Source organism: Ovis aries, chromosome 9 (assembly GCF_016772045.2).
Source record: "Ovis aries strain OAR_USU_Benz2616 breed Rambouillet chromosome 9, ARS-UI_Ramb_v3.0, whole genome shotgun sequence".
NCBI lineage: Eukaryota > Metazoa > Chordata > Mammalia > Artiodactyla > Bovidae > Ovis > Ovis aries.
Window position 1 is genome coordinate 72,961,815 of NC_056062.1, and position 1,142,290 is coordinate 74,104,104.

The 1,142,290-nt window shown below is 38.8% G+C and overlaps 7 protein-coding genes across 65 annotated transcripts; 3 read left to right on the forward strand and 4 right to left on the reverse strand.

The window, feature by feature from the left end:
• Nucleotides 1-500: 500 nt before the first annotated feature.
• On the forward strand, nt 501-91,865 carry LRP12 (LDL receptor related protein 12). Of its 3 annotated transcripts, XM_042254402.2 has the most exons (8): nt 501-985; nt 21,905-21,955; nt 40,241-40,297; nt 68,822-68,957; nt 78,307-78,509; nt 79,810-80,914; nt 82,369-82,501; nt 87,263-91,865. In XM_042254402.2, exons 1-8 carry the CDS (start codon nt 907-909, stop codon nt 88,127-88,129), a joined length of 2,631 nt encoding a protein of 876 aa, XP_042110336.1. In that variant the 5' UTR covers nt 501-906; the 3' UTR covers nt 88,130-91,865. The 3 variants fall into 3 exon arrangements, with proteins under 3 accessions (XP_042110336.1, XP_027828908.1, XP_027828909.1); XM_027973107.3 differs by lacking the exon at nt 21,905-21,955; XM_027973108.3 differs by lacking the exons at nt 21,905-21,955; nt 40,241-40,297.
• Nucleotides 91,866-110,616: 18,751 nt separating this feature from the next.
• DPYS (dihydropyrimidinase) lies at nt 110,617-210,139 on the forward strand. Of its 2 annotated transcripts, none has more exons than XM_027973109.2 (10): nt 110,617-110,915; nt 138,759-138,917; nt 144,222-144,401; nt 145,918-146,107; nt 160,152-160,308; nt 161,111-161,252; nt 164,322-164,464; nt 195,610-195,817; nt 208,215-208,336; nt 209,709-210,139. In XM_027973109.2, exons 1-9 carry the CDS (start codon nt 110,652-110,654, stop codon nt 208,320-208,322), a joined length of 1,551 nt encoding a protein of 516 aa, XP_027828910.1. In that variant the 5' UTR covers nt 110,617-110,651; the 3' UTR covers nt 208,323-208,336; nt 209,709-210,139. The 2 variants fall into 2 exon arrangements, with proteins under 2 accessions (XP_027828910.1, XP_027828911.1); XM_027973110.3 differs by lacking the exon at nt 110,617-110,915 and adding an exon at nt 111,758-112,080.
• Nucleotides 210,140-214,577: 4,438 nt separating this feature from the next.
• Nucleotides 214,578-255,237, reverse strand: DCSTAMP (dendrocyte expressed seven transmembrane protein). 5 transcript variants are annotated; one of them, XM_042254404.2, is made up of 5 exons: nt 255,079-255,216; nt 242,815-243,856; nt 239,353-239,661; nt 238,067-238,303; nt 214,578-223,298 (listed from the first exon to the last, which is right to left on the reverse strand). In XM_042254404.2, exons 2-4 carry the CDS (start codon nt 243,841-243,843, stop codon nt 238,109-238,111), a joined length of 1,533 nt encoding a protein of 510 aa, XP_042110338.1. In that variant the 5' UTR covers nt 243,844-243,856; nt 255,079-255,216; the 3' UTR covers nt 214,578-223,298; nt 238,067-238,108. The 5 variants fall into 5 exon arrangements, with proteins under 5 accessions (XP_042110338.1, XP_060249807.1, XP_042110337.1 ...); XM_060393824.1 differs by having other exon boundaries at nt 214,578-223,387; XM_042254403.2 differs by lacking the exon at nt 214,578-223,298 and adding an exon at nt 254,256-254,645 and having other exon boundaries at nt 235,879-238,303; nt 255,079-255,217.
• Nucleotides 255,238-323,166: 67,929 nt separating this feature from the next.
• RIMS2 (regulating synaptic membrane exocytosis 2) lies at nt 323,167-924,775 on the reverse strand. 50 transcript variants are annotated; one of them, XM_060393842.1, is made up of 34 exons: nt 924,218-924,407; nt 898,157-898,345; nt 813,996-814,028; nt 813,508-813,594; nt 795,469-795,679; nt 751,893-752,203; nt 652,065-652,990; nt 626,903-627,111; nt 625,316-625,435; nt 623,120-623,219; nt 622,078-622,201; nt 619,805-619,851; nt 613,255-613,367; nt 607,500-607,547; nt 603,717-603,847; nt 599,931-600,102; nt 597,278-597,431; nt 580,826-580,852; nt 565,416-565,484; nt 562,907-563,063; nt 560,220-560,336; nt 549,629-549,694; nt 532,164-532,343; nt 531,150-531,259; nt 506,490-506,522; nt 489,813-489,913; nt 468,502-468,674; nt 467,381-467,632; nt 420,547-420,788; nt 332,983-333,124; nt 328,790-328,902; nt 328,370-328,471; nt 326,803-326,942; nt 323,167-326,037 (listed from the first exon to the last, which is right to left on the reverse strand). In XM_060393842.1, exons 5-34 carry the CDS (start codon nt 795,655-795,657, stop codon nt 325,819-325,821), a joined length of 4,887 nt encoding a protein of 1,628 aa, XP_060249825.1. In that variant the 5' UTR covers nt 795,658-795,679; nt 813,508-813,594; nt 813,996-814,028; nt 898,157-898,345; nt 924,218-924,407; the 3' UTR covers nt 323,167-325,818. The 50 variants fall into 50 exon arrangements, with proteins under 50 accessions (XP_060249825.1, XP_042110341.2, XP_060249808.1 ...); XM_042254407.2 differs by lacking the exon at nt 898,157-898,345 and having other exon boundaries at nt 924,218-924,775; XM_060393825.1 differs by lacking the exons at nt 506,490-506,522; nt 898,157-898,345 and adding an exon at nt 530,300-530,332 and having other exon boundaries at nt 924,218-924,775.
• A 75,488-nt stretch (nt 924,776-1,000,263) lies between these two features.
• On the reverse strand, nt 1,000,264-1,027,242 carry DCAF13 (DDB1 and CUL4 associated factor 13). 3 transcript variants are annotated; one of them, XM_012184027.4, is made up of 11 exons: nt 1,027,087-1,027,242; nt 1,024,341-1,024,540; nt 1,023,314-1,023,421; nt 1,019,209-1,019,298; nt 1,017,473-1,017,628; nt 1,013,559-1,013,636; nt 1,011,818-1,011,900; nt 1,007,953-1,008,117; nt 1,002,857-1,002,992; nt 1,001,414-1,001,577; nt 1,000,264-1,000,448 (listed from the first exon to the last, which is right to left on the reverse strand). In XM_012184027.4, the coding sequence occupies exons 1-11, from the start codon at nt 1,027,154-1,027,156 to the stop codon at nt 1,000,361-1,000,363; spliced, it is 1,338 nt and encodes a 445-aa protein (XP_012039417.3). In that variant the 5' UTR covers nt 1,027,157-1,027,242; the 3' UTR covers nt 1,000,264-1,000,360. The 3 variants fall into 3 exon arrangements, with proteins under 3 accessions (XP_012039417.3, XP_060249467.1, XP_060249468.1); XM_060393484.1 differs by having other exon boundaries at nt 1,000,264-1,001,577; XM_060393485.1 differs by lacking the exons at nt 1,023,314-1,023,421; nt 1,024,341-1,024,540.
• Nucleotides 1,027,243-1,027,370: 128 nt separating this feature from the next.
• Nucleotides 1,027,371-1,070,412, forward strand: SLC25A32 (solute carrier family 25 member 32). The gene is made up of 7 exons (XM_004011797.6): nt 1,027,371-1,027,842; nt 1,053,794-1,053,944; nt 1,056,135-1,056,220; nt 1,057,980-1,058,140; nt 1,059,003-1,059,116; nt 1,059,395-1,059,540; nt 1,060,820-1,070,412. The coding sequence occupies exons 1-7, from the start codon at nt 1,027,686-1,027,688 to the stop codon at nt 1,060,956-1,060,958; spliced, it is 954 nt and encodes a 317-aa protein (XP_004011846.2). The 5' UTR covers nt 1,027,371-1,027,685; the 3' UTR covers nt 1,060,959-1,070,412.
• Nucleotides 1,070,413-1,097,015: 26,603 nt separating this feature from the next.
• CTHRC1 (collagen triple helix repeat containing 1) lies at nt 1,097,016-1,112,967 on the reverse strand. The gene is made up of 4 exons (XM_004011798.6): nt 1,112,699-1,112,967; nt 1,107,000-1,107,221; nt 1,104,825-1,105,041; nt 1,097,016-1,097,728 (listed from the first exon to the last, which is right to left on the reverse strand). The coding sequence occupies exons 1-4, from the start codon at nt 1,112,846-1,112,848 to the stop codon at nt 1,097,586-1,097,588; spliced, it is 732 nt and encodes a 243-aa protein (XP_004011847.2). The 5' UTR covers nt 1,112,849-1,112,967; the 3' UTR covers nt 1,097,016-1,097,585.
• Between the last annotated feature and the right edge of the window lie 29,323 nt (nt 1,112,968-1,142,290).

Here is a 1,142,290-nt window from a genome sequence, read left to right on the forward strand (position 1 = left end):
CCTTGCCTAGCTCATTCCCGGGCACCTTGAGCGTGGGCGTCCGGCCCCAGGTCCCCGGCAGCATCCACAGCGACCCGGCGGGCCGGGTCCCCGCACTAACCTGCACCCACCTACTCCGGGCTTCGCGCCGGTATTAAGTGGAAGTAGGGAGGGGTAGGGAAGAGCAACTCGCAAGTTCCCAGCTTCTGGGACACCCACTCTCCTCGCTCAGGCGGCCACCCTCCGCTTCCCAGCTCGCCCTCACACCACCCCACGGGAAGCTGCCCCGAGGCCTCAGGCGGCGGCGGAGCTCCGAAGCCGGCCCCCTTGCAACTCCTTCCCCCCCGCCGGGAAAACCTGGCGGCCGGCGTTCTCGAGCTCACTCATCGATTGGCGCTGCCTTGCTCCTCCGGCTCCCGTCGCGGGGAACGCGGCCCCGGAGACGGAGAAAGTCCGGCGGGGGCGGAGGGGGCGGGGAGCAAGGCAGGCGGGCCAGGGGATCGCCGATCGCACGGATGGGCGCGGGTGCCGGCTCGCGCTGTCTGGCGGGTGGCGGCGGGCGCCGGCCAGCCTGTGCGGCGTGAGGCGAGGCCGGAGTCGCGCGTCTGCCGCCCGCTCGCCTCGCCTCGCCTCGCTTCGGTGCCGGCTACCCCTGCCCCCGGGAGGGCTGTCCCGCGGAGGCGGAGGGCTCTCGCGCGGACCCCGGGAGGGTGGGGCGGGGGGAGCCGGCGAGCTGCTGAGGAGGGGGCCAGAGGGAGGGAGCGCGCGCGGGCGGCGGCGGCGGCGGCCCGGCCCCTCCCCCTCCCGCCGCCGCGGAGAGCGCAGGGAGCCGCCGGGGGCTCGGCGGCGGCGGCGGCGGCGGCTTCTGGCCCCGGCTCCTCCTCCTCCTCCTCCTCCTTCTCCTCGCTCCCTCCATCTGCCGTGGTTATGGCCCGTCGCTGGAACACAAAAGAGTCTCCGCGGTGGAGGTCTGCGCTGGTCTTGCTTTTCCTCGCCGGGGTGTACGGTATGTGTCCGCGTTTCCGCGCCACCCCCTCAACCCCGCTGACCAAAAAAAAAAAAAAAATGCTGGGGCGACCCGGAGCCCCGAGGCCTCCAGGACAGGGGCTCTCCGAGGAGGCGGCTAGAGACCCCGGCTGCCAGCGGGACAAAAGACCCGGCGAGGGGTGGGTGCAGCGGCAGAGGTGTCCCCCCCGACACGGAGATGCTGTGGGTCGGCTCGTCCGCCTCCAGACCCTCGGGGGTGTTGGAGAGCGGCTTGCGCGTCCCCGGAGCTGGGGGGAGCCCCCCAACCCCTCGAGAAGCTCGAGGGTGGCGAGCAGACTTCCCAATCCGGGCTGGAGGGCCCCGGCGGCCGGCTCCTTGGGAACTCGTCGCCCCTTGCACACTCCACACACGACAAAGATGTACGGTGTGGGGGAGAGAGAAAGAGAGGTCGCCCCCCGCCGCCGGCCGGGACGGTCCAGCCCCCCTCGACCCTCCCGGGCCGAGGAAGTTCTGTCCGCAGCGGAATTCCCACCGCACCGACTCCCCGCCTTCCCCAACTCGCTGGTGAAGCAGCCCGCTATTTTCTTCCCATCCCTGCACCTCGGGGGCCGAGGCTCTGCTGATCGCCCGGCATGCAAGATCCTACCCCTTACTCTGGAGCAACGTGCGGGAGAAGGCCAGAAAATCGTTTCCAGCCCTCCCTCAGTCTCTCCCTCTTGGGGCGTACTTGTCTGTGCTGACTCCCGGTTCGTTTGTTGTCTCACCCATCATTGTCCGCGAATGTTGTCACTGTGGCTTTATCCCTGTCGGTGGGTTGTTATTACGTATATATGCCTTTGATAACGAGAAGGCTGAGGCTATGAACGAGGACCAAGCTTTATGTATTACACAGGGGTCAGAACAAGAGCTACATGGAATTCACTGGAAAGAACAGTCATTGCTTGATAGACTTTGAGTTCCACTTCTGACTTGACTGTTCTTAGTTCCTTCAGTTAAAAAACACTGAATCGTTGTTTCAGAGAACACCGTTAACCTTTACTTTTGGGAGCTGTGGTTTGATTTCTTCAGAGGGAAATAATTGGAAGTTGCCATTCTTAGGTAAATTTTACTTCTAAAAATTGCCGCAAACGCTTAACTCCACCCATGTAATTTACAAGGGAGCATTATCTCTTTTGAAAGCACTTATCTATAGGATTGAATGTGACCGTAACTTTTAAAAACCTGAGAAATTACAGGAAATGAAGAATTTAGTGAACTGAAATGGACCTTTACTGACAACCAAGAAATTGTAGTTTTCCTGTACGGTTCACAATGCATCGCTGCTCCCTGAGCTGATTAATATATTATTATTTTTATTTGGGGGGAGTTGGTCCACATTTGATGTGGTCATTGCCAATGGTGTGCTTATTTGTGACCAGAAAACCCAGTGCAAAACTTTTGATTGTTAGTTGCATCAAGTGGCTGTGATCCCTACTTGCCTGGTGACTTGTGGGTTTGGGTCTACACCAGAGATCAATAAGCTATTATGTGTTTCTTCTAGCCTGAAGGTGGGTGTAGTTCTGTACTAGGTTTGGTGTAATGGTCTAGGAGAGAGAAGAAAGAGAGAGGCATCTTTAGTGTGATTAAGAGCGTCCAGCTTTGTCCTCTACTGTAATCAGAATTGAGTCAGTGTTGCCTGATCAGAATGGATAAACAAACAGGTTCTCTTAGCTCTGCTTTCATTAAAAGCTATGCCATTAGTGTTTGAACTAAAAGTCTTTTGGCCTCTAGGGATAAGAGGCTGTGAACCCCATGATTTTGTCTTGGTGCACAAGAATGACTTTCTAGTAGGTGCTTATCAGATATTTATGTTTGGGGAATTTGTGTTTAGTGAGAACTTGTTAGTAGGCAAAGACTGAAGCTCCTTTTTCCAACAATGTGGCATCAGATTATAAAACTAGGGAGTGATTATGTGAATGGTTGATATACCAAGCTACACAGCAAATTTCAAAGTATAAAGAAAAAGGAGGTAGTGAGCCAGGCGGAACATTAAACTGTGAGCAGAAATTAAAGGAGCCCTTCACTCCTTCATTGCAGTTGGGGAAAATCTCTTTATTGCTGCACTTTTTGTCCTCTTCGGTCTCTTCAGTCCTCTGTGGATTTGTATTAGAAGAAAAAAGCTGGAAGAGCAGTGTGGGAGGGTGTGTGTGTTCATATAGTAGTGAGGTTTTGTGTGTCCAGTAGTTGTGACAAGTAGTGGATGCATCCTGAGAAGTACCTGTTCTGAGCCTATGGAACAAATACACCCTGTAGTTTATGGAGCTGTCCCTTATCTACATCAAAACATGTGTTTTCCAAAAAGTGGCTTCAAAAATAATGAGAAACCTCTGTTAATGCAACTGAATATTTGGAGTAACACTTAACTTAGACCCAGTGTGTGTGTGGGAGGGGTGGAATACAGGTGGGTTGGCTATTGGGGCAGTTCCAATACTAGCCCTTCACGGAGTGACTCTTGTCTATTAAAATGTAGTCATAAATGGCTCCAGGTTGTGCCATGAATCTTTTAAACATTTCAAATCCCTTAAAAAATTATCTGTATTTTGGTGTTTAGTCTCTTCACATGACCAGCTTCATGGACCCTGTAACTATTAAATGTGACTGTTTTAGTGGAATAGTGTGACTGTTTTCCTTCCAAGTTATTTTTCTGAATGCCTGCGCCTCATTTGAAACTCTTGATTATGATATGGAATACAGTTAATGTTTTATAGGAGTAGTTGTTCAAAGACCGATAATTATCTTCAGGAGCTGCTGTATCTTAACTGCACTGAATGTTCCTGGCAGGGGAAGGTAAAGGTTGACCTCTGCCGTTGGAAGTTTGTAGGAATAAGAACAGTTAGTGAGGGCAGCTGTGAGCTTTGCTGGGCACTGTGTTGTTCAGTTGCTCAGTCATGTCAGACTCTTTGCAACCCCATGGACTGCAGCATGCCAGGCTTCCCTGTCCTTTACTATCTCCCAGATTTGCTCAAACTCATGTGCATTGAATTGGTGATGCCATCCAACCGTCTAATCCTCTGTCTCCCTCTTCTGCTTTCTATCTTTCCCAGCTTCAGAGTCTTTTCCAGTGAGTCGGCTTTTTACTGTGTTAGGCTGGCTGTAAGGGGGGAAGGTAGTTTCTCCATATCTCACATGGGGACATCTGGCTGTTAGAATGCATGGAGGTTTCCCTGTCTGTCTCCTGGTCAATATAAGCTAACCATAATTTGGTAACTGTGGCGGTTCCATAACTTTTCCTTTTCCATTTCTGTTTGTTTCCCAGATCAATGTTTTCTAATCTTTATTTCCCTCTACTCAAACCTAAAATAAAAATAAAACCATAAAATACCTAAAATATTGCATTTTTTTATTACTCCCAGAACAAAACAAAGTTCATGAAATAATACTTGTTGGTACCACCTGAGATTCTTGCTGATGTTTTCTAGTCTATTCTACCTCCCTTCTGTCCTGCTTCCTTCCTTCATTTACTGGCTTGGACCCACTTAGCGAATACAATTCTTAATTTGTAAAATTCTGCCCTATGTGAAGCCTTAAAATGTAACTTAAAGTGTTTGTTGTATTTGTATATCATTTTACGGTAGCCTTGAAGAGTTGTAGGTGGTTGTCTTCAGTTACTTGCTCCTAGAACTTTTGAGAGCAGTGAGAACTCTTCCTGACCTATACTGACTGACTTGTGACAAAATGTTATCTTTAAGTTGATTTTGAGCTCATTGTAGTCATAAGTTCTTTCTGTACACACTGCTGTTCTAGATGTGGGAACATAACATATCTTGCAGTTTATGTTTAATGGGTGAATCTTTCCCAGTGAATTTTATGAAACTTTCTGCAGCATTTTATAAATTTCCAGTTTAAGGATAGATAAGAAGTTCCAATTTTAGAAAGATTGTAGAAATAACTAGAACATAAGAAAAAAAATCTAAACTGGAATCCAGTTACTTCTAAGAAAGTCAAGCTTGATTACATAAAATGTTGAATAAAACTAAATTAATTGCTTAGTACTGCTTTTGTTTCTCTGATCTGAGGCATTTTTGTATTTGAGGTTTCTTTGTTGTTTATTCTTTTGTCATATCAATGAAATTATAGTTAAAAGAATGAAAGGTAAAAAGGAAATTAAAGGTAAAGATACATTTAATATAGATGAGATTTATGTAGATTTAAATAGAAAATGTTTTATTTTAGAATAAGTTCTAATCCTGTTCGAGCTGCAAGTATTTATAGGTAATGAAGGTTGTTCTAAGCTTAGGAGTTGAGGTTGAATTAATGATTTCCAATTTCTCAGATTACTTTTCCTTCCAGTTTCTTAATTTCTCTTCATTTTCTCCTCACCCCATCCTGTCCTTTGTGACAGGGGTGAGTAAGATGTATCCTACTTATCCCTCATTTTCTAAGGTGCAAGACTAGATCCTACAAATACCAGTTACCAGTCTGTCTGTTCGAATGCGTGTCGTTAGTCTTTTTAAGTAGGTGCAACAGTAGATGTAAATGTAGATAGATAGGTCTGTCTGTCTGTCTGTTTAGTTTCAATACAGAATTAGCTTAGGGAATTCTTCATCTCTAAAGTATAGAAGGAAGGGAAGGAAACTAACGTCCACTAAATTAAGTTCAGATACTGTGCTTGGTCTTCATTCAATGCCCGTTAATCTTCATTAGGTCTCATTTAGATATCCTACAAGGTATTCTTTCTTTCTTTTTTTTTTTTTTAAGTAGAATCTCAGAGAAGTTGTGCCTTGTCTAAGCTCATACTACTAGGAAACAATAGAACCGAGACTAAAGCTTAATCCTGTGTCTCTCTTCACTCACTCATTCATTTAGCAAATATTTCTGGAGTACTTCTTGCAGTATGTAACACACGACAACCTGGTGAACATGGTTTCTGCCCTCGTGGAGCTTATAGTCTAGTGAATAACTTGTGTGCTCTTTAACAAAAACAAACAAGGGTCAGAGACAGTGCATAACACACAGAGTAGTGAGAGGAAGGCATCATTGTAGAGGAGAATAGGAGACCTGAGGATAGCTAACCATGTTATGATCGGGATAGGAGAGCTTTGCACAGGGAAACAACCCATAAAGATCCAGACCTGGAAAAGAGCTGATGTGGAAGAGCTGGTGTGTTGCAGGTAAAGAAATAAAACCAGTAGCTGGAACACAGTGGTCGTAAGGGTGATGAGGTGAGTCTAGACTCTCAGGCGGGAGCTCAGGGTGTTGGAAACCAACATAGAGTTTGGGCTTGTTTTAAGTGTAACTTATTGACACAGTTTAAGTGACATAATGTGATTTATGTTTTGAAGCAGTCGCCTTTGCTGCTGTGTGAATTGTTGAGAAGTAGGAGAAGGCAATGGCAACCCACTCCAGTACTCTTGGCTGGAAAATCCCATGGACGAGGAACCTGGTAGGCTGCTGTCCATGAGGTCACTAAGAGTCGGACATGACTGAGCGACTTCACTTTCACTTTTCACTTTCATGCGTTGGAGAAGGAAATGGCAACCCACTCCAGTGTTCTTGCCTGGAGAATCCCAGGGACAGGGGAACCTGGTGGGCTGCTGTCTATGGGGTCGCACAGAGTTGGACACGACTGAAGCGACTTAGCAGCAGCAGCAGGCAAGGGCAGAGGTAGGATGATAGGTTTTGGCTGAGAGACACAGGAGCTTGGACTGAGGTGGTAGCGGTGGATAGAAGGAAGAGTATGGATTGCCTTTTGATAGGGAAGAAAGGGGTACTTTCTCTCTTGCCGAAAGAGGGAAGGGATCCTATAGGTTTGGAGGTAGGATAATGGAGAATTAACAGAACATGAGATCATCCGGTGAGAGTGAAGAAAAGAGCTGAGAGGTTGAGGGTCATTTCTGTTTCCATGATTCAGTAAATCAGTGTCAGTGTAGACTCTAGGAAGTTAAATTTCTGTTTTTTAATCTAGAAAAGAGAAGGCTAAAAACATCCAGTGCAAGAAGGTATATTGTGAATAGTTGTGCAACACAGACCCTGGGAGTGGGCTTAGATTAAAGTTAAAAGGGGAGAGGCTTAAGAAGTCTTTTATGGAGAACTCAGTTCTAAGGAGTGTCATTTTTGTTGATGAAGTAAGTACAGAACAAAACTTCCTACAGTGTTTTAAAAGTGTTTCAGGCAGAAAATAAAGGGTACAACAAATGTTAGATTTCAAGGTCTTTTTGCCCAAGTTAAACACTTTCTACTAAGTGATCAATTAAAGATTATTGTTTATCTTAGGAGAGTCAAGAATACATTGGTGGATCAGATAACTTCAGAGTTTTTGCGAAAATAAAATTACCTTTTACCTTCCCTGCCCTAGACTGAATAGTTTATTTACAGAAGATATAACTTTAGAAGGTCCCACAACTTCAAAATAAATGAAACCTACTGAATAGTTTTTTAGTTCTTGAATATTTGATAACTGAGACCAAGCAGTTTTCTTCTTCTTGAATATCTGATAACTCATTTCCCTGCTAGTGTTACTTTGGTGAAGACATGAAATTGTTGTGCATTCATGTTTTTACCACTGCAGAAAAGTAACTTGATGCTCACCTTGAATACCCTTCCATTTCAGTTTTTAGAGCTGGGACATGGTGCTAATCTTTCCACGTTAAATGGAGCACAGTAGGATGTGTCATAGTTGGAATGTACCATTCAAATGTAATTATCTGACTTAATTTCATTGATGGTTAAGCTGTCTTTTAGGTTTTAGTAAGCTGGAGAAGACATGAATCTTTTTGTCTGGCATATTCTGAAATAGAATTCAGATTCTTGGATTTATTGTTGCCTTTTCCAATGACACCAAAACCTTTTACAGAGAGTTAGATTACAGAAGTCCTTTGCAAAAAGATGCCTCATTTAAATCCTCAAAATAACTCTGAAGTGGGTATTATTAGAAGAAACTGAAGCTTTGAGAACCGTGATTTTGCCTAAGGTTCACATCTCTTTACTGCTGTTCTCTTCACATAGAGACCCGTTATTGTTTAATCTCCATTATTGTAACAGTCCCAGCTAGTCTTGAGTCTTATCCTGATTCACTCATATCACACAGAGCAGCCACAGAGGGACTCTTCAGAAGTGAGGATATGATTACATAACTTTCTTGCTTAAAACCTACTAGTAGTTCCCTTTTCTTAAAATAGAAGCATCACTAGGCCCTTCAGGATCTAGCAGATTCTCCCTTTCGTGTCTCCTGTCACTTCCTCCACCACGCCCCTCCCCACCACCGTGTTCCTGCTGCGCTACACTGAGCACACACTGAACACGGGTCTGTGTCTCCTGGCCTTTGCATACACTGCTCTTTGCCTGGCTTTATCCGCCTTCCTCCACCACTTTCTTCTCCACGTGAACTACTGCTATCCTTTGGCTTTTTGATGTTATCTCCTTTGGGAGATCTCTCCTGGTTGCTCCAGACTAGGTGCTCGTTACCTAAGCTTCTCAGATTGTTCTTAATATATGCAAATTTGATATTTTCCTGTTTACTTCTCCCCCTGGAGCAGCGCTGCCTAACAGATGTATCATCTGAGCTTCAAGTGTAAGCCATACACATGGTTTTAAACTTTCTAGCATCAACATTAAAAAAAAAAAGGTGAGATTAATGTTAATAATGTACTTAATAGATCTAAAATATTTTGATGTGTAATTGATATAAAATTATTAATGAGATATTCTGCATTATGTTTTTCGTACTAAGTCTTTACAATCTAGTGTAAATTTTATTCGTATAGTTCATCTCAATTAGATTAACCACATTCAAATGCTTAATAGCCACTTTGAAAACAGTATCCGTTATAAACAAGCCCTGTGATCCAGCATTTCTGCTCCTGATACAAACACAATAGATTCCAGGATGTCACGTGCATCAGAAGACATGTTCGAGGATATTCATAGCATCCTTACTTGCTTTAATTCCAGACTAGAAACAGCCCATATGTCCATCAGCAGTAGGATGGATGAATAAGTTATGGTGTGCAGTATATTCACATAAGGGAAAACTGTACACCAGCAGTTTAAACTTCTGGGACTTGGGGCTCCACAGTTATTTTATTTTTTTACATGGGGTAGGCAGGGGTGATGTCCCTGCTGCCGCTGCTCTTTGCTCCCACTCCCACCTGTTAAGTAAAGTCGCTCAGTTGTGTCTGACTCTTTGTGACCCCACGGACTGTAGCTTACCGGGCTCCTCCATCCATGGGATTTTCCAGGCAAGAGTACTGCAGTGAGTAGGGTGCTATTTCCTTCTCCAGAGGATCTTCTGACCCAGGGATCAAACCCAGATCTCCCACATTGTAGGCAGACGCTTTACTGTCTGCACCACCAGGGATGTCCTCCACTTCCACCTAAGGGCTCCGCAATTACTGAGGGACTCAAAGAATGTTTTTTATATGACAGAAATAGATGTTTTTAAATAATATGATAAATTTGAAAAAGAAACCCCATTACGTGTGACCTTAAGTGGCATACGATTTAAAAATACATAAAATGACAACTAAAATTTCCACCAAAAAAGTTAAATAAGAATGATGTTGCTATACATTTTTGCAAATCACTATAGTGTCTGGCTTAATAGAAGACAGCTGATTTCTCATGTCTGCCTCTGCAGTCAGTCTGTTGTGACATGTTTTGCTTGAGGTATAGGAAGAATAGCTGGTTTCACATAGATAAACTGTGTGAGAAGAATTTTAGTAGCTTTTTCAGATAAATGTGAATATTCTTTGATGCTGCACCAAGACTTGAGAAGTAGTAGCTTTTTAAAGTTTAGTTGCAATGTGGAATCTGAAATCAAATTAGTGAACTCTCTGTATTCTGTTAAACTCTGAAAGGGTCTTGAAAATTTCCGAGAGTCCACTGACTGCACTTTGAGAACAGCTTGCTCTCATTACAAGAACAGATAGAAAAAAACAAAAGTTTTAAAAAGAAGGAAAAGAATCAAACCACTGCTGCAGGTAGGGTCGGTTAATTTCACATGTTGATTAAAAGAAGTTAAACACACGATTATGGCTCCTGTATGGTTGCAATGTTAGAAGTTAGACTAATGTAGGAGAGTAGTTGCCTCTTGGAGTGGGGCAGAGGTGGGTAGTGATTGAGATGGGTACCAAGGAAGCTTCTGGGGGGCTGCCTAAATTTATTTCTTGACCTAAGTGGTGGTTTACACAGATGCAGGTTTTTTAGGTCATAACTCATGGAACTATAAACTTGCAATTAGTACATTTTTGTATGTATATTTCCAATAAAAGTAATTAAGTAATATCTTAAAAAAATAGAGTAATGCTATATAATAATATCCATAGATGATTTTCTGGTAAGGTAGATTATCTTTAGTGTTTGCGTTTAGTTTTTGTTCTTTTTTGTTTGATTTTCCCTCCATTGTGTTTGATAATTAAAAACAATTTTGGAACTCTGAAAAATTTCATATGTATTCAAAAGTAGAACACTAGTATAATTAACCTGATATACCCAACATCCAGCTTCAGCAAATGATCATTATATGGCCAGTCTTGTTTTATGCTCTTCTCCACCTACTCCCTAAACCCAAATGATTTTGAAGCAGATCCCAAACATCTAGTCTTAATAATATTTCAGTATGTATCTCTAAGATGTGAATGTGAAGTCTCAATAATATTTCAGTATGCATCTCTAAGATGTGGAGGCTTCCAAAAACAAAATTCGGTAAAAATCTTAGGCCCAATACCACTAACTAATTAAAAAGTTCACAATTCCTGTCAGTACATATCTAGCCATATGGTCTTCCCAGGTGGTGCTAGTGGTAAAGAACCTGCCTGACAGTTCAGGAGACATAAGAGACTTGGTTCGATTCCTGGGTTGGGAAGATCCCCTGGAGGAGGTGATAGCAACCCACTCCAGTATGCTTGCCTGGAGAATCCTCATGGACAGAGGAGCCTAGCAGGATACAGTCCATAGAATCACAAAGAGTCGGACACGACTGAAGCAATTGAGCATGCACACACATATCTAGCCATATATATTTATTGCTCTAGTTGTAATAAACATGAAGTTTCAGAAACTGTTTGAATCAGGATCCAGATAAGGTCCTTACTCTGTGGTTGAGATCTGTTCAGTCTTTAGTGTTAATAGTTCCCACCCCCTACCCTTTTTTTTTTTTTCCAAAATGTTAAGTGTGATGTTTGCTATAGGTTTTTGATCAACTCTGAATCAAATTGAAGCTACTACATGAGTTCCTATATGAAATAAGTTTCTGGGAATAGACATTTAATTTTGACACTTAAGAGTTATTACTTCTGAAATGATCATAAGTTATTTATGAGGGCCAGAAATTGTACCTAACATAATACAGGACAGTACTTGTTGAATAAATGAATTTGTTTATCCATGAATGGAGTAAATTACATTCATGTGAACTACTGAGGTTCAGGTAGTTCAGCGTTGAACTCCTTTTGCATTTATGAGATAGACCAGGACAAGTTGGTAATGATAGATTATCTTTTAATCTGCTGGAATACATTTACTAATTTTTGAAGGCTTTGTGTTTGTATCTATGATGTCAGTTTATAGTTACTGCAAACTTTCTAACTCCCTCCACCCCTTTTCTTTCTCTTGTAAGCTGACTTTCTCTCTCCTCTGGTCATTTTTTCATTTTTTCACATCTGTTAATCTATTCTTCTAGATCCACTTATAACAGATTACACCTTTTAAAACTGATTTCAGCTGTCAGGGACAGTGTAGTGTTTCAGTTGCAATTAGGGAGGAAGAGGAAGAGTTTAGGACCTGTATAGCTACAGTTACAATAAGAAAGCAAAAATGAACAACCATGTTCTGTTGACAAGAGAAAAGTTTTCATTCCTAGTGCAGATAGACTTTTGTTTCACTAAGCAAGATAATAGAGATGAGCCTGTGAGAGGTCAGCCTCTTCTTAGGAATGAGCCTTATGACCAAAGAAGCAAGTAAGATACTTTGGTGGTGATGGACTGGTTCCACAAGAAGAATTCCACCCGAAGGTGGGGTCTGTGGAATAAAATGGAGATGCTGAATGAAGACTGAGTTCAAATCCAGGGATAGGACCACTGTGTTCTGCCAGAGGGGCACTTCTAGTCTGCGGGGGATGATTATACTTTAAGACCAGACTTATTTGCTCGAAAGGTAACAGCCATAGAATTAACCAAAATGTGGCCCCAGAACTGTGTAAGCCATGGCCTTGTGGTGTCCCGCACACGATTACTTGTATGTAAGAGTATCCACACTGGTACCGAGGGTGGAATGAGAGCCTCCAGTTTGTGCTGCTCTAGTAGAATCACTGCACAGACTTTAGGTTCTAAGGTCAGTGAGTAAGGCTAAAGTGCAGGTCTTCAAAAACTCCCTGAAATCATCTTCAGGCATAGCATACATGTTTTACAATATTCAGTGCTCAATAGCATACTTCCCTTAAGTCCAGACATCCAGTTTTCTCTCTGGCACTGGTACAGAAGTTTTTTGAGCACCAGATGAAATGGTTGTATTTAGAGGCCATGTGAAAAATGTGAGTGAGTGTAGGTAAAATTGCATAAATTCAGTCTGAAGAGGATTCAGCTCCACATTACTTTTCCCACTGCATTACAACAAAAAACTGAGTGCTTAATATGATTGAAGTATGTGGATGTGTTACAGAGAATTCAAATTAAGATACATAATTTATTTCCCACTTTTTATTTATTTTGTTTATTTTTTAAAAACATTATTCTTTTGTTTCCCTGACCTAAGTAGGGGTCTAGCTACAACAGAATTTAAAATAATAGAAGTTATGGTTTTTTTATAAGTTCTTTTTAGAACTGTACTCTGCAATGATAAGGGCATGGTACTTCTGGAGAATATATATTTTCAATTCCTACCTATTTGAGTCAATTTTGTTAAAAATACTAGGTCATATTTTCCTGCTGCTGCTACTGCTGCTAAGTCGCTTCAGTCATGTCCGACTCTGTGCGACCCCATAGACGGCAGCCCATCAGGCTCCCCCGTCCCTGGGATTCTCCAGGCAAGCACACTGGAGTGGGTTGCCATTTCCTTCTCCAATGCATGAAAGTAAAGAGTGAAAGTGAAGTCACTGAGTCGTGTCCGACTCTTAGCTACCCCATGGACTGCAGCCTACGAGGCTCCTCTGTCCATGGGATTTTCCAGGCAAGAGTACTGGAGTCGGGTGCCACTGCCTAGAATATTATAATTTCAACTCTATTTCCATGTTTGCTTTAAAGTTATAAGTAATATGCTCTCAAAAATATTTTCTATGTGTGTCCTGGCTTTCTTTTTTGTCCGTTAGTTTTTTTATCTTGGTCTTTTTATTCTGGAATTTAAAGATTCTTCAATTTAGTCTTCTCAGTTTTAACTTTCTACAGTATAGTTGTTTATAATATAGAAATGTCTAATTCCTCAGCTTAGTCTTAAAAGTTATAATTGTCATACATATGTAAAATAGTTGCCTTTACAAATCATCTTTCCTGTTTATAATATGATGATTGTTTTTCAGTTAGCTGTGAAACTGGTTTTTGCCTTTTCCCCTCTCCCACAGACGGTAGACTTTCTACCGTCTACATTTCCCCTTCTCCTACTTGTACCCCTGCTCCTGAGAAGATGGTAAGAACTGTATGTAGGTCCTTTTCTTAGAAACTAATCCACATATGCACATTCGTAGAAAACGGCATATGTGATGCTATGTGATTCCAGAACTCCTTAAAGCTTGTTCATGACCCCCAATAGCGTTGTTCTTGAACCAGCTGCATTGGTACCATCTAAGAAGCTTGTTATAAATGTAGAATCTCAGGCCCTGCCCTAGATGCTGAATTAGACTCCATTTTAACAAGATCCCCAGGTGATTTCTTTCATATTCAGGTTTGAGAAGCACTGTTGCAGGAGATTAGAGACTTCTGTAGTGTTGTGTTGTGATCTATATTGATGTTTCTATTCTTTATATCTGTCTCCTTGGAAATACACACATGCACACACACACATACGTATCTAGATTCCACTTACGAGAGATATCGTATGGTATTTGTCTTTGACCTCTTTCACTTAACATAATGCCGCCCATGTTTCATTAACGGCAAGATTTCATTTTTTCTTGCTGAATAATATTCTGTCATATATATCACAATTTCTTTATCCATTTATTTATTGATACTTAGATGTTTCCATAGCTTGAATATTGTAGATGCTACAGTGAACATAGTAGTTCATATATATTTTAGAGTTAGTGTTTTCACTTTTTTCAGATAAATACCCAGAAATGGAATTGAATAGATCATGTGATAGTTCTAATTTTAACTTTTTGAGGAACCTCCATACTGTTTTCCATGATGTGCACTAAATTACATTTCTGCCAACACCACACTAGAGATTCCTTTCTCCACTTTCTCACCTACATGTGTTATTTCTAGTCTTTTTGATAATAATAATGCTGATGGGTATGAGGTATATCTCAGTGTGGCTTTTTATTTGCATTTCTCTGATGATTAATGAGGTTAAGTTATCTTGTCATGTACCTGTTGGCCATCTGTATAAAATATCTACTCAAATTCTCTGCCCATTTTGTAATCTGAGTGTTTGGAGTTTTTGTTGTTGTTGTTGAGTTGTTTGAGCTTTTTATATATTTTGGATATTGGCACCTTATCAAATATGTGATTTGCAAATATTTTCTCCCATTCAGTAGGTTCCTTTTTCATTTTATTGATGGTTTCCTTTGCTCTGCAGAAGCTTTTCATTTGATATAGTCCTACTTCTTTATTTTTGCTTTTGTTACTTTTCCTTTTGGTGCCAGATTTTTAAAAAATTGTCACCGAGATGTATCAAGGAGCTTAGTGCCTGTATTTTCTTCTAGGAGTTTTATGGTTTCAGGTCTTAATGTTCAGATTTTTAATTCATTTTGAATTAATTTTTGCATATAGTATAAGGATAGAGGTCCATTTTCATTTTTTTTTGCATGTGGCTGTTCAGTTTTCCCAACACCTTGATTGAAGAGACGGTCCTTTCCCATTGTATATTCTTGGCTCTTTTGTTGTAAATTAATTGATTGTACATGGATGGGTTTATCTCTGGGCTCTATTTCATCCCATTGATCCATGTGTCTGTTTTAATTACTACAGCTTTGTAATATAGTTTGAAATCAGGGAATGTGATGCCTCCAGCTTTGTTCTTCTATCTGAAAATTACTTTAGAGTTTTCTTTTTCTTTTAGATATTGTGTCTGGCATGTCATCAGAAGTACTTTAAAAAGAATTGTACCTTGATTAATCGTACATCGCTAATAAAAGTAGGAATATGTTGAAAAAGTCACAAAACAATACAATATTTGAATAGCAAGCTCTGCTATATGAACTAGTGGGAGACAAGGAGGGAAAGATTTATAAACTCGCTCTATGTTTATAACAATGGCAAACATATAGCAGTTACTGCATACCAGGCAATATTCTAATCACTGTGTTTGTATATGTATGCACATACACTCACTCACTTCTCATAACAACCCTGACAGCTTAGATGCTATTATTATGTTCATTTCACAAATAAGGAGCCAGAGACACAGAGAAGTATTTCAGCAAGATCACCTAATTAATAAGTAGAAGAGCTTGGATTTGAACCCAGATAGTATGGCTCAAGAGTTGGTGCTCTTAACCTTTACAGTGTGCAGCTGCTTTGTAGTTCTACTCTGGAGACTTCCCTAAACTCAATGCAGTTTATATACAAACTGATTAATTCCTGATATATTTGCTTTTTAAAATTTATTACTAGAACTCGTCTGTTTGTGATGCTTATAGATGAGCCACAGATGCCAGATCATTAATGTTTTCTGAATTAATTTAGGTTTGCTATTAATTGAGATCTCTAAATGGCAAGATGTTGGATTATTGGATTTTATGCCGCATACCCTCAAGGTTTGTTGTGAGCATATTAAATAACTTACGCAAATACTTCTATATACAATATTAATTTTATTTCTTCCTCAGTAGATGGACAAGAGATAATTTATAGAAATGGTAATTGGATGGCTATTAAAATTAGAAACAAAAATTAATTTCACAGAGAAGTACAAATAAATACCACATGCTAATTTAGTAAATATGTAAAAGTCAGAGTGTTCTGTTAAGTGTTCAAAATGTTCAATACATAAGTGTTCAAGTATTCAAGACATAAAAATCAAAATGTGGTTAGGATGCAAGGAAATGAGCATTCATACTTGACTAGCAGAAATGGTATCTCTGGCTGATGAGTTTATTAGTATTACTAGACATATATCATGGGCTTTTCCATATCACTTGTCTTCATAAACTATTTCTCTGATGTTGAATGTTAGATTGTTTATAGTTTTTTTCACATTTATAAATACTGTAATTGACATGCTTTAAATTTATCTAAATTTTGAAATTATTTTCTTAATGGTTAAGCCATAAAAGTAGAATTATTGGGTCAAAGGTTGTAGTATTTTCAAAGTTCTCATTAAAATAGTACCTGATTATTACTGAGTTTTCATCATATGCAAACCATGGCTGAACCATGGCTGAGCACTGAAGAATTGATGCTTTTGAACTGTGGTGTTGGAGAGGACTCTTGAGAGACCCTTGGACTGCAAGGAGATCCAACCAGTCTGTCCTAAAGGAATCAGTCCTGAATATTCTTTGGAAGAACTGATGTTGAAGCTGAAACTCCAATACTTTGGCCACCTGTTGCGAAGAGCTGACTCATTGAAAAGACCCTGATGCTGGGAAAGATTGAAGGCAGGAGGAGAAGGGGACAACAGAGGATGAGAGGGTTGGATGGCATCACCAACTCAACAGGCATGAGTTTAAGTAAACTCCGGGAGTTGGTGATGGACAGGAAGGCCTGGTGTACTGCAGGCTATGGGGTCACAGAGTAAGACATGACTGAGCGTCTGAACTGACTGACTGACTGAAGCATGGCTTTTAATGCCGTAGATGTAAAATTATTTAATCTTTATACTAATACTATAAGATGGACTCTATTTTAACTCCGTTTTATAGAAAACTCAGCCATAGAGGAATTAAATAATTTCTTAAAATCACACAATTAGAGGTAGGGTTTGTTTCCCAGAAAGAGTATACTACTTTAAGCTTCTGCCCTTGAATTCAAGATTATATTTTTTTATTATCAGTGAAACGTTGTAATAACAGCACAGTAGCATTGATCACAACTAGAACTCTATCATGGTAAATACCATTCCTAACTGAAAGGATCCAGGGATTATGGAAGAGTGGCTGATTTCATTCTGGGGCAGAAAATGCCAAGAGATAAGCCTGGGACATTCTGTATATCAAAAAAGCAAGAAAACTCTAAAAGACTAGTTAGTGGTTCATGCCAAAAGGACACAGGGACCAATGTAAAGAGACTCCCATTGACCAAAGATGAAAGAACTTAAGTACCAAAAAGAGTAATAAAGACAGCTAATTAAATATAGAAAACTCGTTGGTTCATAACAACAGACTCGTAATAAGACACACACCAGTACAAGTTACCAGATACCAGAGGTAACAAATAGGGCATTAACTCCATACTCTGAAAATAAGCCATTATAAGCAAAGAATTAAGCTTTCGTCCTCCCTTTTTCTCTGTATGAACTGTGTTTCAGGGTAAGCGAATAACATTGGTTGAGGGAAAGTTCTTTATAAAAATTTAGCTAACGAATGTATAAAGAATGGCAGGATTGGAAAATCATTTTCCACTCTAATGAAATAATATATTCAGGCTGTGATCATCAGTAAATGAAACTATTAGACAAACGTCATGTGGGAACCTTACAGTGGAAGCATCAGGCTGCCCTACCTGGACCTGTCGATTAATCTCAGCCTGATGAGAAGTCTGCAGGCAGACAGTATGCTGCAGGGGTACGTATAAAGCAAACAGCACCCTCTCTGAAGGAGAATTCCAGCCAAAAATGTTGAACCTGCGTGAAATCAGGCTTCTGCAACAGGGGTTAGCAAATTATGGCCGTTGAGCCGAATCCAGCCCACTGCGTGTTTTTTGGTTTTGTTTTTTCATAATGTATTATTGAAATACAGCCTCTCTGATGCATGTAAGTCTCATCTCTGGCTCTTTCATGCTGTAGTGATAGAGCTGAGTAGTTGTGACCGAGACTGTATGGCCGCAGAGCCTAAAAATGTTTGTTATCTCACCTTCCTTACAGAAAAATTTGTCTGGCCCTTGAGGTAGATGAACAAAGTTAAGTGACACCAAAAGGAAGTGACACCACAGAATATGAGCCTGTAGCAGGACAACTGATCCGGTTTCTGTAACAAGTCAGTGGCATGGAAAGTAAGGGAGTATCACTGTGGGCTAAGAGACTGAAACACACTCACAAATGAAATGTGGAGATGTTTGGATCCTGCTCGAAATAAGCCAGCAGTAAGAATACATTTATGAGACAGCCAGGGAAACCTGATAATGACCTGGCTGTGTTCAGCGATACCAAGAATAATTATTAATTTTGTTAAAATAAGTGCATGGTAGTTGGTAAGAGACTGTTTATATTTTTAGAAATGCATATTGATGTATATAGAAGTGAAATGATATATGGAATATATTTTAACATACTTCCCAAAAAGAAGAAAGGAAGTACCAAAAGCAGACTCAAACTCAAGACTCTTTGATACCAAGACTCATACACCTTTTACCATATCATCATGCTGTAATATACTTTCTATAATAGATTTTAGTATATGGTCTTCTGGGTTGCTTTTAACAACTACTAACCTGTCTTTTTCTAAATTCCCTCATCTCTTGGAATCCTTGGCAATATAAGTGCAACTTGATTTTCTCCTATTCCATTGTATCTATAGACATCAGTAACCAAGGAACAAGAATAGATATATTTATATTGCATAATTGTTTAAAGATATGTGAAAAGAATAATCTTCCAATTCATATAGGATACTTCTATGGGAAAATGCCTAGTTGACAGGATAAACTGCAAGTTACTATTTTAAGATTCTGTGAAAGAATAGGTAAGTTATGAGATGAGCTCTGGTAGATGTGGGTGAGAAGCTAGCCACTTGCTCAGAGGGAAAAAGAGAATTCTTTAAATATATCTATTAGATTGATGGTCTCTAAGCTGTTAAGAACTCAGGAGTCATTGAAGATCAAAAATGGTAAAAGCATCATGCTTTTGACTTGATGTCCTCTCTTGCTGACCTGCAAGTTGCTAATGCTAATAGAGTCCCTTACATTCTAAAGACAGAAGCTGCTCAAGAGCTTTGAGTAGTCATTTGCTAATATTTTCCATTTTGAAGTACAGTTATAAGAAATAGCTTTCTAAAGCCTGTTGTCCAAGTAGACAGTTACATCCAAAATCTCTCTTTCCCTTCCTCTCTTTCTAACTTCATTCACTACTGGAAAAAAATGCCTGTCTTCTGCTATATTTCTTCATCCTTTTCCTTCTTTACTCTTACTCTCTGAGCAAACTACAACATGAAAACCAAATGGCTATTTGTACAAGGGGTGTTCCATGCTTAATTTCAAAATCTGGAGTTTTGATTCTTTAAATGAACAGCTACTGAAATTTCACTCTGTCAGAAACTAAGAGATAGGTTTTGGGAAATAGGAAGGCAGGGAGAAAGAGAATGAAAAAGAAAAAGAAGAAAGGAGGGATAAGACTTTCTTTGCCTCAGGACACTCAAAATTTTGGGTGTAAGATGTGCTCATAATTCAACATCAAGATGATGTCCCGTGAAAACATCAAGAAGGACTCCTAGCTCACCTGAGGTGGATGGAGTTCTGTTTGCAGACTGGAGTTGAAGGAGTCCATAATAGCTTTGGAAAAGGCGTGTCTGATATGAACCTTCAGTGAAACTGTTGATGTGTGCTGGTAGCAGTGTGCTGGACTGTTGCAGACAGAGACTGTATCATGTTCAAAAACATCAGTTTCCAAACCTATATATTTAAGCTGTGTCAAAACCAGAATTTATATGTATGAAGTAAAAGCAGACCAAGAGTATTAAAAGTTAAGGGTGAAGAGATACAGAAAAGCCAGATGATAGTGGACCTCAGAGGCTGCTTAATACATACAAGGAGTTGAACCAGTTACAGATTTATAAGCTGAAGATGCATGTTAGATATGCCTTTTCCAAAGATCTCTAGTAGCACTATGAAGAATGGATCAGAGGCTGCAAGACCAGAAGTACAAAGCTTGCAAGCTAATTCATTTATTCATACATTCAGCAAATATTTATCGAATGTCTGCTGTGAACTAGGCATCATTCTGCACTTCTGTCCTTGTGGAGCTAAGATTTAATGCAGTGAAACTAGAAAGACACAAAGTGAAGAAATCATTGACACAAAGGAAGGACTCATGAGAACTAACTGTATAGGGCAAAGGGAAAGACAGATTTGGTGAAGAAGAAATTTGGACTTACTTCCAGGTTTCTCTCTGGACAAGTGGGAGATGTTGTCATTCACCCAGGTAAGGAATACCAGAGAAGAAGATTGAAGGCAGATAAAAAAGAGTTCCATCTCAGACATAGTGAGTTTGAGATAGCTAGGTAATATTAAGGTAGTACTGAATTCCTATTTAGTGGGAAGTTAAAAGACAACTTTTAGGATGGAAATAATAATAGCTCCTTCATAGGGTGGTTATGAAGATTAAATGTGCTGAAGCGTGGAAATTGCTTAGACCATCATCTGGCACATATTCCAAACTCATTAGTTGCTGTTGTTTTTATTTTAAGAGTAAGGGCTTTGAGCTAGACAAATCTGCCTAAATCCTGGCAGTGCCACTAACCAGTTGTGTGGCTTTGAGCAAGTCTTTTAACTTCTTTTGAATCTAAATTTCTCTGCATGTAACATGGCATAGTATCTATTTTACATCGATGCTGTAAAGATCAGTAATAGTATATGAAAAGCAACAACCACAGTGACTGGCAGTAAGTGTCCAGTGAATGTTGGGGGAGGTTGGTGTCAAGAATTTGCACCTCAAGAAAATGATTCTTATTATGGGTAAAATTTTGAAAGATAGCAATGTGGAGGACTCAGACCTTCAAATGTATATGCTGAAGAATTTTCTAGAAAAGGAGAGGATACTGTGTCAAAAGATCTCTGAGAGATTGGGGAGATAGTTTACTAAGAGTATTTATTGGTCAAGGAAGTTGTTTGACGGCTCAGAGAGAATAAAGGACTAATGTAGTTTTTGAGCGAATGCTTTTTTATAAAGTTATACTTCAGTAATAAATATCCAGTTGAAATGAAACCATGACTATATCGTGACATAATTCCTTGTGATTACATGATTTTCTCCAATATCAGGAAACTGGGTCCAGTGCTGATGTTTTTGAGGATTGTGTTTAATAGGTAGATCTTTTGTAATCTTTGCCACCTGAGTTTCAGATATGCACTGAGGGTAAAAACTTAGCAGGTTCAGGAGCAAATGATGGGTATGGAAGCTCCATTAGTGTAGACTGTTTCAAAGAGTTTTTGATTGAGAAAGTAAAGACGAGGATAGGAAAGAAGAAACAAGAAGATGTACTGGCAAAAGAGTTTTTCTTTTATGGATAAGAAAGGCCTGAATAAAGAAAGAGGAAACAAATGAACCAGCAAGCAGGATCTTAAGGGGAAGGAAAGAAATGGGGCTAATGAGATTGCAGGATCCACTATCTGCTTTTAGGCTAACTGTTCGTTTGGGTTCTTTGGATCCCAGGATAGAGCCTCTGATAAACTTGAGAACAATCTTCCCTCCCAGTGAAATGTTCTCTGGCTTTAGACATTGCTAGAAGGAGAAACAAATCACCTGCCATCTCATCCTTTATAGATAATTGTTCTTTAGTCACCAAATCATGTCTGACTCTGCAACCCAGTGGGTTGTAGCCCACTAGGCTCCTGTGTCGCGAGATTTCCCAGATAGGAATACTGGAGTGGGTTGCCATTTCCTCCTCCAGGGGATCTTCCTGACCCAGGTGTTGAACCCATGTCTTCTGCATTGGCAGGCGGATTCTTTACCACTGAGCCACCAGGGAGGTCCCTCATAAATAATAAAGGTAAGAAAAAGAACAGTGTGGTCATTTGATTTGGAAAAACAAAAAAAATAGCTGGTGAATGTCAAGAAAAACCTAAGTCTACAAATAGTATCCCCAATGATTTTAACAATTTAGTGATTTCTTTTAAATGTTGTTAAAAGTATACTTTAAAAATTTAGATGGTTACTGGTTTTAAAATTCTGCTTCCTGTATAATTCTCCTTTAAAAGGCTCTTTTCCTGCAGTCAAATACAAATACATTAAGAATCATTTATCTTTGTTATTATTGCAGAAGCAACGCTGTTTCTATTTGTGTGCTTTAGTCTGTGCATAAATGCCATAGTGCTGTTAGTGACATCAGCAAGAATAAGAAAAGTTGCAGCTACATATCCATCTTCTCATTATTGAATCTCATATATAAGAACATTTTTCAAAGTGACCTGTTGCTATGGAAGAGAACAATGACTATGTTTCAGTGTGTGTATTAAGTGGTAGTTCTTGTACTGTTTTGTCAATAATATTAAGAAAAAAGATATCATCTGTAATTGTTTTAAATTATTTTTATGAAGAAAAAACCTGAAACCATAGCTGTAGAATTTTATGTTGTATTAATTTTTTTCAGAAGGTAACATTTTAGTTCATAGTATCAATACATGTGAGTTAAAATACAAAAGTAATATATGCTTTAATAAGTCAAACATTATAGAAATGTATCAAGAATGAAAGCCAATCATCTCTGTCCCCCCTTCTTTCTACTTTGGGGCTGTGGTTAAGGGAGTAGAGTAATCATTGTTAGTAGGTTTTCTTTGTATCTTAACATATATTTTTCTGGCATATAACTTGGACTCACAAAATGCACCAGAGGTCACAGTTTCAAGTGTTGACAAAGACCAGGAAAGGAACACAAGTTAACTTAGATGGTGTAGAATCAATGCCAGATGGCAATATAAAGTAATGGGGCTGTTGGATATCTAAAAAAAAAAAAACCCAATGCATACTTCTACTGAAGGAAACAAGCTCAGTAGATTTGTATGCATGAATACTTGTAGATAGTTACAAATTTTTTTTCAAGGGAAGTCAAGAAATTCAGTATCTTTTAATTAAAACTCTATTTTAAACACTGGAATTAGGTAGTCCTGGCTTTGAGTCTGTCTCTACCATCTACTAGTTTAAAGAAACTTGCACAGTTTACCTGATGAGTCAGTTTCCTCATCCGTAATATGGGGATAACAGTATCCTTAAAGTTTTAGGAAGAAGGTTAAATAGTATCTTGGTTTCAGTGCAATGCCTAATACTTACAAATGATGACCTTATAAATGCCTGTGACCATACATTGTCTAGGTGTAGAGTGTAGAAAAGGGATTCACCAGAGAGCCTATTGGGGTAATGGAGATGTGTGTCTTGATTGTGGTAGTGATTGCAGTACCATATATGCTTGTTAGAACTCATCGAACTGTATACTTTGGAATTAGTGAATCTTTTGCATGTAAATTATGCTCATCAAAGTTGCTTTTAAAAATATAACTGCCTTTCCCTTCTGTCTGTACTTCAACTTCATCAACTATTAAAATAGAGTTGACATCAAAAATCCAACATTTTTATCACCTGGCTTCTACGGTCCCTTCCCAACCCCATTCATAGGCCATCCCCACATTGCAAAAGATTTTTCCTGTTGGAAAGTCAGGAAGAAAGAAAGAAAAAAACACCTTTTTTTGTTGCACTTTACTCCTGTACTAAGGTGACCATGTACTGGATTTATCTGTCTGGGTACTGTGCCTGATACATCATTTGAGTAAAACCACTAGGCACTTTGCAAAAGCATTATAATATAATCAACAAACTACATAATTCAGTAATAAATATGAAGTTTAGTAAACCAAGAAGAAAAATTAGAAGCAAAAGCAATATACTTGTTGTTTCCTTAAATGAGAGTAAAATATATAAGTAGCAGCACACAGTGTGTATGTGAATGTGTATATATCCTTTAAACACTCATCCCAAGTCATTCTTTGAGGCCAGTAATACCCTGATGCCAGAAAAAGGAAACTACAGACCAACTTTCCTTATGTAGATGCAAAAATCCTCTTAATAAAGTGCTGGTGAACCAAATCCAGCAATATATAAGTAGGATTGTAAACTGTTACCAAATGAATTCTTCCCAGGAATGTGAGGTTCAACATAGGACGATCCATGTGATATACCATGATAGAATGAAGGACAAAAATTAGAGAGTCATCTCAGTAGACACAAGCAATTGACAGTAACCAATACTATTTTATAATAAAAATACTTTAAAAATTAGGAATAAAAAGGAACTTCTAAGACCAGGAGCAAGACAAAGATGTCCATTTGCTGTCACTACTTCTATTCATCATTGTATTGGAGGTTCTAGGCAGGAGAAATAGGCAAGGGAAAAAGGCATCTTAATTAGAAGGGGAGAAGTAAAGCTATCTCTGTCTATAGATATAACATACTTGTGTGTAAAAATCCTAAGGAATTCATAAATGCCCATAAGAGGTAATAAATTCAGCAAGATTGCAGAATATAAGAAAAATGGTTCTTATACACTAGCAATGAACAACTGAAAATCAAGTTAAGAAAATTTGATTAGCAATAGCATGAACAAGAATAAAATACTTCAGAATAAATGTAACAAAATGTAAAACTAATACTCAGAAACTACCAAATATTGTGGGAAAAATTAAAGAATATCTAGTAAATGGAAAAGGTCACTTTTCATTCCAGTCCCAAGGAAGGGGAATGCCAAAGAATGTTCGAACTACTGCATAATTGGACTCATTTCACAAGCTAGCAAAGTAATGCTCAGAATTCTCTAAGCTAGGCTTCAGCGGTACATGAACCAAGAACAGCCAGATGTTCAAGCTGGATTTAGAAAAGGCAGAGGAGCCAGAGATCAAACTGCCAGCATCCTTTGGATCACAGAAAAAGCAGGAGAATTCCAGAAGAATATCTACTTCTGCTTCACTGACAATGTAAAGCCTTTGACTATGTGGATCACAGCAAACTGGAAAATTCTTAAAGAGATGGGAATACCACAGCACCTTACCTGCCCCCTGAGAAATCTGTATGCAGATCAAGAAGCAGCAGTTAGAAGTGGACATGGAACAATGGACTGGTTCAAAATGGGGAAAACAGTATGTCAAGGCTGTATATTGTCACCCTGCTTATTTAACTTATATTCAGAGTTCATCATGCAGAATGCTGGACTGGATAAAGCACAAGCTGGCACCAAGATTACTGGGAAAAATATCAATAACCTCAGATATGCAGATGATACTACCCTTATGGCAGAAAGCAAAGAGGAACTAAAGAGCCTTTCAATAAAGGTGAAAGCGGAGAGTGAAAAAGCTGGCTTCCAATTCAACATTGAAAGACGAAGATCATGGCATCTGGTCCCATCACTTCATGGCAAATAGATGGGAAAATAATGGGAACACTGACAGACTTTATTTTCTTGGGCTCCAAAATCATGTGGACAGTGACTGTAGCTGTGAAATTAAAAGACGTTTGCTCCTTGGATGAAATGACAAACCTAGACAGCATATTAAAAAGCAGAAACATAACTTTGCTGACCAAGGTCCGTATAGTCAAAGGTATGGTTTTTCCAGTAGTCATGTATGGATGTGAGAGTTGAACCATAAAGAAGGCTGAATGCCCAAGAATTGATGCTTTTGAACTATAGTATTGAAGAAGACTCTTGAGAGCCCCTTGGACTGCAAGGAGATCCAACCACTCCATCCTAAAGGAAAGCAATCCTGAATATTCACTGGAAGGACTGATGCTGAAGCTGAAGCTCCAAAACCACCTGATGTGAAGAGCCAACTCATTGGAAATGACCCTTTTGCTGGGAAAGATTGAAGACAGGAGATGGGGATGACAGAGGATGAGATGGTTGCCTGGCATCCGTGACTCAATCACTTGAGTTTGAGCAAGCTCGAGCGAGGGGATGGTGAAGGACTGGGAAGCCTGGCGTGCTGCAGTCCATGGGGTCACAAAGAATTGGACGCGACTGAGTGACTGAACAAGAAGAAGTACATGGAAAGATGTCCATCATATTTATGTATCTGAAGAATTAATATTGTTAGGAATTAGTATTCTCTATACTCCCCAAGTTGATCTACAGATTCAACACAATCTATACTAAAATTTCAACTGGCTTTGCAGAATTGACAAGCTGATTTTAAAATTCATTTAGAGGAAATTATCTGTTGGTCCAGTGGTCGGGACTCTGCACTTTCATTGCTGAGGGCTGGGTTCAATCCTGGGTTGGGGAACTAAGATTCTACAAACTGTATGTCATGGCCAAATAAATTAATTAAATTATTGATAAATTGATTTAGATAGTTGATTCAGAATAGCCAAAATAATCTCAAAAAAGAACAAAATTGGAATACTCATACTTCCCAATTTCAGAAGCTATAGTATCAATACAGTATCAAGCTACAGTAATGAAAAGTGTGTGGTACTGCTGCTACTGCTACTGCTAAGTCGCTTCAGTTGTGTCCAACTCTGTGCGACCCTATAGATGGCAGCCCACCAGGCTCCCCTGTCCCTAGGATTCTCCAGGCAAGAACACTGGAGTGGGTTGCCATTTCCTTCTCCAATGCATGAAAGTGAAAAGTGAAAGTGAAGTCGCTCAGTCGTGTCTGACTCTTAGCGACCCCATGGACTGCAGCCCACCAGGCTCCTCTGTCCATGGGATTCTCTAGGCAAGAGTACTGGAGTGGGGTGCCGTTGCCTTCTCCGGTGGTACTAGCATAAGGGTATATATTTTAGATATTTTAGATCAGTGGTACAGAATTGAAAATCGAGCAGTAAATATATTTATAGCCAACTGACGTTCAACACAAGTGCCAGGATAATTCACTGGGGAAAACTTTAATATTTTCATCCAGTTGTGAGAAAGCTGGTTATCCACATGTAAAAGAATGAATGTGACCCTTTTTTCACACTGTACACAACGGTTAACTCAAAATGTACCAGAGACCAAATATAAGTGCTAAAACTGTGACACGCTTAGAAATAAACAGGAGTAAATCTTTATGATCTTGAAATACAAAATGGATTCTTGAATAGGACTCCAGAACACTAGCAACAAAAACAAAAATAGACTAATTGAATTGTCTCAGAATCAGAAAATACCTGTACTTCAAACACTTATTTCAACATCAAAAAACATCTTTACATCAGGAAAGTGGAAAATTAAACTACAGAATGGGAGAAAATATTTGTGAATCACATATCTGATAAGGGATTAATATGCACAATATGTAAAAACTCTCACAACTCAACAAAAACAAAAAGATGATTCAGCTAATTAAGAAATGAGCAAAGGATTTGAATAGATGTTTCTCCAAAGAATATGTTTACATCCCCAATAAACACATGAGAAGAACCTCAACATCATTACTCATTAGGGAAATGTAAGTGAAACCACAGTGAAATATCACTTCACACCCACCAGAATAACTGTAATAAAAAGACAAGAAAAAAATATTGTTGAAGATATGGGGAAATTGCGACCGTGACATATGGCTGTTGGGAATGTAAAATTGCACAGCCATTTGGAAAAAAGTTTGGCATTTGCTCAGAAAGATAAGCATAGAATTTTCAAAAAGACCCAGCAATTCCACTCAAGAGAACTGAAAACATGTCTGCACACAAGCTTGTATATATATCCATAGCAGTGTTCACAAAAAGTGGAAACAACCCAGATGTCTACCAGCTGATGAATGGATTAGCCCAATGTGATTTATCCATATGATGGAATACTATTGGGCCATAAAAAAGAATGAACTACTGATTCATGGCACAACATGGATTACCCATGAAAACATTATGCATGATGAAAGAAACCAGACACATAAGATCACATATTGTACGGTTCCATTTATATGAAATGTTTGTAATAGGAAAACCCCATAGAGACAAAAACTAGATTAGTTAATGTAGGAGCTGGAAGAAAACAAAAAGAGGAATAACTGTTAATAGGTACACATTTTCTTTGGGGTTGATGGAAACATTCAGGTATGAGACAGAAGTGATGGTTGCACAACTTTTTGAATATAATTTTAAAAACCACAATGGTACACTTTAAACGATGAATTAGATGTTGCGTGAACTATATGTTAGTAAATCTCATTGGAAATATAGGTGGATAATTCTCATTTTTCCTGGATTTCTGAATCCCTTCAAACCTTCTTATTTACTCTTGTGAAACACAGAAGTCACAGAACCCATATAGTCTTTAACTGAGTCCCTTTCTAGTTTGTTTTGTGAGTTCTTACATCAATGCTTCAAGCTGTTTTACAATAAAGATTATTTCCATCTGCATGAACATGGTCACTGAGGTTACTCAGCAGTGGGATTCATAGCTGTCTTGCATGTTCTTTCAGGGATATGATTCATCCTCTGAATACAGGTAACTTGTGTTTGTTTAGTATTTGTTCTTTGACTAATAGTTCATTGTCATCATGCCCTTATTTGAAGATATTTCCAGCACAAAATCTTACTAACATAGGGAGCCTAAACATAAAATAATGAATTCCCAAATGTCTTTTAATGTGCCTTGAAAATTAGAATGTTTATTTCCATAAAAAATAATGTTGTAAATGATCATCATTATTATTTTAAGTAGCAGGTAGGTTCAGGCCAGTTCATAAACGTCTATTAAATCCATAATGAATGCCTACAATTAAAAAGCTATAGAAATAATAGTTTTAGAATACCAGTAATTAAATAAAGCAGGAAAATAAGCTCTGTCTCCAAGGGATTTCTTAACCTCTTTTTGCACAAAATGTCTCATTATAAATATTCGTTAGACACCATGGAGCCTGTTTTCAAAAGAATGTTCTGAGTTTTCTATACACTTTTAAGGCATTCACAAACATCTTTGTTTAGCCATGACCTGGGAAAAGTGTGTTTATTACTCTGCTTGGACTGCCTTATCAAAATACCAGAGACTGGGTAGCTTAAACAACGCAAATTTATTTTCTTACAGTTCTGAATGCTAGAAGTCCAAGGTCAAGGTGCTGTCAGGGTTGGTTTCTGATGAGGTTCCTGTTCCTGGCTTGCGGTGTCCATCTCACTGTATCCTCACATGGTCTGTTCTCTTTGCACAAATAAAGAGATATCTGATACCTTTTCTTAAAGAAACAGTCTTATCAGATTAGGTCCCCACCCTTGTGACTTCCTTTAACCTTAATTATCCCCTTGAAGGCCATATCTCCAAATATAGTCACATTGGGCCTTTGGGGTTCAGCATATTAATTTTGATGGCACATTTCAGTCCGTAACAGTGTACTTTCTCTATACCTTATTTGACCAGGTAGAAATGACTGTATTAAAATCACTAAAAAAAACAAAATGAGATTGGGAGACTTCCCTGGTGGTCCAATGGTTATGAATCCACCTGCCAGTGCAGGGGACATGGATTTAACCCCTGGTCCGGGAAGCTCTCGCATGCCATGGGGCAGCTAAGCCCGTGCACCACCACTGCTGAGCCTGCACGCAGAGCCCACACATCCTGGAGCCCATGCTCTGCAGTAAGGGAAGCCACTGCAGTGAGAAGGCCACACACCAGAAGAGCAGCCCCCCACTCACCACTAGAGAAAGCCCACATGCCGCGATGAAGACGAGGGCAGCCATAAATAAATAAATAAAATTTAAAAAAAATTTAGATTGGGCAGAATCAGAGCTTAAGACCTAAATATTCTAAAGTAATTTAGACCAAAAAAAAGTGCCTCCACAACATGAAAATCTGGAAAGAAAGTCTGGGGAGATTATTAAGATCTCAAAAATTTCTGGTTATTGAAATCACAAATTCCCAAAAAGGAATGAATGGCAGAAAAAAACTGAGGAAATTAAGTGATTCCTCAATGACTTGACTAATTAAGAACATGTTCCCAAGATAAAAAGGATATATAATAACCAAAAATAAAAGCATTACTATTAGTAATATAGAGAAAACACAAGATTGAGTTCAGCAAAAATACCAAGGACAACGAAGCAGCCTTTTCAACATTTCTTTGTAGAATAAAGAATAACAGAATATAAGTCTGTTACTTTGACAGATGGTGTAATACTGGTGATGTTTATGTCCTCTCTGTCAAATATACTACTCTTCACACTGAAAGGGTAAGAGTAATTGTATCTGAGAGTCTTCTTGGAGGACACAGGTACAAAGATTATAGGAGTTCATCCAGAGACTCTAAATGACTTAACGAGTTCTGACTTAGGTGGTAAAATACTCCAGGGAATGAGAGAAGGAAAGAAAGATCTGATGATTGGAAAACAGAACTGCAGTTTTGATTTTCCAAAATGGGGTAAGAAGGTTGAGAGTTCTGCAAACCAGCAGTTACTGATATTGGCTCTAGGGAAGATCATAGAAAATAAAAGAATACCTGGGAAAAGAAATCTACAAGCCATATGAATTTGGTTAGAACAGTGTTACCAGAACCTTATTTTCTTTACAGATTGGTAGTAGAAATGTCAGAGGCAAGTGTTACTCACTTCTAGAAGGGCATAACAAATTCTCTTACACCCTTTGCACAAGTTAGAAAAATTTCATCTGGGTACTAGAACAACATCTAATACAATAATCATCCTAACTAGAAACAACTACTTCTTTTAAATTCTTATGGTTGGCTTTTTGCATCCTTTAGTGACTAACACACACAAAAGAAGGAATTTGAATGAAAAGGAGTGAAGATCGTTTAAGAGACTTATGGACAGCATCAAGCAGACTGATACATGCATTATTAAATTGTGAAAAGAGAAAGATGATCTGAAAAGCAGCAAGACGAAACTTGTTACGTGCAAGCAAATCCTCATAAGACTACTAGCAGAAACTTTGCAGGCCAGAAGGGAGTAGCATGCTATATTCAGAGTGCTGAAAGAAAAAAAAAAAAACCCAACTGCCAACCACGAATAGTTTACCTGGCAAAGTTGTTCTTCAGAATTAAAGGAGGGGGTAAAGAGTTTTCCAGAGAAACAAAAGCTGAAGGACTTCACCACTATACCACCTCACAAGAAATGTTAAAAGGAACTTCTCCAAGTTGAAATGAAAGGATGATAATAGAAAAGATAATAAAAGTATAAATCTCACTGGTAAAGGTAAATATATAGTTAAATTCAGAATACTCAGATGTATTGGTAGTAAATCACTTATAACTCTATTATGAAGGTTTAAAAGCAAAAGTATTAAAATAACTGTGACTAATTTATCATGAATACTCAGGGTGAATAGATACAAATTGTGACATCAAAAATATAAAATGGGGGGAGTAAAAATGTAGAGCTTTGGTATGCATTCAAAGTTAACAGCTTAAAATAGACTGTTATATTTAAGCCTCATAAGAACAACAAAGCAAAAACCTATGGTAGGTACACAAAAGAGAGAAAGCTTATCAGACCACCACAGATCATCACCAGATCACAAAGAAGAAAGTAAGAGATAAAAAAAAGGAACAAAGGAATTACTGAAAAAACTAGAAAACAGTTAACAAAATGCTATTAGTAAGTCCACTTTGGATTTCTTTCTTTTTTTGTTGGTTAGAACTACCTGGAGAAAGCTAGTCTGTTATCCATTGCTTCATCAGGACCAGCAGCAGGAGTTCTGTGTTTGAGGTTTTAAAAATCTTTCTTTGTTGCTATTAAAAATTGTATCTTCTCTATCTTCTGACTGGCTGTTGCTTGTTTCTATAAAGATGTTTTATTTTTGTATGCTTATTTTATATCTTGCTACTTTACTAATTTATCGCATGTTTTATAATTTTGCTCTTGACTGTCTTGGGTTTTTCAAGTACATATACAACCATATCAGATACAGATAGATGTTGTTTTACCTCTTTTCCAGTCCTTATGCCTATAATCGTCTTTTTTGTGTAATTGCACTGGATTGATATCATGGCTAATATGATGGGTGCTGCTATCTTCCATTCCCATTTTTAGTAGAAAAGCCTCCAAAGCTTCCTACCTGAGTAAGAAGGTTGCTAATTTTATTTTGGTTTTATATTGTTTACTTTTGTTTCATATATTTTAAATTATTTTCTCAGTAGATAATCAACTCTGGTGGCAAAGACTATGCCTTTTACTTATATATCGTCAACCTACTGTTGATTTGTTTATTTGATCAGATTTGGACTAAGTATCTCCTATTGTGTGTTGGGTTCTGTGCTAGTCACTGGGTTACAAAACAGAACAAACCCAGCTATGTCCCAGCACCCTCCCACCTTCCCCCACCTTGATTAAGGTCACACATCAGACATTACACAGATAATACAAGTGTGATAAGTTTTCAGAAAGTGACAGTACTATAGGAGCCTGTTAACAGAATAACCTAACCTACTACAAGGGAAACCCACTCCGTTGTTCCTTGCCTGGAGAATCCCAGGGACAGGGGAGCCTGGTGGGCTGCTGTCTCTGGGGTCGCACAGAGTCGGACACAACTGACTTGACTTGGCAGTTGGCAGTATGAGGGAATTAGGAGATACCTTCCTAAAAAATTAGTATGTTAAAGTCCAAAGGCAAAAGACACAACTGACTCTTTTCTAAGGGAAATCTAATATTTCTGGAAAGAAGAGATGGAGTGGAAAAGTCAATCATAAGAGAGGAAACTTTTGGAGTAGTTGGGAAGGCTCCTACTTTGGAGAGTTTGCTAAGCCGGATTTATAATTTTGAAATTTTTGTTTAAGTAAAGTAGAATAGAAGCGATGTTTGCTTTGGAGGTATATATATATGTATGTACATATTTTGATGTTTGATACTTCTTCTCACTGCACAGTGAAAACAGGATTGTAGGATGCTGGTCATATAAGTGACTTGTAACTGCTGCTCATTAACTTTTAAACCAGTGATCTTCCCCCATGCAAATTGGAGTAGCTGTGGCAGGTGGGTTTTAACTCTGAAAGTTAAGAAGTTAAGTACTATTTATTTTGCAAGTAGGTATATTCATGTCTGCATTCTTTTTTTTTTTTTTAAGTAAGGAGCACAAACTTTTTAATGACTGTGAATTTGAATTTTTAATCCATCCAATTACTTGCTTTTTTAAAAAAAATTACTAAATTGCTATAGGCTGGTTTTCTTGCCTTAAAGTGAACTGCTTTTTTAAGGATAAGTTGAGGGAAGCCTTGTGAGGCACTTAAGGTGTGTCTGGCATGTATCTGTCACATCTTAGCAGTATTTATTAGCTAAAAGAATAAGGATAGGAAGAAAGATACAAATCAACAAGGATGGAGAGACCATAAATTAAGACATTCTCTAAATGATATTCTGTTTATGCAGGTGAGTAAATCTTAGGAGAAATTGTTTAATTAGGTTCATGAATAAAATAAATAGTAAAGCTAAGGTTTGATTCCACAGAGTCTGGTTCCAGAGCTCAAATTCATCATTCTGTGGTCTCTTTTCCTAAAACAGTACATATCTCTTTTAGAAGATTCTCTCTTGTATTGAAGAAATTACAGAACCATATTTTAGCTTGGTAAGAAGAATTATAAGTGGAACCAATTGTCTTTGGAATTTGGTCAATATGAATGAAAAAAAATTAAATCTTAAAAATTATTTCCTTATTTAAGTGATAATTAAACTTTTTCTTGTTTTCTAGAAGTTCTAGCTAATTAGCTGGTCCACTAATTAATTAGTCAGTTGCTAGGTGGCCCAGTAATAAAGAATCCACCTACCAAGGCAGGAGGTGCAAGAGACACCAGTTCGATCGGTGGGTCAGGAAGAGCCCCTGGAGGAGGAAATGGCAACCCATCCAGTGTTCTTGCTTGGAAAATTCCATGGACAGAGGAGCCTGGTGGGCTGCAGTCCACGGGGTCGCACAGAGTTGGACATGACAGAGCATGTGCCCACATACACATACAATGTATGGCTGTGAAGTAATGTTTTACCAGACTATGTATTATTCCAGTGTATAGCCACTTTAAAGGGGTGACTGACGTGTGAATGTCTTGCATGGTCGCACTGTAGTTGCAATGAGGAGGTGGTGTGTGTACAACCTCAGATGTATGGGGTTTTCTTCTCTTGGGTGTTGGGGGCTGGGCATTAGGGGAAATATAATGAGCTTTGTATTAACAAAGCAATTTGGGGCAGTGCTCTCAGCTTATAACATGTGTTTTATAAGTGGCATTTTTGTAAAAATGGCAAGTGTACCTCAATTAAGCAGCCTACTTATTTCATGTGATGCTTAGAGTAGGAAATATCTAGTATAATGTAATCCTCAAAAAAGGGATAGTTGTTTGATGTTACCAGAATTATCATTTTTTTTCAGCTTTTAAATAGGACTGTTTTTAAATTAGAGTAAATTTATGGGGAGTTGGTAGTATGTTTTATGACTTAAAGTATTGTTATGTTGGTTTTGAAAATCAATAATACTTCTGAAATTATATTTCATACAATATAAGATTTGTTTATTTAGAATGATGGGAAATGAACTATATGTATTCTATTTTTTGGATAATATGAATAAGTTTTTTTAAAGAAATCTGTGCCTGTTGTATTAAATTCGGTCAATGCTGAAGTACACAAAGCAGGTCTTCCTGTTTAATTTCAGTTTGTGTATACCCTTAGACACACACACATATATATGTATGTGTGTATATATATACACACACACATGCATTCATATATCTTACGCTTATACAAACATATGCATTAACTATATATACATCATTTAAAAATTAAAATTAGATCATATTCTAATGTTATTCTGAAGCATATTTAACTTAGTAGGTGTATCTTTTCACGTGAGTACATATAGAATTAGGCTTCCCTTGTAGCTCAGTTGGTAAAGAATCTGCCTGCAATGCAGGAGACCCAGGTTTGATTCCTGGTTTGGAAGATCGCCTGGAGTAGAAAATGGCAACCCACTCCAATATTCTTGCCTGGAGAATCCCATGGACAGAGGAGCCTGGAAGGCTACTGTCCATGGAGTCGCAAGAGTTGGCCATGACTTAGTGACTAAACCACCACCACGTATAGAATTAATTTGGTTTATTGAATATTTTATTGTAAGGCTGTTTTTAATTTGTTCATTTACATGCTGATGGGGATATAGATTAAATTCTGTTTTTTTTCTACTAAAAGAATTCTCCTAAACCCTGTAAGATAGGTATTATCTGCTCTGTTTTAAAGATGAAATTAAGACACAAAGAGGTTATGTAACTTGCCCTAAATTGCACAGCAAGTAAATATTGGAGCTGGTGTTAGAATCCTGGCAATCTAGTCCAGAGCCCACAGTCTTGAATACTACATTGTTGCTGTTTTTCTTCTGCTTGTCTTTATTCTGTTTACTGAATTAGAATAAAAATTTAATATATAAAATATATCTAATATTAAAACTCTCTGAGGATAATTTAATATGCTCCCTTAAGGGTATTTGAATCTTAGGGTCACGGATTACACAGCTTTAATTTGTAGTTGTAGCTACTTTAGAAGTAGAAGGTTTAAACCCTACCTCTCAAATGTCAGTGAGCGTTCAAATCACTGGGAGCAGGGGAATGATCTTGTTAAAATGTAAATTCTCATTCAGTAATCTGGGGTAGGGCCTGAGACTCTGCCTTTCTAATAAGTTCCCTGTAATGCCAGTACTGCTGATCTTCCTGTAAATAGCAAAGATTTAGGCAGTTTACACTGACCTTTAACAAATCTTGTTAGTTGTTTATTGAATCTATTTCTTATTTACTGTTTTGTTTATGCTACCAATTTTCATAAGTTGTACACATTAAAGAAATAATGTAAGAGCTTTCTAGTAGTTTCATTTCTGTGTCTGTATCATTTAATACTGCTGGGAAAAATGTGGCTTCTGTGATACTAATGTTTAGTACTTATATAAATAACTGATCTGATTTATTTGTGTACTGAATACAACTTACACACCTATGCCACCATTTCCACTGGATCATTTTTAATGGAGGGAAATATAATATCTCTTTTCATTTTGAAGGCTGTAGTTGTAGTTGAACTAAGAAGGTTGTTTTATCACTATTATTCTTCAGTAATAATTAAAATATATTTTACATAGCTATAAAAATGAATTTCAGTTCAGTGCTGTGTGTCTGGCACTTTTGTTGTTCATTTGCTAAATCATGTCTCACTGTTTGCAACCCCATGGAGTGTAGCACACCAGGCTCCTCTGTCCTCACTATCTCCTGGAGTTTGCTCAAGCTCACATCCATTGAGTTGGTGATGCCATCTAACCATCTAATTATCTGCTCCCCCTTCTCTTTTTGCCTTCAGTCTTTCCCAGCATCAGGGTCTTTTCCCATGAGTCAGCTCTTTGCATCAAATGGCCAAAGTATTGGGCCTTTAGCATCAGTCCTTCCAGTGAATATTCAGGGTTGATTTCCTTTAGAATTGACTGGTTTGATCTCCTTGCAGTCCACGGGACTCTTCAAGAGTCTTCTCCAGCACCACAATTCAAAGGCATCAGTTCTTCAGCACTCAGCCTTCTTTATGGTCCAATTCTTACATCCATACATGACTACTGGAAAAACCATAGCTTTGACTTTTTGGACCTTTGTTAGCAAAATGATGTCTGTGCTTTTTAATAAGCTGTCTAGGAGGTTTGTCATAGCTTTTCTTCCAAGGAGCAAACATCTTTTAATTTCATGACTGTAGTCACCATCTGCAGTGAGGGAGCCCAAGAAAAATGTCACTGCTTCCACTTTTTCCCCTTCTAATTGCCATGAAATGATGGAATCGAATGCCATGATCTTAGTTTTTTGAGTGTTGAGTTTTAAGCTAGCTTTTTCACTCTCTTTCACCTTCATTAAGAGACTGTTTATTTCGTCTGTACTTTCTGTCACTAGAATAGTGTCATCTGCATATCTGAGATTGTTGCTATTTCTCCCGACAGTCTTGATTCTAGCTTGTGATTCTTCTAGCCCAGCAATTCGTATGATGTACTCTGCATATAAATTAAATAGACAGGGTGACAATATACAGCCTCAATGTATTCCTTTCCCAATTTGGAACCAGTCCGTTGTCCCATGTCTGGTTCTAACTTTCTTCTTGACCTGCATACAGATATCTCAGGAGGCAGGTAAGGTGGTCTGTTACTCCCAGCTCTTTAAGAATTCTCCACAGTTTGTTGTGATCCACACAGTCAAAGGCTTTAGTGTAGTCAATGAAGAAGTAGTGATGTTTTTCTGGAAACCCCATTGCTTTCTCCATGACCCAACAAATGTTGGCAGTTTGATCTCTGGTTCTTCTGCCTCTTTGAAACCCAACTTGTACATCTGAAAGTTCTCAGTTCATGTACTGCTGAGGCCTAGCTTGAAGGATTTTTAGTATTACCTTCCTAGCATGTGAAATGAGTGCAGTGGTAGAGTAGTGTGAACATTGTTTGGCATTGCCCTTCTTTGGGCTTGGAATGAAAACTGACCTTTTTGGGTCCTATGTATCAGGTACTTAATTGCCATGATTTCATTTCATTGTCTTGGCCCTCCCATGGCCTCCCTTCCTTCATTAGCTCTTTGAGTACCTGCTCTATTCTGGGAACTGTGCATACAGTGGTGAGGCAGGTGAACACAGATTCTGCCATCCTAGTGCCTTCAGTTCAGTCTCTCAGTCATGTCCGTCTCTTTACCCCATGAACCACAGCACGCCAGGCCTCCCTGTCCATCACCAACTCCCAGAGTCCACGTAAACCCATGTCCATTGAGTTGGTGATGCCATCCAACCATCTTATCCTCTCTTGTCCCCTTCTCCTGGCCCCAATCCCTCCCAGCATCAGAGTCTTTTCAAATGAGTCGGCTCTTCTCATTAGGTGGCCAAAGTATTAGAGTTTCAGCTTCAAAATCAGTCCTTCCAGTGAACACCCAGGGTTGATCTCCTTTAGGATGGACTGGTTGGATCTCCTTGCAGTCCAAGGGACTCTCAAGAGTCTTCTCCAACACCACAGTTCAAAAGCATCAATTCCTCGGCGCCCAGCCTTCTTCACAGTCCAACTCTCACATCCATACATGACTACTGGAAAAACCATAGCCTTGACTAGACGGACCTTTGTTGACAATGTCTCTGCTTTTGAATATGCTGTCTAGGTTGCTCATAACTTTCCTTCCAAGGAGTAAGCATCTTTTAATTTCATGGCTGCAGTCACCATCTGCAGTAATTTTGGAGCCCAGAAAAAGTTAGCCACTATTGCCACTGTTTCCCCATCTATTTGCCATGAAGTGGTGGGACCAGATGCCATGATCTTAGTTTTCTGAATGTTGAGCTTTAAGCCAATTTTTTCACTCTCCTCTTTCACTTTCATCAAGAGGCTTTTAGTTCTTCTTCACTTTCTGCCATAAGGGTGGTGTCGTCTGCATATCTGAGGTTATTGATATTTCTCCTGGCAATCTTGATTCCAGCTTGTGCTGCCTCCAGCCCAGCATGTCTCATGATGTACTCTAAGTTAAATAAGCAGGGTGACAATATACAGCCTTGACATACTCCTTTTCCTATTTGGAACCAGTCTGTTGTTACATGTCCAGTTCTAACTGTTGCTTCCTGACTTGCATACAGATTTCTCAAGAGGCAGGTCAGGTGGTCTGGTATTCCCATCTCTCTCAGAATTTTCCACAGTTTATGGTGATCCACACAGTCAAAAGCTTTGGCATACTCAATAAAGCAGAGTAGATGTTTTTCTGGAACTCTCTTGCTTTTTCGATGATCCAGCGGATGTTGGCAATTTGATCTCTGGTTCCTCTGCCTTTTCTAAAACCAGCTTGAACATCTGGAAGTTCACGGTTCACGTATTGCTAAAGCCTGGCTTGGAGAATTTTGAGCATTACTTTACTAGCGTGTGAGATGCGTGCAATTGTGCAGTAGTTGGAGCATTCTTTGGCATTGCCTTTCTTTGGGATTGGAATGAAAACTGACCTTTTCCAGTCCTGTGGCCACTGCTGAGTTTTCCAAATGTGCTGGCATATTGAGTTCAGCACTTTCACAGCATCATCTTCCAGGATTTGAAATAGCTTAACTGGAATTCCATCACCTCCACTAGCTTTGTTCATAGTGATGCTTCCTAAGGCCCAGTTGACTTCACATTCCAGGATGTCTGGCCCTAGGTGAGTGATCACACCATCGTGATTATCTGGGTCGTGAAGATCCCCCTTAGTGCCTTGGGGGATGCTAAACAGTAATCAAGGAACCACAGAAATGTGGTGGTTTAAAAGATAAACTATTAATTATAATATTTATTATTATCTTCACTTTTTGAACCCTCAAATAGAATTCTGCTTTTGTCATTGAAGTTTCTCCCACCTAGCTTCCTCTGAACCTGCCCTGCACTAGGGAGACTGCTTTATCAGCTGGAAATTGACCTAATGCATAGACAGAGACAAAACTTTGAAAGTAAACATGAGCAACTTGTAGAAGAAAAGTAGAGGTAGAGGGAAATCATTCATAATACAGCTAAATGAAATTTTTAAGAATAATACCTGAGGGACTCTGTTTACTCATTTAAAGGAGTAAATAGTTTCTACTTTAAAAGGAGTCTTTTTGCACACTATTTTTCTAGCTGACACTTGGTAACTAATTTCAGTTACTTGAATGCTTCCATGTGCCCACTTTGTGGTAGGAGGTATAGAAAATCAGGATAATATTATGTCTCTACTCTAAAGACGATTGATTGAAAGTCTCTCAGTCTTGTCCAACTCTTTGTGACCCCATAGATTATACAGTCCATGGAATTCTCCAGTCTGGAATACTGGAGCGGTAGCCTTTCCCTTGTCCAGGGGATCTTCCCAACCCAGGGATAGAACCCAGGTCTCCTGCATTGCAGGAAGATTCTTTACCATTTGAGCCACAGGGGAAGCCCCTAAAGACAGTTAGAGTTGTTGATAAGAAAATGTTGACAGATTCAGAAGACAGTGCAGTGCAAGACCTTCTTTTCTAAGTACCAACATGTATGACTGTAGCAATGAGCACATTGTGGACTGATTAAGCATGCTTTTAGAGAAATATTGTTCTAAAAAGTTTATGATTATCCCTTTTCTAGTAATAGTACTAAGTTCTCTTTTGACTGTTCACTTGATAGACAATTCTTTCTGGTATTAATCACATCTATATACTTGGCTTTTATATTACACTACCTTGTTGTGAATTCCAAAACACTTTGTTGTTCTTACTATGATTTGGGGCTTTATAGTATTGTTTTGAAGATTATTATGAGACTTTAATTTAGTTTCTGAATATTATAAGTAGCTCTAAGTACCTGTTTTTCTGTTGGAGGGAGAATCTGAAAATTTTTTAAAATTTTTATCTTGGAAATTAGTTTATTCATTATGTTTAATTTTAGGAAATGGTGCTCTTGCAGAACATTCTGAAAATGTGCATATTTCAGGAGTGTCAACTGGTAAGTCATTTTTTGTAATGTTTAAATTTCATGCATGACTTATATGGTAAATATTGAAAGTCACCTGGTATCTTATGAAGTGATATTTGGCTATAAAAATCATTACTGCTTTTTGCAGCATGTAATAAGGAAAGAACTGGAACATGGAGAAATTCTCACAAGATAAAATTGATACTTGCATGCCTGTGGGTTGATTATACTTTTCCAGACCGGACTGCATAATTATTTTTCTGTACAAACATTGAACCAAGAGAAAAGTTAGCTCAAGTTGAATTTGTGTTTTTTTTTCCATACAAAGTTATATGAAATGAAATTTATTAAAATATAATTTTGAATGCTGTTCATAAATGTAATTTTGAACGCTGTTCATAGTATTGGAGCCTTAGAAATTAGCATTTTTTTCCAGACGTTTAGATGAAATGCTACTATACATGAAACTGTAGTACTTGAATGCACAATTTATATGTTACTAAAAAGCACCCCAACAACATTTTTGCGTCTATGAGATTCAGAAACTTGCTAAGGTAAATGCATTTTTCCATCCATTTAAATGCTTTTATTAATTAATAATTACTTAAGGGCCCATAACTATTAAAATGTTCATTCTTAAATAAATAAATAATAAGGGCAAAGAACTATATTCAGTATCTTCTAATAAACTAATAGAAAATAATCTATCACCTAAAATTAAGACAGCATTGTAAATCAACTATAATTCAATTAATTTTTTTTTTATTCTTAGGTGATTTCTACAACTTTGATACCATTTTTACCTTATCAAATACAGTTACTTGGAGAGCAGAATCTTTGATTTTCACATAAACTGAAACAGAGTTTCTCGCTATTATTCCCTATATTCTTAACGAGTTTTGTGTAGTTAAAAATATTGCACTTGGTGTGTTTGTCGGTTTACTGCTTGATTTCTTCATGTTTTCTTACAATTTTGTGGTTATTTTTTTCTCATTAAGCAAAACTGAAGGTTTTCTCTTTTGTTTTATATCTGACTTTATATTTAGAAAGTTAATAGACTTAACAAGTAGTCTAGGAGTTAGCCTGTGCCAGGCCAAACAGATCGACCGGTGTGGTTTCCTGAAAGTGAAAAATAGGTGCCTTTGCAGCCTATGTTAATTCTTCTACAGTGTGTTTCCCCATTTTCATATGCTTTCAAATATTATACAGTTGTGTATATCAAGTTAAAAAAGGTTTATTTAGGGTTGACCTTAATTTTCTCCCTTTTTCTACTTTGAATATCTACTGGGAATTGCGATGACTTTTCCAAGTTGTCACTATGAAGTAAGAAATTGTTTACGAATGTTTAATTTACACAGCCAAATGATTATTATCTAATTCAGTGATTTTCAGATTTTTTGGTCTCAGGACTCCTTGTAAACTTTTAACAATGTCAGGGACTGTATGTATTAGTCTACTCAGGCAGCTGCCATAACAAATCACCATAGGCTGAGTGGCTTAAATAATAGATACTTAATTTCTCACAGTCTAGAGGCTAGCAGTCCAAGGTCAGGGGGCTGGAGGGATTGTTTTCTGATGAGACCTTTCTTCCTGACTTGCTGATGGTGCCTTCTCACTGTGTGTGCTCTCGGAGAAAATGAGGTACTCTGGTGTCTCTTTCTCTTCTTTGTAAAGACCTCAGTCCTATAGGATTAGGGTCCTATCCTTATGAGTTACAGCCTGGCTTCCAAATACAGTCATATTTGAGGGTTAGGACTTTAGCAGATGAGTTTGGAAAGGTTGCAATTCATCCCATAACAAGGACTTCAAAGAGCTTATGTTTATATAGACTATAGCTACTGATACTTACTGTATTAGAAATTAAAACTGAGAAATTATTTAAAAAGTTCTTCATTTACTTGCATATGAAAGTAGTAAATCCATGGCATCTTTACATCAATAACATAATTTTATTAAAAATGCATTTTCTAAAACAAGAACATCAGTAAGAAGAATGGTATTGTTTTACAGTTTTACAAACTTTAAAAATTGGCTTATAAAGGTGTACCTGGATTCTGACATCTGTGCACTCAGCCGTTTGTAACATGTTTCTTTGACAATATGAAGACAATCCAGCAGTACACCAATGTGTAATTTGAAGAGAGGAGTAGTTCCATAACATTTTTCAGATAATTGTGAGGATTCTTCTTTGATATAATGCCAGAACTCAACAAGTGGTGGTTTATTAAAGGTTAGTTGCAAATGGGATCTGAAACTGCATCAGTGAACTTTTGTTCCCTGTTTTACAAAAATCCAGTGACCATTCTTTCCCTTTAAAGGGTTTTTTTTTCACCATGCATGATTTTGTAATATGAGTTAGATATTTGAAAATATTGGTTGGCTGAGTTATATGGATTTATAACATAGGTTTATTTTCCCATAGTTCTGAAAGCTAAAAATCCAAAATTAAGGTATTAGCAGAGGTGGTTTCTTCTGAGGCCCCTTTCTTTGGTTTTAGATGGCTGTCTTCTATCTGTGTCTTCTCACGGTCCTCACTCTGTGTATCTGTGTCATGACCTCCTTGTTGGGACACCCATCACGTTAGATAGGGCCCACCCATGTGACTTCATTTTAATTTAGTTGCCTCTTTAAAGGTCTTGTCTCGAAATTCAGCCACATTCTGAGGTACTGGCAGTTCAGACTTTAGCATAGGAGTCTTAGGGGTGACACAGTTCAGTCTGTAACAAAATGAGTGTTTTAATTAAATGTATTTGTATATCAATAAATTAATTTCAGAGCCCAGTGAAACCTTATTAATGGCTTATTGTTTTTCCTGAAAGTTTGTCTTATAAAAGTCTTTCTTTTGTGGAAAGAGGAGATTAAGATGAAGTGTATCCCAATCATACCATTAAAAATATAAATGGATGCTCTCTCAAAACGTGAATTTGGATGTACAGGTTCATTGCAGTTTTTCTTTAGTCAGTATGGATCTATAGAAGGTGTAATGCTTGGTATAGGATAAGCCTTCTGAATTCCTTGTGTCCCTGGTTGAAATGAGAGCCCTTTCAGTGCTCTTATCAATGGGAAATTCGCTTTTGGAAGAATCTCTAAATGTAGGACTTGCTCTTTCTTGGGACCAGCAAGCAGCAAAAGTGATGAGGTGGCTCAGTGTTCTGTGGAGCTGCCTGCTTCTGCTCTTCACCTGCTCTTGTCACCTCTGCTGCTTTATTTGACAGTGCTTAGCGCCTTAGCTCATTCCTTGTTTACTTTCTGGAAGTTTTAATGACATTTTTGAAGAATTTTAACTTACGTGCTATAGTATTTTCAGGTAATTTATCACCGAGATCAGGACATTTTGAAAGCAAAAGGATACACTGTTTTCAATATACTGATACCACAAGCAAACCAGAACTATCCTAGACAATTTGGAATGTACAGTCACCCTAACTATAATGAATTAAATTCATTCAGCTTGTATTAAACACCTGATATGTACCTTGTGCTGAGAAGGATGGGAGTAAGCAGTAAGTAAAAATATTCCTTCCCAACTGAGCAGGCTCATCTGCTGCTCAAGCCAAGGCCTCCTCTGCCCACTCTTGCAGCTTCCAGAGTCCTGAGCACCACCACCACCAAAGCCTCCTTTGACCACACGTGGGGCCCATGTGGCCTGTCCATGCCAAAGCCTCCTCCAGAATCTACCCTGGGCACCCCAGCATGAGAGCAGAAGCTGCCAATGCTGGTGGGGCCGAATGCTAAAACATGGGGTTAGGAAAGTGAATCTAGGGAGAGGACTGCTGTTGGCTGTGCAGAGACAACATGAAGCGATGGGAAAAGCTGAACAGACGAATCACAAGTAGGGGCTTCCCAGGTGATATTAGTGGTAAAGAATCCGCCTGCCAATTCAAGAGACATAAGAGACCCATATTCGATCCCTGGATCAGGAAGATCCCCTGGAGGAGAAAAATGGCAACCTGGTCCTGTATTCTTGCCTGAAAAATCCCATGGACAGAAGAGCCTTGTGGGCTACAGTCCATGGGGTCACAAAGACTCTACACAACAGAGCACACACACAGGCATAGGCAGTCACAAGTAATGGAATTGAAACTGTGATTAAAATCTTTCAGGAAACAAAAGTTCAGAACCAGATGGCTTTATAGGTGAATTCTGTCAAACATTTAGAGACGAGCTAACACCTATCCTTCTCAAACAATTCCAAAAAATTGCAGGGATAAATACTCCCAACCTCATTGTATGAGGCCACCATCACCCTGATACCAAAACCAGACAAAGATATCACACAAAAAAAGAAAATTACAGGGCAATATCACTGATAAACATAGATGCAAAAATCCTTAACAAAATACTAGCAAACCAAACCTAACAACATGTTAAAAGGATCATAACAATGATCAAGTGGGATTTATCCTAGGAGTGCAAGGATTATTCAGTGCATGCAAACGAATCAATGTGATACACCATATTAACAAATTGAATTAAAAACATATGTTCTTCTCAATAGATGCAGAAAAAGCTTTTGACAGAATTCATCATCCATTTATGACAAAAAAAAAAAAAAACCTCTCCAGAAAGTGAGCATATAGGGAACCTACTTCAGTATAATAAAGGGCATATATGACCATGGACAGAGGAGCCTGATAGGCTGCAGTCCATGGGGTCACTAAGAGTCGGACACGACTGAGTGACTTCACTTTCACTTTTCACTTTCATGCATTGGAGAAGGAAATGGCAACCTGCTCCAGTGTTCTTGCGTGGAGAATCCCAGGGACGGGGAGCCTGGTGGGCTGCTGTCTATGTGGTCACACAGAGTTGGACACGACTGAAGTGACTTAGCAGCAGCAGCATGACAAAACCACAGCAGACCTGAAAGTGGTTAAAACCTGAAAGCATTTCCTCTAAGATCAGGAACAAAACAAGTATATCCAGTCTCACTACTTTCATCCAACATAGTTGTGGAATTTGTAGCAACAGCAATCAGAAAAGAAAAATGAAAGGAATCCAGGTTGGAAAAGAAGAAGTAAAACTCTCACTTTTTGCAGATGACCTGATACTATACATAAAAAGTCCTAAAGATGCCAATAGAAGACTACTAGAGCTCATCAATGAATTTGGTAAAGTTGCAGGATACAAAATTAATACTCAGAAATCTCTTACATTGTTATACACTAACAATGAAAGATCAGAAAGAGAAATTAAGGAAACTATACCATTTACCATGCAACCAAAAAAAAGAATAAAATACCTAGCAGTAAACCTACCTAAGGAGGCAAAAGAGCTATCTTCAAAGAGTTGGACATGACTGAACAATTTTGACTTTCAAAAGACCAAGTTACTCATGAGAGAAATCAAAGATGACATAAGCAGATGGAGAAAAATACCATGTTCTTGGATTGGAAGAATTGGATTGTGAAATTGACTATACTACCCAAAGCAATCTGCAGATTCAGTGTAATGCCTGTCAAATCACCAAGGACGTTTTTCACAGAATTAGGACAAAAAATTTTACAATTTGTATAGAAACATGAAAGACCTCAGATAACCAAAGCAGTCCTTTTTTTAAAAAAAGATTTATTTTATATTTTGGCTCTGGTGGGTCCTTGTTGCTGCACTCGGACTTTCTCTAGTTGCTTCCAGCGGGAACTATTTGTGGCAGTGCTTGGGCATCTCACTGTGGTGGCTTTGCTTGTTGTGGAGCACAGGCTCTAGGCACACAGGCTTCAGAAGTTGCAGTACACAGGTTCAGTAGTTGTGGCAGATGGGCTTAGTTGCACAGCAGCATGTGGGATCTTCCTGGATCAGGGACCAAACTGGTGGTATTCCTTTCATTGCAAGGTGGATTCTTAACCACTGGACCATCAGGGAAGCCCGGCCGAAGCAGTCTTGAGAAAGTAAAACAGGGCTGGAGCAATCAGGCTCCCTGACGTTACACTATACTACAAAGCTACAGTAATCAAGGCAGCATGATACCAGCACAAAAACAGAAATATAGATCAGTGGAACAAGATAGAAAGCTCAGAAATAACCCACGCATCTATGGTCACCTAATCTGTGACAAAGGAGGCAAGAATATGCAATGGAGAAAAGACAGTCTCTTCAATAAGTGGTGCTGGGAAACTGGACAGGTACATGTAAAAGAATGAAATTAGAACATTATCTAACACCATACACATAAATAAGTTCAAAGTGGATAAAAGATCTATATGTAAGGCTAGATAACTAAAAAATTCTTAGAAGAAAACATAGGCAGAACATGCTCTAAGATAAATCACAGCAAGATCTTTTTTGACCCACCTCCTAGAGTAATAAAAACAAAGAGAAACAATTCGGATTTAATGAAACTTAGAAGCTTTTGCACAGCAAGAGAAACCGTAAAAAAAATGAAGAGGCAACCCTCAGAATGGGAGAAAATATTTGCAGATGAAGCAACAAAGGATTAATCTAACAGCTCATGCAGCTTGATTTCAAAAAACAACCCAATCAAAAATGAGAAGACCTAAATAGATACTTCTTCAAAGAAGACATACAGATGGCCAACACACACATGAAAAGGTTCAGCATCACCAATTATTAGAGAAATGTAAATCAAAAGTACAGTGAGGTATCACCTCACACCATTTAAAATGACCACCATCAAAAAATTCACAAACAGTGAATGCTGGAGATGGTGTAGAGTAAAGGGAACCCTCTTACACTGTTGGTGGGAATGTAAATTGATACAGCCACTATGGAGAGCAGTATGGAGGGTCCTTAAACTAAAAAGTAGAAGTACCATGTGACCCAGCAATCCCACTCCTAGGCATATCCTGGAGAAAACCATAATTCCAAAAGATACACGCACCTTAGTGTTCACTGCAGCACTGTTTACAACAGCCAGGACTTGGAAACCACCTAAATGTCCATCCACAGAAGAATGTATAGAGATGTGGCACATACAGACTACTGAACATTCAGCTCAGTTCAGTCCAGTCGCCCAGTCGTGTCCGACTCTTTGCAACCTCGTGAATCACAGCACACCAGGTCTCCCTGTCCATCACCAACTCCCGGAGTTCACTCAGACTCATGTCCATCAAGTCGGTGATGCCATCGGCCATCTCATCCTCTGTTGTCCCCTTCTCCTCCTGACCCCAATCCCTCCCAGCATCAGGGTCTTTTCCAGTGAGTCAACTCTTCGCATGAGGTGGTCAAAGTACTGGAGTTTCAGCTTTAGCATCATTCCTTCCAAAGAAATCCCAGGGCTGATCTCCTTCAGAATGGACTGGTTGGATCTCCTTGCATTCCAAGGGACTCTCAAGAGTCTTCTCCAACACCACAGTTCAATATTACTCAGCCATAAAAGGAATGAAATGATGCAGTTTGCAGAGATATGGAGAGACCTAGAGACTGTCATACAGAGTGAAGTAAATCAGAACAGTAACAACAATTATCATATAACACTATTTATATGTGGAATATAGAAAAACGATACAGGTGAACTTAGGACTTGTAGAGCAGAAATAGGGATGCAGAAGTAGAGGATGGATATGTGGATACATATGGACAGGAATTAGGAGTCGGGTGAATTAGGAAAACGGGATTGGCATATACACTAATGTGTATAAATCAGATGGTTAATGAGAACCCACTGTATAGCACATGGAACTCCATTCAATGCTCTGTGGTGAATAGGAAGGAAATCCAAAAAAGAGGGGAGATACATATATATATCAGCTATTACATCAGCTATATATGTATGTATAGCTGATTCACTTTGCTATACAGCAAAAACTAACACAACATTGTACAGCAACTATGCTCTAATAAAAGTTAATTTTAAAAATATTCCTGTCTCAAGAACTTAACCATAGAATTGAGAATAGTGAATCCAGTGGTAAATAATGACCGCGTTACGGTTGATCATGAATTTATAAAAAGCCTAGTTACACTGTCTGGTGTGAGGTAAATGATTTAATATTTTTCTTTACTTAGTTGTAAGTAGTACCAGGTACTTAGTTTTGTTTAGTCATATGAATTTTTATGGGAATTAGTAACTTATGGTTAATAATATACCTTGGGTTCTTAGGCCTCAGATAATTTATTTCTGTTTCTAGCATTCTGGTCATTTTCATCTTCCTTTTCCTTAAATCTTTGCTAAGAGATATGTTTTTATCCTTTTGCTGGTTCTTATGCTGTAGGAATTGTCACGAGAAAATGGGAGTTAGCAAAAAGTATATATCTAGTGGTTGTATAATGGAAAAGAATGATTGGATAAAGTTATTTTTTGTATGCTTGCTTGCTTTAGAATTTTTTATGTGATTTCATACATAAATCATGAAATTATATCATAGAAATTGTAAGTAATTTAATTGTATATAAGAAAGTAGGAAGGCTATTTTAATATTCTTTTTTTAAAATGCCTAAGTTAAATGCCTCCTGTTCTCTTTTGAATGTCTAAGTTTGTAAAATGGCTAAGTTATTGTTCATCTCCTACATAGAATGAAACATTTTTTAGATCAGATTGATTTATACACATTAAAAACATATATTTGATTTTTAATGTGTATCTACTTTGAATTTTACTATATAATCTATATGTATTTGAATCAGAATAATTCTAGGTGCACTCACCTATAATGGAAAAGAATCTAAAAAAGAATATATATATGTATATATATATACACACATACATATATACATATATAACTGAATCATTTTGCTGGATACCTGAAACTTAACATCATAAATCAACTGTACTTCAATTTTTTTTAAAAAGAATATTTTTAGATGTAATTTGATTATATCCTCATTGCTCTTAATTACTTCCAAATCATTTTTTGTTTTCACAAATTCTGTTTATACATTATACAAGTTACATTAAATATTTATAAAAATTGTAAGAAGAACAAAAAGATTACAAAAATCACCCACTAACCTTGTATTCTTAGTAACTAATAACATTATAATTTATTTCATTTGTACTCTGTGTATGCCTTTAAAAATAATTGTATTTGCATTTGGGTTATAAGTAATTGTGTCTCCTGCCTTTTCTATTTAACATTGTATAGAATACATTTATTTTTCATAGTTGTTATTTTAATACCTATATAGTAAAGTTTCCATCCTGTGGCTATATTGTAATGTTCTTAAACATATCATTGGGTTTTTCCCCAGTGGGTTCTCCCTAGGCTGGATTATGTTGCAAGGAACAATTTAATAAATATTTAGCCCTTTTTAAAATTTCTGAGGTTATTTCTTTGGCGTAGATTTCTAGAATTGGAATTACTGTATCAAAGGTCATAAAGAATTTAATGACTCTGAAAACCTTTTGACAGATTGCTTTCAGAAAGGATTATGCTAAAGTACAGAGCTACCGCCTAGAAACGGGAGCACTTAGACTGCGTATAATCATGCTTTTCCTGTTTAACTTGTTTCTTAACCTTGTTTCTATTAAAGTCCCAACCTTTTATTTTCGCCAGACTGTTCAGAAATGTAACTGTTTACTTCTTTTCAGATTCATGGCTCAAAAGTTGTGACATTGTAAAGAATAAAAGAATGAGATTGGCTTTCTTTAATGGTTAAGCAGAAACTACCCTGAAATTTAAGACTTTCTGGTTGCTCATAGGTGCAGATGTTGGAACAAGTGCTTTCTGAGCTAGAAAGTTTTTATTTATGAAATTTAATGTTATTCCCAGTTCACCAGTGATACAGCTGCTGAATGTTCCTACCTTATAACATCTGTAGCTAAAAGCTCTCAGGTTAGCCCAATCTTGAATCTTCTTTATATTTGACTTCAAATCTTTGTCAGGCAAGGCTGACATTTCAGAGAGCAGAGAAGGAGAGTTATCTGCTTATACATGTTCATATTAATTGAATTACCAGAGTATAGAAAATAGTAGCTGTTACCTGTTATTCTTCCTATATTCTGTCAGAATTTTTATTCTATTAAAATCATCACCCTTTCTTGTTTTTGTGTTTTTTCATTTTGTAGTTCCTATTCTTGTCCTCAATGGCCTAGCATGCTACTGATCCTATAAGTCTTTTAAAACTAATAATTTAGTTGTGGGCCTTTTAAAGTAGGAGATATTTTCTTTTTTTAAATTAAAAAAAATTAAACTGTGGACCATTTTTAAAGTCTGTATTGAATTTGTTACATATTGCTTATGTTTTGATTTTTGGTTGCGAGGCATTTGGAATCTTAGCTCTCTGACCAGGGATTGAACCCATGCCTCCTGCCTTGGAAGGTGAAATCTTAATCACTGGACTGCCGGGAAAGTCCCTAGGAGATATTATTTCTAAGTTGTAATAATTTGCTTACAAATTATTGAGCAACATTTTACAATAGCATGAAGCACTGTAGTAAAATAGCTTTAGTTTTATCCAGTTTTAGGCTTGAATACTATAATATGGTATATTGAAGTTTTCCTGGAAGAGCATCTTGGTTTAGTAATATTTTTATTGTCCTAGAATTTTCAGGTCTTAACAAAAAAAAAAGTCTGAAAGGAAATGAAGCTTAAACTGTAATTATTTGATAGCAGCTCACAGTTGCTTTTTAAATTTAGAAAAGTTGCATGAATAAAGCAACAGGTACAAGTGGTTCTTTGTACCTTTCCTGTTATTTTAATGTTATTTTTAATTATTCAGTTAAATACCTGGACCTCTTGCTAAACTTATGAAAAAGAATTTCACCAGTTCTTTTGACCAGTACAGTATCTTTTATTCATGTTGCAAATGTCAGGAGGAAGGAAAGTTTATAAATTTTATAGTTTTTAGGATTTCAAAATACAAAAACAGACCTTTGTGTGAACCCAAGGAACTGTCCTTCAAATGAAGAAAGTGAGTGGAGAATACAAGATAGTACATTAAAAAAAAAAAAATTAGTTCAGGAAACAACACCACATTAGTTTTTAGGATTTCAAAATATAAAAACAGAACTTAGTATGATCACAAGGAACTGTGCTTCAAATGAAGAAAGTGAGTGGAGAATACAAAACAGAGTACATTTCAAAAACAAAACCAAAAAAATACCATATTAGTTTAGTTTATAAACAATGACTATACAAACATTGCCTGCCTTTAGAGAGTTTATTTTTGAAACACTTGAGCTTTTGGAGTAGAGGATTCCCTGTTACTTTTAGCAATGATACAATGGTAGTATTATAATGTTTATATATTATACTTTTATATGTAATATTATATGCTGCATAATTAAATCTATAACTTTTTATAAAATAATATATTTTATGTGAAGCATTTACCTAATCATAACATTTCATGTGTTATAAATATCAAATGTTTACTGAACAATTATGTTTATAGCAGGATTATTATATCTTATAATTGTATGTTCTTAATAAATAAAGTCAACAGCAGAACATTAAATGTAGCAGTACCATAGACAGGACAGGGTGTAGTGTGACAGAAGTGTGCAGTGTGTAGACGGCAGAAGTGATCATCTGCTCAAGTGAGCAAGCCAACTCTGCTGAAGGTAAAAAGCAAGTTGCATTCAAACATTTGACATTTTTTTTCTACTTTGTTAACTTTGAGAATAATTTTTTCAAAACTTTGACAGTAATTATTCAGTGTGTTGTTGTTCATTAAGTCATGTCTGATTCTTTGTGACGTCTTGGACTGCTGCGCTCCAGGCTTCCCTGTCCACCACTCTCTCCCAGAGTTTGCTCAGATTCATGTCCGTTGACTTAGTGTTGCTGTCTAACCATCACATCATTTGCCTTCAGTCTTTACCAGTATCAGGGTCTTTTCCAGTGAGTCAGATGTTTATATCAGGTGGCCAGAGTATTGGAGCTTCAGCATCAGTCCTTCCAATGAATATTCAGGGTTGATTTCCTATAAGATTGACTGATTTGATCTCCTGTGGTCCAAGGAATTCTCAAGAGTCTTCTTCAGCACCACAATTTGAAAGTGTCAATTCTTTGGCTCTCAGCCTTCCTTATTGTCCAACTCTCGCATCCTTACATGAATACTGGAAAAGCCATAGCTTTGACTATTCAAACTTTTGTCAGCAAAGTGATGTCTCTACTTTTTAATAAGCTCTCTAGGTTTGTCATAGCTTTCCTTCCAAGGAGCAAGCATCTTTTACTTTTATGGGTGCAGTCACCATCCTCAGGGATTTTGGAGACCTGAGATCATGTTAATTATTTGTACTTTTGCTAAGGCATGGATTTGAAGATACTGTGCATCTGCTGTGCACAAGCCAGTCACTTAGCAGATGAGCAGCGTTAATTAACAGACCCATATGGGACTTCCCTGATGGCACAGTGGTAAAGAATCTGCTGCCAATAAAAGAGACACAGTTTTGATCCCTGGGTCGGGAAGAGAGAAAAATGGCAACCCACTCCAGTATTCTTGCCTGGGAAATCCCATGGACAGGGGAGCCTAGCCTGGCTGGCTGCAGTTCATGCAGTTGCAAGAGTCGGATATGACTTAGCAACTAAACAACAACAAACAGATTGAAACAAGTTAGGGGGTGATTTAATCTTAAGCTGCAGTGATAGAAATATAATATCCAGAACATAGTCCGTCAAACTCTTTACTCCTCCCTTAAACATAATCTGAATATTAGGTTTATTTCTGGATGTCACCCTTGACAGAGGACACCAAGACTGGAATACTTTCAGAAGATGTGTTATACTAAAAACTGTATCAAGGCTGATAGAAATGACTTATAAAATTGTGAACTTCAAGGACAGTTTATCTTTGCTCTGGTGCTAATTCCTGCATTTCTTCTGTTTCCAGCAAGAATCACAGTAAACTTCAAAAATTCCTAGTTTTTCCCATTCTGGAAATAGAAATAGTAGCTTGCTTAGCATTTTATTCATCTAGAGTGCTTAAATTTAGAAAATGTGAGTAACGTATCAATCGTTTTTATACCCTTCCAGGAAAAAATTGCCCTTTTACAGCCTTTTTAAAAAGGTATAAAAGGTAGAATCTTCTGTATTCATTTTATCTTGTGCTTTGACAGCAAAATTCAAAATTATTCTTGCCCTTAGAAATTTTAGGATAAAACTAGTTAGGTAGTTCCATTAGGAGTACTCTGCTGATCTTATATTCATATTGTGCTGTAACCCTGTTAGAACTAAGACTATATTTTTTAAAAATTTTCTTTCTGTATTTTTCCACATTTTGTACCTATTTTAACTCTTTAAAATGTATTGTATTTTACTGCCATGTAGCCCCTGATTATTGTTTGTTTGTTCTGGACAGCGTTGTCACTGTTGTTGAGTCGCTAAGTCTTTTGCGATCCCATGGACTATAGCCTGCCAGGCTCCTCTGTCCATGAGATTTCCCAGGCAAGAAAACTGGAGTGGGTTGCCATTCCCTTCAGGGGATCTTCCCAACCCAGGGATCAAACCTGGGTCTCCTGTATTGCAGGCAGATTCTTTATCACTGAGTCACCTGGGGAGCTCTGGACAGTAGTGACCTTTAAGAAGCCGAGAAGTTATTGCCTTGAATAGAGCTAATGACTAAGTGAATATTTTGGTCCTTGAAATAATCATTAAGAATTATAGGAATAAGTTTATTGCTGTATCCATTCTTAAGTATCTGCTCTAATGTAGAGGAATGAATATCCAGTTATTATTCATTCTGGATTTAGGATATCCTGGGTATAGGAGTTCCTGCTTTCATAAATATGTGTGATTCCCAAGTCTAAGGGTATTGAGAGGGTATCCTAAGTGTGAGTGATAGATTAATATAAAGTTTTCTGCTTATGCTGATTCTTACATTTTAAATGAATTAAAAGCTTTCCCATGTTAGACTAGTAAACATTGCTATTAGAGTGCTAGTAATTATTTCCCTAAAGGGAAAATGTCAGTTTGCCGACCTCTCGAAAAAATTAGAATGAAATATGAAGTAATTCTAAGGGGTGCTACTTGCATCCAACCTGTCTCCTTCTAGCTCAGTCCATCCTCAGAATGTTGACTCTTCTGACAGTTTCATTACGACAGAGCTCAGGTATTAAAGGAGTCTGGACAACAAAGGTCAAAAAAATCAAGGTTTTAAGTGTGCGCAACAAACCCAGTCATGTTGCAGAAGTGGACTTTGAAACCGAGTTTCCTCCTGACCAGGGCTTCTGTGTTCCCTGTTGAGTTGCAAAGCTGAGCTGTGTCCTCCCAGGGGGCATCCTGCCAAAGGGCCATCTTGTACTTACATGTCACTCATCTTGCAGATTCTGACACTCAACGGGGTACGTGCCCTGTGTTCTCAGCAATCCATGGTCTTCATGCTCGACATGCTTGCTTTCTAAACTCTGCCGGTTTGTCCAATATGAAGAATCTATAAGAACACAACCACTTTCCATTAGTCATCCAGCCTTCTCTGGTTTCCTCTTCTCTACTTCTCTTTCCTTTGAAATACCTCCCTCAGCCTTCACTGCCTACCCTTACTGCTTCTATTCTGCCCCATATCCTAATCAGCTTACCTGGAGTTAATGTATATATGTACATACTATTATTAAAAGAACTTCTAGAATCCTGTTTAATTCCAAAGAGACTAGGAAGCAGTTTTGTCCTGCCGGCAGTCCCTGTATAGATTTGTAGCCAATAGGAATCAGTCTTTAGAAACTTTAAGTATACCCTCTTTATCTGTGCTGTCATAGATTCTGTACCTTTTTCTCCATGTAAATATAGGACCAAGACACATTTTTTTACCAAATGAGACCACTTTTATCTTTATTGAAATTCTATTGAGGCCTCTTCCCCCTCATCCCCTGGTAATATTTCCGGGTGTCATAGGGAGCTCCCTAGTGGGCAGTAGTGTGTCCTGGCAACCAAAAATTCCCCATGCTGCTACTAATACCTGGTGCAGCAAAATAAATAAATATTTAAAAAGAAAAGAGTGCCGCTCTATAGCCTACTGCCTGGACATTTAATTTTTTGTGACTTTAGGAAAATCAGTTAATTTCTCTGTACCTCCATTTTATAGTCATTGGTTAAATAGAGCTAATAATAGTAATAATTAAATGTGAAAAGACATGAGAAAAAGAAGTACCTGATGGGCAGTAACATTATCATTAGCCAGGGGACCTACAGACCTGACCACACACTTCTCACTTTGAGTATATTCACAGATCTTGAATTTATGAACCATAAGCTTCTGATTAGTGACAAAAATCTCATCTTTAGCACTTTTCACCATACTGTAACTTTTCAAATTGGTGCCCTTCTTTTCAGTTAACAGTGGACCAGCTGGCATGTGGTTTCCAGGCTAATCCTCTAACTATACACTTTATTCTCCATGTCTTCCGTGTTTTGCATGATTCACTTATTACCCTCAGGATCATTCGTAGGTTCATCACACATGACCGTTCAACAATCACCATTTGCTTGTGAATTTTTTACTTTGGAGGTGGTATTTTTTTAAGTTCATTTGTTTCCATTGGAATCAACCCTTTTTATTTGTATTTTCAACACGTGGGATTGCTTTTGTATTCAACAGCCATAATGAAGTTAATATTTATGGAGCACTCTATGCACTGAAAAAATGAGACGGCCAAATGATAGTGAGCACCATTGACTAAATACTTTGAAACAGAGTGAGCGTGCTTTTGTTTTATACTGCAACTTGATCAAGTAAAATTTTACAAGTAGAAGAGTTTCTGTACTTGCTTTTTAGCTGATCTCTTTGCTGCATCAGTTTGCCTTCCCGCAGGTTGTATACAGCAAGGTAATGTTTACACAGTATTTGTATCATATCACTTCTTTTAGCAGTAGCATACCTTGCCTTAGCTAGTATCTATAGAATTGAGTCACTAAATTCTTCTAATTTGAAATGTGCTCTTTACTCTGATTCTTCTCACTTCTGTTCAGTGAAAGAAACCCTTCGTTAACAAGACAAACTTGACTTACATAAGGCCCCAAAGTGGGCCTTTGTTTCTGTTTAATAATACCCTATGCCTTATGACACATTGTTTATAAATACACACTATGTCATGTGGGACTGTATTGTCTTGTACGCAAGGTCTTCCCAGGTGGCTCAGTGGTAAAGAATCCGCCTGCCAATGCAGGAAAAGTGGGTTTGATCCCTGGGTCGATAAGATCCCCTGGAGAAGGAAATGGCAGTGCACTCCAGTGTTCTTGCCTGGGAAATCCCATGGACAAAGGAGCCTGGCAGGCTACAGTTCATGGGGTCTCAAAGAATTGAACAGGACTGAGCAACTGAACAGAAATATGTCTTGTATGCTCTCATAACTATTTATATGTTTCTTAGATTCAATTAATAAGCATAATTCAGTTTTGCAAAGCTTCAGTGTCCATGAGAACATTAATTTTCTTCATGTTCCTTTGTGCTTTTTGTATGTATCTCGTGTACTTAAGGTGGCCAGTAAGCACAGCTGATTTTTACTTACATTTCAGCTTTGTGATTCATTAAATCTAAAGGCACAAAGATTTCATATCACCTTTAGTCACAAAGCGCCAAAAACCCTTGTCAGTTTTGAAAAGAAACCCCATTCTTTATCTGTGGAACAGGAAATTGTACTTTTTCCCTTATAAGTAGAACTGTAAGTTTCTTTCCATGTCTCTTTTTTTCAGGTCTTAAAATCCATAAAATATTTTGAAATCGTCCTCTTCTCTCCCATGTGGCCTCTAAAATAGAGGTTGTTTGTACAGTTTCTGTTCTTTAAATGGTTACTTTAAAGATAATAGGTATGGTGAACAAATCTAATTTTGAAATCATAGTTACCAGCTTTTTCTGTGGGATTATTGAACTAGTATCAGAATAAGCATGAAGAAGTCTTGAGTGTCTCAGTTAGTTTTGCCCTGTTTTCTCAACTCTACAGTGAGAGCTTTGTATTTTAAACCTGAAAATTGTCAAAATTTTATTAAGAATGCCATCAAAGAATCTCTACCTATTTACTTTTCAGTTAATTCTCCTTTTCTTAATTGAGAACATATATGATCAATTAAAAAGTGTATTCTTTAATTTAGCCTTTAATGCCTTTTAACCACTAGCATTGTAATAATGCTGTTTTCTTTTTTCATTCCAAATGTCCAAATGGAATAGGCTTTAGGGGAGCTAATCAGATAACCAGAGGCTTCCCTGGTGGCTCAGATGGTAGAGTCTGCCTGTGATGCAGGACCTGGGTTCGATCCCTGGAAAAGAAAATTGCAACACACTCCAGTATTCTTGCCTGGAAAATCCCATGAACGGGGGACCCTGGCAGGCTACAGTCCTTGGGATCACAAAGAGTTGGACACGATTAGCAGCTAACACTTAAGCTAATCACTGCATTCTATGAAGAAGACGCTCTCAGAGTTGAAAGTCGCTAACTTTTGAATGAACATTTAGAACTCTTAATTTGGCAGCTTCTATTTCTGAGTTATGGGAAACCTATCAAAAGTAGAGATATATATTATCATCACCCAAAATACTTGAGTATTTGTTTATATCTGAAGATACTGACTTAAGTAAATTAAATAGATTTTTTAAAGGTATTTCTGTTCAGAGAACAAAAAATTGATACTGATCATTCAGTTCAGTTCAGTCGCTCAGTCGCATCTGACTCTTAGCAACCCTATGAATAGCAGCACGCCAGGCCTCCCTGTCCATCACCAACTCCCAGAGTTCACTCAGACTCATGTCCATCGAGTCGGTGATGCCATCCAGCCATCTCATCCTCTGTCGTCCCCTTCTCCTCCTGCCCCCAGTCGCTCCCAGCATCAGGGTCTTTTCAAATGAGGTAGCTCTTCACATCAGGTGGCCAAAGTATTGGCCTTCCAGTGAACACCCAGGACTGATTTCCTTTAGGATGGACTGGTTGGATCTCCTTGCAGTCCAAAGGACTCGCAAGAGTCCTGTCCAACACCGCAGTTAAAAAGCATCAATTCTTCGGTGCTCAGCTTTCGTCACATCCAACTCTCTCATCCATACATGACCACTGGAAAAACCGTAGCCTTGACTAGACAGACTTTTGTTGGCAAAGTAATGTCTCTGCTTTTTAATATGCCCTCTAGGTTGGTCATAACTTTCCTTCCATGGAGCAAGTGTCTTTTAATTTCATGGCTGCAGTCACCATCTGCAGTGATTTTGGAGCCCCCAAAATAAAAGTCTGACACTGTTTCCACTGTTACCCCATCTATTTGCCATGAAGTGATGGGACCAGATGCCAATAATCTTTGTTTTCTGAATGTTGAGCTTTAAGCCAACTTTTTCACTCTCCTCTTTCACTTTCATCAAGAGGCTTTTTAGTTCCTCTTCACTTTCTGCATATGGGTGGTGTCATCTGCATATCTGAAGTTATTGATATTTCTCCCAGCAATCTTGATTCCAGCTTGTGCTTCTTCCAGTCCAGCGTTTCTCATGATGTACTCTGCATAGAAGTTAAATAAGCAGGGTGACATTATGCAGCCTTGACATACTCCTTTTCCTATTTGAAACCAGTCTGTTGTTCCATGTCCAGTTCTAACTGTTGCTTCCTGACCTGCATATAGCTTTCTCAAGAAGCAGGTCAGGTGGTCTGGTATTCCCATCTCTTTCAGAATTTTCCACAGTTTATTGTGATCTACACAGTCAAAGGCTTTGGCATAGTCAATAAAGCAGAAATAGATGTTTTTCTGGAACTCTCTTGCTTTTTCCATGATCCAGCGGATGTTGGCAATTTGATCTCAGGTTCCTCTGCCTTTTCTAAAACCAGCTTGAACATCTGGAAGTTCATGGTTCATGTATTGCTGAAGCCTGGCTTGGAGAATTTTGAGCATTACTTTCCTCACATGTGAGATGAGTGCAATTGTGCGGTAGTTTGAGCATTCTTTGGCGTTGCCTTTCTTTGGGACTAGAATGAAAATTGAGCTTTTCCAGTCCTGTGACCACTGCTGAATTTTCCAAATGTGCTGGCATATTGAGTGCAGCACTTTCACAGCAGCATCTTTCAGGATTTGAAATAGCTCAACTGGAGTACCATCACCTCCACTAATTTTTTTCATAGTGATGGTTTCAAAGGCCCACTTAACTTCACATTCCAGGATGTCTGGCTCTAGGTGATTAATGTCTTCTGCTTCTGTTAAGTCCATACCATTTCTGTCCTTTATCGAGCCCATGTTTGCATGAAATGTTCCCTTGGTATCTCTAATTTTCTGGAAGAGATCTCTAGTCTTTCCCATTCTGTTCTTTTCCTCTATTTCTTTGCGTTGATCGCTGAGGAAGGCTTTCTTATCTCTCCTTGCTATTCTTTGGAACTGTGCATTCAGATGCCTATATCTTTCCTTTTCTTCTTTGCTTTTCACTTCTCTTCTTTTCACAGCTATTTGTAAGGCCTCCTCAGACAGCCATTTTGCTTTTTTGCATTTCTTTTCCTTGGGGATGGTCTTAATCCCTGTCTCCTGTACAATGTCATGAACCTCCGTCCATAGTTCATCAGGCACTCTTGTCTATCAGATCTAGTCCCTTAAATCTATTTCTCACTTCCACTGTATAATCATAAGGGATTTGATTTAGGTCATACCTGAATGGTCTAGTGGCTTTCCCTACTTTCTTCAATTTAAGTCTGAATTTGGCAATAAAGAGTTCATGATCTGAGCCACAGTCAGCTCCTGGTCTTGTTTTTGCTGGCTGTATAGAGCTTCTCCATCTTTGGGTGCAAAGAATATAAATCAATCTGATTTCGGTGTTGACCATCTGGTGATGTCCATGTGTAGAGTCTTCTCTTGTGTTAGAAGAGGGTGTTTGCTATGACCAAAAGTGCGTTCTCTTGGCAAAACTCTACTAGCCTTTGCCCTGTTTCATTCTGTATTCCAAGGCCAAATTTGTCTGTTACTCTGGATGTTTCTTGACTTCCTACTTGCATTCCAGTCCCCTATAATGAAAAGGACATCTTTTTTGGGTGTTAGTTCTAAAAGGTCTTGTAGGTTTTCATAAAACTGTTCAACTTCAGCTTCTTCAGTGTTACTGGTCTGGGCATAGGCTTGGATAACCGTGATATTGAATGGTTTGCCTTGGAAATGAACAGAGATCGTTCTGTCGTTTTTGAGATTGCATCCAAGTACTGCATTTTGGACTCTTTTGTTATATTAAGAGATATATTAAGAAAGCAAAATAAACAAAGACTAAAATATAGTCATTCTTGCCCAAATGCCATGTGTGTGTTCCTGGAAAATCTCATATTCTGTGAAACTGAACACTAAACTAAGAGGGCTTATGAGAAAGATAGTTTTGGTACAGATTGCTTACAACTATGTAACTCTTATTAAGTACTGTCCTAGCAAATAAAATGTTGATCCAAATGCCAGGACAAATATCTCCTGATGGTTACACCTAGACTCGGTCCATACTTTGCGGCCACATACTCTGAAGTTCAGACTTTCTCCTTGAAGATACATGCTCCTTCTAATGGAGACCAGTTTAATCAAAACTAAAAAAATATTTCAGAGATACCCTTCATCAGTTAACGTGTTCTGTTTTATTTTGGTAGTGGGGAAGGGTGTTCACATCTCCATCTATACTTGCAGCCTCCTTAAGATGGCTTAATACAGAGGAAAGTCTAGCAGTTCTTTAAAATAGTAAAAGAAAGCACTTCTTGCAATAAAAAGTTACTTCCTAGGGGCTTTCTCCTGCTCCTGATTACTTCACATCATTCACATGCTGGGAATAAGATCTTTCACAACTTTGCATTATACTGATGAGATATCTCTGTTTGCCAGTTATATATAAACTAACTCTATTGAAGAAATAATCAGAGAATAGCTAAAATAACTGTATAAACAATAGAGATGATATGGGTAGAAAAAATGGAAGTAAAAGAATATTAGGTTTGGTACATTGTAGATTGGAATATATAGTCAAAAATCTAGAAAGACGTTTAAACTAGCAGAACCATGTACAAATTTTGTTTAAAACAAACAAAAATTCATTCCCTAAAGCAACGTTTTGTGAGTGTATATCCCAACTCATATCAGATATCCAGTTAGTTATGGCATAATTTTACATTCTTTCCAGAACATGATAGTGCCCAGCATATATTAAATGAACAATCACTGCCCTCTTTCACATTTAGCCTGGCCACTGCCTTAATAATCATCTCAGTATGGCATTCCAGGCATTACTGCCAACCAGTTTGCTTTGGTCTATCATGTGATGTTATGTATCAACAGGTTGCTGTAATCCAAACAGTGGGCTAATCTCCTTACCAGAATAGTTGTATTTATTTCTTGTAGCACTGCCATGTGGTAGGTAGTGTTTTAATCCCCGTTTACAAGTGAGAAAGTAGATGCTAAAGTATTATCAAATTGATTGCGATAGTAAGTCACCTCAAATCTTTTATGTAAAAGGGTAAAATATAAAATGAACAATAGTATAAATATAGCAAAATAAAAAAACAGTGAGATTACAGTTGATGGTAGATACTTAAACTGATGTGATAAGTTGGGAATGAGAAGTCATTATAAGATACTGAAAAATAATGGAAAAGTAGAAGACTCTGAAAGCCAGTTGGAAGACTGGGACAGATATATAGGAGACAAAGCAGGCCTTTTAAGAGGTGATGAAGGCAGCCTCAGGTGTGACTTTGAGATTTCTAGTTTTAGTTGCTGTGAGTTTTATTTCCTACACTTAAGAAATCACTGAGATTGCCTGTGATATTCTTAAAGTAAGTCTGCTTTTTACTTGAATTAGGTGAAATGACAATTGTTTTCCCAAATACGATATCTACGATAACAATTCAGAATTTCAAATAAAGAGAAGGATTTGAGAAACACAGTTCTGATGATACTGAATTTGTAATGTCCAGTGGACCTTGATTATGCAGAGTCTCTGGGTTAAAGATTTTTTAACTCGTCAACTATAGGTCGTAAGTGGAGATGTAGGCATGAATGAGATCTCCCATAGAGAGACGAGCATAAAACTTGGGAATGAACCATGACATCAGTATATCAGGAGCTGGCTGAGGAAGAAGGATCCAGTCTGAGAACAGTCCCAGAAGAGTCTGAATTAGGGGAACTAAAAGAGTGATGTCAGCAAAGTCACGGTAGTACGGGACCAAGAGGAAAAAGATCACTGTCAGGTGGCCTAAAGAGATCAAGTACCATGGAGAGTGAGGGGACATTTGATTTGATGGTGGCCTTTGCTTGCTAACACAGTTATGATGGCGTTAAGGTAAGAATATGAAAATGTCATCTCAGTGGGTCAAAGAGACAATGCAAAGTGATGTAACAAAAATATTTTACCAATGCATCCTGATAAGTATCAGAAATATAGTAGAAATATATTATGATGATGAAAGAGGGGCATGATTTAGGGCTGAAACAGGCCTTAGATATTATTCAAACAGCAACTGCTTATTTTACCACATGAGGAAACCAAGTCTTTAAAAGGTTTGGTAGTTTATACTATGGCAGAGCCCATAGTGGCAGATAGGACAGATGGCACTTTAGTCTTCTGATTCCAAACCTACCAGTATATATAGGCAAACTCTAAGCTCAAAAGGGAGGGGAGTTTTCTTTTGATTTCTAATGTTTGTCGTATTCTTTGAGCATTTAAATGTGTTCTTCCTCATATATAGAAAGGGATGAATTGTGATTGTGCTAGAGTATATTAATCTACATGTCCAGTGTATTATATGTATAAAGATGTTGGTAAAAAGCCACTGGGTGAATCTAAAACAAAATGCCAGACTCAGTCATGTTGCAAAATTTAATCAAAATATATATTCATAGCCAATTAAGAGAGAAAATTTAATTTTTGATCAGGTAGAATCATTAAATAATGTTATAGAAGTATTAAGTGAATTAGAATGTTAAATAATACTGAAATAACGGTTCTTATTTATGAATGGAAGGTCTGTCCTTTGTCAGTTGTATGAAATAAAATATTCACAGCAGTATTTTTGAGCATCCATGCCAGGTATGAGAGCACCACCTATGGGTTTCTCAGGTATTTGAGGGAAAACTTTTTAAGTATAATCTAACAAAAATGCAATGAAATTCTTTCCTGTTTTGCTCTACAACTAGTCTCTCCAGCTAGTTGTTTAAAGGTTATTTGCTTTAAAGGTTAGGAGTTATTTGCTTTATCATAGGTTATTCCCACCTGGTTTTTGGATGTGTCCCAGAACTGTTAGATCAGCTGATAAGTATTTGAGTAGATACATGCCATTACAGTGTTATAATTGTAAGTTAAACACAGTTTAACGTAAAATTGTATTATTCTCTTTAACGTAAATGAATCTTTTAATGAAAATGAACAGTTTACAATATCCTGGGGGAGACATGATAATAGTTTTTGCTAGTTCATTTGTATGTTTGTATCTTCATGAACTTAAAGATTTGTTCAATATACTGCTACAAAATGCTTTGGCAAGAAAGTGAAGAAAGGAAAAAGGGCTTATAAATGACTTAGAGCATCTTTTCATTAATTGCTGAGATGATAACTCATTAGAACAAGGATGGAAACAAAATTCTGGCACTTCAGTATTCAGTCATTTCAGTTCAGTTGCTCAGTCACGTCCAGCTGTTTGTGACCCCATGGATTGCAGCACGCTTTGCTGTCCATCACCAACTCCCAGAACTTGCTCCAACTCAACGTCCATTGAGTCGGTGATGCCATCTCATCCTCTGTCATCCCCTTCTTCAGTCTTTCCCAGCATCAGGGTCTTTTCCAAGGAGTCAGTTCTTCACATCAAGTGGCCAAAGTATTGGAGTTTCAGCGTAAGTCCTTCCGATGAATATTTTGGACTGATTTCCTTTAGAATTGACTAGTTGGATCTCCTTGCAGTCCAAGGGACTCTCAAGAGTCCTGTCCAACACCACAGTTAAAAAGCATCAATTCTTGGGCGCTCAGCTTTCTTTATAGTCCAACTCTCACAATCCGTATGTGACTACTGGAAAAACCATAGCTTTGACTGGACGGACCTTTGTTGGCAAAGTAATGTCTCTGCTTTTTAATATGCTCTCTAGGTTGGTCATAACTTTCCTTCCAAGGAGTAAGCATCTTTTAATTTCATGGCTGCAGTCACCATCTGTAGTGATTTAGGAGCCCCCCAAAATAAAGTCTGTCACTGTTTCCATTGTTTCCCCCATCTGTTTGCCATGAAGTGATCGGACCAGATGCCGTGATCTTAGTTTCCTGAATGTTGAGTTTAAAGCCTGCTTTTTCACTCTCTTCTTTTACTTTCATCAAGAGGCTCTTTAGTTCTTTGCTTTCTGTCATTAGGGTGGTGTCATCTGCACATCTGAGGTTATTGATATTTCTCCAGGCAATCTTGATTCCAGCTTGTGCTTCTTCCAGCCCAGTGTTTCTCATGATGTACTCTGCATAGAAGTTAAATAAGCAGGGTGACAATATACAGCCGTGACGTACTCCTTTTCCTATTTGGAACCAGTCTGTTGTTCCATGTCCAGTTCTAACTGTTGCTTCTTCATCTGCACACAGATTTCTCAGGAGGCAGGTCAGGTGGTCTGGTATTCCCATCTCTTTCAGAATTTTCCAGTTTGTTGTGATCCACACAGTCAAAGGCTTTACATAGTCAATACAGCAGAAATAGATGTTTTTCTGGAACTCTCTTGCTTTTTTGATGATCCGGTGGATGTTGGCAATTTGATCTCCGGTCCCTCTGCTTTTTCTAAATCCAGCTTGAACATCTGGAAGTTCACGGTTCACGTATTGCTGAAGCCTGGCTTGAAGAATTTTGAGCATTACTTTCCTCGCATGTGAGATGAGTGCAGTTGTGCAGTAGTTTGAACATTCTCTGACATTGCCTTTCTTCGGATTGGAATGAAAACTGAGCTCTTCCAGTCCTGTGGCCACTGCTGAGTTTTCCAAATTTGCTGGCATATTGAGTATAGCACTTTCACAGCATCATCTTTTAGGATTTGAAAAATAGCTCAACTGGAATTCCATGACCTCCACTAGCTTTGTTTGCAGTGATGCTTCCTAAAGCCTACTTGACTTCACATTCCAGGATGTCTGGCCCTAGGTGAGTGATCACACCATCGTGATTATCTGGGTAGTGAAGATCTTTTCTGTATAATTCTGTGTATTCTTACCACCTCTTCTTAATATCTTCTGCTTCTGTTAGGTCTGTACCATTTCTGTCATTTATTGTGCCCGTCTTTGCATAAAATGTTCCCCTTGGTGTCTTTAATTTTCTTGAAGAGATCAGTAGTCTTTTCCATTCTGTTGTTTTCCTCTATTTCATTGCATTGTTCATTGAGAAAGGCTTTCTTATCTTTCCTCACTATTCTTTGGAACTCTGCATTCAAATGGGTATACCTTTCCTTTTTGCCTTTGCCTTTCACTTCTCTTCTTTTCTCAGCTGTTTGTAAGGCCTCCTCAGACAACCATTTTGCCTTTTTGCGTTTCTTTTTCTTGGGGATGATCTTGATCATTGCCTCCTGTACAGTGTCATGAACCTTTGTCCATAGTTCTTCAGGCAGTCTGTCTATCAGATCTAATCCTTTAAATCTATTTCTCACTTTCAGTGTATAATCATAAAGAATTTGATTTAGGTCATACCTGAATGGTCTAGTGGTTTTCCCTGCTGCTGCTGCTGCTGCTGCTGCTGCTGCTGCTGCTGCTGCTGCTGCTGCTGCTGCTGAGTCGCTTCAGTCGTGTCCAACTCTGCATGACCCCATAGGCGGCAGCCCACCAGGCTCCTCCGGCCCTGGGATTCTCCAGGCAAGAGTACTGGAGTGGGTTGCCATTTCCTTCTCCAATGCATGAAAGTGAAAAGTGAAAGTGAAGTCGCTCAGTCATATCCGACTTGGAGCAACCCCATCGACTGCAGTTTACCAGGCTCCTCTGTCCATGGGATTTTCCAGGCAAGAGTACTGGAGTGGGGTGCCATTCAGTTTAGTCTGAATTTGGCAATAAAGAGTTCATGCTCTGAGCCACAGTCAGCTCCCAGTTTTGTTTTTGCCGACTGTATAGAGCTTCTCCATCTTTGGCTGCAAAGAATATAATCAGTCTGATTTTGGTATTGACTATCTGGTGATGTCCATGTTTAGAATCTTCTCTTGTTGTTGGAAGGTGTTTGCTATGACCAGTGTGTTCTCTTGGCAAAACCGTGTTATAGCCTTTGCCCTGCTTCATCTTGTACTCCAAAGCCAAATTTGCCTGTCACTCCAGGTATCTCTTGACTTCCTGCTTTTGCATTCTAGTCTCCTATTATGAAAAGGACATCTTTTTTGGGTGTTAGTTCTAGAAGGTCTTGTAGGTCTTCATAGAACCGTTCAACTTAAGCTTCTTTAGCATTACTGGTTGGGGCATAGACTTGGATTACTGTGATATTGAATGGTTTGCCTTGCTTTATTAATACTTTAATGTTAATAAGCCCCAAATAGAATCATATTTGGATAAATATAGTCTTTTTGTAAAATATCAAAGGATTATTTTGGTAAGGGGAAAGCAAAAACAAGTGGAAACTTTGTGTGTGGGCAATAAGATGTATGCTAGACTCAATGTTTTATATACCTATATTTTCATGCCATGAATCTCTGTGTTTGAAAAGTGATTAAAAACAAGATCCCTTTGGCAATATACCCTAATTTCAAACTAGATGCATTTTAGGCATGAACCTGCAGAGGTTTAAAACCTTGATTGCATGTTTTCTGCAGGGAATGGCTAATTCTATTGAAATAGGTATTGACTCTCTGAGCAATATAGTTTGCCATATGTTGACCATTATGGATAAAAACTTTGCAAAATTACTCCCTAGCAAGCATATTTAACCTAAATTGAACAGACCATAACCTCTATTACATAGACACACCAAAAAATGGTCATTTTGGCAGCTACTTTCCCCACTTGTAATTTGCTCCTTTTTATCTGCTCTTACTTTAAAAATTAGATAGGCTGGTCTGTCAGAGTTGTATCAAATAAGAGATTCCAAGATTTTAAATTTTATTGAAGGTTTAAACATTCATTGCATTTTTTTTTTTTTTTAAGCCTGTGACTCTTGAGGGAGACTAAATCCTGGGATTATTAGCTGAATTCTGGATTGTTAAAATGTGAACTATGAGAGTTCAAGATAATGAAGGGAGAATCAGTTCAGTTCAGTCTCTCAGTCATGTCCAGTATTTTGCGACCCTGTGGATTGCAGCACACCAGGCTTCCTTGTCCATCATTAACTCCTGGGGCTTGCTCAAACTCATGTCCCTCATGTCGGTGATGCCATCCAAGCATCTCATCCTCTGTCGTCCCCTTCTCTCCTGCCTTCAGTCTTTGCCAGCATCAGGGTCTTTTCCAAGGAGTCAGTTTTTCGCATCAGGTGGCCAAAGTATTGGAGTTTCAACTTCAGCATCAGTCCTTCCAATGAATATTCGACTGATTTCCTTTAGGATGGACTGGTTGGATCTCCTTGCAGTCCAAGGGACCCTCAAGTGTCTTCTCCAACACCACAGTTCAAAAGCATCAATTCTTAGGCACTCAGCTTTCTTTATAGTCCAACTCTCAACAATCCATACATGGCTACTGGAAGAACCATAGCCTTGACTAGATGGACCTTTGTTGGCAAAGTAATGTCTCTGCTTTTGAATATGCTATCTAGGTTGGTCAAAACTTTTCTTCCCAGGAATAAGCATCTTTCAATTTCATGGCTGTCACCATCTGCGGTGATTTTGGAGCCCCCCAAAATAAAATCTGTCCCTGTTTCCATTGTTTCCCCATCTATTTGCTATGAAGTGATGGGACTTGATGCCATGATCTTAGTTTTCTGAATGTTGAGTTTTAAGCCAACTTTTTCACTCTCCTCTTTCACTTTCATCAAGAGGCTCTTTAGTTCTTCTTCGCTTTCTTCCGTCAGTGTGGTGTCATCTGCCTGTCTGTGGTTATTGATATTTCTCCCAGCAGTCTTAATTCCAGTTTATTTTTCATCCAGCCCAGCATTTTGTTTGATGTACTCTGCATATAAGTTAAATAAGCAGGGTGACAGTATAATGCAGGCAAAGTGCTGGTAGTGGTTTGAATTTATCCTGTTTCTTCTAAGATATTTAGATATCTAGCCACATAATGATAACTTTAATCACTGACTGTTTCAAGCCTTTATTTTTAAAATTATTTAGGAATCATTTATGACTTTATAATAAGGTTTGGAAGTGTTCCTGCAATGAATTAAAGAAACATTTGAAGTAATGTTTTGCTGCTTTTATCTAATCATCTACCCACTTCTTAACAACTCAGCATCTTACTGTTGTGTTTATATGTGCTTTCCTTTAATTATTTTGTTCAGAAGACTATATGATTTTTTTTAAGTATCCAAAAAGTAGTTCAGTAAAGCTGATTTTCAGGTAGTTATAATAAATAAATTTAAAAGGTGCATCTTGGGAAAAAGATAGATGGATAGATGTACCAGTTGATCTCCATGGCTAAAGCTAGCAGTCTTGACTCTTAAATTGTATTCAGAGATCCAAATTGAAAACTTCCACACCTCCCCAAGACTTTATACTTAATTAGGATAAGATAATTTGACTAAAAGGAAAGAAAACAATCTAATTAGAATAATGAAAGTTTTTAAGGTTTGCCATACCTTATTTATTGTATATGATTTGACATCTTACATGTTTCTTTTTAATAAGTACTGATTTACTTAATGCTTTATTTAAAATACAACAGTTTTCTAAGATTGCTTTGATTATCTTCCAGCCTGTGGAGAAACTCCAGAACAGATTCGAGCACCGAGTGGGATAATCACGAGCCCAGGCTGGCCTTCCGAATATCCTGCCAGAATCAACTGTAGCTGGTTCATAAGGGCAAACCCAGGGGAAATCATTACTATAAGGTAATTCTGATACCTCCTTGTATTATTGTATGATATTTTATTACAAAATATAAATCCACTTTCCAAGTATCATCACTCAACATGCAGTAGTATAAAAAGATGATTTTTAGACAATAAATTGTATTTATCATTACCGTCTTGAGGGGAGAAATAACGGCCCATTTTTCCCCTTCTATTAGGGCATATGTTTTAAATATTTTCTAATGGTGATAATGAATTTGTGCTGAGCCATCCATATTCTTCTAGGCAATTTTTTAACAAAAGCCACACATCTGCAGAATAGTTCATTAGAATCAAGAGTGTAATCTTTGGCAATGAGACAAATAAACAGACTTACTAATTCACTTGGAGATCTAGCCCATAATCTTGGTCTTGAAAGTAGAGTCCTCTACCTTAATGAATTAAAACATAATTGTAGACTATGCCTGTGTATATGTTATGTGTGTATAAAACTTGAAGTAAGCTGATGATGGATAAATACTGTGTCTAGAAAAAGCTTATTTTTCATAATAGTGAGACAATAGATCATTTGTTAAGAATAAAAAATGAAATATAATCCTAGGGAAAATAACCGCAAACTTAAAATCCTAAGAATAAATAAGATATAAATAAGGAAGATTAAGAGTATTTTAAAGACATTTAAAATTGTAGAGAAAAACTGTGGGAATAAGATACTAAGGAGGAAATACCCAGTAGAACCAGTTATTGCTTGCTTAAGGAAATTATATTGGGGTTATTAGAGGAAAAAATTTGCCTGAAGGGGAGAAAAAAGTGTACCTAAACAGAGAACTATAACACAATTAAGAATGCCATTTCTATCACGAGATATTACAAAGGCATCCTTGACATTCTTTCATTATTTACATTTTTATGGATAAGAATGAACGTTAGATTTAAAAGAGACCTCATAGATCATAGACACATATCCCTTCATTTTTACATTTTCAAAAAAGTGGGATTCTAAATTAAGCCTATGTTTGAACGTTTCCATCTTCCTTTTTTTATATTTATTAACTAATGAGAGGACCAGTCACTTGAGGAACACAGTTGTTGTCTGTCCCCTTTTTTCTGTGGAAGCCATAAAACAGCCACATATGGTATGTTTTCCTTTGGTTCCTCTCTGCCCTGAGCCGTATCTTCTGGAACACTGAAGCTGAGCATCTGTGGAAGCAGTACCACTCCTCTGAGAAGTACGATTCCCTTGCCTGATGCATGGGTGGGATGTGCCATGCAAGTTATTACCCTTCTGCAACTGTACCAACATTGGAATCTGAACAATATGTCTGTTTTCTGCTACTTACAATATGACTTAAGTACAAATGTGTTTCCAAAGCAACATTTTACCATAGGGATTCCAAGTATTTTTTAAACATGAAACTAGCATTTTTAGAGATTTTTCTTGTTTTAACCTAAAATTTCAACCCCAAATTAAATTTGCAGCCTACCAGCTCAGTTATGTAAAACTTGGCAATTCTTGCCAGCACAGAGGAGATGACATGGAATACTGCCATCTGGTTCTGATCATGTGTTGGATCCTTGAGATGTCACAAAGCTACACTAAAAATCAAGCACATTATTGAAATGCAGAGTATTAGAGGTGAGCCCAACACAGCTAAAGGAAGATTTCCTAAATTCTGAACCGAGTTAACAAATTTGCATTTACATAGCCAGTCTCATAAAATAAGAAAGTAATTTTAGTAATTGTCCTAGTTCTTACTGAAACCATTATCATGGTAATAACAAACTTTTAAAAGATGACATACTGATATAATATGCAAAGAAAGTCAAGTTTCACTTGGGAATATTGGTGTAATATCTTTAAAAAATTGTTCAAAAGAAATTTATACCAAGATCAAATGCAGTTCACTTAAACACACAAATTAGTCAATATTAGGAAACATTAAATTCATTTACCATATTAAGTCAGAGAAAAGGTGTATGATTATCTAGACACAGGTTTTAAAACTTTTTGGTAAAATGAAAATCAACATGCATTCCTGAGTTTAAAATAATTACAATATAAACTAAAATTACATGCTATAAACAAATAATACTTAGAACTCTCCTTGTAAAACTGGTTAAACTATTTAACCAGTTTATAAGCATTTTTATCCTTTCCCTGGAAATCTGCTAGAATTCACAAAGGCCACCTTATCCTCTCTCTGCCTTATCCTCTGTCCACCTTATCCGCAGAGGATTGGATTCTGGTTCCCTGCTTGAAGCCAGGACTAGGGTCAGGATATTTTGCTTAAGAAAGGAGGCTGAAGAAGACTTCTGCTAACCACTGCTTGAACTCTCATGGAGCTGAGACCTTAGAAAGATATGATGACATACCATAATAAATGGGAATTTTACTAAGTCCCTTACTGATTCTGTGACACAATTGTAACACTGTTCTGAATTGCCACATTAGGGCTGATTTTAGAAAGAAGGCCTAAATGGAGGGAGTTACAGAGCAGATGCTGTGGGGCAATATAGGGAGAAAAAAATTAAAAACAGCGCCAAAAATCCTCCTCAGAAGCTTGCAACCCCCAAATTTCTAGAATGTATGAAAAAATTTAATATTAACCAAAACAGCCAACAAAATCAAACTGTTAGTCACTCGATCATGTCCGACTCTTTGTGACCCTGTGGACTATAGCCCGCCAGGCTCCTCTGTCCATGAAATTTTCCAGGCAAGAATACTGGAGTGGGTAGCCATTCCCCTCTCACAGGGATTGAACCTGCATCTCCTGCATTGCTGGCAGCTTCTTTGCCATCTCAGCCACCAGGGAAGCAAGTTGGAACACAGATTTACTACAGACGTTATGCAGTTTAATATACCGGATTTTTTTTTCTTAACCTTCTTTATGTCATGAGCACTTTGGTAGTTTGGTGAAACCTATAAATCCATTCCCAGAATATTTTTAAATGTATAGAATAAAACACATAGCATTACAAAAGAAATCAGTTATTCCTGAAACACAGCTATCAGATATTATTACAAATACACGTTTATTACAATTAGTGAGCAAGCCATGCTTTTAACAGTTACTGTAATTTCAAAGTGGTTTTGAGTGTAAGTAGTTACTCTAGATATCTACTAAAACTGAAACGTAATATGAAATTTTGTATGATTTCTACTGGTGACAGTGTGAGAAGCATTATCAAAACTATTCATAGTATGTTTATTTTCATAAGTGAAGCAATATTAATGAAATGTTAAATTTCAGTTACAGATGGGTAAAAATAAAATTGTTGATTTTTCTACTGTATTTGAGAATTTGAAAGGGGATTAGAAACACTGAATACTTGTAGCTGGACTTTATTAGACCAAAGCGCCCCTGGTGGCTCAGTGGTAAAGAATCCACCTACCAATGCAGAAGACGCGGGTTTGATCACTGGATCAGAAAGATCCTCTGGAGAAGGGACTGGCAACCTGTTCCAGTATTCTAGCCTGGGAAATCCCATGGACAGAGAAGCCTGGCAGACTGTAGTCCATGGAGTTGTAAAAGAATGGGACATGACTTAGCAGCTAAACAACAACAACAAAGACCAAAGCAGAGGGAAAGAAACTTTTTTTAAAAAATCCTATTAATATAGGAGAATACAGGAAAAGAGGAAAATGAGAAAACCCTATCCCCACCCCAAGTAGAATTTTTTTAAAAAATCTCACTTAGCATTTAGAAGATAGACTATCCAGTCAGGTTTATTGGTCAGTTAACTGGTATGATCCTTCTGTGATGGGCTTTAGGAACATACCTGAAAGAGTACCAATACAGAAAATCTAAATAATGAAGATAGGAAAAGATAAGCTATGAAATACTGATCAGAAGAGAGCTAGTGTAGGAGGGTTAATCAATTGTAATTGACTTCAAAACAAAATATTAATAACAAATGGAAGATACAATCGTGGTTAGATGTTCTGTACCTAATAACGCAGCCTGAAACCAAGCAAAAGCAAACTGTAGGGAATTACCAAGCAAATCTGACCAAGTTTTACTAGTTCACAATTACAGTGGAAGTTTGTAAACATTTGTCTGAATTTAAACAGGGAAACAGTAAGTAAAAACAGAGGAATTTTTATATTAATCCAGTAGACACATATATCACGTATATGTGTGATTTTTATACCTATCTCAGTGGATAGAGAATGCACATTCCTTTTAATGACATGTACAACATTTATTTTAAAATTGATTATACATTAAATAACAAAGGAATTCTCAGTGTATTTCCAGACTACATCATTCAGGTTGTGTTCTCTGACCGTAACACAATTAAATTGGAAAACAACAATTAGAAAGCCCATATGTTCAGAAACATATTCCTAAATAACAATTGCACCAAAGATGGAAGGCACAGTGGAACTCAAAATATTTTTAAATAGCCGTAATGAAAATATTAGATATTAAAACTGTTGAACTACATTGAAACAGCAGTTAGTGAAAAATTTACAACTTTAATGCATTGAATTAAAAATAAATGCATGGAAAGTAAAGTGGAAAATATATTAGCTCAGCATTTTCTCAAGAGTTAGAATAAAAACTACAGAGTAATCTTTATTTATCAGAAAATAATTAAACAGAAAAAATGAATTGAAATTAAATAGAAAAAAATCTTTATCAGAAATAATTAAACAGAAAAAAAAAACTGGCTTTCTGAAAAACTGAGGAAAATAAACAAAGACAGATCTCAAGGCAAGAGTGAAGGAAAAAAAGATATATAGAAATAAGAATAAAAATGTCTATAGTTATAAATACAACAATAGAGATTTTAAAAGTCACAAAGGAATATTGTGAATGGTTTATATTGATACTTCCATAAATTAGATGAAGTGAATCATTTTCTGAATGTGTGTTACCAAATTGATTCAAGAAGAATTAGAAAACTAACTAATGCAGTACCATTAAATAAATTAAATCAACAGTCAAAATAAGATTCTACACCCAGATAATTTTACAGGCAATGCCAAATGAATAGAGAAAGAAGTGTTCTTAACTTGATAAAAGGTATCTGTTCAAAAATTTTAAAAATCAAACAATATTGAAGTTGATTTAACACAAAGGACCAAAACAGGGTTACATACTGTCACTGCTTGTACTTGAACCCCCAGTCAATACAACACTCCAACAAATAGAAATTAGTGATATTAAAAAAAATGAAAAGGAAGAAGTAAAACTCTTATTTGCCAGTATTACACTTTTCTACAAAGAAAACCCAAACAAATTTAAAGACCATAGATACAAAAATGTAAACAGTTGTGTGAAAGTACTATGTAAAGTTTTGCCATGATAAATCTTACTTTTAAGGGCAAATGACTTCTAAGAAAATTTAAATTATCAAAATTGACTTATTGAAAGTTTAGGAAAAGCTGATTAAACCAAAAAGCATGAAGAAATGGAAAATATCTACCCTAAATCATCTGTACTTTGAAGAAGCACAAGGCGCAGATTTGTAAACAATCTGTTACATAAACTATTACAAAGCATAAAAAAAGGAGACTAAAAACTGTTTCTACTTATAAATGTGTTTGAAGCACCCTAAATGAATATTGGAAAACCAAATCCTCATAGTGTATACATGAAGAGACAACTACTGATTATTTCTTTTGTTCTGGATCAGGTCCCTGATTTCATGAATCTTAAACATTTTAGTTGATTAAAAGTTGGGAATTCCCTGATGGCTTAGTGGTTAGAATTCCAGGCTTTCCCTGCCATGACCCAGGTTCAATCCCTGGTCAGGGAACTGAGATTCCACAAGCCAGCATAAACATTCAGTTCAGTTCAGTTCAGTCGCTCAGTCGTGTCCGACTCTTTGCGACCCCATGAATTGCAGCACGCCAGGCCTCCCTGTCCATCACCAACTCCCGGAGTTCACTCAGACTCGCATCCATTGAGTCAGTGATGCCATCCAGCCATCTCATCCTCTGTCGTCCCCTTCTCCTCCTGCCTCCAATCCCTGCCAGCATCAGAGTCTTTTCCAATGAGTCAACTCTTCGCATGAGGTGGCCAGAGTACTGGAGTTTCAGCTTTAGCATCATTCATTCCAAAGAAATCCCAGGGCTGATCTCCTTCAGAATAGATTGGTTGGATCTCCTTGCAGTCCAAGGGACTCTCAAGATAGGGGTACATATATATTTTCTAATTAATGTTTTGTTTTCTTCCGTAAATATCTAGGAGTGGAATTGCTAGATCATATGGTAGTTCTATTTTTAGTTTTCTGAGGAATCTCCATACTGTTTTCCATGTGGTTCCACCAACAGTGCACAAAGGTGGTTCCCTTTTTTCCACATCCTGACCAACACGGCTTTGACAATAACCACTTTGACAGATGTGAGGCAGTATCTCATTGTGGTTTTGTGTTGCATTTCCCTGATGATTAGAAATGTTGAGCATCTTTTCATATGCCTGTTGGCCATCTGTATGTCTCCTTTGGAAAAATGTCTGTTCAGATGCTCTGCCAACCCACTTTAATTTGGTTGTTTTTTTGATACTGAGTTGTATGAGTTCTTTGTGTATTTTGGATAATTAACCCCTTATTGGACATGTCATTTGCAAATATCTTCTCCCATTCAGCACAGCCACTGTGGAAAACAGCACATAAGTTCCTCAAAAACTGAAAAATAGAACTGTCACACGACCTTGCAGTTCCACTCTTCATACCCAAAGAAAATGAAAAAAAAATAATTTGAAAAGATAAATGCATCCCGGTGTTCATAGCAACATTGTTTATTGTAGCCAAGACATGAAATACAGATAAATGGATAAAAATTATGTGGGGGAGGGAGGTGTGTATGGTGGTGGAATATTTCTCAGCCATAAAAAGAATGAAATTTTGCCATTTCCAACAGTATGGATAGACCCACAAGGATATCATGCTTAGTGAAATAAGTCAGAAAGAGAAAGACAAATACTGTATATTTTTAGTTTATGTGGAATCTGGAAAATAAAACACATTAGTGAATATAACAAAACAGAAACAGACTCACAAATACAGAGAACAAACTAGTGGTTACCAGTGGAGAGGGATAAGATAAGCAGAGGACTGTTGAGGTACAAACTACTATGAATAAAATTAAAAAGTTATAAGGATGTAATGTACAGCACACAAGAATATAGCCAATATGTAGTAATAATTTTATATGGAGTATAAGCTATAAAAATATCAAGTTACTGTGTTGTATCCCTGAAACTAATATAATGTTGTAAGTCAACCATACTTCAAAAAAAATCTGTCTCATTAACAGATACCATTAAGAAAGTGAAAAAGCAACCCATGGATAGAGAAAATATTAGCAATACACATATCTAATAAAGTGCTTGGATCCAGAATGTACAAAGAATTTTTATAGCTCAAATTTTTTTAAAAGGACAGGAGACTTGAACAGACACTTCAAAGAAGATATAAAAATGTCCAATAAGCACATGAAAAGATGTTCAACATCATTGGTCTTCAGGAAATGCATACAAAACAACCATGAGAGATGCCATTTCATGCCCAGTAATGGCTGAAATTCAAAATACTTTTAGCACCAACTAAATTTAGCATCAAATTTAGCACCACAGGGAGTACCAACTACTGGAGAGTATGGGTGTGAGTGGCTGTACATATATATCTTGTGTAACCTACATGCCTCAAAAAGATACGTTTAAAAGTGAAAGTGATAGTTGATCAGTTATATCCAACTCTTCATGATGCCATGGACTGTAGCCCGCCAGGCTCCTCCATCCATGGAATTCTCCAGATAAGAATACTGGACTGAGTAGCCATTACCTTCTCTAGGGAATCTTCCCAACCCAGGGATCGAAACTGAGTCTCCTGCATTGCAGGCAGATTGTTTACCTACCGTCCAAGCCACCAGGGCTTTATAAAGAGGGGTTTATAAAGGGTTTATAAAGAGCTCTTGAATAAGAATACATTTCAGTGTACGAAGGATATAACAGTGCGATTCACAGGAAAAGAAATAGAAATATCTAATAAACATAGGAAAAGTGTTTCAATATCAGTAAATAAGGAAATGGAGACTAGAACAATGATAAATTTATTTTATGCACCTAATTGGCAACAAATCTTTGGAAATAAAATGTTTCCTTCTGCCAGAGTTGTAGAGTATAAGGTACTTTCTCCACACACATTCAGTGGAATTGTGAGTTGGTATAAACATTTTCTCAATGCCACCATCAACTTTAAAGTGGAATTGCATGCTTGGATCTAACAATTCTACTTCTAGAAAAAGCTGTCCTACAGAAATACTTGCTTCTGTGTGTATGGAGAGAACATGTATGTGAATTCCTTAAAGGATTGTTCATAATAGTGAAAAACTGGAAGCAGTCAAAGTGTCAGCCTTTTTTCTAGTTACTCAGAATATTTAAAGAGGAAATAGCCTGGTGTAATAATCCTCAGATAATTAACTTTATCATCACTTGGCTTAAGGCAAAGGCAAGGAATCTCACTTTTTGGCTAATTTTTTATGCGCTGCTTCTTTGACTGTTTTGTCCTTTGCGTACATGCTCAGTTCCTCAGCCATGTCTGACTTTTTGTGACCACGTGGACTATAGCCCATCAGGCTCCTCTGTCCGTTCTTCCCAGGCAAGAATACTGGAACGGGTTGCCGTTTCCTCCTCCAGGGGATCTTCCCAACCCAGAAACAGAACCCACATCTCTAGCATCTCCAGCATTGGCAGGTGGATTCTTTACCACAGAGCCACTTGGGAAGTCCTTTCTGTCCTTTATTTGTGCCCATGTTTTACAAACTATAAGATAACATTTGGCTATAAATCATTTATGTAGAAAAGTATTCCCAAACTCAGGAACTTGTCACTGAAGTTTTTTTTTTGTTTGTTCATTTTTAACTTCTTTACTTGGCTCAGGTTTGTGCTATTTGCTCTCCTGAAAATGTAAGCTATAAACTTTTCATTATACAAGCAGATGAACCAGTCTAATCTAAGGGAAGGCTGACTTCCTCTGTGTCCTTCAGTTCATTGAATTATGGAGTGGTGTTTCTGGTCCAAACAGAGAACAGTTCAGAGTATTAGAAATTAGAAGTGGTCCTTCCTAAAAACATACAGGGAGAAGAAAAAGGTGCCGTGCCAACTATCTCCTGTTTTTTTAGCATTATTTTGGAACTTTGTGTTACTTTTGAAGAAGTATTATTCTGGAATCTAGGAAAGAGATATAAATATTAGGAACACAGAAGTATTATTGTTGTTATTTTTTGATCAAACAGTTGTATACTAAGAAGAGCCAGGAGAATCAGTGAATATTTAGAGGCTTATAATAAAGTTCTCAGTTATTTTGATTTTTTTTTTTATGAAATTTTTTTTCCAAAATTTCCTTTCAACAGCCTTTTCTGACTTTTCATTTGTAGTTTTCAGGACTTTGATATTCAAGGGTCCAGAAGATGCAGTTTGGACTGGTTGACGATAGAAACATACAAGAATATTGAAAGCTACAGAGCCTGTGGTTCCACAATCCCACCGCCGTACATTTCTTCCCAAGACCACGTCTGGATCAGGTTCCATTCTGATGACAGTATCTCTAGGAAGGGTTTCAGGCTGGCATACTTTTCAGGTGTGTTTTTATATAAGAAGAAAGGTTTGAAACAATTCTATCATATTAACTCCTCAGTCACTTCCGGAACAACGGAAGTGTTCTAAACAACGTCCATTTTATTGTGACTAAATACCAAGACAGCTGAGATTGAGGAATTCGAGGCAAAAGGTTCAGGTGCCCTAGAGTTAGGTCTCCAAAAGGCATTTTGTGTAATACTAATAAAATGGTTAATTTTACACGCTAAAGTCAGTCTTTGTAAATACTTTGAATATATTTATTTTAAAAGGAACTTTTTTCCCCTCAGGGTTTCACCCGTATCCTGCATGTTACTTCAGAATGTATTTTTGTGTGTGTTACCATTATCTTTATACCTTCAAAGAAAAGATACAATCAATTTTACTTTCATAGTTTGTAGTATCAGAAGTCTTCTTTTGCTAGTTCTTAAACTTTATCCAAATAGTGTGACCAGATCTTAAAAATATGAAGAACTCCGACATTAGAGTCCCATAAATTTTTGCTGAAAATAATTTTATATTTTTCTGAAATTAACATGGTCACCTTTAGCAACATATGCTAATTTTTCTCTTTTTTATTAAAAGCACGTCTTTGTAATAATTACTTAGATTCTGAAGCATTTTCTTTCACCTATTTGCCAGTAAATAAGTTGCTGATGGAGAGGAAAGCCTTTGGCTGACATCATCAATGTGGACTGTAGGATGCTAATGTTGTTTTCTTTCCCTATCTCGTTCTTGATATATATTTAGGATAGCCTACTAAACAATTAGAATTCTATGAACATTTCAGTTCTTTTCTCTCTCCTTCCCCCTGCTCTTGAGTCTAGATAATGGACTTGCAAGATATTGTGTATATGTACATAAATAAATATAAATAACTAGAAAAGAACATTAAAATGGATTGATTTGAAAAGGTGATTATTATGGAGGAGTTTTTCTTCATTTCAAAATGTTTATTCAGTAGGATATTTAAAATTCTTAGGCAATATATCCTCCTGGCTCATATATCTTATATCACTTTACTAAATGTTCTGTAGCAAAGCAGCTTATGCAAAAACAGAATCGGTCCTTTATCTTTAGATCAGCTGTAGAGATCTTCATGGAACAAACCATAAGTATTATTTAATTAAAGTTTTGAGTAATCAGTAAGCTAGTATTAATTAAATTTTTTGCTTAAGCCCAGCTATCACCTGAGCTAATTAACATTTACGATAAAAATACCACTTGCTGTTACATATCCTTTAAAGAATATGTTTTTTTCCCCTCCTTACCTCTCCATCTCCCTCCTCTCACTGACCTCCCAGGGAAATCTGAAGAACCAAACTGTGCTTGTGACCAATTTCGCTGTGGAAATGGAAAGTGCATACCAGCAGCCTGGAAATGCAACAACATGGATGAATGCGGAGACAGTTCTGATGAAGAGATCTGTGCCAGAGAAGCGAATCCTCCAACATCTGCCTCCTTCCAGCCCTGTGCTTACAACCAGTTCCAGTGTCTGTCTCGGTTTACCAAAGTCTACACCTGCCTACCCGAGTCTTTAAAATGCGATGGCAACATTGACTGCCTTGACCTCGGAGATGAGATCGACTGTGATGTGCCCACTTGTGGGCAGTGGTTAAAATATTTTTATGGTACTTTTAATTCTCCCAATTATCCAGACTTTTATCCTCCCGGAAGCAATTGTACCTGGTTAATAGACACTGGTGATCACCGCAAAGTCATCTTACGCTTCACAGACTTTAAACTTGATGGTACTGGTTATGGTGATTATGTCAAAATATACGATGGATTAGAAGAAAATCCACACAAGCTTCTGCGTGTGTTGACCGCTTTTGATTCTCACGCGCCTCTCACTGTCGTGTCTTCTTCTGGACAGATAAGGGTCCATTTCTGTGCTGATAAAGTCAATGCGGCCAGGGGCTTTAATGCTACTTACCAGGTAGATGGCTTCTGTCTGCCGTGGGAGATCCCCTGCGGAGGGAACTGGGGCTGCTACACCGAGCAGCAGCGCTGTGATGGCTACTGGCATTGCCCAAACGGGAGGGACGAGATCAACTGTACCGTATGCCAGAAGGAGGAGTTCCCATGTTCCCGGAACGGTGTCTGCTACCCTCGCTCCGACCGCTGCAACTACCAGAACCACTGCCCAAATGGCTCCGATGAAAAAAACTGCTTTTTTTGCCAGCCAGGAAATTTTCATTGTAAAAACAACCGGTGTGTGTTTGAAAGCTGGGTATGTGACTCTCAGGACGACTGCGGCGACGGCAGTGACGAGGAGAATTGCCCAGTGATCGTGCCAACCCGGGTCATCACCGCAGCCGTCATAGGGAGCCTCATCTGTGGCCTGCTGCTGGTCATTGCCTTGGGGTGCACCTGTAAGCTTTATTCTCTGAGAATGTTTGAACGAAGGTCAGTATCAAGACAGAGCTATGGTGTTGTGTGCTCTGTACAGTTAAAACATGGCCGAGATATTTACAACACATTTTTTAAGGAGATGAGCAATATATTTTTGTTACAGTATTGGAGACAGAGCTACATATTATCTGTGATTTGTAAAATTACTATGAAAAGCGTATGATTCAAAAGGTTAATAAGTGCATTAAAAAACAAACACTTAAGAGTTAACGAGGTGCGAAAAGGCAGTCTGTACTGTTTTCAGATTAACATGAATTTTGCAAGCTGTAATTCTTGGTTGTAGTGCTTTAACCTGAGTTTTTGTAAATATTAATTCAACAATGCCAGACATTTTGAGAGCCTTGTGTGTTCAAAGCAGTATACAGGTGAATAGAGCAATGAGTAGGAGTAATCTCACAGGCAGTTTACTGTTAGAAGGAAGGAACTGATGGGTAGGATTAAATGATAAAACATATAAATGCTATAAGAGCTATAAAATAAAGTGGTATAAAAGTCAGAGGATCTCAGTTAAGTAAGAAATGGTTCAGCGTGAAAGGGTGGCCCTCAGGGAGAGCCGTCTTCCACATGGCAGAGGAGAGACCTGGAGAAGGTGATGGCAGAGAGGTCTTCTAGAAAGCTCCTGTGGAGACCATGACCATCAGCCCCAGGAGAGCTGCAAGTAATACATAAAACAAAGAAGTCACATCCCAGACAGCCAAGAACAGATGCACAGTATCAAAACAACCATATGCTTCTTACTGGCATAAGTGAGCATAAGTGGCCAGAAATGTTTTACTACATTGCAGCATAAAAGCAAGTAAGCAACATAAAGAGTGGTAAAGAACCCACCTGCAGTGCAGGACATATAAGAGACATGGGTTTGATCCCTGGGTAGGGAAGATCCCCTGGAGGAGGGCATGGCAGCCCACTCCAGTATTCTTGCCTGGAGAAGCCCCATGGACTGAGGAGCATGGAGGATTACAGTCCATAGCGTTGCAAAGAGTTGGACACGACTGAAGGGACTTAGCACACACAGACACACACACACACCCCCATAAGAGCACAGTAGTGTCTTCTAAGAATATTCAGACACAGACACACACACACACACACCACAGTAGTGTTTTCTAAGAATATTCAAATACTTTCACCTCAAGTCTCAAGCCCCTATGATCTCAGAAGGGTAAACATCTAGTACTTTTATCTTTTACAGGGATATTTAATTTATTAAAACTTAGTGATCCAGGCCCCTAGTGTAAAATCACATGAGGCTGGACTGTCCGCTTCATCTCTGTTCTCAGTGTAGGGTAGTATAGATCCTCACCAAATGTTGACTGATTCTGCTTTACAAATGAGCAAATATATTAAAATTCAGATTGTTGTAATTGTTGATAATTACAGAATTACTTTTTTGGCTTGCCCTTTGTTTTTTTTTTTTAACTCCTTTCATCCCTCTGTTTCTCTCAAAGATCATTCGAAACACAGTTGTCCAGAGTGGAAGCAGAATTGTTAAGAAGAGAAGCTCCTCCCTCTTATGGACAATTGATCGCTCAGGGTTTAATTCCACCAGTTGAAGATTTTCCTGTTTGTTCACCTAATCAGGTATGTTACAATTTATGATTTCTATTTCAGTACCTCTTAAAATGAAGTCTATACTTACATGTCATGGTGAAGGACCCTTGATTGTGTTAGAATTTTTGCAGTTGAGTCAAGAATTAAATAAATGGAAGATTTGAAATTATACAGTTGACTCCTGAACAATGTGGGGGTTAGGGGCGTCAGTGCTCCATGCAGGTGAAAATTCACATGTAACTTTATAGTTGAGCTTCCCAGGTGGCCCAGTAGTAAAGAATCCACCTGCCAGTGCAGGAGATGCAGTTTGATCCCTGGGTCGGGAAGATCCCCTGGAGAAGGAAATGGCAACCCTCTCCAGTATTCTTGCCTGGGAAATCCCATGGACAGAGGAGCCTGGGCTACAATCCATGGGGTCACAAGAGAGCTGGACGTGACTGAGCAACTAAACAACGACTTTATAGTCAGCCTTCTGTCTAGAGTTCAGCGTCCACAAATTCAGCCAACCATAGGTGATGTGGTGCTGTAGTAAAAAAATCCGTAAATAAGTACACCTGGGCAAGCCCGTGTTGCTCAAGGGTCTACTCTAGTTGTTTCCTTATATTTTAACAAATTCAAAAGTATAGTTTTCATTTGTTACTTCTTATTTGGTTACGTGATTCTTAAGCATTTTAATGTTTGCTGCTGCTGCTAAGTCACTTCAGTCGTGTCCGACTCTGTGTGACCCCATAGATGGCAGCCCACCAGGCTCCCCCATCCCTGGGATTCTCCAGGCAAGAACACTGGAGCGGGCTGCCATTTCCTAATGTTTAGGATGTGCTTAGTTGCTCAGTCTTGTCCGACTCTTTGCGACTCCATAGACTGTAACCCACCAGGCTTCTCTGTCCATGGGGTTCTCCAGGAGAGAGTTGCCATACCCTCCTCCAGGAGATCTTCCCCACCCAGGGATCAAACCCGTGTCTCTTATGTTTCCTTCATTGGCAAGTGGGTTCTTTACCACTGGCGCCACCTGGGAAACCCTAATGTTTAGAATAATTTAGTACATTGAAATTCAAAAGTAAAGTCTGACAACTTATTTTCTGCTTAAACTATTTCGAAGATTTAAGAATAAATACTAAAGTTGATATGCTTAGAAATATGTTAGTAACATGTAAGATTAAAATAAGTCATTGAAAAGAAATTAATATTTCCACCTGCCTTGAGAGAAAACCTCTTCACAGCTGAATTTTACAATGCTTAAAAATCCATATAATTTTCTTTAAATAGTGACTCATTCTTTTTTTTTAATTTTTTTAGTTTATTTGGAGTATAGCCAATTAACAATGTTACTAAAGTTTCAGGTAGAAGGCAAAGGGATTCAACCATATATATTTATGTATCCATTCTCCCCCAAACTCCCCTCCCATATAGTCATTCTTTATTAATGTTGCTGAATTCTTTAAATTTTTGTTAGCAATTTTTTAAATTGAAATGTAGTTTATTTGCAGTGTTGTCTTAGTTTCTGGTATACAGCAAAGTGATTCAGTTATATACATAGTTATATACATTCTTTTTCATATTTTTTTCTGTAATAGGTTATTACAAGATGCTGAATATAGTTCCTGGCAATTGCTTTTTAAATTTCTTTTTCAATTCTTAAAGTTGTGCCAGGGTTCATAAGGCCATAAAGGTTTATACATTTAAAATGTAAATTCATCATGAAATAATTCTAAAAATTGTTCCCAGTATCAGAATTAAAAATTGTTAGACATTGTTTTCCCAGTGATTGAAAGTCATTCAGTCGTGTCTGACTCTTTGCAACTCCATAGATAGTCCATGGAATTCTCCAGGCCAGAATACTGGAGTGGGTAGCTGTTTCCTTCTCCAGGGGATCTTCCCAACCCAGGGATCGAACCCAGGTTTCCTGCTTTGCAGGCAGGTTTTTTCCCAGCTGAGCCACCAGGGAAGCCCAGTGATTAATTCCGTTCAAAATGAAAGTGCATTTCCTTTTTGGTAAACGAGATTTCTGATTGCAATCTGTCACCTTATTTGAGTCTTTTTAGGAAGTCTTTGTGAGAATTTATAGTTTTAAAACATTTCTCTGAATATAATTTGCTAAGTAATTCAGAATTTCTATTGGTTAAAATTTTGTGTGCAACATAGGAAGAACCTACATTGTGGCTTTTTCATAATATATTGTTGTTCCTGCCATGGGGAAAGGTTCTTTTTAGGTAGGAATTCAGAGGATGGTTAATTCCATGCACCCCACTCTACCATCTGTCACCTACCACCAGTATACCTTGAGGGTACCTTCAAGAGTTCAGTCAACTGTGTTACATGGAGCATAGTCCACATATGATAGCCCTCCCTTCTAACACCAATTATAATTGTAAGTTCAGGGGCTCCCCAAACCATCCTCAGGTTGATAATTCACTAGAAAGCCTCAGAGCTCAATGAAAACTGTTATTTACCATGGTGTAACTTTTATTGCTGGGAAAGGACCCAGATTAAATCAGCCAAAGTAAGAGACATATAGAACAGGGTTCAGGAGATTACCAGACACAAGCCTTCCAATTGTCTCTTCCCCATAACGTCAGGACAGTGTAACTCTCTCAACATCAGTGAATGACAGTATGCTTGAAACATTGCCGTCTAGGGAAGCTCACCCAAACCTCGTATCCAAGGTTTTTATAGGAGCTCCATCACATAGGCACAGTTCATCGCACACGTGACTGATCCCAGTCTCTAGCCCTTCAGAGATTGACTGATTCTGCTGATTGAAAGCCCTCACCCTGCATCACATTTGGGTGGCTCAGAGCCTCCACCTGAAACACACTGTTACTCTGTGGCTGGCCCAAGGCTCCACGCAATGACACTTCCATCAAAGAGGACATTCCAGGGATTGAGATCTCTTCCCAGAAGTAAAGGGCAAAGGTCAGACTTCACTTTAGGTAAAGTTTCATTAACTCCCCATAACAGCTTTCCTCTTGGGTTATAATTTACCCTGAGAGAATTTTGATTGAAAAAAGTTTTAAAATAAAACATGTTTGTAAATTAGATTTTATTTAGTTAATGAGACTAAATTCTCAGGTTTGAAACTTTTGTTAATAAAGTATCAAATACCTATATTAGTTTTTAAAAAGAATTATTTTCTGAATTACCATCTCATTCAAAATAGCGATCCTTTCTGAGGCATGCTTTCTTTCTTCTTCTTCATAAACTGAAGAAGTATATGAAATTACTCCTAAAACAATCATGAGATCCCCTTGTAGAACTGAATTGGCTGTCATTTAATTAAACAGACTTTGAAATGAGTAGAGAACTTCATCTCACTGTGGCAGACTGTACTGTTAAAGTCGGCTTTGAAGTGTGCTGAAGGCGTTGTGGATCTCAGCTGCCTAAGAGGAGAGGATAGCTGAAGAGCCTGTGTTCCTTGCTGGATTTAATGACAGTGCTCACACAAAGCCTTAGAACTTGAATGCCAGATGAGGAGAACCAGATCTGTGGAGTTCATAGGGATGTGAACCACTTTTATTTATATTCATAATTGGTGAAAAATCTTACTGCCATACTAAATTTATATATGCTGATATTCAGATTTCTTATTGACAATCTGTTCTTTATTAAGGCCAGACTATGAGATATTCCTATGATAGTAGCTTCTTAGCTTTCTGTGAATTATGTTTCAGGGATTATGTTCAAAAAGTCTATATGGAAATCACAAATAAATGCAGTACCAGTCACAGAGAGAGATGGAGAACATACGATCACATTTTCTTATTCTCTTCCCTTCTCTTCTTCTGTGAGGAGGAGGGGCAAGAGTCATTCATTTTGGCAGATAGAAGCTGTATCTTCATTTGAAAGAGAGTATATCAACTTACCATTGTTTCTTGGAAATACTTTGTTGTAAAAATACTAAATGCCAGATTGATGAAAGCTGTGTTTGTTCCAAGTTTGATTACTCCTTTTTATAACCACTAGATGGAGCTTAAAGACTGTTTTTATAACAGTAGCTTGTTGGGTTTTTGTCTTTTTTTAAATAATTCTGATAGTCATTCATCTACAAAAAAAAAAAGTAGGTTTTCTTTCAGTTGAGCAATATGGTCACCTCCCAAATGCACTAGTTAAAAATCATCAGTTTTCAAAGAATAAGGTTATAATTTATGTTTAACATGACAATAAGACTTAAATCTTTTAAGATTGAGAAGAAACCTAAATGTCTCAGATACCATTGAATAGTGCTGTAAACAAATTATTTTCTTTGACTTTCTGTTTTCTGTGCTGCATTACAAATATAATAATTTCTCTGTTTATGGTAATATAAATAAATTCTCAGTATCTACTCATCCAACAAATCCTTGGTTTTGACCTTGTAAATCAAGTCTGATTTGTTCTCTTCCAAACAAACAGATAAACAGCCTGGTTTTCACACTCCTGTAAGTCATTTAGAGAATTATGGTAGAGATTATTCTATGCTCCTAGCTAAAGAAGTATCAAATAATTTCATTTTCATCTTGGGTACATTTCTAGGATTGGATTACTGTGTGAAGTTTTAAAACAAAATTGCTGTTGTGATTGACATTATTATTTTAAAGTTCATATATAAGTATCAAGAAAATCTTAAACACAATAAACAGTGGTTCCAGTTATAGGTTAGTTTCTGGAGTGGGATGAACCTGTATTAATGAGAGAATTTAATTTATCTTTCATAGACCCTAACAATGAGTAATAGAATTTTTATCCACAACAGTTTTAATACTTTGTTTTCAGCTGTCTTAAGAGCTTTTTTTTTTTTTTTTTTTTTTTTTGCAGGCGTCTGTTTTGGAAAACCTGAGGCTGGCTGTACGGTCTCAGCTTGGATTTACTTCCATCAGGCTTCCTATGGCAGGCAGATCCAGCAACATCTGGAATCGTATTTTTAATTTTGCAAGGTCACGCCATTCAGGGTCATTGGCTCTGGTCTCAGCAGATGGAGATGAGGTTGTCCCTAGCCAGAGTACCAGCAGAGAACCTGAAAGAAATCATACTCACAGAAGTCTGTTTTCTGTGGAGTCTGACGACACAGACACAGAAAATGAGAGAAGAGATACAGCAGGAGCATCGGGTGGGGTTGCAGCTCCTTTGCCCCAAAAAGTCCCTCCCACGACAGCTGTAGAAGCAACGGTGGGAGCAAGTGGAAGTTCCTCCACTCAGAGCACCCGAGGGGGTCACACAGAGACCGGACGGGATGTGACCGGCGTGGAACCCCCCAGTGTGAGTCCAGCACGGCACCAGCTCACAAGTGCGCTAAGTCGAATGACTCAGGGGCTACGTTGGGTACGTTTTACATTAGGGCGATCAAGCTCTGTGAATCAGAACCAGAGCCCTTTGAGACAACTTGATAATGGGGTAAATGGAAGAGAAGAAGATGATGATGTTGAAATGCTAATTCCAGTTTCTGAAGGAGCTTCAGACTTTGATGTGAATGACTGCTCCAGACCGCTTCTTGATCTTCCCTCCGATCAAGGGCAAGGGTTCAGACAACCATATAGTGGAACAAATCCTGGAGTGAGGCCAAGTAGTCGTGACGGCCCTTGTGAGTGCTGTGGTATCGTCCACACTGCCCAGATCCCGGACTCTTGCTTAGAAGCAACGCTGAAAACTGAAACGAGTGATGATGAAGCTTTGTTACTTTGTTAGGTACAGATCCCATCAGGGAGCTTGGATACAAGTTGGAGCAATATCCATTCATTGTTTTATAACTTTGCAATTAAACTAGTTTTCATTTAAAAAGAAAAAAAAAGATGCAGGGTGATTTCTTATTATCATATGTTAGCCTGCATGGTTAAATTAAACAACTGTAACTCTATGAACTTTAGAGTTTACTATTTTAGCAGCTAAAAATGCATTATGTATTCAGATTGTTCAATAATGTTTTTCCATTTGTTTCTAATTGTTTTCATTCCGGTACTGTGGTTAGCAGTAGAGATATGGCTGCTGAAACTCATTTGACTGTCAGTTTATCTATCCTATGTTACAATATTTCTTTGTCCAGAATAATACCTTCTTTTAATTAAACCCTTTATGCTTTTGCCAACACATCTTGTAAGTTAATATACTAGATGTTAAGGTTGTTAATATAAAAAGTAAAAATTCCTTATGCTCATCTATTTTTATTTATATAACATTTGTCTAAGCGTTACTGTATTTCATCATAACATGAGCTTGTCAAAGGGAAAAAAAAACTTTGTCTAAAATTTTTTCTCTCATGTTTGACATGGAATGATGTGAAATTTAGATAGTTAGATAAATTAATGGCAAAAAACAAAACTCTTTTATAGGTTTTCTAATGTTGACTTTAATATTCTATATGGTACAAACCAAATGGTAAAAATCCCAAGTCATTTCTTTTTCATCTCTATTTAAGGACAAAATTAAGCAGATGAAGATATTCTACTATGCATTAAATCTTGAACTTTATGTGTACAAAAACTGTACAAGATAAGTTCCAACTGGTAATGTCTTTCCCTGATACAGGGTTATGCTTGTATTGGACCCTAGGGATTTGCACTAAAAATCATATTAAGGTCTCAGATGAGTTTAGTGCAGAAGCACTATCACTTTAAGTACTATTATTTGCTATCATGATGACTATATTTCCATAGCTTTTTTGGGGGGGTTAGGGGGCATTTTTATTACAACTTGAGGTTGCTTTGCTGGTTTCATATTTATTTGTTGTATTTAAAAAAGACTGCATTCTTGTAAGAAAGTGATTTTTTTCAATATATTTTATTCATGAGGGGAGGATCATGCTACATGAAAAGCAAATTAAGAAGTCATTCAGATCCCCTCCCTTTTTAAAGTAAAGTGAATTGCAAAACCCCGCATATTTTTTTATTGTCAGTTCCCATTTATTTATTCTTTAGCTGTCTGTTTTAGTAGCTTAATGATTGAGTATGAAAAATGTATTTGTGTGTGATTATTGCTATTTATTAAATTTTAAATACTTTGCTGAATGTCATTTTAAAGCATGTTTGCAGTCTTGTGTATTTGTCGTGTTATGCTGTCAGGAAGAACTGACTGAAATGTTTTAATATGTATCAAAAATTAAAATTACTTTTTTTGTATTGCCTTGAGGTACTTTTTAACTTGAAGTTGCTCTTTATTTTTGTTCATTTGGTGTATATACAAATTCAGGCCATGAAATATGCAGTATGCCTAGAAGAAAAATTAAAGGGAGATAGTCTTTCTTAACTCCCTTATCATAAAGTAGTAGCTTACACCAGTTCTCAAGGATAAAAATCCCTGAGGATCTGAATATTATTTTGCCTTTGGAAAAAATTGATGTACCTTAGAAGATTCAGTAACTCTAGCAGTTCTCTTTTTGTATTATTTTCAGACATTTTAAACTCCTATGCAATATTTTACTGTCAGAATTTGGGTTACCAAATTAACCTTGTTTGGGTCCTACTAATTATATACTATTATGTATAGGTTTTTTGTTTTTGTTTTCTGGCATGTGTTTCTAATTTCTTTGTTTAAATTAACTAATACATCTTCTTGGTTTAAACATTAAAAAAATCAAGTACGTCTCCCTACTCCTGACACTCATCTTTTAGTTCCCTTTTGAAGAAAAAGGTACAAACACTACATTCTTGTATACCCCCCAGAAATACCATATACATACATAAATGTATCCACATGTATAAATGCTATATGATATAACACAAATTGTAACATACTATGCATTCTTTTCTGCACTTCCTTTCAGAGGCAAGGTATATCTACTACTGTTTGAATGTTAAAAGTAAAGTTAGGTATTTCTATTTTTTGACTTTTCACATTTAAACATTTGATCTGTCCTGAATTTAAGGCTCCACTATTTTTTTTTCCTAGGTAACTACCTAGTTACTGCAAGACTGTTTATTAAATCTATCCTTTCCTCACTTTTGCAAATGACCCTTTTATCATATTGCAGCTTTTCATATTGTGTAGATACTTTTCTAGACTCCCATTCCATTCTCTTCAATTGACCTGCCTTTCTTTTTTTGTACCAGTCTTCTACTGTTTTAATAACTAATTTTTAAGTATTCAGATATTCTTGCTTATTTTTCCAGTTGAACTTTAGAACCAACCCTTGAATTCCACCAAACCCATAGGACTTTTTTTTTTTTTTCCCTGACAGTTTTATAGATCAGCTTGGGGAAATTTGACATCATTATCATGTTAAAAATTCTGTCTAAACCATCTAAAAATGGCTCCCATTTGTCCAAGTCTTTTTGTTGTTTCCTTTGAAGATGCTTCACATTTTACTTTACTGAGATCTTGTAATGTTCTTCAAGAGTTCTAGAAATTTTATTATTTTTGTTACCATTGTTAAGGAAGTCCTTTTGATTTATAATTTAGTCTTATTTTAGTATATACAAAAGGTAAAATGTTTTCTACTCAGCTACCAGACTCTGATTTTCTTATGGTTTCTAATAGTACTTCACTTAATATTTTTGTGTTTTCCAGTTATATAGTCATGTCTTCCAGTTTGCATACCTCTTTTTATGTCTTGCTTGCATTGTCTAGTATTTCTAGAATAATGTTAAGATACATTGGCTATAATGAACTGGGTTGAGATACACACATTTAGTTAATCATATTAATGAGTATCTGTTGACCCCTATTTTTAAAAAAAATTAGGATTGCATGTTGAATTTTATCACATGCCTTTTCATTTTGTTTGGAGATGATCATATGATTTTTCTCCTTTGACCTTTTAATATGAATTTTATTAATATATTTTGTACCATCCTTAAATTCCTGAAATAAACTCTGCTTGACCATATATATTATTCTTTCAATGTATTTCCAGATTATTTCACATTTTATTTAGACTTGTGTCTATTCATCAGTGCAGTTAGTCGTGTGTGTGTGTGTGTGTGTGTGCATGCACCTTTGTGCACTACCTTTAAGAAGCTTTGTTACTGATTTTATGCTGGTAAATTGGAAATATTTTTCTTTCTCCTGAGTTCTGGAACAGTTTGCATAACATTGGAATTTTCCTTAAGATTTCAGTGAAATTATCTGGTGCTGGTCAATGTTTGGCAAATAGCTCTTTAACAGCCCTTTTGGTATTTGTGGTATTTGTGTGTAGTTTCTGTGTCTTAGCTAGGACCATCAACCATCCATATTGTCCAGGTTTTCAAGTTCATTTCATAGTGATGAGCAGAGTTACCCCTTCTTTTGTGTGTGTGGCTCTTTCCCCTTAGTATGTATTACGCTTGCTCCCTTATTTTCTTAATTAAGATAGCTAGTAGTTGACCTAATTTGCTGTTTTTGTTTGCTTGTTTCACCCCAAGTGGTGTGCTTTGAGTGTCTCTTTTATTATTTTTCTGTTTTCCAATTAATTGATTTCCTTAAATAAATGTCCTGCTTTTTGCTTTCCTTAGTTTATTTTGTTGTTGTTTTTTTAACTCCTTGTTAGCATTCAATTTAATCATTTTTATTTTTTCTTAATTATTAATATGAGATTTAATTCTGTTCAGTTCAGTTCAGTCACTCAGTCGTGTCCGACTCTGCGACCCCGTGAACCGCAGCACACCAGGCCTCCCTGTCTATCACCAACTACCAGAGTCCACCCAAACCCATGTCCATCGAGTCAGTGATGCCATCCAACCATCTCATCCTCTGTTGTCCCCTTCTCCTGCCCTCAGTCTTTCCCAACAGCAGGGTCTTTTCAAATAAGTCAGCTCTTCACATGAGGTGGCCAAAGTATTGGAGCTTCAGCTTCAACATCAGTCCTTCCAATGAACGCCCAGGACTGATCTCCTTTAGGATGGACTGGTTGGATCTCCTTGCAGTCCAAGGGACTCTCAAGAGTCTTCTCCAACACCACAGTTCAAAAGCATCAGTTCTTCAGTGCTCAGCCTTCTATATAGTCCAACACCCACATCCATACCTGACCACTGGAAAACCCATAGCCTTGACTAAACAGAGCTTTGTTGACAAAGTAATGTCTCTGCTTTTTAATATGCTGTCTAGGTTGGTCATAACTTAATTCTGAGTACTGCTTAAATAGGCCAAAACACTTAGTTATATTAGTGTTGGCATTACTTTTATATTCCAGGTGTTCTGAAGTTTATTTCCTCCTTAACCCACAAGTTGTATAAAAAAAGGCTTTTTTCCTTTTTTTTTTTTTTGCTATGTATTGTTTTTTGTTTTACCAAATAATAGCAGATTCGGAGTGGGTATTGGTACTGTTTTCTGATTGCTTTATTATTATTTTTTTTTGCATCAGAATCAGAGAATGTTATGTATATTATATTTACTGTGGGGAGTTTATTATCTTTCCTTAACTTTTAATATCCAGGATTATTTTTTTTTATATATATTCCCTGTTTACAGGATGTAGATTTTATTAGATATTACTCAGTTTATCATGTACCGTTTAGATCCTCTCCCCTGTACTGTCGTATCAGTCTATCCGTCAGAGCTCCAGTGTTGGTATGAAGGAAGAGGGGCAGCCACGGGGCTGTGTCACACGGGCTCAGAGGTCACAGCCCCGCCTCGGCTCATGTCACTCACTAGGACTGAACATAAGCATGTGATGAGGGGAGTCTTCCAGCAAGACGGCGTTTCAGCTGCTACTACTGCTTACCACTGTCATCCACTGTTAAGCTGGAAATAAATGCATATGATGTTTAGAATAAAGGGAAAAAGAGCAGACTGAATTCACTAGGTGTTCATTGAGTCTCTACCACAGACCCAGCAATACTGCGGTGACCTGCCTGCTGCTTGCCACTCAAGTCGCTTGGCCATTCCCTCACCCTTCCTCCTGAATTCCAGGGAGAAAAGGACCGCAACTCGACCCATTTTACTCAAGTGGGCCGCTGTTTAAAAACTGATGGACATCTCTGCACAAGCTTCTTAGGACCTACTCTCAGAAGGGCCAAAATATCACTTCTACCGTGTGCTGTTGGTCAAACAAACCACTAAAGCCAACCCAGATTCCACAGAAAGACAAAAAGACTTCACTCCATAGTAGACCTAGCAAAGAATTTGTGACATCTATAATCCATCTCAGGAGAGTACCTGTTGCATAAGAAACACCAAATTGCCAGAATTAATGTCTTAAGCAGAAAAACAGTGCTACAGTCCCAGTAAGACGGTCACTTGTGAATGTCCCTAGTGGTCCAGTGGCTGGGAGTCCGCCAGTGCCAGGGACACGCGTCTGATCCCTGGTCCAGGAAGATCCCACATGCTGCAGGGCAACTAAGCCCGCTCGCCACAACTACTGAGCCCACACACCGCCACTACTGAATCCGGTGCTCCAAGACAAGCCACTGCAGTTGAGAAGCCCACACTCCGAAACCCAGAGTAGCCTCTGCTCACTGCAACGAGAGAGAGCCCATGTGCAGCAAGGAACACTCAGGGCAGCCAAAAATAATTTTTTTAAGAAACTCATTTGCTAAAAGGATATCACATTAACTCAGCTCCTCTGTCATACATCAAGTACATTAATCATGCATATCTTGGTTATTAGAAATACAACAGTGTAACAATTAGCCTTAGTATATTTGGATGAGAAATCAGAGCATTGATGCAAATTTAGATAAGCATATTTAGGCAGTATGAGTGTTAAGGTTATTAATATTTTTCAACTAAGTTTATTTTTATATGTTATTGTAACCTATGGGCTTCCTTCATAGCTCAGTTGGTAAAGATTCCATCTGCAATGCAGGAGACCCGGGTTCAATTCCTGGGTCAGGAAGATCCCCTGGAGAAGGAAATGGCAACCCACTCCAATATTCTTGCCTGGAGAATTCCATAAGCAGGATCCTGGCAGGCTACACTCCATGGACTTGCAAGAGTCTTTAAAATATTTTTAAATTTTTAGAGACAATGTCGTGGATAAAAACAGAGCCACATTGCCCGCCCTACTTCCTATCATGCAATCTTCAGTAAGTCCCTTAATCACTCTGCACTTTAGATCTTCATCTATCAATGGAGATGACGGGCCTCTTGGAATATTACTGTATGTAAAGCTCTTGAAGTAGTGCCTGGCTCATTGTAAGGACTACATCTTTGCCATTACTGTCATTGAATGTTAAACAGAAAACATCTCTGAAGCTTGAATTAGATGAGATCTTTTATGTGAAAAGTCCAGAAATATTCACGGTTTCTGAAATCATGAAGATGTGCTTCCTGGGTGCTTCTGAGGGCAGCCACTTCCCCTGAGATCATCATGGACATGAACCAGCAACCCACAATAAACGTCAGAATGGGAGCGAGAAAAGGGGAAAAGAAACTAGCAGCCCATTTGTGATGAGTTCAAGGGAGTTCCACAGGACCTTGCTGAGCCTGGGATCTGAGGAAATTGTCATAGTGACTGAATCTGGAGAAGGGTCTTCTCGGCTCTCCTAGAACAGCAGTAATTTTTAGATCACTTAGTCTCCTGTAGAAAGGATCATTAGTGGCTTCCCTGATGGCTCAGGTGGTAGAGAATCTGCAATGCAGGAGACCCAGGTTTGATCCCTAGGTCCCTCCTCCCTGGAGAAGGGCATGGCAACCCGCCTCAGTATTCTTGCCTGGAGAATCCCATGGACAGAGGAGCATGGCAGGCTACAGTCCATGGAGGTCACAGAGAATCAGACGCAACTGAGCAACTAACTCTTTCACTTCACTTTCAGTCCCCTCACTGGAGCAAATGTGTGTACTCAACATCCAGAAGGAGAGAAGCCTCCTGAGGGTTTGGGGAAAGAATAAAACAGGCCGCTTGTCTCTGAACAGCTGCACCAACCTTGGCCTGACTCCTTTGACTTCCTGTTCCTTGAAGCAAGTGTGGTAGGAGTCTCACTCACCAATGGAGTGTGACATTCCTAACTCCTCCACAGGCTCTTAAGTTGAGAATAACAACAGTGGTTGGGAGGATTAAGTGAGACAATATATGTAAAAGCCAGTTAGAATAGTGACTGTGAAGTGCAGTGTGAGTGCCCCACAAACAATAAAGGCGGCTATATGATCATGTTATCAATGCACTGCTCACCCTGCTGTATTCCAGCACCAACTGTCCATATCTTGGACTTTCCTATAAGCTTTTGTTTGAAAAAAGTGGATTGAGAATTAATAAATTTTGGAAACGAGTGCTAGAACATGAGAAGACTAAGTTGCCCTAATTTAGGGAACGCATGGTTTGTTGTTACCGTTCAGTCACTAAGTCGTGCCTAACTCTTTGCAACCCCATGGACTACAGCACACCAGGCTTCCCTATCCTTCACTGTCTCCCAGAGTTTGCTCAGATTCATGTCCACTGAGTCGCTGAGATAGCTAACACATCATCCTCTGCCACCCCCTTCTCCTTTTGCCTTCAATCTTTCCCAGCATCAGGGTCTTTTCCAGTGAGCTGGCTCTTTACATCAGGTGGCCAAAGTATTGGAGCTTCAGCTTCAGCATCAATCCTTCCATATTCAGGGTTGATTTCCTTTAGGATTGTCTGGTTTGATCTGCTTGCTGTCCAAAGGAATCTCAAGAGTCGTCACCAACACCACAATTCAAAAGCATCAGTTCTTTGGCACTCAGCCTTCTTTGTGGTCCAACTGTCACATCTGTACATGACTACTAGAAAAACCACAGTTTGACTATAAAGACCTTTGTCGGCAAAGTAATGTTTCTGCTGTCTAGGTTTGTCATTGTTTTTCTTCCAAGAAGCAAGTGTCTTTTAATTTCATGACTGGAGTCACCGTCCACAGTGACATTGGAGCCCAAGAAAAGAAAGTCTGTCACTGCTTCCAATTTTTCTCCATCTATTTGCCATGAGTTGATAGGACTAGATGCCATGATCTTCGTTTTCTGAATGTTGAGTTTCAAGCCAGCTTTTTCACTCTTCTCCTTCACTTTCATCAAGAGAATCTTTAGTTCCTCTTCACTTTCTGCCATTAGGGTGGTGTCGTCTGCATATCTGAGGTTATTGATATTTCTCCCAGCAATCTTGATTCCAGCTTATGCTTCATCCAGCCCAGCGTCTCTCATGATGTACTCTGTATATAAGGTAAATAAGCAGGGTGACAATATACAGCCTTGACGTACTCCTTTCCCAATTTTGAACCAGTCCATTGTTCTATGTTCAGTCCTACCTGTTGCTTCTTAACCTGCATATGTGCCTTGGACGGAATATTCCCATGTGCTCAAGAGAGGCTAAAACCCAAAGAAGCTTAATAGCCTCCCAGAAAGGAACATGTAAACTTTACTAAGGAAAAATAATACAGTATAATGGGAAAGCATGGGCTTTGGAGTCAGACACATTACAGTTTGAATCCTGGTTCTGCTACTTCAGATGTTTTAGAACTGAATGAATCACTTGATCTCACTAAATCTTATTGTGTCATCTGGAAAGTGGGATAACATACATGCTTAAGGATTCAGTTAAAGAAATAAGAGGTTGAAATAAATTTTAATTGTCATTATTACAGACTCATTATCCAAATTAAAATGATCTTTTTTTCCCAAACTCCCCTCCACTGAGTGTTACGCATTTTGTATATTAGTAGAGTTTTAAGAGCATATTTCGTATAGTAAGAAATATGTCCTGTTTTTCTTGATTACATGGCTGTATCTCAATGAAAGGTAGATTCACTAAGCAAAAGAGTGACATTTTAGCATAGACCTCTTTATTATATTATAAAAAAGGCCAAAATTATGAACTTCCATAGAACCCAGACCAAGCAATATATGGTTACATGCTATGGGCTTAGAACATGTGTTGAGCAAGTATAAATAAAATAAATACAAAGAAGCTATTTCTATTAAAAAGTTATGGTAACAAGCAATTTTCAAAAACTTTTTCCCATTTCACTACAGTATCAAATTTTACTTGAATATTTATATTTGTCTCATAGCACCTCTATACACCTAGGTCAAGAAGACCCCTGGAGGAGGGCATGGCAACCCACTCCAGTGTTCTTGCCAGGAGAATCCCATGGACAGAAGAGCCTGGCAGGCTACAGTCCATAGAGTCACAATGAGTCTGACTTAAGTGAAGCAACTTAGCACTCACAAGCGATTACTCTACAAATAATCTTCCTTATTTTTCAGAAAAGTAGTTGTTTTATTAAGTTAGAGACAAAACGTATCATCCTCATCACTTGGTATAATGAAGTGGTTGGGGGCACCACTGGCTTTGAAATCTGAGTAACTAACTATATTACTTTGGCAATGAATCTCTCCGAGCCATAGTTTTTACATCTGTAAAAGAGCAGTAATATTTCCTACCTCGTGGAGTTCTGTAGAGATGAGATGTCGTATACAAGAGCCTTGCTTAGCCCAGTACTGAGTGTATTACAATTCAACAAATAGTCCATAAATATTTATGGAGAGAGTATTGTACACTCCGTAATCATGCTCTTTAAATTATAATGTGAAAACTTGGTTAATGTGAAGAATATATTTGATAACTCTAGAAAGTCATCATTTCATAATATGAAATTATACATTAGAGATGTCCACCAAGGATGCATTGGTTGTATTCAAGAGAACAAAGTAACAAGCTATTTGCCTTTCCAACTTTAAAGGATAACAGCTGTCTATCACAGAGATAAAAGGTCACCAGGAATGGCTTGAAAGAAGTGAAAGTGTTAGGCAGGCAGTTGTGTCTGACTCTTTGTGACCCCATGGACTGTAGCCCACCAGTCTCCTCTGTCCATGAATTCTCCAGGCAGGAATATGGGTTGCCATTCCCATCTCTAGGAGATCTTCCCATCCCAGGGACTGAACATGGATCTCCCATATTGCAGGTGTATTCTTTCTCGTTTGAGTCACCTGGAAAGGAGTGGCTTACTGTTTATTTATAGCAAATTGCTGAGCAGGCCAAAGAAATAGTTGGTCTTTACAAGAAACCACCTTAGTGGTTTATTTCAGCATTACAGTTACTTACTTTGCAACAGATAATTGATATACATAACACTCAAATGAACTTTGAATTCTTATTGATACAAACCAAGTGCTAAAAAGTCCCTGCATAGAGTCTTGCGTGTGATGTTGACAAGGTGAAAATGAAGTTAGTGAACTCCTTATGCACCGCTGTGGTCTGTGATAGGTCTTGGCATACAAAGATAAATACCACGCAGTTTTCACTTTCCAGAAACTCACAGATTAGTGCCCTTAGGTACACAGTTATGCAACAGATGGGTAGTTGGTATGATCCTTGACCTTAAACCACATTTTCACTGTGTTTGCCTTATCTGATGCTCAATATCTCTCACGGAAAAACAGTAACTTTTCTCCTGAGATGTCTTTAAGATGAATAAAAGTTTTAATACAGAAGGGAGATTTCACCATACAATGTAACTTCCCTTCCAGTTACATCAGAGAAATAAAGTATAAAATAAGATGGCACAGGCAGGACAGACACAGAAAGGTTCTATTTCAGAGGCCATGGGCCTAGGTGGGACTGCTGCCGTTGTTCAGTCACTAAGTCATGTCAGACTCTTCGCAACCCCATGGACTGCAGCACGCCAGGTGTCTCTGTCCTTCACCATCTCCTGGAGTTGGCACAAACCCAACTGTCACCCACTGTCGCCCCTTCTCCTGGGTGGGACGTGTACGGGTAAAAGGAGCTGCACCTTGACTACTGTCTCTCTATATCTCATGCTCTTCCTTGAACCCCGATTCCTTCAACATCCAGGGCATCAGTCCATCTACATAACTGGAGACAGTGTCCTGAGGACTCCAGAACAGAACCTACTATCCCTGCTTCAGCCACAACTGAGGTCACACCCAGGACCCCCCAAGATTCCTGGAAAAGTTGAGGTAAACGCTAGTAAGGGTCGCCTTGAATCTCTTTAGCTTTAGACCTTGACAGCATCAAGAGCTGGGCATAGGAAGAGTTTTATACTAAGTTGCAGAACCAAAGAAGGTGAACTTTCCTGAAGATACCCTGCAGCTTACTTTGAATCCAAGTCTCAAGCCAACAAAATACAAAGGACTGAAAGCAGATCCTTGTTGCCAGAGGCCAAGGCTGGAGAGAGAGGACTGACTGCAAAGAAGCTGCTGGAAATTTTTTGGGTGATGGAAATATTTTCTATCTTGATTGTGGTGCATGATTACATGACTGCATGTCTCTCTCAGAATTCATAGCACTGTACACTTTAAAAGATGGATTTTACTCTCTATGCTGTATTGTTTGTTAAGAAATTAAATATATGAAGTGCAATATTCAAACCCTATTTGGTCTATGTAGCAAAGTCCAAATACCTTTTAAAAATGATTTCCTCTTGCTTCTTAAAAAAACTTTTTCAAAATGAAATTTCAAAGATAGTGATTTCTACATCCTCGTGTTCATTGCAGCATTGTTCATAATAGTCAAGACATCAGCACATGAATGGATAAAACAATTTGGCATATACTTGTCGTTGTTGTTCAGCCGCTAAGTCTGACTCTTTGTAACCCATGTGTATGTGTGTGTCTGTCATATACTGTCTGACTCTTTGTGACCTCATATGTGCGTGCGTGTGGCATATATATACTCAATGTATAAAAAATGAATAAGCAGTGACGTCAATCAAATAGAATTGGGAAACCAGAGAGGGAGCTCTCACGTTCTGCGCTGATAGCAGAGCCCCGGGCAGTAAAGACTCCTCTCCTTTCCTGTCAAGAACTCAGCCAATGAAAAGCCATGGACTCTTGGTTTCCTGAATCCAACTTCCTTTTCTTCTCTATAAAAGGATTCTGCTTCCCTTACACCATGAGACTTGCCTGTGGCTCACCATGGTTGGAGACTCAAATTGCAATCCTTTTTGATCCCAAATAAACCTGTCTCTGGCAGAGAAACATCTGGCAGCCTATTTGTTACAGGACAACAAATGGAAATTTTTTTTTTAAAATTTTAAAGTCGCTCAGTCATGTCCAACTCTTCTGTCCATGAAATTCTCCAGGCAAGAATACTGGCATGGGTTGCCATTCTCCTCTCCAGGGGATCTTCCCAACCCAGAGCTTGAACCTAGGTCTCCCACATTGCAGGCAGATTCTTCACTGTCTGAGCCACCAGGGAAGCCTCAACAAATGGAACTGTATTCAGACATGAAAAAGAAGGAAATCCTGGCATTGGCAACACCATGGATGGACTGTGAGGATATCACGCTAAGTGAAACAGGTCAGAGAAAGACAAACACCACGTTATCGTTCATAGGTGGAATCTAACGAAACATCTCACAGAAACAGAAAACAGATGGGTGGTTGCCATGAGCAAGTGTAAATGCGTGAAGACAGTCAAAAGGTACAAACTTCCAGTGATAAGATGAATAAGTTCTGGGGACTTAAGGTACATTAACTATAGCATGGTGACCATGGTTAACAATACTGTGTTGTTAACAATGCTGCTGCTGTTGCTGCTGCTAAGTCGCTTCAGTCGTGTTCGACTCTGTGCGACCCCATAGACGGCAGCCCAGCAGGCTCCCCCATCCCTGGGATTCTCCAGGCAAGAACACTGGAGTGGGTTGCCATTTCCTTCTCCAATGCATGAAAGTGAAAAGTGAAAGGGAAGTGGCTCAGTCATGTCCGACTCTTCGCGACCCCATGGACCGCAGCCTACCAGGCTCCTCTGTCTGTGGGATCCAGGCAAGAGTACTGGATTGGGGTGCCATAGCCTTCTCCATGAAAGTTGCTAAGAGAGTTCATTTTAAATGTTCTCACCATATACACATACACAAAGCTGTAACTGTGGCAGGGGTGATGGATGCGTTAACTCACTTTATTGTGGTAAACATTCTGCAACATGTACATACATCAAATCATTCTGCGTAGCCCTTAAACTTATACAATGGTTATATGTCAATTATATTTCAATAAAGCTGGAAAAAATTCTCCTCAAGATCAGTATTGTGGATCTCACATTTTAAAAAGCAAAGCTATGGGGCTTCTCTAGTGGTCTAGTGGTAAAGAATCCACGTCCAAATGCAGGGACACGGGTTTGATCCCTGGTCTGGAAAGATCCCACATGCCGAGGGGCAATTAAGCACATGTGCCACAACGACTGAGCTCACGCCCCACAGTTACTGAACCCTGCACCCCGAGAGCCCACGTTCTACAACAAGAGAAGCCACCGAAATGAGAAGCCTGAGCATCGCAAAGAACAGTAGCCCCTCTCTTGCCGCAACCAGAGAAAGCCAAAGCAGCAGTGGAGATCCAGCGTAGTCAAAAATAAATAAATAAACCTTTTTAAAAGTGAAACTATTAATAAGAAGAAAATGCTAGAATAGAAATGAAACCATTGGTTAAAAATAATATCTGACAAGCACAATGCTACAGACTTTACATGAACTACCTAAGTTAAAGTGTACAGCACTTATGGGTTGCTGCTGCGGCTGCTGCTAAGTCGCTTCAGTCGTGTCCGACTCTGTGTCACTTCAGTCGTGTCCGACTCTGTGCGACCCCACAGACGGCAGCCCATCAGGCTCCCCCCGCCTCTGGGATTCTCCAGGCAAGAACACTGGAGTGGGTTGCCATTTCCTATGGGTTGCTACCACTATTCCAAAAAGAAAAAAAAAAGAAAATCAAGAGGTATAGAATTAAGAAGGTTAACCAAGAATCCACAGATAACAGATGATAAAGCCAGAACTCAAATCTAGAGCAGTCTGGCTCCAAAGTACAAGCTTTTTAATCTTACTTTACTATATTCTTTCCTGGTGGCTCAGATGGTAAAGAATCTTCCTGCAATGCAGGAGACCCAGCTTCAATCCCTGGGTCAGAAGGATCCTCTGGAGAAGGAAATGGCAACCCACTCCAGTGTTCTTGCCTGGAGAATCCCATGGACAGAGGAACCTGGCAGGCTACAATCCATAGGGTCACAAAGAGTCAGACACGATTGAGCAACTAACACACACTCATATTCTTTCTAATCAAGGGGGCACTTCCTTTATTTCCTTAAGTATTATTATATTGCTGAAAAATATTTTGCTAAGAAAGCTCAAAATAACTTGGAAGCCATAGCACTGTATGAGTGAGGTCAAAGGGCAGGAGTTTCTGGATGGACGTATTAGTGTTGCTGGCAAAAGGGCAGGAGAAACCTCTGAGCTGTGGCATCTTTTTGTTCAAGGGGGAAAATGATAGGCACTGTCATTGGCTGAATTATGGGCCCCAGAGATACCTGGATGTCCTTCTAGTCCCTGGAATGTTGCTTTCTATGGCAAAAGGGACTTTGCAGAGGTGGCAAAGTGAAGGATTTACTGAAATGGAAAGATTATCCTGGATTATCTCAGTGGCACGTCCTGCAAGCTTCCCCCCAGGGCAGGTCAATGTTGATGTGTTGGACCTGGACCACCGCCCCCCCACCCCCGCAAATTTCTTGTTAGGGGAAGGAGCTTTTTATTCAAGCTCATGCCATTAGCTATCTGAGGAAAAACGGATGACTCCCCAATATTTCGCTAACAGTCTGAATGAGCTTTGCAGCCCCCAGTCAGAAGTGCTAGAGGTGTAAAGAGTGATGGATGTAGGACTTTTGTGATCGTACGAGTCAACGCTCATCTATTTGTGTAACTTGAAGCCCAGTGTGGCCAGGATTTGAACTTGGCATTAGAGTCTGGTCTCACATGAGTAAATTGTGTGTGTGCTTGGTTGCTCAGTCATGTCCAACTCTTTGCGACCCCCTGGACTGTACCCCGCCAGGCTCCTCTGTCTGTGGGATTCTGCAGGCAAGATTACTGGAGTGGGTTGCCATTTCCTTCTCCAGGGGATCTTCCCCACCCAGGGATTGAACTTGAGTCTCCTGTGTCTCCTGCATTGCAGGCAGATTCTTTACCTGCTGAGACATCGGGGAAACCCAGGCTCCAGAATAAGAGGTTTACCTCCGGCATTTACAGTTATATGACCTTGAGCAGGTCAGTTCAGTTCAGTTCAGTCATTTTACCTCAAAAAGTCCATCTGTTAAAGGGGAAAATAGTATTTACCTCAAAGAGGTGTTGTGGAGGACCATGTAAAATAATGCACGTGAAGCGTTTGGCTCAGGACTGACTTGATTCCAGTACTCAGTAAACCTCAACTTCCTCTGCTGGTATTTCCTCCCTCTGCCCAGGAGGTTCAAGGAATAGCTCCCTCTAGAGGCGAGCAGTGGTCAGCTCTCTTTCTCTGGTCCTGCAGAGTCAGGGGACCATGCCAGCTGTCACACCTATTACTGCTGAGCAGAAAGATGTTGTCCCTGCTTATAGATGTCCCTGTCCCAAAGATGTTGGTCCCTGTCACCAAAAGTTCCCACCAATAACCTACAACTGGATTTACACTCTGTATGTGGAACTTTTTCCAAGAAGATCCCCTCTGCCTTAGCAGAGGCCCCAGAAATAAAGTGAAGTCGCTCAGTTGTGTCCAACTCTTTGCAACCCCGTGGACTGTAGATCCACCAGGCTCCTCCATCCATGGGATTCTCCAGGCAAGAGTACTGGAGTGGGTTGCCATTTCCTTCTCCAGGGGGATGTTCCCAACCCAGGGATAGAACCTGGGTCTCCCGCATTGTAGGCAGACGCTTTACAGTCTGAGCCACCAAAACCTCACTCTTTACCATTAAAAATTATGACTCTCCTTGAACGGAATGATCAACACTTAAATCACTATGCTAAATGGTAAAGGTGAACACTCCTCTCTGAAACGAAAATCCTTTGCAAAGCAATACCAAGAGCATAAGACAACTTCCAGTTACCACCAAAGACTGAAAGAGTAATTCACCACCTGATTAAGTGCACGTGCTGAAGACACAAACACTACCGGTTGAGGTACAGTCTTAAATACACATGCAAAAACCTCACTAATTTGCATACAGTGTTGAAAAAGGGCTTTCGACATCACCTTACTTTAAGACATGGGTTTTGTATATATGGTTATTATTGAGGTATCTATCTCTTTAGGAAATAAAGGATCAACATATTTTTTAGAAAGAACAAATATGTAAATCACAATAATAAAACTATAAGATTATTTATTTATAACTATGGCTCCCTTGAACCTTTAAAACAATTTTTCCTGAAAAAAATTAATCTGAAACACACTGAACTACATGTTTTCAACATATACTAATCTTTATCATGAATTAAATCCTTTCACTGTAACTGTACTTCTAAGGCAGACATTTCAGGAATGGTATGCAATAAATCCTATTAGAAATAAAGATGATATTCGATGAATAATAAGCCATTATCACTAAGATCTGATTAATTTTTAGTGCCTTTTTTATCCTGACACTTTTCACTAGGAGTTCAGTAGTAAATTCTAGAGCATACGGATGTCCATAAAGACTGAACTTGTTTGTTGATCTTGGTTAGCTATTCCATACAGTCCTACAGACTTTAAACATCATCAGATATTCTGCTGCGAGACATTGAGAGGTATCGTCCACCAGGCTGATATCTGAAAGGTGGATAAAGAAATGATCTTCCTGATTCAGATTCAAGAGGGTCATCAGTGAACGTTTCTGCATTAAAAACAAAGCAGCCCCAAATCTAGAAGGCAAGTGCTTCTTGGTCTATGATTCACTTACCTAGACCTGAGAAGAGTTTAACTCAGACCTCTCCCTGGCACTCTCTGGATGGGTGACTTGTCCCTGTTCGCAGAATCACAGGACTGTAACAGTACATGTAGTAGTAGTATAAGTTGCTCAGTCATGTCCGATTCTTTGTGACGCCAGGGACAACCCACCAGGCTGCTCTGTCCATGGGATTTCTCAGGCAAGAATACTTGAGTGGGTAGCCATTCCCTTCTCCAGGGGATCTTCCCGACCCAGAGATTGAGCCTGGGTCTCCTGCCTTGCAGGCAGATTCTTTACTGTCTGAGTCACCAGGGAAGCCTTACAAGCTCTTGTCAACCTAGCTCCTCACTTTTCAGTTGAGGAGCCTGAGAGTGGCTTGCCTAGACTCACACCAGAAGCTGGCATCAGAGCTGGACTAGACTCCTGATTCCCTTCCATGCCACCTACCCACCTTTCTATCACTGATTCAGGTTTAACCTCATTCCCCTGCCAGGGACTTTGATACCAGTGAGGGCCAGGAAACCAGGGCTGCCCACAGCTCCCAGCGGGGGCATACTGGAGACACCCAACTCTGCCCTACCCTCTCCTTGTTCACTGTGGCTCACACACCCTCATCGTCTCCTCTTTCTGCCCCATGGACAACTTTTCCTCGAGCTGGAAACAATGCCCTGAAACCCCCTCATAGCCACAGGGGCCTGGAGCAGGAGCGAGGATGGCTTAGGAGAACAGGGAAAGCAAACTCAGGTCCTCCAGGGTTGTAGGAGACCTAAATATGCCTGGATCTGGAAGGTTTGTTTCCCCCAAAACCGGAGCTGCTCAGAGAAGGAAGTCACTCTGCTGCTCAGCCTTTCTGTCCCTTGAGACCATCGGTCAGAGCTGGGAAGGCCTTCCTTTCCGACTGCTCTCACCTACACACTGGAGAAGATCCTGATGTTGGAAAGACTGAGGACAAGAGAAGAAGGAGACAACAGAGGATGAGATGGCTGGATGGCATCACCGACTCAATGGACTTGAACTTGCGCAAACTCTGGGCGATGCTGAGGGACAGGGAGGCCTGGCGTGCTGCTATCCATGGGTCACAAAGTGTCGGACAAGACTGAGTGACTGAATAACAACATGTTTCTGTGGGTTAAGTATCCACAGTCCTTGTAACCCTCCTTTAAAGTGAGTCCTCTGAGGAGTAATGGTTCCTCAGACACACTTTGGTATATTAGTCAGTCGAACTGATTCTCCAGCAAGAAGAGGGCAAAACAGCAGGAATCTTGCTTCCTGCTGTCCTCCATTGACAATGCCATCAAGTCTGGGGTTGCAGTTTCCTGTCCACTGGAGGCCCACAGGTCTGGGGGTGGAGGTGGCTGAGTAGGGTAGAGAAAAGGGAGGTAAGGGGTCTCTGAGGACAAGCTCCCCTTCTGAGAACACCTGCTCAGACTCAGCTTCCACCAGGCAAGATGGTGGATACGGTCCAGCATCTGGACAGTGGTGAGCAGAAAGGGGCAAGACCCCTGCTGTGAGCTGGCTTTTCTCCTTAAACTCACCCTCCCTTCTGTGCGGTCAGTGGCTCTCTCTGAGCTATTTCCTCCTGCTTCAGTGACATTCTACAAATCCCCTTTTCTGATATAAGTTTGAGTTAATTAAATCTGGAGCGTTTGCGTTGGGTTGTGTTACAGGGCGCTTTGTGATATCAAGTGTCTGAGATAAAGAAACCTTTGAAGTCATTCATCTGAGTAGTTTCATAAAGGATGTCACAACCACCCTGACACCAACCAATCTGATCTTCCTAGAGTGTTGTTATGTGTGTAGTTTGGTGGAGTTTCATTATATTTGTAATCATTCTTTTCACCTTTCCACAATGGCCTTTTGATAAAAATCGCATTACCTTCTTGGGTTTCTTGTTCCTGGCTTGGCTGCCAAAATCTATGGCACTTTATTGATGTTTCCTAATTTCTAATCATTTTGAGGTTTGTGTAATCTGAGACATGAGGAAACCTTGCATTCCATTATTAAAAATGCCATCTCCGAGGTCACATGTGACTACTTAGTCCCCAAACTCGGGTCTTCCCTTTCTCTGTCAGCTGATGGTTGAAAATGGCAAAAGATCCAAAGGAAACCCGCTGAAGCAACCACTGGAGAGGCTGAAAGAGGGGTCATCAGACACGGGTGGTTTCAGGAGTGCCAGTGAGTCACGAGAACGCAGCCCTTCTCCATCTCTCCTTCCTGTTGTCTCTGCTGCTTTTGTTCATGGGACTATTCCCTGTTGTAGTTGACTCCCTCCAGGATTCAAGTCCAACAGGAAAGAGAAAGCTTCCCCTCTGCTCAACAAAAACAAGTTAGGATCTGTTCTCACTGAGCACAGTTAGTCTTCTTGGGACCCACGTCATCTCTGAGCACATCACTGTGGCTGTGATGACTTCCTGCTGTGATCGGCAGCGCTGGGGTGAGTAGATCAGTCCCAGAGCCCGAGGCGCCATCAGTTCCACCAAGACAAGTGTTCTGAGAATGCACGTGGAGGATTTCCCACCAAAGAAACTCCACTGACTACCGGCAGAAGGAGGGTGAGAATAGACGCTGGAACAGCGCGCATCCACCACTCTCCACCACTTCCTTTACAAGGGCACTTGATCCTGGTGCCCTTGAAAATCCCACACAGGGCTCCCTGAATTCCCGTCTCTCTGACTGTCCCTCTTTGGTCCCCTCTTTCTGCTCCTCCCTTGAGAAGAAAGGGCTGGTCCACGATTGTCCAACCCTAACCCCTCAGCTTAACCACATGGGGGTCAGACTCAGCTTGCCATCATCTCCTCCGTGCCTTTACGTAGCTCGTTCCTTCACCTAGAAAGCCACCCCTCTCCCCACGCCTCCTCTCTCCACATTCATGTCCTCCATGCTAGAGTTAGGCTTTCCTGGTAGTTTAGCTGGTAAAGAGTCTGCTTGCAGTGTAGGAGACCCTGGTTCAATTCCTGGGTCAGGAAGATCCCCTGGAGAAGGAATAGGCTACCCACTCCAGTATTCTTGGGCTTCCCTGGTGGCTCAGCTGGTAAAGAATCTGCCTGCAACACGGGAGACCCGGGTTTGATCCCTGGGTTGGGAAGGGCCCCTGGAGGAGGGCATGGCAACTCACTCTAGTATTCTTAACTGGAGAATCCCCATGGACAGAGGAACCTGGTGGGCTACAGCCCATGGGGTCACAAAGAGTCGGACATGACTGAGTGACTAAGCACAGCACAGCACATGCCCAAAGTCAAATACTCTTTGTGAATCTTCCATCTCTAATTTTCAAGGCAGAAATAAACTCTCCCTTTCCTCTAAACTCATATATTTACCCTCTCTCAAAAGTAGAAACTTCTGGTTTATGTAGTTATGAATTGAAATATGTATGTGTTACTGTTGTCTCTTAGTTCCCTGAGGGTTAGGATGTCATTTATCATTGTTCCTCACATAATTAAGAATATTCAAAACGAAATCCAGATCAAGTGGCTCTTCTAGGCATGGGTATTTTCACTGTTGCAGAGATGTCTGTCTGTCTGTTTCCCTTCCTCCCTCCTTCTGCCTCTGTCTGTGTTTTGGTGCAGACACATTTTTCATAAAGAGAAGAGATGAGGTGAATTTCTTTCCCAAAAGTGCCTTTTCTTATAAAGGAAAACAAATAACCTTCACCTTTAAAACTACCTCCATGAAAAGGAAACCCTCCTACACTCCGTGAAAAGGAAACCCTCCTTACATTCCCACACTTGGTAGGAATGTAAATTGGTACTGTCACTATGGGGAACAGTATGGAGGTTCCTTGAAAAACTACAAATAGAGCTACCATATGATCCAGCAATCCCACTCCTGGGCATACAGCCAGAGAAAACCATAATTCAAAAAGATAGATGTACCCCAATTCATTGGAACACTGTTTACAACAGCCATGGCATGGAAGCCACCTAAATGTCCACCAACAGGAGAACAGATAAAGAAGAGATGGTATACACATATATACGATGGAATATTACTCGGCCATAAAAAAGAATGCAGCAATATGGATGGATCTAGAGATTGTCATACTGAGTGAAGTCAGAGAAAGACAAACATATGATGTCGCTAATATGTGGAATCTAAAAAAAAATGATGCAAATGAACTTATTCAGTTCAGTTCAGTCGCTCAGTCGTGTCTGACTCTTTGTGACCCCATGAATCGCAGCACGCCAGGCCTCCCTGTCCATCACCAGCTCCCGGAGTTCACTCAAACTCATGGCCATCGAGTCAGTGATGCCATCCAGCCATCTCATCCTCTGTCGTCCCCTTCTCCTCCTGCCCCCAATCTCTCCCAACATCAGGGGCTTTTCCAGTGAGTCAACTCTTTGCATCAGGTGGCCAAAGTATTGGAGTTTCAGCTTTAGGGTCAGTCCTTCCAATGAACACGAAGGACTGATCTCCATAAGAATGGGACTGGTTGGATCTCCTTGCAGTCCAAGGAACTCTCAAGAGTCTTCTCCAACACCACAGTTCAAAAGCATCAATTCTCCGGCACTCAGCTTTCTTTATAGTCCAACTCTCACAATCCATACATGACCACTGGAAAAACCATAGCCTTGACTAGACAGACCTTTGTTGGCAAAGTAATGTCTCTGCTTTTCAATATGCTATCTAGGTTGGTCATAACTTTCCCTCCAAGGAGTAAGTGTCTTTTAATTTCATGGTTGCAATCACCATCTGCAGTGATTTTGGAGCCCCCCAAAATAAAGTCTGACACTGTTTCCACTGTTTCCCCATCTATTTCCCATCAAGTGATGGTGGGAATACCAGACCACCTGACCTGCCTCTTGAGAAACTGAGACACGCTGGGCTGGAAGAAGCACAAGCTGGAATCAAGATTGCCGGGAGAAATATCAATAACCTCAGATATGCAGATGACACCACCCTTATGGCAGAAAGTGAAGAGGAACTAAAAAGCCTCTTGATGAAAGTGAGAGTGGAGAGTGAAAAAGTTGGCTTAAAGCTCAACATTCAAAAAACGAAAATCATGGCATCTGGTCCCATCACTTCATGGGAAATAGATGGGGAAACAGTGGAAACGGTGTCAGACTTTATTTTCTTGTGCTCCAAAATCACTGCAGATGGTGACTGCAGCCATGAATTTATTAACAAAACAGAAAGGGACGCACAGATTTAGAAAATAACAGAGTTACCAAAGTGGGGAGGGAGGATCAGAAGACTGGGATTAACACATACAGACTATTATATATAAAACAGACAACAGGAAGAGCCTACTGTGTAGCACAGGGGATGCTACTCAGCACTGTGTAATAACCTATATGGGAACAGAATCTAAAAGCGTGGATACATGTATAACTGACTCACTTCACTGTAGAGCAGAAACTAATACAACATTGTAAATACCTTACACTCTAATAAAAGTTCATATAAACATGTTAATATACTTTTATATTAAATAAAAGTATCCAATAAAAGTTCATATAAATAAATAAACTTTTAAAAATAAATTAATAAAACTACCCTCAAGATGTTTCCCTTCTAATGACCAAGACCTACACATACACCAGGATTCAGAGCAGCAGAGTCTGAGTTGCACCCCCATTCTTTGGGCGCAGGCCCGGCCCCGGGTTGGCCAGGCTGTGCTTAGAGGTGGATACGTCCCTTTTCCCCGCCCCACCCCGCCCCGCGGCCGAGTTGATAAATCCGGACGCGGGGCCCTGAGGCTGTCCTCAGGCACCGAGAAGGAGCGCGCCCCTCGCCATGGCTGCGCGGTCGCTCCTCCTGATCCGCGGGGGGCGCGTCGTCAACGACGACTCCTCGCTGGAGGCCGACGTGCTGGTGGAGGATGGCGTGGTGCGGGCGGTGGGGCGCCACGTGCTGCCGCCCGGGGACGCGCCAGCCGGGCTACGGGTCCTCGACGCCGCCGGCAAGCTGGTCCTGCCCGGCGGCATCGACACGCACACACACATGCAGTTCCCCTTCATGGGCACGCGCTCCGTGGACGACTTCCATCTAGGCACCAAGGTATCCGGCCTCCGCGCGCCCTTACACCCTGGACGCCCGCCCAGCTCTCGGCCACCTCTCCTGCGGTCCCCGGACCCCTAGGAGCGAGCCGGGGCGACCCCGCAGGATGCCCGCCCTCAAGCTGAGCTCCCTTCTTCTGGGTGGTGCTCCTCGGGGGGGCATCAGCTCAAATTCCGCCGAGCCAGACACCCCTCTGATCCTCTCTTTGGGTAATCTGACTCGTTTAAAGCAACCTATTCCTTCACCCTCGTTTCTCTACCCGCCTCTCCCGAACTCCTCCTTTTCGCTGGGTGTTCTGTGAAACTCCGGAAGTGCTCCTTAATATCTAGACTTTTCGTAGTTGACGCTCTCAGTCAAAACCAAATGAAAAATCCATTCACCCAGTAGTTACCTGCTTGACTCAAAAGTTAGCAGCGCACGGCGGGTGATGGTGATGAGCCCACGACATCCACAATCTTTGCTGCCACCCGCCAAAAATCCCATGGACGGAGGAGCCTGGTAGGCTGCAGTGCTTGGGGTCGCTAGGAGTCGGGCACGACTGAGCGACTTCACTTTCACTTTTCACTTTCATGCATTGGAGAAGGAAATGGCAACCCACTCCAGTGTTCTTGCCTGGAGAATCCCAGGGACGGGGGAGCCTGGCGGGCTGCCATCTCTGGGGTCGCACAGAGTCGGACACCACTGAAGCGACTTAGCAGCAGCAGCCAGCAGAAAAAGTATTCATGCAAGGCCGACTAGGGTTTCCAAGAGCGCTGTTGCAGAAACGGTTTCCCAGCGCTGGCTCTCGACCTGACCCCACCCCTTCTCCGACCTGTTTGCCTGGGACATCAAATTCAGACCCTGATTCTTGCTGATTGAGCACCAGCGGCTTTCACAGCGGGGTCGAAGGATCAGATTACAGATCTCCCCCGGTGAGGAAGGCCTGGGTTTCTCTAGACACAAAGGCCTAAAGACTCAGCCTATGAAAAGAACTGAAAAGAATCTCCAAAGCTCCCGGAAGAAAAAAAAAAATCAGTAGATGAAGAGGGCAGCTTATAGGAACCTGAAGTTAAAACTGCACGCAGCCACTTTGGATAGAGCCTGACCTGCACCCTTCTCGAGGCTCTGTTGGGGCTGTGGTGGGAGAGCCGGCTCCTTGCAAAATGCAAGTCGTGATACCCTGAAGGTCTGTGCGGGTTTTTTCTCGTTGACCGTGCTCTGATGTGTACAAAGCAAATTAGGCTGTTAGTCCAAGTACAGGCTGTGCAGTTTCAAAGCAGTTTTGAGGATTTATCCATTACCCTACCGATTTCTAACAGCTTTACTCTCTCTACACCTCTCTTCCTCCACGTTCCCAATCCTCTATGATTGACCAAAATGTTTAAGAAAAAAAGAACTATCTGACCCAGAGACAAGGTCTGGGGCAGGCTGCTGACGCCAACATTTGCAAAGCTTCCTTCTAGTTACTAATTATCAGGACAATGGTCAAGGTCTCTTATAGGAAATATCAGTATCTGTTGAAGAGTATACATTTTTCTCATTTGCTAAAATGTGAAATTTGCTAAATTTCAACAACTTTATTTATGTTGACATGTAAAATACATTTTTTTCAGATATCCAAGCAATTCACAGTTGTAGAAAGTTGCGGGGGGGGGGGAGTAGGAAAGTAGAAAAAGGAACAGTATTACCCATAATCTCTCACTCAGTGACAGTGTTTTGGTTTAATGTCTTTATGGTTTTCATAAAGACATTTTTTATTTTACTTAACTAAGGTGGTATTGTGCATGTGTGTATAAGTGTGTGTACCTGTATGTAGAAATCATGCACCCTGTTGTATTCAGTTATCGTACATGCAGTTTCTGTTGTCACAGACCCACCATTCACTCGGTGCATTGCTGATGGCAAGGCATTTCATTGACACCTCCATTAACCACATAGGGAGCTGCTAGCCCCTAGCATAGGCCCACTAGCATCATTCACCTTCATTATTTCCCTTTCTCTCATCCCAGATGAAGCAGCCAAGTAGGGTTAGGATGCTGTGGGGAAGGGACGTTCCTTCTCTCTCAGGATGATTGGTGCATGCCCGAAGATCCAGGGAGGTGGTTCTCAGCTTTCTACAAGTTCTTGTCCATTCTGGGATTCCAGTTTGGAGAGGTTTATGACTCCATTACGGTAAAGAATCCGCCTGCAATGTAGGAGACCTGGGCTCGAAAGATCCCCTGGAGGAGGGAAAGGCGACCCACTCCAGTATTCTGGCCCGGAGAATCCCATGGCCTGTATAGTCCATGGGGTCACAAAGAGTCGGACACAACTGAGCGACTTGCCCTTGCACTTCACTTCACTCTTCCATACTTAGAAGACGGCTTTTTGTAGCATATTATTTGAAGAACTTACTGGTTGATTCTTTAGGCATTTCTCACTTAAAGGTTGTCAAAACATTGAAGGAAAACATGTTTTTCATGAGCTTAGAATTGGGAGCAGAAAACGATATGGTCAGAGATAAGGTCAAAGATTGAGCAAAGACTGAATGCATGTTGAACATTAAACAGTACTCACAAAAGGGCAAAGTTGCAAAAGTTTACTTCGAAAACTGTTGGTTGGATCCCAGGAGGTACCCACCCTCCCACCTCCACTCCCTAAACAGATGAGACTCCATAACAGGGAACTAGACAGGTAAATATAGATAAACATGAGCATTAAAGTATTGGCCTGAGTTCTGAAAGAAGGCCATTATGAAGTTATTTTGTCCTCTTTTCTAGAGTCTTCACGATAATTCCCAATGCAGGGTTGGTGGTTTTGGGTTTGGGGAAATAGGGACAAAGAAGTCTTTTGTAAATGCTGGTCATATTTTATACTAAACTTGAAACACACGAGTACTGTTGAGCAGCCTTTGCTTCATCAATCTGTGCTATGTTTTAGGCACCGTGCTAAGCTGTGCTTTGTCTTCCAACGATCGCAGGTGCCACTGTCTTCCCTTTGCAATCAATGAAGCTGAAATGTAAGTCGCGTGGCCATGGGTGCACGCCTAGTAAGTGGCAGAGTGGTTCTTCAGATTCAGGACCGCCTGCCTTCTATGCTAGGTTCTCTTCCTTTCTGAAATGATAACTTTAACAAAAGTCTAATGTTTAAATTCACCAAAGTGGCAGTAGGTAGGTGAAAAACCTATATAAGTAAGGGGTATGTTACTGTGAGATGTCTTTTGTCAAAGACAGAGCAAAGTCAACCGTAAGATATACAGAAGCCCTTCACCTTCCCAGTGCTGGAGGCAGTTAAGGTTGTCAAAATAAATATATACCGCAGGGAGTGGGTTTGTGAAACATTTGTACCTGCATTTATAGCCACATCATCTCTAAGGGTACCTTAAGTACAGAAAGCCATAAAGTAAGAATGATATATCATGCTTTCAGGAGATGGGCCCCAAAAGGTTAGACCAATGTGTGCTTCCTGCAAGCACCAGGCTGATCATTTATAATATCTGACAAACAGAAGGGATACTGTTTGTGGTGTTCTGTGTATTGATCACTAGGTTGTGATGGAGCCAAATTTAAAAACTGAAATATAGGTCAACCAAAGGTTACATATGTTGGAAATCTAATTCATGTCAGAGGTAGGTTTAAAGCTTATAATTGATTTACTTAATTACAGGTAAAAGCCTTCCATCCGATATAACTAATGGTAATAGCATTCTGCTTTAAAGAAATCACATTTCATCTTGTTATTCTGTACTAGATATATAGTAGTCTTCCAATAATTTAATATCTGTTGTGAAAAACAATGGGATTCTTTATTCAAATGGGTATTGTAAATTAGATAAACTTGAAGGAATTATGACTGCTTTTACAACATCCTGTGATAAGAAAGTGAATTAAAAGAACTCAGTCAGTTTTCAAATATAAATATATTTGTATTCAGACATAGACACAGCTTGGAGTGGGTGGACTCACATTAAAAACCTGGCAGCATCAGTAGCTGGCAAAAATATCATTTTTTTTTAAACTGAGAGAATGCAGAATACCTTTTATGTGAAGGACAAAAAGTCCTCAAAATGATCAAGAGAGAAAATTATACTTTGCTCTGGAACTTTTTGATAAAATGCCATGACGGTGATTGCTTATAATAAGGGAGTGGAAGGTATATGATTAAGCACACTTTACGGTTGTATTTATAGAGCTTCCTCACCTTGTAGAAGAGCTGTGCTTCAGAGAGTTTGGTTGCAAACCAAACCTCTTTTCTGTTGCCTCTCTTTTGGAGCTCCAGGATGGGTTTCAGAAGCTGTGCAGGCAAGTCAGTTCCTCTCTTGGTGTTGTCAGTGTTTCCTTATCTGTAAAACAAGGCAATAATAGTGAGAACATCTTCGATTAAAAGAAATTTTTAAGTAATGAAAAACATATATTCATCATTCAGGAAAAGGCTGGAAATTATAGTCACTTAATATATATGAGTTGAATGAAGAAACTGCTCTCTTTTTAATTAAAAAAAGGGAAAATACATAAGAATATAAAGAAAAGTATTAGCTAGATCGCCTACAGTTTCAACATTTTGCTTTTAACATTTTCCTTTCAGATTTTTCTTTTTTGGGAAGGACATATGAACTTTTTCCCTTGTACTGAATTGTGCGTCTGCTTTGGGGTCAGCCTTGTTCATGAAACCTTTCCCCAGGATATTCACTGTTGTCAGAGAATTTGATTTCTGTGCCCCGTTGTCTTGTCCAAGACTGAGTCCCAGGTCTTTCTCTCTGGTCTTCTATCCCTTCTGCATCAGGCTTCCATTTGTGCCCATCTGAATATGTCCCATAAGCGCCTCAGACTTCAAGTCCTCAAATTTATCCTTCTCTTCTGGTGCTTGACCCGTTTTTCTTCCTCTGTTTCCCCTACTGTTAACAACTCCACTCTCAGCTTGTTCATGTTGGAAATCTTGGTGGTATCCACCTTTTTTTGGCTTGTGTATAACAATGTAACGTAATTCATTGCTCAGATGCTTGATAATTGACGTGGAAATCACCCCTCAGGGTGAAATGCCTGGGCCAGCATTGGATCCATCTTAAAAGAGTCTAACACATACATCCAGATTGCTTTTCAGTTTATGCCCCAATCCCGACCCACCTCTGCAGCAATACATCCTAATTCCCATCTCACTGCATCCTAGCTAACTGTGGATGTTGACTTTTAAAAAATTGATGCTAATTTAATAGGAAAAGCATAGAATTTCTTACTGTTTTTAAACAAGCATTTCTTTCATTGCTGGTAAGGATGAGCTTTGAACATTCTTGTGTTAATAGCTTCCATATTCCAGCTGTAAAAGTGTGTAATTCCATGATTTCCATCAGTGGCTATTTACTGATTACAAATTTAATCTTTGTACTAATCAGAAAACAAAAATAAAACCATCTCAAAGGTTAATTTGAAGCCACTCAGTATGAAGTAGGGCTTTGGCTCTATTGAGGATGTTGTGTTAGGAAGCCTTTCATTGAATTTTACAGAATCTGGGACTTGCCTTCTCTCAGTTTTCATATTTGTGTTTTGCATGCTTTTCACTTCCACTTGTTTTCTCCTTCATTTATCTGGACCACATGTCTTCAGTGTCTGACAGACGTAGTCAGGAATCACGGTTTCCTTGATAACTGCCATCAGGAAGGAAAACTTTTCCTCTAACCACTGATGTTTAGTTTGGTGGGTAGCTCAGTTGGTTAAGAATCTGCCAGCAGTGCAGGAGACCCAAGTTTGATCCCTGGGTTGGGATGATCCCCTGGAGAAAGAAACCAAGGCAAACCACTCCAGTACTCCTGCCTGGAAAATCCCACGGACAGGGGGAGCCTGGTGGGCTGCAGTCCATGGAATCGCAAGAGTCAGACGTGACTTAGCAACTAAAACCACCCCAACAAAATGAACTGACAAAAGACAGATTCAAAAGAGGAAAGATAGATTTTTAAAATTCGTGTACGTTCAGGCCAAGTTCACAGAAAAATGTGATTCAAGAGGGCAAGTTAGAATTAGGGGCTTCCATATCACCTTGGGGCTTCCCCAGGGCTCGGTGGTGAAGAATCCGCCTGCCAGTGCAGGAGACACAGGAGATGCAGGTTCGATCCCTGGGTCAGAAAGATCACCTGGAGGAGGAAGTAGCAACCCACTCGTATTCCAGCCTGAAAACCTCTGTGGACAGAGGAGCATGGCCCGCTAGAGTCCAAAAGGTCACAAAGAGTCAGACATGACTGAGCACAGGCACGCCTATCACCTTAACACGGGAAGGGCACCTATGGGAAGACAAATGGCTTTTAGGAGAGACCGATGGGCTCTTAGGAGAATAGATGGAGACACGATATTTCATGACAAGATCTATGTAGGTGTCTTGCAAGCTTCTAGTCTCAGATCGTAAGAGTCATCTTCCTGGAAGGGGATTTATGACAATTCAATTCTTTATGAAAGGCTCTGCTTTCAGGCAGATAAAGGAGTTCCGGGAGAGGGCAGGAGGAAGGCATCTATTCTCAGATGCCTTCAGCTCAAAATGATTTTTATGCCACAGTGGCATATTCTGGACCTCATCACTGCCATTTAATATGGAATAACCTTAAGCGATGGATTTTTAAAGTTCATAATTAGGTTCCATGAATTCAGGCAACAAATAATTCTTGGAAACCCCCTAAGTGCCAGGCATTGTGGTTAGGGTTATAGAGATGAAACCGTGATCTTTGTTCTCAATGGCAGACAGACTGGAGGTATATGGGGCTCTAATTTTTCCTGGCTTTGGTAATAAATTATATGCAGTGAGCTTTTGGATGTGTAGGCTTAACTTGAATTTTGTGTGACTATTTTTGAGTGAACACTTGCAGTCTGGCATTTTCCCTTGTGCTTAGTAACCAGTCATAATTGCTGACATCACTGGGCTACATTTCTGATAAGTGAGCTTCAGCACCTGCCCAGAGCCTTCCCCTCAACACCGCTTTGTCCTCTTCTTTTCAGATGTCAAGTAACAATCGAGGAAGGACACATCACTTTTTCTGTTACATTTCATTGCCTCCAATAGAGAAATTGTGTGTTACAGTGATAGTAGTCGAGTTCCTGAGTCCTGAGGATCTGTTTACCCATAAATGCTTAAAATAAAATAAAGCAAATCATAATCTTTGAAAAAAAACCCAGGAAATTATGGAAGGCATAGATATAAAAATAGACTGTAATTCTGTTTTGTTAAAAGTCCTATTTGACACTGATTAAGTAATAGGCTTGGGACAAAACTGAGCATTCAGCTTTCAAATGTGCTTAGAGTCTACTTTCCATGTTAATAGTTTCATGGAAAGATCTTGGAAACAACACAGCCAGGGCTAGCAATTTTTTTGAGAAATGGAATCACTAGTGAATATGCAATCTCCATAGCTTTCCCACTTTGCTATTGGAGAAGTGAATCATCCTAATTATTCTACCTCATAATTTCTGGGAGAAATTCATTGGTCTCTCTTCCTTTCTCCCTTAAACATTTAAAGAATATTTATGTACTGTAACAGGCATGAGGCATATGGTGATGAAACTACATCAACTAAATAAAAAACATCTCTGGAGGATGGGATAAATGTTCCCTAAAGCAGGCCAGTAGGCAGCCAGGGCTAAGAGTCACGGAACTGGGGACTTCCCTGACAATCCAGTGGTTAAGACTTCACCTTTCAGTGCAGCTGTTGCAGGTTTGATCCCTAATCAGGGAGCTAAGATTCCACATGCCTCACAGTCAAAAAACCAAAACGTAGAACAGAGCAATATTGTAACAAATTCAGTAAAGACTTTTAAAATGGTCCACATCCAAAAAAAAAAATTCTTAAGAAAAAAAGAGTCACTGGATTAGAGAAGGGACAAGGAGAAAAGAATATGGGTGGCTTGACTCTCTGATATGGAAAGGAACTCAGATCATGCAAAGCTTTATGAAGCTGTGTGATGACTTTTCCTTCATCCTAACAGCGTAGGGAAGTCAATAAAAGAAGGAAAGTGGCTAGCGTGGCTGGGGTCAAGGTGACAGTACAGAGGCTAACTGCTCTAGTCTGGTCAGGAGATGCAGGTGGCACTCTGAGCAGTGCCGGAAGTATGGTGACTCAGGGTGTATGTCGGGGAGGGGAAACGTTTGCTGACGGATTGGACTTGGTGATACCAGGGAAGAAGGAAGGTAGACATCAAGGGTACCTCTTGAGTCTGTGGTTTGCCCAGCTGGATGGGTGACGGGGTGATTAATATTTCACACTTGGGGAGGCAAAGAGTATGGCAAGGTACTGTGGGGCATCTCTTTTAAAGTATTTTTATTTATTTTAATTTCATTTATTTATGTTTTATTTTTGGCCTTGCTGGGTCTCCACTGCTTCGTTCCAGCTTCCTCTAGTTGTGGTGCATGGGTTCTCACTGTGGTGGCTTCTCTCGTTGCGGAGCACCGGCTCTAGAGCGCATGGGTTCTGTTGCCCCTCAGCATGAGGGATCTTCCAGGACCAGGGATCAAACCCGTGTACCCCGTACTGGCAGGTGGACTCCCACCCTCTGGACCACCGGGGAAGTCCCTGTGGAGGACATCTTTTTACAAAGCTGGTTATGCATCTGAAGTTAGAATATAGACTAGAATCATGAAATCTGCTTTCCTAAGTCTTAGTGACTATGAGAAAGTTGAAAATTCAGCCAAGTGTTTTTCTCCCTAAGGCTCAAATGTCCTGTTGGATTTCTTTTTGATTCATTTGGGTTGAGCAAGTCCTGTGATAAATTTTAATGAAACAAAGTCACTTGTTCGAAGATGAGCTTAGAAATGAAAATTCAGCGAGCCCATAAAAGAAAGCACTTGAGATGCTTTCAATAATTATTTACAGTTGACTTGATAGACGTGAGTCTGAGTGAACTCCGGGAGTTGGTGATGGACAGGGAGGCCTGGTGTGCTGCGATTCATGAGGTCACAAAGAGTCGGACACGACTGAGCGACTGAACTGAACTGAACTGAACAGTCTTAAGTAAAATCTTGTGTTATGTAGTATCATAGCCCTACTGTTGGTTAGAGTTTATCCCAATTTATGTTCAGTCACAGAAAGGAGATCAAACCAGTCAATCCTAAATGAAATCAACTCTGAATATTCACTGGAAGGATTGAAGCTGAGGCTGAAGGTCCAATACTTTGGCTAGCTAATGTGAATAGCCAACTCTTTGGAAAAGACCCTGATGCTGGGAAAGACTGAATGCAAAAGGAGAAGAGAGAGGCAGAGGATGAGATAGGTAGTATCGCTAACTCAGTGGACATGAATCTGAGCAAACTCCGGGAGATGGTGAAGGACAGAGGAGCCTGCTGTGCTGCAGTCCACGGGGTGTCAAAGCGTCAGACATGACTTAGAGACTGAACAATAAGGTTTGCACAGAAGATAGCAAGTACATGCTCTTCTCTCCCTAAGAGAAGGTTTTAGATAAATTAGAAGGTTTTCAAGGGAGAACAGCCAAAGTAATTAGGAGCTGAAAGAACTGATTTATGAGCCAAGATTAGAAGAGATAAATGCATTTTGTTTGGCTAACTGACAAATAAAGGTGATGTCAATCAGCAGTAAACACAAAGGAAACAATTAGGTTTTGTATGAAAATATGGAAGGAATTTTCCCTCTTTCCTGGTTCTCCCTCCCCTAAACTCTCTTTATTCTTCAAATGTTGATCCTGGTGAACATGTTGTGAAATGAATGTAAAGCATCTGATGTTAAAAGCAATTCAGTGAATACTGAAAATCTACCAGGTGAGCTAGGAATGCAATGTTCTGATGAGCTGATTTGCTGGATAAAGTTAATTATCCTGTGAATAGTAGCTGTGTGGAGGCAAAAAGCATCAAGATAGGGCTTTTCCTTGTAGCTCTCTCAGGAGCACATTATTTCAATGGCATTTCTCAAAATGATGAACATGGCATTAGCTTAATAAAATTTCATTGCCTTTGTGAATTTCTAATTCATAGTTCAGTGGGATTTGTTTGGTTTTGGTATGGTCTTGGGTTTCCTAAATGGTTGATTTATTTTACAAACCTATGCATTTCTCCAAGTAAGGATTCAGTGATGAACTGGGACAATAGGCTGGAAACCGTCATACTAAATTGAAGACTGGGTAAGGGGACAAGGCCTGCATGGGGTTGAGGCCCAGAGTAGGTGGAATGTAAGACCTCCTGGCCAAAGCTGCAGCCTCCTCCGTGTTCCCAATGAGAATTGCCAACTGTGTGACCCTGGAGAGCCATCTGACATCTCTGAGCCTCAGTATCCTCAGCTGTAAAATAAGAAAAGCAATTTCTATCTCTCAGGACTGTAGCAAGGCATCATTCAATGAGTTAATGTACATAAGATGCTTAACACAGAAAGAACAAGATGGCAGAGGAGTAGGTGGATGTGGAGTACATCTCTTTCCACGGATACATCAGGGATATGCCTTCAGACACAGAAGTGCATACAGAACACCAGCTGAGAGCAGACAGGAGTACCTGACCAGTGGAGAAGAAGATATAGGACCACGCAAAACTCAGTAGGATGAAGGAACTGGGGGGAAAAACAGGAGTATTAGCAGGTCTGGACCTGCCCTCCGCGGGTGGGGGAACTGAAGCAGGGGTCCGATCCCCACAGCAGGGTAGTTGTCTGAGTCAGAGGAGAAACATTTAAGGCTGAGAGTGAAGCTGATCTGTGGCAGCCTAAATGGAATGAGAATCAGACAGCTCCTGCCACAGCCATACATACTCCAGACAGGAACACTGGTCTCCCGGAAGGTGCAGCAGCTGGGAGCTGGAGTTTAGGGATTGTGGAGCAATCCCAGGGTGAGGGCTGCTGTTAACTGCAGAGAGACAGGTTGAGGGGATGTGAGAGAGGAGACTGTGATGGGAAATGCCAGTGGAGGAAAGCCAGGCAGCCACGGAATCAAGGCGATACTGCTGAGTCAAGTGTCAGGGGTGGAGCCACCACCATAGCCTCTCTCTTACCACATGCCAGCATCAGCAGCTGAACAATAGGGAGGCTGGCCCATCAAATGCCTGACACACTGAACTACAGAGTAGGACCCCACTCAGGATGCCCCTTTAAGTGCCTTAAGAGCCAATCTACAGATTAGGACCCCAGCCAGGAGGGCCCCTCTATGTGCCTGACATTCCAAACAACAGAGAAGGACCCCAGACCAGTTCAATTCAGTTCAGTTGCTCAGTTGTGTCCAACTCTTTGCAGCCCCCATGGACTGCAGCACGCCAGTCTTCCCTGTCCATCATCAACTCCCAGAACTTGCTCAAACTCATGTCCATTGAGTCAGTGATGCCATCCAACCATCTCATCCTCTCTCGACCCCTTCTACTCCCACCTTCAATCTTTCACAGCATCAGGGTCTTTTCTAGTGAGTCAGTTCTTCTAATCAGGTGGCCAAAGTATTGGAGCTTCAGCTTTAGCAACAGTCTTTCCAATGAATATTCAGGGTTGATTTCCTTTAGGATGGACTGGTTGGATCTCTTTGCAATCCAAGGGACTCTCAAGAGTCTTCTCCAACACCACAGTTCACAAGCATCAATTCTTCGGCGCTCAGCTTTCTTTATAGTCCAACTCTCACATCCATACATGACTACTAAAAACCATAGCTTTGACTAGATGGACATTTGTTGGCAAAGTAATGTCTCTGCTTTTGAATATGCTGTCTAGGTTGATCATAGCTTTACTTCCAAGGAGCAAGCATCTTTTAATTTCATGGCTGCAGTCACCATCTGCAGTGATTTTGGAGCCCCCCCCAAAATAAAGTCTCTCATGGTTTCCATTGATTTCCCCATCTATTTGCCATGAAGTAATGGGACCAGATGCCATGATCTTAGTTTTCTAAATGTTGAGTTTTAAGCCAGCTTTATCACTTTCCTCTTTCACTTTCATCAAGAGGCTCTTTAGTTCTTCTTTGCCTTCTGCCATAAGGGTGGTGTCATCTGCATATCTGAGGTTATTGATATTTCTCCTGGCAATATTAATTCCAGCTTGTGCTTCATCCAGCCTGGCATTTCTCATGATGTACTCTGCATAGAAGTTAAATAAACAGGGTGACAATATACAGCCTTGACGTACTCCCTTTCCTATAGGGAACCAGTCTATTGTTCCATGTCCAGTTCTAACTATGGTTTCTTGACCTGCACACAGATTTCTCAGGAGGCAGGCCAGGTGGTCTGGTATTCCCATCTCTTTAAGAATTTTCCAAAGTTTGTTTTGATCCACACAGTCAAAGGCTTTGGCATAGTCAATAAAGTGGAAGTAGGTAGTTTTCTGGAACTCTCTTGCTTTTTTGATAATCCAGCGGATGTTGGCAATTTGATCTCTGTTCCTCTACCATTTCTAAAACCAGCTTGAACATCTGTAAGTTCACGGTTCATGTACTGTTGGAGCGAGGCTTGGAGAATTTTGAGCATTACTTTGCTAATGTGTGAGATGAGTGCAATTGTGCGTTAGTTTGAGCATTCTTTGGCATTGACTTTCTTTGGGATTGGAATGAAAACTGACCTTTTTCAGTCCTGTGGCCACTGCTGAGTTTTCCAAATTTGCTAGCATATTGAATGTGGCACTTTCACAGCATCATCTTATATTATTTGAAATAGCTCAACTGTAATTCCATCACCTCCACTAGCTTTGTTCGTGGTGATGTTTCCTAAGGCCCACTTGACTTTGCATTCCAGGATGTCTGGCTCTAGGTGGATGATCAACCATCATGGTTATCTGGGTCATGAAGATATTTCTTGTATAGTTCTTCTGTGTATTCTTGCCACCTCTTCTTAATATCTTCTGCTTCTGTTAGGTCCATACCATTTCTGTCCTTTATTGAGCCCATCTTTGCACAAAATGTTCCCTTGGTATCTCTAATTTTCTTGAAGAGATTTCTAGTCTTTCCCATCCTCTTGTTTTCCTCTATTTCTTTGCATTGATCACTGAGGAAGGCTTTCTTATCTCTCCTTGCTACTTTTTGGAACTCTGCATTCAAATGGGTATATCTTTCCTTTTCTCCTTTGCCTTTAGCTTCTTTTCTTTTCTCAGTAAGGCCTCTTCAGACAACCATTTTGCCTTTTTGCATTTCTTTTTATTGGCGATGGTCTTGATCACTTCCTCCTGTACAATGTCATGAACCTCCATTCATAGTTCTTCAGACACTCTGTCAAATATAATCCTTTGAATCTATTTGTCACTTCCCAGTGTATAATTATAAAGGGTTTGATTTAAGTCATACCTGAGTGGTCTGGTAGTTTTCCCTACTTTCTTCAATTTAAGTCTGAATTTTGCAATAAGGAGTTCTTGATCTGAGCCACAGTCAGCTCCCGGTCTTGTTTTTGCTGACTGTACAGAGTTTCTCCATCTTTGGCTGCAAAGAATATAATCAATCTGATTTTAGTATTGACCATCTGGTGATGTCCATGTGTAGAGTGTTCTCTCGTGTTTTTGGAAGAAGGTGTTTGCTATAACCAGTGCATTCTCTAGCAAAACTCTGTTAGCCTTTGCCCTGCTTCATTTTGTACTCCAAGGCCAAATTTGCCTGTTACTCGAGCTATCTCTTGACTTCCTACTTTTGCATTCCAGTCCCCTGTGATGAAAAGGACATCTTTACTGGGTGTTAGTTCTAAAAAGTCTCATAGGTCTTCATAGAACCATTTGATTTCAGCTTCTTCAGCACTCCCCAGGAAAGGGAGCCCTCTAAGAGCCCCCTAAGTGAACAGGTGGAGCTACAGAGAAAAACTGACCAAAGAGGCCGTCTGATTGCCAACTACAAGAGGCTCAAAAAAAGGCTCTGATTGGGCCATAACTTCTGCAGCAGAGGCAGTCTGTGTCCCTACACACTTGATGCCACCAGGGTCCCTGCAAGCCAAGTAGCTGCACCATCTTAACGCTCAACTCTCACTGGGGCGGAGCTGCACAGGCAAAAAATAAGTCTTGCATCTATGCTCACAGGGTCACTTTGGTCATGTCCAACTCTTTGCGACCCTGTAGACTGTGGCCTGCCAGTATTCTCTGTCAGAGAGGGGGGAGTCTCCAGGCAAGAATACTGGAGCATATTGGCCAATACTGCTTGCCATTCCCTTCTCAGTTCAATTCAGTTCAGTCGCTCAGTTGTGTCCAACTCTTTGCGACCTCATGAATCGCAGCACGCCAGGCCTCCCTGTCCATCACCATCTCCCGGTGTTCACTCAGACTCACGTCCATCGAGTCAGTCATGCCATCCAGCCATCTCATCCTCTGTTGTCCCCTTCTCTTCCTGCCCCCAATCCCTCCCAGCATCAGAGTCTTTTCCAGTGAGTCAACTCTTCGCATGAGGTGGCCAAAGTACTGGAGTTTCAGCTTTAGCATCATTCCTTCCAAAGAAATCCCAGGGCTGATCTCCTTCAGAAAGGACTGGTTGGCTCTCCTTGCAGTCCAAGGGACTCTCAAGAGTCTTCTCCAACACCACAGTTCAAAAGCATCAATTCTTCGGCCCTCAGCCTTCTTCACAGTCCAACTCTCACATTCATACATGACCACAGGAAAAACCATAGCCTTGACTAGACGGACCTTAGTCATCAAGTAATGTCTCTGCTTTGAATATGTTATCTAGGTTGATCATAAGTTTTCTTCCAAGGAGTAAGCGTCTTTTAACTTCATGGCTGCTGCTATCCTAGCTACCAACCCTCTGAGTACCTGGTGCTGCCAGAACCCCTGGGACCCAAGCAGCTGCACCACCTCCACACCTGGCCCTCACAGGGGCAAACCCAAGCCCTCCAGGGCAGCCTCAGGAGCAAACCCCAGGGTATGACTCACATGCAGAGGTGGAAATAAAACCACAATTGAAACCCAGGGGCAATGTGTCTAAGGAAGAAGATCCAAAATCTTCCCACCAGCTATACAAGCTGCAAATTAAGTCCACATGATCAACGAAGCAGACTATGTGCCTGTGGAATATATAAAAGACCATTGAGAGCTCCCACAAAAGAAAATGCACTAACTCTGATAGCTGTGGACATGGGAGGCAAAAACACACAGGAGTAGAACCAGATTAGAATCTGTCCCACAGGAGATCCAGAGATCAGCACAGTGTTGGGGGACATCCTAGGGAGAGATGAAGCCCTGAGCATTTGGGGTCGGAGCACTGACCTCAAGACCCTAGACTAGCAAAAAACTACCCATCGTGAGTATCAAATAGTAGGAGCTGACACAAAGGAAACCACTTGAGTACAAGATCTGGCGTCACCCAACCACAAGTAGCACCCTGTGCAGGATGCCTCATCTAAACAACAAGCGAAACAAAGATACAGTCCCAGTTATCAGCAGACAGGATTACCACCTCACTCAGCCTTGCCCATCAGAGGAAAAACAAACAAATAAAAACTCAGCACAAAGCTTATCCTATACAAAGCTCGCACAAACCACTGGACCAACCGTATGAGAGCAGAAACAAAAAGGAAGAAAGAATTCAACTTTCTTCAAGGAAAGAATTCAACTTTCCTTGAAGCCTTGGAAAAGGAGACCTCAAACACGACAGCTTAAAAAAAATAATGAAAAGACAAAGAAATACTGCACAAATGGAGGAACAAACTAGAAACACAGAAGTGCAAATAAATGAAGACTAAATAGGCAAACTACTTGAAAAAGAATTCAGAATAATGATAGTAAAGATGTTTGAAACCTTGAAAACAAAATGGAGAAAATGTAAGAATCAATTTAAAAAGACCTAGAAAAATTAAAGAATAAACGTACAAAGACAAACTACACAATTACTGATATTAAAAATACTCTAGAAGGAATCCATAGCAGAATATCTGAAGCAGAAGAATGAATTAGTGAGATGGAAAATAAAATGGTAGAAATAACTTCTGAAGAGCAGAATTAAGTAAAAAGAATGAGAAGAGTTGAGGACAGTCTCAGAGAACTCTGGGACCATATCAAACACACCAACATTCAAATTATAAGGGTTGCAGAAAAAGAAGAGAAAAAGAAGTGTATGAGAAAATTTTTGAAGAGATTATATTTGAAAATTTTCCCAACATGGAAAAGGAAATAGTCAATCAGGTCTAAGGGACACAAAGAGTCCCATACAGGATAAACTCAAGGAGAAACGTGCCAAGACACATGCTAATCAAACTAACAAAGACTAAACACAAAGAAAGAATATTAAAATCAGCAAGGGAGAAGCAACAAGTAACATACAAGGGCAATCCCCTATGCTTAATAGCTGATCTTTCAGCAGAAACTCTGCAGGCCAGAAGGGAATGGCAGGATATATTTACAGTACTGAAAGGGAAAAATCTACCACCAAGATTACTGTGCCCAGCAAGGATCTCACTCAAAATTGATGGAGAAATAAAAAGTTTTTCAGACAAGCAAAAGTTAAGAGAATTCAGTACCACTAAACCAGCTTTACAACAAATGTTAAAGGGACTTATATAGTCAAGAAATACAACAGAAGAAAAAAAGATCTACAAAATCAAACCCAAACAATTAAGAAAGTGGCAATAAGAACATATATACCAATAGTTACTTTAAATGTAAGTGGATTAAATGCTTCAACCAAAAGACACAGACTGGCTGAATGGATACAAAAACAAGACTCATATATATGCTGTCTACAAGAAACCCACTTCAGACCTCAAGACACGTATAGACTGAAAGTGAGAGAATGGAAAAATATATTCCATGCAGATGGGAAGCAAAAGAAAGCTGGAGTAGCAATTCTCATATCAGACAAAATAGACCTTAAAATAAAGAAGATTAACAAGAGATAAGAAAGGACACTACATAATGATCAAGGAATCAATCCAAGAAGAAGACATAACAATTGTAAATATCTATGCATCCAATGTAGGAACACCTCCATACATAAGACAAACTCTAACAGACATAAAAGGAGAAATTGACAGTGACACAATAATAGTAGGAGACTTTAACACCCCACTCACACCAATAGACCGATCATCAAAACAGAAAATTAATACAGAAACACAAGCTTTAAATGATACCTTAGATGAGATGGGTTTCATTGATATCTTCAGGACATTCCATCCAAATGCAGAAGAATACAATTTTTTCTCAAGTGCACATGGAACATTCTCCAGGATAGACCACATCTTGGGTCACAGATCAAACCTCAGTAAATTTAAGAAAATTGAAATCGTATCAAACATCTTCTTGACCAGAACACTATGAGACTAGATATCAATTACAAGAAAAAAACTGTAAGAAGCACAAACACATGGAGATTAAACAACATGTTTCTAAATAACCAACAGGTTACTGAGGAAATAAAAAAGGAAATAAAAAAATTTCTAGAAACAATGAAAACACAACTCAAATCCTATGGGACGCAGCAAAAGTAGTTCTAAGAGGAAAGTTTATAGCAATACAATCCTGCCTCAAGAAGCAGGAAAAGCACCGAATAGACAACCTAACTTTACATCTAAAACAACTGGAAAAAGAAGAAGAAGAACAACCAAAAAAAAAACCAAACCCAAAAATTAGTAGAAGGAAAGAAATCATAAAGATCCTAGGAGAAATAAATGAAAAAGAAGTGAAAGAAACAATGGTAAAGATTAATAAAACTAAAAGTTGGTTCTTTGAGATGATAAACAAAATTGACAAACTTTTAGCCAGACTCAACAAGAAAAAAAGAGAGAAGAATCAAATCAACAAAATTAGAAATGAAAAAGGAGAGTTTTCAACAGACAATGCAGAAATACAAAGGATTATAAGAGACTATTATGATCAACTATATGGCAATAAAATAGATAACCTGGAAGATATGGACAGATTCTTAGAAAAGTTCAATCTTCCAGGATTGAGCCAGGAAGAAATAGAAATTATGAACAACCCAATTACAAGCATTGAAATTGAAGCTGTGATCAAAAATCTCCCCAAAAACAAAAGCCAGGACCAGATGGCTTCACAAGAGAATTCTATCAAACATTTAGAGAAGAGCTAATGCCTATCCTTCTAAAACTCTTTCAAAAAATTGCAGAGGAAGGAACACTTTCAAACTCATTCTATGAGGCCACCATCTCCAGACAAAGACAACACAAAAAGAAAACTACAGGCCAATATCACTGATGAACATAGATGCAAAAATCCTCAACAAAATTTTAGCAAACAGAATTCAGCAACACATCAAGAAGCTCATACACCATGATCAAGTCGGGTTTATTCCAGGGGTGCAAGGATTCTTCAGTATACACAAATCAATCAGTGTGATACACCGTATTAACAAATTGAAAGATAAAAGCCATATGATAATCTCAATAGGTGCATAAAAAGCCTTTGACAAAATTCAGCACCCATTTATGATTACAACTCTTCAAAAAATGGGCATAGAAGGAACCTACCTCAACATAGTAAAGTCCATATATGATAAGCCTACAGCAAACATTATTCTCAATGGTGAAAACTGAAAGCATACCCCCTAACGTCAGGAACAAAACAAGAGTGTCCATTTCTGCCACTATTATTCAACATAGTTCTGGAATTCCTAGCTGCAGCAATCAGAGAAGAAAAAGAAATAAAAGGAATCCAGATTGGAAAAGAAAAAGTAAGGCTCTCACTGTTTGCAGATGACATGATACTGTACATTGAAAACTCTAAAGATAGTATCAGAAAATTACTAGAGCTAACCAGTGAACTTAGCAAAGTTGCAGAATACAAAATCAATACACAGAAATCACATGCATTTCTATATACTAACAATGAAACATCAGAAAGAGAAATTAAGGAATCAATGCCATTCACCATTGCAACAAAAGAATTAAGTATCTAGGAATAAACTTACTTAAGGAGACAAAAAAACTGTACTCCAAAAATTATAAGATAATGAAAAAAATTAAAGATGACATAAAGAGATGGAGAGATATTCCATGTTCTTGGGTAGGAAGAATCAACACTGTGAAAATGACTATACTACCAAATGCAATCTACAGATTTAATGTGATCCCTATCAAATTACCAATGGCATTTTCCACAGAACTGGAACAAAAGATCTCACACTTCATCTGGAAACACAAAAGACCCTGAATAGCCAAGGCAGTCTTGAGAAAGAAGAATGGAGCTGGAAGAATCAACCTTCTTGACTTCAGATTATACTACAAAGCTACAGTCATCAAGACAGTATGATACTGGCACAAAAACAGAAATATAGACCAATGGAACAAGACGGAAAGCCCAGAAATAAGCCCATGCACCTACGGGTACCTTATTTTTGACAAAAGTGGAAAGAACATACAATGGGGAAAAGACAGCCTCTTCAATAAATGGTACTTGGAAAACTGGACAGCTACATGTAAAAGAATGAAATTAGAACACTTCCTAACACCATACACAAAGATAAACTCAAAATGGATTAAAGATCTAAATGTAAGACCAGAAACTGTACAACTCTTAGAGGAAAACATAGGCAGAACACTCAATGACATAAATCAAAGCAAGATAACCAAAGAAAATAATAGCAAATGAAACAACTGACAAAGGATTAATTTCAAAAATATACAAGCACTTCATACAGCTCAATACCAGAAAAACAAATAGCTCAATCAAAAAGTGGGAAAATACCTAAATAGACATCTCTCTAAAGAAGACACACAGATGGCTAACAAACACATGAAAAGATGCTCAATATCACTCATTATTAGAGAAATGCAAATCAAAACTACAATGAGATATTACCTCACACCAGTCAGAATGGCCCTCATCAAAAAGTCTACAAACAATAAATGCTGCAGAAGATGTGAAGAAAGGGGAGCACTCTTGCACTGTTGGTGGAAATGTAAATTGATACAGCCACTGTGGAAGACTGTATGGAGAATCCTTAAAAAACTAGGAATAAAACCACCATATGGCCCAGCAATCCCACTCCTAGGTATATACCCTGAGGAAACCAAAATTGAAGGAGACATATGTATCCCATTGTTCATTGCAGCACTATTTACAATAGCTAGAACATGGAAGCAACCTATATATCCATTGACAAATGAATGGATAAAGAAGTTGTGGTACATATACACAATGGAATACTACTCAGCCATAGAAAGGAATGCATTTGAGTCAGTTCTAATGAGGTGGATGAACCTAGAGCCTATTATACAGAGTGAAGTGAGTCAGAAAGAGAATGATAAACACCATATTCTAATGCATGTAGATGGAATCTATAAAAATGGTACCGAAGAATTTATTTACAGGGCAACAATGGACAAACAGACATAGAGAGTAGACTTATAGACGTGGGGAGAGGGTGAGACGTATGGAAAGAATAACATGGAAACTTACATTACCATGTGTGAAATAGCCAGCGGGAATTTGCCATAAGGCTCAAGAAACTCAAATGGGCTCTGTATCAACCTAGAGGGATGGGATGGGAAGGGCAATGGGAGGGAGGTTCAAAAGGGAGGGGATATATGTATACCTATGGCTGATTCATGTCGAGGTTTGACAGAAAACAGCAAAATTCTGTAAAGCAATTATCCTTCAATAAAAAATAAAAAAAAAAAAAAAAAACAAATAAAAGGGATTTCAGTTCAGTTCAGTTCAGTCACTCAGTCCTGTCTGACTTTTTGTGACCCCATGAACCGCAGCACGCCAGGCCTCCCTCTCCATCACCAACTCCCTGAGTCCACCCAAACCCATGTCCATCGAGTCAGTGATGCCATCCAACCGTCTCATCCTCTGTCGTCCCCTTCTCTTCCTGCCCTCAATCTTTCCCAGCATCAGGGCCTTTTCAAATGAGTCAGCTCTTCGCATCAGGTGGCCAAAGTATTGGAGTTTCAGCTTCAACATCAGTCCTTCCAATGAACACTCAGGACTGATCTCCTTTAGGATGGACTGGATGGATCTCCTTGCAGTCCAAGGGACTCTCAAGAGTCTTCTCCAACACCACAGTTCAAAAGCATCAATTCTTTGGTGCTCAGCTTTCTTTATGTCCAACTCTCATATCCATACCTGACCACTGGAAAAACCATAGCCTTGACTAGACAGACCTTTGTTGGCAAAGTAATGTCTCTGCTTTTGAATATGCTGTCTAGGTTGGTTATAACTTTCCTTCCAAGGAGTAAGCGTCTTTTAATTTCATGGCTGCAGTCACCATCTGCAGTGATTTTGGAACCCCGAAAAATAAAGTCAGCCACTATTTCCACTGTTTCCCCATCTATTTGCCATGAAGTGATCGGACTGGATTTCTAAAAGGGATTTAGAAGACAAAAGACAAAAGAGTTGCTTAATGCAGGACTGAGTGTTTGAACAAGCTCTTCCTTGAGAGGCAAATACTTAGTGGGAGGTACAGGTCTCCTTCCTACGTCTGAGTGTCCCCTTTAACTGAGATTACAGAATTGCCGCTGTGACACATGGCTCCCTGGACCCAGTGGAAAGAAGGGAGTATTTCAGCTCTTGAAATCATGTTCAGGGATTTGAGATAACTTTGGGCTGCCAGAGGACCATGGGTGACTAGAGAGACTGAAAAAGCCTCGAGGGACATAGGGAGGGACACTGATGGTGCCCAACCACTGTTGGCCAGGTCCCAGGGTAGCAGCTAGGATCCTTGTGGCAGATGGACGGATGATGCCCTTGTGGTTTGCAAAAACACAGATTCTGTTTTCTATCCATTGCCCATCCATCCATTTCTATCCATTGCTCTGGTCCGGGCTGTTCTTCCCCAGGCACTTTGTTCCCATTTTGAGATTTGAGGAATTGGAGGAAAGTGGGAAAGAGAAACAGAACAAGAAGAAACGGAAAGAGACAAATGTCTGCTCCTTTCCAGTTCATTAGGGATGTGAAGCATTTGTGATAAATATTTATTCATGATTAAATTATAGCTAGCCCCAGGAATATTAATTTGCTGTAATTTTAATAAAAGTGGCTGTTTGACCATCACATCTTCAGTTTCATAAGAGACTCATCATTACTTCATTTATATGGCATATATGCAGATATGAGTTTGTATCATATTATGTAAAACCTATGCTTAATATAATGCACCAGGCTTCCCTGGTGGCTTACATGGTAAAGAATCCTCCTGCAATGCGGGAGACATGGGTTCAATCCCTGGGTTAGGCATATCCCGTGGAGAAGGGAATGGCTACCCACTCCATCTGGCCTGGAGAAATCCATGGACAGAGGAGCCTGGTGGGCTATAGTCCATGTAATCACAAAGAGTCGGACATGACTGAACGACTTTGACTCACACTAAAACTATGTAAAATCTATTTTTTCATCTTTCGAAAGTTAGGCTTTTTTGTAGAAAATATAGCAACTATGGAAAATAAAAGTCAACTAGAGGAAAATGAAGACCCGTAAGCACGCCATCTAGAAACAGCCACTGAAAACGTTTCATGCTGACTCCATCCTATTTTGTTTTCTTGCTAAGGGCTGGTATGTTCTGGAGCGTGTTGCTGTGGCTTCTCTCTCTCTCTCTCTCTGGTTATTTCCACCTACCTCAGGACGCCTCTAGCATCCTCTCCAAGGTTACTGCCACATCTTTCTCCTTTCTTCCTCCTGAGTGTTGTTCAGTATCAGGGCTGCATCTCTCTCTGTTCGCAAACAGAGTGGACCAGCGCCCGAGCACCTCACACGCAGGCTGCTCTCCACAGAACCCATGCTCTCTCTGAGGTGGGCTGCCCTCCTCTGTCCCTCATCTACCGCCTCAGTCACCCCAGACCTCCATCACCCTTGCAGGCTCCCCCGGCCTGCCTTCCTCTGAGGCTCACTGCTTCACACATGTTACTCATCTTTTCAAATATATTTATTTTTAACTGGAGGATAATTGCTTTACAGTATTGTGTTGGCTTCTGTCATACATCAACGTGACTCAGTCATCGGTATACATATGTTCCTTCCCTCTTGAACCTCCCTCCCACCTCCCGCTGCTTTTGAAGTACAGTCAGTTGATTTACAATATTATGTCAGTTACAGGGGTACAGCATAGTGAGTCAATGCTTTTGCAGATTATACTCCATTATAGGGTATTACAAGATAATGGCTATAATTTTCCATACTGTATAGTATATCCTCGTTGCTGCTGTTTTATACATGCTTGTTTGTATCTCTCAGGCCTAATTGTCCCTCCCTGATTCCTGCTCTCCTTAGATAACCACTAGTTTCTGTTCTCTGTGAGTCGGTCTCTGTCACTTTTCTGCTGCTTCTTCCTCGCGGACCCTTTTCTCAGAACTTCTGCCTGCTCTTGGCTGTTCGCGAGAGCACAGGCTCTGGAACCCAGTGACCTGGGTCCAGCCTAGCCTTTGTCATTCTCTAGCTGTGAGGACTAGGCAGTTATTCCATGGTGCTGTTCTCGGTTTCCTCAACGCTAAAACGGGGTCAATGATATGCCCTGCTGCAGAGCTGCTGAGATGGTTTAAACACTTAGAACATCAGAATAGTTCCTGGAACACGATAAGTACTCTCTACCAGTTAGATTTTATTACCATTAGTGGCAGCTTCGAGTGTATGTCCTGATACTAATTCAAATCCCAGCCTCCTCTGACTATTTCCCTTGGAATTTTCCAGCAGTCTCTTCCCTCTACCTCTTCTAGCATGCATGCTAAGTCATTTCAGTTGTGTCTGACTCTTTGCGACCCCGTGGACTGTAGCCCACCAGGCTCCTCTGTCCATAGGATTCTCCAGGTAAGACTACTGTAATGGGTTGCATGCCCTCCTCCAGGGAAATCTTCCCACGCCAGGGATTGAACCCGCGTCTCTTATGTCTCTTACATTGGCAGGTGGGTTCCTTACCACTTAACACCACCTGGGAAGCCCATCTCTTCTAGGAGCTTAGCAGTGTTAACTTCCTTTTAGCAGATGGTGATGGACAGGGAGGCCTGGCGTGCTGCGATTCATGGGGTCGCAAAGAGTCGGACACGACTGAGCAACTGAACTGACTGACAACTGATACTGTGTTTACTATGGAAGTGTACTTACTACCTGTTATTACCATCTGATTATTTTATTATAATTGTCTCCCCCTCTAGACTGTTTGACTATTCGTGGGTCTGATCATTTGTGTATCACATGGGGGAGTAACCAGGTGAACCACTGGTGGTTTAGTTTCTTCTGTTCAGTTGCTTAGTCCTTGCTCTGTGTAAGATCAAGGAATGGGCAGTGGCTAAACACAAGAAACTGGTGATGTGTGTTGCTTCCTGGAAGTCAGAATTGGAGGGAAGATTTTTCATTGCATTGTGCGTAACCACCCCCTTCACTCCATGTAATAGCTTACATAGGGTAGACTTTGGGGGGTAATAATTTTATTAAGATGTACTTCATATATAATGATATTTACTCATTTGGAGTGTGCAGTTTAATGTTTTTTAGTACATTCACAGAGCTGTGCAAACATCACCACATTTTTAGAACATTTTCATCTCCCTCAAAAGCCCAGTACCCTTTAGCTCTCCTCCCAAATTTCCCCAACCCCTTAACCCCAAGAAACTGCTAGTCTTCCTACTGTCACTGTGATTTATCCCTTTTGGACATTTCATGTAAATGGAATCATAGGATATGTGACCTTTTGTGACTGGCCTCTTTCACTTAGCATCATGTTTTCAGGGTTCATCTGAGCTGTAGCAGATGTATCAGAATCTCATCCCGTTTTATGGTCAAATAATATTTCATTGTATGAACACACCGTCTTTTGTTTATTCATTCAATAGTAGATGGGCATTTGGGTGGTTTCCACTTTTTGATTATTATGAGTAATGCTGCTCTGATTATCTGTGTACAAGTTTTTGTGTGGACATGTTTTCATTTCTCTTGGTTATCTACCTAGAAGTGGAATTGCTAGGTTGTATGATAACTCTATGAGGAACTGCCAAACTATTGTCCAAAGTGGCTGCATCATTTTATTTATATTCCCACCAGCACTGTATTTAGTTTCCCACATCCTGCATGTGATGAGACTTTTAATATGGAAAGAATTGTTCTTTAAGCTTGATTTTCTAGTTCAGTAGACACGGAAAAAGGTATTTTCTTTCAACACTTTAATTAACAGCACTTTCTATTAGAAAAATGCCCTTCATCCTCAAGGGATATCTGTGAGAAGACATTTTAGAAGGAAGAAGGTGAGAAGATTAATCTGCATTCAAATAAAAATACAGAACCTAAGGAATTTTTTCTGGTACTCTCATTATACCCATAGGGATTTCTTAAGAAATGCAAACATGTATTGTTTCATCATGCATAAGGCAATCGTTATCTAAAGATAGAGGTAAAAGTACAGAATCCTGTATAAATAGTGAGATTTTTGAGAGCAGAATGAGTTGGACCAAATGACTTAAGGAAAAAATAAAAATCCACTGAAGTAAGCACGAAAAAAGAGATGGAATACAGCTGGTGTGTCTGCTGGAACCTGGGAGCACTCTGTGTCTGGGGAGGAAGGCTGTGGGGTCGGGGGTAGGGGAAGGTGACATGTGGGCAGACCCGGGAGAGAAGCTGGTGGCACTCCCTTCTGTGTTGTGACATGACAACATGTAACTTTGTTTCCTGGTGGTGAGATGAACTGACATATGAAAAGTGGGAAAATGCCTAATTCACAAAGGCTCATTGTGAGTTGAAGCTTATAGAAGCACTTACCGTGAACCAAACACCATGCTAAGCACTGTATATACATCACCTCAATTTAATCTTCCCAGCGACTCTATGGTTTAGGTACAATTATTGTCCTCACTTCACAGGTTAGGAATCAGAGGCACCCGGAGGTTAAGAAGTTGCTGTCTACTTTCCCCTGTTCATTGCAGGATTATTCACAAGTCAAGACATAAGTAAATTTACGTGTCCATCTATGAATGAGTGGACAAAGGAAATCTGTGTGTATACAATGGAATATCATTTAGAAAGAGGGAAATCCTGCCATTTGTGACAACAGAGACGGACCTTGAGGACGTTGTGCTGAGTGAAATAATATGAACTCGCTTATAAGTGGAATCTAAAAAAACCAAACTCAGAGAACCCAAGAGTAGAATGGTGGTTGCCAGGGGCTGAGACGAGGGTGCAGGGTGGGTGTGGGGGGGTGAGGGGTGGGGAAGGGGAGCTGTCAATCAAAAGACACAGACTTCAGTTACAAGATGTAGAAGTTCTGAGGACCTGATGCCCAGAGCAATACTGTACAAGGAAGGGAGGTACAAATGAACTAACAAAGGAAAGAGAACTTCCTTACTGGTCCAGTGGTAAAGACTCCACCTGCCAATACAGGGGATACGGGTTTGATCCTTGGTCTGGGAAGAGGCCACGTGCTGAGAGGCCACTAAGCCCATGAGCCACCAACTACTGAAGCCCACGCACACCTAGAGCCTGGGCTCTGCAAGGAGAGACGCCATCGCAATGAGAAGCCTGTGCATCACAGCTTGAGAGCAGCCGCCGCTCTCCAAAACTAGAGAAAGCCCGCTTGCAGAAATGGAGACCCAGAGCAGCCAAAAATAAATAATAAATAAATTTAATTTTAAAAAGGAAGGAAGGAGTGAGGGAGTGAAGGAATTACTCAGAGTGTAATGTTGAAGCTGAGCTGTACCCTGGAACCAGTAAGCCTGTGTGGTCAATGCCCTTAACCCATGCGCTAGTATATCTCTGCCTGTGTGTTTTTCTTCACCTGCACCATTTGAACTGTGGTTGTTGTTCAGTTGCCCAGTCGTGTCTGACTCTTTGCAACCCCATGGACTGCAGCATGCCAGGTCTCCCTGTCCCTCACCATTTCCTGGAGTTTGCCCAAGTTTATGTTCACTGCATCGGTGATGCTGTCCAGCCGTCTCATCCTCTGATGCCTTCTTCTTCTGCCCTCAATCTTTCCCAGCATCAGGGACTTTTCCAATGAGTCATCTGTTCGAATCAGATGACCAAAATACTGGAGCTTCAGCTTCAGCATCAGTCCTCCCAGTGAATATTCAGGGTTGATCTCCATTAAGATTGACTGGTTTGATCTACTTGCTGTCCAAGGGACTTTCAGGAGTCTTTTCCAGCACCACAGTTCGAAGGCATCATTTCTTTGGCATTCTGCCTTCCTTACGGTCCAGCTCTCACAACTATACGTGAGTATTCAACCATTGTTTGACTGCAACAGTTAAAAACATACTTAACCATCTTATAATAAAATCAGTGTCAATGATTAGTCAAAGACATTTGATTTAATAACTTAATAGTTTTTAATCCAGTCATAATGTAATGTAGTCTAATATGCCAAAGAGACTAGAAGTCTCAAGGCAGATCATGCAGGGCCTTGTAGACCATGTTAAGGTTAAAGGCTATCCCAGGGGCAGTGAGAAGCGTTCAGTTTCAAGTCTTGGAGTCAAGAGGTCACACTTGTGCTTTGAAATTTCCTTCTAATTGCAGTGAAGGGGTTTGTATTGGAGGAAGTAATAGCAAAACTGGGGGTGTTAGGAGCAAGCCGAGGGGTGACACTAAGGCCAGAGCACTGGAGATGGATGAGAGGGGATGGCTGAGGATTAAGAAACGATTCAGAAGTTGCCGAACGAAGACCAGCTGGGAATCACGTGAGTCTTCTGAGAGTCTGTGTGGAGCCCAGTGTCGTTAGAGATACAGTTCTCCGAGGCTGACTCTAATGAAGTGGATTTTACAGTGATGAATACAGTTTTCTTGAGAAGGAAAATGTTTGAATCGTCTCCGTTTTTCCTTTTTGGCTTTTCTTTACAGCCTCCACTCTGTTTTCTTTGGATCAAAGCCATTTTCATTTCACCAGACTTGTCATTCTTTTTGCAGAAGCCATTCCAGCTCTTTTGATGCTTCAGACTTTAATTTACGGAACATCTATTCATGTCTCTCCAGATCTTTTACACAGGCAGCATCTTTGTGCAGATTCCTGGACCCGTCAAATTTGCCCAAGTGCTTGTAAATGCATGCTGTTCAAGGAGATAAATGACTCAACTGGAAAACCGATGGCTAACCTGTTGAACCTCTCTTTGTGATTTCAGGCTGCCCTGGCAGGAGGCACCACCATGATCATGGATTTTGCTATTCCACACAAAGGCCACTCCCTCATTGAAGCCTTTGACACCTGGCGAAGCTGGGCTGACCCCAAAGTCTGCTGTGACTACAGCCTGCATGTGGCAGTGACGTGGTGGAGTGACCAGGTGAACCATGAAGGGGTCCGGTTTCTTCTAGTTAGTCTTTTAGTCATTGCAAAGATCAGGGAACGGGCAACGTCAAAACATAAGAAACCAGTGATGTTGGTTGCTTCCGGGAACTCACAATTGGAGGGAAGGCTTTTCATTCCATATTCTTTCGTACCATTTGAGTTTTGAACCCTGTGAAGTATTATCAACTGAGAGAACTACAAAAATAAAAAGCATACGAAGATAATGGGATAAATCCCTTACACTGATTCACAATAGTCTTTCCTAATATTTAAGTCATGAATTGTAAACACTTTAAATGCAATTTTTAAAAGTACTGGACTTTTCAACTTCAACATCTCCAGGCACTTTTAAGCAGTCTTTTCCCACAGATTAGACTTCAGTTAGATAAATGTTTTTAATATCTGGAAAGAAACCGAGGAAGGGACAGACCAGGAATGTGTTCAAGGGCTTCTCCCAGCTGTGCACTAAGCTGGTACTCTGTTAATATCAACTCCCAGTCAGATCATTTCAAAATAGAGTTTCCACAGTCTTCTGTATCTGCTCATTATTTTAGACCATGGCAGAAATGATAACATGACTGAGATAGAAAAGACAGTTTTGTGAATTGTTAAAATATGCTTATTTTCCCCATGAAAACATGTATGTGTACTTTGGAAGAAACTTTTATTTGTGATTTAAATCAATAGCATGTTTTCCACAAAGCAAAAAGAAATCTTTTTGCTAGAAAGGGCTCATGGGCTGACTTTATTTGAAGTCACCATGTAACTTATGTCCCTACTTCCTCCCAAAATTTGGGTTGTAGACACTAAGTTAATATAAAACAAGTAATCAGATAGCTCAGCAAACATAGTAGCAAGGTTTAGAGTCCAGAGAAAAAGTTAATTTTTTTCCAGAAAAGGCATTCTAAATGAGGCATCTGACCTCTTTATGCGTTTAAGGTCTTCCTGCCTTCCTTCTTCTCTCCTGCCCCTCCTTCTTTCCCTTCTCCCTTCCTCCTTTCCTCTCACTCTTGTTTTATAAGATAGAGCAAAGGTGAAGATGCTTGCTCGTACCAGTGTTTCTCACATTTTAATATGGAAATGATTCACCTGGTGTATACTGTTACAGTACAGATTATGTTCAGTGAGTGTATTGGTTTGCTAGGACTGCTCTAACAAAGAATTACAAACTGGGTGGCTGAAACAACAGAAATGTACTGTCTCACATTTCAGGAGACTCACAGCCTGAGATCGAGGTGTTGGTGCGGTTGGTCCCTTCTGAGAGCTGTCAGGGATAATCTCAAGCCTCTCACCAACTTCTGGTGGTTTGCTGGCAATCTCCGGTATTCTTTGATTTGTAGGAACATCACCTGAATCTCTGCCTTTGTTTCCCATGATGTTCTCTGTGTATGTGTGTGTGTGGCTAAATTACCCCTTTTTATAAAGACAGCAATCATATTGAATTATGGTCCACCCTAGTGACCTCATCTTAATTGATTACTTTGGTAAATACCCTACTTCCAAATGTTGACCTGAAACAAGGAGACCGCCTGATATTTCTCCAGCAAAGATGGGCATGTTTGAGATCAACCGAAGAACTGCAGTTCAGGGTCTACAAACATGTTGAGTCACGTGGAAGTCCCCACAGGGCAAGAGAAGGCGCAGGCTTTCCTAGAGGGGAGAGGGAAGTTGGGAGGGCTCCAGTAAACAGAGCCCATGAGTTTTCATTCTTCTGGTCCCTGCCGAGAAAGAAGGGGATCCTTTCTTCTGCGTTGACATGCAGGTATGAGAGCTCCCCCTTCTGGTCTCTCGACTCTACTTAATTGAGTGAGTGAAAGTCACTCAGCTGTGTCCGACGTCTTGCAGCCTCATGGACTGCCAGGGTCCTTTGTCCAGGGAATTCTCCAGGCCAGAATACTGGAGTGGGTAGCTGTTTACTTCTCCAGGGGATCTTCCCAACCCAGAGATTGAACCCAGGTCTCCCGCACTGCAGGCGGATTCTTCACCATCTGAGCCACCTTCTATTTATTAATTTTTTTATACAAGTCCGAGGTGGTGCTGGGCTTCCCAGGTAGTTCTAGTGGTAAAGAACTTGCCTGCCAAGGTAGGCGACGTAAGAGATCCCTGAGTCGGGAAGACTTCCAGGAGGAGGGCATGGCAACCCACTCTAGTATCCTTGTCTGGAGAATCCCATGGACAGAGGAGCCTGGTAGGAGTCCACAGGGTCCCAAAGAGTTGGATGTGACTGAAGTGACTTAGGATGCATGCACAAGGTCACATTTGGTACTGGGGGCTAGGATTTCAACCTATGAATTTATGGGGACACAGTCAACCCATAGTAGGTCTGGAGCAGAGATTCTGCATTTCTAGTAAGCTCCCAGGTGATGTTGCTGTTGCTGTTCAGGTACCACACTTTTGGAATAGCAAGGCTTAAACTACTATGCCTGACCGTTGGGACTCACCCACGGATAGGGATATGGGTGACAGGGATGTTTAACAAGGTCATCTGCAGAAAGGCTCTTCTACTCTGGGAGGCATTGGTATTTCACTTGAGCAATGTGGGTTGTACTTGGGAAGCCTGTAGTGTGAATTTTCTAACAGTCTAAAGCATTTTCCCCCCACTATAAAAATAATAGACTCATGGTAGAAAATTAGAACTTATAAAAAAGTTTTTAAAAAGGAGGCACGTTAAACCAAGTTCTACCCTTGCTGTTGTCACTTAATGCATCTTGAAACTCATTCCATCATTTCAGTGATGTTCACTCTCAACATTTTGGTGTTTTCTGCTCCTTTTCATTCATTATTCATCCAAGAGAAAGTTTTTGAGTGGCCACTATGGATCAGGCACTGTTCTAGGATATAGCAACAGATGAACTGTACAAGCTTAGCTTACATGCATACTCGGTTGTGTCTGACTCTTTGCGACCCCACGGACTGTAGCCTGCCGGGCTCCTCTGTCCATGGAATTTTTCAGGCAAGAGTACTGGAGTGGGTTGCTATTTCCTTCTCCAGGGGATCTTCCCCATCCTGGGACTGAACCCGGGTCTCATGTGTCTCCTGCTGGGGTAAAGACTGATTCTTTACCCAAGAGCCACCTGTGAAGCCCAAACTGTACAAAGCCCCTTCTCATATCAGGTGGAAATTCTAGAGGAGGACGCAGGTCGTCAACAAGTAAATATATTATATGCCAGCTGATAAAGTGCCATGGAGAAAAGTGAAACAAATTAGTAAAAGAGTAAACAGTGATGGAAGTGAGTAACTTAACATGTGATATTGTCATTTTTAAAACTTTGCTGATACAATAGGAAAAGATTGCTTTGTTTTATTTTGCACTTTTAATGAGTAGGGAGTTAACATTTTTATTTGAATTTACAGTTTGAACTGTAAATAACATTTTTCATCTAGAATGTTAGGGTTTTTCTTGTCAAGTAGAAGCAGCAATAACTAACATTTTTATTAACTAAGCAGTAACCCTATCCTTGTTACATATTTTTTATGTTTTATTATATATGTTTGTCTTATATGTATATGTGTACATTTTTTATGTGTATGCATGTGTTTTTCAACTTGTAGAAATTCCAGCAGTTTTATTTGGTCAAACCTTCTGACAGAGAAGCCTGGTAGGCTACAGTTTATGGGGTCGCGAAGGGTCGGACACGACTGAGCGACTTCACTTCACTTCACTTCACTTCTGACTTTTCCATTGAAATTATTACTCATTGTTGAGAGTAGAGATGAAGGCAATTACCTGCGAAGGCAATTACTAAACTAGTTTTGATCCTATCTTGTCTCTTATCATTGGTATGATATTATGATTTATAAGAAGAAATTCACATCTGGTCTTTGTCTCCATTTCTGGCACAGAGATCCTAAAATCCTTGGAATTTCCTACATGATTGAGGGCACTGAAAGGGTCTATTATGTTAAGTGAAGTGAAAGTCGCTCAGTCGTGTCCAACTCTTTTTCGACCCCATGGACTATACAGTCCATGGAATTCTCTAGGCCAGAATACTGGAGTGGGTAGCCTTTCCCTTCTCCAGGGGATCTTCCCAATTCAGGGATTGAACCCAGGTCTCCCTCATTGCAGGCGGATTCTTTACCATCTGAGCTACAAGGAATTAAAGAGGTGATTTTTAGACACCACCGAAGGATAGGGGCTGATTGACCCAGGAGCCAACTGTGTGATTAGATGGTTGAAAATTTCAGTCCCCCCCAACTGACCTATGAGGTGGGGAGAAGGGCTGGAGGCTGGGTTAGTTGCCTGAGGCCAATGCTCTAATCAGTCATACCTGTGTAATGAAGCCTTCACAGAACCTAAAAGGATAGGATTTGGAGAGCTTCAAGGATGCTGACCGAGTGGAGGTTTGGGAAGAGCGGTGCTCTCAGAGGACACAAGCCCTGGGCCCTTCCCCCATTCCTTCGCCTATAAAGTATCTCTTCCCTCTGATGTTCGTCTGTATCCTTTATCATGTCCTTTTATAGTAAACTGGTGATCCAGTGAGTACAATGTTTCTCTGAGCTCTGTGAACCACTGCAGCAGATTAATTGAACCTGAGGAGGGGGCTGTGGGAACCCCTGATTTATAGCTGGTTGGTCAGAAGTGCAGGTGACAACCTGGACACCCCCATAAGACTGAACTCTTAAACTGTGGAACATGGTGCAGTCTCCAGGTAGCGTTAAAATTGAGTTGAGTTATAAGATACCTCCTGGCTGATGTCTGGAGAACTGCTTGGTGGTGTGAAGGAACCCCCAATCTCCCCACTCACACATTGGAATTGGTGATCAGAACCTTTGAGTTGGCAACCCAGAGGGCTCCAGGGGCTTCCCACTGGTTCAGAATCTTTCACCTCCAGGAGCTGCCAGTGGGTCACTTCACATCTTCCACCGCCTCCTTCTTCTAATTCATCTGGTGGGGTTCAGATTTGACCCCAAACCTTACTTCACATTATCTCTGATCTTCCAGAGACATGACTGCTTCTGTTGCTACCAAATGGTTGTCTTTTCCTGTTCTAGAATAATTTCTTCCCATCTCAGTACCTGTTTCTCTAGATACTGAGAATTTCATATCTAAGTGTAAAAGTGAAGTATTTGGGGGAGGGGGAGTACTATTAACTCTTTCATGATTTAAAAGCATCATAGCCACAGCAGTTCATCAGATGAAGTCTGACCTAGGGGAACGATCAAGGCCTTAATTATATTTTTCTGGAGTTCAACTGATGTCCTCATTTTACTTTTATTTTCTTCTGAATGCAGCATTTTGGAGAATGCTGATATTATCTTTAAAGGGTGACATTTTGCTGTGATTGTGGTGCCCTTTTAGGTTAAAGAAGAAATGAAAATCCTTACCCAGGATAAAGGGGTGAACTCCTTCAAGATGTTTATGGCTTATAAAGATGTGTACATGGTGAGGGATGTGGAGCTGTACGAGGCCTTCTCTCGGTGCAAGGAGATTGGAGCCATTGCTCAAGTTCATGCCGAAAATGGAGATCTAATTGCAGAGGTAGGTAATTACCTTCCAGGGCTTCCAGAGAAGGGAAACTGCCCGTGAGTTAAGGGGAAGATGACCGGCCCCAAGTAGGTAAATTCATTCAAAGGACTAGAAGAAAGGAAATTCAAGAACTAATTTTCTGTAACTTGGAAACACTTGACTCCAATTACTTGCTGTCCTTGATGAGTTTTTTGCAGGTGGTATATGCGCTGGAATGAGGAGTTCCCTTTTTCAGAGCAGCCATTAGACCTCAAACAAGGTTTATTCTAAAAGCACAGATATTTTTCTTTGTGTCCCCAGGACTTTTTTTTTTTCATTTAAAGTATGCTCAAGCTGCTGGTTCAGAATGCCAAAGTGTGGGCATCAGCATAATCTGATGACTTAAGCAGAGCATTAGGTAGCTGTTTTAAGCCCCACTCTTTTCAGAAATTGGGTATTAAAATGTGCTCTGGATGAATCTAGATGTATTTATTTCTCATGTTAGCTCCATCATTAATGCCAAAAGGGTACACCATCTGCAAGATTTAAAGAGCTGTCTCTTACCCTTTCTATTGGTTGATCTTTCTCTCTCCCTGGGCTCAGTTCCCATTAAAGTCCGTGAGAGGGTGGCCACGTGGCCAGAAGGTGGGGGGGGATGATAACGAGAAAAGCATGAGCTGTAAGCTCAAACAGACCGGGGTGTAAACTGGACTCTTCCACATCTTAGCTGTATGACACCGGGCACATCGTTTTGACACTCTGTCTTGACTTCCTGCCTTTCTTGTAAGGAAGAAATAACACTTTTGGAGAGGAGAAATATTGATCTAATATCATTCTGTCCGATAGAGGAGAAGGCAGCGAAGAGTAAAGAATAGAACTAACTACATAATAGCATGAGTCATTCCAAGAAGAATCTAATATGGGGGACTAGAATACTTTGTTTTTTTTGTTCTGAACCAATGTCTTAAATACGGACACTTTCTTTTCAAAGGGGCTTCCCTGGTAGCTCAGCTGGTAAAGAATCCGCCTGGAATGCAGGAGACCCCGGTTCTATTCCTAAGTCTTTTCAAAGAATGTGATTAGAACAGACCTCAGATCTTCACCTTTTCAATCAAAATAATTTAATTGTGAAATATGTATACAAAAAGTTAAAAACATGCCATCAAAGTAGTGGGGTTCCCAGATGGCTCAGTGAAGAGCCCGCTTGCCAAGCAGGAAACATGTGTTCTATCCCTTGGTCAGGAAGATCCCCTGGAGAAGGAAACGGCAACCCACTTTAGTATTCTTGCCTAGGAAATCCCATGAACAGAGGAGCCTGGCGGGCTACAGTCCATGGGGTCACAAAGAGTCAGACACAACGACTAAACAGCAACAAATCAGAGTAGAAGATTATTTTTTACCAAAAACACACACTGTATACGCACACGTTCACACACACCTATGCCAGACAGATCTAAAATTAAAAGCTGGCAGTGTATTTATTTCACATAATGATGGAATTTGTCATTAGCAAAGCTTTCTCCCATGTATGTTCCTGCTGCCTTTTCAGGGAGCAAAGAAGATGTTGGCACTGGGGATTACAGGTCCCGAGGGCCATGAGCTGTGCCGTCCAGAAGCAGTCGAGGCAGAAGCCACGCTGAGGGCCATCACCATAGCCAGCGCCGTGAACTGCCCTCTCTACGTCGTGCACGTGATGAGCAAGTCTGCGGCAAAGGTGGTGGCAGATGCCCGGAGAGATGGTAATTCCTGAATTGTACCCTCCCTTAGGACTCAATACTGTTAGCTGAAGAGTAAGGTGAAATAATGGCAAAAAGAAAGCTGTCCGTGCATTTCCATAATTTTTCTTCCTGCCTTTTTATTAGCATCCTTTGTGTTTTCTCCCAGTCTTACACAGGTCTGTCTGTTTTTGCCCTCCTTCAGTCACAAGCCCCAACCTTCACACCGCTAACTACCAGTTCTCTAGGGCTTTCCAGGTGGCACTAGTGGTAAAGAACCCACCTGCCAATGCAGGAGACATAAGAGATGTGGGTTCCATCCCTGGGCTGGGAAGATCCCCTGGAGGAGGACGTGGAAACCCACTCCAGTATTCTTGCCTGGAGAATCCCATGGACAGAGGAGCCTGGTGGGCTACAGCCTATAGGGTTGCACAGAGTCAGACCAGTTCTCTAGTGAACTTCAAAGAACACTTCCAATACCTGAGTCAGGGTGATGCAAGGCACATAGTAGGTGCTCAACACATTTCTTTTGAACCAAATTGATTTGTCTCATAGCAACTTGGGCATTGGCACAATGGAAATAATCATCCAAATAGTGTTTTTATGATGATATTTTAAGATTCTTAACACAAAGGTATTTTTACTCTAAATTGTTTAATTGCCTCAGTTCTATAATTTAATATGTGCTGGTGGTGGTGGTTTAGTTGTAAGTCATGTCCGACTCTTGAAATCCCGTGGACTGTAGCTGTTCAGGCTCCTCTGTCCATGGGATTCTCCAGGCAAGAATACTGGAGTGGGTAGCCATGTCCTTCTCCAGGGGATCTTCCCGACCCAGGAATCCAACCCAGGTCTTATGCAATCATTTAAAAAGAAAGAGAAAATCTGCTCTTGGTAAGACTTAAGGAAGGAAATAATTTCATTCATTGGCCAGTACTGGGAAAGGAAGGATGAAAAACAAATAAGATATATTTTATTCAACACTTTTGACACTCCTGGGAGATGGTTGTGGTTTCTCTCACTTTTAGGAAACCAGATAACCAGAAAGAACTGTATAACTCATCCTGGCTGCAGTTTTATAGATTTTCAAAACCAGGAAAATAGATTTGGCATGTCCATAATTGACATTAGGATAAATTTTTTCCACGTTACTTCTTGTTGCTTGAATTTCACTAAGAATTTTGGGCAAGCTAAATGCATTTTTTAATGCAATATATCAAATTAAGAGTAACCTCAGTTTCACACAGGAGTTGATAAGATCTGACTACCAGCCCACCCATCTCTGTTTTCTCTGCACTGGGAACAGCTCTCCTGAAACAGCCCTTCATGCCCTGAAATTGTACATTTGTGCCAAATTTGTCTCCACTCCCTCCTTGATCAACTTCCCAGGTAGCACTAGTGGTAAAGAACCCATCTGCTAGTGCAGGAGACACAGGAGACGGGGGTTTGATCCCTGGGTCGGGAAGATTCCCTGGAGGAGGAAATGGCAACCCACTCCAGTATTCTTACCTGGAGAATCCCATGGATGTGGACAGAGGAGCCTGGTGGCTACAGTCCCTCCGTAAGCTTGCAAAGAGTCAGACACGACTGAAGCGACTTAGCACGTAGGCATGCCCTCCTTGATCAGGAGAACCTCTCCACTACTGAGCTGGTCACTTTCTGCAGGGGTACTAAAAAGACCGGCGACACTGACAGCTGAGGGCTGCAGTAGCTCGGCAGCCCATGTTCCCTGACCACTTCACTTATTCCTAGCCACAGCTTCCAGACCAGTGCCATTTCAAGGGACACTGACACAGTGGTCAAGTTCACTGCAGCTGGGGCTGCCGCAGTAGGGGTGCCTGGCTGCAGGATTGGAATTAGGACTATGTTTGGGAGTCTCAGGCTTCCCTGGGGGGCTCAGATGGTAAAGAATCAGCCTGCATTGCAGGAGACCCGGGTTCAATCCCTAGGTCAGGAAGATCCCCTGGAGAAGGGAATAGGAACCCACTCCAGTATTCTTGCCTGGAGAATTCTATGGACAGAGGAGCCCGGTGGGCTGCAGTCCATAGGGTTGCAAAGAGCTGGACACAAATGAGCAACTAACACTTTCTACTTTTCTTTGGGAGCCTCATCATTGGTTATGGGAGGAATCCTTCTCTAAAGCAGCAGCTCTTCTACACCATTCTGGGCTTTGCCCTCTCTGAGGCCATGGGGCTCTTTTTGCCTGATGGGGGCCTCTGTCTTCCTCTTCGCCATGTGAAGGAGCCATTTCCACCTCACACAGCTCTTTCTCCCGTGTCTCCTTTTCCTGTACTTCTCCAGGCAGCCTGGGGAAAATGGTTGGCTCAGGGCTTGAAAGAAGGAAGACAAAATAAATACTGTATTCATAAGAAAAGAAGATCTTAGTACCAGCCATTTCTGGTTGCTTTTTTTCCTGCCATATATAATTTCGGTATTAAAGAACACAGCTCTTCAAAAAGAACCTTTACTTCAATTTTATTAATCATTATAGCTTTAGATTTTGCCACCAGGTGGCGCTGTTGCTAGCTCTATGAAATTGGTTTTCTCTATTTTCTGGTAAGTGATGTATCATATCTTTAGCTTGTCTGTGAGGTCTGTAATATAAGAATATGATTTAAGAAACAGCAAAATCAGCAGAAATGGTCAATCTTAACCCACAAGCAATCTATGATTTTGACCATTCTGTCAGGAAACAGTTTCTGGATCCTGAGTATTTATTTTGGTTTGGGATAGAATTCCATTAGCCACAGAATAAGTCTAGGAAAGATTTTAGGATGTAAATCATAGGTAGAAAATTATTAAAATTAATTATGAATATCTTAATATTACTTTAAATACAATTTTATATTTTGAATATGTAAACCATTTACCTGGTCCAAAAATCAAAGTGACACATTAAAAGATGTATTCTCAGAGAAGTCTTGTTTCCTTCCTAGCTGCTTCATCCCACAGCCCATAGTTAATTATTGCATTACTTTATTTCTGGGCTACCCTTGCAGTGTTTTTTTTTTTTTTTAAGAACATATGTTTCTTATTTTTCTTTCTCTCCTACTTGAAAGGTAAAATAACATGGTGTTCCCTAATATATCCCATAGTTAATTATTTCATTAATTTACTTCTGGGCTACCCTTGTAGTGTGTTTTGTTTTGTTTTTGTTTTTTAAAAAGAACATATGTGTCTTATTTTTCTTTCTCTCCTACTTGAAAGGTAAAATACACAGTGTTCTCTATCTTGTTTTTTCCTGTTTGAAAATATGTCCTAAAGGTCAGCTCATGTTAGATATAGAGAGCTTCCTCATTCTTTTCTACAGGTGCAAAGCTTGACGCTATATTTTTCTACTAGTCTCTAATGATGGATATTTGAGCTGTTTCTGATTTTTAGCTGTTACAGATAAAACCACAGTGATGGCCTTATGCATATGTTATTTCATATATGTGGAAGGTATAGTGGGCTTCTATTACTGCTATAACGCATGATAGCAAGCATAATGGCTTGCAACAATATGAATTTATTATCGTATAGTTCTGGAGGGTGGAAGTCTGAAATAGGTAACAATGGCTGAAACCAAGGTGTCAGCGGGCTGTATTCCTTCTGGAGGCTCCAGGGGGAATGCCCTTCCTTCTCTAGCTTCTAGAGACCAGCTACTTTCCTTGGTTCCTATCTCCCTTCCTCTTCTTCACAGCCAGCTGTGGTGGGTGGAGAACACTCCTTTGTTCTGATCTCTCTTTAAGGATCCTTGGATTATATTGAATCCACCTGTTTAATCCAGGATACTCTCCCTCTCTGAAGATCTTTAAGGTCTTTGAAGTCTCTCTGCTATGTAGGTGACATACTCATAGGTGGCAGAGATTAGGTCATGGACATCTTTGGGGCATCATTATTCTATCTTCCACAACAGGGTAGCCTCACTAGAAACAGGACTGCTAGTTCAAATACTTTTTGGACATTGCTAAAAAGTCCCTCAGCATTGGACATCACTTTGCAAGGTGGTTATAAGTATGAAATACTTAAAATCTCAACCCAGATGCTTTAGTTGAGTCAGACGTACTATAATAACGCTTGTGAAGTTATTCCAGCATGCAATTGTTAGGGGCAGCAGAGGTCCAGAATAAACTAGCATGTGAGATTATTCCATCGCTGGCACGTAACCTCTCACAGGTGACCAAGCAGTGTCAGACCATTCACATGGTGACCACGTCAGCCAACCTGAGGGCAGGTCCATGGGGAGTACAGAGTAACAGGAGCTGGTGGGCACAGTGGCCCTTTTACAGTAGATTCGTTTACTCCGTCCTCATTATCTCACATAATTTCTGAATGTAAAAGAGCAATGCGCATCTATTCATCATTATCTTGCTTAAAAAAGGAATGATTCAGCCTTCCAGATTTGTAATATGAAGATTTCCTATCAGTAAATCCTTTTGCAAGCCCATTCGGTCATCCAGGGCCTTGCCGCTCAGAGTGTGGTCCCTGGAAGACAACACTGACATCCCCTGAGAGCTCGTTAGAGATGCAGATCCTTGGACCTCAGGCCAGGTGCACTGAGCTGGAATGTGGCCTTATAACCAGAACCCCAGGTGACTCACATGCATACTAAATGTGAGACTCATTGCTCCCGGAGGCACAAAAGAGATCCAGTTATTAATTGTCTCTATTGTAGTTGCCTAGAAATACAACAGTCTCATTATGTTGGATTTTATTGTTCTATTGCCAACTATATACCCAGAAGATAGCAACCTGAGGGTTAAAGACTGTAACAACCAACTTTGTTTGTTGAGTGCTTAATATGTGCTTGGCACATATTTCAATATATCTTGTTTCAAGTTTTATTTATATTATCTCATTAATACACTCTAACATACGTTATCTTTTCAAATTGTCCTAACAATGCTTCAGGCAAAATTTTATCACTGTTTTGCGATTGATGAAATTGAGGATCAGGAAAGTTTGGTAAATTAAGCCCAAGTTCACTTTACTAGTAAGTGCTAAAGCTGGGATTCAAGTCTGTTCAACCCTGAAGTCCACATTTTTTATTACTCTTTACTCTGTTCAAGAAGAAATTGGGTTTACAGTGTTGGGAAATGCAGATGTCAAGTTTGTATTTAATTGGTTTTGCTTATTGGCCTTACATTTTTTAGAAACATATTTAAAATGTTATTATCATTCTGTTGTTTATCATTGTTAAAAGAAAAAAATGCCAGAAATGGAAATGATGAAGACTGTATTAAGGAAGAAGTAAGCATTCTCTCTCTCAGCTCAGTCTTGAAACTAGAAATTTTTAAACATATCTATTTCTTGTTGTTGTTGTTGGTTTCCTCCAAAATCCTAAGCCCTAAATTTGTAAGTAGTGACTTAAAAATTTTTGACAGTATCACTTGACTCTAAGTGGTGAATAAAGAGCAGTCTAACTTACATAAATCTAACCCTCCTGAGTTTTGTTAGTAGTAAATGTCACTTCAAATAATATTACTTAAATTTATGTGTTTTGGCTAATTTTTTTTGTGTGGGATCTCTTTGTTATCTACTAGGTTGAAAAGAAACTGAGGCCCAGTATTATCCCCTCTGTCTCCTCCTGACTTCTGTCAGTTCCGTTATTATCTTTACATGGATGGGAGTTCCAGCATTTGTAGTTGGCTCTATAATTGGGCTTCCCAGGTGGTGCTAGTGGGAAAGGAGCTGCCTGCCAGGGCTGGAGACTTGAGAGACGTGGGTTCGATCCCTGGGTCGGAAAGATCCTCTGGAGGAGGGCATGGCAACCCACTCCAGTATTCTTGCCTGGAGAATCCCCATGGACAGAGGAGCCTGGTGTGCTGCAGGCCATGGGGTTGCTAAGAGCTAGACAAGACTCGGACACGACTGAGCAACTTTGGCCCTTCTTTTTGTGTTGTTTGTTTTTTCTTCAAGCGTCCAGTGATCCTGGGCTGTCCGTGTTCATGACTGGACAGTGCAGGGGATAGAGCAGGGAGCTGGTGTGGGCTTCCTCCACTGTTGAGCGAACTCTGTCCCCAGATGAGAGCGCTGGCAATGAGACTCTGGGCTTTGCGAGTGTAAATGGGGCATGGTCACTGGTGAGCTTCGGTTTTAGGTATTGGGGCCTCACTCTATGGCATCAGCACCACCTTAGGAAGCTTAGTTCGCTGGACAGAGGTGGGGACGGGGGCCAACTGCCCCATCTCATCCCCTGTCCCACGCTCACTGCCCTCCCCACCCCAGGAAGAATGTCCGTCATGACCCTTCTGCCCCTCTGAGTTCAGCTGTTGCCGCCACTGCTTCCCGTTATAAGCACTGCAGACCCATCTGCTCTCTGACCTCCTACAGGCTGACTCCGGTCAGCCACGGCCCCTCTTTTGTTCCCAGCACAGCTCTGGATTTTGTCCATCTGGTGTGCATCTTCACCAGCGTTTGATGTGAGCTGGAAAGGAAGAGAGGGGAATACATGTTCAGTGAATCAACTTCCATTCAAAGCCTGACGGTTCCCTTTGTTCATACCTTGATCTTTCCCTTTAGGGTTCAGCACCGGCAATAAAAAGTGAAAAGCAGGTTGTAGGGAAAAGAATAGAGCTTCCCTATGCGCGCCACTGAAAGCTTGAGTTGCCTTTGACAGTTGGCAAGGAATTTCAGTTTCGTGTTTATTTCAAGTCTCAGTTAATCCAAGTTGAGCAACTAGATCTAGGCTAGTTCCCATCCACTAGTGCAAAAATGAAGCAAGGGGGTCAGAAGGCTGCCCCTAAAGTGTTATCCTTTTCGTCCAGAAGTTGCTCTATACCTCCAGTAAAAAGTTGGGTGAACCAGCTGAAATTGTACCTCGTATGGAAGTTCCCATCTGCCTACTCTCAGATCTCTTTCATTCACTGCTCACTCTTTGTCTAAATAGTACATGTGTCAGTACAGGTGATTTGCTTCAATGACAGAGGTACTTTTTACTTTGGTTTGAGTAGCTTTGGTTATCCATGTTCCTTTTTTTTTTTTTGCCACATATTGACATATGGGATTATTAATAGTGTTTAAAAATTATTGCTCACCTCTCCTCCCCACCTCCCAGTAGAACATGGATGCACATGAATTCAGTATTTTTCTGGTGCTTTGCTTAGAATGCTGGTGATTTCTCTCTGCAACTTACTTGATGCTCTCTTTGGTGTATATCTGTTATAATTTGTTTACCAATTAATGACTGAAATTTTTAATACTAATTTCTCTATATAATTGTTTCAATTTGTCTTAATAAAGCTTAATTCTGTTTTATATCCATATTCATGTCTTTTGGGTATAAATATGACTCTCACTTGAACTTTTTAATAAAATGTTTTGTTTATACTTCATAAAAAATGAAGTTATTGGATGCCTAGTATATGCTTGACACTGCTCTCGGCATTGAATTTGCAAAGATGATTAAGATAATTTTGATTCTCAAGCAGCTTACAATGAACTGGGCTACTTTATGGTTGAGTTTTTCTGTTGTTCATTTGATTTTGGTTTGACATTTGTAGAAAGCTTTATTTTTCAGGCTTATTGCTGTAAAATACAAACTTCTCTTCCAGGGAGGTTTAGATGTCCTATTTTCCATTTTATTTAAACTCTACCTCCCCCTCCTCACGTATTCCTCTTGTGTTTGGGACTAAGGTGGAGAAAGGGCCACACAGAGGCCTCTCTCTGCCTGTGTGTTTATGCTGCCTCCTGCTTTTTGGTGCCGAGTAGAGTGAATCAAATCTCACTTACACAAGTACAATGAGCTGATGCTTGGTAACCGGTACTTTTCCTAAGAAAAGATGGACGTGTGCCTGAGTCGAGATGGATTTGAATCTCAGACTTCCTTTATTCTTTCCTGTGCATGAACATCTGAACCCTCCTTGTCCTTAAATTTAGAACATGGTGATTTACCTTACGTCTAATTGCAAACCAATTCAAGACTGCCCAGTTTAAAACACTTAAAAAAACAAAGAAGAAGAAAGAGAGAGAGAACTGACCGTAAGAAAACTAATGTTTGCTGCTGCAATAAAGCACCACAGACTGGGTGGCTTAAACAACAGAAACTGATTGATTTCTTTACCATTCTGGGGGCAGGAAGTTTAAGACCTGTAGGTTGGCGATGTCAGTCCTTTCTGCGGCCACTGAAGGAAGGATGTTCCAGACCTCTCGCCTTGGCTTGTAATGCTTGCCTCTTCCATGTGTCTTCACGTTGCATTCCCTCAGTGTGTGTCTGTGGCCATATTTCCTCTTCTCACAAAAACCCCAGTCTTATTAAATGAGTGCTCGCTTCTAATGACCTCATTTTAACCTGATTAGCACTTTAAAGCATCATTATCTCCAAATAGAGTCACATTCTGAGATACAGGGGGTTAGGACTTTAACATGTGGATTTTGACAAGGGACACAATTCAGCTCATAATAAGAAGTGATTCCAGGATCCCAGGAAGATGCCAAGTACTTTCGTATATGTTGATTTATTTGATCCTCACCAAACTGCCACTAGAGGGACACTACAATCCCATTTTGCAGATGAGCAAAACTGAGACCAAGAGCAATGACTCATCTTGCACAAGGTCACCAACTAAAATGAACAAAATCAGAATTTGAATCTAAATCTGTGTGATATACTTTACTATGCCCCTTCTGTGTATTATCCTTCTCAATTATTTTTTTTCCTTTATAAGTGTAATGTTTTGAATCTGAAGTCCAGTAAGGTTCTACTCTGTCTTTCAAGCTGGGACAAATTTTTTTCATGAAAGTGTTTGGTCTTCTGTTTGGTAACCAATGCTTCTGCTCTTGGGCACCTATGCCAGCTTTTCTGCATCTTTCAACCTTTTCTAAACGATGCCATGACTTGATTAAATGCAGCTCCCAAATGTAGACAAGATGTTAACATCTGCGTTCTCACTTTCATTTAATAAACAGTGATTTTATTAAGGTTGTCTGGCCAGGGATGGGGGCAGTTTGGGTTGATCTGACATGTTTCATTATTTAGAAATCTTAAGAATCTCTCAGAGAGCAGAACTCCTTCAACTGGGAGATTGCATCATAAGTGCAGATTCTTTGTTGGTTTTGAGCCAAAGGATGGAGAAAGAAGGAGAGAACATGCATGGGGAGACAGGGTACAACATACTGTGAAACTTGCTGAGACAGTGGGAGGACATTAGTGATGGAGATGTACTATCTCCCAAGGGTTGCTGAAACCATCTGGTCTCGAATAGAATCAAGAGAGAACAGATCTAAGACTTTTCATTACCAACCTGTTAAGTATAGTAAATCAAACCAGTAAGTGACATTGGAAAATCGCTTAACCAAGTCCACAGATCTGATGGTTGACTTTTGAAAATATATGCTCTTTACCAAGAAATGAAAAATAATACTTTCCCTACTAACATAGTGCCTATGTGTGGTATGTTATTAGTGCACTCAGTTCAGTTCAGTCGCTCAGTAGTGTCCGACTCTTTGTGACCCCATGAATTGCAGCACGCCAGGCCTCCCTGTCCATCACCAACTCCCGGAGCTCACTCAGACTCACGTCCATCGAGTCAGTGATGCCATCCAGCCATCTCATCCTCGGTCGTCCCCTTCTCCTCCTGCCTCCAATCCCTCCCAGCATCAGAGTCTTTTCCAATGAGTCAACTCTTCGCATGAGGTGGCCAAAGGACTGGAGTTTCAGCTTCAGCATCATTCCCTCCAAAGAAATTCCAGGGCTGATCTCCTTCAGAATGGACTGGTTGAATCTCCTTGCAGTCCAAGGGACTCTCAAAGTCTTCTCCGACACCACAGTTCAAAAGCATCAATTCTTCGGCGCTCAGCCTTCTTCACAGTCCAACTGTCACATCCATACATGACCACTGGAAAAACCATAGCCTTGACTAGATGCCTTTGTTGGCAAAGTAATGTCTCTGCTTTTGAATATGCTGTCTAGGTTGCTCATAACTTTTCTTCCAAGGAGTGTCTTTTAGTTTCATAGCTGCAGTCACCATCTGCAGTGATTTTGGAGCCCCCCAAAATAAAGTCTCTTACTGTTTCCACTGTTTTCCCATCTATTTCCCATGAAGTGATGGGACCAGATGCCATGATCTTCATTTTCTGAATGTTGAGCTTTAAGCCAACTTTTTCACTCTCCTCTTCCACTTTCATCAAGAGGCTTTTTAGCTCCTCTTCACTTTCTGCCATAAGGGTGGTGTCATCTGCATATCTGAGGTTATTGATATTTCTCCCGGAAATCTTGATTCCAGCTTTTGCTTCTTCCAGCCCAGCATTTCTCATGATGTACTCTGCATAGAAGTTAAATAAGCATGGTGACAATACACAGCCTTGATGTACTCCTTTTCCTATTTGGAACCAGTCTGTTGTTCCATGTCCAGTTCTAATTGTTGCTTCCTGACCTGCATATAGGTTTCTCAAGAGGCAGGTCAGGTGGTCTGGTATTCCCACCTCTTTCAGAATTTTCCACAGTTTGTGGTGATCCACACAGTCAAAGGCTTTGGCATATTAGTATACTAGGGTTCCATAATTCTCATGTACCACTTACTCCTGTGTCTTGGACAAATTAGTCTTATCAGGGGGTCAGTTTTTTTTTCTTTCAGTTTTTGTGTGGTCTATTTTTAAAGTCTTTATTAAATTTGTTACAATATTACTTCTGCTTTATGTTTTGGGTTTTTGGCCATGACTCATATGGGATCTTAGCTTCCTGACCAAGGATCAAACCTGTACCCCCTGCACTGGAAAGCAAAGCCTTAACCATTGGGCTGCCAGCAAAGTCCTGAATGTGTTTCTTTATCTGTCAAACAAGTGTTTGGGTTTCCATGAAGGTCAAATAAGATATATGATCTTGAAGCTACATCTGCAAACTCCAGAGAGCACTACATAAGTTATATTTTTTATTACTTCTTTATCTTTGGCCCCCAAATAACAGAACCCACCATTATGCTGAATTATCTAGTTTAATTTTTCAACTTATAAATTACCTAGGCCCCTTGTTTTCTTTTCACTGCTTTCCTGCTGGTTAGTCTTGTGAAAGTGTCTTAGAACCATTGTGAAATACAGGGAAGAGTAATTAGGAATTTTTACTTTTTAAAATTATTTAAAGATACTTAATGGGGAGTCAATTGAAAATAGCCCTATTATTGGAGAGTTTGTTAAGTGGCATATCACATTTTAAAGGTGCTAAGCCCTTCCAAAGAAATTGCCTGTCATCTGGTTTCAAAACAACCCTGGCAGACTCCTGGTAAATGCTGACACTTTTAATTTTTCCAGAGAGCTATTAAAATTGTAGAACTTTTAGAACTATATTCCCATACCACCTTGATGGGCCAAATGATTGAATAGAACATGTGATAAGAATCTTTCCTCTATGATGAAGCACCATGAAAAATCCTGAGTTGGCAACTTGTTAAGTTATTGCAGATCAAGTATCTGAGTTTCTCCTTGTCTAAACCATCCGTTAAGAGTTCTCTTGGACTAGGAAGGTCTCTTTGCACCTGCAGATAAAATACCATGTCTGTCCTGTTTTCTCTCCAATAAATAGTGCATTACCTCTTAGTTTGGGGCTTTCCCAGTGGCTCAGCAGTAAAGAATCTGCTTGCAGTGCAGTGCAGGAGACACAGGGGATTTGGGTTCGATCCCTGGTTCAGGAAGATCCCTTGGAGAAGGGAATGGCAACCCACTCCAGTATTTTTGCCTGGAGAATTCCATGTACAGAGGAGCCTGGCAGGCTACAGTCCGTAGAGTTGGACATGACTTAGTGGCTAAACAACAGAAAGTTCTCAGAGGATACATTTCATTGACTGTGGTTTGATACTGGGTTAGTTAAGAGGCAAAGTTGGTTAGGCTTCAAGCAGCTTTGCTTTCAGGGTTTTTCAAATTCCTAGGCTCACTGGAGGAAAATGGCTTGTTTGGGAGAGAAATGACCTGTGTGATAATAGGATGTTACGTTCCAATTCAGCACGAATCGGGCAGCTGGTGGCCATCCACTGTCAGGACTCTCTGTGGAAATCAGTGGATTTCAGTTGTATATCAGGATTTTAACTAAGGTCTCGCATCTGGTTAACCAGAGTGAAGTAACTGGGGCGCCAGCCTCTCTCTTCTGTGTGTTCTCCTTCAAGACATCTTGGATGTGATCAGGTGGATGCCAGCGTATCTATTATAGTGCTGACAAACGCTAATCAGAGATAGGCTCCTGATTTTAAATTTAAATTCAGTACGCGCTATTAACTTTTCTAACATTGTGTGCTTTTAATAGTCTCATTTGCATGATTTTATAAATATGCATTTCTGGCTACAGTTTTATTATCTGAGTGTTCTTTTATTTCACGTAAGTTTTTAGAGGAGGTTTTTGTACCTTAAGAGTGTGGAAAGATGATCAGTCTATTTGTGACTGGGCTCTAATGTTGTCGTTATCATCAGAGTAGCATAGTGCAGAGATTAGGATTGATGGAATCAAAATGCCTGGATTCAGATCCTACTTCCTCCCCCCACTTGTGTTGAGTTGTAATTTAACTGTACAGAAGTTGTTTAACCCTATAAGCCTTAGCCTTGCCTTTTGAAATGTATTTATTTATTGAAATATAGTTGATTTACAATGTTGTGTTAGTTCCAGGTATACAACAAAGTAACTTACTCATGCATACATATATACAGTATGTATGTATATTCTTTTTCAGATTCTTTTCCCTTCTAGGTTATTTTAAAATATTAAATATAATTCCCTGTGTTATACAGTAGGTCCTTGGTGTTTGTGTATTTTTAATATATACTGGGTTGGCCAAAAGTTTCATTTGGGTTTTTCCATAAGATGTTGGGAAAAACCTGAATGAATCTTTTGGCTAACCCAATGGGAGTGTGTATTTGTTAATCCTAAACTCCTAATGTATCCCTCTCTTGGTAACCCATACATTTTTCTATGTCTGTGGATCTATTTCTGTTTTGTAAATAAGTTCATTTGTATCTTTTTTCTTAAGAGTCCGCACAGAAGCAATATCATAGGGTATCTGTCTTTCTCTGTCTGGTTGACTGCACTTAGTGTGATCATCTCCAGGTCCATCCATGTTGCTACAAGTGGCGTTATGTCCTTCTTTCCTATGGCTGAGTAATGTTCCATTGTATGTATGCACCACATCTTCTTTCTTCTTCCGTTTGTTGGTGGACATTTCTATTGCTGCTATGCTTCGGCTGTCGTTAATATCGCTGCAGTGAATATTGGAGTGCATGTATCCTTCTCAGTTATGCTAAGTTGCTTCAGTCGTGTCCGACTCTGTGCAACCCCACAGACGGCAGCCCACCAGGCTCCCCCGCCCCTGGGATTCTCCAGGCAAGAACGCTGGAGTGGGTTGCCATTTCCTTCTCCAATAAATGAAAGTGAAGTCCCTCAGTCATGTCCAACTCTTAGCAACCCCATGGACTGCAGCCTACCAGGCCCCTCCGCCCATGGGATTTTCCAGGCAAGAGTACTGGAGTGGGGTGCCATTGCCTTCTCCAATTATAGTTTTCTCTAAATATATGCCCAAGGCTCTTCCTTTAATGGAGATAATAATAGCATATTCCAGATAGGGTTTTTGAGAAGATTCCATTAAAATGGCATATATATATCAGCCAACTTTTCCTAGGTTATGCTCCAATAACAAATTAACCTAAAATATCAATAGCTCACAGCAGCAGAGATCTGCTTTTCATTCATCCATCATCAGTTGGCTCTGCCCTGCTCCATATTCTCTTCATTCTGAGACACACCACCAGTGGAAGAAGCAGCTTCCACTGGTCTCATGACAGAGTCAAGACTCATTGTGGCTTTAATAGCTTCTGCCCGGAAGCAGCATGTGGCATTTCTGTTCATATTTAATTGGCCAAAGGAAGTCATGAGGCCAAGCCTAGTATCAGTGAGTGGGTGCAGTCATCTACCACAAGCTGCAATGCACATTGACTGGGCCGTAGTAAAGGCTCAGTAAATAGGAGATTTTAGTTTTCAATCTAGAGCCACTGGAGAGGTGAGAGACAAAGGTACATGATGGTTTAGCTAGGACAGAGAGACTGATACTTAGGTGTTTGTCAATCAGCTCTCTTAAGAGCAAATGGAGGTGCTGATCACTTTCTCTGAACTTTCCAGGGAAGGTGGTCTATGGAGAACCCATCGCAGCAGGTCTCGGCACGGATGGCACCCACCACTGGGACAGAGAATGGCTCCATGCCGCCCATCACGTTATGGGTCCACCCCTGCGACCGGACCCTTCAACGCCTGACTTCCTCATGAATCTGTTGGCTAAGTAATCAATTAGCAGATGACTGTGAAATGTTTTGCCAAATTAAGATGTTTTTCAAGTCTCAAAATGTGAAGGATTTGAGTGTAGGAGAGTGTGTGCTATCATCTGGACCTTCCATTGACCTCCCAGTCTTCTGTTCTTGACCTGACAGGCCCTGGGGACCAAAAAGTATTGGCTTAATTACGTTATGATGTGGTGTCAAAACCTCTCCTGACCACAGCGAAATCAGATCATTTTTCCTGAAGTTTTCTCGGCTTTGATTTTTTTGGTTGTCTTTTCTGTCTCTTGTTGCTTAGGGCCGGGTCTCTTCCGTATGCCCTATTTTTATCAGACAGAGTATTCTTGAATATTTTCCATGCTGATATAACCCAGGAACTGGATATGCCTGTGGTAGAAATACAAAAGATGGTGATCTAGGGAAGGGCCACAGGTAAAAGGCAAAATCCTGCCCTCAGAGCAGGTTATCCCCATGAAAGACCATTCGGACCATTTACAGATGCTTTTTGGCATGGGGGTGGGGCGCATTATGATCATTTTTGTTGATGAAGACACCATTCGTGGACATTTTGACATTCCCCATTCACAGATACTCAGATCCGAGCTAACAAAGAGCTTTTCACAATAGACTCTACAAGAGTTCACTTGCCACTTCCTTCCAGCCTTGACAAGCTGCTCATTCTCCATTGCGGTTTTCTGAGTTTCGGTTGAGAATGGGGTCAGGAGACCAGGGAAAGGTACGGTGGTTTCCTCCTGACATTTTCTATCTCCTCACCCACCTCGGTTCTCATGTGTGTCTCTTTTACAGCGGTGACCTAACCACCACAGGGTCTGACAACTGTACTTTCAACAGCTGCCAGAAAGCTCTTGGGAAGGATGATTTTACCAAGATTCCCAATGGAGTGAATGGTGTTGAGGACCGGATGTCGATAATATGGGAAAAAGGCGTGGTGAGTGTCATGGAATTCAGTTTGTTTTGCTGAATTCTTCAATGAGGATGTGGTCTATTTTAGGACCAAAGTTCCAGAAGCCTTCATGAGAAGCTTCTTGATTGTTTTCACAGAAGTGGCCACTGGGAATACTGCCACATCCCCACCACCATGCCATCTCCTGAGATAATAATGAAAAGTACTTTTCTTCTCTGCATAGTTTAGAGGGTGCTTTGTGCCATGGTGCAGACATCAGAGTATCAGTTTATATTGGGTACCAAGAGGATTATTCTTGAAGTCTTTGAAATGTAATAGCCCTTCTATCTGATTTCCATGTTTGTGAATCCCAGTTTCTCATGTGTCACTGATATAATCACTTGGAATGATTGAAAAGACATGACGGGTTTTTATTATGTTTGTACCCCTTTTTCGTATAAAAATGTAGATGTCCCTTTTAAAGAACTTTTGAATATTATGGTTAAAAAGCTACTGTATGAGGTTCACATAAATCATAAATCCAAAGCACAGAGCTTTTCTTTTAATTTCACAGTCTAAAAGTTAAGGAAATGGCAATCCACTCCAGCACTCTTGCCTGGAAAATCCCATGGACGGAGGAGCCTGATGGGCTACAGTCCATGGGGTCGCAAAGAGTCAGACACGACTGAACGACTTCACTTTCACTTTCACTACCTGAGGATGAAGAATAATCAAATGGCTACATGTTCACACATGAGCCTATCCAGGCAGCTGACGAGGGCAGTTGTACAGATCAGCAGTGAAGACTTGCTGGGCAGGACCTGAGGTCTCCATTGTCATGCCATTCTCATCTGTCTCTCAGAACCCCTCCCTTCAGTGATGTAATAATCACATCTCTGGACTTCCTTGGTGATCTAGTTGTTAAGACTCTGAGCTTCTGATATAGGAGGTATGGGTTCAATCCCTGGTCAGGGAACTAAGATTCCACATGCAGTATGATGCAGCCAAAAAAATTTTTAAAAAGAAAAAAAGAAAAGGAATAATCACATCTACACCCAGAATCCCTTGCACATGCCATTCACTGAGAGCCCTAATTTTTTTTTTTAACCAGGTCTTGTCAATTTTATTTCCAAATGCCTCTTTATTTCCACCTTCATCTCTACCATTCTACTTGGAGTCCCTCGTCTTGTTTGGACCATTGTGGTAGTCTCACAGCTGGTGTCCCTGCCTCCACTCTCTGGCTTGCTACAATCTATCCTATACTCCAGGACCATCATTGTGTTTCAGACACCAGGGTATACTCATGCTACTTTCTTCCCTAAAACCCTTTCATTTTCTACATTACTTCTTGGATGATATTTAAACAATTCATTCACATGTAAGGGTCTTCAGAGCATCTCTCCAGCTCTGTCTTCTGCCCTTTGTCTTCGCCATGCCCTTTTACCTCTCTCTTAACTCTAATCATCCCATATGGCTTTCCTTCTCTTTCTCATTGCTTAGACTTTCTTGATAACAACAGTCCAACCTTTCATTTTGAACTTGTGTTAACTACAATGAGTAACTTCATTACAGCAGATTTTTATAATATATAAACTATATTAGTTAGTTAGTTCAGTCACTCAGTCATGTCTGACTCTTTGCGACCCCATGAATTGCAGCACGCCAGGCCTCACCGACTCCCAGAGTCCACCCAAACCCATGTCCATCAAGTCGGTGATGCCATCCAACCATCTTATCCTCTGTCATCCCCTTCTCCTCCTGCTCCCAATCCCTCCCAGCATCAGAGTCTTTTCCAATGAGTCAACTCTTTGCACGAGGTGGCCAAAGGACTGGAGTTTCAGCTTTAGCATCATTCCTTCCAAAGAAATCCCAGGGCTGATCTCCTTCAGAATGGACTGGTTGAATCTCCTTGCAGTCCAAGGGACTCTCAAGAGTCTTCTCCAACACCACAGTTCAAAAGCATCAATTCTTCGGTGCTCAGCCTTCTTCACAGTCCAACCCTCACATCTATACATGACCACTGGAAAACCATAGCCTTGACTAGACGGACCTTAGTCGGCAAAGTAATGTCTCTGCTTTGGAATATGCTGTCTAGGTTGGTCATAACTTTCCTTCCAAGGAGTAAGCGTCTTTTAATTTCATGGCTGCAGTCACCATCTGCAGTGATTTTGGAGCCCCCCAAAATAAAGTCTCTTACTGTTTCCACTGTTTCCCCATCTATTTCCCATGAAGTGATGGGACCAGATGCTGTGATCTTAAGGTGTATAAGTGGATCTAAAGTGATTGGAGATTTCTTCATAACATACAGGAACCTATGTTATTTTCTGAAATTTTAGGATGATTTATTTATGGGAATGTTACCTTCAGGATGTGGTTCCTTAAGTTTTTTTTTTTTCTTTTTAGGCAAAGACCCTTTGATAATTAAATAGACTGTAAGGATGCTCTTGCCATATAAGTGTGTATAGGGATAAACTCTAAACATTAAAAAAAAATCATTTAGAAGGATCACATCCCATTGAAGTTTATCCATATTAAAATCTCTTGCAGCAGACTGTCCATGACTGTTGGTTCATGTAGATTTTAGTAGAGCAAAAACTGAACCTCTTGGTTGATTTTTCTTTTTTTAAAAGTGTTGTCACCTGATTTATAGGCCTATCTTATTTTAATTCTATAGTATTCTATATAATATCTACATGATTATCTTATAAATCTTATCCATAAATCTTAGGTCTGCCATAAATAATCCAGATCATAAATGTAGTAGGTGGTGGAAGTAAAAAGAATTGGAAGTACTATTACCAACATTTAGCCCTTTCCTCTGTGATTCTGGGAAGAATGGGAAAAATCTGAGCAGGTGTTTTGTTAAGCTGATAGGTTTTTGAAAAGTTACTTTCAGGCTTCCATATTTAACCACATTCATCCCCATCATTATCACTATGATTGTTTAAGATTTATCAGCATTCACAGATGTGTTTGGCCTCACAGTATACAAAATTAGGTGTGGTTCTATTTAGTTCTAAGAGATACAAGTCTACTTTTATTGATAGGAGATTTTTAGTCTTTTATGATTTATCAGAAAAAGAAATGTATTTTCTTTCTTGAATTGTTTTATAGCACAGTGGCAAAATGGATGAAAACCGGTTTGTGGCAGTTACCAGCACAAATGCAGCAAAAATCTTTAACCTCTATCCAAGAAAAGGAAGAATAGCTGTGGGCTCAGATGCTGACATTGTGATTTGGGACCCAAAAGCCACAAGGTAAGCCTCAGTTTTTGTATTACTTGGCTTCTCCATGAAGAAAAAGCACTAACTTGCAAAGAAATCATTCACTGGCCTTAATCAGCCATTTCTTCTTAGGTGATTTATTTAGGCAGGCTCAGGTATTATAAGCACAGGGTACAGATCTGACTGTACAAACATTCTTTTGTTCTCCTTGGCATAGAAGATGCAAAAGTTGTGTTGCTTGCCTTCTGTGGAAATGCGTATGTGTATAAAACCAATATGACTTTCCCAATTCAGTGCTTGGCAAGCGCCTGAGTTCACAGGGAGGAAAGGTACAGAGCAATGAAGAAAAGAAAAGGCTTAGTTTAAAAAGAGTTGCATTGAAAACTCAAAATAATTATAGCCTTTTTCAAGCTTTCAGATAGAAAAATTCCAGCACAAAGGATGTCACTTTTAGTCCTCCACATTTTCCAGTTGAGTGCATCTTGAGCCTGTCGTTCCCAGTAGACTCCGCCTTTTTGTTTCCAATTTCCATAATTCTATGTTAGTGTTGCAGGTTTGGCCAATTCTACCAACTCAGAAAAGCATTCGGTAGAGGCTGAAGCTTTGTTCATTTCTCCTGATAAGATGTTGATGCAGACGACATCTGCATCCTGGTCGTGTTTTTCATAAACTCTGCAGCTGCTAATAGAGAAAAGCCCACATACTTTAACATTGCATGTGTGTGTGCACGAGTGTCGATGCACATGTGTATGTGTACGTGGGGATAGGTAAGACCGTCTACTATTACCAAAGAGACGTTTGTTTAAAGGTGTTATATGGTGGTAAACAAAAGTCTATGCGAACAGACCCTGTTTGATTGGACTTCAGACACCGTGTTTTTAACTGATTGAGGGATTGTGGCAAACCTGCTTGGAGCAAGTCTGTTGGCTCCACTTTCCCAACAGTATTTGCTCAGTTTGTGTCTCTGCATTGTATTTTGGTAATTCTTGCAATATTTCAAACTTTTTCATTATTATTATATCGGTTATGGTGATCAGTGGTCTTTGCTGTAACTGTTGTAATTGTTTGGGGATGAACTGAGCCCATGCAAGACAATGAGCTTGACACATGCTGTGTGTGTTCTCACTACTCTACTCGATGGCCGTTCGCTTGTATCTCCCCCACTTCTTGCACCTCTCATTCCCTGTAACACAACAGCATTGAAATTAAGCCAGTTAATAACCCTATAGCAGCCTCTAAGTGTTCAAGGAAAGGGAACAATTTCATGTCTCTCACTTTAAATCAGAAGCTCAAAATGATTAAGCTTTGTGAGGAAGGCACGCTGAAAGCTGAGATAGGTTGAAAGAGAGGCCTCATGCATCAAACAGCTAGCCAGGTGGTGAATGCAAAGAAAAAGTCCCTGAAGGAAATTAAGAGTGCTCCTCCAGTGAACACATGAATGATGAGAAACTGAAACAGCCTTGTTGCTGATATGAAGAATGTTTTAGTGGTCTGGATAGATGATCAGACCAGCCATAACAGTCCCTTAAACCAAAGCCTAATCCAGAGCTTTACCTCTCTTCAATTCTGTGAAGTCTGAGAGATGTGAGGAAACTGCAGAAGAATATTCATGGTTTGAAGTTAGCAACGATTTGTTCATGAGGTTTCAGGAAAGAAGTCGTCTCCATCACATAAAATTGCAAGGTGAGGCAGCAAGTGCTGACGCAGAAACTGCAGCAAGTCATCCAGAGAATCTAGCAAAAATATTTCAGTGAAGGTGGCTACACCCCACAACAGATTGTCAGTGTAAACGAAAATGCATGATATATTCCTAATATCAGAAGAAGATACCGCCTAGGACTTTCATAGCTAGTGAGAAGTCAATGCCTGACTTCAAAGCTACAAAGGACAGGCTGACTCTTTTGTTAGGGGCTAATGCAGTTGGTGACTTTAAGTAAAAGCCAGTGCTCATTTACCATTCTGAAAATCTTAGGGCCCTTAAAAATTATACTAAACCTACTCTGCTTCTACTCTATAAATGGACCAACAAAGTCTGGATGACAGTACATCTGTTTGCTGAGTATTTTAAGTCCACTCATGAGACCTGCTTCTCAGGAAAAAAAAAAAGTCCTTTTGAAATATGACTGTACCTGGTGACCCAAAACCTCTGATGGAGACTCATGTTGTTTTCATGCCTGCTAATCCAACATCCATTCTGCAGCCCGTGGATCAGGAATAATTCCAACTTTCTAGTCTTATTGTTTAAGCAATACATTTGGGGAGACTACAGTTGCCCTAGATAGTGATTCCTCTGATGGATCCGGAAAGTCGGATGAAAACCTCTTGGAAAGGATTCACCATTCTAGATGCTGTTAAGAACATTTGTGATTCATGGGAAGTGGTCAAAATATCAACATTCACAAGCGTTGGGAAGAAGTTGATTCCAGCCCTCATGGATGACTTTGAGGGAATCAAGACTTCAGAGGAGAAAGTAACTGTACATGTGGTGGAAACAGCAAGAGAACTCGAATTAGAAGCCTGAGGTTATGAATTAATTGCTGGAATCTCATGATAAAATTTCATGGATGGAAAGTAGTTTCTCATGAGCAAGCAAAGAGAGTGGTTTCTTGAGGTGAAGTTACTATGAAGGTGTTGAAATGACAGCAAAGGATTTACAATATTCTGTAAGCTTAGTTGATAAAGCAGAGGCCAGGTTTGAGAGGATCGACTTCAATTTTGAAAAAAGTTCTGCTGTAGGTAAAATGTAATCAAACAGTATTGCATGCTGCAGAGACATTTTTTTTTTTTCATGAAAGGAAGAGCCAATCATTGCAGCAGACTTTATTGTTGCCTTATTTTAAGACAATTTCCAGACTTCTCTTGTGGTCCAGTGATTAAGAATCCAATGCAGGGGACACGTTCCATACCTGGTCAGGGAAGATACCACATGCCTTGGGGCAGCTAAGCCCATGCACCACAGCTGCTGAAGCCTGCACGCCCTAGAGCCCATGTTCCGCAACAAGAGAAGCCGCCACAAGAAGAAGCTCACTTGCCTAGAGAAGGCTTGCACAGAGCAGTGAAGATCCAACACAACCAAAAATAAATAAATAATAATAAAAAAGAAATTGCCACTGCCGCCGAAGCCTTCAGCAACCACCATCCTGATCAGCCTGCAGCCATCAACATCCAAGCAAGACCCTTCATCAGCCAAAAGATTAGGACTTTGCTGAAGGCTCAGATGATGGCTAGCCTTTTTTAGCAATAAAATAATTTTTTCATTAAGGCATGCACAGTGTTTCTTTAGACATAATGCTATTGCATACTTAATAGACTACAGGACAGGGTGATCATGACTTTTATTTGCCCTGGGAAACCAAAAAATTCATGTGACTTGCTTCATTGTGATAATCGCTTTATTCCAGTGCTCTGGAACCAAACCTGCCCTCTCTCCAAGGTATGCCTGTATTCTTCCAGATTCATTATTCATGGAGTCTCTTCAACCACCTATTCGACCCCATTTCTCACATTGTGCAGTTTTCACATTGAAAAAGATGAATAATGATAGTGCAAAAAATTCTGACTGTGGATTAGAGAAAATTCTTAAAGGGTTGGAGAAGTAAGATATAAGTCAAAGAAATCCAAAGAGAGCTAGATCATTTCAGTACATCCTGCCAAGTAAAGATATCATTTCTCTGTGTTTCAAAAGGACATTAAAATAAGAAAAGTTGTTTTTTTTTTTTAAAGACTCTGAGAGTCAGAGAAATAGAACCCAATAGTTCCTCTGCCTCCCTGGTCACCGCAGGCAAAATAGCTGAGAACACCTAAAAATAAAAAAGTATCGCAAAGAATGACACCAGCCAAACTAGATAAATGTAAAATGACCATAGTAATACATATCTTATTTTTGTGTAACACTTTCTTAGGTTATAAAACGTTTTCACATTTCTTATGTGATTCTTAAAAAAGCCATCTGAAGTAGGCATAATAGTCATTATTAATATCTCATTACAGATGAGAGAGTGGACATTCAGAGACCTTAAATGATAAGCCTGGGTCCTGCAGCTTAGCACTGATGACCTAGGACCAGACCTACACAGCAGGCTTTCAGGCTGTACTGGTTTTCATTATGCTTAGCCCTTAGTTACATACAATAAGCAGACATCAAGAGAGAAGACTCAGAACTAGTAATCAAAGGCCAATATGTAACCTTTCCCCAAAAGACACATATATAAAAATGCAAATATTTAATTTTCTGTTATCATTACTGTTCTAAAGTGAAGGACAGGTATTATATAAGAAATACTAGAGAACTGGTAAAAAAAGTGGTAGAGAAAAACTTAAAAGCACAGGCTTTTTGGCTTGACCTTAAGTTAGTTCTTTTAGGCTAGAAATTAGGGAAATTAAGCAAGTAATACATAGATCTTTAAAAAGAATAAGAACTTAACATCTGGATCATTATAGGCTATTATTCTGAAACAAGTGAATAGGAAAGGAAGGACAAAGAATGTTATAGAAATCAGTAGCTAACACTGGTGAGAGAGTGGTCTAAATTTATATAGTCTAAAAACATGACTCAAAGAGGCATAATCACAGCCTATAAATATCTTCCAAGCAACAATAAATGTGTAAGTAAAGGAAGCGAATTATTCACAACCTTGAGTTCAGGTCGTTTTTCTTTGTCCAGTTGTCTAAGGAAGACAATGCTTTACACCTGAGCTGGCGTCGTTCTCAGACATTATGAGAGCCAAGGAGACTCCTAAGGCTGGTACCAACGGGAGACGGATATCCAGGGGAAGGGTTAAGGAGAAGATCCACAGGGACTGGCCTGCCAATGGCTGTCCACATGCCTAGGAATTAGACAGGACAGTCAACACTCCGAGTGTTTTCATTTCTCTCTTGTCTTTGAGGGGCTTCCCTGGTGGCTAGACGGTAAACAATCTGCCTGCAATTTAGGAGACCCCGTTGGATCCCAGGGTTGATGAGGAAAATGGGAAAGATTTTCTTCAGCAAAGATTAAAATGAGAGGAAAAGTGAGGAGAACATTATTTCCTCACACTTTTAACTTTCTGCAAGTTATCAATAAATAATTGTTGAAAGAATGAATGAATGAAGGTGAATAAAAGATTTTCTGAGCAACGGAGAAAGAACTGGTTTACAGGTCTTCTTTTCCTCGTGTCCCCTTTATTTTGAGGTTGGGAAGCAATTAGCTTTTTAAGCAACTCTTATAATAGGAAAAGAAAATGCAGTTAACAGAGAGCTATCTTCCTGGTTCATTCACGCATTCACTCAGCAAGGAGAAGCGCTGAGAGACAGGCATGAGGGTCAAAGTTATCCAAGAGCCAGGCCCTGCCTTTGGGAAGCTGACAGTCTAGGAATGTGTTAAGAATATCACATGCTAGGCAAAAATAAGGCACCACTGAAGTTCAGAGGAAGAAAGATCCTTCTTGTATTAGTGCAGTCATTGGCAAAAGACCTATAGGCCCACCATTAAGAGAGGAGAGAAAGTGAGACTTCTAATCCTGAGTGTGTGTTAGTCACTCAGTCATGTCCAACTCTTTGTGACCCCATGGACTGTAGCCTGCCAGGCCAATTCTCCAGGCAAGAATACTGGAATGTGTTGCCATTTCCTTTTCGACCTGATCTTCCTGAACCAGGGATCGAGCTCTAGTCTCCCGTGTGGCAGGCAGATTCTTTACCATCTGAGCCACGAGGGAAGCCCTGACTTGAGAGTCAAGGCTAAACATGGAGGTCAGATAAACCAAGGCATGGATAGGAGGGTCTGTCTGGGTGGGGGCAGTTAAGGTTTGGAGTTACAAGGCAGAAAGAACAGGTTCAAGATGTATAAAGGAGCAGAAGGATGAGGAGGCCGTGGGCTTCCTGTCTTCCAGTTTTAATTTTGTTTATTACAGATAAAGGCAGTTTTAAATAGAGCTCGTCTAGTGGGGAAGCATTATTTAATTAAATGAACAAATAGATATATCTATAGGTTTTTGTCAACATATCCCTTTTTATTTTACATGATTTTATTATTATCTGAAGGCTGGTGATGTGAACGCTTTCTGTCTAACCACATCATTAGAGATTAGACAGAATTTTCCTTCCAAATTTCCCGAAAGGTTTTAGCAAAAGCAATCGCCCACCTATGCCAAATGAAAGCAATGTGCATTTCACCCAAGAGCCTGAAGGGGGAGCGCACAGCCCACCCTGAGCTAGGGGCCCCAATGAGGCCAATCTAGCTGCTGGTTATGCAAGAGCAAGCCAGCCCCTGGAGGATGGATGCACTTGCTAATGATTTTTGGCTTCATGGTACATAGATGTTTTCCTTTCTTTTTTTTTTTTTTTTAATTCTCATTGCTTTTTAATGGCATGTGAGGTAAGCATGCTTGCAACACACTCTGTAACCTTAAAAATGGGTTGCATTAAAGTGACTGAGGGAGATGAAAAAGAAAAGCAGTACACCAAGCTTTTTTTTTATTTTAAACTTATAAAAAGCCAGATGATTCCAGAGTGAGGAATCTGACATGTGGTGATGGATGGTGAGACAGGATTGGCCGTGGGAGTCTGTAGAGAAGGTTTGGACATCCTGATGAAAGATTACCTAAGATGTTGCTAGCCGGTAAAAATTTCTGCAAAAATCAAGTCCAATAGCTCTTCTGTGTCATCGCGCAATCAAAACAAACTGCATTTTGTGCATATGGAGCATTCACCTTTTTTGGAAGTAAAAAAGAGTCTGCTGTATGCAGCGTGACGGCCCCCAGAGCCAGGGTCTATTGCTGTGACAGAGGTATGTGTCCTAACACGTCACAATTTGAGTCAGAGCTTCAAATTTAAGGACACATTGCCAATCTAAATGTTTGGCCCGTTTCTGCAGGATATCTTGGAACTTAGAATCAGGAGGATGAAATCCAGAGTGTGATTTTCATGTGATGTCAAGACAAAATCTTCCAGTATTATGTGGTGAAGACAGAGACCAGTCAAATGGGCCAACTTGTTAAAAACCTTATTAGTGAAGATGGCATGTAAGTTACTTGCAAGCCCATAGCAGTAGCAGTAACTCACGTTCTGGCAATTTAAGACTATCCTATGAGCTTCCGTTCTTCTGTATTCATTAAATAGCACTTAGTTACTATGGCAACTGTCCCTTTTCAGTATTTATGAGCTGCAGGGTATCTCACAGAATCTCAAGCACACAGACACACAGTTAACACATTGTGTACACCGGAACATTTCTTGAAGACTTCTAGGCTGGACTGTGCTTTGCAAAGCAGGCATACTTTGCTCACAGTTATTTGTGTGTATTATTTTTTTAACTCAATTATTGCAGGTTTTGACCTTGAGTATGCCATTCTTGAAGGCATTGTGCTGTCTTTCCTGCCTAATTTCCTTCCTTTTCTCACTGAAGATAGAAATAAATGAATTTGACTATATTCAGAGAAGAGTAATGACTTGCAGCTTATGAAAGTGCCCTCCTGGATCTAGAGAGGGCCTTGTCTGTGAAAGAAAGCAGGATAAGAATGATGGTTTCATCCTTGGGCAGTGGGGATTGTGGAACTTGGGGAAAAACAAGACATAGGGAGTAAGGTGCCCTTTGGTAAATGGTGGTGACTGTGGTTGATTATTATAGCTGTGTTGTCAGTGACTATTTCATGGAAGCTACTGGGCATTTCCCCTAGAAGTTGCACGTTGTGTACCATTTAACTAATTTGTACACTATGATCTTCCTTCTCAAAAGGAGTGTCAGCACGCCCTCATACTAGCACACATTCACAGACACACAAACATAGCTACCGTGTCTCTGCTTGTAAATGCTGGTCAGCCTGAAGGCTCTGCTTTTAATGCCTGTTTCTAAGACTGTTTATAACTCACGCCTCCTCTAGTCCCCAAACCCACACTATCGCAGCACACATCCTGTGGGAGGAGGGAAGAGAGAGCCAAGCCTGGTACCAGATGGGTGATGGGAAACGCGGATGATTTACGCCATGATTTTTCACCGGGTTGCCTTGCAGACATTCTTGGCGGCAGCATGGCATCCGGTGAAGGTTGTCTAGCCTCTGCTTTTGCACAGCTATCCAAGCACCCACCACGTAGTAGATTTACCATAGATTTATAGAGCAATTATGACAATTCTCTGGCAAATGATAGCAAAGTATCTTGAGGAATAAATGACTTTTGCTAATCCACACAAAATCTAGCCTACCTGCTGGGGCAGGAGCAGAACAAGGTTGTAAAGAGAAAGCCTTGGTGGTTCCTTCTCTGTCTGCCACATACTCACTGGGCATGACCTTGGGAATGTTATTTAGTTTTTCTGAATTTCAGTCTCTTTATTTGTAAAATAGGGATGATGATGATGTCTAATCTCATAGCATTGCTGTGTTTAAGGTAGTGTACATAAAATGCTTGGTATAATAAACCAAATAAAAAACAAACTATTTGAAATGCTCTGTACATAATTAATGTTCATAATTAAATGCTCTGTACATAATTAATGTAGTGCCTGGCATGCAGGAGGTGCTCAGTAGTTGTAGGTAGTCAGTGGCAGTAGATGGTCAATTGATTAAATAAGTGGGAGCTATTGTTAACTATGATTGTGATTCAAAAGCAGACCACACAGTACTAAAATTATATGAAATTATACTAAAATCATGTGAAAACTCAATCTCTTGTGTTTCTTACACACCTGCAACTTGCAGCAAAAAGGACTAAAATGAAGACTCTTAGATAGATTCTTTTGGCTAAGAAAACCTGATTAAATCAGTACTTGTGGGCCCCTAGAGCTGACTCCTTTAAGAGATTGCTTGCAGTGAAACCATTTCAACAAACCACTAAGATCCACTCTGTGACCTTCAGAAGATATTTGTTTTTAAAAAAGTTTTGGACTATGTGTGAGAAAAACTAGCTTGCTGATTACATATGGATAAAATTTTCTCCACTATTTATTCCAGGTTGTTTATTTAAACATGTTCTTATGCAACTGAACATTTCAAGTGGACTAGAAATGATTTCCAAGGACTTCACTACTAATAACTGCAATTTTTTTCAAATTATAAAAGAAAAGCAGCTTAGAAACAGATCACAGTAACCCATTCTATCACTGATGGTTTGCCTTTGCCAGAGTAAGCACAGTTTATTTTAAGCATTAGGATTTGGGCAAAAAATAAGCACCAAGGGGAGGTGGTTGTATGAAAAGCATAGTCTTTTCTAACTAAGCACCTGCTCTATTTTTCTTCCTGCCACACATATATCATACATTTTTCTGTCTTTGGCATTTGCCTGTCTTATTTACAGCTATATCCCTAGGTACCAAAACAGTGCCAAGAATACATAGAAGTTCAGTAGTTATTTGCTAATTGACTAAACCAGATATTAATTGTCTTGGACCAGTGAACAAATGTGACTTTAAATTTTTGGTTGGGACTTGTTTATCTGTTTCTGAAACAGGTTCAAGATCCAGGTTTTACATTTTCCCATCTGAGTTGGAAAAAACAGAAAGATCCCTGGCACTTCTGTCTTCTCCTTCCCCAAGGCAGTGCTTGACAAGGATACATTCCAGAGTCAGGGGCCAGTAGCATTGCCAGACCTAGCCTGGCCATGAATGTGGCTTAAGCCAGATTGGATTCTTCTGTGGGTTAAATGATTCTGTGTTTTGGTCACAGACTCACCCCTAATTCTGGTTAGTTATCTTAAAAACATGGGTCCTTGGTTATGGAGGGGTCAGGAGACAGAGTGAAAATGGATGGAAGGAAATTTAATATCAGTACCTGCAAAGAATCCCAGGGGTCCTTGTGTTCTTAAAGCACAGCAAAGAGCCATAGCTTCCTACAAAGATCTTTAGAGAAAGCGTCAGTAACAATGCATTGTTCTCTGTGGAAGACGATCGCAGGGGAAGTCTATTTGGAGGCAGTGAGTCATTTAGGAAGGCAGTCTTTTTTAATGACCTGAACAAAACTCAACACCACCACCCCACCACCACCACCACCACCACCACCACACACACACACACACACACACACACGCACACAAACCTTAATGTAAGCTGATTTAACTTTTTTTTTTAAGAGCTGGGATCCTCAAAGTGTGGTCCCTGGACCAGCAGCATCAGAATCATCTGGGAATTTATTAGAAATGCAGATTCTCAGGTACCTCCTGCGCCTACTGTCTCAGAAACTGCATGTGGAGCCCAGCAACCTGTGTTTTCACAAGCCCTCCAGGGTCTTCTGATGCTTAGGTTTGAGCAGCACAGATTCTCATAGTGTATGAGAAGACTGGAACTCAAAATCCAATTAACTCCCCAGAGTTCTTTATAGCCCCATTTGATTATTACTCATTTTAGGGGACTTACTACCTAATCAAACTGCTTAGTCTTTCCTGGGATGGTTTTGTTAGGATGTTCTTACTTTGGTTGCATTAAAAATTACCTCCTTCTAGCTCCTAACATGTTTGGCCTCTGAAGCTACAAGGAATGTGTCTACACTCTCAGGTAATAGTCCATTCATTCATTTATTCAGTCAAACATTTGAAGAAAGACATTGGCTCCAATAAGTCATCCCATCACCAGATAAGCATCCTCAGATCCCTCTGTGGATCCTGAGGACCTTAATTAGCAGAATCCCAACATCCTCGGCACACCTCTGCTCACTCTTCTCTTGACAGACATCTGTCCATATCCTACAAATATGCAAGTCCCAGAACTGGATCTGACTCTGCTAGTAATACCACCAGAGCAGGAGCTTGTGAAGATGACTGATTTTATAACTAAGTAAAGAACTCTTCATTACCTTTATGACATTTTTCTAGGATATATTGGGGTGGCCAAAAGGTTCATTCGATTTTTTCCATAACATTCTACAGTAAAAGCCAAACTAATCTTTTGGCTGATCCAATACCTTATGAAAATGCTGTTTGTAGATTTAAAAATGTGAAATATGTGCAATTATATGGAGTTTTAATATCTTATCACATTCATTCAGTCAATAATATAGAAACTTGTGTAGAGCCTTCTCTGGTATTAATATTTATGCTAAGATGATAGGATTATACTGAATGGTTGTTTTTGGTATCACATTCTTAAGTCCACTTGAGGAGATAGTAATTTACAATGTCCATAATCCTTTGAAGAAGCAATATTGAACATAAACAAAATGTACAAAGAACAATGCAATGAAACTTGTGTATCAACCTTCCCAAACCCATCTCTCCCCTCCCCCAGTAAACACCTTGAATCCTGGATTTGATGTTTATTGCTTCCATGCATTTCTTTCTATTTGTGCAATAAGTATGTGCATCCCCAAACACAGTATATACACAAGATATGTATTCCGTGTATTTTTGGCTTGATATGAATCGTACCACATATATCACTGTGCCGCTTTCTCAGTATTATGTTTAGGGCACTCATCTGTGTTGAAATGTGTAGGTGCTTCACGCATTTCCACTGCTGTATCATATTCTATTTTATGAATATAGCATGATTGATTATATATTTGCCAATGCTGGTGGATGTCACTATTTCAGACACTGTATCCATCCTTGGTACACTGGGGGAGTTTCTATAGGACATCCATTTGTTTTATATCAAATGCTGTCAGATTTTTGCCAGTAGAAATATATATTGCATGATTCTTTGTAAGTAAATGCAGAACTTTCCATTTGTCTGTAGCGCATTTTATCTCATCCCACATTCATTTACTCAGTCATTAAGAATGGTATATTGGACCTGTTTGTTGTTCAGTAGCTAAGTCCTGTCTGACTCCTTATGACCCCCATAGACTGCAGCACGCCAGGCTTCCCTGTCCTTCACTGTTTCCCAGAGTGTGCTCAAACTCATGTCCATTGAGTTGGTAATGCCACCCAACCATCTCATCCTCTGCTACTTCCTTCCCCTCCTGCCCTCAATCTTTCCCAGCATCGGTGTCTTTTCCAATGAGTCATGTGTCAAAGACCACATTAGGCAGCTGAAGACAAAAGTAAGACATAATCCCACTCTTTACTCAGGGGTAGGGGGAGCAGGGGCAAGGCTAGTGGAGAGGTGGTGGCTTTTGCTTTTTTTGCTGCAGTTACTGTTTTCTGAACAGCAAGTGTGACATTCCAGGGATCAGCCCTCACTAGCAAAGTGGGACAGAATGTGGAGCTGGGGTGTGGGTGGGAGGAAGTGGAGTTAGACAATTTGGGCTCAGGATCATTTCCCGTCCCTTGAGATGACGCAGCAAATATCCACCTTGAGACCTGGCCCTGTACCTATTTTGCTATTCTAACTTCAGCCCTCATCCTTGAAATACAGACTCTTAGCATTGGCCCAGGACACACGCACGTAGACATATAACTGTTTCCTATTCATCAGGGACTCTGGTTATAGCCTCACATACTTTATGCAAACATACATGTTGGTCCTGATTTCCCCACTCTCATCACATATAAACTGAGATTAAATTTATATTCATATATATATACACACATATATAGGTTCATGAAGAGCAGGCCGCCCCAGACTTCAAGATCACAGCTTCTTCGCTGAGCTGTAGAGAAGCAGATTGCATGTAACGTCCTCAGTGACAAGTGTGCGCTTGGCCAGCGAGTGACATAGGTCCCTGTAAATCTGCCAGGGCTCCGGGATCGCACTTCCCAGCACGTCCTGGTGGCTGGGGGGTTCTCTGAACACCAGAGGACAGTTGACGTTTTCCATTTAAAAGGTTTCCTGCGCCTGCGGAAACTCTGAGCCCTCCCAGAAGAGTGGCCAGTGCAAAGCAGAGCGAGCTGGGGAAGGAGAGTCAGGGTGCGTTAGGTTTATTTTCCAGCTGCAGTTGGAGTCACATGAAACCTACTGCCTAATTTCCTTTGTCTAACTTGATTTCTCTTTGGCTGGAAGGCAAATGGATCAATATTGTTTTTTATGCCGAGATTATGTTGCCTGAAGGAAATTTTCCATCAGTTCCCTGTGCCTGCCTTGGGTCCTGTAATTGGGGCTGCATGCTGACCAGGCATCTGGGCACCCCCAGGCATGGACACAAGTCCCATCATCTGTATGGTGCCCACCGAGGGCGGGCCTCTGGAGGGGGTCACAGGAGCGGCGCCTCCAGGCAGAGCTTGGTGCTTGTGCCAGGCTTCTCTGCACGTTCTCTGGCCATACGCTAACACAAACAGCTCATTTTATTTTTTTCTTTTCTGTGAAGCCCTTTTCCCCCCCTCTACCTTTTCTCTCTTTTCCTATATTTGGAATCCTCTTCACCTCGTCAAAATTTCTTAAAGGTTGTTTCTTTACATTTCTGTGATAATATTTTCTTCCTGTCTCCCTTCCCAACCCCACCTCCAATGTGATTCTGTCCTTTTTTTTTTTTTGGTCACCAGGGAAGGAAATGTTTATACTACACTCTTGGTTCTATTCTCCTACCAGGCATTTAAGAAAAGCTAACAGTCTGGAGGCAGAAAAATGAGAAGGCAGTTTAGTCACACACACAAAATTGGAGCATTCATCTGTGTAGCAGGGTTGCTGAATTCTTTATGCAGTGGAGGTGGGAGAGAAAGGCAGTATTGACCAGTTATCTATCAACATGCATGTATTATATGCTCACTCAATATAAGAAATGGCATTTCTAAACACTGTGGGGGACATAAATATAAGGTGTAACATCTGCCATCTAAAGCTGCATTCTGGTTGGATAGACAAGATATAAACATGGGAAAGGATAAGGGAACTCTTGGAAGGGGAAAGTTATAACCTGTCAACACATCAGTTCAAGAAGAGGGCAGGGCCTCGTGCACTTAATTGTCCTGAGTTGAGAACAGAAGATTGAGATGGGCTCGGGAAAGGGCATAGAACTAACTGAATCCTTGCAGGGAGGATCTGGATGAGTAGACAGGGGGCAGTAAAGCCCTCCAGATGAAGAAGTCTGGGAGAAATGAGGGAAAATGGAAAAGATAATTCAATAGGCAATCAAGAGACAGAAGAGGCTGGGCAGAGAGGGGTCAAGAGGGCAAGCAGCTGGAGACAAGATTAGTCCTGGCCAAACTGCCAAGGGCTTTGAGTGGTAGTTTAAGTCCAGCAGATTTTCTCTTAGGCAGCACGAGCTATTGAATGTCTTTGTGTAAGGATCTGAATTGATCTAAATCTGTGCCTCCCTATTTTTACATGGCATAAGTAGAAAATGGTTATTTGTAGAGTACGTTGCAGTAAAGAGAAGGGGATTTAGAGAGTGGAAGGAGAATATAGCAAAGTCAACTTGTCCTGGTTTGCCCAGAACCTTGCCAGTTTTCCAGTAGCACTGAAAGTCTCACATCCAGACAAAATCCTCAGCCTGAGCCTACACCAGGACTGCTTCACTTGGGAGGATGCTTTTGGTCAAAGGTGACTAGCTTAGGCTCTGCCCACACATGGTCACCCTGGGATCTCAGAGTTTCAGTCTTGCATCTGGGCTCATCAGTTGGCACACCTTGATTAAATGGCATTTTAGGGTCATGAGTGTACAGGTTGGGTTGGAGTCTGGGAGAACAGTCAAAAGGCTATTGGTGGAGTCTGGCTTGAGTGAATAAGGCTTCGAACAAGGTAATGGCAAAGAAAATGGGGGAAAAAGAATTGATTTAAGATATTTTTCCCTGGGGGACATAAAAGTCTCCTGACAACTTGGAGAAAGACTGAAAATTGAATGAAGTAGAAATGACTTCAAAACAACCGCAGCTTTGTTCATTTATGACCCAAGCATTTATTGAGTGCCATCTGGGTGTAAGACATCATACTCAAAGCTGAGTGAGAAATGTGTTCCCCTTATGAGCTTAGAACCTAACTGGACAGATTGAAGCATATCTCTTCATATTTACTATAAGGTAAAAGGTAAGGTGTGTGGCACAGTAGTTAAGGGTCATGAGATTCACAGCAGAACTGGGTCACTAGATTCAAATCTCAGATACTAGCTACATGACCTTGGATGAGTTAGTCACCTCTTCAGGTCTCAGTTTCCTCTCAAACACACTAATGTAGATGTGCTAACCACAGTACCAAGCTCTGGGGCTTGCTGGAGGAGGAGATAATTCCTTTCACATGATGTGTGGCATAGGTAAAACAAAGCACATTAATAGCTTTATCGGGCTTCCTTGGTAGCGCAGATGGTAAAGAATCTGCCTGCAATGCGGAGACCTAGAGTCAATCCCTGGGTTGGGGAGATGCCCTGGAGGAGGGCAATGGCAATCCACTGCAGTATTCTTACCTAGAGAATCCTCAGGGACAGAGGAGCCTGTGGAGTCACAAAGAGTTGGACACGACTGAGCAACTTAAGCCCAACACAGCAATAGCTTTATCATTATCACATACAAAGGGATAAGAGATTTCTCAACTAGCAGAGAAGTATCAAAGAAATGACTTTTATGATTTGAGAAAATGAAAAAAAGCTTAGAAGAATCAACAGCAGTTTCAGAATTCCAGTTTGTTTTGTCAATCGTAGTTTCGATCCTGTTTACGAATCCTCTTCTACACATTTAGTTTGTGATTGCCGTGTCACTGGGGTGCAGTTGTTCCTGTGGTTTTTACGTAAAAAAAACCCCTTAGAGGTCACATTGCAAAGCAGTATTAAGCAGCGATGGCTGTCTGACCATGTGAGGCAGTGTCTCCAGAGAAGGCTGTCTGTATAATTTCTTTATGTTAGTTATAACTTGGATACTTTTACAGTTTTTAAGTCTTTCTCTCTCTCTCTCTTTTTTTTGTTTTAAATCCAAATTTCTGATTACTTCTATTGGCTGAATTACTAACAGCAGAATCACTACATCAAAGAATATATGAATTTAAGGCTTCTCTGCATATATGGTTACCGCCTCATTGTTCCTGACCAACTCTGGGCACAATCTTTTATTTTCTTTGATTTTTGCTGCTTTTTTGGGTAAAAATTGTTACCTTTCAGCTACAAATTGCATATATTTGAACACTAAGGAAGTTGAATATTTTTTCATATTTGTTAGCCATTGGACTCTTTTTTTTTTCCTTATAAAGAAATATCCGTTCATGCACTTTGTATATTTTTCATTTGGTAACATATTATTGTTTGTCTCTTCATTTAAATGGTCTATCTTTTTTTTGAAAACTCCCCAAGTTTCTTTTGAGAAATAAAAGCTATAGTTTCATGAAAGTGCTTTGTATAAACTGTAAAACCCTATATGCACATTATTATTATTGGAAGATTGGCCTTGTTCATATGTTAGTCATACTCATAACAAAGAGGTCCTTGCAAATTCAGATTTAGGCTTGAGTAGAGTGTGAGCTTTATTCAGGTTGGAATTTTTGTCTGTTTTATTCACTGCTGTATCCCCAATGCCTAAAACAGTCCATGGCATGGAGTAGTGATCAATAAATATATGTTAAATGAATGAGTATGAGATAAACACATAGATGGATAGAGATTTTCTACAATGTTCCACCAAGATGACTTCATTTTCTTTTTCGCCTCAAGCTGGAAGCAAATGGAGTTGTGGATAGCTGGCAGGTCAAAACTGTGAAATAGTATTCTTATCAATCTGGACTTAGGAAACTCATTTCTTAGAACCTAACTTTCTTTATGGTAACATTGTAAGCCTAATTAGTAATTCTACCTCATTTATTTAAGTGATAAACCAGAGACAAGATGAGTTTAATGACCCAAGCATGGCTTTCAGCAATATGATAAAAGACTCAAGTTGTTGCTTTGTTTTTATATAAGAGCATTTCTAATTCCTAAATATATGACAAGCCTCCTAGTCTTTCCATGCCTCACTTGTTGTTTTCTGGCAGTAATGAGAATAAATTGTTCACAAGGTCTAAAAGAAGACGTGACAGTATGCCTTAAAATTGATTCATTCTTTGGTTGCCTAGTTTGGGGGAAAGGTTTTGCATAGAAATTTATGCTAATAAGTTTAATCTCCTGTATAGACCTAAATTCAACTACCCACAGGTGCCTGGGACCATCTTCTTTTCTAAAGTCTCTGTTCTGTTTTTATCTCTAATTATCCTACCTCACATTATGTTTTCCTTTTAAGGTGCTTTAGTGTTTCTGGAAGAACATGGGGTAAAATTTCCTATAAATGTGTGTTTTGCTCCAGACTTGTTTCCTGGATGGATCACTTACAGTGGGAGGCAGTACATGGTGGTTAAGTGCTTTGTGTTTAAGTGACACAGACTCTTATTTATGATCTTAAGTGAGTCACTCAGCTTCCCTGAGCCTCAATTTATTCATTTACAAGATAAGTATTTTAAAAACCCTGCTCCCATTGGATTGTGAGGATTAAATAAAAGAATGCATATAAAGATGCTGGCATAGGGCTTGACAAATAAGCAAGCAGTAAATAGAAGCTGCAATGGCATATCATTTATCATTGTCATGTTCATCCATACATGGCTTGGCCATGGCGCCTAAGCCACTGAGGTGCTATTAATGACTGTAAGAAAATCAAGTGAAAATGTCAAAGCAAAAGACAAGGAAAGAGAGAGAGATCCCTGTAAGAGAAGATCCCAGAAGTAGCCCATCTAGGATATATCAGTCAGGGTTCAAACAGAGAAGTGGAACCACCTGGAAATACAGATATAGATACAGATGTATACACACGTGCATATATACATCTGTATGAGCAATAGGTATATGCTCACATGTATATATACATACATGGACTTCCCTGGTGGCTCAGTGGTAAAGAAGCTGCCTGCAATGCAGGAGATATGCATCCGATCCCTGGGTTGGGAAGATTCCCTGGAGAGGAATGTGGTAACCCACTTGAGTATTCTTGCCTGGAAAATCCTGTGGTCAGAGGAGCCAGCAGTCAGAGTAGCTGATGGAGGCTGATGAAAACAGAGCAGGAGAACCCAGGGGGAGCTTCTCACCACTGGAGATGAGGCGGTAGATCATTTGACCTGCAAATTGGTTGCTGCTTCACTTCCACCCTTAAAGCCTAGATGCCATGATCAATGCAGGTGTCTGTTTTAAGCCTAGATACCATGATCAATGCAGGTTATCTGTTTTAAGGTAAAAACACTGAGAGGTTCAGAGACGTTATTCATTAGCTTCAGATCACACGGCTAAAAAGGGCAGAGCTGGGATTCAGAGCAGACCTGGTTGGCTTGTGTCTCCTCTCAGATACTGCCAAGTGACAGCCTCCCTAGAGGGCAGGGAAGGAAGGCATGCCTGCAGCATAGAAGTTAAGACGCGGTCTCCGGATTCAGACCTCCCTGCACTCATACCTCTCTGGTTTATAATCTGGATTCTCCACTTACAGATGGCGAAACCTGGGGTGTGTTACCTAACGTTCAGTTGAGTTCAGTCGCTTGGTTTGCTTCAATTTCCTCGTTGTCAAATGGGCCTGATTATAATCCCCTAGCCAGAGACTGTACGTAGGTGCATTCTCTGCAACAGTGCCCAGGGCTATAAGCACCCTGTTGGCAGTTGTTACCCCAGCTTGCTCAAGTCAGCGGGTGTCTGCCTGTCTCTCTGCAGTGGCAGAGCGCTGGTCCGGCTGCTGCTGCCTTCTCTGCTTCATTATGGATGAGCTGCCCTGAGGCGGGCTCGGTGGCGGGCTCGAGCGCTGTCAGTTTCTCGCGCAGCACTTTGCGCAGCTTTTCAGCATCACCACCTTGGATTCTGAGCCTCGCCTGCTCGAGGAAGACAGAGGTGATGCTGCCGTGACCACAATCAGCCCCGGCGCCTGCTCCTTTGACCCGACAGTGCTCCCTCGAAGCAGCTGCCTTTTGGGTCCGGTCAAGTGGGAGCTAGACTACCATATTGCTAATTGGGACTTTGGGGTTGTGCTCATTCCTCCAAAATGCTCTATTTTTGGAGAGTCGATGAAACGCTCCGGTGCACCCGGACGGAAATAGATGATTAGCTGTCACGAGCGTTCTTGCCCAGATGGAAAGCAGATACTCACTGTTGAAAGTCCAAGTGTTCTAGTAACTTTGTCAATGAGTGAAGATTGTGATGCTCTCATCCTTGGGGCAGGGGTGCTCATCGATGGTGGGGTGTGATGATGGAGGGTGGAGTGTCAGGGGGGGTGGGGGGTCAGTCTGCCGGTGTTTATTTCTCGCCCTGCACATGTACTTCCTGTGTGACTCAAGCAAGTTTCTCAACCTCTCTCAGTCTCCATGTCCTCAGCTGTTCAACAGAGATAATAATCTGGGCTGTTGCGAAATGAGATGAGGCAGTGCACATGGAGGAACCTGGAATATAGTTTAAAGGACACTGATCATACCTGGAATTTGCTAGATGGTCACAGGTGTGTTCCCCTCTGCCCACGAGGATTTGGTCACCCTTTTTGTCCTCCTTTGCACTTTTGAAATTATTATTATTTTCTTTACCCCTCTTCTTTCCTCTCTCTCTTTCTCCCCTGTCCTTCTATTTTTTTCTTTCTGTGTCTCTCTCCCTTGTCAAGATTTTAGGTCTCTTCTATTTGTTTGTTTGTTTCTTTTTGCTACTGGATGCATTTAGAGCTGGAGAAGGAAATGGCACCCCACTCCAGTACTCTTGCCTGGAAAATCCCAAGGACAGAGGAGCCTGGTAGGCTACAGTCCATGGGGTTGCGAAGAGTGTGACAGGACTAAGTGACTTCACTTTCACTTTTCACTTTCATGCATTGGAGAAGGAAATGGCAACCCACTCCAGTGTTCTTGCCTGGAGACCCTCAGGGACGGAGGAGCCTGGTGGACTGCCATCTATGGGGGCGCACAGAGTCGGACACGACTAAAGCAATTTAGCAGCAGCAGCATTTAGAGCAGAAGTCAGTGAACTCCCCTTTTGTAAAGGGCCAGAGAGAAAATATTTTAGGTTTTATGGTTGCTACTATTGTTGCTACCTCTGTTGCTACCATTCATCTCTGCCATTGTGATACAAAAGCAGCCACATGCTATTACAAAAGCAGTAATACATAACTGAATGAACATGGCTATGTGCTAGTAAAGCTTTATTTACAAAAACAAGTTGTGGGCCTGATTTGACCTGCAACCTCTGATAGTTTTCCAAGCCCTGATTTAGGTTTTTTAGAGATTACAGATTCTTCTTAAACATCCAAGGTCAGCGCTTTCTCTGGAAACCTGGGACTCTGGTTCACACCATGACACCAGGGAAGCCTCTGGTATCTGAGTGGCTCTTGTAGGGTATTATTCCACAGCACAGCCTTTAGACAGAATCAAAAAAGTGATGGGGAAATGTTACTTTGTTATTCACAATTCATGTCTAAAAAATTCTAAGGAAATTCCCTTCAGATACTTGGATCATCAGTGACTCCATCCATTCAAAACTGACTAATGGTGTCTGAGCAGTCAGCATGAGGGAAGACTTGCTAGCCGTGGAAGAAATACATAAGCATAGCACTTTGCATAGTTAACGGCCGATTGTCTCAGGCTACTTCTGAAAGAGTGTGTAGAATCTGCATTGCCATTAAATCAAGCTGCTTTTCATCATTACGCGGAAGCCTTTTTACTTCACAGACTGAAGTTCAGGGTCTAGCTTTGCCACATGCTAACTGTGTCCTGGAGGATTTAACCTCTTTTGACCTCAGTTTTCTCATCCGTAAAATGGGCATAATGATAATACATCAATATCATAGGCTTGTTGCAAGGATTAAATGAGATAATGCTTTCAATGCCTGTGGCAGAGTAAATCCTATGTATTTTGGTTATGGTTATTATAAGCAAATGACAGTTTTGGAGTTTCTGAGGGCCCCTATTTGAAGTGACTTGGAAATGGAATCACGCGACATTCTATTTGCCTCAGGAATGCTGGTGGCCAGGGGTCCATTCTTAGGTTTGTGGAGCTGGAAATTCCCTCTGGCTTCTTCACACAGTTCACTGGCAGCCAGGTCCGTGGATCTCTTTCCCGACCACAGACTTTGCTCTTCTTCACTAACACATCTCACTCCTGGTTGTCAAGAAGTTATCTTCCAGTGTCATACCACATTTCATCTGCCAGCATTTCTGCTTACTACCTCCTTTTATTTGCTTCAGCAGGGATGGAGGGAAAATAGGTCATCTTTTTCCTTCCAAAATAAATGTTGAGAAGTCCATCTGACATTTCTGTTATCCAGCACTCTCTTTTTCCATCCGTTTATTGAGAACCCTACTGTCTTCCCTTTATATTCCAGAGAGTCTTTTTTTATTCCTAAACTATGTTATTAGAGCTGAACATAATCTTAAGGACCTGGCCTATTCTGATTTTCAGGAAGGATATTATGTGAATTTGACCTAGTGTATTGCTGTGTGGAAAACCTACACAGCTTCTCCAGTGACTCAGCTGTAAAGAATCCACCTGTAATGCAGGAGATGCTGGTTCGATCCCTGGGTGGGAACGAGCCCCTGGAGGAGAGCATGACAGCCTACTCCAGTACTCTTGCTTGGAGAATCCCATGGACTGAGGAGCCTGGAAGGCTATAGTCCATAGGGTCACAAAGAGTCGGACGTGGCTGAAGTGACTGAGAGAGCACGCATTGCTGTGTAGAAAACCCACATCTTTTTCTGCCCAAGTTGCACCCATAGATAGGGTATCAGTGTCATCTTGCCAGGAGCAAGGCAGCTTCCTAGGAAGGGTAACAATGTAATTACAAGGCCAAGTCCACCACCCCCCCGACCCCAGGAAGTTATTTCTAACTCAGAACCAATATGTTGAGCCCACAGCCTCGCCTTCTGAAAGCTAACAATCAAACCTCAGCAATAAGCACTTACCTGTTTAACATTCATAGGACATGCATCCTAGAATCATGCTAAACTTTTGCTGATTCACATTCAGCTCCTGTTCCTTTGAGACACTAAATTATTTTTAGTTCTCTACTTTCTGAAAACTACTATATAAAATATGAAATATTTATGTTAAGTAGTAATGTCAAAATTAGCTAATAACTTATTTTCAGATAAACAAATAGGTATGCAAAGTGCTTTCTGTTTGCTCAGTGCTGTGTGAGGCATAGGGGGTGAAAGACGTGGTACCACCTTCCAAGGTCAACTTGTTGTATTAGTCACTCAGTCATGTCTGACTCTTTGCGACCCCATGGACTGTAGCCTGCCAGGCTCCTCTGTCCATGGGATTCTCCAGGCAAGAATATTGGTGTGGGTAGCCATTTCCTTCTCCAGGGGATCTTCCCAGCCCAGTGATCAAACTCAGATCTCTCCCGCATTATAGGCAGACTCTTTACCATCTGAGTCACCAGGGAAGCCCAAGGTCAACTTTCTAGAGTCTAAATCCAATGTATCTAACTGCAGTCTATACAACTATCCATGACCTGTAGAATATAACTCCAAGGACAAAATAGCTGGCTTACCTGATCAGTTTATTTCTGTAAGTCAATGTTTGGGCAACATTTTTATGAATCTGCATTGAATGTTTTGTCATCCATGGAGCACCAATAGAGTTCCAAGTGATTGTCCAATTTAGATTTAATAACGTGGCTGAAGCAATTCCCATTTTCTCTTCTGTGGGAGGCGGTGCAGAAGTCTGCAGAGAGGATGGAAGATTGATGGGTGCAGTGAGCAGCAACTTTGCTTAATAATGAGATTGCACTTGAAGCAGCACCACTTAGCATTTCCAGAGAAGTGACTGCTTTGCTCTCCATTTATATAACTTGTCACGTCCAAGAAATTGACAGAGAAGTAGTCTGAAATGGACAGTTGGAACACGCATCAAAAAAGATAGATCTTCCATCGTGATCACCTGGAGAATGACCAATTTCAGTTTAAGGAATTTTTAATAGCATCCTAAATCTCTTGTGGCTAAACAGAAAACAGACTTAAGAAACACCAGGAAGTATGGGACAAGCTGCTTCCCATTTGTTTCCTGGTGGAGGAAGAATGTTTTCATTGATTGCATGCTTTGCAAGTAACTTCTCATAGAGCTTTCAAGGGGCTACATTGTCTAGTGGTTAAGAGTCCAACTCCTTATCTCATATGAACTACATGAACTTACAAGCTGTGTAACAGAGCATGAGTTATTCACCTTTTTGTGTCATCATCCTTGTCTATTGCATGGGAGAAAAAATAGTATCTACCTCATAGTGTTGTTCAGTCAGTCAGTTCAGTCGTTCAGTCCTGTCCAACTCTTTGCAACCCCATGGACTACAGCATGCCAGGCTTCCCGGTCCTTCACCAACTCCCAGAGCTTACTCAAACTCATGTCCATTGCATCAGTGATCTGGACAATCACTTGGTCCATTGCTATCCAACCATCTCATCCTCTGTCGTCCCCTTCTCTTCCTGCCCTCAATCTTTCCCAGCATCAGGGCCTTTTCAAATGAGTCAGCTCTTCACATCAGGTGGCCAAAGTATAGGAGTTTCAGCTTCAACATCAGTCCTTCCAATGAATATTCTGAACTGATTTCATTCAGGATGGACTGGTTGGATCTCCCTGCTGTCCAGGGGACTCTCAAGAGCCTTCTCCAACACCACAGTTCAAAAGCATCAATTCTTTGGCGCTCAGCTTTCTTTATAGTCCAACTCTCCCACCCACACATGACTGCTGGAAAAACGCATAGCTTTGACTAGATCGACCTTTGTTGGCAAAGTAATGTCTCTGCCTTTTAATATGCTAAGTTGGTCATAACTTTTCTTCCAAGGAGCAAGCATCATTTAATTTCATGGCTGCAGTCACAATCTGCAGTGATCTTGGAGCCCCCAAAAATAAAGTCTGCCACTGTTTCCTCTGTTTCCCCATCTATTTGCCATGAAGTGATGGGACCAGATGCCATGATCTTGGTTTTCTGAACGTTGAGTTTTAAGCCAACTTTTTCACTCTCCTTTTCACTTTCATCAAGCGGCTCTTTGGTTCTTCTTGGGAAGGTTTCAATGGTTAATATCCCTTCATGTTCAATATAGAAGGCGTCAGAACACAGTGTAGACAGATGAGGTATATATATATATTTTTTTTAATTAATTTTTATTGGAGTATAGTTGATTACAATGTTGTGTTAGTTTCTACTGTACAGCAAAATGAATCAGCCATACATGTACGAATATCATCTCCCTTTTGGACTTCCTTCCCATTCAGGTCACCCCAGTACATTAAGTAGAGTTCCCTACGCTATACAGTATGTTCTCATTCATTATCTATATTGTACCTAGTGTCAATAGTGTATATGTGTCAATCCCAAACTCCCAGTTCCTCCAAACCTCTCCCTTTTTTTGAGATAAGAGATATTTTTGAAGAGGCCACTAATAGACCTGAGACGATTCTTTTAACTTACTTTTGGTTCTCATGGTAAGAATCTATTCATGTCATGGACGAAGTAGCTGAATTGGAGAAACTATAAGAAAATACCTACACAGGTGACTTCTCTGGGGTCAGGAAGACCCACAGTTATTCTCAGAAATTCTCGTCCTCTCCTCAGTGTTCTCTCTGAAAGCACATGGACAGTGTTGCCATCTCCTGCAGGCTTTGCTTCAGTGATTTTCTCATCTGTAGGAGCGTGCAGCTCTTTGATAGGAAGCTATTTGCAAAGGGACAGAATGTTTTTCTGTGGCTGTGATGTCAGTGGTATCAAAGTTATTGACTCAGTTGAAAAACAGCTTAATGTTATCTTCAGGGCTTCTGCTTTCCTGTCAGCTCAAGCCTTGGAGATGTGTATAATTGGGACTCGCTAAGACAACCTTGACACCCCTCTGCAGAGTGACGTGCCTGTTTGATACAGGCTCAAAGGTCGTTTGACAGTGAGCAGCTTTTCCCTTGGGGCAGGGTAACCACGGAGAATCTGCTAATGAAGAGTCAATGGTCCAAGAACTCCAGCCTCACTTCCCAGATGGGAAGACTTTAATCATTCTTATCTTTCCCGTCACCACCAGGACAGACCAAGAGCCTAGCCATCCAATCGATAATCAAAAAGAAGGTATTTCTTATAATTATTCCTCTCCTGAGCTGGCTTGCATATCATTAAATTGAAAAAATGTTTGAGGATGAATCTCACAGCTCCTTGGTTTGACTTATGAATGGAATCAGAGCATCACCCCACATTCGCATCTATTCTGTGGACAGATTTGGTGGAAAGTAGCTTCTGATTTCTTTTTGAGTAATAGACCTTTTGAACTATGCCACAGACATCGTGGGCTTTTCATTACAAGAATTACTCTCCTAAGCCAAAGTCTTTATCAGTCAGGGTCTTTGGCTGCAAACCAGAGCAAGTAACTTACACTCAGGTGAGTAAAAATGGTCTATGGGAAGATCATGGGGAGCTCACATATCAAAGGAATAGTCTATGGGCCAGGCTTTGAAAGAGCAGAACCCAGAGCAACCCTGGACAGACTGTAGCAGACGTTGATCTGTGTTCAGGGATATACCCTCCAATAACTTTCATTTATTTGTTTATTTTGTCATCCTGCCAAAGATTCAAATTCTTGGGAAACATTGCGTTTTCCCATCTCTTAGCCAGGGAAGACTAGGGCACCATGTGTAGCCATCTTGCCAGAATAACTCCAATGGGGGAGAGACATTTCTTTCTTTCTTTTTCATTTGGCCACAGCATGCAGAATCTTAGCTCTCTGACCAGGGGTTGAACCCACCACCCCTGCCGTGGACACACATGGAGTCCTAACCACTGAACCACCAGGGAGTTCCTGAGCGAGTTTTCTTAAAGAAAAATTTGGGGTGGCTGAAACCAGAGGAAGGGAGAGTGAATGTCAAGGGTTGGAACAACAGTGCTTGCTACACTGCATCTCTCGGAATAGGACCACATGTGTGGCTGAAATATACTGCAAAGCTCCCATTTGTCACCTGCTCCAATTTGTCGCCCAGTGTTGCTGAACCTTAGGATGATGACCTGTTAGTCCAATGACTGAATCCCTTTTAGTCAGAGCCTGGGCATGTTATTCTTACTTTCTTCTAAGATGGCTAAAAGAAAAGACTGTATCAGGCAGGGTTCTTCAGCTGCAAGCAAAAGAACTCTAAGCTAGATGGTTAAACAAAAGAGGAATGTATTAGAAAGAACTGGTGGCTCAGAGAATCTCCAGGAGGGCCAGAAGACCAGGCTGAGAGGATATGCAGCTGGGACCAATGCCCCAGGTCTCCCAGAGGATAGTGGAGAGCCCCAGGGCTGTCCCTGGACTCAGTTACCATGGATGGTTTGATTGAAGCAGGGCTTGAACCCTAGTGCTAAACCTCTGTCACAGCTGGCCTGAAAAACAGAATTGATCCATCTCTACCTTCACCAACATGGATTCTGTGGCACCTGCTTCCTGAGCCACCAGCTTGCCATGCAAAGACTGGTGCGGGGGCACCATTTTGGAGGAGGCCAGGTCACGTGATGGGGTCAGCTGCAAAGGCATCTGAGAAGTGTGTTGTGGCTACTGCCTTCGAGCAGAAGGCCTCTGCCTTGGAGGAAGCACGTTCAAAGGGACAAGCGTCCTTACAAAAGCAATTGTGTGACTTTGAACTTGTGCTTATTCCATCAGTGGACCACATCTTTCACGGTGGTAGTTTAGTTGCTAAGTTGTGTCCGACTCTTGCGACCCCATGAACTGTAGCCTGCCAGGGTCCTCTGTCCATGGGATTTTTCAGGCAAGAGTACTGGAGTGGGCTGCCATTTCCTTCTCCAGGGGATCTTTCCAACTCAAGAATTGAAGCTGGTCTCCTGCACTGCAGGCAGATTCTTTACCAACTGAGCTATGAGGGAAGCATCTCCCATACTGCACTGGTAATAAGTAGATTTTAAATACATTTTGTAATAATTTTATAAACCTTGTGATGATACTGTATTGTATTTTTTGTTTAAAACAAATATTGAAAATGTACCGCAAGTTTTAAAATCTTGCAATGGGGTTAGATATATCAGTTTACTCAAAAAAAGGCAGTGATTCCAACCTCTCAGAGGTTGCTTCAATATCAAACTGGGCAAGCTCTTACACAGCTGTATTTCAGCCTTGTTATCCAGGACATGGGGTGATAATACTTATCTATAGACTTCATCATGTTGACAATGTTGGTATTGCGAAGTATTATTAGGTATTGATAAAGGTTTCACGTAACTGGATACAATCCAACTAAGAATGATAATTGTAACAATGTTTATTTATTTATGACTAATCAGCTTGTGCAGCTCACCAGACATGTTTAGTACACAACAGAAATGTAGGAGTGGATGTTTACATTCCATTTAAGTCAGTATTCTATTTCCAACACACACAAAACATAGCAACTGATTTAGATAATGCTAAACCACAGAGGAAAATGCCAAGTTTTACGGTGGGTCATCAGGGTTAGCTTCAAGAGGGACCAGTATTCTCTTTTCTTTCCTTTCCTCTTGTTTCTTTCCATTTCATTTCTCTTCTTTTTCAGCTTTATTGAGATATAATTGACATGGGACCAGGATTTTGGGGCAGAGTCTAGTGGAAGGTCAAAGAAGTTGGTATGGCAAGGGCAGGGAGAGGGCAGATGTGAGCAGTGAGAAGGGCACCCAAGGAAAGAGAAGATTCCGCAGTGTGAAAGCACCTACAGAGCTGGAGACTCGCAGCTCAGCTGGAAGGAAAAGCTGGGTGAGGAATGACACCCTGTCAGACGCCTTCCAACGTGAGAGTGGAAGCACATACTTTTTGCTGCTGGTGATGGTGCCAAGAATTTACATTTGGTGTTAATTTGACCTCATTTACATAATACCTTATTATAGCGAATCACTTAGATGTTGCCTAATTGCCCTCTTTCTCTTGCTGACCCCAACACTGAGAAAGTCAAAAACATGACCTTTAGTTTGTCTGAGGCAGAGAAATCTGATTTGATATTTTGCTGCCACAGATCTTCTGCTTTCATATCTACTTGTTTTTTGCATATTTGTTTTTCCTAGGCCACACAAGCGCTTTGCCTTGTGTATTTCCTTTGCATTTGTCCACACGCATATGTGTTCACCCATGCTTTCCGGGAAGTTAGGAAAACCCAACTTTTTTCCATTTAAATTATATAATTGTCATTTTCTTCTCTTTCCCAGTGTATTCTTAATTCTAGTCTTTCATAGATATGCAATATTCCATTGAGTAATCATTGGAAAATTGTTATGCTTCAGATTTTCAACAGTTTAGATATTGTAATGACAATTTTTGTGTATAGAACTCATTTCTTTTCTGTTAGATTATTTTCTTAACAGTATCTGTAACTCTTAACTTTCTGCTTAGAGAAATAAAGTTTTATAATTTAGAGTTTTCTCTTTCTTGCCTCCCAATCTTGTATGTAAATAACCATTTCAGCATGAATTACTGTGCGTTTTATTTTGTCTATATAGCAGCCTTTCTAATGTATCAGTCTAGACATGCTTATGTAACATACTACAATATAAGCCCAAGATGTAACTGTGAAAAGCAGGAACGCAGTACCAGACTATAGAGCTATCACAGAGAGATTGTGATGGTGATAAAAAAAAGTCACTGTAGCCTGAAGGTCTAAATCTCCTTTATATTGTTTCCTAGATTTATTTTCTTTAAGTCTGTGTCTTTTATCACCAATTCATAACTTATTCATAACTCATTCCATACCTACTAACCCTTTAACTATTTTATTCATTTCCTCATGTTCATGACATCACTTGCTATTTGATAGGTCCTCTTCCCGCCTCCGTAGTGTTTAAAATTATTGTTGCTGTGTTTGTACCCACCTCCCAATCATTAGTGATCTTTTAATGTTTCTCTATATGAGTAAGTTGATTCCTAAGGATACTGAATGCTGTTTTTTGGCAGTATACACTGGCCATATGACCCAGCAATGCCACTCATGGGAATATATAGTAGAGAAGAGTTCACAACAAACATGTACATGAATCTCTAACATCTGTATTCATAATCATCAAAAATTGGAAACAGCCAAAATGACCTTCAGAAGGTGAATGGAAAAACACTCGGAGGTGCGTCTGTACAATGGAATGCGTGCCTGCATGTCTGCATGCTAAGTTGCTTCAGTCGTGTCTGACTCTGCTACCCTATGGACCATAGTCTGTCTGCCAGGCTCCTCTGTGCATGGGATTCTCCAGGCAAGACTACTGGAGTGGGTTGCCATGCCCTCTTCCAGGGGATCTTCCCGACCCAGGGATCAAACCCCCATTTCTTCAGTCTCCTGCACTGGGAGGGGTTTCTTTACCACTCGTGGCACCTGGGAAGCCCCTGCAAAGGAATACTGCATAGCAATTAGAAAGAAACGAACTCCTGATACCAGCAACAACTTGGGTAAATCTCAAAAGAGTTATGCCAAATGAAAGAAGTCAGATTCAAAAGGTTGCCTACTCAATGATTCCATTTATATGACATTCCTGAAACGAGACAGCCACAGTAACAGAACAGATCAGGGTTTTCCAAGAGTTACGGGGGAGGGGAAGTTGTGACTATACAGGGACGGTATGAGTTGTGGGAGGTGATGGGACTGTTTTGTGTCCAGAGTGTTGTGAGGGTAAGACTTCTATCCAGGTGTCAAAATTCACAGAACTATCACTAAAACAGTAGATTTATTGTAGTTAATTTTAAAAACATAAAAATGTTGCAGTTTCATCAAAGTAGTCATAGGTCTTTTGACAAGTTATTTAATCTCTCTAAATCTCAATTTATTTACTTGTCAAGTGTAGAAAATACTCTCTATCTTGAAGCGGTGCTATAAAGATGAAATAGGATGTCATAAAGTATCCACCTGGCATAAGGAAGCTCCTCTTTTTCTTTTCCATGCTGATATTTCTCATTGGGAGCAGGTTCTTTTTTGTGGTTATTATCATCTGGGCTTTTTAAACAGTTATTTGGCTTTTGGGGAAAAGACTGGAGCTAGTGAGGGTTTCAAGCAGAAATATGACCTGATCTGATACTCACTTAAAAAAAAAAAAAGAATCATTTGAGCAGCTTTGTGGGGAGTGGTGAGGAGTGCAGAGGGTAGGGTGGAAACATGGAGGGAGCTCCCTGGTTGCCTAGTGGTTAGGATTTGGTGGTTTCAGTGCAGATGCCCTGGATTCCATTCATGATCAGGGAACCATCCCACATGCAGCATAGTACAGACAAAATGCTAATAAAAAAAAAAAATAGAGTGGAAACATGAAGAGGTATTGAGGTTGTCCAGATGAGAGATGGTCGTGGTGTCAACGAGATGACTCAGTGGGACAACAGAGTGGGAGAGAAGTGGGCAGGTTTGAGATTTTTGGGGGAAGAGGTGGAATCAATAGGCTTGATGATGGTTAAGGATTGAGGAAACATGGTTGGAGGTAGCGTTTATTGAGATGAGAAACTCAAGAGAGGAGCAAATTCAAGTGTGAGGACTGTAATCATCATGGAAAACCAATAATTTGTTTGGATGTGTTGAGTGGAAACCCAACAGGTAGTTGGGTATGGCGTTCTGGAACCCAAGACCAGGCCAGTGTGATCCCATTCATTCCCACTGGAGGTGGCTCTGTGAAGTTTCCCAGCTCTGACCCTCCAGATTAGGACTGCAGGGGAGCTGTTAGCTGTTATTCCTTCAACCTAACCTTGGGATTTTTTTTAATGAATCACTTTTCTTTAATCCACCCCTGAGAGCAAGCACTTGTAGAAACTTCAGGTTATGCTTGTATGATCCACTGCTGCCAGGTTTTCTTTTTTGTTTTCCATTTAATGTGATTTAGGGAAAGGAGCATTTCCAAATATCCAGCCTGGAAGTCATTAGTCATATTGTATATGATTGAGAAGTATTAATAAACTACTGAGACAGCTGATGAATATGCAAACACGTGACAAAATATGCTAAGGGATTATATGCTAACATATTTTGTTATTTATATTATGCTCAAATTTCCAGTTTCGCCACAGACAAGGGAAAGAAATTCAAGATATGATTTTCCTTGAAAGTTACCTATTAACTGTTGCCTCTGTGAATGGAATGGAATTTGGGGAGAGATATTGAGAAGCCTCAACTGTGTCTCCAAAAAGTTAAAATTCTGTAGATTTGGGTATTTGGTCAGCATGTTCATCAGACTCATCTATTTGAAATATTTTATAATTAATATTTTGTTCTTTAAATATATACATAAAAATAACTTAAAATCATAAACATGAGAGACAATGCCCTTCTTCCGCCCACTCCACCTCTTTAATCACCATAAAGAGTGATCTATTGGGTTTTTCTCAGAAAATGTAATTACTTTGTAATGAAATGTTAATGCTTTGTTCTATTCTTAAAGTCACTTGTTCCAGTAATAAAGCTATGGCTTAATAGAGTTGCTAAATTTTCTTCTAAGCCATTCTTTTAATATTTCATACTTGTCAAGTGAGCCAGGCGTGATCGGGATGATTTTTGTTTTTACATCAGGACCATTTCGGCAAAAACCCATCATCAGGCTGTCAACTTCAACATCTTCGAGGGCATGGTTTGCCATGGGGTGCCCCTGGTGACGATTTCAAGAGGCAAAGTGGTATACGAAGCTGGAGTTTTCAGTGTCTCAGCAGGAGACGGGAAGTTTATTCCTCGTAAACCGTTTGCTGAGTATATTTACAAACGGATCAAGCAACGGGACCAGGTGAGTTTGGGGCTGCAAGGGCTGTTACCGCGGGCTGGACTGTCACGTGTTCCTGATGTTGGTGATTGCATTATCACATACAATGGGGTAACATATTCCTGGGATGTGAGAAAAGGTTACGGACAAATAGAGCTTTCAAAGAAAAATTCATTACTGGATGGATGCATTTTCCTTTGCAGATTAGTGCCTATTCAGGGTTTCCTAATGGACCAAGTTGGGTTTTCCTAGGCAAGTTCAGGGCCCCTGTGGGCCTTTTGGCAATTGCTATTAGTCAGGCTCGTCTCACAAGTAGCCATTCAGAAAGATAAAAGTGCCACCGTTTTACACCTGAGAGAAAAAATGGGAGGGAAAGTGGGAAAGACTGTGGAGAGCCATCAGACTGCAACTCAAGCCCAGCCCCAAGGAATGAGAGAGGGAGAAAAAATATAGCGTGAGGAGCATCCTAGAATACCATTTCATTCAAACTAACAAATGTTGAGCAACCTACAGACAGCCCTTGAGTCCGTTCCTGGGTCCAGCTACGTAGCATGCTGTCATTGGCTGGGAGCAACAGTGGGAGGCGTGGCCTCCCCTAAGAACGAAAACGTGAAGTTCAAGCTCAACAACTGCCCCTTGAGAAGCTATGCTCCCTGTAGTTGAAGGTCTGCAAGGTGCATCCTGGCTTCCCCGATAGCTTAGTTGGTAAAGAATCAGGCTGCAATGCAGGAGACCCTGGTTCGATTTCTGGGTTAGGAAGATCTGCTGGAGAGGGGATAGGCTACCCACTCCAGTATTCTTGGTCTTCTGTTGTGGCTAAGCTGGTAAAGAATCGCCTGCAATGTGGGAGACCTGGGTTCGATCCCTGGGTTGGGAAGATGCCCTGGAGAAGGGAAAGGCTACCCACAGCCATATTCTGGCCTGGAGAATTCCATGCACTGTACAGTCCATGGGGTCGCAAAGAGTCGTACAGGACTGAGCGACTTTCACTTTCACGTTCAAGGTGCATTCATGGCAGGGTTGGGGTCAAGTAAATATGAATTCTGCCGTGACTTCACATTTCCTCGCTGTGTGGCCAAGCATCTCTGTCATCCCTGGGCTGCTTCCTCATCTCGAAAACGAAGATAGTGTTTTCTCCCCAAGAGACTGTAAGAGTCAAGTGAGATTTTAAAATAAAAGGGACCAGTGGGAGGTCTATAAATATCAGTTCTGTCTCTTTGTTTTCCCCCTTTGATGACTGAATTTATAATAAAGTCTTTGTAATAATCCTGTTGTTATAAGAGAGGTATTAAAAGGTATGTTCTTTTACTATGTCTTGTATTTTCACGTTTGTTTATTTAGTTCATGCAGTGTTTTCAACAATTTTAAAAATTCACTTCACTAAATACACTAACATATCAAAAATTTCAGATTAAAATCATCTAAACTGCTGGTTTGGGAGTGATGGAAGGCAACCAGTGCCCTCAATCTCACATGGTAAGAATAGGCTAGAGCTGGGTGACGGAGCCCTGCAGAGGCAGCATTTATGACTTTCATCTGCAGGCTTCACCCATTAATGTTCCCAACCTGACCACATAACCATTATAGTTTATAACCCTTGGATTAGTTCTAAGGCTTCCTTGTCTTTTTCCTTTTTAAAATATATTTCTCTTTTTCCAAAGTTCTCTAGCTGTTTTCTGATTCATTTCATTTGGATCTTGCAGTCTCTTTGATTTCTTCCCTAATGTCTTGTGAAAGTTTTTTGCTTGTGGATTCTCAGACTTTGTTATAAATAAGATTCATCCTTTCTTCTTCTTTTTTAAAAATCACTTCCTAAAGCTTTGATTTAGTAAACAAGTACTCTGGAATGCTGTAAATTCTCAGAATGTTACAATTCTTCATGTACTGTATTTCAGTCAATGTATTTAAGGTTGCCATTTATTTTGCTGGGGTTAATTTGTAAATGTTGACACTGACAGGTGACAGGTAGGTAGAAACCATAAGATTTCCATGTATTTCTAAATATCATATGGTAAATTACAGCAATACTAACATTTACTGAGCTCTTACTGAGGCAGAGCACAGTGCTAGGGGATCTTGTCACTGTTAACAACCCTGTGAGTGAGGGAGTATTTATTATTTTCCCCACTTTAAATATTAGGAAACTGAAGCTTCAGGAAATAAAGTTCGTCATGTCATACAGGTCATATATGGCAGGACCAAAACATAAACTCTGGTTATCTGACTCCAAAAGCTATATGCTTAAGCAACAAACCACATACTGTAAAACATAAGGGTTGACTTAAGTAAGTAAGTGTTAGTCGCTCAGTCATACCCGACTCTTTGCAACCCTATGGACTGTAGCCCATCAGGCTCCTCTGTCCCTGAGACTTTCCAGGCAAGGATACTGGAGTGGGTTGCCATTTCCTTCTCCAGGGAATCTTCCCAACCCAGGGATCGAATCCGGGTCTCCTGCACTGCAGGCAGATCCTTTACCTACTGAGCTACAAGGGAAGCCCTTTAAGTGAGTTCAGTTTAGTTCAGTTCAGTTCAGTCGCTCAGTTGTGTCCGACTCTTTGCAACCCCATGAATCACAGCAGGCCAGGCCTCCCTGTCCATCACCAACTCCCCGGAGTTCACTCAAACTCATGTCTATCAAGTCGGTGATGGCATCCAGCCATCTCATCCTCTGTCGTCCCCTTCTCCTCCTGCCCCCAATCCCTCCCAGCATCAGAGTCTTTTCCAATAGTCAACTCTTCGCATGAGGTGGCCAAAGTTAATGGGAGGTAAATGATTCTGTACTAGGTTTGGGGAAAAATAATTAGAGACATCGATGGAAGCTAGTTCATTCATGACACTCGTAGTAGTGATACAAGGAATAAACAGAAAGGCGTAGACTCAGAAGTGGTAGATCCAACAGAAACAGTGAAAGGGTTAGTCTCTCAGTCATGTTGGACTCTTTGTGATCCCATGGACTGTAGCCTGCCAGGCTCCTCTGTCCAGGGAATTTTCCAGGCAAGAATATTAGAGTGGGTAGCCATGCCCTTCTCCAGGGGATCTTCCCGACCCAGGGATTAAACCCAGGTCTCCTGTATTGCAGGCAGATTCTTTACCGTCTGAGCCACACTTGGTGGTAAGTTACTTGGTGGTAAGTCATGTGACAGGGGGAGGCAGCTCCTGGCTATCAGTACCTGCTGGTCACCAGCCGGGATGCTAGACTAACTGAGAACACCTCATATTAGTCTCTCTCAGTTGTGTCGGACTCTTTGCGACCCCATGGACTGTAGCTCACCAGGCTCCTCTGTCCGTGGAATGTTCCAGGCAAGAATACTGGAGTGGGTTGCCATTTCCTTCTCCAGGGAATCTTCCTGACCCAAAGATAGAACCCAGGTTTCTTGATAGACGGTATTTAAAAGACTGACTTTGCCTAAGTCTTCCTCCTGTTCGGAAAATGTTTGAGGCAGCCAAGATCACCACATGACTGGCTTCATCAGTCCTCTATTTCAAATTGTTGTTGGGTGTTTTGTTGGCAAAATTAATGCCAACGTCATTTTTTTCAGAGTTCATCATCAGTTTTGTGAGTTAGTTTCTTAATATTTTCTTCTGATCTCAACTTTGAAGGTATTTTAGTCCATGATTGCTTTTACAATAACAATAAGTAATAATTGTCTTAATTATTACTTAACAATATTAATTAATAATTAATTAATTAAGACAATTGATAATTGTCTTAATTATTACTTAATAATAAACTTAATTATTACTTAACAATAAGTAATAATCATACAACAATTGTATAATATGTTGTTCTGAGCACTTATGATCTGTTAGGCACTGTACTTGGTGTAATTAATAGTTTTTATTTTACTTAATCTGCACAGCAAGCCATGTGAGAGATAGTATCATCCCAGTTTTACAGAATAGAAAACTGGCTCTCAGCAAAATTAGGTAAAATTTCCCTGGGCTAAGCAGTGAGAAATCATAAGAGCCAGGGATGGTGGTAATGCCTTCTGTATTCTCACTATACCATGGGATTTCAACAGAACAAGAAAAAAGGACATAATTGTGAAACTCAAATTATGGGGAATCCATTATTTTTAAAAGAGTTAATGTGGAAAAAGTATCAAATAAAGTGGATAAAATGAGGTTTGAGGATTCTGTGGAGATGTTTCAGATCTTTTTTTTTAAAATCTCCATTAGGCAAAGATAATTTTATAGAGGAAACATATCACACTGAAGTTAAGAAAAAGAGCTGTTAAGAATCCCAGATTTTATATTCACATGAGGTAATGAGAGCTCTTCCCTTGGTTTTCATTTAAAATATTCAGACTTCTTTGTGAGTGAGGATAAGAGTTTGAAGGCAAGCAGGAAGTGTGCACACCGCCTCTCCTGCTCACCTGTTATCCTTCCCAAGACCATTAATCACTCGCCACTCTGGACTCCAAAGCGCAGATTGTACAGAAATGCCAGAGTTTCTCAGTCCCAGAACTCAGCTAGTCTCCTGGCTAGAATGTTAGTTCTTTGAAGAACTTACTTTGTTTATGCCCAGTACTTGCTATCTGGTAGGTGTTTGATAAATAGACAAATTGCAAATGGAAGGAACAAAGACTATAGTTTCAGAGGTCATGGACAGGAATTTAGATAAATTTGCACAGAAGATTGTCCCCTGCCTCATCCCAGACAGTGGGGTTATTTGTAAACTTGATTCCTATCGATGATTTTATTACTTAATAAAACGCTTAGTATCATGCTGTGCAGCTGTCACTGTTAACAGATATTATGAGGAAGTCCAAAGGAGAGAAATGACATTTTAATGTAGTTTGACAGCTTCAGGAAATTGTTACTTTGACATTAAACATCGGATCCTTAAGGGAAAAAATTTAGATCAGGAGATGAAACAAACTCTATTTGATAAACATAATAATAAAATATATATTTCAATTCAATATAAAAAGTCACTTATGGAAGAGTACTGGGGGATTCAGGGAAACAAAAGAGGAAGAACAAAAGTACATTGTCCCCTGGTATCTGTAGGGGTTTTGTTCTCAATATCGGCAGATACCAAAATCCAGATTTTCTAGTCCCTTATACTGTTGTCGCCTTCTATCTGTGCATTCAACCAACAACAACTGAGATGTTCAAGAACATTTTGAAAGAACAAAATCAGTTTACATATGATTCATTCTTCACCCCCCTCTAAAAGCTAGTTCTTTAAACTCAAATGGTTTATTATTTCTAGACTTTTTGTGTGTTTAGAGTGTTACTTTTTTTTTTTTTAGCAAAACTTAGAAGTATAGACAGTCTTCCCATCATCCTCTTTTCTCTTTTCTCAGTAGTAAGCAACCCAATCTCTTTTGTAAAATAAGGGTCATGTTGCATTTTCTGAAGAAGCAGGAATAGCTGCCTGGAGTCATGCATGGTTTCAGAATACTGCTGCCCAAGCTTTTAAACTGGCTGTACCTTTGCATCCATACACATAATTTGCCATTTAGATACGATAAAATTGAGTGAATGGCTGATCTAATCTTTGAAATGGGTATCCTCCATTTCTTAAAGAACAGTTTTTCAATGTCTTTCTCAATGTGGTAGCTCAAGGAAAATATTAATAATTGAAGTCATCATCAACTGCCATATAATTCTAATTTTCCCAGATGGATGGCTAGTATTGAATAAAGTAAGTAGATCTCTTCTTACTTACACTTATAAAAGATGAACTGTATGTTGGAGCCACATGTATGTATCCCAGCCCAGCTCCTTATTCAGTGATGTCAATTTGGTAGCTTGAAATCAGCCATAGTGGGAGCATTTACGTGACAGAAAGAGACACATGCATTAAGTCAGGGCTTTAGGAGTGATGAGAGAAAGGGAAGGTGGGTTGTCAACATTTACCAGCGCATTGCTGTATACAGGGACTTTCTAAATGCTTTCTTTTCATATTTCATCTAACCATTCAACACTCAGTAAATATTTGCTAAAAACTAATTAGGTGTTCACATTGTTCTGGAGAAATAGCTCACAGAGTATTTTGAACATTAAATAGAAACATTTGGTGGATTATAAAACATTATCAAAATGTGAATTTTCATTGTTATAGATCACCTCTATTGAGTCTAGTGATTCACCTTCCCTTGGCAAGCTCAGTTCCATAAGGACCTCTGAGAACCTTGACGTTCACGAGGTACTGTGTACCTATCTAAATTCACCAGCTGGGTGTGGATTTTATCTTCAGAGAGTCACTGTTCCAAAGGAACTGCTTGGTGTTAGGTCAGCGTCTGCTTTCAGTATTTGGAAGTTCTGTTGTCTTTATTACTATTTTAATATCTTAGCATCCATGGTCAGCATTGTATTAGGAACCCCATGGAATTCAAGATTCTTTTCTCTGATCTTGCTCGTCAGAAAATCTAGCATCTTAGCATTCCACTCTCTGCAGACAATACAGTTAAATTTTCTATCAACTTTAAGTTTCTTCTTTCCCCTGATCAGCTAACCAAAATGCAGTTATGCAGGTATAATGATTACAATTAATATTTATTCTAGCACTGCATATTGTGATATAATCCTTTTTTTGTCTTTCTATTAACTCATCATAGTAACAATCATCATTAAATACTGTGAACTCAAATTGAACTCTCATCTATGTGAGTAAACCACCAGCGCCCTGCTGAGTGAGGTGCCATCTGTGTTTCTTATATTACTTAGGATAGCCTTTCACACTGTTTTACTCTCAAGCCCTTCTACTTGGTTGTGAACACATCAAGACAGGAAGAACTCCTGGCCTGGGCTGATCATCCAATTTTGACCAGCCTGTACTAGGCGGGAAAGATGCCATCACCCAGGTCAGTCTCCCAAAGGTGTACATTCAGAACCATAGTCTCTTGAGGTACTCCTTGAGAAAGCTGTCAAATGATCGTAGATAATGCTACCCTCAGGTGATTCTATCACCTGATATCATCTACAAAGTTCTAAAAAAAAAGTCCTTCTGTCAAGAAATCTTTCACTTAACAAATGTTTATTAAGCCCCAGGTGCTATTTCAGGTGCTATGGATAGATGCTCTTCCATCTATCCATCTTCCTGGGGATACAGGTACAACTAAGACAGCAGTTCCTGGGCTCAAAGAACTGTAATCCTACTTTAGTCTCTGCTATAGTTTGTTGCTGCTTAGGTTCTCGTTCTGTCTGAGATGCTAGTTATGCCTCCTTGTGAAGAGGTCATTAGCCACTTGGATAAAAGAGTCTGGGATTTGGGAGAGATTGGGGCCAGACATAAGATTTAGAAATCCTGGCATATATAAGATTTAAAACCACAAGTGTGAGGCCACCAGAGAAGAAGGCAAGCTTGAGAAAGAGCTCTGGGGCTGTCAACCTTCAGAGGCTGAGGAGAGAAGGGTAAGAGCCAGCAAGGGAGCTGAAGAAAGCTGATGGGTGAGGCTGGAAGAAACCCAGGAGAACACAAGAAGAGAGGAGACCTCCTTCCTTTATTCAACCCAGAACCCTCTGATGCTTCATCCTGGCCTTTCCGTTAGCTTTATGCTACATTAACATCCTCTAAGTAATAGGTAAAGTAATGCTCAAAATTCACCAAGCCAGGCTTCAGCAATACGTGAGCTGTGAACTTCCTGATGTTCAACCTGGTTTTAGAAAAGGCAGAGGAACCAGAGATCAAATTGCCAACATCCGCTGGATCATGGAAAAAGCAAGAGAGTTCCAGAAAACATCTATTTCTGCTTTGTTGACTATGCCAAAGCCTTTGACTGTGTGGATCACAAGAAACTGTGGAAAATTCTGAAAGAGATGGGAATAACAGACCACCTGGCCTGCCTCTTGAGAAATCTGTATGCAGGTCAGGAAACAACAGTTAGAACTGGACATGGAACACAGACTGGTTCCAAATAGGAAAAGGAGTCCATCAAGGCTGTATATTGTCACCCTGCTTATTTAACTTATATGCAGAGTACATCATGAGAAACGCTGGGCTGGAAGAAGCACAAGCTGGAATCAAGATTGCCAGGAGAAATATCAATAACCTCAGATATGCAGATGACACCACCCTTATGGCAGAAAGTGAAGAGGAACTAAAAGCCTCTTGATGAAAGTGAAGGAGGAGAGTGAAAAAGTTGGCTTAAAGCTCAACATTCAGAAAATGAAGATCATGGCATCTGGTCCCATCACTTCACGGGAAATAGATGGAGAAACAGTGGAAACAGTGTCAGCCTTTATTTTTTTGGGCTCCAAAATCACTGCAAATGGTGACTGCAGCCATGAAATTAAAAGACGCTTACTCCTTGGAAGAAAAGTTATGACCAACCTAGATAGTATATTCAAAAGCAGAGACATTACTTTGCCAACAAAGGTCTGTCTAGTCAAGGCTATGGTTTTTCCTGTGGTCATGTTTGGACGTGAGAGTTGGACTGTGAAGAAAAGCTGAGCGCCGAAGAATTGATGCTTTTGAACTGTGGTGTTGGAGAAGACTCTTGAGAGTCCCTTGGACTGCAAGGAGATCCAACCAGTCCATTCCGAAGGAGATCAGCCCTGGGATTTCTTTGGAAGGAATGATGCTAAAGCTGAAACTCCAGTACTTTGGCCACCTCGTGCAAAGAGTTGACTCATTGGAAAAGCCTCTGATGCTGGGAGGGATTGGGGGCAGGAGGAGAAGGGGACGACCGAGGATGAGATGGCTGGATGGCATCACTGACTCAATGGACGTGAGTCTGAGTGAGCTCCGGGAGTTGATGATGAACAGGGAGGCCTGGCGTGCTGTGATTCATGGGGTCGCAAAGAGTCGGACACGACTGAGCGACTGAACTGAACTGAACTGAAGTAATACGTGTGCCCTTAGTTGGGAGACTTGGGATGGAGTCCCTGTCATTACTGTACTCATCCTGGATACCTGGGAAAGAAACCCGCTTGATTTTGATGCCCTCTCCTAGGACAGCCTCTGAAATTATGCCAGATGCTGGTGCCCCTAGGACAGTCTCTAGGACACCCCTAGGACAGCCTCTGAGGGCATGCCAGATGCCGGTGCCCATGTCCGGGCTGAGATGGAAATTTGCCATTTGTCACCAGAGAGAAGCCACATGACTGCTTTTCCTGAGAGCTGCAGTGTCAGTCTACTTAGAAAACAAATGGGCAACTGAACTGTGGAATAACACAGGGACAGCTTCACATTCTGCAGCACCAGCATCGTCACCTTTCCATTTCATCACAGTGAACATCACTGAGGTTCTAAAATGCACACAGAGTACAGTGCCCTGAGCGATAAACAGTACAAAGATGAACAAGACCTGGGTCTAGCATTAAAAGACATTATGTAACCGTGTCCGAGGATAAGAAAAGATGAAAAGGTTGAAAGGACTGCAAAGCTTGAGACCAGAACTTGTATTGTCTTTGATTCCTGTCTGCTTGTCTATAAAGGGGAAGGCTGTGAAGTGTGGGGTGGCAGAAAACTCCCCAAAGAGGGTCAGTCTGTGCTTGAGGTGGCCGTTGGCTATGGCTATTCTAGTGGGAAACTAGTCCCTGCCCATCCCGAGCCTCACCGGCAGATGCAGAAGGAAGCTATGTGCAAGTGACACCTGGCCAGTCGGGGCAGAGCTGTTGGATGGTCAGCATGACCAGAGAGACCAGCCAGGCTGAGAGGGGCCTCGTGGCATTGCTGGCAGTGACTGAGCAGCTGGAACGCGGTCTTAAGACAAGTGCAAAGGGCAAGTGCAACCTGGGGAGCAGCTCAATGGTGAAGCAGAACAAAAGAAGATCAGGGAAACTGAGTCAGCTCTGGCCAGGACAACAGACACAAAGAAGAAAGAAGCTCAAGTGTGGGATCTCTTCCCCACCAGCACCCTCCACCCTCGGTAGGGACTTGTCAACTATTTCCTGAGTACTTGTTACGGAGAAACAGACCAAGACACTGTCCCCGAGTCTGCCAGAAGAGGCAGACTATTACACAAAAACAGAAAGTGGTAAGCAAGATACTCTGATGTGCCAGGGAGAGTTAAAGCTTCCTGGGCTGATGGTTGCCTGGGCTGAGTTACTGAAGATCCATTGCAGATATTTAGGTAAAAAAGAGGGTGGGCATGCCACAGTGGGAGAAGACATGTTCCTGGCAGAAAGATGTTAGGAAGGATGCTGATTCACCTGGTTTGAGTCATCCCTGAGCCTGCAGTTAGGTCCAGGGAAAGGATCCTTCAAGGGACCAGCCAGCTTGTGGAACAAGCCCGCTCCTGAATGAGGATGATAGGGCGCAGGCTTGACAGCCCGTTTAAATCACCAGCATTGTCCCTAAGGAGTCCAGAAGAGACCAAAAAGTACAGATGAAAACCACAGACAGAAAGCTTTCAAAGGAACTGTTGTGGAAACAGGGAGGTGGGAGGGGGAGCTGATGAGGAATACACGGCACAAAGGCAGGTAACACAGATTATCTGCACACTGATGTCATTTTCTCCAAGGGCTGTGAGAAAGCTGATGATTGAACTGAAATATGCCTTGGGTTTTGCCAAGTGCAAATAACGACTGGAAAGGAGAAAGGTACAAGACTTCAGGTTGTCGGTAAGAGAACGTTTGAAGGAAGGTGGAAGCAAATCCTGGTTTGCTTGGACGGTCCTGGATTGAGCCTGTTCATTATGTTTAATGCCCTTTACACTCTCGGAAGTGTCATAGTTTAGATGGTAAATTTATGGTCACTTTAGTTTCAAGTGCGCTTCCCCAATGACTCAGGGGTAAAGAACCTGCCTGCAATGCAGGAGACGCAGGACACTCAAGTTCAGTGCCTGGGTCGGGAAGATCCCCTGGAGAAGGAAATGGCGACCCACTCCAGTATTCTTGCCTGGAAAATCCCATGGAGAGAGGAGCCAAGAGTCGGGCAGGACTGAGCGTGAGCATGTTGCAGGTTGCATTACACGGCTTAGGTTTAAGTATACATATACCGCTGGGCTTGGAAAGTCAACCAGGAGAAGGAAAAACCTGGAGACTTAAGACCTGAAAGGGAGATTGTGATCAGAGAGTGAGGAATTACATAAGTTTAAAGTTTCAGGTATTGATGGGCTCCAAGTAACCACGATGTCCAGGGGCTGGGTGGCAGCCATGAGAGGTTGGTGTTTCATTTCTCCGTGTCGATGTTCAAGGTGATGACAGGGCCCAGGGTGAAGGGAGGGACTTAGCTGACAGTGAGCTGAAATGGAGGTTCCGCAAAGCATTCCATCGGACACAGGAAATGGACAGAGGCATGGACTTGTGAGCAGAGGGCAGGGGTCTTCCTATTCACTGAGTGATCAGCTTGTTTCAAATTCTGCAGCTGTAGGGATGGTCTCCATCTTGTTCTCTGCTTTATCCTCTGCACCTGGGGCTGATGTGTGCTCAATAAATATCTATTGAATGAATGAAGAAAATGCTTTGTATCTGGGAAATCTCATGTGCCTGGGATGTGGGTTTTATTCCCTCCATTTTGTAGGTGAGTAAGTAGGCTCAGAGGGGCTTATTAACTTGCTAGTTTCCTCTAGCCAGTAAATGGCAAAGCTATTATTCAGACTCAGACCTGCCTTTCTCTAAAGCCCACACTGTTGATGACTATATTAATTTTGATGGTAAAAATAAGACAAACGTACACACATACATGTATTTATTTGTTAAGAGCTTATTATACACTTGGCATTATTCTAAATGCTTTACATATATTTAATCCTCCCAACATGTAATTCTCATAACCAACTTATAAATTAAGTGTTGTTACCATCCTCAGTTTACAGCTGAAGCACAGTGTTAAGTAATGTGCCCAGGCAAGCTGGCTCCAGAGCCCATGCCCTTAATGATGGTGGTTTACAATTCACCTGACCTGTCAGGGAATTTGTTTCCACACTGATGAAGAATATAATTTACTTCTTATGAATCCCTTTGTTTAGATAGTCCTGATTTCAAAACACTGGTCAAACACTGAATTAACTCCGGCTGAATCCAGGGTCCCACTACCCAGCTGGCCAGCAGAGAGTTGTAGATCCAGATGGGAAATTCTGTGGAAGGCCCGTTACAAGCAGAGACAATCCAGAAAATGAGGAAACATACACAGAGATTGCTAGAATCCGCAGCAAAATGCTGCAAGTCTGAAGACATGTACAACAAAGAACTCTGGGAACGCAGACACCTAGGACTGAAGCCACGGGAAAAGATAGAATGTTTGATAAGCCTGTACGGTGGTTACAGAACCCAGTGTGTGAGGATATGGTAGAGATCCCAGAGAAAGTTGCGGTGGAAAGAATGGTGTTAGGAAGTGTTCCCCGGGCCTTTGTCTGAGCCACCTGAGGTCTCTGGGAATTTCTGTGAAAGGGTAAAGAGTACGAGGAACATGATAAATTCACCGCCTCATTTTTGATCTCACAATTCATTTAGATAGCAGAATTTAGCCTTGAATTCAAAAAGTCAATAAACCACAAGAGAAAAATGAAATGCTCTCTTTCAGACTTGCACACCTACCCCTGTGAAGCGTGAACCCTATAAAGGAGAAGTCGTCACACTGAAATCCAGAGAAGACTCCACACATGGGACCAGGAAGCAGGCCCAGCCCTGAGCCACGTGCTGTGGGTAAGGGACAGTGGGCACAGCAAGGTTTCCTGCAGCACAACATATGACCTTAGCCTATCTCTTTGTTCCTGAATGGTTGAAGAGTCCAAGACAAGGTCAAAGACTTCCAAGTGACTTAAGATTCAAGGATAGTTTGGCCAAAGGGCAGACTGATAAAAGACCTCTTGACGTAGAACGCCTGGGTGAGCCTCCCAAGTTGAAGAAGGCCTTGAGCTAGCTGGAGATTTATTCTCTGAGATGTTAGGAAACATGGCGCAGAGGCTTGGAAAACCAGATATAAGCAAGAGGCTGGTAACACAGAGGGACCTGCTGTTGGGGAAGGTTGCTACTACTTAATACCAAGAGTGCAAGTTTATAGTCAAAATGTATAAGCTTATTAGGACTTTATCTGGAAGTAATGAATCTTCGTATTATAAAGGCAACCATGTTCTAGAATAAGTGAAAAATGAATCGAATGTTGCTTTAGGTGTAATTTTTCAGGAAAATTATTTGATAGTATATGATAAGCTTTATTTCACACTTAGTTTTAGAATAATATTACAGATATGGTCATTAAAAAAAATTTTCAGTGCTTCATCAGTATTCTCTTTTCACATTCAAATCTGTCTTCTTCAAGTACCTATGATCATCATCTTTGTCAATTTTCTTTTTTTTTTTTTTTTTTAATTATTATTATTTTTTCAGTTGTTTTCTGGTCCCGCTCTGCCAGGTACCTATTTGGTTGGGCTTTGCTGTGATTTAAACATTTCTCTAATATTTCTATTGACTTCATGAAATCTACATGTTTTGTTTTGCAGCTTCACTAGCCTCCATGTTTTGTTTTTTTTTTTTCTTTTTATTGTGTGATATGTTTTCAGATTTGCAACACGTCACATCAGCAAAAGATTACAGAAGAGGTTGACGTGATGGACAGGAAGAGATATTTGTGTTAATTAGGGACACTGTCTGTCAAAGGATTTATTTTACATACAAATCCAGTTAGGCGTTGCTGGTTTGCACATTATGCTAACCTGTGCTTCCTGATATAAACCCTGAGACTGTGATGGGGTGCTGTGTACTCCCAGCCGTGTTCTCTTTCATTTGAATGTTGTTAAGTCTTTAATAATGCTGTGCAGCCAACAGTTCCAGCTTTGTTGTCATTTCCTGACGATTGGAATTATTCTTCCAATCCAGGAAAATTGTGTGAAAAGTTCAGAGGAAGATTAGCAAGAGGAAGACATTCTGTTGAATGGCGTAACATGCTATTACCAGCATTTGTAGGAGTGAGATTGGTGTTTACTTTGATTATAACATTTCTTGGGGGTTAGGCTTCGGTTCTGCATCTCTTTGTCGGGGAGAATGTTACACTCATTTCCTTTTATTCTGTTCAAAGGTAAAATCAGAGAAAAGGATGCTGCTGTTCCCGTCCCAGTTAAATGCTGTCAGCCCGTGGAGAAGCAAGCCTTATTTCAACTCCCTAAGATCCTTTTGAAAAAATAATCTTTCTAGGCTTCTTTGATTTCCTTTCAGAAGCAATTGCTGTCTTTCTTACTGTGACTTTGTTGCTGTGTAAGATTGAAGATATAAATGAATATTATTGTGAGAGAAAAAGTCTGTGTGAAAATTCATTGACAATACTTTAAAATGTCATCTTCGCTTGTACCAGATTTCTTACTTTGAATTTTTAAAAATCACTTTCCTGTTTAAAGTTTTATAATGACTACATTTATTTTAAAATAGCTCACTTTGTGATTTTACATTCTATTGTAATTCATAAGCATTTAGATCTTTATTATAATTAAAAACATTTAGATCTTCATTTTATATCCTGTTATCCAGTTATGTATGTCTTCTCCTAACTAATGGGATTGGGAGTCTGGGAGGTTGGTTTTTTGATTCGAAAGCATAATTTCCTGAGAGACATCTGCTTCCAAACTCTTGGAAATCAGATTTCTCAGCAAACCCCATGTAATCAAATAGAATACTCAACCTTAGAATACCTCCAAGGCAAATTATCCAATCACACCAATGAACACAGGATTTGAGGGCATTAAATGGAATCGGTGTGGCTGAAAGATTCTACAATGAAACCTTCCCTCCCCATGCTTCCTTTTCTATGCTGTGATCCTTCAAGTATGCAGAGAGGCTAAGCTTCTATTTCTTCTCCTGGGTAACTAGGCCAAGAGGGATTTTAAAAACATGTGGTAAAATCCAGGCACTTATGTTCTCATGGCAGGCAAATCTGCCCCAACTTACTCACGCAGATGTGGGATGTATTCCCACTTTTGATAAAGGGTGGTAGAAATCCAGTTTTGTGCTGTTGTTCAGTTGCTAAGTCATGTGCAATTCTTTGCAACCCCATGGACTGCAGCACACCAGGCCTCCCTGTCCTTCATTATCTCCCAGAGTTTGCTCAAATTCGTGTCCATTGAGTCGGTGATGCTATCTAACCCAGAGAATCATCTCATCCTCTGCTGCCCCTTGTCCTTTTGCCTTCAGTCTTCCCCAGCATCACTCTTTTCAAATGACTCTTTTCTTTGCATCAGGTGGCCAAAGTACTGGAGCTTCAGCTTCAGCATCAGTCCTTCCAGTGAATATTCAAGATTGATTTCCTTTAGGATTGACTGGTTTGATCATGCAGTCCAAGAAACTCTCAAGAGTCTTCTCCAGCACCACAATCCGAAAGCATCAATTCTTCAGCGCTCAGCCTTCTTTATGGTCTGATTCTCACATCTGTACATGACTACTGGAAAAACCATAGCTTTGATAATATGGGTCTTTGTCGGCAAAGTAGTGCTTCTGCTTTTTAATACGTTGTCTAGGTTTGTCATAGCTTTTCTTCCAAGGAGCAAGCGTCTTTTAATTTCATGGCTGCAGTCACCATCCACCAAAGAGATTTTGGAGTGCAGGTAAATAAAATCTGTCACTGCTTCCACTTTTCCCCCTTCTATTTGCCATAGAGCGGTGGGACTTCATGCCATGATCTTAGTGTTTTGAATGTTGGGTTTTAAGCCAGCTTTTTCACTCTTCTCTTTCACCCTCAAGAGGCTCTCTAGTTTCTCTTCACTTTCTGTCATTAAAGTGGTATCATCTGCATATCTGAGGTTGTTGATAGTTTTCTCACCAATGTTGATTTCACCTTGGGATTCATCCAGGCCCACACTTTGCATGATGTACTCTGCATGTAAGTTAAATATATAGCCTTGATGGACTCCTTTCCCAATTTTGAACCAAGCAGTTGTCCCATGCAAGGTTCTGTTTCTTTTCGATCCGAGTACAGGTTTCTCAGGAGACAGGTAAGGTGGTCTAGTACTCCCAGCTGTTTAAGAATTTTCCACAGTTTTTTGTGATCCACAGAGTCAAAGGCTTTAGCGTAATCAGTGAAGCTGAAGTAGATGTTTTTCTGAAATTCCCTTTCTTTCTCCATGATCCAACAAACATTAGCAATTGATCTCTGGTTCCTCTGCCTTTTCAAAACCTAGCTCGGACATTTGCAAATTCTTGGTTCACTTACTGCTGAAACCTGTCTTGAAATTAGTAATCATTCTCTGCTCTCCCATAGTAGCATATTGGACACCGTTCAACCTGGGGCCTCGTCTTCCAGCATCGTATCTTTTTGCTTTTCATACTGTCCATGGGGTTCTCCAGGCAAGAACACTAGATTGGGTTGCTGTTTCTTTCTCCAGTGGCCCATGTTTTGTCAGAACCCTTCCCTATGCCCTGTTCAGTCTTGGGTGGCCCTGCTTGGCATGGCTCATAGCCTCATTGAGTTATTATACAAGCCCCTTCGCCACAGCAGGCTGTGATCCATGAAGTGGGGAATCCAGTTTACTCAGACTGTGATTTATCTTGACTACAGAACAAAAAGGATGATGAACTATTGGGTTGGCCAAAAAGTTTGTTCAGGTTGTTAGTAAAACCTTACAGCCAAAGATGAATGAACTTTTTGGCCAAACCTGTAAGAATGGATACTTTTGATTTGGGGTTCTGGAGAAGACTCTTGAGAGTCCTCTGTACTGCAAGGAGATCAACCCAGTCAATCCTAAAGGAAATCAACCCTGAACATTCATTGGAAGGACTGATGCTGAAGCTGAGGCTCCAATACTTTGGCCACTTGATGCAAAGAATCTACTCATTGGAAAAAATCCTGATGCTGGGAAAGATTGAAGGCAAAAGAAGAAGGGGGGTGGCAGAGGATGAGGGGGTTAGATAGCATCACTGACTCAGTGGACATGAATTTGAGCAAACTTTGGGAGATAGTGGAGGACAGAGGAGCCTGGTGTGCTGCAATCCATGGGGTTGCAAATAGTCAGACACTACTTAGTTACTGAACAACAATAATACATCTACAGAAGAATCACAGGGATTTTTTTCCTCAGGTGAGAGAGACCTTAAAATATCTTACCACTTTTCTTCTCTATGTTGATTGACAATAAAATATTGGACAATTTTATAACCAAATTCTCTGAAAAGAAAGTATTGTTACTTTCTCATCTAGAAGCCAATTTTCACTCATCCTTTAGAATTCAGCTTAAATATCACCCTCACTCAGAGGCTTCCCCAGACCCAGCATGGTAGGGTTAGGTCCACTTTCTGACCCTCCATATCAGGGCCACCATGTACCTGATCTCATAATACCATAGCTACCTGTTTTACTTGTCAGCCTCCTCCAGGAAACGGAAAACTTGTTCAGGGAAGGACCATCTGGTCCACTGTTACTTCCCCAGCATCTACCAGAGTGTCAACTGTTGGGCATTTGATGGATCATTATTGGAGGACATGAAGGAGTTCCTGCTAAGTTCCTAGGTTGATGCTGATGAATTTAGTGTGAACTTTCAACAAGATAAGGATTAATTTTGTGGAGTATTTTAGTGTGGTGGTGGTGATTGATTTAGTGGCTGTTATGTCTGACTCTTTGCGACCCCATGGACTGTAGCCCTCCAAGCTCCTCTGTCCATGCGATTTCCAGGCAAGAATACTGGAGTGGGCTTTGTTCCCTCCTCCAGGGGATCTTCCCAACCCAGGGATCGAACCCGAGTCTCTTGCATCTCCTGCAATGGCAGGCAGGTTCTTTACTGCCTGAGGGAGCAGGGAGGGCTTTAAATGAAGAATACTGATTCATTACTAGTATTTGATGGATTTCTTTGGGAGAATGAAATAACCATAGGATCTGCATCAACAAAATAATTTGAAATGAATATCAGGATCCCTTTGTTGCTCTCATTAGGTTTTGTCATGATAATGTTTGTAGAAACATAGTTCTAAATAATGACATAAGGCAATGGAAAAACAGGATGCCATGTTTTTCAGGATTGCTTCTGGTACACAAAATAAGGGTCCCTTAGTCACTAAACAATTACATTCTCAAGTCTTTTCCAAAGACTAGACGGAATTAGTAGCTTTTTTTTTTTTTTTTAAATATTCACTACTTCCTCTGATAAACAGCATGATATACTGGGACGCAAAAGTATGGGATCTAAACTTCTGTTTCCTAGTTTGAGGACTTAAGTGGTTTTTAAAATTAAAATACAATATGAATTTATCAAAACATACAAAAGCAAAAAAAAAAAAAATTGACATAATCACATTTATTTACCTGTTATCTGTTTAAAAAAGAAAAGTTTACAGCTAAAGAGCCCCGTGTACCTCTCTATTCATTTCCCCTTACTCCCTGAAGGTAACCAATGTCCTGAATCTGGTGTTTTAGTCCCATGTACAACTTTTATATCTTTGCTATATATGTGCATATCTCTAAGCATTGTTGTGTATGTAGTTAAATTTCATAAAACCATTATAGGGACTTCCCTGGTGGTCCAGTGGTGAAGACTCTATGCTGCCAATGCAGGGAGTATGAGTTCAATTCCTGATTGGGGAATAAGATTATACATGTTGCTCAGCCAAAAATTTTAAAAAAACATTATATAGGATGTATAGGTTTTTTCTAGGCTTTTTGTTTGTTTGTTTGTTTTTTTAGTGTGTATTGTTTGGTTCACATATTTGGAAGTTATTTGTTCTGATAGGCCTAGCGCTAGTTATTATCCATTTTATTGCTATCCAGTATTTCCTAGTATAACTGCACCCCACAGTCTACTTACCCACATTCCTGTTGATAGACATTTAGCTTGTTTCCATTATCTTGCTACCACAAACAACACTGCTCTATGCATTTTTGTACTGATTTCCTTGTGTTCACTGGACATTTCTCTAAGGTGAATGCCTTGAGCAAGAATGTTAGTTAGATACTGGCAAATTCTTCTTCAGTGTGGAAACTTATGCCCTCCATAACAGGCTAAGGGTTTCTGTTCCTCCAGATTCTCACCAACATTAGATATTGTCCAACTTACCAGCTTTGCCAATCAACAAAGTTATCTTATCCTGTCAAAGTTATCTTATTGGAGATTTAATTTGCATTTTCTTGAGTGCTAATGAGGTTGAGGTCCTTTTCATCATGCAGTTTAATTGATCTTCCTAAGCGTCAGTTCCTTCATTTATAAGATGAGAATAATAGCATCTTCCTAATGCACATGGATGCTGTGAGGATCACAAAGCCCATACTGTGCGGTCAGCACAGGCCAGCTAGGACTTCTGCTAATAGGAACGTGATGAATTAATAAACAGCACACTGCCCAGAGACTGCCAAAGTCTTGACTGTCCCCTTGCTGTGGGGAAGCTCACCAGGCTCAGGAGCGCCAGATCCTTTGCCAGCTGGAGGAGCATGGAAGCCAAGGCTGGAAGGGTGGAGTGAGTGGGTACAGGGAGAAGGAATACCACGGGCCTGGAGAGAACTCTGAGGTCATGGGCGTGCGGGCCCTGAGGCCTGGACCAGCTGAGAAATCAGCAGAGCTACAATAGGAAACATGGAGGATGAGCAGAGCCTGGCTCTCGGTGACGCCTGCAGGTCCAGCAGACCCCAGGGCCGGCATCTGCGGCTCCACCTGGGACCCGCTTCTCTCAGCGTTTTCTCTTCCTCTCTGCCTGTCCACTGTAGAGGAGGTGGCATCCTGTGGGGGAGAGATTATGGGCCTGTCACAGGCTTTAAAGTCACAGAGCTGGATTTGAACCAGACGATCTAGATACTTGACCTTCCTGAGTCTGTTTCCCCATTGGTAACGTGGGAACAGTTAATAACACTTCCTCACTTGGGGCACTTTTGAAGGGACTAATTGAGATGATATGGAAGGTGACTTCTGTCCTCATTGCCCCTCCCCCCACCTGTTTTTACTCTTTTATTTGCCTTCTCATTTGCCTGCTGCTGAACCCCCCTGAAAGCACAAATAGATTAATTAGATTTCTTTGTATCAAGCCCACTTGCTCCCTTTCCTTCTTTTTGGACAGTGGACATGTTAAAAGAAAGAAAAAGGCAATGGGTCTATCATTTACTATTAAACACCTACTGCTTATAGAACACAAACCAAACCCCCAGTTTTTTGCTTGTTGTTTTTGAATATTTATTTATTTGGCCAAGCCTGTGTTAGTTGCAGCCTGTGGGATTTCAGCTGTAGCGTGTGGGTCTAGTTCACTGACCTGGGATCCAACCTGGGCCCCCTGCTTTGGGAACTCAGAGTCCTGGCTACGGGACCACCAGGGAAGTCCCCCCGAGTCCCTCAGTTTTGGCTGCCACTGTCCCTCAAATGTACAGTGAGTAGCACAAAGAAGCGCTCAATGAATTCATCTCAGGAAAAGAAGACAAAGAAGATGATGGTGATGGAGGAAGAAAAAAGAAATAATTCACAAATGAAGATGGACAGTATAGCAAACCATTATTTGTGTTCAGGACTCAGGAAGGCATTTATCTCAGGAGCTATCCGTAGGATATCAGGGAAGTTTATAAAATTAAAAATGACCAGTTGTGAAATATATTTGCCCACTGTTTAATTTAGCTCATACAATAATCTAGCATGACAAAATAGCTATGTTATATTTATTGTTCTAAGTATTTGCAACTGCATTGTAAGTTCCTCAAGGGCAGGGGACGGTTTCTTAACAGCTCGTGCCCCAAACAACACCAGTACAATGTTTTACGCAAAGCAGACCTTCACAATGGGCTTGGTGAACAAAAATTAAAGTACTGTGGCTGAGACAATTTAAAGGAAAATGTCTGAGTTTGGAAAGATTTGCTGAAAGAAAAGGATTTTAAATCCTGTTGATGAAGACAGCCACACTTGGCAGAGGAGAAAAAGAAGTACGTTCTAGGAAAAGGAACAGTATGGCAAGATCAGAGGTCAGCTCATCCAGGGCCATCAGTCATGGAGGTTCACTGGGGACAGGCCACTGTGGCTCTATGAGCCAACCAAAGTTTCCATAACAAGCTGTTGGAGTTAGGAATCTTTAACAGGGCTTTTTCAAGCATTGCTCTTCATCTTAGAATAGGATGTAGGCTCCACAAGAACACAGAACCTTTGGCATGTTCTTTAATAATTTCTATAAACATGCTCAACTGACCATTAATGTAATATTTATTAGGCCCTTATTGAAACCATGTGGGACCCTCTAGGGCTCCTGGGCATAGAAGCCTTTCTGTGCTCCCCGTTTCTTGTTTATAGGGAATAGATTCCAGCCCCCATGACCTTCCTTGAGTTGCAAAAGGCAGATTGGAACTGTTGCTAATCAGGGAAGGGAGGGGATGTAGAGACAAGGGAGGAGACCACCCGAGCCAGATTAAAGGAGGTGCACACACCCTGATCCTTATTAGCAACTCCACCCTTGAACCATCCCTATAAAACTCTGCACCAAATCCTCCTGGGTTGGGACACACAGTTTTTGAGGCATGAGACCATTGTGTTCCCCTTTGCCTGGCCAACAATAACGCTATTACTTTCCAAGATTTGATTAGGTACAGGTTCATAGACGGAGTTTTCAGCATCACTGTTAGCTGTCTAGACCATCATTGGAACTCCCCCACACCTCATGTTTATGCCCATCCTATTCATCACCTAGTGAGACTCTGACGGTCAAGTCTCCATCGTGACCAGGTACAGCCCCCACAGGGCTGAGTGAGTGCCCACCCCACCCCCTCCAGGGGCATTTCCTCCCATCAGCAACCCGGGAGCTGGCCAAGCTCCACTCACAGCTCTGCAGACAGACATTTGGGGATTATTTATTCTCCACTCCCCCTTCTCTCAGGCCTGTGTTCTTTTCTTAAGTGGTTTACAATTCTCTGAGTCGCTTTACACCTTATGGCCAACTCGCCGTCAACTCGCTATAAAGCATTCTCTCGTCTGGGGAATTTTAGTAACAAGACTGCTTGCTTTCTCTTTTCTAAAAGAACACGCTGCGCCCCCTCCAATCAATATTTACTGGGTGTAGGTCTGCTGAGAGGGAGAGAGGTTTACAGTGCATTAAGAAGATGTAGACACAGCCCTCAGGGAGCTTATAATGAAAATGTTATGGGGAAAGGAGTCAAAAAAATTACTAAGATTCTAAGGAGTGGCTACTATGTCAGTAGTGCTGGGATTTTGAGGGAGTTGTCAAAAAAAAAGGATTTTCTTGTTGTTGTTGTTGTTGTTGTTGTTTTCTCCTCCTCCTCCACCTTCTTATGGCAACAAAAGAAAAATGAAGGTTTCTGAATCCTAGAATCTACCTTTATGTCATGGTTCTAACTAAAGAGGAAAAGTTGAGGGTATTTCTCCTTATTGAAATTCGTTGGAGGACAATGGTTTAACACTAAGAAGGAAAGATTCTTAGAATAATTTGTGGGGGGTGGGGGTGGTGAAGGCAAAGACTCAGAGCCCCGAAAGCTGTGCCTCACGAACAAGAGGACACATGACATGGACAAGGAGCCCAGGATTTGGGGTGAAAGGACAGCTTTCATCACAGTGTGTGGTCTGGGGCAAGTCTCTTTGCATCTCAATTTCTTGATCCATAAAATGGAAATGGCAATATCTGCCCTGCTTCCTTTATTGTGTTGAACTGAGTGAAGCTTGTGGACAATAAAATAGTATGAATGTAATGAGTATAATATGATTATAAACTCAATTTCAGGACCAAAAATCAGTTATTCTAGAGGTTGAAAAAGGAAAGTGTTAGTCCCTCAGTCATGTCCGATTCTTTGTGACCCCATGGACTGTATCTGGCCAGGCTCCTCTGTCCATAGTCATTCTCTAGGCAAGAATATTGGAGTGGGTTACCTTTTCCTTCTCCAGAGGATCTTCCCAACCAGGGATTGAACCCGGTCTCCTGCATTACAGGCATGTTCTTTACCATCTGAGCTACAAACCAATTTTGAAAGTTGGTTTGTAGTAAAAAAAAAAAAAAAAAAAAGACTCAGAATGAGAGAGATTGTAAAGGCCATGGGAAACTTAAAAATAAACTGGTGAGATCACTGTCATAACAGAAGGGCACTTTTGAGGGGAGGGTGCTAAGAAAGGGAGAAAATAACCGAGAACTGAACAAGTTTAACAGGGCACAGAGAAGGAGGAGGTGTTGCTGGGTCCCACAGGAGGAAGCTGGAGGCATAGTTCACTGATATGCAGAGCAACTGGGGTTAGGGAAGAGCTTATAATGTGAGCATTTACTATGAGTCATTGTACCATCCCTACTGAATGCCACATGCAAAAGCCGGATCCCAAAAGAGGCATGCCAAGTGGAGGCTAGGACAGATTCAAGAACTCATGGAGCAGATGTACTGAGCTGGGAGGATCAGGACAGTGAAATGAGTTGGATGCTGCAGGCAAGTTCCGAGAAAGCTCAACAGGAGGCCATGGGAGGGAAGAGGTTAGGACAAGCAAGTGGATATCTGAGCCCAAAAGGCTGCCAGGAAGTACAAAGATCTGACGTAAGGATGGAGTTGGAAGCCAAGAAGATCAGTTCAGAAGGAGCTGGAATCCTAGGCAGGGTGGCAAGGATGCTACTGGATCTGGAAGGAAGCTTGGCAGACACCCTGGATTAGGTGGCACACCCTGGCACAGAGAGGCTGGATTCCTAGGAACAGAACTTGAGGACAGTGTTTAGGTCTTGCTCATCCAGAGACTGCAGGCTCCTTGTGACCTGGAACCACGTCTCCTTCCTCTCTGTAGCCTCACCCACCCAGCATAGTGCTTGGCATTCAGAAGGCACTTGATCAATGTCTGTTGGAATGAACCAATGAATGAAAAACTAATGAGTAAAGCCAAGTTCAAAATACCCAACAAGCCATGAATTTTATTCCCCTCTCTGGTGGCTTTGGGCAGCCTCTGGCTTTCTACCTAGTGCCACATAGTTCATGTGGAACCACCTTCGTGATCCCTCCTGAGAACTCCTGACCATCTAGCCGGTCTCCTCCCCTTCCCTTCACACAATGTGTGTGTTCGAGATGGCCACGTTCCACTCAGTGGCTTGTTTCCATGGCAACTTGCTCCTTCATTATGCCACAGTCACCCTGCCTCTCATTACCAAGCATTGCCGTATCTTTTTCAGATGTCTAACTCTGGCAGTTCCCAGTGTGTTTACATCCTGTCCTGATATAGAATGTCTTACATTAAGGGAACATTGTCTTCTCAGAAAATTAACTTTAAAAATTGCATTTAAACACATTATGGCATGATTTCTTTTTTCCAACTAGAAATAAAAATTTTCTCGACAACTTCTTTGCCAAGAAACAAGTTCCCTTGTCAGCCAGACATGTTCATTGATTCCTTTCAAAACTTTTTTTCTCCACGTGTATTGTAAAGCCCTGGAAAGAGTCTCCAGGAAAAGCAGTTGGCTCCTGAAGTAACATATGGCTCTCAAACTCTCACTTACGTCGGCAGACTCTGCCTCCCGCTGGTCACTGCCATGGGCAGACCGCAGCGACCTCACCCTTGGCACCGATGACAATCTGAACACCATTCCAAGAAAAAGGAGGCACAAGAGTCACAGTGCACGTAATGTTTTTTCCTTTTGTATCTGAAAAGGTCCATTTTTTAAAAATGTATGTATCTATTTTTTGAGTGTAAGACCACTTCTACTTATTTTTGGCCATGCTGGGTCTTTGTTGCTGTGTGCAGGCCTTCTCTGGTTGCGGTGCTCCAGCTTCTCGTTGCATTGGCTCCTCTCGTTGTGGAGCATGGGTTCTAGGTGTGTGGGCTTCAAGAGTTGAGGCTCGGGGGCTTAGTTCCCTCCCCACACCCACCCCAGCCTGTGGAATCTTTCTGGACCAGGGATTGAACCCATGTCCCCTGCGCTGGCAGGAGGATCCTTATCCACTCACAGTGCACATTTAATTTCATTTTATTGTGTCATTTTTATTAGACTGGCCCATTTGTGTCTTAAGGCTCCCGACCTGGTTTCATCACTTTAATGAAGATGGATCTAGCCAATCTGTTCTTAGAATCCATCTTGGTCCCCTCGTAACACGTGTCTCGACCTCAGTCTCTTTCTCAGCTGTCACCTATATTAAGAAACACTCAGAGGAGGCCCACTAATGGTGGTTCAGGATCACATGCTCTTTTCTTTTCCAAGGTAGATTTTTACATCCGCAAGGAGAACTGCCTGCCACACACCTGCCACATGTTGCCAGCATGGCTGGGCTTGTCCTTGGTCCAGCAGCTCGTCCTGCTCCTCGCTTGGGGCCTTTCACCACTCCTTGCCTTCCTATAAGACACCAGATGGATCGCTACACTTGGGTCTCTCGCTTATAAGGTCCCTCAGCTCAGTGGATTGCTGGGCTCTTCCATCTAGAGCTTTTCCTCAACTCCCAATGAGCCTCTATGTAGCAGACCATTTATTGTGGCTAAGACACAATTCCAAGTTCCATAGAGCAACTTTCCTCTGGCTGTACATCAAAAATTCACTTCTGAAGGACCTACTGTTTGGCACAAGTTATTTTTCAATAACTGACATGAGAAAAGAATATATATGTATATATGAATCACTTTACTTTATGCCCAAAATTAACACAGCATTATAAATCAGCTATACTTCAATTAAAAAAAGGGAAAATTTTCAATTCTGATTTCTCCTAACCTCTTCATATCCTAATTTAGCAGTAGAGTGCATCAGAGGATAATGTAAAGTTTATCCTAAATGTGTACCTAAGCTATGACCCAGTAAGAGATATCTTTAAAAGTGTTGGTTCTGCATACTGTACATACCATACAAGGGGTAATTCCCTAAATGGTAAAGAGATCCTAAACAGAGCGAATGTATGTAGATGTATAGTTGATTCATTTTACTAAACAGGAGAACTGAACACAACATTGTAAAGCAACTGTACTCCAATAAAAATTAATTTAAAAGTTTTTAAAGGCTTTAAAATAATAGTGAGCTTCCCTAAGCTCTGGGTGTCCAGCAGATCTGGGCAAGTCAGCTGACCTGGGATAAAGAAGGAAGAGCTGCCCTCTATTTGGATGAGGTAGGCGCCCACTGGTGTGCCCCTCCACCTGGTCGGCTTCCCCACATATTCTCTACCTGGTCCCTGCCCGCCGTGGAGTCTGCCAGCCCTAGGAGGGAAGGAAAGGCAGCGGCCCTGAGCCCGAGCCCAAGCTCAAGGCCAGAACTGGGATTGTTAATGGCTCGGGTGAAGGGAAGCCTAGAAAGGAACCGAGGGACGGGGAGGACCAGAGAACATAGGTCACAGAAGCTAAGGTCTTGTCCAAAGATTCAGGGACAGACTTTTCATCTATTTTTAGATGAAGTAACAAGATGTGGAAACCAAAAAAAAAAAAAAAAAAAGTGGCCAGTTCTCCCATACTGCACAATGGTGATGACTTATGCAAAACATCCTCTTTTCCTATTTTTAACTAGATCACAGAAGCTGCGTCAGAGGACTGGCTGCTGACTAATCCTGTTGAGACGCCTTTCTCTGAATTGCATAAATGACATCTATGCTAGAGAACATTCGAGAAGGGGGGGAAAACTGTTAAAGACTACTGCACACGGGGCGTCCTTATAAATAGTCTTCTGAGTGGGATTGAAGTGTTCTGGGCCACAGCTTTCTGGGAGTTGCCTAGGATTTCATGGCTGAATGAGGCAGACATTCAGAGAGAAATCATTCATTTACTTAAGCTGAATTAATGATCCCGTGACTTTCTCACATTCCAAAGTACAGTGACGACTGTTTTTCAGATTACCTGGAGAAGAATGCTGGTTTTTCAGAAAAACTATTATCTTGTGATATAAATATCCCCACACCAGGAACAGATATTTTATTAGAGAAAAGGAGTCAGGAACGAAAGCAAAGGGTTCTCAGTTCTTTATGGATGAGAACCACGTCATGACGATGGAGGCCCTTGAACGTCATCAGAGACCTGAGCCATCATGGAAGGCAGCCCCTCTCCATTGTACTGAAGGGGAGATGGCGCTGCTGGAGATGCTGTGGGAGCCGGGTTTCTCCTAACTCCCCGGACTCACCACTTCCTCATGATCAAGCAGATCCCCAGCGGCCAGTCTCTGCATCGATTTGCCTGGGAGCTTTTTTCATAACTGAGGGAAGTCAGATGTGCCAGGAAATACACACCACCCAGAAGCAGCACCAGCCGCTGGCAGGACTTGGTGTATAAGTACCCCAGGCCCTCACCCCTCAGTGGGATAACCCCTAGGTATGGGGGCTCCAAGCTGCTAACACAAAAAGAAAGTGGGCTGCAGGCTGTGGTGGGTGGATGTTGGCTAGAAGTTAATGTAATAATGTTGGTTTGCTTTCAAAGTATGTATATGAGTCTCTGTGTATATCTGTATGGGGTGTGTAGTGTATATATCTATATATACACACACATATATGTATAGACATACTGAGTGTATTAATATATATGTAAGTGTATATATATACAATAAATATTATATATGATGTTTATGTATGTTACATTCTATTTACAGAAGGTGATACTGTTTTTCTGTTTGCAGTGGTGTTACAAGGTTTCTTGTTAAAAGAAACTTATTTAAGAAAAAATGCTGGGTTGATTTAAAGCACATGTAAGTACATGATAGAACATGAATTATGCTAATATGATAAAAAATGGGGAAGGCTGTGCATGAATGACTAAAGTTAGTCTGGTGTCTCCGGCCTCAGATCCCGCTGGTGCTGCAGAAACTGTGGAAAGAAAGGAAAGCTGGCTTCAGGTCACCTGCCTCAGTTTCAAGCAGGGCAACTCTGTGTTTGTCGCGTTGGGAATCAGTGATCTAAAGAGGGAATTAGAAATACAAGCTACTAGATATAAAATAGATAAACAACAAGGACCTACTGTGTAGCACATCAGAGGGCAGACACACTGAAACCATACTCACAGAAAACTAGTCAATTTAATCACACTAGGACCACAGCCTTGTCTAACTCAATGAAACTAAGCCATGCCCGCAGGGCAACCCAAGATGGGCGGGTCATGGTGGAGAGGTCTGACAGCATTTGGTCCACTGGAGAAGGGAATGGCAAACCACTTCAGTATTCTTGCCTTGAGAACCCCATGAACAGTATGAAAAGGCAAAATGATAGGATACTGAAAGAGGAACTCCCCAGGTCAGTAGGTGCCCAATATGCTACTGGAGATCAGTGGAGAAATAACTCCAGAAAGAATGAAGGGATGGAGCCAAAGCAAAAACAACACCCAGCTGTGGATGTGACTGGTGATAGAAGCAAGGTCCGATGTTGTAAAGAGCAATATTGCATAGGAACCTGGAATGTCAGGTCCATGAATCAAGGCAAATTGGAAGTGGTCAAACAAGAGATGGCAAGAGTGAACGTCAATATTCTAGGAATCAGCGAACTAAAATGGACTGGAGTGGGTGAATTTAACTCAGATGACCATTATATCTACTACTGCAGGCAGGAATCCCTCAGAAGAAATGGAGTAGCCATCATGGTCAACAAAAGAGTCCGAAATGCAGTACTTGGATGCAATCTCAAAAATCACAGAACGATCTCTGTTCATCTCCAAGGCAAACCATTCAATATCACAGTTATCCAAGTCTATGCCCCAACCAGTAACGCTGAATAAACTGAAGTTGAACAGTTCTATGAAGACCTACAAGACCTTTTAGAACTAACACCCAAAAAAGATGTCATTTTCATTATAGGGGACTGGAATGCAAAAGTAGGAAGTCAAGAAGCACCAGGAGTAACAGGCAAATTTGGCCTTGGAATGCGGAATGAAGCAGGGCAAAGACTAATAGAGTTTTGGCAAGAAAATGCACTGGTCATAGCAAACACCCTCTTCCAACAACACAAGAGAAGACTCTACACATGGACATCACCAGATGGTCAACACCGAAATCAGATTGATTCTATTCTTTGCAGCCAAAGATGGAGAAGCTGTATACAGTCAACAAAAACAAGACCAGAAGCTGACTGTGGCTCAGATCATGAACTTCTTATTACCAAATTCAGACTTAAATTGAAGAAAGTAGGGAAAACCGCTAGACCATTCAGGTATGACCTAAATCAAATCCCTTATGATTATATAGTGGAAGTGAGAAATAGATTTAAGGACTTAGAAATAGATTTAAGGACTTAGAAATAGATTTAAGGGCCTAGATCTGATAGAGTGCCTGATGAACAATGGAATGAGGTTCGTGACATTGTACAGGAGACAGGGATCAAGACCATCCCCATGGAAAAGAAATGCAAAAAAGCAAAATGGTTGTCTGGGGAAGCCTTACAAATAGCTTTGAAAAGAAGAGAACCGAAAAGCCAAGGAGAAAAGGAAAGATACAAGCATCTGATTGCAGAGTTCCGAAAAATAGCAAGGAGAGATAAGAAAGCCTTCTTCAGCGATCAGTGCAAAGAAATAGAGGAAAAGAACAGAATGGGAAAGACTAGAGATCTCTTCAAGAAAATTAGAGGTACCAAGGGAATATTTCATACAAAGATGGGCTCGATAAAGGACAGAAATGGTATGGACCTATCAGAAGCAGAAGATATTAAGAAGAGGTGGCAAGAATACACAGAAGAACTGTACAAAAAGATCTTCATGACCCAGATAATCACGATGGTGTGATCACTCATCTAGAGCCAGACATCCTGGAATGTGAAGTCAAGTGGGCCTTAGAAAGCATCACTATGAACAAAGCTAGTGGAGATGATGGAATTCCAGTAGAGCTACTTCAAATCCTTAAAGATGACACTGTGAGAGTGCTGCACTCAATATGCCAGCAAATTTGGAAAACTCAGCAGTGGCCACAGGACTGGAAAAGGTCAGTTTTCATTCCAATCCCAAAGAAAGGCAATGCCAAAGAATGCTCAAAATACCGCACAATTGCACTCATCTCACATGCTAGTGAAGTAATGCTCAAAACTCTCCAAGCCAGGCTTCAGCAATATGTGAACCGTGAACTCCCTGATGTTCAAGCTGGTTTTAGAAAAGGCAGAGGAACCAGAGACCAAATTGCCAACATCCGCTGGATCATGGAAAAAGCAAGAGAGTTCCAGAAAAACATCTATTTCTGCTTTATTGACTATGCCAAAGCCTTCGACTGTGTGGATCACAAGAAACTGTGGAAAATTCTGAGAGAGATGGGAATACCAGACCACCTAACCTGCCTCTTGAGAAATCTGTATGCAGGTCAGGAAGCAACAGGTCCAACTGGACATGGAACAACAGACTGGTTCCAAATAGGAAAAGGAGTATGTCAAGGCTGTATATTGTCACCCTGCTTATTTAACTTATAAGCAGAGTACATCATGAGAAACACTGGACTGGAAGAAACACTGGACTGGAAGAAACACAAGCTGGAATCAAGATTGCCGGGAGAAATATTAAAAACATCAGATATGCAGATGACACCACCCTTATGGCAGAAAGTGAAGAGGAACTAAAAAGCCTCTTGATGAAAGTGAAAGAGGAGAGTGAAAAAATTGGCTTAAAGCTCAACATTCAGAAAACGAAGATCATGGAATCCGTTCCCATCACTTCATGGGAAATAGATGGGGAAACAGTGGAAACAGTGTCAGACCTTATTTTGGGGGGCTCCAAAATCACTGCAGATGGTGACTGCAGCCATGAAGTTAAAAGACGCTTACTTCTTGGAAGAAAAGTTATGACCAACCTAGATAGCATATTCAAAAGCAGAGACATTACTTTGCCGACTAAGGTCCGTCTAGTCAAGGCTATGGTTTTTTCAGTGGTCATGTATGGATGTGAGAGTTGGACTGTGAAGAAGGCAGAGCACCGAAGAATTGATGCTTTTGAACTGTGGTGCTGGAGAAGACTCTTGAGAGTCCCTTGGACTGCAAGGAGATCCAACCAGTCCATTCTGAAGGAGATCAGCCCTGGGATTTCTTTGGAAGGAATGATGCTAAAGCTGAAACTCCAGTACTTTGGCCACCTCGTGCATAGAGTTGACTCATTAGAAAAGACTCTGATGCTGGGAGGGATTGGGGGCGGGAGGAGAATGGGATGACGGAGGTTGAGATGGCTGGATGGCATCACTGACTCAATGGACATGAGTCTGAGTGAACCCTGGGAGTTGGTGATGGACAGGGAGGCCTGGCGTGCTGCGATTCATGGGGTCGTAAAGAGTCGGACACGACTGAGCGACTGAGCTGAACTGAACTGAACTGATGCAACATCTGAATTATATCGAACAACAGAATTATATTCAACATTCCCTTATAATAGCCTATAATGGAATATAATCGGAAAAAAACCTGAATCATTTTGTTGTATACATGAGACCAACACAATATCATAAATCAACTGTACTTCAATTTAAAAATCCAATGTTGGCATTGAATTGTACATCTAAAAACTGTTAAAATGGCAAGTTTTCTGTTATGTATATTTTGCCACAATACAAAATATAACTTAAAAAAAAAAGAATGAATTCGAGGAGGGGAGGTTTACTGCTTAAAGGAATATTAGTTGGTACGTCTGCAAATTTCAGGAGTCCAGCAATCAGTTGATCAAGAAATTGGAGCCCAGAGAGATTAGATGACATTTCCTAGTTCCCACACAGACGTTGTGGCCAAGGCTGGGTGGGCGCATTCTCATCACTCCCTCCCATGCTCTTCCCGCTGTGCTCACTTCCTGAGGTAGGGAGACTTGAAGGATAGGAGGAAAGGAAAGGGGAACAAGGCTGGAGAGCGCTTTACAGGTTGCGGAGGTCCAAGAGCTCGAAGGTGTGAAGGCGGAATGCAGGCGACTCCTCCCAAGCCAGGTGGGAAGAGCTTTTTGACTGAAGGGAGGGTTGGGGCAGAAGGGGAGTGAGGAATAAGGTGAGGAAATAGACTAGGATCAGACTGGAGGGGAGAGCAAAGGCCCGGAGCCGACTCATTGGAAAAGCCCCTGATCCTAGGGACTGTTGAAGGCAAACAAGAGGGCAGCAGAGGATGAGATGGTTAAATGGTATCCCCGACTCAATGGACATGAACAAATTGGAGCACACTCTGAGAGATAGCGAAGGACAGGGGAGCCTGGTGTGCCGCAGCCCATGGGGTCACAGAGAGTCGGACATGACTGAGCGAGTGAACAACAAACCACAAATGCCTGGTGTGTGTAAGTTGCTTAGTTGTGTCTGACCCTTTGAAATCCTATGGATTGTAGCCTGGCAAGCTCCTCTGTCCATGGAATTCTCCAGGCAAGAATACTGGAGTGGGTAGCTGTTCCCTTCTCCTGGGGATCTTCCCAATGCTTGGTGAGGGGAATGTTAACACCCCAGGATTTGTGCTCCACATCTCTGAGCTGGGAATTGAAAGATCAAAACCAGGCTGTAGAACGCAGCATGGTAGAAAGTAACTGTGATCAAATATTGCTTCATGAACACACAATTTACTTAGCCTGTCTGTGCCTTACCTTTTTCATCTATAAAACAGCAACAGCATCAGAACTTCCCTCTTGAGATTTTGGTAAAGATTAATGGAAATTATACATCCCAAACAATGTCTGGTATCTAGTGAGAGCTCAGTAAATAATAGCTGCTTTGATCTCTGAGGGGCTTCCCAGGTGGGGCTGGTGGTAAAGAACCTGCCTGCAATGCAGGGGACACAAGAGAAGTGGGTTCAATGCCTGGGTTGGGAAGATCCCTTGGAGGAGGGCATGGCAACCCACTCCAGTATTTTTGCCTGGAGAATCCCCATGGACAGAGAAGCCTGGTGGGCTATAGTCCCTAGGGTCATTCAAAGTTGGACACAGCTGAAGCGACTTAGCATGTACACGTGATTTCTGAGGACTGAATTGACTCTAGAGATGGAAGTGCCTTGGCTGAGCTAGCTCGTAGCAGAGCCAAAATTAGAAGTCAGATCCTATAATTTCTAATTCAACATCGTATTATATTTTAAAACAGCAGATTATTTATTTTCTGATATGATTATTTATTTCTGATATGCATTAGCATTTCTCCTTGCAAGGCATAGTGCTGTTATTCTTTGTGGGCAGTCACTACAATGTTTCTTTTTAGAAAAAGAATTTTGATTAATTTCTTTCATTCTATAATTAATATATTACGTTTAGAGTGAGAGCACCGTTTGCTATGAAAAAGCCAGACTTTCTATTTTCAGCCAACTGACATGGCAGCCTTGCTTTAAACCTTATGAAATTATGACATTTAGAATATAATAACTATTCTGATTCTTTGCGTCTGTGGAGAAAACATTTATTTTGACCAAATGCTGTCTTTTCCCTCTTTCATCAAATGAATCATGCTTATGACCCAAGTGCATCTGTTGTTCTTTATGATTCATTGATCAACCATGAAAGAACAAACCGTGAAACTTGGGTGATAGGTTATTGGTGATTCTCTCCAGGAGACTGCAGTCTCCTAAAGAATCACAGACCTGAAGAGATGGTTTCTCACTGAGGAACAAAAGGTTTAAGCTTCACAATGGGAAGCCTCCACTTTTAAGATCTGCATCTAAGAGATGGGCTGCCAAGACATCTAGCTTTGAAAACCAGTAGGGCTCTGTCCACAAGCCCCATGAGGCTATGGGAGAGAAGTGGACTCTTAAAGGGTTCCTGTCTTGGGATGCACCAGCCTGAAAGCTCAGGGTGTAGGGCAAAGGCAGGGTGCTTGGACTTTGTGAGAGAGAGGCCCATGCGCTGGTCTTGGAGTTGGCCTGGGGGCAGGCATCTGATCTGACAGGCATCTGGGGGCCTGCTGGCACTCTGAGGGGGGAAGTTAAGGGTCTGGTGGCCACTGTCTTGGCTCTCTGCCCACCACCTCTGGACCCTGGGATTCCCCCAGTGGAACTTTTATAGGCATCTGGCTCCCAGTCTTTGCAGCTGCTATCCAGGGGTCACTCCTTGACTGCCTGGCTCTGATAGGCAGCCAGGCTTGCATGCCTGGATCCCAGGGCAATGTGGCAGTCTGCGAGATGGTTCTTGGTTGGTAGCCACCCAGGGCAGTGCACAGGTGGTGATCTGAGGTGCTCCCCCCAGTCCCACACGAGGCTCTCTGTCCGGGTGGCCTCTTTGCTGGTCCTGGAGCTTTGACCGGAAGGACAGGGCCACCTGTAAGACCCTGTGGACGTGGGTGTTCTCTCGGGGCAGGTAGGCTAGTGCAAAGCATCTCTGCGCCCTCCCACTGCCTCACTGTACCTTGCGGGTCTCTCCCAGAGGGAAGCGCATATGCTCATCTGGACCCCAGTTTGGGGGGTTGCTGTCCAGGGGACACCTCAAGATGATGGCCAGGGAGACATACCTTTGCAGTCCTGTAGCACTGGTATAGACTTACAGGCTTTAAAGTTGCTGCCTGGCAGTCTGGCTTCTTAATTACATACCACCACACAGCACGTTGTTATTGTTTAGTCACTAAGTTGTGTCCGACTCTTTGTAACCCCATGAACTGCTGCAGCACACCAGGCCTCCCTGTCCTTCATTATCTCCGAGTTTGTTCAAATTCATCGCCACTGAGTCAGTGATGCCATCCAGACTTCTCATCCTTTGTCACTCCTTTCTCCTCTTGCCCTCAATCTTTCCCAGCATCAGGGTCTTTTCCAATGAATCAGCTCTTTGCATCGGGTGGCCAAAGTATTGGAGCTTCAGCTTTAGCATCAGTCCTTCCAATGAATATTCAAGGTTGATTTCCTTTGGGATTGACTGGTTTGATCCCCTTGGTGTGCAAGGGCCATTCAAGAGTCTTCTCCAGCGTGACAGTTTGAAATCATCAATTCTTCTGCTCTCAGCTTTCTTTATAGTCCAACTCTCACATCCATACATGACTACTGGAAAAACCATAGCTTTGACTATACTGACCTTTGTCAGCAAAGTGATGTCTCTGCTTTCTAATACACTGTCTATGTTTGTCACAGCTTTTCTTCCAACGAGCAGCATCTTTCAATTTCATGGCTGCAGTCACCAACTGCAGTGATTTTGGAGCCAAAGAAAGTGAAACCTGAGACTGTTTTCACTTTTTCCCCATCTATTTGCCATGAAGTGATGAGACTGGATGCCATGATCTTCGTTTTTGAATGCTGAGTTAAGCCAGCTTTTTCACTCTCCTCTTTCACCTTCATCAAGAGACTCTTTAGTTCCTCTTCACTTTCTGCCATCAAAGTGATATCATCTGCATATCTGAGGTTGTTGATATTTCTCCCAGCAATCTTGACTTCATCTTCTGAGTCATCCAGCCCAGCATTTCACATGAGGTACTCTGCATACTAGTTAAATAAGCACAGTGACAATATACAGCCTTGACGTACTCCTTTCCCACTTTTGAACCAGTCCAATGTTCCATGTCCACTTCGAACTATTGCTTCTTGTTCTGCATACAGATTTCTCAGGAGGCAGGTCTGGTATTCCAATCTCTAAGAAATTTCCACCGTTTTCTATGATCTACTCAGTCAAAGGCTTTACCTTAGTCAATGAAGCAGAAGTAGATGCTTTTATGGAATTCCCTTGCTTTTCCTATGATCCAGTGAATGTTGGCAATTTGATCTTCAGTTCCTCTGCCTTTTCTAAATCCAGCTTATTCATCTGGAAGTTCTTGGTTCTGCTGAAGCCTAGCTTGTAGAATTTTAAGCATAATTTCGCTAGTACAATTGTACGGTAATTTGAACATTCTTTGGCATTGCCTTTCTTTGGGATTGGAATTAAAACTGACCTTTCCAGTCCAGTGGCCACTGCTGCTGCTGCTGCTGCTAAGTCACTTCAGTCGTGTCTGACTCTGTGCGACCCCATAGACGGCAGCCCACCAGGCTCCTCTGTCCCTGGGATTCTCCAGGCAAGAACACTGGAGTGGGTTGCCATTTCCTTCTCCAATGCATGAAAGTGAAAAGTGAAAGTGAAGTTGCTCAGTCGTGTCTGACCCTTAGCAACCTCATGGACTGCAGCCTACCAGGCTCCTCCGTCCATGGGATTTTCCAGGCAAGAGTACTGGCGTGGGGTGCCATTGCCTTCTCTGGGCCACTGCTAAATTTTTCAAATTTTCTGGCATATTGAATGCAGCACTTTAACAGCATCATCTCTTAGGATTTGAAATAGCTAGCTGGAATTCCATTACCTCCACTAGCTTCGTTTGTAGAATGCTTCCTACTGCTGACTTGACTTCACACTCCAGGATGTCTGATTTTAGGTGAATGACCACATCATCATGATTATCCAGATTACTAAGACCTTTTTAATATAGTTCTTCTGTGTACTCTTGCCACCTCTTCTTAATCTCTTCTGCTTCTGTTAGATCCTTGCCATTTCTGTCTTTATTGTGCCCACCTTTGCATGAAACAAAAACTCTAACTATGAAAAATGATCTTCCACAATCTCGCCAGCAATTGGCTTTTTCATTCATGCCACTCTCTAATCTGTCCAGTTCATTTTCAGAATCTAATGACTTTTGTTTTCTTATATGGTGCTTTAAAAATACTATATTGTTCAGTCAAAAAAACACACCTCTCTTAAAAAAAGTTATGCATGTGCTTACTAAAAACAGCATTAGTTTCTAATGTGTATGTCAGTGATAAATTTATGAATATCCTGGATTACCCTCCTTCTTTTTTTCTTGTGCTCTCCTGCAATAGTTCCTGGACTGACTTTGGTAACTGGTGCTTGTCGAAATAGATATTTCATATTCACCTCTTCAATTCAAGCTTACTAAACTTCACAGATATAGTGGTTCCGAACCATGATATATATTATTAAGAATAAGCAATTAGCTTGTCATTTTATTTAAAAGTACAAAGTTCTAATTTCAAAAGTTCTGCATGCATTTACCAAAATTATATGAGAATCTTTTCAAAGTTGCTTTTTAATCTTTTGAGGTTCCCTGTCTAACTTTGCCAAATACATTGATATTATTAATAAATCTTTACAATAATTATTTTTAAACAAATTTCCTTAGATTTTAAGACAAGTTTAATTTTTGTAAGCAATTTTATAAATATAGAAAGATACTGGGCATTCTTGAAAGCAATGATTTAAAAAGCTGACCTAATAAATTATCTGGTGTATGAACTTTGATGAATTTATATATGGTGTATGAACTTATATAAATGCACATCACTGTATCTTATGTTATCATAAGGCTTAATGATTATGGTCTTAGGGTAACATGAGAGGTTTCTTTTAAGTAATACCCAACATCTTTAAGAGAACAATTAACTTTCTTTACTTGGAGGAATTGTGAAGGATTGGTGACTCTAATCATTTTTATCAGATTAATTAAAGTAAATGAGTTAACCATATCATTAAAACTTATTTTGCCTTAAAGAAAGTGAAGGTGAAAGTGAAGTCGCTCAGTCGTGTCCAACTCTTTGCGACCGCATGGACACCAGGCTCCTCCATCCATGGGATTTTCTAGGCAAGAGTACTGGAGTGGGTTGCCATTTCCTTCTCCAGGGAACTTCCCGACCCAGGGATCGAACCCAGGTCTCCCACATTGTAGACAGATGCTTTACTGTCTGAGCCACCAGGGAATTCATTTTGCCTTAAATGCAATAATAATAATAATTGACCTCAGTGGTCTTTGTCAGTATTACTGACTGGGTGAAAAAGTTAGTTTATTTCCTTAGGTGTTAGATATTTTTATTTCTTTCTCTTAGGTGAATTAAGAGAAAAATGTATGATACATGAAGATGTAAACATATCCCATATTATAATTAGGATTAACTAGGTTCCAACAGAAAAAGCAGCAGATACCGAGTCTAAAAGGACAGACAATGTTTAACATCCTCAGTGTAACAGTAAAAGAAATGTATTAGTATGAAGATTTTTAGAATTATTGTATCTTACTGTCAAAGAGAAACACAACTGACAACAAATATGGAGTCAATGAGGGCATCATAATGACATAGCAAAATATGGCCACCAAGTACAGATTCATGAGATGAGAAATAGTGATTTAGACCATGTGATACAGTTTTATAAGCCATTAAAATTAGAGGTGAAAGGAAGTTGTATTAAATTACTTAGGGCAATATCTTTCTGCCTCTACAAGATTAAGAGAGCATACTTCACAATAGATGTCTCCAGAAATTTAACTGACCATTCATTTAAATCTAAAGTGGATAAGCTGAAATTTAATAAGCATTTTATGTCCTACATTAGACTGGCCCTAATAAGCAAGTCTGAATCTTGTTTTCAAGATCAAAACTGCCTTTGACGACCAGCACCTCTTTGCCTGTCTGTCCTTCCAGTAGGGAGAAGCTCTTCAGAATAAGGGCAAGCATGCCTAACAGATAATAACAGCAGGACATTCTCCAGGTATCTGGCGACTTGTTCAAAGTCATGGTCCATTAGAAACAACAGGGATTTTGCTACTTCAGAAAGGTAATTTGGTTTCAAGGAAATTAAGACCCCTTTACCAATCCCTTTAGTGTCCTTCTCATAGAGAAGTGGCATAAACAGAGCATTCAGTTTAGAGCGTTCAGATGAGGGCAGAGAAACAGGCCATTGTTCCCCAAAGGCACTGTCTGCTCCATGCCCTTGGGACTTAGCAAAAGCTACCACATATTTATTGTCTAAGCATACGTCCGTCTTCCTGACTAGACTGAAAGCATCCCAGAGGCAGGGACAAAGGTGAGTTATCTGGGCATCCCCAGCACCTTCTATGTGCCCTGTTCAAATTTTTGCTGTGGATAAAGGTGATATTTTTAGGTAAATAAGTGAGCTAGTTAATTAATAGAATTTAGAAAGGCTGAGGATCCAATTTTCTCTAAAAGTTGAGTAGTAGTAGTATTTTTAATATTTTATTAAAGTATAATTGATTTATAATGTGTTAATTTCTGCCATAGAGCAAAGTGATTCTGTGATATATACACATTCTTTTTAAAATATTCTTTCCCACTATGGTTCAGCATAGAGTATCGAATATACTTCTCTTTGCCATGCAGTGCATGTGTGCTAAGTCTCTTCAGTCCTCTCCAACTCTGTGCAATCCTTTGGACTGCAGCCAGCCAGGCTCCTCTGTCCATGGGATTCTCTGGGCAAGAATACTGGAGTGGGTTGCCATGTCCTCCTCCAGGGGATCTTCCTGACTCAGAGATCAAACCCGTGTCTCTTACATCTAAGCTGCAATGGCAGGAGGGTTCTTTAGCACTTGGCCACCTGGGAAGCCTGTGCTGTGCAGCAGGACCTTCCTATCCACCCTATATAGAAGAGCTTACACCTGCCACCCCCATCTCCCACTCCTCCCCTCCCCAGTCCCCTTTCTCTTGGCAACCACAGATCTGTCCTATTTGTCCTGGAGTCTGCTTCTGTTTTATAGATAGGTGCATTTGTGTCATGTTTTAGATTCTACGTAAGAGTGACATCGTAATGTATCTGTCTTTCTCTTTCTGACTTCCTTCACACAGTATGGTAATCTCTGATTGCATCCACGTTACTGCAGATGGCATTATTTTGTATTTTTATGGCTGAGTAGTGTTCCATTGTGCTGATATATAGGCACCACACCTTCTTTATCCGTTCCTCTGTTGATGGACATTTAGGGTGCGTCCATGTCTTGGCTACTGTACAAAGTGCTGCTATGAACATAGGGGTGCATATATCTCAAATTATAGTTTTCTCTGTATATATGCCCAGGAGTGGGATTGCTAGATCATGTGGTAATTCTATTTCTAGTTTTCTGAGGAACCTCCATACTGTTTTCCATAGCAGCAGCATCAACTTTCATTTCCAGCAACAGCACAGGAGGGTTACCTTTTCTCCACACCCTCTCCAGCATTTGTTATTTGTAGACTTTTTAATGATGACGATTCTGAACTGTGTGAGGTGGTACCTTATTGTAGTTCTGATTTGCGTTTCTCTAATCAACAATATTGAGCATCTTTTCATGTGTCTACTGGCCATCTGTATTTCTTCTTTGGAGAAATGTCTATTCAGGTGTTCTGCCCATTTTTTGACTGTGTCGTTTGGTTTTTTTGTTGTTGTTGTTGTTGAGTTGTGTAAACTGTTTGGAAATGAAGTCCTTGTCATTTACAAATATTTTTTCTCATTCTATAGGCTTTCTGTTTTGTTTATCATTTCCTTTGCCATGCACAAGCTTGTAAATTTGATTAGGTCTCATTCGTTGATTTTTGTTTTTATTTCTATTGCCTTGGGAGACTGACCTAAGAAAACATTGGTACAATTTATGTCAGAGAATGCTTTGCCTATGATCTCTTCTAAGAATTTTATGGTATCATGTCTTATGTTTAGGCTATTTAGAGTTTATTTTGTGTATGAGTGTATTCTAACTTTAGCAGTTGATTTTTTGCCTTGGTTAATGTGGGGCAGATCCCTTCTCTAGGAGAAATAAGTGCCAAGTGAGTAAAAAAAAATATCACATATTGTGTCAATTTATTAATATATATATTTGTTTAGAAAATACAGTAAAGCATAAAATCATTAGAATATTTATAAAATCCAAAACTACAAGCTTATCTTCACCACAGGTCTTTTTTGGTCAAAAGTTATGCTAATTAAATCAGCACTTAGCAGAGTTTGGGCTCTAGAGCTGGTCCTATGTGCTGTTAATAATTATTACAATTAAAATTGTACCAAAGTTTAATAATTTGAGAAAACTTGGGGTGAAACAAAATTATATGATATTCCTTTATTATAGGGTTTCTCAAAGATCTATTATAATAGGGTTTCTTTTAAGTCTTAAAAATTATATCAACATGCTTTATGGATCTTCAAAGTTGGAAGGCAGCTGATACGGATTTATTAACATCATTTATCTCTTTTATGACACAACTAAGGGATTAGTGGTTTGAGGAACACACTTTGGGAAATGCTGACTCAGACAGAGTTCTAATGTAGGCTCCTTCTGCTAGAGAAATTTCACCGTTGACGACCTGTATTGAAAGAACTGCAATGAAAAACTTCCTGGAATGATGGTTCTCAGTGCTGGCTGACCGTTAGAATCATCTGGGAACTTTAAACTTGCAGAAGCCAAGACCCCATCCCAGGCAAGACAAGTCAGGGTTTCTGAGGGTAAGTTTTCCCATCGAGAAGATAGAAGTAATACTACCAACCTCACAGGATGATCATGAAACATAAATGAGATCATATGTGTAAAATGCCTACTCCAGTGCCCAAAACAAAAGTTGCCTTTGAAAAAAAAAGTTTCTTTCTAGGGATAATGTAGAATTTCAATTTAAAAATGTAGAAGATATTATGAAAATGGAACATCACTATTTGGCTGGCACTATTTGGTTTTGCATCCTTGAATGCAATAACCAAAGGGTAAATGTATGATGAGAAACAGGATGTTTGCCTAGTCTCGAAGTATTTCCTCACGACATACTTATTCATTACAAAGGGAAAATAGTGACTTCAGCAGTGGAAGAATCTGTGGACCCCATCTTAATTAAGCAAAGGAAGTTTGCCTCACCAGTAACGAGGCATGTCAACATGACCTACCCCTGATCTCGTGCATTGAGAAGAGCATATCAGAACTTCTGCAGTGCCGATGCTAAAAAATACGTCTCCGGGGTTTCCTTACTAGGAAACATCGGACAAACCCAAATCAGAGGACATTTTGCCAAATAACTGGCAGCACGCCTCAGAAGTGAAAGAAAAAGAAAGGTCATGAAAGAAAAAGAAAGACACGCTAAGGAACTGTCCCCGATCAGACGAGAGTAAGGAACTAGGACAAAGACAATGCGTGAGCCTGGACTGGATCAAGGACCAGTCCTTGGGACATTAGTGGGATATTAGTGGGACAGTTGGTGAAAATACAATGCGTTTTATAGATTCTGCATTTACCAAATGCTATTACCTGGTTTCGACAATCGTGCTGCAGTTATATAAGATGGTAACTTTCAGAGATGAGGGGTGATGGGTAGATGGAATATGGTACTATTTTGCAACTTTTTTGTAAGTCTGAACGTTTTTCAAAATGAAAAGTTTTAAAAATTTGCTGTTTATTTCTTTCCTTCTTGGACACTATAGAGAAAACAGAATCAGTATTTTTTTCCTTAGGTATTACAGGGGAAATATGTCTCTGTGCTGCACAGTGTATATTGAGTATCCTGAAAAAGAGGCCCAAGGTGAACATTGTAACCAGTCTTTCATATGATGTTAATAAATGTGTTCTCTAAATAAATGTGGCTAGAGGATTCGGTGAAAGAGGAAAAACCAAAGAGATCCAGGAAAGTAGAGGGTAAGAGAGAGGAGATGGTGGGAAGAAATTGGGAGCTGCTGGAGATGGGTTTTGGAAAGAGTTCTTGAATAAGGGTGCAGGAGGCAGACAGACAGTTGTAAGATTAGGAAATAACCATGAAGGATATTAAGAAGGGCAGAGAAGGGACAGAAGTGGCATCATACATGTGTATTCTCCTTGATAGTCGCTTGTGAGTCTATAGTAGAAATTTTGACTTTTCCTAATTTTTTTCTTTGAATATTAAGCTATGCTGAGACTCATCCTTGAAGGGCCTGGGTTATAGTCCTGTTACACTGACACACAGTCCAGACCACGTGCCTGGTCTGTGAGACAGACAGCTTAACCATTTACCTGGGAGCCCTGTATGGAAAAAAGTAGCTTGACCCTGCAAACTTAGGCCGCTGAAGGATCCCGCTGTGCAGTTCTCTCTCGCTGGGGATGAGGAAGGGCCGCCATCTGTAGACTTGAGAAGAACTGCTGGCACAGGGTGGATGAAGAGCTTTGTGGGGTCTCTTCTGGGTTGTCTTCACTGGCAATGTCCATTTGTTTCTTCCCAATCACGTCCAAGACTGGAAGCCAGAAATGAATCTGAAAAGACACAAGGTGGGATGAATGAGCATTAGAATTATTTCAGCTGCCACTGACAGAAACTTTTCAAAAGACTTTGAAAATGGCCAGAAAAGCTTATCCTTACTTAAGGATTGTCTTGGTCTTTCATTGTCTATGAAATATGTTCTGATTCTGTAAGCTGTAGGTGGCTGAAGGCAACAATGCAAATAATTCTCGTCCATAGGCATGCAAATGAATTTCACCCAGTAGAATACAACTCATCCTCCCATCCACCGTGGTGGAACAAGCCTGTTTTGCATCTATTAAGCAAATTAATTTTGGTCTTCTCAGTGGTTTGTATATATGTGTGTGATTTAAATTGTTCTTTGAATTGGTTGGAATTTCTTACTCTTCCCTTTTTAATTAATAAGTTGAATAAAGTCTTTGACAAGTGTTCATTTTATATATGTGTGAAAGTCATTATGTTATCATACATATGTATAAATATACATATATCATATAAATATCATCATATATTTAAAAAAAAACTTTAATGTTTATTTATGTGGCTGCACCAGGTCTTAGTTGCAGCATATAAGATCTAGGTCCCTACCCAGGAATCAAACTCGGGTCCCCTGGATTGGAAGCTTGGAGTCTTAGCCACTGGACTACAAGAACAGTCCCTATGTCTTTTAATACTGGACAATGAGCAAATTCTTTGGAGTTTGCCAACTTGCAGCAGATACTTCCCTTCTGTTCTTTATTTACTCTGGTAAAATAATAGCAGCCATTAGAGGAGGCATTCCCAGTAGCTTCTCTTCCATAAGACTTAAAAACTTACTTGGAATCAGCGTTTTGAGGGATTATTCTTGCAGAATCTTCTGGAACAACCAGCATTATTGTAGAATCCTCTGGACTTAGCCATGTGTGTCTGTTCCTCATCCTCACCCCCTCACCCCCAGGGTTTCCCCATCTATTGCTGGGGATATAAGCCTTAACATAAACTTGAAAGAGTGCTTTGAAGTTCCATTTGCCCTTGAAGCTCAAAATTTCCCTAGTTACAGGTTGCACCCCCATTTCAGCTTTACCTTTGTAAAGTACAGACTCAGTTTCCCTTTTACTTCTCCCACTGGCTGCTTTGATCTTTTCTTCAGTATCTTCGCGTGGAGGTATTGCATGCGCTCCCCCTGCACGCTTGGGTAGAAGGATGCTGACACCAGGATTTTAAGTTGCATCAGGACAGAGGACAATAGTCCCAGCATCACTAGTATCACAAGAATGATGCTGAGAGGAATCCACGTCTTAGACAGAAGGAGCTTCGGTTTAGGGATGCAGGTAGGTTCAAACAGAGATATATTAAAGGAAGAATCATGGATGATGTCTTGAGTCCCTTGCTCCTAAAATGAAAGAATAAAAACATCAAGATCCATGCCATTTTCATACCTTGCCCTAGTCTTTCTCTATACTGCTCTGCAGCGGGGAGCATTTATCTTAAAACGTGCAGGGAGCTTTGGTGGAAGGAGCTATTCCAACTCCTTTTATGTGCAACGGTTGGAGTAAAGAAGGGAGGAGTTTTAGTTGTAGCTACTGCAGTGGTTTGCAAAGTGGATCTGGGGAAATATAGATTTCCTTGAGAGAAGGATATCAGGTAAGTCTATTTGCTCTGTCTCTTCTTTAGAGAGAAATGATGCCCACGAGACTGTTGAAGGCTCTGAGAAGAAAGCAGAGGAATTTGTTTGCTTCAGCAAATCCTTCTCCTAATAACGTTTGAAAGGATTTTAAAATTATATATTTATTTTTGGCTGCACTGGGTTTTTATTGCTGCACCCTGGCTTTCTCTAGTTGTGGCAAATTGGGGCTACCCTCTAGTTGCGACGCCTGGGCTTCTCATCATGGTGGCTTCTCTTGTTGCAGAGCACAGGCTTTAGGGCTCTGCGGTTTCAGTAGCTGTGGCACACCCGTGGGCTTGATTGCTCTGCAGCATGTGGGATCTTCCAGACCAGGGATCAAACCCATGTCCCCTGCACTGGCAGGCAGATTCTTAACCACCAGACCACCAGGGAAAAGAAAAAAGTGAAAGCCACTCAGTCTTGTCCGACTCTTTGCGTCCCTTGGACTATGTAGCCTGCCAGGCTCTTCTGTCCATGGAATTCTCCAGGCCAGAATACTGGAGTGGGTAGCCATTCCCTTCTCCAGGGGATCTTCCCAACCCAGGGATCGAACCCAGGTCTCCCGCACTTCAGGCAGATTCTTCACCATCTGAGCCGCCAAGGAAGCCCAGACCACCAGGAAAGTCCTCTTCTAATAATTTTGACTGCATAACCCATGTATGAAACACCTGTTTCTATACTTTAGACTATGTGGGATTCATGAAAGATGGTTTTAGCTCAATTGAAAGGGATTTTTTGTAGCAGAGCCCATCAAGACCCAGTCATAGTCTCTGCATCTTGACAAATACCCCGTCAGCAGACCACAAGGTCATAAAGATGTGTAGGCATTAAATTATGTTCTCAGTCACCCTTCTAGAGCTTAAAGTGGCGGGGATGGGGTGGAATTATTCTTGATGCAAGGATACTAAAAAGAGTATATTTACTGAAAGTGGCTCTAAAATCCTATTTATAGAGGTCTCAAAATAGGACAATTTCTCATCTCTCTTGGATGCTAGGAGGGGTGCATTCCTTCCTGCTTGAAGGCAACAGAATAAGCCAGCTGCCCTCATCAAACTGACCTAGAGGGCAGATGACATTGGGCCACCCAGACAAGCCACCAGCAGGAGACGTGTGTGCTGATTCAGCTCTTACTTTTCCCTGACCTGAGAAAGTCACATCATCTCTCAGTGGATCTGTTTTCCAATTTGGTAAAACAGGAATTAATGGACCAGATCCTGCCCACGAATAAACTGCTCCCAGTGTAAATTAAGCACCTTGGGGATGGAGCATTAACCTTACAGACTGGAATACTTACTAAGTTATTATCACCCCAGTGCCCCAGAGCCCTGGGGCCCAAAAGCCGGCAATGACTTCTGAAAAGAACCCAACCACACCCAGAGAACACCGTCCACCTTGGATTCACCCCAGTACCAGTGAAAAATCTGGAAAGCCCAATCCAGGGACTTTAACACAAATGTCAAGTCCAATCTGCAATTTCCCCAGCACTGTAGCTAGGCAGGAGAAAGCCTTCTTGTTGCCTCTCCTCTTCTCTTTTTAAAAAAAGACAGTTTGCCTGAGATTAAGTAGAGAGTTTTCAGTCCCCAGAGCAAAGGCATGCACTCTTTTTAATACCGCTGAAGAAACAAACACATCGATTGAGTCAATGATGAGAAATCCTGCAATAAAAAAGCAGCGGGTGTCCAGTCTGGAAAGAAGTTATTTAGTTTAGGAATCTAACTGGGGATTTTGCAGTTGGGAATCAGGATTGAGTCAACACTTTTGTAAGGGCTTGATGGAGGGCAGTGTGGAAGACACTCTCAAAATACAGAGCCATGTATTACATGGTATCCCAATGTTTTAAAATGTGTTTGCCTCTCCAAAGTAATCAATTTGCCAGAACGGCATCGAGTCACAAACGAAAAGATTCGCTCAGGTAGCAGACAGTCCTAAAAAGTTAATGCAGCCTGGTGCTGGGCATACAGTAGGTGATCAATAAGTAGCAACCTAGTAGCTACTTTTTTCTTACAGTGCCCAGCCATCCAGCCAGGTCTAGTCACATCATCTCCCATCTTTCTTCTTTAAATAAATCATATGAAAGTGGGAGGAGCCTTGAGCCAGTGTTTCCCCTCTTACTTGCTGCTGCTGCTAAGTCACTACAGTTGTGTCTGACTCTGTGCGACCGCATAGACGGCAGCCCACCAGGCTCCACTGTCCCTGGGATTCTCCAGGCAAGAACACTGGAGTGGGTTGCCATTTCCTTCTCCAATGCATGAAAGTGAAAAGTGAAAGGGAAGTCGCTCAGTCATGTCTGACTCTTCACGACCCCACGGACTGCAGCCTACCAGCCTCCTCCGTCCATATGATTTTCCAGGCAAGAGTACTGGAGTGGGTTGCCATTGCCTTCTCCTCTTGCTTGACTGCTTTGCAAATCTGCCCCGACAGAGGGATCAGAAATCTCCCAACACAGGGACTGAAATCCAAGTCTCTTGCATCTCCTGCACTGGTAGGTGGATTCTTTACCACTGTACCTGGGAAGTGGCAAGGGAAGCCCCCTGGGAAGCCCCCTGAAATGTCCATGTAATCATAAACTGCCACAGGGAAAAAATGGAAAAGAGGAAAGATGGGATGAACAAAAACCATGGTCTTTTTTGTTGGGACATGGCTGCCCCAGAAAACTAATGCCGTGATCAAAGATGTTCAGAACGTTATCGTATAACGCTGGGGTTTCAACTCAGTTTAACCAACTTGTTTGGGGGTTTTCCTACATTCCAGGCTCCATGCCAGGCACTGGGGATCCAGGAAGGAAATAAAACACTGCCGTTCCTTGGGATGTTCACTATCTTTTGCAAAGAGACAGCAAGCAGCTAGGATACCAGGTGAGATGGGCCTAAGAGCACCTACCTGTCTGTGCAGTTTCAAGTGCACCTCGAGCCCTGGCAAGCTTTGGAAATGTTTGCTCATGGAGAAAATGAGCGAGTATAGCAGGTAATCTATGGCTGCAAATAGCAGCCAGATATAGAGGTGGGTAAGAACCGGGAGGAAAAACAGGCCCAGGTTCCTCCTGTCTTTAGGAGTCAGCCAGAAAGATGGGATGACAACATACTTCTTCCTTTCCTGCTTATTCAGCGGGAGGACACAGGGCCTCTGTTCACGCCTCTCCCTTTCATCCAGCTGAACAAATTGCCTGGTGAGGTAGATGTTCTCAAACTTCCAGCCACAAGGGTCCAAGAATCGCTTCATGAAGAGGCCAGTGCCAAGCAGCACCAGCAGCAGCCCTGTGAGGGCAAGGAGCTGCCGCCCCAGGGAGCACAGCACCTCCGTCGCCGTCACCATCTGGTACAAGACACCCAGGGCTTTGTCCGTGGTGTCGTTGAGCTGAGCCTCCAGGGATTGGCTGGGACTGAAAAGAGAGACCTCCAGGGTTTGGTTCCAAGACACAAGATCATCAAATAGACTCAGGTGAGTGACAAGGCCGTACACCCACCGAATTGCTTCGATATATTTTTTCAAAAGTGGGAAATGGATGGAAAAGCTCTTTGCCCTCAGGTTGCAAGTCATACTGTCCAGGAGCCCTTTAAAGTTGTGAAAGATATTTTCCACATGTCCAAAGATGACCACCCCTGTGCCGGCAGCGATCAAAGCGTTCCTGCCTTCACGCAGGCCGCACGAGAGGAAGAAGAGCAGAATGAAACACCGTGCGTGCTTGGAGCAGCACAGCAGGACGCACATGGCCGCCCAGGAGGTGATGAAGGTGGTGAATGAGGACAGGAACCAGTAGAAGGCCCCAGAGAGGAGGCCCACGGAAATGAAAGCGACAAAACAGCAAATGCCCACGTGCTGGGTAAAGGCCATCCATCCAGGGCTTCTTGGAGACACATACGTCCCCCAAAGGCTTAAGAAGATGTCGGTGCCTGAGGTCCAGACGCCCATGCTCCCTGTGTCCCTGGAAATGAAAAACAAACCGGGGTCAGATGCTGCTTTTAAATGTCCTCTGTCACTTTGCAAAGGGCACGGTGATAGATTGATTGCAAAAAGAATGGCCATAATTCTTTACCCTTCTCAGTCTCCACACTGTTTTCGAACTTAAATTGGGTCCACTCGCCTGAACGCAGTAAAGCTAACCTACTGGCACCGGATGGTGGGGAAGGGAAGTAGAGTTTATCCCAAGGTCCCCAGTGTGGGGCCAAGCAGGAGAATGGGCAGCTTGTGTTTAAAAGACCCAAACTTGATATAAATGAGCTTATTTACAACACAGAAATAGACTCACAGACACAGAAGACAAACATGGTTACCAAATGGGACCATGGGGTGAGGGGTGAAGGAGAGATAAATTAATAGTTTATGATTAACATATACACACTTCATGTGTAAAATAGATTACATATACAGACCTACTGTACAGCACAATTAACTGTATTCCATGTCTTTGTAATACCCTAGGGAAAAGAATCTGAAACAGAATATATATATATATATATATATGTACGTTTTCAGTTGTGTCTCTTTGTGACCCCAAGGACCCTATCCTGCCAAGCTCCTTTGTCCATAGGATTTCCCAGGCAAGAATATTGGAGTGGGTTGCCATTAAATTATGTTTATACTTATATACATATATGTATGTATATATATAACTTAACTTGTATATATATATAACTTAATCACTTTGCTATATACCTGAAACTAACACATTATAAATTAACAGTCAGTCAGTTGGAGAAGACTCTTGAGAGTCCCTTGGACTGCAAGGAGATCCAATCAGCACATCTTAAAGGAAATCAGTCCTGAATATTCATTAGAAGGACTGATGCGGAAGCTGAAACTCCAGTACTTTGGCCACCTGATTCAAAGAGCTGACTCATTTGAAAAGACCCTGATGCTGGAAAAGATTGAAGGCAGGAGGAGGAGGGAATGACAGAGGATGAGATGGCTGGATGGCATCACTGACTCGATGGACATGAGTTTGGGTGAACTCCGGGAGTTGGTGATGGACAGGGAAGCCTGGCGTGCTGCAGTCCGTGGGGTTGCAAAGAGTCAGACAAGACTGAGCAACTGAACTGTCACTTGCTCAGTCATGTCCGATGCTTTGCTGAACCTCAATAAAAAACATGATTTAAAAAAAAAGCCACAACTCCCAATGGCTTTTGGGGAGGGGCTATTAAAGGCAAGATGGGGGAGAGGCTTGCAGGTGCCTAATCAGCTCATGTAGCTCTTGATTGCTCAGTGGTGAGTGTGACGTTCTGGGAATGAGCATCATCAACCTGGTTCCAACAAGTCTGAGGTCCACCTGATGTGGTCAGCCTGCAATTAACTTCTTTCACCTGATGGAGGTTTTAATGTCTACAAAACAACTCAAGGATATGGTGCTGAATATTATCTATAGCCTGTGAGGAGGAACTAAAGGGCCCTGACTTTTACGGCTAAACTCATGATTTGTTTTGTCTTTGCTTCTGTAGTTTCTCACTTTTCTGATAAAATTTGCTCTTTGGACCTGGAGAAGGCCTATGAGGGTGAAGCTCTTCTACAAACAAGAATTGGGGCACATGGGATTGGTTCCTGGGAAGGCCCTGCAGGGTACTGCTCAGTTTCAACACCTCCTTGCAAGGTGACTTTACTGCTTCTCCCATCAAGAGGTGAGAGAAATAGAATCCGGTGGTGGGGTTTATTTCTCTAGCCCTTGAATTCTGGGTGGCCCTGTGACACCATTGGCCAGCAGAATGTGGCAGAAGTGACAGTGTGTCTCTTCTGAGCTTATGATTCCCTCCTGCCTCTCTTGAAACCCTGCTACGAACTTGTTAACAAGTCCAAGCATATTAGCCTCTATTACTGTTAAAGCAAATTTCCGCAGCTAGTGGCTTATGAAAGTGTGAAAGTGTCCGTCGCTCAGTCATGTCTGATCCTTTGTGATTCCATGGACTATAGCCACCAGGCTCCTCTGTCCATGGAATTCTCCAAGCAAGAACACTGGAGTGGATGGGTTGTCATTCCCTTCTCCAGGGGATCTTCCCAATCCGGGGACTGATTGGGTCTCCTGCATTGCAGGCAGATTCTTCACTGTCTGAGCCACCAGGAAATCTTCCCAATCCGGGGACTGATTGGGTCTCCTTCATTGCAGGCAGATTCCTCACTGTCTGAGCCACCAGGGAATCTTCCCAATCCAGGGACTGATTGGGTCTCCTGCATTGCAGGCAGATTCTTCACTGTCTGAGCCACCAGGGAAGCCCTTGTTAACAAGTCCAGGTGTATTTGCCTCTATTACTGCTTTTGCAAATTTCCATAGACTTGATGGCTTATAGCAACACATATTTATTCTCATACAGTTCTAAATGTCAGAAGTCTAAAACTGGTCCAGAAGACTGGAGTTTCCAGGGGAAACTCCATTCCATTGCCTTTCCCAATTTATAACGCTGCCTATATTCCTTGGCTCATGGACTCTCCTCCATCCCAGAGAGAGCAATGATTCATCCTCTTTTCTCTCCGACCTCTGCTTCCATCCTTATATCTTCTCTCAGGACTCTGATCCTCTTGCCTTCCTCTTGTAAGGACCCCTGTCACTATACTGGGGCCACCCAGATAATCCAGGATAATCCCTCCATCTCAAGATCGTTAACTCAAGCACACAGGTAGAATCTCTCTTGACACGAAAGATAACATAGCCACAGGTTCCGGGCATTAGGACATGGACATCTTTGGTTGGGGCTCGGGGTGGGGAGGTCATTCTGCCTGTTATACAGGTTGGACTGCTGAATGACAAGAAGCACATGACCAGTCTGTTCCATCAACTCAGCCAATAGCCAGTCCACTGCCTGACGTGTGAAGCAGGGTATCGCATATCACATAGCCAGTCCTCAGCCACCAGCTGATCACAGGTACTTGAACAATAATAAGAAATGCTTGTTTACTCTCAGGCCCCGAATTCTGCACTGCTTTGTTAGGCAGTGATTGTTCACTGATAAGAGCAGTGGGACTGTGCCGTGGGTATTATTAACTGAAACCAACCTTAGGTTGATGGACAGGCTGCAGTTTCTGCAACCTGCCTGAAGTAAGATCACTTTCAGATAATCGTCTATTTTCTTGTGCTCTAATTTTACAAAAAAGAAAGCAAACTGAAGGCATCCGAATTCAAACGTGGCATTGGACTGAGACCGTTGTAGTCATCTCTGGGACATTGTGCCTTCCCTCCCTAGCTCTCTCCCTCCAAGTGCAGCTCTCTCCTGAGAATCTTATAAGGAAAACGAGAATAGTTTGTCACTGAGTTAATCATCTTTTCTTTTTTCCCAGATCTGGCATAATAAAAGGAAGGTGCTAAGGGGTTGCTAGTTCCCTGACAGTCATGCAGATTTAGGGACATGATGCACTCAGAGAGCCTTGGGTTCACTTGGAACAGTATAAGTAAATTTGAGCTCTCTTGATTGACGTGAAAATATCTAATGAGCATTATACCGTATGTATGGAATTTTAATGAAGACATTGATCAATTATTAAACCCTCTCAAATAAATCCCTTCTCACATCAAATATTGTGGGGCTGGATTTATGGAGTAACTTAATATCGTTTCAGCCAGTGAATTACACTCACGTTGTGAGAAAAGTGTCCTGGCATTGGCTGGAGGGCATGACCTGAAATGAGGATATGGCTTTCTTTCTGGGTTCAGGCAGAACGAGATTAATGTAGGGAAGAAGTGAGATGGGGAAATAGGCAGGTTAGAAACAAACCTGTGGAAATTTCTCCAGCAATAGTATAGAGGACTTGCAGCTCTTGGCATGTAATCTGAATGGGAAAGTTCTGCACACAGAAGAGAAACGGGGAGACATTGTGTTGAAGAAGGGGCATTACCATACAGGACTGGCCTTAGGGGAGATTCAAGATCCTCCCCACGAGGGTGTTCTAACTCCATCTGGTGGAAAGGGGATGGGAGTAAATGGTCATTAGAAGGGTAACCAGCAAAAGAACAGAGTTCTTTTTTCCCCTAAGCTTGCTTCCTTTAAGAACTGGAGGTTGGTTTGGAAGCTGGCAGTGAAAAATGGCACCCCACTCCAGTACTCTTGCCTGGAAAATCCCACGGCAGAGGACACTGGTAGGCTGCAGTCCATGGGGTCGCTAAGAGTCGGACACAACTGAGTGACTTCACTTTCACTTTTCACTTTCATGCATTGGAGAAGGAAATGGCAACCCACTCTAGTATTCTTGCCTGGAGAATCCCAGGGACGGGGAAGCCTGGTGGGCAGCCATCTATGGGGTCACACAGAGTCGGACACAACTGAAGCAACTTAACAGCAGCAACAGCAACAGTGAACTTTCCCATTCAAATTACATGCCAAGAGCTGCAAGCCCTCTACATTATTGCTGGAGAAATTTCCACAGGCTTGTTCCTAACCTGCCTATTTCCCCATCTCATTTCTGCCCTACATTAACCTCATTCTGCCTGAACCCAGAAAGAGAGTCATTTCCTCATTTCAGGTTGCTCAGTTCATGCCAGTTTGGAGGCTGGAGGACTGATGCTGAAGCTGAAACTCCAATACTTTGGCCACCTGATGCGAAGAACTGACTCATTTGAAAAGACCCTCATGCTGGGAAAGATTGAAGGTGGGAGGAGAAGGGGATGACAGACGATGAGATGGTTGGATTGCATCACCAACTCAATGGACACGAGTTTGAGTAAACTCTGGGAGCTGGTGATGGACAGGGAGGCCTGGCGTGCTGCAGTCCATGGGGTCTCAAAGAGGGACCCGACTGAGCGACTGAACTGAACTGAACTGAACTGAGTGATCCCATGCTTCCCTGGTGGCTCAGATGGTAAAGAATCGATCTGCAATGCAGGAGACCTGGGTTTGATCCCTGGGTCGGAAAGATGACCTGGAGAAGGGAATGACAACCCACTCCAGTATTCTTGCCTGGAGAATCCCATGGACTTCAGAAGAGCCTGGCAGGTGGCAGTCCATGGGGTCACAAAGAGCTGGACACGACTGAACGACTAACACACACACTTTGAGTGCTCCCGTGCCCGGACTCCATACCCACGCCTCTCTGGCCCTCAGAAATCATGTATGGCCCCTGTGCTCCTGAACCATCCCCAGCCTTGCCAGTGTGAGTCAGCCCTGCTTCACTGCTGGGTGGTGGGACTTGATTGGCCAGCAGTGAGCAGGTGGGGAGTGCACACAACGCCCAGCCCCAGTGCCATTGGGAGGTACTGCCTCTCCTCCTAGGTCTGGCCCCAGTGCCTTCTTTGTTAGGGCTTTGGATTTGACCTCAAACCGTTATGTGAGTAATTGGTACACTAATGGGTATTAATTGCCTTTTGTGTCCTAGGGGCTCTTTACAAATAGCCTCTCTGCATCCTCTCTGAAGCTTCTGGGGACAGATGTTCTTTGCATTTCACGTAATGGACGCTGAGGCCCAGAGTGCTTGCTGAAATGTGTCAGCGACCACACAGAGCAGGTGGCACGGCGGGATTCAGGCCAGATCTCGCTGTCCCCCTCAACCATGCCCAGATTCCACGGCTCTGGGCTCTGCTGTGTGACAGGGTGCTCAGTTCACTCTATCTGCTGGAAGCTCATCAGACTTCCTGTCAGTTACTCTTTAAGACATTGTTTGTAAAAAAAAAAAAAAAAGACATTGTTTGTATACCACAGACCCATTTCTAACTGCTAATTTTTTTTTTTTTTTGCATCAAAATAGTTGACCCTTTGGGCTTCCCTGGTGGCTCAGACAATACAGAATCTGCCTGCAATTCAGGTGATCTGGGTTCCATCCGGGAAGATCTCCTGAAGGAGGCTATAGCAACCCACTCAGTATTCTTGCCTGGAGAATCTCCATGGACAGAGGAGCCTGGCAGGCTGCAGTCCATGGGGTGGCAAAGAATCGGACACGACTGAACGATTAAGCACAGCGCGGCACAGTTGTCCCTGTAAGCATGTTTCTCAAATCAGCAGATTTTTCTCTACAGCAAATCACAAATCCCAGCTGTTTTATGTTTTCTAATATCCTTTATGAGGTACCCTGTTGCTTGCTTCCTAAAAAATTAATAATGCATATTTTAGATTTGTTTTCCCCCTTCTCTTGCCTTTATCCTTGTACAGTTTGTTCTTAATAAAGAGATTTCTCTGCAAGTGAGAAACAGATTTATGGTTCCATTAAAATTTTAACGTTTGCCAATAAAATCTAATAACAATTATATAAGATATATGCCTGCAATTTTGTCTTGTAAGAGGCACATGTTTTCTTAACAAGCAACAGATCTAATATTATTCCCATTTGTTTTGGGGTTGAAAACAGCACATCACCAAAAGACACCAAAACTTTCTGCAGCAAGAGACCATATGCCTTCCGTCCTATTTTATATTAATGTCTCAAGCCACAGGGGAGAGCTTTGGACCACGAGCCCAGGACTGGTCTTCCACTCTGCCCTTCCCATCACTGTTGAATGTGGCCTTGATTTCTTTACCAATCTCTCTTCTTCATTTTCCCTACTTGAATAGAAGACATGCCTGAGCTCCTTCCTGGTGAGGTTTAAGGAGAGGAGCTTTCACAAGCAGGTTAAGATGCCTTGGAGATAAGGTACCCAGTAAATGCAATCTGTTTTTTCTTGTTTCTTTGCTGCCACAGAAAATTGAACCTCTGTCCTCTGAAGCTCTTTAGGCAAGGCTTGAACACCGTAAGGATGGGAGGCTCAGAGGCAGGAGCTGGACTGCTCCGCCTTCCCAGGACTGACATTTGACACGGTGCCTTTGTTAATAGACGTCTGTCCATCTCTATCCTCTGGTCCTGCAGAGGTACAGTCATTCGGTTCATCTTTCTTCCAATGGCCCCAATCCTTTCTTTTCAGAAAAATAAAAAACAGAATCAGGATTTGGACAAGCCGGTTGCTTATTTTTTCTCAAAGACGTTTTCAGGCAGATACCAGAATTTTTTATTTTATTTTTAGAGCTGGAAGAAATCTTATAGGTCAGAGTTTCTTAAACTTGAGTATGTTATTGCTGGGGGAGTCGTGTCAAAATGCAGATTTTGATCCCAAACGTCTAGAATGGCACCTGAGACTCCACACTCCTAACAAGTCTTGGGTGGTGCTGATGCTGCTGATCTGAAGACCGGACATGGGGCCACAGTCTCTAGAATTCAGCACTGCCTGACGGCACCTTGCGTGATGATCGAGACGTTCCGTATCTGAGCTGTCGGACGTGGTCAGCACTGGCCCTACGTGACGACTGAGCCCTTGACCTAGAACTGGTGCAACTGAGAAGTTGCATTCCTAACTTTAGTTTTAATTCATTTAAATTTAAATGGTCTCACGTGGCTGGTGTCTGTGTACTGAACAACACAGCTCTAGATGACTAACACCTGGCCAGCTGGTTTCCACAGATGAGCAAATGAAAATCCAGAGAGGCGGCTGGACTTGCCAAGGCCATTCCAACTCTGGAGGCAGAGGTGGGAGGCAGACCCCAGTTTCCTGCCGCAGGGTGACACATTTCCCATTCCATCAACATCTCATTTCTGACTCTTCATGAAACCCATTCTAAAATCCCTACCAGCTTCCTAAGCAACAGAGTGCCACATTTCCCACATACCAAATTTGCCTTCAGCTATTACTAAATAAATGATTAGAAAAGAGAAACAAGCAAAATAGTAATAATAATAGATAATATTAATAGTGATCAGGTGGTTACCGAGAGTCTGGCCACTGTTACGGCATCTGAAATACATTATTCCCAATCTTCACAGCAGCTCTGTATGATTATATTGATGCGGTTTTGATGAGACAACTCAGGCTCAGAGGCTGAATAACTTGCCCAAAGTCACACAGTGAATAAGCAGAAGAAACAGAATTCTATCTTATGTTTAAGTGGTACTGAGGAGTCAGGATAGGCAAGCTTCTCAAATGCTTTCACCCAATCCTCAAAGAGTAGTTTCTAAGTCTGATTGAACTTAAACCCTAAACCCGCAAAACTCCAGTCACTCATGCATCATGAAATGCGTATTCAACAACGCGGGCATACGCTCTCCTTGCCTTCTCATCTACATTGGGTGTCCTCCGCCTTCTCTGCCAGCACAGACTAGCTGAATGCTCCAGAGATGACGATGGATTTCCAGCCGGGGGTCAGACCCATCCTGGTCTGAGGTCCAGGCTGCAAGGCACTTGTTCTCCCAGGGTCAGAGGATGAGACCTGCATTCAGTGTTGGCCCCGCCTTCTCTGTTGGGCTGGAGGTCAGGGTCAGGGTTTTCCCTGAGTTAGGGCATTAGGGAAGCTTGAGCAGCACTGAGGTTTTCAAATGCCTGCAGGGGTCAGACAGGCACCATAAAGAGTGAAGAAAATCAGGAGATAGAGACTTCTTGGGGCGGGCAGGGGTCTGGGGCAATGGGTCTTGGGGGGTTATGAAGTCGATGTCCCAGTTAAAGTTTCCAGAGCAGCAGCCCCACCCCAGCAGGTTTACTTTGAGGTTATACACAGACCCTGTGTAGCCAGATTTTCTGATTTTTTTCAAGAGAAGCCAAAAATCTCATTTCCGTGGGTAACATTTCCTGAGTTTTTCTTTTTCTTTTTTTAAAGCTAGGTCAATTTATTTTTAAATAGTCTGACAGTGCTTTTGGACACTGGTCATCAGTTTGCAATCCTTGGCCTTTGGGGAATCTGTACCTGAACTCCTCCTCCTCTCTCTGCTCTGCCTTCCTCCTCCTCTTATCCTGCTTGTTCTCCCGTCATCTGAATTGCCTTTCTCTCTTTTTATCCTCTGAGACATTTTTCAAAATCATGCTGTAGGCCAGATTCCAGTCTCATGCATAAAGGTTTTTCTTTACGCCTTGGGAATATTTATTTCTGCCCAAAGATCTCCAGCTCTATTTTATTCCCTTCTCTTGCGCTACTGGATTGAGCCACCCCCACCCCCCATCCCCTGCCTCCATTGCTTCTTCGACACGACCTGAAAGTCTCACCCAACCTCTTTCACCTGTGGTTCCCCTGTATCCTGCCTCCATTAGCAACAATGTTTGTCTCCTGACTCAGTGTCTATCTCCCCACGACCATGAACCTGTCCTTTGCTTTTACCAACAGCAATATCCCAAGAATAATGACCACTTTCCTGCCTTTACCCCTAAACTCCAGTTTTACCATACCCTGGGGCCAGGAACCCATAGCTGTAGTCCACAGGAGACTATCACTGAGGACACATCTCTCTTTCACGGGATGAAAGTCATTTTTGTGTGGCTGGGTTGCTGTGCTTAGTCGTCGCTCAGTCGGGTTCGACTCTTTGCGACCTTATGGACCAGGCTTCTCTGTCAACAGGGATTCTCCAGGCAAGAATACTGGAGTGGGTTACCATGCCCTCCTCCAGGGGATCTTCCCAACTCAGGGATCGAACCCAGGTCTCCCTGGGTTATAGGCAGATTCTTTACTGTCTGAGCCACCAGGTAGGAGGGAACAAGTTAAGAAGCAGGGGCAGTGATGAGAAGCACTTGGTCCAAGCAGGGAGCCGTGCAGAATGTGCGGTCTGTGTACGCAGCCTGAGCCCACACTTCTCTGCTTCCATGCAGAGCTGAACCGTTGCCATGGGAAACAGAAGCAGCCAGGCTCCTCCATCAACCTGCACAAGCCAGCAGCCACTAGCGTGGAGGTGCATTCACAGGGGATTCGATGGTCTTTCCAAGGGGGTGTTAAATGTCAGGGGTCGCAGCAAAAGCCCTGGCACGGAGGGCATGGGCTCCCGGCTCCCAGCCCCTAGCCCCAGAGCTCTGTTTACCCACTTTGTTCGGGTGTCAGGGAGATGAACATTCCAGTGTTGTCCTGTGACTCTTTTGGGCCCAGATTAACTCGAGAGGTGCAAAGTATGCGTCATTGTTTCAGATACAAGGCCCAATCAACAGCCATGACAAAAACCATTAGAGCCTCTGAAATGGCCCGCCCTGGGAGCCTTCTGGATGGAAGGGTATTGAAGATGCGAACACGTCACCAGTGCCGTTCTGGGACTGACAGACAGAAACGCACAGGCTCTCTGCTTTTGCGAGTGCCAGAGAAACCAATGCAGCCTTCTTTGGGGGAAGATCCAGAGGACGAGCACCTCAGCGTTGTCCTGTTTCTCCCCTCCTTCCCCGCGTGGGGAGCACCCATCTGGCCTGACATCACAAGATCTCCAGTAAGGGAGACCAGCTCCAGTGGCGCCTGCCCACCAGGCCTGCTGCTGATGCACTCTCTCTGCTCCTCCAGCCCATTCTGCTAATCCCCTACGGAAACCTGATCTGCACCCATCGGCCTCTCACTGACTTCAGGGCTAGGTGGGAATTTCATTCTAGAAGCAGTTTGGAGAAAGGGCAGAGGAGGCATAGAAAAAGAGCGTGAGGCTGGGAGACAGCAGACCTGTGGCCTGGCCTGCTCCCCTGACCTCGCTGGGGACCGCAGAGGAGACGTGGGCTGGCTGAGAAGCTCAGTTCTAAGGCTCCTCCAGCCCATGGTCTCAGGAAGGAAGGCAAAGGAGAGCGGCCGAGCCCGCCCTGGGCACTGGCATTCTGCAGTCGCCCAGGAGCCCCCAGAGGGGGACATGAGGAGAATGGAGCATTTCTTGTCCTTTCTCTTTTTCTTTTTTTTCAAACTCTTGCAAACTTCATAAATTGATTGGGAACACACTGTTCTCTGAGCCTGCCAAAATAGCTCGAGCAGCGCCGAGAGGTGGAATGAGCTCCTCATCGTTTTGTTTTCATCGCTCTTGCCTTGGGAAAGCCAGCAAACACCTTCCTCTCTGAAAGCAACCTTCACACAAGAAAGGAAAGATTAATGAAAGCTATCAGGGTAAACCGAGCAGTGTCTACAGAACAATTCAGTCCAGCTCGGCATTGTCTGTGTGGCTTCGCAGCCGTTTTGCAGCCAGCCCTTCCCGGCCGGAGCCTTGGCTAACAGATCAATTCTTCAAAAGCCTGGGGTGGCGCAAGTCCATGCAGCTGTTCTGTTAAGAAGATGCTCAAGCTGCTGTCCTCCCTAAGATGAGGGATTCAGATCCCTCAGACCACTGTTAACAAAAGATTTCTTTCTGCTATTTCTGTTCATGGGTAAACTGTCAGGGATAGAAACAGGGACTTCAAGTTTCCTCTGGTCTCATCTGTTTATTCCAATTTTCTAATACTTAATTTTTTCTTTAAAAAAAAAAGCAATTTCAAAATCAAGATTATTCTGAAAGTTTACTTACAGGTTCCTCTCAGGTTCTTCTCTGAGTGCAGCAAGGCCCTTCCCAAGGGCTCTGAGTCTTGATAAACAAGAGGGAAAAAGGAAGCAGAAGTAACAGGAGGGTCACATCGCCATGAATCAGCCTCTTTAATTCCCCACAGAAGTGACTAAGTCATTTAATATTAACAAAGGGGTTAACTGATGCAAAGGAAGTTCTTATTTCTTTCTAGTGTTTTCCTCAGAAGAGATGTTGCAGAAATCAATTCTAGAAAATAATAAAATAGGATATTTTCAAACACCAGGGAGTGAGTTACGAAAACTTGGATGATCTCTTGCCTCCTTCCTCTCCTTTAATTACTCATACTCCCCACCTCCATCCCTACCCCAGAGAAGGGACCAAACATTCACCATTCCCACTCCCATCCACAGATGAAGAGGCAAGAAGGAGCCGCCTCTGTTCTGATGACCCAAGACAGCTGTAGAAATCTGTGTCATATGTTTCCATCTTGCTGGGACTTCCCATCTTAGACATTTAGCTTCAATTCAAGAGAACCAGCTTGTGGAGTTGCAAGGAATTAGCAAAGCCCAAAACCCTTCCACAAAAGTGCTCTTCTCCTATTCACTGAAACCCACAATATACCTGTAAGAACTTTTATCTTAAAAACGCACACATTCTGGCCAAAACGCAAGCATTCCAGAGCAGGGTCAATGCAAAGGAAAATCTAAAACACATAACTGTAGAGCTGGGACATTGAAAACTCATGTCAAGTTCAGTGAAGGTACACAAACATCTGATGTTTGGGAAACACAGCTGTCCATCAATAAGCAATGGGGATTCAGCAAATTTTGTGAGTAAATTAACATTACAAAAAGCCAGTGAACCTTGCTGGAGAAGGTTGGAGGGGAGTAAACACAGGGACAGGGAGCTGAGTTAGGGGGTAGGACAGTGTATTAGTCAGGGTTCTCCAGAAAAACTGAACCAATAGGCTGTGTGTGTGGAAAGAGGTTTATTTTGAGGAACTGACTCACATGATTGTGGAGCTGGCACCTCTAAAGTCAGCAGGGTGGGCAAGCAGGCTGGAGACCCAAGGAAGAGTACTGTTGCAGCTGGGGTCCAAAGGTGGATTACAGGCTGAATTCCCTCTTCCTTGGAGGACCTCAGTCCTTTCTCTCCTAAGACCTTCAACTGATTGGACAAGGCCCACCTACATCCAAGAGGATAATCTGCTTTACTCACAGTTTAATGACTTCATTGTCCATCTAGTCTTAAAAAACATCTTCAGAGTAATGTCTAGATTCATGTTTGACCCAATATCTGGGTACTGTGGCCTAGTCAAACTGAAACAGAAAATGAATCATCACAACCAGATCGAGTAATACTAAGGAAAGACAAAAACATAGGGCTTTGCTTGTTCACTTGTTTAACTTGTAAAAGGTGAATGGACAGCATTTGGTATCTGGGGGAGAGGGAAAAAAAGGAATCAGTGATGATCAGAGCTTTCCACCTGAGCCAGGAAGAGCATGGAAGCACTGGTTCCTAAGGAATGTGGCTGGAGTAGCAAGGTCCTAGACAGATGACCAGATGGAAATATCCATCTTCTGAACAGGCAGGAATGTGGGCCTGGGCACAGGAGGGGACATGAGGTGGAAAGGCAGAGCTGAGAGTTAGCCAGACACAGGCTTGCGGGCTCGGTGGGTTTCTCAGGCATCACAGTGATAAAGAATCCGCCTGCCAAGGCAGCAGATGCAAGAGATGTGGGTTTGATCCCTGGGTTGGAAGATCCCCTGGAGAAGGAAATGGCAACTCACTCCAGTATTCTTGCTTGGGAAATCCCATGGACAAAGGAGCCTGGTGAGCTACAGTCCATGGGGTCACAAAAGCTGGACATGACTGAGCAACTGAGCATGCGCGTGTGTACATGCACACGTGCACACACACACACACACACACACACACACACACAAGCATGCTTTCAGGGTAGCATCCAAGCATATGGAGGCGGAGTGAGGATCTCTGTTTGTTGTGTGTGTGGGGTTTCATGGTACCTTCCTGGTACTCAAGGGGCTAGGGCTGCTGCTGAGTCATTAAGCTCATAGAATACACTAGGGAAAGCTTTAGGGACATGGCTGCCTGCATCGAGGAGGAGAGGTGAGTGTAGTGGGAAGGGAGGCATTCCAGATAGAGGAGATGGCGCCTGCAAATGCAGGGAGACCAATGAGAGGATTGCCAAAACTCTGGATGTGACTGAGGTAGAAGTGGGTAGGGACAAGCGGGCACAAGTGATGCAGGCAAGCCTGCTAGGGCCACATCCTTGACAGCCCATCATGTCAGGGGGCCAACTTATTCCTGAAGGAAACGAGAGCCATCGAGGCAATACGTTTTCATTCAAACAAGAAGGTCCAGACCACAGCGCAAATGCCTAATGGGGTAATCCAGAAGCGATGTAGGGGCTCCAAGAAAGGGATGCATCAGGGAAGGGAGAATCGGAAGCTGGCTGGAGACTGTGAGGGCAGGAAGACCTTGAGGTTCCAGAAATGGCCTTTCAGTAGAAGGGATGGGGGCAGGAGCCAGAGGTGAAGAGGGGAGGGGCAAGCCGAAGGTTATCACGTAGTGCTAAGGATGCAAGCAGAGAGGTGAGGGCAGTAGTAGAGAGGGAATGATTTTGGTTTTTGGAAGAACAGAGAAAATTCAGCATATCAAGCTCACCAAGGAGATCAGATTGGGGGGAAAGGAAGAAAGCTGATGATGGTGGTCTCAGCCCTCTTGGGGAAGGAGAAGAGGGGGGCTTCTGCTCAAGGAGGAGGGGAAGAAACAGAGGTTGCTGGCTTGAACAGAGCAAATGTGGGAGCAGGTGATGGAAAAAGCCCTGGGAGAAGGGGTAGGACCCCAGCCCGCAGGGGCCATCACAGGGAACCTAGGAGTGTAGTTTGGAGAGCTGCCTGGCAATGCCCAAGCTAGGAGTGGGAGAAAATGGCCATCTGGGTTTAGACCTTAGAGACTCCTAAAACTGGGTGCAACTTGAGATTGGGGGGCTGGAATGCAGATGGATAAGACTCAGCTGTTGCTGCAAAATTTCTTCCTGGTGCATCCATTGAACTTAGAGAATAGAAAAGCTCTGCTTAGCTAGGTAGTTCAACCTACCTAGATTGTATGTTCCTCAGTGGCTTTGAGTCTGCAGTCAGTGGGTTGGACTCTTCGAGAGTGTCTGTACTCCTCAGATAAATGGCTTCAGAACAGCAGTGGTACTGATAAGCAGAAGCCATCTGATTTCAATGCTAGGGCCTGCCAGCCAACAGCCAACTAAGACTGGAGCCTGAACTTCCAGGGCATCTCTAGAATTCTGGTCGGGATGGAACAGTCAGTCACTGCTGAAATGACTGTACGGTCCTAGAGTCAGGAGCATCTCCTGTTCTTTCTCCTGTATCAGGAATGTCTGTCCCACAGAGGTGGGTTTCTTTTGGATGAGTCATGAAGCACGGATACTCCAGGGTTCACTTGAGGCTCATGTGAGTCATCCAGCCCAGGGATCCCTCTGCAGAAAGAGGGTGTTTTGTGAGGCTACAGGGTCTGGCATGGACAAGTGCAGTCAGTTTTTCCACCTAGTAGCTTTTAACCTCTTAAAAATTGTGGCAGTCTCTCCTGAACAACCTATTGAGGTAATAAGTTCCATATGTTGAATAAACAGAATTCTGTCCCATGAGGCCAGCTGCGCTATCTCAGCTCTAAGACTCTCTCCTTTTCATTTCACAGTGATATTCCCAGGTCTATTTTTACTGTGCTTATCCCAGTGATGTCCTTTCTAATTCCAGACCTCGATCATGTCTGCTGTTTCAATACTGGAATCTTTCAGCATTTAGTATCACTTCTGTAAGGATGCTGTTCCTCAGCCCCCACTTCCCACCCCCACCTTTGCCTTATGTGTCCTCTCCAGGACCTTTTCTGGCTCCATCTGCTTTTTCTTCTATTCAAGTTCACTTTTTCAAGCGTAACTGGGCTGGGAACTGGGACTCCCCTGATGAAAGAGGTATGATGCTAAAAGCTCACATCTGGCCGTTTAGACAGATGCAGGCATAAGGCAGTCTAGACAGAAGGACAATGATGTTATATAGAAAGACCTGCGAGAACCTGGATGAGCAACCCTCTCAGGGGTGGAGGGTGGCGTCAGAGAGAGCGAGCAAGAGGAGGATGAGGCTGAGCGCTGCAGCTGGAGAAGTGGGAAGGGAACAGGCAGAGCCACGGTGCCCTGGAGGTGCCAGCGGAGCCCAGGCGGATGCCCATGGGGAAACACTCCCCCTTTCCCTTTCCCTGACTCCGCACAGTCAGCCCCTGGATCCGGGACCCCACCTCAGCCAATGGGACCCTAGGAGAAATCTATGAGGAGCTCACAGGAGAGTTTTCCTCTCTCTTAAGAAGATGTATGAAAGAAGAAATAAGCTCATCTTTACTAGTCCTGGCTGGGCCTGCATGTGACATCTTGAAAAGCTGCATCCATTTTCATAACACAAGGTGACACAGAGCCAAAGACAGGAGGAATCTGTGTCGTCAACAGCATCTGCAGCCCCTGAACAAACCCTCGACCCCCTCTGCTCCCAGATCCCTGATATGAGAGCCCAAACATATCCCAGTTGTTCAAGCCAGTTTTTAAAAAAAGTAAACTTTACTTTCTAGGGCAGTAGCAGGTTTACAGCAAAGCTGAGCAGACAGTGCAGAGATTTCTCCTCTACACCCGGTCCCGCATACCCCTGACCGCCCCCACCGTCAACATCCCACACCAGGATGGAAAATGTGTTACAGCTGATGAATCTGCACTGACACGTCATAGCCACCCAGAGCCTGTAGCGTAAATTATAAATCACTCTTGGGTCCTACATTCAATGGGTTTGGACACATGTGTCCACACTTACAGTGAACATTCAGTCAGACAGTAGTTTCACTGCCCTAAAAATTCTCTGTGCTCTACCTGCTAATCCCTCTCTCCCTGCAAACCTTTGGCAACCACTGTTCTTTCTACTGTCTCCATAATGGTTTGCCTTTCCACAACATCATATAGCTATAAGCACATAACATGTAATTTTTCAGATTGGATTTTTTTTCTTCACTTAGTATTATGTACTTAAGTTTTTTCCATCACTTTCCAAGGTCAAGTCACTTTTAAATACTACTTTATTGAGGTATAATGGACATACAACAAACTGCACATATTTAAACTGTATAATTTGGTTAGTTTTGATGTATGGGGACACCTATGAAACCATTGTCACAGTCAGGATAGTGAACACACCCACTCCCTCGGAAGTTTCCTGGCGCAGCCTGTGAACCCTCCCACCTTCCCCTCCCCACACCACCCCACTCATAGGCCACCACTGATCTGCTTTCTATCACTATAGATTAGTTGGTATTTTCTATAATTTTATTGATGGAACTACACAGTATGTAGTCTTTTTTTTTTTTTTTGTCTTTTTAAATGCAGTGTAATTATTCTGAGATTTCTCCATGTTGTTGCAGATACCAATACTTCATTCCTTCTTATTGCTGGGTAGTATTCCACTGAATGGACACACTACAGTGTGTTTATCCATAAACTGGTTGATGGATGCTTAGGCAGTTTCCACTTTGAGGCTATTAAAAATAAAACTGCTATAAACTTGTGAAAAATAAGTCTTTGCACAGACACATGCTTTCATTTCTTTTGGGGAGATACCTAGGAGTGGTATGGCTGGATCATATGGTAGGTGTGTGTCTATCTTTTAAGTTTTCTAAAGTGGTTGCACCACTTTACACCCTCCCCAGCAGAGCATGAGGGGTCCAGTGGCTTCATGTCCTCACTAGCATTTGGTATGGTCAGTATTTTTCATTTAACCCACTCTAATAGGTGTGCAGCGGTGTATCACTGTAGTTTTAATTTGCGTTTGTCTAGTGACTCATGACGTGGAGCATCTTTTCATGAACTTGTGTGCCATTCCTGTATCTATCTTTGGTGAAGTACCCATGCCTGTCTCTAATTTATTTTTAATATAGCTGCCATAATAATAATTTCTTTCTGTTAAAATATGAATTTTCTTTAAAACATATGCACACTCATTACAGAAAATCACCCTTAACTTTACCATTCAAAGTAATTGTCTGTTCATTTTATACATTTCAAATATTTTTCCAGTTTGCAATTTGCATGTTAATTTCATTTGCAGGTTTGTTTTTTAAGATATAGAGATTTTTTAAATGCTACCACTCTTGTCACTGAGGCCATAATTATAAAATTCTATTCTCCCCACAAGGTTTGTTTGTATGGTTTGCCTATTTAAATATTTAATCGACCTAATATTATTTGATAAGTTATAAACTGGATACTCATACTAGTTTTCTACAGTTGTAGCAAATGTCCACAAACCTAGTGGCTTAAAACAATAGACATTTTTTCCCTTATAATCCTGGAGGTCAGAAGTCTGAAACGGGTTTCAGGGGCTTAAAATCAAGGTGTCAGAAGTGCTGTTTTTCTTTCTAGAGGCCCAGGGAAGAATCTGTGTTCTTGCTTTTCCAAGCTTCTAGAGGCTGTCCCCATTCTTTGGCCAGTGTTTGGCTTGATCTGCAAAGCCAGCAATCACATCATGCCAAACTCTGCTCCCATCCGTACATTTGTTCTTTCATTTTGAGCCTTCTGCCTGCCTTTACAACCCTTGTGACTACACTGGCCCCTCCTGGATAAACCAGTATAATCCTCCAATTTCAAAACCCATGATTCAGTCATATCTGTTTGCCATTGTAAAGCAGCACACACAGAACTTCCAGGAATTAGGACACACAACTCCGGGGCGGGAGGCATGATTCTATCACAGGATCTAATATTGCTTTTTATCCAAATGGTTCACCTGTTAGCCCAATATTCTTTACTAAATAATCAATCCATAATTCTCTACTGATTAGAAATGTCAGCTTCATCAATAAGAAATTCATAGGAGAAAACATATATTTATTTCAGAGCTTTCCATTCTGTTCCTCTGGTCATTAGAACACATCTTTTCTAACATGGGTACATGGTCCTTATTGGTACAGGTCACATTTCAAACTCCTCTCACAACTCTTGAGATCTCCACAGCCCACTTCTGTCCCTCTTCTCAGCCTCATTGCTGACCTGGGCTCCAGCCACAGCTAGGGGAGACTAGGAACATGGTGACCTATCCTGTAGGTGATACAACTGTACAAGAGAACCGCCTTGTAAAGGAACACCAAAGTGAAAATACAAGACCTACGAGATGTGTAATGATGGAATGCCACCTCACACTGTGTGAAGAATAATGAACTGTATTTTGATGTTTTGGACTTCCCTGGTGGTACAGTGGTAAAGAATCTGCCTGGCAGTGCAGCAGACAGGGATTTGATCCCTGGTCCCCAACTTTTTTGACAGCAAGGACCGGTTTCATGGAAGACCTTCCACAGACAGGAGGAGGGGATGGTTTTGGTGCCCACCCCCCAGCTTCCACCACTCACCTCCTGTTATGTGGCCCAGTTCCTACGAGGCCACAGATCAGTCCATGGCCCTAGGGTTGGGGACCCCTGCTGTAAAAGGAATAAGCTATCATCTTTGACTTCAAGGCATTCCCAATCTGGTGGAAAGCTCAAACACATGAAATGAGAATTTTAGTACAGAGAAAGAGCTCTCACGAGGAAAACAGCTCACCCACCAGGGTTGCATACTTGTTTTTTTTTTTTTGATGTTTCTGTTATGCTATCATTTATTAAGAACCACCACACTACTCATTTTGTCAAATAGCAGAATCTGTCAAAACCACAGAGTGTTTTTACTAACATTTGGCTGTAATGATGTCTTACAGTGGTCATTGGTAGAATTACTAATGAATGCCCTGAGCTCACATTGAGAAGCTGCCTGGTATTTGCTTCCTCAGCCACAGAAGCTGCCTGGGGGCATAATGTCCAGCAGCCAGGGTAAGAAACCTTATGATCACTGTTCTAGTCATTGCAGATACCTCTGTCATTGACTGCCAAGCAAGACGCTCTGCGCTTCTGTTTTTCATTTGCAATGTGGCAGGATAAAACCAGATGATCTCCAGTGTCATTTTCAGCTTTAAAATTCTATTCTACCAACTCTCACTTATTGCCGATGGGAGTGCAAAATGGTAAAGATACGCTGGAGAGCAGCTTGGCAGTTTCTTACAAAATTAGACATACTGTTACCATAAAATCTAGCAAACACAATCCTTGGTATTTACCCAAAGATGTTAAAAACCTAAGTCCACACAAATACCCGCACAAGGATGTTTGCGGCAGCTTAATTCATAATTGCCAGAAACCTGGAGTCAACCAAGATGTCCTTCAGTAGGTGAACAGATAGAAAACCTGTGGTACATCGGACGATAGAATATCCAGTGTTAAGAAGAAACAAACTATTTAGCCATGAAAAAGGCATGAAGGAAGCTCAAATACACACTAAGTGAAAGAAGCCGCTCTGAAAAGGCTACACACTGGATGATGCCAACTATATGACATTCCGGAAAAGGCAAAACTATGGAGATGGTGAGATCAGTGACTGCCAGGGGTTAAAGAGGAGGGAGGCATGAGTAGGCGGAGCATGAAGAATTTTTAGAACAATGAAGCTATATGATACTACAGTGGTAGATATATGTCAATATGTTCAAACCCACTGAACGTACACCACCAAGAGGAACTTATAATGGAAACTATGGACTTTGAGTGATCATGATGTATGAATGTAGGTTCATTATTGATTACAACAAATTTTCTCCTCTGGTGGAGAATGTTGTTAGTGGGTGAGGCTGTGTACATTTGAAGGCAGAGGGTATAGGGAAACTCTCTGTATTTTCCATTCAAAAAATGGAAAATAGTTTTGCTGTAAACCTAAAACCCTATTTTTAAAAATTCTATTATTTCATAATCCCTATTACTGAGAAATCATGAAATAAATGGCTCTGAGTGACATCAAACGTTATGGTTATTTCCCAATATCTTTTCCCTGAACTCCTAAGACTTTCAGTCCTGAAGCTCACTGACTTCTGAAAACCTAGTTTCTGCATATAGCAGGATAATTCCCAGATGGAGACAGCAATGAACCCAGTCCTATGGGAGGAGCTGGGGAGCCTTCACTGCAGAAGGTCAGGACTACAGTCTGTAGAGCAAGCCAGACTGAAGCTGGGCAGAGACTCTGCAAACAGCACTCACTCAGGGTCAACCCTGGCATCCATCGCCTCACTGCTGATTATTCTCCAGCAAGAGCCAACCAGCTCTTCAGCACTGGAAATTTACCCTAGACCCAGAAAATCTGGGCTCAAAATGGAAAGTTCACTTAGACAGAAGAGGAACTTTTAACATAAATACATAAAATAGCAGAGTGGAGAAGCATTTGCCTCTTGAGATTAAAACATAGTTGAATTTAATATGTCATCTTCATATCATGGATCCATAAATAGAAAATGTGCCACCTCTTTATGCACTGAAGTGGAATGATCTCCAAGAAATACTGATTGGGAAAAAAATGAGGAGCAGAATGATATGGTATGCACCATTTGTATAAATAGGGGTAAAAAGAATAGGCATATTATTTTTATCTATCCCGCTGTCTCTGAAAAGACACACAAGGAACACATTAACCATGATTGCTCCTGAAGAGAGAAGGAACCTGGGTGGCTAAAGGACACAGATTGAAGTGTGGGGACTTTTTACTGCATTCCTTTGGTATATTTTGAATTTTGAGTCAAATGCACTACTATTTGAAAAACAAAGAACACAAAACCTCAACAATAATGAAAGTCATTAACCATAAAATCATTTAATATCTTACACAATTTTACAAATAAAGCTCTGTTAATTATAGAAATATATTTACATAAGTATATGTCAATAACACTAAATACACTGTAAAAATGAGTAAACGATAAAGCAGATTGACTTGCATTTGAAGCCAGTTAGTCGCTGCGTGCTCTTGGACAAGTCACTTACCCATTCTGAGCCTCTGAGAATCTAGTGGACAGTTGGTGCGAGGGCTGGCACTGGGAACGTGTGGGGAGCTGGTGGCTGGGATGTGGATCAGCCCCAGGACCTACTTTCTGTGGGGTGATGGGCAGAGGACCAGAGGGTAACAGAACACAGCCCTCCTGGCGCGAGGAAAGCATCTCTGACCAGTGTCCCTACTCTGGGAAGCAGTCCTTCTGGTTTCAAAGGCAGCTCTGGCCCAAAAGCCTCAGCATAGGTTCAACTGGAGGACCTTCTTTGTCCCTGGCCTTCTCTTTGTCTTGTTCCTGCCAGCCATCAACAGGATAAACACTTGAAATTTACATGCCCTTAGGCGCCTGTCCAATCCAGTCCTGACTGCTTCCTGGCTAAGGTGGGTGGGCAATTGAGAAGCCAGAAGGGTTGCTCAGGCCCCTTCCCCATGGCTGAATTTCTCCTTCCCACAGGAGTAGGGGCTCCTTCTTTTCCCAGTTGGACCCTCCCTAGGGTGCAAGGCCGCCTGTGCCTTCCCACCAGTTAGTTCTTCATTCCCCGGAAGGAGAGGGGTCATGAATCAACTCGTGGGTTGTGAGTTAGGGAAGTGGCTTCTTTCTTTAGGTTTGGTCATGGATAAAACTGACACCAGAAGTCTTGAGTCACAAGAGCAGGACAGGGAGGCTAGGCTGCAGGAACTCCAGCCTACCTCGACCTGCGCTGTCCTTCTGGCCCCTAACCCATCTGGAAAAAATCAAACTGCTCACAGACAGAAAGAGCAAACCAGAGGTTACCGGGGGAGGAGGGGGCTACATAGGGGTGGGCAGTGGGTTTCAGACAGGCTCAAGGATGCACTGTACAACACCAAGAACACAGCAAATATTTTGTAATAACTGGAAGTGGAAAGTAACCTTTTAAAACTGTATTAAATTTTAAAAATTAAAAAAGTACAAACAAAATTAAGTAAAAGGAAATCAAAGATGACTTGTTCTCATCTGGTCTCTGTATCCTCCCCCGGGCCTCCCCTTCCCAACCTCTTCCCCAATATAGTTGTTCAATTGAAACCACCAAGCTATTTATCAATAAGCAGTAGGAAGATGGAAATGTCTTAATTTTTCCTTCTCTGTAGCATCCCTGACTCACTCAGACTGGCCTCCCTTAGTGCCCTGAAGAGAGCTAGATTTAGAAGAAATATTACTTCAGCTCTCGGGATGGAAAAAAATCTAGCCAGGAGGCAGAGACTCTGGAAAATTGCTAATAAATTGTTACTGCCTGCTATTAAAAGGATCGATAAGATAAGGCCAGAAATAACTAATGGAAGGGATTTGTGCCCTGAGTACTAAGCAGGGAAGTGGCGCCTGGTGGCTCAGCACCTCTCTGGCCAGAGAGAGGTGCATGTCCCACCTTCTTCAGCAGAGCCTTGGGCATCTTCATTCATTGCCTTGGAGATCAGTAGTTACTGATGGAGGTTATGAATAATTAAATCAAATATTTAATTGAAGGAGGGAAGTTCAGGTTTCAGGGAAATTGCCTACTTTATGAGTGTAGCATGGGAAATGCACCAGCATCCTCTTCTGTGATTTGATTTGGGATGTTCTCATGGGACAGAACTGGGGTAGGGAGTGCTTGATCTTTGGGAGGCTTCCCCAGAACAGGAAGGAGCCAGGGCGTGCCACGGGCTCAGCATCCCCTGCAGCCCTGCCTGCTCTGCATGCCGGTCCAGCTCATGTATCTTCTTCCCTGAGACTTCCCTGCCTTTCTGCAGCCTTGGGAGAGACACTATAGGCCCTACAACAGGACAGATGTGTGGTAGACCAGGCTTCTCTGTGGAACTAACGTCTCTTCCAGTCAGCACACCTCCTCCCAAGATCCAACAGGATGAATCCATGCATTCAACAGCCCAATCTTTCAGTCACACACATCTTTGTTCATCTTCTCACTTTTTTTCCTGGTCACCAAGTGGGCCAGCAGAAAGGCCTATGGTAGCATTCCAAGGTGCCCCAGGAGCCTTGTTAGCTGAAAGTCCTGCCTGCCCCTTCCCCAATTCTTCCATAGAATTCTCGTTCTTTAGAAGCTTCAGAATGCCTTGAACAAACCACATCTTTCTGCCAACCACTCTCCCAACACAAGAAAGTGTTTTCAGTCTCAAGGATCAGCCCAGGGAATTAGCTGTCCCTGCAAAGAGCATGGCCACGAGGTGCAAAGTGAGGAGCCAGGGCTACAGAAGATGGGCAGTCAGGAGACTCCATAATCCAGAAGTTGCCTGAAGGTAAGCCATCTTTGGGCAAAAAAACACAATCGTTACGTTATGTGTGGCTCTCTTGCTATCTCCCCTTCACTTTCTTTGCCAATGCTCTTCAATGTCTTGCTTTTCTGCTCCAGGGAGCTCTGGATAATTTTTTCTTTCTTTGCTTTTTCAGGAGGCATCCAGGTTCACGGCCATTACCTTCCCTTTATCCCAAATTCAAACAAGTCCAGCATCCTTTCAGCAGAAGCCCAGGCTCACCAGCGGCCTGGGTATCACAGGCATAATAGGAAATCATTTCACAGGCATCAGAGGAGCATTGAGTGTATGCAGTGCGGGCTCCTGGGTCATCACCCACCCACATAGCTGTCACTCTCCTTACTGTGTGGGGAGTCTTCTGGGGGCTAGAATTATCCATTGCACAGGGCTGCTCAGCATCCCAGTTCTGGAGCCCAGATGAGGCCTCAAAGCCAGGCCCTACCGTCTTACCTCACCCTTCCTCAGGGCCCCCAGGAGGATCAATCTCTTAACAGGGGCAGAAAAGGCTCCAGAAGGGCAGGCTCATGACTTTGAGGCCCAGATCCTTGACCTTTGCTGATAATGGCAAATAAGACTCTCAGGAAAGCCAGGACCTGAGGAGGCTGTGGCTAGGAAGTGACCAACACCAAAGCCTCTAGCAATGCCTTAGATCAATCTGGGGCTGCCTGGCCTGCCCGAGCAGTGCTAGTAAACTCCTGATGGAGGGAAAGACAGCCTAAAACAGCCATTCTCCAGGCGATACAATCAGAGAGTGACCGGGGAGAGACTCACAGGCAGATACAGGGCCTGGCCTCTCTGACGGAGGAGTCCAGGCCTTGAGAGGCCCAATGTGGGGCTGGGAGTCAGGTTGCAGACGTGGATTTTGGATCACACCACGGCTGAGCACAGCCCTCAGGAGACCCACACTCCTGGGGTTCGCCAGACCCACCTCAGCTTGCTAGAAGCCAAGTGTAGCCTGGAGCACTGATGCACCAACAGACTTCAGTTGGCATTTCTACACCACAGAGCAGCCAACTTGGGCAGCCGGCAATGTGCCACGAAACAAGTTAGGAAAATGCCGGTGGGGGCGGGGGCAGGGGCTGGCAGGGACAGCTGCACGTCCTCCTGCCTGGGACCTCATGTGGTGGGGACAGAGGATTGATCCACACGTGCCCACAAGCAAGGCCACTTGGGCAGTCCCAGGGCGCAGGCTCTGGGATGAGGCTGGTGGCCCTGGCCATTGGGCAGGGGCACCGATCGGTGAGGCGTCTGGTTCCATTAGGGCGGAATTGGTGGCCAGGCATTTCAGGAAGAGGCTCTGTCCTCCACGCTTGGCCTGAAGGTGGCAGCTCATTCTGTGTCTGGAGCAGTTGGGTGCTTCCTTCTCTGAGACCTTTAAAGTAGGCCAGCTTCTCGCGTCTCCAAACTCTGGAGGTTATGAAACAGCCTTACTTCTGTTTTCAGAGATTCGTTGGTGGAATTAACGGCATCACTCAACACTCCACAGCCTGGAATGGCACAGAGTAGCCCCCTGGTAAAAGGGTCATCACCCCAAAGGGCCTTGCAGTCAAGAGTGTCCCCGGGGAGTCGAGCCAGTGTCCATGTGAGCCCCTGAAATGCCACTGGCTTGTGGAGTGGGCTTGTCCCAGCAACGGAAACCCTCTGAGGATGAGAAAATTCCTGTGATTTCCTCCCTGCCTGCCTGCCCTGCTCACATAAGTCATATTCCAGGAGTCACCAGGCCAAGTAGTTTGGAGGGATAAGGCTGGAACCTGTGAAGGAATGGAAGCTTACGCACTGGTCCAAGAGAATCCAATATGTGGGTACAAAGCTTCCAGTGGACGCAGTAGCGATGAGTAGTGCTGAGATGCAGGGCACACCCTGCTGGGCATTCTGGGAACTGCATCTATAGCCTATGCATCCAGGCAAGCCCCAGGAGACACCAGTAACAGTAGTAACTAGATGCCACTGCTGACAGGCTCTGCACTCCACACTGCTGCAAGCAATTTGTATCTATTATAAACTCATTTTTGGAAAAGACTCTTGAGAGTCCCTTGGACAGCAAAGAGACCAAATCCATCAATCCTAAAGGACATCAACTCTGAATATTCATTGGAAGGACTGATGCTGAAGCTGAAGCTCCAATATTTTGGTCACTTGATGCTAAGAGCCGACTCCTTGCAAAAGACCCTAATGCTGGGAAAGATTGAGGGCGGGAGGAGAAGGGGGCAGCAGGAGATAAGATGGTTGAATGGCATCACTGACTCAATGGACATGAGTTTGATCACACTCTGGGAGATAGAGAAGGACAGGGAAGTCTGGCATGCTGCAGGCAGTGCATGGGGTCAGCCCCAAGCAAAGAGGCGGACACAACTTAGCAACTGAACAACAACAAATTCATTTAATGGCAACAACAGCCTTATACCATTGGCACCCAATCTATAGATGATGAAACTGAGAAGTTAACAGAGAAGTTAAAGAACTTGCCCAAGGTCACATAGCTGGTAAGTGGCAGTTCTGAGATTCAAACCCAAGCAATCCAGCTTGGTTTGAAAAGGTGCTTTTAAGGACTAAACCGAGGTGCCTCTTAAAGATGCAGTGAGCACCATGGTCAACAGAGGCCAAGTGCAGATTCATGAAGGAGCTCGTCTTAGGGACCCAAGTCTGTTCTGTGCATAGAGCACAGGGCTCTCTGTACCAGTGTAGAAACGCCGCTCCAGAGCCCAGGCAGCAGGCAGCAGAGCTAAAGGAAGCCTACTTCTGGGTCTGGGAGGAAAGCATCCATGGAGTGCAGCTTCCGCGGGATGTTGGGCCCCTCCTGTGCTCTTACATTGACCCTGAGCACTGCTGTTCTGCTCCAAACCCCTCAATGGAGATGCACAGGCTCCTGACAAACCGCAAGGCCTGGGGAAGAATAGCAGTAGAGTTAGAATACCGGATGCCTCACTCCGAATTTGGAGCTACGTAAGCATTAGAATGGAAATTAAGTTGGACAAGAGAAAGCTCTAATGGACTTTGGGAACTGTTGGTTTTCCTCCCCCCCCCCCCCCCCACTCCAGATTGCCTTTCAGAGAGAAAATTAAACACAAAGCAAATGTTCAAGGGGAAAGGGACTCTGTTTTCTGATTGGTCGCCCGAAGCTCGAGGCCGGGCCTGCCTACGTGTCCGGCCACCTTCTGCAGACAGCTGTGGGCGTGGGGGCGTGAGGAGGGCATAGCTCTACAGAACCAACCTTCAGTGAAGGGAGTGTGGGTGGGACAGCCATAACACATCAGCTGAAGCTATTAGAGCCACTAATGGCTGCCCCACTAAGTGGGGCTTTTATGAATCTGCGGCATCCCAGCGTCCTCCTGCAGAGAAGCGGCAGCGATTACACCAATCCCCGCGTCCTCAGCCCGCGGCCCTCCCTGCCCCCGCCTCCGTGCAGTTCCCGGCCTCTTGCACCCGAATTATTCCTGGAGGTGGGAACGCAGAGGTTGGACTCTCATAATTATATTAAGGGCTTTTGACAGGACCAACCTTTCTGTCTTCTATTTCTGTCTTGTTGAAATTCTAGTGCGCTGAAATAAATGTGAGGGGAAGGATCCATCAACTGTTTCTGGGCACAAGGACGACAGCCGAGTGTATTGCGTGCCCAGCACTCGCGTCCACGGGGAGATTTATGGCTTGTTCTCCTAACAGGAAGATTGCCCAGACTTAGGTCAGCTGGGGGTGGGAAACCACGTCGTCTCACTTAGACTTAAATTTATTTCATGCAGTTTTATGCCAGCATCAAAATATAGGCTGAAAGGGACCCCCAAGGCGTCTCTGAACTAACCCCCTCATTCCTATTTCACGGGCTGGCTTTCTCCTTGCACCCCTGTTCTTGTCTTGACCTGATACTTGGTAGCTTGCCTTGTCAGGTATAAAAGAGTTAGCGCTGCCAAAGTCAGGGCCATTGGCCAGAACCTTCAACTGGGGAGTTGGCCAAGGTTCTGACTGCCTTCCATCCCCAACCACCTGCTTCTCTGATCTCAAGGGGAGTTAACAGCTAGGAGCCTAATGGCCGGCGCTGCCAGACTCCTGAAGGGAGCAGTGGAGCTGGGAGGCATGATGCTAAAAGGTCAAGGAAAGCACCCTGGGCAAAAATAGTCACCTGCTCTGCTGAAGACTCAGATAATAACCAACATTAGCAATTATATGCCGTATGCTAGGTGCTGAGTTAAACTCATGGGCATCTCATTTAAGCTTCATCACAATCCATTCAGTTCACTTCAGTTCAGTTGCTCAGTCGTGTCCGACTCTTTGTGACCCCATGAATCGCAGCACGCCAGGCCTCCCTATCCATCACCAATTCCAGGAGTTCACTTAGACTCACATCCATCGAGTCTGTGATGCCATCCAGCCATCTCATCCTCTGTCGTCCCCTTCTCCTCCTGCACCCAATCCCTCCCAGCATCAGAGTCTTTTCCAATGAGTCAACTCTTCGCATGAGGTGGCCAAAGTACTGGAGTTTCAGCTTTAGCATCATTCCTTCCAAAGAAATCCCAGGGTTGATCTCCTTCAGAATGGACTGGTTGGATCTCCTTGCAGTCCAAGGGACTCTCAAGAGTCTTCTCCAACACCACAGTTCAAAACGCATCAATTCTTCGGTGCTCAGCCTTCTTCACAGTCCCACTCTCAAATCCATACACGACCACAGGAAAAACTATAGCCTTGACTAGACGGACCTTAGACGGCAAAGTAATGTCTCTGCTTTTGAATATGCTATCTAGGTTGGTCATAACTTTTCTTCCAAGGAGTAAGTGTCTTTTAATTTAATGGCTGCAGTCACCATCTGCAGTGATTTTGGAGCCTCCCGAAATAAAGTCTGACACTGTTTCTACTGTTTCCCCATCTATTTCCCATGAAGTGATGGGACCAGATGCCATGATCTTCATTTTCTGAATGTTGAGCTTTAAGCCAACTTTTTCACTCTCCTCTTTCACTTTCATCAAGAGGCTTTTTAGTTCCTCTTCAATTTCTGCCATAAAGGTGGTGTCATCTGCATATCTGAGGTTATTGATATTTCTCCTGGCAGTCTTGATTCCAGCTTGTGTTTCTTCCAGTCCAGCGTTTCTCATGATGTACTCTGCATATAAGTTATTAATGAAGCATTATTAGCCCAGTTTAGAGATGAAGTAGAGGTTCAGAGGGTATAAATAACTCATGGAGTCATATGGAGAGTAAGTTTCATGATTGGAATCATATTCATAACTCAGATGTGAACCCAGACAATCTGAAGGCTACACTCTTGGCCCCTGCATTAAATTGCTAGTTATACACCCAACTGTTAAACAAAAAGATGGAGGAGCAAGGAGGTGTGAGGCCCACCTTCCCACATCTCTTGGCACCCCCTGGCAAATATCTCTTGGGATTACAGCAAGGAACCACAGCCCCTGACAACTGTACTTTCTGGAGGTCCATCCATTTCAGTTCACATTCTGTGCTTGGTCCTTGATCTGCCTTCACACATTTTAGTTTGTGAAATGAAACACCATGTTTATCTGAGTCTGGTAGTCATTTCCAAGAGTTTCATAGTCACATCTAAGAGCTTCATTCCTGGTAAATGCATGAATTCATATTTTGGTACTTACTAATCAATAGATGCAACATGACCAGGCCATCACAAGGTATGCTACTGCTCAATCTTGCCTATGAGGACCTGCATCAGCCAAGAGGATGCTGGGCTGCAAGGGACAGAAAATTAGACTTACAGAGGTTTACACAAAGAAATATATATTTGTTGCACATACCAAGAAGTCTTTGGCAAGGTAGATGATCAAGTTGATCCACTGATCCAATGATGTCAGGGTCAGCTGCTCTTGGCCTTTCTTACAAGGTTGCCGGATGATTGATCAATCCCAGCCTTGACCTTGCTGATCTGGAACAAAGGTCAGCAGAAAAGTAGGCGTGGGTTTGAATCCCAGCTCTGTCTACTTGGCCTACCCTTTACCTTTTTGAGCCTGAAATTGTTTCCCTGCAAGACAAAGATATCCTTTGGTTGCTGGCTACCCGGGGGAACAGGAGGGGGGACTGGAAAAGGACCGAGCACAGAGCCAGGTGCAGAGGAAGTACTCAACACACTCAGTGTACTTTGTACCCCTGGCGCATTCATCAGGGCTGCCAGGCTGTGATGTGCATGGCTTGAGGCACAGAGGTACTTAATATCTCTTCAGAAAGACAGCTGAGAGATTTCTTTGGAATTCTTTGACAAGGTGCATGCCTTATGAAATGGGACAACACCACAGGCCCTGGGGCTCAGCCACGATTGTGGGCCAGTTAAGCAGAGAGGAATGGACGTGGGTGGTCACTCCAGCCCTGCCCTCAGGGGCCTGTGCTGGGAAGTGAGGCTGAGAGTGTCAGGAGTCATTGGCAGCCACACTGGCTCTGAAGCTCCACATTACACTTTATAAATTTTCCCACCGTGATCTGGGCCCTTTATCAGTAAGGGGGGCAGGCAAGCAAGATGGTTTCTCTCTGAATCTCTTTCTGCACACAGATGAATTTTGTTCTATGGGTCAGGTAAGTCTCACTGTCATTCCCTGTGATTTAAAGGAGGAAGCGATGAGGGAAAATAGAGCTTTGCAGCATTTAGCAAGAAACAGCAGTTTTATTCCTAGGGCTCAGTGATTTCTGCTGAGAGTTCATGGGATGACTCTTGCTGCCAGGACAGGGCATTGGAGGACCCAAGGAGCCACCAGTCCAAAGAACGAGATACAGGTTTTGTTGGCAGGATATAAAGGTTGAATCTGATGCTGTTTTATATCACCTCCTAGAAGCACTGTTTCTCAACTCACCCATTGTTATGCCTTGCTTCACCAGCAGTTAAAATGGACATCATTAGTGTCTGTGGTATTTATACAAGCTAGGAGGAGTTAACAAAGGCCTTCCACATCTATTTTCGATCCAACATGCCCATGGACTGGTTGGTAGTATGAAAATTGGAAGAAACGAAGAAAGTGGGGGGCAAAGAATTATTATAAAATATTCCTAAAGTCAAGTGAGGAAATTGAAGAAAGAGCTCAAGCCTAAGTCCTCAGACCAGCTCCTTTAGCATTTTGATTTATTCACTAGCAAGTTTTGCACCCACGCATGGGTAAGTCACGATTTATCACCTGTGCGCGCTTCGTCTTCTTCACCTGGGGCCTCACAAACACAGATTCCAGACTCAGACCTGTGATGGGCCTGCCACTACTTTGTGATCTTGACACCTCATAGCTGCTTTCTGTCATCCAAATAGGGACAGTACCTCCCATAGGATAATGTCACCAAGCACATAATAAGTGCTCAATGAAGGGTGTCGTTTGCCATTATTGTGGGCTTCCCTGTTGGCTCAGTTGGTAGAGCGTCTGGACTCATGGACAGAGGAGTCTCATGGGCTACAGTCCATGGTGTCGTAAGAGTCATACACAAGTTAGTGACTAAACATCAATTACATGACAGAAATAATACATTATTAATAATAATAATATCTCTGGAAAGTGAAAGTCTCTCAGTCGTGTCCGACTATTTGCCACCCCATGGACCGTAGAGTCCATGGAATTCTCCAGGCCAGAATATTAGAGTGATCCCCTTTCCCTTCTTCAGGGGATCTTCCCAACCCAGGGATCGAACCCAGGTCTCCCGCATTGCAGGTGGATTCTTTACCAGCTGAGCCATAAGGGAAGCCCAAGAATACTAGAGTGGGTAGCCTATCCCTTCTCCAGGGGATCTTCCCGACCCAGGAATTGAACCGGGGTCTCCTGCATTGCAGGTGGATTCTTTACCAACTGAGCTATCGGGGAAGCCCAATAATAATATCTCTAATTCAGTCTTACTTAATGGAATTAATAACTGTCAACAGGAATGACAATGTTGTACTTTATGCATTTATTTAAATGAATCTATTTAAACATTAGATGATGACTTCATTTGAATGGAAGCCTCTGAGGTCAGAGATTCTCATAATTCTCTTTGAAGCCCACCCTCTCCCATTTCCTTATCTTCACAGTACCTATCTTTTACATATTTATCAATTTGATCTAACTTAGGTCACAGAGAGTTGAAACTACTGAGAAGCATATGTTTGAATGCAGTCAGTCCAAACAAATATCCACAAGAAAACCCACCAAAAGCAAGGTGAATTTGTTCTAACCACTTCCGAGTAGGAAAACAAAAAAAAAGACCAGGTTGGAAAGACTAGACCCAGTGATTTTGATAAAGCCTTTTACTTTGGTCTGCAAGTTTTGCCCTCAGGCAAAGCCTGCAAACATTTCTGGCTGAATCTCTGTACTTCCTGGATTCTACAGCTGTGATATATGAAAAGGAAATGGTTTATCCGACAACCCAATAACCCACCTCCCACTGTTCTGTCTATAGAGTATCAGGCAGGCACATATTTAGGCAGGCAGGGAGACAGCAAGCAGAAGTGAAGGCATTCCTCTTTAAGGGTGTATCTCCTGGAAAATCAAAATCAGGCCTTTGGAAGAAACCTCATTGGCATGGATGGTCCTGCCTGACAAGCCCCGCCAGCCTTTGGAGTGAGAGTTGAGACACACCTAACGTAACAGGACCTTCCACCAAGGTGAATAGGAGGTTGTGTTTCAAGGGGAAAAGATGTTTAACCCTGAATATTCATACTCAAACCACTGGACTTCCGTTGTATGTTTTCCGTCTTCCTCTTCTATTGGATTCATTTTTCTAAGGTCTACAGCAATTTTCTTGAAAGTGAATTTTTAAAACACTGCACCTTATTTGAGGTCGTGGGGCAAGGACTTTTTATTTTTCCTAAATTGGATCAACCATTTTGGATTATATTCATCCATTATATTCAGCCCTCTTGCCTCCAGACACCTCTCTCTCTCTCCCCCCAGCTCTGGGACAGGCCCAGAGACAACCACCCCCATGAGGAGCCATCTCTGGGTCAGCATCACTCCCTAGCACCATCTCATTCTCATCTCCCTTGTCAATGATGGTGGAGAGATCTCAGGGCTGATGCCCAAAGGATGGAAGACATGGGGTGCACACCGATGCCTGTGTTTGTATCCTGGCTCTCCACTTAGAGCTGTGTGAGCTTAGGCAAGTTACTTAACTTCTCTGGGCTTCAGCTGTCTAGTTGGTAAAATGAGGAATGAGAATTAGGACAATTAAGAAAAACAAAGCATGCTTCCAGCAGTGGCCGGCAAGTGAGAAGTACTCAGTGAGTGGTATCTATTATTAGTAGCCATTATTAGCCATAGATTCATATCGTAATCTCATAAATCTCCTTACATCACCCCAAATACAGATAGTGTATTTGGGGATTATTACCTGTGGGCATAAGAACTGAGCATTGTACACTACACCATATGTACACATCATATCATGTATACACTCTACACAGTGCGGGCATACTACACCATGAGATCTCAGAGAGGAGTTCCCTGAGGTCTGGAGGGACACCTTTGCTTGGCCAGGTGAGGCCAGAAGTGGAGATCAGGCGGCTTCATCCTCAGGCTGAAATTCATTAATCACCTTAAGATGTAAGAATTCTGACCAGAGAAGAAGCACTCTCGAAATTCAAATCGCATGAAGCTAAGCCCGGTATGTGTGTTGTGCTTAAATGAAGCAGCTATGACGTGGGTATTCAATTTCTCTAATCTGTTCTAAATTTAATCATGCAAAATGTCAAGTTATCTCACTATTTTGTTTCAGTTAAAAAAAAAAAAGTATTTCGATTTATGGCTGGATGTTATAAGAATTGCTGCTTCATTTCAATTCTTGGCAAGGCCCTCCAAAGCAGCAATTGACGAAGAAGCCACTTCCTGAGCTGAAGGTCAGTGTGTTGGCCTGGAATGAATATCAACACATCAATGGTAGGAGCCAAACCCTCTTTCCTGCCATTTTGGGATGGGGATTGGGTGAAGGCCTTGAGGCTCCAGCTGCTCCTGGCACCACCGAGGCTCCCCATCTGGATCCCTAGCTCTTCCCACAAAGTGCTGCCACAGAGCCCCATGGCGTACGCCTCCAAGACTTGGGATGCTCCATTCCCTTGCACTTGGTCCCTTGGCAAAGGTGTACCCATCTGAAAGGGTTCCCCAGACTTAGTGCTGGGGCCTAAGGGACAGTACCTGGCTTGGGGATCCCAAGTGACTTTAAAAAGTTAATTAATTAGACCCAGTCCCCCTGCATTGGGAGCTCAGAATCTTAGCTACTGAACCACCAAAGAAGTGCCCTGCAACACAAGTCACTTTTAAATGTCCTTGCATGTCTGGGAATTTAAAAAGGTACCAGCACAGGTTAAATATGTATCTCCTGGTTAATGTTCTTAGGTATCAAATCGCTTATGAGTATACAGTGGAAGTGGTGATGAACTATGGACGGAGGTTCGTGACACTGTACAGGAGACAGGGATCAAGACCATCCCCAAGAAAAAGAAATGCAAAAAAGCAAAATGGCTGTCTGAGGAGGTCTTGCAAATAGCTGTGAAAAGAAGAGAAGTGAAAAGCAAAGGAGGAAAGGAAAGATATAATCATTTGAATGCAGAGTTCTAAAGAACAGCAAGGAGAGATAAGAAAGCCTTCTTCAATGATCAGTGCAAAGAAATAGAGGAAAACAACAGAATGGGAAAGACTAGAGATCTCTTCAAGGAAATTAGAGATACCAAGGGAACATTTCATGCAAAGATGGGCTCAATAAAGGACAGAAATGGTATGAATCTAACAGAAGCAGAAGATATTAAGAAGAGGTGGCAAGAATACACAGAAGAACTGTACACAAAAGATTTTCATAACCCAGCTGATCATGATGGTGTGATCACTCACCTAGAGCCAGACATCCTGGAATGTGAAGTCAAGAGGGCCTTAGGAAATATCACTACCAACAAAGCTAGTGGAGGTGATGGAATTCCAGTTGAGTTATTTCAAATTCTTAAAGATGATGCTGTGAAAGTGCTACACTCAATATGCCAGCAAATTTGGAAAATTCAGCAGTGGCCACAGGACTGGAAAAGGTCAGTTTTCATTCCAATCCCAAAGAAAGGCAATGCCAAAGAATGCTCAAACTACCGCACAATTGCACTCATCTCACATGCTATTAAAGTAATGCTCAAAATTCTCCAAGCCAAGCTTCAACAATACGTGAACCGTGAACTTTCAGATGTTCAAGCTGGTTTTAGAAAAGGCAGAAGAACCTGATATCAAATTGCCCACACCTGCTGGATCATGGAAAAATCAAGAGAGTTCCAGAAAAAACATCTATTTCTGCTTTATTGACTATGCCAAAGCCTTTGACTGTGTGGATCACAAGAAACTGTGGAAAATTCTGAAAGAGATGGGAATACCAGACCACCTAACGTGCCTCTTGAGAAATCTGTATGCAGGCTGGGAAGCAACAGTTAGAACTGGACATGGAACAACAGACTGGTTCCAAATAGAAAAAGGAGTACATCAAGGCTGTATATTGTCACCCTGCTTATTTAACTTCTATGCAGAGTACATCATGAGAAACACTGGACTGGAAGAAACAAAAGCTGGAATCAAGATTTCCAGGAGAAACATCAATAATCTCAGATATGCAGATGATACCACCCTTATGGCAGAAAGTGAAGAGGAACTAAAAAGCCTCTTGATGAAAGTGAAAGAGGAGAGTGAAAAAGTTGGCTTAAAGCTCAACATTCAGAAAACGAAGATCATGGCATCCAGTCCCATCACTTCATGGCAAATAGAAGGGAAACTGGAAACAGTGGAAACAGTGGCAGACTTTATTTTTGAGGGGTTCCAAAATCACTGCAGATGGTGACTGCAGCCATGAAATTAAAAGACACTTACTCCTTGGAAGGAAAGTTATGACCAACCTAGATAGCATATTCAAAAGCAGAGACATTACTTTGCCGACTAAGGTCCGTCTAGTCAAGGCTATGGTTTTCCAGTGGTCATGTATGGATGTGAGAGTTGGACTATAAAGAAAGCTGAGCACAGAAGAATTGATGCTTTTGAACTGTGATGTTGGAGAAGACTCTTGAGAGTCCCTTGGACTGCAAGGAGATCTAACTAGTCCATTCTAAAGGAGATCAGTCCTGAGTGTTTAATGGAAGGACTGATGCTGAAGCTGAAATTCCAATACTCTGTCCATCTGATGCGAAGAGCTGACTCATTTGAAAAGACCCTGTTGCTGGGAAAAATTGAAGGTGGGAGGAGAAGGGGATGACAGAGGATAAGATGGTTGGATGGCATCACCGACTCAGTGGACATGGGTTTGGGTAAACTCCGGAAGTTGGTGATGGACAGGGAGGCCTGACGCAAAGAGTCCAACATGACTGAGTGACTGAACTGAACTGAACAACCTTTTAGAATATCCCTTTTCCTTATCAAATTTCTGATAAGAAAATTTCCAGATGGCTAAAAATCCTCTTTAAATAGACAAAAGAAATGGGACCTGGGAGAACTTTTTATTCATTTTTTAACCAGGTCTGGTTATACCTTCTGTCTAGTATAGATAAACAAACTTATTTACTTTTTTGTAACTTAGAGACAAGAGGGCAGAATTCTGTGGTGTTTCTTGAACTTTCAGAGCCTAAGTAAAAGTGTTGTCAATCATAAATTGTCAATTGCTCTTGAATCCCAAGAGCTGCACTCAAGGCCACCCTATCTAAAGCCATCCCTGATCAATTGCAGTCTCATTTACCCATCTTATTTCTCAGCACGTAACTCCCTGATAGTGTTCTTGTTTGCTTATTTTCAGTCTCCAGAGCACAAGATGTCAACCTCAACTGCAGCTGTGTCCACAGAGCTGTGTCCAGAGCCCAGAATGGTGAGGTGTTCAACACTGAAGGCTCTTTGCTGCATTAACTCCTGTTATGCAAGAGAGAACAGGAAACAAGTGGAGAACCAGAAGAGGAGGGGGTACAGGAACATCTAGGTATCTACAAAGTAAAGGAAGCTGCTTCCAGGGGAAATCCCAGGAGGGAAAGGTCCAGAGCCTGATGACCATGTGGAGGTAGAAGAGGCTAGGAGAGCTGGCTTCCTCCTTTCTCCATCGCTGGACCTACAAAAATAAACAGTGGCTTCAAGTCTCAATGGAATGCTTCAATCAAGCTTTTCCTCTGCAAGCTGCTTGGTGTTCATGTGATCCTCTTTTGCATTCTTGGCTCCCATAGTCTCAGACCAGCTGCTGGAATTCATCTTCCCTCCTGTTCCCGTCGCCCCACATCACAGCCACAGGTCTGCGGCTATGCTAGGCAGTGTTGGGAGCATAACAAACTTCATGGTTGCCCATGCCTGCTACCTAAGCTGAGAAGACAGCAACATGGACTTGACATGATTTTTTAGAGCTATAAGTCAAGAAACAGCCCATAGAGGGCAGGAGGGGGTGAGGCCGGAGGATAGTGCTCAGGGGCGCTGCCAGATACAGACAGAAGGGGCTCTGAGCAGCGGATTGGTCAGCTCAGGCTGCTAACAATACACCACAGCTCCATGGGTTTAACAGCAGAAGTTTATTTTTTCAGTTCAGGAGACCAGAAGCTGAGGATCAAGGTAGCACCAGGTTGGTTTCTTCTGAGGCCTCCGTCCTTGGCTCGCAGATGGCCACCTTCTCATGATGTCCTCGTAAGGTCTTTCCTCTGTGTGTACACCTCTCTGGTGTTTCTCTGTGTGTCCAAGCTCCCTCATTTCATCAAGACATCAGTCACATTGGATTATAACCCATCCTATCTAGATGGGAATCCGAGTTCTTGTTCTCGGAGCCAAAGAACGAACTTCAAGAACACACAAACAATCAGAGTAGCAAATGAATAGGATTTATTAAAGAGAAGGATCTCTAGTCTTTCCCGTTCTGTTGTTTTCCTCTATTTCTTTGCACTGATCTCTGAAGAAGGCTTTCTTATCTCTTCTTGCTATTCTTTGGAACTCTGCATTCAGATGCTTATATCTTTCCTTTTCTCCTTTGCTTTTCGCTTCTCTTCTTGTCACAGCTATTTGTAAGCCCTCCCCAGACAGCCATTTTGCTTTTTTGCATTTCTTTTCCACGGAGATGGTCTTGATACCTGTCTCCTGTACAATGTCACGAACCTCACTCCATAGTTCATCAGGCACTCTATCTATCAGATCTAGTCCCTTAAATCTATTTCTCACTTCCACTGTATAATCATAAGGGATTTGATTTAGGTCATACCTGAATGGTCTAGCGGTTTTCCCTACTTTCTTCAATATGAGTCTGAATTTGGTAATAAGGAGTTCATGATCTGAGCCTCAGTCTTGTGTGGCTGGTTTTGTTTTTGTTGACTGTATAGAGCTCCTGGTCTTGTTTTCATTGACTGTATAGAGCTTCTCCATCTTTGGCTGCAAAGAATATAATCAATCTGATTTCGGTGTTGACCATCTGGTGATGTCCATGTGTAGAGTCTTCTCTTGTTTTGTTGGAAGAGGGTGTTTGCTATGACCAGTGCATGTTCTTGGCAAAACTCTATTCATCTTTGCCCTGCTTCATTCTGCATTCCAAGGCCAATGTGCCTGTTACTCCAGGTGTTTCTTGACTTCCTACTTTTGCATTCCAGTCCCCTATAATGAAAAGGACATCTTTTTTTGGTGTTAGTTCTAAAGGATCTTGTAGGTCTTCATAAAACCATTCAACTTCAGTTTCTTCAGCGTTACAGTCTTGGATAACTGTGATATTGAATGGTTTGCCTTGAGACGAACAGAGATCATTCTGTCGTTTTGAGATTGCATCCAAGTACTGCATTTCGGACTCTTTTGTTGACCATGATGGCTACTCCAGTTCTTCTGAGAGATTCCTGCCCACAGTAGTAGACATAATGGTCATCTGAGTTAAATTCACCCATTCCAGTCCATTTTAGTTCACTGATTCCTATAATGTCAACATTCACTCTTGCCATCTCTTGTTTGACCACTTCCAAATTGCCTTGATTCATGGACCTGACATTCCAGGTACCTATGCAATATTAAATAAGAAAGCCTTCTTCAGCGATCAATGCAAAGAAATAGAGGAAAACAACAGGATGGGAAAAACTAGAGATCTCTTCAAGAAAATTAGAGGAACCAAGGGAACAATTCATGCAAAGATGGGCTCAATAAAGGACAGAAATGGTATGGACCTAACAGAAGCAGAAGATATTAAGAAGAGGTGGCAAGAATACACAGAAGAACTGTACAGAAAAGATCTTCATGACCCAGATAATCATGATGATGTGATCACTAATCTAGAGCCAGACATCCTGGAATGTGAAGTCAAGTGGGCCTTAGAAAGCATCACTAAGAACAAAGCTAGTGGAGGTGATGGAATTCCAGTAGAGCTACTTCAAATCATGAAAGAAGATGCTGTGAAAGTGCTGCACTCAATATGCCAGCAAATTTGGAAAACTCAACAGTGGCCACAGGGCTGGAAAGGTCAGTTTTCATTCCAATCCCAAAGAAAGGCAATGCCAAAGAATGCTCCAACTACCGCACAATTGCACTCATCTCACATGCTAGTAAAGTAATGCTCAAAATTCTCCAAGCCAGGCTTCAGCAATACGTGAACCGTGAACTCCCTGATGTTCAAGCTGGTTTTAGAAAAGGCAGAGGAACCAGAGACCAAATTGCCAACATCCACTGGATCATGGAAAAAGCAAGAGAGTTCCAGAAAAACATCTATGTCTGCTTTATTGACTATGCCAAAGCCTTGACTCTGTGGATCACAAGAAACTGTGGAAAATTCTGAGAGAGATGGGAATACAGACCACCTGACCTGCCTCTTGAGAAATCTGTATGCAGGTCAGGAAGCAACAGTTAGAACTGGACATGGAACAACAGACTGGTTCCAAATAGGAAAAGGAGTATGTCAAGGCTGTATATTGTCACCCTGCTTATTTAACTTCTATGCAGAGTACATCATGAGAAACGCTGGGCTGGAAGAAACACAAGCTGGAATCAAGATTGCCGGGAGAAATATCAAAAACCTCAGATATGCAGATGACACCACCCTTATGGCAGAAAGTGAAGAGGAACTAAAAAGCCTCTTGATGAAAGTGAAAGAGGAGAGTGAAAAAGTTGGCTTAAAACTCAACATTCAGAAAACGAAGATCATGGCATCTAGCCCCATCACTTCATGGGAAATAGATGGGAAACAGTGGAAACAGTGTCAGACTTTTTTGGGGGGCTCCAAAATCACTGTAGATGGTGACTGCAGCCATGAAATTAAAAGACGCTTACTCCTTGGAAGCAAAGTTATGACCAACCTAGATAGCATATTCAAAAGCAGAGACGTTACTTTGCCGACTAAGGTCCGTCTAGTCAAGGCTATGGTTTTTCCTGTGGTCATGTATGGATGTGAGAGTTGGACTGTGAAGAAGGCTGAGTGCTGAAGAATTGATGCATTTGAACTGTGGTGTTGGAGAAGACTCTTGAGAGTCCCTTGGACTGCAAGGAGATCCAACCAGTCCATTCTGAAGGAGATCAGTCTGGGTGTTCTCTGGAAGGAATGATGCTAAAGCTGAAGCTCCAGTACTTTGGCCACCTCATGAGAAGAGTTGACTCATTGGAAAAGACTCTGATGCTGGGGAGGGATTGGGGGCAGGAGGAGAAGGGGACGACAGAGGATGAGATGTCTGGATGGCATCACTGACTCTATGGGCGTGAGTCTGAGTGAACTCCGGGAGTTGGTGATGGACAGGGAGGCCTGGTGTGCTGCTATTCATGGGGTCGCAAAGAGTCGGACACGACTGAGCGACTGAACTGAACTGAAAGAGAAGGAAAGTACAAACTTCTCAGCATAGACACTGAAAGGGGGTAAACAGTCCCCCAAAAGGTGGGAATTACAGCAGCTCCATATCTTTACCACAATTAATCTGTATGATTTTGGTTGGTGCCTGTCCTTAAAATGTGTCATATTTAACCAATCAGTTTAAAGGTCAAGATGCTTCATATCTTTTTGGCTTCTTTTGCTCATCAGATTAAGTCACCACCCTTTTTTATGCCCCCTTTTTTATGCCATGTTTCAGTGGACCAGAAGTATGGGCTTAAGATTAATGATCACCAGTTGTTTTTCCCTCAGGCATATAGAACAGAAGTTAATTACTGCCCTTCCCTGGATCTGAGTGCTAATTATTTATCAGACCAAGGGTACACTCCAGGAATTTGGGACAAAGGGTATAATTTTAGGCTAATTGAAAACAGATCAAGGTCTCAGAGTCCTACACTGACTGCCTAGCCATTCCTACCTCACTATTGACTTCGTTTTAACTTAATCACCTCTCTAAAGTCTCTGTCTTTAAATGCAGTCATCTTCAGGAGTACTGAGGGTTAGGATGCAACATGTGAATTTAGTGAGGACACACTTTAGTCCATAAGAAGCAGTGTAGGAAGATGAAGCCACGCTGGGCACCACTGGCCTGGGAGGTTTGAAAGGATGGGAGGTGGAAAGGAAAGATACAGTAGCAATTAGAATCAAGGGTGAGGTCTGGAGTTTAAAACCACCAGTTAGAACTGGGATTATTTTATGGGTTGATTTGTTCCTACTGCCCCTGCCCCAGCAACTAAATATCTTGAAATCCTATCCTCTACAACTCCAGAATGTGACCTTATTTGGTAATCAAGTTAAAATGAGGTTATTAGGATGGGTCCTAATCAAATTTGACTGGTGTCCTTATAAAAGGGGAAATTTGAACACGGAGACACACAGAGAAGGTAAAGGATGGAAATATGGAGGACTAGGATTAGGATTAGAGGGAGTGATCTATGAGTGTACTCAGTCACTCATGAGCGAGTCTGTGACCCCATGGACTATAACCTGCCAGACTCCCCTGTAATGGGATTTTCAGGGCAAGAGTACTGGAGTGGGTTGCCATTTCCTCCTCCAGGGGATCTTCCTAACCCAGGGATTGAACCTGAGTCTCCTGCAGTGGCAGGCAGGTTCTTTACCACTGTGCCACCTGGGAATCCAATCTATGAGCTGCTGCTGCTGCTAAGTCGCTTCAGTCATGTCCAACTCTGTGCAACCCCATAGACGGTAGCCCACTAGGCTCCCCCGTCCCTGGGATTCTTCAGGCAAGAACACTGGAGTGGGTTGCCATTTCCTTCTCCAATGCATGAAAGTGAAAAGTGAAAGTGAAGTCACTCAGTCCTGTCCGACTCTTAGAGACCCCATGGACTGCAGCCCACCAGGCTCCTCCATCCATGGGATTTTCCAGGCAAGAGTACTGGAGTGGGTTGCCATTGCCTTCTTCGAATCTATGAGCTAAGGAATGCCAAATATTGTCAGTAAACTACCAGAAGCTGGGAAGAACACAGAAGGAGTCCCTTAAAGTTTTCAGAGGGAGCATCAGCTTGTTTTTTGCCCTCACAATTTAGATATTATTTTTCATAACATCAAGGTTAGATTTTTCCAAATTTGGAATTAAAAAAAAATTTACTTACCTTTTTTTCTTGTATCTCAGACCTATCAAGGATTCTCTCTCTCTCTGTTTGTCGTATAGACTTTAGAATTTCAACTAGTAAGAGTTTGGAGGTCAACTTCCTCAGTGTTTATCCAAAAATGTCTTTATTTTGCCCTTGTGCTTGAGAAGTAGTTCTGAGAAGTATATCTATCTAGCATGACAGCTGTCTTATCTTAGCATTTTGAAGATACTTTCTTACTATTTTCTAACTTCCATTGTTGCTGCTAAGTCAGCTGTCACTCTAATTATCACTTGTTTGTGGTTCTTTACTTTCTCACTCAGGCTGTTCTAAGGACATCATTGCCTCTGATTTCTGCAGTTTTACTATGATATGTCTAAGTGCCTTCTTTTGTCTATCTTCTTTTTAGTTATTCTGCTTGGAAGTCATAGGAATTCCTGAATCTGAGGATTTGTGTCTTTCATAGTATTTGGAAAATGACTTTGTCTCTCTCTCTCTCTTTTTTACGGGGGAGGAAATGTGCTAATTTAAGCAAAAAACTAAGATCATGTCATCTGGTTCTATCACTTCATGGCAAATAGATGGAGAAAAATGGAAGCAGTGACAGACTTTAGTTTCTTGGGCTCCAAAGTCACTGCAGATGGTGACTGCAGCCATGAGATTAAAAGATGCTTGCTCCTTGGAAGAAAAGCTATGACAAACCTAGACAGCATATTAAAAAACAGAGACATCACTTTGCCAGGCAAAGGTCCATCTGCTCAAAGCTATGGTTTTTCCAGCAGTCGTCTATGGATGTGAGAGCTAAACCGTAAGCAAGACTGAACATTGAAGAACTGATGCTTTTGAACAGTGGTGCTTGAGAAGACTCCTGAGAGTCCCTTGGACTGCAAGGAGATCCAACCAGTCAATCCTAAAGGAAATCAACCCTGAATATTCATTGGAAGGACTGATACTGAAGCTGAAGCTCCAATACTTTGGCTACCTGATGTGAAGAGTCGAATCATTGGAAAAGAGCCTGATGCTGGGAAAGACTGAAGGCAGGAGGAGAAGGGGACTACAGATGATGAAATGGTTGGATGGCATCATCACCTCAATATATATGAGTTTGAGCAAACTCTGGAAGACAGTAAAGGACAGGGAAGCCTGTTGTGCTGTAGTCCATGGGGTCGCAAAGAGTTGGACATAGCTGAGCAACTGAACCACAAAAAAGTGCTAATAAATTTTTTATTTTAAACAGTTTTAGGTTTATAGAAGCACATAGACAGTGTAAAGATAGAAAGTGGTACATCTACCCCACATCCAGTTTCCCCTATTATTAACATTTTACACTGGTGAGGTGCATGGTCATTGGCTTTAAAATTCTGCTTCTCGTCAGTTCTTTTTTCCTCTTCTCCTATAACTCTCATGAGCTGTACATTGGCATTTTACTCTATCTTAAATGCTCTTAACCATTGTTTCATAGCATCTGTCTCTTTTGACACCTGTCCTACCGTGTAGTTTACTTAGACCTACCTTCCATCTCCCCAATTCTCTCTTCAGCTCTGTCCATGCTGCTGTTTAGCCCATTGATTAGTATTTTATATTTCATTTATAGTAGTCTTTACTCCTATAAGTTCTATTTGGATATTTTTCAAATTTTATCTGAGTATTATCACTGATTGTCTGCTCTCTTTATTAATATTTTTAACTCCTACTTCATTTCTTTAAACATATTGTATTCTACATTTGATATTCCAAATACCTGAAGTCTTTGTCATTCTGGTCTTTATTTTTAATACTGATTTATTCATAAAATACTGTTTCATGATTTTTTTTCCTTTGTAAAAATATGTATTTGCTACAGCTCTATCAGTGACAATTAAGGCCTGGGTTGAGAGTGCAACTAATGTTCGCTTATGCCAAATGGAGGGACTACAGACAAGAATCACCTTAAGTGACAATCCTTGGGATGGGAGAGGAGGTTACTTGTCTCAGTCTGAGATAGACAGTTGTCCCTGTTGTCTTTCTCTGAGTGCCATGAAGGGTTTTGTTTTTCCAGTTTCCTCTTCCCCAGTGGGTGTAACTCTTTTAAAAACCTATAAACACCTGTGATGGGTTTTGATCTGCCTCCCGGCTCTGAATTCCATCCTTCTGAACACTGATGTTCTAGATCGGTGGTCCCCAACCTTTTTAGCTCCAGGGACTGGTTGCATGGAAGACAGTTTTTCCATGGATTGGGGGAGGTGGGGCAGGGGATGGTGTCGGGATGGTTCAAGTGCATTACATTTATTGTGCACTTTATTTCTGTTACTATTACACTGGCTCCACCTTAGATCATCAGGCATTAGATCCTAGAGGCTGGGGACCCCTGTTCGAGTCCAGTGCCCCTAGGGTGTTCTTGCTTCTCCATTGTGCTGACTTACCTTCCTGAATTCCTGCAGTTTTGTACCTGGCCACCACCACAATACTCTCTAAACCACACATAATGTATATACCTTATATTTATTATAACACAGCCCCTAAAGTATATTTATCATTTATCATTTATATTATATGTACATATTTGAATAACATATAGCATATGTACATGTTTATGAATGAATACAATTGAGTGGTTATTAATGTTATGCTGAAGAGGATACGGAAGGAGAAGGAAAAAAGGATGGGTTTATTCATACTAGGGCAGCAACAGCAAAATAAGAGAAACAGTAATTTGTCCCATATATTTACACTCATGATGTAGGAACACCAGTGGGATACCTGTTTTAGCATTTGGCTAAATGCTAAAGGTAAATAAGAAGAGAGGACTTTCACTTAAGAATTCCAAACATGCCAGCAATAATTTTTGGATGTCATGATTTTCACTCAAGGGAGGGGAGAGAAAGGCTGGAAGGATGGCAGGGCAGTTTCTCCCCCCACCCTGTACCTCCTGCCCCTCACTGCTCCTGACTTTGCCAGCACTTGAACCCTGACAGGAAAGTAAAAGAAAGGTGATGTTAGCAACCTCAGGCATGTGACTTCTTAACTCACTTCTTGGCTCTGTTTTCTATCACACTTAGGAAAAGGTGCACGTTTACCTTTATGGCTCATTATCTGAGCTGCCATTGTTCCTGTTTCTCTCAAAGTTGGTCTCTAGTTCTCAGAATCTCTCTTCTCAAGGCTCCTGACAGTCCTTTTTGCAGATATATAGATATATTTCTCTGGTTCTTCCTTGGATCTGTGTGCCCAAGTGACCAAGTCAGCACATAGCTGCAGAACTGGCTGTCCCTGAAACGGGGTCAGGTGATGAGGAAGGAGTGTGTTAAGGCCTTTAGTGCCTGGGGATACAAGGGCATCCTGTCTTTCTGTGCATCTGAAGTCAGCTTGCCTTTGAATGAGACACGTCTGAACCATCACTGGTGCTGAAATAAACTCTTTGTTTACTCCGAGCCCCAAAGGAACACACATTCAGCTCATCTCTGTTGAGAAGACTGCATCCCTGTGGCAATCAAAGAGGCTTCACTGTTGGGGATGAATAGGAGGTTCTGTTATGGTGATGATGGTCCAGGACTTTTATCTTCCATTCGTGGCATCTCAAAGCTGAAACCCTGGTGAACTTTTCCTTTCTTTTTCTAGGTCATAAAGAGGAAACCTGGATTCTAGATGACGGCAAAGAGGTAAAATACCTCAAAAAAATAAAATTCTTTCTGAAAGAATGGTGCTATATTTTGCAAAATCATATTACAAAATGAATTTTGCTACGATGGAGACACAAACAGACTAACAGCAACAAAAGCACAGGCTTACCTTGAAAGACAAAAAGATAAACCTTACTGGCCATTTGTAAACTTCTATAAACTCTCTGTTTATTTCATTTTTGTCTTTTATTTTACTTTAAAAAATTTTATTTATTTGGCTGCGCTGGGTCTTGGTTATCGCACTTGGTTTGTTGTTGGCCAAAATCTTGGCTTTCTCTGCTCACTGAAGCTGAATAAAAAGTACAGAGACAGAATTTGGAGGAAGTAGAAAGGTGGTTTTAATTCTCAACCGGTGGAGAGGAGAACATAACAGACTCCTGCCTCAAGAACCGTGCCCCCGCCTCCATGAGGAGTCTAGGGGCTTACATAAGATAAGGGCTTGTAGTCAGGAGTCTATGACAAGGAACAAAGGTATTAGAATTTTGATTTCTTCTTCTAGGGTTGTTTTAGAGACAATATAGGCTGTAACCCAGTAATTGGATCTGGTACTTTGGTGGCTCTGGCATCTTCTTTCTGATGTGTAACTACTAACTATGAGAGGAAGGATGTTGTAAGGGTAAACACCAGATAGGGGATGTATTTAGCATAGAGTCAAAGGAAGATAGGTGGGAAGTGCAACTCCTGCAGAGTTAGGGGGCCGAAAAGCAAACTTGGTTACATACATGTTAGGAGCAGTTAAAAGTAAAAGTAACAGAAATGTTCAGGCCTGCTTCTTGTTCTCTGTATCTTCTTTGTTCTCAGGAAAAGGGAAGGAAAAAAACCTTATTCCTCTTTTTTTCCTTTTCACTGTTCAATCTTCCTGCAGTGTGGGGGATCTTTTTAGTTGTGGCTTATGGAATCTATTACTAGTTCCCTGCTCAGGGATTGAACCCTGGCTCCCTGCATTGGGAACACGGACTCTTAGCCCCTGGATCATCAGGGAAGTTCCTATGTCATTGTTAAATCTTTTTTTTTTTTTTAGGTTCAGTTCAGTACAGTCGCTCAGTCATGTCTGACTCTTTGCGACCCCATGAACCACAACACACCAGGCCTCCCTGTCCATCACCAATTCCCAGAGTCCACCCAAACCCATGTTAGGTTATCTTTTTAAAAATTCACCTCTCTTACTGATTTCCATCTATTTGGATAATATTCTCCAACTTGGCGACTTTTTCTTTTTGAAAGACGTTTTTATTTTTTTACTAGAGAGGTTTTTAATTTTATAAACTCAAATCTGTCGATCCTTTTCTTTACGCCTCCAGAGTTTTTTGGGTTTTGTTTTTTCTTGTTTAGAAAGGCCTTTCTTATCTCAGGATTACAAAGAGATACTCTAATTATCTAGGTTTTCTTTTTACACCTTAATCTTTAATCTATCTGGAATTTATTTTTGTGGATGGTGTAAGTATCCAGCTTGATTTTTTTCCCTCTATGAATATCCCTCATTGCTCCTTACTGGCTTATTTGGCTGCCTTGAAAAGATAAGCCTGGGAATGATCAGCCTACAGTATATTCCTGAGGTCGGCAGCAAGAATCTATTCTGTCCTCGCTGAATAAGTGGTGGGGTTATTTTCAAGTAGAAAAAGTGCAGGTGAAACCAACCATGGATGTTTAGTTGTTAACAAACATGAATAACTTGCTGTTTTTCTTCCAAAAGATACTCTGACTATAGGACTCGACTGCTTCAAATTCCTTTCCTTTCAATTTCTAAAGGAATTATTATACATTTGCTTTATACCCTGAACATTGTGAATGATCATACAAGATAACAGCCCCTCTGCTCAATATGCTTAGTCTTATGGAAAAACCAATTGTATATCAGTATCTGTATCTATGTAATGTAAATACATACACATGCAGCGGAGTTGAATAAGCACTCTAAAGCAGTATATATTAATGCACTATGAGTGATCTAATGAATTCCTGTATCCCCTCCAAGTCCTCAAGAGGGTAGGATGGTGTCACTGTCATTTTCATTTGACTGGAACAAAGTAGTAGGTAAGTAACTTTAGGTTGAATGGAATTGAAATAGTAGGTAGCATCAGATCTGAGACAAGAGAGAACTTCATAGTTAATAAAGGTCAGAAGATGCTTCCTAGAGGCAATGCTTTGCTGGCCTTACAGATCCAGGAAGATAGAAAGAGAAAGGAGGGGCTGCCAAGGCCATCTGACCCTGAGTATTCCAGTGGTCATGTATGGATGTGAGAGTTGGACCACCAAAGAATTGATGCTTTTGAACTGTGGTATTGGATAAGACTCTTAAGAGTCCCTTGGACTGCAAGGAGATCCAACCAGTCCATCCTAAAGGAAATCAGTCCTGAATATTCACTGGAAGGACTGATGCTGAAGCTGAAGCTCCAGTACTTTGGCCACCTGGTGCGAAGAACTGACTCATTGGAAAAGGACCCTGATGCTGGGAAAGATTGAAGGCAGGAGGAGAAGGGGATGACAGAGGATGAGATGGTTGGATGGCATCACCAACTTGATGGACATGAGATTGAGCAAGCTCTGGGAGTTGGTGAAGGACAGGGAGGCCTGGCGTGTTGCAGTCCATGGGGTCCCAAAGAGTCGGACACGACTGAGCGACTGAACTGAACTGAATTGTCTCCCTTGAAAGCAATTTTCACTGTTCTCACATATTAGTTCAGGTTGTCTGGGAGGGAGCTGGAAAGCTGCGAACATGATGTTGATCTCCATCAATCATCAAATGCTCCCAGAGCCCCGTAGCTTTTCAGACCCGTGGAAATAAATTCTCTGGGAGCAACTTCCCCACTGACTCTCCTCTCTGCAGGAGTGACCAGCCAAGCATGAGGCTCATGCGGGACTCCATCTGTCACAGGGCATTAGCGCTGTGAGTACACATCGTGCTCACTGAGCAGAAGATACAAAACACCCTCGGCCGTCTCGGCACAAGCCTGAGTCTGACCTCTCCTCTCAGAGCCAGATCCAGTGTCAGTCACCCAACAGCAGCAGGCTTTCTGCCCAAGCACAGGAGCAACACAGCTGGCCCTGAAGATGCTGACCCTGCATGTCAGCTCTGAAGGGAGCAAGGAAAAGATGCTGCAGGCAACAGAATGGACCTCATGCCTTAGGTCAGAGCCTCCTGAATTTGTCTGGGACATTTCCTGGGACAGCAGGACCCGGGGACAGGAGGAACGTGGCTGTGGTCTAAGCCGGGAGAATACAGGCCCATGCAGACCAAGCGGCATCCTTCTCTGCTAATGAAGACCCTGCACCCAGCCTGTTGGAGCAGGAAGGTGGAAAATTGGACATCCTCCTTGCCTTAATTCATATCATCATGGCCATGATGGCTGCTCTCCTAAGACCACTGGGGCTGGTCATACTGTTCAGCAGTATTGCTTAAGCTCCTCTTAAAAAAAACAAAGACAAAAAACACCCAGAGCAGGCCCAGGAAAATCTGCCCTCTGCCCATGGTCACATGCGAGAAAGATTGACTTTATACAAATATTTGACCTTCATTTGCTAGAGACACTTCCATGCAAACACACACACATGCACACATAGCCAGCTACTTAAAATGTTTCTTCTAATACCTATTTTTCTTTTATGAGAAATTGATCTCAGCTTCAGAGATTCTTTTTTTAATTTAAGTGTTTATTTATTTATTTGGTTGAGTCTGGTCTTAGTTGTGGCACACAGGATCTTCCTTGCATCCTGTGGGATCTTTCATTGTGTTGCATGGACTCTCCAGTTGTGGCACACGGGCTTAGTTGCTCTGAAGCATGTGGATCTTAGCTCCCTGACCAGGGATCGAACCCATGTCTCCTGCAAGATGGATTCTTAACCACTGGGCCACCAGGGAAGCCCCTCTTTCAGAGATTCTGCCTGCCACGGAGCACTCTGGCTCCAAATCTTTCCTTAACTGATGCTTCTTGTCCTCTGGGGCTTCCCTGGTGGCTCAGATAGTAAAGAAAGTACCTGCAATGTGGGTGACTCAGGTTTGAGTCCTGGGTTAGGAAGATCTCCTGGAGAAGGACATGGCAACCCACTCCAGAATTCTTGCCTGGAAAATTCAGCTTATATGTCACCCCCTTCTGAGAGTCCTTTCCTGTCTAGTCTAGGACATACCCTTCAGCCCAGACCCCCCACCCACCCTGTGACTTCCTTTTTGAAGGAAAGGAAGAACTAGATATAATTTGTTTCATTTTATCAGAACTAAATATAATTGGAAGTTATCTCTTTCACTCATTCATTCCTCTGCTCACTTGTTTATCAGACGCCTGCCTCCACCAGAAGATAAGCTTCATGGGAACAGAAAACTTATCTTACTCACTCTCTCCCCAGCTCCTAAAACAGTGTTTGGCAAGAGTAAACGTTCAATAAACATTTGCTGAATGAACAAATGAAAACCTGTCAGACTCCATTTAGCAAAGCAGCTTTGATTTTGCTGCTACCTCAAGCGAACATCTTATTTCCCTTCCTTTTTTTTCCACAGCCCAATGCTTTGTCTCCACTTTTGGTAACTCCTTCCTCAGCCTGGCTTCATATCTGGCCCCACTGCCTCTGTAAAGTAAATCTCTTGAAGGTCACCTATGTCTCCTTCATGGTCAGACTCAGCAGCCTGTCGTTGGCCTCTGCTTATTTGACTAATCTTCAGATTTGGCAGTGAGGACATTTCTTGCGAGGGTTTCCCAGGTGGCTCAGTGGATAAAGAATCTGCCTGCAATGCAGGAGATGCAGGCAGACTCGGGTTCGATCCCCTGGTCAGGAAGATCCCCTGGAGGAGGACATGGCAACCCACTCCAGGATTCTTGCCAGGAGAATCCCCATGGACAGAGGAGCCTGGTGGGCTGCAGTCCACAGAGTCGCAAAGAGTCGGACGCAAGTGACTGGGCACGCACGCACACCCTCTTGTGATGCTTCTCACGCATGTAGCCCTGCTAAACGGAGCCCTTGCTCCTCTCTGCGTTTTTATTTTGCCTGCTATGTATCTGAGTGCTCCTTTGCCTTCTGTCCTTACGGCTTTGTTTCCCACTCTCCTTCCTCCTTACATCGTAGGTGGTATCTACGACTCTGTCTTCATCACAGGTCTCAGTCGTGGATAATACGCACGGGAGTCAGAATAGCAGTTCACAGATGGCATTTCTTTCTAGCACATGTATGGTTGTTTTTCTGCATTCTCCTGAGCCCAAGGATGATCATGGGGCTCACTTTTGCCGATGACATGTGAAGGAAAGAAAGGCATGTGTCACTTCCTGGCAGCAGTGTTCTGAACTGGCTCCTGATTGTCCATGTTCCCCTTGCCCAGCCTCTGTGACCACTGAGAACACCCTAAAATGAAGCCACCATGAAACTGCATCCCTGAGTAATTAGGGTGAACGGAGCCTCCCTGCTGAATTGCAGTGGCCATGGAGTGTGAGTTAGAAATAAGCACTGTTGTTTCAAGTCACTGGGATTTTTAGTGCTGCTTCTTATAGCAACATAACCTGGCCTATCCTGACTAATACAACAACTCAGTCTGACTTTTGCCAGAAGCTCAGTGCCCACTTCTCCAACTGCCTTCAAAATTTCTGTCTGCTTTACTTAGAGACGTATATGCCTAAAATATCTATATTTATATTCATCATTTTCTTTCCCAACTCTGAAACATCCTTCTTCCCCGACTTTTCTTTTTTGGCTAATGGCACAATACACTTCTCAAAACTTAAACTTATACAGCCGGTTACCACATGTTGTCCATCTTTTATTTACACCCTGCTGTGTTGTTCCCATTGGGCCCCCCCGGGTCTTAACCTTGGCTAGTACATTGCAGGGCCCACACTAGACAGGCACACTGCTGGATCAGCCCTAGACTAGTACACCTCTTGATCATCTCACTGTTTCCATTCTCTTTACTTTATAATCAACTATTTTCCCTGTATCATTGGCTATTCATGAATATGATAAAAGTAAATATCCAGATTGTATTCCTTTGTTCAAAAACTTCAAAGTGCCACCACTGTCTACTGAATCAACTCTCAGTTCTTGGTCTAGCATTTAGACCCCTTTTTTCTCACCTCTAATCTGCTCTCTGACTACTCCTTTGCATGGATCTTACATTAGCAATAAACCACTTGGCTCACTATAAATGAAATATACTCTGAGCTAGTTTGCCTCTGGTATACTTAGAATTAATTCCTTGTCCTTGCTTTTCTTTCCACATGCCTGTTGAAACCCAAATCCACCTTCAAAATCCTGCTGAGATGCCATTTTCTTCATAGAATCTTCTCTGATCACTCCAACCAACAGTGACTCTACTCTCTTCTGAACCCTCAGGTACTTGCTTTGCTCAACTCCGTACTGTCGCAATAATTTCTGCAGTGTTCTCACCTCTTTTATAGTGACCTTTCCTCTTTGAACTCACCGTATCCTGAACACCTTTGACTTCCCCACAGAGCACAGTTCCTAACTTTTGTTGTTTTTCCATAAACACTAGTTGAGTGAAGAAACTCCAGGACATGACCTCAATTCGCAGAAAAGTTGTGTGACTAAGCGAAGTGAATGCATGTGGGAATTTCACAATTTGACAAAATGGAGAGCTGTATCAAGTCTAAGCAATAATCAGTGTTATTACTGTTGTCTTTTTGGGTCTGCATCTAATACAAAAATGGGCCATCACTGGGCTATGAAATTTCATTTGATGTGAATTAGAGAAGTATTGCTGGTGGTAATGACCACCTAAATATTAGACACATCTGTGGCTCACCATCATTAGCTTTTCCCAGTGTGGTTTATTAAAGAAATACTGTCAGATCCCAACTGTATACTTAAGGCTGTTTATTTATAGCACAGTAAGTACTGGAGAAGTAACTGGAAACCCTCAAATCTCCCTGCAGTCACTTGTTACAGCGGAAAAAAAAAATCTTATTACTGAAATGACTCCTTTATAACCTTCTCCTTGCTCTTGGATATCAGCTTTTCTTCATACCCATCTAACCCTGGGAATATGAGTGACATGCATTGTAAAGTAATGAGTGACCACAGAGCTCATGACTCTAAAGGTGAGAAACACAAATACAGACAACCGTGAACGTGAACTTGCTCTGCGAACTCTCCACATCAGTGGCTCTTTAAAGTGTAGTCCCCAGACCAGTAGCGCCAGCAGCACATGGATCCTTGTTGGAAATGCAGATTCTTGAGCCCATTCTCAGACCTACCAAGTCAGGGACTCTGTCAATGAGGTCTAGACATTTGTATTTAAACAAAGTCTTCCTGTTAGATGGACACTCAAGTTTGAGAACCACTGCTCTATACCATGTGTTAAGATCTCAAGTCAAGAGAACTGAGTAAAGTTCATTACTAGCGGCGTAAAAGATATTTCTGGGTCTTAGATGGTTTATCTGTTCTTAATATATTAGGCCTATTGCTGCACTGACACAGTTTGTGTGTACGTGTGTGCTTAATGAAAGTATTCATATGAACACTTTTGATGAAAATACTGATGTCACAGCCTAACAGATAATCTGAATTGTACATTATGTCACAGTTTTAGCTTGTCTCTTGGGTTAAATAGAGACTAATTCAAAGCAGCTTAAACTGGGGGGAGGAAATTACTGTGAGCAATCAGGTGAAGTGAGTAGGAGGTCCTTTGGGTATCTCTGAAGAGGAGATCTGAAAAAGGGTGGAGCCTCACACAGTCTGTAGCTGGCTGATGGTTCTGAGTTTAAGTTTGGTCAAAGTATCCTGGAAGAGCTGCAACACCACACCATGACTGTGATGCAATTGCACTCTCATATGTTTGCTTTTTAAAAATCCTACTATCAACTTCCTCTGTTTAATCATGTTTTTTGTGCTCCACAATTTTGGATTGTAGGCTTAATTCTTTCAGTGTTTTTCTTTCGAGAGAAAGAGTATGACAGGATCAACTTGTCTTTTGGGTCTCGCATTATTGGTCATTTTTGGTGAGAGTCAAATACTTACTTGATAACTTATACTGTGCAGACCTAAACCAATCAAAATGGAGAATCAACATATTAGAAAAGATGCCAACCGATTAGAATGAGCACTGACTGTAAACACCTGGCATGGCCATACCACTGCATACCTGCTGAATATCGGGCTGAAAAAGAGCTGTTTAGATCTGTCCCTTTCGAATGGACTTTGGTCAGAGCAAAAGGATCAATATAAGCAGAAATTGTAGGGATTTTAATGCTCAATAGCATAACCACAGAGTTCAGCACAGTGCCTGGCACATAGTAGACACTCATTAAATGCTTATCAGGGCATTTAATTTGGAAACTATGCTTCTAAATATTTAAACAATACCTGTGCTTAAAATTCAAGCTCTGAGGTAAACATTTTTTTCCTTTCTTACAATTGGCCCTTCAGTCTGTTTATTTATTCCTCTTGCCCTAATCCCTGACTCACCAACATTGCATGGACCATTTCAACAACCTTTTAGTTCATCTTCTTATCTCTGGAATCTTTCTCTCTGATACAGCTTCTATATTCTCTTCAAGGCATCCCTCTATTGCATCGTTTAAGTATTCCAGTCACTTATCCATTCTTCTGTTTGAGGATATGGTAATGAATAGAAAAAGTATAAAGACAAAGATGACAAACAGAAATACAGGATTGTAGTTGCTTCTCGAGGTATAAGGAGGAGTTAGAAAAAGGTTCAATCAGCTAATGTAATTCTTTATATGCTATAAATTTAAAATTAGTTTACATATGTGTCCTTATAAAACACAAAATAGTTGATTTTTTACATTTTATTTTTTTTTTTTTTATCTTTGGCTGCACTGGATCTTGGTTTCATTGCACAGACTTTCTCTAGTTGCAAAGAATGGAGGCTACTCTTTCTTGCAGTACATAGGCTTCTGAGTTGCACAGGCTTAGTTGCTCCACAGCATATGTACTCTTCCTGGACCAGGGATTGAACCTGTGTCCCCTGCATTGGCAGGCAACTTCTTATCCACTGTGCCAGCAGGCAGTTCCAAAAGAGTTGATGTTATTGTGCTATTATTAGTAGTATTACCATTAGGAGAAGGAAATGGCAACCTACTCCATTAAAATGATTAAATAACATTTGAGCTGCAGATTTCTGCTTCTAGTCATAAAAGTAATGCTGGACTTAACTTCCTTCTAAAAACAACTATAAAACTGAACAATATATATGAAGCAATGCTTTCCAGGTATGAAACAACACTCAGTGTAGAACTGTGAGCTTGAGAGGAAAAAATTCATGGGCATTCTGGCTTTCTCTCTGGGGATACTTTCCTGGCTCAGCATAATTGAGGGGCAGACCAAGCACAGTTGTCATCCTGCTGAGCTAAGGAGTCAAGGAGCAGCATTCTGGGCTGCTGAAGCAGCTGGAATTTTTGGACAGGATACCTGAGAAAAGGAAGCTGTACAGAGAGGTGACCTTAGAAGTCAGCATGTTAATTCACCTCAGTTCCTAGGCTGAGGACACTATTGTGCACAAAAAGGCTAGATTTTAGAGATCAAATATTTTGAGGAGATTAGCTCAGAGATAATGCTGGGAGATGTTGAATTGTAGATCAGCCAGAGTGGAGACTTCTCCTTGAGTAATTTGCACATTTAGTTGTTATTCCAGAAAAATCATGACTTAAGGAGGAAAGTCATGCTCTAAGACTAAACTCAAACCTGAAACAGACCTGCCTACCATGGAATGAGACAAGTCTGATGTGACCCAAAGACTTTACCAATGACTTAACAGTAATTTAAGTATAAAAAAAGCACATCTAGGTAGAATGTTATCAAAGCACTGAAAACCAAAAATGAAGAGAAAATCTTTAAAGCAGTCATATTTTTAAAAATGTGTTTAAAAATCAGAAAGAAGAGTACATATAATGGCTGACTTCTCATCACAGATAATGGAGGCTGGAAGACAATGGAATAATATCTTAAAGTTGTACAAAACAAAACACAGAATACCTACAATGTAGTTGTGATGGCAGGAGCTGTAGCTACCATTTTGTAACCAGGAAGTAACCTTGAAGAAAAAAATAGGCCTGTATTTTAAGGCTCCTTTTACTGGGGACTCTGTTACCTATGACAGAACACAATCTCTAATTAATATAGGAAGTAACTTTGGTTGAGCACTTATTATATACTGAGCTATGTTGAATGTGGTCATTTCTTTTGTCATTTAAACCCCCAAAGCCCAGAAGTGGGCTTTCTATGCCTCTGTTTACAGATGAGTAAACTGAAACAGAAAAGTGAATAGTAAACAGAAAAGCTCATCTCCTTTATGCAACGTTCCTGAAGAAAATTAACTAGTTCTTCCTTGGTATGCACCTGTCTAGTATATATCTTATCTAGCAATTGACATACAGACATAGAAGAAGACATTGGGGCATATCAGAGTATTGCTTTGCAGCCTGGAATAGTATCTGATTCACCATGGCATTGCAGGTGCCTGAACAGAATTTAATGTATATTTTTTAAAAGTAAAATCAAGAGAATGCACTGTCTTGTAGTATATTCTCTAGAATTGTCACTGTTAAGAAGACCCAGTTGTGTAGTGGAGACAAGAACCAGTGGCAATCAGGGGAAAGTTTTACCACTGGGAAACCAAGAACTGAGAAGTTTTTACAATCTTCAGTCTCCCACCGGGACCACTGCTTGCTGATGTCTCAGTGCTCTTTAGACCCTTGAGTTCTATTCTGTTTCTACCAGTGTAATTCATTATATTAACAGGACGTAGGAGAAAAAAAAGCACAGCCCTATCTCAGTTGAAGGAAAAAGGCATTTGACATAATTTAACATCCATTCATGACAAAAACCCTCAGCAAATTAAGGATAAAAGGAAGCATCCTTAATATGATAAAAAAGCACCTGCAACAATCCTACAGCTAACATAGCACTTAATGGGTAAATATTGAATACTTACCCCCGTCAAGACTGGAAGTCTTGGGCAGGACTTCCAGGAAAGCTTTCAAAATAGAAGTTTCTGCCACCATCACAAAGCAGAGCATTCCTGTGAAACCTTATAAGCTGTAGAATGACTTAAAGCAAAGAAGCGATTACCTTAGGACCTGTCTTGCTAAGGGATGCACAGAATACATGGAGGTAAAGCAAGGTGCTCACAGACACAGTTCAAAGCTGTGGCAGCTTGATGCTGAGGCGGTGAGTGCAGTTCCTGGGGAAGGAGCTTGGCAGGGTCGCTCTTGCTGCTTGGTGTGCCTAGTAAGTAAGTAAAGTCACTCAGTCGTGTCTGACTCTTTGTGATCCCATGGACTGCAGCCCACCAGGCTCCTCAGTCCATGGGATTCTGCAGGCAAGAATACTGGAGTGGGTTGCCATTTCCTTCTCCAGGGGATCTTCCTGACCCAGGGATCGAACCCGGGTCTCCCACACTGGAGGCAGACGCTTTAACCTCTGAGTCACCAGGGAAGCCCTCCTGCCTCTAGAAATGAAAGTGAAAGTCACTCAGTCGTGTCTGACTCTTTTCAACCCCATGGACTGTACCATGGAATTCTCAAGACCAGAATACTGGAGTGGGTAGCCTTTTCCTTCTGCACAGGCTCTTCCCAACCCAGGAAATGAACCCAGGTCTCCCACATTACAGGCAGATTCTTTACCAGCTGAGCCACAAGGGAAGCCCAAGGACACTGGAGTGGGTAGTCTATCCCTTCTCCAGTGGATCTTCCCAACCCAGGAATTGAACTAAGGTCTCCTGCATTGCAGGCAGATTCTTTACCAGACTGAGTTATCAGGGAAGCCCACTGACTGCATAAGGGCACTGCAAACAAACGCTGAACACTATTTTTGCTTTCACTAAAAGTGAAAAGAGTACTAACGTTGGTTTTTCCTAAAGGTGAAGTGGTACCGAGTGGAGGATGCCTGTATTTCCCCACCTGACTGTGCTCTTTACTCCTCCTGAAGAACTAGATCTTCGGTTTTGTGAGTTTGGAATTATTTCTCTAACAGTCTTGAGGCACCAAGTTTGTACCTAAAGGTTGACTGCATGGTCAACCTTGAGTGCTCGGCACCTCTCAGAACTCAGAACACCCAGGATCAACCAGTCCTTCCTCTGGCCCCCATGTCCCCACATCACTGGGGATTTGGGGGGATGCTTTGATTTCTGTTTGGTTAGTTTTGTTTACTATGTCACAAGCAACTTACATAAGCTTCCTGGCTGTTATCATCAGGGCCCCACTGGAGTCTTCAGGGATCCTGATGTTCTTGAGTGGGCACCCAAGAAGTCCTTAGTCCCTGGCAGCTCATCAGCCAGACTTAAGACAGAGGGGAGCTCAGACTCTGGAGGTGAGACCCAGAAAAGAGCCTGACCTACTTCTTGCTTAGGAAGTATCCAGAGAAGCTGCATGAGCAGGAAAGTGAAGATCTGCCCACAGGGATCCTGAAGTTGCCCTGCTCCCATTTAGAGTTATCTTCCAAGAGCCAGGACTCCGCTTCCCATTGCCAATGCCCCAGACACACAGAGCCAGCCCATATGGAGTGAACTCTCCCAGGGTATTTTTAAAGTCCTAGCTTTTGGATTACTGCCCAGCTCTGCCTGCCCAGCTGCTCCCATATGAGAAGGCCCTGAGCTACCTTCCTGCTTGAGATTTCTCACTGTCATCTTTCTTGCGTGAAGCCCTGATAGGGGGCTGCTGAATCCATTGGGAGAACCTTCATTTCCAGGAGGGGAATTGGACAAAGTCCGCTGTTAGCTCAGCAGAACCACCTCCAAATCCAGCAGTTAGTGCCCCGAATTTCCAGACAGACCTATTTGTTTCCTTAGGAGCACTTGTAACTTCAATGAGACAGACCAGGTAAGAATGAAACAATTTTCAAGGCATTTTAATTAATTGCTTACACTCATAATAGTTAAGTTGGTGACGGACAGGGAAGCCTGGCACGGCGCAGTCCGTGGGGTCGCAAAGAGTTGGACACGACTGAGCGACTGAATTGAACTAATAATAGTTGAAATTTGCAAGCCCATATTTTATACTTTCACGGTGCTGTGTGTTCTACATACATACTCTCATTTAATCCTTATGACAAGCCAAAGCATTGGATAGTTTTACTATATCTATTTTGCAGCGGTGGGTACTGAGACTCAGAATAAAAATGATATTGTCAAGGACAAACACTAAGTAAGTGGCAGAACTGGGAACCAGCCAATAGAATGCAATTCTAAAACACACCAACAAACAAAACACCCCAAACTAGTTTGTTGAGTAGAAGCTAGTCATCTGTACTCTTGGGAGTAAGTCACTATTTCATTTCATAGTTATCACAGTGAGGAAGGAAGATACTGGTCATGATCAGACAGTGCCCTGGAGCTTTTAATTGATGTGTTGAAACATTCAGAGGATATAAGGATGATTCTCTGGCAGGTGTGGTAATGGCCAACAAAGCATGCAAAAACCAAGGAAAAACAAATCATCCTAATATCCCAACAAGAAAAAAGGGAAAGGCAGGCAAAACAGAAATATATAAACCAAACATATAAGTGAAAAGTCTGATTACAGAGAGGTTCCACTGATGAGCTCTGATGAGAAAGGAAGAGGCAGGCGTCCATCAGTGAGGCAAGGGGCATCTGGGTGAGTATCTGTGGGGAGGGTGGCAGAGGCTGGAATATAGTGAACCAGCAAAAATGCGGACGGTAATAAAAATGGCTCTTTTAGGGCGTTGGGGACAAGGAGTTTTCAAAGACCCACTGCTCAGAGGTAATGGTGGAAATATATGAAAGCATTTGCTAATTCTCTCTTGTTTCTTTTGTCTGAGACTGGGAGGAGAGTCTTTAACGGGAAATGGCAGGACAAAACAGAAAAACAAAAACAGCCGAAGAACAGGAGACATGCCCACGATAAGGAAAAGAGCTGCCATTAATGACACCTAGTTCACGCCCAGCCCATATCCACGTTCCCATCAGACTCAAATAATAACGCAGAGAAGTAGGTACTATAACCAGCAGTCCCTTCCTCCTCCCACATCTCCCCTCCCACCCCAGCGCTTTGCTAGCACTTTGCAGTAGGAGGCACATATGACAAAAGCAGTAACCCTGTATTTCAGCAAGTCATTTGAGAATGGCTCTGTGGATTGCCTGAGGATAAAGAGGGAAGATGCATGATGGATGATGGTAAGGTGACGTGGCCTCATAATTGATTGAACAACTCTGCTGTTAGAGGACCCCAGAGGTTTGCATCTTGGGCTTTCCTGGTAGCTCATCTGGTAAAGAATCTACCTGTAATGCAGGAGACCCCGGTTCGATCCCTGGATCAGGAAGATCCCCTGGAAAAGGGATATTCCACCCCAGTATTCTTGCCTGGAAAATTCCATGGACAGAGTCTGGCAGGCTACAGGCCATGGGGTCCCAAAGAATTGCATACGACTGAGTGACTAAGCACAGCACAGCATACTCCTTATCAGATGGGAAACTTGGTTCACATTATTTAAACTCTCTGAGCTGCAGTTTTCTTACTTGTAAAATAAAGATAATAACATGGTTTACTTCACAAGGATTGTTAGATTACATATATTAAAGATATCTTGTGGCTCAGACAGTAAAGAATCTGCCTGCAATGTGAGAGACCCAGGTTCAATCCCTGGGTCAGGAAGATCCCCTGGAGAAGGGAATGGCAACTCCCTCCAGTAGTTTTGCCTGGAGAATCCTAAGGACAGAGGAGCCTGGCGGCTACAGTCCATGGTGTCACAAAGAATTGGACATGACTGAGTGACTAACACGTTCACTTTCATAAACTATAATGTATTACATGTCAATAACTATTAATATCCAGCAATATTATCAGTAGAGGGTCAAAGCTTCGATCTTGACCCTATTTTAGTCAACATTTAATAATGGAATAAAACAGAGGAAACACCTTTATCAAATTTTCAGGTAACCCGGAGCAGGCAGTGAAAGCAGATACATTTGATATTCTTAATCATTCAGAGTTTATGCCAAAGTTAGGCTGGAATATTCAACAAACCCAATAAGAAAAAATAACTTATCGGGAATGAATTTTTAGGGACTTTCTCGGTGGTCCAGTGGTTAAGAATCTGCCTGCCAATGCAGGTGACAGGGTTCAATCTCTGGTTAGGGAAGGAAGATTACAGCATCTGGTCCTATCACCTCCACTTGCCGCAATTAGAGAAAGCTTGGGCACAGCAATGAAGACTCAGCACAGTCATAAATAAATAAAGAATGTGGCTTCTGTGGTTGGCCAAAAACAAAATTCCACAAGGACAGAATGAGGAAGCTGTTCGCTGAAGGAGGGCCTGGGAGAGTTGGTTGACCTCAAGCTCAGTCTGAAAGAGCTAATGAGGTGGCTGCACAGAAAAGCAAGAGAATTATAAGCTGTGTTTATACAAGTAGAGGCCATAGTATAGTATCCATACGATTGTTGGGCCAGTATCCATTTGGGATCCTCCGTTTAATTCTAGAGACCATTTTAAAGAACAAGCATTGATTTCTAGTCAATGAGAAATGATTGAAAGGATTAGAAGTACCTGGGAGAGAGGAGTAAATAGTGGTAGTGATAATTACAATCACCATCACCACAGAATGGTTAATACTTACTGAGTACTTACTGTGTAGAATTAATATCTGTTATCTTATTTAATCCTCTCAAATACTTTGGGAACTGGGTACCGTTATCCTTGTTTTCCCATTTATTAGCTGATAAAGCAGACTTGAGAGGCTAGCAGCTCACTCAAGTTTATATAACTGGAAGTGAAGGAACATATATTTGAATCCAAGCATTCTTGTCTAGAGTGGCTTCCCTAGTGGCTAAGTGCCAAAGAATCCACCTGCAATGCAGGAGATATGGTCTGGAAAGATCCCCTGGAGAAGGACATGGCAACCCACCGCAGTATTCTTGCCTGGGAAATCCCATGGACAGAGGAGCCTGGTGGGTTACAGTCCATGGGGTTGCAAAAGAGTCGGACATGACTCAGCACGGAGAAGGCAATGGCAACCCACTCCAGCACTCTTGCCTGGAAAATCCCATGGACGGAGAAGCCTGGTAGGCTGCAGTCCATGGGGTCGCTATGAGTTGGACAAGACTGAGCAACTTCACTTTCACTTTTCACTCATGCATTGGAGAAGGAAATGGCAACACACTCCAGTATTCTTGCCTGGAGAATCCCAGGGACGGCGGAGCCTGGTGGGCTGCCGTCTATGGGGTCGCACAGAGTCGGACACGACTGAAGTGACTTAGCAGCAGCAGCAGCAGGACTCAGCAACTTAAGAACAACAAAATTCTTATCTAGAATGTGTACTTTTAGCCAACTTGTTATGCTGCTTTCTAAGAGCTGGGGGAAATTACAATAGTTAACTTAAAATATTCTATCGTGTGGAATAGAGGTCAACCCTTGGTTATGTAGTTCTAGCATGCATGCATGCTGAGTCACTTCAGTTGTGACTCTTTGTGACCCCATAGACTGTAGCCCACCAGGCTCCTCTGTCTGTGGGATTCTCCAGGCCAGAATACTGGAGTAGGTTGCATGCCCTCCTCTGGGGGATTTTCACGACCCAGAAATCTCCTGGGGCTCCTGCCTTACAGGCAAATTCTTTACCCTGAGCCACCAGGGAAGCCTGTAGTTCTGGAAGATAATGCTAATACAATAGGAAAGAAACTTTGTATTCTATCACAGGTTAATCACTAAAGGGATGTTGCCTATAAGCTTAAATTATACATAATGGCATATCTCTGGGAACCTGCCTCCTAGGTAATAAGCTTTAAGCTGAAAAGCTTGTTTAGCTCACAAGAAACATCCGGTCCAGGCCCACCTGTGAACGACTGCAGGGAGGAAGAAATGAACACATTCCCTCCAGAGGCTGATGGAAACTAGGAAATGCTTGACTTTACACCCTCCCCTTTTAGTATGTGCGTGTGCTAAGTTGCTTTAGTCGTTTCCAACTCTTTGCGACCCTATGGACTATAGCCCACCAGGCTTCTGTGTCCATGGGATTCTCTAGGCAAGAATACCAGAGTGGGTCGCTGTGCCCTCCTGCAGGGGATCTTTTAGACCCAGGGATCAAACCCGAGTCTCTTTATGTCTGTCTTGGGAGGTGGGTTCTTTACCACTAGCCTCAATAAAAGAAGCCTAAGTTCTAACTCAGGCAAGATGGTTGTTGGGGGCATAGGTTCACCGTCTTGCTGGTCTGCCAGCTCTCTGAATCAAGTCACTATTCCTTGCCTCAACAGCTCAGTCTGTCATATGGCTGGCCGTATGAGCATGGACTTGGTAACACTGAAGCCCAGCAGGTTTAAAATTCCAGAAGAGAGATTTAGGCTAGGTTTTAGGAAGGGGAATCTAACTGTTAGAGACTATGGGATGGGCTGCATTGTTGAGTGGCTCTCTCCAGTCACTTGTCAAGCAGAGGCTGAATAGCCAGCAGGGATTCGAAAATTTTCAGTTATGGCCCTAGCAGCTGCTGGGACCACTTGTGAAGATCTTCACTTCAAAATTCCCCAAAGTAGCAGTGACTACTCCAGTGCTTGACACTTGGAGCAAGGAATCATTTGGTTGCTGATGAGCTCCATTCAGCAGGGTAAGTCACTCCAGTGTGTACAGCTGGGAACTTTATGTTTGGGGTGGGTTTTTTCACTAGTAAAGCCAATTTGTTTTACATTTGAGTGGGGTGTCCTGTTGGAGAGAGGAAATAGTTGTTGGATTTCTACCCGACTTGTGAACCGGTTCGTTTATGTCTTTGGATGCTAGCATTTTACGTACGAGATTTGTATTTTGTGCGTCTTGAATTTCCATCTTTAAAAATGGGGACTGTTTTGGCTATACCTGAAGTCCTCTGGGGCACTTTTTGGATAAGTGATCTGATTTACAGCTGTGGACCCATGGGTAAGAGGATCTTCACATGGGGTTTAAGCAGGGTTATCTTGGGACCCTGTGCACCACGTGCTGCTAAGCTTGCTCTGTTTATTCTGTTGTTTATGGTCTCTTGTGGTGTTGGTATGTGTGAAATCCCAAGACCAAACTTGACGTTTTATTTAGGATTGTCTGTTTGTCCTTTATTGTTTCTCCACTTACAGTCAAATTAGTTGTGATATTTAAAACTTTTGCTAATGTCAAATGGAGGAAAGGAACAGTAAAAGAATAAGAAACCTGGCTGCTCTTGTCCAAGAGTGGGACATTCCCAGGAAGAAGAGAAAGGTTCCATTGGTTCCTAAAATCACCAAAAGCTACAAATAGAAATAGTATCTTTTCCATAGATATTACTAAAAAGGGTTTAGTCATTCAGAAAGGTGACTTTGATTTGTTCCATCTGTCAGAAACCCAATTTTAATCCCTCTTCTTTAGTAACTGATAGGTTTTTCATTGTTGTACTTGATTCAGAGTTTAACTTTGGAATGGAAACTATGATGTCCTGTGTTTTTTTGTTTGTTTTTATTGGTTACTTTACATATTTATTTTAGTTTATAAAATGTAAACACAAAACTAGTTCATTTTCAAAAATAGATTAATAAACATCTCAGCATCAGTGTATCATGCCTTGTATTTCCTTTGACAGTCAATGTCAAATCACAAATGAACTTCTTTTAAGATGACTTTGCCCCCTTATACAACAAAATAGCTATTAAAATGTCTATGTTTTATGAAAATAACAACACACATTAATGGCAAACAATAAAATATAAACTAAGACATGAATATATATTTATATGATATATAATATTTATATGATATATAATGTTTATACAGTATACAATATTATCTTCTATTTGGTATAAAGTTAGTTGTGTAAATTTTTTAAATGCTGTTAATATATATCAATCTTATATCATTTTAAAATCCAAACTTTGCTTGAACTCCAATTTTTTTTTCCAGTAGAAATGGGAAAAAGATTTTCCCTAGCTAATGGGGAATTCTTTAAAATATTGACATAATCTCTGTATGTTCTTCATTATGAAAATATATTTCGTATTTCCCCTTTGACCTCCACCCCAGCAATTTGACTAAAGCATCATCAGAATCCTAGTTTCCTGTGGTGCATTTTATGTACTGGTATTGACCCAAGAGATTGTGTTTCTATTAGCCCTTTTCATGAAGCCCAGATCTGTTTGCTTTCATATTCATACAAAAATATTATGAGAACTCTCCAATATACAACTAACAAAAATGGTAATCATAGTATCAATGATTCTAGTGCACTAATATAGCAGAAAACCTGTGTTTCAATTAGAGTCCTTATCTTTATTTTGTCATCTGTAAAGTGAAAGGTTATAGATCTGTCTCTCTGCTCATCTTTCTTCCTCTCATTAATTCTCTCTCCCTGCAGCCAACATCTTCAGAGAAAGATGCTCATTAACAGATAAACATGCCCAGAGAGGATTCCATAAACTCATTCCAAACTCCCTTGCTGCTAGGAAAAAGACATGTTTCACTGACTCTGTCAAGTACGCGTGCTCAGTCGCTCAGTCATGTCCAGCACTTCTGTGACCCCCTGGACCGTGGCCTGCCAGGCTTCTCTGTCCATGGGGATTCTCCTGGCAGGAATATTGGAGTGGGTTGCTATTTCCTTCTCCAGGGGATCATCTCGCCTTAGGGATTGAGCCTGTATCTCCTGCATTGCAGTTGGATTTTTTACTGCTGAGCTACCTGGGAAACCCCTGTCAAGTACACATATGCATAAAAGAAAAATATGGGGAAGAACCTAATGCAATTTATAAACTCATTTTGTAGCAAAACGTTTGGGGCAATCAACTCATGTTTTTATATTCACTACTAGTTTATATCATACTTCCCAAATGCTCAAATGTTGGTACTTTCTAGCAGACAATCTTAAGGGCTTGGAATAAATGATCTGCATCAATAAAAATCTACGGTGACATTTTTTTCAAGAGTCAAAATACGTGGATTTAGAAAAGAAGGTGAAGTATAAAGGATACCTGTATTACAACTTCTGATCTATTCATCTATGAATAGATAAATTTTTTGTTCTTCATTGCAGCACTTTGGACTCTACTCTTTGTATGGTTGGGATGTTTTTGCTTGGTTGGTTGCTTAGTTTTCACTGCCTTGGCATTAATTGCAGTTAGCTTAAAAGGTTTTTTTAAATTTTATATGGTAATGGAGTTGATTTACAATGTTGTGTTTCAGATGTACAGCAAAGTGATTCAGTTATACCTGTATCTCTTCTTTTTCAGATTCTTGTCCCATTTAGGTTACTACAGAGTATTGAGTAGAGTTCCTTGTGCTATGCAATAGGTCCTTGTTGACTATCTATTTTATATACAGTAGTGTGAAAATGTTAATCCCAAGCTCCTAATTTATCCCTTTCCCTCACCTTTCCCCTTCGGTAACCGAAGTTTGTATTTAAAGTCTGAGTCTGTTTCTGTTTTATAAATAAGTTCATTTGTATCATTTGTAAGATTCCGCATGTAAGTGGTGTCATATGATATTTGCCTTTCTCTGCGGATTTTGCATGATAATCTCCAGGTGCATGTTGCTGAAATGGCATTATTTCATTTTTGATGTCTGAGTGGCATTTCATTGTATGTGTATGCCATATGGTCTCTATCCACTCCTCTGTCGAGGGACGTTGAGGTTGCTTCTGTGTCCTGGCCATTGTAAACAGTGCTGCAGCGAACATTGGGATGCATGTATTCACCTTGAATTATGATTTTTTTTTCTGGATATGTGCTCAGGAGTACGACTGCTGGATCATATGGTAGCTCTATGTTTAGTTTTTAAAGGAAACTTCATACTGTTCTCCTTAGTGGCTGCTCCAATTTACATTCCCACCAACAGTGTAGGAGGGTTCCCTTCTCGCCACACCATCTCCAGCATTTATTGTTTGTAGACTCTTTGATGATGGCCATTTGACTGGTGTGAGGTGATGCCTCATTGTAGTTTGGGTTTGTATTTCTCTAATACTTAACAATGTTGATCATTTTTTTAATGTGCTTTTGACCATCTGTTTGTGTCTTTGGAGAAATGTCTGTTTAGATTTTCTGTCCTTTTTTTTTAAAATTGGGTTTTTTGGTTTCTTTCTTTTTTTTTTGGCACTGAGTTGCATGAGATGTTTGTATATTTTGGATATTAATTCCTTGTTGTTTGCATCGTTTGAAAACATTTTTTTCCCACTATGAGTTATCTTTTCCTCTTTTATGATTTCTTGTGTGCAAAAAAGTTTAATTAGGTCCTGTTTGTTTATTTTTGTGTTTATTTACTTTTCTCCAGGAACTAGGTCCAAAGAAATATTGCTCCGATTTATGTCAAAGGGTGTTCTGCTTACATTTTCCTCTTAAGAGTTTTAGAGTATCCAGTCTTACATTTAGGTCTTTAATCCATTTTGAGTTTATTTTTGTTTATGATATTAGAGAATGTTCTAATTTAATTCTTTTTTGTGTAGCTGTTAAGTTTTCCCAGCATTACTTATTGAAGAGACTGTCTTTTCTCCACTGTATATTCTTGCCTCTTTTGTCATAGATTAATTGATTATAGGTGTGTGGGTTTATCGCAGGACTTTCTACCCTGTTCCATTGATCTAGATTTCTATCTTTGTGCCAGTACCATACTGTTTTGATGGCTGAAGCTTTTAGTATATTCCGAAGTTAGGGAACCTGATTCCTCCTGCTTCATTTTTCTTCCTCAAGGTTGCTTTGTTTATTAGGGGTCTTTTGTGATTCCATACAGATTTTAAGGTTTTAAAAACATATATACATTTTTTTAAAAAGTTAAGTTCTTTTTGTTCTAGTTCTGTGAAAATGCTATTGGTAATTTGATAGGGATTGCATTGAATTTGTAGATTGGCTTGGGTAGTATAGTCATTTTGAAAATATTAATTCTTCCAATCTAAGAACTTGATATATCTTTCTTTCCATTTATTTGTGTGTCCTTCAATTTTTTCATCAGCATCTTATAGTTTCTGGAGTATGGGTCTTTTGCCTATCTAGGTAGGTTTATTCCTAGGTATTTTATTATTTTTAATGCAATAGTAAGTGAGATTGTTCCCTTAATTTCTCTTTCTTTCCTTATTAGCATATAGAAATGCAATAAATTTCTGTATATTAATTTTGCATCCTGCAACTTTACCAAATGCACTGATGAGATCTAGTAGTTTTCTGGTACCTTCATTAGGATTGTCTCAGTATAGCATCATATCATCTACAGTGACAGTTTTACTTCTTTTCCAATTTGGATTTTTTTATTTCTTTTTCTTTTCTGATTGCTGTGGCTGACTATGTTGAATCGAAATGGCAAGAGTGGGCATTTCTGTCCCTTTTCTGATTTTATTTAATTTTTGGCCTCCCCATATGGCTTGTGGAACTTCCTGACCAAAGATCAAACCCATGCTCCTTGCACTGGAAACATGGAGTCTTAACCACTGAACCACCTGGAAAGTACTTATTCCTGATTTTAGAGGAAATGCTTTTAGTTTTTCACTGTTGAGTATGATGTTTGCTGTGGGTTTGCCATATATGGCCTTTATTATATTGAGGTATGTTACCTCTATGCTTGCTTTCTGGAGAGTTTTTTTTTTTTTTTAATCATAAATGGGTTTTGAATTTTGTCAAAAGTTTTTTCTGCGTCTATTGAGATGACCATTTGGGTTTATTCTTCAGTTTGTCAATATGGTGTGCTATACTGATTGATTTTTTGATACTGAAAAATCCTTGCATCCTTGGGATAAATTCCACTTGATCATGGTGTATGATCCTTTTAATGGAATGTTGGATTTGGTTTGCTATATTGTGTTGAGGATTTTTTGCATCTATGTTCATCAGTGATATTGGGCTGTAATTTTCTTTCTTTCTTTTTTTTTTTCCTGGTTTTGGTATCAGAGTGATGGTGGCTTCATAGAATGAGTTTGGGAGTGTTCCTTCCTCTGCAAATTTATGAAATAGTTTGAAGTTTGGTTGTTAACTCTTCTCTAAATGTTTGAAAGAATTTGCCTGTGAAGTCTTCTGGTCCTGGGGACTTTTGTTTGCTGGGAGTTTAAAAATCACAGTTTCAATTTCAGTACTTGTGCTTGATCTGTTCCTATTTTCTAAATCTTCTTGGTTCAGCCTTGGGAGATTGTAACTTTCTAAGAATTTGTCCCTTTCCTCGAGATTGTCCACTTTATTGACATACAGTTGCTTGCAGTAAGTAGCCTCTTAAGATTCGTTTTTGAGTTGTTTCCGAGCTCTGTAGTGATAGGCAGGTAGGAGTGGAATGCTCCCACTGAGAAAGCAGCCCCTGAGTAGGCCTCTGCGGAGCTGTTCAGCAGTGCGTGCGCTCTTGTGTCACCTTTGATCACTGTATGGGCTCACAAAGATGCACCGCCCTCAGCCCTACCTCCGCCTTAGGAATGACGGCAATTGACCCTGGTGTCCCTCAGGCATTGTTTTCATGAGGCCACCAGCACAGATGCACTGAAGTCCGGTTTCAGGACCACAGTAGTCATGCACTTTGACCTTCTGTGGGAGCTACGGAGGCAGTTTAAACCCAAGCCTGGCCCCGCCCCAATGTGGCCCACAGCAACCAGTTTTATCCCAGCTGTGGAAGTGCCTGTTGTCCATTCGGATGTCCTGAAGACACTAAATTTACAAAGCCAGTGGCAAAAGTGTGAGATAACGGCTCATGCAGTCGTGGGGAGAGATTTCAGTCCTACTTCCTAAGTCACCTGGCCTTGGGGCTCAGGTGTGATTCCAGCCCCACCTCTGTGCATGGACAGCCTGCTAGCATCCGGGGCCCGCCCGGGTGGTGGCTGGGACAGGGGCACTGGCGCAGGTCGTGGCTGGGGTGCATCCTCCTGGAGGCCACGGAGGCTGGCAGGTAGAGAAAGAGGCTGCTGAGGGGCTCCTGCCCCTCCCTTCACTCAACACTTAACAATGGCACTTTGCTTTTATGGTGGACCTGGGCTTCTTCCACGCACACTCCCGGTTGTGGCCACACCACACTCCAGCTCCTTCAGGCTGTCTCTGTGCCACCAACCCCAGTCCTCCCCACAGGTCTGTCCTGTAAACCCCCAGTTCCAGCCTCCGCTCACCCCAGCAAATATGTATCTCAGGCTGGGATGCCAAGGGCAGTGGCATGACCAGCTGTCTATGCAGGTCACCCTCTGTTCTGCCTGCCACAAACCAATCATTGCACTCTCCTCTGAGCCTCTGAAGCCTCTTTCTCTGTCCTCACTGAGCTCCCTGCCAGTGAAGGGGCTTCCCAGGGAGCAGGGACATTTCGCTTTTTCAGCTTCCTCCCAGGGGCACAGGTCCTATCTCACTTCCTCTTTTTTTTATCCCTTTTGTCCTACCCAATTCTGTGGGATCTTTCTTGTCCTTTCAGGTGTTCGAGGTCTTCTGCTAATGTTCTATAGGTGCTCTGTGAGAACTGTTTCATTTGTAGATTATTTTTGATGTATTTGTAGGAGGGAGGTAGCTTCCATGTCCTTCTCTACCATTTTGATTAAAGCTCCTCCTGAATCTGGTTCTCTAACAGGACAAAGTCTTCTTAAAATACTGAACTGCTTTTGGTATTGTGAGTTTCTTTGTTTAACTTATCTGCATTTGTTATTGAGATTTTTTATTATCATTGGTTAAAACCTTTGATATTTTTACAAACTTCCCCAAAATTAAATTATAAATAAAGTTTATTTGACCTCTAGCTAACTTTGAGGTTTTGAACAACAGACTGGTTCCAAATAGGAAAAGGAGTACGTCAAGGCTGTATATTGTCACCCTGCTTATTTAACTTCTATGCAGAGTACATCATGAAAAACGCTGGACTGGAAGAAGCACAAGCTGGAATCAAGATTGCCAGGAGAAATATCAATAACCTCAGATATGCAGATGACACCACCCTTATGGCAGAAAGTGAAGAGGAAATAAAAAGCCTCTTGATGAAAGTGAAAGAGGAGAGCGAAAAAGTTGGCTTAAAGCTCAACATTCAGAAAACGAAGATCATGGCATCCAGACCCATCACTTCATGGCAAATAGATGGGGAAACAGTGGAAACAGTGTCAGACTTTATTTTTGGGGGCTCCAAAATCACTGAAGATGGTGACTGTAGCCATGAAATTAAAAGACGCTTACCCCTTGGAAGAAAAGTTATGACCAACCTAGATAGCATATTCAAAAGCAGACATTACTTTGCTGACCAGGTCTGTCTAGTCAAGGCTATGGTTTTTCCTGTGGTCATGTATGGATGTGAGAGTTGGACTGTGAAGAAGGCTGAGCGCCGAAGAATTGATGCTTTTGAACTGTGGTGTTGGAGAAGACTCTTGAGAGTCCCTTGGACTGCAAGGAGATCCAACCAGTCCATTCTGAAGGAGATCAGCCCTGGGATTTCTTTGGAAGGAATGATGCTAAAGCTGAAGCTCCAGTACTTTGGCCACCTCATGCGAAGAGTTGACTCATTGGAAAGGACTCTGATGCTGGGAGGGATTGGGGGCAGGAGGAGAAGGGGACGACAGAGGATGAGATGGCTGGATGGCATCACGGACTCAATGGATATGAGTCTGAGTGAACTCCGGGAGATGGTGATGGACAGGTGTGCTGCAATTCATGGGGTCTCAAAGAGTCAGACACGACTGAGCGACTGAACTGAACTGAACTGAACTGAAAGGGCCCTGGAACACCTCAAATTATTTCTTTTCTCTCTCAGAGAGAGGAACATTACTTAGGCTTTTTTAGTATGTTAAATTGAGTGGGAGGCATTGTCAAGTAAGTGGTGATAAAACTTCTTAGATTGTATCATATGGGTAAATATTATTAATGTACACATTCTAGAAATTATAACTCCTAAAATTCTGGTCTATCCTGGTAAATGGTATCATTCATAATTTTATTTTATTTTATTTTTAATATAAATTCATTTATTTTAATTGGAGGCTAATTACTTTACAATATTGTATTGGTTTTGCCATACATCAACATGAATCCACCACGGGTGTACACATGTTCCCCATCCTAAAACCCCCTCCCACCCTCCTCCCCATACCATTCCTCTGGGTCATCCCAGTGCACCAGCCCCAAGCATCCTGCATCGAACCTGGACTGGCGATTAGTTTCTTATCTGATATTATACACATTTCAATGCCATTCTCCCAAATCATTCCACCCTCACCCTCTCCCACAGAATCCAAGACTGTTCTATACATCTGTGTCTCTTTTGCTATCTTTCATACAGGGTTATCGTTACCATCTTTCTAAATTCCATATATATGTGTTAGTATACTGTACTGGTGTTTTTCTTTCTGGCTTACTTCACTCTGTATAATTGGCTCCAGTTTCATCCACCTCATTAGAACTGATTCAAATGCATTCTTTTTAAGAGCTGAGTAATACTCCATTGTGTATATGGACCGCAGCTTTCTTATCCATTCATCTGCTGATGGACATCTAGGTTGCTTCCATGTCCTGGCTATTATAAACAGTGCTGTGATGAACATTGGGGTACATGCGTCTCTTTCAATTCTGGTTTCCTCGGTGTGTATGCCCAGCAGTGGGATTGCTGGGTCATAGGCAATTCTATTTGCAGTTTTTAAAGGAATCTCCACACTGTTCTCCATAGTGGCTGTACTAGTTTGCATTCCCACCAACAGGGTAAGAGGGTTCCCTTTTCTCTATCACCTCTCCAGCATTTATTGCTTGTAGACTTTTGGATCGCAGCCATTCTGACTGGTGTGAAATGGTACCTCATTGTGGTTTCGATTTGCATTTCTCTGACAATGAGTGATCTTTTCATGTGTTTGTTAGCCATCTGTATTTCTTCTTTGGAGAAATGTCTATTTAGTTCTTTGGCCCATTTTTTGATTAGTAATTCTGTTGGATTTTGTACATCACAACAGTAACCAAATTTCTTTTCAATGGTACTGTAATCTTGGTTGGGATGAAAAAAGCATCCTGCTAATGGCTAGAGATGATCAGTTACTCTTTATGGCTTTACAGTGGCTTTTGATGACTCTGTAGCTATTTTATGAAGAAGTAGGGAAGCATGATAAAATCCTTTATGTGCAAGCACCTGTGGGAAAATAAGAACTTCAGGGAAAATAAGAAAAGGGAAGGAATGATGGTGAAGATATGCTTTTCAGGCCTCAACTCTGGCTGAGTTACCCTGCCCAGCTGCTCTGGCCGTTAGGCCAATCTATACATCCCTTCTCCCATTTTTCATTCTTTTCCAGGCCCAAATGCTGACACTGGGGCTCAGGACTTCCCCTCCTTCTGGGGACCAATTAGAAAATCCTGGGTTTGTTTCTGGGGTGCAGGGACTTATTCTGGTATGGCGATACCATCTAAGACAGGACATGGCACTCAATTTGAGTCAGGAGCCACTTCCAGAGCAGGGCAGCTTTCACTGCTGCTGTCTCAAAGGGGGCTGAATGCACATGACCAGACAGCTAGCTTTCTGACTTCTTTAACTGGAAAGATCACCACCTTCCTTTAGGGAGAGGATCTTTTACACCTGAAGCCCACTGGGCAGTACTCACATCTGAAACAAATTGGGACCTCAGTGAGGAAAGAATGCCCTTGAAAAGTGAAAGTGTTAGTCACTCAGTCATGCTAGACTCTTTGCGACCCCATGGACTGTAGCCTGCCCAGATCCTCTGTCCTTGGGATTCTCTAGGCAAGAGTACTGGAATAGGCTGCCACTCCCTTCTCCAGGGAATCTTCTTGACCCAGGGATCAAACCTGGGTGTCCTGCATTGCAGGCAGATTCTTTACCGTCTGCACCATCAGTACTACCCTCCTGGAGTACTATTTATTAGTACGTCTTGGCAAGGCAGGGGAAGGAAAGCAAAAGAGTTTAAACAGAAGTCAAGAAATTTAGCCAAGCAAATGAAGACTTCTCTGAATTTTTGTAAATGATGTATCAGGCCTACAGACATCATACTAATGTAGATCCTGAAGCCCCTGAAAATATAATGGTAAAGTTGAAGTTTTTTTTTTCACTTGGGGCAAAGTGTCTCAAATATCAGGAGAATGCTGCAAACACTAGACGATACATTTGGAACGAACCATTCTTAATTGGGAGATGTCGCCCTTAAAGTGTTCAATAGGGAACAACAACAGAAGAAAGATGATGCAAACGAAACACTTGTTTTTGGCAGTGGCATTGGAATTTCCTGAAGGAGAGTAACCAGAAGAGAGGTAAGCCATGATTGGGGAAGGAACAATGTGCTTACTCTAAGGAGGAAGAACATTAGCAAACAAATTGCCCTAGGCTGAAACATAAGAAAGACAGTAAAAGACAGAACCTCATAGAAACCTCATAGAAAGAGGGGAACACTTGATGAATGAAGAGGCCCAGGGCCTCCCTTGGACTTGGGCTGTCTATTTCCCCACACCCAGAGCCCCAGGTAAACGACAGTGGGGAATCAGCTGCAAGTTTGCTCAGCTGAAGTAGAAGATTGATCATCATCCTGGGAAAAAGCTGGAAGATGGCACCAAATTCTCGAAATCTGGTGATGCTGCCATCGTTGATATGGTTCCTAGCAAGCCCATGTGCGCTGAGAACTTCTCTGACTACCCTCTTCTTCTTGGACCACTTTGCTGGTGGTGACATGAGGTGGATGGTGGCTGTGGGTGTCATTTAAGCAGTGGACAGGAGTGTGGGTAGAGTTGGCAAGGGCACCAAATCTGCCTGGAAAGTTCAGAAGGCTAAATAAATACTATACCTGCCACCCCAGGCTTAATCAGTGCTGGAAGAACAGTCTCAGAACTGTTGGTCTCAACTGGTCATTTAAGTTTCATAGTAAAGGACTGGTTAATGACGACAATGGACTGTAAAACTGTCAGAAAATGGAAAATGTTTTGTGGACTATTTTGTGTGTGGCAGTTTTAAGTCATCAGTTTTAAAAAGCAGTATCTTTTAATTAGTTGAAGCCCTTTTAAGGGCAATTCTCCCCTGATTTGGATTAAGGTATAGGAATTATATATCCTGGAGACCACAATCAACAGGAAAAACTGAGAGGATGAATACTAATTTGAGATAAGATGGACATGAGTTTGAGTACGCTCCGTCCAGGAGTTGGTGAAGGACAGGGAAGCCTCATGTGCTGCAGTCCATGGGCTTGCAAAGAGTTGGACATGACTGCGCGACTGAACTGAACTGAAGGCCTTGCCAGTTGCCCTGCTATAGATCAGTGCCTTCTGGGTGGTTACCAGAAGCAGGCTTAAATTAAGCCTCTTTGAAATGGTGAATGGTTGGTCATTCCAGGTGTCTGCCCAGGCAAGAGAATCTATAGATGATTTAAAAGACCTGCTGCTGCTGCTGCTGCTAAGTCGCTTCAGTCGTGTCCGACTCTGTGCGACCCCAGAGACGGCAGCCCACCAGGCTCCCCCGTCCCTGGGATTCTCCCCTAGCAATTACCAATTATGCTAAAACTTTGGGCACTATACTAATCTCTGTTTATGAGCCTGCCACCAACAGATCTGCCTATGCAACTGGAGTGATATCACTGTAGCTGGAGAAGGGTCAACCAATTTAATTTTGCTCAAATACAAATAGCACAGGAATTTAGTATATGTATTGTGAACTGGAATCAAAACCCCTAAGTTCAATTACAAATTAGACAAAAAAGTACTAAGGGGTTTCATGAGGTTCAGATAGCTGTATTAAAGAGAGGACTGCTAAAGATTTTAAGGAATATTCGTTACCTCTGCAAATAGCCACAGCAGTATTTGTCCTTTTCCCACCAGATGGTGGAGTAGACACTGACAGTGAGGAGTTGTGATAGGAGAGAAATTTTGTATTCTGTTACAAGTTAATTGATAAAAGGACACTGCCTATAAGTTTAAATTATACATAATGGCCCAACTCTAGGAACCTTGCCTCTCAAGTAATGAACGTTAAGCTAGAGAACCTTCGTTTAGCTCTCAGGAAACATCCTCCCACCTTTGGATGACTGCAGGCAGGAAGAAATCAACACATCCCCTCTGAAGGTTGATGGGAACTAGGAAGTGTTTGACTTTACTCTCTCCCCTTTTACTATAAAAGAAACCTGAGTTCTAACTCAGGAAGATGGTTCTTCAGAAGACAAGTCCACCACCTTCTCAGTTGACTGGTTTTTGAATAAAGTCGCTAATCCTTGCCCAACAACTTGTCTATTTATTGGCCTGTCGTGTGATGAGCAGTAGGAGCTCGAACTCGCTAACAGTGAGCCTAGGAAGTGTAAAATTCCAAAAGAGAGATTTAGGCTAGGTGTTTAGGAGAGAGAGTCTAACTGTCAGAGACTGTGGAATGGGTTGCTTTGCCGAGTTTTTCTCTTCAGCCACTTGCCAAGCAGAGGTTGGATGGCCACCTCTTAGGGTTTTTCTTAAATGCTATGAGATTGTTCTCAAAGACTCCTTCAAGATTCTACGATTCCATCAGCCTTGTCCTTGGCCAAATGTATTAATTAGGACTAGTGACTTCAAATAGCAGACACCCAACTAGTCAACAGCTAGAATGGATGCGCTTTCTGAGAACAGCAAAGATGCAGCCAGTCTTCAATCATAATGGAACCAGTAACATGGAACCTGCAGGACTCTCTTCAATTCATGCCTCCACTTAGCTTTGCTGACTTTCTATCAATGAAATTTCCATCATATAACAGAAAACATAGCCACTGATAGCTCTCGGTCTTTTTTTTCCATGAAATTTCTGTTATGGGAGATGAGCTGCCTCTTTGGTGTCAAGGCAAAACAAGACAAAAATAAGAAATCTTCACAAGCAAGGATATAGACTGACCCATTTTAGGAGTCTGCACCCTCTATACCACCATCAGTTGAAACCAGGAGAATGGGATTAGTTAGGAAATGGCAGATCTCTTGGGAACTCTGTGGATAAATCAGAAAAGGAGGCATACTGAACAAAATGACACCCTACTCCAAAAGCACAATTACAGAGAGCTGGTGCTCAGGCATTAAGAACAGGACAGGTTTAGTCTTTCTGATTCCACCATATGCAAACTATTAACAGAAATTTAAGGACTCAGGAATTATCCATATTGATAACAGCAAGAACATCAGAAAGGGATATTCACTGTTAAGGCTGAGTATCTGAGACCTGTAATCGCTTAGTGCTGAGCTAGGTCCTACGCTGTGTACAGAACTATAGCCTATGGTTCCTATATTCAAAGATTTAACAACTGAATGGGATTAGGACTGTGCATTCTGAGAACTATTTTAAATACAATTAAATAGAGGATTCCAGGGTAGGAAATGGCAACCCGCTCCAGTATTCTTGCCTGGAAAACTCCATGGACAGAGGAACCTGGCAGGCTACAGTCCATGGGATTGCAAAGAGTCGGACATGACTAAGCATGCTGCTGCTGCTGCTAAGTCGCTTCAGTCATGTCCGACTCAGCAGCCCACCAGGCTCCTCCATCCCTGGGATTCTCCAGGAAAGAACACTGGAGTGAGTTGCCATTTCCTTTCGGAGAAGGAAATGACTAAGCATACATGCACGCAAATAGAGGATTTACAGACAGTTCTCACATCAAATTTAGGTTATTCTCAACAAAACTCTCAGTGGTGCAGAAATAGCTTAAGCTGTAGGAATCTGCATTCACTCCATTTATTCATTTGTTCACTCGTATGCATGTCTTATGAACTCACCTTTGCTTTAGCCACACTGTGTAATCAACATGGTAGAGCTGCAGTTCCTTCTCTCAGATTTCTTAGCTGCTGTTCTCTGCCTGGAATATTCATCTAGCTCCCATCCCCCATTGCCACTATTACCTTGTGTTTAACTCCTGTCCATTTTTATAGATACTAGCCTTCCTTGACTCTCCCAACTGGTTAAAACACTGCTGTATATTCCCATAGCATTTTTGCCCTGGGAAAGGTATCTTATTTGTAATTTTTCACCCAATGTGTGTCTTCTTTATTAGAATGAAAGTTTCATGAGGACAGGGCCATGCTTTTTCTGTTTACTATAATGCCTAAAATTGTGTCTCAAAATAGCAGGACTAAATAGTCATTAACTTGGCAGATATTTATGAAGCATCTTTGTGTACAGCATTGTTTTTGGCATTGAGTATATAAAACAGGGGAGAAAAAAGGTATGATCTCTTTCTTGAAGGAGCTTATAAAATAGTCAAAGTGTAGATTTAATGATGGAAGAATGTCTAACTCAAAGTCCTTGTGAAAGTCACTCAGTCGCGTCCAACCAGGGATTGAATCCAGGTCTCCCACATGGCAGGCGGATTCTTTACCATCTGAGGCATCAGGGAAGCCCATAAATATGGGAGTGGGTTGCCACGCCCTCCCCTTTTCCAGGTAAAGAACTGATTGCCAGAGAGACTCAGTGACTTAAGTCACATCATACAAAGAATTTGAGTGTCACAAATCGTTTTTGTTCCCTCTTACACACTGCTTCTCAATACACATTTCACACACCAGAGGTGGATGTGTGAACTTCTATTCATTCGTGCGCGGATGTTAGAGACCGTCGAGGAGGCATCACGGACTGTGTGAGTGGAGACAAACATTCAGAGACCGTGTTCTTATGTCAAAGGTTAAGTTGGCACAGGCAGACAGCTTGGTGATTTCTTGGCCAGTTCTCCCGAAGCCCTTGTGATGGTGATCATGAGGTACTTTATCATTACTTTTGAACCCTTGGTGTCTAGAGTTGCTGGGAAAATGAAGGCGTTGGTCCCAAGAGCATCCATGTGTTTAGGGTTCAGTTTGGAACTGCTATAGAACTCAGTCTTCAGCTGGGAATTGCAGGAAGGGACTAGCATTGCACTTTTGAGAAAGTAGAAGGGCTTTTCAGGAGAGGGCATATAAAAAAGGCAAGGAGAGTTTTAGAATAGGAGTGTATGAATAGCAAAGAAATAGCTCACTAGAGCAGAGAGTATATATTAATGAAAAGATAATTGGGGCAGATAGGGGGACTGGGGTTCCTTGGAAATGGAAATAATGGCTGGTTCAGGGGATGGAGAGAGGACTAAGTTTGGATTGCAGTTGGATTTCTTATTTATCAAGTGAAAGCATGAGCCGCTCAGTCATAGCCGACTCTTTGAGACCCCATGGACTGTAGCCTGCCAGGCTCCTACATCCATGGGATTCTCCAGGAAAGAATACCGGAGTGGGTTACCATTTCCTTTTCCAAGGGATCTTCCCAACTCAGAGACTGAACCCAGATCTCCCGCATTGCAGGCAGATTCTTTACCATCTGAGCCCCCACGGAAGCCCATTCTAATCAAACTCATTTTGCAGTTTGAAGAATCGCCCTAGAAGGTATGGAGAGACCCTTTCTTCCATTCATATGTGACAGAAGCCAGTCTCTGGACTAGTTGTTATATGTCAGTCATAGCTCAGTCGGTAAAGAATCCACCTGCAATGCAGGAGACCTGGGTTGATTACAGGGTCTGGAAGATCCCCTGGGGAAGGAAATGGCAACCCACTGCAGTATTCTTGCCTAGGAAATCCCATGGCCAGAGGAGACTGGTGGGCAACAGTCCATGGGGTCGCAAGAGTCAGACATGACTTAGCGACTAAACCATCATATGTCAGGTGACCACGGATAATTCTCCAACTGAAAAGGCACCCCACCCTAGTCTCCCACAAAGCTGGACCGACACATCAGTGGAAACGCAGCATAGAGCCAACTGTCACCCTTGTTATCTCCACCCAGGAATGGCAGAGCTTGAACATGATTCTGACCCTGCTGTCAGTGGAGGCCACACGGACTCAGAAATTTCATTCATTTAAATTTGGGAGTTGCCAAGTCACTTCATCAGAAAGCACCTCAATGTGGAATGACCTTTTGAAAACCAACAAGTTTAATGATGTGAGCTGAAATCCTTTGGTGTTTAAAATAAGTGCTCTGCTGAGGGCTACTTGCTAAGAGCCAGTGGTCTGCTTCTGTTACGGAGAGGCAGAAGATGATTTCAGTGTCTCTAAGTGATGTGTGGGTTCAGGAAATGAGCTGCAGCAGGTTTGGGGATGCGTGGGGAGAAGAGAAGTCAGAAGGCCATGCATACAACGTCTGTAAAGAAAATGTTTTATTTAAAGTGTTAAATACCATCACCAGAATGAATTTGAGTTTTACATTAGTTGGTGTTCATCACAGGACTAATCTGCCCTTTTTATTTTTTCCAACTGGAATTCCCTTTACTTTTAAAACATATTATGTACAGGGCAGCAATGGTCACTGGCATAGTGCTATTTACATGACTAGGTCACAAGTTGAGGTGCAGACATGTGAAAATTAAAAAAAAAAAACACCAACTTTAAAATAAATACTGCATAATGACAGGTATGTACAAATATTCCATACAGTCATGTCCTTCTTATTAAAATTAGAAATAATTTATATAGGAATATGCACAAAAGATTATGTGACTGCATCTTAGTATCAGGAAAATGTTAAACGTTTATTCTAAGGGATAGTATAGACGCTATAGGTCTATTAAATCAATTGTTGCTGGTACACAAGTGTCTAAATTATTTTATTCGTTTATTTCGCAACTTTACCTGGGTCCATCGCAGGTCTCAGAATGTCAAGACACAGTCTTGGTGTATCTCATATTGCACCACATAGAGAGAAGGCATTTTTAGTGATACTCACTTTTAACTTTTGCACCATATCAAGCGTGATAGTTTTTAACGGTCAGCACTGAATTTAAAAGGAACACAAAAGAGCAGTTTTTGTGCATGGCATTAACTTAAACAAATGGTATGTATGTAGATTTCAAAAGTTGTTGCTAGAAGTTAAAATCAATCTATAAGAACATGTTATCAAAGTGTACAGAAGGAAACAGAAACTATGGGTGGCTTATTACATTACTCGATGACTTTTCCTCTAAAGAGGGGAACTTAAGAGAAATTTGACCTTGCAGCACCACCCAATGGTAATAACTGTCTGTAAAACCAAAGGCAGGGGTTTGATTTTAGGGCATTTGTGTGTAGACTTTTGGTGATGGCATCAAAGAACTGTTAACAGGCAGATTGACTTTCTTTGAATTACCTAAAAATTGGAGCTTTAAAATTATCTGTTGCAAATTTATGTTTGCTATGTTTCTTTAGAAATATAATTTGTGAAAAATTGAGTTTTACTACAGAAAAATGAATTAATAAACTGCCCTGTCTTTCAGGGCTCCAAATTTTTAGCAGTGCTTTTATTCACATAGTAAATGGAAATTGACTAAAGAAATTGCTTTTAACTAATTAAAAACAAAACCTAAGACCTTCTAGAAATAATACTTTAACCCCTGTATGAATAATGCTGGTGCTAAAAACAAATTTATTAGACATTACAATGGCCACATGATTTTAGGATTTTCCTGTAAACTGAACTTGGAAGGTGAAAATAAAATTACCATGCACTGTACAATAAATTGCAAAAGTTCAAATATCTTCTTTATCAAACACATGCTGACTTACTTTAATGCACTCCCAAGTCATGTTGCAAAATCCTTTTCAACATGCTTGAAATAAAGAAAGCTTTTAAATAGCTTTTTCCCTCCTTGAGAAATTCAGAAGTATCTACAGCTCTCAATCGAACATGGGGTATTAAGAGAGTATCAGGTCAAAAAACTTGTCATTTTTTTTTTTTTTAGCATAATGTTCACTCTAGTAGGGAGAAAGAAAATAAAAAGATTAAAAGAGGGAGAAGAGGAAAAGTGAGAGAAAGGAAGAAAGATGTGGACAATTTGCACATGTTGAACTTTGTAAGACTTGTATATTTACCATGGAAATAAATTGAATATATTATACTTATTTGTCACATAAAGAGAATTTTAAGTATTTTCTAGAAAGTATTTTCTTCTGCAATGTCTGCCAAAACACAGACTGTGATTAAAGAATAAACATGGTGTGTCTTTGTATCACCCTGCTGCATTCTCTCCCTTTTTTAAAACCATGCACTAGTGAAATTTATTTTTAAAAATAATATAAATTGTCAAAAATGGCTGATTTTTAATTTTTTTTGCAAGTTGCAGCCCCAAGAAAATAATTTAAATATTCAGCTAATCTGTCCATGCAAAAAAAAAGTTTAATTTCATTCAGTACAATGTAGCCACAGAATTTTGTTTTTCAGAGTCCAACACAACTTGGCATTAGTGAACGACATGCCTGCTGGAGCTCCGAGGTCTGCCACTGCTCACGTCGTCACTTTGGACCGGCTGTTCCTGTCCAGTCCGGGGGAGGGCTGACGTTCTGTCCTAGACCTCGTCTTTGGTCTCTTGCTTTTCACCTGATGCTTCCCAGGACGTCAGTCCTTCATTTATATCATGGCTTAATGGCTGGATAGCTCCATTTCTGTGGCATCACAGGACTTTGGGGGTCAGAGAAATGAAGAAAAAGGAACAATAAAAATATAAAGGTGCCATTGAAAAGGGCTTTTGTTGCATGAAACTGACTGATTCTTTGATATTAATCCATGGCTTCAGATTGGACCAAAACTCGAGTGTTACTGAACTCCAAACCTGATAGTTCTTCATAGCTCCGCTCCTTCACCTGAGGGCCTCCTTTAGGGCACAATGTGTGCAACTTCCTCTGAGAACACAGGATCGCTTTGTATCCCTAGGAACAGGCTCAGAAGACACAACATTAAGCATGCAGTGTTACCAGGGTTTGCGACCTGTGATTTTTTTTTTTTTTTTGTAACGCTGGTTGCTATGACAACAGTTTTACAGCTGCTATGAACGAGAGTAAGAAGGTCCAGTTGAACTTTCCAGAGATGATTGGGAAGCTCTTCTTGTCAGAGGGGCCAAGGTTGGATCTACTAGGGAGGAAGGGGGGAAGAGTTTGAACCAGCCAATCACCATGTTGGATAGCTCCAGTTCATCTAAAAGTATCTGGGCCACTCCCATAAAGGATTTGTGATCCATGCGGCCATAGTCTCCCCAGACAATGATCTGTTGGCAAAATTAAAAGAGCAATATGTCAGTACAATCATGTATGTAAGAGCTTGTAAACCAAAATACAATCGATTAATGATAGCTCAGTTGGCAAAGAATCCACCTGCAATGCAGGAGACCCCAGTTCAATTCCTGGGTCGGGAAGATCCTCTGGAGAAGGGATAGGCTACCCACTCCAGTATTCTTGGGCTTCCTGGTGGCTCAGCTGGTAAAGAATACGCCTGCAATGCAGGGGACCTGGATTTGATCCCTGAGTTGGGAAGATCCCCTGGAGAAGGGAAAGGCTACCCACTCCAGTATTCTGGCCTGGAAAATTCCATAGACTGTATAGTCAGTCCATGGGGTTGCAAAGAGTCAGACATGACTGAGCAACTTTCATACAATGTGCTGACATCAAACATCAAGTTATGTAGTTGTATTTAATTACTGGGATAGTTATCTTTACTGGAATTCAAAGGTACAGTCGGAAAACTCTACAGGAGTGTTAGGGTCCTAAGCCATTAAGAAGATGAGAGCTAATGCGTGATGGGGGTTTACAAGTCTATAGTTCACTTTAAAAGAAACTGTGTATGGCTTTTTTTCATTTTTTTTTTCCACTATGGTTTACTACATTCAACATAGTTCCCTAGTGTGTACAGCTTTATAGCACTGGCCACTCCTTGGAAGTTTCCCAAGAATTTCAGCTGAGGGGAGGATTGGAAGAGAATGTTTGACTCCATGAAGACACCTTCTTAGGTAAGGACTATACAATTCAGTAAATACCTGTAAAACCTTTCCTTGAGGACTTTCTTCAAAAGATAATAGTTGCTGGTAAAGGGGTTCCAGCGTTTTTCTTGCCACTTTCGTTTTCTTTTTGGCTATGCAGACTCCATTATCTAATAGATACACCTTTACATATGGTGCTTGGGAAAGAAAACACACAGGAGAGTTAAGTGATGAGCTATGATTACAGAACACCCAACTTATGGATGGCACCTGCCACAGCTTAGTCTTAGGTTAAGAGAGCCAGCGGTCAAAAATCACTGGCCTTTCCACATTATTAGATAAGCAACAGATAAATTATTAGATAACAATAGATTAGATATCAGTCATTCAGGTAGTTTTAGGCGGTTAACACAGCCTCTGAGTTGATTACTATTTTGCCATCAACTGGGTTTATATACTGCTTTTATTTTATTTTTTTATTTTGTTTTGTTTTTTTTTGTTTTTTTTTTTTTTTTAGTTTTTTATTTTTTAAATACTGCTTTTAAAAAAGAAATCCTTCTAGTCCCTAACAATATCCAGGAAAGAGGTCTCACTCGAATTTTCATGTGTCAGTTCATAAATCTAGTTAAACGTGCTCAAAATCATACTGTTTTACCTGTCCCCATGGACCATTTATCAATTATTTATTGATGGTGTGGGTACAAGACAAGGGTGGGGTTTGATGTAATATGTTCAAGTTAGCTGGAAAGAGGAAACTACTTATAAATACCATGGATTGATATTTTCCTGACAGACTCTTTATAAAAGCATTTTCATGCACATACAAATTGCGGTATTCTTTCTAGCAATCAGCTGACTGAACTCTGAGACCTTTATGAACACAACTGTCTTAATCACCACTGCAAAGTTGTACAATAGGTAACACTGGGTAACAACATGAACTTTCTAGGTTAGAGATTCAAAATTACAATTCGTTCAGTGGAGGTGCTGAGGTGAGAAACCAAGTTTCAGAATTATTCTGTACATCAGGTCTGAAGTTGTCTACATCTCTGCACCAGGCATCTGGAATCTGTGGCATTCCCTATGGCTCTAAGCACCTTAGATTATAATATTTTGGTACAAAATGTGAGATAGCAATAAAAACTTATAATGGTGCCTCTCTATACACTCCAGGAAGTAAGAGTCTTCTAGCTAAGAACGTCCTTCGTCAATGGGTTTATGCTATTTTGGGGACCTATATCTTTCTATATTTCTTCTAATTCTAGAACTCTAAGGATTTCTAAGGAGAATTTTGAAGCTCATATAAACAGAATAACACAAAATACCAGCTAACAAGAACTTCTTAGGTAATTTATTTTGTGCAACATGTACGTAAGTGTGATAGTTTTTATTTTGGAGGGTTTCTACCACATATATGCTTATTAGCTAATGACTTCTCCCCACCAGGTCACCCTCACTGGGTGCTCACTCAGGAGAAATGCAAACTACTATAGATAACTGGCTCCTTTATCAATAACCTTAATTATCTAAAAACAAAGTTTTCAGCATCTCTTGAAAAACAAAGCCTCTGAATTGAAAAGTGTAGATTCTGAACAGTCACAGAAGAAATCTCTTTTGTTCTTACCTGGCAGTGTCTTGGAACCTGGTTTTACAACAAGGCCACGGGCCCGAATTATTTCCACCTCCAGCTGTCCCTTTTTGTCCATCATTCCTACCTGAATGTCACCTAATAGTGAGTGAGGAAGAAACAAACAGGCCTTAACATACAAAAGCAGACAGAAAAACGCTTGTATCAAAGATCTTGGCTTAACCTTGTTGGATCATTTCCCATGTATTTTCCTAAATTCAAATATATTTAAAAATGTATCAATGATATCTTACTTTAAAAAGCATATAAATTAAAATGGAAAAAGTTGAAGTTTATACTGTTAAAATTAAAGATAATCATTCCAGATAATATTCCTAAAGATCTTATGAAATTGGGGAACGTGATTTTTCAATAAGCTAAAAGGAAAACAGTGAATCACATGACAGAAATTCTTACCCATTGCGGGTGTGGCCAGTGTTTGGCGCCCCACTAGCTGGGCAGGGCCAAGGCCATCCAGAAAATCACTGAATTGGCTATCCGAGGCCAAGCGGACACCAGGGAAGATCAGGCTAAAAGCAAACAACACAGGATTATTTTGTGTTACCCTCAACTCTTGTTTCCATCTAGCCCCCTGCCTGTGGCAGGAGAAGTTGGTATCGCCATTTTGTCACATATTAATTGGATCCCAAGCGCCCCCTGCACCTCCACGGCCCTCCTTCCTTCTCCTCCAGCAGCCCTCGTTCTGTACTGCATGCACGCTTCTGTCTGTGTGCCTTTCTCTTCCTTGTCTGGAGGGCATGAACTGTGAGTTCTATGTATAGCACTCCTACACGCTGAGCACTTATTCTGTGACTGGCATGAGCATACTGAATCTCTTAGCTGCATTATGAGACAGTCTGTTATTTAATCCATTTTTATCAATGAAGAAAGCCTTCAGATTACTGCCATCAATACCCAAACGCACTATTTCTTCCTCCTTAGAGAAATAAAAAATCCCTTTCCCAACACACTTTCCTCTTTAGCTACAATCTCATTTCTCTCCCTGGAATTTCTTGAAAGAGATGTCTCTATGTACAATCTTTTCACTTTCTTTAACTTCTTTTTTTTTTGCCTGCTGCACTGCACAGGCATGTGGGATCTTAGTTCCCGACCAGAGATCAAACCTGTGCCCCTTGCTTTGGAAGGTCGATGTCAACCACCGGGCTGCCAAGGAAGTCCCGATCTTCAATTTCTTTCCTCTCATTCTCTAGTGGAACTGTAATCAGTTTTCCCTTGCTCTCTTCCAAGCTTTTTCTCTACTCCACCAAAACTTCTCTGATCAAGGTTATCTAATAGCCACAGTGGTAAATCTTGACTGGTAATACTCCGTACTCATCTAATTGAACATATTGGTCTCGTTTGATCCAAATGATCACTCCCTCTCACTTGAAACACTTTGCTTCCTGAATTCTCTAGTCTTCTGGTTTTCTTCTGTAGCTATTTCACTGTTTCCTTTGCTAGTTCTAGTGCTAAATATAGCCGCTCAATCCTTTGACCTCTTCCCTGTATGTCCCAATTCCCTTGGCAATCTCATCCCATCTCCAGGTTTTAAACACTGTCTGCAGTGACATTACCTTGACTGACATCTCCAGCTTGGGCTTCTCCCATAGGTCCCAGACCTGTATTCTAACCGCTCTACTTACCTGCCTGAATGTCTAACAGGCAATCAAAACTCAACTTGTCCCACACTGACTCTCAACCCCCAAACAAACAGAAAACCAAACTCTGTTCTCAAGAGGATTCCTATCTTAAATGGCAACTTCATTATTTCAATTGCTCAGCCTTGCAGTTGTCTTTCCTCTGGACAGACTGCTAAAGCTGTAATTCCCAGTGTGACTGTATTTAGAGGTAGAAACTTTAACGGGATAGTTAAGGTTAAATGAGGTCATAACGGTGGGGCCCTAAGCCAATATGATGGTGTCCTTAGAAGAAACACCAGGGGTACATATGCAGAGGGGAAATACCATGTGAGGACCTTGTGAAAAGGTGGTCATTTGGGGGCCAAGAAGAAGAGAGGTCTCAGGAGAAGCTAAACTTGCCGACATCTTGATCTTAAGACTTTCATCCTCCAAAACTATGAGAAAATAAATTTCTGTTGTTTAAGTGGTATTGTTTCTGTGTTTTGTTTCTTTTTCTTTTTTAACAGTAGCCCTCACAAACTTCCCAGATAGCTCAGTGGGTAAAGAATCTGCCTGCAGTGCAGAAGTCTCAAGAGACACAGGTTCAATCCTTGGGTCGGAAGATCCTCTGGAGAAGGGCATGGCAACTCACTCCAGTATTCTTGCCTAGAGAATCCCGTGGACAGAGGAGCCTGGCGCGCTACAGTCCATGGGGTTGCGAAGAGTCAGGTGCGACTGAGCACAGCACAACAAACCAATACACGCTCTTTCTCTCACATTCACATCAGATGCATTGTTGAATCTTACTGGTTCTCCTGCCAAAATGCATCCAGAATCTGACCTCACTAATGCTACCATTCATTATGGTCCCAGCCATCATTTGCTCCTTCTGAATGATCCCCCTGTTGCCACTTTTTGCTCTCCACTCCCACAGCAACCAGACTGATCTGTTAGAGCTGAAGTCAGATAATGTCAGGTGTCTGCTCACTGTCCTGTATTGGTTTCTCATCCCAATCGGAGTGAAGCAAAGTCCTTGAAATGATATGTAAAGACAACACCAGCCGTGCACCCCTGCCCACCATATCTTACTGTCTAATTTCTTACCACTTCTGCCTCACTCCTCAGGGATGCCCTTCCCATTGTGGTTGCCAGGCAAGCTCCGGCCCCAGCGCTGCTTCAGCCTGAAATGTTCTTCATATACCTACATGCTCACTAACTTCCTTCAGATTTTTACTCAGATGTGGCCCTTTCCCTGGAGAAGGAAATGACAACCCACTCCAGTGTTCTTGCCTGGAGAATACCAGGGATGGCGGAGCCTGGTGGGCTGCCGTCTATGGGGCTGCACAGAGTCGGACACGACTGAAGCAACTTAGCAGCAGTAGCAGCAGCCCCTTTCTCTGTCTGTCCTTCATAATACCCTACCCTTAACCTACCATCTCTCTTCCTACCTTTTCTCCTTAGCACTTACACCACCCAGTCTATTATATATTTTACTAGATTTTCTTATACATGCACTTCAATACATTTTATAGTTTATTGTCTATCTTATCTGCTAGACTGCGAGTTTGATGAGGGTAGGGTTTTTTTTTCTTCTGTGTTTACTGCTGTATCTCCAGCACTAGAACCGTGCCTGCAATACTGTGTGTACTTATTAAACTCAATTAATGAATAAAAGAAATGAATGATAAAAAATCAAATAAGTGAATCTTAAAAAATTACATAACTTGCCCAAATTTGTATAGCACCAAAAAGAGATTAGCATGTAAGCCTATATGATTCTAAAGCCTATGTCAAACCAGCAACTGAGTTTTGCTCCCTTGTGTGATTGATATCCCCAACTCATAGTGAAGCGCTTAGAACATTAGAAGGTATGGAAATGCCTGTTGAGTGAATTTATGCGTATTAACTCCATTTCTCCAATAAGACCATAAGCATTTGGAGTGCAGGGGTCATAGTTCAAACATTTAAAATCCCTAACAGTATCTAACACAGTACTTTGCAGTGATGAGTGCTCATGCACATTTCTTTTTTACTTGACTCTCCATCTCTTTTAAGACTTCCTTTATCAATGTCAAATCTGTTTCTTCCCCCAAGCTTAATTCCCAAATATATAATCTGAACATTTTTAATGCTTCCATAACTATCACACATAACCTTATTTATAGATGTATGAAAACCATATACATCTCTTGTATTTACATAACTGCTATGCAAATGATTCCTAAGGCAATATCATCAGCACTGCCAGCCGCTCCCATGGCCACACATTTGTGAACTTGACTATACACTATGTTGCCTAAGCATCTGCTGCTTCCATAGTGATGACAGATGAGGTCACTAAACCCCCCTTTCCTCTATTAATGTCCTTTACATATCCATCTACAGCTCTGCAGTTGCTAATTACTGTTAATTCGTGGGTGACAGGGCTGTACAATCTTTACGAATGCCTCAAAAATATTTCAGACACGGTGGAGTCAAAGGAAAGCTACATGATAATTACATAAAGGAAAGGCTCAGCAAAGCTTGTGGCATTTCGTTTTTGTTGTTACATTTATCCAAACTGTTACTGGATGGAACTAAGCATGTATCAGTTTTCTATATTTTTTAGTAATAACTGTTAGAGCAAAGATTTTCAAAATTAGCACTGTACATGTTGCATGGGCATAGGAACTTTAAGTGTTGCTGTGTTTTTATGTATTATTTCAAGGTAGGGCAAGCTTCCATTTGTGACAGTTATATTTAAAAGGCATATATATATAAAGGCATCTTGCCTTTAAAGTGAAACACTTTATCCCCAAACCTATTTCCATTGATAAAAAAAAGCTAGGCACGTCACATTTCTCAGTGGCAGGTAAGCAAAAGTTTCCTTCACAGCAAATCAGCCAGTGCCCCAGAGCATGCGAGTTAGCTTTTGTGAAAGCACAGAGAGACGGGGAGAGAAGGAAGACTGCAGCGAGGCGTGGAGACCACTACTCAGCCAGCATCACTCACTTTCCTTCTGAGCTGTAGCTGTTCATGCTGCCGTCGGTAGATTCTCGGCTTGCTTGTCGAGTCATCCAGTTCCTCATTTCCACAGCCAAGCCTGTTTCTGTACTTCTCTGGACAGTGCTCCGTAGCTTTTTACCCCCGGTTTCTGCAAAGACAGAAAACAAAAGAGGTGATAGTTTTGTCATCACCATCACGTAACAAATGTATCAGCCAAGCACTGAGGTTCTCAGATGGAAAAAAAAAAAAAAAAACTGCGTAAATCTAAAGTACTTTTATGAAGGAGACAAAAGGTATTTCAAATCTTGTCTTGTTGAGTGGGATGAAAATTTTCTAAAAAATTGTCAAGAAACACAAAATACCGTTGTTTTATTCCCATTTAAAACAGTGTTCAAATAGGTAACAAAAGGAACAAAAAGGTTCAAACTATGTAAAATAAAATAAGCTTTGTTTTCATTGTAATATTTAAATCAAGATTTAATTTATGCCTGTCTTTTTTTCTTTCTTTTTGTCACAGTCAAAGAAGTAGGCCTTCATATTATTTCCAAAGAATAGGTAGTGAGTAATCCTCAAATTCTACTTTAAACTTTCATATAAAAACTTGTTTTTGTAGCGTGATGAATATTAGAAAGTATAAATTATAAAGAAAGCTACACTAAGTAGACAGCCCTGCCTGAAAACACTTCTCACATCTGTTGGCAGTTTTCAGAGAGATTCTCATGCTGGGTTTTGCATTCCCAAGTGAAAAAAGAGCTTTTAAGTTTTTGGTCATGGATACCCACTCCAGTGTTCTTGCCTGGAGAATCCCAGGGATGGGGGAGCCTGGTGGGCTGCTGTCTATGGGGTCGCACAGAGTCGGACACGACTGAAGCGACTTAGCAGCAGCAGCAGTCATGTTCTTAGGGCTTCCCAGGTGGCTCAGTTGGAAAATAATTCATGGAGACCCAGGTTTGATCCCTGGGTTGGGAAAATCCCCTGGGGGAGGAAATGGCTACCCACTCCAGTATTCTGGCCTGGAGAATCCCATGGACAGAGGAGCCTGGTGGGCTCCAGTTCAGGGTGTCACAAAAGAGCCAGACACAACCCAGCAACTAAAGTACAATCACCACCAAGCCATGTTCTTAAGGCTCTTTAACAGTCTGACTAGGAGGTTTGCTCATGGAAGCCCACTAGGAGGCCAAATAGGAAAGAAACGGAGTCAAGGCCCCAGATGTGGCAGAGGCACAAACTGCCATCTGCAGAGGACAGGAAGAAGGAGCGCCTGCTCACAGAGGGTGTGGGATTTGAGATGGGCTTAAAAATTGGGCAGATTATGATCCAAGAAACAGCCCTAATTATCAGAGACCTTACAGCTTAGACTGTGGAGCTGAGAGACAGCTAAAGCTGCAGCAACATGGGGATGGCTCAAAATACTTTTATTAATTTACATCCTGTCAGGCATAACTATTCATCCACATTGACCATACATATCATCAGTATTTTGGGAGATGGTAAGCTCTTTTGTTGCCTGGTATTAATAACTTCCTTTTAGATCAATAAATATTTGGTGATATTGCCAATGACTTGTGGAAATTCTTTCCATCAAACCTCTTGAAATATATGCTCACCATTTTGAAACACTGCTTTAAATTTCAACTGTTCTCCACTTCCAACTTTAATGTACATCAAAATGCTTTAATAAGTACATATAAAATATGTAATGCCTGGTCTACAACTCAGTTCCATAGATCAGTAGATATATAGACTGATCTACAACTGAGGCTGATATTTCAGATAACTGATAGTAAAACATGTTGTACTGATATGAACTATTAAGAGGAGATACATCATCGTCCACAGATGAGGGAAAGCACATCCTTCCAGAGAAATGATTAGTTAATATGTGTACAAAATGATAAAATGTGAAAATTACTCATTTGCAACCTCCAATGGAATAATTCAAATAAGACATATCAATGGATGCTAATGCTAATATAAATAAAATTATATTAACATAAGCCAAAAAAATCATCCTACAAATTAGTTCTAATCACTAAAGGAGAATACGTATTTAATACTGGGAAACCTGGCTATTGCCTTCTTAATCATGGAAGTGAACTTAGTAGCACTAATAGTGTGACAATCAATCACTGTAGTACCTATCAGGTTGATCTGGACAAAAATATACAACCTGTTTTTAATGAGGTCTTTGTAACAATCTTCTAAGTTTTCAGAAATAAGATAGAATAACAAGATAAATGATATACACACACAAAATCAGATGAACCCAGGACATGGGATTTTGTTCAAGAATCACTTAAAATTAATATCATGAAAATGAACAAGGTGGGAGAATTGTCCCAGATTTAAAAATATCACAGGATGTAGCCATTAAATGCTATGAGTATACTTTGTTTTTGTTTTTGTTTTTTTAAAGAAACCCTAAAAGCAAAATACTAAAAGGAATTTTAGGACAAGTAGGGGAAATCTGAATATGAATTGGATATTAGATAGGATAAGAAAATTGTTAATTTTCCTAGGTAGATAATGGCATGTATTATATAAAATTTCCTTATCATTAGGAGATACATGCTGAAGTATTTAGATCTCAAGTCTTACACTGTTTGCAACTTACTTTCAAAGAGTATAGCAAAAAATACGCATATTCATAAAACAAAGAATGAAATGTTAACAACAATAAAAAGGATGGGCATGAAGAGTAGATCTTGACAGTCATACACTCAATATTTGTGATTTTATTTGAGAGCGATTCTCAGAATGGCCACATTAAATTGAGTGAAGTTAAGTCAAAGACAAATATCATATCACTTATATGTGGAATCTAAACAAATGGTACAAATGAACTTATTTACAAACAGAAATAGAGTCATTACCAAGGAGGAAGAGGGGGAGGGATAAGTTGGGAGACTGGGATTGACATATACACACTATTATATATTAAATAGATAATTAATAAGGACCTACTGTATAGCACAGGGAACTCTACTCAATACTCTGTAATGACCTATTACAGGGAAAAGAATCTAAAAAAGAGTGGATATATGTATAGTATATATAACTGATTCACTTTGCTATACAGCAGAAATCAACACAACTTAAATTAATCAAAATAGTAGTAAAACTTTGTACAGGTATGAACTGGAATCATGAAAGGTGCTGGGCTGGTGTGAGGGAGTCCCAGCCCCTCTGTGGAAGCTGCACTGTTCGCTTCCAGTGAAGAATGCTTGAATGAAAAATCACCACCAACTGAGACATACAACTTCAGTGACATCTGAAAATTCAGAATGAGGGTATGCACAGAAAACATGACTTCCCAAAGGCCTCAGAACACAGCCTTTGCAGTGTCCAAAATCTACTATTTTTCATTTAATGTCTGACTCATCACAGCAAAGTGACTTGAAAACCTGCTAGTATAGGGTAAAGCGAACTAGCCACCATTTGAGAAAAAGTAACAGCACAATCGGAGAAGGCAATGGCACCCCACTCCAGTACTCTTGCCTGGAAAATCCCATGGATGGAGGAGCCTGGAAGGCTGAAGTCCATGGAGTCGCTGAGGGTCGGACACAACTGAGCGACTTCTTTCACTTTTCACTTTCATGCGTTGGAGAAGGAAATGGCAACCCACTCCAGTGTTCTTGCCTTGAGAATCCCAGGCACGGGGGAGCCTGGTGGGCTGCCATCTATGGGGTAGCTCAGAGTCAGACACGACTGAAGTGACTTAGCAGCAGCAGCAGCAACAGTACAATAAGCATGTAATCCTCTTGTTTACAGATTGCTTTTAACGTGTCCTCTTTAGAATTTTCACAATCCCCATTTTACAGATACAGTATCCAAGGGTCCTAGTTGTGACAAAATCCCCTGAAGTCATACAGAAAATAACCAAACCAGAGTTTATACACAGTTTCCTGACTCCCAGTTCTCTGCTATTCCCTGATTTGCTGTCAGAATATAACTGATGAGTAGCCTGTACAGCTGTTCAGGGAGAGGATACTGAGCTGTAGGAATATATGGAAGGCCCTACTAGAAGCAACTGCTGGGATGGAAAGAGCAGAGCACAGTGAAGAGGTTGGGCCCAGGTATACAACTGCTTCTCTTTGAATCCCTTAAAATCCTTACATTATCATGTACCAGCTGGCTAACATGAAGCAAGCTACCTTTTCTGTGACTCAGCTTTCTTAAACTGTAAATGGCAATGATAATAATAATGCCTACCTCACAGAATTTGTGAGGGTTAAGAAAAATACGTTTAAAATGCTTAGGATAGTGCCTGCTATATAGAAAACCTTCCATTAACGACACTTATATGCAAAGTACATCATAAGAAACGCTGGGCTGGAGGAAGCACAAGCTGGAATCAAGATTGCTGGGAGAATATCAAGAACCTCTGATATGCAGATGACACCACCCTTATGGCAGAAAATGAAAAAAAATTAAAGAGCCTCTTGATGAAAGTGAAAGAGGAGAGTGAATAAGTTGGCTTAAAACTCAACATTCAGAAAACTAAGATCATGGCATCCAGTTCCATCACTTCACGGCAAATAGATGGGGAAACAGTGGAAACAGTGTCAGACTTTATTTTTAGGGTGCTCCAAAATCACTGCAGATGGTGAGTGCAGCCATGGAATTAAGACGCTTACTCCTTGGAAGGAAAGTTATGACCAACCTAGACAGCATATTCAAAAGCAGACGTTACTTTGTCAACAAAGGTCTGTCTAGTCAAGGCTATGGTTTTCCAGTGGTCATGTATGGATGTGAGAGCTGGACTATAAAGAAAGCTGAGTGCCAAAGAATTGATGCTTTTGAACTGTGTGTTGGAGAAGACTCTTGAGAGTCCCTTGGACTGCAAGGAGATCCAACTAGTCCATCCTAAAGGAGATCAGTCCTGGGTGTTCATTGGAAGGGCTGATGTTGAAGCTGAAGCTCCAATACTTTGGCCACCTGATGTGACGAGCTGACTCATCTGAAAAGACCCTGATGCTGGGAAAGATAAAGGGCAGGAGGAGAAGGGGAGGACAGAGGATGAGATGGTTGGATGGCGTCACTGACTCAATGGACATAGGTTTGGGTGGACTCCAGGAGTTGGTGATGGACAGGGAGGCCTGGCGTGCTGCGGTTCATGGGGTCATGAAGAGTCAGACACGACTGAGCGACTGAACTGAACTGAATGATATTGTCATTAATACTGAGGCTTCCCTGGTGGCTCCGAGGGTAAAGAATCTGCCTGCAATGCAGGAAACCCAGGTTCTATCCCTGGGTTGGGAAGATCCCCTGGAGAAGGGAGTGGCCACCCACTCCAGTATTCTTGCCTGGAGAGTTCCATGGACAGAGGAGCCTGGCAGGCTACAGTCCATGGGATCACAAAGAGTTGGACACAACTGAGCAACTAACACTTTAACTTTTCATAAGTATACATATGGGCTTCTAGACAGGAAATCAGAAAACATGTTTCCCAGGCCAATCTCTACCACTGTCTAGCTGGCTCTATGGTCTTCTCTGAGTCATTATCCCCCTTCTGAGTCTCAGATTCCTCATTTATGAAAAAAAGAGGAGGGGGAGGGTGACAGATGATCTCTGGTCTTTTAGCTCCGAAGTCTGAGTTTCTATCATTCGTGTATGACCATGACCATGATTAACAGCATACACTGAACAGAGAAGGCTACTCATTGTCATCTGATGAACTCTAGGCATATGCTGCCGTCTATGGGGTCACACAGAGTCGGACACGACTGAAGTGACTTAGCAGCAGCAGCAGCAGGCATATGCTATACATTTATAATAGCTTTTAAAAATATGTCTTCTAAATGTACTTTTATCTGATACATTCATAGACTTATTTAAAAAGTAAATGTATTTTTCAATACTGCAAATCCTTTACATCACATTCACAACAAAAGTAATTTAACCTAAACACAATTCATTATGATGAATCACATTTAATGTTTCAAATGCTTTATCATGTTATTCAACCAAAAAATCTATATAACAGAGAATGCCTATATAAAGTATATTAGGCAGAATTCTAAGATGACTCCCATGATTGTGCTACCTTACATGGCAAAGGGATGTTGCAAATATAAGTAAGGTTGCTAACCAGTTGACCTAAAGATAAGGAGCTTATCTCAGTGGGCCTAACATACCCACATGAACATTTTGAAAGCAGAGTACCATCTCTGACTGGTTCCAGAAGAGTCAGTCAGGGAGATCTGAGACACAAGAAGGAGTCAGTGTACCTTTGTGTCTTGAAGATGGAGGGGACCATGTGGGAAGGGTCTGAGAGTAGCCTTTAGCAATGCCTAGCTGAAAGGCAAAAAGAAAATGGAGACCTCAAGGCCAACACCTGCAAGAGGCTGTTCTCTGCCAATACTCAGCCCAGCCAATAGCCTGACATCAGCTATGGGATGTCCTAGGCAGGAACCCAGCCAGGCCAGATGTGTCCTACAGAACAGTGAACTAGCAAATGGGTACTGTTTTAAGCTGCTAAATTTGTAGTAGTTGTTAAGCAACAAAATGTAATTCCTTAGATTAACTTTTTAATGGGATATGTATAAAAATAACCTGTTGTGATCACAGGAGTAGACCAATGGAAATTATTTGTAAGAACTCAACAGCCATGATAAGGCAAAGTATATATTTTAAAACATATATATAAATATATACAAATGTGTACTTTGTCATGTCCATCTCTTTGCAACCCCATGGACCGTAGCCCACCTGACCCCTCTGTCCTTGGAATTCTCCAGGCAAGATACTGGAGTGGGTAGCCACTCCCTTCTCTAGGGGATCTTCCTGACCTTGGGATTGAACCCTGGTCTCCTGCATTGCAGGCAGATTCTTTGCCCTCTGAGCTACCAGGGAAGCCCCAGTATTAATAACATTATCCTCTGGAGAAGGGAATCGCTTCCCACTCCAATATTCTTGCCTGGAGAATTTCAGGGACAGAAGGGCCTGGTGTTACAGTCCATTGGGTTGCAAAGAGTTGGACATGATTAAGCACCCATTTGTATGTATATACACATATATACACTGCACAACTATCATATACATATATATGATATGTGTGTGGGGGTTAAAAGATGTTAAAAAATACTTAGGTAGCAAACTATAAAACTAAGGTCCAGATTATGTTGCTGCAGAGCTCTTAAACCATTCATTCTAGTGTTGGGTATTTTAAGACAGTGTATTTGGAGAAGGTGCCTGCAGGTAAAAATCAAATTCTTGAAGTACAAAACATCACAAGCAGAAAGCAACACAGGAGATGTCCCTGTTATTCTTCGTGTAGTCTGATGACTCAATTGCTTGGTACCTTCTGAATTCAAAGAAAACCACTTGATTAAACAAACAAAGTGTCAGTTTCCCCTAATAATAGCTGAAAACCAGGAAACCCTTTCCTGGTGACTTGACAACAAAAATCAAAAAGTCCTTCCTGCCGCAGATTTTAAAATTCTCCCAAGCCCCAAAAGGAGGCTCACAGTCAAATGCCTAACAATCTCAGAGTGACTTTCCAAATCCTGTGTCCACAGAACCCATTCCTGCTTGCTCTTATCTGGAAATCTCACCCTTTGGCAGACAGACTTATTTTAGAGTCAGGATTTTCCTGATGTTAATATGGAAAATGATTTATGGAAACAGGTTGAAGATAGATTGGTAGATCCTGAAAAATGACTTTAATTTTTGGTTTTGACCACAAGAGTTAATAAGCCTATTTACATATTTTATTGAAATATTTTGCAAGTATAATTTAGAGAATCCATTTGCATTTCATCTAGAGATTTTTTAAATGCATTAAAACATGAGAATTTCTAAAATTACTGATTATAGAATCTCAAAAGCTATTATAGGGATCCAGTGTATCATTGTAATTTTATGTACTCCCTTCCTATAGCAATGAGCAAGTTGAGGTTCAGAGTAGCTACTTTCTCTTTAATAAAAGATTTTTATCTTTAAAAACCAGTAATGATTTCAAACTGTACTTTAGCTATCTTTTATTAATAACTTCTCTAATTTCTCAAAATTTCAAGTTGCCTCCAGCACTCTGGCTGGCTACTGTTTAGTAACTTCACATTGGTAGATATATCAGGATGTGAAAGAGGTTGGTTTATTTACCCACGTGGCCCAGCAAGCCCTCAATATATGGATATTCCTAAGTAGATTACTATATGGTGCATGAAAGCTTGTTCACTTATATTTATGTTTGCTAGGGCTTCTTCGGAGAAGGCAATGGCACCCACTCCAGTACTCTTGCCTGGAAAATCCCATGGGCAGAGGAGCCTGGTGGGCTGCAGTCCATGGGGTCGCTAAGAGTCGGACACAACCAAGCGACTTGACTTTCAGTTTTCACTTTCAGGCATTGGAGAAGGAAATGGAAACCTACTCCAGTGTTCTTGCCTGGAGAATCCCAGGGACGGGGGAGCCTGGTAGGCTGCCGTCTATGGGGTTGCACAGAATCGGACACGACTGAAGCGACTTAGCAGCAGCAGCAGCAGCGCTTCTTACTATAATAAACATAATTCAAGTCTCTGAAAGTCTAAACAAAATAGGGACAAATATCTGACAATTTCTTTTGGGCTAATCCAGGATTTGCATTAACAACTAAAATAAATAGAAATTAATAGAAATTAACCATTGATTTTCAAAACTGTTTCAGAGTTTAACACAAATTCATTCATTTCATCAGCTTTGTCACAACTATTATGAAAGTTAAATATTAATAGCTTCAATACAGTAAGCTACAAGTAGAGGTCACAGTTATGGTAGACATTAGGGCTGATAAAATATATTCTCATTTCTCCCACTTATGAAGTTCAGTGTGGTCATGTGACTTGCTTGGCCAATGAAATGTGAGCAAAACTGGCCCATGTAACTTTAGGGCCAACAGAAGCTTCAAATCCAACAATGCGTGAAAAGAATATACACCATGATGAAGAGGGATTTATGTCAATTATACAATGTTGGTTCAATTTTCAAAAATCAGTTAAGGTAATCCATCATATCAACAGATTAGAATAAAAATCACATGATATCAACAGGTGTTGAAAAAGGATTCAACAAAATCCAGCACCTATTCATCATATTTCCTTGGAGAAGGAAATGGCAATCCACTCCAGGACTATTGCCTGGAAAATCCCATGGACAGAGGAGCCTGGTAGGCTACAGTCCATGGGGACGCAAAGAGTTGGACATGACTGAGTGATTTCACTTCTTCTTCTATTCATCATAAAAAACTCTCAATAACTAGGAATAGCAGAGAGCTTCCTCAACTTGATAAGGAGTATCTACAAAAAGCTTACAACTAACATCTTACTCAAGTGAGAAACTTGAGCTTTCATACCAAGATCAGATACAAAGCAAGAATGTTCCTTCTTACCACTCCTTTCAGCATCACACTGGAAGCTGTAGCTAATACAGTAAAAGAATAAAAGGAAATAAAAGGTATACAGATAGAGAAGGAAGAAATAAAACTGTTTTTGTTCACAGGTGGCATGATTGTCTATGTAGAAAATCTGAAAAGAATTGACATAAAAACTCCTGGAACTAGTAAGTGACTGTAGCAAGGGTGCCAAATACAAGCTTAATATTTAAGTCAACTTCTTTCCTATATAACAGCAATGAACGAGTGGAATTTGAAATAAAAAATATAATACCATTTACATTAGCATCCAAAAAATGGAATACTTAGGTATAATAGCTGACAAAACATGTACACGATCTATATGAGGAAAACTACAAAACACTGATGGATAACATCAAAAAGCAACTAAATAAATGGAGGGATATTTTATATTCCTGGGTAGGAAGATGTAATATTGTTGAAATGTCAGGTCTTCGCAACTTGATCAGCAGACTGAATGCAATCCCAATCAAAATCCTAGCAAGTTATTTTGAGATCCTGACAAACTCACTATAAAGTTTACATGGAGAGGCAAAAGACTCAAAGAATAAAGCTGGAGGACTGACACTATCCAACTTCAAGACTTACTATGGTGTTACAGTAATAGATCAATAGAATATACATCCCCCAAATAGACCCACATAAATATAGTCAACTGATATTCGACAAAGGAGCAAAGGATTTGAATACAATGGGGCAGAGACAGTCTCTTCAATAATGCAGCTAAAAGTACAACTGGATGTCCACATGCAAAAAAACAAAACTAGACACAGACTTTAAATCCTTTACAAAAATTAACGTAAAATGAATCACAAGCCTAAATGTAAAATGCAAAACTATAAATCTCCTAGAAGATAACGTGGGAGAAAGCCTAGATGACTTTGGGTATGGTGATGACTTTTTAGATACAACAATAGCATGATCCATGAAATAAAGAATTGATAAGTTGGATTTCATTAAAATTAAAAAGTTTTGCCTTGCAAAACACTCTGCCAGGAGAATGAGAAGATAAGCCACAGGCTGAAAGAAATAGTTGCAAAAGACATATCTAATAGTGGACTATTATCCAAAGTATAGAGAGAACTCTTAAAACACAACCATAAGAAAGCATACAACCCGATTATAAGATGGGCCAAACAGCCTGACACCTCACCAAAGAAGACAGGGTACAGATGGCAAATAATCATACGAAAACGTGCTTTAGATCATGTCATCAGGGAAATGCACATTAAAACAATGAGATACCAGGACACACCTATTGTGTGTGTGTTAATTGCTCAGTTGTGTCTGACACTGTGCAACCCCTTGGACTGTAGTCTGCCAAGCTCCTCTGTCTATGGGATTTTCCAGGCATGAATGTTGGAGTGGGTAGCCATTCCCTTCTTCAGAGGATCTTCCTGACCCAAGGATTGAACCCAGATCTCATACACTGCAGATGGGTTCTTTATCATCCAAGACACTAGGATTAGAATGGCCAAAATTTAGAACACTGACAACACCAAATGCTGCTGAGGAAATGGAGCAACAGGAACTCTCATCCATTGCAAACTGGAACAGACTTTGGAAGACAGTTTATGCTTTCTTACAAAACGAAGAGATTACCTCAGAGAATCAGAACACTCGGCTCCCACTGTTATTACTTGTTAATATTGTTAATAATTATTAATCCTGATTTTAGCAAGAAATAAAACCAAGTTTATGACTTTTTTGCAGTAAGATCATTCTATTTTTTTCCCATAAAAGTTGAGGCTTACCACTTTGGTATTCTTAACACTTTTAAGAAATTATAGCTCTCACTCTTACTCTTTTGGGAGTTGTCATTTCTATGGTACCTTCTTGTTCCTGATGTTGCTATGATGACAAATGAAATTTATTTAGAAAATTGGTCCCCTTGCCTTTTTTAGCTGACAAGTCTGTCCTTGGTCACATATCAGTCCACTGATATTCGTGCCTGTTTCTCTCTGAAGAATGGACATGAAATATCATCCACCTCATCTTAACTCTCAAGTTAGCTATTTTAAGGCAGCATTTTATGGTGAGAAGAGCATGCCATTTTAGAATCAGATGATATGTGTTCAAGTTTTTATTTGATCATATGCAAACTTGAGATCAAATTTAGCCTATGTCACAGAATAAATGAAATGCAGTGGTATTTAATGAATAGTGATAAATAAGGACTGGATACTGTAATCTATGTGAAAGCATTTTGAAAACTGTAAAATGTATACAAATCCTTCTTTGAAAAATGACTGGAATAATGTGAGATTATCCTAAACTTAAAGGGAGAAAACTATATATATAAGTAAGTGGAGTCCTGCCATAGGAAGGAGAGCCTGCTGGCCATCTGGATTTAGGGGTTGCTTTCTCCATGCAAACCCACTGTTTTCAAATGATATCAAGGCGGTCGCCATTAAGTTGAGAACAAAAGAAGTGGGCAGGGCACAGAGGCTGGAAACTATAACAGGATCTTGAGGCTTAAAATCTTTGTCCAATGAGGTGTTTGGTTAGAGTCACTTACACTTGAAGCTGATTGGAATCAAACAGCCTTCTGAATTTCTGAAGGATCTGTATAGAAAAAAATAATTACCAGTCCATTTATAATACAAAAGGTAACTACTTTTTTTCCTAATCTGTACTAGAGAGAAGTGGGCTATGAAGTGGGCTATACCTTCTCTCTAATGGAAACCTTTGCGGCCATAAAGAATAAAGGACAAAGAAACACTTTCTGAAAACAGAAACCAGGGTCCCAGATATGTAAACCGAGAAATGTATTCTACTCTCAGTCTTCGCCATTCCCTCCAAATGGGATTTGAAAATTCCTGTGGATGACTGATTGCCTTGTGTTTCTTATTCTCTCCTTTAGAAATGAAAATGTTTATTTACTTTGGCTATCCTGTTGCTACCAATTTAAACAGGATGTACTGGAGGCAGATAATACGTCTTACAGTTTACAGGTCACTATAACATGAAAAGCCATATGTGTTTATGAGGGAGAGGACTATACATCACTCAAAGATCCTAGACTTCAACCTGCAGCTAAGTGGATGACAGTTTAACGTCGTCTTTCTTAGAGATTGTCTCTGTCCTATATGCAAAATAACAATGTCCACAGATATCTGGTGGCTCACTCTGCTGGAAAAGTTAAAATGAAGAGAGCCATACCCATCACCTTAGGTTTCTTCCATAGATTTCTTTTCCTATTCCTGTCTGTTTATCTTATTGAACAAAGAGGAAAACTACCAAATAACAAGCTAGTATTTTAAAAAATTAAAAATAGGTAATTAGGCTGAGCTTAATAGTTTTTGTCCCCCACTGGTAATCATATCACTAGGTGGATATTTGTTAGTGTTTTGGGCTCACCAGGATTTGAACCTTCTTCCTGTGTATGAGAAACAACCCATCCTTTAACTGTAGAAGCGAATACTGTCACCTGTCATTTTCTCAACCTGCCTGCCAATGAGGACATGAACAAATGGCCAAGGTTTTGCTGATCAGACATCATTGCTCCAAACTTAACTGAATTTCGAGAGGAAGAGCCAAAAAACTTAGTTTTACCCAATCACTGGGCTACTACAGGGCTTTGGAAGGCAGGGGAGCTAAACTGTATGTAAGAACCAGATTGTGAAAGATTTTGAATGTCAGGCTAAAGGTTTTATTTAGTAGGAGATAGGAATCTACTAAAGTTTTTGTAGAAGGAGTAATGTCAATATTAAGATGATGTTTAAGAAAATTGATCTGGGGACAACGAAGTTAGATTTGAGTGGGGAGATCAAGAAATGGAAGAGAGCAGGTTGGGAGATTCAGATGATTTCAAAGATGAACTAATATAGTCCTAAAGTATCAAGGTGACAGTGAAAATGGGAAGGAAGAAAAAACTGAGGAAAGCTGAGAAGGCAGCATTTCTTTTGTAGAAGGTGCCAACTGGTGGCACAGTTAAGCTACACGTGGTCAATGTTGGCTCAATCATTATTTAAATTTTTTCACTTAGGCACCAACATTTTAAAATGCAAAGGCTTTAAGTAAACTGTCAGATTATAGCTTCTCTTCGGGAAAAGAGAAGAAGAAATTGCCAACCCTGGGCTGATATTCAACTTGGCATCAATTAGCTAGAACTGAGTATTCACCATTCATTTTTGGATGGATAAGCTTTCTCCAGCTTTTCAGAGTCCCTGCATTTTCCCTTTTGTCTAGTATCTGGCCTACTTCACTGATGTATGTTACCTTCCTGGCCTTTGACTTACAGGAATAATAAGAGAACAAATGATCACTGGAATAGCTAAAATAAATGTCCCTTTCATTTTAGTCTAATTAGCATAATCTAAACCTTAAATGATTCTTCAAAATTAGAACTGATATTATCACTTTTATGTTAGCTTTTTCAACTGGTCAAATAGTATACATATATATTTTATATATATACTATATATATATATGTCACCTTGATATATATATATGTGTGTGTGTATATACCCCACTCTAGTACTGTTGCCTGGAAAATCCATGGACTGAGGAGCCTGGTAGGCTGCAGTCTATGGGGTCGCTAAGAGTCTAGCATGACTGAGCAACTTCACTTTCACTTTTCACCTTCATGCACTGGAGAAGGAAATGGCAACCCACTCCAGTGTTCTTGCCTGGAGAATCCCAGGAATGGCAGGGGAGCCTGGTGGGCTGCCGTCTATGGGGTCACACACAGTCGGACATGACTGAAGTGACTTAGCAGCAGCAGCAGCAGCAGCAGGTAAATCCCTTCCTCCCCAAATAAACATTACCATATGTGATAGATTATACAGAATGATCTCTGATCAATAATATGGACTTAGGAAGACCAGCAGAGAGCACTTACCCATTGTTCTTGGCAGCATTGGGAAGCTGCCACTACAACTTTCTAGTGGGTTTCTTTTATAAGTCATTTCATACAACATGTCTCAATAGGGAAGCTTGTCTCCATTTTCTAGTTTTGAATTTAGTGAACCTGCTGAAGGAACATAGCAAACTGGGGTTTAACTTCACTTTTGTATTAAATTTAAATTACTTTAAGGGTATTATTTGGACACTTGGCAGTGAAAGATTTTTAATTTTTGATTAAAATGCAATATTTGATAAGCATTTTGAGTGGACTGTTCTTTGATTTATCTTTTTAAGTTCCAAAGTCTTTTGCCTCACTTTAGTCCATGGGGTCACAGTCAGACATAACTTAGTGACTAAAACAGACAATAAGCCTAAACGTAAATCTAATATAAAAACTGTGCTATTGTTGAATATGATGTGGACTCATGTAAGAAGTGATTTATTATATAGAACCAATCACAATCTAGGAGATATGATATGTATAGTATCCTCTAAGAAAAGATATGTATCAGGACTAGTACTGTCTATTCATGTCCTGTTCCCAACACTGGCATTGTGAAAATATATAAAAACTATGAATGGTAAACTTTAATAAGTCTAGATCACACACTATAATTTTAAAACAGTGTAAATATAGTGGCTAGCAGTCAGTTGCACCGATACTCAGCTTGAAAAGAATGGTAGGACTCTATACTGTTGTTATTAATAGTGGAATACCTACAGTGCTAGACATGATGTTTGTATTTAAGAGGATTATATTTAAGTGTATGAATAATTTTTTGTTCCAATGGAGCATGAGTAAAGTGCTAAGCTCCATTTTAATCAAATGGGACTGCTTATTAAGAATTAAGTACACAGGGAACTATAGTCAACATCCTGTGATTAAACCATAATAGAAAAGAATATTAAAAAGGATGCATGTATGTATAACTGAATCACTTTGCTGTACAGCAGAAATTAACACAACACTATAAATCAACTATACTTTAATAAAAAATAAAGTTAAAAAATAAATATATTACTTAAGGATTAGAATAAGATAAGGTCTTTTACTGATTGTACAGCCTCTTTAAGAGTGGAGGATAATTAAACAGGTCTTCTGAATACAGTCTATTTAGTTCCTTTTATATTAATTCCTCATAGCTTCACTGTCACATGCAAAGACACTTTCCTGCATTCTTCTGGTGATTTTTAAACTATTCTTATTTCTTAGATGGTTTTCCTGTAACTTAACTTTCAAAACAGTGGCATGTAAAAGAAATTTAATAAATTAATTTGTTCTGTTAAATAGTATTAAGTTGATAGGATCTCTCCTTCTGTAGGATTGCCAAGTCAAATTTTAAACAAGGAAGAAGGTCACAAAATCAAGCAAATCAAATTCGTCACATACTATACATATGTAACTGAACAAAAATCACTAGCCCAGAAACGAGTAACTTTAAGATCTCTTGAAAAACCAGATCTAAAAATATTAGGATACATGCCATTTCCCTACATTACATGACCATAACCATTGCCCCTGGATCTATGGGTGGGAGACTTGCTTCTCCTACATGGAATGGTAACCATTTCAATGGTTTCTTCTTTCTCATAATTATTATAATGTTTAAAAATTCTACAAACAGTAATATCCTATATTGGGGTGGTAGACTTAATGCTGGGGCCAAGGGGCTTACATAATGATTCTAATACTTAACTCAGAGAGTTCAGTGATAAATAAACGTAATTTTGAAATAGATAAATAACAAGTAGATGCTATTATCATTACTTTTATTTAAAATAAAACTATTCAGAGATTTGGAGAATAGTTATCTGGAATATATCCAGGGACAAAGAAGAAAAAAAAAAAAAAGAAAGAAAAGAAAAAAGGAAAGCATACAAAAAAAGTAGTTACAAAGTCCAGTCAACAATCTTATTTTATTTTGCTTACACTAATGACCCTTTCCTCCTCACTCAAGTCAGCCCTGTTGAGATTTATAATCTGTGGGCAAGTTCCTTAACTATTCAGTCTCAGTTTTCACATGTGTAAATTGATAATAATAATAAGTTCCTTGAAGAATTATCATGAAATCAAAGGAATGTGGCAAAGGAGAAGGTGCTCAATAAATGGTAACCACCATAACTGTGGTACTTGGTTTTCAAAATATAGCACGTTGCAAGGAAATGCAGTAAAATAATGAAGAGATAACACACAGAATAGTTGGGATTATAAACTTCAGAGCCAGATTATGGGTTTGGATCCCAGGTCCACTTACTGGCTGTGAACTCTGGGTAAACTGCTCTCAAAGGTATGTAAGAGGCACTGAGAGCTAGCTATCACTGACGCCTGAACCCATGTTTAACCCTCATTTCTCAGGATACCGTTTCTGTGAGTCCTGTTAGGCTTTCTTATCTTCTTATTGCACTCTGTACTTCACCTTCCTAAGCCCTGTCACAGTTTTAATTACATAGCTATTTCCTATTAATATCTCTCTCCATTAGACTGTGAGTTCTAAGAAGATAGGAAGCATATTCAGCTACTTAGGGACTACCACAGTGACTAACACATCTCAGAGCCTCAGGAAATATTTGTGAATGAATGAATGAGTAAATAATAGAACACAGCTCTCACTAAACGTCTCAGTACTTCTTGTGTAAAATGATAATGCCTGGATGTGCTGTCCAAGAGAGAAATGAGAATATGGAATTGGAAGCCAGAGTACATTTGAGATTAGTTAGCTGTTGCACTATTTCTGAAAAGACCAAAAAAAAAAAAAAAAAAGAGAGAGAGAGAGAGAGACTAGCTTTAAAATCAGACTGACTACTGAACTGATCAGCTGAAAGAAGCGAAAATGTTAGTCACACAGTTGTATCTGACTCTGTGATCTCAAGGACTCTAGCCTGCCAGGCTCCTCTGCCCATGGAATTCTCCAGGTAGTAATACAGGAGTGGGTAGCCATTCCTTTCTCCAGGGGATCTTTCCAACCCAGGGATGATTACTTTAGTTAAATCACACTGGCTGGTAGACCACTGCTCTCTCTTGAAAATCATCTGTTGAGATGGATTTTCTTTATAAATTAGTACGGTTTCACAGTTATGACTATAATAATTTGGTCCTGAGTAAGCTTATGAGAGTATGTTATCCACATGAATTTTATGTGTCCTGTGGGGGTGTCTCGAGAAAAAAATTGCAGAGAAGCACCACTCCAGGCCAGTGATTTCTAACTATTATAACTCTTCAGGGCATACTGAAAAACCCTCAACAATCTCAGCACTTTCAAGGGTGGTAGGAGTATAGCAGAATCAAAGAAAGGATTTCTTCTCTTGGCAGTAAAATGACTATAACCCAGTGGAAAGACCTCTAATTTATGGGGAGTGCCTCCTCTCTGGTTACTTGTACGGAACTATATGTTTCATTTTAAAAATGCTGGCTTCCTTATGGAACATTTTGTCTTGGCAACTCAAGAAACCATATTATAGGATAGAAACCTGTTCCAATTTCCCATGTGTAGATGTAGGAATTTCCTTTGGGATTAGTCTGCAAGAGTCAAGGTTAAGTCAATTTACTTAAAATTTAGAAAAATTCTCATTGACATAAGTTTATTTTTTGTCTCAAAAAGGCTTTTAGGACAAAAAGGCTTTTAATCCAAGAATTGTAGCTACTACTTAAGAAAGAATGATGATAGCTTACCTGAAGCAAAGTCAAGACTGAAGACTTGGTATAAAAATTCAAATTGAGAAATGAGTTTATAACAATGTGTCTTATTTAAATATGTATCTTTACATACACCTAGATTTGAGTTCTAGTTTGAACACTTACTAGGTATGTAATTGTGGCCAAGTGTATGCAAATAATAAACTCGTATAGCTTAGTTTGGGTAAACAGATTGTGTGATTGAGTTTATATGCTGACTCTTACCTACTATCTGGGTGACCTTGGGCAAGTTTCTGAATCTCTCTGCCTAGGCTTCCTCATTTGTTAACTGGGGATTATAAAAGCACTGTCTCATAAGACTGCTGTGGGCCTACAAGAGTACGTCAATGTTAGGTTTCTAGAATAGTGCCTGGCTAATAACAAATACTGAAAGTTTTAGGCTACAATTATGATCATTCCTTTACCCAACTTGATTTTCTAATTTCTTGACTTGTTTATATCTCCTGAAATGTTAATCATTTAATAACAGAAAACATGTAAAACATAAATGTACAAGAACAGTAAAAGATTAGTATGAAAATTAAAAGTTACATTTATATAGGGACGTAGTACCATACCATTAAACCTGTATTAATCTAATGAAAACTGATACTGCAACAATAAGCTAGAAGAAACCTAGACAGCAATAACTAGCAAGTTATTCTGGAAAACACTTTTTAGATGTATTTTTAAGCAGCCATTTTCCACTTCCTGTCCTCCACTGGCAAAAATGGAAAAAAGTTATTTCTACCTGTTCTCAGAGCAGGTAATTTCTTTCAAATCAGGGCTAACTGTAGATTTACAAATAAGAAGTCATTGTTGTCACAGAATAAAAGCAAAGTAAATCCTAAAATAGAGGTAATATGATGATGATAACAGATCTACCCTAGTATATGTGCAAAGATGAACAGTTTACAACTAGCTTATCAATAAACTGATAAACGGCATTTCAAATGTTGGGACACTATTATTTAGCAGCCAATTCTTACTTTGATTTACAAATTATGTTTCTAGTATTAGTTGTTAAATCTTATAGGAAAGTTTTTCACAAAGAAAACCTATGTTGTGTTATTGAAAACTTTATGAAGGACTTCAAGTCACTTGGTGAAAAGTTTAAAAGTTGAGTCCCCTTCAGCTGTTTTTCTCATTATCTTAATTAAAGTGACATCACTCAAACACGAGAGACTGACAACCAATGGTCATAGTACTGTGCCTGCCAACAAAGTTCCAAGTGCCCAGAGCACAAACCAGCCTGTTGTACTGTCAACCTTTGACCCGTCCATTGTATTACCCCCTCTCCTCATTCGGATCGTGTTTCAAAGTTCTGCTACTGCTTTTCTCTTTATTTTTCGATTATTTCTGCCCTCGAAATCAAATGCTAATACCAAGACGGCGGGAGGGAACGGAAACAAGACCAAGTGGGTTGCGCCCAATAGGGCCACCCTGCCACCCACCCCATCCTCATCCAACTCTCAAGCACTGTTGAAGTCAACTTCATTAGGAAAACCAAGTCAGCGCCTGTGGAGCTCTCCAAACCACCAATCAACAGAACTCCTCGGCCAGCCGGCGCTCTGGAGTATCTGGCCCCAGTCACAGTCCCGAGAGGAGAGGGTAGGAATACTGCTCCCTGGAGTTCTCCAAACCCTGCCAACCCTCCAACCACCGACTTCTCGAGACGGGAGATGTACAGGCTGAAACCCCAACTACAGCCTCACCTTCTTCCTCCAGGGAGTTCATACAGGGAAAGTAGCCGGCCAGCGCCTCGAAGGAGGCGGAGAGGCTGCTCCGGCTCTGCGAGCGCTGCATGGAGCGCCCCGCGGCGCCGGCGCCCCCTAAGCCCTGCCGGCCCATCTTGGACGAAGACCCGCTCTTCCCGCGGTACAAGATACGAGGCGTCTTGGCGGCTGGGGCGCGGCGACCGCAGCGCTTCTAGGGCCGCGATGGTGCCGCGGGACCCCAGGAAACTGGCCCCTGCCTCCCTGACCTGGTCCGGACCAGACGTGGCTTTCTTGGCTGCAGGGGGTCTCCACTTTGGGGGGGGGGGCGGAGGGGCGGGTAAAAGGAAGGGATCCAGGCGGTGGCGAGCGGGGACGCGGTTGCTCGATGGGAAAGTCCGAGGTCTCGCCAGGAGGGAGCTGAGGTTCCCGGAGGCTGTGGCTGCGACTCAGTCTTGGCGCCCTCCCCTCTCCGGGAGATGCTGCTGATGCTGAGGTCCCCGCCAATCAGCAGCCGGAGGGGGAGGCGGCGGCGGCGGCGGCAGCACCTCGGAGGGCTGGCGGCTTGGAGCGCGCACCCCAGGTTCGGGACAACTGCGACCCCCAGTAGCTCCAGCTGTTTCCGCTTCTCTCCCCCGCCCCGCTAAACGCGTGATGAACGCCAGAGAAGGGTCGTTAATTAGAGACAATAGGTTAGGCATCGCAGATGGGTATTATCTCAAATTTTTGGTAGTCACTTTCCCTCACCTCGGTTTCACTTAAAATTTATTAACGCTCCTCAAGCATAGACAGGGAATACTGAAATTTTCTCCAAATCATAAAACAAAGGCTCCCCAATTTTCAACAGGTTCCATAAAAGCCTACAATTAGCTTTCTCCTTTATCTTCTTTATTAGAAAGATAAAAAGTAAACAGAAGGTAAAAAAAGGTTTTAAAAAAAATCAAAAGCCCGAAAAAGCATCAACACAAAAAATGGACTGTGATGTTTACCAATTTTGCTTTAATTTTAGGAATTTTTAATACTTTCCCCCCCCAAATTAATTTGTTACCTATTGTTGCTAAGAATGACAATGAGCACTGTTAGGCTTTCAACGGTAACATCCTCTTAACATAAATCTGGAAGCAACACAGACATACCAGAAACACAACAGTTTGTAAGTGAAATAACATCCCATTCTGCAAATCGCAGATCTCTATTCCAGAACATAGAGCAACTGTAATTCCATTTTGCTGCTGCTGCTGCTAAGTCACTTCAGTTGCGGCCGACTCTGTGCAACCCCATAGATGGCAGCCTACCAGGCTCCCCGTCCTCGGGATTCTCCAAGTAAGAATACTGGAGTGGGTTGCCATTTCCTTCTCCAAAGCATGAAAGGGAAAAGTGAAAGTGAAGTCATGCAGTCGGAGAAGGCAAAAGACTGTCCTACTTTTTGTAACCTTACACAAGCCCCTTGACCTCTCAGTTCCCCCATCTAGGCAGGTGGGAAGTCAGGGAACAATGATTTCAGACCCAACCATGTCACAGCTTGATTGCTGGCTGTGTGTTTTAGGGAATTTCAAAAGTGTATGTAAAACGTAAATTATGCCATCTAAAATGGTTCTTTCATACCATAAGTATTTCCTGATTACTACATATGTACAAGTTATTTGCTTGATACACTGGGAAGTACAAACACTCATTCAATTAATAGTAACTGAGCTCCTAGTGTATGTCAGGTACCTTTGTAAATACTTAGGGCATATGGTGATCCAAGCAGATAGAAATCCTTGCTCTCATAGAGCTTATAATCAAGTAGGGGGGAAAAGACACACACACACAAATCAGTAAATTATATAGTGTTTAAGGGGGGGATAAGTGAAAATGGCAAAAAAAAATGGGTATACAACAGTCTGCAATTCAAATAATAGTTGTCAGGGTGGATATCAGTGACAAAGTGACATCTGAATAGAGGTATAAAGAAGCTGAGAAAGTAAGCCATTTGGGTATGTGAGGGAGAGGGTTAGTTTGAGGCAAAGAGAGCCTCCAGGACAAGCTCCCTAAGATATGATGTCCTCATGTGTCCACAGAATAGCAAAGAGGCCAGGGTGGCTGGAGTGGAGTGAGTAGGAAGGAATGGAGGTCAGAGACATGAGACAGAAAAGGGACAGATTACACAGGGGTATGAGAACAACTTTGGCTATAGCACATCACAATTTAGAGAGTACAAAACAATGCACTCATATAATAACCCTCTCAAATCTTTCTAAAAATTAGGAAGCTTCCAGGACAACTAAGAGTGCTATCACATAATAACAACTTTTTGTTGCTTAGATTTAGGATCCGGCTTCCCATTGTTCCTGACTTCCCACCTGCCTAGATGGGGGAACTGAGAGGTCAAGGGGCTTGTGTAAGGTTACAAAGAACCCACCTGCAATGAGGGAGACCTGAGTCGATCCCTGGATTGGGAAGATCCCTTGGAGGAGGGCATGGCAACCCACTCCAGCATTCTTGCCTGGAGATTTCCCATGGACAGAGGAGCCCGGTGAGCTACAGTCCATGGGGTCGCACAGTCAGACACAACTGAGCAACTAAGCACAGCACACAGACTTAGGATCATCCAGGTTTCTTGCTTCTGTTTTTCTGATAGACTTTTTTTGTCCTTCCTGCTACTCTCTTAGTTCAATTTCCTATTCATTATTCACCTTCCTAAAATACCAGTGTTTCAACAGAACATTGATAGAACTAGGAACTCTATGAGTATTTCTCACACCATATTGCTTTTATTCAGAGATAAAAATGTTTTTAATAAATGAAATTTTCATTAGAAGAATAAAGAGAGTCATAGCATTTTGAAAACTGAAAGGAGTATTGGAAGTCATCTAATACATTTTTTAAAACCGTGGGTCACAAATTTTTGGTGAATCACAAAAATAACTTACTATTAGAATGAGCCACATTCTAAAAAATAAAATCAGAGTGCAGTAACTAACACAATGCAGTTTTTGTAACAACGGCAGTATTAGGTCATGAGTATGTGTGCATTTCTGTGTGTTTGTGTGTTTACATGCGTGTACTAAGTTGTGATCAAGAGAAAAGTTTCAAGAAGAGGGACTAAATAGGAAAATCCTAGGAAAATAAATTGGCCAAGGGTGGAAAAGCTTTATTTTGGTATCCAGGACATCATAATGAGAGTTGAAAGTCGTTTAGGAAGGGGGTTAGCTTGGGTTCCTACCAGTGACACCATAGTGATAGGAAATCTAAGACCTGGATCAGTGGTCACACCAGAGTTGCTTGGGTCCTGCCTTCTCTACATTAATAACCTGGCTTTATACTCCAAGATGCTGAAGCTGAAGCTCCAATATTTAGGCCACCTGATGCAAAGAGCTGACTCTTTGGAAAAGACCCTGATGCTAGGAAAGATAGAAAGTAGGAGTTGAAGGGGACCACAGAGGAAGAGATGGCTGGATGGTATCACCAACTTGATGCACATGAGTCTGAAGAAACTCTGGAAGATAGTGAAGGATAGGAAAGCCTGGTGTAACAGTCCATGGGGTTGCAAAGAGTCAGGCAGGACTGAGCGACTGAACAACGAATGGGTCAAGAAGAGTTTAGTCTGGAATAGCCCAGATGCATCTATTTATTCATGAGCATCACTTCTCTCTTGCAGATTCAGAACAAAGTTGTCCTGGGAAGCTTTTCGATAATTGTGCTTATAGTTGGGATTTGAGAGATATAAGTAAGTGATAGAAGAATGCCACAAGGAGAAACAGGAAGTATAAAGAAGGAAGAAGGAAACCACCTTATTTCAGGGAAGGAAGCATCAAGGAGAAAGAAGACCATTGACACACAAGTATCAGAGAGACAGACAATAATGGCCAGGGACCTCTAGTCTTGAATGATAAAATATATGGAACTTATTGAGAACATTTACAATTTCTCTTTTCTGGTCCTATGCTTAAATGTTTTCATATATAATAAATATATGAATAATATTTCTGGTTTATATGTTTTTAAAAGTTGATTTACTATTCCTTATTCCATTTTGATAATATGTACTACCAACCCCAAATGAATTTAAAATTTACATAAAAAGTAAACTATTGATAAAAGATTGGAAATGTCATTTCCTCCATACCAGAAAGGACATTCAAATGGCTTTGGATGTAGTTTTCAAATGATGAGCTACTGTATTGTTTCATTATGTAAACTAAACCTAATTTCAGAATCATTATACTCTAGTATTCAAATTATTTATACTATACTTATAACTTTCTTACTCATCCAAAGATAATCAGAGAAAGTGAGTCACAAATGTATATACTAATCACTTCTAGTACTCTTGCCTGGAAAATCCCATGGACAGAGGAGGCTGGTAGGCTGCAGTCCATGGCGTCGCTAAGAGTCAGACAGTACTGAGCAACTTCACTTTCACTTTTTACTTTCACGCATTGGAAAAGGAAATGGCAACCCATTCCAGTGTTCTTGCTTGGTGAATCCCAGGGGTGGAGGAGCCTGGTGGGCTGCCATCTTTGGGGTCGCACAGAGTTGGACACGACTGAAGCGACAGCAGCAGCAGCAGCAGCAGCAGCAGCAGCACTTTCTAAAAGCAAATTATGGCCTCGAAAAAAATACCACCATTATATATGAAAATTATATTTTTGAAGAAAAGATATATAGATTGATATAGCTTGCATGTAATATCATAGCATTCTATTTGATGAATAGGAAACATCACACCAATTATGCCACTTAATTCTTACATTAATCCTGAGTGTCATCATTATTTCTTCTTTATAGATGAGTTAATGCTCAATGATATGGAGGTTCAGTGCCCTGTATACTATATCACAGGTGTCCCACATATACAAAAACACAGATGAAACATATAAAACAGAGATGATCAAAACATATTAATATTACATAGCTGTACCAACCCTGAATATTCATTGAAAGAACTGTTGCTTAAACAGGTGCTCCAATATTTGGTCACCTGATGCAAAGAGCCTTTTTCAATGGAAAAGACCCTGATGCTCGGAAAGACTGAGGCAAAAAAAAGGGAAGCAGAGAATGAGATGGTTGTATAGTACCAACGCAATGGACATGAATTTGAGCAAACTCCAGGAGATAGTGGAGGACAGAGGACCCTGGTGTGCTACATTGCATGGGGTTGCAAAGAGTTGGACACCACTTAACTACAAAGACAACAACAACAACATATGTATTTCCACTCAATTCTAATGGGACCAGAAAGTTACATGTCATTTATTGTATATATTTATTATAGTATACATTTATATGTATCATTTTTATAATAGTTTCTCCAAAAAAAATCACCAAAATTTTAAATAGGGGAAGACTAGAGATCTCTTCAAGATAATTAGAGATACCAAGGGAACATTTCATGCAAGATAGGCTTGATAAAGGACAGAAGTGGTATGGACCTAACAGAAGTAGAAGATATTAAGAGGTGGCAAGAATACACAGAAGAACTGTACAGAAAAGATCTTCATGACCCAGATAATCACGATGGTGTGATCACTCACCTAGAGCCAAACATCCTGGAATGTGAAGTCAAGAGGGCCTTAGAAAGCATCACTACGAGCAAAGCTAGTGGAGGTGATGGGATTCCAGTTGAGCTGTTTCAAATCCTGAAAGATGATGCTGTGAAAGTGCTGCACTCAATATGCCAGCAAATGTGGAAAACCAGCAGTGGCCACAGGACTGGAAAAGCTCAGTTTTCATTCCAATCCCAAAGAAAGGCAATGCCAAAGAATGCTCAAACTACCACACAATTGCACTTATCTCACATGCTAGTAAAGTAATGCTCAAAATTCTCCAAGCCAGGCTTTGGCAATACATGAACTGTGAACTTCCAGATGTTCAAGCTGGTTTTAGAAAAGGCAGAGGAACCAGAAATCAAATTGCCAACATCCGCTGGATGATGGAAAAAGCAAGAGAGTTCCAGAAAAACATCTATTTCTGCTTTATTGACTATGCCAAAGCCTTCGACTGTGTGGATCACAATAAACTGTGGAAAATTCTGAGAGAGATGGGAATACCAGACCACTTGACCTGCCTCTTGAGAAACCTGTATGCAGGTCAGGAAGCAACAGTTAGAACTGGACATGGAACAACAGACTGGTTCCAAATAGGAAAAGGAGTACGTCAAGGCTGTATATTGTCACCCTGCTTATTTAACTTATATGCAGAGTACATCATGAGAAACGCTGGGCTGGAAGAAGCACAGGCTGGAATCAAGATTGCCAGAAAAAATATCAATAACCTCAGATATGCAGATGACATCACCCTTATGGCAGAAAGTGAAGAGGAACTAAAAAGCCCCTTGATGAAAGTGAAAGAGGAGAGTGAAAAAGTTGGCTTAAACTCAACATTCAGAAAACGAAGATCATGGCATCTGGTCCCATCACTTCATGGGAAATAGATGGGAAACAGTGGAAACAGTGTCAGACTTTATTTTCTGGGGCTCCAAAATCACTGTAGATGGTGATTGCAGCCATGAAATTAAAAGACGCTTACTCCTTGGAAGAAAAGCTATGACCAACCTAGATAGCATATTCAAAAGCAGAGACATTACTTTGCCAACAAAGGTCTGTCTAGTCAAGGTTATGGTTTTTCCAGTGGTCATGTATGGATGTGAGAGTTGGACTGTGAAGAAAGCTGAGCACTGAAGAATTGATGCTTTTGAACTGTGGTGTTGGAGAAGACTCTTGAGAGTCCCTTGGACTGCAAGGAGATCCAACCAGTCCATTCTGAAGGAGATCAGCCCTGGGTGTTCTTTGGAAGGAATGATGTTAAAGCTGAAACTCCAGTACTTTGGCCATCTCATGTGAAGAGCTGACTCATTAGAAAAGACTCTGATGTTGGGAGGGATTGGGAGCAGGAGGAAAAGGGGACAACAGAGGATGAGATGGCTGGATGGCATCACTGACTCGATGGACGTGAGTTTGAGTGAACTCCGGGAGTTGGTGATGGACAGGGAGGCCTGGTGTGCTGCGATTCATGGGGTTGCAAAGAGTTGGACACGACTGAGCGACTGAACTGAACTGATCTGAAATTAGCTTATTCCTGAAATAGAAGCTTGGTCACTGAAGTGAATGCATAAAGAGGTTATTATGTGAAGTAGTTACATAGTGTCTAGACCAAGGATTAGTTCAACTGGGAACACAGTTGTGTGGTTGGCAGCCTTGCTCTTTTCTATGATAGAAATGATGTAGGCAATGATGATGAGAATGCAAACTACTAATAAAGGATAGGAAAGAGGAAGTAGGTCATTCTGGAAAGTAGGGGGAAAAACAAGTACTAAGGCCCAGAAATGCATATGCTAAAAAGACATAGAACTCTTATTGCTACTCCATCACTATTTGGTGTATTCAGTCATCCCAGAAATGGCTGGTTGTTAAAAGAGATAGGAATTACTCAGAATAGGTATAAAGAGCCACATTGCAGACTGAACTAACCTTTTTCTTCTTGATACACCTTTGCTCTTGATAATATAGGAATTCATCTCTACCTCAGTCTTCACAATAGATTTTAATTACCTTTGCCACATTGGACTATTCCTCTCTATGACAGCAAATAAACCTATACTAAATAGGAATATTTGTGGATATATTTTGGTTTGTTTTATTCAAAACTAACTCTCAAAATATTTGCAAACAATGTGATTGACAAGGGATTAATCTCCAAAATATACAAACAGCTCATCACCTCCAATATTAAGAAAACAAACAATCCAATAAAAAAAATACTCCAAAGATCTAAGTAGACATTTCTCCAGAGACATACAGATGGCCAAAAAGCACATGAAAAGATGTTCAACATCACTAAGTATTACAGAAATGCAAATCAAAACTACAGTGAGGTATCACCTCATACTGGTCAGATGCTGCTGCTGCTGCTTAGCAGCTTCAGTTGTGCCTGACTGTGTGCGACCTATGGACAGCAGCCCACCAGGCCCCTCTGTCCACAGGATTATCTAGGCAAGAATGCTGGAGTGGGTTGCCGTCTCCTTCCCCAACCAGTCAGAATGGCCATCATCAAAAAGTCTACAAACAACAAGTGCCAGAGAGGGTGTGGAGAGAAGGGAACCCAATGACACTATTGAAGAGAATGCAAATCAGTGCAGCCACTATGGAGAATAATATAAAGGTTCCTTAAAAGACTAACATATGAACCATCAATCCTATGCTTGGGCATGTATTTGGAGAAAACCATAATTCAAAAAGATACGTGCACCCCAGTGTCCACTGAAGTACTGTTCACAATAACCAAGACATAGAAACAACCTGAATGTCCATTGACGGGGAATGGGTAGTAGTATATACATACAAGGGAATAACAGACAGGAAAGAATGAAATGATGCCACTTGAAGCACATGGGTGAACCTAGAAATCACCATACCGAGCGAATTAAGTCAAAGAGAGTAAGACAATATCATATGATATCACTTACATGTGAAATCTAAAAAATTATGTAAATGAACTTATTTACAAAACAGAAACAGACTCATAGACTTAGAAAACAAACAGTATTACCAAAGGGAAAGGAAGAGGGAGTTTCCCCAAATTAGGAGTTTGGGATTAACATAGACACAGTACTATATATAAAATAGATAACCAACAAGGACCTACTCTGCAGCACAGGGAACTCTACTCAGTACTATGTAATAACCTATATGGGGCAAGAATCTGAAAAATAATAGATATAGGTATACCTGAATCACTTTGCTGTACACCTAAAACTAATACAACATTGTAAATCAACTACATTCCAATATAAAATAAACATTAAATTAAAAAACCCCAGTTCTCAGAGTCCATACATATATGCGTGTTGTGTGTGTGGTATGCACACAGTCCTTTCAGAGAGTGGTCATGGCAAGGAGGGTTTCCAAGTTTGAGAAACTTCCTGTGCCACTATTCTCTTCATTATTCCAACCAATGCTCTGGCTTTGTGATAAATTTAAACAGTCTTCATAGTAACATTCTCAAACATTTGAGAGAAAAGAAGAAATATTTCTTATAAACCCCTTGAAATTCTAGATGAACATCATTTAGCTACTTCTCGTATCATTATAAGATCAACAGCATCGAGATTTTGTGAGTATAAACATTCTGCACAAATACACAGCAAGATTTAAGAATTTTATGTACATTTCAGGTCCAATGCCAATAACTATACAATATTTATAAAGTGTGTGCATTTCAACTGCTTTATTCATTTATTATTCATTCATTCACTATTCACTTACTCATTACTCATTTATTTCTTAAGCACAGTGTGATGAGAATAATATTAGGTATGCATGGAAAATAGAGGGAGTCTCTTAATCACAATGAAGTCTAATTCCTATTTGCTCATGTTTCTTCTTTTTCTTTATTGGCTAAAGCTTCACTTATTTATTTCAACATACATATGAGAAAAGGCTTCTGATTACCATTCAGTTTAACTGAATTGTACATTGATTGTACATCAGCAGTTATACATTGTTTAAACTGGGTGATACCATGCTGACATAAAAATGGAAAATGGAACATCTTTCATAGAAATTTGGCTTAACTGTCTGGTTGACTTTTAAATGGGCATTTTGTTTTTCATTATATATTAAGGCATAAAATTTATAACAAAGTTACTTAAAGTTGTTAAAAATCAAAGGCAGTAAAGAAGATGAAGATTCTCTTAAAGCAATAAAAATTGCAGGATTTTAAATAGTATATTGCAAAAAAAAAAAAAAAAAAAAAAGCCCATGAAAAACATTCATGGTATACAGATCCAGGTCAAACATCACCTAGATTGGGCATAAGTGAATTGCTGCCTGAAGGAAGTTCTATTTGGAGCTCTAGTACATTAGGTAAACAGTTCAGACTGTGCAAAGTGGCCAACCTGGGAACCAAACTAAGCAACTCATCATCAGCTGACTCCCATTTAAGGCACTCAGTGTTACAGACACCTTGAAAGTAACAGTTTGTCTGTCTTGTTGATATGAAACTTCATAATAGGAAGTAACAATATAGATGAAACATGTTTTCCTCCTAAAATCCAATTCAAAATGGTTCCATCTAATATGCTTTAGTTATACTCCCCAAATAAGGTGAGAAGCTCAGATCTAACAAGACAGAGGCCTCAGGAAGAGGTCAGTTTGTGGTGTCATACAGAAATTCTCTAAGATACAAGTAATTATAAAGAGGCAAATCAGTATGTGTTCTAGTTACAGGAATATTCTGTGATTCCTTGACCACTGCTTTATAACTTGGATTCTTCTGCTTGGCAACTCTTTCTGTAACTCAATGGAGTACTGTTTCAGATCTCAACCTCCTTTCCCATACTTGACACCAAATTGAGAAAAGACTTCCAGAGAGGACCCAAAAGTCTCGATTAACAGCCTAAACAACAACTAAATATGCATATATATACACACACACATATGGGGCTTGCACCCCACTCCAGTGCTCTTGCCTGGAAAATCCCATGGACGGAGGAGCCTGGTAGGCTGTAGTCCATGGGGTCGCTAAGAGTCAGACAAGACTGAGCAAATTCACTTTCACTTTTTACTTTCATGCACCGGAGAAGGAAATGGCAACCCACTCCAGTATTCTTGCCTGGAGAATCCCAGGGATGGGGGAGCTTGGTGGGCTGCCATCTCTGGGGTCACACAGACTTGGACACGACTGAAGCGACTTAGCAGCAGCAGCAGCATGGAGCTTCCCAGGTGACGCCAGTTGTAAAGAACCAACTGCCAATGCAGGAGAAGTAAGAGATGTGGGTTCGATCCCTGGGTTGGGAAGATCCCCTGGAGGAGGGCATGGCAACCCACTCCAGTATTCTTGCCTGGAGAATCCCATGGACAGAGGCACCCAGCAGGCTATGTATGGTCCATAGGGTCACAAAGAGTTGGACACCACAGAAGCTACTTAGCATGCTCGCATGCATATATACACATATATATTTAAATTGGCAACACCATTCAAAAAGCCTTTCCAAAAATGTTTATTTGTAGTCTAGCCACCATGTATCACTATTTGAACATAGAAAAAGTGGTGTAGAACTTCTGAGTTCCTTTATTTTCTGTTCTGTATTACTTTTTGTGCGTGATTATCTGTCATTTTATCTAACATCTAGAAAAAAGGCATTGCTTCATAATTCACTGTTATAAACTATTAATTTCAAGTAATACTGTATTTCACACTATGAAGGCAGCATTTTATGGGTTCTCTGGATGAGGCAAAAATACAAACTTTATGTCTTAATAAGTCTTGTACTGCATCTGAATAAACACCAAAAGATACATTTTCAAGGACAGTGATCTTAAAAAATGTATTATTACATATTTTATCACAATTCAAGGTAACTGCAATTTTAAACACATATAACATTTTGAGTACTATTTCTAATTTCATTTATTAAAAATGATTCATTTTTGTCCTCAATTTCAGATTATAGGTTAAGATCAGCCGACAAAGGGTACGTTTTCTGGCTTCTATAACCACTTAGAAGGTGCTTGTCAATAGAACTGTAGTACTGGGGAGTAAACAGAAAGTCACAGCATGAGTGAACAGCCCTTTGTCAACATTGTAAGACACAGTCTGCTCCTGTACCTTGCAGAACCAGAGCTCCAATCACCCACTTATAGTTAGGTCTGAGGCCCACCTCCATCCATAGTCTTAACCCAGCTTTACTCTCAACCTCTCTCATTATCACTCTGATCCTGTGATTAGCCCAGACTTACCACACTGTGTCTCCTTTGCTTACACCTCTCTGCAGATGAACTTCTGACATAAATGACAGGATGGTAATGTCCCCCTATAAATGAAGGTTCTTTTGGCCTCCATATATTATAGTACTCCTTTTGATACAAGGTCTCATGAGAGAGAAAGATAATTTTTTTCCATAGTGGAGTATGTTGAGAAAAATGTAAAACAACATTGGAGACTAAACCGCTCTATGAGACTCTATTATCAACATGTATTTCTCACTATAATGATCACAATAATTATGAGAGAAATTCTCTAAATTATGTTTTCTGTAATGTTCTGAGCGTGCGCCAGTTTAAGAAATCAATGACAATGAAACAATTGCTGATGGTGTGTCAAAACTACTATAAGAATCTCTATAAAAACTTTTCCTGTAAATGTCTTACTTGTACTGGCCTCCATTCATTGTTTGTGACTACTGCTTAGAATTTTAATAAGTTTCATGTTAAACACTTATTAGAACTCATTCTTTCAGAGTCATTTTAGAGGGAGCAAAATGACTCCTAAATTCTCCTATAGGAGTATATACTCCCTATATACTCCTTGAGGTTACTAACATCATCTAGTATAAAAGAAAATAATATGTTTCAATTTTTAAGGGACAATCCAAGAAACAGAATAACTACTTTAGTTTACTGAAAATTCCATATGCAGTTCCAAATGCTCAGCTTCTGACATTAATTCCCCATGGTATAGTTTTCCCCAAGTTTTCCATATTATGTTTGTCTAATGCATAATACTTTTTTTTCATACAGTGACTTTCTCTCAAGTATTATTTTCCAAAACCTATACATTCATGTCTAAAACATATCTATGTATCTTGTCAGTGCTAGTCCCCATGTCATATGTGCTAAAGCATAAGGAAGATAAAAAGGTTACAAATCCATTAGTGATAGGATCTGGTGAAGCCTGGGCAGTTCAACTATAGGTTTAAAACTTTTTTTACATTTCTGCACATGAATAATTGTTCACAAAAATATATGTCAAGGGTTAATGAATAGTTCCTATTAAAAGATAATCTATAGCAAAGGTTTAACAAAGAGAACTGATTGTTAGCCTAGTAGAACTAATTGACCACTCAACCATTTGATATTAAACAGTATTAAACAAGTGCCTATTGACTGCCACCACATGCATGCACAGTGCTAAGCATTTAAAGCAGCAAACAGTATCATTTACTAACTATTGATTAAAGCTACTCATTTCACTCATTTGTTATTTTTCAACTGATAAGTATAGAAATGCTAAGGAAACAGGTCAAGTAATGCTATGCAATTAAAAATAAAGACTAACATCATAGACTAGCATGTATTTGGAACATGTGTACGCAGCTCAAAAGCTTTTAATATATGAGCACCAAAGCAAAACAAAGACAGCTTAAGTACTCCTGTTTTGACTAGAGTAATGCTACACTTTCAAGATCATAAGACATTAATTTTAAAAATTATAGTACTACCACATTCTAAGATACAAGTTTGGAAAAGCACAGTATTCAGCAAGAACATGGGCTTCCCTGGTGGCTCAGATGGTGAAGAATCTGCCTGCAATGTGGGAGACCTGGGTTCTAACCCTGAGTTGGGAAGATCCCCTAGGGAGGGCATGGCAACCCACTCCAGTATTCTTGCCTGGAGAATCCCACGGACAGAGGAGCCGGATGGGCTACAGTCTATGGGGTCGCAAAGAGTCAGACATGACTGAGCAACAAAGCACAGCACACAGCACAACAAGAACATAGAACCAAAGGGGAAATCTGAGAATAAATTACTTTGGTTATTACACACACACACACACACACACACACACACACACACACAAGCATTAAACTGTGGAGGTACAAATGACTCAGAAAGAATAAACTAACAAAAATACAATGAATCAAAAATAAATCTAAGAGCAGCATGCTACCACTCTTCTGGTCTGAAAGCATTATCTGCTCTTGAATTCCATTATACTCTTAGAGTTTTACTCTCATTTCCCTTGCATCTCCTCATTAACCCTCATAGCTGACGCCATCGTTTCTATCAAATTTCTACCTTTAACATCTTTAACACATCCTGGGCCACCTTCTCGCATTATACTTGCTTCTTTTCTTATCGTCCCTCCCTAAATAAAGTGACATCATCAGCCAAATGGTTGCTTAAACCAGAAATTTGGACATCCTGTTTTATTCCTTACTTTCCCATACTGTATGTCTCTCTCATCCAATCATCACCAAATTCTATTGATTCTATCTTTAAAACAGATCTCATATCCACCCATTTCTCTAATCCCATTGCAAGCCACTTTCACTCTTACCATCCAGATATTATTCATAAAGCAGCCAGGATTATCTTTTTAAAATTATGTTGGGTCACATCACTACCCTTCTAAAAACACATCAATGTCTTTTCACTGCAATTACATAAAACACAAACATATAGCCTGACCTCCCTCTAGGATTCTATTAACTTTTTCATATCAAATGGTTTTATTTATTACCCAGTAAGACATCCATGTGGTGTCTGGTTTCTGTTATTTACTCCAAAAATCACTGAGTATCTTTTCCTATAGTAATTTTTCTTGTTTTGTTATAGTGATATCCACTACAGAAAGTATTCTGCAATTTAAAATAGACCTTTTCCTCCTGGTTTCTTATATTTCAGTTTAAAGGGAGCTATGTAAAGGTTAGTCAATTCCTACCAAACATTTCCCCAGGTCTCATGAAATGCACTGTATCTCTGGCCAGGAATTCTTCACAGCTATATCTCAGCTTGGTGATTATTTAACACAACAATAATCTGTTGGAAGAAGATTTTGAAATTTGCACCTGCCTCCCTGAAGAACCTGTGACTCATTTATGCAGTGAATTGCTATTACTGATGAGGAAGTACCCCATTCTTACAATAAAAAACAGTGGCAGTAGGCTTAGAACCTCAGGACCATGATATAGGCCATCAAATATTGCATATAATACTTAACATTTCATAATTTAATAATATTATTTGATCCCATCTACATAGCTATTAGGAATTCATTAGAATGAATTTTAACATTACAAATTTTAAAATTTCATCTCTCTTGTTCCCTCCAATAAAACTTGCCAGTCCCTCTGTGCTAGCTCTGCAGTTGGATGAAGAGGATGGTTATCCACGAGGGAAAGATGATTTGGTCTAGCACCAATGGCCATGCAGGCCCAGCTCTTGAAACGCAGCAATGTAGAGTCGTCATCCCTTCTTTTAGGCACGTGGCAGACATTTCAAGTCTCATGTCAAAACGAAGTCTGATTTTTATTCTGAAACTATAATTAAGTATCTCTTTAAGAAATCTGTAATTTTAGGCAAGTCATTGAATCTCGCTGTCCCTTAATTTCTTTTCTAAAAAGAGGTGAATGTCTATATACTTTTATATACTTCTTTACACTGTTTAATAGAGATGGTCACAGAGTCCCCCCTGCCTCCAGCTTTAATAATTTGAAATTTTACTTTCCGCTTTGTTCCATAGAGCACTGAGTTTCCACCCTCCTTCCCCCTTTGCACTCTGCATCCACTCCTTACTCAGGAGACATGAGGACACAGTGGTTAATGGTGTGAACTCTGCAATTAGACAGGCTTGGGTATATATCCTAGCTCTTCCTTGGTGGGCTACAGTCCATGGGTCGCAAAGAGTCCGACATGACTGAGCAACTTCACTTTCACTCTTTCACTTTCCAGTTCTTAGCTGTATGACCATGGAGAATCACTTAAACTCTCTATGCTTCAGTTTTCTCATCTGTAAATGAGATATAATAATGTCCTTGTAGGTTGTTGTGAGAATCATCTCAATTAACAGTGAGCATGAAGCAGAGGATGGGATGGTTAGATAGCATCACCAACTCCATGGACATGAATTTGAGCACACTCTGGGAAACACTGAAGGGCAGGGAAGCCTGGTGTGCTGCAGTCCACGGGGTTGCAAAGAGTTGGACACAACTTAGCGACTGAACAACAATAACGAAGTTCATAAATTCCAAATCATCAGCTCCATATTTCTGCTCTTCCAGTTAAGACTTCTATTCCTGAAGCATTGCAACCTTCAGGCTGGTTTTAAGATTAAAAGGAACTGGTGAAATATATTTGTCTTTCAGAGATATTTTCATTTTCAAACAAATGCTAAACTAATTGGTGACACTTCAGGCAGTGCTATAAGTGATTTTTAAAAATACCAAGGCAAACCCAGGAAAGAACTGGTATGTTTTCTCACAGATAAACAAGCCTCTCCTGAGATTTTTCTCTGGGCACAGTTCTCTTGACTACCAGCTTTGTTACAGCTTTTCTCTTCCCCCTAAAAATGAACAAAGGTCAAATAATTTTTTAAAAAACATTAGGTGTTCTAGAAGCATTCTACCAGTGGAGGTTGAGGCTGGTTTTTCAGACAGGCATTTGTATGTTAAAGAACTATCTGTACATATATTTTTCAATATATTCAAATTTCATTAATACTATGTAAGAAATTTACCACCAACCTTTGCGACGCACTCCTCTGAGGCAGAGGGAGAATTCCACACAGAAATATACCACATTAACCTCACAGTGTTATGTCAGACTCACAAGATGGGTTTTTGATTCAACCAAGCCTGACAAAGCAATCATCTCAAGGCGATTCATTCCACTTTCAGGATATAAGTGTATCATATAGTTTGCATTACCACATGACTATGATGTGACCATCACACAGATTATATTAAAGTGTCACAAGCATTTACAGAAATTCAGAATTTCACCCTAATATTGTATACATACAGAGACAGGTCCACAATACGGAACACTGTACAGTACATTTATTTATATTTTCATGTAAGTCCATATGTGAAAACTGCTCAGATTTTATTTTATTCAAGTGGCCAGATGGATTCAGGATAAATTTATGTCCCCAAATGATTTTGCTATGTTTTATCCAGCATTTTCTTGTGGGTGGAGTGAAAGGCAGAGGGTCTTGCGCATCAACTACTCCTGCTGTACTGACTATAAAAGACCCTCAAAGATTCAAACTGTTGGTTTTGTGTCTTCCCTTACTCAGTGAGAAGCAGTGATAGCAATTCTCTATTATAAATCACCAAAGCAAAAACGCGAAGTCTGAACTGAATGCTTCAGAAGCAGTTCCTAACAGATGCATTCTTTCAGTCATTTATTTAGTGTAATTAAAAGTATAGCTCCTCGTTGCATGAAAAAAATTTGTACAACTTGTATTGAAAGTTCAATTGATATTGCATGGTCGAAAGTTGCTCTCTTAGAACCCATCTGATCATTTAAATAGGTTTCTGCCTTCGGGTCACAATATATTTACAAGACATGATAACAGTATAAGAAATTTACTATTTAAAAACCCTCTCACACACCTTTTCTAATATAATTGTTTTGAATATAATAACAGATATACATTACATAATGAAATTTTGTGCTATTAAAACTGTGTAAACTTCCATTCTCAAAATTAATTTGTTTCTGGCAAAAGAACTGGATAATAATATTGTGTGTTATTATCACAATATTTTTTATAGTGTCTAGACCTGATAAATAATTTTGTATTTAGGGGACTGGGAAGAATGACAGTTAACTTTAAGATCTGAAAATATATTCAGAAGGTTCTTGTATAATTTCTGTCTGCAAGTACAGCTTGACTGAAGGCAATCAATTATTTTGTTGCTGTTGTTCAGTTGCTTAAGTTGTGTCCGACTCTTTGCGACCCCATGGACTGCAGCATGCCAGGCTTCCCTGTCCATCACCAACTCTGGGAGCTTGCTCAAACTCATGTTCATTAAGTCAGTGATGCCATCCATCTCATCCTCTGCTGCCCCCTTCTCCTCCTGCCCTCAATCTTTCTCAGTATCATGGTCTTTTCTAATGAGTTGGCTCTTTGCATCAGTTGATTGGAGCTTCAGCATTAGCCCCTCCAATGAATATTCAGTACTGATTTCCTTTAGGATGGACTGGTTTGATCTCCTTGCTTGTTCAAGGGACTCTCAAGAGTTTTCTCCAGACCACAGTTCAAAAGCATCAATTCTTTGGCACTCAGCCTTCTTTATAGTCCAACTCTCACATCCGTACATGACTACTGGAAAAACCATAGCTTTGACTATACAGACCTTTGTCAGTAAAGTGATGTCTCTGCTTTTTAATACACTGTGTAGGTTTGTCATAATTTTTCTTCCAAGGAGCAAGCATCTTTTTATTTCACTATATCAGTTATATTTCTAAATATTTGAAAAGATGCTTCCCAATCTCCTGTACCTCCAGGGTCATGGAAGTCTTACAGACACTATCCCTTACATTCCATACCAACCTTGGTCCTAGCAAATTGAAGAAAAAGTATTGTGATTCATATCTCTTATACATAATAGCACTACACAGGTGTTACAGCTGCACTGTGTTCCCGAAAAATTCATATGTTGATATCCTGCCCCTAGTAGGTCAGCATGTAATTGCATTTGGAGATAAGGTCTTTAGAGAGGTGATTACGTTAAACTGAGGCTGTAATGAAGTGGTCAAACCTAATCCAGTATGACTGGTGTTCTTATAAGAAGAAATTTGGACACACACGTTGACACAGGGATGTGTGTGTACTGAGAAAGGACCATGTGAATAGGCAGCAAGAGGCTGCCCTCTACAAGTCAAGAAGGAAGTACTTCCAGTCTTCAGAACTATGAGAAAATAAGACTGTTGTTTAAGTCATGTCATCTGTAGTATTTTATTATGGCAGTCCTAGCAAAGTAATACAATATCCCTTGAGATAAATTAAGTCCCCTATAATCTTTAGCTTTGCAGTGTTTTCAAAAGCTTTCGTTTCCTAAAAAGTTAAGTTTTACTTAACATTATTTAGATCTATTCTAAAATTTTTAAACCCTTTGTACAATTTTGATGTCTCAATGAGCCAGGTCTCTTTGTATCTTAAAAGTTTAACTGTAAAGTGAATTTCCATAAATCAAATGGTATTTTCTAATTACTCCTGCTGTTCTAACAATTGTATATTTTGCTCAGTTTAAACAAAGGTAAATTATTTACACAGTCTCTTAAAAAAACACACTTGCCAAAAAACTCCCACACGTGTCACTACAATTTTTATATACATAAGACTTTAAGTTTCTTAAGGGCAGAAATTGTACTTTATTGATGATATTATTTGAATTCTTACCATAACGATCAAGGCCCAGCACACTGATTTGCTTCTAAGGAAACTATTTACATAAATTTTGTTAAAGGAGCTGTTCATTACTAACAGACATGCTCTAATTCTTATTTCGTTATATTAAAGAAAAGGGTTAAAATTAAAACTGCTAATACCAGCTCCTGTGGTGAATGTGAATGAATCATCTGACTACTATTACTGTGGATGTGGCTCTTGAAATTGATTTTTCTTCATTAGCATTCCAAATCATTACTTATAAATTACATTTTTTTGATATTTAAAATGCTCTACCAAATGCAATTATAACTTATCCAATCCACCAAAGTAAATGGATGCCCTGAAAATATCTTTTATTAGGAAGGAAATCAAAAGTGAACATACGATTCTTACTTTCATCATCTGAGGTATTCAGTACTAGAAGCCAAGCTAATTTTTTAAGCGCTGAATACATTAAAAATTAACTGTGATTTCTTTCCTTCTACTAACCCTGGGGTTTTCCATTTCTTCCTTTTCTAGTTGCTTTAGGTGTAGAGTTAGGTTATTTATTTGACTTTTTTCTTGTTTCTTGAGGTATGCCTGTAATGCTATGAACTTTCCCCTTAGCACTGCTTTTACAGTGTCCCACAGGTTTTGGGTTGTTGTGTTGTCATTTTCATTCGTTTCTATGCATAATTTGATTTCTTCTTTGATTTGTTGGTTATTCAGAAGTGTGTTGTTCAGCCTCCATATGTTGGAATTTTTAATAGTTTTTCTCCTGTAATTGAGATCTAATCTTACTGCATTATGGTCAGAAAAGATGCTTGGAATGATTTCAATTTTTTTGAATTTACCAAGGCTAGATTTATGACCCAGGATGTGATCTATCCTGGAGAAGGTTCCATGTGCACTTGAGAAAAAGGTGAAATTCATTGTTTTGGGGTGAAATGTCCTATAGATATCAATCAGGTCTAACTTGTCTATTGTATCATTTAATGTTTGTGTTTCTTTGTTAATTTTCTGTTTAGTTGATCTATCCATAGGTGTGAGTGGGGTATTAAAGTCTCCCACTATTATTGTTATTGTTAATTTCCCCTTTCACACTTGTTAGCATTTGTCTTACATATTGCAGTGCTCCTATGTTGGGTGCATATATATTTATAATTGTTATATCTTCTTCTTGGATTGATCCTTTGCTCATTACATAATGTCCTTCTTTGTCTCTTTTCACAGCCTTTGTTTTAAAGTCTATTTTATCTGATATGAGTGTTGCCATTCCTGCTTTCTTTTGGTCTCTATTTGCATGGAGTATCCTTTTCCAGCCCTTCACTTTCAGTCTGTATGCGTCCCTTGTTTTGAGGTGGGTCTCTTGTAGACAACATATAGGGGTCTTGTTTTTGTATCAGATCAACACACAGAAATCCCTTGCATTCCTATACACTAATAATGAGAAAATAGGAAAAGAAATTAAGGAAACAATTCAATTCACCATTGCAACGAAAAGAATAAAATACTTGGGAATATATCTACCTAAAGAAACTAAAGACCTATATATAGAAAACTATAAAACACTGGTGAAAGAAATCAAAGAGGACACTAATAGATGGAGAAATATACCATGTTCATGGATTGGAAGAATCAATATAGTGAAAATGAGTATACTACCCAAAGCAATCTATAGATTCAATGCAATCCCTATCAAGCTACCAGCGGTATTTTTTACAGAGCTAGAACAAATAATTTCAAGATTTGTGTGGAAATACAAAAAACCTCGAATAGCCAAAGTAATCTTGAGAAAGAAGAATGGAACTGGAGGAATCAACCTGCCTGACTTCAGGCTCTACTACAAAGCCACAGTCATTAAGACAGTATGGTACTGGCACAAAGATAGAAATATAGCTCAATGGAACAAAATAGAAGGCCCAGAGATAAATCCACACACCTATGGACACCTTATCTTTGACAAAGGGGGGCAAGAATATACAATGGAGTAAAGACAATCTCTTTAACAAGTGGTGCTGGGAAAACTGGTCAACCACTTGTAAAAGAATGAAACTAGATCACTTTCTAACACCATACACAAAAATAAACTCAAAGTGGATTAAAGATCTAAACATAAGACCAGAAACTATAAAACTCCTAGAGGAGAACATAGGCAAAACACTCCCCAACATAAATCACAGCAGGATCCTCTATAACCCACCTCCCAGAATACTGGAAATAAAAGCAAAGATAAACAAATGGGACCTAATTAAAATTAAAAACTTCTGCACAACAAAGGAAACAATAAGCAAGGTGAAAAGACAGCCTTCAGAATGGGAGAAAATAATAGCAAATGAAGCAACTGATAAACAACTAATCTCAAAAATATACAAGCAACTCCTGCAGCTCAATTCCAGAAAAATAAACGACCTAATCAAAAAATGGGCCAAAGAACTAAATAGATATTTCTCCAAAGAAGACATACAGATGGCTGACAAACACATGAAAAGATGCTTAACATCACTCATTATCAGAGAAATCCAAATCAAAACCACAATGAGGTACCATTTCACGCCAGTCAGAATGGCTGCAATCCAAAAGTCTACAAGCAATAAATGCTGGAGAGCGGGTAGAGAAAAGGGAACACTCTTACAATGTTGGTGGGAATGCAAACTAGTACAGCCTCTATGGAGAACAGTGTGGAGATTCGTTAAAAAGCTGGAAATAGAACTGCCTTGTGACCCAGCAATCCCACTGCTGGGCATACACACTGAGGAAACCAGAATTGAAAAAGACACGTGTACACCAATGTTCATCGCAGCACTGTTTATAATAACCAGGACATGGAAGCAACCTAGATGTCCATCAGCAAATGAATGGATAAGAAAGCTGTGGTACATATACACAATGGAGTATTACTCAGCCATTAATAAGAGTACATTTGAATCAGTTCTAATGAGGTGGATGAAACTGGAGCCAATTATACAGAGCAAAGTGAGCCAGAAAGAAAAACACCAATACAATATACTAACGCATATATATAGAATTTAGAAAGATGGTAACGATAATCCTGTATGCGAGACAGCAAAAGAGACACAGATGTATAGAACAGTCTTTTGGACTCTGTGGGAGAGGGAGAGGGTGGGATGATTTGGGAGAATGTCATTGAAACATGTGTAATATCGTATAAGAAATGAATCGCCAGTCCAGGTTTGATGCACGATACAGGATGCCTGGGGCTGGTGCACTGGGATGACCCAGAGGGATGATATGGGGAGGGAGGTGGGAAAGGGGTTCAGGACTGGGAACATGTGTACACCCGTGGTGGATTCATGTTGATGTATGGCAAAACCAATACAATATTGTAAAGTAAAAAAAAAAAAAATTAACTGTGTCATTTTCTACCTAGTTAATTAAGTATAATAGAAATGTAAAATCTAGCATTTCTACAATGTCTTAATTCAATATCATCACTTACACCTGTGATGTTGAATTCTTTATACCCCTCAGTTGTTCACTTGCTTTCACAGCCATCTCTTTCTCCTAGATGTCATTCATGACATATATCAAATTGAAGAGACTTAAAGTTTATTTTGAGACTATTTCAAAAATTTTGTGATAGTTCTAAAAGAATACAGAAACCCTGAGTGTTATTACTAGAGTTGGAATGCACTGATCTTTCCATCTGTTTTGAAATTCTCATAAATTTAAGTATATATTTATGATCCTAAATCTTTATCATGAATATATCTATATCTATATATATGGGCAAAGAAAATATATCTAATTATGTTCTTGAAATCATTTAGAAGATCAATTCTTACGCTAGGATTAAAACTTTGTTTCAGTGTGCATTGGCTAAGATAAATCAACTATTAATGCTGGTACCAACTCAGATTTAAAGGAAGAAACAGTAAGCATTTCTTCTTTTCAGCTTTCTGTTCCTATGTCCTGGCCCCAGCTCTTCTTACTTGTGTCTGGACCTTTCACAATCCATTCATAGGCATTCCTGCTTCCAGTCCCTCTCTTTTAATCCATTCTGAACATTTTTGCCAGGTTGATTTTCCTAGAATAGATTTATTACCAAGTATCTTTTTTTAAAAAATAATGAACCAACCCTCAGTGTGTTGACAGGACAAAATGTATTCTACCAATCTTGAAATTCAGGGCTTCCAACCAAGAGAATGTTCTAATTTTACTCTCATTTTCCAAATCCATACAGTTTATCAAACTTTGCTATTCTATTTAGTGTGCCCCCAGCATACCTTTGCTTCTCATTTCTTATTTCCTTTCCTGTGGGACTGATGATAGTGTGTGGAATTCATCTGCTTATCCAAAGCCTCCTGTATGCTGTGCCAGAGCTAAATGCTCCTCTAACTATTCCTTTATCTCAGACCTGGAAGCTACTGGATTCCTTATTCCCTTAGCCTCTAGATGCTCAGCATCATGACAGAGCTTCTAATCCAACTCTGAATGTTGTAATCTCCAGGTAATTTCTCCTGTCATGCCCCTCCCCCTTTCCTTTTGCCAAGTGGGTCCCAGGTTCATTTCCCTCTTTTAGCAAGCACTCTTTGGACTGTGAGTAAGGGTGCTCAGGAAGAGGATCCAGCTCTTCAGCATCTCCAGCACCAGCCAGTTCAAGTCTCTTTCCTTCCAGGTTCCAGCAGCCTTGTAAAGTCAGAGCCTGTTAAAGCCACTACTGTGTGCTGGTCAGAATGCTCTCCTGCCTCTCTGCTTATATACACTGCCAGTCCGTCAGGATTCAGTTTTATTCCACCAGCTCTCTGAATCCCCTGGTCCATAGTAATGCCTTCCTACTCTGAAATCCCTTTATCTCATTCACTCTTTGGGTGCTTATCACAGTCTACCTGCATCATTGAGTTTTTTCTTTTTCAACCACCTACTGCATATCTTTACTTGAAAGTTCTAGAGCTATAACAGAACATCCCCAAATACCTCTCCTCTGTTTAACTTGCTAATTCTGTGTTCCCTCTCTTAGCTGGTGACAGGACCATTCATTCACTCAGTCCCTCAGGCAGAAAAGTGTGATCAACCGTGACTTCTCCCTTTTCTTCACACCCCCATCCATTTCCAATCAATCATCAAGTCCTATTTAAGACCTAAATATCTATAATATGAAACAGATTCTTCTTCATCCCAAGCTTGCAGTCTCACACACTCTCACTTCTGTTATATAAAGTGAAGTGAAGTGAAGTGAAGTGGCTCAGTCATGTCCGACTCTTTGCGACCCCATGGACTGTAGCCTGCCAGGCTCCTTGGTCCATGGAATTTTCCAGGCAAGAGTACTGGAGTGGGTTGCCATTTCCTTCTCCAGAGAATTTTCCCAACCCAGGGACTGAACCTGGGTCTCCCACATTGCAGGCAGATGCTTTACCATCTGAGCCACCAGGGAAGACCTGTTATGTAAAAGACTCTGTTATATAAAAGACTCCTAATTTGTTGTTCTGGACTTGCCAGGTATCTCAGTGGTAAAAGAGTCTGCCTGTCAGTTCAAGAGCCACAGGAGATGTGGGTTTGACCCCTGGGTCAGGGAGATCCTCTGGAAAAGGAAATGGCTACCAACTCCAGTATTCTTGCCTGGAGAATCCCACGGACAGAGGAGCCTGGCGGGCTACAGTCCCTGGGGTCACAAACAGTTGGACATGACTGAGCATGCATGCACACAATTTGCTGTTCTCTCTTCACTCTAAGTACTTTTCAATCTATTTTTTATGAAACTAGATGATCTTATTTAAACAGCAAGTTAGTCCATGTCAACACTTAGCTGAAAACCTTTTCAGTGCTTTCCCTTCCCTTGGCCTAAATGGCACACCTACTATCCTTTATCTCTTGCTTCTTCCTGCCTCTCACTCCCAGCTCCAGCAGTACTGGACTGGATGAGCTGCCCTGCACACTCCAGGCTACTTCTTACCTCCCCCGTGTATATGAAGGTAGGATACCTGAAATATCTTCCCCCTATCTTTTCTCTTTACCTAGACATTTTCTGGGAAGCTACTTATATGTTCAGGTATTTCCCAGGGAACAAGTTCTAATCTTCTGAGGAAGCAAATGCTCCTCTAAGATTCCACAGTATCTGGAAGCTACCTCTGCTGCTGCTGCTGCTAAGTCGCTTCAGTCATGTCTGACTCTGTGCAATCCCAGAGAGGGCAGCCCACCAGGCTCCGCCGTCCCTGGGATTCTCCAGGCAAGAACACTGGAGTGGGTTGCCATTTTCTTCTCCAGTGCATGAAAGTGAAAAGTGAAAGTGAAGTCGCTCAGTCGTGTCCAACTCCTAGCGACCCCATGGACTGCCTACCAGGCTACCAGGCTCCTCCGTCCATGGGATATTCCAGGCTAGAGTACTGGAGTGGGCTGCCATCGCCTTCTACCTCTGCTACACAATATTAAAAGCAATAATTATGTTCATTCACTCATTCAAGTACTTACTGAATACCTGTGACGGGTCAGACACTTTTTGTGCTATGTAATAGGTATTCAATAAATGATTTTTGCTAATGAATGAGTGAATTTGCCCAGCTGAACTTTAAGAGGAACACTGTTATGTTTTATGTATTTGAATTTATTTCCACTTACCCTCATGTCCTTACTCTATCACAGTATTTTATATATAGCAATAGCTTAAGAAACACTTTTTTACATTTATTTTTACATTCAGTCTTAAAAATGTTTTTGAGAAAAAATTATCATTGATTACAAAACGCCATGAAGATTTTGAAAAAGTATATAATCATACACGTATAAATAACACAGAATAACATTTGTGAAATATTAACTGCTCCTAATTTTGGTAAACTATGGCAAATTTTTGCAGAAAACTTGCTTGCTCTAAAATGTGAATTTTGGAACCACAGTATCTGAAGATTACAGGGAATCATCTGTAACAAATAAGTACAAAGGCGGAATACAGGAGCATTTTGGTAATATGAAAAAAGGAAGCTCTTAAAATATTGCTATCTGTTAAGCGAATTTAATCTAAGCAGCCTGGAAAATACTGTAGCTATTGAAAAAGACAGTTTAAACATCCTCACAGGCTTTAGGCCCTATGCCTATACTACCTAATGGTTAAGAGTCTAGATTTGAAGGGTTCTAGAGTCTTCCAGATTTTACCCCATCATATTCATAATGAAAAAAAAATCTTCCAGATGATAGATTGGGAGAAAATTTTTGTAATATCTTACACTAAAAATGGAATTAATATCAGAAACTCTCGAAAACCAAAATGATAAAGATTGCAATCCCAACCAAAAAAAAAAGAGCACAAGTTAGACAATTCACGTAAGAGCAAACAAAAAGATTGATGTGCATAAAGAGATTTGCAAACTCATTAGTTACGAGAGAAAAGCAAGTTAACACAACAATGAGAAATCACTCATTGCTAATATCACTAATGCTAATCATCACTCACAGTAATATCAGAAGTACTTGTATTAGCATATTAAAAATTAGGAAGTAATGTCAATTGTTGGCATGAATGTTGGGATATAGAGACTTTTCTTCACTATTGTTTGGAAAGTAGACTAGGGCAGGAGATCTGGTGAAAAAGCTGGCAGAACCTGGCCAAGTTAATTAAACACACACTGAATAATTTGATAAATTTAGTTCTGGGTATATATAAATATATGTAAAAGAAATTCTCACCCAGGCTCATAAGGAGACATAAATGAGGATATTCATCTCATGCTATTTGTGGTGGCAGGAGCTGGAGTCTCTCTGGATGTCCAGCATTGGAAGAACAGAGAGGAAAAATGTGGTAAATGCAGACCATGAAGTACCACACAGCAATTAGAAATATAGGAATAAATGTACACACAGGTGCTCTGAAAACCATAATGCTCAATGAGAAAAGAGGGAATGCAAATTTAAAATGCACAAACACATATACGTGTCTATAAAACAATAATGCACATTTTATAAGAGCACACACATACATTGAAGGTACACATTAAAATAGCCATTCTAACAGACGGAGGAAGGAGAATAGGGATCAGAGGGCATTCAGTAAAGAGAGAGAGAGAGGAGAGGGAAACCCTTCTCTCAGTGTGGACGCACATGACCCTTCTCCACCCTGTTTCTCAGTGTCTCCTTGTGTTGCCTCCTTTCAACTAGTCCACAGTATGAGAACAGGTGACATGTCTGTATAGCCAGGTCTTAATCCACATGATGGTTGGTGCCATGTGTGTGTCTCATTCCTGCTTAGTACCCAGTACTATGCTTGCACACAGTAGGTATTCAAGGAATATTTGTTGAAGGAATGAATGAATGCATAATTTTATGTTGACTAACCCATGATACAATAACAGAAAGAAAGTCAAAGCTGAACTTAACGATCTTGAAAAAAATTTTCACATAGATCTTTTCAGTGTTAAATTCCAGGCTTCATGTCAAGAAAAAAAAGTTCTTAGATTTCATTAAGGTGAAGTGTATAGAGCAGCAGTTTTATTTTCAATGATACTCATATGTGGCACTGGCTGAACCACTTTCATATTAGGTAATACATTTAACATGGAGAGAATAAAGATTTTTATCTTCAGCTTTTTTAAAATGTCAGCAAGGTAGAGATACTACTGTTCAAATGGCAAGAAATGCCTTTCTCTTTAAAAATTTAAAGCATGCATGTTATAATTTTCCTATCAAAACAGGATTTTTATGTTCTTTTCTATTGGAATTTCTTAGTGAGTTTTCCTTGAGCCTGTAATATAACATTACAAACCTGATTAAGAATCACCTTTGGCCCATTTTTTGATTGGGTCGTTTATTTTTCTGGAATTGAGCTGCATAAGTTGCTTGTATATTTTTGAGATTAGTTGTTTGTCAGTTGCTTCATTTGCTATTATTTTCTCCCATTCAGAAGGCTGTCTTTTTACCTTGCTTATATTTTCCTTTGTTGTGCAGAAGCTTTTAATTTTAATTAGATCCCATTTGTTTATTTTTGCTTTTATTTCCAGAATTCTGGGAGGTGGATCATAGAGGATCCTGCTGTGATTTATGTCGGAGAGTGTTTTGCCTATGTTCTCCTCTAGGAGTTTTATAGTTTCTGGTCTTACATTTAGATCTTTAATCCATTTTGAGTTTATTTTTGTGTGCGGTGTTAGAAAGTGATCTAGTTTCATTCTTTTACAAGTGGTTGACCAGTTTTCCCAGCACCACTTGTTAAAGAGATTGTCTTTACTCCATTGTATATTCTTGCCTCCTTTGTCAAAGATAAGGTGTCCATAGGTGTGTGGCTTTATCTCTGGGCTTTCTATTTTGTTCCATTGATCTATATGTCTGTCTTTGTGCCAGTACCATACTGTTTTGATGACTGTGGCTTTGTAGTAGAGCCTGAAGTCAGGCAAGTTGATTCCTCCAGTTCCATTCTTATTTCTCAAGATTGCTTTGGCAATTCGAGGTTTTTGTATTTCCACACAAATCTTGAAATTATTTGTTCTAGTTCTGTGAAAAATATGGCTGGTAGCTTGATAGGGATTGCATTGAATTTGTAAATTGCTTTGGGTAGTATACTCATTTTCACTATACTGATTCTTCCAATCCATGAACATGGTATATTTCTCCATCTATTAGTGTCCTCTTTGATTTCTTTCATCAGTGTTTTATAGTTTTCTATATATAGGTCTTTAGTTTCTTTAGGTAGATCTATTCCTAAGTATTTTATTCTTTTCGTTGCAATGGTGAATAGACATTTCTCCAAAGAAGACATACGGATGGCTAACAAACACATGAAAAGATGCTCAACATCACTCATTATCAGAGAAATGCAAATCAAAACCACAATGAGGTACCATTTCACACCAGTCAGAATGGCTGCGATCCAAAAATCTGCAAGCAATAAATGCTGGAGAGGGTGTGGAGAAAAGGGAACCCTCCTACACTGTTGGTGGGAATGCAAACTAGTACAGCCACTTTGGAGAACAGTGTGGAGATTCCTTAAAAAATTGCAAATAGAACTTCCTTATGACCCAGCAATCCCACTGCTGGGCATACACACCGAGGAAACCAGAATTGAAAGAGACACATGTACCCCAATGTTCATCGCAGCACTGTTTATAATAGCCAGGACATGGAAACAACCTAGATGTCCATCAGCAGATGAATGGATAAGAAAGCTGTGGTACATATACACAATGGAGTATTACTCAGCCGTTAAAAAGAATTCATTTGAATCAGTTCTGATGAGATGGATGAAACTGGAGCCGATTATACAGAGTGAAGTAAGCCAGAAAGAAAAACACCAATACAGTATACTAACACACATATATGGAATTTAGGAAGATGGCAATGACGACCCTGTATGCAAGAAGGAAAAAAGACATAGCTGTGTATAACAGACTTTTGGACTCAGAGGGAGAGGGAGAGGGTGGGATGATTTGGGAGAATGGCATTCTAACATGTATACTATCATGTAAGAATTGAATCGCCAGTCTATGTCTGACGCAGGATACAGCATGCTTGGGGCTGGTGCATGGGGATGACCCAGAGAGATGTTATGGGGAGGGAGGTGGGAGGGGGTTCATGTTTGGGAACACATGTAAGAATTAAAGATTTTAAAATTAAAAAAAATAAAAAACAAACAAACAAAAAAAGAATCACCTTTGACCTACAAGTATGTATTTACAATGCATTTTACTTATCAAAGAGGTATTATAAAGGACAGAACAAATGATCCTATCCTTTCAATGCAGGTATTGTTGATCCTTGATTTTTCCACCAGAATTCATAAATGCCCATTCACCACTACCTGCAACTGAAGGAAGTCTTATCTATGAATAAACTTTCCAAACAATCTTTGAACTGCTTCAAAATCTTAGCTTCTCTTTTACAGTAAAACTGTATTTTTTTTGGCTCATATGTATTATAGTGAAGTTTTTCATTAGGCTTAATTCTTCTGGGAACAAACATTTTTCTAGGATAACTACTCTTCTTGGGAAATGAACACATTTTCCATTTCTAAGATGTAAGATATTTACTTAAATAGAAGTCTCTCATAGGGCTATGCTGATCAGCTCTAAAGTAACAAGACTGCAATGTACCATTTGATTGCTTATAAACTGATTAAAAAGAGTCAAATATTATAGGTTAAATACTAATTAATGCAAGATAATTTGTACTTAGATAACAGTTTCTTTGGAACTGCTAAAGTATCTAAATAATCTCTTTTGGCTTTTAAGTCATGTGTTACGTTCAAACGCTTCCTTCCAAATCTCTTTTTGTTGTGGTCTTAAGCTCAATTCGTTCTTGGAAAAGCATAGTACTCACTCTAGTATGCATAGTGCCTCACTTTACTAGATCAGCTCTTTTCTGATCTGAAAAGCCAGGGTCCTGAGGTTGATATATGGGATTCCCAGGTAGCTCAGTGGTAAAGAATCCACCTGCCTATGCAGGAGATGTGGGTTTGATTCCTGGGTTGGGAAGATCCCCTGGAGGAGGAAATAGCAACCCATACCAGTATTCTTGCCTGGAAAATCCCATGGACAGAAGAGTCTGTCTTAGGCTGGCAAGGAGCAGCAGCACAGGTTGGCAAAGAGTCAGACATGACTCCGTGACTGAACAGCACACGTCAGACTTATATACATGAAATAGGTAATTAGAAGAGGACTTATTTCACCACTAAAAACATCTATTAGGTAGAGTGTGCTGATTCATAATAATGTAAATTTACAAACAGGTATATTCTGTGCAGAAGCCTAGTCATTGCGAAGGCAGAAGCCAAGTCTTACAAAAGTAAGACTTGAAATGATAGGATTGATTGCCACTGTCTTGAAAAGGCCACCACAAATCCTATAGGAATACAGACTACATTTCACTTTACAGATTAATTTGTTTAGTATCATATAATGAAAATTAGATCCTGCTAAAAGAGAGACTCCAAAAAAAGCAGAATGTTTCAGGTAACAAACTCTTTGTCTACTCTGGTTTTTAGAAGTGATAATTAAGAATTGATTGCATATCTTCTGCTTGATTCTATATACTACCGCCTTTCCTACTCTTTCTCACCGCAGAAAAGAGATTAAAACATGCTCACAAGCAGGAAGAAGAAAGATTAAATGTAACATTTCTCAAAATATTTGAGAAAGTGAGATACCTGAGGTATAGGCTTCTAAAATCACTGCAACTCTCTAGAACAACACAAAATCTGATAACAGCAACTGCTTGTTTCTTGATACATTTTTGATGGTTTGAAATTATCTATGAAGTGGTAGGATTGTTAACGAGATATCCCCAAAGTCAGTGTGCTATTAGGCTGCCAAAATATCTACATACTTTCAGATCTATAGAGAAGATGATGACATCATTGGCACTGTGCATCAGTGTAGTCACTGAACACTCAGAAACTTACTCACTTTTCAGTGCTAAACTTGAGAAATATAGGCAAACTTGAAATTCACTTGGAGGAGTAGAATCAAAGTATTTGGAGACTTGAATAGTAAAGGCGAAAAGGAGAAAGACTAAAAAGGAAACTTAGGCAGGATATCACAACTGTCTTTGAAAATATGGAAAACCAGCATATGACAGTTACATGAGTCTGATGAGTAGAACTAGACCAATGGTTGGAAGCCGCGGCAAGTAAAAAACAAATCATAACCAAAGCTCTTGGAAAGAAGAAGTAAGTATCCGGTAGTTGGATTAGGTGGTACCTTCCGGTTCTGGCACTGCATAATCTCTAAAGCAAAGTGATGAATGAGCCTTTTATTTGTCTTCAAAGGGGGATTCATATTAAAAACTGGCTTATTATGAAGCAGGGACCCAAAGCCAAAGGGATAGGGTGGGGAGGGGAGTTCAGGATGGGGGACACACATGTATACCTGTGGCCAATTCATGTTGATACGTGGCAAAAAACATCATAATATTGTAAAACAATTATTCTCCAATTAAAATAAATTTTAAATGGCTTGTTTCATAATTTAATAATTAATAAAAATATACTACCTTGAATTATAATTTCACACCTATTATTTAGTATTAATTATATATGTGGATATATATACACATAGAGCATATATTTCTTCCTTTTCATGTTGACATTTAGCTAGGACTTTCCAGAGTTTATGCTAGAAATCAAAGAATGCTATGATTTCATTCTTTTGGACCACTAGGGAAATAATAGGTCCAGTTCAACAATAAGGGGGCATCAGAGGTAACGGGAGAACCCTTAGGGAGTACACAATACTGCCATCCCCAGGTCAGGAAGACGGACTAATGACCCTGTGACAAAAGCCCAACAATTTATCCCCCATCAAGATCTAAGCATGTACATGCTGGGATGTTTCTCTAATGCCAGAAGTTTTAAGAGGGAAGATGTTCCTTTCCAGTTCCTTTTTCCCATTTCTACTTCTGAAAACACACTGGAGGTTTCCTTTCCTTTCTTTTTCATAGAAACAGCTATCCTGTAGAATAACTTATGAAAATTCTGGTTGTTTACTGTTCTTAAAATAATTATCAAAAAGCTGATTCACAGTTAACCTTTTGAAAGACAAAAATATAATTTAATTTAGAAAGCAACTAAAGTTAAGGAAGACTGAGCAATTTGTAGACATGGGCAAACCAAAAGAGGAATACTTAGGAAAGGCCAATATTTGTAATTCCCAAGACTAGTTATGCTCACTAGCAATCCTATACAATTGTTCTTTTTCTCTTTTAAGACTGTAAAAGAATGCATAATTTTAAAATATGATTTGTTTATTGTAAAAACATGGAAAATACTGAAAAGTCTAATGAAAAATAACCTTCATACTTTCACTACCTGAATGAAGGAAACTATATTTTGGTATATTATTATTATTATCTATAATTAAATTTAATGAACACTGAATTATGCTCTATAATTTTATGCCCTTTTAAAAAATGTACACATTGTGAGCCTTTTCTCAGGCAAACATTGCAAATTCTCATTTGGATATGATATTTCTCCACAATATCCACTGAGATTTTAATTATTTCATACCTCTCAGATTGGGCACATAATATATCTCACTTGATAGATTTTGAGTGTTTCATGCATGGGAAATATATAAATTTTATTTACATTTTGCAATCTAGGACTTCTATAATGCCTGGCACATAACACATACTAGATATGTTTATTATTTACTCTTTGTGAATTGAATACAAAACAATTAACCTGAAATGAATACTGAGAATATTAAAGAGTTTTTAGCTCAGGATAGCTCCAGATTAAAAAAAAAATAGATAACTACATACTTAGATGACTATACACACATGCAGACACATACCCTCTCTAAACAACTCAAAGTCCTGTATCTTTCATAAAACTTTCCCTGACAAATGGCACCCAAATTGAAGTCCCCTTTCTGTAACTTTCGTTAGTAACCAGTAAGCACTGTTCTATTGAACAGATGTGTTCCTGCTGCTGCTGCTGTGAAGTCGCTTCAGTCGTGTCCAACTCTGTGCGACCCCATAGATGGCAGCCCACCAGGCTCCTCCGTCCCTGGAATTCTCCAGGCAAGAACACTGGAGTGGGTTGCCATTTCCTTCTCCAATGCATGAAAGTGAAAAGTGAAAGTGAAGTCACTCAGTCATGCCCGACTCTTCACGACCCCATGGACTGCAGCCTACCAGGCTCCTCCATCCATGGGATTTTCCAGGCAAGAGTACTGGAGTGGGGTGCCATTGCCTTCTCCGAACAGATGTGTTAGGCTCTGCCAATACCCATCCTATAAATGATCATTTTTGATGACTCTTAAATCCCTCATACTATATATGCAACCCAACCCAATCCCCTAACTGGTGTATCAACTGCCTCCTAGGTTTTTCCACAGGAATTTCAAAACTCATTATTCCCAAGATGTAAATGGTATTTCTCTTCTTGCCTTCATTTCCTATTTTGATAAATGTTTCTACTATGTATAGACTAAATTGTGTCCCTCCCTTAGATTCATATGTTGAAGCACCAACCCTCCAGTGTAAAAATATGGAGAGATGGGGCCTTTGGGAGGTAATTAGGTTTAGATGAGAGTGGGGCCCTCATGATGGAATTAATGCCCTTATAAGAAGGGACAACAGAAAGTGTTTTGTTTTCTCTCTCTCCCAAGCATTAGAGGACATAGTGGGTAGGTAGCAGTCTGCAAGCCAGGAAGTGAGCTCTTGGAGAATCCAATCAGCTGGCACCTTGATCTTGGGACTTCTCCACCTCCAAAACTGTGAGAAACAAATTTCTCTTGTTTAAGCCACCCAGCCTAAGGTATTTGCTACAGCAGCCTGAGTCGACTACAACAGCTACTAAAGCATTAAGACATCTCAAATATGGAAAACTTTCTAGATTTCCCGTCACATTCACTTGTCACATCTGATGTCTGCAGTTTAATGCTATTGTACCAATTTAGATGTCTTAATTTTGATATTATACTATATTTATTAAAGATATTACCACCAGGGGAAGCTGGATGAAGGATACATGAGACACTATACATTATTTTTCAATTTCCATAATTATTTTTACAATAAAAAAAGTTATTAAAAAACCCTTCTGTATCATTTCAACCCCTACTAAGAAATTCTGACAAAGAAGTGTGTGTGATATTGAAAGGTATTCATGGTTAAGGGAAGTGTGTTGGATTCAAGACTGATAAATGTTATCAAAGTGAAGACTTAAAGAATCTGTCTGGCCTTACCTTTCATAGAATATCATGATTTCTAAGTAGTAAAAAATACACCCGAAATCTGATTACACTTCACTTCCTTAATTCCTTATAAAATCATTTAAAATAATTCAATAGAAATACAAGAATGAAAGGAAAACCTTCAGCCAAACAAAATGGATTTCATGCTAAATGCTACGTTGCTTCAGTCGTGTCCGACTCTGTGCGACCCCACAGATGGCAGCCCACCAGGCTCCTCCATTCCTGGGATTCTCCAGGCAAGAACACTGGAGTGGGTTGCCATTTCCTTCTCCAATGCATGAAAGTGAAAAGTGAAAGTGAAGTCGCTCAGTCGTGTCCGACTCCTAGCGACCCCATGGACTGCAGCCTACTAGGCTCCTCTGTCCATGGGATTTTCCAGGCAAGAGTAGTGGAGTGGGGTGCCACTGCGTTCATGCCTCCACATAAAACTTTAAGAAGCACACAATGTTTTTCTTTTAATGTTGAAAGCAAAAGATTCAGTTTTCAAGTAGGTACATATCTAAATAAAAATAAAGTTAATTCTCCATGCTAGATTTGAACATAGTGATAGAACAAAAGACTCTAGCTTTGAAAAGTTTCAGTTTCACCTACAGCTTTATTTTCTAAGGCTATTTTAACTCTGCATTGATATTTCACTAGCAGCAGGAAACTATTTTCCTGTCACATCACCATGTTCTTTGAGATTTATTCTTAAACACACTATAGATTATCATCATTATATTGTTCATATTATAAGCAGTGAATAGAAATTCTCACAGTGGAGAGGAATAACAAACCACAGTACCATGTGTCTACATTTTGAATTCTTTTGGAATTTACAAGAACATATATTTTCTACACTTAAATTTTTGCAGAGGTGGCCTGCAGAATTCTGCATAGAGCTGGCCTCATGAAATCTACAAAGTTTGAAAAGGCAAGAGTCATATAATGACTTTTGCATGGATTATCCTTTCTCCAAAGGCAACCATTTGACTTCTTGTAAGAGAAGGCATGTTAAAATCCTAAACTTAAGACCTGAGACTAATTATGGCTTTGTTCTATTTCTTGGTCTGTCACTACTGTCTTCTCATCCTTTCTTTTTCTCAAACCTTTTGTGAAAATAGTTCTTCCCTCTATTTTCCTTCAAGATATATTTTCCTTTTTATCATATTCTTTCCTGCACTAGTTGAATGCTGGCGTCATGCTAGGGGTATGGCCTTCTGAGGCTGCAAGACCTTTCTTTTTTGACCCTGACTTGATCCTACGATAAGGACAAGGAGATGGGCTATCAAACATTCTCTAATACAGATAATGAAAACTCTCTGGCCTTATGTGGAGAAGCTTCCTGCACTACAACTCAGCAAAGTGTGAGTAGGTGAGGCCTAAAGAACAAACATATGTAGCTGATGGAAAGTATTAACACAGAGGGCCAGAGGTTTGACTATTAACTTGAAGGGCCACAAAGAGCCCTTCGAGTTCTGAGACTAGAGTAACATTGGTAGTCAGTCCTATAGACAAAGAGAATTCTTACCACCCCAACTTCTTCTTCCTCTTCCACTTTCAACCCTGGAAATACTAGAAATTAGATCCCTGAGAGTAAAGAGTAGAAGAAATATAAGGAGATCTTTAATAAGGGAGAAAACCATCTCCTTATGTTTAACTTTTAGATGTTGATTACATTTAGGGTTTTAATGATAAATTGCTTTAATGTCTATTTATATCTCATAGCTGAAGGCTCTCTGTAAGTATAACATATAATAATGCAAATAATGCACTATTTGCATTAGTGCATTTTGTCAGGATTTTGGGCTACAGATGACACTGATCTAAGCAAACATAGAAAGACGACTTTAGGCCCTCTGGAAGTAACACCTATATATTATTTAGACATTATAATTCTAATCAGAAAATTTAAAAAAACTTAAAATGACAGCCTTGAAAGGTTACAGAGATCAGGAATACTAAAAAATTTACGTATAATCCATTACTAGCAGGAAGGAAAAACATAAAAGTTTAATGAATTATTTTTGTTTATAATGAAATATACTTAATTACCAGCTTAAGCAAGATGTTATGCTTTATTCTCAGGGGTTACTGAGTTGAAATTAAACTCCTGGTATGAAATGTAAATGTTAACTGGAGAAATTTAAACATATTTTTCTTTATTAATATGCATTGAAAGAAATAAATATTCATTTATTAATATGCATATAAATAAATAAATTTTCATTTATTCATATGCATAAAGAGAAATACATTAGGTAATTAGACTTTACACAAACCAGGGTTAAAGCTAAAAATACTTCACAACTTTTCACTCAGAACAGATGCTAATCAGTGCTTTTGGTATACACAAAATGGCAGAAGTAAAACAAAAAACTATTTGGCCACAGCTCATGAATTTTCTTTCTTTCTTCTCTATTATAAACTTTTGTGAGAATCTGACTTCTTACCATGCTATGTATGTACATGCCTCGCAACTAAAAAGTTTCTTAAACATAGTACTTTACAAAAGAGCTAGATAAGTTTCAACTGACTTGTTCTGGATTACTTCCAAAATCTATCTTTGATTTGCTAACAATTTCTAGGAAGTATAGCACTTTATCTTAATTTTTACTGAACTTTTTAGGATTAACCAAAATAGAATAAAATAAAAAGTTATTCAGTAGCAACTACAGAAACACTGAAAATCTGGAAACAGTTCCAAACCTAGATATTGAAGAGAAATCATAGAGGCTTAGGCCCACAGTCAGTGTGCACTTACACACTGAGGCTGTCAGAAATAGCATTTATGACTAATCAAGTAAGACATATCTGTCATACTATCAAAAGAAATACCAGCTTAGATATCATGAGATAGGTAAAAAATTATAATAAACGGTGTTTTATTTCTGGCAGTTTTCTTGCTGGGTGACGAGTAACTCAAATTACATAAAAAATAATTACAAACAAGGCTGAGTATAGATGCTTTAAGAACAATAGTTTCTAAAGAAGATAAAATCTTTGCACATGAGAAGCATATAACCTAATTCAGTATAAGCAATCTAAGGTTAGTGTAGACGTGATAACCTTGAGAAAACACAGGCCATCAGAAATACTGTCTATCTAAATTTCATGTCATAGCACTGTTATCTTTTTTGTCCATGGTACATAGGGAACCTGTTTAAAAAAAATCACATTATATACTGTTATCTACATAGTGAGATAGAATACAGGTTATGACATAAACAGCACATTTTAAAAATTTCTCTTTCCCCTTTCCTTCCTTCCTCCCAAAACTTTCCACATTTTCATAATCTTAGATGAGCCCACACCAAAAGCAAGATACTTCAATCCAGACCAAACCCTGAGGAAACCAAAACTGAAAAAGACATATGTACCCCAATGTTCATTGCAGCACTATTTACAATAACTAGAACATGTAAGCAACTTAGATGTCCATCAACAGATGAATGGATAAAGAAGTTGTGGTACATATACACGATGGAATATTACTCAGCCATAAAAAGGAATGCATTTGAGACAGTTCTATTGAGGTGGATGAACCTGGAGTCTATTATACAGAGTGAAGTCAGAAAGAGAAAGATAAATATTGTATATGACGCATATACATGGAATCCAGAAGATGGTACGGAAGAATCTATTTGCAGGGCAACTATGGAGAAATAGAGAAGAGATTTATGGACATGGGAAGAGGGGAGGAGAAGGTGAGATGTATGAAGAGAGTAACATGGAAACATACATGCAAAATAGATAGCCAGTGGGAATTTGCTGTAGGTCTCAGGGAACTCAAACAGGGGCTCTGGATCAACCTAGAGGGGTGGGATGGGGAGAGGGGTGGGATGGGGAGGGAGGTGGGAGGGAGGTTCAAGAGGGAGGGGACTAATGTATACCTATGGCTGATTCATGTTGAGGTTTGACAGAAAACAACAAAATTCTGTAAAGCAATTATCCTTCAATTAAAAAATAAAAAACAAAAATAGAAATTAAAAGAGTAACAATATTTTTCTCCTTAAAGATTCCCATAATGTAAGACTTCTATTGAGTGTTATAGGAAGCTTTACAAAAAAACAAAAAATGCTGTTTTCATAGTTTTTAGCTCTGCTCCAGACCTCAGGAGATATCTGTACCGACAGAACTTAGACTGCTTACTGCTTTCCCCGAAAGTCCTCCAGTGGTAAAAATACATATAATTAATGAGACTATCAAATATAGACTGTAGATTTAACTCTCTTACACATCATTAACTTACTTATTGTAAGAGTGGTGGTGTTTGCATGCATGCTTCATTGCTTCAGTCATGTCCAATTCTTTGTGACCCTATGGTCCGTAGCCTGCCAGGTTTCACTGTCTATGGGATTCTCCAGGCAAGAATACAGGAATGGGTTGCCATGCCCTCTTCTAGTGGATCTTTCCAACCCAGGGATTGAACCTGTGTGTCTCTTATGTCTCCTGTATTGGCAGGAGGGTTCTTTACACTAGTGCCACCTGGGAAGCCCATTAGATTAGGTGCCACTTTAGACCAAATCGACTTCCCTGGTGGCTCAGAGGTTAAAGTGTCTGCCTGGAATGTAGGAGACCAGGGTTCGATCCCTGGGTCGGGAAGATCCCTTGGAGAAGGAAATGGCAAACCACTCCAGTACTCTTGCCTAGAAAATCCCATGGAGGGAGGAGCCTGGTAGGCTACAATCCATGGGGTCTCAAAGAGTCGGACACGACTGAGCAACTTCACTTCACTTCACTTTTAGACCAAATCATTTCCAGTTAGATCACTGTACCTGTACTCCATACAATTCTTTTTCTCTATCATTCATTGCATCTTTCTTCCTCCTACTATACCTCTCATCTCACATCAATGCAGCTAGTTCTGTGTGGTCTCTTCTTGGTTCAGTGAAAAGAATGGAGGAGAGACACATAAATCAGCTAAGAAGGCTGTTTTAGTCCTTAGTCATCAACTTAATGAAAAAATGTACCCAGAGATCTACAACGAGATAATCAAAGAAAAGTGTGTCCTCTACTTCTTCCATCTTCTATGTTTTCTTAGAAACATATGTTGCAATTTAAATTTGGGGATGTTCAGGTATTTTCCACAGTATTCCAAGGAATTAACTCCAAGATATGCTTCATAGACAAAGGGTTGGTCAAAGTGAGTCAGAGAGAAGTTACATATCCTTTCTTTATAAAAGTCACAAAGTACATAAACATAGCGAAGGGAAAAAAACACATTAAAACTATTTAACCCACATTTTCTAAACTTATTTGACCACAAAGCCCTATTTTTCTGCTTAACATCTCTTGGCATCCAGAGACCAACTGTTCTGTGGTATACAATTCAGGAAATGCTACTTTGGGTGAAAACATTTTCCATTTTCACACCTGATATTGTCCATTTTTAACCAGTAACACATTTAAATAAACAAAGTTAGAATGCCACAGGCATAGAAAACTTTATTAAATATGCTTCTGATTACTTTTTCCCTTGATCCTGTCACTTTGTTAATTCACTATTAAAATTTACTTTTTCATGTCTCTGAAAATATTAATAGCTGGAAATAGATCTTATATTGGCAAAAGACCCAATGTCATATCAATACATTAAACAGTGTAATGACCTTAAAAAGCAGTGAATCATAGATAAAAGTTTATGCTTCAAAGAGTTACACAGGATACAGTACAAAGGAAAACTGAATTTTGCTTTCTTTTTTTTTTTTTTTTTTTTCCCACCTCCTCTATTCTTTATTCAACAAACATGCGTTAGTAGCTGGGGTGGAAGAAGGAATCTCAGTAAGTATGAATTTTGCTTTCTTTTTTGACAACATGAGTTATGTAAGCTTGGGGTTGGGAAGGAAAAAAATTCAGCTTTTTCTATTCCCTCCTCTTTTAAAAAAAAGCAGAGAGTCATACTGGTCTATTTTCTAGAGTAGCAGGGAACAAATGCAAAATACTTTCTGACCATATCTTAAGTCAATGCTCCAATTAATCTGTGATAGACCTAAGCAGATGCACCTTGAAAGTGCACCTGGAAGAGATGACTATTTTCAGAAGATCTGAGGTTGTATTTAGGAAACCTAAGGAAAAAACTAGTAGAATTAAGTATTAACTAAGAATTAAGTATATGAGAAAAAAGTATTAAAATTAAGCAGAGTTCATTAGGTGGCCTGATACAAGATTTAAAGCACTATTTAAACCAATAATTTTAACAGAAGAATGCCAAAAATAACCAGTTAGGAAATGTAATAGAAAAAAGCCACGGTATTTACAACAGTAATATAAGCTACAAAATACCTACGAATAATATTAACAAGTTATGTCCAGAAGCTAAATGACGAAAATTATCTAATGTTACTGAAGGACTTGAAGCCATGAATGAATGGAAGGACATCTTATGAGTCTAAATAGGAAGAACCAACATTATAAATATGTCAGTTTGCCCCAAATTAGCCTAAATTTTGATGCAACTTTAACTTGACAGTTTATCAAGTACAGAAAACATGGGAGTTTAGGCAAGAGAATATTGAAAATGAATAATAATTGTAGTCTTGCCCTACAAGTTAGTAAAATGAATTAAAAAGCTAGAATAATATTGAAAACCTTGTGGTACTATTTTAACTACTAACATTGATAGAACAGAGTAGAAAATAATCCAGGAAAAATAAAAAAGGACAATTTGATACATATAAAGGAAAAAAAGGGGGGGAGGATTTAACAGAAATAAAGTTTGGATTATTCAGTGAATAACCTAGGTCCAGATATTTGGAAAAAAAATGTAGATTTTTAATTTTTTTTACTGTCTACAAAAGAAATTCCAAATGTATCAAAGATTTAAACTCATAAAAACTTTATACAAATATCTGAGAATAAATATGATATTTTTACAGTACTAGAGAGGAAAGGGTTTACTAAATATGATGGCACAGAACTAGGAAAATGGGTAAAAAAACTATTCACAAATATTTCATAGGAAAAAAGAAATAAAAATGGTAAGTAAACCAATGAGTGCACTGAAATATTTGTTCTATCACCAATAGTCAAAGAATGTATTCAGTGTTTATTGAATACTGAATAAAATAAAAACGAAAATTTATGCCAAAGTAGCAAAGATAAAAAAAATAAACACTAGTATGACCAAGAATGGGCAAAAATGAGTTTCTCATATTCTCTTGGACAGGATATAAATAGTGCAATTCTTATGGCAAGTAATTTCCAAAATTAAAAATGAGCACACCCTTTTAGCAAGTTATTCTACTTGCAGGAATTTACCCTACAGATAAGTTAGACAGCATATTCAAAAGCAGAGACATTACTTTGCCAACAAAGGTGGGTCTAGTCAAGGCTATGGTTTTCCAGTAGTCATGTATGAATGTGAGGGTTGGACTATAAAGAAAGCTGAGTGCTGAAGAATTGATGCTTTTGAACTGTGGTGTTGGAGAAGACTCTTGAGATTGCAAGGAGATCCAACCAGTCCATCCTAAAGGAGTATTCATTGGTCCTGGGTATTCACTGGAAGGACTGATGTTGAAGCTGAAACTCCAATACTTTGGCCACACCTGATGTGAAGAGTTGACTCATTTGAAAAGACCCTGATGCTGGGAAAGATTAAGGGGACGACAGAGGATGAGATGGTTGGATGGTATCACTGACTCAATGAACATGGGTTTGGGTAGACTCCAGGAGTTGGTGATGGACAGGGAGGCCTGGTGTGCTGCGCTTCATGGGGTCAGAGTCAGACACAACTGAGCAACTAAACTTTACTGAATTGAAGTTAGACATAGGTTGTATCTGTATAATGATGTTCACTATTGCACAGTATAGAAAAAGCCTAGATGTCCCTCAGTAGGTCATGATGTTAAATCTATGAGGTAAAAGAGTATTTAATAGAACTCCTTGAAAGATAAGAGAAATCTATACACAATGATGTGTGAAGATTCCAAAATACATTTTTAAGTGAATAACCCAAAGCAAACTGCAATAGAACCTGGAGAATGTATACTGAAGTATGAATAGATGAAAGTTCAGATGATTAGATTATGGAACAAATTATTAACAGTGATTATCTTTTGAGATCAAAGGGAAGGATGTGGTTAAGTGAGGAAGCAACTTTTACTTTCTGTTATAGGTGTTTGTACTGTTTCTTAAAAAGGAAAAGCATTTTAAAAAAATAATAAAAGCACAGAAAAGTAAATATCTTTGATGCATGTTTTCCTGGACAGACAAGGTGATGATTATACTTCACCATATATAGATGTATATTCATCAAAGACTTACAATTTGAAGATAATTTACTATTATTTTACTATTGTTATAAATAATATTATTTATTACATTTTCCTAGCCTATCCACTTACTTTAATGGCTCAGTTTACTTAACAACAAAATAGAAATCTTTGTGTAATAAGTAATTACTGGTTACAAAAAATTCTGAATAAAATACTCTATTTTATTTTACGAGGTAAAAATTGACTCTCCTTTACACTGTTATTAATAAAGGCTAGTCAGATTATAGGAGAAATTTATCAGTACAAATCCAGAAAACATCTTCTTAGACTCCACTTCAATAAATATTAAACACAAGCATGCACTGAGTAATGGCCAGAAGCTTATCATTATATAATAAAAATCCAATTATCTCATCACATTGAGATACACTGCATCACACTGCATATACACTCGGTATTACCAAACTATTAAAATGTAGGTTTGTTGTCTTTGAAATAAAAAGATAACCAAGAAGATTCTGATCCTTAATTAGTAGGAGACATCTACTTTGCTTTTTGTATAGATTAACCTGAGCTGTTTTTATTTATGCCCAGCCTCCCTGTCTAATGACACAACAGCAAAAATAGGAAGGCCATTAGTTATATCAGGACTATAGTTCAACAACCAAGAAAGTCTACTCAGGTAAATGTCTAATAATTATCACACCATTTATCATGGTATTCCCTGCAAAGACACTAGTGCCCTTAATAAAAGAAAACGCCAGTTTTCCCAAACCAGCAATATTGCAAGACTTTCCACAGGAAGAGGCACATTTTGAGCATAGTTTCTCTTAGTACTGAAGAGCGTCTTTGAGATTTTCCTGCTAACTGCTATTGCCCACCACCACACCGAACCTCTGCCATACTGTTTAAAGTATGTATGATCGAGTGTCCAGCTTTTTCTTAACTCTGAGACACAGTACAGAGATGACTGGAACAGTTAAATATGACTTCACAAATCCTTGTAACATCAACAACTAAATGTAGATTTTAACATAAAACTAGATAATCGCCTTTATAAAACATGGCTCACTGTTTCCAGGGTTCTGTGGTAAGCAGAATTTTAACGATGTCCCACTAAAGTTCCTAGCCTGTGTTTTTTTAATCAAATACGATCCTAGGTGCTGATGTTAAAACTAGGAGATTGTCCTGGATCGTCTGCATGAACCCAGTAGAATTAAGTGAGCTCTTAAAAGAAGAGAAAGGCAGAAGAGTCATTTATAGAGCTATATCAAAGGAGGGAAGTGAAGGAGCGATGAGGCAGAAGGAGAGGTCAGAGAGACTCGGAACCTGATACGAACTGTACCAGCTGTTGCTGGCTTTGACAGTGGAAGAAGCTCTCTGCCAACCAAGGAATGCAGACTGCCTCAAAAGTTGCGCATGACCCCATCTGACAGCTAGCAAAGAAATGGGGACTTTGGTCCCACAGCTGCTTGGAATGAAATTTTGCCAACAACTAAAGATCCATGAAACAAATGAGGCTGAAAGAGGATTCACTCCCAGAGCCAGCAGAGAGAGACACTCCTGTGAACACCCTGATTTTGGTCTTGTCAGACTCTAAAGCAGGTAACCAGCCGAGCCATAATGTACCTGGATCCTAACAAAAGAACACATTTGAGAATAAATTTGTGCTGTTTTAAACCTCTAAATTCATGGTAATTTGTTACAGTAGCAACACAAAACTAATATACTCTTCCAGACTCTAGACCATCTCAGTTAGTTGCCTGCTTCCATGTGGTAGATCCCATCCATCACTAGAGTTCCTAATCTGTAGCTTTCATATCTTCCTTTAAGTCTGGAACCAAGAAAGCGAGGCCCAGAGAGAAAAACGCATTATGGAGACACGATTACCAAACACTGCTTTGCCTCCGTCTGCTACAACCTTATATGTGTATTCAGTGTGTGGTTCTTCCTTCTTTGCCTGGTAACTAATTCGAAGAGATCTCCTTTAAGCATTGTTATTTTACCTTTAGAATTGTTTATGTTAGGAAAACTTTTCAGAAGCACTTCATCTTGATGGACATGTAAAAGCTATAAACTGAGCATAAACTTGTGATATTAACCAAAGGTTCAATTTAGTTCTGAAAAAAGTAAAGATAGTTACATATGTTATATAAATTTGCCATTTCAATGTACTCCCTCTGAAAATAGCTACTATATAGACAATAGCTATGGATTTAAACAGAAATTTTCCTAGTAAAAAAGGCAACATGATCACATTATTAAAGAACTAGTTTTGATCTTTGTTTTGTTATTAATATCCTTATGCAACCTTGAGAAAGTCACATTTTTTAGCTTTAGTTTCATAATCATGAAATAATCTCACCAATAAACATATTATAGTTGACTAACTCATAAAATTTTTCTGTATACATGCGGATATTGGCCTTTCATAAATCAATATAAATTCACTTGTTGAATCTGTGACATTTCTTAGATACACTAAATAACCGTACTGCTTGTAGTTAAGCAAATATTTGTAAAGGTTACTAATGATAAAATAAGAAAATACATAAAACCACATGCTTTCTGCCCTTTAGTTATTAGTTGAAAAGTGTATATAACTTCTATATGGTTCAGAAATATTGAGAAAGTATGGTGGATGTAATATGACTACCACTTAATAATTTGATAAATTTGTTTAAGAATAAAATTATCATATAATGTTTACGTATCTCTTCATTATGCCTTACCTTGCCTCTCCACAGCTATGGTGATACTATTACTTTCACTATGGAAATAGTTTCTAAACTTTTACATCAAAGAGGAGAGAATAAATAAACCAATAGCTTGAAGCAGCAGAATTAAAGCCAGAATTAAGTTCCCACTATGTTACAAAGCCAGGCCAGGACTGGTATAATGGAATAGATGGCAAGCATGATGATGGTGGTGGTGGTAGGTGGTTGGTGTTATAGTCCAATCAGAGAAAATTTCTAACTTGTTCTTGATTTGGCATGTTATTACAACCAGAAGAAAAATGCTTAAGGAGTCTACCTACTACCTTAGTTCTTTGGAAGAGTTTAGAATGCAAGACAGGAAAAGAAGCCAGAGCTGGAGATACAGGTAAGGACATGAATCAACCAGCCAAGAAGCCAGAAGGCAGGGAGCACACAGCTGTAAGCAACACAGCTGTAAGCAAGTTGGAGTAACAGATATGACACTGTGGGGCCGAGGACTCGTGGTATTGATACATTTCCTGTCTCAGAACAAGATGACAGCGAGCGTGAATCTGTCATCCTGAGAAGCTGAACGGGTTTTGGAACATAGCTATGGATTTCATGCCTGTCCCGTGACAAAGAGGAATATGCAGCTGGGCTCAGTTCTACTTCCCTTTCAGGGGAAAGAAAAGTAAAAGAAGAGAACATATATTAGTGACTGGTCGCCTCTAGAAACTGTGTCAGAACCTGGACCTATAGAGATTACAGGGTCTGCTCAGTGACGCTTCAGATGCTGCTGTTTCTTCAGGCTTCACGGAAAGGCTTCCTCCAAGGTGTGAAAGCTTTACATGACTAACGATGGCACGCTCTTCTCTACTTGTTCTTTTTCCTCGTATCTCTGTTCTTCAGTACCCATACTGAGATATAGTAAGTTTATTGTACACTAGAGAGATTCAATTTCTGATAATGTGGATAGAGAAGTCTCTGTGTTTGTTACCGCAACTTAAAAGTTACGGAAAAGTTGCTATGGTAAAACCGTAATATTTTAGCAGATAACATATCTCCTGCTTAACAACAATGGCAGCTCTTCAAAGGTGAACTTGGGTATGGAAAAGAAAGGAGGTTGTATAATCATCTTAGGGGTGATTTTGGAGATAAAAGGCGACTCTGCCTCCTCAAACCTTTCTCTCTGCTTGTTGATGGCTGAATTTTCACCATCACAGCATCACAATTTTGGTTTAAGACTTTCCAATTCTGAATATACAAATACTTGTGAAGGGCTTTTAAGCATTCAGAACTATTATTTTGTATCCTAATTAGAATGAGAGGTCAGTTATTTCCTGAAAAAAAGAAAAAAGTGAAAGAACCTGGAAATAATTAAGGTGGGGGGTCAGCTAGAGAAAGGAAGGGAGTCCATTCAAAGAGAATAGAAAGTAGAGACCATCAGTGAAAATTCTCCTGCTTCACAATTTTGAATACAACTTGGACAAGGCATTGCTCCTCTCCTTCCCCCATTATCTCCCTCACCATTGTTTTTATTGCCTCTTTCAGTTTCCTCATATAAAAAATGAGAGGTAGGGATTATAATCCCCACTGCAAAAAGTAACTATGGGGATCAAAAGAGTTAATGTTAGGAAATGGTTGGTATTCCAGTAAATGTCAGTTACTTTCTTGCTGCTTCTCCTAGCTCTGTTTCACTTGGCTTAAGAAGAAAAGCATTTTCTCTTCAATGAATTTGACAGTAAACAAACAGATATCAAAAGGATGATATATTAACATTATTCCTAAACTTTTTTTTTTTAATAGCCCTATGTGCCTTTTTAAGCCCAGACTCTTTCAACTTGCCATTTAACCTTCATCCCCACAAAAAGATTTCAGGAACCTATTATCAACCATCACAAGGCCTGCTTTAAATTTCACATAGTCAATTCTTTTTGTCAAACATTTTTGTAATGGTTAAAATATTCCTTTGATGTTACCCATTATCTGTAATAGATAATACATAATTTAAGAGTCCTAGAATCAGATTCAATTTTTAAAAATTCACAGAAGCTACAGCAGTAAAGATTTTAGGAAAGCAAGAGCTGGTATTTATTTTCTCTATAAAACAGAATTTTGTTTCACAATAATATATAAACTCATGATCAAATTCATAGTAAAATATACTATTACTTCATTTTCATAATCTGATGTTTATTAAGATAAACAATAGTGGTCAACATTAACCTACAATTATCTACAAAGAACAGAACTTCCCAAACTGCACATATCTGGAAAAGGCATAGTTAACTGCTATGATCATGTCATTTTTCTCAAATGCTGCCAAAATCCAGAGGGAATAATTCTAGGTTACATGGTAAGAAACAAGGATCTTCCAAACAGCATTCTGGACAAAGTGGAGAAATGACAACAAACACTGCAAAGAATTTTTCTTTTAACATGGGAGTACTGAGTTTGTTATACTTGTTTTACAATATTAAATGCATATGCTGTATTAATCCAAAAAACAAAACGAGAAGATCAGAAGTGAAAGAAAGCACTCTGGTTCAGTGAACCAGAGACAGAGGTGGTAAGCAGCACAGTTGTTGATTTATGCAGTTGTTGCCAAGTTCCCAAGTTGCTAAGTTGCTTCAGTCATGTCTGACTCCTTGTGACCCTATGGACTGTAGCCTGCCAGGCCCTTCCGTCCACAGGATTTTCCAGACGAGAATACTGGAGTGGTGGGTTGCCATTTCCTACTCCATGGGATCTTCCTGACCCAGGGATTGAACCAGCATCTCTTATGTGTCCTGCACTGGCAGGCAGATTCTTTACCACTAGCGCCACCTGGGAAGCCCAATATGCAAGCACACGATATGCAGAGCACACAATAAATATGCTGGATGGTAAATGTATGGACAATGATAATATTTTGAGGCTATTTTAGCGGAAAACCCCTTTCTCTTGCAACAATGGAGCACTGTTTCTTGACTAGATAATCCTGGAGTGATCAGCTTTGCTAGAGTAGAGAACTCTTTTTGGAGTTCAAAAGAACTAAAAATTCAGCAGGAAAGAGAAAATTTGCTCGACTGTTGTATTTAAAGTCTTTTTATATTTGAGACTTTAAAGTTATCCAATAAAAATGTTGGGGAGTCTCCTTCTACACTTAGTCATTTCCTCTTTTGTCTTCAATTACTCCCTTCCACTTATGTTTTGGGTGTGTGTGTACAGTCGTGTCTGACCTTTACAACCCTGTAGCCCATCAGGCTCCTCTGTCCATGGAATTTCCCAGGCAAGAACACTGGAGTGGGTTGCCATTTCCTTCTCCAGCCTTCCCTTTATGTTCAAATATAAAGACTTTTCTCATCTTGGAGGGTAAAATTATACTTGGATCCCCACCTGTAACAAAACTAGAAGAGGGCTTGGTCAACTTTCCCAGTAAAGGACCAGATGGCTTTTTGGATCATATGATTTTCTCTGGCAACCACTCAGCTGAGCGGCTATAGCACAAAGTAACCATGGGTAATACATAAATAAGTGAACTTTGTTGTATTCCAAAAAAACTTTATATTGAATGAAAAAAATTATTTATCAAGAAAAAAGCAGCATGGCCAAACTTGACCTGTGGTCTATGGTTTGCCAGTCTCTGAACTAGAACTTTTCCCCCTTTGCTTCTTTATAGATGGTACCTCCAGATTTTACCACTCATTTCCTCTTTAAAGTCCGGATGATCTGGCTCTCTTTAAAAGCTAATATTTATTGAGGGTTCAATTAGGTAATATATTAAAGATGATTAATAAATAATGCATTGAAGATAGTGTGAATGAAGCTCTTAGCATGTGCATGCATGCCTTCTTAGTTGTTCAGTCATGTCCAACTCTTTGCGACCCAATGGACTGTACCCCACCAGACTCCTTTGTCCATGGGATTCTCCAGGCAAGAATACCGGAGTGGGTTGCCATTCTCTTCTCCAGGCGATCTTCCCAACCTAGGGATCGAATCCTGGTCTCCTGCGTTGCAGGCTGATTCTTTACCATCTGAATCACCAGGGAAGCCCATGAAGCTCCTGGCACAGTGCCTGGCAAATAGTAAGTACTATTACAGAATTATATTTGTCAAAGTAACCTCATGGTTCTCATTGTCTATCTCAATAAATAGCAAAACAGCTGTCTATCCAGTTGCTCAAGTCAGATTTTCAGATATTCGCTTTGATTATTCTTACATCTTCACCTCTAACTACCATCTAGTCCTACTGTTCAGTCACTAGAGTCATGTCCATCTCTTTGCAACTCTATGAACTGCAGCACCTCAGGCTTCCCTGTCCTTCACTATCTCCTGAAGTTTACTAAACTCATGGCCATTGAGTTGGTGATGCCATCCAACCATCTCATCCTCTGTCTCCCCCTTCTCCTCCTGTCCTCTGTCTTTTCCAGCATCAAAGTCTTTTCCAATGAGTCTGCTCTTTGTATCATGTGGCCAAAGTATTGGAGCTCTAGTCACATCCATTCACATCCTCCCTCCCCATTACTCCCTGGTGGTCAAAGCCATTACCTGCCCTGAAAAGTCACTGCAAAGTTCTCCAGCAGCTTCTCCCCACCTCTAGTCTCCCTTTAGCAAAACTGTCCATAGGTTTAGGATAAAATTCAATTTCCTGAACATGACTTTTAAGATATTCCATGATCTGTCCTCTGCTCAACTCTCCATCCTCACATCTCAACTCTATCTCTTTTACTCTATGCTTCAGGCGCCCTGATCATAGCTTAGTCCCTTGAGCATGTCATATTCGTCTCTGAACACCCTTACAGATTACATTGCCTGACTCTTGCAAATATTAAAGGGCTCCAACTGCTTAGAAAAAAAGTTTAAAAACCAATGCTTGCATCAAATTAGATCACTGATGTTTCTCTGATGCATACTCTGTTTTCCTGAACTTATACTACTAAATGTTTCTAGGCTTGATATGCACTCCTATATCATTTCATTCATCTTTAAATTCTGGCTCAAATTATAAATCTTCCAAGAAGTTATCCAAAATTTCACTCCAGTCAGAAGTGATCTTTCTGAAATCTTACAGTATTTTCTGCTACTGAAATGTTATATAACACATCTTCCCTAATAGTACTAAAGCTTTTTGAGGATATAGCTGTGATTTATATAATTTTTATACTTTGTGTAATATTTAGTTGTTCATAATACCTGCACAACACTCTTATTTTATCAGAAACACAGTTAACTATATTGATTGAATATTTTAAACATGTAATACTTTTAAAAAGTCAAAGTTTAGCGCTAGTTTAATAGTCTATTTAAAATTTTAGGCAATAGATAAATGCAGTGGAATTTTAACTGACCTTAGGATACTAAAATATCTCATTGGAAACAGAGTGAAACTTAATGGGGACTCTGATAAGAACAAAAATCAAATTATACCAAGAACAGATAAAGAAAGGATTAGCAATCATAAAAGACCAAAAAGATAAAGCAGATTAAAATTAAATGAACTCTTACAATTCTTTTATTCAAAGTGAATAGTCAGGTTTTAGAGTCACATAAATATTCCATAATAAAACCAAAAAAAGGAGTATTTTTATATAACATCTGTATAACTTTTTCCAGCTTAAGTTTCTAGTCATTAAGATAAATGCAGAATAAATACACCTCCAGGTGTATTAGTCAAGCATACTAAATATGAAAGGATTAAAAAGACATAGTCCATTACTCAAAGTCAGCGAAGAAATTTTACTGAAGTTAAAAGAGTGTATAACTGAGAATAAGAAGGTTAAATCATATCTAAATACATGAAATGTTATTCAACTATATAGAGAATGTGAAGCGCTTGGTCTTCATCACTATAAAATATAGACTAAAACAAAAAAGATTTGATTGTAAGTGGGATTAAATTCCAGAACATGATTCAAAGAAAGAGCCTTAAGTAGGTTTAAAATTGTACACTGTACTGTATGATGTGGAAGAAATATTATAATTTCTTGATGAAGAAAATAAACCTCAGCTTTTCATTTCAGTTGGAAATAAGAAATGGACTTTTAAACAGAGAGTTATAGCTATTTAGTTATATGGTATGCCATCTCTCTCACTGTTCAGTACATTTATTATTTTGTTTCTAAAACACAGATAGTTTCATCTGTGCAAAAGGATTTCACTGGCCTTATTTTGGGGGGAGAAATTTCCAAAATGAAAGAAGTCAAATGAACTCAGATTCTTAAATACTATTTGTATTTTTTTAAGGGAATCTATTTCAGCGTATAGAAGTAAAACTAGCAAATTGTCATTTCCTATAAGATAATTTTACAACTGACCAGTTAAATGAAGAAGTCAGCCTGGTTGACAGCAAGTCAGAAACCTCTGGTCACACATCTTCCCTTTGACACAGATAGGTCTAGTTTCAGGATAAATGACCACTGGCAGAGGAAGGAGGAAGACACAAGGGGAGGCTTGTGGTTGCTGTTCTGCCATTTGCTACTATCTTTCCCTTGGAAAGGAACGTTTGGATGAAGAGTGCTGAACGGCTCAGTTATGAGCACATCCCACTGCAGGTTTTCTATGGTTTTCTGCGATTATTTCCTTGTCTCCACACATCTCCACTTTTTCTTACTTTCTTGCTGCCTCACCATCAATTTCCTCATCAGCATACTTCCTCCCTCATCTCATACTCCATTATTAGCTATTGTCCCAGTCTCATTTTGTAAGCCATCAAGAAGCTTGAAGTAAAAAGCAATGAGTTTCTCACATATTAGAACAAAATAACAACTGAAACCCAAACCAAATCACTCTTTGGACTAAAAATACAGAATTTACATTCTTATGTCAGTACCAAACTTTAATGCATGAGAGATTTATTCTGGATCCATTTATCCACTGTTTCAAGTCCAAGCATATATCTAGGTTAAACTGGGATCTACTGCCTCGCTCCCTCAGAATATACACAGATACAAATTTGGATCTTATACGGTTGAATTCATATCACTTTTCAATTTGGCCTTGGTCATTTGGCTTTCAATTAAAAAAAATTAATTTATTTATTTTCATTGGAGACTAATTATTTCACAATATCGTGGTGGTTTCTGCCACCACATTGACATCAATCAGTCACAGGTGTACATGTGTCTCCCCATCCCAAACCCCACCTCCCACCCTGCACCCCCGCCCCATCTCATCCCTCTGGGTTGTCCCAGTGCACCAGCTTTGAGTGCCCTGTTTCATGCATCGAACTTGGACTGGAGATCCGTTTCACATATGGTAACATACATGTTTCAGTGCTGTTCTCTCTAATCTTCCCAGCCTCACCTTCTTTGCCATATGGAGAGTATTTGTGGACCATATTTATGGATGCAGAAATGGCTGAATAAACCATACACAAAGACAGAAGGGCCCTGTACATATGTGCATATCATTCAATAGGCATTTGTTGAAACCCTACTATGTGCGAGAGCCAGGGTGGAGGTAAAGATGAGCCAGACTAAGTTAGCATCTCCCATGATACACTTTCATGTTACATGGTACTTTTCCATCAAGGAAACTGTGTAATTTTGACTAATTATTATTTTGTTAAGTCTTGTCTTTCCCACTGGAACATAAATACCATGTGAGAAGGATCCCAGTTATTAATATAAACTCTGCTGTCTGCCATAGAGAAGAATTTTAATACATATTTACTAAATAACTAAGATACTATAAGGTAGTGAAATAAGAGTGTTTAACAGTGTCAGTTTTAAAGAAAGTCATACAATAAAAAGTTAGAAGGATTTGTCTTAGAGCAGCATCAGAGAGGACATATGGATTCTGTCTTCGTGTTTTTCATTCTATAATGTCTGTTACAGCAAAGAGCTTTAAAAGTCCAAGGGGACAATGAGTCAACACTCCTACCTTCTTTCACATGTTGCAAAAACAAATGATCCTTATGCCTAGTAGAATTTGACACTGCTTAGCTTAGGGCTGTATTACATTTCTAACAAATACCTGCAAGCAGCTGTCTCTTTGGAAGTCTTCCTGGTGGGTAACAGGAACAGGACCCACTGAAGGAAAAGCATAATGTAGCTACACAGATCTATTCAGGGTGTGTGGGAATTTCATTAAAACTGGCCTTTACTTTAAATTATATTTTAATACTGTTTACACTCTGTGTTCAAAAACTGTAATGCACTTAATTTTAATAAAATTAAAAGATTTCTCTTCCTTAATATGTGCTGCTCAGCTTACAATTAGACTCATTATGGTTTAGCTGTTTACTAGGCCTTTACTGATTACTAGGATGTACAATCTAATCACTTGGCTATTTACATCTTAAAATTATGTCCAATTACATTAAATAAAACCTATATTAAATTAAAGTAGTTCCTTGAGAAACCTTTATTTTGACGAGAACTTTCCCCTCCCCCTAATGATAGGAAAAGAACTACTTATAAAGACATTATGTTAGCAGCAGTGGGGCCACATAAGAGGGCCAGCTTTGGACTATATCTGTTCACCTTGCAAATTTTAAGTCTCAGTTTTCTAGTATGTGAAATGAGATGATAAATTATACACCTCAGGTTGTGAAAATTAACATGATCAAACTATACCATTGCTAATTACATTTTTAAAATGATAGACTTTTCTTAATTTTCTATTGGGAAAGAGGCTGACATCTTTAATAACTGGTATGTGTTCTTTAGTCAGATAGTATAAATTGTGAAAATTAACTTTTATTTCCCTTTTGAATCAACTCCCAGGAAGCACATAGGATGTAAATAATAATTTAAAACTATTTGCAGTATTTCTTGAATCTCCCCACTTATCTGTCTCCATGTACTATCATCATAGGAAAAATCACCCCTAAAGATGCCCATGCACTGTCCTCTGGAACCTAGAAACACGTCACATTATATTGCAAAAGGCACCCTGAGGATGTAATTAAGGTTAAGGAGCTTAAAACAGAGAGATGTCCTGGATCATCTAAGCAGGCTCAGTCTAATTACATGAGCTTTTAAAAGCAGAGAACTTCATCTGGCAGCAGATGCAGCTGAATGGGTACGCAGAGAGATTAGAGGCACAGGAAAGATTCAGTGTACGTTGCTGTCTCGATGAGGAAGGGGGTCAAGTGCCAAAGAAAATGGAAACCTTAGTCTTACAATGGAAAGGAACTGAATTCTGCCAACAACCTGAATTAACTTAGAAAAACAATCTTCTCCTGAGCCTTTAAATGAAAGCCCAATATCGGTGATACCTTGATTTTGGTCTTGTAAGACACACTGCAAAGAAACCAGACCAGCTAACCTAGCCTTCTGACAGAATGGTAAATTTCCACTGTTTTAGGTAGCTACATTCATTTGCGGTAATTTCTTAAGGTAGCAACAGAAACTAATACACCACTGATTAGGCCTGCATCATCTCTGCTCTAAACTAATAAACTGTCTCTTATTTTTGATCTCAAGTCTTTATTGACAAAATCTTTTCAGCTCTGACTATCATGCTGGGCTGTGCTTAGTTGCTCAGTCGTGTCTGGCTCTTTGTGATCCCACGGACTGTAGCCTGCCAGGCATCTCTGTCCACGGGGATCCTCTAGGTAAGAACATACGGAGTTCCTCCACGTGATCTTCCCAACCCAAGGATAGAACCCAGGTCTCCCTCACTGCAGGCAAATTCTTTACTATCTGAGCTGCCAGGGAAGCCTGAGAATACTGGAGTGGGTAGCCTATCCTTTCTCCAGGGGATCGTCCTGACCCAGGAATTGAATAGGCGTCTCCTACATTGCAAGCAGATTCTTTACCAGCTGAGCTACCAGGGAAGCCTCTGATGGTGACCCTGCTTCAAACCCCACAATAGCTCCCTACTGCCAACTGTATGGTTTAAACTCTTTCGCTTGACTTTAAGTTTTTTTGTAATCTTGCCCCAATCTATATTGCTCATGTAATCTCCCACTGTATCAGCTACTGTTTGCTCTGCTCATACATAAACTGCATTTTCATAGCTCTGGGTCTAATACTGACCTGTTTATTTCAGCATCTTCATAAATTTAAACAGCATTAAAAATTCAAGGCTCAGACAACTGTTATTTGGCATCAATGTTGAAAGTAATTGTTTCCATGGCTACACTAATGATAATATAATAATATTAACAATAATAGCTAAACTAATGTTAATAATATTAACAGCTGCAGCCTCCACTTATTGAGAACTTGTTGGACAACATTTTAAGTGCTTTCATAAGTGCTCATAACAACTTCATGAGGTAGGAAGATAGATTCCACTATCTGTACAGCTGAGGAAGTAGAGGTTTAAAGAGGGTAAGTGACATGCCCAAGTAGCAGAGATGGGATCCAGTATCTAAAACTCTAAAATCTTTTTCTCCATTCTGCTACATGCCGTTATAGAATATTCTTTGTACCTCTTGCTTGTCCTTATCATGTTCCAACTTGTTTTATATTTATTCAGGCTTACAACTCATGTTTTTCAACCGATTTTAAGAACAAATAAAAAAGCTATGAGAGAATAGGGACTCCACTTTGTGAAGTTTTATCTTTCACAGTGCCCACTAAGATGCCTTCCTTGCAAAGAGTGATAAAAATGTTTACTTAATGGGAACATTAAGTAGGATAATAAATGTACGGTAATGTCTGTAGTTTAAGGAAATTATTAAAATACCATAAGAATTCATGAGCAAATTTTTAATAATTTGATTAAGAGTGTAATATTTATGGGATTTAAGGGATAATGCAAGATAATTTTCATTTGTAGATATAAATGGATAGTTCTCTAATATCTTTCACAAATTCTGTTATTCTTTCCATAAATAATAACAAAACACTAGAATGTGAGATGAGAAATAAGAAATATTTCACATATATTTAATGATTATTTATAGCTTAAAAACTTCAGTGCAATAGTTTAACATCTGGAGCAACATAGTTTTAAGTTATTTTATTAATATCTATAACAAAGATATACTAAATCATTCATTCATTCATTCAAACATGTACTGAGTAGTTAGTAGATATCAACTGTTATCTTAGGTACCATAGATATAAAAATGAATGAGATGGGTGCTTACCATCAAGGATTTACAATCCAATGGGATTTAGACAAATTTAAATAAGTTATATACAAAATGTTATTAATATACAAGTGACTTAAGAATCTAAAAACAGGCTTATATTTTTCTGCCATTAAAAAAGATAGCCCAGTTAGAGATTGGGTTCCCTGTGTCATACAGCAAATTCCCACTGCCTGACTACATATGTTAATGTATATGTTTCTGTATATGTTAATGTATATGTTTCTACTCTCTTAAATCATCCCACCTCTTTTTTGGATTGTAACCAAAAGTCTGTTCTCTCTGTCTGCATCTCTCTCTCTGTCCTATAGATAGGTTCATCAACACCGTCTTTCTAGATTCCATATATACACATTAATATATGATATTTGTCTTTCGCTTTCTGACTTACTTCACTTTGTGTAATAGGTTCTAGGTTAGACCACCTCATTAGAACTGACTCAAATGCATTCCTTTTTATAGGGGGGAATTATCCCACTGTGTATATGTACCACACCTCCTTTATCCATTCATCTGTCAACGGACATCTAGGTTGCTTCCATGTCCTAGCTGCAGTGAACATTAGGGTACATGTGTCTTTTTCAGTTATGGATTCCTCAGGGTACAGGCCCAGCAGTGGGATTGTGGGCCATATGGTCATTTATTCCTAGCTTTTTAAGGAATTTCCATATTGTTCTCCACAGTGATTGTATCAATTTGCATTCCCACCAACAGTGCAAGAGGGTTCCCTTTTCTGTAGACCCTCTCCAGCATTTATTGTTTGTGGACTTTTTGATAATGGCCATTCTGACTGGTATGAGATGATACATCATTGTAGTTTTGATTTTCATTTCTCTCATAACGAGTGATCAGAAGAGAAATAAATGAAAAAGAAATGAAGGCGACAATAGCAAAGAACAATAAAACTAAAACCTGATTCTTTGAGAAGACAAACAAAATCGACAAACTCATCAAGAAAAAAGGGAGAAGATTCAAATCAATAAAATAAGAAATGAAAAAGAAAAAGTTACAACAGACAACACAGAAATACAAAGGATCATAAAGACTACTATGAGCAACTGTATGTCAATAAAATGGACAATCTGGAAGAAATGGACAAATTCTTACAAAAGTATAACCTTTCAAAATGGAACCAGGAAGAAACAGAAAACATGAACAGACCAATCACAAACATGGAAATTGAAACAGTAATCAAAAATCTTCCAACAAACAAAATTCCAGAGCCAGATGGCTTCACATGCAAAGTCTACCAAAAGTTTAAAGAAGAGTTAACATATATCCTACTCAAACTTTTTCAGTAACTTGCAGAGGAAGGAAAACTTCCAAATTCATTCTATGAGGCCATCATTACCCTGATACCAAAAGCGGACAAGGATACCACAAAATAAGAAAATTACACACCAATATCACTATCACTGATGAACACAGATGCAAAAATCCTCAACAACATTCTAGAAAACAGAATCCAACAACAAATTAAAAGGATCATATATCATGATTAAATGGGCTTTATCCCAGGGATGCAAGGATTCTTCAACATATGCAAATCAATCAATGTGATACACCATATTAACAAACTGAAAGATAAAAACCATATGATCATCTCAATAGATACAGAGAAAACTTTTGACAAAATTCAATACCTATTTATGATAAAAAGTCTTCAGAAAGTAGGCATAGAAGGACTATACGCCAATATAATAAAAGCCATATACAACAAACCCATAGAAAACATTCTTAATGGTGAAAAACTGAAAGCATTTCCTCTAAAATCAGGAACAAGAAAAGGGTGCCCACTCTTACCACTATTATTTAACATAGTTTTGGAAGAGATTAACTCTTAAAAGTGCTCATTCCAGGAAAAAAATTCCATAACTATATAAGGTGATAGATGTTAATTAGACTTATTGTAATGATAATCTCACAACATATAAAAAGACTGAATTTTCATGTTGTGCATTTGAAACTAATATAATGTTATATATCAATTATTCTTTGATTTAAACAAAAGAAAATGGGCAAAGGACACAAATGGACATTTCTACAAAGAAGATATACAAGTAGCCAATAAGCTCAATATCACTAATCATTAGGGAAATAGAAATCTACCCTACAGTGAGAGACTACTTCACACCCATTAGAATGGTTATTATCAAAAAATAACAAGTGTTGGTGAGGATATAGAGAAAATGGAACCCTTGTGTGTCAATGCTGGTGATATTAAAGGTGTCGTTGCTATGGAAAACAATATGATGGTTCGTTAAAAAATTAAAAATGATCCAGCAATTCCATTTCTGGGCATAGGCCAAAAGAACTGAAAGCAGGGTCTGGGATACATATTTGCATCCCCATGTTCATACAATGGCTAAAAGGGAGAAATAACTTGAATGTCCTTCGACAGCGACTGAATAAACAAAATGTGGTATACATACATACAATGGAATATTATCCAGCCTTAAAAAGGAAGGTAATTCTGACATATGCTACAACATGGGTGAACCTGAAGGACATTAAGCAAAGTGAAATAAGCCAGTCACAAAAGGACAAACACTATTCGCTCAGTCGTGTCCCCCTCTTTGCGACCCCATGGACTTTAGCCTATCAGGCTCCTCTGTCCATGGGATTTTCCAGGCAAGAGTGCTGGAGTGGATTGCCATTTCCTTCTCCAGGGGATCTTCCCGACCCAGGAATTGAACCCGGGTCTCCCGCATTGTAGGCACATGCTTTACCATCTGAGCCACCAGGGAAGCCGAATCCCACTTATATTATGTACTTAAAAGTCATCAGATTCACAGAGACATAAAATAGAATGGTGATTGTCAGAAGCTGGGGGAAAAAGTAAATGGGGAATTATCAATTTTACAAGATGAAAAGAGTTCTGGAGATGGATGGTGATAATGGTAGCACAGCAGTATGAAGGTATTAATGTCACTGAATTTAATGCCACTTAAAAATGGTTAAGTGGTCAATGGTAAATTCTATGTTATGTATATTTTACCATCATTGGGCTTTCCTGGTAGCTCAGCTGGTAAAGAATCCTCCTGCAATGCAGGAGACCCTGGTTCGATTCCTGGGTCAGGAAGATCCCCTGGAGAAGGAACAGGTTACCCACTCCCAGTATTCTTGGGCTTCCCTGGTGGCTCAGATGGTAAAGAATCCACCTGCAATGTGGGAGACCTGGGTTTGATCCCTGGGTTTGGAAGATCCCCTGGCGGAGGGCAAGGCAACCCACTCCAGCATTCTTGCCTGGAGAAGCCCCACGGACAGAGAAGCCTTGTAGGCCACAGTCCATGGAGTCGCAAAGAGTCAGATATGACTCAGTGATTAAGCATGCAAAGAAATTGAAAATTAAATTTTGTAGAACAAACGGTACTGCTGAACCTATCTGCGGGGCAGGGATAGAGACAAATCCATAGAAAACACTCTTAATGGTGAAAAACTGAAAGCATTTCCTCTAAAATCAGGAACAAGAAAAGGAACAGGCTGTGGACACAGTGAGGGGAGAGGGTGGGGCGAATTGGGAGAGTAGCATTGAAACATATACAACAGATAGCTACTGAGAAGCTGCTGTCTAACAGAGAGCTCAGCCCTGTGCTCTGTGACAACCTAGAGGGATGGGATGGGCGTGGGGTGGGAGGGAGGCTCAGGAGGGAGGGGACATACATACACTTATGGCTGATTCATGAAGTACGGCAGAAACCAACCCAACGTTGTAAAGCAAATATTCTTCAATTAAAAACAAATTTTAAAAAGATATGAAATTCAGTTTAAATTTAAGATATGTTAAATTAATTTCAGTCACAATAAAATTGCTCTTCCGCAGCCACTTGTTGATCCTAGTTTGCTACAGAAGTACTTTAACATAACTTATGCTAATAACAGCTTTCACTTATAAGAAATACTTTGTTTGCCTCATCTGTAACATTTGAACCACTTAAGCTTATTAGCAAATGACAAATAGGGACATGACTTTTAATTAATAATGGCTTGTGGAATTATAAGCGCTAAAGCATTATTATAATTTCAGTGGTGAGAAATATGCCTAAATTTAGTGTTAAAGTCACATTCTTTGTTAACTTGTTATGTATCCTTTAGTGTTAGTTTGGGATTGCTAATGACATAAGGAGACAGTACTACTATTTAATATCTACATTATTCTTCATTATTACAAAGTTATCTCTTAATAGACTTGTGAATTTAGCAAACATTCCCTTAGAGTTATTATACACTAGAAGAGAGTACATAATGAGAAACGCTGGGCTGGAGGAAGCACAAGCTGGAATCAAGACTGCCGGGAGAGATATCAATAACCTCAGATATGCAGATGACATCACCCTTATAGCAGAAAGTGAAGAGGAACTAAAGAGCCTCTTGATGAAAGTGAAAGAGGAGAGTGAAAAAGTTGGCTTAAAGCTCAACATTCAGAATACTAAGATCATGGAATCTGGTCCCATCACTTCATGGCAAATAGATGGGGAAACAGTGGACACAGTGGCTGACTTTATTTTTTTGGGTTCCAAAATCACTGCAGATGGTGATTGCAGCCATGAAATTAAAAGACGCTTACTCCTTGGAAGGAAAGTTATGACCAACCTACACAGCATATTAAAAAGCAGAGACATTACTTTGCCCACAAAGGTCCGTCTAGTCAAGGCTATGGTTTTTCCAGTAGTCATGTATGGATGTGAGAGTTGGACTATAAAGAAGGCTGAGCACTGAAGAGTTAATGCTTTTGAACTGTGGTGTTGGAGAAGACTCTCGAGAGTCCCTTGGACTGCAAGGAGATCCAACCAGTCCATCCTAAAGGAGATTAGTCGTGGGTGTTCATTGGAAGGACTGATATTGCTGAAACTCCAATACTTTGGCCATCTGATGCAAAGAGCTGACTCATTGGAAAATACCCTGATGCTGGGAAAGATTGAGGGCAGGAGGAGAACGGGATGACAGAGGAGAAGATGGTTGGATGGCATCACCGACTCAATGGAGATGGGTTTGGGTGGACTCCGGGAGTTGGTGATGGACAGGGAGGCCTGGTGTGCTGCAGTTCATGGGGTCACAAAGAGTCAGACATGACTGAGCGACTGAACTGAACTGAGTACAGTGGTTTTAAGCCTTTTGGAATTACATACTAAACAAGGTGTTTAAAATCTTTAAAATATTATATCCATTTTGGTAAAAAATTGTAAACACATATTTTTACTTTTTGAATACATAATATACAAATATTTTAAAACATTACAATGCAATAAATATTTGTAAATCATTATTCAAATGGCAAATTAATACTTTATGCTTTCAAGAAAAATGTTTGAAGTAATATTCATTTTAGTTTTAAAAATACTGGTTTGCTTACAAAACTGTTTCCTCTTTTTCCTGAGCACTCCCTGGACTACATTTCTTAACCTCTCATTTTCCAATATCTTGTGACTGAGTTGCAGCCAATGAAAGACAAGCAGAAGTGATCTCACTATTTCCAGTTCTTGCTCATAAACACTTTCCCACCTGCTGGCTGAATACACAGGGCTCTAAGGCCCAAAAGAGGGCAGAGCCACGAGATGAAAAGAGCCTCAAACTCTGAATGACCACAGGGCAGGCCACTTCCCATTGGGAATAACTGATATTTGGACTGATATCTGCTCAATGAATAAACTTCTTTTGTATTAAATTTTCACAGTTTATATTTTAAAGCAGCTGGCATTATGTTAGCTAACAGAGCAATTCAAAGGTCTGGTTTCGAATTCAGTTTTCTCATACTTAGTTTTAATAATGTCATAGTTGAAAAAGAAACTTCACCAGGAAACATCATAGATCATATAAAGTATATATGTAAAGTTCATCATTAATAATAGTGGCTATAAATCTGTATTTTATTAATTTTCCTGAAAACTTAGAATTTTTAGGGACTTGTCAGATCTTAGAGTGTCACTGTATTTACTTCATCTGGACCTAATGAAAAGCTTGAAATAAGGTTAGAATTTTCAGGTCTGCCTTTTTTGTGTAGTTGCGGTATTGGTATTACACTTAACTCAGTTTCATTGCAAGCCTCTTGGAATCTCTGTAAGCCTCTTGCCCACTTTCTCGGATAATGAAACTAACACCTCCAAAAAGGCATATGACACCTGACTGACACTCAGACCAACTGAGAAAACTAGGGTAAAGCCATATATTGAACATGGTAGTGCTTAATTTCTTTTTCTGTCTTTTAGGCTAAAAGACGAAAATAAGTTCTACCATTTTCATTCCATTCTCCAGAGAACTTCACCATGAACTCCAAAGAAGTATACGGGTCTTTCATTGGAGATCAGTTTATTTGATATGAGCAGACACTGAGAAGGAGGTACAAAATAAGAAAAAAAAAAGTCTAGCCAAGAGCTAAACAAATATACAAACAGTTACAATTACTAAATGTTACAATTAGAGGAAATAAAAAGTACTACATGAGCTTAGAAATTACTACAAGATGAAAAGAGTTGAGATCCCTGAGTGGCCACAGGTGATAACAGCTGATCTCTGCTTCAGCTCTGGATCTGAAACTCTCACCTACTCAGTATTCCCCAGAAGTATCCCCTCTGTTATTAAAAAAGCCAAAACTCTTCTTTGACTCTATTTCTTCCAAGCTATAGTCCTATTTTTTAAATTTTATTTTTAAAATCAAAATTCTAGGAATTATTTTTATTTGCACCAACACAGTCGTCATCAGTCATATGTGCCTACTTAAATTAAAATTATACAAATTTAAAACATAAAAAAATTTAGTTAGTCATAGAAGCCACATATCAAGTGCTCAACAGTCACACACTGTATTGGATAAAGCAGATGCAGAACTTGCCAACAATGCTAACAGTTCTATTGAATAGTGCTAGTCTAGACTATAACAGAATAATTGAGAATGAAGAATGAATATACTGCCTGTATTTCAATCCCAACTTTGACCCTCACTAGTTGAGCAAACTTGAGGAACTTACTCTTTTTGCCTACCTTAGTTTCCTCATCTGTAAAATGAGGGTAATAGTAATTAATTCTTTTTCATAACATTGTTGTGTGACTTAGATGATTTACATGTAAAGTGCCCCCAAAAAACTGCTTAGCACATGAAAGTGCTCCATAAGTATTAGGTGTTAAAAATTGCTTTAAAGGATCAATCACATTTGTTTATTTTTAATTGATTCTTTTCACGCATTTTATTTTTGGCCGCACTAGGCCTCTGTTGCTGTGTGCAGGCATCCTCTCATTGCTGAGAGCAGGGTCTACTCTTTGTCAAGGTGTGTGGGCTCCCCACTGAGGTGGTTTCTCTTGCTGTGGAGCAAGGGCTCGGCAGTTGCTGCACACAGGCTCAGGTGCCTGGCGGCATGTGGAAACCTCCTGAACCCATTGGCAGGTCAGGGAAGTCCACGTGTTATAACTTTTATTCTTGAAATTATTCTCACAGTCTCTACCTCCTCTCTCATTTTTGTTAACCTGCTTAAATCAGGTTTTGTCCTGTTTTGTCCACCACTGCAAGGTTTGTCAAATTCCTCCATCATGTGAAATCCCATGGTCAACTCCCAGTCTTCACTTTATCTGAATTACCAGAAACACTTGACAGAGATGATCATCTTCCTTGAAAATATTTCCTTCCTTTGGTTTCTAAGATACCATATTCTTCTTTTTCATTTTCTTTAATGGCTGCTCTCTCTTTAGTTTCCTTGAATGAATTCTCTTCCTGACTTCTAAATGTTAGTATATAACATCGCTCTGCTTTTATTATAGTTTTCTTCTTGATTCAAATTACACTAAGCAATATTATCTAGTGCCACAGCTTTAAATATTACCTGCTGATTACTCCCAAATTACATGTTTAGCTTGACCTACTAGACTACAGTTGCATATCTAATTAAACATATAACTGTGCTTAGATGTTTAATGGGCATCTCAAAATCAACATGTCTAAAATAGAATTCCTGATTCCCCATATGAGGCTGCATTTGCTACTGATAGCTTACATCTGCAAAGTGATTTTTAAGTGCTGAAAGCACTTTCTTATACATTTAAAGTATGATCTTATAAATACCCTGTTAGGACAGCAGGTGTTAATTCCATATGTCAGATGATCATTCTATGACTCAGATATGTTGGGTAGGTTTTTTTAAGAGGCCATATTTGATATCTTATATAACCCAGGATAGGCAATAGCATCCAAGTCTCCTTATTTACTCCATGCACTTTCTATAAGGTTGTGATGTTTAGCAAGATATATTTAAGCTTTAAAAATGGCGAGTTTCCTTTTAGCAGTCAAAGGATACAAAATAGCACGGGGATAGAAGAGAGGTATGACTTAGCTACTGTGTGTATTAACCAACATATCTTTATAAATGGTTTCCCCTTCACCAATTATTATTTATGTATGATTACTGATATAATTCAGAATAATTTCAACATTCTTTAGAAAGATACTATTTTGCTGAGCTTTCTAACTCTTCAGAAGTCAAGCAAGCAGTCTTTATCTCATCTTGAAAATTCATACTGGTAAAATGATATTTACTTTTATGATGATAAATATTTTAAGAAGCTAAAGACATTATGTATGATATATCATTCATTAAGTGATAACTCTACACCTTAAGTACATGCAGATTTCCATGCAGAGGCCAGGAAAATCAAAACAAAGGATCTAATATAAGATCCAGCATCACAAATCCATTCATTGTTTTAGATAATGCTACTATATGATCAAAGTTTAGGTAATAAATTTGAAGATTTAAGTCTTAAACACTGTTAGAGCTTATTACTTCATTTTTAAAGAAAATAAAACATAAAAATCTTACTTGAAACATATACACATAAATACGGAATTTAGAAACCCAACGAAAGTTTGGAGTTCAATAATTATGAAACTATCTCTGTTGGCTATTCTAGTTAAACGTGGGCTTTAAAGTGAGAGATACTCTGAATTCTATTGTGAATACAGGTCAAAGCTATACAGTGTGCAGACAAGAATAATTACACATTTTAAGATGATAAAAATTTTAACCATTATAATGTCACTGAATATCAATGAAGACAATAACAAAAAGAAACATGTTATTTTCTGCTATGTTATATATGAAAGACGGGGCTATAGGATATAACAAGGAGAAACTACATTTTAAAAATGTGCCAATATCACAGTGTTTCTGAAGATAAAAACCAAATCAGTGTATGGTTAACAGACCTCTATCATTAAATAAAAATACTGTCAAAGAAAGATATATAGAATATTAATGCCAATACTACAAAGAATGAAATTGATGATTGAGAAATACTGACCATTTTCTTCTTCAAATCTTCTACATTCTTAGTGTCTGTGACACTGCTCTCTTACAGTATTTGTTCTTTCTTCATGATAATATCTCCTTGGTCTTCACTGGCTCCTCTTCCTCTGTCCGATTCTAAAAAGTTAATCTTCCACAAAGTATTGTCTTCATCGATTGCTTTTATCTGTAGTGTTCTTTTTGGGCAATCTCACCCATGTTCATGGTTTCAAGCAACCTCTAAACTTTATGATTCTCAGATTTATATCTCTGGTTCTGGCATGAGCCTTAGAAGTATGTATTTAAATATGTTCTAGACATTTCTATTTGGATATTACATAGATATCTCAGATTTAAAGTGTCCTAAATGAAGGACTCACCCTTCTTTTCCCAACCTGCTCCTTCTTTTATGCTTCCAATATCCGTTAATAGCACTACAACCATCCATCCATGGATGCAAGCCAGAAACATGAGGATCACCTTAGAATCTTCTCTCCTTCACCTCCCCACAACAAACCCATCACTAAATTGTGTGACTGACTGGCCTCAAGGGATGTGGGATCTTAATTCCTTGATCAGGGATCAACACTGCACATTCTGTAATGGGAAGACAATCTTAACCACTGGGCCACAGGGAAGTCCCTGACATAGGAGCTTGAAGTAATCTGCTTAAGTATATATCTTCTACTAGAGTATAAGCAACTCAGGTTATAAATGATTTCTGACTCATCTGTGTTCTCAATTTGCCTGGCACACAATAAGTGTTCAACATTTATCCAAAACCCCCAAATGAACAGAATTAATTATTTAGTAGCTTGTAGTCTTATTAGTGTCTATTTTAGGTTCTTCATTTTAAAAAATTGATAGAATTTATTTTTAGAGCAGTTTTAGGTTTACAAATGTAAGTTTTAAATAGAAAAATGCAATGAAGTTCTAACTGCTAGAGAAAAAAAACCTCTCAACTTCAAAAGGTCAACATCTATCATTTTACCACAACACAGTTAATTATGTATGTATAAATATTAGCAATTAAAAAATCATTTAGATATGATCTCTCTGTCCATACATTAAATCCTTAATTCTATATTAAAACACAAAATAACATTTTAAAACACTAAGTAAAAAAGTAAACTCTAAATAAACATTAAAAAAAAAACTCTAATATAATCACAGTAAATATAGTAAGTTACAGCCAGGATATAGGAAAGACATCAAAATCTTATTTCAATATAATATTATTATATAAGGCTCAAATTTCCAGAATCACTGGTGTAGTTTGTAAAAACAAGATTAGACGGGTCCAGGAACTAACGTACCCTTAAATTCTTCTGTGTTGCAGATTGATGCCCTGACTTCTCTGTACTAGAACCTTAGTATTCAGACATAAATGAGATTTAATCCATTTGCCTATAATTTATTTGCTGTAAAAGAAACACCATATTACACGCTTTTGTTTGTGTGTTAAGTAGAAGATATGCTATTATTTCCCAGATACCAGGGACTGAATGTTTAATTATCAACACCCATTTGAAAAAAGACATTGCTTTGACTCACAAATAAATTCTTAATTGCTAACAGTGGCTTTTCTAGTTAGGAGGGTGGTATCTAATTTATTTTCGCAGATGTGATTTAGAGACTGAATTTTCAAAAAGCAAAGCTTTGAATATCTTCCCCGTCAGCAGAAAATCCCTCCACCCCTGCAGCTGGAGAATATTGCTGCTTGAAGTGTTAACCAGGAAAGTAAAAACTGCAGTGAGGAAATTGATACAACTGGTAAATGCTGCTTACAAACTGAAAAAGAAGTTAGGTTGTCAGCAATAAAAGAAGTATATTATTCACACAAAATATGTGGTGTCATCTTCATCGTGGTAACTTGCTGGGAGTGGAAATTAACTTGGTGGGTTCCAACTTGAGGAACCTAAAGAAAAGCAAACATCTCACAGATCAGAGCACCTTTGCAAAGGACCAGAAACTGAAATCAGGGGGACCACAGCTGAGCTCCTCCTTGAGGAGAAAAGATGTGAAGTGCATGTTAAGAACAGTATAACCAAGGTTCACTTCCAAGCAGGTTTGCTCATTACTGAAAAACAAAGTCATGGTTATATTTTCAGAAAGGTCCACTAGTTTAAAATGCCCCTTTCCTTCTGGTACTTGTCATCATCCACACATTACTGAGGCAGAATGAGTAAGAGAAAAGATTATGTATTTTAATTACAACTCAATTAGGAAGTCAATAGTAACATAAAAATGCCTACCCGTTTGGCTGAGCTGAGAAGCACTGCGGCTCTTCCGGGAAAGACCAACGATAGCTACCATTTTGGCCCCAATGCTAGAGCGTCGCTTTTTGCTGCTGGTGCCCAAGGCACCCACTGCGGTGTCCGACTGGCTGCCATCATTCTTCTCCAGCGAGCACATGTCTCCGCTGATGCTGGTGCTTTTGGTCATGTTCTTCCCTGAGATGCCCATTTGTCTGCTTTGCATTTTGGATGTAAAGACACTGTAGGCCCATGGATCGTTAAAAGTGATGGCAAGAGCAAAAAGGAAAAGACAGAAAAAGGAGTTTTAGATGAAATATCTGGAGTATAATTCAATTATATCATTAATGGGGCATGTTTTTAGGACTTAAAAATTTTTCAAACACCATGGTCTTGAATGGGTTTTACTATTCAGGGCCAACCTTAACCTAAGTATCCAAAATCAGACATGTTTTCATTTCTGCTTTCAAAGAAGACACTGGTTTGCATGGCCACAGTGGGGAGATAAAGATTTGTGAAAAATAAGTGGGCTCGTTTAAGAGAATATGCTATCTTACAAGCGCAATATGCTTTAATGCAGTCATATAGCGAAAAACAACAAAAAAAAGAAGTTTCCAAACCATTCTTCTCTAATTTGCTTTACTATAGCCATCAAAGAGAAATTTGATGACTGGGGAAATTTTACAAAAAAAATGGCAAAAATGACAGCATCTACTGCTCAGTAGCTGTTTAATTTTCTCATTTTATTAATAAGATTTTTCTAAACCTTGTTAAATTTTCTAACAAGGATTGATGTTTTCATTAGTTTTTGAATTAAAAATAATTTATTTCACTTTATATTTTCATATTTATTGATATGTCTATATTCCAAAAATGAAGGAAAGATTTTCCTCTTGTATTCATTTGAAAGAAAGAAAAGTCATTAGCAGTTTTCTACACAATATGGTCAGAAGGCAATAATTTTTAAACACTTTTTTTCCCTCTATCCAGAGTAATATTTACTAAAAAGTAAGGACTAGGAATCAAACCTGGGCACCCCTGGCATGGAGTCCTAACCACTGGACTGCCAGAGAATACCTAACACATTAGTTTAGGTATTAACTTATGTTTATTTTCTCCAAGTATTTAAGAGGGAAAAGACTCAGTGTGACTTTTTTAAAAAGACAGTAAATCATTCATATTAGTTTCAAGAAGAAATGAGGCATAAACAGATCAAGAGATAGCAAGAGAGGAGATAGTGTATACACTTCCATGGTGACACAAATTAATCATTTTCAAGTTTGTTTGATTTTGCTATTTTTCAGTAACCAACTATAGAATAAAGTAGAAAGAGGTTGGAGGTAACAGATGGGGGCTTCAATCCCAGCTTTATTGCTACTTAACTGACTTCCTTCAGCAAGTTTATTGCTTCTACTTGATCCTCAGGGTCCTCATTTATAAGAGAATGTTTCACTGTAGCTTCTTATTTTAAAGAATAGACATAATAAGATTAAAATAAAAATTCAATAAATAGAAATGACAGCAATTAGGGAATATAGACAATACATAAAATAAGGCTAAAGCCCTTCAACCTATATATGTAAATACTTAAAAGCATCAAAAAATAATCTTTATGATTATAAATTTTAAGACTTCGGAGATTCACATGTCTAAAATGATTTTCATATAGCCAGCGTTATGTGGCTATATTCAGGATGGACTACACTGAGAGTCAGGAAATCTGAATTTGAATTTTGGCTTTATTGACTAATCTTAGGAGAGTTGTTTCCCTTTCTGGAACTTAACTTCCTCATTTAATAAGTGAGAAAACTTAAGTAAAGCACTAAGCAGAGTAGGAGACACATAAGAGCTCCAAAAATTATTCTCTCCCTCCTTCTTATTACTATCTCCACCACCGCTACCACCATCATCATCCATTAAGCATCAATTAAACATGTTGAACTGAAATATCTATAAGGTCCCCTTTAATTCATGAAACACTTCAGGGTATACCTTGCTTCACAGATTTTGGGCAAATGAACATGGAAATACAACATGATTTTATGGTATGCTATCATCAGAAAAAGCATGGCATAGTCTAGAAAAGTCAAAGTTCAGTCAAGACTAAGGCTTTCAAAATAATATATGTTCCATAGTCACAATAACTAGTACTCTTGTTTTGTAGGAACTTTTATCCTAAACATACTTTTCTATAAGAACCACCTATAACTACCTACCAAGGAAGTTAAAGATATACTCTCAAAATATTATACCTTGTGACTTTTGCATTTTAATTTTCATGGTTGGATATTAGGGCATAAAGAATTCAGCCAAAACCAATCAGGATATAATAAAATACTAACTGAAAAGATAAATAAGTTTATAGATAAATGTTTTACTGACTATTTGGTTTTAAAGAAATGTACTTCCTTCAATCTAATACCTTTGATAATGCATTATCTACAAGAAGGGTTATTAAAAGTTTTGTAAGATGGATCTACTTCTCATCTCCTTAAAACAGAGATCATCAGGATGAGTTTGTGTAGTTGCTCTTCAGCGCCATGTTTTGAAGGGAGGGTGACTGAGTCTAGGGTATCCCTATTGCTTTCTTTTACTTTCCTCACTTGGCCATCACCTTAAACTATACACAAACAATACTGCAAGCAAACAAGCTATCAACTGACATGTTAAAAGTCTTGTGACTTATAGAATATTTTGTAGTAAAGAATCTGTAAACATGGGTGATCATTTGGAATACTTAGTGGTTAAGAAAACACAGACCCTATCATCATATTATTACTTTAAAAGAGAACATCTGTAAGGGTCTGGTAACCAGGTAAATTACCAGTGTTGCTGGTGGGAGTATCAGTGATGTATCTCTGAAAGGCACCATGACAAAATGTATCAAAAGCATTTAAAAAACATGCCTATCCTTTAACATATCAATATTACTTTCAGGATTTACCCTAAGGGAAAGCAGCAATGATCATAGATTTAGCAAGAATAATATTTATTGCAGAATTGATTGTAATAGTAAAACACATAACACACACAAAGGCAAAACCCCCAGAAATGTCCAATGGTAGAGGATGTTTAAATAACTCATGTTCATCAATAAAATAGAATATACCTTTGAAAATGCTGTTGTAAATAAATATTTATTAACATAAAATATGTTCTTGATATGGGAGAAAGGGTGAGAAAGCAGATATCTGCAGTTTAGCTTTGGCTGGCACACATACCAAATATGGATTCACTCTGCCACTAGGACACACAAGCAAATTCAAATCCCAGAGTGACACAGTGTCACAAACAGAAAAGAAAAGAAATTCATGTAAATAGAAATAAACATCGCTTGCTAACCTGGGTAGTTCAGGAAACCTAGATTCATAGATGACTCACTAGCTACCTGCACTAGAGGAATAAAGGGAATGTAAAGAAAAATATGTTTCAGATGCTTATGTTCTTGGGAAAAGAAGTACAAATGCATATAGAAAGAAACCTAAAGGATGTACTGTGAACAGTGGAAAGTGGTTTTAATTTTCTCTGGTCGGTATTATGCTTTTTGAAAAATGTTCTTTTTTTTCTATTTTGTTTTTTCCAAAATGAACATAAAAGTTATCGGTAACCAGAAAAAAAATTTTAAAACAATCGGACAAATGAAAAAAGCTATGAAGGACTTAAACAATTCAATTTGCATAGTTTATTCCATAGGCTAAAGGTATGGCATGGCTTTCAAGCTAATCCATGAGATTACTACACACTACTATTGGGCACTGATACAGGATGCTCAATTACAGAAAGAAACAGTGTTTCCACATTCTGAATATGGTTTTATGCATGTTTCTGATTTTTGGCAATGGAAAATAATGAAAAAGTTTATATATGTAGTAGTCTTAAAATACGAAAAGCTGTCAGTACAAGCAATTTTATGACATAACTGTAGTTGTTTAAAGTTGTATCCTGGAAGACTTTTTAAAGGGCAAATCTTGTACCACCTGTAATTAGGAGAAAGGTAATGAAAGGCGGTGAAATACTTATAAATAGTCTCCAAAGACTTAATTAGCATATTTAAGGGATTATAGCAGTTACTGATTAAACAAAATCTTTATAGACCAAAATTATTCATTAACAGGTTTAAATGAATACAACTAAGCAGTTTGGCTGTTAAGATAACCAGCAAACACAGGACAAAGATAAACTCGAGTTTGTGAGAGTACAAACATAAGAGTAACATTGTAAATAAAATACACAGTCATGAAAAAATATTTCATCATACTGAGAGGTGGGAAGGTGATCAGGAGAGAACCTGCCCAAGGAATCAGGGACTGGAGTGACTCAGAATTGTTATGAATGAAGTAGAGAGGGCCTACCAGCTCCCAGAAAGGAGTATGAGAACTGCAGCGCAGGTACAGAAAAGACGCTTGAATGGGACTATTTATAACATCTTAGGCTAGTAAGTGGCACTACAGAAGGTTAGGAGGACGTTAAAGTTAGAAGAAAACAGGAATAATGATAGAGTAGGAAAAAAATAAAACAGAGATGAGCCAAAATCCCAAACATTATGCCACCTTGAAAGCCTTAATTCTCTTCCTTCCCATTCTTGTATTCTTGAAGGCATGTGCAAAGAGCTTCTGAATACCCATCACTGTAACTCAGACTCGACTGCACCTGTTGTGAGTCACTGAGTGGATATCTGGCTTTGGAGTGCCATTTATTGATTCTGGCATATACCTTGTGGGGAGGGGGAAAGGAGGATAACAAACCCTGCTAAAACCGTGCTCTTCTTTACCTCATCAAATATTTTTTCTGTATTAAATATTATTTCCTTCCTAAAATGTGGAATTCAAAATGATTATGATCCTACATTATAATTTAATAGACAACATTTCATTTACTCAAATGACCATCTACAATTTTAGGCTAGTGAAATAGTAACCATTTATTCAAATGTTTATTGCATATATATTCCCACAAATACAGGGATACAAGAACTGTGTGACATAGGCTCTTTTAATGAATATACTGGTAAATATATCAGCATGTAAAATGCAAACATGGCTTCATGAGAATGTTTAGAATTAAGAGTCCAATGACCAGTTCTAATGTCATTAAACCTTCATTAAGTTAGATGATCAAGAAAAGATCTCTCTCTGAAGAGTATAAAAAATCTGAGTTCTTCATGCTAATTCTTTGATTCCTGGAGATGACCAGAATTTGAACATTTGGTATTTTAAACAGTAATTCAGGTACTGTATATAAATACATTCTATCAATGCACTATAACATATTAGTATATTATCTAAGTGTACTTGAGTGTGTGTATTTGTCTATGCTACAAAGTTGATGTCTAGAGTTAGGGAGGAATATTTAGCTAATCACCAGATTGTTTTTTAGTCAGAACATCTTCCTTGACTTTATCATTAGTAATGAAACTGTGTTTAATGTTCCTAAGTCTTGGATCTCAGGATAGGAAGCAGTGCCTTGCTGATAAAAGAGCAGATCTTTGCTCATCTGGAATGAGTGGAAATGAGTCCTATCACTGAAGCATTTGATTGGTGGTGTTCAACTCCAACTTCCCTTTCCCTCTGCTGCTGGGACCGTGAAAGACAGAGCCTCTATCGGACCAAGCCCAAGTGACTATAATTTTTGTTGATTATGCAACTAAGAATTCAGGGTTGTTTACAACAGCAGCACAATTTGATATGTCTCCAATAGCAAAGTCAGGAGAGAATGCCTATGAAAAAATCAATTAGGAGTTTATAGCCTGGCAAATCCCATGGATGGGGGAGCCTGGTAGGCTACAGTCCATGGGGTCGCTAGGAGTTGGACATGACTGAGCGACTTCACTTTCACTTTTCACTTCCATGCACTGGAGAAGGAAACGGCAACCCACTCCAGTGTTCTTGCCTGGAGAATCCCAGGGACGGGGGAGCCTGGTGGGCTGCTATCTATGGGGTCGCACAGACATGACTGAAGCGACTTGGCAGCAGCAGCAGCAATATTTCTAGGAAAGGAAATAGGAACTTAGGCTACTCCACTGCTACTACTAATAGAAAACAAAGCTAACATAAAAGTTATCTAGAAGTAACCATCTATACAGCTTAGTATCTGGACCTAAGAATAAGATATAATCATAGCTCAAATTGATAAGCATTTATTATATTCCAAATGCTTGTCCAAGTGCTTTCTATGAATTAACTCATGTAATTCTCTTAAAGAGGACTTCTGTGGTGGCTCAGGAGGTAAAGAATCTGCCAGCAATGCAGGAGATCCAGGTTTGGTCCCTGGGTTGGGAAGATCCCCTGAGAAAGCAAAGGCAACCTATTCCAGTATTCTTGCCTGGGAAATTCCATAGACAGAGGTACAGTCCATGGGGTTGCAAAGACTCAGGCATAACTGAGAGACTAACATTTTCACTTTCGATTCTCATAAAGAGGGGAAAATGGAGCCCCTTAGAGAGTATAGTGTTTGCCAAGTGGTACTGATTTAGGAAACAATCAACATTGGACCAGTGGAAATTCCTGATGGAGAGGTTCAGTGGAAGAACTAAAGAGCCTCTTGATGAAAGTGAAAGAGGAGAGTGAAAAAGTTGGCTTAAAGGTCAACATTCAGAATACAAAGATCATGGCTTCTAGTCCCATCACTTCATGGCAAATAGATGGAGAAACAGTGGAAATAGTGGCTGACTTTATTTTTCTGGGCTCCAAAATCACTGCAGATGGTGACTGCAGCCATGAAATTAAAGGACACTTACTCCTTGGGAGAAAAGTTATGACCAACCTAGACAGCATATTCAAAAGCAGAGGCATTACTTTGCCAATTAAGGTCCATCTAGTCAAGGCTATGAGTTTTCCAGTGGTCATGTATGGATGTGAGAGTTGGACAGAAAGCCGAGCGCCGAAGAATTGATGCTTTTGAACTGTGGTGTTGGAGAAGACTCTTGAGAGTCCCTTGGACTGCAAGGAGATCAAACCAGTCCATCCTAAAGGAAATCAGTCCTGAATGTTAATTGGAAGGACTGATGTTGAAGCTGAAACTCCAATACTCTGTCCACCTGATGGGAAGAACTGACTCATTTGAAAAGACCCTGATGCTGGGAAAGATTGAGGGCAGGAGGAGAAGGGGACGACAGAAGATGAGGTGGTTGGATGGCATCACTGACCTAATGGACATGAGTTTGAGTGGACTCCGGGAGTTGGTGATGGACAGGGAGGTCTGGCGTGCTGCAGTCCATGGGGTTGCAAAGAGTCAGACACTAGTGAGTGACTGAACGGAATTCAGTCAATGCAGAAAAACTAAGAATGAGCGAATGAACTGAACTGAACAGAACTGAGGTTCAGTAGGAGCAGGCTGCACACTCAGGCCAAGTGCTCAAGGGAACAGTCAGGGCTAAACAGAGAGAACCAACAAGTATTTGCTGAACAGGAAGGAGAGGACAGATGAAATTAGGATGGCCTAAAAAGGATGGAAATGGTCTTTCCATTCTTGAAAGTGAAAGTGAAGTCATTCAGTGGAGTCGACTTTCCATCCTTCTTGGAGGAGGAAATGGAAACCCACTCCAGTATCCTTGTCTGGAAAATTCCATGGACAGAGGAGCCTGGTGGGCTGTAGTCCATGGGGTTGCAGAGTCAGACATGACTGAACAACTGAGATACGCAAGAAGGAAGGCAGGCTAAGTAGGTAGAGAGAGAGAAATGAAAAAGATTGAAAAGATAGTCCAAGGATTACTTATATTTAAAGATTAGGAAAAGAAGAGTGACTGAGGTGAATAGAGATGCATTCTCAGAAATAACAAAATAGTATAGAGTCAAATTCCACAGAAGAGAAGAATGAGGTTCAAGAAAGTTGTGGTGGTCAAATGATACGGAGTTAATTACCAGGAACATTTAAGAAAAGCTGCAGATTTAGAGGTGTGGAGGACACAAATGACCCTTAAGAAAGTAGCTATTGAAATTCCTTCAAGATGGAGAAATACGTGAGTTTAAAAACACAAATGTTTGATTTAGAACATTAAATTTTTATGCTGTGAGGAATTTTACTAAAGGGGAATAAAAGGAATTCATCTGTGTATCTGTTAAATAAAACTGTCTTACCACAATTTCTAGATCCAAAACTACATGGCTAATAGTTTTCCAGAAATGTTTCTTTTACTCATTGGTCCTCTTTTTCCTAACTTAGCAAATGAGATTAAAGATCATTGTTAAGGTACTTTTAAACTCTGGATTTTTATGACCATAATACCTCCGTTGAAGTGGTTTTTAAAATTAATCTCTTTCAAATTTTCATGGCTCTTTTCTTTTTTAATTCAGCTTTGCCTATTGTTCCCCACAATTTTCCTTGATATATATATTTTAAGCAAAAACATGTCTCACTTCACAAGTTTTCAGAATAAATTTCATAATTTTAGTCCATCAACTCACCATATATATAAGATCTCTAATTTTTCTATTGGGCTTCCCTCATAGCTCAGTTGGTAAAGAACTTTTCTATTATTTCATCTGAACTTTTCAGCTAACCTCATTATTTCTATATATAAATCTTTTAGGCAGAAGTAGACTTCCCTCTGGCTTATTTTCATGTTAGTTTTTTTTTTTTTTAACCACATGATTACATAGTACTTCTCAATAACAGGAAAAAGAAAAGCTCCATGATAAATTATCAGAAGGGACACTCACTGACTTATTACTTCAAGGATAAATATACATTTTTCACCATTCTTACTAATGTCAAAGGAACACTAAGAGTTAAGGTTTTGTGAGAAAAAGTGAGAACTTGATTTATTCTTGCGAATCATCCAGCTCTATAATCAGTGTATCAAGTTTTGTATTTAACAAATGATGAATATGCTGCACTATTGAAATATTACAGTACATAAAAATTCACATTATACTGCTAAAAATAGCACTGAAAGCTAAACTATAATATGAAAACATTCTTGGACTATAACTAACCTATATAAAGTCACTAAATATTGAGTTTCAAAATGTATAAAAATGTATGAAGTGAAGTGAAAGTCGCTCAGTTGGGTCCAACTGTTTTTGACCCCATGTACTATACAGTCCATAGAATTGTCTAGGCCAGAATGTATAAATGGTTATAAATTAAGAATATTAATTCCTCAGACTTTAACGTACAAAAGACATTAGTTCCATATTTTGAAAAATAGTGGATACTCTGATTTTTTTCTTTTGAAAACTTGATTGCAAATCAAATTCAAGTTAAAAAAATCTACTTTATATAATCACATTGCAACATTTCAGAGACTGAGAACATACTTTAAACCTACATATCTTGATGAAATTTAATTACTATCTATAAATTCTTATATCTAATTAAAATTAATGTTTCAAGAAGAATCTACCTGATTTTCTAGTAGAAGAATAGAAGAATCTACCAGAATTTCTGGAATCCCAAAGGATTAAAAAAAAAAAAAAAGAAACTCATTCTAGGATTATTTTCAAGAGGTCATATTGTGCTTAGTTCCTCAGTCATGTCCAACCCTTTGTGACCTCATGGACTACAGCGCACCAGGCTCCTCTGTTCATGGGGATTCTCCAGACAAGAATACTGGAGTGGGTTGCCATGGCCTCCTCTGAGGGATCTTCCCAATCTAGGAATCAAACCCATGTCTCCCGCATTGCAGGTGGATTCTTTACTTCTGAGCCACCAGGGAAGCCCAAAATATACATTACCTATACATTATACCTTTACATTTAGAAACAAGGATGCCTTGTTGGAAATTGTCTACTTTTTCCTTATACTTGTCTGACAATAACTGAGAAAAAGAAGTTGTTTCTTGCCCTTTTATCTTTCTGAGTATGTGTGGGAGTCAGGTAAAAAGATTTGTAGAGAACCAGAAATAACTTCCATGTTCCAAGTTCTTGGAATCTGTGGCATTTTATATATATTTATATATTTTTATATATATATATATATATACACACACACATATATATATATATATATATGTTTGTATGACTTAACAACAGCAACATATATTACATTATTCTCCTAGTGAGCTTTGCCTTGTTTCTGTAGTAAAGGCTTTCTTTTCAGAAAAGTTAGCCTTTTTCACAGAGAGCAGGGCTCAGGAGACTGGGCCATTGGATGTGGAAATGTCAGTGAAGAGGAGGAGCACATTGTGTTATCAGGTTTGCTTGCCTGCAACAAAATTAGGGTTCTGGTGCGAGCCTGTTCAGTCGCTTCAGTCGTGTCTGATTGTTTGCGACCCTACGGATTGTACTGTAGCCTGCCAGGCTCCTCTGTCCACGGGATTCTCCAGGCAATAATAGAGTGGGTTACCTCCAGGGGATCTTCCCAACCCAGGAATTGAACCCAGGTCTCCTGCATTACAGGTGGATTCTTTTACTGCTAAGCCACCAGGGAAGCCCTAGGGTTCTGGGCTTAGAGATCAAAAAAAAAAAAAAAAAAAAAACAAGGAGCTTGTTCATCAATAGAATGTACCAAAAGGCCACTGATTACAGATATTTTAAAATATCTAAACAGCAAAGCTCCAGGTGAAAATTGTTTGTATTTCTTAGTTCAGTTTTAGTGGGTATTAAACAATTAAGGTTTAAAGAGAGGGTATTTGTGCATATGTGTATTGACTATGTTCAGTTCAGTTCAGTTCAGTCGCTCAGTCATGTCCGACTCTTTGCGACCCCATGAACTGCAGCATGCCAGGCCCTGCTGTCCATCACTAACTCCCGGAGTTCACCCAAACCGATGTCCATTGAGTCAGTGATGCCATCCAACCATCTCATCCTCTGTTGTCCCCTTCTCCTCCTGCCCTCAATCCCTCCCAGGATCGGGGTCTTTTCAAAAGAGTCAGCTCTTCCCATCAGGTGGCCAGTGTATTGGAATTTCAGCTTCAACATCAGTCCTTCCAATGAACACCCTCTGATCTTTAGGATGGACTGGTTGGATCTTTTTGCAGTCCAAGGGACTCTCAAGAGTCTTCTCCAACACCACAGTTCAAAAGCATCAATTCTTTGGTGCTCAGCTTTCTTTATAGTCCAACTCTCACATCCATACATGACCACTGGAAAAACCATAGCCTTGACTAGATGGACCTTTGTTGACAAAGTGAAGTATCTACTTTTTAATATGCTGTCTAGGATGGTCATAACTTTCCTTCCAAGGAGTAAGCTTGATTATGTTATGTTTTGCCAATTTAAAACCTTCCTGGCTGGGGAGTGATGTCAGTTTCTGTTATGAGCCAACTCTAGAGATAATAAGGGGCTCAGCCTGGGGCATGCCTTTGATATGCAAAGTAGCCCAATCCAGAGCCAGACTGTTGTTGCTGAGTCAGTCAGTAGTGTCCCACTCTTTATGACCCCATGGACTGCAGCATGCTAGGATTTTCTATCCTTCATCATCTCCTGGAGCTTGTTCAAGCTCATGTCCATCGAGTCAGTGATGCCATCCAACCATCTCATCCTCTGTTGTCCTCTTCTCTTCCTGCCTTCAATCTTTCTCAGCATCAGGGTCTTTTCCAATGAGTCAGCTCTTCACATCAGGTGGCCAAAGTATTGGTGTTTCAGCTTCAGCATCAGTCCTTCCAATGAATATTTATTGTTGATTTCCTTTAGGATTGACTGGTTTGATCTTGCTGTCTAAGGGACTCTCGAGAGTCTTCTAGCACCACAGTCCGGAAGCATCAATTCTTTGGCACTGAGCCTTCTTTATGGTCCAACTCTCACATCCAGACATGACCACTGGAAAAAGCCATAGCTTTGACTAGACAGACCTTTGTCAACAAAGTAATGTCTCTGCTTTTTAATATGCTGCCTAGGCTTGTCATAGTTTTTCTTCCAAGGAACAAGCGTCTTTTAATTTCATGGCTGCAGTCACCATCTGCAGTGATTTAGGAGCCCAAGAAAATAATCTGTCATTGTTTCCATTGTTCCCCATCTATTTGCCATGAAGTGACGGGACCAGATTTCATGATCTTAGTTTTTTGAACGTTGAGCTTTAAGACAGCCTTTTCATTCTCTCCACCTTCATCAAGAGGCTCTTTGCCCTGAACCATTCCATGGCCTGTACTAGGCAACTAGAGACCACCCCTATAACCCAAAGCCCAGCTTGCAGAAATTATTCAGATTGGCCAATCTTAAACTTTATTCTGCCCTTTCTTATCTTTCTTGCCCCAATAAAGGTTCCAGCCTTGATTTTTCTCTCTCTCCTGCCCCTTCTGCCTCCTGACCTACCCTGTTGCTCTGCGTGGTATAGTATACCTGCCTCCTTTTTCATGGGACAAAGTTTGTTACAAACTTTGTTTTCCTGAGTCCCTCCTGTGTCCCCTCTTGTGGCCGTACCTGACTGACCACCACACAGAGCAAAGAACAGTATGTATGTGTATGTGTATAAAATAAGCACACTTCTTGTCAAGGGCCATGATTTATAGCCCTATTTAATAAATTTAGAAAAACAAACTAATAGAGGGGATATGAAACAAAACTCTCAGAAGGTTTAATGTGTAAATTACTTTGCAAGTATAGCATGGAATCTAGGTTAAGACTTGCATATTTTAAATTGAATTTAGGCATTTCATGTGGAAAACAAAATACTTTTTATAATAGGTAACTTTTTATTTGTCACTAAAATATACTTTTGTTGCCTCATTAAATGAATACTGGTAATTTCCCTTTGAATAAATGCAGTGTTAATACATCTAATGTCTTGAAATGTCCGAGATTATCCCTTCGTTCATCCTTATAGAAAATTTTCAGGTAAAAATGTGCAAATACATGATTTAATTTAGTATATTTGCTTAGCTTGTGTTTGTGCATGAATACAATGTTCCAGTCATCATTACCCAAGTATAAGCTTGCTTTTTTCATGTCACTCAGAACTCATGAAGAACAGAAAGACTGTAGTCTGCTTCAGTGATTATAATGACAGTAATATTTTGGCAAAATGCCCTGGGTCATATATACTGAACCTTCCTTGGAACCATTTAGAGGGAAGCATCTTTTCTTCTCAGATTTCAAGTCAGTCGGTTCTACAAAGATTGTGGATTTCTGTTCTGGAAGGACGTCTCGGTACACACAATGCTAGTCTTTTAAGGCTGTCAACAATTTTTAGCAGTGTGTGGTTTTTAAAGTTTTCCTTCTATTATGAGCAATATGAAAGACAAAGACTAACATGATTAAACCATGAAGTATTATTTTTAAAAAGAAGCTAAATTTTCCTGAGCTATTATATCTATGCTTTAATGTTTAGGATATCTAACATAAATGTGAGGCATTAAGTATTGCATCTTTGGTCCCAATGAACAAACAAATTAAAATATACAGTGAGAGTGTCAAAAATAAATCTATGTTTCTCTAAGTATCAGTATTTTATAAATTTCCTTTAGTTGGACTAATCAACAAAATGATTTTTTAGGTTTTTCTACATTTTGTTTGCCAAAAATAAGGTATTTTTAAGAGTTACTGTTCAACAAGCTTCAAAGAAAAGCAAATTATATTTAAAATAGACCTAATTCTTCATACTGGGGTAATGAGGGAGTTCTACTTCTCAGATTCTCTTAAGCTTAGGTCATGGTCTCTCATAGGAAAAGTTTTATACTTGATTCTTAGGTACATGTACTTCAACAATATTAGTGATTTATTCAAGGCAACAAAATCTGATAAAAATCTGGTAAAATTGAAGAAGTGAAACATACATTTAGGTTCAAAGTCAGACACAGATTTCTATCCTATTTCCATCATTTAACAGTTCATGACCTTGAGTTTACTTCTTAACGTGTTCTGAGCTTTTTCTCTTCTTTTTATTATATGCCCTTTCACTTGAAGCTACATGGGGCAAGAACTTTATTTCTTTTGTTCACTGCTAAAGCTCAGGTTTCAAAATAATGTCCAAGAATCTACACTATAATCTGGGCACATCTGTGCCAAAAGTGCTCACAGGAAACATTAGACTATTATCTTCTCAGGTTTGTGTTGAAAACTGACAACAAAAATTAATTTAAGGATATTATGACTTCCACTGTGGTTAGCTACTTTATGAAACTAATGCACTCCCATTTTCTATTGATTTTGAGAAGCCAAAGGCTAGAAAATAACTTAGATAATAAATATCTATTCACCACATGAAATAATAAATGTGAATAGAATTTAAGCAAGTTGTAAATGTCTCAAACATACTTCTCCTGCAGTGTATTTAGAGGCTGCTTCTGCTTTCATGGCTATTTATGTAGTATAAGTTCTTTTGCTTTAATGAACATAACCTGCCACTTCTTTCAAAATCACGTTTGGATGGTGAATAATGAATTGCACATACAAATGCAAATACAAAGTATTTTTTCACCTTAACATTTCTTATGTATTCAATTAGAAGCATATAAAAAGCTGATGTGTTTGTGTTTTATGTTGCACTGAATATTTATAATATGATTTTGATTTTAAATGTTGAAACCAATAATGTCATTAATTGCCATTAAGTGGAAACTCTAAATTTTAAACGTAAAAATGTAAATTTAAAATGCATCATTTATTCCATTCTGTAGAACTCAAGGCTTCCCTGGTGGTTCAGATGGTAAAGAATCTTCCTGCAATGCAGGAGAGCTGGGTTCAATCCCTGGGTTGGGAAGATCCCCTGGAGAAGGGAATAACAACCCACTCCAGTATTATTGCTTGGAGAATCCCATGGACAGAGGAGCCTGGAGGGCTACAGTCCATGGCGTCGCAGAGTTGGACATGGCTGAGCGACTTTCACTACTACTATAGGATTAAATCCTTACATTTAAAAATTCTTATGTTCCACAAATAGAAATTATAAATCTTCAGAATTTTTGCATGATCATGCTATAGAATAATACACAATGAAACTATTAAATTGCCCAAGATTTATCATTAGTCCTCTAAAGTCAAATTTATATAAATAAACACAATTATGCCATATGTGTGTGTGTGTATATATATATATATATATTTATTTACAAATAGGCACATATAAAAAGTTTCATTAAAAAATTATGGTAAATAAGACTATGGTAAAAGGATTGTTAATACTAAAAGAGACCAGAACTTTGTAGCAGTTTGAACTTATTTACTTTTTAAAAAACTATTTTTCTAACAAATAAGTATTTTTCCTTACCAAGATTTCTTAATCTGCTCTCTTAGGAGAAACAAAAAGCTTAGCTTTGTGTTATTTTGTTGAACAACTGAGCCACCAGGGAAGCCCATTAATCTTTTTATATAGGTTAAAATTTGATATAAGAATATTTTGGACATACTGGATTAAATAAAATATATGATTAATTTTACCTGCTCCTTTTAATTTTTTGATGTCTATGCAAATATTCAAACTTAGAAATTTGGCTCACATTATATTTTTCTTAGATGCTGCTGCTCTAGATGACTGATTTAAATGGCATATACAGATTCCAGCAAAAATATTTAATATAAAATGTATTTTCCTATGTAAAGCATTATTTTCTTTTGATATTAATTACTTTTGTGCTGTGAATAGAGTGAACTAATGAAAAAACTTTATAAAGGTAATTATATGCTATCATATACAAAATATTAAGCTTAATACTAAAATTAACAACTATAATATGTGTGCATACTAAATGGCTTCAAGTTGCGTCCAACTCTTTGCGACCCTATGGACTGCAGCCTGCCAGACTCCTCTGTCCATGGGATTCTCCAGGCAAGAATACTGGAGTGGGTTTCCATGCTGTCCTCCAGGGAATCTTCCAAACTCAGGGATCAAACCCACATCTCTTATATCTCCTGCACTGGAGCCACCTGGGAAGCCCCAACTATAATATGACGACACTCAAAACAAAATACATTTGAAAGTGAAAATATAAAGCAGTAAATGAATATTTAACAAGTAAATATTAAAAAGATGAAGCAGACACATGCTCTAAAATGAACAATCGATTTTTCTATTTTGATACTTATTTGGACATGTATTTCAACTCTGTTAAGTGTAATGATGCCTTTCCTTGAACAAAGAGTATCTATGATCTGCATATCTAGTAAGAAAAACAACTATCTCCTGGGAAGTCGTTTAGTTTATTAGGAGACTCATAGTCAAGATGCAGTGCAAGGCTCATGCTGTAACTGAGCTGTCAAAATAGTTTGTGCCTCAGTTGCCCTCTAATGTAAAATGGGGGAAATAATGCCCAAACCATATTCAGAAAGTTGCAAAGAGGTGTTTCTATCTACTTTCTTTCTAGCTCATTTCATCAGCTATCCTCATTTTTTAATAATGTAAGACTTTTGATTTCTTCATTTTTTTCTCTAATTATCAACCGCCTCATCTTTACCTACATTTAACTTGACACTATAGCCCATCATTTCAATCACTCTTTTGCAAATACTCTCAACATTTTTAGTATCCCTCCTCATGTAGCATCCAACTGGCAGAACCTTTTGATGAGCCCACCAGGCTCCCCCGTCCCTGGGATTCTCCAGGCAAGAACACTGGAGTGGGTTGCCATGTCCTTCTCCAATGCATGGAAGTGAAAAGTGAAAGTGAAGTCGCTCAGTCGTGTCCGACTCCTAGCGACCCCATGGACTGCAGCCCACCAGGCTCCTCCGTCCATGGGATTTTCCAGGCAAGAGTACTGGAGTGGGGTGCCATTGCCTTCTCCCTCAACAGCTGAGCACTGTTGAAAAAACCCAAAATTCAGTAGGACATATTGGTTCCACTATAATCCACTGTCACCAGCCTGAAGTTACTCTGCACACCTGCTCCCCACTCTCCACAATAGCCACATTTTTATTAGATGCTGCTGCTCTAGATGACTGGTTTAAAATGGCGTAGACAGATTACAGCGAAATCTTAATAGCCTTTCTGCTACTCAAATCTCCCTCCTTTTGCTTTCCTCTCAGCACATAACTTTTCCTTAAACTTGACAGAGGAAACAGAACCATCAGAAAAAATTATCTTACCTTAAAAATAATATGAACATACCAAGATTTATCCATATATAAATATACATATACATATTACATACATACATATACGGGCTTCCCTGGTGTCTCGGATGGTAAAGAATCTGCCTGCAATGCAGGAGACCCATGTTTGATCCCTGTGTTGGGAAGATCCCCTGGAAAAGTGCATGGCAACCCACTCCAATATTCTTACCTGGAGCATGCCATGAAGAGAGGAGCCTGGCAGTTACAGTCCATGGGTCGCAAAGACTCAGACATGACTGAGTGACTGTCACTCACTCACTCACATACATATATACAAATACACATATATATTCCACTCATCTCTAAATAAGTTAGCTAACTAAGCTACTTTTCTGAACTTATGAATTACCTACCTACTCACCTACTTTTTGCACAGAATATCACAAATTTGATGGTCCCAACCTGAACTTAGTACTTCCCAGGTGGCGCTAGGGGTAAAGAGCCTGCCTGCTAAGGCAGGAGACATAAGAAATGCAGGTTTGATGCCTGAGTTGGAAAGAGCCCCTGGAGGGGATGGCGTCCCAGCATCCCAATACTCCAGCATTCTTGCCTGGAGAATCCCATGGACAGAGAAGCCTGGAGGCCACAGTCCATGGGGTTGCAAAAAGTCGGACATGAGTGAGGTGACTAAGCACGCACGCACGTGCAAACTGAATTTAATCTTTTTTTTTTGCAAATACTTTTCTCCTTCAGTCTTCCCTGTTTCAGTAAAGTGTATAACAATTCACCAAATTGTTTAAGTTGGAAAATGAAGGGTGTCCATCATTTCATAAATCTAATAATATGGCAATATTACATTTGCCAGTTATAGTGTTTCTCAGACTTTTGTATCTCCATTATATAAATTATGTCACTATTGTTTGCTTTCTTCTAATGGAACTCAGTTTATTTTTCAGTGTATTTCAGCAGCCCCAGACCTGATGCTTGGCACAAAACAGCTCTAAAAAAAAAAATTAACTGAATAAGTGAATTCAATAAATTGATGATATGAATGAATGCTCCTAGTAATGTAGGGATAATTAAATACTAATGTTTAAGTTGCATCTAGTAATTTTCATAAGTCATTTTGGTGCTCAATAAATATTTGCTCATGATAAAGAAAACAAAACTTCATAATAAATGTTTTAGAAATAGAAGTTAATTAATTTGTATATATATTATGTACAAAACACTGGAGTCAATACTATGGCAATTATAAAGAAAAATAAGACACAATATTTGTTCTAAAATCCAGTGTGCTAAGTGAAGCATAAAGACAACATATACCCTAGGCAACAGGGCTTCCCTGGTGGCTCAGATGGTAAAGAATCTGACTGCAATGCAGGAGACCCAGGTTTGATCATTAGGTTGGGAAGATCCTCTGGAGAAGGAAATGGCAACCCACTCGTGTTCTTGCTTGGAGAATTCCATGGACAGAGGAGCCTGGTGGGTACAGTCCATGGGGTCACAAAGAGTAGGACCCGACTGAGTGACTTACACTTTCACTCTCATACCCTAGGCAAGTAGGGTATATCAAGTAAATCCTAAAGACACTAAATAATAAAGAATTTCAGATAATAAGTTAAGGCATGCTACTGATCTCCTCTGTCCATCTGCAAGCTTCACAATAGTCCCGCATCCCACGTCGACCATGCAGTTACCGGATGCTGCACCCACTTTTGCTTCTATGCTGATACTGAAAGTGTTGCACTAATTTGGAGAAGCTTCCTTCTTCCTCCCACTTAAAATAATCCTTGTGCCTTCCATTATATTTAGGTTACATCTTAAACAATGTGCGGATATTCAAAGCATTAAAATAATCTAGTCTAGACTGTTCTCCTTTGCTACTCAGTTGCTTTTTAAAGTAGGGATGTAAGGCATAACCTAAGGAAGAAATTGTATTTGGATCTAGAATGGAATAACACTCAGAATTGCTACATCAGATTACATTTTAGCCGATGTAGCCCAAGACTTTAAAAACAACAAATACATTTTTTCTTTTACAAACTGAAGACATTTAGCTAGGCTATTTAAAACAGGTGAAAACACTCTAATAAGACATTTAGCCACTCTGCTAAAATGCTACTTAGCCTATTATTATCAAATAAACAATTTTAATGAAAGAGGGCACAGTTGACTAAACAGTACCACTGTTATGTCAGAGAAAGCTTATTTTTCTATCTTAATTCCTCAAAGATTAGAAAATAAAATGACTTATACTTGAGTATTTAAAAATGTAACCTTTTGGTAACATTTTGAAAAGCCAATTACTCTTAGAAATGTCCTTGGAAATTGATACTCCAATATCCAGCACAGAGGAACTTCTAAATACTCTCCACAAAACAGAATAAACACATTCTTACCTGTGTTAGCTCCATGATCCTTCTGATCAGATGGTAAGTGTAGAGAAAGTAAATTCGGTGCTAGATCATTCCCACTCCTAAAACTGCCACAGCTGGGGATCTTCCCAGGTACAACCAACAAGCTGTCATTTTATTAGACTCAGAAGACCTTCCCTGTTTCACGTGTTTTAAACAGAGTGGCTAAATACCTTTCCAATTTATGAATATTTTCTGTGGCTTATAGACTCTTGGGCTAGGTGGACTAAGATGTGACCTGATGAAGCAATGTGTTAGAGTTACTGTAGACTGGATTCAGAGACTCTCCCCCCTTTTCCAACCTGTGAAAGGCCTGCATATGATAGATATGGGCAGAGTCTGTATCAGTTGGCTACAACTGAATTATCAAGCTAGTCTTTATTTCTAGAAATTTTAAATTAGTAGTACATGACTTTAAATATTGGCATTTCACGTATAAGTTTTACCTTTAAAGTTATAGTTAATATTTATTCTAGCATTTTAGGAAATAATTATCAGTTCTTAGTATGTGTCTCTGTTATACATGATTTGTTAATTTTCATTTACTTGATCTTCAAACAATCCAATGAGGAAACTGTTATTATTACAGTTTTATAGATGAGAAAACTGGGCACTGAGAGGCTAAGTCAGTTGTCCAAGGTCTATCTATGCACAGGCAAGATGGTACGTAGTGGAGCCAGGATTCCCAGCCAACTGATTCCACAACCTTCACTCTTACACATTATACTGTATCCCACACACATACTTTCACTCACTTATCCATTCTTTCTAACATTCAGGGAGAACTTACAAGCACCAGGCCCTGAGTAGGATACTCATAAGATCTGTGTTGAATTAATGGTTTTACCTCGTTTATTCCACTCTTAGAAATCCTTAGGTAACTTCTGAAGTAACTACAATTTAAATGAAAACAAGTACAACTTTAAGAGGCAATATTTTGGCAATATTAGCCAAGAACTGAGATATTTATAGAAAAAATAAATCTGAAAGAAGTGAATGTTACAAAGAGATAACACAACTAAAATTATATATGTATATATGTATATATGGTATTATATGGGACCTCCCAGGTGGCTCATGGGTAAAGAATCTGACTGCAATGCAGGAGATGTGGGTTCTATCCCTGGGTCGGGAAGATTCCCTGGAGAAGGAAATGGCAACCCATTCCAGTATTCTTGCTTGGAGAATCCCATGGACAGAGGAGCTTGGTGGGCTACAATCCATGAGGTCACAAAATAGTTGGACATGACTTAGGACTAACCATATATTTTCCTACCTTTTACAAAAGCCACTGAAATAATTTAACTTGTTCTTGGTGACTGGGAAAACAATTATAAATATCATTTATTATTCTATGTTTCAGATAATTTGGAATTTAGGCCTGAATAGGCACTAGCTTCACAGTGATGAAAATAGATTTGAAAATTTGTACTTTTTCTTTGATCCCTTATCTCTGGAGGAAGTGTTGGTATATAAAATCAAAGATGAAAGCAACTTTATCACAGGATATTTACTGCTTTAAAAAAATCATATTTTCACTAATGTCATAAAAGTGTTTTGGATTTTTAGTTCCATTCAAAATATCCTTCTCATACTACTTCAAAAACAACAGCTTCTAACATTTAATATATTGAATGCTTACTCCATGCTAGCCACTGTGTTAAGCACCTCATGTATATTTTATCTCACTTTACATTCATATTGAACTTTAAGGTAGGAAAATATCCCCATGTTGCTGATAAAGAAACTTGATTATTTGGGAAGTAACTTACTCATGCTGACAAACTGATGAGTAGTTTTAATTAAAACCCAGGTTTACCTGGTTCTAGAGACCATTTGCTTCAGAACTGTATTCTATCGCAGGTCTGATGTACCCACCAATAATGCCTCAGAGGTTCTTCTAAAATAAGTTTATACCCATCACTTGACTTGATTGACTGGTACAATTTCTAGCCATCAAAAAGTGGAAACACACAAGCGAGTTTGGAAATTATGTTTCACTGAAGTTGCAAAAATGTAGATAAACCAGTCAAACAGTATTTTCCATTTATGCATTAACTTATTTATTGATTGATTGATTTGGTCAGTCTTTTATTTTACATTTTGACAGTAATTTCTCAGCTTCGGTACTTCTATTATTTTTCAGTAAGTTAAAGTTAGAATGGACTTGCATTTTACCACTTACAGTTAAGACATAAGGAAAAAAATTTAAAAAATTGACCAAAGAAAATTCCAATTTCTCCCTACTAGGGAGAAGGGAGTTTCTGGATCTGCAGAGGTCAAGAGAATACAAAAGTTGGCTTTTTTTTTTTTTTTTGGCTATGACATACAGCATGTGGGATTTAAGTTCCTTGACCAGGGATTGGAACTAGGCCACAACAGTGAATGTGACAAGCCCTAACCACTGGACCAGCAGGGAACTCCTTGGAAGTTGGTTTTTATTAGGAAAATACTAGTTTTACAGCTCTGAAATAATTTCACTAGTCTACTTTCTAATTTTAAGCACAGAAACAGTAAACTTTGCTTCTGAGGAACAGAAAATTTTAATACAAAGAGGGCCAGCAAAGATGAGTCTATTGCAATTTCACTTCTCACAAAGTTGGAAGAGACCCTCAAAATCAACAGCCATTCATTTATTCATCAAATATTTTGAAGCTGTGAATGCTTTTCCTCACAGATATGAAAGATTTTCATTTTTCAATGGTTAAATCTGTGACATTTTGGAAGGTCTAGGATTATAATTTTCTGACACTGGGATTAAAATACATTTAAAGAAAGATAATAAATTCGTATTTGTTTTCAAATGGAGACACTTGGTTTACTGTCATGGTGGAAGTTGGCCATACTTATATATTATAATAATATCTTTATTCTTGAAGATTGTTCAGAAGATTTCCTGTGTTAATAGATGAATTATTTGCAATGCCATGACATCCTTTGAAAGCTTTGACTGCTGACATTTTATTCAATTTACATAATTCTGTCTCTTAGTTTGAATAATAATAATGATAACAATAACCACTTATGTGCTATGCACTGTTTTATACATATCAAGTAATTTAAACCTCTTAAAGGATCTATGATGTAAGTACTATTATTGTCCCAATTAAAGAAGAGAAGACTGAGAAGTCATAAACCTTGAGGAAGATAAGGAATCACAGCTCAAACAAAGTATAACCCTGGAGCTTGTGCTGCCTCTCGTGAAGAGAGGAAGCTCACCTTCTTAAAATACACATCGCTCAGTCAATTGGCATTTACAAGTATTTAGACTTTCTAATAGGAGAAGGCGATGGCACCCCACTCCAGTACTCTTGCCTGGAAAATCCCATGGATGGAGGAGCCTGGTAGGCTGCAGTCCATGGGGTCTCGAAGAGTCAGACATGACTGAGCGACTTCCCTTTCACTTTTCACTTTCATACACTGGAAAAGGAAATGGCAACCCACTCCAGTGTTCTTGCCTGGAGAACCCCAGGGATGGGGGAGCCTGTTGGGCTGCCATCTATGGGGTCGCACAGAGTTGGACACGACTGAAGCGACTTAGCAGCAGCAGCAGCAGCAGCAGCAGACTTTCTACTTGACCAGAAGTAGAGATACTTTGTTTTCAACATAATCACTCAGAGGTGATGGGTCTCCTTGTCTTGATTTATATATGTGCATAACAGGTCCTTTATCCAGGGGAGTACAAGCCAATTTTAAAGAATGGCTGAATTTCATTCTTTCCTTTGCTGCCAGTTCTCCCCTCTGGATGTCTGCTGCTGACTGTCTTCTGCTGACTGTCTTCCACCGCCTCTGCACTGCGCCTGCAGCTACTCACCACTATCTTTAATTCAACCTCTTTTCCTGTCACTTCTTGGTTTTCATATTCAATGACAAAGCATTTACAGACAGGACCAGTTAGTCAAAGTGTTCCTCGTTCTCCATGGGTCAAGCTGACAAATCACGGAATGCTGACTGTAATCTTTGTAATCTTTTAAATTTCTTTTCCTGCAGCTTGGACAATCTGCTTCTCTTTTGGCAAGGCTTTTGGGGATAATTCCAGAAACTTGAAGATCCTTCAAGTGAGCCAAACAACAAGCCAAGCAGTAAATTTTGTTCTTGAATGATACTGTTCAATGGAAAAAGCGTATGAAGTACACAATTTCCAGATGAATTAGATGAGTAGTTCTTATATTTTAGTTTTTTGCCAGAACCACCTGAAAGAGCTTTTCAGGAATACAATCTGCAGCCTTAATATACTATTCCTAGCAAGAGAGCCAGAAACTCACATTTTAAAGTTTCTCTGGTAATTCTAATGCAGTGACCGTACAAAAACCACAAAGAAACTCTGGTGTAGGCTAACAAAAAGTAATCTTATAAAATATCTTATTTAGGTAGTTTTGCCTTTTAGATTAGATAGAATTTTATGGTTAAATTTCTAAGTCTATCAGCAAGCAGACTGGATTACTGGATTTCTCCAGCTCAAGTTACTCACATTTTTGGAGCCATCTAACGAAAGGACTTCCCTGGTGGCTCAGATGGTAAAACATTGGCCTGCAATACGGGAGACCCAGGTTTGATCCCTGGGTTGGGAAGATCTCCTGGAGAAGGAAATGGCAACCCACTCCAGTATTCCTGCCTGGAGAATCCCAGGGACGGAGGAGCCTGGTAGGCTACAGTCCATGGTGTTGCAAGAGTTGGACATGACTGAGTGACTTCACTTCACTTCAACTAAAGAACACCTGCCTTATCTTTAATCAGTTCTTCATACGCCTGGAGTCATGTTAGATGCCTCTTTGTGTTAAATTAGCATACACTTAAGAATCATTTTGGTTTGAAATGCTTGTTTTTCTTTCATGTATGGATATGATTGTATATCATTAAATATTTTTACTCTGGTTGATTTTAAATTTTGAGAAAAATAAAACAGTATTTTTGGTTTAGCAGTTGGTATGACTGTACAAGCTTCATTTGGCTGATGGTGGTGGTTTAATCACTAAGTCATGTCTGACTCTTTGCCACCCCATGGACTGTAGCCCGCTAGGCACCTCTCTCCATGGGATTTCTAAGGCATGAATACTGGAGTGGGTTGCCACTTCCTTCCTCAGGGGATCTTCCTGACCCAGGGATGAAACCCTGGTCTCCTGCATAGTAGGCAGCCTTCTACACTGCAGGCGAATTCTTCACTGACTGAGCCACCGAGGGAGCCCCATTTGGTTGATAATTCCACACAAAAAGAAAAGTCAACTTTGGAATTTTTTTTCATGTATTTATGTATAAATACTTTATTTGAAAACTAGCTAATTTTACTTTATATATTCTGTGTCTTATTAAATTTTTGACCTTACTATTTTCTTATGTTCCTGGAGTTAAAATAATTTTAACCACAGAAAGCTTTTAATATTTGACCATTTATATTTTGAGCTTTGAAAATAATTTTAAGTTACTATGAAGAAACCTTAAACCTATATATTAAAACTGGCTTAAAAAAAAATTTACCATCATATGCAATTTTTTTTTGTAATCTACCAGTGTTTTGTATTTGGCTATATCTTATTCCTATATGAAATGTATTTAAGAAATAACAGAAAGATCTAGTTTGCATATCAAATTTTATTTTTTTTAAATTAGCTACTATTATGTCTCAGTTTACTGTCCTCTTTCATTTCTATAATAAGAAATTTAGTGTAAATAGTACCTGTTATACTCTTCAATTCTAAAGCACTACTTTAAAAGTAGAGTAAAGTTTTATTTCTAAAGGTTTTTATTTTTTAAATAGGAGAAATGTTGCCCAAGTAGAATGATCTGGGTGAAATTCCTCACTAATGTGTAGGACAGATATGATTTTTTTGTGACTCAGATTTTTCAAAATTATTGCTTATAATAATTAGAATAAAAACTTTTTAGAGTTATTGAAACATCATACTGCTAATGCTGCTAAGTCGCTTCAGTCATGTCTGACTCTGTGCGACCCCATAGACGACAGCCCACCAGGCTCTCCCCATCCCTGGGATTCTCCAGGCAAGAACATTGGAGTGGGTTGCCATTTCCTTCTCCAATGCATGGAAGTGAAAAATGAAAGTGACATCACTTAGTCATGTCTGACTCTTAGTGACCCCATGGACTGCAGCCCACCAGGCCCTCCGTCCATGGGATTTTCCAGGCAAGAGTACTGGAGTGGGGTGCCACTGCCTTCTCCGGAAACATCATAAGTCCCCTTCATTTCCTATGATCCTACATTAAGTAAAATCAAGAAATACACAGGTGCTTCCCTGGTGGTCCAGTGGTTAAGAATCACCTGCCAATGCAGGAGACATGTGTTCGACCCCTGGTCTGAGAAGATCCCATGTGCCATGGGGCAACTAAGCCTGTGCGTCACAACCACTGAGCCCATGTGCTGCAGCTGCTGGAGCCCATGCACCTGGAGCCCGCGCTCCACAACAAGAGAAACCACCGTAGCAAGAAGCCCGCACACCTCAACCAAGAGCAGCCACTGCTCACCACAACTAGGGAAAGCCTCCATGCAGCAGCGAAGACCCAGCACAGCCAAAAATAAATAAACTTTTTATAAAAGAAATACACAGTTGAATGAAGGTTAGCATTATAAAATAAACATTTTATAAAAGGTAATTAAATGTATTTTTTCAGATGGCAAAAATCTAGTCACTCTTATATTCAAAATACAATATTTTCTTTGCTTAAAAACCTAATTCACTCTAATTTATTGAACATTTTTGTGAGATAACATTATCCAAAAATAATGTGACAACAATGCAAAGGCCTTAACAACTTGAAAATTAAGATATCAAAATATAGTGTCATTTGGTAAATAATATTTTCTTTTCTTTACTCAGCAGTACAAGAAGCTTTCTTTAGATTCATGTTTCTTGGCATCCTGAAAGGAAAAGAGTAATTTTTTGATCATTAACTACACTATTCAGGAATTATATATGGTAATAGGAAATTTACTGTCTGAGACCACAGGAAATTTAAATGTCTGCAGAGGAAATAGTTTAAAATAATCTCAGAGTGGTACACTTAATGCCTTATTTTTATTACTATAGCTTTAAAAACTAAAGTTAAACATGAAGTTAATATTTATTTCAGTGACAATAACTGGATTGTTTCTTGTTTTCTTTTGACAGACTATACGTGTGAATCCAAATACAAATATGCAAATCCACTGTCCAATTAGCTTCAAGCCAATTTCATGCCTTACTTTTAATAATTCAAAAGTTTGAAAATCTTTTACACTCCATCTGTTAAAAAATACTAACCCTTTAAACTTCCCAACTTTGTTTTCAACAGTCATAGTTACTAAATATGTGAATACTGAGGTTTCTCCTTTTTCCTTTCTCTTTGCTCCCTACACTGGGGTGTAAGATCACCCCTCCATCACCACAGGCTTCAAGGAAGTGGACCCTGGAACTCCGTGTGCTCCTGGTTAGAAACCCCAACCACAGCAAACAGTCTTGTCCCCACTATCAAGATTAATCTCACTAACTCTACTTATCACAATGCGCTTCACATTTGTTAAAAATAGAAGTGCTTTACTATGGCTAAGTAAAACTGAGTCCCAAACTAGTCTTTTATTAAACATGACAGAATATCAGTCTCTATCAAAATATCTGTCCATATATGCATTGGCTTTTGCTGTTTAAGCAAAAGATACCAGTGTGCCACTTTAGCAGACTCTAAGTCACTGTAATTTTTCAGTCACCAATTGTCTTATTTTGAGAAAGACTGAAGAAATATGACAGGCAAGAATGGTTACATTGCCCTTACTCAGCTTCAAACGGGGAGCACTTCATGCAGACATTAATCAGGTAGAAACTGACTGCCAGAACAGACATGCTCTATTTGTATTATAAATTCTGTTTCAGAGAGAACACTGAGAAATCAAATTTGGAAGAAAGTAAAAATGAATAACATACCATAATTTTTAACTCAAAAATAATTTTTTACAATTAACATTTAAACAATTTTGCCCTAGTGAATAAGTGAACACTGGGGCATTTAGAACTTATTTGAAGATTTTACTCTTCAAACTTATAGGTAAAGTGCATTTTGCCAAGTGGTTTAACTGATATATGCTTCCCTGGTGGCTCAGACAGTAAAGCGTCTCCCTACAATGTGGGAGACACCTGGGTTCAAGCCTTGGGTTGGGAAGATCTCCTGGAGAAGGAAATGGCAATCCACTCCAGCATTCTTGCCTGGAAAATCCCATGGATGGAAGAACCTGGTAGGCTACAGTCCCTGCGATCACAAATAGTCAGACACAACTTCACTTTCACTTCACTTTTAACTGATATATGTATATATACACATATATGGAGAAGGCAATGGCAACCCACTCCAGTACTCTTGCCTAGAAAATCCCATAGACGGAGGAGCCTGGTGGGCTACAGTCCATGGGGTCACTAGGAGTCGGACATGACTGAGCAACTTCACTTTCACTTTTCCCTTCATGCATTGGAAAAGGAAATGGCAACCCACTCCAGTATTCTTGCCTGGAGAAGCCCAGGGACAGGGGAGCCTGGTGGGCTACCGTCTATGAGGTCGCACAGAGTCGAACACGACTGAAGTGACTTAGCAGCAGCAGCAGCAGCATACACATATACATTATATATATATGTAATTAGCATATTCTGTACAGAACTGCAATCCATTTCTACTGTGCTCTTGATATGATTCTAAACAATCTGTAGTCGTAATACAAATGTCCCAGTAGGAAATTAATTCAATAATGCAAGAATTCCCTTAAATTAAACATTTACATATTTAAGTGTGTATAGACATTAGACAACCTGCATGGAGCCAGAAATTTTATAACACTATATAGAAATGTCAGAATTCAGTATAAAAGAAAAGACAAAATTTCCCCAAAACTTATCTTAAGTACTGGGTTTTGTTGATTAAAGCAGAAGATAATATTCCACATAAACAATTAATAGAAAATATTAATATTATTTTGCTCATAGTTACTCTCTGAAAGTTCTCAGAGATAAATTTTCTTTCAAAAGTGTATATTCCTAGAAAAAATTAAAATTCCATTACCCTAAAACTGTAAACTTGTTTGAAGGTATTAGATTATATCCATGAAATACAGAAAACATGCCAATTTATACACTGTATGCTCACATATATCATTTGTATAATTTAAACATTAATATTAAGTGTGATGAATTCTGGATGAAGCTGAATTAAACTTGTGTAAATAAATAGCTGAGTTACTACTTTAAAAAAAAGAGAAAAAGGAAGAAAGAAGGCAAAGCTGCAAACAGATTACCAAAGCATAGTTATTGATGTCACTCAATTATTGAATTAACTGAGTTAATTCCAAGTTCATACAATATACTTAGAGTGATTAAGAAAAGGTCTTTATCATTTAAAAGGTAAACCTGAAATGTATATTATGATACCTGTTTATACCTGTTAGACCAGGTTTATACCTGTTAGAAAAATGAGTCTTTTTTTTTAAGAAATCTTATCTATCTATATAAATAATAATAAATATGCTATGCACATTTTGTTTTATACACACATTTGATCAGAGTTAAAGTCAAAATTGAAATCATTTTCTTTCAAGGTAAATTAAATGTGTGTGCTAAGTCACTTAGTCATGTCTGATTCTTTGAGACTCCATGAACTGTAGCCCACCAGGCTCCTCTGTCCATGAATTTCTCCAGACAAGAATACTGGAGTGGGTTCCCATGCCCTCTTCCAGGGGATATTCTCCAGGGATAGAACTAGTTTCTGTCTCCTGCATTGGCAGGCAGGTTCTTTACCACTAGCGCCACCTGGGTAGCCTGGTAAACTAAACAGTATCTCCTAAATTCCAAAAATTACTACAAGTATCAAATTCAGCCTATCTCACTGTATTCCACATGAACCCTAAAGCAATCAAGAATATTTACTTAATTCTGCATTTTAAAGAGCTGCTTTTATTAAAAATCATTTTTAGAATTTAACTTTTTAATTTCTAACAATTGCAATAAAGCTTGATTTACTTTCCCCTTAATCTATTTATAAAATAACAAAATAAAGTTTTTCACATTGGCAACATCATTTATTTATACTTATTTAGCATTCTATAATTAGCTCCACTCTTGCACACTAAAAATCTATTACAGAACTTCCTTTTGTATCTGTTACGGGCTTTATAGTATTATAGACAACAAGTCCACATAACTTGCTGTTATTTTGCTTATTAACTAGATGTCCATCGACAGATGAATAGATAGGGAAATTGTGGTACATATATACAAAGGGATGTTACTCAGCTTTAAAAAAGAACGCATTAAAAAAAAACACATTTGAGTCAGTTCTAATGAGGTGTATGAGCCTAGAGCCTATTATAGAGTGAAGTAAGTCACAAAGAGAAAGACAAACATTGTACATGAATGCATGTGTATGGCATCTAGAAAGATGGTTCTCATGAACCTATCTGCAGGGCAGCAATGGAGACGCAGAGAGAACAGACCCGTGGACATAGCGTGGGAGGGATAGGTGGGATGAACTGAGGGAGTAGCATGGAAACATATGCATTATCGTATGTAAAACAGATAGCCAAGGGAATCTGCGGTGTGACACAGGGAGCCCAACCCGCTGCTCTGTGTAAACCTACAGAGGTGGGATGGGTGGTGCCAGGAGCCAGCATGGGGAATCCCGCCCGTGGCAAAGGTCATGAGGAAAGGGGCCTGGCAAAGCGCAAAGGCAGGATCAGGCCGCAGGGGTCCCCTTGGATTTTCTCGAGCATCTATCCCCAAAACCAGAGTCTGCCTGCTTTACTGTGTTATGCTTTCCACCTACTCTGACATTAACAGGGGGCTGTCCCCCCACCACCTTTTTCTGGAAAAAGTTAATTTAGAGCTTTTAGATAATAAGTTTCCTGGGCATAATAAGAGTGTTTCAATCCAAAAACGCCTCTGATGGCTTTCTAGCCTGCCTGACAGGTATGTCCGGACTCTTACAGCTGCGCATGTGATTGTTTGCGGCCTCCCGACCGCGAGAGGCACAGGAAGCTTAAAACATCCTAGGAATGTAGAGGCTTCTGAGGAGTCAAAATCATTAGAATGGGACTGATTAAGGGTTTCATTTGTTGAGCCAATACTTGCTGCCAAATTTTCATCTTTTATTTGTTGATATAGTTGGTATGTAGAAAAAACAGGTAGTAGCCCTGGTATTAGCAACATTAGGTGTCTGAGTTAAGTACTTTTTTTGTTATAACCCACTGCACCTTTGTTCTACAGGAATGTAACTTTATTTAGTACTTTGAGGGTGATGCAGATTAAAGAAAAAACACTTCAAGGGAAAATGAGTTTTCTGGCTGACAGACATTTATCTAGGAAAAGAGCCATAAAAATGTTAACAGGTCCCCTGGCCAGAAGGTGATGTAAAACTACCTGAGACCTTTTGTATATAGGAACGTATGTGAAAGGAAAGCCCGGTCTCAATAAGGGTCAGGACTGCTGCCCCTGCATAACTCTGCATATTCCATTATTTCTTTATGTACAATTTGGGGTATATAAGCTGCTTTTGAAAATAAAGTTGTGGGTCTGGCACCAATGCTTGGCTCCCCCATGTTCTTTTCTCCCCTTTCTTGCTGAATTCCCATCTGGAGCACAGAGGCTCTCCATGTCTATTTATTTGACCTGGTTTCTAAGGCCCACATGAGAGGGAGCCCAAGGCGGGGCACCCTCTATTATTCAAGCGGGTGCCGGTGGCCTACGTAGACGGTGCAAGCCCCTTGTCTCAGAGCTTTATTGGTCTCCTGTGTAAACCAACTTATTCAGCCTCTTTTCTCTACTAATTTTCCTACTACACTATTCTTTTCCAATCTCTCTTTATAAATAAGTCTCTCCACACTGGCTCCGTCCCTGCTTTGAATTACCCTGGATCCACCAGGGCTGGACCCCGGCAGGGTGGGGAGGAGATGGGAGGGAGGTTCAAAATGCAGGGGACATATGTATACCTATGGTTACCTCATGTTGATATATGGCAGAAACCAGCACAGTACTGTAAAGCAATTATCTTCCAATAAAAATAAAATAAAAATTAATTAATTAGTTTTAAAAAAGAAACTGGATTTTCTCCTGAGACTGTTTCCTTATCTTGGATAATGTTGAAAAAAGTCACTTCTCACTTCCTGCCTCAGTTCACTTATTCTAAATGTTTTACTAAAGGGAAGTATTATCAAACCACAGATTAAAATTACTTTTTATACTTTTACTCTATATTGTTACCATTTATTTATTTCTCTATCTCTTTGGGGTAAGGAATCAGGTCTTGTTATTCAGTATTTTAGCACAGAATCCAAGATAGAGATGCAGATGATACCACTCTGAGGGCAGAAAACGAAGAGGAACTAAAGAGCGTCTTGATGAGGGTGAAAAAGGAGAGTGAAAAAGCTGGCATGATTCTCAACATGAAGAAAAATTAAGATCATGGCATCCAGTCCCTTCACTTCATGGAAAATAGAAGGGGGAAAAGTAGGAGCAGTGACAGATTTTCTTTTCTTGGGCTCCAAAATCACTGCAGATGGTGACTGCAGTCACGAAATCAAAAAACGCTTACTCCTTGGAAGGAAAGCTATGACAAACCTAGACAGCATATTAAAAAGCAGAGACAATTTTGCTGACAGACATCTGTATAGTTAAAGCTATGGTTTTTTCAGTAGTCATGTATGGATGTGAGAGTTGGACCGGAAAGAAGGCTGAGTGCCAAAGAATTGATGCTTTTGAATTGTGGTGCTGGAGAAGACTCTTTAGTGTCTTGGACAGCGTGGAGATCAAACTTCAGTCAATCTTAAAGGAAATCAACCCAGAATATTCATTAGGAAGGACTGATGCTGAAGCTAAAGCTCCAATACTCTGGCCACTTGTTGTAAAGACTCATTGGAAATAGACCCTGATGGTGGGAAAGATTGAAGGCAAAAAGAAGGGGGCAGCAGAGGATGAAATGGTTAGATAACATCACTGACTCAATGGATATGAATTTGAGCAAACTCTGGGAGATGATGAAGGACAGGGGAGCCTGGTGTGTTGCAGTCCATGGAGGGGTCACAAAGAGTCAGACACGACTTAGGGATGGAAAAACAACTAGTGTATAGAAGGTGTTCAAAAATGTATGTTGAATAAATGAAGACAATTTAAGGAATAAAATAATTTAAATTCCAAGACCATTAAAGGTCAAACTATGAAACATATCTCATAAAAATTTTCTAGAATCTCTACTACATTACTTTGTGAAATTTAATAAAATCTTATTTATATTTCAGAAATTATTTTCTCTTGTACAAAGCATAAGAAGGATCTACCTTATTTTGAATTGTCATCTGGCAAAGTGTTATAGAAAAGTTGCTATGAAATATGCAGATCTAAAAGCTAAAAAAAAGTGAGATTTTATAAACTTAGTTTTCATCTCCTATTCTTTTCTTTTTCAACACTTATTATATAACAACTTCCTGTCATGCGCCAGGAATGGTATCAAAATCTTTAGGACATAATTCCATTGAATTTTGATGGCAACCCTGCAAGAATATTACCTCTAGTATATGGGTGAAGAAAGTGTTTTTTTTTTTCTTGCCCAAGTTTACATTATTAGGAACTGGCAGAACTAGGATTCAATACAGTTTTGTCTGAATAAAGAGCTAAGTTTTAACCATCATTCTATATTATCTCTCATATATATTTTTGGAGGACTTTTTATTACCTATTATAATACCAAAAATAAATTCTGAATGATGATAAGTGATATTACGCTTACTGTGAGTCAGTGTAACGTGGCGTCAAGTTCTTATTCACAACTTTGGAAAGCAAGCCATCTGAATCCCCAGTGTGCCAGACGGGAAGGCTAAGTCTCTGCAATGACAGGTGCACCATGGAATGTGCACTCATACTCCATGATAAACAGAAATAGTGAAAGTAAGTTGATTAACTTAATTTGAAAAAGTTGGCTTAACGGTCAACATTCAAAAAACTAAGATAATGGAATCTGGTCCCATCACTTCATGGCAAATAGATGGGGAAGCAGTGGAACCAGGGGCTGACTTTATTTTTCTGGGCTCCAAAATCATTGCAGATGGTGACTGCATCCATGAAATTAAAAGACGCTTACTCCTTGGAAGGAAAGTTATGACCAAACTAGACAGCATATTAAAAAGCAGAGACATTACTTTGCCGACTAAGGTCCATCTAGTCAAGGCTATGGTTTTTCCAGTGGTCATGTATGGATGTGAGAGTTGGACTGTGAAGAAAGCTGAGCGCCGAAGAATTGATGCTTTTGAACTGTGGTGTTGGAGAACACTCTTGAGAGTCCCTTGGACTGTAAGGAGATCCAACCAGTCCATCCTAAAGGAGATCATTCCTGAGTGTTCAGTTGGAAGGACTGATGTTGAAGCTGAAACTCCAATACTTTGGCCACCTGATGCAAAGAGCTAACTCATTTGAAAAGATCCTGATGCTGGGAAAGATTGAGGGCAGGAGGAGAAGGGGACGACAGAGGATGAGATGGTTGGATGGCATCACCGACTCGATGGACATGGGTTTGGGTGGACTCCGGGAGTTGGTGATGGACAGGGAGGCCTTGTGTGCTGTGATTCATGGGGTCGCAGAGAGTCAGACACGACTGAGTGACTGAATTGAAGTTGGTTAAGTCTTAGTGTCCTGAAAATATCTAGTTGCCTTTAAAGAACTTCAGTATTAAGTGGTACATATCATTCATTCAAATTATTTTGATAGAAAGTCTCAGAAGACTAATTTACAAGTTTCTTATTTTTGAGATCCCCAGATGATAATCATTTCTCTCATCTTTGTACCTTTCAATAGGATTTTAGAATTCACTTTACACTATTTTTTTGGACACATTAAATTGGTATAAGTTTTTCTAATCTTTAAATACTATCTAATGAATACTTTTATTTTCTATTCATGTCTGTCTTCCCCATTCTTGTTAGACTTTATTGCCTGGAGCCAGAGTGAGGAATCCCACCCGTGGCTAAGGTCATGAGGAAGGAGGCTCAGCATATGCAAAGGCAGGATCGAGCCTCACGGGTCCCCCTGGAAATTCTCCAGCATCTACCCCCAAAACCAGAGTCTGCCTGCTTTACTGTGTATGCTTTCCACCTACTCTTCTAACATTAACAGGGGCTGTCCCCCCACCACCTTTTTCTGGAAAAAGTTAATTTAGAGCTTTTAGATAATAAATCTCCTGGGCATAATAAGAGTGTTTCAATCCAAAAACCCCTCTGATGGCTTTCTAGCCTGCCTGCCAGACTCTTACAGCTGCGCATGTGATTGTTTGCAGCCTCCCGACTGCGAGAGGCACAGGAAGCTAAAACATCCTAGGACTGTAGGGGCTTCCGAGGAGTCAAAATCATTAGAATGGGACCGATTAAGGGTTTCATTTGTTGAGCCAATACTTGCTGCCAAATTTTCATATCTTTTATTTGTAGATATAGTTGGTATGTAGAAAAAACAGGTAGTAGACCTGGTATTAGCAACATTAGATGTTTGAGTTAAGTACTTTCTTTGTTATAACCCACTGCACCTTTGTTCTACAAGAATGTAACTTTAAATAAAAAACACTTCAAGGGAAGAAGAGTTTTCTGGTTGATAGACATTTATCTAGGAAAAGAGCCATAAAAATGTTAACAGGCCCCCTGGCCAGAAGATGATGTAAAACCACCTGGGACCTTTAGTATATGGGAAGGTATGCAAAAAGAAAGCCTGGTCTCAGTAAGGGTCAGGACTGCTGCCCCTGCATAACTCTGCATATTCCATTATTTCTTTATGTACAATTTGGGGTATATAAGCTGCTTTTGAAAATAAAGTTGTGGGTCTGGCACCGATGCTTGGCTCCCCCATGTCATTCTTTTCTCCCTTTTCTCGCTGAATTCCCATCTGGAGCATGGAGGCTCACCGTGTCTACTTATTTGCCCTGGCTTCTAAGACCCATGCGAGAGGGATCCCAAGGCGGGGCACCCTCTGCTATTCAAGTGGGTGCTGGTGGCCTACGTAGATGGTGCAAGTTCCTTGTCTTGGAACTTTATTGGTTCTCCACGTAAACCAAGTTATTCAGCATCTTTTCTCTACTAATTTTCCTACTACACTATTCTTTCCTAATCTCTCTTTATATTTCTAAATAAATAAGTTTTTCCTCACTGACTCTGTCCCCACTTCGAATTACCCTGGATCCACTGGGGCTGTACCCCGGCACTTTATACAGGATTTGTATATATAAAAGGGCTTCCCAGTGACTCAGCTGGTAAAGGATCTGCCTGCAACGCAAGAGACCTGAGTTTGAGTCCTGGGTTGGGGAGATCCCTTGGAGAAGGGAAAGGCTACCTGGGCTGGATGAAGCACAAGCTGGAATCAAGATTGCCTGGAGAAATATCAATAACTTCAGATATGCAGATGACACCACCCTTATGGCAGAAAGTGAAGAAGAACTAAAGAGCCTCTTGATGAAAGTGAAAGAGGAGGGTGATAAATCTGGCTTTAAAACTCAACATTCAGAAAACTAAGATCATGGCATCCAGTCCCATCACTTCATGGCAAATAGATGGGGAAACAATGGAAACAGTGTGAGACTCTATTTTCTTGGGCTCCAAAATCACTGCAGATGGTGACTGCAGTCATGAAATTAAAAGACGCCTGCTCCTTGGAAGAAAAGCTATGACCAACTTACAGCTTATTAAAAAGCAGACATTACTTTACCAACAAAGGTCCATCTAGTCAAAGTTATGGTTTTTCCAGTAGTCATGTATGGATGTGAGAGTTGGACTATAAAGAAATCTGAGTGCCAAAGAACTGATGCTTTTGAACTGTGGTGCTGGGGAAGACTCTTGAGAGTCCCCTGGACTGCAAGGAGATCCAACAAGTCCATCCTAAAGGAAATCAGTCCTGAACAGTCATTGGAAGGACTAATGCTGAAGCTGAAACTCCAATACTTTGGCCACCTGATGCGAAGAACTGACTCATTGGAAAAGACCCTGATGCTGGGAAAGATTGGAGGTAGGAGGAAAAAGGGATGACAGAAGATGAGATGGTTGGATGGCATCACCAACTCTATTGGCATGAGTTTGAGTAAACTCCGGGAGCTGGTAAGCCTGGCGTGCTGCAGTCCGTGGGATTGCAAAGAGTCGGATATGACTAAGCAACTAAAGTGAACTGAACCATATATATAAAATAATGATTCTCATTCATCACATATCAAATCAGTAAACCAACTAAATCTTTTCTCACTAGAACACACATGTGTCATAAAACAAACTCCTCCAAGGTAAAAAAACTCCATTGATTTCTGAAAGAAGTAAGTTTCTTTCCACTAAGGAAAAAAAATGACTTCTTGGTCATTTTTGTCAAAGAGAGAGATGAGCATGTCGGATACTGAACATGCCAGAAGCACTGTGATAGCAGCTCTTCACACCTCAAAGCTGTCACTGCTTTATTACAATCTCATTTATTCATACATTCATCCTCGAACTTTTTTGAATGCCTACTATGTGTGAGGGATTGTAGATTTTGAGAAGACAGCAAAAAGATAAAAATAATAAACACATATCCTTAAGTGGCTAACTAATGGTCAACAATGGTAGATTACGTGGATACATAATTAACTATATCACAGGGCAGGAAAATGAGCACCCAAGAGAAACTGTTACTGTAAAAGAATATTAGATAAATCATGAAGGAAGAGGAGAGATGGTATCTCTTGGGTGAATCTGTACTTGACTTGGGTTTTAAAGGATGAGCAGGTACTTTACTCAGAAAGAGAAAGAAACTGCGCTTCAGACATCAAAAGCAATGTGAGCATACACACAAAGGAATTAAATCAAGAGCCTTTAAAGAGAAGGGTAAGAGTAAGCGTGAAAAGCTGAAGTCAAGATAACATTAAACATTAAAGATTCAAATTTTGTCATTAAGGTTCTAAGGTCTCAGGCCAGGTGTTCGTGGATTTTCTTTTTTTGAATTTTGCTTCCACTGCAAGGAGATCCAACCAGTCCATTCTGAAGGAGATCAGCCCTGCGTGTTCTTTGGAAGGAATGATGCTAAAGCTGAAACTCCAGTACTTTGGCCACCTCATGAGAAGAGTTGACTCATTGGAAGACTCTGATGCTGGGAGGGATTGGAGGCAGGAGGAGAAAGGGACGACAGAGGATGAGATGGCTGGATGGCATCACTGACTCGAGGGACGTGAGTCTGAGTGAACTCCGAGAGTTGGTGATGGACAGGGAGGCCCGGCATGGTGCGATTCATGGGGTTGCAAAGAGTTGGACACGACTGAGCGACTGAACTGAACTGAACTGAAGATTAGATTCATCCTTTCTATATGGAAAATCAGAATCTGAAATTAAGTCTTACTATACCGTTCCACCCCATACTGATAAACTGGCATCTAACAGTAACACTCATCATGGGAATCCTTCGACTTCAAACTTGATCTTATTTTTGTTATTTCTATAAAAATATAACTTCTATATGTTAAAATTGTTCATCCTGAGGTATATCTGTGGTTCTATTAGGAGTCATTGGTTAGAATGTTGCATTTAGTTTAGAATAACAGTTGTGGATTAACTGTCCCTTTGGCTGTAAAAATAAATATTGAATATGACAGAAACTACTACAGCAGCATTTTCAAATGCTATTATTTTGTATGGTAGAAATCATTTCGACTTAATTATTTCTCTACTTTCACACTAAATTTATTTTACTAACATACAGCCTGTGGGGATAATATTTTAGAAATAAAGTTAAAAATGTTAGAAATAACAGTGAGTCTATATAAACATGATTTACCAATAATCAATAGTGGTGATGCCAGAAAACAAAAGTTTAATATGTAAATGAATGCCAATGATTATTTTAAATGTATAGAACCCTAAATTGCTATTCTAACCAGAATGAAATGAATTCATCAGTAAAAATGAATCCGGGTAAGTATCTCTGAATAAGATTTCCCATGTGATAATAGGATAGAGTAACCAGTCACCACAGAAATACAAATTAACAGAAATTGCTAAAAATGATTATATATTACAAAGTCAATTAAATTGTGTGCCTCTTAAAATTTATGTAAGACGTGGGAGTAAATTTTAATTGCCACAGATCTCCAACTTCATATCCAGGTACTGAGATGTGGTATTGAATATAACTCTTATGAGTCAGCTGTGAAGACCACTCTGAAAATATGGTGGCACCAGCAACAAAGCAAAAGCCAGGTGGTACTGTTACAAAGCTATGCTCTTGCCACCTGTTCCTGGCCCTTTTCGTACCAGCTGAACGGAAACCTGGTGCTTTCTTGAGCACTCTGCTTCTGCTGAAATCTCCTCTAGTGTAAAATACTTACCCTTCTTCATTGGTTGTCATATTTCTCTCTACTGGCTACTTACAAAATATATTTCTCTTCTACGTTAAACTTTCTTTTCTTTGACTTCTGGCCGTGCTGACATATACCAACCATTTTTTCCCCTTTCTTTCTGTCATCTGATGACCTCATGGTCACTGACTCATTCACTGAAGTCTTTGAGCTGGCTTAGTCTTTTCAATTCCCAAATTCTCACAACCATATCAAATATAAGTATTCATTAAGAAGACCTATCAAATTGCTTTGTAATTCCAAAACTCACATATCTCGTTACCTTCACTTTTATTCTTTTCACCCACTCTCCTGCTGCTGCTGCTGCTAAGTCGCTTCAGTCGTGTCCGACTCTGTGCGACCCCGTAGACGGCAGCCCACCAGGCTCCCCCATCTCTAAGATTCTCCACGCAAGAACACTGGAGTGGGTTGCCATTTCCTTCTCCAGTGCATGAAAGTGAAAAGTGAAAGTGAAGTCGCTCAGTTGTGTCCGACTCCTAGCGACCCCATGGACTGCAGCCTACCAGGTTCCTCCATCCATGGGATTTTCCAGGCAAGAGTACTGGAGTGGGGTGCCATCACCTTTTCCGTCACCCACTCTCCTAGTCACTCCAAATGCTCATGTCTTAGAGTTTGTCAACTAGTGAAAATACCTCCACCACAAGCTCTTAGGTTTCAACAACATGCTCTACCTGCCCAACACCCTAAACTTCCTTTTTGACTACAAGACCTAGCTTTCTAATTCTTGGATTTTCTCTACATTTTCCTAGTCTCTAAGTTCCCATATGGACTTTTCCTCCTCCTTGTCTAACACTGACATTTACACAAGCACCCTCAGTTGCTTTCCACTGCTATTTTCCCAGAAAATCCATCCATCAAAACTCCCACTCCTCCACAAATGCTACAGTCTGAATTGTGTTTCCACACTTGGATGGGCTCAGTGCTGCTAGGAAAGATCACACTGCTCTCCCACGCTGGTGTGTCTTGCAATTGCTGGTCTCCAACCCTCTAGATCTGCAGAACTATTCATCAACTTTTAAATTTGTCTTCGGTAAGCTACTTTCTCCTATTTTCTTCAGTGATTATTCTAAATCTTCAAATTAAATCTCAAATTCAACTTCCAAACCCTTATATTCTCGCTTCTTACGTGTTTGAGAACATTAGGGCCAACAGGCAGTGACAACCAACTTCCCAACTCCCTGTCTAATAACTGATCTATTTTATTATCTGTCTTTTTTTCTGGTTTGGGCCAATCCAGAGTCCACCTATGCTTCTGAACCAAACCCGTCCTCCACCTCCAGGTTCTTACTCTAGTATCAGTGCCTCTCCTATCTTCAAATGCCCTTTCTCTTCAGACCACATACATGTTCAAATCTCAGATTTCTCCCTTTTGGTGACCCATAACAGAGACTGGGAAGTCACAGCATACTCAGATTCCCGCACATGGAAATCTCGTAAATTTTTATGAGAATAGCTTATTTACTTATTAGCTGAGGAATCTATGTGTCTATCTAGAGATAGATACAGAGACAGAGAGAGACAGACACAGAGAGGAGAGAATTATTTCAGAGTTTTAGGCTAACAACTAAATTTATGTGAAAAGGATAAATTTGAGGCTGCAAAAAAAAAAGGGAAAAAGAAAATTATCACCTTTTCTTGAGAATAAACCTGTATTTCATTCATCTTCAGTACTCTGGTGATATTAAAAATGTATACAATAAGTTAAAAAAGAGAGAGATGAAGATTTTATTGAAAAGTAGCTTTTAAGGAGTATTGGAATAGAAAACAAGATATGCTTGACAAACTTAACCCCAAACAAAGTATCACCTGCATTTTATCACCACTATACTCATAATATTTACTGAAGAAACCCAGATCTCTCTTTTTTTTTTTCAGAAGCCTTCTGACCATTTTTAAAGTATATTCACATACCATAAAATTCACCCTTTAAGGGTATACAATTCACAAATGAACAACTTCAAAGAATTTGACTACTCATTTTTTATGCTATTAGCATAATGAGCTCAGATTTAAAAGCTATTATTTTTAAAAGGTAAGATTTTCCGATTAAACTAATCTACTAAACTAATCTCCATAAGAGATAGTAGTGTAGATCATGAAAGTAGATACAGAGTTAGGGAGAAATGGAATACGTCGGAGATAATTAAGTTTTAGGATCAATAAGACATGGTGACTGGAGGGAGGGAATTGTGTTCAGGGGAAGCACTAGTCAAGGGTGATGCTCGGGTTTCTGGTTGGGGCAGGTGTGCAGATGCTGCTGCCACATACCGAGAGAGTACAAAGTGGGGAGTGGGTTACTAAATGTGGTCGCCTGTGCTGTGAGAGGTATGATGAATTCAGTTATACATGCTGACTTGGTACATCCCCGGGACAGATAAGAAGATGGCCAGAAGAGGACTAAACAGATCTGACAGATAAATAAGAGAGAGACCTGGGCTGGAAACATAGATTTGGAAGCCATCAATACACAGAGGCTACTGAAAGTCATGGAACAGAAAGCACCGTCAAGATAGAACATGCAAAGGAAAGACAGCCTAGTATGGCAGTCTGGAAATTGTCAAGCGGCAAAGAGAATGCTCCCAAAGAAGACAGAAGTGATCAGAAAGATGGATAGAAACCCAAAGGAGTGCACAATCACAGGAGTGCAGAGGAAAAAACATTTCAAGAAGAGAATGTAATGGGGCTGAATTCTAAAGGTTGAAAGGTTAGATGCAATATGAAAGTTCTTATGATTTAGCAGCATATACAATTTGAGACAGTTTTTTAGAACAAAGTTATATAACACAATTGTAATAAAACAGGTATAAAGAAGCAGAGTCTCAAAAAAGAGGAAAAGTAAAAATGTCAGTTATTATAGGTAATGATTTTAGAACAATGTAGTTCAAGAAACTGATTAGAATTATCATGTCTTTCCTGATAGACTAGATAAAGAAAACACACAATGAGCTACATTCTTTCTCAGTGACACAGATACATCTATTCTTAAAGACAGCTACTCACAACTTTAAAATAAAGTTTTACACGGACTGTTCTAAAATGGATGAGTGGCACAGGAGACAATGCCCTCAGAAATGCTTTTAGAGCTAATGAGTAATTCTATGTGGCTGTTTCTTTTAAAAACATTCCATGAGCATTTCTATTTAATATTGCAGTGATGGTTTCAGCCAGGTCAATTTGACAAGACAAAGAAACAAAAGGCATTCAGATCAGAAAGGAAGACGTAAAATTATCTTTAGTCATAGATGACATGATCTCATATAAAAACTTTTAGAGCATATGAACATAGCATGGTTGTAGGTTTCAAGATCAAGTTATAAAAATAAATTGTGTTTCTATATACTAGCAATGATTAGGCACGAAATGAATTTAATAACAATTCAACTTCAAAAATAAAATATTTGGAATAAATTTAACAAAAGTAGCACAAAGTATGTATCCTGAAAACGATGAAACATCACTGAAAGAAAGTAACTTAAAGGGAACATCTTTGTGCTCATGGATGAGAAGACAACATTTTCTAAGATGGCAATAATCCTCAAATTGCTCTAATTAAACAATCCCAGTCAAAACCCTAGCTGCATTTTTTCCCTTCGAAATTGGCAAGCTCATCTCAGCATTCGTGAGGAAATGTATGCAACCCAAAAGAGAGGAAGGATACATTACAATCACGTGGTGGGGAGGTGTTTTTAAAATGCAAATTCCAGGGCCTTTACAGGATCAAAATTCCAAAAGTCATAATCAAGCGTTTTTTTTTGTTTTGTTTTGTTTTTTGAAGTTCCCTTTTCATGCACAATCATAGAATAGATGTTGCTTGGGTGTGTAAGATTTTCAGTGGTATTAACTAGAAGATAGTTTCAATGAGAAGGGGAAAACACAAGCCGTCAATAATCCATCAGCTGAACAGCATAATCCATCAGTATGCCCTCTGGGAGAGTTAGCACTGAGACATACTTCCAGAAAACAACAAAAACTCAACCTGATCAATGGAGTATTACAAAAGTCACCTAAATTTTGGAATCATCTGCTAGGTGAGAGAAACATAAGTTGAGCTGTTTGTTTTACTGGTGGTTAGCCACGGACCCAATTATTTCTCCAATTCATGATAAAGACAGATCATTGGTATAACAGAAGATGCTTACTTTCCCTTTGCTGTGTATTACATTCATCTAAATGATGAGAAGGAGTGTGAATCATTCATTCATTTATCTGACAAGTGAAAAAAGCCAGGTAAAGTGGCTAGGGACATGTAATAAAATCAGAATGAGAAAACAGGTATTTTAGATTCCTAATCCATAATTATTTTCGTAAGACATATTGATTCCCCTTTAAAGGTCTATAATATGAGTAAATATGTGGTAACATCAAGTAATATCACATAGTCAGGAAAACGTGTTATCACATTTTAACTCTGATCTGTAACTCTGATCTATAAGTTAGCAGTAGTAAATATTTCATTAACAATTATTCTGCTTGCCCTTTTAAAGACTATAAGAACTTTTTTTTGCTAGATAATTTAGATGGTTTAAGACTCTTAAAAACAGTTATTCATGAATATTTTGAACTGATGCCATCTTTTTCCTTTGAAAACTTTTCCTACCTCAAGAACATATTCTTCAGAAAGAGAAAATATACATACCACTTATAGACATGCCTGAGAACTCATTTTCTTTTATTTTTGAAACTTTTAATTTATATTTTGATCTTACAAATAACCATATAAATTGACTCTTCTGTAAGAATATTATAAAGCATAAAAATTTGCTAAATATCATATAAACATAAATTCTCAAAGTTTTCTGTGTAGTCTCCATTAACATGAATCTTTGTGTGAATGTTTCACTTTTACCTAAGACCTTGAATCCATTTTACAATAATGAAGCCATGAAGTTTTTACACAACTATAAACTATATCATTTCTATTAAAAGAAAGCTGAGTAATAAAAAAATATGAGGAGATCTGTGGAGCAGGCAATCTGTTGAGGTTCAGGATATCTTATTTGGCTATCTACACACATTTGTAGATAAACGAGTTTCTTGAATTATTTTTTCTTTGGTCTTATATGCCCAGAACAGAATCTGGAGGAATGATGAGTAATTTGATCACAAAGCTATCAGTGTTGTTAGTTTTGACAATACTGTACTTTTCAATATTTATTTTCCTATCGTCCATTGCAGATTTACTTAAGACCTCCACTTCTTATGCCAAATTCTTTCATCAAATATCCTTGTGAATTTATTTATGTTTCTTGATTAAATTTTTCTGGATATGGAGCTATCCTTAAATATCCATCCACACAAGGCTAAGAAATTGCTTGACCTTCAGACTTAGAAATTTAGAACTGCTTGATTTCATTTTTATCCACAGTTCAAAGTACACTGCCTGAGAAATTTTCTAAATAAACATTGGTTCATTGAATGATTTTTCATTACCTCTGGAAACTTTTTTCTGGGATAGCCCACCACATATATATATATGGTATATAATCAGCAAATGTAGATAGCTATAAAATTTAAAGCATATCCAGGTACGCAGAATGAGAAAAATATTTTAAATGGTAAATCAGATTTTCTAGAAATGATTATTAGACAATCATTAATGATAGATGGATATTTAACCAGACCAATATACCTGTGTGGAAATACAAATAGCTAAATACGAATGTATTATTTACTAAAGTACTTTGAAAAATACTATATTCAAATATTTAATGAATTTTTAAAAATTTCATTAAGAATTTTTTTAAATTTTTACTATTATTAATTTTTGCTATTTTTACTTTTTTAAAAATTTATTTTTTGCTATTCATTTTCTACTTGTACATACAAAAGACTTTAATACGGTTACTATAACACAAACAATATAATTTTGTATCACACAATGAGATCCAATCACTATAACGAAAATAGCGACTATAATGGATTTGGTTCACTGCAGTTATTGTGTTAATTTTAAATATACCAGCATTGCTATAGATATTAAACTCTGAAGTCAGAAAAGAATTTTTCTTTTACAAAACTTGGATTACAAGTAAATATCAATGGTGTACTATAAAATAAGAGTACTTCCAATAATGTTGCATAAGCATATTAAGTTGTTTCTGTCATTTAAATAATCCATGATTATGTTCATCAACTACCAAAACAAAATGTTACTAGCAGTACTCAGACATATTTTCTCTCGGAATAAAGATTGCTCATTTTATTCTGAGATGTGAAAGCTAATTCAGGATTTTACACTGCAAAAATTAATTAGTGGCACCAACATTTTCTAACAAATAATTGCAGTTGATACTCTCTGCCATATTATGGAATATATGTTCCCTAAAGACATCAGCTTGGAGGGATTGGGGGCAGGAGGAGAAGGGGACGACAGAAGATGAGATGGCTGGATGGCATCACCAAATCCATGGACATGAGTTTGAGTGAACTCCGGGAGTTGGTGATGGACAGGGAGGCCTGTCATGCTGCGATTCATGGGGTCACAAAGAGTCGGACACAACTGAGCGACTGAATTAGACTGAACTGAACTGAAAGACATCAGCCGGGCCCTGTGTAGTTTCCAGTTCTGCAAGTATTACATAGTTATACTTAAGCAGAGTACAGTGCCTTAAAAGACTCATTGCTAAGAATATACTATCCTTTTCTTTCCTGTATAAAATAATGTGCTTTTATCAAGAAGAAAATGGTGAAGAAATTTATATTAAAAATCAAGAACTTAAAAATATAACCTCCAAACTTCTACCCACCAAGCCAGATATGCTAACATAGACTTTGGCAACAGGCATACACCAAGGGGCTCATATGTTCTCCTTTACACAATTTAAAGAAAGGAAAACACACTAGAGGCCCGCATTTTGCTCTGCTTTTTAAAGAAAGGAAACGCTATGTCTCTTTCTAAGGAAATTTTGGAAAACTATTCTCTGTGAATTAATGATGAAATGACTCTATGCCAAATAAGTCAGAAAAAAAGTCTTCATTAATAAAGAATGTAAACAAAGAAAATAGACTTGAAATTACTAGTTCAGATTGGAATCACAAAATACGCCTAACTTAAAATTAACTTCTAGGTTTTGTGTCTGTTACATAGAAACCTTTGTAGACCACAGATAGTTAAATATAGCAAACTGAGACAAAAAGTGAAGTGTCATAGAATTAGACCACTGAATTGTATACCAAGGGGGTAAACATTTATGATGATTATCTTCTCGTTAATTTTGAGTAAAGCATAAATTGAGATTGAATTTATATATAATAAAGCAAAATTTGGCTTGTAATTGGGTGTGCTTATTATGCCAACTTCATAAGAATACAAAATCAAATTCTGAATTGGCTACTGGAAAACCAAATCCCTCCAAACCGTACATGCTTTGCCACTCTTAGTTTCAGAGAAATGTAGCTAGAGAAAGCTCATCTCAGGCAGAAAGTGAAGTCTATGAGTACTTGGGCTGATGCGGCTTTCAGTACAGCACTGTGAAGAAGGATTCATACCTATTAATGCATTGCGTCATGGAAATGAAAACATACTTGGCTTTATGCCTTGCTGTTATGTTTTTTCCATTTATCCTCTGTTCAAAGTTCCTTCTCTGGCAGTTTTCTAGCTGAATGAATTTCTAACCCAACATGTTTGCCTTCTAACAAGCCCTGAGGCCTCTATCCTTTCTTTTTAAAGGTTCAAAGAACACTGTTCTTCACAATCTTTCTCAGGAATTAAAATTGCACTGGAACCCACCAGAAAACTATAAGACAAAGGACTTGCTTTTTTCAGAATAAAGCTTACATTTTGCTACCTATTTTGCCACTCGTTTTAAAAGTTCATTTCTAGTGTATAATATTTCTTGTAGAGCAGGCTACACTTTCCCAGCCTCTTCAGAACCTCATTTTAAAGATTTTTGACTCTACAAATTGGGAAGATATACAGCATTTCATGCTAAAAAAATGGAAAGGGAAATTTACTTTAGATTTACCTAGTCAAAAAGGATTTTAAAACCCAATTAAGTCATACTCAGAGCCAGTGTATACAAATTGAAGACTGGTTAATAAATCAATCTGTTTGATAGTAACTTGTCAACACATTAATTAGTTGTATTAGAAGCTAAATAGATAAAATGCAAGACAATAAACCAAATGCAAATGGCAAAATAGGAGTAGGAGAAAGGACATAACTAATGGGAAATGTCTACAAAAATAAGCAAATTTTACCTGTCATCATCTTGTGAGAATTGCTTTTGCAAATCCTCTTTATTCCACTGTTCTTTTTCTTTCCCTTGCTCAGGTATATCTGGTGTTTTCTCCTCATCTCCTGATTCTCTGTTTTTCTCCTTATTACACATGTTTGTAATGTCTTTCCCTTTCTCATTCTCATTAGTTCTTTCTTCCTTTACCTCTTCCTCCGCATGAACTATCTCTTCATGCTTATCCCCTTCTTTCCCTCCCTCTTCTAGTCCCTTTGGCCTTTTGAAAGCAACACAAATTGAAGGCATGCAAATAAACACAAAAAAGAAAGAAAACGTTAAGAAAAAAATACATACAAAATTAAATAGAAAAGTAATGAAAATTACTAAAACATAGGTAAAAATTACATCTTTTAAGCACTGAAAACATTTTTTCCAGTGTATAACAGAGAAGCAGTATGTAAGCAACAGTTAAATCAAAATTGCTTTTTTAAGTTGTGTTTTCCTGTTACAAAGTTGCCTGGAAAAAAGTTGTGGTCTCCCCATTACTGATTTTTGTTTTGTTTTGATCCAATAGGAGTTAAAAAAACAACAACAAAAAACTAACTTAGCTTAGGTGCCCATAAAGTCTATAGATGAGGTGATAAATGAAAATTATACTAACATACATTTATAAACTTTTTGGAGAAACTTCCATACATTTATAAAAGTTTTAGGAGGACAAGAGAGCATCTAAAACAGTAATGTTGTGTTTTCTTAATCATTGAAAGGTATTCATCACCTTCCAATATGATTTTTCATATTCCTTAGAATATTAAAAACATTCAAGTCTTCATTTAACCATCCCTTTAATCTCAGTAAAACTACCACAACAGAATTACTTTTTCAATAACAAACATGAAAAAATAGCTAATGATACTATTTCAGATAATCTAGCAAGAATATTATCATAAGTTCTATAAAACTTTTCTGTGTTAAAAAGTATGAAATGTAGACCAAAATATAATAAAAAGTAATCATAGAAGTTGTTTATTGTCTTCATGATATATATTAACCATTTAGAAGGAAAGGATTTTACATTTATCCAAAGAAAAATAAAGATATTCTAAAACGTATTTAGAATTTCCTTCTTAAAGTGCCCCTACTCACCTGATTTTCTTGTTTCCTCTTGGCCGTTCTGATTGGACAGACATGTAGCTTGTGCTGCTGAAACGAGAAGCACTACTAGTCCTGGAAACCGCAGATATATCACTTACGTCACTGTCCGAAGATTTAGTGGAAATATTATCTGCCCCTCTATGAGGATCCCATCCTGATCGATACTGTTAACACAGATTGACAAACACGCAGAAGTTGTCAGTATTACCACACAAAGCAATTATTCACTTCTCCTATTTCAGCACTTTAATTGTCCACAGAGGATACTGCAAAACCCCACTCAGTTGCATATAAAACAAAAGTGAATGGCAATTATCCTAAAAGAAAAATTCAGTTTATATGAAACCCTTGTTTTCAGCAAAGTCAATTAGAGCTTTTTCACCACACCCCAATGAAGGCCATTAAAACAGTTTCACAAGAGCAATGGCCTCAGGGAAGAACATTTAGGCAAAATCTAGGAAATAAATATTGGCTTAATATTAGGAAGCAAATTTTTTAAAATTTTTGAATAAAATTTTTTAAAACATGATGAAGTTGCCACTGTAACTTATGAAAACCAATTTTAGTAGCATAAATTTTCTCTTAAATCCATTATGCTTCAGTGAAAACCTAGAGGTAATACAAAATCTAATTATTAAAATACTAACTTTTTAAAGAAAGGCCAAGAGAAAAGAAAAAGTTTAATTTCTGAGTGGTTGCTGGAATTTTGATGAATCCTAGAAATACTAGAAAAAGTCATTATTATTTATGATAATTCAAACTTCCTGGAATTGAAATAATCAGATGATTATCTGGCACAGCCAGGGTACAGGGTGTTCAAATATTCTGGTCAACTGAAAACCATCATAGAGGCTTTATGTTAATGACATATGGAATGTAAAAAAAGGATAGATTTTGAAGTCTTGAAAACCTGGAGTAAGGAAAACTATTACTAGCTGGGTAAACTTGAGCAAATTATTCCACCTTTAAAATCCTGTTTATAAAATAATAGGGAAAATAATATCTTCCTTGCAGCATTGTTTTGTTCCTTGCGGCACTGTTTTGGAAATCAGAAATAATACATGCCTGGTATATGGCATAATATAAAATAATGCAGCCAGTATTATTACTGTACCATTACTACCTGATGGCCATTATTGGGCTAAGAGACTATCTGCTAATGGCTTTTTCTTTGTTAATATCCACTTAAACATAATGGTAAAAACTCTTACCTGGTGAATTTCATAATGGAGATTTTTTAAACCACAGATACCGGCAAATTTAACAAATCATTACAATGATGATTATCTATGCAAACCATTTACTGTGACTTGAATAATCATTACCTAATAAATAATCGTATATGAGTAATAATTCACTGAAAATATTAGCTAGATAAAAACATTTTGGTAAAGCAAGTTGAATGGCAATAGTGTATAGCATAAATATTAATTAGATTAATTCAACTGATCTGTTTCTCCCCCTCAACCCCCCATCTCTCCCAGTATTCTGTTATATATTTTTGAGTTAATAACTGATCCATTTCTAAATGTAAAATATAAGAATTATTTTGAAGGTCCATAAAATATTATAATCAAATCCTTTATCTGAAATATATAAAGTGGGTAAAATATGGCCTTTCTAAATCCACTCTAACTTTTGACTTTGTTGGAATTCTTGATTATAAAAAAGTACATTAAAATTCTTTAAAAAATCATTGTCTTTTCCCCAGAAATATCTATGTAAATAAAACTATTATATTTGATTTTAAAAGAAAGTCTATTTATTTATAATGCATTTATTTAGAGAACATTCAGTCCATGATATTCTTTTTTCAAACTAAATTCATTTTAAAATAATGAAAACAATTACTTTAAACGACAATGTTTTCATCATTGCCCAGAATAACATTTCAATGGATGGATCCAACATTATCTATGTAAGCCAGCGTAACAAACATAAATAAATAAATATATATACACACACACTCACACACAAATAACTAGTATATATTGGCTAGCATAGATAATGCTGGATACACACATATATGGATTTTTTTCCATGAAATTTATTAAAAGTAAATTTGACCTCAAATGGAAGTATTTCATTTTATTTATATATTTTTGGGATACTTCATATATATTAAAAATAGACAAAGAAACTTTCCAATATTATTAAATTGTTCAATAGATACTATATTGTATTGGTGGAACTTTATCATTCTTATAATTTATAATAAAAGGGAGCATATTGCTATTTATATCTTTAAAAATAATTTATCATTGAATAGAAAAGCAATTTTTAATTTTTACTTATGGGATTATATTATCTAAATTCAAATGATAAGCCATAGCTTTTAACTCAGGAAGTATTAAGGTATAACCATTAAAAGCACATGCTCTGCAATGACACTGAATCACTGGTATGAATCCTGTTACATAAATTATTAGGTTTGTGATCTTGGGCCAATTGCATCTATGAGTTCCAGTTTTTTCTCTGTTAAAATATGGAGAACAATCATACCCAATTCCCAGGTTCACTGCAAGGATGAAATAAGATAATGCACATTAAGCACTTAGCACAACTCTGAACACCTAAGAAGTGTTTAATAAATGACAGATGATGACAATGGTGATGATGATGCTTACATAGCCGCTAAATACTGGCTTAGTATCAATTCCAGGAATATATTTACCAAAAGAATTATCAGGTAAAATACCCAACAGGAAGTTTATTTATTTTAAAACTGTTCTAAGCTACAACAAAAATATAACTATTTCTATGTATAAGAGACTCATTTCAGAAAACATATTTATACAGCAGATGAAATATTAAACCAAATGTTCTGACTGACTCTTGGTATGTCCTCAGGCCTCATCTTTCCCATCTGGCTGGGTTCACTTATATCCCATCACCTCACAGGGAGCTACTGATTCTCACCTTACCTGACTTTTGTATTTTAGTAGTTAGGGTTTTGACTTTGCAATTTCTAGCCTTTGTCTCCTTAGGTCATCACGGGTTCTGATCCTGATGTTATGATTCATAGGTACAGACGGGCCAGCCAAAGGCTTAAAAAACAATTTTTTTAAACACATATGGTATACACAGCACATATCTTTGGCTAAGACCTCTCAGATAATCTAGTTTGCTGAGCTAAAATTTTGGATAAGAAAATTTAAAGAAAGATAAGATTCCACACACTATAGTTTTACACCTTTATATAATTCATCACAAGCTACCTTTTGTTATAGGTATGTGTGTCTATTCATATTTAATTTTCAAACCTTCTATTAGAATATGAGCTCTGAAAAGCCAGAATAATATCCTCCTTATCTTTGTAACTCTCTTAGCACCTAAGAGTCAAAGATTCCATTTAAAATCTAAGGTTTAGTTTTTTTCACCAGTAAAATAAGGATAAATCTCATTTTAGGAGTTCTTGGGAGGGGTAAGAGAAATAACATAATCAAAATACCCAATAGCATGCTTTGCACACAGCGGTTGTTCACTTCCAGCACCTAAAGCAGCAGGTCTAAATAAAAAGACACTGAATGGATTAGTTTAAGTAAAAAAAGACTACAAATTCGCTGAGAGGTCTAGTTTGATGATGACTTTGCTGCCTCAACGAGGCTTGCACCAAATGCATTTCTCTATTTCTAGTAACTGAGCATGTGTACCTTTGGGATATAGCTCAGGTTTCTGTTACAAATAGACACATGATAAACAGAATAAGAAATTTGGAAAGTAAGAAATAATAGAAAAAAACTTATAAGTAAAGCTTCAGAAGGACATATTTTGAATACATTTAGAATATAACATCTTCATGTATACAATTCCCCCAAACACCCAAATAAAAGTAATAATTGACCTACCATGGGAGTTTACTTTTAAAGTCATTCAATCTTTTTGCTTTTCCAAAAGTAAGATAAATGAAAGTTATATAATTTATATAATTTAAAGGTGAGACAGAAGCAGCCAAATTATTACACCAAGGTAATGAGTTATGGATGTGAATAAGTTCCTTTAGGAAATGGTTGGTATTGCTTTGGCACTATACAATAATGTTTTAAATGACTAGCATGTATTAGTTTACAGCTGACAGATGAAAAATAGATGACATGCTCATCATTATCTTTAATGGAACAAAAACAAAGAAGGTTTACTGCATAGAATATCAGGATCTCAGCTGAAAACTGTGCTGACTGGAGATCATTAAAGTCTTGGACTACAGTGAGGAAGCTTTTCCCGACAACATTTTGATGTTTTGTACAGTACTATTAAGCAGATCATAAAGTAGAAAAATTTACAGGAAATTATTATTCTTCAGGATGTTCCAGACTTTAGAGTTCTTAAGTGGCCTGGAAAAGTTAATGTTCTCCCTATTTATCTAAATCAGTGGAAAGTAACAGAATATCAGCAGAGCTCTACTGCAAGGAAAGTTATTATCAAATTTTTATAATAACATCCCTGAGAAAAAACCCTCAAATTTCTAAGATAAAATTTTCATTTTCTCCAGTATATTCAAGTTCTTAAATTAGTCATTTCCTTGTTTGCTTTCTCTGCAGCATCTCAGCAACTCATGTCATTTGAGCTTTGTATATGAACTTCTGTGAGAGTTCCTGAAGCATTGCTTGTCTTCAATTTATTGAATCTCACCATAAAACTACAATCTGTTGTCTAAAACACTAGTCTGAGAATTGGTTATGGCAAAATACCGGGAAGCAATAAAGTCCAAGCTTGAAGAAAAATGTTTTAGGCCATCAAGAAGTATTTGGAGGAATATTCATATCATATTCAGAGATAAAACATGAATAGGTCAAATGGTAGGGAAAAATTGGGGCAAACAAAATCTTTGAAAGAGAAGAGAGAAGCTGAAGTTCTAGGCAGGGCTCTTGATACTGGTCAGGGGATCTAGAAGACACAAGCACAGAGCAGAGGAACTCTTGGCACTGTGGTAAATTAAACAATCACAAGAGCAAGAAGATGCTCTTATTTGCATCACCTTATTTTCATTTCATGTAATAATTCAAACAGAGTGGATGCTGTCTTTTGTTAGTACCACACCTGTAGGTACTCTCTTTTTAAGGAACTATTTCTAGATGTTCTTTTTTCTGTCTACAGCTCTTATCTCTAGCCAAAGTTCTTATCATTGTCTGATTTGAATGCTGCACTGTGCAAAAATCAATCAATAGATCATTTTGTTTAGATAGGACTCCTAAAGAAGGTACGTGTGATAAATCCTCTGCTTTGGAGGGAGAAGACAATGAGGAAGGGCCAGAGAAAACTGAGGAATAATTTAAGATTTAGCTTTGTAAACAGTACCCTGCAAATGAAATCCCAGCTAGAAAACTCTTAATTTCTTCCCAAAGAATTGATCACTGCGTTGAGTGCTCCTGAACTACTTTATTCGTGCCTTTCTTATACTTTTATCACGTCTCTGGTTCTCCATGTCTCTGTCTCTTTCCTATCTATCTATCTACCTTCTACCTATCATTTTTTCTTGCTAGATTGTAAATTCCTTGAGGATAATTATTGCCATATTTATTTTAGTATTCCCATTATCTAGATCAGTAATGCCTAACTAGGAACTCAATGAACTTTTAATGAATAGAAGTGAGTGGAATGGTTGTTTTATCTGGGCTATATCCTGAGGTATTGTCTCCAGTATAAAGTATCAAACTGGAGTATAAAGTGAAAAAGTCAAAGTGTTAGTTGCTCAGTCATATCGGACTCTTTGTGTCCCCATGTACTGTAGCCCACCAGGCTCCTTTGTCCATGGGAGTCTCCAGGCAAGAATCCTGGAGTGGGTTGCTATTCTCTTCTCCAGGGGATCTTCCTGACCCAGGGATCAAATCCAGGTCTTCTGCATTGCAGGCAGATTCTTTACCATCTGAGCCACCAGGGAAGCCCAAGTCAGAGTATAAACTATGGCAATGAGAGCTGAATAGAGTTTAGGCAGTTAATCCTTTCATTCTCTGTAATGGGTACAGATAGGAAGTGGTGTGCTAATACATGTTTAACAATCAGCTATCCAAAGGGAAAAATTCTGATTTAGAGTTGGCTGATTTCTGAAGAACAAATACTCCCACTATGGCTGATTTCCCCAGGTGGCGCTAGTGGTTAAGAACCTGCCTGGCAATGCAGGAGACTTAACCACGTGTTTGATCCCTGGGTCGGGAAGATCCCCTGGAGAAGGGCCCAGCAACCCACTTCAGTATTCTTGCCTGGAGAATCCTATGGGCAGAGGGGCCTGGAGGGTACAGTCCATGGGGTCACAGAGTCAGACACGACTGAAGTGACGTAGCAGGCATGACTGATCTCAAGTTACCAACCAAGTGGTCACTGAATGAGAGGTTGGCGCATACCACCAGGGGTGGGGGTCCAGAAATAAATGCACTTTGTAGGACTCTCAAAGACATGTTAGGAGACAAGAAGTAAAGGACAATAAGATATCATATCTGCAAATTACTCATCTTGTGAAAGATGGAATAAGAATCGCTTAAGGTAAAGAAACGCAGTTGTGGACAGAGCAGCCATTAGCTTGGAGGTCAAGACTTACTAAAGAGCCACTACTCTTGGTCTGAAGGAAACTGATAAGTTTCTTGGAGAATTTGTAGAGGAAGAATTATCACTAGTAGTCATGATGACTTTCCCAAAGACTTGGCTCTGTGAGAATTCTGTATCTGTTAGGAATCAGTGTTTCCCCGAGAAACCTCATCCTGTATTTACTTTCATTGATTCCTCACGATTTTCAGAGATGGAAATGCCAGTTCTGCGATGAAATCCAGGTTTAGAAATCTTATGTGGCTGTAGAGCTTGTGCTTTTGCCTTTAACAAATGCATTTACCATTTTCTTTCTCAGGATCCGTAACTCTTACTCCATTCTAACCTATTATTTATTAGAACTGTTCTCAAAAACAAACAGATATCAAACATATCCTAATTACCAGCCAGTAGTGTCTCTTTAGTGTTCTTTGTTTTTGATTTTGCTATTACGTCTGATGCTGTTAAAGTCCAGTCCTCTCTCTTCCTGAAGCTTTTCCATTAGTTAGTTCATTCAGTTGCTCAGTCGTGTCCAACTCTTTGGTTCGCAGCACGCCAGGCCTCCCTGTATGGCTTCTCAAATAATGTCACTCATGGCTTCTCCCCTTTCTCTCTATTCATTCTTAATCTCTTTTGCTGGCTTTACTTTCTCTTACTTGATTTTAAATTACACTTTCCCCAAAACGTCAATCTTTAGCCTTCTTTTCTTTTCACTATATATATTCCCACAGAATGATATAATCTATTATCTACTCAGGTAATGATTCAAAATATCTTTTACCTTTCACTTCTCTCCCAGGCTTCAGACCTGTATTTCCAGATGCTAACAGGACATTTCCCATACGTTGTTTTGTAGGTACATCAAATTCAATGTGGCCAAAACCAAATTTATTCCCTTTCACCCTTAACCAGCTTTTCTTGTATCTTTATATTCCCTCCATTATCTAATAGGCTCAATAACCAACTAAAATCTAGAAATCTAGTGAGTTATCCTTGACTTCTCTTTGTCCAAAATTCCCCATTCTAATAAATCAAGAAATACCAGTCATTTAATGCAAATGAATGTCTTGATATTTAGCTACTTGGGGCTTATGAATGGATCCTTGTCTTTTTAAAAAATTTGTTTATTTTTAATTGGAGGATAATTGCTTTATAATGTTGAATTGGTTTCTGCCACATGAATCAGCCATAGGTATACATATGTCTCCTCCCACGCCTTGATCCTCCCTCCCACCTTCAACTCCTCTAGGTTGTCACAGCACCAGGTTTGAGCTCCCTGCATCATACAGCAAATTCCCACTGGCTATCTATTTTACATATGGTAATGTATCTGACTAAACGCTTCTCCAAGTCCTCAGATTAGAAGCTTGTGAGATCTAGCTAGAATTAATAAATAATCATAAGGAAACTCTTCTTAGCCATCAGAATTTCTGATCTCTGTCCTTTGTAAATATCTTTAAATATTACATGACTCATTATACAATTTTTTGCAGAATATTTATGTATCCTATTAGGACACAGGATATAGATATTACAGATACTGTAATCTGTAACTTCCTAAAAGTTGTAACAGAAATAAGACATGAGAATTTAGCAGTAGGATAATGATCCTGGGAATCTGTAGCAGGAAGAAAAATTTTAAAAAAGTAATGGATTGAAGATATGAAGCAGGGCTCCCTTTCAAATATTAATTAGGTCCTATCAGGGAGGGAAGTGGGAGGCATAAATTGGGAAACTGGAATACACATAGAAACACAACTATATAGAATATATAATTAATAGCCTATTGAATAATATAAGAAACTCTATTTAATACTCTGTAATGATCTATATGGGAACAGAATCTTTTAAAAAGTGTATATATATGTATATATAACTCGCTCACTTTGCTACACAGCAAAAACATAACACTGTAAATCAACTATAAAAGAAAAAAGTAAGTAATAAAGTAATTTAAGGTATTTGCATTTTAAGAGAATCAGACTAAGTAATAGCCTGAATAGTACTGAAAAACCTAAAAGGGCTTGATAATTGCCTTGACTCATCAAATTTAAGGGCAGATATAATTGCATTCTGTTGAAAATCTGGAAAAGGCCCACTACCCATATTTTTTTCTGTGAGAAGATAGTGAAGGATCACTTGGGTTTGGATGAAGATCATTTTGGATGGAGTCAACAATCAAACGTGGGAAGGAATAACAATTATGTCTAGCTTGGACTATACCAACAGCCTCTGACCGGGACTCTTTAACAAGGACTTAAATGGATCCTTTTCAAATCTGTTGTAATTATACCATCAGAATTATATGCAAAAAACACAAATTTGTTCATATTTGTGACTTTTTCAAAAATCTTCAAAGACCATAACTGTAAAGGAGAACATTCTAGATTTTTAACTGAGAGATTTAAAGCTCTCCACAACCTGGTCCCAAGCAATTTTTCCATTCTTACCTTCTAATATGTATCCTGTTTTGTTTGATATTACTATTCTAAAGAACTACTAGCTGTTCCTTAAACATAGCTTGTGTTCACATGCTTTTTTTTAAGTAATTTTTTTTTTTACTTTATAATATTGTATTGGTTTTGCCATACATCAACATGAATCCGCCACAGGTGTACATGTGTTCCCCATCTTGAAACCCCCTCCCACCTCCCTCCCCGTACCATCCCTCTGGGTCAATGTTCATATGCTTTTATGTTATAACTTTGCTTAAGGACATGTATTATTATTATTATATTATTATTATATTATATTATTATTATTATATCATATATTATTCTGTAATGTATTCCCAGATTTCTTTAAGCCACATGAATATTTCTCTTTTTATTCTTCCTTTGCATGGTTTACTTTTATTATGTTACTTAATATAACCTATTTTCTATGAGCAATACTTATGTACATGTGTTTCCCTGATTTGATTATGAACTTTTAGATGGGAAGGACTACCCTTGCCTGCCTTTGCCTTTGGAGAAGAAAATGGCAACCCACTCCAGTATTCTAGCCTGGAAAATCCCACGGACAGAGAAGCTTGGAGGGCTACAGTCCCTGGGGTCACAAAGGGTCAGACACGACTGAGTGACTGAGCACGCACACAGGCCTCTGCCTTTTCTCCCAGCCTCCACTTGTTTCTTCCTCTCTCTTCTGTTTTTCTTTTCTTCCTTCTTTTCCCCCTTCCTTCCATTATTCCTTCCTCCTTCACTTGGTCCTTGATTTTTTAAAAATTATTATTTACTTATTTCTCTGATAATTTTTTCTTTTAATGTTGCAAAACCAGAATTCAGACTTATAGCTGACCAGCTTTAGAAACACCCCCGGTATGCAGTTCAGTAACAGGAAAGAGAAAGTTACTACATGTCCCTTGAGATCACAAAATATGTTCAGACATAAAAAAGAGGACTCACAAAACCACACTTTAAGAAAAAAAAAAAAGCCCAAGAAAGGTATTTGATATTAAAAACATACTTTTAGTTATTCACTCATCACTGATTCATTCAAAAAAATAACAATATTTTAAAGCTGAAAGTGACCTCAGAGAAGATGTAATATACTTTCCTTATTTTATAGATGAGAAAATTTAGAGACCAAGAAGTTAATAAATTGACTAAGCTCATAAAACTTGTTAGTATTAGACTTTCTATTTTCATTAAAAAAAATCTGCAAGCTACAATTTCACATTTAATGGGATACAAGGCAAGCATATTCAGAATCAAACCACTTTAAAAAATTCACATACTGTTTTCTTCTTTAAGTATATACTTTAAAATAAAGATTTTCTTTTCTGAGATTTTGAAAACTATATAAAATGACATGTAAAATTGGAATACAAAGCCAGCATGGAAATACAACAACACTTTTATAATTTATGTACTTATAACTCTACTTGGATGAATTTTAAACAAGTAAAACTATTAAATAATTAAAAATCACACAAACATCTTTTATGTCATATTGAAATAACACCTTCACATTCCATTGAAAATCCAGATTTTGGTTGTTTTGGGCAAAAACTGAAAATGGGCTTAAGAAATAACTTGTTCTTATGTGACTGGACCCTGAAGACTGTTAACCTTGGGGGGTGAATATGCCTTGTCATGAAAATGACCTGAAAAGGGCCAATCATAAAATCACAGACATTTTCTTTGTTAGTACAAAAGTTATATTAAACTTGTGGGTAATGTTTTATCCATCAGAATGGAGTTCAACTGTCAGGTTTTTGTTATTACTCCCATCTCATCTGTTATAATAAATAATAAGAACAGCTACCATTATGGGCATTCCCACATGCCAGTATGAATTCTGTATACTTTTACATATAATATTTCTACCTCATAAAATTATCACCAGCTAAAAGTTCCTGCTCTCGTATCAGTTACATTCCAAGGCTAGCTATATTATTTTTAGACTGGAGTATTATTTTATAATCTTCAAAACTGATGAAATAGAAATTATCAAAATTCTATGCTTAGGAAAACATTAGTAAACTAATTTTGCTAATAAATAATATCTGTAATCCTCACAACTGATGAAAAATTACAACTAATTTTTGTGCTCATGAAGAAAGTTTTTATATAATAAATTATAGATATGTTCAAATTATAATTAGCCAATTAAACTCATATTAGAGATATCAGATATGGAGGACTGCATGCTGCCCTAGCTGACTGAGTGCCTTAATTGAGTAAATGTTTTAAGTCTCACTTCAAACTTAGTTATAATTTATTTCATGTGAAGTGTAAGATAAAAACATTACACACATAAACTTATTCTCTAAATCATAATTATTACACCATAAGTTAGTTAAAATTTTCAATTATTTGTGAGAATACATTAAGTAAAAAGCCTGACCCTGAGCAGAGATTACTGAATCAATAAAGGAAACAACAGTAGATTAAGAAAATGAAATATAAAAATATCTAGTACAAATCTAATTTTGAAGATTAGGCTATGAGATTAAATGATTTGCTTAGTTAGTGAGGAAGTTGCCTAAAACCCATGTGTTAATACCTAATGATTTTTTTTTCTATGCAGCCTCCAAAGTACCATGTGTTTGTGTAGCACTTACAGATAACAAGGTTCCCTCAGTTTGCACACAGGAAAAAGCTGGGTTGTGAACTCTTGGGCAATTTACCCAACGTCTTAGCGTATAACGGGTAGAATCAAGATTAGAACCCTAGTCTTCCAAATTTTTCTGAGTATTCTTTTTACTATGATTAACTCTAGACAAAAACCAATAATCATATATCCCTTAGAAAATTTGTTTTTGACTCTTAGGTGATAACCTACATACACTCTCTCCAGAAATTTGTTTCTTGTCCCTACTTGTCCGTGGAGAGTCTACAAAGATGAATAAACTATATATCCATTCTCAAGAAGTGTATAGTTTAATAAAAAGGTGTGGAAAAAGCACCATATAAGACAGGATATATGTATTTTAGGAAGCGATAAATGCCATGGTTGGTTCATAAGGTTTATATGTTTTCATATCTCTGTTGTTTTGAATATTCTTCTACTTATAATTTTTATATGACTATACTTAACCCTTTTGAATTATGTGAAATTTGAGTTGGAAAGAATGTTTTTGCCCTATTTATCACCTTTCCTTTTTTCCTTATTTCCCTTATTCTCCTCGATTCTATAAAGCAAGATCTCTCACCCCTTGGTGACCTGTATCTTTCATCCCTTTATCCCCTGTAGGGCGTCCTAGTTGTTAGCAAGCAAGCAACCCTGGACGTCTTAGGAAAGCAAAGGTGAATGCATAAATTGCTATTTTTGCTGAAGGTAAAAGAAAAATGTTTCCCTCTTGTGTTCTTTGGAAATATACTGAAAGAAATTATGCTCTTGGCAACAGCAGCTATTGTCCACAGGTTGACCCTTTTACCAGCAAGTAGCCAGATGCAATTTATTTAAAATTCTTTCTATATTTACTAAAAAAGGGAGAAATAAATTACAGTTCCTTCTGTAATTCTGTAGTGTTCTTTAACACATAAGTTGGTTCTACTCATCTCAAATGACTTCTTGATAATTTAAAAAAAAATCTATTTTATATTTCCTGAACTGACATGTGGTTTTCCTGGCCTGACATGTGATTATACAGTAGGGGCTAGCAATTCACAAATAAAATGCAAAGAAAGAGGACACATGTTTAAATGTTTGCCTCAGAAGACATCTAAAATTTAAATGTGGTCTTATAACTAAGGAAAATGCTTTTTAAAATGAACTGCCAAACACGAATATTTCATATCCTAGGATGTGAGAAGGTAGTTGGAAAAACAGAGAACAGTGAACACAATTTTAAGAATCAAAAAGTCTGAAACAAAATGGCTATAGTTTATTGCTTAAAAACCCATATTTACAGTACAATAAAATATGCTTTCATAATTCATTAAGGTAATAAACTAAATATTATTAACTACTTTGCAGAGATATATTGTAACTAAACTGCATATCCTCAAAATTCATATGTTGTAGTGCTAACTTCTAGTATCTCAGAATGTGACTGTTTTGGAGATAAAGCCTTTAAAGAAGTGATTAAGGTAAAATGAAGTCACACTGGTAGGCCTTAATCCAATATGACTGGAACATAGACACAACAGAGGGATGACCCTTTGAGGACATGGCAAGAGGGTGGCCATCCCCACGCCAAAGAGAAATATCTTGAAAGAAATCAAACCTGCCAATACTTTTATCTTGGACTTCTAGTCTCCAGACTGTGGGAAAATTAATTTCTGTTGTTTAAACAACCTAGTCTATGACATTTTGTTATGGCAGCCCTAGCTAATTAACATAAGATGTAAAGAAAAAAGAAACTTAAAGTTAGAAACTTTTACATCCAAAGATTATTCACAGATAAAAATATAAAATTTCTAAAATTCTACTATTAAGTTTTTAACTGTAGGTCTGTTACATAAAGTGAGGTATATTGGTACCTGTGAGATGAGGAAGAAATAAATAGTTGTTATTTCCATCAGTTAAAATATGGAGGAGAGAAATTTTCCTTTGGCTCAGAGCTTTAAGGATGTGTGTGTATGTATAGACATATATACAGAATCAAATTATGTATAAATATAATTTTATCTCTCTATTTTTAAAGTTAAGTACATTCCAGCTGGCTAAAGAGTAGACATGACAAGAATAATAATCTGAGGCAGATCAAAAGTTAACTAACCTGAATGAGAGAACCCAAATCACTTTTTATGCTCTTTAGATTATCAATAATTTTTACACTTTTCCTTCCTTTCCACTCCCATATTTTTCAGGATTATTTTAAAGATATACTAATCTATATCTAGGATATTGTTGATGGCAACAAATATAGACCTGGTAAGAGCAAGGTATCTGCTGAAAATGATTTCTCTTTTTCTCTTTCTTCCCCATCACCATCACCATCACCATCCCACCATCATCATACTATAGCTAACATTTCCTTTTTCCTTAGGGCTTCCCTTGTGGGGGATTCAGCTGGTAAAGAATCTGCCTCTAATACAAGAGACCTAGGTTTGATCCCTGGGTTGGGAAGATCCCCTGGAGAAGGGAAAGGCTTAAGAGTTATACATACAGATTTAATCTTGAAAAGAATCCTTTGAGGTAGGTATTATTATTAGCACTCTGTGCTAATTTTGCTAAAGAGTATGAAGCTAACTTATTGCAAGGTTATGCAGAAATGAGCACAACTAGAGAAAATTGACAAAGTAGAATAGACTTTTACAGAAACTCTATGTTTTAGGGAAGAAATCCAGGTGCAGCCACTGGCATTCTCCCTGACATCTTCATCAGTAAGTGATAAGATTTCTTGACTTTGTTTGGGATGGAAACTTTAAGTAGGTGATCTTAATTCTGATTTTTTTAAAAACGAAACCATTTTGCTGGACATCTGGCTAGACTAAGCTTAGCAGTTTTTTTTTTTTTTTTTTTAATGTGAATCCTACAGCTTATTCCAAGAAAGGATACTTCATTTCTTCCTGTAAGACACCTTAACCTATTCCTTGAGGACCTCACAGAGTAGAGATTGGGTTACTAAAATCACTCCTAATTAGAACTCTCTTGCTTTGTGTATTGGATGATTCCATCTAATGCTGGTACAATGCTGTCTGTTTCATGCAAATATCAGGTTCTCTGGGTAGCTTAAGAATCAGCGCTCCAGTGGGCACCCAGCCCAGAGCAATTATGCTATTGTTGGGCGGTGTTGTGTGCTACCAGAAACTCAACTTTTCTGTTTATCCATAAAGAAAATTTCCTTATCATTTTATTTTAATTGCTGCTATAAAATTATATCTTTCATTTCTTCACCTTCAATAAATAAATGTATTTTCATATATCATCTCAGGGCTTTGTATAAGGCTACCTAATCTACATTTTAAAATTGACTTTTTATAAATTTGGTTTTTCAGTTTTCAGATCCATTTATGTCAATGCTGTTACAGAGTATTTCTTTTAAAATACCTATAGCCATATTTCATCCATTAATCAACTTTCCGAGAACCAGTCAGGCTCATACAAAGTCAACCTTGATAACATCATTTCTGAATTTCAGTAATTCAGTCTGTAATTTCTCATCATATGTTCTGTGCTCTTTTTATCTATATATCCTTTGAAGATTCATAAATTATTTCTCCTTAAATTTTATTTTTTGGTGGGATCTCTGCTGCTTTAATCTATTTGAGAATAAAGGGAACATTCAGTGATATGAGTTATACTAAAATCCTTTTCATTAGTTCAATTACTTCTTTCCCACTTCCTTTTTGACATTATCATATTCACTTCTGGTGTCTATGAAACATTTGTTGTTATTATAAAATAATATAACAAATATCTTTACCATTTATTAAGCAGTTTACTAAAAGCTAGACCATATATATACATTATCTTATTTCCTCCTAATCATCAACATATAAAATAGATAAGAAATAGATCTCAAAGCCTATTGAATAAAGAAACTGAGAAGAGGAGGTTAAACTACCCAAAGTCACTCAGGCGGAGTTTGCTTAACTCCAGGCTGGGATCTCATCTTGGACACTGGCCTCATTTTGATATTAGAGTCTTGAAGTACTCCTGACTCACAAACAACAAACACACAAGAATCACATATATGCCTCTCCTTACCAGCTCCTACCCATCTCCCCTCTTTTGGAGTCCCAACTGTTTGTGTGTTGAAAGTCAAAACATTTAAGGCTGGCCTTGAATGTGTATTTTCAGTGTTGAGAAGAGAATGGAAGGTGAAGGTGAAGTCGCTCAGTAATGTCCGACTCTTTGCAACCCCATGAGAAGAGAATAAGATCTAATAAAGGGAACAGCTTAGTTAACAATGGCAATTTATTTGCCAAAAACATTTTGCCTTGAACTGTCTGAATTTTTTATATTGATACTGCCTACAACTTCATCTTGTGAGGTTTACTTGTATTTATAGAGCTTTTCTTTTTCTTAAAGAAACTGTCTCTGTGCTATGTAGTTCATATTGTAATTTAAATTACTTTAGTGGGCGTGCTTTCTTCCTAATACGCCTCTTTGAAACCAGTGAAAGTGAAAGTGTTAGTCACTCAGTCGTGTCCGACTCTTCGTGATTCCATGGACTGTAGCCCACAAGGCTCCTCCATCCATGGAATTCTCCAGGCAAGAATACTGGAGTGGATAGCCATTCCCTTCTCCAGGGGACCTTTCTGACCCAGGGATTGAACCCAGGTCTCCCACGCTGCAGGCAGACTCTTTACCGATGGAGCCACCAGGGAAGAGCTAAAATTAGTGGAAGTATCTTTAAAAGACAAGAAGCCTGGGAGAAGAGGTGCCAAGTGCCCCATTAGATATATACAAAGAAGGATAAAAGATCTTTTCCTTTCTTTTGCTCCATTGTACCCTGATCCCAGAACACTAAATGGATTAATATGAACTTCTGGTTTGCATCTGAAAAATTCTGGGAAATTTATTGACTATATTACTTAATTTTAGAGAGATAAACATGAAAACCGAAAATTTTAGGTGCTAAAATAGGGATAAGATACTTCTGTGATAATTTCATGGGAACATTAGCACCAAAAGAGAGCATTGTTTTCTATAGGAAAATAAACTTTGATTTCCAAATAAACACAGTATCAATAAACTATAGTTTCCCTGTTGAAATCTTATGGACTACCCTTTAAAAAACAATCCTCTGAATTCATTTAAAAACACTAAATATGGCTAAATAAAAAAGCAAACATCATATACTTAAATATTATAAAATTCTCCATATCAATTTTCATATATACACACACTGTTTATCAATTATTGCTAATTATTGTAATCATATTACTCATGGGAAGGTAGTTGGCTTATGCTGAAGTATAACTCACATTGTTAAATCTAATAAATCACATTCTTCTAAACCAATGGGGAGCAGAGAATATTGGTTTTAAGTTGATCCTTAAATTTTTTTGAGAGTAGAACAGGTGAATCACATTTAAGCTAGGATAAAGAGAATGTAACAGGCATGAAAGGGTTCACAGGCTGGCTGCATAGTTAAATTCTGTTTTGAGGGGGAAAGCCCTGAGAATTCATCCACTGATTAAACAGAATCATGTCTGCACCTGGATTTGATTAAATATTTAATTAATTAATTAGCTCTTATTAAATACAGGATGTCTACTTACAAATTTCCAAATATATTTAAAATATACTTGGAAAGACAGTAACTTTAAAGGCACTGTTCTACAGGTGCTCTCAAAGTGAATTACTAAGGAGATATTTTATAAATTAGTAATACTTGTTTATAACTATCAGTGCAGAACACTTGAGAAATTCAGGAAGGCAATGCCATTTAAAACATGAAATATACAGTTTTTAAAAAAACTTCATTAACAATTATATCCCATCAAAACTTCTTCATAGCTTCACTAGAATTTCAGGACTATAGCTCAGAGGTACAGCACATGCTCCATGGCTTTTAAACTTAATCTGTTATCTCAAAATTGAAAACGAAGTTTAGCTACAAATAATACTTTCCATGATTTAATGTGAATTGGTATAGATTACTTAATCTTTCTATCTATGGCTTAGTTCTCTTCCTTATACATGTTTTTTCAAGAATGAGTTAATATATTGAAAAGAATACTGGAGTGGGTAGCCTATCCCTTCTCCAGGGGATCTTCCCAACCTAGGAATTGAACTAGGGTCTCCTGCATTGCAGGTGGATTCGTTACCAGCTGAGCTATCAGGGAAGCCCAATATATTGAAGCACATAGGCCAACAGCAAATATTTAGCTGGTACTTGCTAATCAAACAAGGAAGAAAAGAAGGGTAATATAGGGTAAATATCCCTAGTTAAGAAGAAAGGGATGCTGTTGAAAATTTTAATATAAAGAATTGTTAGTATGGAAATGAATAATAACTAAGTCTATAGATGCACTTGACTGGAAAAAGGATCCTCCACAATTTTCTCTTTCATCCATGAGGGAGGTAGTCCAAAGCAGGGATGATAGGCACACAGATGATCCAGCAAAGACAGTTCCACATTAGGAAATTCAGAGTGGAACAAAATAGAGTTGTGTTTTGGATTCTCTTAAAATCTTAATGATTTGATTGCCTTTTTGGTTAGGCTGAGAGCGTAACTCCAGCAATTGAAAACAGATTTCTAAGTATTTGGCATTCAATAGGTAGGATTTGTTAGAAACTAGGAGAGGGCTTGTAAAGATCAGATCACTTATTCTCAAAGGAAGGCTCCATTTTTAAGTGACATCATTCATCATTTTCTTCTGAATAAAACCCTTAAAAAGGAAGTCAACTCAGTTACCTAGAAGTAAATTCTATAAGCAGCCTGTCTTAGAGCAGTGATGCTCAAACTATAGTCCACATCAGAATCATTTGGCAGGTTTGCTAAAACACAAGAACCTCACTCCTAGAGTTTTGTTTAAGCCATCCATGGGGTTGCACAGAGTCGGACACGACTGAAGCGACTTAGCAGCAGCAGCAGCAGCAGTTCTAGAGCAGGCCAGATAACTGCATTTCCAAAAATTCTGAAGTGACGTTGATGCTACTGTCTGGAATTACAGTTTGAAAACCACTGCCTTAGCAAATACATAGGAAATTATGTTGCTTAGCATAATTAGTCCTTTGCCAAGACTTAAATCTTCTCTAACCTAAAATAATTGGTGTCAAAGTTATAAAACTTTTGAGGTCTCAAGCTTTAATTTATGAAATGGAATGTAATCAAAACTTGTTTTTCTAAAAATAAAATTTGAGCCACACTTATAGTATTCCTTTGGTTCATTCTCTTGTAATAAATTTATCAGGTATCCATAACAAGAATCACTGGCATTGCTTCTCAGGAACTTTTTATTGTATGAACAATGTAAATCATATGAGTGATCCAGTTTCTCTTGTAAGGAAGCTCACAGTCAGAATATAAGCCCCACATGTAGGCACAAAGGATCTCACACTATGCATTTTGTTCACAAGCTTTACTTCTGGTATTACCTTGTTGTGTCTTGACTTCATTTTCCCTTGATACTCATTTCTTCATTGACAATAATATTATATGTATTTTAAAAATCACCTAATTCCTTCATGAAGTACAGTGGGGTATAAACAAACATGAAACAAATGTGTTATACTATGTTTATGGAAGTTTTAATATCCTATTTTATCAGGATTTCATGCCTTGATTTTTAGATTATACAAAATGAATAAATGAGAGATTTGGCATAGCAGATGCCACAAAAGATTATGCCTATTTAGCCCTGCTGCTGTTGCTGCTGCTAAGTCGCTTCAGTCGTGTCCGACTCTGTGCGGCCCCATAGACGGCAGCCCACCAGGCTCCCCCGTCCCTGGGTTTCTCCAGGCAAGAACACTGAAGTGGGTTGCCATTTCCTTCTCCAATGCATGAAAGTGAAAAGTGAAAATGAAGTCGCTCAGTCATGTCCAACTCTTCACGACCCTGACTGCAGCCTACCAGGCTCCTCCACCCATGGGATTTTCCAGGCAACAGTACTGGAGTGGGTTGCCATTGCCTCCTCCAATTTAGCCCTTGACAGATATATTTTTAAAAGTACCTGGAAAGGCATAGCAATCAGTTCCGATATCAAGCTCAAAAGGTTAGAGATATATCTGCAATGTTGTATCATTACAAATCTATTTTCTATGAAATTCACTGAACCTATTTGAAGTTATTCATATTTTCATCTAAGAGGAAAATTTTTAGAAGTTTAGGGCCTGCAAAGCAAAGGCAAGGCTGTGTTTTGTTGGTCTTAAATTTACCTTTCTCTTGGCTTTAGGCCCGTGCCATTTCCAGGACAACAGAATGCTGTGATGAACAATCCTGTATGCACCACATCGGTCAATATTCATGTAATTTGGAAAAGAGATTGCTGGTTTGGAACATGACGCTGATGTAAGAATATCTGTCTCCTCTAGGTCATATAACAGAGGAACTAAAAATGTATACTGCCTACCATATACACATATCCAGCATAGTCAGTTATGCTTTACTTAATAAATCTTATTTTTACTGAAGATTGGGGTATAATTGAGAGAAACTGAAGTTTCAGAAGGTAAGGATAAAACAGACCCAAGTATAGAAAAATCCAAACTGCTTTTCTCTAGTACACAGATAAATAGACCACAAATATTACATGACTGTAATTATGAGAGTATATAATAACTAAATATTATGAATAAGCTTTGGACTCAGAGGGAGAGGGAGAGGGTGGGATGATTTGGGAGAATGACATTCTAACATGTATACTATCACGTGAATTGAATCGCCAGTCTATGTCTGACGCAGGATGCAGCATGCTTGGGGCTGGTGCATGGGGATGACCCAGAAAGATGTTATGGGGAGGGAGGTGGGAGGGGGGTTCATGTTTGGGAATGCATGTAAGAATTAAAGATTTTAAAATTAAAAAAAAAAAAAGAATACAAAATATAACAAAAACTAAAGATAATTTAAAGAAAACACCATTCCCATTATCTTTGAAATTCTAAGAATGATTCATTACGATCCCAGTCTCTTTCCTCCTGACAGTTGTAACCAGTAGCCTGAAATATGTTTAATAGTCCATTGCTTGCTTTTATCATTTTATCACATATATCTCCAAATAAATACAAACGTGATGTGAAAGGAGTCAAAAAAAAAAAAAATAAGCTTTGCTAGTTTCATCTTTTTGTTAAATCTTAAATAGCTACATTAGAGCAAAGTCTTTTCATGACTTTGGGAATGAATAATATGATAAACCTAAAAATGTTTTGAAAATATAAAGGCAGTGAAGAGCACAAACAATAAAAAGAATACTTTTTTCCTATATTGGAAGACTTCATACCTCAATTTATTACCAAAAAGTGGTTCAAAAAGATTCTCTCTAAGAAACCTGTTGAATTCCTTACAACATCTCATGAGTATGTATTTTGTTTCAAAAACTTATCAAAAATCAGATCGAATTAAAATACTATAAATAAAAAACTCTATATGTAGGAAAAACGTAAGATGAAAATAGAAGTTCTTCCTATACATTTTAGAGGGTGTTAGTGCCTTTTTAGGTTTTAGAAAATGAAAACTTCCAAAAGATTTGTTCTTCAGATCATTTAAGCGTTCCATTTCCTTAACCTCCTATATTATACAATGATTTTTTTCAAAAATTAAGGCAAATCTTTACCTAAAAGTTGGTATACAAACACATTATAAATTTTAGCATTTAATAATATCATGGGGCCATTGCACTATATGTTCGTTTCTGACTAATCTGCCTTCAGCAGTTTGAGAATCTAACGGTTTCATATGATTGATTATTTCACAACTTTTAAAAAGAAAAATGTCTTGCCTTTGCATGGTAATCTTGTTCCAGTCTGGGATCTGATCCGGCTACCTGTTTGTATTTGTTAATTTTCATTTGGCGATTTCTCTCCTCTATATCCATAGCACCTATCGAGTAGAAAAAAACCCATAAAATTAATGTTCAGTTCTTATTTCTTAGCCCTACTTACAGGATGTACCAAAAAAAAAAAAAAAAAAAGGTAGGCTGATATACCACTTTCACTCAAGGTAGTAGTACAAATTAAATGTCATATTATTTTTAAGATTTATTTAAGTATGCAGTTTGGTGAATAAAAGCAGGATTATTAAATATGTAAAATAATTAAATCTGAATAAAGTGTAAAAGGTTTTAAACAGAAGAGAACATATCTTCATTAGAGATAATACTTTCTGGTAAATGTATGTCCAGGAGAATATATTTGACAGCACATAAACATGACAACAGTAATTTTATAAGATTTTTGGTCTGTAATTAATGCATCAAGATTGAAATTATTTACTGGAAAGAGGTTGCAAGTCTAATAGTTTCAAACACGATTGTACAATTGCATTTTAAGTTATCAAAAAATCAGCCCATGTATCAAAGCAGGTTGTTCCAGCATCTACGTGAATGTAGCTATCGAGATCGTTTGAACATGGATTTTCTAGAACTAGAATGAAGAGGCACTTGGAGTAATACTCTTGAAAACAAACCATGCCAGTAAAGGCACAAAGTATTACTGAAATCATTTCAGGGGAAAAAAGAATGTGAGGAGAAAAATTGAGACGGTAAGCTTATTACAAGATGAGAATAATGCTGTCTGTAAAAGGTGCTTCCTCAAAACACATCAATTATAGATATCAAAAGGGTTTTTAAAAACTCTGGTTAGAATAAGAACTAAATTCAATGAACAAATCTTAGCAAATACGAAAAAGCAAACATGAGAAATGAAAAAAACATTTCTCATTAATATGCATAATGGAAAATAAAACCTCAATTGTATGCTACAAATCTACAAACTGGGAAAAATAATCATAGTTTAGTAGGTTCAAGTGGTTTTCTCCAATAAAATGTTGCCAGGTAAATTCACAAACACTGAGTCTAGGTAAGATTGTAAACACACACACACGTACTCCTTGCTTAAGATCATAACTTTAAAACTGTAGTAAAGACATATGGACCATATTGTGACTATTCAAAAATAGGCATTTTAATACTCATCCTGGAAAAAACCTCACTGTATATTTGATAATTGCAAGCAAAATTTTTAAGTAAAAATTGATAACTAAACTAACATCCAAAGGGAAGACAATGTTTCAAAAAGGATTAAGAAAATCTTGACTAAAAGAATGTACAGAGTTTAGATTACATGACCTCTAAGTAAAAGTGCAAATTGAAATCATCTAATCAGTTTGAGTCGAATTTTAATAATGATCTGAGTTATTCTGTGCCAAATTATAAAATGGGGAATAAAAATATATTAATATAAATTGAATGATACACAAAATGAAGTGAGTGCTTCCGTGATATGTGTTAAATATGGTCAGGTATAAATGTCTATTATTTATTAAAATACAATATTGAAATTGTTTGTACCTCAAGAGATAGTCTCAGATAAATATGTTTATTTCTCCAAAGTCAAGGGAATGAAAAAGCCATCCAAGCTTCAAAAATTGTGTGCTAAAAAAATACTAGCTAAAGTAAGTATCTGGAAAGGTTCTTTGAAGTTTTTTGACATTATAGTGGCAAAATAGTATTTTAACTATAAATAGCAACAATAGACAAGGCTTAAACACATTTTATACACATATATATAAATATATATATACACACACATATATATATACATACACATATACATATATGCATTTTCTAATATCAAGACTATTTTCTGGACATCAACCTCCTATGACACTACATTAAATTCTTCCTTCTTACTGGATAATTATGGGATATATACTGACAGGTGTTGGGAAGCTTTTTCTGTAAAGAGCTCAACAGTAAACATCTTAGACTTTGCAGACCATGAGGTCTCTGCTGCACCTCTGACACTGTAATATGAATGCAGATTTAGACAACATATATATTTTATATACACAAAATGTATGTGCGTATTCCAATAAAACTTTATTTACAAAATAGGCAATGGGCTGAATTTGGTCCATGGCCACAGCTTGCTGAACCCTGCATTGAAGCATTTTGGTAATTTTGCGATGAGGAGCTTTTTTCCTTAGTAATGGTTTGAAGATTTTGTAGAATCAGGTTTATGGAATATCATATACATTTAACAGATCACTGAGGGAATCTAAGAAGGATATTAATCTGTTTTTGCTAAAAGAAAACAAAGATGCAAATAGAGAGAGTAATACAAACATTTAAATACATCAACTAAATTCTAATCTCAAACAAATCTTTCCAATCATCGTCTGTATAGTCCTCAAATTGGAAAAATTCGTTGGAGTCTCTTTCCTTTTATTCCTTCTTTTCTGGCTAGGCTCTGGTATTTATTTATTTACATAATTTGTTTATTTTTACTTTGTTAAGAGTCTTAACCAATGAAATCTCAAGGGACCATCTTAGTGAATACACAGTAAACAAACTTGGGTAAATATACTTTTAACTTAAAATTCTCCCAGGAACCTAATCTGTAAGAAAAACAGTGCCTCTCTCCAATAGTATTTGAAGTCTTCCACTTCTTTTCTACATCTTTATCAAGCTATTTTCTTAAAGAAAACACTCCATAGATAATAATATCCTTAGAGAAGAAAGTATCCTGAATAAAGAGAACTACTGTATGGGATTCTTCATCAACAAGATAATTTTTTGTTGTTGTTCATTATCACTATGGAAAATAATCCAGAAATCATATTTTTAATACCAGTATTTTTTTTCAATCAAACTCTATTTTTTCTTTTTCCCATAAATGAAAAACCATATGAAGGAATCTATGCAAGTAGAGGAATTCTCAGCTGGAGCTAGTGGTAAAGAATCCATTTGCCAATGCAGGAGACATAAGAGACACTGGTTTGATCTCTGGGTTGGGAAGATCCCCTGGAGAGGGCATGGCAACCCACTCCAGTATTCTCGCCTGGAGAATCCCACATACAGAGGAACCTGGCTGGCTACAGTCCACGGGGCTGCAAAGAGTCAGACATGACTGAAGGACTTAGCACACATGCAAGTAGAAGAGTTGCTTACCATCCGGTTAGGGAATAGAATATGTAATTTCTCAACTTTAACTCTAATGTCCAAGGCTGTACTCTCCAAAGTACATTAAAAGTAAATTAAAGCTAAAAAGCAAAGTAGCTAAAAGTAAATTTTAGCTAAAAAAAAAAAAAAGTAAATTAAAGTGATAAGGCAGATTTTTCTCCATTTCCTTTCTCTCCTTCAAATCTACCCTAAAACTTGCATATACAAGGTCCTGAATATTCTGTAATAATGACTAATCATTTGATTGCAGGTATCTGACTTTCCCATCTATTATCAAGTAATATCTTGCTGAAATAGTCTCAAAAATACATTTTGGGAAAGGCTGGTTCATAAGTTTAGAAGGTAAATTTATCTAGTAATCATTGAGTCATATTCTTATATGTGAGGACACTATGCTTATTTACAGAAGATATCTTAGTGGTTCGATATGATTTTGTAATTTGAGTACACTAAAAAATTTAGTCATTATAATGTTCAATATCAAATCAAATATCAATATATTTTCAAATTATAACAAAAGTAGATTAAAAGGTTAACAAGACTATCAGTCTTCCTGGACAAACCCAATTCAACAAAAATTTGCATATGTTTCTATTTCTTAACAATTATTAAAGATGTTACACTGTAATATTCAAATTATCTCAAATTCTTGGTTATAAATTATTAAGTACACTAAGAAAATACTTCTTGTTTCAATGTCTTAATAATATAAGCCATCTAAGAAGCATACTTATTCTTAAACCAATAAACTAATTGTTGTGGTTACTTTTAACTTAAAAAGATTGTATTTGCCCAAAAAGTTAAGAAGTCATATTTATAATATTGGTATGGCAATTAAGTTTAAAAAGTTAAAGTTATAGGTGGATTTTGTAATCAGAGATGTACTGAATATGACCAGATTAACCAGCAGCAAGACAGTGGTTGCTTAGGTTTCTACACTTACAGTACCTCTTCAGTGATTTCTGTAAGTTAAGTGTTAGTCGCTCAGTTGTGCCTGACTCTTTGTGACCCCATGGACTGCAGCCCACCAGACTCCTCTGTCCATGAGATTTTCCAGGCAAGGATACTGGAGTGGGTTGCCATTTCCTTCTCCAGGGGATCTTCCCAACCCAGGGATTGAACCCAGGTCTCCTGCACTGCAGGCAAATTCTTTACCGACTGAGCTACAAGGGAAGCCCAGTGATTTCTGTAGTGCAGTGCAAACAATAGTTTAAAGTTTGCTTTTCCAAGTGTGCACACACACACACACACATACACACACAGCTGTTGGTGTCCCAAAGCAGCCTCACACATCATACTTCTCTGAAGTAAGGACACAAGTCTGGCAATAATGCAATTCATAATTAAGCTAAGTAGTGGTCAGAATATTGCAGGGCTGCTGACTCAGGGACTCATCATGTATTCTTAAATAAAATATTTAAATCTGGGGATCTTAAGAGGGAAAACTCTTTTAAGCCCAACAGCAAAGCTCAAAGAAAGAAAAGCCAAGAAAATAAATTAGAGAACCTATGATTACAACATCATAGAAGTCTGTGCTGTGCTGTACTAAGTCACTTTAGGGATGTCTGACTCTTTGTGACCCTATGAACTATAGTCTGCCAAGCTCCTCTGCCCATGGGATTCTCCAGGCAAGAATACTGGAGTGGGTTGCCATGTCCTCCTCCAGGGGATCTTCTGACCCAGGGACTGAACCTGCATCTCTTATGTCTCCTGCTTTGGCAGGCAGGTTCTTTTTTTTTTTCCGATTTTCAATTCATATTTTATTATGAGGCATTAAAATCTGGTTAGGAATAAATGAAATCAATAAGGAAGAAGGGAAGCAAAAAATGAAATACAAACAGAAACAAAGAAGGGCAGGCAGGTTCTTTACCACTAGCTCCACCTGGAAAACCCCATGGAAGTCAAAGACCATGTAAATACCAGGAGTGTGGAAGAGGAACAACCGAACAAAAGCAGGTTACAGACAGCAATGAGGACAGTGATAGAAATAACACATTTCAAATGAACAAAGTGAAAAAGGCCAAATTCATGGACTCTCTAAATGCTGCAATTACCATTTAGGCATGTACCAAATTGAGAGCAATACAAAAAGATATAATCAGTGCGGGCAGCTGTTTTCTCACTCTGAGGTAACAATGACACAAGAAAAAGCTCAGCTATTTGCGCATTTATTTTCTAGATTCAGTAGGCAGACTATAAAAACAGCTCACTGATGTTTTTCAAAAGTCAGAGGAGTAAGAATAGAAATTGTTAAAATGACTCATGAGATAAATAAGAGTATGTAATATTTTGTCATGCTATAATTTTTTTTCAAAGGAGGTGCAATTCAAAAAGATAGTATTCTCTTCAATTGTATTGAATATTTTAAGTACTTTTTCAATAATCTAGTAATAGAAAAAATACTTTTCAGATTGATAGTAATAAACTAGCTGTTGACAAAAAAATCCATGGTCATTTATATGAGTGTTTTCCAAAGTACCTTATGTATAAATATTAAAAGCAAGCTGCTTAAATTTTTGAACCTGAAATTTCACTTCCCAGGATCTTTCTTAAAGAAATAAATCAATGTACATACATCTTCAATGCACTATTATTTGATAATTTTAAAGACTGGGGAAAAGAAACTTCAAATGTTCAAAATAGGGGAATAAGTACATGCCTTTATGGCATGTCTACAGAATATTATACAGTCACAAAAAATTATGTGAATAGTGTGTACATCCATTCACCTGTATAAATTATATTAAAGATATTATAAAATATTAAATGACGGATATTGTACTATAGTTAGTAATTTTAAAAAAACACATACTCATAAAAATATATAGGCACATAACTGATACAAAAGACAAAGAGATGGAGTGAAAAAGATGTAAGATTTACACATCAGAGTAGTTATCAGTTATCACTGGTTATCAGAAGTTAGTGTAAGTGCTTTTGGCTTATTTGTGTTAATATATAGTTTATGAAGTACCCACAATGATCATACAATATACAGAAAAAAATTATTAAAACCACACAAAATATAATATTTATGTGAACAAAGACAAATTATTCAGTTTGAAAATATTTTGTCATGATTTGATAAAGTCTTTTGGAAATAATTTTTAAAATGCAAATGTGCAATCATTAATTATTTATCTTAGGGACATACACTCTTGTTAAATACAAGTATGTGGGTATACTGATAAAAAGTGGTACAAAATAAGAAAGACTTCCAAATGTAATAAAGTGCACATCTTTCCAATTTTTATGTATATTAATACAAAAAGTGATTTGGCATGTTCTCAAATTTTCCATGTTTTTTTCAAGTGTAGGACCTAAGAAACTGCAACAAAAACTTAAGTTCACTTTAAAATGATTTCTTCATAATCACTTGCTGTAATGAATTTTCTCACTTTTTAGATTAAAACATTTATACTAGAGCCACATAAAAAGTATACTTTTATTAGCCAAATTATTTATTAAAATAAATGTAATGCAGAGAATTAAATATTGGAACAAGTTAAACTGAGAAAAGATTTGGAAATAAATACTGTGAAAAAATTATAAATTATGTACCAAATTATTCTGTACTAGTACTGGGGCAAATGGAAGCATTTCATTTTGAAGTATAAACAAACATAATCTTAACTATACAACTAAGACACATGAGTTTTAAGAAATAGTTCCAAGTCAATCAATTTTGAGGATTTCTCTACTGTTGTCACTAGGAAATAACACATTTGCAATGAAAGAAAGTATGATTTGGTTTCGCTTATATTGCATTTACTTATAAAATGATCTTGGCTCCTAGAAATGAAGGAAAACTGAACTTCATAAGTGCCTAAAAGTAACATGTGGAATTAAATGAAACATAAGAATCCTAGAAACTTATACAACTGTTGTTCTACTGTGAGGTTCATAGTTATGGGCTATCGTCTCTTGAATTATGTTCTCAACTTTAAAGATCTCTGTTAGATATTTAGGTTACCTGTTACTCTGTGTATCTGTATGCTGTATTAACTGTCTATCATATTCATTAAATGATACTTCAGAGGAGATGCTATAGACAAATTTCAAAGACTCCTTTCACTGTAGTCAAAAGAAACTGACATTCAAACTACTTTAGGACATATGTGATAAGGAGTGGTCTAGTGATCTCAGGAAATACAGTATGTCTATTTCCAACATCTAAATTCAGTGAACAGACTTACTGAGATTTTATTATTCAGAGGACTTGGATTTTAGCACCATTTTATATTTCAATGTGTAAAATCAGGATGTACTTGGAATCAGGGTAGATCAGGGTTTTGACCATGTAGAGTTCAGTGAAGGTAATCACCACAGTGTTGATAAGGCTTGGAACTACCCAGAGTTAGGGTAACGAGTATGTTTGTGTTATATGGGATTCAAGAAAATCTTAAAAACAGCACTAGTTTAAAAGGTAAGAGCCAAGGCTAGGGTTCAAGTCTTAATTTCTCAAGCCCTATAACTGTCAGCACTTCATTTCACCTTTCTAGGGATAAAGTTCACCGTCTGTAAAATAAATAATTTTGGATCAGATAGTCTTTACGATCCTTTCAGCTATATAACTCTCTGATTGGTTAATTCTGAAGTCAAATAATGTTTAAGTGCTTGTTTTTTTATATTGTAATACCTATTTCATCAATGTAGAAAATGTAAAGTGTTCTAAAAATTCTTGCTCTCTTTGCCCTGGCATTGCATTCATTAAAATTTCCTTTAATGAATGTTTGTGTGTGTGTGTGTGTGTGTGTGTGTGTGTGTGTGTGTGTGCATAGCAGCAGGGAGAGGAATGAGATGAAAGAATAAAGGAGGGAAGGAGAAAGGCAAAAAGAGGGGGAGGGAGGGAGGCTGGGAAAGAGAGACAGAATTGAAAAGCTCATTAAACCAAAAATTTTGTACAGAAAAAAAAAAGATCATAAGGGCAATCTAATCTAGAAGCATCTTTCAGACTAGCTAAAATGTAACATTTTCTACAGTGTACACTGACATGTTTAGGGGGAAATGTTAGTAATCTAATAACTTAGTTACTTTAAACTTGTTAGTCAATTCCTTTATCTTTGAGAACACAAGATATATTTTAGAGGATAAACTAAATTTTAAAATGTAAGTCCCTCAAAGAAGGAATGTAATGATTATCATTACAATTGCTTTTAACAAAAAGTGTAATAACCACTGATAAATGATAAAAACATGAGTCATATTCATCAGGTTAATAAGGTATACCTTATACGTGTTAAGCTCTTTGGAATGTTCTGACTTTTCATTATAGCTAAAATCTACATTATAGATAAGATAATCCACAGGGTAGTGAAGTCATAACCTTACCATGAGTATGTCTTATCTCCATCTTACTGTGTTTTGGTATGACATAATTATCATAGACCACGCTGTGTCTGACATCTGGAGCCTAATTAACATATCCTTAAAATATACTTCAACTACATCCATTCACGTATATCAAAGGATAGCACAGAAGGCTTGAAAGGAGTATAATAAAGAAATTTAAATGCATCTTTACATTTGTTTGCTTAGAAACATATAGAAATTTAAATATACTTAGAAATACTGTGTTAATTTGAAAATCATAAATATATAAAAATATCCATCATATAAAAACTGGGATAAGACCTATGCTGGAAAAGAGAGCTACGTAATTTTTCTTATGTATATTAGTTTGGAAATTAATAACACCTAAATCTACGTGCCCTTGATTGAATATTTAGATATGTAGATTTTAAATAGTACTCATGCTTGGACATCAAGCTTTACTTCTTTCTCCAAAGGTGCTAATAATGATTATTATTGGTCAATGGTGCAAGAATGACTATACAGAGTAATATCACACAGTATTCAAAGAAATGTATCTTAAATGCCTTCATGAATAGGGACATTTTATGAAATATTCCTATTTAGTACTGAGAAGAAAGAAAATTAAAGTTAGGTGAGATCACTCTCAGAAAGAATGAAGAGGCACCGTAGAGATTAACATATGTTAGAGACTAAATTGAATTTCATTCAACTTTTCAAATTACACATGGGAATATCAGTTGCACTGAGGATCCTAAATAAAACTGCAAACTGGATTTGGTTGGTCTCCACTGACATTAGGTTTCCCTTCCTCAACCCTCTTCCTGCTCTCTTCTTCCTAGACCTCTAGCCTTGTTCTTTCATGTTGTTCTCTGGACAGTACCCCCCACCCCACTTCCCTTCATTCTCTACTTTGTCACCAATAAAGCCCCCATTTCCCGAGAATGAAGACATGGACTCTGGCACCAAATCTGAACGCTTCTGCTTAAATTCCAGATTCAAATGATTAAGAGTAAGTTATTTAATAGATTTATACCTGAATTTTTCAGTTTATCTACTAGAAATAAAAATAGTACCTACAAAGCATGGGAAACTCAGTTATGGATTAAAATAACTTATACCACAGTGACTGATTACTGAGTCCTACTTTTGCAACTATGCCAAGTCCAAACCCTCCCAATCCCCTTGTCTGAGCTAGTTTTTATACTGGGTCTCCCAAGAGTAAAATCTGCAGTATGTGGAATTAACTTCCTAGGCATCAGTTATTCATTACCACGGGACTCATCAAATCTAGTATACAAACAATGGATTTTTATATGATGTGAGCATTTGTGCTTGTACAAGTGAGCCTTATATATTTGAGCTGTCAAGTTGGACTACCCAAATATAGAGTTTCTTACTGTCTCCAACACTGAGTCAAATGCAGCATTATTTGGTTACTGCTTGTTTCCTCTTATTTCATGATGACTTTACTCAAAGAAATACTTCATTGAATACTGTAGTTAAGATAAGTCTAATATTGTCAAACTTAGGTCTCAAAAGTTCCCTCAAAGGTCATATTTGCCAAATTCAGTGATCACTCCTCAGCATCATTCTCCTGGGCTCACTGCAGCCCTTGGTGTTACTACACTATACTACGCTATTCTTGATATTCTCTCCATCAGTTTGGCTCCACATTTTTCTGATACTCTTGTTCACTCTTTCTCAGATGACGTTGTTAGCTCATCTTTTTCAGCCCATCATTGACATAAATGCATTTCCTAAAGTGTTACTATAACTTTCTTTTTTATTCATACTTGAGTGATTTTGTCTAAATCCATAGTTTCAACCGTCACTTCAGTTATGAGTATTCCTCCCTTTAGTTCCTACCTTCCCTGTAACCCAAGGCTCACATTTTCGATGTTTTCTAAATACACCTAAAACCACCTTCAGCACCTAAAACACAGTTTGTCCAAAACAAGTTAAAGTTACTTCTCATGTCTGCTCTCCCTTTAGTTATCAATACATGTCTAAAATACCCAGACTCTACTTGCTGACTGCCTTGCTTGTACTTCATCTTTCTTGGTTAACTGATTATTGCATTGGACACAAAGCTTTATTCCTTCCTCTGTCTCCCAGCTCATCCACTGTAGTCATCTCTTCTCTCTGAAGTCATAGGTCAACCTTGTCCATTAACATGGCCTGTTTTGGGAGGGAACTTGTCTCTTAATTGCTTGAGATGTGTTAGATAAAGTAAAAATTTTTGATTAGCATATATTTGGTAGTATTTGAGTAATTTATTAAGATTCATTTAAATTTTGTATATTTGCAATAATTTAAAAAGTCAGATGCATGGAGGCATAATTTACAAAAATTAATATTCACACTATGTAGGTACAAAAGTATATGACATTTGATACGTGTATATAGTCATGCAGCCTCGCCACAATCAAGCTACAGAGTGTATCTGTTACCCTAAAAAGTTCCCTGGTGTTGCTGTGTCATCAGTCCTCCCCCTGCCAGCCCAGATAACCACTGATCAGATTTCAAACTAAGCTTATAATTTTAGACTAACCTTATAATTTTTCTCCAATAGTTTTTGGACTAAAATTTTATTTGATCAAGGCACAGAAAATGCAATATAACAATGCTTTTAAAAATAACAGTTAAAATTGTGTCCTCTAGAACTTGACACTTAATGTTCTGGCACAATTAAGTTCTTAACAATGACAGCAATACTCGGTACGTGCTAGGAATTGTGCTAACAGCTTTACATGTGTTTTAATCATGTACAGCTAGGAGACTGAACCAGTCAATTTTGAAGGAAATCAACCCTGAATATTCATTGGAAGGACTGATGCTGAAGCTGAAGCTCCAATACTTTGGCCACCTGATGTGAACAGCCGACTCACTGGAAAAGACCCTGCTGCTGGGAGAGATTGAAGGCAGGAGGAGAAGGGGGTGAAAAGAGGGTGAGATGGTTGGATGGCATCACTGACTCAATGGGCATGAGTTTGAGCAAACTCAGGGAGATGGTGAAGGGCAGGGAGGCCTGGGGTGCTGCAGTTCACTGTCTCAAAGAGTCGGACACGACTTAGCAACTGAACAACAATTAGCACAGCAGTTTTTGGTAGGACTTTTTTTTTTAATTAGAAAATTTGTAAGGTGACTGATATTGGTCTGTTTTATAAAGCTTATAATCTGAAATATTTAGTCCTGAAATGACTCTCTCTCTCTTTCAGCACACCACTCTCAGGTCTTTTTAATTCTTTTCTCTTTGCCCAATGTTCTTCCTTTAAAAACACCTCCTTTTTCTTTTCTAGCAACATCTCCTCTTGGCTAATTTTCTTTTTTGGCAATGCTTCTTCAGGCTATTTCCCTACGAGCCAACCTTAGACTGTGATATGGTAATTTTTATCTGTAATCTTCTTTTTAGAGATTCCTTCTGGTTCTCTTTCCTATACTTTGAATTGGCCTATCAACCTCCTTTACATTCAGCATGACCTTAACACCTATGACCAGGTTCTTCCTGTCAGCTGTGTTACATAATTGATTAACCCAATTGTTGCTGTTCAGTTGTTAAGTCATGTCTGACTCTTTGAGACCCCTTAGACTGCAGCACACCAGGCTTCCCTGTCCATCACCAACTCCCGGAGTGTGCTCAAATTCAGGTCCATTGAGTTGGTGATGCTAACCATCTCCAATATTTCTATTTATTGTCATTTTGCTGTCCATTAAACTTTGGCTTTCCCATTATCAGTTCCCTTCCTCATCCCTCCCCTCATTTCCCATACCCCAGCCCTCAACATTTGAAGCAGACTGATAAAAGAAACTATTATCTGTCAAGTAGCATTCTTCTCTCCAGTTAAACTATAACCTAATTTACATTCCCTTGGGAATTATCTCTTAATATATTCATGCTAACTTATTCTCTTTCATATGAAATCTATTTACTGCTCATAACAATCCATTTATATTACAATATTTTTATAAATATTAAACATACAACTTTAAGTAAGCAAAGAGGAAGAAAGTTATCTGAATATATGCCTTTTTTCAAAGGTCAAAATTTATGAAAATTTTAAGGCTTTTGGTTTATACTGAAAAAAGCTGCTTTTTAGGAAGATTATGTTAAACTATGCTACCACTCTTTTACCACACTCTCCCTAGTGGTTATGAAAGAAATAAAACATTTTTATATATTTTTTGATCAATGAATTTCCTGTTTAGTAAAATTTCTGTGTATGTCTTTTGCCCATTTTTCTATTAGAGCTTTTTGGAATATACAATTTATATTACAATAGATACTATTTGTTTCAAAGTGATTCAGATGTTAAGGCTCTTAATACTGAGTTGCTGCAAATATGTTTCACAATTTGTTGTCTGCCTTTTAATTTGTTTATGCTGATTTTGATATTTGAAGTTAATACCTGACACATTTTAGTCAGATCTCTCTTTTTAAATTTTTTCATTGCTTTTATTCTTAGAAAGCATTCTCCCCTCCAGAGAGAAACTCTTTATGCTTTCATCAAACATAATTAACTCCTTAATCACATGCAGTTCAGAACCTATATGGGTTCAATGTCCTTGTTGTTTCAATCCAACTCTCTTGCCTCAGAAATTATAAACTTCATTTCTGGTATAGCAGCCCTGATGTGCAAGTTTTTATGACAACAAGCTCCTAAAGCGGTAGCCACAAACTAGTAATAAGACATCCGCAACGAATATAACAAGAAGAATTAATGCTATCATTCTATCATATCATAGAAAGAATGTCTACACATCAAAATGCATGGGCTTCAATACAGTTGATCTAAAATAAAAAGTGCTTTTTAATATGTTATATAATAACAAAATAACGGTTTCATTTATATAGTACTTACTATGTAACAGACAGTTTTTAGGTGCTTTACATAGTATATATTAACTAATTTCATCATTATGAAAGCACTTTGACATAGTGATGTTCTTATCTCCATTTTATAGGTGAGGTATCTGATAGCAACTTTCTCAGGATCACACATCAAATAAGTGGTGAAACTGATCAGGCAGTCTAGTACCACAGTCTTTGCTCTAGTACTGCTTCTCAGACTATTTCTTAAAGGAACACTATTTCCCCCAATATCAATATTTTTATGAAAGAGAATTAAAGTGAGCAAAATTTACTGGTCTAGGCAAAATTGAATATCATAGTATCAACAGTGCATGAAAACTATTTTGAAAATTTAGCAGTAACATCTTACAATCAGGATTAAGTTCTAAACTTAAAAACAATGCATTCTAACACCCCATTTAAAATATGAAACAGCTGAAACCCAAAGACATTAAATTATGTGTCTGTAATCACAGCTTACTAGCAAGAATAAGACTAAAGCTAGATCTCTTGTCTTCTATCTAATAATCTTTCCAGTTTCTTCCACACCACCCACACAAGGAAGAAATGTTCAAGATCATGTTTATCCCATGTTTGGGTATTTTTGTTTCGAGCTCCAGGAACTTTCCTAACTCTATTACCTTATAGTTGAATATTTATAGGCATTAAAGAACTAAGTCTAAGTATTATACTCTATCAGTAGTAGTTTTCATACATGATGTGATGTTTTTATATATGTCCATATACATATATTTCATTCAAGACTTTTTGGTTAAAAATCACAATGCTGCTGCTGCTAAGTTGCTTCAGTCGTGTCCTACTCTGTGTGACCCCATAGATGGTAGCCCCCCAGGCTCCCCCATCCCTGGGATTCTCCAGGCAAGAACACAGGAGTGGGTTGCCATTTCCTTCCTCAATGCAGAAAAGTGAAAATGAAGTCGCTAGTCATGTCCGACCCTTAGCGACCCCATGGACTGCAGCCTACCAGGCTCCTCCGCCCATGGGATTTTCCAGTCAAGAGTACTGGAGTGGGCTGCCATTGCCTTCTCTGAAAAATCACAATATTGCTTAATAAAATGTTAAGCTTAAACTTATATAAAATATTTCTCAAAGTTACTGTGTCTCTCATAGCATCTGAGCTATCTAACACAGTACTGAAACAGAGCTGACATCATGTGCCTCATTATGAACTGAGTGATTTACATTTTCTGTAAAATTTCATTGTAGTAACTAGAGTTACATTTTCCCATGACTAATCAATCTCGTAAAAAATTTTTTTCCCATGCCTTGTGGCTTTCATGATCTTAGGTCCTCCACTAGGGACTGAACTTGCGCCCTTGTCAGTTAAAGTGCGGAGTCTTAACTACTGGACTGCCAGGGAACTCCCCATGATTGAGCAATCTTGAGTGCCTGTGTCTTAGATTTTTGTTAATAATATTATGTCCATTAAATACAGAATGTAACCAAAAACGGAAAATATCTACATAATGGATAAAATATATTAAAAAAATGATTGGTAATAAATTGAAAACGGGGAAATTTCAAAAACAGTTTATATGTACATTTAGATGTAAACACATATACACTTATGTCAAACTTCCCCTACAATGAATGTTACTACTCTACCATTTTAGGATACAACACAAGTAGAACAAAATGTCACATGTAAGCTCACAGCACTGAAAATATGGTACATATGCCAAGCAAACATAATAAAAATTGAAGAGTAAATTTGAAAAAATACATACCAATGAACAATATTCCAGAATAATCAGATAAACAAAACAAAAAAGGAACCATTTTCATGCTAAGAATACTATAATTGAAATCATTTAGCTCAGGCTTCTCTCCAGAGCTCCAGACCCATATATCCAAACACAGATATTAGATGAATATTCCAGAGAAACCTCAAACTAACCCATCCCCAAACTGAACTCTTTATTTTGCACCCTAAACTTTTGTTCAATTCATATTCCCTATAACATAAACTATACCATCACCTATCCAAAGATTATTCTTACTTTTTTCTTTTCCTTACAACAATAATGTCCAATTGATAACTAAGTCTTATAGATTCTACATCTTTAAATAACTTCTAATGAATCAACTGCCTCTACTGATACCTTAATTCAGCCAATTTTGATCTCTCAACTGATTTATGCAATATCCTCATAAATGGTATTTCTGCTTATATAGTTCCAGTGCACTTTTTACCAAGCTTCCAGGTAGTCTTTCTAGAAGCAAATATCTGATTGTGTCCCTCTCTTGCTTTATATGCTTCAATAACTTACACAAACTTCAGAAACCCTCCCTGGCCTACTTTTGTCTAAACAAATCTGAAACCATTCCGCCATACTGTTTCCTCTGCCTGATATATTCTGTACACATTAAGGTCAACATATTCCTAGCTTTCAATATTCATTCAACTCAAGGATCATTGCTTCCATGAAGCTTTTCTTGAACTACTACCCACACTTCTCAGGGGGAAATGATAACACTATCCTTTGTGATTCCACTTTAGTCTACATATACATATAAATTGTATGTATATATTTCTTATAGCACCTATAATACTATTGCGCTTATTTGTTAGACTCATACTAGAAAAAGTCCACAAGGAAAGGGGCTATTTTGTGCACCCTGTGATTTCCAGCACCTGGAACAGTACCACACAGCGAGTACTCAATAAATGAGTGTTGAATAAATGTTTACTTCTTTCATGAAACTTTGTCTGGCCGTCTATTCGAATCAAATTTTATTTGACTTTATACCTTTGTAGAACATACTGTTGAGTCATCCATTTTAGCACATCAACATAGCATGTTACCCACATATTTTAACTCCTCTGTGATACTGACAGCTTGTTTATGGCATGTATTAGGTCTTTAATAATTTTCCATGTTCTAACACACTGCTGAACTCAAGACAGAAGTAAAATACTTTTAGAATTATGTATTAAAAAGTTAAAAATAAGTTTTAAGCCTAAAACAAACTGAAGTATGATTAATTTGTTAATTTAACCTACCTGACTATACATAAGCATACATATATTTGAATCTGGAGTTAGTTACCCAGTTATGGAAAAAATGTATATATATACTTCTATGACATAAAATTAATCATTTTCTTTTTATTCATCTAATTGGAGCAGTTGCTGCTAAAAGTTGAATATACAACTACCTAAAATAAAAATGCCTGCAGATTTAACATTTTGTTAATATAGGAAAAGAATGAAAAATTAGAAGATAAGTAAAATATAGTAAAAAAATTTTTTTTAAGATAAGTTAGATAAATGAAAAATAACAAAGAAAACAGTAGAAGAGACAGACCTGCATGTCTTCTCCTTGTGGCGTCCACTTCTTCTGTGATCACATCGTGTAATGGACAGACATAGACAAAGGAGATGGGTGTGAGTGGATGTGCTCAAAAGGCAAAAAGTGACACTGAAGGGAAGGGCCTCAAATCATTTTGAGAAAGAATCCTGTGCACAGTTGCAGGGAAGATATAATCAAATACATACCATATTAAAAGAAAAAAAAATACGGAAGAACTGATGGTGAACTGGTTAAGCTACTAAGGATTAGCAGAATCAGAAAAGTAAAGTTAGTATAGAAATAAAGAGGATTCAAATGTTTACAATTATTTATGGACAGCCAATCCTGAACAGTGATGCTGAAGAAAGATATCATTAGTAAAATCAACAGTACTTGTAAGACCATATTGTTTAAGACATTACTAAGTCCATTTCAGATCTCTGAAAATGCTTTTAGAATTTTTAGTTATCATTGAAAGGAAATGATTTAATTGAATAATCTTCAAAAAGAGCAATAAAAATAGTTTATTTCTATGCCCTTCAAGTTTCCTTAATTTGTCAGTACATATATGAAAATAAAGTATGACCATTAGGCCAATAATTCACAATACTTCAGTACAACAACATATTATTATAAAAATATCCTAGAGTAACAAATATAATAAAACTCATTATAAAAGACTAGCTGAAATAAAAGACTTTATTTAAATGTTAATAATTCAAGTTAATATTCAATTAAGATAGATTTTATTTGATCATACTCCCTTATAAGGCTTATTTATTCAGAAAATTCTTACAGACATCACAGAACAGATCATTGATGTTCGCACAGAAATTTGCCCATTCAAATCCAACACCTCCTATAGCAAATACAGCACGTGTTTAGGAAACACTTCTTTATCCATTGATAGTGGAAAAGTTCAGAAGACATTTTATATAGCGTTGAAGCAGGAAATGTATGGTAAACTGAGCATTCTAAGAAAAATTTTTTTCAAAGATATTAAAGAGTTAGTATTTGTATGACTGATACAGATAAACATTGTAACACAAAATCAAAATGGCCTATCTTAATTACTTTCTTAGCTTCAAATCAGGTGACACAAATTCTTAAATCAAAATACCACACTCATTTCTGCAATACTTGTATCATGGTTTTTGAGTGATTTATAGAAAAACATGATTTATCAAAATATATTTAGAATATTGATATACTGAAATTATAACTCTTTAGAGAAAGCATTCCTATAACAAATTTATCTCTTTCTGAATAGTGAGAAAATGAAAATTTTCCACTAGGAAAGAAGTACTGAGGTAACCAAAGCTTTACATTTTAAGAGAGAAGAGAAATTCTGGTATGAATTCTAGAGATCTGAAAAAAAATTACACATTTTGAAACGTAAATGTCATTTTGATTACTATGCAAGTATACTTTTGACCCAATCAAAAGTAGACAGTAAATCTCATCACAATTATAATACAAACTAGACTTTGCCAATAGGATCGACCACTAGAAAAGTATTATCCTCTGAAATACACTCATAAATTAACATCCTATATACCATATTTTCTTTTGCATCCCAGTCCACCCATTTCTCAAAGTAGATAAAATAGGAAAATATGAGCTATATTAGTACAATAGGTTAATGCTGAGATATATTAATACCATATTTTGCATCATTTCCTATAGTAAAAACTTCCCTACATACATATTTACCACACTACTAAAGCAGCTTCCACACACGTTAAAATGAAATTAGTATGAATTGGACAAAATAACCACCTAAGTATATTCAACCTCTAAGAAAATATTTTATTATTTTTCAGAAAACATAAAAGCAACATAAATAAGTGGAGCTTCTTTTGGTACCTAGCATTTTCCTGTATTTTGAGTATTTTATAATGGCATTAAAGCAATATTTCTCATGTTGTATGGATTCAAAACATTCAAAATTCTTTCTAACCCATTTATTAATTTATTATAGAGAATAACTGAAGCACACAGACTTTGAGTGACTTACCCAAGGTCATAAAATAAGCTCAAGGCCACAACCAGAAATAGAACACAGGTCTCCTGATTACAGATCAATTTTCTTTCTACTAGATGCTATATGACCCAATAAAAACGTGAAATAAAAAGTCAATTAAGAAAAAATAAACTTTTTTCATGGTAACACCTGAACTGGATATTTTATTATATAGTATTAACTAGACACTTTAAAAAAGAGGTACATGGTACAACTAACTATGCAAGTAATTCACCAATGCTTTTTACTCTTGTGAAGAATATGGTAATACTTAGCACCAACAATTTAATTGTTTTGAGAAAATACTACAAAATTTATACTGTAGAAAAGGATGAAAATGAAAGATTTTAACAATGACCTCACTATGAACTGAAAGTGCCTATTAAATCATTTTTCCATTACTTATGTCAACATGATCACTTAATAAATAGATCTTAATCTTACATAAAAATCACTTAACTTTAATTGGAAGATCGAATATCAATTTAAATCATAAAATTTCAATGAACAGCTTTCAGTTATACCGAATATATTTTTTAAATGTTTGGCTTTCCTGTCTTCTTTGTGGTTATAGCTTTAATTATATACTGTTTGTATTAGAATATCCACTTTTGAAAAGAGAAGCTTATGCTCTATATCCTTTAAACAGCTGTGTCATATTTCAATGGCAATAGCTATAAAAACTTATTTCACATATATTATTATAATAAATTACAGGCTTTCGTGAACCTTGAAGAAGCTAAAAGCACTCCCTTCACTTTTCCTATCTCTCTACTTTTCCTTTAATCCTTACTTTGTGACAAACATTCTACCTTCAGTGCTGTTAATGGCAATTCTAATCAGAAATCTTTCTAACATGTCATTTAACCAATAACCAGTTAGAGAGATTAAAGACAGTAAAAGTATACCCTCTCTTAGGGATCTATTACTGTCACACTATAGCTGGTTGTGATTAAATAGATAGATCTATATAGATATAGATAAAATATACACTTACAGCCTTAAGACTTTAAGTGTATATTAGAACTTGCATGTAATTAAAAGTTAATAAGTATGAGGGCTTTTCCTGAAATGGCAACCCACCCCAGTATTTTTGCTGGAAAATTCTATGAATAGCAGAGCCTGGGGGGCTATAGTCCATGGGGTTGCAAAGAGTCAGAAGTGACAAAGCATGCACGCATGAGGGTTTTTTAAAGGTCGTAGGAGCCTTAGAATGTTTCCTTTGAGGGAAGGAGAGATATTTTTCATAATAAAGCCTAAGCAAAGCATCTATTTAGTAGGTATCTCAACAATATAAAGATCAGGAAAGATCTAGAATAAAAAATCAAAATGTTTATTGAAGTTTACAGATTTCAAATTAAAATTTCCCTACTGTGACAAAAATCTTGTTGAAAAACTCCTCAATCTAAGTAATTCAAATTTATTTTCTAAACTAGTTATTACTTTCCATAATTTTGCAACAACCTTCAGATTATTGAATATTTACAAAAATTTCTACCTACCTATTGGAATAAGTGAAGCATGATCTTTTGAAATATTAACATATTTTTAAAGTTAACAAAAATATTTATCTTTTAAATGTCTTATTTCTTATTCCTAGCTGTGCCAGTTTTCTTCTGATTCTATCCTGAGAGTCTTACTTGTAATGTAATTTTAAATGCAGAAGAAAAACATGCTTAGAGTACTTATTGAAGGAGTTTAAAATAATTGATTTCCAAACTACGGCATGCTACTTATCATAAAAACGGAAGTCACTTAAGTACAGGCTTGGCCTTATAAATTTATCTGTATGTTTAATGAAAATGGAACCAACTTTAAATGAGCAAGTAAACTCATACATCATGAAATCTCACATTATTCCAGGAGAATATCCTTGTTAACAATGCTGTGTTTACTTCTGAAGGTATCAGCAGTACTTAATTCTAAAATTCCCATCAGTTGATTTGCTTTCTATAAAATATCTACTTAGTTTGTTTCATATCACGTTCTCCTGCCAAAATAAAGTATATTCATTTGAAAAAAATCCAGAAATAATTAGAAATTACCAACCTGTTAATACTAACCAAGAATACAATCTTGATTCTTTTTCCCAGATAAAGATGGATTAGACTAGCATCTAATTAAAGACTAAAATATTGATTTAGTCTGAAATATATTGTTTCTACTTTTAAGAAAGGTTAGAGTATTCAAGAATGAAAGAAAACAAAAGCACAAATATCAAAATAATCAAGGAAAAATTTTAAGTGTGAAATTCACTAATATAACACACTTTTGAATATTTAGTTTGCCTCATGATAAATTTTCTACATAACTCCAAAGGTTGAACTGAGTAAAAAAAATCCCTGCCTTCACCACAGTTGCAGATCTATAAAAAATACAATATGGAAACTCTATTTTGGAAAAAATTAAAGGTTAATACATTAAATCATATAATGCTAAAACTAGGGGCTTATGAAAAAAAAACCAAACTTACAGCAAGTAGTAAAACATAACTTGTTACTTTGAATATTCTCAATTTCCAAAAAATTGTATAATCATACAGTCACTCAGGAAAGTGCTCCAGTGCCCTCACTTTTCCAGAAAATCATAAGCACTTATTTCCAGATAAGATACAGCAAGGTAAGTAGCACTGTCAAATTTCACAGTAATTATACAAAAAGTAGCTAAGTCAATTGTAGATTTTCCTAGCTACAGCATACCTTCCACTTAGAAAAAGACAAATCAAGGTGGACAATCTTTTTTTATAGATAGTTATCAATCATCATATATATCAGAAATCATTTATAATTACATCTCAAAGTATTGTAGATTCTGAACTATTTAAGTCCAAGAGTTTTTTATTCTGGAGAAAGAGAAATTTTATCAGTCTAAAACATTCATTTAGCATAACTGAAGTTAGCTTTTGCACCAGACTTCTTTTGAGTTTAAGTAAAATATGAGATATAATATTTTATGCAAAACTATGCTCTTTTGCCATATACTATGCTAATTACTAGAAGAACAGATAACTCACAAAGTGAAAATAATAAATTTCAACAGATTAACTTTGTTTTCATCATTTAAAAACAGTACATTATTGTAGGCATAGTATTCTAGTCTAGAATTGGATTGTTTATCGAGAAAATAAGCAACACAGTTTACATGCTTGCATGTCCTTGATTAGCATTAAGAATGGTTTGTTAACTTCATGGCCTACCCAAAATCTATGACACATTCTGCATGAAGAAGATATTTAATGATTTACTCTGAAGATTAAACATAAAACCTGGGTTTTAAAATCATTTATAAAATTCTTGAATTTTATGATCACATTAAAGATACTAATACGATAAACATCATTATCTTTCCCAGGGATTTTCATCTATATTGCTATTAGTTAAGTTAGAAATACTGAAAATAAACCACCCATTTGCTGATAATTCTCTCAGAACAACCTAGTTCAGAGATGTATTTTTCTTAAAAGAAGCAGATACTAATCCATATTACTTAAAGTTCATTTAAGTTTTGTTAACCCATTTTCTAGTCTACATCATGCCGTTTAGCACTCCAGTTCCATAGTCATATTTAAAACAAAAATTTCAAGCAGTGTTTTAATTGTTAGTATACATCCTTAATGAAAAATTCCTAGTGTTGTTCTTGTATAAATTTTCGTAAGAGAGCAAAAGAAAAAGATAACAATTAATGTGATTAATACATAGCCAACAATGCATCTCAGGTTTGGGTTCAAGCCTTTCCAAATTTTTTCTAATGCTACAAGTTTACTACAATAATCCTTTGATTAAAAAACTTTGACTATTAATGGAAGATGATCTCTTAGATTTTAATGAATAAAAATTATATATTAAACACTGATCATAATTACTGATAATTAATATGGTAGATATATTTAAGTATAAAATAAAGAATGAATCCAAAGAGGTCTCCTGTGAAGCCCAACTCATAAACAGGCTGTTGAAATGCAATTAGGCCCATCTGATAATCAGCCCACTGTTTTCCACCCATTCTATCATTCCAAAGTTTCAATCATTAAAAAATTCTCAACATATTCTACCTTTCTTTTAGAAACAAAAATATTTATGAACAACAGAGTTTAACATAGTATTTACTGCCTTAGCATATTGCATACTTACTCATGACATTTAGGGTTTGAATTCCCAGGAATTTACCAGTATATAGGAAAATGCACAATTGCCAAGGTAGGAAAATCTATAAACATTTTAAACCATGATATTAAGGCACTCTAACTACATTAATTTTTCCCTATTGCATACACAGCTTATACTTAATCAGAAGGCTTAAGTAATAAAAATATATGCAATATATGAGAATATACAAATTAAAAATATCTAAAGGAAATTAAGATTTCCTTTAAAATTTAAATTTAAATTTTAAATTTCACAAATGAAATGAAATTAAGAAATTTCATTTGTGAGGCTTAAAAATATATTTGGCCAAATACTGAATCTTTTCCTGATTTTAATATTCAATGTAATTTATTTACATAGATAATATATGGCCACAAGGGTATTCATGTCATCAGACATGATGGCAAGCAAGAAAAATAAATAATAGTTTATGACCAAGGATAATCATATCACACAACACAACAAGGAGATATTTTTACACTAATAATTTTTGTTAAAAAATCATAACATAAAATCATAACATAAGTCATAACATGAAACCAATTTTATACTTTATTTTTTAAAGTCTTCAGAAATATATTAAGCTACTTGTTATTTTCCAAATAAACTGATTATTTACATATTTATTTTAAACTGAAGGATAATGATTTACAATACTGTGTTGGTTTCTGCCATATATCAACATTTTGGTGATTCTTAGATGAAACAAGTGATGCTTAATTAAAGATTTGAAAAAGAGTGCAAGATATTTTTCTTACAACTTTATGAATATATTTAAATTCCCAATATGATTTCAGGTTTTTTTTTTAAATATTTAGAATTTAATTGTTTCACTAACAGGGAATTCACAGATTGACCGTTTTACACAAAGGCATTTTTTCCTTATGGGCTTTCCGGATGGCTCAGTGGTAAAGTACCTGCCTGCCAATGCAGAAATGCAGGAGACAAGGATTCCATCCCTGGGTTGGGAAGATCCCCTGGAGGAGGAAATGGCAACTCACTTCGTATTCTTGCCTAAAAAATTCCATGGACAGAGGAGCTTGGTGGGCTATAGTCCCTGTACAAAGAGTCGGACACGACCGAGTGAGCACACAGCACACATTTTTTTCCTTGCTCGCCAGGCTTATGTAACACAATACTTCTCAAAACATCCTCTTCTCTTTAATAGCACTATCACAATTATAACAACGAAATCTTTAGTATAATTATTTTTAACTTATGTATTATTGCCAGAATGTAAGCTCTATGAGGGCAATTGCTGCATCTCTCTTGTCTACCCCAGGAACTAAGTACTTACCATAATGTCAGGCACCCAACAGCATAGCAATGAATACATGTTAATAAATTAGTTTAATTTATATATTGAAATTTTATTTTAAGCCACATCTGTGGCTTGCAGGATCTTAGTTCCCTAATAGGGGTGGAACCCAGACCCCCTGCGGAGTGAGTGAAAGTGTAAGTGTGGAGTCCTAAACACTGGGCTGCCAGGGCAGTCCCTATATTGACATATTTTAAACTATAGGTTTCAGAGATTTAACACGAACTGAATTTCTGCATAAAAATACATTAACCTTGTTACTATAAACATAATTTTTAAAGATGATAGTTATTATAAAAAACCATTAGCATTCTTAAGATTTGAATGAACTTTTCATTGTACTCTCATCCAATTACTGATTAAAAGTAGTATTGATTATTCAGTTGACTTGTCTCTGCATTTTGCATCTCTTCCTTTTGCTTCTGGTTTAAGTTTTTGTCCTCTCCTACTTAATCATATCCCCCCAAAAAAAGAGAAGAAAGAAAGAAGAAAATAAAATCACTTCATTTCAATTTACTGGTAGAATTAATGGCTTGAAGAGACTATTGAATTCACATACAATGCTATCTTTCTGTCTTATTTTGGTTGCAATAATTTTAGCTCCAGAAGTTGTAAGCAAATCATTACCAATTGATATAATACCTCAATAGCATTTGCAATTAAATACAAGGAATGGCCTACAAAGACAAACTTAAATATATATATGTTGAGCTTTCTAGAGAACTTTTAAAGGGATGTAAGCACTTTTCATTTAATTTGGGTCTAAACAACCAAATATATGTTATTATTTGTGCTTACGTTAGTCACCTTTTCCCTAAAGAAATAATCTTAATAATAAAATAATCGCTTTTTCCAAAACACGTGTAACTAGTTTTCTAAATAAATCTTGAATTTAATCTAATTTAAATTTCTAATCTAAACAAGCTCTACACACTCTAAAGTTCACACCAAAGTGAGAAAAATGAAGTACAACAGCACACACATGTTTAAAAAGCATGAAACGCAATGCTTATAGCCTCATGCTTTCAGCTGTTTTCCAAATCCTGACAAACCTGGCTCAGATTGGTGTTTCTTTGTCAGCAACGGTTTGTCATCACTTATTGTACCATTCACCTTTTTCTGCTGGTCTTCCCATGTAACTTCTAATATAAATCAAAAAATATAATCAGAGTTTGCCAGGCACATTAGATAATTTGTGTACTAAAAACCTAAAAATACTTCATGGATCTAATTTTAAAAAACTATTTTTCCTGTAAATTATTCCATAAACTCTCAGTAATATGCAGTTAGTTTTAAATATAGACATATGACATTTAAAATTGTTTTTTAGATTTCAAAATCCAAAGCATTTAATTTCACTTTCAGGAAATTCTAAACTTTATTTTCAATAAAAGATTATTGAACGTATGAAGAAAATGATTTCAGTGATATATCAAATAGTTTTTTTAATCAATAGTGAATAATATTAATTTATGTTATAAATAAACATTTTGCTAAACATTAGTGTGGTAGATGAAATGTTTATATGGAACTAAAATACAGAGATTTTCATACAAATCGAGAGAAAATCTGTTACATTTAATATATACATAAATATAAATTTAATATATTTATTTACATGTATTTATTTTATATATATTTATTTATAAATATATATTTATATATATTTAAATATATATTTAATATATAATAAGATAAAATGGTGATTTATTTACTACAGTATTTAGTACTTTCATTGAACAACAGAAAAATACATGTATTATGAAATTTTATCTTAATAAAAATTAGTATCTTAAAAAATGAATATTAGTTTGGTATCATTGAAAATGCATTACCTGGCTTATCTAAAATCATTTGGAATTATTTGTAGTATAATATAACATTCATTCATTCAAAAAATATTTATTCAGCACTGACTATAATCCAGGCATGTTTAGCCATTGGTGATATAACAACAACAACAAAAGACAAAAATCCATGGCCTCTAAAACTTACATTCTAGTGGGAGAAATAAATTATAAACAAGATAAATGAGTAAAACATGTTGTGATTTAGATACTGGTAAGTGCTAAGAAGACAAACATGAAGTAGGTAAGAAATAAAGGGACTGTGCAAGGTGTGATGCAAATTTGAATAGTTAGTCATGGAAATTCTGATTAAGAAGGAAGGTTTTGAGTGAGGAACTTAAGGAAGTAAGGGAGTTATGCCTATGATTATTAAGGGAGGGCATTACAGGTAGAAGAACAGCACATGCAAATGTCCTGAGGCGGAAGAATGTCTGATATGTTCTAGGAAAGCACAGAGGTCTCCTGGCTGGAGCACAGTGAAGAGAAAATGGAAAATCACAGAAGGTGAGGTTAAAGAGGTAATGAAAAAGGAAGTGGAGGGAGTACAGATCATGTTGGGCCTTGTAGATCATGTTTCAAAAGATTCACTGTCACTCTTTGATCTTAATCTCATAGTAGCATTCACAAACACTTAAGTAGACACTTGCTTTTCTTTTTATTCCCATGTTTCTAAAGCTGTAAGTCAAGTAGACAGTTACCATCTAAGGACATTTTAATCCCCAGGAAGTTTCACCATGCTGTAAATGATCCTCTGGTACTTATTCACCTTTGGCCATAAATAATGGAATACTGGAATGAAATACTAACCTATTTTATAATATTAAGCTAAGCAAAATATAACCAGGAAGATAAAAAGCACTGTCAAAAATGAAAAAAATATGCTATATTGCAACATCAAATATGGATGATTTTGGATACACTACTATCTTTATTTACATATATTGCTAGAATTGACTGCATTAAGCATAAGGGTTTTTCAGTTCCTAGACCTGAAATATGTAAATGCTATTTAACAAAGGCATTTTATTCTGGTCCAACATAAATCAGCAGGAAATAAACTTCTTGCTTTGAGAGTATTTAATTTGTACTTTGGCATGTAGTTGACCCCCCTGATTTTCTAATTGATAAATAATCTGATAAAGATGCAAAATAGCATTCCCAAATGGTAAAAAATCTGGATAAAGACACAATGTTTGAATCAACTGTTAGTGGAAAGAGAAATCTTAAAAGCTTTAAACAATAAATTTTCTGATAAATTTCAAGACTCTATTAGTTAAATCCTGTTCAGTTAAAAGAACAAAGAAATGATCTCTCCTTAGTCAAAATTAATCTGTGGCAACACAAAAACAACAGGCAAATTTCCCTATTTTGGGGAAAATAATAAACTCATTTATAATACAATATTTCTTGATTTTGAATGACTAGCACTTTTGGTTATCTATCAATATATAAGATTTCACAAGCAATAAAGAGTTGGTTCTAAAATCAAATTTTCTAAAATCCTATATATTTGTCATTTAAAAAGCTATTTCAAATTTCATCATTTGGTAGAGTTTGTGATGTTCCAAAAAAGAATGATATGCTACCTTCTGAAGTAAGACAGTGTGTAGAAGTAGAAATAACTTGTTTTGAAAATGGCTCAACCTTTCTATATATTGGTAGAAAGCGTATTCTGAAGTGTGAAGGAAAATATCCTAACACAAACAGAGTTAGTTTTTAAATACTTTTTTGAGTTGACAAACATTTTAGTTGAAGAAAACCTATTACATGGTGGTAACAAAAAATAAAATCTCATAACCATCCATTTATAAATACCAGACAACACAACAATGGAAGAAGACTTAGATCAAGGCTATCGACGATTGATAAAGGAGGTAACAGATATGTAACTGGACTAAGGGGGCTTTTAGGGACATTTCTGCCATAACTAGGTGCATAACCTTGGACAAGTTTTATAGCTCCTCTGCCTCTAATCTGTTACCTTAGCAGTGAGGAAGTTCTAAGGTTAATGCCAGCTCTAAATTTTAAGTTGCTCTGGCTTCTTACTACTGATTAGTCAAGATTTTGTGTGAGAGTACTTATACCAGAGACGATAAAATTAAGACACTGAATCTTAAGATTTTCTAGAAGTTCTAAATGTGACTATTAAACCCTGTGTCGAAACTCAAACGTCTGTTTAAAACAGAACTAGTCATAAAAAGCACAGAACTGACTACCAAATAATTAATTTATCACTCCAGAAACAATGTGAAATATTAACCATACCTAGCCCTCTTTGAATTTATTGGTCATATAATTAAAATGAAATACTTAACGTCATTAAGAATAAACTATGGAAAATTTCAGGAAAATGTTCAAATTGTTTGAAAAGTGTTTTAGTTACATTAAAGAAAAACAGCAAAAAAGTGCTAAGCATGCAGCCCCTTAAAGATAGTCTTTTCTATTGAAGGATTATTGTGGTAATTTAAAAAATAGTCTTCTTAATGTTAAATAATAAAGATCTTAAGATTTAAGTACAAAGTAGTAACCCATGATATTGTACATCTATTACCAAAGAGTAGAGGTGAAAAATCAGAGATGCATAAAGCAACTTAGTTGATAAGTATGAGCTCGAAAGAATGTCCCATTGCTCAGCTGCAAACTAGAAATACAATCAAGCGGAGAAAACATTTTTTTTAAGGGGGATAATTGCATCAAGTAAACATTCAGTTATGAATTTAATTTGTAGATGGGGAAGCCTAAAGACTGACCTAATAACTATTAGATAATTTGAAGAAACAACTTACTCATGAAAATTAAACTATGAGATATTTTTAAATGATATTTTAAAAACCTACATGTCTATAGAATACCTATATTCCAGCTAGTACAATCCTATATCAAGACAACAATTTAAAGAGCACAAATTCCTATGTGAAGAGATTGCATTTATATGATACTATGTGTTTCAATGTACTTCACATACAACATCATATCTGATCCTATAAACCACCGAAAGGACCTTTTACCAGGTGTTTTCTACAGGTAAGAAAAGAAGGAACTGATTAATAAGGATAAGAACTAAATATTTGCCCAGGTTCACAAACAATTTCACAGGATTTACCTCATTTGATTCTCAAAACAGCATATTGGGGATAAAAGATTATTCTCAAAATAGCATATTGGGATATGCTAAGATTTGCTTTTCTCAGATGAACTAATGTGACTTAAGGACCTAGAGTCACAAAGTTGGCCCACTGTAAAGGCAGGCCCTGATCCAAGGTTCCAAAACCTGTGATCTTTCTGCAGCACTGTATCACCTTCCTAAGATTACGCTATTTTCAAAAACAAACAGAAGATGGCTGTTTGTATTTAGGAAGCCAAAAATGGTATGTTTTAAAAAATGGCTGAAGTTTGCAGAAAGGTGTGAGGTAGGAGGGGTTCTCTCCCATATTAGATTAATTAATTGAGGCTTTGGTAGTCTAAAGGAAATAAAATGAGCAAACGGGGAGGCAAAGGAAAATAAGGAAGAATGGCTACTGTGAAGGAAAGGAAAGATTAGGAAAAGAAATTAGAACATATTTGTTTACAAGTTAATTAATAGAGGTCACCATATAGTTGCCTACTGAAATACCCTAAACAGTTACAAGTCCTCAGTCTTTCAAATCCATCTTGTTCACTGTCACCAAGCTATTATTCTATAAAACAGATGTAACTGAGTGAAATATATGATAAATTCTTTGCTATTTTAAAGTATCCCTCAGTCTCTCCCATTTTACTTTTTGTCAAAGTGTTATTCATCTAAGTTAGCAGGGAATGCTGTCTTTAGGAAATATCTGCCAATGCCACTATAAAATCTATTCCTATCTAGATATTATGCAAATTTGGAAATTAAGACATGGGTATTGGTACTCTCTTTACTCTATAAGCATTTGTGAGAATACAGAGAGCCAGCAAAACGAAGCCTGTCCACACCATCACCCTAAATGCTATCTGATTCCTTGAATACTTATAGAAGCAAGCATCCGTTATGAAGACTGTAAAAGTTATTTTATTATTTTTGATTCCTTTGAAACCTGTATTTTTCCCCTCTTCTTCCCATCCTTCCTTCCTGTCTTCCTTTCTTATTTATATGGTTCTCTATATATGAAATAATGTAGGCAACTATACATTGAGACTCAAAGGAACAAAATATTTTTCCTTCTGTCTCATTGTGTATCTTTAGGAACTTGACTTGTGAAGGCAGTATGGTAGAGTTTAGTTTATAATCCCACATTGAATGGCTCACTAATAGACAATAGTAGGATATGGCCATTCAGTTTCCCCAAACAGACACAATTAACAAACACTAATAACATCATAAACAATAAATTAGGTAAAAACTATTTGAGACTAACAATTTTTTAGCCACATCTCCAAAACGCTTAGTTTCTGCTAAAGATCCTTCCAGGTTAGTTTATTTTACAGAAGAGGAAACTGAGGTTCAGAGAAATTACAACAAAAGCCTTGTCAGAGGTCATACGCTTCAGAGTAGAAACGAGTTTAAAACCTGATGTATTGACTTCCAGTGGAGATCTCTAAACATGAAACTGGTAAAGTCCAAATGGTTTAAGCAATTTTAACATAGAGAAAAGTATTCTAGATATTTGCATGTTGAGCTTCACATGTGGATTGAAACATGTACAAATGCTGTACAATGAGCATCAGTTCACACTGCAATTCAGGTAGTTTCTTTCCTCCTTGTACTGTTGCTTATGCAAATGTGACCAAGAACAGCATCAGGGTTGCTATCTTCCTCAAAACTACCAAACAATATATATGAAATAATTGGTTCAGAGTGATGATCATATTCAGGTTAGTTCACCTTAAATCCAAATAGTACTATGTGACAAGTATTACTGCAAGCAATTTAAATAAACTAAATTATTTGAGAAGTTAATTTATAGCATATTTACATAGCAAGGAATGTTATTTAGAGTAGAAAGTGAAAATGAAAGTTGCTCAGACATGTCCGACTCTTTTCAACCCCATGGACTGTGTATAGTTCATGGAATCCTCCAGGCCAGAATACTGGAGTGGGTAGCCTTTCCCTTCTCCTGGGGGTCTTCCCAACCCAGGGATTAAACCCAGGTCTCCCGCACTGCGGGCAGATTCTTTACCAGGTGAGCCACAAGGGAAACCCAAGAATACTGGAGTGGTTAGCCTATCTCTTCTCCAGCGGATCTTCCCAACCCAGCAATCGAACCGGGGTCTCCTGCATTGCAGGTGGATTCTTTATCAACTGAGCTGTGAGGGAAGCCCGTTCACAAGGGGCTACTTCAGGGCAGAGTTTATCATGATCATCCTCCCAAGGTACCAAATACTCATCCACATTTTCAGCAGCTCTGTCCCCTTACTTGACTTTCTCCATTCACAAGCTCTAACTTGTTTCCTTTGAAATTTCTATGTAGTAATAACTCAGATCAGTCCCCTCAGGAAAATTTACATTTCAATGTTCTAGATATTCTGTTTTATATTATTAAAATAATTAAGCCATTAGAGAATGCCAGAATATGAAGTACTATCACAAGCAGTGGGAAAATATTTTGGCATGAAAACATGCCCAGAACACTTCAAAACTTACTTCCTCTATATGTATCACAATCTTAAGAGATTTTATGTAAGTAATATGTTATAAATTTACCAACTATGTTTTATTTGTTCTTATCATTAAATTATTACTGTATTACTATTTTTTTAAATTGGGAGCTCCCCAAAGCAGGAAATGTATCTTATTGATCATTGCATTCTCAATGACTACCTAGTACAACAAATTGGAAATAGCAGCTATTGGCTGAGTTGAACTTAACTGTTAACTAATCTCTAAAACACACAGACATGGTTGAAACACATGCAAGGAAAATGCCATTCATCTGAAAAGGCATGGTATGTATATGTATAACACAGGGAGTCAAGACTAGAAATCTGCTCCTGCCTGGACTGAAGAAAGCTAATCCTCTAGATTCTGCTCTTTTATCAGTGAAACAAAGCTGTTTTATCAGAAGATTTATAAGGCTCCTTCCAAATCTAAGTCTTGATTCTAGATCTAGGAACAAAGCTACACAACACTGATACATATCTTGGCAAACTATAGGCAGATGGCTCTAGAGAACAAATTAGCTGAGCTAGATTTAGAAGTCAAAGAATGAGCACAAAGTTTCCCACGTATCTTTCATGTATTCTTGCTTGCTCCCCTGACCTTTCTCGTTAGTCCAGATTTTTAGTTCCTTTCTTCCCTTTATAGCCAAAGGTGTCTATGTGGTGGTGGTTTAGTTGCAAAATCGGGCCTGACTCTTGCAACCCCATAGACTGTAGCCCACCAGTCTCCTCTGTCCATGGGATTTCCCAGGCAAACAACCTCCATTTCTTTCTTTTAATCCACTCTAATCGGCGTTTTGGCTCAGAGGGAAAGATTCCACCTGCCAATGCGGGGAGCTTCCCAGGTGGTACTGACGGAAAAGAAGCCCCCTGCCAATGCAGGAGACATAAGAGAGGCAGGTTTGATCCCTGGGTTGGGAAGATACCCTGGAGGAGGGAACGCCAACCTACTCTACTATTCCTGCCTGGAGAATCCCATGGATAGAGGTGGGGTGGGCTACAGACCATGGGATCACAAAAGGGTTGGACATGACCTAGCAACTACACAACAACAATTGGCCATTTACTCCTTACAACTCCACCAAAGCTTCTCTAAAAAAAGGTTAACACAACGGTCTCCTATTTGCTAAATCTAGTGGTTTTACCTGCTTGATAATTCTCTTTGCTTCAAGCACTTGATTTCCACTTAGGACACTAGAATCCATGGCTTCCCCACTACCTGTCCTCCTACTCTTTCTCAGTTTCTTGTTTCTTCATCCTTTCACCTTCTAAATAAGAACAGTTCAGTTCAGAGTCCTCAGACTTCTTTTAGCTATCTACACTTGTGATCTCTGGTGATCTCAATGGGCCTCGTGGTTTTAAGTCTCTCTTTATAAGGATAACTCCCTAAATCTATAACTAGAGTCCATCTCTAAACTAAAATCCAGAACATATTTCAAACTGCCTATCTGACATCATATCTGACATGTCTAACAACATCTCTATCTTATATCTAAAATTGAGCACCTGATATTCCCACCAAATCTACTTGACTCAAGTTTTCCCCTCCACCAGTCAATAGAAACTCCATATCCTTCCAACACCTGGATGTTATCGCTGCGTCTCTCTCACCCTGTCAGGTAACTCTGTTGGTTCTATCTTTGCACATCTATCCAGAATGCAATGACTCCTATTACTCTGGCCTAAGTTAGCTATCATTACCTCTTTCCTGCGTTATTAGGAATGCCTCCTAGTAGCTCTCCTTTTTTCTTTCTTTTTTTTTTTTTAAATTTTATTTATTTTTTTTTAAATTTTAAAATCTTTAATTCTTACATGCATTCCCAAACATGAACCCCCTCCCACCTCCCTCCCCATAACATCTTTCTGGGTCATCCCCATGCACCAGCCCCAAGCATGCTGCATCCTGCGTCAGACATAGACTGGCAATTCGATTCACATGATAGTATACATGTTAGAATGGCATTCTCCCAAATCATCCCACCCTCTCCCTCTCCCTCTGAGTCCAAAAGTCCGTTATACACATCTGTGCCTCTTTCCCTGTCTTGCATACAGGGTCATCATTGCCATCTTCCTAAATTCCATATATATGTGTTAGTATACTGTATTGGTGTTTTTCTTTCTGGCTTACTTCACTCTGTATAATCGGCTCCAGTTTCATCCATCTCAACAGAACTGATTCAAATGAATTCTTTTTAACGGCTGAGTAATACTCCATTGTGTATATGTACCACAGCTTTCTTATCTGTTCATCTGCTGATGGACATCTAGGTTGTTTCCATGTCCTTTTTTCTAATCTTGATTCTTTCAGGTTATTTTCAACCTAACAATCAAACTGATGTTTTTAAAAAAAGAAACAGTTTTTGTGTCACTTTGATAAAAATCCTTCTTTTTCATTCAGTGAAAAGCAAAGTCCTAACACTGATCAATAGGTCATATATGGGTCACCTCCCCAGCCTTTCTGACCACACCTACTATCACTCTCCACCTTTCTCACTCTGTAGTACTTACTGACCTCTTTACTGTTCCTCGAACAAGTCAAACTTGCTCCCATTACAGAGCCTTCACGCTTGCTGTTCCCTCTGCCAGATACACTTTTCTTACCTAGACCTTCACATGGTAATTCAAGTCTCTGCTCAAATAGTACATACTTCTCAGAAAAAAATTATCAGGAATCATTTACCCTACTCTCTTGAACACTACCTATTCCATTATCTTGATTTATTTTTTCTTTGTAAATGTCAGTATCTGAAATTATAAGATACATTATTTTATTTATCACTTGCTTCCCCTAATAAATGTAAGGACAATGGGGCAGGTACCTTGTTTTATGTGTACACTAGTATATCTCCAGCACTCCCAAAAGGAGACTGGAATATAATCGTTTTATTATTTGTAGAAAGAATGCATAAAATTCTTTGTAGGAAGAATGAATAATGAAAAAAACTAGAAACTCGCCTATTATTTTGTTCTTTGAATTTTGTAGTATGATGCTATTGAATAAGCTGTCTCATTTTAACTCACTGGAGGTATGAAGAGCAATATATTAAAAAGGATTGCCTTTAGGTAAATAATTATTTGAGAAAATTGAAACCAATTTCATGAACCAAAGAATTTGATTTTAATCTAGGTTTAATGGAGAAGCTCTGGCTGATCATATATCTCGATAATTGAAGAGCAACATATACTATGTGTATTCCAAAATGGTATGTGGGCCCTTCACACCAAGAGATAGAGTAAAGTTAGCTTCATTATTTCTTCCTTTTCCATACTAAATCAGAAGAGAGGATGGTGAAAGTCCATCAATGAAGAACTCAATGCTTGAGAATTTCTAACACACAGTTACAGCTGGAATTCACTATACCTGAAATCAACTATACTCCAACATAAAATAAAAATTAATATATAAAAACAAACAATATTCATGGTCAATTAGAGGTCAGGAAACAAACATAAAAGTCTGGTGAAAGTACTTCATTAGTTAAAATTCACTGTTTTCTCTTTCTATATAAGTAAAAGAACAAAGTAACAACACTTTGATTTCTATAAATTTCGCTGATCCACAAACATGCTTTAGCCAATTAAAAAAATAACCTCCTACCTTAACCTTACTCATGAACTTTAATATGAAATTCAAAATAAACACTAAATTTGTCTCTCCCAAAAGAAATGCCAATAAGAAATATTAGACACCTAGACCTTAATTATAGGTAGAACATGAAAAGATTAAACTAAATAAAAATGAGAGTTAGTCTTAAGTAAAATATACAGAGTTTTCATTTTTCAAATTTTTATCAATAACTATTTCTAGGTCCAACTATATCATGAGTAGGATTGGTCTACATGACAATAGTGATGTTTTGCAGTCAAGAGGACTTTTATATAAATGATAAAAATAATCATGAATGTGAGTGACTGAGGTCCCAATAACCATTGTCACTAGAACCTTTACATGTAAGATTGAAAAGCTACAAATATTAGTTTTAAAACTGTGAAAAATATACAAATATTATAAATTTGTTTAATATTGTTGAACTTATAATTAAGTTCATTTTTACTTTAAAATAGTTTTAAATAGTTCAATTTAAAAAATATTCTGGATTGAAAACTATGTATGCTGTGTTTTTCTAAATGCATAATAATACAACCATCACTATTTCCCTCAGAATCTCATTCCTTACTACAACCAATAAAGTAAAACTTTTTAATGCCATAAATTCAATAGAATAAGATTGTACTAGGATCCAATAATAAGGTAGGTACTTCAAAAACAAATTTTATATTCAGAAATATATTTTTAAAAGAGCAGAAAATGTTGGATAACTTAAACTGGGACTACAGTTGTATTTATACTTATTTAAGTAAAGAAAGCACATTCATGCACATCACAAATGTCAATACAGGATATTTAACATATATTAATGTACTATTAACTTCATATTAGACTTGCCTTTTTTTCCATTATTAGGTGGATTTGGTGTTTCTCCCTCATTGTCTTTATAACAACGAAAACAGACAACAGTGAATAATTAAGGTCAGTAACAACCCAAATAAAATCAAGCACACCACAAAAGATGATATCACACACTGGAGAAACAAACCCATGCACTAAATACGACAGCTCGCAGTACTGAACTAAAGAGTAAAGTACACCCTTCCTAGCCTATAATAAGAATAATAAAAAATAAAATGAAGAATAAAAAGTCATTTTATAATAAGTTAGGAAGATTACAGTTATGGTTTATTCTACTTTAAGAAGGAATATAATTTACTAATTAAGTTGATTTTGAGAATCAAGCATAGGCGACAAACTGGCTCAATGAATGGGTTTCTTTATAATTAAGTTGAAAGTAAATAAAAGTAAAATGAACTACTGCTGATGTCTCCAAACTAATGATACCCCAAACAATGACATTACCGCAAACGCCAATTCTTGAACAGTATTGAAAGACTTTCAGTATTTGTATGGACTAGCTTCAGAAATATAGGAATGGGCAAGCAGGGAAACTTTAACTATACAGCTAAATTAAAATGAAGCTCATTCTTACAGTATTCTCTAAAAAAAAGTTATTCCTAAAGCACTTCAGGAAAATGGAAGATGTGTTACATTCTAGTCGTTAGTATCTGATATGTTCAGAACAGACATACTTACACTTTTCTATATCTATGAATCTAAACTTGCCTTTGTTTTCATGACCAGGTCTATACTGACAATTTTTCTCATCTTTATAACATTAAAAATCATTACTAAAAATTAGCAGTTGCAGCTTAAGAGGTTTTCTGTCTTAGATTACAATCACTACTGCAAGAATGCATCCGTGAAAACATATCTTACGCACAATATGCAGAGTGGCACTGCTTTCACACAAGATAAAGCAGAGAACAAAAGGCACATAAAGTCCACACTACTATTCACGAGCACAATATACTGATGAGTTAAATCCTTTCATAAACATTTTGATAAACCAAAATTATGATATTAAACATAATTGGGGCTTCAGTTCAGTTCAGTTCAGCTCAGTCGTGTCCGACTCTTTGCGACCCCATGAATCGCAAGCATGCCAGGCCTCCCTGTCCATCAAAATACCAAAATGAAGTATCTTCATTCCATTTAGAAGGAGAGCTCTTTGAAGAGAAATTAGGATTGTCAATAAATATTAGAGCAATACTGAGCTGGGATGAAGAGGAACCTACAGTAAATTGTTTGGGTTTTTTTTTTCATTTGGCTTAGTTGCCCCATGGCATGTGGGATCTTAGTTCCCCAAGCAGGCATCAAACCCACATCCCCTACATTGCAAGGCAGATTTTTAATGACTGGATCACCAGGGAGTCCCTGATCTTATTGTAGAGAAAATTTTATGGATAAATTATGATGGTTTCTAAAAGTTTCAAGAACTAAAATTTTGGAATTTATATTCTTCCCTATATTTACTTGTAATTTACCTCTAAAAAATCAAACTTGTTGAGAGGAGGATCTACAACTTCAAAGTATCTGCACTCAATGAAACACGTGGCAGAATACAGTGTTTCGGTAGGTACTGCATGAACTGAATGAAAATCTGGGGTAAAGGATAAGTATAAACCTTGGTCAGATGCATTGTCTATAATTTCACTGTGATTTAAACAACAAGGAGAATGTTCAAACAGGTAAATTAAATATTCTGATAACTTACTTAGATAGCTCATGTAACATCTCTCCATCAATAAAATTAAGTAATTATTTTAAAATTAGGATTGAACAATCTGTTCTCTATTTCAGATTATAAATCTGGAGCCTAAAGTCTTACGTGAAATAGAAAAGTCATACTTCTAAAACGTTCGATTATTTATTTTAAACACACAGACAGACCTGCTTTGACCTCTTCACCCTGCTTTTCTCCCCCCTGCTCTTCCACGTGTCTAGTTTCTTCATTAACTTCTGTATATGCACAAGTAAGAAAAGGATAAGACCAGACATGTACACTTGTTATTCCTCAATAAAATAAAATAAACACTTTCAAATTACTCATGATACAACGAGTGATTATAAGGAATTGAATAGATTATTTTTTAACAAGTTTCTGACATGTTAGGGAAACAAGTAAGTATATTGTGAATAAGTTATCATACTGTCTCCTTTTATGATAACTTCGATTTATAAAAGAAATTTGTGGCCCATAAACATCTGTAATACATAACAATTGTAAGGCAAAATACTTCATCTGTAAATGATACATTCTTAGAAAAACAATATAACTTTTCTTCTAGAGAAACAAAAAAAATGTTATAAACTCCTTCCTATTTTTATAAATTACAGTACATCAAAGTTGGGGGAAATTAAAAATAATAATGTCTTACAAGATTTAGTACACTGTACTTTCTTTATATTGTTTCCATTTTTCTCTGACTCTCAGATTTTGACTAATATTGTACCGCTGTCAAGACCAACACATACAAGGCTTTTAATTAATTTAATTAATAGACAAATATATTCTAAGTCAAAAGGAATTCAACTAGGACATTCTCATTTTTCAGCTATTGAACAGAATCAGAAGATAAACATGCCATTACTTTGATTCTAAAACAGTCACTTAATTGTAACGTCGGACAACTTTTAAAGAGATAAGCCAAACATAATCTAATTTAGACCATTAATCAATAGTCAATTTTGCATTATACCTTTAACTTCAGTTAGAAAAGTAGAATATATATAGCCATTAAAGCTAAACTAAATGATGCAACCATGTACTTGCTGGAATCTTCATATTAATATTTATGAAAACACTGCTACAATCATCCACACTCTTAGGCAAAACAAAAAACCAACCCCCCTTCAAATCGTTTTAATTTATACTGGAAAGAATAAAAGAAGTTTTTTTGCTCTCTTTCATTTATAAAAATGGAAAAGTCACAATTACGGACATTAAAGGAAAACTGTAGTTTTAATACATTCTATAGAACAAAAGTCAGACAGTAAATAGAATGTTTGTTGACAAGCTCATTAATAATGTCAAGTATCAGCTGTAGTGTTCGTTTTTTGGTATATTTATTATTACAATGGATGGAGCACTCATATCTCAATAAATATTGCTACTGAAGATATCAAAATTGAATTTAGAAAAAATTATGGCATAAACTGTGTTTATGACAACAGATGATGCCAAAACCCTAGCTTTAAAATTTGTGGGGAGAGGAGACAAAAAATTCCATATGTATTATAGAACTTCCCTTATGGAAAGTACTTTTAAAACTACATACTCCTATTTTTATGTACATAAAAGAGAACTATAGTAATGTTGCTAAAATCGTTTCATCAGGCTGTATAACCATCACAATAGTGCTGAGTTGTTTAAAATTATAGTTCATAGTACATAGCAAATAAAAAGGACCACAAAATAGGAGGTGATAAATCATTCAACTCCAACTAACAAGAATACAGCCTGTTTTGAGTTATGTAAGGCAATAAAAGTATTGCTGTCCAAATGCAATACACTTAAAAATGTGTTACCAATAGGTTATAGAAATATGACTTTTACTATAAACATATATAGAATGACAGGTTTATTTTAATGGTACTTTCTATACTATTTGAAGTAGCTTTTCAATTTGTAAATAAATATTACATGCATTCATTCAACAAATATTTATTGAGTGCCTATAATGTGCCAGGCTTTATTCTATGTGCTGGAGATTCACCAGTAATTAAAATAGCTGACAGTTCTTCAAAGTTGCAACATCATCAGCAGAATTCTATAATCAGTAGAGGAATTTTTATTGTCTTGGTAAATGTATGACATTCCATATAACAAGACTCAATTATTTTCCTCTTGAGTCATAATGTAGCATTGATAACAAAACTGTACATATTTAACTTTCTTATACTATAAACAGTCTTGTTATAACATAAAAAATGATGCAGGAAATATGAAGCACAATCACTATCTAATTAAAAAAACTTCCTTTTCTAGAAAGCCAAATTGAATAACTAAAAAATCATCATAAACACAAAATAAAATATATGATAATTATATCTAGACTAGGTGTATATCCTCAGTGACATAAACACAGACTGCAATTGACATCTTTGTTTAAAGTCTTCCACAAAATATAAAATTTTATGTCAAAGCAAATTTTTTAAAAAAGCAAAATTTACCTTGTGATTGAAAAGAAGTTAATTCTTTGTATTCTTACTTGACTGAATCAAAGAAATTTAACTCCTTCGTATATTTTCAAAGTAAAACAAAAAGTGAACACTTAATCAGAATCATAAAACAAAATAATTTGACTGTAATGAAAGTCTATACAGTGAAGGAACATCAATTGCAGTTGGGTTTATTTTTGCTCACATAGCCCCCCAAAAAGGCTATCAGCACAAAACAAACCCTCCTTTATGTACAGACCTTCATAAGGTTCTATCTCCTTGACTCCATTGTCTAGGAAAAACAAAATAAAAACAAAACAAAAAAAGGGAACCAAAGCACAGGGGTTAAAAACAACAGAAATTTCCAAAGGCACAGAATGTATCATCTTAAAGAAAAGTTAAAAGGTGACTTAAATATGTTTGTTGGTTTGCTGGTTTTGGCAATGCACATCCCATTACCAAATAAAGGGACCATTTATACAAATGACATTAAAAATCATTATATTCTATCAGCCATGCTTTTAGAGGTCCTTTATCCAAGACTTTATAGACCTTTGGGGGAGTATGTTCATCTGTGTATAAGCAACTAGGGTTTTCTTATGCAAAAATTTGAAAGTATTAAAAATATCAGTACAACATGCATCTTTCTTTGTATATTCATGATTACCTTTTTCTGGCACTCCAGTTTTGAGAAGGATCACCATTGTTGTGCATCAGCTAACCAGTCCTTTGCAGTGTGTGAAAATTGATTTGGCTAGTTACTAATAAACTTTATGTAACTATCAACAATTATATAAACTTAGTTGTAGCAAAGAAATATCATCCAACTGCTTATTTAAGATCATTAAATTTACTTCTTAAAATGCATTTATTAAAATTTGAAAAATGTGCAAGAGCAATGATGATAGGTTGCCTTCAAATATTATAGATTTTAAATGCAAAATATAGAATATTATAAATGTATTTGCAAATATAACTACTAAAAATGCAGCTAAGGTATTCAATTAACAAAAGAAGAAAGCTAATACAAAGGTAGTAAAAAAAAAATCTTGATTCACCTTAGCTTCCATGTGTATATCCTATATGACACAATTAGAAATAAAACTTACTTCTCTCCAATGTTCCTTTTGGTGGAAGCTGTGGGAGTTGTCGGCCCCTTCGTCCTGCCACTGGAGTACTTGATGGGCTTGTTTGGACAGACCCAGTACGAGGATGAGACCTACAAGATACATCATTAATATTCATTTTCAATAGAATGAGTTAAATATTTTTAATATATTTGGTTCATATGATAGCTGTATGGTGCAATTTTAAAGGAGGTTTAGCTGCTGATTAAAAGGTTAGGAAAAGTAGGACAAAATATGGATATTTGAATGATTATCTAAATAGCAGAAGATGTTTATACTATTATGTAATATGCATACATACACAGATACATGCACACAAAGTCTTACAGTAAAATCCATGGAATTATTAATGTAAACTGAAATTCTATCCATATGAAAGCACGGAGAGAAGTCTACAGCTCAAAAAATAAAAGATAATGCTTCACATTTCTTTCTACCAGATTTCAAACTCTTTAACACTAACCTCCCTCCCTTGATCCTAAGAGATTTTTACTCAGGCTTATATTAGATATCCCTTTATTAGAAATTATCTCATGAAACTACAAATAAAACCCTGAATAATTCAAAATTCAGCTAAAGAAGATATTGGTTAATACATATTAGTAGTGATAGAAAGAAACTAAAAATCTAGTTTTAACTACTGTCATTAGGATGATTATCCAAAAGTGATGTCTAATGGACACAAACAATTTCTCATTCTGTAGGAGAAGAACATGATAGCCATGAGGTGTGTTATGTGGGGAATACCCAGGACTCCTGATAAATGAGAAATCACAAAACAAATGTGGTCAGGACAGTTAATAAACAAATTACAATGGTAGCCACACACTATTATATCCACGGAATATAAATAGTGTGCTTACACTGAAAAGGTTAGTGTCGATTGTTATTAGTGATCAGCCAAGGATGACAGAAGAGACCATTTAGCTGCTGGGAAAATAAAATGGTGTGCTGGTGGGGCAAAGGGGAAGTTAGTCTGATTGATTTATCTTTCACCTCGATAAGGCAGGTGAAGGAGGGGCAGATCTTCCAGTCATTAATGAAGGCATCGACCTCATGAGGTTTGTATCAGGACGTTCAGTGGATCTGGAGCGGGTGGTGGTCCGCTCTAGGAGAGGCCGCTGTTCTGTTGATCTGGATCTGTGATATGGCTGTCTATCTGCTGCTTCACAATCCCTGAAACGTTAGTCAAAAAGCAGCTCAGTTGATCTTTAGTGCCTTTCTGCTATTTTGTTATGATGCATCAAACTGATTTTGAAAAAGGTAATTGTTTAAGATTATTGAGTATGGAAAAAAATGTTCTCTTCCCCAACATATGCTGCGTTATTTCTCACTAAACTCCATAAGAATTCTTAAAGAACCAACATCTGCCTTTAATAGCAATTCCCAGTGAAGATAATAGGAGTTGCTCTGTTATAATCAAAACAAAATTATCTGTTTTCCACAATGAATTCCCTAAATGGAACATGTGAAATATGTGAAGTATTCTATTCGGAAAGAATTCAATGACTTCCCAACATTTGCAAAAGAGTAAAGAAAACCATAAAGGCACTAATTCTCAAGCTGCTAAGGCTGTTTATACTAATAAACAGTATAACAACTAAAATTTAAAAAGGCTTACAGCACAATTGTAGTATACTGATACATCTGAACATTTAAATGACTGAATCCAAATGTTATGAGAAAACAGTGCAACTTTGAAGCCTGTAGCCATATTCAAACATAGTCCACATGAAAAATCATTCTTCAGGAAGCTGGTAAATCAACCATTCTATATCGTTTATCTCATCACACTTTAACAATGCCAACAAACGCAATTCAGAATGAGCATTAATTGACTGAAATAATAACAGTCTGAAACAATGTGATTTCTTTGATGAGAAATAAATCCAACATCAAAATTTATTCCTTCTTTAAAGAAGTATACTTAAGCAAGCTATCAGCACTAATTTTTGCATCCCCGGAGTCTAGCATAATGCTTTTACATCCAACATGCAATTTGTAAATGTTTTCTAAGATCACCCCACTATCTGCAGAACAGCCCCCAAAACAGTAGTTTTGATTCTAGAACTCCAAAGTATACCTCAAAGAAACTATTACCTCCCCATATAGTTGTAACAACAGTACTGGAAATGCTTATATATTATAAACACCAAAGAAAGCTTTAGTATCCCTCAAGACTAAGGTACTAACGACTTCCACTTTACCTACAAATTCTCTCGATCTTATTTTTGATAATGAAAACTGTAAGTGCTTAAAGAAAAATAATATAAAGGACACAATTTTCCAAATGTAATTCATTACATGGCATACAATTTTGGACCAGCAGATATTAGATTAGGCTTCCCTGACAGCTCAATTGGTAAAGAATCTGCCTGCAATGCAGGAGACCCCAGTTTAATTCCTGGGTCAGGAAGATCAGCTGGAGAAGGGATAGGTTACCCACTCCAGTATCCTTGGGCTTCCCTTGTGGCTCAGCTGGTAAAGAATCCACCTGCAATGCAGGAGACCTGGGTTCAATCCCTGGGTTGGGAAGATCTCCTGGAGAAAGGAAAGGTTACCCACTCCAGTATTCTGGCCTGGAGAATCCCATGGACTATATAGTCCATAGAGTCGCAAAGAGTCGGACATGACTGAGCAACTTTCACTTAGATATCTCACTTAGATATTCACTTAGATATTCCTTATGACTTTAGGAACTGAATACTAGATTTACTCTACAACATATTTTGTGATTATCTTACACTTTATATTCATATGGTAACATGAAAGCAAAAGATTTTTAAACTATTTTTATGTTCATGTACTATAATATGATTGATTTCTTAAGATAAGTTTAGTATTTTTATAAGTGTATCCAAATATGTCAAAAAAGCTGTGTAAATACATATACAATATTCAATTACTTATCAAAGAGAGAAATGAAAAGGCAATTTGACAGGGTAAGAAATCATAATTCTATTTTTTTTTCCTGAAAGACTATTTTAGAGAGAACACTTCTTTTTATAAATAAAAATGCTCAATGTCTATTAAATGTTGTTAGTGTACATATCTTTGTATATCTTCAATACAATATATTTATATACTGCATGCGTGCTAATCCACTTCAGTCCTGTCTGACTCTTTGTGACCCTTGGACTGTAGCCCGCCAGGCTTCTCTGTCCATAGGATTCTCCAGGCAAGAATACTGGAGTGGGTTGCCATGCCCTACTCCAGGGGATCTTCCTGATCCAGGGATCGAACTCATCTTTCTTATGTCTTCTGCACTGGCAGGTGGGTTCTTTATCACTAGTGCCACCTTGGAAGCCTAAATATATATTAATGTATATATATCTTAGATTCGTTAAACCTAGTTATGAAGATACCAATCTTTACATTATTTTCATATTTCTTAAAATAATAATTTATTTCATTAAATAACATGGATTATGCAAAATCTGATTTATTCTGATTCCATTAAGTAATTTTTCCAAGTGGAAAGTGAAATATTAGAATATACAATTTCACATCTTTGACACTCTATTTTAATAATTGAAATATATAATTGTGAATGAAATCTAGAGAATTATTTCAAATTTGTTGCTACATTCCATGTCCTTAAAAGAATACTATTATCTTTAAAGTATTAATTAAGAAGTCACTCTTTAGGAAATATGCTTTTTAAAAAAAGCTCTTTAGTAAAAAAGTCGTTTGAAGCTATAGTCAATGTTTTAAATTTTACTTATATTTTTCTCACCATATTCATCAAAGGTATGAATTATGATTTCCACAAAAAATAAAAATGTTTAATAAGTGAAACATGATAAGAACCATGGTAGGAGTTAGAAATGTATTGAAATGCTCCACCACAATTAAGAAAAGGGGAAAGTTATATTTTAAACTTTGATAACACAGTAGAAGGTCAAGATAGACTTCTATTTCCACGAATGGCTAAAAATATGTCTTACTAGGTGAGAATTAAGGTTACTACTGAGAAAATTGAAAGCAGCAATGCTTAAGTCTCATATATAATACCCACTTTCATAGTAGGTTTTCTAAGGGATTGAGATATAAAACTTGACAACTTTCACCTAAATTCTTAGTGAGTTTTCATTTTATGGTGAAAGTGAAAGTGAAGTCACTCAGTTGTGTCTGATTCTTTGCGACTCCATGGACTATAGCCCACCAGGCTCCCCTGTCCACAGGATTCTCCAGGCAACAGTAAAGAGTGGGTTGCCATTTCCTTCTCCAGAGGATCTTCCTGACTCCAGGAATCAAACCCAGGTCTCCTGCATTGTAGGCAGATGCTTTACCATCATGTTGAATGACCATTTGCTATTCTATTGAACTATGAACTATTTTAGTGCCTACCTGGGTTTCTGAATTTGGGGTCTGTATTTCAATATAAATAGTTTCCTTTGTAACCCTGCCTATTTATTTTACTTTATGCATTTCAAAATATTATTTGAAAAAGGGTAGACATAGATTTTACAAGACTGCCCGAAAGCAAGCCATATAAAACACCAGGAAACTCTCACCTGTAAATTTAAATTTTTCTTAGGTTAATAATTTGATTATCTTATAAAAGTGATTTAATATCTGTCATAACTCTATTTTTAGTTTACATTTTCTGGTATACATGCTTAAAATAGTTTAGAGTTTCTATGTGCCATTTACCTGGATAGATACGGATATAGTTCTGCCTATTTAGTGACTACTATTCTAAACTGCAAGCATTTGCACAGGATCCTCCACAATTAAAGCTAATTCATGTTGACTGACAGTATTGTAACAAGACCCTGTATTGTATCAAGTCAGCTTTAAAATCATTTAATAGTATGTGCAGATTTTGATTTCTAAGGGGAAAATAATTTTATAATTATCTAGCAAAGTTATTCATTTTCCATCATTTTTCCACTCATATAGTTGCTCTTGAAAATTTGGCACAGCTGTCTACTTATTTCACCATCTTTGTCACTTATTTCTCCCAGTCTCCAAGTACATGGAGTTATGCAGTACTGCAGAGAAGCATAGGTCAGTGGGCATTTTCTTTCATTTATATTCAACCATTGCAATGATGCAATTCCAGATCAACATAAACTCGATATAGACTATCTCTTAAGTACAATAAAAAAAATACCAAGATTACTAAAACAATGAAAAACAAACTGCACAGTGCTTCAAAATATTGTTCAGATATCAATGAAAACTGTCCTAGGACATAACTCAGGCCTTAGAATCTATGTTAAATCAGACAGATTTATTTTATATTTATATTGTAAGGTGTGGTAAGTAAATGTAATAGGGTTTCTTTCTCATAGACTTGCACAAAGTAAAACTATTTAGGAATTATTTTTCTTCTTTATAAGGAAACAATTTCTTTATAAGGTCAAAATCTTAAATTAAAAAACAAAAAACCTTGGAGATATCTCCGAAGGACAAAAAGTATAATCTCAGATTTGGAGCAAGAAATGACTTTCATAAATCTGTATTACGTAATATAGCAAGCTGATTAACAGCAGCAACATTATACTTTTCATTAAATATCAATGTGTAGAGATTTTCTAAGCATTAACTACATAATTGAAGGAAGAAACAAGCACATTATAGAATTTTAAAATGAGATATAGGGTAATTAATATGTTACATGCTGTATAATACATCAAGTAATTTAAAGCAATTATAAAATTAAACTCTATAATTTTCTTGTACATCATATTGTACGAGGTATAAGTTTAACCTTTTAAAACCCAGTTTATATATTTTAGCATTGCTCCCAGAGTTAAGAGAATTGGAAGACACAAAATACCATGGTAATAAATTAATATTTCTGAATATTTGTATCATGTGTACAAATAGAAATATTTTATTATTTTGGTGGAAGATAGATTAATTTTCCTTGGACATGATAGATTTTTTTATACCAGAACATTTATGTTCAATTAAACATTAAATTTGTATGTTAGTTAAAAGTAGATAAGTTTATAAAAAATAGCAGTAATATCTAGAGTTAGCCACCTTAATAACAATCTAACATGTAAAAATGGTAATAATACACATATTGATGGGGAAGAAACAAGACACTTTAATGTAGAAAAACATGTTACTATTACTCATAAACTTATTTTTATCATAAAAATAAAATGGTCTTTTATCTATAGAAGTATTATCATAAAACAGTCATTATTATAAATAGCAAGAAGAAAAGACTATCACAATTTTCTTAAGAAAATTATGGACAAATACAATACTGAACAATAAAGATATATTAGTAAACATGCACACACAAAAACATGTAAAATATAAATGTTTGAGGACGTTTTGAGTATTTAAATAAGTATTAAGAGTTATAATTCTCACTGTCACTTAATTTTTACTTTAAAAAACAACAGAAACAAAACCACAAATAAGCAAGGTTATTTACTCAGGAACAATTAAACATACAGTGAATTAATACATCTTTAAAATACGTATTTTTAAAGTCTTGAGATATTATCACGTTCCATCTACAATATTCTTAATTTACTAAATAATTTTATTTTCAGTGGATGGTGAAGTATTAAAAGTGTTTTATCAACTGTAAGAAATTCAAGCTATTCTGTCAAGGTATTAGCCCTATGGTTTCCTTTCCCAGCTCCTCAAAGATTCCATAAAATAACAAACTTCTTAAAGATGTATAAGGGTCACCTGAGTTAAATTCACCCATTCCAGTCCATTTTAGTTCACTGATTCCTAAAACGTTGATGTTCACTCTTGCCATCTCCGGTTTGACTACTTCCAATTTGCCTTGATTCATGGACCTATCATTCCATGTTCCTAAGCAATATTGTTCTTTATAGCATCGGATGTTACTTTCATCACCGGTCACATCCACAACTGGGTATTGTTTTTGCTTTGAATTCGTCTCTTCATCCTTTCTGGAGTTATTTCTCCACTGATCTCCAGTAGCATACTGGGCACCTACTGACCTGGGGAGTTCATCTTTCAGTGTCCTATCTTTTTCAGTTTTCACATTGTTCATGGGGTTCTTAAGGCAAGAATACTGAAGTGGTTTACCATTCCTTTCTCCAGTGGACCATGTTTTGTCAGAACTCTCCACCATGACCTGTCCATCTTGGGTGGGCTCATAGCTTCATTGAGTTAGACAAGGCTGTGGTCCATGTGATAAGATCGGTTAGTTTTCTGTGATTGTGGTTTTCAGTCTGTTTGCCCTCTGATGGAGAAGGATAAGGGGCTTATGGAAGCTTCCTGATGGCAGAGATTGACTGAGGGGGAAACAGTCTTGAAAGAAAGCTGAGTGCTGAAGAATTGATGCTTTTGAACTGTGGTGTTGGAGAAGACTCCCTTGGACTGCAAGGATATCCAATTAGTCCATCCTAAAGGAAATCAGTCCTGAATTCACTGGAAGGACTGATGCTAAAGCTGAAACTCCAATACTTTGACCACCTGATGTGAAGAACTGACTCATTTGAAAAGATCCTGATGTTGGGTAAGATTGAAGGCGGGAGGAGAAGGGGACGGTAGAGGATGAGATGGTTGGATGGCATCACCAACTCAATGGACATGAGTTTGAATAGGCTCCAAGAGTTGGTGATGGATGGGAGGCCTGGTGTGCTGCAGTCCATGGGGGTCACAAGGAATCAATCGGACACGAGGTGTGGCACAGTCCATAGGGGTCACAAAGGGTCGGACATGACTAAGCAACTTAACTGAACTAAAGTTGTATCTCTGAAAAACCAAATTATGAATTGATATTGTTTGATAGGAGTAACTGTGATAAGGCATAGTCCTTACTCGAGAATATCTGAGTGCCGTGTTCAACAGATTCATTGGTCAGCTTTGAATAATTCACTAGCATTCCTTTTGTTTTGCTAGTTTTACATGGATAGTGGAAGTTCCTCATATACACTGGTGCTTGCTGCCCTTCACTGCTACTTCATAATGTTAGTTCAAATCATAGAGAAGTTGTGATTAGAAGACTGATTCATCCCCTCCCAAATACACAGACACAAACACAGAACAAGGGGTGTGTACATTTTCAAGCATAATCCTCTTCCTCAGTCATGAATGATGATATGATGTCTAACAGTCAAAAAAAAAATTACTGGAGACACCAACAAGCAAGAAAAACAAAGCCCACTGTCAAGAAACAACGCAATCAACAGAGTCAAACTCAGAGATGCACAGGTGTTGGGACTATCAGGCAGGGACTTTAAAATATTGTATGACTGGTGCATTAAAGATTACCTTAGAAAAGATGGAGAATATCTCTTGCATGAAAAGCTAGAGAAACATCAGCAGATAGATGAAGACTGTAGAAATCAAATGGTAGGCCTGTGGTGAAGAAGGATGTGATGTACCGTGGGGTCCTGGGCCTGGCAGACAGCGGGCAGTTGGAGGTGACTTTGGAGTAGCACTTGGAGGGCACAGAGAAGCATCCATCTATTGATGGAGTCCTGCTCACAGATTCACAAAGATTTAACCTGGCTTGCTGTGAGACCTCGTCAGATAAGCAGCCTAGCCCAGCACAGCTAAGCTCACCTCTGACCCCACTGGTATTCCTGTGGTGTGTCTAGAATCAGACAATGGGAATATCATTATCCAGAAAACATCAGGGTCACAACGGTGTTGCACAAAATGACCTCCTGATGTTTTGTATCAGTCAGTTCTCCAGCAGCCTATGATAGGACTATAGTCTGCCTTTGTTAATTATCTCAAAGAGTTTTTAAAGTTCAGTAGTTAGGCCTTTCATTTAATATACATTGAACATTTTTCTATTAGCTTTAGAGTAAGCACCTTTCAACACTGTATGGGATGACCTACCAAAATATTAATACAAAAAAGATTTTGCTTTGAAGCAACAGGTCTAGATCACTTTGTATATAGAATTTTCTTATGGTCAATAAATCTGGTTGGATGCGAAAAACTAATCAAATGGAAATGTCAGAAATTACAGAAATTAGAATGTGGCAAAATGTTGGAAAGTTTGAAGTTAAGTTTATAGAGATCTTAAATGTCTAGTTAAGAGGTTAAGATATGGTTTAATTTTCAATGAGCGACCAAAAAGTTCTGAACAAAGGTAATGTTTAAGTAATGAATTAAGAAGATGTCTTCAGGGGTAACATATGGAATAAATTAGAGTAGGAAGAGGCTGACTTGTAGAAAAAGGTTGGAAACAGAGAAGAAGGCATGGATGAGAAAAATAAATCACAATGGAATCACAATATATGGAATTATACAAACAATTTTATGGCTAGAAGGAATCTCAGAAGTTATTATTTTAAATTCCCTGCCTTATATTCCCAACATCTGTGCATCTCTGAGTTTGACTATGTTGATTGCTTTGTTTCTTGACTAGGAGTGGGTCAATCTCTCACATTTTTCAAATAAGCAAACTAAAGCTCACAGAAACTTGATCAGAGTCACACAATTTGCTATTTTTTGAGATGGAATTCGAATTGCTCTTTCTTGGTTCTAAAGCCTGTTATCTTTTTTGAAAGCAAGGATAGAGTTTTCCCTACATATATGTTTGGCAAATCACCACACGAATTAAGTGAAAGAAATGAATATAAACTAAAGAAAGAAGCTTCTAAAATGAAATTATGATATATTAACAGAAACAGAAGAATTATTGAGAAGAAGGAGCCTTACTTTAGGTTTGGACCTAAATTTGTGAAGTGTTGCAATGATACTCTTCTATAGATATGTCAGATACAGAAATCTGATAGTTTGAGAAGTCACTGTATTATATTAATATTTCACTGTTCATTGATTCACTAATTCTTTTAAAGGTATTTATTGTATGCATGTCATGTGCCAGGCATTATACTAAGTATTAGAAGTTTTGGACAAAGTCATAAAGATGACAGAATATAGGATAACATATGGTCAAGAAGTTGAGACCATGAGAAGTAGGAATAAAGTGAAGGAAAGAGAAGAGCAATCAAGAAGTAGAACGAGAATCAGGAGAGTTACTGTATTAGAGAGGCTAAAAAGATTAATAATGGCAGACACAAGGACGTAACAAGGATAAAAAGTGTAAAAAGATACAGCAAATATAACCACGGAGAAAATAATTTAAAACAAATTGCTGGAAATAGGTGTCAAACTGTAGAGGGTTAAAGCTTAGTAGCTGATGAAGTGGAGAAGGCAATGGCACCCCACTCCAGTACTCTTGCCTGGAAAATCCCATGGACAGAGGAGCCTGGTGGGCTGCAGTCCATGGGGTCACTAAGAGTCGGACATGACTGAGCGACTTCACTTTCACTTTTCACTTTCATGCATTGGAGAAGGAAATGGCAATCCGCTCCAGTGTTCTTGCCTGGAGAATCCCAGGGACGGGGGAGCCTGGTGGGCTGCCATCTATGGGGTCGTGCAGAGTCGGACACGACTGAAGCGACTTAGCAGCAGAAGCTGATGAAGAAGCGGGGAAAGAATATCTAAAAATACATAGTCAAGAAACATGACCTAAGTAAGAGAGAGAAATCAACCATTCTCCAGGGGGCTTGAAGGTGTGGCAGATTAGAAAGAAGATACTATTAAGGAGATGGCAACAGGTCTCTTTAAAAACAATTTGAGGAAAAACAAAATTAGTAAAGTAAGAAAGACTGAAATATAAGAGAAACAAGACAATTAACAGAGCAAAATTTCAGGGAAATTAAGGATAGTTAGAGTCAAAAACACAAATAGGAGATTACTCGTGATGTAATAGATCACTTTCCTCTTAGACAAGGCTTCTAAGAGGAAAGGAGGTTGGTAACAATGCAAAGAAATTATGGCAAAAAGATGAGGAGGTAGCTCAGGAAGTGTGAATTACTTGGATTTGATCACATTCACTAAGGGCTCTTGGCACTACTTCTCAGTGAATCTACGGGAAAACACTCTGTATTTCACACAAGAATCTCATCCTCCTGCTACTCCACTAGTTTTGTGACCAAAAAAAAGTGTGAAAGTGTTAGTCGTTCAGTCATGTCTGACTCTCTGTGACCCCATGGATTCTAGCCCACCAAGTTCCTCTGTTCATGTAATTCTCCAGCCAGGAAAACTGGAGTGGGTAGCCATTCTCTTCTCCAGGGGATCTTCCCAATCTAGGGATTCAACACGGGTCTCTTGCACTGCAGGCAGATTCTTTACTTTCTGAGTCACCGGAGAAGCCCTTTTTTGAGCTTTGTGAGAACCTTTCTCTAACTTGGGTCCTCATCATGACCCCAAATACCTCAAGATAAGACCACTCGCTGCCTCTCTTCAAACGTGATGGCATCTCACAGTACTACTCTAGCCCCAGGTCAGACCCTTCCCAGAACCTTACTCCATTCTGGCACCAAAACAACTTAGGATACATTTAGATGTCTCAGGTAGATCACTTCTATTTAAGCATCTTATTTGTATAATTCTTTGTATCAAGTACAGAGAAAGCCCAGTTGTCCCTTGACAGCTTCTTCTCTCTAAACTCTTCATTTCCTCTATTATCTTCTGTACCATTTTAATTTTCTTTATTCTCCTAGCTGTATTTTCAAGAATCTTCATCTATTGTTAACTAACTTCGTTATGTCATCAACTTTTCTGCAGAATAGTTTCTGCACATCCCTGTCTCAAACAGCACTTAGCTCAACCCTGCAGACTCTCCTTCCAGTGTAACTGTCATCTACAGAAGCTACTTATTCTTTCATATTTCATAGACCATGGATTCAGAAGAGACTGGCTCCCTAGAGACACTCTGGCCATTGTTCTTTCATTGTAACATACATGTTCTTATTTCTATCAAGCATGCCACCTGGCCGTAAGACCCATTATTAACTCAGGTTGCTAATAACTATCAACTTCCAGCCAATATCCCTTAGTCATTGATTATTTGGGGAATTTTTATCAGCCATTTTCTTTAGATAAATTCTATGATGATTCCAGGAGATTTCAATGTACATGCAGGAAATTGTTCAATCATCTTGAACCCCTAACTCTTGGATCTTTGAAACGTCAATAATTCTCACTTTTCCCCTGCATCTGCACTCTTTTCTGGGGAAATATGGTGAATCTTAGAATCTAGTGAAACTATTCAAACTCTAAAATACTAAACTCTAATATCAAACTGATGATAATCATTAATTATTTCAGGTGTTTTATAATCTCACTTCTACTTTACTTGATCTCCATTCAACACTTTTCATTCCATGGACCTACCAATTTCTGTCAGGATATAGTACCTCTCTACTTTCCTTCCTTCCTTAATCATCTTAGACTCTGTGATTGATCATCTGAACCACTTCTATAACAATAGATTCCCTTCTATCCCAAATCTTCCAAATATTCATCAAAACCCTAAAATTGATTCTACGCCATAATGATCTTTCTACATTTAGGCAACTGGATATTTCTTAAGTAGAGCATGCATTCATACAGGTCAGCACTTTGCAAATTCATAGTTTCTAACACTGCTGTGTTGGTATCATTAACAACCTTTCTACTTATATTTAATCAGTTCCCATCAGATTTTACACAATAACTATTTAAACCTTCTCATCATATTCAACCTTTGGGAATCCTCAGGAATTTGTCTCAAAACCAACCATATAATCTCAATTATAGCAACAACAACATTGAGGTTATCAAATATAATTACCTTCGATTAACATCCTTTTAAGATTTACTTAGTTCCAACTCCTTCATCTATTTCCCTCCTGTCTCAATGGTAAATAAGAACTTTTTACATTTAGAAACTCCATCTGTGTGGTTAGCCCCACCCACTGCTCTAAGACTTTTCTTCTAGTCATCCTTTCTTTTTCCCTTATTCTTTTTTCCCTTCTTTTTCCCTTATTCTTTTTTCCCCTAAAGGATTGTTTCCTCCAAGCCTATAAACATAGGATGTATTTCTTACTCTGAAAGAAAGAAACCTAGTCTGATATCATATGCCCCTGTCCAATATTTCTCCACACTCCTTTGATGTGTTTATTATCTCCCAATCACGCCTCAGGCCCTGCAATCTGCTTTTCTCCTCTCACCATCTTTCTGAAATCACCTGAGTTGGAATCATCAATTACTTCTTCCTTGACAAAGCTGATGGTATTTTTCATACACCTTTACTTTCATTTATTTTTATTGTTGACATTATCTCTTTCTTCTTCAAATTATTTTTTCAAGCTCTATTCTTCTTACTTTTCTATTCTTCCTTCACTGTGTCCTTCAGAAGCTTCTCTTTCTCTGTCTGTCAATTTTCCATGGCAGAGGAAAACTCCCTGGCCTTCATTTGATGGGTAGTATCTCTGGCTGATTTCATTTTCATTTTTGTAGCTACTTTCCATGAGTAGTAAATTTACTCCTAAATGATTATACATAGCCTAAACTTCTTAAAGCTTTAAAATTATTTAATTTACTTCTTGCTAGAAGCTTCCGCCAGCCTTTTCAATAATTCTAAAACCAAACTTGTCTCTCAACTAAACTGATTCCTCTCCTAACAATTCCCCCATCTCTGTTAAGGTACCACATGCACCCAGTTACTCAGCCAATAAAACTGGAATATTTCTTGACTCTTGGCTTCCCCTCAACATCCAAATCTGATTATTTACCAGGTAATATTGAATTTAATTGATTGGCTCTCATCGCTTATCTCTCCATGCAGTACCTTACTTAGTTCAGACCCTCAAAGAACTTTTGTTGTCCAAGACCAAGGCAAATACCTCAGTATGTGTTTTTCATACACTTTTCTTTCATCAACCATCCCCACAGTCTCTAGAGTGAATAAATGTACTACAGCCATCCTGAAACTAAAACTCTTCAAAGTACCTCTGTCACATACAGTCTTAGATTTAAGTTCCTTAACAGAGGATACAAGGTTATTCACTATCGGGACCATCTCTATCATTACATATTCATCCCTTGCTATTCCCTGCCTTGTAACGAATGCTGCAACAGCTCTAAACACAGTGCTTATTACGCCAGTAGCTTTGCTTATGCGTGCGTGAGTGCTAAGTCGCTTCAGTTGTGTCCGACCCTTTGCAACTCTATGGACTGTAGCCACCAGGCTCCTCTGTCCGTGGGATTCTCCAGGCAAGAATACTGCAGTGGGTTTACATGCCCTCCTCCAGGGGATCTTCCCAACCCAGGGATCGAATCCATGTCTCTTTTGTCTCTTGCACTGGCAGGCAGGTTCTTTACCACTAGCGCTACCTTACTCAACTTAAATATTTCTAATTCTTCCTTTAAGATACAGCCCACCTGTCATCTCCTCCATCACATCTTTATGCAAAAGTTGCCATTATGGTACCACCATCAATGGCACCATCAATGTGTCAAAAGTTGCCACCATCAATGTTCAGTTCAGTTCAGTTCAGTCGCTCAGTCGTGTCTGACTCTTTGCGACCCCATGAATCGCAGTACACCAGGCCTCCCTGTCCATCACCAACTCCTGGAGTTCACTCAGATTCACGTCCATTGAGTCAGTGATGCCATCCAGCCATCTCATCCTCAGTCGTCCCCTTTTCCTCCTGTCCCCAATCCCTCCCAGCATCAAAGTCTTTTCCAATGAGTCAACTTTTCGCATGAGGTGGCCAAAGTACTGGAGTTTCAGCTTTAGCCTCATTCCTTCCACAGAAATCCCAGGGCTGATCTCCTTCAGAATGGACTGGTTGGATCTCCTTGCAGTCCAAGGGACTCTCAAGAGTCTTCTCCAACATCACAGTTCAAAAGCATCAATTCTTCGGTGCTCAGCCTTCTTCACAGTCCAACTCTCACATCCATACATGACTGCTGGAAAAACCATAGCCTTGACTAGACAGACCTTAGTCATCAAAGTAATGTCTCTGCTTTTGAATATGCTATCTAGGTTGGTCATAACTTTTCTTCCAAGGAGTAAGAGTATAGCTTTAAGATAAATACTTGGGGGGAAAGTAAGATATGAGGATAGATTTTAAAATATAAAAGATATATTAATTGAAATAAAGGATATATCTTAGAGGGATATCAATAAAAGGTAACACGATATCCATTCCAAATATGTTTGTTTAAATTTTGACTGTGTTTTAAAATATGCAATGATCAAAGGTAATTTTGCCCTGGTCAGTGTAACTTGTCCAGAGGAAAAAAGTCTTGATCCCTAATATTAGTTAAATATTTGTTTCCTGGGGTAATATAAAAGAAGTTAAGCAAACATTAAGCTTCTATTCAACTGTTCCAAATAGACAGCATACATAATATTTTATTTTACAAATGTGAAGTAGAGAAGACAATGGTTCTGACTCTTCACATATTGAGGATGCCATGTTGAGTTAACTATTATACATTTATTCTATTCCTAAAATTCCAGATTTTATACAGCCAAACTATGGTCCACTTGGAACTATTAGCACATATTTATTCACAGCAGGGGAATTTCCAGACCATGACAGTAAATGCCACCTTGAAATATAGACTGGGAAACTGAACGCTTAGAAAGTTGGTGCCAATTTCTTTTTATTCTCTTCACAATCCTCAATAAAGAGGTCATTTTTCCTTGAATGTTCAGTCATTTTTTTCTCCAGTAGGTAATTAGAGAGAACTTGGATAATTGAGATCAAAACCATTTGTCAAGAGAAAGAGATTGCTCCAGACTTGGACTTCATCAAAAATGTAAAAGAACAATGAAGCAAGGGAACTGAACTGAGGATGTTTCCAAGAATGGATTCAACCTCCAGATATGTAAGTAAAGTGGAAGCAAATTGGGAAAGGTAAACGGGTAAACAGAGTGGATAAAAGAATCAGTGAGTTAAAAGTAACTCAGTGAAAGAAGAAGAAAGAACCATGTATAGTTATTGTCCAAGAGTGAAGCATTTGTAATAACTATAAATGGAAAGTAATCTTTTAAAGTTATATAAAAAATTAATTTTTAAAAAAATATTTCAAAGGTAGAACAGTTTCAAGTGATGATAATATTCAGAGCGTGACCATGGGAGGGAGTAACTAAAGCAGAACTGAGAGTAAAGCTCACTACCTCCAATTTGAGATACTCAAGGAAGTGAGTGGGTGAATGCTAACATTGCCAGGAGAAGGAAATGGAAAACTACTCCAGTATTCTTGCCTGGAGAATCCCAAGGACAGAGAAGCCTGGCGGACTACAGTCCATGGTGTCGAGAAGAGCTGGACATGACTGAGTGTGCACACACACAGCATCACTCAGATACATGGCAGGAATTATGATGAAGAGGAAGATTAAGGCCACATGCTAAAATCTTCAGTAAATAAAACAGTATATCCAAGAAGTCAACAGATGATATCAACATGTAAGGGAAATGCATGGCAGTGTTCAGTTGCAATATGTACAAAGGTACAGGGGTTAAACAAGACGCATTAAACATTATGGTAATAAATAAAGGAGAAGGGATAGCTGACTAGATGAGTTTTTGTATCTTCAATAATCCCCAGAATCTCATAGTGGACTGAAGTGGGAGTCAGAAGAACTAAGTAACTCAGAAAGTTAGCAGAGAGAAGTAAATGTTCAAAGTCACTTAAAAAAAAAAATTAAGGAAATGTTAAGCTGAAAATTCAATACAGTATTTACTATTTCTGTGGAATACAATAGGAATGCAATAGGCAAGAAGCCTAGAGGTAGACGAAGGAATATTAACTATCTATTCTGGTTCTTGGTATGGGTAGTAGATTCCTAAATGTTTATTTTACTACTATGCTTTGAAATATGCAGTCATGCTTTTGTATGAATCAAACTAATAATAATAAAAGATAATATTGCTGAAAGCAACTAAAGAACTGGCTTCTTACAATGGCTATCCAATTTTTCCAGAGTACACTAGACTCACAAATTCGAATCATTTAAGTGACAACAAATCTTAGAGTAAGTTATTTGATCATTTCTTTTCTATGTTTTCCTTTAATATAAACATCAGTGATACTGTGTGCCCTGACCACAAACTAAATTATGGTACAAAAGACAGTTCAGAAATCTCTCTTTCAAAATAGGCCAGCTAGGCTGAGGTTGAGAAACAGAAAAAGAATATGAAATTGATAATCAACCTAGAGCTGTTCATGGACTGGCTCTATCTATGTTGGTTCACTGAAAGAATAAATAATATGGAGCAATCTACTTGTTGATAGCTAAGAAAAATATAGGGCATAAAAACTAATGTGATGCATGATTTTAATTTATGGTTAAGTGGAAAGATACCAGCATAAGAATTCTATAGTCAATAATATCTCATTCATGCCACCCCCCTTAAAAAAGGTCTTACCCAATTATAAGAATAGGTATATAACTATTTTTCACATTTTTGTAAGATAAATTTATAATCATTGCAACCAAAAAAGAGTTTGAAAGTAACATACAGCAATAATAAAGATGACAAACACTAACAATAAAAAAATGAAAATTATTTAGTATTGAAGCAAAAAAATAGAAAAAAGAGACTAAGAAATGTAAAAGGAAATAAAACATAGCAATAACCACGACAGTAGAGTAAACTGAAGGCACTAAATTTCAGATACACGTACAGAAAGACATCACAAAACTTGAATTATTAGGAATTTATTGTTGATACTATCTCTTATGTTTCCTTCCATATTTGTCTAAATGAATTCAATCTTAGGTATTTACCCACTAGTTTCAATTATTGTTTCTAAGCTCTTTCGTTATCAACTCTCAATTAACTAAACTAATAGGATAAAAGTGGCCACAAAGAACCCAAATCACTCTGAAACTATAGTCAGAGTGAGTACAGCACATTAATTCCCTATCTGTATAGCTGAACCCACAACCACATTATCATTGCTCTTCTTTTCTCTGTCTACAGGGCCTCAAAATGTTGTCACTGAACTGGCTCAAATCCCTACAGCTATGTTTAGCCTTGAGAAACTGCAAGCTTTAGAGACCTTCTTTCCCTGCTAGATTTCCTTCTGGGAATAACTAGAGACATAATCCTCCTTTCTGTTAAATGCCAGGTAATTTATATTTCTCTTCAATACAAGGAGAATGGTGGGAGAGTAGAAATGAACAAGGATTTTCCAACAAAACCCAGTATTCTCCAGGGATCCAGATTCATCTACTATAACCAATGAGTAGACCACAGCTACCCTTGATAAAGTAACCATAAACCTGAGTTCAGCCTCCGTTCAATCTAAGCACTTTTCAAAGGCTGATTTGGAGGGAGGTAGAAGTGGGTTGTTATCAACTAGCGCTGTCTGAATATCTAATTATGAACTCTCCAGAGGAAGATGAGCTCTCAACTGTATTAATCTTTAAAAATACTGTTATTCTACTTTTCCATGTAATGATTCAAAAGTAATTTCTGGTGAATCACATTTTTAGAATCATCACAGAGATGATCCCAGCCCAATACAATTAAATTGTTTATATATGCTTTATTTCCTACTTTTTTACAAGGATAATATTTCTATATTTCATCAGTAACTACAAACATATATATATATATAAATAGTAGTGAGTTATTATCAATAGACAGGCACATGCAATTCTACGAACAGACTCAATTGTAAGAAAAAAATACCTGCCATCCCTGTGATGATGTTCAATGCTCTGACTGTATCTGGAGCGAGGTAGAGTAAGAAAATGACTGAAAGCATGGCAGAAACAAGAACATAAATGAGACTCAGGAAGAAAATGAAGACGGTATAGTTTAATTTTTAAAAGTGAGATTCAAAAAAGATAAGCAGAGAGCAAGCAAAGCAAATGAAAATCGTTACTGGAAACTTTGCTCCTTCTTCTCAATGTCCATTGTAATACGGCAGTGCTAAAGGTTAAAATGGCCTAAATATTCTAAAACAAAACACAACAGAATGTAACGAATTGAGATTTAAACAAATAATATTTAAAAAGAAAATCTTATCAAGTATCACAAACATCTTCAGCACCATCTATAAAATGTATCATAATACAGATGCTTCCTCACTTTGGGGGATGAAAGGTAGGAAAAGAAAAATAATAAAATAACCAGAAAACTTGAGAAGAAAATATTAAAAGGGATCATTTTGAATACTTATCACACTTAGGGGATTTCATAAGGCAATGATTTCTTTTACAATCATTAGTAATTAAAAGTAACTAAAAGAGTTTATAAAATTTCATTTAGTAGGGAACAAATTGAATACTTCATTTGAATATTGTTTTATTTTAATATTACTTTATTTTGAATATTAATTATTTGAAATTAACTTTATTTGAATATTAATTTTATTTTTAAAATATATTGGATGCTATCCCATTTTCCAGTCACTATTTATTACATGCTATTGATTCTGCTGCACTTCATGCCTCATGACTTACCATAAGCCATCAAAGTAGTACATTTTCATTTTTACCCCTCTGTAGCTGATTCTCTTATTTCCATAGCACTAATATAATTAAAAATTTTTTTTTTAATCTGTCATGTCAAAACACTTAATTTTGGCAGATTACCATTATGCTTCAATAAAAAATGGAAACCCACCTTGATCTCTCTCAACATCTCTAAAGAGGATATATACATTTGTATCTTTACTTGCCCTATTCTTCTCCAAAAAAGGAAGAAATTCCTCTACTTGTAATCCTACTTCCCATATGGCCTCGCTTCATTCATTTTTGTCTCATGCCTTCCCTTCCACGATCACATTTAATTCTCAAAATAAAACTTCAGTAACTCTGCCTTCCTCTCTCTTTTTTCATCATAAAACATTTTAGATTTATCTACAATTCTTGCTATCACTGTCTCACTTTTCAGTCATGCCTAAAGTTTACTGTAATTTGACTTCTGCCTCTACAATTCTCTTCAAGGTATTCTCTGAGTTTTATCTGTGAAATTCTAAAAAATCCTTTAATTTCTTCTTGATCTTCATTATGCTCCATTTATCTATGGCTTTAGACACTGATTGTCAACCTCTATTTCTTGACACTGTCTTGGTTTTTGAAACACTATTCTCTCAGGCTATTACAAATTTGTGTGTGAGCTCAGTCTTGTCTGACTCTTTGCTACCCGATGGACTGTAGCCCGCCAGGCTGCTCTGTCCATGGAACTTTCCAGGCAAGAATACTGGAGTGGGTGGCATTTCCTCTTCCAGGGGATCTTCCCAAGCCAGGGATCGAGTCTCTTGAGTCTCTTCCATTGGCAGGTGGATTCTTTAATAGTGTCTGTTAACACTTAACTATGTGCCACATACTCCATTAAAGTTTTGTCTATGTCTCACTCAACTACTCATCACAGCCCTTCGAGATAGGTTCTAGTACTCCCACAGACAGAGAAAACTGGCTCTGAGTGCTTGCGCGCAGCTGTAAAGTAAGGAGCACAATTGGCTTTTAAACTCAGGGCTTCCTTCAGCCAAAACTCAGGCTCTTAATATGTACACATTGGCCTGGTCTCCCACCTACTAACTGTTTCTTTATCCATTTCACTTATTGATTCCCTTTCTTTTATTCCTCAGAGGCAGTGGTTTCCCAAGATTTTTCCTTGACTTTCTTCATACTCAAACACATTCTTTCTGGATAATACTATTTGTTTTTATAGCATAAATTCTCACTTTGGTTTAACCTTGATTTTTCTTTGGGTTTCACATCTCCAGCAGCTTCCTGAGATCTCCACACGGCTGCTTGAGTGTCATGTAAGCATTTCAGTAAAACACATGCTAATTGTGAGACATGTGAGACATTGGCCAATTTGAACATCTAGGGCTGCAATTGTAAGTAAGACAGCTGGAGCAGTAGCTTTCCAACGTTCTTTTTAAGCAGAAGGCCATTTGTTTTTTCAAACAAAATTTATGTCAGACCAATATTTAGGAATCCAATAAAATCTGAATGGCACTGTCTACAGAGGGAGTAAGAAGCCTAGATCCTACCCATTTGGCTTCATCCTTACCTACAACAGCATTCCTTCACGTATCTTTAGAATCTAGAACCCTATCATTTTAAAAGGCCTCCTTCCTAGTAGTTAATTATAATTCTTTAATCCTCTTTGGAATTTAATATAATACTTCAGCTATTTGTTTTCTTGTAATCTCAGTTTCGACTGAGAATTTAAATATTTGATAAACCAAGCCATAAAGTCTCAAAATTTAACTTATCCATTTTCCTTATTTTCTACATTCAATTGATTTATAACCATTGCTCATTCTAATGCCTAAATAACTCAGATTTATCCCTTGTTTCCCTTTTTTACTGCCACTATAAATCAGGCTTAACATGTCCACTGAAATAATCTCCTATTAAGCCTCCCTTCAGAGTCCAACCCTCTCCCAATCCACCCTGCCTACAGAAGTATATTTATAAATTATGATTCTGATCATGTAGGTACATTGCTCCAAATCCTTCAATTAATATCCATCTCAAAAAACAAGTACATATTCTTTAAAATTGTATAAAAACTAATTTCTAAGCTACATTCAATCTTCATCTCCTATTACTTCACTTTTCCCATACCATCACTTTTCATCTAGGTACAGCAGACTAAGACTGTCTAAATATATTCCATACTTTCCTGACTTTCAGACTAAGTTCATGCTCAGAACTCATGCTCCACACTCTGCCAAGAATGTCCTGTCCATCATTCCCTCTCTGTCTCCATTTCATTGTCTTTCAAAATTCTACTAATTTTTAAAGTCCAACTTCTCTTAGAAGCTCTTTCCAATAGATTCAAGCAAGTCATTTCCTCTCCAATCTGTTCTAATCCTATTATGCTTAGGCCTCATGGTCTTTTACATTTTATAACTAGTTACTATATTGTATATAATCAATTGGATCAGGTGCTTTATTAGACCAGGATAATGCCTACTCTAAATCTTTGTGCAGAATGCCTAACCCACTCAATAAATATATTTTGAGTTGAACTCAAAAGTAAAGCAGAATTATGATCTTTTCATGTGGAACCTACTGTTTAAAGAGAGCAGTCATTCATATAATCCCAGAAACACTCTAGAACAGTAAACAAAAGATTAAAAACCTATGTAGTATAAGACATAAGGATAACAGTATCAAAAAGATTTTTCTGGCTTTATGAAGAGTAGAAAGAATACCCAACAGTAGTGATGTTGGGATTTACTGCATTAAAAAGGAATAGACTGTCTCTGAAAATTACTTAAGGGTAACAAAGATGTGTAAAATTCAAAGCCGTTAAAATTTTCATATTCATAGAGCATATATATATATATATATATATATATATATATATATAAAATCACCCAACTTTTAATATTTTCCTTGAGAAGCTTAGAATAAATTTCATCTCTGTAAAGCCAAAGAAAACACTATACAGGAATCCTCATCATGACGCAACAGTCTGTTTTATTTCCCTTTTTGTGATCAATTTTATGTATCAACTTAACTGGCCAAGGGGTGCTCACCTTAAACATTATTTCTGGGAATGTATGTAAAGGTATCTCAGGATGAGACTCTCATTTGATTCAGTGGAATCAGTACATTGCCCACTCCAGTGTGGGTGGACATCAGGCATGAGCTTGACGTCTCACAGCTCTCTGGCCCTCTGACTGAGACTGATTAATACACCACTGGCTCACCTGGTTCTCAGGGCTTTGTACTCTGAATTATACCATTATTTCACAAGTCTCCAGCATGCAGACAGCAGATGGTAGACCTTTTCAGCTTGTATAATCATGTGAGCCAATTCCTCATAATAAATCTATCTATCACCTATCTATATATTTATCTATCAATCTATCATCAATCTCTCTATCCAGCCTAACAGTTCTGTTTCTCTGGATAACAGTGACTATATGCTTTTCCATAGACATGTTATACCTCTTAACATAATCTGGTCATGATTCCCCTTGGAGTAATAGTATAAAAGTGCATCTGTGAATATTACAGAAATTAACCATACTATTTTAGTAAGTCCCCTAAAATTCACCCACCTAAGATACAGTGATCATTTGCTGCATCCACTTACAGCAATTTAAAAACATTTTATTTACACTTCTCCATTAAAGCATGCTTACTTTTCTCCCGAAATTAATAAAATCTATGCAATAAATAATGTCCTAAATGTACATAAGGAGTTGTTATTTTAAATATTGCATTTAATCCAATTTGTTTGAAATTTTTAAAAAATTGAGCAGAACTTTAACTCATTGCAAAAGAATAAAACAGGAAACTAAAACATGACTCAATTTTTTCTTTTTGGTCTAAGCCCCTTTACTTCTTTTTAAAAAATTACATTTATTTATTTTTAATTGAAGGATAATTGCTCTATAATATTGTGTTGGTTTCTGCCAAACATCAGTGTGAATCAACCATAGGTATACCTCTGTCCCCTCCCTTTGAACCTCCCTCCCACCACTCTAGGTTGTTACAGAGCCCCAGTTTGAGTTGCCTGAGTCACATAGCAAATTTCCATTGGCTATATATTTTACATATGGTAATGTATATGTTTCCATGTTATGCTCTTCATACATCCCACCCTCTCCTTCCTCCCACCACCCCCATGTCCATAAGTCTGTTCTCTATGTTTGTGTCTCCATTGCTGCTCTGCAAATAGGGTAAATAGTACTGTCTTTCTAGATTCAATATATATGCATTGATATACAATATTTGTTTTTATCTTTCTGACTTACTTCACTCTGTATAATAGGCTCTAGGTTCATCCACCTCATTAGAACTAACTGAAATGTGTTCCTTTTTATGGCTGAGTAATATTCCATTGTATATATGTACCACTGCTTCTTTATCCATTCATCTGTCTATGGACATCTAGGTTGCTTCCATGTTCTAGCTACTGTAAACAGTGCTATACTGGGGTACATGTGTCTTTTTCAATTTTGGTTTCCTCAGGGTATATGCCTAAGAGTGGGATTAGTGGGTCAATGCAGCAATTCCATTGGTTTAATTCCTAGTTTTTTAAGGAATCTCCATACTGTTTTCCATGCTGCTGCTAAGTCACTTCAGTTGTGTCTGAGTCTGTGCGACCCCATAGATGGCAGCCCACCAGGCTCCCCCATCCCTGGGATTCTCCAGGCAAGAATACTGGAGTGGGTTGCCATTTCCCTCTCCAATGCATGAAAGTGAAGAGTGAAAGTGAAGTCGCTCAGTCGTGTCCAACTCTTCGCAACCCCATGGACTGCAGCCCACCAGGCTCCTCCATCCATGGCATTTTCCAGGCAAGAGTACTGGAGTGGGGTGCCATTGCCTTCTCATAGTGGCTGCATCAATTTATATTACCCCGCAATAGTGCAAGAAGGTTCCCTTTTCTCCATACCCTCTCCAGCATTTACTGTTTGTACATTTTTTTGATGATGGCCATTCTGACTGGTGTGAGGTGATATCTCATTGTAGTTTTGATTTTGCATTTCTCTAGTAATGAGCAATGTTGAGCATCTTTTCATGTGTTTACCAGCCATCTGTCTGTCTTCTTTGGAGAAATGTCTGTTTAGGTTTTTTGCCCACTTTTTGATTGGGTTGTTTGTTTTTCTGGTATTAAGTTGTATGAGCTGCTTGTATATTTTGGAAATTAATCCATTGCCACAAAATGTGACTAAATTTAAAAAAAAAGATTAATAAAGGAACTTACAGATTCTCAAATCCTGATAAAAAAATTTGACTATCCAAAGAACTAAAAAAGATTATTGATCTAATTTCCTGACACACTTTGATTCTTACTAAGAAATTTAATTTTTGAAGATAAAACAAAACTATATTTATAATGAATTATCCTTGCATTGTATTTCATTAGCCTGAATGTTCCCTTTCGTTTGGTTTAGTCTCTCAGTCATGTCCAATGCTTTGCGACCCCATGTTCCCTTTTAGGAACTACCAGATACACAAAAAGGACTGTAAAAAAGAGGAGATAAAAATCTCACTCTTAAGTAATCTGGAGATTTTGAAAGCTAAATTTCCAACAATGTCAATTTAATACCAAACTGTCTTTAACATTGTCACTATTTTGATACTTTATAGTTCCTAAAATACACTATGATTTAAAAAGTAAAAATATAATCCTGAAATTTAATAAATAAAAAGTTGCATTAATTTGTAGGATGAGTTTTCTCTTTCATTTACTTTCTCTATGTTTTCAAACTTTCAGAGATGTATTTCTCTCATAGCTGATAACTGAAATGGTTTGGTAATTTTTGGTAGCTGACAGCTTGTTAAAGAATAGTGAAATATCATGTGTTTGAAGTATTTTAGAAATTCATATAATAAGGTAAATATGCCCTATTCTATAAAATATTATAGAATATAAATGCATTAATTGAATGAACAGAAGAAAGAAGTTTATGAAGTAATATATCTTCTGCCAGTATTATTTTTCTTCCTTATTAGGCTGAAATTATACTCTATGGAATTAAATGCAACCAATATATTTCAATCTCTATGATAGACATAAAAAATGTGTACTGTAAGATATCTATGACATATTATAGAAATAGCATCTAGTACTCTATTCTTATTCTAGTAGTAAGTTAACTCCTATAATAAACAAGCTCTTGAAATGATTTCTAATACTAAAGTCACATAGTTGGCTACAGAAAATGATGTTCCTAGTTGTAGTAGTTACCAGGATTTACCAGAGAAATAATGATACAAAAAAGCAGGAGGAATGAAGAGGAAGACGACTATTACATTAATCATTTTTATTTAATATCACTGTATGGAAGTTTCTGAATTGCTTGTAATAAACCTTTCTTTTCAAAAAAGAAAAGGAATTTGACTGGTACTAATAAAATGAGATGTGCAGAGAAATAAAGATCCAATCAAAATTCTATGTATAATTCTTCTTATATTATCTATAATAAAAGGATATCTTTCTTACACAACGTAAGTTTAAACAAGTGTGTGTGCATGCTTAAGTCTCTTAAGTCGTGTCTGACTCTTTGTGATGCTAGGGACTGTAGTCCAACAGCCTCTCCTCTGTCCATGGGGTTCTCCAGGCAAGAATACAGGAGTGGGTTGCCCTATCCTCCTTCAGGAGATCTTCCTAACTCAGGGATCAAAACGTCTCTTTTGCCTCCTGCATTGGCAGATGGGTTTTCTACTACTAGCATCACCTGGGAAGCCCAACCAAGTGCTATAAATTAACGTCATATAGTATCACTTACTGGGGCTTCACTGGTGGCTCAGACAATAAAGAATCCGCCCACAATGTGGGAGACTGGGGTTCCATCCTTGGGTCAGGAATATCCCATGGAGAAGGGAATGGCTACCCATACCATATTCTAGCCTGGAGAATTTCATGGACAGAGGAGCCTGGCAAGCCACAGTCCATGGGGTTGTATCATTTATCACCCAACATGGCCGATGTAAAAGCCATTATCTTTTTTTTTAAGCTATTATCTTTATTCACAATTTTTAGTATGTCCCCTAGTCCTTCATCCTTCTTACTGGGTCTTTCTGATAGTATATGTATATTCTGCCTCTGTGTCTTTTGTTGTTGCCTAAATAAACATGCTCATTTTTCAAGGTCCAACATATATCCTACATCCTCTACAAGCCACTTTAAGAAAACAACTGTACTGACTGACTTTTTCTCTGCTTAATTGATGAGCACATTAAAATGTAAATTATTTATAAGCTAAAAGATCCTTTTAAAATGTTAAGAAGTACTTTTTTTGAGTTCATACCATTCAATTGGTGGCACTGTTTCACTTAATCTATCCAACAACCCTATAAAGTTGGTGTTAATATTCCAATTTTATAGATAAGGAAATCAAGTAGATAAGGAAATCAAATCAAAGATACACAGCGATCAAGTGGTAAAAAAATCTAAATTCAAGCCCAAAGCTATTTGGTTCCAAATCCCATGAAAAAGAATACATTTCATGAAATATTCTAGTCCAGTGTGTCAGTTCTTACTGACAAGCAAGATTAACGCACTACTCAAAATAACTAAATTTTACTTATCATCTCAAAGGAAATTATTTTTTAGGCTTTTAAATCAACAGTATTATTTATCAACTCTATAAAATGCAGTTCATGAAAATCCACTGTAGGAGGCTTCGAGTATTCTTACCATCTATTATAAATAGTACATAAAAATAACAATGCCTTCATGCCTTCGCATGCATTCTACTATGTAAAATCTTTTGAATATTAGGATAAAACAGAAATTAAGAACTCATTGTTTAATAATGTGATAGACTATTTTCATGGATAATACTGTGCTTTTCATTTTTGATTCCTCATGTTAATGAATAATGATTACAAAAATACTCAAAATTAATATAGAAATGGTTTTATAGGCCTATTTAAATGAAATTCTATTTTATTCATTTCTCAAAGGATTTAAAACAGCTCACAATGAAGAGTAATTATGATCTGGTAATGCACAAGACTTTAAAACAGTAACGAAATCACGTGGATCAATTTCCCCACAAAATCTCTGAATTACTTGAACGTTTTTGCCAAATTAAAAGATTAATAATGTTATAAACAATAAAATATGATATTTCAATTATGACTAATTCAAATATTAACTAATACCAAGGATTGAATAGCACTTTTCAGGTCATTAATCTTAGAGCTCTTTGTCTCAAAATATCAATAAAATATTATGTGCTTGTCATGACAGTGACTATTTTTGTTTAAAATTCTGGAGGTCAATTTTCTTCTGTTCTTCCCTGTAAGATTTAGCCCAGACCATACTGCCTTTATCTAGTTCATTTTACATAAACTTGGAGGATTTAAAGTCATTTCAGACTTTCCTCCCTCATCATCTGCTTAACATGCCTTCAGTGTGAACAAGGAGTTAATGAGTCACTACATGAAAAATTTCAAGATATTATCAATTTAAAAAAATTCTACTAGGTAATGCAAAACTCATTCATCCATCCTAATATGACGCATTCCTAATCATTCTAATATAGTTACCTTTTTCAATATTATTGCACTTGATAAGTATTCATTTCTGTAGGTAACATGCCTATAATTACTTTAAAGACACAAACCCCTATGAAAAAGTCAAATAAATTAAAAATAAATGAAGCACTACACTAGTTTTCATTTGACACTAAGATATTAATTTATTCACTTCCTATTTCTTCTTAGCTCTCAGACACAAAAGCCAATAGCTGACTGACACTATTGAAGACTAAGATATTCCCTACATTTCTTTTGGAAAAGTGTACTCCAACACAATGTTATAAGCATGAACTGAGTTAGATTTAGACTAGATTTGGACGAAACAATTAAATTTATAAGTATTGACAAAAAAATTTCATATCAATTGATTGAATCTCCACCCTTCCCCCCAGTGTTTTTACTAAAATTAGTTTAGGATGGGGTCGCAAAGATTCGGACATGACTGAGCGACTTCACTATATCGCTATAGTTTAGGATGCATATAAAGAGACTTCTGAGTTCCTTTGTTATTTCATCATAATATTCTCTGAACAGCAAATTAAGCTTTCTATTCTAATCCGTATCTTAAACCCACTTGGTAGTTTTGGGGAAATACCATAGCATTTTTCATTTCATATATAATCAAATCATGTACTAGAGGATTAATCAATTAGCTTGTTAAAAAATTATTAGTAATTAACGTATGTACTGAAACATGCCTAAGTATATCACATTTAATGGAGAAAATGCAGAGAAGTCTTCCAAGCATAGCAGTCAACAAGTATAATTCTTTAAGCTGTTTAAAAGATTTACTGAAAGCCATGAGGAAAAACCTCTTCATGAATCAGTTTTTCTGTCTGTTTAAACAAACCAGACTTGTCTCAACATGACTATATATAAAAAGTCACACAGATTCACCAGATGAACGTAAGACTTTAAATCTACTGTCTCATGAAAGTATTTTTCAGTATAGTAATTGGTTATGATAAAGTAAAAATAATAAAACATCCTGTTTTCCTTATGATTATCATTATAATTTCATGTACAAGTTCACCAACTTAACTAACTGGCTTGATTTAACAAAGTACCAAAACTGTAAGAGCAAAATGAATTTTTTTTCTTAGCAAACAAAAGGTAGTTTTTTGTTTCTTTAATTTTTAAAAATGATGTGACAGTCATAAGAATTAATGTAGATATTGTAAACGAAGCACACGGTTTCAAAAACTAAGATAAGAAATACCCAAGTTCAGGATGAAAACATTTTATGATAATCTTTCTTCCATAGGCAGCAATTATAATATGGTCTCACAGTATTTGATTAAATTTACCTGTCTCTGTCTGGAGAATAATGGTCATCCATGACACGATGTCTATCCATTCGGCTAATTGTATTATAATGTCCTATAGCAGAGCGTGTCCCTCGAAGTCCCTGTTCCACATTTCGACTGAAATAGCAAGATCCATTAAATATCTTAATAAATCATAATCATATATTATACTAAAAAATAAAGTTTTTTAATAAAGACAGTAGAAAAAGACAAAAGATCACTGTAATGTCAACCTCAAGATTTTTGCTTTGGTTTAACTAATTGCACTTCTGGCTAAATCTATAAATATCATCTGGAGATTGACAATAAAATTAGGAGATTGCTGCTGTAACAGGTGTGTGCCTGCTAAATTGCTTCAGTCCTGTCCAACTCTTTTGTGACCCATGGACTGTAGCCCTCCAGGCTCCTCTGTCCATGGGATTTTCCAAGCAAAAATACTGGAGTTCGTTGCCATTTCTTCCTCCAGGGGATCTTCCTGAGCCAGAGATGGAAGCCGGACCTCTTACCTCTCTGACGACTCCTTCACTGGCAGGCAGTACCCACTAGTGCCACACAGGAAGCCATAATAGTGGTACGACGTAAAATTAAGGTAATATCAATAGGAATGAAGATAAGGGTTATGAAAACGATTAATGGATGACTCCCAGGTGTGTGGGAGAAGGCAATGGCAACCCACTCCAATACTCTTGCCTGGAAAATCCCATGGACGGAGGAGCCTGGTAGGCTGCCGTCTATGGGGTCACACAGAGTTGGACATGACTGAGCGACTTGGCAGCAGCAGCAGCCCAGGTGTATAGTAGTGGTAATAAAATATGAAATATAGGAGGAAGTATAGGTTTGTGTGGAGAAAATGAGTTCAGCATGTTGCTTATTAGCCATTTTATTTTAGGGATAATAATTGTTTTTTTTTTTAATCTAAACTGATATTTTTATAACTATTTTTTGACTATTTTTAACTATTTTTTTATGACTATTTTTTTAAGCCACCAATCTTGGCCTGGGTTGTTTACTAATCTTATGGGCTTCCCTCGTAGCTCAGTCCGTACAGAGTCTGCCTGCAATGCAGGAGACCTGGGTTCGATTCTTGGGTTGGAAAGATCCCCTGGAGAAGGAAATGGCAACCCACTCCAGTATTCTTGCCTGGAGAATCCCAGGGACCGGGGAGCCTGGCAGACTACAGTCTATGGGGTCCCAAGAGTTGGACATGACTGAGTGACTAAACACATTCTTTTCCATGATGGAACAAACCTTTTACACAAGCTCCTGCTACTACAGGCTTTCTGTTAAGTGCAGGAATCTAATCTAAAATCCATGAATGAATGAATCTAATCTAAAATCCATGCCTATTTTCTACTGGTGTGTTCAAATATTCATTCTCTGATAAGTCAAGAATTCTTTTTTTTTTTTTAATGAGAAAGGGCTTAATTTACTAAAACTACAAATTTAAAATCTTATTTCAGATTACAAATCTTATTATTCTACTGCTAAGTCTACCACATTTAAACAGTTACTTTTAACTGTTTAAACGAAGACTTAATAATTTTAGTCCCATTTATACACTTACCTAAATCTTCAAATGTTTTAAACTGTTTATAAATTTAATATATTAAATTTTCTCTTTAATTAATTGTCTAAATAAACATTTAAGTACTTAATATCCTTATAATTAAATAAGTTAAATTTATAAATATAATAAATCTTGTTCTCTTAGACAGTCTAATGCCATGTATAAAATTAAGATGTCAACCTAAAATTCTAAGTCTAAATGTCTAAAACTAAATTACTCATTTAAAATAAGTGTTCTAAGATTGCTATTCTAAAGGTTCAAATTGCCTTAAACATTGCAAGTATATAAAATGTGAAATTATGCACATATTTCCTGTTCAGAAACATTATCTCCTTGGTTCTTACTCTAGTAAGCCCTTCTATAACTTAACTGGATTGATTCGGAAACATTATTTCCATGGTTCTTACTCTAATAAGCATTTCTATAACTTAACTGGATTGATTAGAGGTTTCCTCTAAATGTAAGACCTGGAATTGCAGATTTCCAAGCAATTCTTCCCACTGCTCATGCATTTCCTTTTAGTCTTCTCATGATTGTTCTTAATTGTACTGCTGCAACAAATGTTTATTCTTTCCTATTTCTTAAAATGTCAATATTACTCATGAGTACAATTCGTTGGGTCTAACTAGACCTGCTCAATATATATATGAAAGTGGAATTTGTATCTTCTTTTGATGGATGTGAGTTTGAGTGAACTCCAGGAGTTGGTGATGGACAGGGAGGCCTGGCGTGCTGCGATTCATGGGGTTGCAAAGAGTTGGATACGACTGAGCAACTGAACTGAACTTATGACTATGAACTTATAATAAAATCATATTTAGGTCATCCAAAGTTACAAAGCAGCCCATATTTCGTATTACTCTCCTTATATAGGCTATTGACTAGCACATATGTTTTTCCCTAAACAACTTTTTTCTATAAGAACCTATCTTTATAAATTTCTATGGCAACCCACTCCAGTATTCTTGCCTGGAGAATCCCAGGGATGGGGGAGCCCGGTGGGCTGCCGTCTATGGGGTCGCACAAAGTCGGACACGACTGAAGCGACTTAGCAGCAGCAAGAATATTTTAAGATAAATAGGCTTATAATATCATCCTACAAAATGTTATGCTGTCTTACCTTTGTGGAGGAGGGACACTGGGTGACCAAGATCTAGTCCTTCCTATAACATCTACTCGGTGTGGAGACCCTGATGGTGAACAGTGGTTTGATGACATTACTTGTTCTGGCACTGACAATGTTGAGCTTTGAAGATCTCGACCATTGTGTCGATAATCTAAAGGTGGAAATATTAAGATTACAGTTATCCACACACTGAGATGTTTAGTATTTTGTAATTTACTGAAAAACATAAAATGTTAGTGAAAGGCTTTAAATATAGTAAATGAAAAGCATAATGAATAAAGCACAATGCTAACATAAAATAATAGTTTATAAACACTTAAATTGAGAAGGAATGACAAATATTCAAATATTTAGACAGCTACTATGCTCACATTTTTACACAGTTAGTAATCTTCATTAAAAGAATTAAGCTTATTCTAAAAACATTTTCATCTCTTCATTGACCAGAAGAGCTTCAGATAGTTCTCAACAACTATAAATATTTAGAATAATTAACCTGACAAAAAGTTACTACTTTCTATAGTGCATGCATGTTCAGTTGCTTAAGTCGTGTCCAACTCTTTGCAACCCCATGTACTGTAGCCCGCCCGGCTCCTCTGTCTAAGGGATTTTCCAGGCAAGAATGGCCAAGTTGGCTCAGTTGGTAAAGAATCTGCCTGTAATGCAGGAGACCCAGATTTGATCCCTGGTTCGGGAAGATACCCTGGAGAAGAAAATGGCAACCCACTCCAGTATTCTTGCCTGGAGAATTCCATGGACAGAGGAGCCGGGCAGGCTACAGTCAATGGGACTGTAAAGAGTCAGACAGGACTGTGTGACTAACTTCCACTTTCAGGCAAGAATACTGGAGTGGGTTGCCATGCCTTCCTTCAGGTGATCTTCCCAAACCAGGGATCAAACCTGAGTCTCCTGTGTCTCCTGCATTGGCAAGTTGGTTCTTTACCCACTGAGCAACCTGAGAATCCCAATTTCTATAGTCTATATAGATATTTCTTTAAGAAATAAACAGTATTAGAAAGCATTCTGAATATCATTTGAAGTAAACATTTAAACTTTGATTCCAAGTATTTGAAGTTATCTCAAAAATTACACTTGACTTCAAAACAGCAATACAGAGGATATTATACAACACTATTTTTTCCTCAATGGATTATTGAATGAATCACCATATAGCAAAAAAATTAATAATACTGAGACAAGAAACAATGATGTTTTATGGTGGTAAACAATAATGAGCCCAGGATAAACACTTTGTATTGTGTAAGCTTGCTAAATAATATTCTGCAATAGCAAAGATTATTGCAGAAAGTATTAACCCAAATAATGAATGATTCCTGAAAAAATTTTTCAAAAGATATATTCTTTAATAAAATGGAAAAAAACAACATAATCATTTTTTTGTCATCCTGGAAGTAGAAAATAAAAGAACTGAGATATGCCCCAAATGACATCAAAACAAAGAGCTTTAATGACCTGAAGAAAAATATTTTGGGTAAAAAAATCTGATGTGGCTAGATATTTAATAAAGGGAAGAAGTTGAAAAGTCAATTAATAAAAAATAGAATACAAGTAGGGGAAAATGCTAACAATCTCCAAGCAAGATATCATGAGAAATATGACTTTATTAAGATTCAATTCACAAATGATAAAACATGAAAAATATTTTTGTAGTCTTAGTGAATTAATATATTATTCACCTTAGTGCAAAAAATAAAGGCTAAAAGGATTGTATTGAGTTTTTTTAAAATGTAGTACACTGACAGCAAGCAAACTGACTCATACTCTATCAAAATTTGTCCAACAAAAATTATCAGTCACTGATGCAACTGTAGCACATCTTATGTACAACAGAACATAAATATTTTGTTCATGATAAAATTGGCTATGCTTATGAAACTTGCTAGGCCAATGAACCTTCAAGCTGAAGAGAATCAAGCATTTTTATAATAGAGTATATTATATTTAAAAACATTTCCAAAATTTATTAAAAATAGCTACTTAGCTAAATTATTAAATCATCAGACAAATTTGTAGCCATAAGTGAGGCAATATTTTAAAACTACAATATCACAGTTTCAAAACACAGCTGTATCTGATACTTAACAACAGTGAACAAAATTTTTAAAAAGTGCATTCAAATATTTGATACATGTGGCTGTTTGTGATAGTAAAAAGATTTTTTCCACATTGTTAGTGAAATATAAAGAAGCTTTAGTTATACGGTAACTTCTCAAACTTATAATGAAATCCTTATTATTTAGTAATTTGAAAATAGAAAATTGGTAAGTACTTATGAGACATCTTTCAGTAAGAATATTCAATCTAACAAACCATATAGGTATTCCAGCAACTGGAATCATTCAGTTTAAACTGCCGTAAGGCTGTTTTGGGGGTGGGGGATAAACAGGGTAGTTCTTTGTAACCCATTAATTATATTTATCTATTTACATGTTCATTGGTAAATAATGATTATAGTTCCTTCTTATTACTATAAAATTCTTACCTGACACTACACCAATTCCATCATCACAGTCATAATCAGAGACCTCACTATCACTTATTCTCTTTGATCCTGTGAAGCAAACAATAGCAAATAATTAAAATCGCTGATCATTTAAGAAAAAGAAAAATCCTCACCAACCTAAAAAGCAAATGGGAGGATTTTGAGGGGAACACTTGAGGATAAAAAACAAGAAAAGTCATCATAAACTCACAAACACTCATTTTCACGTTTATTATGTGAGGATATTATTTTTAAATGTATGATAAAATTCCTAAAAGGATTAAAGCTTGAAATACTATTAAACATTAAAAAATATGTTAGTGATTTCATGCTAACTGATAAAATCTATTGAACAAAAATCCAAAGTCAAAAATAGCTCAATCAGTTTTAGATGCTTTTAGACAAATGCACTTAAATCTAGACAAATTTCTAAATACAAACAATGTTATATTCAAAGACATTCATGTGCCTTTTTCTAATACGCGTGACTAATGAATTAAATATATCCAATTCTTTATTTTTCACGTTTATGGATAGGAAGAATAATTTAAGACATCTTAAACATCCTTCCTTTACTATTACTTTAGTTGCTTCTCTGTTGCTTTAAGAAAGATATGAGAATAAATCATCCACAAACTAACTTAGGCATTATGAACTGTGGTTTATTTTCTAAGAAACCACCTAAGACAGAATAATAAGTATTATTATAAATCAATAGTCCTGTATGTGTTTTCCTTACAAATCTGTAACAAAACTTTAAAAGTTAATCATGCTATGGCAAAAATCACATTAAACTGAATTAAGTAGAGTTTGATTGACTAAATGGCTAAAGCAGATTGCTCTCACACTTAACTATGACATACATCACATAGACAAATAAAAACATCATAATTTTGTAATCTTTTCTCCTATGTGTGTCTGAGGAATAGGTACATAATTCATAAGAGAATCTTCTACTAAAGCACTTCTTTTTTTCTTGGTATCAGAAAATATTCAACGACAAATGAATACAGTGCTTCTATTTCAAGAGGACTTGTTTTGTCTGTCTACTTACACAACACATTACTCATTAAATAGACGAAACTCTTATCAGAAAATAAATGCTTTCCTGTAAGGTTTATAAAACACTGAAAGCTTATGTTGTGTAAAAGAGCAATAATTAAAATGTTCAGTCACTGATGCAATTCCTTTCAAGGAATGTCTTCCAACATCTGCAACCGCCCCCTAGAAATACGCTCTCTTTATGTTTTGCTTGTTGTAATCCCTGCCTTCTTGGGAGAGGAAGAGTCTTTTTTTGATAGGAACGGCAGTTCTTGTTTTTCTCCTTTTAATGGTTAGGTAGAAGATACCTATCTTTTTTTGGTCATGTGGTCCCACTGAATTAACTCACCACTACTTTCCTTCCAAATCCATATGTCATACATTTTAGACCCAATTGAATCTGAGGCTCTTATTGTTGCTTTGTTGCTAAGTCATGTCTGACTCTTTTGTATCCCCATGGACTGTAGCCCGCTAGGCTCCTCTTTCCTTGGGACTTCCCAGGCTAGAACACTGGAGTGGGTTGCTGTGTCCTTCTCCAGAGGGTCTTATAGCACTGGTTAATATGGAAACCACAGTTATCTGACAACATCTCAGCAGAATGGTCACAAAAGGATTTATAGAATCAGGACAGACACTGTAAATAAACTTATGAGAAAGGAAGGATAACACAGATGAGGCTATGAAGGAGAGAGTTAAGAACTGCTCAGTTGGTAATAAGATTTCACCTGTAAATAATCAAGGAAAAAGCAATGGTTATTTTAATGCTACTGGTCCAGCATAGAGCATAAAGATTACATGATTTTTGTCTTGGTCAAGGATCAGAGCTGCCTCTAATGTAAGACAAGAATGACACCAACATAAGAATGAAGCTCATTTTATTAGCCTTTGTGTGTTGTCCTGTGTGTTTGAGACAGTAGGGGTTGGAGTCAGAGGTAGGGCATACATGTGGCTTGTAAATGCTACTTCCTTCCAACTCTTGATTACTTTCCTGAAGGAAGTCTTGATTTATTTTGATATTAGTCCTATAGAAGTTAAATATATTGCAGTTATGTTCTCTCTATGTGGATCTTGTCTTTTCATATTCTGATGAATTCAAGTACTTAAGTTTAATGGCACTGAATATATCAATCTTTTCTTCTAAAACTGTTTTCAGGGTCTCCTTTAAGAAATTTCCCAAGCATATATACAAGTACAGAGATACTCTTATTTCCTTCTGAAAGTTTAAAAATGTTGCTTTGTGCCTGTCCATCTTGAAATGAGTTTGTGAATGACAGGCGATATGGATGCAAATTCACTTTTTAAATATGGATAACACATATCTCAGCATTGTTTATTTAATCATCCTCTTTCCACAACCATCTGCAATGTTACTTCTTCTGTTATAAATAAATGTATAGGACTTGTTTGGTGCTCTACTTGTTTTCCTCGTACAAGCTCACTGTCCTCGACAATAACTCACTGTCTTTGTTACTACAATGTTATATATTAAAATGCAAATAATTCACCTAATTATTCATATCTTTGATCTTTCTCCTTCACTCTTTGCTCTTCCATTTAAATTTTAAATTCAGGTTATCAAACGGTACAAAAAACATTCTATTGGGATTTTGACTTGATAAATACATTAAATCAAAACACCAATCAGGGAGAAATGACACATTTTATAGCACTGTTTTACAAGCTATGAATATGGCATTCTCTTCATTCAAGTCGCCTTTAGGATCTCTCTGAAATGTTTTAACTTTGGTCACTCAAATTTTCCTTATTTGTTGGATTTATCCTTTGTATCTTATCATTTCTATTGATTTTAGAAATACTGTTAAGATGATGTTTTCTAACCTAATTGCTCATAAACAGAAATGCAGTTTTATTGTAAAACAATGATAATCAGCCAACTTGTTAAAGTCTCTTTTTCCCTTGTAGCAGTAGTGTACTAACCACGCTCAGTGGCTAAGTCATGCCCGGCTCTGTGACCACATGGACTGTAGCCCACTGTCCATGAGGTTTTTCCAGCAAGAATACTGGAGTAAGTTGCCAATTCCTCCTCCAGGGGATCTTCCTGACCCATGGGTTGAACACCCATCTCCTGCATGGGCAGGCAGATTCTTTACCACTGACCTACCTCAGATATCCCTCCCTCCTTATTTTTAATGGTTTTGTTAGTATTTTCCTATGGAGACAATCTTTCTTTTCAGTCCTAAAGCCTTTTTCCTTTTTCTCGTCTTTTTATGCTAGTAAGTTCAATACTGGAAAGAAAAAGAACTTTTACATTTCTTTCTAATTTTGATTTTAAATAGAATATTTCTAATATTTCTCCATTAAAAGTGATATCTGCTGACTTTACATTCTATCAGACTGAGGAAAATCTTGTAAGTTCAATGATATTTCATAAACGATTTTCAATTTTTATTTACAATTGATTCTGGCCTGTTTCCTTCCTTGTACTAACCTTTCAGCTTAAAATCAAAGTTACACTAGCCCAACTAAATATAGAAAACTAGTCCTATTTTAATCTCTGAGAGATTAATCTGTAAATTAAAAAATTCTCTTCTTTGAAACTTTGATAGAAATTATCTATAAAATTACCATTCCTTTGTGGGAATATTTTAAATTACTAATTCCATTTTGTAGTAGATGTAGAATGATATATTAATTCAAGGTTTAGTAAATCATATATTTTAAAAGAATTTCTTCACTTTAAGTTTTCAAACTGTTTGCTACATTTCTAATTTTATTTTTTAATGTATTTTCTGAGATATCAATCATATTACCATTTGAATACTAACTGTACCTTCTTTTTATTCTGCCATAAATTTCATCACAGGTTTATTTTGTAAGGATTAAATTTTGGCTTTCATAATCCTAACTAGAAATTTGTTTCTTGTTTTATTGATTGTTGCTCTTACTTTAAGCAAGTAAAGTAACTTGCTCTTACTTCTTTCCTTGGATTTTTATGACAGAGGACAAGATGGTTGGATGGCATCACCGACTTGATGAACACAAGTTTGAGCAAGCTCCAGAAGTTGGTGATGGACAGGGAAGCCTAGTGTGCTGCAGTCCATGCGGTCCCAAAGAGTTGGACAAGACTGAGCAACTGAACTGAACTGATTTTTTTTCCTAAAACACTGGATGAGTACATTATAATTTTCAAGCTTTGAATATTTTGTTAATGTAAGCATTCCCCTGAGTACTTCTTTGCATTACACAAATATTTGTATGTAAATATGTGTTAAATTTTCTTCATGGGTCTAGAAGATATTTCCATATTTAATTATATTTAAGATATTATTGACTGATTAATCCATGACAAATGCAGATATAATAGATTTTGAATTCTTTATAGTATGTGTCTATTTTTAAAATTTATCATGGGTATGGGTATAATATATCTCTTTCTTTAAAAATTGACATAGTTGCTTAGCCTAAATCATATCAATTCTTTGAAATCTGTCCAAAATGAATTATTGAATAGTATATTAATAATTCTTTAAAATGTTGCTTGTATATAAGAGAGGAATATGAATTCATTAAATGTTAGGTTCAGAGTTCTTTAACCATGAGATAAATTTGTTAATTCCGTGGTTTATTTTGTATTGTCCCTAAATTTTTGTTTGCTTGACCAATAAACGGTTGAGACAGAATTATATTGCACTTTCTTTTAATGGTTGTAAATTTGTTGATTTTTCTCTCTAGCTCTAATTAATGGTTACTGAAGCTGTTTCATTTATATATGCAAGTTTTTAATTATTTTGATAGACATAAATAATCATTTGAAAAAGTTTAACCTCCATTATGACAAAATGTCTCAGGAAACCAGTAAGAAGGAAACTTCTTCAAACTGATAAGAGGTGTTTACAAAAAACCTGCACCTAACATAACCCGTAATTATTAAATACAGAATGCATTCCCCCTAAAAGAAAGAACAAGCCAGTGATGTCCACTACAACCCCCTTTGATTCAATATTGTATTGGTAAAATACAAGGGAAATAAATGAAAGGCATACAGACTAGAAAGCAAGATGTAACATGATCATGTAAATTAAAAATCTGAAGTGAAAGTGAAGTGAAGTCGCTCAGTCATGTCCACTTCTTTGCGACCCCATAGACTGTAACCCGCCAGGCTCCTCTGTCCATGGGATTCTCCAGGCAAGTATGCTGGAGTGGGTTGCCATTTCCTTCTCCAGGGGATCTTCCCAACCCAGGGACTGAACCCAGGTCTCCCGCATTGCAGGCAGACGCTTTAACCTCTGAGCCACCAGGAAAGCCTGTTATTAAGATTGATTAATCAATGAATTTAGCAACACTCTAGGATACATAGTCAATATACAAAAATGAACAATGAAAAATTAGAAACTTGTTTTCAAAACCACTATCATTTACAAAAATTTCCAAACATATGAAATATTTAGGAATACATTTAACATGAAATGTATGAAACATGTATGGCCCAAACCACAACACACCACTGTACTAGTTTCATATTGCTGCTGTAACACAGTACCAAACACTGTGAAGTTCAATATAACAGAAATCTATTGTCTCACAGTTCTGGAGGGTAGACGTCCAAAATCAGGGTGTCGGCAGTGGCATGCTCATTCTGATGTGCTCATTCTCTTCCTAGGGAGGAATACTTCCTGTGTCTTCTGGCTTCTAGTGCTTGAACACAAGCTTTGGCATTCTTCCACTTGCAGGTCCATCACTCCAGTCACACAGTCGTTTTCTCCCTGAATGTCTTCAGATTGTCTTCCTCTGTCCCTGTCTGTCTCCATGTCCAAATTTCCCCTTTTTATAGGGTCACCAGCCATATTTGATTAGGGTTTGCCCTTGTGGCCTCAGGAAAACTTGATTACCTCTGTAAAGACTTTATTTCCCCATAAAGTCACAGCTGAAGGTACTCATTAGGACTTTAAGAACATATTTGGGGAACACAATTCAACTCATAACAACTGTTGAAAATTAAAGAAAATTTAAATAAATGGAGAGATTTTTTTGCAAAGTTGGAAACCAGAAGTTGTTAGACTAACATTCTCAGGGGGCTAAGAGAAAACAAAAATCATTCTTGAATTTTATATAAAGCAAATCTTTCCACCAGGAATGAATAAACAAACATATATGCAGAGAATCAAAGCCTACTTCCAGTTCTTCATTGAAAGAACTTCTTAAAACATGTGTACCTAAAAGTAGGGAAATTAATCCCAGAAGAAAGGGATGGAAAAAAGGAGAGCAGAGAGAGTTTTAAAAATTCAGATAAATAGAAATAAACTCTGAATTAACAAAATGTCAGTAATTATAATAATTACTAATTTAGAAGCAGAGGTAAAATCCTGGCAGTAATGTTTTAAATGGTAGGAGTGTGGTTGTGAATCAGACTGATTTTTAAAGTTTTGATTTGGTTAGGAAAAAAGGTAGCAATGTTAGTATTACTTTGTTAAGGGCACATGTTAGGATTTCAATAGTAATACTAAAAGAATAAAGATTAAAAATAAAAAAGCAGAGTGCACAGAATATGTTAGAAAAAATAATTATCTATATATGTATTTGTTTGTGTATGCATAGAACATCTCTGCAAAAATATAGATACTGGTAACAATGGTTCATTCAGGAAAAGAGAACTAGATGTTTGAAAAAATAAGGGCAATAGATTTTTTTTTTTTTACTATACACACTTTTGAATTTATACCCTATGAGTATATTAATTAAAATAAGTAGCAAAATTGTACATGTTTAATCTGTAGATGAAAAGCATTCAAGTTGGTTAACTGTGTAGTTTAAATTTCTGGGAGGTTGTTACTATAACTTTGGTTTTTTAACTTCTCATTTCCATTTTTTCTGGTTTTTATAATAGGTGTGACATAACCAAGTCGGAGAAGGTGATGGCACCCCACTCCAGTACTCTCGCCTGGAAAATCCCATGGACGGAGGAGCCTGGTGGGCTGCAGTCCATGGGGTCATGAAGGTTGGACACGACTGAGCGACTTCACTTTCACTTTTCACTTTCCTGCATTGGAGAAGGAAATGTCAACCCACTCCAGTGTTCTTGCCTGGAGAATCCAGGGACCGGGGAGCCTGGAGGGCTGCCGTCTCTGGGGTCGCACAGAGTCAGACATGACTGACGCGACTCAGCAACAGCAGCAGCAGCCAAGTCAGCTCCTTTGGCTCCTACAGCTTCTTCGGCTCCTTCGGCTTCTGCCGCTTCCGGAAGGCCTGTGTCAAGCGCAGTAGCACACAAAAGACACGGCTTCCTCAGTCAGTCACCCACAAGGTCATCGTTAGAGACACACTGGTTCTAATTTGTCCTCATAGGTTCTAGTTTTCTTTGATTAACCTGGTTTTCATGCATGCTTTCTTTCCACGCTGACCTATGACCAACTGTAAACTTCGGGACCCCTCCTGGGTGAGCTTCTCTGCTTTTGGCTAGCTCCACTTTGTGGTCTCTGGCAAATGATTCTACTCAGATTCTTCAATTATATGATTTGCAAATACTTAATTATCTTAACAATGTCCTTTAAAGAAAAAAGACAAAAACTTTATTTACTTTGAGGAAATACAATTCATTAGTTTCTTAAGTAATGGAACGCAATTTTGGGGGTACTAAGATATCTCTGACTAACCAAAGGTGACAAAGGTTTTTCCTAGGAGTTTTATACTTTTAAGGTGTGTGTGTGTGTGTGTGTGTGTGTGTGTGTGTGTATGCTCAGTCGTGTCTGACTCTTTTTGACCCTATAAACTGTAGCTCACCAGGCTCCTCTGTCCATGGAATTTTCCAGGCAAGAATACTGGAGTGGGTCGCCATTTTCTTCTCCAGGGGATCTTTGTGACCCAGGGATCCTGCATTGGCAAGCAGATTCTTTACCACTGCACCACCTCAGAGTTTCATAATTCTAAGGTTTATGTTGATCTATTCTGAGTAAACCTTATAATGGTGTGAAATGTGGATAGAGGTTCATTTTTAAAATCACTTGACCTTTTGTACCTGACACTTGATTTAGCATTTTTTAAAATTCAACCACATTGTTGTATGTATTAGTACTTTTTCCCCTGTTATTTATAGTAATCTGCTGTATGAATACTACTTCTGTCCATTATCAATAATGCTATACACTCATGTACAAGTCTTTGAGTGGATATTCATTTTCATGTCATCTGCCTGTCAGTGAGTTGCTACGTTATATGGTAAATTTATTTTTTTAATAAATCATCAAACTCTTTTCCAAAGAACTATACCATTTCATATTTCTAGCGGTAAATATATTAGGGTTTCAACTTCTCAATATCCTTGCCAAAATTTGTTATTATTCTTCTTTTGTATTTTATTGATTCTAGCTGGAGAAGGCAATGGCAACCCACTCCAGTGTTCTTGTCTGGAGAATCCCAGGGACAGTGGAGCCTGGTGGGCTGCCATCTGTGGAGTCGCACAGAGTCGGACACGACTGAAGCGACTTAGCAGCAGCAGCACTGGGTATGAATTGATAATTTCATGTGGTTAAAATTTATATTTCATTAGCAAATAATGATTTGGGGCATCTGTTCATGTGTTTATTTGTCATCTGTACATCTTCTTCCATGAAAACACAATACAATTTTTTTGCCCACTTTTTGATTGCATTATTTGTCTTGTTATTGAATTTTAACTTTTGTTTATATATTATGGGTGCAAGTCCTTTGTCAGATATATGATTTGCAAGTGTTTTCTCCAAAATACTTTGGAGTGGCTCATCTTTTTTACCTTCTTAATGGTGTCTTGAAACAAAACATTTTAAAATTTTATGAAGTCAAATTTATTTCCTCATTCTTCTATTGATTTTGTTTTTGGTATTGTATTAAAGACACTTCTGCCTAGCCTAAGGTAATATAGATCTCTCCTATGTTTTTTATTAAGAGTTTTATAGTCTTAGCTTATAGTCAGGTCTTTGATACATTTTTAAGTTGATTTTTGTGGATGGTGTGAGATAGGTTCTAAAATAATCTTTTAACATAAGGATATTTGATTGTTCCTGCACTATTAGTTATAAAGATAATACTTTTCTCACTGGGCTTCCTTTGCAGTCTGTTGAAAATCAGCTGACCATAAATATAAGGGCTTATTTTTAAATTCTAAATTAGATCACATTTATTTGTAGTTTATCATTTGGCCAGCACCACACTATTATGATTACTGCAGCTTTATATGTTTTGAAATCAGGAAATACAAGATTTCCAAATTTATTTTTGTTTTGGCTGTTCAGAATCTTTTGCATGTCTATATAAATTTTAAGATCAACTCGCTAATTTCAGCAAAAAATATCCTGCTTACATTTTGATATGGATTACATTGAATCTAAAACTCAAACTCAGGAAGAACTGCTATCTTAATAATATTGAGTCTTACAATCCATGAATGTGAAATATCTCTCAATTTATGTAAATTATCCATTAATTTTTCAACAATTTCTGTGACTTCTTTAGTATGCAAGTTTGCACTTATTTTTGAAATATATTCACAAGTATTTTAATTTATTTACTTTAAAATGAATAAAAATATGCTAAATTTCCTTTTCAAAATGTTAGTGGCTAGTATAAAAGATACAATTAAGATATTGTCCAATTATCTAGGAACCTTGCTGACATTGTTTATTAGCCTCAGTAGCTTTCTATGGATTCTTTACAATTTTTTATATACAGCATCATGTCATTTGTGAATAAAAACATTTCACTTCTTCCATTCCATTCTGAATGCCTTTTATTTAGTTTTCTTGCATCACTACTTTAACTAGAGTCTCCAATCCATTGCTGAATAGAAATGCTAAGAGGAGACATCCTTGCTTTGTTCCTAGTTAGGGGGGAAGCATTCAGTCTTTTACAATCAATAATGGTGTCAGCTGTAGGTTTTTGTAGGTTCTCTATATCAAAGTGAGGAAGTTCTCCCCTATTCCAACTTCACTGATCACTTCTTTCATGAGTGGGTGTTGGATTTTTTCATATATATCTTTTCATAGGATTATATGGTTTTTGTCCTTTTTTCATTAATATAGTGAATTGAGTTTTAGTTAGTAAACCAACTTTATATTACTAGGATAAATCCTTCTCAGTTACAGTGTATAACATATTGCTGGATTTGATTTACTAATTTTGTTGAGGATTTCTTCTTATGTTCACGGATCTTGACTTCTAGATTTCCTGTGATATGTTTGTCTGACTTTGGTATCAGGATAATATTGACCTAATGGAATTAATTGGAAAATAATTCCTTTTCTATTTTTCTCAAAGAATTTGAGACGTATTGGTATTTATTTTTACAAGTACCATAAAATTCATCATGTTCATCACTGGTAAAGCCACCAAGCCTAGGCTTTATTTGTGGGGAAATCTTCATTACTGATTCAACTTCTTTATATGTTATACATTTATTCAGATTTTTAAAATCTGTTTCTGTAATTTATGAATCTAGACATTTTCCCATTTCATCTAGGTTGTTTAATTTCATAGCATAAAAGTGTTCATTATATTCCTATGTGATTCTCCAGAGTATTCCCTTTAAATTCGGTTAAATTAGTAGGGATTTCCAAAGCATTTCAGTAATCTGTGTCATTTTCCTTGGTCAATTTTGTTCAGCTATTCAAAAATCATAGTTAATTTCTTTTTTATTTTTAAAAAATTAATCTAGTCTAACAATCTCTATAAATTTTCTCTAAGTAACTTGAAGCTTTATTATTACATGTTTAAATGTTGAGAATTGGTATTATCTCTTGATCAATTTACCCTTTTTTTTTTTTTTTTTAGTTTCTGAATTGTTTTTCTAATTTTTATTTTTACTTCATTTTGCTTTACAATACTGTATTGGTTTTGCCATACATTGACATGAATCAGCCACGGGTGTACATGAGTCCCCAATCCTGAACCCCCCTCCCACCTCCCACCCCACCCTTTCATTATTATAAAATAAACACTGTCCCTGGTAATATATTTGCTCTAAAATCTAATTTATCTAATATAACATAGGTAATTCATATTTCTTTTAATTTATATTAGCATATTATATCTTTCCTATTCTTTTCATTAAAACTCCTTCTGTTTTATATTTATAATGGGTTTCTTGTAGGCAGCATATGGCTGGGTCTTAAAAAAAAATCCAATCTCTGTCTTTTTATTGGGGTATTTTTACTATTTATACTTAATGTGATCATTGACTTTATTGGCTTATATTATCAACTTACTATTTATTTTCTAGTTGTCCCTTTGTTCCATTTTCCCTCTTTTTCTGTATTCCTTTCAATGAAAAGTTACTTTTCTGGCTTCATTTTCTCTTTTCTCCTGGCTTATTAGCACTAACACTTTATTTTGTGATTGGAGGGCTTACAGTACACATATTTAACTTATTACAATCTACATTCAATAATACACTCAGTAATCCATAAAAACACTATAGTCATACACTTCTATTTCTCCTCTCTTTACCTTTCTGCTGCTATTGTCATGTATTTCACATGTACTGCAAACCTTGTACTGTATTGCTATTTGTTTAAATAGTCAATTAAACATATTTAAACAAGAAAAAAATCTTATATATTTATCCATGAAGTTACCTTTTCTGATAGTCCTCTTTCTTTTATATACATTCATATTCTATATCTCTGTCTGGTATCATTCTTCTTCCTTTTGATTGCAGAAGGATTAAAGGACTTTCTTTAACATTTGTTAAGGGCAAGTTATGTGAACCGTGAATTTCCTGATGTTCAAGCTGGTTTTAGAAAAGGCAGAGGAACCAGAGATCAAATTGCTAACATCCGCTGGATCATAGAAAAAGCAAGAGAGTTCCAGAAAAAAAATCTATTTCTGCTTTATTGACTATGCCAAGGCCTTTCACTGTGTGGATCACAAGAAACTGTGGAAAATTCTGAGAGAGATGGGAATACCAGACCACCTGACCTGGCTCTTGAGAAATCTGTATGCAGGTCAGGAAGCAACAGTTAGAACTCGACATGGAACAACAGACTGGTTCCAAATAGGAAAAGGAGTGCGTCAAGGCTGTATATTGTCACCCTGCTTATTTAACTTATATGCAGAGTACATCATGAGAAATGTTAGACTGGAAGAAACACAAGCTGGAATCAAGATTGCCGGGAGAAATATCAATAACCTCAGATATGCAGATGACACCACCCTTATGGTAGAAAGTGAAGAGGAACTCAAAAGCCTCTTGATGAAAGTGGAAGAGGAGAGTGAAAAAGTTGGCTTAAAGCTCAACATTCAGAAAACGAAGATTATGGCATCTGGTCCCATCACTTCATGGGAAATAGATGGGGAAACAGTGGAAATAGTGTCAGACTTTATTTTGGGGGCTCCAAAATCACTGCAGATGGTGACTATAGCCATGAAATTAAAAGATGCTTACTCCTTGGAAGAAAAGTTATGACCAACCTAGATAGCATATTCAAAAGCAGAGACATTACTTTGATGACTAAGGTCCATCTAGTCAAGGCTATGGTTTTTCCAGTAGTCATGTATGGATGTGAGAGTTGGACTGTGAAGAAGGCTGAGCGCCGAAGAATTGATGCTTTTGAACTGTGGTGTTGGAGAAGACTCTTGAGAGTCCCTTGGACTGCAAGGAGATCCAACCAGTCCATTCTGAAAGAGATCAGCCCTGGGATTTCTTTGGAAGGAATGATGCTAAAGCTGAAACTCCAGTACTTTGGCCACCTCATGCGAAAAGTTGACTCATTAGAAAAGGCCCTGATGCTGGGAGGGATTGGGGGCAGGAGGAGAAGGGGACGACAGAGGATGAGATGGCTGGATGGCATCACGGACTTGATGGACGTGAGTCTGAGTGAACTCCAGGAGTTGGTGATGGACAGAGAGGCCTGGCGTGCTGCAATTCATGGGGTCGCAAAGAGTCAGACACGACTGAGCAACTGAACTGAACTGAACTGAACTGAAGGGCAAGTCTTCTGGTGATGAGCTCTTTCAGCAGTTGTGTGTTTGAAAAGATTTTATTTTGCTTTCATTTTTGTAGGAAATATGAATGGGCATGAATTCTAGATTGATATTTTTTCTTTGAGTATTCACATTGTTTCCTATGCAAAATCTGCAGTCATCTTTACCTTTATTTCTCAGTTATGTGTTGAGTTTATTTCCTCTCAATGCTACAAGATTTTCTATTTGTGATTAGTTTTAAAGAACATAATTTTAAGGTGCCTTGGTATATTATTTATGCTTCTTGTGCTTGGAGTTCAGTGACATTCCTGTATATGTAGGTTTATCGGTTTCCATCAAATTGGGCAATTGATCAGCCATTATTTCTTCAAATATCTTTGTGCTTCCGCCTCTCCTCTCCTGCAGGGGCTTAGGGACTTAAATTACCTGTGTATTAGATAGCTTCAAAGGTCCATATTGTCAAAGCTATGGTGTTCCAGTAATCACATACAGAATGTGAGTTGGACCATAATGAAAGCTGAGTGCCGAAGAATTGATGCTTTTGAACTGTGGTGCTGGGGAAGACTCTTGAGAGTCCCCTGGACTGCAAGGAGATCCAACAAGTCCATCCTAAAGCAAATCAGTCCTGAACAGTCATTGGAAGGACTAATGCTGAAGCTGAAACTCCAATACTTTGGCCACCTGATGTGAAGAACTGACTCATTTGAAAAGACCCTGATACTGGGAAAGACTGAAGGCAGAAGGAAAAGGGTATGACAGAGGATAAGATGGTCAGATGGCATCACTGATTCAATGCATATGAGTCTGAGCAAGCTCCAGGAGTTGGTGATGGACAGGGAAGCTTGGCATGCTGCAGTTCATGGGGTTGCAAAGAGTTGGACACAACTGAGCGACTGAACTGAATTGTTACAGCTCTTACTTAATTTTGGTTCATTTATGTCCTTTTAATGATTTTTTTTCCTTTTCTACATGCCTGGTAATTTTTAATTGGATGCCAGCCATTGTGAATTTTATATTGTATGTTGGATGCTTTTATATTCCTTTAAATATTCTTAAGCTTTCTTCTACATGGAGTTTTCATATAAACACTTCGTTCCTTTCAGTTCGTGCTTTAAAAATTTTTTTAACGTTATACTGTGTTCTATGGCTAACTATTCTTCACTACTGAGGTCAGACATTTCTGCATACTCAATACAATGTCCTGTGAAACTTGATGTTTCCAGACTCACTGGATAAAAAAAAAAAAAAGACCCTATTCTCAGGTATTGTTGCCTCTAATCCTTTTGGGTGGTTCTTTGCCCAGCATCGGGGCGATTCCTCCATTCACTCATTCATCAGCCTCGTCTGAACACTTGAGAGGGATCTTTAGTGGTGCTTGCGTCCCCTCTCTGCATAGTTCTCTCCTGTCCAGTAGTCTGTCTCCCTGCATTCAGCTCCATCGCCCTAACTCAGGGAATCTGTAGGTTCCATCTGGGCTCCTCCCACTATGCTGCGTGCAGGAAATTCTCTTCAACAGAATTAGGCAAGGGCAGTTACAGGGTTCAACTCATCTTAGTTCTCTCAGTAGTTCTTAGGGTTCTCTTAGCGGTAGCCTGATGCCCAGTGTTATTCAAACAGTTGTTTCTTGTACTTGTTCATTTTTGCTGTTGTTTTAAGGTGGGAAGGAAAGTCCAGCCCCTTTTACTCAATTCTGGTTGTAAACAGTAAGTCCTTCTTCATCTACTTCGTTTTCATTTAGGGACTGAAAACTCAGTCCACTATTCCTGTGGTTTTAAATACCTTTTTTCCTGATCTTACTTAAGAAATTAATTTTTTAAATACACAAGTTCATTAGACTAAATTTAAAATGTTACCTTATTAAAATTGTTAAAAACCGAGAAAAAGCTCAGAAAGCAGTTAAAAAACTTACCATCAGTTTAATAGCTTGGCATACTCTCTGCACATATATGAATTTAAAAGTCATAAAAACCTGAATCTATTTAGTTTTCCTTAAAAGATACGAAAAATGGCCAAAATGATGGAAACTACAGCAAACACTGCAGTTTTAATTATATTTTAATCTAACATATTTAGAACATTTAACACTATTCCTTCATAAGTCAAAAATATAGCAAATTGCATCCATATATATTCAAAAGTTCTGAAATAGTGCACATGATAACACAATAATACACTAAAACATACTTCATTGATGAAATAATACCATACTAAATGAGACAAGAGCAGACACACTAAAATCACAAATCACTATACTTCAACAAAAGGTTTTCAATACCAAAATAATAAAGATGTCAGCATGGGAGATACTGGAAAAGCTCTATAGGTAGAAAAAGAAAGCTAGTGACATTTTGTTTAGTCATTTTACATATGCACAATAGCCAGACAAAGCACAAAACAACAAACCAATTAAACTGTGCATATGAATTCATGCATTAAACACTGTGCATGCTAAAATTTACCTGAATTATATGAACATAAGGCTTTATCTGGAAAAAAAATTAAAATGTCAAAATGGATTTAAAACTCTTTACATGCAAAAGGGATATTAAAATCTAATTTCTGCTTCACACTACAGAAGGTCATTCAACATTTTCATTTAAAAATTTAAAAGGCCATACTAGTCAGAATAAAATAATGAAGGAATTATAAATTTTACTAGGAACTTTGAATACATGAAACAGTTAGAGGCTAAGAGAGAAGCACAAATTAGAGAAGGTACATAAAATAAAAAATTAATATAGGCCTGCCCTGCATACTAATGATTATCAATTCTATTTTATATCATATGGCCATATAACATACATTAACTGCATGACATAACTAAATGTAAGACATAACTGTTGCACACAGAAATTTGGCACACAAGAACTAATAAATTGAAGAGATAATAGAGAAACATTATTAATTTTGGAATTTCTGATTTTGGAAAAAGTATATCTTAAAACTGATTTCTTTTTGTACAAAGAAAACTGAAAATTCATAAAGAACAAGCTATTTTGACATTCGCATTCAATAAAAAATATAATTCATAGAAATCATCACAGTTAAGTTGCTGCTGCTGCTGCTGCTAAGTCGCTTCAGTTGTGTCCGCCTCTGTGTGACCCCATAGACGGCAGCCCACCAGACTCCCCCGTCCCTGGGATTCCCCCCCATCCCTGGGATTCTCCAGGCAAGAACACTGGAGTGGGTTGCCATTTCCATCTCCAATGCATGAAAGTGAAAAGTGAAAGTGAAGTCGCTCAGTCGTAAAAGACTATTAGCGACCCCATGGACTGCAGCCTACCAGGCTCCTCCGTCCATGGGATTTTCCAGGCAAGAGTACTGGAGTAGGTTGCCATTGCCTTCTCACAGTTAAGTTAGCAAAATACAAATTAGTTAGATTCATCTATTTCTAAATATTTACCAAGTTTCAAAAGGTAGCACAATATTAACGAATTGTTTTTATATTTAAAAGAAGAGTAAATTATCATCTGAGTATACATCAGAAATTTAAAGGAATCTATGAACTATCATGCCAAAAAAATACTAAGTAGTGAAAAAAATGCCATATTACCTGGAAAAAAGTAAATATTTATCCTAACACATCTCCGTTGTTAGCCAAAAGACAATAAATCACAGGAGGACAAAATAATAGGTTTTCTAGTTGTTATGGAATTTCAATGTTTAATTAAAATTTTTAAATGTGAATGACAATTCTAAACTTTACTTAACAGATAGAGAAGTAGTACACTATCCATTACTATACGTGATTAATCTGTCCCATTGGTAATCTATACATTGCTGGAATTATATAAAGTATTTTAAGGGAGAAAAAAACCCTTTATTTGGGACACTATAAAGGAATTTCATAAAACATAAATACAAAATTTTTCATAAATTAACAAAAAACTGAATCAACTAGATTAAACTAGGATTTTTTAAAAAATCAACACAAACCCTAATTCATTTGAGAAACACTATTAATCTATCTAGTTTCAAACTTACCTTACAACATTTTCATAAAAGAAAGACTATATTCATCATAAATGTTGTAAAGTAAGTTTGAAACCAGATAGATTAATAGTGTTTCCCAAATGAATTAAAGTTTGTGTCAGCTTTTTAAAAAATCCTAGTTTATGATAATCTTCCCTCAGTTTCCTTCTATTACTTTCATATATCAGCTTGGTTAAATATTTATGTTTTCCAGTCCCTTAATATTTCAAATTTTGTTAATTCTGAAATTAATTTTAGTATACAATATAAGGCAGTGCTGTGCTGGTAACGGAGAAGGCAATGGCACCCCACTCCAGTACTCTTGCCTGGAAAATCCCAGGGATGGGGAGCCTGGTGGGCTGCCGTCTATGGGGTCCCACAGAGTCGGACACGACTGAAGCGACTTAGCAGCAGCAGTGCTGGTAAAGGTTTGACAACTATCTCTCTGGTGGGAAAAAAGCCTTGATTTGTAACACATGCCTATTTCCATAATGTAAAAACTCCCATACAGCCAGTTTCAAGCTACCAAAGTCACTGTATGTGAAGGGAAGAGATGAATATACAATTGGCTCTATCTCCAGCATACTACTGGAAAAGAATTGTTGACCATACTGAAATTAAAATATAATTGGAAGAAATAATCCCAGAGGACATTACTATGGTAAACAAAGTAAAAAGACTTATGATTCTTCAAGATATTTAAAATTCTTATTATACCACAAAGGAAAAAGACAACTCTGAGAGTAACAGCAATTTTTACCCAAAAAAGAAAGACAAAGAAAATAAGAAGAGATAAAATTACAACAATTTTCTAAACAAGAAAAAAAGCAGAAGAAAAAGCAATATTTTAAAAGCTGTACAAAAATATATCACAAATAAATAGCTGATATTTCAAAATTGTCATATAAAGAGGAAATCACAAAACATGCAGCAAAAAATTGCAGGAAAATCATAAGTTAATAAATAAAAATAACACATTACTTTATAAAAGATATAATTGCTACAGTGTATGCCTAGCGTTCTGCAGTCCATGGGGTCACAGGGTTAGAGAATGAATAAGTTGCAGAGTTACAGACTTAGCAAATGAATAACAACCACAAATAAAATTTTAAATTGTAATATGAATTGGTATATAATATTTCCTTAAAACATTGAACATAATTGTAAATCTAACTAAACATCTATATCAAAAAAGTATTTTACATGCTGATACAATTAACATTTTCACTAGTTTTAAAATTCTCTGTAGATATTTTTGTATCATATCAAATACTGTTTATTAAATATTTAGAATGATGATATTCATAACCATACTTATTTGCCATATGCAAAATCATATTAATATATCCAAACCCTAGTATTTATAATGGATATATATTTAGTAAAAAATATTTTGGGAATGTTTAGTAATAAATAAAAATATAATTTTGGAATGTTCTCCCTTCTTCATGTCATTCTGATGTCTGTGTTCTTCAAAGGTAACTTTGAATCAGAAAACTTTGTTCTCGGGAACAGTGTCCAGATGTAACAATGCATCCTTGATAAAACTGAAAGTATGTGTATTGATAATATATAATAACTTTTTTCTCAAGAACATTATGAGGAAAGTATAATTTCATATCCTTCCTGTATATTGAATGATCTGGACATTATGGGTTAATGACAGATTTAACTGATCTAAGTTTACTAAAGTGAAAGTGAAAATTGCTCGTCTTGTCAAACTCTTTGGGACCTGGTGGACTGCAGCCCACCAGGCTCCTCTGTCCATGGAACTCTCCAGGCAAGAATACTGGAGTGGGTTGCCATTCCCTTCTCCAGGGGATCTTACAGACCCAGAGATTGAACCCAGGTCACCTGCTTTGCAGGCAGATTCTTTACAGTCTGAGCCACCAGGTTTACTATGCCCTTGTTTATTTCAAAGGTATTTGAGGATTTTCTGTAAAGTACTCTGTTGTTAAGAGGACCCCTCATATAGTTTGTTAAATTATTTATATCATTATTTCAATTATATACCACTCAGAGATGGTCTTATGTGATTTTTCTCTTTTTATTACTATTGGTCTACTAAATATGCCCTTGGGAAGAAAGGAACAATGGAATAATCAGTCCAACTACCAAGAAGTATAAGGCTTAATTCATTTTTAGTTTATAGAAATGCAAGTGATTTCTGTGTATTGAATTTGTATCCTACAACTTTGCTAAATTTACTGATTAGCTTTAGTAATTTTCTGATACTATCTTTATGGTTTTCTGTGTACAGTATCACTGTTTGTCATCTGCAAACAGTGAGAGCTTTACTTCTTTCCTGATCTGGATTCCTTTTATTTCTTTTTCTTTTCTGATTGCTGTAGCAAGGACTTTCAGAACTACACTGAATAACAGTTGTTAAAGTGGATACCCTTGTCTTGTTACTGATCTTAGTTGGAATGCTTTTAGTTTTTCACCATTGAGAATAATGTTTGCTTATAGACATCAAATAGGGCCTTTACTATGGTGAGGTAGGTTCCTTCTATGCCCATTTTTTGAAGAGTTTTAATCAAAAATGGGTGCTGAATTTTGTCAAAGGCTTTTTCTGCATCTATTGAGATCATAATATGGTTTTTATCTTTCAATTTGTTAATATGGTGTATCACATTGATTGATTTGCATATATTGAAGAATCCTTGCACCCTGGAATAAACCCAACTTGATCATGGTGTATGAACTTTTTGACATGCTGCTGAATTCTGTTTGATAAAGTTTTGTTGAGGATTTTTGCATCCACATTCATCAGTGACATTGGCCTGTGGTTTTCTTGTTTTGTGTTGTCTTTGTCTGGTTTTGGTATCAGGGTGATAACAGCCTCATAGACAGAGTTTGGAAGTATTCAAAACTTTTTCACTGTCAGTATTTAGAATGAAACATTTTACAAGTTTCAGACAAATAATCAAAGGATTACACTATTTCTTAGAACTGTATAAAGGGCATTAATTACTATAATCAATACAGAACAGAAGACACTAAAGTTTTCAAACTCCAGCTCTTTCTTCACAAATATCGTAAAATACCTAATATTTTAAATGATTTCAGGGAGTGAATATGAGTGTTTTCTGTCAAAGATATAGCTCCTCTGTCTTTTTAAAATTAAAATTTATGTTCATTATTTTAAGAATCACAATTTATAAAAAAAGTTTTCAAATTAGGAAAATGGATTATATGTAAAAATATTGCAAGATACTAATTAAAGCTCACATTTTTATTGCAGATATTTTCATAATAAATAGACAAATAGAGGAAAGCCATTTCCCCCTAATTTTTTCATTACAATTTAATGCTTTCTCTAATATTTACTATATTTAACTTGCTCCAATTCCAAAATACACGTCTACATTTATAAGCAAGATAGACATTTGTTTATATGATACAATGAAGAGAATTCCCTCCCCTCAAAGGACATTTTTCCCTGGTTGTAGCACATCAGGAGAAGTAATAAGTCGTGTTAAGATGCTATTCCTTTCATTCTTCTACCATCAGGTTCTATTTAAAAATTAGAATCTCCTAATCCTTAGCCTGGCACACAATGCTTTCTGCAGTGAGTCTCATCATAATAAATTCCCTTATGTCTCTACCTTCCCAAACATACAGTTCACTTCCCTCACCTCCATTTATTAAAATTCTACTTATTCTTTTCAGATCTAGCTAAAATACTCATCACCACTTGCACTATTCTCTCATATTTCTAAATTACTACAGCATTCCACAAAAGCTTAAATTTTAATTTTACAATCCTCTCTCTTATATGTGATTTTAAAAATTATACAAAGTTAGAAATTAATTATTGCATGACCCATACAGTTATAGAAATTATGTTTTATTATAGACTTTTGTGTTTCTTTGAATTAGGGACATATATCTTTCGGGATGGAAAGCTATGAGAGATGGAGAAACTACAGGCTTACTATGAGATTATGCTAAAAGACAGAAAAGAAAGAGGAGTGTAGATGGCTACAAAGAAGGCGGCTGCTGCTACTGCTAAGTTGCTTCAGTTGTGTCCGACTCTGTGCGATCCCATAGACGGCAGCCCACCAGGCTCGCTCGTCCCTGGGATTCTCCAGGCAAGAACACTGGAGTGGGTTGCCATTTCCTTCTCCAATGCAGGTAAGTGAAAACTGAAAGTGAAGTCGCTCAGTCGTGTCCGACTCTTAGCGACCCCATGGACTGCAGCCTACCAGGTTCCTCCATTCATGGGATTTTCCAGGCAAGAGTACTGGAGTGGGGTGCCATGAAGGCAAACCTTGCTAAAGGACAAGATTTGGTAGAATCTGTAAGGAGACAATGGTTAAAGAGCCTTGTAAATAATAGGAACCCAGGCTCTAGGACTTCTCCAGAGTCCAGTCTTATTTTAGGATTCCAGGATGGCAGCTACATGAAGTACCTCAGAAGCTGGATGCTAAGCACCACAGCAACCAGCATTAGTAACAATTTCTATGTGTAGACCTGGTTTCAGAAACCAATGCACACTGGGACATACCAGTGAAGCTCAAAAGAATAAAAATTAGTGGGTTTTTTCCCTGAATGTTGTCCTTTTTTAGGGTTTTCTAGAACCTCGGTTGAGAGTTGAGAGTAGGTAAGAAGGGTTAGGCTCATTGGAAAAGACTCTGATGCTGGGAGGGACTGGGGGCAGGAGGAGAAGGGGACGACCGACGATGAGATGGCTGGATGGCATCATGGACTCGATGGATGTGAGTTTGAGTGAACTCCAGGAGTTGGTGATGGACAGGGAGGCCTGGCGTGCTGCGATTCACGGGGTCGCAAAGAGTCGGACACGACTGAGCAACTAAACTAAACTGAACTGAAGAAGAAGGAATGACTGCTATTTGACTACAAAAATGGGAACCTAAGAGTCAGATTAAGTAAAATTTTTTAAAAAGTGTATTTCAAAGACAAGTTTGTAAATAATGGTTTTGCTTGCTACTTATGTATTATGTATCTTTGGATCAGTCACAATGTCAAGCACCATAAGCATAACAGGTGACTATGTGTTGATGTCATTAAAATAATGTGGATCTTGAAAGAAAGTAAGAAGGGAGAAAAAAAACAAATCAAAATTAAATGATATATACAATATTAAGCAAAATTTATAAGAAATTGCATGTTAATTTATAAATTATCCCAATAAAAGATAAACTTTTCCAAATGGATTTTAGAAAATAAAGTTTACAATTGTTTTCAATAGATAAATCTTAAATACAAGTACACAGAGAGCTGAAAATAAAAGGACTGAGAAACATATTCCATACCCAAAAAAAAAAAAAAAAAAAAAAAAGCAGCTGCAGCAAGAGTAACAATCAAACAAAGCATGTCTTAAGGAAAAAGTATTCCTAAGAGAGGCATTATGTAATGATACAATCAGCAGTCCATTAGGAAAAAAATATGACAATTCTAGTTTTGTATGCACCTAATAACATATCCTGAAAATATATATAACAAATAGTGACAAATCACAGGTGGAGATTTTAATATACCTCTCTCAATAACTGATGAAATAATCATATGAAAAATCAAGAAAAAAACCCCAGAATATCTGAAAAATGAAGTTAATAAACCCAATAAACAACATATGTTGAACAGGTACCAAACTATGACAAGATAAACATTCTTTTAAAGAACAATTACCAAAATTGATTACATACTATACCATAAAGCAAACAGTTAATTTTAAAGACTGCAATTATTCAAAGTGAATACTCCTACAAGATGGTTATTATGGTCAATTTCAAAGTTTTGCAAAATCCTAGAAAATCCCTAAAGCTTGAAAATGTAACAATATATTCCTAAAAAATCCAAAGGTAAATGAAAACACAATAATATATTATCACACCACATTAAAAATTATCTATGTATGCTTCTGATGAGATGACAAGAAACAAATGAAACTTAAAGGAAAAGTTTCCTATTGAGGAAAACAGAAATAGGAAAAAAAAATAATGGAAAAGAAAAGAAATATACAGCCTAAAAAGTAAACAAACAAAAAGTTTACTGTTTGAAAGACTAGTAGAATTGATAGCTCATCAGCAAATCTGACCAAGAACAATAAAAGGAAAAGGAACAAATTATCAATATAAGGGAAAAGAGGACATGACTACACATTCAACAGACATTAAACAGACAATAAGATGCTACTATGAACAAATTTAGTGCAAATTTTTTTCAAAATTGGAGAAATATTCAAATTCCAAGAAGAATCCAACCTAACAAACCTGACACATAAGAGCACATAAAATTTTGAATAGTTTTAAATCTAGTACAGAAACTGAAAATGTAATTCAGCACCTACAAAGAAATTGCCAACCCTGGTAACATAAATGGTGAATACTTCTAAACATGTACAGGAAAAAAATACCTATAATATACACATTCTTTCAAGCAACAGAAAATGAGGAACAATTTATGAAGCCAGAGAAGCACTGAAATAAAAGCTCGACAAGGATATTACAAAAAAGGATAATAAAAGACATCAAATAAAAAGAGAAGTAAAATTTCCTAATATTTTGTATGAATCCAGCAGCAGAATATGGATAACAAAAGCAAATAAGTTGTTACAAAAAGAAAGAAAACTTTTCTCCCTTCTCTCTCTCAGGAATACAGATGCAAAAATTCTACACATTTTAACAAACTGAATCCAGAGACAGATAAAATGATAATGCACCATGAGATACTTGGGTTTATTAAAGGAATGCAAGATAACTGTAACATTTTAAATCAATACAATTTACCAATTAGTGGAATAAGACTATATATCATATATTTATATCCACTTACACAGAACAAAAATAATATAATTCAAATCTATTCATGATTAAAACTTTTCATTCAACCAGGAATTAAACAGAACTTCTGGAATCTCCAAAAGTAGCATAAAAATCTTATGAAAATATCAAGAAATATAAATATAATATAAATATAAATAATTACAAAGAAAAATGGGCAAGAAATTTGACTAGGTTCTCCATAAAAGAGGATATCCAAATAGTCAATTAACTTAAGAAAAGGCTATTAGAGAAATGTAAATTAAAGCCACAGTGAGGTAATACTACACACCCACCTGAATGAGTGAATGAAAAGAACTAAAAATACCAAATATAAAGTAAGCATATAGGGAAACTCAAACCCTCATTCACTGCTGTAAGAAGTATACATTTGGATAGCTTGGGGAAACAGTAACACAATATCTACAGCAACCGAATATATGTATAGCCTCTTACCTACCTACTCTATTACTAGGTATATCCATAGCAAAAATGAACACATGTGATTACCAAAAGGCATGTGCAATAAGCACTCTCAGGAACAGTCAAAATCTGTAAGCAAACTGTTAATCAACTGTAGGCTTTTTTAATTAAACAATTTAATCCCCCAAACTAGTGATTGTAACTAAATACCTTCACATTATAACCTTCTTAGAAGGTTGCTAATAAACAACAGTATATCAAAATTTGTAAATAGTTTAAATCCCACTTTAAAGCCAAGATAAGCAATTCCTTTGTATAGTTATTACCTCTGACCAAAGCATAAGAATTCACTTAGACAAATAGCTTTCATAACCAACCTAAAAATAAGATATACTGGTGTATATTTATAGAAATAAATTGTATATGGCAATGAAAATGATAAACAACTTCAATTATATGCAACAGTATTTATGAGTCATACAACATAGTGGTAAGGGAAAAAGTCACATATTATATATGTGATACAATATATAAACATATTGTGCAATCTCATTTCTACAAAATTCACATATGTGTGAGTATTCCATTTATATGAAATTAAAAATAAGTGAAAGTATTCTATCATATGTTATTGACAGTGGGAATAATTACTGGAAGAGAGCAGCAGAGAGCCTGGAAAGATGTAAATGATGTTTTATTTCTTGATGTGGGTGCTAGTTACACGTTGTGGTTTCTTACTCAAAATTGATCCATGAGTATATTCACAATTTACACATATTTTTATATGAATTCTATACATCAGTAAAAAGTCTACATAAAGACGTAGAGTTCTAGACTTATGGACACAGCGGAGGAAGGGGAAGGTGGGACGAATTGAGAGAGTAGCACTGAAATGTATATATTACCATGTGTAAAATAGATAGCTAACCGGAAGTCGCTATACAATGCAGGGAGCTTAGCCCGGAGCTCTGTGACAACCTAGAGGGGTGGGACAGGGTGGGAGATGGGAGGGAGGTTCAAGAAGGAGCGGACATATGTATACCTATCTCTGATTCATGTTTATGTATGGCAGAAACCGACACAACATTTTAAAGAAATTATCCTCGAATTAAAAATAAAAATGTAGAGTTCTGCTTCTGAGAATAACAGGGTAGCTTATATCAAACTAACTCTCCTGTCAGTAATAATTCTAAATTCTAGAAAAAATATTTTAATACAAAACTATTCAGAGATACCAGAGAACAAAGTCAGGCAGAAATTGGCAATATGACCCTTAAAATAAAAGAAAGAAAGTGAAAGTCACTCAGTCGTGACCAACTCTTTGTGACCCCATGGAGTATAGTTCATGGAATCCTCCAGGCCAGATATACTTGAGTGGGCAGCCTATCCCTTCTCCAGGGGATCTTCCCTTCCTAGGCATCGAACTGGGAGGATTCTCTACCAGCTGAGCTACAGAGAAGCCCAAGAAAAGGACCTATTTGACCAGTTTTCTCTTAATGGGCTTCCCCATATGGTTTACTGAAGAGAAATTACAGCTCAGCAAAAAACCTCAGTCTTACAAGACTGAGAAGCCAGAGATCAGAATTCAGAATTGTGAGAGCAGCTGTAATTGTACAGAAATCCTGGAATGGAGGGAGCCAGAGAAGGAGGAGATCAGAAACTTACACTTACTGGTCCCCAAAATTCTTGCCTAAAACTATAAACTGCAAAGAGAAAAACAAGAAGAAACCTAGCAGAAAGTCACAGTCGAAAGGCTAAACGGTCTGCAAGATTTCAACAACTTCCTGATGTATAGGATACAGAGTTTGGAGTTTAAATCCTATTATTATAGGTTTTGGCCAAAATCTTAAACTCTGTTTAGAGTTCAAAACTTAGACATAAGAACCACAAATTAGACTAAGGATTATAACTTAGAACTATGTAAAGGGTCAAAATAGAAAAAAAATAAAATAAAAAATGAAACACATCTTCCATTGATTTTAAGTGATCCTTCAGTAATTTCACTGTCTGCTAAAATAAAACACAATATTCTTCAAAATTCAGTCTCTAAAGTATATTAAACACAATGTCCAGTACAAAAAAACATTAGTAGATATATAAAACATACAGAATGTGATCCCTAGGCAAAGAAAGAAAGAAAAATATTAATAAGCCCACAAAAGACTAAGATGTTGGAATTTGTATACTTTAAAATAAATACTATATATAGCTTGATGGCTGGATGGCATCACTGACTCGATGGACATGAGTTTGCGTAAACTCTGGGAGTTGGTGATGGACAGGGAGGCCTGGTGTGCTGCGATTCATGCGGTCACAAAGAGTCAGACACAGCTCAGCAACTGAACTGAACTGATAGATAGCTTTAAAAAGTTATAGTATTATACATATAGATATAAATTATATTATATTTCATATATATCTCACATATGAGAAGGCAATGGGACCCCACTCCACTACTCTTGCCTGGAAAATCCCATGGATGGAGGAGCCTGGTAGGCTGCAGTCCATGAGGTTGCTAAGAATTGGACACGACTGAGCAACTTCACTTTCACTTTTCACTTTTATGCATTGGAGAAGGAAATGGCAACCCACTCCAGTGTTCTTGCCTGGAGAATCCCAGGGACAGAGGAGCCTGGTAGGAGGCCGTCTGTGGGGTTGCACAGAGTCAGACATGACTAAAGTGACTTAGCAGAAGTAGCATGTGTATATAAAATATAATCCTATAAATTCTTTAACATATCTACATATACCTACACATGAGCTTCACAGGTGGCTCAGTGGTAAAGAATCTGCCTGCCAATGCAGGAGATACAGGTTCCATCCCTGGGTGGGGAAGATCCCCTGGAGAAGGAAAGGGCAACCTGCTCCAGTATCCTTGCCTGGGAAATCCCATGGACAGAGGAGCCTGCTGGATTACAGTCCAAGGGGCTGCAAAGAGTCTGACATGACTTAGAGACTAAGCAAGCACACATCGGCCCACACACATTTGTTTGTATATACATACACACATATAATAAAACAAGGGGAACAGGAAAGATATAGTAACTTCTAAGAAAACCAAATACAAAATTTAAATGAAAAATATAATGTATTTAATAAGACAATTCACAGAATTTTTTTTCTGGAAAACTGAACACATGACTGAACAAAATATCAGTCAACTTGAAGACAAGTAAATAAAAATAATCAAAACTGAGGAAGAGAGGAAAAAATTATAAAACAACAACAACATAGACCCAGTAACCTATGAAAAAATGTCAAAAGATCTTTGCATGAAATGTTCCCTTGGTATCTCTAATTTTCTTGAAGAGATTTCTAGTCCTTCCCATTCTGTTGTTTTCCTCTATTTCTTTGCATTGATCGCTGAGGAAGGCTTTCTTATCTCTCCTTGCTATTCTTTGGAACTCTGCATTCAGATGCTTATATCTTTCCCTTTCTCCTTTGCTTTTCGCTTCTCTTCTTTTCACAGCTATTTGTAAGGCTCCTCAGACAGCCATTTTGCTTTTTTGCATTTCTTTTCCATGGGGATGGTCTCGATCCCTATCTCCTGTACAATGTCAGGAACCTCTGTCCATAGTTCATCAGGCACTCTATCTATCAGATCTAGTCCCTTAAATCTATTTCACACTTCCACTGTATAATCATAAGGGATTTGATTTAGGTCATACCTGAATGGTCTAGTACCCCACATCCAAGGTAAGAGAAACCCAAGTAAGACAGTACGTGTTGCAAGAGGGCATCAGAGGGCAGACACACTGAAACCATACTCATAGAAAACTAGCCAATCTGATCACACAGACCACAGCCTTATCTAACTCAATGACATTAAGCCATGCCATGTGGGGCCAAGATGGGTGGGTCATGGTGGAGAGGTCTGACAGAGTGTGGTCCACTGGAGAAGGGAATGGCAAACCACTTCAGTATTCTTGCCTTGAGAACCCCATGAACAGTATGAAAAGGCAAAACGATAGGATACTGAAAGAGGAACTCCCCAGGTCAGTAGGTGCCCACCATGGTACTGGAGATCAGTGGAGAAATAACTCCAGAAAGAATGAAGGGATGGAGCCAAAGCAAAAACAATACCCAGTTGTGGATGTGACTGGTGATAGAAGCAAGGATATGATGCTGTAAAGAGCAATATTGCATAGGAACCTGGAATGTTAGGTCCATGAATCAAGGCAAATTGGAAGTGGTCAAACAGGAGATGGAAAGAGTGAACATTGACATTCTAGGAGTCAGCAAACTAAAATGGACTGGGTCGGGTGAATTTAACTCACATGACCATTATATCTACTACTGTGGGCAGGAATCCCTTAGAAGGAATGGAGTAGCCATCATGGTCAACAAAAGAGTCCAAAATGCAGTACTCGGATACAATCTCAAAAACGACAGAATGATCTCTGTTCATTTCCAAGGCAAACCGTTCAATATCATGGTAATCCAAACCTATGCCCCAACACTGAATTAGCTGAAGCTGAATGGTTCTATGAAGACCTACAAGACCTTTTAGAACTAACATCCAAAAAAGAAGTCCGTTTCATTACAGGGGACTGAAATGCAATAGTAGGAAGTCAAGAAACACCTGGAGTAGCAGGCAAATTTGGCCTTGGAGTATGGAATGAAGCAGGGCAAAGGCTAATAGAGTTTTGCCAAGAGAACACACTGGTCATAGCAAACACCTTCTTCCAACAACACAAGAGAAGACTCTACAAATGGACATCACCAGACGGTCAACACCAAAATTAGATTGGTTATATTCTTTGCAGCCAAAGATGGAGAAGCTTTATACAGTCAGCAAAAACAAGACTGGGAGTTGACTGTGGCTCAGATCATGAATTGCTTATTGCCAAATTCAGACTTAAATTGAAGAAAGTAGGGAAAACCAATAGACCATTCAGGTATGATACAAATCAAATATACTTACTTACTAACACCCTAACATCTGGTCCCATCACTTCATGGGAAATAGATGGGGAAACAGTGGAAACAATGTCAGACTTTATTTTTTGGGGCTCCAAAATCACTGCAGATGGTGACTGCAGCCATGAAATTAAAAGACTCTTATTCCTTGGAAGAAAAGTTATGACCAACCTAGATAGCATATTCAAAAGCAGAGACATTACTTTGCCGTCTAAGGTCCGTCTAGTCAAGGCTATGGTTTTCCTGTGGTCATGTATGGATGTGAGAGTTGGACTGTGAAGAAAGCTGAGCACCGAAGAATTGATGCGTTTGAACTGTGGTGTTGGAGAAGACTCTTGAGAGGCCCTTGGACTGCAAGGAGATCCAACCAGTCCATTCTGAAGGAGATCAACCCTGGGATTTCTTTGGAGGGAATGATGCTAAAGCTGAAGCTCCAGTACTTTGGCCACCTCATGCGAAGAGTTGACTCACTGGAAAAGACTCTGATGCTGGGAGGGATTGGGGGCAGGAGGAGAAGGGGACGACAGAGGATGAGATGGCTGGATGGCATCATGGACTCAATGGACATGAGTTTGAGTGGACTCCGGGAGATGGTGATGGACAGGGAGGCCTGCGTGCTGCGATTCATGGGGTCGCAAAGAGTTGGAAGCGACTGAACTGAACTGAACTGAACTTGAACCTGTCATTGATGAGCAACACACACTTAGCAGATGGTAATGTCTTTAACTTTCTGACTACCCCTGAGTGTTATCTCCTAATCTTCCTTTATCACATCATTTTTTCCCATCTTTATGCCTACACATTGCTGCTGCTGCTGCTGCTAAGTCGCTTCAGTTGAGTCCAACTCTGTGTGACCCCCATGGACCACAGTCTACCAGGCTCCTCCGTCCATGGGATTGTCCAGGCAAGAGTACTGGAGTGGGTTGCCACTGCCTTCTCCACACACTGCTAATAAATTATAATAAAATTTTAATGTAAAACACCAAATTCAGTCATACATTCAAATACTGAAAATTAATTTTATTAGAAGTTAATTGATAGTGGCAAGACTCATACAGTATAACATGGAGTTATTATTTCACCTAGGGGTTAATTTAATATTATTAATGATTATTTAACAGAGGAAGCATTGTAAGGATGGAAAATATTAATATTTGCAAAACTGATTAAATTAACTTCAAGAATATCCATGATTATACAGATAACTAGAAAGTCCTTTATTCTCATCATACCTTACATAAACTATTCTTAGCTAGGGAGGGAAAAAATGAAAATTATTGGTAGATTTAAGAGTTTCAAATACTAAGAGTCATCAAACCTACTCTTTATTGCAATAACAACTAGAGTAAATAGAGAAGAGGCCAGTGCTGCAAGAAAGGGCAATAGAAGCTAGCATTAATGGCCTATAAACCTCATCTACAGGAATTAGTAGAAAATGAATTATACTAGCAACCTTCATGTAGTAATTCATCATCCTACACTATGATTTAGAGACAATGTACTGAGTAGATTACAGGGTCAGAAAGAGCAGACACTCTAAATTTAGTCAACATACATTTCATGATAATGTAGTTACAACAAACAATATTGTGATAGCAACTGCAAATAAAGGTGTCTGGGTGTTCACTCTGGGGGGAATTGAAAAAAGTGAGTGCTGTAAAATTAGTGTTAAATTAATCCCCTCCAAGGGTAAGAGGTTATGTCTAATGGAAATAAAATTCCAGTAATTAGATTATTTTAAAAAGAAGTTGATACACATCTCTATGCTCTCCTATGACTAATTATTCCATAAAGTCAATGCTTTGCTCTAATTCTCTATTCAACAACCTTCTGATATGTAATTCAGCCCTTTATTCATCAGAAAGGCTGTGATCCATTTATACAAGAGTTATTTGTTATATGGTCAAGTATCTTTACCATGACTGATGTCATGATGACACAGTATTTATGCTTATAAATTTGTACTTCGGAAATTTAGTTAATCTCAATCAGCTCCCTATTACTTGACAAAAAAGTTGCTAAACCTGAAACATGATGGCTCCATGAATACTATCCAAAGCAAAAAGCATCCACTTCACCTATCACAAAGATTCGTCAGAAAAAAACAAATAAACGTGAGCTGCAAGATCAACAAACCAACAACGCCATTTTCCGTTTTCAATGAGGAAGATATTTCTGAGTTTCCATCAAGATTCTCTGAATAATCTATTTTATAGTCTGGACTGTGCATAATTCAGGATAAAATGCAAACACTGATAACAACAATGGTATCAGTTTATACTCCTGAGATTAACTCCTAGAATAGAACCATTCTGTGATGTATTATTTCCATTTTCTAAATGAAGAAAGCGAAACAGAGAGAGATGACCTACCTCAAGTCATACAATTGTTAAATGAGAGAATTAAAACTTAATGTTTGTAGACATGGTTTCAACCACTATGCTATACTTTTATCCTATATATTCCTAAAATATTTGGCTTAATGAAGGTAGAAATCATAATTTCAGATATCTACAGCTACATGACCAAATTCTACTACATTAACTATTTCATTTCTATATTTTAGATTCTAAGAGGTAAAGTTAAAACATTGTGAAGTTTTAACACAGTGAAGCACAGTGTGTCACACTGCGATAAGTGAATACAACATGCATTCAGTTAAGTGTGTCAATTTAAAAGCTTTAAGAATAGCAATGAAAATACTAATAGATACCTGTTAACACCCATAACGGTGTCCGTAAATTCTCTGTCATATATATCATCCAAGATGTTTCAATAAATATATGAAAAATTTTACTGAAAACTTACTTTGCAGCCTCCGTGTTGGGCTCTCTCCATGGAGCTGTCGCCGTGGCATATATGGTGAAGGATGGGGAAGTGGCAATGAAGAAACATCATGAGTCTGAAGCTTGTACCAATGTGGCTCATCATCTAATAATGCTGTTTCTAATTCAATTAAAATCTACAAAGCCAAGAGACAAAGAATTGTCATATGACAACAATATAGAAATTCTATGAAATGATTTCATTATAATAGTAATGTTGTTTGGTCAAAAGCAAGGTTATACAGTAGAATTGCCCATATGCTCAACACTAGTTAAATATATAAATATTTATAACTCATTGACTTAACAGCTTTATATACCTAAGGCATTTATTTTGTAGCTCTTTGAACTACTGGAGGCTGTAGCAGACCCTCTACTAGAGGCTGTTAAATATGACATTGATGAGATGTTCGGATGGCATCACCGACTCAATGGACATAAGTTTGAGTAAACCCCAGGAGTTGGTGATGGACAGGGAGGCCTGACATGTACAGTCCATGGGGTTGCAAAGAGTAGGACACAACTGAGCGACTGAACTGAACTGGAAGAGAACTTATCACTAAATGTCGGTAAATATAACTAATATATGTATACTGTTTTACGGTTTTAAGCTTACATTCATTAGCTTAACCTTTACAAATTCTGAAACGGGGATATAGAAACAAGTTAGAAATGCTTACTGTGTGTTAAGCACCATGTCACGAAGTGAAGTGAAGTGGAGTCGCTCAGTCATGTCCGACTCTTTGCGACCCCATAGACTGTAGCCTACCTTCCTCCATGGGATTCTCCAGGCAAGAGTACTGGAGTGGGTTGCCATTTCCTTCTCCATGTTATACATTATCTTAATTCTTGGGTAAAAACTACTAGGTTGGTCTTATTAGTCAACTTTTTACAGATAAGCATACCAAGGTTGAAAAAGATTTAAAAAATTGTTTAAGTCTGCATTGCTGGTAAGTGAAACAGATGTAATATAAATCAAAGACTGTCTTACTTAAAACTCAGTTTAATGTATCATGATACTAAGAATTCAAAACAGGAAAGAAAAAAAGAATGGATTTTTAAGTGGCTCAGCAGTAAAGAATCTGCCTGCAATGCAGGAGACGCATGAGACATAGGTTCAATCCTTTGGTTGGGAAGATTATTCCCTTGGAATAGGAAATGGAACCCAGTCCAGAATTCTTGCCTGGAAAATTCCATGGACAGAGGAGCCATGCAGGCTACAAGTCTGTGGAGTTGCAAAGAGTCAGACACGACTAAGCACACAAACACATCATCACATATTATAATATGAATATATAATGAATTTGAAAGGGAAATCAGTCCATAGAAATAAATGATTCTTTTTATTATCTTTCAAAGTCATGCAAATATGACAAGGTCTGTGTTTAAGGATATGAGAACTGTTATAGCTATGGGAGGTAAAAAAGTAAAACAACTAAGGTACTCTTCATTCTTCCTAAATTGTCCCTAGTCATTTTCAAAAATACAGGCATGTGTTTTAAATGGTTATACACACACACACCACACACACACACACACACACACACACATACACACACACACACACACACATTTAATCCTCACTCTAGCCCTTCTCACTCTACTGAAGAGGAAACTTAAGTGCAAATATATTAAATAACTTGCTAAGTACCAAAGTCAGGAAGTAGCAATGTCAGGAACGCACAACCAGGCAGCAGAAGCTAGTCTCTGATTTTAGCAATTATATTCCCTTTCTTTCCAACTCTTTGATTCCTTCGCTAACAACATTCAGTTCAATATTTCTATGGATTGTTGTTTTACCCATGATATTACCATTTAATTCACTCAGGAAAATCAACCATGCTGAAAAAAGCTGAAAGCAGTTATCTTAGTATGTTAATGGTGAGAGAACTGCCTCTCATCTGTTCCCTGCAATTCATCCTCTACCTTTCAGATAGAAATATTTTCTCAAGTATAGATGAAATCAAGTCATGCTCTTTCCAAGCTGCCATTTGTTCCCATTATCTACAGGATAAAATCCAGCCTCTTAATATGATACATGAACGGATACAATCAGACATCAGTTTAGCTTTCAAGTCTCATTTCTTACCATGTTCCTTTCAAATTTCAGTGCAGTTGTCCAAGACTCCCATAACTCTAGGATCTTGTATTCCCTCTGCAGGAACTTTACTCCCTCTGACTTCGCTAAATTCTAGTTTCTTTGTGGAGTCTTCCCTGGACCACTTACTTCCCCTTCCCTGCACAGCAATTTTGTATTCCTACTGCACTTTCCCATAGAACATCTGTCATGCTACGTTATAATTGTTCATTCACTTACATGTATTCTAGTGGATTATAAATTCTTTAAAGAGAGGAATATACCTTGTCTGCCTTTGAAACCTCAGTCCCTAAATTTATCCATTTATCCATGGGTAAATGATTGAATTATATTGGTACAACTGGTTTAGTAAACTAAAAGGATATACAAATACTATAAAAACATCAATAAGTTTTTTTCTTAAAACAGCAGCTAAATTCATTGTTAAATTATGTTTACTTTCTCAGGTATTTAAAATATAATATGTTACTGACAGTCATATAAACAAAAGTATTCGGGATAACATGAATAGTCTAAGCTTTAAAATAGTTCCAGATACCTCTCCTAAAAATTCACTTTCTTCCTCTCGAACTCGAGCTTGATCCCAAAGGGTAATCTCCAGCATTCGTTCCCGAAATTCTCTTCGATGGACTGGAGAATAAATGAATGTTTGGTTCCATTTAGGCTCCAAAGTTTTCTTCACTGTTTTAGTTCTTCTCTTGTTTTTGTCACTATGAAGAAAACAAGAATATATGAACTTACATAAACCTTCATCTTAACTTTTGCCCTAAAATGTATTAATTTAAAATTTCGCAGGAAAGAAGTGAAGTTTTCCCATAAATTTGTCATATATTAAAAATACTGTAATCTTCAAAATTATTATTGAAATGTATAAGGCACAACATTATGTAACTTTGATTTAATAACAGAATATTACAATAAATATGAAAATTTTCCATGATAGATAATTTAAAACAGTCTTTCACAAATTCTAAATAAAACCAGACTAAAGAATATTTAACCCTCATTTTTTTTTTTAACACAGTGCCCTACTGGAAACCTTTAAAATGGAAATCAATCTATTGGCTACATACACTATTACTTTGCGTATCTGTACATATGCAAATTCTATACACAGTATTTGCAACCAATATACTATTCACTTAAACTACAGAAATTCTTTGTACAATAAATCTAATAAATTGTTATGTTCATGTCTTTACATCCATGCAGTTAAGCTAATGAGCAATTGTAATTACATATTCTCAATTTTCTTATATATCCACACTTGCTCATTTGACATTTATAGGTCTTTATAAACATAGTAAAATTATTTCTGTGTGAGGTAGCTGCTGTAGTCTGGGCTGGAAATGCAAGTTTGCCATCCTGATGGATAGAACTTCCAGTTCAGGGGCTTTCATACTTTTTTCTGCCGCATATTTCTATCAAATTAATGTTTTTTATTATGTATTCCATTATATACATATATATTTATAAATTATATGCATGTATTACTTGCATGCATATAATTGCATATAATATGTAATACTGCATTCATTGGTAAATATACAAAAATAGGAATCAAAAATAGATGAAAATTAAAAGACAAATATTTCTTTCTGAACTCCAGTGAATTGTTTCGTACATCCCCTGGGTACATCCATTCTTTCTGGAGATCACTACTTTAGCTTATTGGAGAGGATCAATGGCTGAACAGGAACAAAGAAAATCATCAAGGAAGGCGATGTTAAGCTATCAGAAGAGGCTATTTGAAGAGAGAAGTGCCAATGAACGGAAAGTGGAACTGTACTAACTTCTTCAAATTCTCTCAGCACAGCACAGTTCTAAGAGTATTGGGAAACAGGAAGCAGTTTGAACTAAGAAGGGATAGAGCACCTCTAAATGAGGGAGTCTATATGACTTCTCCTAGGTGAAAGCAGAGCTTGCTGTTTAATACAAGGGCTTCCCAGGGTGTGAGTGGCAAAGAATCCTCCTGCCAATGCAGGAGATGCAAGAGATTTAACTTAATGAATCAAAAGCATGTATTTAATGTGGCCATTTAAAAGCAATGTATCTTTATTAATTTCTATGGTTTCCCTAGGAAAATAACTTTGGAAACCCATGTAGGAAATCTTATCTCCATTCAAATTTATGAAAAAGAAGTGGCACTGTAAATTAGAACTAAATAATGGAGAAATAATGACAAGGACTATGATTTATGACTGTCACTTCCTCCTTCCAAAACTTTAACACATATTTATAAAGCATCTACTTTATATTCTACCCATAAAAGAATGAATTATGACACCCTGTCAGAGATAAAAATTCCTTCCACCAACATCAGAAAGAAAATATTTAGATGGAACCTTGCCATCTAATCCAAGAATGGTTTATACTGCTTCCTACGACCTGTGGCTTTTCTTCCAAAAAACAAATAATTCAAACTAAAAGCACAGTCCTTTATTCATGTGTAAAAACTTATGTCAACAGAATAAAAAAGGTTGAGGTGATAAAGTAGCTATGTGAGTTAACCAGAGAATTCTGTTTTCTACTACGGATAAAATCCTGACACAACTCTATTAATAAAGTGAGCAACAAGCTTGCCTAAATATTCTTCAAATTCCTGATAACTGACAAGAAAACTCAGCTGAGAGATAATCTGAGAAAAAAAATTCAAAACTTTCTTAATTTTTTGCTGTTGAGAAAAGATAAAAATTCTATATTGGGGAATACAAAGGCGTCTTTAAAGGGACTTTCTCATCCATCTGAGCTCTGCTCAGAAAGTGGGAAGAGGCATGAAAAATAAACTAAAACTAAACAGTCAACAACAACAAAAAAAAAACAAATAATCTGAGAGACTTTTATCATCTTCAAAAACAAGCATTTTTCTTCAGAGCTCTAGTAACTTGTTGAGGTGAAGTGAAGTGAAAGTCATGTCTGACTCTTGCGACCTCACAGACTATGTCCATGGAATTCTCCAGGCCAGAATACTGGAGTGGGTGGCCTTTCCCTTCTTCAGGGGATCTTCCTAACCCAGGGATTGAACCCAGGTCTCCCACATCGCGAGCGGATTCTTTACCAGCTGAGCCACAAGGGAAGCCCAAGAATACTGGAGTGGATAGTCTAGCCCTTCTCCAGTGGATCTTCCCGACCCAGGAATCGAACCAGATCCTCCTGCATTGTAGGCGGATTCTTTACCGACTGAGCTATGACTTGTTACGTGGCTTACATAAAAGCATATGTGGGAATGCACGATTTTCTGCAAGTTTTTATGATGGCAATCTAAGGATGCTTAGACTAGTAAACTCGCTGCACTCTGAGAAGCAAAGTGATGTGGCCTCCCCGTGAGATGGTAGATAATATGGCTGTGACATCTGTCATCCAACTGAAGTTTTAAGCTGGATTTACCATTTTAGTTATTGCATATCCTCATCTTCCCTTACAGTTCAAAGCGTATCCTTCCCCGAAAGACAATCTAAGTTGTTACATAACAATCTTCTTTAAGTAAACTTTATAAGATAAAATCATACAGCAGACAGTTTCTAATAGTTTAGGAGGCTGTGGCAACCTCACATATTTTCTGAATAATCTGTCTTACTAATTTTTTTTCCAAAATATGTATCAAAGTGTAAGGCCTTTGTTAACTGCCTACTTGTTATTATCTTTGATGAGGCTATTCTTCAGATGATACTGTGGCATTCAATACTGATGACTTTAAGTTAAACCAAATAAGAGAGTGTGCAGAAGTATACAACTATGTTTAAAACCACATCTGTATCCGGCTACTTCCATCCTGAGAAAATGACCAGACCAGCCCTAGAAACCAGGGATGCAGAAGAGCTAGGGAAGGGAAATTAGTGTACTACTTTTTTCCTTTTTCATGGTGTTTATTGGATAATTTCTTTCATTTTGCATGTGTTTGAAATTAAGAATGATTAGATGATTTTTGATAAGCTATTTCTCCTATCCTGATTTCTCTATTTAAATCAGGGTAGATTAATAACATGCATACTGATCAGCATGGACGCAAAGTAAATGACACTTTAGGAAGCTAAATCTTGGCCCAATGGTAGAGATTCCTTGATGATATAGGTAATTAAATATAAAGCATGTTCATTAATTTTACAGAATGTAGAGAAATAATATATTAGTAAGAGAAAGTAGAAACTGTAGAGGAATATGATGAATCCTAGGAATCATTATGCCTATGTTAAACTTTATAAGTATCTAATTGGTATGATATTTTAAAAAAATTTTTAATAAACGACACAAAATCAAAAGACTCCCTGCTATTAACATTTCTCATCTGTTTTCAAGAATAATTACTTTTGTTTCATATCCTTACCTTCTGTCTGGAAGAAAATAAATTTTAACATAAGGATTCCTTGGCCTCCCATCTTCCCTGGAAGGGAGGTCCTTTGCTCCCAAAATTGTAACTATTAATTGGTGACCAACCTTGTCAAACCACAGTTTTATCTGAAAAGCAAAAATATTTATTTGTCAGCTTAACCATTTATTAATATAACAGAATGCTTACATTCCCAATCTTTGCCCCATTCTCTTACCCTGATATTAGCATAGAATATAAACTCCACTTAGTAAATTGCAGTTAACTTAAAGGATATGCTATAATAACTTCAATGAATGGAGAATTTAATTCAGATATTTTAGTGTGACAAATCTCTTGAAATTTTTGTAATCTAATTTGGTAACTTATTAACATGCACATAATAATTGTACTGCTAAAATAAGGACTTTATATAGGATTATTCTGTGTCTACATTTACGCAGGAATCATTGTAGTTCATTTTGGTTGCCCTACAATACTGAGTTCAGAATAAGCGCTCAAAATGAACTGAACAGATAAGTTGCTCATATGGCATTCATGGGAATATTTTCAGCAAATGTTTTATGTTATATCATAGCAAAGATCTTTCAAAGATTATAAGTAACTAGGAATTACTAGAAGATTTAGTAAACAGACTGCTTAAATTTGTATTTAAAACTATAATAAATTCATCTTTTAAAGTTTTTTATACATAGTCTCTTTTTCATTTGTGAAGCAAATATATTCATCCTTAGAATAAAAGGGTATATTTTATAATTCAAGATGAGAAAATTAGAATAATTTGCCTATGTCATAATTAAGGATTAGATCTTCACATCCAGCTGTTGAATTCATTAGACTTAACAACTGTCACCTCCCACACACATCTCACACTCCCACACCTAGTTATGACTATGATTCTGATTCACATTTGGTTCAGAATTTAGCACATCCCTGGCCACTATCTTCAAACTGAAATTGAATTGGAAATTTGGAGCTTGGGGAAAAGTTTTGTTTACGTAATATGCATATTTTATTTTCAGTGGTTTGATTTTTTCCTTTAATTTGGATGCACAATGTTTGCAGCCGCTTGGAAGCCTTAACTATATATCTCATGTCAGTCCTTTCCTCTCCACTCCAAAGCAGACAGTCGGCTGGGCCAAGCTCTAGGCTATATACATAAGACCATCCACGTTAAAAAAATATACAGATAAATATATATATGATATGTTAGTAGCTCAGTTCCAATTTTAACATGGTGTTGTTGAGTCCCTCACTTCATATCCTAAGAGGATGAGAGGCCAAGCAAGAATTTTGAGTCAGAAGACTAATGGCCTGGAAAAGTATATAAAATTATTTATACAGTTTTTTGTTTGGTTAAATGAAATTAGTTCTCTTATAAGAATAATTATTAGAAATGTTTAAATTTTACAAATGGTAATACTACTCTTTATATTAAGTCCTTATGTTTAATGCAGGTATTATTATCTTGAGGCTCTATAACAAAAAGTTTTTTGAACTGACTTGCTAAGTACAGACCCTAGTCAAGTGGTTTTCAAACTGTGGTTCATAAAACTCTTGTAACAGTATTATCTGACTCATCTGTTTAAAAGTTACAAATTCCTGTGGCCCACCTTTCAGCTACAGAACCAGAATGGGGCCCAGAAAATTTGCATTTTAACAAATCCTCAGGTGACTCTCATTTCCATTAAAGCTTGAGAACCACTGCCTTAGACTAGGGAAGCAATAACCTGGAAAAAAGCATCTGATATTTAAGTGAAAAAAAAAAAAAAAGTTCAGCACCTGAAACTAACGGCAACATTATAAACTATACTCCAATATAAAACTTTAAGAAATTACTATTAAAAAAAGAAAAAAGTTCAAGTATTGCTTGCCCAACAATATTAAAACAAAGATATAGATGAGAATAGATGGAAAAAAGAGACATTCAGGCAAAAGATATGAGCAGGAAGAAAAAAGTAAGAAATACAAGAGTGTTTCATACATGAGATGAAACAGATGTAAGAAAGATTCGAAGTTCCTCTAAGTTTGTGACCAAATCACACTACTTTCTATATTTTTTATTTTCTATAGCAATAAGAGCTATGGCTTTATTTTCCATGAGGTTAAAAATCCTTCTTGGAGCATCATGACAACAATATAAGACACTTCAAAAAAGAAAAAAACTTCTGAAAGGCTACAAAATTGTTTTCCAACAGTGCATTTAAATAACAAAGAAAAATAATAAGTATTGTTAGACTAAGTTCATAATTAATTATTGGAGCAAATTACTGATTTCTGTGAGTACTTTATTAGGGATTGACACTAAACCTTTGTTGCCATCTCCACAGGCAGCATTTTTGCTCTTTTAAAATTATTATAGCTAAATCTTAAGATATATATTTCAAATGCTTGATAAATAGTATTATTTTTAGACTTTCTTATGCCATGGAAAACCAAAAATATCATTTATTAGTAATATTCATTCCTCACACAAACAGATATTAGGTACTAGCTTTCATATTTTCACATTAATACTTTACAATTTATTAAATTATATGTTACAAATATATACATATTAAAATAATATAGATATGAAACAGGCACACTTTGTACTGATTTTTTGATGAAAATTATATGTCTTAATAAACTGTCAAACTGGGCATTTGATCAATAGCCCTAATTTTCATTTTATATTACGGGACTTGCATTGAAGTTTTTAATAGATATCCAGCTCACAGTATCAAAACAAAATTATTTTATTTGCTAGATTACTAGTCACATTCCTAAATGTGCTTTATAAATGAATGGTTGGAATATATGTCTTCTCAAAATAAAATAAATATACTTCCACAGTTCTAAATATGATATATTTATTTTATATCATTTTCATTAATAAAAATATTGATATCATTGTACTTGCTTTAATACAATTTTCATGTGCCACTTTTAAGTTTCCCAAGCAGACTCTGAGCAGTTTAAGTAAATATTTTACACTAGATAGTGTTAACTAGAACAACTTCAATTTTTTAAAATTTAAATTAAATTAGCATTATTGAAAACCAACAACAATAACCAAAAAAAAAAGAAACCCATGCAGCAAAGCAAGGAAAGCATAATACTACTTTTTTAAAAATGCTATATTAACATTACTTTTTGGTATAGGGGTTTCCTAATGAAAAGAGGCAAAGAACTTGTACCCAAGTATTGCAGTAAAAACAAATGGAATTATAATTACATAGTGTAAACAAAATAAACCCAACACATTTTATTTGGATTGTGATTTTGTTCTATCAAATTCATATAGTTTTCAAAAGTTGAACTTTATATATAATTTGCAGAAAATTCATATTTTAGATAAGGTACAAATTTATTTGCCAGTCTCCTCAAGGAGTAATTGCTTGGAAAATGCAAGATAATGTAGATGTTAAGTGATATAATGAATGATTTAAAGAGACAGTAACCTTAGTGTAATAAAAATATCAACAGTATAAAATCAGCTATTTGTGTCAATATTACAGATATAAGTGAAATCTACATTAAATGTCAACCTGAAACTTATGAGTTTTAGTATTCAGTCTACCATATAAAATCACTAACAAAGATTGTCTCTTTAAATTTTTATTGTATTTTAATCCCCATGCAGAATTTTACAAACTGGCTCATAAAATGATTTGGAAGTCAATAATATGGTTTGGAGCAACATACCAAATAAAGTTTTCCTACTATGCATTTTCCAAAAACATACAAATAAGGGTTAAAACACAATTTTAGATTCTATCAGGCAGACAAGGCCTTTACCTGAACCCTAGGAACAAAAGGCGTTGTTCTTCTACTAAGGCTTTGGCTCTGGTAAGCAAAATTAAAGAAAAAAGCAATAAAACAAAACCAAAAAGGACAACACGCTGGAACTAAAAGACCAAAAGTAAAAAACACATACAACTATCCCTTAAATACATTTTTCCATGACAATATATATCTAAATTAAGTACTTCAACATAATGAATAATTTTCCCAAAATTATAAAACAGATTAAGACCTATATAAAATCTGAGAAGTTTTAAATCAGATTTTTAAATGTATCAACATAACAGGAATTAAGACCGAATGTAAAACAATATAATCGGGCTCATATACTCTGAAAGAATGAATGTAAACATAAAATACGAGAGCCAAGATATTTCAGATATCATCCTTAAACACACTACATAGAAAAAAACATAGTCCAAGAAGAAGTTAGATAAAAATACATTAAAGAATTATTAGTGAAAAGTCATCTATAGAAGTAATTATCCAACTTTCCAAAGGAATATGCCTAACAAAAGTCTAAAAAATATTAGCCAAGTCAGCTTTATCATTTCTTAAAAGAATAAACACAGAAAGATAAGTGTGCTGGAACACACTGGATTAATTCATTGCTTCACACTTTAAGAATCTATACTAGGAACTAGTATTTAACCATCATTTTCAGACATTTACTGTGTACCACCTGAGATAACACTATTTAGAGCTAATTACACTTATTAATGACAATAATATTTTTCTTTTTATTTATACAGTTCTTTCTATATTTTCAAGCTTTCAATAACAGTTTATTGCCAAGTTTGTTGCCTAAAACAATGCTAGGAAGTAGTTGTTTTTATCGCCAGTAGGTAGATGAGGAAACAGAGACATTTTAAAAAAAGCCTAGACAGACTTGTCCAATCTCAAAAAGTAAGACAGTTTTAAAGGTAAATAATAAAGCTAAATTCTGGTTAAAACACTCTATTTCAAATTCATAGAATAAAATCAAATTTCTTTTCTCTTCTTTTTTTTTTTTTTCATTTTGAAACAGCTTCCTTCCCAAAGATACCACAACCACTGGAACATTGTGCCTTCATTAAGACATGCCAACAGTTACAAGAGGAACAAAATCAGATTCAAGTTTCTGGGTTTGGGAGTGGATATCAGGGCATTTGTTTTTTGTTCCTTCACCAAGATTCCATCCCATCTCTCACATTTTTCATGCATGTCTCTCTTGTTTAATTAACAGTTGTGAACAGTTAAAGGTTTCAGACGTTTCCACTGCTATACAGAAACAGATAATAAGTACTAGGAGGACTGCTGTCCAATGTAGCCATTATCAGACAAAATCTGATAATAGTTTAAGACGTAATCTAAAACCCAAAGGAAAGTGAATCTTTAAAGCAGACTATCACTCAGCCATATGAGTCATCTTTATCTCCAAAAACCAAGATAGTCTCAAACTTCAGTTGTCTTCCCTTTCATGAGGAGACATTTCCAAAGGAAGAAAGGAACGTTTAGATATGGAGTATGTTCCTGGTATCTGTCTGCATAACCCTAAGTGGATAATTCTCTAGCCGCAGGGTAAGGGGTGTTTGAAATTCACAGAGATTAGCTAGGCATGCTGAAGAAAAGGACTAACAATGTACTCAATTTTGAAATATATCTTACTTTTCTTGCCTTCCCAACTGTCCTACCTGTTGTTGACCAAAAACCTCAAGGTAATGAAAGATTTCTGCAAGTAAATATTACTTCAAAACTAAAACATTTACTTTCAAAGAAACAGTGCTTTGAAATAAAGTAATCCTTTAGGGTCAACATTTTTCCATCTTCCAAAATGACCTCAAACGAGCAACTCATAGATTTTTGAAATCAACTGTCTAAAATCTATGCCAATTTAAACTTAACCTTTATGCATAAGCTTATACATTAAACTTGGCTATGTAAACATATTTTGTTTTGTCAGATTGTTTTAAATTGAGATGAGGTTAAAGTCACATGCCATTAACCATTTTAAAGTGTACAATTCAGTGGCATTTAGAGAATACACAATGCTGTGTCACCACCACCTCCTTCTAGTTTCAAAACTTATTCATCACATCAGAAGAGTCATGATTCATCACATTCTGTATCTATTAAGTAATCGCTCACCATTTCCCCATTGCCCCAGTTTCTGGCAACTACTAAGCTGCTTTCTATCTCTATAGATTCTGGATATTTCATCAAAAAATGATGAAGTATTATGCATCTCATTGCAATTTGTGATTAATACAATTCATTTATTTTAAGCATGAAATGTCTGATAATATCTGTAACAATTCAGTTTCATACAAATTAAGAATCTGAATTTGCACACTATGATTTATTTTGCATTTTTAATGTCCCTTCATACTTCATCCTGCACTACCAACTTCAGGATATTCTTCTTACATAATACTTCTAAAATAACAAGGTTGTAACAAAGAAATATAAAAGATAAAAGCTCAAAGAAAAAATTTTCATTTATAGAAAATTTGAAAACAGCTATCAAATTTCTAAGTAGATATAAAGAATACATACCCATTCTTCAGCTACTTAGTCCCTTTAAATGGGCATAAAATGGATATGTACAATATTTACAAGCTCATCACTAAAAATGGAGTCAGAAAAATATTAAAAGAAAGTAACTTAGGGAAAAACATTGCAGCTATTAGTTAGCCACTGACTCTGAAGTAAAATGATTATCAATAAGAATTAATGTGTTCCTAGAGACAAAATCCTGAGTCACTTCTCACTTTTGAAATAGTTAAAGGCTATATCTTAATTTAACACTCTATCAAAAAACTAGTTGAAGGCTGAAATTAATTTTAAAATATTGAGAGAATTACAGAAGCAATCCTTCAAACAAGGAAACTGCTAAATTACGGAAGACCACAAATTTAAAAAAGAATCAAAATAAGGGATTGCTGACACCGAAAAGACTAACATACAGTCCAGGTGTCATAAACCTAAGCTCATACAGATTTTCTCACCAAACACAGTAATGGCACTTTCATAGTTATGCTTGAGAATAACAACAAGCTAGCAGTACAACTCAAGCATGAAGAAATAAATGGAGTAACAGTTTTAAATTCATCAACAACAGCCTTGCGCATGAAAGTTTAAATAATGTGTTATATATATATATATTATATACATCTCATATATTTGAGAAAATATCAGTCCATGAACTGACATAAATATATTAGGAACGAAAGCTCACATAATATACAAATTATCTTGTCAGATATTATATTAGCAGACATTAACAATGTCATAATTTTATAAGGGAGTTATGGACCCAGGTAAAATCTCATCAAAAATCAAAAATACCCAAAGGTAGAACAGAAGGATATAGGAAACATAATATTGCCTTATGACTTCCTGAGTGTCTCCCTGAAGGATGATATAAGTGGACAAATGTTTTCCCAACCTCTGCATCATTAGAGCAAACCAAAAATTGTCTCCAGTTGGCAGAAATTGGGTTAAATAAAAAGGAAAATACTATATCCAAAAGGGTATCTTGCTTAGTTTTGCTGCATGAATAAAATGAAGGTAAAATTAAGTTTCATGAAGGTAAAATCCTCTGCTGTATTCTCTTAGCTACTAGCATTATAACTGATGAGGGGATAGATCTTAATATATATTACCTGAATTGATAATTGTAGTTTAATTTGGCAAAAATATGTTGGAGGAAAGTTTCGGCAAAAGATTTCAAGAATCTTAAACTTTTTTTCTTTCACATTGTAATTTTATATCCAAACAAAAATTATCCCGACAAAAGAATTTTATCCTAACAAAATATGCAAGATTTATATTCAAGGATTTCCATGGCATCATTATTTAAAATACTATAAATTACAAACAAGCAAGATATCCTATAATAGCATATTAAGTTAAAATGGGGTATTAAATAGGAATTAAAATCATTTTAGGATGAATTAAAAAAAATTAAAGGAAAATGTATATGATACATTGAGTAAAAAAAGAAGTTTTAAAATAGTATATACAGATTTATTATAGTTCTGTTTAAAAACTTATATGTATGTGAATGATTATGCTTTAGTGGCAAGAATATAGGTGACTTTAATTTTTTATTTATCTGTGCTTTCTTGATTTACCAAAAGAAATATATATCATATTTATATACATTATCTTACTGGAATACACTTCTAGATCATAAAAAATGATAAAATGGAACATGTGTTAAATTATAATTATATAGATTTTAAACCATCACTTACAAACACAACAAGTACTATATACATTTATGTTTTCCCCAAATATTTAACAGTCTTACCTTTCTACCAAATTCACTTTGAACCGTGAGGAAAAGTAGTTGAATTTGAAATCTGTCTAAATGCCCACACTATGAACCCTCTGTTCCTAGTTCAATTTCTAATATAACCTTGAGATTTCAAAAGAGGCAGCAACAAAGTGGTACTTACTTATTATGGGAGTCTAACTTCCACTCCCTTGTTCACCAACTGAAGCTAACTAAGTACACACACACACACACATACAGATTTAATATATACTGGAATCATCAGCCACCCAGTGCTTTACTTATAGATGAAACTATCTAAGGGAAGCCATGATTAAAAATTAAAAGCTAACATTTATTAACACTTTCTAAAATGGTGGAAGAAAATACACATATACTTGTAACCATAAATCTCAACATCTGTGCTGTCAGTGTATGTAAGAGAATAAGTAGAAAGATGCTACTTATTGTAGAAAATGGAAAAAACACCACTGTCCTCAAATGAAAAAGTTCACTCTGTTTATGAAAGGGAAAGGAAAAGAAAATAATAAAAAGAAGAAATCCATTTTAGTAAGACATTTACAATCTCCTAATAGTATTTCATATTCTGTTATTCTCATTTTTGTGATCAAAGTAGTCTCAGAACAGATGCGCCTAATGACTTTTACTATGTTATTTCTGCTTATACTTCCTGTATCTTCAACTAATTAATGGAAACTCTTAAGAAAAATCAAATACTTCTCCTTCCCCCAGAAAATAAAAGGACAAAATCTGCACCTAATTTAACAAAGATAGAAATTGCTTTTAAATTAGACCAAGAATAGTTTTGCTTTTAACTATAACAGTAACAATTATCCAAAATTCAATGTCTGAATTTTGAGAATCTAAAGAGTTCTTAATACTCATAAAATTTCAGGTTAGTAACTCATCAGAATTGGTATCAATATTAATCTGTTTGTTTCTAAAATATAAGTAGATAAATTTTAATATTTTTAAATGGTTTAAAACAGAATGACAACTTTAGAAATTAATAAAATGTGAGGGCCTGAATTTGCAAAGCTCTTCTAATATGGGTATAAGATGGGTAACTTTATTTTAACATTTATTATAAAATGTTCAAATTAGGGGTCACTTAATATGAAATCCACATGATATACTCAGTAATCTATTATATATTTCCCCATTTTCTTAGCTGAGTGAAAATCATGACCTTGAATTTTGGAATAATATTACTTACTGAAAAAGGTTTTAGATAGCATCAAAAATTCTAATTCCCACCAAATTCCAGAAAAGTCTAGCTCTAATAAAGAAAGCATTCTGTTAGATAATTATAATTGAATTTAAATTAATTAAAATGACTAAGAATGACAAAGTTGATGGTGAAAAGCACAATTATATTCTAAATAGGACTTGGTTCACAAAAAATGGCATCATCTAGTAAAAATACTACTTGATATCCCCAAGATAGAAATTAATATAGTAATTACATACTGAAAGTTGTCCAGATAAGAACTGTGGAACATCCCTCAACATGCCAGGACTCATGGGAGATGTAACGGAAATAGAAGGACGATCCATTTTTTGAGATTCGAATGAGCTAGAACCTGAAATGGCAATTATACATAAACAATAACAACAACTCTTCATTAGTATTTTATAATCTTTACCATATATCTTGTTATTTTTAATACTTACAAAATTTCATTATATAGACCTTTTTCTTAGCCACAATGTTCTAAATATACTTAAAAGGTTTCTTTAAAAATATAAGTGTAGCTTAGGGATTCTTGAAAGACCAAGGGTGAACCATTTTCTGTGCCAATTAGACTAGAAAGAGACCTCAGAACCTAGCTACTTCATCTGTTGTGTGTTCTAAACTCATATCTTACAATAATATACTAGGAAATTTTAAAAATAGAAACTGAAGAAGGAAAAACCCAAGCCAAAATCTAAATCAATAAAGCATATCAAATATGGTCTAAACTCGTAATGCTAAAAACGTAATTACTAGAATATTAACTGTGGAAAGTTCTCAGCAGTGGTTTCTAACCATATCTGGAAGAATATAATAAACTAGATGGGTAAAAAGAAAGTGAGGAGCTATGAAAAAAAGATATAGGAGAGCAGAAAAAGCAGAACTTCAGTACCCAGAAGTTATATGTATGAATTTATTTGTATGGAGAGGCATGAACAAATCACAAAGTGAGTAAAATGGAGCTAATGAGATACTGACAGAATTTAATGCCTGGAACTCTGGGCTACAAATTTTGGCGCTAATAAAATATCCATGCTAAATTTTTCTGAGTTAGGTAATAAAAACTGCATTTGAGAAAGATGTCTTTACCGTTCATTTAAAGTGTCTGAATTGAGCAAGATGAAAAACAGTTAAGAATAAGTGAAATTCAATAAAACATTAAAGAAAAGGAATGACTGGAAAATGGACTGAAAAAAAAAGAATTGAGACAGTATAACAAAATTAGAAAATGAGGACCCAAATTAATTAGATATGCAAGATTAAGGAAAAGGGGGGGACATTGAGATTTCAAGGGTTATAACCAGATATGGTCCCCTTTGTCTTGTTCTCTGCACAGGACAGAGCGGATATTCCCTGGATGCAGAACTCTGGAGACGTTCTGCGTGTAAAGGAGTGGTTGAAGAAGTTAATTTGGAACCCGTCACAGTGACCCTGTGACACCACAAAGACATCCAGGGGGAAATGTAAAGCAGGTAACAAGACATGCAGATGGGACCAAATGTCCAGTAGATATTAGCTGTAGAAATTAAAATGTAAACTGTCACCCTAATTGGGGTCCTCCATAGGAACCTGGAATGTCAGGTCCGTGAATCAAGGCAAATTGGAAGTGGTCAAACAAGAGATGGCAAGGGAGAACGTCGACATTCTAGGAATCAGCAAACTAAAATGGACTGGAATGGGTGAATTTAACTCAGATGACCATTATATCTACTACTGCGGGCAGGAATCTCTCAGAAGAAATGGAGTAGCCATCATGGTCAACAAAAGAGTCCGAAATGCAGTACTTGGATGCAATCTCAAAAACGACACAATGATCTCTGTTCATCTCCAAGGCAAACCATTCAACATCACAGTTATCCAAGTCTATGCCCCAACCAGTAATGCTGAAGAAACTGAAGTTGAACAGTTTTATCAAGACCTACAAGACCTTTTAGAACTAACACCCAAAAAAGATGTCCTTTTCATTATAGGGGACTGGAATGCAAAATTAGGAAGTCAAGAAACACCTGGAATAACAGGCAAATTTGGGCTTGGAATGTGGAATGAAGCAGGGCAAAGACTAATAGAGTTTTGCCAAGAAAATGCACTGGTCAAGCAAATACCCTCTTCAACAACACAAGAGAAGACTCTACACATGGGCATCACCAGATGGTCAACACCGAAATCAGATTCATTATATTCTTTGCAGCCAACGATGGAGAAGCTCTATACAGTCAACAAAAACAAGACCAGGAGCTGACTGTGGCTCAAATCATGAACTCCTCATTGCCAAATTCAGACTCAAATTGAAGAAAATAGGGAAAACCGCTAGACCATTCAGGTATGACCTAAATCAAATCCCTTATGATTATACAGTGGAAGTGAGAAATAGATTTAAGGGCCTAGATCTGATAGATAGAGTGCCTGATGAACTATGGACTGAGGTTCATGACACTGTATAGGAGACAGGGATCAAGACCATCCCCATGGAAAAGAAATGCAAAATGGCTGTCTGGGGAGGCCTTACAAATAGCTGTGAAAAGAAAAGAGGCGGGAAGCAAAGGAGAAAAGGAAAGATATAAGCATCTGAATGCAGAGTTCCAAAGAATAGCAAGAAGAGATAAGAAAGCCTTCTTCAGTGATCAATGCAAAGAAATAGAGGAAAACAACAGAATGGGAAAGACTAGAGATCTCTTCAAGAAAATTAGAGATACCAAGGGAACATTTCATGCAAAGATGGGCTTGATAAAGGACAGAAATGGTATGGACCTAACAGAAGCAGAAGATATTAAGAAGAGGTGGCAAGAATACACAGAAGAACTGTACAAAAAAGATCTTCACGACCCAGATAATCATGATGATGTGATCACTCACCTAGAGCCAGACATCTTGGAATGTGAAATCAAGTGGGCCTTAGAAAGCATGGCCACGAACAAAGCTAGTGGAAATGATGGAAGTCCAGTAGAGCTGTTTCAAATCCTAAAAGATGATGCTGTGAAAGTGCTGCACTCAATATGCCAGCAAATCTGGAAAACTCAGCAGTGGCCACAGGATTGGAAAAGGTCAGATTTCATTCCAATCCCAAAAAAAGGCAATGCCAAAGAATGCTCAAACTGCCGCATAATCGCACTCATCTCACATGCTAGTAAAGGAATGCTCAAAATTCTCCAAGCCAGGCTTCAGCAATACGTGAACCGTGAACTCCCTGATGTTCAAGCTGGTTTTAGGAAAGGCAGAGGAACCAGAGATCAAATTGCCAACATCCGCTAGATCATGGAAAAAGCAAGAGAGTTCCAGTAAAACATCTATTTCTGCTTTATTGACTATGCCAAAGCCTTTGACTGTGTGGATCAGAAGAAACTGTGGAAAATTCTTCAAGAGATGGGAATACCAGACCACCTAACCTGCCTCTTGAGAAATCTGTATGCAGGTCAGGAAGCAACAGACCTGGAACTGGACACGGAACAACAGACTGGTTCCATATAGGAAAAGGAGTACGTCAAGGCTGTATATTGTCACCCTGCTTATTTAACTTCTATGCAGAGTACATCATGAGAAACACTGGACTGGAAGAAAAACAAGCTGGAATCAAGACTGCCAGGAGAAATATCAATAACCTCAGATATGCAGATGACACCACCCTTATGGCAGAAAGTGAAGAGAAGCTAAAAAGCCTCTTGATGAAAGTGAAGGAGGAGAGTGAAAAAGTTGGCTTAAAGCTCAACATTCAGAAAACGAAGATCATGGCATCTGGTCCCATCACTTCATGGGAAATAGATGGGGAAACAGTGGAAACAGTGTCAGACTTTATTTTGGGGGGCTCCAAAATCACTGCAGATGGTGACTGCAGCCATGAAATTAAAAGACGCTTACTCCTTGGAAGAAAAGTTATGACCAACCTAGTTAGCATATTCAAAAGCAGAGACATTATTTTGCCAACTAAGGTCCATCTAGTCAAGGCTATGGTTTTTCCTGTGGTCATGTATGGATGTGAGAGTTGAACTGTGAAGAAGGCTGAGCGCTGAAGAATTGATGCTTTTGAACTGTGGTGTTGGAGAAGACTCTTGAGAGTCCCTTGGACTGCAAGGAGATTCAACCAGTCCATTCTAAAGGAGATCAGCCCTGGAATTTCTTTGGAAGGAATGATGCTAAAGCTGAAGCTCCAGTAGTTTGGCCACCTCATGTGAAGAGTTGACTCACTGGAAAAGACTCTGATGCAGGGAGGGATTGGGGGCAGGAGGAGAAGGGGACGACTGAGGATGAGATGGCTGGATGGCATCACGGACTCAATGGACGTGAGTCTGAGTGAACTCCAGGAGATGGTGATGGACAGGGAGGCCTGATGTGCTGCGATTCATGGGGTCGCAAAGAGTCGGACACGACTGAGTGACTGAACTGAACTCAATGGATAGTATTCACTTCCAAAGAGAATACATTGTAAAATGAAGGGGGAAACGGTAAGCCTTGGGATCAGAAGTAATGGTGATACCTTCATAGCACTTAGAAGTTGAAAGAATACTGCCTTTATATTAAGAAATAAGCTAAGCTTCAAGTAACAGGAAGACACTTAGAACATATTCTTCAATATTCTTTAAATATCCAGGGCTGTAGGGACAATGATAGATCATTTTGATAATGTAACTTAGGAGTCATGTGGCAATTAAAATTATATGAAGAGAAAAACTTACTGAGGAACTAAAAATAGAGGTTAAGAAATAGGCCTTGGAGAAAGCTACTCTTCAACTTGTAAAACAAATAGGACTCAATCTTATTTGAGAAAGGACCCCTGCCCTAATAGAAACAATTTTGGAATTGTAGCCTAGGGGTTGGTTTTTCAAATAGCCTCAATAAGATAAAGGATTCCATACTGCTTATATAATATCTGGGTGATGTAAGTGAATAAAAATTTTACCTACATCATAGTCTGCTGTGAAAATTAGTATAAGTAACAATATCTAGCATAGTTCCAGGCATCCAAAATAGGAGTGATGATGATGATATCATTATATATTAATGATAATTATTATCATTATGCTGCTGCTGCTGCTGCTGCTAAGTCACTTCAGTCGTGTCCGACTCTGTGCAACCCCACAGACGGCAGCCCACCAGGCTCCCCCATCCCTGGGATTCTCCAGGCAAGAACACTGGATTGGGTTGCCATTTCCTTCTTCAATGCATGAAAGTGAAAAGTGAAAGTAAAATCGCTCAGTCGTGTCTGACCCTTAGCGACCCCATGGACTGCAGCCTACCAGGCTCCTCTGTCCATAGGATTTTCCAGGCAAGAGTACTGGAGTGGGGTGCCATCGCTTTCTCTGATGATTATGCTAGTACTTATAATTTTATGTGATCATAATATTATTTTGGATAAAATAATTTAGCAACTAGCCAAAGGTACTAAAGCAAATATATCATATAATCAAATTTTAAAATTTAGAGCTAAGCCATTCCAAAATGACTTGACCTCTCTGGTAAAGTTTCTCTTTTTTTTTAATTAATACTCATAATTATAATGTGAATGTAAAAAACCCCATCTATTTTAATAGTATTCTGTTAATTGACATGTGTATAAAGAATCCAGTCACTTCTCACGACCTTCATTGCAACCACCATGCCTTAAGTCACCACTGGCTCACCAGTCAAATACTGAAACAGCCTTCTCACTAGTCTCTCTGCTTTCACTCCATTTAGTCTATTTTCAATACAGCACCCAGACTGTAAAACATGTTTCTCCCCAAAAACATCCTATGCAGCTCCTGATTTCCCTTAGAGTGAAAGCCAAATTCTTTACAGTGCCTCGTAAAATCTCTGCAGTTTCGCTGCCCTGAGACCTCCCTGTCCTCCCTCCTGCTGTTCTTCCCTTTGCTCACTCTTGCAGCCACAACAGTCTTTTTGCTTTTTCTTAAATGACTCTTAGGCTTTCCTGGCTTAGCACCATTGAACTTCTGCCCTCTGTACCCGAAAAGCTTTTTCCTCAGATTGCCACTCTGTCCAATCTTGCTCCCATTCTTCCATCTCAATGTGGTCTATCCTGATCAACATATTTCAGGTTGCAACCCTCCTCTCTTCCTTCACAACATGCCTTTCTGTCAATCAGTCAACGAACTTAATTCACTGGAAAAAATTCGTTTGCCTAATATCTGAAAGTAGCATTCAAACACAAGTAATTTAAAATGCCTATGTAATTTTAAAATGTCTATATAATATATAAAATTGTAATTAACTTATATTTGCTTAAGATATTTGCTTGATATCTGAAGTAGCATTCAAACACAAGTAATTCAAAATGTCTATATAGTTAATATTATTTCAACTTAAATGTCTATTGTTCCATTACTACTTTGTTAAATCAGAACTATTACCCATTTTCTGAAAATATAAATAAGAATATATATGTAATTATTCACTAGATTGTCCTCAGGATTCCCCACATTTACTGAGGATTAGGTTACAAAGTAGTAAATTTTAAAATTAGACTAAATTTGGGGACAGAGTGAAATTTTGAGTAGTGAACTTACCTAACTGCATTTTAAATACCTTCAGTTTATAGTAATATACCTTAATACAGCTATCGAAAAAGTACATGGTAGTTAAGACAGTGTAGTTTAAAAAAAATCATCTTAAGATATAGACTTTTGTACTTTTTTCCACAATAACAGGAAATAATACTAAATCTTCCAGCTTTATACAACTGCATACTTGATAACATTACTATTATATTTCTTACTTTGTATTAATAAAGAGTTCATTTGACTCAGATGATGAATGACTTTATCAATGACATTTTCTCCTAAAATAAATGAAACTTACTGGACTCCAGTTGTGTGTGTGTGCTATCAGGTATTCTAGGTATATCTCTGAAATGACAGAAAAAGAAAACAAAAATACAAGAACTGTTTTAAAAAGTACTAGGAACTACTATTATGACAATTATCAATCTATATTATAACAGGACAATGCAAAATGAACAAAACTGTGTATGATAGAAGCATTATATAAATAAGGAGAAAAAAGTCGTAGCACTTTATTGCTAATCAAAGTTCTCGGGGAAGACTCCTACTACTTAAAAAAATGAAAAATTACATGCATTTGGAGCAGATTTATGAAAATATACAATTCATTTCCTATGTGTTTTACTATATAATTTTTCATTCAAAAAATTTCTATACTCAAAACAAGGTAAGTTTTAGAGATATATTTTAATTATACTCTACTCTTTACATTGTACCTGCTGTTGTTCAAATCAGTAACATTGAAATTCAAATAAAATATCACCAAAATAAAAACTAAAATATTTGGATTGTGACTGAAATTTTTTTAAACATAATAATTCTACTAAGAAAAAAGTAAACATGTGTTTATTGGACTTAACATAATTACTCTGTATTCCATTTACACTTAAAGTATGTACATTTTTGTTTGAGGTTTGCCAAGGATGATATATATTAATGGCTAAGCTCATTCAAAAAGTTTCATCAATAATACTTAAATATTAAACAAAAATGTGATTGGAGAATTCCTTAATACCAAGAAATACATTTGATTAATACCCTAAGGTACTAGTTTAACCATATAGCAAAACTATGAAAAGGCAAAATAAAACATAGATATAATTTCATGTGATAGATTCATTACTTTTGAAAGGAACATTTCAAAAATTAAGTTACCAACTGAAGTAATTTCCTTCACGAAAATATCCTTCATGAACCAATTTCATCATGAAAAACTCATATAAATGACTTAAAACTAGGCATTAGTATTCTAAGAAGGAAAAATTTCCAGTTTCTACCCTGGAATACTTTTACACCAGACATGCATTTAATAATTCACTGTCAGTTTATATATTTTTTTATTGCTTTTTTAAGTTATAGGTTTCTCTTTTACATTGGCTTAGAATACAAGCTTTTGTAAAGTAAATACTGCTGTGGTATTTCATGAGTAATTCTAACAACATAATTAAAAAGTAAACATAATTATTCACTAGATTAAAAAGGATTATATTTAAAATAATAAAATAAAAATGATTAATAATAATAAAATAATTATTAAGGATTATATTTATTGCAAATTTTAAAAGTCAAACAGTAATTGACATTTGCTTACTTTTTATCTGCTAACTTAAAGATGTTCATTTTTCCTTAAGCGGTTGCCTCCATCTAGAAATAGTGTGCCCTTAACCTGTCTCTTTTTTTTATATTAAATCTCCATTTTGGAAAAAACATAAAATTCATAGAACTGCAATGTACAGAACCACAGATTATGAAACTTCTTTTGAGAATAATTGTTACTATAGTCCCCTTCTGCTAATCCTTTAGCTCTCTACTGAGTTACTAAGATAATAAAAATTATCTTAAATATTAAAAATAAAAGATACAGTCCATGGAATTCTCTAGGCTAGAATATTGGAATGGGTAGTCTTTCCCTTCTCCAGGATCTTCCCAACCTAGGAATTGAACCCAGGGCTCCCGCATTGCTGGCAGATTTTTCTACCAGCTGAGCAAGAAGGGAAGCCCAAGAATATTGGAGTGGGCACCCTATCCCCTCTCCAGGGGATCATCCCAACCCAAGAATCGAACTGGGGTCTCCTACGTTGCAGGCGGATTCTTTACCAACTGAGCTATCAGGGAAGCCCTAAGAAAAATTATAAACACCTAAATTTTCTTCCTTTGTAATTAACTACATATTCTAACATGATCAGATAAAAAGATGTCATTTTTGATAAGGTGTTTTTAGTAAAAGAGGAAAAAGCACTGTCCTCAAAAAATTTAGTTTTATAAAGCAATCAGATATTATTGAATTGCATATTATAAATTATAGTAGTCAACTTTATGACTTCCCAGTTGGTACAGTAGTAAAGAATTCACCTGCCAGCGCAGGAGATAGGAGTTTGATCTCTGGGTAGAGAAGATACCCTGGAGGAGGAAATGGCAACCTACTCTAGTATTCTTGCCTGGAAAATCCCATGGACAGAGGAGCCTGGTGAGCTACAGTTCTTAGGGTCACAAGAGTCAGACACAACTGAATGACTGAGCATGTACACACAGTCAAATTTACACATGTGTAAAGTATTCAGATCAACTCACCCAATAGGCCTTGAAACAACAAGCTCCACCTGTGGTTCAGGTTTGGATTCCAGGATGATGTTATATACTTCTTCAAATGTGGCTCCTTGCAATAGTCTTCCATTCCATTCTAGTACTTCATCACCTGTGGTGTGTGTCAGCAATGATAATCTTAGAAAGAAAATCTAACTTCACAAAACGCACTCGAAACAAATGCAATCTCAAACTGCAAAATCAATTTTGTAGAATACAAGCACCGTTATGGAATAAGAAACATACTGAGAACAGCTCCAATGGCATAAAATATGATGACTGGGATGATTAGGAAATTTCACACAAAAGGACAAGGAAAGGCCAGAGGAAAAAATTACATAAAACTCATCTCTGTGATTTCTAGAATTGTTTTCAATAGTGTCCTGTCCCTGAGTAGTTGTTAGTTGTTTCTGCAAGGGGAAGCAACTTGGGAACAACCTATGTCTCCAAGTTGGTGACATCACTCCTGTCTGTGATTTCTTAATAGAAATTGCAATTCTAGAATCTATCAAGATCAGTTGCCTCTTTGAAAAATGTATAACTCTGTATACTATGATTCTCAATATATATGTAGTTGAGCACTTATCTAATCTCTTTTATGAAAAGTTTAACCCTGACCATTCACTGAATCCTCTCCAAGGCATTTAAGGATCTCTTTAATAGTATCCATTATCAAAGACATAGGAGTAACACATTTCAGGAAAAACACATTTATCCATGAAATTTACTTTCTAAACTATACTGGAAGTTCTTCGAAAGAAATAAGGCTTATGGGAAACAAATTATGCTAATCTGAGATACAGACTAGGAATATCCATCAACAAAAAAATAAAATCAGTAAATAAAAAAATCTTTTTACCTACTGTGACTTAAGAACTAATAGTTACAACTTTGCATTGATGAATAAAAATTAACATTTAAGTTAAATGAACTTTTGGTTACCAGTGAAGTCACTTCTAAATGAGGACAACTTTTTCATAACTACTAAGTTTAACAGTTTAAGTGTAAATAATCAAAAATTGAAACCTACCTGGTCTAAGATGTCCTACAGTATCAGCTAAACTTCCTTTTTTAACTTTGGTTATAAATGCACAGAGCCGACCTGATTCAGTCATCTTTCCTCCTACAACCTGTTTAAAAGAAGAAAATGTTAAAACAGGCATGTTGTTCAATAGAACACAGTTGAAGATTCAAGTAAAAAATAACTAGATAATTTGCAAGTTTTGAAATGATAATTTAATATGTTAAAAATAATTTTTAAATAATATAGTGTTATTATTAGGAATTGAGTATATGCCAAGGGCAGACTCTTTACATACTCCAAGTATTCTACAATTTAAGCAATTATTTGTTGAAAATGTTGCATACCTTAGAAACAATTTATAATTTCTGCCTTTATTACAGAATTCTTACTTTTGCCATTTCTAAAAATATGTTACTATACAATACTACATAATTACATATAATTACATTAACATTTCTAATTATAAATTTCTAGTTATAGATGTCAAGTATCATACTACATTTATTACTTTTACTATAATTGTGATATCTTCTAAAAATTTTATAAGTTGGTAATCTTTGGGGCACATTGATAACATGCATGATGATGATGGATTTTTCCTGAGAAAATTACAAAATTTACTTAACCTCATCCAAATTAATGTAAACTTTAGACCATCTGCCTCCCAATTTTTCTGTTTATATTAACACATATGTTTCAGAATCAGAAAAAAAACAAAGGTTAGCATTAATGCAGTGGAATCATATGTGTAGCTGTAAGACTAGTCTCTTAAAAATTAATGCTTTGATTCTCAGAACTGCCAATCAATCAATATATCAACTTTGTAGCAAGTTATGCAAAAAATAGTAACTAATTTCATTGACTAGAATAGATTTTTTCCCTCTTCTCAATTGACTGAATGACATAGAATTAAAAAATTATTGATTTATTTTACTCCATGTATTTATTCCCCAATTGCAGTGAGTAACACTCAGTGGCAGTTCAGTTAATATTAACTAGTTATTCAAATGTTTGGTTCTGAAAATTACGTGTATAGACAATATGGGCTGTAATCCCTATGTAAATATATTAAAATTTTCTTCATAAATTTTAATAATAATTATACTGACTATAATTATTATTATTGAAATCTCAGAGTGCCAGGCACAGTACTAAATGTTTGTATATTGCTTTATTTAATCTTACTAGATAATAATTCTCAGTATTATTATCTCCATTGTACAGATGAAGGGTCTGAGGCTAAGAGAAGTTTCGTTGCCTAATGTCATATAGCTAGTAACTGCCATAAATAGAAGTCAAGCCAAGGCATCCCGACCTCTATACTATTCTACAGTTCTAACTCTACACTGGGCAGATCTGGATTTAATTCTCACCTTCATCACCATCTTTGAGACTATGGTGATGAACACCTTGCTAAGCTTATTTCTTACCTGAGAGTCAGTAAAATGAGAAAGTGCTCAGATGAGTGCCAGCCACATGGCAACTGCCCAATAAATGATGCACAATTTTATTTACAATCAAAATTTTCAAATATCTCTTCCTGGATTTATACAACTACTTCCATAGCAGTGACTCAATTTTAAAACTCTCTTTGTATTTCAGTTTTTAGTTCACCTTACAGATACACAAAAAATCAACAGAGCCTTCTTTGGTGTACTTAACAAATAATTGTCTGGTATTTTACCGTAAAATACAAATCAGCATTTACATTAAATCTCCTAACATAATTATTTCTGAGTTTTTAGACTTCAAACATTATTCTCTTTTTCTCTCTCACACACACACATACAAACACATACATATTTTGCTATGCTAATACAAATTCTATTCCTATGTAATACATATATTTCCCACATTTGCCCATTTAATAATTGAACAAAGCTATCATTTTAATAGACTATAAACACATACATAGACTTGAAAGACAACTATAGGTAAAATAAGCTTGAGCACTGTATTTAGAATTAAAGTATATAACTCAAGTTCTATTTTCCAAAATTAAATAAATATGTATTATTGTAAAATAATGACAACTTCTTAAATAATACTTGGAAATGAAAAGGTTTCGAAAAATGAGTGCAAATATTTAAGAATTCTTGAAAATGGAAAAAAAACACTAAGTTGGTATAGAGTTATTATATCTTTTGCTTTTCTGATAAATCTATAAGGAGTACAGAGCATCTCACATATTTCATCACATACCTTCAAGCCAAGCATTGCTCCTGAATCCCGAGGTACACTTCCATCCTTTAAACGTTTATTTAATAAAATGCGACCAATTAAACGATCTCCATCTTTAGAAGGCTGCCACGTCACAGGGTGCTGATATATTGCATCAATAAACACAAAAATTAATGTTATTTATGACAAATGGCCCTTTATTGTACAACCTAGCCAAACTTGCAATTCCAAAAGTGTTATGATTACACAAATCAGCTTTCCGTCAAAACACTGGTCAAAAATTGAATAAGATGATAAGATTATGCTTATAATCTTACTTTAATATCTCGTTTTTTCAAAAAATCAGTTACTTCAAATTCTAACATGCTCTGACACAATACTGAAGTTAAATAGTTCTACAAAAACTGATAAATCTTAAAAATATATGCAGACTCTAGTTTAATTATCTACATACTAAAGATTAAAAAACCATAGGCAGAAAAGAGACTTAATTCTATGCAATTGAACTCATTTAAAAATGAGAATTTAATCTTCAAACACTTCTGGAAGACTTTGAAAGACTTTATTACAGTAAAAGTTAAAAGGTCAAGCTAAATTAAAATATGAAAACTGAAGAGGGTTTTCTTGAAATAGGTTTCTAGATAAAAATTATTAAAAATACACAGGGCTCGGTAACTTTCCAAATGAATGTGCATGGGAGAAACAGGTCCAATTCAAACATGAGGATAGATTACATTGATCATTTTTTGGAGATCTCTTGACTCTTTCAGGTTTCTGAACTATTTATTTGATAATTCAATGGTACTGTTAAACACTGTTCAACAACCTTGAAAATATTAGTTTTTCTCAAGTCTTTTCTAAATCATGACACAATTCCATTATATATTATATGTCAAATAACAAAGTAAATGATTTGTGTAATCACAGTTTCACAGTTATCTAAAGGTTAACATGCACATCTTCATGCAAAATTTAGCAGGCAAAAGACAAGTTCCAGTAAATCACATCTATATGATAAAAAGAATTCAAAAGTTTCACTATACTGAAAGCAAACAATAAATACCAAAGCAGATGGCAATGGCTCTAATACTAATTGATACTACATTAAAATGCTATGACAAGAAAACAAAAGAGCAAAATGACAGTGAAAGGGAAAAAAGAAAAACAACTTTTTCTGTGCAAACAGACCCAATTATCTCCCTTTTACCTGGGATTCAAACTGTTAATAATTTAATTTTCATCCCAAGGAAAATATATGCAAGCAGTCAAATAAGCCAATCCAAAAAAAATTATTTATATTTGTGGTTTATAATAACATTACCAAGTTCTTTCATGCGACCATAAACAAAACATTCCATTGTTCCTAATTTTTATTTTCATTTACTTATTTTTTGGTATGCCGTCAAACAACAAAAACAGCAAAGCAAGCAAGAAGTATTTTGGTTGATTGGTTTGTTTTGGTTTTGTTTTTCTTTTCTGCACCTTAAGAAATGCTATATTGACCCTTGAAATGCCCTGTCCTTTTATTATGTTCTGTTTGAATGAGTGACAGAGAGCAAACGAAGACCAAATGAGCAGGTTAAAAGGCAGGCTCCACAATCTCAGTACCTTATCACTATGGCTATGTTCCTCATTAAGGGTTGTGCTACTACACGTATCTACCCCAGAGTCCTTAATCTGAGGCTCAGACCATTCCAAATCCTCTTCCAAAGAGTGGCCACCAAAGTACATCATTTTCTTTTGTCTCTCAGACCTGGTGTTAGAGTCCGACAAAACTGCCTGCTCTCTAGTTTTTCTTTTTCCCTTTTGACTGTCCCCTAAAGGTGTGGGATAAAAAAAAAAAAGATACAAAAAGAAAACATGCAAAGGTGTAAATCCAAAAGGAAAAGTGAAATGATAACAGAAATTAGATAGTAAGGCCCCACATGTCTCACCAAAGACATTGGGGATGCCTCACTGCTATGCCAAGACGTATGGTCCAACCAGTTGTGATCCACGTCTCCTGTGAGAGTCAGACAGACAAAAGAGGGAAGTAAAGGAGACGGCGAAAGAAAGGGCAAAGACATAATCAACATTTTAAACTCTGTGATCCCCTCTAGTTTGAAGTACTTTATCTGTAAGCACTCACTATATACACCAAGAAAAACCTAAGATTTTAAGTGAGTAAACTTATAGAATGCAGACTACTTATGTACTCTAGACAAATCCTACAGAACAAAACTGCTGCAAGAAGAGAAACAGCTGCTAATAAACAGGAATATAAAGAAAAAAATGTATATTTTTTGAAAAAAAGAAAGACTTTCAGCAATGTCTTTTACTCATGCTATTTTTTTGATGCTGGCCTACAGACATGAGTTTGTTCTCCAAAGATTAAGAAGCATTTTAAAAATTAAACAGTGGATTGCTAATAACCACTATAATGAAAAATGAAGTAATTAAATGTTTCTGGAATATAGTATGATATTCTTTAATGCTGAAACCTCCTACAAATTTCAAGTGATTAAAAAAAAAAGAATTGGTTACACAAAAGATTAAATCTATATGAAAATGACAAAACAGGTTCACTCAACTTCTGTTAGTAAATATAAACTTCCCTTAAATATCATGAATTACTTGATATCATTTTGAAGCAATTTTTCAAGTTTTTTTCAGAAATTGCATTCTCCTAAAAATAAATTTTCTACTCAAATAATTTTTCAGATAATTTATGTAATTGGCAACTCACAATAAATATCCATTTCTCAAACTTATGTGCTCCTGATTTGTCTTACCTTTGGAAAAGAACTTTTTCATCTATCTGTGTACATCTTGTTAAGCTCTATACATATTTTCATTTATTTAAAAATACTTACTAAACACCTTCATATTGCTGTGCATTCTGCTAAACCTTAAGGTAAGGGGTAAAACAATGAGACATTCAGCAGAATAGAGATAAACATAAATAAATCATCAGTGTCATATAAGATGTGCAAAACACTGAAAGAGTACAATAACAGTTAATTTAGATTTTGGGGTCAGCAAACACCTCTAAAGGAGTGATGTTTGAGAACTGAAATATGTGACCTATAAAGGACAGATAAAGATACAGGCAGATGGAAAGCAAAGGAAAGCATTCCAGGAAGAAGTAACAAGATGGCACTGTACAGAACAGTGATGGAACACCAGTGTGTCTGAACCAAAAAGAATGAGGGAGAATACGGTGCCGAGACTGGAGAGGCAACACAAATCAGCTTAGAGAGGCCTTCTCACACCATATTGAAGATTACGAATTTCATTCACTGAAGGACTTTAAGCAAGATGGTGACATGATCTGATTTACATTTTAAAAAGATGAATCTAAGTACTAAAGAGAGATTGGATTGGAAGACACCATGAGTTAAAAGACAGTTGTAATAACTCACAACAGGTGATTATGACTTGAACACAGGTGATAGTATCAGACATGGTAAGTAAAGAGGAAACTGAGAGATGCTTTAGGGGTATAAATGAGAGTGTTAAGCAAAACATGCATCAAGGATAACCCTCAGGTTTCTGACATTAACAACTAAATGGAAGTAAAGACCATTTACAAGAGGGAGAAGTAGTTTTTAGTGAAGGGAAAGAAAAGAGTTACTTTATTTCATGGAATCTTTAAGATTCATATACATTAAAATGATAAAATATGCATTTAGGTATTATTCCAAATACCTATAAGTTATTCAGGAATTCCATTAGTTAAATTATAATAAAGCTTAAAAGGAAAATCTGAGCTGGAGACATAAATTGGGAATTATTAGATCATTTGATCCAGAAATAACTAGATCATTTAGGAAGAGAGGGTAAAATAAGATATGAAGAGGACCCAGAATGAATTCTAACAGAGTTTGATTCGAGATAAAGGAAAGAGAGAGACTGAGAAAGACCATGCAGAGATAGAAAAAAAGGAGGGAGGCAGAGGTCTCCAGACCAAATAAAAACTGAGTTTCTTAAACAGGAGGAGAAAACAGCAATAAAATGATTTCTACATGTCAGGTAAGATAAGGAACTGAAAATTATGCATTTGATTTGGCAACATTAATATCAGGAAGGATGTTAGAAAAAGCACTCTGTATAGAAGGATGAAATTGAAACCAAACTGAAGTAACTGAAGAATCAAAGAAAGATGGAGTAGAAAAATTCTGTGTAGATGACTGGTTCACAAAATCCTTAAAATAACATAATCAACATTGCCCAGGGACTTGTTAAAAATGCAAGTTCTTGGGTACCACCTAGATTTAATCAGAAATTCTGTAGGTGTTTTAATAAGAAATTCTGTAGCCTTTGTTTTAACAGTCCACCAGGTGATTATGATCTCACTGTTGGAGAACAACAGGAGACAATTTTTTTGAGAAGTTTATTTGCAAAGAATGATAAAGCTGTACTAACATGCCCAAAGCTCAACTGGTACAGAAAAAGAACCCTTTCTTCAGCCTGTAAACTAGAGAAGTGCTTCCCAATCCTTTTCATGGCACAAATAGACAATTAAAGAGTTTACAGCTACCCCAAACCCTGAGCATATCTGAATCTCAGAAAACTTATAACTCTTTCAAAATACATTATTGTTCCACAATAAAGCACTGATAAATCTCTGAATTGGAATAAAGATAGAAGCCATAAATGAGCATTTTTGACTGGTTTATGTGAAGATGTGAGAATTCAGCTTGCAGTCTCACTTCTTTCCCTGTGCCTGCAAACTACTGAAATTGCAGAAATAGTTTTTCCAAGAAATCAGGCATGTAACCATTTGAAGCTAAACTGAAAATATGTGACTTAAAAAAAAAAAATTGTCACAAATGGTAAGCCATCAGTAAACATTTCTTACATGAGTAAATATTAGTGTTACTTTAAGAATTAAATAAGGTTATCAGTGCAAAACATATAGAAAATAATCCTCAGGACTGCTAGTATTTAGATAATAACACATCACTTACTATTCTTATTGTATTTAGCTTCAAAGGGCAGAACTAAGATAATAAAATGTCCCTCCTTTAGCAGCAGTACAAAAACGCATTGTTTAACTTTCTAGCTCTAGAACAAGACATGGAAGACAAGAGGACCAAGAGGAAATTTTAGAATGTTTTGAAAAATGACTGAAATTTAAAAATCAAACGGATGGATTCAACAGCAGAATGGAAGGACAGAGGAACAACAGTGAACTTGAAAATAGAACAGAAATTACACAATCTGAAAAACAGAGAGAAAACAGTAGAGTAAAAAATAAAATAAACAGAGCCTCAGGGACTTCAGGGTTTATAATCACATAATTAAAATAATGAAAGATTCACGCCATCGTAGTTCCAGGGTAGGAGAAAGATGGAGGTGGAAAGTATTTGAAGAAATTATGAATGAAAATTTCCCAAATTTGTAAAACATGTAAACCTACTAATTCAAGAAACTCCATAAGTCCCCAAGCAAGAAATATGCAAAGAAATTTGTGCAGAGATATATCATAAACAAACTAGAAACTAAAAACAAACTGGTTTTTTTTTTTTTTTTAAACCAGCAAGACAGAAACAACACATTATCTAAGGGGGAAAAACAATTCCAAAGACAGTGATAAATTTTCTCATCAGAAACCTTCAAGGCCAGAAAGAAATGGCATAGCGTTTTTCAATTGTTGAAATAAAAGAATTGTCAACTCTGAATACAAAACATGGTGAAATATCTTTCAGAAATGAATGAGAAATAAAGACATCCTCAGACAAAAGAAAACGAAGAGAATGTGTCACCAGCAAACTTACCCTAAAAGAACAGCTAAAGGAAGCTGTGGAAACTAAAACAAAACAAACAGAAGGAACCTGACAATACCAAGAAGGAATAAAGAACACGGTAAGCAAAACTATGGGTAAATACAATAGGCTACCCTCATCTTTAGTTTTCCAAATTATGTTGGTGTTTGAAACAAGAAGTATACATCATCTGATATGCATTTCCACATGCATAGAAGAAATAGGTAAGATAATTACATTATAAGAAGGGAAAGGCAAAAATTAAAGTATGTAAGGCTTCCACTTTTCTCTCTGACTAGTAAAATGTCAACAGCAGCAGGATGTAACTTATACATATGTAATACACAGATTCTTTACCAGCTGAGCCACCACGGAAGCCCCATAGTACCTACAGTAACAACTAAATAAAATTATTTGCAAAGAAATACACTGAAAAATATTACAGATGAATTAAAATGCAATTTTTTTAAAAAAGTTCAAATAATCTATAGATAGCAAGAAAAAGAAAACAAAATTAAAAAACAGAAGGAAGAAACAAAACAAAAAAAAAGGCAAACAAGAAAAATGCAGACCAATCTCTTCATGAATATAGACAAATCCTTAACAGAATATTAGCAAATTTCAATATATAAAAATATTTATACACTCTGACCACATGGGACTTATTGCTGGCATGCAAGGCTGGTTGAATATTAAAAATCAGTGTAAGCTGTCATATAAGTTTAAAGAAAAATCATGATCCTATTAATTGATGAAGGAAAAAAAATCACAATAAGAAAAACAGAAAACAAGAAATGAGAACTTGCTCAAATAAATAAAGGACATAAAACAAAAACTTAGAGCTAAGATCATATTGTACTCAAAGGCAAAAGGCAAAGTGCTTTATATGAAGAAAAATTTCATGAAAAAGAATATCTCTATTTGCAATAGTGAAAAAGTGGAAACAAGCAAAATGTCCTTTAATAGGCAAATGGCCATGTCAATGTATGGGGGAACCATTACAATATTGTGAAGTAATTAGCCTCTAATTAAAATAAATAAATTTATATTTTCAAAAATAATTGTTGTATAACTATACCATGGAATTTTACTTAGGAATAAAGAGGAAAAAACTATTGAATCATACAACACAGATGCACCTCAAGAGCAATATGCTGAGTGAAAAGCAATCACATACCACATGATTTCATTTATATAATATAAATAATACAACTGGAGAATGAACTAGCGGTCAGCACAGGGTAGGGCTAGGAGGGGGAGGGAGGAAGGTTGTTACTATAAAGGGGCAGCATAAGGAAGATCTCTGTGATGGTACAGTAGCTTTATAACAGTAGTGCTCACACAAATCCATGTATGCGATAAGATGTCACAAACCTATACAAACACATTGTTCCAATGTCACTTTCCTGCTTTGATATTCTACGCACAATAGCATTATATAAAATGTAACCTTTGGGGAAAACTAGGTAAAGGGCACATGGGATCTCTATGCAACTATCTGCATATCTATAATTATTTCAAAATTAAAAGTTAAAAATAAGGTGTTGCTGCCTTCACAGGTATTGATAATTCCATCACCGGCAGAATTTAAAGAAAAGCTGGAGTGCCACATGTCAGCATGATGTAGAAGAGGAATCAGTGCTTTAGAAAGTTACATTAAGAGAGCACGAGGACTTTCCTGGTGGTACAGCGGATAAGAACTCACCTGCCAATGCAGGGAGCATGTGCTCGATCCAGGAAGATTATACATGCCCCAGAGCATCAAAGCACAGGTGCCACGACTGCTGGGCCTGCACGTCAGAGCCCACGAGCTGCAGCTACTGAAGGCCACGCACCCTGGAGTCAGCGCTCCGCGTGGAGCGAAGCCGCGCAATGAGCAGCCCGCACACAGCAACTAGGGCGGCCCCCAGTGGCCTTAACTAGAGAAAGACCATGTGTAGCAGCAAAGGCATAGTGCAATAAAAAAATAAATAAACATTTAAAAAGAGAACTGAGTCCTACTGAACTCCAATAGTCAATGATTCTATTAGTTTGAATTAAACATATTTAAATATAAAACCTGGTGAAAACTAATCGAAAGATTCACATTGCATGCTAAGATTTTCTCCTTCAAATATCTCTACTGCAAAACATAAACTAACCCAATAGCACATGTTTCTGTTGTGTGTGTGTTTGATGCACAGAGGAAAAACAGTTCAGATATCCTATTTGTACTATTTTTCCTACAGTCACTACATGAAAACAAGAGTTCATAAACTATTTTATGTCACAGTTTTTCATTTGCTTACGTTAATAATTTTCTTATGTTAATAAATGTTTTCAATTAAATCACATACTATACAAAGGTAGTCTTCAACATCTTCATTTTAACTTAATCATGTTTATAAAATCACAGCATGTTGTAAAAGAAAGAGTTTTATAGTTGGAGCCACAAAACCTACATTAAACTATTGGCTCCACTCCTTATTAATTTTATGACTTGGGCAAGTCACATAATACATTAGGCCTCATTTACTCGTTTGTATAAAAAGAGATTAATTGTGACATCTTACAGATTGTTGAGAGGCTTAAGTAAGATAATGACTGTGAAAATGCTTGGCAAATTATAGAGTCATCCCAGTGTTGATGATATCATAACCATCTTCATCATTATGAAAGTAAAATAACCATAACTTTCATTCTAAATAGAAAGGGAAATTTATCTATGGCCCTTTTATTTTTCCTCTCATTTTTCTTCTCGTTATTTTACTTTCTTCCTCAGCTTGTCAGGCTGTGTTGGCATTTTCCAATAAGAAACACTGCTTCTGTAAATGTTAATAGGCTTGAGTGATATACAGGTCCTTTAGTCAAATAAGCTTAGAAAACTCTGGATCAAATGTATTTAAATAGATGTTTTGAGTGCAGATTTTTCCCTATAGTAATGACAATATGCCTCTTTACAAGAATTATGTTAACATACAGCTTCCACAGACTTAATTGGAACACTAACTTCTCTCACAGGACAAGTGTTACAAGAACTATATTTTGATCCATAATGCTGAAACCATCCTGGAGGGTCATTTTTCCCAAGATTGCCATTAAAACTGATAAGACTTATGTTCTCCAAGCAAAATTGTCCTTATTAAGGGAGACTAATAGCCCAAGTTATTACAAGGCTATATATATTACCAGGCAGTATATTTTCACCCTGCTTATTTAACTCATATGCAGAATATATCACATGAAATTTTGCTGGGCTGGATGAAGCACACAAGCTGGAATCAAGGTTGCTGAGAGAAATATCAATAACCTCAGATATGCAGATAACACCACCCTTAGGGCTGAAAGTGAAGAGGAAGTAAAGAACCTCTTGAAGAAGGTAAAAAGGGAGAGTGAAAAAGCTAGCTTAAAACTCAACATTCAAAAAACAAAGATAATGGCATCTGGTCCCATCATTTCACGGCAAATAGATGGGAAACAATGAGAGACTTCACTTTCTTGGGCTCCAAAATCACTGAGGATGGTGACGGCAGTCACGAAATTAAAAGACGCTTGCTCCTTGGAAGAAAAGCTTTGACAAACCTAGACAGCATATTAAAAGTAAGAGACATTACTTTGCTAACAAAGATCCATCCAGTCAAAGCTATGGTTTTTCCAGTAGTCACGTATGGGTTTGAGAGTTGGACCTATCATAAAGGCTGACATCGAAGAATGGATGCTTTTGAACTGTGGTGTTGGAGAAGACTTTTGAGAGTCCCTTGGACTGTAAGATCAAGCCTAAAGGAAATCAATCCTGAACATTCATTAGAAGGACTGATGCTGAAGCTGAAGCTCAAAAACTTTGGCCTCCTGATGTGAAGAACCAACTCATTAGAAAAGACTCTGATGCCAGGCAAGATTGAAGGCAGGAGGAGAAGGGGACAACAGAGGATGAAATGGTTGGATGGCATCACCAACTCAATGGACATGAATTTGAGCAAGCTCTGGGAGATGGTGAAGGACAGGGAAGCCTGGTGTGCCACAGTCCATGGGGTCACAAAGAGTCAGACAACGACTGAGCGACTGAACAATAGCCCAAATTAAAAAAAAAAAGTTATACATAGAGGATATTATTGAAGGCAATGGTTTTCATGCTCCATGGAGTTACCTCAGAGACAACTATTGGGTGAGTGTGGAGAACTGAGTCTAAGGTGGTACCCATAATCCCACCTCATGTCTTTGTACAGATCCGTGACTTGCTCCTAATCAAGGTGCTGGAATGGCTAAGTGGTAGTATGTCACTCGTATGATATCAGTAAAATATCTGTCTAAAGTCAACTTGCTCTAAGACTCCCTTTGCCTGTTCAGTGAAGTAAGCAGTCATGATGAAAAACCCACATGGCAAGGAATAGCAGGCAACCTTTAGTAACCATGGGCACCATCTGGAAACTTCAAGTGGCTTCCAGTCACCAAGAAATGAATTTTGCCAACGAATCTCATTGAATCTGAAGTTAGATTCTCCCCTCATCAAGCCTCTAGGAACACAGCCCAGCCAGCAACCTGATTGGAGCTTGAGACCCTAAGAAAAATACTTAGTGAAGCCATGCTAAGATCCCTGAACAACAAAAATTGTAAAGTGCTAAATATGAGCTTGAAAGCCACTAAGTTTGTGATAGAGTACATTTTAAATTAGAATAATTTTAACTTGTATCTTATTAATATAAATCTCACTTACTGTGTTAAATAAGAAGGAAAAGAGAGAAATATAGCTACCAAAAGAAAGCATTATGACCTGACCCAGGGACTGAACCCGGTTTGATCTGCATTGCAGGTGGATACTTTACCAGCTAAGCTACCAGGAAAGCCCATCACACATACACTGATGATCTTCAAATGTATGTACCCCAAATCTAACTCCAGATTAGAATATATACTAGGTTATTCACCATCTCCATTAAATACCTAATAGGAAAATCAAATTTAATATGTAGGAAACTAGACAGCTGATCCTCCCTGCCCATCCCCCAAAATCTGTCTGCTGTAATTTCCTTATGTTAATTAATGGCAACTCTTTCCTTCAACTTGCTTAGGCAAAAATCTCTGAAGTAATCGTAACTTACTTTCTTACGGTTACTGCTGCTGCTGCTGCTAAGTCACTTCAGTCGTGTCCGACTCTGTGCGACCCTATAGACAGCAGCCCACCTCTAAACTACCAGAAAACTCTGGTGCCTGTACTTCCAAAATACATCCAAAATCTGACTGCCTCTCTTCACTTCCACTACTACCACAGTGGTATGAACAGCCATCACCTCTCATTAGCAATTGGTAACCTAACTGGTCTCCTTAGATTCATCTTTGCTCTTCTCAACTCTGTTTACAAAACAGCATCAAGAGTAATCCTCAAAAGATAAATCAGATCATTTGGCTTCTCAGCTCAGTTAGAATGAAAGCCAAGGTTCTTGAAATGATATACAAAGCCCTACATGATCTGGCCTCTTGCTACTCTTCAACCTCAGGTAATCTGCCTATTTTTTGTTTAACTGTTGTAGCCTCTGGCATACGTAGAAGTGCCTGGAACATAAAAATTAGTTGAATAAATTAGTTGACGAACTGAAATATCAGGTCATCATTTTCACACTTCTTTATGCAGTAGAGTCTCTTTCCTAACAGAACTGCCAAATACAAAAGTGACTAAGAGCATAATCTGAGATCCCAGATGCTCACTCATGTGCAAGTGCCCTCTGATCCTCTTCAGCAGTTCCGGAAATGCTACCACACAAATCTGGTGCTCTATTGGCATAGTTTTTAAAACACTGAGTCTATTTTCTTTATTTTTAAGAGGGAATAAAAGACCAGAAAATCAAATAACCTTTCAATGATTACAACGGAATCGCTGGCAAAGCCTGGAAAAGAAATGGGTGTGTGTATTTTCAACTCACTGTTCCAATATACCACATTGCTTCTCTATTTAAAAAAAAAAAAAAAGGATAATTAATAAATCCATCACCCACACTAGCTCTTCAAAGCCTAATGAATTTCTTAAGGAGCTTTTCTCATCTTTGGCCCCCTCCAGTGTCAAGTAATGTCTAGCAAATAGTAAGTACTCCATAAAAACTGTTTTTACTGACATAATGGGTGAAGTCAAATGTATAGAATGACAACCTGTCCCCATCCAATACCTTCTTTGTTCTGCTGGAAAATTCTATTCAACTTTCAAAACTCAATGTACATAGAAACTCTTTTGTAAAGTCCTTCCTAATAAGTCAAGTTAGAATTATCTCTTCCTTCTCTAAATTATATCAATATCTCATATTGAATTATTTCATATATATCATACCATATTCCTCATTTGCTTACATGCTTATCTCTTGAGCAGGGGTCATACTGTATTATCTTACACGTAGCACTTAGCACAGCAACAGGCACACAACAGGCATGAAATACATTTTTTTCATATTGAAGTGTATTTCATATGAAGAGTCCCTGGACAGCATGGAGATCATGGGGTCGCAAAGAGTTGGACACGACTTCAGCGAATGAATAACAAAAACAACAATTTACTAAGCATTTAGTTTTTGTTTAGTACTTCATTAAAATAAATCTGTCAAAGTGAATGTCAACCTTCTCAATCATGACACAGAAATTAACAATGGTCAGAACATGCTACCTATGTTTGAATATATTTGCCTGGCCTGCAATTCAAAATCAAAGTTGTCTTATTTAAGAATGGGATACATTTTCACTACTAATGAATGTATTCCAATATAGCAGTTTGGTAATATTAACATCACAAATACATTCATTTCAGTTTTTAATAATTGAGCAGAAAAGGAAACATTTTTATTAAGCATACCTAAAAAGCATTATTACTGTATATATTTGTAGATATTTGAATCAGATTTTAACCAGTATTATTATTAAAATTCTACATTAATTTTTTTTTACAAACTATTCCCCTAAACTTTTAATTTACCCTTACTTCTTTCTAGTTCCACACGCATATGTCATTTTAACACAGCAGACAAAACTTTCAATTCAGCTTCTGTTTACAGAAGTTTACATTATTGCCTGGATAGTTTTGTTACCATAATCTCCATAATTATCCAAATTTCAAATAGATTTCAGTGATATGGTAATTAAATTTAACAACCTGCTTCCCAGGGTGAAAACAAGACTTCTTTTGTAACATCTGTCTATTTCCATGAGGCAAATACTTAAGCCAGTTTTGACCTACCAATACCATGTGGGATGAGATGCAAACAATTGGCTCTTACAAGTTGGTACCAAGCAACTCCAGCACTTTATTTCTGGAGAGCTGGCTTTTTTCCCCCCAGTTTTGCACTAGTATAACCCTTACAATAAATACTTTTGGCAGGCATAATTGGCCCTCTCTCCAACAATCACTTTCTGTCCCCTTAGAACTGTGAACTTTAAGCCAATCTTGATAATTTCAACACTACTGTCAATGATTAACTGGGAACTGCGTGAGTAACAATTATGGCAAAAAAAAAAAACATATGAAGTATACAGACAAGGCTTCTAGAAAAGTTTCCCTCAGTTTCCAGAGGTTATTTAAGCACAGGATGCTTAAAATTGTTATATCTCTCTCATAAAAACAAGGAGGCAATACTCAGAACAAAATCTTATTGGATGTTTTTGAATATTATCCATATGAACCCCTCAGAACTGCACTCACTCCTCAAACTGCCTCAAGTGTTGCATATTCAGTGCTCACGGCAGAGTCCTTTATGTAAGAAGTTATGTTCCCTCCCCAGGGAGCAGCTATGTGGGGAGCCCTCCTGGCTCCTGCCTCAGCTAGGTCATCCTTACAGATCTATACCTGCTTCAAACTCCAGTGGGTTTGGAGGAGGTTTATCTGCTCAGAGTTTAATTTCTCTTCCATTATCTTCCTGCCCTTATTGCCTCACAGGTATTGTTACTAATTTATCAAGTTCTAACAGAGGTACCAGCTGCCAGTGCAGGAGACATGGGTTCGATCTGTGTGTTGGGAAGATCCCTTGAAGCAGGAGATGGTAACCACTGCAGTATTCTTGCCTGGGAAATCCCACGGACAGAGGAACCTGGTGGGCTACAGCCCGTGGGGTTGCAATGAGTCGGACACGACTTAGCAACCAAACAACAACAGTGGTCACTATAGCAGTCCTCAAATGGACAGATCTGGCATTTGGAAGAACTAAGATTCCTTGGCCTGTGGGATTAAGGACTGTCATTATAGGCCAACTGGAAGTCTCTGAAAATATCCTCCCTAACTGGTAAAGATTAAATAAAAAATAAGGATGCAAGATGAGTCACCTTTATTTTTTAACACATTAAGTTCCTATATCTTATTTCATTTTGTATTTTATTGAAATATAATTGACTTGCTATACTGTATGAATTTTAGGTGTACAACTCAGGGATTTAATATTTTTATACATTACAAAATGATCAACACTGTAAGTCTAGATACCATCTGTTGCCATACAAAAAATTATTACAGCTTTTTTTACTTTATTCCACATAGCACTCTATGAAGAATAAAATTATACAGCTGAACCCTGCCTGAATTCCAGATTCACAAAATCATGATAATGGGGGGAACTTCTGGCTTAGTGGTTTGAAGTGTCAACTAGTTCCCTCACAAAAATTCAAGTAGAAACCAGGATGAAATTGTCAAAAACAACAAATGCATGGCTATGGAAATCAAAGGCTCATTAAAAAACTGAAAAAAATGATACAGTTTCAGATAATAACAGAAGCCCATTACCTTCTCGCCTGGGGTTGCCCCCACAGCCCCCTTCTGGTATAGTGTATTTGCCCAGGTGGTCTAGTAGTAAAGAATCCGCCGGTCAATGCAGGAGATGCAAGAGACAGTGTTACAACCTCTGGGTCAGGAAGATCCATTGGAGGAAGAAATGACAACCCACTTCAGTATTTTTGTCTGGAGAATCCCATGGACAGAGGACTCTGGAAGGCTACAGTCCATGGAGTCTCAAAGTCGAACCCAAATGAGCATGCATACACAGAAAGGATGAATAGCTTTAGCAGTGAAAGGCTGGCTGGGAAAATTAGCAGCTTTGTTACCAGCAGCTTTGCAGCTTGATTTGGGGTGGGGTAAAAAGCTGTGGCTCTGTCTGCTAAAAGAAGTAAACCCAATAAAACAACAACCAGAACCTTTACTAGGTTAAGACTGCAGTCGTATATAAGGTGAATGGCAGATAGGGAGACCCGGGAAATCAGACAATCACAGAAAAAAGCTTCATAAAATCCATACATATCACACTGATAAGGAAATTATACCAAGTTCTGGATAGATCTGGAGAGATTTTAGTAGAAAATAAAATCCAAGCAAGTGACTTGAAAACTGGCTGAACTCTGAATATGTCCCCCCCAACACACACAGATTGATCAGCAGAGAGTGAAAGCCTGACTATATTGAGGAAAATTTCTGTTCAAATCTCTAGCTGACAGTTAGACTATGCAGACACAGGAGTGACCAAAAAGAAGGTAAGACTCTTATCACCAGAAAAAAATTCAATGACATACAAAGCACTGAAAAAGGGGGAGAGATTTTGTCAACCAGGAATTCTATATCCAAAGAAATTATTCTGAAAAAAATAAAGGTGAAATTTTAAAAATTTCCCAGATTAAAACAAAAGCAAAATAGTCATATGCTTTTTATGCCACAGGATCCAAGTACCTAGCTTAGTGGCTGGAACTGGTTCCTTAAATTTGCTGAATCAAACAAATAAAAAGATAACAATTTATTGTCATACACAGAAGCACTGTACAAAAACGATCTTCACAACCCAGATAATCATGATGGTGTGATCACTCACCTAGAGCCAAACATCCTGGAATGTGAAGTCAAGTGGGCCTTAGAAAGCATCACTACGAACAAAGCTAGTAGAGGTGATGGAATTCCAGTGGAGCTATTTCAAATTCTAAAAGATAATGCTGTGAAAGTGCTGTACTCAGTAGGTCAGCAAATTTGGAAAACTCAGCAGTGGCCACAGGGCTGGAAAAGGCCAATTTTCATTCCAATCCCAAAGAAAGGCAATGCCAAAGAATGCTCAAACTACCGCACAATTGCACTCATCCCACACACTAGTAAAGTAATGCTCAAAATTCTCCAAGCCAGGCTTCAGCAATACGTGAACCATGAACTTCCAGATGTTCAAGCTGGTTTTAGAAAAGGCAGAGGAACCAGAGATCAAATTGCCAACATCCGCTGGATCATGGAAAAAGCAAGAGAGTTCCAGAAAAACATCTATTTCTGCTTTATTGACTATGCCAAAGCCTTTCACTGTGTGGATCACAATAAACTGTGGAAAATTCTTCAAGAGATGGGAATACCAGAACACCTGACCTGTCTCTTGAAAACCTGTATGCAGGTCAGTAAGTAAAAGTTAGAATGGGCATGGAACAACAGACTGGTTCCAAATAGGAAAAGGAGTATGTCAAGGCTGTATATTGTCACCCTGCTTATTTAACTTATATGCAGAGTACATCATGAGAAATGCTGGGCTGGAGGAAGCACAGGCTGGAATCATGATTGCCAGGAGAAATATAAAAACCTCAGATATGCGGATGACACCATCCTTATGGCAGAAAGTGAAGAGGAACTAGAGCCTCTTGATGAAAGTGAAAGAGGAGAGTGAAAAAGTTGGCTTAAAGCTCAACATTCAGAAAACGAAGATCATGGCATCTGGTCCCATCACTTCATGGCAAATAGGTGGGGAAACAGTGGAAACAGTGTCAGACTTTTTTTGGGGGGCTCCAAAATCACTGCAGATAGTGACTACAGCCATGAAATTAAAAGATGCTTACTCCTTGGAAGGAAAGTTGTGACCAACCTAGTTAGCATATTCAAAAGCAGAGACATTAGTTTGTCAACAAAGATCCATCTAGTTAAGGCTATGGTTTTTCCAGTAGTCATGTATGGATGTGAGAGTTGGACTATAAAGAAAGCTGAGAGCCAAAGAATTGATGCTTTTGGAACTGTGGTTTTGGAGAAGACTCTGGAGAGTCCCTTGGACTGCAAGAAGATCCAACCAGTCCATCCTAAAGGAGATCAGTCCTGGGTGTTCATTGGAAGGACCGATGCTGAAGCTGAAACTCCAATACTTTGGCCACCGGATGTGAAGAATCGACTCATTGGAAAAGACCCTGATGCTAGGAAAGATTGAGGGCAGGAGAATAAGGGGATGACAGAGGATGAGATGATTGGATGGCATCACCAACTCAATGGACATGAATTTGGGTAAACTCCAGGAGTTGGTGATAGACAGGGAGGCCTGGCGTGCTGCAGTTCATGGGATTGCAAAGAGTCAGTCATGACTGAGTGACTGAACTGAACTGAATAACATTACTGCTGCTGCTAAGGCATTTCAGTAGTGTCCGATTCTGTATGACCCCATAGACTGCAGCCCACCAGGCTCCCCTGTCCCTGGGATTCTCCAGGCAAGAACACTGGAGTGAGTTGCCATGTCCTTCTCCAATGCATGAAAGTGAAAAGTGAAAGTGAAGTTGCTCAGTCATGTCCGACCCTCAGCGACCCCATAGACTGCAGCAACCAGGCTTCTCCTTCTATGGGATTTTCCAGACAAGAGTACTGGAGTGGGGTGCTATTTCCTTCTCCGAATAACATTACTTCTTTGAGAAAATACATAAAGTTTACAATTCGAAACACATTTCCTATTTCCTCAGTAAAATTTAGAGAGTCAGGCCCCTTTCAGTATCTCAAAGAATAGGATACAAGGCACAAATTTCAGGTCAAAACCTAGATATCCTTAATAAAAAAGCAAAGCGAAATGGTCCCACGGGAAATAACTTTTCCTTTAAAAAACTCTCAACATATATAGTATAGGATATGCTGAAATAAAGTGGCTTTTACAATCATCTGTAAGAAACTCGACTGAACTGCTGACTCTTTCAACACTGTGTGGACATTCACACATGCACACATATTTCTGGATATGTTTATTTTGTAAAATATAATCATATCTAAAATGCATTTAGTTTGAAGAGACTGAAATATATTCCATTCATATTCATTTATTCTAAACCTAGAGTTTTAGCATCCTTTTATTCTCTATTTTCTTTTTTTTGATGCTTTTCATCTTACATATCATAACATACATATCACCTTATATATCATAACTTGTTCTTATCATTTTGGTCATTCATTAAAGTTCACAATTTTCATAGATCTTACTATTTAATTCAACAATCTATTCCATGAATTAATTAAGATAAATATATATTTCAAGATTTGAGCAAAAGATAAGTATCAGGAGCATCTTAGATTCCCATGTAATGAAACTTTTCCTTATATTTCATTAGATCCTCTGCTGAAAGAAAATAACAGTCTTGTCCTCTAGGATTCCATGCTTATTGTGTCAGGCTCACTTTATTTGCTCCTGAAAGAGATCTTAATCACACTAAGCTTTACAAAAAGAGACAGAGTCAGTACAAGGAAGAATGGGGTTAAGAATGGCAGTAATTTGAGCTGTCCTTTTGCTCTGAAACACAACTACCCATATCCCAAATAATTTCTCAAGAAGGCCTTCTTATAGATAAATCCTACAAAGGAAAACAGACAGCTTCAAACACACACTAACAAAAACAAAAGCCAATCCAATGTACAATTTTCTTAGATGAGTCAGTTAGCATAAGTGCAGTCATTTGGATCACAAGTTCTTACTCCTGTTCCACAAAGCTGCAATTCTAGGGTGATAAAACAACACTTTCATAGTTCATGTTTCATACTCTAATACTCTAAATTATTGCTATTTAATATATTTTGGTTTAATGATATAAAGAATGAATGAATGAATCTACTGTATACTTCTTAAAATATTGAAATTAATGCAACTTTTCTGCTATTACAATGCTTTGTAAGTCAAGCAAAATTGGTTTGTACAGCATTTGTAACACCATTAGGGTATTTGCTCTGATATCCTCTTACCAGTTAAGAGCAATATCTTTCCCAAAATTTTGTATTTTTCTATCCATTGAATGAATTTCATCATTAAAATTTTAAAGCTATACTAAATAGAAATATCTAGGCACTATCTACTATATTCTAGTTCAATTTAACAGAGACTTCATTATAAATTAAAGGTTACCCTTTACCATTTACCAAACTAATTTCAACAACTAGTCAATAATTTAATTTGCTGTTAATTTTTCATTCAACTAGCTAAACACCCTCTCAAATATCCCACAAACTGAAATTGGAAGAAAATTTTCCCTTAATATATATAGTTGATATATTTCCATTAAACATAATCCTTTTTCTTTAGGCAAATGTTTAATATACTGTTTTATCCATAATTAACAAGAAAATATTTTTGCAACTAGAAGGAATTACTATCTTAAACATTTTACATGTTACAATTTATTAAAAAACAAAAAACTCTTCTTTATCCCAGTTGTAAATCTACCTTCTGGCTATTCACTTCACAAATTAACTTTGAGTCAGTTTAGCCTCTTAAACAGCTTATATTTATGTTACATAATTTCAAGTCTGAAATCACCTTCATAATATGTATTTGCAACTTGATTTATCAGCTCATAAAAAGTATACTTTTAGGAAAGACAATGAAACAATTGTATAATGCTGCACAATATAACAGAATAATTATATACCTATATCTGTGACTTCCCTGGTGGCTCAGACGGTAAAGTGTCTGTCTACAATGGAGGAGACCCGGGTTTGAGCCCTGTGTCGGGACGATCCCTTGGAGAAGGAAATGGCAATCCACTCTAGCACTATTGCCTGGAAAATCCCATGGACAGAGGAGCCTGGTAGGCTACAGTCCATGGGGTCGCAAAGAGTCGGACACGACTAAGCGGCTTCACTTTCACTTTTGATGTGATTGAGTTTTTTAATTCCATAGTGAAGCTCTCAAACTCATGTTACAATTGGAATAATTACTTAGCATAAAGTTATTTTACCAATAGATTGAAATGAATATAAAACAAAGTAATAAATCTAAAAAATTTTACTTGTGAGAAAGTGTTCCTAATAAACAGCTAACTGAAGATTTTAAAATCTCCACATTACTAGAATTTATTAAAAAGAAATATTTAGTTCACATACTTAACAATTCCCTTCATGTTTAATTAGTCTCAAATACCATAAGTCAAGATTTTCCTCAAATTTCTAATGTATATTGCCTATCATTTCAATAGTCTCTTTTCCTTATAAAGACATACAGTAAATTAATTCCTTAAAAATTGTAAGAAACTTGAGATGATACAGGGGGGTAAATTTCACTATGGATACTGACATCTAAGCTCAGATATAAATATATAAAGTTGGTATCTTTGGGGGTTTGCCTTTAATATTTTAAAACACATATTTCTATCTGGAGGTTTGCAGTCTGTCTTCCCTTCCTCCTATTCTGGTCTGTTCTGTAAATTACCCCACCTTCATATCTACATACACTATCTCCCAAAAATAAATAAAAGGAAGCAGTTGTGTCACCTTAAAGATTCTAACAACATTAGGTATTTCACAATTTATAGCTCAGGAGACTGCCATATGCATTTTTCCTTGCATTTACTACCCCAGTCTCTCAAGAATTTACACAGAAACAAGAGACCTGCAACAGTCAAATAAAATCAATCAGATCAGGACCTGGAAGACAGGGAAAGCTTAAACTCTCCACAGTTGATCTTAGAAAAGATCAAACTGCACATCTCTGCAACTGGACAAATGGCTGACAACATGCAACTTTAAAAACAGCAAATCCCATACCCGCCGAGTGGCTGACCCATTAACTGGAGAACAATAATACCAAAGAAGTTCTCCTGTTGTGAAGGTTTGGAAAACCACTTCAGGCTTCCCATGTGGGGACCTGACAAAGGGACTAGGAACCTCCAGGGAATCTGACCTTGAAGCCCAGTGGGATTTGATTATAACATTTCCACAGGACTGGGGGAAACAGGGACTCCAGACTTGGAGGGCACAAACAAAACCTTGTGCGCACCAAGTCTCAGAGGAAAGGAGCAGTGACTCCACAGGAAAGTGAACCAAAACTACCTGCTAGTGTTGGAGGGTCGCCTGTGGTGGCGTGGGCCAGCAGAGGCTCACTGCAGGGATGAGAGGACTGCGGCAACTGTCTAGAAAGGTCCCCTGTGGTGTAAACACCCTTGGAGATTGCCATTAACCTGACCATAGAGCCCAGGGCTGGCTTGCCTCAGGACATAAAACTACCAAGGACGGAGCTCAACTCCACCCATCAGCAGGTAATTAGATTAAAGCTTTACTGAGCAAGGCCCTGCCCACCAGAGTAGAACCCAGTTTCCCCACCACCAGTCCCTCCCTTCAGGAAGCTTACACAAGCCCCTTAGACTCCATCAGAGGGCAGACAGAAGAAGCAAAAAGAACCTCAATCCCACAGCGACTAAAATGAAACCACATTACAGAAAATTAATGGGGATGAAAGCAGAAAGTTATGACCCAAATGAAGGAACAAGATAAAACCCCAGAAAAACAACTAAATGAAGTGGAGATAGGCAACCTTCCAAGATATTACTTTAGCGACAAAGGTCTGTATAGTCAAAGCTATGGTTTTTCCAGTAGTCATGTATGAATGTTAGAGGTGGACCATAAAGAATGCTGAGCACAAAGAAGTGATGTTTTTGAACTGTGGTATTGGAGAAGACGCTGAAGAGTCCCTTGGACTGCAAGAAGATCCAACCAGTCCATCATAAAAGAAATCAATCCTGAATATTCACTGGAAGGACTGATGCTGAAGCTGAAACTCCAATACTTTGGCCACCTGATGCAAAGAACTGACTCATTAGAAAAAAATCCTGATGCTGGGAAAGATTGAAAACAGAAGGAGAAGGCAACAGAGGATGAGATGATTGGATGGCATGACCAACTCAATGGACATGAGTTTGAGCAAGCTCCAGGAGTTGGTGATGGACAGGAAAGCTTGGCAGGCTACAGACCATGGGGTCGCAAAGAGTCAGACACAACTGAGTGACTAAACTGAATTGAGTCAACTTTCCAGAAAAAGAATTGAGAATAATGATAGTGACCATGATTCAGGATCTCAGAAAAAGAATGGAGGCAAAGACTGAGAAGATACAAGAAATGTTTACCAAAGATCTACAAGAACTAAAGAAGAAACAGTGATGAATACTACACTAGAAGGCATCCATAGCGAGAAGCACAGATAAATGACCTGGGAGGCAGAATGGTGGAAATCACTGCCTCCAAACAGAATATAGAAAAAAGAATGAAAAGAAATGGAGACAGCCTGAGAGACCTCTGGAACAGCATTAAACGCATGAATATTTGAATTATAGGAGTCCCAGAAGCAGAAGAGAGAGAGAAAGAACCTGAGAAAACATTTGAAGAGTTAGCTGAAAACTTCAGTAAAATAGGAAAGGAAATAATCAACCAAGTCCAAGAAGCACAGAGTCCCAAGCAGGATAAACCCAAGGAGGAATATACCAAGACACACAGTAATCAAACTGATAAAAATTAAAGACAAAGATAAAATATTAAAAGCAACAAGGGAAAAATGACAAATAACATACAAGGGAACTCCCATCAGGCTATCAGCTGATTTCTCAACAGAAACTCTATAAGCCAGAAGGGAATAATAGCATGACATATTTAAAGTGATGAAAGAGAAAAACCTATAACCAAGAATACTCTACCCAGTAAGACTCTCCTTCAGATTTGATGGTGAAATCAAAAGCTTTCCAGACAAGCAAAAACTGAAGGAAATCAGCATCACCAAACCAGCTTTACAATAAATGCTAAAGGAACTTCTCTAGGCAGAAAAGAAGAGAAGGAAAAGCTCTACCTACAGAAAATAAAGCCAAAACAATTAAGAAAACAGTAATAGGATAACATATATTGATAATTACCTTAAATGCAAATAGATTAGATGCACCAATCAAAAGACATAGACTGGCTGAGGAAATAAAAACGTGTGCATCTATGTACTTCCACTTATCACAGCACTCTGCTTGACCCCGCAAATTGTATGTAATTATTTTGTTTTGTTAGGTTAATCATGTTTCCATTATGGCTTGCAATTGTAATTATATTTTTTGCCTGGTTACTGATTATGAAAACTGATAAACATCTTTTATTATTAAACATTTTAATATTACATTAGAATATTAAGATTAAAATATTTCAAATAAGAAAATGTATTATGTCTACAATACATCAATTAGCCACTGAACACTATTCTTAGACCTTTCCCCAGGTAGGTCTGGTAGAAGAGATGGAAGAGGCAGGAAGTACTATGATTAAGTGAGTCACAAAATCCTAATAAAGGAAGTAGCTTTGAAACATTCTTGGCCATGATCCACAGTAAAAATATGTACTTTACACTGTGAGCCTAAAGAACACATGCAACACTAAAATAATACTTTACAGATCAATTACCTTTACTCTGTGCAATTCACTTTGATATTTTCTACTCTGTCCTATTCTGGTTTCCCTTTTTTTTTTTTAATACCAGTCATGACTCTCTCAATGGATTCTGAAAGGAAGAAGGGAAGGAGAATAACAGGAAGGCCTAGGGATGGAGGATATCCCACAAATATCCCACAAGGAATAACTGGCAATGTCTGGAGATACTTTGGGTTCTCACATTTGGGTATGGGAATGCTACTAGTCTCACTGACACTTTTTCCAAAAATAATAAAAAAGGCTAATGAAGAAAAGTCAAGATACAACACAATTTAATCTTTCCCATATTATTCTAGTTTCTCAACAGCTACAATTTCTCCTCATATTGGAGATAATGTCAAATGGGAAAAGGTTATTTAATTTCTTGCTCCAAAGCTGAATTAAATTATGATTGTCCACTGGAAGAACATGTTGGCAGAAATCATACTCTGAAACAAATTATTAGGTAGATGAGAAAGACTATCTAAAAGTGTTCTACTACTTCAAGTTAGGAGAAAATAGTGATATGAATGAGTATAGTTTCTTCTCATGCTTAAGCAGTATTACATAGGATTTTAGTTTAACTCATACATAGCTTTATATTTATGTGAGATATTTATAAGTGTATACTCCAAAATCCTGAAACAAAGCATAAGCCCTTAGAAGAGCATTACATATAAAAAGCTTTCAAGAATTGTCTGGTGCGTTCGTTTTGCTTTTTCCATCTTTATGTGGTGACAGTAAAGGCACTGAGTTGGCAAAAAATAATATAAATAAATAACAGAATCTAAACCAAACTACTACAGATAACAAAACTCATTTTCCTTAGGTATTATGATACATTCAGACAAATATGGAATGTGACCAAACTAATGATAATTAGATATACCTAAGGAAGTAATATATCTTCTGGGAAATAAATTTTCTATATGATCTATGATAAAATTAAGATCTACAACTTCTCTTTATAGACTTTCATATTTTAATAAACATAATTTTCCTATCACTTATCACTTAAATGCAACTTCTATGAAATAAGGCTCTTAACTTGATTTTTTTCACTGTATATTCATTTTCCCTAAGAGATAACTTTTATCTTCCCCTTCAGTTTGTAATGCATTCTGTGTCTCTCATTTGTTTTGTTTCCTGTTCTTTTTTTTTTTTTTTTAATTGGAGGCTAATTACTTTAAAATACTGTGGTGGTTTTTGCCATATATTCACTTGCCAACTCTGGCATAAGGATTATTTTGAGCTGAAGATAACTGAGAAGCAGCAGATATAAGGAAAGCTCCCTGTCCTCTCCACATAGGCCTAAAAGCAGGACATAAATTTGTAAAGGTGTTCCCCTATGCCATCTATACCAGAAAGGACATTACTTCATTACTCTGTATCAGCCCAGAGATCGCTCCAGAAGAATATGTGTAACAAAGTTTACTAGCTAGCCCTTATCTTCCACTGGATTCCCCCTCCAAATTTACCTTCCCACAATTGGCAGCTCTAGGAACTCAAGAAGTCTCTTGCCTTTCTTCTGTCATCGCTCTAAAAACTGTATTGTTCTTTGTTAAGATGCTATATGAACCTACATTCTAAACATTTCTTTGAGTTTCTTATAGCTGAGTGTGCATATGTATGCAAAATGCACATGATGATCAATAAACTTGTTTTTCTCTTATTAATCTTTTATCAGCCTAATTTACACAAGAAACTAAGACACACAGATGGAAACAAAAAGAGCTGTTTTTTTTTCCTCCTCTACAAATTTCAGATTGACTTTAGAAATAGGATACTCCAAGCAACCAACTGGGTTATGACTAGAATGTTACTGCCCCCAACAATCGTTTGGAAAGAACATGCATCTTTATAGTGTTTAGACTTCCCAGTAAGGAACATAAAGTGAATCTCTACTCACATCTTCCTTTATGGTGCTCAGTGAAGTTGAATAGCTTCCTTCATGTAGGCCTCTCACATTTCTTATTAGATATTTTAAAATCACATTTTCTGTTTTCAGATCAGATTGGAAACCATTTTCATTTATATTTCTAAGTAACTATTTTAAGTAATTATAAGTAATTATGTTAAGCAATTTAAGCAATTATTTTACCATCTAAGTGGCTCAGATGGTAAAGAATCTGCCTGCAAAGCAGGAGACCTGGGTTCGATCGCAGGGTCAGGAAGATCACCTGCAGAAGGGCATGGTAATCCACTCCAGTATTCTTGCCTGGAAATTTCCAAGGACAGAGGAGGCTGGTGGGCTACAGTCCATGGAATCACAAAGAGTCGGACCCGACTGAGTAACTAACACTTTCTTTCACTTTATTTAAAACAAATTTCAGAAAGATTGAAAAGTCAACATTTTTTTAAAAAATGAAATAATAAAAACATGAGGAGTATACAGTTAAATATTTAACTGATTTGGTGATGAATAACAAGTTTCTAGGGATAAAAGGATGGAAAAAAATCATGAAATATGCGAAGAGTTAGCTAAACTAAATTCAGTATTTCCAAATGACCAAAGAAAATTACTATTTCAACACCAAAATGGGAAATATATTTGTAATATATGACAGCTAAATGAGTAAAATTCTAACCATTTAAAAATATCTCATCAATCAATAAGAGCAAAACCAATTAACATGCAATAGGATCTTGGGCAGAAGAAATAAAAGGAAAGAACAGACAATTCATAGAACAATATAGCAAATACCAATAAACACACAAAACATTCATCTTCACAACCAAAATAAAATGACAAAAAGATAGTGGTCTATTCAAATGGCAAAAATTTGGAGCATTAAGACTGAAAACTCAAGCACGTCTGACAGGAGAATGGAGTGTTATAATCTTTCTGGAGAGCAGGCTGCTAATCTGAATTAAAAGCTTAAAAGATTCAAAGCACAAATAGGTATCTGTGAAATACTCAGAAAACAGGAAAAAAATTATGTACAAAGATAGCCATTAAAATATCATTTACACTAGCAATTGGAAGCAACTGCAACGACCCCAAGTAAATGGATAGTTAGTTTGTGGTACTTCCTTATGATAGAACACTAATGCAGTCATTTAAAACATTTCTGAAGAACATCTGAAGGCTTAGAGAAAAGCTAATGATATGATATCAATTGAAAAAAATCAGAATACAAAATTATATAGTAGGATACCAATTTTGTAAATATGCAAAATATATATGAACTGGAAGAGGTAATACAACAAAATGTTAGCAATAGCTATATTTGGCAGAAAGGACTAGGGATAGCTTGTATTTAATTCTTTATACTGGGGAATTTTTCAGATGTTCTGTAATAAACATACTGTTCCTTTTAAAAGGAAACACAAAAGATGTTATTTTTACAACTATAGCTAACAGGCATTTTAAAATTTGCCATCAAGTGATGCAAGAACATTTTCCAAAACAAAAACTAATTTCAAAAAATCAATAGAGTATTCTTCTATGAAAATTAATTACCAAAGATATTCACTTTTTATAACTTCAAATTTTCTTCCATAATGAGCACCATTACAGAACTTAAAAACAAAGGTTGTAATACCTATTAAACGACTACTCAGAAATACAGCCTAAAAGAAAAACTCTTATTAATTACAGGCAAATGTATGATTAGAATATAGTGCTTACCTTTTTCACTTACACTCTCACTTTCAATCTCAACATCATCGCAACTGGTATATTCAGGTGTAGAAGCTAATTCCTCCTCTGAACTGCTCAATGAAACTTGGCGCATTTTACCTCCTTTCTTTGACTTATGAGGCTTTGGTGGTGGAGGTCTCACTGACTCTGACTGGTCAGAACTGAGAGAATCATTCCTTAACATTGTTTCCATTTTTTCCCGTTTCGTTTTCCTTACAGCAGAACTAGGATCTAAGTGGTGTTGTTTCCTTAGTGAGTCAGTACGTCTCACGTCTGGTCTATCAATGGGTATTGGACTCCTCCGGGGGGTAGGAGGACTATGGTTTGTGGTCCTTTGTGGATAAGAACTTGGTCCCTGAGCCTCTCGAGTTCTTTCCACTGAATAAGATCGCTGATTTTCCATGGCAGCTCTACGTTCAGATATAGATCTTTGCCTTGATGGTCGTTCCATCCTTAGCATAGAAATCCTGGAGTCTTCCAGTTCAGCATTGGCCAAAGAAACATCACTGTGCCTTCTCTCATGCCTGGCTCGTGACACTTCAGCATGGATCCGCATTTGTTCTTCATAGGGCTGTGGCTTGACTGGATAACGGGCCAAATTCGGATCACTTCGATAGCGCGCCTGGTATTCCTCCTCTCTCCTCTGTCTTTCATATTCATCTCTGCTCTCCACATCCTCGTCATCTACAATATATTCTTTGGAGTGTCTATGACTTCTCCTGTTGGAGTCCCTATAATTTATATGATCAGACTCTTCATAAAACTGAGGTTCACGTTGAGACCTCCTATCAGCATAATCTGATGGAGATCTAGGCATTGCGCTGTCCGAAGTAGCATACTGTGAATATTCTTCTCTTTCTTCCCTTTGGTCGTATCTTCTATTCTGATCTCTGGGCACTGATGGACTTCTTTTCCTAAATAACCAAAGAAAAAGAATGATAAAAAGAGCAGAATTTAACCAATTTCACATTTTACTGATTCACTGGAAGGTTGGATGGATAAATTCAAATCGTTCTATTGCTTTTTTTTAATTTTGAAGTCATGCCATAACGAAAGTTTTACTGACACTCACTTTATTCAGTTCAAATGGGAAATTTAAAAGGTGCTTTTAATATGCTTCTTCAATGGCATACCTCGTATGGAATATATATATGCCTCCAAATCAAATAATCAACATTTCATCTTGCTGCTGCAAAAGAGCCTTTATTCTAACTTTTTTGCTTGGCTCAGTACCATTCGGAGAAGGCAATGGCAACCCACTCCAGTACTCTTGCCTGGAAAATCCCATGGATGGAGGAGCCTGGTGGGCTACAGTCCATGGGGTCACTAGGAGTCGGACACGACTGAGCGACTTCACTTTCACTTTTCACTTTCATGCATTGCAGAAGGAAACGGCAACCCACTCCATTGTCCTTGCCTGGAGAATCCCAGGGATGGGGAAGCCTGGTGGGCTGCCGTCTCTGGGGTCGCACAGAGTCAGACATGACTGAAACGACTTAGCAGCAGCAGCAGTAGCAATACCCTTACACTATCTCCCAATTGTTATTCAGAAGCTTAGAAAAATTTCACCTTCCTTTCTCTCTATTCCTGATACTTTGATTTCACAGTTACTTGAAAACATGATGAAGTTAAACTGATTGTTCTCTAGTTGTTTGGTCAATAATTTAGTCAACATTTTTTTACTAAAAAGTTGACTCTTAAAAGTCATTTTTCACTCATTATCTACCTAGATCATGCTAGTACTGGTTCATCTAAGTCTTCATCTTATCATTATATTTCCAACCCTTTACTGCCCTAACTTGAGATAAGCAATGTAAATAAATACCAACTATGATAATTTATTCATTTCAAAAAGAAATCAGAAAGATTTGCTATGTTCACTCCATCTTCATTAAATTAAGCCTGGCTCCATTGACACTTCTGTCTTCTGTATCTAATATGTCCTTACAGCCTCAGAGAAACAGTTCTTCATTCAGTTTTCAACCTGCCCCTCTAACACCATTCAAGCTGGTAGACCTTGCAATCACACAAATAACTCTTTGTCAACAAAATGTTCATACTGTCCTCTTCTCTGGCACAAACTCAAATAACGGCAAAGACATGAGAAGCAATGGAACTGGAATCATGCAGATGTCAGAAAACATTAAGAATAACTGTTACAGAGATTTTGCCAGGACACATGAAAGGGTGGGGTCAGTTGAAGTTAAAGATGACAAAGACTAGAGACCTCAGCTGAGAATTTATTAGACAATATTTTTTGATCCAAAAGAAAGAGCAGAGAAAGGATACATGTGGAATGATCCAATGCAACAAAATATCATTCTCCTCTAAAAATCTCTTTTCTATCACCAATCCCCCATATCAGGAATGCAGTCTGTCAATGTATCAGTTAGAGTCTGTTAATAAAAACAAAAGGCACTCTAGGTTTTCCAGAGAGTCAGGGTTTCAATATAGAAATCAAAACTATACAATTGCTGATCCTGCTAAGTAATGAAGGTCAGAGACTTTAATGTTGTTCTCAGCCTGGAGAACCAAGGACAGGGTTTTCAAAATGGCCCTTAGGAAATTTCAGTGAATTCCAAAAGTCTTCGGGAATTTGCCACCAATTATCTCAGCTGATTACCACATTAGGGTGGTCAACTAACAGAAGCTTAATCCAGGAGCCACTAAAACTTTCACACCTGGCCATCTGCCTGCCAGCAACTCTGCTTGACAATAGTGGTTTTTATCATTTCTTTGACCTTTCAAACCTCATACATGTGCATTGCTAGGCTTGACTCTAACCTAGAACCATAAAGGGAAAAGTACTACAGTAAATGAAGGAGCTGGCCTGTTCCCTTAAATGTTTTATGGTTAAGTAAGTGTATGTACTTAGAAAAAAAAAGGACATTCACTTACATATTTACATATAAAACATTTAGGACTTAATCACAAATCTTTTAGGTTTGTGATTTACATAACAGACTTAAACAGTTTAAAATATACAGTCAAAACAGAGCACTCAAATTATACAGCATTAACTTAAATAATATCTATTTATGTGTCTATTATGCATAATTCATTTTATTTTTGTCATTATTTTTATATATATGAATAAAGAAAAAATATTCTAGTATGGGAGCAATGTATCATAAAAAGAACATTGGAGTTAAGGGATCTGGGTTTCTTAGTCCTACTTCTACTATTAACCAGTTACTCGAACCTTTACAGACATTTAATCTTTGGGCATGTACTTTAAAATGAGAGATATGGATTATACACATTAACTCAAATATTATTTTAACAAGTATGTATTAGATAAAAACTTAATGCCATGTAGACTGCAGCCATGAAATTAAAAGATGCTTACTCCTTGGAAGAAAAGTTATGACCAACCTAAATAGCATATTCAAAAGCAGAGACATTACTTTGCCAACTAAGGTCTGTCTAGTCAAGGCTATGGTCTTCCCTGTGGTCATGTGTGGATATGAAAGTTGGACTGTGAAGAAGGCTGAGTGCCGAAGAATTGATGCTTTTGAACTGTGGTGTTGGAGAAGACTCTTGAGGGTCCCTTGGACTGCAAGGAGATCCAACCAGTCCATTCTGAAGGAGATCCGCCCTGGGACTTCTTTGGAAGGAATGATGCTAAAGCTGAAACTCCAGTAGTTCGGCCACCTCATGTGAAGAGTTGACTTACTGGAAAAGACTCTGATGCTGGGAGGGATTGGGGGCAGGAGGAGAAGGGGACAACCTAGGTTGAGATGGCTGGATGGCATCACTGACTCAATGGACGTGAGTCTGGGTGAACTCCGGGAGTTGGTGATGGACAGGAAGGCCTGGTGTGCTGCGATTCATGGGGTCGCAAAGAGTTGGACACGACTAAGTGACTGAACTGAACTGATAATATAAATTAGGAATACAGAAATGATTAAGAGATGATCCTTTGTTACAGGAAGCTGAGTGATTCTAAAATCCTCTTCCATTTCTTAGAGCTTATGATCTTATAATATCAGTACCACAACTTCATCAAGTTAATATGCCTAAATGAAAGTCTAAAGCATTGCAAAAAATAATGATAGTCTTATCAAGATGTAATTAACTTACTAGTGCCAATTTTTAAAATATTCACATCTCATTATCTAGCTACTTATCTACTTACTACACTACAAATATATATACCGAGAGAGATGAAAATTTCTCTAGAGAACTCTAAAGAATAAGCAATTAAATAAGTTCTTTCTCAAACTGACCATCTGACCTCCATTAAATGCAGACTTTATGGAATTCAAATACATTTCAGTGTTTAAATAACAAATTGTTCCAACCTAAGTTAATAAATATACCTGTCTCTAAAAATAAGAATTTTTAAAGTTTCATTTAAAGAGTGCTTAACTAAATTTTAATTTTCTTACAATTAAGTGTGTACTGAATAGAAATTTGTGTTTCCCCAGCACAAAATGCTATTCATTCCATTCATAATTACTTAATTAGCATTCAGTACGGATCATATTTCCCCAGCATAATACTACTCATTCTACTTGAAATTACCTAATTTTAAGTACTGTCCACTAAACCTTACATTTTAACATACTTTTTTATCTCCAGTATTTGTTCAGTCACGCAATAAATATTTATTTAGTGCTGACTATGGGCCAGTTATGATGCTGGTTGCTGGAAACACAACAGAGAAAAGGTACATAATGTGTCTGCCCTCAAGAAGCTCTTTCTAGTGGGGAAGACAGCAAGCACATAAACACATCAAGCTAAATTCATATAGTAAGAAAACCTACGGAAGAAAATTGGAACGAGGTAAAATTACAAAAGTGACTGAGGGAAGCTTTCAGGAAAGAAGGTCTTTTCTAAAAAAGTACATTTGAACTAAGACCTGAATAACATGGTTATACTCTGTATAGCCCATTCATGTAAAACATATAGCTTTGCTGGAAATGTCTTGGGTACTGTCATTTAGTTGCTATTCTTTCCCATTTTTTCCTTTAACTTAAAGCTGTTTTATGAAATATAAATGTACTAAATTCTTCACTGTTATTTTATTAAATCAAGGATTTTCCAGGATAGTTCATCTCTAGAATCCATTAAAATCAGGCCACTAAGCCTTTTTTCACATGCTCCTCCCTTTCAAAAAATTTCAGGCTTCCAAACTGAGTTAATTGGAATTTACTATACTTGGTAAATACCTCATTATATTTTGTCTCATCTCAGTTGAAAGTCAAAAGGAAAACAAGCAGACTAAATCAGAATGAATGGATATTGGTTTTACAATATTATCAAAATACTTTCATGCCTAAAATTTCTAATACAAATTAATTTCTCAAATGTGGAATTGAAGACAAGTAACACCAATACAGTATACTAATGCATATATATGGAATTTAGAAAGATGGTAACGATAACCCTGTATGCGAGACAGCAAAAGAGACACAGATGTATAGAACAGGCTTTTGGACTCTGTGGGAAAGGGAGAGGGTGGGATGATTTGGGAGAATGGCATTGAAACATGTATAATATCATATATGAAACGAATCGCCAGTCCAGGTTCGATGCTTGATACAGGATGCTTGGGGCTGGTGCACTAAGACGACCCAGAGGGATGGTACCGGGAGGGAGGAGGGAGGGGGTTCAGGATGGGGAACACGTGTATACCTGTGGCGGATACATGTTGATGTATGGCAAAACCAATACAATACTGTAAAGTAATTAACCTCCAATTAAAATAAATTTGTATTAAAAAAAGACTACAAGTAAATGAAGTAAAAAGTTGCACAAAATATTCACAGAAAATTGGATATTCTGAAGGAAAATAAACTTAGTGATGGTCTGTTTCCTCACTGCACTCCTCTAGGTAATCTTACCCATTTCTATCCAGAAATATCTATAATACTGCTTACATGTTATATATCAAGAAGACAGGCACCCTGAATCTAAGGAGGGTGGTGCATAATAGGTGCTCAATCTGCTGAATGAAAGAACTGATTAAATAATTCTCTCTAGGTTATCTCTGCTCCTCATGGCTCGATCTCTGCTTCAGTACACAAACCCACTGATATGCTAAAACAGTCTAATTCTTCTCTTTCCCCTACTACTCCCAAGGCAGTAATTATATGTTAATTATTATATGTTAATTTGTCGTTTGTTGTTGGACTTTAGACTATTGTCTATAAAATGACTTCTTTGGCAAAAATGTATTTTGAGTGCCAATCCCCTTAGAATTAAACATTTAGAACAAGATCTCTTTGGAAATGAGGACTTTCTAGTAATATATTTAACATCATTATGGTTATTATGGGATAAAGACAGGAAGGAAAAAGGAATAGTTTATTCCCTTGAGGAGTTAACTTAAATTTCTGAAAGTAACAAGGGTATAAAGTAAATACAGTGAAACTTTTATAATCCAGGAAATATATATTCTGTTGTATTGATAAGAATACTTATTCATTACAGAATTTAATTCTAAAAGAAAGTATATTATTAATTAGACCTTGCTGCTGCTGCTGCTGCTGCTAAGTCACTTAAGCCAGTTATTTAAGTGATTTTTAGAAATCATACCTTAGGAAAACTGAATTCAATATTAAAGCCAACAATTACTTTCTTCTAGAGATTATGAAATTTGCCTGAAGCATGTGAATCACTGTGGATGTTGATTTCCATACTATTTAAGTAAAATCCTCTGAAATTGGGATGACTATTGTCACAGTTACTTAACATGGAATTGGGTTGTTAAAAATATGCTCTGAGGTAGAGTACCTGAGAGTATTTAAGCCATGCTAGAAGCAGGGCAAGATACTCTAAGAATATTCTTACCAAACAATGAATCTGCTATCAGATATTCCAAAACATCCAAATACTCTGTCAAAACAATTTTTACCAATTATATCATTAGAATTATTTCAAATATACTTTCTTTAAATGAAAATTGCTATATTTCTCAGACACTGTATTTTTTCAGGAACTGAAGAAAATCCAAGAAAATGTAACTACTGTACCTTTAAACTCTGCCTTCACCACTGGCCTTTGTAAGAAGGCCTTAGCATTTATTATTATCAGGTGGCAAACATTTAACAGGAAAAAAAATATAGTGGTAACTTGTACACTTCTCTAAATAATCATAAAGCATTTAACAGTATTTAACCCATAAATTTTTTTAACCCATAAATTTTAATTCAGAAAAATGGAACAATTCATCTAAGATGTTATATTTCACTTATTCCTTCAAAGGCCCTGAGAAATTAAAAGGCACAATCCAGTATTATGACGTTTTTAGAATAAAATGTATTTGTGACATTATGTAGTGTTTTAATTTTCACTACTATGCATCAATCTCTATTTTTAATATATAACAATATCAATATCTACTCATATTACTCTGTATTTACCTACCATCTGTTCATCTTACTTCTCTTAGTTGAAACTTAAGTTGATACAATTACTTTCTCTTTCACCATATTATAGTGGTCTTAATTAGAACTTGGAGAAGGAAATGGCAACCCACTCCAATATTCTTACAGAAAATTCCATGGATAGAGGAGCCTGGTGGGCTACAGTCCATGGGGTGGCAAAGAGCCAGACATGACCGAGCACACAAGCAATTTAACTGTAACTAGTTTATAGAAAATCACGTGCAGAAATATCCTAAATCTACTTTAATCAGCAGCATTCTGTGTCCACTGCTTATAATTTTTGTCATCTGAACTAACGAGTCAATCTATCTCTAAATATTCAAGCTATACATTCACACCTGATATTTCATTATAAATGTTAGGTATAATAGTTTGAGCAAGAAACTCTAATTAGTCTCTTTAAAATTCCATGTCTAAAAATCATACTGACTGATAGTGAAACTCCAAATAAAAAGATTTTTCCTCAATTAAAGCCACTTTCAAGAATATCCCAAAGGAAGTTCAATTTATATACTGTATATTAATTCATGATGTTTTTAACATTAGTTTCTATTTTAATATTTATACCCTTTAGCATCCTATGTGGTTTGTGTTACTATACTACCTACAATACTTACTATATATAAAATCATGAAGTGACTGAAAATGTAATCCAGTAAACATCTGAAAACATTTACAAGAACAGCAAAAGATTATACAAAAAACTTCACCTTTAATATTTATGTTTTTAATTCTGAAAACCTATGGAATTTTTAAGAATCGTAGTGACACTGAGAGAAGAATGAAGAACTTGAAGATTACTAATTTCTCTAAATGCAAATCTGTATTATTACAACTAATACTACCTATATGAAAATCTCTTACTCATGCTTTTAGTAGAGATTACTGAATAATTATCACTATATTAGTATAAGAATAGAAATTATATTTGAAGAGTCAATAATCTGAAAAAATCTCCAACTTTAGAAGCTAAATACAGCATGATATTGCTAAATAAATTGAAATGATACTTCCTTAATTGAATTACACAATGCTAACCATACAGTTTAAACGTAACACTGTAATCAAATTCCAAAATCTGAAGCTGGTAAGGCACATTCAATCAAAGATTTAACAGATGCATACAACCCTGTAAAACATAAAATATGTGGGTTCTATCCCTATAATTCCTACAAAAAAAGGAATTTTAACAAATCAAACAATTTATATTCATCATAAAACAAGAAAAAAATCTATCTTTTTTTACATTTCACAGTATTCAACACATTTTTTATACTTTTACCTTGCGCTCAACCAATGCACATCTGTCGAGCATGAAGCATCATGTTGACAAAAATACATCAACACTGTTCCAGGGAGTGCTTTCATTTAATCCTTCTAGCTCGAGCAAAATCATTGGAGCCATCCTTAATCAGATGATTTGAAAGTCTCTATTTGCTTACAATCATTACATTTCAAAACTCAATTACTAAAAAGTTACACATAAAACAAACTCATTCGCGGATAGAGACATAAAATCCTCTAGTGATAGGCCTGTTAAGAAAAAGGTTATTCTTTAATGTCGTTACTATGTGGCTGTATATAGCTCAGGTCAAGTAAGAATGTACTCTGTAAGAAGGATTATGGTACTTAGCTGATTAGTGCCTCACAATACTGAAAACTAAATGCATCCTACATCCAAGGCATTTCTGAGCACTATACTGAAAACAGACAGATTCAAAAAGCATAAACCATGTTCTCCTATATGAGTTACAGTATTTCTAAAATAACAGGATTCACTGTGTTTGCTATTGATAAGTCTACCACACTGCTTTCACGATAAAATGTAAAGGGATAGTAAAAGATGGTGATGGTTTAACGGGACTACTCTGTCATTTCTTTTCAATAAGAAGTTTCTTAATCTTCACGAAGAGAGAGCGCTCCCTAAAAGGTGTAATGAAAGAGAAAGTAGCAGTTTCTATAAAAATTTAATTTAAAAAATGTGCTTCATGAGCTAAGAATTTGGTTAGACACACAGTTTAAATCAAGCTTTGCTCACTGTTATCACTTCAATGCCTCTATTTAGTCATTCAAAAAACTAAAAAATAGAAAAAAAAGATAACTCCATGGATTTCTTTCTACCAAAAGCCAAACACCTAGATGTTAATATTATCCTTTTGATAATTATGTTTAAGTGATTCCAAATAAACCTATAAAACTGAGAAAAAGTCAGCATTTGTAGAGTAGGGAGTATGCTGTGTTTTCATCTCCAGTATTTCAAGTTTAAATGAGGGTTTAGGAATATGTCATAACACCATTCAACTACTTATGTGAGACACTGGGTGCAGGGGAGGGGAGGAGCAGAGACAGATAAAGTCATTTTTATGCCCCAAGATTCCTAATAAAGATTGGTAGATTATTAAACAGAAAGGAAATAAAAATTCAAGTTCATTCATTTTCACAGGAATATTAACCAATAATAAAATTCAACCACTTAGACCCCACAGTTCATATCAAACTGAAAAATAATTCCACACAATATTTGACTCTTCCAAGCAGTTAAGTCCAGAAGATTTCAGAAACAACATCACAGCTGAGGGATAGCAAACTCTCACTTTTCCTTTTCGTTCCATTAACTTTTTTAACCCCTCAGTGATCTCTTGGCAGTATTTTCCCAACTGTAACACACAGTCTGCTGCCCCTCTTCTCCTCTCCTATCAACCTTGCTTCTCTCATTTGTCCATCTCAGACTGCCATTTGTATCATTTCTAACATCACTGCTACTTTCCCCTTTACTCTCTAAAGAATGTTCCAGGTCTCCAATTTCTTCTTCCCCACCCTTGGAGAGTGTTATTGTCTTTTTTTAACTCTTTACTTTGACTGTTTTTTCTCAATTATTCCCTAGGTAAGTACCTATACATTCAAATTTATGAAGGTCCAATTTGGGGTTTAAACAGTTTTCATGGGACTATTACAATTTTAGTATCCATTGACTATTCAGAAGTAAAAAATAAGAAAAAGACTCTATGAATTAGATACCAGCTTAATTTTATTTTATCCATAACAAACTTATATTTGAAAAATGAAGACCTAGTATGTAAATCTCTAGAAAATGATGCACAAATGATGCTAATAGTTACATATTTGGGCCATGCCCCACTCCACTATCTTTCCCAAAATTACCATGTCAAAAAATACATGAAGACTAAGCACCATTCTATACTAGAAGATAATTTAAAACAGTAGTAATTTTCTCTTCAAGAAAATTAGAGATACCAAGGGAACATTTCATGCAAAGATGGGTACAATAAAGGAGAGAAATGCTATGGACCTAACAGAAGCAGAAGATACTAAGAAGAGGTGGCAAGAACACACAGAAGAACGATACAAAAAAGATCTTCATGACCCAGATAACCACAATGGTGTGATCACTCACCTAGAGTCAGCCAGACATCCTGGAATGTCAAGTCAAGAGGGCCTTAGGAAGGATCACTACAAAGTTAGTGGAGGTGATGGAATTCCAGTTCAGCTATTTCAAATCCTAAAAGATGATGCAGTGAAAGTGATGCACTCAATATGCCAGGAAATCTGGAAAACTCAGCAGCGGCCACAGGACTGGAAAAGGTCAGTTTTCATTCCAATCCCAAAGAAACGCAATGCCAAAGAATGCTCAAACGACCGCACAATTGCATTCATCCCACACGCGAGCAAAGTATGACCAAAATTCTCCAAGCCAGGCTTCAACAGTTCATGAACTGTGCAATTCCAGATGTTCAAGCTGGATTTAGAAAAGGCAGAGGAACCCGAGATCAAATTGCCAACATCCACTGGATCATCAAAAAAGCAGGAGAGTTCCAGAAAAAAATCTACTTTTTCTTTATTGACCACAACAAAGCCTTTGACTGTGTGGATCACAATAAACTGTGGAAAATTCTGAAAGAGATGGGAATACAGACCACTTGACCTGCCTCCTGAGAACTCTGTATGCAGGTCAAGAAGCAACAGTTAGAACTGGACATGAAACAATGGACTGGTTCCAAAATGGGAAAGGAGTACGTCAAGGCTGTATATTGTCACTCTGATTATTTAACTTATATGCAGAGTACATCATGTGAAATGTTGGGCTGGATGAAGCACAAGCTGGAATCAAGATTGCCAGAAATATCAATAACCTCAGATATGCAGATGACACCACCCTTATGGCAGAAAGTGAAGAAGAACTAAACAGCAAGATTGCCAGAAATATCAATAACCTCAGATATGCAGATGACACCACCCTTATGGCAGAAAGTGAAGAAGAACTAAACAGCCTCTTGATGAAAGTGAAAGAGGAGAGTGAAAAAGTTGGCTTAAAATTCAACATTCAGAAAACTACGGCATCCAGAACCATCACTTCATGGCAAAAAGTTGGGGAAACAGTGGAAACAGTGACAGACTTTATTTTGGGGGACTCCAAAATCACTGCAGATGGTGACTGCAGCCATGAAATTACAGATGTTTGCTCCTTGGAAGAAAAGCTATGACCTACCTAGATAGCATATTAAAAAGCAGAGACATTACTTTACCAACAAAGGTCTGTCCAGTCAAAGCTACAGTTTTTCCAGTAGTAATGTATGGATGTGAGGAGTTGGACTATAAAGAAAGCTTGAGCACCGAAGAATTGATACTTTTGAACAGTGGTGTTGGAGAAGACTCTTGAGAGTCCCTTGGACTGCAAGGAGATCCAACCAGTTGATCCTAAAGGAAATCAGTCCTGAATATTCATTGGAAGGACTGATGCTGAAGCTGAAACTCCAATACTGAACTGAACTGAAGATGCTCTATCCATGTCTATGGCAGCCTTAAAACAATCTGACAATAAAGAAAGATACATTGGAAAAAAAAAAAAAAAGAAAGATACACTGGAATCAATATAAAGGAGTACCATGAACAAGATAGGAAAAATAGAGAATTTTAAAAAGAATAAAGAAGTTAACCTACCAACTACCTTCCATAATCACAGAAAGTCTCCAGAGTTACTTCATTCTGTTTTTTACTGATAACTTTATATTCTTTTAATGTTACTGTCCCTTTATTGAATCTTAACCAGTGGTTTCATATACTTGTTCTCTCCCCCTATTTCTATTTGCTCCAAAGGGACAAAAGATTTTTAGTTAGGGGCCTGTAATTACACTTACTCAAAAAAGAGAAATCTCTTCCTATAAAATGAACATATCTAGAATTATACATCAGATTTAAAAAGAGATGCTGTTTATCTGCAAATCAATGATATGAACAATTAATTTTCATCTTAAGTGCTTAATTCCTTACTGAGAAAAGAACCATACACTGTTTTAAAATATGGAAAATTCAGATAAGTGGAGGAGCGGCATTTTCTGTTTCCATTAAGGGTAATTCTTTCCTTCCAGCTGTTCACCCAATCCATGAGGAAATTATGTTGGATCTGTTTTCTGAATATATTCAGAACCCAAGCACTTCTCACCAGCTCCACGAGTACAAGCCTGGTTTCACCAGTATTTCTCATGCGAATTACTGGAAAAGTTCCTGAGTGGTCTCCCTACTTCTACAATATCCCTTCGGCTCTCTCTTAGCACAGCAGCAATAATGTACCTCAGATCATATCATTAACTTGCTTAAAACCCTTCAACAACTTCCCATTTTGCTCACCATGCCTATAGGGTCCAGCACCCATTGCTCCTTGTCCTCCTCCCCAGCTGCTTGCCCCAGCTCACTCAGATCCAGCCATGCTGGCTTCCCTGTACATTCTCACGTAGGATCATTGCTCTGCCTAAAATGCTGTTTCTCCAGAAATCAGCGGAGACATCTAGTCTTCTAGTCAGTAGAAAGCTTCTTTTAATTCTTCTCTCATATCTAACTTTCTCAGAGTGAAATTTGGTCTCAAGAAGGCTTCCCCCGGTCACCCTATTGAATACTTCAATCTCCATCTCTACCCCCCACCTTCCAAATCCCAATCCCTTTAACCTGCTTTACTTTTTAACCTTTTCATAACATATCTCACCTTCTTCTTATTATATTTTAAAACAGTTTTATTGAAGTCTAGTTGATTTACAATGTTGTGTTAGTTTCAGGTATGTATCTCAAAGTGAATCAATTATACATATATCTACTCTTTAGATTCTTTTCCCTTATAGGCCATTATAGTGTATTGAGTTATACAGTGTTATACAGTAGGCTATACAGTGTTATACAGTAGGTTCTAATTATTAATAGCTATCTATTCTATATATAGTAATGTATATACATCAATCACAATCTTCCAATTTATCCCTCCTGCCCTCTTATCCCCAGTAACCATAAATTTGTCCTTGACATACTTTTTGTTTATCATGTTTACTGTTTGTTTCTTCTTGCATAAGTTTCCCAGGCATGGATCTCCATTTTGGTTACTTTGTTGTTGCTGTTGTTCAATCACTTAGTTGTGTCCAATTCTTTGTGACCCCATGTATTGCAGAACGCCAGGCTTCCCTGTCTTTCACTATCTCCTGGGCTTTGCTCAAACCCATGTCCATTGAGTCAATGATGCCATCCAACCATCTCATCCTCTGAGGCCCACTTCTCCTTTTACCTTCAATCTTGCCCAACATCAGGGTTTTTTCCAATGAGTCAGCTCTTCGCAAGAGGTGGCCAAAGTATTGCAGTTTCAGCTTCAGCAACAGTCCTTCCAATGAATATTCAGGGTTGATTTCCTATAGGATTCACTAGTTTGATCTCCCTGCTGTCCAAGAGACTCTCAAGAGTCTTCTCCAGCACCACAAGTTGAAAGTATCAATTCTTCAGCACTCAGCCTTCTTTATGGTCCAACTCTCACATCTGTACATGACTACTGGAAAAACCATAGCTTTAATTATATGGACCTTTGTCAGCAAAGTGATGTCTCTACTTTTTAATATGTTGTCTAGATTTATCACAGCTTTTCTTCCAAGGAGCAAGCATCTTTTAATTTCATGACTGCAGTCACCATCTGCAGTGATTTTGGAGCCCAAGAAAATAAAGTCTGTCACTGTTTCCACATCTATTTGCCATGAAGTGATGGGACCAGATGTCATGATCTTAGTTTTTTCAATGTTGAGTTTTAAGCCAGCTTTTTCTACTCTCTTCTTTCACCTTTGTCAAGAGGCCTCTTCACTTTCTGCCATTATGGTGGTGTTATCTGCATAGCTGAGGTTATAGATAATTCTCTTGGCAACCTTGATTCCAGCTTGTGCTTCATCCAGCCCAGCATTTTGCATGATGTACTTGCATATATATCAAAGAAGCAGTGTGGCAAAATACAGCCTTGATGTATTCCTTTCCCAATTTTGAACCAGTCCATTGTTCCATGTCCAGTTCTAACTGTTGCTTCCTGAACTGCATAGAGGTTTCTCAGGAGGCAGGTAAGGTGGTCTAATATACCCATCTCTGTAGGAATTTTCCAGTTTTTTGTTATTTGGTTACCTTATTCCCAAATAACTGGCCTACAGTATGTGCTCAATAAATATTTACTGAATAAGTAAAGAAAACTACAGAAGCAAAGTATTTTTTACACTATGATTAAACATAAATGTCATTCACCCAACTTGCCCAACTTAGCTACAATAAAAACTTAATAGGATTAGACAAAACTCACACCATTTGTTTTCCTTTTTGTATTTTAACTTGAAAAATACACTGACAAAGTACTCAAAACATTACTTTCAGGTGAACAAGCAAAATATGTGCCTTTATTGCAGGAGTTTTGAGAATACTGACCTCTTCTTCACTCTCCCAACTACTGGATGTTTTTGTCCAGTTCTGTTGACTTTTTAAGAGTGATTATAAGAATTTAAGTGATCTTTCAGAGATGTAGAGATAACTGCAATGCTGAAATAGGGAAAGGCGAGGAGTTAAAGAAAAGCTGTTTCTTGATAGTAGAAGAAAAAGAATATTTGAAAATAGAGAAACAGAGCTAGTTCTGTCAATTAGCCTGCCACTAAGCTGCATGAGAATACCACTCGCTCATATTATTTTAGAATATTGCAGGTACAAAGAAAGCACTTTCTGAACAAGATTTTTCTTGGAAGAGAATTCCTGACAAGCAAATCAATACGGTACTGTTTGCAGAAAAACCATGACAAATCAAAACCAGATAAACAAAATCTACTGTATTTAAATGTGGGAAACTTCATTACACCAGCATTTGTGATAATAGAATTTTTCTTACATGATTCCTGTGATTTTATGTACCGAATAAATACCCTTATAGCATGTTGTATATCTTGATAGAAAGCTGAAAAAACTTATACAAAATACTTCTTCATGATCTGCACTTTCAGATCTGATTCGATTTACTCAATCAGATTTATTAAAGAAACTAGATTTATCACCCAGTTAAAGAATGCTCTTTCTCAAACAGAGAAAACAGCACCTGACATCTGCATCTAGCATGATACTTTGGGATCCTTCGTTATCTATACTAAATGTTGCACTGCTGCAAATCATGCTTCAATCAGCACCGCTGTTTACATAGGCAATGCATTCTCTGGAAGATACATGCTCTTAATTTCTTAATTCTTCAAGATGAGTAAAAGACTGTCAAGTGGAATCTTTAGTAGATTGTCTTCAAAAGAGGTTGAAAGCAAAATATAATTTTTCTTGGGGCACCATTCTTTTCACTCCATTCCCAGTCTCAGAAAGTCTACCTCAAACCCATATATCTACATGAGTTTAATATTAAAATATGATGTAAAATTTAAGGAAATTTTACCGAGGAGGTAAAGAAGATCTTCTTTTTAATAATTCTGTTCTTTACTTGAAGTAATTTTCCCTTCAGTAAACCTCTCTTAGCCCCTTATCAGCTGTCCCCTACACTCTTCTACAAATTCCCTATCAGTGATTTAATACAGACAGGAGAAAAAAGAGCATGATGTTTGCTGATGCTAGGCCCCAAAGATGAGACAGAGCGTGATGGATGCCACTGGTGAGACTGAGTTATGAAGGAAGGCTGTCAAATTTCAAGAAGTGTTTTTCTGTGGTTTTATAGTATTTTAAACATGATATCCTCTTTTAAATACCAAATTAATAGAGAGATAAACCATGGGAATGATGAGTCACCAGAGTAGACATTGGAGTTGGGCCTTCCTTCTGAATGCAGGAATGTTTTGTAATATAAATCCCTCCATATAAATCATGTATTTTACCACTTTTATAGCAAAATTTCTTTAGCAATGTTAAAAGTAACTGGTAGAAAATAATACCACATGGTGAAATTAGTTGCATAACCTTTTATTTATGCCTTGTCTCTAAAAATGTGTTAGGTAACAAGTTAAAAATAGGTGGATTTTTAGGTCACTTAAATTCTTCTGAATGAATAGAAAATGCACTCTGCTAACAACTGTGATGATAACTGTTACTGGCCCTCTGTCATCTATTTCTCTTCTTTCTTTGGAAAGGAAGAAATGTCTCCTCCATTCTCAGCTTTGTAGTCTGGTTTGGACTGAACCGGCCTCACATGCTCTAGGGATGAGCCATGGTTAGCAAACACCATCCCTGCATGCACTATTCCTGTTATAATGATCAGCACAATGACCTAAGCTGGACCAACTGCCATGATTCTTAAGGACATTTCACTGTCAGTGGTAACACAGATTTCCTGTTTTGTGATTGAGAAGTCACATAACTCTCAGAGCTACTGAAGTCAACTTGGGGTCATGAGTTGGGGAAGTCTTCCCAAAATGGAGTCAATATCCACCAAGTGACAATTAAAACTAGAAAGAAAGAACTAACACAATGTTGTAAGCCAATTATACTTCAAAAACAAAATAATAAACTCAGAGAAAAAAAAGATAAGATTTGCAGTTACCAGAAATGAGGGATGTGGAATTGGAAGAAGGCAAGTCAAAAATTAAAAACTTCAATGATTAAAGAAAATGTCAGACAATTATTCAAAATGTGCTACTTTTTCTGGATTTTACGGTATCTATGGTATTTGTCAGCCTTTCAAATTTGTGATTTCTCTGATTTATTTTCCCTTTCTAAGTAAAGATTGATGTTTGAACTTAATTTTGAATTTGTGATTTTGATTTCTTTTCTTCAAGAGGATCACACACAAAGTTGGTAAGCTTTAGGCCCCACAAGTCTGGACCTGATTCTGGTAGAAGATGAAAGATTATAGAGACTTGAAGATGTATTCAAGCTTTGCATAGGTACTTAAAAAAATTTTTTTAATAATAAAAATGAGTTACATACCTTCAAAAAAGTTATAAACGTCAAGTTGTAAGATAAATAAGTACTAGGGATGTAGTGAACAAAATGATAATTAACACTGCTATATATGTGAAAGTTGTTAAGAGAGTACATCCTAAGAATTCTCATACAAGGAAAAATATTTTTTATACGTCTTTAATTTTGTATTTATGAGATGAGGAATGGTCACTAAATCTACTGTGATAATCATTTCATGATATATGGAAATGAAATCACTATTGTTGTACACGTTAAACTGTATGTCAATTATATCTTAACAAAACTAGAAGAAAAAAAAAACAAAAAACAAAAAGAAGGAAATTACAACCTAAGTCACATTCTATGAGATTCAGGATCAATCCTCATCTGAAGCAACATGCACCTCTGGAGTTTTGATTCTGGTAAACCAATAAACTCTTTTTTATTTTTTAAGCCAGTCACAGTTGAGTTTTCTATTACTTGCTACCGAAATCTTGGTTGGCACACAATCTCTAATACAGACTCTGCTGCTGCTGCTACTGCTGCTAAGTCAGCGCGACACCATAGACGGCAGCCCGCCAGGCTCCCCCGTCCCAGGGATTCTCCAGGCAAGAACACTGGAGTGGGTTGCCATTTCCTTCTCCAATGCATGAAAGTGAAAAGTGAAAGTGAAGTCGCTCAGTCGTGTCTGACTCTTCGCGACCCTAGGGACTGCAGCCCACCAGGCTCCTCTGTCCATGGGATTTTCCAGATGAGCGTACTGGAGTGGGGTGCCATTGCCTTCTCTGAATACAGATTCTAAAATCTGTTTATTACTTTCTCATCAGCTGTCATGATGCTTATGAACTCTGTTTCTATGGAAACTGGTTTTCCTCTGTGAAAAGCAAGCACACTGGGACTTGTATTCTATAGTCACGTTGTTTCTTTAAAGTAGCTTTACACTAAAACAGTCATCTAATGAGATCAAAATCTTTACTGGGATCGAAAATCACAAGACTGGGTGTTTGATATTAAATTTCTTTTGATAATTATGACAGTAGACTGATTCTATTTAAGGCTAGAGAGCAGTAACAACAAATTACATTCCACATGTCTCAAGTGATGGTAACAAACTACTTTTTAAAAAAAGTAATTCACATGAAACTATCTCCCACCCAACTTTAAAGCTAATTCAGAAATACATAAAAGAGGGAGTAGACAGCAAATGACATATTACTTCTATTACTGATAAAGCTGAAATTGGAAAATTGACCTACCAAAACCCTAGAACATTAAGTCTAGAACTGTATTACTTTAAAGCAGCTCTACTGAACATAGGACTTTATGATGTAGGGTTCAAAAGACACTTTGCTTAAAGTGTAAATTAATGAGACAGCAGTAGAGAATTAGCTTTACAGAGTTCATAGAGGTGAACCAGGACTAAAGGCAAAAGAGAATATGGCAAACAAAGTTGGTTGTGCCTTTTCTTTCCTACAAATAGAATCAAAATTTTATTCAGATTAACAGTGTGCTTAGGATAAAAAAATTATTTTTCAGGGGCTTTTATGGCTAGAGGTGGTTCTATGACATAATTCAGGCAAATAATATTTAGATAGAAGTTTAATAAGTACAGCTTCTATCAAAGCTATTTATCCTAAGTAAGAGATAGACCCAACTGGCATGCACCCTGCATATTAATACTTTGTCCTTCCTCCGTTATGACTGCAATGTGGTCCTACTTCCTATAATTCAACAGTCCTCTTTAATTATAAGTTTGAGAGCCACACACAGCAGGTAGTAGAGCAATGAACAAGAAAAGGGAAACAAACAGAAAAAATAAATGCATAGGTCTCTTTTGATTTCCTTGAGCAGTCTATTTCCAGATTAGTTTTTACATGAGAAAGACATACACTCCTTTATTTAAATGTTGTAGTTGTGATATAAGTGTTACTACTACTAATACTAAGTCGCTTCAGTTGTGTCCGACTCTGTGCAACCCCATAGACGGCAGCCCACCAGGCTCCCCCATCCCTGGGATTCTCCAGGCAAGAACACTGGAGTGGGCTGCCATTTCCTTCTCCAGATATAAGTGTTACATATAGCTAAATACAATGCTGAGGTCAGAGAAAGATTTGCTTCCAGAGAGAAGTCTAAGGTAACTGGAGTCATTAGCAACGTGGCTGCTATTTCAGTAGAAAATAAAGTAAATCAGAGGCTCCTAGAGATGAGAAGGTCTAGGAAAAAAAAATAGGTGCAGGTTATGTAATGCATATAAGCCAAGGAGAGGGTGATTTCAAATGAAAGAAGCAGACTAGTCCAGTGCAGATGTTAATTCATTATCTAGCACAGCACCGGAGCCAAGAGCCCACTGTAAACATCTCCTCCCCACTCTGTTCAGTGATGTCACACTGGCAATTTAAAATCAGCCATGTTGGCAATGTTTACATCATGAAAATTAGCAAATGCTGCAAATCAGGATTTCTGTATTTTTCCCTTTGGAAAGCTGATTGTCCAATATTTACCAGCACACCACTGGTTATACTCCACTGCTCAGCTAAACAAGAAACTAGAAAAAAGTGTAATGGTTAGCCAAAGAACTATCACTATTCATATGCGACTTCATTAGTGCAAAGAACACCTAATAGAGAGCCTGACATTTAGCAGGAGTTCAGTCACTGTCTGGGAAAGTAAGAGAAGAAAGGAGAATCAGACAATTCTCTCTTGGTTATAGATTATTACAAACTTAATTTTAGGTTTCAAAGGAACTGAAAATAGGGTAACAAATTCCTCAGGTTTTAACTTAATGATACCTGAAAATCTTTGCAATTCTTTGAAAGTGCATTCCACTCCTGATCCTACACTATTCTCTTTGAATTACATGTTGTGACAGAGTTTAAGTGTATTTATAAAATCAAAACATGTTAGAGCTTTAAAAAACCTTAGCAAGCATGATTCCAAAGATCCAATCATCAGTATAATGACAAAGACAGGGAAAGAGGGTGTCAAGGAGCATTTAAAGTTCCCTGAGTTATTGATCCCTGAATTGGGATGATCCTCTGAAGGAGGGCATGGCAACCTAGTCCAGGATTCTTGCCTGGAGAATCCCGGGAACAGAGGAGCCTGGAGAGCTACAGTCCATGGGGTGACAAAGAATCAGATATGACTGAGCGACTGTCGATTCACGAGTTATACAGAGAAAACTGAAAGTGGTTATCATTAGATGGCACTATATTATGGAACAGAATCTACATCTTGAGATACCCAAAATAAAGAAGTATGCTTGTTTTCTTCATTATTCTAGATTTGCATAGTATGTAAAATCCCTTTACATCATTTTATTTATTGGAATTATTTATGCATAATTCTTGGCACTAATAATTTTAGATGGCACGAAAACTAAAATACAGAAAAGAATTACATAGAAACAGAAAGCTGGAACCAAACTCGACAGTGACACAGGGGGCCAGAAATAAAAGCTGGGTGAAGATTTAGAAGGCTCATGTACCATACTAGGTGAAGAAGAGGTCATCAGATGCTTTCTGTTAGTGAGTTAACTCAGAAATAATCTGGTTAAACCAAGGGATAGGAGTAAGTCTAGTGGTAGGGAGATCAACTGCATTATTCCACTGATTCTGGTAAGAAATTATGGGGCCCTTAATAAAGTAGTGGAAGGAAATGAAAAAATATATCTAGGAGGTTAAATTGTTAAAGTTTTTGACAGATTCGATACAGGAGGTAAAAAAAAGAGAGAGAGAAACAAAAGCTGACTATCAATTTTATCCCTTTAGGGAATAAATAAGGAAGATTTAGAGCACAGGAAAAGAAAAACGTTTGTAGGAAAATATATATTCTATTGTCTAATGAATAAATGTGTTTCATAAATGAATCTGGCAGTGTTCCTCCATCACTGAACAAAAGAGAAGATATCCTAGCTATCCAACATGAGCATTTTTGTCTACTGGTAGACTATATTTTTATAGTGCATATATGAGTACTTGAATATGTTATGCCATAATTCAATGTGTGTGGTGGAGAGTATTATGTGCTTAGTCTTTGCAACATCATAGACTGTAGCCAGCCAGGCTCCTCTGTTCCTCCATACGGATTCTCCAAGCAAGAATACTGGAGTGGGTTGCCATGCCCTCTCCAAGGGATTTTCCCAACCCAGGAATCGAACCCACATTGCAGGTGGATTCTTTACCAACTGAACCACCAGGGAAGCTGGGAGGGTATTATAAATTACTGATTTTATCATTATGTGGTGGTAGTGGCTGCTTAGATAAACAGGACATTGACTGTACCAGATAATTTTACAGGTGTCCACTTTCAAAATAATCCTGTGAAGGAATTTATCATATATCCTCTTATCATTACCCCATTTTTCTGATATGTTAACTAATAAGCACAAAGTAATTTAACTTTGCCTAAAATCACACAGCTAGGAAAGGGTACAGGAAGAATTTAAAACTAGTAAAAGAAAAGGCTGCCCTTATAGCTTTCAGCTTGTAGCTGCCTAGTTGCTATTGGTTAGGCTCATGTATGCTCCCAGGAAATGAAAACAATTTCATAGAATATTACCATCAGATAAGAGCTTTCTGCTACTATTATGGAACAAAGCAAAAACAATACCCCTCCATAATCAGGTCTGAACACAGATAAAAGCAAAATGGAGTATTACTCAGCTATTAAAAAGAATACATTTGAATCAGTTCTAATGAGGTGAATGAAACTGGAGCCTATTATACAGAGTGAAGTAAGCCAGAAAGAAAAACACCAATACAGTATACTAACGCATATATATGGAATTTAGAAAGATGGTAACGATAACCCTGTATGCAAGACAGCAAAAGAGACACAGATGTATAGAACAGGCTTTTGGACTCTGTGGGAGAGGGAGAGGGTGGGATGATTTGGGAGAATGGCATTGAAACATGTATAATATCATATATGAAACGAATCTACAGTCCAGTTTTGATGCATGATATTGGATGCTTGGGGCTGGTGCACTTGGACGACCGAGAGGGATGGTACGGAGAGGGAGGAGGGAGGGGCGGTCAGGATGGGGAACATGTGTATACCTGTGGCAGATTCATGTTGATGTATGGCAAAACCAATACAATATTGTAAAGTAATTAACCTCCAATTAAAATAAATAAATTTATATTAAAAAAAAAAGCAAACACACTGCGTAATGAAAATGAGCAAACATTCCCCTTCCCTAAATGCTAAATGACTCTATTTCTTCTCCAGTAGCGGTGCTAAGTAAGGTTCTGTTCATTCCCCCTCTCTCCCAAACCACCTAATACAAGCGCAAATCCTGTAACAAGCTTCCCTTAACCCCTTCTGGCAAACAACCCCACAGTTTCACAAGACATGTGGTTTTCCCTGCTGCAGCAATAATAACACTCAACTTTGCTTGACTAAAGACGTGTTCTTGGTTGGGTTTGGTTAATGAATAACAATTCAGGCTCCAGGGTTTCTGCCTTAAACACTATGCTGTATGTGAACACTCCTCATACATGAAAGGTATGAGGGAAATTGTCAGTCTTAAAGTCAACTAAATAGCTGGGAAAAGTAACAAATAAAACTAAAAACTAGTGGATTTGATTAAAAATTTAAGCACTTGCAGTTAAGTGTTTAACATATAGGCCTAATTAATAATGATGATGCATGAAATGTTATATGCTAGATTTTTTAATGTCTTATTCCACATTAGAACTATATACTACATTCATTATTACTTATAAAGAATGAAAATCTGATCACATTTTAACAAAATAACAGGCAATATCTGGAATCCAATCATGGCATCTGGTCCAATCACTTCATGGGAAATAGATGGGGAAACAGTGGAAACAGTGTCAGACTTTATTTTGGGGGGCTCCAAAATCACCGCAGATGGTGACTGCAACCATGAAATTAAAAGACGCTTACTCCTTGGAAGAAAAGTTATGACCAACCTAGATAGCATATTCAAAATCAGAGACATTACTTTGCCAACAAAGGTCCGTCTAGTCAAGGCTATGGTTTTCCAGTAGTCATGTATGGATGTGAGAGTTGGACTGTGAAGAAAGCTGAGCGCCGAAGAATTAATGCTTTTGAACTGTGGTGTTGGAGAAAACTCTTGAGAGTCCCTTGGACTGCAAGGAGATCCAACCAGTCCATTCTAAAGGAGATCAGTCCTGGGTGTTCTTTGGAAGGACTGATGCAAAAGCTGAAACTCCAGTACTTTGACCACCTCATGCAAAGAATTGACTCACTAGAAGAGACTCTGATGCTGGGAGGGATTGGAGGCAGAAGAAAAAGGGGACGACAGAGGATGAGATGGCTGGATGGCATCACCAACTCGATGGATGAGAGTTTGACTGAACTCCGGGAGTTGGTGATGGACAGGGAGGCCTGGCGTGCTGTGATTCATGGGGTTGCAAAGAGTCGGACATGACTGAGCGACTGAACTGAACTGAACTGAACTGAATGTTACATAATAATCCAATGCTTTTCTATATTCCAACACTAAAACAAGTTGGAAAAATCACATTTTTACTTTAATATTTAAAATTTAATGAGCATTTTCCTTTACGATTGAATAAAGGTACACAGGAGGCTTCCCATGTGGCTCAGTGGTAGGGAACCCACATGCCAGTGCAGGAGACATGGGAGATGCAGATTCAATCCCTGGGTCAAGAACATCCCCTGGAGGAGGAAATGGCAACCCACTCCAGTAATCTTGCCGGAGAAATCCCATGGACAGGAGGAACCTGGCAGGCTGCAGTCCAGAGTCAGACACAACTGAGCACACGCACACAGCACACACACAAAGGCTCACAGGATCCAATGACTACTACCAAAATGAACACCAGATTTTTAAATGCATAACACAAACTTTAAAAAGACAGTTAATTAACATTAACTACAGTACTTGGTAAATAATAATGTCAGCAGCAACTTTCATGGGTTCAAGTGTTTCTAAACTTCCTACCACGGGTAGGAGGTTGGTATTTGTAAATATGAATATTCTCCTGGCTATGCTAAAATTAATAGAGTCTTGCATGTTTGGGGTTTTTTTGGGAAAAAAAAAAGCCAAAACATAACATTACAAATATAAAAAGAGGAATTATACTATTTGGGTTTTTCTGATGTACTCTCCCAGAATTTTAAACTGTTCATTAATAGTTTATATAAGAATATATACATATATAATGTACAAATGTTACTTCTTTTCCTAATACAAATCTTTATGAAAAGGATTTTAACCGAACTAACAACTGAATATGGGCTTCCCAGGTGGTGCTAGTGGTAAAGAAGCCACGGTGCCAATTCAGGGGACCTAAGAGATGCAAGTTCGATCACTGGGTCAGGAAGGTCCCCTGGAGGAGGGAGTGGCAACGCACTCTAGGACTCTTGCTGGAGAACCCCATGGACAGAGGAGCCTGATGGGCTACAGTCCATGGGTTCGCAAAGAGTCAGATACGACTGAAGCAACTTAGAACGCATGTCTGCATGCAATAGGGCTTCCCTCGTGGCTCAGCTGGTTAAGAATCCACCTGCAGTGCGGGAGACCTGAGTTCGATCCCTGGGTTGGGATGATCCCCTGGAGATGAGAACAGCTACCCACTCCAGCATTTTGGCCTGAAGAATTCCTTGGAATGTACAGTCCATGGGGTCACAAAGAGTCAGACACGACTGAGTGACTTTCACTTCACTTCACGCATGTGATAACTGAACATAATATACAATTTTGTGATTCTTCAAAAAAAGACTAGATTTAACCCCTCCTAATAAATCCTTAGAGATTTTCCTTCTTAGTTTTTCTCCATTGACTCAATTCCATTCAGTCACTCACTAGTGTCTGACTCTTTGCGACCCATGAACCCCAGGCTTCCCTGTCCATCACCAACTCCTGGAGTCTACCCAAACTCATGCCCAGTGAGTCAGTGATGCCATCCAGCCATCTTATCCTCTGCTGTCCCCTTCTCCTCCTGCCTTCAATCTTTCCCAGCATCAGGGTCTTTTCAAATGAGTCAGTTCTTTGCATCAGGTGGCCAAAGTATTGGAGTTTCAGCTTCAGCAACAGTCCTTCCAATGAATACTCAGGATTGATTTCCTTTAGGATGGACTGGTTGGATCGCCTTGCTGTCCAAGAGACTCTCAAGATTTCCTGAAATCTAAATGAAATACTCTTTAAGAACTCTGCACAGTTTGATGTGATCCACACAGTCAAAGGCTTTAGCGTTGTCAATAAAGGAGAAGTAGATGTTTTTCTGGAACTCTCTCTCTGTTTTGATGATCCAGCAGATGTTGGTGATTTGATCTCTGGTTCCTCTGCCTTTTCTAAATCCAGCTTGAACATCTGGAAGTTCACAGTTCACATACTGTTGAAGCCTGGTTTGGAGAATTTTGAGCATTACTTTGCTAGCATGTGGGATGAGTGCAACTGTGTGGTAGTTTGAGCATTCTTTGGCATTGCCATTCTTTGGGATTGTAATGAAAACCGACCTTTTCCAGTTCTGTGGCCACTGCTGAGTTTTCCAAATTTCCTGGAATATTGAGTGCAGCACTTTCACAGCATCATCTTTTAGGACATGAAATAGCTCAGCTGGAATTCCATCACCTCCATCCACTAGCTTTGTTAGTAGTGATACTTCCTAAGGCCCACTTGACTTCACATTCCAGGATGTCTGACTCTAGGTGAGTGATCACACCATCGTGGTCATCTGAGTCATGAAGATCTTTTTTGTATCATTTTTCTGTGCATTCTTGCCACCTCTTCTTAATATCTTCTGCTTCTGTTAGGTCCATACCATTTCTGTCTTTTATTGTGCTCATCTTTGCATAAGATGTTCCCTTGGTATCTCTAATTTTCTTGAAGAGATCTCTAGTCTTTCCCATTCTATTGCTTTCCTCTATTTCTTTGCACTGATCGCTGAGGAAGGCTTTCTTATCTCTCCTTCCTATTCTTTGGAACTCTGCGTTCAAATGGGTATATTTTTCTTTCTCTCCTTTCCTTTTCGCCTCTCTTCTTTTCACAGCTATTTGTAAGGCCTCCTCAGGCAGCCATTTTGCTTTTTGTCATTTTTTTCTTCTTGGGGATGGTCTTGATCCCTGTCTCCTGTACAGTGTCACAAACCTCCATCCATAGTTCATCAGGCACTCTATCAGATCTCATCCCTTGAATCTATTTCTCACCTCCACTGTATAATCGTAAGGGATTTGAGTTAGGTCATCCCTGAATGGTCTAGTGGTCTTCCCTACTGTCTTCAATTTAAGTCTAGATTTGGCAATAGGAGGCATGGTCTGAGCCACAGTCAGCTCCCGGTCTTGTTTTTGCTGACTGTATAGAGCTTCTCCATCTTTGGCTGCTGCAAAGAATATAATCAATTTGATTTTGGTATTGACCATCGGGTGATGTCCATGTGTAGAGTCTTCTCTTGTGTTGTTGGAAGCAGGTGTTTGCTATGACCAGTGTGTTCTCTTGGCAAAACTCTGTTAGACTTTGCTCTGCTTCATTCTGTACTCCTAGGTCAAATTTGCCTGTTACTCCAGGTATCTCTTGACTTCCTACTTTTGCATTCCAGTCCCCTATGATGAAAAGGACATCTTTTGGGGGCATTAGTTCTAGAAAGTCTTGTAGGTCCTCATAGAACTGTTCAACTTTAGCTTCTTCAGCAATAGTGGTTGGGGCATAGACTTGGATTACTGTGATATTGAATGGTTTGCCTTGGAAATGAACAGATATTATTCTGTCGTTTTTGAGATTGCACCAAAGTACTATGTTTTGGACTCTTTTTTTCGTAGAGTTCAACAAAAGACTCTTGTAGAAACTGGTAGATTTTGTGATGGTAACAGATTCTTAATCATTCAACAGGGCCTTCTTTTTCTCAATACAGACCATCAACAAATATTAAAAATTTTCAGCTATAATTCTTCTGATAAAATACTGGTGCAATAAAATAAGCTGTCTATCTTAAAGCAGGAGTATTTTAGTAATTTCATTAGCAAGCCTGTAAAGTCACTTTCTTAATACTAGTTTTTTAGTGTATAAAATAATTTCATTCAATAAATTAGTATAGAGTGTAATCTGTATAAAAACTTTTAAGGCAAATATATTCTTAATGTTAAAAATTAAAATCGGAAATAACACATTAATAAAATTTATTTTAAGCAATACCCAATTTATATATTGTTTCACTCAAAGTTTTATTCCTTTATACGTATCTTATTAATTACTGCCACCAAGCATTGTACTAGACATGACTGGAATTAAAAATGTTAATAAAATAATATTCACTGTATCACAGTGTTTTCTGAGGTTATACATAAAAAGGTTACACAGGTCTAGCCCATGACAATGTCTCATGCCTTTTTCAGCAGCAACATACATGTTTTGAAGCTCATCTCTAAAAGCTAATCTAATAATCAGTTAAGATTACATCTGGCTACAAATTCCCAAAAATCCATCAAGCAGCATTTTTAACAGGAGAGGTATTTATCTTTCTGGCACAACAAGAAGCCAGGCCAGGGCTGTTACAGCACTAAGCGATGCTGACAGAGCACCAAACTCTCCATAACGTATCGCTCTACAATCCTGGACTCTGGATCCTGCACCTCAGGCACTTGTTTCATATGCCAGGAACAAAAACGGGAGAAGCCAGAGTGGCTGCGCCAGTGGACTAGGCTCTCTTTGTCTAGAACTGAGTCAAGGCTGTCCAAAGCTACAACAAAAAGATGAGCTTTTCATTCTGTAGGTTCTATAGAAGAAAAGAATATATAGCAGAGGAACAGAGTAACTAAAGAGCTACAGTGGACACTTAGTAAGATCACGAAGAGTTTCTTTATGCTCATGATGCAATTCTAAAAATAATAAATTGAATAGAGTACAATAAAAATCATATTATAGTAGAAATTGAAATAGTAAGTACTCATATCTAAGTGGGAAACTGATGATCATGAAACACTGTGAGATGAAACTAAAGATCAAAATACACAACCTCATATAAACATACGTTTTAAAAGAAAACCAAAATATCCCAAACAATATATCCCTTCATAGCTCAAAAAACTGTTAAATGAAGACCTTTAAAATAAGCATGATATTAAATACTGAGTTAAATGTTGAAAAAAAGATTTTATTATAACACATATGAGCAAGAAGTTGCTTAAGAGTAATCACAAATATGAAGAGAGGTGAGCATGGTTATACATCACTGATTGGAAGAAGCATTTCAACAAGCCAGAAGTGTAGAGTTCTATTTTAAAATAAGAAAATGGCTCAGTGAAAGACACTGAGGCACTAGACATGTCCTCAGAGTTTTCATTAAATGCAGCATATATTTGAAAACTTGAATTTGGCTATTAATAACTCCTCACTTGATTTCTTTTCTATTCAAGTTTGGTAACAGAATCATGAATTTCCCTGAGCAAAATTTTATATAGAAGTATAAAGTGGTCTGTGAAGTATTATCAAATTTTCTAAGAAAAGATTCTGCAGATTTGGAGGGGAAAAACCTCAAAGTTTAGTGTAACAATACTGAATGTCTCTACCTATTACATGAATATCTAAAGGGGAAAAAACCCTCAGCTCGTACTTCTTTGGAAACTTTTTTACAGAGACTGAGTGACCTATAGTTTGCCACCAACTTAAAGCTGGTAACTCAATTAATGGAAATACTTAATTGATGTTTACTGTAGCTAGTATTAGATGTAAGCTATATTTACCATAAGAACAATTGGTGTTTTGGTCATTTAAAAATGAATATTTCACTACTATATATAAGGTAAACAACTAACAAGGACCTACTGTATAGCTCGGGAAACTCTACTCAATATTCTGCGATAACCTGTATGAGGAAAAAAATCTTGAAAGAATGAATATATATATATATGTATAATTGAATCACTTTGCTGTACACCTGAAACTAACATAACATTGCAAATCAAATATATTCCAATAAAATTAAAATATTTTAAAAAATAAAAATGAATGTTTTTAGATACATCCTGAAAACTATAAAAGGTCTTCAACTTTCTCCTTTCTTGTGTCCAGTTTCATCCCTTCTTTTCAAATTGCCAGGCAAACTTGCTCCCAGTAAATTCAGACAAAGAAAAACTTTTTATGTGTTCATTTCATTAAACTGCTAAAATTAGTCCAGTTCTCTATGAGTCCTGGGCTATTACATCCACACTGTGTTCTGTTTGTCACTAGTTGTGTTTCTTAATTCTACTGGTGCTGATTCCCCTCATGCAAACTAGCTGCTATGTCATAAGAAGAAAAATACAAAAACAGATCCTGGTCTTGCTGCCAGTTGCAACCACAGTGTTACTGTCAAAGTAGCCTCTTCACTCTCCAATAATTTAGGGGGAAACAGTCATTAGTATCTATCCTATCTTAGAGTAAGGATATAGAAACTGCAGCAGAAGATTGCTCTAAATATCCATCTGCCTGAATATCTCTTGCAGCATCTATACAGGAAAAGATAGGGAGCTACAATACAACCCAGATGTCTCTGACCTTTCATTGGCTCTTTGCAGTGCTGAATAAGAAAATATTTAATTATTTTTCTAAAAGTATAATTACATTCATGTGTTATTTACCCTTATAATACAATCAATAATACAAACAGAAAACAAAATCATAACATATATTCAATCCCACTTTTGACATCACTATAAATAATCTCTTTGGATTTATTTATTTAAGATCAAGCTATGCCATCTTTTTAATCTCCAGCTTTTGGGCTGGACATGTGCATGCATGGGTGTTATATGTATCACATATACACATACAGATATACAATTGGCCTGCAGGTAGCAACTGTAAGAAGAGTGAAGTTAAACTATTTTCCGAATATGAAGAAAAAGAAAAAATACATACACAATGGTTAGTCACATATTTGAAAGCTCATTGTTTTATCTATGTAGAAAACAACTTTTTTTAAATATTCTTTTTCGTTGATTTTTTAAATTCCACTCATTTCAAGGATTCTTTCTCATAACATTATCAGACTTTTCAGATTTTATGGATATTACAAATATTTTTAAATTATCAAAATTACAGGGAAACTTTACAGATAACTAGAAAAACATAATGACAAATAGCCCATAATTTTTACCAAAAATATACCAGTAGAAAATTCACAAGCATTCTAACAACTTCCCTGGTTCAAAAAAATAATAAGAAAATTTATATGCAACTATTTTACTGTGACAATGGCAACCCACTCCCGTGTTCTTGCCTGGAGAATCCCAGGGACGGCGGAGCCTGGTAGGCTGCTGTCTATGGGGTCGCAGAGTCGGACACAACTGAAGCGACTTAGCAGCAGCAGCAGCAGCACTTTATCTTCCTTTTGATCTATCATATTGCTTCATAAAGAGGAAAACTTTAAATGATATAAAAAGAGTTATTCACTAAGCGCTGTGCCCTTCAGGTCTGAATGTAAAAACTCACATCAGGTGTGACAATAGGCAATTTAGAATATGAAACTATAAAGTACAATGAGAGTTTAAAATTGATTTTCCAAAACTCTGACAAAGTGAATAAATACCTAGGATGTTCTTTAATGTTTATCTAAAAGTTGCCAGTACCTTGCCCACTCAAAGACATCACAGATTTAATATAGAAAATTATATAATTGACATACTTTATACTCAAGAATTAGTTATCTTATCCAGTAGTAGATACTGAGTAAGGAAAAAACACAGGATTCTAAATATACTTCCAGATAAGAAGATCTTGTGCAACAGGGCAGATCCAATATATTTCAATCATTCATATTAAAAATACATGACTTACCTACTAAACCCCAAGCCTACTTTTCTTAGCTCTGCTCCCTTTAGAGCCGTTAACAGGAGATACAAGTGCAAAGTAAAATTAGTACGTCATAGTCACGCAGAAAGAATACGTGGCTATTAAATATAAAAAGATCAGAATGAGGGTGCCTCCAGTTTTTTAACCCTCAACCAAAATCCAGAGCATCTGGTCTCTGCCATTCACTGGAGAACTAAAGAGGCACCAAGGAGCTACCCAGGAAGATGATCCTTCCTCCAAGATAGCAGCCTCTGTAACAGGACTCCAAATGCCACACAGACCAGAGGAAATTACTGAGCTGTCAGTGACTTAGGGACTTCAGAGTGCCAGGGAAGGAGAAGCTGGTTGTCAACTTATTATCAATGCCAAGTTCATATCACATTTTAAAAATAAATACCAATACCCAGTTCATTAAAATGCTTTATTAAAATAGGATAGTATCTTATTCTCTTCCTCTACAAATAAGTTACAAGGCACATCTTGGAGATTTTTCATATGTAGTGACGTGATAAAATGACTACACTTAAATAGTGAGTATCCCATCACTAATGGTATCTTCAAGTATAAGAAAACTTTCTGGAAAAGTGACTGAAAAGAAAAAAAAATGTTAGCAACTTACTAGTTAAGATTTTGAAAAATTTTCCAATTTTAAAATATTGCTATCCTTACAGTATGAAATCCATTCAATATTTTACTTTTTCTACATTCATTCTCTTTACTCAAGTTATGTGTAAACACATATTTAGATAATTTTTTGTTTTCAACACTTTTTCTCACTAGCTACTCTATGCTATATACATATAAAACAGCCAATTCTATGTAAAAGGATAAAACACTAACATCAGTCCTTAAGTCTCTTTATTCCAAGAAGTGCATGTAATTTTTCTTATTCCTTATGGCAGACACTGACTGTTACTGTCCTTCCCAGCTCCCCTTCACCAGGCTGATGAATCCTTTCCCCAGAGCTGTGTGTGCTGGCTGCTATAATGACATGCATTCCCCACTTCGGCAAACTGTCCTCCTCAACTAACAGGAGTCACCTTCTCTGGAACACAGTGCTGACATTTCCATCCCAGGTATGGCCAAGAGCCAATGCCCTACTGAGATGGGGATGCCAAAGCCTACCACTCTTGCTTCAAAGGAGAAAACACTGTCTTATGATTAACTCAGGATTTAAGCTCCCAAACATTCACCTTCCCATACATACACATACCCAAGCTAGGCTACCCTCAGCCAAGGTGAGGCTTTACTAGAGACCACTTCAGCTGACCATCCCTCTTCAGCTGTTTCCCCTTCCCTAGCCTGCTTCTACAACTTCCATAAAGGTTGTTCGTGAAGAACAGATCTGCAACAAATCATGCACACAGAAATCCCTGTTTCAGGCTCTGCTTCTAATGAACTTGACCTAAATAATAAATGGGCTTTCCTGGTGGCTCAAACAGTAAAGAATCTGCCTGCAATGTGGGAGATCCGGGTTTGATCCCTGGATCAGAAAGATCCCCTGGAGAAGAAAATGGCAACCCACTGCAGTATTCTTCCCTGGAGAATTCCATGGACAGAGGATCCTGGCAGGCTATCATCCATGGAGTTGCAAAGAGTCAGACATGACTGAGCAACTAACATACATAGGACAATAAACACCACGGGTCAGTCTAGGAGACAGACTCTAAGAAAGATCTGGAGTTGACTCACTCACTAGCTAACTGGAAATGAATGGAACACTGATGGTCCTTGACATGCAGTGGTGATGAAGTTGTAAAGACTTTCATCGGCAGTAAACTGCATTGGATTATAGGTAGAAAGGGATACATTCAATAATGTGATATTCAGTCATTTAAAGAATATAAAAAAACTAACTATAAAGACTGAAATTGGATGGCTGTTACTGAATGCCAGACAGATGCATTGAAAATTTGAAAATGACAAGCTCAGGGCAGCCAGTCACCAATATAAAGCAAAGTGTGAGAGTCAAAGGGCCTCCCTAGCCTCATTTAAAGGGTCCTCTTCCCTTAAAGCCAGATGAAAGAGCCGAAGACTAGTTCAGAATTTAATTATAAGGGTGAAAGAATTTCAGAAAAAGCTAAAATCTCAGCCTTTTCCATGTCAAAGTGAGGAGCAACAGAAACATGAGACTTGAGATGGGACTCCCTAAGGAGCTAAACAAGAGATCACTGAAACTCAGATTCCCTGAATCCTTTAGACCTATGGAAGTGACCCACCCTCCCTACCTCCCCACCTCAACTTATTGAAAGACAGATGACCTCCTTGATTGAAGACTATGCAGAAGGCTCAAGTGATGTATAGGCCTCCCGATACTGCGCTGGTTTCCCTCAGGATCTGCCACCTGATCAAAAAGGGTCAAATCTTAATAAAACCCAATTGAGATAGTACTGGCTTTGTGAAGGATAAAAAGAGATTATACCCCCAAACAGAACCTAGCCAACACATACCAACAGGAACTGGGAGAGTATGACTGGCAGTGAATCCTAAAAGTGCTAGGTCAAAGAGGGTAAAAAATATAAAGCTAGATAAGAGAATTTAGATAAGACAGGATTTTTAACTCTGGCAATGGCCACAGCAGATGCTATTAATATGCAACTAGATTGCTCCTGAAAGCTTAAAAGTGATGATCCGCATTAAATGAAATAATGATGCCAGCACTGCCCTAGAAAATTGTTGAAGGAGGTATCAAAAAATTTAGTGAAGTGTGTATGATGGAATAGTTTAGCTACAGAAGACTGAGAAATGTACTGGCTATGTTCCTCAGGAGAACTCAGAGGACTCACCAAGTTGGTACAAAAATACACTGGTGAGGCAACTGTTGTCTGCAGGCCCAGGTTAAAAGGAGAAGATGCTATTGGAAAACTGGGCTCCCTAGCATCAGTGGGAAGGATGGGAATGATCCATGTGGATGCTAACATCCAGCGATCTAAAGCACCATTATAACCCCACCACCACCAGTTAGAGAAGGGGTGAGTAGTGTCAATAATAAATGGAATCCCAGCGCACGTCTATCTCACAGTGGACCCATGGGTTATTTACCTGATTTCCAAATGTATAAAAATCAGAATGGATGACATACTCAGCAGTTGGCAGAAGCATAACATTGATATTTTTAACCTGGAGAGCTCCTGTTACCTCACAGCCACCGTCAAGATGGTAAATGAGAACCAATTTGCATTTTGAGGGAAATGTCAGTGCCTAGGACCATTCTCAAAGACTTAAATGGTGGCATATTATGACTCCTATAACACGCCCACTTAATTCACCAGTCTGGCCTTTGCCAATCCAAACAGACCATGGAAGATGATGATATACTACTGTAAACATAACCAAGCAGTAACCCCCAGATTCAACTGCTGTGCCAACCATGGTATCTCTACTAGAATTGATTAACACAGTATTGAATAAGTGATGTGTTGTTTTTCATTTGGTGAAAGTAATTTTCTACCATCAGAAAGGAAGATTTGAAGCAATTTAATTCACATAGGCCAAACCACTGTATATATTCAGACTTACCCCAAGTAAATGTTAATTTTCCTGTTCTCTGATATATATAGTCAGAAGGAAACTTACTAACTAAACACATGTTTCACAGAATCACTTTGGCCAACTATTTTGATAATAGCCTGTTAAATGCACCAGAACAGCAACTTGATGGTAATTCACATGCATTTCAGAAGAGGAAGTAAGAGAGAAACCTCAAAAGCTTAAGTTTCAGGATTTCAGGGTTATGGAACACTCCAGAACATCTCTAACATAAAGGAATGTTGACTGCACCTTAGACCTCTGAACACTAAGAAAAAAATTCCAAAATTTGTTAGAACCGTATCAGTTTTGAAGGTAGCATATTCTGTACTTGAGAATACTGCTTTTCCCCCTAGAAAATAGGGGGCTGCTTATTGTGAGTAGGTTGAGAGCAAAAAAAAGAGCCTTGCAGTGGATCCAGGCTGTTATACCACCCCATAGAGCGCATGGTAGAGAGATATCTGTGGTAGAAAAAGAAGCCATGTGGAGTCTCTGGAAAGTCCAACAGGAGAACTGCAACACAAGCCCACAGGATTCTAGAACAAGCCCAGGCTATCAAAGCAGAGTTAAAAAGACTGCTTCTGTCATACTACTGGGTCCAGGAGGAGACAGAACATCTGACCTGGAGATATCAAATGACCATACATCCAGAAGAGCCCATTAAGAGATGAGCAAACCATAAGGTCAGACAGGCGCAGCAGCATCCCACAATAAAATGAAAGCAATTCACTTGGGATTAGGGTTGAGCAGGTGCAGAGGGCAGGAGTAAGTGGCCCAGAGAGGTGGCCCAGGTTACCAAGTCACTTAACGCTCTTACATCAATGCTTCCTCTGAAGTTCTTGTTCACTTACAATCAGCTGAAGAGGAAAGAATAAGGCTGGCACTGGATAACGAATGGGTCAGCTCAGTATGTGAGTATAAGCTAAAAGTGGAGCGCTGCTGGGCCTCAGATTCAAGGTCGGCCCTGAAAGGCATTGATAAGGGGAAATCCTCTCAACAGGCAGACCTTTCCCACTCTGTGTGATGAGGAAAAAACATATGGACTGATGGACAGTGGTGAATAGCTTAGTTGATAGGTTAGGGGCCAGAACAGAAGCAAGACTGAAACATGTGAGCCAAGGAGTTCCAATAAAGAAACGTGTGGATAGAACTAGGAGAGTGCATTAAAGGTATCTTTACATCTGCTACAAAAGAGGCATTAAGTAACCAAGGAGAGGGCTTCCCTGGTGGCTCAGTGGTAAAAAGAAATCACCTATCAATGCAGGAGACAGGGTTTGATCCCAGACCCAGGAAGATCCACACGACACAGAGCAATTAAGCCCATGCACCACGACTGTGGTTCTGTGCTCCAGAGCTCGGGAGCCATCCTTACTGAGCCCACGCATTGCAACTACTGCAGCCCACACACCCTAGAGCCCGTGCTCCGCCACAAGAGGAGCCGCCGCGATGGGAAGCCCATGCACTGCAACTAGAGAGTACTCCCCACTCGGCACAACTAGAGAAAAGCCATGCAGCAAGGAAGACCCAGCGCAAGCGAAACTAAAGTGAACAAATATTTTAAAGTAGACCGATGAATTAGCCCAGCCTCTATTCTCACCAACCCCACCAACCTCCATAAGTGAACTAAAACCATGGTGGCAGATTTGTAAGCTAAACATGTCTCCTATTTTTACCATGATTGATAAAACCACTCCACCTGCTGAATGTCTGACCTGTCAAGGACAGAGCACCTGCGATATGATTCCATTCTTCAAAGAGAACGACTGGACATTCGGTAATAAATTGGCTGCACTGGATACTTCACACCCTATGTTGTTGCTGCTGCTGCTAAGTTGCTTTAGTCGTGTCCGACCCTGTGCGACCCCAGAGATGGCAGCCCACCAGGCTCCCCCGTCCCTGGGATTCTCCAGGCAAGAACACTGGAGTGGGTTGCCATTTCCTTCTCCAATGCATGAACGTGAAAAGTGAAAGTGAAGTTGCCTGGTCGTGTCTGACTCTTAGCGACCCCATGGACTGCAGCCTACCAGGCTCCTCCATCCATGGGATTTTCTAGGCAAGAGTGCTGGAGTGGGGTGCCATTGCCTTCTCTTACACCCTATAAGGGCCTATAATTTGTTGAAAAAGCCATAGACAGGCATTCAGGTATGGGTTTGCCTTTCCTCTCCAAGTGCCACAGCAAGTACCACTATACTATGAGGGTCAGTCTACATACCGGGCAGGTCTCTCAGACTAAAAGAAAGGGGGCAGGGGTGGGGGGAAGGGGAGGTGGTATCAGTTATGGTCACAGAGTCAACTGCAGTGGTAGGAGAGAGAGTGAGTCCTCCTACAAATTGTTATAGAAATTGTGAACACAGAACCCTGGTGGACCTGTACCTGAATAGAGTAAACTTAATTACCAGAGGCAACTTTCTCCAGCTGGTGCAAGGGTTACAATAGAGTACACATTGGTGGCCTGCCCAAATGCCCTTTGTCAGGCCAGTATACCCATCTTCCAGCTGCATTGAGTGTTGGCTGCTAATTGCTCACAGCTACCCTTTTTCACGAAAGCAATGTCCCCAAATGATGACAGCCCATCTCACCCAGGAGGGTACCCTCATCCAAGAGATAGCACTGAACCAGTGAGGGACTGGGAGAAGAGTGCCCAGACTGGAGGACCAACTGAGGAATGACTCACGCTCAAGAGACTCCCACCCCCATGGACAGACTTAACCTGAAACCACATCCTTGACTAGCTCTGCCCCACCCCGCTTCACTCATTCCCTTACAGTTCTCTTCTAAAAGGCAGTCACTCAAAAGTGTATATAACCTGCATTCCTGTCAGGCTCTGTTCCTAGACTACTTGCACCAAGATAACTCCTCTTTTTCTAACTCGTAGCATGAATTCTAACTCGTAGCATAAATGACTATCAAATATCCTTGCAAAGGCTATGAATTCCTTTCCGACTATGACCTCTCCTGCTCTTTCCTGCATTTGTTTTATGTTGCAGTCTGTATATTCAGATCCAAATTATCTACTTACTCCTCTTTTACTTAACCAACCATTATGTTTCCTTCTGCTACCAACAAGCTAGCAGCAATGAGTGCACGCCATAGGACAAACGTCTGAATCAGGAATAGTATCCTAATCTAATCTGGCTGGAGTTCTTTTCAAAGAAATCTGGACACACCAAGAGACACTAGGGATGCATGCTCACAGAGGAAAGACCATATGAGGTCACAGAAGGAAAGTGACCCATCTGCAAGCCAAGCATGGAGGCCTCAGAAGAAACCAAACCTATAGACACCTTGATCTTGGCCTCCAGAAGTATGAGAAAAAAAAATGTTCATTGTTTAAGCCACTCGGTACCGTCTGCAGTACTTTTTTATGGCTACCCTAGGAAACTAATACAATACAGATTGTACGTGAGGTGGTGTTTCTTTTTCATTTAAGTATTTCAAAATTTAATAACTAATAAAGTTAAAAATAAGATACTATGAAAGCAGCCAATGCCAATTATGAAAAGCAATTTTATGCGTTCATTGTGGAAGTGTAGTTAATCTTTTATAGGAAAGCAATTTGGCAATAATAGGAGTCTTAGAAAAGATGATAAAGTTTGACCTAGTAATTGGACTTCAGGGAATCTTTCAGAGTGAAATCCTGCATACAGAAAAAGGTGTAATTAATAGCAATTAATTACCATTATTATTATTGGGCTTTCCAGGTGGCGCTAGTGATAAAGAACTCATCTGCCAATGCAGGAGACCTAAGAGACCAGGTTCGATGCCTGGGTTGCAAAGATTCCTGGAGAAGGAAATGGCAACTCACTCCAGTACAGAGGAGCCTGGTGGGCTACAGTCACAGAGTGGCAAAGAGCCGGACATAACTGAAGCAACTTAGCAGGCAGGCACCATTATTATTATTATTTACATGGTGTTTATTATTTGCCAGGCCATGTTCTAAATGTTTCCATATTTTAGCTCATTCAATTTTCATAAAATTCATTGTAGCCTTGATTATTTTTAAGTTAAAATTTAAATTATAAAACCCAAAGCATTTGCTGTTAATATTTTGGTATCTTTTCTTCATTTGTTTTTTCTATGATTTTTTTCTTATTTGTATAACAAAAACAAAAAGCACATAAACATTCTTTTTTCACTTGACATGGGTGAAGGAAGTCAGAAAGTATTATTCTATTAATAAATTACTGAAAGTATAAAGGAAATCAAAAGAAAACTAAGATTTTGCTTTATGTGCAAGATTTTATGAACCCACAGTTCAGTTCAACTCAGTTCAGTCACTCAGTCATGTCCAACTCTTGGCAACCCCATGAATCGCAGCACGCCAGGCCTCCCTGTCCATCACTAACTCCAGGAGTTCACTAAGACTCACGTCCATCGAGTCTGTGATGCCATCCAGCCATCTCATCCTCAGTCGTCCCCTTCTCCTCCTGCCCCCAATCCCTCCCAGCATCAGAGTCTTTTCCAATGAGTCAACTCTTCTCATGAGGTGGCCAAAGTACTGGAGTTTCAGCTTTAGCCTCATTCCTTCCAAAGAAATCCCAGGGTCGATCTCCTTCAGAATGGACTGGTTGGATCTCCTTGCAGTCCAAGGGACTCTCAAGAGTCTTCTCCAACACCACAGTTCAAACGCATCAATTCTTCGGCGCTCAGCCTTCTTCACAGTCCAACTCTCACATCCATACATGACCACAGGAAAAACCATAGCCTTGACTAGATGGACCTTAGTTGGCAAAGTAATGTCTCTGCTTTTGAATATACTATCTAGGTTGGTCATAATTTTCCTTCCAAGGAGTAAGCATCTTAATTTCATGGCTGCAGTCACCATCTGCAGTGATTTTGGAGCCCCCCAAAATAAAGTCTGACACTGTTAATGAAGTTAAGCTCTTTCTTTGAATACTCTAATCTCATGCATTTTTAGGTTTGTTTTTGTTTATTTTTCAGTTCAATTATAGCTACACTAGAAGTAATGTAAGTATTGGATAAGACAAAGTTATTTCTTAATGCCAGTCCTCAAATGTCTACAGATGTATAATCAAGTGTTACCACAAATAGGATTCAAACAAATTTGGAGAAAGCAGTTTGAGAATTTTAAACAGATGCTAAGAAACATTCAAACCATCTGTAAGATTGGATGGAGGAAGATGGCTTAACAAGGCTCACCTGCATTTCTACACTAGAGGCGATGAGACCGTGCACCACCAGGCTGGGAGGACTGAAAATCTTCCACTGACTCACTTGCTTACATCTTACTGCTAATAATGGAGAAGCACAATGAGTGAAAACTAACCAGGCTAGCTTTTTCAGTGCTTCACAATAAACATCCAAATAAAAGATAATTCTAAAGTAACATCAGGTACAAGAGAGAAAAAAGGGGAAAAAAAAAAAACATTTTCCAGAGGTAGGTAATAATAAAAATAACAATTTCAAATGTGGAAACAAGCTTTATAGATTTATCATTTATTGTTTCATATAAAAATAAGATAAAAATCAAGATGAAATTCATTTTCCAATAGACATGTGTAGAGAGAGGGAAATTGCAAGAACTAATTAACTGAGAATAAACAAATAATTCCCAGATGATAGCATTAAAGACCTACGTATGCCCCTGATAGCCTAATTTAGTATCACTATTGACAACACAGTTTTTCTCAGCAATCTGGAAACTTTTCTCTATAAAAATGCTAGACTTGGTGTTCTTTAAGGCCTGCTCTATACCCGCTACTCCTGCCTATTTCAAATGTCCTACCTCACTGAGGAAGTCATACCTTGCTTTGGTGGGAAAAAAGAAAGAAGAAAGGGGAAGGAAGAAGGAAGAGAGGCGGGTAGGAAGGATGGATTAGAGAAAGGGAGGCAGAAAATTTCTGGTATGAGCACTCATTTGAAATATATTAATTCTATGATTATTTCCCTCTAATTACCAAGCACACCTCCTGGAGATAGCTATGTTTAAAAAATGTTCAGCTTTTTCTATTAAGGTTTTACTCTTGCATTGTTTCATTTCCACTTATGAATTCATTGAACTATTACTGCCTTAAAAACTTCTTAGAAAACACAATGGTATTATGTCTTAAAGTTGGACATAAAAATAGAATATATCTAAGAGAAATTCCTACATACATAAAACAAGAGATGTTCACAGCATCATTTTTCACAATAGTAAAATACAATAGTAAAAATTTAGAAACAATCCAAATACACATCAGTGGAAGAGTGAATTAAAAACTGTGATATAGTAACACTATGGATTATCACACAGCTGGCAAAGTAAATGAACTACCACAACACATAGAATTATGATGAAATGTAAAATTACATGAAAAAAAAAACCAGAAGAATTTTATATAAAGGACACTAGTGCTGTTTAAGAACAGGTACGTATTTATCTATCTATGGATATCTATGAAACCGACAGAAAAAAGACCTAAGGAATGATGAACCTGAGTTCAGCATAATGACTGTCTCAAACTGAAGGAGTCAAGGAAATGGGATGAGATAAAGAAATAGTTAGATTTAAGTTACTGCCAAGGTTCCATATCTTGTTTGACATGGAAGGTTCATAGGTGCTTATTAAATTATTATAAAATAATTAAAAGATTCCCGAGTAGCAAGTATAAAGTTTTCCCTCTCGCCATAAACTGCCAAACTGAGCAGAAGGGATGACAGTTACTTGAGGGCATGACACAGACTGACATTCTTAAGAAACCCCAACCGTTTAACATCAGCGTCACTCTAGATTTCTGTCTGGAAACAATTTCATAACTGTAGCATGAAGAATTGGAAGCCCAGGCAGAGAGCACAAGATTTACTAGGCATATGAAACAATCTGGTGTTAAAAGTAGGGAACTCAGGCTTGCTAATGCAGTGGCAACTTGTGATGCAGGTTGCTACAGAGAAGAGAGCTAAGAGCAAAAACTCCAGAAATACAGTTTTTACTCAGATTCCTACCCAAATTGGGAAAGGAGTATGCCAAGGCTGTATATTGTTACCCTGTTTATTTAACTTATATGCAGAGTACATCAGGCGAAATGCCGGGCTGGATGAAGTGCAAGCTGGAGTCAAGATTGCTAGAAGAAATATCAATAAACTCAGATACACAGATGACAACACCCTTATGGCAGAAAGTGAAGAGGAATTAAAGAGCCTCTTGATGAAAATGAAAGAGGAGAGTGAAATAGTGTGCTTAAAACTCAACATTCAGAAAACTAAGATCACGGCATCCAGTCCCATCACTTCATGGCAAATAGATGGAGAAACAATGGAAACAGTGACAGAGTTTCTTTTCTTGGGCTCTAAAATCACTGCAGATGATGACTGCAGCCATGAAATTAAAAAATGCTTGCTCCTTGGAAGAAAAGCTATGAGCAACCTAGACAGCATATTAAAAAGCAGAGACATTACTTTACCAACAAAGGTCTGTCTAGTCAAAGCTATGGTTTTTCCAGTGGTCATGTACGGATGTGAGACTTGGACCATAAAGAAATCTGGGTGCCAAAGAATTGAAGTTTTTGAACTGTGGTGTTGGAGAAGACTCTTGAGAGTCCCTTGGGCTGCAAAGAAATCAAACCAGTCCATCCTAAAGGAAACAAGTCCTGAATATTCATTGGAAGGACTCATGCTGAAGCTGAAGCTCCAATACTTTGGCCACCTGATGCGAAGCACTGACTCATTGGAAAAACCCTGATGCTGAGAAAGACTGAAGGCAGGAGGAGAAGAGGACGACAGAGCATGAGATAGTTGGATGGCATAATCGACTCGATGGACATGAGTTTGAGCAAGCTCCGCGAGTGAGTGATGGACAGGGAGGCCTGGCATGTTGCAGTCCATGGGGTCACAGAGAGTCAGACACGACTGAAGCAACTGTGCATGCATGCACTGTTCAAACAAACCCAAAAACCAACTTTGGTGATCCACTTTGATTTACCTGCCTGACAAGATTTTTTTTTAATTCTTTAATGAAAACATAATATAGAATCTCTGCAATGAATCATTTACAATGTTCAGCATCCAATGAAGTATTAATCAATGTGAAAAGAGGAAATAAAATGAATCCATAATAAAGGGAACAAAAAGTCAACAGAAGGAGTTCTGAACATGGACAAGAAGCTCAAAATACCTACAGGGAATATGTCAAAAAGAATTTAGTGGGGAGGTGGATACAGAAGGTATACAGAGAAGGAATTTCAGCAGATTGATTGAAGCTTGGGGAAAAAAAGTGTCAATTCTAGAACTGAAACTGCAATAAGAGAAATAGAGAGTACATTACATATGCTCAACAGTAGAGTGGATAAAAACAGCAAAGAGTGAACAGATTACTACAAAGTAAAGACACAGAAAGAGAAAAAAGAAAACAGAAAAGCATGCAAGGTTGGTGGGGCAGTATCAAACATTCAAGCACATATATTTTTGGAATCATAGAGGAAAAAGGGGAACAGATGGAGAAGAGGAAATATTAAAAGAGATAATAACCAATATTTTTAAAAATTGATGACAAATCATTTCATACATCCACGCAACTCAGTGAACCATGAGAATATAAAGAAAAACACATCTAAATACGTCAAACTACTAAAAACAAAAGGCAAAGAGCTATCATAAAAGCAACCAGAGAAAAAGGACACAATACCTATAAGGGGAAAAAAAATGAAATCACAGCTGACTTCTTTCCATGAACATTGAAAGCCAGAAGACAACTGAATGACAAGTCCAAAGATATGCCATATGAAGCCTAAGAATGACATATGTTAAGAATGATGTATCTTAAGAGAGAAAGAAAAAGTTCACCTAAATCTATATCTAATCTGTAATTAAGCACTCTTCCAACAAATGAAGGCAAGAATAAAGACTTTTTTAAACTACAAAGGCTGAAAGAAGATCAACCATACAACATGAATACTAACAGAAGGTGGAACAGAAATGATACCAGAAGGAGGCCCAAATATGGAGAGAAGAATGAAGATAACCAAAAACAGCAAATATGTGAGTAATTAAAAAAAAATTCTTTTTAAAAACCAAAAATGTTGATAATTGGATGAAAATTTAGAATGTATGGTAATGTTTCTAATATTTGTGTATGGTAACATAAAATGACAACAGCAAAAGTACAATGGAGGTAAAAATGAAATTATTTAATTATAAGATTTAATTATAAGATTTAATTATAAGATTTAATTATAATTAAATCTTTAATTATAAGATTCTAATATTAATTCATGGTAGAATTATAAATTAAGAATGCACAGTATAATTCCAAGAGTAATACTTCTAAAAAGTTATGGTTTAAAACATATTAAAGGAGATACTATAGAATACCAAAAATTAATTAATAAATCAAACAAAAGGATTTTTTAAAAAGAAAAGGAGGGGAAAAAATGGAAGAAATAGAAAATAGCTAGCTGATAGATTACATTTAACTACATAAGTAATTATATGAAATGTAAATGGACCAAGCATTCCAACTAAAAAAAAATGAGACTGGACGAAAATCATATGTTGCTGCTCTGCCTCTCTGTCTCTCTCTCTGCCTCTCTATCTCACAAACGTACACTCTAAATATAAGGAATCCAATAGGTTAAGAGAATGGGAAAGGATATTCCACACACATACTCACCATAAAAAAGTCAATGAGTATACCTATGGCTGATTCATGCTGAGGTTTGACAGAAAACAACAAAATTCTGTAAAGCAATTATCCTTCAATAAAAAAAAATTAAATTTTAAAAGTCAATGCAGCTACAATAATAGCAGATAAAATATAATGCAAGGAAAATATTACCTGAGTTAAAGAGGAAGATTTCACAGCAACAGATATATTCTTTAAAAAATAACTCTAAGTGCTAATATATCCAATAACAAAAGAATAAAATACATAAAGAAAAAAATGACATAGGACTATAAGAAACAGACAAATATGCAATCATGGTTGGAAGTTTTAACACTCAGTGTTAAAAGAAAGACAATTAGTAAGAATATAGAAAACTTAAGACAATAAGAAAAGTAAATTACAGGTCATATACCTGCTGAACAAACATGCAAAAATCCTCAAAAAAAATTAGCAAATGACTTCAACAATAGATTTTTTTAAAAAAACCATATACCATGATCAAAGTGATACACCATTCAACAAAACTGATGGTACACCAATTAACAAAATGAAGGATAAAATTTGATCATTCTAATAGACACAGAAAATGCATTTGACAAAATACAACACTTATTCATGAAAAAAACTCTCAAAAAAGTTCAAAGAAAACATACATCAATATAATAAAGGCTATGTATGACAAGCTGACAGCTAATATTATACTCAAAGATCAGGAAGAAGACAAGGTGCTCCTCCTTGCCCCTTTTATTCAATGTAGCACTATAAGTTCAACATAGTACTATAAGTCCTAGTCAGAGTAATTAGTCAAGAAAAAGAAATGGAAGGAATAAGTACAACTGTCTTTATTTGCAGATGACACGATATCATATGTGTGTGTGTGTGTGTGTGTGTATGTGTGTGTGTGTATACACATACAGGAAATCCCTTAGCTCATACGGTTAAGAATCTGCCTGCAATGCAGGAGACCCAGGTTTAGTCCCTGGGTTAGGAAGACCCTCTGGAGAAGGGAATGGCAACCCACTCCAGTATTCTTGCCTGGAGAATCCCATGGACAGAGGAGTCTGGTGGGCTACAAATGTATATGTATATGTATATGTATATGTATATGTATATGTATATACATATACATATAAAAAGCTTTATCAAAAATATTGTTAGAACTAATAAACAAATTCAGTAAAGTTTCAGGAAAGAAAATCAACATACAAAAATCAGCAACACTTGTATACACAAACAACAAACTATTAATACAAGGAAGAGAAATTAAGAGAACAACCCCATTCACAACTGCATCCAAAAACAAAATACCTAGGAAAAAAATCTGATCAAGAAGATGAAAGGCCTATACACTGAAAACTATAAAACAATGATGAACACATGTAAACCCATGGCTGATTCATGTCAGTGTATGGCAAAAACCACTACAATATTGTAAGTAATTAGCCTCCAATTAAAATAAATAAATTTAAAAAAAAAAAAACAAAAACAGAAATAATGAGGGACTTCCCTGCTGGTCCAGTGGTTAAGAATCTGCCTTCCAATACAGAGGATGTGGTTCGATCCCTGGTAGGGGAACTAAGGGCCCACAGGCCACTGGGCAACCAAGTTGCACACTGTAACTACTGAGCCTGTGATCTAGAGTCCATGCACTGCACCCAAAGATCTCAGATGCCACAAGGGCATTTGTGTGCTGCAACTGAGACCCAATGCAGCCAAATAAATAAAATATAAAAATTAAAAAATAAGAGAAATAATGGTGTAAGTATATTGTCTAGAAGCATGGAGGTGAAGGCCAGAAAAAACAGCTAAAATAGAAGTTTAAAAGTGACTGCCCTCTGAAGACTGGGGCTGGGGTACAGAGAAAGCAACCAAGGGGTCTATTATTTTTATCTTGAGACTACTGGCTCTGTTTAATACTTTTAATCACAAGTATGTTTTACATTAATAAATATTTATTCATTTCAGTACATAAATATTCTTAATGATGAAAAAATAAATTAATAAAAATAAAACAATGATAAAAGAAACTGAATAACAAAGAAAAAAACTGAAGCATACACAAATAAATGGAAGGATAGTTGATGCTTATGGGATAGAAGCATCAATATAGCTAAAATTTCCATATTACCTATAGCAATCTACAGATTCAATGCAATTTATATCAAAATTCCAATGGCATGTCTCACAGAAGAAGAAGAAATATTCCTAAAATTGGTATGGAACCACAAAAGACCTCAAACAGCCAAAGCAAACTTGAGGAAGAATAAAGCTGGAGGCATCACACTTCAATTTCAAACTATATTATAAAGCTATGGTAGTCCAAACAGTATAATACCGGCATGAATCAGACATTTAATACAAAGGAGCAGAATAGAAAGCCCAGAAATAAACCCACACATATGTGGTCAATTTATGGCAAAGGAGTCTGCTAGACAATGGAAAAATGATAGTCTCTTCAATAAATGGGGCTAGAAAGACTAGACAGCCACATGCAAAAGAATGAAACTGGACCACTCTCTTACATGATACACAAAAACCAACTCCAAATGGACTGATGACATGAATGTAGGACATGAAACCATAAAACTAATAGAAAAAAATCACAGGGAATAGGCTCCTTGACATCGATTTTGACAATGGTTTTTTTGAATTTGACAACAAAAGCAAAGGGGAAAAAAGCAAAAGTAAACAAGCGGGATTACATAAAACTGAAAACCTTCTGTACAGCAAAGGAAATCGTCAAGAAAACGAGAAGGTAGTGAAAGAAAATACTTGCAAATCATGTCTGAAAAGAGGTCAATATCCAAAGTATACAAAGAACTCATACTATTCAACGGAAAAAAAATCCAATTAAAAAAATGGACAGAAGATCTAAACAGACATTCTTCAAAGATGACAACAAATGACCAACAGGTCCATGAAAAGGTGCCCAACTAGTCATCAGAAAATGCAAATTAAAACCACAATGAGATATTACCTCACACCTATTAGAATACCTATTATCCAAAAGACAGGAAATAACAAGTGGTGACATAAATTTGGAAAAGAAGGAATCTTTTTCTGCATTGTTGGTGGGAATGTAAATTGTTTCAGCCACTGTGGAAAACAACATAAAAGAACCTTAAAAAACTAAAAATAGAACTACTATATGAATCAGCAATTCCACTTCCAAGTACTTATGCAAAGTAAATGAAAATGCCAACTTAAAAGGACATATATGCAACCCCCCATTCACTGCAGCATTATTTACAACAGCCAAGACACAGAAACAACCTCAGAATCCACGGATGGATAGATAAGGAAAATGCGCAATATATGCACAATGGAATATTACTTAGCCTTTAAAGAAGAAAATTCTGCCATTGGCAACAACAGGGATGGACCTTATGGGCATTATGCTAAATGAAATATTCAGATAGAGAAATACAAAAGCTGTGTATCTCATGTGTGGAATCTAAAAACAAATTCATACATACGAAAGGAAACGGGTCGGTGCCAGCTGAAGTCTGTGGGGACAGGGGAGAGAATGCGAGGGATTCAAAAGATATCAAGCTCCTGCTACAAAATAAATAAGTCCTGAGGATGTAACGTACAGAATGGAAACTATAGTTAACAAAACTGTATTTTATATTTAAGAGTTGCTAAGAAAGTAAATCTCATCACACAATTTAAAAAATTGCAACTGTTGTGGTGATAGATGCTAACAAAACTTATTTGTAATCATTTTGCAATACATAAATATATCCAATCATTGTATTGTGTATCTACAACTAATACAATATTTTTTCAATTATATCTGTTTTTAAAAAATTATTATTAAATAATGAAAATTTAAAAATAGAAATAGACAGAACTACTAACCAAGGAACATAAAAAGCCTCTACACGCTGACAGTAGCTCCCAGCTGACAGCCAGCAAGGAAATAATGATCTCAAGTCCACAAACACAAAGAACTGGGTTCTGCCAACAAACTTAATGAACTTGGAAGTAGATTCTTCCCATGATCTTCCAGATAAGAGCCCAGGCTAGCCAATATCTTCAGTCAACCTTTTGAAATCCTAAGTAGAAAAGCCAGAACTCACCTAGATTTCCAACATACAGAGCTGCAGTTAATAGGCGGGGTATTGTTTTAACTTACTAAGTTTGTGGTAATATAAAATTAATACTGATATTAAGTGTTTTATATAGTAATCAACTTTGATAAGCCAACATGAATAAAAATAATAACTAGTGAGAGAAAAATATTCATATACTCATGCAAGGGAAGAATTCCATATAATCTTTGGAAAGTATAATCAAATTGTGGTAGCATTTTTCATTAAAATTGCTCATCTACATATTTGTTGCAATGCCAATGGCAAAGGATATAATGAGCATTTTCAAGCTCTGTGAACTTCATGGAAAATATGGTAATTTTCTTTGAAATACATATTGCTCTAAGCGTATTTCATTGTCAGATTTACATTTTTTGCAAATAGTTTAATAAAAAAAGAAAAACTGTTCAATTTCTTCAGAAAAGGTAATGTATGCCACTTTTATGTTCACCAAGTTGTTTCAAAGTTAAGCTATAATGCAGCAGATCCAAAGAAATAATGTTCACAAAAACGTTCAATGCAAAAAACGCACTGTGACATTGGAAAAATTATCAATTTAAAAAATAGGCCATAATTACAAATCATTATCAAATTTTCATCACATAGTTTTTATTTTTTATATTGTGATTGACACCAGTTGAAGAATCAATTGGTGACTTACTCTCACAAAGATGAACTTCACCTTTAGCTTACTTATTGCCGTCACAAACATTATCAAATTTCCTTTAAAAATTCCCTATGGAAAATATCTTTGAAATGGATGCTCATCCAACTAAACGATAAAGAATAAATACGATGATTTTTGTGTCATCCAATCAGACAGTTTCTCAATTTCTCTTTCTGGTCTCAATTTCTCTTTCTGGTCTGTTAGACCAATTATATCAACCTTGCTTTCTACCACGAAAGCCTATGCATACACTGCTCTCGTGGATCAGGCACAGTAGTAAAGAAGGGCTTCCCTAGTGGCTCAGACAGTGAGGAATCTGCCTGTACTGAAGGTGACTCAGGTTCATTCCCGGGGTCAGAAAGATCCCCTGGAGAAGGGACTGGCTACCCACTCCAGTAATCTTGCCTGGAGAATTCCATGGACAGAGGGGCCTGATGGGCTACAGTCCATGGGGTCACAAAGAGAGGGATACAACTGAACAAATAACACTTTCACTTTCACAGCAGTAAAGCAGGCTTCCCAGGTGGCTCAGTGGTAAAGAATCTGCCTGCCAATGCAGGAGATGGAGGAGTTGTGGGTTGGATCCTGGGGTTAGGAAGATCCTTCAGAGGAGAAAATGGCAGTCCACTCCAATATTCTTGTGGGGATAATCCCATGGACAGAGGAGCCTGGCAGGCTGCAGTCCATGGGGGTCACAAAGACTCAGATAGGACTGAGCACACAGGCCTGGACAGTAGTAAAAAAAAAGACTAAGCCACCAGTCATAGCTGCCAAGCTCTGAAACACGGCTGGTATAAATCAAGCTGCTCTGCAAGTATGAAATGCACACCAGATTTTGAAGACCTTTTACCAAAAAAGCCATAATCTAAAATAGTTCATTTATTGTTTTATATCCATTACGTGTTGAAATGGCAATACTTTGGATTGTTGTTGTTCAGTTGCTAAGTTGTGTCCAGCTCTCTATGAGCCCATGGACTGCAGCATGCCAGGCTCCTCTGTCCTCCACTATCTCCTAGACTTTACTCAAATTCATGTCCATTGAGCCTGGGATGCTGTCTAACTATCTCACCCTCTGCTGTTCCCTTCTTTTGGTTTTGGATAGACTGAGTTAAATAAAATATATTATTGAAATTAATTTCCAGGGAACTCCACTCAATACTCTATAATGACCTATATGGGAATTGAACCTAAAGAAGAGTGCATGTATGTATATGCATAATTGATTCACTTTGCAGTACAGCAGAAACTAACGTAACACTATAAATCAACTATACTCCAATAGAAATAATTTTAAAAAATAAAATTAATTTTGAAAAAATTTAAAGTTACATATTCTCTATGTATTCTTATGATAATTTAACTAATATATGAGATTCCTAATCAGTCACTAGCCAATGATATTTGGAAAAGCACAACAAATTATAGAGCATGAAGATGAGGTTACAGAAGAATTATAGATATAATTTCTGCCAAGACAGCACTTAACAAATACAATTAAAAATACTAAAGAACAGATACTTCTTTTGATAATGAGCTCCCATCAAATGAACCATCAAATGAACCATCCCAAAGATAATGTGTTCTGGGCAATATGTGAACAAAAACTACTTGAAGGCCCTGCTGCTGCTGCTGCTAAGTCGCTTCAGTTGGGTCCAACTCTGTGCAACCCCATAGACGGCAGCCCAGCAGGCTCCCCTGTCCCTGGGATTCTCCAGGCAAGAACACTGGAGTGGGTTGCCATTTCCTTCTCCAATGCATGAAATTGAAAAGTGAAGTCACTCAGTCGCGTCCGACTCTTAGCGACCCCATGGACTGCAGCCCACCAGGCTCCTCCATCCATGGGATTTTCCAGGCAAGAGTACTGGAGTGGGGTGCCCTTGCCTTCTCCACCCTAGATAGTAACAAAAAAAACAGACAGACACTGGGGTGCAACTGACATTTGGAAGGAGAGAATGACACTGGATGAGTTTCCCATTTTTATGGCTTTTAGTCAAATCTAATCAATACCCAAAGGCTAAATCTATATTAGGAAACTCAGTTTTAGCTTGAAAAATGAGAAAAGTTTGAGCAAATACAGCATGTAGATCATGTAGAAAGTGAAGACAGAATGACAAAAGAAAGCTACAAAAAGAAAAAATTAAATTCCATGTATAATAAACACTGTCCAAATCTCATGTATGCACAGGAAGAATTCAAACAGTTCAGTTAAAATTAAAATAATTAAGCCAAAATTTCAGCTGTTGTACCTTAGGGGGAAAAAAGTCTGTAGCTTAAGTTCTGCCAAGTTAACTTGCTTTAAAAATAATCAACACTCAGAACAGATTTCAGAGTCCCTATCTAGAAAGTATTATTAAACATGTCCAAGATACAACTAAAATTTATTTGATAAATTAAGGAATAGAAAATCATGATTCCTACTCAAGAGAAAAAAACCATCCAGAGAGACTGAGAGCTAACCTAGATGCTACTGTTAGCAGAAAAGGATCTGAAAGCTACCATAATAACTGTATTAAAGGAAGTAAAGATAATATGCTCATAATGAGTGAACAGATAGATCTCAACAGAGAAGTGATGACTATTCAAAACAACCAAATGGAAATTTTAGAATGAAAAGTAAAATTTCTGAAATTAAAAATCCACTAGATGAGGATTTAATCAGATAGAGATTATGAAAGAAAGATCCCATGAACTCGATAATTACATAATCTGAAAAAGAGAGAGAAAAATTTTAATTACACAATATCTGGGATAATTTCTAAATAGTTTAAAATACAAATAATTGAATGAAAAGGAGGTTAAGATAAAAACATGACTTAGTGAAACAACTGACACAAACAAGAGAGAAAATGAACAGAGCTTAAAATTTAAAAATAAACCAATCAAGCAAACAAGAGGAAGTTCATGAATTTAAAAATATCAATATCAAAAATAAAAGAAAGGTTATCAGTATCAATTCCATAGATATTAAAAACAATAAAGGAAAATTATGAAATTTATACCTTTCTAAACACTGTTAATAAACAAATGGGCTATCACAGCTTCTATTTAACCCTGTACTATCTGTCCTAATAAAAGAAGAAAAAGAAACAAAAAGCATAAATACTGGATATGAAGTAGAACTATATCTATCTGCAGATGACATGATTGTTTACATAGGCTATTATAATGAACCTAAAATAATTATCACAACTAATAAGTAAATTTGGCAAGGTCAAAAGATACAAGGTTAACACTGAAAATAAATTTACATAGAAGTTGAATACAACTAGAAATTGACATTTTTGAAATAATTCTATTTATAGTATGACCAAATACCTCACATGCTTATGAAAAAAATAGTCATTCAAGACCTGTACCCTTAAAACTACAAAACATTCTTAGACAATCTAAATAAATGAAGAAACATCCAATAGGAAAAATTAATGTTTTTAGATGTTAATTCTCCCTAATCAATGTACAGAAATACAATGCAATCCCAGACTCAATCCTAGCAAACTTTTAAATCAAAATTAACAAATTGATTATAAAATGTATATGAAAATGCAAAGGGCCTGGAATATCCAATATCTACAAAGGTGACAAACCAACCCAACAGAGAGCATAAAATCTTTAAGTATTTTTAGCAAATTGTAGTAAAACACTGAATAACAACCAGGAAAATTATGAATCTTGACCCCTACCTCCCACCATTCATGCAAAAAATAATGTGCAATGGACTGTATACCTAAACTGAGAAGCTAAAACTCTACAGCAGGATCCTCTATGATCCACCTCCCAGAATTCTGGAAATAAAAGCAAAAATAAATAAATGGGATCTAATTAAAATTAAAAGCTTCTGCACAACAAAGGAAAATATAAGCAAGGTGAAAAGACAGCCTCCTGAATGGGAGAAAATAATAGCAAATGAAGCAACTGACAAACAACTAATCTCAAAAATATACAAGCAACTTATGCAGCTCAATTCCAGAAAAATAAACGACCCAATCAAAAAATGGGCCAAAGAACTAAATAGACATTTCTCCAAAGAAGACATACGGATGGCTAACAAACACATGAAAAGATGCTCAACATCACTCATTATTAGAGAAATGCAAATCAAAACCACAATGAGGTACCACTTCACACCAGTCAGAATGGCTGCGATCCAAAAATCTGCAAGCAATAAATGCTGGAGAGGGTGTGGAGAAAAGGGAACCCTCCTACACTGCTGGTGGGAATGCAAACTAGTACAGCCACTATGGAGAACAGTGTGGAGATTCCTTAAAAAACTGCAAATAGAACTACCTTATAACCCAGCAATCCCACTGCTGGGCATACACACTGAGGAAACCAGAATTGAAAGAGACACATGTACCCCAATGTTCATCGCAGCACTGTTTATAATAGCCAGGACATGGAAACAACCTAGATGTCCATCAGCAGATGAATGGATAAGAAAGCTGTGGTACATATACACAATGGAGTATTACTCAGCCGTTAAAAAGAATTCATTTGAATCAGTTCTGATGAGATGGATGAAACTGGAGCTGATTATATAGAGTGAAGTAAGCCAGAAAGAAAAACACCAATACAGTATACTAACACATATATATGGAATTAAGGAAGATGACAATGACGACCCTGTATGCAAGACAGGAAAAAAGACACAGCTGTGTATAACGGACTTTTGGACTCAGAGGGAGAGGGAGATGGTGGGATGATTGGGGAGAATGGCATTCTAACATGTATACTATCATGTAAGAATTGAATCGCCAGTCTATGTCTGACGCAGGATACAGCATGCTTGGGGCTGGTGCATGGGGATGACCCACAGAGATGTTATGGGGAGAGAGGTGGGAGGGGGGTGCATGTTTGGGAACACACGTAAGAATTAAAGATTTTAAAATTAAAAAAGTAAAAAACTAAAAAAAAAATAAATAAATAAAACTCTAAACCTTCTGGAAGATATATAGGAGGATAGTCTGACAACTTAGAGACTGGCAAACCATTAGCACAAAGAAAACAAAAACCGTAAATTAAAAAATTGATAAATTAGATTTTTATCAGAATTAAAACTTCTGCTCATCTAAAGGGATTATTAAGAAAATAAACAGGCAAACCACAGACTGGGATATATATTCACAAAGCATATATCTGATGAATGACTGATACCTAGAAAAAAGAATTCTTGCAACTCATTAATAAAAATAAAAACAACCTAATTTTTTAAAAATTGAACAGACACTTCACCAAGGAAGATATACAAATGGCCAATGGGTATATGAAAAAGTGACATTGTTAGTCACTAGGCAAATACTACCAAAGGAGTTGCTATTATAAATTCATCACAATGAGAAACAATTAAAAGACATATATCAACAAATGTCAGAAAGTGTGAGGAATCACCAAAACTTTCAAACATATTTGGTGAGAGTTTAATTATTTTTTTAAATGATCTGGCATAATAAAACTAAATACACACCTCTCCAAAGACCGAAGAATTTCTCTTCTAGATATGCATCCAACAGAAATAAAAATGTATCTCCACAAGAAGATTAATATGAGTATAAAATATTCATAACATAGAAGACTACTCATAAGGAAAGGGAAAGCTAATCATATATGCACATGAATGAATTTTTTAAATTATGCTGATCAAAAGTTTCATAAAAGTATATCACCTACATGGTTTCAATTACATGAAGTTCTAGAACAGACAAAACAATCTATACTAAAAAAATAAATAATCAGAACAATACTTGGTTCTGGAGGCTGAGGGGAGTCAGTATTGACTGTAAAGAATCATGGGAGATGTAAGTGTGGGAATTCAGAGGTTAATATAGTCTCTAATTCAAGAGGCTCAACCTATAGTGACTACCCAAATATCACATGGTCAGTAAGTAGCAGACCCAAGATATGAACACAACCCCTGTGTTCAACACTACACAACATAAAGCTACCACAATATACGTACAACAGTCAGGCACAAACCACCTGCTGACTAGACATGGCAGCTCTCCTTGCCAATTTCCTTTATCTCTATATCTGACATTTCAAAGGTCATGCAATGAAATGGAAAGTTTAAAGGAACTTAACTGAGAAGTCCTGAGTTTAAGTAAGTAGCTAAAAACTGTATTTCCTAGAGCCTAAATTGGGTCCCATGTCCCACTTTCTAAACCAGAGCTGCTCTACTTTTAACTGTTTTACATACTGAGTTAGATTTTAAAGGAAATGTTCTCAGCTAAAATCAAAAGACAAACAAAAATCATGACTTGAAAAACACTAGACAAAGAGCCCTCACAGTTGAAGATACCACAACTTTAACTTGTAACGGCTTTTTAAATTTTGCCCCAAAAGAACTGCTCACAAACATTTCAACCCAGTGATCGATCCCAGGTCTCCCACATTGCAGGCAGATTCTTTATCAACTGAGCCATAAGGGAAGCCCTCTGAGATTCTTAAAACTTCTCAAATGCAGAAGCTAAATTCCTAGATCAGCCTTAGGAATTATTTTCTTGGGGACATGAATCTTTGTCAATAATTCATAAATGGATGTGAAGGGTCCATGGCATATATGAAATGAATTCATTTTGCTAGTCAGTGAATTAAACAAAGTGAGTTTACCAGTAATTAGCTTCTTTGAGTTTTATAAGATTCCTTACAATCATATAAAAGGTGATAATAAAAAAGTATAGCTAACTTTTACTTGTCAGTCATCAACAAAAGCAATAACGTTATAAATGAAAGTTCTTTGAATAGAGAAAGTAGTACCTAGTGGCTGTATATCAGTATCAGATTAAGTATCTATACTAATAATTTTGGTATATGGCTATGATTCACAGTAAACATTCCAGTAAAAGTATTAATGATACATAAATAGAAATCAAGACATTCTGAATAGAAATAAAGAGTTGTTAAGATAAGCTTTTATTTCTGTAATATAACTATTAGCATTATAATAATTATTATATACTTAACAAGGTTTATAGATACACTCTGGAGCTTCCCTGGTGGCTCAGCAGTAAAGAATCTATCTGCAAAGCAGGAGAGATGGGTTTGATCCCTGGGTCAGGAAGATGCCCTGGAGAAGGAAATGGCAACCCATTACAGTATTCTTGCCCAGGAAACTCCATGGACAAAGGAGCCTGGCAGCCTACAGTCCACGGGGTCATAAAAGAGTTGGACATGACCTAGCAACTAAACAACAACAGTAGCATAGATACAGATATGTGTGTATGTGTGTGTGTGTGCGCACATGTGTACATTCGTATCCACCTCTTGGGTGCTTTATCTTTCAGAATATAGACTCTTCACAAAACATTCTTCCTGTCATGAAAAACTGATGTGCTGTGATGATACCAACTAAAACCAATGCCCACTGAGCACGCTGTACTCCCGGAACTATGAAGACTAAGAATGCTGTTCTTGCTATGTCAAAGCAGTCGTTACTGTGCCGTGATGAATAACAGGTGTCCGTGCCAAAAATTCTGAGCACAAATTGATGGCTTCATTACAAACCAAAGCAATAGTAAAAAGCTATATAAAGGTCCAAATACTTCTAACCCAAAACACTACTAGATGAAATAGTTAAATATTTACTTTGCAAAATCAAATTTTATTTAGGATAATATTAATGTTTTAGAGGGCTTTCCAAGTGGTGCTAGTGGTAAAGAACTCACCTGCCAGTGCAGGAGACCTAAGGGACTCAGGTCCAATCCCTGGGTCGGGAAGATCCCCTGGAAGAGGGCATAGCAATCCACTTCAGTATTCTTGCCTGGGGAATCCCCATGGACAGGGCAGCCTGGCGGGCTACATGCAGAGTACATCATGCAAAAATGCCGGGCTGGATGAAGCACAAGCTGGAATCAAGATTGTCAGGTGAAATATCAATAACCTGAGATATACAGATGACACCACTCTTATGGCAGAAAGCAAAGAAGAACTCAAGAGCCTCTTGATAAAAGTGAATGAGAAGAGAGAAGAAGTTGGCTTAAAACTCAACATTCAGAAAACTAAGATCATGGCATCCAGTCCCATCAGTTCAAGGCAAATAGATGGAGAAACAATGGAAACAGCGAGAAATTTTATTTTGGGGGGCTCCAAAGAAGATTCTTGAGAGTCCCTTGAACTCTAAAGAGATCCAACCAGTGCACACTAAAGGAAATCAGTCCTCAATACTCATTGGAAGGACTGATATTGAAGCTGAAACTCCAATACTTTGGCCATGTGATGCAAAGAACTGACTCACTGGAAAAGACCCTGATGCTGGGAAAGATTGAAGGCAGGAGGAGAAGGGGACAACAGAGGATGAGATGGTTGGATGGCATCACCAACTCGATGGACATGAGTTTGAGCAAGCTTTGGGAGTTGGTGATGGACAGGGAAGCCTGGCGTGCTGCAGTCCACGGGGTCGTAAAGAGTTGGACATGACTGAGCAACTGAACTGAACTGAACTGAATGTTTTGGAGGAAAATAGCCCATTTACGCTAGGTGAATTCAAGCTTTAAATTTCAGTTTTATAATTAGAGTGGATCTGTAATTTATTGTCAAATGACAACACTTTTGAGAGGAAAAGCAGTAGTGACAATAATCAGTGGGAGACAGCAGGCATAAACGGAGGCCAGCCCAGCCAAATCTGATCATATGGGAACCTTACTTGTAATTGAAAATGTCAACAAGTCCGAATCTTCTTTGATCTACTAGGTTTTTAAAATTTTACTTTTAAATATTAAAGCCTGTGCATAGCTCATTATATACAGATGGAAAGGAGAGAGTGTGTGTCTTTAATATCCATTCTGAATAAATTACAGCCCTATTATGCCCCTGTGTGGCCAGCCGGCACAGCAAACTCACTGACATACATTAAGTGACAGAGAAATAATTACAAGGTTTGGAGGGAAAGAACAAGAAATATTACTAAAAATCAGAAAAAGCCAAACAGAAAATATTAAGTACATTTTCTCCGCAAATTTTATTACGAAAGATAATCATTATTATCAAGTTATTTAAATACTGCTCAAAGCAAATGATTACTCAAGGCACTGAACATTTAAAAATATACCTTCTAGCATCCCAACATTTTTGTTTGCTTCCAAAGATAAGATCACAAATTTAGATTCCATAATGAACTTAGTACTTCAGAATTTTGTTTCCAGTAACAAAAGGAATTATCTTTGTATCCTGATCAAGTCATTTAATCAGGGGGGAAATAAGTTTAGGGTAAGAAATTTTGATTATAAGAATATAAATGAAAGCATCATTTCATTAAAACCTATCAAGTCGATTTACATTAGATGCAGACACAGATTTTTATTTTTCTTGTTGGACCTTTGGTTTTGTTATTTTAATTATAAAAGAAGATGGTGCTTTGCCACCTCTTTTACATACAAAAATGGTACTTAAACACAAGATAGGAGAGTCACCTAAGAACTTCCAGTTTAAAATGTAAGAGCTATATTATATCATTTCCAATAAAATGTCTATCTAAAATATTTTTATTGTTTTCAAATAAAAGAAATTTCAATTATTCATTAGATAATAAAATATTTTATCAATCTATACATATCTCTGGTTTAGTGACTTATGATACATCAAATATTATTGTGTATTGAAAATTCTTCACTTCTTTGACAAGCTGAACCTGAAAATACTTTTGGAGTAATTATTATGGAAGATTTTAATTTTTTAACCTTGTATTGCTTATATGTCATAGAGGTAATCTGCCCTAGCACCTGAAAATCTGATGAAAGTTAAGCCGCAGATTTAGGGACAAGATTAGTTACCTGGAAAAAGTCTCGAGAAAACTATTTGAAAGAGTCCTCTTTTCAATAATAGATTGTCTACAATTGACGTGTTGTACTATTCTAGTAATTTCTCCTAAAAAGTAATTCAGAATAAAATATAATGTGACTGTCCATATCTATGATGTTATGTTTCTGTCACTTTAAAGATCATACTTAATGTCACAATACAATAATTGAATATTCCATTTCAATTAATACCATTAAATAATAATTATTCAAGTAATAACAACCAACACTATTCTTTCCAGAGTGATACTTACAGAACTGATGCTTCAACTTTAAGACCATTATTATGTCCAGTCCACAAAGCTGAAAGGCCTATTATTTAGATACATTTTTAAAGTTGTTGTAAGAGTACAACATCTGATGACATACTCAGATCATCTTTGTTCTATAAATTTTTCTTCAAGGATGATTTTTTATTCTACATCTTACTTTCTGATTTAATGTCTAAGCAAAGTAAGAATTTTAAAAGACTACTGTATCTGATTCAAACACAAACCAAAACATTAAAATATGTGGAGATACTAATTACAAGCTCATATAAACTCATTTTCATCTCTCATATTTCTTAAATAATAACTATTTGCATAACTGGCTTTGCTTATTAAAAGTAAATCAATAGTTTATATTTATGAAAATCAATAGATTGACAGGTAAAAAATGTCATGTTTTCTTAAGACTAACAAGTTAAAGATATATAAAGACAGGGGATTTATTCCTCCTCAGCCAGAATAAATTCTTCATTTACTAACTGATAGTTTCAGATAATTTTAGCTAAAAAATTTTTAAAGTTAAATAAGATTGATCTCACGGAAGCATTAGAAACTTCACAATTTGATGTTTAACTGCAGCAACCTAAAACTCCAGGTTTTTAATAATGAAAGCATTGCAATTCTGAACATGCCCATTATAACAGAAACTTGAAGCCAAGCAAAAGAATCTTAGTAAGCATACACAAAATTCCCTCAAGAAATAGACTTTTTTCAAATTTTAAAACTACTAACATTTATTTTAAAACAAATTCCATACCATGCTGTTAATAGCACAACTTCTAAAGTGAATGTGCACTCAGCCCTAACATTAATAAACACATAAGTTCTTGGCATTACAAAAAAAGAAATAGAAATCAAACAAGGAAAAGATATACAAAGGATAAGTACCCATACTAAAAGTCTGAGAGCTTCAGATCATGGAAATTTTAAGAAAGCCATGCTGCCTCTTTAACATAAATGTAAAATGCAATACAGATTATTTTTATCATTGAAGAAACTCAAGCAATGTATTTCTAAACTAAAAACAAAAAAGTATCTTAAAATATAGACAGCCTCTTTTAGAATATCACAGAATTTCATAACTCATATATTTTTAATTAGTCCAAAAACTAAATGTAAAAAAAAATCAAATTAGTTAATTTAACAGAACAGTAGGAGGAAAGAAGTGAAATTTTATAAAAAACGGATGTTATTCCATATTTCATGAAAAGGTCATAGATAAATTTATCATCAGTAAACATTTTAATTTTCAACAAATTCTAAAAGCTTCCTTTTCACCTGCTAAGTTAATACAAATACTGGGTAATAGGTATTTTTTAAATCCTAAAATAGCCTGCCTCACACTGTTGAGAGATCCTAGAAGAGACCAGCAAAAATCATTCAATATTCTCTGCACTCTTAGTTCCCCCTCAATTTCCAGAAGGTTTCAGTACATTATCATGTTCACAGTATTTCTTTCTCAGTCTTTCTCTACACATATTTAGTTAAAGTGGGGTCTTTCTTAAACAAGGTATATAACATCAGAAATACTCAAAAGGCAAACAACTTAAATGAGGGAAAAACTGCGTGATAAAACTGCATTTCAAAAGCATTCTTTAATAAGCTAACTGCTACAGTGAAAGCCAGAGAAACCATCCAAAACATATGTCCGTGATTTAACAACCTTCACCATACACACATACACACACACCGGAAAAGAGCAAGTTGAAAAAGCAATAGGAATTTATAACAAAGCATCCTTCCAAACTAGCCCATCTCATACAAAGCATTATTAGCAGTTCCATAACGGAGCTTGTTTTAAAGTGATTATTGATCTACCCTGCATAGAGAAATGTCTTGGACCTAGAAAACGTCTTCTGCATGTTTTACAAAAAGCATGCATGACTGCTAATTCACATTTTCCAACAAATCACATATGATTATATAGCCCCATCCTTACATATGCAGTGCAATCACTGCCGTGATCACAAAGGAAAAAACCTATCAGACATTTTAAATTAATCATTTTATTTATTAGAAAATGAAATCATGAAACAGCCTATATTATATTTCAGAGGTCAAGCTAGTTAAATTTAAGATGTTTTTGTGCTTTGAAGTAAGCTTATTTTCCTTTTTAAAATCAGTTAAGAACTACATAAAAATATACGTTTAAGATTAAAAAGATGACACCCTTATAATACTAATATTTCAATACAGAACAATTTTACAGACATAAGATTCTTATCCTGAAAATATCAATTCTAAAAGAATATATAGTTTAGCTTTACTCACCTTGCATTGTTCAGCGTTTGTCCAAAAAGCTCATTTTGTAAAATATTTGGTGGGGATGAAAAAACCCCATGAAAATGAGATAAAACAGAATTGCAGACCTGGCGCAATGTCTCAAATTGCATTTTCCTTCCTTTTATTTTCCCCCTTCTCTTATTTTTCCTTACCACCTGTCTTTAAAGTCATCTATTTGCAGACACCATCAAATAAAAACATGCCAATCAAGTTCCATATTTCTCCTGAGCTCTGTAAAAACTGTGCTTAAATGAGCAGAGGTTGATAGTTAATTGTACAGTCATTATTCTTCTAATTCAGTCGTAGAAGATTCAGTGCCCGTGCGGCTTTCGGCTTTCTCCTGACTGTAGCAAGAATTCTAAACAGCAGTGAGCTTTTTGGGCATTCCCAGCTGAAGTGTGAAGCTGAGCTGCTTTCATGGACTCTACTCATATTTCTCTAAGCCTATTAAAAACACGCAATGAATAGATGCTGTCGTCAGGAGTTTCAGCACATCTGGCTGCCAGCAATAAAATCTCAGAAGTAATAAAAATGGGCCAAGGTATCTTCCCAATGTTACTACTGGGTAAGAGGGGAAGAAATTATAGATTCCTCAACCCTTTTCTCTTTCCCTGAAAAATGAATAACTCCAGCAACAGAGTATATAGGTCTCATTAGTGTATAGGCTACTGCATAGGGCCAAAACATTCAAAAAATAAGCAGCTGATCCTTCTTTTAATATCATAAAACAATAAAAATATAACAGACAATAGGGGTTTTATTGCCTGCATTTGTAATGCCATACTTCAAAAGAGACATTTGGAAAACATGTACTTAGCTGTCTTAATTTCCTATTTAATTTTAAAATGTCTTCATCTACTTATTTTTAAAGGAAAGTGAATAATGTTCAGCTGGGCCCTTTTTAAAGGCCATACATAGTATGAAAGTGTTAGTCACTCAGTCGTTTCCAATTCTTTGCGACCCCATGGACTGTATAGCCCACCAGGCTCCTCTGTCCATGGGGATTCTCCAGGCAAGAAAAACTGGAGTGGGTTACCATTCCCTTCTCCAGGGGATCTTACCAATCCAAGGATTAAACCTGGGTCTCTCTCATTGCAGGCAGATACTTTACCATCTGAGCCGCCAGGGAAGCCCATACATAGTATGATCTACGTGATTATTCAAGTAATGCTAGAAAAAAACTGTACCTTATCAATTAAAACTGAAACAGCACACATGAAATATGAACTTTCCCACAAATCAAAAAGATACAACTAAGGCTAGAGAGACTTTATCAACTATTATTTATTCCAATAATGGCAGTCACAGTATTTTTTAGAAGGATATTTCCTGAAGGCGCCAATGGTCTTAGAGTACCACAGATCACCATCCATTCTAAACGAGTAACTCTGGTTTAACTAAAATCTTAAGTTACTCTACATCCAGGATCATCCATCTTTCTACAAAAGATGCTCTAAAAGTAGTGTGTAAACCAAATTTTTAAAAGCAACTCACTTATAGGATGATCAATGTATTTATTGATCTCTAACTGCTCCTAAATCATGACATTTCTTTAACAAATACATCTCTTTTAGCCCTTTTTCTCTCAACTTTCAGCCTTAACTTCTTCTATCCCCTTCCATACACATACCACTATCAATAAATAAGCACTTAAGTGCCTATTTAAATACATAAAACCTTTTTTATAAACTAGTGAATTCTTTTCGATGCGAATAAACATGTCACAAAATAATAACATAAAAGAAACAATACTAAAATTTTAAAAGATAAAAAGTAAATGTAATAATATAAATTTTAAAACAACTAATTTACTTCTTTAATAAATTAAGATCTTCAATAATGGGTTTGTCCTCAACTAAGAGAGGCCTGGTATAAGGACTTCTCTGGTGGCTCAGACAGTAAAGCGTCTGCCTGCAATGCGGAAGACCTGGGTTCAATCCCTGGGTCAGGAAGATCTCCTGGAGAAGGCAATGGCAACCCACTCCAGTATTCTTGCCTGGAAAATCCCATGGATGGAGGAGCCTGGTAGGCTACTGTCCATGGGATTGCAAAGAGTCAGACACAACTGAGCGACTTCACTTTCTTTAAGAGTGCTCCTATTTTGCTTATTATGTTATATTTTAACAGGTATACACTAATATGTTTATGAAATATATACACACATAACAATCATAAACTATTTTTGGCTTATTAAGTATTAATACTTTTAACTTTTTAATATTTAGAAAACATTATGAACAAGTGATCGTTCCTACTCTTTTATGGATGAAAAGAAACTAAGGTATTAAGGGATTAAAGATCACACAGCTTGTAAAAGAGTATTCGAATGAAGGTCTTTACTTTGGGCTCCATTTCATATGCTTCTTGCCTATTATTCTATCTATACACGTGCACACATGGGTACCCACACATACACACTTGTATTTGTAAATAAAAAATAAGTGAAAGTGTTAGTCATTCAGTCAACTATGACTCTTTGCAACCCCAAAGACTGTAGCCCACCAGGCTCCTCTGTTCATGGGGATTCTCCAGGCAAGAATACTGGAGTAGGTAGCCATGCCTTCCTCCAGGAATCTTCCTGACACAGGGATCAAACCCAAGTTTCCTGAATTGCAGGCAGATTCTTTACCATCCGAGCCACCAGGAAAGTCCATTTGTAAATAAATCAGCCTCAATACATGAATAAGAAACCTATTTCCCAGTGATCCAATCAAGTATATTTCAAAGTAAACATGTCAAATTTTTAAAATTCACAAATAATGTTAAGTGGGTTTCTTCCATTTAACTCAGACAGAAGCAACCTGATGTGCTTCAAATTGTTAAGCCTCTGACTACAAGTTGATTTTTACATCTATGAAAGGTCAATTTCTATAAGTGGATATATACATTTTTAAGTTCTTAATTTCTGAAACTTATAGTATCTGTGATATATCCATCCATACACACACACATATATATATACCCAACGCCTTGTGGGTAGATTCAATTTTTATAAATAGGAGACTTCGCTGGTGGTACAGTGGATGAGAATCCACCTACCAATTTAGGGTACACAGGTTCATTCCCTGTTCCGGGAATATTCCACGTGCCATGGAGCAACTAAGCCCAGGCACCGCAGCTACTGAGCCTGTGTGCTGCAAATACTGAAGCCCAGGGGCCGAGAGCCAAAGAAACCCCAGCAAGGAGAAGCTCGCTCACCACATCTATAGAAAGCCCATGTGCAAAAATGAAGACCTAGAGTAAGCAAAAGTAAATTAAACAAATTTTTTAACTCTTATAAATAATCCAAAGCCATTTTAAAGCAAGTCTATTAAATAAGAAGGTGACTAAACTGCAAAATAGTCTGTCGTTAAAAAAATTTTTCTTTTATGTTTCAAAATTAAATCTTAAGGCAAGCTCACAGCAAGAGTTTCAAAAATGGTCTAAGCAATAGAAAGAATACTGGAATGAGCCTCAAAATGGCTTCTTTAAAGTAAATAATATAGCAGCTGCCTTCCTAGGAGCCTTATTTTCCAGCTGTCACTGTATTACACGCAGTACCGGTCAGCTTCCTCACAGTTTCTTCAACATTCCAGAAGAGATTTCTCCCACTTCCCTACCTCACTATCACCTTTCACCTTCTCATACTCATCCTGAGGGGCTCGAATGTCACTTTCTCAAGAAGACTTTCTTTAGTCTAGATTAGGTCCCCCATTTTCCACGACCATGGTACCCTATACTTTTTCTTCACAGCATTTGATAAAAGCATAACTATATATTTACTTGAAAAAAGTCTGTCTTTCACTCTCAGTTCCATGATATTAAGACACATGTTTATCTGTCTACCACAATGCCTAGTAGAGTAGATATTTAAAAAATAAGAAGCCTAAATTTTATAAATGTTATGTTTTAGTCACATCACAAATTAGTACAGGAAACTGCTCCGGGCTTAATTTGGTTGTTAGTTTCTGTGTTTTTTTTTTGTTTTGGCCTGCCATATCATGTTATAAGGTTCATAAATACAAGAACAACCAATATTCGCAACCAAAAACATTGTGCATTGGATGGACCTTGTAATTTGTTATCAATATCCTAAATATTATAAAGAATGTTTATAGTTCATATTGTTTTAAATTTTCTATATACTGAAGGCTCACAAGTAATATAAATATCAAGAGGCTTCTATAAAGACAGAAGAACATAGCGCTTGAAGTCAAATAGCCTGGATTTAAGTGGTGAGTCCAACCCTACCTAGCCATAAAACCTCAGGATGTTCACTTTATATGTCTGAGCTATGTTTCTTCAAATGTAAAATAAACTACATCACTTAGGGTATTATTATATCAAAACAAATGTATTTTATAAACTGTAATGTATGCTGTATGTGGGAGTAACCTCACTGTGAACTATCTATGGAATCAAATTATTGGAACCAAGATTCTAACAATAACGTTCCTGCTGCTACTGCTTAGTCACCAGTCGTGTCCGACTCTGTGCGACTCTATGGACTGTAGCGCGCCAGGTTCTTCTGTCCACGGAATTCTCCAGGTAAAGAGTACTGGAGTGGGTTGCCGTGCCCTCCTTCAGGGGATCGTCCCAGCTCAGGGATCAAACCAGCTCAGGGTCTCCTGCATTGCAGGCAGATTCTTTACCACTGAGCCACCAGGGAAGCCCAACAATAGCATTAGGTATCTTTTATTCATCATATTTATTTATGCAACAAATATTTATAGGATTTCTTTGTGCAAAGTTCTATATCTCTGTTCATTAGATGCTGAAGGGATAAAATGCTTATGCTTACCCTTTTCTGCAAAAATGAGATAAATTCAGAATGTCCTTCAAGTAAGGTCAGTTCCATACTTACATCTAGTCCTGCAGAGGCATTAACACTCACAAATGGTATAGCTGGTAGCAATTGTTTTCTCTGTGGCCATTCTATTAGAAAATTTAGCTCCTCAATGGAAATAACAGTGTTAACTAGAGTTCCCACAGAAGATGTTAAGACACTTCAAGCAGCACAGGCAATTTCATTAAAGATGACAGGGAAAAAGTCAATCAACACTAAAAAGTTAAACCTTTTGAAAGCAATCTCAAATTTTCAAATAAAAATGATAACGTAATTTATTTTGCCTATTAAATTGGCAAAGTATTGGCTAGAAAGTCAGAGAATGGCCATGTAAATAAACTGCATTTATTAGCAGGACTGTATACTGATAGAACCTTTTGAGAAATATTAAGTAGTATTTGGCAAAAACTTTTAAAATGCTCAAACTCTGAGAGAACACTAGGAGAATAAACAATGAAATGTTGATATTGACTACTTCTGGGTGAAAATATCATAGAATCGTTTTCCATTATTCTGTAGCTTTTGGTACGCTATCCACAAGACAGACCAAAATGTAAACTATGTAATGTGGAGAATTCTATAATTACAGTGAAATCTTTACCCATAATATATTATGATGCTAGCCCATAAGCTTTTGCTTAGCAATGCTCTAGTAAATCAAATACTAGATTATTAGTTTTCACATGATTGGCTATATTCATCTCTGGGTCAGGAAGATTCCCTGGAGAAGGAAATGGCAACCCATTCCATTATTCTGCCTGGGAAATCCTATGGACAGAGGAGCCTGGGAGGCTACTGTCCATTAGTTCACAGAGTCAGACACAACTTAGTGATTAAACAACAACAAATTAGCAGTGGTATGTTTTCTTCTTTATCAAAAAGTTCTTAAAATTCTGTAATCAGTAAAACTGCTTAATTAGTACTATGAAAATCCGAATGAATGAGAAAACAAAATTTAGCACTAACTTCTTTACATTACCTTCAAAAATATTTGAAGTATAAGTCTTAAATTAAAATTATTAATATTTAAGAATCTTGGTTTACAAATTTCTAGTGTCAATAAGTGGGATATCTTAAGAAGTTTAATGCAAACTCAAAAATTAGATGAATGAGTAAAAATTAGGAAATTATACTCTTCTTAACAGTACATGTATCTAAGGCACAAACACTTATTTAAATTTTATGTTCTAAAGATGTCTAGTCCCAAACATGTTTGGATTTATTTTTAATGTTTAACAGTACCAAAGTATTTCTATTAAAATGCTACACACATGAAAACATCTAAATATTACTGATCAATTAATGAAATTGTGTTATATAGTATGTATAATCTATAAGAAAAATCCCTGAAACATTAAAAGAATCTTTCATTTTCTTAAAATATAGATCTGTAGTTCTATCTATATAACAACTGCACTATCTCTTCTATTGTAATATTCTTGGTCCATTGACTTTCTGAACCATCTGATAAAAATCTAAGGCTTATAAGAAGGATGGCCCAGAGAACAAGGTGTCTTTATATGCTTTGCAAATAAAACTCTTGCATTGTAAATATGTCCCTGAGGCAAGACCATGAAACCATTTACCTAACGGGTAACAAATAAGCAAAGAAATAGGAAGAAGATGAAATTTCTAACCAAAAAAAAGGAAAGAAAAGATGTTCAATAAATGTAAACTGGCCTATGCTTCAACTTAAGGTGGACCATATAGTACATCCAGGAAAGAAACAGAGGAAGAGTAGCCCGGATCTAAATAAGTACAAAAGTCTAAAGATTTCATATAAAAATCAGAAAGGAGTTTAGTTCAAAATACCTACAGCAGTTTTCATATTCAGCTTTTTAAAATGTGTTGATAGCGTTTTCATTTGTTTTCTGACATACCAAAAAATAAAAAATCTGTAACACTTCCTGGAGCTTAAACTCTGTATCCAATCTCCCTAATTTCAATCACTGCATCAAAACAGACTCAACAGTTTCTACCATCTAATTTAGAAAGGAAAGGAAAAACAGTGAAAGCATCCACAAATGTATGAAGTCCCACCGTCATTCTCATCTCCCTGATCCCTCAGTCTAGGCCAAATCTAGGGGCTAACGTCACTGTGCTGTAACCAAGTTGCAGAGCTAACAGAAGGACTTCAAGGCCGCTTCAACAGTTCAACGCAGCGCTTACCAGAGCAGCCTCCAACTTACAAGCTGGCAACAGCAGGAATACGTTCCCTATCACATTCAAGGATTAGGCTACAGGGTACCAATTCTATATTTAAACTCCAGGATGAAAACAGCCAGAGTGATTGTCTGCTCTGACACCCAAAAGGTCTATCTGTTAGAGGAAAGAGAACCAAGATCTCAGAATATACAATCTGGTAAGTCCCTCCAGTATCAGGACTGCTCATTCTGAGTAAATATTCCCTTGATAACCATCAAGAGAATAACTGGAAGCAACACTACAACCTCAGGGAGCAAGATCCATATGAATAAGGTCCAACTCCACTTCTAATAGCTCCACTGTCTGGGAACCACAGTATAGAAATGATGATAGCCTTGGGACTCCAAGTACTCAACCTAATCTTGCAAACTGCCTCCATAAGGCACTCTATTACCTAGCAAATTCCAAGTATCCATAGATTCTTCATGAAAGAAATGCTGACTGCATACTGTCATTATATGAAAATGAAAAATGATAATCATTGGTACAACTATAAACGTGTTGTAGCAAAATAAGGGGGACAATGAAATACTGTGCAATAATACTGGCCTCCAAGAGTTCCCATCCACAATGCCTTTCTTTCTTTTTTTATGCTTTTCCATCATGATGGAAGATAAGATATTGATATTGAATATACACACTTCATTTCTTTCATACAATTTCCTTCTACTCATTATTTCATGAAATAAAGGAGGAATTGGAGACATCATAAATACACCAAAAAATTATCTCACCACATGTGGATGCAAGAACATCAATTAGAAAGCCAATAAAGTAGCCAAAGCAAGATAATAGTTGGCTTGAATTAAATATAGCAGTAAAATGGAGACACGGGAAGATAAAAAGTAGATATTAAATCAACAAGACACAATGACGATTTGCCACAGGGGTGGGAGGGGGGGTGTATGAAGGTCAAGAGAGGCATCAAAATGACTCTCAGATGTCTTTCTTAAGAAATCAGGCAGAGAGTCTTAACATTTCCTAAGACAGAGAATGCCAAAGGAGGTGCAGATTGAGGGAAAGGAAAGGGAAAGATGATGAGTTGCTGAATTTAAGAAGCATGTAAGATAGCTAGAAAGACAAATAAGTAAGCAATTGGATATGTCACTCCAGAGTTCAGAAAAGAGTCCTCAGCCAAAGATATAAATTCAGGAAGCATCAGCATGTTAGTAATAATTTCAACCAAGCAAGCAGATGAGATCACCTAGAAAGTTCAAAATGGTAAAAAAAAAAGTGTAAGACAGTGCACCAGGAAACTAAGTTCCACACTGTCATCAGATATAGAAGAAGCATAAAGGATAAAGATGAAGAGAAGCCACAGAGGTGGGAGGAAATCAGGAAAGCGTGATGGTCTCTAAGTCAATAAAAGACAACATTTTAAGAAGAATGATATGACTGACTCTGTATTATATATTCTGTCATCTGGAATTGGAAGAGTCACCCCTTGTAATGCTGTGCTTCATAACAGTTCTATGGAAAACAGCTCTTTTACCTGAAATCACTTGCTCTATAGGACCCAGACCTAGCTTATAAAAATGAACTGAGAGCAGACATCCTTAAGCTTCCTTCATAAGTCCTCTTTCTCCCTTGGAAGAAAGTAAGCAAACAAAATTTTTAGTCTTCATTCAGCCAAAGCAGGAGACTCTGTGCAAACAAATGCAAATCTATATGTATTTTGATCCAATTCTACCAACTAAAACATCTAGTTAGATATGCCTGGTCCTTAGAAATGGACAGAAATCAATACTAATCAGAGAAACTAGAGCTACTTATGAGTGAATCTGTTTAAGTACCAAATTTGAAAGTAGAAAAGAAACTAAAATATAACATAACAAAGAGCTATTCTATCAATTTTCCACCTAGTTTCCTTTTTTTCTTACTAACTCCTTCCTAAAATATCTAGCTTACTTATTATTAACTCTATTTTAGAACCCTCTTGCTCTAGTAATTTTTGTTGCTTTTGTTCAGCAGCTAAGTTGTACCAACCCTTTGCAACCTCATGGACTGCAACATGCCAGTCTCCTCTGTCCTCCACTATATCCTAGTTTGCTCAAATTCATGTCCATTGAGTTGGTGAGTAGGTAATGCTTTTTTTAAATTTTAAATTTATTTATTTTAATTGGAGGTTAATTACTTTACAATATTGTATTGGTTTTGTCATCAGTTTAGTTCAGTTCCGTCACTCAGTCGTGTCCGACTCTTTGCGACCCCATGAACCGCAGCACACCAGGCCTCCCTGTTCATCACCGATCCACCACAGGTGTACACGTGTTCCCCATCCTGAACCCCCCTCCAATCTCCCTCACCGTAAACCATCTCATCCTCTTACACTCCCTTCTCCTTTTGCCATCAATCTTTCCCAGCATCAGGATCTTTTCCAGTGAGTCGGCTCTTCGCATCAGGTAGTCAAAGTATTGGAGCTTCAGCCGAATGTTCAATGAATATTCAAAGTTGATTTCTTTTAGGATTGACAAGACACTCAAGAGTCTTCTCTAGCACCACAATTTGAAGGCATCAATTCTTAGGTGCTCAACCTTCTTTATGGTCCAACTCTCACATTCACACATGACTACTTGGAAAATCATAGCTTTCACTATACGGACTTTTGTCGGCAAAGTGATGTCTCTACTTTTTTTATATGCTCTCGAGGTTTGTCATAGCTTTCCTTCCAAGGAGCAAGTGTCTTTCAATTTCACGACTGCAGTCACAGTCTGCAGTGGTTTTGGAGCCCAAGAGGGGAGAAAAAAAATCTTTCACTGCTTTCACTTTTTCCCCTTCTATTTGCTCTGAAATGATGGAACTGGATGCCGTAATCTTAGTTTTTTAACGTTGAGTTTCAAACCAGTTTTTTCAGTCTCCTTGAATAATATTTGTAATGACAATGAATAATATTTACTTTATGTGTGAAGTAAGTCACCAGGAATTGGATTAATATATTGCTTCCTATCTTGAAAGGACCTCCCTTGATGTCATATTCTGTTCTAGGCACTGCCCTATTTTTATGCTCCTCTTCTCAGCAAAATGTTTTGAAAAAGCTGTCAACCGTTGCTGAGTGTACCTCCTCATTTCACATTCTCTTCTCAATCTATAATAACAGAGTTTTCATCACTAACACGCCACTGAGAGTGACTTCCATGTTGCCATATTCCAAAACAATTCTCTGTTCTTTTCTTAACACAGCTTCACTCTAGCATTTGACACTGATGCTATGCCATCTATAGTTCTTAAACTATCTTCACTCTTTGTTCCTGAAACATAGTCTCCTTATTTCCCTCTTCTTGGTGGCATTTTTTTTTTCTTCAGCCTATTTTGCTGACTCTTACTACTCTCCTTCAATCTCTAAATGTTGGAACTGTCCAAGGCTCTATAGTGACCATGTTGTAGGTTGCTTCTGTTCTTTAATCTAATTTGCTCTTCCTAAGTGACTTAGATCCCATGGCTTTAAATATCTTCTACACATTATACCTTTGCCCTTCCCTTTCCTGAGAACTTTAAACTCATATGTCCTAAAACTCCAAACTCCAAATTCTTGTGTCCATCAACTTGATATCAGCAAATGGAAGTAAGAAAGTCATCTCAAACATAACATGGCCAAACAGAATTCCTTAGTTTTTCCCTTCTTGGAACAACACTACTAGGAGTTTTCCTTAATCTTTTTCTTTCACATTCCACCACATATATTCAGTCTATCAGTAGTAGATTGTGTCAACTCCATCTTCAAAATGGAACACAAGTCCAACAACATCCATCTTGTTACTATCATTCTAGCTTAAGTCACCAACATCTCTCTCCTAGACTACCTCGATTGCCTAATTTCTCTCTGTATTAATACTTGTCTCCTACAAACCATTCTTACATAACAAAATGACCCTATGACAATATAAACAATTTCACGTTACTCCCATATTTAAAGCCTACAATGGTATCCTATTACATTTAAAACAAGATCTAAACTTCATCACTTGACAGAAAGGGCGATTTTTTTCTTTTTTGTCCTAGTGGTTGGTGAGAGTTAGTGTGAGCAACCACCTCTTACTCCTTACACAGTACCACCATGTCACTGTAATTCAGAAATTCCTATGGATGCTCTCATTTAAAATGTAAGCTACTTTTACAATTTATAAGTGTTCCCAGAATGCAAAAAAGAAAAGATAATATGAAAATACAAGTAAAAGACCAATTTAGGCCTTAGACATAAACATAACCACCAAACCTCATTTTTTTTTGAGAGAGAGAGAACAAAACACTGAGGTGCACTGAAGCACTGGATCAAAATATATTTAGGGAGAGGGGAAAACATCACAATGAAAAAAAATCAGATTTTCCTAAGTCTCCCTATTCACATGACTCTAATTCTTATTAAGCAAAGTCAACCAGAAGAAATGGGAGTCTTAGCACTTTTCTTAGATAAGAATAAGAAATCAACCTCAAAACTTTCATCCGTGTCAAATAATTTATACAAACGAACTTCAGATCTATACCACTAAAGTGAAAAACTTATTTTACATCACAACAATCTTGAGTTCTTATATTCTGCAGCCTTGCAGTCTTCGTTATATGAAAAAATACTACACTTTTCCAGATGAATGTAACTAAAATTTGTCAATCCTGCTTTATGAACACAAACCAACTCTCACACAGAGAAAAGGAAGACTAAAATAGTTTTAAAGATTAGATAAATAGAAAACTCAATAAGAATTTGAAAAAAATTACTGAGAAAAAACAAGTTAAGAACTAACATCTAAGAAATAGACAAATAAACAAAAATGCTCGGGTGGAAACATAATAAAAGAAAGACATGGATGAGGGCTGCATCAGTAGAGAGGGGAGGTCACCCTTAAGTTTAATTTTCCAGTTCAAGCACTGTGTAATTAGGCAAGCACAGTGAGAACTGTTCCACCAATAACCTTCAAACCAACCTTGAAAGACCTTTCCAGACAAAGAGCTCCAAATCACACCACAAGACTTCCAACTGTGTCAAATAATATATATAAGCATCTCTTGGGTATATATCACAGAAACAGAAATAGCTGGTTATAGGTAATAACAATTTTGAACCTCTACATTATCTATTTTTATTGCATTATTAGTTTAAAAAAACTAGAGTAGCCACAGATGACTAAAGAAGAAATCCACATGATTCTATATTAATGCTCCTAACAGCAAACTGTATTTCAAATCTTAGGACAACAGCAGTTTATCATGTGTTGAGCTATCTTGAGATGCATGAGACTAATTCATTCTTTGGATAAAAGAGATCGCACAAAATTAAAATAAAAACACCTAAGAGAAATACACACTAGTGCCATTATTAAATACAGCATGCATACAAAAATGAACATGCATAATTAAATGTAAAAATTTCTATAAACTTCTTACAAATTAAAAAAAATACATTTTCAAAACTGTTCCTGAGTTTTAAACCAAATTTCTCAATGGCTGCAGCAGCTCTGCAAATAAAGGCTACGGTCAAAGGATGCCAGAATTATTTCAAGAAAAACCTCTATCCCAACTCACTGTATATTAAACTTAGTCCCACCATTCGGAGAAGGCAATGGCACCCCACTCCAGTACTCTTGCCTGGAAAATCCCATGGACGGAGGAGCCTGGTAGGCTGCAGTCCATGGGGTCGCTAAGAGTCGGGCATGACTGAGCGACTTCACTTTCTCTTTTCACTTTCATGCATTGGAGAAGGAAATGGCAACCCACTCCAGTATTCTTGCCTGAAGAATCCGAGAGACAGAGGAGCCTAGTGAGCTGCCGTCTATGGGGTTGCACAGAGTCGGACATGACTGAAGTGACTTAGCAGCAGCAGTCCCACCATTCCTCTTAGAAAGTAAACTCAGCAAAGATCTTTTACATTTGCTTATCATGACAATCACAGCATAGACAAACTCAAGGACAAAAACAGAAATCTAACAAAAAATAGGCAAGGTAACTGAGAGTTTGAGTTATCTTCTACAATCCTGTCAATACACAACTAAATACTCTGTTGGTGATAAGCCGGGAGACTATGGAAAATTTAACCTTTAGTCTAGCAATTATAGTCTAGCAATTTTCAAAACTGTAGTGCTCTAGTGACCTCAGGGGGTATCCCCAAGACTCCTTCAGAGAATCTGCAGAGCCAAACTATATTCATAATAATACCAAAATATCATTTGCCTTTTGGACTTTCATTCTCTCATGGGTGTATAGTGGGGTTTTCCAGAGGCTACATTATATGTGATATCTAAAGATAATGAATACACAAGGAGATAAAAGTGTCCAGCTGTCTTCCACTAAATCAGACATTAAAGGGATATGGAAAAATGCAAAATAACACCAATTTTTTCACAAAATTTTTCTTTTCTTTTTGCAATACTTGAAACACTAGCTTTTATTTATACTTTCATTTGAAATATTGAAATAGTTGTTGCATCTTGCTGCAAACACATCACCACAATCTTGGTGGTGGCTTATTAACAAAACACGCATTTATTATCTCACAGTTTGTTTTAGGCCAGGAATTCCAGCATGATTTAAGTGAAAGAGAAAGTCGCTCAGTCGTATCCGACTCTTTGCAACCTCATGGACTATACAGTCCATAGAATTCTCTAGGCTAGAACACTGGAGTGGGTAGCCTTTCCCTTCTCCAAGGGATCTTCCCAACCCAGGGATTGAACCCAGGTCTCCCACATTGCAGGTGGATTCTTTACCAGCTGAGCCACCAGGAAAGCCCAGCATGATTTAAAGGGTGTACTCAAGGTGATGGCCAGGCCACGTTTCTGAAGCTCAGGGTCCCTTTCCAGGTTCATATGATTGTTGGCAGAGTTAAGTTCTTTGTGGCTCTAAGAATGAGGCCCCATTTTCCTGCTGGGTATCAGATAGGAGGACTTCTCTAGTAGCTTATCGGTAAAGAATTCGCCTGCAGTGCAGGAGGTGTGGGTTCAGTTCCTGGACTGGGAAGACCCCCTGGAGAAGGAAATGGCTACATGCTCCAGAATTCTTGCCAGGAAAATCCCATGGACAGAGTAGCCTGGCGGGCTACAGTCCATAGGGTCACAAAGAGTCAGACACAACTGAGCGACTGAATACACGCATGCAGCAGACAGAGGATGCTCTCAGCTCCTAGAGACTCCCCCACAGATCCCTGCCATGTGATCCTCTCACAGCCCTTTCACAACATGGTACCTTACTTTTTAAAGCAAGCAGAAGAATCTCTGACTTTACGACAGAGTCTCATACAATGTAATATAACACAGAAGTGACTATCTCATCATTCTTGTCATACTCTACCAAGTAGAAACAAGTCACAAGTTCCATACATACCCAAAGGAAGGGTAAAACTCACTACAGCTCAACTTAGAATTCTATCTACTCAATATGGTTAGTCAACATGCAGTGGGCTTATTGTTATTTTTAAATTATTTAATAAAGGTATATTCTCAGAGAAGGCAATGGCACCCCACTCCAGTACTCGCCTGGAAAATCCCATGACTGAGGAGCCTGGTGGGCTGCAGTACACGGGGTTACTAGGAGTCAGACATGACTGAGCGACTTCACTTTCACTGTTCACTTTCATGCACTGGAGAAGGAAACAGCAACCCACTCCAGTGTTCTTGCCTGGAGAATCCCAGGGACAGAGGAGCCTGGTGGGCTGTCGTATATGGGGTCACACGGAGTTGGACACTACTGAAGCGACTTAGCAGCAGCAGCAGCAGCAGCAGCAAAGGTTTATTCTAATTTTTTGTTTTTATTTCCAATATGATAAATATCAATAATATAATCCATATAAACAAGCTCTCTGAGGTCCTCGACCATGTTTAAGACTGTAACGAGATCTCAGTATCAAAATGTTTGAGAACCATTGCTTTAATCTAAGTTGCCTCTTGTATTTGCTGCCTCTATATTCAACACAAAGATAATAAAACTTACTTTCTGCAAGAAGTGTTTTAATTTTAAAACAAACAGGCAGTACCTATGATTCCAATATAAAATGAAGTTTTTGAGTAAATTTTTGAGTAAATCATTGAGTAAATGATTCAAGATATTTAGCTTTCCATATCATTTAGCTTGAAATTTTGAACTATAATCATTTATTTTTACAAATGCTTAAATATTCCCCATTTAATCTCATACTTTCACATTTCGGGGAACTGTAGGAGCAACCTTTTTGAGTAGACAAAAATAGGTGGGTCCTATGTATAACTGGAACAGGGACCATTTATCTATAGTAAAATGCAGGATGGTAAACAATATGAGCACATATATTTCAATGTAAATGAGTATAAAAAAAATTCAAAGGCCCCACCATGAGGCTGACTACTATTATTCATGTTATTTAGGACTGATGAATTTAGATGCCCATATCCTTGAACAAAAAAATATATCAAATAGGAAGATGTATCTTTATCTTCATTTAAAGCTTGGACTCCAAACCCCTATTTTTTAACTCTAGCGAGATGCTAGACTTTACATGAGCCTTAAAAAGACTACTCTTGCTCCTGAAGCTTCAGTACTAGATAAGACAAAACTAGTGACTGGCTCCTTATTCTCACCCTTTTCTTCTCCTTTGATCTAGCAAAGGGTACTTCCCAGTTGTTTCATCTCAGGGCTGTCTTATCACATCAGCTATAAGAGAAGAAAATACTGAAAAAAAATTAAAGTAGGCACTTATTAATACCTCAAGGCACTTTCACTGATTACCACTTTACTCACTTTACTAAAAGATCTGAGACACTTTTACGTTTACCAGTCCTCACACTAGCCCACCTCAATATCGCAGTTCAATTTTGTAGCCCATATCTATCACATCCTTGACCAACATCAGAACAGCTTCACCTGTATGTATCAGGAGAGCCAAAGGGCAAGGAGGGATATGGTGAAATTCCCTAGAAGGAAATAAGTACATGACATTCATATTGCCTTAAAAGTCAGACTAGAAGCAATATACCCCCACAGTTGATTGTGGAGACTACACATACACATCTATGCCAATTTATCTGGAAAAATGTTATATGAACACTTATGCTAATAATAGTTAAAATTTTATTAAAATTTATTAAATTTTATATGCTTAATGCATGAGTAACCTAAGTATTCAACATACATATTATTGTTGGAATTTTAAAAAATATCTCAAAAATTGTCATTTTGGTTTTAACCAAATGTTTTCTCAGCAAGAGCATAAAAAAAAGTGCTGCTGGCTAACAAAACTACCACCAATAGCTAAGAAAGAACCCCCATCTTAATGCCTTCTTAGCTTTCCTCTCCTAATTTTACTACTAAAGCATTTTCCTTGATATTATAAAAACCAAAACAGAACTATATTTTACAAATGAATAAAAGGCACTCAAACTTGTTAAAAAATAAATTTATCGACACTTTCAAGAAATAGTAAGTAATAAGTACAGAGTCTCAGTTAATTAAATGTCACTGATAAGGAGAATGGATATTCATTTATAAGACTTGAAGTATGACTGAAGAGTAACTATTTCAAAAGTGACAAATATAGTCAAGTCATACTCTAAAGGAAGCGAATAACAACCTCCCTAGACTTCGAATAAGAAGAATGAAAAAAGTACACGGTAGACTAAAAAGCAAGACTTTTATAAGGCAAAGTAATTATGACTGAACGTCACTACACAGAAATGTAAAAAGCCACCAAATCTACCCAGAGACACAGAGGAATGAATGGTGACTGAAATTACCCCAAAGATACCAGCAGACATAAAAGTGAGTTGAAATTGGAATAAAATAAAATTCTAAGACATAGATCAGTACAGAGCATGGAAAAGGTTAAAGTGGAAAGAAGTATTGTATCAAAATGTTTTATTCTGTAGACAGAATTCTATCTTCTAAAAGGAAGACAGAATGATTTTCAAATGATTAGTGAGACATTCCCATAATGAATACAGCTGCTATGGCTTATAAAACTATATGGTAAAAATATCCATATGCTCAAGAATAAGAAACCTGAATAGTTCTATAGCTATTGAAGATACTGCTTTCTTTCTTTTTTTTTTTTTTTTTGATACTGCTTTCATAGGTTAAAAATCTAGCCACACAAAAGCCCCTAGCCCCTGGCATCAAAGATAAATTCTACCAAACATTTAGAGAAGAAATAATGAGAGTTCTACACAAACTCTACACAAAGTTCTTTCTATACAAATTTGCAGAAGATTGAAGACAGAAAAGCACATTGTAACTCATCTTCTGAGGCCAACATTCCCCTGATTTTAAATCAATGATGTTTTAGGAAAGAACGCTAAATACCAATATCCTTCATAAATAAAAAATTATCTAATAAAATATGTCACGTTCAGCAATAAATAAATAGAGTAACACCATCGTGAGGAAAAGCAGTTATCCCCAGGAATGCAAGTTTGGTACATTTGAAAACAATCAGTGTCATTTCTTCTACAAACAAACCAAAAGAGAAAAATCATATTATCATCTCAATAGAGGCAGAAAAAAAGTAACTGACAAAATTCCACAGCTATTCATAATAAAAAAGAAAATTCTCAGCAAACTAATAGCAGAATAGGATTTCCTCAATTTCATAAAGGACATCTATGGAAAAACCTACAATTAACATCACTTGATTGTGAAAGACTCAAAGGATTCACCCTAAGACTGGAAATGAGACAAAGCCGTTACTCTGACCACATCTATTTAACACTGTCGTGGAGGCACTAGCCAAACACTACAAAAGATGGAAATAAACAGCTTACAAGTTGAACAGTAAGAAATAAAGATGTCTTTTTGACAGGTGACATAATCATCTATTTAAAAAAAAAAAAAAAGTCAAAGAATGTTTATAAGAGTGTGGTACTATCACAAGGCTGACAATTAGACCAATAGAAAGGGGAACTCAAAACTGGCCAAACTGCAGTTAGACACACGCTAAAACAGAAGCGCCCAAAACCAGCGGTGTGCAAACGAACTGCTCAGCAGCAGCTGCTGGCAACACTGACTCACCACACGGGAAAAATAAACTTGAATTCATACTTTACCATATCCGCAAGTGAACTCCAGGTTCATTAAAGACATGTATGAAAAAGGGAGAACTACAAGCCAACAGTACAAACTGTAAAAGTCTGTTTTTAGGCTTTTGAGTGAGGTCTGACTTACTAATTATGACTAAAAGCCTCAAACTGTAAAGTAAAAGAGCAATACACTTTACTACGTCAAAGTAAGAATGTCTCTTCTACAAAGAGACTGTAGACAAAAATGATAGGGAGCTATCTTTTTTTTTTTTTCAAATAGGCAAATGAAATAAATTAAAAAAAAACAATTCAGAGTAATATCAATCCAATAGCTAGCAAATGAAGAAATGAAGAAATGCTTCACTCTATGAAACTAGTAAATGCAAATAAAAATCAAAGTATCCTTTAATATCCACCAAACTGGCAAAAAGCCAAAGTCTGAATAATATTAAATATTAGTAATGATAGGGGAATAACAAACTTTCAGGCACTGCAGGTGGAAGTATGGACAGAGCCATTACTGAGAACAGAAACAGTGAGATGGTTATACATACTGTGCACGCGTGCTAAGTTGCTCAGTCATGTTCAACTCTGTGTGACCCTACGGACTACAGCCTGCTAGGCTCCTAGTCCACGGGGTTCTCCAGGCAAAAATACTGGAGTGGGGTTGCCATGCCCTCCTCCAGGGGATCTTCCTGACCCAGGGATCAAATCTGGGCCTCCGGCATCTCCTACCTTGGCAGGCAGGTTCTTTACCCCTAGGCGCCACCTGGAAAGCCCCTACACATACCCTATGTCACGTTAACTCCACATTTAGTTATACAGACTACAGAGAAAGTCTTGCATAGGTCTACAAGGAGACATGTTACAAGGATTTTCATTGGTTCACTGTTTGTATTAATAAGGAGTTTTCACATAGCCTAGATTGCCCATCACTACCATAATTTCACAAATATAGCTGTTGCCACCCTAACAAGCTACCACAAATTAAGCAGTTTCAAACATTAGTTTATCATCTTACAGTTCTGTAGATCAGAAGTCTCCTAGAGGCCTCAATGGATTAAACTTCAAGGTGCTAGCTGAGTTCCTTTTTGGAGGCTCTAGAAAAAAATCTATTTTTCGCTCAACAATGTTGTTGGCAGATTTCAGTTCCTTGGGTTGTAGAAATAAGGTCACCTTTTCTTGGTGGCTATAAACTGAAGGTGGTTCCCACCTTCTAGAGGTGGCTGAATTAACTCATGGTCCTTCTATTCCATCTCCAAACTCAACAATGGCCAGTCAAATTTGTCTTCTGCTTTGAATCTCTCCCTACTTCCATCATTTCTCTTTGACCTGGTAAGGAGAGGTTCTCCAGTTCGAGGGACTCACACGATTAGTCTGGACCCACCTAGATAATCCAGGATAACCTCCTCATTTTAAAGTCCATAACCTTAATCGTATCTGCAAAGTCCCTTTTGCCATGTAGACTGACATATTCACAGGCTCCCAGGGATCAGAAGGTGAATGTATTTAGAGGTCACCATTCTGTCTACCACAGAGTATGGTGCAGCATTCCTACATGAATCAATCTTTTAAAATGCAAGATCTGAAGCACCATTTCATTTATGAAATTTAAAACACATACATACACAATGCAACAATTTTTTTATTACTCAAAGATACATATTTAGGTAGAAACACACAACAGAAGCCTTACACAGATGACTGAAGTGCCATAAACTGATAAAAATGATTAACAAAACTCACTACAAATAAAAGAGTGGCATAAGAGACACTGATGACCTAGGAATACATACATTATGAAAAATTGTTTTCCCACTATTTTTACATCATGCTGTTATCTTCTGTCTTTAAAATTCCTTCATTAAAATTCTGTTGAAGCTCTAACAAATCTACAAAACCTCCCCTAAGCTGCCATATTTGGTTCCATCATTTAGATTTATTCACTTAATTCTCTATTTCCGTATATTTCTAAGTAATATTTTGTTTTTACCAGTTTCAAATAGTTATGTTTATGACTACATCATGAATTCTAATGTACTTATTAGAAAAATTCTTATGGCACAGTGCATCTTCTACTATCTTTGTATTTTTCCATATAAACTGGTGCTATGAATAAAGTATATACTCAATAAATACTGTAGGCTAAGCTCTCAAAGCAGTATTTGCTACAATATAGTTCCACAAGTCTAAGTACTACACAGCATTTTCAATAGTTATCACATAGAAATCCTCCAAGAATAGGAGATCGTGTAGTTTATCCTCCACACAAGGATACTTTTGAGAGCGAAATGGATATTCTTAATAATTATGCTTCAATAAAAGGTATAAGCCAGGATAGGCCCTGATAAACTGGGACATAGGTCACCCTACTCAAAAATATATCGAAGAACATGGAAAACAGCAATATATTAAATCAAATTCTCTAAAGTGAAGCTAAAATGTGAGAGGTCAAAGCAAACAGACATAGAACTTCTTTTAAAATACATTAAAGCACTTAAAATTCCCCATCACCATTGCAGGTATCTAGAAAACAATAAAATTCTGGAAATCAATATTACGTATCAAACCAAGAGTTAGTTCTCTTATACAAATTAACATGCTTTTACAGAAACATTACCAAAAACAGGGGGATCTAAGAGGCAGAGGAAAACACAGTACTGGATTCTGTCAGTAAATTTAATTTTGTAAACACAGGATAACTGCAGCACATAAAAGTTATGGAAAAGATAACTATTTGCTTGTCTTTTTAGTGATTCAGTTTATTTCACTTCATTCCTATTCAACTAATATTCAATGAATGTCTATGATTTCTAGAACCTAAACTAGGCATGTATGGACACAAAGATATAAAGGAAAATATGCCCTCAAATTGTTCAAAGTTAGGTAAGAGGGAAGGAAACATTGATAAGTACACTGAAGAAGAGACAGTGGCAAGAGCTCAAATATACAAATATAAAGAATAGATGTATATATGTGTATACATATATGCGTCTATGTATACACACACATATAAAGGTATCAAACATACAACATATATATATATATATAAAGGTACAAGAAAAAATATAATTCTTACTAGAAAAAAAAAAATAAGAGAAGGCTTCATGTAAGTAAGTAGGGTCTCCCAGCTGGCTCAATGGTAAAGAACCCAGCAGGAAAACCGAGTTGGATCCCTGGGTGGGGAAGATTCCCTGCGGGAGGAAATGGCAACCCAATCCACTATTCTTGCCTGGAAAATCCCCTGTCCTGGGGAGCCTGGCAGGCTACAGTCCCTGGGGTCGCAAAGAATTGGACATGACTAGGCAGCTGAGCACGCACACATGCTCAGGTAAATAGAGACAGGGGCTGAACTTTGAAGAAAAAGTAACATTTAGGCAGATAACACCAAGACACACCCTTACTTAAATTAACCATTTTGAAAGTGAAAGACACTCAGTCGTGTCTAACTCTTTGTGACCCCATGGATTATGCAGTCCATCGGATTCTCTAGGTCAGGATACTGGAGTGGGATCTCCCCCACCCAGGAATCAAACCGGGGTTTCCTGCATTGCAAGCGGATTCTTTACCACTGAGCTATCTTGGCCCTTGCTATTTTTCTGCCTGGAGTCTTCTTCCCCCAGATATCCATATGACTTAAATTAGTCATCTCCCTCAAGTCTTAACTCAATATAGGGCATTCCCTCACTTCTAATTAAAAATTGTTAACCTTCTCCCCACCCACCTCCCCCTCCCCCCACGCCCCCTCCCCCCCACCTCCCTCTCCCCCCCAAAAAAAAAATCCCCTTCCTTTCTCCCCAGTATTAATTTTCTCCAGGCCTGGGAGGTGCCAGCTACAGGTTGTGCCACTCACAAATAAGTGAATGGCGCCCTCTAGTGTTCCTCTCCGCACAGCCCATGAAGTCAAATGAACAGGCCTCAAGCTATATTGCTATCTAATGCGTTGATATTAGTTATTTCTTATTCCTTTGCCTTCCCCAGCTGACAAGCAATCTCCATGACAGATTTTATTTTGTTCAATGCTATACCCTCAGCACCTAGAAATCTGTATCTCACATAATGAACATTCAATAAATATCTGTTGAATTACTGTAAACCCAATGGGAACAGGATTCTAGGTAAAGAGGAATAGCATGAGCAAAGACTTAGAATTTTAATAATGAAGGATTTTTTAAAATTCGTTAGTTATCTACTTCAGCTGTAGGTTGTGGGGGGAGAGAAAAAAGTGGTGAGAGATGAGGTTAAAAAAGACAGATGATAGTGAGCCTCAGAAAGTAGAAGGATAGGGTTTTTAGTCAGAAAAAAAAAATCAATGTTTCAATTGAAATTTTACTTCTAATTTTGTAATCTTGAGAAATCATTGCGGTAAAAAAGGGGATCTCTTAAACCCCACCTTACAACATGATCACGGAAATTAGAATTCAACACCTTAAATTTTTTCACACAGCACAGAACAGAGTAGATACTCAGTAAATGCTGGATTCCTTTAGGAAACTAAGGATTGAAGCTCTAAGCACAAAATGGAAGGCATCAACAGTGAGCAAATGAATGATTTTATCACAGCTATTACTTCAAAAACACAATTCTGAAAACAAAGTAGAACATGTAAAAAAGCAAATAAACTGAGGAGCAGGAAGTCAGAAATAAAGCGAGACACAGGTAATACCTAAATAGAGTAGTAACAAAGGTGGAATTGACCAAAACCTTTAGAAATATTCATTGAATATGAAAATCAACAGGGAGAGGATTAGGAAGTAATATCTAAGAATCTTAACTCGGTCAGAGGATGCCTGGTGGTAAAACCAGCAGGATAAGGGAATGACAAAGTGCTGCTCCTTTGGGAGGGAATAGACACAGATTGAAAACACTGATTGTGAAAGTATTTGTGGAACAAAGGTAAGACTGTACAATCTGCAGTTGAAAATATGAGTCTGGTAGATGAAGACCTCAGAACAGAAGGTAAACATTTTGGAAATAAACATCATATTCGAATATGAAAGGCAATGATACGCAAGAAGGCCTATATCTCACAATCTCAAATGCCAACTTAATCCTCATATTGGTCTATCAAAAGTCCAAAGTGTCCAAATTGAAAGTTGCTCAGTCCTATGCGACTCTTTGTGACCACGTGGACTGTAGCCCCCAGGCTCCTCTGTCCATGGGGATTCTCCAGGTAAGGATACTGGAGTGGGTTGCCCTGCCCTCCTCCAGAATCATCCCAACCCAGGGATCGAACCCAGGTCTCCCGCATTACAGACGGATTCTTTACCAACGGAGCCACCAGAGAAGCCCAGAATTTCTCTATAACCAGCTATTTACCTAGTTCAGGTGGAGTGATCGCAGAATTAGATGTGCTTTTGAGAAGTACCTGCGCCATCTGGTGGCAAAAATAATAAAAACAGATTAATTTGTAATCATTCTAATTACTTGTCATGTGGTTTATCAATAGCATTTCCAGCAACAGCATTTCCAGGGAAAGGATCTTTCATTATTCATTATTCATTTCTATCATAACTACTATTTCTCTCCTCCTTTCTGTTGGTGTAAAGAAAAACTGTCATGCTACAAGGAATGTTTTAGTATGGCCACTAATGCATTCAAATTATATAACTGGAAGAAGTATTATTGGCAAAAACATAACCTTCCAGTTCTCCAGGACTTCAGTTTAGTTAGTTCAGTCGCTCAGTCGTGTCCGACTCTTTGCAACCCCATGAATTGTAGCACACCAGGCCTCCCTGTCCATCACCAACTCCCGGAGTTCACCCAAACTCATGTGCATCAAGTTGGTGACGCCATCTACCCGTCTCATCCTCTGTCGTCCCCTTCTCCTCCTGCCCCCAATCCCTTCCAGCATCAGTCTTTTCCAATGAGTCAACTCTTCACCACTTCATAATTCAGTCACTCCATAGTCTAAATACTCCATAAGACAGTTAAGTAACTATGAAATTAATAGTATTACTAAAGCTCATGTTGCTTTCAACAACTAATAGTGTGGATTGTTTAAGGAATAAAATGGCTTTTTAAAACTAGATATGTGCTTTGAACAGACTTATCAATAGAACAGTACAGAATAGCTACACTCTAAGATATAATTAAATGTATGATAAAATGGCATCTCAAATCAGTGGAAAGGACAAATTGTTTAAAATAAATATAGAAGTCAAAGGAGTCATCATGTGAAAAAATAAATTTCAGACAGGTCGCTGTTTCACAGTGCAAAAATAAAATCATAATAGTTTTAGAGGAAATCACACTGATTATTTTTAACCTTAGTGAGGAGAGGACCACTACAAAGGATTAGACACTTCTCCATTAAAAATATATAAATAGCCAATAAGCACAAGGAAAGATGATCAACATCATGAATCGGGAAATGCAAATCAAAACCACAATGAGACAAAACTTCACACTCACTAGGAGGACTATAATCAAAAGGACAAACACAAGAATTGAAACATATGCCCACACAAAAACTTGCGTTACAGTATTTTTCATAATAGACAAAAAAGTAAAAATAATTCAAATGTCCATCAACTGATGAAGGGAAAAGCAAAGTATGGTATATCCACACTCAGTCATAAAATGACCAAACTACTAATGCACGCTACAACATGCATCTTGACAACATTATGCTAAGTAAAAGAAGCCACACACGAAAGGCCGCATATTGATTCTTTTTTATGAAATGTCCTGAACAGGCAAAACCATAGAGATCTAAAGTAGATCAGTGGTGTCAGGGAGCTGATGGCAGGGGAGAATGGGATTGACTGTTCATGGGTTCAGAGTTTCTTTTGAGGATGATGGAAATGTTCTGGAATTAGACAGCATTAAATGTTGCACAAATTCATTTATATGTTTAAGTCCACTGAGTTTTATACTTTGAAGGGGTGAATTTTTTACAGGTGAATTACATCTCCGTTTGTTTAGATATAGAGACTCATATAAGAAAAATACTCTAATTCAGTATAAGATGCATTTATGTTTATACACTGGAAAAAGAGAAACATAGGCATAATCATAAGATAACAAATTGGGAGAAAATACTAGCAATCTAAGGTGAGCAGATTTCTAAAATAACCCCTGAGATTCCCATGACCCAGTGTACCTACCTTGTTATCCCCTGCCCTTGAGAGCAGAGAGAACCTGTGAATATGATGGGATTTTACTCCAGTGATCAGGCTACACCATATGACAAAAGGAAGGTGATTCTTTGTATATGAAGTACCTACTCAGCCTATTCTAAGTTAATCAAAAAGGAAATTATGGAAGCTGGGCCTGACCAAATAGATTAAAAGAGAGTTTACAGAGGTCAGAGAGAGAAGTCAGAGAGATTCAGAGCAGCATAGGCTTTCTGTTCGTATAAAGAAAAACTGTCTTGCTACAGGCATGTCAGCCTCCTTGAAAAGCCACGGACTACAGCCCGCCAGGCTCCTCTGTCCATGAGATTCTCCAGGCCAGAATACTGGAGTAGGTAGCCATTCCCATCTCCAGGGGCTCTTCCCAATCCAGGGATCGAACCTGAGTCTCCCACATTGTGGGCAGATTCTTAACCATCTGAGCCATCAAGGGAAACAACGGGTAGCCTTTAAGAGTTGAGGGCCTCAGTCTAACAGCTAACTGCAAGCACTGAATTCTGTCAACAGTTAGAGAGACTGGAAAAGGTCCCTGAGCATCAGATGCGACTACAACCCCAGTCAGCACTTCACTTCCAGCCTAGTGAGACTCTCAGCCAAAGATCCAGAATAACCTATACCCTGATCAAGTTGAGCATTTCTGCATATGTTTATTATAAGGCACTATCATTTTTCATAAGTCAGACTGATAAAGGTCAAAAGTTTTATAACATTGTACTGGCTAAAGAATTAGAAAATAAAATCCCTAATAATTGTAGACCAAAGTATAAGTTGGTACATTCTCTATAGTAAACAATTTGCCAATGCCAATAAAAAAAAATTTAAACTACACGTATTTTTTGATCAAGTTATTCCACTTGGGAATTTACCTTACAGATTTACTCTTATACAAGATTTTATATATACACATATATGTGTATACATATATTTATAAGATTATTTATCACGACAGTGTTTGTAAACTAAAAAATTTTGGCAATAACCTAAGTTTCCATCATTAGGAAATAAATAATTTTGACACATCCATTAAAAATAATGGTGAAATGGGAATTCCTGGCAGTCCAGTGGTTAGGACTCCATGCTTCCAATGCTGGGGTCCAGGTTTGGTCCCTGACCCTGCAAGCCATGTGGCAAAGCCAAAAAAATAATAATGAAGCACCGTCATTTATGTATTGGCAAACATGTTATTAAATGAAAAGACAGAAATAGAATACTATATATATATGCTATCATTTTAAAGGAAAAAACATATATTGTTGCTGTTATTTAGTGGATCCAACTCTTTTGTGACCCGGTGGACTGTAGCCAACCAGGTTACTCTGTCCATGGGATTTCCCAGGCAAGAATACTGGAGTGGGTCACAATTTCCTTCTCCAGGAGATCTTCCTAAATCAGGGATTGAAGCCATATCTCCTGCATTGGTAGGCGGATTCTTTACCACTGAGCCACCAGGGAATCCCATAAATATAGATATATATACATATATATAATATATACACATATATTTTATATGTAAAATAATGTATGTATGTATGTATATATGAAGAATATATTCTTGTATTTGCAGAGAATAAGTATAGAAATGCATACAAAAATAGCACCAGTGTTTGTAGAAGAAAAAGAAACTGAGTGGCTAGGATATGGAGTAGGTACACAGAACTGGGACATAATATACAGAAGAAATACACTTTCACGTGTAAGACAATCTTTCCCTATGACCTCAGAAGTTTTAAGATTTACTCAAAAATCAAGAGTCCAAAACAAGATTCAATTAAAAAATGTGGCTGATTATAAACTCTATTTTAATCAGTGCATAAACTGTATTTTAATTAGCATAAATATTTTTCAAATAGCTATCAAAGCTATCTCTATAGAATAATTCGATGAATCTAGAATAATACTAGGTCATTTAGGAGAAAATAACTTCTAACACTTGCTGATAAATTAAAAATAAATCTAATCTAATTTCACTAACAAGTATATGCTATGAATGAGTTCAGAAGTTGCTCTTGATTTCGCACCCAGTTTAAGAGACCTGAAACATAAAATGTTATTTATATCCTTTTAGACCGGGTAATTGGAGAAAGAAATGGCAACCCACTCCAGTGTTCTCGCCTGGAGAATCCCAGGGATGGGTGAGCCTGGTGGGCTGCCATCTCTGGGGTCGCACAGAGTCAGACACGACTGAAGCGACTTAGCAGCAGTAGCAGACTGGGTAATATTTTTATGGGCCACTGGCAAGATCAATTTTGATATTGAATGTCAGAACAAAATGCACGCAGCCCCTCCTAAAATACTCTTATATATGTACCATTATATAGTTAAATGTTGAGGCATTTTAATAGGTTTCGAATGGCAAGAATTTATACTTCATGCTCTATCTCAACCCTAAGTAGCATAAATCCCAGTTCAACTATGTGTTATCTTAGACTTTGTAACTGCATTTTCATAGCAAAGTTTTGTTTCCTAACTACTCAATCTCTACATCACTTTTCTTTAAGTTAACTTACCCTACAAATTCCCAAGCATTATGTAAAATGATGATACTATATTGGTTTTCAATATGAAGGCTACTACAATACTCCTTTCATTCATTTGTTCAACTAATTTCTATTGATGGTCGTCTTTCCTACCACACAGAACAGCTGAATAGTAAAAACCATTTTGGACAGACACAAGAAAGAATGGTTAGGATGAGAAAGAGAGAAAAGACAGTGAGATAAGAGTTTGTAGAATTTGAATCCACAACTCCAATTGTTCATAAAGTTTATCCCCATTCTTTTCCTGGGGTTCTGTCAGACATCCCCACGTCCTTATAGATCAGCCTTCTTTTTCCTTAAGCTATTTTATTATTCCATTCATTCAGATTTTCAGTAACTGTTCCCTGAGCACATTGGTATTCATTGTTCAGTCGCTAAGTCGTGTACGACTCTCTGCAACCCCACTGACTGTAGCTCACCAGGCTTCTCTGTTCGTGGGGATTTCCAGACAAGTATACTGGAGTGAGTTACCATTTCCTTCTCCAATGGATCTTCCCATCCCAGGGATCAAACTCCCGTCTCGGGCAAGACAGGTGGACTCTTTACCACTGACCCACCAGACAAGTCCTTCACTAAGCACACTGTATCAATTACCGTGTAAGGCGCTAGGATTACAGTGATGAAGAAGATACGTGACTCTCATATCATGAAATCGGTTTAATTTGTCCATTTCCTCCCTTACTTTTTGTAGAGAAAATTTTCAGTGTCTTAGAAGGAAATGGCAACCCACTCCAGTATTCTTGCCTGGAGAATCCCATGGACGGAGGAGCCTGGTGGGCTACAGTCCACGGGGTCGCAAAGAGTCGGACACAACTGAGTGACTTCACTTTCACTTTATAGTTGATAACCACAACTTTCAAAATTCTTTTTTAAAAGGTCAACACTTACCAGTGCAATGGCGTTCTTATGTTAATGAAGCCAGTAATTTACTTTTTGAGCACAAAGAAACTTAGAATTCAAAATAAGTAAAATTAATTTTAAAGCACAGTCATTTCATGTAAAAGAAATGTTTTTCAGAATGACATGTAAACTATAACTTCTATATATGTATTATTCTGCGATTTTTGGATCTTCTTAAAATAACTATACTAACTTTTGAAATAGATGTTGCTTTTTCACCAGATATTTTGTTTTCTGCAGTGATGTATTCAGCGACTATGAGCCCCCTAGTGGATGGCAAGTGAAACAAAAATTTTGTGCGGGTTATATACAGTCAGTTAAAACACATTTTCAATTTTCAGCACCTTGCTGATGAAATACTCATTGCAAAAGTTTTTTTTAATTACCAAATAATAAAATATATAAACATTTGCATATTTAAAGTCTACAATAAATGACAATACCACTGTATAAAAAACATCCAGACTATAATCTAAATTTTTCAAAGACTACGCAAACTTTGATTTCTGCATCTCAAATGCCAAAGAATGAGCCATGACAAAGTTGGTTTATAACCACAGGGTAAGTGGGACAGTGATATCAAATACTTCTCCCACCACCACCTTTCAACCACACTTCATTTTGTCCACCAGCGCTTTACATCCTGTCCTTAAAAGAGGAATGTTAACTATCTTACATCTGAAAAGTTGGGGAAAAGACAGACTGTTGCTGGCTGTATTTCAGATCAGAACTTTGTTAACTGCACATGTATTCCACACAGAATTAAATCATGTCAGAAGCTAAAAGTATAAAGTGGAGACCTATCAAACTCAAGCCAGTTTATAAGGCAACTCAATGAAATATTTCATATAAAAAAAATCCAGGACAAAAGCCAACCTATGCAGGCTGCCAGGAGAACAGGTGCAAACTGGACTGTCCTGGGCAAACTGGCATATATTGCAATTCTATTTATAGGCCTCTTAAATGAAGGAAACTTGACAATGGTTCAAGTTTAACTCAACTGAAAACAGAAAGCATTTACTCTCACCTGCAGAGTAAATGGAGTATAGGAAGTATACTCTCACCAGCAAAATATTAGAGATCCAATCGCTCCAAATCCTCACAGATGTTAAATGATATCACGGTTTTCATTTTTAAAATTGCAGCTTTCCAAGTGAGTGCATCAAAAGTGTCTCATTGTCACCTTGCTTTGCATCTTTCAAATGAATAAAGACATAGGACATTCTCCTCATAGTTTCATCAGGTTAACAGCCATTTGTGTATTTCTGCTGTGAAGAGAATACTTTTTGCACTTTTAGGGTTTTTGTTTTGTTTTGTTTTTAATTAGGCTGTGCTTGGCCTCTTAGCTGTAGCATGTGAACTCTTAATTGCAGCATTGGGATCTAGTTCCCCAATCTGGGATTGAACCCAGATCACCTGAATTGGAAGATTGGAGTCTTAGCCTCTGGACTAGCAAGGAAGTCCCTTATTTATATTATTTACAGGTAAGTGTTCTTTATATTCCTTTTTAAGCTATATGTATTGCAAATATTTTCTCTGGAAATTTCTTAAAGTTTAATTTGGTTATACATTTTCTTAGTATCTTTCGATGAACAAAGTTTTTATTTTGATGATGTCTAGTTTGTCATTTTTTTGCCTTTTATGGTTATCACTTTCTATGTTTATCTATAGAATCTTTGCCTACATCATGAAGATAGCCTCCTCTGGTTCTTCTTAGAGCTTTATAGTTTTAGCACAAAGCAAAGTCACAATGATTTTCTTTTACATTTTCTTCTATAAGTTTTATACTTCTAATTTTTATTATTACAGCTATGTTCCATTTTTGGCTATTTTTATGGTAAAAAAGCAAGCTTCAAATTTCATTTTTAAATGGATATTCACTGTTTCAGCACAATGAGACTTGTTTAAAGGCCAGAATGTGGTCTATCTTCTTACTATTCTTTGTACCACTAATAAGAATGAATATTCTATTGTTGTTTGGTGGATTGTTCTGTAAATATCAATTAGGTCAGGTTGATTGATACTGTTTTTCAAGTCTACTATATCTTTGATGATTTTCTGCCTACCGGTTCTATCAGTTACTGAGAGAAGGGTATTTATAACTCCAACCACTCCAATCACAACTGTCAGTCAGTCAGTTCAGTCGCTCAGTCGTGTCCGACTCTTTGCGACCCCATGAATTGCAGCACACCAGGCCTCACTGTCCATTACCAACTCCCGGAGTTCGCCCAAACTCATGTGCATCAAGTTGGAGATGCCATTCAGCCATCTCATCCTCTGTCGTCCCCTTCTCCTCCTGCACCCAATCCCTCCCAGCATCAGAGTCTTTTCCAATGAGTCAACTCTTCACATCAGATGGCCAAAGTAATAGTTTCAGCTTCAGCATCAGTCCTTCTAATGAACACCCAGGACTGATATCCTTTAGGATGGACTGGTTGGATCTCCTTGTAGTCCAAGGGACTCTCAAGAGTCTTCTCCAACACCACAGTTCAAAAGCATCAATTCTTTGGCACTTAGCTTTCTTCACAGTCCAACTCTCACATCCATACATGACCACTGGAAAAACCATAACCTTGACTAGACAGACCTTTGTTGGCAAAGTAATATATCTGCTTTTTAATATGCTACCTAGGTTGGTTGTAACTTTCCTTTCAAGGAGGAAGCATCTTTTAATTTAATGGCTGCAGTCACCATCTGCAGTGATTTTGGAGCCCCAAAAAATAAAGTCTGACACTATTTCCACTGTTTCCCATCTATTTCCCATGAAGTGATGGGACCAGATGCCATGAACTTCGTTTTCTGAATGTTGAGCTTTAAGCCAACTTTTTCACTCTCCTCTTTCACTTTCATCAAGAGGCTTTTGAGTTCCTCTTCAGTTTCTGCCATAAGGGTGGTGTCATCTGCATATCTGAGGTTATTGATATTTCTCCCAGCAATCTTGATTACAGCTTGTGTTTCTTCCAGTCCAGCGCTTCTCATGATGTACTCTGCATAGAAGTTAAATAAGCAGGGTGACAATATACAGCCTTGACATACTCCTTTTCCTATTTGGAACCAGTCTGTTGTGCCATGTCCTGTTCTAACTGTTGCTTCCTGACCTGCATATAGATTTCTCAAGAGGCAGGTCAGGTGGTCTGTATTCCCATCTCTTTCAGAATTTTCCACAGTTTATTGTGATCCACACAGTCAAAGGCTTTGGCATAGTCAGTAAAGCAGAAATAGATGTTTTTCTGGAACTCTCTTGCTTTTTCTATGATCCAGCGGATGTTGGCAATTTGATCTCTGGTTCCTCTGCCTTTTCTAAAACCAGCTTGAACATCTGGAAGTTCACGGTTCACGTATTGCTGAAGCCTGGCTTGGAGGCTTCACAACTGCGGATTTGTTGATTTCTCCCTGTAGTTTTATCAGTTTTCCCTTCATGTATTTTTAAGTTCTGTTAATATAGACATAGACATGTAAGATTTTTATGTCCTCTTGAGTAACTAACTTCTTCAGTATTATGAAATAACTTAGAGTTAAGTTCTAGAGCCAACTTGGTGTTCATCATTCAGTAAATACTGAAGGTCTATGTGTAAAGCACGGTACTGAGATCTTTGCTAAAATAATAAGTCATAAAATAGGTCAAAACCGCTACAGGATATAGTTAAAAATTAAACTAAAGCTCCTAAAAGCAAAAAAATATAACATAATTTTCCTTCAAGCATAGTTCTAGGTCCATAGATTTAAATTAATTAAACCAAAGTTTCTCTTTTTGAGGCTGCTGGTTTCTGGATGATATTAAAGAACAAAGTACTAATAATATTGTACTTTAAACTGGAGCTATATTCTTTATGAGAAAATCCATTTTACTGTCCAAGTCAAATATTGCTAGAAGACTCATTCCAGTAAGGCAGGAGAGAGACACGGGGAGAGAGAAAGACAAGACAGTGAGAGAGGAGAGGAAGGTAAGGGGAGCAAGGAAACAGGCCTACCTGAAGCAATTTAAATAGAAACAGAAGAAAGTGAGCAAAGAACAGAGAAATTGCAACACTGCTAAGAGACCTAACCACTCTCTCTCTAGGACAGGAAAAGGCAAATTTTTTTTGTAAAGGGTCATAGATATTATCGGAAAAGGCAGTGGCACCCCACTCTAGTACTCTTGCCTAGAAAATCCCATGGACAGAGGAGCCTGGTAGGCTGCAGTCCATGGGGTCGCAAAGAGTCAGACATGACTGAGCAACTTCACTTTCATGCATTGGAGAAGGAAATGGCACCCCACTCCAGTGTTCTTGCCTGGAGAATCCCAGGGACGGGGGAGCCTGGGGGGCTGCCGTGTAGGGGGTTGCACAGTCAGACACGACTGAAGAGACGTAGCAGCAGCAGCAGCAGCATAGATATTATAGGCTATGAAGGCCATATAACTGGTTTCTTCTAACTGCTCAGCTCTGGAGTTTTAGCTGAAAGTAGCCACAGACAATAAGTAAACTAACAGATGTGTCTGTGTTCCAACAAAACTATTTACAAGACATACGGCACAGACTGGATGCCAGCAACAGCGTTTGCTGATCCCTTGCTCTAGGGAAAAAAATTCAAAAGGCCCATACATATATGCCTAATAAATTAATATAGAACCTGCATTAAAAAAATAAACACACTTTCCTGCTTATGATAAGGGGAATTATTCTTGAAGAGAAAGTATTTTCCAAGTAAAAGTTTATACAAATTATAACCAATTCCATTTTGTAGGTATAATTACCAAATCTGATATTAAACTCTTCTTCCTTAACTAAAAGTAATTCTTATTAACAAAGGGGCTATTGGTTTACTTGTATGAGGTTCAGAACGGAAGGATATAATTACAGGATACATTGAGTCAGTAAAGTATGCATTTACTGGTTTCAGATGTCAAAGGCACTGGGCAGAAAAAGAATTTTAAAAAGGACTACATCCTGCTTCCCCATCAGTTCAGGTCAGTCGCTCAGTCGTGTCCGACTCTTTGCGACCCCATGAATTGTAGCACACCAGGCCTCCCTGTCCATCACCAACTCCCGGAGTTCACCCAAACTCATGTGCATCAAGTTGGTGACGCCATCTACCCGTCTCATCCTCTGTCGTCCCCTTCTCCTCCTGCCCACAATCCCTCCCAGCATCAGGGTCTTTTCCAATGAGTCAACTCTTCGCATGAGGTGGCCTAAGTACTGGAGTTTCAGCTTCAGCATCAGTCCTTCCAATGAACACCCAAGACTGATCTCCTTTAGGATGGAGTGGTTGGATCTCCTTGCAGTCCAAGGGACTCTCAAGAGTCTTCTCCAACACCACAGTTCAAAAGCATCAATTCTTCAGCTCTCAGCTTTCTACACAGTCCAACTCTCACATCCATACACGACCACTGGAAAAACCATAGCCTTGACTAGATGGACATTTGTTGGCAAAGTAATGTCTCTGCTTTTTAATATGCTATCTAGGTTGGTTGTAACTTTCCTTCCAAGGAGGAAATTAAAATCAATCTTTTAATTTCATGGCTGCAGTCACCATCTACAGTGATTTTGGAGACCCCCAAAATAAAGTCTGACACTATTTCCACTGTTTCCCCCTCTATTTCCCATGAAGTGATGGGACCAGATGCCATGATCTTAGTTTTCTGAATGTTGAGCTTTCAACATTCATAATTCTGAATTATGCTTCCCCATAATGTGTCAGAATTCTACTGTTCATTTGGGCTAGTACTTTGTAAGTGAAAGAAGCATCAAGGGATAATATTGAAAGAAATACATTTGTTTTTACCACCTTCTTCAAAGATTAGAGATATGCTTCTAATTTCCCTACAATGGTGAAGTAATTATTCATAAATTTGTTGGATTTATTTTTAACATCTATAACCTCTTAACTATATGCACTCCAAAACTTAATAATCTATTATGTGATCCAGGGTTCTAGTATTTGCTTTTTTCTTCCTAACTTTCTAGAGTCCAAAGGAAACTATCTCATTCAGCTATCTAGTTTTTGAAGGAATCTGCTTCCATTATCCATTTTATTGCCATTTATTCATTTAAAATCCTATCTCCATTGGTTATCATCTATTTTCTTCATTGAAGTTCATATACTGTGACCATTATACTTGCCATTTCACAATTTTTCCTGATTCGTGAAGTCCCTGTGTAGCAGACACTGCTGCTGTCTCAACCCACATTGCCTTATTCCTTCACTGTCCCCTACTCAGTGATGCTTTCTTACTGTATTTGTAATATTCTGCCTGACTGTTTCCTCTGGCACAAGAATTTGCTTGAGCAATGAGTTCCAGAGAGTTAGTACCCACCAGAAATAGTCTTAATCCAACAGCAAAGGAAAGTTATGGATAAATATCCCCAGCCTCCTTGCCCATTGCATGGGATAACTCTGAGGAAATGATACTTTGTCTCCCAAAAGTACCAGTAAGATTGAGACACAATTGCTAAGAGGTTAAGGTCTTGAATGCATCCAATATTGTGTTCCTTCCTTAACTGGATCATTTCCCACCTCCCTACAGGCAATGCCTTGGATTGCCTTACACATAAAACTACCTGTTCTTAAATTTTTGTGTCCTTAAGGTGGTCCTCAATCTAAGATGGTCCTCTAACCTTAAAATTCCTGAGTTCCTGAGATTTTGCACTGAGACGTGTTCACAGCATACCAGCCATGAAATCACCACTGTTTTGCCCAAGATAGGATTTACACTGTCTGTTTCACTTTTGCTAGTTTTCAAACAACAAGCACAGCCATCATTTCATTATTTTCCTAAGCTGTAGCAACACAACAGGGTGATGGCTTTAGGCATCTTCTAAAGTGACTCCCCCTGGAGAAGGAAACGGCAACCCATTCCAATATTCCTGCCTAGGAAATCCCATGGACAGAGGAGCCTGGTGGGCTATAGTCCATGAGTTCACAAAGAGTTAGACATGGCTTAGCAACTGAACACCGACGACAAAGTGACTCATAGTTACCTTACATGTTATAATTGAGTGCTCATGTAATAGAGGCAGGCATGCCTCAGCTAAGCTGGACACAGAAGGGGTGTGAGTGATGGGGCTGAGGGCACGCCTCCAGGGGCATGTCTGCTAGCAGCAGGCAAGGCTCTGAGAGCCAGCAGAGGAGTCGAGACAGCCAGACTCCAAACAGCCATGAGCCTGGAGGGTCATGGACACCAGGGGACAGGTCTAGCTGGTAGCCAGCCTGGCTTGGGTTCTTCCGCCTCAGCTGAGCACCTTTCCCACCCCACAGACATGGAGGATCACAACCCTCCAGTTCTCAGCCAATGCTCCCCTCTTGGATTTCGAGTCTGAGCTTTTCCATTTCTGGCACCTGGTAGGGTGTCCAGCCAGAGAAGACTGACCGGGTAGCAGACAGAGGTTGGAGGGCATCACCATCCTACCTAGGGTCAGACCTCAGACCAGCGGCCAAAGTCCAGGCTCTGCAGAAAGACAGTTAAGAGCCGTCACTGTGAAAATGGGCGAGGGTCAGCTGTCCAATCCCTGGGTCAGGAAGATCCCCTGGAGACGGAAATGACAACCCACTCCAGTATCCTTGCCTGGAGAATCCCATGGATAGAGGAGCCTGGTGGGCTACAGTCCATTGGGTCGCACAGAGTCAGACACAACTGAAGTGACTAAGCGGCAGCAGGTGCCCTCAAGTTGGAGGGGGATCTACATCACAAAACGTAACTCAAATTCTGTTACTAAGAAACTCCTACTGAGCAGAATCTGATGTTAACTTTAAAGGAGAGATTTGTTCCTTGCCTTCAGATTGTAACTGGGGCAGTGCATGCAGGCAGCCCTTAGCACGCCATTCTCACCTGGCCAGCATGTGGTCATTAGCACAAGCCCCTTAGAGCAGTGGCTAGAGGTCCCTTTCTGCCAACAGTCAGACTCCCAGCGGCCCTCCAGGCAGAAAGTGCAGTGAGAGGCAGGTTGTGCCCTTTGCCCCAGGTCCTCCTGAGCCACCGGGCTGAGGGCCAGCAGGTGAGCTAGGATGGCCTGGGACAGGCTAAGGGCTGTGCCCTGCTAAGTACCAGAGCCCCTGCCAAGGCCGCCCAGTGGCTGGGCCCAGGCCTTTACAAAATGGCAGGGGCAGTCTCCATGAGTCACAGTCCATGGAGGCCTCAGCACCTGAGTATGTGGATACTGTCATTAAGGTAGCAGCTTCAGTCTGCCCATTCAAGTTTCAAAAACTGGTACAGCTTGATCAGTTGTCTACCCCTAGGAGGTGGCCAGAGGTCGGGGTTAAGCTGTAAGAACACTGTACTCCATTACTTCAGGTCCACCTCTGTGGCTGGGGCTATTCTCAAAGAAGGGCAATTGTTGTGAGCTGGGAATTAATCTGACTGGTATTTGCCACAAATGATTCTCTCCAGTTTAAATGAAAAGCCTGCAGTCCTGGGCATCGGGTTCCCTCAGTAATGATGGCCACGCAGGGTCTGGGGACCCAGGCCTGAGAACACTGCCAGCCTCGTCTACCAGGCCCGGACCCCGGTAAGAGGACCCAGATTGGGTGCTGGATGTGAACACTCCTGGGCAAGGTGACCAGCCCCCTTCTCTTAGCCAGGGCCTGGATCTCAGAGAGAAGTTGAGTCTCAGGACCTTGCTTTTTCTTGTCAGAACAGAGAATATCATTTGTTTCAGTGAAGGTGTGCGGAAACATTCTTACCCAACCATGACATGACCTTAAGAACAAAGGATCTGATGCTAACTACACCCCTCCCTCACCTTTCCTATGAGGGGCTCTGCTGAAAGCTTTTGGGGTTCTGAGGATGTGAGCCACCCATCTCCTCTCATGACATCGCAATATATCTTTCTCTGTTCCAGACTCCGAAGCTTTGGTACCATTTGGCCTCACTGTGTGTGGGACACACAGACTTGCATTTTAGTAACACTCAGAACCAACCATCCTGTAAACACAACTTAGATTTGTGTTTCAACAAATGTATGACTTTATAGTTGTTCACATGTAAATGCATCTGCCACTTCCAGATAACAAACATAGTGTGAACTAGATTTTTTCTTAATTGTCAGTTCAGAGGAATACGATATAGAAAAATAATCTTCCCAACAAAATTTTTCATTCTCCCCCTTCCAAAATTAGGAAATCTAAGACCCAGAAACTAATTTTAAAAGTCTAACACTTTGAACATAGAGAAGCCCACTGAACTGAGCCACAGAGTTAATAACAGAGTTAGTCAATGGAAAAATCAAACTATGAAGCCCTTTCATCAGCTGGAAAACCACTTCATGCTTCAACTTGAGGTAGAACCTTTGGAAATGTGATTAATCTTCCCCATTCTCCCAATTCCTCTTCCAGTTGGTCCCATCAATCCAACTTCTCCAAAGTGTCTTAAAAACCATCTCCTTCATTCCCATTGCTCTTATGCCCATTTGTCTTTCCTGGGATCATAACCTCCTACCAAGGCTCCCTGTTTCATTTCACTTCTTTATTCTGTAACAATCTGACACTCCCTCATCAAATCTAAGACTGTTCAAACATATAAGAGCTCAAGTCCTAACATCACTTTCAGCATTTCTATAAAACATATGGACATTTACATTATATTTAGACAACTCATTTGTTGCCTAAACATGTCATGTATTTTTACTTCTGTTTGGAATGAAGTTTAAAAATAATATTTACCTAAAGATTAAGCAAAATGTTTACCTGTCTGAAGCTACGTCACTGGCAATTTGGTGCTTCACTCCTGACCCATTTTTAATAGAATCCTGTCTTGTGAGCCCATGAGATCGACTTTTCTCCACTGCAGGTACAGATAAGTCACCTGAGGGTCCTTGGAACTGGGCCTGCCCATGCAGTTTTGCTTTCTTCTCCTGAGGCGCCTCCTCATTCCGCAGTCCTCTGAGAACCTTTTGCTCAGGTTGCTGTGGTGTGTTAGATCCACTATTATAAAACCATGCTCCCGATTTAGTGAGGATTTCTTGTTGTTTTCGGCACAAATTACATACCCACATAACCTGCACGTGAATATACAGGGAAAAGAAATTAGTGTTTCCAAAGTTAAAAGCAAGTAGAAAGAGAGACAACAACTCAAGCTAACAATATATATACGTATATATGTGTATGTATGGTCATTCTTTTTAAAGTTAAAACATAATCCAGATTAACTACTATTGATAATTAAATCACGTATCTTTTAACTCTAGCAAAATAACTATAATGAAATAGACAATATTTACTGGCAGTAGAAATACCAGACTGGAAAGTATAATTACTAGCTGTTTCTTTGTAGTCTTTAATTGCTTTTTATTTAAATTAGAAACATAGTAAAATACACAGAAAATGGATTCTGAGGCTAGAAAAAAATGGATTTAATACCAACTCAGAGGAACCTAGACAACCATTTTTATTTTGTTCTCTCTTCAAATTGGATATACATTACTCTTCATGTTTCTCCAACGAAACTGAAAGTTCAACAAGGTACTGAACCTTCACGTCTATAAAACTTAGTTCCCTTAATGATAAAATAAGAAATAGGGATAGTAATATTCATTTTCCTATTATTGTTTTGAGGATTTAAATAATTTATATAAAATGTCTGGCACAATGGCACAACGCCTGGCTTATGTTGGACTTTCAGTAGGTTACCTGCTAATAATAGGTTAATCTTTTATCATCAAATATATTACAGCTTCTTGAGGGGCTTTTATTTTTTTTGAGTAGCTCTTAATGGCTAAAATAAAGCTAGGAATATTGTTGATTAATAGAAACCTAAACAATTTCATAATTTTACTAGAACACTTCACATAAAATGTACAATTTAACCATTTTTAAGTGCACAGTTCAGTAGCATTAGGTATATTCATATTGTTGTGAAACATATCTCCGAAATTTGTGTGTCTTGTAAAATTCAAAGTCTATATCCATTAAATAGCAAATTCCCTCTTCTCCCTCCCATCCCCTGGTAACCATCATCCTACTCTTGGTTTTTTAATAGATGCATTTTTCAGACTCCAGGAATCAAAGAATTTTAAAACTAACATCTGCATGGGCAAATAAACTTTATCTTCTTCCCAAAAATGTTTTTCAATTAATCAAGAAAAAAATCGAGTGACTTTAATGTCATATTTATGTCAAATACTGAATCTTAAGGCTCTCCAATTGGCTAAACATTTCTCCTTGGTTTGAATCAATTATAATAATATAGATAATCACAGTAAAAGAAATAGTCAACATGCTATTTTCAACTGATACAAGGATGCTTTTGTAAAATGCAATTTAAAATTTTTGCTTCATTGCCCATTATTTCAGTTTACATTGTTTGTGTCTATATCAAACAACACCGTACTTGATCATTTTTATTTTGTTCTCTTCAAATTGGATATACATTTCTCTTCATGTTTCTCCAACTAAATTCAAAGCTCAGTGGGGGCAACATCTGTATCTTCTATTTGAATAATGCACATGGGTGCATGCTCAGTTGCTCAGTTCAGTTCAGTCACTCAGTTAACTCCGACTCTTTGTGACCCCACGGACTGCAGCACACCAGACCTCCCTGTCAGTGATTGAGTCAGTGATGCCATCCAACCATCTCATCCTCTGTCGTCCCCTTCTCCTCCTGCCTTCAATCCCTCCCAGCATCAGAGTCTTTTCAAATGAGTCAGCTCTTCACATCAGGTGGCCAAAGAATTGGAGTTTTAGCTTCAACATCAGTCCTTCCAATGAATATTCAGGACTGATCTCCTTTAGGATGGACTGGTTGGATCTCCTTGCAGTCCAGGGGACTCTCAAGAGTCTCCTCCAACACCAGAGTTCAAAAGCATCAACTCTTCGGTGCGCAGCTTTCTTTATACTCCAACTCTCACATCCATACATGACCACTGAAAAAACCGTAGCTTTGACTAGACGGACATTTGTTGACAAACTAAAGTCTCTACTTTTTAACATGCTGTCTAGGTTGGTCATAACTTTTCTTTTAATTTCATGGCTGCAGCCACCACCTGCAGTGATTTTGGAGCCCAAGAAAATAAAGTCTGCCACTGTTTCCACTGTTTCCGTATCTATATGCCATGAAGTGATGGGACTGGATGCTATGATCTTAGTTTTCTGAATGTTGAATTTTAAGCCAACTTTTTCACTCTCCTCTTTCACCTTCAAGAGGCTCTTTAGTTCTTCTTTGCTTTCTGCCATAAGGGTGGTGTCATCTGCATATCTGAAGTTATTGATATTTCTCCCGGCAATCTTGATTCCAGCTTGTGCTTCATCCAGCTCAGTGTTTCTCATGATGTACTCTGCATATAAGTTGAATAAGCACGGTGACAACATACAGCCTTGACGACTCCTCTCCCTATTTGGAACCAGACTGTTGTTCCATGTCCAATTCTAACTGTTGTTTCCTGACCTGCATACAGATTTCTCAAGAGGTCAGGTGGTCTGGTATTCCCATCTCTTTAAGAATTTTCCAGAGTTTGTTGTGGTCCACACAGTCAAAGGCCTTGGCATTGTCAATAAAGCAGATGTTTTTCCAGAACTCTCTTGATTTTTAGTTGATCCAGTGGATGTTGGCAATTTGATCTCTGGTTCCTCTGCCTTTTCTAAAACCAGCTTGAATATCTGGTAGTTCACAGTTCACATACTGTTGAAGTCTGGCTTGGAGAATTTTCAGCATTACTTTAGTAGCATGTCAGATGAGTGCAATTGTGCAGTAGTTTGAGCATTCTTTGGCATTGCCTTTCTTTGGGACTGGAATGAAAACTGGCCTTTTCCAGTCCTGTGGCCACTGTTGAGTTTTCCAAATTTGTTGGCATATCAAGTGCAGCACTTTCATAGCATCATCTTTCAGGATCTGAAACAGCTCAACTGGAATTCCATCACCTCCACTAGCTTTGTTTGTAGTGATGCTTCCTAAGGCCCACTTGACTTCATATTCCAGGATATCTGGCTCTAGGTGAATGATCACACCATCATGATTATCTAGGTCATGAGGATCTTTTTGTATAGTTCTTCTGTGTATTCTTGCCACCTCTTCTTAATATCTTCTGCTCCTGTTAGGTCCATGCCATTTCTGTCCTTTATTGTGCCCATCTTTGCTTGAGATGTTCCCTTGGTATCTCTAATTTTCTTGAAGAGATCTCTAGTTTTTCCCATTGTATTGTTTTCCTCTATCTCTTTACATTGATCCCTGAGGAAGGCTTTCTTATCTCTCCTTGCTATTCTTTGGAACTCTGCATTCAAATGGGTATATCTTTCCTTTTCTCCTTTGCCTTTCGCTTCTCTTCTATTAACAGCTATTTGTGAGGCCTCCTCAGACAACCATTTGCCTTTCTGCATTTCTTTTCCCTGGGGATGGTCTTGATCCCTGCCTCCTGTACAGGGTCACGAACCTCTGTCCACAGTTCCTCAGGCACTCTGTCTATCAGATCTAATCCCTTGAATCTATTTGCTCAGTCAGTTGCTCAGTCGTATCCAATTCTTTCAACCCTATGGACTGTAGCCGACCAGGTTCCTCTGTCCATGAGTTTCTCTAGGCAAAAATACTGGAGTGGGCTGCCATTTCCTACTCCAGGGGATCTTCCCAACCCAGGAATCAAACCCAGTCTCCTGTGTTCCTCACACTGGCAGAAGGAGTACCACTGAGCCACGTGGGAAACCCTGTTTGCATAATAAGACTTCATACATTATAGAACAGTAAGAGCTTCTAAATGTTCGCTAACTTGAAATCATTTGAAATCTTTCTGGGGGATGTAATGTAATAAAATTTTTATGCTATTACTCTAACATTCATGTTGCATCCTTTCCCAAAAGAATTAATCATCAATAACGTTAATTTTTGTTACTATCTAATTTTTATAATAAGAAAGCATTTTTGATAGTAAAATATCAAAATCTCACTCAAATTTTAAAAAATACATCATAGTTCAAATTTCTTTTGTTTTGAATACGTATGAAACATTATACATCTAACTCATCAACAGTCTCAAAAATCAAATTTCAACCAAAATCTTCAGCCTTTAAATGCCATCTTGTGACAAACGTAGGTACTACAGATCTCTTTTAAAAGTGAAAGCAACTAAATATAGAACCAGAAAATAATGTTAAAAATTAAATTTGAATTTGTCTGCTTTTTTATAAAAAATTATGATTCATGTTAACAGTGATAATACATCTATATGATTTGATGCTATGAAGTTATCTGGACTAAGTCACACTCAAAATATTGAAGAGTAACATCCTTTTGCACCTGCTAATTGATAATGAAACAGAAATGAGAGTTTGTGAGACAGACAACTATCCAATCATGATCATCTGCAGAAACAACTTACTGCTGCTTCATCATTTGTCACAAGGTAGGCAGGTTACTTAAGCTCTTCCAGAGAGCCTCAAGAGTGTCCCTAGAACAGCCCGAGTATCACCTGGCAACTTTAGAAGTGCACCTTTCCAGGCTACACCCCAGACTTACCGAATCAGAAACTGGGAAAGAACGCAGAAATCTGCTATTTTCTTTTATTTATTTGCCAAATCCTACAGGTGATTCTGATGTTTGGTAAGGAGAGCCCACCAGGGCAGCAATTCCCAATTCAGTGTGTTCAGTGAGTTACAAGTGTGTTCCTCACAGTGACTAGGCTAGGCTAGAGGAGGCCATAACCAGCCCTACCAATTTACATCAGTGTAAACTAGGTAAACGTATGATACAAGCTAGATAGCATATTGAAAAGCAGAGACATTACTTTGCCAACAAAGGTCCGTCTAGTCAAGGCTACGGTTTTTCCTGTGGTCATCTATGGATGTGAGAGTTGGACTGTGAAGAAGGCTGAGCGCCAAAGAATTGATGCTTTTGAATTGTGGTGTTGGAGAAGACTCTTGAGAGTCCCTTGGAATGCAAGGAGATCCAAACAGTCCATTCTGAAGGAGATCAGCCCTGGGATTTCTTTGGAAGGAATGATGCTGAAGCTGAAACTCCAGTACTTTGGCCGCCTCATGAGAAGAGTTGACTCATTGGAAAAGACTCTGATGCTGGGAGGGATTGGGGGCAGGAGGAGAAGGGGACAACAGAGGATGAGATGGCTGGATGGCATCACTGACTTGATGGACGTGAGTTGGAGTGAACTCCAGGAGTTGGTGATGGACAGGGAGGCCTGGCGTGCTGCGATTCATGGTGTCGCAAAGAGTCGGACATGACTGAGCAACTGAACTGAACTGAACTGATGATACTATTTGTACAAATTTATAAATTTAAATTAACTCATTGTATGAACAGTATCATTTCCAGGTAGTGCAAAATGAAAAAAAAAAAACAAAACTAGAAACACTATGAGCTTAGTTTTCCTTATCTGTTAACACTCAGTAGATATCAATATATAAAATAAATGACTGCAAGGTGTGAAGGATGCTGTCTGATTCCTATTAAAGACACTATGTATTAATACTTTTCCCATACTCTCTGAGCTATCCACATTGCGCTGTGCTTAATCGCTTAGTCGTGTCCGACTCTTTGCATATAGCCCACCAGGCTCCTCTGTCCACGGGATTCTCCAGGCAAGAATATTGGAGTGAGTTGCCATGCCCTCCCAAGGGAATCTTCCGAACCCAGGGATCAAACCCAGGTTTCCGCCCTTTGCAGGTGGATTCCCTGCCGTCTGAGCCACCAGGGAATTCTGACTAGATCCTATGTTCCTTCCTAAACTGCTGGTCTCTAGTAATCCTCACATCCTAACACCCCATTACCCTTCTCTCACTATCTCCTCCTACTTTTGGATTAAGAATCTATTAATCTTTAAGGATCAGAAAGCCTAAATCCACTCATTTAAATTAATACAGAAACTGACAATTTCACTTGAAGCCCTTTACATACACTGCAACTTATCAATTGCTGATACTGAACAATGTCTTACAAACATATAGATGTGCTGTGAAGTGAATTTTCACTAATTGGCTATGAAACAATTGATGTCTATAGAGCTGAATTCTGTGTCTATGGAAAAAATTAACTAATTTGGGATAAAATAGGACTTTTGTTAATGGAATCCTTTAGCCAGTTAAGTTAACCAGCAAATGTACCTTATGATAAATGCTTTTAAAACGTCTTAGAAATATATATGCTCATAAATCACCAAGGTCAAAGCCTATTAGTTTGGCTGGTCATCATTTATCCAAAACAAAACAAAAAAAAATCTAGGCCCTGAGAATACAAAAACACAGAGGATTCAAAATTATAAGGTATTATTACTTTCAGTTCTAAATATGCCACTATTTTCAAAGTAATACAGCAATATACAAGATGAAATACTAGTGACCCAAATTTGTCCCTTATTACCATATGTTCCATTCCACAAACATCCTTGTTGGGGTTAAAAAGGGGAAAAAACTAAGGAAAATAGAAATATCTCTTCAAAACCATAAAAATGGTAAATGTAATAGCCAAACTTCATAGTCACAAACAAAACTATGTTAATTGCATACAATAACTTAAAGGAATGTAAACCTCTGAATATTCTGATTTTCATCTAAATAGGGATAATAAATAATAGAGTATTTCAGAGAAATGAAGGATTACTGCTTAGAGACTGGTGCTAATGAGGCCAAGGCAAAGTTGCTAAAACCAGCTAACTTCACACAGAATAAAAGAGTTTGCTAAACTCCAGTCTAATCAGAGTAGGCTCCACCACTAATCTGTAATGCTTATCAATGTGTGTATTTGTCAGAAAAAAAGGTGTTAAATTGATTGGTTTAACACTATCACATGACTAGAAAACTGTAGAAGATGCTAGCTAGCTATTAAATTTATTTCTTTGTCTCTTAGAAAATTACATTTCCTAATCTCCCTTGTAGAGATGGCCATTATTATGTTCTGGCCTATGGACTACAAGCGAAATGATGTGTACCATTTCATGACCATTCAAAACTCTCATATGCTATGATCAAGCTCTTCATTCAAGACCCTGGGGGATAAAGGATCCATTAAAATAAAAGAAGGAGCCTGGGAATCTGAATGACTATTTGGAAGGGAGTCTCTGATGATCAGCCACAGACAGCAGCGTGGACCTCACACTGTGAGAAATAAAATTCTATTATGTTGAGCTACAGAAACTTTCTAAGTTTATCATTTGCAGTTGACTACTTCAAAATCTTTCTATAGCACATGTTCTACTGAATGCGTCACCAGCATACTCTTTATATGTGAAGAACAATGAATTACTAAAAGGGCATAAAAATGTGCTTCAGTGTTGCTCTGGAGCCAACTTTCACTGAGTCTTAAGAACGGCTTGTGCATATTTCTTCTCATCTCTGCATTCGATGAAGTAACCTGAGTTGCTTGAAGGCAGCCATTGGGGATGTTTTTATAGACTATGAAAGTTGCAAAATACCGCCAACCAGGACATTTTCTTACAGGGAGCCTGTGGTTAGCATTTATCCTTCTTACAGGGAGCCTGTGGTTAGTATTTATCAGTACATCACTGAATATGATGTGCCTAATATAATCTCCTAAAAGATTATACGTTTAGTATTAGAAGGTAAACTTGGATGAAGCTGTAATTTACCATAAAATTAATTCAGACCATAAAATTCTAATTTATTTATAGATGTGCAAGTAACTACTAACACTAACTCATTCAATATTTATTCATTCACTCAGTATTCACTAAATGTCTAGTGTATGCCAGACACTATGCTAAGAGCTGGCAAATACAGGTCAGCAGACATAGATTTTGCTGTGGAGTTTAAAGTATAGTAAGGAAGACAAATAATTGCAAATGACCGCACAAATATTCTTTAGATTACTATTATGAGAAATGCTACAAAAGGAATACAATCACACCATAAATCCCTGATGCTTCCTCTCCCCAGGCCCAGGCAGCATTTGGAAAAAAAAAAAAAAAAGAATGCAGAGATCTGCAAGAGGCCTGGAAATCCAAAAAAGTCAATTACAGCATTACCCTACTGTTCCCATGATTAGATCCATGCTGTTTCTGTCCCTCAAAAGGTAGAGTTCAGTGGCGCTGCAGGCTACTAACCTACGTGCCCCTTCCCTAGCGCTGTCATGTTGCAACTGGCAAGAAGTACCAGACCGTATTTTAAGAGGATTAAAGTTTTTCAAACATGTTCCTTAAGGAATTAAGAGATCAATGTAATTTCAATGTAATGGGTTTATAGATTACAAAACAAGTATCAGAAAATTTCCTCCATCTGATACCCCAAGACAAGCAGCCAGACTTTGCCAAATTCCCCGTGAACCACAAGCATGGCATCTCTAGCTAACATACAATCCTATTTGTCAACTGATACAGGAGAGTTCAGCCATGTGGTCATTAAGTCCCTCAGGAGACAGCAGCAGTACAGAAGAAATTTTTACTTGGAACATCTCCAAGTCTTAGCTGGCTATTGATAACGGCTTTGAAAAATTACTCCACAAAGAAACATAGTTTGTTTATTTCTCTAATTATTTATCTGATTTTCCTCAACAGCAAATTAGCCAGATTTCTTTTAAAACTACGTACTAAATTTTAGCCTGATAAATAGTTCCTTTGGCTAAATTCTCTATACTTTACATTTCTACCCCTTCCCCTGCTGTTTTTTAAGAAAGTATCTGGGTGTCCCGTGGAGCTTCTGCTGCTAAAATCCACAGCTCATCTAACTCATAGTCTGCTTCTTCTACTCTGTTCAGACAGGACCATGCTCCATTGTTGACTTGATCTCACCTCAGCTCCCAAGGCTCTGTTGACTCCTTCTAGTCTCTGAACAACTCTCCATTCAGTCATGGCCCAAGGTAGCTGTACTGCAGTCTACTGCAAAGTGGCCATATCCCTCATCCCTCACCACTGGGGGAGTGTCACAGCAGGGACATGCAGCTACTTCTGTGTCCTCCATGCCACCCTGGAACTGAAGATAGTTCTGGAAAGCTAATGCTGGAAGGACATCCAGAAAGATATCTCTTCCAAGAACCTCGAATATCAGTAAGGGTAAAAGTTGCCCTTTGACTTAACTAATAAGCATCCTCATCCTGAGTCAAAGACTAGAAAGAACAGACCAGAACATTACTCTGATCATTTGTGCCTTCCTACTGTCTTTCTTCTTCCTCACCATGTGCAGGGATAGAAGCGGCAGACTCTTCCCTGACTGTGTACCTTTTCTGTATACCTGACACTCTCCCCAAGAACCCTCAGGCTTGGACTTGGAACTGCGGCGTCCCCCTTCACCATTCCAAAGCTTCCCAAAAGAAGCCAGCTTACTGATAAAATAATGTAAACCAAGAGGCACTTCGAATATACTATACCTATTTCTCTGTGATCTGAATACTGTCAGTTATGGTCAAAGATTAATATTCACCAAAGTGCCAAGTATGAACCAGAACCACACCTAGAGAAAGAAGAACTGGGAACATCTAGATTCTGATAAAATGGCTGGTTCCTCTACTCTGGGCAGGCTGGGAGGCTGCAGAGCACAACAAAAAAGGAATCTGCTGTTTTTAAAAGACAGGAGATGAAGTGAAAATGAAAGACAATTAAGTTGAAAATATACTCATTTATTGGATTGCCATGCAGTCAATATTACTAAACATTTTAGGTATCTGTACCTTTATCAAAACAAAACACACAATTGCTGAAAAAATACAATTTTAACTTATCCTTAAAATCTCAGTGAAATTATTATAGAGAACTAAAAACTATAGTGACCTCGACCACTCTGCCTAAACTTAAACCTTTAAGCCTCTTTCTACTTTCCTTAAACTCTTATTTTTATATATTACTTTGTTTCATGGCATGATATAAATCTTAACTTTTAACATTTTTCTGCTAAAATAGATATTGCTTGTGTAGAAAGATTTTTGTTTCTGCACCCAGAATTTTAGCTTATAGAAAGTAGAAATAAACTAAGTAAAATTAAAACAAAATGTAAACAAAATGTAAAGTAATTAAAATTACTTTCAGGGCTTTGTTTTGTTTTTTATGGAGCAGAGCTGAAGCCTTGGGGCCACTGTACCCCCAGCCAAAAAGCAGGCACCAATGGCTGAGAACAGAGCTCTTTAGGATAAAAGAATTAAATATGCTCCTTATAAAATGAAAACTTGGAGTCAAGATTCACTTCTTGATGCCCAGAGGATTCATTAATAAAAGAAGCTGGAAAACACTATAGAAAACTGCCTCAACCTACAGATTACACATAGCTGTGAGCTCAGATAAATGGGACACAGTCTTGTAACAAGACCCTGAACAAAGCCAACCATGACCTTGGTTTCTATATATGAATTTGCAGGATCATTAATTTAAAATACCACTAATACGTTAATTTGCAGTATCACTAAATATCAAGATGGAAACAAGATCCCAGCTCACTTCTAAAGACCTGGTTCTGCATTGGAGAGACTGGACACTGCATGAAGGCAATCACAAAATTGTTAATAAGAAAAACATAAGCTTAGGGGGAAGGCAAAAGGGAGGGAAAGAGCAGGAGAGAGAGAAAGGGAAAAAACTACAGTGAAAACTTAAAAAAAAAAAAATCATCTCACCAAAAAAGAAATGGGGTCTATATGGTTTTAACATTTGATGCCTACCAAACACTGAAAAAGTGATCACAAAATTTTTTGAACTATTATAGAAAGGAGAAAAAAGGTAACTTCCCTAGTGCAATTTATAAGACTGAAAAGATTTTAATGGCAAAAATCAGAAAAGAGCAGTAAATTAGCCTCATATAGCTGTTGTCACAAATTAACACAAACTAGAAATACATTCTCTCAGAGTTCTGAAGAACCAGAAGTCTGAATTCAAATTCAGCATCAGTGGACCAACATCAAGGTATCAACAGGGCCTTGCTCATTTAAGAGACTCCAGGGAAAATCAATGCTTTGCCTTTCCTGGCATTCAGCTTCTGATGGCTATCAGCATTCTTTGGCTTGTGCTCACGTCAATCCAGTCTGTAAGGACAGCATCTTCAGAGCTCTCTCTGCTGCACCCTCTCATCACCTTCTCTCTGTGTGTAATCCTCCTCTTATGAGGATGTGTGCGAGCGCCCAGTCACTCAGCCATGTCTCACTGACCCCATGGACTATGGCCCACCAGGAATTTTCCTCTGTCCATGGAGTTTTCCGGGCAAGAATGCTTGAGCAGGTTGACATTCCCTACCCCAGGGGATCTTCCCAATCCAGGGATCAAACCCACATCTAGCATATTCATGCCAAGAATTATATTCAGCAACCAAAATGAATGAATTATAAGAGGTAGATGGATCTAAATCTCAAAATAGATAAAGTTTCAGAAAAATATATACAGTGTGATCCATAATATAAAGTTTAAAACCTTGTAAAACAATGTTTTATATGGTTTAGCAGTGTTTAGGTATAAGCAGTATTTATAAACTATACAAATAAAAACTTATAGAATAATAAGTACTCAAGATAATTGTGCTATCTCAGAAAAAAAATACGAAACATGGGAACATTTTAAGATTTGTATAACTTGCTTGGTAGTCTCTAAACTTCTCGACATGTTTGAAATATTTCAAAATGAAAAAAGAGAGAAAAGGAAAAAGTGGTAGGGGATAGAGGAGTATGTAACCAGGTGTCAGACTAGAAACCAATTAAGGTTAAAATAAATATATTAGTTAACTGAGAACAATTTATTGAGTTTTCATACAAATACAGTTTTTAAAATACGGTACAGCTTACTTTCAGGGTTTTGTTTTGTTTTTTTTATGGAGTGATGTGAATAAAGAAGTCAGGTTTATGTAAAAAGGTACCAATTAGCCAAACATATAAACAAAATTACATATTTTGTAGGCTGCTTTTATTTTCTTTCCATCAGAGCACCTGATTCACTTTATAAACTCTCTGTTCTAAATTAAATTTTATCAAAAAACTAGAAAAGTGGTTTCAAAGTAAACTAGTCTTTGAGGAGAATTTAATTGCATATTGCTTATTATCAGAATTGGTAGCTACTACCTTCATAATAAATATTTGACCTTTAAATCTTACCTTAATTCAGACTCGCATTTTAAGTTTGAATTTCTCTAAGTGTGTGTGTGTGTGTGTGTGTGTGTGTTTTAAAGAAAAGACAACTCTTTAAAAAGTAGGCATATACAGCAAGTTTAAGGGAAGTGAACATTTCTGCAATTATTAAGTTTTCCCACTAGTCTGCGCTATAGCGCTTTGTTCAATCTGAACTACTAGCTTTATACTCACTACATTGTTAATCTAATTTTCCCTAAAAATAAATTGTTTCTGTTTAAAATACAGTAACTTTCATAAAATTAAAAATAAGTTGAAAGATTATAATTATTCTACATTATAAAATGTGATGGTATTAATTAGAATCATTATTTTCCATTGCATCTTAACTTACTCAAAAATTCAAGAGGGTAAATATACACATCTATCAGTTGACAGTTTTCTTTTCCAACATGTAGAACTTAAAAGTTATGCAGTATAAATTATAGAACTATAAAATTATTTCAATAAATTTAAAGTAAATGACTTGCACGTGAGCTCAGTCACTTCAGGCGCGTCCGACTCTTTGCAACCATGGAACCTGCCAGGCTCTTCTGTCCATGGGATTCTCCAGGCAAGAACACTGGAGTGGGTTGCCATACCCTCCTCCAGGGGATCTTCTCCACCAGGGACTGAACCCGAGTCTTCTGAAACTCCTTCACTGCAGGCAGACTCTTACCCAATGAGCTACTTAGGAAGCCCCAAATCATGGCTTAAATTGATGGAAAGCAAGCTTTATTTTTCTTAAAATAGAAAGCATAGGTTTCACTTAAAATGGAGAACAGAACATACTTTCTGAGGAGAACATCTTGTAAAAGGGAGAGGCCAGAACATAATTATATGAAGATTACAAAGTGATGCCTTATCTAAACTGAGAAGAATTGGAGGTCTAAAACTAGAGGAAACAGTAACAAACACTAACAAAATATGGCGATATGGAAATCACTAGAACACCCCAGCGAAACAGAAATTTTTAAGGACGAGGCATTAATTCAGAGAAAAGAGTTCAAAGTATAAAGTTTCATTTACTAGTTTCTCAGATTCTCACTACTACTTCTTTAAAATTTTAACGGATAAAACAATTTGGGATCCTTTCAAGTAAACTGCCAGAAGCCACACACTGGAATATGGACTTCCTTTTGCAAACTGTCCTTCTTGCTCCTATAACTGCTAAAGGCAGTTCAGGTCAGTCACTCAGTCGTATCCGACTCTTTGTGACCCCATGAATCGCAGCACACCAGGTCTCCCTGTCCATCACCAACTCCCAGAGTTCACTCACTCATGTGCATCGAGTCTGTGATGCCATCCAGCCATCTCATCCTCTGTTGTCCCCTTCACCTCCTGCCCCCAATCCCTCCCAGCATCAGGGCCTTTTCCAATGAGTCAACTCTTCGCATGAGGTGGCCAGATTATTGGAGTTTCAGCTTCAGCATCAGTCCTTCCAATGAACACCCAGGACTGATCTCCTTTAGGATGGACTGGTTGGATCTTCTTGCAGTCCAAGGGACTCTCAAGAGTCTTCTCCAACACCACAGTTCAAAAGCATCAATCCTACGGCACTCAGCTTTCTTCACAGTCCAACTCTCACATCCATACATGACCACTGGAAAAACCATAACCTTGACTAGACGGACCCTTGTTGGCAAAGCAATGTCTCTGCTTTTCAACATGCTATCTAGGTTGCTCATAACTTTCCTTCCAAGGAATAAGCGTCTTTTAATTTCATGGCTGCAGTCACCATCTGCAGTGATTTTGGAGCCCCCCAAAATAAAGTCTGACACTGTTTCCACTGTTTCCCCATCTATCTTCCATGAAGTGATGGGACCAGATGCCATGATCTTCGTTTTCTGAATGTTGAGCTTTAAGCCAACTTTTTCACTCTCCTCTTTCACTTTCATCAAGAGGCGAGCGTCAGTAATCATATAGTCATCTGATCTACTTCAAAGCACAGTTCAATGTGAAGCAAGTTCAACTCCGCCCACCCAAGGGAGATTTACTATTCTATGAAAGCTAAACTGTATCATAACACTATCACAGTACAAAATTAAAAGCACTGTCTTTTATCGAGCTTCAGTGCATCTGTATCTTGATTCATCTCAAAGGTCGAAGCTGAATTCCAGACCTTTACCTCCAAACTGCATTCACGGTTTTACTCAGAGTGGTTAATGGCAATTCCCCATCCTCCTGGTTTACCTGGGGTCAAAAACCTTGGAATAATCTTTTTTTTCATATCCCACACACATTCCACTACAAAATCTTTTAAATTCTTCTTTTAAAATATATCTGCAGAGATGTCATCTCATCATCTTCACCACAACCACTCTAAGTCACCACCACTGCCAGCCTAAATTATTTTTGTTAGTGTTAGTCGCTCAGTCATGTCTGAATCTTTGAGACCCCATGAACTTTGCAACCCCACCAGGCTCCTCTGCCCATGGAATTTTCCAGGCAAGAATACTGGAGTGGGTTGCCATTTCCTTTTCCAGAGGCCTAAATTACTTAAATATCCTCAAAACTGGTCTCCTAGATGCTATTCTTCTCACTCTCATTAACCTATCCCAACAAAACCATCAAAGCAAACTCTTCAAAACGTTTTGAAGCATGTCGTCACTTTTTTTGTCAGAACCTTTTCATATTTCCCATTTTGCTCAGAATAAATGCCAAAGTCCTTACAATGATCCAGAAGGTCCTCTGCAGACTCACTCTCACCCACTTGGGTCTTTGTGTCTCACAATTCTCACCCATTTGCTCTGTGCAGCCACGTGAACTTCCCTCCTATTCATCCAACACGTCAAGCATGCCCCTACCACAGGACCTCTGTATCCACTATTACCTAAGTCTAAACTGCTTTTCCCCTAAATATCTCCATCATCTTTTTAAACTTTTTTAAGCTGCTGCTCAACTGTTATTTGTCAAAGGCCATTCAAATCAATATTCCAACATCATCCAAAATTAAGCATCTAGATTTTCATTTTCTCCAGGACACATACACCTTCTAATATTTATCTTATTTGTTATGTGTATCTCCTAATTAGAATATACTCCCCAGAAAGGTAAGAGATGTCTGTCTATTTTAGTTCACTGCTATGTCCCAATTACCTGTAAAACACCAAAAGATGTTCAATAGGTGAGTGCGGTAATGTATTAACGGTAAGGATATAATAGTTATACCTTACTTTCTTTAAAATCTGTTTGCCTAAAGAATTTCTATAATCCAAATACCATGAATATCAAGAAACTGTCTTTAAGAAAAAATTAAATAACATTTAAGAATTTTCCAAATGAGTGCTATTATGAGATTTATATTTTCTTATCATAAGTCAAAATGTACAAAGTACATGAAGATTATTTTTAGTGTATTAAAATTGCTTAGATATTTAAATGAAAGTAAAATATGTATAGCTTACCTTAGGGGATTCAGACTTGTTAAATCAATGTTCTCCGTTAGATCTAACCCAACAGATTTCAGAATATTACTAGGTTATTGGGGGTGAAAGAGAGATCACACTGAATGATGTGCATGCATCTGTTCATTTTGGAGGTGATGGATATGTTTATAACCTGGACTGTGGTGATGATTACATGGCTATATGCATAAGTTCAAAGCCATCAAACTGCATACATTAAACATGTGCAGTTTTTGTACAACTGTTCCAAAAAAAAGCTGTTATAAAAATGAAAAACAAAATTGCGGGAACTGCAGTGGTCAAGCTGAGAATGGCAAAATGATGTAATAGACCAATGCTTCTCAAACTGTAATGTGCATTCCAATCACCTGGGATCTTGTTAAAATGCAGATTCCAATTTCTAAGTCTGGGGGCAGAGAGGCAGGGATTCTGAATTTTCAACAGCCTCCCAGGTGATGGTGCTTCTGCTGATTCGCAGACCACACTTTGCACAGACTGGATTTTGAGTCAAACTCTAGGCTTTAGCTAATAGCCTGGTAGGACTACCACCACCACCAATGTCACTGCTACTAACAGCAGCAATAACAACAGCAAACAGAACTTCCTGAGTTCTCCCTACGCTCTAGGCACTCTTCTAATTCTTGCTATTACCTCATTTAATCTACACTTTAGTAATGGATGAAGAAACTGAAGATTGCAAGAGTTAAGTCACATAGACAAGGTCTTAGAGCCAATAAGTAACACAACCAGAATTCAAACCCCTGGTCTCTTATGACCTAGGACACTAGATTTTTTTGTATGAAGTCCTTCCTCAGTCTCACGTTGCACAGTTTTGATCTCCTTGGCTCACATCTGATTTCAGCCACATCTACAGTGGACAGTGGTGGCAGCAAACCAACTCCACAGAACTTCACACTCCCTGGGAGAGGCACAATGTTTTTAAAAAAAGAAAATGGTAAGTGCTGGTGAAGGGAGAGAGATATTTTAACCTTTGTACATTCTTGGTACACATATGAAGTGTCATATAAAGTCACTGTGGAAAACAGTTTGGCAGTTCTTTAAAAATTAAAAAATAGAATTACCATATGACCTAGCAATTCCATTACTAAGCAATACCCAAGATAATTGGAAATATATGTTCATGTAACTTGAGAGCATACTGTCCTAACAACATTATTCACAATAGCCAAAAAGTAGAAACAACTTGGATGTCCTTCAGTTGGCGAGCAAATATACAACACGTGATATAAACACACAATGGGATGTTATTCAGCCGTAAGAGGAATGAAGTATGATTCTTGCTAGAGCAAAGGCACCTTAAAAGCATTATACTAAGTGAATGAAGCCAGACACACAGGGCCACATATTGTCTAAATCCATTTATACACAATGTCCACAATAGTCAAATTTCTAGAGGGAAAAAAAGTGGATTACTGGGTGCCTGGGTGTACAGTGAGATGGGAATGGTTGCTAATGGACACAAGGTTTCTTTTCAGGGTGATGAAAACGTTCTGGAATTAGGTAATGGTGATAGGTGCACAACACTGCGGACGATACTAAAAGCCACTTGAAAGTGGTGAATGTTGTATGAATCATATCTCAATTTAAAAACTGTTAATACCTCTTCTACAGAAAATCTCAGGCCAAGATGGTGTTTCCTGTTTGGGGTTTCTCCACAATCAGATCCCAAGCCAAAGATCTGAATGCAAAGTAGTTTGTTTACTTGAAAGAATGATACCAGGAAGTACAGTGAAAGAGAGGGGAAGTACAACATGGAAAAATAGCCAATAAACAGTCAATTAAAGAGTAGGTTATTTCTGGAGGCAAATGGAGCTTGGTCTTGATGGGACTCTCTTAAAATCATCCCACTAAGGGCAAGGAGCCTGGGGTAGTTATCAGTCAGCCCACTGGCACTTCTCTGCCTCTCCTTCATGTTAAGCCTATTTCTTTGGTCATGAAATGCCCTGAGGCAGAGAGATGCAGGAAGCTATTGGTTTGTTCAGGTACCATTTGTTGGTGTCATCTGGAGTGGCTGAAGGCTTTTGAGTAGGGTACCTAGAGCAACTGCTACAAGTTTACAGGTGAGTTCCATCAAACTTTTAAAGGACCATTAATTCTATAATTTATGATATAAATTATTTCATAAAATTAATTTTAGAAAAGAACAAAAGTCATATAGCTCATTTTCTGAAGCAAAAGTAATTATGACAAAAAACAAGAAAACCACAGGTGAACTTCATTCACATATATATAGGGTGAAAACATAAACTAAACTTAAATAACAAAATCTAAGACAAAAACATGTTATATCACTATCAACCACAATTTAACCCCAGGGATATAAGGACAGTAGTACAATACCAGAAAATCTAGTTATGCAATCAATAAAAAAGAGTAAAGAAGAAAAATCATATCTCAATCAATGAAGAAAAGCATTTAATAATCCAACACCTGTTTATGGTTTAAAGTAACTTGGAAAATCAGGAATATTAAATTAACTCCTAGAAAAACTAGTATTCCTTTAACTTGATAGTCAAAGTAGGAATAAAAGGGCATTTCCTTAGGTTGGTAAAAATTATATATCAAAAACCCTCAGCAAAGGTTATACTTAATGGAAAAGTTTTAGATAGCTCTGACCAAATATAACTGCGCTTTCTCCAATACTTCCTTAGGGTATAAAGTAGTATACATTTGCAATATAAAAGTATGCAGAAGACTCTGAAATATCAACAGAACCAAAAGACAAATAATCCAGAAATAAAGATCCTGACTGTTTACAGAAGATGAAAGAAATGAGACTCCATTCAGTTATGCCATATTGGTACTGATCTTGTTAAGTGAATAAGTTGTAAATAAACTATACTGTAATATGATTTTTTGTCATGCCAGTAATCTGGAGTTACCAATTTTAAGAGAAAATTTTCACATCAACACTAACATCACCTCGATGGAATAAAAACTTCATATGAGCAATCTTTTTCTTCATGAAATCATGATTTTTCTTAATCTAGTTTCTCAATAAATCTGTATTTATTGTAGATAATTGACAAATAGCTTGGGAAGAAAGAAATATGTGGCTACTTCCTGTAATAAATGCATGATACAAGTCATACACATGCAGAAGAGATATTGATAAAAACGGAGATGTATCAACAGCTAATGCCAATACTAGCTGACACGTGCAGAGTTTTCTTCTATGTTCAGAGAACATTAGGGATGCTGCAGTTACACAGCTATGACTAAAGAAGGTACCGGCTGAACTTCGAAAAAAGCCATAGAAAAAATCTAATTCTTATTGCAATAATACTAAAAAATATAATTTAAGGGTAAGAAGCAACTACATTATCATTTTTAAATAGCAATGTTCTTCATAAAAATATTTTAATTGCTAATAAAGCAGACCATTCCTTATAAAGCCTGTTAGTGATAAACTACCCAACAATAAACTAATGCCATTTAATAACTTGCAATTTGTTAAAATCCATACAGAGTTAAGAAAAGAGGTATGGGAATATACAGAAAAGATGCTCTCGGATATATTAATATACCCCTTCTCGGAAAGTGACTCCAAAATGTAAAAGAATGCATACTCCAGAAAGACAAAGAAAGACTCTGCTCTCGAGACATTGCTATAAAGCAATAGCATGAAACCATCACTCTTGCTACACATCCTTATTACTCGCAAAACACTCAAACCTTAAAGAAATCTACTAATATTAGAAGAATACACAAGGTATTAGCAATTTACAAGTAGAAATTAAGACTGACTTTGGAAAACTTTTACAAATTAATATTGCTCACAGAAGCAATAATATTAAAACTAGAAGATCCTATATGACAAAAAAAAGTTGCTATTTTGCTCTACAAGTAAATGGCTAAAAAGATGATAGCTGGTAAGTTCATCAGCACAATTTCATTAGACCTTTATAGATATCACCATACTTTGTAGATGTCATAAAATTGCAGGTGGCTTTGTTCAGCAGATTGTGACAATAACTGTGGTAGAGAGAAGATATTACTTACACGCTGATTAATTTATAGATGTCTCCAATCATTCACAGTTTTACTGAAAACAACATAACTGAAGAAATTATAACACACAGCAACTTGCCCAGGAATCAGCTGGTGAAGAGACTTCAAAACTGTGAGTACCAACATTCAGGTTGTCTGGACTTTACTGGCATTGTAGGATCTCTATGAATAGAGTTGATTCAGTGAGCAACCCCAAGAAATAGCTTTATGGATAATACCTATACTTTAAACTCTTCATTGAGAACATCTATTCATAAAGAAACTGTTCCCAAAAGCTGAGTCTTTGTGTATCAGATGCTATCATTAAAATGGGAAATATTACTATAATATTAATATGCAACATTCACATCTTTTTAAAGCGGCACAAATAAAAGTGGCACAAATAAATGTGGCCCAGACCTGAATTTGAGCAAACTCTGGGAGATAGTGGGAGGACAGAGGAGCCTGGCGTGCTGCAGTCCATCAGGTCACAAAGAGTCGGACATTTTAGCAACTGAACAGCAACATAAACAGCTTTTGTCACATTTAAGACATCACATTAGTATTATTCAAGAATGTGTATTAACATTTTTAACTGAAAAATTACGTGAGACTTTTTCAGAAAATTTCATTTGCCTAATTGATTTGATGACAAAGACTAGCTCCACCTATTAGTTCACATGTTCCATATTTCCTATAAACTAAGCTAAACTCGATGGACATGAGTTTGAGCAAGCTCCAGGAGTTGGTGATGGACAGGAAGGCCTGGCGTGCTGCAGTCCATGGGGTCATAAAGAGTCAGACACAACTAAGTGACTGAACTGAAGTGAAGCTAAATATGCAGTTCTAAGATATTTATAAAAATAATTTAAAACACAAGGAAAGGCAAAATGATTTTATCACTATAAATTAAAATTGGCAGGTACTAAAATTAATATTTTCCAAATTATTTTTAGTATACTGGTTTAAACAAGATGTCTCTAAGTTAAAAAGTAATAATAATAAATAGTTAATTACCTATTGAATATTCAATAAATTCAAGAATATTAAAATATTTAATAAATATTAAAATAGCTTAATAATAGATTAAATAAGTGGTCACCTGATATATAATTTAAAATCATTTTATAAGTTTATTATATTTCTATTAATTATCATAATTAAACTCTACTAAAAAATTTTTAAAACTTTAAGCCTTATGGTCACTGAAGTATTTTAAATATATATTTAACATATATTTTTTACTGGAACAAAGTATAAAAGGTGATTTTTTTTAAGGATTTCTAGTGAAAAATATATTACATGAGGATAAACTATTATGAGTGAAGTGGAATGTAAATACATTTTCAAGGATAAATAAGAAAAACTTTCTACAGTTGAAAATGAATTTATTCATCGCTTGATTTTTAAGAATAATGGAAGTTGTCAAAATGCACTATTTTAAAAGTATTACATGTATTTTTTAAGCAGCTATAATAGCTTTACTATAAAGTGTAGGTATTAGTATCAATGACATGCTAGAAAACTATACTCCGCAACCATTTAAACACACAATGAAAATGTTAGATGTCATCTTAAAATATATGTGATGAGGTAAAAAGTTTTTAAAAATTTAGTTGAAGACTTGAAATAAACACATTTCAAGATCAATGTCTGAACTACAATTTCAGCTACTGCTTGTAATATTCAACCTCCTCCACTCCCAAACTTCAGACTAATCAATTCTCCAATCCATAGTGATCATAGTCATTTTATATTGAGCTGAAGTGCACAATATTTTCTGAGCAGAGTCCTGTAGGCTACAGGTGATCATCCTCTACGACAAGCCCTTATAAGCCAGGCCTTGCCAGTTAGGGCTTTTTTACTCTTCCCCACCAGCTGACTGCCAAGAAGCCAGCAGGCATCTAGGTTAAGTCAGTGTGATTTATGCAGTAATGCCCACTAAGATTCTATTCAATCACCACTTATAAAATTGCTTCTTCAACAAAATATATTTTGAGTTCCAACTTGGCATGTAAAGAATATATATTCTTCCCCTCCTTCCCTTCACTGTCCCCAAATCTGAGTAGTGATTATCATGACAAGAAATGAAAAGCTACATAATCCTGAACACCAACAGAATGCAAACTTGACGTTTTTAACAACAACAACAACAACAACAACAAAAAACTAATTCAATCATTTCCCAACCATTCTGAATTAAGGTACAAAGAGCATACAGGCTCTCTGAGCCAGAAACAAGGTTCATATTTATAAATCATCCTTGCTTAAAGGTTTAATCAATCCACAGGCTATCTGTACACAATTTTATTCTTCACATATATTCTATCTTTGAAAATCCAGAATTCATGACATACTGATTTCTGAGTACATTAACACTGAAACGAAGGCAGTGCTTCAAGTTTTAAAAGGCATGATGTTTGCTGTTGTTTGGCTGCTGAGTCACATCCAACTCTTGGCGACCACCATGGACTAAAGCACACCAGGCTCCTTAATACTGCACTATCTCCTGGAGTTTGTTCAAATTCATGTCCATTGAATCGGTGATGCTATCTAATCATCTCATCCTTTGAAACTCCTTCTCTACTTGCCTTCAATCTCTTCCAGCATCATGGTCTTTTCCCATAAGTCGGCTCCTCACATCAGCTGGCCAAAGTATTGGAGCTTTGGCTTTAGCAACAGTCCTTCCAATGAATATTCAGGGTTGATTTCCTTTAGGATTGACTGGTTTGATTTCCTTGCAGTCCAAGGGACTCTCAAGAGTCTTCTCCAGCACCATCTTTCCAAAGCATCAGTTCTTTGGCACTCAGTCTTCTTTATGATCCAACTCTTACATCCATACATGACTACTAGGAAAATCACAGCTTTGACCTTTGTTGGCAGAGTGACGTTCTCTGCTTTTTAATACTCTGTCTAGGTTTGACATAGTTTTGCTTCCAAGGAGCAAGTGTCTTTTAATTTCATGGCTGCAGTCACCATCCACAGTGATTTGGAAGCCCAAGAAAATAAAATCTGTTAGTGCTTCCATTTTTTCCCCTTCTATTTGCCATGAAGTGATGGGACTACCTGCCATGATTTTAGTTTCTTTAAAGTTGAGTTTCAAGTCAGCTTTTTCACTTTCCTCTTTCACTTTTATCAAGAGGCTCTTTAGTTCCTCTTCACTTTGACATTAGTGAAGTATCATCTGCATATCTGAGGTCATTTAGAGTCTCATAAATTAGTGGTGTCTGGGAGGGATTGGGGGCAGGAGGAGAAGGGGATGACAGAGGATGAGATGGCTGGATGGCATCACCGACTCGATGGACACGAGTTTGGGTAAACTCCGGGAGCTGGTGATGGACAGGGAGGCCTGGCATACTGCAATTCATGCAGTTGCAAAGAGTCAGACACGACTGAGCAACTGAACTGAACTGAACTGAACTGAATCTTGATTATGCATTAGAATCATCTGAGTAATATTATAAAAATAAATATTCTGGGGATTACTCAGATATTCTGATTCGGTCAGTCCAGTGTGCATAGAAATGCATAATTTTATTTTAAAGCTTCCCCAGATAATTCTGATAAAGCCAATAAAAGGAGAAGCATTAGGGAACTCCTGAGTCTGGCCCTTATCTTGGTAGGGAGATTCTGGGCAAATTACTATTTGAAGCTCTCTTTTCTATATTTGAAAACATATATAGATATAGATATACACAGATAATTGAGCTCATGAGGAAAAAAGATTGAGTCTTACCCAGCTGTATAATCCTGAGCACAGAACCTGGTCATTAGTAGCTTCTAAGTAAGTATTGTTGATATTTAGGTATCCTTAAATATAAGTAAATTCAGTCTACTCTTTCTATTAAGGAATACCTGCATACTGTTTAGGAATTTTAAATTCTGGAGTATGTTTTAAATGCAGAGCAAAAAATTCTCAATTAAAGAAAAACTGTTTCTCTAATGCTCTCACCTACCAATGCTTATCAACTGGCACATGTATGTATTAATAAAGGCATAATGGCTGTGCTAGTATACATTACAATAGCTATAATATTTAGGAACTCTAAGAATGGACATACGTCTTTCATTTTTAATGAAAACCACTGGAAAATGATTTAATACATATCATTATCTTTAGAGACCGTTTTTCAAGACCATATTCTTTTTTTATCTTTTAAGATGTACACATGGTGTGCAGTTTGAAAAAACAGACTTGGTATTAACACCATTTTTAATATAATACAGAATACACTTAAATGAATGTTCATCTTTATTAATAACTCTAAATTGCCTCTAGAAAGGAAGAATTTGTTACCATAAAAATATATAAAAAATCAAACTGAATCCATATAAAATGAATTTTGGTGGTAATATTTAATGCAGAGATAAAATAACAGGTTTATGTATAAATCAGAAAATAACTTAGCTTTCTAAAATTACCTTTCACTCCTGACATCTCCCAGTTCTTAGAAAAGTCTCAGGCTCAAGTGAGGCCATTCTTTCACCCACAGAGTTGGCTATCCATTAGGCTTGATGAGGCAATTATTTATTTATTCTGTTTCTTAATTGTGTAAGAAGACCTTAATCATGTTTGAGTTAAAATAAGGATGGAAACATTAAAACTCTTTCCCTCACAGCTGCTATGATCCTAATGGTATTTAGTTGCCAAGTCGTGTTCACAGCTACTATAGAGCACAATAATTTAAGAAAAATAAATACATACAAAGAAAAATAAGAAATTGAGAGATTATAATGTTTTCCATAGAAGTAAAGAAAATTATTTCCTCTTAGCTTCTTTCTTCTATTAATTTTAAAACAGTATTGGGAAGATTAACAATGTCATTTAATAATACAGGAAGAACAACAATCATACAGAATGACTACATAAAAGGGGAGGAAAAGGAAAAAAGGTTTCATCCATTCATCATTCATTCACTCTGTGGGCACTGACTAAGCACCCAGGGTGAATTCACAGCCAGTATATGGAAATATGGAATAAAAGTCATTATCTATTTTGATTAGTCAGTTATATATTCTGACTCATTCATGTCAAAAGGCCTGCTAATTGTAAAATAAGCTGACTATCAACTGTGTAAGATTTCCTCTTAGTAATTATATTAAATGCTTATGATAAGAAATTAACAAAATGTAATCTTTGCCCTCAGGAAACCAACAAGCAAGAGATATAGATAAATGAACAAATTATAGTAAAATCTGATAAGGACAGTAATAATAACATTCAGAAGATACTGAACAAGAACTTTTAAAAAACCCTATTGTTGTTGTTCAGTCACTAAGTTGTGTCCAACTCTTTGTGACCCCATGAACTGCAGCACACCAGGCTTCCCTGTCCTTCACTATCTCCCTGAGTTTGCTCGCACTTATGCCCAGTGAGTCAGTGAGGCCATCCAATGATCTCATCCTCTATCACCCCCTGCTCCTCTTGCCCTCAATCTTTCCCAGCATCTGGATCTTTCCCAATGAAAGAAGAAACATCTAGGCTGGATTTGGAAGAAACTAGGTGAATTTCTTAAATGGACAAAACAGAGAAGGGGACACTAGACAGAGAAAATAATGTGTAAAATAGATACATTAAAGAGTATCTCTTTAAAAAGAGAGAGGTCTCAAATTATTAAAATCATAAATGAAAGTAGGGACATTACTACTGATTCTACAGAAATAAAAATGATTGAGAGAGTAATATGAACAATGGTATGCCAACAAATTGGACAACACAGATAAAATAGTCAAGTCCCTAAAAATATATCTAACAAAATGAAGGATCGAGAAAAAACAGACAATCTATAATGAGTAAGACAGACCTATAATGAGTAAGGAAATTGAATCAGTAATCAAAAATATCACAACAAATAAAAGGCCTGGAGCAGATGGCTTCAATACTGAACTCCATCAAATACTTTAAAAATTAATGCCAATTCTTTCCAAACTTTTCCAAAAAATTTAAAAGGAGGGAACACTTTCTCACTCACTTAACTTAAAGCCATCATTACCCTGACAACAAAGACATAATAAGAAAAAAAAACCTATAAAGCAATATCTCTTACGAACATTGATGAAAAAAATCCTCTGCAAATATTATTCTAGCAAACTGAGTTCCACAGCATTTTAAAAGTATTGTACACTATATATAGTTAAGCAGAGTTCATTCCTGGAATATAAGAATGATTCAACATGTGAAAAACAATCGATGCAATACACACGTTAACAGAATGAGGGGAAAAAAACATATGATTATCCAAACTGATGCAGAAAAAAACATTTGACAAAATGATGAGATCCTGTCATGATTTAAAAAACAAAAAACGTGAACAAGGAATTGAAAGAAATTACCTCAACATAATAAAAGTCATATGTGAAAAAATCACAGTGAACATTATATTCAATGGTGAAAGACTGAAAGCTTTTCTCCTAAGATCAGGAACAAGGCAATAATGTTCACTCTCATCACTTCTATTCAACATAGTACTGAAAGTTCTATCCAGAGCAATTAAGCAAGAAAGAGAAATAAAAGGCAATCAAATTGGAAAGGAAAAAGTAATACTATCTCTGTTCACAGATGATGTGATCTTTTATGTGGAAAATGCTAAAGATTTCACACACACACACACACACACACACACAACTCTTAGAACTAATAAATGATTTTAGCAAAGTAGCAGGATACAAAGTCAACACCCAAAAATCAGTTCCATTCCCATGTATTAACAGTGACTGGTTGAAAAAATTTACAAAAATAATCCCAATATAATGATTTTATCCAAAAATATTTTTATTATTAAGAAGTAACCAATGGTGTGAACGTCTTACACAATGAAAACTACAGAATATTGTTGACAGAAATTAAATAAGACATAAACAAATGGAACACATCCCATGTTTATGGGTTAGAAGACTTAATAAATACTATTAAGATGTCAAACTTCCCTGAGGAAGAAAGAACATATCCTGACTCGTTCTTTAAGGCCACCAATACCACAATACAGGGCTTCCCCGGTGCCTCGGTGGTAAAGAATCCACCTGGGATGCAGAAGACGCAGGAAACCCAAGTTTGATCCTTGGGTTGGAAAGTTCCTCGGAGGAAGGCATGGCAACCCACTCCAGTATTCTTGCCTGGAGACTCCCATGGACAGAGGAGCCTGGTGAGCTACAGTCCGTAGGATCACCAAGAGTCAGACATGACTGAAGCAACTTAGCACTCACGCACCATGATGCCAAAGTCAGACAAAGAAAAGAAAAATACAGACAAATATCCCAGTGCTCCCCAAAGAGCCCTACAGAGTCATGCAATTTCTAACAAAATCCTGATAACAGTTTTTGCAGAAACACAAGAGCCCTTCTTAAAATTCTTATAGAATCTCAAGGGTCCCTGAATAGCCAGAACAATCTTGAAAAAGAACTAAACTGGAGGACTCATACTTTCTGATCAGAAACATTACTACAAAGCACATTAGTCTAATAGTGCGATACTGGCAATAAAGACAGACATAGACCAATGAATAGAACAGAGAGCCCAGAAATGAACTCTTACATATATAGTCTAATGGTTTTTGACAAGAGTGCCAAGACCCTGCCACAAGAATAGTAGATTCTTTTCAACAAACAGTGCTAAGAAAATTGGACATCCATATGCAAAAGAATGATGTTGGACCCTTAGTTAATACCACACGCAAAAATTAAATAAAATCAACCAAAAACCTGAATATAAGATCTAAACTTGTAAACTTCTTAGACTACAACATAGGGCAAACCTGCACAACATTGGATCTGACAATGATTTTTGGATATGACATCAAAAAACAAGCTATGAAAGAAAAAAAAACAAATAGGACTTCATTAAAATTTAAGATTTGGTCCATCAAAAAACAGAGTAAAAAGGGAATCCCAGAACTGGAGAAAACATTTGCAAATCATTTATCTGATAAGTGATTAATATACAGAATCTACAGAGGTCTCCTGAAACTCAACAACAACAAAAAACCAATTCAAAGTAGAGAAAGGACTTGAATAGACATTTCTCCAAAGAAGATATACAAATGTCCAACAAGCACAGAAAAACATGCTCAACCTCATTAATCATTGCTGCTGCTGCTGCTGCTAAGTCGCTTCAAATGCAAATCAAAACTCTTGTATGCTACCACTCAAACCCATTAGAAACAGAAAATGGCAACAGTTGATTCGGATGCAGAGAAACTGGAACATTTGGGCACCGTTGGTTGAGATATAAAATGGTACAGACCATATGAAAAACAGTATGCCAGTTCCTACAAAAATTAAAGATAGAATTATCAGATGATCAGCAATTCCACTTCTGGGGCTATGCCCCTAATAATGGAAAGCAAGGCCTGAGGAGATAATTGTACACCCAGGTTCATAGAAGCTTTACTCACAATAGCTAAAATGTGATACAACTCAAGGGTCCATTAACAAATGAGTGGATAAGCAAAATGTGGTGTATACAAGGGAATATTATATAGCCCTAAAAAGGAAAAAAATTCTGACATATGCAATAACACAGTGAACTTTGATGACATTATGCTAAATGAAATAAGCCAATCACAAAAAGACAAATACCACAAGATTCCACTTACATGACGTACTTAGAGCACTCAGAATCAGAGACAGAAAGCAGAATTGTGATCTCCAAGGGTTGTAGGGTGAGAGGAGTTATTGTTCAATACATACAGAATTACTGTTTTAAAAAGTAAAAAGAGTTAAATGATGTCTATGATTGTACAACATTATGAGTGTATTTATTACCACTAAACTGTACATTTTGAAATGGTTAAGATGGTAAATTTTGTTTGTGTGTTTTACCACAGTTAAAAAAAAAAAATGTTTTGTAAAAGAGAGGGACAGAACCGGGAAAAAAATCCTATTTATGAAAGGTCTTATTCACCATTGCAGATAAATCCCAGTAGCAATTACTAGCTTTCTCTTGACCCTGTGCTCTCCTCAAACTAAGTATATTTAATCAAATCAATAGTCCTTAGGTTTTCATAGGACTGGCTCTTGTATGAGTTACTTTCGGTGCATTCCTAGTGAAATTATCTAACTTTTAGCTGGCTATTTCCCTGCCTGTCCAACATTACAATAAATTCTAATTCTACACTATTAGATTAACACTGGCCTCACTTGGTGCCATCTTCAATTAAAGAAGCATACCCTCAACTCCAAGAAGCAAAATGTGCTGGCATTTTTAAAAGGCACACACACAAACAGCTCAGCAAATTCTTTTATGGTAAATAACTAAAAATAACCCAATGCACATGCCCAGACACAAGTCCCTGAGGAATCACTACCTATTCACTCAAAGCCCAGTTCAGTTACTCTGTGGCTGCCTAGAGTGAACGCAGAGCTATTCTTAGAGATCCAATTTGCTCAGCTCCCAGGTTGATTACACTCTGGTGGGCTAGACGGCTCCAGATCAGAACAAACCTTTCTCGTGGATGACTATTGTAATCCAGTGTCTCCATGCAATATAAAAAGAGCAGCCTTTAAAAACTGAACAGACCCTAAGATACATGACAACGGAACTTAGAGACCTAACCTATGAGCAGGCTTAAGGAAAGGAAAGCACTGTGTCTCGTTGCAGGAGACTACCAGTCCCCAAGACACAGACTTTAAAGATCCCTTGGAACAATGCTGAGGGGTGAGATAAACACAATGAAGAGCTCACAGTCACAACATCTAATTGAACTGTTCACTTTTATTGTCTCACTTCTCTTAATAGCAAATGACTGAACCAAAAATTGAAAAACTGATGTTAACAGAAGAGTCGCCACTGGGCCTGACGCAGCCAGCAGTCTCCTCTGCGCTCACTCGATATGCCTGATCCACTTTTTAAAATGGGAAATAGTACTGCAGCTTAAATCGAAGTAATTGAAATTTAAAAATCTGTCCACTTCAACTGGCTTTATGATGCTGACATTTCTTTAAAATAATAGAATACTTATCTCACTTTATGTCTTTTTTATTATTTCATCTGCTCATTTTGGGTTGAGGGAAGAGAAAATTTAGTGGTATCAGAAAATATCTATTTCATTCAATCACTTGATTATTCATAGAGTCACAAAGTTATTGAATACCTCCTACTATGTGCCACATCCTATTCTGCTTACTAGAGAAAAAGTGATAAAGAAGTCAGAAAAGTTCTTTTCTTATGGGGCTTACAGTCTACTGGGGGTGAAAAACAATAAACAACTAAACAAACATATAAACAAGGTAACTATGCACCTCTACTTTGGAGAATCGATTAGTGATATCATAGAAAGTGGTCTTGAATGGGAGTAAAACCCTCCAAAGGGTAGGTCAGAGAAGGCCTCTCTGAAGAGACAACAGTGAACTGATACCAAAGATAAGGTGAGCCTTTCATGTGAAAAGCTGATGAAATGCATTCCAGGTAGAAGAAACAGCATATGTAAACGTCTACAGGTGGGAAAAAGCTTTGTGATTTCAGGGACAGAAATGCCTGGGATAAAAAGCAATGAGGGAAGAAATAGTATGATAAGATATTAAAGAGACAGTCAGAAGCCAGATCATGAATTATCTTCCCTGTGTGCCCCAGAAAGAAACTGTGAGAAAGCACTTAAGGGAGTTAAGCAGAAGAATGACATAATCTGGTCGCATTTTTTTGAAAAAGATCACCCTAGCACTTATATCGGAGAAGGCGATGGCACCCCACTCCAGTACTCTTGCCTGGAAAATCCCATGGACAGAGGAGCCTGGTGGGCTGCAGTCCATGGGGTCGCAAAGAGTCAGACAAGACTGAGCGACTTCCTTTTCACTTTTCACTTTCATGCATTGGAGAAGGAAATGGCAACCCACTCCAGTGTTCTTGCCTGGAGAATCCCAGGGACGGCGGAGCCTGGTGGGCTGCCATCTATGGGGTCACACAGACTCGGACACGACTGAAGTGACTTAGCAGTAGCAGCAGCAGCAATATATGGAGACTGGGTTGGAGAAAGGAAGCAGAGAAAGACAGCTGTCAAGTAGAGTTGGATATATAACTCAAGAGTCCAGGTCAGGACTAGACTATATACATTCAGAAAACATTAATTGCTATGGACTGAATATCTGTGTTTTCTCAGAATTTGTGAGTTGAAATCCTCACCCCTAAGGTGATGGCATTAAGACATGAGGCCTTTGGAAGGTGACCAAGTCTTAACAGCAGAGCCCTCGGGAATGGAATTTGTGCCCTTAAAAGAGGTCCCAGAAGGATTGGTCATTTCTCCCATCACATGGTATACAGAGAAAGACAGTATCTAACAACCAGAAAGAGGGCCCTCACCAGACACAGAACCTGCTAGCGCCTTGATTGTGGACTTTCCAGCCTCCAGAACTGTGAGAAACAAACTCCTGTTGCTTATAAGCAGCCTAATCTACGATATTTTGTCATAGCAGCCAGGCTAGACTAAGATATTAGAATACAGATGATATTTAAAACCACTGGAGTGTCCCATAGTCCACTCTCTTATCATTAGAATTTGGTTTACATGCAGCTAATCCTAGAGGTAAAATGGAGGAGTAATCTAAGGAAAACAAACCTGGTAATTCATTATACACTCCTGTTCACAAAGGCTTATAAGATTCTGTTCTAGTTAAATATTACAAAGTATAACACAAAGAAAAAGAAAAAAACCTTCATAGAAGAGAAGTCATTTTTAGAGATAAAACTCAATTTTAGGCCACTGTATTATGCTTCAAAGAATCTGCTAAGCTCTCCCAAAAGTATACCAAAATGTTGTTTCCATATAAAAACCAATTCTCAAATCAAAATCAATCAAGAACTAAAACTGAGCCAAACCTTGAGCAACACTAAAGAAAAATAGGTTTCTTAAACTCATTCCAGTCAATCCATAACTGCTCATCCTAAGTCAAAATGAATCCAAAAGTGAAAAGTTAAAGTGAAAGTCACTCAGTCTTGTCCAGCTCTTCACGATCCCATAGACTATACAGTCTATGGAATTCTCCAGGTCAGAATACTGGAGTGGGTAGCCACTACCTTCTCCAGGGGACCTTGCCAACCCAGGGATCGAACCCAGATCTGCACTGCAGGTGGATACATTACCAGCTGAGCCACCAGGGAAGCCCCAGTTAATGAAAGGTAAAGGCTAGAGGAAATCAAAGCCACATTCTCTTCAATACCAGAATAGACTTCTGTGTCTCTGTGCATTGCTAAAGAACTTGAATATATCGCTTTTCTCAATGAATTGACTCACAACAAGGATAATTTGAAAGCTAGGTCTGTTCTGGCCAGATCTTTTAAAGCCAGTGACAAAATGGAATAAGCTATTTGGTTCTCACCTGTCTCTTCTTTTATTTTTTTAATTTATTTTTTAATAGGAGGAAAACTGCTCTACAATGTTGTGTTGGTTTCTGCCCTACAACAACATGAGTCAGCCATAATTATACATATATTGCCTCCCTCAGAGCCTCCCTCCCCTCCTCATATCTTACCCCTCTAGTTTATCACAGAACACCAGACTGGGCTCCCTGAGTTCTATAGCAACCTCTCAGCAGCTATCTATTTTACACATGATATATATGGAATCTAGAAACACGTTCTCTTCTTTTAAATGCAGTTTTATGAGTAACAAGTCTTTGATGTTAAAAAAAAAAAAAAACCTATATTACCCATTGTTTACAGAACTCCATCTTGACTACAACAAAATAGATATTAAGACTCTAAATATATTCTAATCACCACAAGGAACTCAAGTCAAAATTCATACTTAAAATAAGCACAATGGACACAAAAATATGAAAATGATTCAGAAAAAAAATCTGAAAATAATATACAACAAAAACACAAATTATTTTAACCGGAAAGGTAAGCTTGGGCTTCCCTGGTGGCTCAGTGGGTAAAGCAACTGCCTGCCACGTGGGAGACCCAGGTTCGATCCCCTGGTTGGTAAGTTCTCCTGGAGAAGGAAATGACAACCCACTCCAGTACTCTTGCCTGGAAAATTCCATGGATGGAGGAACCTGGTAAGCTACAGTCCATGGGATTGCAAAGAGTTACAAAGGGTCAATAGGTAAGCTTGGGCTGCTCAGGCGGTACTAATGGTAAAAAAAAAAAAACACCTGCCAATGCAGGAGACATAAAAGACCCAGGTTCAGTCCCTGAGTCAGGAAGATCCCCCGACGGAGGACATGGAAATCCACTGCAGTACTCTTGCCTAGAGAATTCCATGGACAGAGGAGCCTGGCGGGCTACAGTCCACAGAGCCTCAAAGAGTCAGACACAAGTGAAGCAACTTAGCACACAAAGGTAGGCTTACAAAGAAGGAAAAGCCAATATGCCAAAACAGACAATGGGTTTACAAACCAGAGTGGTATGCTTAAAACTGACATTCTGTAGTTTAAAATGTTAAGGCCTATCCATGAAAAACACAAGGATTAAAAAAAAGATGAATAAAAACCTGGGCATATATAGGCCAAAGAATTGAATTTATGATGATGTACAATCCAAGATACTGAAAACTGTATCTTCAGTGAAAAAGTAAACTACAAATATTTCATCTACTGACAAGGGAAAACACAAGGAAGTATGAAGTCTCTGCTTATACAATGGACAAACAAAAAAAGTCTCCCCTAAGAATTCAAAAAAATTGCCTGCACCTCACATAGGTTTGTAATCTGCAGCATGATCCAGGAACCCACAAACCAAAACTGATGCCAGGACAGAAATTTTACCAAAAAAATTCCAATTTTACAAATTGGAAGAAAAACAAATTAACTGCTTGAGAGATACACCACCAACAATGGCTGTAAAAGATACCCATAGATTGAGGTTCTCTGAAATCACATGCTTCTCCAGTAAATATGGAACATTCATCAAAAAAGACACACATTGTCTCAGTAAATCCTAAAGGGTCAAAAATTCACAGAGATGTTCTCTCACTACAATGGCTCTAAATTAGAACTCAATTAGGTATCTAAAAATTACTCAAATACTTAAAAATAAAGCAACATGTTTTAAAATAACCCCAGCAATATGTAAACCGTGAACTTCCAGATGTTCAAGCTGGTTTTAGAAAAGGCAGAGGAACCAGAGATCAAATTGCCAACATCCGCTGGATCATGGAAAAGCAAGAGTTCCAGAAAAACATCTATTTCTGCTTTCTTGACTATGCCAAAGCCTTTGACTGTGTGGATCACAACAAACCGTGAACAATTATTCAAGAGATAAGAATACCAGACCACCTGACCTGCCTCTTGAGAAACCTGTATGCAGGTCAGGAAGCAACAGTTAGAACTGGACATGGAACAACAGACTTGTTCCAAATAGGAAAAGGAGTACGTCAAGGCTGTATATTCTCACCCTGCTTATTTAACTTCTATGCAGAGTACATCATGAGAAACGCTGGACTGGAAGAAACACAAGCTGGAATCAAGATTGCCGGGAGAAATATCAAGAACCTCAGATATGCAGATGACACCACCCTTATGGCAGAAAGTGAAGAGGAACTAAAAAGCCTCTTGATGAAAGTGAAAGAGGAGAGTGAAAAAGCTGGCTTAAAGCTCAACATTCAGGAAATGAAGATCATGGCATCTGGTCCCATCACTTCATGGGAAATAGATGGGGAAACAGTGGCTGACTTTATTTTTCTGAGGATGGTGATTGCAGCCATGAAATTAAAAGACATTTTTTTAAATGTCTGTTCAGATAGTGATTGAACAGGGTCTAGAACAGTCTGCTTTCAACTGCTCACAATTTCCATGCATATATTTTACATGTAACATATCCCCCATCCAAAGGAAAGAATTCCCAACTCTCACTTAGTTATAAAACCTAGCTCTGAACGTAGGATCTGTGAAGCCGAACAAATCTTTGTACACAGTCAAGTGTAGATTATTATAAACAACTGATACTGTAAGTCATTGTATACAATGAAAGCCAAGTTATCTGTTCTCAACACATCCAATACAAAATGATATAACTGCAACAAAAACTCTCATTCAAAAACAGGAAGAATGAGAAATATACCCATGGCTGATTGTCCATAGCACACAGTAATCCCTACAAAAACAACACCTTAATTTCCTTGGTTCTTCTACCTGGTATCTAGGTTCTCCATTGACTATTACACTTATTACCATCATACGCCCTGGTTCTACCCTTTGGGAGGATGTTCCTTGTCCATTATCCTTCTTGACTATATAAGAGGTTGGCAATGACACTTAACCCTTCTGTGTTCTGTCCAGGTACATGTCCACTGACTACACACATCATACTGCTATTATTAGTGCAGGGAATTGCCTTAGAGGTTTAATAGCCATACAGTGCTTGCTATCCGACTTAGCCACTAGCCACATACAACTATTCAAATTTGATTAAAATTAAATAAAATTGAAAATTCAATTCCTCAGTCCCACTGGCCACAAATCAAGCGTTCAATGGCTGCATGTGACTAGCACCTATAGTATTACAGTAGAGACATAAAATATTTTCATCACTGGTGAAAGTTCTATTGAACACCGGTGCATAAAGAATATCACAGAAAGACTTGTCAAATTTTAACCGCAATGCTCCAAATTCACATAAAATTAGTGTTATCTGTTAGTCAATCCATGGCTTAAAATATTGACTGTTACATTATGAAATTGTGTCAGTACATGAAAATAATTTCTATAGCTGAACTACTACTATATGTCTCATTACTGGGATAGGTGTCAGAATTCATTGTGAAACTACAGACAATAATCACACCATTATGTACCCTGTGTTAACTCTAGACACAAAAGTTGCAGCAGAGACTCTAAAAGGCTTTGAATTGTACTATGTGAGAGTCAAATAATACAGCTGACTGGTAGAAAGCTGGCAAGTTGTTTAGAGGACCTGCTCTGGGTTAAAGACTATATACCATCTGGGTAGTCACAGTATCTTTTCTTTTGCTCAGAGGGTTCATATCTAAACTCACATCAGTATTTGCCAATGTCTACATCATCTGCAGCCTCGTAACTGAAGACTGAAGAGAATGAAGAGGCTCCAAATGACAAGAAAGAGGAGACCTCAGCTAGGGAAATTCTCTTTGGGTTTTATGCCAATTTGAATTTGGAAAACTTGAAAAGACTTCAAGTTTTAGTCTGATTCATCATAAAGAATCAGAACAGAAAGATTTTATCTGTGTTTGCAGGAAGTCACCAGGCTCCAGAGCAGATACAAATTCAAATCAGACTTTTAAAAGACAGAGATCAGCAGATTATTATAATGTATTATCAAATTTTATATTTCTAAGAATTTGTAAATTGTACTTATATATAATATTCAACATGAGGGTAAAAAATAAGCATTTTACCAATCTCTAAAACATATTTTAAGAAAAATTAAAATATATTAAATACTTAACTATTATTATATACTTCAGAAAACCCATGTTCAATGTTATTGTGACTCATTATTACAAAAATTGAATCTTTATACTAACTTGGAAACTTATTTTAAAAATTCTGACCAGTACAATGATCAGTTTAGGGGACATAATAAGATTAAAGGAATTCTTATCACAATGAGAAATGTTATAAAAACACATTTCCTTTAAAAAATACTATATTCTAAAAAGGCAAGTTTCTTTAAGAATCAAGTAAAATAGTCAAACTGTCATCTATAATATAATAAACTAAATGTCTTTCAGTAAATTCAGATAGCATGCTTAAAATATATCTTACTGTTTAGCAATTATCATGCACTACAACTGTAACAAAACACTTGAGTAAATAAATTAAATATAACTATAAAATTATATTAGCATTAATAATCAGAAAAAAAATAATATTAGACAGAAAAAAGACTCTAACCACTTTGTCCTCCTGGTGTGAATATCCACGAAAGCAAGTTAGAAAGGACAGAAAAGACAAAACAAAAAATAAATAATTAATTCCATTCTTAAAACAAATAAACTTTTTAAGACAATGAAATTAAAATTCTGGAAAATTTCAAACTACATTTTGACCAAAATATAAACATTATAAGAGGAAAAACTTTTCCATACATTTCAAGCAAGAGCATGCTATATACTGGTATATGTTAAGACGTATAAAGAGAACAATTTCTACAAAAGCAAGTAAATACCCAAACATCAGAAAAAGGAGAATGTTCTTTCCACAAATAAAATCTTAATTGAATACTCAATTAACTCAAAGAAAAAAACTAAAAGAAGTTAAGGAAAAAAGCTTTTATGTAGAAATATAATAAAACACAGTATCACTGTTTAATTTCATCATATACTATCAAAAACTGACAAAATATAATTCTACATGAATTATTCATATTACTTCTAAAAGGTATTTGTCCCATTAACTTAAGCCTTCTAAACTTTGTAACTTAAAAGAAAAAATAAGTAGAAATAGTCATTAAAGATAAAATATTATTGATCACTATTGGTAATTTGGGGTCATAGTTTCCTAACACTATAAATGTAGAAAATAAAATAATACGTAAGATACCTGAGTTTTAAGGAAAGAATATAAAAAAGAATGACTATATGTATAACTGAACCCCTTAGCTGTACACTGAAACTAATACCACATTATAAATAAGCTAAACTCCAATAAAATAAAAATTTTAAAAGATGTGGTACATATATACAATGAAATACTACTCAGTCATTAAAAAAAGCAATCATGCCATTCGTAGCAACATGCATGGACCTAGAGATTACCATACTAAGTAAAGTAAGCCAAAAAGAGACAAATACCATATGATATCACATATATGTAGAATCTAAAATATGATACAACAAACTTATCTACAATACAAAAAACAGACTCACAGACATAGAGAACAGATTTGTGGTTTCCAAGGGGTAGGGGAGATGAAGGAGGGATGGATTGGGAGTTTGGGATTAGCAGATGAAAACTTATACAGAGTGGATAAACAACAAGGTCCTACTGTATAAGCACATGGGACTATATCCAATATCCTATAATAAACCATAATAGAAATGAATATTAAATAAATAAAAAGATACATGATTTGGTCAAGAGAACATATTTAAATAGGGTAAAGTTTAAAATTGTTACATTTATCTTTAATTAAACATAAATAATGATAATACTTCATAATGTAATAATAACCTGATACATTATAATAAGTTATAAATTTAAATTAAAAATTAAAATCATGTCTTTTTAGGCATCATTGTTTCTCTGAAACATTTCTAGTTGTATACCTCATGCGATTTTCTTAAGCTCTCTAGACCTTTACTTCCTTATCTGCAAAATAGGAAATTAATATTTACTTTATACAGTTTCCTGAGAATTAAACAATATGAAAAGCTCTCCATATAGAGTGCCTGACACACAGTTCTATATCTGATATTCTAGCTGATTAAAACACAGGATATTGTGTAGAAGGGATAAGCTGGATCTGCTATATTATTATCTTGACTGATTCATTTGTTACAAATGTTAAAACTACATACAGGTCATATAAAAGCTATTGTAAAAAAGAAAAGCAACTGTATGCAGTCAAGGAAAACTACTGGTGAGCATTTAGTTTAACAAAAATCATTTATGGAGCACTCACATATATGTAACAGGTACTATACTAGATTTATGAAACATAAAAAGTGAGTCAGACAGTTCTTGCCATCAAAGAACTGAATGTATTGAGAGGGAACTGAACAAATCACTGCAGAACAGAAAGATGCCTGAAAGCAAGCGAAGAATAAGACACTATGGAAACACAAATGACTGATGAGATAACAGAACTTGGAAAAAAAAATTGAAAGCTTCTGAGATATAAGTAGGCCTCTAAAGTAATAAAGAGAATGCTGGCAAGACCAGTGAGGGAGAACATTTTATGCAAAGAACATGGAATATGTAAAAAGCACAAAAGCACAAATGTGCCTGGCATATTTGGATACAAGTTAGCTGGGAATGACCCCTGGGTTGGGAAGACCCCTGAAGGAGGGCATGGCAACCCACTCCAGTATTCTTACCTGAAGAATCCTCATGGACAGAGAAGCCTGCGGGAGGCTACAGCCCATGGGGTCACAAAGAGTCAGACATGCCTGGGCGACTAAGCACAGCACAGCTGGGAATGACTAAATTATAACTGACATGTATGAACTAAAGTCTTCACAGTTAACTATATTAATAATCTGGCAAAAGCTTAGAAGCATAATACTTTCTTAAAATAACTCACATTGCAGAAATTGTTTTAAAAAAGAAAAAAAACATGAAGCTAATGAATTTGCTAATAGTTAATTCCTCTTAGGGCTTCCCAGGTGGCACTAGTAGTAAAGAACCCACCTGCCAATGCAAGAGACATAAGAGACGCAAGTTCAATCTCTGGGTCAGGAAGACCCCCTGGAGGAGGGCGTGGCAACCCCCTCCAGTATTCTTGCCTGGAGAATTCCATGGACAGAGGAGCCTGGGGGGCTACAGTCCACAGGGTCACAAAGACTTGGACACGACTGAAGCAAACTGGCACATACTCGATCCCTCTTAACAGATAATACAGGTTCAATTTTAGCTATAACATATACATGGAAAATTTACCTATAATACACATATGAAATATTACTCTACCATTGTATCTCTACTATCTTCCAATAAGGATAAAAAGTCAACACAAAATCTATTATATAATTTATAAATAAGGCACAACATTGCTTCTATTTTATAAAGTGTTTACTTTGCTAAAATGTGCAGACAGACTGGAAGAAGAAAAGTCTAGAAGTGGAAAGAACAGTTAGGAAGCTATTGCAATACTTCAGGTAAGAAACATATATGATAGTGGTATGAACCACAGTAGTAGCAAGAGAAGTAAACTGACTTAGGAGATACAGAGAAGTATGGCCCCTTAAGACATGCTTGAGGAAGAGGAAGAAAGAGAAAAGCACTCCCAGAGCTTGGTTTGAGCAACCGGAAGAATAAGAAGGCAATTCCTTGAAAGAAAAAAACACATGAGCAGCAGATTTGGTGGAAAATAATGAATTCAAGTATAGATAAGGTGAATATGAGGTGACTATCAATTCATCTAAGCATAGATTTTCAGCAGGAAGCTACATAGATAGACTTGTAGCTCAAAAGAATAATCCGGCTAGTGAAATCACATCTGTAAATCATCAGCATATAACAGAATATGAAGCTATGAAAATGAATAAAATCTCCCAAGAAAATTGTTAAAGGAAAAGGGAAAAGTAAGGATAATGACGCTTAATCAAAATACCTCTTCTCTTTGAACTGGCAAGCCTCCAAGGAAAAGAAGTTCAAAACAAAAGGACTAGTCATCTCTTCTAATCAGATTTTAGTAACACAATTTAAAGTTTCACTGTATTTGTCCAAAGTGATTTTAATCAAACTAGAATTGAGTTGCTTGAAAAACAAAGGTAATGTATAAATATGAAATATTATCAAGGTCCTTAAGACATTAAAATCTCATGTGAAAAATAAAAACCTGCTGTGGAGTAGTAGTTTAATTTTAAACAAATGGAAAATTTGGATATTTTAAAATGACTACAAATGAACCTACAATTGAATCATTTGAATATTTACTTCAGTTTTATACTTAGTCTGTGTTTAAAGAAAAAATACTAAATGGTCGATTCAAAGATTAAGGCAATGGCAACCCACTCCACTGCTCTTGCCTGGAAAATCCCATGGACGAAGGAGCCTGGTGCTTCACTTTCACTTTTCACTTTCCTGCATTGGAGAAGGAAATGGCAACCCACTCCAGTGTTCTTGCCTGGAGAATCCCAGGGACGGGGGAGCCTGGTGGGCTGCCGTCTCTGGGGTCACACAGAGTCGGACACGACTGAAGTGACTTAGCAGCAATGATTAAAGATTAGAATTACCTTATATAGTTTACATATATATTCATAATGACAGAATCAGTTTAGGTATGCAACAAGGAACACACTAACCCAATATAAAATATGATCATTTAATTGAATAAGAAAACATATGTGAAAGGTTCTTTCATGGGACCCTACATCCCTGTTAGGTAAGAAGCAATACTATAGAAATTACTGCAAAGCACTTTAAAAGCACTCAGTGTGTGTGCCAGGTACATGCTAAGTGTTGCACAAATATTAACTCATTTTGTCCTCACAATAGCCTTGTAAGATATATCCTCTTATTCCTTCTACTTACAGGTGAAGAAGCTGAGGCAGAGAGACTAAGCTTCTTATACTAGGTCACAGAACTAGTAAATAATAAAACTGGGATTTACACTTAGTCTCACTTGGGCAAGAAGAGAAAACATAAACAATGCTACTACTACCCAATAGAAAGTTGGAATGGTTACAGTAAGATCAGATAAAACAGAATATTTCAGAGCCAAGAATATTTCCAAGAATAAAGGAATTGTTAAATAACAATTATAAAGGGGCCAATTATTTGAATAGGATGTAATGATCCCAACTGTTTATGCAACTAAAAACAGAACTTTAAAATATATAGTCAAAGTTGATAAAACTGAGAGTGACATATTTGAATACCCATCTTTTAATAATTGGTAGAAAAAAATGTGGAAAATAAGGATTTAGTAGAGTTGAACAACTCTGTTAAACAATTTGACCTACTGAACATTTAAAACCACTGTCAAAAAATAACAGAATATACACTCTTTTCAAGAACAAACAGAATATTTGTCAAAATAAAGCACAGTCTGGGCCATAAAATAAGTATCAGTACATTTCAAAGGACTCAAAGCATGTGAAGTATATCTGGGACCACAACAGAATAAAATTAAAAATCATGAACAGAAAGATCTCTAGACACTTCCACCCCAAATAATTAAAAAATAAATAACATACTTCTAAGTTATTCATAAGTTAAAAAAGAAAAGTAAAATTAGAAAATATTTCAACTGAGTGAAAATGAAAACACGACATATTAGAATTTGAGAGATGCTACTGAAGCAGTACTTAGGGGAAATTAACAGCACATGAGGCCTGTATTAGAAAAGAAGGAATATCTCAAAGCAATAACCTCAGCTTCCACCTTATGAAACCAGAAGAAAGAAGAGACAATTAAACCCACAGTGAGCAACAGAAAACAAATCATAAAGATCAAAGATGAGATCAACAATTTAAAATCAATAAAATGAAAAACTGGTTCTTTGATAATATCAATAAAATAGGTAATTATCTGTCAGACTGAAGAGGGAAAAAGAGAGAAGATACAAATTGCCAATATCAAGAATGAGGCAACATCACTACAAATTATACAGACATTAAAAGAATGATAATGGAATACTATGATACTAATTAATTCAACAACTTACAAGGAACTAAACAAATTCTTTGAAAGATACAAATTACCAAAGCTCATTCAAGAAAAAAAATAGATAACCTGAATAACCCTATATCTATTCAATTGAAACTGTACTTAAAAACTTTCCCCCCAAAATAGAACCGTATGCCCAGATGGCTTCACTGGTAAAATCTATAAAACATTAAAGGATAAATGATACCAACTCTACAGAAACTCTACTAAAATACTGGAGAGAAAGAAATACTGCCCAATCCATTTTATCCAGCCAGCATTACTCTAACACCCAACTCAAAGACACACATCACAAGAAAAGAAAGCTACAGATATTAACCCTCAGAAACACAAAAGCGAAAACTGTAAACAAAATTTTATCTAATCCAACTCATTAACATGTAAAAGATATAATCGATCATAAATAAAAAAAGTTGATTTAACACATCAAAATAAATCAAGGTAGTTCACCATATTAACAAAGAAAGCAAAAACATATAATCAATCTCAATAGACAGAGAAAAAGTATTTGACAAAATTCAACATCTATTCTTAAGGTAAACAAACGAACAAAAACTTTTGGAAACATTTATGAAGAGCTGACAGCTAACATAATACTTAAAAGTGAATGCTTTCTCCACAAGATGAGAACAAAACAGGAATGTCTCTTCTCATCACTTCCACTCAAAATTATACTAAAGTTTCTAGCCAATACGACTAGTCAAGGAAAAGAAAAATAATCAGGTAAACAGGGAGAAAGATAAAGAAAAGTTATTAGTTCTGGGTAAAACAAAAGAATGAGAAAAGGGAAGCAATGAGAAAATGGAGAAATTAAATCACAAAGGCTAACAAATTCCCGTTATGTCTAAGTAATGTATGTAAAGACATCAGCTTCATATTTTTAAGCTACCTAAGAACTGGGTGATAAATATCTCCTACTAAGAAGGAGATAAATGCAAATTATAAAGAACTAATTGAGACAGTTTAAAACACTGTTTTTGCTAATTTCAGCATAGCATTCTTTGGGAAATACTAATATATTCCCTCAGGTGGATGGATAAACTACAAAAATCTAGAACAGGTGTGAAACACAGCCTTAACATTTCTTCTTTTAATTCCATATTCTACTATTTTTTTCACTAATGTTAAAACAAAAATAAAGGGTATTGTAGCCTCAAAAGCTATAAAATTATGAAACATAGAATCTCAAAGCCAGAAAGAGCCTCCTTCAGAAACAAAGGAAATACAGGCCAAAAGAAGAGCAGATCTACCAAGCTGATAATGTTATGTGAGGTAATCGAAAAAGCTGTGACAAAACTCAAACATGAACCAGCTGTGTGACTTTAACAATGAACTCTAATCTTTCTGGATCTGAGTTATCTACATCTATAAAATGAGGAATTAGGCCAACTGATCTCTAAAGTCTCTTCATCTTTGAAAGTCTAAGATCCTATGAGTCTAAAAGATCATAAGCTAAAGAACAAAAACAATGAGATAAATACCTTTTTAATTCAGAGGAAAGTTTTTTTAATTCTTTTATCTGAACTGAAGACACTAGGGAAGGTTTCTGTTCATGGATTAACCTGAATGTTAATTTCAGTTGTCTATTTTATTCACAATGAGCTTAAGTATGAGAGAATTACGAAATTCAGCTCTAATCCTGTACCTTGTTTGAGCGTAATGACACACGACCTCCACAACGAGCACAGAACTTGGTTTGGCAATATGAACAGTTATGGCCACATCCATCAGCAAACTTGGTTTTGTGGCAGATGCCACAGGTTGGAGCATCACCCTTCTGTTCTTGCTGCTGCTGTGATTCTTCACCCATCTTCTTCACCTGCTCCTTATACATTTCAAACTGCTGATGAAGTTTTCTGCAGAGAACACAGACAAGAAAAATTTGGTTTCCTGATGGTCCCCAAAAATAGTAAGAATTACCACAATCTGTGGACACAATTTTGTATCTGAAAAATCCATGTGAGAATAAAGAATAAAAATTTAACTTTCTGTTGATAATAACATCTTTTAAGTCCCACAGCATCGGAAAAGTGTAACTAGTTCTAACTTCTGATATACATGCTAATTTGACAAACAGTACAATTAACATACTTTTTTGAAAGGTAATTGTAAAATTTCTACCAACTATCTGCAATATGTTTCAATCATATACCATGAAATATTTATAATGTTATTTTTTTTCAAGAGTTTAGCTTCAGAAATAGACTGAATGATATGACTTGCACAGGGAAACCAAAACCTATCAACTTCAAACCACCGAGACAGAATCTCAACTGGAATGCAATTAAGAATCAAAACAGAGAGGAAAACATTGGATGAGTGGTCTCACTAACTATCTAAATCTATTCAACAGCCTGGACATTAGCTGGCTGCAAAGACACTTAAAATATTAGGAGTCTACCAAATAAGGCAGTACAAATAAAAGTAAGGCCTTTACTGATTCTAGTTAAAAATAAATAGTGATAAAACTTTTACTATTATCTTTATAAAAGATGGTTTTAAATGATTAAAACTATAATTTTGATTTACAAATCAAAGTTCCTAGTCAGAACTAATGCTTAGGATTTACAAAGCTGCAAATAATGTCACTCATCCTAAAGAGGACAAAAGGCTAAATAATCTACAACAGCATAACTTCTCTTGATCCCATCAGAGAGTTGAGGGTTATAAGACAAGCAAACAATCTGAACTCCAAGACAAATCTTCCAAAGAACAATGGGACACACTATTTCACCTTTGGCAGAGCACAGAAGAAAGAGGTGGCCACCAGACAGTTAAGAGGAAGTTCACTAAAATCTTATTTAACAACTGGTAAAAGTCAAGTGTGGGCTAATCGGACAATCTGGAATAGCTATGGGCCCAGGATCACAAGCACTCTTCCACATACCTGTACTGGTTATTCATGAGGAACAAGGAGAGCAGGACGTAAGAACAAAAAGAACCTTTTGGGGGTGCATATGTACAAATATAACAGAAGTGGCTGCTAGAGCACAGGAATTCCCCAGACTGTTTCTCCTTAAAAAGCCAAAGCTATAAGCCATAGGAAACGGGAGTAAATTCTGTCATCCCCAGGACAAAGGCAAAGACCCAGGCAGCTAGGGAAAAGCTTGGGAGGGGAAAAGCCCTCTTCTCCTGAAGGACGGACAGGAAATCATCTTCAGTCAAGAGCTTACCCACAGATCAAAGGCTTTTATCACAAAGAGGGAGGTAGAAATTCCCGCCCTAAACCATTCAGAGACACCAAGCCAACTTCCTTACTTGGGAAAAAGGGAATAAGAACTCTGAGCAGGCCTCATCCCTGAGGCCCTCCTAGACAGAGATGGAAGATGGAAAACACACAACAGAACACCCCAACCCTATCACAAGCCTAGTATCAAGAAATAAGCACCAGTATTCTGCTGCCGGGGAATGGGCAAGAATGTGGAGAGAGGCCCTCTCCCTCTGTGACAGCTGAAGGGGTAGCAAAACATAAAAAAATAAAAATAAAAAAAAAAGTACAGTACTCCTGCATTCACCCCAAGGAAAAAGCAACAGGAGCTCTCTGTTAGAGAAATCTGAAAATAGTAGTGCCCTGAAGATAATGACACAATCCAAACCTATCTGAGCCCCTGACTTGACTAGTGATTTCACACCCCAGTGGCTCAGCGGTAAAACATTTGCCTGCAAAGCAGGAGACGCAGGTTTGATCCCTGGGTCAGGAAGATTCTCTGAAGGAAATGGCAACCCACTCCAGTATTCTTGCCTGGAAAATCCCATAAACAGAGGAGCCTGGCGGGTCACAGTCCATAGGATTGCAAAGAGTCGGACATGACTTAGCAACTAACAACAACAACAAAGGGAAAGAACATACGATTATGTCAAAATATGTTGAGAAAGCACCTAAATCAGCAAACTAGGAATAGACAGAAATGTCCTTAACTCAGTAACAGTATCCACAAAAGGGTCTACAGCTAACATCATATTGTATTTGAAATACTGAGTGCTTTCCCCCTAAAATCAAGAACAAAGCAAGGTGGTATCTCTCACTACTCCTAATCAACACCAGACTAGAAATCCTAGCTAACATATTAAAGCAAGAAAAACAATAAAAATGAAACCATAGAGATTGGGAAGGAATATTTTTAAACTGAGCAGATGGCATAATTGTCTATGTATAAAGTCCCAAAGAAACTATTAAAAAAACTCCTATAATAGATGAGTCTAGCAAGGTCACACAGAGAAGGCAATGGCAACCCACTCTAGTACTCTTGCCTGGAAAATCCCATGGACGGAGGAGCCTGGTAGGCTGCAGTCCATGGGGTCGCTGAGCGACTTCACTTTCACTTTTCACTTTCATGCATTGAAGAAGGTAATGGCAACCCAATCCAGTGTTCTTGCCTGGAGAATCCCAGGGATGGGGGAGCCTGGTGGGCTGCCATCTATAGGGTTGCACAGAGTCGGACAGGACTGAAGCAACTTAGCAGCAGTAGCAGCAACAAGGTCACAAGACACATGCTCGATATACAAAAAAAAAACAATTGCATTTTTGTATACTAGCGATAGACAGTTGGAAATCAAAAATTTTTAAAGAAGTATGCAAATGGCATCAAAAATAAAAGAAAGAAAAGTCTAAGATATTAATCTTCCAAAATATGAGCAGACTTTCTTTGCTAAGAACTATAAAATATTAATAGTAAGAATTAAAAGAGATCTAATTAATAGGAGAAATATTCTATATTCATCATGAGAAGCTTCAGTACTGTTAAGATATCAATTCTCTACAAATTGATTCAGTGTCATCTCAAATCACAATCTCAGCAAGAATTCTTTAAACAAATTGACAAACTAAACCTAAAATTTGTATGGAGAAGCAAAACTCTCCAATTAGGCAACACATTTTGAAAAAGAAAAAGACTGAAGAACTCACACTACCTAATTTGGAGACTTACTATAAAAACTATAGAAGTAATCAAATATTGGTAAAGCGTAAACACACACACAATAAAACAGAGTCCAGAACAGTCCAGTACTTAAACAGTCACTGCTTTTTTAAAAAGATGCCTAGCTAACTCAACAATAAAGTATAGTCCTTTAAAACAACAGAAAACCCATGTGTAAAAATAGTAATTGGAAACCCATTGTGTAAAAAAATAAACCTCAACCCATACCTCATACCTGTATGAAAATTAACTAAATGTATTATAAAACTGTAAACAATAGATTATAGAACTAAATAAAATGACTAAAAGTATAACACTTGTAGATGAAAACATTAAAGAAAAGTGCGGCCTTTTCAACAAAGACTTCTTAGCTAGGTTAGGCAAGGTATAGGCTCTAGACCTCCAACACAATTTAAAAAGCATCAATCAGAAACCTGCCAATGACAACATGTAAATGAATGGATACAGCTATGCTCCAATAAAATGTTATTTATGGATGCTGAATCTTGAATTTCATGTTATTTTTATCATCTCAAAATATTATTAAAAAACAATTTTTTTCAACATTTTTTTAATGTAAAAGCCATTCTGAATTCACTGGTTATATAAAAACAAGTAGTGGGCCAGATGCGGCCTGTGGATCACAGATTGTCCAATTGTATATGATATTATTTAATTTATGTAACATTCTGAAAAAGATGAAATTATAAGGACAGAAATCGGATCCATGGTTGCTAGGGAGTGGAGCAGAGCAAGGGGGCTGACTACAAATGGACGCAAGGAACATTTGGTGGTGAGGAAAATGACCTATGTCTTGATCATGGTGGTAAATATTACTGTGTATGTTTTCTAGAATTTACTGAAGTGTATGCCTCAAAGGAGTGAATTTTACTCCTAATAAATATAACCTCAAATAAGTTTGACTTTTAAAAAATTGTTCGTTTCAAAGTGCTAACCTACAATCAGCACGTGTGCTGAGTAGCTCAGTCATGTCCGACTCTGCAACCCCATGGACTGTAGCCTGCCAGGCTTCTCTCTCTGTAGAATTTTCCAGGCAGGAATACAGTAGCAGGTTGCCATTTCCTAATCCAGGGTATCTTCCTGACCCAGGGATTGGACCCACATCTCTTGTACCTCTTCCACTGGCAGGTGGATTCTTTACCACTGCACAACATGGGAAGCCCCCATCCTAAAGTCAGTAGGTAAATTAAAAATAGAGCCATATAAGTCCTTTTATCTCTGCAACCACAAAAGCATATTTCCATTTTCATACCTAATATTAATAAATTCAAATGGCTATGCCAGTTTTTTTTTTTTTCCTATAACTTCAGGTAACATACTATTTTCCCCTGATGGTCTTTCACCAGGTTTAAGTGAATCTCTAGTAACACAAAATAAGCATCACTACAAGAGACCTAAGTTCATAAAACATGTATAAGAACAAGCATGATTTTAAGTGGACCAGAATGAGCTGTGCACCAGAGCTTCTCCAACCATTTGGAAGCATCATCTTTCTATGTGTGAGGTCTACACATTTCTACCATATACCTCTTTATACACTTACGATCTCTGGCATGATCTCTCAGTATATGGCTGAACCTCTCTGGGAGCAAGAGAAAGAAGAAGAAAATTAGAGCAAATGCTTTGTTTTCATTCTAGAGGCACTGGAGTACTAGGCAAGTTACCAAGTCAAGTTACACTGGAACAAAAAGTAGAAATCTTTTTGTAGAAGTAAAAAGTAGGAGCAAACGGTGCTACATAGGCCCTCAAGGGAAATAGAAACCCCAGTTTTCACACACAGGGAGATGGCCAGTAACATAAGCAGAGAAATCAGTAATTATGTACCCCAAAGTGCTAGATTAGAGCTATTGAAGCCTCTCTTACAGTAAGAACTGTAGCAGTCCCTGAGACTGTAGCATTATTGGGGCTGTGGGATGGGATCAAATCTTTCCTGCTGTAGGGAGCAGAGAAAGAGAGAGAAGTGAAAAGTTCAGATAGGACTAATCTACAATAGTTTGAGGAGGTAAGAGAGGACTTTTAGAAAGGTTTTTCTTTTTTTTGTAGTCATCCTTCAAGTCCTATAAAATGAGAAACTACTATATGTAGAAGTGATGGTGTGAGCTCAATCATGTTCCTTGACAAAGAGATCATTTTCCCCCTTCCCATTTATACATAGGCCAAATTCTATCTCTGCTTCCTCATCCCAGTCACTCTTCAACCAACCTAATCTGGTTTCCAGTCTACTTCTTAATCTTCACAAAGTTTACCAACGGCCTCCCTGTACCTAAAACTAACGGACAAATTTTTTTAGTCTCCATTTTACTGGGTTCTCAACAGCACTTGAAATTATGTTCACTGCCCACTTGGCTTTCATTACATTTTTCTGGCTTTCTTCTTGTCTCTCTAGCCTTTCATGCTCTTTTTCCTTTGAAGGTCAAGATTCAGGCCTCTCTACTCTTTTCATTCTGTGTCTTCTTAGGCAGTGTCACCCACGCCTGACTTTACTTTCCTCCTACATATAAACGTAAATCCTCAGCTCAGACTTCTCCTCTGAGCTTCAATATTCAATTGCCTACTTCACATCTGTATTGGGAAGTTTCAACGCCACTTGAATTTCAGTGCATATCAAAGTGAACTTGTAATTTTCCTATTAAGCAAATTCCCTTCTAGTATCCCCTATTTCAATAAGTGACACCATTTACTCATGCAGGCCTGAAATATAGAGTTATTTTAGAAATACCTTTCTCCTTCAAATGCATAATTAATCTATCATGAAGTCTTTTCAATTTTACTTCTTAAATGTGTCCTAAATCCTTCCACTTGTCTCTATATCCATGGTCAATACCATAGGCCTTGTTATCATCAATGCCCACCTATCCCAGCTAGGCTACTCACATTCATACTTTTCCCCTTCTGCATACTACAGAAAAATTATCTTGTCATCTCACTGCTTAAAATACTCTAATGGCTTCTGATTGCTTTCAAGAAAAAGAAAAAACTTCTTATGAAGTCTTACAAAGTCTTGAATGTTCGCTCCCACATTCACCTCTTCAACCTCATTTTCTGCACTGTTTCTTTCCCTTCTTTCTGCTAAAGCTACTCATCCTTTAGACTCACTATGGTGCATCTCATCACAGGATGTATTTTATACATCCTCCTGCCTCCTCCCAGAATAGATTGCAACACATGCCTTTTTTTTCTCTTTCTCTTTTTAAACCTTAGGTATCCAAAATAGAGTTGATCATGAGGTTGGCTTCGCTGATTCATGCTTGGCTCCCATTTTAATTAATTGTTCTCCCCTTCCCCAGTGTGACTTCCCTTCCCTCAGGAACCAGTCTTTAAATTTTTCTAGTAAAATCTAAATAGACTATAGCCAATGTGTCTGTGGTTTATTTTGTATCAGATAGATAGGTATTATTATAAATAGTCTATTATTATTCCTATTCTACAGAGAGGCTATTTTTACTTTACAGTCACACTGCTAGTAAGTAAAGCCAGATCCAAATTCAGCTGCAGAATCAGAGTGCTAGCCACTAGAAGTTCACACTTGAATGGATATATAATTTTCCCTATTTACATTTTATTCATCCCTTTGTTTTTTAAAAGTTAGCACTTTATTCTGGAAAAGAATAAACTTCATACGTATAACTGAATCACTGTGCTGTACACCTGAAACAAACATGAATTTACAGCACTCCCCATCGGTCGCATTACTGTCTGAACTCCACCTCCTGTCAGATCAGAGGTGGCATTAGACTCTCATAGGAGCATGAACTGGAACCCGAAAGTCAAGGTAGAAAATCATGAGTGAAGTGAAGTTGCTCAGTCGTGTCTGACTCTTTGAGACCCCATGGACTGCAGCCTGCCAGGCTCCTCCATTCATGGGATTTTCCAGGCAAGAAGACTGGAGTGGATTGCCGTTTCCTTCTCCAGGGAGGATATCATGAGACTGCCACAAAATAAAGTGTACAATACACGTAACGTGTTTGAATCTTGCAAAACCATCCCCCCACCTCCCAGTCCATGGAAAAATTGTCTTCCACAAAACCGGTCCCTAGTACCAAAAAATGATGGGGACCGCTGCTCTGTAATATTGTTGTCAGCCAAAAAGTTCGTTTGGGTTTTTCCGTAACATCACACAGATGAATGAACTTTTTGGCCAACCCAGTATTTCCTATAAGTTATAATATTTCTGTAAATGATGCTAAAGCTGAAACTCCAGTACTTTGGCCACCTCATGCGAAGAGTTGACTCATTGGAAAAGACTCTGATGCTGGGAGGGATTGGGGGCAGGAGGAGAAGAGGACGACAGAGGATGAGATGGCTGGATGGCATCACGGACTCGATGGACGTGTCTGAGTGAACTCCGGGAGTTGGTGATGGACAGGGAGGCCTGGCGTGCTGCGATTCATGGGGTCGCAAAGAGTCGGACACGACTGAGCGACCGAACTGAACTGAACTGAATGACATATTTACAAACACATATATGTTCTTCTCTGAGACATGTATGCAAGAATATAATAGATATACTCAAGTTCAGTAAAAATACTTCTAAACTGCCTTCTCAAATGGCTTAACTCAGCACACCTGCAAGTAGGGTATGACGGTTCCAGTTTCCTCTTATCCTTGCCAATATGTGATATTATTCAACTTAACAAAATTTTACAGCTTGGGCATATGAAATTTTTCATTTTTTTAAGTTCATGTTTTTCTGACTCCTAATGAAGTTCAGCCAGTTGGACTGTCCCACCTATAAACTACCTACTCATGCCATCCTTTACCAAAACTCTATTGGATTTCCTGGGGGCCTTTTTCGTTTGTTTTGCTGATTTGTAGAAGAACTTTGTATAGCCTGTATGTTAATTCTTTATAAATTGAGCATAGCAAAAGTTCTAGTCTGACAAATAACTGCTAATTCTTTGTTAAGCAGAATTTTTTCATTTTGATGCATTCCAATACATCAGTTTCTCCCTGTATGGTTTGTGGTTTTGGTGGCCAGCTAAAAAAAATTCTTATTTACCCCTAAGTCAGTCACGAAAAAATTCTATAATTTCTTCTAGGAGCTTTATAATTTTGCCTCTCACATTTAGGCTTTTAATCGATCTAAAGTTTATTTTTATATATAATGTGATGCAAGAATTTAATTTCAATCTTTTTCACATAGAGAGTCTATTTTCCCAGTACCATTAAATAGCCCATCCGTTCTTCCACTGATTTATAATAGCAGTCTATCATATACTTAGTTCCTACATGTGCAATGGTCTATTTATAGAGTCGTCTATATTTTGTTTCATTGGCTTTTGGTTTGTTTCTACTCCAAAACAACATTGTTAGAATCCAAACTCCAAATATAATGAAAGGTATAAAAGATCTTAAGAATATAAACATATATTTAAGCTTATAAATATAAATATAATGGTAAAAATGTAATTTCCAGATAGTCGATATTGTAGGCCTTGTGGATCTGTCACAGAGACTCAACTTGCCAAAGAGATGCGAGAATAGTCACAGAAAAGCAAACAAATAAATGAGCTTGACTGTGTCCCAATAAAAGTTTATTTACAGAAACAGGCAATGGGCAGGATTTGACCTACAGGTCATATTTTGTAGATCCCTGATATAAAGAGTCAAAGATAATACTCATATTTAATTTAAAACTTTTCTTACAAATATTTAAAAGACATATGCAATAATATATCAACTTAGAAATAGTTTTTTCCACTTTGTTAATTCAAAAAGCTATTTCATTCAAAATTTTCATGTCTATTTTCTCCATCCTCACCAAAGCAGCTCACTGAATTCAGTGTTTTCAAAAGTAATTTCTTCATTCTGAGTTCTTTAAGAAACAGACATCATTCAATCTGTTAGTTCCTAGTAATCCTGCTGTTCTGGTAATTTTATGCCCAGTCACATAGATTTTTTTACTGTTGTTGTTTTCCCATTCATCTTTGTGGGGCGGGGGGTTTCATGATTTGTGTAACACTGACTTTCCTCAGATGATGAGTTTTAAGTTGTGCTTTGAACAGTAAGCTCACGGCATACTGTTACAGAATGTAACATTAAATGCAGTCACACACATTACAGAGTGTTTTTCTAACAGCAGAGTGCAACCCAATACAAGGACATAAAATAAATTTAGCAAGCCAGGACTCACAGTTTAATGAACTAGATCAAAGCATTGGAAAGAGTGCATGATTTCTTATAAATCTTATTTCTATTACATAAATATGTATGTAGGTATGTGTATACTGGGTTATAGTGCAAAATATATTTGTTTATGAATGGAAGCGTTTTTAAAAAAAAGTATGAAAGTTACTGCTTTACTAATCAGCTGAGAGTAATAATAATAATTAGTATTATTACAAAAGAATAAAAACATATGTCATACAGCTGGCCATCCCAGTCACATACCAAGTCTCTCCTCTGAATTTCTAAATAGCTGCCCAAGTGACTATTACAAATGTAATGTGTTTCTAAAATACAGATCTGATCACACCATCCTGTTCCTTGGCCTGGAATGTCTCTCTCTCTTTCTTGGTCAGATGCAGAGGCACTGAAACATCAAACACTAGGGCATGGAAAGAAACAGTACGTATAGTATTATCAAATAAATAAGTGGGAAACTAGAGACACGGACATAGTAACTAGATTTAATGTTTGAAAATATTTTTAAATAGCTGAAGTACTTCACTGTTCCAAATAACTGCAAAATTTGCCAAATAATATGAGAAATAATGGCATCAGAATGTATATCACAGCACTGCTGCTGCTGCTGCTAAGTTGCTTCAGTCGTGTCTGACTCTGCAACCCCAGAGACAGCAGCCCACCAGATTCCCCCGTCCCTGGGATTCTCCAGGCAAGAACACTGGAGTGGGTTGCCATTTCCTTCTCCAATGCATGAAAGTGAAAAGTGAAAATGAAGTCGCTCAGTCATGTCCGACTCCTAGCGACCCCATGGACTGCAGCCCACCAGACTCCCCCGTCCCTGGGATTCTCCAGGCAAGAGTACTGGAGTGGGTTGCCATTGCCTTCCCTGATATCACAGCACTACTCATAGACAAAAATGGAAACAACCCCAGTGCACAGAAATAGTAAAACATAAATAAATTGCAGTATATGCAAACACCAGAGTGCCATACAGTCATGAGAATGAATGAAATACAACTAGATGCAATCACATGAATGGATCTCACAAACACATTAAACAAAATATTATACACACAATATACCATATGATTCTATTTATTTGAAGTCTAAATATAAATAGGCAAAATATTATGTGTGCTAAAAAAATATTCAAGTTAAAAAGTCACTCCCAGGGGTGAGAGAGAGCCCTCCGTGGAAGAGAGCATGAGAAAGAGATCCTGGAAGTATGGCAATGCTCTGCTTTTTGCATTCAGTCATGGTTTCCAGATATAGTCACTGTCTGGCAATTCAGTGAGCTATATATTTTTAAACTGTGCACTTATTACTACATATACTATGTTTTAATAAAAACTTTACTTGGCAATAAGCACTTTGGTACTTTTATCAATTTTTCTAAATGCACTGTCTGAACAAGTAATCTATCATCATCATTATTCTTTATTTACTGATCCCCCCCCTTTCTTTTTCTTTTGAGCCAAAAGGAATTTAAGGTGGTTCTAACCTATGGTACATGACAGATATAGTCAATTTTAGACCACTCAGGCTGAAGAATACCTGTGCTGGACCTGGAAACATATTTATGTGGAGAAACTGCTTTCACTATGTCACAAGTTCGTGTCAACTGCTTTGATCAGTCAAGCACCAATAGCTTACAAGAAAACATCTTGTCCATATCATCCTCAATCTTCACAAAAATACAAGTAGAATTTGTTTAAGTAAGTGAAAGTGAAGTCATTCAGTCGTGTCCAACTCTTTGGGACACTATGGAGGGTAGCCCACCAGGCTCCGCCGTCCATGAGATTCTCCAGGCAAGAGTACTGGAGTGGGTTGCCATTGCCCTCTCCAGGTTTTTAAGTAAAATTAACAATGCTTTCAATGACCCTTCAAGTTCCATTGTCATTAGACTTCAAAAGAATAAAATCAATTTTGAGGCAGGTCCATCAGCTTTCTCTTATAACTTAATAATAAGGTGCCCACACATTAAGAAATTTCACTTTTGACCCTAAAATCACCCCCACTGCAAGTTAACATGATTAAGCAAAGGGATCAGGTTATTCACTTAGTCTTATCAACAACAGGTATAAGCAGGATTTCCAAAACATCCTTCTAAGGGACACTCTATGACATGAAATCTACAGATTTCATCTTCTAAAGAGAAAAGAGAGAAAAACTACCTCAGGGTTACGATGGAAAAGACTGTAATAAGTCACATTAACAATCAGCACTTCAGCAAAAGCCTCAAAAATGTTGATCCTTAGACTCACGTTTCACAACTAAAAAGACACAAACAATTTTGCATGAACTGTTGGAAATCTGCTCTGTCGGGAGACCTTAAATAAAAGAGTCTTAAGAACCTCCCAGAAATAGTCTTTGGAGAGAAAGAGCTAACCAACTCTTGGACCAAGCAGATAACCCACCAAAGCAGACAGCTTCCATCCAAGAACAGAAGAAAGATTTTCTAGTATCTCTGTTCCTCCTTTTAAAAATTACTTTGTTAACTATCTTATTTATTATTGTTCCTTGGAATCTCTAACGTTCAAATAAGGGTTTCTCAGTATGCTTTCATATACTTTCACTGTTAACCCATTTTTAATCTCCTTTCACTGACACCTGCATGTGTGCAGCCTCAGTTGTGTCTGACTCTTTGAGACCACGAGGACTGTAGCCCACCAGGCTCCTGCCACCTAGGAGAATGCAAAAATTCTCCTTGTAATCCCACTGACAAAATTGTAGGGGTACTCCCTGAAACACTATATACCATTAGTTTCCTTCCTATGAGAGGATACTTCTGAATTTTCTTCACATTATTAACCTTAACTTTCAGTACTGTACCAATTAGACCTTGATCTCAAGTCATTACAGCAGTTTCAGAAGAACCAAGAGTACTAAGAGTGGGGACTGGGGTTACCTTTGCTACAGCAGCAGTCTCTTGGCAAGTTATCTTTTGGCATCCAGAAATTAACACCTCACTGCAATAAATGAGAATCAAACGAAACCTAACTGCAATTGATATTACTGTGTGGATTCAATCACTTGAATTGTGGCTGACTCTTTTGCAACCCCATGCACTATAGGCCCCCAGGCTCCTCTGTCCATGGGATTCTCCCGGTAAGAATACTGGAGTGGGTTGGCATTTCTTCCTCCAGGGGATCTTCCTGACCCAGATATCGAACCTGTGTCTCCTGCGTCTCCTGCATTGCAGGTGGAGTCTTTACCCACTTAGCCACCTGGGAAGCAGTCGATGTTACTAGTGCTCACTATAAATAGAGTTGCCTCTCTTCCTGAGGACATGGACCATCTAGATTTCCTTGCAGTTAGTTAAGAGCCTTGTGACAAGCTTTGGGCAATGAACTGTGAGTAAAGGTAACCTACCTCACTTCCTGTCTTACATAATTAAGAATGAATGTGAGTTCTCCCTTCTCTCTCTCTTGCTCAGATGCAGCAATCCTAATAGCTATGTGTTCTAACTGGCTGGCCAACAAGACGGAAGCAGCCTGGATTGCTAAACTGCCACATGGAAGAGAAGAATTCTAGAATCCCATAAGTAAGTCTTAAATCTTTTCATGGGCTCCTGCCCCTGGGCTATGACTGTCACAAATGCTTCTCAGCTTTTTTTTTTTTTCCCCTTTTGGAGAAACAGGAAGGTTAGAGAGGACTGTAATTAGGTATTTCTCTACTCTCATGTTGGTTGGGCTCTGGTTAAGTAGTTTCCTTTCAGAATGAAAATTTCTTGGAATATGTCAAAAATGGTTACTTATCCTATCCATTGCTGGAAGTAGGAGAGAATTTTTCACTGAGCTTGAGAATTTGGTAGAGTTCATGGAGGGCTTCCCTGGTGGCTCAGCTGGTAAAGAATCCAGCTGCAATGCAGAGGAGCTGGGTTCAATCCCTGGGTTGGGAAGATTCCCTGAAGAAGGAACGGCTACCCACTCCAGTATTCTGGCCTGGAGAATCTCATGGACTATATAGTCCATGGACTTGCAAAGAGTGGGATACAACTGAGCAACTTTCACTTTCTTAGGCTTCCCTGGTAGCTCAGCTGTTTTTAAAGAATCTGCCTGCAATGCAGGAGACCCAAGTTCAATTCCTGGGAAAGGAAGATCCACTGGTGAAGGGATAGGCTACCCACTCCAGTATTCTTGGGCTTCCCTGGTGGCTCAACTGGTAAAGAATCCGACTGAAATGCGGGAGACCTGGGTTCCATTCCTAGGTTGGGAAGATCCACTGGAGAAGGAGAAACTACTTAACCAGAGCCCAACCAACATGAGAGTAGAGAAATACCTAATTACAGTCCTCTCTAACCTTCCTGTTTCTCCAAAAGGGTATTTCTCCACTTGAGTATTCTGGCCTGGGACTGAAAAAATTCCAGGGACTGTATAGTCCATGGACTCGCAAAGAGTCAGACATAACTGAGTGACTTTCACTTTTACATTCATGGAAATAAAACTCATAAAACTAGGTTGGGGGCTCCCTGAAAGCTGGACTTCCAGGAATTTTTAACTCCTAAGTTAGTTCTACACTCAGCTTTCCATAGTTCAACAATTTCCTACCAGTTATTGGTTCCAGTGGGTTCTACTCCTAGAAATTCTCTCTATTTACCTCTCCTTTCAGTTGTCAAGGCACTGATTTGTCCTGTGACCTCACTTTTCTGATGGATCAAAGAAGAGTTGATTTTCAGTTTGTTCCATTTATCCAGCTCTTTTCTTATAAGTATAGGAGTGACAGCTTCCAAATTCTTTTTATATCAAGGAGGAAACCAGAAATCTCCACAATATTATTTTTAATTACTTATCAGCATGTTTGAATGTCAAACCTTTGAGAGCAGGAACCATAGTCCTTTTATCCGGATTCCTAGTAACCTGAATTGTTCTGGGCACATCAGTCTTGGACATTCTTATCTGCTCTTCATCACACACTCTCTTACTGGGTCAGCTTATCTACTCTTCTAGCTTTATACACCATACTGACAGCTCCAAAAGTTTTCTCTCCAGTTAATCCATATCTTTCCTTTAAAGTTGGTTGACTTATTAGCATCTCAGACTTCTAAAATTTAAAACTTCAGTTTTAATTTCTTCTTCTAACCTGTTCACCCTTTCTGCTTTTTGATCACAGTAAATGGTATCACCATCCGATAAATTCTTCCAGTCAGAAATCTCTTTGGTTCTTTCATCTTCCTTACTTCCTCTAAATCTACTCTACTAACAAATAACGTCATTTCAACCCCCAAATATATCCCCAATCCACTTCCCTCCCTCTTCAGTGTAATCAACCTGGTCCAAGCCATCATAATCTCTAGCCAAGTCTTTCACAAAAGCCTCCTTGCTACTCTCTCAACCTCCATCCTCACGCACGCTATCCACAGAACAGCCAGACTGATTTTTATATATAAATTAAATCATATCACTCTCATGTCTACAATTGTTCAGTATGTTCCCTTTATACTGAGATTCAGATCTAAACTCCCTCTCACTCTCCAGAAAAACACTGCCCTGTCTGAGTTCTACACCTGGTCTCACATTCCCTCTTGTCCACTACATTCCAGCCACACTAGTCTTCTTTGTGTCTCTCAAACCCTTCGCTACTTAAAAACTTTCACCTGTGATGTTCTCTAAGCTTAAAAAATTCTTCCCCTTACCATTTTTTTTCTATCAAAATACCTCATTATCAAAGAGAATCGATTACTATATTAAGTGGCCATCTCATTCTGACTCACATTTTAGGTTTTCCTACTATTTCAAAAGTACATTTATTATTTAACATGTCACAACCTGAATAAAACATGAATGTTCAAAATCAAACTAATCCAATTGGTTAGTTTAATTAATTTGTATCTTTGATACTAATTTACATATTGGGAGCACCAAGTTAAAATAATTGTTGCATTAAAAATCATTTATATTTTTTCCGAGCATACCCTTTTTAATTATTCAAAGACTTGTTTTACATTCTACATATAATGTATATTACATTGCCTTACAGACAATTATATTTTGATATTAAAGCAAAAAAGTAGTGAAAGAAAGAAAAGAATTTAAAATTATTTAATTTGTATATTAGGCAATTTCTGCAAAGGCTGAATGAACTGACAACTGAAAATCAGCTCAATCCATTTTCTATACTTTAATATTTATGGAAAGTCAAAGTTGGATACATTATTCTACTTATATCTACATTTTCACATTAAATACCCAAAGCAAAATTATATTACATTCAAAATCCAAAATTACATTCCTGTTACATTTTTTTAAAACACCAATGAAATAAACAAACTTCAAAATTACAGACTTCAAAGAACCTGCATCATTAAACTTTTAAATAATCACAACATGGGATTTACAGAAATTCATTAAAGTGAAATTACTATTCAGGAAATATTAGATTTTCAATACTGAGAGAATACTTACTTATTCTACTGTGAAAATGTTTATACAAAATGTGAAAAGCATAAGTTGTACTTTCTGACATTTATAAATTAAAATAAATTCCCAGAATACAATGCACCAAAATAATTTAACAGATAAGTGAACAAGCAGATTGGATGTTATCCCACTCAAATGGTAGTCAAAGAGAGAAACCTTGAGATGATTCGGAAATAAGAAATCCCAGACTCTGATTGAAAAGAAGATGAATCAAAGAAGATTCAGAAGAAACCCTCTTCTGTAGATCAGAAAGATAAAAGGAAAGCTACTAAAAGCTTATGTATCAGAAATCTTTAGTACAATAAGACTGTAAGATGAAGAAAGTAACTATTAAGAGAACCTATTAGTTCTGATTTTTTTAAACTGTATAGGTCACAGAACAAGAAAAATGAATTAGTTGTCCAAGAAACTTTAATGGAAATAATATTTATTAATATAGAATTAATTTTTAAAACATCACAAAGTACTAGTCTCTTCTAAAATATTCCTAGCCAAAAATCAAAGCAAATTATATTATTTTTATTTGAAATAAAGCTATTTCATTTCAAATATGCCTTGATCTTTGCTTATGCCAATCAAATGTTATTTTGTTTCAGTAATTAGAAATCACTTTTTAAAGTTACTAACAAAATATCTATTTTATTTAATATCTATTATAATCTACTAAATGTAATTTAATCTTGATTATTTTCTAAAACAAAGAAGATACATAACTGACATCATTTTAAATTGAGACAAAGTTGCATCTAATCATACTTTGCTAATTGATTTTACTATATTACCATGTTTCAGTGCCTTAGAGAAAAATCAGCAAAACAATAACATTTTGTGCAATTTTAACACAATTTTTGCTGATTAAAGAAATTATTTCTATCCCTTGGAACACATTATTCTTATAAGAGGATAAAACATATAAAATCAGTTGTAAAGACACATTTATTGAGTTCTTACTGTGGGTCAGGCACTCTGCTAGATGTCAAAGATAAAATGTAGACAAGACAAGCACAGGTCTTGATTTCAACTGGCTTAAATATAGCAGCAGTTTCAACTATACATCTACATTATCAACTATTAGGAGGAGCATATCACAATACAGTTTTCTACTTCAATTGAAACTGAAACACTGACAAAAGTTAAAATAAAATGCATACAGATAACATAAAATGGATGAGGGAGTACCCTCAACAATAGCAAAACAAAAAGACACTGCCTTCTAGTTTGGATTAAAGGCAAAAATATTAATGTTTTACTGAATGTTTCATCTTAAGGTTCCTGGTAGCTATTCTTGTTCTCTCCAGAGCTTGTTTCACTTTTCAACCTGCCCATTCCTACAACCAAACCATCTTCTCCATAGACATAATTCCTACTTTTAGAAAGCATAGAGGTTGACTGGTAACAGCATTTCTGAGTAAGATGGCAATTATTATGGGGAGAGTGGAACTTATATCTATGCAATCTTTCTCCCATTCTCCGAGTAACTTCCACTTTACAACATAAATAATATTTCTTGCACAAAGTTAAAAAGATATAAGTATGAACAACTGTGTAAAGAATGTGTTTCAACCTAGAAAAAACTGAAATAAGTGGAATTGACATATTTTAATGTTTTGGACCAATGTGAGAATAAATTGCTGCATTTCCCAAATTATATTTCATAATCTAATGAAATGTTTAGTGAAAACAGGACTTAGTAGTCACAAAAATTTAGTTAAGATTATATATTCTAACTAACACCTTTGGAGCATATTTAGACACTCAGAAATATTACAATAAAGAAATTCTCCTAGCCTTTAAAAAAAAAAAAAAACCTGTATAAACTTGAACAAAGATTGAATCGGGGGCTGCGGTGGGGTGGGTAAATACATCTTATGTCTTCAGGAATTATTTTTGAAAGAAACATGCTTTGGAATATATTGCATTATTGGAGACAATATTTTACTGGATAAATACAGATAATGTAATTTATATTAAAGTTGGGGAAAGAATTACCTCTTTATTCTTCCTACCCTATAAATTACCCTTGTTTTCTTTTAATATTTCCATGGGATATGAAAAATAAAAGGTGAAAATATCATATTCATAGTCTAACAATGTTCATTTCTGAGGAATGCTATTTTGAGGGCTGTATTTTAATACCTACTCTTCAGTATGTTATGCTATCAGAGATAATATTTAGTCTGTACAGATCAGCTTACTTACGTCTGGGGCTCCTTTTCATTTTGTTGTTTTTGCTGGGGCTGAAGAACGTTATTTACCAGTTCAGTGATCCCACTAAAGGGAAACCACCTGTTTAAATAAGCAAATAATGTGACTGAATAACCAAATGAATAAAACAACTGTAGGAAAATGTTTTCTTATCCATACTAATAAAAATACACAGGCACAGAAGCTACAGCCAATGGAAATATGAGCTTCAGTTATCATCCAGGCAGTCAGAATATAGGGAAATTAAGTTTGAACACTTAACTAGTCCACAAGCAGGCAGCAAAACACTACATCTAGTCAGTGTATGGATGAAGTAAGAAGCTGCGGGCAGCTCTCTTACAAGCCAGAGAGTCCGAAAGCAGAAGACACACTAGCTGCAGCCTATCCAGTATTAGTGCGAGCTAATACCATCCAAGGCGCAGAAAGCAGAAGGTGGCAAAGGTACAGAGGTCAAGCCTACTGCACTCAGTACGTTTACTTACTGTGTCGTCTGTGGTTTGTGCTCTTCTTTGACCCTAAAAAGATAAGTTTGCACAACTGAGTGCACTGTACTGGGAAGAAATTTCTATCTACAGATCTGTGGTCATATAGAAATGAAAAATGAGGTCACATAGAAAAGCTATATGCCTTGCCATATATTTGAATTATACATCTGAATTAATATGACACAAAAAGGAAAAGTTGAATCGTTTGTTTTATTAGAAGGCTAATATTAAAATTCTTCTGCTCTCTTAATGATTCCATGATTTGTCCTCAAGTTTTCTGCACACTTGTATTAATATTGAAACTGAAGCATTTAAAATAAAGTATTATATGAAATAGTTACATTTGATCTACTGAAGATGAACAGATTTCCTCTTTATTTTAAAATTTCTTCCTTAATATAATTGAAGTAAAGGTATAAATATTTTAAATAAAATGTGAAGTTTTATAAATGTATTTTTAAAGCCTTCCAAACGGATTCATTTACTTCACAAAGGAACAGATAAAGAAGTTGGGGAGTTATGCATCCAATAACCTAAAAATAGCTACTAAGATAATTATGTGTATTAAATTTAAAATATTCATAAGCTAAAGTAAATTATTCATATAACTATAAAAGACTAAAAATGCATTTACCCTATAATCAACTCAGTGCTTCACTGTTTAGCTGGACATTTAAAAGTAGAGAAAGTGAAAACACAAGGATAGTGATGCCTCTGAAATGTGGTTTCCCACACTTTGCCTGGGACTGGTCCTGAGAGATAAACCTGTGATAAGTGATCAGTTGATTAGTTTTTACTTTCCCAAAGAAAGACTAAGGATTGGTAACTAAAATGGATCCCCAGAATCTAGGACTTTCATTAGGAAACTATATTAACACTGTAAATTAAATTCTTTTTAAATTAAATTGATTTTTTCCAGTGTATTTTTATTTTAAATGATCTAATGATTTAATGAAAAGGTATACCCTTATACATTTTTGTGTCTCAATGAATATAATTGGTATTTATATATCTCTATATTAACTAAAAAGAATATCTTCTGTTCTCTGCATAAACTTCAAAAAGTACAACAGTTTTAGCCTAGAGCTAAGGTGACATCATTTAGCATTTAAATAGAGATATAATGGAATACTAATAAAGGATTATATTTAGCACCAAATATATAAGCAAACAAATACAAGCAAACTATAGTGACAATCTATCTAGAAAACTTATTATTGTATTTCTTTGAGAATAAGACATAAAAATCTCTTAATGTTTTAGAACAAAATAGGTCCTATATAAGAAAATTTACCAAACCAGCTTATCAAAATGGAGAATAATTCAAGATTATCCTTCACCAAATAATATGTATGTTAAAAACAAAAACATTAAAATAAATTCATGAAAGAGGAGAAGATATTTGAACACATCCTAGGTGATTCTCTACAAGAAATCATATTTGCTCTTAATTAGTGATAAATGTTTTTATCATAAACGAATTTATATTAATTATAAATCAGTTTCTAATTTTTAAATGTAAGTTAAAATAATTAACAGACATAAAAATGTAAATTACCAATTCAGAAATTGTTTATGGGCTTTGTAAAATATATGTGAAATATATAAACATTTGCATCAGTTTCCCAAATAAAATATGTACCACAAAGCATAGCAGTATAAATATTTGTCATCTTTAAATACAATCAAGAGTATTAGATTATCCTTCTTTTGTCCAATATATTAGATGAAATCAAACCTCAAGAGTATCTGACCACACTTAAAATTCATGCTGAGATAATAGTTTAAGCACTGGTAATATGGAAAAGTAATTATATATATCTTGGATAGCACCTTAACATTATTAACAATAAACTACATTCCTGCATTCCAGAAACTATATGAGGGGCTTCCAGTTTCCAATAAAATATATAAAGAGCTTGGAAATCATCACTCCCATCCTTACAAGTAAAAATGCTGAACAGACTGAAAATCAACAACTCTTCTTAGTCATCAAACAATTTAGGTCATGGAGTGGGCAAACTGAAAGCTAGAGAAACAGACAAATGGACACAGTCTATCACAGTTTACCAATAGTACAAGCCCAGGAGCAGAGGCCCACACATGCGGCCAGTGTCTTTTGGAAGACTTTTAACATAATTGACCAATGGTCAGAGACTCTCCTTGGACTAGATAAAAAGTTTAAAATTCCAAGTGTTAAGACTTAGCCGGCACCATGACAGGCTTCAGGGGCCACGGTAGGCCTAAGTCTCCTTCACGGAAGGGATGAGTCACTGCCCAGGAGGAACTGAGATCATCTCCTGCCGACACCAAGGACTTGGCCAATCAGTATGCTCCCGGTAGCCTGGTTCAAGCCTATCAGGATAAGGATGGACCTCCCCCAAAGAAGCCCACGCCTCCAAGAATCTAGCCAATTAGTTAAGACCAGGAAACTCCTGCAGCCAATAAGCCCTTGCCAACTCTCTGTCTCTGTCCTAAACCTATAAATAGGGCTGTGATCCAGGGCTCGGGGCTCTTGTTCTAACTCCACTGTGTTGGATGTGACGGGAGCCCTGGCTCGAGCTAGCAATAATCCCCTTCACGCTTTTGCATTGCTGCAGATGTCTTATTCTCTCAGTTTTGGGGACTCGGACACTGGGCATAACACAAGGAGTCCAAGTTTCAGGCATACCATCACACTTCCACAAAGCCCTACCAGCTGCTCGCTGTGAAGATCAGAGAAAAATTTCCTCCAGCATCCAGCAACAGGAGCGGGGGGATCAATATTTTTTTGAAATACTCCCAGAGCTCTCTACTCTCTTTAACAATCCTAAATTCAGGGGGAAAAAATTTTAAGAGAAGCTAAACAACTGAATATCTACTTCCACTTGACTGACTACACTAAAGCCTTTGACTGTATGGATCACAGCAAACTGTGGAAAATTCTTCAAGAGATGGGAATACCAGATCACCTTACCTGCCTCCTGAGAAATCTGCATGCAGATCAAGAAGCAACAATTAGAACTGGACATGGAAAAACAGACTGGTTCAAAACTGGGAAAGAAGTATGTCAAGGCTGTATATTGTTACCCTGCTTATTTAACTTATATATAAAGTACATTATGTGAAATGCCAGGCTGAATGAAGCACAAGCTGGAATCAAGATTGCCGGGAGAAATATCAATAACCTCACAAATGCAGATGATACCAGCCTTATGGCAGAAAGCAAAGAGGAACTAAAGAGCCTCTTGATGAAGGTGAAAGAGGAGAGTGAAAAAGTTGGCGTAAAGCTCAACATTGAGAAAACGAAGATCATGGCATCTGGTCCCATCACTTCATGGCAAACAGATGGAGAAACAGTGACAGATTTTATTTTCTTGGGCTCCAAAATCACTGCAGACAGTGATTTCAGCCATGAAATTAAAAGATTTTTGCTCCTTGGAAGAAAACTATAACCAACCTAGACAGCATATTAAAAACCAGAGACATTACTTTGCCAATAAAGGTCCATCTAGTCAAAGCTATGGTTTTTCCAATAGTCATGTATGGATGTGAGTGTTGGACTATAAAGAAAGCTGAGCGGCAAAGAACTGATGCTTTTGAACTGTGGTGTTGGAGAAGACTCTTGAGAGTCCCCAGGACAGCAAAGAGATCAAACCATGACTGGTTTCCTAAAGGAAATCAACCCTGAATATTCATTGGAAGGACCCATGCTGAAGCTGAAGCTTTGGCCACTTGATGCAAAGAGCTGACTCATTGGAAAAGACTCTGATGCTGCAGAATATTGAAAGAAGGAAGAGAAGGGGACGACAGAGGATGACATGGTTGAATGGCATCACTGACTCAACGGCCATGAGTTTGAGCAAGCCCTGCAAGATGGTGACGGACAGGGAAGCCTGACGTGCTGCATGCAGTCCACGGGGTCACAGAGAGTCAGACATGAATGAACAACTGAACAACAACAACAAAGCACCTGAAATTTTACCAAAATCAAACAAGCCTGAAGAAGGTAAACATCTATTATAAAATCCTCTAGCCTTTTATGTGGGAGAAGGACGATACCAAACTACAGCTCCCTCTAGGAATACTGGGGCTTCCCTGGTGGCTCAGTGGTAAAGAATTTGCCTGCCAATGCAGGAAACATGGGTTTGATCCTTGGGTCAGGAAGATCTCTTGGAGGAAGAAATGGCAACCTGCTCCAGTATTCTTGCCTGGGAAAATCCTATGGACAGAGGAGTCTAGCAGGCTACAGTCCATTGGGTCACAAAGAGCTGGACACAACTTAGTGACTAAACAACAACAACCAGGACTACCGAATGACTGTCCCGTAGCAACACCTTACCACCAGTCATTAGAATTCCTGAGCAGCAATGGGATTACAACTAAAAGAACTGCAAGCTGTAGACACTAGTAAGAAGTCTCTGGGGAAATACAAAACAGGAAGGAAGACAAAAATAAAGACAACACAAGAGAATAGAAAGCAACAGAAACCTGCCCCCCAGCCCAAACCTAGGCAATCTCCCTGATGTAACTGTTCTGGAAATCTGGAGTCTATGAGGGTTTTTAACTTCAGAAGAATGCTAGAACTACACACTGCTGTTAATTTCAGTCAATTTGAGTTCTTAGCATAATAGCAGCTAACCATTCCATACCACCTTGCTCCGTGTAAGGTAGCTATTTACCTGTTCCTGGAGCAACCTGCCCTCCGTTTAGAGGGGCCAGGGTGAGTAAAAATGACCCTGTCCCCCAAATATGAGATTTGTGCTCTGATCACTGGTTATTACTTCTCATCTCACAGGTGGATATAAAGAGGTAAGTTTTTGTAATCCCCTCATTGTTGCAAATCCCTTCTCCTTTGGCGAAGGTGACACCCAGGATATATTTAAAGGACCAGTACATTTCCCCCACGACTTTCATTTTTCAATTCCTCCCTGCTTTGGAAGCCAGACTTTAAAGACTGAAACTTAAAGTAATTGGGTACCTGAGAAAAAACAGAAAGTCACTACACTTGCCCAGTGAGAGGGGCAAATTCAGAAAAGACTGAGAAGATCTCAAGCTTATAACACAGCCTACAACTGCTGAATGGCAGAAAGACACAGCCTACAACTAAAAAAAATACAACTACATAAAAACAATAACAGAAGGTAACAAAAATTAGTGAAGGGGAAATATGATTTCCAGACTTACCACATATTTATATTAATATGACCAGTTTCCTGACTGAGAGCAGGCTGCCCCAAGACACACACAATGGCATATAGATTATTTTGAATTAAAGCTACTTGACAAACAATGAGAAAAAAAATGATACTTAGAGGAAAATAATACTCTAATCCTTCTCTTCCCCCCAAAAGTAAGAAAGAAATCTCCAGTATGAAGGTATTCCCCCATACCCAAAGTACAGAAAACATCCTCCTCAACAGAATCAGGAAATTCAGGCAAAAGAAAGCTGTATAAAAAAAATCTGTGTGACTTCTTCATTGATCTGCTACTACAAGTAAAGCCCTTTTGTTAACTTGTCAAAAATAACTGTCTATTTGTGTAAAATGAATATATAAACAGCCTGACTTGGTCACTTTAAGGGTTTCATTTCTATGTGACCTCTGGGCAAACAAATTAATTTTTTTTTCTCCTGTCAATCTGCCTTGTATCAATTTTCAGACCAGACAAATTTCCCCCTTCCCAAAAAAAAGTACAAAAAGTGACATGAAAAATTCGCTAGAAGAATGCAAAGGCAGATTTCAAGAGGGAAAAGAAATAATCAGCAAACTTGAGGATGTAACAATAAAATGCACTGAATCTGAAGAACAGAAAGAAAACAGATTGAAGAAAAGAGAGTCTAAGGGAACTATGGGACACCATTAAGTAGATCAACATAGGTTTGTTGCGGGAATTCCAGAAGAAGAAAGAGAGAATATTTGCTGAAATAATGGCTAAAAGTTTCCCATATTTGATAAAATACATCAATATAAACATTCAAGAAGATCAACATATTCCATATAAGATGAAATCAAAGAGATTCACATCAAGACACAATAAATCAACTAAATCAAACATATATAGACTATTACACCCAAAAAGAAAATCAAACACATTCTTCTCAAGTGGAAATGGGGCATTTTCCAGGAAAGACCACATGTCAGGCCACTAATTAAGTCTCAGTAGACTTTAAAATAGAGAAATCATATAAAGTATATTCTAAAATATAATATCCTCAGATATGCAGATGGTACCACCCTTATGGCAGAAAGTGAAGAACTAAAGAGCCTCTTGATGAAAGTGAAAGAGGAGAGTGTAAAACTTGGTTTAAAACTCAACATTCAGAAAACTAAGATCATGGCATCTGGTGCCATCACTTCATGGCAAATAGACGGGGAAACAATGGAAGCAGTGAGAGACTTTATTTTATTGGGCTTCAAAATCACTGCAGATGGTGATTGCAGCCACGAAATTAAAAGACGCTTGCTCCTTGGAAGAAAAGGAGCAAGCTAGAAAAGGACCAACCTAGATAGCATATTCAAAAGCAGAGACATTACTTTGCCCACAAAGGTCCATCTAGTCAAAGCTATGATTTTTCCATTAGTCATGTATGGATGTGAGAGTTGGACTATAAAGAAAGCTGAGCACCGAAGAACTGATGCTTTTGAACTGTGGTGCTGGAGAAGACTCTTGAGAGTCCCTTTGACAGCAAGGAGATCCAACCAGTCCATCCTAAAGGAAATCAGTCCTGAATATTCATTGGAAGGACTGATGCTGATGCTGAAACTCCAATACTTTGGCCACCTGATATGAAGAACTCACTCACTGGAAAAGACCCTGATGCTGGGAAAGACTGAAGGCAGGAGGAGAAGGGGACAACAGAGGATGAGATGGTTGGATGGGATCACCGACTCCATGGACTAAAGTTTAAGTAAGCTCCGGAAGTTGGTGATGGACAGGGAAGCCTGGTGTGCTGCAGTCCATGGGGTCACAAAGAGTCGGACACAACTGAACAACTGAACTGAACTGCCTAAAAATACAAGAGGATAAAGTGAGAAATTGAGAACAAAAGGAAACCTAGAGAAATCATAAATTTTTAGAAATTAATGAACATACACTTTTAAACAATGAGTAAAAGAAAATACAAGGAAAATTAGAAAATACTGATATATTGGGCATATCCAGATATATGCCCAGGCATGGGATTGCTGGGTCATATGGTAGTTCTGTTTTTTAAGGACGCTCCATAATGTTCCGTGGAATTCTCCAGGCAAGAATACAACCTCCTTAAGCTTGTTCTCTACATCTGTGTGTCAATTTCTGCTTTGCAAATAAGTTCATCTGTATCATTCACCTAGATTCCAATACAAGCAACATATAGTATTTTTCTCCTTCTGACTTCACTCTGTATGATCTAGGTCCATCCACATCTCTGCAGATAGCACAATTTCATTCCTTTTTATGGCTGAGTTCTTCAGCCACTCATCTGTTGATGAAGAGCAGGTTGCTTCCATGTTCTGGCTTTTGGAAATAGTGTTTCAGTGAACATTGGGGTGCATCTGTCTTTTCAAATTATGGTTTTCTCAAGATAAGGGGCTTCTCTGGTGGCTCAGATGGTAAAGAATCCACCTGCAATGCAGGAGACCCAGGTTCAATCCCTGGGTTGGTAAGATTTCCTATGGTGACGCACTCCTTCTTGCCTGGAGAATCCCATGGACAGAGGAGCCTGGCAGGCTACAGTCCATGGGGTTGCAAGAAGTCAGACATGACTGAGTGACTAACACTTTCACTTCCACTTTCTCCAGATATATGCCCAGGCATGGGATTGCTGGGTCATACGGTAGTTCTATTTTTAAGGACTCTCCATAATGTTCTCCACAGGGGCTGTATGACTTCACATTCCCACCAATAGTGCAAGAAGGTTCCCTTTTCCCCACACCCTCTCCAGCATTTATTGTTTGCAGATTTTTTGATGATGCTCATTCTGACTGATTTGAGGTGGAAGGTCATTATAGTTTTGATTTACATTTCTCTAATAATGAGCAATGCTGAGCATATTTTCATGTGTTTGTCAGCCATCTGTATGTCTTCTTTGGAGAAATGTCTGTTTAGATCTTCCACCCATCTTTTGATCAGGTTGTTTCTGAAATTGAGCTACATGAGCTGTTTGTACAGTTTAGAGATTAATCCCACTTCAATTGCTTCATTTGCAAATATATCCTCAACATGGTACTGTATGACAACAGAGAAGGGTAGGATGGGGTGAGTGTGGCAGAGATGTTCAAGAGGGAGGGACATGTGTATCCTTATGCCTGATTCACGCTGCTGTATGACAGAAGCCAACACAATATTGTAAAGCAATTATTCTATAATTAAAAATAAATAAATAAGAAGTTCAAAAAAAGAACAGATGAGTAGTGTGACCAAAGAAATAAACTGCTTAAGAAAGAATGAAAAGGAATTTCTAGAAATTAGTGACCCTGTAGCAGGAATGAAGTATGCTTGTGATAGACTCATCAGTAGACCACACTCAGCTGAAAAGGAACAAATGAGCTTGAAAATACGCCAATAAAAACTTCTAAAACTGAAAGACAAAGAAAGAAAAGAAAAAGATGGAACAGAATGTCCACGAACTATGGGATAATTTTAAAAAGGCATAATATACAGGCAATGGGAATGTCAGAAGGAGAAGAAAGGGACAGAAGGAATACTTGAAGTAACAAAGAAATTGAGAGTTTTCCAAAATTAATGACAGGTTCCAAGCCATAGATCTAGGAAGCATGAGGAACACTAAGCATGATCAATAGTAAAAAATATATATATATATATATATATATATATATATATACCTAGGCAAATGCTACTCAAACTGCAGAAAACCAAAGACAAACAGGAAATTCTGAGAAGCTGGAAGGAAAATAAACATCTTAACTACAGAGAAATAAACATAAGAATTACTTTGGACTTCTCTTTAAAAAACAAGCAAGAAAGAAGAAAGTGGAATAAAATATTTGAAGAGTTGAAAGAAAAAATGACCCACTAACCTAGAATCCTGTGTGCAGTGAAATTATTCTTCAAAACTAATCGAGAAATATACCTACTCAGACAAGGAAAAAATTAGGTAATGTATCATTAGGTTACCTGCCTTTCAAAGAATGTAAAAAGGGGAGAAGAAAATGGTATAAGTTGGAAACTAACATCTATATAAAATATAGGAAGAGCATTAGTGAAGGAATGCTGCTGCTGCTAAGTCGCTTCAGTCGTGTCCGACTCTGTGCGACCCCATAGACGGCAGCCCAACAGGCTCCACTGTCCCTGGGATTCTCCAGGCAGGAACACTGGAGTGGGTTGCCATTTCCTTCTCCAATACATGAAAGTGAGAAGTGAAAGGGAAGTCACTCAGTTGTGCCTGACTCTTTGCAAGGAATAAATGAGGGGAAAAAAAAAAATTTTTTTTCTTATTCTTAATTGATCTAACAGAAGTTTGTTCAAAATAATAGTAGTAACACAGCTTTTGATGATTATAGCTTAAGGATAAGTGAAATGACTAATACCAATTTTTAAGGTACAAGAGGGAAAAATCAGGAATACACTTTTATAAAGTACTTGTACTACCCCTGAGGTGGTATAGTGTTATCTGAAAGTAGGCTTGGATTAGTTGTTAATTTATGAATCAGTAGCAAGTTCTTCAACAACCATTAAAAAATATAATTTTTTTAAAAAGAAACATAATTCATATGTTAAGTGAGGAAAGAAAATGGAATCAAATCATATAAGATGCTGAACTCAAACCAGAGACTGGAGAGAAATAGTAGAAGACCAAAAAAGTGAATAGAAGAACAAAGGCAATGATTGGAACAATTACAAATATAACAGCTATTAACCCAATTATATCAATAATAATTTTAAATGTGGATTATCTAAATTCACCAATTAAAAAATAGAAATTGTCAAAGTAGTGTGTGTGTGTGTGTGTGTGTGTGTGTGTGTGTGTATGTGCGCACGCTCAGTCATGCCCACCTCTTTGCGACCCCATGGACTGTAGCCTGCCAGGCTCCTCTGTCCATGGGATTTCCCAAGCAAGAATACTGGAGTGGGTTGCCATTTCAATTTTAAATGTGGATGATCTAAATTCACCAATTAAAAGATAGACACTGTCAAAGTAGATTAACCAAAAACAAAAAAACAAAACAAAACAAACAACAAAAAAAAGAGTGTCAACAATGTGTTTTCTAAAGGAAACCACTTGAAACAGACACAGTAAGGAATGAAGAAAGATATACCATTCTAACAGTAATAAAAAGAAAGCTGGAGAATCTACTTAATCTCAGACAAAGTCACCATCAGAGCAATGAAAATTATCAGAGATAAAGAGGGGCACTCCATAATGATAAAGAAGTGAGTTTCCCAAGAACACAAAATAACCCTTAATTTGCAGAACCTAACCATAGAATGTCAAAATACAAGAGGCACAAGAAATATACAAATTCACTATTATAGTTAAAGATGTTACACTTCAATCAGTATTGACAGATCCAGTAGGCAGAAAATGAGCAAGAATATAGCAGAACTGAAGAGCATCATCAATAGAATAGATACAACTGACATTCTATAATACTTCATCCAGTAGCAGAATACATATTATTCTCAAGCTCAGTGGGATGTTCGCCAAGACAGACCACATACTAAACCGTAATACACTATTCAACAAACTTAAAAGAACGTAAGTCATACAGAGTATGCTCTGAGTTCACAATCAAACTAAACTAGAAATAAATAACAGAACTGTAGTGGGAAATCAAAATGTCTAGAAACTAACACACTTCTAAATAATGCAAAGGTCAATGAATTATCAAGAAAAATTTGAAATTTTATGAACTAAAGTGAAAATGAAAATGTATCAAGATTTGTAAGATGCAGCTAAATATGTGCTTAGATGAAAATTCCTAGTACTGGATGCACATGCTAGGGAAAAAAGAAAGATCTAAATCCATAAAACTAACTTCCACCTTAGGAAAGCAGGGTGGGGAAGCAAATTAAGTCTAACACAAGAAGAAAAGAAATAATAAAAATTAAAGGAATCATCATTGAAATCTAAAATAGCAAATCAACAGACAAAACACAACAAAACCAAAAGTTGCCTGTTTATAAAGAATAAAAAAATTATAAACTCCTATGGATGGAGGAGCCTGGTAGGCTGCAGTCCATGGGGTCGCAAAATGTCAGACACGACTGAGTGACTTCACTTTAACTTTTCACTTTCCTGCATTGGAAAAGGAAATGGCAACCCACTCCAGTGTTCTTGCCTGGAGAATCCCAGGGATGGGGGAGCCTGGTGGGCTGCCGTCTATGGGGTCACACAGATTTGGACACGACTGAAGCGACTTAGCAGCAGCAGCAGAGCTACACTAGTCAAGAAAAAGAAGACACAAATTACTAATATCAGAAATGAAAGGCAGTCTATCATTCAGTTCAGTTCAGTTCAGTTGCTCAGTCGTGTCTGACTCTTTGCAATCCCATAAATCACAGCACACCAGGCCTCCCTGTCCATCACCATGTCCCGCGGTTCACTCAAACTCACATCCATTGAGTCAGTGATGCCATCCAGCCATCTCATCCTCTGTCGTCCCCTTCTCCTTCTGCCCTCAATCCCTCCCAGCATCAGAGTCTTTTCCAGTGAGTCAACTCTTTGCATGAGGTGTCCAAAGTACTGGAATTTCAGCTTTAGCATCATTCCTTCCAAAAGAACACCCAGGGCTGATCTCCTTTAGAATGGACTGGTTGGATCTCCTTACTGATCTAAAAATATTAAGAACAATTATATGCCCAGAAATTTAGTAACTTTCTGAACTGGACCATTTTCTTAGAAAATATAATCTACAAAAGTTCACACAAGGAGAAACAGATAATCTGAACCTATTAAAGAAATCTACATCTATTAAAGATAATCTACATCTATTTATTAAAGAAATCAAATAAGTAGCTAATAACCATACAAAACAGAAATCACCAAGGTCTAGACAGTTTCGTCAGTGAGTTCTACCAAACATTTAAAGAGGAAATGGTACCAATCCTCTACAATCTCCCAGAAAAGGAAGCCCAGGGAACACTGCTTAACTCATACTCTACAGCAGCATCACCTTATGAAAACCAGGCAAAGACACTAAAAGAAATGAAATTTTTGATGAACATCTCTCATGAACACCAATGAATGTATATTCAACAACATATTAGCAAATTGAATCCAACAATGTATAAAAACAATTGTATAGCATGACCAGGCTGGATTTAACCCAAGTATGCTAGCTCAGTATTTGAAAATCAGTCCATGTAATCAATCGCATCTTCAGGCTAAAGAAGAAAAAGCATATGGCTACATCAAGAGGTACAGAAAAGGCATCTGACAAAATTCAAGAACCATCCATGATAAAACTCTCAACACACAAGAAAGTGAGGAAATGTCCTCAATTTGATAACAACAACAACAACAAAACTTGCAGCTAACTTCAGACTGAGTGTTGAGAAATTAAAAGCTTTTCCCTTAAGATCCAGGAGTTAGCAACAAAGAGGTCACACAAGGGAATTTTTAGGATAACTGTTGAAACTGTTCTGTATAATACTGTGTGGCTGGATACATGACAATACATAGTTGTCAAAACTCACAGGGGGAAAAAACACAAACCCAACAAAAACATGACAAAGAGTAAATCTTAATTTATACAATTTTTTAAAAAGTCAACCAGGACACGAGAATCCTAGGATGGAATGAAGAATATGACAAATGAATCTCTGCATGGAAAATGTATAACATAACCTCGCTGATAAGGACGGGTGGGGAAAGTTGCTGAATTAATCAACATTAGGAAAGGAAAGTTTAGAAAACTGTAACACTAAAGCCTAAAAAGAACTATACATAAATACTGTAGTTTAACTGGCAAATTTGTTTCACACTGCACAGGTTAGCAATTCTGATTCTATTGTACACATAAGCCAGGATTGAACAATAAGTAAATAAATCATTGCTAATGAGTACCAGATTTTTCACTGTCAGGGAAAGAAGTTACAAACAAGCAAAGAAAGGAGGTTAGAATGGACCCTGCCCGCCCTGCTGGGTTTAGAGTCAGCCCTGCTGGGTTTAGAGCCACAAAGATATTACTCTAAAGTCATGTATATTTATGCATTATAGGGAAAAGTGGTAAATAATAGGTAGGTAGATACAAGGAAAGAGAGGTTTTGTATTTGTTCCAGACCACCACAATAAAGCAAATATCCCAATAAAGCAAGTTACAAAATTTTTGGTCTTCTAGTGCATATCAACATCCATTTATACTTTCCTGTAGTCTATTAAGTGTGTGATAGCATTATATCTCGAAGAAAGCAATGGCAACCCACTCCAGTTCTCTTGCCTGGAAAATCCCATGGGCGGAGGAGCCTGGTAAGCCAAGAGTCGGACATGACTGAGCGATTTCACTTTCACTTTTCACTTTTATGCTTTGGAGAAGGAAATGGCAACCCACTCCAGTGTTCTTGCCTGGAGAATCCCAGGGATGGGGGAGCCTGGTAGGCTGCCGTCTATGGGGTCGCACAGAGTCGGACACGACTGAATCGACTTAGCAGCAGCAGCAGCAGCATTATATCTAAGAAAACAATGTATATACCTTAATTTTAAAATACTTGATTTCCAAACAATGCTAACCATCATCTGAGCTTTCAGCAAGTCATAATCATAATCTTTTTGCTAGTGAAGAGTTTGTAACTGTGCATGAATTATCAAAATCTGACAAGGAGACACAAAGTGAGCAAATGCTGTTGGCGAAACTGGCATCAATAGACTTGCTCAAGGTAGAGCTGCCACAAACCTTCAGTTTGTAAAAAACTCACTATCTGCAACTCACTTCACTTCACAGTAAAGTGAAGCAGAATAAAATGATGTATGCCAATGGACAGACATATAGAAAAAAATACATATAAGTGTTGTCTACATGGGTTTGTTATGTCCACTGAATGGGCCTAAAAATAGTGACACCCCAGGAGCAATTAGCACATCTTGCATCAGATCTTCATTTGTATTAGGTTGGTACAAACATGATTGTGGTTTCGGATCATGAATTTTGAATCATTATAACTAGGCTCAAACTAGGCTTCCTATTTTAGTCAAAATAGGAACCTTCGTAGCCCAATTCACTCAACTTTTGAAGCACTGGTTGTGTGGTATGCAGTCGAGCATTGTCATGGAAGACAACTGGGGTCTTCCTGTTGACCAATACTGCTGCAGCTGTTGCAGTCTTCAGTACATCTCATCGACTTGCTGAGCCTAATTCTCAGCAAGCGGTTTCGCCAGGATTCAGAGAGCTGTAGTGGATCAGAGAGGCAGCAGACCACCAGACAGTGACCATGACTGTTTTTTTTGGTGCAATTTTGGGCTTTAGGAAGTGCTCTGGAACTTCTTCTCAGTCCAATCACTGAGCTGGTCATTGCTGGTTGTCATATAAAATCCACTTTTCATCACAGGTCACAATCCAATCAAGAAATGGTTTGTTGTTGTACATTATGAGAAGACAACACTTCAAAATTACAATTATTTTGATTTGCCGTCAGCTCATGAGGCACCCACTTATCTAGCTTTTTCACCTTTCCAATTTGCCAGATGCCAGATGACCATAGAATGGTTGACCCCGAGTTCTTGGGTAACTTCTTGTTAGTTGTATGAGGATCAGCTTCAATGATCCTCTCAACTGGTTGTTGTCAACTTCGAATGGCCGGCCACTGCACCCCTCATCTTCAAGGCTCTCATCTCCTTTGCAAAACTTCTTGAGCCAACACTGCACCATACATTCATTAGCGGTTCCTGGGCCAAATGCACTGCTGATGTTCCAAGTCGTCTACACTGCTCTATGACCCATTTTAAACTCGAGTAAGAAAATCACTCAAATTGGCTTTTCATCTAACATCATTACCCTAGTCTAAAATAAACATAAAATACACAGCAAGTAATAAGTCAGTAGCAAAAAACATAGAGCAAGAAATGTGCATTAAAATGATGTATAACATAACCACATTTATTTAAGAATGTATTCCAATATCAAATAGCAAAGTTCAACAATTCAAAACTTCAATTACTTTTGCACCAACCTAACACATGCCATCTTCCAACCACAGAAACCAAGACTACTTGAAGAAATGGCTAACGTGGGGTTGCAAAGGAAAAATATGGGTGAACATAGACTGTCTTGTAATGCCAGAATGAAAGAAAAAGAAAATGGAGCATATTGATAAGACATAGAAGTCAACCAGAAAGAGCTCCCAACTGGCCAAAGCTCTAACAATTTGAGAACAAAATAAATAATAATATTGATTATTATTGTTGTTATTTAGTTGCTAAGTCATGTCCAACTCTTTGAACCCCATGGACTGTAGGTTTCTGTACCCATGGGACGTCCTGGGCAAGAATACAGATTACTATTTCCTCCTCTAGGGGATCTTCCTGACTCAGGGATGGAACCCGCATCTACGGCAACCCTTGCATTGGCAGGCAGATTCTTTACCAACTGTACCACCTGGGGAGACCATAACCCCTCAAAAATAAACACCCATGAACACATATGGGCTTCCGCAACAGCTCACTGGTAAAGAATCCGCCTAGCAATGCAGGAGACACAAGAGACATGGGTTCAATCCCTGAGTCAGGAAGATCCCCTGGAGGAAGAAATGGCAACCCACTCCAGTATTCTTGCTCGGATAATCCCATGAACAGAGGAGCCCAGCCAGCTACAGTCCAAAGGGTCACAGAGTTGGACACGACTGAGCAACTAAGCGTGCACATAAACACACATTGATATGAATAGAGAAGGGACATATCTTCCTTACAGAAGTCCAAATAATAAATGTAAAAGGTACAAGGCAAACAGAAAATCACCATTAGAATAATGTAGTAATAACTGCTGCAAATAATACAGTGGTCAAAACTTAGAGTAGAAGGAAAATATTTGCATAGCCTCAAAATATCCCCAAAATATTTATTACCATGGTTGTAATATATGTGCACAAACTCTTATGATATTCCTCTATCAAAAATGGTGGGGCCTAACCCCTCTCCCACCAAATGGGGACTAGAACTAACGACTTGCTTCTAACAAAGAAAATGGAGGTTGGAAAAAAAAAGAAAATGGAAAGGGAAAAAACAGTAACTTTATAGTGGAGAAACTTGACAGACATCACTCTAACCATGGGGTCAAAATTAACCCTCAATATCATGTAAAACCACTGTCGAATTCTTCCCCAAATTCATAAACCCAGTCTAATATAAGAAAACATTTTAAAAAATTGAATGGCATTCTATAAAATATCTAGTCAGTACTCTTTGAAAAGTGAAAATCATGAAAACAAAAACTGACTGAGAAATTGTCAGAAATTGGAAGAGCCCTTAAGAGACAAGACAACTAAATGCAAATCTGTATCCTAGATTGGATCCTGGAATAAAAGCATTAACAGCAAAAATGGTAAAATTCTAGTAAAGCCTATTGTTTAGTTACCAGTACTTTTTCTTTGCTTTGATAAATACATCAAGGTTATATAAACTGTTAACATTGCAGAAAGTTAGGTGAAAAGGATACAAGAATTCTCTATACCATTTTTGCAACCTTTCTGTAAAATCAAAAATTACTTCAAAATGAAAATTTGTAGGGGCGGGGGGGCGGTTGTGGAATATCCTCCAACAAAGAAAACTCCAAGCCTATATGGCTTCAATGGTGAATTCTCTTAAAAGTTTAAGGAATAAATATCTGTTTGTCACAGATATTTATCTTTCATAAAATCATACATCTCTCAAAACAGAACACTTTTCATCTCATATTGTAAAGCCAGCGTTATCACGCTGATACCAAAACTAGAAACAGTCAATTCAAGAAAAGAAAATTACGATGGCCTACAATCTAAAAAGCAGAACAGACTAGAGAACATGTACCATCTGATCAGAGTTTTGAAACAGATAAGAAGTGCCAGTTACTGAGTTATTATTTCCCAGCTCCAAACCTGCCCTTCTACACTTGACTCTGATTCTGACGCTGGGCTATCCGCCACCATCCACTAATGCTTTGTCAGCTGGCCCCGTGTTAGGCTCTGCCACTAGGAAGTGCTAGTTGGAGATTACAAGACTGGAAGAGAAAGATCTTGAACCTTCCTGGTTTTTCAAAATGTGTGCTTTCTGTTGCCTTTCCTCCTGCTTCATGTTCTTGTTAGCAACATCTTCTTCTGCATATTGTGACAGTTATTATATATAGACATAGGGTTTTTATACAAATGGTCTGTACCTTAATTTTATCTCTTCCTTGTATATCTTGGATTTTTTTCTATATTGATGCATATAGAATTATCACATTTATATTAATAAATTCACTATTACTTTGTAGAGATATGCCATAATTTATTTAACTCGATTATAACTGATCTTTTGCTATTACAAACATTCTTTTGTACATGTCACATTGCATATGTGCAAAATACCTATAAGACTGGGCTTCCCTGGTGGCTCATCTGGTAAAGAATCTGCCTGCAATGTGGGAGACCTGGGTTCGATCCCTGGGTTGGGAAGATCCCCTGGAGAAGGGAATGGCTACCCACTCCAGTATTCTGGCCTGGAGAATTCCATGGACTGTATAGTCCATGGGGTCACAAAGAGTCGGACACGACTGAGCGACTTTCACTTTCACCTGGAAGATAAGTCCTTTGAGGCGGAATTGCAGAACACTTCAAATTTTGTTCAGTATTCCAAACTGCCCTCCCTAAAGCTGTATTAATTTCTTTTTCCACTAATAGCACATGAGAATGCTCATTCCCACATCCTCAACAAGACAATGTACACAACTTTTTAATGTTTACCAATTTTATTGTCATTTTAATTTGCAACTTATTTTACTATGCGTTTCCTTTTCTTTCCACTGTCTATTTATGCTCTCAAAGAATAGCAAAGTTCTGCAATGTGTCTGGATGTGTAAGCAAGCATGACTATGGCTCTCAAGATAACAGCAAACACGCTAAGAAAAAAACTAGCAGTCAGCCCATTAGACAGGCAGTTTCTCAGTAAGATCCATAGGAACCCCAACTGGCTTCTCAGTGGTGAGTTCAGCAGAGACCCCAAGAAAAGATATCCAGTGAGTTCTGAGGGTGTTTATTCAGTTTTCCAAAAGATTCCACAAGGGACTTCCTTGCAGCTCTCCAGGAAGTCAGCCAGTACCCCAGCCCCCTTTCCAGAAAGTTCAACAGTACTCCCTGTAAAGCAGATTTTTGGTGAATTTCATCAATACCGCAGCATGCAGTTTCACTCCCAATAGCCTCCAGTAGAGGGTTTCCTCCCTACAACTGTGCTGGCCCGTGTGCCCATCCCTCTCATCCTGCCCACACCTCAGTGGAAAGCTTTCAACCCACCAACCCCAGACCGTGGTTCTCCCCCCACCATTCTCCCTACTGACAGTGGACCAGCTCTGGCCTAGGGCAATCTAATAAGCCTCTTCCACTATCCAGTGCACAACTCCACCCTCTCCAACAAGCTCTGGATCCCAGCATTGAGGAGAGACCCTGGCTTCCAAGTTTACTCTTTCCTTGAGCACTCCTTCAATCCTAGGCTGTTCTCTTTTATCCCTGTTTAACACTTTTCCCTATATACAGTTCACCTGTTATATGAAAACTTCCACTTTGAAACATCTGTTGTCTCCTGACTGGCCCCTGACTGATAGCTGACCAAACAGTTAAGGGGACAAAAAGCTACTTAATCTGCATAAGAAACAACAGAAGAAGACATAGCCATCTTACTCATATATGTATCCATCCAAACACATCAAAGAATAAACAGAAAAATCAGCAATTATAACTGAAAACGTAAGCACAGTCATCTCAGAAACTGCTAAAACAAGTAGACAACAATACACAATAGAGAGAGAGAATGAAAAAAGGAGGGAGAGGGGAATACAGATGATGATGGATAGATAGAATGTAACTAATAAACCAGAGCTATTATGCTCAAGTTACTAGATTCACCAAGAATGAAGTTATGAACAAATGCATTTGGATTCATTCTGTTCCAAAAACTACCCCAAATAAAAAATAATAGTGTTTGTTTGCTTGTTTATCAATGGAATGGGTTCAGATCTTTCAGGGAGGAAGAAATTTCTCCAGTATGCCTTTTAAGTTTTTGGGCTGCTCTAATAATTAAATATAAGACAGATTAATAGGAGGAAAAAACTATTTAATGCATATGCATAAAAGTCTCATAGAAATAGTTGCTCTGAAGTAACAAAAGCAAGGTATTTATCATTCTTAAACAAAGAAACAATTATTTGTGAAGGTTTAATAAAACAAAAGGACTTGCGTTAGGAGCTGCAGGCTCATGAAGATGTAAACAAATTTGTTTATACAGCTCTCTTAGCGTTGAATTCCCTAACCACTGATAATAAAGATGCTTTCTAGTCTCCTGCTATAGGAAAGAAACCTTCTCAAGGGAGGTTATTTCCTCCTTTGAGCTGGAAAGAGAAGCTCAGAGGATTTTTTAATATCTTTTTTTTTTCACCTGCTGGTTCTCAAGTCACTTTATAATAATCACTATGCCTAGAAGCATATTTTGGGGCAGCCTGCCCTAGGCTCCAACAGACCCAATGGTAGCAAAATTCATCGAGTTGCAAAGCAGGCAGGCAACTGGTAACCGACTTCAGCAGGCCCCGAAAAGCTGAAACTTAAGGCAGCATGAAGAGAACAAAGGAGCAAATCAACATCATGGAACCCGTTCAGGCACAAAAACTGGCTGCACCAGGTATCTCTAGAAGTAGAGACTAATATGAAGTCTCTTAAGAACAAGATCAGGACCCAGATTCCTCCACTCAACCCATGCCTCTCCCCAACCTCAGCAGAAGTTTAGCAGCGTCTTCTCTGGAGAGGGTAAAACAGAGGGTGATTAATCTAGCAGATACCAAGCAGAGGTGAGGGCAAGAACAAACGCTGAACACAGAGAAGGTCAGTATAATCTTATGAAATGAATGTTAAAACTCTAGCTTACCAACATGGCACTAGCAGCCAAGCATCTGTCCTCTAGCATTAAGTCTGGAAGATCCTGCTCTGGGAAATCTAGTTCAAGGAAGCAGCCCAGCTATTTCCCAAATCTCAGAAGGGAACCAACACCTAAAGAAAGAGGGGGCTAAGGATCTTATGACAAGATAGTGAAATAAAATTAAGCCACCAAGTATTTATAATATCAGAATTACAAAAAAAAGGGAGAAAGATCAAAGAAAAGAAACCAAATAACAAAAGACTTCTACTCTCTAACATAAATGTAAACAAAATGAAGTAAGACAGAACAGAGACCATAAACAGCAGTTGCCTCTGCCTCTCCCATCAGCATTTAAAGCTGCCACACCACCTGTCCACATCTGTTCCGGATCCCACTGAATTCATACTTGAGTCACTTTGGCTTTCTTTCAGTTCCCAAAACATGTCAGGCACCTTTCTGCCATAAGATCTATGTAAATATCTGCACATATTCAGGGGGAAAATATGAATATTTCCATTAATAACCACGTAACTGTCCATATAACACCAAATATTTAAATATTTGTATACTTCTATAAATGAACCAATTTTTTTTTTTTTTTGCATGTTACAGCAAGCAGATCAGTGTTTTAGAAATAATGGTTCCAGAACCTTGGCTGTTACTACCTTTGTCTGTAAGAATGAGCCACTCTGCTTATGAATAATGGAAGAGAACATTTGTCAAGCTGTTAGTCAAAAGAGTGATCGTAAATGAATGCTGAAGTCCTTTCCATACTAAGTTTAATGGACAAACGTTTACACAATCAGTCTGGATTATATATGTGACAACTTTTCAATGCCAAATTGTTCTCCCCCGACACCAAAAGATGTTCCCTCAGTGCCACACAGTATTTGCTCAAGGAGTGCAAACTTAAAATTTATTTAAATTTAAATATGTAGATAACAATGAACCCATAATAGAATGTAAATTTAAGATAAAATGATTTTTATTTCCTCTTTATATTAACATGAACAAGAAATATTGGATCATTTAAAAACTATGATCTTTTTTTCATACATCTTTTCCCAAATTTCTTTCACTAGTTACTCAAGTTTATCACTATCAGTTTAGGGGTAAAAATCTATTTCTTAACCATTTCTGAGGGAAAAGCAATGATAATCTTTTAATGTAAATGCAACTGAAATTCCAAAGCATTAATTTGTGTAAGATAACTGGTGAACAAAGAGAATGGGTCAGGAGAATTTAGATGAAAGCAGTTCCTATTTCTTGGAGAAGGCAATGGCACCCCACTCCAGTACTTTTGCCTGGAAAATCCCATGGACGGAGGTGCCTGGTAGGCTGCAGTCCATGGCGTCGCGAAGAGTCGGACACGACTGAAGCGACTTAGCAGCAGCAGCAGCAGCAGCAGCAGCAGCAGTTCCTATTTCTTAGCTGTATTACCTGGTACTCACGAGATCATGATCAACTTATTTTATTTCATTGACCCTCCATTTTTAATTAATAAAATTGTGACGCGACTAGATAAAGGATTAAATAAGATATTTGGAAAGCGTCTGGCGCACAGTGGTAATGCAATAAACAAGAGTACACTTTTTTAAACTGAACTTCCTTCTCAAAACTAAATTCAAAATTTTTAAATTATCTCTGCCTTTAAAATATTTACATTTCATTTCTATGAATATATTCTCTTAGGAGAGAACAACAGATAAACAAGAAAAAGTTCTGGAAAAGAAACTTTTCATGGTATATTTTTACAACTTTTGTACTATATTGCATTGTATTATATTACATATATATGTATTAAAAATAAATCAATTAAATAGTAAACCAATATATTCAAAACTATTAAATAAATGTAGCACATAAAGTCCTAATAATTTTATCTGAGACACTTGAAAGGAGAAATTATGTTTTATTCATCTTTGGAACCCAAGAATTTTAAACAATGCTAAGTACATAATAAATATTCAAAAATGTCAGGATTAATAGTTGCATAGTTAAGACTTCTATGTACATTATGGTCATATTTACATGGTAGCAAAAATGAAACTGAAAATGGCTCTCTAGCTACCTAAATTACATAACAGAATATGAGTTAATTAGCAGTGCTATCAGGGAAACCAAAAGTAATTGATCCCCTAATGATATAATTTAACAGCTGTATACAGAGAAACAATATAAAATGTACGGTAAAAAAATCAAACATTTTTTTAAACTACCATTAATTTTTAGAGATTTATAGAGAAAAATACACTTCTCACAACTCTAAAAATTGCTCACAAGTAATGTCATTGCTTCTGTAACTGAGAAAACCAGGTAATTCATAAAAAATGAAAACATTTTTTCACAGAAAATTACAAAAATTCAGACTGAACAAGGCAATAAATTAGTCCATGAAACAAACATACACGTTTTGAAAATCCTTGGCATTGTCATGATAAGGCATATATCCTTGGGTCCAAAAGAGATGTTAAGATATTATCTGGAAGATTAGTTCTAAGATTTTTGATTTTTAATGTATAAGTTTTTTTTAAAAAAGCACAAAATATCAATATTCTCATTAGAGTGGCAAGATTGTGGGTGATTTTACTCTTCCTGCTTCTATTTCCCAAATTTTCCCTAATGTATTATTAATAATTTTATTGTAATCTTCTCATAATAATATATATATGGTATTTTTAAGATATTACCTGGTTTAAAAAAGAAAACATCAAGTGTACCCTGTGTTTATAGGTTGTTTAAAGATTAAACAATCTTACACATAGATACATAATCCAGTTTGAAAGTAGCCAAGAAAGGGGATACACAATTAGCACCACCTGTTCAGCAAGAGCACTTGCTAAACAAGCTCTTCCTGCCTTCATCACAGTGACTTAGGTTGCTCAAAGAACATAAATAAATCATATGTATTTGTGCTCTGACCCCATGAAACCTTCTGTAAATGCTCCGTGGAGATAGTTAGAGGAGAAATGGTAATAGGACTCAGTACACCAGTCCTATCAGAGAATCCTAATTTGTTCTCCTACCCTCTCTGCTATCAAATGAAACACTGTCCACGGGCAGGTAGCCAAGCAGCCAGGTGAACTGCTCTAGTCACTCAGGCATTTGCACACGTCTAAAACACTTAATATGCTTTTATGATAAAATTACCCAAAACATAAAGAAAGGAAGCAGGAGCAATAAATCATGTTGGCATAGCACAGTTTATTTATTCTGAACAGGATAGCTGACAAAGGACCTGCTGTTACAACATATGACAGGACTTAATGAAACTTAAAAAGGAATAAAGAAAGACACTAAGTGTCTGATCCCATTCACAATATACTCTCAAAGACAATGAGATGATAAGGATATTGATTTGACATTCTGGACGTTAACAACATGATCAGTTCAGTTGCTCAGTCATGTCTGACTCTTTGCGACCCCATGAATCGCAGCATGCCAGGCCTCCCTGTCCATCACCAACTCCCGGAGTTCACCCAAACTCACGTCCATCGAGTCAGTGATGCCATCCAGCCATCTCATCCTCTGTCGTCCCCTTCTCCTCCTGCCCACAATCCCTCCCAGCATCAGAGTCTGTTCCAATGAGTCAACTCTTCGCATGAGGTGGCCAAAGTACTGGAGTTTCAGCTTCAGCATCATTCCTTCCAAAGAAATCCCAGGGCTGATCTCCTTCAGAATGCACTGGTTGAATCTCCTTGCAGTCCAAGGGACTCTCAAGAGTTTTCTTCTTTTGATTGTAAAGGATTAAAACTGACTAGCTAAGTGAAAAAAAAAAAAAAAAAAAGAGTTTTCTTCAACACCACAGTTCAAAAGCATCAATTCTTCGGCCCTCAGCTTTCTTCACAGTCCAACTCTCACATCCATACATGACCACAGGAAAAACCACAGCCTTGAGTAAACGGGCCTTTGTTGGCAAAGTAATATCTCTGCTTTTGAATACGCTATCTAGGTTGGTCATAACTTTCCTTCCAAAGAGAAAGTGTCTTTTAATTTCATGGCTGCAATCACCATCTGCAGTGATTTTGGAGCCCCCAAAAATAGTCTGACACTGTTTCCACTGTTTCCCCATCTATTTCCCATGGAGTGATAGGACCAGATGCCATGATCTTCGTTTTCTGAATGTTGAGCTTTAAGCCAATTTTTTTCACTCTCCAGTTTCACTTTCCTCAAGAGGCTCTCTAGTTCCTCTTCACTTTCTCCCATAAGGGTGGTGTCATCTGTGTATCTGAGGTTCTTCATATTTCTCCCGGCAATCTTGATTCCAGCTTGTGTTTCTTCCAGTCCAGCGTTTCTCATGACGCACTCTGCATAGACGTTAAATAAGCAGGGTGACAATATACAGCCTTGACGTACTCCCTTTCCTATTTGGAACCAGTCTGTTGTTCCATGTCCTGTTCTAACTGTTGCTTCCTGACCTGCATACAGATTCCTCAAGAGGCAGGTCAGGTGGTCTGGTATTCCCATCTCTTTCAGAATTTTCCACAGTTGATTGTGATCCATACAGTCAAAGGCTTTGGCATAGTCAATAAAGCAGAAATAGATGTTTTTCTGGAACTCTCTTGCTTTTCCATGATCCAGCGGATGTTGGCAATTTGATCTCTGGTTCCTCTGCCTTTTCTAAAACCAGCTTGAACATCTGGAAGTTCATGGTTCACGTATTGCTGAAGCCTGGCTTGGAGAATTTTGAGCATTACTTTACTAGCATGTGAGATGAGTGCAATTGCCTTTCTTTGGGATTGGAATGAAAACTGACCTTTTCCAGTCCTGTGGCCACTGCTGAGTTTTCCAAATTCACTGGCATATTGAGTCCAGCACTTTCACAGCATCATCTTTCAAGACCTGAAATAGCTCCACTTGAATGCCATCACCTCCACTAGCTTTGTTCATAGTGATGCTTTCTAAGGCCCACTTGACTTCACATTCCAGGATGTCTGGCTCTAGGTGAGTGATCACACCATTGTGATTATCTGGGTCATGAAGATCTTTTTTGTACAGTTCTTCAGTGTATTCTTGCCACCTCTTCTTAATATCTTCTGCTTCTATTAGGTCCATACCATTTCTGTCCTTTATCGAGCCCATCTTTGCATGAAATGTTCCCTTGGTATCTAATTTTCTTGAAGAGATCTCTAGTCTTTCTCATTCTGTTGTTTTCCTCTATTTCTTTCCACTGATTGCTGAGGAAGGCTTTCTTATCTCTCTTTGCTATTCTTTGGAACTCTGCATTCAGATGCTTATATCTTTCCTTTTCTCCTTTGCTTTTCACTTCTCTTCTCTTCACAGCTATTTGTAAGGCCTCCCCAGTCAGCCATTTTGCTTTTTTTGCATTTCTTTTCCATGGGGATTGTCCTGATCCCCGTATCCTGTACAATGTCAGGAACCTCTGTGCATATGTCATCAGGCACTCTATCTATCAGATCTAGTCCCTTAAATCTATTTCTCACTTCCACTGTATAATCATAAGGGATTTGATTTAGGTCAAGAATCCGCCTGCAATGTGGGAGACCTGGGTTCAATCCCGGGGTTGGGAAGATCTCCTGGAGAAGGAAATGGCAATCCATTCCAGTATTGTTGCTTGGAAAATCCCATGGATGGAGGAGCCTGGTAGGCTACAGTCCATGGGGTCACAAAGAGTTGGACACAACTGAGTGACTTCACTTCACTTCATACCTGAATGGTCTATTGGTTTTCCCTACTTTCTTCAATTTAAGTCTGAATTTGGCAATAAGGAGTTCATAGTCTAAGCCACAGTCAGTTCCCTGTCTTGTTTTTGCTGACTGTATAGAGCTGCTCCATCTTTGGCTGAAAAGTATATAATCAATATGATTTCAGTGTTGACCGTCTGGTGATGTCCATGTGTAGAATCTTCTCTTGTGTTGTTGGAAGAGGGTGTTTGCTATGACCAGTGCATTCTCTTGGCAAAACTCTATTAGCCTTTGCCCCGCTTCATTCTGTACTCCAAGGCCAAATTTGCCTGTTACCCCAGGTGTTTCTTGACTTCCTACTTTTGCATTCCAGTCCCCTATAATGAAAAGGACATATTTTGGGGGTATTACTTCTAAAAGGTCTTGTAGGTCTTCATAGAACCATTCAACCTCAGTTTCTTCAACGTTACTGGTTATGGCATAGATTTGGAGCATCAGAGGGCAGACACACAAACCATAATCACAGAAAACTAGTCAATCTGGTCACATGGACCACAGCCTTGTCTAACTCAATGAAACTAAGCCACGCCATGTGAGGCCACCCAAGACGGGCCGGTCATGGTGGAGAGGTCTGACAGAATGGGGTCCACTGGAGAAGGGAATGGCAAACCACTTCGGTATTCTTGCCTTGAGAACTCCATGAACAGTATGAAAAGGCAAAATGATAGGATACTGAAAGAGGAACTCCCAGGTTGGTAGGTGCCCAATATACTACTAGAAATCAGTGGAGAAATATCTCCAGAAAGAATGAAGGGATGGAGCCAAAGCAAAAACAATACCCATTTGTGGATGTGACTGGTGATAGGAGCAACGTCCGATGTTGTAAAGAGCAATATTGCATAGGAACCTGGAATGTTAGGTCCATGAATCAAGGCAAATTGGAAGTAGTCAAACAGGAGATGCAAGAGTAAACATCTACATTCTAGGAATCGGTGAACTAAAATGGACTGGAATAGGTGAATTTAACTCAGATGACCATTATATCTGCTACTGTGGGCAGGAATCCCTTAGAAGGAATGGAGTAACCATCATGGTCAACAAGAGTCCGAAATGCAGTACTTGGATGCAATCTCAAAAATGACAGAATGATCTCTGTTCATTTCCAAGGCAAACCATTCAATAACATGATATCCCAATTTAATTTTTCAGTTTTTATATGAAACAGTATGGGCTTTCAAGTCAAGCACACTGAAGTTTGAATAGCGGCTCCAATGTTCACTACCTGGAAGTTACTCAACCATTTTATAATCTACTTGTAGAAAAACGTGAAGTCGCTCCTTCATTTGCAACTCTTTGTGACTCCATGGACTATACAGTCCATGGAATTCTCCAGGCCAGAATACTGGAGTGGGTAGCCTTTGCCTTCTCCAGGGGATCTTCCCAACCCAGGGATCGAACCCAGGTCTCCCACATTGCAGGTGGATTCTTTACCAGCTGAGCCACAAGGGAAGCCCACTTGTAGAAATGGGAACTAAAATAGCTAGCTACCTTAAGAATATTCAAACTACTGTACAGCTATGCTCATTTCACATGCTAGCAAGGTTATGCTCAAAATCAAGCTAGGCTTCAAGCTCAGCAGTATGTGAACCAAGAACTTTCAGATGTATAAGCTAGGTTTAGAAAAAGAGGAACCAGAGATCAAATTGCCAACATTCATGGAGAAAGCAAGGGAGTTCCAGAAAAACATCTACTACTGCTTCACTGGCTACACTAAAGCCTTTGATTGCATGGATCACAACACACTGTGGTAAATTCCTGAAGAGACGGGAGTAGCAGATTCCCTTACCTGTCTCCTGAAAAACCTGTATGCAGGTCAAGAAGCAAGAGAACAGGACATGGAGCAATTGATTGGTTCAAAATTGGGAAAGGAGTAAGACAAGGCTATATATAGTCACTATATATTTAACTTACATGCAAAATACATCCTGCAAAATGCTGAGCTGGATGAAGCACAAGCTGGAATCAAGATTGCCAGGAGGAATATCAACAACCTCGGGTATGCTGATGACAACACCCTAATGGCAGAAAGCGATGAGGATCTAAAAAGCCTCTTGATGAGGGTGAAAGAGAAGAGTGAAAAAGCTGGCTTGAAACTCAACATTCAAAAAACTAAGATCATGGCATCCGGTCTCATCACTTCATAGCAAATAGATGAGGAAAAAGTAGAAACAGTGACAGATTTTATTTTCTTGGGTTCCCAAATTACTGAGGACAGTGATTGTAGCCATGAAATTAAGACACTTGCTCCTTGGAAGGAAAGCTATGACAAACCTAGACAGCATGCTAAAAAGTGCTTTGCTGACAAAGGTCTGGATAGTCAGAGCTATGGTTTTCCATTAGTCATGTGAGAGTTGGACCATAAAGAAAGCTGAGCTCCGAAGAACTTCTGCTTTTGAATTGTGGTGCTGGAGAAGACTCTTGAGAGCCCCTTGGATTGCAAGGAGATCAAACCAGTCAATCCTAAAGGAAATCAACCCTGAATATTCATTGGAAGGATTGATGATAGAACTGAAACTCCAATACTTTCACCACCTGATGAGAAGAGCCAACTCTGGAGAAGACCCTGATGCTGGGAAAGATTGAAGGCAAAGGAAAAGGGGACAACAGAGGATCAGATGGTTGGATGGCATAACCAATTCAATGGACATGAATCTGAGCAAACTCCAGGAGATAGTGGAGGATAGAGGAGCCTGGCGTGCTAAATAAAGCCCATGGAGTTGCAAAGAATTAGACACGACTTGGTAACTGAATAGCAAACAACCTCATAGAGTGGTAGTTAGGATTAAGTAAAACAACGGGCAAAATTGCATGTTTATTATTCTCTAAACGTTTCTATATATTTGGAATATTATAAAAATGTGTATTACATTGAGTGCCACAATGGACTCTCAATAAATGTTGGCTCCCTTCCTTGATATACACCTAAGAATTTTTACTTAAAAAAAAAAAAAGAAAGGAAGGGACAGAAGAAGGTCACTAAGTTCAGACCTCTAGGCTGATTTATCACATTAAATAAACATCATCTGATGACTTTCAGCACAGGGTATAAGAGGAACTTTTCTCAGTGCCTAAGAAAAAAAGATCACAAATAGGAAAATATTGATCAGTTAAATCCATTTAATTTGCCAATTTAATAGACACAGCTGATGCTGATTGTAAAAAGGAACCTGCTTTTAAGGACTCCTGCAGTTTAAATGGCTAAAACTTAACAAAATCCATACTGATTAAAACAAACAAAATCCATAAAATAGGTAGTATCACAAATGAATAGAAGAAAAAAATGTAACGTTTTCATTGATGATAATATCATAGAAACTAACTCACTGTAAGAGGAAAAGCGAAATTATGTGTATCTTTACGCCAGGGGTGGGCAAATTATTCTACAGGGCCAGAGAGTCAACATTTTGTGTTCTGCAGGTTATACAGTCCCTGTTGCAACTACCCAATACTGTCATTTTAGCAAAAAATGGCTGCTACCATTTTAGCAGCCACAGACAACACATATACGAAAGAACAAGGCTGTGTTCCAATAAAGCTTTACTTCTGAAATAGTGAAAACTGAATTTCATATAATTTTCACATATCTCAAAGTATTATTATTCTTTGATTTTTTAAAAAAAATTTTAAAAATAGAAAGCCAGTCTTTATCTACAAGAATTCAGTCAGATTTGAGCCAGTGGACTGCAACTTGACAAGTCCTGCTTCACACCAGAAAGGAAAAAAAAAATTCAAATTGGCTATAAAGTACTAAATGAGAGAGATAAAACTATAAAACTAACATAAGAAAGTAAAGAAAAAAGTCTCATTAACATCTTGCAGTGAGTAAAGATTTCTTAATATGACAACAAAGTAAAAAATTATTTATTTGACATTATAAAAATTAAAGATATCTGTCAAATGAAGGATATCATGGAACACCTACTATAACAGGAAAGTAACATACTGGGGGAAAACATCTGCAACATTAAAAAGGCATTAATGTCTAGAATATTCAAAGAACTGATAAATCAATAAAAAAAGAACGGAAACCCAATTGTATTTGAAAACTGATTGATGCCAGGTACTTTCAGAATAACAAGGGGAAGAATATTTTTCTGCTTTATTATTTAACAGAGTTCACTATTAGAATTTCTTTTCCTTAGTGTTACAGTGAAAATTCTTAAAGGAATAATCTAGCCTCTGGTGTATATGTGTATGTAATATAATAAAGGAAGTAATCTGAATAGAGGAAGTCATCCACTTGTAGGATTTTATTCTATTTTAGTACACAAACTACATAGTGATTCATATGTACCAGGCACTGTTCAAAGTAATTTACAAATACTAATTCATTTATTCTCTTAACTCTAAAAGAGGTACTATTATTATCCTCATTGTGAAGATGAGTCTCATGAGCAGTTTGTCTTTATACTTATCTTTATTTTCTAACTTTTAAGCAATACACATTTATACCTACATATCCACACAGAAATAAATAAAATAGTACATAGAAAAACATTGTGTCCTCTTAGGAGGAGGAATGTGAAGGGGCCAAGGCAAGTACAGGATTTTAAGGCAACACCTATAGGACTTGAGTTTATGCTTCATCACACCTTTGTATATAATTAATATGTTTTCTGTTTCCAACTTGGCTACCTTTCCTGTTCCTTCTGCTATAAACATATACAAATGTTTTGAGGGATAAGGTGATAAATATGTAAAGGGCTGAGGGATTTTGTTTGTTTCAGAGCATAATGAAACCTTCTAACTACAAAACAAAGCTGTCAATCAACAAATATTTTTCAAGCACCTGTTATATCAAGCATAGTTCTAGGCAGTAAGGATAAAGTAGTAACCATGACAGATAATGATGTATTCTGAGTCTTCATCTGTTTTGATTACTACTCTACCCTTAGTGCCTAAGAGATGACTTACCATCTAGAAGTAAAATAGATGCTACTCAAAGAACTCAAATTCTAGTTTAACAGTTATATTCTAGATCAGAGTACTGCAAAGGCAGAAACTGAGAAACTGGATTTAAAATAGGACACTTTGCTTTTTTGCCTTGTATTCATATACAAGGTAAAGGATAGGATTCTTTACATTAACTAACATAGTACCTTAAAATTTATTAAAATGTTCTCCCATGCTTTAATTTAATTCTTTCTAACAAAGCCCAACCTATATTGAAAACTAACAATCATATAGTTTAAATGGTATCTTCAAGATCACAGTTTTACTAATGGGTATAATGATTTTTAACAAAAGGCAAAATAAGTAAATATTATCTATGCTAATTCAGTTAACATTTCAAGTATTTATTGTGTGTACACAGGTCTGACATTAATATTTATAGGTGTCAGATGTATAGGTGTACATTGATAAAATATATAGATATATTGTATATATATCTGCTGGCCTTGTATAATTATTCTATTCATACACATGTATGTATGTACATACATACATTTTATATATTATATATTAATACTATTTTATAAATATATATATACATTTTTTAATCATTTCCACTGTATAATCATAAGGGTGATGAATAAAGAAGGCTTAGTGCCAAAGAAATGATGATTTCGAACTGTTGTGCTGGAGAAGACTCTTCAAAGTCCTTTGGACAGCAAGGAGATCAAACCAGTAAATCCTGAAGAAAATCAACCCTGAACATTCATTGGAAGGACTGATGATGAAGCTGAAGTTTCAATACTTTGGCCACCTGCCAACTCATTGGAAAAGACTCTGATGATTGGAAAGATTCTGAAGGCAAGAGGGGAAGGAGGTGACAGAGGATGAGATGATTGGATGCCATCACTGATTCAATGGATATGTGTTTAAGCAAATTCCAGAAGATGTGAAGGACAGGGAAGCCTGGCGTGCTGCAGTTCATGGGGTTGCAAAGAGTGGGACATGACTTAGCAACTGAACAACAACAATATATATACATATGGATACACATTACTAGGGTTTGTTTCTTGTTGAAATATTTATATTCCTCAATAGGATATGAACTCATTTCAATGGTTAAGAATCCACCTTCCAATGCAAGGGACACAGGTTCAACCTTTGGTGGTAGAACTAAGATCTCACATGCCACAGGGCAACTAAGCCCACGCTCCACAAGAACAGAAGCCTCTGAGATGCGATGGAGAGCCTATGCACTGCAGAAAAGACCCAGCACAGCCAAAGTAAAAACATGATTTTCAAAAAAAAAGAAAAGGAATAGGGACCATGTCTTAGTCATTCTGTGACTCTAAAACCTCACACAATGTCTAGCATATACTAAGTGTTAAAGATTAAAGGAATGAGTGAATTATTAATTTCCCTATATTTTAATACTTTAAGTAGTACATTATCACAAAGGGGATAGATTTAAATGTATGGGTTAACCCCTAAGAGGTATCTCTTTCAGGTATTTTTATTAAGATAATTGTTAAAGTATAATACTTGAATTTTGATTCATAGACCGAGAATAATCAATTCATAATAAAGCATGATTATAAAGCTGTCACCCCTTCTGTTACCAACAGATTACAGTCATTCACTCCTGCCAGTTTTTCTTTGATCTGTATAGAAACTTAATAGGGTAGTCACTGAAGAATACACTAGCAGGAGACAAGAAAGAAAATAATAATAACAAAGTAGTCTACAAATAAAAGCAAATAAAGGAGTGCAACTGCAAAAATGTGAACATCGGCTAAAAATTATTACAGTTATGTGGCATGCACACAATATACAATACTACAAACAAGTTTAAAGACATTCAAAATAGCTGTTTCAAATAAAGATGGTACAGTTGAATAATATTCAAGAAAGTATATATCACTACAATATAAATATTGATGTCTTTCAGCAGTTCATCAAAAATAATAAAAAGAAGTTCTCAATTTTACAATGATGAACAACTGACTTCTCTTACTGTAAGACAAAGACGGTCAAATCAAAATAGAAAACAGTAATGAGGTAAGGTCATTTTATTCAGAGTGGAAACTATACTTTTTTATGCTTCAAGTTTAGATAAAGCTTTAAATTTATGCTAATCTAGTGCCTTTGAAAAACCTAAATGCACCTGCTTCTTTAATATAACTGGGTACTCAATTTGCAACTCTTTTCATGGGTACTGACTCTCCAAAGTTAGAGAGATTAGATACACATTAACTAGATCCATTTAACAGTTTCACAATCCAGTATTATCTGTGACTTCTTTGTAATGAATCCAATATTATTGCCAAATTACATAGGGAATAGAAATACGCTAGGGAAAACAAATGTAATCAGAAAACAGAAGATAAAAAGAACAAAACGACACTATGGAGAACAGTATGGAAGTTCCTTTACAAACTAAAAATAGAGTTACCATATGACCCTGCAATCCCACTCCTGGGCACAGACCCAGAGAAAAACACGGTCCAAAAGGATACATCCATTGCAATGGTCATTGCAGCACTGTTAAGCCAGGACATGGAAGCAACCGAAACGTCCATCAACAGAGGAATGGAAAAAGAAGATGCAATACATATATGCAAAGGATACATGTATACTCAGTATATATGTGATACATATATACTCAGCCACGAAAAAGAATGAAGTAATGCCACTTGCAGCAACACAGATGGACCGAGACTGCCACACCGAGTGAAGCAAGTCAGGCAGAGAAGGAGAAATATCCCCAACAGGCGGAATCGAAAAAGATGATACAAATGAACCGGTTTACAAAACAGAAACAGACTCACAGGCTTAGAGAACAAACTTATGGTTGCCCGGAGGGAAGAATGGGGGTAAGGATGAGGGGAAACAGACAGTTGGGAGATTAGGATGGACATGTACACACCACTGTATCTAAAATGGATAACCAAATAAATAAATAAATAAAGTGGATAACCAACGAGGTCCTGCTATATAGTACAAGGAACTCTGCTCAATAATATGCGGCAGCCTGGATGGGAGGGGAGTTTTGGAGAGAATGGATTCATATTTATGTGTGGCTGAGTCCCCTTGCTGTTCACCTGAAACTATCATAACATTGTTAATGAGCTACACTCCATTATAAAATAAAGCTTTAAAAAAAGAGAGAGAACAAAAAAGAAACTATGCCTAATTCCAGACAAAATGGAATAAACACATGCCATACTATTTCTCCTACTAATTACAATTTGTGAACTCCCAATAAAATTCAAAAAGTAACTGAAGAAGACCCTATTAGATAAACAAAAGAACACAGACTGGATAAGGACCTTGAGATTCAAGGAAAACTCTCTAGGAATAAGATACCCAAGGCCTTTCCCCCCAGACTCGTGTCCTGTATATCCTAACATGAGCACTAAAGAGACTCACAACCAGAAACAGCAGCAGGCACAACAATAACAACAAGAAGTCCCAAGAAAGTCTGATACCTCTAGTCAAAGGATCAGGGGAAAAGCAGTCCTGCAGAACAAACATTTACAGTACCTGCCCTACTCCAGGCAAGTAGCACCAAAAAAACAAACTCAGACTACTTCTCTCCACTCTCTCCTGAGCACTACCATGGCAGAGATCATGTCTGGCATCTCCAGGGTACCCCCTCCCCAGTTGTGGGGATTGTGATAAGAGTCCAGGCTTCTAGCCGCATCCTATAATAATGAAACAGTACCTCTCCCCAGCTACAGGCTCTGAGCAGAGCCTATCTTGTATCCTTGCTTTGCAACAATGAAACAGTACACCTTTCTTCCTGCTCTGGCTGTTGCAGAGAGGTAAGAGCCCTCTCCTCTATATCTTTGATGTAATGAGGAGGCAAAACACCATTCCCTCCCAAGTGGAGAGTGGAGGAAAGACTGTCAAGAGGAAGGGATTAGGGGAAGGGATTTTCTAAATCAGCATAGGAAGCCCTGGCCAGATCTTTGTACAGCCAGTGCATAAAGTTAACCAAAACTAACGCAGCAAACACTGAGAACTACAATGTGAAATACCACCCAAGTTCCACGCTGACCTCTGGATAACAATTCAGTAAGGCAAACCAGAAGAACATTGGAAAGGTTTCAAAAACTAAATTGACATTTTAACCATAACCCCAAAAAAGTGGGCCAGGAGGTACATATAGTGAACCTAAACAGGTTAAATGCATGCTAAAATAAACAAACAAACAAAACAACAACATAGGAGAAGGGGCAGAAAAGGGTTGGAAGGCCTTCAAAGCTTCCTTTCCAGAGACGTGTCATTACTTGACCTGTCGGGTGGTACCATGGAAGACCCCATTTGCAAGGCTGTCTTTATTGTACCTGACTTGGAGCTGGCCCCATACAAAAAAAAAAAAAAAAAAAAAAAAAAAAACCTTTTCCCTGGAGGATTTTGTCAAAATCAATTAGAAGCAATGTATGACAACTGGAGCAAATAATAGGCTAACCAAAACATTCAAAAGCAATGACATGTTCACAGGGGCTTCAAAAGTTCTAACATATTCTAGGGACTCTAGAAGGCCATACGTGTGCATAGGTCTGTGCTTGAGCTCAGGAAAGACTGGAGAAGGCTCTAAGCTTTCATTTCTGGCTGATCTTTGGGACAATGGAAGCAGAAAGTGAAGGCAAAGGCAGAGTTGCCAACCTGCTTGGCTGAATGTTAATGACACACCTCAACATCCACACAGAGACCCTTAGCAAACACTGGGGACTTTTCTGGCACAGGCATTTAAGGAAACCTCTGCCCAGTCATTAGCTGACCACCAAGCTAACCAAGTGGCTTCACAAGTGTCATAATGGTAAAGAATCCACCTGACCACGAAGGACGTGAGAGAGACAAGGTTTTGATCCCTGGGTCAGGAAGATCCCCTGGAGAAGGAAATGGCAATCCGCTCCAGTATTCTTGCCTGGGAAATCCCATGGACAGAGGAGCCTGGTGGGCTACAGTCCATGGGGTCGCAAAGAGTAAGATACCACTGAGCACAGCACACACAAGTTAATCAAGTAGGGACGTCACCAATCATCCATAACAAAGCAAACAGACTTTACAGAATTCGTTCAGAAAAGTCATCAAACAAACAGCAAACAGGAAAAAGCAAACCCTAAGGAAGGGGGAGAATCTGATTTCTGAATCTGCTGCAATATATTATGGTCAGTTTTCATCAAAAACTTGTGAAATAGTGATGAAGAAGTAGAGGATGGACATCAGCACACAGGGGAGTAAGGGGAGGGTGTGACAAATCAGGAGACTGGGATTGACATATATATATTCAGTTCAGCTCAGCTCAGTTCAGTCGCTCAGTCGTGTCCGACTCTGCGACCCCATGAATTGCAGCACGCCAGGCCTCCCTGCTCATCATCATCTCCCGGAGTTCACTCAGACTCGCATCCATCAAGTCAGTGATGCCATCCAGCCATCTCATCCTCGGTCGTCCCCTTCTCCTCCTGCCCCCAATCCCTCCCAGCATCAGAGTCTTCTCCAATGAGTCAACTCTTCGCATGAGGTGGCCAAAGTACTGGAGTTTCAGCTTCAGCATCATTCTCTCCAAAGAAGTCCCAGGGCTGATCTTCAGAATGGACTGGTTGGATCTCCTTGCAGTCCAAGGGACTCTCAAGAGTCTTCTCCAACACCACAGTTCAAAAGCATCAATTCTTCGGTGCTCAGCCTTCTTCACAGTCCAACTCTCACATCCATACATGACTACTGGAAAAACCATAGCCTTGACTAGACTGACCTTAGTCGGCAAAGTAATGTCTCTGCTTTTCAATATGCTATCTAGGTTGGTCATAACTTTTCTTCCAAGGAGTGAGCGTATATTACCATGTGTAAAATAGATAGCCGGGGGGAACTTGCTATGAAGTACAGGAAACTCACCTCGGTGCTCCGTGATGACCTAGAGTGGTAGGGTAAGGGGTGGGGGTGGGGTGGGAGGGAGGTCCAAGAGGGAGGGCATCTGTGAATACACATAGCTGATTCACTTGGTTGTACAGCAGAAACTAACACAACATTATAAAGCAATTATACTCTAATTAAAAAAATATGGTATGCAAAGAAATAAGAAAGTGTGGCCCCCACACAAAAATCACTCAACTGAAATACTAGATACATTAATTTACTGTTGTTGCTGCTTAGTCACTAAATTGTTTCCAACTCTTTTGCAACCCTGTTAGACTCCTCTGTCCAAGGGATTTCCCAGGCACCAATACTGGAGTGGGTTGCCATTTCCTTCTCCAGGGAATCTTCCCAACCCAGGGAATTGAAACCACATCTCCAGCACTGGCAGGCAGATTCTTTACCAATGAGCCACCAGGGAAGTCCATACTGATTATTACATGTACATATAACTACCATATGTAATGTCCAGTTTAGTTCAGTTCAGTCGCTCAGTCGTGTCCGACTCTCTGCGACCCCGTGAATCGCAGCACATGTAATGTTATACTAGATAAATTACTTTAAATCTTTCCACATCTAAGCTCCATCTTGGATATCCTATTCAGTATAAAAGCAGGCCACAGAACTACCTGTGGTCAGCGTTAGGACTGTTTTCTTTTTTTAAAAGAAGCCCTATCTTAAGGTTTTTAGCAAGTATTTATTTGAAACTACAGATTTCTGCACCTTAAACTATGGAAGAAATGCTCTTGATTTGAAATATTTTGAAAATAGGACTTGCAACTGAAAATCACGTTCTTGTGGTAGTGTAAGGGTTAAAGAACACTCCCCTTTCAGGCAGGTGACAAATTACATCCTGGTCCAGGACAGAGCATGGGGATAAGGTTTTGTTTCTGACACTATTTGTTCTTATTTGTTGGAAATTTGCTGCCACCTGAGTGAGCCAAATTTCTGGTCCTAACACAGGACACAATCCTCTACCACATATTTTTCTGACAAAAAAAAAATCATTACCTCAATGAATTTTGTAAGGCTATGAATGGGAAGATGAATAGGACTTCAATATGTGCACATCTTTCAGCATACTTTTCTTAACCTAGTCACTTCCAAATGTAGCACAGTATCAAAGGAGCTGCAACAGAGCTTCAAATACCCACATGCTTCTGAATTACTTTGGAATCCCAGCTTCCATGGCAGTGTCACCAAATTAAATGCTGAGTCAGGCATCTCAGAGATGGTAATGTTGTTCTGGGGCTCAAGCAAAAGTTTGTGATAGAATTCAAGGGCTTCTACTGTAAAACTAATTTAATTCAAATCCACTCTTTTGAGTCTTTTTATATATATTCTTGTAAAGTTGATCACAACTATATGGATTGACATCTTTGAATAAGTATAATCGGAAAGCAGCCAGACCAAAGTAAATTTTCTACTCAATGGCATTCAAAAAATTTTTAACATGACAGTAAGAAATAAATTTTACATATCGTATACACATTTATGGGGCATCCCTGATAGCTCAGATGGTAAAGAATCCGCCTTCAAAGCAGGAGACCCCTGTTCAATTCCTGGGTCAGGAAGATCCCTTGGAGAATGGATAGGCTACCCACTTCAGTATTCTCGGGCTTTCCTGGTAGTTCAGGTGGTAAAGAATCCACCTGCAATGCACAAGACCTGGGTTCAGTCCCTGGGTTGAGAAGATCCCCTGAAAGAGGGCATGACAACTTGCTCCAGTATTCTTGCCTGGAGAATGCCCATGGACAGAGGAACCTGGCGGGCTACAGTCCATGAGGTCACAAAGAGTTGGACACAACTGAAGCAACTAAGCACAGCAAGGCATATATACTTATATGCTGCTGCTACTGCTAAGCTGCTTCAGTCGTGTCCAACTCTATGCAACCCCATAGACGGCAGCCCACCAGGCTCCGCCGTCCCTGGGATTCTCCAGGCAAGAACACTGGTGTGGGTTGCCATTTCCTTCCCCAATGCATGAAAGTGAAGTTGCTCAGTCCTGTCTGACTCTTTGTGACCCCGTGGACTGCAGCCTCCTAGGCTCTTCTGTCCATGGGATTTTCCAGGCAAGAGTACTGGAGTGGGGTGCCATTGCCTTCTCCATATACTTATATAAGTGCATATAATTCCCTAACACAATATTTCCTAAGTGTAATACACAATTATACTGTGTATTTTTTCAATTTACTATTTGTTTTATTATTTTATTTATTTTTATTTTTGGCTGCACTGGGTCTTCGTTGCTGTACATGGGCTTTCTCAAGTTGCAGTGAGCGAGTTTCTCAAGGCAGCTGCTTCTCTTGTTGCAGAACACAGACTCTAGGGAACACAGGCTTCAGCAGCTGCTGCTCATGGGCTCTAAGACGCGGGTTCAGTAGTCGTGGCACATGGGCTTAGCTGCCCCACAGCACGTGGAACCCTCCCAGACCGTGGATGGAACCCACGTCCCCTGCATTGGGCAGGCAGATTCTTAACGCCTGGACCACCAGGGAAGTCCTACCATTTGTTTTAATTGCTAGTTGTACTTCCAAGAAATTGATTTTATGACCCACAGTTTGAAAAACACTCTTCTAGCTGCCCTGGCGGCTCAGTGGTAAAGAATCTGCCTGCCAGTGCAGGAGATGCCGATTTGATCCCTGGGTCAGGAAGATCCCCTGGAGAAGGAATTGGCAACCCACTCCAGAATTCTTGCCTGGGAAATCCCATGGACAGAGAAGCCTGGCGGGCTATACAGTCCATGGAGTCGCAGAGTCAGACACGACCTAGCAACTAAACAGTAATAGCAACTACAGTTGATTATATCTTATAACTTCAGGCCAAATCCATATCTTCTGAGTTCCTCATGACCTTCAGAATATCCCCAGAGTTTACTTAGGAGAGCAGGTTAAGATTCAAAAACAGCCAAATAACATGAGGGTACCTTTATAATCACCTAATATACATGCAGATATGATAGGTTATTGGGTCCTCCTATAGGGTGAAATCATTGCAATTCTATGCATAAAGGAGTGCAAAGGAGGGTAAGTCACAAGAGGAGGCCTTACTAGGGCCATAAGGTAGACATTAGCTTTAAGCAGAGAAAAAGGAAATAAACATTAAGTAGGCTGAGAGGCAGGAGGTGTGAGACCCACTGGGCAGACAAAGGAAGCAAAGAATGGAAGATAAACACAGCCAGAGCCAGGAAAGCAAGTAGAACCTGAAGCAGGAGGCTAAATGGAGCCAGAGCCAGAAGGGAAAGCAAAAACAGGCACACAAGCGGAAACAAGGCCAACAGAAAATAATGTGTTATGCCAGAAAGGAAAAAAGGCTGATGGCATTTGGCTGCCTCATGCATGAGAGCAGAAGAGCATGGAACTGTGCTATTATGTGTGTTCTCTCGGGCTATCAGAGAACTAGAACTTTCCATGCAGCTAAAATGCAGTGTAGTCAAAAAAATATGGTCTTGGTTTATTATGCTCTATTAATTAGCATTTCTTTCCTACCAATAATTTTGACCTATTTTAATTAAAATGCTTACTCGAGTAAATAAGCATATGTTCTTTATCTACTTGATAATTTGCAACTGCCAGAATGTAGAATGAAATTTCATTTCTGCCACATTGTTTTATAATTCCTTACAGACCCAGTTTCCTAGTTTCTTTAATACTTCATGCATACAACTATGCTATGAAAATACCTATTCTGTTTTGCTGGAAAAATACATTAAGATTCACATGCTGCTGCTGCTTAGTCGCTTCAACCGTGGCCGACACTATGCCACCCTATAGACACCACCCTATAGACGGTAGACACCAGGCTCCTTTGTCCAGGGAATTCTCTAGGCAAGAGTACTGGAGTGGGTTGCCACGCCCGTTTCCAGGGGATCTTCCCAACCAGGGATCGAACCCTGGTCTCCTGTATTGCAGGCAGATTATTTACTACTGAGCCAACAGGGAAAGTCTAAGATTCATATGACAAGGAGCTAATTTTTATTATCTTATTCTTAGTCTTTATTAATAAAAAAACTATTTGCAAGATAATTCAATAAATTAGTGATACAATTGCTATAAACATCACTATTTGCCAATACTTAAGTTGTATCTTTGATAAATAACTGGATTTTTTTTAATTTTTTAGAAAAGAATAAGAATCAGTAATTTTGCAACAAATTAGGGGAAAGTTTAAATTGAGGTCAGATTTAACTTAACCAGAATCAATCAGATATTTATACTTATGAGAAAAACTAAATCACCACCTAGTACAATTCACCAAAATCTATTCATTCATGTTTATCATTAGGCAAATGTTCCAAAAACAAATTTTATAAAAGGCCTAAGTGGTATTACCTATCATATTAACTGATGAACAACTAAATAAAATCCCTCAGACAGTAAAAAATCTGCCTGCAATGCAGAAGATCCAGGCTCGATCCCTGGGTCAGAAAGATCCCCTGGAGAAAGGAATGGCTACCCACTCCAGTATTCTTGCCAGGAGAATTCCATGGATAGAGGAGCCTGGTAGGCTATAGTCCATGATGTTGCAAAGAGTCAGACACAGACACAACTGAACGACTAACACTTTCACTTAAATTAACTGGCAAAGAATTAATTCACAGTCAAATTTCAGTAACACGCTAACAGAATAAAAGCAAGTATCAAATTTAAATAATTAAGACTCACAAAATAAAAATTATATAGCGCTAATAATATTAACAATTTTAAAATGTAGAAACTGTCCCTAATCCACTGACATTATTTAAACAGAAAGGTATAAAGGGGACTCCCCAGATGGATCTATTGGTAAAGAATCCGTCTGCCAAAGCAGGAGTCACAAGAGATGCAGGACTGACCCCTGGGTCGGGAAGACCTCCTGGAGTAGGAAATGGCGCCGTACTCCAGTATTCTTGCCCGGAAAATTCTGAGGACAGAGGAGACCTGCAGGCTACAGTCTATGGGGCCACAGAGTCAGACAGGACAGAGCACACACACACATACAGGAAGTTACAGAAACTTTTAACAAGCAAAAAGCTTTTATCAAAGAAAGACAGACATAAAAATAAATTCAATTTGTAAAAAAGTCAGAAGAGCAATTTAGAAAAACTTAAAGGAGGAAAACTTGCAAACACCCTACAATCCAAGAAGGTATGAGCACTGCCACATGGTTTATAAGAAAGGAATATTAAAAATAATCTGTAGTAGAAAATAGGTTACCAAAAATAACCACTTCACCATTTTTATTCATGTATTTGTTTGGTTTGGGTTCTTTATTTAAATATATTTGACATGTAACATTGTGAAAGTTTAAGAAGTAAAACATGTTGATTTGATACATTTATGTACTGCATTTGTATACTGAGCACAAACTTAATATCAGCTAACACCTTTATCACATCACATAATTATCTTTTATGTGTATGTGTGGTGAGAACAACTGAGACCCAGTCTCTTAGCAACTTTGAAGCACACGATATAGCATTGTTGACCATAATCACTATGTTGTGCACTGGATCTCCAGAACTTATTCACCTTTTTTAATAATTTATTTTTACAAATATAATTTATATATAAAACATAATAGATATCATTTATGATTTTTTAATTGAAAGATAATTGCTTTACAGAGTTTTGTTGTTTTCTGTCAAACATCAATATGAATCAGCCATAGGTGCACACATGTCCCCTCCCTTTTGAACCTCCTTCCTATCTCCCTCCCCATCCACCCCCCCACCCTCCAAGCCTAGGTTGATACAGAGCCCTGCTTGAGTTTCCTGAGACATATAGCAAATTCCCATTGGCTATCTATTTTACATATGGCAATGTAAGTTTCCATGTTACTCTCTCCATACATCTCACCCTCTCCCCATGTCCATTCTCTACAGACATTCTCCGTTCATCTGTTCTCTATGTCTGTTTCTCCATTCAGTTCAGTTCAGTTCATTTCAGTCTCTCAGTCGTGTCTGACTCTTTGTGACCCCATGAATCGCAGCCGGCCAGGCCTCCCTGTCCATCACCAACTCCTGGAGTTCACCCAAACTCATGTCCATCGAGTCGGTGATGCCATCCAGACATCTCATCCTCTGTCGTCCCCTTCTCCTCCTGCCCACAATCCCTCCCAGCATCAGGGTCTTTTCCAATGAGTCAACTCTTCGCATGAGGTGGCCAAGGTATTGGAGTTTCAGCTTTAGCATCATTCCTTCCAAAGAAATCCCAGGGCTGCTCTCCTTTAGAATGGACTGGTTGGATCTCCTTGCAGTCCAAGGGACTCTCAAGAGTCTTCTCCAATACCACAGTTCAAAAGCATCAATTCTTCGGCGCTCAGCTTTCTTCACAGTCCAACTCTCACATCCATACATGACTACTGGAAAAACCATAGCCTTGACTAGACAGACCTTTGTTGGCAAAGTGATGTCTCTGCTTTTCAATATGCTATATAGGTTGGTCATAACTTTCCTTCCAAGGAATAAGCGTCTTTTAATTTCATGGCTGCAATCACCATCTGCAGTGATTTTGGAGCCCAAAAACATAAAGTCTGACACTGTTTCCACTGTTTCCCCATCTATTTCCCATGAAGTGATGGGACCAGATGCCATGATCTTCGTTTTCTGAACGTTGAGCTTTAAGCCAACTTTTTCACTCTCCTCTTTCACTTTCATCAAGAGGCTCTTTAGTTCCTCTTCACTTTCTGCCATAAGGGTGGTGTCATCTGCATATCTGAGGTTCTTGATATTCCTCCCAGCAACCTTGATTCCAGCTTGTGCTTCGTGTTTCTCATGATGTACTCTGCATAGAAGTTAAATAAGCAGGGTGACAGTATACAGCCTTGATGTACTCCTTTTCCTATTTGGAACCAGTCTGTTGTTCCATGTCCAGTTCTAACTGTTGCTTCCTGACCTGCATACAGATTTCTGCAATAGATTTCTCCATTACTGCCCTGCAAATAAATTTATCAGTACCATCTTTCTAGATTCTATATACATAGGTGTGTTAATATATAATATTTATCTCTGTCTTTCTGACTTATTTCACTCTGTATAATAGGCTCTAGGTTCATCCACCTCATTAGAACTGACTCAAATGTGTTCCTTTTTATGGCTGAATAATAAATATTCCATTGTGTATATGTACCACAATTTCTTTACCCATTCATCTGTCAATGGACTTTAAGTTGTAAGTTTGTACCCTGGAACATTTCCCCAATATGTATACCCCCAGGTAATGACCATTCTACTTGAGCTTGACTGTTTAGATTTCATATATAAGTGACAACATATAATAACTGCCTTATCTGTATGACTTATTTCATTTAGCATACTGCCCTCAAGGTCCATTCACGTCATCACAAAAGGCAGGATTTCCCATTTCACTATGTGTGTTTATGTGTGTGAGAGTGCAAGTCAATCTACTTTATCCATCCATCCACTGATGGACACATAGGTTGTATCCGTATCTTGGTCACTGTGAATAATCATGCAATGAAATTGGGAATGCAGACCTCAATGTTTATTGCAACACTATTTACTATAGCCAAGGCATGGAAGCAACCTAAATGTCCATCAGCAGAGGAATGGATAAAGATGTGGTACATATATACCTTGGAATGTTACTCAGCCATAAAAAAGAAAGACTGTCTCATTCTTCAGGGAATACCCAAAGAATCTGCTGCTGCTGTCACCTCCTCTCTCCTCCAATCACAACACCCCTGGCCTGCATTTACTTCCTTAAATCCATTTACATTAACCACAGTGATGTAGTTAAACATGAACAACATTGCCCTTGAATGAGTTGGCCTCCATCAAAGATCTGAAGACAGCATTCCCACAGGAGAGTAAAATTCCCCTCACTTGTGAACATCCACTCTGTTCAGGATCTTTGATACATTGGAGTATAAAAAAATAACAGCACAATAATACAAGTACTACCAAAGGAAAAATTTTCATCAAAAGAAATAAAAGTTGATCTCCATGGCCTGGACCTTCCCCCTGCCCTGTGGGCTCTGAGGTTTCACAGTCCTTGTGATCATTGGCTAAGTCTTCTTCACAGCTTGAGCCCAGTTATTGCTGGAGTCATCTACACTGGTCATCCATGATGAAGGGAAGGAAAGGAGGAAGAGAGGAAGGAGAGGAAAGGGTGTGGTGCTGGCTCAAACTGTGGAAAATTCTTCAAGAGATTAAGAATACTTGAAGGAGTACTAGATCACCTTACCTGTCTCCTGGGAAACCTGTATGCAGCTCAAGAAGCAACATGAAATAGGACATGAAAAAACTGATTGGTTCAAAATTGGGCTGCACATTGTTACCCTGCTTATTTAACTTATATGCATAGTACATCAGGCTAAATGCTGGACTTCAGGAGTCACAAGCTGGAAGTAAGATTGCCAGGAGAAATATCAACAACCTCAGATATGCACATGATATCTACTATTCTGATGGCAGAAAGTGAAGAGGAACTAAGAGCCTCTTGGTGAGGGTAAAAGAGGAGAGTGAAAAAAACTGGCTTGAAACTCAACATTAAAAAACTAAGATCATGGCACCCAGTCCCATCACTTCATGGCAAAGAGATGGGGAAACAATGGAAACAGTGACAACCTTTAATTTTCTTGGGCTCCAAAATCACTACAGATGGTGACTGCAGCCATGAAATTAAAAGATGCTTGCTCCTTAGAAGAAGAGCTATGACAAACCTAGGCAGCATATTCAAAAGCAGAGACATTATTTGGCCCACAAAGGTCCATCTAGTCAAAGCTATGGTTTTTCCAGTAGTCATGTATGGATGTGAGAGCTGGATTATAAAGAAAGCTGAGTGCCGAAGAATTGCTGTTTTTGAACTGTGGTGTTGGAGAAGACTCTTGAGAATCCCTTGGACTGCAAGGAGATCCAACCAGTCCATTCTAAAGGAAATCAGTCCTGAATATTCAGTCTGATGCTGAAGCTGAAACTCCAGTACTTTGGCCACCTGATGCGAAGAACTGGCTCACTGGAAAAGACCCTGATGCTGGGAAAGATTGAAGGCAGGAGGAGAAGGAGGTGGCAGAGGATGAGATGGTTAGATACCATGATTGACTCAATGGACATGAATTTGAGGAAACTCCAAGAGATAGTGGAGGACAGAGGAGCCTAGCATGCTGCAGTTGAGGGGGTCACAAAGATTAAGACATGACTTAGCAACTGAATAACAACAATTTTTTAAAAAAAGAATGAAATACTGCCATTGGCAGCAACATGGGTGGACCTACAGATTATCATATTAAGTGAAGAAAGTCAGACAAAGATATCATATGATATCACTCCTATGTGGAATCTAACTTAAAAAAAAAAAAGAAATGAGCTTATTTACAAAAAAATATCAGATTTATAGATCAGAAACAAACGTATGGTTACCAAAGGGGAAGCAAATAGCGGGGAGAAATAAGTCAGGAGATTTGGATGAACATACACACACTACTATGTATAAGATAGATAAGCAGCAATGACTTACTTTAAAACACAGGAAACTCTACTTAATATTCTAGGATAACCTATATGAGAAATGAATCTAAAAAAGAATGAATATGCGTATTTGTATAACTGAATCACTCTGCTGTACACCTGAAACTAACACAGCACTGTAAACCAACTATGCTCTAATGAAACTAAAATTTTTTAAATTGTGAGTGCGGATATCTCACTGATACCCTGTTTTCACATCCTCTGCCTATATATCCTGGAGTGGAACTGCTGAATCATAAATGGTTCCAGCTTTAGTTTTTGAAGTTTTTGAAGAATCCCCATGCTGTTTTCTAGAGTGGCTGTACCAAATTACATTCCCACTAACAGTGCCAAGAGTTCCCTTTCCTACACATTCATGTCAATGTCTGTTATCTCTTGTCTTTTTGATGATAGCTGTTTTAACAGATAATCTGTTGGTATCCCATTATGGTTTTCATTTGTTATTTCCCTGATGATTAGCAATGTTGAACATCTTTTCATGGGCCTGTAGGTCATTCATATGCCTTCTTAGGAAAAATGTCTATTTGATTCTTCTGCCCATTATTAAACTGGATTGTTTGTATTTTTGTTATTGAGTTGTATGAGTTCTTTAATATTTTGGATATTAACACTTTATCCATTATATCATTTCAAATATTTTCTTCTGTTTCACAGGTTGCCTTTCCACCTTGTTAACTGTTTCTCTCACTGTGCAGAAGCTTTTTAGTTTGACGTAGTCCCAACTTGTTTATTTTCACATTTGTCATTATGTTTCTGGTTTCATATCCAAACAAAACATCATCGTCAAGACCAAGGTCAAGGAGCTTACCTCCTATGTTTTCTTCTTGGAGTTCTATGGTTTCATATTTTACATTTAAGCATTTAAGCCATTTTGAGTTGCTGTAAACAGAGAGACGACTAGTTTCATTCTTTTGCATGTGGCTGTCCATTTTTCCAACATCGTTTACTGAACAGACTATCTTTTCCCCATCACACATTTTTGGCTCCTTTGTCATAAATTAATTGACAATATATATGCATGGATTTATTCTGGGCTCTCTCCTCTGTTTCATTGATTTATGTGTCTGTTTTTATGCCAATACCATACTCTTTTGATTACTATAGCTTTGTAATATAGTTTGAAATCAGGATGTGTGATGCATCCAACTTTGTTCTTTTTCAGTATCGCATTGGCTGTTTTTATGGTTCCATACAAATATTAGAATTGTTATATTTCTGAGGAAAATGTCATTTGATATTTGATGTGAATCTATAGATGGCTCTGGGTAGTACAGACATTTAACATTAATTTTTCCAGCCCATGAGCACAGAATATCCTCCTATTTATATGTGTTTGTATTTATCTTCTTTCAGCAATATCTTATCATTTTCAGTATATAGATATTTCACCAGCTAGGTTAAATGTAATCCAGTTTTACTCTTTTTGAGGTAATTGTAAGTGGGGTTGTTTTCTTAATTTCTTTTCCTATTTCATTATTAGTGTATAGAAACACAACTGATTTTTGTGTATTGATAATGTATCCAGCAATTTCACTGATTAATTCTAACAGCTTTTTGGTGCATTTTCATGGTTTTCTAGAGTATCATGTCATATTCAAATAGTAACAATTTTACTTCTTTCTTACTTTCTGATGTGGATACCTTTTGTTTGTCAAATTGCTCTGGCTGGGACTTCTAGTACTGTGTTGAATAAATGTGTGAGAGTTAGCATCCATGCCTTTTTTTTTTAAGATTTATTTTATTCTGTTTTGCTTTAGCTGCACTGGGTCTTCATTGCTGCACATGGGCTTTCTCTAGTTGTGGTGAGCAGGGGCTACCCTTCATTGTGGTGCAAGGGTTTCTCACTGTGGTGGCTTCTCTTATTTCAGAGCACAGGCTCTAGATGTGAGTTAAGTAGTTGCAGCACGTGGGTCTCGGTGCTCCATGGCATGTGGGGTCCTCGCAGATTAGAGATCAAACCCATGTCCCCCTTGCATTGGCAAGAAGATTCCCAACCACTGGACCACTAGCAAAGCCCAGCATCCATGTCTTATTCCTGATCATACAGGAAAAGCTTTTAGCTTTTCACCAACAGTATGATGTTAGATGTAGGCTTGTCAAATATGACCCTGATTATATTGAGATACACTCCCTCTCTACGTACTTTGTAGAGAGTTTTTATTATAAATGGATGTTAAATGTCATCAAATGCTTTTCTTACATACAATGAGATGATAATATGATTTTTATCCTTCATTTTGTTAATGTGGTGAATCACAGTTATTGGCTTCCCTGTGTTGAACCATCTTCCCATTCCATGAGTAAATCCCACTTCATCGTGGCATATGACACCTGCAATATACTGTTTAATTTGGCATGCTAATACTGTTGAGGATTTTTGCATCTATGTTCATCACTCATAATGGCCTGTGTTTCCTGTAGTGTCCTTGTCTGGTTTTGGTACTAGGGTAATAACGCTGGTCACATACAATGAGATTCGAAGTACTTTCAATTTGGAAGTTTCTTCAATTTATAAAAGAATTTGAGAAGGATTAGTATTAATTCTTTAAATTTTGGTATAATTCATCAGTGAAGACATCTGGTTCTGGATTTTTGTTTGCTGGGAGATGTTTGACCATTGACTCAATCTCCTCCCTAGTAATAAGTCCATCCAAATTTTCTATCTTCAAGATTCAGTCTCAGAAAGTTGTACTTTCTAAAAATTTATTCATTTCTTTAGGTTGTCTAATATAACTGTTCATAGCAGTCTCTTATGATATATCGTATTTCTGTGGTATCAGCTGTAACATCTTCACTTTCATTTCTAATTTTATTTATTTGAGTCTTTTCTCTTTTTTAATTGGTGAATCCAGCTAAAGATTTGCCTTTTTGAATCTTAAGCAACAGCCCAGTTTTACTGACCTTCTCTATTGTCTCTTAGTCTCTATTTTAGCTCTTCTCTGATCTTTGTTATTTCCTTCCTTCTATGAACTTTGGTCTATATTTGCTCTCCTTTTTCTAAAATTCCTGGAGGTGTAATGTTAAGTTGTTTGAGACTTGTTTTTTGAGATAGGCATTTATCACAATGAACTTCCCTCTTAGAAATGCTTTTGCTACATTCTTTAAGTTTTTATATGTCATATTTCTACTTTTGTTCAAGATATTTCTCAATTTTCCTTTTAATTTCTTTTTTGACCCATTTGTTGTTCAATAACATTGCTTAATCACCACATTTCATAAGTTTTCTAGTTTTCTTCTGATAACTGATTTTAGTCTCACACTATTATGGTTGGAAAAGATGCTCGATATGATTTTAATCTTCTAAAATTTATTAAGACTTGTTTTGTGGCCTAACATATGATCTATCCTGGAGACCATCTCATGAAAAGACTGTGTATTCTGCTGCTATTGGATAGAATGTTCTGTAAATGTCTGTTAGGTTCATCTGGTCTAATGTGTAATTTAAGTCCAAAGTTTCATTATTTATTTTCTGTCTGGATGATCTGTCTGTTATTAAAAGTGGGGAACTAAAGTCCCCTACTATTACTGTATTGATGTCTATTTCTCCCTTCAGGGCTTTTTACATTTGCTTTAGATACTTAGGAGCTTCCTTTTACAATTTCAGGATTCAGATTTTCCCTTCACTATCCAAATCATAATAGAAGATACCAACACATGCCCATTTCTTCACTATACTTGACTTCTGAAATTTAGTCAATTCCAGGTCTATTTTCATTACATAATTTCTCTTGTTCCCTCTTATTGTTATTTGGCTTTTTTAATGCTTACATTTCATGAGAACTGTCAAACATGCCTTTAATCAAGCAGATTCTGTACCTCTTTGTAGTAGATGCTGTGGTGCACTACTGTTCAGATGCCTCCTCAGCATGCAATACGCTAACACATTCAAGAGTATTGTCCGTTGACAGCTTACAATGAAATGCCTCCCCAAAAACTTCCCTCAGTTGAAGGGAACTTCCTCACCCAAGTTACCCAAGAGCAACTCACATCCAGTGACATATGGATAAGGACATACAAATGTCCAGCAACTTTGCCTCAAGTCAGGGCAACTCTGAAGGGCCATTTCACCACCAGAACAACCCCTGGACTCAGTTAAGGACCTTGTTACAACGGCATCACATTTCAAATTCTTCCTCTACTTAGTTCTGCTTCTTTCATTCCCTCTCCAGGATTACCAAGAGCATTCTCCAGTAAACTCCTGCAGACAAATCTCTATCTCAGAATCTATTTCCTCAGTAATCCAACCCAAGATTCCTTCTCTAGTTATTCTGCCACAATGCCACCAAAATTGGTTTTTCTATTTGTATCATAACTATGTTCTCTTCCTAAACATCATTTCAACTAATTTCACTTCCCTACTCTCTATAACTCACTTATCTTGCCCCCTCATCAGTGACATTTAACTCCATAAAGTTGACTGAAAAAGAATTGGTAATTCCCCTAAACAAACACTTATACAGTGTAGTCATAGCAGAGTTCCTTTACTGGAATACAATATGAAGGTGCACAAATCATATGTGTACAAGTCAATTAAGTTTTGCACAGTGATTACACCCATGTGATCAGAATGAAAATCATGAAGTAGATTATTACCAGCACTCCAAAGGGTCTCTTTGTGCTCCCTGTCATTAACACTTTCCAAAGTTAACCACTTTGCTGACTTCAATAGCTACAGGTAATTTCTGCCTGCCTTTGAATTTTATATAAAGAGAACCGCAAAATATGTATATTTTTTTATATCTGGATTCTTTTATAAACACTATGTTTGTGAAAGATTTAGCCACATTTTGGGGTCTAGTATTAGTTCTTTCATCTGCATTACTGTTTGCCATACAATTTTATGAATATACTACTGTGCATTTATCCACTCTATTCTCAATGAACATTTAAGTTGTTTCCAGTTTGGGGACTGCAGTAGGCCAAATAATGACCTTTCAAAATGTCCACATTCTAATTCTCAGACTCTGTGAATATATAATCTTATGTGGGAAAAGGAACTTTCCTGGTTTGTTTAAGATAAGGACCTTGAGATGAGAACATATTCCTAGACTATCTGTGTGGGATAAATGTAATCAGCAGGATCTTTATAAGAAAGATGCAAAACAGTCAGAGAAGATGATGTGACAACAAGAGCAGAGGAGAAAAGGCAATACAATCTGGGATTACAAACCAAGGGATGAGGACAGCCTGTAAAAGCTAGAAAGGGAATGGAAAGGGGTTCTCTCTAGAAGCTCCAAAGAGAAGAAACCTGACAACACCTTGAGTTTAGCTCAGTAAGACCCATTCTGAACTTCTGACATCAGGAACTCTAAAATAAAACTGTGTTGCTTTAAAAAGCCACTAAGTTGGTGGTAATTTGTTACAGCTGCAACATAGGAACATTACATATAAGGCTGCTATGGATGCCCTTGCCTTTTCTTTTAGCATAGTTACACACTCATTTCTGTTCCATATATACCTAGGTAATGGGATATCACATGTCCATCTTTAGCACACATTTTCTATATTTTTACAAAGCAGTTGAATTCATTTAAATTTCCAAAATTTATATCTGAACTGCTGTTATTTGATATCCTTGCAACCCTTGGTATTGTCAAATTTTTTATTTCAGCCATTCTGAAGGGTATGCAGTAGGTTTTGTTGTGGTTTTAATCTGTATTTCCATTGTGACTATAATGTTAAGCACCTTTCAAATGTTTATTAGCCACTTGTATAACCTCTTTTATCTATTACTTTTAAGAGGACCTCACTCATTTTTCAACTTCGAGGTTTGTTGTTTTGTTGATTTGTGTGACTTGTTTATATACTCTGAATGAGTCCATTATCAAATTAGGACCTTTTGAGAGTAAAAAAGGAAGCATCCTCATGTCTCAGTGGGGATCCTTCCTTATAAAAAGCTTTAAAAGCTACAATACTGACGTGATTTGCTATCATAAGCATTCACTGTAAAATGGCTAAAAGCCTAGATTAAAAAGTACTTTGGAGCAGGGACTAAAAACTTCTCCTATCTCTTTTGTTTCCTCTGAAGATCCTAAACACTAAGTGTACATTTAATGTACACTGAGTATACATACAGGCTTCCCTCGTGGCTCAGTGGTAAAGAATCCACTAGCCAGTGCAGGAGATACAGGTTCGATCCCTGGGTCAGGGAGATTCCCTAGAGAAGGAAATGACAATCCATTCTAGTATTCTTGCCTGGGAAATTCCATGGACAAAGGAGCCTGGTGGGTCACAGTCCATGGGGTCACAAAAGATGTGGACTCAACTGAGCAACTAAACCCCAACAACAAAGTATGCATAAAAATAAGAGTCTCTGAAGGTAAACAATTCATTTATATTCCAAAGTAAGGACTTCCTGGTAACCAGCTAAGTACTGAAGCTCAAGTAAATGTATATCCCAGGCCAAGTACCAGGAAATCTCAGGAACCAGGCAGGACAAATTTAAAAAAACATATTTTTACAGGGTAATCAAAGACACCTTATAAAAAGAGAATAAAATAGCAGTGAATACAAACATTAATGATGTTATCAAAGTAGTTACACATCAGAGGAGTAAAGTAAGGAAATAAAAAAGAAAATGAATCTCTTGAAATAGGAACAATTCAATCATAATAAACTGGGCCAAGGAGTTCAGTCAGGATAAGGCTATGAACAAAATCACAACTAAGGGATACCTGTTTTTATTATTTTCAGTGAAAAATATAGAAGGAAAGACTGGTGTAGGGATGCATGGTCTAAAGATTGACTCCTGTAAGAGTAATAAAAAGCATTCTACACCAGAATTATTATGGTTTTTAGAAATACCTTTGGTTCAAGTATCTTTATACTTAATAAACAGGGGAAGCTTAGGACAAATATGCAATTTTTCCTTGAATAGCATCCAAAGGCGCTCTCTCTTCAATAGTTCCAAATAGATTACAATAAATGTGAACAGTTGACTTCACAAAAGAATGAAGTCTACATATACTAGCCGGAGGAAAGCCTTTTTCATAAGGAAGAAAACCAAAAAAAAAAAAAAACAAACAAAAAAACAGCTTACTGGAATGAAGGACCAGTTGAGGAAATTCATGGAAAAGATACAGAAACCTGAAACACATAAACACAATACTGACAGACTAGCTGCAAATAATCCAAATATCCAAGAAAAGTTCTGTGTAAAGGCAAAAGACAAATCTTGTCTCAACTGTCTTATTCTAGTCATTGCTTAAACAAGCTCGATTTTATCTAGACTGAATTTCAATATTTTTTAAAGTATAAATAATATTTTGAAAAGTATCTTTTGTCCAAATTTTATCTGCTTCATTTTCCTTTTCTCCATCCAAAACAAAGTTATTATAAATCAAATTTAAGATACAGATTTTAAAGCCGTACAAAATACAAAATACAGTATTTTGAAACTGCGAAGTGATTTATTTTAAAATTTTCACTAGTCTAAGATCATAATTTAACAGTGTAAATAACCCACCACTAACAAATAGTCTCAAAAGAACACAACACATTTAAGAAGTCTGTAATCAAAACTGACAATACTGTTGGCCTCTGACAGTGGCAGTTGCAACTTTCAATGTTTAATATGGAACTCTCTGTTGCTAAGCAGCACGGTTAATAAAATATTTGTTTAGTGGACACGTGCTTTTTTAATACATCCCAGGTCCCTTTCCTTAGGGAATCACCCTCCCTACCCTATGTGGTTCTAATAAGGCTGTCAATGGGCTAGGAAGATAACTCCGTTCTGAGTAAACATGGGATCATTATTTCTTTATGCAGACTGATTGGTCTGAGAATGGGCACATTACAAACGCAAAGACAATGAGTTTTTCCATGAGTTGATACTGGGCAGACAGTATAGCACATACAGTCTGCCTGGATTCCACGGCTCTACCACTTGACTAGCTGAATGATTAAACAAGTTACTACACTAGTCTGTCTCTTAACTTCCTCATATTTATAAATAATACTTTCCTCACAGAGTTATTGGACTTCCCTGGTGGCTCAGTGGTATAGAATCAGCCTGCCAATGATGAAGACGCAGGTTTGATCCCTGGGTAGGGAAGGGAAGGGAGAAAAAAATGGCAACCCCCTCCAGTATTCTTGCCTGGGAAACCCCATGGACAGAGGAGCCTGGTGGGCTACAACCATGGTGGGTCACAAGAGTTCAAACACAACTTAGTAACTAAACAACAACACAGAGCTATTATCAAGGCTAAATACTGGGAAACACACTAAGAACTTAGTATAGTAATTGGCATACAAAAAGAATTCAATAAATGTTAATATTAACTACTAATGACATTATTATTACTATTGTTATTACTTTTGTTATCAGTGTTATAAACAAATTGTAAGATTGCTAAGTTTAGACAATACGCCTTATATATGCCAGAAATCAGTCTCTGCCAGTTGTGGAACAGATAGAAAAAAAAAATTTGAAGCCAACTAAAAAAAGGAAGCAGAACCAAGAGAATACAGGAGAAGAGAAAACACATTTCTTTGAAGCCATGGATCCAACCACTTTCTAGACTTGCAATAATTTTTTTCCCTTTAACAATTTTTCTAATTCAAAGAAAAAAGTACTATTAAAACATTTTATGTCTAGAAATCACAAAATAAATGAAAATGTACACAAACACACACATCAAATAGTAAGGTTTTAATTATTTGTTGCTACAGCGAACTAAAATGGACTAGAATGGGTGAATTTAACTCTGATGACTATTACATCTACTACTGCGGGCAGGAATCCCTCAGAAGAAATGGAGTAGCCATCATGGTCAACAAAAGAGTCCAAAATGCAGTACTTGGATGCAATCTCAAAATGACAGAATGATCTCCGTTCGTCTCCAAGGCAAACCATTCAATATCACAGTTTTCCAAGTCTATGCCCCAGCCAGGAATGCTGAAGAAGCTGAAGTTGAACAGTTTTATGAAGACTTACAAGACCTTTTAGAACTAACACCCAAAAAAGATGTCCTTTTCATTATAGGGGACAGGAATGCAAAAGTAGGAAATCAAGAAACACCTGGAGTAACAGGCAAATTTGGCCTTGGAATGCAGAATGAAGCAGGGCAAAGACTAATAGAGTTTTGCCAAGAAAATGCACTGGTCATAGCAAACACCCTCTTCCAACAACACAAGAGAAGACTCTACACATGGGCATCACCAGATGGTCAACACCGAAATCAGATTCATTATATTCTTTGCAGCCAAAGATGTAGAAGCTCTATACAGTCAACAAAAACAAGACCAGGAGCTGACTGTGGCTCAGATCATGAATTCCTTATTACCAAATTCAGACTCAAATTGAAAAAAGTAGGGAAAACCACTAGACCATTCAGGTATGACCTAAATCAAATCCCTTATGATTATACAGTGGAAGTGAGAAATAGATTTAAGGGCCTAGATCTGATAGATAGAGTACCTGATGAACTATGGAAAGAGGTTTGTGACATTGTACAGGAGACAGGGATCAAGACCATCCCCATGGAAAAGAAATGCAAAAAAAGCAAAATGGCTGTCTGGGGAGGCCTTACAAATAGCTGTGAAAAGAAGAGAGGCAAAAAGCAAAGGAGAAAAGGAAAGATATAAGCATCTGAATGCAGAGTTCCAGAGAATAGCAAGAAGAGATAAGAAAGCCTTCTTCAGTGATCAATGCAAAGAAATAGAGGAAAACAACAGAATGGGAAAGACTAGAAATCTCTTCAAGAAAATTAGAGATACCAAGGGAACTTTTCATGCAAAGATGGGCTTGATAAAGGACAAAAATGGTATGGACCTAACAGAAGCAGAAGATATTAAGAAGAGGTGGCAAGAATACACAGAAGAATTGTACAAAAAAAGGTCTTCACAACCCAGATAATCATGATGTGATCACTAATCTAGAGCCAGACATCCTGGAATGTGAAGTCAAGTGGGCCTTGGAAGGCATCACTACAAACAAAGCTAGTGGAGGTTATGGAATTCCAGTTGAGCTGTTTCAAATCCTGAAAGATGATGCTGTGAAAGTGCTGCACTCAATATGCCAGCAAATTTGGAAAACTCAGCAGTGGCCAAAGGACTGGAAAAGGTCAGTATTTGTTCCAATTCCAAAGAAAGGTAATGCCAAAATACACTCAAACTACCGCACAATTGCACTCATCTCATATGGTAGTAAAGTAATGCTCAAAATTCTCCAAGCCAGGCTTCAGCAATACGTGAACCATGAACTTCCAGATGTTCAAGCTGGTTTTAGAAAAGGCAGAGGAACCAGAGATCAAATTGCCAACATCTGCTGGATCATGGAAAAAGCAAGGGAGTTCCAGAAAAACATCTATTTCTGCTTTACTGACTATGCCAAAGCCTAGTGTGTGGATCACAATAAACTGTGGAAAATTCTGAAAGAGATGGGAATACAGACCACCTAACCTGCCTCTTGAGAAATCTGTATGCAGGTCAGGAAGCAGCAGTTAGAACTGGACATGGAACAACAGACTGGTTCCAAATAGGAAAAGGAGTACATCAAGGCTGTATACTGTTACCCTGCTTATTTAACTTCTATGCAGAGTACATCATGAGAAACACTGGGCTGGAAGAAACACAAGCATTAATCAAGATTGCTGGGAGAAATATGAAGAACCTCAGATATGCAGATGATATCACCCTTATGGCAGAAAGTGAAGAAGAACTAAAAAGCCTCTTGATGAAACTGAACGAGGAGAGTGAAAAAATTGGCTTAAAGCTCAATATTCAGAAAACGAAAATCATGGCATGCGGTCCCATCACTTCATGGGAAATAGATGGGGAAACAGTGGAAACAGTGTCAGACTTTATTTTGGGGGGCTCCAAAATCACTGCAGATGGTGACTGCAGCCATGAAGTTAAAAGACGCTTATTCCTTGGAAAAAAAGTCATGACCAACCTAGATAGCATATTCAAAAGCAGAGACATTACTTTGCCGACTAAGGTCCATCTAGTCAAGGCTATGGTTTTTCCTGTGGTCATGTATGGATGTGAGAGTTGGACTGTGAAGAAGGCTGAGCACCGAAGAATTGATGCTTTTGAACTGTGGTGTTGGAGAACACTCTTGAGAGTCCCTTGGACTGCAAGGAGATCCAACCAGTCCATTCTGAAGGAGATCAACCCTGGGATTTCTTTGGAAGGAATGATGCTAAAGCTGCAACTCCAGTACTTCGGCCACCTCATGAGAAGAGTTGACTCATTGGAAAAAACTCTGATGCTGGGAGGGATTGGGGGCAGGAGGAGAAGGGGACGACAGAGGATGAGATGACTGGATGGCATCACTGACTCAATGGACGTGAGTGTGAGTGAACTCCGGGAGTTGGTGATGGACAGGGAGGCCTGGCGTGCTGTGATTCATGGGGTCACAAAGAGTCGGACACGACTGAGCGACTGAACTGAACTGAACAGTGTATATACACATACACACATAGGAACAAACACACAAAAGGAAAGCATCATTAGTCCACATACCCAGATGGTAAAAAGCTGCATATAACTGGGTGGTAATATTTGTTATCTGTTGTTGTTGTTGTTGTTGTTGTTGTTGTTGTTGTTCAGTCTCTAAGTCGTGTCCTACTCTTTGTGATTTCATGGACTGAAGCATGTCAGGCTTCCCAATCCTTCCCGATCTCCTGGAGTTTGTTCAAATTCATGTCCATTGAGTCAATGATGCCATCCAGTCATCTCATCCTGTCCCCCTTCTCTTCCAGCCTTCAATCTTTCCCAGCATCAGGGTGTTTTCCAATGAGTTGGCTCCTCACATCAGGTGGCCACAATACTGGAGCTTCAGCTTCAGCATCAGTCCTTCCAATGAACATTCAGGGTTGATTTCCTTTAGGATTGACTGGTTTGACCTCCTTGCTGTCCAAGGCCCTCTCAAGAGTCTTCACCAGCACAGTTCAAAAGCATCTTCTTCAGTGCTTACCCTTTGTTATTGTCCAACTCTCACATCCATACATGACTACTGGAAAAACCATATCTTTGACTAGACAGACCTTTGTCAGCAAGTGATGCCTCTGCTTTTTAATACACTGTCTAGGTTTGTCATTGCTTTTCTTCCAAGGAGCAAGAATCTTTTAATTTCGTGGCTGAGGTCACCGTACACATTGATTTTGGAACCCAAATGAAATTTGACACTGTTTCCACTTTATCCCTATGGTGTACAAATGGTGCTGGAAAAACTGTATATCCACATGGAAGAGGAAAACACCTACCTCACATGATAAAATTAACTCAAAAGACCTAAATGTTAGAGCTAAAACAATAAAACTCAGAAAGAAAAAAAAAGACAAATTTTCATGAACCTAGGTTAGGCAGCACTTCATGGATATTTCACTAAAAGTAAAGATTTAAAAAAAATAAAAATAAATTGAACTACATCAACATTAAAGACTTTTGTGTATCAGTGGGACAGCATCAAGGAAGTAGATAAACAATCCACAGATTGGGAGAAAATATTTGCAAATAACAAATCTAATAAGGTACTTGTATGCAAAATATACAACCATTTTTAATTAATAAAACTTGATAATAAAAAGATAACTTGATTTAAAACTGAGCAAAGACTTTGAATAGGTATATTTATGAAAAAGATTACTTTAAATGGCCAATGAGTACATGAAAAGATACTCATCATTAGTCACTAAAATGACAAGTACATGCATGCATGCGTGGTAAGTCACTTCAGTCATGTCCAACTCTTTGAGACCCTATGACAGTAGCCAGCTATGTTCCTCTGTTCATGGGATTCTCCAGGCAAGAATACTGGAGTAGACTGTCATTTCAGGGGATCTTCCCAACCCTGGGATCAAGCTGGTGTCTCTAGCACCTCCTCCATTGGCAGGCAGGTTCTTTACCACTAGAGCCACCTGGGAAGCCTCCAGTAAGTACATACCTACCAATAATTACTTTAAATGGACTAAACACACCAGTCAAAAGGCCAATAATGGCTGAATGGATTTTTTAAAGCAGGGAGGAAAGAATTTGAAAAAGAATAGAGCACTTCCCTAGGGTTTCCCAGGTGGTGCTAGTGGTAAAGCACCTGCCTGCGATGCAGGACTGACACACGGGTTCGACCCCTGGGTCGGAAACATCCCCTTAAGGAGGAAATGGCAACCCGCTTCAGTATTCTTGCCTGGAAAGCCCCATGGACAGAGGCCCCTGGGGGGCTACAGTCCATGAGGTCGCAAAGAGTTGGACACAACTGAGTACAGCGCACAGAGGACTTCCCTGACGGTGCAGTGGATGTGAATGTGCCTGCCAGAGCAGGGGATACAGGTTGGATCCCTGGTCTGGGAAGATCCCACAAGCAGTGGAGCAACTAAACCCATGCAAAATGACTACTGAACCCACGCTCTAGAGACTTAGAACCACAACTACCAAGCCTGCATGCTGCAACTACTGAAGCCCACACACTCTCGGGCACACGTGCTGCCACTGCTGGGCCTATGGAAGCCCACACCCCTAGAGCCTGGGCTCGGCAACAAGAGAAGCCACAGCAATGAGAAGCCCACGCACTGCAGCAAAGAGTAGCCCCGCTCTGTGCAACTGGAGAAATCCTGCTCACAGCAATGAAGATCTACCACAGCCAAAAACAGATGAATAAGTAATTTTTTTAAAGAAAGAAAAACAATAGAAAAAATTTTAATAATTGTTTGAAAAATTAAAAAATTCAAACTTAAAAAAAAAAATAGAAAAGTGCTACCTACAGAATATGAGATGAAACTTGCAGTTGCCAGGGGCAGGGCGGTGGGGGGGTGAGGTAGGGGAGTGGGAAGAGATGGATGAAATAGGTAAGGGAGATTAAGAGGCACAAACTTCTAGTTAATAAATAAGACACATAGATATATTATACAGCACAGTGAACACTGTAATAATTTTGTATGGTGACAGCAACTAGACTTATCATGGTGATCATTTTGTGAAGTATAAAAATACAAATCACCATGTTATATATCTGAAACTAATATATAATATTTTAAGTCAAATATACTTGAACTTTTTAAATGTTAACAAAAAATTGAAATGGATAAATAAAATTTAGTATACTGATTAACTGGACTATTCTCTAGGCATGTAAAGAAAATAAAATATAAATGTTATGACATGGGTGGATTTTGAAAACACTGTTTAAAAAATAATTAAACATTATTATTTAATTTACCTTGAAAACATTAAGCTAAATAAAAGAAGCCATACACATTTTATACAGCAAAGGGAACCATAAACAAAATGAGAAGACAACCTATCCACCAGAATATTTGTAAATGATGTCACCAACAAGGGCTTAATTTCCAAAATTTACAAATAGCTCATACAACTCAATAACAAAAAAAAAAACAAACAACTTGATTTAAAAATGGGCAGATCTAAATAGACATTTCTCTAGAGAAGACATACAGATAGTCAGCAGGCACATGAAAAGATGCTTACTGGTAATTATTAGAGAAGTGCAAATCAAAACTACAGTAAGGTACCACCTCATACACACAGAACAGTCATCATTAAAAAGTCGACAAATAACAAATGTTGGAGAGGATGTAGAGACAAGGGAACCCTCCGACACTGTTGTTGGGAATGTAAGTTGGTGCAGCCACTGGGGAAAAGAATATGAAGGATTCTCAAAAAACTAAAAAGAGTTACCATATGACCCTGAAATCCCAATCCTGGGCACATATCCAGAGAAAACTGTAATTTGAAAAGATAAAAGCATCCCAATGTTTACTGCAGGACAATTTACATTAGCCGCAACATGAAAACAGTTTAAATGTCCATCAACAGATGAATGGATAAAGAAGATATGGTGTGTGTACACGTGCGGTGTGTGTGCATGTGTGTGGTGTACGCAAATGGATAAAGATGTGGTGTGTGTGCACAATGGAACACTGTTGTTGTTCAGACGCTAAGTCACGTCTGACTCTTTATGACCCCGTGGACTGCAGCACACCAGGCTTCCCTATCCTTCACTACCTCTCAGAGTTCGCTCCAATTCATGTGCATTGCATCAGTGATGCTTTCTAACCAACTCACCCTCTGCTGCCTCTTCTCCTTTTGCCTTCAATCTTTCCCAGCACCAGGGTCCTTCCCAATGGAACACTACTCAGCCATAAAAAAGAATGAAATAATGTCATTTGCAGCAACATGGATAGACCTAGAGAGGATCATACTATTAAAGTAAATCATAAAGAGGAAGAGAAATACCATATGATATCACTTGTATGTGGAATTTAAAATATGCCACCAATGAACTCATCTATGGAACACAGACTCACAGACATGCAGAACAGACTTGTGGTTGCCAGGCAGGAGGAATGGATCGGGAGCTGTGGGTTAGCAGATGTAAACTATTACATACAGCATGGATAAGCAGCAAGCTACTACTGAGCTATCAGGGAACTATATTCAATATCCTGTGATAAGCCATTATGGAAAAGAATACGAAAAAGAATATATATATATTATATATATATACATGAATCACTTGGCTGTACAGCAGAAATTGACACATTGTAATTCAACTATACTTCAATAAAATTAATTTTACAAAAAGAAATCAAACACAAAAGACTTCATCTTATATGACTCAATTTATATGAAATACCCAGAACAGGCAAATCCAAAGAGCAGTTTGCTGCTAAGTCGCTTCAGTCGTGTCAGACTCTGTGCGACCCCATAGACGGCAGCCCACCAGGCTTCCCCGTTCCTGGGATTCTCCAGGCAAGAACACTGGAGTGGGTTGCCATTTCCTTCTCCAATGCATGTAAGTGGAAAGTGAAAAGTGAAAGTGAAGTCACTCAATCATGTCCAACTCTTAGCAACCCCATGGACTGCAGCTTACCAGGCTCCTCCATCCATGGATTTTCCAGGCAAGAGTACTGGAGTGGGGTGCCATTGCCTTCAAATTAGTGGTTGGGGGGAGGGGGTGATGGGGTGAGGCTATAACAGATACAGGGTTTTCTTTTTATGTGATGAAAATATTCTGGAACTAGAGAATTGTGACAGTTATACAACATCATGATTGTACTACACGCCAATGAACCGTATACTTTAAAATTATTAAAATGGTAGATTTTGCTTTGTGTATTTTACCCCAATAGGGGAAAAAGAGAAATGATGTATTGATACATGTTATAGCATGGATGACCCTTGAAAAAATTACACTAAGTGAAAGAAACCAGTCACAAAAACAACATATTGTATGATTCTATTTATACAAAATGTCCAAACAGGCAAATCCATAAATAGCAAGTGCCCCCTTAGGAAGAGGCAAGTGATGAATGAGGGCTACTAGGTATGGGGATTCTATTAGGAAAACAAAAATGTTCTATAGTTAGACCATGGTGATACCTCAACTGTGAATATACTAAAAAATACTGAATTATACACTTTGAAAGAATGATTTGTATACGTGTGTTATATTGCAATAAAACTGGAGAGAGAGAAGCAGAGAACTAAGAATTAGATCAAAAAATGAAGGGTTAGTATAAAATAGGAATAATCAAAACAACACACAAAACAAGGATACAGAACAAGATCACCACTGCTCTCGAACATTCCCTAAATCTTATTCCGGAGTAATCAAATCCTAAACAGTCAGATGAGGAAACATAGGATGGTTAGACAGAGGAAATAGGAATATATCCTGGGGGAAACACCAACAAATGTTCACCACAAAATATAACCATAGGTAAGAAGTGGCGGCAAGAATACACAGAAGAACTGTACAAAAAAGATCTTCACGACCCAGATAATCATGATGCTGTGATCACTACCTAGAGCCAGACATCCTGGAATGTGAAGTCAAGTGGGCCTTAGAAAGCATCACTATGAACAAAGCTAGTGGAGGTGATGGAATTCCAGTGGAGCTATTTCAAATTCTGAAAGATGATGCTGTGAAAGTGCTGCACTCAAAATGCCAGCAAATTTGGAAAATGCAGCAGTGGCCACAGGACTGGAAAAGGTCAGTTTTCATTCCAATCCCAAAGAAAGGCAATGCAAAAGAATGCTCAAACTACCGCACAATTGTACTCATCTCACACGCTAGTAAAGTACTGCTCAAAATTCTCCAAGCCAGGCTTCAGCAATACGTGAACCGTGAACTTCCAGATGTTCAACCTGGTTTTAGAAAAGGCAGAGGAACCAGAGATCAAATTGCCAACATCCACTGGATCGTGGAAAAAGCAAGAGAGTTCCAGAAAAACATCTATTTCTGCTTTCTTGACTATGCTAAAGCCTTTGACTGTGTGGATCACAATAAACTGTGGAAAATTCTGAAAGAGATGGGAATACAGACCACCTGACCTGCCTCTTGAGAAATCTGTATGCAGGTCAGGAAGCGGCAGTTAGAACTGGACATGGAACAACAAACTGCTTCCAAATAGGAAAAGGAGTACGTGAAGGCTGTATATTGTTACCCTGCTTATTTAACTTCTATGCAGAGTACATCATGAGAAACACTGGACTGGAAGAAGCACAAGCTGGAATCAAGATTGCTGGGAGAAATATCAAGAACCTCAGATATGCAGATGATACCACCCTTATCGCAGAAAGTGAAGAGGAACTAAAAAGCCTCTTGATGAAAGTGAAAGAGGAGAGTGAAAAAGTTGGCTTAAAGCTCAACATTCAGAAAACGAAGATCATGGCATCCGGTCCCATCACTTCATGGGAAAGAGATGGGGAAACAGTGGAAACAGTGTCAGACTTTATTTTGGGGGGCTCCAAAATCACTGCAGATGGTGACTGCAGCCAGGAAATTAAAAGACGCTTACTCCTCGGAAGGAAAGTTATGACCAACCTAGATAGCATATTCAAAAGCAGAGACATTACTTTGCCAACAAAGGTCATCTAGTCAAGGCTATGGTTTTTCCAGTGGTCATGTATGGATGTGAGGGTTGGACTGTGAAGAAGGCTAAGTGCCGAAGAGTTGATGCTTTTAAACTATGGTGTTGGAGAAGGCTCTTGAGAGCCCCTTGGACTGCAAGGAGATCCAACCAGTCCATTCTGAAGGAGATCAACCCTGGGATTTCTTTTGGAAGGAATGATGCTAAAGCAGAAACTCCAGTACTTTGGCCACCTCATGAGAAGAGTTGACTCACTGGAAAAGACTCTGATGCTGGGAGGGATTGGGGGCAGGAGGAGAAGGGGATGACCGAGGATGAGATGGCTGGATGGCATCACTGACTCGATGGACGTGAGTCTGAGTGAACTCCAAGAGTTGGTGATGGACAGGGAGGCCTGGCGTGCTGCGATTCATGGGGTCGCAAAGAGTCGGACACGACTGAGCGACTGAACTGTACTGAACTGAAATATATACAAGCAAACATTTAATAGAATTATAAAAATGAGAGAGTTCATGTGTTATGAATTCCATTTTCCCAAAGAAGTACGAAGTCAGGTCCCAATTGAGAGTGAAGAGTATGGGAAGGGAGGTGAAAATTTAAAGAGAATGATAAAAGTTTGTTTGTCCCTGAAAGACTTGGAAAAGAAAGCCCTCTTCTTGCTCTCTGACACTCTAAAAGATTATAGACCAATCTTGATCTTTTTTCACCCTTAGTAAAATCTACATTGTAGTCTTCTCAATTTTCTATTTTTTAGAGTTAAGTAAAGTGGAACTACCAGGTGATGCTAATGGTAAAGAATCCACCTGCTGATACAGGAGATGCAAGAGACACAGGTTTGATCCCTTGGTCGGGAAGATCCGTGGGAGAAGAGAATGTCAACCCACTCCAGGATTCTTGCCTGGAAAATCCCATAGCTACAGAAGAGCCTGGGGGACTACAGTCCTTGGGCTGCGAAGAGCTGGGCACAACTGAGCACACACACAAGGTGGCGCTAGCAGTAACGGATCTGCCTGCCAATGCAGCGGACATAAGACACACAGGTTCCATCCCTGGGTTGGGAAGACGCCTTGGAGGAGGGCATGGCAACCCACTCCAGTATTCTTGCCTGGAGATTCCCATGGACAGAGGAGCCTGGCGGACTACAGCCAATAGAGTCGCAAAGAGTTGGACACAACTGAAGCGTCTTAGCATGCCATCTTACTAATACAATTGTAAAGTGTCAAAATATTTGCTGAAAAACTAAATAATATCACAAAATCAGAACCAAGATTTCCTTCTCTCTCCCTCTTTCACTTTAGCACGCTACTCCTGACAAAAACCACTGGAACTAAAGAGAGTTGTGGGAAGACAACTTTGTGAAAATGTACCTAGACTAGTCTGTCCCTAATCAGTGCACTGACGCTATGTATTCCTATCGGTTCAGTCGCTCAGTCGTGTCCGACTCTTCATGACCCCATGGACTGCAGCACACCAGGCTTCCCTGTCCACCACCAACACCCGGAGTTTACCCCAACTCATGTCCATCAAGTTGGTGATGCCATCCAACCAACTCATCCTCTGTCATTCCCCTTCTCCTCCTGCCTTCAATCTTTCCCAGCATCAGGGTCTTTTCTAAGGAGTCAGTTCTTCACATCAGGTGGCCAAAATATTGGAGCTTCAGCATCAGTCCTTCCAATGAATATTCAGAATTGATTTCCTTTAAGATTGACTGGTTTGATCTCCTTGCAGTCCAAGGGACTCTCCAGAGTCTTCTCCAACACCACAGTTCAAAAGCATCAATTCTCCAGCGCTCAGCTTTCTTTATGGTCCAACTCTCACATCTATGCAGACTACTGGAAAAACCATAGCGTTGACTAGATGGACCTTTGTCAGCAAAGTAGTATTCCTTCTTTTTAATATGCTGGTCTATGTATTCCTATGCTAAGTGTAAATCTTGATCAGATATAATCAACTTCTGTACACATACATGTCTTTAGCCCATATGTCCATCAAGTCTCAGTTGAGAGTCCAAACAGGACGCAGTCAGAATGCGCAGTACGAAGCTTCTCTAAGAGGCTGGCTGAACACAGGAAGAAGGTACTTCGTCACACAACAGTGGAACTCTTGCTGTCACTCTTACTCTTTCTGTCCTTTCACTCTGTCCTCCTTGGTTTCACTCTTACGAAAGATGCCCAGGTCTAATCCCTTAAAAATGGGAACAGTAACGACAGAATAGTTGGGATAAACCTATAGTCTCCCAAGATGGTCACTTTAAAGGAATAAATATTCGTTCAAAGGTACAGGATCTGCTATTTATTTAAAAACCAGTTCACTTTTCCCTATAATCATATTTCAAATAAATATACATGAGCTAAGAGTTAAACAGAGAGATTAACTTTAATGCATGTATTACAAATGCTATGTTCCTTCTCCATACAGGAGAATTTGCACCAAGAATGTGCAACAGACATAAACACTGCTTTGAGGACACAAAAACAGTGCCAGGGAAGACACAAAGATCTGCCTACATAAAAATCCCGAGTAACCCAGTCAGGTCAGTGCTAATTCATTTTTATGGCTGTCAAATAGCTAATATTTATGAAGTCAAGATAGATTAGGGGCACACCTTTTCGTTTGGTTGCTGTGCTTGTATTTCTGTTGCTGATAATGTGAGTAAGGAAGTACATTGTTTGGGATTTTTTTTTAAAGGGAAAATGTTTCTTACTGGATCAGGACTTTGTTTATGTACTTATTGACTTCCATAACAGTAATATATTACAAAAGTAATAAAACAGATGTCAAGATGTAGTGACTGCCAGTCAGAATGGCCATCATCAAAAAGTTTACAAATATTAAATGCTGGAGAGGGTGTGGAGAAAAGGGAACCCTCTTGCACTATTGGTGGGAATGTAAATTGATACGGCCACTACAGAAGACAGCATGGAGATTCTCTAAAAATATAGAATAAAACCATCATATGACCCAGCAATCCCACTGCTAGGCATATACCCTGAGGAAACCAAAATTGAAAAAGACACATGTACCCTCAACGTTCACTGCAGCACTATTTACAATAGCTAGAACATGGAAGCAACTTAGATGCCCATCAACAGAAGAATGGATAAAGAAGCTGTGGTACATATATACAATGGAATATTACTCAGCCATAAAGGAACATATTTAAGTCAGTTCTAACGAGGTGGATGAACACAGAGCATATTGTATAGAGTGATGTAAGTCAGAAAGACAAAGATAAATATTATATACTAATGAATATATAGGGGCTTCCCTGGTGGCTCAAAAGATGGTATTGATGAATTTATTTGCAGGGCAGCAATGCAGAAACAGACATAGGGAACAGACTTATGGACACAGGGGCGGGGGCGGGGGGGGAGGAGAGGGTGAGATGTATGGAGAGAGTAACATGGAAACTTACATTACCATACGTAAAACAGTCAATGGGAATTTGCTGTATGACTCAGGAAACTGAAACAGGGGCTCTGTAACAACCTAGAGGGATGGAATCAGGAGGGAGATGGGAGGGAGGTTCAAGAGGGAGGGGACATATGTATACCTATGGCTGATTCATATTGATGTTTGACAGAAAACAACAAAATTCTGTAAAGCGATTAACCTTCAATTAAAAAATAACTTAGGGATTTCTCTGGTGGACCAGTGGCTAAGACTCCAAGCTCCCAATGCAGGGGGCCCGGGTTCGATTCCTGGTCAGGGAACTACATCTCACATGCTGCAACTAAGACCTTGCACAGCCAAAAAAATAAAATAAATAACTTAATTTAAAAAAAGAAAAAAGAAAAAAAAATTTTTAAGAAATGCAGTGATTGGGTCATATACCAAATGTTTAAGTAGCTGTCGGTAAGTGTAAGCATTACTTCTTTTATGCCTAACTTTTCTAAATGGACACAATGAGCACGGGTTTCTTATTTTTAAAATATATTGGAATTCCTATTTTTCATCTATCTAGATGAAAGTATCTAAAATCAAAAGTGCATAAAAACTGCTCTTCATAAAGCCTATTCTAGATTGTTATTCTTAAATATGAACAATTGATATAATCCCTTAAAATGTGTTTATTTCAGATTCTGGATCACAGAGAAGGAAAAAACGGCAGGAAGCTGTGCTCCGTTAAATTAAGCTACATAGTATAAAAAGCTCATGACCAATTATTTGGAACAGCTGCAACTGAGTCACCGAGCTAAATTTTAAAACCAACCTAACTTTGTCAAACAAATTCCGAAACACATTCAAGAATTTAAAGATACAGACAGTAATTTTGGTTGCTGGTTTGTTTTCATTGGTCTCTGATATGCAGAGTTTCGCTGTTGTTGTTTTTACTGGTTTGTTTGCAAGCAATACTAGTCAAGCTGCTAACCAATGCCACTGTTTCACAGGGTTATACCCATATTCATTAACAGAACCTCAAAAGAACATAAGCATAGCATCTGGGGTATCATTTCCCTGAGGTATTTGAAAAAGTGAATGAAAGTCTTGAATAAGTTTTTTAATTTAAAACATCTTAAATTTCATGATTGTACAATATGTTCAGCTTGTGTTTTTGAACACTCTCTAAATCCCCAGTGACATGCAATCTCATTACTTTCTATGTAAATCACTTGAATTATTATATAAGCTACCTTTCCACCTCCCTTGATTCAAAATGTAAATATAATCGAATGTTTGATATGTGCATTCAACAACATTCAAGAACTTACTTAAATACTAATTTCAGAGTGTACTCTTTTCTGTAGATTTTTATATAAAGGTCACATGTTTATCAGTTTCTAGTATTTCAGTGACTAGAGATAGAGATGAAATCTGAATATGTCTTTTCATTCTTTTATATAACAATAATTCTAGTATAGAATTTATGCTGAGAGACAGTTCTCCTTGAGTCCCTCTTTTCAGCCTGTCTCATGAGCAGAGGCACTGACTTCTCATTCTCTTTTACTAGCTTCTCAAGGATGTCTGTACAGAAAACAGAACTGGAAGATAAGGTCTGCCTCGAAAGACAAGGGCAGATATGGTTACAGCCTGAGAAGAAAAGAACGTCTCCTTCCAGAGCAAAGGAAAATCATGCTTACTCCACAGAATAAAAAAACTGGAGGTTCCAAGGCTCAGAGTTCCTCTCCTATAATTCACATATTATCTGGCCCTCTTCATACCACCTTGTGAGAACAGGACTTCAGAGGCTGGCACAAATGATCACAGTCTAGCTACTGCTATTGCTATAAGTAATGACTGTCCTTCCTCTCTGACCCAGAGTGTCATATTTTCTACCAGCATCCGTGAAACTGTAGCAGGCTAACTTGTAAATAGAGGAAAATCTCAGACCGTTCATCGACAATACAATGAATCAATATCAGTACGTACTTATCGAATATCTTTTATGCACTTAGTACTATGCTAGGTAATATGGGGTTGGTTTTTTAAAATTTCTATTCACACTCACCTGTTCTTGAAAACACACAATAATGGCCAGCAACAGAGAAAGGGATTTCTTTAAACCTAAAAGCTAAAGACTGTAGTATCATTTTAAAATCTTGCTTCTCTACCAAAAATTTTTTTGCTCTATTATGCTTTTACCAAATTTATTTAACCAATATTGAGGTTCTTGGGTATTTATCATAAAAGAGAATGTTCCATGATTACATCTTTGGTTAAATCCTTACCTGTAACCAGGATGGAAAAATTTTAAGTAGAGATGCTGAAGTATATAAACTTCAAAGATATAAGGATTTTGGTTTATCAGTAGCCTTTTTACCTAGTCTCTTTGCTTCTCACTCAGTATAGCTGGTGTAGTTGATACAATTTTAACTTACGAAGAGTAAGATTGAATCCTGGATCCTCAATGAGACGATAGTATCATTAGAACAATAACACATTCTATATAGAAGCTATTCTTTATATATACCTTTATTAAAATTTTAGAATCACAGAAATTTTTTAGAGCTGAAGGCATCTTAGAGACAATCCAATTTTACACATGGTTGGAGGAGTTTATATAACCTGCCCAAGCTGCACATTTAGTCAGAAGAGAGAACTAGAGCACAGATTACCCACTTCCAGGACTCCTTCTATAATACCTAAATACACTATACATGCAAATACAAACTGTTTTGTTGTGCTTGATTTATACATACCTTTAAAAATTGTGGCCTGTTAGGCCTGAATTATAACTGAGTGTTGAAAAAAGCAAAAAATGTATAGTCAGAACATTGGTACTGTCATTACTTAAGGAAATAATATTGGTATAGAATATAAAGTCCACAAAGGGAGAAATTATTGAAGGGTTTATATGATGGCTTCGTCCATTACAGTATCCCACAGTTCTAGAACAATACCTAGAACATAAATATTTGCTAAGTTATATACAAACCATGATGCTCTCAATTATCACATCTAACATCAATATATTACTAGGTTTACTTTTCTTTTGCCTAAAGTTGGGGAAGAATAAGAAAATCACAAGGAATACTTACGGACATTTTTCTCAAGAAAGACAAATAAGGAAATGGTCAAAACAAATGGACCATTAGATGCTGGCAGTTAAGAAGAGCCTTGAAAAGCTTTTGAAAACACACTGTGAAGCAGCCTGGTGTTGAGCTAAGGTTGTTTTCTCTGTGCTATATGCTGCTACTGCTGCTAAGTAGCTTCAGTTGTGTCCGACTCTGTGCAACCCCACAGACGGCAGCCCACCAGGCTCTCCCGTCCCTGGGATTCTCCAGGCAAGAACACTGGAGTGGGTTGCATCTTTATCTCTCTATATAGATAGAGATAAAGATGAATAGATCAGTGAATTAATTAATCAACTGTTTTTGTTTTACAGCCTATTAACATCTGAGACTTTCCTTTGGTTGATTTCCTCTTATCTGTTCTAAACTTTACATTTCAAAAATAGACATTACACAGTCAGTCTGACCAGTGCATATCTTGAGATTATTCTACAATTTCTACACACTGTATTAATACTATCTCATTTATTCTTTCTTATTGCTTTTCCTTAGATGCCTGGAGACTGCTTAAACCTCCTCTACACATATAGCACGTCTACAAAAACACAGAAACAAACTTTAAATTTTTTCTTATGTAAAAGCTCTCTTCAACCCCATACCCACATAAGTGCCCTTATGTGTTTCTACTAAGGCAAAGTCGAAAAAGCATCCTCCTTGAGTTTAACAACCGAAATAAGAGTCAAAATATTCTCTGCAGTTCCATTTCCAGGAAAAAAGTTTGGATCAAACACAACTGGACTTCCCAGTGAAACAAAATGTGATGAAGCTGAAGTCAGAGATGTACCAAACTGCTGTTTGATTTCTGGCTATTTCTCCTGCTATAGTATCCACTTGTCACAACTGTATCTTCAGAGTCAAGTACGTAAGACAGATCGACTAAGTTCTAATCTACTATTAATAGTTACTGCTTTAAATCACTTGATCTCTGAGTTTCACCTATAAAATTTGCATGGTAGTATCTCACTCCCAGACTTTTTGCTGTACTTTAATAAAATGATACATGCAAAGCACCAGCACAGTGTCTGCCACTTTACAAATCTCAGTCCCTTCCTTAACTTTGCTTCTTAAGCCTTTTCATATTCTCTCTTTCACTCTAAGATTATGCAGAAGACTGTCAAAGTTCTCATAGACTTAGAGAATGAACTTATGGTTGCCAGGGGGAAGAATGGGGGAAAGGGATAGTTAGGGAGTTGGGGATCGACATGTACACACTACTGTATTTAAAATGGATAATCAACAAGGACCTACTGTATAGCACATGGAAGTCTGCTCAGTGTTATGTGGCAGCCTGGATGGGAGGGAGGTTTAGGGGAGAATGGATACATCTATACACATGGCTGAGTCCCTTTGCTGTTCATCATAAACTATCACAACACTGATAATAAGCTATACCCTGATACAAAATAAAAAGTTTAAAAAAGGGGGGAAAAAAAGATTATCAAAGTTGAACCCTAGTCATCCTGTCACACTTAACTACCGAAAAGCCTAACTCATCACCCCTTGCTAACCCTATCATCCATCAAAATGCACCAAATTTTTGCCTCACCTTTTGGCAAGAACTGAAAGTGCAGAAGCAGACCAGATGGCCAAGGTTCACCACTGGCTCCTGGAAACTAGTCAAAAGCTAATATAGAATTCTGGCAAAGCTCTGCAGGCATTCAAAGCAGTTCTTTTGGCTGTGATCACCTCAATGATGGTGTTAAACATAATATTGAAATGCTGGAGATATATCTGAGCCTGATATGCCATTTATGATATGCAGCTAACACTACCCTTATGGTAGAAAGTGAAGAGGAACTAAAAGCCTCTTGATGAAAGTGAAAGTGGAGAGTGAAAAAGTTGGCTTAAAGCTCAACATTCAGAAAACGAAAATCATGGCATCTGGTCCCATCACTTCATGGGAAATAGATGGGAAACAGTGGAAACAGTGTCAGACTTTATTTTGGGGGGCTCCAAAATCACTGCAGATGGTGACTGCAGCCATGAAATTAAAAGACGCCTACTCCTTGGAAGAAAAGTTATGACCAACCTAGATAGCATATTGAAAAGCAGAGATACTACTTTGCCGACTAAGGTCCGTCTAGTCAAGGCTATAGTTTTTCCAGTGGTCATGTACGGATGTGAGAGTTGGACTGTGAAGAAGGCTGAGTGCCGAAGAATTGATGCTTTTGAACTGTAGTGTTGGAGAAGACTCTTGAGAGTCCCTTGGACTGCAAGGAGATCCAACCAGTCCATTCTGAAGGAGATCAGCCCTGGGATTTCTTTGGAAGGAATGATGCTAAAGCTGAAACTCCAGTACTTTGGCCACCTCATGAGAAGAGTTGACTCACTGGAAAAGACTCTGATGCTGGGAGGGATTGGGGACAGGAGGAGAAGGGGACGACAGAGCATGAGATGGCTGGAGGGCATCACTGACTCGATGGACGTGAGTCTGAGTGAACTCCGGGAGTTGGTGATGGACAGGGAGGCCTGGCATGCTGTGATTCATGGGGTCACAAGGAGTCGGACATGACTGAGCGACTGAACTGAACTGAACTGAACACATTTATGAACAAGGCTGTTGGTAGTTTCTAGTATCAGAGTTAAAACTTAGAATATGGTGTAGATAAAGCTTTTCTAGCAGTGCAGCTCATTGCTAAACTATTTATATGTAATTAAGGGTGAACTGATAGGTTGTGTAACAAGGGAGGAAAAAGTACTTATACTACTCCTCCACACCTGCTCTATTGCTACCAGCCTAATCTCTACTAGAGCTAATTCTCACAATGAGAGGATAAAATATCATTGGGAGAAAGGAGCTCTGACCTTCAGAACTGACGATGAAGACAGTTATCCTAGTTCTGTCCATAGTTTACAGTTGTTTCTGGTTAGTCCACACTTTGTAAAGGACGCAAACAAGGATGTGATAATGTTGAAACCAACCACATATAGTTATATTCTGTACTTGTAAATAACAATTTACATTCAAAGTTTCCTCAAGAAAATTCTTTTAGCCGGAAAGAGGCATCAGTAAACTGGTTATTTCAAACTTAAAATTCCTCTTGATTACTTAAAGAAGAAAACCAACACAATGTACAGATTTCAGATTAGTATCTACTGATATTCATCAGTCTAAATCAAAGGTCAGCAAACTTTTTTCTTTAAAGGGCCAGATAGTAAATATTTTAGGCTCCGGGGTCAAAAGACAAAATTGGGGATCATACATACTACAAACATAACAAACGAATAAACACATTTCCAAGTATTCTTATTGACAAAATTCAAACAGTTGAGTGCAATAATACAGCTCTATTAATGGGAATATATGGAATTCTTCTAGGGGAGAATAACACTTTAATTTGAGCTCCCCTGGTGGCTCAGTGGTAAAGAATTCTGCTGCCAATGCAGGAGATGGAGGTTCAATCCCAGGGTTGGGAAGATCCCCTAGAGAAGAAAATGGCAACTCACTCCAGTGGTCTTGCCCGGGAAACCCCTTGGACAGAGGAGCACAGTCAATGGAGTCGCAAAAGATCCCAACACAACTCGAAACTAAATAACAACACTTTAGTTGGGATTCAGAGTTAGTACTCCAAATCATCCAAATCAACAGAAAATGTTCTTCTGCTGATGCTGATCGGTAATATGTGTGTGTATTCGATCTGTAATACGGTTTTAAGTATTTCATCATAAAAACGTCTTTCATACAGATTAAGAAATATCAAGCACTGACATCAATCCATGAGAATATGACTTAATTGACTACATTCATCACTAAAAGGATACAGAAAACTGAATTAGCTTCTTCTCTTAACATTTGCCATTTAGCATGTCATTACATTGCAGATTATGGTTGAGTGGTAGGTCTTCGATTGTATAGTTAAATGAAGCTCTCCAGTAGTCCTATATGGATGCGAGAGTTAGAATGTAAAGAAGGCTGAGCGCTGAAGAATTGATGCTTTTGAACTGTGGTGTTGGAGAAGACTCTTGAGAATCCCTTGGACTGCAAGAGCAAACCAGTCCATTCTAAAGGAAATCAATCCTGAATATTCACTGGAGGGACTGATGCTGAGGCTGAAGCTCCGATACTTTGACCATCTGATGCGAAGAGCCTACTCATTGGAAAAGATCCTGATGCTGGGAAAGATTGAGGTCAGGAGGAGAAGGGGACAATAGAGGATGAGATGGTTGGATGGCATCACCAACTCAATGGACATGAGTTTGACCAAGCTCTGGGAGATGGTGGACAGGGAAGCCTGGCTTGCTGCAGTCCATGGGGTTGCAAAGAATCAGACAGGACTCAACAACAACAACAACAACAACAAAGAAGCTTTAAATATGTAAATTTTTTGCATTTGCATCAAAGCCAGAGAAGTACTGTTGGAACCAAAGCTTGAGCTCAGAAAACAGATCCACCAAAAAATTTGTATGGGAATGAAGAGTTTGCTACTTGCTATAACTTTTGACAACATACTTGTTTTAACTTTGGAAGCAACTGAAATTATTTGTGATAAATATTAGTTGTCATTGAAATGACTTTACCATAGTGAAAGTCCCACATATAAGCACAGTTCTGCTTTGTAATTATAGACTGAACTCAGAAACTTTATCAGTTCTGCAGCAAAAGCAAATTTCCAAAGCCACTCGGTGTTCAATAACAGTGGTTAAGGGTGTTATCTCATGCAGACACAGTTCAAGTGTAAGCCCTAGTTCAAAAAATCACAATAAAATGTTAGCACTTCTGGGCCATTAAACTTCTGTGTAATGGAGTAAGTCATGATACTCAGTTTCTATTGCTGACAAAAATGCACAGAACTAATGTTTATATCCACAAGACAAAATGAAGTTTACTGTTGACACTACTGATTCAATAATCCATGATGATTCAAATATTTTCTGCCAAGTACCCACTCATAAATAATACAGTAAGTAACCATGGGCTTTAAACATCTTCTATTTTCAGTCTTTGTAAATGTGTCCAACTTAGCCTTTTTCTATCTATACATACTTTTATCATCATCATTTTTAACACGTCTTAGCAGATTTCACTTCAGATCATACTGAATTCATGTTTTGTCATTTTTTTTTTAACTGTTGTTGTCTCTTGCTGTTCCACATTGACTGTTCATATAGGTTTATTCTTCAGTCACTTCAAAAGTTAAACACTAACTGAAACAGCCCATCCTGGCCAGGCAAGACAGGAGTCACTTGCATGACTTACAACAGGAGGTCCTAGAAAGGAATTTGGAACTAACAAGCTGCCACCAACTGGTAGAATTCATGAAAGGCCAAAAGGAAAGAGGAGACGCCAATCCATATGATCCTACAAACCTCCCAGAATCTTTCTCATTGAAATTCACTTTGGCTGAGAGATGCATGAGACACCAGGAAAGATTCTGAGTCAGAATGATTAGCCAGAGACAGCCCAGTTGCTGTTGTTCAGTCACTAAGTCGTGTCCGACTCTTTGCAACCTCATGGACTGCAGCATACCAGGTCTCCCCGTCCATCACTACCTCCTGGAGTTTACTCAAACTCATGTCCACTGAGTCATTCATGCCATCCAACCATCTCATCCTCTGTCGTCCCCTTCTCCTCATGCCCTCCATCTTTCCCAGAATCAGGGTCTTTTCCAATGAGTTGGCTCTACACATCAGGTGGCTAAACTTTTGGAACTTCAGCTTCAGCATCACTCCTTCCAATGAATATTCAGAGTTCAATTCCCTTAGGACTGACTGGTTTAACCTCCTTGCAGTCCAAGGGACTCTCAGAGTCTTTTCCAGAACGACAGCTCAAAACCATCAATTCTTTGGTGCTCACCCTTCTTTATGGTCCAACTCTCACATCCATGCATGACTACTAGAAAAACCATAGCTTTGATTATACAAACCTTTGTCAGCCAAGTAATGTCTCTGCCTTTTAAGCTGTCTAGGTTTATCATAGCTTTTCTTCCAAGGAGCAAGCATCTTTCAATTTTGTGGCTGCAGTCACCACCTGCAGTTACCACCTGCAGTGATTTTGGAGCCCAAGAAAATTAAAGTTTGTCACTATTTCCACTGTTTCCCCATCCATTTGCCATGAAGTGATGGGACCAGATGCCATGATCTTAGTTTTTTGAATGTTATTGAGTTTTAAGCCAGCTTTTTCACTCTCCTCTTTCACCCTCATCAAGAGACTCTTTAGTTCCTCTTTCCTTTCTGCCATTAGTGGTATCATCTGGATATCTGAGGTTACTGATATTTCTCTCAGCAAATGTTGATTCCAGCTTGTGATTCATCCAGCCCTGCATTTCTCATGATGTACTCTGAATATAAGTTAAATAAGCAGGGTGACAATATACAGCCTTGTCATACTCCTTTCCCAATTTTGAACCAGTCCATTTGTTGTTCCATGCCCATTTCTAACAGTTGCTTCTTGACCTGCATACAGGTCTCTTAGAAGGCAGGTAAGTGGTGTGGTATTTCCATCTCTAAGATTTTTCCACAGTTTGCTGTGATACACACAATCACAGGCTTTAGCATAGTCAATGAAGCAAAAATAGATTTTTTTTGGAATTCCCTTGCTTTTCCTACAATCCAATGGATGTTGGCAATTTGATCTCTCGTTCTTCTGCCTTTTCTAAATCCAGCTTGTACATCTGGAAGTTCTTGGTTCATGTACTGCTGAAGTCTAGCTTGAAACATTTTGAGCATTACTTTGCTAGCATGCAAAGACAACCCAGAAACTAACCCTATTACCATAAAACCCAAGACTGGGAGCCCGTGGCAGGGCAGTCCTCCTGGGTTCCTTATCCCGCTGCTCTCCGCTCGGGTGCACCTGCCCAAATCCCTTGCTTTGTCAGCACATGCCTCCCTGGACAATTCATTTCCAAGTTAGACACGAGCCCCTCTTGGCCCCTGGAAGCAGTCCCTCTTCCTGCAACACAAACAGTACTGACTTCTCAAATAAACAGCACAGCAGGACCAGTAACACCTGTCAACTTGGCACGGGCCAAGAAAAACAATTCAAAATCATTTGCCTTGTTTTTCAATTGACCATAAGATGTTGCTGCTAATGCACTCAACTCTGACAATTTGTTCTCATCAAAAGGGTTAGCAGTCTTAAACAAGTTTATTTTCTCTGCATACATTTTTTTCAGTTGCTGCAATCAAATGTTATTTAATTAAATCACCATGGTAAATGGATTGGTTAATAAATTAGTCATTCAGAAAGTTTTTGACTCAAGACTCATTTTCATTTTTTAAATTTTCTAATTTTCTCTAGATAGGATGATTGTGATAGGTGCTTAGTAAGGTAATGTCCATTATATATTGTATTCTTTTAGCATACATATATTCAATACATAATAAACACAATGTTTTGTCATCTAACTTGATATCAACATTTGAAGTCTACATTTCTCATGTCTTCTTGTTTTGACAAGATGGGTATGCACTGGTTAAGTAAAAAATAAATACAACCAAACATCAAAATGGCACCCCACTCCAGTACTCTTGCCTGGAAAATCCCATGGACGGGGAGCCTGGTGGGCTGCAGTTCATGGGGTTGCTAAGAGTCAGACAAGACTGAGCAACTTCACTTTCACTTTTCACTTTCACGCATTGGAAAAGGAAATGGCAACTCACTCCAGTGTTCTTGCCTGGAGAATCCCAGGGACGGGGAAGCCTGTTGGGCTACCATCTGTGGGGTCTCACAGAGTCGGACACGACTGAAGTGACTTAGCAGCAGTAGCAAACATCAAAATATAGCAGGACACATGAAAGTGAAAGTGAAGTCGCTCAGTCGTGTCTGATTCTGTGCGACCCCATGGACTGTAGCCCACCAGGCTCCTCAGTCCATGGGATTCTCCAGGCAAGAGTGCTGGAGTGGGTTGCCAACATAGCACTCATTTAATCACTGTCCCAACTACTTAACTTTGACGTTACAGTGCAAAATGGCCATAAACAAGACAAACAAATTAGCATGATTGTGTTCCAAAGGAACTTTAATTATAAAGACTGGAATCTGAATTCCATACACGGTTTTCCATGAGCCATAAAATATTCTTCTTTTGAGTTTTTTAAAACACTGAAAAATGTAAAAAGCATTCTTAACTCATACATCATACAAAATGAGTGAAGCAGATTTGGCTTATGGCAGTACTTTGCTAACCCCTAGCCAAAACCCATCAACAGAGCGAGAGACTGAAAAATCAGACAATCCTAGAGAACTTTTCCTTCACTCCTAAGACCACATTTTAGACATAATGAATCATTAAGTTTGTGGTGTAATTTGAACGAAACAGAGGATCACATTTCTGGACAATAAAGAGCCAAAATATGAAAGAAGACAACCTGACTGGCACCATAATAAAGCAATTTCCTTCAGCCACACCTGGCTGAGCACTTCTCCATAACTCAATGAAGAATAATTGCAAATTAACACTAGAAGCACACAATAGTTTTATCTGTGCATTATTGTGCTTGACCATATATATATATATTTATACCTAAATTAACCTTAGTTAAATATTGAACATTGCATAGCGTGTCATTTCTAAATATTTCTGGTCTTTACGTAACCTCAGGTAGAGAGCCCCTGGGGCATTGCGGAGAGAACAGAAGACCAAATAAATAATTATTAACTATAAACACTATGGCTACACACTGTATTTGGCAGTTTATACAGTTTATCATTTAATTCTTCCAGCCCTGGGTAGATACTTTTACTTTAAATTACAGTCCCTCAGGGTAAATAACTTATTAAAGGCCAAACTAATAGATGGCAGAAGAAATATTCCATACCAGCTTTGTCTGCTTCTAAAACCAGGGGCTTCCCTGGTGGCTCATTGGTAAAAAATCCACCTGCCAATGCAGGGGACACAGGTTCGATCCTATGTCCAGGAAGATTCCACGTGCTGCGGGATAACTAAGCCCGCCGGCCACAGCTACTGAAGCCCACTCACCTAGAGCCCATGTTCTGCAACAAGAGAAACCACTGCAAAGAGACACTTGTGCACTGCAACTAGAAAGTAGCCCAGCTCACAGCAACTGGAGAAGGCCCAGCACAGCCAAATAAATAATATTTAAAAATAAGTAAATAAATAAAACCAATGTTGTTTATCTGAATCCAATGAAGCAAATCAACATTATAGTAAATGTCCTGCTGTTCAAAGCATGATCATTTTTTTCCTTAGAGTTTTTAAATAATTTAAATGACATGAACTAGTGATACTAAAGTATCTTCTGTAGCAGAAACAATTCTTAAAGTCATAACCATAGAACACAGAATGCTCCAATAATTCACAGAAATTGGACATAAAAGTTACATTTCAATCATCAGAAAAAATCTAAACTAAAATTTATTGGCTTCATAATGCAAGAAGCAGGTAAAAATTAAACAAGTTTCTACTAACAGAATTATAGCACATTAGAAGTGAAGAAAACATCATAGAAATAATCTAACCCAGCCTCTTAAATTTACAAATGAAGGTGTAAAAGACCACAGAACTAATGGATGGAAGAGGCGGGACTAGTGTCCAGATGACCCGATTCCTAAAGCACAGGGCTCACTTGTATTCTTTATTTACAACTATAAGTCTCAAAGGAGACCATGTAAACTCTTCACTATTTTCCTACATAAAGGTATAAAAGCTGTCTTTCCAGTATGAAAGTAAATTGAGTTTGGCTAACCAGAAATGGCCCTGAATTGTAACATTACAATTATCATGCTTACAGTTTGCCACTAGTAGTATCATTGCCAGTCTAAGTTGGTATTATTCATTTATCTATCAAACAATAATGAGTTCAAACTACATAATAAATAAAAAAGAAAACTTCATCATAAACGAAGTGAACTGAAGTGAAAGTCGCTCAGTCATATCCGACTCTTTGCAACCCCATGGACTACACAGTCCATGGAATTCTCCAGGCCAGAATACTGGAATGGGTAGCCTTTCCTATCTCTAGAGGATCTTCCCCACCCAGGGATCGAACCCAGGTCTCCCGTATGGCAGGTGGATTCTTCACCAGCTGAGCCACAAGGGAAGCCCACGTAATAAACAAATCAGAGCAAATATCTGAAGTATCTGAGACTCATTATACTGACATAAGTAGAAATTTAAAAATGCACAATCCCTTTGGAGTAAATATATTGTTATTTAATAGAATACTTAAAGTAGGTGCTTTACCAGAATAAAAGAAATTAAGATCCCATTTGAGTAACTGTACTAATGAATATAAAAAATAGGCCAGTAGATAAAGTATCTGATATAATGCATATCATACAGTAATCTATGCTAAATTGCTTCAGTCATGTCTGATTCTTTACAACGCCATGGACCCCAGAGGGCTCCATCAGGCTCCTCTGTCCCCGGAATTCTCCAGGCAAGAATACTGGAGTGGGTTGCCATGCCCTTCCCCAGGGGATCTTCCCAACCCAGGGATCGAACCCGTATCTCTTATGTCTCCTGCACTGGCAGGCAGGTTCTTTACCACTAGCACTGTGGGTGTGTGTGTGTGTGTGTGTGTGTGTGCATGTGTGTGTGTTTGTGTGTGTGTTAGTCACTCAATCGTGTCCAACTCTTCAATCCCATGGACTGTAGCCTGCCCAGATCCTCTGTCCATTGAATTGTCCAGGCAAGAATACTGGAGTGGGTTATCATTCCTTTCTCCAGGGGATCTTGCCAAACCAGGGATCAAACCCAGTTCACCTTCATTACAGGACTCTTCACCATCTGAGCTATCAGGGAAGCCCATAAATCATCATATTTTAGATTTATTTTCTGGTGCTGTTTTTATATAGAAATATACTAGATTCCTATCTATTAACTTTATATCCAGAAATCTTACTAAAATCCTTATTAATTCTAAAAGTATATTTTTAGTTGTTTTTTAAATTCTCTCCATACTAACAACTCCAGGGTTGCTGTTGTTTTTTTCCTTCCCCATCCCTATACAATGTATTTCTTTTTCTTACCTTATTGTACTAGTTAGGACTCAACAGAAGTGGTGAGAGTGGGCATCCTTTTTCCATTCCCTATCTCAAAGAGAATGTTGCAGCGTATTAACATAAGTAGGATATCTGCTTCAGAATCTTTGTAACACTTTTTATCAAATTAATAATGTTCCTATCAATTACTAATTTGCTAAGACTTTTTATCAAAAATGGATAGTGTATCTTATTAAATATATTTTCTACATCTAGTGACATTATCAGTATTTTTCTTCTTTATTCTGCTAAAGCTGTGAATCACTGTGATTTTCAACCTTATATCCCCAGAACATATACAATCTAATCATGTTCCATGATCTTTTTTATTTCTTGATAGATTTCATTTTTATATAATTTATGGACTTACATTCCTAAGAAAAGTTTAAACTATAATATTTTATAATAGTCGTAACGTTTATAGTAACGTTTATGGTAACATTAGGCTTGGGCATCAAAGTTTTGCTTACCTCATAAAGTGAATTTTTAAATTTTTCTAATTTTTTCTATTCTCTGAGTTTTAAGTATTACTTCCTTCTTAAATGTCTAGTAAGTCATCTCATTTTTCCTTGTGAGAAACTCCTTCAATTACATATGCAATTTCATTAAAAATTATAGGATAGTTCAAGTTTTCTGTCTCTCCTTTTACTAATTTTAGTAAGCTTTTAGTAAATTGTTTTTAATCTAAGAATTTGACCATATGAATTAATGTTAACTGTACTGTCATTAAATTGATCATGAAAGTGAAAGTGAAGTCGCTCAGTTGTATCCGACTCTTTTCAACCCCATGAACTATAGTCCACCAGGCTCCTCCGTCCATGGGATTCTCCAGGCATGAATACTGGAGTGGGTTGCCATTTCCTTCTCCAGGGGATCTTCCTCACCCAGGGATCGAACCCAGGTCTTCCGCATTGCAAGCAGATGCTTTAACCTCTGAGCCACGAGGGAAGTCCCTAAAATTGATCATAGTATCCTTTAATTGCTTAATGTGCATAGCGTCTATAGTGATGCACTCTTTTGCATTTCTGATATTGGTTAGTTCTGCCTTCTCTCTCCTTCCTTTCTTTAACAGTGATATCCATGATACTGTCTTTAAAAGTTTTATTATTTTTATTTGTGGATCTTCTCTATTTTAAGTTTCCTTTTCCTTTCAATGATTTCTTTCTTATCTTTTTTATTTGCTTCATTTTCCTTTCTTTGGGTTTAATTTGCTGGGGATTCTGTTTTCTTGAGATAAATGCTTAGATGATAAATGTTCAAACATTCTTATTTCATAATATCTGCCCTTAAAGCTATTACTTACCTTCAAAGTACCCTCACTGCATCATACAAATTTTGACAAGTTGTGTTTTCATTATCATTCAGGTAAAATATCTTTAAATGTTTATTTTGATTTTTCTTCAATCCTTGAATTTTCTGAAAGTGGATTTCTTGATTTCTAATATATGAGATTTTTCTAATTATCTTTTTGTTATTGATTTCCAGCATTGTGATCAGAGAACATACCTTGTATATTTAAACTGTCTGATTTTTGTTGGGAATTGCTTTATGATCCAGTGAAAGTAAAGTGAAAGTTGCTCAGTCATGTCCAACTCTTGGCAACCCTATGGACTATATAGTCCATGGAATTCTCCAGGCCAGAATACTGGAGTGGGTAGCTGTTCCTTTCTCCAGGGGATCTTCTCAACCCAGGGGTCGAACCCAGGTCTCCCACATTGCAGGCAGATTCTTTACCAGCTGAGCCACAAGGGAAGCCCAAGAATACTGGAGTGGGTAGCCTATCCCTTCTCCAGATCTTCCAGACCCAGGAATCACACCAGGGTCTCCTGCATAACAGGTGGATTCTTTCCCGCTGAGCCACCAAGGAAGCCCTTATGATCCAGCACATAGTCAGTCTGGTATTCCATGTGCATTTGAACAGAGAAGGTGATGGCACCCCACTCCAGTACTCTTGCATTTGAACAGAGAAGGCAGTGGAACCCCACTCCAGTACTCTTGCCTGGAAAATCCCACGGACGGAGGAGCCTGGTGGGCTTCAGTCCATGGGGCCGCTGAGTCGGACACAACTGAGCGACTTCACTTTCACTTTTCACTTTCATGCATTGGAGAAGGAAATGGCACCCCACTCCAGTGTTCTTGCCTGGAGAATCCCAGGGACGGCGGAGCCTGGTAGGCTGCCGTCTATGGGGTTGCAGAGTTGGACATGACTGACACACGACTTAGCAGCAGCAGCAGTGCATTTGAAAAGAGTATGCACTCTACAGCTGTTGGGTGCAGTGTTCTAATATGTCAAAAGGTACAGCACATTAACTGTTTTGTTCACATGTTCTAAGTTACTATTAATTTTTTGTCTGCTTGATCTATTGCCTGAGAACTCCATTATCTGAATCCCTGTGAGTCTGTTGCTGTGATCTTTGTCTCTCTCAGTTGCAGTCATATGATCCTGTCTCCTGTATGACCAGTTATTTTTTATATGCATGCCAAGACATTTTATGCAAGTTACAGAAATTATTTGAGGCTTAGGATGATGTTATCTTCCTTCAGAGAAGATTCACTTTTGTTATAACAGCTAGAATCACTTATAATCCTGGAAATCTTTAATCTAATCAATGACATGGCTGGTTCTAAATTAGATTTTATTTTATAAGTAGATCATTCTACTTGTGACTCACCCTTACTCCTACAGCATGGCCCTTCAGAGTCCCAAACCAAAGCATGGATGATTTAGCAGGAAATCTCCCTTCTTGGTGGACCCTGGACTCAAACTGTTGTTCCCTTAGTCCACCCTATGAGTATGTTGAAAACTCTTCTCAGCTTCTCAGATGTTCAGACACCTCTACCTGAAACGTAAGTTTCTCCTAAGGGGAAAAAGTTTCACATGCCTCGCTCACCTCTTTGGACTTCCTTCTTCTCCAGGATCTTGTCCCCACAGTCTTCACTGAAGTGTTAGCTCTCTGATACCTTCAAACAGATGATTTTTTATATTTGATCCAGCTTTTCTAGTTGTTCTCAGAGTGGTAGAGTTAGTCCAAATTGCCTAATCCACCATCATCAGAAGTGCACCTCTCAATTTCTCTCATCTGTAAAATGAGGATAATAATGACAACTTCCTCAAATATATTATCAAAAGAGATCAGAATGCCTATTATATATTAAGTGCTCAAGAACTTTGACTATTGTCTCAAGCTACCTATGACTAATGCAAACAAGCCCCAGTTAATAGTTATCTTGTGGTTTTACCTGCTGAGTATTCATTCTCCTCTAACAGCTCAAAATTCCTTTAATAAACTACTCTTCAACAATCAAATAATCCTGATGTAGCTGTCAGTCAAGGTATCATGTCATCCTCTGACCAATGGTGGGTAGCAAACCAAAGGTAGGCCAGTCTGCTTCTCTACTGGGAATGTGAATCAAAAAACTGAAAAAAAGCCAGTCCATACAAAAAGCAAGTAACACCTTGAAGAGGCAGCCATTAGCTTCTATCCAGATCCATAGCTACTCCAATTTCCATCTTTTCCAGGAACTTTTTAAATTAACCAGGATCCATTTTTTTGTTCTTGAAATTAAAAAACTCTAATTGAAACCTCAATGGAAAACTCTCTTACTTTCAAAGGTTTTCTACCATCCCTATAACTTCTTTCAACTAGAAAAAAAGGATCTTGACATTACTCAGAAAAGTTGCAAAAAGGATTCTTTTCTCTTATGACTGAAGAATCAATATCCTGTAACTTCTCTCTATGCCAGTTCTTTGTTGGCTCAGCTGCATTCCTGCTTTTCCATTCCCTTCTGTACTTCCAGGGGCTAGAAGACTGCAGACTACATTTCCTTGATAGCTGGTTTCCAATCAGGTTCTACCACTGGGAAACAATGGTGAAAAGCAGATGGCAGGAGAAAATAAACCATTTTACTTTCTTCCTTCTGTTTCTAGTTCCTGCAGAGGCATCAGCAGTAGTCCTGGATCCTCAGCAAAAGTTTGATCGTGGGCTCTGGCTCCAGCGGCAGTAGCAGCACCAGATCACTATCATGCGAATGCTGGCTACTACAATAGAAATGCAGCTCTGGTAAGGGCAGTAGTAGGTGATTGCAGGCTCCAGCATCCTCTTTGGTGAGTCCTGCATCATCAACAGAACTTATAGGTTTTCAAACATCATTAGAAGCACAAGTTCCTGGGCTTCCTGCAAAGCAGCAGCAGCTCCCAAGGGTGGCAATGGTACTTCAACAATCTTAGCACTACAATACATACGAATGAGCTCTATTTAACATCGTTTTCTTTTTTTTCTCTCCTGGCCCCAGGACTGGTATTGACTTCCTGCAGTTGCTGATCTTTTGGTAAAATCATCATTGATTTTTTGTTTCTTCAATCCTGCCAATACTTTGGTAATTAATTCTCTAGATTAAATTCCTTTCATTAGAAATATTTACAGCAGATTTGTTTTCCTAGTTGCACAATTTTCAGTGGCATGGGCCTCTTTTTCTATTACTCCATTTTTTTAGTCTTTTTTGTCCACGCTTTCTCTTTCTCATTCATTCATTCCATTTCTCTATCCTCTCTCTTCGTTTTTTTTTTTTTTTCCTTTCTTTCTTCTGGACTTATTCCTTAAGTATATCAGTAATATCTATGTCATTAATATGATGACACTCAGGGCAAAAAAAAGGTGGAACAGTTTCAATTAAAATAATCAACAGTACAAGTACAAACACAATAACTTCCTAGAAACCATAACTCTTTATTAGAATCCAATTTTTATTATAATTACAATTGTCAATACCTAAAAAATATTTTCTATAAACACTACCATAACTCACCACTTGAGTAACATCATCTTAGCCCAAAAAACTTAAGCCAAGTAACAACTGTAATTAAAATAGAAATTATGATTCATAGCTTTAGGTTCATGTTTCATTTCAAATGCATCATCATTATCACATAATAAACCAGAAAAATTCGGTTTATGTTTTAGAAGATAGCGATAAAGCAATGTTGATATTTTAACTCATCTGAAAAGTTGAAAAAAAAATCAGTTGAGATCACAATCAAACTTCACCTTTGTTCTAAAGGGATCTCCTGCTTGAGACAGAAGTATGCCACTTCTCTTGTTGCTGCTGTTCAATCGCTGGGTCGTATCTGACTCTTGGCGACCCCATGGACTGCAGCACACCAGGCTTCCCTGTCCTTCACCATCTCCTGGAGTTTGCTCAAGCCCATGTCCATTAACTCAGTGATGCCATCCAACCATCTCATCCTTTGTCGTCCCCTTCTCCTGCCTTTAACCTTTCCCAGCATCAGGGTTTTTTCCAATGAGTCGGCTACTTCCCTTGCCCAACTCTAAAACACTCTCCACTATCACTTCCCCCACATCATACCACTCAACTCTATCCACTTAAATTGTCATTCTATTTAGAATACAACTGAACTCTTTGCCCTGTCTTATCTCTGCCTGGTTCCTGCCTACTGCTCCATCCTCAACTTATCTACTTAACTTATTCAGCACAGAGATAAGGAAAATAACCAACAGTCACAGAATGACTCAATCCTAACTCATCACACCCACATACACATGCATGCACAAAATCCCTTCCAGTCCTCGGGTGAGACCCTCCTATGCACCCTGTGTTCCCCTCATCCAGAAGAGTGGACAGAAATCAAAGTCAATCACATCTTTTCTAGACAAATAATAGGTGGCAAGTAAGTTAATGCTCAATCCAAAATTGATGGCGGAACCTGTATAGCTCAGCAGGAAATCCATTAACGTAGAATGGATACTGAAGATTCATGGCATTCACACTTACTCCTCTATGGTGAAGAGTAAACCATTTCTCATGAGCTTCCCCCATATGCATCTATGTATATATGTTTGTCTCTCTGTCTCTCCCATACACACACACACACACACGCACACCCCACATCCTCATTTCTGGCTACACCAAAATGATTAATTCTGGTTTACCTTTACAGTCAGCTTTTAGAGTATTCTAATACTACTATAAAATTCCCTATCACTATACCCCTTCATACATTCTGTCAGTACCTTGAAACCCCAAACTAAACAAGGCATCTTTAGTTCCTTCATTACCTTATTACTGAACACCTACTATGTGCTAGGTACTATGCTAACTAACCTCAAAAAGGAATAGAGTCATCTATCATACAAATTCTTGCCCTCAGTCTTCTCATACACATAACTTACTAATAACTGGCTTAATCTGTAAATACATATCTTCTTAAGATTATAACTTTATTATTAGCCATTTGGAATTTTTAAGGTTCTTTTTTATTATTTGCCATATGATTGATTACTCTTTTTCTACATAATAGAGATGGAGCAGTAAATGCTCAAAGAAGTCATTCCCAAGTGGAGAAACATTTATGATACCCTATTAAGTAAAAAACATTTATAAGAAAGTACTAAGTAGAATACAAAATGACACATGCAGGACATCCCTGGTGGCACAGAGGATAAGAATCTGCCTGCCAATCCAAGGGACATGAGTTCCATCCCTGGTCTGGGAAGATTTCACATGCCTCAGAGCAACTAAGCCCCTGCCCCATAGCTACTGAAGCCCACGCCACACCCTAGAGCAACACACCACAACTACTGGGCCCACACGCTGCAGTTACTGAAGCCCACGCACCTAGAGCCTCTGCTCTGCAATAAGAGAAGCTACTGCAATGAGAAGTCCACGCACCACAGCAGAGAATAACCCAGCTCTCTGCAGCTAGAGAAGGCCCATGCACAGCAACGAAGACCCAGTGAAACCAAAAATAAAATTTTAAAGGAATTGCACATTCACCATAACTGCATATATGTAAAATATATTATGCATATAAATGAAAAAGATAAAAGAATATATAAAAAATGAACAATTGTGTAGGGCAGTGAGAATATACAGAATTTTGCCTTTTTCCAAAAATGTTTATTGTTATTATTCTTTATAGTTAAAACTGAGATGAAACAGTCTCTCAAGTTTTACAATATTTATTTATTTATTTGGCTTCACCGGGTCTTAGTTACATTATGTAAGATCTTTAGTTGCAGCATGTGAACTCTTAGTTGGAGCCTGTGGGATCTAGTTTCTCTGACCAGAAATTGAACCCAGGCCCCTTGCATTGGGAGTACAGAGTTTTAGTCACTGGACCACCAGGGAAGTCTCTAAATTTTTATTTGTATAAAACATAATCAGTGCTCTAGGTGATTTCAGCACCTAGGATGGTCAAAGAAAATTAATATAAATTTAGGAATACTATTATTTTGATCAATTTGAAAAAGTTATTAACAGCTTTGAAATACATACTTGTCAAACCACAAATTAATTCCATAGAGGGCTTAGATTTGGATAAACTGAAGAATTTAAAAAGCAATTGTTTAAATTCTATTACTTTTTAGTAGTTATAAAAAGATTTTAAGATACAAATATCAGGTTACTAATGGCAAGTAGAGAAAAGCTAAGGATTCTGATTAACTATTTTCAGCATGTTACTTATTTTTAAAAGATGCTCAACATCACTCATTATCAGAGAAATGCAAACTAAAACCACAGTGAGGTACCACTTAACGCCAGTCAGAATGGCTGCTATCCAAAAGTCTACAAGCAATAAATGGTGGAGAGGGGGGTGGAGAAAAGGGAACCCTCTTACACTGTTGGTGGGAATGCAAACTAGTACAGCCACTATGGAGAACAGTGTGCAGATTCCTTAAAAAACTGGAAATAGAACTGCCATATGACTCAGCAATCCCACTGCTGGGCATACACACTGAGGAAACCAGAATTGAAAGAGACACGTGTGCCACAATGTTCATCGCAGCACTGTTTACAACAGCCAGGACCTGGAAGCAACCTAGATGTCCATCAGGAGATGAATGGATAAGAAAGCTGTGGTACATATACACAATGGAGTATTACTCGGCCATTAAAAAGAATACATTTGAATCAGTTCTAATGAGGTGGATGAAACTGGAGCCGATTATACAGAGTGAAGTAAGCCAGAAAGAAAAACACCAATACATTATACTAAAGCAGGTATATGGAATTTAGAAAGATGGTAATGATAACCCTGTATGCGAGACAGCAAAAGAGACACAGAGGTATAGAACAGTCTTTTGGACTCTGTAGGAGAGGGAGAGGGTGGGATGATTTGAGAGAATGGCACTGAAACATGTATAATATCATATGTGAAACGAATTGCCAGTCCAGGTTCAATGCAGGATACAGGATGCTCGGGGCTGGTGCACTGGGATGACCCAGAGGGATGGGATAGGGAAGGAGGTGGGAGGGGGGTTCAGGATGGGGAACACGTGTGCACCCGTGATGAATTCATGTCAATGTATGGCAAAACCAACACAATATTGTAAAGTAATTAGCCTCCAATTAAATAAATTTAGATTAAAAAAAATTTTAAACCACCTTTCGGACTCATAAAGGTAATTTGTTATACTCAAATAATCTAAAATTTCCTTTAGTGAAGAAAATGTTCAAGGACAAATACCCAGATGAATTTCACTTATGTTCTTCTCACTTCCTCTCACTCTAGTCTCATCTTCTAACCTCAAGAGTGACCTTCATATAAACAAATACAATTTCATACAGGAATGGCAAGCACAAGATTGGCAGCAGAAAAAGTAATCTAAAGAGCATGGTGCCTATTTTTCCCTATTAATGTTTATCATAAATTTTCAGTATACCAGGTACATTATACTTGCATCTCACCACAACCCTATGGAACAGGTATTATTGTCCTCAATTTACAGTTAAAGCAACAGAGAGGCCAGGAGATTAAGTGAATTGCCTAAGGTCACACTGTATGCAGGTCAAGAAGCAATAGTTTGAACCCTGTATGGAACAACTGATTGGTTCAGGACTGAGAAAGGAGTATAACAAGGCTGTTTGTTGTCACCCTGTTTATTTAACTTACATGCTGAGCACATCATGAGAAATGCCAGGCTGAATGAGTTACAAGCTGGAATCAAGACTGGCAGGAGAAACATCAACAACCTCAGATATGCGGATAATACCACTCTAACGACAGAAAGTGAAGAGGAACTAAAGAGCCTCTTGATGAGGGTGAGGGAGGAGAATGAAAAACCAGCTTAAAACTAAATATTTTAAAAAACTAAGATCATGGCATCCAGCTACATCATCACTTCATGGCAAATAGAAGGGGGAAAAGTGGAAGCAGTGACAGATTTCCTCTTCTTGGGCTCTAAAATCACTGCGGATGGTGACTGCAGCCTTGAAATCAGAAGACGATTGCTTCTGGGCAGGAAAGCCATGACAAACCCAGACAGTGGGTTGAAAAGCGAAAGACGTCACTTTGCCGACAAAGGCCCGTACAGTCAGCGCTATGGCCTGTCCAGCAGTCACACATGGTTGTGAGAGCTGAACCATAAAGAAGGCAGACTGCCGAAGAATTGATACCTTCAAACTGTGGTGTTGGAGAAGACTCTTGAGAGTCCCCTGGACAGCAACAAGATCAAACCAGTCAACCTTCAGGGAAGTCAACCCTGAATACTCTCATTGGAAGGACGGATGCTGAAGCTGAAGCTCCAGTATTTTGGTCACCTGATGCCAACAGCCAACTCACTGGAAAAGACCCTGATGCTGGGAAAGACTGAGGGCAGAAGAAGAGGGTGTCAGAGGATGAGATGGCTAGATGGCATCACTGATGCAATGGACATGAATTTGAGCAAACTCAAATTCCCAACATTCTGGGAGATGGTGAGGGACAGGAGACCTGGCATGCTGCAGTCCATGGCGTTGTGAAGAGTCGGACACAACTGTGCAACTGAACAGCTAGTAACTGACAAACTGGTCACACAACTAGTAACTGGCAAACTAGGATATGACCCAGAGTTGACTAATGCCAAAGCGTCCTCTTTACACTGCTTACACACAGTACTGCCTTAACTCCTTGAAACCAGCTAAGGGAACGCAGAATTAAAATAAGCAGAAAAATCAATAGTTTCAGTCATAAAATACTTATATACGCTATCTGAATTGACTTAGACTACATAAATTCCCATAAATTCTAGACAGATAAAAACAGGATCCATAAGAGAAATTTTTACTAGAATTCCATCTTATATTATTAAAGGAACCAGCTCAGCTCTAAATCACAATGTTTCTGACTCTGATTACTTTCAACAGAAGTAAAAGACAAGTGGCAAGCTCTGAAGAACCGAGATTAGACTGCTGAACACAGATCAGGAATCAAGAGTTCTGAGGATAAAGCATCGCTTATGTTAATAGCCTAGAAAAGGGTCCAGGAAACGAGGAACAATAGAGAATTGATTCTAAACTGGAAGACTATAAAACAAAGATTTTTCATGAATCACAGAAATGAATGAGAATTACAGGGTAAAGCCGGGACAGAGCTGAGAAATGTGAACTAGAAAGGGTGGGAAAGAGGAGAGTGTTTGAAAACATTGGAAATATTGAAACATATGGTAAATTGTGAGACAGTTTGAGCTATGCATGGTTATATAAATTCCTGCTGCAAAATCTGGTGGCAGATTGGAAGCATGTGTTCCAAAATAATTCCATAAGATTTCTATTGAAGTTGAAGAAAATGAGTAATGAGAGTTTTACATCCTTAGTGGTATCTGAGTGGTCCCTTCAAAAGGTGGTTTTTACAGAACTTTTTAAATGAAGGCACCACTGAATCATTCCCAATTTCAAATATTCAATATACATAGTATGTATATTAACTCACTAAGTTATATATTTCATACTCATCCCCCTTATAACAGGGTCCCCCTTTCCCTACTTCAGTGTTCCAGGAAGAGTAAAAATTTTGTAGCTAAAAGAAAAGATTTGTGAAAGGGAAAGGCAGACAGTGAGCTGGAAAGATAGCTTAGGCAGAGACTGTGAAGGAACAAAACGAAGGAGTCTAGATTTTATCCAAAGCAAGAGGAAGCCTAAAGAATTCATCCTAGTCTTTAGACTAGGAGATGAATGATTTAAATTTTATTTTTAAGACGGTGCTCTGGAACTATACAGAAGACAAATCCGGGATAGAACCATAAGATTCAAAAAAAAAAAAGAACCACAAGATCCCAGAATACAAGACAATAGCAATACCAGTGGAAATACACTGGTGAGAATTCTAACACCGGCTAGATTTTCTGACAGTAAACCAATAGAATGTAGAGACATATAAGCACTACCGTGCTCTTAGTTCCAAATCTTAAACTGCAATCAAATGTGCCAGTGAGACAAATTCAAATTTCTTAACAAAGCATAAAATATAGATAGTTCTAAATATTTAACAACTGATACAACCATATAAAATAAGTGTCAAGATATAAATTAACATTAAAAATAAATTTTTTTCCAAATAAACTAAATAGAATTCTGCTGTGTATAGTAGTCCCTCCTAATCTGCGGTTTCGCTTACTGCAGTTTCAGTGATACATGGCCAACAGCAGTCTAAAAATATTAAGTGGAAAATGTTTACTTCAAAAACAAACAAGTCATAAGTTCTAAACTGTGCACCGTTCTGAACTGCATGATGAAATCTCAAACTGTCCTGCTCTGTCCCATCCAGGATGTGAATCATCCCTTTGCTAAGCTCTCTCTGCCAATTTGTCATTTAGTGGCCTGCATGGTTATCAGATCAACTCTCACAGTGCTTCTGTTCAAAATAACCCTGATTTTACTTACTAATGTCCCCAGAGCACAATGGTAGTGATACTGGCAATTTGTACGTGCCAAAGAGAAGCCATAAAGGGTTTCTTTACGTGAAATGGTGAAAGTTCTTAACTTAATAATAAACGAAAAACCAGTAGGTTGAAGTTGCTAAGATCTACTGTGAGATCAAATTCTCTGTGAACTTGTGAAGAAGGAGAAAGAAATTTGCGCTAGTTTTGCTGTCGAATCTCAAACTTCAAAAGTTATGGCCGTATGCATGATAAGATGGAAAAAGCGTTAAATTTATACAGTATTTTGACAGAGCACATTCACATAACCTTTATTACAGTATAATGTTGTATATCCTATTTTATTATTATTGTTAATCTCTTATTGTGCCTAATTTATAAATTCAACTTTATAATATATAAACTATATAATACAGGAAAAAACATAGTATATATAGGGTTTAGCACTATCCACAGTTTCAGACATCCACTGGGGGCTGTGGAACATACCCACAGCTGATTAAAGGGGACTAGTGTAGTAAGAGCTATAGCAACATTATACACCAGTCATTTTAACAGTTTCCAAATCATTTGGTAAATTTTAGAAGTATTGATTTAATCTGACTAAAGGGGCCATGATTTGATATTGGGGACCATACTAAGCTTTTCCCAACATCTTTCTCATTTAAATGATTGTCACTAGTCGCTGCTACTACACTTTGTTGAAGCCGTAAGGTAGCTGGGCCTGCTGCCTGCAAGTCACTGTCACACAGCCTATAGAGGCTACTGTTTCCCACAGTGCATGAGACCCCTGTGTCACAGGACCCCTCCCCCAAAAATGGTGCCACAGAAACTACCTGCGCCGCGGCCTGCCCCATGGCCTCCAGCAACAGGGAACGCTAAAGTACTAGGCTCCAAAGTTCCAGCTCCAGTCACTGTGGGCCTTCCAAGGACCATGTTAATCCACACCATGCTTACAGAGTGCACTGTACAACATAACATTTTCTCAATAAAAGTCACCAATATGCACGAAAGTGATTCAATATTTTAATAACTGGTGTCTCTGTTACTGGTACATATCAATTGAATACCAGTCCTTCATACAAGGTCCTTTACAACTGACCCCTGCCAACGAGCTTCCATGCACCTATCAATATAGGAATATTCTAAACGGCTGGTGACAATGAGAGCATCAGTTGGCCACTGTAGTTATGACAATTAACATGTTATAACAATTTATGGCTCATGGGCACTTTCATTTAAAGTGGCACCGTAACCCTGTCAGAAAGATACCACAGACCCTAATTCCTTACCCATGATTCCAAAACCCAAAAGCTCTGTAAACAGAACTTTTTTCGCAAGTTTGGGCCAAAGTTCTTGATCTAAATGAATTATTAATAGCATGAGGCTTTATGTAATCTCTATTTAACCTACTTATAAATATTCACATGTTTCACTAGAGAAATGTAAACGCACTTGCTTAGGGGCTGCTGTCCTGATCCACTGAGAGTTGCATACTTCTGTGGTTGTACCTTTATGTTTCTAAAACCAAAAAAAGGGTTGTTGCCGTTATTATTTAGTCGCTCAGTCGCGCCCGACTCTTGTGCGACCCCAGGGACTGTAGCCCACCAGGTTCCTCTGTCCATGGAGTTTCCCAGGCAAGAATACTGAAGTAGGTTGCCATCTCCTTCTCTAGGGACTCTTTCAGACCCAGGAATCAAAGCTGCATCTCCTGCACTGCACACAGATTCTTTACCGCTGAGCCACAGTGGAAGCCCCAAAATAGAATTCAAAATACCTGAATTCTAAACCACATCTGGCACCACGGAATTCAGTTAAGGAATTTTGGATGTGTGTTTTCAATCTCCATTTCCAGGGCTTAAGGAGCTGAAGCGACTTTGTCAAGATAACATAGCTTGGACTCTAATCCAGACACCTAAGTCTTGTTTTATCCCCTATCCAAGACAGACCATCAATGAAAAAAGAATCCTTTCTCTGCATAAAAAGACACATCTCACATTTCACATAATATCATGTAAGCATAAGTTAATATAAAAAATTTAATGCAAAAATTAAAAAACAAAGTCAGTATCTAATCTTCAAAAAATATATTTCCTGCTGCTTAAATATTAATGTTTCACCCTATTTTATACAAAGGAGTAAAGTCATTGTCAGATTTTGGGTCACTCTTCCAGAAGTTAAGAGCACCATCAATTTTAATGTTGATATTATTTTTCACTAAAATTCCTAAACACTACATAACAAATTAAACAATTTTAAAAGAGAATTATAAATAACTATCCTAGGAACTGACAAACTTTCTAATACCAATCCTGTCAATTCTGTGGTAGTTATATTTTTCAACAAATAATTCGATTCTCCTTCTAACCACGGTAGGACTCCACTTTTCTACCAAGTTATGCATGATCATGCAACTTACTATGGCCAGTGAAATGTGAACAGCAGTTATATATATATTTCTGAGAGGAAACTTTAAGAGACAATCTGCAGTTCACTAGTTTCGCTCTTCATCTGCTCTCAATGTTCCATACACAATCTCCATCATCAGCCTGTGTTCAAGAATGAGAATGACACGGAGCAAAGACCCGAAGCAACCCAGATAAAAACATACAACGTGAAAAGGAAACTTGTCTTGTTTTAAGCTACTGAAATTTGAGGACAGTTAATTTATCAGTGTGTTGCCTCTTAGCTCCTAATCCATCTTTCTTCGTCCTACTTAGTAATGCTGAATCCAGTACAACCGGTTCTCCTTTACCAGTTGGCGCAATGTTAAGCTTCGTCAGTAGAGGGAGCTGGAGCAAAAGGAAGAAGGGGCTTCTCTCTCTGGATTTGGGAATTCTGTTGTTTTCCCTGCAATGCTTGGCTGTCAGGAGCTTACAGGATACCCAGCGGCACTCACTCTGGGCACTAACTCTCACCAGAACGCAACACGTTTCACCAACACCCAGCAGGAACTGATCCAGAAATTTCAATAGCATCCCAGCAGGCAGTAACCCAGTAAGTCTCACAGACACCCTATAGGTGGCTTCCCAGTGACTTTGGCTAAGCACATTAGCCAACCTCTCAGCAGCCCCACCGACACCCCCACAGATGATTTCCTGCCTATCTCAGCTGGTGGCAGCTCAATGGGACATTGTCACACCTTCCAACAAGGGCTGAATTTCAGCCTTAGCCATGGGGGAAAGGGCCTCTCCAAGTTTGTTCCTTCCTTGAGTACTCAGCCTCAGCCCTAAAGAAGGTGGCTGCTCTCTGCTACAAGTTAATAATCCTTTATATTAAAATTTCCCTATTCAAATTATTACTGCAGTTTCTGTCTTCCGATTGGACTGTGATATCTCGTCTACCCCAACATATAAAACTCATGCTGCAACATGAATTTGTATTAGTAGTTTTGAAAGATAACTTTGGTTATTTTCTTTTTCTAGCTATTTCATAGCTATTTTTAATATTTTATGCATCAAAGTTAAAGCAATTAATTGTATTTTGACCACTGACATAGAATTTAAATCATACTAAATACATCCTTTGTGACTCAGCTGATAAAGAATCCACCTGCAATTCAGGAGACCTGGGTTCGATCCCTGGGTTGGGAAGATCCCGTGGAGGAGGAAAAAGCTACCCACTCCAGTATTCTGACCTGGAGAATTCCATGGATTCTGTATAGTCTGTGGGGTTGCAAAGAGTTGGACATGACTGAGCTACTTTCATTTTCATTTTCAAATACTACATGCTTTCATTAAGTCAGACTTATTGGCTAAAAATTATAAGAAGTAAAACTAATATATGAAAGCACATTTATTGGGGGGTAAGAAATAGTTCTTCAACCAAACATGTCAATGAAAATTATATTCTCATCAAAAGATTAAATTCAAATCTTTATTTATTCATACTACAATAAAAAGTTTATACTGAGTCTTTTTAAATCAGTTTATACTGAGTCTTTTAAAATCAGATAATGAAAATATTGCATTTGGAAAAGTTTCACTACTCTTCACTATGTTAGTCATATGGCAAAATTACATATTCCTCAGTCTATAAAAATAAATCCAATTATTAACGAAAAAGACTACTCAGGAAGAGTACTTAAGTGTTTCTTATGTGCAGAGCCAAAAACAATTCTCACTGCTTGCCCCCGACCCCACTTCCCGTTAGACCAGTGTTTTAATTCAGGAGGAAACAAACGAAAAGTGAAGAGCACGCTGGCAGTAATTTGAGGGCAATAAGTATTATAAACCTATGGAAAAGCAAAACATAAAATAAAAAATTTCAGAGATATTCTAGAATGTATGTCTCTAATACAAAATACATTTTTTTAAATGAGTAGCTCAATGTCTCCTTTATAAAAGACACATATCCAAACTTGTATCTAGTGGCACTTACTGAAGAAGTATAAGGAGAATCATGACCACCAAAGAAGTCCATTTTCTAATCCCAGGAAGGTGAATATATGTATCCTTACATGGTAAATGAGATTTTAGAGCTGTGACTAAGATACGAAGATTATTCTGGACTATCTGGGTGGGCTCAATCTAATCACAGGAATTCTTAGAAGAGAAAAATCTCTCCCAGCTGTGGACAGAGAGAGAGGCAGTGACAGAAGAAGGGTCAGAAAGATGGCATCATGAGAAGAATGCAATGCTCCATTGCTGGTTCTGAGATGTAGCAAGCTATGAGCAAGACTAGAGAAGAGGTCTCTAGGAGGTCAAAACAGCATTCAGCTCATAGCTGAAGGAAATGGGAATCTCAGTCATTTAACATCAAGGAACTGAACTCTTTCAACAGCCCAAATGAGCAAGAAAACATTTCCTCCCACCTCAGCCCCCAATCGCCACCATCACCCCCCACCCTTACCCCCACCCTGGGTAGCTTCCAGAAAGAAATATAGCCAGTTCTTTTGATTCTATCCAGTAAGACCTATGGAGAAGGCAATGGCACTCCACTCCAGTACTCTTGCCTGGAAAATCCCATGGATGGAGGAGCCTGGAAGGCTGTAGTCCATGGGGTTGGGAAGAGTCAGACACGACTGAGCGACCTCACTTTCACTTTTCACCTTCATGCACTGGAGAAGGAAATGGCAACCCACTCCAGTGTCCTTGCCTGGAGAATCCCAGGGATGGGGAGCCTGGTGGGCTGCCGTCTATGGGGTCATTCAGAGTCGGACACGACTGAAGCGACTTAGCAGCAGCAGCAGCAGCAGTAAGACCTATGTCAGACTTCTGACTTACAGAACTGTACGATAATAAACTTCTGTTGTTTTAAGCCAGTAAGTTTGTTAGTAGCAGAAAACTAATAAAAATGACACTATTTATAACCTTGGAAGATCTAGGTCATACTTTATTAAAGAAAGTAACAATGTCTTTTCAACAGGTATTAAAATATTGGGCGTTCATAAAAGTACTTACTAAAAATAAGGTAGGTTGATTCCCAGGCAAGAATACTGGAGTGGGTAGCCACTCCCTTCTCCAAGGGATCTTCCCGATCCAGGGATGGAACCCAGGTCTCCTGTATTGCAGGCAATTCTTTAACTGAGTTAACATGTTTGAAGAGTGGTCACTGGCCATATATTAATATGCTAATATTTATGCTAATATTCTTTGTATTTTTTATCGCCTAGAAATCAACTTTACCATCTTATATTCTAGACAGTGAACCTGGTCTTAACAAAGATGCTCTGTCCTCAAGGCTGCCTACCCCTGCAATACGACTATTATTATTGCCCAGAGAAATCTCTTTTGAGGGAGGTAGAATTTTCCTAAATGCTAACTACTATTTCAAATAAAGACATACTTGACACTATAGCAAAAAAAGTATCTACTGGAACATCAGCAACCGTGGCTTAATCTATCATGCTGTGCTGTGCTTAGTGGCTCAGCTTTGTCCGACTCTTTGTGACCGACCCTATGGACTGTAGCCCGCCAGGCTCCTCTGTCATTGGACTTCGCAGGCAAGAATACTGGAGTGGGGAGCCATTCCCTTATCCAGGAGATCTTCCCCACCCAGGGATCGAACTGGAGTCTCCGGTATTGCAGGCGGATTCTAAGTACAAATTCTGATGGAATATGACTGCTTGGGCTTACATCTCAGCTCCCTACTGAAAACTCTGAGCATCCAACTTAAGCCTTCATTTTTTTTCATCTGTAAAAGTGGGAAAAGCAATAACTATCTCACAAGATGGTTGTAGTGGGTGAATCAGCGAATATATAAAATAGCACAGTAAGCATTCAACAAATGCTGGCTATTGAGTATTAAGGTAATAAGAGTATAATAAAAGTATATAATAAGAGTTATATGAGCACAAAGAGTCATCTAGCCCGGTTTCCAAAAGTTGGAAACCTGAGATGAATCTCAGTTAAGAATCAATAGGACTTAGCCAGAGGAAAGTGGTTAGGGCTTTCTAGTCAAAGAGAACAGTATATGCCAAACTACAACAGAAGATTAAAAAAAAGAATAGGGAACTCACTTTAATACAATTAAAACAGATAGTGCTCATGAAAGATTATCAGGATTTATCACTAATAGAACATTACAAAGGGACTTCCATGATATACCTAGAAGTTTGGACAATATCGTAAATGCAATGGGAAGGCACTAAAGAATACTAAGGATATTAAAATCAAACTGTGTCAGAGTGTAGGACTATTACAGAAAGGCTGGACTAGAGGAAGTGGGCCTCAAGTAAAGATCCTTATTTAGAAATGATTAAGGAAAATACAATAAAGGCATGAAACAGTGCAGTGACAATGAAGATGAAGAGAAACAGATTTCAAAGATGTTTTTGAGATAATAAAGATAGGATTTGGTAACTGATTATACTTGAGGGCTGAGGAAGGGTGAGGAAGTTAGAATGACTACCATGACCACCATGTTTTATTAACAAATGTTTGACTGACAACTACGCACCTGGTACTACACTAGGCATAAAAAGATGATTAAAACTTGGTCCCTGACATCAAAGAAACCAGCTATACGAAGAAGAACATAGAGATTAGTAACTAATATTGAATATCAGAAACATTATAAAAATTATTTACAGAATGATACGAAAGTTGAAAGGAGAGACACCCAACTAGTGGAAATACATCAAAGAGATGTATCTCTGCACAGTAATGGAGCTGGACACAGAACAGCACATCGGGAAAAGAGCAAGAGGATGCGCATAATCAAAGAACATGATATAGAGAAGGATTTGTAAAAAGATTACCATGATTATATAGAAGGAGGTGGGTTGTGAATACCTAAAGTCACGATTCATTCACATTCATAATCCAAATAAATTTTTACTGAACTACAGTGTATCAGTCTGGGTCCTGGCAGGAAACAGATGGCACAAACTGAGTAACTAAGGAGAGCTTAATAAAGGTACCATTTTACAAAGATGTGAGCAGGATTTAAGGAAACCAACAAGAGATGGTGCGGTATGACAGCTAGCAACAGAGGAAAGCAATTTCCAGAACTGGAAGAAAATAGCTGTACTAAGAGGGCCACCAGACTGGTATGGAGGAAACTTGGGAACAAACAACCTGATGTCATTCTCCTTCCATACAATCTGCCAATGTCACATCAACAGAAACCAACCGGAGGTCTAAGAACAGGGATACCTGCTGGTGCAATCCACAGAGGTCAGCTCCTATAGGGTTCAGCAAAGTGCGGAAAAGTGAGGACATCTGGAATGGTGAATGGGGTAATATGTAACATGCAATGATACAATTCAACAACATTCAACTGTATAAAAATTCACCTCCCAGTTCTGTAACTCTTCCTACACTTCAGTTTGGAGACAGAGTTTAATTACTAGCCTTCAACCTGCAAAACTTTTAACATGAAGCTTCAGTTTGTTCTAAAATGGATCCTTAGCATTGTGAATTCTTCTGTCTCATCATAAGTCTATATGCTATTTTAACTCCCTGAGCAACTATCTCTGTTAAGGTACAGTGTAAGCATTTTCTCAAACCTTCAACAAATCCTCAGTTAGGGTACAGCCAGCAACTTGTCAGCAACAGGATGGAAAAGACATGTCCTGATAAATTCTGCATTCAAGAATCAATGGCTGCATTAAGACTTAGTTAGCTTAGACCAGGCAATCGTTGAAGAGAGGTCAACTCGTGATAACAAAATTCAGTGCCCAGGTGGCACTACTGGTAAAGAATCTAGCTACCAATGCAGGAGATGCAAGAGATGCAAGCTCAATCCCTGAGTTGGGAATATCCCGTGGAGAAGGGCATGACAACCCACTCCAGTATTCTTTCCAGGAGAATCCCCATGGACAAAGGAGCTTGGCAGGCTACAGCCCATAGTGTCACAAAGAGTCATCAGCCAGAACTTAATTACACGAACTCATCTAGATACCAGGGGAGATGGAAAAGGCAGGACTAGACAGCTACTGCACAGTAACTCTACGAAAAAGGAATATAAACCTTTGAGGAACACCTAGCTACCTCCATAACAAAATTCACTTTGACAGGAAAAAAAAATTGTGTTAATAAAAGCATTAACTATTTCAGCTTTTGGTCAAAAGGAATTATGTGTGAGTGATATGTGATGAAACAGATTTTTCATGTATGTGCCTGAGAAGCAAACCACTACAACAATTATTATAATAGACACCTCATATGCCAACAAAACAAGAGGGTTGTTAGCATCTTCTCCATCTGTCAACTGAATAATACCAAAGTACTAAGTATCAATAAACACGATTGTGATTATATTGCTACCAAAGTACTAAGTATCAATAAACACCATTGTGATTATATTGCTACCTAGCTATATTATTTAGTGTATCCTTTTTACCCAGTTTTAGCATCCCAGAAGCCTAGTTGCAGGATATGTGAAACTGTTATTTCTCCCTCCCAGATGAACATAAGTTTTCTTAGAAGAAAAAACACTAAAGGGCATAGAGAATTCCATCTTCTTCCTGTGAGTAAAGGAGCATTTATCCAGCATCTCTGTTTGGCAGAACCTATATGTGTATTACACAAAAATATTAAATGTTTATAATATACAAACCCTATAAAATTCTCAATTCTAAATGTCTTTAAAAAGCATTTAGCTAGCATTATGTTGTATGGAAAATATAAATTAGAGCATCTGAGATGCATATATATAAAAGCCACTCATTCTTAGACTAATTTATACTATCTAGTTGTCCATCAGTTTTTTGATAACAATTTTAGACAGAAAGTAGGTGAACAATATTATATCATTCCTGGGTCAAAACCCATTCTCAACTTTCCCTTTCTAATAACCCTACCTCTAATCATATTTCTAGAATTTCCTATCACAAAATCCAACAAAAATTATCTCCCTTTCATAATAAAACACTTTCTGAAATTCTGCAATAATTCAGTAAGCTCATATAAAGAGAAAGAGAATCTTCAACTGTAACATGTCATTTCCAAGGCTAATCTTCTTTGAATATTTTCCTAAAATACACTCACATTTCCAAAAGTTCATTAGAAGTGATGTAAGAAGATATATAAAAAAGAAAATTTGTTCTAGTTAAATCCAACATATATAATAAAGATTGTGTAATAGTTAAAAAGAAGAAAAGTTATGAACAACCTAGATAGCATATTAAAAAGCAGAGACATTACTTTGCCAACAAAGGTCCATCTAGTCAAAGCTATGGTTTTTCCAGTAGTCGTATGGATGTGAGAGTTGGACCATAAAGAATACTGAGCACTGAAGAATTGATGCTTTTGAACTGTGGTGTTGGTGAAGACTCTTGAGAGTCCCTTGGACTGCAAGATCAAACCAGTCCATCCTAAAGGAAAGCAATCCTGAATATTCATTGGAAAGACTGATGCTAAATCTGAAGCTCCAGTACTGTGACCACCTGATGTGAAGAGCCAACTCTTTAGAAAACACCTTGATGCTGGAAAAGATTGCAGGCAGGAGGAGAAGGGGACAACAGAGGATGAGATGGCTGGATGGCATCATTGACTCGACGGACATGAGTTTGAGCAAACTCCAGGAGATGGTGAAGGATAGGGAAGCCTGGTGTGCTGCGGTCCATTGGGTCTCAGATAGTCAGACACAACTGAGTGACTGAACACCACCATCACCTTAGTTATCAGGCTCTTTAATAATGCTTTCTGCTAGGGAAACTGCTTCCAATTCACCTTCCCCCTCCTTGTCCCTAGCTTTCTAGACAAAGAATGTGTGTACTTAGTCTCTCAGTCATGTCCAACTCTTTGGACCCCATGGACTATAGCCCACCAGGTTTCTCTGCTCATGGGGATTCTCCAGGCAAGAATGCTGGAGTGGGTTGCCATGCCCTCCTCCAGGGGATCTTCCCAACCAGGGATCGAACCCTGCAGGCAGATTCTTTACCATCTGAGCCACCAGGGAACCCCATGAATACCGCAATGGGTTGCCTATCCCTTCTCCAAGGGATCTTCCCAACCCAGAAATCAAACCAAGGTCTCCAGCACTGCAGGCAGATTCTTTACCAACTGAAGCCCTTGACAAAGAATGAAGTCACCTAAAAGTCCTCCAGGCATATTTTGACATCCGAGTAGGCAGCAAAAAGAATCTCTCAAAAGAAAGGGCGGGGGGACAGATTTCATCCAAGAGTGCTATAGAATTAAGGCTAAACCAAGCTAAGCTAAGCTAAGTCGCTTCAGTCATATCCGACTCTGTGCGACCCCATAGACGGCAGCCCACAAGGCTCCCCCGTCCCTGGGACTCTCCAGGCAAGAACACTGGAGTGGGTTGCCATTTCCTTCTCCAAAGCATGAAAGTGAAAAGTGAAAGTGAAGTCGCTCAGTCGTGTCCGACTCTTAGCGACCCCATGGATTGCAGCCTACCAGGCTCCTCTGCCCATGGGATTTTCTAGGCAAGAGTACTGGAGTGGGGTGCCATTGCCTTCTCCCAGAATTAAGGGTTAGAGACCCCTATCTATAGTCAGTTAGTAGCAATGATTTGTTGCATACCTACTTGTGCCAGGACACCTGGTATATATTGATTACAACAATCCTTCAGGACAGGTATTATTACTCAGATAATACAGGTGAGGAAACATGGCCTCAGAGACCCTATTAACGTAAGCAAGACCTTACAGTTATTAGTTAGTAAAGTAAGATTTCAAGTCAAAATTCATCGGGCCTATCACACTTCCCTCCACTACCTCTCTCTTCATCACATTGTACAATCAATTTTATCAATATATATTATCAACAAGAAGATACTATTTAATTGTCCTAAATACTTTAAAATATAGAATATATATGAACAGTTTATTATTTTCTCATAAAATGGCAATGTTTTAAAATGCATTTTGAATCCTTAGAAACTACGGAGTTTCAATTTTTGGCAATGACCATGGTTACTGCATGTACAATAATGATTTTTATTTAACTCTTCATGATTAAATTACATAATTAGATGACACGCCACACTTAAAATCTCATTTAGCTATAAGAAAAAATATGGTATTTTAAATATTAGAAAGAGGAAGATCATTCTAAGCATATCATAAAACCCAAAGGCAATCATAATAATAATAAATTTAAATACATTTTAAAAAATCTTGACTAGTAAAAAAAAAGGCATAAACAAGGTCATAAAACAAATGACAAATAAAGAGCTTCCACAAATCACTGAAAATGACCAAAAGAAAAAGAAATACAAAAGGCTCTAAACAAATGTAAACAGCTCTCAACTTCACTGATAATAAGAAAACTGCAATTAAATTTTAGAATGGCATATTTTCCACCAAAACTATTAGCAAAGACTACCACATACTGAGTTAGCAAGGATATATGAAAATCTCCCTAGCATATGTCCCTTATGCATACTTCCTTTATGAAAGTAAATGTGACAATATTAAAATGTAAATTTTTATTTTATACATTATAAAAATATAAAGGTTACACTTTATGACCTTTTGATCAAAGAATCTCATTTCTAGGAATTTATTCCAGAGACAAATTCATGCATATGGAAAATGATATATGTACAGATGCAAGAGATGTAAGAGACTCGGGTTTGATCCCTTGGTTGGAAAGATCCCCTGGAGAAGGGAGGGCATGGCAACCCACTCCACTATTCTTACCTGGAGAATCCCATGGACAGAGGGGCCTGGCGGGCTACAGTCTATAGGGTTGCAAAGAGTGGGACATGACTGAAGTGACTTAGCATGTACGCACAGGCACACATACAGCCATTAAAATGAATTCAGTTCAGTCACTCAGTCATGTCTGACTCTTTGCAACCCCATGAATTGCAGCACGCCAGGCTTCCCTATCCATCAGCAACTCCCGAAGTCCACTCAAACTCAGGTCCATTGAGTCGGTGATGCCATCCAGACATCTCATCCTCTGTCATCCCCTTCTCCTGCCTCCAATCCCTCCCAGCATCACGGTCTTTTCGGATGAGTCAACTCTTTGCATCAGGTGGCCAAAGTATTGGAGTTTCAGCTTTAGCGTCAGTCCTTCCAATGAACACCCAGGACTGATCTCCTTTAGGATGGACTGCTTGGATCTCCTTGCAGTCCAAGGGACTCTCTCAAGAGTCTTCTCCAACACCACAGTTCAAAAGCATCAATTCTTCGGTGCTCAGCCTTTTTCACAGTCCAACTCTCACATCCATACATGACCACTGGAAAAACCATAGCCTTGACTAGACGGACCTTAGTCGGCAAAGTAATGTCTCTGCTTTTCAATATGCTATCTAGGTTGGTCATAACTTTCCTTCCAAGGAGTAAGCGTCTTTTAATTTCATGGCTGCAATCACCATCTGCAGTGATTTTGGAGCCCCAAAAATAAAGTCTGTTTCCACTGTTTCCCATCTATTTCCCATGAAGTGATGGGGACCAGATGCCATGATCTTCATTTTCTGAATGTTGAGCTTTAAGCCAACTTTTTCACTCTCCTCTTTCACTTTCATCAAGAAACTTTCTAGTTCCTCTTCACTTTCTGCCATAAGGGTGCTGTCATCTGCATATCTGAGCTTAATATCCCTAACATATCCCTAAAATGAATTAGGGAGTTATATATTCATGGGTGTGGAATTGATCTCCTAACATTAAACTGCAGGACATATTTGTACCTTTTATCTTTGCACATATAAGTCCACACATGTGTACACACATATATATACACACAGTATTTGATATACACACATATCTACTCTAGAGCAAATATTTCTGAAAGAGTATAAAATAAGCTGGCAACAGGAGCTGCCTCTGGAAAGGGAAAATAGGTAGCTAAAAATTTGGTATCATATGCATATATTACCTATTAAGTAAAGAAGTTTATAAACTGACTTTGGAAAGTACTTTAAAATTGAAATATTAAAAAATATAAAACTTCTTACCTATGTTTTAAATGTAATCTAAATCATTACCTTGATCTATCATGCAAATTTTTATTTATCATTTTCTTTTATTAGGAGAGCAAATTATCCCTTTGACATTAACAGAAAATCTAAACTGTGGCTGAAAAGATAATTTACATGGCAAGAAACACATAATTTCTAATTTGTTCCAAAAACATCTCATCTAAAAGACTATGATACAAGGATAGCAGAAAGCTCAATAAATATTTACTGAAAATACTTTTCTATTGATTTCAGTGGGTTTACTTTACATTTTTTTCACATCACACCCAAAACAAACAAAAAATAGTAACAAGAACAAAACTCACTGGAAAATAAAAACTTTAAATAAATTACGCACTTTGTCCAAAAAATTTCATTTTTCCAGTAAGTTTGGTAAGCTTCTTGTTAATGAACATTACTCGAAGTTAAATCAACATTGCTTACTAGATACGTACCATGTGCAGGTGTTAAGGATAATACAAAACAGAGACTCCAAAGAAGAGTACATTCTTATTCCTGCCCTCAAGAAGTTTACAATCTTAAAAGACAAGGCTTAAAAACTTTAATCAATAAAAGAATATTATAGATTTTACTGATACACTGAGTTATCCAAACTAAAACTGTTAAAGGCATTCATGTAAGGATTAAAAAAAAGTAATTGTTGATCCATTGAAGGATCTATTGGATATAAAAATGCTTCCAAAGACCTAATATCTCACTCATATGTAAAACTGTAACATCTCATGATGACCGAAGACTTCCAGAATATGTGAATATCCAGCTAGGCCGTGAAGAAACTGCTAATGATTAAATATAAATAGTTTTTAATTATCCACACTCCTTAGAAGAGAATTTACTGCAATGGTCTCAATCAGTTTTGATCGCTCACCTTTCTCACTAAAAATATGTCAGGCACTAACTTCTTAAAATACGTATATTCACTTATATGCATCTTCGCATTGTCAATCTATATATTAAGTATCAATAAAACTTAATTTCTGTCTTTTTCAAACACAGACAAAAATGTAAATAAAAATTTTAATTATTTTCTTCTTGTAATCTAGTACATCATCTTATGCCCTTGGGTATCCACATTCTGCTTTGTATGAGTACTTACAATGAATATTTAAACTCACAGATCATGCAAAAATATTTTCATCCAATGGTTTCAATTTTTCACACAGCAAAATCATTTTTTAGCATAGCTGTTAAAAGGCAGCAGACATTGGTTTGAATTTCAGTTTATTTCTCTCTGCCCATGACCTTCTCTCAGAATAAATGTTAACATGCAATTAAACAGACATCACTAAAGAGAAACAAAGTATAGTCATGACCAAGCAAATGGCCCCTAAAATTTAATGGCAAATAGCAATCATTGAAGAATATTAGTACTATTTTTCTTATAAATAGCATTTGTAACCTAACAGCCAATATTGAAAATATTAGTAAATTGTCAAAATCCTCAAAACAATCTGTCTCATTTTTATCATTCTATTATAAAGTCTATTCTTTTCCTAATCTTCCTTGTCTAATCTTATTTTATTACGAAAGCCAAAAGTAGTTTTTATTTACTTTTAATAGAAGGGTAATTGCTTTACAATATTATGTTGGTTTCTGCAAAAGTATTTTCAAAGAACATTAAAAATTAAAGTTTCAAATATATTATAATTTAACCTCCAAATAGTTTCTTGTTAAAGTGGATACAAAACTAATTCTGAAACCATGTATGTCATTTTGAGGTATGATTCCTTCCAAGTCTGAGTTAAGTAAAGATGCAAATAGATATTTTACATAAACACAAACAGATTTTTCATCAATATAATTTCATAGACTGTATGACTATGTTCTTAGAGAATGCTTGTTTCTACCTAAACTATGCAAATATGAATGCACAAACTTTATATGCATTTGCACAGTATGTAGGTTTACACAGGAAAGTAAAATACTCACACGTACCTATCTGGAAAAATCCTTTCACATTCTCCTAATGTAACATATAGTTCACCTTAAATAATTTTTAATTTAGTACTCAAAAGTTCATTTAAGTTGCTATATATTGGAAAAATAAATAGATTTGGAACTACAGTGAACTAGCCAATAAATACCATAATTCTGCATGCCATAAAAAAATAAAAACACTTCCTACATTTAAATATGAGTCAAACAAATAAAACCACATTTAATTTGAGCATCATTTTGGCAATACTTATAACAATTATAAGAAAATACAGATTCATATATCCAAATATCAAACTCTAAGTCATCAAAAGCTTGACATTGTTAGTAAAGTTAAGAAAAGTTAGAAGTATGCTCAAAAAGCTCTTTAAAATAATTGTTTTATTTTTTACTAGTTGAAATAAGCTACTTAAATCTCTTACTATTTTTTCATTTCCCAAGCCTACTAGTAAATCACATTGCCAAACAACTATTCAAACCCAGAAATTAGTTTTGAAGAAGCAATTCTTTATTTCAGTTTGTATGTTAGAAGCACATTTGCTCTTAGCCCTTCAGTATTTTTTGAGAACTAGTATTTTTCTTGGACATGTAAAGATATTTGATAAGTTTGTTATATAATTTAAAGTAGTATTTTTCATTAAAATATGTAAATATATGTGTAGAGAGAATTGTTTCTTTGTTAAGTGCTAATGAATACTGAAGTCAACAACCTGTTTTTTGGAATTTACATGATTAGAGGTCAGTGTGTTAGTTCGGTCCCAGAGGAACTCTACACTTTCAGCTATGTGTTTCTGTGGAGAATATGGGGAAAGCATAATTTAGAAATAGGCGACACGAAAGAACTGTCGCATATTTGGTATATAAACTGTACAAATTAATCTTAATGAATAATGCATTTCTCAAAAAATGAAAGAATTGAGCTGGAAAAACATTTTTTAAAAAAGGTTACACATGCTGTGCACAATCTCCTTCACGTAGTAACCGAGAAGTCAAAGAACCGTAAAACATTTAAAAGCAAACCTGCTGAAACACATCTTTGTTAGACTGACAAGAAAATGAATCTCAAACGCCTACAGATCTTTCTCTCTCTGGACAGTTCCCTGGTGCTGAAGTTACACCGTCACTAAACTGTGCTGGGTGCCTGGGTGCTGCTTTCACTGTCCCACCCTCCGCAAGATCCCGCTGCCTAGACTACGAGCACGAGGAGCAGAACTTCACAAGGTAGGGAGCATCCCACGCTGCAGTAACGGGAGGAACTGGAGTCCCTTCGGAGCCTCTTCGAGATTAAGCAGATTTACTAGTTGCAAATAGGAAGAGCGGCAGAGTGCAGGGTGTTACACACCCGCCGAGGGGGAGGGGCTGGAAGATGGCGGCGACCGCACACCCACCCGAGACACGACAGCGTTTATTACAGGCCCCCTTCGCCCGCACCGCCACCCTCCTGCCCGGGGCGACAGTGGGCAGCGCCGCTCTTCCCGCAGTGGGAGAGGCTGGCGGGGCAGAAGCGCCCCGCGGAGGCGGGGCCCCCGGGCCCCCCGGCGGCGCCCTCCTCCCCGGCCGGCGCGCCTCCGCCCGGGTCCCGGCCCAGGGAGCACCTGTGCACGGCCATATTGGATTCCTCGCCCCAGCCACTGCCTCCGCGCGGGGGCGGCGGGAAGCGACCAGGGACGCGCGGAGAGAGTGTTCAGCCCCGAGCCCCGCCGGGGCCCGCAGCCGAACTGGCCCGGCGGGGCAAGCCGGAAGGACGCCGGGGGAAAAGTACAACGCCCACAGGCTCGCCGCGGCCGGCCTCGGCGCTCTCCCTCCCCGACACACACACCCCTGCGCTCTGACAGCCCCAGCAAGCTAGCCCCGGCGGCCGGCGGCGGTCGCAACCCTCGTGGCCCAGGCGCCGCCGGCGGGAAGGAAGGGCGGCGATCCCCGGGCGCGCCGGCGGCCGCAGGGCAGCGACCGAGGTGGGGGGTGGGGGGGGGACGGCGGAGGGCAGGGAGGGAGGGAGGCGGGAAGATGGAGTCAGGTCCTTACTTCAGCACCGACTGCTCCTTCTCCTCTTCTTTCTTCTGCCGATCCATGACGGCCAGGATGATTTTCCTCTCCTCCTCCGTGAGGTGGCTGAGGTCGGGCATCTCGGGCTGCAGAGGCGGCTGAGAGGCCGCCGGGGTGGGAGCCGGGCGGCCCCGCGGCCCGACAGGAGCCGACATGTTTGGTGGAGTCCAACCACCCTAGGGAAGCCGGGAGGCAACTCCACCGGCGGCGGCGGCGGCGGCGGCACCCGCGCGGGCGGCTGGGGCAGCCTCCGGCGCCGGGACAAATACATACAAATCAATGGCCTTCAATCCCAGGCGACGGCCCCCCTCCCCCAAGATGGAAAAGGGGGGAGGGAAGGGGAGGGGAGGGCGAGCGCGGCGGGGTGGGGGGAAGGCAGGGCTGACGAGTGCGCTCCGAGAAATGTTTCTTTTTCCCCGGGGGACGAAGGGCTGGCAAGTGAGCTGTTGGAGCAAGAAGAGGAGCGGGAGGCCGGGCCCGGCCGCGGAGGGCGCGGGGAGGGTGCTGGAGTAAGGTGGCGGGGACGGCGATAAGGGTGGGGTGACTGGAAGGAGCGGGCGGGAGGGCGGCGCGCCGGCCCGGGGCGCGAGGGTGTCCGGCCGCGGCGGAGGAGGGGGCCCCGCGCGCGCCGCTCGGGAGCGGAGACGGGTGGCTGCGACCCAGCCCCCAGGGGGGAGTCCCGGGAACTCGCTCCGAGTGCCGGGGAGGCAGCGTCCTGAGAGCCAAGAGGGGCGCCGAGGCGGGATCGCAGAGGAGAGTGAGGAAGCAGGGGCAAATTTCCCAGAGAAGCTGCCGAGCCGTCCCACCGGCCGACGCGTCACTGGGCTCCCGGCTCCGCGCAGGGAGGACCCCCCTCCAGAAACGAAGAGGAGAGGGCCGGGGGTGGGGGGACGGGTAGCCTTGAAGACCACCCCTCCGGGCTAGAGCAGGGAAGCGAAAGCGGAGTAGGGATGACAAGGGCTAGTGGCGGACAGTCCCGAGGCCGGGGCTTCGCGGCTGCCAGCGCCCGGATCCCAGCGACCTCCGACGCGCAGCAGGGTCGGGCGCGGGTCCTTCCACATCGACGCGCCCGTCTGGAGTCCCTCAGGCTGCCGCCGCCCCTGTGGTCCGTGGAGTGGGTGCGGAGGGCCCGCTCCCTACGCCGCCGCTGCTGCTGCCGCCGCCGCTCGGTGCCGCCGCCCGCGCCTCCTCCGCCCCTCCGCCTCCCCGGCTCCTCCCGCGGGGGCCGCGTCACCTCCTGGCCGTGGAGGCCGGAGCACCGCGGATGCCCGGCGGGCGGCGCCCACCCTCGCGAAGGCGATCAGTGGACTGGGGCCGGGCGGGGAGAACTTGGGGAGGGTGGGAGGGAGGGAAGCAAGGGAAGAGAGTGAGCTGGGAGGAGAAGAGCGGGAGTTTCGAGGGCGGGGGTGTGGAGAGGGGAGCTTGATAGCCGGCGTCGGTAGAGAGGGCAGAGTTAAGAATCGAGGTGGATGGAGAGCCCTGTGGGTCAGCTAGAAAGGTAGAGAACCAGGAGCGCAGGGACCGGCGGCGGGCGTGTCGGGTCCGGAGACTGAGTGAGATCCGGGAATGAGGTCTCGCAGGGGTTTTGAACCCGGAATGGGGCGGGCGGCGCGCAAGGTGTCAGGCTGGAGGGGGAAAAGTGTGAGCGCTTGGAGGGGCTCTTGAGCTGGCAAGGGCGGAGTCCTGGACGGAGGGAGACTTGTGTTGGGGCGGGGTAGGGGGGGTTGGTTCCCCGGGGGATCCTCATGGCGAAGAAAGCTCGGAGAGGTATTGACTGAGGGCGCAGGAGAGGCTGGAGAAGTGGGAGGTGACATTGGGAGAGTTAGGGTTTGTCTGGGAAAGGTGTGCGGATGAGGAGGAGACCGGAGGCTATAAATGTGAAGGCAAAGGACTAAGGATCAGTGGGAGAATGAGGATCAGCCGGTGCTTGGGCCAAGGGCTTCGTTCTATTTGGCCCTCTTTGGCGGGCCTTATCTGGAGAGTAGTGGCAGGGAAGCCAGGGGATGGGGTTAGTGGGAGAGTCTGGTTTTCCAAGCACGGGGACGGGTAAGATGAAACGGGTTGAGAATGAACAGAAAACCAGCTCCTGGAGAATGGCAGTGGCCGCCGCTGCCCTGTGTTTTGGGTAGGGCTGAGCCCCTCCCTGACAACCCTCTGGGTGGGGTGGAGTGGGGCGGGACTGGGAGCTAGTGGAGAGGGGTAGAGTTGAGGCCAGGGGGACTCGTTGCCAGGGATCACCCCTTCTGCCTGCTCTTGGCAAGCGCAGTGAATGACTGAGGTGGGGTGCGTGTACGTGTGTGTATCTACGTATACGTACACACCCCTACCCCGCCTTCCACGCTAGCTCTGTTTAGTACCAGGCCAGATTATCGTCTGATGAGTAGTGTAAAACCTTGGGGACTTGTATTATATTTATCTTCTTGGTGTGTAGCAAACTCTCTCCTCCTCCCAGTCCCCGTTCCCCGGGTAGCATCTGATTAGCTCCCAATTTAAGAGACCTGGGGGATACACAAAGCTGCCTTGGAAGTCTCTTGTGATTTCTAAGCATAAATGTCTTCTGTTTCTTTTCTCCCACCCCTTGTCATGGAAAAGTTTATTTAAGTGCTTTTATTTATTTATTTACTCATTTATTTATATTACTCACCTACTTCAAATCAAGCTCTCACATCCCCAAGTAATTCAGTTTTCATCTCGTTGGAGTTAGTTTAATGAGATCATATGAATCCAGATTTATGTGATTTTGTTGTAGAATTAGGGGATTATTATATATCTCTAATACAGCCTCATCATTTTATGGGAACTAGAGTACTAAGGTCAGCCAGCTAGTAAGTGGAAGCACTGCAACTAGAACCTACATACTTTTACTCCTGTTTGAAACCATGGCAATTTTAAACCCTAGCTGCACTTTTTAAAAATATCACCTGGGTCTAACCCTAGATCAGATGAATCAGTCTCTGGCATAAGGACTCTGGTCAAGAGTATATTTTGAAAATTCCTAAGTGACTAAAACATAACAAAGATTGGAAACTATACTAAGTGCATTACAATAAAAGATAATGGAGGAGAAACTGGGAAGTGGAAAACAAAAAGAACACGTCTAGTGAGACTGATTCTTTTACCTAAAATTGGAATATTGAGTTTTCAAATAACATCCACATTCTCCTTTCCACTAATATGCAATGACAGGTAACAGTAAATACACATATCTATGATCTTTACTTTACTGCCACTAAAATACACTAAATGCTCCTTTAAAAGAAAGGAGATTAGAGCTAAAAACAAAAAGGATGGGTGGAACACTACCTTATTCACCTATTTCTGAGCCAGATTTGAAGCACCACCATCTCCATTCCCCAGTCAGCTATCAACCCAAGTAGAAACAGACTACCTGGAGGCTAAAAGGCTTAGTTATTTTGAGTACATAAAATGTGAACTTAAAAGAGGTTGTCCAAACTGAACAATTTTGGCTTATTTTGTAGCAGAGTCACACCCTGGGCCAAGCACTGTTTTCTACCAGTCACAAAGTATGCTGAGTGCCTGCAGCTGTGTCTCCCAGAACCCCTCCTACCTCTCACCTGCCTAGAGATAATGCCAGCATATAAAACTCAATGTGCATAAGCTGGTATCACTGGGACACCTGATTTCTTATAGGACTGGATAAAGCAGAAGTGTGTTTCCTTTTTACATTTCTTTACTACAAACAAGTACATGTGTTTTTCCTATTAAAGGGAATGCTTAGCAGTGGAGGTATCTTAAAATCATCTTCTACTCTGATTCATATACCTTTTCAAAATAAAAATTTATCACAGTATTTATATAACATACAGAATCCCAAAGAATTTGAAATGGGCTACTTTTCAAAGTAGTAGACCCAATTTAAAGTAAGATTGGTATGCTGAGAACTAAAACACCTTCCAAAGATCTGTCTTTTGATCTCTGTTTTGTTTTGTTTGTTCTGGTTTAGTATTTAACCTAAAATGTTTATCACATCTCATTATATCTTGTAAGGCATTATGTTTTACTTAAGCATGTCCCTCAAATATATGAACACATTTGAAACTGAGTTGCAAGTGAATTGTTCTTACTTACCTTTAGGAGTAACTCTCTATCTTCATCTTCATCCTTCATTGAGTTCTCTGACAGGCCACAAACTAACTCAGAAATGCAGATCCTTTCTTCAGTTCCTATGGGAGCATAAGTTTGTGAACTTATGCCTGTAAACCTGTGGACTTTGATTTTTGCATAAGGGTAAGATCAGCCCTGGGATTTCTTTTGGAAGGAATGATGCTAAAGCTGAAGCTCCAGTACTTTGGCCACCTCATACAAAGAGTTGACTCATTGGAAAAGACTCTGATGCTGGGAGGACTTGGGGGCAGGAGGAGAAGGGGACGACAGAGGATGAGATGGCTGGATGGCATCACGGACTCGATGGACGTGAGTCTGAGTGAACTCCGGGAGTTGGTGATGGACAGGGCAGCCTGGTGTGCTGCGATTCATGGGGTCGCAGAGAGTCGGACACGGCTGAGCGACTGGATTGAACTGAACTGAACTGAAGGGCTACTTAGGCCTTGCATGATGGCTCCGTGGTTAAGAACCTGCCTGCCAGTGCAGGAGACATGAGTTTGATCGCTGGGTAAGAAAGATTCCCTGGAGAAGGAAATGGCAACCCACTCCAATATTCTTGCCTGAAAAATCCCACTGCCAGAGGAGCCTGGCGAATTCTGGTTCACTTAAGTCAGACAACTTAGTGACTAAACAGCAAGGGCTAATTACTTGCAATCTACTAAATAAGTTATAGGAGGCATATCTAAACTAAAATCAAAACTGTAATAATCAGTAAAATTTACTGAAGACTCAGTACTCTGCTAACAGATCTGGCTGCCTCACAATGCTTAGAATCATTGCAGCCCTCAGTTTCTCCTAACAGATCTCCCTGCTTCTGTCCTTGTGGCTTTCAGTCTTTTCTCAACACAGCATAAAGACAAAGCCTCCTAAAATATTAGTCAAACCATATCACTCTACTGGTCAAAATCCTGTGGTGGCACCCTACTTGACTCAGAATTAAACCCTTTAAATGGCCTGCAAGTCGCACAGAACCTCTCTGACCTCACCTACTAGTCTCTTGTAGGCTTTCCTCTAGCTGTTCCTTCTGCCCAAAATACTGTTCACCCCGATATTCACATGGCCCACTCCCCTTCTGTGCATTTCTACTTAGATATCCGTCCTGTTTAATACTCCAGCCTGCTTCTCCTGCTCCCTGGTCACTCTAGTCTCCTTTACCTTACCCTGATTTTTCCATGACACTTGCCACTCTCCAACTTTTACTCCAAGTTGAATAATATCCCAGCTTTTTATGTTTATCATTAATCTTTAACTTCCTACACAGGAATATTTAAGCACATGAACAAAGTAGGATTTTTACTAATGTATCGTATGGACCTAGAACAGTACATCGCATGTAGTAGGTATTCCAACAAATAAATACTCGTTAATTTCTGGGGAGAGAATCTTGTCATGATTTGTTTAAGTTGGGTGGGCGAAAAGGAAATTGCATGCATGCTCAGCCATGTCTGACTTTTTTATGACCACACGAACTGTGGCACACCAACCTTCTCTGTCCACAGAATTCTCCAGACAAGAATACTGATTTGGGGTTATCCATTTCCTACTCAAGGGAATCTTCCCGACCCAGGGATCAAACCCATGTCTCTCGTGTCTTCTCCATTGACTGGTGGATTCCTCACCCCTGGGTCACGTGGGAAGTCCAAGAAAAGGAAAAAGCAGCTTCGAAAGGAGGAAACATAGGCGGAAAGAAATAAGATCTAAACTCTTTGTCCGAGGTTCCTTTAGGATTCCACTACTGCCTACCTCTGTAGCCTTATCTGCAACTCAGCCTACCAACACACACCCCTCTTCAGCCGTGACAACTGACTTGTACTTTATTGAATATATAAAGTTTCTCATCTTCAGGACTTTCTTTTATATTCCCTCAACTTGAACCACCCTTTCTGCTCCGTCTGCCATAACCTTCCTCTCTGTCGGTAACTTGTCTTCTCCACCACGTGCTCATCCCTTCCTTTTGTGTGCTTCCTCCTGTTTGCCCTAGGCTCTCTTAGCACTGTACTACCTTACTCACAGATAGCACTTGTCACACAGTGCTGGACCCATTAATCTCCCTGTCTGGCTCCTCAACTAGGCCATGAATTCTTCAGGGCAAGGAATATGCCTTTCACTCCAGTTTCCCCAAGGCCTATCAGACTGTCTCATATATTACAAACTCTTGATAAATATATGCACAATTACATGAGTGGTCACAAAATAATGAGAAAAATCACTGTTGCTGGAGAATGAGGCAGGGAGTTGCAGCAAGAGATAAAGCTGGGGAAATAGGCAGTGGCACATTATGCTCTAACCTTATGTGCTCTGCTGAAGAATTTGAACTTATCCTATAGTCATTAGCTAGGCAGTGGAGGTTTCTTTAGTCAGAGAACTGACATGATCAGCTTTGATTTTCAGAATATCCTGCCTTCACTTCTTCATGCATATCCAAAACACCTGCTAATAGAATTACTGAAAGGACACAGATGTGCGGTGATTTAGGCATGGAGACACAAATAGAATTTTTTACTTCCTGTCTTCAGAATTTATTTTTCTGGCTATGTTGCTCAGTAGATTATAACAGCATGATAATGAGGCCAAGGTCATGGTTTAAATCCCTGGGTGAGTCAGTCAGTGCAGTGGCCACAGCTGACTGTTAATCTTTGCCAGTTGTCAGATGACAACATGTTATTTCTTGACCAGGAACTAGGTGGAAGGATATGACTGGTTCATCAAAAGTTAATCAGCATTATTGGAAAAATAACTCAAAGTGCTTATCTATGACTGTAGGACCATACTGTCATTTTAAATCAAAATAATAGTATTATATTAGTGATAACAAAAGAGCACGGCATCAGAGAAAGAATATATTGTTTGTTCCTAGAAAATGAGCTAGAGATTAGAACAGTTTAATTATTAGGACTTGAAGCCAAGAAGTAATGAAAAATTTAGAGGATGTTGGTGTAGATAAACTTATTAATTACTTTTTTGTGCATCTAGCAATATAGGAAGTTATTTCTTAATTATTATGCCATAAAACCCATAGAGCCATTTATATTAAACAGGTCTGGGGAAATCATATTCTAATCATCTTTCATTTATAGCATTATAAAGTTATTTCTATTTTTATTCCCTCCTAGCAATCACATCTTTAAAGTGATAAAGGACAGTATTGGAGGTTGGGCCATATAGACATAATTAATGTAAATATTTTCTTAATTACATCTTCATCTTAATTACATCTTCATCTTAATTACAACTCTGACCACTTTCAGAAGTGAAAAAACAAGTGAATTTTATGAGATCAGAAATAAACACAAAACCCTTAATGAACAAATAGAGCTAAGCATTAAATATCAATTAAATAGCAACAGCTGCTAACGTCATAAAAGATAATCAACCAGGCATTATGTGCTTCCTGATAGAAAAATTATACAACTATATGTAGAAGTTGTTTGCCCCCGCCACAAAAAAAAAAAAAATCAAAGCTAAATTTACAACACCTTCTAAATACATCAACCAATTTATGGGAAATAGAACAGAGGAACATATTAAACTCTACCAAAGTCCCCTACTAACTGGTGACCTGGAGCAAGACTGATCTCCTGGAGCCTCGGTCTTCTCACACATGACCTTGTAAGAAGTGTCTCCTCACAGTGTAGTTGTGAGGACTGAACAAGTGGGCTGAGAGCATTATGCAGAGTAGCAGACGTACAATATAAGTGAGTGAATCTCTTCTCAAAGCTATTTCTCCAACAAGTTCCGTATCTCAGTTTCCATGATCCCTTTGACTATATTTATTTATACCTGTTTAGGTTTTTGTATCCCTTGACTATATTTATTTATACCTACTTAGGTTTTGGTATCTGTCTCATCTCCCCGACTTCATTTTAAATTCAAGGCCAAATTTTACTTTCCTCATTGTAAACAATATTAATAGCACTTAAGAGCCATCCCGTGTGTCAGAAAGCATGCTAAGCTCTTCACTTACCTAATTCTGCTAAGTCACTTCAGTCGTGTCCGACTCGGTGCGACCCCATAGACGGCAGCCCACCAGGCTCCCCCGTCCCTGGGACTCTCCAGGCAAGAACACTGGAGTGGGTTGCCATTTCCTTCTCCAATGCATGAAAGTGAAAAGTGAAAGGGAAGTCCCTCGGTCGTGTCTGACTCTTCACGACCCCATGGACTGCAGCCTACCAGGCTCCTCCAAGCAAGAGTACTGGAGTGGGGTGCCATTGCCTTCTCCAACCTAATTCTAACAATGACAAACTCAGATATTAATCCCATTTTAGAAACCTACAAAGGGAGGTGTATTTCAGACAACTAGTGAGTGATGGAACCAGAATTGACAATGAAGTATCTCAGTTCTAATCTGTGCTCTCATAAGCACAGTGCTTCTATCCCCCTCAGGCACATTGTAGGAATGCCACGGAAGTCTGAAAGTTCCAAGTGGACCCAATGTATGAGTTACCATATAAGACGTACAGATGTGCACGTTAATGACAAAACTTACTAAAATAAGACTTGTATTAGAATCAAATAAAATTTATTCTGCGAGTAAACTGCACCATGGGAATGAACTCTGTAGAATACAGAATATTTTACAGGGCAAAACCCAGATTTTTTTTTTTTCTTTTGCCACACCTAGAGACGTGCAGTATCCTAGTTCCTAGACCAGGAATCAAACCCAGTCCCCAGTAGTCGAAACGTGGAATCCAAACCATTGGACCACCAAGGAATTCCCCAAAACCAAGGTTTTTTTAACAGCAAATAAGTTGCGAGGAAAAAAAACTAAAAAGAGGTGAAGATGAAGAGGCGATCTATGCTTTAAATGAAACTTTGAAAACATCAACCAAGTGCAAGGATTCATCTTTTAAAAATGAGTGGGAAACTTTTATAAGAGACCAGGCAATTTGGACAGTAACGAGGTACCTGGTAATAAGGGAGAATCATTCTTGCTTTATTTGGTTAATAATGATAATGTGATGATGTACATATATTAAAATACCTATACATGAAATTGTGTGATATCTGAGATTTGCCTCAAAATAATATGGATGGAGGTGCGAATGGGGCAAAACTGGCCATGAAATATAGTAAAAAAAAAAAAATAGAATTTTTTACAATGAACATTTTTAGAAATATTTTCTTTCTAAAGAAGTCTCTGTCTTCCACTCTAGCTGCCTTCATTAAACTAGAAAATCAACAAAATCAGATAATCCTTTATCAAGATTTGTTATTTGATGAATAGATACTATGTTAGCTGCTTTCACATTTTTTTACCGCCTTCTTATACCAACATACGAAGAATAAGTATCATTACATTTTATGGGTAAGGAAACAGCCTGAGAGGTTTATGGATTCAATCAAAGGAAGAGGTTGAATTTTAAGGCAAATTTTCAGTCTAGGTATCCTGACTTTCTATCCAATATTTATGCCTCTATACACAATTGTTTAATATAGCGGTATGTATATATTCTGTTTCTCTGACTAAAATCTGTGTGTGTGTGTGTGTGTGTGTATGTACCTGCGTACGTGCGTGTGCAAGTGAAAGCTAAGTTGTGTCTCACTCTGCAACCCAGTGGGCTGTAGCCTGCCAGGCTCCTCTGTCATGGAATTCTCCCAGCAAGAATACTGGAGTGAGTTGCAATTTCCAGGAAGATTTCCAGGGAATCTTCCTGACCCAAGGATCGAACCAGCATCTTGCATCTCCTGCATTGACAGATGGTTTGTTTTTTGTTTTTGTTTTTTTTTTACCACTGTACCATGAGGGAAAGCCCAAAATCTGAGTAAGCTTTACTATAGTGTCTGACATACAATAGGCATAGTTATATTTAACCCAAACTAGTCCCTAGTAGGAGAAGGCAATGGCACCCCACTCCAGTACTCTTGCCTGGAAAATCCCACGGACGGAGGAGCCTGGTAGACTGCAGTCCATGGGATCCCTAAGAGTTGGATACGACTGAGTGACTTCACTTTCACTTTTCACTTTCATGCATTGGAGAAGGAAATGGCAACCCACTCCAGTGTTCTTGCCTGAAGAATCCCAGGGACGAGGGAGCCTAGTGGGCTGCCGTCTATGGGATCACACAGAGTCAGACACGACTGAAGAACTTAGCAGCAACAGCAGTCCCTGGTAACTGTAATATTTAAAATGCCAAAAAAATTTATAACAGAAACTAATGTTTTCTTAATGGTCCAGTTTGCCCAGGATAGTGTCTATCCCTTGTTTAATCTGTTGATCAGATGTAGTTATTAGTTGTTGCTCAGTTCAGTTCAGTTCAGTCCCTCAGTCATGTTTGACTCTTTGCTACCCCGTGAATCTCAGCATGCCAGTCCTCCCGGTCCATCACCAACTCCCGGAGTTTACCCAAACTCATGTCCATCGAGTCAGTGATGCCATCTAACTATCTCATCCTCTGTCATCCCCTTCTCCTCCTGCCCCCAATCCCTCCCAGCATCACGGTCTTTTCGGATGAGTCAGGTCTTCGCATGAGGTGGCCAAAGTATTGGAGTTTCAGCTTCAGCATCAGTCCTTCCAATGAACACCCAGGACTGATCTCCTTTAGGATGGACTGCTTGGATCTCCTTGCAGTCCAAGGGACTCCCAAGAGTCTTCTCCAACACCACAGTTCAAAAGCATCGATTCTCCAGCACTCAGCTTTCTTCACAGCCCAATTCTCACATCTATACGTGACCACTGGAAAACCATAGCCTTGAATAGACGGACATTTGTTGGCAAAGTAATGTCTCTGCTTTTCAATATGCTGTCTAGGTTGGTTATAACTTTCCTTCCAAGGAGTAAGCATCTTTTAATTTCCTGGCTGCAGTCACCATCTGCAGTGATTTTGGAGCCCCAAAAGCTAAAGTCTGACACTGTTTCCACTATTTCCCCATCTATTTCCCATGAAGTGACGGGGACCAGATGCCATGATCTTCGTTTTCTGAATGTTGAGCTTTAAGCCAACTTTTCACTCTCCTCTTTCACTTTCATCAAGAGGCTTTTTAGTTCCTCTTCACTTTCTGCCATAAGGGTGGTGTCATCTGCTTATCTGAGGTTCTTGATATTTCTCTAGGCAATCTTGATTCCAGCTTGTGTTTCTTCCAGCCCAGCGTTTCTCATGATGTACTCTGCATAGAAGTTAAATAAGCAGGGTGACAATATACAGCCTTGACGTACTCCTTTTCCTATATGGAACCAATCTTGTTCCATGTCCGGTTCTAGCTGTTGCTTCCTGACCTGCATATAGGTTTCTCAAGAGGCAGGTCAGGTGGTCTGTATTCCCATCTCTTTCAGAATTTTCCACAGTTTATTGTGATCCACACAGTCAAAGGCTTTGGCATAGTCAATAAAGCAGAAATAGATGTTTTTCTGGAACTCCCTTGCTTTTTCGATGATCCAGCAGATGTTGGCAATTTGATCTCTGGTTCCTCTGCCGTTTCTAAAACCAGGTTGAACATCTGGAAGTTCACGGTTCACATATTGCTGAAGCTTGGCTTGGAGAATTTTGAACATTACTTTACTAGCATGTGAGATGAGTGCAATTGTGTGGTAGTTTGAGCATTCTTGGCATTGCCTTTCTTTGGGATTGGAATGAAAACTGACTTTTTCCAGTCCTGTGGCCACTGCTGAGCTTTCCAGATTTGCTGGCATATTGAGTGCAGCACTTTCACGGCATCATGTTTCAGGATTTGAAATAGCTCCAATGGAATTCTATCACCTCCACTAGCTTTGTTCATAGTGATGCTTTCTAAGGCTCACTTGACTTCACATTCCAGGATGTCTGGCTCTAGGTGAGTGATCACACCATCGTGATTATCTGGGTCGTGAAGATCTTTTTTGTATAGTTCTTCCGTGTATTCTTGCCACCTCTTCTTAATATCTTCTGCTTCTGTTAGGTCCATACGATTTCTATCCCTTATCAAGCCCATCTTTGCATGAGATGTTCCCTTGGTGTCTCTAATTTTCTTGAAGAGATCTCTAGTCTTTCTCATTCTGTTGTTTTCCTCTATGTCTTTGCATTGATCTCTGAGGAAGGCTTTCTTATGTCTCCTTGCTATTCTCTGGAACTCTGCATTCAGATGCTTATATCTTTCCTTTTCTCCTTTGCTTTTCACTTTTTTTCTTTTCACAGCTATTTGTAAGGCCTCCTCAGACAGCCATTTTGCTTTTTTGCATTTCTTTTCCATGTTGTTTAGTTGTTGCTACTCATTTCAAAGTATCCCAGTTTTCACCCCAAATTTTATGGTCATGCTATATTTAGTGTACTATCTCAGTTGGACAACATGTAAATAAAATTAAAACATATTCCCCAGGGCTATGTCATAACCATCCTGTGATTACCATAGTATATGCTAGACATTTAATAAATTTGGTTGATGTAGAGTTACTGTGTTCTCCATTACAAAAGAGCAAATTTTTTTAAAAAGTAAATCATTCTGGTTAGTATTAATATTAATGTTCTCCCCTCAGACAAGTTTTGTTTTTTTTTTTTAACCGTAGCTGGAATCCAGAAATAGCTAAAAGGAATACCAGGAAAATGGAGCCCTTCTTTTAACAAAGAATCATGACAAAATGAATGAAACTGCCTAGGATTTGTAAGACAAGCATAATAAATAATTGATACAGAACTCATCAACATAGGCTGAAATACTGTACAAGAAGATAAGTTTTAGGAATCTTCCTGACTAGAAAAAAAGATAACCGTTTTTATTTGAGAGCAGGTAAGAAGGGACTCTAGAAGTCTGGCCAAAATCTAATGAGGTAGAAATAGCCTGTAATCCAAGACTTCCTACAATATTGTGGCTCTCAAAGACAAAGGGTGGGTTTATCTTTTGCAACATGAACTGACTGCTGTATACTTCAAATGTCTCCCTCTGCCTACGAGGATTGCTTTGGTCTTATCTAGATGGTACCTGGTCCAACTGCTTTCGTCCATGTCCTTTACTCCGCCAGACACTGAAATTCAAGAAACCTCATCTTAGATCTGATGAAAGAAGATGCAAAGCTTACTATCAGCTGTGTACTAATGGTACTGCATCCCTAATTACTTCACTATCTTTCTGATTAGTGTCATATAACACTAAACTGAAAGAGAGATAGAAAAGAGTCCTGTCATTTCCCACAAGGGAAAGGTGAGGAAAAGATTAGCAGAAGAGATACAGAATAATCCAAGTTTGTTAGAGTCTTTACCTTAGTCAAGGGAAATTTAGTTCATCCAAAACCCAGAGAGAGAAAAATCAGTTTATCATGTTTATTGGCTGGATGTTTTATGAGGTGCCTACTATTAATATATGGGTTTCCCAATTGGCACTAGTGGTAAAGAACCTGCCTGCCAATGCAAGACACATAAGAGACACGGGTTCTATCCCTGCATTGGGAAGATCCCCTGCAGGAGGGCATGGCAACCCACTCCAGTATTCTTGCCTGGAGAATCCCATGGACAGAGGAGCCTAGCAGGCTACAGTCCACAGGGTCACAAAGAGTCAGACAGGACTGAAGCGACTTAGCATGTACACACACGTGCTATTAATATTTACAGAGGAAAATGTCACCATGCTAATAACTTGGAGAAAGTCATCCAACTTTGGGGCTTCAGTTTCTCCCTTGTAAAATAAAATTTCTCTACAAGGAATTTTTTCTACCTTTCAAATGTAGTCATTCTATGAAATATTGCAATTATCTAATGCTCACTTCTGGAACATCATTCAAACAGCAAGCATGGATCAGGAACTATTGAGAATAGCATAACTATATGAAAAATGTCTGCCTCAAAAAGTTCATAGTGTAGCATGAGAGACATGCAAATATTTATAATCCCTTTGATACATGCTGTAAGGAAGGTATCTATAAAATTATGCAAAGTACAGATATAGCTAACTCTTATGAGAAACCATGGAAAAAAATGTTAATGGGTATTGAAGACCAGAAAGAAGGTTTGTTAGGCAACAGAGCAAAGATGAATACCCAGAGTTGCAAATCATTTTGTACAAGACTGAATATGGGTTTTAAGAGATTGGGAAGGGGCAGTTGCTGCAGATGATACCGGAAACTGAGCTAGACCAGAACCTCTAAGATATGTTAAAGAGTTTGGACTTCATCCTGCAACAGTGCTTCTCAAAGTTGAATGTGCATATAAATCACCTCTATATATTTCATTAAAATGCAGATTCTAATTCAGTTAGTTTGGGTGGAGACAGATTCTGCATTTCCAATGAGCTCCGAGCAATGCCTCCTATACTGCTGATCCATTTTGAGCATGAAGGGTATTCTAAAGCAGAGATGTGATGTGGTGAGGTTGTTTTTAAGAACTGTTACCCTATAAAAGTCTTCCCTGGTGGCTCAGCGATAAAAAATCTGCCTACAATGCAGGAGATGCAGGATCGATCCCTGGGTCGGGAAGATCCCCAGGGGGACCTGAGCAGGATGCACCCTGTAAAATGTAGGAAATGAAGAAAAACAAGCATGGCAACCACAAGAAAAATTGGGAAGCCATTAACTCTCATCAATTAATTTATTTAAATGAATAAAATCTCATTAGATCAATGTTGAACTGCGTCTCAAAGATAAGAAAGCACTGTAGAAGTACACTTGTTTGGGGAATTCGCTGGCAGTCCAGTGGTTAGGACTCGGATTACATTGTAGGGGGAATGGGTTTGATTCCTGGTCAGGGAACTAAGGTTCCGCAAGCCATGTGGAATTGCCAAAAAAGAAATAAGGACACCTGTTTGGCTACAACAATCTTTTGCCATTTTCTTAACCCTTTAATAGTCTAAGGTTGTTCTAGAGCTATGTTGTCCAATGTGGTAGTTACCAGCCATAACTACCCACAGGATGCTATTTAAATTTTTATTAATTTATTGTTATATTACTTAAAATTAAGTAACATGAAAAATTCAGTTCTTAGGGACTTCCCTGACAGTCCAGTGGTTAAGACCCTGAGCTCCCAATGCAGGGGGTGAAGGCTGGATCCCTGGTTGAACTAAGATCCCACATGCAGCACGACACAGCCAAAAAATTTTTTTTAATTCTCCATATGATCCAGTGATACCATTTCCTAGGCATATCTGGAGAAAAGTATAATTCAGAAAGGTACATGCACCTCAGTGTTCACAGCCCACTATTTATAATGGCTAAGACGTGGAAGCAACCTACATGTCCATCAACAGATGAATGAATAAAGATGTGGTCTATATACACAATGGAATGTTACTCAGCCATTTCCAACAACATGGATGGACCTAGAGATTATCATACTAAGTGAAGTAAGTCAGACAGAGAAAGGCAAATGTATCTGCTTATATATGGAATCTAAAAAATGATACAAATGAACCGATTATAAAACAGAAACAGATTCACAGACAAAACAAACTTATGGTTACCAAAGGGGAAGGGCAGGAAGGGATAAATTAGAAATTTGGAATTAAAATATATACACTACTATATATAAAATAGGTAAATAACAAGGACCTACTATATAGCACAGGGAACTATACTCTTTATCTTGTAAAAACCTATAATGGAAAAGAATCTTTAAAAGGATATATGTATATACATACACACACACACACACACACACACACACACACACACACACATATATAACTGAATGACTTTGCTGTATACTTGAAACTAACATGTTGTAAATCATCTAAATTTCAATAAAACTTACAAAAATTCATTTCTTTAATTACACTAAACATTTCAAGTGCTGTACATAGCTAATGGCTACCATTTTGCACAGCATCAATATAAAACATTTTCAACTCAGAAGAAATTTCTATTGCACAGCACCAAGAGAGGCTCAGCTAGGCATCTGTAGTATAAGGAGTCAACATTATGAAAAACATCCTGTTGTCTCTATTCTTTGTTTATTTCTTTTGGAATGTATCCTCTCCTTCTTGAAAGATTATTCAGTAATTTTTAAATGTGACAATGAATTAAGAAAAGGGAACATCTAAAAACCATTTTGAAGGTGAGGACATCTTGGCAGACTCAACAACATCATTTTCCCTTTGAGAAATAACACCAAGGTGTGGAACTCCCAGAAGATGTCTCAGGATCATAGCACCCTTGAGACAATGAGCTCATTTGTAAGTAAGTCTGTGAGAATGATACAAATGCATTATTCCCCATATGTAAACAGTAAATAAGTTTAAGACTCAGTTTCAAAACCTTATGCAATTGCCATGATTAATTCAGTCAAAAATAAAAAACTGAGTATTGATATTTAAAGATAGAGTCTGTGCTTAACATATACTTAGTCGTATCCAACTCTTTGTGACCCTTTGTGGACCAGACTCCTCTGTCCATGGGATTTCCCAGGCAAAAACACTGGAGTGAGTTGTCATTTTCCTCTTCCAAAGGATCTGTCCAACCCAGGGATCAAACCCAAGTCTCCTGTGTCTCCTGCATGGATTCCTTACCCGATGAGCCACTGGGAAAGTTCCAGGGCTTTCCCCCATAACAACTATAAGCTTATCAATAGACAAAGAATGCTTTACCTCAAGAGATGCTTTCTGTTGTGTATACAAACAAATTCAACACAAACTGATAAATAAGGAAACTTATTGGCTCATTTAACCAGAAAAGCCAGAAGTGGATGCGATTTCAGAATTGATGGGTCTAACAGTCTAGCTTTTTTTTTTTTTTTTATCAAGGACTCAGTTTCATTCTGAATCTATCCATGGTGTGACTTAATGTTAACAATGATTACTTTCACTGGCATAGCTGACAAAAATAGTCAGGGCCTTTTTATATCTAAGCTGGGGGTTCCCTGGTAACTCAGACGGTAAAGAACCTGCCTGTAACACGGGAGCCCCGGTTCGATCCTTGGGTGGGAAGATCCCCTGAAGAAGGGAATGGCAACCCACTCCAGTATTCTTGCCTGAAGAATTCCATGAACAGAGGAGTCTGGAGGGCTACAGTCTATGGGGTTGCAAAAAGTCGGACATGACTGCGAGACTAACACTCTCACTTTTTCACTTTCATGTCTAAGCTAGTCTGTTCCCATATCCTTTCAACAGAAGTTCTAAATTGTGCACTGATTAGAGCAATTCTCATTCATCCCTGTGGCTAGGGCAGTCCACGACTGCTCTGATGACTTAGGTCTGACTAATCCGAATTCATCATTGTACCAAGAAGCTTGGTCCACTCAAACCACATGGCTGCCATATAAAAGAGGAAGACAGAAATAAATGTTGGGGAAAGAAACAATGTTTACCGTGTCACCAGAAAAAGATTATTTTTTGGTTCTCATTTATATCAACTTATTTTTAAAATCCTTACATTCCATGTCATTTTTTTCTTGATAAGAAAAAACTTTGAAAGTGGGCAAATGAGGTTTCAGATTCACAAGGAAAAAAATCACATTAGAGAAAACATAAGGAAGAAAATAGTGGCATGAAGGTCAATTTGATTTTTACTGCAACCACAAAAAGTGGGGGAAATAGAATCAGAAAAATTGATGGCATAAGGATTATTGGGATATATTGAGATTTTATTCCTGTTGTTTGTGGAAGAGAGAGATTCTTCCCAGCATTACAAATAAGAGTCCTAAAATTCAACCAGATTGGTTCATAGTCTCTTCTTACCCCACCACACTCAACCCCAACAGAACAATAATATGACCAGGAGAAATGGAATGTGCCAACCATTAGCTTAAACCACCATAGATCTTCCTGGAGCTGGAGGTGGGATCAGGTTCCCCCCAAATACTATAGTTTATGGTAGAAGCTATTATCCAAGCTCAAGTCTGAATCCTCTTAATAGTGAGAAAGCAAGTAATGAAGATTGGTATGAAGCCAAGAATGTCCACTCCACCATCCCTAAGGCCCAATTAAAGACTGTCTCTTGTATTAATTCACAGTGTTGCCCTAGACACAGGCATTAGCTTCTCTGTGATTCAGTGTCCTGGTTTCTAAACTAGAAGTAATAGTTCTTCCTTCACAAAATTTTTGAAAGGCTGCCATGCCATGATTTCAGTAAAAATTATCTTGCAAACTGAAAAAAAAAAAAAAAACTATCTCTTCGAAAATGTTAGTTTTTATAAACACTGCTTTGCCTTGCATTATACTATGTATATGTCTTGCCTCCCCCAGTGGATTATTAGTTCCTTGAAATCAGGGACATTATATCCCTACTCAAGCACTAAGCACATACAGAGAGCACTGACTAAAGAATAAAACAGTTGAATGGTGGGGAATCAGTGCTATATATTTGGAAAGTGGAACTAGGTCATTGAAAGACGTGGAGTGGGTAAAAAAGAATATCACAGCTCTTAGAACTGTTCTAGGGGAGAGGCACAGCTTAGGTAATGGATCCTGGGGTGAAATAACTCAGGCGGTTTCACTCCCCAAGACAGGAGCCCACAGAATCCCATTTCTGCTTTCAGATTTTCTAATAGCTGTGTTTGATGATTATATTTATTCCTCCACAAGTGCTTTCTTAGTCTTGACAATCTCAATTTGTTTCTTATTCCCTTTGGATCTTGTGAAGTGTTTCTCCTCACATAGCATCTGAGAAAACATATTCTATTCATTTACTTCATAATGGCTCCCTTGAACTCTTTATTGCTTCCCTAACCATTAGAACCTAAGATGTGCTTGCAAACAGGACTTATTATTGACAATCTTCGTCTTTTGCAGATGGAAGTAATGACAGACCCACTGCTTTGTATAAAAATATTTTGCTATTTCTATACAAAATATTTTATTAATGGAAACCACACATTATGTTATATTGAAATGTTATGACTTGAAATTTGGGTATCTCATGTCTCTAATAATAAAGGGTTCGCAGTCCAACTGTTGCTTGTAGATCTGCAGCTGGCTGGTATTTTAATTTTTAATTCACACTTTTTGATTTAAATATTACTGATCTAAAATATTAAGAAAAATTCTCCTTGGATCATTGCATGTCAAAAGAAGAAAGCAAATCCAGCTGTTTAATGATGATGCAATCTTTTATTTATAAATTGAGATCATTAGCACTCACCTAATGCTTTGTTTCTACTAAATATATTCCTAATAATGCTAAATAAAATAAAGGCTCTTTATAATGTTAAATTCACCAGAGCAACATAGCAAAGTATAGAGGTAAGAATTATTAATAACATGTTGAAGGAACAAACTCATTTCTAAAAAGTTTCAATAAGCAATAAGTATGCAAATAAGTACTGATTTTTAGGTAATAGTTCCAAAGTTGTTCTGTCTTCCCCACTGAATTTTGAATGCCTGCAGGTATGTGAAATGCCTTATTCTTATTATTCACCAAATCCTCTAGCATAGTGCCTTCTACATCATTGAAGGCTTATTGAATCTAATTAAAAATCAATAAGCTCTGCTAATAAACCAACAGTAGATGGGCAGTGTTTTGACTTAAAATATTGACACTTGAAAGAAAAATATCTAAGCATAAGAATGTGATTTTCCTCACTTAAAATGTTAAGATTTTTGGACTTCCCTGGTGGTCCATTGGTTAAGACTCTGAGCTTCCACTGCAGCAGGCGAGGGTTCTACTCCTGAGTAGAAAACTAAGATCCCCGCTGGCCAACAAAAGATCCTTAGTGTGGCCAAAAGTTGAAAAAAAAAAAGCTGAATTTTTTTTCCTTTTACTTTTAGCCTTTATTGTCAACATAAATATTGGGGGGAAAAAGTGTGTCAATATGTCTGGTTAGTGATAACCACATTATCAAATTCTAACTCACCTTCATTTAGCTTTAATTTACTTTTTCATTTAATTTTATTGTTTTAGAAAAAGAAAAAAAATGATTAAACTCTTTTCTAACACTGAATATAGAAGGTCTTAATTTTCTGCTACAGGATTGCTGATATTTATTTCATTCTTCATCCCTATGTGTTTCTATGAAAGTACTATTCTTTTGTTAGTGTGTATGTGTTATAGTGATATGATTAAAGTCATATTGTGATGATGATAACTCTTTAGATCACTCCTCACAGAATGCTCTAGAAGTTGGCAGATCTGTTAACTTCAGCCAGAAAGGTTTAGATATTGTATGAGTTCCAAGAATCCCCTACGGATAAGGTATATAGTGAAATGAAGTCGCTCAGTTGTGTCCCACCTTCAGCGACCTCATGGACTACAGCCTTCCAGGCTCCTCCACCCATGGGATTTTCCAGGCAAGAGTACTGGAGTGGGATACCATTGCCTTCTCTGAGATCCCTCTGAGGGGTATCAAAAGCAAGGGAGCCTCTCCCTCAGAAGAAGCACAGAGAACCAAGAGCCGCACCATGGCCCCAGGTCACCGGAAGCGCACGGAGCTAATAAGCGCTTTAAACTTGAACTGTGTGAGAAGACCTTAATTAGTCTGAGAGATTTAAACCAGTCTCCTAAACCTTAGTCCAAGAATGAGTCAGTATGTCATGAGAAGAGCTTTCTTGTGAGGGTAAATGAGTTGCCTTGTCATATGGAGGCAGGGAGATGAAAGAGAAGGGAACTGTGCTTGCAAAATTGATCTGATCCTTTAAGCTTGCTGTATGGTTATAAATACCTATACAGTCCATGGAATTCTCCAGGCCAGAATAGTGGAGTGGGTAGCCTTTCCCTTCTCCAGGGGATCTTCCCAACCCAGGGATTGAACCCTGGTCTCTTGCATTGCAGGCAGATTCTTTACCAGCTGAGCCACAAGGGAAGCTGAAGAATACTGGAGTGGGTAGCCTATCCCTCTCCAGAGGATCTTTCCCACCCAGGAATGAACCAGGGTCTCCTGCATTGCAGGTGGGTTCTTTACCAACTGAGCTATGAGGGAAGCCCATGGTTATAATTACCTCATAATAAAAAACATCTTTTACATTTAAGGTAGTTTTTTTTATTTTTGCTTTTTTCCCCAATTTTTTGTTTTATCTTAATACTTAGTGAATTTCTCAGCATGACCACTTATTTCTTCTGTCCTATGGAGAACCAAGGAAGGAAATATTGTTCACATTTGGACTCAAGTTAGGTGCCCAGCATAATTCAAACTGGGACAGCACAAATCTTCCCAAGGGAAGATGAAAATGGAGGTGAAATAATTAGGGTCATTTGCTTGGCTTCTCCTAGAGGTTTTCCTTCCAGAATTTTCACTGAAAGAACTTCAGGTTTTGAGTTTCAGCTTTTATAAGAAAATGGTTATGACATGACATACAATATTTTTATAAGATAATTCTTAAGCATGAGTTAAGTACTCTTAACTCATGACATTTCTCTAAGAGGAGGAGGTAGCAAAAACTGTGAAGAAAATCTCAGCAAAACAAGACTAGTACCATCACCATCATTTAATTATAGATCCCCATGGTGCCTATGATTGCTTTCTACTCCACATGGTGCTGCGCTAGGCTGGTACAAAAATAAGTCCCTAATGGCTTCAAATATGTAGTAATGATTGGGAGTATGAGATTTTACAGAGTTGAAATAATATTGAGAGATAGAAAAAGAAGATACAACATTCAGTTAGAGGAAAGTTAAGAGGAGTAGAAAGAAGTAACACTGAGATCAAGAGGAATTGTGGGTTGGGTCTTTACAAATATAACTGAGGGGGAAAATGACATAAGAAATGTCTGGGGAAAAAAATGTTTATCTATATATTCCTGAATTTGAAGGGAAGAAATTATACTCAGGAGGTACAAAAAGGATGGAGAAATATGGTCCTCATTAGTCTCAATACATCAATTGACAGTGTCATCTAGAGCATTTTAATAAATTTTTCTAGGCTCACAAGCCTAGACTTTTACAGACTAGAAATAAAACTACCTTTGATTCCTCCACTGGGTCCCTTATGTCTGTGCTATCACTAAATCCTTCTTCTTTCACCATTTTCTCTACTTTTACTTTTTTCTTTCTTTCTCCACTGCCACTTCATCCTACTTCAATCTGTCTCAGATAAGGCCAGCAGATTAATATTCCTAGTTATTTTCATCATGTTGCTACTCATCGTCTCAAGAATCTACGTTGCCTAGGATATCAGGGCCATGTTCCTCTTTCTGAGAAATAAGAGCCCTCCAAAATCCAAATTTACCCTGCTTGCATAAATTTTACTTCCCAGTACTGCCTAAAACATATACTCGTTTCAGGCAGGGACATTTATCTAAGCACTTCCCACACAATGCCAAGCCCATTCTTGCTTTAATGCCTGTGCGAGTGCCAGCGTATTGCTGAAATGACCTTGCTACTGCCCTCTTCACTAAACTGTCGCATTTTTGAAGTTCAGTCCAAATCCCACTGTCGGAAAGAGGCCTTTTTCAAGTACTCTGGCTCTTAGAACACAGATTCATCCTTTTCCTGAAATCATTCTATCCTTAGTGAAGTCATTCAGTCGTGTCCGACTCTTTGCGACCCCGTGGACTGTAGCCCACCAGGCTCCTCTGTCCATGGGATTCTCCAGGCAAGAGTACTGGAGTGGGTTGCCATTTCCTTCTCCAGGGGATCTTCCTGACCCAGGGATCAAACCCAGGTCTCCCGCATTGCAGGCAGACGCTTTAACTCTGAGCCACCAGGGAAGCCTTAGAGTTAGTGCAAATATTTCTTTCTTTTTTTTTTTTAAAGCTTTACTAGGAAGATTGTGAGCTAATTAAAGCCATGTTTTTAATTCCTTTTTTCTCCAATAGTGTATTAAATGACTTGGGCCTTTGTTTCTTCTTAATGCTTTGACTCACAGAAAAGTTGAAATTGAAGTTTGAAGATTATAATTCAGGAAAAAATTTTTTTAGGAATTTGTACCAGTTTAGAAATGTATTTCGGAGAAGGCAATGGCAACCCACTCCAGTACTATTGCCTGGAAAATCCCAGGGGTCGAGGAGCCTGGTAGTCTGCAGCCCATGGGGTTGCTAGGAGTCGGACATGACTGAGCAACTTCACTTTCACTTTTCACTCTCATGCATTGGAGAAGGAAATGGCAACCCACTCCAGTGTTCTTGCCTGAAGAACCCCAGGGGCTGGGGAGCCTGGTGGGCTGCTGTCTATGGGGTCACACAGAGTCGGACACGACTGAAGCAACTTAGCAGCAGCAGCAGCAGAAATGTATTCAGTATTTGTGTGGTATAAGTTTTTACTATTTACATTAATTAACTTTTTCAGTTCAGTTCAGTCACTCAGTTGTGTCCGACTTTTTGTGATCCCATGGACTGCAGCACGCCAGGCTTCCCTGTCCATCACCAACTCCTGGAGCTTGCTCAAACTCATGTCCATCCAACCATCTCATCCTCTGTTGTCCCCTTCTCCTCCTGCCTTCAATCTTTCCCAGCATCAGGGTCCTTTCCAATGAGTCCATTTTTCACAGCAGGTGACCGAAGTATTGGAGTTTCAGCTTCAGCATCAGTTCTTCCAATGAATATTCAGGATTGATTTCCTTTAGGATGGACTGGTTTGATCTCTTCGCAGCCCAAGGGATTCTCAAGAGCCTTCTCCAACACCACAGTTCAAAAGCATCAGTTCTTCGGGGCTCAACTCTCTTTATAGTCCAACTCTCACATCCATACATGACTACTGGAAAAACCATAACTTTGACTAGATGGACTTTAGTTGGCAAAGTAATGTCTCTGCTTTTTAATATGCTGTCTGGGTTGGTCATAGCTTTTCTTCCAAGGAGCAAGGTTTCTTAAAAGTTTCTTAAAAGCTATTTTGCTATACTCATGGCAAAAAGAAAATTCAAGTTTTCCTCTTTATCCCCAGCCATCCTGTCCCCAGTTTCACTTTACATAGGTAGCCGTTATTAATGGTTTCTTCCAAAATCATTCAGAATGTATCTATGCATATGCAATATGTACTTAAGGCAAATGAGATAATAATTTACATACTGTTCTGCCAATTTACATTTTTATTTAAGAATATATCTTGGAACTCTTTCCATATTAGTACTGTATGTTTCTATCATTCTTAATATTTTTCAGTTTTCCATTTATATCAAAGCTCCATAATTTATTGAACCAACACCCTATTGATGGGTATTAAAGTTATATCCAGTTTTCTTGCTATAATAAACAGTGCTACTATTTAAACCTTGTTATAATAATGTTATAGTTTAAACAATGTTATAAACATTCTTTTTGCACATTTTTGTGTACTCGTGCAAGAATATCTTAGAAAGCAAGTTTCTAGGTGAAATGGTAAACATATGTTACTTTCTCTTTTTTTGGCTGCACCACACAGCTTACAGGATCTTAGTTCCCTAAGTTTATAGTTTATAGGAATCAAACTCAGGCCCAGGCAGTTAAAGCACAGAGTCCTAACCACTGGACCACCAGAGAATTCCTTGCTACCTTTTAAAATAATTGCCAACGCTGTCTTCTAAAAAAGATTGCACAAACTTATGCTCCCACCAACTGTGCAAGAGTGTTTATTTCCTACACCGTCAGCAGTACTGAGCACTGTAATCATTGCCAGTCCAGTATTTGAAAAATAATGTCCACCTGCTTTTCTTTAATTATGACTAACAAGTGTTTATAGTTCATTTGTGGAGAGTTACTGCAAAATGTCCTTGCCACTCACTCCCTTTTTGTCTTTTTCTTACTGATTTTTCAACATTCTTGCATATGATGGAAACTGGTCTTTTTCTGTCTTATGTGTTGTGAATGTGTTTTCCAGTTTGCCTTTTTTCTTTTGAATATATTTATGGTATTTTTCTCATATTACTGTTTCAATTTTTTATGTTGTCAACTATATCAGCATTCTTGAGCTATGTAGTCTGTACTTTGTACCATAGTAAATGCCTTCTCATTTCTAAAAGTATTTTCAAGAATTTATCCATTTTCTCATTGAAATTATCATGGTTTCATTTCTTTCTCTTTTCTTTGGTTAACTATTTTATCTATATGAATTGGGGAAGGGAGCATTGCATGAAATGAAATATACATTTTTTTCTAAAGAGCCAGTTGTTAAAAAATGATTTATTAGATAATCCATCTTTCCTGACGTATTTATGACATATGTATACACACACACACACACACACACACACACACACTGCTGCTGCTTCTGCTAAGTCACTTCAGTCGTGTCCGACTCTGTGTGACCCCACAGACGGCAGCCCACCAGGCTCCCCCGTCCCTGGGATTCTCCAAGCAAGAACACTGGAGTGGGTTGCCATTTCCTTCTCCAATGCATGAAAGTGCAAAGTGAAAGTGAAGTCGCTCAGTCGTGTCCGACCCTTAGCAACCCCATGGACTGCAGCCCACCAGGCTCCTCTGTCCATGGGATTTTCCAGGCAAGAGTACTGAAGAGGGGTGCCATTGCCTTCTCCCACACACACACACACACACACACACATACATATACAGGTTAGCAAACTGTGTTATTAGCTATTTTATTACTGTCCAGCGCAAAACAAGATCTGACTAACCAGCCAGGAAAGAAACAATAAGCCTTTTTATTAGATTCAGACCATTTATGACTTACATAGGCTGCAAAAGAAAGAGTATGTCAAGATGCCAGCCCCCCACGGACCTTGTTCATGGCAACACCAAAACATGAAAGGCCAGATGACTGCCACACGAATGATGGCACCCCGTGTTGCTGAGAAGCCAATGCTACCTTGCAACCAAGCAGTTTTACAGGCTGTGGCTGTGCCCTACGTAGGGGGTGGGGGTTGGGATAAGGCAGAAAGCCTCCTACCTCATCAGAACCAGGAGGTGACAGGAAATGTTTTCATGACACTCTCCCTGGAGACAGCGGATGAACAGGAAATGGCCATATAGAAACAACTCACAAACCTCCAATGCTCCTACGTTCTGGGAAGATCACAAGACTTCTGCCAGGATTGCTGACATTCAATCTTCTTCAGTCTTGTGTGGGTACAGGCAAGGTTGTCAGGTCCCAGCATGGAACTGAATCCCCTCAGCAGCTACTCTATCCTTGCTGTTGTCTTATGAAACCTGGAGCCCCAATATATAGGATTCAGTTCAGTTCAGTGCTCATTCGTGTCGCATTGATCGCTGAGGAAGGCTTTCTTATGTCTCCTTACTATTCTTTGGAACTCTGCATTCAGATGCTTGCTACTGCTACTGCTGAGTCGTGTCCGACTCTGTGCGACCCCAGAGACGGCAGCCCACCAGGCTCCCCCGTCCCTGGGATTCTCCAGGCAAGAACTGGAGTGGGTTGCCACCTCCTTCTCCAATGCATGAAAGGGAAAAGTGAAAGTGAAGTCACTCAGTTGTGTCCGACTCCTAGTGACCCCATGGACTGCAGCCCACCAGGCTCCTCCGTCCATGGGATTCGTCAGGCAGGAGTACTGGAGTGGGGTGCCATTGCTTTCTCCGATTCAGATGCTTAGATCTTTCCTTTTCTCCTTTGCTTTTCATTTCTCTTCTTTTCACAGCTATTTGTAAGGCCTCCTCAGACAGCCATTTTGCTTTTTTGCATTTCTTATTTTGGGGGATGGTCTTGATCCCTGTCTCCTGTACAATGTCACAAACCTCCGTCCATAGTTCATCACGCACCCTATCTATCAGATCTAGTCCCTTAAATCTATTTCTCACTTCCACTGTGTAGTCATAAGGGATTTGACTTAGGTCATACCTGAATGGGCTAGTGATTAGCAAACCCATAATCGCTCAGACTTTTTTAAGATTTATATCATATGGTTGAATGACAGTATTCTCTGGCCTTAGTCGGGGGAAGCAGTGGGAATGAGGTGAATACACTCCCCAAGTTAAATATTTGCTATAAAACTTTTCTTTAAAGAAAAGTTGTGAATAGAAATGTTAAATTGTGTACAAAAGAGGAAAACAAAGTGTCTAAGTACCAAGTATTTTCCCAGTTAAAGGCTAAATTGACTTGTAACTTATATGAAGTAACTTTTCTTTTCTTTAATAATAGACCAATGTATTATCTTAAGTAAAACTGAGAATTTGATGGAAAAGTTTCAAATGACTACACTAATTACTATTAATATCTTTCTTTCCTAAATAGCATATTCTGAGATCTTAATTAATTCATTTAAAAGTTTTAAAGTAGTATCGTCTTCTAAATATTAGTACATTTTGTATAACCATATTAACTAGAATTATAAATCTGTTGATTCCTTAAGAATCTTAAATATACTGAACAACTTTTTAGTGCTAAGGCTTCCCTGGTGGCTTAGTCGATAAAAAATCTGCCTGCAATTCAGGGGACCTGGGTTTGATCACTGGGTTGGGATGATCCCCCAGAGAATGAAATAGCAGCCCACTCCAGTATTCTTGCTTAGAAAATCCCATGGACAGAGAAGCTGGCAGGCTACAGTCCATGGGGTCACAAGAGTCAGATACGACTTAATGACTAGACCAACACTCCCTTGCATATGAAAATTTTCAGGCAATATATTTTTCCAATGTTATAATTATCAAATGTCACATTAAAAGTAATCAGTCATTTAAAAACTAATTAATATTATAAAATTTATCTGGCCCTATTATTCTAAATTAAAGATTCCTTAAAAGATATTTATATACTTTTATGAGAATATTTCTAAATGAAAGAAGAAAATTTTAAAATATTAGCCTGCTTGATACAAATTCAACATATGAACATCTAGATTTACAGAAAAGATAATTAAGACATGATAATTTGCTCTGCAAACATCCCTTTTATAAGAAATTCAGATTCAAGTAATATCTTTCAAATTCTTTCTGTATGACAATCATAGGCCTAGTGTTTTCAGACAGAATATCTCATGTGATTCTCATGAGCCCACACAAACTCAGCCTTTCTTGTTTGTATCTTTTAAAATAATTTGAACATCTGCCTAACCATGGGGAAGAAAGAAGTGTCAACAGACTTTGCAGTGTGGATTAGGCCAAAACCTAAGTGCTTCCTGGGGGTGAAGTTGGTGGAGGAAGAGCTTCAGGAAGGGAGGGTATTAAAGAGAATGAAGGAGATTCAACCCTAGAACCATGGAAAGGCTTCTCCTTGATTGTCCAAGATATAACAAATGGCAGAGTAAAGTTTGGGGCTGAAAGGAGGATTGGTTGAAAAATCTGGACAGAAAATGATTAGACTTCCTAGGTTCTCTTTTCAACCCCGTGTAATTTGACTCCACACCCACTACCCACCCCCCATCCTCCACCCATACCATATTCCCAAACACGTCCATCAGGATACCACCCCTATATGGGGACCCTGAACCAAAGAGGCTCTGACTTTTGTCCAGGCTTAGGGGTGAAGTAGGAAAACAAAGGGCTAACAGAAGAGATTAAGCAAATCTAATGGACCTCCTTCCCTTCCCCTAGTTCCAGGAAAATAGGCACCAATACCTATTATAGTTGATTGAATGTACACCCAAAACCTTAAAATGTGACCTTATTTAGAAATAGGGTCTTTGCAGATGTAATTAAGAAGATGCCATACTATATTAAGGTGGGCTCTAAATTCAATGATTGGTGTCCTAAAAGAGGAGAGGACACAGAAGGACACATGGACAGAAGACCAAGTGAAGGGACTTTCCTGGTGGCCCAGTGGTTAAGAATCTGCCTTGCAATGCAGTGAACTTGAGTTTGATCCCTAGTCAGGGAAGTAAGGTCCCGCATACCGTAGAGCAACTAAGCCCACACACCACCACTAGAGAGTCCATGGGCCACAACAAAAGACCCCACATGCCTCAACTAAGACCTGACATTGTTGAATAAATATGTAAATGTTTTTTAAAAAGAAGAAGACCAAGTGAAGATGGAGGCAGAGACTGAAGTGATACAGTTACAAATCAAGGAATTCCAAAGACTGCCAGGATCCATCAATCAAAGATTGCTGGGAGCCACCAAGTCAGTTAGTTCAGTTCAGTCACTCAGTCGTGTCCAACTCTTTGCTACCCCATAGACTGCAGCACGCTAGGCTTCCCTGTCCATCACCAACTCCCGGAGCTTACTCAAACTCATGTCCATAGAGTCAGCGATGCCATCCAACCATCTCATCCTCTGTTGTCCCCTTCTCCTCCTGCCTTCAGTCTTTCCCAGCTTCAGGGTATTTTCCAAGGAGTCAGTTCCTCACATCAGATGGCCAAAGCATTGGAGTTTCAGCTTCAACATCAGTCCTTCCAATCAGTCAGTTCAGTTCAGTCGCTCAGTTGTGTCAGACTCTTTGTGACCCCATTCACTGCAGCACGCCAGGCTTCCCTGTCCATCACCAACTCCTGGAGCTTGCTCAGACTCTTGTCCATTGAGTTGATGATGCCATCCAACCATCTCATCCTCTGTTGTCCCCTTCCCCTCCTGCCTTCAATCTTTCCCAGCATCAGGGTCCTTTTCAGTAAGTCAGTTCTTTGCATTAGGTGGCCAAAGTATTGGAGTTTCAGCTTCAGCATCAGTCCTTCCAATGAATATTCAGGACTGATCTCCTTTAGGATGGACTGGTTGGATCTCCTTGCAGTCCAAAGGACACTCGAGAGTCTTCTCCAATACCACAGTTCAAAAGCATCAATTCTTCGGCTCTCAGCTTTCTTTATAGTCCAACTCTCACATCCATACATGACTACTGGAAAAACCATAGCCTTGACTGGATGGACCTTTGTTGGCAAAGTAATGTCTCTGTTTTTTAATATACTGTCTTGTTGGTCATAACTTTTCTTCCAAGGAGTAAGCGTCTTTTAATTTCATGGCCACAGTCACCATCTGCAGTGATTTTGGAGCCTCCCGAAATAAAGTCCTTCCAACGGGAACCGACAAACACAGTGGGTAATCCTTAAGCCTTGTATTGGGGGGTATCTGTTAAAATAACTTAGCCTCTCACCTACTAATTCAGTACTATTTAGTACTTTACATTACTTTGATAGAGGAAAAAAGTTTATTTGGAAAGCAAGAAGAGATAAGGAAGGAGTGTTCCCTAGAGCCTTCAGAGCATGGCCCTGACCGTGCCTTGACTTTTTTTTTTTTTTTTTTTTTTTTGACTGCACAGCAGGGCATGCAGAACTTTCCCAACCAGGGTTTGAACCTGTGCCCTCTGCAATAGAAGCATGGAGTCTTAACTACTGGATCACCAGGTAGTCCTACACTTGAATTCTGACTTTCAATTTCCGGAACTGTGAGAGAACGGATTTCCACAGTTTTAAGCCACCTACTTTGTGGTAATTTGTTACTATAGCCCTAAGGAAACCAATACATCAGTCCTTAGGCAGAACTGGAAGACTGTTTTCTGGAAAAACTGATCAGCCCCAGAGAAAAGCCTTACAAATATTGACATTTTAGAAGTTTAACGCATACAAGGAAAAAACTGTCAAATGAACCAACAGTGAAGCTCAAGTCTGCCCATATACTGCTCACTACCGCAGGTCAGTCTTCCAATCAGGTCCTAGTGCTTCATTCTTAGAAATGGATAGCTGAGAGCCGTCAGGCATCTGGAGGAAGGCCTCAGGCACCTGAGACAGAGCCGACAACCGTTGCTAATATTCATTCTTCTTCTTTTTCTTATGTAATAGAACCTCCTGAATTTTTGCTGGACACGTGAATATTTAGTTAAACACTGTTTCCCAGCTCCCCTTTCAGCTAACGTGGCCAGTGGGTATGAAAAGAGAGGGGAGGCTCCTTCGAATTTATGTCCTTGAAAGGAAGCTGCTCAGTGTTCCTCGCTTCCTCTTCCTTCATACTTGGTGGTGAGCCAGTTTCAACCATGCAGAAAAGAAAAATACTTCGGGAAGATTTGAGAGTAACATGGTAGAAGGGTCCCCGGATGACTCTGAAACAGAGCTACCCACCCTCTTGGACTGTTGAATGAGAGAAAAGTAAATTTCTATTTTACTTGAGCCTTTGTATTCAACATTATCTTTGTTACAATAATTTAACCTCTCACCCAAGAATTCAGTATTATTTAACTCTTTAAAATTACGTTAAGAGAAGTAAAATTTCATTTTTAAAAACAAATTTAGTCAGTCTCTGAGGTACCTGGATGATAGTATCTAATGCACATTTCCTGAGTTGTTTTACAGGCTGAAAACTCACACCAAATGGAAGATATTGACTACCTGATGACCTCCTAGAGCCTAAGGACTGATAATGTTAACTCCTGTGACATTACTATGTTACCTCACCAATGACCGATCAGAGCATTGTACACAACCCGATCACACACTCTGCAAACCTCCTTCCTCACCTGGGCTTTAAAAATGCTTTCCTGAACCTTACTGGGGAGTTTGGGCTTTTTGAGCACTAGTTGTCCTGAACTCCTTGCTTGGCGCCCTGCAGTAAGCACTGTACTTTCCTTCCTCACAACCCCAAGTCAGTAGATTGACTTCACTGTGCTCAGGCAAGTGGACCCAAGTTTGGTTTGGTAACAGGAGAGATTGTTAATTGAACCCCATATCCATTTTCCTTCCTTACTTGGTATTAGAACATTTAACTAGGCATACATAAAGGTGACATTTTCCAGCCCTGTTTGTAGTTCATGTGACTTGTGTGGCTAAGCTCTGGCTAATGGAATGTAAGTGGGAATGTCCTTGTTGGCAGTTTTTGGGAACCTCTCAAGAGAAACCTGGAGCTTGCTCTTGGCTCTTCCTACAGGCCCTGCTGCATGCTGCTGCTGAAATATAGATGCCACCTTGGAGCTGAGTATGAGGGTGTGCATCAGTTAGGGTTCTCCAGAGAAGCAGAAGCATTAGGATCCATCTATTTATCTATATTTATATTTATTTAATCATCACTTGTTCAACAAATATAAATGAAGTACCTAGTACATCCAAATTACTATATTAGGCTCACTATGAGCTACAAAATAAAAACCTTACCTTCAAAGAATTTACCATTAGCATCAGATGTAGTATTAACAAATTCACATTAGTAAACAACCACAACTATCCAAAGAGAAAGTTTTAGCATTATACTGTCCTTAATTTTTCAAGTCCTTCATGAATATCTCTTAGAATTCTACAAAATAGTATACATTTATACTTATAGTTTATATTATAAAATCTAATCTATAGAAATATTCTGAACTGGCAATGAGTTTGAACAATGGATTAATCTCTGTGTTACATTTCAGCCTAGATTGTTCAATCCAGTATCACTGAGTAGTCAACAAGCAAAACATGTGGTTACATAAAACCCTCAGGGAAACCTCCTACAGCAGTGGGCAAATTCCTCCCAGACCTTTGTTCTTCTCATGAGAAGCAGATGGGATCAGCAGACCATGACGATTGTCTACTGCTGTTTAGCAACACACAGTAAATTTTTCTGTGTTGCTTACAAAAAAGAATAAGCTGTCTATCTGCACCAAGGAAGAGAAACATGTGAGCCCGACAATATATAATGTACAGTATATATTATATTATATATGTTTCTTCATAAATAAATTAGGAGAAATTGATCTCTTAGGATTCCAAATAAGGGAAAATGAGGTTGCCATTGGTTGCTAGTATGTGCCAACAATTTCTACCCTAGGAAAAGTAATAAAAGGCGGGAGGTAGGGGAATTGCCTGGCAGTCCACTGCTTAGCACTGACTGCTTTTACTGCCACGGCCCAGGTTCATTCCCTGCTCAAGGAACTAAGATCCCAAAAGCCATGCAGCTTGGCAAAAAACAAAACAAAAAAAAAAAAACAGAAAGGACAGCACCCAAGCACCTCATAACCAACCAAATCCTCCCGAAGGGATCCAGAACATTTTATCAAGAGTTTCACCTCTGGTGAAGGGTTGAAAGCCTTCAAGGTAAAAGAATTAGAATGTAATTAATGGAAAAAGATGGAAAGCATCCTTAATTTGGGGGGACTCCAAAACTTCATAAAAAAATGCCCTCTTTGTATTTTAAATTATATATTTAACCTTTCATTTCCACTTTGTTAGCAATGTGGAAAGAATGTTAAATCTAGTACTGATGTGAGAGGAACAAAAGAGCTTGGATTCTAGACCCAAACGATTCAAATTTCAGCTCTATCACTTACTGTGTGGTCTTGGGAACTGGGCCTCAGTTTCCTCATCTATAAAATGGACAGAATAATAGCATTCACCTCATAAGGCTCTTCTAAGGAATATGTAAATTAATACATATTCACTTAGAAAAGTAGTTGGCATAGAGTAAAGATTATGCAAAACCTCTTAAATACCTTGGCATCATTTGGGAAGGGGGGCATGGTATTCTATGTTATCTTGCCGTCAATTAAGATTGACTGGAATTCTATCAAATTTTAAAACTCCCAGCATGGGCCTTCCCCTTTTCCTGCTGTTTTTCTGGCATCAGGTCACCTGCTCTGTTGTGGTTAGGCCTTGGAAGTAAATGAAGAGAGATAGAAAGATTCTCCAGCAAAGGCCCTCTTCTTAGGCAGTGAGACCAAGAGTGCAAGGGTATCATATCAGATACGGTTCTATACTTTCCTGCTATTTCTACCTCACTGCAATTTTTCCTTGTGCTACAAGCCATCAGAAGACAACCAGTAAACAGGACTGGTAGTAGGAACATCATCTTATTGTGTACCAGGCAATGGGCTAAGTGCTTTAAATATTGTATACCATTTAATTCTCACAAGAATGCTCTGATGTAGGTACTGCTGCAAGAGGGGATGTTGCATGGTGATTTTGACTGAGGGCTTTAGAGGCAGGCTTGCCTGGGATTGTATCCTGGCCCTGTCATTGACTGGCTGTGTCTTGTGTGCATGCTCAGTGGCTTCAGTCATGTCCAACACATTACAACCCCACGGACTGCAGCCCACCCGGCTCCTCTGTCCATGGGATTTTCCCAGCAAGAATACTGGAGTAGGTTGCCATGCCCTCCTCCAGGAGATCCTCCCAACCCAGGGAAAGAACCTGTGTCTCCCGCATCTCCTGCACTTCAGGCAGATTCTTTACTGCTGAGCCCCCAGGGAAGCCCAGCTGGCTGTGTCATCATGGGCAAATTACCTAAACTCTCTCACCCACAGAATGAGGATAATGATAGGACTTATCTCACAGGGTTTCTGGGTGAGCGTTTCATGAGTTAATACATATAATGTCCTCTGGTTTGGACTGGTTTCGAATGTGGACTCTGACTCCAGGCTACTTGAGTTTACATCTCAGCTCCCTGGTGGCTTAGATGGCGAAGCATCTGCCTGCAATGAGGGAGACCTGGGTTCTATTCCTGGGTCAGGAAGATCCCCTGGAGAAGGAAATGGCAATCCACTCCAGCACTCTTGCCTGGAAAATCCCATGGAAGGAGGAGCCTGATAGGCTACCATCCATGGGGTCGCAAAGAGTCGGACACGACTGAGCAACTTCACTTTCACTCCATTACTTAGGAGCTAAGTGGCCCTGGACAAGTTACCTAACTTACCAGTGCCTCGGTTTCCTCCTCTGTAAAATGAATGTGGCCAGAAGAGTACCTAACTTAAACAGCTTTTATGAGGATTTAGTTATGTCTGTAAAGTACTTCAAGCAGGGACTGGCAATAATAAACTCTCTCTCGTATCTCTTAGGACTCCAGCTACGCAAGTTAAACCTATTCTCTGTGTTCCATTTATCTTTTTCTCTTCTTTTGCATCCCTTTTGGCACTTAAGTCAGAATACTTTCTTCTGATCTTTCTTCCAATTCGTTAAAACAAAAATAAATATTTACAGGTACTTTCTTGTCTAAATAGAGAACTCTGTGCACTCTCAGAATAAAAAATAACTGAATAAATGAGTAAATACTCTGTACATAGCACGTATTTGATACACGTTTGTTGTACTTATTAACTGTTATATAATATGAAAGGAAACTGAAACTTGAGGAGATCAAATAACTTTTCAAGGTTATGTAGCTAGCAAGTGATACAGCCAGTATTTAGACTGAGTCCAGACCTGAGCCTGGATTAAAGTAATTACTTTAATTTTCATACTATGTTACTATTGCTGGAAAACTAGTAGGACATTGCAGATATTTGGTGATCTACCTTGTTTTCGAGGGTGGATACTGGGTTTGATATCTAGTGTGTGCGTATATGTGTGTGTATTTTAAGGGCTTTGTTGGGGAAGGGGGTGTCATTTCAACCTAATCCACCCTACCTACATCATCCTTAATTTTGCCCAAAATAGCTAATTCCCACTTAGAAAGCTTAATTCTTATCCATCATTCTGCTTATGTGAACAGTGGGAGTTCCCCACCCAGAAGAGCAGAGCAGTGAAACTAGCAATTCTCGTGCAAGCAGCCTGTGTTTCCAGAGTTAATCTCATGCTGCTGCCTTCTTGAGCCCTTGGGCTGAGATGTGACTCTGGTGGAGGAAATTAATGAATCACCGTTAGGCTTTCTTGTTAGTCTTTAGCTATTTGGAGCGGCACCACTTCAAATAATTCATGAAATTTGAATGAAAAAATTAAAGAAAATAGTGAGCTCTTTTTTTGCTGATAAAGCCAGGATGTCTCAGTATAAACTAGCTAAGAAAGAAGAGAGAAAAAACTCGGAGATGATTTTCTAGGAATAGTTCTACTTAACGAAAAGGCTCAGATAGCAAGAAACAAATATAAAACTGGAATGGTAGTAGTCTATAAAGAAAGCATAATTATTATTTTGTTCAACCACCCACTTCCTGCCAAATACACACAGATACACAAACATTCTTTTTACAGTAAGTTCAATTATTTCATTTTGTCTCCATTAGCTTTTTCTTTTTTTACCAGTTTATTCTTCCCCTAAAATATCATCTATTCTATCAGTTTTGATGACCACATCTACAGGTGACATCTGAATTTTCATGTTGTGTGTCTAACGTTTGTAACTACTTTTTAGGAATATCTGCATATTATCCTGCCATCAGCCCAAATAAACTATATTTAAAAGTAAACATAATTCCACTTCTATCTAGGACAGAGAGCTGAAAAGAATATTATTTCCACCTTAATAAAAAGAAAAGAGAAAACAGGGTAATGAATATAATAATCATTCCTTTTCTTCAAATGACTGATATCACAGGGCAAAAAAAAGTACACTGAAATCCAAAGAAAGACAGAAACTTCCAAGGAGAGAGAAGCTGAGAACATTGGCTCACTTGTGGCAGAGCACAAAAGGAAGTAACTTCAGCTGCAGCACAAGCAGGTAAGAAGGCCACAGATAATTATTATTTTTTTTTTAGGGAATCGCTGAAGTCTAGTGTGGGCTAGTGAGAGAATTTAGAACCCCTCGAAGCTGCAGACACCAAGGGAGATCGCAGTCACCTGCAGGTTCTTCTCCATGAATACCCACTGATTGTATCAATATACACGTAGTGGAGAATACATGGTGTCTGAATGGGGCCATTCTATAGGGACAGGAAACATTTACAAATGAGCATCAGTGACACCATGGTGGGGGGGAAAAAGAAGTCACAGAGGACTAAACAGCTTGAACATCATGTACACGCATGTGTTTGTGTTTGGGAAGGAAATTGGAGGAGGCAGGGGAGGGACATGAATTCTCAGTCTGCCTTGGAGATGAAGGTTTTAGGTATCAGCTGTACTGTGACTCTTTTTTTTTTCTTCAATAATGCTCTATAATGAAAGTTGGTGGTTGTTAAAACCATGATGGGAAGAAGCAGTGGGAAATCAAGACTGAGAAGCAGTTGAGACCAAAGTGTGGCAGCTTTTCTATGTAGCTGTTCCCTTCTCAGCAAAAGCCTTATCCATCACCCCTACCCACTCCACTTGCTCCCTTAGACTTACATGTCAATTTCTACCTACACGTCTTGTGCCAAGTGTATGTTTATGAAATTCTTGTCTTATTACCTGCAGTGTGAACCATCTCTTCCTCCCTTGTCTGACCGCCCCCTGGGTTTTCATCCCCCCGCAGTGCGTGGGGGCAGGGCACTAACTGAGAGTGCGGGAGAGTGTTCTCAGGTTTGCTTTATCTGGTTGGTGGCTGTCTCTGGACCAGGTGCCATCTTTCACTGACACTTGACGCAGATGCCAGTCTCCCATTTCTGAGATAGCACAGTGTCATATGCCCTGTTTTCTTTTGCTCGCTTAGAGAGCTGTTTCTACCACCCAAGTCACTTGGCCATAATAAACTTCCAAATCTTTTCTACATTCTAAAATCAAAATTTTGTGCCTATGTTAACCATTGGACTTGATTTTGTTTAACAATACTATCAAAACTGAAACCTGTATTTTAAAATAGAATCGGTCTTGGGGGAAGATGAACTCAAAGAAAAATGTATTTGGAGTTTAACCACACAACTGACAAAACAGTTTAAAAGTCACATGAAGACCGTAGAGAACCCACTTGTGGACACAGATGGCGAAGGAGAGGGTGGGATGAATTGAGAGAAAAGCACTGAGACATATACATCACCATATGCAAGACAGATAGCTAGTGGGAAGTTGCTGGGTAACACATGGAGCTCAACCCAGTGCTCTGGGACAACCTGGAGAGGTGGTTGGGACTCAAGAGGGAAGGCCTATACGTATACCTATGACTGATTCACATTGTTGTAGGGCAGAAACCAACACAACATTGTAAAGCAATTTTCCTCCAATTAAAAATAATTTTTTTTAAAGTCACTTGAAGTATAAGCAATCAAAAACATACCATTGCTCACCAAACCTAAGTGGCTACATGAACCTCTACCTGTAGGAAAGAACAGAAAAATTATGGTAGAAAGAAAGAGAATAAAGAATGGGGACCTATGTTTCTTTGGTTTAACCTCAGATGTGGGGGAAATTTGATTTGAAGGAAAATATACTTAAAACTTTTCACTTATGCTGCAGTTACACATTGGATTTTGGTGTGCATTGGGGGAAAAAGATGCATTTTGATCCATTCAGTTCATTCTTAAGACTAGACACAGCATGATTTGAAGGTAACTAGAAAGATCTCATACTCCCAAATAATCCTTTTTATTCTTAGGACAAAAATATATCAGAATAACCCCTGGAAAGTATTTTCCTAGAATTCCCTGACAGGTAAGTTTTAGCATTGCCACCTGTCATACGGACTGTGGCTGTTCCTTTGATTAATTAATTACGTCTTTAATTTCCCCTCCTTTCTGGGTCTTGTTAGCTCAGGGCAGTCAGTCACTTAGATTTCAGCATGGCTTGGTTCTGCAGTGAAATTTCAGTATATAAATTATCCAGAGTGATCAGAGTACAGTCTGGCTACTTAAACCAGTTTGATACTTCTTAACTCATTAAATCCAGTTTTAACTGTTATTCAAAATTCATTGCCAGGTCAGTTGGTGATTCAGCTCTGTTCTGGCCACTAGGTACTGCCCTTGGTCACAACTGAAAATAGCTTTCCCTCCGCAACTTCAGGATATGACTTGAACAGTTCTCTTTAGAGTCTATCCTAAATCTCTTTATCAGATTTCTCCTCTCAGGAGCCCTAGGCCCATTCAGGTGACATGACTGAAGCTGCTGCTTCATCTTTCCAAGCCTTTTGTAGACAATGTGTCTGTATAGAGCTAATATATTCCTCCCAGTGGACTCTCCCGGCAGCCTTATAACCTACTGTTTCCACTTTCGTTTCCTATGCTTCTTTCCCCAAGTGTCTCTAAGTAACTTCTGCCTTTCATTTTTCCATCTTTTCCTCTCATAGTTATAATCTTTATCCTATCCTTCTTGATAAAACACAAAATCCATTTACATTTCAATTATTCTTTCTCCCATATGGATAAGAGTGCCATATTCTTTTCATACTGTTCATGGGGTTCTCAAGGCAAGAATACTGAAGTGGTTTTCCATTCCCTTCTCCAGTTCCCTAAAAACATCTCCTTCTGCTTTACTGAGTACGCCAAAGCCTTTGACTGTGTGGATCACAACAACCTGGAAAATTCTTCAAGAGATGGGAATATCAGACCGCCTTACCTGCCTCCTGAGAAATCTGTATGCAGGTCAGGAAGCAACAGTTAGAACTGGATATGGAACAACAGACTGGTTCCAAATTGGGGAAGGAGTGCCTCAAGGCTGTATATGGTCACCCTGCTTAACTTATATGCAGAGTACATCATGTGAAATGCCAGGCTGGATGAAGCACAAGCTGGAATCAAGATTGCCGGGAGAAATATCAAAAACCTCAGATATGCAGATGACACCATCCTATGGTAGAAAGTGAAGAGGAACTGAAAAGCCCCATGATGAAAGTGAAAGCGGAGAATGAAAAAGTTGGCTTGAAACTCAACATTAAAAAACTAAGATCTTGGCATCCAGTCCCATCACTTCATGGCAAATAGATGGGGAAACAATGGAAACAGTGACAGATTCTCTTTTCTTGGGCTCCAAAATCACTGCAGATGGTGACTGCAGCCATGAAATTAAAATTTCTTCTTCCTTGGAAGAAAAGCTATGACCAATTTAGATAGCATATTAAAAGGCAGAGACATTACTTTGTCTACAAAAGTCCATCTAGTCAAAGCTATGATTTTTCCAGTAGTCATGTATGGATGTGAGAATTGGACTATAAAGAAAGCTGAGCACCAAAGAATTGTGGTGTTGGAGAAGACTCTTGAGAGTCCCTTGGACTGCAAGGAGATCCAACCAGTCCATCCTAATATTTCAGGAAATATTAGGAAATATTCAGGAAATAAGTCTTGAATATTCATTGGAAGGACTGATGTTGAAGCTGAAACTCCAATACTTTGGCCACCTAATGCAAATAACTGACTTATTGGAAAGGACCCTGATTCTGGGAAAGATTGAAGGCAGGAGGAGAAGGGGACAACAGAGGATGAGATGGTTGGAAAGCATCACCAACTCAATGGACATGAGTCTGAGCAAGCTCCGGGAGTTGGTGATGGACAGGGAAGCCTGGCATGCTGCAGTGAATGGGGTTGCAAAGAGTCAGACACGATTGAGCAACTGAACCAAACTGAACCATATCCTTAAATCTACACATTCGCTGAGGAAGGGTTATGTTTTTTCAGTCACAACTTTAACTATCAAAAACCTGTTAAGCCAAGATTGCTTTACATTCGGGCACCTGATTAAGACAGGAAGACTCTGTTATCGGGCATGGACTAGGATCACAATGCAGAGATGCTTAGGAACCACAAGGGAGAGTATAGTAATTCATTAAGTCTCCATATAAAATACAGCTCCAGAATTTGGGGATGTGATCAAGGGAAGGTTAGCTTCTGATAAACAAAGAAAAAAAGTTGGATAGGACTGCATCTGCAGAAATGACACAGATTTAATACGTTGTCCCAAATGGAGCCATTGTTTCTTAGTTCAATTAAGAGATTCATTGGATTTCTCAAAAAAAAAAAACAAACAAACTGTAGTCCACTCAGTGATATTGTCAAATGCCTCAGGTTTCTGTTGTGCTGTCATAACAGGAGGATTGGAAGTCTGCCTTAGACCTTAGGAAAGGAAGGCCAGAGAGCAAACTGATATTAGTTTTACCCAGGATCCCTTGATGACAGGACACTTGACTTCAGGGGACCAATGTCAATTATTTAGTTAGAATATACCTAGAATAGAGCAGGGGCAAGCTACACTTAATTTTATAAAAATAGCAGTAATTATATCTAACTATTTTTGTTGTTATTTTCACCGTGTGTTGCAGGAGGCAGAGAGAACTAGGGAGAGGAGTGGATAAGAATGTCATGAATGGGGAGACTAATGTACATTTAGTGCCAGATAGGAAAATAAATTGCTAAATGGAAGTGTTAAGGGACAAGCAGCTCAGGAGTGGATGAAAAGAAAGAAAGACTAGGAAAAAGGCAAGGTTGACCTACTGATAAGAGAAAGTAAGGATGAGGCATAATCACAAGGGAGTGCATTTGTAGATAACAGCTGAATCTAAATGCCTGAATGAAGAGGAAAATTGGAAGAAGACATCCCGTGTTGAACTTGCCGTAATAAGCATTTTTTTCCCCATGAAGTTGATACTTTGCGATGTCAAGCAATTGAGGGGTGAGTATTTAGAAACAACATATAAGATAGGGAATAGCATGGTGATTAGTTGGATATATTAAATAAGATATCAAGACATTGCATAAATGCTGCTAAAACTTTGTTACTTAATACAATCAGTATGTTCAGGGTCTCAAATTTTAGTCTTTGGGCCCTACCTTTATCATCTTTGCCATGTCCTCATACCATTTGTACGTTGTTTCATGTAATTCTTAAAACAGTTTTTTCTCACTTTAGCTTCATCCTAAGTAATAGTATCTGTAGCCCCATGAGTTTGATAAGCTATTAGCATAAATGTATAACCTTAAAAATAAACGTTCTTCATCCATGCAACAGCTGAAATCAACTTGTATACGACTGGTGATCACAGATCCTATTCTGAGAAACCCTAAGATATATGTTTTTTGCTTGTCTACAGTGATGTTGTGGTTTAATGTGTTAGAAAGGAAGTACTAAATGCAGTTATGACTCACTTTTTCTTCAAGTTCATTGCCTTTTGAGAGGAAAAAAATGGAGGAAAACTATAATATCACTAATTTCCTCCAGTTAATGAGTGGCTCAGGGGTTTATTTTTAAGTTATTGAAACCACCAGATTGCTCAAAGTGTAAGGCATGGGGTAGCCATTTGTAAGAGGGCTTTAAGTTGATAGAAGAGAAATCTCTCCCCTGGTATGGAAGGAACTGTACATCAGCTGAGAGGTAGATAGAGCTGTTGCACTAAGTATGCTTTTATTCAAGCTACAACCCACCAAAAGGAAAGCTATGGATGGGAATGAACAGGGTACCTGTTGACAGACTCTCTTTGGAGAAAATATTTATATTCAAGTATTCTTGTGGGCTTCCAGGTGGCACTAGTGGTGAGAACCCTCCTGTCAAAGCAGGAGACGCAAGAGATGCGGGTTCCATCCCTGGGTGGGGAAGATCCCCTGGAGGAGGCATGGCAACCCACCCCAGTATTCTTGCCTAGAGAATCCCCATGGACAGAGGAGCCTGGAGGGCTACAGTCCATAGGGTCTCAAGGAGTTGGACACGACTGAAGTGACTTAGCAGGCACGCATGCACCCTCGTACTATGAGGAACAGGTAAAGATCCTTCCTACCTGGACCCACAACACACATCATTACTTTATTTCTGCCAAAATGTCACACCAACATTTTGTCTCCCAATTGGATTTGCCACTAAGAGAATAGCCAATGCTGACATCTGGGTAGATATAAATTCTATAAATTCTGAAATTGGAAGCTGTTGTGGAAAATCATGTGGTAGCTCCTCAAAAAGCTAAACATAAAATTACCATATGTATAAAATACCCTAGCAGGTCAACTCCAAGGTATGCAGTCAAAAGGATTTAATACAGGTACCCAAACAGATGCTCTTACTTAAATATCTATAGCAGTACTATTCACAATAGCCCGAAAGTGGCAGTGAAAATGGAATTCGCTCAGTCGTGGCTGACTCTTTGCGATTCCGTGGACTATACAGTCCATGGGATTCTCCAGGCCAGAATACTGGAGTGGGTAGCCTTTCCCTTCTCCAAGGGATCTTCCCAAACAAGGGATCGAACCCAGGTCTCCCACATTGCAGGCAGATTCTTTACCAGCTGAGCCACAAGGGAAGTTATTGATGAATAAATGGATAAACAAAATGTAGTACATGAATACAGTGAAATATTATTCAGCCATAAGAGCAATAAAGCACTGGTGCGTGCTATGATGTCGATAAAACTCAGAAACATGTTGCTAGGTGAAAGAAGCCAGACACAGAAGGTCATATATTGTATGATTCCGCTTATATTAAATACCCAGAATAGGAAAATCCATAAAGACAAAAAGCATATTGGTGCTTACCTCAGGCTGAAGAGAAGTCATGGTAAATGACTATGAATGGGCATGGGTTTTCTTTCTTTTTTTTAATAGGATTTTATTTAAATTAATTTATTTTTGTCTAAATTTATTTATTTCTGCATGGGTCTTCATTGCTGTGCACGGGCTCGCACGAGTTGGCGTGAGCAGGGGCTACTCTCTAGTTGCCCAGCACAGGCGCTAGGGCTCACAGGCTTCAGTAGTTGTGGTACATGGGCTTAGTTGCCCCATAGCATGTGAAATTTCCCCAGATGAAGCATCAAACCCATGTCGCCTGCACTGGCAGGCAGATTCTTAACCACTGGACCACCAGGAAAGTCCCTTTTTCTTTTGGGGTGATGAAAATCTTTTGGAACTTGATAGAGGTGATGACTGCACAACACTGTGAACATACTAAATGCCAGAATTGTACACTTCAAACTGGTTGCTTTGATGTTATGTGGATTTAACCTCAGTTTAAAACAAAAGCCATTGATGATTATTACTTAATGATCTGCCGTGCAAATTTGAAGCCAGAATCAACAGAATGCAATGTTCTTATATCCATAATTTCTGATGACATATTCAGTTCATTGAATTGAAATTATTTTTCAAAGTATCATAAAAATCTATCTTTTCAGGGGAATCCTTTATATGAGTGTGTATGCTCAAAGTTTAGCTGATATCTGTTAAATAGCAGTATAAATGATTTACTGTTGTTTCCCCATAACTGATAAAGAATTGATTCAGAACAAGTGACATCAATTTGAACATGACTGGCTGACCGAAGTGACTAGGAGATCCTGGGGAAATTGATAGTGTTAGGTGATGAGGCTGATAGATCCGCGGCAGTGCAGCTGACAGCTTAGAAACTATAGAAGCATATCTGGTACTCTGAGGAGTGCTAATTAGAGCCAAGGAGAATTGAGAGGAGTGCTTTAGAAGAGTTACATATATCACTCTACCAAAAACAGGTGAGTCTGCCAAGAGAGCAGGTTCTATTCCCAGGGATACAGAACTGGGCTGGAAAAGCTAATAATCGTAACAGAGAAGATGTGCTTTCTATTCAGTTTCATTAACTTACACACAAAGGAATGCTTTAAATGAGCCAACTGAACCTCTGATTTAAAGGGATTAACTTTAAATTTGATCTTTTCTGTACCTGGCCTCATTTCCCAAACTAGTTAAAAGTTATTATCCCCCTAAGAATGATTTTTGAACTGTGTTACATGCACATCTTGATAACGTGCTAATGTTTCCCTCAGTCAGTTCAGTCGCCCAGTCATATCCGACTCTTTGTGATCCCATGGACAGCAGCACGCCAGGCTTCCCTGTCCATCACCAGCTCCTGGAGCTTGCTCAAACTCACGTTCATCGAGTCGGTGATGCCACCCAACCATCTCATCCTCGTCATCCCCGTCTCTTCCCACCTTCAATCTTTCCTAGCATCAGGGTCTTTTCAAATGACCCAGTTCTTTGCATCAGGTGGCCAGAGTATTGGAGTTTCAGCTTCAACATCAGTCCTTCCAATGAATATTCAGGACTGATTTCCTTTAGGATGGACTGGTTGCATCTCCTTGCAGTCCAAGGGACTCTCAAGAGTCTTCTCCAGCACCACAGTTCTAAAGCATCAATTCTTCAGCTCTCAGCTTTCTTTATAGTCCAATCTCACATCCATACGTGACTACTAGGAAAACCATAGCCTTGACAAGACCGACTTTTGTTGGTAAAGTAATGTCTCTGTTTTTTAATATGCTGCCTTAGTTGGTCATACCTTTCTTCCAAGGAGCAAGCATCTTTTAATTTCATGACTACAGTGACTTTGGAGCCCAAAAATAAAGTCACTCACCATTTGCATTGTTTCCCCAACTATTTCCCATGAAGTGATGGGACCAGATGCCATGATCTTAATTTTCTGAATGTTGAGTTTCAAGCCAACTTTTTCACTCTCCTCTTTCACTTTCATCAAGAGGCTCTTTAGCTCCTCTTCACTTTCTGCCATAAGGGTGGTGTCATCTGTGTATCTGAGGTTATTGACATTTCTCCTGGCAATCCTGATTCCAGCTTGTGCTTCATCCAGCCTGGCATTTCACATGATGTACTCTGCATATCATTTAAATAAGCAGGGTGACAATATATAGCCTTGACGGCACTCCTTTCCCAATTTGGAACCAGTCTGTTGTTCCATGTCCAGTTCTAAGTGTTGATTCTTGACCTGCATACAGACTTCTCTGGAGGCAAGTAAGGTGGTCTGGTATTTCCATCTCTTGGAGAATTTTCCAGTTTGTTGTGATCCACACAGTCAAAAGTTTTGACATAACAGAAGTAGATGTTTTTCTGGAACTCTCTTGTTTTTTTCAATGATCCAAGAAATGTTGGCAATTTGATCTCTGGTTCCTCCGCCTTTTCTAAATCCAGCTTGAATATTTGGAAGTTCATGGTTCATGTACTGTTGAAGCCTGGCTTTGAGATTTTTGAGCATTACTTTGCTAGCATGTGAGATGAGTGCAATTGTGCAGTAGTTTGAGCATTCTTTGGCATTGCCTTTATTTGCGATTGGAATGAAAACTGACCTTTTCCAGTCTTGTGGCCACTGCTGAGTTTTCCAAATTTGTTGGCATATTGAGTGCAGCACTGTCACAGCATCATCTTTTAGGATTTGAAATAGCTTCACTGGAATTCCATCACCTCCACTAGCTTTGTTCATAGCGATGCTTCCTAAGGCCAACTTGACTTCACATTCCAGGATGTCTGACTCTAGGTGAGTGATCACACCATCATGATTATCTGGGTCATGAAGATCTTTTTTGTATAGTTCTTCTGTGTATTCTTGCCACCTCTTCTTAATACCTTCTGCTTCTGTTAGGTCCATGCCATTTCTGTCCTTTATCGAGCCCATCTTTGCATGAAATATTCCCTTGGTATCTCTAATTTTCTTGAAGAGATCTCTAGTCTTTCCCATTCTGTTGTTTTCCTCTATTCCTTTGCATTGATCACTGAGGAAGGCTTTCTTATGTCTCCTTGCTATTCTTTGGAAGTCTGCATTCAGATGCTTATATCTTTCCTTTTCTCCTTTGCTTTTTGCCTCTCTTCTTTTCACAGCTATTTGTAAGGTCTCCTCAGACAGCCATTTTGCCTTTTTGCAGTTCTCTTTCTTGGGGATGGTCTTGATCCCTGTCTCCTGTACAGTATCATGAACGTCCGTCCATAGTTTATTACTTCAGGCACTCTGTCTATCAGATCTAATCCCTTGAATCTATTTGTCACTTCCACTATAATTGTAAGGTATTTGATTTAGGTCATACCTGGATGGTCTAGTGGTTTTCCCTGCTTTCATCAATGTAAGTCTGAATTTGGCCATAAGGAGTTCATGATCTGAGCCACAGTCAGCTCCTGGTCTTGTTTTTCTTGACTGTATAGAGCTTCTCTATCTTCAGCTACAAAGAATATAATCAATCTGATTTCAGTATTGACCATCTGGTGATGTCCATGTGTAGAGTCTTCTCTTGTGTTGTTGGAAGAGTGTGTTTTCTATGACCAATGCATTTTCTTGGCAAAACTCTGTTAGCCTTTGCTCTGCTTCATTTTGTACTCCAAGGCCAAATTTGCCTGTTATTCCAGATATCTCTTGACTTCTTACTTTTGCATTCCAGTCCCCTTTAATGAAAAGGACATCTTTTTTGGGTGTTAGTTCTAGAAGGTCTTGTAGGTCTTCATAGAACCGTTCAACTTCAGCTTCTTCACCATTGCTGGTCAGGGCATAGACCTGGATTACTGTGATATTGAATGGTTTGCCTTGGGAACGAACAGAGATCATTCTGTCGTTTTTGAGATTGCATCCAAGTACTGCATTTTGGACTACCCCATGTCCGAAATGAGGGCTACACCATTTCTTCTAAGGGATTCTTGCCCAAGGTAGTAGATATAATGGTCATCTGAGTTAAATTCACCCATTCCAGTCCATTTTAGTTCACTGATTCCTAAAATGTCAATGTTCACTCTTACCATCTCCTGTTTGACCACTTTCAATTTACCTTGATTCATGGACCTGACATTTCAGGTTTGTGTGCAGTATTGCTCTTTACAGAATTGGACTTTACTTCCATCACGAGTCACATCCACAGCTGGGTGTTGTTTTCGCTTTGACTCTCTCTCTTCATTCTTTCTGGAGTTATTTTTCCACTGTTCTCCAAATGTAGCATAGTGGGCACCTATCAACCTGGGGAGTTCATCTTTCAGTGTCCTATCTTTTTGCCATAACATAAAATAATGTTTCCATAACATAACATAATGTTCCCATAGCACTAAACTATTGCCTCTCTTCCACCATTTGTAAGAGTCTAGTTTACTTACCAAATTAAAAAAAAAAAAAAAGCTTATAATGATTACTACAGATGGGACAATATCACTCAAAATAGCCAAGAAATAAATATATTAGTTTATCCTTTGGTGTGGGGTAGGGGATGCTTAGATTGAAACTCAAACCAAGTCTTGCATCAGTTGGTATGTTTTCTTGGCTGTAAGTGTTCAGAAAATCAAACTAACAGTGGCTTAAACCAGTAGGGATTTATTTGTCTCATAGAATTAGAAGACAGGAGGTCAGATCTCCTGCTGAATGATGTCATCAGATACCTTGGCCTTTTCTATCGTTCTGTTCCCTCATACTTAGCCTCACACTTTGAACCTCACCCTTTGGACTCACATATCATGGTCATAATATGTCTACCACAGTAACAGATACCGCAGTCACATTTAAAACATAAAAGAAAGATGGATGAGCGTGGGAAGGAAGAAGGTGGCATCAACCAAATTTCTCTCTTTTTAGTAAAGAAAAGCTTTCCTGGAAGCCTCATAGTAGATCCTTGTTTAGGCCATGTTGGCCAGAATGGGTCACATGGCCAGCTGCAACTGTCAGGCCAGTAGAAAGAAAAAATTTTGCATTTCTAACCTCTCCAGTAGAGAGTTCTGGATGAAGAAGAGGAGGGGAGTGGGATTTAGGCTAGTTGTATTTTACTGTTTGCCAAACTTTTTCTTGTACAAACATTAAAAAGATTCTCAGATGAGGAAATAAAATAACTGATTTTATGGGTCATAAACAAGAATGTGGACACTGTGCGACTCTGCTTCCAACTGTCTTAATCTAGGAAGGTGCGAGGTTGCTTGAATTTCCACTTTATTTCAGAAAAAAACAAAGCTTTTATTCTACCTTAAGTAGTTTGTGGCCTTCCTTTGCAGGCCATGCAAGATTTTCATGCATATTGAATCATTTGGGTTTCCTATATTTAAGAGAAAGACAGTGGAGACTAGGGATGATGGGGAGATGAGAAACAATTTACTCACCAAATTCAGAAATTTAAGAGGTCCTGATCCAGAATTCAGGGTATTTTAGCAAAGTATTTTTCTCTACTATTTTTCCTCCTGTAAATGCCCAATTAAACACATACACTCACACACACACACACACACACACACACACACACAGATTATAAATAGTCACCACCAGCATAGGGGAAAGAAGAAGCAATTACGTAAACCTTGGCCTGGGCAAAAGAAGGTCGTGACTGAATACCCAATGCCAGGAAAAGAGGGAAATTATTATTTCCCTAGGGAATACAAATCTCTTTTAAGTTATCACACTTGAAAAATGGATTTATGCAGCAATATTTCAGGGAACAGTGGTCAGATTTACGATGACATAAAATTCATTGAATTTACAAAAAATTTCAGCTTCCTCTTTGTTATCCACAGAACCTATCTTACCCAACCAGGCAAAATAAGCTTAACCTTGACGAATTGTCTCCCTGAAGCAAATGCTTGCATCAACTGGCAGATTTTCCCAGCTATGGATTGTAATTACTTTCTTAATTTTGAAGCACAGATTAAATGGCTGCATAAGGATCTGAATATTACCATCCTCAAATCTTTCTGCTAACTGATTACTATGAGTTATCATTAAGTGGGCTTTCCATGTTTCGTGAGCATTTCCTGTGCTGGTGTATCCTTTGTGATACTACATATTGCCTCTGACAAATGATTCAAAAATAAAATATGAGCCTCAAAGAAAATGAAGCCAACTGTGTGGTAGAATAGATTTCAAGGAAGTTTAATAATATCTTAGGGTGAGGAACTTTAAAAAATACATTTTCTGAGGCAAAAAGATAGTAGCTTTAAGGTTTGAATGTAAATGTTAAAATAAGTTTTAGCAAAAAAAAAGTCTTCATAAAGTGCAATGTTTATATTTTGCATTTGAGCTTTAATAATTTGGGTAGGAATTGTGATAGATATAATCTGTAAATATCACTTAAAGGCAAAATATATTCTCTTCTCCTAGGCTGAAATGCAATTCTAATCTGCTAGCCAAAGGGCATACTTTAACTATCTCTGTGGCACCCTTTTTTTTTTTTTTCTTCATTTATCTCAGTGTCTGAAGAAAGAACATACTGCTTACAGCTGGGTAATGCAGTTGTCTCAGACTTCAATAAATTTTCTTTTACATGCTATTTACAGATTTCTATCATATCTACAATCTCAGATATTAAGGTTAGAGATACACAGAGTCTTCATAAAGTTCTTCTCCAGATATCTGGTTATATTAATTCCCTTTGACAAACTCTTATAGTCCAGTGCTTTATATTTGGAAAGTACATCCTAATCATCCCCATTTATCTTTCCAATATCCGTAAGAATGGAGTAAGCTCCAGACAGGGGAAGCGTTGGCTACTATTGAAGGCACAAGAGTCTGCTGACCTTTTTTTTTTTTACAACAGTCAGAAGTTAAGAAGACAGAAAGTCATCTTGTGGCAAATTCCATAATAAAGAAGGACAGCCAAAGATGCAGAAGTGAGACTCAAATATTGGAAACAAGAGAAAAAAAGAGTCAGACCCACTAGCTTCCAGACTTGGAGACTAATAGCTAGCCCGTAAATGGTGAACTAAGAGTGCTGGGCACTGGGATAAATATTTTTCATACTTTGTTGTCGTTTAGTCATTCAGTCATGTCCCTCTTTTGTGACCCCATGGACTGTAGCCCGCCAGGCTCCTCTGTCCATGGAATTTCCCAGGCAAGAATACCGGAGTGGTTTGCCATTTCCTTCTCCAGGAGATCTTCCTGATCCAGGGATCAAACCACATGTCCTGCATTTCCTAAACTGGCAGGCATATTCTTTCCTACTGTGCCTCCTGGGAAGCCCATGATTGTCTAACAAATTACAATCATTCGTTCAGTCATCCTTGATTTCATGCTGTAAGCATTTAATGGACAACTGCTTAGTGCTAGGTACTGTGCTAGTGACTGAGAAAACCAAAGTATACAAGACCAGGGGTTTCCCTTGTGGTCCAGTGGTTAAGAATTCACCTGCCAATGCAGGGGACACAGGTTCAATCCCTGGTCAGGGAAGATCCCACATACCTCAAGGCAGCTAAGCCAGTGTGCCAAAACAATTTAGCTAAAAATAAATAAATAAATAAATCTTAAAAAAAAAAAAAAAAGACCAATACACACCCTACCTTCAAAGGGTTGACTTTGTTAGTCTAATGTGGTATAGAGTCCATGTTTAAGAAGTGATAATAGCTAATACATGGGCAGTATGTGCTACAGACTAGGCACTTTTTGGTAGATGTTATTTCATTTAATTCTCCCAACATCCCTACCACTTTACAGATGAAGAAACTCAGTCAGAGCTAGAGGTTGAGTAATTTACCCAAAGTTATAATCCTTGTGATTGGCAAAGTCAGGAATTTGAACCCAAACATTCTAACTTGAGGGACCACGATCTTAATACTGTACTATTATTTCTCTTATTGAGAAATTGCTTGTTGAAATAGGTTGATTAGAGACCTCTCTCACTGACTCTCAGAACTGTTGGATAACTTTTGGATACATTTTGCTTAGAGAAAATCCTAATGAGAAAAGAACGGAAGAAATAACATCTACTTGGGATATGGGGGAGATGGGGGTTTTGAGGGATGCAACAAAGTAGAGAAGTCAGGGAGCTGAGAATACAGCTGAGGATAAAACAAGCATGGTCTACATCACTCTTGAGCACTCAGAGAAGCTCTCAGAGATTTCATAATGAGAGGCCTTTCTGACTTGTGGGGTCCAGAAAGTTTTCTCTGAGGAAATGGTGCTTGAGAAAATCTGAAGAATTTGGGACAAGCCCTTAGGATAGAAGAAAAAGTTTGAGGACATTTTGAGGCAGGAGAGAAAGCTCAGTGTGATCAAAGAACTGAGAGATCAGTTGTCTGAGCACAGAGATGGAGGAGTTTGGCATGAGATGGCGATGTGATGTTGGTTGAGAGAGCAGACCCTGCTGAGACCGTTGGACTTTCTTCTAATGGCAATAGTCAGCTATAGAAAGGTTTTTAAACGTAGGAGAATCATGGTGAGATTTGCTTTTTTAAAAGATTGCTTTGCCCAAACAGTAGGGAACAAGTCAAAAGAAGGAGAAATTTATGTAAAAAGGCCTCTTAGGGAGCCACTTCTTCCTAATTGTACTTTGAGTGAAGTTTGGTGATAGGCTAGACTGGGATGTTGGCAGTGGAGATGGAGAGGAGAGGAAAGACTCAAATATGATTAGAAGGTATTTAGGACTTAATCGGAGAAGGCAGTGGCACCCCACTCCAGTACTCTTGCCTGGAAAATCCCATGGATGGAGGAGCCTGGAAGGCTGCAGTCCATGGGGTCGCTACAAGTCGGACACGACTGAGCGACTTCACTTTCACTTTTCACTTTCATGCATTGGAGAAGGAAATGGCAACCCACTCCAGTGTTCTTGCCTGGAGAATCCCAGGGACGGGGGAGCCTCATGGGCTGCTGTCTATGGGGTCGCACAGAGTTGGACACGACTGAAGTGACTTGGCAGTAGCAGTAGCAGCAGGACTTAATCACTAATGAAAAAAGATGGAAGAGCCAGAGACATCCAAAGGCAGAAATCTAACATTTGGGTAATTAATAAACCAATTAGTGGAGCAATGCTAGCAAGTTGAAGAGCAGACAGAAGAAGCTGGAGGTTGCATGTAGATGATGGAATGACAGGTAGGGGAGAAGGCAAGGATTGATGCTAGGATGACAATAGAAAGAGAAGGGTGGGTGGGGAGGTTCCTAAAGCTTCTTGGCCACTTTCAAAAATACTTCTAAATATTTTACTAAAATTCACTTTAGCTCCCTGGTGCAGATATACTGATAAAGGTAGAATTTGAGCAGATATTTTTAAATGGAGAGAAGTCATTAGCCAATTCATATATTAAGATCCTGTTAATATTTTATTTGAGCCCCTTTTTTGGGGGAGTGGAGCAAGAATGCTGGAGTGGCTTGCCATTCTGTTCTCCAGGAGATCTTCCCAACCCAGGGATAAACTTTGAGCTGAAATCTCTTTTACTTACTAAACCATCACTGTCAACATTGGCAGTGTCTATTAAACCTGAAATTCCCTTACAAAAGTTTATTTATAAGACTACTATTTGAACCTTGGAAAACAATTTCTAATAGAACAAGTTATAAATCGTGAATGAGTTCCCAAAGCAGCTTGTAAAAAGTTATTTTAAGCCTTAATACAGCTAGAATAGAATATCAGGGCTTCCTTGATAGCTCAGTTGCCAAAGAATCTGTCTGCATTGCAGGAGACCCTGGTTCAATTCCTGGGTTGGGAAGATCCACCAGAGAAGGGATAGGCTACCCACTCCAGCATTCTTGGGCTTCACTTGTGGCTCGGTGGGTAAAGACTCCAGCTGCAATGAAGGAGACCTGGGTTCAGTCCCTAAGTTGGGAAGATTCCCCTGGAGAAGGGAAAGGCAACCCACTCCAGTATTCTGGCCTGGAGAATTCCATGGATTGTATAGTCCAGATCAGTTCAGTCACTCAGTCGTGTCTGACTCTTTGTATAATCCATGAGGTCACAAAGAGTTGGACGACTGAGCTACTTGCACTTGCTACTTGCTTGCTTGCTACAGCTAGAATAAGAATCTATATAAATCATGTCGAAGAGATCCATCACATTTATTCAACAAGCTCCATCAAGCATCTGTTAGATTGTATTTATGTGCTGAGAAATCAATAATAAACAATACAAAGATCTTTGCAGTCTAGTTGGAAATAAAGGGCTGAGAATAGGAGTGATGACCACAAGAAGGTTTTCTTTACTCTTCTATGTTTACCCCTCTCTCATTTCCCTACCCCAAGGGTGAAAAGCGGAAACTGCCCAGGGAATGGAAGAGAGTGAAATTTAGTAAAGGCAAATGTGATAGACTTTCCTTCCTGCCCCTTCTCCCCTTCCCAGATGCTGCCAGAAATTCCTTTATGCTCATTCTCTCTATGTAATCTCTCTTCCTTGACTATCTGGGGTAAATCTGTGGATCAGTGGCAGGAATGTGGAGTAGGGCAGTGATTGAGCAGTGAGAAAAAATAGTCTTGAGAAAAGCAAGTTGTTGTTCAATTGCTCAGTAATATCTGACTCTTTGGGACCCTATGGACTGCAGCATGCCAGGCTTCTCTGTCCTTCACCATCTCCTGGAGTTTGCTTGAACTCATGTCCATTGAGTTGGTGATGCCATCCAACCATCTCATCCTCTGTCATCCCCTTCTGCTCCTGCCTTCAATCTTTCAGTCTTTTCCAATAAGTCAGCTCTTCCCATCAGGTGGTCAGAGTATTGGAACTTCAGCTTCAGCATCAGTCCTTCCAATGAATATTCAGTGTTGATTTCCTGTAGCATCGACTGGTTTGATCTCCTTGCTGTCCAAGGGACTCTCAAGAGTCTTCTCCAGTACCACAATTCAAAGGCATCAAAAGCAAGAGTTGCTGTGCTTAGTCGCTCAGTCATGTTTGGAAAGCTCACTACCCTTCCCATATACCTCACTCTATATATTGTATTGATTCATGAGGCCGCTCGTCTGAATCCTTTATGACAATATAAATTATTATATTAATATTATTGTTTAGTCACTAACTCATGTCCAACTCTTTTGCAACCCCATGGACTGTAGCCCACCAGGCTCCTCTGTCCATGGGGATTCTCCAGGCAAGAATACTGGGGTGGGTTGCAAAGTCCTCCTCTAGGGGTTCTTCCCAACCCGGGGATCAAACCCAGCTATCCTGCATTGCAGGTGAATTCTTTACTGTCTGAGCCACTAGGGAAGCAGAGTTACAAATGAAAAGAGAAAGGGAAAAATATATCCCCAATAGGGGAAAAAAAAATCCCCATTGAAATCAGAAGAGGAGGACTCCTCTGGTGGCTCAGTGGTGAAGAATCCGCCTGCCGATGCAGGAGACATGGGTTCATTTCTTGGTCTGGGAGGATCCCACATGCCTCAGAGCAACTAAGCCCTTGCACCACAACCGTTGAGCCTAGGAAAAGCAACTAGTGAGCCTGCGAACCCTAGAGCCCGCGCTCTTCAACAAGAGCAGCTACCACAATGAGAAGCTTGCACACCACAACTAGAGTGCTGCTAAGTCGCTTCAGTCGTGTCCGACTCTGTGCCACCCCATAGACGACAGCCCTCCAGGCTTCCCCGTCTCTGGGATTCCCCAGGCAAGAACAGTGGAGTGGGTTGCCACTTCCTTCTCCAATGCATGAAAGTGAAAAATGAAAGTGAAGTCACTCAGTCATGCCTGACTCTTAGCGACCTCATGGACTGCAGCCTACCAGGCTCCTCCATCCATGGGATTTTCCAGGCAATAGTACTGGAGTGGGGTGCCATCGCCTTCTCCGACAACTAGAGTAGACTCTGCTTTTTGCAACTAGAGCAAAGCCTGATCGGCAATGAAGATCCAGCACAAAAAAAAAAAAAAATGTCAGAAGAGGAGGCCGTTCATATGCAACATATCCCCAAATCAATACAGGGCTTCCCGTTCTTTGTAGGGTTCTCACTCAACTGTTTCGTTCTTGTCGTTGTTTTTTGAAGAAAATTAATTCTCCAAAAGGCAAGATTTACTTAAGGAAAACTAATAAATTGGAATCATTCCTAATGTAACAACCAAAAGGCAATCTCCTATTAAATTAATTAGCCAAAAGCTATATGCTTGTTCTTAAAAACAGAAACTGACTATTGCTAACTTCAGCAGGAAAGGAATTTGTTGGAAAGATAGAGGATAGGTTACAGATTGGATGGAAGGGCTAGATGCCAAGCTTGGCAATTTGAGAGGAGCCAGAAAAAGTCAGGTAGCAGGAACCAGGCCAAAGTCCCACTGCAGGAAAGGTCTATTTGTGGTATCTCAGTGGACATGACTGCCATTTTTGCCCTAGGCTGCTGCTAGATGGACCTCCACGTGAGAATTCAAAACTGCCCCTGTATAATAGCTTCACTAGCCTCAGATTGAAAGCACTGATCAGGAGCATCCAGTTGGCTTTTCCCATAAGGGAATGGGGAGAGGATATGTCTGGCTCCATCACTTTCAATAATCACACAGTGTGGATTTCATCAGAGTAGATACCAGGCAGCCACAAACAGGACACACTGTACTCTGCTTCTGGTAATTTACTAAAGTGTTATTTTAATGAAAATGTCGAATTTCAGCCAAGGATTTCAAAAGTGTTTGTAAGAGCAGCAAAGAAGTTTTGCCTAAGGGTCAGCCACTGGCTGACTCAGCTAACAACCACCACCCATGTTTACCTTTGACTTTGATTCTTAGATCTTGAAACACAATTCTTTGTCAAGATTGCCATTGCTTCCATGTGGCATTGTCTCCTTAGAAACCCTCAGCACTCTGAAGATATAGGTATATCATTTTATATACCCATTTTACATATGATATGATGGAATCTCAGAGAGGATAAAGCATTTTGCCTATAATCACAAACTATAGACCTAACTGGTATTGTGCAATATAAACAGATTTGTGTAATTAATTCTTCTACCTATATACTCTAAGTAAAACATGATTAATAAAATTATTTTCAAATATATATTTCATCTATAGGGAATATTTCACATTTTTTCTTGATAGAGTGAATAGTAGTGATTTGAAAATCCTTGATGGATGAATAGGAAATTTCTTCTCTACAATAGAAATTGAGCCCATTAATTATAAATCAGAATGAATAATGCTATTCAAAGCTTCACATTTCACCTGGAAGGAATCTAATTAACAAGAGTGCTTTTTATAAATTAATTTCTGACCTATTTCCTTACAGAATTAAAATGACTCAAATGTGTTTGCTCTAGTTAGTTGTTATATTTGAGCTTGAAACTTTCATATTTGGGATTCTATGTACAGTGATAGCACATGTAAGTCCAAATGAATTTTTTAATTAAAATTACAGATGATGAGAAAAATAGCTTTGAGGAATGTATATTACCATCCTGCCAAACTCAATATTTCAGCTTAAATTCTCTACCAATTCTGGTTGTTGACGGGAACTTTTTCACAAAACTAATGTGATTTTTGATTAAGGAATCCTTAGGGAACTGTTTCTTCATGAGGAGGTTCAAGGTGTTAAAGCCAACAAAAAGCTTCAGAAATCATGCAAAGCAGTGTTTCCCGAACGTGTTAGCAGGACAACAACACCTCTGTACAGAGTTTCTATTTTATCCCTGTTAAGGTGAAGATCAAATTCCCTTTGAGGTAATTCTGAAGTTGGCAAAGTTTGTTCTCAGGTGCAGGGCCTGCTGGGACCTGAGCAGTAAGAAGAAGGTCTGACCTGACAAGACAGGGGCTCTAGGTGCTGGTAATGCTATGGTGCTCTCAGAGATGCTGTGGTTTAGCAGGCTTGAGGAGAATTCGGGGGCTCTTTCGTAGTTGGTCAGAGCACGGAGGGAGGGTTTCCAAATGGTGTTCAGTGTAGGAGCCAGAAAGGACACCTACCTACATCCATTTTGCCAGTGAGTGGGGCCCAGCTTGCAGGATTCAGCCGTGTGGGAGGCCAAGTTAATGGGAACTGGTTAGAGTTCCATGGCAGTCCTCACCACGGGGACGCAGGGTGAAGCCACAAGGAGAAATGAGGACTGGGGTCTACACCCAAACCCAGGGAGACATTGAGGGTCTTAGAGAGTCTAACTGACTTTGAAGCCTTCCTTGTATTTCCTACCTCAGTTAGAAGCAGCAAACGCAAGACTGGGATGTGTTCGGGGGAGCCCCAGCAGACCTGGAGTCAAGGGGCTAAGAAAGCAGAGGCAGTCAAAGTCAGTTGAGGCAGACATCAATCTCCTCTTTCTGTGCCCTTATATCAACTCAGGAGTGGCCTGTCCCATGCTGTACACTCCCAGGTCCTTCTTATTTTCTTCACTTCCTATCTTCTTCACCTCCTCACCCATATCGAAATACTGATATGGTGTATTTTGATGTGATTGCTGATATGATTGCAAAATACTGATTGCCATTTGTTTCAATAAGTAAGTAAGTGAATGGTCTTAAGCATCTGAGGGGCTTACCTCCCCAGAGCTCATTCTGAAGCTGTCCCACCTCTAACCCTTGCTGCGAGAGTGGTCAAGGGCAAGATCTGCTGACCAGGGTCTCTGATGTGACTCTGCCACAAAGGACTCTGCCCCCAAGTAAGTGATTCCGACTAAGACGTTTTCCTCTCTTGAGAACTGAAGTTGAGAGACATGGAGGTAAGGAGCCAATTGATGGGTCGCCGAAAAGCCATGTTGGATCAGGCCAGGGAAGCCATTGGTGGACTTAAAGAGCTGAAGTTACAAAAGAGCAGAAATTACAAGCAACGAGAAGGCAGCTGGTAGGGAACAGACAGGGCAGACGCTGAAGGAGTCCTATTTCCTTGTGGCTCTCCAGCGCCCAGCTCCAGAGCCCTGGCCTCTGACTCAGCTGTACTGGGGTCTTGTCCTTCGGTTTCTGCAAGATTCCTTCCCATGAATTTCTTCAACAGCCTTGGGGAAAATACTGTTTCTTGTAACAACATTACCCTCAATCTACAACAAAACTACAGTGTGTTTAAATCGATATATTAGCCAGTCCCTGTATTTTCAGTCTTTGTGTTTAATTACAATTAAGAGGGTTTTTTGTTTTTGTTTTTTTTTCAAGTGGGGCAGAGGAGGGGAACCACAAAATCATTTAGGCCTATTTTTAAAGCTGACCCTAAAAGTAAAACTGTCCCCCTCCTTTGTTTGGATGAATTATGGGTATAAAGATCAGAAGACACCTTCCCTTTTCCCTGCAGCCAGCCTTCTCCCTCATCCTCTGAGCATGCTTCTGCATGTGTAGGCACTTGCCACTGGCTGAGCTTGCCCGGGCCACCCACCCAGACCTGCAGAGCACCTTGTTCTGGCTCAGCACCTCCATTGCTCACACCCACCTTTATCTTTCCCTACCACTTCCCTTTTCTGCCATGTGTCCTAAGACCACCCCCACCCCCCGCCCCAATATGTTTTTGTGCTTTCTGATCCTTAATCTTTAGTGCCTAGTCAAATGCCTATCCTCAACTCTCTTATCTTCCTGGAGAATATTAGCCCAAACCTTATACATTATTAGACCTAGGTAATAAGTTGTTGGTAACATAGCATTGCTGTAACACTTTCTTTCCTTCATAGTGATGTATCTGAATGAGGAATCACAGATGTATTTTGAAAACAGCCCTGCTGTGTTTCTACTTGCTAGGCAACATGCCAGAACTAGCAGCATTGGATGGTCATTGTTCATCTCTGGAGCCTTCTTCATCTCCAGCAGGAAATTAGGCCCTTCCTCTTGGGAGCCGCCATAGTATCCTACAGGCATCAAAATGTACTGTAGTGATTTGTTTTCATGTACATGTCCTTTAAGATTGCGCTCCTTCTTATGGCCTTCTTCTGGGGGGTACTTAGGAGAATTGAAAGTAAATTAATTTAAAAGCATGCAAAACATTTGCAATGTTGTGAGTATTCCATAAATATTAGCAGCTATTGTTACCATCACAATTATTATTAATTACAAAGTTTGCTTCCTTCCACCTAGGTTTCTGTCTGGGTATCTCTGTGGGTGATGTGCCATTCAAAAATAGGGAATTAAAAAGGAGGTGTGATTTGGGAGTTGGAGTGAAATAATGAGTTCATCTGGGGACATTAGCTTCAGTGCTTTGAAGAGACCCAAGTGTGAAGCAACTTAAAAACACACACTTCCTTTGCTGGAATAAATGCTGATTCTGAGACAATGGTCATTCATTCATTCATTTGTTCAATGAATGAGTTCTTGGCCCTGATTTAACTCTAGCTATTCAGTAACTTTATGGGACAGGATCAAAGTAAATGTAATGTTTATTTTGAAATGTATATACCATTAGCACTACTATGATTATTATAATACCAAAAAACTGAACAACACTGGTCAATTAAACATTTTCAAATTCTTTTCTCCAAATAATCAAATATTTATTTAGTACCTTCTAACATGGGGCTTTGAGGTCCTGTATAAATCATCAGTGTTCACTGGGTAGCAATCACTTTTGGATTCATTACTCAACCATCGAAACTGACTGTGAATGTTCTCTAAGGGCTTAAGATGCCTGATTTCTTGATTATCCCTTGACCATAACCAGTCCTCAAGTCTCCTTAGTACATAGATGTCACACTAGTTATAAAATAATCTCCCTGATCTGTTCCATAATTTTAAAACTGTGGAAGAAGATGAAGGAGAAGGAGGAAATGGGGGAGGTGGAAGAGAGAAAGAAAGGAGGGAGGAGGGAGGAGGAAGGAAAAGACAGACTGTTCTATGTTCACATCGTTAAGCGGGTGGCAAGGGAGGGAACTTGTTCTTTTCCCTTTCTTTTTTCTGAAGATAATGAGTGGAGATTATTAAAAAAAAAAAATACATTCAAGAACAATCTGCGTCCTCTGGCTCTATCAGAGAAAATTGTCCTGCCAGTGACTAAGTGGTAAGAATTAATAACAAGGCATTTGATGCAACCTTTCTTTCCTGATGGGCTACTGTAAATCCTTTGTATTTACTAACATTTCTCTATCTTCTTAAGCAACACTTTCATATCACCACCAGTCTTATTTTCTCCCTCCATGTTCTATCCTGATTACCTCACTTTTGAAACATCTCTGTGTATTTTACTCCAAAAGATTTTGACTGGAAAAGTTATTATGGTCAAAATCATGCTCCCATTTCTAGATTAGTAAAAAGCTCAAATTAAAGGAAATCGCTCATGTCTCTAACCAGTCAGGTTCTCTTAGGAGCTATTCCCTGAGATGTCACTATGGAAACCACAGGTTGTCTCAGGAGGTCGTGCCAGTGACTCAGCAGGTGGTGCTTGCCTTCAAGTCAGTAGTACCTAGTGCCCTGACAAGATGCCAGACAAGCAGCACACTATGGGTGTTGCATTTTTCAGGTGGTATATACTCTGATGTTCACTGGGCTCCGATGCAACCAGATTTTAGATCGGCCAAAACACAAGCAGGACAAAAAACCAACAAAGAGAAAGACCCGAATCAAGTGGTGAACAAGAATGGAAAAAAAAGTTAAGCAAGCTACCATTCTACTCAGTTTTGTAAATCACTTGAAAGTTGGCCTCAGTGATTGAAACTGGTTACTCCGGGGAGGCAGTAAGGGAAGGATGTACTTTCATGTTAGGCTCTTTCCTGCCTGGAATCTTTTTTTTTCTTAATGCATTATAAACTGTTAAACATTTGCAGTTTTGAATTTTGATTAAAAAAAAAAAAGAAGAAGAATCTGGGCTTCCCTGGTGAAGAATCTGCCTGCCAATGCAGGAGACACAGGTTCAGTTCCTGATTCAAGAAGATCCCACATGTGTAAGAGCAACTAAGCCTGTGCCACAACTACTGAGCTGGTTCTCTAGAGCCGGGGAACCACAATTACTGAAGCCTGCGCACCTAGAGTCTGTGCTGCGCAACAAGAGAAGCCGCAGCAATGAGAGGCCCAAGCACCACCACTGGGGGCTAGAGAGCAGCCCCCAGTTCACCACAACTAGAGAAAAGCCTACGCAGCAACAAAGACCCTGTGTAGCCAGAGGTAAGTAAATAAAATTTTATATATATATATATATATATATATATATATATAAAGTAAGGATCTCCATTGGAATTTCTGTAGCAGCTTGGCTAAATATGACTGAAGCAGAGCCTCTTGACAGTGGCACTACTGACATTTTGGACTAGATAATTCTTCCTCATGGTGATGCTGCTTTATGCATTGTAGGATATTAGCAGCTTCCCTCTCAGGCTTCTACTCACCAGATGCCAGTGAAAATGTTACCAAGCCCAAGCTCCCTCTGCTTGCCACATGACAGGCCAGTAAAGTGGGAGATGAGTTGTTGGAGTAAGGAATAACAACTTTAATTGGAAAATTAGCAGATGGAGAAGATGACAGACTAGTATTTCAAAAAACTGTCTTTGCTCAAGTCTGAATTTCTGTTACTTTTATACAGATGATGGGGAGGGGGAGGGGCCCACTGCCGTTCCAACCAATGGCTAGTCAGGACCACTAACGGTTGCTGGTTGACAGTTGCTCCCAACGGACACTTGCTTGGGGGAGGGGCCCACTGCCACACAGACCAATGGTTGAGGGAGACTGCTTCCCTTTGCCCTGGGCACCTGCTACTATTACAACCTTCTACCCCTACCCAGTTGGTTGTAACAGTAAAAAATGTTTTCAGACATTCTCAAATGTCCCCAGGGCAACACGACTGCCCCTAGTTGAGAACCACAGCACAAGCCATAAAAAGTCTTGCTCCCAGCTGATTGGGAGCTGTGAATCCAGACTCTCCTTTAACATCTTCGAGGAAAAAAAGTAAGTTTTGTAGATTTGATAGAATACCTAATGAACTATGGATGGAGGTTCATGACATTGTACAGGAGACAGGGATCAAGACCATCCCCATGGAAAAGAAATGCAAAAAAAGCAAAATGCCTGTCTGGGGAGGCCTTACAAATAGCTGTGAAAAGAAGAGAAGTGGAAAGCAAAGGAGAAAAGGAAAGATATAAGCATCTGAATGCAGACTTCCAAAGAATAGCAAGGAGACATAAGAAAGCCTTCTTTAGCAATTAATGCAAAGAAATAGAGGAAAACAACAGAAAGGGAAAGACTAGAGATCTCTTCAAGAAAATTAGAGATACCAAGGGAACATTTCATGCAAAGATGGGCTCGATAAAGGACAGAAATGGTATGGACCTAACAGAAGCAGAAGATGTTAAGAAGAGGTGGCAAGAATACACAGTAGAACTGTACAAAACAGATCTTCATGACCAAGATAATCATGATGTTATGATCACACACCTAGAGCCAGACATCCTGGAATGTGAAGTCAAGTGGGTCTTAGGAAGCATCACTACGAACAAAGCTAGTGGAGGTGATGGAATTCCAGTGGAGCTATTTCAAATCCTGAAAGATGATGCTGTGAAAGTGCTGCACTCAATATGTCAGCAAATGTGGAAAACTCAGCAGTGGCCACAAGACTAGAAAAGGTCAGTTTTCATTCCAATCCCAAAGAAAGGCAATGCCAAGAATGCTCAAAATACCACACAATTGCACTCATCTCTACTGCTGCTGCTGCTAAGTCGCTTCAGTCGTGTCCGACTCTGTGCCACCCCATAGATGGCAGCCCATGAGGCTCCCCCATCCCTGGGATTCTCCAGGCAAGAACACTGGAGTGGGTTGCCATTTCCTTCTCCAATGCATGAACGTGAAAAGTGAAAGTGAAGTCGCTCAGTTGTGTCCGACTCTTAGCGACCCCATGGACTGCAGCCTACCAGGCTCCTCCGTCTGTGGGATTTTCCAGGCAAGAGCACTCATCTCACATGCTAGTGAAGTAATGCTCAAAATTCTCCAAGCCAGGCTTCAGCAATACGTGAACTGTGAACTTCCAGATGTTCAAGCTGGTTTTAGAAAAGGCAGAGGAACCAGAGATCAAATTGCCAACACCTGCTGGATCATGGAAAAAGCAAGAGAGTTCCAGAAAAACATCTATTTATGCTTTATTGACTATACCAAAGCCTGTGACTGTGTGCATCACAATAAACTGCAGAAAAATCTGAAAGAGATGGGAATACCAGACCACCTGAGCTGCCTCTTGAGAAACCTATATGCAGGTTAGGAAGCAACAGTTAGAACTGGACATGGAACAAAAGATTGGTTCCAGATAGGAAAAGGAATACATCAAGGCTGTATATTGTCACCCTGCTTATTTAACTTCTATGCAGAGTAGATCATGAGAAACACTGGGCTGGAAGAAGCACAAGCTGGAATCAAGATTGCCGGGAGAAATATCAATAACCTCAGATATGCAGATGACACCACCCTTATGGCAGAAAATGAAGAGGAACTAAAAAGCCTCTTGATGAATGTGAAAGAAGAGAGTGAAAAAGTTGGCTTAAAGCTCAACATTCAGAAAACAAAGATCATGGCATCTGGTCCCATCACTTCATGGGAAATAGATGGGGAAACAGTGGAAACAGTGTCAGACTTTATTTTTGGGGGGCTCCAAAATCACTGCAGATGGTGACTGCAGCCATTAAATTAAAAGACGCTTACTCCTTGGAAGGAAAATTATGACCAACCTAGATAGCATATTCAAAAGTAGAGATATTACTTTGCCAACTAAGGTCCATCTAGTCAAGGCTATGGTTTTTCCAGTGGTCATGTATGGATGTGAGAGTTGGACTGTGAAGAAAGCTGAGTGCCAAAGAATTGATGCTTTTGAACTGTGGTGTTGTAGAAGACTCTTGAGAGTCCCTTGGACTGCAAGGAGATCCAAGCAGTCCATCCTAAAGGAGATCAGTCCTGGGTGTTAATTGGAAGGACTGATGCTAAAGCTGAAACTCGAATACTTTGGCCACCTCATGCGAAGAGTTGACTCATTGGAAAAGACTCTGATGCTGGGAGGGATTGGGGGCAGGAGGAGAAGGGGACGACAGAGAATGAGATGGCTGGATGGCATCACTGACTCGATGGACATGAGTTTGGGTGAACTTCAGGAGTTGGTGATAGACAGGGAGGCCTAGCGTTCTCCAATTCATGGGGTCGCAAAGAGTGGGACACGACGGAGCAACTGAACTGAACTGAAGTTTCAGTGCCAGAGGAATAAGACTCATAAATTTTCTCCCTTCCTAGATACTTGCAATATATGTACTAAGTATAACATATGTATAATATTTATAATAACTTTATGCTACTTTAAAAAAATGCTTCTCCTGTTCATTCATTTGATCAACATCTCTCTTTGACTTTGAGAACTCTATCGTCTTACTTGACAATAAGCTCTGTGATCATTCACGCTCCATTATTTGTCTTTACACTCCCCCAAAATAAAAATGAGAGAGAATGATGGCCAATATGGAAACCGAAAAGTGGTCAAATGGCTTGTGACAGAAGGACAGAAACTTGCACTAGCAGTTTTCCACTATTGAAGAGCCTTGCACATCCCTTTCAAAAAGAAAAAAAAAAATCTGTAGTCCTCCTTTATGTTTTGTAAAATTTAAGAAAAAATATATTGTGGTTAAAAAGAAATCAAACAGAAGGGAAAACTAGGGCTTTGTTTCTTAACTCTGTCACCTGATATAGACACCCTCATCCCCTTTCCCTTAAGAATCATGACGCTGGTGGTTTAGTCACTAAGTCAGACTGTAGCCTGCCAGGCTTTTCTGTCCATGGGATTTTCTAGGTAAGAATACTGAAGTGGGTTGCCATTTCCTTCTCCAGTAGGAATCATGGTTGGGTTCTATTTCATTTATAGTGATTACTCTTCCCCGGAACAATGACATCAGAAAGGTACTTTCTAAACATCTATTTGGGCTAACTTGAAATATTTGACTGCATTTTCATACATGGATATATTTTCAATTATTTGAATCAATTATTTCGTTCAAATTGAGGTGTGATATGGATGAAAAAATAGCTTGAATATTTTTGTTAAAATGAATTTAACCAGTTATAATGCATAGTTGTGGAGAAGGGAATGGCTACTCACTCCAGGATTCTTTCCTGGAGAATTCCATAGACAGAGGAGCCACGTGGCTACAGTTTATGGGGTCAAGAAAGGTCAGACACAACTGAGTGACCAGCACTGCCACAATGCACAGTTCAGTGGCTTGAATTTAATCAATACTTTGTTTTAGCAAATACATTTTTTGATATTAAAACCATCAAAAAATTGAGCCATATGTTTTTTATTCATGCTTGTGGACAATATTTTTTTAACATTTTAGGACAAAATTTATTTTAAGGCAGCATTCTTCTTAAATAGGGACATTCTGTATTCCCAGACTTATGGAGGACAAAGGCATTAAGGAAAAAGAGTTAAGTCATGAAAATATATAACTAGAATCATCAGCAAATATTCTACCAGGGACACAAGTCTGGGTGTATGTCATGTCCACAGCACTTACTGAGCACCCACTATGTGCCAAGTGCTAAGTGCTGAGCTTGGCTCCTTTCTCTACAGTCTTTTCCAATCCCATAACAGTTAATATCACTTAAGGTCAATATTAAATTAATATCGCTTAAGTGAATACCACTTAAGACCAATATTTAAATAGCATTTTGCAAATGAATTGCACTTTTACTTAATTTCAGGATAAGTAAAAATATTAAGTATGCACTTAGCAATGATCTGATATCTCCTATATGGCAATATAAGTCGATAGTAAATCATGACAACGAAAATGAACGTGGGTGGCTGTGGCAGCCTTGGAAATGTACCACTCAGATTTCCTTCAAGAGAATTGGCAGTGGGGGGCATAGTTTTCTAAGAACCCCAGCTGCAACCCCCCTGGATCCACCACTAGGCTTCTGTCAAGCTATACTTTCCTGAGCTGTTTCAGTGACTGAGTATAGCAGGGGTCTTAGCCTGTCCTCTCTGACTCAGGGCTTCTCTGAAGACAACTTTGGCTAAAGGACTCTCCTCTGGCTTGGCCAAAGCCTTCCTAAAGCTGCCTTGCAGTCCGAGGCTCTTCCTACCCAGGCCTTCTTTCCGTCTCCTGTCCCATGTGTCAAGTCTTCCATACAGGTAGAAGGCTCGCACTGCCTACTGCTCCTTCGCCTTCACACCCAGTTCCCTCCCATAGATCTCTTGCTTGTTTAACCTTGATTGGCACCTGTTTCTCAGAGAACTTGCACAGAACCAGGCGATACTGGGAGCCATTCAAGAAAATACATAGGCCATAAGGAGGAGTTTGGAAGTAGGCTCACTGCCTGGCTGATAAAAACTATCCTGAGTGGCCCAGTTGTTGAAGATTTCAGTGGTGATGACCTAGAAAAATATCCTGATAGAAGAAACTACCATTGCAAGTGTGATGAGTCAAGCCATCTGAAAGATATGAGGGGCACAAAGTCTGTAAGAATGGCAGAGTCACCAGTTATTAAATTGTATTGGTGCCCTGCAGGGCAATAATGAGGACCACTGACAGTTATATGTAATTAATAAGAGAGCCAGAGACCCGAGTCTTTGCTAGCTTCCAAAGAGGCCCTCAGCTTCTGCAGTGAAAGTGTAGACAAAGCAGAGAAGCAGACAAAGGATTTGATAATGAAAGTTGTAGAGCCCCTGGGACATTTAAATGCTCCACCAATGTAGGTCTGTTATGCTGAGGACAAGACTCAGGTAGGGAAACAAAAAGATACAAAAACAGGACCTTGAAATATGGAGTGCTCTAATGATGTCCCAAGGATTTGGGCACTGCAAACCTCCCTGATGCTTTTGAACTGTGGTGTTGGAGAAGACTCTTGAGAGTCCTTTGGACTGACTGCAAGGAGATCAAACCAGTCAACCCTAAAGGAAATCAACTCTTGAATATTCATTGGAAGAACTGATGCTGAAGCTGAAACTCCAATACTTTGGTTACCTGATGCAAAGAACTGACTTATTATAACAGACCCTGATGCTGGGAAAGATTGAAGGTAGGAGGAGAAGGGGACAACAGAGGATGAGATGGTTGGATGGCATCACTGACTCAATGGTCATGAGTTTGAGCAAGCTCCAGGAGTTGGTGAAGGATAGGGAAGCCTGGCGTGCTGCAGTGAATGGGGTCACAAAAGTTGGACATGACTGAGCGACTGAACTGAACCTCCTTGAATCCCTAGAGGCTGGAGTGGTGGTCCACTCTAGCAGGAGCTAGCACTTACCCATATGGGAAAGTACTGCACAAGCTTCTCCCCTGCCACGCAGCAGGTATGAGGACCTATCCATCTACACTGCGTGCTACCAGCCCAATAACTAGAGTTAAATTCCAGCATTTCTTTTCTGGGGATTCCATGCCAAAGGAGCTGTGAGAATTAGCTAGTGTATACTGGCAGGAGCAAGGCAAGTGCTGCTGGGATTGGATTCTGAGGATACTTGATTAAGGGGACAGGAACATAACACTGAAAAAGGAATACTGCATTTAACTGAGGGCACTTTCTTTTGTCATGGGATTTAGCACCCTGGCAAGGATGCGAGAGATGGAGCCAACAGGCATGACTCTTAGAAGCCTAGAGAAAGTGATCACCGATGTTGAGCAAAGTGGAAACACTTGTGTTGGTAGCCTATAAAGGAAAAAACAAAGAAATGAAGGAACACCCATGCTGGATGGATATGCTAGTCTAAAAGATGACCTGATGTACCACAGAAAAGCCTAGAAGACACACCGTTCACCAAGGTCAACAGGAATGTGCTGGTGAGAGGAGTACTAACATCACCAAAATGCTCAATGCTATTTCTCCTCTTCAGGCCAGAACTGGGCTCATTACAATCTTTGGTGTTGGAACTTCCTTGGTGGTCCAGTGGTTAAGAACCTGCCTGCCAATGCAGGGGACACAGGTTCAGTCCCTAGTCCAGGAAGATTTCACTTGCTGTGGGGGAAACAGCCTGTGAGCCGCAACTACTGACCTTGCACTCTAGAGCCCATGAGCCGCAACCACTGAGCCCATGCCCCACAAGAGCAGCCACCGCAGTGAGAAGCCCACACACTGCATCTAGAGAGCAGTCCCTACTAGGCGCAACAGAGGAAGAGCACGAGGAGCAATGAAGACCCAGTGCAGCCAAACATTAAGAAATAACATTTAAAAATCTGTGGTATCCGAACCCTTGCCCTCAAATATTTACCAATAATAGAGGTCAGTGGGTGGTGCTTCACCATTAGAAGCCAGGCGGCTATACTGATCGGCAAGGCTGAGGGACAGGCAAAGAGTCTTAATCTGCAGGGAATTGTGAAAACAAAGCATGGTGTCCTTCAGGCAAAACAGATGAGCATCCAGTGAGGGTACTCCTTGACATCCACAACCAGAAAAGGGCAAGACTGGGGGAGCAGGGTGGAGTAAGAGCCCGGGAGGAGTCACAATAAGAAGTGCAAGCTCTTGCTGCTACCAGACCTGAGCTAATTTTCATATCTGGAATCAGAGACTGGAGAGGTGGCTGAGTCCCTCAGAGGAAGGACCTTGCAAAACCACCTCAAGTATGTGCAACAGTGGTTCCTCCAAAGGACCTCTGACCATTTATTCAGGGAACTGTGAGAAAGGGGGAATACCGAGATATTGGAAGGACTATGGGATCCAGAGTTTGATTCCCGAAAACCTTGAGTCATCATGACCCTGTTAGCGTGGCAGCTCATGAGGGCCACTTAATAAACAGAGATCTATCTAGAATCTGGGTAAGTTATAAGTCTGGGTATAAGGTATAGACTGGGTAAGTTTTAAGTCCATGGACTTACCCAGTTGTCATTTCCTCAGCTGTCAAATGCCTAAATGGGAATGATATAGCTGGAGTAAGCACCATATTGAATCTTGTCCTTTAAGAGCTATCACAGTAAGGAAAAACAAGAACTTCTTTAATTCCACCGCATCCTCCCAATGGAGGTAAATCTTGTTGTTGTTGTTCAGTTGCTCAGCCCTGTCTGACTCTTTGCAACCCCATGGGCTGCAGCATGCCAGGCTTCCCTGTCCTTCACCATCTCCCAGAGTCCATTCAAACCCATGTCTATTGAGTGGGTGATGCCATCCAACCATTTCATCCTGTCACCCCTTCTCCTCCTGCCTTCAATCTTTCCCAGCATTACAGTCTGGGTCAGCCCTTCACATCAGGTGGCCAAAGGATTAGAGCTTCAGCATCAGTCCTTCCAATGAATGTTCAGGGTTGATTTCCTTTAGGATTGACTGGTTTGATCCCCTTGCTGTCCAAAAGACCTTCAAGAGTCTTCTCCAGCACCACAGTTTGAAGGTATCAATTCTTTGGTGCTCAGCCCCTTTTTATTGTCCAGCTCTCCCATCTGTACTTGACTACTGGAAAAATCTAGCAGATAAAAAATATTGCACTGGCCGTGGGTAAGATAGAGAAGATTAGTGTCATCATTAAGGACCTAAAAGATGGAGGTGGGAAGGAGAGGAGCAGGTGTGGTGTCTTTCCTGTGTCTGTATGTCAGTCTGACCTTTGCACAAACCAGATGGATTCTGCTGAACAACCGTAATGTCAGTGCAAGCAGTCGAAAGCAGCAGCCCCAATCACAGTTGGTGTGATAGACATAGTATTGTTGCTAAGAGCAGATATATTGCCAAGCCTCAGGTACATGGTATGTGGTTATTGATCAGGCAGATGCATTTCACTTTAAAAAGAGGACCAGCAACAGTTCATATTCACATGGAATGAATAATATTCATTTACTTTTGTCCATGAACTGTTAACTTCTGAATTCTCTCATAGTCCAAAGAGATCAGGACTGACAGGACATCCCATAGAACAATACATGTACCCACTAAATTGATGACATTCTGCTACTGGAGAGGACGAGCCAGAGATGACTAGTACGCTGGAAGATTTGGTAAGACACCTGTAGTCAAGAGGGTGAAAAATTAATCCTTTGAAAGTTCAACAATGTGCCATATAAGTTAAGTGACCTTTTAGAGGTCTAGTGATCGGGGGCCTGCCATGGTATCTCTTCCAAACTATTTCAATGGAAGGAAGCACTGTGCCTGGTGGGCCTCCTTGAGTAGTGCAGGCAATGTATTCCACACCTAAGAATATTTATGCTCTGGCTCATACATTGATAACATAGAAGGCTACAGGTTTTGTGAGGGACCCAGAGCAGGATATAGTACCATAGCTGGCTGTGGTGCAAGCGGGCCTGAAACCTCGGGCCACAAGATCCAGCAGACCTAGAAGCATCAGTTCAGTTCAGTTCAGTTCAGTCCAGTCGCTCAGTAGTGTCCCACTCTTTGCAACCCCATGAATCGCAGCACGCCAGGCCTCCCTGTCCACACCAACTCCTGGAGTTCACTCAAACTCATGTCCATTGAGTCAGTGATGCCATCCAGCCATCTCATTCTCTGTCGTCCCCTTCTCCTGCCCCCAATCCCTCCCAGCATCAAAGTCTTTTCCAGTGAGTCAACTCTTCGCATGAGGTGGCCAAAGTATTCGAATTTCAGCTTTAGCATCATTCCTTCCAAAGAAATCCCAGGGCTGATCTCCTTCAGAATGGACTGGTTGGATCTCCTTGCAGTCCAAGGCACTCTCAAGAGTCTTCTACAACACCACAGTTCAAAAGCATCAATTCTTCGGCGCTCAGCCTTCTTCACAGTCCAACTCTCACATCCATACATGACCACAGGAAAAACCATAGCCTTGACTAGACGGACCTTTGTTGGCAAAGTAGTGTCTCTGCTTTTGAATATGCTATCTAGGTTGATCATAACTTTCCTTCCAAGGAGCAAGCGTCTTTTAATTTCATGGCTGCAGTCACCATCTGCAGTGATTTTGGAGCCCCCCAAAATAAAGTCTGACACTGTTTCCACTGTTTCCCCATCTATTTCCCATGAAGTGATGGAACCAGATGCCATATCTTCGTTTTCTGAATGTTGAGCTTTAAGCCAACTTTTTCACTCCCCACTTTCACTTTCATCAAGAGGCTTTTTAGTTCCTCTTCATTTTCTGCCATAAGGGTGGTGTCATCTGCATATCTGAGGTTATTGATATTTCTCCCTGCAATCTTGATTCCAGCTTGTGCTTCTTCCAGCCCAGCGTTTCTCATGATCTACTCTGCATAGAAGTTAAATAAGCAGGGTGACAATATACAACCTTGACGTATTCCTTTTCCTATTTGGAACCAGTCTGTTGTTCCATGTCCAGTTCTAACTGTTGCTTCCTAACCTGCATATAGGTTTCTCAAGAGGCAGGTCAGGTGGTCTGGTATTCCCATCTCTTTCAGAATTTTCCACAGTTTATTGTGATCCACACAGTCAAAGGCTTTGGTATAGTCAATAAAGCAGAAATAGATGTTTTTTTCTGGAACTCTCTTGCTTTTTCCATGATCCAGCAGATGTTGGCAATTTGGTCTCTGGTTCCTCTGCCTTTTCTAAAACCAGCTTGAACATCAGGGAGTTCACGGTTCACGTATTGCTGAAGCCTGGCTTGGAGAATTTTGAGCATTACTTTACTAGCGTGTGAGATGAGTGCAATTACACAGTAGTTTGAGCATTCTTTGGCATTGCCTTTCCTTGGGATTAGAATGAAAACTGACCTTTTCCAGTCCTGTGGCCACTGCTGAGTTTTCCAAATTTGCTGGCATATTGAGTGCAGCACTTTCACAGCATCATCTTCAGGATTTGAAATAGCTCCACTAGAATTCCATCACCTCCAGTAGCTTTGTTCTTAGTGATGCTTTCTAAGGCCCACTTGACTTCACATTCCAGGATGTCTGGCTCTAGGTGAGTGATCACACCATTGTGATTATCTTGGTCATGAAGATCTTTTTGTACAGTTCTCCTGTGTATTCTTGCCACCTCTTCTTAATATCTTCTGCTTCTGTTAGGTCCATACCATTTCTGTCCTTTATAAAGCCCATCTTTGCATGAAATATTCCCTTGGTATCTCTAATTTTCTTGAAGAGGTGTCTAGTCTTCCCCATTCTGTTGTTTTCCTCTATTTGTTTGCATTGATCACTGAGGAAGGCTTTCTTATCTCTTCTTGCTATTCTTTGGAACTCTGCATTCAGATGCTTATATCTTTCCTTTTCTCCTTTGCTTTCCACTTCTCTTCTTTTCACAGCTATTTTTAAGTCCTCCCCAGACAGGCATTTTGCTTTTTTGCATTTCTTTTTCATGGGGATGGTCTTGATCTCTGTCTCCTGTATTATGTTACGAACCTCCGTCCAAAGTTCATCAGGTACTCTATCTATCAGATCTAGTCCCTTAAATCTATTTCTCACTTTCACTGTATAATCATAAAGGATTTGATTTAAGTCATACCTGAATGGTCTAGTGGTTTTCCCTCCTTTCTTCAATTTAAGTCTGAATTTGGCAATAAGGAGTTCATGATCTGAGGCACAGTCAGCATCAGAGGTTGGAAAAGATGCAGTGTGGAGTTTATGGCAAGCCTCGGTGGCAGAATCACAATACTCTAAGATTCGAGAGCAAAGCCATGCCATCTGCAGCGCATTAAGCCTTTTCTAAGACACAGCATGCTTGACCTTGAGCACCAAGTAACCATGTCATCCAGAACTGCCCATTGAGTTCAGTCAGACCCACCAAGATATATAAAGTTGTAGCAGGGCCAGAGGGTACAAATAAGATGTACAAGCAAGCACAGACCTACACATCACCAATCACAGCTGCATTAATGCTATTTTCATTTTATCTACAGCCATATGGGGAGGTGGAGTACAAACAGCTGAAGGAGAACAATGTCTAGTACTAACTGATTGGCTTGGCTTAAAATGTGGATACAAAACCCAAGTGTACTGTAGCTGCACTTGTTATTCAGTCTCTAAGTCATGTCCAGCTCTTTGCAACCGCATGGACTGCAGCACGCCAGGCTTCCCAGTCCCTGGCTATCTCCCAGAGTTTGCTCAAACTGAGTCAGTCATGCCCTCCAACCATCTCATCCTCTGCTGCCCCTTCTCTTCCTGCCTTCAATCTTTCCCAGCCTCAGAGTCTTTTCCAATGGGTTGGCTCTTCACATGAGGTGGTTGAAGTATTGGAGCTTCAGCATCAGTCCTTCTAATGAATATTCAGAGTTGATTTCCTTTAGGATTGACTGGTTTGATCTCCTTGCTGTCCAAGGGATTCTCAAGAGTCTTCTCCAGCACCACAGTTTGAACGCATCAATTCTTCGGTGCTTGGCCTTCGTTATGGTCTACCTTTCACATCTGTACATGACTACTAGAAAAACAAGAGCTTTGACTATATGGATGTTTTTTGGTGAAGGTGGCTGCATTAGAGACATATAAAGGGGTGGGCCTTGAAAGAGAATAGTGAGGGAAAAATCTTCCCAATGGGCAGATCTAGGAGCAAGCACCTGGTTGTAGTTTTATGTAGAAGTGGACTTAGGGGAGATTCCTGGGCAGTGGTCTATGGCTGGCCCTTTGGTGAGGGTGTAGAAGAGTAACAGCTTGAAGATCAGAGACATGGTTGGGGGTACAAGTATGTGGATGGATGAGGATGTGGGCATAAAGAATGAATATGTTTGTATAACCTGTTAATGTCCACAAGAAAGCACCCACCATAGAGGCGGCACAAAACCACCAAGTAGATAAAATGATTCCATCACTCGACAATGGCCAGCCTAGAAGAGGCACAACGGGCATGTGGATGGAATGGCCTGTGGCAAAGACAGAGGCTATGAATGAGCCCAACAGATAAACTCCCCCTTACCAAAGCTGATCTAGCTATTGTGTTTCTATCCAATCTGTCAGCAACAGAGATGCGATGCCCCCAGTATGGCACTATTCCGTTAGGAGAACAACAGGCCACTTGGCGTCAACTTTACTACACTGGATCCTTTTGATTATAGAAGGGCTAGCAACTCAACTTCACAGGGACATCTGTTTTGATATCCCCAGATACCAGAGCTACATGTCTCAGCCAGCACCTCTGTTTGGATATTAATGGAATGCCTAATTCTCAGGCATCAATCCCACCCCAATACAATTTTTCTTAAATTTTAATCTTTTTTATATTTATTTTTGGCTGTGCTGGGTCTTTGTTGCTGCACAAGGGCTTTCCTCTAGTTGCTGAGTGAGGGCTACTCTCTAGCTGTGGTGTGTGGGGGATTCTTACTGCGGTGGCTTCTGTGGTGCACAGGCTCTCCAGGGTGTGCATGCTTCAGGAGTTGTAGCAGATGGGCTCAGCAGTTGCAGCTTGTGGGCTCAACAGAGGCTCAGTAGTTGTGGCACACAGGCTGTTGCCTCGTGGCATGTGGGACCTTCCTGGACCAGGGATTGCACCCATATCCTCTGCATTGAGAGATGGATTCTTAACCACTGGGCCACCAGAGAAGTCCCCCATCCCCAATACAGTTTTTATCCGGGGATCTATTTCAGTAAAGAAGTGAGAGTGGGCCCAACCACAGTACCCATTGATCGTATCACATAAAGGCAATCCCGAAATATGCCATCTCACAGATCACTGGAGTGGCCTCCTAAAGACACAATGTTAGTACCAGCTCAGAGGCAACATGCTGAAAGGACAGGGTACCATCCTTCAGGATGCAGTACATGCATTAACTCACAAGATGAGAGGATACATGTGATGGCTCCAATTACCATCACTTCCAGTGACTCACTGGAGGTCTCTGGTTACCATTCCTAAAACTGGGCTCTTCAGGGTCAGAAGTATTGGTCACCGAAAGGGGGCACACTCTTACTAGGGTACACAGCAAAAGTCCTACTGAATTACATGCCATTGTCACCAAAGTACTTTGTACTTGTGTCCAGGGACCAACAGCTAGAAAAGCAGTCATCCTCCTGGCAGAGGTCACTGGCTTTGATCAGCAGGAGGTGGTGGTGGGGGTGGAGAATGGGAGAACTTGTGCAGAACACAGGTGACCCATTTCGTGCCTACTGGTATTCCCTTGCTCCACTGCAACTGTAAATTTATGTGTAACAACCCCAGCCTGGTAAGGGTACGATCAACAAAGGTTGGACCCCTCAGGAATGGTTTGGGTCACAAGATTAGGTAAGTCACCAAAATCTGCTAAAGTAATACCTGTGGATGAGAAATATTTAAAATGGATGATGGAAGATAGGGTGAATACCAGTCATTGCCCTTTAGTGACAGGGAATACTGATTTGATCCTATTCAATTCCTCATTGTGTACATGGAAATCATGGAGTTGCTCCCCAATCCTGCAAGAAGTGAGTCTGTGTGGTGCAAGAGGTACAGCTACAGAAATGTTCTGTTTGCAATTCCTTTGAGAGAACTGGCTGACTCACAGCTGAGGGGTCCTCGCTGCCACCCCTCTGGACTCACCACTGCATTTGCTGCAAAGCCAGGCTAGTCTGGGGCTGCTCCCTGCCACTGGCCGAGCCCAGAGAGGCCAGCAGCGCTGAACCAGTCTCGCACAACATGGGGCTCCTTTGACAAGCAATTTGCATTCCAGAACACCCCAACAACCTGGTCCAACCTTTGCAGTCTGAGGCTCCACGTCAGGGAAGGGTCCTCCGGCCTTCCTGCTCTCCTGCCCCAGAGGTCAAGCCTACAGTACAGATGGAAGGCTCAACCTGCCTCCTCCTGGTCCTCCTCTTTATGCTTCAAAGACAGTCCCCTCCAGGAAATCTCTCACAAGTCTTCTTGATGAGAAGGTAGGCACCTGCTTCTTGATGGATTCAAATCGACACAGAAGCTCATGTTTATGGATCAATATACTTTCTTTGAAACCACACCCAAACTAACAGCAGTGTAAGATGTACAAGAGAACTTGGTTCACCTTATAAATCAAGAATTTTGAGTCCTACAATAGCTCCAAAGGATTAAAAGGTAGATGGTTGATGTCTTTATCAGCTTTGAGAAAAACACGATGAAATATTTAAAATATCCAAGAAAGCATAAAAAAATAATAGAATGTACACACAGCTGAAGAAACCTTATCAAGAGTTAAAAAATCTCCCGTGTATCCCACCCTGATTGAATCCTGCTCTCACTTTCCAGATTTTGATATTTATCATCGCTGCTGTATTTTAAATATTTTTACTACAAGTATTCTTAACATATTTTTTCCTTTGGATTTTTAATCTCTTTTAAACATAATTTCCTAAAAATTAGTTTTGTACGTATTCATAATACTAAGCTGATGATGGGTTTAAAAAAAAACCCCAATCTATGTCACACAGAGCTATTTATGATTACTGAGATTAAAAATAAATGATTTAGCAGAAATGGAACAAAGTCATTTTGCTGAGAAAAAGATATTTTACAATCTTGTCTGTAAGTTATTATTTATAAAAGTTATATAAATGTAGGCTAATCAACTATACAGTCTCTTGCAGTAATTATCCAAAGTAATATTAAAGGTAACAAGAGATGTTTGGTCTTAGATGTAAATTCAAATGTAGAGTGTCTAAAATAACAGGTCAAAGTGAAAGTATATCTGTAATGTCTAACAGCAAAAAATAAGTTAGTTTGTAAATTCTGTATTCTTCAATGAAGAAAGAAGATCAAGAATAACATGTTGGATAGTCTTATCAACCAGGTCACCTTTACAGGTAAGTTTTCAAGACAGCAAAAATGTGCAACAATTAAACTCTACACATATAACTAAAACATTTGTTGTTATAAGAGGGGCAGTACTTTTATTTATTAAGTTCACAAATCAACATGTAACAAATAATTATACATTAGTATTGGTAAGAATACCAAATATTATTTCACAACTGCCACTATGTGTTTCTTCTTCTCTGACACCATCTGCACAGATCCAGGCTTGCTATGTTTGATACGATTCAGTTCCCTAGAAATTAAACAAAATACACAAATTTTAAGTTTACGAGCAGTCACCCTAACCAAAGAAAACCTTCTCAGAAAAATTACAAGGCATTTTCTTTCACCAGAAACTACCCACTGAAAAAAAGTTTTCACGAGAGTAGGTAAGTAGCAGCTCTGGAGAAGGGAATGGCTACCCACTCCAGTATTCTGGCCTGGAGAATTCCATGGACTGTACGATCCATGGGGTCGCAAAGAGTCAGACACAACTGAGCGATTTTCACTTAGAAATCAACTTTTGTTAACTTATTGGCTGCTTCTCTTACTACATCAGTGTCCTTTACTAAGCTTAAAAACCTGCTGCAAGTTATTAAAATGTTTAAAATTGACTCAACTCCAACATCTATCCAACATAACAACAATTTGCATTGCCTAATTAAAAAAATTTTTTTCTTAGAATTTCTGTAATATATTACATGAATTCAAGGATTGCAAAGAGAAGAATATTCTACAGGGGAAATGATGGTGATGATCGAAATTCTGCTTCAGAGCCAAAATGCTAGATTCCAAATGTGGTGATGAAGCAAGCATATTAGATAAACTCTTATCTAACAAATATTCTTGCCAGTCTTTAAGCTAGAAAATACACATTACCTCTTAATTCCAGCTACATTGGAAATCTTTTACACTCTATTTACAATAGTTTATTTAGTATGAGTAGAGCCTTTTCTAATTTTGATATGTATGTCTTTGACATTGTTTGCCCTTTAAACATATTCCCAAAGACAGGTAATGAAAATTCTTACCATGTTAGATAACCAGAGCTTCCCCTTTTATCAGGAAAAAGCCCAGAGGAGTATTCAAAACCACCTCTGATGTAAACAACACATAAACTATTCCTTTGATGGGTACATGTTTTGTTTGGTTTTGGTGGAATGTGAGGGGAGAGTTAGAAAATGGTACTGAGAGAGATACAAATGCTCCAAAACATACTTTCGTCGACGAGCTTCTTTCATGATGCGCTGTTCCTGAATCTGGCTATAGATAGATTTTGGCAGATGTCGGTGACGAGAGATACGTTTTATATGAGGATGATGTTGAAATTTCTCCTTTAACTTCTGGTTATAATCTGTGGCTGCTTTTTCTCGTGATGTAAGCTGAAAAAAAATTTTTTTTATATTTTCACGAATGATGCGTTCTTTTTGCTTCAGTACAACAGACTTAGGAAGAAACGTTTCCCCAAAAAACTATCAACATTTATGACATGCAACCAAAATTACTAACGTAACTGTACAGTTACATTAAACTGTACCCATTACAAGGATATGTTATTGATACCAGCTCTGCTATTTCCTTTTAGTCAGGGTGCCTACAATGTATTGATGGATGGATGCCACCAGGTGCAAAAGAGCAGTGCCTAGGGAGTTAGGTTCTGTGGACCACTGAGTTGGTCCACGTAACACAGAAAAAGCACTTAATGAATCACTCAAAAAATTTTTCTGTAAAAATTATTGAAACATAAACAAAAGTGATGACATAATAACCAGCCTTTGTCTAATAACTGTTAAGGATGACATGATTTAGAGGAATATTTAATGATGAACATAAACCTAGGCATAGTGTAGTACTTTAATAATCATTAAACCTAAAATAAATTTATCTTTAATTACTTATTTTCATATCTTACTTTTCCTTCCAGGGCTAAGCAGAAAACAAATCACACTCAACCTTTCCTTATTAAACTTACTATGCTTCAGATATAAACACCCTGTATCTTTCTTATAGAAAACATGAGACATTTAGAAAAACATTAAGAACAGAAATCAACCATAACTCACAACCCAGAGGTTGCTAGTCAACAGTAATATTTGTTATATTTTCATCAAATCTTTTTAAGTCTGAAGCTGTATATTAAGTGTTTCACTGTCTTTGATATTAAAATATTGATAGCCCACAGAGACTTGCAGCCTTCGATTTGCCTGATTACTATTCCTTTAACAGAATATGCATTCCAAGTTCTAAGCCTCTAGTCCCTACATCTTCTCTCCCTACCTCAAGGAAAATACAAAAAAACAAGAAGGCTCAAATGTGATCAACCGTTTGAATTAACAAAGGCCTCTGGGAGAGTTCCCTCGTGGTCCCGTGGTTAGGACGCAGCATTTGCACTGCTGGGGGTCCAGGTTCAACCCCTAGTTGGGGAACTAACAGCCCACAAGTCATGCAGTGTGGCCAACAGCAAAAACAAAAACAAAGAACTCTGAAGGTGCCTTTGACATGAAAAAAGCGAACCTCAATATGACCTTGTCTGTTTCGTAGCTAGCTTATTTCCTTTTATCACAACTAAAGCACTTGAAATAAATTCTCTTTATAATATAATGATATTCAATAACACTAGAAACACGCTGCATGATAATGAAAGAAAATAGGATCTCTTACCACACCCAACTTTTCAGAAGCATTAGCTTTCCATAGACGAATGTTCATTTCATCAGATCCAGACATAATGTACTTGCTGTCAGCAGTCCATTTTACACAGATAACATGCTGCATTCTCTTTGTGTGATAGACTTCCCTACAGAAGAGGAACTAAGTTAAAACATTTAGGAATCTGGTACAGATTTTCTTTAACCAACTACCTATTAAGTATCAGGGTAACATTTTTTGAGTCCTGGAAGAATATAAAAGAGAAATTAAAATACATTTAAATGTATTTTTATTGAACCATACTGCTAAGATTCTATGCTAAGTGCTGCGGAACTTATAAAAAAGTCCTGCCCCCAGAGAAGTTATAATCCAGTAAGAAAAAATGAGTATAAACAAACCAAGCAAAACTAGATATCCAGAAAAGATCACAAAATAACTGTGGGCATGTAACACAAATAAAATACACTGGAGCTGGAGTAACAATAAGATCAACCACCACACTTCTTTGGGCTTCATTTCACTGGAAAAAAAAAAACTCAACAGCATTCAAAGAACACATCCTGATACGCTGATCCTAATGTCTGATTTCTGTTTTGGTCAAATTGTTGAAAAAGTTTAATTAATTAAAGTGAGAGTGGATGACTTACATATGTGAAAAGAAAGAGAGGACTATAGAAGTGATGAGTTGAGGTAAGGATCATTTAGTAAATGGTGATGTCAAATATCCTACCTATTTGGAAAGGTGTGAAACATGCTAAGTGAATTCACAGAAGATACTATATTAGGAAGTGTTAAGCAGAGCATTAAAAAGCAAGTAAAAGACAAGGTCAGAAAAAATTAAAACATGAGACTCCTGGAAAAGTAAAACTTCCTTATCTGGATTAAGTGATTCAAAATCCACACTACAAAGGAAATACGCTCAGCCAGTTCTGCACAGTGAAAGAAAACTCACATAGGATGATGAAATCAATAGATTTTGTTATCTATAAAAACATTTCTGAAGTACACTCAGAAAAGTAGTCTATTACGCTATTTCTAACGGATACATTTTGAGCTCTTGAATGAACATAAACCATATGACACAATTCTAAAAGAGAGGACGGTCAGAACGAACATACTGTTAAAAGAAAAAGATCGGACAGACTGCTTTTTCTTCTCTCAGTGCTCTGCTTCTACAAGACGCAATTCTTACCACCTCTACCTATTTAAGATTCCCATTTCCCCATAGCAATATACTGAATTTAAATATCAGGAAATTCAATTAGGCTTTGGTAACCACTAAAAATAACATGCATACATTACATCAGTTCATGTATTGATATTAGACCAGACAAATCCAGTGGACAGTTACTTGGCCAACTAAGAATCCTCCTTAATGGTGAACTACAGAGTTTTAACTTATAGATGTATTTATGCTTGTACACAGAACAGATACATAAAGTTCATTATAAATTATACTATTTGTGGAGATAAATAATTTAAAAACTTAAATTCTTTACATACATAGTCAAGCTAAAAGAATTGTTCCATATGAATGCCACTGAATTTACTTGTTTGCTAAGTAAATACTGAATGAAACCCATAGAAGTTACCTTCAAATATTGATTTAACTGTAGTTTTTGAAAACCTACGCAAATTTTATTTTTTTTTTAAAAAGATTTATTTTTATTTTTTGGCTGTGGTGAAAAATTACTTTAAAAATATATTTTAGTGACTAGTTCTTTGAAAGGAAAATATTTTTAAAAATACAGATCATTCAAAGCACTGCCTGTATTATTTGATGTTTTTGTAATGATAGGAAACTAGAGCAGACCATGGAAACAAACCAGAAGCAGCTTTCCAGCAGATGATGGTAACGGTCAGAGAGAGTATTGTTTATATTGTCTATAACTAAACCCAACAGGAAGTAAAATGTATTAAATTGTGATTACAAAGTCTTCAAAAAACATCAGGAGACAATTCCTAGAAATGGGATACTCACTTCATACAATTTTGGAATAATCTGAGCTTTTAACTAGACTTGCATTTAATTGCCTGTGCTGGTTTTAGAATAATCAGTTTGAACTCAACTATGGGGCTCTTGACATCACGGGTGCCTAAACTTCCCATTTCTTGTACTCCACCTTTGATCCTTATGTCTGCTTCTGCATCATATTAGAACTGTCCTACTTAATACCTCTGGAGGTCCTGGTGTCAAGACATGATGGAGGGCCACACTCTCTTGATTCTCCACACTCTCTTGATTCTTTTTCCAGAGAGGTGAGAAGAATAGAAACTATCAGCCTTGCCTTGGGCCTAACTGAACAATTACCAACAAACCATTCATGACAAGAATATCAAGTTAGTTTCAACAGTCACGTAAGAAGCAACCCCAGAGTCCAAAACAGAAATGACAAAATGAACATCAAAGTCCCCAGAACATCCGCTCAGTATACTTTTGATTCAAATACCTTTTTAATCATACACATGATGATGATGATGACAATTACCTGCTAGCAATTCATGATGATATGAAAAAGTTTAGGAATTAACATGGCTTTCTGAAGTCAGAGAAGAGACAGATAACAACTACCACATGAAAAAACACCAAAGAGTTAGACAAGCAGATTGGCTATGACCAAAAATCGTGTGGAGCTGTGTGACCCTGAAGAGGCTCTGTGGGCAAGATCTCTTGGTTGTGAATACAAGGGTGAGGCAAATGAGGTGCCTACAGTGTAAACTCTAAGGAGGCTGTCACTTTCAGGGTGATGCAGATACAGGCTAGGCACCTGCAAGACTCCTGAGTCAGGAGGATGTGCCTGTGAAAACAAACATTACTTGCTCAGGAAGATCAGACCCCTTCAACAGTAGAAGCTAGGTTAGCTATCATTAAGAGTAATGATAATTCTCATCACTGCACTTAAATGGTGAAATTTCTCCACCCTGTTATAGTTACACCAAACTGAATGCCCTTTCTCTAGCTTTAAGTGAAGGAAGGGTCCCATAAAGACTGCTAATCAGTCTTTATAAAGCTGGGGAAACTGTTTCACCAGCTCCACACTGCTGTTCTCTAGCACAGATCATCACCTTCCAGCCTCAGTATACAGGTTCTCTGGTCTTTCTTTTCCCTGATTCTGCTTAGTTTTCTCCTTTCCTTTTCTACAGCTTTCAATCATTCTGTTATCTTTCACTATGTGCATTTTCTCCAACACTGAAGCAAGACGAGGTCACCCAAGCAAGTATACATATAAACGTGTATGCATACATGTCTTGTGTATGTTGGGTGGTTGCTCTCCCAAACTTGCTTCCCTGGTGGCTCAGCAGCAAAGAGCTCACCTATAATCCAAGAGACACAGGAGATGTGGGTTTGATTCCTGGGTTGGGAAGATCCCCTGGAGAAGGAAGTGGCAACCCACTCCAGTATTCTTGCCTGGGAAATTCCATGGATAGAAGAGCCTGGCGGACTACAGTCCATGGGGTCGCAAAATAGATGGACATGACATGTATGTATATATGACACATATATATGTATAGTATTTTAGAGAGAATATATGTTCCATTTAAATTCTAATGTTTCTACTTTTACTGTATCAAAATGGAGGTGGTTATATCAAGAGTGAGTGACACCACCATAATCCTTTATCATTTTTATGGGAAGATCTCTTCTAGTTTACTTGGATTTGTCTTGAATATGCATAAAATGCTCTTAAATCACAGCATACTAATATAGGGGGCTGTATTTCACAGGAGTTAATTTTTAAAGTCAGCAAAAACTCAAATGCAGTCAACAAGTATCCTTGAAAACCTTTAAATGCCAGTTTACTATAAACTACCTCAATACAATAACATGTGAAATATAGAACATGGTGGTACAAGTATATTCACTACATTCAGTAATGTATGTAGTAGAGGGCCAAGCTGTATGAAACAAAACATCTTCAACTCTAGTTACACTCAATGTACACAAACAATGACACACACACACACACACAGCACAGGACAGCTGCGTTTTCAGATCTCCCATCTCCTGATCATTCCAGAGCATGTATCTACTAGATGAGGATGGAGGGAGACTTGTCCTGACCATTTAAACCGTTAATTTTTTCTCTTTTTCATTTTTGCCTTAGTGTATGAGAGTTGAATTTAAATAAGCACGAAACAACAAATATAAGGTATTATTAACTGCACTTAAACTGTATTAGGGGAAACTTTAAGTTCTTCCTTATCAAATTAAAATTTTTTTTAAAGTTTATTCTATCTCATGGCAGTGAAAATACTCTCCATAAATAGTATCATGATGGATATATGTCATTATACATTTATCCAAACCCATAGAATGTATGATCCAAAGAGTGAACTCTAAGGTAAACTATGGATTTGGGGTGATTACGATGGGTCAGTGTAGGTTCATCCTACATTTTGGTGAGATAACAAAAGTACCACCCTGTGTGGAATGTTGGAATGGAACAGGCTCTGCATGCATAGCAGCTGGGAATATATGTGAACTCTCTCTACTTTCAATTTTTTGTAAACCTAAAATTCCCCTAAAAAAAAAATAAAGCCTTTACTTTAAAAAATTAGTATAAAACACTCAAAAAGGTTTTGCCCTAAGGCAAACACTAAGATTTCACATCAATAAATTATATAAAGCTAAAAAAGACTCTGATGCTGGGAGGGACTTGGGGGCAGGAGGAGAAGGGGATGACAGAGGATGAGATGGCTGGATGGCCTAATGGACATGAGTTTGAGTAAACTCCAGGAGTTGGTGATGGACAGGGAGGCCTGGCGTGCTGCGATTCATGGGGTCGCAAAGAGTCGGACACGACTGAGTGACTGAACTGAATTGAATATCCTGTTCAATGAAGAATCTGCCCAGCAGGCTGATGTTTTTGCTCCCAGATGATGCAGAAGGTGGCACCCCACATCACAACACCTGAGTGTGAGTCCCATCATATACACAAAACCACTGTGTGTTAGTCACTCAGTTGTGTCAGACTCCTTGCGACCCCACGGACTGGAGCCCACCAGGCTTCTCTGTCCACCAAATAACCTTTCGAAAAAGATACATGATGATCTAGGCAGGGGAAAAAAAGTCAAACAGAAACAAATGTTTACTGGTAGTCACATACCTGCTTCTACTTTTGTCCACAGGAAAGATTCGAATAGATTTATCAAAACTGGCTGACACAAACTCTCTCCCAGTGGGAGAGTAATCCACATCAAGCACTGCAGACACATGATCCATATGTACCATTACAGGAGTATCCAGGGCACGCATATCAAAAGTATACAAGCTGTAAAAGAGTTTTTAATTATTTGATATAAGTTTCTGCTAAAAGATGCACATGCAGTACTGAGAGACATTAGCGAATTTGAGAGGGCTAGCTAATAAATAAAGCACATCTAAACAAACAGCTCAATTCTTCACACAGCAGATAAGTGATAGGGAAAAATATCAACAGTTTTATTATTCCTTAAGATTATATACTTACACACTTTAATCCTTACAAACAGAAATCTCATTGTAGAAAATGTGCAAACTCCAAGACCATGAAGAGTACAAAACCTGCATTTAATTTCACTACCCAGAGAAAGTCAGCACGGTGTAAACGATTCTTTTAACCCTGCTATTTGATTATGTGCCTTTTAATACAATTAAGATATTACTGTATAAAGCTCTATACTGATATTTCATGTAGCATATTATGAGCATTTATTAATCTCTGAACATATTTTAATGTTTTCATATGTAAATGAGTTAAAATAATTGATAATCTGTTTAAATTTATATTTAAATCTATTTGTTAGTGAAGTTTCCAATGTTTTATTATAACTTTTGATATTTAATGGGACAGATTCCTGCAATTAGAATTATTAAGTTCAAAGGCATGAGCATTTTTAAGGTTTTTGAGTTGATAAATCACTTCCAATGAAATCACACTAATTTATACTCCATCAGTGATACATGAGAGCAAGCACAGCTTTTCAAAGGGTGCACTAAAATTAGAAAACTATACTTCATACACAATTAGCAAGAACAATGACTTCATGATTTTTGAGGTTTAAAATTTTTAAATTGACAGCTAGAAGAACAGTGCTTAAAATGCACCAACATAAATGATGGACAGTAGTGATACAGAATTACTGTAACCAAGTTCCTAACATCAAAATACTTCCAGATGCAAATATTAGCAAGGGGAAAAGTTTAAGGAGAAACAAGATATCCACAAAATTTTAAACGATCTCCCCACAGATAAGTATTAATCACAGAAGAAGAAAATAGTAACTTCAGTGGGGAAAGCTGGTAGACACCACCTTAACTAAGTGATGAAGGTTAACATTACTAGTAATAAGATGTACCGACATTATGTACTCCTGATTTGATGCACCAAGAAGGGGATATCAATTTTGTGGTATTCTTGCCAAAGATGCATAATCTCAATGAAATAATGAGAAAACACCAGTTAACCCAAGTTAAGGGCAGTCTACAATATAACTGACAAGTCAGTCCTTCTCAAAAGTACTAAGGTCATAACAGAAAAGGGAAGACTGAGAAAGTCAGTGAGCAGACTGAGATATGGTAATCAAATGCAAATACAATGTAGGATCCTGCATTGGATCCTAGAACAGTAAAAGAACACTAGTGGAAAGACAGGTGATGGAATAAAGTCTACAGTTTACAATATTGTACCAATGTTAATTTCTTGGTTTTGCTAATTGAACTATGGTGACCTAAGACATTAACATTTGGGGAAATCGTCTTACAGGTACCTTTTTTGTAACTTTTCAGTATGTCTAAGATTACTTCAAAACAAAAATTAAAAAAAAAAAACTTAGTAGAGATTATTTTCTAATACCATTATTAGAAAAAGTCACTGATGCTAAAGGTAACAATTTTCAAATAACCATGAAATTCTCATCAAGAGATGAGTCATTGCTTTCTTTTATGATCTTCAAACATAACACAGGATTGTCAATCAAGGTCATACTGATCACCGAGGTTAAATTTCTGAGCTGACAACTGCTGTATATTCCCTATCTACAGCAGTGGTTTTCAACCAGGCTTGTTTTTAGCAAATTTTTGCTTTGTTTTTTTTGTTTTTTAGTAAATTCTGTTTTAATTTCTACATGAGAAAAAGGTTAAGAACTTGTTAGAATTCCAAGCAAATCTGGATGCAAAATATTTTTGTAAACAAGGTTTCAAGTCACAGTATTCTTCAGGGATACTACAGTTCAACCCTATTACCTGACGAAACTATGGTATAGACTAGTTCACATGACTTGTCTATATTTTTACAATAGTTACTGGTTGGGTCTAGACTTGAATTTGGATTTCTAAATCGCCACAGGATTATTTAAAGGCCAAGAAAAGAAATAAAATGATGAAGTGATTTTACATAGCAAAATCACTTTCAAGTAAGAACAATTATGGTACTCTAACAGTCACTTCTTATAAGTGATGTACTCTTTGTTTCAGCTTCCATATACAATTATTTCCAAGGCAAAAATTGAGAAATTCTAAAGATACTCTCTATTTTTCCCAAATAGCTAATTTAGAAATGTTAGTAAGATTGGTCAGCTGGACTTTTTTTTTTATTGCTTTTAACTGGAACAAGGGCATTTAATTTCAAACATTAATCAAGGCTAAAAGAACTTCAATTAAGTAGTTTGAGTTGATGAGAGCTGTACAGAAAAGTCGTAAATGATGCTTTTAGTTTAATATCACTAAAGCATCATGTAATAAATCCTATTTCTGAGCTAACTTATGCTTTCTTAACTAACAGTAGTGGAAAGAACAAAGAATTTAAATACAGAAGATCTAAAGTTCAAGCCAATGACAAATTTCCACCTTCTGCAAAAAAACACGTATTAAGAATCCATCATATGCAAAGCACTACAATAAATGCTTGGATAAGAAAATATGAGTAAGATATTCTTCCCTCATTAGGAGATTAAACTCCCTACATCAATACCCTCATCTATAAGAAGGGGATAACATAGATGTCTTATTCATCTTATAGGGATATTGAAAAGATAAAGTGAGCTAATGTCAAATGCTTCAGCAAGTTTTAAAGCAGTATATAAGACATCATAAAATTCCATCCAGGTCAAGAACATAAGCTGCTAAGTTACTCCTTTACAAAGAGTCACAGATAAATGTATCTGTAAATATTAGTAAAGACTGAAACTTCAGTTTTTCCTTTTGTCTTACTGAAGTAACAGTGGTGGCTGATAACATGACAACATGGATAACAATCACCTGCTTACACATTTTGCAGGCATTTTTAGGTTCTTAAAACACGTATGATTCAGTCATTATTTACTGACATATGGTTAATGTCAGGGATTAGCCAGCTTTTTCTGTAAAGGGCCGAATAATCAACATTTTTGACTTTGTAGGTCATACGGGCTCTGTTGCAGCTACTCAACTCAGGCATTATGGACAAAAGCAGCCATATTCCATACATAAATGTGTCTACGGATGACCTAGAGATTGTCGTACTGAGTGAAGTGAGTCAGAAAAAGAGAAATGTTCTACTGTATAGCATATGGAAGTCTGCTGAATGTCATGTGGCAGCTTGGATGGGAGGGGAGTTTGGGGGAGCATGGATGCATGAAGATGTATGGCTGAGTCCCTTTGCTGTTCATCTGAAACTATCAGAACACTGCCAATCAGCTATACGCCAATACAAAAAAGTGAAAAATAAATAAATGTGACTATATTCCAATAAAACTTTACAGGGACAGGTAGCAGACAGCACTGAGTCCATAGATCAAATTTTATTGTCCCTGATCCATATCATTTTGGAAACTAAGAATACTTTTTAAGAAGCACTTCTCTATTTTGGGAAATCTTTTCCTTTTTTAATAAAACAAATGGTAATTTTCTAATGTGTATGAAGGAATACTACCTAGGAAAATATATTTCATTAATAAGATATACGGTTGAGTCACTTCTCATAGAAATTAAGTTATAAGAAAAGGGAAACTTACTTGTAATCCTCGTTTGCTGCAGTAAAAATGAATGCTTCCATAGGGTTCCAGCAAATTGTATTTGTTCTCATATCTAGGATGACCTGAGAAACATACACTGACCCATTACTATGAAATTAAGTCCCTCTAAAATGGATAAATCCCTACTTCATTTCCTTTTCTTCATTTTTTTGAGTTAAACAAATACTTCAGTAAACACCTATCATGAGAACAGTATCTGGCTCAGAGCAATAGGAAAAGAAAATCAGTAATTCGCTTCCTGAACACACAGGCAGAGTGCTAAATACTGAAAAATATAAAAATGCTTAATAAATGGTCCCTTGACCTCAATAAAGCTTATAGTGTAGTTGGGAAGATGAGACATATGTAACAAAAGTTCAACCCCAAAGTAGTAAAGTACTATTACTAACAACTGAGAAGGTAGGGTTGAAAGGGGCAGAAACGACTATTTATTAAACTAGTCCTTTGGTGCAGGGGTGGAATCAATTAGGAGATGGAGACTGACATATGTACTCACTACCATGTGTAAGACAGCCAGCTAGTGGGAACGCCTGCTGCACAGAGCAGGGAGCTCAGCTTGGTGCTCTGTAATGACCTGGGTGGGTGGGATGCAAGGAATTTGGATGGAGGTCCAAGACGGAGGGGATATCTGTTTACATTCAGCTGATTCACTTGTATAGCAGAAACCATCACGACATTGTAAAGCAACTATACCCCAATAAAAAAGACAAAAACCAAATAAACAAAAAACTAGCACTTCCATGTTAACATTCTGCTAAACGCTTAATGTTTTATTCTTACCACTGGGCTGTAAGGCAGTTACTAATATCACCATTTCACAGAAGAAACACAGATTAAGTTACCTGCTTAAAGTCTTAACACCAAAGTTCATGCATGTTATTCCCACCATATGACATGGATGAGTGAAGTTTGGAAAGATTATTCTACTTATCTAGCTCAAATGTCAATCAATATATTCTACTTCTAATATTTCTGAATTTATTATGTTATAAAAATGATTTGGTAACAACAAAAATATTAAAAGCATCTCTGTTACGTGTGGCACAGAGATGTCTGATAACAGACCTGAAGTCCATTAACAAGGTATAGCTCTTCCGGTACTCTCTCAATTCCAGCACTTGCAATCAACCATATGCTCGTTTACTTATAATGGCACTCCTCTCTTTACTAATAATATTTCCTTCCTCTTCATAATCAGCTTAAGGTTTCATTAACTGTGATATCTAAGTCCTGGAATGACTGCTTCAGAACTGCTGGGAAATCTGACACCATGAACAGGATAGTGCCTGTCTACATAAAACGTCAAACTGGTACCCACTGGGGTGTAACTAAACAAATAAAGGTGATTATGTGAATTAGTCATAAAACTTTCTGGAATAAAATACCATGTGTGTCACTATGATAATCACAGGGCCTGACTAATAGGATGCAACACTTAAGAACTTTCCATTCAGTGAGTACAAACTAGGTGTCTAAAATATTCTGGCAGTATGGAAAACAGAAGACTAGAATAGAGTACCTCATGGAAATTTATGGGTCTCTAAAAAGCAACAGGGAATAGAGGGAATGCCATTATGACCACTTTGGGTTCTAAGAACACCTCTATTAAAAAGAATTTTTTTTAATTCTGAAAAAACATTTGCTCTGTATTTTCAGTCACTCAATTCACAAAAGGATGCATTAACAACTGTAATAAAGTAAAAGACAAATTGAAACTCACCTTTTTCAGAGGAGTAGCTTGTCTCATATCATATAGTACTATATTCCTGTCAGAAGCACAACTTCCCAAGAGAAATGTCTAAAAATAAGTGTAACAATTATCAGTTAAAAGCCAGGTTTGGCAGCAAACCATGTCCATTCCTGAACAAATGATTTAATTACCTTTAAGATACAAAGTTGTAACACTAAAGTCCATTGTTAAGAGGGTACAACAAATCACTCATAACCTTGGCAACCAAAGCCCAAGATTTTCATGATTAAATCCCCATGCGTGTATTTTAGATGTCTGAGATGATACTGTAGGTATTCTGCATTCTATTTTATAATAATATATTTTACTTACCCCTTCTTCACTTAGACCTGTTTCCTGTGCTTCCATATTGTAAATAACACTTCAGTAAACATCTGAATACATTTAGATCTTCTTTTCCTAAGGTAAGATTTTAGTAGTGGCTAAATCAAATACTCTAATACTCTAATCAAAAAGTATGAATAATTTTATGGTTTATGCTATTTAGAGGTAATGGTTTTTCCAGAGAGTTACAGCAGTAAGCATCGCAATGTGGAAATATATTAATTTTACTATACTGGGTAGCAATATTAAGTATCATTTAAAAATGTTATATCTATGGTAGTATTTCCTAAATATACAGTCATCCCTTGGTACCTGTGGGTGACTGGGTACAGGATACCAAAATCCAAGGATTCTCAAGTCCCTAACACTCGGCCTTCTGTAAGCACACATGCAGAACCCGTGGATTTGGAGGGGCGACTGTATAAATTATTAACAGTTAGACATTTCCTCATGGTTATTAACTCTGTGTAAACTAGGCCTGTCCTTTGTCCAACTGTGGTTTCAAGATGTTTCAAGTATTTATTTGTAAATCAGTTATAAATGTGTCAAGTGGTTAAATGATTCTTGGTATTAAGTGAAAATAAGCTCTCCGCCTACCAATGGAATCCCAAACCCCACCCCTGGTAGCACCGTTCCTCCTCACCCATCGTTCCTGATATAACTCCTGTCTTCTGCTTATAGTATCCCCACCACAAGCATAAAAGGAACCAGAAGAGTTATTTACTAAACTGCTGTAGAGCCTGCTACATTTGTGTATACAGTTCAAGTAAAGCTCATAAAGCCAATGCTACCATCAGGATCTCAGCTCTTTCCCAAAACTCTTTTTAAACTGCTTCCTCTCTGAGCTTTTTCCCTACTGAATGACTCCTCTCAACCTTTCTTAGTTTCTCGTTATTTCACTCTAAGGTCTGACCAGGTACTGTTTTCAAAAAATAAAGACTTGAATTTGAGCAAAGCAAAAAATTCTACCAAGAAGGAAAGCTGATTTTAATGCTGTAAAATGTAGCAATTCTCAGAATAAACTTTTGGCTTTATCAGAATCCTCAGCTTCAATATTTTAACAGAAAATTAATTAGTGATGATTAGAGGAGACAAATACACTCCATTTGTTCACAGCAACATGCCCTCCCCATGAAGTCTAATACAGGGTCAGGGGAAGAGACATGCACACCATTTGATTGTAACACCAAGTCAAGGTCATAAGGTTAATAAAACACGCATACACACACAGCTGAACAAATAAGTGTTTTTATACAGGCTAATTTGAGAAACGTGGTTGCTAGGTCATCACTAATCATGATTTTAGGATTGGCCATCAGCTCTACTAACACAGGTGTTGACCAAAACAGAGAAACAAAAGATCTCATTTACCCATTAGGGAAGCAGAAATCAGTATCTGTTCCTTCTGTTTTTTTTTTTTTTTTTTTTAAACAGCCTAACACCACCATCTTAAACTTGGGTAGCACCTTTTAAAAATATTCACATATATTATCACATTTGACACTTGCAACAAACCTAAGAAGTACACTGGAAGACACAATTAATCTCATTTTAAAAATAGACAAATACAGAGAAAAATTATGACTTGTGAAAGGTCAACGCAAAGGCATACTGGCAGGAAATGTAGTTCGAGCCTAGGTCCACAGCAAGGTAAGACGTTGAATTTTCTCACAAGTCACTCGTGTTTGTAGCCTGCTTCTGCCCAGTGTCACTGTGGCCTGGTCTACAAGGCTCACTTCGACAATCAAGGGGAACCCAGGGAAGGGAGATGGAGGATGGAGCGAGGAAGATACAGACAAAACAGATATTCTGTCCCAGCGATTGGCAAACATTTTCCGTAAAGGGCGATAGGGGACATAGTTTAGGCTTTGTGGGGCCATATGGTTTCTGCAGTTTATTCAACTCTACTTTGTAGTGCAAACTCAGTTACAAACAATACATGAGCAAAAGGGCACAGCTGTGTTCCAGGAAAAAACTTAAAAATAAAAACCAGAAACGGGCAGTGGCCTCACAGACTATATCTTGCTAACCCCTGCTCTAACCCTGCAGCCTCTCCCAGAAGTGTGTTTACTGGTGTGGGCTGAAGGAAGGGGGTATCCTCTGACTGATTTCTCAGCAGGACTTCAAAGCCAAGTTCACATCACGCTACCGCATCTCACTCTTTTTTAAGAATACTTTTATTGTTATAATTTTGTTTATTTTTGGCTGCGCTGGGTCTTCTTTGTTGTGCAGGGTTTTCTCTGGTTGTGGTGAGCAGGGGCTTTTCACTGCGGAGGCGTCTCTTGTGAGCACAGGCTCTAGGGCACATGGGCTTCAGTAGCTGAGGCTCCCAGCCTCTAGAGCACAGACTCAATGGTTACTTTCTGGCATGTGGGATCTTCCTGGATCAGGGATTGAACCCATGTCTCCTGCACTGGCAGGTGGATTCTTTACCACTGAGCCACCAAGGAAGCCCCTCACTCAGTCTTATACCCTGCTACTTTGACCCAAACTTTTATTCTTCCTTTTGTCAATTACAGTCTCTTAAATGCAAAACTTGCAGATGAGAATTTTCTCTGGTGCCATCTAACAAGATAATCTCCTGATAACTTCTAAAACCAGCTAATACAAGGTGATTTCCTTTTCTTCCTTCAGGAAAAGGCATGTTGACTGAGTCTTCTGGACAGTGAGTTTATCAGTTATTATGCATTCAGAAAAAGCTCAGGGAAAGGCCTGGAGTCCAGGAGCTGGCTTAGCCTTCAGGGCAACCTCTGTTACCAAGTTTGGACCTAAATAAACAGTAAGCAGGCTAATCTCTAACTCTTCCCTTAGATCTGGAAAGAATTAGGAATCACAATTTAGTTTTGTGAGCAAAGAAAAACAGAATTATAACGAATTATCATGTAGTAGAAAAATAACCATGCATATTATTTGGAAGCACTGATGTCCTTGTAATGTACAAATAATTAAAGAAAACAATGCTCAACACTTCTTCTGACCTCCAACAGAGTTAATAATAATTAACTTTTTTTTTAAAGGTAATCTGTGGAACATGGGGCTTCCCTTGTGGCTCAGCTGGTAAAAAATCCGCCTCCAATGCGGGAGACCTGGGTTCGATTCCTGGGTTGGAAAGATCCCCTGGAGAAGAGAAAGACTACCTACTCCAGTATCTGTCCTGGAGAATTCCGTGGACTGTATAGTCATGTATAATCATGGGGTCGCAAAGAGTCGGACACGACTGAGTGACTTTCACTTTGTGGAACATGAGTGCTGAGGGTACAAATAAAACGGAAAGTTTCTTAGGATTGTATGTGCTTGAGATCTACCCCACGAGCACACGCATACACCGCCTCTAACAGTGCTGAACACTGGTGTCTGGGGCTAAACTGTGGACTAACGTGTCGAGATCTGACCAAAGAAAGTGGCACTCAGACATAATCCGGAACAATGACCAAACGGGAGAGTACCACTACAATTCAGAAAATTCTTGGATCACACATTCAAGTTTTTCCTGAATAGAGCTGAAATTATATGATAATAAAGAAACAATAAGCAGAACATATTTCAAAAAGGAGCATTACCTCAATTGGGTTAAATTTAACACTGCTTATACTGTCAAATCCCCAAGTCATTGAACATATAGGATTGGTTCTTTGTTCATCCCAAATGTCTACTTGCTGTCCACACGTGGCAAAAACAGCTTCTCTCCAGTGATGATCAATTCCTGTATATACTGTCTTTAAAAGCAGAGAGGTTGTTACAGATGAGTCTTTTCATTAGTACTTCAACTCTACAGAATAATATCTTAAAATACATTTCTCTACACTCTCATGTGCTTAAGAAAATCCCTGTTCACTAAGACATTTCTTTAAAGCCCTTACTTAAAGGAGAAAATTCTACCATAAGAAGTGATGTTCCTTATCACACATTCTGGGAATAAAGAAAAATGTTAACATGGGATGTATTTAATTAAGTTTGAATACACAGTACTGAAGTAATTTTTAAATCGTCACTGGGTATTGAAGGATCTTGGAATCAACTGATGAAACACAAAAGGTAATTTCTAAAAAACTTAATTCCACATTTAACATATGAAATACTGATTCCCAGGAAAGAAACACAGATACAAACAACTGCATCAAAATTTAGAGAGGGAAACAAAATTAGCAAGCATGGATGCTAAGGTTGTTAAAAGCAATAAAATCTCATAACTTGCTTTATTTACTTAAAATATGTGACTCATCTATTCAGGGCCAGATTAAAGTCTACCTTTGTACTAGACAGTAAAAAATATTTGGAAAGCAAATTATAGGCAACTATTTAGCCAATACTTTAAGCTTTTAAGAACTCTTATCAGCATCTGCAGATTTAGAATTATTTCTGTTCAAGTCTCTACAAACTTCTGCACAGTAAGAATTAACTCCCAGTACCACAGAGAAGGGGTAACACTAACTATTTCAAAAATCTTTGGAACTCCTAGCGATAAGACATTTTACAAGAATGAAATAAATTTTCTTTCAGGAATTACTAATTTTTTACCATCTACAAACTATTTCCATTTTATACTAATATACCACCTCCACATCCTTAAAGAACATTTAGATGGACCATTAGAATTCAGCAAAGTCCTGATCATGGGCCAAACCTCTCATTAAAAAAAAAAAATTTAGAACTTCTTGAAGCCTGAAGAGCAGAACCTAAATATATACTAAATACTAAAATGACAAAAAAATTTTAAAGATGAAATATTTAAAGATTAATTCTAATTTTAGAATTTCCCTTAGTATCAAAACATAAGGATTAAAAAGCATAGGTAGGGCAAATGATCCAAATTATTAAGCTATAACTTAAGTTATAACTAAACTATATCAAGTGAGTTGCAGAATGCTGTTAAATGTAAATAAGATTTATATAGAAAGTACACTATTAAATTTATTAATTTCCTAAAGAATACTTTCAAGTAAATGCTGAGCTTTGAGAAAGATCCATGATATAAATGAGAAGCTGAAGCACTATTTTTTTCTGACCTTTTATCTTATAGATTTCCTCCCATGTTCTTGCTATAGGAAATGTTTCGCTGCCTCCTCAAAATAAAAATAGAAACAGAACCCTATTCCAACGAACACCAAAGAACTGTTCAAATTCTTTAACTGCAAAGACCCTTTGATTGCATTAACTATTGCTTAAAATAGGTAAAGTATTGCAGCCTAAAGTGTCTGATTTCTGATACCTTTTTATGAAATTGAAATTATGAAATAACTGTAGGTAAAAGAGAAGAATTCTAGTAGCGCAAGCGTGGGTCAATTTATTTTTGTACCTTTCCTAATATTGTATGCAATGGCTCCTCTTCCTCTCCACAGCTTGGTCCATCCATTTTCCACTGCTTCACAGTTTTGTCATCACCAACCTAGAAATATTTACAATGATAATGAAGAACAGTTATAAACGGTAAACTTGCCAACACATACATCAAATTATAAACATCTTTAGTTTAAAAAATAACATATACCACATTCTTCCAGTACTGTATTTATTGATTCATTTATGTCCCACCTTGTTAAAGATTTGTGATAAACATATAAAATGCATAAAATGTAAAATAAAATAGGATTAATAGAACAAAACAAGAGTAAGGGTAGAAATAATATTACATCATAAAGACAGTAAAAGTTGCATGTTGTAATAAGGATGACATTTCAAATTAGGAAGAAAAATGACTTACAATAAAACGGTACTGTGAGATCAGGTTAGTCACTTAAAAAGTAGAAACCAATGTGAAACCTGATATAAAAATATAATTCCAGATAACTTTAAATGCAAAACATGCAACATAATCCATAAAGATACTAGCGACAAGGCATTTTTATAATCTTGGCATGGGAAAAGTCTTTCTTTCTATGACTCAAAACTCCAGAAACTATCAATATTAAGGCAGAGGTTTTCAAACTGTAAAATGTAGACTTCTGAAGGATCCTAAGAATTTTTCAGGAGTCCATAAGGATAATATTATTTTCATAATGTTAGTATAGGCATGGCTTGCCTTTTCACTGGAGCTGACGGTTACAGAGATGGTGAAAGAAATGGTGGGCAGAACTGCTGGCACCTTAGCCCAAATGAAAGTTAAGGAAACAAACTACGGTAATTTAGACTTTGGGACATGGCAGGTATGTTCAAGATATCATGTAAACATCGATTTTACTACATTTTTTGGAATATGTTTCCTCACGTGAGGAAAACAAATGGGATCCCATCAAACTAAAAACCCTTTGCACAGCATAAAAAATCTATCAACAAAGTAAAAATACAAGATATCTGCAAACAATATATCCAATAACAGATTAATATCCAAAGTATACAAGAACTCATACAACTCAACATCAAAAAAACTCAAAAAATAGGCAGAGGCTCTGAATAAACAGTTTTTTCAAAGACACACAGATGCCCAACATTACTGCTCATCATGGAAATGCAAATCAAAACCACAACGAGGTATCACCTTATACCTGTCAGAATGGAGAATGGTTATTATTGAGAGTCAGTTCCTAGGTAGGTTGATAAGAAGTACAGGGTCCCCAAGGAGGAGGAAGGGGTCCAGAGTCCTTTAGGAAGAGAAAGGGGTCTGGGAATCTCAAGAAGGAGAAAAGGACAAATGTTTTTTCCCTACATTGCTTTGTCTTAGTCAATATAACAATGTATCTTGCTCCAGGATATGTTTCTCCTTCTTAAGAATCTTCTGACTAATCCTGTCTTCTTGAAATCTATATCAAGGGAGTGGGTCTGGTGACATCTTTCTGTTAGTTCTAATCTTGTTAATTTAAGATGTATGTTGTGGGAGGGGGGGTCTGGTAAAAGAATATAAGGCCTTGCATAGACTAGTGAGCGAGGGTGCTCTCCGGCCCCCTTCTGTGTCCATGTCAGAAGCTTTCTCTGTCCCTTTTTCACTTTAGTAAAACTCTGCTATACAAAAGTGATCAAGGCTTGAGTGATCAAGCCTGGTCCCTGGTCCTGAAGCTAAATCTTCTTTGGAGATCACGAGCCTGACATCGTTCATAGTAAGCTATCATTATCAAAGCGAACAAGTAACAAGTGTTGGTGAGGACGTGGAGATAAGGGAAGCTTTGTGCACTGCTGGTGGGTATAAACTGGTAGAGCCACTATGGAAAACAGTATGGAGGTTCCTCAAAAAATTAAAACTAGAACTACCGTATGATCCAGCAATTCAACTCCTATGTATTAACTGGAAGAAAACAAAAGCACTGATTAGAAAAGATATAAAGATACGTGCATCCCTATACTCACTGCAGCATTAGTAATAACAGCCAAGATAGGGAAGCAACCTAAGTGCTTAACAACAAATGAATGGATAAAGAAAATGTGTTCTATAAACATAATGGAATATTACTCAGCCTTAAAAAAAAGAATGAAATCTTACCATTTGAAAGAATACTGATGGACCTAGAGGGTATAACGCTAAGTGAAATAAGTCAGAAAAAGATAAACACTGTATGATTTCACTTACATGTGGACTCTAAAACACAAATGAATAAACATTACAAAACGCAAACAGAATTATCAATATAGAGAACAAATAGGTGGTTTCCAGCAGGGAGAGTAGTGGGGAGATGAGAGAAATAAGTGAGGGAGATTAGAAGGTATGAACTTCTAGCTGCAAAGTATGTGTACAGAGCAGAGTATATAGTCAAAAACTATGGACATCTATGTATGGTGACATATCGCAACTAGACTTATTGTGGTGATCATTTTGAAATGCACAGAAATATTATCACTATGTTGTGCACAAAGAACCAACCTAGTATTGTAGGTCAATTATACTTCTAAAACAAAAAAAAACTTACAGAAAAAAAGATGGCTATTTGTGATTACCATAGGTGTGGGGTTGGGGCAGCGGGTATTGGAAGGCAGCAGTCAAAGGTGTAGACATCTAGTTATGAGACAAACAAGTACTAGGGATGTAATGTACAATATGACAAACATAATTAACATGATTGTATGTAACATAGGAAAACTGTTGAGACTAAATCCTAAGAGTCCCTATCACAAGAAAAAAACTTTTTCTCTATTTCTTTAATTTTGTATCTACATGAAATGATGACTGTTCAGGAAGCTTACTGTGATAATCACTTCAGGATGGATATAACCACTGTGCTGTAAACTTTAAACTTCTGTAGTACTGTACGTCAGTTACACTGCAATAAAACAGTTCCTAATTCTAAAAATAAAAATGTTTTTAAACCTAACAACTACTTTCAGTTATTTTCACTCTCCAGAGTTGGCTCTATTATTGCTTATGCAGACTATTAAAACTGCCTCCAAACTGATCACTCACAGCTGTCAAATTAATCCTCTCAAAGCTCAACTCAGACTCTGTCATTTTCCTACTAAAAACTTTCAATGAACTTTCAATATTTGCACACCACAGCAGCATTATTCACAAAGGCCAAAAGGTAGAAATAACCAAAACATCCATTAATAGATGAGTGAATAAACAAAATGTGGTATATACATACAATGGAGCATTAGTTTTAAAAAGGAAAGAAATTCTGACACATGGTACAAAATGGATAAGCCTTAAGGACATTATATTAAGTGAAATTATCAGACACATAGGGACATACAGGGACAGAAAGCACAACAGTAATTACCAGGTAAATTACTCAAGGGTAGGAGGCAAGAGTGAGAGATGTGGAGTTACAGTGTTTAACAGTTACACCGTATCAGTTTGGAAGGTGAAAAAGTCCTGGAGATGGATAGTGGTGATGGTTTTACAATGATGTGAATGTACTTAATGCCACTGAAATGTACACTTAAAAATGGTAAGAATGGTAAACTTTATGTTAAGTATATTTTATCATACACAAAAATCCTTCAATGACTTATTGCTAACCGACAAAGGAAGTACAAATGACTCATCTTGTTTTAATCCCACTTCTAACTGTTCTATAGAATATTAGTTCAGTAATACGTATTTGGGCTTCCCAGGTGAGACTAACGGTAAAGAGCCCGCCTGCCAATGCAGGAGACCTAAGAGATGTGAGTTCAATCCCTGGGTCGGGAAGGTCCCCTGGAGGAGGGAATGGCAACCCACTCCACTACTGCTGCCTGGAGAATTCCATGGACAGAGGAACCTGGCTGGCTACAGCCCTTTGGGTTGAAAACAGTCGGAAATGACTGAAATGACTTAGCACACCCACATGTAATATGTAATTAGGTATAAAAAAAATTTTAAGTATGGGAAAGGCGGGATTACATAAAGAAAACCAAGACTTACCCGAGTTTTAATGTTATTTTGCATTGTGAAAATCAGAAAGGGCCTTGGATCACATAAATGAACTCAGAAAATATTCAATTAGATTAGTTCTACACATGTTGAAAAGTTAATGACTTAACTGTACTATACTTACAGTAAAAAAAGATGTCCCACAAAAGCGAGTACATATTCCTCGTACAAAACCTTCATGTGCTTGTATCGTACGAATACATTTTCGTTTGGTCAAGTTCCAAATTTTAACCTATAATAAAACATACTAGGAAATTTCAGTGAAGTATAAATAAAAAATGTTCAGGCACAGAAGTACTACATTCCAACAAAAATAAGTTCAACACCGAAAAGGCTGTAAATCACTCTACCAGATGGTTAAAAACAAAATCCTCTACATCAAAATAATGCAATGCTGAACTTTCCTGGTGGTCCAATGGTTGGGGTTCTGCCTACCAATGCAAAGGACACGGATTCAGTCCTAGTCAGGGAGGATCCCACATGGCACGGAGCAACTACCGAAGCCCACGCACCCTACAACCTATGCTCTGCAACAAGAGAAGCCACTGCAAGAAGCCTCAGCACCGCAACTAAGAGTAGCCCCCTTCCCCACCCGTGGCAACTACAAAAAAGCCCACACACAGCAACAAAGACCCAGTGTAGCCAAAGACAGAATAAATAAATAAATGAAATAAAATTTTTTTAAATTTCACAGAAGAATGTCTGTTGGGCACATTGGGAAAAAAGTATGCAATGTCTATGGATATGAACATCAACAAGCAGAAAACTGAATCTCTTAAATACTCTGTTGATTCTAGTGTAAAAGTGCTTTAAAGCTTTTCTTTTCTTGGCAGAGTGGGAAATAATTAAGTTGAATTGTTAATAATATACTCTGTGAAAAAAACTCACAGCTAAATATCTGTATTGTAAACATGCCTTATTACTTACTGTCAAACAGCCAAAAGCAACAACATTTTTAATTTCTTAGGTTTAGATAAGAAACGACTGAAGTTACTGATTCAAAGAAAATTTAGTCTTAAGAATTAAAAGAAAACAGGACATAGAAAAATGAAATCAAACCAAATAAAACCCACAGTAACTCACAATTAAAGGAAGAATATTTGCAACATCACTATTTTCAGTTTAAAATGTCAGTATTTAGTGATACTTGCCTCTCCATCACATGCCCCAGAAAGGACAGTAGCCAGGCTCTTTGGATTCTTTGCCAAGCAATTGACTCCATCTCGGTGACCATCCAGGGAGGCAAGGAATGGTTTTGCAAATACCCGTTCCAGTTTGGTAGCATTTAAAGCTCTTATATATTCTCGTGGGACCTCAAAAGGATGTAAGGTAGGATCATAGTTTCTTGGAACTGAAATAAGAATGATTCCTCTTAATAAAATAATTCACATTTAATACCTCCTGTGGTATTCCTTGGCTAATCATTCAATATATTATTCAATAAGCCTTTATTAGGGACACTGACTATGCTGAGGACTAAAACTAAAAACACTGAAGACCTTTTGTCCAGAACCTTTCCAAAATGACCAGAAAGTGATAGAACACATACATCTTGCAAAATAACTAGACTCTATACATACACACACACACAACTTTTCCTTTTCTATGTCCTACTACGCTCTTCAACTGGGTTATAAGCCTTCATCTGCAGGGCTTCTGCTACATTCTTCATTACATCTCTTATACCCAGCACAAAACAAGTGCATCATAAACGTTTGCTCAACTGACCTCTTAAGCTCCTTACTGGGTGTGTGTATGCATGCTAAGTTGCTTAAGTCGTGTCTGACTCTGTGCAACCCATTGAACATAGCCCACCAGGCTCCTCTGTCCATGGGAATCCCTAGGCAGGGGATCCTCCTGATTCAGGGATCGAACCCATATATCCTGCATCTCCTGCACTGGCAGATGGGTTCTTCATCACTAACGCCATCTGGGAAGCCCCCTTACTGGGCAGGGAACACTAATAATCTCCAGTGCTGATCACTGTACAATGTTGTGATATGATGATTATACTATTTATTGAGCACTTTCAATGTTTGATTTTGTGTGTGCATGTTAGTCGCTCAGTTGGGTCCAACTCTTTGCGACCCCATGGACTGCAGCCTGTCAGGCTCCTCTGCTCATGGAATTCTCCAGGCAAGAATGCTGGAGTGGGTTGCCATTCCCTTCTCCAGGGGACCTTCCTGGAGGAACTGAACATGGGTCTCCCACACTGCGGGCAGATTCTTTCCCAGGTTCAGATGGGAAGCCCATCTGAACCCTACACATCCTTTAAAAAAAATTCAGCTTAAATCTTGTATCTTCTATAAATTTTTCCAAATACCCATAATTATGCCCACCTCTAAATTCAATTCAGTCAACAAGAAACACTCAACAAAGATATACGGAACACCTCCCATATACCATAAGCACTCAGGACATCAGAGCAAACAAACTCACCGTACATATTTATGTATGTTGTTCTTATACATTTGTATGTTATCAGCTATGTTACCAACAGAGTTTTAAAAATACAGATTCCCTGATGCCCACATCCCGGATCTATGAGTCAGAATACTCAAATAAGTATTTGAATACTGCACAAAATTTACAAAGACCACTTAAACAAAAAAAATCTATGACCAACCAGTTACCCATTCCTTCATTCAGACATTAATAACGCAACTACTAGGTGCCAGGTGCTCTCTAAACACAGGGGACATAGAAACAAACACAACTGGGCCACTCTCTGCAAGCTCGATCTGATTAAAGAAAAAGACTGATAGTCACAAAAATAATGAGACAATGTAATAAGCACTCTAATATTAATATAAAAATATGAAACAGAAGCATAGGAGGGTGCCTACATGCGTACAGGATGGGGGGAAATCTGCAGGGGACAGAAACTGGATAGAGGTGTGTGCCATCGCATGCCTGAAAGAGAATGCCTGAAAGGCACACAGACTAACGAGAGTACATATACACTAGCTGTAGAAAAAGTAGTCACCCATGAAAGGAGAGAGGAAGATGGGACCAAGTTTAAGGAGTAGGGATGATGTCAAGTCTGAGTCACATAATCTACTTTGCATTTTAAGAACACTGCTGTTTTGATACTTAACCTGTAAACATCTTGTGAGCAGAGACCATTTAGTTAGCATTGCTCACGATATATACGGATAAGCTGTATGACTCAATCATATGGAAATATTGTTCCAGCCTCCCCTTCTATGGCTCACCCCTACCTCAAACTGCGAAGACATGGCCCTTTTCTTATGCCATAAGTTTATTCCTGCCTTAAGGCCTTTGCACCTGTTACTCACTTCACACATGGTTGGTCACTTAGCTATAATTCATTAAGTAGTCAGCAGGTTAATGAGGGAACAGACCAGTACAGACAAAACCCATTAATTTCATTTTAGTCATTCCCCCACTAAAATTCCCCACAAGAGTTTTTAAGAGAAAACTGACGGCGTTAAGTGTCACCTTTGTCTGTTCCCACATCCCGAAATACGTAACTTTAGCAAAGTTGTCGAAAGTTAGAGTAACAAGGAGAGGTTTAAAGAAGTTTGTTTAATTGTTAATTCCTTCACAATCCACGAGTTTGGCTCATTCAAGTCCACGTTCCCCTCAACGGGACCCTGAGAACAATCAGAGAGCAGCAGCTGAAAGCGGTGTAGACGGAATCATTTCCCCATATAACTAACTGTCACTGACCACTAGACAAAAGTTATGAGGAAAGGGATTTGAAGACAAGTGTTCTGCTACCCAGAACCAGAAGCGCTTTATAAACCAAGAGCCCTAGCGAAAGAAAACAGGTAAACAACGAGAGTGAAACACGTCTCCCCTCCCCAACCAGCTTTACTCGGTGGAGCCGAGGCTGGATCCAAGGCTGGCGGACTCCCAACTAACTTGTCTCACCTCGGTGTAAGTCCAATTTGGTTTCGCGGACATAGTGGTCGGGGTTCCGACTCAGCATCTTCACCTTCATCTTGCTGCCAGTTCACCGGGATCTCACGACCCTCTCCCTCCCAGCCCCAGTTACCGCCGCCGCAGACGCCGTCTCCACCAACACATGCCACTTCCGCTTTTTCCCGACTACTTCCTGTCATGTGACTTCCGCGGAGCGGAAACCGGCTTCAGGTGGGCTCTGCGGCGCTCCGTACTCGCGCGGACAAAGGTTGGCCGGGGGCGGTGCTTCATCTGTGTTCGCAGATCCACGCAGTTCAGCCTAAACCCAGCCGCGGAGGTGGGCGAGGCGGGGCGGGGCCTTGGCGGAGGCGCCCCGCCCCGCTGCCCACTCTCCCTCGGCCGCTTGAGTTGCGGCCGCGCCGCTCTAGTCAGTCACTCGTGCGCCTAGGTCTCTCGGCTTCACCCTCGCCTCCGCGAGTGTGACTCCACGCGCGGGTGCCGGAAGTGGGCTCGTGCCCTGCGGTTTCTGCTCCAGCGCGGCGACCGTCGCCACGGTGGCGGCCACTGCATCTCGTCCCACGCCCGCGGTATCAGCGGACCCTGAGCCCATGACAGGCCAGGGCCAGTCGGCGTCCGGCTGGTCGGCGTGGAGCAGCACAATATTCCGCCACGTCCACTACGAGAATCTGGTGGCGGGCGTGACCGGCGGGGTCCTTTCCAACCTCGCGCTGCACCCGCTTGACCTCGTGAAGATCCGCTTCGCCGGTAAGAGACCAGTCAGACCCTGGGCTTCTCCTTGCTGTCACCCCGAACCGAGTGATAAAGACGCAGAGGGACGGCTTCGTCCTCACCTGCCTCTTGCGTACTGCAGGCGAGGCGAGAGCTTAAGAAGAATGCTTTTTGCCCGGGCTCCCGTGGGACCAGATTTGAGGAAAGGGAGTCTGGTTTAAGTGGTCTGGCTGCCGGCGTCCCCTTTTCCCCGATACTGAGGAATGAGCAGAATGGATGTCAAAGTCTGAGAAAGGTCCTCATTGGTATAGAACGTGGAACTCAAAAGCCTGCTTTATAAAATAAGAAAGGGTTGATCACATTTCAGGGCTTAAACCTCACACGTGCAAATTGTTCTCCCTTGGAGATACAAGTACCCGCCACCCCCCACCCCAACCCCCAGCTTTTCGAAAGTTCTGTTCACACCACCTGGCTTTTAGGAAAGGCTTTCATTAGTAAGCCTTTTTCCGCTCACCCCCAAATCGCAAAGAATCGAAGAGGATTTTCGCCATTACAAAAAGAAGGCGAAAATCGAGAATAGAAAGTTCAGCGTTTGTTTTGCACCAAGCCTTTGAGAGGCAGCGTGCACCACCAGCTCCTTTCCCGGAAACTACATTCAACATCTCAGCGTCAATCAGTCATAGCTTTGAACTGTTTCTGTGAGCATCTGTGCTTTATCTGGATTTATTTCGTGCATCCTTTAGCAAAGTGCGTGTTAAGGTAATTGCTTCTTCACGTTATGCACTTTTGGCCTATATTAAAGCTTTCATGCTTTACTTTAGCATCGCCAGGAAACCTGTACTTGGAAATCTTAGAATAGAAACGTGTTTGCCCTCTGGGCTGAGAGGGAAATCCTGGAGTAGGGAGTAATCACATTGTTAGGAATGGGGTTGGTACAAAATTCTCTTGAAAGTTTGTTGTTGTCGTGTGTAGTATGGTGTGGGTCCTTGTGAAGGAATAAGTAGCTAGAATCCAAACAGTACAGGTTTTTATTTAGCTTTATTGAATTAAGTGCACTTAGTGAATTAACTGCATGGAAATTAAGAAAATACTTTAAAAGTTAACATAAAATTCCGAAAAAGATAGCTTCAAAAAATGTCTTTCATAACTTTATTTGGAAACTATTTTCTGGCATTCCAGTTCTTTAACTGAAAGTGGGGTCCAGCTGCTCTCGGCTCAAAAGCAAGTAAAGAGGCAAAGTTGATAACAAGGAAACTGCTTTATTTTGGAGGTTGGAACTGGGAGCAGGGGCACTCATATCCCAAGGCTGAATTCCCTCCCTGCAATTGACAATCAGTGGGAAAGGACGTTTATAGGCGGAGGAAGCGGGTTACAAGTGAAAACACAGGCAGCCGGACAATCATGTTGAAATTGGTCATGCAGCATAATCTTGATTGTTTTAAGTACAGCTAGTCTTCAGTTCCAGGGTCCATTTGTTCTCGTTTCTTTGAGGCCAGTTGTGGCAGCTAATGTCATGGCTACAGGTTTGGTCATCATGTAATTATCTTCTGCCACCAGATGGGCGTTTCAGTATCTATAAAACTGCTTAAAGGATATGGCTCAGAATATTATCTGTAGCCCTTGAAGAGGAATGAAAGGTCCTTGACTTTGCTTAATGATAAACCATTAGTATTTGGTCCTGTTTTCCTTTGCTTCTGTATTTTCTCACTTTTCCCATTAAACTTATGTGACTAAAGGTTTTCTACAGACAGAAGGCAGGTGGAGGATGGAGTTGGAGGAAGGGAAGGGCTAGACAGTCCTGCTCTGTTTAACCACTACAGGTTAAGGTCTACCTTGAGAATTAGATCAGCAGAAGTAGTTTATCTCAAAGAGTTAGGAGATTCTCTTCTGTTCATTTGTATCTTAGCCTTTTAACATTTGTATAGGATATAGAAGCACCTATATAAGGTTCTTGCCCTCAGGAAACTTAACATTGTAATTTTAGTCTGCTGCTGCTAAGTCCTTTCAGTCCTGTTTGACTCTGTGCGACCCCATAGATGGCAACTCACCAGGCTCCTCCGTCCCTGGGATTCTCCAGGCAAGAACGCTGGAGTGGGTTGCCATTTCCTTCTCCAGTGCATGAAAGTGAAAAGTGAAAGTGAAGTTGCTCAGTTGTGTCTGACTCTTGGCGACCCCATGGACTGCAGCCTACCTGGCTCCTCCATTCATGGGATTTTCCAGGCAAGACTACTGGAGTGGGTTTCCCCTGCCTTCTCCAAATTTTAGTCTTGAGACTCAGTCAAATAAAAAGTAACTGTAGACAACATAAAATTTAGGTCAAAATGGAATAAATCCAAATACCAAAACAGGAGTAGTCATAAACTGTTAAGAAAGTTATAGATTGATGATGGTCATATATATCTGTATCTGTAAAAGTCTGATTAGCCTTGAGGTTCACCAGAGAAGGACTAAAATTTTGAAAGCTGGAGAGGAGAGAAGCCATTGAAAATTAGTGAAAATTATGGAGGGTTCTCCCTAGAAGAGAACCCACAAAGACATGTAATTTCCATGGAGTTTACCACACATGCACAAATAAGAATTACGACAACAAGGAACATTCATTGAGTGTTTACTTGCAATAAGAGCAATGAACTAAGAACTTTTCTTGCGGTAGATCATTTACTACTCTGAACAACACTATAAATTTATTATTCCCGATACACGGATGAGGATAATTGGAGTTGACTAACGTGCCCAAGTTGTAAGGTATCTGAGATTTACATCTAGATCTGAGTTAGGTCTAACTCAAAACCCTCTGGCCATTAAGCCTTACCCCAGGAATTCCTCGTATACTGTGACTTGAGCATGAAGGTAAGAATTCTGGATTTGGTTGCAGGTGCAGACCTATATGACTTGGTATTTCTCAGTTTTATGTAAGAGCAAAAGAGGTGATGGTTGAGATGATCATTTTAGAGTGCTTGGCCTGGTGAGTTTAAGACAGTGCTGTGGTGCAGACTATGCCTGAGAAAAGGGGATTCTTGGTACCAGTATTCTTGAGAATATTGGTAATATTAATTAAATGGAGAGCATATTAGGAGACCAGTAGGACTGAAGTGACAGTTAAGGTAATCAAGATAGGAGGACAAAATTAAAGATCTAGGAGTTGAAGCAGGACTATGTAATAAACCCCCAGTGCGGCTGTGCATAGCACAAGTGTGGCTGTGAAATGGTGATAGAAAAGAAAACTTAGGAAGATGAATAACTGAAATTAAAATATATACTTGACCGGCCACCAGCATTAATGCTAGGATTTTTAATGCTTTCATTAAACTAAGCCCTTTTAATAAAATTACAATACCTAGTGATGGGGATGTTAGTCTTGACCATTAAACCAAACCTGCAATATTTCAATGAGTTCAGGTGCAAATTGGAATTTGGAGGTGTCCACAATAGTTGAAGGAGTAGAAATCATTTCGTGTGAGAAATAACTAAAGGAACTAGTTTAACTTAGGACACGTGAGGGACTTAAGGTATTTAGAGAACTGCCATGTGAGAAAGGGAGCTGCCTTATTGCAGGTAATCTGAAAGGCAGAGGTTGGGTGGAAATTACAGGGAAGCAGGTTTTGGCCTGGCAAAGTAGGTGGTGCTCAGAAGTGAAACCGGCAATGAATACTAGTGGTTCAGCAGTTGGATGACAATGGCTAGAAAACATTCTTGTGTTGGGTGGAAAGGTCACTTGAGGTGATTATTGAGGCCCTTTATTGTTATGCTCCGAGCCCGTATCTCCGAACCGACTGAGAGAGCAAGTCCACCACAGTAATGCAAAAACAAGAAGGGAGTTTATCTCTAGCGCGCTAGGGCTCAAGTCTCATCCCACACAAGGGAATCCGACAAGAGCCCCGAACAAAGGAGTATGGCGGCTTATATACAGGCAGTTCTTTGTCTCAGTTACAGGAGTAGCTGGCGTTACATGATTGGCCAGGCAGGATGAGCGCATATCCTGTCTCTTTCTGGTAAACATGATTCAGGTCCTAGAGACCGTCGTTTGGTCCCTAACATTCCCCCCATCCTTAGATCATATAGAGGAATCTTCCTCTCGGTCCTGAGACACAGTTTGATATTGTTGTCGAAGCACAAACAGCTGTACGGTATTTATGCGTTCCTTTACAAAGGCTGCAAGTCTATTGATAATGCATGGGCCGAAGGTAGGCATCAGTAAAAGTACTAGCAGGGGTCCTAGCAAGGTGGAGATTACGGTAGTCAGCCAAGGGGATTGTTGAAACCAAGATTCAAACCATCCCTGTTGAGCCTCACGTTCTCGTTTACGTTGGGCTAGTCCTTCTCTCACTTTGGCCATAGATTCTCTAACCATTCCTGTATGATCCGCATAGAAACAGCACTCTTTTCCTAGGACAGCACAGAGACCCCCTTGTTGCAGAAAGAGCAGATCTAATCCCCTCCTGTTTGCTTTTTTCTGGATTGAACCTTATTCTGACTTGTGCATAACTGCAACTTTTACAGCTAAAAGTTGGATCTCCGAGGACCCTAGGGAGGGGCTTGGCGAATGAAAAATTAAGTAAATCTCAATTTCCTATTTCCCAGCGCCGAGGTCCATCATTAGAAGTAACACAATCCCAAGTTTTACAGTGAGTCTTGTGCCCCCCCACAGGTCTTTCAGTCATGTCTGGGTGCGCCTGGGCATGCCCAGAACCCTTGTTCTCGGAGATAACCCCTAGCCCAAGGCACATTTACCATCAGCTTAAGGTCAAAGTACAAGTCCAGCCACCATGTGTTTGGTGGATATATTGCGGTAGTGGAGTTTAGCACCTCTCGTGTTAGTCCATTTTGCAGCTTCCAGGTGATTTTGACGGGTTGATGTGGGTTCACGCTGGCGACTCCGGAGCAGAGTAACTGGGTCATCCACAAGATGGCCCAGCCGAGTTGTCCTGGTCCTGTTGGCGCCTTCGAAGCTTTAGCCGCAAGGGGTTGGATGGGTGCAGAGATGCTTCCCATTCTTTCTTAGCGTCTTCTTGCTCTGCTGAAGCAGCTGGGCGTACGTGGTTGCAATGCACCCAAGGCCCGATACCGTCAATCTTTAGGGCAGTTGGGGTGGTAAGAAGAACAACATAAGGACCCTTCCATTTGGGTTCTAGTGCCTTGGTTTGGTGCCTTTTGACCCATACCCAGTCTCCTGGGCCAATATCATGTGAGGGAATAGTTCCCTTATTTTGACCCACATGTATTCCCCGGAGCAGTTTCCAGACACGAGAGTGCACCTTGCTTAAGGCCATCAAGGCCTCTTGGAGTTGCCCCAACGTGGGAGGCGGTAGTTTCTTCCCTTTAAATATTGGACATACAGGGGGAGGTCTCCCATGCAGAATCTCAAATGGGGTCAGATTAAGTTAATAAGGAGTATTACGCGCACGGAAGAGGGTGAAGGGAAGGAGAGTCACCCAGTCCCCGCCAGTCTCTATAGCCAATTTAGTTAAAGTTTCTTTTAGAGTCCGATTCATTCTTTTTACTTGCCCTGAGCTCTGTAGACTGTATTCACAATGTAACTTCCATTTAGTCCCCAGGGCTAGGGCAAGACTCTGAACTATTTGACTCACAAAAGCAGGTCCATTATCAGAGCCGATGGTCACTGGCAGGCCAAACCTGGGAACTGTTTCTTCTAAAATCTTTTTTGCCACTATCATCGCGGTTTCTCCCTTTGTAGGAAAAGCTTTCACCCACCCTGAGAAGGTATCCACCAACACTAACAAGTACCGGTAACCATACTTGCCTGGCCTTACCTCGGTGAAATCTATTTTCTAGTGTTGCCCTGGTCCTTCTCCCCGATACCTCAGTCCTGCATGTTGTCCTTTTCCTGGCCTCATCTGTTGACACGCCTTACAAGCATGCACTATGTTCTTTACAGTTGTCTGGTGCTGGGGAAATCGCAGGCGCGCAGTCTGAAAGAGCATCAGAGTCTTTTTTTTTTCTCAGATGAGTAGACAAGTGCAAATGCTCACATAGTTGCCGTCCCAACTGAGCAGGGAGTATCAAGTAGCCGTCTGAGTCTCGGTACCATCCATCTTTATCTTTTTGAAGGTTGGTGTGTTTTTGGATCCAAGCAAAGTCTGTGGATGAATACTCAGGGGTTGCGGGCAGAGTTCCCATACCTGGAGGTGGAAGTCCGATCACCAACATAGGGGTGATGAAATCTTTATCAGCTACTTTTCGAGCTGCCAGGTCTGCGGCACGATTCCCTCGTGCCGTGGGGCTGTCACCCTTCTGATGTCCAGGTACGTGTACTATTGACACAGCCCGAGGCACCTGTACAGCCTCTAAAAGTCTACGGATTTCAGGCAAGTTTTTAATTTCTTTTCCTTCAGCTGTCAAAAACCCCCGTTCCCAATATATCGGGCCCTGGATGTGTACCGTGCCAAAAGCATAGCGACTGTCAGTGAAAATAGTTATTTTTTTTCCTTTGGCTCTCTCTAATGCTTGAATCAGGGCAATTAACTCTGCCTTTTGTGCTGAGGTATCCGGGGGAAGGGCCTCTGCCCATATTGTCTGTCCAGAGTCATCTACTACTGTGGCTCCCGCCCATCTCTGTCCATCTTTTACATAACTGCTGCCGTCTGTGAACCATTTTAGCTCACTGTTATCCAGTGGAGTATCGGTTAAGTCCTTTCGCATTGCTGTTACCCCGGCCAGTATCTCATCACAATCATGGAGGGGGCTATTTTCCCCTGGATTGGGCAAAAGAGTGGCCGGATTTAGAGTGCAGGGCGTTTGGAAATGAATCCGTGGGGTGTCAAGTAGCAAGGCCTGGTAGTGCGTCAAGCGGGCATTAAAAATCCATTTACCTGGGGGTTGCTTTAAAACTCTCTCTATGGCATGAGGAGTGTAGACCAAGAGTCTCTGTCCATAAGTCAGTTTATCAGCATTGTGGACTAAGAGCGCGGTGGCCGCGATGATACGGAGGCAAGGTGGCCATCCGGCTGCCACTGGGTCCAGTCTCTTGGAAAGGTAAGCTACAGGTCGCTTCCATGGTCCCCATCTCTGTGTTAGTACCCCTTTTCCTATCCCCCGCTTTTTATCTACAAATAATTGGAAAGGCTTAGATGGATCAGGGAGGGCAAGGGCAGGAACTTCTAGCAAGGCTTGCCTGAGCTCTTGGAAGGCCTCTTTCATTGGCTCAGTCCATTTTCAGTCCTTGTTTTCTTTGGTCCCCTCCTATAGGGGCCTGGCCTTTTCTGCAAACCCCAAGATCCATAACCGGCAATATCCCACCATTCCCAGAAATTCTCTCACTTGTCTAGGGTTAGCCGGCTCAGGGATCTGGAGGATGGTTTCTTTCATAGCCTGCGTTAGCCACCTCTGGCCCTGTTTTATCTTATAACCGAGGTATGTAACCTCTTGCTTGGCAATCTGGGCCTTTTTGGCACTAGCCCGGTAACCTAAAGTCCCCAAGGTTTGGAGAAGGTCACCTGTTGCCTCTTGGCACTCTTTCTCTGTAGCCGCTGCCAGCATAAGGTCATCAATATATTGTAATAAAACAATGTTAGGGTGTTCAACCCGATACTCACGGAGGTCTTCATCCAGGGCCTCATTAAATAACGTGGGCGAGTTTTTGAAACCCTGTGGTAAGCGAGTCCATGTCAGCTGCACAGGGGTCTGACCACCGTCTTCCTGCCATTCGAAGGCAAAGATCTCTTGGCTTGCGGGGGCAAGAGGCAAACTGAAAAAGGCATCTTTTAAATCTAAAACAGTGTACCAAATGTAGTTTGGAGGCAACTTGCTTAGCAATGTGTAAGGGTTAGGAACCATAGGATGAATATCATTTACCCGTTTGTTGACTTTTCGTAGATCTTGAACCGGTCTAAAATCAGTTCCCCCAGGCTTTTTCACAGGCAACAGGGGAGTGTTCCATGGGGACCGGCACCTTCTCAAGACCCTAGCGTCTATGAGGCGTTGTATGTGAGGAGTAATTTTTTGCCGAGCCTCTTGACTCGTGGAATATTGTCGCACTCTCACTGGTGAGGCACTGGCTTTTAGTTCCACAATAATAGGGGGCCTCTGTTTGGCCAGTCCGATTCCTGCTGTTTCAGCCCAGGCCTGAGGGTATCTCCGAACCCATGGCTGTACTTCTGGACTTATTGTCGCTGGGGCCTTTGGCAAGTACAGTCTGTATTTATCTTTTAATGCCAGAGACAAGACCTGAAGAGGATGCCCGATTCCATCTAAAACTGACACTTGCCCGTGGTCGAAATGAACTTGGGCATTTACTTTAGACTGTAAATCTTTTCCCAGCAAGGGCGCTGGACACTCAGGTATCACCAGAAAAGAATGGGTCACTTGGTGGGCCCCCAAGTTCACATGCCGTTTTGTAGTCCATCCATATTGCTTAGTCCCGGTTGCTCCCTGCACCCAGCTACTTTTCTTAGACATGGGTCCATCTTTCTGGTTTCAGACTGAGTATTGAGCTCCCGTATCCACCATGAAACCAACCGGTTTTCCCTCCACATTTATAGTTACCTAGGACTTGGGGAGGGGCTTCGAGCCCTGACCCCCCTAGTCGCTATCCTCACCTGCATAGAGGATATGACTGTCTGGAGAGGGAGTCTCATTCTTGGGGTTCTTGGGCCCCTCTTTTAGATTTTTCTTGGGGCATTTATCTTTCCAATGTCCAAACACTTTACAAAATGCACATTGGTTTTTCTCAAGCTTACGCCTTGTCGTTTTTTCTTCAGTTTTTGAGTCCAGTTTTTTCCCTTTCTGGAACCTGTTTTTGTTTTCAACCCCAGCAAAAAATATCTGGGCCAGCCCTTTTTGATTTTTACGGTTTTCTTCAGCTCTAAATTCTCTTTTTTCTCTTTTAATGCGGTCCTCTCTCTCTTCTGGGGCTCTCTATGATTAAAAACTCTCTCGGCTGCCCTCACTAGATCTTGCAAGGATTGTTCATTTAACCTCTCTATCTTTTGTAACTTTTTTCTAATATCGGGGGCTGCTTGATTTACAAATGCTAACATAACTGCCACTCGTGACTCATCTGCCTGTGGGTCCATAGGGGTATACTGTCTAAAAGCTTCCATTATCTTTTCCAGGAAGGCTGCTGGGCTCTCATTTGGCTCTTGTCTCACTGGATTTATTTTGGCCAAATTAGTTGGCTTTCTGGCGGCCGCTCTAAGGCCAGCCATGAGAGTCTGACGGTACACTCGGAGACGCTCCTTACCTTTAGTGTGTTCGAAGTCCCAGTTGGGTCGCACCAAGGGGATCCCCTCCTCAATGAGGTTAGGCTGTATTGTGGGCCTCCCATCCACCCCTGGCACATTTTTCCGGGCTTCTGACAGGATCCGTTCGTGCTCCTCTGTAGTAAAAAGTACCTGTAACAGTTGCTGACAATCATCCCAAGTGGGATTGTGAGTAAACAGGATAGACTCTAAAAGATCAATAAGACCCCATGGCTTTTCAGAGAAGGAGGGAGTCTGGGTTTTTTAATTGTACAAATCACTAGTGGAGAAGGGCCAATACTGATATGTCCGTTCTCCACCCTCTCTGGCTGGCTCCGTCCAGACCGGAAACGCATGAATGGTGGAGGAGGGAACCTCCGGGTCTTCTTCTGCTATGCTGGCCTTTTTTTTTTTTTTTTTGGCCTTTCTCCGAGTTCCCTAGGCGGGGCCCCTTTTTCTGGGAGGAGCTGAAGGCTTGGTTCTCTTTTTGGCTTCTCCTGATGAAACCTGTGGAACCTGTGGAAGCAAGGACGGGGAAGAGGGAAGGGAAGTGAGGGGCTGAAAAACAAAAGGTTTTAGCTAGGCCAGGGGGCTTTCCACCAGGTCCTGTCAGACCAAAATGTATGGAGTTTGGTCTGGCTGGGTGTCCTGAAGGGTAGGGGGCGAGCACCTTCTCTCTGACCGCTTGAATAGTAGGCAGGCTGAAGGTGCCTTCTTGTGGCCAGCTGACATCAAAAGCAGGCCACTCGGCAGAACAAAAAGTTACTAACTTGCTTTTTTTTTTACCAGCAATGATAGATTCTGTGCTCTAGACTTGAAATCAGAGAAGTGGTTAATCATAAGAGATAAAGGAGTAGAAGTTGTTTGTCCATGATCACAGAAAAGTATACTTGGGAGCCAACAGAGCACACAAAGAGCAACGCAGACACCACAAATAGACAAACAGATAACAAATGCAAGGTGGCCACCGACAATGCACTCAATCTTACCTGCAGGATGTTCACAGAGCCAGCCGCCTCCCCAGCACAAAACTGGGCCCCGGCCTTACGCTGGACTTAATCCAGTAACCAGAGCCAGCTGCCTCCCCAGCACGAAACCAGGCCCCGGCCTTACGCTGACTTTTAATCCAGTAACCAGAGCCAGCTGCCTCCCCAGCACGAAACCAGGCCCCGGCCTTACGCTGACTTAATCCAGTAACCAGAGCCAGCTGCCTCCCTAGCATGAAACCAGGCCCCGGCCTTATGCTGACTTGCCTCTGCACTTTACAGCCAGATGCCTCCCCCGTACGATACCGGGCCCCGGACTTAATCTGGGCTTCTGCAACGTTAGCACTGGTGCTCAGAGCTCTTATCTCCTAACGAGGTTACTCCCTTCTACCAGGAGAGTTGTCCTCCCTGGTGGGACGGAGATCCCAGACGAGCCCCCAGATGTTATGCTCCGAGCCCATATCTCCGAACCGACTGAGAGAGCAAGTCCACCACAGTAATGCAAAAACAAGAAGGGAGTTTATCTCTAGCGCGCTAGGGCTCAAGTCTCATCCCACACAAGGGAATCTGACAAGAGCCCCAAACAAAGGAGTATGGCGGCTTATATACAGGCAGTTCTTTGTCTCAGTTACAGGAGTAGCTGGCGTTACATGATTGGCCAGGCAGGATGAGCGCATATCCTGTCTCTTTCTGGTAAACATGACTCAGGTCCTAGAGACCGTCATTTGGTCCCTAACATTTATTACTTCAAGATGTCATTGTAAGCCATCAAGAATGGTGAGTGGGCATCTCAACAAAGAATGTGACATAAAAATAGTAATTTTCTAAAATAACCTGAAATCCTAATAATGTATAGGTTAATCTAAGGAACCTAAATGTAGAGCACCCTTAACGAGAATAGCATACAGTCAAGTTTTGTATGTATATGGTATTGCAGGACCTGTTAGCATAAATAATAACTTACTGACTGCTTGCTATGTGCCAGGCATGCTTTTAAGACGTGCTTTATGTGTATTAACTCACTTAATTCTCTCTTTTATGAGAGTTAGTTTCTGTTATTTTCTCCATTATGTGCATGAGAAAACTCAGGCACAGAGTAATCTAGTAACTTACTTGGGGTTACAAAGTGTTGAAATAGGGATTCAAACTCAAGAAGTCTGATTCCATAGCTTTTGCTGTTAGACTGAAACCCCAAATGGGTAGTTTGGTATATCTAAAGGGTAAAATGCTAGAGGTTGAAATGAAATGATTCCAGAAAGTTAAGCTTCCAGATTGACACATCTTTTATGCCATGTAAAAATGGAAACGAGGTCTGGATGGTAGGAACGAGATCAGGACTGTTGTTCAGTTGCTAAGTCATGTCCGACTCTTCGACGCCATGGATTGCAGCACGCCAGGTTTCCCTGCCCTTCGCTATCTCCCACAGTTTGCTCAAACTCATGTCCATCAAGTCGGTGATGCCATCCAACCATCTCATCCTCTGTCACCCCCTTCTCCTCCCACCCTCAATCTTTCCCAGCATCAGGGTCTTTTCCAATGAGTCAGCTCTTCTCATCAGGTGGCCAAAGTATTGGAGCTTCAGCTTCAGCATCAGTCCTTCCAATGAATATTCCAGACTGGTTTCCTTTAGGATTAACTGGTTTGATCTCCTTGCTCTCTAAGGGACTCTCAAGAGTATTCTTCAGCACCGCAGTTCAAAAACAGTTTGAGATCAGAACTGGAGTTGTAGAAACCAAAGCATGAGGGTAGAAATCGAAACTACTTAGTGATTGAGAGACTATCCTTGTTAAGTGGAAAGGATGCCTAAAAACCAGCTTTTAAAGGATGGGTAGAAGAGAAGAAAACGGCCAGAGAAGTAAGAGAAGAATCAGAAGAGAGGGGAGCTGGCCCAGAGAAGTGTGTTTTAGGAGGTAAACTAGGTCAGATGCTGGTCAGGGGGTAAAAAGAGAGGAATCCCAAAGTGCACATGGAGGTGTTTAAACTGCAGTGGCAGGTGGAGGCCAAACCAGCCTCCACTGGATTGAGAAGCAGTGGAGGTGAGAAAGTCCAAGCTGAGATTGTAGTTTTCTCTTCCAGAAGCTTGACTGACAGGGAGGCACTGGGATCTGAAAGGAGACACTCAAGAGATGAGATACTTGAGTTTTTATTTTGTTGGGAAAAAACTAAAAATGAAGAGATTGGAGATGGAGGCAAGAAGATAATTAGTGAGATTTTGAAGGGGTTCTAAGCAAAGAGAATCTAGAGCAGTCTCTCTCAAACTTTTCTGGCCACAACTCTCAGTAGGAAATTTTTTTTTCTTTTTTTTCCCCAAAACTTTTTATTTTGTTTTGGGGCATAGCTGATTAACAATGTGTGGTAGTTCGGGTGAACAGTGAAGGGACTCAGCCATTCTTACACATGTATCCATTCTCCTCTAGATGCCCCTCCCATCCGGGCTGGCACATAACATTGAAGGGTTCCATGTGCTATACAGTAGGTCCTTGTTGGTGATCCATTTGAAATATAGCAGTGTGTACGTGACCTTCCCAAAGTCCCTAACTATCCCTTCCCCCCTGGCAACCATACGTTTATTTTCTAAGTCTGTGAGTCTCTAGGAAATAAATTTTTATCTTTGCTACCTGATGTGAGCACACACATATTACTGAAATAAGTTTCATAAGGCAATACCTACTGCTTGTGATGTCATTTATATTGTCTTCTACTCCAGTCTATTAGTGGTGGTGGTTTTTGTTTTGTTCATTTGGTTTTTTTTTTTTTAATAATATGCTAAATCAGTTTCTGGACCCATCTGCAGCTTTCAAAATGCTGAGACAGAGTACAAGTAGAGGGGATTGGTTTTATTTATTAAGAGGGACCAGCTCTTCAGTGTGACAGAGGAAAAGAGGGATAAAACTAACGTGCAACAAATGAAACAGGTTGTAATAGGGTAGTTAAAATTAGTGTCCCCTGTCTGGGCTCCCTCTTGCTCAGCAAACTTTTCTATCTTCCAGTTATTGTCTGTTGGGCTTCCCTTGTGACACAGTTGGTAAAGAATCCCCCTGCAATTCAGGAGACCTGGGTTTGGTTCTTGGGTCAGAAAGATCCCCTAGAGTAGGACATGGCAACGCACTCCAGTATATCTTGCCTGGAAAATTCCGTGGACAGAGGAGCCTGGCAGTCCATGGGGTCGCAGAGTCACCCGTGCCTGAGCGCACATGCACAGGGCTGTGTCTGTCGGCATCTGTTAGTGCTGTTGTAGGCCATTGTAACAGTTACACAGGGAGTATTTAGATCAGCTACAAAATTCTCAGTGGCAAGTGTTTTTGAGACAATTATGAGGCCATTTAGGCCAAAAATATTCACTGTATTTGATTTATATAGCAATTGTAATTCGACTTTAGAGAGGCCCAAATTCAGACCCTCTTCATCTCAGTAACTGTGCAGTTGTCTCTTGTTTTCTTGCCTCCAGCTTTTCCACCTTCAAATGCATTTCCCCCAGGGTGCCAGGGTCTCCTTTCTAAACACATAGTTGATTATCTTAGGCACACCTGAACCCAAGTTTGAGAAATATGGGCCTTTGATCATAGGCGAATGTTCTTTTGTGATTTTCAGGAATGTTTGGAATTATCCTGTCTTAGTCTGCTAGGGCTACCATAACAAAATACCACAGGCAGGGTGGCTTAAACCACAGAAATTGATTTTCTCCTAGTTCTGGGGGCTTGAAGTCCAAGATCAAGGGACCAGCAGGGGTGGTTTCCAGGAGGAGCCCTTCTCGTGGGCTTGCAAATGACTGCCTTCTGACTGTGTCCTCACAGGGCCTTTTCTCAGTGCTTATGCCCTCCTGCTGTGTCTCCTCTTTATAAGGACACCAGTGCTACTGAATTAGGGCCCCGCCCTTAAATCTCATTTAATCTTGAAGGTCCGTCTAGTCAAGGCTATGGTTTTCCAGTAGTCATGTATGGATGTGAGAGTTGGACTGTGAAGAAGGCTGAGCGCCAAAGAGTTGATGCTTTTGAACTGTGGTGTTGGAGAAGACTCTTGAGAGTCCCTTGGACTGCAAGGAGATCCAACCAGTCCATTCTGAAGGAGATCAGCCCTGGGATTTCTTTGGAAGGAATGATGCTAAAGCTGAAACTCCAGTACTTTGACCACCTCATGCGAAGAGTTGACTCATTGGAGAAGACTTTGATGCTGGGAGGGATTGGGGGCAGGAGGAGAAGGGGATGACAGAGGATGAGATGGCTGGATGGCATCACTGACTCGATGGATGTGAATCTAAGTGAGCTCCGGGAGTTGGTGATGGACAGGGATGTGCCAGGGTCCAGCCCCGGTGGATCCAGGGTGATTTGAAGGTGGGGACGGAGTCAGCGTCCTTGGAAAAATACATATTTAATTACAGATATATAGAGAGATTAGAAACGGATAGTGTAGTAGGAAAATTAGTGGAGAAGAAGAGGCTGAATAACTTGGTTTACGTGGAATAGCATCCATGCTCCAGATGGGAATCCAGCCAGAAAAACGGGGAGCAAGAAAGAAACGACATGGGGGAATCAGTCTTTCCGGAAACTGATCCTCTTTCTTTATTTTTGGGTTTGCTTATATACCTTTTGTTACACATAGGGATGAATACAGAGTCACGCGAGGGTCAGCAGTCCTGACCTTTATCAAAATCAGGTGCTTTACATAAAAAAAAAGATCTTAGGAGTTTTACATCATCTTCTGGCCATGAGACCTGCTGACATTTTATTATCCTTTCTTTCTGATAACCAAAAAACTTATTTTTTTCCAAGGGTGTTTTTTCTTAAATGAGGCACCACCCTCCAAATAAAGTTGCATTCCTATAGGGTGAGGGTGTAGTGAGTTACAATCAAGAAAGGAATTTATTTAACCCAAGGTTAACATGATTAATCTTAAAGGTTAATACTTATTTCTCCTATATGCTTAAAGGTTAATACTTATTTCTCCTATATGCTACTTATATTCATTATAAGGGCAGGGAATATGGAGATTTAGCAGCAAACATCAGCCCAACAAATGAAAATCCTTTCACCAGTGTTCCCCTTAAGATCTATTTAGTCTTAAGATAGTGATAAAGTTACATTTTTACATAGCAAGGACACAGTGATTTATAACAAAGTACAGTGATCTATTACAAAGAGAAAATTCATTAACTCAAAAAGTCTAGTATTGCTAACCTTAAAAACTACTATATTTCCTTTTCTATATTCCAAATACATTGATTAATATATTCCCAGGTGCCTAAGGATATGGAGGCCTGGTGGCAATCATTGACTCAACAATGAGAAAAGCCCTATGCTAATTAAGGCTCAGTAAACAATCATGTATGGATAATCCTGTCACACAGGCTAGTCTGTTAGCAGAGAGGTTTGACCTGAGACACCCTTGTCACATCCAGGGCAGGGAATTAGCAGCAATTATTGGCACAACAAATGAAAAACCCTTCACCAATATAATTCCTAATCAACCCACTATACTAATAATTTCCTACTCCCCAAAAGAATTTGCCTTTAGTAGGTCTAAAACATCTCCTGCCTCTCAGGTTGGGAGGCTGTAAACAATCACATGTGGCTGGACGAACCTATACAGGCGGGCTAGATAACCTTCAGAGGAGTTCCTAAGTTGAAACACTTGTCATGCCCAGGAATTTTTATTAACTGGAGCTGCAAGTTAACTCCTTCTCTGAGAGAACCGGTGGGGAACAGCCCCCCATAAAGTCAGGGGTGTAGGTGAGAGCATGAAACAGTAAAGTAGATAGACTCTGGTTTGGGGGGTAGATGCTCGGGAACAGGAGGTTTCCTCATGACCTTTGCCATGGGCAGAGTTCCTCACGCTGGCCCCCGGCAGGGATGTCTGGCGTGCTGCGATTCATGGGGTCGCAAAGAGTCGGACACGACTGAGTGACTGAACTGAACTGAACCTCCTTATCAGCCCTATCCCAAATACACTCACATTGGGGGTTAGGACTTCAATATATGAACTAGAGGAAGGATCGGAGAAGGCAATGGCAACCCACTCCAGTACTCTTGCCTGGAAAATCCCATGAATGGAGGAGCCTGGTGGGCTGCAGTCCATGGGGTCGCTAAGAGTCGGGCACGACAGCGACTTCACTTTCACTTTTCACTTTCATGCATTGGAGAAGGAAATGGCAACCCACTCCAGTGTTCTTGCCTGGAGAATCCCAGGGACGGGGGAGCCTGGTGGGCTGCCGTCTATGGGGTCGCACAGAGTCGGACACAACTGAAGCAACTTAGCAGTAGTAGCAGCAGTAGCAGTAGCAGCAGTAGGGGAAGGATGCAGTTCCATCCTTAAAGAAGCCCTTGTCCTTCTTCATAAGCTCATTTCCTACCATCCTTTCCCTCTAAGAGCTGTGCGCTTCAGCTGTACCATGTCCCCAGGATTCTCCCCAGCAGCGCCAGGTGCTGTGATGCTTCATGTATTTGTATGAGCTGTACACTTGTCTGGAGAGAAATTTTCTCTTCTTTTCCCAAAAAGAAGTCCCTAATCATCTTCAGGACTCTCCCCTTTATCTGCTCTCTCGCTTTCCCTGTCACCCTCCTGCCTCTCTCCAGGGGCTCCTCTATATAGTGGTGATCATGTTTCTTCCTTATTCCTATAGCTCTTCAGAGGTGAACCACAGTGCTTATGACTTTGTCATGAGATTGTTTGTCCATTTTGCCTTGAGAATTATATCCTCCTCAGGGTCAGAGTTTGTGTCATACTTAGACTTATATTCCTTCTTTGCCTGGCAATGATAAGGAATCAATACATTGTTTTTTTAAATTATTATTTTTTTTACAAAAAATTATCTGTGAACAAATGAATATTTTTCAAAATTAAAGATTTGATCCTAAATATATAATAAAGTAGATAAGGTTATATGAAGTATAGGGTACAGAATGATGTTACCTATTACTGATATTTCATACTCTATTTCTAGGATTAAATGACTTCTCAAAACAAAGGAATCATTGGTTCATATATGAATCAGTGATTTTGTGTGATTTTTGTTTTGTTTTTTTTTTAACCTCAAAAGAAAAATTGTGTTGTGAGCTTGTTGAAAGGAAAACTTACTTAGAAGGCATTTAATACAGGAAAATGAGAGCCATGAAATCCAAGGGAACCACCAGAAAGATTCTAAAGTACACAGCAAAACATTTCTTGAGAACCAGTTACTCAGCTCCATCCCTTTAAACTTATCTTTTATAAAACTCACAGCAACCTTCGAGGTAGGGAATGTTTATCCCCACTTTTATAAAAGAGGATGCTAAAGCTCAGGAAGAAAACACCAGGTAGCTAATGAGGGAAGTTAAATATCAAAACCTGGGTCATCTAACAAAGCCTAGTGTACTTTAATCTCACTTCATGGTGTAACATTGTCAAGGTTAGTGATGAAAGAAACTGGCTTTCCCCCTTTGCCTGGCATTGGTGTATAGTGTCTCTGCCAGGTTGCAGTATGCACAAAAGTAGTGGTGAGGGCACACTGAACTAGGCATGCCTGGATATGACTAGTGCACTGTAATTTGTATAAACTTTCTGGGGGGACAGTTTCAGTGTGAAATTTGTAACCTTAAATTTATACCCTTTGCTGCTGCTGCTAAGTCGCTTCAGTCATGTCCGACTCTGTGCGACCCCATAGATGGCAGCCCATGAGGCTCCCCCGTCCCTGGGATTCTCCAGGCAAGAACACTGGAGTGGGTTGCCATTTCTCTCCAATGCATGAAAGTGAAAAGTGAAAGTGAAGTCGTACTCTTAGCGACGCCATGGACTGCGGCCCACCAGGCTCTTCCGTCCATGGGATTTTCCAGGCAAGAGTGCTGGAGTGGGGTGCCATCTTTAACCTCTTCTAATTCCCCTTCTAAGTATATAAGGATTTGTGCAAATTGTTGACAAGAATTTTCTTTAGAGACCTTTCGATGATAGCAAAGAGAAAAAAACAATTCACATGCCAACCAGAGGACTGTTTGTACGAATGATGGGAAATCTGTGAGAGGCAGCACCATCATATCATTGTTCAGATCTTGTTAGAAATCTTTTTTGGTAAGGAAGGGGGGGATCTTTTGGAAATCCTATTTTACCATATATTGATTTTATAAAAACGTAATCGGTATTATAACTTTGTCATTCTCTTTCATTCCATTTCCCTGTAGGAAACAGAAGAAGACACATTCAAAATAGGATAGCTCTTGGAGCATTGTTGTTGTTCAGTGACTAAGTCATATCTGACTCTTTGTGACCCCATGGACTGCAGCACTCCAGGCTTCCCTGTCCTTCACTGTTTCCCAAAGTTTGCTCAAGTTCATGTCCATTGAGTTCAGTAATCCTATAACTATCCCATCTTTTGCAACCCTCTTCTCCGTTTGCTTTCAATCTTTCCCAGCATCAGTGTCTTTTCCAGTGAACCAGCTATTCGCATCAGGTGGCCAAAGTTTTGGAGTCCTTCCAATGAATATTCAAAGTTGATTTCCTTTAGAATTAACTGGTTGATCTCCTTGCAGTCCAAGGGACTCTCAAGAGTATTCTCCAACACCACAATTCAAATGCATCAATTCTTCAGTGTTCAGCCTTCTTTATGGTCCAACTCTCACATACATGACTGCTGGGAAAGCCATAGGTTTGATTATATGGACCTTCGTTGGACAAGTGATGTCTCTGCTTTTTAATATGCTTTCTAGGTTTGTCATAGCTTTCCTTCAAAGAAGCAAGCATCTTCCAATTTCATGGCTATAGTCACCATCCACAGTGACTTTGGAGCCCTAGGAAAGAAAATCTGTCACCGCTTCTATGTTTTCCTCTTCTATTTGCCTTGAAGTGATGGGACCGGATGCCATAATCGTACTTTTTTGAATGTTGAGTTTTAAGCCAGCCTTTCACTCTCCTCTTTCACCCTCATCAAGAGGTTCTTTAGTTCCTCTTTGTTTTCTGCCATTAGAGTGGTATCATCTTATCTCTAAGGTTGTTGATATTTCTCCCAGCAATCTTGATCCCAGCTTGTGCTTCATCCAGCCCATCATTACACATGATGTACTCTGCATATAACTTAAATAAACAGGGTGACAATATACAGCCTTGTTGTACTCGTTTCCCAGTTTTGAACCAGTCAGTTGTTCTATGTAAGGTTCTAATTGTTGCTTCTTGACCCAAATATAGGTTTCTCAGGAGACAGGTAAGGTGATCTGGTATTCCTGTCTCTCGATAAATTTTCCAGTTTGTTGTGGTCCCCACAGTCAAAGGCTTTAGCATAGTCAGTGAAGCAGAAGTTGATATTTTTCTGAAATTCCTTTTCTTTCTTTATGATCCAGTGAATGTTGGCTGTTTGATCTTTGATTCCTCTGCCTTTTCTAAATCCAGCTTGTACATCTGGAAGTTCTTGATACCCATACTGCTAAAGCCTAGCTTGAAGGATTTTGAGCATAACCTTACTAACATGGGAAATGAGTGCAATTGCCCGGTAGTTTGAAAATTCTTCAGCATTGCCCTTCTTTAGGATTGGGATGAAAACTGAGCTTTTCCAGTCCTGTGGCTACTGCTGAGTTTCCACATTTGCTGGCATATTGAGTGCAGCAAAAGGACTGTTTACAAAGATGTAAGCAGGTTAGTAGGACAAGGCTGTGTGTTCTCACCCTGTTTATTTAATTTACATGGAGAGAACATCATGCAAAAGGCCAGACTGGATGAATCACAAGCTGGAATCAGGATTGCAGGGAGAAATATCAATAACCTCGGATATGCAGACACCATCACCTAATGGCAGAAAGCAAAAAGGAATGACAGAGCCTCTTGACGAAGGTGAAAGAGGAAAGTGAAAAGGCTGGCTTAACACTCAATGTTCAAAAACTAAGATCATGGCATCTGGTCCCATCATTTCATGGCAAACTTGGGCTCCAAAATCACTGTGGATGGTGACTGCAACCATGAAATTAAAAGATGCTTGCTGCTTGGAAGGAAAACTATGACAAACTTAGTGCATTAAAAAGCAGAGACATCACTTGCTGACAAAGGTCTGTATAGTCAAACCTATGGTTTTTCCAGTAAACATATACAAATGTGAAAGTTGGACCATAAAGAAGACAGCATCAAAGAATTGATGCCTTCAAATTGTGGTGCTGGAGAATACTCTTGAGAGTCCCTTGGGCTGCAAGGAGATCAAACAAGTCAATCCTAAAGGAGTCAACCCTGAATATTCATTGGGAGGACTGATGCTGAAGTTCCAATACTTTGGCCACCTGATGGGAAGAGCTGATTCATCGGAAAAGACCCTGATGCTGGGAAAGATTGAAGGCAAAAGGAGAAGAGGGTGGCAGAGAATGAGATGGCTGGATTGTATCACCAACTCAATGGACATAAATTTGAGCAAACTCCAGGAAATAGTGGAGGACAGGGAAACCTTGCGACCATGGGGTCACAAAGAGTCAGAATGACTCAGGGACTGAACAGAAGCAATGCATATTATAGGAAAACCACAAGGAAGAATGCAGTATTTTGGGACTAGAAACCTTTTGGGCTGTTGTCACCTGAAGGGCCCCAGGACAGGGAGAGTCATTGGGAGAGGGCCACCTTGAGAGGAACTGTGACTTTCAGTAGAGGAATGCAGCCTACCCAAGGCAACCTCTGCAAGAATAAATAATATTTGCATCTGCTCTCTTCTGTCCCTTTCGTCTGCCTGGGCTCACCACCAGCCCAACTCAACTAGAAGCTAGAGGCAACATCAGACTTCTAGGGCAGAACATGGTAGAGAAGAGTAGACTCTGGTTCTGGAAAGGAAATGGAAAATATTCAGGCTATACCAATTGAGCACGTATATCTTGAGAGCCGGCAATGTACATACAAAGCACTATGATTGGAGTGTACATATTGCAATGAAAAAGTCGTCTCTGTTCTCACAGAGCAATGAGAAGCCAGGATAATAGAACAAAACAACCCCAGTAATTATTGCAATGAAGAGTATTTTATTATGGTAGGGAATGTATAGTATGCCATGGGAAACCACATCTAGAGGGTATGAAGGGATCCCCAAAGAATTGGGGAATTGTTAAACTGAGACCTGAAAGAGGAATCAAAGTTACCTGTATGAAGGAATAGGTAGGAAGAGAATTTTCGTGGCAGACCATCAATAGCCTGTGCCAAAGTGTTAAGGTCAGAGGCTGTGTACGAACTGAAAACTGTTGAACGTTCTAGCAATTTTCATCAAAAGTATAGGCTTCAGTGAGCCAAGTACTCTGCAGTAAGTTCCCTAAGGCAGCTTTGTTGGAGAGAGAGAGAGAATAAAGAGGAGACTGGGGCTTGTGGCAGAAGGGTAATGGAGGGTCTTAAGTAATGTGTTAAGGAATAATGTTCTTTATTGTTTGGGGTGTAGGATAGTTTTAAGTATAATATATAAGTGACTTATTGAAATGCACATTTCTAGAAAGATTTCTCAACCTGCAGTGCAACTAGTGAGGCGAGGCAGCAAAACTGGAGATAAGAAAGCTAATTTAATTTCTGTTGCTAGTGATGGTGTTCTAAATGGGCAACGGCAGTGTGAACTGAGAGACATGGACAGGAAAAGACTTGGGATGTAGAATCAACAGGATGTCTTAATTGGTAAGAGGTTGTGAAAGGAGGAGTGTCTAGGTTTCTGTCTTGAGCATCTGTATAGATGATGTGTTAGTTGCTAAACCAGGTCCAACTCTTGAGACCCCATGGACTGTAGCCTACCAAGCTCCTCTGTCCGTGGATTCGCCAGGCAAGAATACTGCAGTGGGGAATACCATTCCCTTCTCCAAGGGATCTTCCCAAGTCAGGGATCAAACTAGGGTCTCCTGCATTGCAGGCAGATTCTTTACCATTTGAGCTACCAGAGAATCCCTGTTTATTGATCAACACAGAGTAGCGAATAAGAGCATCTTCAAAAGGGATGGAGAAAACTACTTCAGTTTTGGATTTGTTCAAGCTGCAGTGTTTGTTAATTGCATTATTTATGTAGATTTGAAGATCAACAAAAGGGTCTGGTCTTGAGGTAGAGGACTGGCATTTATATCCACTAACAAAAAAGAAAGGGAGGAGGTATAGTACAATAAGGGCAGTCATCTTAGAGTGGTGGCATTGTGCATGGTTTTTATTTTCTTTATGCCTTCCTATTCGAGAAGGAAATGGCAACCCACTCCAGTGTTCTTGCCTGGAGAATCCCAGGGACAGGGAAGCCTGGTGGGCTGCCATCTATGGGGTCGCACAGAGTCGGACACGACTGAAGTGACTTAGCAGTAGCAGTAGCAGTGACTAAGCACATGCCTTCCTATATTTTGTAAACGTTCTGCAGCATACATGTTTTGCTTTTTAAAACACCATTTTGAATGACTGTATGCTGAAAGTGAAAGTGAAGTTACTCAGTCGTGTCCAGCTTTTTGCAACCCTGTGGACTGTAGCCCATCTGGCCCCTCTGTTCATGGAATTCCTCAGGCAAGGATATTGGAGTGGGTTGCCATTTCCTTCTCCAGGGGATCTTCCCAACCCAGTTATCAAACCTAGGTTGCCTGCACTTGCAGGCAGATGGTTTACCATCTGAGCCACCAGGGAAGCTTTCCCTTCTCCAGGGGAATCTTCCCAACCCAGGGATCAAACCCAGGTCTCCCACATTCCAGGCGGATTCCTTACCAGCTGAGCCATAAGGGAAGCCCAAGAATACTGGAGTGAGTAGCCTATCCCTTCTTCCAGTAGTTCTTCCCAGCCCAGGAATCAAACCAGGGTCTCCTGCATTGCAGGCAGATTCTTTACCAACTGAGCTATCAGGGAAGCCCAATTGTATGCTAGTTTAATATTTATTACATGAAGAAGGTTTTTAAAAGTGCTTCTATTGGAGATGTGAAGCATCTGAAAATGTTCTTGGGTGAAGGATAACAGAAGTAAAGGTTAAAAAGTTTTCCCTAGGCCTGCTTTGTTTTATTTTATTGCAAAAGTTACGTCATCGTTTACTTTACGTCGTCAAATTTGTATTGTTGAACTGTCGTTATCATTCTTCCCCTGTAACTACTCACAGCCAGTCTCGTTCTCTGCAGATAGTCACTATTAACCATATGCATGCTTCAGTCTATTCCTTTTATAGCTGTCAATCTTTCTGAATATTTAGAGTAGTCCACAGTATAAATATATCATAATTTATCTAAACATTTCCCTGGTTTTGGATATTGAAATTACTTTCACTTTTGCCATCACAAAAGATGCTTTAGTGAACCTCGTTGTATGTGTATCTCTGTAAATTTGGGGCCATATTTAAATAGGATATATTTTTAATGGAACTTCTAAGTCAAAGAATAATTGCATTTGAATTTTTATTGAGTTCAGTTTAGTCGCTCAGTAGTGTCTGGCTCTTTGCGACCCTATTAACCACAGCACACCAGGCCTCCCTGTCCATCACCAGCTCCCGCAGTTTACCCAAACCCATGTCCATTGAGTCGGTGATGCCATCCAACCATCTCAACCTCTGTGGTCCCCTTCTCCTCCTGCCCTCAATCTTTCCCAGCATCAGGGTCTTTTCAAATGAGTTAGCTCTTCACATCAGGGGGCCAAAGTATTGGAGTTTCAGCTTCAGCATCAGTCCTTCCAATGAACACCGAGGACTGATCTCCTTTAGGATGGACTGGTTGGATCTCCTTGCAGTCTCTCAAGAGTCTTCTCCAACACCACAGTTCAAAAGCATCAATTCTTCTGCGCTCAGCTTTCTTTATAGTCCAACTCTCACATCCATACGTGACTGCTAGAAAAACCATAGCCTTGACTAGATGGACCTTTATTGACAAAGTAATGTCTTTGCTTTTTAATATGCTGTCTAGGTTGGTCATAACTTTCCTTCCAAGGAGTAAGCATCTTATTAGATAGTGTTAAACTTCTCTCAAAAAGGTCATGAAAATTTCCCTATAACAAATCATAAAGCTCTTTTAATTCTGAAGGTAAAAAAAGAGAAAAAGCTACCTTGTCTAATTTGTATTTTATTGGTGAAGTTGAAAACTCTTTCAGCGCTTTTTTATCAAATACAATATTATATATTACAGGTGTACAATATAGTGATTCACAGTTTTTAGAGGTTATACTCCATTTATAAAATATTTGCTTAATTTCTCATGTTGTATGTATGACATTCTTTTTAAAATTTTTTATTTTATACTGAATATAGTTCATTTACAACATTATGTTAGTTTCAGGTGTACAGTAAAGTGATTCAGTTATATATGTATGCATGTATCTATTCTTTTTCTATATAGGTTATTAAAGAGTATTGAGTAGAGTTCCCTGTGCTCTACCCTTAGGTCCTCGTTGATTATTTATTTTATATATAGTAGTATGTGTATATTAATCCTAGCCTTCTAATTTACCCCTTACCCTCACCTTTCCCATTTGGTAACCACAAGTTTGTTTTCTAAGTCTGTGAGTCTATTTTTGTTTTGTAAATAAGTTGGTTGGTATCATTTTTCTAGATTCCACATGTGAGCAATATCATATGATATTTGTCTTTGACTTCAGTTAGTACGATCGGTCCATCCATATTGCTGTAAATGGCATCATTTCATTCTTTTGTATAATTTCATTGTGTGTATGTATATCTGTGTGTGTGTGTGTGTGCTCGGTTGCGCAGTCATGTCTCTTTGCATGTATATATGTATCATTATCTTTATCCTTTCATCTGTCATTGGACATTTAAGTTGCTTCTGTGTCTTGGCTATTGTAAATAGTGCTGCAATGAACATTGAGGTGCATTTATCTTTTTGAATGAGAGTTTTCTCCAGATATATGCCAAGGAAGGGGACCGCCAGATCCAAAAGCTTTCAAGTGTAATTAGGTCCTCTTTATTTTTGTTTTTATTTTTATTATTGTAGGAGGTGGATCAAAAAAGATTTTGCTGCCATTTATGTCAAAGAGTGTTCTGCCTGTTTCCCTCTTAAGAGTTTTATGGTATCCGTTCTTAAATTTAGGTCTTTAATCCATTTTCAGTTTATTTTGTACATAGTGTTAGGGAATGTCCTAATTCCATTCTTTTGCACATAGCTATCCAGTTTTCCCAGCACACTTTTGAAGGGACTGTCTTTTCTCCATTGTACATTCTTGCCTCCTTTGTCACAGATTAATTGGCCGTAAGTGGGTGGGTTTATTTCTGGCCTCTCCACTCTATTCCATTTGACTGTGTGTAATTTTCTGTGAATCAGCAGTTTATGTAATTTGCCCATAAAATTTTTAGGGACTGTTTGTTGTTTTCTTATTTGTGAATCCTTTTTTGTAAATTTAGATATATTACGTCTGTATTATTCTTTTCAATCTCTTCTTGGTTTGTGGAATCTTTCATAAAACAGAAGTTACTTAAAATAAGTGTTATCTTTTAAACTTTCAAAACATTCTTATGGAATTCTTATTTTAAAAACATAGAATGTATATTGTATCACTTAGTTTTTGTTTTAGCCTATTATGTTTTATTAATTTAGAACTTTTGAGAGAAAAGAATGGATGAAATTTTCTACTTTCTCTTCTGATGATGTGTGTGTTGGTGGGGATGGTGGCAAGAGAATTTCCAGAAACATTTATTCCATTCTCTATATTCTCTTTCTTTATCACTGCTCATATTTTTATCCAGGTTTTTATTGAGAGCATACTAAACACTTAAAACTTGGATAAATATATGAATGTATTAATTTTAAAATGTCAAATCTTGGAAAATAATATTATCAACAAAAAATTGTTTTCTTTTGAATTTACCTGCTTTCTATGACTGATTGTGTGACATGTTTATAATTCAGAGCGAGAACTTTGCTTCCACCTAACTCTGTGTATCCTTTACTGCAGTGAGTGACGGATTGGAATTGAGACCAAAATATAAAGGAATTTTGCATTGCTTGACCACCATTTGGAAACTTGATGGACTACGGGGACTTTACCAAGGAGTAACCCCAAATGTGTGGGGTGCAGGTTTATCCTGGGGACTCTACTTTTTTTTGTGAGTAACTCTGGGAGATTTTACAGTTGTAAATAAAAAGGAATTTTTGTTTTTAATGATTTTTTAAAAAAATCAGTTGGTAAAGCAAAATGAATCATTTAAGCAGTTTCTCTGACTTCAAGAGTTAGGAAGCATAGAATGCCTTATCAGGCTCATTTTCTGTAAGCTTTTATCATTTATCAGAGGCATTTGGTTTGGGAAAAAGTTCTCAATAGGAAGAAGGTAAAAGGAAGGGATGGACACTCTTCCAGAATCCATTTCTGCGAGATGAATCAGGAAGGTGGCTTCCCAAAATACATGTGACTCATGCTGAAGTTGACAGAGCAGAAGTGGACAGATCTCGGAGCCCTCGTCAGAACATGTGTCACAGGACAGCCCTTTGGGAAAAGAAAGTCAAAACCAGTGCATGACTGGGAGAGTCTTGAGGCATGTTTCTTCTTACCTCCTGTTTGACCTGCTCCTTCATCTTCAAAGCTCGTTCATTTCCTCACTCCTTTACTGGCATCACCATTTGTTATTCCGGCCAGAGGATGCTTACTGAAGAGCCACAGGCAGCACCTGTGGCAGCCGCATTCAAGTTACTGAGTGTTCAAGGGTGAGGAAACAAAGCGTTATCACCCTGCAGTGGAGGAGCGTGTGCTGCCCTGAGCTTGCCTCTCATGTTCGAAACTGAATCCGTGAATGGGGAGGCTTTTGTTTAATACATGGCATTTTAGGGAAACATCAGTTCAGTTCAGTTGTTCAGTTGTGTCCGACTCTTTGTGACCCCATGAACTGCAGCACGCCAGGCCTCCCTGTCCATCACCAACTCCTGGAGTTTACTCAAACTCATATCCATTTAGTGAGTGATGCCATCCAACCATCTCATCCTCTGTCATCCCCTTCTCTCGCCTCAATCTTTCCCAGCATCAGGGTCTTTTCAAATGTGTCAGCTCTTCGCATCAAGTGGCCAAAGCATTAGAGTTTCAGCTTCAACATCAGTCCTTCCAATGAACATTCAGGACTGAATTCCTTTAGGATGGACTGGTTGGATCTCCTTGCAGTCCAAGGGACTCTCAAGAGTCTTCTCCAGCACCACAGTTCTAAAGCATCAATTCTTCTGCACTCAGCTTTCTTTATAGTCCAACTCTCACATCCATACATGACTAGTGGAAAAACCATAGCCTTGACTAGATGGACCTTTGTTGGCAAAGTAATGTCTCTGCTTTTTAATATGGTGTCTAGGTTGGTCTTAACTTTTCTTTCAAGGAGCAAGCATGTGTTTATCTCATGGCTGCAATCACCATCTGCAGTGATTTGGAGCCCCCAAAAATAAAGTTAGCCACTGTTTCCACTGTTTCTCCTGGTATATTTGCCTTTTCCTCTTTTGTGTCCTGTAGTTTACCTGATCTCATATAATCTTGTAGCAGTATCCAAACCAACCTTAAAATGTTTTGTAAGTGAAAGCAAAATAAAAACCAGCCTTAATATTGTTTAAATATTTTTCCTGTTTTCAGTTTATTGTGTTAATAACTTTGGAGTTGTGTGGATTCTTTAAAGAGAGTTTGTAAGGGAAAGCCATGTAAGGTTTAATGTGTTGAAATCATCTTATAATAAAACAATATACTTGTTTTTTGATGAAATGGATTGGTCAAGTTTGGAAAGATTTATTTAGTTGAAGTCATCTTCCTGGAAGAAGATGAAAATTGGAGTTAGAGAAAAAAGATTGATAACTCCCTTAACTCAGAAGTATTCTGTGGCTGTTTTCTGCCAAGTAAAGCAGAAATGTCAGTGTTTCATTCAAGTGTGGCTTCCCATCCACTTCCCATCACTTTTCTCATGCTCTTGTTTCCCCATACCAGTTTCTCCATACCTGGCTCAGTGCTGCCTCCTCCACAGAGCCTTCTCTGATCAGTAGTAATTTCTAAGTCTCTCATGATATCATCTGTGTCATCTTTTCTTATGATTAGCAGTTGAGTGTGTGATGAAAATATTTTACGTATGTATTGCCAGCCTTCCATATTTGGGGGGAGAGATGGTGTAGTCTTCCAGTAAACCCGTTATTTGAGAAAGGTCTTATTTTGTAGTTGGATTATGCGTTGACTTCTACTTTTGAGATATTGTTACATTACCCACAGTTGAAAATAGCATTTCCTGCTTTGTGACCCCCACTCAAATATTTATCCAAGTGTTTCTGTTTTATTCTTCCAGTTACAATGCCATCAAGTCATATAAGACAGAAGGCAGAGCTGAACAGTTAGAGGCAACAGAGTATCTCATCTCAGCTGCTGAAGCTGGTAAGGCAGTGTGTGAAATATAAAACATCAGCTTCCAACTTGGTTTTCACTTTTGTTCTTTATTTGCCTTTTTCCCTGTGAACATCTGAGTTTAAATATGCTCCTCTAACTATGCTAATCAGTTATCACATGAAATTTCTTAGAAGGCAGGTATACTGATGGATTACCTTGAGTAGATTTCAAGAATTTTACTTATCACAAAGGATATAACATTTAGAGTGCTTATGACTCTGACTTAAGATGATTTGGGGGAATGTCATGGAATCATTTATAATATCATATAAGAAACTAATTGCCAGTCCAGGTTCGATACAGGACCCTTGGGGATGGTGCACTGGGGTGACCCGGAGGGATGGTATGGGGAGGGAGGTGGGTGGGGGTTCAGGATGGGGAACACGTGTATGCCCATGGCAGATTCATGTTGATGTGTGGCAGAACCAATACAATATTGTAAAGTAATTAGCCTCCAATTAAAATATTTTTTTAAAAAGATGATTTGATATAGTGTTCTTCAATTAAAGTATGACTTCAATCTTTGAATTAAACAATTTAGTAGCCTTGTTTAATTGCCTCATGTATGTATAATATTCAGACTTATGGGGGTGCTCAGGGGTTGTACCTACAACTGTAAGATGTGGTCCCTTAGGCACAGGGTTAATGAATGGGTAGGCATAGTCTTTGGTGGTGTTAAAACAAAGTAGGACTTATAAGTCCTGCTCTGATACCTTGTTATCTTGGTTGTTTGGGGGGTGTTGGCAGGGGGAGTAGGAATATTATGTCAGGCCACACAGTTTGTGAGCACTTAGTTCCCCTACCAGGTGTAAAAGCTCTGAGTCCTAATCACTGGTCCACCAGGAAATTTCCCCACCCTAGTTTCTTAATGTTTACTGAATTTTTAAAATTTTAGATATATTTTTTAATTAAAGGGTAATTGCTTTACAGAATTTTGTTGGTTTCTACCAAACCTCAACCTGAATCAGCCATAGGTATATATAGGTCCCCTCCCTCTTGAACCTCCCTCCCTTGTTTACTGATTGATTTTTTAAGGCAAGAATTATCTTTCTCATTTTTGAATACCTACCTAACTGCTGTCAGAGACCTGAGTCACATAGGACTCAATATTTGTTGAGTAAAGGACTACTTAGGAAATGCAGCAAATGAGAAACCAAACCAGATTATTTATAAACTTGTCACTTTCTGTAAAAAAATGTAAAGATTACTTTTGTCTTCATGTAGTTATTTAATTTTTGAGGTTTAGTGGCTCCTTTGAGTGGGTTTGAGGAAGATTGTGATGCAGTTGAGGTGTGTATATGTGTACACGTGCACAGATGGTTGAGATGCTGATTTCCTGGTCCTTTCCCCCAGTCTTCAGTCCCTCTGGCTTGTACTGTGTCCTCTTAAGCGTCTGTATCTCTTCATCAGCATCTGCTTCCCAGGACCTCCATCTGTTCTCCACACCTGGTTTAGGAGCCAGGACATCTTTGCTCTCCTCACCTCTCAAAGGGAGTGTTTTACATTTTACCTCCTTTTAAATTTACTTCTCACTAATCACACGGAGGACTTTTTAAGACCACCAAAAACTATGTCTACCCATTTGTTAACCCTAGGTCTGTGCCTCAGAGACCACATCTTACAGTTGTAGGTACCACCCCCGAACACCCCCCATTCTTTATATAAAGAGACTGTTCTTAATTCGGATTGTCAGAAGTGAGAAGGTACCTGTATGCTGAGTAATAATAGTATTTAAATCTGATTTCAGGAGCCATGACCCTCTGCATCACCAACCCACTATGGGTAACAAAAACTCGCCTTATGTTACAGTATGATGGTGTTGTTAATGCTTCACAGCGGCAATATAAAGGAATGTTTGATACGCTTGTGAAAATATATAAGTATGAAGGTGTGCGTGGATTGTATAAGGTAATAAATTATCATCAACATATTTCTAATAGCTGACAATTGTAATTTCCCTCGGCTCTGTTGTCTGAGCTCTGAATGACCTGTCAGTCCCTCAGTCATGTCCGACTCTTTGCGACCCCATGAATCGCAGCACACCAGGCCTCCCTGTCCATCACCAACTCCCGGAGTTCACCCAAACTCATGGCCATCGAGTCAGTGATGCCATCCAGCCATCTCATCCTCTGTCATCCCCTTCTCCTCCTGCCCCCAATCCCTCCCAGCATCAGGGTCTTTTCCAATGAGTCAACTCTTCACATGAGGTGGCCAAAGTACTGGAGTTTCAGCTTTAGCATCATTCCTTCCAAAGAACACCCAGGGCTGATCTCTTTTAGAATGGACTGGTTAGATCTCCTTGCAGTCCAAGGGACTCTCAAGAGTCTTCTCCAACACCACAGTTCAAAAGCATCAATTCTTCGGCACTCAGCCTTCTTCACAGTCCAACTCTCACATCCATACATGACTACAAGAAAAACCATAACCTTGACTAGACGGACCTTTGTTGGCAAAGTAATGTCTCTGCTTTTGAATATGCTAATCTAGGTTGGTCATAATGACCTGTAGTCAGTCCTGAGAAGAAGACAGATTTGAGCAAAGAACAATTTATGAAAACTGAAAGCTGCATTGAAGTTGTACTTTAAACCATTTGTCATCATCACCAAAGGTAGTATCATGACACTGGTGGGTGAGGAGCACTGCCTAAAACTTGGAATAACAATTTCTCTAAGCCACACATTGAGGCCACCCATTCCTTCCTCCCCTCCCCGTAAGCTGTGGTCCTTTGGGAACTTGGTTAATTTAACCTTTTTTTCTTTATCTTTTTTAGGGGTTTGTTCCTGGGCTGTTTGGAACATCACATGGTGCCCTTCAGTTTATGGCATATGAATTATTGAAGTTGAAATACAACCAACATACCAATAGATTACCAGAAGCACAACTGGTAAGATGAATTAAAAAAAAAAAAGGTATTTACTTTTATGGACATTTAATAGAAATTTTATCATGTTTAGTAGTATTGCTATGATGATGAGTACCAACTCGGCCACTAATTTAATTTATAGCTAAATACTTTATAGGCTAATAATACATACGTTAAAAACAGAGTTTGTGTTAAGAGAGGAAACTGATTTTCACTTATGGATCCACTTCAGTGTTTTCCCATCTTTATTTTTAAAGAAATTCTATCTTAAAAAAAAATGTCTTATATTGTCATTTTAGAGCACAGTAGAGTATATATCGGTTGCAGCACTATCCAAAATATTTGCTGTGGCAGCAACATACCCTTACCAGGTCATAAGAGCTCGTCTACAAGATCAGCACATGTTTTACAATGGTGTATTGGATGTAATGACAAAGACATGGAGGTAAGAGCACATGTATGTTAGAATGGCCCTTAGGAGGTACCTAATAAATCTTAAACTATCCAACTGACGTTAGTTTTATAGCGAAGACCATGTCTGTGGTGAAGACATGGCTGATGGCTCCCTCCTGAACATACCCCATTTACTACGTGAGACTTGACTTCATTTGTAAAATTTGAATTTCTGTGTTGACAGACTTGTTTATAAAAATCAAATGAGATATGTGAAAGTGCTTTGACAAGTTAAATTTCAGGTGTTGTAAACTATTTGAATGGCATTGAGCATGCTGCTGCTAAGTCGCTTCAGTCGTGTCTGACTTTGTGCGACCCCATAGACGGCAGCCCACCAGGCTCCACCATCCCTGGGATTCTCCAGGCAAAAACGCTGGAGTAGGTTGCCATTTCCTTCTCCAATGCATGAAAATGGAAAGTGAAAGGGAAGTCGCTCAGTCGTGTCCGACTCTTCGCGACCCCATGGACTGCAGCCTACCAGGTTCCTCCCTCCATCCATGGGATTTTCCAGGCAAAAGTACTGGAGTGGGGTGCCATTGCCTTCTCTGGGCATAAAAAAAAACCACCTAATTTAATACAATTAAGAAGGCCCCACATCTCTACTGGTATCAGGACTTTTGCAAGTAACTTGTTTCTGTATGTGGAAGAGATGCTTGTTCTTCCGTATGGGAATCCTTAAACTGTTATAGGTAGACATCCCCATGTTTCGTTTTAATTCTAAAAGGTCAGAACAGAATATTCAGCATTTCAATTCAGTTGACCTCAGTAAATCTGTATTGAGAACCTAAGTGAAAAGTTTCAAGGCCATATTCCAACTCTAGGCATGAAGGAAATAAAGTTTTATTTTTGTGTGTGCTATATTTAGCATTGTCTAGCATTTATTTATGAAATGTTTAATGCTTGTGTTAGATCAGTTAATACTCCTACACGTTCATACATTTAAAGGCATCTGGAAGATGGTTATGATTAAACCGCTTTTTAGTTCATTTTGAGGTGTCCGTGCCCTCTCTTCCTCATTCCCACAAAAGGCATGTAAGCCCTACGAATGGTTCATAAACTGTTGTTTCAGGACATTGAAAACATGAACTCAGATCCCAGTGTGGTTTGAATGCTGGCTCTGTGCCCTGTCTGCTAAACTTCTGTGTCTTCAGACTGGTTCTGTAGGAAATTAAGTGTGTGTGTGTGTGTGTGTGTATATATATATATATATATATATATATATATATATTTTTTTTTTCCCCCTCTCTCTCTCTCTCTCTCTCTCTCTAAAGGAAAGAAGGCATCAGTGGATTTTACAAAGGGATTGCCCCCAATTTGATTCGAGTGACTCCAGCCTGCTGTATTACCTTTGTGGTATATGAAAATGTCTCTCATTTTTTACTTGGCCTTAGAAAAGACGACATAAACTAAGAGAAGATAATTCCAGTACATCTGCCCAAGGCAGCAACATGCTTCTTTGTATTTGAGACATAAAACTCAGAAGATTACTGCACAGCAACATGGCTCATAATCAAACGTGGTCTATAATCATTAGAAGTCACAGAACAGCTCAGTCTTCATCATGTTTTTCTACTTTTGCCTTCCCCATGGGTATGGGACTTGGCTACCTCTCCCTGAAATGGCTGCCAGCAACGTAGCAGTAAATTTGACACCAAGTGGAGAATTTCGCAAATTTTCTCCATTTCATTGTCCAAGTAGGAGCTGATTTGCAGCACTTGCTGGATGGATTTGAAGAATGTGCTGCTTTTTCATTTGCCTGGATTGGCTTTAAAAATCAACCTCTGTGCAATAGCAAGAAAGTGGCCTCTTAAAAGATGTCATTGATATTTGAAGAGTAAATTAAACATTTAAGATTTACTGTGAAAGATATTCCCCAAGTCCTGACCATTTTTGAATTGGGAAAGTTTGGTGGGGAAAAAAAATCCTCCATAAATGTGCTTTAGTTTTAATTCAGCTGGAATGCAGTTGAAATTTGAAAAGTTCAAGAAGTTATATACTTCTTTTACTTTGAGAAATATCTGACATGTGTTATCATTCCATCAGTACTTTTTTCCCAGAGTCTGGTTTCATAATTTAAAATGTAATCCTGGATCCCACTATAATTTTTTGGCATAGATACTTACTATCTTTTTTATTTATAAAATCAGAACAAAATCCAGCAGTATCAGCCATTATTTAGCTTTCCTGACCATAAGTCAGTAGCTAATAAACTTTTGTAGATACTAGATGATTTAGGGTATATTTATTGACAAACTGAAAATGAAAAGTTTTAACTTTCACTTCAGATTTCAGATATATGGTTTCAAATCCCAAATAATTGATCAATCTACATTGGTTGCTCAAAGTCAGGTTTAAATACAGATAACTCTAAAGGCCATTCTTGATTTTACTTTTGAGTTATTGTAATTGTCTATAAATATAAAGGCCTCTGCCCCAAAAGGATGCCAGAATGATCTTAATGTCAACAAATATACCCTCAATCGTCTAGTATCTATATAAGGTGACCTATTAGCTACTCTAGTAAGTAATTTTTATTTACATATGAATGCTTTTTTGCACTACCATCTATTTGTTGTAAATAAAACATTGTGGTTTTCAAAGCCATATTTAAATGGTTCTTGGAAAAGAGGTCTATTTTTTATATTTTAAAAATGGCTTTGTTTTAAAAATAAAGATGAAATGATCAGTACTTAGTTGTATTTACTTTGTTATATGCAGAGGAATGCATTGTAAATGTGATATATTTTCCTACTTTTAACTATCCTGATAGTAGTCCCTATATGGAAAGATAAGTTGGGTTGGCATTTGGAATTTTAGAGGTAGTGTCATTTGAATGCCTCCTGTGTACCCCTAAATTAATAAGGCATAATTCCTGTTCTCTAAGGGCATACAGACTTGTAGGACAAATTAGCTGCCGGGGTCCAGCCCCGGTGGATCCAGGGAATTCAAAGGGTGGACGGCGTCGGCGTGGAAAGACTTGTTTATTTATTAATGAAAGATTAGATTAAGAAACTATAGTGTAGTAAGAAGATTAAGTGGAGGAAGAGGGCTGAATAGCTTGGTTCACGCGGAAGGCCAATAAAATTCCAGACAAGGAATTTGCACCATCTACGTTGGCCACCGGCGCCCGCTTGAATATCTAAGGGTGCCTCGCCTTAAGCTCCCTTTCTCGCAGGTCTTAACAGCCAGGGCAAGTAAGTAGACCTGGCGAGCCTCCGCGCTCCAGGTGGAGATTCAGCCTGAAGTTAAAGTAAAGAGCAGAGAGAGGGAAAGAGAGAGAGGAAGAAAGAGAGAGAGAGACACGGGGGGAGCCAGAGCCCCAAGAAACCAGGCCGGGAGACTAGTTAGAGAAGCTGGTCCAAGAAGCTGGCCCCATCCTTTATTGTTCAGAAGGCCTTTTATACTTTTGATAAAACACAGAGATCAATGGGTAACACAAGATTATGTTCGCAGCTCAGGCTCTTTCTATACATCATTTGGTATACAAAAGGTCTCAGGTGATTTACATTATCTTCTGGCCAAGAGGCTTGTTAACACTTTTTGGCTCTCTTCCTTAATGAATGTTAATCTTGTTTCCCCTGAAGTGTTTTTTCTTTAATCTACATCTCCTTAAAGCATTAACATTAAAGTTACATCTCTATAGAACAAAGGTGCAGTGGGATATAACAAAGAAGGTACTTAACTCAAAGATCTAATGTTGCTAACACAAGGTCTACTACTTGTTTTTCTAACTATATCTACAACTAAAGGATGTGAAAATTTGGCAGCAAATATTGACTCAACAAATGAAACCTTTAATCAGTCCTAAAAAGATTTTGACTCCTCGGAAGCTCCTACATTCCTAGGATGTTTTAAGCTTCCTGTGCCTCCTGCGGTCAGGAGGCCTCAAACAATCACACGCGCAGCTGTAGGAGTCCTGCAGGCAGGCTAGAAAGCCATCAAAGGGTTTTTTGGATTGAAACACTCTTTCAAATGCAGAAGACTAAAGCCCTGAATTGACTTTTTCCAGAAAATGTCAGAAGAGTGGAAAAGCAGAGCACAAAAGCCGGCAGATTTTTGTTGGGGTACATGCTTAGGAATTTCCAGAGGGGTCCCTGAAGTCTGAGCACGCCTTGCGTATGTCAGCTTCCTTCCTCATGACCTTGTCACGGGCGGGATTCCTCACACTGGCTCCCGGCAATTAGCATTAAATAACTAGTTCTAGATTAAGAACATGGAAGATTTCTACAAACCCTGCAAGAGTTCCGAGGATTCATTCCCCTCGAACAGCGGTTACAGCACCCCTTGCTGCTCTGTGCCATCCGTGTATGCTGCCGCACATGAGGATGGAGCAGTAAGTGTGCTGCACAACATTCTTGCCTTTAGGGAACACTCATTTTTGTGAGTGACCAAAATATGCATAATATAACTTCAGATATTAAATGCTAGAAATAACTAAGGAATAGTGGGAATAGTGTTGCTATGTCACGTAGGCCAGTTGAGGTCGGGAAAGGTCTCTGAGGAGGTAGTATCTGAAACATTGACATAAGTGAGGAAGCAAGTCACTGTGACATGTCAGTGTATGAAAACGAGTTAATCTAAGAAATGGAAACTGTTATTTGAGTCAAATTTGAGGATTAAACCCAAGAGGAACATATCAGAAAGCTCTGAGAAGTGAAGTCAAGTCACAGTTTTGGAAGGTTGTTGAGACAGAGCTGTTCCTTAAGTGATGTATTATTGACAGTTTAGACAATCCAGATCTAAGAATCATCATGGCCCCTTATAAGATCAAGAAGTAATGTTATCTTTTAAGGAGCTGTCTTGGTGATGCTAAGAGAATGTTTCTCTTTATGGTTGAGCGGTATTTCTGCTGATGAGGAAGCTTGGTGGATGCGTAATGCAGATACTCAGTGCACAGTAGAGGGGACAGAGGCTACCAAAGGGTGGAGAAAAAATTTGTTTAAATTTTTCTTGTCTTGCCATAAAACAGGAAATTTAATGATCAATGGGGGGAAACTGCAAAGTAATCTTTCACTAGAAAGTATTTGGTGATCAACTGTTTGGTCACTCAAGACCAGGGTCACTGCTTGGCTGTCCCAGGGTCTATCATGCCCCTCCATGTCAAGTTCTAATCACCTGATTCTCTCCTTTCCAGAGACCTGTACTAGCAGGATGTTTGGCAAGGACTGACATTCAATTCTAAGGTGTCCAGTAAGACTTTTAAGCCCACTTTCCTCACGTGTGTTGTGTATATCCGTGATTTTATAGAGAACTGCAGACGTGATCTAGAATTTTAAGTCATTTAGACATTATCTTAGTACAAGTAGGTGACACAGCTTGAAAGGCAGGAAAATATCAACTCATAAGTTCCAGAAACTAAATTTATAGTGGTAGCAATATCATTAGCAAAGATTTTAGCCAAAATCCTCCTGAATCAAATCATTTTCCTAGTATTTTCCCTAAGCTTGAAGTAAGAAGATGGTTCAGAGCAAAAATTTGACACTTAATAGGTCATGAGTTAACAAATAAGACGGTATCACTTAGTGCTATTGGTAGTGACTTTAGATTTCACAGTGCTAGAATTAATTTTAAAATGTTTAGGGACCATCTTGGAGAAGAGAAATCCTTCAAGGCAACCTGGGAGTACTGGACGTAGTTAATTTTCCACAAACCCAGCACTTGAATTGATATTTGAAACTTGCATATGGTTAAGCCCAAGAAAAACAGTTGGCTCATTAGCAAAATTGTGAGCAGTTGTCAGAGTACTCAATATACAGGCCTGCTCTGACATTTTGGGTTAGCTGTCTACTTCAGATATTATCTTCTCAAACTGGTCTGGTAGTGCTGGTCTAAGTCAAGTGTCAGAAACAGGAGTTGCAGTTCATTCAGCAGAGACCTGATAAGGTCCCTTCAAAAGTGGCCAAGGCCTTTGTCTGTCTTTTCCAGTATGCATAATCTGCTTGCAGGTCATGGTGCTTTACTGATTTCCTCCAAAGTTAGTTTACTGTGATAAACTTTGGAAACAGAGGGTCTTTTTTAATGAGTAAACTTCACAAGGCGTTATCTGGAAAGTGAGTCTTAGTCAGTAAATACAGACCTCAATTCACAAAACTAGAATGCAGTGTTCACTGAAATAATTTTTTTTTCTAAAGGTACCCTCACTTCTACCAAATGTAGCCAAATTGAAACTTACTTGTTCACAAAATAATTGACTACGGAGACTTCTAAATTGGCTATGCTGGAACCTTTCATGAAGACTCTCAGATTGAGCTTTAAAAACCTCAAGGTTAGGAAAGCCATTCCAAAGGTGTGTCAGCAGTAATATTTCAGACAAAAATTATAACTATACTTAGTTCACCTAGTCCTATGTGACTAATCCTTGACTTTTATTTTCTGTTAACAGTTATATGAAGCCATCCAGTTTTCATTAGAATTCTTTCTTACCCAGTTCAGCAGTATGATAGGAATATTAATCAGAAATCTGTACTTGTCAAGAAGTACTTTGTGAATTTTCTTTAAGGATGAAACATTTTTTGCAAAAAGCAAAGTACAATGGTAACTGTCTATAAATGACAAAAGATTTTAAAAGTCAAGGTTAAACATATGATTATAATGCAATTGAAAAACTTGGTTACTGCTTTGACATACAACAACTTAAGATAATTACTAAAATGACTGACAGTCATTTACTAGGACCTATCAGAATTTTAGGAATTCCATATGATTTCTAGAGTATGTGTATTAATGTTAGGTAGATAGAATAGGAAAAAAGGAATCCAGAATGGTGGTGGCTAAAAGACAAAGGGAAAAGCCTGTGAAAATAAATGAAGGTCCAAGGGCTGGGGTGAGGACCTCGGGTGAAACAAACAGCCCTCCTGCCTAGCTCAATTTACATAGGGCAGGCTCAGGGGGAGGAAAAAAAAACATATAAAAAGAGGAGCCAAAATTTGAGGGGGGCAGAGGGTTGCTTCTCTTCTCTGCATCTTTTGGATCGGCCCACCCTCAGGCCTCAAGGATATATTTTGTTTGCCAAGTAAAACAGCTGTAACACTGGTCTGTCCATCACTTCAAAATTTTTGCTGCGGCGAGACCAAACCAAGAAAATTACACACTCCCCCGACATACATAGTGCTGTGACTCGGATTTAACCTGGCTGAAACAACCTCAGCTCCGCCCCCACAAGGCAGAGACCAAGCACAGCAGAAGCCCAACTCGAAAGCTCCTGTAGTGGAAGCTGAATGTGAAGAAAACCCAGCACAGGGGAAGTGACAAGAAACCCAGCGTGCTGGAAACCAGGACAGCAAAAGACACTCGGCAGAACGCTCACACGGCTCAGTCTTAGATTCCAGGAGACTTCTGGTTGGGGTAGGAAGTTCTTGCCCCTATGGCTGGAAAGACGTGGCTAACAAAATCTTAATTTCTTTACAATATCTCATTCCTTGTTTCCTCGAACCCCCTGTGAACAGACGAGTGGCAGCGGGTGCCCCAGGGTGTCCCCAAGGCTCTACTATCTGCCGTGGCTTGGTAACTGTTGCCCAAGAGGGTAGGGGTTCTTCTGTCCTTAATCTTCTTTGTGCCAAGGATCAGGCCAGTGAAAACTGTGAGCACAGGTCAGGTATTTAGCAGATTTTCCAGCAGGTTATGATGAAGGCAATGGCAACCCACTCCAGTGCTCTTGCTGGAGAATCCCATGGACGGAGGAGCCTGGTGGGCTACATTCCATGGGGTCCCAAAGAGTCAGACACAACTGACCGACTTCACTTTCACTTTTCACTTTCATGCATGGGAGAAGGAAATGGCAACCCACTCCAGTGTTCTTGCCTGGGGAATCCCAGGGATGGCGGAGCCAGGTGGGCTGCCATCTATGGGGTTGCACAGAATCAGACACGACTGAAGCGACTTAGCAGCAGCAGCTAGCAGGTTATGAAGGGGATTCCTCAGCACGTTTTCCCACTGCTTTTTCCTCCCGTTCTTCAGCTCCTCTCTACTGGGACTTCAGCCTGGCCACCAAAACCCAAAGTGCCTGGTTTCAGGACCTAATGAAGCTCAAACTCTTGATGTCTCATTGCAAAAAATTCAGTGAGAGAGACAGCAATAGGTAAGAGGTGGGTTTGTTCAAATTCGGAGAGAAGCACACGCCAAGAGTGTAGGCCATCACAGAGGAGAGCGGCCATGGAATATGATGTTAGTTTTTGAGGGCTGGGCGATTTCATATGCTAATTAGTGGGAGGGTCATTCCATTGGGGAACCACCCACTCCTCCATCTTTTGACAGTGGCTCAGAGGGTAAAGTGTCTGCCTACAATGCAGGAGACCTGGGTTCGATCCCTGGGTCGGGAAGATCCCCTGGAGAAGGAAATGGCAACCCACTCCAGTACTCTTGCCTGAAAAATCCCATCGACAGAGAAGCCTGGTAGGCTACAGTCCATGGGGTTGCAAAGAGTCAGACATGACTGAGCAACTTCATTTGGAATGCCCCAAACAGGACCAGATAACCCACTCCTTTGTCATTACTTCTGTTAGTACCTAGAGTGGGTCTATGACAATGAAATGTTTACTGTTGGAGACACCCTAAGCTGCCCTTATGAAAGACTAGGGGAGGAAATCAGCGACTTACATTCCCTTAGAGCAACAAGGGGATAAGCCTTATGGCTGTTTCACCAGGTTCCCAGTCTCAGGCACAGACTTGCATTGCTTTACATCATGATACCTATTGCTATCCATGGTGGACAAGCCAGCAATAAGTTAAGATTACAGCCCCTTAATCCTACCCAGCACTGGTCACACGAGAGACCTTGGGGATGCCCAACTCCAATCCAGGGGTCCCAGGAGGTCAACCTGCTTCAACCTGCTTAGGGATCTGGTCCTTGGGAGATTGCCACGCCTCAACCCGCCCAGGGATCCGACAGTCCAGGGGTCCCAGGAGGTTGACATGCCTCAGTCTGCCCATGGACCCAGTTCTCAGGAGGCCGACATGCCTCGATCTGCCTGGGGATTTGATCTCCAGGAGGTTGTCTTGCCTCAACCTGCATGGGGATCTGCACCCTGAGCCGGGGATGCCTGGTTCTCAGGTTGCAACAGTACTGGATAGGATAAGCTTTGGAAAGACTCACCCCTAAGGAAGTCCACCCATGGAAATAGAAAGAAGCCTATTAGTTGTGGGACTGTGCCTGGTCTCAGCAATAACTTAGGAATACACGGAGAACCCTATTGCCTTCTGGAAAGTCTAAAAGAGGCCCTCCAAAAGTTAACCAATCTGGACTTAGACTCTTACAAGGGACAAGTGGTTTTAAAGGACAAATTCATGCCCCAATGTGCATTATCCATCACGGTAAAGTGACAACAGGGTCCTGCTGCCTCTTTAGATGAAATGGTCCAGGTAGCCACCAATACCTTTTATAACAGAGAACAGGGGAGGAAAGCCAAGGCCCAGGAAAGGGAGAAAAGGAAAGAGACAAGCCATGCCCAGATGCTGGCCGCCCTCCAGGGAAGCCCTTTGGCAAACCCTGAGTCCTTGAAGGACAAGGCACAAGGCAAATGCCTAATCTGTAGACAGGTGGGACATTGGGCCAAAGAGTGTCCAAACCATGGCAAGTCTCCTAAAACAGCTTCCTACAAATGCCAATGGTTGGGACATTGGGTGGCACTCTGCCCTAGGGACCCAAGAGCCTCAAGGTCAAGCACCAAGCCTCCCCTTCTGATGGTTCAACAGGACTGAAGCAGCCCACTCCACCAGCCCGCCTGTCACAGATAACCATTACAGGGCTGGAGCCAAGGATGCAACTGGATGTGGCAGATAAGTCTGAGAATTTCTTGGTTGACATCTACTCTGTCCTGACCTCCTGCTCCAGAGACTTTTCCCCCCAAAACCTGTACCATTCTGGGTGCTACAGGAAAAACAATTACAAAAAAGATTCACCTGAGCACTTCTTTGTTGCTGCAATGGACAAATATTTTCCTGCCGGCAGCCAGTGTGGGGAATCCCGCCCATGGCAAAGGTCATGAGGAAGAGGCCTGAGGGGCAAAGGCGAGATCAGACCTCGAGGGGCCCCCCTTCTCGAGCATCTACCCCAAAACCAGAATCTGTCTGTTTTATTATTTCATGACTTTCACCAACTCCTCTGACATTAACAGGGGGCTATCCCCGACCACCTTTCTCTGGAGAAAATCAACTTAGGGCTCTAGCTAATAAGTCTCCTGGACATGAGAGGAATATTTCAAATCAAACCCCCTCTGTTAGCATTCTAGCTTGCTTGGTAGGTTTATCCACTCTTGCAGCTACGCATGTGATTATTTGCAGCCTCCCAATTGTGAGAAGCACTGGAAGCCTAAAACATAGAGCCTTTCAAAGAGTTAAAAAGAGTAGTGCTGGTGTAGGATTTCATTATTGGGCCAATGCTTGTTGCCAAGTTCCCATATCCCTTATCCACTGTGCACCTGGGAGTGCATTAGTTAACATAGTTGGAATGTAAGAAAAACAAGTGTAGCCTTGAAATTAACCACATCAGACCTTTGAGCTAATTGGTTCTTTCTTGTAACTCACTGCACCTTTACTCTATGAGAAATGTAACTCTGGCATTTTCTGAGGCTGACATAGATTAGAAATATAAAGAAAAAACATTTTTGAGGGAAAATAAGTTTTCTGGTTGAGCAGCCTTTATCAAAAGAGGGTCATAAAATGTTCACAGGCCTCCAAGGCCAGAAGATAATGTACACATCATTTGTGGGAAAGGTTTGCAGAAAAAATCCTGGTTTCGATAAGGGCAAAACTGCTGGAATGTTTGGGCTGACTCTGTATGACCTTGCATCTTTCATTTCCCTCTATGTACAAGTTGAGGTATTAAAGTCCTTTTTGAAAATAAAGTAAATGGGCCTCACTCACCGAAGAAGCTTGGTCACACCGTGTCTTTTTTTTTCTCTTACTCTCTCTTTCAGGCTAGTTCCCATCTGGAACACAGGAGTTTGCTGTGTCTACTTATTTGCCTGGGTTTCTAAGACCTGAACCGGAAGGTGCCCTGCGTCTTCACTCCCTTGGGAGACCGGGAGGGCACCTGTGGCCTTATGTAGACGGCACAAGTCTCTTGTCTCGAGACTTTATTGATTTTCTGTGTAAACCAAGGAACATCAGCCTCTTTCTCTCCTCTATTTTCTTATCTGCAACATTCTTTATCTCTCTCTCTCTCTCTAAATCATTCGCTGACGCCATTTTTCCTTCGGGTTCCCCTGGATCCTGCAGGGGCTGGACCCCAGCATTTTCCCATCAGTTTCTGGTGGTTCCTGAGTGTACTACTCACTTATTGGGAAGAGATCTCTCTCTGCCTTTGAAATCTTGCAGCTATTGCAGTCTTGATAGAAGATGCTTTAAAACTCTCTCTTAGGGGCAAACTAACTATTTTTACTAGCTATCAAGTGAAACAACTCCTGAGTGGGAGAGGCCATTTATGGATGTCTGATCAAAGACTCCTCAGATATCAAGTAGTATTGATGGAAAATCCAGGCCTGACTATATCCCCTTGTGAGTTTCTTAACCCAGCCACCCTCCTGCCTACCCCCAAGGGCTCTCTCTCCTTCACTCTTGCCTAGAAACCTTGGACCACTGGACAAAACCCTGAAAGGGATTGTCAGAAGATTCTCTGACCAATCCTGAGGAAATTTGGTACATTGATGGAAGCAGGTTTTTCTTGGATGGAAAAAGAGCTGGATATGCAATAGTCTCCAATTTTGAGACCATAGAGGCTAAACCTTTGCCACCAGTTACTTCAGCCCAACTAGCCGAGCCCTGGCTCGAGCTTTAGAGCTGGGAAAAGGAAAAAGAGGAGCCATTTACACTGACTCCAAGTGTGCCTCTCTGGTGCTACATTCACATGCCACTATTTGGAAAGAAAGGGGCCACTTGACAACCTGAGGGTCCCCAATCAAATATGGTAATCAAAGCCTTAGGCTCTTGGAGGCAGTCCATCTGCCTGCTGAGGTTTCAGTCTCCCACTGTAAAGGACACCAAAAAGGAAGCATGGAAGTGGCACAAGGGAACCAAGCAGCTGATCAGGCAGCTAAGAGAGCAGAATTACAGAACAATGCCCTAAAAGGGGTTGCCACCTTAGTTCCACAGACTAATATGCCCAACACTCCTTCATATACTGAAGGTGAGACTCTTAAAGCTAAGAGCGAGGGCTTTCAAGAAGATTATACAGAGTGGTTCCAAAAGGAGGGACTCCTTTTTCTGCCTAGAACCTCTAACGGAAGTTGGTTAACTCCTTACATGCCACCACTCATTTAGGGGAGAAAGCCCTCCGAAGATTACTAGAAAGGTCCTTCAGAGAAACAGGCCTCCAAACGACTATAAGGCAAGTGGTCTCCTCTTGTCCCACTTGCCAATTATCCCTGAAGAGCTCAAAGACCCCAGCTGGCCCAGCCCATCCAACGACGTGGGACCTACCCAGAAGACGTCTGGCAGATGGACCTTCACCCTGATGCCAGTTTCTAAAGGGTATAAATACCTATTAGTCATGATAGATACATTCACAGGATGAATTAAAGGCTTTCCCACCTGGACTGAGAAAGCTGAGGAGGTGGTAGAAAAAACTGTTCCATGAAATCATTCTGAGATTTGGTCTGCCCAGGTCATTACAAAATAACAATGGGACATCATTGACTTCTAAGGTCACCCAAGGGGTCTCTAAAGCATTGGGTATTATTTATTATCTCCATTGTGCCTGGAGGCCTCAGTCTTCAGGAAAGGTAGAAAGAGCCAACAAATTCTTAAAATCAGTGATAAAAAAGATAACCCCAGAGACCTCCCTGGGATGAAAGGAGGTTTTACCAATAGCTCTCCTCCACACCCACATTGCCCCTAAGGAACAGGTTGGTCTTAGTCCTCATGAGATGCTATATGGGAGACCTTTGTTTATGTCAGTGACCTCTTCCTAGATCCAGAGGTTCAGATCCTCTGGTCTTATACCATGGTCATTGGGCTATTCCAACAAGGTATACACTTGTGGGGTGTCAACCAGACCCCAAATATTCTGAAGAGCCACCACTGTATACTCTATGGACTCAAGTCCTAATTAAAGTCTGGAAAGATGGGTCAAAAGGTTCAACTCCAGCCCACATGGAAGGGCCCCTACCCTGTAATCCTTTCTACCCCCACAGCAGTCAAGGTTCCAGGACACAACTCCTGGATTCTCTACTCATAAGTCAAGCCATGGAAGAAAACAGAAGGGGAAACTCAATACACCTGGGAGCCCCTGGGAGATCTTGGGTACCTATTCAGGACTGCAAATGAATGCCATTTTAATGAATACCCCAAAATTAAGTTTCTGGGGATAGATTTCTTAGGACAGCTCTTAAGAGGCAACACAGCTTGGAGTATTTTATACTCCAAAATAGCCAGGAGCTAGATCTCTTAATCCCTGAACAAGGAGGGACTTGAGCCATCTTGAATGAGACGTGTTGTTTCAGGGTAAATACCTCCAGCTAAGTTAAAGAAAGTCTCACCGTCCTAAAGAAGAACATTCAGATCCTACAGGATTTCAAAGAACGAGCTGGAGAGTTCTCAGGGTGGCTACAATCTCTCTTTCTGGCGAGAGGGAATTTGGTGTTGGCTAATGCCCCCACTAATCCCTGTCATCACCGTATTTGATGCTGTTTATGATTCCTCTGTGTATTATCAATTGTCTAACCTGTTTTGTCTCTGCCCAGGTCAACAAGCTACAACATGCCGTGCCGGTTCAAAAAGGATATATAAAACTACACCCAACCATGGAAAATATCACTCACCCTTAGATGGACACTGCTATAAGGACTCAGAGGCTTCAGACTAGCAAGAGGGGGAGGCCCAATACCCCTCGCCATCCCAGTTCAGCAGGAAGTACCCAGCGATACCTCAATGGCCCTATTCCCAAAGAATTGGGCCTCCCATCTCTTGAGGAAGAAATGTTAGGTAGTTAGAATATGAGAAAGGAGTCCAGAATGGTGGTGGCTAAAAGACAAAGAAAGGAAAAGCCCATGAAAATGAACAAAAGAAAATCCAAGGACCAGAGTGAGAACCTCAGGTAAAACAAACAGCCCTCCTGGCTAGCCCAGTTTACATAGTGCAGGCTCAGGGTAGGAGAAAAAATATACAAGAGGCGCCAAATTGAGGCTGAGGCTTCTCTTCTCTTCACATATTTTGGTTTGGCTCACCCTCACACCTCCAGGATATATTTTCCTTTGTTTGCCAAGTAAAACAAAGCTGTAACACTGGTATGTCCATCGCTTCAAATTTTTGCTGCGGCAAGACAGAACTGAGGAAATTATACACTCTCTTGACATTAATAACATTTACCCATAAAATACAGTCTAAGAAGTTTTATCACCACTTATTTGACAATGCTTCCCATATAATTTGACATAGCAAATAAGCCTAATTAGTTTAATATTCCTCTCTGAGATGGAGAGAAAACAGATTTTGAGGTGTTCCAGGAACCCTTTGTAAAACTTCAAAGTTAGCTGGAGGTCACATGAGCCTCATTTAGGATTTTATCTTTGGGAATTCTGTCAAAAATATCAAGAAGTTTTAAAACACTTGGTCAAATAGAAACACAGGTCACTAAATAGAATGAATACCTATTCACAACCAAGGTGACAATAAAAGATCTCACTGGCAAATTCAGATCATTTAAACACGAAGAAACTCACAATCTATTACCAAAAGCAATCCGAAATCTTAACTTTATCGTCTTAGATAATCAAATTCAGGTTTTGTACCACTTTACTTTTAAGATTTTTTTTAATGAAGTTCAGTATTACCTAAGCCAGTCCTGACCACGTAAAACCTCTTAGTGTTCGTTTCCACAAATCTTTGACAACTTGATGTATCCATTTAAAAACACCAGCTCTATAACAAAACCACTTTTTTAAACAAAATGTATTTCTGTTCCTCTTCCCTTCTTTGCTGAAAACACACATCCTACTTTCCTTGCATACTGAAATATTTCCCTTATAATTCTTAACCTTAAACCTTAATCTCTAGCAAAAACCAAGAAGCAAGTGATTATAAACTGTCATACCAGCATTTCCTGATTGGCATTTATGACTGTATTTTATAACCTCTAGAAACATACATCTTTAGAATTTCTTTCCACAATGTGGTACAAAATATGTATCTAATAAGCCCGAACAACTTTAGTTTCTCATAAGACAAAAGTAGGTGAACTTAGACCTGCCCAGCAATTAATGTCACAGTATTTTATCCTACTTATAATGACCCAGACAGTGAAGGAATTTTCATGGTTTAACTTAGTTTTGTTTCAGGTTACCAAAATCTGGAGAGTAGATCTTCCTAAATTAGATATTCCTAAGAGTTTACCCAAAGTTCTTATCTCACTTACCTCTATTTACTTAAAAGTTATTGTTATTTTTCTTGCTGACAAATTTTGTAACTGGCTGATCTCCTTGCTTGGACTGCAAGCAGGAAAGGTAGAAAGAGCCAACAAATTCTTAAAATCAGTGATAAAAAAGATAACTCCAGAGACCTCCCTGGGATGAAAGGAGGTTTTACCAATAGCTCTCCTCCACACCCACATTGCCCCTAAGGAACAGGTTGGTCTTAGTCCTCATGAGATGCTATATGGGAGACCTTTGTTTATGTCAGTGACCTCTTCCTAGATCCAGAGGTTCAGATCCTCTGGTCTTATACCATGGTCATTGGGCTATTCCAACAAGGTATACACTTGTGGGGTGTCAACCAGACCCCAAATATTCTGAAGAGCCACCACTGTATACTCTATGGACTCAAGTCCTAATTAAAGCCTGGAAAGATGGGTCAAAATGTTCAACTCCAGCCCACATGGAAGGGCCCCTACCCTGTAATCCTTTCTACCCCCACAGCAGTCAAGGTTCCAGGACACAACTCCTGGATTCTCTACTCATAAGTCAAGCCATGGAAGAAAACAGAAGGGGAAACTCAATACACCTGGGAGCCCCAGGTGCATTGGACTGCAAGGAGATCCAACCAGTCCATTCTGAAGGAGATCAGCCCTGGGATTTCTTTGGAAGGAATGATGCTAAAGTGGAAACTCCAGTACTTTGGCCACCTCATGCGAAGAGTTGACTCATTGGAAAAGACGCTGATGCTGGGAGATATTGGGGGCAGGAGGAGAAGAAGATGACAGAGGATGAGATGGCTGGGTGGCATCACTGACTCAATGGACATGAATCTGAGTGAACTCCAGGAGTTGGTGATGGACAGGGAGTCCTGGCGTGCTGCGATTCATGGGGTCGCAAAGAGTCAGACACAATTGAGCGACTGAATTGAACTGAAACCTAGGTACAGTAAAAGTATATTTAATACTGATGACTCTAAAGACATGTCTTTATTAATCAAACCAAAAAACTTAAGCTAACTTAATCAAATATTAATTCAGTACTGAATATTTTCCAGATCATATGAACCTGAAGTTCATTCTGACCAGTTTCATTTATATTTCCAAGTATTTATATAAGCACTTAATTTCCTTTAAGTCAATTAAATAGACCTCTTTTAAAAATTAATTTTGACAATAGCACACATCTACAACACACATAAAGATACTTACAGAGACTGTTACAGGGAGAAAGCCAATTCTGACTCCCTGTTGCAAAATGTTTCTTTGACTTGCTTTTCGTTGCTTTTGTCATTGCAATCATACTCAATGGCTTGTCTGGAGGACCCTGCCCCTCTGCTTGACCATAAAATAAAGTGCCTTTGTTCAGCTCCTGGAGAGATAATTTGTCCCTGCCCACTAAGCATCTGAATGCAGAGTTCCAAAGAATAGCAAGGAGAGATAAGAAAGCCTTCCTCAGCAATCAATGCAAAGAAATAGAGGAAAACAACAGAATGGGGAAGACTAGAGATCTCTTCAAGAAAATCAGAGATATCAAGGGAACATTTCATGCAAAGATGGGCTCGATAAAGGACAGAAATGGTATGGATCTAACAGAAGCAGAAGATATTAAGAAGAGGTGGCAAGAATACACGGAAGACTGTACAAAAAAGATCTTCACAACCAAGATAATCACGATGGTGTGATCACTCACCTAGAGCCAGACATCCCGGAATGTGAAGTCAAGTGGGCCTTAGAAAGCATCATTACGAACAAAGCTAGTGGAGGTGATGAATTCCAGTTGAGCTATTTCAAATCCTGAGAGATGATGCTGTGAAAGTGCTGCAGTCAATATGCCAGCAAATTTGGAAAATTCAGCAGTGGCCACAGGACTGGAAAAGGTCAGTCATCATTCCAATCCCAAGGAAAGGCAATGCCAAAGGATGCTCAAACTACTGCACAATTGCACTCATCTCACATGCTAGTAAAGTAATGCTCAAAATTCTCCAAGCCAGGCTTCAGCAATATGTGAACCGTGAACTTCCGGATGTTCAAGCTGGTTTTAGAAAAGGCAGAGGAACCAGAGACCAAATTGCCAACATCCGCTGGATCATGGAAAAAGCAAGAGAGTTACAGAAAAACATCTATTTCTTCTTTCCTATGCCAAAGGCTTTGACTGTGTGGATCACAAACTGTGGAAAATTCTGAAAGAGATGGGAATACCAGACCCCTGACCTGCCTCTTGAGAAACCTGTATGCAGGTCAGGAAGCAACAGTTAGAACTGGACATGGAACAACAGACTGGTTCCAAATAGGAAAAGGAGTACGTCAAGGCTGTATATTGTCACCCTGCTTATTTAACTTCTATGCAGAGTACATCATGAGAAATGCTGGGCTGGAAGAAGCACAAGCTGGAATCAAGATTGCCAGGAGAAATATCAAGAACCTCAGATATGCAGATGACACCACCCTTATGGCAGAAAGTGAAGAGGAAATAAAAAGCCTCTTGATGAAAGTGAAAGAGGAGAGTGAAAAAGTTGGCTTAAAGCCCAGCATTCAGAAAACAAAGATCATGGCATCTGGTCCCATCACTTCATGGGAAATAGATGAGGAAACAGTGGAAACAGTATCAGACTTTTTTGGGGGGGGCTCCAAAATCACTGCAGATGGTGACTGCAGCCATGAAATTAAAAGACGCCTACGCCTTGGAAGAAAAATTATGAGCAACCTAGATAGCACATTCAAAAGCAGAGAAATTACTTTGCCAACAAAGGTCCGTCTAGTCAAGGCTATGGTTTTTCCAGTGGTCATGTATGGATGTGAGAGCTGGACTGTGAAGAAAGCTGAGCACCAAAGAATTGATGCTTTTGAACTGTGATGTTGAAGAAGACTCTTGAGAGTCCCTTGGACTGCAAGGAGATCCAACCAGTCCATTCTAAAGGAGATTAGCCCTGGGTGTTCCTGGGAAGGAATGATGCTAAAGCTGAAACTCTAGTACTTTGGCCACCTCATGTGTAGAGTTGACTCATTGGAAAAGACTGATGCTGAGAGGGATTGGGGGCGGGAGGAAAAGAGAATGCCAGAGGATGAGATGGCTGGATGGCATCACCAACTCGATGGATGTGAGTTTGAGTGAACTCTGGGAGTTGGTGATGGACAAGGAGGCCTGGTGTGCTGCGATTCATGGGGTCTCAAAGAGTCGGACACGACTGAGCAACTGAACTGAACTGAACCTGTGAATAAAAGAGATTAACACACTCCTTCCAAAGGCTGACCATTCTCTTGGGGATGTTTTGCAAGACTGAAGACGCTTTCACTTTACTTCCCCACTGCTTCTCCTTCCTATTCTGCCTTTTGACTTTAGTTCCTCATTGCTTCTTTCTCTCTGATCTATAAAAGGACCTGGCATCCACACCCCAGTTAGATGGGTATTTAGAGGTGCTAGTCTGCCATCTTCTAGGTCTGCCAGCTCCCCAATTAAAGTCTCTTCCTTGCCTCAACACCTCAAGTCTTGGGTTCATTGGCCTGTTGTGTAGCAAGCAGAGTGAGCTTGAACTCAGTAAAAAGACCCCACATTCCCATTCCAAAATTTCAGAATCAGGCACAAAAATATAACAAAAGAGGTTAGACTCAAATTGGGTTTCTGACAAATGGAACAAATCAATGTCACCTGGGTATATGGCTAACTCCTTTCTGTCATGGTCCGTGCACAGGTTGGAAAAGAATTTCCAGACAAGAGACAGAATGAGAGGGAAGTAAAGATTTTTAGAATGGGAGATGCTGTTAGAACAGCAGGCCAGCTCAGGGGAGAACTGATGCTGAACAGGGGTCCTTCAGTTCAGTCGCTCAGTCGTGTCCGACTCTTTGCGACACCATGAATCGCAGCACGCCAGGCCTCCCTGTCCATCACCAACTCCTGGAGTTCACTCAGACTCACATCCATTGAGTCCGTGATGCCATCCAGCCCTCTCATCCTGGGTCGTCCCCTTCTCCTCCTGCCCCCATCTCTCCCAGCATCAGAGTCTTTTCCAATGAGTCAACTCTTCGCATGAGGTGGCCAAAGTACTGGAGCTTCAGCTTTAGCATCATTCCTTCCAAAGAAATCCCAGGGCTGATCTCCTTCAGAATGGACTGGTTGGATCTCCTTGCAGTCCAAGCACCCTCAAGAGTCTTCTCCAACACCACAGTTCAAACGCATCAGTTCTTTAGCGCTCAGCCTTCTTCACAGTCCAGCTCTCACATCCATACATGACCACTAGAAAAACCATAGCCTTGACTAGATGGACCTTTGTTGGCAAAGTAATGTCTCTGCTTTTCAATATACTATCTAGGTTGGTCATAACTTTTCTTCCAAGGAGTAAGCATCTTTTAATTTCATGGCTGCAGTCACCATCTGCAGTGATTTTGGAGCCCCCCAAAAAAAGTCTGATACTGTTTCTATTGTTTCCCATCTATTTCCCATGAAGTGATGGGACCAGATGCCATGATCTTTGTTTTCTGAATGTTGAGCTTTAAGCCAACTTTTTCACTCTCCTCTTTCACTTTCATCAAGAGGCTTTTTATTTCCTCTTCACTTTCTGCCATAAGGGTGGTGTCATCTGCATATCTGAAGTTCTTGATATTTCTCCCGGCAATCTTGATTCCAGCTTGTGTTTCTTCCAGTCCAGCGTTTCTCATGATGTGCTCTGCATAGAAGTTAAATAAGCAGGGTGACAATATACAGCCTTGACGTACTCCTTTTCCTATTTAGAACCAGTCTGTTGTTCCATGTCCAGTTCTAACTGTTGCTTCCTGACCTGCATATACGTTTCTCAAGAGGCAGGTCAGGTGGTCTGTATTCCCATCTCTTTCAGAATTTTCCACAGTTTATTGTGATCCACACAGTCAAAGGCTTTGGCATAGTCAAGAAAGCAGAAATAGATGTTTTCCTGGAACTCTCTTGCTTTTTCCATGATCCAGCGGATGTTGGCAATTTGATCTCTGGTTTCTCTACCTTTTCTAAAACCAGCTTGAACATCAGGGAGTTCACAGTTCATGTATTGCTGAAGTCTGGCTTGGAGAATTTTGAGCATTACTTTACTAGCAATTGTGCGATAGTTTGAGCATCCTTTGGCATTGCCTTTCTTTGGAATTGGAATTTTGACTGACCTTTTCCAGTTTGGTGGCCACTGCTGAGTTTTCCCAATTTGCTGGCATATTGAGTGCAGCACTTTCACAGCATCATCTTTCAGGATTTGAACAGGGGTCCTTAGTCCACTTTTATACCCAGGGTACAAGGAGTGGGATAGGGGTCTTGAGGCTCATTTGCTGATTGGATGAGACACAAATACTGGATTGAGGGGAAGAGTAAGGCAAATACCTTCTCCCTATGGCGTAGGAGGGGAGACAGGTTATACTGCTCAGGAGGACCTTTACAACATGGGGGAGGGAAGGATGATAAGGGTCTGTTTTTCCTGTTCCTGCATTCTAAGACCCTCCTTGGTTTTATCTGCTCTTTTGTCCTTGGGTCACCACAGTTTTTACTAATATTTATGGAAAAGACACTTAACATATCCATTTATCCTTGACAAGTTCCAAGCTTGTAAGCTCTCTGGTGCTCATACCTCTGATGGAATCTAATTTAAAGGCAGGACAAAAATCATTAAACCCCAAATCCTGTTCAGGCCTTCATTACACATTAACCAGACCTGCCCAAAGACAGGAGTGCCTGCTCGACCCTAAAGATCAGTTTTGTCTTCTTTCTTCTGACACTAACAATGTAACTTAAGAAATCGCTGGCTATGTCACACAGCATGTAGAATCTTAGTTCCTCAACCAATGATTGAAACAGTGCCCCTTGCACTGGAGGGACAAAGTCGTAACCAGTGGACTGCCAGGGAAGTCCCTAGCAAGGTAACTTCTCCAAAGAATAATGTTCTTTTCCAGCTCTGCTGAGAGTCACGGTGAATTGCTGCTCACTTCGTTTGTGCTTACCCAGACTATATGTCCTTCATGAATTTTATGTAAAATATCAGCGTGTCATTTTGATGGACAATTCTTTGTATCAAAAATGTATATCTATGCCTTCAACTTCTAACCGGTGGGACACTTCTCAGAGCTTTCTAAGAATTTGCTTTCTGGGTTAGAATCCTCAGTTTGGCTCAAATGGAATTCCTTTTTAAACTTGATCATTAGTTAACTTTTTTCATTGGAAAATGTGTATTAGCAGATGACACGGGGTGGTGAGAGTTTGCCGGGTTGCCTGTGTCAGAACTTATTTAGAATCATCGGATAAACAGTGATCACCGAGGGCACAGGCAAGCCAAGGAATGTGAACTGGTTGCTGAGGAAGCCAAGATGTTTCTGCAGGTGCTAAGCCAGAGCAGACATTCTCCACCTTGGAAAGGTCTCAGGAACAACCCTGCAGTGGGCAAGAAAGTCAGGAGTCATGCCCGGGAGTGTGTGCGATGGGAGACAGAAGGTTGCTACAGCCTGAGGCCAGAAGCATGTGGTGTGGCTCTTACAAGACTCTTAGCAAGGTGACCACCAGGCCTCCTGGGCTGGGGCTGCAAAATAGTTGAAGGACTGCACATTCCAGGTATGCAACTGGAGAAAGAATTTAGAGCTAGGAAGCATAAGCTTATAACCAGTTCAGTCGACCCCTTTGACTATTCAACTTTCATATGCACCATTCTACACCTGTTTCAATACCTGCACAGCAATTAACTATATTTTTAGCAAGAAACAGTTAACCCTGTAATAAGTGAAATTCTTGCCCTTCCTGCCCTTCACCCAAGTAAGGCCCGAAACCCCACTGGTCAGTGAATTCATTGCTGCCTATATTAATTATCCTTCAATCTCAGTCTTGGTTCCACTAAAGACTACATTTTAAAGTTGATCTCTACCTAGTTTTACATAAAATTAAAATGGGAAGTAGAAGAGGGTTAGAATATACAAGCACATACAAATAACAGAAAATATGCAGTTACCCTTCCTGGTTTCTGTAATTGTTCATGGGGTCAGAGCTGATGTCTACAGCTTCCACCTTCACCTGCTTATTCCCTGTTTTTCTTGCCCTCAGCCAAAACCCACAGCTCTAGATTCTTTACCAGGTAGAATGATTCTATCCTTCCCTTCTGAAGGGTCTGACTCCTCAATTATCCTGCCTTTCTTTTTTTTTTAGTTCCTGTAGCTTTTCATTGACCTTTACTGCGGGCATGGTAGCACTGAGAGGAACCTCAGAAAATCTCCTGGGTTCCAGACAAAGTCCTCCTTGCTTTCATTATAGTAGCAACCAATTTCCTTTGATAATTGGGATCATTACAGTTAAGTTAGCCTTTTTCACCTTTTGGTCCTTGGTATAAGGAGTGTAAGAGGGTCAGGTGGCCGTATGTCGTATGCAAAATTCTAAGATGGACCACACAATTCCTGACCCCAGGGTAAACACTAGTATAATTTCCTTTTGAACGTTGTGGGGACCTGTAAATACAGTTGGATATCATCTCCATGATTATATAACAATATAGCAAAAAGAATTTTGCAGGTGTAATTAGGGTCCCTAATCAGTCAACTATAATCCAAAGGGATATAGTTGGGTGGGTCCAACCTATCTAACCAGGCAAGTTTTCCAAAAAGAAAAGTTCTATTCTCCATGATATATCACATGCTAGACCACAAAACAAGTCCCATTAAACTGAAGATTTAAATCATACATTGGGCTGTACCCTGCAAGCCTGCGAGTCTTGCAGTTGCCCAGCCTCAGGACTGAAGAGCCTCAAGATAGCAAGAGTCATCAGTGTCTTATTTGATAGAGGATCTTACACATCTGAAGCAAGGTCCTGGAGCAGCACCTCACTGTGTGTGGCAGACAGCAGGCTGGATGTGGCAGCAGTCTTTGCTGCTTGGGAAAGAAGGAGACTTCCATTTACAGGGGGAATTAATGTCAGACTGGCTCATCAATTACCAGGGAAACCAGCAGCTGGGACAAGGAGCAAGCAAGTAGGAAATTACTATTAAGCCCTATAATTAAGAGGGTTGGATAGTCATGTGAGTGAAGCAGGGACTGGTTGAAGAGGAGATGTACGGAGAGCAAACCAGCCATCCTGAATTGCCTAGTCGTACATTCCACCCATACATGTATGACCCTTATAATCTCAGCCCATCCCTCTTCTGTAATACTCCTGAGGACAGATAGATAGAGGTGCATTGCAACCAAATACTACAAATGCCATGCAGACCATCCAAAAGGCGGGCAAGCTTTGGAGTCAGGTGCTTATCAAGTCAATTTTTTGGGGAACTTCAGAGGTCGACAACAGCTCCTTTTGCTGTAGACTCACCAATCACCTCATTTTGTGGTGAGGCCATCATTGTCACCCAGTTCACAAACAGATTCCCTTCACTCAGAGTTGGATGACTTGCAAGATGTTTAACAGGCCCAATACAGGAAGATCACGACTACTAACTACTAAGCAAATACAAACAGTAACATTGTTCTGAGATAGTGGCACCCCTGCCTAAGGGTTTTGTCCTGGCCTGCAATACTGTACCACCTGCCTACATTTAGTGCCCATAACCAGTGTCGAATACTGAAAAGGCAGTGTAACAGACCAGACCATGGAGTTAGCATAATAGTGCCTTTTTCCAGGTGGGACCAGGTAAAGGACAGGTGTAAGTCCCTTTCTGATCCTATTCCAACAAGGTTGTAAACCCAAATCACTTTTCTGCCAGGAAAACTTTTCTGCCAGGGGACTTTTCTGCCAGTCCCAAGGGCTATTTATAATCTGTTCTTCTGGGGGTAGATCCTGTGGCAAAGATGAAACTGAGTTATTGCCCTGACCTATAGTTGTCAACAGTTCTTCAGTGATCAACAGTTGAACCTGAGTGGTACTGACTGTCTCTGGGTTAACATGGCCTTGGCACTGAGATGATTGCTCCTGGGATGTGCCCACGTGTTGAGAGTGAGTTTCCCATGTCAGCTATTGTTTAAATAGTCTATTCATAGCCCAGCAGCAGTGGAGTTGTAAGGCAGATGGAAATGCCCATGTATGTCATTTATATTGGCCCATTCCTGAACTTCTTGCCTGGAGAATCTCAGTATTCTTGCCTGGGTAATCCCATGGATGGAGGAGCCTGGTGAGCTAGAGTCCACGGGGTCACAAAGAATCAGACACAACTGAGCGACTTCACTTTCACTTTCATTCCTGAACTTCACAGCAATTAAGTAGATTCCTTGGTCACTATTGATGTCCATGGGGACCCTATATGTTGCACATAAAATGAATGGTGGTTTTTTGTGTTGCTCAAAGAATCAGGTAGTTTTTTTGGTAATGTCTCCCATCTGTTGTAATACATCATAGACTCCATATAGCTGTTGTTCCATCACACTCTACCTGGAACCAGAAGCCCAAGGACACTTTTGCTATTTTGCAGTTGCTATAGGCTCCAACAAAACCTTTGCAGGTAACTGGCCATGTTCAGCTCACAGATCTATCTCTGAATTAAAATCTCTAAAGCCTGTGTCTGTAATTGTTTACGGGTGGTAGGTCGGGAGTATCCTTGAATTTTGTAGATAATCCAGGCCCTTGCATTTTGTCCCTTGCTGTATTCACCAGCCACCTCTGCGCAGTCAGATGAACCAAGAGCACAGGGCTGCTACTTTCAAATTGGAAAAAGACTGAGGTGAACAGGATATTATCAACATGATAGAAGAAAAAGATCTCTCTCATGGTACACAGCTGCCACAGGGCCTCTCATGCTACTGGATGGCCTGCTCAGAATCACCCCCACAGCTTTCTCTTCCCCCATCCTTGTGTCTGAACATCTCAGCTCCCGGGGTTTCCTCGTCCTGATATGGCAACAAAAACATCAGTGACTTACTGGACAGAGCAACTTACAATCTGAAGGAAGGTCCTAAACCACCGCTGTGTATGGCAGATGGCAGACAGGACTGCTAGCTGGCAGTAATCCTCACTACTCCGGGGAGAAAGAGGCTACTAGTTATAGGGTGAAATGACATCAGATTGGCTCATCAATTGCCAAGGAAACCAGCAGATGGGGCAGAGAGCAAGCACACAGGCAGTTACTAATTAAGCCCTATAATTAAGAGGAATGGAGAGTCATGCAAGTAAAGCAGGGACCGGTTGAGCAGAGAATGTACAGAGAGCCAGAGAACAGCCACCTTGAGTGGCCTGACCATACTTCACAGCAAGCATCTTTTCTGACCCCAAGGCTATGAGACTGGAAATCAACTGCAAGGAAAAAAACAACCCCAAACACAAACACCTGGAAGCTAAGCAATACGCTGCTGAATAACCAATAGGTCATTGAAGACATCAAAGAGAAAATAATACCTGGTTCAGTTCACTTCAGTTCAGTCACTCAGTCGTGCCCGACTCTTTGCAACCCCATGAACTACAGCACGCCAGGCCTCCCTGTCCATCACCAACTCCTGGAGTTCACACAAACTCATGTCCATCGAGTCGGTGAATACTGGAGACAAATGCAAACACAGCAATCCAAAAAATGTAGAACATGGCAAGGTCCTGAGAGTGACCTCAGGTGCTGAGAGCAGTCCTCAGGCAGCAGCAAGAACACAGGGATATTAATCACTCAGCTGCAAGGCCCTGGATTCTGCTAAGAACCACCTGAGCTGCGAAGAGGACCCTGAGCCCCAGATGAGACTACAGCCTAAATCAACAATTTGCTTTCAGAGTGGTGACACCCTGAGCAGAGGACTCAGCTAACCTGTACCTAGGTCCTTGATCAATAGAAACAATGGGATAAACACATTTTCTATTCTTTTAAATACAGTCTCATCTTCCCTGGTAGCTCAGAGAGTAAAGAATCTGTCTGCAATGCAGGAGACCTGGATTTGATCCCTGGATCCAGAAGATCCCCTGGAGAAGGGAATGGCAACCCATTCCAGTATTCTTGTCTGGAGAGTTCCATGGACAGAGGAGCCTGACAGGCTATACAGTTCATGGGGTCTTAAGAGAGTCGGACACGACTGAGTGACTAACACTTTCTCATCTTCTAATTCAGCGAAACTGTTATTGTGTCCCCTGTGGAAGCTTTTCCTTATTGGATACTAAGATCTCCAGACCGGCAGAGCTCAAAGTTGTCAGGACAGGAAGCAAAAAGCCTACCAATGGGTTATTAGATGTAACAGTGAGAGAAGCCACTCCCACTATGCTGCTTGTATTCTGGCTGTAGGAGCAAGAACACCTTTCTGATCCAAAGAATACACTGCACCTATAAGACAGAACCCCATTCTTGCAGGATGCTGTCTACCAACTGGTACCGTAATGAGACCTCAGTAAGCCATTCCTCCTTTTCTTTAGGCCAGTCCCTTCCAGGTGGGGGGGCGGGGGGGGAGGGCGGGGATGTGGTAAGACCAGTTAATTCCATGGGGCAAGCCCCATGGCTGCACTTCTTTGCTGTGATATGAAGTTTCTTGATGAGAAACAATGCTGTGCATAATGTGAGATGGTAGATAAGGCATTCTTGTGAGTCCACGGATGGCAGTGCTAGCAGGGAAGGTCCATCTGTATCCAGAATACATATTTCCATGAGAGTGAATCTCTGCCCCTCCATGATGGAAGTCTGGTGTAATCTGCCCGCACTTAGGTGACTGGCTTGTCCCCCCTGGGAATGATGCCATATTAGGGACTCATTTTGGACTCTGCTGTTGCCCCATTAGGCACCCAGCACTGACATTAACCAGGCCAGCCTCAATATGGGAAATTCCATGTTGTCAAATCCATACGTTACCTCCATCCTTGCCACCACAGCCTCTCTGTTTATGGGTCTATTGAACTAGCACTGGAGTGCTCAGGAAAGAAGCTGACTCACATCCACAGTGAGTTATTTTGTCCACCTTGTCATTAAGAGCCTCCTCTGCAGTGGGTGTCCTTTGGTGGGCATTCACATGGGATACAAATGTCTTCACAATCTGTGCCAATTCAAAGAGATCTTAACTAATGTTCTGGTCTCCAATCAAAATGTCCTTAATCCCAGTCTCCATTTGTCACAATTTTTACCCACCTCGGTCAACGTCTACCTATCTTCAACGTTATTTCACCTAGACCTCCTATCACGCACTCTTCCTTTCAAGGTTATTCTGAAGCAAATTCCAGACATCATATCACTTTATCTTGAATATTTCAGTATCTCTAAATGATAAACACTATTTTAAAATAAACACAATACTACTTCACACCACAAAATTACTATCCCAAGTAGGCAAATAAAGTCGAAACATTGAAATGAGTTAGTATCTCTTAAATCTCTTTCAATCCATGTTTTTCTTTTTCTCTTTTGTTGCAATATATTTGTTGAAGAAACCCAGCTGTTTTTCAAGTTTTCCATAGGCCTGATTGGCTGACATGTCAATTAACATATTATTCTATCCCCTGTGTTTCCTAAAATTTAATGGTTATATCTGGAGGCTAAATCAGGTCCAGACTTGATTTCTTCTTTGCAAAACAACTTCCTGGGTGGTACTACGTGCATTCCTTAGGGGGCACATAGCCTTTCTCTTATTTTGGAATGTTATCGGTCATTGATGGTCATCACCAGAGCCCTTTACTCTTTGTTAAATAAAGATTTCTAAGGTGCTAGTATTAATATATTTCCTGGCACATAAATGCTCCTTTCTCTTTGAATCTCTTAAAATATGGAACAGTACTATCAGTTCAGTTCAGTTCAGTCACTCAGTCATGTCCAACTCTTTGCAACCCCATGAATTGCAGCATGCCAGGCCTCCCTGTCCATCACCATCTCCTGGAGTTCACTCAGACTCACGTCCATCAAGTCCATGATGCCATCCAGCCATCTCATCCTCTGTCGTCCCCTTCTCCTCCTGCCCCCAATCCCTCCCAGCATCAGGGTCTTTTCCAATGAGTCAACTCTTCACATCAGGTGGCCAAAGTACTGGAGTTTCAGCTTTAGCATCATTCCTTCCAAAGAAATCCCAGGGCTGATCTCCTTCAGAATGGACTGGTTGGATCTCCTTGCAGTCCAAGGGACTCTCAGAGTCTTCTCCAACACCACACTTCAAAAGCATCAATTCTTTGGCTCTCAACCTTCTTCACAGTCCAACTCTCACATCCATACATGACCACAGGAAAAACCATAGCCTTGACTAGACGGACCTTAGTCGGCAAAGTAATGTCTCTGCTTTTTTATATACTATCTAGGTTGGTCATAACTCTTCTTCCAAGAAGCAAGCATCTTTTAATTTCATGGCTGCACTCACCATCTGCAGTGATTTTGGAGCCCCCAAAAATAAAGTCTGACATTGTTTCTACTGTTTTCCCATCTATTTCCCATGAAGTGATAGGACCAGATGCCATGATCTTCATTTTCTGAATGTTGAGCTTTAAGCCAACTTTTTCACTCTCCTCTTTCACTTTCATCAAGAGGCTTTCTAGCTCCTCTTCACTTTCTGCCATAAGGGTGCTGTCATCTGCATATCTGAGGTTCTTGATATTTCTCCCGGCAATCTTGATTCCAGCTTGTGTTTCTTCCAGTCCAGCGTTTCTCATGATGTACTCTGCATAGAAGTTAAATAAGCAGGGTGACAATATATAGCCTTGACATACTCCTTTTCCTATTTGGAACCAGTCTGTTGTTCCATGTCCAGTTCTAACTGTTGCTTCCTGACCTGCATACAGATTTCTCAAGAGGCAGATTTCTCAAGATCCACACAGTCAAAGGCTTTGGCATAGTTAATAAAGCAGAAATAGATGTTTTTCTGGAACTCTCTTCCTTTTCCATGATCCAGTGGATGTTGGTAATTTGATCTCTGGTTCCTCTGCCTTTTCTAAAACCAGCTTGAACATCAGGGAGTTCACAGTTCACGTATTGCTGAAGCCTGGCTTGGAGAATTTTGAGCATTACTTTACTAGCATGTGAGATGAGTGCAATTGTGCGGTAGTTTGAGCATTCTTTGGCATTGCCTTCCTTTGGAATTAGAATGAAAACTGACCTTTTCCAGTCCTGTGGCTACTGCTGCGTTTTCCAAATTTGCTGGCATATTGAGTGCAGCACTTTCACAGCATCATCTTTCAGGATTTGAAACAGCTCAACTGGAATTCCATCACCTCCACTAGCTTTGTTCATAGTGATGCTTTCTAAGGCCCACTTGACTTCACATTCCAAGATGTCTGGCTCTAGATTAGTGATCACATCATTATGATTATCTGGGTCATGAAGATCTTTTTTGTACAGTTCTCCGTGTATTTTTTTTTTTTTACTATATTTTACTTTACAATACTGTATTGGTTTTGCCGTACATTGACATGAATCCACCACGGGTGTACATGCATTCCCAAACATGAACCCCCCTCCCACCTCCCTCCCCATAACATCTCTCTGGGTCATCACCGTGCAACAGCCCCAAGCATGCTGTATCCTGCGTCAGACATAGACTGGCGATTCGATTCTTACATGATAGTATACATGTTACAATGCCATTCTCCCAAATCATCCCACCCTCTCCCTCTCCCTCTGAGTCCAAAAGTCCGTTATACACAGCTGTGTCTTTTTTGCTGTCTTGCATACAGGGTCGTCATTGCCATCTTTCTAAATTCCGTATATATGTGTTGGTATACTGTATTGATGTTTTTCTTTCTGGCTTACTTCACTCTGTATAATCGGCTCCAGTTTCATCCATCTCATCAGAACTGATTCAAATGTATTCTTTTTAATGGCTGAGTAATACTCCATTGTGTATATGTACCACAGCTTTCTTATCCATTCATCTGCTGATGGACATCTAGGTTGTTTCCATGTCCTGGCTATTATAAACAGTGCTGCGATGAACATTGGGGGTACATGTGTCTCTTTCAATTCTGGTTTCCTCGGTGTGTATGCCCAGCAGTGGGATTGCTGGGTCATAAGGTAGTTCTATTTGCAATTTTTTAAGGAATCTCCACACTGTTCTCCATAGTGGCTGTACTAGTTTGCATTCCCACCAACAGTGTAGGAGGGTTCCTTTTCTCCACACCCTCTCCAGCATTTATTGCTTGCAGATTTTTGGATCGCAGCCATTCTGACTGGTGTGAAGTGGTACCTCATTGTGGTTTTGATTTGCATTTCTCTAATAATGAGTGACGTTGAGCATCTTTTCATGTGTTTGTTAGCCATCCGTATGTCTTCTTTGGAGAAATGTCTATTTAGTTCTTTGGCCCATTTTTTGATTGGGTCGTTTATTTTTCTGGAATTGAGCTGCATAAGTTGCTTGTATATTTTTGAGATTAGTTGTTTGTCAGTTGCTTCATTTGCTATTATTTTCTCCCATTCAGAAGGTTGTCTTTTCACTTTGCTTATATTTTCCTTTGTTGTGCAGAAGCTTTTAATTTTAATTAGATCCCATTTGTTTATTTTTGCTTTTATTTCCAGTATTCTGGGAGGTGGATCATAGAGGATCCTGCTGTGATTTATGTCGGAGAGTGTTTTGCCTATATTCTCCTCTAGGAGTTTTATAGTTTCTGGTCTTACATTTAGATCTTTAATCCATTTTGAGTTTATTTTTGTGTATGGTGTTAGAAAGTGATCTAGTTTCATTCTTTTACAAGTGGTTGACCAATTTTCCCAGCACCACTTGTTAAAGAGATTGTCTTTACTCCATTGTATATTCTTGCCTTCTTTGCCAAAGATAAGGTGTCCATATGTGTGTGGCTTTATCTCTGGGCTATTTTGTTCCATTGATCTATATTTCTGTCTTCGTGCCAGTACCATACTGTCTTAATGACTGTGGCTTTGTAGTAGAGCCTGAAGTCAGGCAAGTTGATTCCTCCAGTTCCATTCTTCTTTCTCAAGATTGCTTTGGCTATTCTAGGTTTTTTTTGTATTTCCATACAAATCTTGAAATTATTTGTTCTAGTTCTGTGAAAAATATGGCTGGTAGCTTAATAGGGATTGCGTTGAATTTGTAAATTGCTTTGGGTAGTATACTCATTTTCACTATATTGATTCTTCCGATCCATGAACATGGTATATTTCTCCATCTATTAGTGTCCTCTTTGATTTCTTTCATCAGTGTTTTATAGTTTTCTATGTATAGGTCTTTAGTTTCTTTAGGTAGATATATTCCTAAGTATTTTATTCTTTTCGTTGCAATGGTGAATGGAATTGTTTCCTTAATTTCTTTTTCTACTTTCTCATTATTCATGTATAGGAATGCAAGGGATTTCTGTGTGTTGATTTTCTATCCTGCAACTTTACTATATTCATTGATTAGCTCTAGTAATTTTCTGGTGGAGTCTTTAGGGTTTTCTATGTAGAGGATCATGTCATCTGCAAACAGTGAGAGTTTTACTTCTTCTTTTCCAATTTGGATTCCTTTTATTTCTTTTTCTGCTCTGACTGCTGTGGCCAAAACTTCCAGAACTATGTTGAATAGTAGCGGTGAAAGTGGGCACCCTTGTCTTGTTTCTGACTTTAGGGGAAATGCTTTCAATTTTTCACCATTGAGGATAATGTTTGCTGTGGGTTTGTCATATATAGCTTTTATTATGTTGAGATATGTTCCTTCTATTCCTGCTTTCTGGAGAGTTTTTATCATAAATGGATGTTGAATTTTGTCAAAGGCCTTCTCTGCGTCTATTGAGATAATCATATGGTTTTTATTTTCAATTTGTTAATGTGGTGAATTACATTGATTGATTTGCGGATATTGAAGAATCCTTGCATCCCTGGGATAAAGCCCACTTGGTCGTGGTGTATGATCTTTTTAATGTGTCGTTGGATTCTGATTGCTAGAATTTTGTTGAGGATTTTTGCATCTATGTTCATCAGTGATATTGGCCTGTAGTTTTCTTTTTTTGTAGTATCTTTGTCAGGTTTTGGTATTAGGGTGATGGTGGCCTCATAGAATGAGTTTGGAAGTTTACCTTCCTCTGCAATTTTCTGGAAGAGTTTGAGGAGGATAGATGTTAGCTCTTCTCGAAATTTTTGGTAGAATTCAGCTGTGAAGCCGTCTGGACCTGGGCTTTTGTTTGCTGGAAGATTTCTGATTACAGTTTCAATTTCCATGCTTGTGATGGGTCTGTTAAGATTTTCTATTTCTTCCTGGTTCAGTTTTGGAATATTGTACTTTTCTAGGAATTTGTCCATTTCTTCCACATTGTCCATTTTATTGGCATATAACTGCTGATAGTAGTCTCTTATGATCCTTTGTATTTCTGTGTTGTCTGTTGTGATCTCTCCATTTTCATTTCTAATTTTATTGATTTGATTTTTCTCTCTTTGCTTCTTGATGAGTCTGGCTAATGGTTTGTCAATTTTATTTATCCTTTCAAAGAACCAGCTTTTGGCTTTGTTGATTTTTGCTATGGTCTCTTTTGTTTCTTTTGCATTTATTTCTGCCCTAATTTTTAGATTTCTTTCCTTCTACTAACTCTGAGGTTCTCCAAGTCTTCCTTTTCTAGTTGCATTAGGTGTAGAGTTAGGTTATTTATTTGACTTTTTTCTTGTTTCTTGAGGTATGCCTGTATTGCTATGAACTTTCCTCTTAGCACTGCTTTTATAGTGTCCCGCAGGTTTTGTGTGGTTTTCATTTTCATTAGTTTCTATGCATATTTTGACTTCTTTTTTGATTTCTTCTGTGATTTGTTGGTTATTCAGGAGTGTGTTGTTCAACCTCCATATGTTAGAATTTTTAATAGTTTTTCTCCTGTAATTGAGATCTAATCTTAATGCATTATGGTCAGAAAAGATGCTTGGAATGATTTCGATTTTTTGGAACTTATCAAGTTTAGATTTATGGCCCAGGATGTGATCTATCCTGGAGAAGGTTCCATGAGCATTTGAGAAAAAGGTGAAATTCATTGTTTTGGGGTGAAATGTCCTATAGATATCAATTAGGTCTAACTGGTCTAATGTATTATTTAAAGTTTGCGTTTCTTTGTTGATTTTCTGTTTAGTTGATCTGTCCATAGGTGTGAGTGGGGTATTAAAGTCTCCCACTATTATTGTGTTATTGTTGATTTCCCCTTTCATACTTGTTAGCATTTGTCTTACATATTGCGGTGCTCCTATATTGGGTGCATATATATTTATAATTGTTATATCTTCTTCTTGGATTGATCCTTTGATCATTATGTAGTGGCCTTCTTTGTCTCTTTTCACAGCCTTTGTTTTAAAGTCTATTTTATTGGATATGAGTATTGCCACTCCTGCTTTCTTTTGGTCTCCATTTGTATGGTATATCTTTTTCCAGCCCTTCACTTTCAGTCTGTATGTGTCCCTTGTTTTGAGGTGGGTCTCTTGTAAGCAGCATATAGAGGGGTCTTGTTTTTGTATCCATTCGGCCAGTCTTTGTCTTTTGGTTGGGGCACTCAACCCATTTACGTTTAAGGTAATTATTGATAAGTATGATCCTGTTACCATTTACTTTATTGTTTTGGGTTCGGGTTTATACACCCTTTTTGTGTTTCCTGTCTAGAGAATATCCTTTAGAATTTGTTGGAGAGCTGGTTTGGTGGTGGTGAATTCTCTCAGCTTTTGCTTGTCTGTAAAGCTTTTGATTTCTCCTTCGTATTTGAATGTGATCCTTGCTGGGTACAGTAATCTGGGCTGTAGGTTATTTTCTTTTATCACTTTAAGTATGTCTTGCCATTCCCTCCTGGCCTGAAGAGTTTCTATTGAAAGATCAGCTGTTATTCTTATGGGAATCCCCTTGTGTGTTATTTGTTGTTTTTCCCTTGCTGCTTTTAATATTTGTTCTTTGTGTTTGATCTTTGTTAATTTGATTAATATGTGTCTTGGGGTGTTTCATCTTGGGTTTATCCTATTTGGAACTCTCCGTGTTTCTTGGACTTGGGTGATTATTTCCTTCCCCATTTTAGGGAAGTTTTCAACTATTATCTCCTCAAGGATTTTCTCATGGTCTTTCTTTTTGTCTTCTTCTTCTGGGACTCCTATAATTCGAATGTTGGAGCGTTTCATATCGTCCTGGAGGTCTCTGAGATTGTCCTCATTTCTTTTAATTCGTTTTTCTTGTTTCCTCTCTGATTCATTTATTTCTACCATTCTATCTTCTATTTCACTAATCCTATCTTCTGCCTCCGTTATTCTGCTATTTGTTGCTTCCAGAGTGTTTCTGATCTCATTTATTGCGTTATTCATTATATATTGACTCTTTTTTATTTCTTCTAGGTCCTTGTTAAACCTTTCTTGCATCTTCTCAATCCTTGTCTCTAGGCTATTTATCTGTGATTCCATTTTGATTTCAAGATTTTGGATCATTTTCACTATCAATATTCGGAATTCTTTCTCAGGTAGATTCCCTACCTCTTCCTCTGTTTGGTTTGGTGGGCACCCCTCCTGTTCCTTTACCTGCTGAGTATTCCTCTGTCTCTTCATCTTGATTATATTGCTGCGTTTGGGGTGGCCTTTTTATATTCTGGTAATTTGTGGAGTTCTCTTTATTATAGAGCTTCCTCACTGTGGGTGGGGTTTTATCAGTGGCTTGTCTAGGTTTCCTGGTTAGGGAGGCTTGTGTTGGAGTTCTGGTGGGTGGAGCTGGGTTTCTTCTCTCTGGAGTGCAGTGGAGTGATCAGTAATGGGTTATGAGACGTCAAAGGTTTTGGAGTAACTTTGAGCTGCCTGTATATTGAAGCTCAGGAGTGTGTTCCTGTGTTGCTGGAGAATTTGTGTGGTATGTCTTGTTCTGGAACTTGTTGGTCCTTGGGTGGAGCTTAGTTTCAGTGTAGGTATGGAGGCATTTGATGAGCTCCTATTGCTTAATGTTCCCTGAATTCAGGAGTTCTCTGATGTTCTCAGGCTTTGGACTTAAGCCTCCTGCTTCTGGTTTTCAGTTTTATTTTTACAGTAGCCTCTAGACTTCTCCATCTATACAGCACCAATGATAAAACATCTAGGTTAAAGATGAAAAGTTTCTCCACATCGAGGGACACCCAGAGAGGTTCACTGAGTTACAAGAAGAAGAGAAGAGGGAGGGGGTAGTTAGAGGTGACTGGAATGAGGTGCGATGAGATCAAAAGAGGAGCGAGCAAGCTAGCCAGTAGTCACTTCCTTATGTGAGCTCCATAGTCTGGACCGCTCAGAGGTATTTACGGAGTTATATGGGGAAGAGGAGAGGGAGGAAGTAGACAGAGGTGGCCAGGAGGATAAGAGAGAGGAATGAGAAGGAGAGAGACAAATCCTGCCAGTAACCAGTTCCTTAGGTGTTCTCCACCGTCTGGAACACACAGAGATTCACAGAGTTGGATAGAGAAGAGATGGGGGAGAAAAGAGACAGAGGCCACCTGGTAGAGAAAAAGGAGAGTCCAAAGGAGGAGAGAGTGGTCAAGCCTGTAATCTCGCTCTCAGGTAAAATTGGGTAGTGAAGTTTGGGTTTTTAAATGTACAAAACTGACAACAAAAACTGAAGAGCAAAGATTAAAAATCTAGAGAAGAGGTTGGATTTTCAAAAATACAATATTAAAGAAAAGAAGCAGAAGGAAAAAGGAAAAAAGAAAAAAAAAGCCACAAGAATTATTAAAACAAAACAAAACAAAAAAAACAAACACCAATAACCACCCAAAGACTATATATAAGGTTTGCCTTAAAAAAAAAAGTCTTTTTTTTAATATTAATAATAGGTTATAGAAATAAAAATTAGAGGAGAAATAGAAGACTTAACTATTAAAAAAAAGTCAGAAAAAATTTTTTTAAAAAAGGAATGATTTTAAAAATAGTAAAAATATTTCTGGCCCTTCTCTGATGTTGTGGGCATTGTGGGGTCACTTCCAAGGCGGTTCCCTCTGTTTAACTTCTTTATGCTGGTTTTTTAGGATCACTAGTTCAGTCGCGCTGTGGGGAGGGGGGATGCTGCAAACAAATAGCGCTGTTGTGTGCACACAGTGTCTCAGCCCTGCTGGACCTGTCCCTTCTCGCGGTGTACAAACGGCTCCGGCTCTACGATGCTCAGCTGGGAACCGTCTGAGGCCAGCCCTAGGCTGCGTGCACTTCCTCGGTCTAAGCCGCTCAGGTTCGGCGCTCAGGTAGCCCTCAGAGGCACAGATTCGGTTGGGGCTGCGTTTTGTGCCCTTCCCGGGTCCGAGTAGCTCAGGAGTTTGTCAAGCACGATAGCTGCGACTTGCCGCCTTTTCTGCCGCTGCTGCTCAGCTTTCTGGGTGGACCGCTGGCGCCCCTTGTGAGGCAGATTGTGACTGTCCAGCACCCCCAGGAGTCTTAGCAAAGAAGCCTGCTTGCAGTTTGGTAAGTGAAGTCTCTCTGGGTCTGCAATTGCCCCTTTCCAGCCCTTACGGCTCTGGCTGCCCGTCCCCGGCGGGGGATGGTCTGCAGCCAGCTTTTTCAGTTCCGTCCTCTGTTCTGTGCTCGGTCCTGGAGGTGTCTTATGTTCGAGCTTTTCACGTGGTAGCTATCCCACAGTCTGGTTTGCTAGCCCAAGTTAGATCGTTCTGGTGGAGCGTGGGGCGTTCCTGCCCGATTCTTACAAAGCTCTGCAGCCCGCGCCTCCCGCGCGTCCCTGCCCTGCCCCCACTTCCCAATGGCGGATGCAGGTGTCTGTGCTGCTTTTCCGCTGGGGGAGTAACTGGTGGGCTTGTAATCTCTTGGTTTTAATTATTTCTTTATTTTTCCTTCCTGTTATGTTGCCTTCTGTGTTTCCAAGGCTCGCCACAGACTCGGCAGGGAGAGTGTTTCCTGGTGTTTGGAAACCTCTCTTCTTAAAATTCCCTTCCCGGGACGGGCTTCCCTTCCCGGGACGGAGCTCCCTCCCCACCTCCTTTGTCTCCTTTTTCGTCTTTTATATTTTTTCCTACCTGTTTTTGAAGACAATGGTCTGCTTTTCTCGTTGCCTGATGTCCTCTGCCAGCCTACAGAAGTTGTTTTGTGGAGTTTGCTCAGTGTTGAAATGTTCTTTTGAGGAATTTGTGAGGGAGAAAGTGGTCTTCACGTCCTATTCCTCCGCCATCTTAGGACCGCCCCCCCTCCGTGTATTCTTGCCACCTCTTCTTAATATCTTCTGCTTCTGTTAGGTCCATACCATTTCTGCCCTTTGTCAAGCCCATCTATGTACTAAATTGAAAATAAGATTGTTAAATGGATAAATACAAAGTCAGGCTTATCCTCAACTTTCCAGGTATGAAGTACCAGAAACCCTCCTTTTAGTAGCAGTTACATTAAAGATAGCAAGGTTGTTTGATATGTTTTATTTCACAGATATAAAACAATTCTGAACATTTACAACTTGTACAAAGACTGGTAGCTTTTATATTTTAAAAAGTGCTATACTAAGAGAACAGGAAAGAAATGAAGACCATAATAACATTTCAAATTACAGGTTCAGGGAATGGGAAAATGAAGAAAGTATTTTAATCAACTACAAAATCTCAACACTATAATTTTGATTGAAGGAAAACGAATAATACTGGATCTAAAAACAGTGTGAAATCACACTTTGGTCTGTAAACACGTTTAGTCATGTTCCTTCACTCAGAAGTGCAGGCAAAAGGAAAAGTATGGGCAGGGGATGAGATGGTTAGACAGCATCACCGACTCAGTGGACATGACGCTGAGCAAACTCCAGGAGATAATAAGGACAGGGAAGCCTGGAGTGCTGCAGTCCATGGGGTGGCAAAGAGTTGGACATGACTTAGCCACTGAACAACGACAACAATGTACACATAAAAATTATATAAGGTGTTACTAAAGTGAACCATTCAAAGGCATAATAAAAAAGAGGTAGGGAACAAAAATGAAAGGATTTATTTTGGGAGCTCTTCAATAATGATTCGAGACACCGAATTCCACCCTGTAGAGGCATCTCCTTTTGGGTAATCTGAGCAAGTACCAACCCAGATAGCAATGTCCACTAGTCCAGCACCAATGCCTTCACAGAGTCCTTCCACTGCAAAACAAAAATGACAGTTACAAACCTCTTTGGAATAAAAAGGCAAAAACTTTCAGCTCAATTTTATCATTTTAGCATACTAGCGGTTAAAGCAAGTTAATGTACAGTAAATTTAAAATGCTAATATTTAATAAGGGTCTCATAAAGATAAGTTCTCATTTTCTTAGCTCTGCTACGGCTAAGTCACTTCAGTCGTGTCCAACTCTGTACGACCCCACAGATGGCAGCCTACCAAGCTCCTCCATCCCTGGGATTCTCCAGGCAAGAACACTGCGGTGGGTTGCCATTTCCTTCTCCAATGCATGAAAGTGAAAAGTGAAAGTGAAGTTGCTCAGTTGTGTCCAACCTTCAGCGACCCCACGGACTGCAGCCTACCAGGCTCCTCCGTCCATGGGATTTTCCAGGCAAGAGTACTGGAGTAGGGTGCCATTGCCTTCTCTGTCCTAGCTCATAAGTATTAAAAAAAAAAAATTATATATATATATATATATATATATATATATGGCTTTCCTGAGAGCTCAGTGGTGAAGAATCTGCCTGCCAATGCAGGAGACACAGGTTCAATCCCCTGTCTGGGAAGATCCCGTGTGTCACAGAACACCTAAGCTCATAAGCCACAACTAGTGAGCCCATGTGCTGCAGCTGAGGCCCATGTCCCAAGAGCCTGTGTTCTGGAACAAGAGAAGCCTCCACAATGAGAAGCCCGTGCACCGTTACTAGAGAAAAGCCCACACAGCAACAAAGGCCCAGCATAGCCAAAATCCTAAGTAAATTTAAAAAAGACATATCCATATCCATTCTATGGCATAAGCTCACAGGAAATTTTCTTTGAGGTTTCAGCCATAAAGGTAGAATTTGTTTACTTACAGAGATGACCTAAAACAAAAAGAGCAATTTATTCATGACTAAATAAAGGAAGCCCACATTTACCTTTTTTCTTTTGGCCGCACCATGTGGCTTGCGGGGTCTTAGTTCTCTGACCAGGGACTGAGCCCTGGCCACCAGGAGTGAAGGTACCAAGTCTGTGCCAGTGCACCAAGGGAACTTCCCTGGTGGTCCAATGGTTAAAATCCATCTTGCAATGCAGGGGATGTGGATTTGATTCTTCACTAAGGAACCAAGATCCCACATGCCCCAGGGTAAGTAAACTGCCACACAGCAACTACTGAAGCCCGCGTGCTCTGGAGCCCATGCCGTGACTAGAGAGTCTGTGCCCCTCAACAAAAGATCTCACATGACGCAAAGGAAGACCCTGTGTGCCACAACTAAGACTCAATTCAGCCAAAAAAAAAGACATATATATATGTGTATATATATATATATATATATATATATAAAAAATTAAATAAAGTTGTATTTTCTTTAAAAAAAATGTTGATGCGATATGTAAGCTTTTTTTTTTTTAAGAAAGACCTTTCCATCTGAAGAAAAGAGCACTGGAAGATGAAAACACAATTCTGATTATAAGCAGAATCAGTAATTTATGTAACCATTTGGGACAAGTTGTTACACCTGAAGCCTCCATATTTTAATTTTCTATCAGCAGACCAAACTGAAAACACCTTATGAAAGATCAAATTTTAAGTAATTAAACTAATGTCTCATTTTAAGAGTTAAAAAAATGAAGAGAGCCCTTTCCTATATATACTTGATGATACTAAGTAGAAGAAAGGACTTCCATAATGGCAAAAGAAATCCTAGCATAATCATTATACTCGTCCTTCAACCTGAAATCCCGTTTTACATAGAAATTCCTCCACAGTGAAAAAACAAGCTAACTAAATCCTGTTTTTCCTGTGTGTTTTGTTTTTTGCTTTATAAACATGTGCCTTTTCATAGGTCCTCCAGACTTTCACATACTAATATATATATAACCTGCATTCCATCTTATCAAGCCTCTTCTCCAACAGTAAAAAAATATTCCCCCTACTGTTCATTTTAATAGGCAAAAGTTATACTCTGATGTCTGTGTCAGGGGGAAAAGGAACCACAGGTTGGCAGATTCTTTAAGAAAACAGGTACTAACACGTAAGTAGGGTGGGGATGGTCGCATGTGACTGGATCGTCTTCCTATCTGGTTGAGGTTGGTATGTTCAAGCTGAGCCCAGGGATGTAGGCCTGAAACAATCTGCTTCTACCAGCTGTGACATCAGTGAATTGAAGGCAAGTCCCACTGAATCCAGGTACCTGTCTCTGGTTCAAGACCCTGTCCAAGTTGGAAGAACTAAGCTGTGCGTGCCCGTAATACCCATGGCCTAGAAACGTGTTCACTTCCTTCCACACATCAGACAAGGTTGGGTCTGGCATCATCCCCACACAGGGAGAGTCAAAGGGTCACTTCATGGTCTTTAACAAATAAAATGTTTTTTGAACGAATGAACATTTTTTGCTATAATAAGGTAGTAATAGCTTATTAAGCACCTAAAAGATGTTGAATTAAAGGTTCTCAACCTGTTTTCCTCCTAGATCCAGGTAAGATGATATTCTAAACTCCGATAGGCATATTTAAGGCTTAATGTCATCCTCTGATGTGCAAAATATAAGTGTATTCCTTTTCTTTCTCTCAAGAGAGTATCGGTGTACAAGGAAAGTGAATTCACTATTGAGGCAACCTTTAATTCATCTTGAGACAAAATTTGTTATGAATAACAAATTACTTCTGACATTTTACCCAGCTGATCATACCAAATGAGTTTTTCTACAATGTGGTTGGTAAATGATATGTTAAATAATTTATGAAGTGTGTGTATGTATAGGTGACAGTTCCTAGGCCTGAGGGCTTACATTATAGCAAGATATTAACATAAAAACTTTAAAGATAATATAATAGAAAGCAAGTTGCTTATATAAACTATTTTATTTTTATGGATTTCATTTTTTATTAACTTTTATTGGAGCATAGTTGCTTTACAACATATCTTTTGAACTTTATAATTTAATCTTTAAAATTTAAGTATAGTTAAATTACAATGCTGTGCCAGTCTCTGCAGTACAGCAAAGTGACTCAGTTTTACACATTCTTTTTTTCATATTCTTTTCCATTATGGTTTATCATAAGATATTGAATATAGTTTCCTGTGCTATGCAGGAGGACCTTGTTGTTTATCCATCCTATATGTAATAGTCTACATCTGCTAATCCCACACTCCCAGTCCTTTCCTCCCCCTTGGCAACCAAAAGTCAGTTCTCTATGTTGGTGAGTCTGTTTCTGTTCTGTAGAGAGATGCATTGGTGCCATGTTTGAGAGTTCACATATTAGAGATATCTTATGGTATTTGTCTTTTTCTGACTTAGTTCACTTAGTCTGATAATGTCTAGATGCATTGACTACTATTTAAACACATACCACTTTCTAATCAAATTTTAGATTTTATACCAAAATTTTTAAAAATTTTTAAAAATACCAAAATTTTAGTGACTGCTTCTCAGATGGAAAGCATGTCTCCCTTTATAACACAGAACTTAGTGAAGAGGCTTTTCATTCTGATCAAACCTTGTCTTGGGAGATGAGAGCATGGCTTGGTTTCCGTTCACCAGGACACTGATTCTCCTATTCAGGGTGCTTTCTTTCCCTGGGCCTTCTCTATGTGCAAAGAGAAGAGGTTAAAATATCTTCTTTATGTCTTGAGGATATTGTGTGGATTTGAAGAAGAAAATGGAAGGAATGCCCTTGATTCCTTAGCAATAAATGTGCTATATTAATTTTGGGGATCATCTGGCTTGGGTCCCTAAGAATGCTGAAATATTTCTTTTGATTGCAGTGAGGGTATCTCTTCTCTTCCCTCTCCATTCTAAAGTATAAGATTAGAGAGAAATTTTTTCAAGAAATCTGGGAAATGAAGCTAGTGATATATATACCTTGTGATTCCCCTAGTATGTGCTGTTAAGGTAGGTCACTCCCACACCTCACCTGCCACCCCCCCCCCCCCCCCCCACCCCCCACACAACAACTCAAGAAAGCAAAAGAGCTGGCAGCCAAATAACTGATAGTGGTGTATCTGGGTGATGACATTAATATTAGGTTGATGCAAAAGTAGTTGCGGTTTTGCATTGTTGAACTTTGCCATTAGATATTGGAATACGTTCTTGAATGTGATTACGTTGGACATCATTTTAATGTGCATTTCTCACTTTATGTTTTTTTGCTAATGACATTCAGTTCAGTTCAGTCGCTTAATTGTGTCTGACTCTTTGTGACCCCATGGACTGCAGCACGCCGGGCTTTCCTGTCCATCACCAGCTCCTGGAGCCTACTCAAATTCATGTCCATTGAGTTGGTGATGCCATCCAACCATCTCAACCTTTGTCATCCCCTTCTCCTCCTGCCTTCAATCTATCCCAGCATCAGGGTCTTTTCCAATGAGTCACTTCGCATCAGGTGGCCAAAGTACTGGAGTTTCAGCTTCAGCATCAGTCCTCGTAAAGAATATTCAGGACTGACTTCCTTTAGGATGGACTGGTTGGATCTCCTTGCTGTCCAAGGGACTCTCAAGAGATTTCCCCAACACCACAGTTCAAAAGCATCAATTCTTCAGCACTCAGCTTTCTTTATAGTCCAACTCTCATATCCATACATGACTACTGGAAAAACCATAGCTTTGACTAGATGGACTTTTGTTGGCAAAGGAATGTCTCTGCTTTTTAATATGCTGTCTTAGTTGGTCATAGTTTTTCTCAAAGGAGCAGGCATCTTTTAATTTCATGGTTGCAGTCACCATCTGCAGTGATTTTGGAGCCCAGAATAAAGCCTCTCACTGTTTCTCTTGTTTCTTCATCTATTTGCTATGAGGTGATGGGACTGGATGCCATGATCTTAATTTTCTGAATGTTGAGTAATCACTTATTACTTGTAGTGTATTTTATACGTATTTTAGATTATGGAAATGATGTTAGACAAAAATCAAGTTTGAGTGATTCTCTTATTCAAGTTCAAAATGGGTCATAATGCAGCGGCGACAACTTGCAATATCAACAATGCATTTGGCCCAGGAACTGCTAATGATCTTACAGTGCAGTGGTGGTTTAACAAGTTTTGCAAAGGAGATGACAGCCTTGAAGATGAGGAGCGTAGAGGCCAGCCATTGGAAGTTGGCCATGACCAGCTTTGATGATCCTCTTACAGCTTCCCAAGAAGTTACCGAACTTAACTCAATATCAACTGCTCTACGGTCATTGGGTATTTGAAGCAAATTGGAAGGGTGAAAAGGGTTGATACGCAGGTGCCTCATGAGCTAACCAAAAATTTTTTAAATTGTCACTTTTGAAGTGTCATCTTCTCTTATTCTGTGCAACAACAACGAACCATTGTGGGACGAAAAGTGAATTGTATATGACAACTGGCAATGGCCAGCTCAGTGGTTGGACTGAGAAAAAGCTCCAAAACACTTCACAAAGCCAGACTTGCACTACAGAAAAGGTCACGGTCACTGTTAGGTAGTTTGCTGCTGGTCTGACCCACTACAGTTTTCTGAATCCTGGAGAAACCATTACATGCGAGAAGTATGCTTGATGAAAGTGAAAGCATTAGTCGCTCAGTCATGCCTGACTCTTTGTGACCCCATGGACTGTGGCCCATCTGGCCCCTCTGTCCATGGGATTCTCCAGGCAAGAATACTGGAGTGGGTTGCCATGCCCTTTTCCAGGGAATCTTCCCAACCCAGGGATCAAACCTGAGTCTCCTGCATGGCAGACAGATTCTTTACCATTTGAGCCACCTGGGAAGCCCAAGAATTGATGAGATGCACTGAAAACTACAATCCCTGCAGCTGGCACTGGTCAACAGTATGGGCACAATTCTCCACGACAATGCCTGATTGCACATTGCACAGCCGCCACTTCAAAAGTTGAATGAATTGGGCTGCAAAGTTTTGCCTCATCTGCCATATTTACCTGACCTCTTGTCAATCTACTACCGCTTCTTCAAGCATCTAGAATTTTTGCAGAGTAAACACTTCCAAGACCAGCAAAAGGCAAAAAATGCTTTCCAAGAGTTCATCAAATCTCAAAGCACAGATTTTTACACTAAAGGAATAAACAAACCTGTTTCTCATTGGCAAAATTGTGTTGATCATAATGGTCCCTATTTTGATTAATAAAGATGTGTTTGAGCCTAGTTATAATGATTTAAAATTCACGATCCAAAACTGCCATTACGTTTGCACCAACCTAACAGGTAGTTTTTCCCCCTTCTACTTTTTCCTGGCTTCTAAACTCTATCAATGAACCTTAAAATACAATGAAACAAATCAACCCTCCCCCCCAAAAAAACATAAAAACCCCAACAGTTTTACATTTTTCTTGTTTATCTGTTTGTTTTTTTTGGTTGTGCTGAGAGGCATATGGGATCTTCCTGACCAAGGATGGAACCTGGGCCCTCTGCAGAGGAAGCATGGCATTTTAACCGCTGGACCACCAGCGAAGTACAAGGTTTTTTTGTTTTGTTTTAACAGCCTAAGTAACCACTGGTTTAATTGAATGTCCCTTCTCTCGTATCAGTCGAAGCAAGCAGAGAATACAGAAACAATACAGAAAAGTTCTCTCTTACAAATGCAGTGGACTGTACCTACTATTTTAAAGAACAAGGCAGAGAAGTCAGCCTCTTTATCAATCTATGCTAGTGATTCTCAACCTTGGAGGACATTAGGATAACCAGCAGAGACTTGGGAAGTTCCGCCACCTAGGATGCAACCAGACCTATTAAGTAAGACTCCATAGAAGAGTGGTACCCAGGCATGGCGATTTTTCAAAGTTCCCCAGCTGAACACAAGGTAGAGACAAGGTTGAAAACCACTGCTCTACGACAATACTGGCTATTTCGCCATTTCATCTAACTCAGTGATTTTCAACCTGTGATCTTTTTAGAAAAAATACAGCGGCTGGGTTCTAACCATGAGATGCTGATGCAGTTGATCAGAGATGGGATTTAGGCATCCACGTATTTTTTAAAAAGAGCTATGGGAAATTCTGAAGTGCAACCAGGGTGGAGAACTATACACAGAAAACCTGGGATGACCTACCATCATAGTGGACTCAAAACTAATCTTTGCTCTCTAAAGACCTGAGGCACATTGTGCAAAGCCACTATTCTACATACCAGAAGAAGTGCGATGAATATTAATTGTTGAATTCAATTCAGGGCTTCCTTGGTCCAAATAAATTATGGCTTCAATAGGAAGAGGTCCTGAACACTCAGCTCCATTGAACGTGAAATACCAACGCTGACAGCATGCACTTCTGCATTTTAACCGAAGTGAGCCGCTGAACAAAACTCGTAGGGCACTGTTCGAACGCATCTTTGTGAATGTACATTCCTATCACAGACACAGAAATAGAGTTTAATTAGCACTTTCATTTTTAATTTAAAAGATGCTTTCAAACTGTACCGTGAATTTTATTCAACTATTCTTTTCCCCAAAGTACATTTAAAAAGCTTAGCTTTTACAGAGGGAAACCAGTTCTTTGCAAGATGGTAAGAGACACTGATATTAGAAACGCTAAGAAAATTGAATTATGGCTTTCTTAAAATTATTCACTCCATTGAGGGTATCTCTCAGTTTAACAAAAACAGCCAGTTTTCAGAATTTTAGACTAAACCAATCTATATATTTACTTTCCTTTTTCTTCCAAAATTATTTCCTATGCTTTGGGTGCTACAGATTGCAGCAGTAAACAAAATGAAATCCCTGCCATCATGGAACTTCCACTCTAGACTGCTGCTGCTGCTGCTGCTGCTGCTGCTGCTGCTGAGTCGCTTCAGTCGTGTCCGACTCTGTGCGACCCCACAGATGGCAGCTCACCAGGCTCCCCCGTCCCTGGGATTCTCCAGGCAAGAACACTGGAGTGGGTTGCCATTGCCTTCTCCAATGCACAAAAGTGAAAAGTCAAAGTGAAGTCGCTCAGTCGTCTCCGACTCTTAGCGACCATTCTAGACTAGCACTGCCCAAATATATTACTCTGACCTGTTTCTTTTCAAGCACCAGAAAACAGTATCAGGAGTAAAGTGCAGGCAGGGTTTTCAGTCTTTAACTCTATGACACAATGATAAGACCCAGGGTTTTTTCCTCTAACTGGTCTTTGCAAAATTTGCCTGCTGACTCATGGTGCTACTATCTTTTACTTACAAAAGGCTCCCAAACTCATTCTGACAACCAAAAGGAAACTGGAAACCTATTAATAATTCAGAGTTCATAGGGAAAGTTTTTAATTTTGATGAACTATAAAAAAGCAAACAATCTATAATGTCAAGTGTTTAAAGAAGTAGATAACACTTTAACAAAATGCTTTCTAAGAAATCATATATGAAAGTATAACTGGTCATAGTCCCCAAACTATGAAAACCAAATGGATATTCTATCACACAGAAATCCAATCGAGACCATTTCAAACATTTTTATAAGTAACAGAGCAGACATTAAAGAGCTGAGATGAGGAGCAAGGATAATATACAGGTTGCTACTTAGAACCTGAGAGTTTTTGGAAAAAAAAAACAAACTTCTGTTTGCCTGGTGGTTCAGTTCAGTTCAGTTGCTCAGTCGTGTCCGACTCTTTGCAATCCCATGAATCACAGCACGCCAGGCCGCCTGGTGGTAGTAGTGGTTAATATCAAGGAATAATATATTGTGGATATGGAACCATGTATAGAGTTGATCAACAAAAGAAGAAAGAGGCTTGAAATGGCACCAGGTTCAACCCTACACCATCCAAGGGACTTGCCAGTTATTTGGAAGCAAACACTAAACAAAGTAATTTTTCTCCCTAAATATTGCTGAATAATTTTAAATGATCACCGTAGTACATCTCTGGCCCATTCTACTCCCATTAAGCCAAAGAATTTTAAGCTGCGTCTGCTACCCAGAATAAGGACAAGATAATTCCAATAATGCAGGAATTTCTTGGAGATTTTTTTCCACCTTTACGTCTGGAACCACAGCAGAATTTCTTGAATTAATTTAAATTCACTTTAGGACAAGATTGGAAAGTTACTTACTGTCCAACACAGTTTCCATTAAAAAAAAAAAAAGAGTAAGTTATTTTAAGTGTTCTTAGGATTGAAATAATTCAGTGACGTATTTGTCTCAGAAATACTTTTATACAATTCTGAAGTTATCAATTTTTTCATTAATTCTAAGTTGAAAGTGACATGGTACCCATTTCTTAATATTTTTTGTCTTTTAGGAAAAATAAAATAAAATCTCACCTAAAATGATCACTCAACTATGAAAACCTTTAAGTTTTATTTCAACTTTAAAATAATTCAGACTAGACTTACAGCAATTTTTCCAAGATCTATGCCATAATTCAGGGAACTCCATGAACACTGCTTGTAGTTAGGCGTCCAGGACTCCTCGAAGACTTCCCTCAGGCATTCCCCCTTCTCTCCTTTGAATCCATCTCGACCTGGGATCCCAGGGGTACCAGGGATGCCATTGGCCCCGGGGCTCCCGTCTCGCCCAGGCACCCCCGCGGGCCCTTGTAAGCACATGCCATTGTACTGTAGCAGAAAAAAAAAGGGAAAAATCTCTCACCACCTAAGATTCAAAGACTCAGTCTGATTAGAACTGCTTTTATTTTGAGCCCTAGGGGTCAAGAATCCCTTCAACGGGAACCAGTTGCCAGTGTTCCAGATAAGTCAATATGTATAGGGTCTTAGTTCCCTGGCCAGGGATCAAACCTGCACCTGTAGCATTGGAAGCTCACAGTCTTAACCATAGGACCACCAGGGAAGTCCAATATACATAAAGAACTGATTTTTAAAGTTATTCCTAAAATAATGGAATTTCTTTCCTATTCTTTTTTTTTTTTTTTGCACAGACTTTACACACACACACACACACACACACACTCACCAAACAAAAAAGAAGAGAAAATGTGTTCATTTGTCTACTTTTTCCTACTGCTCATTGTCATTGTTGTTTTAGTCGCTAAGTCGTGGCCAACTGTTTTGTGACCCCATGGACTGTACCCCACTGCTGCTGCTGCTGCTGCTAAGTCATTTCAGTCGTGTCTGACTCTGTGTGACCCCATAGGCGATGGGATTTCCCAGGCAAGAATACTGGATCAGGTTACCATTTCCTTCTCAAACTGCTCATTAAAAGTATACATAATTTTTAAATGGCTGTATTCCAAAGTGAACATAATTTGATATAACACTTATTCTTCTAACACTATATATTGTAAAGGGACTTAGATTTCAGAACTACAGTTTTATGCAAACACTGCACTAGTTTGGGATTGCTATTTCTATTTGTTCTATCATAATGAAAATCTTTATCTACATAGCTTTATTCTTTTTTTGGAATTATTTCCCTAAGATACATTCTTAGAGATATAATTATAAAATAATATCTTATTTCTGGAGAAGGCAATGGCACCCCACTCCAGTACTCTTGCCTGGAAAATCCCATGGATGGAGAAGCCTAGTAGGCTGCAGTCCATGGGGTTGCGAAGAGTTGGACACAACTGAGCAACTTCACTTTCACTTTCATGCATTGGAGAAGGAAATGGCAAGCCATTCCAGTGTTCTTGCCTGGAGAATCCCGGGGATGGCAGAGCCTGGTAGGCTCCCGTCTATGGGGTCGCACAGAGTCGGACACGACTGAAGCGACTTAGCAGCAGCAGCAGCAATACTTATTTCACACTGGCAATGTCTCTAAGCTGGATAAGCAAGCCTTCTTCTCTTCTTATTCTTCTCTTCTTATTTTCATGTGGAGGAAGTGTCACTAGGGGAACACTTCTGGCCTCTAAATCCACCTAGCCCACCCGGCCAAGGAGTAGGAGTAAGTGACTTCATTGCAAGTGTCCGTTAGTCTTTAAGAGGGGAACAGTCATCTATCAAAAATCTCTTCCAGTAACTTGATTTATTTATGAGTGGTTGTGCTGGGTCTTCATTGCTATGCAAGCTTTTCTCTAGTTGCAGAGAGTGGGGTCTACTCTCCAGTTTCGGCGCCCAGGTTTCTCATCGCGGCGGCTTCTCTTGTTGCAGAGCGCCGGCTCTAGGCGCACAGGCTTCAGCATGTGCGGCTCCTAGGCTCAGTAGTTGCAGTTTCCAGGCTCTGGAGCACAGACTCAACAAGTTGTGCACAGGCTTAGTTGCTCCGAGGCATGTGGGATCTTCTCTGATCAGGGATCGAACCTGTGTCTCCTGCATTGGCAGGCAGATTTTTTACCACTGAGCCACCAGGGAAGCCACTATCAAACTCTTAAGTGCTATGATTCTCTCTCTTTCTCTTGGGGGGTGGTGCAATACTATGATGTAGAGGTTGAGCGATGGAGTCTAGAGTCCTATTTTCTGGATTTTCATCTTGGCTCCACCACTTGCAAGCTATGTGAGATAGGACAAGTCATTCAACACTTTAACGCCTGTTTCCTCATCTAAAATGCAGGGGAAAATAATAAAGATTCTTACCTTGTAGGAGATTTAAGTGAGATGATACATAAAATGTGCTAGAGCAGTGCCTGGCACACAGTAAATATTATATTTTGCAGCCATGATTTTTCTTACTATTCCCCCAAGACTGTGTGAGGCAGTTGCCCAGGGCACCAGACCTGGGGAAGAGAGCATTAGCAAACTTGCCAGCTAACACACATTAGCCATAGCAAAACAGTTGCATCAGTGGTAAAACTGGACCTCCATCTGCCTAATTCCCATGCCTATCCCCGAATTGGTCCATTTATTAGACCCTTCAAGCCCCAAACCCAATTTATTTAAAATTTTACTTTAACAATCCCTATTTATATAAATGATCTGATACTATCATTCTGTATAAATCTATTGTCCAGTGAGAACAACAACAAAAAAATCAAGATTCCTTACATAGTAAAATAACTTCAAATCTTATTTTTGAATTTTAGCATCCAGGATTCTATATGGTCATATTATAAAATTCAGGCACTTCCCCATGGCCCAGTGGGTAAGACTCCGAGCTTCCAACGCAGGGGGCCCGGGTTTGATTCCTGGTCAGAGAACTAGATCCCATATGCTGAAACAAAAGATCTCGTATGCCAAAACAAAGATGGATGATCCCGTATATGGCAACTAAGACCCAGTAGAGCCAAATAAATAAACATGTTTTTAAAAAGTCAGTAATGATACTACCTGGAAAATGTCCTTATTATCTAATGTTTTCCGATCAATCTCCTCACATCACCAATTTGAATTTTACTTTTCCTAAATGATTTTTGTAACTTCAACCACTGATATTTTCCTAACTTTAAGCAAAAAAAAAAAAAGGGGGGGACACTTCTATGTATTTGCTGCCAGAGAAATAAGAAATGTATTTTAAAAAATTGTAAAAGTACCTGAAGACATGCCAAAGTACAAAACATATAGTTTGGTTTATTTTATGCTTAATTTTCATTTTTTTCATAGATATACTTTAATCTTATTTTGTAGATTAATTTAGTAGATATACTTTAATTTTCATTTAGTAGATATGTTACTTTCAGTAGCAGATATATGCAATATTCAGACACAGATTTCAAGTGGGAAGGGAGAAATAATAACATTTCTGGTATTTAAAAAAATTTTTTTTCACTATTATGTCCCTGAGAGCAAGATGTTACACAAAGTTTTATTTTTCTATATATAAATTCTCATCGGGGGACAAAATTGGATACCTGGAGGTTTCCTGGCAATGTCTGAAGACATTTTTGGTTGTCACGTCTTGGGAAGGAGGGATTGCTATTGGCGCTTGGTAGATGGTAGTGAAAGTCACTCGGTTGAGTCTGACTCTTTTCGACCCCATGAATTATACAGTCCATGGAAGGCTAGAATACTGGAGTGAGTGGCCTTTCCCTTCTCCAGCCGATCTTCCAACCCAGGGATCGAACCTAGGTCTCCTGCAATGCAGGAGAATTCTTTACCAGCTGAGCCACCAGGGAAGCCCGAGAATACTGGAGTGGGTAGCCTATCCCTTCTCCGGGAGATCTTCCTGACCCAGGAATCGAACCGGGTTCTCCTGCATTGCAGGCGGATTCTTTCCCAACTGAGCTTTCAGGGAAGCCCAAGATGGTAGGGATGTTGCTAAGCATGCCAGATGCACAGCACTGTCCCCACAACAAAGAATCACCTGGCTCCAAATGTCAACTGTGCTATGGTTGAGAATTTTTATTTGTCTTTTTCATCTAAAAAACTGCATTGAGAGACCGCATGATTTTACTGAATTCGGTTCCACAGGTATTAATCTGCCTTCTTTCAATTTGAAATGCTAACCCAGCACATTATCGGTACCAGGCAGTGCTTCCACTAAGGTCTGCGGAATGAACGCCTGTTTCTCTCACTGGCCACCAGGGGGCAGAGCTTGCTGGACGCTTGAAAGGAAGGCTTTGAAAGACCCTGTACAAAGAAGCTGCTTCATAGAATCTGTTGAAACCTTAATGACTGCGAGGATTCTTTTCCCCCAGCAAAACCAAATCCAGTCTACAGGATGCACCTGAGCCTGGCTGCACAATAAACTTTTCCAAGTCGGGCTAGAGTTGTGGGAAACCTCAGGTTCTGTAAATCCTTGGAGGGAAAGGAAAAAAATTGCTAGCTTTATAGGGAAAAAGGGTATTTTGTGTATCATAACTACAGACTCGTAAAATGCAGACTGCACATGAACCACATTCATTTGGTACAGTTTAAAACAATTTAGACACTCAAAATAGAACTATAGCCCTGAACACATAGTCTGCTTTGTGGAGGAAAATTACATAGTACATCACCAAAAAGTGCAGTGTGGAACGGCAGGAATTTTTTTCCTAAGCTTTTGAATCTGGCATAGAACTAGCTGCCAGGGAGCTTGGTTTATTAGCTCAGTTTACAATGGCAGCTTAAAAAATTCAAAACAGTTTGTTTTTATTTAAAAAAAATTTTTAAATGCCCCTTTTATGTCCTGCAGTGATTGTATAACCCATATTTGCTCAATGACTGAAGTTTATTCTATGCCAAGGAATGTGATAGTTTTGAAAGGATCCGTCTTGCTACAAGGGCAGAAAGCCACTCTGCCCTCCAGTGGGTTTGCTGACTTTTAGAAGGAAAGAGCCTTAAGCAAACAGACCTGCCCATAGATCAGCCCCTCAGAAATCACTTGGGTGACCTCCTTGGCAGTCCAGCGGTTAAGATTCCCCACTTCCAATGCAGGGTACATGAGTTCATCCTTGGTCAGGGAACTAGGATACTGCATGCCATGCGGGCCACCAAAGAAAGAAACAACTTGGGCTCTTTACTGCTCTCCTGGAAACTGTCTGATCCTTCCGTTCAGTTGTCATGCTCCTACTTGGTGGCACAGGCTGAAGACCCAGCTTGTCTGGAAGGACTGACTGCCCATCTGCCTAAATACAACAATGAAATGGGTCCTTGGAGGGCTAGTGCTGGGCCCCTTCATTTTCTCTTCTGATCATAAACCCTCTGAGCTATTCCTGGCCCAGCTGTGACAAAGTAAACTGCAGCACATACTCCCTAGGAAGATGACCCAACATGACTCACTATCATCAAGTTACAAAGAGTTGGACCGATACTGGGCGAGGGCTGTTATTCTATCCCGCTGGCAGACGTGGCCACCAGCCCCAACAAAGGACACGTTGCAAGTCCCTGGCCCAGGCCCACCCAGGGGATTAGCGAATCCAGGGTCTCGCTGACAGCTCCTTGGCCTACGTTCTAACCTCCCAAGCTCCTTATTCTACTCTCATTGCAGCCCAAACCCTCTCCGTCCCTGGGGGCGGGGGACGAGGCGGGGGCGGCTCAGAGGTCACAAATTATTGGGCGACTCCTTGTACTCCCGGCGTCCCACCCAACCCACGGCGCATCTGTGGTCCACGATGGCCCTCTCAGATCAGTCTCCCTTGAGAGTTCCAGGACTCCACCATCCGCAGAGCCCAGGTCCTTTCTTAGCCGCAGACTCAGACAAAGCGGAACCCCCAGGGGCAAGCAAGACCCCCACCCCCTTCCCTGGCCCTGCTCCGCGGCTCTGTCCCCTCCACCCGACTCACCAGGTCCACCACCTCCCTCTGCCGGAGCAGAGCCTTTTGCTTCCCTTTGGGGGTCTCGGAGGCGCTCGACGGCGCCCGCAGCTGCAGCAGGAGGAGCAGCAGGAGGCAGAGGAGCCGCCGCGGGGAGGCGGCGGGGCCCTGGGGGCGCATGGCGCACGGCGGCCCAGGGACGCACGGAGCTGGAGAGGAGAGACCCGGGAGCCCGGACGACGCGATCACAGTCTGGCCCCGCCGCGCTCCGAGGCCACCGCCGCCGGTTGCATGAATGCGCCTTTCACTCGCACGCTTCCCTCTCTCCCCCCTCTCCCTCCCGCCCCTCCGGACACCAGAGTTTCCATCCAGTAATAGGTCGGAGCCCCCACCCCGATCCCGAAGTGGGGCGGGCCGACAGCCGAGCCCGCCCCGTCCTGCGGCTGCCCCGCCCTCCGGGACCCTCGCGGGGCTGTGCAGACCGCGTGGGTCAGTCGCCGCCGGAGCCAGGGGAGGTGGGGGTCGGGGGCGGTGTTGCCGAGGTCGGCGAACCACACAGGTGGAGGCTTTGAGGACAGCGTGGAGATGGCACGGCTTAACTGAACATTGTAGAGACATTGGGTCCAGGAACACCTGGATCAAACTCTGGCACCGTGGACAAGTTCTTTTTTAGGAGATGACATTTTGGGGCGGGGGTGGGGGGATAAGGGAGATGCGAAGGAATCATAGGTATCATCGGATTCAAAGCATTTATCCTACCACCTCTGAATACATCATCCCAGGGACCCATGACTCAAAAATTAAGAACCCCTGCTTCATAATGATTGGAGAAGGACATGGCAACCCACTCCAGTGTTCTTGCCTGGAGAATCCCAGGGAAGGGGGAGGCTGGTGGGCTGCCATCTGTGGGGTCACACAGAGTCAGACACGACTGAAGTGACTTAGCAGCAGCAGCAGCAGCAGCTTCATAATGAGCAGTAAAACTTGCAAAACTCCAGGAACCAAATAGTCTTTCACACACGCTCTCTGTCCTCTTGGCAATCCCGTGGAAATGGAAAGACCCTGATGCTGGGAAAGATTGAAGGCAGGAGAAGAGGGTGACAGAGGATGAGATGGTTGGATGGCATCACTGATTCAACGGACATGAACTTGGGCAAGCTCAGGGTAATGGTGAGGGACAGAGAAGCCTGGCGTGCTGCAGTCCTTGAGGTCACGAAGAGTTGGACACAACTTGGCAACAGAACAACAGCAACTGCTTGCTCCATTCACAGAGGAGAAAACTGAGGTTCAGGAGGCTAAGGAACATTCAGTGGTAGAAGTCACTGTTGACTTCTCATTGATAATTATCTTTTTCTAACCTCTTCTGTCCTCCTTTGTGCATTCTGGAAGAAAGCATCCCCAGATACCCTGGTCACCCACCAGCTAGGGTCAGGCTGGAGTATGAGCAACTTTCCTCACCTCTGGCTGGAGTTAGGCAGGACAGAAGTGTTGCTATACCAATAATAACAATGTGGAAGTTTACAGAATGGTGATGCTACTGAGGTCAGATTCAGCAGCAGGGTTCTCTTTACATACCCAGCCAGATTCTGGGAAGTTATGGTGGGCTCAACAGATGGATATTAGTGAGAAGGAACAGTCAAGCAGAGGAGCAGTTCAGGGCAGTTCTAGGATTGCTCATCTTGGGCCAGTGACTAATCTCAGGTAAGTTCCATTCCTGTTTGTCGGAAGAAGCAAACATTCAAATGGGTTCTAAAGCCAGGACTGGCTGCCTATGTGGGGTCCAGTACAAACTGAAAATGCAGGGTCCTTTGTTAAAAAATTCTTAAGAATTTTGAGATAGTGGTAACAGAGCAATCCACTAGGCATGCGATCCTTCTCAATGCAACCACATGGGTTGTTTACCCATGAAACCAGCCCTGTGTAAAGCTGATGCCCTTATGTAGCCAAACCAGTGTGGTGGCAGCAGTCCACAGGCTGGAGAGGAGAGGTGGGCAACACCAGAGAATCTGTCTTCTATTCAAGCACAATTCTTGCTGCTGTTACTACCACCCAGTGACTTCAGATGGCCCCTCTCTGTGTAAATCTGAGGTCAAGATTGGGGTTTCAGCAATTAGCTAATATTAACATCCATGCATTTTTTTTCTAAAGATGTTTTTGGGATGTGGATCATTTTTAAAGTCTTTATTGAACTTCTTACAATATTGCTTCTATTTTATGTTTTGGTTTTTTTGGCCATGAGGCATGTGGATCTTAGCTTCCTGACGAGGGACCAAACCCACACCCCTTGCACTGGAAGGTGAAGTTGTAACCCCTGGACCACCAGGGAAGTCCCAACATCTGTGCTTTTTAAATCTACACATTCACATAGCTAATTGAGTTACACTGTAAGACAAGTAAACCAGATATCATTGTCTATTTTTCAAAGATAGTATATAATAACGTATAAGTGTTTTACAGCATACAAAGGGCTCTCACACATCTGATCTCCCAGATCCTATAACTCCATGGGTTTGCCAAGTCATTTATCTTACTACCTCTGAAATTTGAGTTTTCTTGGTTTAAAACTTAGACCCATTCTAACTTAATAGGTTTTAGTTCCAGTTGGGGATTATGGATTAGTTCAGAGTCCTAGGTGCTATTTCCAGAGTGATCCTTCCCAAAGATTTCCAAATGTCTACATATTTTCTGTTCAAATATTTTTCTGTTGAACTATTAATGCATTTCTAATCTGTCATAAAAACTCCTTTAAGAGTGACATCTTTAAAATGTTTAATCTTCCCATTTAGAGACATAATATAGCTCCCTATTTTTCCAAATCCTCATTTATGCGTAGGCAAAATTTTTCTTTATATAGATCTTATATATTCCTCATTCTGGCTGTATGTATTTTGCTGCTATTGCAAAGGGAATCTACACCTCCACACTGATTATATTATTGTTATATTACCATGTAACAAATTGCCACAATCTTAGTGACTTAACACGAATTTTATTACCTCCCATTTTTGTCGGTCAGGAGTCCAGCACAAGTTAGCATTGTACAAAGCTGAAGTTAAGGTGTCAGCTAAGTGAGTCCTTATCTGGAAGCTTGGCTGGGGAGAGATACACATCCATGCTTCCTTAAGCTGTTGGCAGAATTTATTTCCTTGTGGTTATAGGTCTGAGGTTCCTGCTTCCTCTTGTCTGTTATCTGGGGATCATTCTCAGACCTAGAGGCCACTATCGCATCTATGCCATAAGGCCCCCTTTCACAAATCCTCTGTCACACTTTGAATCTCTGACTTCAGGAAGGGTACAGTCTTTTTTAAGGGTTCACACAATTAAGTCATGCTTGCCCAGGATAATCTCCCTTTTGAGTAAGTCAAAGTAAAATGATTAGGGAACTTAACTCCACCTGCAAAATCCCTTCTGCCATATAACGTAACAAGGGAGTGAAATCCATCATATTCACAGTTTAGCTCATACTCAAGGAGAGGGGATTATATACCATAGGACAGATATCTTAGTGGTCATTTCAGATTTCTCTCTACCACATGTATCAACTGGCTATAGCTGGATCTTTTGATTTTTATCACTTGCCTTCTTATGCTATGAAAAGCAAGTTCTTGTGCCTCATGCACAGTGAGGCCAGACAATACTGAAATGTGGAGTTTGGAGAGAAGAAAGGTTTATTGTAGGGCTAAGCAAGGAGAAGGGTAGCTCATAACCCCAATCTCCCTGAACTCCCAGAAGGGTTTCAGCAAAGCCTTTATAAAGGCCAGGTGAGGAGGGGCTTTCTAGGGTATGTGGTCAGCCCATGCACAATTCTCTGATTGGTTGATGTTTAGGTAACAGAGTGGTTAACGAACATTAATTATCAGTTCTTAGGTACCAGTAGGTCTGGGGGCTATGTACTTGTAATCATCAAGTAGTTAATTTCTTCTATTTGGTGGTGGTTTTTAGCATCTGAAAAACTCTGGAAATATGCATCAGATATTATTACCTGGGTACTTCAAAGAGGAGCTAGAGCAGAGGATACGGGAGAAGGACCCACCTAGGGAAAGCCCTATAGGGTCCTGTTCAGTTATACTTATAGAAAGCAACCAGCCTGGTGGATGGCAAGGTCAGAAAGGCCAATGAAAGTATTCCAGGGACTTCCCTGGTGCACCAGTGGTTGGGACTTTCCTTCCAATGCACAGGGTGAGGGTTCAGTCCCTGGTCAGGGAGCTGGGATCCCACATGCCTCATGGCCAATAAACCAAAACATAAAACAGAAACAATGTTGCAAAAATGTCAAAAAAGACTTCAAAAATGGTCCACAACAAAAAAATCTTTTAAAAAAGTATTCTAATCGCACTAGAGGTTGGAGTCAGCCAACAGAGTTCTATGTTTCTTTTGCAGGAAAACAAATACAGGCAATTCTCAGCTTTTAAACTGGTTAAGCATTCACGTATCTCTCCATCACCCTTTGCACGTCAGGTGTATCTTTGATGCATCGGTTGACGATAAGCATTTCAAAGTATCACATGATCACTCCTTGCCAGTCAAGTTTTTCATTTCAGCAGCATTTCTATCTTTGTAACATTATTTGTGCAATTATTTGCCTTTTTTTTGGTATTTTCTTCTAAAGAGCAAAAGTAGTGATATTAATAAGCGCTCATAAACAGTATAGTTGAAATATAGAAATAAATGGTCTAAAAGTTCCATTTTTTTAGAATCAATGGGACATTTACTGGAACTGAGGTAGAAGAATTTAGTTATCAGTCAAGGTCTAGTCAGGATAGCATAAACCATACTAAATATTTCAACCAGAGGAGGTTTAATACAGGAGATTGGTCACCTAGATGTTGGAAAGCCAGGCTATAGAGGTAAACCAGACTGAAGGAAGCAGCTACCACCCCTAGGGCTGGAATCCAAAACAGGAGTCTCTGGGGGAGGTCCTAGAAGCTGGAGTTTGGAGGAAGTGGCAGCCCCATCTCAGGGGTGCACAGCTGGTTCTTAGACTTCTGGTTGGAACACCGAGTTCATAGTATTTGGACCACCAAGGAGGTCATGGGTAACTGGTGCTTGTACCTCTGAGGGAGTGTAGCACAGTCAAGGGAAGCTGGAGGCTAAAAGTGTAGCTATCCTCTGCTGAGTTCCTTACTAGGTACTTTTACCTGGTACTTATAAGGTGCTCAATACACTTTAGCTATTATCTTTCTTTAAATATTCGTCTGCAGTTTATTTTGGTTTTTCTAAATAAACAATCACATCTGTAAACAATAGGATTTTTGTTTCAATCCCAGTCCCCAATTCCTTACAACTTTTTTTCTTACATATTGACTAGAATTGCCATTGTTGTTTAGCCGTTAAGTCGTGTCCAATCTCCACCAGTCGTCTCTGTCCATGGGATTTCCCAGGCAAGAATACTGGAGTGGGTTGCCATCTCCTTCTCCCACATTAGCTCTTATTATTTTATTATAAAAGTAGGAGATTTGGGGGCTTCCCTGGTAGTTGAGTGGTTAAGAATCTGCCTTGCAGTTCAAGGGACACGGGTTCAATCTCTGGTCTGGGAGGATCCCACGTGCTGCGGAGCAACTAAGCCAGTGAGCCACAACTACTGAGCCAGGGCTTTAGGGCTTGTGAGCCGCAACTACTGAAGCCTGCAGGCTGCAACAGCTGAAGCTAGCATGCCTAGAGCCAGTGCTGCCCAACAAGAGAAGCCCACGCCCCCACACTAGAGAAAGCCCGAATGCAGCAAGGAAGACCCAGCGCAACCAAAAAATAAATAAATACTTAAATCTTTTAAAAAAAAGGAGATTCTGTATAAAATTAAAGGAAACCATGATTTAATAGATTACACAATGTACAAAACAGTTCTACCACTCAGGATCCAATTAGGAAACAGAAACTACTCTCGGTATTTGAAAGAAAAGCAATTTAATGTAGGAAACTGACCACAAAGTCTAGAAGCTCAACAGGGGACAGTGAAGCAAGCCCAAACTGGCCGTAGCTGTAAGCTGCTACCACCCCTAAGCTGGAGAGATGTAGGTGCCCAGTCAAAGCTGGAATTATACTGGACTGTCCATTGGAAGCTTAAGCCAAGAAAGAGACAAAGCCAGTACCAGAGAGGAAAGACGATCAGTACCTGGCTTCTCCCCTCTTGCCATCCTCCAGTCTCTGATGGACTAAATGCAGCTAGAGGGAAAAAGAAAGGAAGGAAGGAAGGTAGGAAGAAAAAGAGAGAAAGGTAGGGAAGGAAGGAAGGGATAAGGAAGGAAGGAAGAGAAATTTATCGATAAGTAGTGATATTAATGCTATCTGGAAAGCAGAGAGGAGCCTGGAAACATCCTGTAGAGGCCACCCTCCTGGGATATAGACCAGGGCAGGGAAAGCAGGAAAAGCGGTAGAGAGGGCAAACAGCAGTGATGTCTTGAAACAGGTTCTAAATTCCTCCCTCCATTGGCTCAAGTTCACATGTGCAAACACAGCAAAAAATCCAGCAATGCAGTGACTTCATCTGCATTCCTAAATCCCTCGATTACCAAACTGCTCAGATCAGTATTAAATTGTTCATCTACCCCCATCTTGCACTGAAAGACATTAAATACACACTTCCTTTACCAGCTCCTGAGTGACTGGAATTTTTATAGTTCTAAAAGAATAAAAGTTGATGGAAAATTATAGAACCTAAAAGTTACTGACGAAAGATGAGTAAGAGTCCCTTGCCCGCGATCATGGCAGGTACATTTTACATGCAACCTGTTTTATTTGTGCAAATGTATGTGACTAGAAGCTGGCATCCTTTGCACTGCTTGAGGGCGAGCACTGCTCTGTGTTAGACCGGACGAGGTTAAATTACGTTTCGAGTTAACATTTCATTTATTCTGAGTCAGAGCCTGCCACATGCTTTCTACTTGGGTAGTCTTTCATTCCCGTCCAATTTTCTTCCTTTTTCTCGAGTTACCGGAAGTTATGTGTTTTCTTTTCCTCTTCGTTATGCCCTGTGTACAGAGGTTTTGAAATCAGCATCCTCCGAACAGACTCTGCATTGTATGAATTCCTCAGAAAATTCTTCACTGTGGAGATCTGTGTTTGAAAATGATCAAGATTAAAGACATTTCTGGGCAGTTCAGATGACTCTTTGCAGTCTGTGTCTCTTTCAAGGCACAAAGAACTGCCTGTTTTATGATAAAAGAAAGCCAAAGTAAGCAGGATATTTGGAATTACATCTTAAACATTTAGGTTTACAAAATACATCCAGGTCTCCTGTCTCCCTCCATAGATCTCAAACTCCATCAGCTAAAATGTGGTTTCTGGTTTGTTTTTTTTCCCTCCAGGTCTCCTGACAACTACAGATATAATTGGTTTGTTGATATAAAGTCAGACCATAGCTGGTAATTAAGTTGAAATAAGCCATTAGTATTCATATCTTTCCTTAACTATTAGAGTTTTTATCAAATGACAAAGCAAGCTGAATACAGTTTGACCTGTCCCCAAAGTTGCCAATAGAGGATGTTAAACAGTGATAAAATATAAATTGATTGGTGACAGGAGAGAGAAAGAGATCAAGAAGTTTGGATACAAAACACAAATGTCCAGAGAAAAAACAAAAGTTGGAATAATTCATTGTCAGTTATGACATATTTTATAGAAGTTAGTGGTTATAAGACTTGCTACTCACTGTGTAGAATTTAAACTTAAGTCTAGGCAAACTTTCTTCCCAGGCTTCTTATCATGATTTGAAAATAACCTTTTGGCAACATTGATAATCTTTGGCAGTATTAGCAGAATCACTACAACTACAGAATTCTCACTATTGTCAATAATATCCTCTTAACCACGTTTCCTTTTAACTCTTAGGTAGATTAATGATTCCTATTTTTATGGACACTGCCCTCCCCATTTATTCATGGATTCTGTTTGAAATGTGTAGATGACTAGAAAAGATAGCTGAAGCTGCTTACACTAAAGCCAGATGGGAAAGATTTGACTTGTAGCAGTTTCTGAAAAAAAGAACAGGGAGGTTAAGTCTAGGCGTGAGGGGAGCAGGGTAGATGTTGTACCTGCCTTGGCAGATCACACAGTAAAGAACCTGCCTGCAATGCAGGAGACCCAGATTTGATCCCAGAGTCAGGAAGATCCCCTGGAAAAGGGGATGGCTACCCACTCCAGGATTCTTGCTTGGAGAATTCCATGGGCAGAGGAGCCTGGCGGGCTACAGTCCATGGTGTTGCAAAGAGTTGGACATGACTGACCAACTAACACTAAGTGAAAACCAAAACACTGTCCCGAAGAACTGTACATCTGATACTGAATAATAAGAGAAAATAAAAAGTCTCACTTAAGGACTTTTCTAATAGTCCAGTGGTTAAGACTCCGTGCTTCTACTGCAGGGGATGATGAGGGTTTGATCCCTGGTCGGGGAAGTAAAAGCCTGCATGCCCTGTGGTGTGGCCAAAGAAAAGTCTCACTTACTCTAAACAGATAGAAATGTCTATTGACCCCTTCTTTTGGGTCTTAAATCCACCAATTATATGCTGCCACTAGCTGTGTGTGACCCCAATACCAGGAGTGATAAGAAATGCCTGAAAGCTTGACCCCTCTCAGGGTTTCACTGTGAAATCTCTTCATTAGGTAACTGGGGTCTTTGGCATGGACCTTAATTTTTAAGTGATTGCTCCCTGAGTATCTCAGGAAATTTGTACTAGTACCCTAGTCCTTTCTACTCCTTTTGTTTAGGTAGACTTCTTCTGAGAGCCAGGTCACATCTCTGCATTTGCTTCTTGGTAATGGTGGCTCAAATGGTAAAGCGTCTGTCTACAATGAGGGAGACCTGGGTTCGATCCCTAGGTCGGGAAGATTCCCTGGAGAAGGAAATGGCAAACCACTCCAGTACTCTTGCCTGGAAAACCCATTGGTGCAGGCTACTGTCCATGGGGTCGCAGAGTCGGGCACGACTGAGTGACTTCACTTTCACTTTCAATCCTTTATTAAGTGTCTGATGACATGTCAAAGTTGTGTTTGGAATATTAGATTCCTGGCGATATCCTAGTTACCTTGCTTCACCAGCTCATATTCATGCATGCACGCAAAGGTGATGTCCTGAATTTCTGTTCTGATTACAATTATATGGCTTCATCAGTTCAGTTCAGTTCAGTTGCTCAGTCATATCTGACTCTTTGCGACCCCATGAATCGCAGCACACCAGGACTCCCTGTCCATCACCATCTCCCGGAGTTCACTCACACTCACGTCCACTGAGTCCGTGATGCCATCCAGTCATCTCATCCTGGGTCAGCCCCTTCTCCTCCTGCCCCCAAACTCTCCCAGCATCAGAGTCTTTTCCAATGAGTCAACTCTTCTCGTGAGGTGGCCAAAGTACCGGAGTTTCAGCTTTAGCATCATTTCTTCCAAAGAATCCGAGGGTTGATCTCCTTCAGAATGGACTGGTTGGATTTCCTTGCAGTCCAAGGCACTCTCAAGAGTCTTCTCCAACACCACAGTTCAAACGCATCAATTCTTCGGCGCTCAGCCTTCTTCACAGTCCAACTCTCACATCCATACATGACCACTGGAAAAACCATAGCCTTGACTAGACGGACCTTAGTCAGCAAAGTAATGTCTCTGCTTTTGAATATACTATCTAGGTTGGTCATAACTTTCCTTCCAAGGAGTAAGCGTCTTTTAATTTCATGACTGCACTCACCATCTGCAGTGATTTTGGAGCCCCAAAAAATAAAGTCTGACACTGTTTCTACTGTTTCCCCATCTATTTCCCATGAAGTGATGGGACCAGATGCCATGATCTTCGTTTTCTGAATGTTGAGCTTTAAGCCAACTTTTTCACTCTCCTCTTTCACTTTCATCAAGAGGCTTTTTAGTTCCTCTTCACTTTTTGCCATAAGGGTGGTGTCATCTGCATATCTGAGGTTATTGACATTTCTCCTGGCAATCTTAATTCTAGCTTGTGCTTCTTCCAGTCCAGCGTTTCTCATGATGTACTCTGCATAGAAGTTAAATAAGCAGGGTGACAATATACAGCCTTGACGTACTCCTTTTCCTGTTTGGAACCAGTCTGTTGTTCCATGTCCAGTTCTAACTGCTGCTTCCTGACCTGCATACAGATTTCTCAAGAGGCTGGTCAGGTGGTCTGGTATTCCCATCTCTTTCAGAATTTTCCACAGTTTATTGTGATCCACACAGTCAAAGGCTTTGGTATAGTCAAGAAAGCAGAAATAGATGTTTTTCTGGAACTCTCTTGCTTTGTCCATGATCCAGCGGATGTTGGCAATTTGATCTCTGGTTCCTCTGCCTTATTTAAAACCAGCTTGAACATCAGGAAGTTCACAGTTCATGTATTGCTGAAGCCTGGCTTGGAGAATTTTGAGCATTTCTTTACTAGCATGTGAGATGAGTGCAATTGTGCGGTAGTTTGAGCATTCTTTGGCATTGCCTTTCTCTGGAATTGGAATGAGAACTGACCTTTTCCAGGCCTCTGGCCACTGCTGAGTTTTCCAAACTTGCTGGCATATTGAGTGCAGCACTTTCACAGCATCATCTTTCAGGATTTGAAATAGCTCCACTGAAATTCCATCACCTCCACTAGCTTTGTTCGTAGTGATGCTTCCTAAGGCCCACTTGACTTCACATTCCAAGATGTCTGGCTCTAGATTAGTGATCACACCATCATGACTATCTGGGTCGTGAAGATCTTTTTTGTACAGTTCTTCCATGTATTCTTGCCACCTCTTCTTAATATCTTCTGCTTCTGTTAGGTCCAGACCATTTCCGTCCTTTGTCGAGCCCATCTTTGCATGAAATGTTCCCTTGGTATCTCTAATTTTCTTGAAGAGATCTCTAGTCTTTCCCATTCTGTTGTTTTCCTCTGTTTCTTTGCATTGATCGCTTAAAAAGGCTTTCTTATCTCTCCTTGCTATTCTTTGGAACTCTGCATTCAGATGCTTATATCTTTCCTTTTCGCTTCTCTTCTTTTTACAGCTATTAGTAAGGCCTCCCAAGACAGCCATTTTGCTTTTTTGCATTTCTTTTCCATGGGGATGGTCTTGATCCCTGTCTCCCATACAATGTCACGAACCTCATTCCATAGTTCATCAGGCACTCTTATCTATCAGATCTAGACCCTTAAATATATTTCTGATTTCCACTGTATAATCATAAGGGATTTGATTTAGGTCATACCTGAATGGTCTAGTGATTTTCCCTACTTTCTTCAATTTAAGTCTGAATTTGGCAATAAGGAGTTCATGATCTGAGCCACAGTCAGCTCCCGGTCTTGTCTTTGTTGACTGTACAGAGCTTCTCCATCTTTGGGTACAAAGAATATAATCAATCTGATTTTGGTGTTGACCATCTGGTGATGTCCATGTGTACAGTCTTCTCTTGTGTTGTTGGAAGAGGGTGTTTGCTATGACCAGTGCGCTCTCTTGGCAAAACTCTATTAGCCTTTGCCCTGCTTCATTCCGCATTCCAAAGCCAAATTTGCCTGTTACTCCAGGTGTTTCTTGACTTCCTACTTTTTCATTCCAGTCCCCTATAATGAAAAGGACATCTTTTTTGGGTGTTAGTTCTAAAAGATCTTGTAGGTCTTCATAAAACCGTTCAACTTCAGTTTCTTCAGCATTACTGGTTGGGGCATAGACTTGGATTACTGTGATATTGAATGGTTCACCTTGGAGACGAACAGAGATCATTCTGTCGTGTTTGAGATTGCATCCAAGTACTGCATTTTGGACTCTTTTGTTGACCATGATGGCTACTCCATTTCTTCTGAGGGATTCCTGCCCACAGTAGTAGATGTAATGGTCATCTGAGTTAAATTCACCCATTCCAGTCCATTTTAGTTTGCTGATTCCTAGAATGTCGACGTTCACCCTCGCCATCTCTTGTTTGACCACTTCCAATTTGACTTGATTCATGGACCTGACATTCCAGGTTCCTATGCAATATTGCTCTTTACAGCATCGGATCTTGCTTCTATCCCCAGTCACATCCACAACTGGGTATTGTTTTTGCTTTGGCTCCATCCCTTCATTCTTTCTGGAGTTATTTCTCCACTGATCTCCAGTAGCATATTGGGCACCTAATGACCTGGGGATTTCCTCTTTTGGTATCCTATCATTTTGCCTTTTCATACTGTTCATGGGGTTCTCAAGGCAAGAATACTGAAGTGGCTTGCCATTCCCTTCTCCAGAATGTGGTCCACTGGCTTCATATCTCACAATTATCCAAGGCCAGGATGATATGGCTACTATGGTGGTGGTTTAGTTGCTAAGTCATATCCAACACTTGTGACACCATAGACTATAGCCTGCCAGGCTCCTCCGTCATGGGATTTTTCCAGGCAAGAATACTGGAGTGGGTTTCCATTCAGTTCTCCAGGGGATATTCCCAACCCAGGGGTTGAACATGGGTCTCCTGCGGTGCAGGCAGGTTCTTTACCAACTGAACTACCAAGGTAACCTTGAAAGTAAAAGTAAAATTCACTCAGTTGTGTCTGACTCTTTGCAACTCCATGGATTGTAGCCTGCCAGACTCCTCTGTCCATGGAATTCTCCAGGCCAGAATACTGGAGTGGGTAGTTGTTCCCTTCTCCAGGGGATCTAGCCAACCCAGGGATTGAACCCAGGTCTCCCTCACTATAGGCAGATTCTGTACCAGCTGAGCCACCAGAGAAGCCCGAGAATACTGTAATCAGTAGCCTATCCCTTCTCCAGGGGATCTTCACAACCCAGGAATCGAACTGGGGTCTCCAACATTGCAGGCGGATTCTTTACCAGGTGAGCTAAACTTAGTGGCATTATAACCACTATAAGAAACAAATTCATTGACAGGTATACATGTCCTGCATGGTGAAAGACTTGCTGGAGCACTGTATTCTCTTCTAGGCAACATATTGGGTTGGCCAAAAGGTTCGTTCAGTTTTTCCTAAGATGTTACTCAAAAACACAAACTAACTTTTAGACTAACCCAGTATTTTTAGAGGAATATTGGCAAATACAGCACAGGAATGTTTCTATATAGTGTGAGCATGATTGTAAGGGGATTTAGAAACCACCTCAAAGAAGGAACGGTTGAAAATCAGAGCTTTGTGGCTAAGAGCAGACAAGATGCAAAAATACGAAGGGCTGTCACAAAAGGGAGAGAAGAACCCTGATCTATTATACTAAGAGGGTGGTGTAAACTTCTTTGAGAGTAAGTTCCAGGAAATGCGAAGAGTGGAAGTGATCACTGAGGATGATGCTTGTATTGCAAGAGACATCAGGGTGTCCTGGCTGTGAGTAGGCAGGAGCAGAGGTGCTGATGGAAGGTGCAGTGGTACCTCTCTGAGACCTCCTTTCTGGGGTTGGTTCGCATAGGGCAATTGCAGTTAATATGGGAGACCAAGACTCCATTCCAGAAACAGAAATTCCCCTGCCTCCAACCTCTCCACTGAACTAGGCTTTCAAACTGTCTAACTGGAGGCCCAGCCCTTACTTCTGGTCTGCTATTTCCTTTACGTTCCCACTCTATTTCTAAAGTACATGACTTTATTAGACTGTTTTTGAAACTCACCTACATTTTATTTATTTATTTATTTATTTTTAAAATTTTTATTTTTACTTTATTTTATTTCACAATACTGTATTGGTTTTGCCATACATTGACATGAACCTGCCATGGGTGTACATGAGTTCCCAATCCTGAACCCCCCTCCCACCTCCCACCCCATATCATCTCTCTGGATCATCCCCGTGCACCAGCCCCAAGCATCCTGTATCCTGCATCGAACATAGACTGGCGATTCGTTTCTTACATGATAGTATACATGTTTCAGTGCCTTTCTCCCAAATCATCCCACCCTTTTCCTCTCCCTCAGAGTCCAAAAGTCTGTTCTATACATCTGTGTCTCTTTTGCTGTCTCACATACAGGGTTATCATTACCATCTTTCTAAGTTCCATATATATGTGTTAGTATACTGTATTGGTGTTTTTCTTTCTGGCTCACTTCACTCTGTATAATCGGCTCCAGTTTCATCCATCTCATTAGAACTGATTCAAATGTATTCTTTTTAACAGCTGAGTAATACTCCATTGTGTATATGTACCACAGCTTTCTTATCCATTCATCTGCTGATGGACATCTAGGTTGTTTCCATGTCCTGGCTATTATAAACAGTGCTGCGATGAACATTGGGGTACATGTGTCTCTTTCAATTCTGAAACTCACCTATATTTTAAAACTGGTCCCTTCCAGTTCAAGGACAGATAGACTTTAGATTTCAGGACACATGCTGGGCAATGAAGATGTATCAGTTGAATAGCCAAATATAGATTAGCATTCTTCCAGAGGCAAAAATGTGGAATGACCCTGTTATGTGTTCCCTTTCGAGGGTAACAACATGCTTTCTACTCCTGTAGACTTCCTTCCAGTCTCATTGGCCAGGATTGTCTCACATGCATGTGGTCTAAAACAAATCTGTTTGGCAAGAGACATTAACTCCTTGGGGTGAGAAAGAGACTGTGCCTCCCCTAAAGAATACGGCTTCTTGGAGGACGGGGAACAACATTTGTATTCTATTAGTAAGGAAGAAGGGTGAGTGGCAGACATAGTTGGTTGACTGTTGGGTAGACCTGAGAGTATCTGCCACAAAATAAGATAAAATAAAATCCTTACAGTTACTATTTCCCCCTTCCTGCCAACCTTTGGAAAGTCCTTGGTTTACTTATCCAACCTACTAACAGTCATTTCATTTCTGGACGTCTTTTGGAAATGGGAGATTCCTGGATTACAGATTTTTTTGCTTGTTTGTTTTTATCTTGTCTTTTTTGTCACGGCATAGCAAGTGAGATCCTAGTTCCTTGGCCAGGGACAAAAATGTGCCCCTTGCAGTGCAAGTGTATAGTCTTAGGACAAAACACCAGAGTAAGTAAACCCTTAAGTTCAAAGGATGTATCACCAAGTTCCATTCATAGATATTAATACATGGTACCTACTCTTTTCTTGAACTGGTAATTTTTCTAGTATCGGTTCAGTTCAGTCGCTCAGTCGTGTCCGATTCTTTGCGACCCCATGAACTGCAGCACGCCAGGCCTCCCTGTCCATCACCAACTCCCAGAGTTCACTCAAACTCTTGTCCATCGAGTCGGTGATGCCATCCAGCCATCTCATCTTCTGTTGCCCACTTCTCCTCCTGCTCCTAATCCCTCCCAGCATCAGGGTCTTTTGAATGGATCAGCCCTTTGCAAGAGGTGGCCAAAGAATTGGAGTTTCAGCTTTAGCATCAGTCCTTCCAAAAAACACCCAGGACTGATCTCCTTCAGAATGTACTGGTTGGATCTCCTTGCAGTCCAAGGGACTCTCAAGAGTCTTCTCCAACACCACAGTTCAAAAGCATCAATTCTTCAGCGCTCAACTTCCTTCACAGTCCAACTCTCACATCCATACATGACTACTGGAAAAACCATAGCCTTGACTAGACGGCAAAGTAATGTCTCTGCTTTTCGATATGCTATTTAGGTTGGTCATAACTTTCCTTTAAAGGACTAAGCATCTTTTAATTTCATGGCTACAATCACCATCTGCAGTGAGTTTGGAGCCCAAAAAAATAAAGTCTGACACTGTTTCCACTGTTTACTCATCTATTTCCCATGAAGTGATGGGACCTGATGCCATGATCTTCGTTTTCTGAATGTTGAACTTTAAGCCAACTTTTTCACTCTCCTCTTTCACTTTCATCAAGAGGCTTTTTAGTTCCTCTTCACTTTCTGCCATAAGGGTGGTGTCATCTGCATATCTGAGGTTATTGATATTTCTCCCAGCAATCTTGATTCCAGCTTGTGTTTCTTCCAGCCCAGCGTTTCTCATGATGTACTTTGCATAGAAGTTAAATAAGCAGGGTGACAATATACAGCCTTGACGTACTCCTTTTCCTATTTGGAACCGGTCTGTTGTTCCATGTCCAGTTCTAACTGTTGCTTCCTGACCTGCATACATATTTCTCAAGAGGCTGGTCAGGTGGTCTGGTATCCCCATCTCTTGAAGAATTTTCCACAGTTTATTGTGATCCACACAGTCAAAGGCTTTGGCATAGTCAAGAAAGCAGAAATAGATGTTTTTCTGGAACTCTCTTGCTTTTTCCATGATCCAGCGGATGTTGGCAATTTGATCTCTGGTTCCTCTGCCTTTTCTAAAACCAGCTTGAACATCAGGAAGTTCACAGTTCACGTATTGCTGAAGCCTGGCTTGGAGAATTTTGAGCATTACTTTACTAGTGTGTGAGATGAGTGCAAATGTGCAGTAGTTTGAGCATTCTTTGGCATTGCCTTTCTTCGGGATTGGAATGAAAACTGACCTTTTCTAGTCCTGTGGCCACTGCTGAGTTTTCCAAATTTGCTGGCATATTGAGTGCAGCACTTTCACAGCATCATCTTTCAGGATTTGAAATAGCTCCACTGGAATTCCATCACCTCCACTAGCTTTGTTCATAGTGATGCTTTCTAAGGCCCACTTGACTTCACATTCCAGGATATCTGGCTCTAGATAAATGATCACACCATCGTGATTATCCGGGTCATGAAGATCTTTTGTGTACAGTTCTTCTGTGTATTCTTGCCACCTCTTCTTAATCTCTTCTGCTTCTGTTAGGTCCATACCATTTCTTCCTTTTATTGAGCCCATCTTCGCATGAATTGTTCCCTTGGTATCTCTAATTTTCTTGAAGAGATCTCTAGTCTTTCCCATTCTGTTGTTTTCCTCTATTTCTTTGCATTGCTCACCAAGGAAGGCTTTCTTATCTCTCCTTGCTATTCTTTGGAATGCTGCATTCAGATGGATCTTTCCTTTCTCCTTTGCTTTTCGCTTCTCTTCTTTTCACAGCTATTTGTAAGGCCTCCCCAGACAGCCATTTTGCTTTTTTGCATTTCTTTTTTGGGGGATGGTCTTGATCCCTGTCTCCTGTACAATGTCATGAACCTCTGTCCATAGTTCATCAGGCACTCTTATCTATCAGATCTAGTCCCTTAAATCTATTTCTCACTTCCACTGTATAATCATAAGGGATTTGATTTAGGTCATACCTGAATGGTCTAGTGATTTTCCTACTTTCTTCAATTTAAGTCTGAATTTGGCAATAAGGAGTTCATGATCTGAGCCACAGTCAGCTTCTGGTCTTGTTTTTGCTGACTGTACAGAGCTTCTCCATCTTTGGGTACAAAGAATATAATCAATCTGATTTTGGTGTTGACCATCTGGTGATGTCCATGTGTACAGTCTTCTCTTGTGTTGTTGGAAGAGGGTGTTTGCTATGACCAGTGCGTTCTCTTGGCAAAACTCTATTAGCCTTTGCCCTGCTTCATTCCGCATTCCAAAGCCAAAGTTGCCTGTTACTCCAGGTGTTTCTTGACTTCCTACTTTTTCATTCCAGTCCCCTATAATGAAAAGGACATCTTTTTTGGGTGTTAGTTCTAAAAGATCTTGTAGGTCTTCATAGAACCATTCAACTTCAGCTTCTTCAGTGTTGCTGGTTGGGACATAGACTTGAATTACTGTGATATTGAATGGTTTGCCTTGGAGATGAACAGAGATCATTCTGTTATTTTTGAGATTGTATCCAAGTACTGCATTTTGTACTCTCTTGTTGACCATGATGGCTTCTCCATTTCTTCTAAGGGATTCCTGCCCACAGTAGTAGATGTAATGGTCATCTGAGTTAAATTCACCCATTCCAGTCCATTTTAGTTTGCTGATTCCTTGAATGTTGACGTTCACTCTTGCCATCTCCTGTTTGACCTCTTCCAAGTGGCCTTGATTCATGGACCTGACATTCCAGGTTCCTATGCAATATTGCTCTTTACAGCATCGGATCTTGCTTCTGTCCCCAGTCACATCCACAACTGGGTATTGTTTTTGCTTTGGCTCCATCCCTTCATTCTTTCTGGAGTTATTTCTCCACTGATCTCCAGTAGCATATTGGGCACCTAATGACCTGGGGATTTCCTCTTTTGGTATCCTATCATTTTGCCTTTTCATACTGTAGATGGAGTTCTCAAGGCAAGAATACTGAAGTGGTTTGCCCTTTCCGTCTCCAGTGGACCACATTCTGTCAGACTTCTCCACCATGACCTGCCCGTCTCAGGTGGCCCCCCACGGCATGGCTTAGTTTCATTGAGTTAGACAAGGCTGTGGTCCGTGTGATTAGGGTGACTAGTTTTCTGTGATTATGGTTTCAGTGTGTCTGCTCTCTGATGCCCTCTCGCACACCTACTGTCTTACTTGGGTTTCTCTTACATTGGACGTGGGGTATCTCTTTATGGCTGCTCCAGCAAAGTGTAGCCACTGCTCCTTACCTTGGACGAGGGGTGTCTCCTCACGGCGGCCCCTCCTGACCTTGAATGTGGAGTAGCTCCAGCTAATCAGAAAACTAGTTCAATTTTTAGGGAAATAGCATCATCTCAGTGTGGTTGCGATGGAAAGTTCCTGAGAAGATCCATTTTTATGAGTGTTTTATACAAAGTCCAAGAAGCTTGCTCTGCTTACTCAGTGTCTTGTCTGTAATATTTACTTTCCGCCTCCACAGCAATTCTAATCTCAATGGAATGTGTGCCTTTTCTTCCTAGGGTGAGCATTGGCGGGGGCAGGGTCGGGGGGACACTTTCCAAAGAGCCTGTGTAAATCTCGTAAATGTCACCAACGAGTGAGAATTTTTTGGTCAATTCTTTTTCCACAGGGATTTTGCTGTCTCTTAATAAAGCCTCAGATGAAACTTAGGCCCTTTCGTGATGCTTGTATTCTTTCTTTGGCTCATTATAGTCTCCATGTTCCGGAAGGGCTGGTCCATTGGTAGAAACTCGGTTATGAGGCATTGGTTTCCAAATTGCTATCAAAGATGGTTATCATGCTTCTGCTATAATAATTACCATTGTACTGTGGCTCACTGGTTGATTGTTTCCACACTAGTCTTTTTCTCCCCCCACTGATGATGTGGTTTTTATTTCCAAACCCAAGAAGAAACTATGAATCCTTGTGATGTTTTTTCCACTTTATAGAATTTCTCCACCAATGTATCTGCCTGAAAGAGGTATCAGATGATTGCTTCATTCCTTCTTCTATTCTGTTTTCTTGTAGTTCAGTACACCAGTAAAAATGATATGTATATGCAGTTTATAAGTTTATAGAGTAATAGTTCTCAGTAAAATACCATCCCAATTGATAATCACCTTTCATAAAATGTATTTTAAATGTATGTAGATAGAAAATTTAATTTTTAATTAGATAAAAAATTCCACAGTAAGTACTTAGAGGGGATAACACACATTTGGCAATTAATCTTTTATACCCTTCAGTGTTGTCTAGTTATTTTAGTTTCCATATTTTTGGTTCCCCTAAAGAATGCCAAGATGGCAAGGACTGTATTTGACATGTACTTATATCTTCCACAGTACTTAAGACAATGTGTGTGGGCACATACTCGATGTTAAATAGTGTGTATTATATCGATCTGAAATTCTAACTTTGCCTTCCTATGAGTTGCAGAGTAAGCAAAATAGATGGATGAGGATCAGTTTGTTTTGAAATGTGTCACCAAAGTAACATTTAAAATTTGGCCCAACAATGAGAAAACAAATATCCCAATTTTAAACTGGGGGGAAGATTTTAAATGGGCAAAAGATTCTCACTAAAGCTGTATAGATGACAAATAAGTGTATGAAAAGATGCTCACATCTTATGTCATCAGAGAACTACAGACTAAAACAACAGTAAGAGACCACTACATACTTATTAAAATGGTCAAAATCCAGAACGCTGACAAACCAAGTGTTTATGAGGATGTGGAGCCTTAGGACTTTCATGCATTACTGATGGAAATGCAAAATAGTTCAGTCATTTTGGAAGATAATGTTTTTTTCTTAGAAAACTAAACAGAGTCTTAGCATATGATCAAGCAATCATGCTCCTTGGTATTTATACAAATTTAAATGAGCTGAAGCTTGATGTCCATACAAAATCCTGCACATAGATACTTACAGCAGCTTTATTCATAATTTCCAAAACTTGGAAGCACCCATGATGCTCTTCAGTGGGTGATTCCAAGTAAATAACATTCCAGAAAAGGCAAAATTATGGAAACAGTAAAAAGACCCGTGGTTTCCAGGAATGGTAGGGTTAAAGGAGGAGGGAAAGGTGAATAGGCCAAGCACAGAGGATTGAGTAGGGGCAGTGAAACTATTCTGTGTAATACTAAAATGGTGGATACATGACATTATTTTTTAAAACTCATAAAATGTACAACACCAAGAGTGAACCCTAAATTGAAGTATGGGTCTTGAGTGACAATGGTGGAACCATGTAGGTTCACTAGTTGTAACAAATGTACCATTCTGGCGAGTGACGATGGCAATGGGAAAACCTATACACGTGTGGGGCAGGTGGTATGCTGGAAACCTCTGTACCTTCTGTTCCATTTTGCTGTGAACTTAAAACTGTTCTTTAAAAGTCTGTTTTGTTTTGTTTTTTTTTTAATTGGGTATGATTGGGTAGACTACTACAGTATTGATTAAGGTCTCCATGAAATTATGGCTCTAGGTCACTGTTTGAACAAAGGCTTCCTAGACTTGCCATTTCCTCCACTGCAAAAATCACTTTGGCTATAGCAATAGGCACAGCAGATCTGTATGGAATAGAGTGGCACTTCTCTAAGAATGTAGAAAAGAGCACAGGAATGTAGGGCAGAGCCAAAAGCTTTAAATTTCTCATCTAAAGGCTCTGTATCTGTTTTGTTTGTTCTCACCAGACCTCAGACTAGGATAAGCTTTCAGCTTATCACTAATTATTCTGCTCTGCCATCAGTCCACCATGTTTATAGCAGAATTTCCCAGGATTTCATACTGAAGGTTGAAATCCCTGTGGATGTAAACCACATCCTCCCAGACAGCTGGTTACTGCTGCCTTCCCTGGTGACTCCTGATCATCACTGATACCCAGATGTGCTCACTCCACATAAACCCTGCCGTGTCCTCTTACTTTGCAACTCATTCTGGAGTGTAAACAAGCTCAAACTGAGTCGTATTGGGTGGAATGACATAACTCCAGTGGAGCTCGTCAGAGGTCTGACATATATATTCTTATAATATTTCAATAAACATTTATTGAACGTCTTTCATGTGACAAGCACTCTATGTTGGGGGCTATGTATCACCCCCAGGGAGTTGACTCTTATATCAGTTAAGATGTTTTTAGCAGCAAGTAACAGAAAATTGTGTGGCTTAATAAGGAAATTTCTTTTGCAAGGGCTATTTCATGTGACTCAACCACATCATCAAGGGTTCAGGTTTTTTCCATCTTTCTGTTCTTCTACTCATAGATTTTGGCTTTGTCCTCATGTCATTACTCACCGAGGGGAGACAGCTGGTCCAAGCGTCCCTGCTGGATGCAATGATGTCAAAAGGAAGAAAAGGACATACTCTTGTGATATCCCCTTCTTAGGAGGAAGAGAATATTTTCCAGTAGTTTCCAGCCCTTTTACACCTCATTGACCAGAAGACTGGGGTGGTTACGTACTCAACCTTAAAATAATCTTTAACAAGGGGAAGTTGATAACCACAGACTTCAGCACTTCAAGAAGAATCTCCAAGTAGAATAGAATTGCTATGTGAGTAAGGAGGGATAGTTGGTAATGAAAATGGGTGGAGGAATGAATGCTGGGTTGGTGGCCAACTGCTTCTGGTTGAAGATGCAAGTACGTATGTAGTTGTGATTTAGTCACTAAGTCGTGTCCTACTCTTTGCAACCCGATGGACTGTAGCCTACCCGGCTCCTCTGTCCACGGGATTTCCCAGGCAAGAATATGGGAGTGGATTGCCATTCTCTTGTCCAGGGGATCTTCCTGACCCAGGAATTGAACCCAGGTCTCCTGCATTGCAGGCGGATTCTTTACCATCTAAGCCACCAGGGAAGCCTACAGCTATGTAAAACAGGATGTTAAAGATGACTCTTCCCTTTTCCTCTGAACTTTGGATAAAGCCTGCGTAGAGGGCACACCCCACACGTCTGCAGGGAGATGCTAGAAATGCCTGTATTGCAACACTTGACACCTTAGCAGGCCTAGCCTCATACTCGCCCCCTTCAGACAGCGTGCTCTTTGTGTGCTCGTGGCTCTGACTGCCTTTGCTGAGCATATTTTTGAGATCCACCTATTATTACAAAATCAGTAGTTTGCTTCTTTTTATCACTGAGCAAAATTGCATGGTTTGTTTATCCATTTATCAGAGATTACTCCTCATCAACATTTATAATTTAGGCTGAATGAGTATGGGGCTTCCCTGGTGGCTCAGCTGTAAAGAATCTGCCTGCAATGCAGGAGACCTGGGTTTGAGCCCTGGGTCAAGAAGATCCCCTGGAGAAGGAAATGGCAACCCACTCCAGTATTCTTGCCCGGAGAATCCCACAGACAGAGGAGCCAGGTGGGCTACAGTCCACGGGGTCGCAGAGTCAGAGACGACTTAGTGACTAAACAACAATAATGAGTGTATCGGCGCTTTTCCAGAGAGCAGGATTTGGCCCTAGGGTGAACTCTGGGGTGTTGCCACTGCAGAGGGATGACCCCCAAGGCCAGGAATGTGCTGAGAGCAGATGACAGTGTGCCAGCAGACGAGTGTGCCAGTGAGCTGCCTCCACCAGCGAAGGGGGCCCAGACGCACACCCTGGGGGACTCCAGGCGATTCCCTAACACGGTGAAAAAGAGATTTCCCTCTCCTTATAATTTGTCACCAGGGCTCCTTTCGTTCTGAGGTTTTTGGACTTTGCATGAGGAGCAAGAATCCAAGTTATACCATGGGCTGCTGCAAAGAAATTTTCCCCCTCCTGCCTGACAGAATCCTGGGGAACAGAAGGCAGAGGGAGACAGGGAGGCTCCCCTCCAGGGTCAGCCCAACAGGGTGCATTATTAGCAAACTCTTGGCCTGGAAGTCAAGAGTCAAGTCCAGTGTATCTATTTCAGTTCCAATTTTCTGTTGGCGTTACAGTAATTCTAGACCTCAGCACAAGCCGAACTATGAGCTAAACATTTAATTCCTCAATATATTTAACTCATGTGGTTATGAGTCATGGTTAATACATTCAACAGATACTCTGGTCTCCAAGCTGAATATCCAAAGTCAGGGTTTTAATTGTTTTTCTTAGTGATTTGCTCATGTCTGCATACCAGCCATCAGGCTTGGCTGACCAAAGCCATCTTGAAATATTTAATTTTGAATTCAGGATAGGACTAAAACATGCCAATTATTTCTAATAATCTCTATCCAGAGACATGGATCACTCAAGTCAAGTTCTAAAACAAGTTACAGTAGGAAGTAAAACCAACCAACTGTATATTTTATACAGTAATATTACACATGGAATGCATTAAAATTTATACACTATTGGGAATTTTTATGCATGTAGAAACAAGCATATTGTGTCTTTTACAAAACTGGAAAAAACATATATATATCTGGTGAGTAGAGGATCCCGGGGACAAGGGAGCCTGGTGGGCTGCTGTCTATGGGGTCACACAGAGTCGGACACGACTGAAGTGACTTAGCAATAGCAATAGCAATTTGGAAAGTGCTAGAATAATATTGAAGATAATGAAATTTATAAAGCTGCTTATTTTTGTATTCATGTATATCTTAAAATACAATATACTTTTATTTACCTGAAATGCCAAAGTAGTTAAACGGGTAATATAAGTTACCCAAACTGGCTATTGTTTCTAACCAACTGGAGTGCCCCTTCACCAATCTTGCAGGTGGGTGGGAGATAGCATATGCTCATTTTGAAATTAGACAATACAGTGTCTGAAGCAGAAAGTCAAAGTTTCCCTGTTATTAACCCTCACCAAAATCTCACTCCTTTAATTTTTTTTTTCCTGCAACCACAAGGCAACAACTGCTGGTATCTGGGTGGTGAGGGATGGTTTGCCATCCCAATTGCCTTGGAGACCTCATCCTGGCTCTGGCCTGGTCCTTGCCCTGTGGTGGGTAGCTTGGGTATGTACAGGGTGGGGGCCACATGTGTGAGATGGACAGAGGTACAGTGGTGACCTCAAGATGCTCAGTCTAGGTGTGGAACGGAGGAAAAGGTTGCTCCCCAGTGGAGGGAAGAATCAGGGAGCCAAAGGTGGGGCATTTCCCTGGGGCCGCCCTACCAGCCAGCAGCCTTGCACAGCCAGCCCCACCCTGGAGACTTCAACCTTCAGCCCTGGTGCCGCTGGGAGCCAGTAAGTGTGGAAACTTTTGTGACCTGGCTAAGTCGTCAGAGACACTTTCCCTCAGGGGTGTCCACCTGTTGCCCTAGTTCTATTAGTCGTTAAACACACATGACAGATGTGAATATAAGCTAAATAGGATAATTGTAAACACATATGATATTGCGACTTTTACTAAGAAGTGTATATTTGGTCTTTGTCCCCATTTCGGACCCAGAACCCCTAAAGCCCTAGGATTTCCCAAACTGATAAGAGCAATAAAGGTGTCTTAATGTTCATAACAAACTCCTTTCAACCACATCTGAGTTTATGCTAAAGAGGGGACTTTTAGAAAATACCTAAGTGTAGGGGCTGGTTGCCAAGGGAACGAACCACAAAATCAGCAGGCTGGGTGTTTTAGTCTCATCCCCTGACCTCCACTGGAGGAGCGGGGAGCAGCTGGAGGTTGAATCAAACACCAATGACCAGTGATTTAATCAGTCCTGACTACATAGTAAGTTCAGTTCAATTCAGTCGCTCAGTCGTGTCCGACTCTTTGCGACCCCATGAATCGCAGCATGCCAGGCCTCCCTGTTCATCACCATCTCCCAGAGTTCACTTAGACTCATGTCCATCGAGTCCGTGATGCCATCCAGCCATCTCATCCTCAGTCGTCCCCTTCTCCTCCTGCCCTCTATCCCTCCCAGCATCAGAGTCTTTTCCAATGAGTCAACTCTTCTCATGAGGTGGCCAAAGTACTAGAGTTTCAGCTTTAGCATCATTCCTTCCAAAGAAATCCCAGGGTTGATCTCCTTCAGAATGGATTGGTTGGATCTCCTTGCAGTCCAAGGGACTCTCAAGAGTCTTCTCCAACACCACAGTTCAAAAGCATCAATTCTTCAGTGCTCAGCCTTCTTCACAGTCCCACTCTCGCATCCATACATGACCGCTGGAAAAACCATAGCCTTGACTAGATGGAACTTAGTCAGCAAAGTAATGTCTCTGCTTTTGAATATGCTATCTAGGTTGGTCATAACTTTCCTTCCAAGGAGTAAGCGTCTTTTAATTTCATGACTGCAGTCACCATCTGCAGTGATTTTGGAGCCCCCCAAAATAAAGTCTGACACTGTTTCTACTGTTTCCCATCTATTTCCCATGAAGTGATGGGACCTGATGCCATGATCTTCGTTTTCTGAATGTTGAGCTTTAAGTCAACTTTTTCACTCTCCTCTTTCACTTTCATCAAGAGGCTTTTTAGCTCCTCTTCACTTTCTAAAGCTGTCATAAAATCACAAAAGGATGGGATTTGGAGAACTTACAGGTTGGCGAATGCAGGCAGATGCTGGCAGAATGGTTGCTCAGAGAGTCTGGAAGCCTCACCACGCTTCCCACATACCTCACTCTATATATAGTATTGCTCCCTGTGGCCACTCATCTGAATCCTTTATGATAATATAAATTATTATATTAATATTATCATTGTTTAGTTGCTAACTCATGTCCAACTCTTTTGCAACCCCATGGACTGTAGCCTGCCAGGCTCCTCTGTCCATGGGATTTCCCAGGCAAGAATACTGGAGTGGGTTGCCGTTTCCTTCTCCAGAGGACATTTTAAATGTAAGTAAATGTTTATCAGAGTTCTTGAGCTACTTCAGCAAATCAGTTGAACCGGAGGAGGGATCAGGGGAACCTCCAACCTATAGCTGGTGCATTGGAAGTGACCACCTGGACTTCTGAAGTCCAGGAGCTGAAGGTGGGAGGCAGTCGTCTGGGACTGAACCCCTAACCTGTTTCCATCTCCTAACAGAGGGTGTCAGAATTAAATTAGTTGCTTAGTGGTGTTGAAAATACACACACATATTTCCTATAATCTGTTTTCTTCACCTGTGATATTTCCTGGACTTCTTTTCCTATGAATACTTAGAGTTCCACTTTGTTCTTTATATTTTCACATAGTCCATTGAATGGAATGAATTATATAACCAGTCGCATATTTGTAGACACCTAAGTTTCTGTTATAAGTGAAGTGAAAGTGAAAGTCACTCAGTCATGTTCAACTCTTTGCAACCCCATGGACTATACAGTCCATGGAATTCTCCAGGCCAGAATACTGGAGTGGGTAGCCTTTCCCTGCTCCAGGGGATCTTCCCAACCCAGGGATCAAACCCAGGTATCCCGCATTGCAGGTGGATTCTTTACCAGCTGAGCCACAAGGGAAGCCCAGGAATACTGGAGTGGGTAGCCTTTTCCTTCTCCAGTGGATCTTGCCGATCCAGGAATCGAACTGGGGTCTCCTGCATGGCAGGCGGATTGTTTACCAACTCAGCTATGAGGGAAGCCTTCTGTTATAAAAGATGCTTCAATTAACACCACTGACTAACATTCTAGTGTAAAGCTTATCCTTGTCTGAATTTACCTTGTTTGTTTATTCGGTTACTTGTGCGTAGCCTTACACTCCCCTGGAATATGAAGCAGGGGTTTGTCTCTTTTTTTCTCATTATATCACTAGCACCCAGGACAGTGAATATTATCTGCTATTATTACTAGGAGCTCTTGGACATTTCCAGATCCCTTCCATGAGGCAACAGAGCCTAGGGGAATGTGGGGGAGGTGGCCACCTCCGGCCCTCTCCCTACCCCTTTTCCTCGCTTGGCCACTTAGAACACTTTTCTGCCTCAGGAGGCTGGGCCGACTGCATGGCTCTGTGTTGTCGTTATTCAGTCGCTAAATCACATCTGACTCTGCGACCCCATGGACTGCAGCACGCCAGGCTCTAAGGGGTGGATGAACACACGGGGCAGAGTCGCTAGAGAAAAGCAGGGGTCTGCCTTCATCGGAAAGCCACATACACCTCAGATTCGCCAGGACCTTCAGATCCCAGACTTAGCTTTCACTATTGACCCGCTTTTCAACCTGAAATTCATGAACACAGAAACAAACGGTATGTGGAACTACCCTCTGCTGGGGCACTTGAGGCAGGGTGTCTGTGTACGGGGGTGAGGGGCGGAGGGGAGGTGGAGAGAAAGGATTTGCCACTGTGGTCGTTCAGCTGAATCCAGCCTATGGCAGCCTTTCCTCCTTTGCTCTTGTCTCCCGTATCACATCCTGGGTGGCTGGTCCTTGGACATCCTCTGTCTCCCAGTGCTGGGTCAAGTCAGCAGGCCTAAGCTTTATTTGTGGGGATGCAAGCAGGGTCTAGAGAAAGGACTGAGGCATGGATGCTCTCAAAGCCCCTGTACTTATTGCCAGCCAAAGAGAAGACTGTTTCGGGGACACAGAGAAGCACAGGAGGGAGAAAGCAAACGGAGTCTGAACCAGATAAGCTGGTGGCCTTTCCAGGTCTCGGTGGTGTGGGCTGCCCCTCCCCTGCCCCCAGGCATGCAAATCAGTGACATGAAGACCCTTGCAGCCAGATGTGGCTGGACCCACTGTGTCACCATTAGCTAGACACATGCTTGGTAGATCTATTAAAAAATTAATGCTTATACCAGGTGATCTATTAATAGGTATTCCTTGTAAAAATGTAAACATTACATGCGTGCTAAGTCACTTCAGTCACATCCCTGTGATCCTATGGACCGTAGCCCCCAGGCTCCTCTGTCCATGGGATTCTCCAGGCAATAATACTGGGGTGGATTGCTTTTGCCTTCTCCAAGGGGAATCTTCCCAACCAAGGGATCAAACCCAGGTCTCTCACATCTCCTGCATTGGCAAGTGGGTGCTTTTTACCACTAGCACCACCTGGGAAACCTTTAACCATTATGGATCAGGTTAAAGTCTGCTTTGATCATCACCTGTGATGCTGACCCCCCTCCACAGAAAATATTATCACATTTTCCAGAGTCCCTGATTATGTACCTGTAGAAAACATACGGCCTCATTCTGTGAGATGAGGGTTGTTCACATCCATGGTACCCTTATGCATTTAGATACATGTCAGCACAACAAGAGGAAACGTATAGACTGTCCTGTGGGGTGACAGTTGTGTACATACATGGTGATATCCTGGAAGTATAGGTTTGCCACTTGCTTTTGTGTGTTGAGCAATATATTGGAAGACTTCCATGTCAATGTATTTAGATTTCATGCCTTGTAACTAACTAACTGCTAATTCTTTAAATGCTCTTACCTCTTGCCTGTGCAGAGTCAGCCTCTTCCGCCAGGCTGTATACTTGCTGAATTAGAGGATAGGAGCTTGCTTCATCATCAGTCTCTTCAGGGTGTCCAGGGTAGTCAGGCTGGGCCCTGCCTCCACAGTCCCTGAGGTACCCTAAACAGTCCCTGAAGTACCCTCCTGAGACAGGCTGAAACCCGGGACCCTTTGCTGCAATGCTTGCACCAGAAGGAATGTCTCCTCGAGCAATGGATTATGAGGAAGCTATGCCTGCGTGCACAGTCACTTCAGTCGTCTCCAACTCTTTGCACCCGCATGAGCTGTAGCCCTCCAGGCTCCTCTGTCCATGTGATTCTTCAGGCAAGAATACTGGAGTGGGTTGCTGTGCCCTCCTCCAGGGGATCTTCCCCACCTAGGAATCGAACCCATATCTCCTGTGTCTCCTGTACTGCAGGCAGGTTCTTTATCCACTGAGCCACCTGGGAAGACCCACGAAGAAGCTATAATGGACTACAAACAACCACGTGCATGCGCATGGTGGTCAGTCGCTAGGTTGTGTCCAGCTCCTTGGGACCTGGATAGACTGCCGCTCCCAGTCAGTTGTAGGCTCCTCTGTCCATGGGATTCTCCAGGCAAGAGTACCGGAGTGAGTTGCCATTTCCTTCTCCAAGGGATCTTCCCGACCCAGGGATTAAACCCACGTCTCTTGCATTGCAGGCAGATTCTTTACCACTGAGCCTCCAGGGAAGCCTGGTGCATGCGCAGATGGGGCAAATAATGGACAATAAAATACAAAGTGTCAAAACTCAGCTTCTGCATCTGAGCTGTTGGGAGCAAAAGCAGAAGACCACACTGTGATTTCTGCACACAGCACCACCCAGACCACCCAAGACACTCCTTCGGGCCAACCCGATCCACCCCCAATCTCACCCCACTCGGGGAGCAAGCAGGAGCACCTGTTGCTTGCTTTCCCCTCGCTGGTGCTGCAGGGTGTGTCTTGATAAAGGCTTGTCAGAACTTCTCCTCTTGCCTTTTAGCCATTTCTATTGATTAAGGACTCCGAGAACCCTGACTGGTAACTCCTCGGTTTGGGATGTGCTGCACGCACCTCTCCTGGTCTTGGCTTTCCTAAAGAAAACCTGTGGACTTTTCAGCGTCTGCAAGGCCAGCCTGGAAAGCCCTACCTGGAGTCTCAGAACCAGTGACAAAGAGGCAGTGATGACTGTCAGTCGAGGAAACACAGTCCTCCTGTTTTGTTTTACTGTACTTTTTATTTGCTCGCAGCCTGCCAACAAGGTCAGCTCTAGAAACACAGCATGTTAT

Excerpts from the sequence above, each read along its gene's own strand:
- DCAF13 (XM_060393484.1), bottom strand. The coding sequence starts at position 1,027,156 with ATGAAGGTGAAGATGCTGAGTCGGAACCCCGACCACTATGTCCGCGAA. Across the intron at positions 1,002,993-1,007,952 it reads GTGGACAAAAGTAGAAGCAG|GGAAGTCTATCACACAAAGA; the intron begins GTATGTGACTAC and ends CCTCTTCTGTAG. Across the intron at positions 1,001,578-1,002,856 it reads CTTCTGAAAAGTTGGGTGTG|CTTACATCACGAGAAAAAGC; the intron begins GTAAGAGATCCT and ends ATTTTTTTTCAG.
- RIMS2 (XM_042254407.2), bottom strand. The coding sequence starts at position 924,393 with ATGTCGGCTCCTGTCGGGCCGCGGGGCCGCCCGGCTCCCACCCCGGCG. Across the intron at positions 565,485-580,825 it reads CTTATGTTCATATAATTCAG|GATCAAAGAGAATAAGTGAT; the intron begins GTAAATTTTAGC and ends TTTGCTTCACAG. Across the intron at positions 326,038-326,802 it reads CTCAAGGAAAGGTTTTACAG|ATCATTGTCTGGGGAGACTA; the intron begins GTATTTACTGAA and ends TTTTGCCAACAG.
- LRP12 (XM_042254402.2), top strand. The coding sequence starts at position 907 with ATGGCCCGTCGCTGGAACACAAAAGAGTCTCCGCGGTGGAGGTCTGCG. Across the intron at positions 40,298-68,821 it reads TATTTCAGGAGTGTCAACTG|CCTGTGGAGAAACTCCAGAA; the intron begins GTAAGTCATTTT and ends ATTATCTTCCAG. Across the intron at positions 78,510-79,809 it reads CAGGCTGGCATACTTTTCAG|GGAAATCTGAAGAACCAAAC; the intron begins GTGTGTTTTTAT and ends CTGACCTCCCAG.
- DPYS (XM_027973109.2), top strand. The coding sequence starts at position 110,652 with ATGGCTGCGCGGTCGCTCCTCCTGATCCGCGGGGGGCGCGTCGTCAAC. Across the intron at positions 160,309-161,110 it reads CTCATGAATCTGTTGGCTAA|CGGTGACCTAACCACCACAG; the intron begins GTAATCAATTAG and ends TCTCTTTTACAG. Across the intron at positions 164,465-195,609 it reads TGGGACCCAAAAGCCACAAG|GACCATTTCGGCAAAAACCC; the intron begins GTAAGCCTCAGT and ends TTTTTACATCAG.
- CTHRC1 (XM_004011798.6), bottom strand. The coding sequence starts at position 1,112,848 with ATGCGCCCCCAGGGCCCCGCCGCCTCCCCGCGGCGGCTCCTCTGCCTC. Across the intron at positions 1,107,222-1,112,698 it reads AGAGGGAGGTGGTGGACCTG|TACAATGGCATGTGCTTACA; the intron begins GTGAGTCGGGTG and ends TTTCTGCTACAG. Across the intron at positions 1,097,729-1,104,824 it reads TATTCATCGCACTTCTTCTG|TGGAAGGACTCTGTGAAGGC; the intron begins GTATGTAGAATA and ends TTTGTTTTGCAG.
- SLC25A32 (XM_004011797.6), top strand. The coding sequence starts at position 1,027,686 with ATGACAGGCCAGGGCCAGTCGGCGTCCGGCTGGTCGGCGTGGAGCAGC. Across the intron at positions 1,053,945-1,056,134 it reads TGGGGACTCTACTTTTTTTT|TTACAATGCCATCAAGTCAT; the intron begins GTGAGTAACTCT and ends TTATTCTTCCAG. Across the intron at positions 1,058,141-1,059,002 it reads GTGTGCGTGGATTGTATAAG|GGGTTTGTTCCTGGGCTGTT; the intron begins GTAATAAATTAT and ends TATCTTTTTTAG.
- DCSTAMP (XM_042254404.2), bottom strand. The coding sequence starts at position 243,843 with ATGGGCGTCTGGACCTCAGGCACCGACATCTTCTTAAGCCTTTGGGGG. Across the intron at positions 239,662-242,814 it reads ACTTGAAACTGCACAGACAG|GAGCAAGGGACTCAAGACAT; the intron begins GTAGGTGCTCTT and ends CTTTCATTTTAG. Across the intron at positions 238,304-239,352 it reads TGAGTCTGTACTTTACAAAG|ATTCATTTCTGGCTTCCAGT; the intron begins GTAAAGCTGAAA and ends GTGTCTTTTCAG.